The sequence below is a fragment of the Callithrix jacchus genome, chromosome 6, assembly GCF_049354715.1.
Source record: "Callithrix jacchus isolate 240 chromosome 6, calJac240_pri, whole genome shotgun sequence".
NCBI lineage: Eukaryota > Metazoa > Chordata > Mammalia > Primates > Cebidae > Callithrix > Callithrix jacchus.
This window is the reverse complement of record NC_133507.1, coordinates 95,556,527-96,595,496: the sequence shown is the minus strand read 5'-3', so window position 1 is coordinate 96,595,496 and position 1,038,970 is coordinate 95,556,527. Positions and strand designations below refer to the sequence as shown.

The window sequence follows — 1,038,970 nt, the reverse complement described above, 5'->3', positions numbered from 1 at the left end:
TATGTTTGGACCAATGTTTTGGCAGAGTAATCACGTCTGGTTTCTTGTAGAGCAATGGTTCTCAAAATGTAGTCTCCGGATCAACAATATTAGCATCACCTGGGCACTTTCTAGAAATGCAAATTCTTCAGCCCCAGACCTACTGCATGAAAAACTGGAAGTGAGGCTCAGAAATCTGTGCTTTTAACAGAAGTCCTCCAACTGATCCTGATGTGCACTGAAGTTTGAAAGAGCTGATCTAGGGGAAAGCCTTGCACTCTCCAAAAATAAGCATATTATAAATAGGACATGGGGTTACTGCTTGATAAGAGAAGGTCAATACATTCAATTTGCTAGTGGGTAAAGGGCTTCCGACACCAGCTTCCCTGCATTACAGAGAACCTATGTGAGAACAAGCTGCAGTGTTGGAAAATCCAGGCATGCACAGGCGGTTCTGATTTGTTCCGCTTCTCCACTTTCCCAGGTGTCTCCTCCAACTCATGTATTGACTGATAGAGGGGACTTAGGAATCATGGGATGCCCGTATGGGCATAAACAGGTAGTAAACAGGGTGAAGTCAGCAACATGCCATTTTCCTGATGGCCTCTTTCTAATCAGGGGCCTCATTCTTTTAGTCATATAGTTGTTTTATGGTTGGTAAGTGGCAAGAGGAAATAGATGGTCCTTGAGGGAAGCAGCTTTAGCAGCTGCAACAACTCAAGCAATTCCCTGACTAAGCTCATCCATGTAATTGATGTGGGCTATTGGTCATGGTTGAAAGGGTAAGAGGAATTATAAATGGGAATGTACTGGAAAGAAAAAATAATGTATTGGCCAGATAAACAACAGAGACCTGAGCTGGGATCCTGGAGATGATGGTATCAGAATTAAGAATTATAGAATGAACAAAGCTGCTGGCATACCCATTAAGATGGCTTAAATTCTCATCCAAACAGTAGACGACCTGTCTGCCATCAGTTAAACGTCCTGACTGCTTTACTACGTAACTAGAGGTACATGGACTCTGGGTTAGAACCAAGACACTCGTTTAAGGAGGTTTATTCATGAAGGGCTTCATGCCTTTTATGCTTATTGTAAATGTAAGTATTAAGGCATCAAAATGGCCGCATAGGAAATATGACTTTGGTTTTGGCAGGAAGTGCTCTAAGCTAATTCTCATTAGGGCAGCTACCCACAAACAGATAGGGCTCCTGCAAGAGGCAAATCCAAACTGGACAGCTCTTGTGGCTTAGTCGTTGTTAGTTTCCCACTCAAGATGGGCCAGAGAGGAAGACCTGTCTATACCGTGCTCAACCTGCAGTCCGTTGCTGCAATTAATGTGCAAAGTAAATCTCAATTCAAAACACACACAGGTCAAAATGAGATGTTCTTCATGAAGGGTTCAGGGATGGCTTGAGGCCAGGAAACTGTGCCGAGGCATACTCTGGTGGGCATATGGGGAGTGAACCTGCTGAAAGGCTTTTTGAGGCCCCTTAGAAGGCTTCTTCCTCAGTGTTGACTCAATTTGCAGACTTTCTAGGGTATTTGTGTGGGAAGCAATGGAGCATTTTGTCTCTCATATAAGTTTCTCCTCCCACTTCCTCCTTAACTCCATCTGCTCAAGACAAATATTCTTCAGGTTTCCCTACATTATGGCCCATCAAAAAGAAGATGAAATTGTGAGTCCTCCTGGTTGCACTTGTTCCATATTTTAACAAACTCTACCTACCAGGCAATCTAATACATTAGCAAAAACTAAGCAGTGCTGGAAACCCCTATTTAATCTTTGGACCAGGCAGTGGCCCCCATGGTCAAATGATTTAGACCAGGGATAAAACAGGACACTCACATGTTTTATAAAGTCTTATAGAAAAGATACTGTAGACACAGTGGCTCACGCCTGTAATCCCAGTATTTTAGGAGGCTGAGGGGGGCAGATTACTTGAGGTCAGGAGTTCAAGATACCCTGGCCAACATGGTGAAATCCCATCTCTACTAAAAATACAAAAATTAGCCCGGCATGGTGGCGCACACCTGTAATCCCAGCTACTTGAAAGGTTGAGACGCAAGAATCCCTTGAACCCAGGATTGCGACATTGGACTTCAGCCTGGGCAATAGAGCAAGACTCTGTCTCAAAAAAAAAAAAAGGAAAAGAAAAGAAAAACAGAAAAGATACTGTAGGTAGAAATAGGTGACAGAGAGAATAGACAGACAAAGGGCAGCCTCCATGTATGACCTGGATTTGAAATGACAAAGCTTTTCAAACTGAAACTTCAGGTCCAGAGACAACTGAGTCAGCCCCAGACAGCAAAGAGGAGTTCAGAAGCAGAACTGAAAGTTAGATGGCAGGAGGCTTCACTGTGTGCCCCTAGCCCTTATGATGCCAGTCCTCTTCACTTGCCTCGGGGGCCACACGGCCACAGATCCTGCAGACTACACCAAATTGATCAAGAAAGCCATACCAGTTGTTCAGATGTTCAGGTAAACTCCATCATTCACTAACATCAGCAAGCATCAAAAAGAAGGGAGAAGCATATAATATCCAAAAGTACATGGTCTAACTCCCCAGTCTTGTTAAGACCTTAAAGCAAGGGTCAGACAACTTTTCTGCAAAGGACATATTTTCTGTAAATATGTCAGACTTTGTGGGCTGTGTTGTCTCTTTCACAGCTGCTCTACTCTGCCCTTGAAGCAAGAAGGCAGCTGTGAAATAAGTGGGGCTATATTCCAACAATACTGATGTGAATTTCACATAGTTTTGACATGTCAGGAGATGTTACTCTTTTGATTTTTTTTTTTTTTAAATTTAAAAGCTGGCTGGGCGTGGTGGCTCAGGCCTGTAATCCAGGCACTTTGGGAGGCCAACGTGGGCAGATCATTTGAGGTCAGGAGTTCAAGACCAGCCTAGCCAACATGTTGAAACCCTGTCTCTACTAAAAATCAGCTGGGTGTGGTGGCAGGCACCTGCAATCCCAGCTACTTGGTAGTCTGAGGTAGGAGAATGACTTGAACCTGGGAGGTGGAGGCTGCCCTGAGCCAAGATTGCACCACTGCACTCCATCCTGGGCGACAGAGCAAGACTCAATTTAAAAAGTCAAAAAGCCATTTTAGCTTGTGTGCTATACAAAAACAGATGGTGGCTAGATTTAGCCCATGGGGATTGTTTGCTGATCCCTGTCTTAAAGATACAGTACAATCATTGTTTTAGATATCCTCATGTGGAACTAAATACTTAATCCATTATTTTATTCAATATCCACTAAGTAAGGCATATAAGATGATCAACATATTTTAGAGATGGGGAAACCATGGTACACACAAATTCATTAATATTCTCAAGATTAGGTTCAACAGCTAGTCAGTGACAGTATCAGGGATCTCTGTTTTTTCTATGTACCTTTCCTTAATGAAAATTATTTTATTTTTTTTTTTAGATAGAGTCTCACTCTGTCACCCAGGATGGAGCACAGTGGTGTGATCTCAGCTCACTGCAACCTTCACCTCCCAGGTTCAAGCAATTCTCCTGCCTCAGCCTCCTGAGTAGCTGGAACTACAGGCATGTGCCACCACGCCGGGCTAATTTTTTTGTACTTTTAGTAGAGACAGGTTTTCCACATGTTGGCCAGGCTGGTCTTGAACTCCTGACCTAGGTGATCCACCTGCCTCAGACTCCCAAAGTGCTGAGATTTCAGGTATGAGCCTGAAAATTCTAAAAGCAAACACATACTGAGCATTCAACATGTGCCAGATGTTGCTCTACATGCTCGAGACCAGCGTTTCTCAACTGGGGCCAAAAGCAGGTATATGGCAATGTCTGGAGTTACTGCTGGTTGTCACAGTGCTGGGGAAGGCTGCCCACTGGCACGTAGTAGGTAGAAGACAGGGCTGCTGCTGAACATCCTGCAGTGTACAGGACAGCCCCCATCGCAAGGAATCATCCAGCCCAAGCACCAATCACACAGCGGTTAGGAAGCCCTGTTCTACATGTATTATCTCATTTAACCCTCACAGCAACCCTAAGAGGTAAATATGATTATCCCCCACTTAACGGATGAGGAAACTAAAGCATGGGGGATTTAAGTGACACACCCAATGTCACCCAGCCAGCAAACTGAATTTGAAACCAGGCAAATTGGCTTCACCACACCATGCCATGGGGTCACTATTGCAGTCTGGAACTATACATTCATTGGTGGAGTCATTTTATTAATTCCTCCAGTAGACTGAAAGAACTATGGGCCATGTTAGTCTCTTCTTGCCATTATATTCTCAGCAGCTGGCTGAGGGCCTGCTCCATGGTTGATACTCAGCAAATGAATCAATGAATCAATGAACATATACATACATGTACACATGTGACTCCAGAACCTCTGTTCACCACCAGGACTTTCTATCCTTCTATTTCTCTCTCTCTCTATCTATCTCTCTCTCTCTCTCACTGCCTGTCTCTGTCTTTCCATCTGTCTATCTATCGATCAATCATCTATCAACAAAACTTCACATAAGTAAATCATTTAACAAACTGAAAATCATCCCTTTCCATTCCAAAACTCATTTTCTCCAATTTTGGAGATAACTATTTTTAAATCTTGCTGTACATACTCTTTTCTTCTTAAACACTGAGCTGAATAATTAAACTCAAACATTTATTCAGTGCTTTTAAACTCACAGAGGACTTTCCATCTATATTATCTTGTCTTCACTACAACCCTGCAGCCAGTGTCCTATTATTATCATGCACCTCACCCCCATTTGGCAAACATGACCCTGAGACTCTAAGAGGGATGGTGACTTACTGAAAGTCACAAAGCTGGTACATGGTGAAACTGGGGCTGACCCCAGTTCTTCTGAGTCATCCTCTCATTTTCCTTCCACTTAGGCATGCTGGTTCGCCTTGTCTTGAGAACACAGGGTCTCCGTCTGCCTGCAGGTTATTCTGCACGGCATCTAGGTGGGCTACAAAGCCATGCAGTGTGGTTCTGCTCCCAGAAGGCTCTGAGCACTGTTTACCAGGCATGGGCATTTGTGAAGTGTCATGTCTCAGGTCCTCCTTCCTTCATAGCCTTGCAGCCAGCCTGCGCATCTTCAGCAGCCTCCACACACATCCTACAATCCCTTCTAAGTGAGGATCCTAATCTTCAAGACAGAAAGGCAGCTATTTGGACTGACCAAAGTCATACCTAATGCGAGAGTCAGCAAGATCTGAGGGAGGGCCTGAGAGGCGATCTTTTGAGTAAGGGTGTGAGCTTCTGTGCAAGGTCTTCAGTGAGCCATCCTGTAGCTGAATGTGCAGGATGAAGACAGCAAAGTCATCTGTGGGCCATTCGAGAAGGTCAGTGCCACCAGGGATGGAGCTCAGTAGAATTTCCTAGGTTTCTACAAACCCCATGCTATATTTTGTTCGGCTGCCTGTTTCCCTGTGGAAACCCTAGGAACCTCTGATAAAATCAGACTCAGAGGTGGGAAATTTTCAAGTCGGCTCTCACAGTGAGGGTCAAAGGCTTACCCTGGAAATGCTCTCTGAAGCCTTGTGTGGCCATGGCAACAGAGATACGCTTCATTTGTTGCTCCTCAAGAACCTGCCACTTTTCCCAAGACAGTCCCCCGCTAGCCTGCCTAGATTTAAAGAGACTTCTCTCTGCCTGACAAACTCCTTTCTTCTCTATCAGTGGTCTTCTGATGGAGGCAGACGTCTTCTCTGAAAAACTGATACAGAATCCAGATAGTCTAGGGCTGAGATTTGAATGGCTGGGCTTCTGACTATAACTACTGATGAGACAAAATGATGAATGTAATGTTTAGTACCATCCTTGGACACTTAATAAATGCTAGTTGTTGTTATTATTATTACCGCTTTTACTATTTTATCACTTACTATTGAATGGACAATGGTCTATCACTATTGTCAATAATGTCATTTTGTGGAGGAGTTTTGTAATGGAAGGTATCATCTGTCCTTTTTTTTTTCAGCTCAGTTGTAAATAGGTGGAATACCTGAATACGGTTCCCTAAAAGTGAATATAATGTAATATGTAATAAGAACTAGCGTTGCATGTTTTCTATGTACCAGGCACTTTTTTTTAAGTGCTTTACATGGGTTAATTTACTTAACCTTCTTGTTACTAAGAAGTAGATACTATCCCCATTTTACAGATAAGGAAACGGAGGCACAAATTTACTTAATTAGTGAGTTGTGCAGTTACAATCACACTTGCTATCTCATCTGCCTGGAACATCCTCCTTTTATTTACATATCTTATCCCTCTTATTCCTTAATCTCAGTTGAAATCTTTTTTTTTTTTTTTTTTTTTGATGGAGTTTTATGCTTGTTGCCCAGGCTGGAGTGCAATGGTGCGATTTCAACTCACTGCAACCTCCGCCTTCCAGGTTCAAGCGGTTCTCCTGTCTCAGCCTCCCGAGTAGCCAGAACTACAGGCACCTGCCACCACGCCCCGCTAATTTTTGTATTTTTAGTAGAGACGGGGTTTTACCACATTAACCAGGCTGGTCTCGAACTCCTGACCTCAGGTGATCCACCTGCCTCGGCCTCCCAAAGTGATGATTACAGCTGTGAGCCACCATGCCTGGCCCTAAGTTGAAATCTTATTGACATTTTGAAGCACATTTCTGGCAGTAACTCTCCCAAGAGACCTATTCTGATCTTCCTGACTCAGTGGTTTCCCTCCCTCCTACAAATCCTCCAGAACTGTCTTCCTGCCCCTGCCCTGCACCCCAAACCTGACTCTTCCTTGTCATGTGGCAATTTGTGATCTTGTCTGTATTCTACAGCAGAACATTTCAAACTGCAGGCGTGAAACCCACTAAAGTACACTAACTGAAATGAGTTACTGGGTCTTGACCAGCATTTTCAAAAATAAATAGAATAGAATAGAATATCAGATTGTGTTCCATGGAGTAAGGGCGAGTATTTGTTTCATGAAAATTTTCAGGCAGTGGTGTGTGTTTGTGTGTGCACACATGCGCATGCGTGACGCGCAAACGCACGCGCAATGCTTATGTGTGTGCACTGAGGTTGCAACATAAAAGATATTAATGGGGCTTTATTTTTAATGGGTATAGAGTTGAATTTTTCGCAGTGAAAGAGTTCTGGAGATCTGTTGTACGACACGAATATACTCAATGCTACTGAACTATACACTTAAAATGGCTAAAATGATAAACTTTATGCTATATTTTACACAACTAAATATAAATGTTTAAGAAAAATATATTTTTTATTGTGAATCAGGGCCCAAAAAGTTGGAGAAACACTTTTCTAAAGAATTGAAGTCATTTTACAGCACAGAAGATGTATGATGTGTATTTTCCTTCTAAGCAGCATACACCTAGCAGAACCAGCTCAGCATAAATGCCATAAATGTCCTTTGAATTGAATACATCTCTCATAAAAAAGCAAGAGTTAGGTGATTCGTGTACACATATATATACATGCCATGTGCCTCCACTCCCCCATCCCTCCCCAAACACACAACCTACTCATGCTTCCTGCAGCACCACAGTTAAAGCTACTACAGAGTCTCCTACGCCGGGCAAACACTGGGGAAAGAGAACAAGATCGAGTGTGGGACATAGGAACGGAAAACAGTTTTCTGGCCCTTGACAAAGTCCCTGCATTGCCTGATGGCAGCCTGCACCTTCTCTGAGTGAGGATCCTCTCCCCATAGCCTTCAACCCCAGTGTGTCCTGGGCAGCGTTTCCTGCTCTACAGCTTCACAGGAGGCTGTGCTGTCTTAATGAGGAAGGAGGTTTGGCCTCCTGAGATGTGGGGGCACTCCCTGAAGGCAGACACCATAGCTCCTCCAAGGAGAAGGCCCTGTTGCATAGCTGAGAATAGACAAACAGCTGTGGCTAGAAAGTGCTGGGGACTCTCATGGGAACTAAAACCATACATGAAATCAGAGAATGAATCCCCTCCCATAGCTCAGCAAGAGATCGCTGGCACAGAAAGAAATCCTTACTGCTTCCCTAACAGGTATGGGGACACCTGGCCCAGGATCTGGGCTCAGGGCCCAAAAGCAGTCGTGCTTATTCTTTGTATTGCCACCAATGGGTAAGGGGTGGTTCTGTGACAGGCACTATAGGGTTCCTTCACACAGCCCCAGGCAAGCCTGGGAGGACTGGCAGTGTGGGGAAGGGGATGCTGTCCTGACATCACAGTGCATAGCGACAGAAAATAATATTCCTCTTCGTGGGATGGGGTCAGTGCCTGGATCATTGTCCTACTTAGGAAGACACCTTACTAGATTAACACAGGATAGAGAGATCCTAGTATCTGAGCGACTCCCTGTATGTCTTTTACACAAAAGTCAATATTGAGTCAATAGCCCCAGAACAACAGAAGGAATCGTCTTTGTGAATAAACCTCCCACGGATAGGAAGAGCTCTAAAGGGACCCCAGTAAAGAGCCAAGGCCCCCCAGGGCTGTGCTGCCCTGCCTAGTCTGGGGAGAAGGAGCTGGGGGTGGAGGACAGAGGGAAGGGAACTGAGGCCAGGCCGGCCTCTGGGGCAGGGCGGTAGGCCTCTCCTAGTGTGGGGATTTGGAGGGGCTTCTCCCTGGGGCTGCGGCTGCACCCCTACAGGGGCGCCGTTCCTACCACGCTGCAGGGAGACGGCGCTCCCCGCCCCCACCCGGAGTTGGCGGGCAAAGTGCGTCGTAGCCCGATTATCTTTCACAGGAGGCGAAGTTGAGGGGGACCTGGCGAGGAGCGGGACGTCACCCACTGCGAGGGGTAACTTCGTGCCTTTCTCTGGGTGGCCCAGTCAAACCAAGCACAGTTCCCAAACGGCTTCCCTCCGCGCTGCTTCCTCCCGTTCCCGCTCCGGCCCTGCCCTTCAGGGAAGCCAGGAGTGGCGCTGCGCAGGGGCTGGAAGGGCGGTCCCGCGTGCTCTTGCCCCCGCGGAGTGGAGCGGCGCTCACGGCAGGGCCAGCCGTCCAGAGAATCCCAAGGGACGCGGGGTGGGAATCGGCCCATGGCTCTGCGAGGAATGGAGAAGGGAGGACGCCCACAGCAGGGATGCCTACGGAACACATCGAAGCCACACCGCTTCCTTCTAACTCCACAGGAAGGGATCTTGCAGGGAGCGGGAGCACTGCGTGGCACATACCTTTTGGGACAAGGGAAATGAATTCGCTGTTCTCACTTTTTCAGAGCTGTGAAAAAGTCTGGCTTCTGATCAGGAGCTTACCGTTTTTGTCTTTTAAAGAGAAAGGCACTTAATGAAGGGGGGGAAAGCTGTCATCTTCTAAACAAGAGGAACAATTATTTTTCCAGCTTTTTTAATATTCGAAAGAAATTTACTTCCTGTTCGTAGTTCATCCCTTCCCTTTACACGCATGCGTTCATTGAGGAGGAGTCTTCCCAGTCGCCCCCGTGCCCTGCCCGCTAACTGCTGGAAACCAACTAGGGCATACCAGGGCCTGACTTGGGAAGAGTTGCCAATCCATCCAGAAAGGCCCGGTGAAAGCAAACTCTCTGAAGGTGGGTAGCCACGGTGGAGGGCAGCCCCCGGAACATGAGCAGACCTCCCCTGAAGGAATCCTCTCCCTGTGGGGAAGGTGCATTGCATCAAATCCCAGCTCCCTGGGAGATGTTTGACACCTCCACCTGTAGGAGTGTGCCACCCCCAGGCTCAGACAATACATGAACACACACACAAAGAGAGCCCCAACCCCAAGCTTTTAGAGGAAGTGACATTTTAGCATTCTTAAAAAATGAAGCAGATATTGCTCAGGGAAAGGAGGCAAGGAAGGATGATCTAGGCAAAGGGATGGGTATACACAGTGACTTGAGAACATGTGATGCATTTAACTGACTATTATCAGTAAAATTTCAATGCCATAAAAGAAATGGCACTCAAAGATAAATCCTCTCAGCAAGGCAGTTTACTTCTATAAAAGGGTGCCATGCATGGATGGAGCAATGGTGGCTGCAGTCTCGGACAAACGGGGAAGGGGCACTTATGCCTGATGGGGGTCGTCACTACTGCTGTGTCGTTCCTAGGGTTAGACAGCACAAACTAGACTAATCCTGCTTGGCTATTTTAAAGAGAGCAGGGGTCTGAGCTGGAGTGGCAGGACGGGTGGTTTGGAGGGAAGGATGGTTACGGTGCATCAGAGCGGGTAGCTAGGGGTGACCTAGGTCAAAGAAGGTGATGAAGCAGGTGACTGGAGCAGGTGACCGTGATGAGTCAGGATAGAGCCGGGGCGGGGGGCGGGGCAGGGGAACAGATGTGAACTACTGATTAGAACCAGTGGAGAAGGTTCTTTACTGGAATTACAAGGAAGTTAAACTTTAAAATAGAGAATTGAATAACAGAGCTGAACATATTGACTTACTCATTCTTTGAAGAAAAACTTGGGGTTCACCATCACATGACCTTCTAGAGGGCAGTTGGATTAGAGAGGATGCAGGGGGCACCTAGGCAGAGTGAAGAGAAGAGACTGAGCTAGTAGGGTCAAGTCCCACATGGGCTTGAAAAGTGAAGGAATTGCTTTAGCTCAAAATTCGCTCCTATGTATTTGCAGCAAGTTAATTTTCCCTGTTTGGATAATATTAAGTATTCAGCTGCCAGAAAGTGGAGTGGGGAGAACTTTCAACAATACTAAAAGGAACCCATACCTTGACAATTTACTTTGCTATCTGATGAGCATGAAATTAATTTCCATATTAGCACTTTACGTGGAGATAAGACACAGAAATACGAATTACAAAAGACATGTAGGTCTCTCACTAAATTTCTGAGGAATACAGTGTGTGCATTAGTCTGAAGCCAGGGAACCTAATGCAAGAGAGATTTGCAGGGAGCAGCAGTACAGAGATGGATTACCCGGAGAAATAGGTTTGGCTCCAGCTCCAGCGCTGATGTTTTCTTTTCCTCAGTGAATGGAACAAGATAAGACATTTTTTACAAAATGTAACCGTTTCTGGCATCATTTCCCTGAATTCTCACACACGAATACTCCCCAAGTGCTGCCAGGCACAGAGGCTAGCTCTCAGCAGGATGGCAGAAGTTCATTATCCAGCCCTGTGGGGCTCTCCAACCCAGGCCCCCAAGATCCTTGCAGAGGAATTGTGCAAATCCAGGGGGAAATGCCAGTTCCCAGTCCTCTGTGTTCTGTCAGTCCAACTTTGAATGATGAATTGATGAATTTCTCATTTGGCCTAAGGCTTTGAGACACCATCACCACCGAACCTAATTCTAATTTATTTTTAACTTTCCCCCCCTTTTAACCAGGCTCCAAGGAGAAAAGATTGCCTTGAAAATATTCCCTGGACAGGCTCACAGACAGCCAGAAGGATAAATGCCATTTTATTTGAAAGACTGAAGACGCTGGGGGTAAAAGAGTTAGTTGTTAGAAACAACCAGCATGTGCTTCAAACCCCCGTGGCTGTGGCCAAGACCAGTTTATGGCACCCTCAGGACTGCTCGTGGCCTGCATGGCCCTCTCTACATAGAGAGGAGGATGTTTAGCAGGTGCATAGCACATGAACCGTCCTATCCTGGAAAGAATGGAGACAAGGGCAAGGACATGACTGGCCATGACCTTGCTGTATAACCTTGGGCAAGTCACTAAATCTTCCCTATTCCTCCCCTGTTCAATAAGGAGGTTGAGCTACATGATCTCTAATATCCCTGTAAATGTTAGTATTTATTATTTCTATCCTTCTATTGATTAAAAGCAATATCATGCTTTTGTGTTATGATGGACACAGTGGTGGGCCTTCCAGACAACCCTTTAGTGAAGACCTTGTTGAACAGCAGTTGAGACTGTCATCAAGAAAAATGGCCCCAGCTGCAAAGGGCTGCCTGGACAGATGGATGTGGGTGTCAAGGCTTGGACCTTTCACCTCTACTTGTACCGTGCCAAAGGATGTCATATCTCCACAGCTCCTCAAGCAGTTGCCAAGGCTGTCACTGGGACTCGGATTCTCCCTCTGCCCAATCCTGCTTTAGCCTCTTCCTCCCATGAAAGCTTCTCTTTAACAAGCAGCCTGCATGTTACCCACCTTCTCAGAGTTAGCCTCCTACAGAGCCCAGCCTGACACACACGTTTCCACAGACTCATACAATTTTGAGCCTCCAACTTCCCCTTCCCCAGCCTAGTTTTCCTCCACTGCCATTTTACAAACAAAGAAATGACAGCTCAGAGAATGACTTACCAAGTTCACTCAGTTGGCAGAACTAGGACTAAATCTTCAGTTCTCTGAGACTTGGCCATGTCCTCTATCCATCACACCTCACTGACTTCCCCAACCTGTCTCATTTTCCTTACATAGAGCAGAGAGACGTGTAGGCAGAGATAGATTGACTCATCCATCCATCCCCACTGCAAGGAGGAATAATAATCAAAGGCATGAATTCATGAGTTATTTGCTGCCTCTACTTTAAATAGATAAGCCATCAGTTTTCATTTGGGGATTTTTTTTTTTTTAACCTCTCTGCAAAGCTGTATCACAAAGCACTACAAGCTCTGGGTTAGGAACTAGGAAGCTTGGGTTTTCATCTCGGCTCCTCACTCTCACATTGCAAAAATGCTGCTGCTTGCTATCAGGCTCTTTGAGATGTGAATGCTGATCGCTCTGGGCCTCCACTGAGGGTGCAGAGAGGGAGTCATGTCATGGAATAATCACAGGTGATGATGGTTATATAAGATGTTATCATTGGGGGAGCTGGGTGAAAGGTACACAGGAACTCTCTGTGTTATTTTTGCAACTTCTTGGATTCTAAAAATATTTAAAGAGAAGAAGGTTTAAAACAATAATAAAAATAACCAGTGATAGCTTCACTTACTCTAACAGAGGGTAGGTGACTTTAGAAGCAGTGAAGGGAAGCAAACAGGCAGGTTACATGACATATTCAGATCAGACTGCCCAACTCCAAGGAAAGTGTACTCAATGCCATTCAGTGGCATGGAGGATACAGAAATGCATCACGCCATGCATGCATTTTTTAAAGACGTGCTCTGCAACCAAAAAACCTAAGAACTGATATTCTTAAAGCCAAAGCCCTGAAAAATGTTTGCTACAGCACCTGCTTCCCTATTCACGTTAAATCTTCCCAGGTGAGTTTCACCCATGGTTTCACCCACAGCCAGGGCTGCCATCCACTGGGTCTGATCATTTTGTAGGCAAAAAAAATCTGAAAGCTCAAAAGGTAAACAACTTGTCTAGGTTGCCCACAGAGTGGCTGGTTTCATAAAGGCAAACAATTCCAAGTTAGAACTGGCCACTGCCATGGCAACTGGGGCTCAGTCTCCCTGGAACCTTCCAAGGAGCTGTGTGTAATGCACCTCAGAATTGTCTACCTGTGGGAAGGAAGATGAAAGCACTTATTTATTCACTAACTTCTATTTCTCATTGGTCAAGGATTTCCACTTAGGGTATTCATTTCCTTGCTTCTGTAGATTGTGCGTGAGTGAGTGAGTGCCTGACTAGTTTAGCGGTCATCTCACAGAGCACATGACCAGTGGTCGATAGAGCATACTCTGCTGCTTCAAGGGTCCAGAGTGGGGAAGCCGCTGGGACCCTCGGCCTTGATGGAGTGGCATCAAGGACCCTGCTTCCAGCCAGCACATGAGAATCAAGCACATGAGAAGCACAGTCTTGCTGGTTGTCCGGGGCAGTCTCCCGGGAAGCCATACACCGGGAAAAGATCCTGAAGGCAGGTGCATCCACAAATCACTCAAGAATTGAACGTTTTTTCATTTTGAAATGAAACTGCATTTGAGGGTATTGCCAACTATAAATCAAATGTCACCTTTTAAAAAAAAAGAAAGGAAAAGAAACTAATCAACTAAATGAAGATTTTTGCCTCTTATCACAATGTCTTGCAATTAAAGGTCCATTTCTTCTCTAAGTTCTCCTTTTCTCCTAACAAAAGTCAGTTGTTTTTAGTTAGGGGAATGCTAACCAAAACTGCTGCCAATTCAGAATGCGTTATCTTAGTGGTGTTTAATGTCCAAGAAAAAACAATAAACTCCATTCCATGCTTCAAAGCCCAAAATCATAAGAGGATGGTTTGAAGATTTATGCATGGCACTGGATATTTTGAGGGTAAGTGTATTTTTAATTACTTTTTAATTGAAATGTACTTTATATATAATCACGTGTGCAAGGCTGGTGAATTTGTATATATTTTATACTTGGTAACCGCCACCAAGATAGAGAACATTTCCAGCACTCCAGAAGGTACACAAATATTTAAATCACAATTAAATACCATGCAACTTGGAGCATCCAACCTTTGTCGCCTGGGTAGCTAGCCCATCTCAGCTCTAGGAAAGTGTTCCCAGGTAGCCCGCTGAGATGGGAGGAAAAAATTATCCTGAAGACAAGTGGGAGATGTCGAGGCTCACTTTCCCACAACTGCCCACCTTCAACCCTGCCTTTTCAAAGCAGGCTCATACCTTGAGAATCTTTTCCTGACAAGGTAAAATACATCTTGAAGAAAAAGAGAACAGGAGGAGAGTGGGGATGGCAATGAGTATGAAGCTTACAGAAAACCCAGAGTTGGGGGCAGGGGGAGGTAACAGTGAAGGCTGAGAGAGTCAACTTGTAAATGATGGTTTTCAATAAGGAATAATAATGTTCATGAGCTTGTTTTATGGACATTGAGTGGCAGAAACATTGATCTTAAGGCTGAACAGAGATGCCCCTGGTGATTTAGATCCCTAAACTGATGTTTGCAGGGACCTGCCTTTTCTCGCTTCTCGATTTTCTAGTCAAGAGCCAAGTTTTCAGCTTTCATTCTGTTTTTTTTCCAGTGGGAAATTCCCTTCAACTCTAAAGTCAAGATTTAATAACATATGAAGCTACTGCCAACCCAGGCTTTCGGACTTAATTCACCAATCTTCTGGGACACGTTTTAAAATCCTTCTACCCAGAAGGTTTTCTCTGCAAGGTGCATACCTTCCTATTCTCCAAATTACAAACTTACTTGTATTCTCCAAAATTCAAATCCTAGTTTAAAAAAGAGGTGCAATAGCTTTCCCCACCTCCTGAGAGCACAGCCTTGGGTCCTTCCCACTGTTCAACCTGGGGCCTGATTAACTGATGAACTGCGCCAAGCTGTACTAAAGACAAGTTTAAATGAGACAGTTGACTCCAGGGAATGGATCAAGACCTTTAGAAGTGGTTGGGGTTAGTGCCCCATGTAGTGACCCTTGACCAATGGGAGAAAGAAGATAACTAATAGAAGGTATCATTTCTCAGAGGATCCAGAAATGGATCCTTGCTTTCTGTCACAAGTGAGAATTTTGAGGAGATAGCAACTCCCTTTGATCTCAGGACTTCCATTTTCTTTTTCTGCAAGTTGAGGTTTGATTCAGCTGATTTCAACAAGATTGGAAGCTTTTGTGTATATATAACAGGGCTTCCCAACTGAACCTCAGTGGAAGTCTAGCTCCTGTTGTGGAACTAATGGGCTCCGGTCACACACTGGAATTTCTATTTGCATTAAGCTGATGTATAGAGAGGTTCACGGGTAAAAATATCATTCATATTAGATCCTACTTCTTAACAATTACATAGATGTGTACATGTATGCATAAAGAGATGTTTGCAAAAATAGTCACCAAACTACTTATGTTGATTATCTTAAAATGGTGAATATATTTTATTATATTTTATATTTTCAAAAGTATTTATGGCTGGGCATAATTCCTCCCTCCTTCCTGTAGGAGGGAGGAAGGAAGATTTTATGCACAGATGCCAGGAAAGAGAAAACCCACCTTGGTCGAAAGATCTACTCTTTTCCCCTTATCATTTATTTATACCTTCTTTCTTAAGGTGGTTTTCTGATTACAATACATAAATATCACCTATTTGTTGTAAATAATTCAAACAACTTATAAAAATGTAATAAATACTTTTCTTTCGTTTACATTAAAAAAAAATTTTTTATATATGGGGTCTCACTATGTTGCCCAGGCTGGTCTCAACCTCCTGGAATAAAGTGATCCTCCCACCTCAGCCTCCCAAAGCACTGGAATTATAGTCATGAGTCATGTGCCCAGCCACAAATACTTTTTAAAATACAAATTATAATAAAGTATATTCACCATTTTAAGATAATCAACATCAGTAGTTTGGTGACTATTTTTGCAAACATCTCTTTATGCATACATATACACATCTATGTAATTTTTAAGAAGCAGGATCAAATATGAATGATATTTTTCCCTGTGAACCTTTCTTTACCTTTCTCTGTCCTCACTCATATCAGCACTCTATAACTATGTCCATTTTCTCCAAGGATTCCACATATCTTAGCCAAAATGCAGAGCCTGAGACAAGGGTTTGCATTTGCATGTGTGTCATTTATTTGGAGAAGTGACCCAAGGAACAAGAGGAAGGGATTGAAAAGAACAATTCAGGGAAGGAAGGAAAGCCACCACAAGCGTACTTTACTGAACTGGCCACTGCCATGGCAACTGGGGCTCAGTCTCCCTGAGACCTTCCAGGGAGCTATATGTAATGCACCTCAGAATTGTCTACCTGGGGGAAGGAAGATGGAAGCACTTATTTATTCCCTTACTTCTAGCTCCCATTGGTTACAGATTGCCACACAGGGTATTCATTTCCTCTTACTTCTATAGACTGCGCGTGAGTGAGTGAGTACAAGGCTGGTTTTGTAGTCATCTTACAGAGCAGCTACAGAGAGGTCCCCAGGCAGACGGTGAGGCACGAAGTGCTCCCGAGGGAAGATGCTGGAAAGTCATACCTGTATGAAGCTGGTCACTGCAGCAATGGCCATAATAGAAGGTGGGTTGAAGAATTATAAGGTATGAGGCATGAGAAGTGGTCAATACAATCAGTTACAAGGTCTTTAATGGAGGAGGTCAGTGGCAATTTCTACAAGAGACACTATGGGAGAGTTATTGGAACAAGCTACAGTCGTCCTGCTGCAACTGGACCCAATATCATGGCGGATGTGCACCATCTCTTTAACCTACACACATTTCACACTCCCCTCATTCTCAGCCAGACTTTCACTCTTCCTCCCTGCTGAGTTGGAGCTGTGGTTCCCTTGGCACAGTTTTGCAGTTGTGGTTGCTGCCATGGCCCATTTACAGTCTCCACTTGGCATAAAGCACCAGTATCCTCTCATCCCAGACATGTTCCTTTCTTAACCCTACTGGGGAGTGGAAACCCCACTTCTCATAGTAATTAGGCTCAATTATTCCCACCAGTATTGTTTCTTATGGCCCACTGGCTCAAGGGATCTGAGATGACCAGGCAGTAGCTGTAACTTCAGGTTCAGCAGAACCCACCTAGCACAAGCATGCCTCCATGTTTTAGAGAACCTCTAATCCAATAGTGCATAGGGTTGCAGTGTGGAAAGTATGAATTCCTCAAGTGGGTCACTGGGAGTGTTGGTGAGAGGCTACTCCTTCTTCCACACCTTTGTTCCAGGGTCCAAGTACTCTAGCTACAGGGGACACAGACCATATACTGGCTATTGGCTCAATGCTTATACTAATAACCATCCCGAAAGCTATACTCGAAACCCACAGGGTGCCATCCCTAAGATAATGCCTTAAAACAGTCTCTCATAGCTTGCATTGTACTGCCAATTTCCAGGTGATGTGCTAAATGGTAGATCCAGAGAGTCATGTATCCAGGATCACACCTCTTTGCTATAACATGGGTCTCTTCTGACCTGAAGCAATGTTATATAGGCTCTGTGCCGAGAAATCAGTCATTTTGCAGGCCCTTGGATGGCAATGCTGACAGCCAGGGATGAGAATCTCATATCCAGAGTAGACATTAATTCTGATAAGAACAAATTTCTGCTCCTACCAAGGTTGCAGGATCTGAAAAACATCCAGCTGCCACCAGGTAGTTGGCTGGTTTTCTTGAGCATCAGCTTCTCTTCTCTGTGTCTTCTCTTTTCCTCTTCTATCTCTAATTTCACCCACTTAAAAATTACCTCTTAACCTGCCTTCCAGGAAATGTGAAAAGAAGTTATTTAGAGAGAATAAAAATAATATATGTTAGAAACAAAGAATACCCTATGTGGCAATCTGTAACCAAGGGGAGATAGAAATAAGGGAATAAATAAGTGCTTCAGTCTTCCTTCCCACAGGTAGACAATTCTGAGGTGGATTACACACAGCTCCTTGGAAGGTCTCAGGGAGACTGAGCCCCAGTTGCCGTGGCAGTGGCCAGTTCAGTAAAGCATGCTTGTGGTGGCTTTCCTTCCTTCCCTGCCTTGTTCTTTTCAATCCCTCCCCTTGTTCCTTGGGTCACTTCTCCAAATAAATGACTCACATACAAATGCAAACCCTTGTCTCAGGCTCTGCATTTTGGCTAAGTGTTGGCCCCTCCCAAATCTTGTGTCCTTCTCACATTTCAAACATAATTATACCTTTTCAAAAGTCCCCCAGAGTCTTAACTCATTCCAGCATTAACTCCAAAGTTCAATTCCAAAGTCTCATTTGAGACAAGGCAAGTCCCTTCTGCCTATGAGCCTATAAAATCAAAAACTAGTTAGTTACTCCCAAGATATAATTAGGGTAGAGGTATCAGGTAAATACAGGATACAGGCATTGGTAAATACTCCCTTTCCAAAAGAGAGAAATCTACCTAAACAAAGGAGCTACAAGCCCTATGCAAGTCTAAAACCCAGCAGGGCAGTCATTAAATCTTAAAGCTCCAAAATAATCTGCTTTGACTTCATGTCTCACATCCCGGCCACATTGATACAAGGGGTGGGCTCCCAAGAACTTAGGCAGCTCTATGCCTGTGGCTGGTGTTAAGTGCCTGAGGCTTTTCCAGGTGCATGGTCCAAGCTGTCAGTGGATCCACTCTTCTGGGGTCTGGAGGATGAAGGATGGTGGCCCTCTTCTCACAGCTCCACTAGGCAGTACCCCAGTAAGTACTCTGGGAGGGGGCTCCAACTCTGCATTTCTTCTCTGCACTGCCCTAGTAGATGTTCTCCATGAGGGCTTTGCCACTACAGAAGACTTCTGCCTCGATATTCAGGTATTTCCATACATTCTTTGACATCTAGGTGGAGTATTCCAAACCTCAACTCTTGCCTTCTGTGCACCTGCAACCCCAACACCAAGTGAAAGTTGCCAAGGATTGGGACTTATACCCTCTGAAGTAGCAGCCCAAGCTGTATCTTGGCCCCTTTTAGCCACAGCTGGAGCTGGAGCAGCTGGGACACAGGGTGCCATGTCCTGAGGCTGCACAGAGCAGTGGGGATCTCAGCCTGGCCCATGAAACTATTTTTCCGGCCTTGGCCTCCAAGTCTATGATGGGAGGAGCTGCTGTGAAGGTCTCTGAAATGCCCTGGAGGCATTTTCACCATTATCTTGGCTATTAACATGTGGCTATCCTTTACTTATGCAAAGTTCTGCAGCCTGGAATTCCTCCCCAGAAATTGGGTTTTTCTTTTCTACCACATGGTCAGCTGCAAATTTTCTAAACTTTTACTCTCTGCTTCCCTTTTAAATATAGGTTCTAGTTTCAGGTCATTTGTTTGTTTATGCAGATGAGCATAGCTTTTAGAAGCAGCCATGCCACATATTGAATGTTTTGCTGCTTAGAAATTTCTTCCACCCGATACCCTAACTCATCTCTCTCAAGTTCAAACTTCCACAGATCTCTAGAGTAGAGGCACAATGTTCCCAGTCTCTTTACTAAAGCACAGCAAGAGCGACCTTTACTCCAGTTCCCAATAAGTTTCTCATCTCCATCTGAGACAACCTCAGCCTGAACTTCATTGTCCATATCACTATCAGCATTTTGGTCACAACCATTCAGCAATTCTCTAGGAAGTTTCAAACCTTCTCTCATCTTCCTGACTTCTTCCGAGCCCTCTAAATTGTTCCATCCTCTGCCCATCACCCAGTTCCAAAGTCAATTCCACATTTCCAAGTGTCTTTATAGCAATAGACCACTTCTCTGGTACCAATTTTCTGTATTAGTCTGTTCTCACACTGCTATAAATAACTACCCAAGACTGAGTAGTTTACGAAGAAAAGAGGTTAACTGACTCACAGTTACACAGGCTGAACTGAATGTATGGCTGGCAGGCCTCAAGAAACTTACAATCATGGCAGAAGGAGAAGGGGAAGCAAACATGTCTTACCATGGAAGAGTGGGAGAGAGCACGAGGGAAGGGGTAAATGCTACATACTTTAGATCTCATGAGAACTCACTCACTATCATGAGGACAGCAAGAAGGAAATCTACCCCTTGATCCAATCATCTCCCACTAGGGACCCTCCCTCAACATTGGAGATTGCAATTCAGCATGAGATTTGGGTGGGGACACCAAGCCAAACCATATCAGTTACACATAGATTAAGAGTAAATGGATGAAGAAAGATACACCATGTTAACGTCAATCAAAAGTAACCAGAAAAGCATTAGTAGCAATATTAATTTCAGGCAAAGAAGGCTTCAAAGCAAGGAAATTTACCAGAGATAAAGAGAGGCATTACATAGGATAAAGAGGTCAGTTCTCCAAGAGGATATAACAATCCTTAATATGTATGTACCTAACAACAAAGTATAAAAATATATGAAGCAAAAACCAATCCACTACAAGAAAAAATAAATGAATCCATTATTGTAGTTGGAAACTTCAACACCCCTCTATCAGAAATGGATCAATCCAGCAGGCAGAAAATCAGGAAAAACATAGTTGAACTCAACAACACTATCAACTGAATATAATCATCATCTACAGACATTTCATCCAACAACAGCAGAATACTATTTCTCAAGCTTACGTGAAGCATCCACCAAAATAGACAACATTCTTGACCATCAAACATACTTCAGTAGATTTAAAATAACAGAAATCATGCAATGTCTGCTCTCAGACAACAATGGAATTAAACTAAAACAACAGAAAGATACCTGGACAACCACAAACTACATGGAGATTGAACAATACACTCCTAAATAACACATGGGTCAAGAGGTAAATCTCAAGAGAAAATTTTAAATATAACAAAATCTAAATGAATATGTCACAAAATGTGTGGAATGCAATAAAAGCAGTGTTTACAGAGAAATTTGTAGCTTTGAATACAAATATTAGAAAAGAAAAAAGCCTAAAATCAATACTCTCATCTTTTACTAGGTAACTAGAAAAAAAAAGAACATATTAAATTGAAAGTAGTCCGAAGAAAAGAAATGACAAAAATGAGAACAAAAATCAATGAACTTAAAAACAGAAAATACATAAAATCTATTAAACAAAAACCTGGTTCTTTGAAAAGGAAGATAAAATTAGTAAGTCTCTAGCCAGGCTAAGAAAAAAAGACAGGACACAAATTATTAATATCAGAAATGAAAGAAGAGACACTGTTACAGATTCCAAGGACATTGAAAAATAATGAACAAAACCATGAATAACTGTATACCCACAAATTTGATATACAGATGAAACAGACTAATTCCTTGAAAAACACAATCTGCCAAGATTCACAGAAGAAAAAATAGAATAGGCCCATATCTATTAAAGAAATTGAATCAATAATCAATAAACTTCCAAAACAGAAAGCATAAGGCCCAGAAAGGTCCACTGGTGAATTCTATCAAATGCTTAAGGAAGAACTTCTACCAATTCTCTTCAATCTCTTTCAGCAGAAACAAGTAGAAGAAATCCTTGCTAACTCATTCTATGAGGCCAGCATTTCCCTAATACCAAAATTAGACAAAAGCATTACACAAAAAAGAAATCTACAGATATTTCTCATCAACATAGATGGAAAATCCTCAAAAAATATTAGTAGATCAAATACAACAATATATACAAAATTATACCTCATGAGATGTGGAATTTATCCCGGGTATGCAAAGCTGTTTTAACACTTGAAAGTCAGTTAATATAATACATCACATCAACAAGCTAAAGAAGAAAAAAATATATATGATTATATCAATAGATGCAGATAAAGAATTTGACAAATCCAACACCCCTTCATGATTTCAAAAAAAAAAAACTCAGTAAACTTGGAATAGAGGAACTTTCTCAACTTGATAAAGAATATCTACCAAAAAAACAACTGATAAAATCCTATCTGATAGTGAGAAACTATAAGCTTTCCCAATAAGATCAAGAACAAGACAAGCACGTCTCCCGTAACCACTCCTGTCAGCATTGTACTGGAAGTCTTAACTAATGCAAACAGACAAGAAAAGGAAATAAGAGGTATACTTATGGAGAAGGAAGAAATAAAACTTGCACAGATGATATGATTGTCCATAAAGAAAATCTGATAGAATCAACAAACATCTCCTGGAACTAATGGGTCCTTATAGCAAGGTTGCAAGATGCAAGGTTAATATACAAAAGTCATTTTTTTCTATATACCAGCAGTTAACAAGCAAAATTTAAGATGAAAACCACAATGCCATTTACATTAACAGTCCAGAAAATGAAATACTTAGGTATAAATCTAACAAAGTATATGCAAGATCTATATGAGGAAAACCACAGAAATCAAAAGAAAAACTAAATAAATTGAAAGATGTTCCACACTCATGGATAGAAAGATTCAATATTGTCAAGATGTCAGTTTTTCTCAACTTGATCTACACATTCTATGCAATGCCTATCAAAATCCCAGTAAATTATTTTGTGAATATCAACAGATCTAAAGTTTATATATAGAAGCAAAAGCTCCAGAATTGCCAACACAATATTAAAGGAGAAGAACAAATTTGGAGTACTGACATTATGTCACTTCAAAAGTTTTGATAAAGACTTTTGGAGAAAGGATTGAAGAAAGGATAGACAAATAGATTCATATAATAGAATAGGGAGCCCAGAAATAGACTCACATAAAAATAGTCCACTGATCTTTGACAAATGAACAAGGGAAATACGATCAGAAAAGATTAAGCCAGACACAGTGGCTCATGCCTGTAATCCCAACACTTAGGGAAGCTGAAGTAGAAGGATTACTTAAGCCCCTAGGAGTTTGAGACCAGGCCAGGCAACATAGGGAAACCTCCTCTCTACAAAACATTAGCCAGATGTGGTGGTGTGCACCTGTGGTCCCAGCTACTTGCTTGAGCCTGGAAAATCGAGGATGCGGTGAGCTATGATGGTGCCATTGCACTCTAGCCTGGGTGACACAGTGAGACCCTGCCTCATAAATAAAATTAAATAAATAAATAAAATAAAAGATGATATTTTTAACAAATGGTGTTTGAGAAACTGGATATCTACATGCAAAAAGTAATGAACCTAGGCACAGATTTTAGACCCTTCACAAAAATTTACCCAAAGTTGATCACAGATCTAACTGTACAACTATATGTAAAAACTAGAAAATTCCTAAAAGATAGCATAGGAGAAAATCAAGATGACCTTGAGTTTGGCAATGACATTTTAGACATGACATGATATCAAAGTCATGATTCATGTTAGAAAGAATTGATAACCTAGACTTCCCTAAAGTTAGAAACTTATGCTCTTTGAAAGACACTGTCAAGAGAATAAAAAGACAGGTCATAAATGGGGAGAAATATTTGCCGAAGACATATCTGATAAATAACTGTTATCCCCAATATACACAAATGCATAAACCTCAGCAATAAGAAAACAAACAATCAGACTAAAAAATGGGTCAAAGACCTTAACAGCCACATCACCAAAAAAGATATACATCGATGGCAAATAGACATATGCAAAAATGTTGCACATCATGTGTCAGCAGGGAATCATCAATTAAAACAACAATGAGATGCCACTACGCACCTACTAGAATAGCTAAAGTCCAGAACACCAACAATAGCAAATGCTGGCAAGGCTTTGGAGCAACAGGAGTTCTTATTCATTGCTGGTGGAAATACAAAATGGTATAGCCACTTCAGAAGACAGTTTGGCAGTTTCTTACAAAACTAAATGTACTCCTATCATATGAGCCAGTAATTACACGGCTTGGTATTAACTCAGAGAAGCTGAAAACTTATGTTCACACAAAAACCTACACACAGATGTTTACAACAGCTTTATTCATAATTGCCAAAACTTAGATGCATCCAGGATGTCCTGTAAGTGAATGAATACATAAACTCTAGTACATCTGCACGATGGAATATCACTCAGCACTGAAAAGAAATGAGCTATTGAGCCGTGAAAAGACATGGGGAAACTTGAATGCATGTTAAGTGGAAGAAGCCACTCTGAAAAGGCTACATACCATAGGATTCCAACTATGTGATGTTCTGGAAAAGGCAAAGCAATGGACACAGTAAAAAGATCAGGGAAGGGAGGAATGGATAGGCACAGCACAGAAGCTTGTTAGGGCAGTGAAACCATGCTGTGTGATACTATTATTGAAGATACATCTCATTATACATTTGTAAAAATTCATAGAATATGAACATCAAGAGTGAACCTTAATGAAAACTCTGGACTTGGGGTGAGAATGATGGGTCAATGTAGGCTCACCAATTTTTCCAATGTACCATTCTGGTGGAAGGGTGTTGATAATGGGGGAGACTGCATGTGTGAGGGTAAGGGATATATTGGATATCTCTGTACTCTCCTCTCAATTTTACTGTGACCCTAAAACTGCTCCAAAAAATAGCCTTTAAAAAAGACACTTGTCATTGGTTTTAGAACCCACCTGGATAATCCAGGATAATCTCCTCATCTCGAAATCCTGAATTTAATCACATCTGCAAAAACCCTTTTCCCAAATTTGTATGTTCTAGATATTTAACATAGATCCCCTTGGGGAGGCTTTTTTTTTCTGGCTTAGCACAGACACTTGAGGAGTTGTATGAAATACACCTGAAAATTGCCCACCTGAGGGAAGGAACAGGCAAGGGTTAATCCACCAGTTCCCAAGCCCCATTGTTCAATGGTTGCCACATGGATGTTTCCCACCTTGAACTCCCAGGTTGGCATGCATGTGTGAATGCCCATAGGACCCAGCTGGCATCCACACAGTGGCATCAGAAATTCTAAGTGAAAGTGGGCAGTGCAGCTGAGAGGCAGTACTGTCAACTTACCTGCCTGAAGCTGGTAGCTGCAGCAAAGCTTGGCATAAGAGGGAGACTGAAGCACAGGCAACAACAGAAAAAATAGACACATTTGTACTAGTCCATTCTCAATTGGTATAAGGAACTGCCTGAGACAGGGTAATTTATGAGGAAAAGAGGTTTCATTGACTCATGGTTCTGAGGCTGTACAGGAAGCATGGTTGGAGAGGCCTCAGGAAATGTACCATCATAGGAGAAGGCAAAGGGGAAGCAGGCACATTTTTATGTGGTGAAGCAGGAGAGAGCAAGCTAAGGGGGAAGAGCCACACACTTTTTTTTATTGCATTTTAGGTTTTGGGGTACATGTGCAGAACATGCAAGATAGTTGCCTAGGTACACATATGGCAGTGTGATTTGCTGCCTTCCTCCCCTTCACCCACATCTGGCATTTCTCCCCATGCTATCCCTCCCCAGCTCCCCTCCCCGCTGTCCCTCCCCTATTCCCCACCCCACTATAGACCCCAGTGTGTAGTGCTCCCCTCCCTGTGTCCACGTGTTCTCATTGTTCATCACCCACCTATGAATGAGAACATGTGGTATTTCATTTTCTGTTCTTGTGTCAGTTTGCTGAGAATGGTGTTCTCCAGATTCATCCATGACCCTAAAAAGGACATGAACTCATCATTTTTGACTGCTGCATAATAATCCATGGTGTATATGTGCCACATTTTCCCAGTCCAGTCTATCATTGCTGGGCATTTGGGTTGGTTCCAGGTCTTTGCTATTGTAAACAGTGCTGCAGTGAACATTCGTGTGCATGTGTCCTTATAGTAGAATGATTTATAGTCCTTTGGATATATACCCAGTAATGGGATTGCTGGGTCAAATGGAATTTCTATTTCTAGGTCCTTGAGGAATCACCACACTGTCTTCCACAATGGTTGGACTAATTTACACTCCCACCAACAGTGTAAAAGTGTTCCTATTTCTCCACATCCTCTCCAGCATCTGTTGTCTCCAGATTTTTTAATGATCGCCATTCTAACTGGCGTGAGATGGTATCTCAATGTGGTTTTGATTTGCATCTCTCTAATGACCAGTGATGATGAACATTTTTTCATATGTTTGTTGGCTTCATGTATGTCTTCTTTTGTAAAGTGTCTGTTCATATCCTTTGCCCATTTTTGAATGGGTTTGTTTGTTTGTTTCCTGTAAATCTGTTTGAGTTCTTTGTAAATTCTGGATATCAGCCCTTTGTCAGATGGGTAAACTGCAAAAATTTTTCCTATTCTGTTGGTTGCCAATTTACTCGGCAGAAGCCATGCAGAAGCTGTGGAGTTTGATTAGGTCCCATTTGTCTATTTTGGCTTTTGTTGCCAATGCTTTTGGTGTTTTGGTCATGAAGTCCTTGCCTACTCCTATGTCCTGAATGGTTTTGCCTAGATTTTCTTCTATGGTTTTTATACTGCCAGGTCTTATGTTTAAGTTTTTAATCCATCTGGAGTTAATTTTAGTGTACAGTGTCAGGAAGGGGTCTAGTTTCTGCTTTCTGCACATGGCTAGCCAGTTTTCCCAACACCATTTATTTAACAGGGAATCCTTTCCCCATTGCTTGTTTTTGTCAGGTTTATCAAAGATTGTATGGTTGTAGGCATGTTGTGTTGCCTCCGATGCCTCTTTTCTGTTCCATTGGTCTATATCTCTGTTTTGGTACCAGTACCATGCTTTTTTGATTATTGTATCCTTGTAGTATAGTTTGAAGTCTGGTAGTGTGATGCCTCCCACTGTGTTCTTTTTACTTAGAATTGACTTGGCTATGCAGGTTCTCTTTTGGGTCCATATGAAGTTTAAGGTAGCTTTTTCCAGTTCTGTGAAGAAGATCATTGGTAGCTTGATGGGGATAGCATTGAATCTGTAAATTACTTTGGGCGGTATGGCCATTTTCACAATATTGATTCTTCCTAACCATGAACATGAAATATTTCTCCATCTGTTTGTGTCCTCTCTTATTTCGTTGAGCAGTGGTTTGTAGTTCTCCTTGAAGAGGTCCTTTACGTTCCTTGTTAGTTGTATTCCTAGGTATTTTATTCTTTTTGTAGCAATTGTGAATGGCAGTTCATTCTTGATTTGGCTCTCTTTAAGTCTGTTATTGGTGTATAGGAATGCTTGTGATTTTTGCACATTGATTTTGTATCCTGAGATTTTGCTGAAGTTGCTTATCAGTTTCAGGAGATTTTGGGCTGAGACGATGGGGTCTTCTAGATATACCATCATGTCATCTGCAAATAGAGACAATTTGACTTCCACCTTTCCTATTTGAATACCCTTTATTTCTTTTTCTTGCCTGATTGCTCTGGCTAGAACTTCCAGTACTATATTGAATAGGAGTGGTAAGAGGGGCATTCTTGTCTAGTGCCAGATTTCAAAGGGAATGCTTCCAGTTTTTGCCCATTCAGTATGATATTAGCTGTTGGGTTGTTGTAAATAGCTTTTATTACTTTGAGATACGTTCCATTGGTACCGAGTTTATTGAGGGTTTTTAGCATAAAGGGCTGTTGAATTTTGTCAAATGCCTTCTCTGTGTCAGTTGAGATAATCATGTGGTTTTTGTTTTTGGTTCTGTTTATGTGGTGAATTACGTTTATAGACTTGCATATGTTGAACCAGCCTTGCATCCCTGGAATGAATCCTACTTGATCATGGTGGATAAGCTTTTTGATGTGCTGTTGCAATCGGCTTGCCAGTATTTTATTGAAGATTTTTGCATCTATGTACATCATGGATATTGGCCTGAAGTTTTCTTGTCTTGTTGAGTCTCTGCCGGGTTTTGGTATCAGTATGATGTTGGTCTCATAAAATGGTTTGGGAAGGATTCCCTCTTTTTGAATTATTTGGAATAGTTTCAGAAGGAATGGTACCAGCTCCTCTTTGTGTGTCTGGTAGAATTCGGCTGTGAAACCATCAAGCCACACACTTTTAAACAACCAGAGCTCATGAGAACTCTATCACGAGACAGCACTAGGGTGTTAATGGCACTAAACCATTAGAAACCACCCCCATGATCCAATCACCTCCCACCAGGCCCAACTTCCAACACTAAGGATTATAATTCAGCATGAGATTTGTGTGGGGACACAGAGCCAAACCACATGAAAATTAGAGTACACCAAAATTTTAAACCTCTGTTCATCAAAGGACATAATCAATGGAATGATGAGACATCCCACAGAATGAAAAAATATATTTTGAAACCACATATCTGATAAGTGGTTAACATTCAAAATACTATATAAAGAATATTAATACCCATTTTTTTAAGAATAAAGCAATATTTCCACTCACTCTCCCTCTTTCTCTTCCTCTTTCTTCCTCTCCTTTACTCATTTTTTTCTTCTCTCCTTCACTCAAAAAAAAAAGAAATCAACTTGTAAACCTCTAGATCCAAGTCGACAATGTCTCTCTCATTGCTTGAATTCCTTCCTTCCCTTCCCTCCCTCCCTCCCTCCCTCCCCTCTTCCTCCCTTCCTTCATCCCTCCCTTCCTCAAAAAAAAAACCAAAGAATATGCATTAGTTTGCTAAGGTTGCCATAATAAAGAACCACAGTGACTTAAATAACAGAAATGTATTTTCTCGCAATGCTAGAGGCTAGAGGTCTGAGCTCAAGGTGTTGGCAGGATTGATTTCATTAGAGGTCTCTCTCCTTGCCTTGTTGATGGTCACCTTCTCCCTAGGTCTCCACATAGTCTTCCTTCTGTGTCCGTCTATGTTCTAATATCTTCTTATAAAGACGCCAGTGCCCACCCTAACAGCCTCATTTTAATTTAATTACTTTTTTACAGGTCCTATCTATAAATATAGTCACATACTAAGGTACTGGAGGTAAGAACTTCAACATATGAATTGGGGGGAAACCCAGTTTAAGCCAAACACAAGTCCTGTAACTCACCACCAACAAAACACACAAACACAGAGATAGATACACAAGTACACTCACACACACGAATAAAAAATGGGCAAAAGAATTGAATAGACATTTCTCCAAGAAAACTATACAAATGGCCAACAAACACATGAAAAGATGCTCAACTTCACTAATCATTAGGGAAATGCAAGTCCAAATCACAATAAAATATCACCTCACACCTACTAGTGGAACTACTATTTTTTAAACCCAGAAAATAGCAAGTATTGTGAAGGATGTAGAGAAATTGGAACCCTTGTGCATTGTGCATTGTTGATGGGAATGTCAAACGGTAGAGCTGCTATGGAAAATGGTATGACAGTTCCTCAAAAAATGAAAACTAGAATTATGATATTATTTGGTAACTCTGCTTCTGGGTATAGACCCAAAAGAATTGAAAGCAGGGACAAGAAAAGATATTTGTACACCCGTGTTCACAGCAGCATTATTTACAATATCCAATAAAGTGAAAGCAATTCAAGTACCACTGATGGATGAATGGATAAAATGTGATATATACATACAATGGACTATCATTCAGCCTTAAAGGGAAGGAAATTCTGATCCTGGTACAATATGAAAGAGGCCAGTCACAGAAAAACAAATACACTCATATGAGGTAGCTGGGGTAGGCAAATTCACAGAGACAGAAAATAGAGTAGTGGTTGATGGGGGATGAGAGTAAAAAGAATGAAGAGTTGGTGTTTAATAGAGTTATTGTAATTGTCTTTCAGTTTGAGAGGATGAAAAACGTTCTAGAGATGGATGATGGTGATGGTTGTCTAGCAGTGTACTGCTGAACTATATGCTGAAAAATGATGAAGATGGTAAATTTCACATTATGTGTATGTTACCATGATTTTTAAAAATTAACAAAATTTTTAAGGTTAACTGAATAAATACAGGCATGTTAACAACAACAGAAAAAGAAAACTTAAAATTATTTAAAGCGTTTTCGTGTGAGCCAGTATAAGTGACCATGGCCCAAGGAACAGTCTTTATTTTTTTTATTTTATTTTTATTTTTTGAGACAGAGTCTTGCTCTGTCAACAGGCGCCAGGGTGGAGTACAGTGCCTCGACCTCGGCTCACTGCACCCTCCGCCTCCCGGGTTCAAGCAATTCTCCTGCCTCAGCCTCCCGAGTAGCTGGGACTACAGGCTAGTGCCACCACGCGCAGCTAATTTTTGTATTTTTTAGTAGAGACGAGGTTTCACCATGTTGGCCAGGATCTCTTGACCTCGTGATCCGCCCACCTCAGCCTCCCAAAGTGCTGGGATTACAGGCTTGAGCCACCGCGCCTGGCCGAGGAAATCTTAAGAGGTTCTGAGAAGGTGTGGCCAAGGCAATCGGGTTGCAGCTTGGTTTTATACATTTTGGGGAGACAGAAGTAACAGGCAAAGACATAAATTAATACATATAAGATATATATTGGTTCAGCCTGAAAGGGCAGGAGATCCCAAAGGAGGCAGGGCAAGGGAGGTTAGGTGGATTCGAAGATTTTTAGTTTGGCAATTGGTTGAAAGGTAGCTTTGCAGGGCTGTTTAATAATATGTCAAATAAATATATTTTGGGGTAAAATATTTCTATTTCCTTCAAGATATCCTATCTGCCATGTGATGCTATGCCAGAGTCAGGTTGAAATTTGGTATCCTATTGTCACAAAGAGTCTGTTTTCTCAGTCCTATGACCTCATATTTTAATGTTAATGCTTGTCAGTTGTTCCTAAGCTCCAAAAGGAAAGGGGTATAACGAGGCATGTGCAACCTCCCTTCCCATCATAACTGGGATTCAGTTTTTCAGGCTTTCCTTGGCCCAGAGAAGGTCCATTTAGTCGGTTTGACTTAGCATTTTGTTTTTGGTTTACAGGCAGGACACAAAACATGTGTGATACCATCTTAACAACCTACATTGTGTCCTTCCCTTCTATTACTTTATAGTAACAAAATTATATAAAGACCATATGATGCTTGGGGCCAGGAGTTCAAGACCAGCCTGGGCAACATAGCGAGATCTATCTCTACCTAAAATGAAAAAAATAGCTGGGCATGTTGGCACATGCCTGTAGTCCCAGCTACTCAGGAGGCTGAGGCCAGAGGAACACCTGAGCCCAAGAGTTTGAGGCTGCAGTGAGCTATGATTGCAACCAGTGCATTCCAGCCTGGGCAACAGAGTGAGAACCTGTCTCTAAAAAAAAAAAGGAAAGAAGTATAAAACAATCCCTTAAGCATACACATATATTAAAACATGAGGGGTTATACTGTTGTATAAAAGGGAATTAAATTTCATAAGCATTTCTGCATCTTTAATTTGCAACTCCAATCCTTCCAAGTCATCTGAAATAGGACTAATTCATTCTTTGCAATGTCTGCATATTATTCCACAGGACAGATATAACATCCTTTATTCATACAATTTCTTCTCTTGATTGAAAATCAGTTTATTTCCAGTCTTTAAATAGTAAAACCACAGCACACACTGTTATGCATATTTCTAATGGCTTAGTGTTAAACTCTGTAGACAGAGGAGTTCAAGGCTGACAATCATAAGGATTTTGTGAGTCCAGATTCAAGCAGTGATGCTTTAGGCCTCAATGATAAGATGTAAGAACTCACCATAAAACCCCATGCCCCCTTATCCTCTGAGGCCACAGGCAGCTGAGGGTTGAAGAAATGCTATGCCATGCAGAGGGCATTCTCTCAGAAGGCACCAGCAGCAGAGGCTGGATGCGAGCAGACATGTCCCTGAGCACAGATGATGCCCCTCTAAAGATTTCTGGAAATCACTGGGGGAGACTCTACCCAGACTTGGAGTCTCCACAATTGCTCCACCGTGATTTGTGCCATGAGATTGTTGCAGCTTGGGGACATCTTGGTTGAACAGGGAAGCTTCCCATGTTCAAGGTAATGATGATGCACATCTTTGCTCTGAGGAATTCCGGGAATTCATGACTACGGAAATCATCATGGGGTTCTACATTTTGCAGAGCAAGCTAGAGAATTGTATAAGCAGCTTTATTTCTCTTCAACAGTAAGAGCGAAATAAATCTGGCAGGAGAGGACACTGGGGATATAAATGGCAAGTGTCAGATTGATAAATGATTCCATAAAGCATGTGTGGCATGAATAAGGGGAGAGAAAAGAATTTGGAGACTTTATTCATTTCCCCTTCCCTCTCGCTAAATCTTAATTCTCCACTTTATTACCAGTCATTTAAAATGAAATTCCCCACGAGGGACTTCCAGTGAAGGAACTCTGTCCAGATAATCCTGCCCAGGGACCCACTCCACCCAAGTACATCAATTGTCTGGGTTTATTCTTAAGCTCACAATATACTTAAATGGCCAGGAGAAGAATGGTTAAGTGTTCATTCTGAGAACTCTGTCTGCATTACTGCTAAGTCATTTGCATAATAATTTCCACCGATCTGTATGCTGTTTCACCTGATTCTACTCTTGCATTCAGACATAATTGCAATACTTTAGATATCTTTAAAACTCAGAGGGTGGAGAGAAAGACTGGGCAGAGTGAGAGAGAAAAATAACTGCTGAGATGGCCACAGATATTCCTGCCCTGCCATCTGCTCTGCTGTTCTGGCTCCATCCTTTCCATTTGAAGTTTGCACACATCCTCAGGGCTCTGTGAAGTTTGCACATAAAGTTCAATCTCCCCTGCCAAGCTGTCAAGCCCAACTCCAACCTCCCCCTTAAATGTGATTTCCTGTTGTCCCCTACCACCAATTCTCCTTGGCCTCTCCCCTAAATCTCCTTGAGTTTCCTTGAGTCTAAGTTTCATATTTGCTGTCCCCCACCGATGTTGTCTTCCCTCTTCAAATCAGGCCTCCTCTTCCTTCCAGATCCAGCTCAAGCCCCCGTTCCTCCATGAATGTTTCCAAAAATGTAAACTCCCCACAGGGAGAGACTTTTTTTGTCTATTTTGTTCACTGATGTATCCCCACAGACACTGACACATGGTAGCTGCTAAATAAATATTTGCTAAATGAATGAAAAGTTAAGCCTACTCCTGACTCACAGCCCATTTTACCACCTGCCAACTATGGTGACATCTGTAACTCTTAGCACCTATATGTGTATCTTTCCTCATTCACTGTCTGATCTGGTCAGGCAACTGTGCCCATTTTGTTCATTTCATCTCCAGTAGACTGAAACACCATTTAGGATAAGAATCTCTTCCAATTCACTTTTCTTTGAGCCACCATGTACATCCACATGATTCAGTTATGCTGTCAACTGAGTACTTTAATTTTAAATGATTCAGCATCAACAATGTGATAAACCTGTTTGTCAGTTTTCATCCTCTGCTACCCCCAAGTACAGGGGATAATTTGAAATTTCCAGTCAAGAATCCACACGCCACCAGCCTTCAGCCCCCATTATATCCAGTCAACACTGAAGGGTTTCCCAAAAGGTTAAAGGATTCTAGAAATTATTTTTCATCACTGAAATGCATATTGATCAAGGTATGTGGATTGCCTATAAATATTGTTCAAGCACTTCTGCCATTCCTTGAACAAATCATCGACATCTTTCTCTTGAAAAACTACAACAATTTCCTAACTCATTTCTCTGATGCCCCTTTCTTTTGCAGTCTTGCCACACCTCCAAGTTCAACCTAGTCTTCACTATGCAAAGTGATATTTATAAACACAAAGCTAATTGTTCATATACACTCCTAAAACTCTTCAGTGGCCTCTGTGCAATGCACAGCAACTGAAGAGTTCAAGGCCACTGAGGATTCAGCCCTTGTATATCTCTCTAGCCTTATTTCTCAGAATATGCCACCTTCACTCCCCACCCACTCACCACACACACACACACACGCACACTGTCATTTTACTGCACATACACTTAGACAGTTCACACAGTCAGGTAAACCAAATTTGGAGATTGAAAGAAATGCAGTTTCCCACTTTTTAAATAAATTAATACTCATAAAATACTTAATACAATGCCTGGCACGTAATGAGGACTCAGTAAAGGTTTAATTATTATACTCCAATTTGTAACCCAAAGGTCACCATATTGTTACCCTGATGGTATTGTCACGTGAGAGAGTGATGGAGTATGGTTGAATGAGCATTGTCCCAGAGACCCAGTTTCTAGTCTCTGCTCTGCCACTCACTAACTGTGTGGCATTAATGTTGAGTCTCATCCTGACTATAGTACTTGATTTTCCCAATAAGAGTGTGAATGAGGCAATGTTATTCAAATTCTAGCAATGAAATCCTCTTTCTAATAATATATAATATATATCACCTATATGATGATATATATAGATATGATCATATATAGATATATATTACTTTGCATAGTGAAGACTGGATTGGACTTGGAGGTGGGGCAAGATTTCACAAGAAGGGGTAGCGGTGATCAGGGAAATGAGTTAGGAAGCTGTTGCAGTTTTCCAAGATAGAGATGCTGATGTGCCTGAACAGTATATATATATTTTTGAGTTCCAGGGTACATGTGCAGGATGTGCAGGTTTGTTACACAGGTAAACATTTGCCGTGGTGGCTTGCTGCACCTGTCAACCCATCACTTAGGTATTAACCTCAGCATGCATTAGCTCTTTTTCCTAATGTACTTCCCCCTTGCCCTCCCAAAAAGCCCCAATGTGTGTTGTTCCCCTCCTTGTGTCCATGTGTGTTCTCACTGAACAATATTTTAGGCAATCCACATACCTTGATCATAGTGATGATCAAGGGTTTGAGCAATGAAATCCTCTTTCTAATTATATATTAGATATATGTATCTAATTAAGTAGCTAATATATATGTCATTGCTAAAATATGGTGGTAAATATACAAATATTTAACACTACCAATATGGAAGATAGATAAAAGTGATGCTGGTTTAATTGAAGCAGGGTTTGAGCCCCAGCTCTGAGGTCTCTGTCTTTCTCCTCACTATTCCTGCCCAAACCCTCTGAGATAATGCGAACAACCCTAAGGCTCCTAGGTGAGATCACTGGATTACATGACTTCTAAGGATTTTCAATTTAGGAATGACTTTCCCTTTCAGAAGTTCTAGCCACATAGTAAATACACAATAAATACTACTATTGCAGTTGATGATGATGTAGGGACATCCTGACTGGCCACTTTATTCATGTATGTATTCAACAAGTAATTTTTGGACAGCCTACTACGTGTTCAGATGCTTGACTAGTCCTAAATCATTTGAAGCTTATTGTCATTCTAACACAAAAATGGTAGGACTCTTTATGGCTACCAGCAGTCACAAGTTAGCATTAATAATAGACCGAACAGATTCAAGATGGCGCGGTAAGAACAACTCAGGATTGCAGCTCTCAGTGAATGCGCAGAGGGTGAGTCAAAGCTGCATTTCCAGATGGATCTTTGTTGCCCACAGAACGGGGAAATTCCCAGGTGTAGGAGAGACACAGGATGCCAGAGCAGCTGTTTTGGCTGGTGCGGCTGCTTCAGCCGGCGCCTCAGCTCAGTGGCACTCCGCAACACTCTGCACAAAACACACTGGTCCAGGTGCCCTGTTAAACCAGCAATCTGACATTTGGGAGGGCAGATTAGTATATCCATCTGATTAAATGGGACTTGGACAGTGAGCCAGACCAGGATATTCCTGGGAAGCAGTGTTTGAGCCAGCGCAGTGGGTCGCTGCACGGGAAATCACACAGATCCCGGTGCCCTAATAGCAGGCGACTGAAACACCTGGGAGAGAGCCAACCGTTCAACTTAAAAAAAAGGCACTCTGAGGCAGGGAGCCAGGTGAGCAGGCTCAGTGGGTTTCACCCCCACAGGGACAAACAAAATGGCGACTCGAAATGCTCCAGGTGGAGAGTTTCACTGCAGGCACAGCTGAACCCAGGACAGTGCAGCTCGGTGGGGGGTGCATCCACCATTACCGAGGCAATCTGCCCCTACTGAGGTACACTCCCATTGCTGACACAGCCTGCCGTTGCCAAGGCAACCCACCATAACAGAGAGACTCTGCCACAGGGCAGAGCCTGTAGCAGCAGGGCAGAGACCACGGCTGTGGGGCAGAGCCCGCAGCAACAGGGTGGACCCCATGCCAGCAGGGCGGAGCCTCGGCAGGCAAATAGTGACTAGACTGCCTCCTAGCTGGGCAGGATAGTGCAACGGACACTCATAAAGAAAGCCCTAACTCCCTGAGACAGAGCATCTGAGGAAAAAAAGGGGTTTTATGAGTTCTACTGCAGCAGAGTTAAACATAGAAGCCTAACAGCCCTGAATGAACAATGGAGCTCACAGCTCAGCACTTGAGCTCCTTTAAAGTACAGACTGTTGCCTCAAGCAGCTCCCTGACCCCTGTATATCCAAAGAGTCACCTCAAAAAGGACTGATCAGACTGACATTTGGCAGGCATCATTCTGGGACAAAGATAGCAGAAGAAGAAACTGGTAGCATCCCTCACTGTTCCGCAGCTGCTACAGGTGTAACCCAGACAAGCGGAGCCTGGAGTGGACCTCAGCAGTCATACAGCAGAGGGGCTAGACTGGTAGAAGGAAAACCAAGTAACAGAAATACTTCATCATCAACAATCGGGGCATCCACTCAGACATCCAATCGAAAAGTCAGCAACTACACAGACGACTGGATAAATCCACAAAGATGGGAAGAAACCAGCACAAAAAGGAGGAAAACACCCGAAACCAGAACACCTCGCCTCCTACAAAGGACCAAAACTCCTCAACAGCAAGGGAACAAAGCTGGACGGAGAATGACTGTGACAAAATGACGGAATTAGACTTCAGAAGGTGGGTAATGAGAAATTTCTGTGAGCTAAAAGAACATGTTCTAAATCAATGCAAAGAAACTAAGAACCTTGAAAAAAGATTTGAGGAAATGATAACAAGAATGGATAACTTAGAGAAGAATATGAATGAATTGAAGGAACAGAAAAACACAACACAAGAACTTCACGAAGCATGCACAAGTTTCAACACCCTAATTGACCAAGAAGAAGAAAGAATATCAGAAGTCGAAGATCAACTCAATGAAATAAAATGAGAAACCAAGATTAGAAAAAAAAAAATGCAAAAAGGAATGAACAAAGTCTCCAAGAAATGTGGGACTATGTGAAGAGACCTAACCTACATTTGATAGTTGTACCAGAATGTGACGAAGAGAACGAATTCAAGCTCTCTTCAGGATATTATCCAGGAAAATTTCCCCAACCTAGCAAGGCAGGCCAACACTCAAATCCAGGAAATACAGAGAACACCACAAAGATATTCCACAAGAAGAGACACCCCAAGGCACATAATCGTCAGATTCACCAGGGTTGAAATGAAGGAGAAAATACTAAGGGCAGCCAGAGAGAAAGGTTAGGTCACCCACAAAGGGAAGCCCATCAGACTCACAGCAGATCTCTCACCAGAATCCCTACAAGCCAGAAGAGAGTGGGGGCCAATATTCAATATCCTTAAAGAAAAGAACTTTCAACCCAGAATTTCATATCCAGCCAAACTGAGCTTCAGAAGTGAAGGAAAAATAAAATCCTTTACGAACAAGCAAGTACTCAGAGATTTTGTCACCACCAGGTCTGCTTTACAAGAGCTCCTGAAAGAGGCACTACACATAGAAAGGAACGACCAGTACCAGCCATTCCAAAAACACACTAAATGCTAAAGACCATCAACAAAATGAAGAATCTGCATCAACTAATGGGCAAAACAGCCAGCTAGCATCAACATGGCAGTATCAAATTCACACATAACAATATTAATCCTAAATGTAAATGGGCTAAATGCACCAATCAAAAGACACAGACTGGCAAATTGGATAAAAATCCAAAACCCATCAGTGTGCTGTATACAGGAAACCCATCTCACAGGCAAGGATACAGAAAGGCTCAAAATAAAGGGATGGAGGAAGATTTACCAAGCAAATGGAGAGCAAAAAAAAGCAGGAGTTGCAATTCTCATCTCTGATAAAATAGACTTTAAAGCAACAAAGATCAAAAGAGACAAAGAAGGACATTACATAATAGTAAAAGGATCGATACAACAAGAAGAGCTAACGATCCTAAATATATATAGACCCAATACAGGAGCACCCAGATATATAAGGCAAGTTCTTAATGACTTACAAAGAGACTTAGATTCCCACACAATAATAGTGGGAGACTTCAACACTCCATTGTCAATATTAGACAGATCAACCAGGCAGAAAATTAACAAGGATATCCAGGGCTTGAACTCAGACCCAGAACAAGCAAACCTGATAGACATTTACAGAACTCTCCACCCCAAATCCACAGAATATACATTCTTCTCAACACCACATCACACCTACTCTAAAATTGACCACATAATTGGAAGTAAAGCACTCCTCAGCAAATGCAAAACAACTGAAATCATAACAGTCTCTCAGACCACAGTGCAACCAAGTTAGAACTCAGAATTCGGAAACTAACCCAGAACCACACAGCTTCATGGAAACTGAACAACTGGCTCTTGAATGTTGACTGGATAAACAATGAAATGAAGGCAGAAATAAAGAAGTTCTTCAAAACCAATGAGAATGAAGACACAACATGCCAGAATCTCTGGAACACATTTAAAGCAGTCTCTAGAGGAAAATATATAGCAATAAGTGCCCATATGAGAAGAGTGGAGAGATCCAAAATTGACACCCTATGGTCAAAATTGTAAGAGGCGGAAGAGCAAGATCAAAAAAACTCAAAACCTAGCAGACGACAAGAAATAACTAAGATCAGAGCTGAACTGAAGGAGATAGAGACATGAAAAACCCTTCAAAAATCAATAAATCCAAGAGCTGGTTTTTTGAAAAGATTAGCAAAATAGACAGATCACTAGCCAGACTGATAAAAAAGAAAAGAGAGAACAACCAAATAGATGCAATAAAAAACAATAAAAGGGAAATCACCACAGATTCCACAGAAATTCAAACCATCATCAGAGAATATTACAAACAACTCTATGCACATAAACTAGTAAACCTGAAAGAAATGGATAAATTCCTGGACACCTGTGTCCTCCAAAGCCTAAACCAGGAGGAAGCCGAAACTATGAATAGACCAATACCAAGTTCTGAAGTCAAGGCAGCAAATAAGAGCTTACCGCACAAAAAAAGCCCAGGTCCAGATGGGCTCACAGCCGAATTCTACCAGACACACAAAGAGAAGCTGGTACCATTCCTTCTGAAACTATTCCAAATAATCCAAAAAGAGGGAATCCTTCCCAAATCATTTTATGAGACCAACATTATCCTGTTACCAAAACCTGGCAGAGACCCAACAAGAAAAGAAAACTTCAGGCCAATATCCATGATGAACATAGATGCAAAAATCTTCAATAAAATATTGGCAAGCTGATTGCAACAGCACATCAAAAACCGTATCCATCATGATCAAGTAGGATTCATCCCGGGGATGCAAGGCTGGTTCAACATATGCAAGTCTATAAACGTAATTCACCACATAAACAAAACCAAAAACAAAAACCACATGATTATCTCAGTTGACACAGAGAAGGCATTTAAACAAAATTCAACAGCCCTTTATGCTAAACACCCTCAATAAACTCGGTATCTATGGAACATATCTCAAAGTAATAAAAGCTATTTATGACAAACCAACAGCCAATATCATACTGAATGGGCAAAAACTGGAAGCATTCCCTTTGAAATCCGGCACTAGACAAGGATGCCCTCTTTCACCACTCTTATTCAATATAGTACTGGAAGTTCTAGCCAGAGCAATCAGGCAAGAAAAAAAAATAAAGGGTATTCAAATAAGAAAGGTGGAAGACAAATTGTCTCTATTTGCAGATGACATGATAGTATACCTAGAAGACCCCATCACCTCAGCCCAAAAACTCCTGAAACTGATAAGCAACTTCAACAAAATCTCAGGATACAAAATCAATGTGCAAAAATTACAAGCATTCCTATACACCAATAACAGACTGAAAGAGAGCCAAATCAAGAATGAACTGCCATTCACAATTGCTACAAAGAGAATAAAATACCTAGGAATACAACTAACAAGGAATGTAAGGGACCTCTTCAAGGAAAACTACAAACCACTGCTCAATGAAATAAGAGAGGACACAAAGAGATGGAGAAACATTCCATGTTCATGGTTAGGAGGAATTAATATCGTGAAAATGGCTATACTGCCCAAAGTAATTTACAGATTCAACGCTATCCCCATCAAGCTACCATTGACTTTCTTCACAGAACTGGAAAAAACCACCATGAACTTCATATGGAACCAAAAGAGAGCACGCATAGCCAATTCAATTCTAAGCAAAAAGAACACAGCGGGGGGCATCACACTACCGGATTTTAAACTATACTACAAGGCTACAGTAATCAAAACAGCATGAGACTGGTACCAAAACAGAGATATAGACCAATGGAACAGAACAGAGGCATTGGAGGCAACACAACATATCTACAACCATACAATCTTTGATAAACCTGACAAAAACAAGCAATGGGGAAAGGATTCCCTGTTTAATAAATGGTGTTGAGAAAACTAGCTAGCCATGTGCAGAAAGCAGAAACTGGACCCCTTCCTGACACCTTACACTAAAATTAACTCCAGATGTATTAAAGACTTAAACATAAGACCTGGCACTATAAAAACCCTAGAAGAAAATCTAGGCAAAACCATTCAGGACATAGGAGGAGGCAAGGACTTCATGACCAAAACACCAAAAGCATTGGCAACAAAAGCCAAAATAGACAAATGGGACTTAATCAAACTCCACAGCTTCTGCACGGCAAAAGAAACTGTCACTAGAGTGAATCGGCAACCAACAGAATGGGAAAAAATTTTTGCTGTTTACCCATCTGACAAAGGGCTGATATCCAGAATTTACAAAGAACTTAAACAGATTTACAGGAAAAAAACAAACAAACCCATTCAAAAATGGGCAAAGGATATGAACAGACACTTTACAAAAGAAGACATACATGAAGCCAACAAACATATGAAAAAATGCTCATCATCACTGGTCATTAGAGAGATGCAAATCAAAACCACATTGAGATACCATCTCATGCCAGTTAGAATGGCGATCATTTAAAAATCTGGTGACAACAGATACTGGAGAGGATGTGGAGAAATAGGAACACTGTTACACTGTTGGTGGGAGTGTAAATTAGTTCAACCATTGTGGAAGACAGTGTGGCGATTCCTCAAGGCCTTAGAAATAGAAATTTTATTTGACCCAGCAATCCCATTACTGGGTATATATCCAAAGGACTATAAATCATTCTACTATAAGGACACATGCACACGAATGTTCATTGCAGCGCTGTTTACAATAGCAAAGACCTGGAACCAACCCAAATGCCCATCGATGATAGACTGGATTGGGAAAATGTGGCACATATACACCATGGAATATTATGCAGCAATCAAAAATGATGAGTTCGTGTCGTTTCTAGGGACATGGATGAATCTGGAGAACATCATTCTCAGCAAACTGACAAAAGAACAGAAAATGAAATACCGCATATTCTCACTCATAGGCGGGTGATGAAAAATGAGAACACATGGACACAGGGAAGGGAGTACTAAACGCTGGGGTCTATTGGGGGGAATAGGGGAGGGACAGCAGGGTGGGGGGGAGCTGGGGAGGGATAGCCTGGGGAGAAATGCCAGATGTGGGTGAAGGGGAGGAAGGCAGCAAAACACACTGCCATGTGTGTACCTATGCAACTATCTTGCATGTTCTGCACATGTACCCCAAAACCTAAAATGCAATTTAAAATAAATAAATAAAATAAAAATAATAGACCTAACACAGTGACAGACATCTGCAGGGATCAACCCCAATTCAGGATCATTCCACAGCCACCTTCTAAACTGCCCTAGAGCAAAACCAGTCTCTGGCAATTAGTTATTTGCTTGTTCAAGAACAGCATTGTAAAAGGTAACACTGAGTAAATTCCCTGAGTTATCAACCAAGGAGCCTCCCATATGAGTCAGTCTGAGAATAAATCAACCTTGGGTGTCCAAGATAGCGCAAAGAAATAGCCATCTCCTGAGGAGCTTGCAGTGAGCTGAGATCGCACCACTGCACTTCAGCTTGGGTGACAGAGCACAACTCAGGAAGGGAGGGAGGGAGGGAAGGAAGAAAGAAGGAAGGAAGGAAGGAAGGAAGGAAGGAAGGAAGGAAGGAAGGAAGGAAGGAAGGAAGGAAGGAAGGGAGGAGGGAAGGAAGAAAAGAAGGAAGGAAGGAAGGAAGGAAGGAAGGAAGGAAGGAAGGAAGGAAGGAAGGGAGGGAGGGAGGGAGGGAGGGAGGGAGGGAGGGAGGGAGGGAGGGAGGGAGGGAGGGAGGGAAGGAAGGAAGGAAGGAAGGAAGCCTTTCCTGTGTAAATGAGTTGCTTGTATACATCAGGGAACAGAGAAAAGAAAGTCAGGGAAACCTTTGGTAGTGGGATTAAGAGGCAACGGAAATCCCCTAGGCCATCATGATTGTCAGTAGCAAGGTGGGAGAGATTTTTCAGAGACAAGAATAAATCTTTGAGTCTCAATTTTCCATTTCCAACCAGTTCCCCAGTTCCACATACTTGGAGTTTCTCCGTTTCCTTCCAACCTTATAGAATTGGATGGTGGTTTATTAAGAATGCTGTGGCAGTCAGTCACAGTGGTTCACAGCTGTAATCCCAGCCCTTTGGGAGGCCGAGGCAGGTGGATCACCTGAGGTCAGGAGTTTGAGACCAGCCTGGCCAACAAAATGAAACCCTATCTCTACTAAAAATACAAAAATAAGCCAGGCATGGTGACGCATGCCTGTAGTCTCAGCTGCTTGGAAGTCTAAGGCAGGAGAATTGCTTGATCTTGGGAGGTGGAGTTTTCAGTGAGTTGAGAGAGCACCACTGCACTCCAGCCTGAGAAACAGAGTGAGACTCCATCTCAAAAAAAATTGAAAGTCCCGATGGCATTCCCTTACAGATGCCCTCACCACCAGATGTCACCCTGTGTCTCCCACAGCTGTTGTCTATTTTCATCTACCTCCACAGAGGCCTGTGTCCTTTTCAATGCTGTTCTTCAAAGAATTCACCTCTACAGGGGCAGCCAGGATGAGGGCTTTGGCAGTCTGACCCCACAGAGAACAGGCAGATTAGCCTCTCTCTGAAGTTCACTCTAGTGCTATGGACTAAATTGTATCCTTCCCAAAATTTATATATTGAAGCCCTAACCCCTCATGTGACTGTAAATCATGCACCGCTTAGCATATTCGGAGACACATTCTGAGAAATGCATTGCCAGCTAATTTCGTCACAGTGACATTGTAGAGTGTACTTACACAAACCTAGATGGCACGGCTTACTAAAATACAGCATTATACTGTGGGACCACCATTGCATATATTCTTCATTGTTGACCAAACCATTGTTGCAAGACACATGGCTGTATTTGGAAATGAGGCAATTGCCTTCAGAAGGCAATTAAGTTCAAATGAGGTCATAAGGGTAGGGGCCTGAACTGACAGGATTAGTGCCCTTATAAGAGACATGGCCAGGCGTGGTGGCTCACACCTGTAATCCCAGCAATTAAGGAGGTCAAGGTGGGCGTATCACCTGAGGTCAGGAGTTTGAGACCAGCCTGGCCAACATGGAGAAACCCCTCTACTAAAAACTCAAAAGATTAGCCAAGCATGGTGGTGCATGCCTGTAATCCCAGGTACCCAGGAGGCTGAGACAGGAGAATCACTTGAACCCAGGATGCAGAGGTTGCAGTGAGCCGAGATTGCGCCATTGCACTCCAGCCTGGGCAACAAGAGTGAAACTCTGCCTCAAAAAATAAAAAGAGACACCAGAGAGCTGGCCCTCTTCCCTCCCACACACATACCAAGGAAAGGTCATGTGAGGACACAGCAAGAGGGCAACCACCTGCAAGCCAAGAGGAGAGCCCTCACCTGAAACGAAGCCCTACTGGCCCCTTGATCTTGGACTTCCCAACCTCCAGAATTGTGAGAAAATCAATGACTGTTGTTTAAACCATGCCCTCTGTGGTATTTTGTTGTGTTGCCTGAGCAGACCAACAAAGAGATCTTTGGTTTTAAGGGATGTCTTATATCGGGGTTTTGGGCTGTTGAGCTGCCTAAGGAAACATTGTCATCCTCTGGACAGAGACTTTATGCTGGCAATCAAAACCAACTTTGTTCCATCTATAACTCTCTGGAAGTGTTTGAATCCACTCCAGCAATGTGTTTATTTCTTTGCAATGTGCCAACTGGAGCTTCGAAAGCCTTCCTGAGATCAAGCTTTTGAAAATGTGGTTTAGTGTATGAGTGACCATCAGCAAAAGTCACTCTTCATCCCTGCCAACTGATTCAGCCTGCATAAGCTCCTCCACTCTGCTGGGGCCAGGAAAGTAGGCAGAAGAACATGGCTTCCAGGCCAAAACAAAACACATTGGAAAATAGATAGTCATGCATATACATACATCGATAGCCTGGTTATAACAATAATGTATGCATGTTGTAGAAAAATTGAAAAAGTCATCTAAGTATGAAGAAGAAAATTTAAATTACCTACAATCCCATCACTTAGATGCACTTCCTTCCAGTCGTCTGTGTGTGTGTGAGAGTGTGTGTGTGTGTAAGTGTGTGTACAGAATTGGGATCACACCATATATATGTACATACATATCCTCCTTTGTCAATTAACATCATATATCAAGGATGTATTTCAAGTCATTAAGTGTTCTTTTAAAAAAATACAGTGTTAGAAGCATGTTCAATGTATGACCTTTTCCTAAGTCCATGTATCTTTACTGTAAAAATGCCAAAGAGAAAGGGGCTGATGGTAGCTTGACTTCCTAGTGCTCTGAACTCCTTAGCAGTGATTGCCAGATACCAAATACCAGATTCAAAGATGTGCTACCCAGAGAAATGGTGGGATCTTTTTTCTCTAGAAGAATTTGAGAACAAAAGAGTCCCCTCCAGTGGGGAGTGCAACTTTTAAAAAAAGTTTCTCAGGCATGCCAGTGATCTGGCATCATAACCAGTCATCTTAGGTTTTTATTCCTTCCCTCACTGGGCCATCCAGACACAGCCTTGAGAGGATGCTGGCAAACATGCTCTTGTCTCTTTCCTGAAGACTGGTAGCTAAAATCCTAGACTGCCAGCTCCACCTCTTTCCATTACCTGCAGGAGGACACAGAGACCTAGAGAGTGGAGGCAGAGATCCTGAGGGGCGACCCTTAGACAGGAACACAGGCCTAGCTTGGTCCTTTCTCTTCCTATTATTACAATGAAGTCTTTTGCAAGCAAACAAAAAAGTATAATCCAAGAAGATAAATACCTTGTTCCCACCACTCAACTTCAGAAATAAAAACTCTGTGAACTTCCTGAGTTCCCCTTCCCATTTCTTGCCCTTCCTCCCTAAATGGTGACTACAGTCCTGAGTTTTAGTCTTCATGCCACAGAGATTTTCATATCTTTATTGCATATACATACAAGAGATTATATATATTTTTACTTGAGTGTGAGTTTTGCTTTTGTCACCCAGGCTGGAGTGCAATGGTGCGATCTCAGCTCACTGCAACCACAACCTCCCAAATTCAAGCAATTCTCCTGCACACCCAGCTAATATTTGTATTTTTAGTAGAAATGTGGTGTCACCATGTTGGCCAGACTGGTCTTGAACTCCTGACTTCAGATGATTCACCGGCCTCAGCCTCCCAAAGTGCTGGGATTACAAGTGTGAGCCACTGTGCCCGGCTGAAATCACATTTTTTTACATTTTAAACTACATATACTTGCGATCACACTTTGGGACCTTCTTGCAACTTTTTTTGTTTCACTCAATACTTTTAAAGATTCACCTACATTTTAACATCAAGAGTATTCTAGACTATGAATGTGTCACAACGTATTTACCTATTCTCGGGTTTGTGAACATTCAGGACACGTTTTACCACCACAGAGGCCCAGCAATAAATAGTCTTGCACAAGAATATTGTACCTAATTTTTCCTGGGCTGAGCTCACTAAGCTAAGTAGCCTGTGACTGTGAGCTATTCCCCAGATATGCATAGACTCTGGTTACATACCACTCTGCGCAGTTCTGTAGTTACTAAATTTGTGTTGTGCCATCCTGGAGAGGGTGGAAAGGAAATAGCAGTAGTGGAATGAATGAGTTGGACCCAGTACAACTTGGCAGGTGGAAATACATATAGGAAAACCCCTGCTGAAAAATAGAAGAGGAAAAGAGAAATTCCAGGAGAAACTGTGCTCCCAATTCCATCCTGTGATCAATTCCCAAACTCCTTTCCTGGAGGAGCTCTGAGGCCTGTAGGAGAATAGAAGGTCATATACTCAGACATTTATTGATTGAAAAAAGGTGAAATCTAACTCTTTCTTTGTCTTTTTGATAATTAAATGAAGAAATGTCATAGATGCTAAAGTTCCTCTGAAACATTTGACTAATTGCCTGAATTGGGAACAATTTTTTTTCTATCATTGCCTCAAGTTTTTTAAGTGTTTTTTTTTTTAAAGAGAATGCTCTTGAAGAATTCAAGCAACACCATCAAGTAACGTTTATTCATCTGAAGTTTTATCCTCTCTTTCTCAGATCCTCTGAAAAAGCTTAATGTTTATCCCTCCAATTTTGCAAGTACTGCTTTAGCAAGTACTAAAATTTTTGCCCTGAGTTTTTTTTTTTTTAACAAAGCTGAAATTAACACTGCTCCCTTGTCCCAACTATAAAAGCTCTTCCTTTACATAATGGCTTTCACCCATATGGGAAGGAAGCTTATGAGTCTATCATAAGACACATAAAATGAAATTCTCTAAATCTCAATGAAATAGTGTCTGTCTTTGGCCTTTCTTAACTAAAGGAGTAAAGGATTTAGACACAAAACAGATTTGAAATCTGGGCTCCTGTCCTTCCCAGAATGTGCTTGCTCCAAAGTAGGTCAGACTACACTGCTACAAATCTTAACAATTCTTTTTAATACTTTCATTGGTTACATTTGAGGGCTTGGAAGGAGAATTCCTTCAATTAATTAAAGAAAAATTACAGTAGCGAAAGAAAGCCTCTAGACTTGCAAGGATCTCCATCTCTACCCCCAGTGAGTTCATCAACATTAAAATTATTATCAAAAGAATCACTGGTAGTGACACAATTAGTATACAATAGATACTTCCTTGGTCTGCCATGGTTGACTGCGGACATTGATTGCCCCTCCTGGTGTCTGAGCTGATGCAGACACCTTTGGAAGAGGCCAAGACCAAGCTGCAAGAAGAGAAAATGAGAATGAACCCGACCACTCTCAGAGTGACATCCTCTCCAGCAGTGTCCAGGGATGGTGTTTTTCAAACCCACAATTCAAGAGAAACTTATTAGAAGGCACAGATTTGGATGGAGGTGTGGGTGACGCAAATACACTGAGAGCTTGCATATTCTAAGTCTCTAGGCGGCATATTGTTTCTGAATCCAAATCCATTTATTTATTTATTTATTTATTTAGGCCCCTAACTCTGATACTTCTTCCTTAACCACAAAGTGATACAGGTGTACCTAAGAGCAGCCCTGTCAGGAAGTAAACAGTACAATTTTGTCACAGAATCAAAATGTTGCCCGTCTATTTTCTTTCCTTTACTCTTTTGGTGAGGCAGGATTTCACTCTGTCGCTCACCCTGGAGCGTAGCGGCATAATCACAGCTCACGGCAGCCTCGACCTCCCAGGCTCAAGCTAAATTTTCTTTCTAATTATATATTTGTGACTTCGAAATCTTTTAAATTCCCTTTCTAAATCATCACAAGCCAGCAAAATCTGCTGGGCTTTAAAGGATTTTTAAAAGACTTCTGGCTTATTCTCTTAGTACATCTGAGTCTCTGCAAGACATTATCCCAGAAAGATGACTTTTCATTAAGCTATCCAGAAGCAAAGTTTTCCAGTGTTCCCCCAATTAACCAATCTAGGACAACACAGATACCATCAACAAATTCTGTCTTCTTTGTATCTAAAAGATAGAGGCCTTATTTCAGTCCTCACTGGGAGGGAAATATTGTTTTTGTATTATTACTTATGTCCCTACCATTACTTTCTTAACTGTATTTATTAGCAATTACCAAAAATATACTGTGTAAGAAGCAATCTGAAGACTCAGTGGCATAACAAAAGTATTTGTCCTTGGTCAGGTATCTGTGTGTTGTTAGAGAATTGATGACTCTATCCGGGTTGACCTCAGCTAGTCTGGCATTCAAGCTGTGGATTGAGACCAGGTCTACTCCATTTGTCTCTCATTCTCCTCAGATCAGCAGCTTCCAGAGGTCTGGTCTTCCTGTGTGAGGAAAAGCAGAAGCACAAATGAGCAAGCCCATCCCCACTGGTAGATGTAAAGCCTATGTCTGCTTCACACCCACTAACGTTCCTTTGCCCAAAGCAAATCACACGGCTGAAACTCACATCAAAGGAGCCAAGAAATAAACCCTACTTCCCGTGGTAGAACCACCACCTCACATGACAAGAGCATGGACTGAAAGGCAGGGGGGGAAAGTAATGTAATCTACCTCCCAAATCTTTTGTATTTTAAACTAAAGCTAGGCTGTACATAACCATCTTTGGAACCTTAGAAAACCCCACAGAGAATCAGATAAGCTGCTGAATTTCCCCATTATTGGGTATATACCCAAAGGGAAAAAAGTTACTCTAGCAAAAAAATACATGCACATGTATGTTCATCACAGCACCATTCACAAGAGCAGACATGAAATCAACCTAGGTACCCATTAGTGGTGGATTGGATAAAGAAAATGCAGTATATATTGATATGGTCTGGCTCTGTGTCCCCATCCAAATCTCATGTTGGATTGTAATCCCCAGCATTTGAGATAGGGCCTGATGGGAGGTAACTATGTCACTTTGCCAGCCAGAAACCTTTGTGGCCAAGGTTGCCTTTGCCCAAGTTTTTACTCAGGCCCACTGGGCTCGTTCCACCCGCTTTGCCTGACAGGCTGCACTCAGCTAGCACTACTGGCCTAAATCTCACGCCTGCCAAGGGCAAGCTTGGCACAGAGCAGTGGGAGGTGTGTGAGCAAGTGAGCATGGGGTCCAGCCATGAAACACAGCCAGGCATGCCGGCCGCAGTGAGGTGGGCAGCTCCAAATGATGTGAAGCTGCAGCTGGACCAGGCGTACAACAAACAGCTTCCACAGCTGGCACCAGGGAATGTGGTGGCTCCAGAGGCTAGAAGACACCAGGAACCACAGAGTCTCAAAAAGGGTGTCATAGCCCTGGCTTGGGGAGCTCCAAGATCTGGGCTTGCTGAAGGGCCACAGCTCTTCTCTCTTTCTCTCTTCTCTCCTTGACACCTGCAGTGTGGCAAGCAAGGGGCATGTTTCAGCCCTGTTTGTGTTACAGCTCTTTTAGCCCTGCCATTCGGTAGACCTCACGTTCTTGTCCTGTGTCCAGGAAGAAGGAGGGGCACAGAACAAGGGTAGGATGAGTAAGGCCAAGAGGAGTTTTACTGAGTGACAGAACAACTCAGAGGAGCCCTTTAGGCAGGTTATCCCAAAGAGTGTTCCGCTCTCAGCAAAGAGAAGACCCTGGAGTGGGTAGCTCCTCTCCACAGGCAGGCCATCCCACCATCTCTTCAGGTCTGGCTGAGTCTGGGCTTTCATGGGTTTCAGAGGGAAGGAAGTGTGTGCTGATTGGTTCATGGATGGCCATAGGCAGGTTCAGAAAAGGCACCACAAGTTCACATGCTGGTCCCATCAGTCCAGCCCCCAGGCTTCAGGCTGTCCCTGGCTTGAAAGTGCGGCTTCACCCGGGACCCACCCCTTTCCATGCAGAAGCCTGTCTGCCTCCTGCTGTTGCTCAGACTGTCTCTGTTGAGATGCACCTTCAGGCCCATGTGGAGCCTCCCTCAGCACCCCCTCAGCCTCCCTCCCATACTTGCCAGTGCCCAGAATATGGAAGGGACTGAGGCAGCAGGGGACTGGTGTGTCAGCACTGCCCCAAGCATGTGCATACCCAGACAGGTTGCAACAGCACCTGGACTCATCCTCAACTTTGCTCTGAGATCAGACCAGGTACTGGGAGTAGGGAGAGGCCAGGCAGCAGGAGCAGGCACCTCTGAGCCTGTGGGGGTAAGGGGGTCTCCCCAGATCCCCAAGAATGTAGATGCCCAGGTCTGCAGCTGCAGCTGTGCCTAGGGAGCATGAGGCTCTTCTTCCATCAACTCAGGAGGGGGGCAGGGCTTCCAACTGTTCCCAGCTCCCACTGGCTCCATGGAGCATGCAGTCCCAGCTCTGCCTTCCCCACTGCAGCCGACATCATGGCAGTGGTCGCTCCAGGTGGGTCGCTGCTGCCATCAATTGGCTCATGGGGGCAGTTCCTAATGGTTTAGCATCATCCCCCTAGTGCTATCTTATGATAGAGTTCTCATGAGATCTGGTTGTTTAAAAGTGTGAGTCAACTCCCTGCCCACCTCCTACTCCAGCCATGTAAGAGGTGCCTGCTTTCCTTCATCTTTCATGATTGTGAGTTTCCTGAGGCCTCTTCATCCATGCTTCCTGTACAGCCTGTGGAACGCTAAGCCCATTAAACCTCTTCTCTTTACAAATTACCCAGTCTCGGATATTTCTTTATTGCAGTGCAAGAATGGGCTAATACACATATACACCATGGAATACTATCCAGCCATAAAAAGAATGAAATCATATCCTTTGCAGCAACATAGATGCAGCTGGAGGCCATTATCTTAAGTGAATTAACATAGGAACAGAAAACCAAATACTGTATGTCCTCACTCATAAATGGGAACTAAATATTGGGTGTTCATGGACATAAATATGGGAACGATAGACATTGGAGACTACTCGAAGGGGGAAAGGGCTGAAAATCACCTATTGGGTAGGTACTATGCTCACTCTCTGGGTGGCAGGACCACTCATAGCCCAAACCTCAGCATCATGCAATATATTCATGTAAGAAACTTACACCTGTACCCTCTGAATCTAAAACAAAAGTTGAAATTATTATTTAAAAAAAAGTCTAGCCCGGTGTGGTGGCTCATGTCTGTAATCCTAACACTTTGGGATACCGAGGCAGATAGATTACCTGAGGTCTAGTGTTCGAGACCAGCATGGCCAAAATGGCAAAAGGCTGTCTCTACTAAAAATACAAAAATTAGCCTGGCATGGTGGCAGGCACCTATAATCCCGACTACTTGGGAGGCTGAGGCAGGAGAATTGGTTGAACCTGCGGGGCTAAGGTTTCAGTGCCATTGTACTCTAGCCTGGATGAAACAGCAAAACTCCGTCTCAAGGAAAAAAAAGCTTTTGGATTTTAACGTTGGCTCCTTCAAGAGGTGGCGAGGCAACTTTGGGCAGATTATTTATGTTTTCCAGGTCTCAGTCCCTGAGTGTGTAAAATGAGAGAAGCAAGCCCACTTTACATGACTGCTGGGATATAAATGAGGCAGTATAGAGAGCTTAGCATAAGATGCTGTGCATAGAAAACGGGTTAGATAAATACTAGCTGTTAATAACAGCTATTCAGTAGACATTTGCTGGAAACTTACTACATTTGTGTGAAAATGTCAGGAAGTTTTCTAGGCTGTGATGATATAAAAATACCTGGTGCAGTCCCTGAAACAGGTAATGGTAACTAAGGGTGCATGGGCAGGAGGCACCTAACCAGCCCAGAGCATCAGGAAAAGCCCCTAGTAGAGATGTCATAGAATCTTGGAAAGTGAATGTGAATTTGCCAGAGAGGTGGGGAATTTGCCAGACACTGGGAAAGGCAGAGAGGGGATTTCAGGCAGAGGAACAGCCAGAAAGTATCTGGTGTGCTCAGAGGAGATACTCCGTGCATACATGGTGGAAAGATAAGCTGGAGGAGTGAGATGGGATAAGGGACAAGTTTAGTTTTCATAATTATTTTTTGCTAAGGAGTTGGATTATATCCCAAAGGCCATTAGCCAACTAATACTGTTCAAATTGGAATCATTTAATTGCTTCATCTCCAACCTACATTAATGCTACACAGTCTCATTTAAACTCCTGTGACAAAGAGGTCTGGAATCTGCCGGAAGTGAGATCTTAAGTCACAGCTGCTAAGAGGAAAACAGGAATCTTGGCTGTACTTTCAATCTCATGCCATTCACAAAGGTTTAATAGAATCTCTTTCTGTGTCCAACACAGCACTTGGCGCTTGGGATAGAGAGTTGGGGTGGAGTGAAAAGTCTGAACAGACATGGTCTCTGCTCCTAGAAGTTCCAACCTAAGGGTTGGGTTCCAGTAAAAGGCAAAGCAAAGCATATCTCACAGAAGTGCTGCAGCTGTGACATGTGCCCTACCTTCACCCCTCAGCCTGTCCCATCTCAGACCATGCCCTCTTTTAGGTTATATTTTCTGGACAGTAAACAGGGCTCACCTCCACCGAGCAGGATGGGCTCTTCTGGGTGCCAATCAATGTCGGTCTTCCCTCTCCTGCTGCATCCCCATGGTTTTCTTGAGGAAAGAAGACAGGGTCAGCAGGGGAGGGTAGAGGGTTGAGAGTGAAGGGAGGCTTGGACTCAATGTGCCTTGCCTTTCCTGCAGGGGAACAATTAAACAGCCTGTGAAGCCCAATGCCTGTATCTGACAGGCATTGAAGAAAGGGATTTTAAGAAGCTGATTCTAGGCATGAATTAGAAATGAGTTTCTGCTGAGTTTCTTAAAGTTGTACTTGTCACACCGTTCAATGGTTATTATCCCTTTTTAATGAATCCACAAGGTTAGTTTTATGATTTGCAAGAAATTCAGAGTTTCAGGAGAGACTCTGTATGTTAGAGAACCCCTCAGGCCAAGGTCATTCTTCCCAAAAAGTAAATAAGCAGCCCCCTTTTCAGGGTGCTCCAGCCTCATGGGGACCCCTTGTGGGGTAGCATCCTTCCCCTGGATACCACCTCTCCAGATGCTTCCAAGTTTCAGGCCCAGCCTGCTCTGCTTCCATATGAGGTCACCCAGTCCTTTTGTCCCTTGACAGACTCCAACACTGAATGCCTGGACCTCGAAGCAAGTGCTTCTCGCAGCTCCTCTAGTGAGTGTTGGGTGCCACCTCATCTTTCCCCAAGACATTAGAAGCCAAAGGTCAGAGATGCCTTCTCAGACCTTCCTGCTGCGCTAGCTCAGAGCCAGTGGGTGAGATCCACCTTCACTTGATAGAAATGATTTGAGAGCCAACCCCCAGCAGGACGGTTCTATAGGCAGCCTCTTCCCTGTCCTGGGTCAAGCAGGACCCACTTTTCTATTTCTATTTATTTCTTGTTGCAGCTGTAACAACATACCACAAACGTGGTGGCTGCAAACCACCCAGAGGTTGATCATCTCGCCCTTCTGAAGGTCAGAAGGCTGACACAGGTGTCAGTGGGCTAATACCAAGATGTCAGAAGGCTGCTTTTGTTCTGGAGGCTCTAAGGGAGAACCCTTCTTCTTGCCTTTTCCAGTTTCTAGAGGCTTCCTGCAGGTTGTGGCCTCAGCCTTTTCCATCTTCAAGCCAGCAGTGGCTGATCGAGGCTTTCTCACATCGCAGCACTCTGGCACCGATGCTTCTCCCTCCCTCTGCCACATTTAAGGACCCTGTGATCACGATGGGACTGCCAGGATAATCCAGGACCACCTCGTTTTCTTCAGGTCAGCTCATTAACAATCTCAATCCATCTGCTCCCTTCATTCCTCCTTGCCATGTAACGACATATCCAAAGGCCCCTGGGACCAGGACAGGGATGCATGTGTGGGCCACGATTATGATCACCACAGTAATCAAGGTGAAGGAGATACAAAAAGACAGACGAACAGACAAAAACCCATTTCCCCAGCTTGCTTAGTGGGACAGACACAACCAGAGAGAGCCCCACGAGGCGGAATGCTCCCAAACAGGAAGGGAAAAGGAATTACTGTTACAGAAACATTTCATTTCCTTCACTTAACTTCTTTTATCCTCCCAGGATTTGAAGTTGCCAAAAAGGTGGGAGACTTTCCTTTGTTTATGTCTGCGGCTTTGACATGTTAATGACAGGGGACTTAGCTAGGCTTGAAAGAGCGGGGAGGACCAAGGAGACAGCCTGCCTTTCTTCCATCTGCCACGGGCCAATAGGAGCCATCATTTCACCTCGCTCTGCGGAGGTTTCCTTCATGTATTCCACAGGATGAGGCCATCTGCTTCCCTATCTGTAATTAGTTGCACACTTGTGTTTCTGCTGCTTGCACTGTTATTATGTTCGGGTTTTTAAAAGTATGATGTGTGCCTCCCCTACTTGAATCAAGACTTCCTCAGAGAACAGTGCCTGAGGGAGGGCGTCTGATGGGAAAGGAACCTCTGGGGGATGTTGTGAATCCTGGAGGGGCAGTCAGGTTGCTGTCTTATTCTTACTTCCTGGGAAGACGCGGTCACAGTCAACAGGGAAACATCTTACCATCAGTTTTGAAAGCCTTGAGCAAGCTGCTTGGCTTTGTAATTCAGGAGATTAAGGCAGGCCTGCTGCTTGTCCAGAGCAGGAGATAGGGACCAGAAGGGGAGGATGGGATCCTGAGTGTGAGTCATTCTCACCATTTTGTCCCCAAACAGAAAAATGTGCTGGTGGTGGGAACCAAGCGGAGGAATAAGCAGGTTCTAACATTAAGGGCAGGGAGAGGAGAGGGGATGAGGATGTAGCAGCATGGGAAAATAGTTGGTAAGAGATAGTTCGGAGAATGAACAGGTTTAAACATTGAATTAAAAAAAGAGCAGCAACTCCTTTTGCCCCTCTTGTCTGGTGTTACATGGTCTTGCCAAGATTTTTTCATCATGGTCCTATCAACAAATTACCTAGTAGGAAAAAAAAAATAATGAAAAAGCTTTCCTTTTAGAGAATGTGCTCACAGAAAGCAACTATTTCCCTAAGGACTTGCTCCAGTCCCATCTCTATGTCTGGGACCTGGAGAGAGAGGGAATCAGAGCATGTGGCCTGATGGTGGACGTTCTGTGGCAGTGCAGGAGCCACACCTCAGGCAGCACCTGGTCTGTACATGTCTTGGTGGGCAAGCTGATGTGGGGACTGACCGTAGCTCCCTACTGCGTCCTGCTGCTCTGCCACTTTTTGGTGGAAACGGAGGGAGACCCAAACTGAGTAGTCAGAGCTCAGTTGTTTCAGTAGACCTTAGCATAGATGCTGGGGGTGGTCGTGGCTTCTATGGGTGAGCCACTTTATTTTTGAATAGTCACATAGTATAAAATTGCAAAGGAATAAAAGAATACATAGCGAAAGTCCACCCTTGACTCCAGACACCTAATTCCTTCACTGGAACCAACTAACATAATTAATTTCTTGCACACCCTGCCGGAAGTATTTAATGCATATATAAGCAAACATGTTTAAGTATCATCTACCCTCCTTTGGAAATGTAATTGTATTATTTTAAAGGGAATTTATTCTTTAGATCACTTTTAGGTTCATGGCAAAATTAGCAGAAGATATAGAGATTTCCCATATGCTCTCTGCCCCATGCATCCACAGCCCCCGCCCCCCGCCACCATTATCAACATCCCTCACCAGAGTGGTACAGGCTGTTACAATCAATGAACCTATATTGATGCAACATTACCACCCAAATTCCACAGTTCACATTAGGGACACTCTTACTGTTGTACATTCTAGAGATTTGGGAACATATATAATGATATATATTCCCTATTGCATTAGTTTCACTGCCCTAAAAGTCTCTGTGCTGTGAGTATTCATCCCTCCATACCCCAACCCCTGGCAATAACTGATCTTTTTGCTGCCTCTATAGTTTTGCCTTTTCTTAAATGTCACAAAGCTGGACTTATACAGTATGTAGGCTTTTCAGATTGGCTTCTTTCATTTAGTAATATGCATTTTAAGTTTTCTCTGTGTCTTTTTTTGACTTGACAGCTCATTTCTTTTCAGTGCTAATACTCCATTGTCTGAATGTACCAGAGTTTATCCATTCACTTACTGAAGGGTATCATGGGTGCATCTAAGTTTTGGCAATTATGAATAAAGCTGCTTTCAATATCCATGTGCAGGTTTTGGGCAGACATGGGTTTTCAGCTTCTTTGGGTAAATATCAAGGAGCATGATTGCTGAATCACATTGTCTCCGTCACCTTCTTTTATCCATATACAATGTTCTGCAACTTGCTTTTCTTGTTATATTTTAGAGATCATTCCATATTATCTCCAATGAACTCTTTATGTCAGTAAAAAAAAAAATTGCATGGGAAGGATTATGCATCTAAGCTTATGAAAAGAACATTTTTCTCTTCGAGAGCCATTTTATGAGACATGGTCGTGGAAGATGAAAAATCCCCTTGGGATAAAAAAAAGTACTGTTGAGAAAAAACCTATGGTGTAAATAGTTCATTAAATGTAAATGGGGGAGTCGGGGAGGGAAGCATTCTGGAAGCAGGAACATCATCATGGGGCACAGGGCACAAGCACAGTGTTTGATGAAATGAACAAAAGCACAGTGTTTGATGAAATGAACAAAAGATACAGAGTCAGAAGCTGGTTCGAACTCTGGCTCCTTCTCTTGCTATGTAGCCTTACAAGTCATTCTTGGACCTGGATTCTCACCTTTCTCACCTATAAAAAAGAACCAGTGAAAATGCCTATTTCACTGGTTTTTGAAAGAATCAAATGAGATAATGCACAAGACAGAAGTCTTTGGAAAACATTAAGTGCTAGATGGATATATTCACTCTCTTGGTGATACCAGAGTTCCAAGCCCTGGATGTTGGGTGGAAAGCTGACGTGTCCCCATGCCCCATGGAGCTTATATTCTTAGGGTATGGGCAGGATAAATGAATAAGCCAAGAAGAGAGTTTGAAAGGTATTGCTAAGAAGGAAATAGCACACAGAGAGGTGAGTAAGTGGTCAGATGGGAGCCCAAGTGAGACGGAGAAGCCAGAATTATGGCCTGCTCAAGGGGTTCCCATAGAGCTGGTTGCCACCCAAGGCGAGAAAGGAAGGGTGTGGAAGCCAGGCATAAATTATCTGTGCCCAGCAGTGCCAGGGGAATGGCAGCCTTGGGAGGAAGGTAGGCAGATAGTCAGGTTGTTTTCTCCTTTTTCAAACTGAAGCTCCTCCCGCTGGCCTTTTCTCTTCCTAAGGCTTGTCTGGGGCTGGTGGCACCAAGCAAGGCAGTGGAGGCCATAGGCCAGTGTAACACAACTCTCATCCATGCACAGATCCGGAACAGGAGCCCGAAGGAGGTCAGAGGTAGCAGGGAGCCCAGCCAGCTACATGCTTTCCTTCCACACTGCCTCTGCAGCTGAGCTAAGCTGTGTGTTTGGATTGAAGGGTGATTTTTAAATTTTCTGCTAACACCACAAAGCAGCGCATTTGTGCATGTTTATGTGTGAATATTTAAAATGAAACAAACTTTTATATAAATGTACAAACGGACAGAGCTGTATTTCTAAGCTATTGCTGTACTTCTAAGTGCAGTGAGAGCAAAACAGCTTCTCAGATTCACCCTTCATTCAAAAGAAAGCCTGGAGCCACCGGGGTGGAGTGCACGGGGGCAAGAATGGGCCTGGGGTGTCTCAAGCTGCAGGAGGAGAATCCAAGAGGAACCTGCCTGAGCTCCTATTGCAAATGCCCCAGAGGTGACTGAAAGGCTCCCAGCCCAAATCCAAGTTTATCCCAGGCCACCTTGTGAATAATAGAGGTAATAGTCATCCTCCACGAAAGAAACACTATGTGCAGAGTACAAAGGTTAAGGATGTTCTCCAGTTCTCCCAACACACCCAGGTTGGTACTGCCCAGGTGGGTCTCAGGAACTGGTAGGTAAGGGGTGGAAACCGAAGGGAAACCTGTACCATCCTCTGAGAAAGCCTTGATTTAAATAAAGTTTTGTGACCCGACTAAGGGCAAAAGCTAGTCAGTGGCCCAGCTGGGATCCCAACACAGGTGTGCCTAGTTCTAGATGCAGCATCTCTTAACCCATAGCAGTGCATCTGGGCCCCCATTTCCATCCACAAGTCACCAGAATCCTCAGGTTGCTGGTCTCAGGGATCCCACTAAAGACCACCAGGCAGACCCAGTTTCCTAAGCAGAGTCTATAAACTGGCGATGATGATGAGAAGTTCCCAGGGAACCTCTGACTGTGCTTTGCAGCGTGCAGGGAAGCCTGGCGCCATTGTGTTGTCTCACTTGGGTTCCTGACTTCTGTCTACCTTCCATTCATCAGCCTTAACAAGACTGGAGACCAGGGTAGGAATCTATTCTGATTTACTCTTTCTAACTAACCATCTATCAAAAATTTCCTATCCCAGGCCAGGTGTGGTGGTTCACACCTGTAATCCCAGCAGCACTTTGGGAGGCTGGGGCCAGCAGATCACCTAAGGTCGGGAGTTCGAGACCAGCCTGGCCAACATGGCAAAACCCCATCTCTACTAAAACAACACAAAAATTAGCTGGGCATAGAGGCACACACCTGTAATCCCAGCTACTCTGGAGGCTGAGACAGGAGAATTGCTTGAACCCAGTAGGCAGAGGTTGTAGTAAACCAAGATCTCACCACTGCACTCCAGCACTCCAGCATGGGTGACAGAGCCAGACTCCATCTCAAAAAAAAAAAAAAAAAAAAATTACCTATCCCAAAAAGAGGTTAGTTGTTGCCTAGGACTAAGGGGATGGAGAAGAAGGAAGAATGATTGCTGAAGGAAGAGTCATCTCTGATGGGTACAAGGTTTCTTTTGGGTTGCTGAAAGGTTTCTTAGAGGATTAGATAGTAGTGATTGTTGCATAGCACTGCTAATATACTAAAAACCACTGAAATGTACACCTTATATTGGTGAGTATGTGGTATGTCAGTTACACCTAGAAAAACTGTTAACAGAACATTACCTGTCTCATCTCCTGTCTCTTCATGACTATTGTGTGATTAGATATGGTAGGTTTTAAATATGTTTATAAATTATTTGGTTCTCTTCCATTGAAGAGACGGAACTTAGTAACACTCCCCTTGAGTATGGGCTGGACTTACTGACTTCATCCTAACAATTGCATGTGCCAGGCTGGGCACAGTGGCTTATGCCTGTAATCCTGACACTTTGGGAGGCCAAGACAGGAGGATCGCTTGAGCCCAGGAGTTTAAGACAAGCCTGGCCAACACAGGAAGATGCTGTATCTTCAAAAAAAACATAAAAATTAGCTGTGTAGTCCTAGCTACTGAGGAGGCTGAGGCAGGAGGATCACTAGAGCCCAGGATATCAAGGCTGCCATGAGCTATAATTGCACCACTGCACTCCAGCATAGGTGACAGCCAAATAAAAATAATACTAATAGCATTTGCCAGAAGTGAGAAAGTTTAACTTCCAATAGCAGGCATTACAGCTTCTCCCTTAATTCTCTTCCTTGGATCATTCACCCTTGAAGGAAGCCAGCAGCCACGTTGTGAGGACGCTCAGACAGCCCCGTGGAGAGCACATGTGGTGAGGAACTGAGGCCTCCTACCAATAGCCATCTGAGTGAGCCATTTTAGAAGCAGATCCTCCAACCACAGTCAAGCCTACATGTGACCACAGCCTCGGCCAGGATCTTCACTGCATCTTCACGACAGCCCCTGAGCTAGAACCACTAGCTAAGTTGCTCCCAAATTCCTAACCTGCAGAAACTGTAAGATGATACATGTCTTAATTCACTAGATTTTGGGGTAATCTGTCAGGCAGCATTAGTTAACGTAAGATACATTAGAATACATGATTAGATAGCAATCTGTTAGATTGTATTGGTAACAATTAGCTAATCTGGGGTAAAGTTTGGACAAACCCTGGTGGGTGATGCTTTATCCTTCCAAATAACACCTTTCTATTTTAACAGAGTAACCTACATAGAGCCACAGTGCCCCAATTCAAAAACACCGTGACAATGGCGAATATTTCCTCCTTGGTGGTAGGCCTATAGGGGAGGTTATTTTTGATCCAGGGCTGGGGAGTTTCTGTGACTTTCTAATTATGCCATGCAGCCAGTTGCCTGTTCTTCCTACAAGTGTGCCTGCACTCATTCCTCAGGTGGCACAGAGAGACAATTCCTGTCAGAGGCAACACGGGCAGAGGCTCGATAATGCCACCAGCCTCCAAGCGGCAGGAAAACGCTCCTTTCTCTCTAGGGTTCCTATTTCCCTTTCTTTTCATAGCACCACTTCCTTTGAATACCTGATCTCCCACAAGCAAAGGTCAGCCACTCTGTCCTTTATGTCCTTCACTCAGGGGTCTTTCCATTCTGGGTAAGTTATGCCTTTGCTGCCTGCTGACTTTTTCTCTTTTTTTCATGTCTTCTGTCCCCTTTGACATTTGTTGCTGCTACAGCCCTTTGGAAAGCCTGGAATTCTACTAAGAATATACTGAAAGCTGGGGATTGTCATGTAAGAGGGCTAGAGTCCACAGCAGGGACTTTGGAGTGTCTTTATTCTTGTGTGAAACAAGCAAAGAGGTGCACACACAGCACACCACCAACAAAACAACAGAAAGGAAAGAAGTGAGTGTAGTGGCTACCCGGGGTCTGCCACCCCAGCCACAAGCCTGGGCGAGAGGTCAGGCTTTGACTCTACACCCGACTCCATGCAGAGGTGACACCTCCCACCCGGGCTATTACCTATTAATAGGTAACTGACACCAAAATCAGTTACAAAGGATTAATAGTAATCTCTCAAGCACACAATATCTCCTTTGCTATAATCTTTACCTTTGAGTATTTTATTTCTCCTTCTGCTTTCATGTTTGAGAACTGTCTTTGTCTCTCACTATCAGTACAAACAATTGCTTTGTATCCCCAGTTACTTACTTCAAGGTTTTGCATTTTGTGGTTTCACTGCTGTCTCTCTTAGAGACCACGAACTACTTGTGGCCCAGGAATTCCCAAACTGGGCTGAGGTGCCTAGAGCACTGTAGGGAACTCACAAGGGCACTGGAGCTATTTAAAATTTTTGTGGGAAATGCAGCAATACTTGACATTGACAGACACCTCATGAACTGAGGTAGTTCAGCATTAAACCCAACTATATTCTTTTCAAAAACATCCTGTCTTTTCGAAGCTGAATTTTAGGTGGTTATTGTGGTAAAAAGGAAGTGTCACCCAAAATTTAACATGGCACAGAAATGAGGGTGGCAGTGTCCAATCTGATTCCAAAGTTAGAGAAACTGTGCAGTGTGCAACAGGTATGTGCGTCCTATTGGTAATTGTGAGTACTTAAGAATGGAATAATAATGTTAGTTTTTGGCTGGGTGCAGTGGCTCATGCCTAAAAGCCCAGCATTTTGGGAGGCCAAGACAGGTGGATCACCTGAGATCAGGAGTTCAAGGCCAGGCTGGCCAACATAGTGAAACCCCATCAATTCTATAATTACAAAAAAAGAAATAGCTGGGCATGGTAGCATGCACCTGTAATCTCAGCTAGTCAGGAGGCTGAGGCAGGAGAATTGCTTGAACCTGGGAGGCGGAGGTTGCAATGAGCCGAGATGGTGCCATTACACTCCAGCCTGGGTGACAGAGCAAGACTCTGTCTCAAAAAAAATAATAAAAATAATAATATTAGTATTTGTTTCAATTTATATACTTTGTTTTCAAAAGGCTAGAATTACTAGGACATAAATATCCATTAAGTGGTTTAGACCCAACTACTCAATAAATGGAAGTGGCAGGTGTTTCTCTTGGCCTCAGAGCACTGTTAATAATATGTCTGCTGCACTAACAGAGCAGTGAACTGAGGAAGTTTGGGGACCTCTGTTGTGGCCCCTTGTGAGCTATCCCCACCCCATCCATCTCTACCACTCCCCTGTTCCCCCATTCTATGCCTTTCCCTGGGGCACTGGGTGCTGTTCACCAAGCTTGCCATGCCTCCTCGACCCTAGGACTTCATCTGCACTCTTGACTCCACTGTGAATGGTGTTCTTCCTCCTCTCTGTATATAGCTCAGTCACCTGTAATGCCTGTGACTGCACCCATCACCGTAAATTGCATTGATGTGGTTGTAGATTTGTTTTCTTACCAGACCGTGAGTTTCCTGAGAATAAGGAACAGATCCTATTTACCTCAGTGTATATACCCGGCATTGAAGAAAAAGGGCTATGTCTGTTACTAGAAGCTGTCTAGAATTCTGCTGGTTAGGTACTGCCTCTTACCCTCTCCCCCACAGACACTCCCATTCTTTCCAACCACCACTGCATCCTCAGTACTGAGAGTACAGAGACCAACCGTGGAGCATGTGGTCTTCCTTCCTCCTGAAATTATTCCTTTGATAGGAAGTTGCCTATGGGCTGGAACCTGGAGATTTTGCTTGGGATTCTCTGTTTTTCCTTAGGATGCTCTGGCCTCGCTTTGGGAAGAGTTCTAAAGCAGGGTGCCAGGCCAGACACTTCTGGTTACAAGAAACAGAGACTCCTAAAGGAAGCAAAGAATATTGTTGTGTTGTGTTTTGGTTGGTTGATTGGTTGGAAACCCAGCCTTATGCTTCTCTGGGAGCAAGCATATGCCAGAAACAGCATCTGTACCAGGATTCCTCAGCAACTGGGCATCATAGAGCCTGGGACTCCAGTCAGAAGCTCAGAGCTTGCTCTGAATCCAAGGCAGTACTGCTGCCCAGGTCACAGTAAACTTCACCTCAAGGCTTCATAGTCAGTGTGACAAGTTCTTCCCTCCTCTCTCTCAGGCCCCTCTCTAAGGTGCTCCTATTACCAATTCACATTCTAACCTTAGCCCTAGTTCAAAGTTCAAACAGAAGGAATCTGATTGTCCCAGGTGATCAGTGAAGTCTGTTAGCAGGGATATTTCGTAGTGGCCTCCACCTGGCTGTGCTGGAGTCAGGTGGCTGCTTCTCATTCAGTGAGCTGAGGTTCAGAGAAGAGACTCAGAGGCACCAGTATGATAACTCACTGAAAGAAAGTCCTCATCAGGAATGGGAGCGCAGCAAATGCACCAAGGACTTTCCTCTGGTCCCCACGGTCTTTACTGCTGTGTAATATTAACTAGCTGTTTTCTCAACAACAGTGCTTGTTCTATTACAGCGTCCTTATTTATCATCCTGAAACTGTCAGTTACAGTTTATGCTCTGATAATGCCCAGACATCCGGTTATAGAGCTATCAGTATCAAGCTCATTATTTAACGTATTAACAACAAGATGACACTGTGTTTCCTTGAGCAGTCTCTTTCTCACTTGGGAGCTTAGTTGAATTGCTTATAATGTGAGCACAAAAATGCTTTTTTGCCCAAAGAGAGGGTAGGGACCAGTTCACCTCTTAAGGTACTGTTTCATACCCAGAATCTAGAATTCTCTAGTGATTTATGAACTTAGAGTTTCCAGCCCACTGAATCAGGATCTATGTGCAAGATAAATGAATCAATGAGGTAGAAAAAGAGAGCTTCTTAATTTGAGCAATGAAACCCATTAAATAAAGGAAACTGTTTTAATTGGTATGTCCAAATAATTGAGGACTTTGTCCTTGGCCTACATTGGTAGGTGTTTTGCATTGTGTAGGCCAGGCCTGAGTCTCCAGTGAAACCCTCTCTGGATCCAGACGCATTCCCAGGGCTGACTTTCAACCCCAAAGATGGATTTTTCCCTACTTCTCCCATGAATCTGTGGTGTCAACCATACCGTGGCCTCTGCCACTGAGTTATTTGATGTCTTGAACCATTTATTCACAAATTTCACTTTCGTCTGAACTGCTTCTCTCTCTTAGACCTTCTTTCTTTTGAAGCATTAAGCCGTGTTCCAACTGGCTCTCTTGCCTGAACTTATACACATATTAAAGCCTCGTCCAAAACATAAATCCCCTTCCTTGGACCCTGCATCATCTCCCAGCTTTCACTCCAGCCTTTATACGCAAGCTCAAGGAAGAAATGGTCTATACTCAGAGTTCCCATTTCCTCCACCTTCCGCCTCCAACCTGAGAAAGGGGCACTGTTGCCCCCTGCACACTCCTAACTCTGCCTTTACCAGTGTTACCAGGAATCTCCTAATATCCACCTAGAGCATCCCTCTTCAGGCCTGACACGCCTGGCCCTGTCCTTAGCATCTGACCTCAAGGATTCCTCCCTCCTGCCTGGAACCTGTGATTCTCAAATGTTAGTGAGCATCCAGATCACCTGTAAGAGCTTATGCAGCCAAAACTTGCCAGGCTCCACCTTGCAGTTTCTGACTTAGAGGTCTGGTTTGGGATGCTAGAGTGTGCACTGCTGACAAGTTCCCTGGTGACGCCCATGCTGCTGGTCTGCAGACGACCCACTAACTAACATTGCTGGGGTTGATTTTGCACCGCTCCCCTTTGAACATTTGGCAATGCCTCTAGACCTTTTTGGTTGTCACAGCTGGAGGGAGAGGCAAGGGGAGTGGGGAGATGCTGCTGAAATCTGAGAAGCAGGAAGCAGAGGACACACCCATCCCCCCCAACCCCCACCAACAAAGAATTATGTGACCCAAAATACCAGTGGCACTGAGGTTAAGAAACCCTGCCCCAAACACTCTTTCCTTGGCTGGCTTGTCTCTGCTATCTTCTCCCTCTCTGTCTGTCATCCCCATGGCCTTACAAATACCACCTGTCCTCCCTTCTTCATTTCTACTGTCCTTCCTTGGTTCCAACTTTATAACCTCCCATATGGATTACTTACTACAATAGCTTCTTTTCATTTATTTACTTGTTAGTGCTTGTGTTTCATTATTTTTTCCTTCTTTTTTTTTTTTTGACAAGGTCCCCTCTGTCACCCATGCTGGAGTGCAGAGCCATCGAATGCCAGACTCAAGCAATCCTCCCACCTCAGTCTCCCAAATAGCTGGTACTAAAGGTGCATGCCACCACATCAGGCTAATTTGTTTATTTATTACTTCTTTCTATAGAGATGGGGTCTCACTGTGTTGCCCAGGTTTGTTTTAAACTCTTTATATCCTGGGATCCTCCTGCCTCGACCTCCCAAAGTGCTAGGATTATAGGCTTGAGCCACTGTGCCTGGCCTACAATAGCTTCTTAAACAAATTTTTGGATGACAAGCTAAATGCTTCCCCTCCTCACCCAGTGCCAGTATGAGACCCCAGACCCTTGGGACTCAGAAGCCTCTGTGAGCTGTCTCTTGCTGGCCTTGCCCATCTGGCCTGCCCCACTGCCCTCCCCATATCCCACACTCCTGCCTACCAAAGCTGCTTACAATTTCTGCTTTCTGTCTCCTGGTACATATTGTGTTCTCCCCCACCTAGAAAGCCCTTTCTTCATTTCTGCTGAGCAAATTCTTTTCCCAACCTTTGAGACTCAACTCGAGTGTCACCTTCTCCAAAGAGCCTTCCCTGACTCTCATCATCTGCTAACTACTCCAATTGTGATCCTCACAGAGCCCCGGGCTGACATCTGTGCTCATCTATCTTAACGCTTATCACCCGGGAGATGCAAGAGAACCCAGCGTTAAACACATAGACTCTGAGCAGAAATTCTAGCATTTGAATCCCAGCTCTGGTATTTACTAGCTGAGTGACCTTAGATAATGCACTTAACAGTCTGCGCTTCAATTTCTTTTTCTTTCTTTTTTTTTTTTTTTGAGAAAGAGTCTTGCTCTGTCGGCAGGCGCCAGGCTAGAGTGCAGTGGTGCAATCTCAGCTAACTGCAACCTCCGCCTCCTGGGTTCAAGCAATTCTCTTGCCTCAGCCTCCCAAGTAGCTGGAACTACAGGCGCACACCACCATGCCCAGCTAATTTTTGTGGGTTTTTTTTAGTAGAGACGGGGTTTCACCATGTTGGCCAGGATGGTCTCAATCTTGACCTCGTGATTCGACCGCCTCAGCCTCCCAAAGTGCTGGGATTACAGGCGTGAGCCACCGTGCCCGGCTGCTTCAGTTTCTTTATCTGTAAAATGAGGTTGATGAGTGCCTACCTCATTAGGTTGTGAGGACCAAATGAGTTACTATACACAGAAAGCACTTAGAACAGGCTTGGCAATTAATAAGCAGTTTAATAGAGTTGGCCCTTGTTATTACTACTGACTTGTTTGTTTACCTCACTGGGTTGTAAGCTCTGTGAAGATAGATTTTTTTGATTCTGTGTCCCCTTGTCCACAGTAAGCATTTAATAAATATAAGTTAGATTTGTAAATTCCCTGAAGGCAGAAGCATGAAAGACTGATGTATTTCTTCTCTTTCTCCCTCCCTCTCCTTCCCTTTTCTTTTCTTCCAGTCTGTCTGACATCATTTATTCGTTCAACAAATGTTTACTGAGCACTTGATATATGAATCATTATTGTCCACATCCTTGGTTTCTAGGAGCATAATACAGTGCATGAGGCACTGAATTAAGAGTTGAAAAAAACAGGCCAGGCACGGTGGCTCACGTCTGTAATCCCAGCCATTTTGGAGGCTGAGGCAGGCAGATCACCTGAGGTCAGGAGTTCAAGACTAGCCTGGCCAACATGGTGAAATCCCAGCTCTACTGAAAATACAAAAAAGTAGCTGGGTGTGATGGTGCATACATGTAGTCCCAGCTACTCAGGAGGCTGAAGTGCGAGAATCGCTTGAACCCAGGAGGCGGATGTTGCAGTGAGCTGAGATCGCATCACTGCACTCCAGCCTGGGAAACAGAATAAGACACCATCTCAAAAAAAAAAGTTGAAAAAATCTTGAGTTCTGGCTAACCCCTTATAGGCCTTTCACATCAAACAAGGACAATAGTGTCTTTCACCCTCCTCTGTCTCCATAATGTTATGACGCTATCATGAGATAATGAATTTATAGAAACTATAGGACAATCGTCAGATGTAAAACATTTATTTTCCTAGCCCACCTTATTTCGTTTTAATGACTCTGGAACAAAGGCATTGGTCTGACCTACAATTATTTGCATACTGCTCTTCACAGATGAGTTGGAGAAAATGTTAAGGGAGAAATAAATGTGCTGAGGCTGTGAGAAGGGAGAAAGCTAAGGGAACAGCTTCATTGTACAGAGTTATGCAGTCAGCAATCAGCAGTTTCCAAGCTGTGTTTCAAACAACACTTATTCCAGGTGATGGTAACAAGTACTGGGTGCGGGAGGGAGTTACCTGTAGTCAAATAAATTTGGGAAACACTGGGTTAAGCAAATCCAAACCAGTGTCTTTGTGGTAGGACTTTCTAGCACCTTGAATAAGCTAATATGCACCATGAATCTCCAAGAGGGGGACCTCAGATGTATGTAGGGTGCAGAATTTTCTAAAGTTATTAACTTCAGAACTTTTTCCATTAAATGTGTTAAGAAACAAGTGTTCCGTGGTACACAGTTTAGACAAGCACAATAGGAAACACTGTTTCGGACCATCTTTCTTACCTACAGACGTTGAAAGTGAGATCCAGAGAAATTAAACGACTTGCTCCAAGTGACACTGTCAGTAGAAGTCTGATTATCAGTCTAGGGCTTTCTCCAAACAACCACACTAATGCCATTCTCTTCCAAACTCTCAGAAAACAAAGGCCTAAGGCTTCTGATTTAGTTTGCAACTTCAAATTCCAGAATCTCAAGAAAATTCAAAGTAAAATTGTGAAGAAAATAGATAAGAGTAGATTTCATTGTCTTTCCATTTATGTATTGAATGATCTTATCCCTTCTCTGAAATTCTAAGTTCAAACTATCTTTCAAGTCCCCTGCTTGCAATGCCTAGCATAAGAGAAGAGCTTAAACAATATTTGTTGAGCATGGACTCTGCCATGTTTCTCCTGCCACCAGGGAATCACCTCCCTCCCCCACATTCCCATCACACATTATCTGCACTATTCAATGGTAGTTTTCATAATCTACCTTATAGCTATTTATACACGTTCTCTTTCCAGCACTACATTATAAAATCTTAGAAGAAAGGGTCTATGTCCAACTCAGTCCTATAAGTTGATGATCAAAACTATGTCCCAGGAAAAGAGCTACCATAATCATTTAAACTTTACTGTAAACTAATATGAGTCATTTCTTATGCTGTAATGGCCTGGAAAATTAGGTTTATGCTGCAGTAACAAACAACCCCTAAATCTCAGTGATTTAACCCAATACAAGTTTCTCATACATGTTACATATCTCACTTGAGTCAGCAGAGGGCTCTGCTCCACACAGTCACTCAGCACCCAGGCTCATCATGGTGGCTTGACCAATGGCCTCCTCAGTTACTGCAGCTAGAGAAAAGAGTGCTAAAGATCTCACACTGCATGTATCATGTCTTGGCCCAAAAGTAACATAAGTCACTTGTGCTCATAGCTCGTTGGTTAGAAATAGTTATGCAGTCCTTCCCAACTGTACTGGGGCAGACAAGTCTAATACCTCATGTGACCAGAAGGAAAGGAAAATTGGATGTGGGTGAACCACAGAAGTCTCTATTACATAATGGGTTTGTAAAAATTAAGCTTTCTTTGTAATAGTAGTATGATAGGCATCGAACACTTAACAGATGCTTGAAATCACTTTTCACTGGTGAATGAATTGAAAGTTAGAGGTATTTAAAGTAACAGAAAGTGTTAAATGAATAAAGTGTGACATTGGAATTCTAAACCAATTTTGTCCCTACTCTCTGACACTGGCAAAATTGATCACCATGCTAGACCTTAGTTCTCTCATTGTAAAAATTAGAGATTGATTATATAATTTCTAAGGTCCCTTCTAATGCAAATATTCTAATATTTTATGGTGGGGTAGGGAGCATTTATCCCAAGTATTACTTTCTCTTTCTCTGTAAGAGAGCTCCTGTTAACAAAGGACCCACCACAGTCAGCAGAATTATGTTTTTAACAAAAACTGGGGTTTTGTCCTAAATAAATGGAGAAGCCACAGAGGAGAGAGCAGCCCAGACAGGAAGGATCCAGAAATAACCTTTCATTTTAAGCCAGAGTCAAGAAGGAGCCTTAAGCAGACTGGAGATGTCCACTTTTGTTTTGGGAAATACCAAAGTCATCTCTTTGATTTTAAAAGAAGCAAAAAAAATTCTTTCATGTTCTCTGAGCTGCTCTCGGGTCTGATCCCAGGAAACATTGTTGTAACTGAGGCGGGGGAACATTGAGTAGTTTTACATTCTTATTTGGCCTGATGCAACTCTTTATTTATTAAAGCCTTAGGGCTCTTCAGGCCAGGGTTCAGTGTATTAATGTATGTAGTTTGCCTCCTTAGACAGAAGACAAATTTCAAAACCCCTTGCTTTAGGGTGATCCATTTTGAGCCAAGATATTAACTCTGAAGCTTCTTCTTTCTCTTTTCTTATGCTGTAAAAGATATTTGGGGGCATGCTAGCAAAAGATCAAGATTCAACACCTCACTCCTCCCCTTACCAATGCTTCCCTCCACGATCCCTACATGAATTTTTTTTTTTTTTTTTTCTTTTGGGGCAGAGTCTCGCTCTGTTTCCCAGGCTGGAGTGCAGCGACGTAATCTCGGCTCACTGCAATCTCTGCCTCCTAGGTTCAAGCAATTTCCCCGCCTCAGCCTCCTGAGTAGTTTGGGATTACAGGCACACACCACCACACCTGACTAATTTTTGTATATTTAGTAGAGATGGGGTTTCACCATGTTGGTCAGGTTGGTCTTGAACTCCTGACCTCAGGTGATTCACCCTCCTTGGTCTTCCAAAGTACTTGGATTACAGTTGTGAGCCACTGCGCTCAGCTGTGAATTGTATTCTTAATGTAATCTGGCCCACCAGGATTTCTTGAATACTAGTAATATGCAAACTATATGCTAGTGTGAAATGAGAAGACCCTAGTCCCTGTTTGCATGGGGCTAGGAAGGTCCTGGGGAGACAAACATGAAGACAAACCACTCTAGGCGTGTGGCAGCTGCAGTACTGGAGGTACCTATAGCAGGGTGGGGAGGTGGGGGTGCACATCACTGCTTGAGGGGCTCACGGGGAGATTTCTGGGAAAGAGTCCTTAACTTAAGGCCTGAAAAAATCAATAAAAGTTTGCCAGAGGTAGGTTCTGGGAAGGGTGGGGGAACAAGGGTGTCCCAGCCTTAGCTTAGGCCAAAGCACAATAGAATAAAATGGCAATCCATGCTCAGAGAACTTCAAATAACTTCAGGTAGTATAGAAGAGAGTTGTATAGGGGCAGAGCCAGGGAGAGATCAGGAAAATAAATTCCCCAACCTCCAACATCCTCTCTCTCCAATATTCTGCCAAATCTCTCGGCAGGTTCAACTCAACAAGAAGCTGGAGCCTATTGACACTGACAATAAAGAGCACTAGGTCTGGAGAGACAAATGGAAGATACTCAGCAGTTTACTGCTGGCTCTGTTGACACTGCTGCTGGCTATGAGGGAGATATTTATGGTTAGGACTCTGTCCATCATGCTTGTAGCATTCTCCCCTTTTTCATGGTCTTTTACTTCACATCCCAAGCAAAGCTGCCTACCCTATCCTTCTGGGCAGCTGGAATGTACTCTATGGGGTGTGAAAGACAAAATGTGCCAGACAACTAAAGAGATGATTTTATTCAGGCTGTTGCAACAGAGAGAACACTCATGAGCGAAGAACGCTAAAGAGCAAGCAGGGAGTCTGGGGTTTTATGATGCAGGTAAACAAGAAAATCATGAGAATGAGTGGAGGCAGGTCTTACCTATGTCATACGGAGGAGGATGATTCTTTGTGGTTAATCATTTCCCAGAATACAAAACAGTGGGAGGATTTCTTAGCTCACTGGTTTCTGTGAGGACAGGGCTCAGATAAAGTTTAACATTGCCAGTTCCCCCCTCAGTTCAAAACAAGTCAACATGATGCCTCGCTGAACAACTCAGAAGTGATCATAAGCCCTCTGGGTGGGGCAAAGCAGGGTCTAAGAAAGTTTCTCAGGGACTCTTCTTGGCATTGTTCTTGCAAAGTTAGTTGAGCCATCTGTTGACAGGCAGTGGCAAAGATCAGTTCTTTTCAAGTCCTGGATATCAGGCATCTTACATTTAAAAAGAGAGATAGTAATGTAAAAGACCGCATTAAACTAAAAAGCTAAGAGTTGAAACCAGACGGTAAATAGTCTGACGGATGCCAGGAGGTCAGTGAAGGAAAATCTTCCGCCTATGCAACACCGTTCATCGAGTTTGTTCAAATTAGGACATCAATACTCTGGTGATGTTGTCCGCAGCCTTGGTTGCCTCCCATATAAGAGCATGCATGACCTGAGCATTTTGCTGGACTTCCTTCTTTAATGGCCCCAACACCAGCCAGACAGCAGTGTGTCCAGGGGAAAGTTCAGCCCGTGAATAATCTGTTGCAATGATGAATCCTTTGACGTTCACATCAAGTTGTTGGACCTTAGTTCTCAGGGCTTCTTTGGATCCTAGAGAAAAGAGCCAGAGCAAGGCAACTTGGAGTTTCGATAAATAGGAATTCGGATAATCAGGTATTCGTCCTCCATGACACCAGGTCAGGTGGGAGAGATGAAAACCGGAAAACTTAGTATGGAGTGTTGTAGCTAGATATTGAAGGAAACTGGAAGAACTGAATATTTGGTGTGGATTGACAAGTTGGGCAAGGTAACAGGATCCAATCTAATTTGCAAATAGAAACCACGAGTGATTCCTTTACCTGATAAGGAGACAGAGGGGACAAAGACAACCCTAAATATCTACCAGAAAGTTAGATTGTGAATATCCATGAAGTATGTGCAATTAATATAAAAGTGCAAAATAGCTCAAAAGTCATGAAGTGGGTCAAAATTTGATGACTGGGAAAGATTTACTCTGGGAAATAATTTTCCATTGATACACAGAATTTCTCTCTACAGTCACCTTTTGCTTGATCAAAAATATTTTCAAAGGCTGGGCTCAATGGCTCATGCCTATAATCCCAGCACTTTGGGAGGCCGAGGTGGGCAGATCACCTGAGGTTGGTGTCCAACCTACCCTCTACGGGAAGACAGAGCTCGTTCGGAAAAAACCGGGCCGCAGGTTAGAAGAAAGTCTTAAGTTCAGGCTTTATTGAGAGGAAAGAGCCTCCGGGCGGACCAGCCGGGAAGAAAAGGAAAATGGCTGCGCCACTCAGAGGGGCAGGGTTCTTTTATAGGGGGCTGAAGGGCTGAGGGAGTGGGGAAGCTGAGAGAGCCGAGGTGGTGGGCAACGTTTGGTCAGTTTGAACAGCTGGGCGGGAAGCCGGGCGGCGGGAAGCCGGGCGGCGGGAAGATGGGGAGAGCTGATGAGGCAGAAGCCGGGCGGCGGGAAGCTGGGGAGTGTTGATGAGGCAGAAGCCAGGCAGGAGGTGGCTGCGGTGGCGGGAGGGCTAGGGCGGTATGTAGAGTGAGAGATAAGGGAGCCTTTTTGTGGGGGAGGGAAAGAGAGCTTTCACGGTAGGGGCAGAGTTTTCCAAACAGTTGGGAGTTCGAGACCAGCCTGACCAACATGGAGAAACTCCATCTTTACTAAAAATACAAAATTAGCCGGGCATGTTTGCACATGCCTGTAATCCCAGCTACTCGGGAGGCTGAGGCAGGAGAATCGCTTGAACCTGCAAGGCAGGGGTTGCAGTGAGCTGAGATTGCACCATTGCACTCCAGCCTGGGCAACAAGAATGAAACTCTGCCTCAATATATATATATATATATATATTCTAAAAGAGATTATCCTTCAACACAAAATAATGGTGGTCTCATTCCATTTGGCCTGCTTATTTATATAAGTGCAGCAAGAAGACTGTAGTTTACCATATATAGGTCTTTTTAAGTTTGCTTTGATGGAAGTGTTCATAAAAAAATCTCACATTGGACTTTTAAAAGCCACATAAGTTTAGGAAACCTAGCCAAGCACTTACCACCAGTTCTCACCTGCAATACCTATAGATTTGAGTGAATTCCCCTCCTCTTCAGGTTCCCAAAATATCTTCACATTCCTGAACCTCCTAGGAAGTAACTTCTCTTACTCAATGGAAGTGCTAGGTAGGAATCCTACAAGCCGAGCAGAGGATGGTTTTCCCAAGAGGTCTCTGTAAGCATTGGCTCCATAATGTCAGCCTTTGTCCCTTAAAAGTGTTTGGTCATATCTAATAAAATAAGCATCATTCTCAAATATGACATTCTAGGTAAAGCCACAAGTGCATAACCAAGGTTTCTAATTATGTCCTGCTAACAAGGAAGACCTCATTACTGAACCTATTCAAATAGTTACAGTGCCATGAAAACAAAATGCAGAATAGTTCCTGAATTCTGAAGAGATCAGACAGGGAGAAAGAGATGAATGTTTCATTTCTGTTTACAAAAGCATAATCAATTAAGTTGTTATGAGTTATAGACAGCCTAAGAGAAAAGACAGCTTAGAGGGTTCCTCATATCCCAAAAAATAAAGCATTAAAATAGTAACAATATTCAACAAAAACCTCAATCAACCCCCATGAGTTCATTCAGTACTATGTGATTAATCCTTGCTCCTTTCAGTGTTGGGTTAGCAATCTCATGAACCTATTAGTTTTTTAACTGAAATCCTGAAAATTCTGACTCAGTCCACTGATAAGGATATGGCCTCTAAGTTGCTTAAGCAAGGCCTTCAGAAGCCTCCACCCAATGTCCCTCACAACATTGTTTCCATAGGGCTCTGAGATTGTCCTTTGTTGAAGAAAAACCACTCAGGCTTATGGCTGATTGCAAGACCTCTCAGGGAAGCATCAGAGTAAAGCAACACTTATCTGTAGATGACAAAATACTTAAACTGGTTGTCTTTAATTTATTACTGGTCATTTTCAAAAATAATGAGGAAAGTTTATTATAAGAATAATGTAACTGACAAGAAAACTTGGTTGTTTCTATGGTGTGCAAAACAAAATAAAGCCAATCCAAAACACATTTTAGATAAAATATCCATAAACATAGTGATTAATCCTATTTTCAAAGAAGAGTGGGTATTATATCTAGTTTGTGAAAGTGGATGAACATAATTTTTACAGAGAAAAATTTCTTTGACTGGTCATGGTGGCTCACACCTGTAATTCCTGCACTTTGGGAGGCCAAGATGGGCAGATCACCTGAGGTCAGGAGTTTGAGACCAGCCTGGCCAACATGGTGAAACCCATCTCTAGTAAAAATACAAAAATTACCTGGGCATTGTGGTGGGTGCCTGTAATCCCAGCTACTTGGGAAGCTGAGGCAGGAGAATCACTTGAACCTGGGAAGTGAAGATTGAAGTGAGCTGAGATTGTGCCACTGCACTCTAGCCTGGCCGACAGAGCGAGACTCTGTCACACACACACACACAAAATTCAGATACAGTATATAACAATCCTGAGATATACACCATGAATATTAAGCATGTAGTTAGAATATACCGAAAATATGTGGAAAATACGAAGTTCAGGGATTCACTAAGTCTGGAGTAAGTCCTAAACATCTGTATGCTAATAAAATTCCATGGGCAAGTGATGTGAATCTCAACTTGAAAACCACAGGTCTAAAAGCCGCTAGATTCAGATGAAAGTTCTGACCAGGTTAGCACTGATAAGAAGTGAATGAAATGTTGAATGCTAACACCATACTGTTGCTGCCTAATATGAGGCAAAACAGTACCAGGACTCTGGGAAATAGAAATATATCATGGACAGAGAGGCATTGACAATTATCAGGAACTTCCCATATAGCCATAATTTCCAAAATATTTACAGTAACAACATTTAACTCATACAAATTTAACCTAGGGAAGGTTATGCTTCTTTTCTGATTTGCCAACACTTTCCATGGACTTCATCGATAGTAACATATCAAAGAAACTTAATTATTTCTAGACCCTTCCTTTTTCACAAGGTAAAAGAACAAATCCCTTGTCATTTCTCCAGAGGCCCTCTCAAAAACCTAAAAGGCAGTCTTAGGTATAAAAAATATCATTTAGAATTCAATTTAGGAAGGGCAAAATATCAAAAGCTGTCAGGAGATCTGAACATTGATCAAGATATGATCATGGATTACTGAGAATAATACATGGCTATCGATTTCATCAAAGTGATGAAAACAGCTTTAAGAAGTAAATGTAGGAGGTCACATGATGGTGAAGAACCTTAACTCAGCTCTTTCAAAAGTGAGAAGAAGACTTTGTTCTCTTAAATAATCAAGGACATGACAAAGTCAACATAAAGCACAGTACATTTTTCTCATAATACTCAGAATCTTTGTTATCTAGGCAGATTACACAGAAGGTAAGAATAATTGCCTTTATAATTGCTTATTAAGAGCAGGCCAATAATAATAGTAAAATTCTCTCAAAATATAGTTTGAGAGAATCAGACTATAGTTTTGCATCAGTACAATCCCTGCTACTAAAGATCTTTTTGAAAATCTTACAAATAAATCACAAACCTTATCCAGCTCTGACCATGACAAACAAAATTCCATTTCTATAAACTTTCTACAACTTTCTATATTCATTTGTGTTTTGTCCTAAAGTTTTCTCTGTCTCATTTGGAATAACCAGTCGTTTAACTATAGAACAAAACTACTCTCTTTTTCACTTCACAAAAGCACATCCCCTTTAGTTCAACTTCTGAAAGTGGCAAAAAAATAAATAAATAACCACACACACACACACACACACACACACACACACACACTTATTAACAGACCCAAAGGTATACCCTCTCCATATCATACATGGGAATTTCAGGAATACTCTATTTATATAAGCATTTATTTATTCCTAAGTCAATCAATATAGAGGACCTTTAAAAGATTTTATAATATAATGCCATCCAGAGGTAGGAAAATGTTACAAACTCACTGATATGTGTACACTGTACATACAGATACAGATAGCTTATATATTCAACTTTAAAATTTTAGCCATGGGGCTGGGCACAGGGATCTATAATCCCAGTACTTTGGGTGGCCAAGGGAGGTGGATCACTTGAACTCAGGTGTTCAAGACAAGTCTGGGCAACATGGCAAGACCCCATCTCTACAAAAAAATACAAAACTTAACTGGGTATGGTGGCATGCGCCTGTAGTCCCAGCTACTTCGGAGGCTGAGGTGGAAAGATCACCTGAGCCTAGGAGGTTGAAGCTGCAGTGAACTGTGATCACTCCACTGCACTCTCACTTGGGTGACAGAGACCCTGTCTCAGAAAATGAAATTTTCTTTTTACTAAGTAAAGTAAAATGAAATTTTAGCCATGGGTCAAGCATAACTACAGATATAAAACTCATTGTTTTCTTAATTGATTCGAGCCCAAAGTAGACAAATACACAAACAGAAAAGAGTAACGAAGCAGATTGTCGTGCCTCTCCCAGCAGAGACAGGACCCTAAAACCAAACCATGATTTCTATTTCTGGCAATAGAAATCATGCAAGTACTCGAAATGAATCAAAATCAAATTTTACTATACCATCAATGGACAAGAGTCTCAAACCCAAAACTGAGAGGCTGACTCACCATCAACTCCTCCTGCCCGTGGTCAGGGGAGCAAACCCAAGGACCTGAGGACTCATGGGAAAGGCCCAGACCTGAGTCATGGCCCCAAACTGTCAAAGACAAAATGAACTAAACCATAAGAAGATGATTTAATTCAGTCTATTACAATAGGGAAAATATACTTTAGTGAGGAATCTCAAAGAAAAGGAAGTCGATCTGGAGTTTCATAAAATCAGGAATTGTCAGGAAGAATGGAGGTAAGTCTTAGCTATTGGTAGCAGGGAGGGTTATTTGAAGCTAGCAGCTTTCTGGAACACAAAGGAGTAAGAGATTTCAGAAACCAAAGAATAGGAGGATCTTACCTGTCACTGTTTTCCTGGAGTATGGGGGTGTCAGGAAAAGTTTAGTATTGTCAAGGGTTTATCAAGCAACTAAATGTAAACCATTGTGGAATGATGCCCAAGTTGAAAGTCACTAAAAGAACTTTCAACTTGGGCATCATTCCACAGTGTTTATTGCAATCTGCTATAAAATCGTAGTAAGAAACCTTTTTTTATTTTTTTTGAGACAGTGTCTCACTCTGTCACCCAGGCTGGAGTGCATTGGTGTGATCTCAGTTCACTGCAACCTCTGCCTCTTGGGTTCAAGCAATTCTTCTGCCCCAGCCTCCCAAGTAGCTGGGACTACAGGCTCCTGCCACCACACCTGGCTAATTTTTTGTATTTTAATAGAGATGAGGTTTCGCCATGTTGCCCAGAGTGGTCTTGAACTCCTGAGCTCAGGCAATCCACCCGCCTTGGCCTCCCAAAGTGCTAGAATTATAGGTGTAAACCACCATGCCCAGCCTTAAGAAATTTTTTTACCTTAAGAGTCAAACACTAAAGTTTACAAATGATTTATCTTTTTTTTTTTTTTTTTTTTTTTGAGATGCAGTTTCACTCTTGTTACCCAGGCTGGAGTGCAATGGCGCAATCTCAGCTCACTGCAACCTCCGCCTTTTGGGTTCAAGCAATTCTCCCGCCTCAGCCTCCTGAGCAGCTGGGATTGCAGGCACACACCACCATGCCCAGCTAATTTTTGTATATTTAGTAGAGACGGAGTTTCACCATGTTGACCAGGATGGTCTCGATCTCTTGACCTCGTGATCCACCTGCCTCAGCCTCCCAAAGTGCTGGGATTACAGGCTTGAGCCACCGCGCCCGGCCACAAATGATTTATCTTTTAAAATATTTCTTCAGACAGAGTCAGTGACATTCCTACTCCCTTAAGGGGTCATGTGGAAGGGAAGACATTGTGCGAAAGCATCTACAGTGTTGCAACTTCAGGGCACCAAGAGTTCCAGACTGTGCACTGAGGTGGCGTCAAGGAAAGGAGAGGCTGAGAGGTAGCCAAGGACAGGATCGGGAGGGACATCTGGGCCTCTCACACAAATTAGAACTCAGTCTGCAAGGAAGTGGGAAGGGTTTGGAGTTAGGGGTGTGATGCCATTTTGCTAGGAGCCTGAGCAGCAGGGTCAAACTCCGGGCTTGGATCTAGATTTTACCACCATGGCTCTGTAATCTTGAACAAGTCATTGTAAAATGATGTTAATTGCATCTATTTCAGAGGTGTGTGGTGATACTGCAAGTAAAATGAGCAAAATTATGCCTGGCATATGGAATTAGCCATGACTACTACTAGAACTTCAGTCGTTGTTACATTTTTGTGCTTTCTTAGCTGTTTGTTGCTGCCTGGGAACTCCGACACCAGTGAGTCTCCAATATTTCCTTATAGGAGTGACTAACATCAATCTGGTTGAAAGGTGTGGAGGTAGGTAAAGACTCCACTTAAAACGCATCTGCATAGCTATTTAGGCAAGAGTGACTAAAGTTAACTGAGCAAATAAAATAATGAGGTTCTGGAGTTTAGGGTGTGGTTAAAGTCATGCCAATGCCACACTTACTGTGTGTGGAGGAGGGCAGGAAATGAGACTAAGATCTATGGCAATGGCTTACACTACGCAGCTCTAGGAAGGTTCCTTTTACATCAGTATCTACTTTATGCTCCTGCCTAAACCTCTGCTGCAATGAAAGCAGGGAACTCAAGTAAGATGGACAGGGAGAAGCACCAACAGTCTAAATATGTCTGAGGCTTGAAATGCAGAGGAAGCTACAAAGCCATGGCAAAGGTTGAGTTTGTTTGTTAAAATATACGATATGTTTCTGCACTAGTATGTTTATTGCAGCACTATTTACAATAGCAAAAACTTGGAACCAACCCAAATACTCATTAGTGACTGACTGGATAAAGAAAATGCGGCACATATACACCATGGAATACTATGAAGCCGTAAAAAAGAATGAGTTAATGTCCTTTGCAGGGACGTGGATGAAGCCCTCATTCTCAGCAAACTAACATGGGAACAGGAAAACAAACACAGCATGTTCTCACTCATAAATGGGAGTTGAACAATGAGAACACATGGACACAGGGAGGGGAATATCACACACCGGGGCCTGTGGGAGGATGGGGGTAAGAAAAGAACATTAGAATATACCTAATGCATGTGGGTCTTAAAACCTAGATGAGGGGTTGATAGAGGCAGCAAATCACCATGGCACATGTATACCTATGTAGCACACCTGCACATTCTGCGTATATACCCCAGAACCTAAAGTAAAATAAAATAAAATAAATATGTATACGATGTGTTTCATCAAAATATGAGAAACTCAGATAAGAGCATCTCAGCCTCCTCATAAGGATGCACATGCAGGAGATTTGTTTGTCTCAGAGATTGCTCTAACCCTCATTAGTAATGCCAACTTGATTTGCTTCTAGTTCCCAGCCTGGCTGAGCTGGTAAATTTTTTAGAGAATAAGGTCTCTCAGATTGCTGTGCAAATGTCTGCTGGCTGCAGACACAGGCCACCAGCAGTTCAAAGCCAATTTCTGTCCCCCACCTCAGTCAGGAATGGCATTGTGGGGGCATGTGTCATGGTCTGAGAACAGGACAGCAGGGGACCACTACCATTTTTTGATGTCATGCAAGCAAAATACCCATTCTTTTTCCATTATTGGATATCTATTCTTTTCCCATAAGTTTCAAGTCATAGCTTAATTAAAACATTAGAATGAAATATTACCCCCACCTGACTCCTTCAGCCGGATAGAGGACAAAGAGAACACAGAAACCTAAACACTTGTGGCAGAAATATACATAAAAAAATGCCTTTGTTTCCAAATTACTTTGGGTAGTGTCACCATTTGCCTTGCTACTGTGTCAAGCCTTGCTTCCAGGGACAGAAAGGTTTTACACAAATAGATTGTTAGTACTGTAGGGAGTTGAAGTTTACTCAATCACTACAAGAGTCATGGCTTTCAGAGCTTCTGACCATGACCCAGTGTAAGAAATACACATTTATTTCTGACCATGACCCAGTGCACACATCCATAACCAAACAAAACTTCCATGGTATAAGTACTCCCACCTTCGCTCATTACTAGCCATCAACCTCATGTCACAGAACCACTGAACATGAGTTGGGAAGAGGTGTGTACAACCAGCTGTCAGCACACAACTGCTACACACACACACACACACACACACACACACACACACACAATAGCAACAGTTAAGAAACTGCTGAGCTAGGGTTGCAAAGAACACATTTTGGGGAACTCTATCTAAATTGCAAAAGTTGTAAATCAGGGAAAAGAGACTATGCAATACCTGAAGGTTTTCTTTGCAGAAGCCTTTTGGAAGCTTGTTTCAGCAAAACACCCTCCCCTGTAAGTTAATCTGTTGGCAATATTCTGAGAAGGGTGGTTTCTCTATTTTGATTTCTGCCTTCTTTGATTCTTCTGTAGTTCAGAAACATTTTGCTTCAGCCAGATGATATTTTCTTTGGAGGCAGTTTTTACAAAACACTAAAAATTAAGTCTGATATGCTATAAAATGAAGGGTGAAGGGTATGTGTGTGTATAAATTCATGTGACTCCAGGTATTCAGAACAATTGAATGAACATTGGCAGCTCTTCCTTAGACCTTCAAATTATTTTGCAAATAAAATAATCATATTGCTACATAACAAACCATCCTAAAAATCAATGGTATTCAACAATAAACATTTCTTTCTCACACAATTGAGGGTTAGCTGCAGGGACTATCTGCCTACTCTCTTGTCTGTGGAGCAGTTGGGGGCTCCACTCGGAGCTGGGTTTGGTTGGGCAGCTTTGTTCCAGACACCCCATCTCTTGGGATCACAGGGCTAGACTGAAGAAACCATGCCTTCTCATAACAAGAGAGCAGGAGGAAATTGGAGAGATCCCTGGAGGGCATCACTCCTGCCTCTTTCTATTAGCCAAAGGAAGTCACTCCCTCTTTCTCTCCCACCAGTGAGAGGGCAGTGCAAAATTTTATGCCAAAGGGCATGGTTCCAAGGAGGAGGGAAGAATTGGGGCTTGTGGAAGGCTGAATAATGCACTCCAAAAATCTCTACATCCTAATCTCTGGAACCTGTGAATTTACTTTACATGACAGATGTGATTAAATGAAGGATCTTGAGATGGCTAGATCATCCTGGATTTTCTGGATGGGCCCAATGTAATCCCAAGGGTCCTTCTAAGAGGGAGACAGGAGATCAGAATTAGAAGAAGTATATGGGATGACGGAAGCAAGAAGAAAGACAACGTAATGTGAGGTCATGAGCCAAGGAATGAGAACAGCCTGCAGAAGCTAGAAAAGTCAAAAAGGCAGAAACTTCTCTGAAGCTTTCAGAATGAAGGCAGCCCTTCCAACACCTTGATATCAGGCTTTTGACCTCCAGAAATATAAGAGAATAAGTTTTGTTGTCTTTAATGTAGACCAAAAGGTATCTACTAGGTTTGTGGTAATTTTGTTACAGCAGCAATAGAAAACTGGTACAGATTGTGGTATCAGGAAGTGGGGCGCTGATGTAACAAATGCCTGCAAATGTGGAGGTGGCACTGGAATTGGGTAGAGAAGGCCTAGTTTGCACTGAACAGACTGTTGGTAGAACAATGGATGTTAAACACTCTGTTGGTGAAGGCTTAGGAGGAAATGAGGAACATACTATTGGAAACTAGAGGAAAGGGGATCATGTTACATGGTGGCAGGAAGATTAGTAGAACCATGTTATATACTTATGTGGAATAAAGAATTTGTCAACCATGTACTCGGATATTTAGCTAAGGATAGTTCCAAGCAAAGTGTTGAAGGTACAACCTGGCTTATTCTCTATAACTTACAGTAAATGTCAGAAGAAAGAGATAAATTGAGGAAAGGACTGTTAAGCAAAAGAAACCAGAATGTAATGATTTTGTAAATTCTCAGCTTGTGCAGATTGCAAAAAAGGATAAAATTAGGAGATTTACAGTCAGGAAAGTGTGTTCTAGAGAGAAAGCTACAGGTATAAATTTTTTTTTCCAGGCTGAATTGCAGTAATGCAATCATGGCCCACTGCACTGTGGAACTCCTGGGCTCAAGCAATACTCCTGTCTCAGCCACTCAAGCAGCTGAGACTACAGGCAAATGCCACCATGTACAGTTGCTTTAAAAACAAATTTCATAGAGATGATGTCTCACTATATTGCCCAGGCTGATCTTGAACTCCTGATTTCAAGCAATCCTGCCTCAGCCTCTCAAAGTGCTAGAATTATAGGCATAAGCCACCATAGCTGGCCAAGACAACCTTTTGCTAGTGTCTGAGAAGAAGCAAAATGTCACAGTATTCTGTCACACAGAGAGCTCTTTGAGGAAATTAAATACATGACTCATGGATTCCTTCAGCCATCTCATGGGGCTATCTAGGAAAGATCTGTGGAAGAGCCTCTTATCTAATGGACTGAATCCCTGTGACATACTTAGGAGACCCACAAGATTCTTGATGATGTCATACTAACAGCAACACCACCAACTTAGCCAGAAAGAGACAAAAAGAAGACAAAAATTGTAATAGGTTGTTGCATTCCCAAAATTCTACAGGCAGGAAACAGGCTGATAAAACTACTTAGATTGGCCAGGCACTGTGGCTCACACCTGTAATCCCAGTACTGTGGGAGGCCATGGTGGTGGATTGCTTGAGGTTAGAAGTTCAAGACCAGCTTGGATAACATGGTAAAACCCCTGTCTGTACTAAAAATACAAACATTATCTGGGTGTGGTGATACACACCTGTAGTCCCAGCTACTCAGGAGGCTGAAGCAAGAGAATCGCTTGAACCCAGGAGATGGAGGTGTAGTGTGCCAAGAGTGTGCCACTGCACTCCAGCCTGCACAACAGAGCGAGACTCCAACTCAAACCCCCCCCAAAAAAACAAATAAACAACAACAACAACAACAACAAAAAAAACGATTTAGATTACAACATGAGCACTCTTCGTGAAAAAGGAAGTATGATTCAGAGGAGAGAGCCTCAGGCTCAAAAAGAGTAGAGCCAAGAGCCATGGAGAATTAATCCCAGTTTTTGAAACGGAATTTTCACAGTTGGATTTCAAAAGTTGCTTGGGACTGGTGACTCCTTTCTTCCTTCCATTTTCCCCTTTTTGAATAGGAATATGTGTAATTGTTATCCTGTGCCTGTCTCATAGTGTATTTTAGGAGCAGATAACTTATTTTCTAGTTTTATGGGTCCAATGGTAGAAAGGAATTTTTCCCCTAGATGGATCATACTCAGAGTCTTACCTGCTTTTTATTTAGATAATTTAGATCAATAAATTTGGGGCTTTTGAAATGGTAATATTCAAAGAGAATTTGGACTTTGAATTGATGTTATGATAGGTTGAGATTTTGGGGGATACTGTGAAGGGGCAAATGTACTTTGAAATGGAATGTATGTGAATCTTTGAGATTCAGAGGGCAGACAGTGGTAAGCTAAATAATGATCCCCCAAAGATGTTCCCAACGTAATCCCTGGAACTGGTGAACATTACATGGCAAAAAAGGACTTTGCACGTGGTTGCTAAGGATCTTTACATCAGGAGACTATCCTGGATTACCTATGCAGATCCTAAATATATCATAAGAATCCTTATAAGAGGGCAGCAAGAGGGCCAAAATGTGATGAAAAAGCAGTCACTTGGCCGGGTACGGTGACTCACACCTGTCATTTCAGCACTTTGGGAGGTGGAGGCAGGCAGATCACCGAAGGTCAGGAGTTCAAGACCAGCCTGGTCAATATGGTGAAACTCCGTCTCTACAAAAAATACAGAAATTAGCTGGGCATGATGCCTGTAATCCCAGCTACTTAGGAGGCTGAGGCAGGAGAATCACTTGAACCTGGAAGGCAGAAGTTGCTGTAAGCTGAGATTGTGTCACTCCAGCCTGGGTGACAAAATGAGACTCTGTCTCCAAAAAAAAAAAAAAAAAAAAGCAGAGGTTGGAGAGATGCTGCCTGGAGCCAATAAGTACCACAGCTCTAGAATAAGAAGAAGCAAGGAATAGATTCTCCCTGATGATCTCCAGAAGGAACTAGTTCTGCTGACAATTGATTTTTAGTCCTTAAGACTCATTCTAGACTTCTAACCTCCAGAACTGTGAAATAACACATTTCTAATATTTTTAGTTGTTATGTTTGAAGTAATTTGCTACAGCAGCAATTGAAGACTAATATAGGGTCATTAATACAATCTTCTGTAGAAAGAAACCTTGCTCCCCTGTTTTTACATATAAAATTGTCTTAACCATTATCATTATTTTAAAAATATGCAGTTTGTGAACATTTGACATTCTCAAATGTGAGTTGACCTTGTCCTGGACCAATCTGTCTTCTAAAAGAAAGCGTCTTTACTTTAAAAATAAAAGTCAGTGAGTAATTGGATCGGAAACACAGAAATGTTCATTATAAGCAACAGTAGCAACAGTTAGTTGAAAGGTTAAAATAATGTGTGATGGAATAACAACTATTAATATGAGAATATTTGAAGTCACTAAGAGGGATTTTGTAATTACAAATGCCCCCTCCTTCCTCCTCAGTGTTGCTGGAAAGAGGCTGGGGAGTCCACATCATACGGATAGAAACAGTGGGGAAGGAGAGAGAGGAGAGAGCTGGAGACCTATGCAACACTGGAGCAGCTGTACCATGTGATCAGTGCAGCGTAGATAGAAAGGGAAAGAGGACTTAAAAATATATATACAATTATATAAATGTATTTGGATTCTCCTTGAAGTTTTCAAATATAGGGTAAGAATATGAACTGTCTGGAAATTTCTTCTGATTGTTGGATGGAAGATACATAGTACATATTAGTGGTATTATTTGGGGTCCTTCCTCAAAGGTTACTTGATCTTTTAGAAATGTGTTTAGGCTATAGGTGTTAGAAAAGTGGAACAATAATACCATAACAAGTAGGAATTTGTTTACTTCGTGTAACAAGAAGCCTAGAGCTACAGAGTTGTGGAGCTTCAAAATGGTTCTTCAAAGACCCAGGCTCCTTTCATCTTTCCGTACTGCATTATACAAGTGGCCTTTCAGTTGGCTTATATCTTGCGTTTGAATGATGGCTGTTGAGCTTCCAGGCTTCCCTCATTCAAAGGCAGGAAGTCCAGGGGTGTTCAGGGTAAGCAATTATAAATCCTCCTGCATTTCTTTTTAAAGGAAACAAAACATCTTTCCCAGAATGCCTTAGTGGACTTTCCTTCGGCCAGAACCGGATCACATGCTGCCCCACCCCCTCGCACTACTAGAGTAGAGCCTGAGAAAGCAAATACCTGTTTTTGCAGACTCCAAAGTAGGATGAGCAAAGGAAATGGGACCTGCAATGGCTTTAGGTTGACAATCCAATGGTGTCTGCCACAAGTATATCCACTCTTTTTTTTTATTCGAAGGGCTTGAGGTTAACGGGTTTGGGAACTGAGTGAGGGCCACACTCTATATTAAGAGGTCTGTCTTCCAAAGAAACGCCACTACAGAGCTCTCCAAAAATGTGGCATTCCCCTCATCAGTGGACTCCTCAGTGCTGAGATGAATATGTGTCTCTGGGGCATCTTAGAGAACATAATATGGTGGTAGATACTAGCTAACACTTGATATATCTATTAGAACATTTTCTTAAATTCTTAGATTCTCTCTTTACATAGCAAGGTATCCCTGGCATCTCACTTTCATAAATTTAACACAGCATAGACCTAAAAAGCTCAGACTCTGGAACCAGGCTATCTGATTTGAATCCAAGCTTTACCACTTACAAGTGGCACGTGGAAAGTTGTTTAACCTGTATATACCTGTTTTTCCTTTTATAAATGAAGATGATACTATCTGTCTTTCATAGGTTTACCATTATGATTAGACAATTTGATGCATGAAAGCACTTTGAAAAGCTCTTGGCACCTAGTAAGGGTGACTGTGTGCCAGCTAGCATTATTGCTTGCTTCAGTCTTCATGAGTCTAGACTTCAGCAGTCAACTAAGCAGATGATGAATACTACTCCCAACTGCTCAAGTGAACACATTGAGTCTAGATTCTTTGCTAATGCCTCCATATCGGTACATTCAGCCTGATCTAAGGCCATGTTCTTCCTCCTTGGCTAGCATTCTCAGAATTTCTCTCCACATGTATTCCCCAGATTTTTGCTTTTATAAATTAGCAGAATTTCACACTTCCTGTGACAGGTAAATCTTTTCCTTTAGAGCTTGCCTTTCTAAATGGCCTTTCGAGGTGTCCTGGGCTTTGTAGTGAGAGAAAATGAGGAATATTTGGCATAGGGTATAAAGTTTCAAGGCCACACCCTCAAGCCAGGTAATTAGAGAATCTCAATCAAAGCAGCAAGAACCTCCTGACTGCCTTCATTTGGCAAAGGAAGCCAACATAGGGCCTGAGGGGTGTGGAGTACATCAGTTAAGTCATCTGAATTGTCTTGTGTAACTCCATTCAATCCTCAGGGTCCTACTGAATTCTAATCAATACTTTCTGTTTCAAATAAGAGAGTGATTAGGCTATGAATGCAAGTCATTTTGTAATTCAGCAATCCAAAAGATTAATATTTGTTTTTTTTTCACTTACTTTGGCCTCTAGCTGCTAAAAATCAAAAGATTTTCTGCTTGTTTTAGAAGTCAAAGAAAAGCCCTGGTTTATAATACTTTGAGCTGAGAATGTAAGAGTTTGAGCTCATAATTCTCTTTTTTAAAGTTGTTCAGGCTGGGTGTGGTGGCTTGCGCCTGTAATCCCAGCACTTTGGGAGGCCAAGGTGGTGGAATCACAAGGTCAGGAGATCAAGACCATCCTGGCTAACATGGTGAAATCTGTCTTTACTAAAAATACAAAAAATTACTGTAATCCCAGCTACTTAGGAGGCTGAGGCAGAAGAGTTGCCTGAACCCAGGAGGCGGAGGTTGCAATGAGCCGAGAACGCACCATTGCACTCCAGCCTGGGTAACAAGAGCAAAACTCCGTCTCAAAAAAACAAAAAACAACAACAAAACAAAACAAAACAAAAAATTAGCCTGGCGTGGTGGCACATGCCTGTAGTCTTAGCTACCTGGGAGGCTAAGGCAGGAGAATCACTTGAACCCAGGAAGCAGAGGTTGCAGTGAGTCAAGATCATGCCACTGCACTCCAGCCTGGGTGACAGAGCAAGACTCCATCTCAAAAAAAAAAAAGCTGTTCAACTCCATAAAAAACAACCACCTTACTCTCACCATCTTATTCCTGAGTCTTATTGCTCAGTTGTCATTTGGTCACTCAAAAGCTTAACAAAGACCTTTAAAGAAGCTCAGCTTTCAACACTCAGACTTAATCAGACTAGATAACCTATTCCTGATTTCATTGATTTCCCTTAGGGTCTATGCCTGTTAATTGAAATGTCTGTATCAGTCAGGCTACTTAACCACAAGCAACAGAAACTTCCTCTAACCAATTAAGGAAGATCACCTGAGCCTAGGGGTTCAAGACCAGCCAGGACAAAACACAGAGACCACCCCCCCATCTCTATAAAAAAATTAAAAAGCCGAGTGTGATGGCTTGCACCTGTAGTCCCAGCTACTTGGGAGGCTGAGGTAGGAGGATCACTTGGAGACTGAAAGGTCAAGGCTGCAGTGAGCTGTGATCACGCTACTGCACTCCAGCCTGGGCAAAAGAAAGAGAACCTGTCTCAAAAAAAGAAGAAGAAAGAAAAAAGAAGGGGGAAGCCAGAAACATGCATATAGCAAGAACTCCTAAAATCATATCATAGAAACCAGCAAGGTGAAGATGCTGCCACCTGAATCACTATCTGCCAGGCATCACAGCTTATGGCATCAGTCACTGAGCACCACCACTGGCAGTGCTGCCCTAAAAATTTGGTCAGCACCTTTATCTTCAGAGGTTTTACCTTGCACCAAGATTACATGGTGGACAATTCCTCAAACCATTAGAATTCAGGTCCTGAGCAGAAAAAAAAAAAGCCATTTGTTTATTTCACAGACCAGTTCCTAGACTGAACCACATGGGTCCCAGCTTTATAAGGTTTACATACATAATTGTTATTTGTTGCTTATAATCTTCATGCAATAGGTTAAGAAACCTGGTCTATGTAGGGTATCGTAAATATCCCCTTTAGCATTTATTGTATTCTTCGCAGTAGTTTCTACATGGATCTTCCTTTCTTCCTGGTTATCTGGGGTGAGGAGCATGATATAATAGGAAGGTTATGGGTTTGGAGTCAGAAAACCTTTGGATTCAATCCTGGCTCCGATCCTTATCAACAGTGCCTATCCTGTAAGTATATTACTTACCTTTTCTAAGTCTTGGCTTCTTTTTCTATAAAATAGGTATGGTAAAATCTGCTTCATAAATTGTTAAAATATAATTCACACAGAGCTTAGTTAAGAGATGCTGAAAAACAATATATAGTTCGCTCTCTGTGAGCATGGATTTGGAGAATCCTAAATCCTCAGATTCAATTAACCACAGATAGAAATCCGCAGATACAGGGGGCTGACTACACTTGCTTATATGTAAAGAGCTGTGTTTACTATGTTTATAATTGAGCAATTATTTAAAGTACTGTACATGGGACAGACATATAAAAGGAAATGAACCAACACAGAGTAGACTTAGCAATACCAACAGATACTGTTGCATTGTTGTGAAATTGTCCTAAATAGCTTTCTTTTTCTAACCTGACACCCATTGTTCACAAGTGGTGGAAATGCTAAAAATGAATCTCTGTTTACCAGGAATGACTTGGCCATCAGCTGTCAGGGCTTTCATTATTGAAATCCTGCTATGTTATTTCTTCCTGAGTTTGTAATGAACTGTTTATTGAGAGGATGTGATGAAATATACAGCTGGATCCTAATAAGCATCCTTATGTCTAAAACAGTGTCCTTTAGCAATTAATGATCAAAATTGTAATCTTAACTGTGGGGAAACCGTTTAGATAGTATTAATTTTTCTTAAAGGCATTAAAAGTATGTCATTTATATAAATAAATACAATATATAATACAAGTATGGAAGATGCATATTTGTGTATACATATGAATGTTCTTAATTTCTCTATATACATATGCACTTTCTATAAAAATATCCTGAAACAAAAAAAAATCTGTAATATCCTCCATAGCAGTGGGTTCATAAAGTTGAAATGATTGATGTCTTTCAAAAATCTCTAGGCAACCAGGTGGTACCATTATTAACCACCCGTGGGAACTTGGCTTCAAATTGAATCTATTATGATTAGAATCTGCATGATCTGTATCCAGTACAGCAAGTCCTGGCCACCAGATGTCACCATTCTTCTATTTCCCTCCTGGTGCTCGAGAAGAGCTAGAGATACTATTTTCTCTCAAGGGACTGAGGGAAATAGGTGCCTCAGAACATTACTGGGATTTCACCAAAAGGTCTTTTCTTGGGAAGACCAGTCATCCTGCCCTTGCACATTTCCCTGTGGCTTTTGAGTATCTCGACTTGACAGTTTCTAATAGCTGAGGAGCCAAGTGGCTGATAATTTGGAACTCATCTGGTCAGGAAGCGTTAGAGCCATTTCCTCCAGCTAAACCTGAAGACAGGACTGACATAAGGTGCCCAAAGCCAGAGCTTGCTCAGTGCAGGAGAGGCTATGGATATGCCCTGTTAAGGTCCTGGGGTCAGGAGACCTCAACCAGCCGTAAGCTCACTTACAAAATGAAGGAGAGGGTCTGAATCATTTCTAGGGTCTAAAAGTTCCATAATCCTTAGTTTGTAAATGCCTCTGGTGGGGTGGGTGGGTAGTAGGGTGGGTGTGACCTAAGTCCAAGAAATAAGACCCCAGAGAGGATAACGAAGTAGCAGTGAAGTCCTGCCGGGCAGATCAGGGGAAACTGAACATGAACCCTTATGAGATCTGGATGTAATGATCAGTTATGGGGTCTGGAACTTGCTGGAGTTATGATCTTGTGGATTCTACCACTCGCTCAATAGCCCACTCGCTCAATAGCCCACTCTATCTCCATTCCAGATACTACTTAAAGGAAACTATAATGCTTATCGATATAAATATATGGCACTCTCTCTCCTGAGGCTTGGTTGGATTTAATCTGTCATGTCAGTCAATGTTCTCTGTGGTGCCTTCAGGGCATGGGATGTGTTTTATTTGTGAATTTACAACAGTGCAGTTTCCAGCTAGTGCATCCAGAGTGTTTCTAAAATCCGGGAGTGGGAGCAGGGCAGAGAAAGAAGAATGGATTTCATTTATTAAGTGCCTACTATGTGCCAGATGTCGCTAAGTATTTCACATATATTTCTTATCTTCACAACAACCTCCTGAAGCAGCATTTATTATGCTCATAAAGATGAATTCAAATAGTTAAGTGGCTTGCCCAAGGTCACAAAAACCAAATGACAGTATACATATTGCTTTGTGTAATGCGTTCTACGAAAGAGGAAACTGAGTCTCGGGGTGTTTCGTTTAAGTTGCCTGCACCCCTAAGATGGTTGAGGCCAGAGTCTCCCCATCACTGGGCTTCGCTGCTGGAAGGCCCATTGTCCTTTGGGGCTTGGACTACACCACTCCGGAGGATGCACTGCCATAGCAACATTTGCACACCGCCCCTGACCTTGTTAGAATATTATTTAGGGCCGCGATCAGACTGTCCCGCTAGCTCCTCTCTCCCGTTGGGCTGCGGAACAGAAAGAGGCTGGGCGAAGTCCTCCTAGACAGGGTTGAGAGTTTGCCTACGGCCCCTGAGAAGCAGGGGCGTTCCGAATTGGCTGAGCGTGCGGCCGGGGGCGGGGAGTTTGCCGAACGTCCCCGGCCGGAATTTCTGCCTCCTAGAGCCGTGAGCCCAGAAGCGGGGACAAGTTGGTGAGGTCGGCCAGGGGAGGGTTGCCAGAAATTGAGGACAGACTCCCGCCCCAGTCGACTAAACCCCTAGAGGAGCGTCTCTGCTGCGTCGGGGCTGAGTGTGGACGCGCCGTGCGCGTCCCCGCTAGGGCTGGGAGTTTGTAGACCGTCCCTGCCGCGGCCCGCTCGGCGGCGGCCCTGCGGCTCCCGCGGCAGCGGCGGCCCCGGGCGCGATCCAGCTCAGGTAGCCCTGCTGCAGGCTCGGGGCGTCGCGACCCCGCGCCTCAGGCCCCGCGGGCACGGCGGCCGGCGGGCGCTCCGGCTGCTGCTGCTGCCCAACAAGGAGGTAAGAGGTGCCCGGTCGGGGTCATAGCGTCGGAGCTCGCCATCCCCGCGGGGAGATGAGCGCAGAGGGGACCGCGGGGGGCGCGGGGAACCGAGCGCGAGCGGGGAGAGCCCGCACTGGGGTCGACGCGGCCGGGGGCTTTCGTCCGCCGCTCCTTTGCCGCCTGCGTGGGTGCCCCGGCTCCGGCCGCTCTGCAGGACGCGGGAGTGCAGCCCAGGGATGCGCCTTGAGGAGCCCACCTGCCCCGGGCAGCCCTTCCCCGGGGAGGCTGAACCCCTCAGGCCCGGTGACTGGAGGGCTTGAAGGCTTTCCTGGAGACGGTCCTGAGGAAGCTCCGGCTGCGCGGGCTGGAGGGGAGCGGCCAGGAATGGCAGATGGGCGCTCGGACCGCGGAGGAGCCCGGTGGGGTCACGCAGCAGGCGTGGGCCGGGCCGGGGTCCTCGGGACCCAAGAGCACAGGGCGGGCTCGGCCGTGGGCCAGGGGGGAGTAAGGAAAAAGGAGGGAGGCTGGCCCCGAGCTCCTGGGGAGGAGGGATGCGGCGAGCCGGCGCTCCGGGCCAGGGGATTCTGGAGGCCCTGGGGCACCCCGGCCGCTAGGGGACGGCCCGCGGGTCCGCGATTTCGCCGGCGCGCTCAGCGCTGCTGCCGGGTCTAGGAGGCTGCGGGGAGCTCAGAGCCCACACCCGCGCACACACTCCCCGAGAGCATGCTCAGTGCGGCCCTGGGAACTTCCTGCCGAGTCGCGGGCCGCCTCGGCCCACTCCTGGTCCCCTCCGGGCTCTCGGCTCGCAAAGTTGGGGGCGGCGGGGCTAGAGAGTGGAGGGCGCTGCTCCTGCCTGTGGCTCTTGCTCGTCCCCGGCCCCTGCCTCGCCTCAGTTGAGCTCTGCGCGCAGCTCTCCCCGGCCGCCCCCGCAGCCGGCATTGGGGGCGTGAGTGTTAGTCCCTGCCCCCCGCAGCGGGGTGGCCAGAGGCCTGGAGCGCGGCTCTCTGCCCGGTGGACCCGCTCACTGTGCGCCCGCCTCGTGCCCGGACCTGGCGCGGCGAGCAGGTGGGGTGCACGGGGGTGTGTGAGCCCAGGGACGCTCGCGCACACACTTGCTGTCACACACAAAGCCGCGGTTTTGTAGCGGTCGCGCGGAAGAGCTGAAGAGGGAAGGGGGTGGCGCTTGCATTGTCCAGAGGCGTAAGGAGCGCCCACGGCGTGCTCGGCTCCTCAGTCTTGCGGAAACCCGGCGCTGTGGCTGGATTAGGTCTAGGGCCCGGCACTTCTGGGACTGACTGCCACCCCTGGTCCCGGGCGTTGCTGCTCTCTGTACTTGGCTTTGACGGCCCAGTTAGGGGAGGTTGGGTACTTCTGGGTCTGTGAAGTCAGTTTTGTGTGGGGTTCGGGTGGATGGCAACACCGCGCTTGTAAACACACTCAGACCAAAGTGTTAGAGGTAGCATCTCATTTTAAAGAGATGCGAGTGGGAAGCGAGGTCGTTGAACTGACTCCCCGCCCCCAGTTTATTGTCAGGACCTGATCAACTTGGTTTTTACTCCAAGAGACTCCCCAGTGTTAACCCAATGTGCATAACCTGTGTCATGCACATCCTAACCCTTGCGGCTGCATCAGAACCCCCTTTTCTGATCCGAGAAAATCACTGAACAGTTTTTCATGAAGGGCAAAGCATCTGAGATCTGTCGTGAGTGAATTTTCATCCCCTCTTCCCCCGTCCCCACTTTTTTCTTACAAATTATTTTTGCTGCTATTGTTCAAGGCTGAGATGGGCATCCTCAGATTTATTTGGCAGTATTAGAGCAAAGCTGTCCTTTCTAGAGCTTTTTAGTTTTTTCCTCTTGCCGTCCTCCATCACTCTTTTAAATGCTCATTTAAATGCCCATGTGGTCAGCCTTGAGTGGAGAGACCCTAAAAAGCAAGGTGATGGGAGACGGGCAAGAGGGTGACTGTTTCACCCTTTGTAGGGACTGGGAGAAGAGGAGAAGGAAGTTGCTCTGTCTGGCATCTGCCTCTGCAGGGGTGGCTCTGCCTGGGTATAGGGTTTGTGCTTTTTCTTTCGTCTCCTTCTTTGTTTCAGCCTGCCTTCTTCACTCTGGGACACTAGTGACTGGAGTCATTAGGAGAAAGGAATCTGCAGTCCTGATTTGGAGCTTTGCAGTGTTTGCACCTGCACAGGCGGCCACCAGTTGGTCTGAAGGTGAACTGCAATGGCAGGAGGGTGAGAGGGCTCTGCCCAGATCTGCCGGAGGCAACCGTGTGTGCTTACAACTGCTGCTGCAAAAAGTTGGCTTTTTGATCTCCCCAGCAGTGTGCATTTCAAGTGTTTGGAAGTGTGAAAGCAGTACTCATTTATATATATTCCCACATGTGTATACATTTTTATAAAGAGGTGTGTGCATATGTATGTGCATATGCCGTATTCTTTGGTAGAATCTGGAAGCTGGAAGGGACCTCAAGAGATCACAGGAATTCACATAATCTCTCATCCCATTCAGTTTTCTTAGTTTAAAAATAACCAACCCACCTTCTGCCCAGCTGGCCTCCAAAAGCGTTGAAATGCTGGAATCTCCTGTGACCCTAGCTGACAGGGAGGCTTTTGGAAGTATGAGTGTCCAGGAACCGTTCTAGGTGTCACTCTGACATTTGACACAACTTTTTCGTAGTGTTCCGCGTGTCTCAGGATCTAAGTCACTACAGAGACATCCTCGGATTAATTTTGGCAGGGGACAGGCAGTGACTAGTGTACCCTGCAGAGATGTGTGGAAAACTGCAAAGAGCAGTTATCTGTAAGATTTGGGTTGGAAAGTTTATGTTCTCTCCCTCTCTCTGGGTCATACAGACAGGTGGCTGCTCTGCTCTTTCTCAAGAGGCTTTAAGAGCAGTGGGTATTCATTGTCTTCCTTCCTCCTTGTGTGTCCTGGGCCCCCGGCCCTAGGAGGCACAGAGGAGGGGTGATTGGGGGTGGCATTCTGTGTTATAACAATAATAGGCCTCAGGAAAGTGTGTGCTGTTAGCTTTGTCTCTGGGGGTTTCCTATGGTGAATTTCAAAGTTTGGGGAAGGGTCCTGGTGTCAGGTGAACAGGCTGATGGGTAGTTTTGACTGCTGTAATTCAGATGAGACTTAAGAAAAGGGAGGAAATAATTTTATACAGGGGTTATTGCTATTTGGGTGACAATTGAGAAGATTGGGTGAGAAATAAATAAGCATTTGGGACTTGCCAGTGCAGGTTTTACCAGGCTGCCTTTAAAGTTAATAATTGCTTTGAAGCATAGAGTCACTCTTAGTAGCCAGAAGATGGCTACATTTCCAAATTTCTCTTTGAAATTAAGATCTCTCTAACCCTTAAAGTCTTGCATCTAAGCCGTATCCCCTATACATGTTTTACATCCTGTGTTAACATCCACAGTTGTGACTGATGCTGGCTGCCGATGAGCATTTATCCAGCATCTGCCATGTGCTGTGCACTGGGCTGGTGCTGGGTATAAAGATGTCCTCCTAAATTATCTCCTCACTTTTAATTTATCAGACCTTCTCTTACTATGTGTTAATGCAAACTAATAGCTCTTGGAAAGCTGCCAGGGTGGGTCCCAGGAGGCTTAGCGCTCTTACCATGTCCTCGGCTGGAGGAGTTTGGACTTGAGCTGTGTGTTTGCCGATTTGGGCTGTTTTGTTTTATTTTTTTTTTCATTGCCACAATTAAGCGTGCCCTTCCCTGACTTTGTCATATCTGCAGCGTTGTGTGTGTGCATGGGACGGGTTGGAGGAATCACTTATATTTCTTCAAAATCCCGCAGTTTTTGTCTGAACATGCAGTCTTCTGGAACAGGAACAGGGCTTTCCTCTCAGGACTCTGTCCAGTCTTAAAAATCAGGACAGGCAAGGGTTATAAGTTATTGTGGCTGGATTGGTGGGAGCAGTTTATCTTGGAAACTGGCACTATCTCTTTGTCACCTTCACTGCCAGGCTAGCATTAATGCCTGCTGGACTCTGGCTCTTGCTGGGGCGCCTCCCTGTAATGGGTAAGGAATATTTCTCCACTCAGTGAGTTCACCCAAGTTCTTCTGTTACTAGCAAGAGTTAACTACTAGTGCTTGTAATAGTTTTACTTTTTAAAATGTCAGCACTTCAAGGTTATCCCTAGAATAATAACAGCCTCACTTATTTGCATCCCTTTGTGATTTCTGTGGCTGGCCCTTGAGGGAACATGTGCCACCCACTCGTGTTTGAACTTCATGCTTGAATGTTTTCTGTTTTTTTTTTTTAAGATGGAGTCTCCCTCTGTCGCCAGGCTGGAGCGCGGTGGCACAATCTTGGCTCACTGCAAGTTTTGCCTCCCGGGTTCAAGCGATTCTTCCATCTCACCCTCCGGAGTAGCTGGGATTACAGGCCCGTATCGTCACGCCTGGCTAATTTTTGTATTTTTAGTTGAGATGGGGTTTCACCATGTTGGCCAGGATGGTCTTGATCTCTTGACCTTGTGACCTGCTGGCCTCAGCCTCCCAAAGTGCTGGGATTACAGGTGTGAGCAACCCCCACCCTCCCAGCACTTCATGCTTTAATGTTGTTGTTCGGTGCTCAGACTGCTTATAAATCCTGTCATGCTGGTAAAATGTTTTTTAAAAAATTATAAGTATCCTACACAGAAAAGCCTTCCACTCTGTTAGTTTTGTGTCTTTTCCATGTCTGGGTCCCCTCATAGGAGTGTGTTATGTTGGTGATCATCATAGAGATTGTATTATATGTCTTGGTGGAGAAATATCAAGAAAAGGTGGGCAAGAAAATAGGAATGATGGCGATGAAAAAAATCCATCTTCTCTGTTGGCATTATTGCAAATGCTTCTTTTGTACTACAGGTATTTTGTTTAATCCTCACTGCAACAGTGAGGCAGATTCTGTTGCTGTTCCCAGTTTATTTATGGAGAGACCGTAACATCGCACGGTCAGAAAGTCTAGCCAAGGTCACAAACAGCTACTGAGTGGCAGAGCAAGGATTCGAATCCAGGTGGTCTAGGTCAAGAGCGGGTGTGGGTTGGGCTGTGAGTAATGGTTAAGGCTGATGAGCATGCCCTGTGTACTAGCCAGCACCTTCTTTCCAATCCAAGCAGAGAGGGCTTCATAGACATCCAGGGGTACCGCAGGGAGGTCCCTGCTCTTTCTAGCCGAGGTTACTGAGGTGCAACCTCAGTAGAAGGACTTGCTCAAAGCCTTACCAGCAGGCAGCAGTAGCAAAGCTGGACCTCATGTCTCATCCGTTGTCCCACAGGAATGGTTGGTAACAGCTGATAATGGGTGCCTGCTTGCTTTGTTTATAGAGATGATACAGGAAGAGAATGTTACGGCCACTGGGCATCTGTTCCTCCCTGGAGCCCACTGTGTGCTCACGTGCAGCGTTACCTTGCAATGTGATGGGGAGCAGGTTGGTGTGGCCCAGTTCCTTGCCACCATCACCAGCTGGGAGAATCTAAGTGACATATGTCCTTTGAAATGAGGGGTTCCCTTTCTCATGTCACCTTTTAGGTTTGACATTATAAGAATACAGTCCGGGCTGGATTTTACATTTTACTCTTATTAATTCTCTGTGTCTTAGGGCTCCTGGCTCCTCTCAGTATTGATTTCCTTTCTTTAGGAGCATGGGGTGGGTGGGGGTGACCTGGCAGAGGTATCAGGACTATTCCTTAACATTTCCAGTAAAGAGTGCCTGCGAAGACATTCCCACAGTGTCTGTGGAATCCTAGAAAGAGAGCAGAGGCTACACAAAATGCTCCTCTGAATCTGAGATCACTGTACTTTGTGGACTCTTCCCGTTGGACATAGCAGTGAGCACCCATTTCCTTTCCTGCTCCTGATTCATAATGCTTCTGCTGAATAAACAGTCCCTGGCTGGCCAAGGAGTTTAAAGTGTAAGCCTGTTCAGGGCACATCCAGAAGAGTTAAGCTCAGTGATATGGGGAAATGTAGATGAAGAACACAATAATTCAGCCCATGTGACCACTTTGGGCCTCAGTTGTTAGGTTGAGAAGTCCAAGGGGATTGAATGAGCTCCAAAGATCTGTTCAGTCCCTAATGTTGCTTAATCCTATACATGTGGCAAAAGAAGTGTAACATAAAGAAATTAAATGAAATTCCCTTATTAAGTTAAAAAAGAAGCTTGAGAACACATTCGGGTTGTTTTTGCCCCTGCCGATGGACTTTCTTTAGCAGACAGCTGAAAAGCTTAACTAAGAAGAACCAGCCCTTCCTTGTTTCTCTCTTGGGGGATGTTTATCTTTGTATGTTTAGAAATAAAAAACCTTGGTCCTTACTTTCAGCCCTGAAATAATCTGCTTTCCTCTAGTGAAAATACTTTTCCCTTGGGAAATTGAAATTCATTGAGATTCAAAGAGTAGAGAAGATGACTGGGCTCATAGCCTTCTGTGGTTCCTTCACAGCGCCCTGGGGTCGTGGCTAGGTGTTTACACACTGCCACAAGCAGGGCCAAATTCTGTCTACTCATTCAATGTGAAGCTATTACCTTTCAACATAAAGGAATCTGGTATCATTCTCCTTGTAGTTGCTTTTTTTTTTTAAACTGCCTGTTATTTTCACCTCAGTTTGTTATTTATAAGCGTTCATGCTAGTGAGGAGTTTTCTAAATGACCGATTCTTTCTTGGATGCAAAGAGAAAGCACCGTCCCTGTCTCATGCTGTGTGTGATCTCTCTGTTTTTCTTTGGCATGTTTCTTAGTACTTCTGTTCAGTATATGTCCTTCATCCCTTTTCCTGTAATTTTTTAGAGCACCCAGGGTTAGAGGCCCTACCCGGTGGGGATATGCAGGGGAAGAGAAGTTGCCCTCTGTCCCCTTCTCCAGTCATACTCATCATGAGGTATCCCCAGTCTTGTGTAAGACCTTTAAAACATGGCTTCAAGCCCCTCTGTTCATCTAATTGCCTCCCTCTGTAAAAAAGTTCTAGTCTCTGTTACTAAGAATGGTACATTCTCCCCCTCTTCCTTTGTTTGATTTTTAGCTATTATGCTTGTCAGATTTAAAGATGACATTGTTATGTGGACAGTCTTCACTGTACATTACACACAGATGTAATTCTCCTGGGTCAATATGATCAATTTCTACAGGTTCACCATTCCTCCCTTGCAGTTCTTACATCTAGTGAGCTCCATCAAGGGAAAGTTTTTTTTTTTGTTTTTGCTTTTGCTTTCCCCTAGGCTTATTCCAAATAACCACACCCCTCAAAAAAAACCAAAAAAAAACCATATAGCTCCAATAAAGGAAGGAGCATCATGGAGCTATCACGGGTGCAGGCAGCGCGGCAGAGTCAGTGAACTCCGACCGTGGCAGGTGAGGCTTCCGCAGTTAGCTGGCTGTCTTCCTGTGGTCTGGTTCTGTGCTTTGTGATTCTGATCTTATCTGTCAAGCTTAGCTTCTCCTACACTTGGGGGATTCTACTAATATGCCTGTGTGCCTGCGTTCTGCACACCCAGTTACTTTAGCTTCTTTAGTCTATGCTTAAAAAGATTCCTAGGTATGTTCCTGATTTTGAGGTTTTGTTTGGTCATTATACTCTTTTAGAGTTCATCTTTTAAAATTAATCTTTCTATCGACATTTTTTTTGCCCCTTAGCACACTTCATGGTCTCATGCAGGTCAACAAATTGGGACTCTGAATGTGAGTGTGTGTGTCTACACATTACTAGGGCTTATTACCTTATTGTCAATGTTATCTTAAGAAAAAGTGGAGGCCAAGTGCAGTGGCTCATGCCTGAAATCTCAGCACTCTTGGAGGCTGAGATGGGAGGACTGAGCCCAGGAGTTTGAGACTGGCCTGAGCAACAAAGTGAGATTCCTGCCTCTACAAAAAAAAAAAAAGAAAGAGAGAGAAAGAAAGGAAGGAAGGAAAAGAAGAAAAGAAAGGAAGAAAAAAAAAGAAAGAAAGAAAGAGGGAGTGATCAGAGTTGGAGTAGCCATCAGTTAAAGGAAGTCTGCAGAGAGTTTTTGTGAAAGGATTTTGTTACTGTGGCTTTTCCCCAAGTACTAGCTTGTTAAGAAGTATAGGTACGGGATCCTCGGTCATACTGTGTATAATGATTTTATTGTTCTTCCTGTGGAGTGTTTTTCATGATAATGAATTGGCTTATTCTATAATACTGCCTTTTCTCTGTTTCTCATAAGCAGAATCAAATACAACTTCCCAGTTTTTTTGGGGTGGGGGCGGGATAGGGTCTTTCTCTGTCACCCGGGCTGGAGTGCAGTGGCGCAGTTGTAGCTCACTGTAACCTCCAGCTCCTGGGCTGAAGTGATTCTCTTGCCTCAGTCTCTTGAGTAGCTAGGGCTACAGGCATGTGTCACCACACCTGGCTATTTTTTTTTTTTAAAATTTATATTTTGAAGAGACAGGAGTCTCACTATGTTGCCCAGGCTGGTCTCGAAGTCCTGGCCTCAAGTGATCCTATTGCCTTAGTCTCTTGAAGTGCTCTGATTACAATTGTGAGCCACCATGTCCAGACAGCATTTCATTTTTTTATGCCATTCCTGGTTAATACCTCTTAAAGTTCGGAGTTTCTTCCTCCTAGTTCAACGGTTTCAAGTATGACTTTTCTATTTCCTCATTGTTGGTCTCTAATAGAAGCACTATAAGAGTATTTCTATTGCTGCTGTTAACAACCACACACTTAGCAGCTAAAGCCATACGCATTTATTCTCTTTGAATTCTGTAGGTGAGAGGTCCCTTCTGGGTCTCACTGGCTGAGATCAAGATGTCTGTTCCTTTCTGGAGGCTTGAGGGGAGAGTCGGTCTCCTTGTCTTCTCTAGAGGCTGCCTGTGTTCCTAGGCTCTTATCCCCTTTTCCAGTTTCAGTGCGAGCATTGTCCAGCCGAATACTTGTCTCTCTGCCATCACACTGATACTCTCACCAAGCTAGGAAAGATTCTCTGCTTTTCAGGACTGATGTGCTTAGATTAGACTAAGCAGGGTAATGCAGCGTCATCTCCCCATTCCAAGGTCCTTGATATAATGATATCTCCCTGTAAGGCAGTATAAGCACAGGTTCCAGGGATTAGTATACATATGATGAATATTTTTGGGGACCCTTTTTCTGCCTACCACAGTACTCCAAACTCTTGGTAAGGAACTGGTTCTTTGCTCTTTATGTAAAGGAACTATTCTTCTTTGCAAAAGAAGGTTTACTATTACATGACCTGTTCTTCTCCCTTTTGAACATATTCAAATCAACTGTTTGCAAAACACATTGGTATCTAAATAAGGTTTGAAGTTTGCTGAGGCTGGATGTTGAGCCAAGTACTTTTACATGTTCTGGCTTATGTAATTGTCAGCTGTCCTACTACAGTGGGGAAACTGAGGTATAAAGGGAGCTTGCCCAGGGTCACACAGCCAGAAGTGGCAGAGCCAGGGACCAAAAGTCTGCATTCCCCAAATCGCCATTCTTTTCACTCTACTTTTCTGCCTTACAAGCGATAAGGCAAAAATACAATGAGAAATGGTAATAGAAATGTAAAACCTCTCTCTGCGTCTGCCAGGGTGATGATAAACAATAAATATTTGCCTGTGGTAGATTGATTTTTTATAACTAATGGCCTCCATTAATGGCCTCCCTGTACTCCCTGTATCCACACTCTGCCCTGTAACTTTGCAGCTTCTCTTCCTCCTTCCCTCTTCCCCCACCCCAGTCCCCCACCCTCATTTGCCTGTGTGACTTGCTTTGACCAGTGGGATGTTAGCACATACTGTGTATAAACAGAGTAGTAAAAAGTGGCTGTTTCTGATTGCCTTTTACACGACTGGGCTTGCTCTTTCAGACCCCGCCATCTCCACGAGATCATGCCTAGGCTAGCCCAGTGGAGGAGAGGGCAGGTTTGTGCTTGTGGATTCCATCCTAGACCAGCCAGCACCATCTGACCTGTCAGCTGCCTGCTATCTCCTTAGCAGGTCTAGATCAGCCAGGGTCACCGGAATCACCCACTGGCTGACTTGTAGAGATGTGCAAATCATCCATGGTGGTTGTAAGCCACTGAGTTTGGGAGGAGTTTGCTGTAAGCAATTATTAACTGATGCACAGCCCCTGTCAGATGTTTGAATAGGAAGTAATTTTTAGTGTCCTTTTAAAAACCTTTTCATTAGTTATTACTTATAACTAATATTCTTTTAAGATTGTACTTAGGTTCAAGAACTTGCCCATTATATCTGCCCCTTTTTCCCTTTTTAGAAAACCATTAAAATCCTTTACAGAAACAGACTTATTTTCCTTCTGAAATTGTTTATCTTCTAATATGGTGGCTTTTGACCCCAACCTAGAGTAAGAAATACATGCTGACTCAGAACTCACATATATAGGTAGATAACACCAAGAAAAGTTTCATATAAAGTACTTAACCTTTATAGTGCCTCTGGTGTTTTCCATTTTGTTCTGTTTCATTGACTTTAAAAATTCTGGTCAGGGTTCAGGGAATAGGCTGCCTATTTTGTAAATAAAGTTTTATTGACACATAGCCAATCCCACATTTGTTCTTCTGTTGTTTATGGCTACTTTCACATTACAATGGCAGAGGTGAGTGGTTGTGACTGATAGAGATGATCTGGCCTGCAAAGCCTAAAGTATTAATTCTCTGGCCTGTGAAGAAAAAGTTTTCTGACCTTTGCCCTGAATGGATTTTATAACCCAACAGTTAGTTTTGACCTGTTCACGTGACCCTTCGCTCCCCTGATACCCTTCTAGAAATGACAGTGAACACGTCTGGCAGATGTGAAAACTCTCTGTTCTCTCTTTACTTGGAATCAACAATTAAGCCCTTACCATTTAACATGACACCCAACTGGCTTATATAGGAAACTTTTGAAGCATTTCTAAATTGTTTCATTATAAGTAATATTATGCACCCCCCTTCTTAATTTATTTTTAAATAAGGCTTTCTAGTGGAAATTAACCGGAATGAAAATGGACACAAATTCCATTCCAGTGCTAGTTATTTATTCATTAGATCCCAGCAGTGCCTTTTTTGGTGATATAATGGAGTCCATTAGTGGGAAATGCAAAGAAACCGTGATCCTGGCTTCTTTTACAACACCTTTCTGGCAGCTGCGCCTTATTGCCACGTTTCTGAATTAGGGTGGTGTTATTTCTGAGCAGAATAAAATTTAGAGACATTAAATCATGGACTGCTGTGGTTGAAAAGACTTCGGAAGTTTTTTTAGGCTCAGAGTTAATTGGATCCTTAAAGGCCATATTCTCCACTACCTTCATTTTTCCAAGCCTGTCAAGAAAAGACAACATTGTTATTAATGTTGTGTGCCTCAGGGGATTGATGAGAAAGAGCTGAGGCAGAAAAAACTTCAGAGGGATCTGGATATGTCTTTGTAGAATCTGAAATGCCAGGTGAAGGATGGTCCCTGGCCCATTTATTTATTGTCAGTGAGAATGGAATCAAAATAAATGAGCTTGAACTACAGCATGAAGAGCTTAGGTAAAATCTGAGAAACGTCCCCAAAATAAGGTTGGTCCTTTGACATTGGGAAAGGTTATCCTGTGACCATAATAGGTTCGTTGCACACAGCAAGTCAATATGTAGAGAAATTGGGTTGCAACAGAGAAAGAGGATTAATCAGAGGGCCACCGAATGAGGAGAGAGGAGGAAACCTCAAGTCCATCTCTCTGAGGAATTTGGGTTAGGGTTTTTAAGGGTTTTGGAGAGGGCCAAGCTTGGAGGTTGTTGATTGGTCGAAGAGTACAGGATGAACTTGAAGGAGATGAAAGAGCTGCATTCTCATGCCGATCTGTTCCTCTCTGGGGGTCTTCAAACTGGCTGTTGGAATTTAGGGTCTGAGAAACATTTTAAGCCATCCTTAAAAAAAGGCCTTATGGTACTGTACTACTATCAGAGATCCTGTCTATAGGAACAGTGGGGTTGCAGATCAGTTCCTAAACAGTCTTATGATTCCAGTATCAGAAGTCCTACTTACAGTAACAATAGGGGTGCAAATGGCCACTATCTAGTGCTATGTGACTTTTAGCTACAGGGAAATGAGCCAAGGTACAGCCTTACTGGTGCTTCATTGTAACTATATTTCAGTCCAGAACTCCACATGCAATTCTTACCAACCCTGTGGGGATGGTTTCACTCCTAAGCATTTTTGATGTTAGCTGCTGCCCTTAGTTCAGATGGATGGCCATCTTTCCAGGTAGTTGGATGCCTTTAATTCATAAAGATTATTCTGGGTGTTAGCAACAGAAACCTGCTGGAGCTTGCTTGCCTCAGCAGAAGTAGAGAACTCACATTAGGAACACAAAGATAGGGTCCAGGAGCCCTCTGCAACCTGGGATCAAGGCTCTAGGAACCCCAGAAATCCTCTTTGCCTTCCTCTCTGCTTTTAACTGCCTAGCTGTTTAATTCTCCTCCCTGCCTTATTCTGCTTTTCTTGTCCCAAGGACAGAGCTCTGGGTAAGGGGATTTGTTACAGGGCATAAGCCACACACGACTGATCTTTTATAATGCCAGTTCTGGTTTTCCCTCAGTGCCCAGCTTGAGGTGACCCAGAGGTGGGCAGGGGTTGGCACCTGGAGACAGGACTCTAGTCTAGTTCCAGGCCCTAAAATGTTATTGAGGCATTTCAGCATGTTGGGGAAGGCAATTTTGATTGTCAGTGATTGAGGGATGCTACTAGCATTTATTGGATGGGGACCAGGGATGCTAAAGACCTGTAATGGGTAGAACAGTTGTGTATCACAAATGTTTCCCATTACCCACTGGACAATCAGGGACAAGCAAAACCTAAATCTAGACCCAACTTACATATAAGCAAATAATTGTTGCACTTTTTAAGTAAACATCAACTTTTCCAGTTAATGAAGGAAGATAATGCTTTCTTTTGTTAGGAAATTTACCATTTTAGAAACTCACCCTACCCATACATAGCATTAGCACATCACCAGTTATCAGTCCACCTTTGTAGCAGACGCATTTTAAAAATTTCACATTAGGTGCAGGCATCTAATAGCTCCATTATGTCTTTTAGAGTGGTCTTACCCAACTAATTGCATATTGAAATACATTAGGTGTGTCATAAATTACTTTCCTTTATTGTCTTTTCTGTCAATCTTAGAATATTAAATATATATGTTTGAAATTGTGTTTAGGTAGGTTATCTAAGCATTTGGTTCTGATAGTAAAGGGAGTGTTACAAGCTCACTGTAAGCCCCAGGGACTTTGGAGCTGATAGGGTTTAGAACACAGCACTAGGGGAAATGAATTGTAAAGGAATATTTTTTCTCTAGCCCAAAGATTCAGCTGAATTAATACTTTTAATGTGAAGCATTAAGAAGAAAAAAAAGCAGACTATGGCCCATGCATAGGGTGGAGCAGGAATTGAGATGTTGGCCCCATAGTGCGCCTCCCCCGGTCACACCCATGGGTGGTGGACTGTCCTTGGTGTACAGCCTCCACCCTCCCATACATACGGTGGTTTTTGGCTCTTGCTGGGCCACGGCTCCCATGTAGATCTCTGCATTATTCTGGAAAAGCTGCAGGAGTGGAAGGTGAAATTAGGTTGTCACCTGAGTTTTATAACTGCACAAGGTTTCAGGGAGACCTGTGAGCTTGCATGGGAAAATATTAATATAAGTCATAGCAGTATTAGTGCTGTTTATGATTTTGTCACCAATAGAAATCTAACATTTTCATGTCACATTAGAGATGGTTAACAGGTGTGTTGAAATATCAATATTCATCACCACTTTGAAATTATGGTGGTGGTTGCCCCTGTTGCTAGACAGTATTGTTTATTGTGTTAAGAAATGAGCTGCAGGTATTGCTATATCACAATTAAAAAGAAAGTTTGGGGGTCGGGCGTGGTGGCTCACTTCTGTAATCCCAGCATTTTGCAAGGCTGAGGCAGGCGGATCACTTGAGGTCAGGAGTTCGAGACCAGCAGACCCAACATGGCAAAACACTGTTTCTACTAAAAATAAAAAATTAGCTGAGCGTGGTGGTGGGTACCTATAAACCCAGCTACTAGGGTAGCTGAGGCAGAAGAATCACTTGAATCTAGGAGGTGAAGGTTGCAGTGAGCTGAGATCACACCACTGAACTCCAGCTTGGGCAACAGATTAAGACTCTCTCTCAAAATAAATAAATAAATACTTTAGTAACTGTGTTTAAATATGACTGATTTCTTTTACAGTCCTATGTATTTTATTTTATGCTTTAAAAAAAAAATCCTTCTGGTCAGTTGCAGTGGCTTAATGCCTGTAACCCCAGCACGTTGGAAGGCTGAGGCAGGCAGATCACCAGGTAAAGAGACTGAGACCATCCTGGCCAACATGGTGAAACCTCATCTCTACTAAAAATACAAAAATTAGCTGGGCATGGTGGTACATGCCTGTAGTCCCAGCTACTCTGGAGGCTGAGGCAGAAGAATCGCTTGAACCCAGGAGGCAGAAGTTGCACTGAGCCGAGATTGCACCACTGCACTCCAGCCTGGTGACAGAGTAAGACTCCATCTCAAAAGAAAAAAAAGTCCTTCTGAGAAGGAGTCCATAGTCTGCCACTAGTCCGCCAAGAGGTAGAATAGAACTGTGGTGCGTTCTAGACTCTGCACACCCACTGCTTCCCTTTCCCTCCTCTTCATCAAGAGTTGACCTCTCCTGACTTGGCCTTTCTCCAAGGCTGTCAATTGCCAGTGTATAGTAGGTGTGGGCTTATCCCCAACTGGCTCATTTTTTTTTCTTAGACCTGTATCCTTGGCTCACTCTTTTATCATACGGAAGGAGGCAAGTTTGTCAGAACATTCCTACAGCAAGGCTGTATCTATCAGTACAAGGTATGTGATTTATTTAAAGCCAGATGCCCTAATTATCTGAGTCCTAAACAGAAGTCTGATTTCAGCTTCTGTTTCAGTTCTTCAAGTGGAGAAAACCTACAGACATTCTGCAGGAAAATTCCCTAAATACACATTTACCCCTTGTTTTCCTCTTGGTATGCTTCAAACTATATCATCACCAGTAGCACTCTAAGAAATACCCCATTGTCCAAGAAATACGTTGTGTACATGGTTGCCAGGAGTGTTTTCCTGTTGCCGTTGGCTTGAAGGTGTCAGTGCCATAGGAATTCACTTCCTCTTGGCTGCCCGCTTGCCACTCAGTGAGTCCAGCCCATAGTGTGCTGTGCTGCCACAGTAACTGGATTTCTGGAAGTGGAGTCAGCCTTTTTCTGTTTCTGGAAATTGCTTCCCATAGGAAGTGACTGCTCACAGAAGAGCTTACTGTACTGGGCCTTCCTGGGCTTCAGACTCGAAGTTACTGCTGTGCTGCCATGGGTATCTCTTTCCTCTCGTAGCTATATTTAGAGCATGAAAATGCTGAACATTTCCTTTCTCCTTCTTTTTCTTTTTCTTTTTTTTTTTGACAGAGTCTCTCTCTGTTGCCCAGGTTGGAGTACCAGTGGCACAATCTCGGCTCACTGCACCCTCTGCCTCCGCAACCTCCGTCTCCTGGGTTCAAGTGATTCTCCTGCCTCAGCCTCCCGAGTAGCTGGAACTACAGGCACATGCCACCATGCCCGGCTAATTTTTTGTATTTTTAGTAGAGACAGGGTTTCACCATGTTAGCCAGGATGGTCTCGATCTCCTGACCTTGTGATCTGTCCACTTCGGCCTCCCAAAGTGCTGGGATTACCCACGTGAGCCACCGCACCTGGCCTCCTTTCTCTTTCTTTGGAAGTCAGAGTGGGGAGGGATTTCTTGTATTTAACACAAATCCCTCGGACAGCTATATTAAAAGATAATGGGAATAATTTTTCATTCTTTGTTTCAAAAAATATTATGCCGAAGATTGGAATAGAATAGTCTCAATTTATTTTTCTGGTTTATTTTTCTATGGGTTTTGTTGTTGATCAATTTTATCATTAAGGCAGTTCTATTACGTTATTGTTTAAAGAGAATGTATGTGTATTTAACAAGTTTATCAATGAAGTCATAGCATCTCATCTTAATTTTTTTCAAACAGAAATAGCAAAGTTCTGTTGCTTTCTGAGTCACTGATTGATATTACAGATTTGTGTTCAAGATTGTTGGCACAATTAGGCCTAATTTTTTTTTGGACGCAGAATCTTGCTCTGTTGCCCAGGCTAGAGGGCAGTGGCACTGGTCACTAATCTGAAACTCCTGGGCTCAAGTAATCTTCCCACCTCAGCCTCCCAAAGTCCTGGGATTATGGAGGTGAGTCTGACCTAGGCCTAATTTTTAAAGTGAGATACCTAAGATTATTTCATTAAGAAGCTGTCCTTTTATCAATGGCTTTTTTTTTTTTTTTTTTTTTTTGCTTGAGAAAGCAAGAAATTCACCACGTTTACTCACTCAGTGGTAGTGGTTCAGTCTGTAGGATGTCTGACCACTCCCCTCCCCCACTCTGAACCACATTCACTTGGACTGTTTGATAGAGGTTTGGCTTGGGGTAAATTTTGATCTTAATCCTACTTTGTGGAGAGCATAAATAAAGTCCAGAAGGTCTAAAGTATAAGAGTGAAAATACCCATGTGCAGTCCATCTTTGGTCAGTTGGATGACAGAATTAATTGTGCAGCTGCTGGACACAGATAGATCCCATTACCATTTTATAGACCATATCACAATAGAAAGTGGGAAATACAGGTCCTGTCTTCAGCTTGACAACCAAAAGGTGAGGACTTTACACATATGAATGAACACTTTCTCCCTGAGAACAGACCTTTTGAGCGTGGTAGCTGGTGTACAGGGAATACTGGGTCCTCCTGTGACTGTGTCTTATGTACACTGTCTAATTTCATGCTTGGGATAACCACGTATATTAGCTTCCCTTATTTTCACTGAACAAATGTGAAACTCATGTGGGAAAGTGAAGTATGTTGTCTGGGATGGCTCACATAATAAGCAAGGTGGTCATATAATTTATCATCCAAATCAGGATGCTTTTGATGATTATGCTGGGATAACAGGCATAAAAGGTGATATATAGTCCTCCTACTGATAAGGTACAGATTGGGGGTTAAATGCAGGTCTCTGATCTTAAACCATGCCTACTTTCCATTACGTGCTGTTAGGCCACTCTGTCTGCAAATGAATTGGTAAGGCACAGATGGAAGAACCTTCTGAAGATGAGTTTGCTCTAAGAATAGAGCCAAAGAGAAATTCTCTAAGGCTAGGCGAAAGGTTTTTTTTGGCCAGAGAAATGTCTAAAAGATCTTTCATGTAAAAACATGGAAAGCGTTTTGCTGGAAAGACAGTTTCTTCCTTCTTAAAAATGGTTTTCCATTGATTGTTTAAAAGAATGGGTCTGCTTTAGCATTTGTAAGAAAGAGTAGGAGTCACAGAATCTCATATCCAGGGCAAACGTCTTCATAGCCTGTGGCTGTTAATATCCAGAAGCGGAGATGAATTCTTTAATAGTAAGGTGTGTAGATATAAATTTACTACTCTAGTTTTTAGCACTCTGGCTGTGGCTATTTTGTGTACGGTATAATCATTACTCTGAGATGTTAAGGTAAAAATCCCAGTCTTCAAATAGACTGCACTCCCAGACTTGCTATACTGGGGTTTGTGACAAGCCTTTGTGCCTCCGTGAGCTTCAGAGACAGACATGCAAACACACCCAGCGGAGGCTCAGACATGAAGACAGATGAAGCGCAAGGTTCTTATAAATGATATTACAGCCCAGCCATGAAAAGGAATGAAAAACCTCGCACAGCACCCCAGGAATTATTTGTTCTCCGTGTCCTGTTCTCTTGCAGCTTTCTAAGCCAGCTGAGGTGTGAAAGCAAAAGTTTCATAACAGAGCGGTTCTGTAAATACTGAAGACTATAAAATAGCCTGCTAGATTACCACTTGTCATCAGGTCAGCAGTGCCAGAGGATGACATGCCATCCACAGGCCAGGTCACACTGCTGGCAATCCAGAGCAAGCCGAGGGAGTGGTGCTGGTTATGCACTTGCTGGGCCATTCGGAAATAGCTTTTAGTTGAGAGCTGTGACGTGGCCTTCCTTCTACACCCATGTTTGGGGAGGACCTGCCTTCTGACCCTTGGAACACCTCGAAAAGCATGAATCCTAAAGTAGGTAACGTGAAACTTGGCTGGTGATGAAAAAAAAGTCCCTCCTCCATCAGGAGTGACTAGCAGGACCTGGAGAGGGACTTGGGGGGAGGGTCATGGCCTGCACCTGCCACCAGTGGTGGGTTTCGTGAATCACTTCCTGAAGAGAATAGTGATCTCTGGCTGTTTTTATGAAGGGCCAGCTCTTTGCCTGGAAATAGGAGAACTATCAGCAACAAAACAGGGAGAAAAAGAAAAAGGAGCGACATGAGAAGGCAAAGCCAGCAGAGAAGGAGGCGGCCTGGGTGTTCCACTGTGGGAAAGGAGAGATGGGATGATGCGGAGCAGCTGTGCTGCCACGGGTGCCATGAGTCTGCTTAGAATGGGGGACAAGGCACTGGCTGGCAAGTCAGGAGATCCTGGGGCTGACGCTTTCCCTGCTGCTAACTAAGTTTATAAGCCTTTGTCTCTTCCACAAAAGTGGGCGAGTTGGGTCAGATGTTATCCAGCGTAACTGCCAGCTCTAAAAGACTTTAATGCCAAGCTAATGAGTCATTCTTGTAGGGCTTACCTGTGTCACACAGTAAACATTGCTGAGTACTTTATATAGAAACAGGGCAAAAAGGTTAATATAACACCTGTGCCCACATCCAGGGTGGGACCATGTCATAAACAGTCCCATTGCTCCAGTAATCAGAGAATAGCTCATTTTGTACAAAGCATTCATGATATGCCAGGCAATGTTCTGGATACTTTCCATTAATTTATCTATTTGTGAAATAGATTAGCAAAGTGAATTAGCAGAAAAACAAGTGCCAGCTGGGCACTACTGTTCTAATTAGAGAGAGGAGGAAACTGAGGCACAGAGCGGTTAATTTGCCCCAGGTTTCATAGCTAACAAGTGAAGGAGCCAGAATTTCAATCCAGAGAAGCTGGCTCCAGAACCCACACTGTGCGGCTGCTGTGGGGGTGCTGTGGTTTAAATGCCCCCTCCAAAACAGATATTGTGATTTAGTTGCCATTGTAGCAGAGTGAAGTGGGGCCTTTAAAAACTGGTAGATCATGAGGGCACTGCCCTCATGAAGGGATTAATGCTGTTATCCTGGGAATGGGTGAGTTACTGAGAGTTATTGAGGGTTCCCGATAGAAAGGATGTGTTCAGCCCACTTCCCTCTCTGTCTCACGTGGTTTTCTACCATGTTCTGACTCAGCAAGCACCACACTCTTAGACTTCTCAGCCTCCAGAACCATAAGCCAAATAAACTTGTATTTTTATAAATAACCTACTCTGTGTGGTACTGTTAAAGCAGAAAAATGGACTAGTGTGGGGGGATGTGGTATTCACATGTTGTTGTCTGTCTCCATTGATGGGGAGCAACCTTGTCTGTCTTTTTAGCTATTATATTTGTACTGCTTAGCCCACTGTAGGCTCTCAGGATGTTATTGTTGAATGGGTAGATGGATAGTTGGGTGGGTAAGTGAATGGATAGATGGATGGGTGGGTGGATGTATGGGTTGGGTAGATGGAGGAAATAAACAAGGTCTTCAGGGCACTTACAGCCTAATGAGGAAAACAGACCCACATGATTGTCAGTGAGTTGCTGGCAGGGAGGGGCTTAGTCCTATCCAGGGCATCAGAAAAGTCTTCCTTGAGGTGATGGTGGCTGAAGTGAGCCTTGAAAGATGTGAGGAATTTGGGAGAATGGAGTGGTAAAGACATTGCTAGCGGGGCTATGTAGGCTAACTGCAGCATTGTTGACAGCAGTCGGCATTCCCAGAACCTAGAGGGAGAGGACAGGGCAGGAGCTGCTGGGGATGGGGTGAGGTTGGGAAAAGCCTTCCTTAGGAATGCATCTGGGCTTGCTCCTGAGAGCAGTGGAGAGTGCCTCAAAGGTGCATGGCTTGGGCACATTTGGTTTTCAGATGGTCTTTTCTGCCTGCAGGGTGAAAAGGAGGGAACAGGAGCAAGCCTGGCACAGGAGGTGGGGTGGGAGGGTGAGGGGAGGCCAGCGCAGTGGTCCCCGTGGGAGAGCAGGGGAACTTGAAGTGGAACGGGTATGGAGAGGTGGCTGAGGAGCACAAGGGAAGGATGACACTTAATTTTGGTCTTGCAGAGTTCAGGGCCTCCCAAGGTTGCTGACCTGTCACCCGGGTTTTCCTATGTGAGTGCAAAGCTGTGCTGAGCCTGAGAGGGGCAGGGCGGGGCCCTGTGGTTTAGGTGTTGTCAGCATTGATAGTGGTTAAGGTCAGGAGACCAGATGATACCATCCTAAAGAGTGTTACCCTGGAAGAGTCAATTCTTGGAAAATGCCTGCATTTGCAGGCTGAGCCAAAGAGAATCTATGGCCAGAGAGGCCTGGCCCCACCTGAGCAGAGCAGGGCCTTGGGTTTTATGGGACAGGTCGTCTTGACTGTAGTGATGGCATTGGAACCCTTACAGTGTGCCTGGTTCATTTGTGAGCACTCAGGTAGTTCTGACTTATGATACAAATCTTGTGAGGTAAGTGTTACCCCATTTTACAGATGAGTGAACTGAGGCATGAAGGGGGCAAAACCCATAATTATCTAAGGTCACATGCTTCACATGACCAGAGGGCACTGGGGAGCCAAGGCCTTCTGCGTTTTTACTGCTTGTGTTAATTTGGAAATCTCTGAGAACCTTTGTAAATCCCATGGAGTGAATCAGAAGCTCAGAAGGGAAGGAAGGTATTGGGGCTGTCTTGACAGAGGACGAGGGGTCAGGTTCGTTTTGTTTTTTTAACACTTTTTTTGTGTGTGTGTGGAGAAGGGGCAGGATAAAGACAAAGTCACAGTGTGTTGCCCGGGCTGGTCTCAAACGCCTGGCCTCAAGTGATCCTCCTGCCTTGACCTCCCATAGTGTTAGGATTACACTAACTGCACCTGGCCCTGTTTTGCTTTTTTCAAGGGTGATTGAATTGCTCAAAGGCTTAGAGAGCCTCTTCCGAGATTTTAGAGATACAGGCTGGAGTGGGCCTGGGGGTGTGGGGACAGATGTGAGACAGGCCCTCTTAGAGGAGGCAGGGAGAGCACCACAGAGAAGCAGAGCTGTTTCCAAATTGGAGTCGTGATGGGAGGACTCCACTGACATGGAATACCCAGAATAGGTGAACCCACAGAGATAGGAAGCCGATTAGTGTCGGTGGGGGCAGGGGGGTGGGAAGAATGTTTGATGGACCTGGGGTTTTTTTTGGGGGGGGGATGATATAAATATTTTGGAACTGGATAGAGGTGATGGTCGTACAACATGGTGAATATACTCAATTCCACTAAGTTTGTGTACTGTTAAAGGTTGATTCCATGTTATGTGGATTTTGTTAACACTTCAGTTTGGAAAAAAACTCCGAAGGGCAGAAGTGGGCAGGGAGTGAAGTGGGTTGTATCTCTGGCCCCTGCTTGCTCCCTGTTTTGGAACAGCTTTGTTTTCATGATCTTCCCAAATCCTGACATGTTTTTGTTTACCAGGATGTAGTGGCACTGTGTGCTGAAGCCGTGCTCCAAGCATCTTGGGTGCCTGGGAAGTGTTGGAATGAATGAGGGAATGTTGAGTGGATGGATGAAGAACATCAGGCAGGACCTGGAAATAGAGGGATGGAAGGGTGGGGCTGGACTGGAATGGTTGACTGAAGACAAGAAAAATCCTAGTTAGTATTTTAGAAGACTTGCAGAAGAGGCAGATGTGCAGTAACACGGTAACAATGTTTATGTGGTTACTGTTATTTGTTTAATCTTTCTGGTACCATTGAACTGTCTGAAGCAGAAGAGAAGGCAGACCATGAAATTAAGGTACCGTTTGCTGTTACAACCTGAGGATTTTGCTGGGTAATTACTACAGTGGGAAGACAGGGATGTGGGGGAAAAGAAGATACTGTAATAAGTTCAGGGAGGTGAGAGAATTTAGGAGGAAAAGGCTGTTCGGGGAGAGGAAATGGAAAGAAGTGATTCTGAGATGCTCAGTGAGGAAGAGCAGGTCATCAGCCTTGGAAGTAGAGGCCAGGACAGCACACCAGGACAAGGTGTGTCAGGGATGTGAGGTGAAGGTGAAGTTCCCTGGGCTCCAGGCAACCACTATGTTGCATCTAGGGCACTGGATTAGTTTGTTCTCACACTGCTCTAAAGAAATACTTGAGACTGAGTAATTTATAAAGAAAAGAGGTTTAATTGGCTTACAGTTTCACAGGCTGTAAGGAAGCATGATGCTGGCCATCTGCTTGGCTTCTGGCGGAGTGCAAGGAAACTCACAATCATGGCAGAAGGTGAAGAAGAGACTGCAGTTCACATGGCCAGAGCAGGGAGAAGAGTGAGTAAGGCGGGAGGTGCTACACAGTTTTAAACAACAGTATCTCACAATAACACACTCACTATAAGGAGAATAGCACCTAGGGGATGGTGTTAACCCATTCATGAGAACCCTGCCCCCGTCATTCAGTTAGCTCCCACCAGGCCCCCACATCCAACACTGGGGATTACAATTCTATGTACGATTCGGGCAGGGACACAGATCCAAACTATAGCACGCACTAAGTTCCAACATTTGGTGCTCAAGATAATCCTTTGGGGAATGGGAAGAAAATGTGAAAGCTTTAATTTATGTATATTTTCTTCCATACAAAGTAAGGTCTTCAGTTTTACTCATATTTATAAGTTGGCAGCAGATTATGTTTTTAATTTTAAAATAAGTCATGTATATTAGGGATGCATGCTCATTTTTGACTGATGAGCTCTGGGACCAAAATCATTCTGGAAGGTACTTGCTTGGATGGCTCCTGGATGAGGTCCTTGGGAGTGATGATGTCATGATGTGGGAAATGGGTCTTAAGGCTTGTCGAAACAGATGCCCTGTGTTCTGACAAACAAGGGGTCTCTTCCAGTACAGACGGCCATGACGTCACGCTGGTCTGCTTGGTTCTTTTCAAATCCATTCTGCTGCAGACCACCTTTTAAAAGTGATCACAAACCATTTGTTGAATACTCACTTGTGGAACTTGAATCCTCACCAATGCCACTCTTTTCTGGAGTCCATCCCAACCCCCACCTTGGTCTTTTCAAAAATTTGGCTGTTTGTTCTTTCTTCCTGGCTCCTCTCTGACTTCTTGGATATACATTGATGTTTTCCCTTCCTTCCAAGGAATTATAACCAAAGTAAGTTGTGTGTGTGTGTTTTGTTTTTTAGAGGACCTGGTATGCAATTTTCCGGAGCTTTGACACTTGAACTGAAAATAACCAGATCCGAGGAGTGAGGGGCAGGAAAAAGAGTGAGGCCCTGAGGCAGGTTTTACCTGCCTTCTAATTCTGACTCTGCTGGTTATAGCTGTGTTTTTCTGGGCATGTTGCTTAACCTCTCCGATTTCCAATTTCCTTTTAAAGTTGAGGAGGTGATAATCTATCTGGTGAGGTTGTAGGAAAAATTAAGAGAGTTAATGACACATGTGGAAGTCCCTTAAACTTGCTAGGACTTAATAAATGCCAGTTCTGTCTCCTTCGTAACACCAACCCCCCAACCCCGTCCCTTTACCTCATTCTAGTACATCCTGCTGGAAAACAAAGTTGAGAACAAAATGTGTGTTGCTGAGACTTCCTGTTAGACTGTTTTTAAAGTGTCCTTGATTTGGGTTAGCTTCGTCTTTTTCTTGTGATCTCTCTTTTGTGAGCTCTTTCCTCCAGTCTTTTTATTTATTTTTTATTTTTGAGATGGAGTCTCACTCTGTTGTCCAGGCTGTAGCGCAGTGGTGAGATCTCGGCTCACTGCAACTTCCACCTTCTAGGTTCAAGCGATTCTTCTGCCTCGGCCTCCCGAATAGCTGGGACTGTAGGCGTGTGCCACCACGCCTGGCGAATTTTTGGTATTTTTAGTAGAGATGGGGTTTCACCATGTTAGCCAGGATGGTCTTGATCTCCTGACCTCGTGATCTGCCCACCTCGACCTCCCAAAGTGCTGGGATTACAGGCATGAGCCACCGTGCCTGGCCTCCTCCAGTCTTTGTTCTGCTTTAAGGAGTGTTTTGGGCATTCTTAGTTATGCGTGGTGTTTGTCTGATGTTGAAATAACTCATTCATTATGAGCCTCCCCACCCCCATTAAATTCCTTTATCAGGACTGATTTCATGGGAGGCAAAAAAATTTTAAAATAATGCCATTATTTTAAAGGAAATGAGTTTTGAGAATCAAAATGTTTGACTAGGCCGGGTTCGGTGGCTCATGCCTTTAATCCCATCACATTGGGAGGCCCAGATGGGAGGATTTCGTGAGCCCAGGAGTTCCAGACCAGCCTGGGCAACATAGTGAGACCTTGTCTCTACAAAAAATACAAAAATTAGCCAGATGTGGTGGCATGAGCCTGTAGTGCTAGCTACTCAGGAGGCTGAGGTGGTAGTGTCTTTTAAGCCGGGGAGGTCAAGGCTGCAGTGAGCTATGATAGCACCACTGTGTTAAGTGTGCTGTGAATGAAGAGACCACCTAAACAGGCTTTGTGTGAGCAACAGTGGGTATCACAGTGTCCAATGTCACAAGGTTGACTTATCAGTTGAGGCAGGAGCAAGGTGGAATGTCACAAGGTCAGTTAATTAGGCACTGCAGGAGGTATCTATTCTTCTCCGTTTGCAGTTTCTCTGTTACCTTAGACTTTCTGGCTCCAGGAGGCCATGTGGAGGTGTACGTGTGGGTCACTGTGGCTTGACTATGGTGTAGTCCATAGTGCAGTCAGTTCAAAGAACCTTGCACACTGCATTGCAGCCTGTGCAACAGAGCAAGACCCTATTTCAAAAACAAAAGTTTGATTAGGCTCATTTGCAAAGCCTTCTGGTAGTTATGGAATGAGAAATTTACAGTTTGAAGATAATGCTGGCCTGGGGAACCTCTCTAACCTGTGTGCTGCTTTACACAGGCCAGGGTTTCCTGGATCGCTGTGTACCTGCATTGGCAGCTGGGTTTCTTCCAGCTTTGGGGACTGGCCACTGCTCTTCCATAGTCATCCTGCTGGGTCTGAGGATGCCATTCTCTTCTGCATTTCACTGGAGTGTTGTATTACTTCATGAATGGAAGTAATGGGGACTGGCCACTGCTCTTCCATAGTCATCCTGCTGGGACTGAGGATCCCATTCTCTTCTGCATTTCACTGGAGTGTTGTATTACTTCATGAATGGAAGGAATTTAAAAAGTCACTCTGGAGTCATTAGAAAAGTGAGGCTATGAAGAAAAGTAGGCCTTGGAGTTTCTTAGCTTAGTCTGTTGCTAGGATAAGTGGGTGTGGTAGTCCCTTTCCACCCAAAGAAAATATTGTATTGTTTAGTTAAAAAAAACCCTTTTAATTCATAACTGGAATTTCAGCATGGATGTTAATGTAGTTTGGGCTCTTGTTCTCTCTCACTCTGTTTTTTCCTGAGAAAATGATTTTATACCATCAGGCTGTTTTGAAGTTCTTAGTCATTTTGTTTTTTTATTAGTAAAATGGGATAATGGTACAGCATGGATGTGAGCATTAGAGTACTGTGATTTGGGAAGAGAACCCAGTGCTGTAATGAAAGTCTAATAGCTGCTGAGTACATAGTAAATGCTATTTCAAATTTAGATGAAAGAAAAAACATGTTCAGGGTCTATGCAGGCAGAGTGTAGCTCTATATGAAAAGGAACTTATTGATTAAACACTTAGAAAGTTTCAAAAAGCTCCCTTTTAAATCCCAAGATACTAGCATTCATGTGATGGATGTCTTGAGGCAGATAACACAGTAGTCTTTTTAGTGGAAGAAACACAGATCTTTTGACATGAAGTGGTACTTGAAAAATATTGCCATAATTAAAATATACAGTGTAGTTAGTTATCAGGAAATGCACATTTTTTGTGTCTTGAATGAGCCTTACAGAGTTAATGACAAAAAAAAAAAAAAGGAAATAAAAAAAGGAACAGCCTCTAATGGAAATTAGCATGTGATTGAAGTTGTTTTTGTTTTTTCTTTCCCTCTGTCTGAGGTCTTACACCCGGTAGTAGAACCAGTGTCCAGATGAGCAAGTCCTGTGACCCTGTTCACTGACAGCACCCTGCCCTCCTCCTTCTACCTCTATGCCTGCAAGACTGTAAGCTTGGATGGGAAAAAAGTATATGCTGAGTTCTAACTGAAATTTGGCATTTTCTTTCATTGTGAATATAGGCAACAAACCAAAATAGTATTAGGAGTACCTTGACCTTTGTCGTCAGTAAGTCCATATCACATTCAGTTGTTGCAGAGATCTCTATTTCTTACATTCATCACTACTTCAAAGTGATGGTAGATAGAAAAGCCATTTTTAGATCTTGTTACTTGGTGTATTAATAAAGAAGCACTCACACTGTATCACAGTGGAAAAATACTGTGCTATCTAAATAATCTTTGGTGTTTTATTTTATGCATTTAAAGACATTATTTTGAGGAAACATCCATGGGCCTCATCAGATTGCTGGTGGAGTCCAGAGCATACAAAAGTTAAGACCCCTGCTCTGTCCCCTCTGGTCTAAATTTTATACTGACCGATAATGCAGTGGTCCTCAACCCTTGCTGCCCATTAGAATCGCCTGGGCTGTTTTGAGAATTCCAGCACTTTAGCCATACCCCAGACCAATAAACTGCAGATCTCAGGGTTGGGCCCTGGTGATTGCACTTGATTCCAGGGGATTCCAGTGTGCAGTGAAAAGTTGAGAACCATTGGTCTAAGTGTTCATACAAATCAGACTTCTTCCTTCTCTTCTTCCTTTCTGATTCTTTAGATAAGAAATTAAGTTTCATGCTTATGATAGAAAATTCAAACTGTACAGAAGAACATGTCTTTCTCACCTTTCCAGAAACAAATATTGTTGACAAATTTTGTGCATAAACCATCATTGTAGACATACACATATCTATACATTATCCACGATGAGATTATACTATACGTTATACACATAGACACACTGTACACAGTTCTTCACTTCTCTTATAGAGAGCTTTCTGAGCTAGCTGTTGTTCCTTAAAATTAAAGTTCTCTTTCTTTAGTGTTTTTTTTTTTTTTTTTTTGGAGGAGTCTCTGTTGCTCTGGCTGGAGTGCAGTGGCACAATCTCAGCTCACTGCAACTTTTGCCTCAAGGGTTCAAGCAGTTCTCCTGTTTCAGCCTGCTGAGTAGCTGGGATTACAGGAGCCTGCCACAATGCCTGGCCAATTTTTGTTTTTGTACTTTTAGTAGAGGCTGTGTTTCACCTTGTTGGCCATGCTGATCTCAAACTCCTGACCTCAGGTGATCTGCCCACTTTGGCCTCCCAAAGTGCTGGGATTACAGGTATGAGCCACCGTGCCTGGCCTGGTGTTTTTGATTTGCTTGGGGAGCCTTATCCCTCTAGGCTCAATTCAGGAGTAACTTGGAGACGGTGGATCCTATTTCCTTCTTTTAAGAAATAGTGCACTGAGAAGGAAAGAATAGCGTTGAGGTCAGGCCCAGGCAAGTTGCATATTCATCTGTGAATCTTTTTACTCATCTGTTAGATGGAAATAAAGAAAGCTTCCTTACAGGGCTGTTGTGCAGTGTACAAGATCAGTGACAGGCAGCTATTACCATTATACTACTTGTGGATTCTACTCCCCAGAGAAGCTGAAATGTTTTATAGGCCCCTCAGAGGTTTTTCTACTCGAAAGCAGGTGGTAGAAAGCAAGGATGATTAAAAAAACAAAATCCCTGTGCATCTACTACAGACAGAGTTTAGAGGCTCTACCTGGGATTGCCATAGTTATCTGGTTGGATTTGGAGTTGGGTTCAAGCTACACAGATGTTGGCCTTGTCAGCTCTTCTGTCTTAACTTACTACTTATACCAGGTTAATAAAGTCTTGGAAGTGCCCCCACATGCTTATAGACCCACATCTGTGCATTTCATCTCATTTGCAGAAGCAATCATGTTGAAAATGAGAGTCGGTATCAGTGTTTCTGGCAGGAAACAATTCACCTCAGATGGTTTGAATGAAGACTGATGAAAGCAATAATTACGGAGGTTGAGGGATCCACCAAGGCATTAACAACAGTGGAAAAGCCCTGGCACCTCTAGGGCTGAGGGGCCTGGGGAGGAAGTAGAGTTACCGGAGTGCAGTGAGATCTGGAACTGTGGAAGAGGAGACAAGGAAGAATATCACCCAAAGATGTGGCACCCAATGAGAGACTGAGCCAGAAATACCCGGACCTCTCTCTTCCTTCCTCCAGTTCCCACTGGGTGCCTGGTTGGCTGAACCAATGGGAAGCCAGCAGGCAGGGGAGCCAGGTGTGTACAGGAGTTAGCTGGTTGGATGGTGAGAATGGGTGGGGGTGGGGGCGGGGATGGGGCCAAAATAATCCCCAGATAACAGGCAGGGAGGCTGTCAGATGTCAGCACTGTGAGGCTCGTGGCAGAGTGCTGAGCACTTAGGTGCTAGATGTAAATGCTCCTTTCCCTGGCTTCATGGCATCTTGATGGTTGTGTGTTTTCCCCTATCTTAAAGAAGCATCAGCAAGGCCATTGAAGCAGAGAGAGAAGAAGGAATACTAAAAAGCAAACCCTCTGGATCATGATGCTATATTTTCCTGAGCTCTGGCTCTCAGAGAAGTTCTCCATGTTAATTGTCCCCTGGTTTCTGCTCCCCATGCCCAGAAGTGGTATAATTCACAACCCATGAGTGCCCCTGGGCAGGCAAGACAGTCACAACACCAGCCAAGGAGATGTAATTAATAATTGGGAGACTCCCTCCCTTGCTTCTTCTGACACCTGTGCCTGGAGATTTCCACTCATCCCCTGTGGTAGATAGAAGACCACGCTGGTGCTGATTTGCTCCATCAGCCACTCTGTAGGTTGGGCCTCTCAGAGCTTAAGAGAAGAGTGGCTACCTTCATAATTTGAGCCTTTCAGTGTATTTAAAAAGTGAGAAAATACATAACCTAGGGTTAGAAACATCCTAGACAGTTTTAAATGTTTACGTTTAAGAACTGGATGCTTTTTAACATAAGGAAACGTAATAGAATATAGTCATGCTTTTCACAAGATAATAATGGGAGTTACAAAAATATGGAGACATAGCACATATAGGTCTATAAGCATGTGGGGACATTTCCAAGAGTTAATAAACCTGGTATAAATACTAAGTTAATAACAGCTGACAAGGCTCATCCAATATCTGTGTGGTTTTGAACCCAACTCCAAATCCAACCAGACCCACATTATAGGTGGTATGGCCTGGTAATGAATATATGTTCAAAGTTATGTGACGAATGTCTTCTGCTTTCAACGCCATTGTTCGGTTCTCTGTGAGGCTCCAGAACTCCATTGGGAGAGATGATCAGAAGTCTGAATCTGAGGCTGTTGTGAGTTGGGCTGGTGCCAAATCTGTACCCTACCCCTGCATGTTCTGTACACTGGGATTCCCCTTGCCTCTAGGCCTTCTCAGTCCCAGGTTTGGAAAGGCTCAAGTTTGGGGCATGCCTGCAGTTTGCATAATTATGTGGCCTATAGGGCATGAGTGACTGAGGTCCCACTCACTACCAAGGGACCTCACTCATTCATGCCCTATGGGACCCGCTCACCACCATGGGACCTCAGTCACTTTCATCTCTTCTTTCTTTTGCCAAATGTTGCACTGCTAGTCTTCTCCAAAGGAAATGAAGTAAATGTAAAATCAATGTCTTTTAAAGTTTTTAAAAAATAATGAACTATGTTGAAAAATTTGGGAAGCCAGTGACTTGACTGATGAACATGGTAACTATGTTTGTTTCCAAGTTAGGTGCAAATGTGATTGAGTTTATCTTCTTAGTTTTGAAAGAAAAGTATGAATTGTTCTCTGACTTTAGCTGTATGTCAGCAGTACACTAATGAAATAGGGCAGTGCTTTGGCAACTTCAGTGGCGTAAGAAAGCCTGAAGGAGCCTGTTAAAAAGGGAAATCTCCAGGCATCCCCTTTCCAGTCATGGAGTCACCGCCCCCCCTCCCCCCCATTTTTGAGATGATGTCTTGCTCTGTGGCACAGACTGGAGTGCAGTGGTGTGATCTTGGCTCACTGCAACCTCCACCTCCTGGATCCAAGCAATTCTCCTGCCTCAGTCTCCTGAGTAGCTGGGACTACAGGCATGTGCTGCCATGCCTGGCAATTTTTTTTTGTATTTTTATTAGAAACAGGCCTTTCACCATGTTGGTCAGACTGGTCCCAAACTCCTGACCTCAAATGATCTGCCTACCTCAGCCTCCCAGAGTGCTAGGATTACTGGTCTGAGGCACTACGCTGGGCCAGAGTCCACATTTTTAATCAAGACCCCAAGTGGTTAAAAAAATAACTTAGAGAACACTGGAACCTGGGAATATTGATCCCCTTAAGCCCTTTTTAAAGTGCAGAGGCTTGATCAGGAGACCCTTGGTCATCTTTTTTTATTGTTAAATTGGAATTGTAAAATTCCTCCCAGATCTTCTTCTGACTAACTGTTTTGACCCCTGTACTTCAGGCCTCCTGTCATTGGCAGGATGAACACACAAGAAGTGATTTCCCTGGAGAGGGTTCTTGGTGTCACATGGTGGGAGATGCTGTCTTGTTTAAAAACAAAGAAATAAAACCCTCCATTGAACTCGGTGTTGTCCCTGAAGAGGCTGGAACGTAATCCAGTGCTGTCTGTTTGTTTCCAGCCCGTGTTATTATTAATCCTGTTACAAATGATAATGTTTTGCCTTTACAGGCTTGCCGTCTCAGAGGAGTCTTCTGTATTGCCTGCTAGACCCTGCTGGCTGATTAAGCCACTCACTCAGCGTCTTACAGGCCACTCGAGTACTATTTCCTTAAAGCAGGCAACTGACTATACTTCTTGAGCAGCATTCACTGAGTAACATATTAACTCTTGCTTCTGGTTCCTTGGGAAGATAAGGCCCTAATGCTATGGGGGTTGAGGCCCAGAGACATGGGCTTCTCCACTCCACCCTCTCCCTCCCTTCCCTCGTCATTAGAAGCTTCTCAGCCCCTTCCATAGGGGCAAGGGCAGGGATGTCGCTCTTTATTCTTATGCCCTATTTAATTTTTTTTATCCTATGGAAAGAAATACCCAGAGTCCTGCAAAACAAGAGGTACTTAATTTCATACTTTTATAAATAAGAGCCATAGCATTTTTCACCCACCAGGTGTTATTAATAGTTTCAATTTATAATACATAGACTTTGTGACCAATTAAAGCAGCAAGTAAGGAGGAGGAATATGGGAGAAACGGAATATAGGTCGGGGAATGGATGACACACAGGAGAGAGCTTCAGAGGAGCACTTGGCCCTCTCCACCCATCTCACATGAAGTCTTGCAAAACTCTGAAATGCGTGTGGACTTTTTCACAACTGTTGCAATACGAGAGGCTGCAACTTACTTATTTAAGGAAGTGGCCCTGCTCCTCCCCACTCCTCCCCGTCTCTGTCCTCCTCCAGATCCTGCTAGGCTCCACCCCTGGTCTGTCTGTGCTGTGTCCAGACATGCAGGTCAGAGGGCACAGGCAAGCCCCGTTTTGCAGAAGTCCTGATTAGACCCATCATGGGAGACAAGAAACCCCGTGGTTCCACCAGTTCAGGTGTCCCCATTGCCGACACAGAGCTGTCAGTGGCTTTGATTCTTGGGCTATGTATGCTGGTGGGAAGCCTCTATTATCTACCCCCCAACATCCTTTTTATTTGAAGTCAGAGGACACGGACCACACCCTGAGACTCTAAATCTCATCCAAGGAAGTGGCCTCTCTAAGACCCATACCATTTTACCAAGCCATAGATGGGAGTTTTCTAGAAATGCAAGCCATCCTGATGACTATGCTGTCAGACTCTCCCTAATGAGCTGTGAGGTGGTCAAATTAATTAAAGAGAAACTGTTGTTAAAATTCAAGGTGGAAGCATCTTTTTATATCTGAGTTTGAATCTGGTCAGTGTTCATCAGAGCACCCTTGTGAGGTGTCTCGGCCATCTGTGACCTCTCCTGGAAGATAATGACATCCATTCTAAACAAAGAACAGACTTTTTCCGTAATGCTAATACTTAGGAATAGCCGTGGCTCAGTGACCGCCCTGTGTTTTGGGTCAGTCCTGCAGAAAAGGGAGAACTCTCCTTGGCTCTTATTCGCATTGTCTGATGGCGGGTGGAGTGGTGGGTTAGGATGCGCACGCTTTGCTCATGGTCAGCAGTTTGGAACATGTGAAGCAGTCCCTAGGAGACTGCACTCTTTCCCTGCCGCCCAGAATTTCTGTGTCTTGGACATCTCTGCTGCCATCACCCTGGCCCAGGCTCCTGCCATTTCTGGCCTGGAAGATGCCTCAGCCTCTGCTTCCCTTCTCACTCCCCTGTCTGCACAGCCTCCACACTGAGCTTTTGAAAATACGAAGCAGATCATCGAGGTCCGTCTGCTTCTCCATTCTCCTGCAGAATGACAAAGTGGTTCAGGGCTTGGTTTCTGAAGTTGATCTGATTACCTTCCAGTCCTTAGCTAGGTCTGACTTGGAGCAGCTTAACTGAATTGTGTCCTCATCTGTAAAGTGGCATGCTTATAGGAGCATGCTGATGGAATGTTGTAAGGATTACCTTTTTTTTTTTTTTTTTTTTTTTTTTTGAGACGAGTCTCACTCTATTGCCAGGCTGGAGTGCAGTGGCGTGATCTTGGCTCACTGCAACCTCCCCAGGGATCAAGTGATTCTCCTGCCTCAGCCTCCCCAGTAGCTGGGAGTACAGGTGTGCGCCACCACATCTGGCTAATTTTTGTATTTTTAATAGAGGGGGTTTTACCATGTTGTCCGGGATAGTCTTGATCTCTTGACCTCGTGATCCACCTTCCTTGGCCTTCCAAAGTGCTGGGATTACAGGCATCAACCACTGCGCCCAGCCAGGATTACCATTTACTATGGAGTACTTAGGACAGGGCCTGGCACATAGTAAGTGCTGAAAAAAATGTTGGTTTTTATTTTTATTGTCAGTGTTCTACTAAAATTCAGTGCCATCCTTTTTAAGCTAAGATGCCAACACAGACTTTTGGTCACACTCTTGGCTCAGGTGGCATCTCCAGCAGCTTCATTTTCAGCTGTCCTCCTGCCTCCCTCTGTTTCTAGCCACACTGGCTCTTGCAGGATCTCCAAAGTACCGTGCTCTCTCCCGCTCCAGGGCCTTTGCACATGCTTTTCTTTTACTGAGAAAGTTTACTTCCTTCCCTCTTTTCCTGGCTAACTCCTGCCTCCACCTATCTTTACTTAATGTCCCTTCCTTCCGCAGGGAGGTCTCCCTGGACTCCTGAGCTGAGAACAGATCCCTGTCATTCTCTGCTGCTCTTGTCCCATGCTTTTCTTTCATAGTAGTTGCAACAGTTTGTAATTCTGTGTTCATTTGTAGGCTTGCTTGATTGGTATCTTCAAGCTGTCCTACACTTTGTGCTCCAGAAAGCCTAGAACGTCCAGCAGCACATAGCACGAGCCTGGCCTCTACTGCTCCCTAACTTGAGATGAATGAATGTTCCTCTTCCAAATCAGCTTGTGTGCTTCTCCATGGCCCCTAGTCAACGCATGAGGTCCTGTTTATTTGCATACAGAGACCCTTCCAAATACATTTCTAGGTCACAGGTTCTCAAACTGTAGTGTGCATCAAAAACACCTGGAGCGGATCATGGACTGCCAATAAGGAAATGAAGGCTAGAAGAAAAGTGAAAAACATGGCTTGTGATGGGCCATCTAGATAAGTTTGTCCAGGTCTCTGTCTGCTTGCTCTGTGTAGTTCTTCTTAGTTCTTCTATGTAGGTTCTATGTAGGCAACTCCTTTTGCCTCTTTGGCTGCCCAGGTGGTCAAATCTAGGGGCTAGAAAGGACTGAGCTGCAGGATCCCCCAGGAGAGGAATGTTTTAAAAGAGTTCCTTCTAGAGGCCCAAAGTGAGGATCTCTGTGGTTTGGTTGTAGCTAACCCCCTTTAGAGTAGTTGGTGGCTGCTCCTTCTGCCACTCATTCCTGTAGACATGCTGCTTGTAAGGCACTCTTCAGTTGGCTCTCTGTGTCCCTGTTCACTGATGAGAGCCACAAGCAAGCTCTTAGTTTTACCAGTTGCCCTGGAACAAGTAGGCAGTTTCGAGGACTGTGATCCCCTCCCTCCACATCACAGCCATCATGATATTCCTCATGGGTTTCAGGGGCCTTTGCACTGGCCCTGAGCAACTCCTCATCTCTCTGTGTCATGGAGGGATATGGTGGTGTGGCCAGAGTGCGACTGGGACTTTGGACTCGGACACACATCCAGGTTTGCTGCAGCAGACCTTCTGGTAGCTAGCTTCTTGTCAGGGTTTCTTGTATTGTAAAATGGGAATGATGATATCTAGGTAAGCTTGTGGTATAGGGATTAAGCAGAGCCTCCAGGTAGGGAGGAACCAAAATCATCATCTAAGCCTTGCTGGCTTTTGCCATTTTATTATTAACATAAGCAGGTGATTGATTCTTACTAAGCCTCAGCATCCTCCTTCGTATCAGGATTAGAATGGTACTTACTTCAGAGGGTTCTTGGGAAGATAAAATACTTATGAAAACTGATAAAATCTGTAGTTAATAGTATCATACCAATGTTAATTTCTTTGTTTTGACCGACATATCATGGTTTTGTAAGATGTTAACTTTAGGGGAAGCTGGCCAAAGAGCATACAGGAACTCTGTACCATCTTTGCAACTTTTCTGCAAATTTAAAATAATTCCACAATGAAAGCTTATTTTTTTAAAAAAGCTTGTTAAACATTTGCAAGAAGCCTGAGGGTTTAGTAAGCCCTTAGTATATGGTGACCCTTACTAGTGTTACTAACAAAATCATGGTTACTACTGTTGATACTTTGAAGAGTATAACCAATGTGTTGTTGTCTAGCTCCGTGGTCCCCAACCTTTTTGGCACCAGGGACTGGTTTCATGGAAGACAATTTTTCCATGGACTGGTAGGTGTGGGGGACGGTGGTTTTGGGATGATTCAAGTATGTTACATCTATTGTGCATTTTATTTCTGTTATTATTACATCATTTTATAAAATATATAATGAAATAATTATACAACCCACCATGATGTAGAATGAGTAGGAGCCCAGAGCTTGTTTTCCTGCAACTAGATAGTCTCATCTAGGGGTGATGGGAGGGAGATGGTGATAGATCATCAGGCATTAGATTCTCATAAAGGGCGCATAGCTTAGATCTCCCACATGTGAAATTCCCAGTTTAATGTCGCGGCTGATCTGATAGTAGGCAGCGCTCAGGCAGTAATGTGAGCAATGGGGTGCAGTTCTAAATACAGGCAAAGCTTTGCACACTTGCCTGCCACTCACCTCCTGTTGTGCAGCCCAGTTCCTAACAGGCCACGGACCAGGATTAATACTGGTTCATGGCCTGGGGGTTGGGGACCCCTAATTTAGCTGACCACTCTGTAAGTGGAATATTAATTTCCTAAGGCTGCTGTAACAAATCACCACAATTTAGTGGTTTAAAGCATAGATTGGTGGTTATAGATGAGCTAGAGGGCCAACTAGATCCTAGATGGAGCCATATTCATTGGTGCATTGTTCAAAGCCCTCACAAGCTGGGCTTCACTTTCCTAGCCTTCTTCTGCACAGGTCTTCTTGTTTCTGCAAACATAAGCTACTGTTATGGGATCCTTAGAGTATTGCTTTGCCTACGGGAAACTTCTGTGGCCGGCAACACCTTCTGCCTGAGTATTGCTCCCACCTGTTGGGCTTGTTCTGCCCACTTGGTCTGGCAGGCTGCACTCAGCTTATGGTCCCAGCTCAGATCCCCCCACACCTGCCAAGGGTGATCCAGGCATGGAATGGCAAGAGGTGTGTGGGCAAGTGAGTGTGGGCTCTGGCCACTGTTCACAGCCAGGCATGCTGGCTGCTGCAGCAGAGCAGGCAGCTCCAGGCGCTGGCACAGGTGCTGGCTCTGTGTGAGGCTGCAGCCGGACCAGATATACTGCATGCAGCTTCTGCTGTGGGCACCTGCATCTGTACGAGGGGAATCCTGTGGTGCCCTGAAGCTTAGAGATGCCAGGAACTACAGAGCCCCAAAGAGGGTGTCACAACTGGGCATGGTGGCTCACACCTGTAATTCCAGCACTTTGGGAGGCTGAGGCAGGCACAACACCCAAGGTTGGGAGTTGGAGACCAGCCTGGCCAACATGGTGAAACTCCATCTCTACTAAAAATACAAAATTAGCCAGGTGTGGTGGCGCATGCCTGTAATTCCAGCTACTTGGGAGGCTGAGGCAGGAGAATCACTTGAACCCAGGAGGAGGAGGTTGCAGTTAGCCCAGATCATGCCATTGCACTCCAGCCTGGGCCACAAGAGCAAAACTTCATCTCAAAAAAAAGAGGGTGTCACAGCCCTGACTTGGGAGCCCCATAGATCTGGGCTCCTGAAAGGGCCGCAGCTCTTCTCTCCTCATAGCCCACAATGTGGCAAGCAGGGCAGAGGTGTATTTCAGCCCTGTTTGTATTATAGCTCGTTTAGTCCTGCCTTTTGGCAGGTCCTGAGTTCTTGTCCTGAGGAAGAATGAGGTATATGGACAACTGGAGGTGAGCAAGGCAGGGAGGAGCTTCAATTCTGAACAGCGGTACAGTTCTCAGAATACTTGAAGTGGGTAGCTCCTATCCACAGGCAGTGTGTCCCCTGAGTCTGTTCAGCTCTCAGCCGAGTGGAGACCCACAGTGGGTAGTTCGTCTCTGCAGGCAGGTTGTCCTGATATCTGCCTGAGTCTGGCTGAGTCCAGGGTTTTTATGGGCTTAAGAAGGAAGGAAGTATGTGCTGATTGGTCCATAGGTGGCTGTCAGCAGGCTGGAAAAAGCACCATAAATTCTCAGTCTGGTAGGTGGAACTGGCAGCCTGGCCTCTAGGCCTCAGGCTGTCCTTGGCCTGAAGGGGAGGTGTTACCAGGGACCCACTCGTTTTTGCCTGGGAGCCTGTCTCCTTCTGCTGTCCATGATGCCCAGACTGTTTATGCCAAGGGGCACCAGCAGGCCCATGCTAAGTTGCTCTGACTCCCTCTAAGTCCCCACTTGTCTTCCCTCCTCTGTTTGTTGGTGTCCAGTGTCTGGAGGGCTTGAGGCAGCAGAGGGCTGGCATGTCAACATTGCCCCAAGGGTGCTCATATGTGTCCAGGTTGCAATAGTGCCTGGAACTTGGGCTCAATTTGGCTCTGAAATTAGAGTGGGTGCTGGGAGCAGAGAGAGGCCAGGCAGCAAGAGCAGGCCCTTCCAAGCCTGTGGGGGCTGGGGGACTAACTGGGCTCTCAAGAGTGCAGGGATGCCCAGGTCTGTAGCTGTGGCTGGGTGGCTACAGCTGCACCCAGGAGGCCTGGGCTCCTGCCCCACCAACTGGAAGGAGGCGGGGCTCTTTCCTGTTCAGGGCTCTGCTGGCTCTGTGGAGTGCATGGCCCTGCCTGCGTGTCCCCTGCTATAGCAGCAGCTGCCCCAGACGGGCCCCCACTGCCATCACTATTAATGTCTCCCCAAATGGACCCTACCCCAAGAGCTTTTAGGGTTTTATTCTTACCCTTCCCCTTTATCTGCCCTTCACTGTCTGAATCTGGGCTGTCTCAGGTGATAACCAGTAGGCACATGTGGCTATTGAGCACTTGAAATGCAGTGAATCTGAATCAAGGTAGACTATACATGTAAAATACACACCAAATTCTTAGTATGAAGAAAAGAATGTAAGCTATTTCATAAGTGTTTCAATATTGATTAACATGTTTTACATGGTGTATTTTGTATATATTAGGCTAAATAAAATACATTTTAGACATTAATTTTACCTGTTTCTTTTTACCTTTTATGTGGCTGCCAGAACATTTAAAATGACATATGTGGCTTGCATTACATTTCTTCTGGAGAACACTGGTTGAAATTCTTACTCTGTCTCTCTCTCTCTCTCTCTCTCCCTCTCTCTCTCTCTCTCTGTCTTTGTGTGTGCGTATGTGTGTGTGTGTGTTATGGGGCCCTGTATTCCCAACATAGTGTCCTATAAAAGGCCCCAGGATTTATACATTCCCTCCCTTCTCCCTTCCCTTCCTCCCTTTTTTCTTCCTTCCTCTTTGCTTGCAATATGTCTGCTAAGTGAATCTCTGGAAGTGAGAATGTTAAAACATTTGAACCCCGACAAAATTACTCAACAGAAGGTTTCTAGTGCTTTATACCGGCTGAAAGAGTTAAGACAGTTGTATTTTCTCTGATTTCAAGTCAATAGTAAGCATCTGTAGAGGAGTTTTGATAGAGTCTTTGTACTTTCACATGATCTAATTTTACTGTCTTCCTAAGAAACCAGTTGAGGCTGGGCATGGTGGCTCATGCCTGTAATCCCAGCACTTTGGGAGGCCGAGGAGAGCGGATCACTTGAGGCCAGGAGTTCGAGACCAGCCTGACCAACATGGTGATACCCTGTATCTACTAAAAATTAGCTGGATATGGTGGCACAGCCTGTAGTCCCAGCTACTTGGGAGGCTGAGGCAGGAGAATTGCTTAACAACCCCCCCGCCCCCCCTCGAGGTGGAGGTTGCAGTGAACCGAGATCACACCACTGCACTCCAGCCTGGATGATAAATTGAGACTGTCTCAAAAACAAAACAAAACAAAAAACAAAAATAGCAACAACAGAAAACAGTTTGCTACTGGAAAGGCATTGCCTCAATAGTGGGGGTATGATAAGGATCCTAGAAGTTAAGCACTACTTTAGCTCCTCTTCTCTCCTTACTCCCTAGGAGATTCGGTTGCTGGGGTGGCATATCTCTTTACAAGTTCCTTATTGGATTCTAACATCCTTTTCCTAACTGCCCTGAAACTGAGTGCTCTGCAGAAGGGTGGTGGTGCAGTGGATCCTAAACTGCATCAGAGTCCTTTGGGGAGCGAAAATGCAGATTCCTCAGCTTGCTGCTGCTGTGTTTTCCTAGGAAGGGGGATGGGTTTATATCAGACAAGTCAATCAGCATATTTGCCTGACTGGTGTGCTGGTAGTCTGGGGTAAGTGGTAATACAGTTTCCACTTTTGCAAAATGCAGCCTGGCTCATCTGAGCTGCTTGTGGGGGATGTGAAGGCTGGGTGCAGCTGTTTGTATAGGTTAAGGATTGGATACTGGTGTTGTGCGAACATATCTGGTCCTCCACTTCTCCCCCCAGCACCTGATTCTGGTTTGTTGGGTGTAAGGGTTCATTGTTTCTTCCAGGGATCAGCAAAAGGACAAAGGGTGGAGACTGGTTACAGGTGTAGGTGCTGTGTAAGATTTGCATCCTGGCTTCACTTGCAGCTGTGACTTTGTGCTGGTTGCTTTAACTCCCTGTTTCAGTTCCTTCATCTGCAAGTGGAGATAGAGTAGCTCTTCAAAGGGGTTGTGGGGAAAGTTGATGCAGTTCTTTGGAAGCATTTGGCCAGCTGGTAAGCATTGGGTAATGGCCCAGCTGCTCTGCTGTGATCATTAGTGTTATCTGACACTTCTGGTGAACTTCAGGCTAGGATCTGCCAGGAGGATCTGAGCGGACTTAATAGTTTTAGCAAAGAACACCTGTGAGCCCCGAGCCAGGCTTCAGCTTAAAGAAATGAGGACAGCTGAAGGTGGTACAAGGAGGTAAAGAAGCTTGGAGGCAGGGAGGCCAGCTGCAGTATTTGGGAGTGGTTGTGGGTTTGCAGCTCTTTACAGGATATCTAAGTCCGCCTGAAGGACAGACTGTCTCACCATGGATTCCAATAAGGCTTAAGCCTGCATCAGGAGCGAATGATCCTGTTGAGCCAGAGCCAGGCCAGTACGTTGCCAAGACTGTGGGCCCCAGCCTTGGGGGCTGGGTTGGGCCTTGGAGCAATGGGAAGGAAGTGAAGTCATTTTTTAGCTTTGTGTAATCAGACCCTTGCCTAGAAGACATATTTCTGGTGGGAACAGTGTTACCTGGTTACTCATTTAACTTCTGAATGCTGGCCTCTTGCCCTCATTTTGTCTCCCCTCCTGCAGGGCCTCCCAGGGCCCTGGACTCTAGCTGGCAGGAGGCAGAAGCCTGGACCCCTAAGGAAGCAAGGAGTAGGACTGTCTTCTGCTCTGACTTCCCCTCAGAGTTTTCAAAAACTCAGTGTGGTTTGGAAGAGTAGTTTATTTTTCTAATAATGGTGTGATATTGGCTGGGGTTTTTTCATTAAGTTGTCATATTTTATCTACTTGTTTGCATATCCAGTTCAATCTGTGGATTTTTCTCTTAGCACTTTGGGCTCTCCTTTTGTTAGAATAGTTTCATAGATTAATTTTTTAAAATAATAGTGTCAGTGTTTTTATTTCCAGAAGAGCCTTGCTAAACATGTTTAAAATAGTAAATATGAATATTTGGAGATTGGTGAAGTGGTAAGAATGAGGATATACATGCTTGGCTAGGTGAGGTGGCTCACGCCTGTAATCCCAATATTTTGGGAGGTTGAGGTGGGTGGAAACCAGTCTGGCCAACATGGTGAAACCCTGGCTTTCCTTAAAAAAACAAAACAGCAACAAAAAAACGGGCATGGTGGCGCACACCTGTAATTCCAGGTACTTGGGAGGCTGAGGTAGGAGAATTGCTTGAATCCAGGAGGCAGAGGTGGCAGTGAGCTGAGATCACGCCACTGCACTCCAGCCTGGGTGACAGAGCTGGACTCCATCTCAAGAAGAAAGAGAGAATACACATGCTCCCCTTAAATAAATAGGTCTCCTTGCAGCTCTCCATGTAATTTTCTTGTACTTGTGGTGTTAGGACTTTTTGCTGAAGACTGGCGGTTGTCAGTCAAAATGCTAGGCCTCATTTAGGGACTTCCCTTAAAGAATGAGACCAGAAGGAGATGGCAGTGAGGCAAGCAGGGAGAGCAAGGGTGTGGTTTTCTTTTATAGTTGTTAGGGATTTAAGGGAGTTTAAAACCACTGAATCTCAGTAACTGAGCCGCTGACTATGTACTGGGAACTTTAGGTATATTCTCTCGTTTAGTCCTTAGACTAATCATTTGAGGTTATCAGTCTCCTTTTACCGTTGAAGGTAATACAGCTGAGTGATGAGTGACTTCCCTGAGTTCCCACAGGATCAGAACAGAGTTGGGATTTCTCACAGGTTTGTTCTATCCTCCCGACCATGTTATTTCTGCTGTGTTACATTGTCCTCTTAAGGAAACTTACTAACACTAGGAGGAGGAGGGATAAAGATAACATGTATGGAATGCCTACTATGGACCAGACATGATGCTAAGTGCTTCGCCATTCTCTCTTTAACGCCAATGACCTGTGGGGTAGGTGCTGTTATTAATGCAATTTCACAGAAGATGAAACTCAGGTTTAGAGACATTAAGTGCCTTGTAAACTCTGTATTGAAGTGGGATGACCTTAGTGATCTGAGAATCTACTGTTGGAATAATGAACTTAGGAGCATGAATAGAAACTGTATTTAGTGGATTGTCAAATATTTGTGGAGTGTCGGTTTTGCTGAAGATTCTGTGTCTGAAATACTCTTTAGAGACACTGAGAAGTGTAATACGTGCCTGGCTCTTGAGGAGTTGACAGTCTGGTTAGGAGAGTTACCACACCCAGGAGGGAAAGTTTCCCAGAGATGTTTAGGTTATGCAAGGGAAAGTTGGGTTTGGAAGGGGGATGCATTGGGGGCAGGGAAGATAACCTGACTGGAGAAAAGGTCGATTTCTGAAGCAGCCCTTCCTGATTCTGGAGGACCTTGGAGGCCAGGGTTTGATCTTAGAGATGTTGGTACCTAAGACACGTTATTGAAGTCAGAAGGTCCTACTTGAGTAAGTGGGGGCTGGAGTGAGGGTGTTGTGGACAGTTCACCTGGGAGGTGTGCAAGATGAAATCGGGGGAGGGGCATGGGGCTGGAGAAAGGCCCAGCTGGTTACAAAGCTGCCTGTAAGCTGCTGAGTAGGAGACAATTAAGACAGAAACTCTTGTCAGGGTTAGTAATTCGACTAGCTGTGGTTCTTAAGCAAAGGTGAGTAATGCTGAAAAGAGGCAGACATCTTAACTGATGGGATTGAATTGAATGCTCGGAGGAGAGAGGTACATTTGTCCAGGACTAGATGATTGTCAGAGGCTCTAAGAGGAACATGTTAGTTTCTTTTCCCCCACTTGGCGCCCAGATGAATGAATTGATTTGCATGCGTCATTAGAAAATTCTCCACTTTGGTTTCCTGTCTTAGCTCTACACAGTTCCCATTTATGACCTTAACATTGTACTAAGAGAGACCCAGGTCTGACCTGTATAGCTGTTTGAGTCAGGAGCTATCAAAGGGGTTGCCAGAATCACCTAAAGGAGTTGGCAATAGAAGAAGTGGCATTATGACTTGGATTCACTTCTTTAATAAGACCAATGTTGGCAGCCATGAAGGCTGGTTGCTCTATTTAGCCATAGAGTTGGGATGTAAGTCCTAGTGGGGCAGGCTCATTTGAGAGTGGAGATTTAAGACATAGGATACTCTAATGGGCATTAGAAAATTTAATATATTGCCTGGGATTGTGAGGTTCTATTTTCATGTTGGAATTCAAAGATGACTTCAGTGAGTTGGAGCTGGAAGTAGGAAGGGAAGTTTTTTTAGAGGAAGATGGCGTGCTCATAGCATTCAGGTCGTCTAAGAAAAAGTTTCTAGGGAGCTAGAAATGTTCTGTAACTTGTGTTCCTAGCCAGAAATGTTCTGTAACTTGTGATATGGAAGACTCCAGGCTTGGGAACCTGGCAGATCTGTGTTAAGATGGGGATCAACTCTGCAAGATATTTAGCTTTCTGAGCTTCAGTTTCTACCCCTGTAGGTTATGGAAAGTAGTACCTCAAAGAGGTGCAGCCATGTTTGATAACTCGCATGAGGCTCCTTGTGTCTTGGCACATAGCAGGTTCTCACTATCGGCAATATGAAGGGGAATAGGACTGCCATGTAGACACAAAGATCCTTGATGATCTAAAACTGCATAAGACTGGGTTCTTGTTCTTTTCCTTCATAGTCTCTGATGAGGACGACTGGTTTCTTCACACCTATTGAGCCAAGAGAGCTGAGATGATCGCAGAGACAGTCGAGAGAAGACAAAGAGAAAGGTGTGAAGAGGCTGAGTAATACACAGAGGGACCCTTGGAAATGTAAGAACTATAGTGTGATAAATAAATCCATGTCTCTGGTTAAAAGTAAGGGCACAAGTTTATTCATGCATAGTGCAGTCTTTAGAATTCTGGTGTTCATTCTCTTCCCCTCCCCGAGGAGTATTAACTGGAGTTTACAGCTTAAACACTCTGGGTTTCTGGGCATTTATTTACGTGGCACTTTGGACACTTTCTAGAGCCAGTTCAATTATCATTAACTTATCTGGGCTGTTTACTTGAACACGTGGGGTTGATTTAGTGTATTACAAGAACTGAACATTGTCTCTCAGACATCATTAATCTCACCTTTCTTGTCCGGCATTAAGTAAGAAATTAATAAAAAACGAAAGGGAAATTAATAACACGTTGGTATTCACAGTTCATCGGGAGACCTCACAGCAGGTGTGAAATTAACTTCTCTGAATTAATATACACCTCAGCAAATTAAAGGTATAGAAAAGGTTTTATTCAATATTTAGGAAATGTCCCTGAATGCTTCCTACTTTGGTAATTAGATGTTGGGCAGTGTTGAGACCATGCGCAATTGATACGGTCATCTCAGGACCCATAGACAGCTTTAAATCAACTTTTTTTTTTTTAATTAGGGATTTCACTTAGATAAATGAGATAAAACCAAATGGTTGATACAGACTTGCCCAAAGACTTGCAGTTTTGATCTCTATTAACTATAAATTTAATCCTGGGTTCTGTTTCCTTGTTATGACATGTGGTAAGATAGGTTTCAAAGGATACCTTATGAGGAACACCTCATGGAAACTAACGGGGAGTTATAAGTCTCTTTTACAGCTTTCGCTGAGGTTGATGAAGGACAAGCTTTTGTTACTGAATTGTTCCTGTAATTACATCAGAAATAACAGGCAGCAGTCACCTTCCATTAGGGGTGGGAGGGAAGGATCCTTACTATTTAAGTGATCGCATAAGGTGCTGAATGAATCATCCTCAGCCTCATGAGGAATTAAAAATAGAAAGAACAGTTGACATCATCCTATAGCAGGTTTCTAGGGGACAGAAAAATGCCAGATAGTTTTTTAAGGAATAGAGCTGTCTGAAGTAATGGTCCAGCCCACATGTTTATAGGCTGTTGGCAGTGGTTCTCCACCTTGAGCAGGCATCCAAGAATCAGCTGGAGGCCTTTTTAAAACAGAGCGCTGGCCCCAGAGTTTCTGATTGAGTGGGCCTGTGGTGGGGTCTTAGATTTTTGCATTCCCAACTTCCCAGATGATGTTGATGTTGCTGGTTCGGGGTCTACAGTTTGAGAAACATTGGGCTAAGGGAAAGAAATGGATGTAGCTTGAGGATGGTTTAGAAAATAGAAATTTAAGATTAATTCCCTAGTGGTTGTTAAAATTTTGATGACAATACCAAATTTCATTTCGGATGGTGTGCAGGTCTTGTAATGGGAATCTGTTTTTTGTGATACTGCAAATGAACATTAAAAATGGTTGCAAACCTAGATGATTGGTCTCCTAGCACTCTTTCACCGTGTCTTGGTTAAAATTTTGGGTAAACTTTGGCTACAAGTAATATCTCTGTAATCCAAGTTAGTGATGGATTCAGAAGTTTGGCTGATTTTTTTCTCATCTGTAAATCAAACACGCTGTACCTGGGGTGGACCATTTGTAGGAGAGCAGTCATTTTAACTAAGGGCATTCCAAATCACAAGCCATTAAATCATCCTTGCCCCACCTGCCTGACAAAGTAGCGATCAGCAAAGTAGCTGTCAGGTAGCATCAGGCACCACCTGCTCCTATGATTCCAGGCTTCCACTGGTTCTAGAACTGCCCTTTTATTCTATTAATTTAGTGTCACATTAAAGCAACAGCAGCCAGAGTAATCATAATTGCTAACATTTGTAGAAGGCTCACTGATCTTGGTGCCACACATGGACTGTGTCTCCCTTGCCTTGACTGTGAATCCTGTTTTCTTAGTGAGGCCCCATAATGACCTCTGTTTTAGACAAAGAAAACAGAGGGTTGTAGAGTCACTTGGTTGCTGTCACACGGTTTGAGAGCTTGGAGCTTTGTATTTGAGCCCAGGCAGTATTAGTGAGTTGGGGCAGATTATGATTTTATTGTATTTTGGGGAAACTTTTCGTGGAGACTCTATGAGAGGCCTCATTGAAATGGAAATATGAGAGAAAGTTTTGAGTTGAGTGAATCTAAACCTATTTACGGTTACCATTTTGTATGTTCTGGTGTCAAAGAGCAATCTAGATCTATGAAACTGGGCTTCACAGTATGGTGAATTTAGCTGCTCTGCCCAATGTGGATGAAAGCCATGTGATGCTAGTACTGTAATTGTAGGGCTCTTTTCTATGTGACTATCTGATGCTTGACTAGGAAGATTGAAAGACTGAAAGTTTCTAAGTGTGGTCATGATTTGCTTCTAGTGCATATCAGTTGATCTTATTTGAAGTATTTTCTCTAAACATAAAGGAGTTTTAGGCAGAATAGACACTCTTTAACTGCTTTGATGTTCTCAGCTATCTTTGTCTTGGGTGTGGAAAAAGTGAAATCCATGGTTGTTTTTGGCATTCAAGATTCTGAGATTCTATTGGGAGCAATGTCATCCATAGGGAATAAGAAAAAGAAATACTCGAGGATGACCCCTTGAGAAGGGATCAACCTGACAGTTTCCAGTGCTGATGCGGGTAAGTGGGTGGGCAAAGGTAAGAACTGCAGGTTTGGAATTGGCCATCATTGTCCTGTGTCATTGGATCCTGGGTGGGTACCACATAGTTGGGCCCTGCACGTGCATTGGCTTGTCATGGCTCACCTTTAGAGATGCTTTGGGGGAGGGCAAAGACACAAATACAGGTTTCTAATAGAATGTTGGGGTAGAGTGGGAGTGTATCAAGTAGGTTATTTTGTTTGTAGGGCATTTATAATCTTTCATCCAAAAAATAAAAGGAATAAATGTTGGTTGAAAAGGGGATTTCAAGGCTGGGTGCAATGGCCCACGACTGTAATCCCAGCACTTTGGGAGCCCAAGGTAGGAGGCTTACTTGAGCTCAGGAATTTGAGACCAAACTGGACAATATAGTGAACCTCATCTCCATAATAATTAAAAAAATGATGTGTATGTGTGTATATATATGTATATATGTGTGTATAAGTATATATATAAAATTGAGTTGGACTCCCATGATATCCATCTACAAATGCTTTCACAGCTTAGGTATGATTAAGAAAGGGAGGAAAATTACAGCATAATCCCAAGAAGAAATTGAGGGATCCAATTAATCCCCCAAAAATACTTCGGGCGAAACCTTGATGAATGCTATGGTGGTATGCTATTTTGAAAATTAGGAAGGAGAAAGGACTTCCTTCAATATTTTCTTTATAGACACAGCTAGAAATGGCTATAAATTTCCATTAATGTTACTTACTTGGCTCTGCGGTAAATGATACTGAAGATTAGTTGAACATTAAAGATTTTGCTGATGAGATAATTAAAGTGTCTTTTGGTTTCTTGGTGACCAGGCATTTTGCAAAGGAACTTTAGAGCCAAGGGTGATACAGTGGTTTTCAGGTGACCCAGGAAGTAGCTTTGCTGATTCTTAAGGTAAAATCAAGATTGGGTTCTTAACTACATGGCCTGTTGTTAAAGCAGAAATACAGATTTGAAAGTATTGGTGAAATAAGGATAATAAACTACTTCTTTATATCATGAACATTTTTTTTAATCTTACAGCCTTATCACTGCTATGATTCATAAGTCACCTGCCACCCATGGACAGTACTCATAAAGAAAATTGCCATATGATGCACCAAATAGGTATTTATAAAAACATAAAAGATTAGAAGCACTGAAAGTAAGTTGGTATCATTTAGGCCCGAGGCATGTGGGTATATATTCCATTAGCCTACACCACTGCTTATGTCTGAAGTGTTCTTGATCTGACCAAGATGCTGAGGATTGTTTTCTAGGAACAAATCTTGATTACTGCGCTTATTAGCGTTACAGCTTTACAATTTTTTCCATATCACAAGAGCCCATTTTCAAAACCCATTCCTTCACCTCAGAGCTATCTCAGACCAAAGCTCGTGTAAAAAGGGTCGCAGGCCTGGATTCTTTCCAACCTTCCATTTTTTAGTAAACATTTATTGAGCCCAGTCTGTTTCATAGAGATGGTGGATTTGGAATGACTGTAGGTTGAGCCTGTTCTCCTAAGTTGCCCAAGTGTACAAACCTCTGGTATTACTCAGGGCTTGTTGACACAGACAAAAATGTTAATACTTTATGTGGTTTGCGGGAATTGGCTTCGTTTGGATTAATAACGAAATTCTTCCAGAAACTTTTCAAAAGATTATACAGTATGCTCTTCCATAAAGTCCTTAAGAATAAGGTAGTCTTAAGACAACAGCTTAAAGGTAGATTTGTCCTTCCGTCCCTTACTATTGAGGTGTTTCTCCGTTTTACAATTTTCTGCTCATACAGTCCATAAACATCAGAAACATACTATACATACCTGTTAATGGACATATTTTTCCCTGGCGTCTTTTTTATAAAGGAGTTTTATAGAGGGAAAATCGCCAAATCAGAAGCACATAGTAGATCTATTTTTTTTGTTTTGGAGACAGTTTTTGCTTTGTTGCCCAGGCTGGAGTGCAGTTGTGCGATCTCAGCTCACTGCAACCTTTGCCTCCTGGGTTTAGATTCTCCTGCCTCAGCCTCCCTGAGTAGCTGGGATTATAGGCATGTGCCACCACACCCAGCTAATTTTTGTATTTTTAGTAGAGATGAGGTTTCACCATGTTGGCTAGGCTGGTCTTGAACTTCTGACCTCAGGTGATCCACCTGCCTCAGCCTCCCAGTGTACTGGGATTACATGTGTAAGCCACCATGCCCAGCCTAGATGTATTTCTAAAATGGCTTTTTATTGCTTCTTTTGATTTTATTCTTCAAGGAGAAATGGCTACAAGGAGTTTATTTGAATAGGCTTGTAATTCAATTGGGTTTATACCATACTGTAAACTCCTTAGTTTTTTTGTAATGGATCTATCTATTTTTAAAATTGTGGATATACATATTCTTGAGACTGTGTGTATATATTAATACAGGCTAGTCCAGAAAGCATTAGGCTTGGTAAGAGCTTCAGTTTAGTGCCTCCTGAGACTTGGAACAAAGAGCAGTTTTGTGCCGATGCTCTGTCTTTGCCAAGTGTTGCTTTACTCCCGCTGAACTAATAATGGATGGATTTGGATCCTAGCAAGTGAGATAATATTTTTTAGACAAATGTCTCTGGGTATTGAAGTGATAGGGCCGCCCACCTAGCTATTTTTAAGTAGCTTTTTTTGGGAGATCTTTAAAAAGGCATTTGGGCTCCAAAAATGGAGAACCAAAGTTCATATAAGCTCTTTGTCAGCGTGTTTGCAGTGGATCAAGTCCTTAAAGAGGAGGAACTTAAAAATGTCCTTGTCCTTGTCCTTGTGATTTCAGAAGTGATTTTTACTCTAAAGTGGACATTGGAGGAAGCTCCATTAGGCCATGTAAGTACTATAGTAAGCAGATACTCACCTGGGCTAAGCAGAGAGCCGGGATATCTGCCCTTGTGGGGCAGAGGGCCAAGTTGTATAGTGTAGTCCTATGTTATGATTTAGGGCCATCAAAATACACTTTGGCACTCTGGTCCCAACGAGCAAGGGCGTGGCTCTCTTAGCACAACCCATCACCCTGAGGGGGCATCTCTGGCTATCTGGTGAAAGCCTAGTGGAATTTTTTCAGGTAGTTGGACAGGATTCTTTTATGTGTATAGAATTAGTGAAGTGACTGGAGCTGAAGGCTATTTTTTACTTCATTCAATCATAAATACAAATTTATTGAGCTTGACCATGGCCACTTACTCTTATGTAGAAAGGCTGACCCTTTAGAGCAGTTCTGGAGTGCTGGGCCCGACACACACATAATCACAGGGTCAGTAGAAGGAAAGCCATTGACCTGGAGCGTGTGGCTCCTAAGGACCGTACAGTCTCTGAACTGTGTATAGAGGAACCATTGCTCAAGAAGTACATTTTCTTGAGTCCTCAATTCTGAGCATATTTTATGGAGGAAGGAATTTGCTAAGTAATTATTTTAACCATCTGAATTGTTTGTAGCACTTAAACCTACTGCCTAGGCGGACCCTTGAGAAGTTACCTTGGTAAATCACATGTTCACCTTGGAGCAGAACATTTAGACTTCATAGCCTGATAGGAGTTGGGTGTCAAGGTTATGGGGTCAACAGAATGAAACATTAAACATTCCTAATTCTTGCTGCTTTTATGTATGAGTCTTTGAATACACTTTGTCTTTGACAGTATCACAGGAGAAAAAACATCCCAGCATCCCGCAACTAGATGAATGTCTTGATGTGAACAAAAGCATTAACATTAGAGCTAGGAAATCATGTGACCATGTGACTTTGGTTTAAGCCTTCTCTCTAGCTGTCACCTTGAGAGTTTGTCCCACTGGGAGAAACCAGAGAAATAGGAAATGTGTCCTTTGGAAACTCAAAGGGATTTTTAATTTCTAAAAACGTGAGATTTTTGTCTGAAATACAAGCATATTTAATCCATCCTTCCCTGTCCCCCATATACACATCGCACACCCTGCTTAATAGGAATGTGACTTAATTTTAGCGACTGGACAACTGAACAGTCTGTCTTCCAGGGTCTGTTTCCCCTGCTGGCTTAGTGCTGCTAGGTAGGGAAGTCCGCTCAGTGCTCTCTGAGGGTTGCCAGGCAGGGCGGCTGGGGATAGTAGGCTGGCACTGGGGAGGCTGGAGCTGGTTCTGTCAGCCCTGCCACTCAGTGCTGTGGTTTATGCTCTGGGAAAGATGAGCATCTATCTGCATTTACTGTGCTGCGATTCTCACGACAGTATCTGCGCCCCCTTGTTCTCAGCTCTGCACCATGTGGGTTTGACAGCCTTCATGAGGCAGGCAGACATGTTGGCGTCATGTGGGACTCCTGAGCTGTGTCTTTCTGCCACCAAATATGTTGTCGCTTTTCCCCTCCAGCATGTCATATACCTAGCTGCATTTGGAGAGGCCTCTTGGCTTTTTCAGGAATAACTACCGAAAGAGCAGCTGTCTGTCAGCCACCTCCAGAGCTGAAGGCTTGGGCTGTTGTCAACCTGTTGGAGGAGTTCCAAAGCAGCAGACTTAGCTGCCATTGACATTTATAACTTGAAAGCCATATCACAGATGACTTTACATTCCTTATAATCTGTAAATAGCCTTTAGCATATAAAGCACATGGATTCTATACCCTTTGGCTACCTTAGTGAGCAAATAGTTGAGTCATCCTGAACGTGGGGAAGTGGCTCACTGTTCTCCCCACCCATGTTATAAAGCATCATCTCTCTTCTGACTTAGGAAGAAGTTGTCCTGGCTTTAGGCTTCGATTTACTTGAGACCATACGAAGTCAGTCTAGATTGGGGAAGAGTATGAGCTTCTTAGCCCAAATGAGCTTTTAACAAGCAGCCACAGAGCCTGTGATAAAGAGAGGGTATCCCAAGGAATTAGATGTCAGGAAATGTTTCAGTGGATCCTGTATCTGGTTACTTATGCCCTCGTTGCTCAGAGAGCCTGTTTCTACATCTCATTTCTTAAGACATAACTGGAAGAGAAAGATGCCACGTTCCTTATGCAAGTAAAAACCAAAGCCACCCCAGTGGATCTGAGAAACACAGACTGCCAAAGAAGGTAGAGAAAGGGCAGAATTGGAATGGATTTTAGTTACTGTGGGTCTGTCTAGACATTCTTTGAGGGCTAGCACTGGCTTCATTCCTCTCTGTGCCATCCATGGCCAGTGCCAGTGCACATAGCAGCATATGAGCTGAGTGAATGAGTGTAAAGCAGTTTTATTTTTAGGTAGTAGAAGTTTCGTTTCATTTTATTTTTACCTGGGTAGCACAGACATTGAAATGTGTTAATCAACAAATGCAGAGTATAAGATTAAAAACTAACAACGTTTTCGTGTTGGCATCAAAGATGAATAATTGGAGATAAGTCATGGGAACTAGATAGCAAGTCTTAAATGTGATTAAAATAAAGCACCTTCATTGCCTGTGCTCACATTTCTTCCTGTGCTTCCCAGGATGTTGGTCAGTCATATTTTATAAAAGGCCAATGCTTGATCTTGGCTGGGGTACATAGCTTGCCTAGCTTGGACAGAAATAGGCCCCTTGAGCCTGCTTGATGGTGGCCATGGGCTTTGGCAAGTTTGTTAGCTGAAGAATATCTTTCACCTCTTTTGGGCACTTTGTGGTGCAGGTCAGTATCCCCCTCAGCCCTCATTCTCAGAGCCTGGGAAGTGGCTCAGAATCCCTACAGTTGCACTTTAGACACTACTGCCCATTGACAGAGGGGCATGGTGGGTGAGACCTTGTGTCCCTCCTGGCCCATGGGCAGGGTGGGGCTGTGGGCCAGCCCATATCTCCCTACCAGGAGTATGTGTCCAGGTATGTGGAGCAGCAGAGCAGTGTTCTTCACCAGCGGAGTCCAGGTCTACTACATCTAATTAGAATGCCAGTTCATATCAAGAGGTTTTCGTATTTCTTTGTCTTTCCCTAGAAAATGTTTAAATATTGTTAAATATTTCAAATATCCACACAAATATAGAGACTGAATAGGGCCGTCTCTCATGTACCCATCTTCTCATATTCACTGCCTTTCGTATCTTGCTGCTAATAAGTCTTATTAACTTTGGAAGATATTTGCTTTGGCTTGTGTTAAAATTACTGTTATTTTGTCCCTGAAGTTCTGAAATGTGTGGTTGGCCTGGGACTCAGACCTATCAGGAACTCTAGTGTACCTCCTCTCTGAGGAAGGTTGGCACTACCTGGATCTACCCATACTTATGGGTTCCTTTGTTCTGTTGTAAGGTCACTGCCATCTATTTCTCCTCTTAATTCAGTTTCAAGGAGCTGTGAGTGTGTGAGAGAGAACCCTCTTCCTCTTTCCTCCCTCCTCCTCCAGCTAGCTCCGGACTCCCCTGTGATGGGTAATTCAGTGGGTCCCACTTGAAGGAGCTAAGGCTGTCTCTACATCCTGTTCCCTTCCCATAATGCTTCATCATACTTGACGCTACTTCGTGAATAATTTCTCATTTCTTACCAAGCCAGTTATGGGATTTCTCCATGTGTGTCCACCTCCCTGGAGGGGTGGAGGCCACTTTACTTTGCCATTGGGGTTTAGAGTGATGGATAGATGGCATCTGTCAGGCAGGTGGAGTTGCTTCCTCAGGATAATTAAAGTGGGTAGGGCCCATGGACAGGTTTCTCATTCTTTCTTTTAACTGGCTATTTTCTGGGAGTAGAGTCCTGGGTTATTTTGTGATAGCTCACAGTCACGTTATTGTCTTACTGCTTATGACTAGTTATCCATTTAACTCTTTGTTTTGGCTGGAACCTCAGGATGGCTTATAGGAATGGGTGCCCATGGCTAGCACACTGGAGGGACTGGGGAAGGTTAAGACCACTGTTTATGGAGAGAGGCACCATCTTGAGAGGAAGGCTGAAGGGGGTTACTGGGCTAGGAGATCGAGGAAAGCCCCATGAGAGTAAGGCAGAAAGGACTGGGAAGTGGATGTGGAGGCCTTGGGAATTGGCTGAAGAGTTTTGTGACTCTGAGAAGTGGGGGTAAACAGTTTTAAAAAATTCTAGGCTGGGTTCAGTGGCTCATGACTGTAATCCCAGGACTTTGGAAGGCTGAGGTGGGCAGATCATGAGGTCGTAAGTTCGAGACTAGCCTGGTCAACATGGTGAAACCCCTTCTCTATTAAAAATACAAAAATTAGCCAGACATGGTGGCACAGCTTGGGGAGGCTGAGACAGGAGAAATGCTTGACCCTGGGAGGTAGAGGTTGTGGTAAGTTGAGATCACACCACTACACTCCAGCCTGGGTGACAGAGCAAGACTCTGTCCAAAAAAAAAAAAAAAAAAACAACAACTGGAAAAATGAAATAAAAAGTCTATAAGCCTCTAATTTTATTACATTCAAAGACGTAATATTACCTTAGCAAATGGCTGTAAATGTTTCCAGAACACTTACACTCAATTTCAGTATTGATCTCTCCATAGAGCAGAAACAAATACTTGGTGTAGTGGCACTGTGCTGCAGGCTCCCCTTGGAGTGGCACTGACCTTGGAGTGGTGGGTCTCAGCTCTGTTTCTGCCCTTGCATACCAGGAGGCCCACCCTGACCCCTAAAGGTCTTGTTTTTTAGGCTATAGAATGATATTGGTGGTTTAGCAGGTCACTGGTCTTCCAAAAGGACATGTGGGACCAGCAACAAGGGCTTGTTTCTGAGCCTTTGCCCAAGTGTGTTCTCCTTAGGGCTCCTTCTGGAAGGGACATGCTGGGGTTATCTCATATACCCCCTCAGCCACCATGACCATCTGACCAACTCATTTGAAAGGCACGTGTTCTGTGATAGAGATCTCCTGAAACAAACCTGTGTATGTGTGTATGTCTGTCTATATTAATCTTGCACCCAGTGTTAAGATTTTTCTTGTTCATAGTTTTAGGTTGGAAAACAGTTCTGTGGGATGGGAGGGAATAACCTCTTTAAGTCATGTAGTCCAAGCACAGTGGCTCATGCCTGTAATCCCAGCACTTTGGGAGGCCAAGGTGGGTGGATCACGAGCTCAGATTGAGATCATCCTGGCCAACATGGTGAAACCCCATCTCTACTAAAATATAAAAAATTAGTCGGCTGTGGTGGCATGCTCCTGTAGTCCCAGCTACTCGGGAGGCTGAGGCAGGATCACTTGAATCTGGGAAGTGGAAGTTGTAGTGAGCGAAGATCGCACCACTGCACTCCAGTCTGGCAACAGAGTGAGACTCAGTCTCAGAAAGAAAAAAAAAAAAAAGTCAAGTAGCAACTAAGGCTAAATAGGCTTTGACTTTTTGAACACAGGTTCTCTAGGTCTTTCCAGCCCACTGGCCTGGGGGGATCTGATGGAGAAGCCAACCTGGAGGTTTTTATGGCTGGGTGTTGCCGTGGTTAGCGGTTAGCATCACTTCCTACTCGCATTCTGTTGCCAGGAACTCTGTCACCTGGCCACCCCTGGCAGGGAAGTGAAGTCCAGCTGTGTGCCCAGGAAGATGATGAGAGTGTGGATTTCAGTGAGTAACCGGCATTCCCCTCGCCTGCTTTTCCCCATTCTTCTCCCATTCACCAATCAGAATCTGACTATTGCATTCTTCTGTTCAAATGAACTCATTTATTAATCTGTTACGCCTGGGCATGATGATGGTCAGGCATGAAATTTGTATGCACTGGGGTAAGAAACAGTGGAAAGAAGAGAGAATGGAAGTTGCCTCAGAATTAATGGCCAGTGTTCATGCAGGCTGGCAGTCAGTAGCACATAATGGCCGATGCTGACGATGAGAGTGAATTGGCAATGTACCATAGGCTGCTTTTGGATTTTGTTCAAAAAGTCAAGATATTTATGAGTCAGGAGCTTGGTTCTCCAAAAGTAAACAGCACTTAAGCAGAGGGAAACTGCATGGGTGCATCGGTGTGAGGACAGTCGGTAGCTCATGATGAAAAACGGCAGATGTAATGTAATGTGATTTTATAAACTTAAATAGCTGTAATATTTGTGTAGGTGTGCTTTTTCTCTTACTACAGTAGTGAATTAAAGTCAAAACCAATTTATTTTTGCCCTCAAATCAGAGGCCAGAGTCGGAACATAGAGGTGAAATTCTGGGAGAGACTTTGGGAGAGATTCTAGGCAGGAAACGTTTAGGCTGTAAAACCTTCCAAAACTAAAACTTCTGAAAACTCCTTCTACAGCCAGTGTTGCATAGGGCATCAGTCAGGAAAACTGGACCAGGCATTTCTGACAGATTCGAATACAGAAATTGGATATTTAGGTGATGGAAAAGAAGAGTTACCAAACAGACGTTAGGGCAACCTAGAGATTTGTAACCTCAGGAAGATGTCCACCCCCAGGACTGCAGAGGCAGGGTGGAGGTGGCAGTTGCTGGAAAGTAGAGTCCTTTAGAGAAAGTTGTTTCCCTGGAGAAGGTTACCCCACCTAGCAAATTGAGCTGGGAAAGAGACCCAGGCTGCTTCCCCTCCCAGCTTCTGCTGTTACCTCCCACAGGCCAGCACTACTTGAAACCAGGTGGCAAGGGAGCTTGGGAAATGTAATTCCATTGATATCTGCAAAAGGACAAAGTATTCGGAGAATGGATTTGAGAGCAAAATGGCAGAGATGGCTGTGGCACAGGGATTATAATCTTGTTGCAAAGGAAGATAAGTAGAGGAGTAAAATGTTGCTCTAGGAAAAGAACTTGAATTCTTGGTTCCCTTCCCCCATGCCGTATTCCTTCCTCTGTGGCTGTGTTAACACCTGTGTACTCTCTTTGTTTTTGTCATGCTCTTTACGCTGCTTGATATTTACATGTTTGGCTCCCTGTTAATAACATTTATTGAACGTTTCCTGTGTGCTTTATCTGCATTAATTCATTGACTCATCAAAGCTATCTGTGAAGGCAGGTATAGTCCATCTTCATTATTCTCAGATTTCTGTATTTGTGAATTTGCCTCCTCATTAGTACTTATTTGTACCCTGAAATCAATACTTAGCACTTTCCTGGTCATTCACGGACACACAAAATGGAGGATTTGAGTTGCCTGGTGTCCATATTCCCAGCTGAGGATGAACAAGGCGACGGCCCTGCCTTCTTGCTTCAGCTCTCATATTGCAAATAAGTGTTTCTTTCTTCCATCTGGTTAGTGCTGTGTTTATCCCTTTTTTGTGTGTGCCTTTTTTTTTTTTAAGTGATTTTGCTGCTTAAAATGGCCTCCAAGCATAGTGCTGAGGGGCTGTCTAGTGTTCTTAAGCACAAGAAGGCTGCGATGTATCTCAGGGAGAAAATATGTGTGCTAGATAAGCTTCATGCGAGCGTAAACTGTAGTACTGTTGGCTGTGATTTCAGTGCTAAAGAATCAACAACATAAGGTGTCTTCAAACACACACATCAACTATGCATTGATTAGTTGATTAAAATGTGTGACCAGAGGCTCGCAGGTACCCAACCCTGTATTTTCTCTAGGAACTATGTTTCAGGATTCACTAATTCAGTGTCTGCAGAGACTTTATAGAACAAGGCCACTTCGGGCACTCCAAGTTGGCTGTCCTGTTATCCTCGGCTTATAAGCAGACTGAGGCAAATAGAAGTCTAGAAGTTGTCCGGGGTCACCCTGTAGGATTGGAACCCAGGCAATCTGGCCCCCAACCCTTTATTCTTCCAGTGCTCTGCTTTCTTACCCTTCATATCTGCTTCATGCTCTTTTCCACTTCTGAATCTGTCAGAGGTATTCGAACCAGAGTGACTCCATCTTAAATAGGGACTAAATGAAATGAAAATGAGACCTGCTGGGCTGCATTCCCAGGAGGTTAAGGCATTCTCAGTCACAGTATGAGGTAGGAAGTCGCCATAAGATACAGGTCACAAAGACCTTACTGGTAAAACATGATGCAGTAGAGAAGCTGGCCAAATCCCACCAAAACCAAGATGGCAAAGAAAGAGACCTTTGGTCATCCTCACTGCTCATTACAGGCTAATAATAATACATTAGCATGCTAAAAGACTCCCAGCAGCACTGTGACAATTACCAATTCCATGGCAACGTCTAGAAATTACCCTATATGGTCTAAAAGGGAGAAGAACCCTCAGTTCCAGGAGCCCCCCACCCCCTTCTCAGAAAATAATTCACCACTTGTTTAGTATATAATCAAGAAATAACTGTAAGAATACTCAGCCAAGCAGCCCATGCTGCTGCTCTGCCTATGGAGTAGCCATTCTTTCGTTTCTTCTCTAATGAACTTGTTTTCACTTGATGGACTCCCTCTGAATTCTTTCTTGTGGGAAATCTGAGAACCCTCTCTTGGGATCTGTATTGGAACCCCTTTCCAGTGACAAATCTGCTGTGGGTGCTGCTGGAACCAACCCTAGGGCTATTTTTAATAGTAAAATTCCTGTTGATAAAGCCAGCAGGTACCCCTGGTTAAGAATCAGGATGTGTGTAGTCCTGGAGTAAAAGTAATAGTTGACATTTGTATGAAAACCTCCACGTATTTCATAGGATCCGTTTGCACAGCAACACTGTGAAGCATGCGTTACCCTGCATTTCAGAAATAAAAACTGAGGCCTTGGAGGGCTATGATTTGGTTAGGGTTCCATGATTAGAAAGTGCCAGAACATGCCATCAAATGGCTCAGGACCAGGCTCTGTAGGGACCGCACCCCAGCCCTCACTGCTGTTCTCATCTACTGCTTCTGCTTTGTTTTGACCTGACCAGGAGAAGGTACATGTTAGAACTGTGTATAAAATAAGAGATTCTGAGAAGGGGACCAGTAATGTTTTCTTTAGGGGCCAGGAATTTTTTCTTTAAAATGCCCATTTCCATGTTTACAGAAAATCTTTTATAGGGTACAATGACCTTCTTGGACAGATGTTAATTTTTTTTTCTGTTCAAGGGGCACATTTTTGAAAGAAAACAAAGGGAAGATAATTTGAAAGGCTGTGAACACTTTCTCTGTGGTATACTCTCACCTAAATGTTCATTCTCATTTCTTTCTCTAGTTTCCTTTGTGTATTTAAATGTATTTATTTGAAGAAGAAATACATACACATGTTAAAAATTGAAAAGTTACTTGAAGTCTTCCTCCCCCGAAGAAAGCAATGTGCCTGATTTCTTGTGTACTCTTCCAAAGATGTTCCAGCAGTGACTCTCAGCTGGGGACAGTTTTGTTCCCCATGGACATTTTTCACACTTGGTGGAGGTCGGAAGAGTATTACTGGCGGTAGCCAGTAGGTAGAAGCCAGGGAGGCTGCTAAACATCCTGCAATGCACAGGATGCACAGGATGGCGCCCACAGCCAAAACTTATCCAGCCCAAATAGTCAGGAGTGTTGAGGTTGAGAAACCCTGCTCTACCTTCATGTAAACCAGAAGGGCTTACGTGTGTCCACAAGAGCTTTTTGTGCCTAAACTTGTTTTTCTTATGTGGTCAGGAGGTTTTTATTGGTGTGGTTCTTTTGTCTCCTGAGGGTGGGGCAAAGGAAAAGGTCCTGTCCAGGTGCAGCTGTTGTGAAAGGGCTATTGTCTGTAGAGACTAAAAACAACCTGGCCTCAGCCAGTTTGTTTTTTTAATCATCACAATGCATGGGCAGCTCCAAGCTGGTGATAAAATGCTTCCTGAACAACAAAAAAAATATTTTGTTTGTCTAAATTCTAAATAATTGCTACTGTCACTAATTATATATGTATAGATGTACACATATATATTTACGTATGCACTTCAGATTAGTGCACTTCTTACACCTTAATCACTGTGTGCCACATGAAAATTAATTTGGAGAACTTCCAGTTACACATTTGGTCCCAATGCACTTGGTCTCAGCTCCACACTTTGCCTTGAGTAAATTCCTGTTTAGAATTGTTGGAGCTTCCTCTAGGTGCAGTTCACATCTCTAACCCTTGTGGTACAATATGCTGTTACGTTTAAATAGAGATTTGTAATAAACAATGATAGCGCAGTTTAAGACGAAGAAGCAGAACTTGAGTTTCTTCACTTCTCTCATTGTGTGTGATCAGTGGAGATTTTATGTGTGATTAAGATGTAAAACAGTAGAGAAGTGAACTGAGAGTATAACATCTGGTTAAATACATATGGTGTGCTTTGGTAGTTCATAGAAGAAATATAACACTGAGTTTCAGAAATAACTTTAAAGTTGATACTCTTTTGAAATAGTTGTTTCAAAACTAAAGACTGATTCAAAAGGATGTTATGATTATTGATTATTACATGATTATTAGAAATAATTTTGTGTGGAGGAGGGAATTTCAAATAGTGATCTGACCTAGTGTCGTCTATGATAGGTACACCATAGTTAGGATGGTTGAGATCTTTAAGAAAAGTGAGTGAGAGAGAATGAAAGCAGGCCTAATAAAGCAATGTGTTATTCCTGTTGATCTGGAATCTGTCCACAGGAAACTGGTGCTCTTTTAAATGCTACAGAGAATTGAAATTCTCTCCCATTCTGGTCTTTGTGAGGGTAGATCAAACTCTTTGCCCTTCACTTTCAGTATTTTAAGACTTTGTATTAATTTATACAAAGAACAGTGCACGCATCATTGGCATACAGCATGATTTACAACCAAAGACACGTGTGTTAGAAGTACCAAGGTAGAGAAACAAAACACACACAGCCCCTGGAAGCTCCTCATGTTCCCCTATCTGGTCACTATCACAGCCAGCCCCATCTCAAGCATACTTAACTACTGCATTGACCTGTTTTTCTATGTTACATAAATGGAATTATATAGTACGGAATATAAGATTAATTTTTAACCCATTTCTTGGTTTTGATTCTGTTGATACTTGAAATATTCCCAAATGTGGCAATTAAACAAACTTGGCATTTTCAGTGGTAGATTAACAAAAATTCCTTGTTTCCTGCATGAGTTTACTAATCGAAACATTGTTCTTCAAGGTACTAAAATTTAATATGGCTGCTTCCATAATGAAGAAAACAATGTAATTACATCACTTGTTGGGCTTTAGAACTTTATTGGGAAGGAAGATAATTGTATAGCAATTAGATTTGTGTTCATGTGTGTACTGGAGCAATCAAGTTCACTTGAAGCTAGAGTAACTTAAAAGTCTGAGGTTTAGAAACTTATCATTGGATTTGAGTTGGAAACAATAGCATTGCAGTGCAGTCTTATTACATCAGTATATTCTGAATACCTTTTCTGAGTAGTGGTAGTCTTGTCTACAGAAACGGAATGGATGGGATGTATGTTTAATAGTTGAAGTTCAGGCCAGGAGGATCTGAAATTGCCCTTCACGCCCTGGGGAAATTGAGCACTCAGTTTGAAGGCCTGTGGTAATGTGGAACTGTTAAATCCACTTTAAACTATCGTTTTTAAAAAATAGCCTTGTCTGCAGCCATGATCCATGGTGAGGATTTGTATTCTCCTTCTTGGATAAGTCATGGGCTGACTCGTTCATGTTGAGCAAGGTGGCCAAGTTTGGAGCTTGATGTGGCTTCCACTGAGGTGTTATGTGGGCAGCAGGCCATGCGGGACATGAAAAGCGTTTGCCATGCAGTTTCTGTTGGTCCCAGCAGAGATGAAAATGAACAGCTCTAGCAAAATTGCTAAGTCAGGGATGTTTGTCTCTGGAAAGTTGTTGTTTAGCTCACTTAATTTTTTTTTGTGAAAGCCTTTCTCATTTTTCTTTTCCTCTGTAGTGGTTTCTAGCCATCTTCTCTAATTGAAACAAAGAATCTTAGCTTTATTTTTTGAAACTTATTTGAACCCACTTTCTATCTGCCTTTATTTTTTGCATTTTCAGTCCTCTGATGATGGAGAAGCAATGGTTGGAAATAAAAAGGAGTTGAGGAAGAAATGGTATCTGAGATGGGAAATGGATCATGTTGCTTTTGAGTTTCAGGGCTCTTCGAAGTCAGCCTTGGATGACACGAGAGGAGAGTCCTCAGTCCTACTGTGGCATTTCAGGCCCCTGCCCACCTTGTCTGGCCTCTTGAGACTCACCTTGACCACTCCCTGCCTGCCTTTATGTTCCAGCCTGTAGGGGAGGGTACCCTGGAGTGTGGCTGGTGCTAGTTGTTTTGCTGTATGCAGGAGCTGTAGTTCTTCCGCTCTGTGCCTGTGCTCTTCTCTCTGCTGGGGATGCCTTTCCCACGTCTTCTCTGTCCTTCAAGGCTCCTTCCAGAAGCTTGAACTCATTCTTTGCAGAGAAGTCTTCCTTCATCCTCTTAGATCAGATGGGATCAGATGGGAGACGTTTCTTATGTGTTCTTGCAATACTGTGTGCCTATCATGCACTACTGCATTTGCACACTGCTATGAACGAACCTAGCATCCAGAATGGTGCCTGGCACATATTAGAGCTTCAACAGATACTGGTTGTAGTAGGCTACAGACACATCAGTAGATAATTATGAAATATAATTACTGATGCATCTGTACTCGACTACATTTTGAGGGCAGAGAGCATGCCTGTTCATTGTCACATATTCCGTGCCTGACAAAGGTGCTCAGAAATGTCTGCATCTCCATGCAAAGCTGGCCACAAGGGGCATATTTCAGAGGCAAGGGAGACTTTTCTTTGCTCTCTGGTAATTTATTTTATTTCAATAGTTTTGGGGAATAGGTGGGTTTTGGCTATATGAATAAGTTCTTTAATGGTGATTTCTGAGATTTTGGTGTACCTGTCCCTCGAGCAGTGTATGCTAAGTGAAGTAACTCAGGAATGGAAAACCAAATATTATATGTTTCTCACTTACAAATGGGAGTTAAGCTGTGAGGATGCAAAGGCATAAGAATAATATGATGGACTTTTGGGATTCCAGGGGAAGGATGGAGGGGGAGAGGGACAAAAGACTACATATTGAGTAGAGCGTACTTTGCAGTCATTTATATGAAGTCTTGAGTCCTTACCAGCAGAAACTCATCCTGCAGCCCTGTGGTCAGTGAGGGAATTTCAGAATGCTGAAGGATGAGAACTACGCCTTTCAGTCTCCTACCTTCACCCCGCCCCCACCCCACCTTGTTTTCCAAATGGGAATGGCTTTGTATATATGAAGGTGATGATGAAAGTGTTTGTGTCTCAGAGAAAATGCCTGACATTGATGTTGATTACTTTGCTGATTGCCGATGCAGGAAAACGTCAGTAAAAAAGAAACTTAAAAGTGGGTTATGTAGAGGCAATGTTAATTATGATCCTTTAAAGGAACTAATTGCCATTTTTATGTGATTACTGGGCAGCCAACAAGGACCCTGTGTGTTGCATATCTTGTTTCATTTCTGCAGTAATTTTGATATGAGTGCTTAACTGATTCAGGTACTCAGCCCCTAGGATCATATCAAAGTGATATTTTTTTTCATTTCCCAGAAAAAGAAATTAAGCCACAGAATAGAGCTTTTCCAATATTAAGACCATCTTTCCTAACCTCAATTTTTGGCAATTGCTTATCTGCCAGTGAGTACCAATGGGTGGCAAAATGAATAACCAAGGAAAAATCCAAATCCTGTAGGCAAGTGTAGAGATGGAATATCTTCCGTGTTCTTTGGAGATGCGGGGGCTGCTGTCCACAGCATGCTGCTGTTTCCCCCAGTCAGATTGCTCCTGGTTCAGAAGAAGAGAATCCATTGCACGATTGCCTGGTGTTCTGCTGAGAGCCTGTGATGTTTGGGGTCTGCTGTCTTCATGAGGATGAGGACCCATTGATTATGAATAGAGGAACCTGTGTGGGGCCTGGGGCTCACACAGCATAATTCACAGTTGGCAACTTGGGGTAAAGAAAGCAAGAGAGGGACCAAGTGTGGTGATTTACACCTGTAATCCCAGCACTTTGGGAGGCTGAGGCAGGCAGACCACGAGGTCAAGAGATTGAGACCATCCTGGCGAACATGGGAGAACCTCGTCTGTACTAAAAATACAAAAATCAGCTGGGTGTGGTGGCACACACCTATAGTCCCAGCTACTCGGGAGGCTCAGGCAGGAGAATCGCTTGAACCCGGGACCTGGAGGTTGCAGTGAGCCGAGATCGCACCATTGCACTCCAACCTGGTGACAGAGTGAGACTTCGTCTCAACAAAAAAGCAAGAGAGAAGACTGATCCCAAATAATCAGAAAATGATTCCTCAGTCCTGCCTGTCTCCCCAAATGGGAAAGAACAGGTCAATGTGGAAGGGTCCAGTTAAAATCCAGTTATGATTTTAGCCTGGAATGTGCAGGCCTTTTGTGTAGTGAGAGTTACTCTGGATGGAACATGCTGTACTCTCCAAGTGACAGGGGAGATGTGCCCAATTTAATGGGCAGACAGGAGGTATATACAGACTGAGCAGCCAGAGGGAGTAGTCCATGGAAAAAAAAGTGAGCCCTGGAGTCAGTTCTGCTTACTTGGCATTTCTGCCCACCCTCTTACTGGCAGAGAGGATTTGAGATGTCAGCGCCACTTACCTCACATTTAGAGAAATTCATTAATTGGGAGCACTTGGCTGGCCTTTTTTGCATGCATGTTGGGTTGTCGAATGATTTTGTAGGGAGTCCATGTCTTCTTTGGGTCAGAATCGGAGAACATGCTTATTGGAGCACTTGGCTGAGTCTGATGGATGATACTGCCTTCTGGGCTTGGCAGGTGACAGAATGTGAACCAGGTGTGCCTTGTCCCTGGCAACTGGTGTGGATAGCATGGATGCCCAAGATTGTGGATCATGCCTGACTTTGTATAACCCAGTCAGTGATGGCGTCATCAGAGTCATTCAGTCTTTCATTTGATGTGCATTTGTTGAGGTCCTGCTCTGCACCCAGCAATTGTTCTAGGCACTGGAGGTACAGTGGTGAATGAAGACAGAGGAAGAAAGAGGTAAAGCTGATGTCAGGTGGAGATTCGGGCTGTGAAGAAGAACTAAGGGCAAGAAATAGGGAGTGCTGTGTGGGGAGCTATTCTAGATTGGGTGATCCAGGAGGCTGCTTGAGGGAGTGATGTTTGAACAGAGTGGCAGGGTGAAAAAAGTTCCTTGAGGAAGAGGAGGCACCTGCAGGGGCCCTGCAGCAGGAAAAACCTTGACCCAGCCTAAGGGACATATGGGTGGAATAAAGGGAGCCAGAGGCTAAGTGTGCATGGAAAGCCTTGCTGGACAGGGCATGGAACTTGGGTTCCATTATTATTATAATGGATGTGTGTGAAGGATTTTGAGCAGGAGGATATCCTGAATTGATTGGATTTATTTTTACAAGGATCATTCCTCTTGCATGGAGAATTGTCTGTAGGGGTCAAGAATAGAAGCAAAGATAACAGCTAGGGAGATATCTATCTCCCTCCCCTCTCCTGAGTCCATGCCTGAGATATGGATGGTTGGATGCATCCATTCAGAATGAATTGGCCCCTGTCTGACTTTATCTCCTGCTACCTTTCCTATGATTTATTTCACTCCAGCTGCACATGTTGTCTTGTACTTCCCCCAGGACTTCCTCTGGTTCTTTGAAATCTCTTATCATTTCTTGAAATTGTACACACATGTGCATGTACATGCATACACATATGTTTGCTCATTCCCTCTTTGTCCTGCTGGCATGTAAGTGTCATGAGTGCAGGCAGGGACTCTGTCAGCTTAGTTGCTATGTCCCGAGTGCCTAGAATGTTGCTCTGCATGCAGCAAATGCTCAAAATATTGATTGGATAAGTGAATGAAATTGAAAGGCCACCCGCTGATGTCCTTATTATATAATTTTTATTTGAAAAATTTCCACCGTGACTGCCTGAGGTTTTAATTGCTGTGCTAAACACACTCAAAACTTCAAATTGTATTATCAATTTAATAAAAGTGAAGAAGTGTTTAACACTTTAGAGTTTACGTAAAAGGGAAAAATAAGGGAGAGGAGGTTTGTGTCAGCCGTGGAGAGATTCTGCCTGTGGTGAAGGAGACAATGACAAAAAGGAAAAACTTTGAACCTCTTCATTTATTGCAGTGAAATTTGTCACTTTTATTCACATCCAGTACCATTCAGCTGTTAATTTGTGTTCTTGTTGGAAAAGACTTTCAGGGAAACAGTTAACCTCCCTCAGTGCTGTGTTCTCAAAATTAGTGTTCCTGAGCGGCAGTCAAAGCTGGATAATTTTGCCATCACAAAGCACACATTCTTCACTAAGGAAATTGGCATGAGGCCATTCTAAGGATGGAGAATGGGGGCAAATGGGGATGGAGAGTAGTGGCTGTCCAAGGGTCCTCAAGGGTAGGCAGCCACAAGGCACAGCTTTTCCTGTAGACTTGTGGCTAAGGGACACCCTCTAGGGATGGAGATTTTTTTTTTTTTAATCCTGGCACTTCTGCCATGTGGCCTTGCATAAGTCCCTTAGCCACTGTATGCCTCAGTGCTCTCATCTGTTAAATGGGAATGATACAGTTTCTACCCTGTGATGATTGGTTTAACACATGTGGAAGGTCTTAAAACCATGTCTGGGGTAGCAAGTACTCAAAACGTTACCTGTTACCAAATGGAAGAAGATTGCTAGACATTAACAGTTCGCATACATTTTGCCAAAGTTGTGTTATTTGGATCTGAGTGTTGAACTGGTGTGTAGCACTTGAATTGACTAGAAAAGTGAGATGGTGTAGGTATATTCTAACACCTCCTAGTATACTACAATACAATTCCATTGTAACCACCCATAGTTAGTGCAGACCCCATCAGTTAAAGGGTATGGTTCCCAATGAGACTGTTTCCACTTGAGTTGCCCACTGTAAGTGGGATTTCCAGGTCATTCACCCTTTTGACTGACTGATTACAATTTAGGGAGTTTGCATGGCTTTTCAGGTTTGACAATGTCCTAGGAGGACACTCAGAACTCAGGAAAGCACTATATTTTCAACTATGGTTTTATTATAAAGGGGATAAGTTAAGGCCAGTCAAATGAAGGCACACATATGGTGAGGCGGGGGAGGGTTCCAAATGCAGAGCTCCTGTGTCTTGTCCCTGTAGAACTAGGGTGTGCTACCTGCCTGGCATGTTGTTGTGTTGACCAACCAAAAAGCTCCAGTGAGCTTGGTGTTCAGAGTTTCTATTGGGGTTTCGTTACATAGGCAGGATTGATTGAGTACAACCATGTGGCCAATTATTTCATTTCCAGTTCCCTCCTTTCCTTCTCTCAGGGATTGGGCTGGCTTAGAACCCTAATCCTTTAATCTCATGGTTGGTTTTTCTGGTGTCGAGACTCCCGCTTGAGTCTTCTCATCTTAGTGTAAACTCAAGAGGTTCATCAAAAATAAAGACACTCTACTGCTCAGGTAGTTCCAAGAATTTAGAACCCTCTCTCTTCCCAACGAGGGGCAAAGGCCAGTCAGAGTCTTTACTGTACAATAGGGAGATTATATGTGAAATAGCAAAATACAAGACAGTGGCCTGGGAAGGGGTGCTGAGGAGAAGTGGGCCTAGCTGTTTTCTCATCTCGGTGCTGTTGCTCTAATCCAGTGTCAGGTTGGGCTTCTGGTTAGGCAGTAACATAGGATTAACCTCATGGCTCTAGCTTTCCTTTTCTTTCTTTCTATTTTTTTTTTTTTTTTTTTTTTTTTCAGACGGAGTCTTGGTCTGTCGCCAGGCTGGAGTGCAGGGGTGCAGTCTTGGCTAACTGCAACCACAGCCTCCTGGGTTCAAGCAATTCTCCTGCCTCAGCCTCCCGAGTAGTTGGGACTATAGGCACACGACACCACAACCAGCTAATTTTTGTATTTTTAGTAGAGACGGGGTTTCACCACGTTGACCAGGATGGTCCTGACTTCGTGATTTGTCCACCTTGACCTCCCAAACTGCTGGGATTACAGGTGTGAGCCACCGAGCCTGGCTGCTTTCCTTTTCTTTAGAACAACTTTATTTAGTCTCATGGCAATTAAGTTGTCTTTTGGAATTTTATAGTGTGACCTTTTACTAAATAAACCACAAATGCTGCTTTGGAGTCTTTCTGAATTAGAGTCTTTGGAGAATGTGATTTTGGAATGTTTCTGTGACACTCTTTGTGAATCCAGTGAGTTGCTGGCTGGTCATAAGCTATCTTTCTGGCTTCCAGATATACCCTACTAAATAAATGGACCCCAATTTTCGATGGATATGGGGTGCTGGCTTGTGGATGGACGGGCAGTCTTTCTGCATCCAAAGTTCTTGGCCACTAACAACTTGCAGTCTCGTGACGTGCAGGCTTGTGTTTTGTGGTCTTCCCTACTATCTCACTTATTAGTGAGCACTTACCTGATTTTTCCATGTTGTTTGATTTCTGTAGCAAGTGTGGTTTCTATAGTTCATTTTTTTGATTTGCTATTTTCCCTTGCTACTGCAGATGTCTCATCATGAATTTCATAGTATGTGTTTGTCCCTGCAATTAAAGATTGAATATTTCCAGGGTTATTTTCATTTTATCTGAAGAGTTTGTAGTCCCAGCTCTCTTCCCCACCATCCAAGCCTCAACAACAAAGAAATTCTGTGGAGTAGCATTACTCCAATGGACTTGATGAGGATTTGATGAGAGCCCAAGTGGCTGGAGCACCCTAACTAGCTGCAAATATCAAAGGAGGCCCTTTGCTTTCAAACCTCCTCTCCTTTGTTTTTGTTTTCTTGAGACAGAGTCTCTCTGTTGCCCAGCTGGAGTACAGTGGCATGATCTGTGAAACAGTGCAGCCTCGACCTCCCCAGGCTCAGGGGATCCTCCCACCTCAGCCTCCTGAGTAGCTGGAACTACAGGTGCACGCCATCAAGGCTGACTAATTTACATATTTTTTGTAGAGATGGGGTTTTGCCATGTTGCCCAGGCTTGTCTCAAACTCCTGGTCTCAAGTGATTTGCCCATCTCGGCTTCCCAGAGTGCTGGGATTACAGGTGTGAGCCAGTGCATCCAGCCAGTTACTTAATACAGTTTTTTTGGAGACAGTCTTGCTAAGTTGCCCAGGCTAGTCTCCAGTTCCTGGGCTTAGGCGGTCCCCCTGGTTCAGCATCTTAAAGTCAAGTATTCTTTTTTTTGTTTGTGTGCATTTTATTTTGGTAAAAGATATATATAACATGAAACTTAGCATTTTTGCCCCTTAAGTATATGGTTCACTGGCTTTATGTACATTTACCACCATCCATCTCCAGAACGTTTTCATGTTCCTAAACTGAAACTCTGTCCCTCCCTCCAGTCACTGACACCCCGTTCTTTTTCTGTATTGTGTGGCACATAGTATGTGCTCAGTACATGTTGTGATTGTGGTTTTTATTAGTAATAGTTGATCATACCTGGTTGGCATTTGATGTTTTAAAGTGACAATAAAACATACTTAAACTTTGAGAGCATGGGATTATTGTCATGGTTCGAATGCTCATGTGTTGGAAACATCCCAGTGCAGTAGTGTTTCCAGGTGAGGCCTTTAAAGAAGTGATTAAATCATGCGGACTCAACCTCATTCATCCATTGGAGGGCAGTCACGGAGGGTGGGTTGTGGCGGGAGCGCGTTCCTGATGAAATGATGGGTTCTCACCTTCCTTCTCCTTGAGCGAGTGGGTTCCTGATGAAAGGGTGGGTTTGGCCCCCTTCTCTTCCTCCTTGCGCAAGTGTGCTTCTGGCTTGCATTGTGGGGCGACTTGGCAAGAATACCCTCCTCAAATGCAGGCCTCTTGAACTTGGGCTTCGCATCCTCCAGAACGGCAAGAAATAAATCCCTGATCTTTACCTGTCTCAGGTATTCTGTTATAGCAGCACAAATTGGAATGATACAGGTATGTAGGCATTCTTATATCTTGCTAGTTGGGATATAAATCAGTAAAATTTTGCTAAAAGAAACGCAGAGTATCACTGCTTCAAAAGCCTAAAAAATCCTTACATTACTGAATCAGATAATTCCTTTGTTGTAAGGAAATAAACAGAGGTATCATATACAAATGTAGGAGTGAAAGACTATTATTGCATTACTTTCTTTGAGACGGAATTTCGCTCTTGTTACCCAGTCTGGAGTGCAATGGCGTGATCTCGGCTCACCGCAACCTCCGCCTCCTGGGGGCAATTCTCCTGCCTCAGCCTCCTGAGTAGCTGGGATTACAGGCACGCGCCACCGTGCCCAGCTAATTTTTTGTATTTTTAGTAGAGACAGGGTTTCACCATGTTGACCAGGATGGTCTCGATCTCTTGACCTCGTGATCCACTCTCCTCCTCCTCCCAAAGTGCTGAGATTACAGGCGTGAGCCACCGCGCCCGGCCGCATTACTTTTTTAAATAGAAAAATTGAACAAAATAAATGCCCAGTACTGTGGGATTATTGAAGTAAAACATGCAGTTACTACTTAGCTTTTAAATTCTGGTAAAATATTTATTATGGGAAATGTTTAAAATGTGTTGCAATATAAAAGCAGGCTGTAAGAAAGCGAGTATAAATATAAGTGTATTTTTGTGATGTATGTGTATGGATGCTATGCCATATATGGGAATATATATGAAACATACTAAAATTTTACCATCTGCAGGGAGTGGAATCATGACTGATATTTTAAAAAATGTTCTTTGTGGTTTGGTTTTCTAATACTTAATAAATTTTTTGGCATTGAGCAAGTATTTTGATTCTGTTAGAGAAAAAACTAATTTCACTTGGAAAAGTGATATTCTGGTTAGCTATGTGAGGTTACTTTATTTTTATTTTTATTTATTTTTTGAGTCAGGGTTTTGTTACCTGGTTGTTCAAGTGATCCTCCTACCTCAGCCTCCCAAGCAGCTGGGACTACAGGGACATGCCAACATGCCAAGCTACTTTATTTTGTAGAGATGGGTTCTCCCTGTGTTGCCCAGGCTGGTCTTGAACTCCTGGGCTCAAGCAGTCCTCCCACCTCAGCCTCCTGAGTAGCTGGGATTATAGACACGTGCCAGCCCCAGCTGTTGCATGAGGTTAAAAAGTATCCCCAGACGGAGAACATGGCAAAATGGGCCAGCTTTATCGGGGCCCCAGCACTAAGGGGCTAGGTGACTCTTCTCACAGCAGCTGCCCTTGTACCCAGGTGGTGGTGAACATGCCCCCCAAGCTTTCCCACCCAGCTCTCTTAGGAGTCCCAGCCTGAATGCCAATGAGCCCTTCTGAGTTTTTTGGCATTAGAGGATACAGGGCAGTCTCCCCTCTCTTATATGCCCTAAATCTTTGTGGGGTTTTTTTTGACAAGTTACTAGCGAAGGCTCTGTGGGGTTTGCTGGGGCAGGGGGGATGTGTTTTAATCAATTGTGTTGAAATTGGGATTTTAATCAATTGTGTTGAAATTGTGTTTTAATCAAAACACAATTGATTAAATCAAAATGTGTTTTAATCAATTGTGTTGAAATTGGGATTTTAATCAATTTAATCAATTGTGTTGAAATCGTGTTGAAAATGGGATTCTGCTGGATTCCATTTTTGGATTTCATTTTCCAGGCCTGTTAAATCTTCCTGGCACACCTAGCTCAGACATTTATGTCCTTGTACTTTTGTGCATAAAATGTTAAAACGAGTAAAAATAAACTTGCTTGCTGCTCAGAATCGACACTGAGCGATATATCTTCCGATGGACACTGGTGCCAGATGGTGTCGCACCTCCTACTGGGTTAATGAACTGGCAATTGCCGAAAACCTTGAGTTGCTCTTGAATCACTCCGTGCACTTTCATTACAAAATTCTGCCAGTGACAATTTGCATTTGTTTCTTTTTCTCTCCATCTTTCTATTTTAGGAAGGAGAAAGAGGTGACACTTTCTGGAATAATTTCCTATGAACGAATTGAATTAGTTTTATTGCTAGTATTGTTATAGATCTGTATCCCTAAATAACTATATGTTGTGCCAACTTCTGGGAACAGAGTACTTTTCTTCTCAGAGCTGTTGCAATAATGGCTTTAAAATAGACCTCACCGTCTGCATTAGGTGGCACAGGATACTTATATATTAGTTTGTTTGGGGTGGGGGGCAGAAAAAAATGGTCCTTGTGGCTTTAATACTACTGCTGTTCCAGTTTTCCGGATGCATTCTTGATCCTTTATTCTTGCTACAACCTTGGACAGTTACATGGGGACAGCGGGTGGAATATTACCTCTAAGTCCACTTATCAGTCAGTGGCTTGAAGATGAGATGTGTCTGTGCTTTTCAGTAATAATAAATGTTTGAATCAATTTTTTGCTCACACTAGGAAACAGATGATAGGGGATGTTTAGAGTCCTTGAGTTTTGGTCCTGCTAGCATGCATTCTTTCCCTCCCCCAGGAGGTCTAGATACTTCAGGGTAGATATAGAGAGTACTATCTTGCTTCTGTCATTGAAGCAGATTGTGAAATCTTGTCCCCTTCACCAGGACTTTCTGGAGAGGCAGGAGTCTTCTCAAATCTGCACTCACTCTGTGTACTGTTCAAGGCCGTGGTGGAGTGTCTTCCATGACCATTTGTGCTGCTGCTTGATATTATTTGGTATTTTGTGGTTCAGGTGGTTCACATTGCCATAAGAACCTCACTTCAGGAAACTGATAATGAAGTTGGAGTTGGGTGCTAATATCTAGTCTTTTCTCTGTAGTCTGAGTGGATTGTGCAGTGGCATTTTATTTGAGACTGGCTGTGAAAGTCACATATCTATTTTTACGGCCTCTAATCTCAAATATCTCCCAGAACACAGTTGGCGTCTATATAATGCGTAGTGAAGGTGGTTAACCTCCAGGACTGAAACAACCTTTGGAATATTCTGTACAGAATTTGGATTCCTTCAGGTTCCTAAACCAATGGCTCATTTCCCACCCACCTAAGAGGGTGACTTGAATCTGAATTATCAGGTAGTGTGTTAGACTTGAAACCTTATTAGTCATAAAAAAAAATTTACTACCTCTTTACATTTTTAAACTCAGAAAAAAAGGTTCAAGTGTAAATTTTCTGTCTTTAGACAAGGATTTATCTTTTAAAAAGTTCTGAAATAGCCTTTCAGTTTTAGTCTAGGCATTATGTGTAACAATTCTTATGTTTTTATCTGCTTACGAGTATAATTTCCTAGAATTACCCTAGAAATGACAGAAGAAGGATCTAAAGCTTTAAATTCTGAAGTCTGAAATATCCCATAATACCCTGTTCTTATCTCTCGTATTGGCTGCAGCATGTGGTTTTATAATTTATGTGCGTAGATTTCCGTTTGCTTCACTAAGCTACTTGTGGAATGAGTTTCCTTTGGCCTTACTCATTTTTTAATTCCTAGTACCTACTACATTAAATTAATCTCATTGTGAAGTTCACCTAGAGCCTTTTTAACGTCTGTAATCTTCTCTGTCTGATGTCTGGTGTGTGTGAGTGTTTTGGGAAAACCTTGGGAAAAACATCTTAATGGGCTGGGTAATCTCATCTTCTACAGTAGATTTTATTTGTGACAATTGTATTAAGAAGTGGACTTCATTCTGTGTGCTGTGCTGGAGAAGGCACTGGAAGACCGGGGGGGCGGGTCTAGGCTTTGCTATGCCTATAACTGGCTTGTGATCTCCACCAAGTTACTTAATATACCTGAGCGTCTAGAACGAAGGTCTAGAAAGCCCCATTCAAAAATTCCAGGGCAAAAAGTCAGGATGATCCTCATGAAACTAAAACAACTTTTTTGCCAACGTATTATTCAACGTGTAGTCCCCTTGAGACTCCTTTGTAGCACTCTGGACATGGTGTTCTTCAGATTCTTCTTCAGAAGTATCTGCTGAATTTGCTGATTGCCTCTATTGTTTCTTAACCATTAGTTAGGCATTTATTTAGTCCCTGTGCCAAGCTGTAAGGAAGTTAGCAGAAGTGAAAATTTTTGAGGAGCATAGAATTAATTGTGCTTGGGAATTTACCTATTGTTGGTGTTTGAAAGTATGTTTTTCCCCTTTCTTTGAAAAGATTTTAGGCCGTCCTAAAATAAGCTTAAAGTAAGTAAGCTTGTCCTAAAGTAAAGTAAGCTTGTCCTAAAGTAAGCTTGTCCAGCCCGCTGGCCACCTGCAGCCCAGGATGGCTATGAATGTGGCCCAACACAAATTTGTAAAGTTTCTTAAAATGTTGAAATTTGTTTAGCTCATCAGCTATCATACTGTTAGTGTATTTTATGTGTGGCCCAAGACAGTTCTTCTAGTGTGACCCAGGGATGCCAAAACATTGGATGCCCCTGGTTTAAAGGCTGTGTCTCTTATGTCATATTTTAATAGGCTAAGTTGTACTAGTTTAACAGGCATATGTGTGTTTGATTTACAAGATTTCCTAAAGTTGTAGCCTCTGCCTTTGAATTTTCAGCTACTTTAAAAATTACTCTAAGGACACCCTTAACACAGAGTTTAATGATTTCTTAATTAACTGATCAAATATTTTTTGAGTTTTTACTGTGCCAGGTACTGGGATGTATGCAGTGGATGGTATGGGGGGTGATCAGAGATACAAAGATGAAAAACGACTTTTTCCTTTAGGAACTCCACAGATTGGTGGGTTAGGAGGTATGCATGCTTCAATATACTTCAATCCATTTTTCAAAGTCTTCCAGGCCCTTAGGAGTTGGAACATTTTTATGTTTGAACTTGACCGTGATGTTGTAGAATTTTCTAGGTCAGGAAGGGCCTTCTAGGCAGGGGAAACGGCATTAGCATTATGAGGTGATGCTAGACTTGTTCCAGAAATTATGAGTAATTTACGTGAGAGAGGCTGGTAGAAAAGTTAATTCAGAAGATAGGTTGAGACATTGAGTGACCAGAAGAGCAAAGCTTATGTTTTCAGGTGGATCTAGCACTTAAAATTTGGGATTTGTGATTAAAGAGAGAGTTCTTCAACCTCCTGGTATAACTTGCTCTCCTTTGGAGTCAAAGGTGATGATGTCAGCCATCTTGTTAGGCCAAGAAGGAAAAGGAAAGTATGAAGGATGTGCTCCTTCATCAGTAGTTCTTGTCATATTCCATGTAGTATAGAAAATCCTTGTATTCAGGTACATGTTCAGCTGCTCTAACAGAAACCTCCAACAATACTGACTTAAATAAGATAATTTAGTTTCCTTTTATGTTAGAGTCAGCTAAAATGGCATTTCTGTCCTGCTGAAGTTTTAGGGGTCCAGGCTCCTTTCTTCTGGTTGCCCTGCTGCCTCTAGTGTTGCTCTTCTTTGTATGGCCTGAAATAAGGGAGGAAAAAAGGATGGGAGGAAGGGCAAGGAGGAATGATGACCCAGAGGTTGGTTGGATTTTTTTCTACTCCTGTTCCACTTGGCAAAATATCACCTTGCCACTCAGCTGCAAGGGGTAATTATGCTCTGCGTAGTGAGATGCTCTGCAAAGTTCCTAATTCTATGTAAGAAAGGGAAAATAGCTTTGGGGGAACAAGAAGGATCAATACATCCCGTTTGGGCCTTGTCATCTGTACCAGACGCTATTGGTAACTGGAAATGCTTTTTAAGCCTGTATAGCTAACAAGGGTAGCAACAGTCCATGTTCTTCTGGTTCTTCATATTGAAAAATGAAACTGACTTTATAAGTGTCTGCCTCTGCTAGCTCAGTGAACCTGTTCACCAGCCCTCAGTTGCCCTCCCTGAACTTTGCCATGGAATGTGCACTCTCCTTACTGTCGAGCTCTGTGTAGCTCTGAAGATCACCAGCATTCTGACCCAGTGTTCTTCAAACTACCAAGCAGCTTCAGAACTACCAAGCAAGGCCCAGGAAGTTGACTGGGAGACATCTTTTACCCTTGAACCTATCTGGGTATGAGGCTTGGTTGTTTTGGCCCATCTGGTCTCTGTCCAAGGTGGCTGATTTAAGATCTTTTGGGCATTCCACTACAAAGCAACTCGTTGAGCTGGAATTCCATTGGTGTGGGGGAGCATAGTCAACCTACTCCAGCCACGTTCCTTATGGCAGCTGCCCCCATACCTGCCTAGTGGTCAAAACTACCTGGAGAAGACTCATGGGTTTCTATGATATATTGTAGTGGATTAAGTAGTGCAGGTTCTCAGGGAGGTGCCCAGGAGTGAACCTGGAGAAGGAGCAAACACCTTCTCCAGGTAGGTCTGATCATGGGCCCAGTTTGGGAACTACTGCTTTGCATTCTTCATCTTACTACGTATAACTTTTGTTAATGGCATCATGGTTCCCTTCTTTTGAGGGGTTTATATTACAGCTTAACTTGTAAATGTTAGATATTGAGTTGTTTCTGACACTCAGCAAGTATAAGAGGCCAGAGTTTATTTTTTGAATGAATGGTATTTGTGTGTAGTTCCATAGCTCCCTTGAAATGTATTCTTGTGCCATATTAAGTTGTCTTAAAACATTTTGGTTAACAGAAGGTAAAAATTAGCACACCAGGAAATGCTGCATGTGTACCATTTCAGAAAAACCATTTCAAATGGTGAAATATTTGAAAGTAAACATTAAACTCCATTCTGGACGTAGTATGTTAAGCCACTATTTCTTGGGGAAATCTCATGTACGTAATTTGACTAACTTATTGGAGTAACTGTCTCCCCTTCCTTTCTTAATTACATATCTTTGCCTCTCTTCCTCCTCTCATAAGAGGGCAGTGTATTTTCCTGTTCCTTGATGTGACTCAGAAGCATGTAAATATATCTTAGAAGACAGTCTCCCAGAATGGGGCTCAAGTCTCAGAGGGAGTCCGGGCAGAGTGGTGCAAGCTTTGGGACCAGCTGTGTACTGAAAGCTGTTCATCTTCTGTCACCTGTGGACTGTCAGTTCTCTGGTGGAGGCTGGCATTTTAGGGCTGGCTGCTGGCTGCGACTACATTTTGCTTGCTTGCTCCTTTTTTATCTTTCTGAAAAACAGTGGCCTGAACCTCCTTCCACTATTTGTTCTGTGAGGGTGGAGCATTAAATCTCTGCTTAGAAAAAAGTGATTTTTGCCCTGTTCAGTAAGCTGGTCCAAAAAGCTCTCTGACAGTATTCCATGATTTTTTTTCTCTGACTTTTTGATGACTGGAGTACTCATTTTGTGGGTTTGTTCCCCTAGTAGTTTAGAATCCTTTGCTTTCTCCTTGCCTCCCTTATTATTTGAACCTTCAGCTGTGGGAAACTTACCGAAAAATCTTTTGCTTAGGAAATGCTCCTCTGCATATGGCTACTATGCATTGTTGCTCATGAGTTCTGTTGGAGTTTGGGGGAAGCAGATACTGATTGGTGTACTCTGTGTGAAGGTTGTGCAAGTGGTAGGAATGAAGATGCTTCTTGCCTGCAAGAAGCTTCAGTGTTCCAGCAAAATAGTAAGACCATAAACAGTCTTAAAATCATTAATTAGAGGTATATTTTGGTAAATACCTGAGGATTTCTTTTTTCTTTTCTTTTTTTTTGAGACGGGGTTTCGCTCTTATTACCCAGGCTGGAGTGCGATGGCGCGATCTCGGCTCACCGCAACCTCCGCCTCCTGGGTTCAGGCAATTCTCCTGCCTCAGCCTCCTGAGTAGCTGGGATTACAGGCACGCGCCACCATGCCCAGCTAATTTTTTTTTGTCTTTTTAGTAGAGACGGGGTTTCACCATATTGACCAGGATGGTCTCGATCTCTTGACCTCGTGATCCACCCGCCTCGGCTTCCCAAAGTGCTGGGATTACAGGCTTGAGCCACCATGCCTGGCCAGGAGTTTTCTCTCTCTGTCTTGGGTAAAGGATGTGATGTCAAAATGAAGAATTAATTATGTGAAGACAGTAAGTCGTTGATTTGGGCAATGAGGACTGTTTCAGTTAATGTCCCTGCCTGCCTCCCCCTCCTACCATTCCCTCCCCAACATCACCCAGCAAGGCTGAGAAAGTCACAACTTGCGGGAAGTATTCAAGAAATATTTGACTGACTGACCTTGGAAAGGACACCATAGTGGTCACGCTTCAGGAGTCTAAACAGATTTTCTGCCAAGGAAATGTACCCTCTAGCCTGAATACTTCAGACAGGGATGTCTGTGAGTCCCCTGACATCTTCCTTCCTTTGTAGATTCTTCTGGAAATTTCTCTCATGTCTGCAGTGATGCTGCCTTCACAGGGGCACTGCTGTTCTTTCTGGCTGAGGGCAGTTGTTGCCAGTTAGTGGTGTTACAAGTCTCTCTCTTTTCTTTTCTCTGTTGAGCCACTCTTTGTCCTTCGCTCCCTAAATGTAATCAGAAAAACCCTATTTGTAGACTCAGTGTCTTTTTATATAACCTCTGTTAGCGTTAGCCTTTCTCAGTTGAGCACTGAGTATGCCCTAAACTCTGTTTTAATCACCAAGTATAGAGTGAGCAAAACAGATGAGTTCTGTGCTCCTGTCAAGCCTATGTTCTGGTAAACAAAATAAACAAGATTTGCTGGGCATGGTGGCTCACGTCTGTGATCCCAGCCAAGATGGGAGGATTGCTTGAGGCCAGGAGTTTAAGACTATCCTGGACAGCATGGTGACACTCCCAGGCTGGGTTACAGAAGTAACCAGTGGCAGTGGTGTGATAATAGCTTACTGAAGTCCAGTGGCATGATCATAGCTTACTGCAGCCTTGAACTCCTGGGCTCAAGCCATCCTCCTGCCTCAGCCTCCTGAGTAGCCGGGACTACAAGTGTGTGCCACCACTCCCTGCTTGTTTTGTGTTTTCTCGTTCAAATACCTTTATTAAGGTGCCCTCTGTGCTTGATCTTACTCTGGGAGCTATTTCCTAAAAATATAATCTGTAGAGGCTGTGGTCTTTGGCCTCTGCGGGGCCTCTTTGGTTGAGACAGGTTGGGCTGTGAACCAGCAGCTATAGTCGAGTGTAAAATAAGGCAAAAGTAGGCCCAGGGGCCTATAGGAGCTGGAAGAACTACCTTTTCCTCTCTTTAAGCTGGTGGACTGGAATACGGGATTGGGATGTTGTAATCCTCTTAGGCTTTGGCCATAATAAACAAATTATTTTTCTCTATCTTTTCTATTTAAAAAGCCTTTTTCTTTTCTTACTGTTTTACATTAGGGAACCAGTAGATGGGAGGAAAGATGGGATGATGGGGTGTGAGGAGTGAGTAGTCAGATGCCCCTTCAGCAGTCTCAGAAAAGTCAGCATCTTCCAAAGCACCAGGTCAGCCTGTGATGGCTCCAGACAGGGTGAAACAATTTTTATGATTTGTCCTCACATCCTTTTTTCCTTTCACCTTCAGGGTGACCAGTGTTTGTCAGATCCTCCACGCGGTTGTTATTGTCAAGTGAGGTAACAGTGGCATAATGCTAATGAGAAGGCAGAATGGTTGTCCAGGGTGGCCTTGGTGGCCGCCAGGCGCTAGCATCTTTATTAGCTCTGACATGCTGCTCAGAAGGCCAGCTCTCTGGGCCAAACACTGCTTTTTTTTTTTTTTCTTTTTTAAATGAGAGGAGTGATTACTCACCCCTCCAAAAGCTGCTGATTAGCACTCTGACTTGAAGGACTCCATGCTAATATGTAGTTCGCTGTCTGTAATACAAGATGCCAGGGTTTGGTGTAGTCACTGAATTATTTTCCCTTCTCTGATAAGTGGCTGGTTGAATAGATGCAACTATTTTCATCATACTTGTTTAAGTCGGCCTCACACGTCTCTGAACATTCATTTCTTCACCAGAAACATGTGATGGTAGCTGCTTTGCAGGTATGTTGTAGGGATTTGATCTGATGGGAGTTACTCCCACACAAGCTGGAGTTATACCTGGGCCAAGAGAAAGCATTCCATTTAACAGTGACGCTTTGTACAGATACTTATAAAAGGGTCAGATTAGTCTAGTCACTGTGTAATTTTTCTTAATAACCATGCTGTTTACATGGAGATTCTTTATTCTTTCCCCCCCCCTAATCTTTATTCTTATTCACCTAGTGCTCATTTCATGCATGCTGGTGATTCCCACCATCTGTGGGGTTTGACAGCTCTCCCACCCTTTGGGAGGATGGTGTAGTCACATATTTATCTATTAAAGGAGAATGAATGGAGATGCACTGGGCCTTACTGCTGTTGCATTTCTTCATCTCAGTACTAGAAATTCTAATTTCTGCTTAAGTCCCCTGTTCTATACTGTGCCCCTTTCTTCCTTGGCCAATGAAATTAAGTCTCAAGTTGAATTGAGAGATTTAAAAAAAAGCTTGGTAGTTAGCAAGTGGTGTGATTTCCTGGGGTTAAGTGAGGGGCTTGGCTAGCCAGAGCTATAATGGAGCAGAAACAAGATGTCATGAAGGTTAAGAGAGCTGGCCAGTTGGTAGAGGGGAGAATTGGTGACACACAAAACAGATGCTGGGAGACGGAGTGAGAATAAGGAAAGAGGGATTGAGAAGGAACCCAGGAAATCACTATTCCTCTAAAGCAAGGAGACTGACTAACACTGCACCTTTTAAGATGACTTGATAATGCTCTTAAGTTGTGAAACCATTCTGTCAGCTCTGAACAGCTACCTCTTTGGGGATACTGTGGGAAAAGCCCTGCCCTCAGTGAGCATGTAGTTTGCTGGAAGGGAGTCACACTCCAGCGACAAACAATTAAGACTGCTTCAGGTCTTCCAAAGTGTTCTGAAAAGACAAAGGCAGGAGGAAAGAGTGGTGAGTGGTCGCTTTTGGTAGGCTAGGGTGATAATTGAAACGTTGCAGGTAAGGCTTCAGGGAGGGAAACGATGGTCATACATAGACCTGCAGGAAAATGTTCACAGCAGCAGCAACAACAAGTACAAAGGCCATGAGCCAGGAACAAGCCTGGCATGTTCCAGGAGAGGACAGAAGGCCAGAGTTGTGTGCATGGCATGTTAGTAAGAAAGAAAGAAAGTGGGAGAGAGGTCAAGAGGTAGGCAGTGGCCAGACCATGTAGTTCATGGTCCAATTTGGAGTTTGTGTGTAGCCAGAAGCCCCTGATAATTTTATAACTGTGAGTGACATCCCCTGACATTTACACTTCAGAAAGATGGCTTTTAGCCTTGTGGAGGGTGAGGGCTGGCTGGGGACCAGAGCAAGCAGGCAGGAAGACGAACTGGGAGCCTATTGCTGTAGTGTGGGTGGGAAGTGATGGTAGTTTGGAATGAGATTGAAATAGTGGAGATAGTGAAAATAGATTGAGGATACATCTTGGAGGCAGAGCTGGTAGATACTGATGGATTAAATATGAGAGGTGGAAAGGAGTGAAGGGAATATACACATGAGGGCTAAAGGTCTTATTGGAGCAGCCAGAGTGGGAGATGCTGTTTTTTGAGCTGCTGTGTGCATCTGTCTGGAAGCAGCAGCTCTGTTTTGGGCCTGCTAAGCTGGGGATGCATATTAACCACTGAAGTGGAGCTCATGAGTGGCACATGGCTGTTGGAAGCTGGAGCTTGTTCAGGTGAGGGGTCAAGGACAGATACATGTAATTTGAGAGCCTCCACTTAGAGTTGGCATTTGTAATCGTGGGATGATGCACTTGCTAAGGGAGAGAATATGGATACAGAAGAGATTTGAAGACAGAGCCCAGGGGCATCCCAACAAGGTGAGTTCTGGGAGAGAAGTTAGCTGGGGAATTGCTGCAGTGTCCTGAAGGCAGATCAATGAGAAGGAGCAGTTCTATAAATAGAAATCCCTACAGAGATGATAGAAAACCAGCATTACAGCATGCCAAGAGATAGAGTAGTGATTAATAGGTGCTTAAAAGTGTGTGTTCTGCCACTGGAATGCTAGGAAAGCTACCCAAAGAGGCTGTTTCTAATTGAGGAATACGGTTCTTAAGTGTTTACATTGCCTTATATTTGTGATAGGGATTATTGGCTTTGTGAGCAAAGCTCCTTGACATTTGTGGATGGAGTGTACTCATTATTGAGAGGAATTCTCTGAAATGAATGTCAGTTCCTTTTCTCCCCTAAGCTTTGCTTTGAATTACTTATACAGTTTACTTAAGAAACCTGTGATCGGCGAGAGGAAAGAGAAATGATTTCTGAAGCTTCTAATGGCCACTTCCTGCTGAGTCTCAGCATTCTATCATGTCAAGTATGCTAATGGGAGAAGGAGCAGCATCTCTGGATACAGAGGATCCTTAGGATGCTGATGTGAAGAGTAGGGGTGAGCTAGCTGTGTCCTCTTGCCCAGACCTTCTCCTGATCTGTAGCACACATTTGGGAGACAGGAGCTGTATTAATTGCCTGTTGATGCTGTAACAAATCATTATACTTAGTGGCTCAAAACACCATGTTTATTGTCTTATGGTTCTGGAGGTCAGAAATCTGAAAGGGCTCTGTAGTAGGCTGAATAACACCCTTCAAGTGTTAGGCTCTAACTTGTGGAACATGTGAATGTAACCTTCTGTAGGAAAAGGGTCTTTCCAGATGGGATTAAGCATCTTGAGATAGGGCAATTATCTTGGATTGTCAAGATGGGCTCTAAATGCCACCTCAAATGTTCTTCTCACAGAGATACAGAGGAGGATTACTCAGAAGAGAAGGCAGTGTGACCACAGAAGCAGGAATTGGCCTGCTGTGGCCACAAGCCAAAAAATACATGCACTCACTAGAAGCTGGAAGAGGCAAGGGACTGATTGTCCCTAAAACCCCTGGAGGGGGCACAGCCCTGCCCTGCTGACCCCTTCACTTCTACCCATTGATACCAATTTCAGCCCTCTGGAGTATGGAACTGTGAGAGAATAGTTTTCTGTTGTTTCAAGCCACTAAATGTATTATGTAATTATTAATGACAGTTTGTTATAGCAGCAATAGTGAACCAATACAGAGTCTCACTGAGCTAATCCAGTATCAGCAGGACTGTGTTCCCTTCTGTGGAGGCTCTTAGAATCTGTTTCCTTGATTCTTTCAGCTTCTAGAGGCTGTCCACATTTTCTTAACTCATGGCCAGTCTTTCTTGACACTTTTTAAATACTGATTCTTCTGCCTCCCCCTTCCGAATTTAAGGACAATGTGATTGCATTGGACCCACCTGGATAGTTATCTTAAGGTCAGCTGATGAGCTACCTTAACTCCATCTGCATCTTTAATTACCCTTTCCCACGTAAGGTAACATACTCAGATTCTGGGGCTATGGCAGAGACCTCTTTAGGAGGCTGTTATTTTACCTTAAAAAGGAGGCAATTATTTAAGTATATAAGGTGAAGAGATAGGTCTTTCTCTCCAGGAAACCTAATTTGACATTCAGAGGTTACCGTGCATGAATATCTTCTTCCAGTTACCTGAGCCAGCCAGACTTTCATGTTTGAGCATTCAAATTGGGCTTGCTTTCTCAAGGCATGTGGCATACCTCACGATGACACTGAAAGGTTAAAAAAAAAAGTTGCTTGCCAGAGATACTGATCATTTGCTTCTGCTAGGCTCAGAAGAGTTTTTAAGAGCTTAGCAGCAAATCCTGACCTTGGGAAGCCCTGCCTTACTGGGAGTCTTGTGCACAGGTGTTATCGAGATCAGACACCAGGTTGCAGTGATATGTGTCATTTTTGCTCTTGGCCATTGACTGCCTCCTGCCTGCCACCAAGCCAACCTCAGGAGGTCTTTTCCCAGAGGCTTGGCAAGATGACTTTTTGCAGCTCAGGGAGGTTTTGAGGAGAGGGATTAACATTGACTCTGTTGCCTAGCTGGTTTGTGTGTTGCAGCTGGCTAATGGTCATACCTGATGTGAAGGTGAAAAGACTTTGTGTTCTACTTCCGAAAGTTTCACATTTGTCAAACTGTTGTAACCCTGTCAGCCTTTTTGCTCTCAGTGTAGTGAGGCCGGCCTAGGGATGATAAGTGAAAGATCCCCAAGGACACAGCAAGGCGGTGCTTAGATCCAGAGCTTTCTGACTCTTGGCTGAACTTTTTTTTTGAAAGTAGACTAGTATTTTCCAAACTTCAGGCTTAATTTCCACCATATTCATGTTACCACCTACACTAGTTACTTAACGTATTTTCTTCAGTTTATCCTGAATCAACTCATTTATTTTAATTTGGTCTCATTCTAATTGACAGCATATAGCAGCTTATGAATTTGCTGTGCTTATGCATGTTATGATAAATACTTAACTACTAGTATGTATGCTACAGTGTAAATGTACCACACTCAGGAGAAAACATTTATTAGACCATCCTGACTGTTCAGGAAGCTTGGTGTCCAAGGGAAATAGTCTTTGATGACCATGAGCCAGAATTTGGTTAGTTTCAGTAGGTAAGAGAGTAGCCACTCAGCTATTTAGGAACATTTTAAGTAGAATATGTGAGAAATGAGGATTGGACATGCCTTTATTTCCAGCAAGCAAAAACATGCCTTTATTTACTATAGTCGTTATAACATAGATGCATATATGTATGTACCAGAAACATGGTCTTTATCCCATTTGTGGATAAAAGCTAAAGAAGAGCTTGTATTACTTCCGTAAGAAATGTCTAAGAGAATAGAGCCTAGATAAGTTCTGAAACTCAATATATAAGGAATGTAAAAATTTAATAAAACATGACTTTACCCACTTAATATGGCCTTTCTTGGCTGGACTTCTAAAATTTTTTGTTTTTATACCATATTCTTTGTTTCAGTAAAGCTTTATCTCACTCTTAGCCTCTTGGGAAACTAAGTTAAATAACCAAGAGAATAAATAAGGAAATGCCTCATTGTTGTGGTCAGTGTCTGTTTTTCCATAGTGTCCTGGGAGCAGAGTTGCCTGGTGCTCTGTTCCATCAGCATGAAGGAGGCCATGTGCCTGGAAAAACCCAGACTTCTTCTCCTCTGTGTCACTTGCAGTCATTTGTCTTCCTCTTTCTTTTGTTTTTGTGTATTTATTGGGGATGAGGAGGTGGGTGGGCAGAGGGATCGTGTATAGAATTTGCTTCTTTTTTTTTTTTTTTGAAACGGAGTTTCACTCTTGTTACCCAGGCTGGAGTGCAATGGCACGACCTCGGCTCACCACAATCTCCGCCTCCTGGGTTCAGGCAATTCTCCTGCCTCAGCCTCCTGAGTAGCTGAAATTACAGGCATGCGACACCATGCCCAGCTAATTTTTTGTCTTTTTAGTAGAGACGGGGTTTCACCATGTTGACTAGGATGGTCTCGATCTCTTGACCTCATGATCCACCCGCCTCTGCTGGGATTACAGGCTTGAGCCACCGCTCCCAGCCAGAATTTGCTTATTTTTATAACAACATAAAACCCCTTAAAATGATCAACTTGATTTTTGGTCTGCCTTGGGAGAGTGTTAAATCAGAGCTCTCTGGAAATTTGGGACATCTCCAACTTCCTGAAAAATCAAGGATCCAGTTTTCCATGGAAAATGTTGTGGGAGGAGGTGGGATTTCCCCAGCTTTCAGTCTGTTCCCCTCTTCATTGTATTCTTGTACTTCTCCAGAAATACTCTATTATTCAGTTCCAATGTTATCAAACTATTATCTTCCAGAGAGAGGGAAGATATCAATGAGACCTTGAGACTTGCACGTCTCCTAAGTGACAGTGTAAATGAGCCGGCTTGAATGCTGAGCTTCACTGGGCATAGAATGCCGGTTTGCTGAAGTTGGTGCACGTGGTAAAATGTTTTGCCTCATCTTCTCCTTGACATTGAGATACTCTTTTGCTCTTTGAAAGAGTCAGGTCTGCATCAGCTTTTGGATATTTGCATTTTATTTTCAGGGAATCTTTACTGCTGACTTGGGTGAAAGCATCACTTTTTATATCCCTCACTTCATTTTCTTAGAGGAAAGAAAGGCAGCCAGACAAACTGGTAACCAGTTGGATTATTGGGCTGACTTTGCAGGTCGATAAATAGGTGGCCCAGGTGGTGAAATGAAGTGAAGTTGTGTTTAATTAGATATTGGACTGGCTTTGCAAATGTATTAAACACATCAAGATGAGGGAGTCGTGGGAGTCCCCCCTTAGAAGGTCAGTGTCAAAAATTCTGTTTCTTAGAATACTTGTGACACCAAATGTGGGTGTTTTTCCCCCTCACACCAATGAATTATCCAACTCTCCAGGTAATAACTGGGTATCCTGCAATTCAATTCTGACACTAGCAGGGATTATCGAATACTCTACAAGTTTAGGGCTCAGTCCCACAAAACTACCCCCACTTCAGACACCAGTCACAAGTCCCATGTTGTTACCTGTACTTTTGACCAATTGGCTGTATATTGGGGAGTGCCTACAACCCCCTCTTCAATTTGATAGTTTGCTACAGTGGTTCACGGAACTCAGGAACATTTATTTATATTTGCTGGTTTGTTGTAAAGGATATTACCTAGGATACAAATGTTCAGCCAGGTGAAGAAGTACAGGAGCCTCTGTCCTTGTGGAGTTGGAGTGTGCCACCTTCTTGGCACATGGTTGTGTTCAGCCACCTGGAAGTTCCCTGAACCCTGTCATACAGGGTTTTATGGAAGCCTCATTATGTAGGCATGATTGATTAAATCAATGTCCACCCTTCCCTCCCCAGAGATTTTGGGGGTGGACTGAAAGTTCCAACCTTCTAGTCTTACCTTGGACTTTGTGGTAGCCAGCTCTATCCTGAAGCTGTTTAGGGAACCTCAGCCACCAGTCATTAGCATACAAAAAGACACTTCTTACTTCAGAGCAGGAGTGTTCAATCTTTTGGCTTCTCTGGACCACAATGGAAGAAGAATTGTCTTGGGCCACACATAAAATACACTAATGATGGTTGATGAGCTAAAAAAAATTGCAAAAAATGTATTAAAGTTTATGAATTTGTGTTGAGTTGCATTCAGAGCCATCCTGGGCTGCATGCAGCCCTTGGGCCATGAGTTGGACAAGATGGCTATAGAGCTTTCAACAGTCTTGGAAGCTCTTTCTAAGGGAACTAGGGAGTTGCTTTCAAAATATTATAAGACCAAATATAATAATTCAAAATATTATATTATAATAACATAAGACCAAATATTATAACAAAAGATACTCTTCTCACCCTATCACTTGGGAAATTATGAGGGTTTTAGGAGCTCTGTATAAGGAATACAAGGTGGGGTGGGGAGGAACAAATATTTCTTACATCACAACCTAACAGCCAACCAGCGTTTTAAGTCATTGAGGTAACTTGGTAAACAAACCAGTATCCTTGATTTTACTTTTAACTTTGATATCTGTTATATGTAGAAAAATACACATCACAAATGTAGAGCTTGATGAATTTCAAATGGACACCCACCTAACCATCAGATAAATGGAGCGTTCCCAGCCCTTCAGAAGCCCCCTCATGTTCTGTGTTCCAGCCACTACCTCTACAATCCCCACCCCTCAATCCTCACTGTTTTTGCACTCTGTATAAACGAACTCATACAGTGTAAACTATTTTATGTTTGCTTTCTTTTGCTCAGTATTATGCCTGTGAAATTCATCTGTATTGTTGCATATGATTAATCATTCATTCTCGTTGCTGTATAGTATTCCATTGTGTTCATATGCCACAATTTTTGATCCACCCATTCTACCATAGATAGGCATTTAAATAATTTCCAGTTTTCAGCTACTATGATTAGTGCTTCTGGAAACATTCTAATATATGATATACACATTGCCATTGAGCAGTGAACATAGGTACACATTACAGTTGACTATTGTCCTAGGCTGTTAGGTGTTGCTATAATACAACCCTTGGGACTGGAGAGCTTATAAAGAAAAGAGGTTTGTGTTTTTTTAGCTCACAGTTCTGGAGGCTGGGAAGTTCAAGACTGGGTGCCCACATCTGCTCAGCTTCTGGTGAGGGTCTCATGCTACATCAAGACATGGTGAGGAAGTGGAAGAGGAAGAGGCATGTGTGGAGAGGGACCAAACATGAGAAAGGACTTGGCGTTATAACAGCCTGCTCTCAAGGAAGCTTCTCCATTCTCAAGAGATTGAGAACTCAGTCCCTTTCTTGATACTACATTAATCTGTACACCCGCACAACCCAAACACCTCCCAACTGCCATCAGCTAAATTTCAATAAAAATTTTGGCCAGGGAATCCATATCCAAACCATATACTTAGAAGTGGGATTTTGGGATCATAGGGGTACACATGTTTAGCAATATGAGATACTGCTAGTTTTCCTAAGTGGTTGTATCAATATATAATTGTACCAGCAGTGCATGAAAGCTTCCCTCTCTCACATCCTCACCGTGGTTGGTATTTATCTTTTTCACCTTAACCATTCTGGTGGGTGTGTAGTGGAATTAGTTTGTAGTTTTAATCCCATCCTTTATTTTTGATTCTGAAGGACTTGGTTATCTGCTTTGTGCTTTTAATTAGCTCTAATCACCACGGTTTTTAGATGGTGACCTTAGAAAGGCATTATTATTAACTTTTCAGAAAGGCTGATGTGTTCCAATAGATTCCATCATCTCTCAGAGGTTCTGTAAGAAGCTGGTAAAATAAGTGTCTTGTACTGAATTATATTCTGCTTTCACCATATATTTGGTTTGTTGCAATGAGATCAGCAGAAATAAGAAACCAAGTCCTAGTTGGGCAAGCTCAATTTGAGCTAGCAGAATTTATTAGTATTAAACCAGGATATTTATAGTATACAGGGCAGTCAATGGATGAAAGATGGCTTAGTCTGAAGCTTGTTCATGTTGTGGTCGTATGAGATCAAACTTGATTTTCATGTTTTGAGTGGGAAATTTCCATGTTGCAATCAGTCATTTCCAGGATAGTGAAGAATAGTGAAGGTGAAGCAGTTTAGAACCACTTAACAACTGAAAACACAGCTGTTGTTTCTTCCTTACCCCACGGAGTTCAGGTTTTTCTGTTTGTCAAGCCAATTTCAGGATCTATAGAATTTGCTGTGAAAATCTTGAAGGAAAATTCAAGCTTGGCTAGGAAATAGGGCTGGCACAGGAAGCATTCTAAAGAGACCCAGGTCTCCCTGTGTGATGGCAAAATGTGATTCATCCTCGAGCTGTGTCCCTGAGACAGTCCACACCCGACATAGGAAGGTGATTAATGAAGATAAATTTGGTATCATTTTTTATGCTGCTACTTTTGCCATTTCTGCTCTTCATCTAGCGGTGATCCTTATGGTTTCTCAGGTGCTCAGTGAAGAAAGGAGGTGGGAGTGGGATCCTGAGGGGCTGGTGAGGAGATGTGACCACTGCTGTGCTTGACAGCTGGAAGCCCTAGGAATAGATTGGCGCTCTAGTCTTCACATGACAGGAATCTTGCTTAGCATAGGGACCCTTTTGTCAGGGAATAAAGCCATGATGGCCTTGGCAGAAGACCATCTTTAGTAAGATAATGGGATGCTGTTTCCTGGGGCTGCGGTGACTGGTTTCTCATAAACAGTCTCTGTGAATTGTATATGGAGGTTGTTGGTATCCCTTTGGGGAAGAGAATAGTCCCAGGAGGCTGGCAGGATTCTTAGGGGCCCCGTATTGACCGTACCCAGCATGGTGTTGGGTAAAAGTTTGTTGAATGAAATGTGGTTTGGGGGTATGATTTCCATAATGTATGCTATTGCTGGTATTGCAAATGTGACTTGGGCAGAAGGGGATGAGTCAGGTCTGAGGGAGAGGAAGAGTGATATCTGTGTGAAAAACATACCGAATGCGTTTTTGTAGCCAAAAGGAAGGAAATACATCTTTATTTTGAACACTTACAAGAGTCTGGGCTGTGCCAAACCTTTGGACTTTCATGTTAAATTATCTCATTCAATCTCATTTGAGTTTTCATTGTATGTATATGAAACTGAGGCTGACGGGGCTTAATCTGCTAGACCAGAGATACCTGAGAGTCAAGAAGAAATACATGATGGAAAGACACTGTATCCGCTACCAATGCAACAATTAACCTCCATAAGAATGTTCATTAAAGTCCTTCATTTAAGAAATATGGTTGACTTTGAGTGGTTCCCCAAATAACTGTCTGTAAATAAGGTTGGTTTTGTTACATAGGCTTTTACATTTTAGAAGACGGCCCTGGGGCTCACCACCTGCTGTGGATTTCTTTTTTTTTTTTTTTCCCCTCTCAACCCAGCTTGCTGTGGATTTCTGAGTTAGTCAGAAAGAATAAGGCCGGGCTCTTATTTGGTCCTCTTCTGAAAGGGGCCATTTAGTTCCACCAGATGAGTTCTTGAGGGCAGAAGACCACATCTTTTGTATGCTGGATATGAGTACAGTACTAGATATTTAAAGATGTTTCTATGCCTTGCGCTTTCCCTAAAGGATTTGACATCCTCACCAAAAACGGAGATTCTTTGAGAGCTGGTTCATGTGACAGATGACGTACCTACAGGGAAAATAAGACAGGTGATCAGTAAACACTGTTGTTACTATCATTGGCTGGCAGAAGGTATCAGCGGAAGTGAGAAGCAGGTTCTTTGTCCTACTCTTCCACTTTCCGTGTCAAGAAAGCTTATCCAAGTGCACAAGTGAGTCACAGTGGTATAGATGAGAGTGATGATGAATCTACACTAACTTAATCACTTGCAAAATTCAGAAATACTCTATGCAAATGCCCCCACAGCAGATCATGGTGTATCTTAACTTATTGTAACACCATGTTTAAGAACTGTGGTTCTCAGTGTGACACAGAACAAAGACTCATAGCCCCAGCCTTCTAGGAACTTCACTGTCATAAATTAGACTGTTCATTAATTCAACGTATCAGTTAACTGTTATCACATGACACCCTGTCCCAAAACTTGATGGCTTGAAACAGTAAGCCTTCATTCGTGTTCACTAGTCTATGGGTAAGTTGGGTGGTTCTTTTGGTGTTTACTACTGATCCTGGGTTTACTACTGTTGCTGGGGGGTGTTCAGGCTGCTGGTCTCAGCTAGGCTTTCTCATGTATTTGAGGGGTAGGCTGGCTGGATCTGGTCTAGGATGGCTTCCATGGGGCTTCCTTTCATGTGATCTGCTGTCCCATCCCATGGCAGGCTAGCCCAGGCCATCTTTTTCATTCTAAAAAGGAAGTAGAAGCATGCGCAGTACCTTTGGAGGCCCAGGTTAGGACGTGGCATACTGTGACTTACGCATTTTATCAGCCAAAGCAAGGTGAAGACTAGCCCAGATTAAAAGGGAAAAGATAGGGACTTGTGGATGGGAGTTGCTATTGGGTCTTATTGCAAGGGGAAATGGGATACAGGGAGACTGTTAATTGGGACCATCCATTTCATTACTTTGCCACATCCTTTATTCATTCATTCTGTTACCCGTCATGTGGTTTCTTAAGCAATCCTTCATTCTGTTGTTCCATTCTTTATTAACTAAAACTTCCTAAAGGCTGTGTATCATTTACTGTCCTCAGTGTCTGGGAAGGCCACAGAGATAAGTAAGTACCAGTCGTTTGTAAGCAAAGGGCCACAGGAGATGGACATGTGAGTGGCCAGTAATTAGAGAATTTGAGTAAGCCCAGGGAGGTGTGAGTGCGGCACAGTGGACTGGGAACCCAGAGGAAGGAGCAGTGAACCACCACTGTGGGTGGAGTGACTTCACAGAGGAGAAGCTCAGTCACCCAGGAGCAGGAAATGGCTGAGTGAGAAGGCAAGAAGAGAGCACACATGGCAGATGCAGGGGCCCAAGGTGGGCAACAAGGTCTGCGTAGCTGCTTCCTGAGTGCAGAGTTTACTGTAGGGGTGGCAGTGGCAGGAGACAAGGCTGGAAAAGTTCGCCCGGGCCAGGTGGAAAGGCCTGCTGTGAGAGCTAAGGGGCTCAGACATTTTTGCTGGTTAAGAAGGAAGTAAACAGGATTCTTTTTCATGTTGGTGACTCATCTACTTTAAGAACAGGCAGTTCAGTTATTGCACCCTAATGCCTTTCCCTTATCAGAATGAGGAAGCCAGAATAGTATAGCTCTGTGAATTCCAAACTGTGTCCCGAGGTGTCCTGGAGTGGCACAGCAAAGTCATAAGGTTGGCATTGGGGTATTTTAAAACTTTGAGGAAACACAGAGAGACATCTATCAGACATCACTTCACCACCACTACGAAGTTGTTGGGACCTAACTACTCAGTAAATGGAGCTTTTATGTGTTCTTTTAGGACCCCTTGAAAAAATTACAGAATCACTAACACGCAGTAAAGTGGAAGTGTTTGAATTTGGGAACTTCTGGTGAAGTTGTTAGGAGTATTGGTTTCAAATCTTGTTCCTGCCTCCTGTCCCTTGGGCAAGAGAGTTACTTTCTTGACCTGTTTCCTCTGTAAAGTGGAGATGGCACTACTCCCTCATTGCATCAAGTTATTGAGAGGAACAAGCAAATTCATATGAGTAAAGGAATTTAAATGGAGCTTGGCACAGCGTAAACACGAATATTAGCATTATTAAGTAATGCCACAGTACCTGTGCTGTTTCAAGTTCATTATCTTGTGAAGGCAGCAAATGCATGGCATAGTTACCCCTCTTGGGGGAAGGAGGACTGGCAGAGTAGTTCAGGAGGCTCAGAATGGTAAGTAGAACTTTATATTCTGCATGAAATTACACTGTAATAGTGTTGCACGGCTTTATGCTCTTCTATGGAAAATGAGTTCTTCCCCAGCCTCTCATTTCAGGAGACTGCATTTCCAAATGCGCCTCTAGTTTCAGAGTAATGTCCTTGGGCATATTCATTTCTTCTCTCTCTTTGCCTTGTATCCCCCACCCCGACCAACTGAAATGACCTGTCCCTGCCAGAAATAGTTCAGATAAAAGGTACAGAAGATGGTGTCTCTGCCTTGTTTCCTGCACTAATGGAAAGGAGCATGGCTTAATAATAGTTGCTGGGAGGGTGGGTGGGTAGGGTGGCGATGTCTCCCACAAGTGCCAGGAAATTTGCTCCACACACCAGGAAGGCTTCAGTCTGTAATTGAGCTGGTTTGTGATGGCTTAGCCAGCCCATTTTCCCCCATCTCCATTTGGTCTCCTCTTCTTTTACCTTAAGGGGGCCTCAGATTACACTGGGTTAGATTTTCTGTCCTTAGTGCGTATATGTATGTGTGGGCAAGCTGCTGCTGTGTTTTGCTTTCTGTAGCAGGGATCGGCCTTCTCTGCTCCTCACCCTCCTCTTCCTTTGCTCCAGTCTGTGTTGCTCGGTCTTGTCCACGGAACTTCCTTTTTCATCTTCACATATGTTATTGACTGCTTCTCACTCTGACTTGTAGCAGAGTTTAGCTGTGGCCTCATTGCTCATTCTGATGGTGTGCTTTTTGGATTCTGCCAAATGTCTTTTGCATTTGTTTTTCACCTCAGCACTCCATGCTGTCGGCAGTTCAGCAAGCCCTTTCCAAGCTAGTTTTTCCCCATTACTTTTTAATTAGTTTTCTTCTCCTGCTTCTCCACCCCATCCTGCAGCTTTTTCTCTGATAACAGTTAAGAGCCCCACTCTTTCTTGTGTGATTTTAAGAAAATGTGGGTGTTGACAAAAAGAGTCAAACTCTGTAAAATATTTGAAGAGATTTATCTGAGCTAAATATGAGTGATCATGGCCCGTGACACAGCCCTCAGGAGGTTCTGAGAACATGTGCCCAAGGTAGTTGGGTACAACTTGGTTTTATATACTTTAGGAAGGCATGAGACATCAATCAAATACGTTTAAGAAATGCATTGGCTTGGCTCAGAAAGGTGGGACAACTCAAACAGGGGCTTCCCGGCTATAGGTAAATATAAACATTTTTGGGTTGACAGTTGAGTTTATCTGAAGACCTGGGATTAATGGGAAGGAATGTTCAGCTTTAAGGTAAAGAACTGTGGAGACCAGGTTTTCTTGTGCAGAAGAATCTCTCAGATAGCAGACTTTGGAGAGAGAGCAGGTTGTAAAATGTTTCTTAACAGACCTAAAAGGGTGCCTGGCTCTTAATTGATTATTTCCTGGATATCTCTTGGGAAGGAAGGAAGGAAAACAAAGGTGAAAGGGGATTCTCTATAGAATGTGGGTTTTTCCCACAAGAGACTTTGCAGGACAATTTCAAGATATGGGAAGGAAATATATTTTGGGGTAAAACATTTTGATTTTCTTCCTTGTTATGCCGGAATCAGATTGGAAAGTCAGTTACTATATACAGGGTCAAATAAAACTCATCTGATGAGAATTTATGGTTTGTAGGGCATGACTCCCCAGACCTCTTAGATAGGATTTTTTTTTTTTTGAGACGGAGTTTTGCTTTTGTTACCCAGGCTGGAGTGCACTGGCGTGATCTCGGCTCACCACAACCTCCTCCTCCTGGGTTCAAGCAATTCTCCTGCCTCAGCCTCCCGAGTAGCTGGGATTACAGGCGTGTGCCACCATGCTCAGCTAATTTTTGTATTTTTAGTAGAAACGGGGTCTCACCTTGTTGACCAGGATGGTCTCGATCTCTTGACCTCGTGATCCACCTGCCTTGGCCTCCCAAAGTGCTGGATTATAGGTGTGAGCCACCGCGCCTGGCCCTAAATAGGAATTTGGGCAAGATAAAAAATCAGAGCTTAGTCCCCAGTCCCCCTTCTTAGCCAAAAGTCATTCTACAGAAGGCATATGCAGGCCAACAGCAGCAGGTCCCATGGTGCTAGGAACGCTCATTCCTAGAGTTGTCTCATCTGGTGATTTGGCGAGGTCCCATGGTACTAGGAAGGCTTATTCCTAGAATCCTCTGATTTGATGGTAATAGTTTTAAATGTTACCGATTTGGGTAATGGGGAGAGGATGTGGTCTGACCTGATGTAATAGCCAATTCTTTAAGAGGTGAGATGGAGTCAGGCCTAGGGTTTAGTCTGAGAAAATCCTGGATCAGATCTATTTTCTGAGCTATCATGATCCAGGTCTTTAATTGTACCTTTCCTTCTGCTGTATCTGGCATAACATTCACAAGGAAGGCCTAATGTTAATATAGTAACAAATATCATAAAGATAGTGAAGATTTGGGCATACAAGGCTGTAGGTAGAATCTGAGGGTAGTAAGCAACCAAGTCAGCCAGAAAAAAAGAAACCCTGCATGCATCATTATGTTCTTTGATCAGACTTACAATGTGTTTACCCTCCTTATTAAGGGTTATTTGAACCCTATAATGTATCTTATTTTGAAAATTTGGGGACCAACATTTAATTCGAATTTAATAAATTTAATTTCTTTTCCAGCCAATTTATCTCCATAGGTTATAGCATCCTGTGGGAGGGTATAAATTAAATGCAAGAAATGCCTGGTCCTTGGTGTTTAAACTGTTAGACTTGTTAACAGTAACCACTGTTGTATGGCACCATATACTAGTATTTGGGAGAGAAAAGGTTTTGTCACAGAAGTCACATAATTCTGCAGTGTTATTTTTTCCTTGGCGGGATTCTCTATGACTGAAGGCTCGAAGAGTCAAAAGACTTATAGCCAGTAAATTGTTCTAGGCCATATAGGAATGGATGTGGACAGGCAGTCATTACTTCTTAAAATTATTAAGTAAAAAAACCTAACAGTAATACCAAAAGGCAAAGTTACAAGACTGACTTATTTTTAACTTTTGGTTTCTGTTACAGACTTATAGCAATTAGCTATACAAAATGTAAACATTGTTTTGAAAAATAATTAAAAATATGTGTGTTGTGTGTGTGTATATATATATATATATATATATCTCTCTACCCAGCTTATAATTGGGAGTATTATACCCAAGAGGCTTTGTTACAGAGTATTTTATCCTGTTAGTAAATATTTTCCCTTAATTTCATAGTAAGCAGAAAATTTTTATGGCTGGGAGGATGCAAAAGTGACATAAATAGTTTAGAATGCAGCTGAACTTGTTTTACCAGCTGTTTAGGCATTTTTTATACCCCCTTCTTGATTTGGAGGGTTTGATGTTGTCCTAATTTTATTCCTCACACAGGCCCTTACAGTCTTACGTGCCCATACCCGTCTCTTCTGTGTTAGTTCCTGGGCCTAGAGGGGGGCAGCTCATAAAGTTTTAGCAGCAGAGCATTAGCAGTAAAACAGATCCGTGGCCAGTGGGATGCCAATTCTTATCTCTGATCTTCAGAATACCATGATTTTTGTTTACTTGGAAGTAAAACAAAGGTAAATAACATTTACAGGAATAATTCATATGTTAGAACAGAAAAAGGAACCTATTCCATTAGGGCACCAATTAAAAACGTAAAGAAAAATTACAATCTGATACTTTCTAAAGGATTATTGTGGTCAAGAAATAATGCTTTAATCTGCACTCAAAAAGTTAGGGCTGAAATCCAATATTAAGTTATGTTGTACCCTTGAAACAGTTTTTTTAGCTGCCTTTTTTATAAAGAGTATTATAGCCAGGCCAATTTGTGTGCAAGGTTAGTTTTAGGCATGTTATGCTTACCTGATTATTTGCATAAAATGTGAGAAATTTCTTGACTGACCATATAGACTCCTTTTAAAGTTGGTTTTGCTGAAACTTTACCTAAAAATAGGCTATTTTAGTTTGTCTTGGTAAAATAACCAGTGTCTCCAATTGTTTAAAAAACTGTTACTGAACTTATGCAGACAACAATATTATCATAAAATTCTAATCTGAATTTTGGAGAACTGAGAAAGGTAAATCTGCTCATAAAAACATACTTTCCCAAAATAACATAAAAGAAAAAGATTTTCTTGACCCTTCTTTAACCACAGCAGCAGCTTTTAAAACAAGGTATTTGTTTACCTGGGAAATGCCATTTGCAAACCAAACATGGGGTTGAGCAGTGCTGGTCATGGCACTTATTTGTTCTCAAGATTGTGGCTTTGTCTTGAAATTTTGGGTTTTATTCATCTGTCATCTTGCTCAGTGATAGATAAAATATGGGTCCTATTTGCAGGCGTTTCATGATCTGTGGGAAGTTTTCAGGGCAGAACTTGGTTATTTGCTGTAAGTATTAGTTGGAAAGGATTTGTATAAAGTGCTACGAATGAGTGATAACCTGTGTCTTTAAAGTGTGTCTTCTGGAAGACAGGCAGCTTCCTTTTATAGATGAGATTGGGGATATAGTCGATGAAACACCTAAAATATTAACCTTTAGCATCTGAATTTTGAAGGAGAAGAGTGTTCATAGCTTTTATTGTAAACACTGTGGCCCCCAAATATTAGGATGTCCTGCCTGGGTTATTTAGAAACCCTTGAGAGATTTGAAATGATAACAAGTGATCTAAAAGAAAAGGATAGAGGCTGCAGGAACACACAGACATGTTTCTTATAAGAATAAAGCCTAAGCACCTGGAGTTATACCAGTCTAGGTCTCCAAAATTATGACATCCAAAACAAGCTATGGTAAAGAGTTTTCTGCCTGTATCATTACCTCTTAGGATTGATTGCTGATAGACTTTTAGACGCCGAATGGAATAAAAGACAGTGATCATTGGATGCCTTAGGAATTTCCAATCTAGGCCAGGTATGGCGGTCCATACCTGTAATCCCAGCACTTTGGGAGGCCAAAGTGGAAGGATCACTTAGGACTAGCCAGGGCAACATGAGGAAACCCCATCTCTACAAAAACAAAACAAAACAAAAAAAAAAAACAACAAAAATTGGCCAGGTGTGGTGTCATGCACTGATAGTCCTTGGGAGCTACTTGGGAGGCTGAGGTAGGAGGATTGCTTGAGCCTGGGAGGCAGAGGCTGCAGTGAGCTATGATCTTACTGCATGCCAGCCTGGTGACAGAGACCCTGTATCAAGAAAAAAGGGGGGGGCAGAATTTCCAATCTAAAGTCACTGCATCAGGCTCTGTCCTCTGTGACGAGCTCTGCTAACTCAAGGAATGTGATGTCTGCGGCAAGGAATAAAGGTAGTTACAGGTTCCCACTGGTGTTCCTAGATCCTTTGTTCTCAAGGGTGGGCCACAAACTGGCAGTTTCAGCAACACCTGGCAGTCTCCTTAGACCTGCTGATTCAGAATCTGAATGACCGCATCCCCAGGTGAGTCACACAACAATCATGTTCAAGGAGCAGTTGTAGGCTCAGCCTGTTTCATGGGCAGTAGTGGCCACATCTTGGAGGTACTGTGTTGTAGGCATGGCCTTGCTATATTTTAGTTTAGGTTCTGATTTCCTATCATTTTTATGATAAATTCTAATACAAAGTGATCTAGATATATATCCATATGTCAGTATGTGATTTGGTTTTGTACCTTTCTGTGGGTATTCATGTGCCAGTGTATAGATCATGAAAAGAATTCTTTACTGGTTATCTGCCATGAGGTCTCAGAATGAGATGATAACAGTACCTGTTGTATACACTCATTATAGAAGGTGCTGGAGATGGAAGCAGTAAGACACTGCTTCTACAGTTGAGGAGTCTGGTCCGGGAGATCAATATGTAAAGGGAAAATTGTATCTTAAGCGATATCTTGTGATGACATAAGGGACCAGAGAGAAGAGCTTATAGTTCTTTATCCCACCGCTTGGGTGTGTCACTAGCAGTATACTTGGATAGGTGGCCAACTTTATATGATAAGACATTTTTAGAGCTTTACCAGACTTTTGACCTCTTTTGGGAGCTGTCCTAATTCCTTTTTAAACCAAAGGACAGCACCTTTTGTGTTTTAAATAGCCTAAATAGTCATTTATTTAGTTACCACCTGCTGGTGTGTAGCCTTAGGGAGGAGTGTTTACTGTTGAGTGGTTGTTCTGCTCTGCTCCTTGACTATGGACTCCTGCTTTCCATTAAATGGAATGACTACCCTCTCTTTTTGTCTTTGAACTCTAATGGAAGGCATGTTATCTTTACATTTAAAGCTTTTTCTTCCAGATTGCCTAGTTAATGCATGGTCAGTAATCCTTGTAGTAGAATTAACCCTACTTGAAGATTTAGCAGGTGGATTTTGGCTCTCTTAATGCAAGATTTCTCAAGAATTTTGCAGAAGAGAGATGGAATAACCATATCACATACGTACTTTTTGTCCATAAGTATGGAACAAAGACTGTCTGGGAAACCGCTGTCTTTGCAATCAGCCTGTTGCCTTTTCTTAAAAACTAGAAGTTCTTTTTCTATATTTCTATTTACTTGCTTTTCCTGTATTTTTCTATATTTCCTTTTTCTATATTCTTTTTCTGTATTTCTACTTGCTTTTACATACTCCTTTGCTTTGGTGTCACATAAACGTGGGATGAAGTCCTGTAATCAATTCCTAGCTAGATGGGTTTTGGAAGTCCGTTCTCTGAACCACACATGTAAAATAGCAAGCAGATATTTCCAGATGATGTTAAGAATGAAATGAACAAGTGTATACAGAGGGTCTGGTAGAGTTCATGCAGTCATTTATTTGATTTGAGCCCCCAGCATCTAGCAGGCACAGGTCCTGGGAACTGTATGCTAGACAGTGTGTTGTAATACACTTACAGATAAAGATGGACATGACCTGCCCTTATGGGGTTTATGGTTCTTTAGTGTATGACCAAAATGCCAGCAGGGGCTGGGCAGGTTACACAGGTATGTAAAGCAGCCTGCATGGGTTCTGTGGCAAATTGGAAAGCCATGCCCCAATTCTCCATTCCTGCCAAAGTCTTCTCACAGGAAAATGGTTCGGTGGTATCAGATAGTCCTGTTTTTTTAAGGAGAGTCCAGAAACTCAGATTTTTATGAGAAATCTCCATTTTTTAAATGTTGGTAACTAATAAACTTTCTAACCTCTGACTTCTAATTTAGCATCAAATACCAAGGGTATATTCCTATCAACTAATGTAACTTTGATGTTGTGTTCTCTCTGGCCCATCAGTGATAACACAAAGAATGGCTCCCATCTGCCATCCCATGCTCTCTCTTACTGATGGGAGACATTCCTGGGCTCTGTATATCAGGGCTTTGCCTCTTCTGTCCTTGTGAATCATGGACTGCAACAGTGAGAAACTTGACCCTGGGGTGGCCCCTTGTCTGTGGGGAAACAAATATTTTAAAAGGTCCATGCTGGATTGAGCTCTGGATATGGTCTTACTACTCTGGCTTAGTTGCTCCTTCCTCTGCAGGATGAGAACATGCAGTGGTGAGCTTCAGAGACTAGCTATTCCTGGCAGGTAGGACCTGACTTTTTACTTATTCACTGCAGGGTTTAGCTTGTAGAGCACTCAAATACTGAGCTACAAATCATTGCCTAAAACAAATAAAAAGTAATGCCTTTCAAACCTATTTGTCAGTATGGGTATAGGCTGTATTCTGGAAAAGGTAAACTCTTAACACGTGTCTACTTAGCTTTGAATTGCATTGTCCATTCCTGGGTGTGAACTTGAGAGGGGAAGCTTTCTCAAGAAGGGAAGGCTCTTGGTTTACTGTAGGATCCTCTTCAGGTGTGATTTTTTTAAAGCATGTTCTATGGCCTCAAAAGGGTTCTGGTTCATGGCAGGTAGGAACCATTGTATTCTTCAGACAGTTCATGAGCTTTGGAGTGGCAGCTGACGGTGTTAATGAGATGGTTTTGGCAATGGCTCTGGGGCAGAACAGGTGGGAATGAGCCACATTATTTTACCTAGGCAGGGCTGGTTGGCAAGCTTTTCACTCACCTCCAGCCATTAGGTGGACAAAATGCAGCCTGGTTTAAGTACTTGAGGCAGTGAAGAATTGGACCCAGAAAATAACAGACTCAAGGAGATGATTTCAATGTGAGAATTTAGCATAAAATGGGATGAATTTTTACAGAAGGAGCAATCTTTTTAATAAAGAGGAAAGACTGGGATCCTCTTAGTCATTGTTTTAAGGCATAGTTCCAGAAGGTCACAACATCTGTGTGAGACCAGTCACAGTCACAGTGTGTGTTAGCGATGAGTGTGTGTGTGTTTAGGAATGTAGAAAAGAATAGGTGCAGTGGAGAGTAAGAAAGGTGTTTCTTGGAAGGGGAAAGTGATAAATTTTACAGAAAAGTTGAGAGTAGTTCTTAGCATTGTAGATGTTTAAATGGTTAGAGTCTGCCCTCGGTAAATTACAGGGTAAGAAAAGCTCTGGTAAGAATCCTTATTTTTACTTTTGGTGCCCCAGTTGCCTAAAAGGTCCTCTAGCCAGAGCATAAACAAGTGTTTTTTTCCCCTGGATAAATATCTGACATCTCCCAGGTGTTCTTGCTCTAGTACAAATGCTGTTTATTGATTTATGGCCTCTCAATTTCACCCCTGTTCCTTGCTTTGTGAAAATGGATCTGGGCCCCTTAAATGTTTTTCCTTTGCAGTTGGAACATGTTAATCTTTGCCAGTAGAGGGCGCTGGAGAGACATTCCAGGAGGGGGAAAAGGGTTTTGCTTCCTGCTTCCAGAGGCTTCTGGGAACGCTCTTCCAGAGTGTGTCCTCTCCGGTGACGTTTTGTGATGTGTGGTGGTCAGCAGCTTCCTCTGGCATCCCCTCTGTCTTGTAGCAGAGTGCTGTCAGTGTGCTACCTCCCTGTGATCAGCTTTTCAGCACCATAGAGGGCACCACAGTGACTTTTCTGCCATCTAGTAAGTTGTAGTTGTATCTTCTCCAACAAAGTCAGGGTCTCAGCCCCACCCACAGTTGCGTGTTTTCTTGAATGTTTCATCAACTTAATGGATTTCTCAGTCTGAGGGTAGTGGCTACTCCTTATATCTGGCATTTCTGTATGCTCCAGAGTTCCTTGCATTACTTCTTACTGATCAAATCTTGTTAACAGAATCCCAGGTTGTAGTTAATAATTGTTTATATTAAGCTTTCTTTGTTCAAATTAGTATGTTTTCCATCTGCTCATTGGACCCTAAGTGATTGAACAAACCTAACAAAAAAAATCAAGAAAAATTGTGGAAGACTCAGAAATGGGTAAAACAGATTAAAATCTAATGCAACCTTCTGGGTTATCTGTGTCTTTCATTTTCTTTGAACTGTTTTATATTTTGGCAAGTTATAGGAAAGTAATAGTAATGGAAATGGTTCTTGCTCATAGAATTGCACATGAATTTTGCCCAGTCATTTAGGAGGGAATTATTGATCCCTCCCAAAAAAATATTTTTATGTATAACAGATTGACATTCCTAATTGTCTACACACTTGTATTTTGTATTTTTTGGACCTGTTGTAACATCTTCTGGTTCCTACATTAGAGCTAATAAGATCTTTGACGTGTTTATTTTATATTTGTAAAAGTCATGGTTTATCTTTTAAAATATTCTATAACTGTATGATATGGAGTTTACAAGATATGCCCATATGTTAAAAATGCCACAGAAAATGGGATATGAATTGTTGGAAAAATGATTTAAATGCATTTTAATACTTTATATTTGGACAAACATGGATAAAATCATCTTATGAATTAAAAAGGAAAAGTATCACTATTATGTATTGAAAATAAAACATTCATAACATACCCACAGATTGGGAGAAAATATTTGCAAATAATAGCCGATAAGGGTTTAGAATATGTAAATAACTCTACAACTCAATGACAAAAAGACAGATGAGCCAATTAATAAATGAGCAAAGGATCCGAACAGATATTTCCCCCAAAATAAATAAAAATAATAATGTGAAAAGACAAGATTCTCACTGTCTTTAGTCAGCAGGAAAATGGAAATCAAAACCACAATGAGATAGCACTGTACATCTGTTAGGATGGCTGTCATCAAAATGACAGATGGCTGGGAAAGATGGGAGAAGGGAAGAGAACAGGGAGAGAATAAAACAGCAGCCCCCAACCTTTTTGGCACCAGGGACTAGTTTCATGGTGGGCAATTTTTCCATGGACCAGGGGGTTGTTTTGGAATGAAACTGTTCTCAGATCATCAGGCATTAGATTCTCATAAGGAACATGCAGCCTGGATCCCTTACATGTGCAGTTTACAATAGGGTTTGTGCTTCTGTGAGAATCTCATTCAGCTGGTGATCTGACAGGACGTGGAGCTCAGGTGATAATACTCATTTGCAGGCTGCTCACCACCTACTGCGTGCCCAGTTCCTAACAGGCCAAGGACTGGTAGTGGTCCATGGCCTGGGGTTGGGGCCCCCTGTGTTAAAGGATACAAAATTACAGCAAGGTAGGAGAAATAAGCTTTAGTGTTCTGTACCACTGTAGGATGTCTACAGTTAACCATAATACATAGTTTCAAATAGGATCTTGAACCTTCCCAACACAATGGTAAATATTTGAGATGATGGATATGTGATTACCCTAATCTACTCTTTGTAAATTCTGTGTATTAAAACATCACTGTACCCCTTGACTATGTACAGTTATTTGTCAATTTAAAAAATTGTTGAAGAGACAGATAAGTGTTGGCAAGCATATGGTGAATTCGGAACATTCATACACTGGTGGGAATGTAAAATGGTGTAGTTACCATGGAAAACGTTTTAGCAGTTCCTCAAAATGTTAAATGCAGAGTTATATGACCCAGTAATTCTACCCCTAGGTATATACTCAAGGGGAATGAAACACACACACACATGCACACACACACACACACACAGTCATGCACAAAATGCTCATAGCAGTTTTATTCATAATAGCATGAACTGATGAATAGATCAACAAAATGTGCTACATCAATTCAATGGAATGTTATTTGGCTATAAACAAAATGAAGTACTGATATATGCTATAACATTGTACCTTGTGAAAGAAAGTGAAAGAAACCTGCCAAAGAACACTGCATATGATTCCATTTATATCAAGTGTCTAGAATATGCATATCTATAGAGACACTAAAGTAGATTAATGCTTGCTTAGAGCTGGACGGGAGGAGGAGGGCTTAGGAGGTAGTAGCTAAAGGGCCTGGGTTTCATTTGAGTTTGATAAAATGTTACATGAAATTCTCTACAGCCACACTACCTTGAATGTGTCCAGTCTGTTCTGATATTGGAAGTTAAGCAGAGTTTGGCCTGGTTAGCACTTGTATGGGAGAAAAGTTATAAAACTGTTTGTTATAATGCTTATACAACTCTGAGCACAGTTAAAACTATTGTATTATACATTGTAAATTGGTTAGTTGTATGGGATGTGAATTTTATCTCATCAAACTGTTATCAAGAAAGGTTTATAACCTAGACAAATAATTATCAAATAAACCACATTCCTCTGTGGTGGGTGGTAAATACTTCCTGTGTAGCAATGTACAAATTCATATGTTAGGGCCTTCATAGGCTTTCTTGATGTCCTCTCATATAGAATTCTTCCTTTCACTTTGGAACACCATTTCTTAAAGAGATTATGGCAAAGTGACATGAATAGTTGCTTGATTTCTTGATGGATGGTTCCCCTTGTCTACCCTCTGGAGTTTAGTCCTTTTGATAGACATGTTAGAAGCCCAGAACCTCTAGAGCCTGAGGAGAGCAGCTTGGTTGAGTAGCTCTCTACCCACTGGAGGTATTTGGGGTCAGATGACTGGATTTGTTGCTGGCTGTGAGAATGATCTGACCAGGGCAGGGCCAAGTGACTGACATGGCTGAGCAGTGACTGGCCTTTCTTGCTTGCTGTGCCAAGTAGTCTGTCTCCTGGTACTTTCCACCCAGTGAGCTGAGGAAGAAGGAATTGCCTCTCTAGACAAAGATGGTTCTGTCTGCAATATATGATATAGCACTATTGCTCTGTGGAACCTTCAGGCAGCCATCCTCCCTAACAGACCAGCTCCTCCGTTTTCCTTTTCTGATGAATGAGATGTCACCTTTTCCTCAGCTGCCCAAGCTGGAAACCTAGTGTTCATTCCATACTCCTTCTCCTCCCTCCTCCTTCCCCCCTCCCTCCAGTTAGTCAGTCATTGCCCATTGTCCTGCTGATTTGACCCCTTACATGTTTTTAGCTTTTGGTTTCTTTACTTATTATGACTGGACTGCCACTACCTGTTCAGGCCTTTATTGGACTCATTTCTCACCCAGATTTTCATGAGCCACCCCACTGGGCTCCAACCTTGCCCCCTTCAAACCTATCCTCTGCACAGAAGCCAATATCAAATATGGCAGCCTCACCACTGTTAAATGTCTTCAGTGATTTACTTACCATTTGGTGGTGGTTCTCATTGAATAGGGGAGGAGTTTCAGAATCATCTAGGAACCAGAGCGCTTTTCAAAGTATTTAGGTGTAGATCTGTAACCGGGTTTCTTCCTGGATGTTCTGGGTTCTTGGCCTCCAACCTGTTAAAGAATAAGCACTGGGGCCGCTTCAGCTGCACCATATGCTTGCAAAGTAAAATTTCGGACCCACAACAGTGTTGCAGAAAGGTGATTTTATTTAGGTAGAGAAAAGAGAGAGAAAAAGAAGAGAAAGGCTTCCATGAAGAGTGTGGAAGGGAATACCAGAGGAGAAATCCTGGAGGGAGCTCCCATGGTGTGGGAGGGGATTCCAGAAAGGTGGAAATCCGGCGCAGCTGAGGGAGCACAGACTTATCCTGGGAGAAACCCCCACCTTCTCCAAGACCCTGGGCCAATGAAAGGAGTTCCTTAGAACTTCCGCTGGAGTGATTGACTTTTAGTTTCTTCCTCCGCCCGTGAAAATCAAACATAAACTGTTGAATCTCCCCGATAGAGAGAGATGGGAGGGGGGCATGACGCTAGGCAATTCTTGCCCTTAAAGCTACGCCCCCTCATGGACCGTGAAAGAACACATTCCCTCAGATCCTATCCTGGACCCATAAGTTGAAGATGGGCCTTGGAAAAGGGCTTCTGCATCTTGAAAAATCTCCCCAAATAGGACAATACCTAGTAAGTTATGCTTAGAAAACTATTTTTAAATAATTCCACAGGAAGTTGTAAAACTAGTACAAAGAGACCCACGGGCCCATCTTTCCCCAAATTTTATGCTCTGTTACAATACCAAACCAAAAAATTGATGCTAATAGATTACTTTTTATAGATCACAGACCTATGCAATGTTTTTTTAATGCTCATTTCTCTTGCCAGGTAGGAGTGTGGCACTTCCTGCTAACATGAGATGTTGGATTATTTCTTAACTGGGACACATTCTTATTTAAGAATGGCATGGGTGGTATTTATTCTGTGCGTGGTGGTGGTTATGGTGTGTCTTGTATGTACATGTGCGAGAGAGATTGGTGGCAACTACCAGTTTTTCCTTGTAGAGTGAATTATATCCCAAAGAGCTTGCCAAGAATACATTTGAGTAATGTAATTCTATCTAGTGACCTGAGGTCATAATTTTCTTATGTTAAAAAGTTAGAACTGCCACAACAGGTTTTATGCTGGAAGAATAGTATAGACATTGATTCTTCTTGAATACAAGATTCAGTTAGCTTAAAATGTCATTGTGAATTGTTTTTCAGGTATGTGTAAATTTGGCTTTGTTTTATCTCATGTAGATTGTAAAATATAGGGGTTCAAAGCTGGTTTTTTGTTTTGTTTTCTGGACTTGTTTTGGTCATAATTCTCAAATAGTATCTGCAAGGGAATGGCTCTATGCAGTGAATCAGAGTGTAGTTTTGTTTTGAGAGATGAAGTATTATTTTGGGTCATAATGAATTTAGTGAAATGGATTTCAGACTTTTAGGTGCTGACCCAGAAAATTATTTGAAGTAACAATCTTTACCCATACTAGGAATTGGTCTAGTCTGCTTTGCTTCCTCATCAAAACTGATGGACAAGATAGAAAATTCCCTTGTATCAGTTGCAGTAACATTTTGCTGACACTTGGTGCATTTTTGTGTGTGTGTTTCACACAGATACGTTTACATCCTTTGAGAAAAGGAACTGAAGGGGAGAAAGAAAAGCACAACCTGCTTCAGAATAAAACTAGGTCAGCAAAGGCAGATGTTAATGTATTTAGATCAGGCAGAAGGCTTGGTCCTTCCACTTTCTCGCAGAGGCCTCTGGGGCTCATGGTAGGAGTCATGAGACTTCTCCAGTAACACCTCTCTCTCATCAAGGATCAGTCACTAGACTAGGCCCTTTGCAAATTTAAACCCTGCAGGTAGACATTTTTACAGATGAGGAAACTGGATCTTCATTTCTGTAACTTCAAGGGGGCACAGGGCTGGCTTATGTCAGTGCAGAGATTTTAATCTGGATATAATTGCCAAGCCTCTCTACCATACCAGATTGCCTCTCTACCATACCAGATTGCCTCTCCATCCATGCACAGCACTCTAGGTTTGGCTCTGGCCTTCTTGAATATTTCCAAAGCAGGCTTCTAAGAGAGGATTGCAAAGGCCAGCTTCTTTCACGGCTGAGAAGCTGTCTTCTGAAGTGTATCTCTGAGTGGAGAATTCAGAACACTAGATGCTATGTCCTTTCATGATGGGTGATGATCTCATTAGAGCAGGGAGACTTTGTGGTTCAAAGAGAGAAGAAAACAGTCTGTTGAAAGTTCCTCATGTGTTTCCTTTATCTGTGTTTCTCCTACCTTGTTATTGATGTGATGAAGCAGTTGTTGGGGGCTGAGAAGGAAGCTGGGGGTGGGGGCAGAGGTTGGTGGGAGTCAAGGCTTACAGGTTCTTCCAAGAGACTCCTAGAGCAGTGATGCCTATAGTTTCCAAGGGTACCACCAGCAGCCATCTTTACTGACCAAGGGCTACAAAGACTTTTCCCAACAAATATTAAGTAGTCAGTTCATAGAAAGATTTGAATCTTTTCCTTCAAGAAGTTTGAATCTCAACAGGGAGCAAATTGTAAAGCTAAAAGTCAAATGTATGTATGTATCAAGAATTATGAGACTATGGGGTTGCATGCACAAGACACAGCAGTGTGGCCCTATCCTTCAAGTAGGGTGACCAGTGGGGACAAGTTTGTTCACCCTACCTTGCTAGTCTTTTGTGGCCCTTGGGAAGTCACTTAGGCTTTCTGAATTCTGAGGCCTGCTTCTCTCTCACCAGGTGCTTTTAAATTTCCTTCCAGTTTCTTAGGATTAGCGGTGAGGTGTGACTAAGTCACAAGCTTGTGTTGGGTGGTGAACTTGAGGGCTGGAAGCCAGTGCTCAGAATCCATTGAAAGTGCTGATCAGAAGTCAGTATTTGATTGAGAAAAATACCAGCTACTGCTTAGAAAGTCCAGAGAAGTTGAGCAATTGGGATAAAGTAGCACCTATCATAGACTGAGCAGGTGAGGAAGATTGTAAACTGCTTTCGATCCAAGGTCTTATATCTTTGCCTCAGTCTTTAAGACTTCCACAGCTTCAAGTGCTTAGGGTGGTGGTTGTAAAGAAGGCTGCAGATGTGTTTTATTTGGGCCACCTAGAATTTTTTAAAAAAATTTAAATTAGCACTAGCATTTAAAAATATGCAGATTTGACCAAAACTCTGGGTTTCTGCATTCTTTGGAAAATTAGAAAATCTGGCTAACCCAGGCAGTCTTGGCTTCCCTAACAGAGGGGTGCCTGGTCTTTGGTTCAACACAGCCCCTGCCTCTCTGCCATGCTCCCCCACCTCATACCTGTTTCTCTTCCTTCAGTACCCTTCTACCCGCTTATCGGCCTGGGAAGATGGTTGCTTAGCTCAATAGTTCTCAACTCTGGCTACACCTTAGAGTCTCTTGGGGTGCTTAAAATTATACTGCTTTTCTGGCCCTGTCTAGACCAATTGAATTACAATCTTGGGGAAGGCTACCATTTGTATTTAAAAGGTCTTCCAGCATGCCTGTGATGCCCAGTGAGGGTTGAGATATTGGTACCTCAGCTTGATCCTGGGCTGGGTTTTGATGGAGAGAGAGAAGAGCCATGGAATTGAGGAAAATAACCGAATCCAGTTGATAGGGCCACTAACACCATGAGCTAAATGTTAACTGAACACCCTGGGAAAAATTAGCCACTTTAAAAACATGAATATCCAAATGATGTATTCATGGCATGTTTTGCTAAGGTATTAATAAACTCTCCCCTAGATCTTGCTGTATTGCTGTGGGCATTTAAATCATTATAATAATAGGGTTTTGTTTTGTTTTGTTTTTTTGCATGGAGTGATTATAAAAGTATTTTTAATGGGCTTATAAATCTAGTGTCATGAGAGGCAAGTGACAGATTTAGTGTATTTGAGGAAAGAGATAAAAGGGGAGGAGACACAGTCAAATTAGCTTTAGTTTTCTGTTTTGCATAGTGACTTCCTTCATCTCTAATTCTCACTGAAACTCATTTTCTGTCTGTTGCTCCTCTTCCCTTTCCTACCATGATCACATTCTAGGCTATGAGTGTCATCCTGAATTATTGAAAACATTCAAATTTTCAATACAAACCTGTTTTTCTCAGTTAAGATTAAAATGGAAGAACCTCAGACACCACCTATTTCTGCTGCTTAATTTTAAGGGCAGACAAAACCAAGGTTTTGAGATAAGTGACTTGTTCAAAGCTCTGCCCCTAGCCCTGGTACTCTGCGTAGTGTTTAAAGTTGTTCTTCACAGGTCCCATGGCTGCAGAGAAAGCTTGGAGCTTTGGTTTCAGGAACTTTTTTCTTCACCTTTTATTCCTGGTGTCTATCCTGGACCTTGAGATTAGTTGGAGGAATTTGAAGGATGACACCCAGTTTAGGCCACAGGATCTCTGTGAAACCTCTTGAGGCTTCTCTGCAGCTCAGAAGAGTCTCTGATATGGTTTGGCTGTGTTCCCACCCACATCTCATCTTGAATTGTCGTTCCCATAATCCACATGTGTTGTGGGAGGTAATTTAATCTCAGGGGCGGTTACCCTCATGCTGTTCTTGTGATACTGAGTTCTTATGCAATCTGATGGTTTTATAAGGACCTTATCCCCCTATTGCTTGGCACTTCTTGCTGCCACCATGTGAAGAAGGATGTGTTTGCTTCCCCTTCCCTGAAGCCTCACCAGCCATGCTGAACTGTCAGTTAAACTTCTTTCCTTTATAATTTACCCCAACTTGGGTATGTCTTTATTAGCAACGTAATAACAGACTAATAAAGGGACCCACGAGTAGAGCTCCTGATTTCAGCGTATTACGGCTGTTCTGTGGGGGTGGTGGGCGGGTGGGTGTGTACATGGTTGGAGGATGTTTCTAAGTGCAGGGACTCTGTCTTGTACCTTAGGTGTTTTCTTCTCAGTACTTTAGCATCACTGGGAGCACCCAGCAAGCCCCTTCAATAAATACTTGTCTGATGAGGTTGCAGCTCTCTAGTTGGCCTCTTACCACCTTTTTATATAGTTTTCATCCTGTGGAAGCTACTCTAATGTCACTCTGATATAATTGCAAGAGAAAAATAGTAAGATTTGATATCTTTCTAAATTCCAGAAATGTGCTAGTAATCTCTCCTTTTCCTCAGGATAGCCTCTGCAGTTTCAGGTAGGTAGATAGGTAGGTTATACAGAAGGAGTGTGTGTGTGTGTGTGTGTGTGTGTGTGTGTGCGCGCGCGCGCGCACGCTTATTTTTACCCTCTTGGTCTGTACTTGGCTGCTGAGGTCTGAAAGAATTGTTTTACTCACTACCTAAATTTTACTTGTACCTCCTAATGTCTTTGAAATTAAGTCCCTCCTGTGAGACTTCCCGCTTGGCCATTCTGGATTCTACTCTCATGGAAGGCAAGACACCTCCTAGCAGAGATGCTCCACTGTAAGTAAATGTTTGCAAGATAATCTGGGAAGTTTTCCTTTTCAGTTTCCAGGTACAAACTAAACCTGCAATGACCAAAGCAGTACTGGGGGAGTAGGACAAAGGAGAAAATGTTTTTCGAAACATTCTCCAGGTGGGAATTAATAATACCTACCTGGCTTCTCATTTGAAAATAGCTGATTAGCAGAGTTTCCTTGATGAAACCAGGGTCGGGGAGTGGGGGATGCCTATCACTCAAAGGAACTCATTTTACATAAATCAATGATTTAATGCCCCCGCCCCCCCCCCCACCCCTCTGAGAGGGAATCTTGCTCTGTCACCCAGGCTGAAGTACAGTGGCGCAATCTCGTCTCACTGCAACCTCCGTCTCCCAGTTTCAAAAGATTCTCTTGCTTCAGCCTCTGAATAGCTGGGATTACAGATGTGTGCCACCACGCCCAGCTAATTTTTGTATTTTTAGTAGGGACGGGGTTTCACCATGTTGGCCAGGCTTGTCTCAAACTCCTGACCTCCTGATCTGCCTGCCTCAAAGTGCTGGGATTAGAGGCATGAGCCACTGCACCTGGCCTCTCATTTTTTTTTTTAGACTTGTTCCATTTATTCATTTCATAAGTTTCGAGACCTTCTGAGTATGAAGTTCTCTGAGAGGTACTGAGGCACTAGAGAGCACTGATTAAAGAGTTAGATGCCCAGTCTCCAACATCTGTGCTACCTGGTAACTGTGTGACATTGAACAGATTGCTTAGTTCTTTGTGCCTCCATTTCCCCTACTCTGAATGGAAATAGCCAGCACCTACTTCACAGGCTTAGGAGAAAGAATGTTGGTTAAGGATCACTGTCTGTAGTTGTGCTTTTCTTACACTGGTAATTAAGATAATCTTACCTTTATAGAGCATAAAGTTAGGTGGAAACATAGAATAGAGGTTCAGAGGAGAAGCAATATGATAATACGTGGCATTTGACCTTATCTGTGCTTTCCCCACCCTTGTCATGTCTTATTTATCTATCCTTGTCAGGAGTTCAGCTGCAAGAATTTTCTGGTATCATCCCGCAACTCTGTATTACATCTTGTTTAGAAAAGATGTGGTGTCAATGTGTGATGCTTCCAGGCAGTTTTGAGATATATAAGGCGGTTGCCCTGATGAAATATGGCCCTAGGCCAGGCTCTGTGGCTTGTGCCTGTAATCCTAGCACTTTGGGAGGCCAAGAAGGGCAGATAACCTGACGTCAGGAGTTGAAGACCGGCCTGGCCAACACGGTGAAACCCTGTCTACTGAAAATACAAAACCAGCCAGGCATAGTGGCACATGCCTGTAATCCCAGCTACTCAGGAGGCTGAGGCCAAGAGAATCACTTGAACCCAGGAGGCGGAGGTTGCGGTGAGCTGAGGTCACTCCATCACTGGACTCTAGCCTGGGCGACAAGAGTGAAACTCCGTCTCAAAAACAAACAACAAAAAAGAAATATGGCCCCAAACTATTGTTCTTTTCTGCTCTGTATATCTTGGACTTTTCCCCTTAGTATTATCTGTTACTTTCGGGGACTGTCACCTTTGTTAGGGAGCTCCCTCATTCTTCTAAAATTCCAAATCTGATTACTACTAGAAGAACCAAAGGTTATTGGAGAAACCAAATAACCAGACTTGTTAAATTAATGACCTTGATTTATGCAAACCACTTAATAGTCTGAGCGGTTTTGAGGAAAGACCTCAAGGTTGACCTCCTTCTGACCTACCCTCTGACTCCCTCTTCTACTTTTAATGACCCTGTGATGACATTGAGCCCACATGGGTAGTCTAGAATCTTCTTCCCCTGTTAAGGTCAGCTGATTAACAACCTTAATTCCATCTAATACCTTGATTTCCCTTTGCCACGTAGATCCCAGGGATGAGGATGTGGATGGATTTGGGGAGCCAGTATTCTGTCTACCACAGCTATCTTGCTCTTTTTGTTTAATTATGATATGTTCCAAAAAGGAGTAAAACATGTAATACAAGAATATAAAAATACATTTAACGTTAAGAAAAAGGACAAGGAGAAAAGAGTAGGAAAATGAGTCAGAAGTAGGATTTATACAAAAAAATTAGTTCACTTTACTTCCTGGAAGTGGATGGTGAGCTTTTCCTGCCAGCCCTCTTGAAGAGGGAAGCACTGTCAGTTATGCTGTACTGTGTCGATCTAGTAAAACCCAGCCAGTTGTTCAGATACCTAGATGAATATTCTTGATATGAAGATGAAAGAAAAATTTCTCCCTTAAGTCTTCCTGGATACACAAATGTATAATGAGCAAAACATTTGACATGTTTACAGTAAACCCACTGGTATGTTTCATCTGGACTTTCTGTTTGTTCTTTTACTGCTTTGTATTTAAGGTCAAATATACATTGCTTTGAAAATCTCTTCTAAGACAAGTAGTCCAGGGTCAGGCCAAATGCAGGAATTTGGAACAGCTGGAGCAGTGATTGCCATTTGGGGGCCCTCACCCCCTAGGGGTTTTTGAGGGTGCCCTGAGCTTTCATTAGAAAATGAAAGTGTGATGTATTTTTTAACATTTGTATTTTTGAAGGACATAAAGTATGTATTTATGTATATAATCCCTGATCTCCCCTCAAGATGGAAGAGAGTGAAAGCCTACGAGTATTTATCAGGAGCTTAGATATGTTATTTAGTTGTAGTTGGAAGAGTGATTTTCACTAGCAATCTTTGAGGTTTTGGACCATTTTATGTTACATTATAATTTAAAAAATTATGTTATTTATTTATTTAATTTTTTTTTGAGACAGAGTTTCGCTCTTGTTACCCAGGCTGGAGTGCAATGGCGCAATCTTGGCTCACCGCAACCTCTGCCTCCTGGGTTCAGGCACTTCTCCTGCCTCAGCCTCCCGAGGAGCTGGGATTACAGGCACGTGCCACCGTGCCCAGCTAATTTTTTGTGTTTTTAGTAGAGACGGGGTTTCACCATGTTAACCAGGATGGTCTCAATCCCTTGACCTCGTGATCCACCCGCCTCGGCCTCCCAAAGTGCTGGGATTACAGGCATGAGCCACCGCGCCCGGACCAAAAATTATGTTCTTAATGAAGTGTTGTTTAAAGACAGGATGCATTAGGAAAAGTTAGACTGAAGTATAAATTAGTGAGGAGTATATGAGAATTCTGTTGATTTTCCTACATGTTATTTTCCCTGTAGTCAGAAGTTGCAGTCATCTGAGCAAAAATCTTTTGGCATTTCTGATAGTATTTTTAAAAAATCAATATTTAGAAATCAAAATATGACTGTTATGGTCATTTTGTCTTTTAATCTATTAGGACTAAAGATTCATACACCTGCAATGTGTTATTCGTGGTGGAATGCTTTCAAATAGCTGCCAGAAAACCGCCTGTCTTAGCCTGATATTTAGAAACAACTGGAAAAAATATATACAAATAAACTTAGGAGGTATGGGAGACAGCAATTAATCACATCCTTGTTCCCTTCTGGATTCTGAACTAGAGGAAACAGAAGAAGCTAGACAAAAATAAAAATACAGCACTAGTTTTATTAATGTAAAGCAAAGTTGGGAGATGTGTTTTGGGTGTAAGACTTCCTTGTCCACCCTAAATGTAATCTTCATAGCCACTCAGGTGATGGCTAAGCATCTGTGGGTGGGCTCTGCCCATTTAACCCATGGGAGCAGGAACAGTGTGTGTCCAGCAACCTCTTAAAGCTGAAGTGCTGTCCTTCCTCCTCTGGAGGAACTGTGAGTACCCCAAAGAAGGAGGAGGCATAGTTCCCCCCTATGGTTTCTTCCTGGGAAATGGGGTGAATATTCTGCTGGAAAACATGTTCGAAGGAAGCAGTGAGTTCTTTCATAAACTCTTTGATTTGTTTTGAAGTCCAGATGTAATAAATGCAAACGTTGGCAGTTTGTCTAGTTGGGGGTAGTAAGTGGATTGCTCTCTGTTTTGAATATGCATTTGGTCCTCACACCAGATATGCACTAATAAGTACATAAATTCAGAATGAATTTTATTGACATATTATACTTTTTCACCAACATAATGAAATTAAACGCTGTGTGTTACAGGTTAAATGGGCAAAAGGTAATTTGCCATTAATCATTTGGAGCATTAGTAAAGATGGTATCAAAATGAACTTCATAAACTTTTAATACCTTGTTTCAGAAATGGATTATGACTTTAATACCCTATCTTCTTATATATATGTAAACACTGAGAAATGACTAAAAAGTTCTTAGGGGGTGGGAGCATATGTGTGAGAGATTGTACATTATTGTTAAAAGGCTCACTGATCATAAGAGGTTAGGCAAAGCTGATCTAGAACAATGGATGGATTGTGTATCCCTTAAGTCATCTATCAAATACAGTTTCTTTCAACCAAATTTTGAAAGACTTTGAGGGGCTATGAAGTCACTGAAGTGCCCTGGAAAATATCGGAATTAGAATCATTTCCAGAAACTTTTAACTATTGGTTGAAATACTCTTATGCAAAATTAAGGCACATAATAAGCATGCTTATCTCAGCTGAAAGCTGTTTCACTTTGAAGTCAGCCGGGGAAGTACTTGTGATTGCAAAGCACTTGTTCTAAAGAGAGCATTTTGGCAATTATAAAACAGTAAAAACTCAAACCCCCATGTTTGATGTTGAACTTTGAGCAGTGCAAGGTGTATGTTGGGTAGCTGCATAAGGTGCTTTGCTGTGTGGAATTATTTGCTTTATCAGAGTTAGATGTTGGAAAACACGTATCCAAGCTGTGTCTTTGATTTTAACCTAATGGATCAAAACCTTTGCGTTTTGTCAGCAACTAGAAAGCAGGACTAGTTGTCCTGTAGGCACTCCTACTTCACAATGATTAAACTACGCCGTTTATGTATATAATGCTCATCTCAGCTTAAGATGTACATCTAACTTATTCAAAAGTGATATAAGTTCTGTATGTGTATTAAAAAGGAGAATTGTGCCACGTTCTCTGTCATCCTTCACTAGAAATTAGGATCTGATATGCCGCTGTTCTTATTATTCTAGATAAGATAAATTTAGATATCTAGAAACATAACTAGAAAAAATTTATAAAAATAAGCTTATGCAGTATTGGAGCAGTGCTTCTCATGTGCCAACAAATATCCTTGTGGTCTGGTTATAAACACCAATTGATTCTGTTGTTTTGGGGTTGGACCTAAGAGTCTGCATTTCTAACAATCTAGCAGATCATTTCAGTGCTACCTCTCCATAGACGAGAGTTTGCTGGTTGCTAAAAGCACTGTAGACATTGAGGTCATTAGGCTAGCCTCAAATCATTTCTCATCTTTGGAGCCAAATGCCCAGGAGAGGTTAATTCAAGCTGTATTAGTTTAGCATTATTCTCTACAAATCACAGTGTGGGATGATCTAACAAGGCTCTGTGATAGACTAGCTATTGAAAGTCTGGCTCCTCAGGCACGGCATTGACCTCATAAGACCAGCTTATGATTACTTTAAGGAGAAAACAAGCCTACCTTGGCAGATGAATTACCTAGTAAGCCACTGACTCTGCATTTGTGGGATCGGGGAACAGCAGACAGCCTATCTCTTGGAATTCCAGAATGGGTCACATTTTGGGCTTTACCGGATAGGGCCCATAGAGTTGTTATGGAATGTCTTTTACTAGTTCTCATGCCTGGCTGTGTGTCAAGATCATCTAAGCAGCTTAAAATAAAAATGCCTCTGCTTGGGCCACACCTCAGACAAAGTAAATCAAAATCTTTGGGTGTGAGAGCTGGGCATCTCTGTGTTTTAAAAAGCAGTCCAGGTGATTGTATGTACATCAGAGTTGGGAGGTCCTGGTTTAGTCAGTTCTAAGCCCCGAAGGCAAGAAACTCTCCTGAGGTGCTCCATTTTAGCTTGAGCTGGTTTATCATTTGTGCACACTGAGAGTTTGTGACCAGAAACCAGTGAGGATGACCCAAGTTATTGGCAGTGTTTGGGAGAGCTGACCTTGCTATATACATTAAGGAATCAGTGAACTCACCAACTATCATCTGACCAGTGATTTCTTCCCTAAGAAAATTCAGACCTTGGCTTTTATGACTTCTGTTAGAGCTTGGGGCTGTGTGATCAAGTGGCTTGACTAGTGTAGCTTTATTTTAGAAGTGATGAGAAATTCTTTATAAGGTTAAGTTGGATAAGCCTGAGCAGTCACTTCAGATAGTGCATGTGTGTGGACACACATATGTTTCCTCAGCCATTAGCTAGTGTAATTTTTAAACCAACTCAAATTTGGGGAGGACTGTTCTATTTCTACAAACAGGGTGCTAGAACACTCCTGGGGTAGGCCGGCACCCAGCCTATGCTCCTCCCTAGGTGGAGGAGAGGGTTACTAGGGGTCGGTGTGATTGGGCCAGAGTGTTCAGGAAGCAGTTGCTAAATAATGAGCTTTATCTTGAAGGCATTACCCATATTTCTGAATAAGTGTGGTGATTTTTGTGACTGTGATTTTCTTTATTACTGGGGCCATTTTGGCCTCTTGTCATTCTTGTTTTTTTCCTAGATGTAAAGAGTTTCCAGAAGTCTGATCCTCAGAGAAGAGGTGCATTTTAACCTTTATTATAAAATTTCTTTGCGGCTTTACAGTCCTTTGAGAGTGGAAGTGAATCTTTTGAGTATTTTTGTTCAACACTGAGGAGACCTACCTGACAAATTGACATGCTGTGTGATCTTTTCACAGACAATTCTTTCTTTCTTTCTTTCTTAGAGAGTCATTATCGACCTGTCTTAAAGCCTGTTCATGGTTTCCTGGGCTGGAAGCCAGGTGACAGTCCTAGGGCTTTTTTATGGCTGTCTGATGAAGCATCATCTAGATTTTTGTCTTCTTCAAAGCTGCCTTCTCTATGCTCATTGATTTATGGACTGGATCTTTGGAGCAGAGGCCGAGTGCCTTATACTCATTAGTAAATTGGGCACAGCTAGCCTAGGAATGAGATTCTCAGTTGGTGCCCAGACAGCACTGGGAGACGTGGGGAAAATGAGACTCATTTATCAGTCACCTTGAGACAGCATCAGGAATTGGCTAACTTCCTTCACTCTGAGGCCTTCCACAGCCTCAGCACAGGCAGGGGTTGTGTTGGGCTACCAGGTTCACCTTGGTTTGCTTCTCTCTCACGCTGCAATCTGGTCACATGGGCAGAACCTGTCTGAGCATCTTCTAGCAGGTAGATACGATTCTCTTGATTGGTAAGGCAGTCCCTGTCAACTGAGGCAGTTTTGGCACTGCGGAGAGACGTTTTTTGATTTTCACAACCCCCTAATTGTAGAGGGTTATTGGAGGGCTCTAATGGCATCTAGTGGCTAGAGGCCAGCAGTGCTGCTAAACATCTAATAGCTTCCCACAACAAAAAATTATTCATACCCATATGTCAGCTGTGCAGAGATTGAGAAACATTGGATTAAAGCGATTTATTTCATTTTCCGGGACCTGTGTTTTGTTTTGGTTTAGTAGATGTTTTCAGAATTCTTGGAGTTGCTGTTTCCTTTTTTTGTTGATGGGAAATTCTGTCAACTGTGAATACCGTATGGGCCTGGTGAATGAAACTCACAGAACATGTGAAGATCTTATCTGCTCCAACAGCAACAGCTTCCTTCTCACTCTTGTCCGCTCTCTCTTTTGTCCACCTGCCAGTAAAGTGCACACCCAGGAGACTAAGTCAGGGTAAAATCATCAAATGTTTGTTTTCTTTTCCCCTTCCACGCCCTCTAGTGGCCTGCTTTCCTTAGGTCTGCAGCTGCTTTGCCTGTCAGCTGGGGTCTGTGTGGCAGAACCTGGGAATAGATAGGGCAGGAAGGAGAGTGCATGTTCTGGACTCAGATTCACTAGACACGGTGTTTGGAAATTTATTTTGCTATTGATGCTAGCTATGGAGCCCTGAACTCCACTGAGTGGATGCCATAGCTGTAAGACAAATAACCACTTCAGGTGGGTGGCATTGGAGGTTTTCCTTTCCCTGCCCACAGGAAAAATGCATGTGTAGCATAATGAATGAAAACTCTGGGTACAGGACTTTCTTGTTTTGATCACTTCAAAGATAAGTTGGGGGGAGCTGTTTAAAACCCAGATATTCAAAGAGCCTTCCCAAGATATCAAAGGTGTGTTGTTTTTAGCTGGTGTCTTTCAGCTAGTTAATTAAAATAAGACTAGTTTAGCCAGTTCTAAAGGGAACAGACTGTTTTCACTTAGAATGTGTTTTTCCTGTTTATGAAAAAAAAAAAAAAAAAAAGAACCTAGGTCCTGAAAGTGAAGGGTCTCTGTTCATACCTGTTCTTGGGCAGCACCCTGTCTGCTCCTGAGCTCCTTTGCTGCCTAGAGCTAGAAGAGAGTCAATGGCATCACAGCTGTCAGGGATTCATGGTTGAGCTTTGGGCACCTGCTGAGTGGGCTCTATCAGGTTGGTGGCACTGGGCCATCTGGGGGAGTAAATGACCTCAGAGCTTCTTCCCAGGAATTTGGATTTATTTTAGAAGAGAAAGCTGCTTTGCCTGTCCCTTCCTCCTCCTCTGCTTCTCCTTTTAATACCAACTGTATTTAGACGAAGACTGCCCCCCGCGTCCCTGTTCCATCTGTCTTCCTTATACCAGTAATTCTGTAAATGTGTATTTTTCTCCGTTTCATGTGTTGATTCTGTTAACCCTTGAGCTTGGTGGGACATTAGACTCATGGCTTCTTAATATTACTGGACTTCGGTTTCTGTTTTGTGTTTCATACCGAGAGGTCTCTTCCTCTCTGAATTTCTGCATGCAGCTGGTGACTCACCTTGGTTTGGCAGAGGCCATATAGTATTAGGAGCAGGACTGGGGTGCTGGTTTGATTCTGATTCTAACTGGAAAACATAACATTTTCTGGCCTCAGGGTCTTCCTCTGAAAATTGAGGATTTGCATTTGATCCCTAAGCAAAACCAGATGTAGTCTTCCGAAAGTCTGTAAAAAAGCTATTTTATACATTTTAATTTATCATGTTTCCTTTTAAAGTTGATTGTTAGACCAGTGAGATGTGGTTCTGTGGTGAGCACAAAACTGAGGGTTTTAGAAGATGTTGTGCAGTCATTGCAAGGTTAGCACCCAGTTGATTTCTGTACTGTGTTTTGGTTCAGAGTAGAAGCAGCCCAGATTCATCCAATTATGAAGGGGAGTGGCTATTTTAAAAAATAATTTGCCAAGCACTTGAAGTTGCTTTTAATGTAAATTGAGATGGAGGCTGGAAAGAGAAGTAGTAGAAATTGTTTAAAAGTTGAATTATTAACATCTAAAGACAATTGTCACTTATAACATGGAAATCAGTCTTGGAACCTTAAGATGTGTGACCAACTCTCACCTTGGATTTGATTAGGGTAGTGTTTTTGTCATACAATTTCATATGAATAGATAAATGGGCCTGAATTTTAAAATACACATAACTAGACCACTACTAAGCATTAATTTTGTGACCAGTAAGGTGAAAATTTGAAGCTTAAACTCCAGATTCGGAAGTAGCCAAGGCAGTTTTGCTGATCCTCTGCAGTATCAATTGATATATATATTGATTGTCTCTGGTATCTTAGGATTTAGCATGCAAAACTTGTTTTTAAAAAAGCAAATGTTTAAAAACGTATTTTAAACAAAACCAAAAGACAAATGAAACATTTGTGGAACCTCTGGAGTATCTTTGAATCTTTGATGTTCTTTGGAGCACAGTTTGAGAACCAGTAACTTGGTGGCTCACCCCTACTCTTCTGGGTCTAGCAGTGTTCTGTGATTCAAGGATGTTCTCCATTTTATACATGCAGAAACTGAGATGGACATACTTAGGACTCCACATAATGCCAGTGAAGAACAGCTGCAGATTAAAGATTTTCAGGTTTTTGATGCAGGGTTCTCTCAGTTCCTCCTTGTCAGCCTTTCAGGTGTCATGTCCTGCTGTCTTCTAAGCACAAAAGTGATAAGACAAGTGGCCTCTGAGAAACGTTCCCTGGTGCTTTCCTCTCCATGTTCCTATAATCTCACTGCCCTGCCCCCTGCCAGAACTTTTTTCTGGAGTGTTTTTCTCCAATTTTCTTTTCTGTTAATACCTGACTACCATCATATCCACTTTAGTTTAACCCTGCCTCTTCAAGGGATTTTTTTTCACTACTAAAGGTAAAATTTTGCAGCAGGTTAAGGTGCAAATGTAGTGTCAGAATGCCCAGGTTCTATGGCTCATACCAGAAGGAAGTCTTGGAGGTCTTTGCTGATTTGCATTTCTTCACCACATTTTCACCATCCTGTCCTTTTGTCTTGTGAAAGTGTCCAAACATTTAATGCACACCAGCCTCTGTGTGCAAGGCATGGCCATTGCCAGCATTTCTTGTATTTGGGGGCCTCACAAAGTCCACAGGCAAAACAGGACTGTCCTGTAGACAGTAGATAAGAGCAGTAGATAAACGGTTTTTCAGAAGGAATGCTGCTGTGTGAGTACTCCAAGGAAGAGGAGTTCTCTCTCCTCTGTCTAGGGAGCCCTGGAGCCCTTGAGCCCTTATGTGGGAGGTGGGGTGAGATGGGAGGCTGGAGATGTGAGTAGGATTTTCCAAAGAAATTGGGTGGAGACAGCAGACTTAGAATTTCTTGAAGGTTACCGCACAGGATGAAGCTAAAGATAGCCCCCCTAGCCACCATTTAAAGATGAATATGAAATAGCTCAGGTGGTATGCAGTGGACAGAAGAGGTCTGAGAACCACTAAGTTAGAGTTGCGCTGTCCCATGTGAATGTGGCACCGTTGAGCTGTGATGGAATTGTCCCGTGGGACTATTGGAAAAGACCGAATCTCTGCCTGGAGCTAGCATTGCTTCTGAACGGATGGGTATTTCTGCCTTTGTTTATCCTCTGAGGAGGCAGACCCTTATGTAAGAAACAGGGCCTGCAGGGATGTTGGATGGCCACCTGGAGGAACTGTTCCATTGGTCTGGTTCTCACTCCATTGGAAGTGGGCTGCTGCTCAGTGTTCTCAGATGGGCTGAGAAATTGGCATTTGCCAGACGAGGTGGGCCAGGAGCCTTCTGAAGAGGGGCCATTGAGGTTGATCCAGATATCATAAGAGCAGTCGGATATGGTGAACTCGAAGTAGATCACTGTGATTTCCTTCTGTTGCTAGGCCCATGGGCAGCCCTTAGTGCTGGCTTAGCCTGGGGTTGGCTGTGCTGGGCCAATGAGGACTCATCTGCCTGCTCTAAGCAGAACTTCTCCTTCTCCCCACAGCTTTAGAGGTGGACTTGCTTTTTATTATTTTTTTTTTTAAAACAGCTTTTTTTTTTGAGATATGATACACGTATCATACCATCCTCCCATTTAAAAGTATACAACTCCATGGCTGTTAGTATGTCCACAGAATTATGCTTCCATCAACACAATTTTAGAACCTTTTTGTTATCCCCTAGAAAAACCCTAGAAACCTTACCTATCACCTTTCATTTCCTCCATTCTCCATACCCCAGCTCTAAGCAATTACTAAAATATTTTCAGTCTTAACAGATTTGCCTATTCTAGGCATTTAGTATAAATGGAATCATGCAATATATGGTCCTTTGTGACTTTTGTCGCTTAGCATAATGTTCTTAAGAGTCATCTGTGTGTAGCATAGTCAGGTCATTCCCTTTTTATAGCCAGATAATATTTAATTGCATGGATATGCCAGTTTTGTTTATCCATTTCCTCAGTTTATTCATTATCCATACACACTGGGCTGGTTTCACTTTTGTTTATTATGGATAATGCTGCTGAGTACTGCTGCTGAGTACTTTTGTGTACAAGTTTTTGTGTAGACGTGTATTTTCGTTTCTCTTGGGAGAATTCCTAGAAGCAGAATTGTTTGGGCCATATGGTAACTCCATGTTTAACCATTTGAGGAACTGCCAGATTATTTTCCACACTGGCTGTGCCATTTTACATTCCCACCAGTGGTAGATGATGGTTCCAGTTTCTCCACATCTTCACCAACACTTGTTCTTATCTGTATGTCCTTATGAGTGTGAAGTTGGTATCTCATTGTGGTTTTGATTTTAATTTCCTAATGACTAATGATGTTGAGCATCTTTTCATATGCTTTTTTTTTTAAAGCAGGAGAATTGACACGTTTCTTTGCCAGAGATTTCTGTCTATCTTTAGAAAGATGGAAGATGATTTTGTTATGTTGAGGAGTGAGTGGGAGGAATGAGGTGATTGTTACTCTTTTAGGAAGTAGGAGGATGGGGTGGGGGATGCATATTGAGGTGGTAAATTCTGCCAACTGACTTGGTGCACACGTTTTTCTCTGGAGTTGAATTGATGAAATCATGGCCTTGAGCCATCATTACTCTGGTTGGCAACAAGGTCTTCTGATATCTATTGTATAGTCCCATTGTGCCCATTGGATGCCCTTAGCTAGAGGACTCAGCTGTTAGAAGGTCTGGAGGCAAGCTGGGCACGGTGGCTCACGCCTGTAATCCCAGCACTTTGGGAGGCCGATGCGGGTGGATCACGAGGTCAAGAGATTGAGACCATCCTGGTTAACATGGTGAAACCCCGTCTCTACTAAAAATACAAAAAATTAGCTGGGCATGGTGGCCTGTGCCTGTAGTCCCAGCTACTCAGGAGGCTGAGGGAGGAGAATTGCCTGAACCCAGGAGACGGAGGTTACGGTGAGCCGAGATCACGCCACTGCACTGCAGCTTGGGTAACAAGAGTGAAACTCTGTCCAAAAAAAAAAAAGGTCTGGAGGCAAACATTCTCTTAGCTCCAGCAACAGCTTCTTGATCACTGTTAGTCTAGGGCTTCCCCGTTAATTGTCTGGTCATTCCTGATGATCCTCATTGTCATTTTGTGGCACCAAGACTCTGTGTGAGGATGGCTGTTCATTCTCCTCCTCGTCGTCCACCTGTGACTGTAAGAGATAGGGGTGTCTCTTGAATAATGCTTTTGAAAAGTCTTAAGTTCTGTTGTCTTAATAGGAATTATAGAGATGAATTCTACTGTAATTCTTTATGTGTGCTGTGTATATGCGGATATAGTTTCTATTATTTCAAGCTCTAAGTACCACTGGAGAAGAGAAGTTTCCTGGTAGTTCTGTAGTCACTTAAAATCTGGGCCCTCATTAATCAGAACTATACTTTGAACTCTTCATAGCTAGGGATTTTTGCTTCAAATTTGCATGTCTCTGAACTGGAATAATCTTACCTAGGCTGAGGTTTTTTGGCCATCTCTTTACCCATCTAGTACACCATCTGGGTGGGTCTGATCCTCTCCAAGGCAAGGGTGGAGGAGAAGGCTTCTAACTTCTAAGGAAGCCATCGTTCGGTTCCTGGCCCTTGATCTTTTCTTTGTTTTACTGCCACAGCTTGAGCAGCCTATTGAGTAGGGTTAATTGAGGAAGTAGAGTGGGTTTTCCTGTCTGAAAGTGGGCAGCTAATTCCTGCCTGTGATTGCGATTCTTTGCTGAAATAGTGAAATAAAATCATCTTTTTTGATATAGCACCTCATTTGTTTGCCCTAGGAAAATTCCTTCAGCTCTGGGGTAAATTTAAGTAATGAATGTGGGTTATCCAAAAAAAAAAAGCCAATTCCTGAGGAGCTAGGTGCAGCACCTGGTTAGCAGTGTGGCTTTCAAAGTGTCAGACCCATGGGGTGGAAACTCCATCTTGTTCACTGTTCAGTCACCAGGGCCTGATGGCAGCCCATGCTCATACAGACTGGGAGGAGGAGTGGAGGAAGGAAAGAGGGCAAGTGCTGTTTAGCCTGAAGTTAGAAGGACTGAATAAAGTGCTGTAGTGCCCTAGGCAACGTATTCACTAAGCAGATAATTTATTATGCCGCTGTGGTCAGTGTCTTTCTCTAAGAAAGTGTGTTTGTGCTGAGGGGGTTCCCTAACGGATGTCATAGAGTCCCACATAGAAACTTTAAACAATCCAAAGTAGACGGGTATTTTTAACTCCTTTATTTGCCCTTTACAATTTTTTTAAAAATTTGGTAGAATTATACATAATAATGGAGTACAATGTGAGTTTCAATGCATGTATACATTGTGAAATGATCAAAGTAGGGTAGTTAGCATGCACGTCACCCCCAAATAGTTATTTTTGTGGTGAGAACATTTAAAATTTTCTTTTAGAAATATACATTATTATTAACCATAGTCACCTTGCTGTGCAATAGAACACCAGAACTTACTCCTGCTGTTAACTTGTCACCATTGACCACTCCCTCCTCATCCGCCCTCTCTTCTTCCCCATCCCCTAGTAACCTGTTGTGTTATCTCCTATGATACCAACTTTTTAGCTTCTGCATGTGAGATTATACAGTATTTGCCTTTCTGTTCCTGGATTACTTCATTTTACATAATGTTCTCCAGGTTTATTCATGTTGCTGCAAAAGACAGGATTTCTCCTTTTTTCTGGTCGAATAGTATTCCATTGTCAGAAGTGTTGTAAGACTAGGAAAGGAGCACTGCAGGCTGGAGCCCCAGGAAAAGTGGTCTGAGGCAGGTGGGATGAGCTGGGGCCTGACAAACAGGCTCGGTTTGATTATCAGCATAATAGAGAGCACGCATGCACCAGCTGGGTGGGAGGAGCAGCCTAGTAAAGACTGGGAAGCGCCTCAGGAAGCATGTGCAGGGTTTATGGTGATGAGCAGACCAGCCGGTATGTAGCGGGAGAGCGGGGTGTGATGGGGCAGAGGAACTTACGTTATAAAATAGTACAGGACAGAGTTTGAGCATCATTGTAATGGGTATTGTGGTGGTGTTGAATAGTAGTGGAATGTATGGGTCTGGAATCAGGCTGCCTGGTCAGGGACTCTGAAACTTGAGTGTGCATCAGAAGTACCTGGAGTCTTGTTAAAGTACAGGCTTTAACACATCTCCAGAGTTGCTGATTCAGTGGGTGTGGGTGGGGCCTGAGAATTGGTATTTTTCACTAGTGATGCTGCCGTTACTTAGCTTCGGACCACATTTGGAGAACCACTCGTTTAGAATTGAGAGGTTGGTAAACCTTTTCTGTTACGTTAGATAGTAAATATTTTAGGTTTTGTGGGCTACGTAGGGTATCTGTTACATATTCTTTATTGCTTTTCATGACCCATTAAGCATACAAAAACCATTCTCTGCCATATACAAAGAGGCCTTTGGGGGAGTAAGGATGAGGAAGGGAAGGTGGGGCATGGTTTAATAACCCCTGGGCCATGCCTAAATGATCAGTCCTCTGCTGCATAGCTGGCTGACCTTTGCCAAGTTAATCACCTTTTGCCTTTATTTTCTCCTGTTTCTCATAAAACAGAGATGATAATCATACTTCTTACCATATAGGACTTCTATGAGGATTCAGTGAGCTAAGCCACAAAAGATTGTTTATCATAATGTCTGGGACACAGCTAGAATTTATAATTTATTTTCATTAATAGTAGTACTACCAACTACTGGTTACTCTGTTGATAGGCAAGGGGAAAACAGTAAGAGGCAGACCCACAGTGATTCAAGACTGAAAGCTAATTGCTTCAAGATCCTGCTACCATTTTCTTTGGGGCTGCTTACAAAGAAGAATCCTTTGACTGAAGCATATATGTACACTCTGAAGTACATCCTGGGTTAGTCCCTTATAAGGGATTGGGATCATTGCTCAGCCTCTCCCTTGAACTGCACTTAGAAAATGGCGCTATTTGTAAGCTGACTGGTATTGGGTCTAGGACTCAGGCTGAAGGGGTGGGCATACTGGTAACCATTTGAAACCTATGCTCAGGTCCTACTTGTTGGGAAGCCTAATTGAGAAGGATGGCCTGATGTGTGCTAGTATTAGATAGGATCTGGCTGCGTTAATATTGAAACTACTCTGCCTTTTAATGTCTCGTTTTGCCTCATGGTGGGAGTGAAAGTGAGAACCACAGAAAATCTGCCTGCCAGGTGTTCCACCTTTCTTGTGCTGCAGCATGCAAGTGAGCAGTGGGGTGTAGCTTTCCCTCATGTAGCTGGGACAGCAATACCACTGCTTGTTCCTCTGGCACGTCTTCTCTGTGCTGGTGCACGGAAAGAGGCTGCCTGGTGGCCCTGAGGGAGCCATCTCGTCTCTAAACACTGATAATGAAAGCTGGCCATGCTCAAATAAGATGGGGCAATCTACCTGTTTATTGTCTAGTTACCCTGAGGGGGCATCCACTTTCTTGCTCACCTCACCAGTTGCGTGCTCTAGTCCTTGCCAGAAGCACATAATAATGACTTTGTAAGCTTAAGTTACAAGCACACAAAAGTGCCTGATAGTGATAGAACTCCACCCTCGGCTTGAGTTTTTGCTGACATTCAGTGAAATATCTTTCTGTCTCCTCCCCACCTCGCAAAACAAACTTCCTGTTTTGCATTTGGTCCAAGCTGGAACAGCCCCACTACACCTGTTAACACATGCAGACACACACTTCCCCCTGCATATTTGCTGAGCTTCTTGTTGCCTAGCCAGATTTCCCCTCAGCTTACAGATCCCGAATCATAAGATATTGACAGCAAATTGAAGAGTTGACATTGTATTTAGAGCTATTCAAGTGAGAACATGGCTTCTGATTTATTTTTCTGTATTGTGCTGTGACCACTTTGCTAATTGTTCTTCTCCTTCACAGCAGAATGGGAGAGAGGAAAGGAAATCGGTTGACACAGGAGCCAGAGTGAGACCAGCGGACTCTCACACTCAACTTACACCATGAATTTGTGTCTATCTTCTATGCGTTAAGAGCCAAGTACAGGTTAAGTTGCTGGAGAGCAATGGCTCTTTTTACTCCGTGGAAGTTGTCCTCTCAGAAGCTGGGCTTTTTCCTGGTGACTTTTGGCTTCATTTGGGGTATGATGCTTCTGCACTTTACCATCCAGCAGCGAACTCAGCCTGAAAGCAGCTCCATGCTGCGTGAGCAGATCCTGGACCTCAGCAAAAGGTACATCAAGGCGCTGGCAGAAGAAAACAGGAATGTGGTGGATGGTCCATATGCTGGAGTCATGACAGCTTATGGTAAGCACTGCGCTACTGGGACCTCTCCATTAATGTGTGCCTTGGCCTTAAAATGGCCCCAGAAGCTCCCAGACATGGTCTTGTCATGGACCAAGTGTCCTTTGCCACTGTCTTCATAAGCAGTGAATTGCACACAGAGGGACACCTCTAGAAAATTAAAGCAATGCCATTTTGGGTGCTCTGAGTTGGTGATTGCAGAGACACTTTCCCCTGGAATCAATGGGTTAATATAGTTAGGGTTCTGTTGATTGTATTTGCAGCTAGCTCCATCTCCCTGAACACATTTCTGGAACCATGTAATCTCATGTAGGAGTGAGTTCAGGGAATGCTGAAAAATATTCTCCTTATCTTTCCCTAGACAAAACTTAATTAAGACTGGTAGGGGTGAGGTGATGAAGATAGGAAGGAATGTTCTGTGGAAGCCAGAAATCTTAGAGCCAATTTTGTGCCTCCCTCCAGCTGATAAATAGGACACTGGCACTTGCATGCTGCTGAGTTTTAACCTTTGGCTTCTTGAGATTCTATTGCTCTTCTTGCCTTTGTTTCTACTTGGATTCTCTTTGAAAGGAATCTTTGTGTACCTGTTGATTTTCTTTAAAAGAATTTTTTTCAGAATGCTTTTTAAAATCATACAGAGCAAAAAAAATACACATATGGAATACAACTTACTTTTCTTTTATGCTTAATATAGAAAACGTTGGAAGCTGTAGACAAGCAAAAAAAAGAAAAAAATTACACATAAGTCTACTCCAGGCAATAACCACAATTAACATTTTAGTGTATATTTTTCTGATATTTTATGTATACACACAAAAATATATATATACACACACAAATACTTAGAAAACAAAAACTGCTGCAAATGGAATTTAGATCATGCTGTTTTTGCAGAGCAGACTTGGTCTGTAGAAGATGACCTGTTGTCAGTGACAGAGTCTGATCATTGAATTGAGGTTTTGGTGGTCTCACTGAAGTGGTCTCCATGATAGTATAGATGGGATACAAGAATGGGGATGGGTGAGGTGGAGAAAATGGAGCTCTGTTTTGTGACACACTCAAGGAAGTTACCCTGAAGTATGCAGAGTTCAAATCATGATTCCCAAAAATGTACAGCAACAGTTCAGTTCAGTGCAGGTTGAGCTCAAGCACAGGAAATAATACTCAGTTACACATGCAGTTTTTTCATCCCAAAAGGGGAAAAAACCCTTGTTTTTAAAAAATACATAAAATTTTATACACTTGTGTTTGTGTATATATTATATATTTATTAAAAGATGCTTGCTTTTAAGGAACATTGTAGAAATTTTTTTCCAATTCTTACTATGCAAATAATCACACTCTCTGTTTTAATCTATTAAAAGTGTATGTAAGCATTGGCTTTTAATATATCTGAATAAAATGGTACCTTTTTTGAACTGATGGATTTTAAAAATGAGACTACTGTGGGAGCTTACACTGAAAAACAACTAGGTAGTTTTTCCCAAAGTTGCATTTTAAAATTGCTCATTCATACTTCCTCTGTAACATTTCCAGAGTGGTTTAGATAAACCAACAGAAAATAAAGCTGATTGTCACTATTAGTGTTACCAATGTATATGACATAGCAGGTAACACAGATGCTGTTTTAGTTTCTGGTTGTTTGCATTTGATATTACAGCTTTGAAGGGGAAGAGGTATAGCTCAGGTAATTTTCTCCTGTTTCTCCTAGTCTGTCAAACCTTTTCATGGTCAAGAAGAAGCCCCACAAATAGCAAATGTATAGGCTTTCAATTTATCCAGTTGTTTTGGCTGTTTTTATTTCTTGTGTACTGCTAAAAATTTCATGGGGAATGCGTCCCCACATTTTAAAGGACAATAATTTGGTCTTAGCTTTTCAGCCTCACAGAAATATTATTTTTTAAGTTACCAAAAATCCCAGAATAAGCTGTTAGAATTTCAGCCACCTTATGTGCCTGTAATCATAGGACTTTGCATCTCAAAGAAACTGTAGAAATTATTATTCCCACTTAACTCCTTTCATAGATGAACCTTAGCAAAATAATTTGTCTTTTTCTTAAAAACAACAAAGAAACGATCAAACAGGCCACATCAGCAACTCTAACTCAAACTGCTAGTTTTCTCTTTCATCTAATCAACTTAACATATCAAAGTGGTTTTTGGAGTTGAGTTTCTGGAATTTAATTGGATTTAAATATATGTGCTTTGAGGTATTTGGGATTATCATATGGTGAGATCCTCCCAGTAAGACAGAGTGTCTCATTTGGTGTTATTCACATTTTGGTCTAAATGGATCTTGATTATGGTAGCTGTGTGTGTGTGGCAGGATTTTAGCAGCATCTCTAGGGTCTGTATGCACTAGATGCCAGTACTGTCTCCCTAGTTGTAACAGCCAAAATGTCTTTAGATGTGTGATAATTGTCCCCTTCTTGCAACCTTGGAGAACTACTGTACTAAGAGTGGAAACCACAGACGCTATCTGACACCATCTTGTTAAGGATGTTCACAAGCAGATAACTGGTTTTAGGTTTTTTATTTGTTTCTGAAATGGAGTCTTGCTTTGTTGCCCTGGCTGGTGCAATCTTGGCTCACTGCAGCCCCCACCTCCTGGGATCAAGCGATTCTTGTGTCGGCCTCCTGAGTAACTGAGATTACAGATGCACACCACCATGCCTGGCTAATTTTTGTATTTTTAGTAGAGTTGGGGTTTCACCGTTTTGGCCAGGCTGGTCTCGAACTCCTGACTTCAGGTGATCCGCCTGTCTTGGCCTCCCAAAGTGCTGGGAGCCACTGTGCCCAGCCTGGTTTCAGTTATTTTAAACTTGAAAGCCTAGTCTTCCCCCTGGTTTCTAGTTCTGGCACCGAAAAGTTGCATTGAGCGAGAGGATTGTACTAAGGATTGGTATAGTCCAGGGCCAGTCCTAGAAAACTGGAGAACCATTCTGATGACATATGCTCCTCCGGGAATCTGCCAGTATCAGTAACATTGTGTGACATGCAGACAGCTCTAGCAGTTAATGTCACATGGTGGTTCAGAGACTGTAGGATTCTCAGTGGTATAACTGGGCTGACAGAACAGTGATGGGGATGCATGGGCCATTAGTTTGCAGTCTCTTTTTCTGCCATAAATGCAGCCTATGTGCAGTGCACTGCCTACATATCTGCTTCAAAAGAGTGAAGAGTTGATCCGGTATGGCTGGGATTTGTGTCTCGTTTGAATGGATCCAGCTAAAAGAAGGAAAAAATTCCTTCTTTCTCTCATCCACATATTAGTATAATCAGAGGCTCTCAGTATAAATGGGTCTACGGTAGGTATTCGAAGGACTGTAGTAGCTAATTTTAGATAATTGCTGATTTATTAGAATTTCTGGTTAGAAATTTCAGGGTAGCAGGGTTCGCTAAACTATGACCTATGTGCCAGTTCAGACCTTTGTCTGATCGTGTAAATAGTTTTGTTGGAACACCTCCACTCCCATTTGTTTGTAACAATTGCAATAACATAGAAACACGATAATTCCAGTATTTATTTCATAAAACATCTGAAACATTCTGAATCCATCAATCAGCAGTCACTATAGGTTATTCTAATACTCACCTGATCAAAGTCCTTATTGATTCAACTACTTCCCAGGACTCCCATGGTCTAAGGCAGAGTCAGCAAATCATGGCCAATGAATGGGCCAAGTCTTCCTTGGTACCTGTGTTTGTAAATAAAGCCATGCCCATTTGATTATATGCTGTCTGTGGCTTCTTTTGCACTATAGTGGCAGAGTTGAGTAGTTGCCATAGAGACTGCAAAGCGTAAATATTTACTGTCTGGTTCTTTACCAGAAATGTTTATCAGTCTCTGACCTAGATGGTCTTTGGGTGAGTGTCTCTATCTACTGGATTTTGTGTGTATGTGTGTGTCTCAGGTCTCTTTCACACCTGTGTTTGGATTCGCTCATGCGATCTTCATAAGGTGCACCTGCAAATGCAGCATTTCTCTGGCCTCTAGAAATGCTGCTTCTAAGGGACAGGTGAAGAGTTGTAGTGGGTTTTGGAGCCAACTGGTTTGTCTTTGCCACATCCTCTCTCTGTGGCTTAGGCCCTAGAAGCACAAAAGTGTTTTAAAGTGGGGTGTCAGTGCCTCTCACCAAGGACTATGACACTTGAGTGAGGTGCTGTGTGTCAGGTGCCTGATACTGTGTTCTTGTTGGCTGTTAGTGTGACTTGTGACTAGTACTCAAACAATAGCAGAACTTGAAGAGTATCTTCCCTGCCCCAACCCATCCTTGTTTTGGTGATTTGAAAAGTGACTTCTGAACTTTTTTTGGGATTTGGTAACTCAAAAGCAATACCCAGAAGATCTCCTGGGCAGCCCACGTGGAACATTCAGTGTATTTGTTCTTGCGGCGTGGAGGCCTTTTCTGTGTATTACTCTGTCAGTTCAGAGAGGAATGTGTTGGCTTTTGCCTCCCAGCCATGTGTAGAGCCAGAGCCCTCTACAGGTCAGCCCCATCTGCATCTCCCAGCCACTGTGGCAGGGGCCATGCCTGCCAGTGATGTCTCGGTAATTGTGTCACGGATGGTGCCAGTCACCCAAGTCAATGCTGTTCTTGTTTCTGAGGTGAATCGATCTCTGTCTCTAACAGCCTGACCCAAATTCTGATCCCTAGTGGTCACCTCTTATCTAACAGGACAGACCTGGTCCACTTGTGTTCTCTAATGAAAAGTAATAGAAACCTGAGGCGAGGTGACATTTCCCCTCATGGTCCATCCACGCCTTGTTAACCCTGGCTTCTCTGGGCTGGGGCATTGCCCTAGAAAAGCTGCCAGTGCAGGCTCAAGCAGCTGTGGGCTCCCAGCTTCTCTCTGCCGACCCCTAACCCACATCCCCTTTGCCTGCTGCCTGATTTCTTCTTGACCTTCAGGTTCTGCATGCCTGCTCTTCTTTACCTACCTTCTGCCTGTCTCCTAGTTCCCTGAGCTACTTAGTCCAAGACTGGACCTTTGGCTTCTGTCTTTCAAGCCTGGTACTTCAGGAAGTGTCTGTGTCATTGGCTGGAATAGTCCCTACGTTTCGTGCATACAGTGGGGAAAAAGATGGACAAAGGCCCTGCTCTCATAGATGCCTTATTCTCTTTGGAAGGAAGAAATAATAAACAAGAGAAAATCAGATAGCAGTACACTCAGGAAGAAAAATGGGGATAGGATTTAAAATATCTGAGGGGCTACTTTCCCTGGAAGGTCACCTATCTCTGGTCTTTTAACCAGAATGACACCAAGGAGCATCCAGGTACAGTAGGAAGAGAGAGGGAGGCAGAGCGTACCAGGGAAAAGGCATGGTATATGCCAGGCCCTAAGACCAGCATCTGCACTCTGGGGCAGAAGGGAGGCCACTGTAGCTAGAATGAAGTGAGCAAGCAGTGGCATGGAAGGTGTTGAGGCAGGGAGAAGCCTGCAGTTCATGCAGAACCCTGTAGGCTGCGGCTTCTAGTATCAATATGGATGTTCTTATGGGTAAACCAGACCTCGGCCTCACCCTGTAGTTCACTGCTTTCTCTATGGGAGGAAGGAAGTTGTTATTTCCTTAAGGAGACACATACTGAGATTGGAGAACTAGCATAGGGCTTTTGGTTGCTGGTCGGGGGCACTGGAGAGGTAACTGCTTTGGGCTTCTGATTGGCCCTCATTGGCTTAGGATGCTATGCCTAAGATGTTAACACCATTTAGGGCTGCCACAGATTGCTCTGAAAGGGTAGGAGCTGCCCTGTGTTGCAGATTCAGACAGAGTTCTGAGATTCAGATGAGAGCTTTTGCAAGTGTTTCCTTCCACCTCTCTTGTGAAAAAGAAAGAAAAACAGGTTGAATTTCATTAAAGAAGCAAGCATGTAAAGGGTTTTTTACTTTGTTTTTTCACCTTTTTTGTTTGTGTTTCTGTTCCTATAAATATGGAAATATGGTCAAGGAACTGTTTTTCTTTTCTTTTTTTTGGGCGGGTGAGGGGAGGACTGGGACTCTTCTGGGGCAATGTGGAAAACCAGTGTTGCTGAAGTAGAAATTCCCTGCCCTTGAGGGAAGTACACTGTTCTTGGAGTGAAACTGGTAGGGAAAAAAACAGCTGGGCTGTTTGGTGTGTCTGAGAAGGCTTCAGTTAGTCTGCAGTGACGTGGCTGGTGTGATTAAAGAAAGGGCTTTCTGCTTTAAAAAGCTTGGAACCTAAAAATGGGCCTCTCTGTGGCTTGGGACTTTTCCAGCTATCCTGTGGTAGAGTCCAGCCCGCCCAGTATCCTCATCAAAGCCAGACCAAGTTCACAAGCACGCCCAGGCCAGTCAGGAGGTCTGAGGAAGACCATGTTTTACAAAGGAGGAGTAAACTCAGAATAAGGGGCTCGCTCTTCTACTCCTCAGTCATTATGGCCTTTCCTTTCATGCAGCACTACTACTTCAAGTCTGGGTTGAGGAGGGATTACATGCACATGTGTGGGGTTGGAGTCTCAATCTCAGTGTGATTATCATTGCCATGTTCAGACGATAAGGCTTAGAATGACGCTACCTGGTGGCCATAGCTCTCTATGACCCTCTGCTTCTTCCCAACTGTGTCCTGGTGCTCTTTTGCCGTCATAAGTGCTTGGCTAGACCTCATGCTGCTGTGGACACCCAAAAAGCTCTGCACCCTCTCAAGTCTACTAAGGCACTGCAGCTGTCTTCTAGGTCAAGACGGCTGGGTGGTGGCTGAGCTTAACCTGTCTCTGAGCCTCTGCATTTGCTCTCTCTCCCCCACCTCTTCCTCTTTCCCTTCTTTGTTTGTAAATAAAGTTTCTTAGAACACAGCCCATTCCATTCTGTTTCAGAGAAGTTAGCCTTCCCTCCTTCACAAAACAGGGCCCAAGCCCACTGTGATTCTCATTCTTTGTAACAAGCTACTTAGCATCACGTATTTGTTGTATGAGCTGATCATGTGTCTCTCCCACTTACAATGTAAGTTCTGAAACAACAAGGACTTTGGTCCTTTTTGTTCCCCGCTGTGCCTCAGAGCTTAGTACCTTTTGCCTGGCACATAGTAGGAGCCATGAATGAATAGCAGCAGCTCCTGGCAGAACTCTTGTGATGCTCGGTGGTACAGTTACAGCTGGGACTCATATGAAAATCACAGTAATGTTTTTAGTGAAGCAGGAAATGAGATGAAATTCCCTATGGGCTCTGCATCCAAGAGGCTCCAAGTAGCTATTATACATAATCCTGACATGGGAACCATTGTTTATTTTGGAAGATAGTTTGAGAGTGTTTCTGTTGTGAGGGAACACGTTGTGTTTCTTTCTGATGTGTGACCTTGAACAAGTCACCAACCATCTTAAAGCTCACTTCCTCTTCTGTAAAACAGACAATATAATATCAGTTTACCTTATAGCCTTGTTGTAAGAATTACGAATGACAAAGTTTATTAAGGCACTTAGGTTAACTTAGATTATTTTTGTTCGTTCTGTTTTATTTTTATTTTTATTTTTGGTAGATAGAGTCATGCTCTGTCACACATGCTGAAGTGCAATAGTGTGATCATGGCTCTTACAACCTCTGCCTCTCAGACTCAAGCCATATGCCCACTCAGCCTCCAGAGAAGCTGGGACTATAGGCATGTGCCACCACGCTAGGCTAATTTAAAACAAACAACAACAAAAAAAGGTTTTTTTGTAGAGATGGAATCTCACTGTATTGCCCAGGCTGGTCTCAAACTCTGGGCCTCAAGTGATCCTCCCACCTCAGTCTCCCAAAGTGCTGGGATTACAGGTGTGAGCCACTGTGCCCAACCAGCACTTAGATTTTTAAAGTACATTCTTTGCTAATTATCACTAACTCTGGCCTGAATGTACCTGCATCTGTTACCACCCAACTATAACTGTTCATGTAGATCTGACATTGTTCATGCATTTGCACACAGGCCTTCCACAACCTGTTTATGTAGCTGTACTTAGCATTTACAGGGGCGGAGCCTGAACAGACATAAGAGGAAATACACTCTGCTTCAGAAGAGGGCAGGCTTGCCACACCCTCCTAACCTAGGAGATGTGGTTGTCATTGTCCTGTTCAAAAGATACAGCTTTCCTTTGTGGGCTGTAATATAAGCTGGGTGTGCCCAAGTTCGCCTTTTATCTAATCAAGGCATTGATGGTGGTAGTGTTTCTGGCATGGTACAGTGAACAGGAAGAAGTAGTGTGCAGCCCTACAGGAAGGTTTGGGCCCTGGTGTCAGATGGGAGACAGTGGATGACAGTAGGCTCGACCTCTCAGCACTTCTCTGATTCCTTATCTTTTCTATAAAAAAGGCTAAAATTCTTGGATCCTATTCCATGCAGCTGGCTTTGTGTTAGGAAAATTCAGAGAAGAGCCTAAGAACTCTATTCTGAATGTTTACAGTTTCCATAAAGCACTTAATATCATCAACAGGCCAAGATAAGATCTTTTACCAGATTCTGATACATGGAAAGTTCCCTGATAGTAATGACACCCTCTGCAACACCTCAGGAAAAACAATCACTTCTGGGTACAAGTTCTGGTGACAGCTTATATCTGTAGTTCTAATCCAGAAGAGAAGGCTAGTCAATGTTACTGAGCATCTGAGCTGCTCTTCGACTTTGGCGATGATTGTTTCATGCCCTTTTGTGTCCAGAATCTGCTGCCTGGGACAACCACAGGGTGGAAGCCACATTTCTCAGTTCAGGAGCAGGCAAATTATCCAACATGTGGCTTTAAAATTCAAATGAGATAAGGCAGTAAGGGTCACTAAGATGTTTCTGTTGAGTGTTGCCTTACCTGACTTTAGGGTACTGATGGCATTATCTATAAAAGCACATTTCATTGTTTTATATATATATATATATATGTATATTTAATGTATATTTAATTTTATATATACATAAATATATATGTATATTTAAAATAGCAATGTCTTTGTGCTTTTGAAAATAATGTGAATTTTTATGTAACATTAGAGCATATGAGGAAGTATGGAGAAAACATAAAGAATAAATATACTCTTTACCTCGAAGTACAGATCTTAGCAGATAAAATTTTGATTTCACTGTAGTTCTTTTTAAAAAAATGTGATACATACATATGTGTATATGTGTATTTATGTACATGTATGTATGCTTTTTAAAATTAAGATATTGCATTTTCTTAGGCCATTAGGTATTTTTGATGACTGTACACTTTTCCTTTTTTATCCATCCACTTAACAAATATTTATTGAACTCCTGATATTAATAGCTGGTGGCCATAAACAGAGATGACAAGCAGATTTGGTCTCTGCCTTCCCTAAGTTTACAGTCTAGTGATTTATTCTATCTTACGAATGGCTGACATAATGTAATTTAATCTTTTTGTTGTGTGTTTGGGTAATTTCCAGTTCTTATCTGTAACAACACTATTTTATTAATAGCACTGCTTTGAATGTCCTTGTGCATAATAAATAGACTATGTTTGTAACTATATTATCTTTCTTTGGAAAGGTCACTCTAAAATTAATTTAAAAATATATAATTGATGAAATTTGACATTCCTGACAGTCAATGGAAATAAGAGGTTGAGGTTAATTCTTTTTTCATTAGCACCTTCCTTTCTCATTAACGCCCTGTCTTTGCCGGTTTCTCCAGAGCAGCAAGTGAAGCTGCTCTGTGGCTCTGTCGTGCACGCTCTGCCTCTCGGGCAGCCATGGTGAAAAGGGATTTGATTTAGGAGCAGGCACAGATGTAAATTATTTTTGGCAGTTCAGTTGTAAGACCTTGCTCATTGAGCATGGTTGGTTCTGTGCCATAGTATCATGGCGGCTGCACCTTCACAGTAGATCTCAGTGTTGGCTGTGTCCTGATCCTTGACAGACTCTGCAGAGTAGGATTTAGTGCATTTTAAGATGCAACCTGGTAACTGTGACTGCACAAAGTGAGTCTGATGCACAGCAAGGCTGAGAACCACTGCTTTAGAAGCATGTTCCAGGAAAAATGGGGTAGTGGACAGCATAACTCTGAAGCATGGGCATTTTTGGTAATTCCTCAAATATTGATTGATTTTGATTATCTGGAAAGTGAAGGTTTATACCCAGTCTCACAGTGTTAGCTGATAGATCTATAAACCTTACTCCACCAGCAAGGCCCTCCTTTCTACCGAGATCCCATCTCCTTGGATTCCAGAGATGGAGAAAACTGTGACTAGCAGTTATAGCTCCTTGGCTGTCCAGCTCAAGGATATGTCTCTCAGCCCCTTCCAGCTGCTTCTTACCCATTAATGCCATGGCTTCCTAGAAATGAAAACTTCATGGAAGCTGTCAAATAACCTGTTCCAATGCCGTTTAATCGACCTTACCATTTGTCAAAGAATGCCGGCATGATAGAAACCAAAGCCGACTTTCCCCAGGGAGACATTTTAAATGTTTTCAGCTACTTTGATCTCATCTTCATCATGTACAGTAAGTTTTAGGAATGCAGAATTGTGGTAGTGATGTTGGGATTCATTTTTTTTGTGAAGGCTTTGAAGCACAAACAGAATTTTAAAAGGTCATTAGTAATTGAAAATGATAATCTTGCTGAGGACACGTTTTATGACTATAATAGCTATAAAACAATGAAAAATATTAAATACTATACTAGAATTTGGAGAAATATTTTTCTCTCATTTTTATTAAACTATGGAAATTCTTTGTACAGTATTGAATAAAAGGGTTACCATTAAGGTTAAAACACAAACAAAAGTACTGTTATTTCTTCATTTTATTTTTTGAGATGGAATCTCACTCTCGCTCTACCCAGGCTGGAGTGCTGTTTTGTAATCTCGGCTCACTGCAACCTCCACCTCCCAGGTTCAAGTGATTCTCCTGCCTCAGCTTTCTGAGTAGCTGGGACTACAGGCACACACCACTATGCCCAGCTAATTTCTGTATTTTGGGTAGAGACGGGGCCTCACTGTGTTGGCCAGGATGGTCTCGATTTCTTGACCCGTGATCCACCTGCCTTAGCACCCCGAAAGTGCTGAGATTACAGGTGTGAGCCACTGTGCCAGACTGTTATTTCTTGAAAATTGTGATAAGGCTGTTAATAGTTTTTGGAGGTTTCACAGTAAAATACAAAGATGCAAAGTAATTTCATTGCCTGGAAAGGTTTAATTTCTTTAGCCTTATTTGTGAGAGTACTGTAGTTTGTTTTACTCATTTATTTGTTCACTTACATAATACATACCTAATGTGCCAAGTGCTGTATAATGATACAGATAGCTTGGCATCATTTCTGTCCTGTGTGTTTTATTAACAACATCCTTAACCTTGGGTTGGCTTCTTTGAAATGGTGACTCAGATAGCTGCTTGAGTTGAAAGTGAACTTTTTTCTTTCATATTGGGAGAGAACACATGCCTACCCAGGTAAAGTGCCTGGAGTATTTAAGGTTTTTAGTAGCCTTATATTACATCTTCATTTTAAGGCAGAAGATCTAGAAGAATTCTTAATTTAATAAAAAATCTTGGATCACTTGATGTATTTGGTAGTCTCCAGTGTCAACTGGTGGATGTTTAGTGATACTGTGTCAGGTAGACACAGGACAGGGACATGAGTGAGTCTTAAGAGTGGTGGGTATATGTTTTCCCACAAACACATGGCAAAAATCCCAGAGGTTATTCCCTAACAAGTAGATTCAGGAGGAGCAGATCAGAGATGCTTGCTGGTGGGCAGGTCCGTTGTAGTTCTTAAGAGGCAGTGAAGCATGGTAGCTAAGAGCCTTTGGCCCTGGAACGAAACTGGGTTTGAGTCCTGGGTCTGTAATCACCTCTGGTAAATTATTTAGCCTTTCTGTGCTGTGATTCATTCATTTGTAAGACAGGCACAGGGATGATCACATGCTTCTCAGATTGTCTTGGTAGGATCAAATGAATTAGTTCATGTAAAGTGCTCAGCACACTGCCTGGCATATAAAAAGGGTTCAATAAGTGTAGAAGATAATATTGAGGTTGCTGAGATGATGGTGATCCTTCCTCATCATCATGAATCCCCTTATTCACTCCATGTCCCACAGTCACAGAAGGTCAATCTTTGGCAGATGGGGTCAACAAGAGATAGTAGGTCAGTCATATTTACTGGTCACTGTAATTTGAACTGAGGGAGAATATCTTCTTAATTGTAAGTATGACAACTTTGTATCCTACCTAGAGTGTGGTCCACTAATGACTGTCACCAGTAACTATGGATTGAGGACTATGTCCAGTAGTCTCTTGAGAACCCAGCTGCATTGGCTCATGTTCTGTTAGCTCTCCCATAGGAAGTCAGACTTCCCTCCCTGCACCTTTCCATTGTGTTTGTAGCAGTCCCTCCAGTGAATGGAAGTCACACATGATGCAAGTTCATTCAGTGGGCCTTTCTCACTCTTCTTGCATTTCCTATCCTATAACCCCTCTATCACAGTTCTATCTCCATGTCTCCACAGGGGGGCAATGGGGAATGCAGGGTTGAGAGAATGCACCTAATTGAATTCACTGGTTCTCAAATCAGGGCAGTTTTGTCCCTCCATGGGATATTTGGCAATGTGTGGAGACATCTTTAATTGTCACACCTGGAGAATTGCTGCAGTCATTCAGGGAGTAGAGACCAGGGATGCTGCTAAACATCCTACAATGCAAGGACAGTTATCACAACAAAGAATTACAAAGTTGAGAAATCCTGAGTTAAGTTACACTAGAGGTCCAGGGCTTCTGTGCTTGGCCAACTACAATTACTAGTGATGGTTAAATGCTACTCTAGATTCTATTCAGATTCTAGCTGGCTGATGACACAGGCTCTAGGCAAAGAGGCTATAAATGGGGGAGATTGATCTTTTATATCTGAGGAATATTTCTTTATACCGAGCATTGCCACTTCTCGCTGGCATGACTGCCCCCTTCTGCGTGGCTGGCCTCTGGCACTCTTCAGAACTCTGGAGAGCCAGTTGATGAATTAGACTCAGTTACAGAACAGGTGACTGACTCCCGCTGTCTATGCCAACTGATGATGTGCCTGTGACAGACTGAGTCATGCTGACCGTGGGACTGCGGACCCCAGAGGAGAGTGCTCTCATGACCCCTTGGATAAAGCAATAAAGCTTTGTGTCACCTGAGGAGAGATTTCTTTGGGAAGGATGAGAACATTTTCCAGTGAAAGGTTTTATTTTACTTATAGATTTAAAAGGCAGTTATGCCGTTCTTATGTGCCAGCCGGTATTCAAAACATTTTATAAATATTAACTGATTAAGTCCTCTTGACAACCCCAAAGCTGAAGCATTGTTTATGTCACTCTTTTACAGATAAGGAAACGGGTGCAGAGCTAGGACTCAAACCTAGGGATTTTGGCTCCAAAGTCAGGCTTTTAACCACTGTGTTAGGGATGAAAAACTCTGAACTTCATCCTTGGTTTCTTTTTTCTACCCAGATCCTTGACTTCTGATTGGTATCATTGAGGCATTGGGGAATTAGGCTGTCCTGAGGCAAGCCCTCATTCTGATCATTATCTCATTATTTCATATCTGTGAACCTCAGTTTTCTTATCTGTAAAATGGAGTCACACCTACCTCAGGGGGTGGATGTGAAGATAAAACAGGTGTCCATTATGCATTGCTATGAAGAAATACCTGCACTTGGGTAATTTATAAAGAAAAGAGTTCTTTGGCTCAAATTCTGCAGCTGTACCAGAAGCACAGCACCGGCATCTGCTTCTGGTTCACCTGGCAAAATGGGACAGGCTGGTGCACCTTGGCCGAGGTTCACTGGCTGTGATCTGGGCTGCTGACTGGACCGTGTGTGTTTATTTCATGGCCAGATTACAGCATCTGCTCAGGGACAAGTTTGCTCTGTTTTTAGGAGAATGGAAGGTGGCAGCTTTCCATTTGTCTTAACTCAGGGATTTTCTCAGTCCTGCTACCCACACTGTGCCCTTTTCCCCTGGCCCACTCTCAATTCAGAAATGGGTCTGGATTCTATTTCCATGGATGGTTATGCAGTCCCCACCTGCTTTTCTGACACATACAAGTCAGTATATCTTTCTGTGATTATGAAATTTTAGAGAAGTCTAAGTTCGTCTTTTTTTTCTTTGAATATCTTGTCTACAAACAGTAAGTGCATCCATAGGGGTGAAGGAGTTCCTGTTATTTATCCAGAGGGAAATGCACCACTCTTTAATGTGTAGTCAGATATGCGAGAAAGGGAACCAACTCTTAAATGTAAGAACTGTGAGAGAACATCTCAGTATCTAGCATAATATCTGGCACATAGGCGTAGCTTAATAAATATTTGTGAGCAAATGAACGACTCTAATATTTATTTTGAATATTTCCTAAATCTGATTATAATTAACTCTGGGTTGCCCAGCAGACCTGGAAACCTGGAGCTGTAGCTTTTATGAAGTGTTAATGTATGTAACTAACAGAAATAAACGCTTTAAAAAACACCTGGGACATGCTAGAGTATACAACAAGAAAAATAACAATGAACTTGATCCAGAGGCTACTTTGGGATCTTGCTTTACCCTTGGGGTGTCATGCTTTGTGTGAGAAACTGTGGTGCTGTAAGGAGGAGGAATTTAATGTAGTGCTATAGTAGGATGCTAACAAGGTGTTTTCCCTGTTGACCAAGTAGCTGGAAATAGTTACACCATGTCACTTATTGCCAGACTTGTATTCTGCAACAAACTGATGTATTTAGTAGGATCTGGGCCCATTGAAGATGGCCCTTGTCATCTCCCAGATGTGGTTTGACATATCTTTGTACTACTTCAGAAACATTTGAGAAGTTTTGTTCTCCATGATAAAGAGAGAACAAGCCAGACAGATATGCAGAGGCCATAGAATTTTAAAATTGTCTGCACTTTCTTTTACAGATCTGAAGAAGACTCTTGCTGTGTTATTAGATAACATTTTGCAGCGCATCGGCAAGTTGGAGTCAAAGGTGGACAATCTTGTTGTCAATGGCACCGGAACAAACTCAACCAACTCCACCACAGCTGTTCCCAGCTTGGTTGCACTTGAGAAAATTAATGTGGCAGGTAAAAATAGCAATTCTCTGCTCTCATATGGAGTCATACCCTGCTTTGGACCACGAAGAGAATAAAGGAGTGCAGTGGTTCTTACTGGAACCCATATAATATAAATTCTATAAACTTGGCATGGCCATGGTAAAGATAAGTTTCAATTTATTATTTAATAGCAGATGTTAAAATGCTTTTTATAGTTTTGTGATGTGTAATATTTAGTGGTTTCTGTGACACATTTGCTCTTAATGAGCTCCTGGAATTCAATTCTTTTTTTTCTTTTCTTTTTTTTTTTGAGACAGAGTTTCACTCTTGTTACCCAGGCTGGAGTGCAATGGCGCCATCTCGGCTCACTGCAACCTCCGCCTCCTGGGTTCAGGCAATTCTCCTGCCTCAGCCTCCTGAGTAGCTGGGATTACAGGCACGCGCCAACATGCCCAGCTAATTTTTTATATTTTTGGTAGAGACGGGGTTTCACATGTTGATCAGGGTGGTCTCGATCTCTTGACCTCGTGATCCACCCGCCTCGGCCTCCCAAAGTGTGGAATTCACTTCTAATGAGAAGATTCATAGCCTAGATTAAATGAAATACAGAGGTTATCTGAGAAGCTCATGCCTTTTAGAGTTCCTTCCTCCTCCGTACTACCATCAGACAATTTTGAAAGTCGGTTATATATAACAGTTTCTCTCCTCCCTGTTGTTAAAGAAGAGCCACCACTGGAGAAAATGCCTCCTACGTGTATATGGAGAAATAGAAATTCTGGAAATGGTCTTTAGGTGATAAATGGCTCCTGTGTAATCCTGGGCAGATTCTGTAGCCACTCATGTATACCACATGTCATTCCCACTGGGATGCATTTTGTGTGGCCCCTTCTGGAAACTGAAATATTGAATGAGACCAGGAAAACTGATGTTAAACAACACAACACCCAAATTATATGTAGCATGTTGTTGCCTACCTCTCACTGTTAGAACCCACCCCACCCCCCCACCCCCCCTTCCCCCCGCCCACCACCAGCTCCCCAACTATCACACTGCTCTGAGGTCAGCCCCTGGGTCTATGTGCTTGAGCCAGGACTGCTCTTGTTAGGATGACTGCTCTCTTTGCTGGGAACCCAGGACAAAGTGAAGAGCCTGAAGGTTAGGATTCAGTGCTTTGGGTGAATGGTTGTGAACAAGCTGTCTCTACTTTTGGTGGGTGGTAGCCAATCTCTGGTTAATGCATAAAGTAAGTAGCTAGGTTACTTTTGATATCAGTTTCTGCTTTAAAATAAGTCTTGTTTCGTATACTTTTAAACTTCTTTCTCTTTTCCTCTTGCTTCTAAAAGTTCACACACTTAAGTGGGAGAGTTTCTTTTTCTTTCCTACTTCCCAGTGGCAAAACATTTAATTGTTTTACATTATGCAAGCAGGTTGTTATTACCTTTTTTAATGTTCTTTGTCCTTTAGCAAATTTCAAATTGCAAAATATTTCTAATAATTCAAAGTATCTAACCAAACAAAGGTATTAAAAATAACTTTTAATTACAACACAGAAGCAGTGTCATCTAGGCCATAAATCCTGTCTTCCTTGCAGTTTTCAACAGCTTCTGTAATTAGACAAGAGAACCTCCCACTGTTTTTAGCTGCTTATTAATAAATGGAACCATGCCTCTTCAGTCTCTACTTGCCACCCCTGTACCCAGTAGAAAATGCTACTGGAAAGGCCCCATCTGGTTTCATCACTGTTCTGTGTCATATTTCAGGAGGTGGGATGGAGTGTTCTGCCTTTAACTTTGCTGCTCCCCACTGCCTCTTAGGTCCTGTGGCTTGTGGGCCCCTATAAACACATCTGCTGTCATTCTTTTTTTTTTTTTTTTTTCCCGGTTGATCTGTCTGATATTGACAGTGGAGTGTTAAAGTCTCCTCTGCTGTCATTCTTTCCCCTAACATGGGATCTTGCTACCTCTGGCTGTCCTGTTTGCTGCAAGGCTCACAGGGACTTTGCTACCTGGACTTTAAGCTGCAGAGCACAGGGTAGTGGGTACACCTCAAAGAAGGCAATGGCAAGGACTTAGTGACTACTTCTTTCAAACAAAATATGGAAATATACCAGCCATATGTATTGAGCTAGTTTACTGCTTAACAAATATCTCTTGAGCATGTTCTCTAAGCCTATGGTTCTGAGTGGGACTCCTTTAAATGTGCCACTGGTGCTCTGTAGGGTCCAGCCCTACAGGGTTCTGTGAGCCCCTCTCTGCTGCTGTGGATATGAGAAATTGTAGAGATAAAGGACACAAGACACAGAGATAGAGAAAAGAGAGTTTGGGCCTATGGGTCCACTGCCAACCAAAGCACGGAGTCCGGCAGTGATCCCGAGTGCCTGGACGCCCTGACTTTTATTGAGTACAAAGCTGGGGTCAGGGTAGGTAGGGCATGGCCTTGGTGGTTGGTGAGAGGGTCAAGTACATCACGTGTCACATAGGTAAGGGCTTAAGACTTTCAGGTAGCCGAGATGAGGTAAGGAGCATAATGCGTCAGCACTTTTTCCACACTTGTTAGGAAATAACAAAGACATTAAGATTCATATTACTTTTACTGATTATCTCTTCTAAGAAAAAACGAACCAGGGGCAGAAGTGGATCAAGAGAGTGGACATGGAATGTGACCACTGAAGCACAGCATCACACAGAGACATTTAACCCCCAGATGTCTGTGGGCGTACCTGACAGCTGTCAGGCCTACCACAAGAGCTCGGAGGAGCGGAGTTTTCTCCCAATTCCCCCAAGGAAGGAGACGTCTGGGCCATCTTAGATGCCTCCTTCCCAAGATGGCTAAACAGTGGACGCTTTCCCAGGGCTGGCGCTGCCGCACAGCCGAGGTGCCTTCCAGCAGCCCTTCCACAGGCATGACAGAGGGCTTAAAGCGTCTTGCCTTGGGGTCAGATAAAAACATTGTCACCTCAGGTTCATACTTCCAACTTGAGAGGCATTAGTAAAAGAATTAGGATCACCTATGAATAACTAAGATCACCTATAAATAAGATCACATGTGAATAACTAATTACTACGGTTACATTTATAGTTACTTTCTTCTTTATTATTTATATGGAAATAGGTCGAGGCTTCTGGCTCCTGCCTTGGCACTTATGGGATCTTCTCCCTATAGTGCTCTGTTTTTAATATTTAAAGAACCAGAGTGTTGTGTTGTTTTGTTTTTTTTTCCTTTTTGGGCAGTGGGAGCAAATCTAGAGTTACGCATTTAATGATGAACCTCATTTGCGTGACTTTGCGTCTTTCAGGTATGTGTGGGACACAGTCCATACCATCATGATTTTTACTGGACAATTAGGAAAAGAATACACATGCATAAAATGACACAGACCATGGTTGCTGTAAAAAAGGGGAGACTCAGAAAAAAGTTTGGACGCAGGAAAGGAGAGGAAATTTACAGTTATCAGCCATCCAGTAAATACAAGTTCCTCTTTCTGAGCCTCCAAGGTACATGATTTTACTTAATCTTCTTAGGATCTCTGAGATGTGTTTTCGCAGGTTTTATTGAGTTTAAGTACTTGGGAGAGGGTAACCATTAGTGCTGAAGTCCACCGAGCTCAACTTAAGATCTGCTAGTGCTATGTAGAGAAAAGATTCTGAGTGTTAGCTCCATCTTTCCTTCCATTTGTAAATTATAAAGGCATGTGTCTGCAAAAAGGTGCTACCATTTTCTTAAAGGTACCTGGAAGAGAGCTGCCAGTTTCCTAGATTTAATCATCTGTCTTATCAGGAATTGCTCTGTCTTAGGGTCTCCTTTTAGGCTGACATTTGTAAAAGCTGGTCTGTGTGTGTGTGTGCGCGCATGCACGCATACACACGCACATGCAGAGTCATCCCTTTCATAGACATTGTCTTGGCCAGAGTTCATATAGACATGCTGGGCATCCCTCTTCATTTCCCCCAGAAGGTGGAGGGTCCTTCATATCTTGTCACTTAACCACATAGTTATTAAAAATGATTTGCCATGTCTGTAACGTAGGGTACCAGAAAGGACAGGGACTTAAATGAACAGTTCTCACTTATGAGCAGCCCTTCCTTGCTTTTCTGCCCTCTCTCTGATCCATGGCCATGCTGTTATCTTCAGACCCCTCTGTCAACTCAGGAATGGCTCCTGAGCTGTGAGAGTTCAGTTTTATGGGGTTCCAGTCCTCGCTGAGTGAAGTTTTTTTCTCTCCCTTCTTGAATGGAGACATGTGGTAATTGCTCTGAAATGTTCTCCCTGGTGTGTCTTTACTACTGACTCTGGTGTCTTGCTGCTCACTGATGTTTCTGATTGCTTATTGTTGTATCTTATTGCTTGCTGATATATCTTCTGGTTGGTTATAAACTGTCTCTAAATTGGGTACCATAGCAATTGAAGAAGGATTCCCTAAATTTATTTTCCTTTAAGGGATAGCTCCGTGTGTGTGTGTGTGTGTGTGTGTGTGTGTCCCCTTATTTTCTTTTTCTAGCTGTGTTCTGTGTGGCTTTTATCCAGTATGGCTTATCTTTGCAAATTTATCACCAAGGGTTTTTTTTTTTTTTTAATTTTAAAGTAAATGTGCTCCTAGAGAAATTTAGGTGGAAGTGAACTTTATTAAAATCAAGAAATCAGATTGAACTGGATTTTTGAGCTGTTTGTCTTATTGAAGATAAAGGGGACTCAATGGAATGAAAAAGCAGATATTTAAAATCCCAACCCTTCCACCAATCATACAGTAAATTAATTTCTCTATATTTACTTTCTGAAAGGGCTTGAAAGGCCTTCATCAAAATTCTCTCCTTTTAGAATGATGCTTTGACTTTTAGAAAGGCCCATTCTGTCTTTCTCTAGTTTTGATTTTAAATGAGGAAGTGGAGTGAATAGGATTGGATCTGTGGTTTTTTGCCACATACCTGAAGCAGGGAAAGGTAAAAAGTGTACATATCTGATGATGAAAATGCTTGCCTTCTAAGGACTGAGACAGTGTCTGATTTGTCTCTGCCCATAATGTCTTGATTGTAGCCTTACCTGTTGAAGATAATTCAGTAAATATTGCTCACATGGATTGGATTCTACTGGAGGGAACGGCATTTGGTTTCACCACCTGGAGAAGTGTCTTCTTACAGTTCTTCTCCATTTACATTTGGGGTGATTTGCCTGGAAGCAGGACTTGGTATTTCATTTCCCAGCTTCACAGACCTTAGCAGACACCGCCTAAGAAGTGGGACTGCCTTTTTTGTTGGTCAGGACTGAACTTCCCATCGATGGTTCTAGGATGTGGAGCCTTCATAGGATGTGATAGTTACAATTCTAGATGGTGATATTTTCAAGGACAAGAACATTGTGCAGCTCTCTATGGGTTAGTGTGTGTACATGTGTACACATTTGTTTATACTCTCAATAACAAGTTGTTATTCAACGTCAGCTGAATAACTGGCCAGTGTTGACTGTTCCCTAAAAGCCAAAACCATAACGATAGCATCCGCTTAGTGTTGTGATGACTTAACAATTGTAAGGTCACTTGGGAAGCAGAATCACAAAATCAAAGGTACAGGCATAACTCAAGTGACTGTTTTCTGGTATTTAATCCAAATCGAACTTCCGGCAACCCTGCACTTTTTCCAAGGTCGGTAGCAACATTCAACATTTTTCAGTATTTGGGCTTGAAGTGCAATGTATTTGAATTTGGAAACTGTTTTTAAAAACAGCAACCATTATTACTATTATTATTACCATTTGAAAGTTGAAAATGAAAAATGTCCCTGCTGAGTTCCAGGGCTTGCATTTGGAACTTCAGTTTTCCACCCTTTGTGCTGCTAATGGACCTTGAAATTAAGTTGTTCCTGTGTTCTTTCCTTGTGTGTGTACCCATGTAACAGTTTTTGAAGTAGCACCTAAAGTGTCCCAGCTCCAACTCCAGGCAGTGGCTCAGCGGATGGCTTTCCCAGGTTCAGATATTGGCATGTCAGTGGGATCCCAGTTGCTACTGAGAGATGGGAGAGAGATGAGATTGCAGGGTGCTTTCCTATTAATTTGAGCAAGAAGCAAATATGATCTTTCTATCTACCTGTCACTTTCTGTTTTGTAATTTGCAGCAGTAACAATAAATATGTGGACACTTGTCAGAAGCTATTCTTTTGGTGTCTTTACAGAAAAATGCTTGTCTTTGTTGATACGGTTTTCACTATGTGTGGCCAAGGATATTTTGATTTTTATTTAGGAGAAGAAAAATATAGGTCAGAAGTGATGCTGATCTTCCAGGCTATGTATCTATAGGAGCGATTAACAGTTGAGGGTGATTTTGCCCCCATGGAACACATGGCAATGTCAGGAGACATTTTGGTTGTCACAGTTGAAGATGTTCTATTCATTTAGTTAATTATTATTTTTTCTTTTTTTGAGACAGATTCTCACTCTGTCACTCAGGCCAGAATGCAGTGGCACGATCACAGCTGTCTGCAGGCTCAACCTCCTGTGCTCAGGCAGTCCCCTCCCTACCTCACCTTAGCCTTCTGAGTAGCTGGGACTATAGGCCATTATACCCAGCTAATTCTTTTTTCTTTTTTCTTTTTTTTTTTTGTAGAGAATGGGGTCTTGCCATGTTGCCCAGGCTGGTTGGGCTCCTTGGCTCAAACGATCCTCCTGCCTTAGCCTCCCAAAGTGCTGGGATTACAGGCATGAGCCACTGCGACCAGCCTATATAGTTCTAATAGATGGAGACCAGAGATGCTGCAAAGGATCCTCTATAATATATAAAACACCACCCCCAATAGAAGTATCCAGCCCCAAGTGTCAATTGTGGCAGGTTTGTGAAATTCTGATCTATGAGATATTGTTAGAATCTGGTGCCAGCAGATATTTTCACCTATGATTAGTGCTGAAAGATGCCTGAGACACTGAAGCTTCCTGATTGGCCAGCTGAGACTTAAAGTTTCTTTCCCTTTTCCTGGCAAGGCTGTTCACAAGCCCCCCAATCTCCACCTCATTTAGCTTTGCCACTGGTCTTTGAGGCCTCCAAGGAAAGGGAGTTTAGAAACTCCCAGAAGACTGTTTTAGGATCCTGACTTTAAGGACCTCCTTTCCTGCCCCATGGTATGTTTTTGGCAATGTGCCTTTTACTTCTGCATCTATAGAATCTAATTATTTCTTCTCATGAAAGGGCCACTAATTCAGAATAACAATGCTTTAAAGTAGTCTTAGAGAATGGATTTAAATTGCAGAATGTTTTAGGAGAAATTCTATTTTATTTTAAGCAAAGTATATAATTATCAAGATATGAGAAAGTAAATTAAGTAAGTCAAAGAAAACAAGATAGGTCCCCAAAGATCTACTTTACATCAGAAAGTACCCTTCACAGCATATTTGGAGCAATATTGAAAAAAATGAGGCTAGAGAGTTAACTGGGATTTGTGAAGCATTTTCAGTGTTAAATGAAGGAGTTTCTATTTTGTTCCCTGGGTGGTGGCAGCTGATGAGAGGTTTAAAGTAGGAGGATGAATAGGTGAGGTCTGTATTTCCAGAAAATATTTAGTGGCCATGTGGAGTGAGATGCATATGAAGGAGTCCAATCAAAACCTATGTGAGAGAGACTTCAGTTAATCTCCAGGTAGGACGAGAATGCCCTGGATTAAACATGGTCATAAGGCCCAGGGAGAAGGAGAATTTGAGACCCACGTTAGGGTGAAGCTGGCATGATGGGGACTTGGACAGACCATGGGATGGCAAGGGAGAAGTTGTCATAATGATTTCCAAGGATGTAGCTTGAAGGATAACTGGTGACTCATTATTGAGGGAAAAACCAGCAGAGAGACAAGGTTCTGTGAGGACTGTAGCTGCAAGCCATTTGTTTCAGAATATTGGTTTAAATGCAGTTGAAACTTTGGTGCTAGTATTGATGGGACGAGGGACAATGAAAAGCAGCATCTGTGGAACCACACTGGCCTGATTCAAATCCTGATTCCACCACTTTATAGCAGTGTGACTTTAGGTTAAGTTTTTTAACCTTCTCTGGCTGAGTTTCCCCATTTGTAAAACGGGCGAAATAATAGCAGTGCCCATTTCACAGTATTGTTAGGAGGTATATTAGTCTGTTTTCACACTGCTATGCAGATACTACCTGAGACTAGGTAACTTATAAACAAAGGAGGTTTAACTGATTCACAGTTCCACATGGCTGGGGAGGCCTCGGGAAACTTAAATCATAGTGGAAGGGGAAGGAAGGCACTTCTTACATGGCAACAGGAGAGAGTGAGTGAGAGAGCAGGGAAGTGCCACACTTTAAAATCATCTGCTCTCCTGAGAACTCACTACCATGAGAACAGCATGGGGGAAACTGCCCCCATAATTCATTTACTTCCTACCAGGTCCTTCCTTTGACACGGAATTAAAATTCAAGATAAGATTTGGGTAGTGACACAGAGCCAAACCATATCAGGAGGATTAGGTGAGACTGGTAATGTGCTTAGAAACATGCCTGGCATAAAGTTGGTACTGTATGAGCATTTGTTAATTACAGTTTAAAAATTATATATTTGGAATCTTGATGTAAAAATGGAGCACTGTAGTGACTAGTTATTTGGATATCACCACTGGTAGTGAAATTAATAATATTTGTACAGTGCTTTATAGATTAGAACATAATTTTTATATAGTATTTCACTGGAACACTTTAAATTTGCAGTTCCTGAACTGACCTTTTTGTGCCTCTGTTTCTAATATTGGGCTCATCATCAGATTCATGTTTTGTCAATTCGGTTGCAAGAGGCCAACCACCTATCTTATATTAACGTAAACCAAAAGGGAACTTGAGGTTCATGTCATTTGAAGGTTTGTAGGATGCTGGTGAGAGATTCAGACATGGGAACCATCTTCAGGTACTTCAGCTGTGTACTCTCAGGTATGGGATACTTGTCAGAAGATACTCTTGGTATCTTTGGGAGAGGGTTCCTGAAGAGATCCCAGATAAGCAGATAAAATGCATATGGCTACTAGAGACCCTGGTCATGTCATGGTTTGGCTTTCTGGACCATCCTAAACCTCACTAAAGCTTTTCTCTCCTTGAGGGTTTAGAGGGCAAAACTTTGGGATTGCTAACTTTCTGCAACCATTTTAAGCCCTACTGTGGCAAAATGTGCTTCCGCCCCACTTGGAACAAGCCCAAACCCCTGCATGCAGTTTATTCATTCTCTTACACACTTACATGTTTTTGTCCACAGCCTGGCATGCTTCTGTTGCTCTGATTGACCCTTCTTTATCATCTTTTTCAAGTCTCATGTGAAGCTCTGTTTCCCTAAGACTTGCTTGATGCCCCTCATATCCCAGAGGTTTGTGGTGTATTGCCCTGTATTCCTACCATGTATGTCCTTGGGCTTTTCCACTCTTTCCTTGTTTCCGTAGCCAGTCTCTAAGCTCCTCAAAGGCATGGACAGGATCTTATATTTTTCTTTTCAATTCAGTGTTGAGCTTGGAGTATGGCAAATTGCAAATTTTATCAGTAAGTGTCCAGCTGAGTGCACTCCACCCTCTCCTGAACACGCTCCTGCTGGTCAGTCACTGTGTCCTAGAACCTTTGCCATGACACTGATGATCATGCTTTCACTTCCAGATCACAATTTCTGCCACTTGTATGCTTTGACAGTCCCTGAATCCTTTTGGAATTCCCAGAAGCACCTGGTAAATTTACTATTACGTTAAGACCAGAAGAGCTTTTGCTTTACTTCCCTTTTTGAAAATTGAGATTCCATAATAAGAATTTATTTTGTGTATTTTGGTGGCTAATTATTAAAATGTAAGTAGGATTAAAAAAATTTAGGCCACCTCCACTACCTGAGAGGTTGTTCTGAATGGATAGTTCTTGCAGAAAAGAAACAAGGACCCAGAACTTCTAATTCTGTTGGACTAATTACTGACCCTTCAAGGAACATGGCTGTTTCATTGCAGGAAGTGAGACTATATATATATATCCCTGTCGGGAATACTATTCCTCCCCGGCCACTTGATGGGGGAACTCAGTAACATATGCTGCAGGGCTGTCCTGGGGACCTTAAAAGTGCCTCTGCTCAGAGTTGTTCTTTGTATTGGTGATAGGACACACTGAAATTAGACTTGTTTGTTTTAATCAGAAGGCGACAGATCCTACTAGCTTAATTTGGCTTAATGAGGTATGTGTATACAGTTGTGATATCAGCTTACATATGGTATTGATTCAATAGACATTCCACAGCCACAGCATAGCATATGCTTTCTCACAGAGTCCCTTGTCTGTGCTGTTTCATTCTTTACCTGTTTTCACTAACATGTATTTCAATGAACTCATTGTAGGGCCTGAGATTTTAAAATTTAGAAAAATATTTGGAATAAAGCTGATTTGGTGAGACATAGGAGAGAAGTAACTGACTCCATGTTTTGAAAAGGTTTTGTAGGTTTGAAGATTGCTGGCATTTTGAGAGATTTTTCCTTTAAGCTGTGCTTTTGGCTTTGCATATCCACAGCTTCTAAAATTAGGCAGCCTAAATAAAAATCAGTTGCTAGTTTTTGTTTTTCCCTTCTCGCTTATATCCCAGAAAAAGAAGAAAGAAAGCAGTGTGGGGTGAAGATGTTTTGAAATTCTTTGTGTTTAGAAATGACAGAAAGAGGGATTCAATTAGGAATATGACTGAGAAGGGCTGAACTGCCCCACAGTTCAGGACAGCAGAAATACACTTCATCTCACAGCCTCTTTTTTCTGTCCCTCTTTTACCCTTGAACATTCAGCAAATCTCATGTGTGGGATCACAAACCCTAAATCCATGGCGTGGACAGAGCCAGCTGAGGACGACATGTCTGGGATTGACGGAGCATTATAAAGTGCATTTTGATTTGCATTGTCAGTGTTGGGCAGCTCACTCTTAGCTGGTTTTAAGCTGTCTTGAAGTTTCATGTTGGAGAGCTTTTCTAGTCAACGTTTACTGTGGAAACTTTCTCTTTACCTTGGTGCAGCTAGAGTTGCTCCTGAACCAGAGACAAGTGGACACCCTGTGAAGGACTTGTGCTAATGTTTTCCCCCACTGGGGGACTTGATTGAACAGGAGCCATAGAACTGTGGACTCTGGATAAAGCCAGTCAGTTTCCTCATTTATAAAATGATGTTAAGAACGTGTGCCATGGTATTGTTGCTAGGAGTATGAGTTAACACATGGAACACACTCAAGGTGCTGGGCACAAAATAAAAGCTCAGTAAGTTTTGGCTGTTGGTTCATACGCTTCTTAAGTGTCCAACTCAGGTTTTGACTCTTGGGCCAGGCATGTAGCAGATGGTCAGTGCTTGATGGGCATGTAAACTACCCAGTCCCAATGCTGCATTTTATACAGAAAACCAGATCTTGTGAAGGGGCTGTCCGGAAGCTACTTGGCAGTCACAGCCTGGACCTCGCCTTTGGCATCGCATATTTTTGAGCAGAACTCTGGATTCACTTGCATACTTGCTGGCATTTTATTAAACTTACCATTGCTGAGCTTCCGATGTGTGCTCTGTGCAGTGGTGATAGTGACACCAACACTGTCCTCATGGTGAGGATGCAATGAGATGATGCGTATTGGGATCTTGGTCCAACATCTTCTCCCTGTGACCTACGTACTGACCTTGCCCTCTGTAATGAATATCCTGTTAGAAAGGAGTGGTCACGAACGTAATGTAACAAACACTGATGTATCTTTTTTCCAACCTACACTGACTATATGATGCCAGGTCTGTGTCAGGCAGTGGAAATGCTGCTGGGGAGGAAACTAGGGCCCCTTTTGGGAATGTTGAGTACACCGTCTACTGGAGGAGAATTACTGAGACTATTGGCTGTGCTCATATCTTTTTTGAGCCTCAACTTGTAACTGCTTTCACCCTAGTCCAAGAGAATCTATTGGCTTTGCTTGACCTTCTGGCCTTGGAAATGACCTTCAAACTCTATAGCCGTCTCCGGTAGCGATAACAATGATCTACAGGAACTGGCACAAAAGGAATTTTCTCCTGTCACAAGGCACAAGTCCTGTGGTTCCTGTGCTACTTGTCACAGCAAACTTAAACAGATCCAAAAACTGCCTGACCCTTTACTGTACCTTCCCACTCCGAAATAGGGAAGGGAATTCCTGTGCGGGAGTGCTCAGTTCTCAAGGGAAGACAGTCATTAACCCGTCTAAACTCTGTGTTAATAGAACCTTCTCGATAATTGCTTTCATTAAGTGTGGTTAATGTGAACAGTACAAGTTATAGCAAGATTTGCAGAAGAACAAAGTAAATATTTAAGACTTTTTCATGGGGCAGTTGGGTCAAGGCAAAGAGAAGATTAGTAAAAGCTGTATCCGATGGTATCTGAGGTTAAACCACAGTGAACCTCTTGGCAGAAGTGCCAGTTATTTCTCATCAGTGGTTCACAGAAGCTTAACTCTGGGGAGGCAGATGGGTGTATCCTGGAGACTGTTATGAGTTCAGGTTTTTTCTTTTGCTTCTGACCTCTGTCAGACACCAGTGACATGGGGATGAAGATAAACTACCTTCCCTGTACTGCCCAGGAATGCAATGAGGATTAAGAGAGTGGCTTTTAGTCCTTGGCTATGCCACATGGGGAGGATGGTTGCTCCCTGAGGGCAGAAGGCCATTAGTAGCAACTGAGTTGGCCAGGAAAGCTCCTGAGTTGGCCAGGAGTGTGTACCATGCCAGGCTTGAGTGAACGGAGCTGGCAAACCCGGCGCCTGGGGATTAATTTAGCATGGGTTTTCATGCCTCCAAGCTACCAGTGACCGTGCAGCTATCATCTCTACCTTTGAGTTTATGTACGTAACTGAATAATAGTGCTGTGTTTTCAAGAGAAAAGGCTTGACAAACAGTGCTTGTAGTGCAAGGAGGGATACTCTGCTGAAAATCTGGAAATTACAGCTAAACAAAAAGATGAAAATACAAAGCAGCTGTAGTTCTTCTACCCAGAGACTGATTTGATTCTCTACTAACAGATATGATAAGTGCCTCTTCTGTGCCAGGCACTGTCTAGGCACTGGAGATAGTGATGAGCAAACCCAAGTCTTTTCCTTCTGGAGGTTATACTCCAGCAGTGAAGGCAGGAAGTAAACAAATACATAAACATATCTAGTGGTAGAAAATGCTTAATGAATAGCAAGCAGAGTAAGGAATTAGCAAAGGAAGCGGGTGCTGTTTCAGGTTTGGGGCTTGTCAAAAAAGCCTCTCCGAAGAAGAGAGACTGAGCAGAGACCCATATTACTCAGTGAGGAAGGCCTAGGGCTCTCCAGCTAGCTGCTGGAAGGATCTGTCTGCACAGCAGCCTGGGGCACATTATTCCTGGGTATGTTTAAGAACCACTTTGGGGCCCTTTTAATCCTAATACATAAGGAGGCCCATTAAAACCAAAACTAAAAAACAAAAAGACCATTTACTATATCATCTGTCATTTATGTTTCTGCTAGGCTCAAACTGGACTTTTGAGAGAGCAGTGTTGGAACCACAGGAAGGTCTGGATGTGTTAAAATTGAGTGGTTCAACATATGATGAGACTTAAGCATGCAGTATAGACTCAGGCTGCTAGGGTTCAAGTCTGAGTTCCGCAGTGGTGCCACTGTGGTGAAGTCTTTTAGAGAGGTTAAATCTCAGTTCTCTCATCTTTACAGCAGAAACTAGCTATGGGACCAGCTAAGAAAGTGTCTGTGGAGGGCTGGCACATGGTAAGTGCTCAGTAAATATTGGCTGTTGCTATAATTAACAAAATGTGGTTTCGGCAGATGGTTTTCAAAGGGTCTGTATGTGCCTTTGTTCTATAAGTTTTTAACCAGAACGAAGGAGCCTCAAAAATTATATTAGAGGCACCAAAGCAGGAGCAGGCTCTAGTCATTCATTAAAGAAAGAGTTAAATAAAATCAGGATTTAACAGAAGGATCACACATTTGGGACAGGGTTTGGAGTTTCAGTCATGAAGTGGGTGTGGAGTTTACAGGGGTCAACTTGTCTGTAGGTGCCTGTCTCTATTCACACTTAAAGCCATTGTTGAGGGATGTAATATCTTTTTTTACAGAAACTGTTCTCAGTTTGAAGAACGTGGGTGTGTGGCTTTGAGGCTTCAGAATCCCATCATGAAGTTGTCATTGGTTTTCTTGGTATTTATGAGGCTTGACCTAAACTGGGTCGTGTTCTTAACAGGAGAACGATACAGCTTCTCCTGGCCACTGGGTTCTCTCTGGGTGATGCAAGGATACATCACTGCACTAGGCTCTCTGAGAAATTTGTGATTGGCTAGCAATTAGATTTGAGAATGTAAAATGGCCACAGATTGAGGAATTCCAAGCTAGGGACTGTGAGTCCTAGTGAAGAAATGTAGAGTTCAGGAAGCTGGAATTAGGTCCACTGCTGACAGCACTGATGCTGAGATCTTCAGCAAATCACCTAATTTTTGTTTTTCCTCTTTCAGAGCCAGAGATTCATGAGCTTTTATAAGTGGAAAAGATTTAGATGTTCTAACATTTCCCCCGAATGGAAGATTGCAACTTTCCAAAATTCTTGGTGGATGGTTCTCCAGATTTATCTCAGCAATTCTAGTGCTGGAACTTTTAGCTACCATACTGTTCTAGTGGGCCACATTCACATAGCCTGTCAGGGGTCAACAAATTGTGGCCCATGGGCCAAATCCAGTCCACTACCTGAATTTACAAATAAAGTTCTATTAGAACATAAAACCATGCCCATTTGTTTACTTACTGTCTGTGGCTGCTTTAATGCTACACTGCAGAGTTTAGTAGTTGTGAAGGAGACCATATGGCCCACAGAGTTGAAAATATTTACCCTCTGGCTTTTTACTGAAAAAGTTTGCCAACCCCTGGTCTAAATGAATGGTGCTTTCTGGAATGCAGTACATAGTCTGCATGCAACCCTGTATGCTAAACATATTAGATTTGTAGAGTGTTCATAATATAGAGCAAAAAAAAAAAAAAAAGCCTCTGTTTATGAGCGATCTCTGTGTCCCAGGCACAAATAATAACTTTAAAATATTTTTAGTTTTTTTCTCAGATCAAACCTGCAGAACAGTTACTTCAATTGAATAGACAGAGTATCAGGGTAGGAGATGATGCATAATCTGCTCCCAATGGTGGACGTCTGAGCCAGGGTTCAGATCTTGGCTGGTGTATCTCTAATGTGCCCAAAGATGCTGCCACTGCTGGGACAATCGTATTTCATTGTGTATCACATCAGAAGGTAATGTGGCATTTTTAAAAATGAAAATAGTTCAAGGCTCAAGAATGGAAGATAACCCAAGAGTCCAAACCTTTCTGGTCATTTGGATATTGTTGTAAATGTTTTAGGTGTTAAGCATGCTTAATTTTGTGAGTTTTGACTTTTTGTTTGTTTGTTGTGGTCTTCTTTTTGCTATTGTGTATTGATTGCCCTTTGATTTTCTTCTTTACCATTATATATTTTAAGTGAGGCCATTGTCTCTAGAGAATACCAAAATCTTTTTCAATTCTTCTTCTGCTTGAAAAATTAGAAACACTTTTTATAATGCTTGATAAGGCCAAATTGTAAGAAATTTGGAAAATACAGAAAAGAATAAGGAAAAAAAAGTCTCGCAATCCTGTTTTCTAGAGCACTTGACTGTTAGATGGTTATTTCTTTCCAGCTCTTTTCTGTGTGTATATTGCATAAACATTATAAGTATGCTCTTGATTTTAAAATATTGATTTTTACGGAAGTGTTCTAAATCAGCACATAATATTTTATTAACTAGATTCTGAATTCTTTTTTTCTGTTACAAAATCATTGTAGTGAACGTAAATCTTTGCATTATTCTCTTGGGATAGTTTTTTAGAAACAGAATGGCTAGGTCAAAGGGTATAAGCCCTTTTTAAGTTTAATGTTTATTTTTATCAAATTAGTACATGTATATAATTTTTAAAGTATAAATTTAAAAGTCAAAACAAAATCAGTATTCTGCTATATACTTTATTCCTTCTTACCCTGACTTTTGTTCCTCAAACACAGATACTTCTAACTCCTGTTTCTTCCAGTAATATATTTTCATATTTCTCAATAACATGTTTATGTTGCTTTTTCTTATCTGGCATTTTTTGAGGTTGTCCACTGATTTTCTGTTATGGAAGATGGGAATTTAGCTCTCTGACACTGCCACCATTGCCAGCAACCCCTCCCCCACATAGCTTCTTTCTGTTTCCTAGAATCAGAATGTCCTAAATATTTGTTGGGGTCAGATTAGTGGTCAGTGCTTCCTCGATAAAGACACTGCTTAACCACCTACTAAAATAAAATAGGATGATAGTAAAATGCCATTCTGATACATCTTTCTGTTTTGTCCAGAGTTAATAATTTACTTATGTTTGCATAGTTTTGATTAATTAAGATAATATTTACTAATTTCACGCTATTTTCTATGTGAAATAATTAGTAAATATTGTCGTAATTAATCAATACTATGCAAACGAAGAACTTCATTTCATTGTGTAGCAGATCACAATGTATGAAAGGCACACATCAGTGAACAAAACGCAGAAAAAGTTTTATCCTTACCAAAATTCAGCCCTAAACATTCCATCAGAGAACCCTGCTTACTGTGGCCCACAGATCAGATAGTTTACCAGGTGGATTTTTATTCAGCAGTCGTCTCCCTGACGCCTTCTGCACTCCTGCTGCAGGCTGGCCTGGCTGTATCCTGGGCCTACTGTACAGTTGTCCTGGGACTGACTGTTTCCAATGCCTTTCCTCTCTTTGGTGCTGGGCCTTGTAGTTCTTAGATTCCACATCTTCCTCTTTGTTGGTTTCTTGCCTCATCCTGTAGTAGTTTTCTGAGAGAAGAAGGTACATGGGGGGAAATTATGAGATTTCTTTCTTTCTTTTTTTTTTGAGGTGGAGTCTTCCTCTGTTGCCTAGGCTGGAGTATAGTGGCACAGTCTTGGCTCACTGCAACCTCTGTGTGGCCCCCGCTCCCCCTCCCCCAGGTTCAAGCGATTCTCCTGCTATAGCCTCCCAAGTAGCTGAGATTACAGGTGCCTGGCTAATTTTGGTATTTTTAGTAGAGAAGGGGTTTTGCCATGTTGGCCAGGCTGGTCTTGAACTCCTGACCTCAGGTGATGTGCCTGCCTCAGCCTACGGAAGCGCTGGGATTACAGGCAGGAGCCACCACACCCTACTGAGATTTCTTGAATGTTGGAAAATGTCTTTATTCTGCCTTCTCGCTTGAATAATACATTTGCTGCATATAAAATTCTAGGTTTGAACATGTTTTTCTCTCTCAATGTGAAGATCTTGTTCCTTTGACTTCTGGCTTTCAGAGTCATTTTTGCAAAGTCCAGAGGCATTATCACACCTGGATGTGACTTTTGGCCTTCTGGAAGCTGGTGGGATTTGAGTTCTACCTTCCATTCTGTTGTTTCCTGTACCTAGTGTGGACCACATTTCATTCTTATTCTGACTATTCAGTGATATCTTTCTTGTCTGGGAAATTTTTGTGAACTGTTTATTCATCTCATCTCCCCACAGTCTTCCTTCTAGAACTCACTGGGTGGATTGTGCACATTGGGGCCCTAATCCCACTCCTTCTGTTGTGACATGGTAAAAGCCCCATAAAACTGCATACATACCTCAGCCATGCCTCAGCTTTCTGTTGAAACTGCTCTTGTAACCCTGATGTGACAGGCAAGCATTCCAAACCCATGCCATCTTGGCCCCTGCGACTTGTAATAAGTAACTAAAGTCTGTAATTTCCACCCTACCCAGGCAATGTGTAAACTAACACTTATCTTGACTTCTTTGAACCACTTAAGTAATAATTGGAATGTCCAAAGTCCCCTGGCCCTCGGAATGTCCGAAGGCCCTCACACTCACCCTCACCCCCGCCCAGGAGATGGTTTACAGAATGTCCAAAGTTCGCTGGCCCTCGGATGTCCAAAGCCCCTCACCTCCACCCCTGCCCAGGAGGTGGTTTACAGACATAAAAGGTCTTGACACCCTCCTTTCAGGGCCACGGGTTGGAGAGATGTGAGTCCTCCATGGCTGCCCATTCGGCATACTTTTGTCTTGGTGCTGATTTTCTGTGCTTGCTCTGGTACAACACTGTCATATCACTTTTCTCTCATGTTATCCTTCTGTTCATCTTCCGGCTGAATTTTCTGTAAGAGTTTCACAACTTTACATCCATCTCCTCTTCTGAATTTAATTCTTTTATTTTAGTCTTCCTTTCCAAGAGTTCTTGTTCTCTCAAGATCTTTTAAAAAACAAAAGTCCTGTTCTTACTCTGGTTTTATGAATCAAGATTCACTCATCTGTCAGATATTATATTTTTAAAATGTTGTTAAATCATTTTCTCTTTTCTGTACTGTCTGAGATTTTTTTCTTTTCCTCTTTCAGTTTGAGTTCACTTTTCTTTTGTGTGAGAATGTTGTCTCACATATCTGGTGATTGGTAGTGCTGTTTCGTATTTGAGGGTGAGGTTGGCTGTGAGTGAGGGCTGGTAGCTGCTGGGGCACCTCCTAGGGAACCATAGATGATATGAGGCCTGAAATGTCTATTTCAGTCTTTTCTGCGCCTGGTTAGTTTCCTCATAGATGGATCCTTTAGTCTCCTGCCGAGAGGCTGCCAGAAGTTCGCTTCAAAACTAGAGACTGGGACTTTTTAAAATTTGTTGTAGAGAACTCACTTCCATTTCTCTACCCTCTCTACTCTTCTGAGTCCAGAGCCTTTTTTGGTTCAATCTCCCTAGAAAATAAGACTTTGCTATTTATAACTAGAAGGCTAGAGTATAAAGAAAGCATCTTAAGACTTGATCGACATTACTGGTAATACTCTGATCAATAATGTATGAATATCCTGTCTCACATCCTCTGTGTAAATACTTGGTATTTTCCTTTGAAAAATTTATCAGTATAATAAATGGAAAACGATATTTTACATTTGTTTCTTTGATTGCTAGAGAGGTTGGCTGTTTTCTATATGTTTTATGGGATTTGTATATTTTGTGAATTTTCTGTCCATGTCTGTCTTTGGTTTTTATTCTCAAGTGCTTACCAAAGTTGGAATTCTCTTGCTGATGTCAAGAGAAATAAAGGCCTCTTTTATTTTTGCTGGTTTGGTGTAATTTTGTCTCCGTGACATAGCTCTGGTAGTTTCTTGTGAGGATGGAGGCACCTGAAACACTTTATCGAGCACATGATACACATTGCCTATCAAATGGCTCAACATCAGTTCCACAGAAAAAACCTAAATGGCCATACAAGACCATATAGACTGTTTCTGCCTAAAGAGTTCCATATAGGAATTAGCTCAGTGGTTGGCAAATGATGGCCTGTGGGCCAAAATCTAGTCCAGTTTGTAAATAAAGTCATAGTGGAACACAGACATGTTCCTTTGTTGACGTGTTGCCTGTGGTTACTTTCACACCACAATGTCAGAAGTTGAGTAGTTGATACAGAGAGTGTGTGGCCAGCTAATCTAGAATATATACCATCTGACTTTTTTTAAAAAAAAAAAAAAAAAAAAAAAGGGTCAACCCCTGAACTAGATGTTAGTTTGGTGGTGCTTAATACCGCATAAGTATTTTCAAAGGCTTACAAAAATTAATGGTTCTTTGTTCTTATGAATAAAAACTTATAAGGTCATGTCTTCCACAAAAACCAATAAATGACAATGGCAGGCATCTTTCTTCAAATGATGTATGTGAGTGTAATACTTGCATCAGCCTATCTTCCTGTGAATTCCCCAGGTAACTGGTTTCCAGAAATAGTGCTGTTGTAGCCATACTCTCGCCTGACAGCCACCCATTTCCCTTCCTACTCCTCTCCCTCTCCCCTACTCCCATACCTTCTGGAAATATCAGATGTACAAAATGGGCTTTACCAGCTCAAACCTCTCGTTGTCACTGTTTTCACAGCATTGTAAAACACATTACACTGAAAAACAAACCAGAGGGTGGAAGCCAGTAGTTAACACCTAGAAGCTGAAAGACTTGGCGCATATTTAAACTGCCAGTCTTTTTTGGGTGTCTTTCATCTCCCTTGTCTCTAGGGCCCCAGTCTTTCTCCTGTGGCTTCTCTGCGTCCCCCTGTGTGGGCATCACTTCCATCCTCTTCAGGACCCAGACTTGTTCCTCAAGGGCATTGCTTGCCCTGGGGGTTGGGCACCCCAGTTTGGCTGTCTCTCTTCCTCTTCCCACATGGTTTTTGCTTGACAGGACCGCTCTTCTGCTCTGTGGCCCTGTCTTGCTCCCTCTGACTTGGAAAAGGCAACCATTGCTGGGCTGCATGCTCTTGGGGAACACTTTTCTCTTCCAGGGTGCTGATCTCTCTTCTGTGGCCCTTCCTAAGTGCTTGCCAATAGTGCCTCTTGGTAGTGGCCTGGCCACAAAGCCATCAGCCAGCTGCTTCCTGCTGGTTTCTGTGTACTACCTGAGTCAGCGGAACACTGTGTGTTGTGTGCATATAGATGCTGAGGGACTTTAGTGTGGTTGTAGGACTCTGCCTTAAGTTGTCAGCATAATAGGCTTAATACTGCTGTCTTTAGAAAGGTCTGCTTGCAAGACTAACCATGGACTAGCATCTGAGAATTTGAGTCTCGGATATTCAGTTTCCTACCATACCCTGATTATGAGTCACTGACTGTGCTTCAACTATTTGTGCAAATAATATGGTTTATGCTAAACACCTTTATTCCTTCTGGGAGTCTGGAATCTTGGCACATGTTAGATGTAGTGACCAACACTCAGTAAGATCTGGAATCTCTAATGAGCTTCCTTGGTAAGCCACATTTGTTGTCACAGCTCGTTGCTGGAGGAATTAAGCATGTCCTATTTGATTCCATTGGGAGAGGACTCTTGGAAGCTCATACCTGGTCTCTGGAAGTTGCCCCATGCACCTTTTCACTTTCCTGATTTTGCTTTGTATCTTTTTGCTATAATCTCTACTGTTAATACATATTCATGAATATGTACTGTGAGTATATATGCTGAGCGCTATGAGTCCTCCTAGCAAATCATAGAACTTGGAAGTGGTCCTGGGGACCTACCCCTGACCCAGGACTTATCAGCTGGAGAGCTCTCCATACCATGCAGATTCAAGGCACACTGAGGTATTTGATAGTCCCACTCATGTGTTCTTGTGTATATCCCGTCTTTCCAAAAGAGCACACTTGAAACAGTGAGGTAATTTGGAGAAGAGCTGCTTCCACCAGCTTGATCTTGGCCACTTGTTACATTATTGTGCATTCTTAGTTTTGCTACTTTTAACATTTCTAGCCAGAACTGTCACTTTTAAAAATTACTCTGATGATAGTTGCCTAGTAAGAGCCACTCAGCAGTCTCTGGGGCCTTTCTGGAGAAATAAAGTAGGTGATAGGTTGAGGCCAGTTGCACTTACTGTGCAGCAGATTGGGGACTGCTTGTTCTCTTCCTTTCTTACACTCTTCTTCCTGTGTCTCTTCCACATGCAAACATGAGGTATTGCTTCATGTCTTTAGTCATTTCATACAGTTTGGTTTGTACTATCTTTGGCCATAGAAATTGTTCTTCTAAAACCTCTCCAGGTCATCCTTCATTTCTGCATTGGGCATGCTGCCTCCATGGCTGGTTTTACATTACAAGGGGTGCTCCCCCTGAAACAGCACTGACAGGATGGTCAAGCAGAGTTGATTGCTGTGACAGAGAGGCTTGCTGATCCTTTGGCTTTGTCTCTATCTAGTGTCTGCTATGAGTAGAGAAACATGGGCAAGATTGAGCTGCAAAGCCAGGCCAGTTTCTCCAGTGCTTTACAGTTGTGGTAAAAAAAAAAAGCAATTAGAAAGCATGGCAGAACTTCTCTCAGATGAGCCATGCAGAGGAAGCCCACTTGAGGATCAGATTGGCTATATGGAGTTTGAGAATCCGTTATGGGACTCAGTAAGTGCTTATTGAGCCTCTTCTAGGTGCCAGGACCATAATGCAAAACAAAATACACAAAAAGACCTCACCTCAGAGAACTTATATTTAAGTGTGATAACAGCTGCTATGACTACTCACTTAGTCAGTTTTTCCTAGAGGCTTATAAAGTTTGGGTCCTGCTAGAATCTTGATGTTTTACATTTAGTGGTCACTCAAGTGGCATTAAGTATAGTGCCTCGTCTCTCTCTTTATATTGGCAGTCAGAGTCTTGTTCATTCTGGAGCTTTCCATGATTGTTTCTCTAGAATATTTCCCTCTCAAATTCATTCACTCAGTGGTTCTGTCAGGCCTGGTTGGCATATATGATTACCTTCTCTTTTTTTTTTTGTCTGGAGATTGGCATTTCTAATTTTTAAAAGGGTTGGGCCCACTGATAATGAATTTTAAAATAAAAGGAAACATTTCTTTATCTCACATGGCTATTGCCTAATTTAGTGACTATCAACTTAGTGAATATCATAGCAGTAGTGTGTGGTTTTCAGATTGTATCTGGGTCAGCAGAACTAAGTGTACCTTAGGGAAGGTATTTACTGATATGTAGAGAGCATCTGGAATTGAGAAATAGGAAAACGCATTCTGAGACTCAAGGCCTTTTACTCAGTGCTGACTCTGCTTCACATATAGCAGAGTCTCATTTAATCCTCTCAAGTCTCTCCTCTTCGGAAGGAGGTCAGTGAAGGTCAAAGAGGAGTGGTTTGATTCAGGTCCCTCAGTTCACAAGTGGAACAGCTGACTTTCTTCAATCCCAGAAGGTAGGTTGAGTAAAAGGAGAACTGGTTTCTGTTGCCAGGTCTGCTGCTAACTGAAAGTTTAAATGTGGGGATTAAGCCAGGTTCTAGTTTCTTTATTTTTTAAATTAGGGGCTTTGGGTTTTCTTTAAGGTCTTCAACTTCTGTGATTTTGATAGAATTCTGGTTTAGCTCCTCCTGTCCCTCACCTTTGCCCTGCCAGTCATTACTGGGTATGGTGGTGTTTTGTTTGTCTTGTTTGTTTTTCCCATTAGGATCTATATTCATCTATGTTCTTTGCCTTGGGCCACACCTGGTGTTAACACCCTGAGCAGGGGTAGCTTTTGTAACCAGTGGTTGTGCTGTCGACTCTGAACGACATGCAGAGGATCTTTATCAAAGCATGTTACGTGACTCGCTCTTGCAGCTCTTTGAAACCCCGTGCAGCTGAGCCACAGACCTGTGATGAGCAGAAGCAGGTATTTAGAAGGCCAGGCTTCAAGGTGGGGTTCTCCAAATAGATACCAGATGGAGGTCATGGACCTTCACAGATCTGTGCCTGGTGTAGGGTGAATCCATTGTTGTCACTGGGAAAAATAGCTAGCAAGCGTGCCTCCAGGGAGTGTGGGTCCTTAACATGTGAAAGGTACCGTCACACATGAAAGGTAGCCTGTTCTCATTTCATTACAATTCGTTTTGGGTATCACTGTGCACCCTTGATTCTCTTGAATGTTTTTATAACATGCATGTAATAATCATTATTACTCAGTGAATGGAAAAATATGAAAATTGAAAATGGATGGTCGAGTCATTAAATTGCAAGTGAATACATTATCAGTGGGCACTTGGTTCCAAGCACTAGGCTGGTTACTTGTGCTGTGATTTTAGTATAAGTATGCAGGGGAAATAACATTTAAGCTCCAGATGTTAAGAGTAAATGCTCTGCTTCCTTGCTTTTCTTCCTTCTTCTGCATATCTGCCTCTCTATTCTTCCTCCCTTCCTTTTCTTATTTTTTCCTTTCCTTCCTTTTTCTCTCTCCCTCCCTCCCTCCCTGCTCTCTTTCTCGCTCTCTCCTCTCTCCTCCCCTCCCGCTCTGACTCTGTCACTTAGGCTGGAGTGCAGTGGTGCGATATCAGTTCACTGCAACCTCTGCCCTCCAGGCTCAAGCAAACCTCCCACCTCAGCCTCCTGAGTAGCTGGGGCTATAGGTGTACACCACCATGCCTGGCTAATTTTTTGTATTTTTTGTAGAGATAGGATTTCACCATGTTGCCCACGCTGGTCTCAAACTCCTGAGCTCAAGCAATCTACCCACCTCTGCCTCCCGAAGTACTTCTTTGCTTTAAATTGAAGAAAAGCCAAGCTGGAAAACTGTAGGTTTTGATAGAGGCCAAATCCCTTGATTCTGTAGTTGGCTGACGCCATGATGTGTGATGGCTCCCAGGTCTGCGATTCTGGCTTTGCTAGAATGAAGTGAGACCATCTTCTCTCTTCATACAGAAGTGTGTGGAGGATGTGAAGCACAGTGGGGAAGTGGGAGGGCTGGACCACACCCCCAGGCAGTAACTTGCCCCCTTTGTTTGGCTTCCCAGATTCCTCATGGTTGTTTTAGGTGGATCTAGAAAAGATTGCCTCACACAGCACTGCCTCTTCAGTAGAAAGATATGTCACTTTTTTTATAGCCTCAAATCTTTTGCCTCTGATTGAGGAGGCAAATGAAGGAGAGAGAAGTTTTGTTTGACCTCCCTCGGGGTGGCTGTTCTACACTGTTTTAGGTGTCATCACATAGAGCATCCATTGTTGTCTGCGGTGTAGCCCCATAGACCTTTTAAGTCATTGAAGGATCTCTGCATAGCAGTAAAGTAACTTTTTGTTTTCAGTGTTTTTATTTTTATTTTCATATTTCCAAATCTTAATATAAGGTTTTAACATAGGGACTTTTTGGAGCTCCTGGATGATTTTGCCTCAGAAACTACTAAGACTGAGTATTCAGGGCATGACGTTCATATATCTGAGACAAATTTAGAAATACACATAATCTAACAAAGGATTTTTGTCCCAAGTGTATACCACTGCAGGTCAAGTTCTGTATAAGAGGATTTGTAGTTGTGAATGCCAAGGGCTTGGTTTTATAGAAGGTAGGTTTGAGTATAGAGTTTAGATGTTCCTTATGTTGATTGACATTTGGTGGCTCTTCAGTGATTTGAAGATGCCAGAAAAGAACAATGGGAATGACCAGAAAAATCTAGAAACTATAGTGAAAGTACTTACAAGTTGAATATAGCCATAATAAAGCTGGATTGTGCTAGAAGTGACTAAGGTTGGCAGTGGAATGGGGAGTTCATTAGGCCCATGGGGAATGAGGAGTTGAATGGGGAGTTCAACTGTGTGGCTGTCTTCACTCAGGCAGGGAAAATGCGATATCTTGGGATCTTCTTGCAGTAATTTCCAAACACAAGAGCTGTGAAATAAGTTCTAATTGGAAATAAATCTTCATTGGTGTTGAAAATATTTTTTCCTCTGGATTGGCCTTCTCTTTTATTCTCACTCAGTCATAATTTTAGTAGGGAGTTTTGTTATCACTTTAAGGGCATTCATTCCATTTCGACTTGTCACCCAGATGCTCTTCGAGGATGAGAAGAGCAGCCAGTAGTGTCTGGCTTGGCTGTTTTGTGATGTTGTTGGCTTCAGCGAAACAGGAAAGGGCTATTCAGAGTTTCTTTTGGAACCATCAGGAGTATTGTTTGGGCAGCTTTGCTACCTGACAGGAATGGTTTTGGGATGCTTGAATTAGACCAAGTTGCAATCTCTTTCAGTTCAGCCTCTTGCATTAATATAACAGATACTCCCCTGTCTTAATCTAAACAGTGCTTAAGGGTGGGTAGATGGCTTTGGTGGATTTACAGCATTCTTTCTGAACCCTAAGAATCTGTGGTTTCATTATTTGTAGTGCAACCAAAAAATAAATATAATTTTTATTTGGGAGGTGGAAAGTAACGGTAAAATTCTTTGGAAGGGAAGAGGGTTTCATCTTGGCGTATTTGGCAGCCTCATGAAACCTGTTTGTTCTTATTTGAATTTAGACTCTTGAAATACTGTGAATTTGGCAGCTGAGGCCAAGAGGTGGGGTAGAGAGAGAGGAGGATGGGAAACAGACTAAATTCATGGAATTTCATTTAGCTGGGTAGGCCAAGTCAATTCTAGTTTAGTTACCATGTTTTCTTTGTGGCTGTGTCAGGAAATTGGGGATGGACACATGGAATCGAAAAAATAACAGACAATTTTAGAAGTTTCTACCACCAAATAAAACTAGCTGAACCTGGGAGTCAGTTTCTGGAATTTGTGGGAAATAAAGAAATACCAAATATTAAATTACTTGGTTTGGTATGAAGGAGTGGCTGCCTGACTCTTAACAGATTTTGTGAATTTTCTGCTCTTTTTATCCTTGGCTTCAAGTTTTTATTGATGGAAAGTTAAATACTCTTTTTTTTCCTTTGTTGCATGTGACTACACCTATGGTTCTTTTGCTTTCTCTTTTCTCCCCTTGCTTTGTTTTTCCCTTTCACCCCAGGAATTAATTGTAGTACTTTAAAGAAAACCACTTTCCTTATTATAAAGTACATAAGAGACAGTAAAAAATAGAAAATCTTTTTATACAACTGACCTTGTTTCTGCAGATATTGTAATCTATTCCACTAAACCGCTCTTTCTTCTTTTATTTTACTTTGTTAAAATAGACTTGATATTTGATTAGGAAAAAGAATCTGTATTCAAGTATTAAGAGATGTAGAATCCAGAAAAGGGAAAATTGCAGAAATTAAAAAGAAATTTAAAAGATGATAAAATAAATACATTCATATCATCAAATGAGACAACTTTAATGACATGGAAAAATTCCTAGAGACCTTCTATAACAATCATCTGAAGGCAGGATATAGTGGCTCATCCTTGTAATTATAGCACTTTGAGAAGCGGAGGCAAAGGAATGCTTGAACCCCAGAGTTTAAGATCAGCTTGGGCAATGTAGTGAGACCCTATTAACTACAAAAAATAAAATTAGCTGGGTGTGGTGACACACACGCATGGTCGTAGCTACTTGGGAGGCTGAGGTGGGAGAATCACTTGAGACCAGGAGATTGAGCCCTGATTGTGCCACTACAGTCCAGCCTGGGCAACAGAGTGAGACCTGGTCTCAAAAAAGAAATTATCTGAATAGCTCAATAACAAAGAATTTGAATTAATTTTTAGAACTCCTCTCACAGAGAAAAACGCATGCTTAAATGGCTTCGTTGTTGAATTCTTTCAGGAAAAGGTAATGACACCGATTCTTCACAGATTCTTCCATGAAATACAGAAGGAGGGAATACCTTGCAGTTCATTCTGCCAGTATTACCTGTTACCAAAGCTAGACAAAGACATCACAAGTAAACGTGGACTCCTGTAAACACTGACACAATTCTTAAATATTAGAACCCCAAATTTGGCAACATATGAAAAGGGTTATATGTAATGAACAATTGGAATTTATTCTAGGAACACAAGGTTGGTTTAACATTCAGAAATATATTAATATAATACTCCATAATAGAACAGAGGTCAGAAATCATGTTATCTTAATATCAGCAGAAAAGCATTTGAGAAAACTCTTTGATTCATGAAAGCAATTCTCAGCAAACTAGGAAAAACCTGCATTTTAACAACATACTTAATAGAAAAGAACTTTTTTTCTCTCCTCCTAAGATTAGGAAAAAGGCAAGGTTGTCATGATGGTTCACCCTGTTGGCCAGGCTGGTCTTGAACTTCTGACCTCAAATGATCTGCCCACCTCAGCCTCCCAAAATGCCAGGATTACAGGCGTGAGTCACCTTGCCTGGCCTGTCTCTGTATTATTTATCACCAAATAAAAATTATGATGGTTATAAAAAATTTAGAGTTAGAATACTATTTCTTTTCATAATAAATATGTCACTTATATTTTTTCCACTCCTAAGAATGATCAGACAATCAGAGGAGCTGTTTATAAGGGCAATTCGACATCATGCAGATCGTATTCTTTACATATCCTTTTTAAATCATAATTTAACATCAGCTAAATATAGTTTTGAGTTTCCAGATGTTGGAAGGTGTTTTCAATAAATTTGGTATTGCAGATGATTTGCGGGGTCTTTTGGAGTCTCTTTTGATTAGATGTGATCAGAAGTACACCTGAGAGCTTAGTCTAGGATAGGAATTGGAGAAGGGGTAGTTCATAATGGTGATAGTTGAGTGTGTATATGTAGGTAGGAACCATGGGTTGAGATTGGGGCTGGTTGAATGTTCTGTTTGAAAGATGATTTCCAAGCAAGAAGCATGAAAGCAGTGTAAGACTCTACCTTCCCTCTGAATGAGAAAGACAAAAGAAGAATGAAAGAAAGGAAGTGACATTTAGAAGATAAGAATTCTTCCTCTTTTCTGTGAAAGTGAGATGTTCCATGTAAGAATAATATTCTTACCTAGGTCTTCCCAATTGTACTTTTCCATTTTGCCCAAAAACACTTGCCCAACATTTCTTCTCCCCCAGAATTTATATGTTTCCAAGCTTCAATACCACTGTCACCATCTGTAGTCCACACAAACTCTATCAATTCTGTAAGCCAATGTTATTCTGGAGAATACAAAAGAAGACTGACATATGGCCACTAACTTTGTGGAAGTTAGTTACACTGACTTTGCAGTCTTTTTAGGTATGTGCATTTATGCACACAAATTCCAGTTAGAGGATGGTCAAAGCAAACAGCAGATTTTTAGTTTTAGATTGTTCAGTATAGACTAAAAATGTTATAGGTGTTCACAGGCAGCCTGGAGGTACCTGTGCTAGTTGGAGTACTCTTGTGCAGTTTCACAGATAAAGGAGAGTTTGAGCTACGCCTGCAGGTTAGGTAGGGTTTGGAATGCTATTTGCATTCCAACCTTCATCAAGTTGAATAAATGGAAATGAAATTTGTATTTAAGGTTGTGTAGCTTTTGTATTGTTTAAGATGTAGTGTGTCTGAATCAGGATTTTCTTTATTTCAGCAAGATGAACTACAAGTGTTGGTAAAGGTAGTTATACCCTCTCTTCTGATTTCATAGTGGTAGGGCCAAACCCAGTATCTAATATGTGTCTCCTGTCCCATCTTTTATTCTTCAAGAATTTTTTCAGATTGGATGTGTACAGACTTCATTCAAAAAATTTAAAAAGTTACCATTTCAAAGCTGGTGTCCTTTAATCCCATAATCCATGTCCAAAGGCCTCTTGTTGCACTTCTCTCTTCCTGTAGCAAACACCCACCCATGGATCTTCCCTGGAACACACAAATCTTGTTGCTTCTGAAGAAATTTCTCCTTGGCTTTCCAGTTGACTTGCACTAATTTTGTATATAACTCTCTGTAAGCTCATATCATTAAGTTTTGTCATATCATTATGGAAAAGCATTGGTGTTTATTTTTTGATCTGCAGTTCTGTTGCAAAGGTTGCTGTTAAGTTCATTTCTATGTTCCCGTGAGCAGAACGGAAGTAAAGCGAAGATTAATTCCTTACATTGTTGATTGTTCAGTATAACTTTTGCAAGAAGCAACCATTGGGTTCATTAGCACTGACCCTTGGATTTATTAGCACTGCATGATGCTGGAAGATAATAAATTCCTGATTACCTTTCAGATTTCCCTCATTTAGACCATCTTCTCTTTTCAATACTTACATTGGTGCTTACTGTGTAAGACAGAGAGTTGGGTCCTGCAGATAGGCTGAAAAACCAAGATTGTATGTGGTAAAATTGAAGTCAGGTGATTTCTATCAAAGTCTACAGGAATGAAATCACATCCTGCCTGCTGTTGAATGTCTTGAGGGTGAATTATTTCCTAGTACCAGTGACTCCTTCTGCACACGCACAGTGATTTATTGGAGCAAAGGCTGTTTTTTAAACCTCTCTTCAGCTTTGGGCCCTGCACTATGCACAGTTAACTAGTTCACTCCAAATAGGAGACACCTAAATGTACTCGGTGACAGAGAAGAACACTTTACCAACACTTTATACTTAAGTCCAAGATTATAATTTCCAGAATGAAGATTAAACTTTAGTTTTATGCACTTTTATAACCAAACTAGTGATGGACCACTTCGCATTGTCAGCCCACAATGAAATGTAATGTTGGAACTCATTGAAGTTATTATTTGAGGTGCTTTAGGATGCATGTGAGCTTGTTGAAAAGTAAGGTCTTCATCAAAGATGGTTGGCAACGGGTTAAAAGTTAAAGATGAGCAAAGGAAAATTATCCTTCGTCCATGTGCTTAAGTCACAGAGAAACCATACATTTAAGTAATTTAGCTTAATTTTCATATGAGAGCAAAATCACATATACTGCACAGCCCAGATCCAAAGTGTACAATTTGATGAGTTTTAATAAATGTGTAAATCTATAAAATCCGCACCACAGGCAAGATAAGAAACATATTATTCATCATCCCAGAATGTTCCCCCATGCCTCCTTCCATTCAGTCTGCATTCCCCACAGGCAGTCTCTACTCTGATTTCAATCACCATAGATTAATTTTACCTGTTGTTGAGCTTCATCAAAATGAAATCATATAGTACAAACATTTCTGGGGAGTCTGGCCTCTTTTTCTCAGCATAGTGTTTTCAGGATTGATCCATGGTGCTGCATATGTCAATAGTTTATTCATTTTTAAAAATCGCAGAGCAGTGCTTTGTGGGATGAACATACCGTAACTGGTTTATCTGTTTTCCTGATAATGAGCATGTGAGTCATTTCCAGTTTTGAGTTAAGCCTGTCTTTTTTTTCTAAGTAGTAAATATCTATTGCCCTAAAGTTATTTATAACATTCTTTTATTATTCTTTCAACGTCTATGGGAATTTTAGTAATATCCCTCTTTCATTCTTAATATTTCTCATTTATATTTTCTTTTTCTTGATCACTTTTGCTAGTGGTTTATAAATTTTATTCATCTTTTTAAAGAACCAAATTTTTTTCTTAATTTTTCTCTATTTAGGATGAAATCAGAGAAGCAGAACCACCAAGAGAGGTTTGTATCTGTTAAGGAATTTGTCAAAGGCGTTTGACCTTACACAGCTGTGGGAGCTGGTTTAACATTTTCTGTAAGGCTGTTGCCTTTATGTCTGATGATGGAGTTGACATCCACAGGGCAGGCAGGGAAGATGAATTGTAACTGGAGAACAATAAGAACATGCTGGAACTCATGAGTATGAGCTGGAGCTCATGATGACAAAGTAACACTCATGTCAGTTTGCTTTTGGTTTTGGCTTGATTTCGCCTCCAACCTTGGAGTATGGATGTCCTCCACAAGCTGGGGCCCTTTGACTCAAAATGAAAGAGACTTGGGGGATGCAAGTCTTCACTGTTCCACTTCCTAGATACCAAAACAATACTTAAATAGTAAAATTGACCAAAGAACTGTATAGGGTAGGGGTTGACAAACTTCTTATGTAAAGCCAGACTTTTTATGTTAGTCACAGATTAAATATTTTAGCTTTGTGACCCATATGTTCTCTCATCTGTTGCAGTGATTTAATTCTGTCATTGTACTATAAGAGCAGCACTAGACAATATATAAATGAATGGCTTGGGCATATTCCAATAAAACTTTATTTACAAGAACAGGCCAGTGGGCCAGATTTGGCTTAAGGGCTTTAGTTTGCCATCTCTTCTTAGAGAGATTGCAGTATATTTTCTTTTCACAATATATACTTAGAGGTAATATTATACATTTCATGTTTAATTCATATTGATTCACCATCCTTTGTACTGTTAAATATCTCACGTCTACAAAGCCCTTAAATCTCCCTATACCGTAATATGATTTTTATATTTAGCAGTTAATTGATAAATGAAGAGAAGAAAAACACTATAGTGTTTTATATTTAGCCACATATTAATATTTCTGATTCTCTTAATACCTTCTGTAGTTCCAAGTTATCACCTGATGTCATTTTCCTTTCAACCTAGAGCTTCTTTTATTATTTCTTACTATACAGGTCTGCTGAGGGTGAAATCTTTGTTCATTTATCTGAAAATGGCTTTTTTGGGTGGGGCTGGCATTTTTTCAAAGACATAAATATAGAATTCTGAGCTGACAGTAAGTTTTCTCTCAGCACTTAAGAAATGCTGAGTTTTTTTTTTCTTTTGTTTTTCAGCCTTCTTTTTCTGACAAGATGTCAGGTGACATTGCTATCTTTGTTCCTTTTATGTAATGTGTCTTGTTTTTCTCTGTCTGCTTTCAACATTTTCTCTTTCTCATTTGCTTTTAGCAGTTTGATTATAGTAAATGTGATTGTCTTTATCTTGTGGTTCACTGAGTTACTGGATCTGAAGTTAATGTTTCTCACTGTATTTGGGAAGTTGTCAGCCATTATTTCTTCAAATATTTTTTGTCCCCATTTTCTCTCTTCTACCTCTAGGCATCCCTTCACACAAAGATTTGCCTAGGTGATGTTCTCCACAGGTCATGGAAGCTCTATTTTATTTTCCTTAATCTTTATTGTCCTTGGTCTTTATTGTCTTTGTTTTTTGGATTAAGCAATTTCCATTTTTTTTTTCAAATTTACTGATCTTCTGCCATCTCCAAATTGCTGTTAATTCCATTTTGTGAGATTTTCACTTTAAGTCATACACTTTTCAGTTCTTGAGTGTTTTTTTTAAGCAAGTGCCCGTTTCTTTGCTAAGAATCATTGTGGCCGGGTGCGGTGGCTCAAGCCTGTAATCCCAGCACTTTGGGAGGCCGAGGCGGGCGGATCACGAGATCAAGAGATCGAGACCATCCTGGTCAACATGGTGAAACCCCGTCTCTACTAAAAATACAAAAAATTAACTGGGCGTGGTGGTACGTGCCTGTAATCCCAGCTACTCAGGAGGCTGAGGCAGGAGAATTGCCTGAACCCAGGAGGCGGAGGTTGCAGTGAGCCGAGATGGCGCCATTGCACTCCAGCCTGGGTCAAGAGCGAAACTCTGTCTCAAAAAAAAAAAAAAAATCATTGTATTCACTGATGATGACCATCTTTCCTTTGTCTTCAATCTTATTTATAATAGCTGCTTTAAATTCTTTGTTCTCCAGCAGTTGCATCATCTTGTCTTTGTTGACTGTTTTTCTTGCCTTGTTCACATTTTCCTGTTTCTCTACATATTTAGTAATTCTTTATTACATGTTGGACATTATAAGGAAATGCTGTAGAGTGCCTGGGTTCTGTAAACTTCCTCTGAAGATTACTGATTTTTGTTCTAGTAGGCAGTTAAATATCTGACTTACTGCCTTGAACTTCAGACTTGATTTCATGGTTTGTTAAGGTGTGTCTGTTTCAATTTTTTCCCTAGTCTTAGACCATCTAAAGTCCTGGACCTCATGTGAGGCGCATTTGGAGTTTCACTGGAAAGCCTGAAATTTTGACCTGTTGTGAAATACTGAGTGTATGATTGCTAAGTAATGTTGAGTGTATGATAAAATATATTGTTTGCTAAGAAGAAAGATGGCAAGGAAAAGCTAGCTGTCCCCCTCCCCCAAACCAGGTAGAAAACGACTTGGGGCATCCTAAAGTGGAAAGACAGTATATGTATATCATACACTGGTTAAAATAATTTTTTAAACACAGGATATGTGACCCTGCCTCCGTGGCTCCCTCGTAGAGAATACTTTCTTTTTGTCTGTGATCAGTGATCAGTGGTAAGCAGGCACCAGCTGCCTACCAAGTTTATTTTTGTTCCATGAGAAAATACCAAACACCTGTTGGTTAATGATAATCCACCTGTTCAGAGAGAATAAATGTATGGGTTAGTCTGCTCTAGGCCTTCAGCTCGGAATGCTGTCAGCCCTCTGAGGCTGTCAGCTCAGAAGGCTGTTGCCCCCGCCAACACCCCATAGTCCCACTTTGTTGTTCTGTCTGGGTGTCTGCTTCTTAATTCCTTCAGCACCGCATGGGTGGGGGGTTCTACCGCCGAGCTGGGTTCAGTATTGACCCTTTGACTTTCTGGGATTTAAACTGTGGCTGCCCTGCAGTGAGCTGCAACTTAAGTCTTGTGACTACTTGGAACTTTCCTTGGAGCCTCCCTCACAAATGCTTAGTTTTAGGGTCAGTCAAGAAGTTTAGGTAGTCTATATACAGACTTGGGGGTTCTCTTCTTTTGGCTCCCTCTTTTTGGGAATATGCTACCTTAATTTTTCACTACTACCCACAAATTCATTCTTTCACACCTGAAGTCAAAGAGACTGTAGCCTTTTGTTTGCTACCATCAGGACTTATTAGTTCCCTCTGGGGCACAGCCATATAAATGCGAGTCTTAATTCAGTGTAGTTTCCAGAAAGAATTCAAGGATCAAATCTAGTTTCTGCTCACTTTCCCTCACTCATCAGTGTCATACTCTATGTGTTATCTGTGGGAAGATTATTCCAGTATAAGCTTCTCTGTCATTGCCAATGCATAGTTTCTCATCTTTGTTTTTAAACTGCTAAGTGGTTCTTACACAGGTAGTACAGTTTAGCAGTTTGCTATGGGCTGGGAAGCTATCTGAGTTATGTGTTAACACAGTGCTGCCTTCCCCCTGGTTTTGGTATGCATGCTAGCTCTTACATCTTCAGTATAATATTCAATAACCACCATTTCTAGGTTGGCAAGGACGGTGTATATTTAACAGTTGCTCTCCTACCTGGATTCCATGGCTGGAGGGTAAGCAAGGGACTGTACTTTACTCTGGATACTGGCATGGCGAATGGGTTTTCAGGTAGTAATCCCACCACCTGAGGATTAGTGCCTTCTTAGAGCTAACTCAAAATATCCATCTGGTCATAGACTACTTCCTGAAACAAATTCCCAGGCAGCTGAAAACCTTTGTGCTTCCTACTAGGAAGAACTTGCATTCACATACTCACTAGCCTTTTTTGTGGAGTTGATGAATAGGTTCCCAGGATTATAAGAATACTTACAACATTGCAGAATATGCACATTAGTCTCTTTACAAGCAGGGTATTGGTATCCAGGTTTACATGGTCTTAATACAAAGCATCTTTCCTTTCTACATGAAGGAATACCTGCTAAGGGCTAGGGGAAGTATAAGGAATGCAGTTATGAGACAGTCTGATTTTTTGTTTGTTTTTTAACATGGGAGTCTTGCTATGTTGCCCAGGCTGGTCTCAACCTACTGGGCACAAGCAATCTTCCTGTCTCAGCCTCTGCGGTAGGTGGGACTATAGGCATGCACTACTATGCCTACTTCCTTATTGTAGATGGGACTATAGGCATGCACTACTATGCCTGGCACAGTCTGGTTTTTGAGAGGCATCCTAACCAAGGACATTACCTGGCAGGCTTGGCATGTATATTTTATGCCAATGGCATGTGGGTTTCATGTGACTCTGGATCAATCACAGGAGACCTACAGTTTAAATAGCTTTTAGCCTTTCTTCAAACTGTACCCAAGAATCTGGTGTGCTTGTGGGTGTTTGAAATATTCTGGCTTTCAGCTTCTTTTATACGTTCTCTGTGATACTTTATCTAGTACCAAAACCTTATTATCAAGGTGTCATCTCGATACTACATTATCTTACAATTTATTTTTCTGTTTAAAGAGTAAGGTGAGAGATCACAACCAAGTAACCAAAGCAAAATGAAAACCTCAGTTTATGCAAGACAGTGAAAACAAAAATTTATCTTGATCTCCTGTTAAAAGATAGTTGAAGCACTTCGGCTTTGCCTGTATTATGTCTGGCTTCCCAGATAGAATCCCTGTTTTTAACCAACAGCTATAGGAGGCTTGTGACAAATGATCCAGAAAGTGGGCATTGTGTGACATGAAGAGCAGACACCTATTTTGGGCAATTTATACACCCTTCAAACAGCCCAGGGATATAGCTAGCCTTCTCTCAGTTATTGATTTCATATTTCTTTTCTTCTTCAGTTGCAAGAAGGAAATACAAATATACACACATAAACTACATCTGTTTCATTGCTTCCATTTTAACAAAATCCAAACTCAAAACACCTTTGACAGTTTGATAAGAACAGGCAGAAATGTATGAACTGTGTTTAACATGAAATCCTGTTTTAGAAGAAAAATCAAACCTCAGTTTGAGAGGTTGAAGTGAGATATGGGTGCTCTGGGTTGTGAGGACATGTCACTGTTACAGTAAGTTATCTGCGTGACACTCTTCCCTTCTAGTAAACTGCATTTGAGAAGAGGGGACTTGGAAAGGCTTGGCACTATTTTGTTTATTGGAAAAGGAGAATAGTTATAAAAATCACCTTAAACTCCCAACTCGAGAATATGATACAGTTTTGTAAGTATCTTGAATTTTTAATGTCTGCCACCTACTTCTCAGTATATTTTCTTGAATCAAAATTGACAGCTGAGGATGTCTCAATATATTAGCATACCTTAGTTTTTTAAATGTATGTATAGAAACAATTTTTTTTCTGGGAATATACCTGTATAACTTTTTTGTTTGTTTCGATGTATAAAACTAGCATTCTCCCAATTTATTGACTGTCAGGCCAATTCGTTGTAACTAAGTGCATATATGATACCCATGTAAAGTATTTTATACCCTTTACATCATTACTTAAAATACTAAGGAACATTTTGTTGCAGAAGAAATGATAGCAAAAATTAAATATAAACTTACAGAAAATGGCATTTATGTAGAAATGAATACATGTAGAATCTTGCATTAAAAAGCACTCCAATTATCCCAACCACATTACAAACTCAGTTTTGCCTTCCAGTCTGAAAGCTACTAGAATATATAAAGTATATGCTGTTATGCTGTAATACTTGTTTAAAAAGACTTAAATTTTTACCTCCCATAGATCTAAAGTATTTTCATCATTGACTATACCTCACACTCCACCAAGCATTGTAACAGAATTAATTAGGGATGGGCAAGACAGGCCCTGAGAATTTATAATAGGATGAATATATAGTACAAATAGATGAAATGATCTAGTGAGAGCTAGTGTGTGATGTTTCCATGTGGTGCAGGCAGTCTCTCTTTCTCATGGCTTTATCTTTTTCAGAATCCCGTATTTTACTTTGGAAGTTTGTCCTGAGGGTGAATGAGGCTATAAATGAGTGCCAGGTGCAGTACCTGGAGGCAGGGTGACTCAGATGTTAGAAGGCTTTGCTGACTCTATTTTTTTGAGTGAAGAAACATAGGCTCCTGAAGATTAAGTAACCTGCTCAGCTTATGTGATGAATAAAAGGCAGAGAGATAATCCCAGCTGAGATCTCTTAGAAGACAAAGCCCCTGCCTTTTCCAGGGCATCGTCATTATTCATGTTTTCTACCTTTTTAATTGCAGATGTTGAATGTGGTCAACGACTTTAAAAAGACCAGGACATGCAGGTGCTACTCTCTGCTGACACATTTCAGTGTCAGTTCCAGGAGCAGGTGTCTTCCTAATGAGGATGCATCTTGCATGGTGGCCAGATAGTGTCTTATGAGAGGGTTGATCTGTATGGAGATTAGAGAAGCAGACTTTTATAGCTTTATAACTTTAGAGACTGATGGTATGATGGCATTTTGGAATATGTTTAATTAATTTTCATTAATTAAATGAAATAGTTGTTAAAGTGACTATTTAAGAAAAGAATTAGAAGCTGCTGTTAATCCAAGAAGTGGTTGAGCATTCATAATTGGTTTTAAAGACCTTGTGTTGGAAAAATACCCCTGACTTCCTTACCAATGAAAGACAATTTTCAACTCGAGGGCCATTTCCCCAATGTTAGATATAAACTCTATTCAACTATAAAGATTTTATACAGTAGTATCTTTTAAATTACACATGGTCACATTTTTATCCTCAAAATGTGACTTTCATCTCCTTTTCCTTTAGAGTTCACCTTTTTTCAAAATGTTGTTTCTCTACTCAGAGACCATCAGTTACATCCCCTGCCATTGTACTGAAACTCCAGAAGTGTTTTCGGTGGCCTTCCTGTTTCCTGCTGTGATAAGAGTGATAAATTATGTTCTGAGGCTGGAATTCATGATTCTGCGGCAGCTTACCTTTCCAACCGTACTTCTTACTACCCTACCGTGAGTCCTCTGCTTTAGCCAGATTGCCCTCCTCTGCTCTCCTGTGCCCTCTTAGACAGAGATGATTGATTGGTTATGCATACCCACCGTGGGAGGATTTGCTGATCCGGTAAAACACTGATTGTTGAAACATAACATAAAATCCGTTTTCCATCTCTCGCCTTTCCTTTTCCTCAGTGTTATTTCACCTTTTACTCTATTGGTTCCCTTCTGTGGCTGCCCTTGAGACTCACTGGAGGTTGGGAGAGTAGTAAAAAGAGAGTAGCAGAACCACTGCCTGGGGGCCATTTAAATAAGAATGTCTGGAAGGTGAGGCACATTCCTAAACGCTCCCCAAGTAATTTCTAAATGTGCAGATGGGGCTAGGAATGGCTAACTTGTGACCTTGACCAATTACTTAATCTGCCTGTGCCTCAGTGTCTTCTGCAGTAGAATGAAGGATAATAGTACTTACTATTGTGAGGCTCAATGGAGTAATCGGTGTACATAAGATAAGTGGTGTTCCTAGTAGATCCTCAGTCTCTGTTGGCTACCGTCATTATTACTGCTGTTCTTCGGTGTATTCATCTTCCCTTTTCTCTCCTACATTAGTGCTCAACTCAAATCCCATTTGTCTGGTGGTTACTTAAGGTTTAAACAAAGCTGCTGCAACAAAGAGACCCAAAAATGCAGTGTTGAAATGAGACAAAGGGCTATTTCTCTGTCACATGATAATCTAGTACTGAGCAGTCCAGGCCAGCAGAATGGCTCTTCTCTACACTGACATTCAGGGCTCCAGATTCTTCCCATTTTGCTGGGTCATCGCACGTCCCATCTGCTGCCGATGGGAAGTGTATATTGCATTGGACTGTTAACTGCCTTTGGTGAGCAAGTTTTGGGCTTCTAAGCATATTTAATGCTCCCTCAAGGTGGTTAATGTTTTGTGTTTCTCTCTGTGCTTAGGAAGGTACTGAAATCATAACAAATGCTCTAATTGAGGTGCAGTGTTTGTTGAATGAGTCAATGTCAGAATTTTTCTGGCTTTTTTGACAACTTTATTGAGAAAATTTACACACCACTCATTTCACCTACCTATTTAAAGTGTTTAAGTCTTTTATGGCCAATTGTGGTGGCTCATGCCTATAATCCCGGAACTTTGAAAGGCTAAGACAGGAGGATGGCTTGATCTCAAGAGTTTGAGACTAGCCTGGGCAACATAGCAAGACCTCATCTTTACAAAAAATCAAAATAATTAGTTGAATGTGGCAGTGTGTGCCTGTAGTCCCAGCTATTCAGGAGGCTGAGGCAGGAAAATGGCTTCAGCCAAGGAAGTCACAGATTACAGTGACCCATGCCATTGCACTCCAGCCTGGGTAGCAGAGAGTGAGACCCTGTCTCAAAAAAAAAAAAAAAAAGGCTTTTAGTATATTCAGTTATGCAACCACCACAACAGTCAGTGTTAGAATATTTTCATTACCTCAAAAAGATCACCTCCCCTCCCTTTCCTGAACCCTAAACAACCAACAATTCACTGTTTCTCTAGATTTGCCTATAGGTTCTGAACATTTCATGTAAATGAAATCATGTACATGGCCTGTGTGACTGGTTATTTCCATCTAGCGTAATGGTTTCAAGGTTCATCTGTGAAGCATGGATTAGCATTTCATTCCTTTTTATGGCTGAATAATATTCCATTTTATGGATATATTATATTTGGTCTTAATTGAATGATGAGTATTTGTGTTGTTTCCAAATTTTGGCTGTTATGAATAAGGCTACTATGAACATTTATGTATAGATTTTTCTGTAGATATATTTTTATTCTCATATAAACCAAGGAGTAGCATTACTGGCTCAGATGATAAGTCTGTTTAACTTTTTAAGGATCTGCTAGACTGTTTTCCAAAGCAGCTACACAATTTTATATTTCTGTAGTTGAGGGTTCTACTTTCTGTACATCCTTGTCAACACTTGTTGTTACCTGAATTTTTACTGTAGCTTTTTTAGTTGATGTGAAATTGTACCTCATTTTGCTTTTGATTTCTATTTCCCTGATGACTAATGGTGATAAGCTCTGCCCACTCTTGTCAGTGACAATTATTTAACTCCAGCTGTGTTCTTCCTATCATGTGTGTGCTCCTAGGTGTGTGATAACCAACCTTTTCCACTGCTGAACAGTTACTGCTGAATAGCAGCAGCGTGGGGCTTATCAGAATGGAACGTTGGTGTATAAAAGATATTGTGGCTGTGTGTATGTATAGCACTCTTATATAACTGTTTCTCATACTAAAAATCTCAGTCCTCGGTCCCCTTTTTAATACAAATTTATCAAAAAAAAGGAAAAATCTTATTAATGCTGGCTTAACAGCTTAATTAGACAGATAATCCTGCCATAAAATAAATGAAAGAGGGTATGACAAAAGGAGGTATAAATAATCTGAAGTTATTTTGCTGAATTGTGATTTGAAATTTTCTGACATTATCTTTGGCAGTGTGTTTTCATAGTCATCACAACTTACTCTTTTTATATATTAGTCCTATTCTTGAAAAGCTATACATAGAAAAGCCACATATATATGTATATATATGTATACACACACACACACATTGAATTTGATTTTCTTTTTGACTTCCATTATGTCCATAGTCTTTGTACATGGGCAGTACAGCTCCAGATTTTTATACAGCAACTCCAGAGGCCCTTGGAGGTACTTCTTCAAGAGGGAATAAGAATTTGTTACTGTGTTCACTCTTGAAATTTCCCACGCAGAACATGAAGGTGGTGGTGTACTTTTCAACAGTGTGGTGGAAATAATCTTGACTCAGAAGGCAAATGCTTGGTTGAACATGCAGAGTGTTTTGCACATGGAAGGTGTTCAGTGGATTTTGTTTAATCCAGGAATGAGGAAGGTACTTCATCTTTCTAGGCCTTAGTGTTATGAATCAGGAAAAGTAGAGGGTTGAATAGTATGGTTTCAGAAGTCCCTTGCAGCTCTAAAATTATTTTATGCAATGATGATTCCATTTTCACCTTAGATTAAAAAGCAAAAAAAAAAAAAATTATATACACACAAGTCTTTTCGAAAATCCCAGTATACATCTCTGGGGGGTCCATGAGTGAATCTTGCCTGCTTCCCATATCTTAACTTCCCAATTGCTTTGGTAGGGAGGGAACATCCTGTTGCTTTGGGGTCCTGGTCCTGGAATTCATGTACGTGACTCAGTTACAGAAAGCAAATTACTTTTCTATGGTGCAAAAGTAAAGCATTCCTAAATGAATATTTGCCAAGCTGAGAATGACTGGTGAGGTCATTTTCAATGGGAGATTGTATTCCACCATAGCTGGTTTCAATCTGATTTATTGTCATCCATTCCTGAAGCCAAGCCAGCTGATGGAGGTGCTGGCAAGAGCTGGGTCTCCAAGTTCGTTGTGGAGATTGAGTCAGTTCCCAGCCATTGCTGAGCAGCCAGGCCAGTGGCAGGCTCATTTGGCCGCACTTTGCAGGGGCCATCTGATCAGCATGGCCCTATGTTCATAACAGGTGTGCCAAGAGAAATGCTACCTTGTCTGACACAAAATAGAATCACTGGAGACCTTTATCTTTTAAGAGAAAATATGTTTAGAGTGTCATTGCACTGAATGGAGCCCTTGCTCGTGTGGTTGATCATCTTAGCAGTCAGCAAAACAATTGGGTAAGGAGATTGAATCAGTTTCCTGTGACTTCCTGGGTCAACAGATACGCATGTTCTTTGAGGTTTCTGAGAGTTTTTGTAAACCTACTTTTTCTATTTTTTTCCTTTCCTCTTTTTACCCCTTAAAATGGCAATGGTGAGGGATTTAGATGCCCTTAATCTATCAGATGCCTGTCCAGATCTAGATAAAAAGTTAATGATACTGTGTTCTACAGGTTCTTAAAAAGAAGTGTCATCTCAAACCCCTGTCGCCTTTGCTATATATAATTAGTGTATGGAAAAGTGACTCTTGGTAAAGGCTCTCTTCCTAGTATGGTCAGCCATCACTAAAAGAACAGTCTTCTGTGTGAGGCTTGCATGTAAACACATGTTTGTCTGTCTGTCTTTCTGTCTCTCTCTCTCCCCCCACTCCCCCCACCCATCCATTCCTCTCCATTCCACTTCCTCACTTTATCATCCTCACCCTGGAACAGGTAGTTCAGATTCTTACACGTGGTGTACCATCTTTAAGCATTGGCAGAATTGGGATTAACCCTGAGATTCTTTTTATATCCTTATTTCTAGATTTCCTTTGTTCAGCAATTAGGAGTGGTTATTAGCTTACATAAGTTTGTAGTAAGTGAATGTTTTACAGTGCTGCATTCAGTTGAGGCCAGGAGTTTGAGACCAGCCTGGCCAACATGGCGAAACCCCATCTCTACTAAAAATACAAAAATTAACCAGGCATGATGGCACATGCCTATAGTCCCAGCTACTCCGGAGGCTGATGCAGGAGAATTGCTTAAACCTGGGAGGCCGAGGTTGCAGTGAGCCGAGATTGTGCCACTGCACAAATTGTGCCTTTGTCTAGTGACAGAGCCAGACTCTTGTCTCAAAAACAAACAAAAAAATTATCTCTCACACAACCATAAACCTCACTTTTTTGAATACCAGTAAGATGTGACTGTCAGTAACTCACACGGGGGCCAGGCCATGCCCATTCCCCCAGCATCAGGAGTCAGTAACTCACACGGGGGCAAGGCCATGCCCATTCCCCCAGCATCAGAAGTCAGTAACTCACACGGGGGCCAGGACATGCATGCCCATTCCCCCAGCACCAGGAATGACTTTTCTCTCTCTGCTGCAGCTTCCTGCTGTTTTCCTCAGCTGTGCAGCATGTACAGTCCAGAACTTGGACTCTTTGAGTCAGTAACTTCAGGTGAGGCTCTCCCACCCCATTTTATCTGTGGTACTTTCTTTCCTCTTCAGTTCTTTGGAACTGGGCTCAGGGAGAACTAGACTGAGCAGAGACTCCCACCAGGCTTTTCTTCATTGCATTTCTCCCATTCATTGTTAAACAATATGGAGTCTCCAGTGTGCTGGGTGTGTATCCTGGGAGTACCAGTGGGTAGAGGAGGCTTTGCTGCTGGGTACCTCGTTCACTGTTGTCTGTGGTTTCTCCCTTGTTCCCACGTGTGCCAGACCCCAGAAAGCAGGGCTGAGTCTTAGAAGGGTACAGTATTGACATTTCAGCATGTGGCAGGCAGCAGATGCCCAGTGATAGTGGGCTGAATTTGGAGGTCAGTGCTGAGGATTTTAAAGGTTTTTCTTTTCACACTGTCAGATGAGGTAACCATCTTCCTTTTTTCTAAAATGGATGTGATGTATCAAGGCAAGTTATTATCCTCCATCCATTTCTTTTCCTGTCCTGTATTACCCTATTTCTGTTCTCACTGTTCCTTTGAGACTGCCATACCAATTTCTCCTGCTCTGACTCTCCCCTTTTTCCTTACTTGCTCAGAGGCCACAGACAGCAAGGAGATATATATATATATATATATATATATATATATATATATATATATATATATTTATGTAAAATCTGTCTGGTTTCGTATTTCTTTGTCCCTCTCGCTTCTTAATAGGTATTTAAAATGCCATTGTCTCCCTCTACACATCTCTCTCGATTATGTGTATGTCTGTTGGGACTGTCGGGGAGAATCTGGCTCCACGCCTCACAGGAACACCCCCTCTATGTGTGTGTGTATGCGACATCTCGTGCTGCCGTATGTATGTTCCTTCTGAATCTTAAGCATTTTTGATGGCAGGAAAAGTATGTGTTCGCTTAGATTAAACCCATATTCGAACACCCACTACATTGTGTGGGCATAAGTGACTGATAAAGCAACAGAATTTTTACACCTGCTTAATCTGCCTTCTGTGTAGACACCTGGTTGCCAATGCCGTAGAATCATACAGAGGTGAAGTTTTGGGGGAAGGATATTGCAACTTGGGCTGGTGTAAGGATACCAGATAAAAATGAATCCCAAACAGAGCTGAGCTTCATTGCTTACACTTAAAATTTTTATTTTCCCTTGCCCTTTCAGCATTTAAAAAAATTGGCCTGGGGAAAGCTCAGGATAAACAGCAGGCAGAGCATTCAAGTTACATATCTTGGCAGGATGTTTCTCCTTTTTATGCCCTCACTTTTTATTTTATTTATTTTATGTCAACTTTTATTATAAAGAGTCCATGTTATGCAGGTTTATTACATGAGTATTTTATGTGATGCTGAGGCTTGGAGTCCTGAGGATACCATTACCCAGGCTATAAGCACAGTACCTGCCTCCCTCTTTTGAAGAGAGCTTTTGTATAGTAAGCTCACTTTCTTCTGGAAACCAGTAACATTAACATTTTTTTGGCCCAAAGTTTTGTTTTTTAACCAAACTTAGATGAGAGGCATTTCCACAGGTAGGAAGGTCTTCCATGGACACAAACTAATAAAAATGTTTATAGAATTTTGGTCATTTGATAGAAACAAAATGAGGAGCCATCCTCTGAAAAGGACCTGAAGGTCATTAGGAGCTGTGGTGTGATGGAAAGTCTTGGTCAGGTTATTCCTGGTCAGGTTTGGAAGCAACTCTACCTCATGCTGGGAAGGCTGGGACTCCTGGTTTCTTCCAGTCACAGATTCCTTCTACCCAAGAACCTTGAACACTCTTAAACCAATGCCTCTGGAAGCCCCTTGTCTATTCAGACCCATCACTGTGTAACTAAATAATGGAGAGAAAATTTGTGTGTAAGAGCATGGAGTTGCAGAGGAGACTCTGCTGAATTAGCTGACAAACTGCAAGTTTGAGGAAGAGTAAAAGCCCTGGCCAGGTGGGAATCTCTGCTCAGTCTAGTTCTCCCTGAGCCCAGGAGTCAGGCCTGTTGGACAGCAGGGAACATGCCTGTGTTTATTCAGTCAGATGGCACTTAGTATCTGAAGATCCAGCAGGAAGACATAACCTTCCCATAGGTTTCTCATGTGCTGGGAAGGGAAATGGACAGACATAAAGGAGTAACGCAGTTGCTTACTGCAGTAGGAGAGATGTGAGCAGGAGGCCAGGGAAGCCCAGAGGAGGGCGATATTCCTAACAAAATCCTGACTGGGCATGGGAAGGAAGGATTAAGAACTATTTGTTCACAGAGGTGTTGGTTTAGCTGAAGAAAGAGGAAGGGGCTTTAACTGGGCAGAGGAAGAGTGGTGGCCTGGAGGGACTGAAGAGAAGGATATTCCAGGAAGAGGAAAGCCTGCAGGGAGCCTTGAAAGCAGTCAGTCCAGCAGGCTTTGGCAGAAATGAGGGGCGTTGTTTTGACAATCTCCTAGCACAGCAACATGGGAGTCTATGCCTGTTTCTGTAAATAACATTTCATTGCAACACAGCCTATCCATTCGTTCAGCTATTATCTGTGGCTGTTTTTTTGTGACAACAGCAGAGTTGAGTAGTTGAGACAGGGACCTTGTGGCTCACAGAGACTGAAATATTTTCTGTCTGGTTCTTCACAAAAAAGTTTGCTGACCCTTAACATTTTTATTCCTTAAGAGTTTTATTGAAACTCTTAATGAATGGACCCACACTGTCAGCACTGGGGCTTTGCTTGCAGGCCTTCATGGACCTGTTAGTTTATTTTCTCATTCAGTGAGTCCTCTTCACCCCGCCCTCCCACACCATCATGTCAGTAGCCTCTAGTTGGCACTGAATATTCCAGAAGTAGAATAATATCTGTGGTGTAAAGGGGATGGCATTTTCCTGCCAAGTGTCCCCTAAAATATCTTTATTACCAGCTCCACGCTGTCATAGACTGTGCCTAATTTCGTGGAACCTCTGCTGCTGCTCATTTGCTTGGCCAAAACCCCCGATCATGCCAAGTAAATGTTGCCAAGCAAAATCAGAATTAAAAATAGTGATAGGAATAGTAGTCATTGCAAAATACTATTCTTCGCCAAGGCATTCCATTTGTTAGGGCTTCTGGGAGCTGGCGGCTGGAAGGAGAGCCCTACCTCAAGTCTGCATCTATTTCAAAAACACAGAATGCATTTCCAGAAGTGTCTGTGCATTTGAAATGCTGTTTTCTCAGAGATAGCAAGTAAAAGTTGTGTGGAATTATATAGCAAGTGCCAACTTTTAAGCACCTGCTGTGGTCCATGGTATCTGCTATTGGGTGTGCCAGGGCAGCCTCTTGATGCATGTTGACTTAATCAGTAAGAGCTGGGTGAAATAGAAGCAGAATCCTTCCCATTTTACAGATCATGCAAGAAGGGACTCTGACAAGCCAAGTACCTTCCATTTTAACTACTAAGTGACCCATGAGAAAGAGGGTGTTTATTTTTATGCTCTAATTATTCTTAGCAGGCAGAGAGCTTGTTGAAATATTTGAATCAAGAGGTCAAGAATTTTGGTGACAGACTATCAAAAGGACTGGTTTTCAAGTGGCAGGTAAAGTCCTCCTTAGCACTAACTTCTGTCTCAGCCTCAGCAGCCACTGAGTTACCATTTCAGTACCCCTGTCAAATAACATTCCAGTTTGGAATCTAATTTCTGATTAGTGCTTTCCTCAGAAGACTATCAGATGAAAGTAATGATATTTTCCAGACATTTCTTGAAGATATAGTAGGTCTGAAAAGAGAAGCATATAGGTTTAGGGTTGTCCCATTTTCCAACTAAAATTGTCATTCCTACATAATAGTGTGATCATAATCTTCCCCTCTATAACATTGTTCCAACATGTTCTTAGAGTAAAGATCAGGGTCCTTATTGTGGCATTTGAAGCCTTTCCTGTTTGGACCCTGCCTGCGTCTCCTGTCTGTCCTGAGTACCACACACTTCTTTCTGTTTGGGTCCACCTCAGTTCCTCGAGCAGCATCTTTAGGTTGTCCCTTTGGCTGGCTCACTCCTATTTTGTCTTCATATCTTGGCTAAGATATCACAGGATGCAGGAGGCCTTCTTGGACCTTTGGAGAGTAGGCTGGGTGTTCTTCCTTTCCCAGCCCTGCCATAATGCCTGTTACACTGTTGTTTCATTGTTCATTTATTTGTATGTTCTTCACCATTAGGTCGAAGGCTTCATTTACATTTTTTAATCGATATAATTATACATATTTATAGGATACATAGTGATGTGATGTTGGGATATGTAAACTGTATAGTGATCAGATCGAGGTAATTAGCATGTTCATCATCTTAAACGTTTCTCATTTCTTTACAGCTAGACACGGGGAATACGTTCTGGTGTTCTATAGCACTGTAGGATGACTATAGTTCACAATCATATATGGTTTTAAATAGTTAAGCGGGGTATATTCAATGTTTCTATCACAAAGAAATGACCCTTAGCTTCTCGATGACATTTCTTTTAGTTTTGACCCCATAGCTACAAGGAATAGGAACTCATTCAATCTAGCTAATAAAAAAGGAGTTTATTGTGAGGAAATCTTTAAAACAATAAGGAGACCTTCATGGAAATCTAAGGACTGGGTTTATAAGAAGCTGTATCCTATGGAAGCAGAGTGGAAGTTCCTTAGGATGGTACAGATAAGTCTTATGGCTCTCTGTGCACCAGCTCTATTCACGTCTCTCTGGCCTGTTGGCTTTCTCAGTTCATGCAGTTGTCTTCTTGAGGTCTGTTCATGGCCTCAGCTTGCCCACATAGCCTAGAATGGCCCTACCAGTGCTGGAGGACCCTCCTAATCACATGACTCTATGTCCTGCTTGTTTGGTGTCTTAGTTTCCCAATTGCAAATTTCAAAACAAGTGCTCTGGTTGGCCTGGCTCACTTTTTTAAGCCACGTCACACATGTTGTCATAGGTCTCTGGCCAGCCTGTAGGTGGGCTGTCCTCAGGTCAGTCATCACTGTGGACCAATCAGATATGTTGGAGCTGGAGGGGCTCCAGGCATCAGAACATGGGTGCCAGTAGAGACCTTTCCTTTTTGGTTTCTCTTCCTACCTCTTGGCTTACGAGAATGTTAGTCTTGTGTTTTTTAGACCTCATTGTATCCTTTGTTGTTTTTCATTCTTCACAGATATCATTAACGGAGCTCAAGAAAAATGTGTATTGCCTCCTATGGACGGCTACCCCCACTGTGAGGGGAAGATCAAGGTAAGGCAGAGGCAATCAGGGTCATTTTCATCATCCTCAATGTGCACAAACACCCCTTCTTTTTCCCTCCCCATCCTTTTCTTCCTCAGTGATACAAATGGGTGAGTGAGCCCTTGACATGGATCAGTGACAGGGTTTCTCCATCCTGCCGGCATTGGCTGTGGATATGACAACTCTACTCTGCCAGTGTTAACCCGGTGGGGTTGGTCAGCATGAGAGAGCCTGGGCCATTTCAGGCACCTGCTGAGTCTTTGAAGCTGACTTCCCTCTGTCTTTCCCAGCTTCCAGCAGGTGATCCTTCAAGGACCAATGACAAGGAACTGCCGTTATTTAGTGTACAAATCCCCCCCATCTCAGTCCCCAGGCTCCTGCTCTGAAACCTCCAGATTGTGCTTTAAGTGTCACATTTGTATTTGTGGTTGACTACCAAGAGACACTTGGCTGCTCTTTAATTTAGCTGCATTTTTTTTCAAAAACTCTATTTGTATGGCCTGCCCCCAGGGAGACCCTTCCTGCTCAGTAGTTTTCAGAGAAAAGTGTCCATTCAGGGATGTAGTTAGGACAGTGGGACCAGCCCCAGAAGCATTTGGGTGGTATCCATGTGGGCCATCTGTCAGTGCTCACGTGTGCCCTCGTTCACACACTGTTTCGGGTACCGTGCTATGGGCTGATGGAACTGGAGTTCCTGGAGAGGGTGTAGATGTCAGAGTCCCATTAGGCACTTGATCTTAATAAAAATCCCTAAGCCACCACCTCTCCTGGGCTTTATTGCTTGCTGTATCACCTTGCTCTCCACTGTAAGCACTTCTGCTGAGGCCTAACTCAAGCCAGTGTCTACCTGTTAATCATCCAAGGAAGTGAGTTGCGCATATGACTATCTTGACCTCAGCTCAGTGACTCCTTCACTCAGTTCTTTAGGCCACAGCTTGAGCCATTCACTCCATCTTCACTATTCCTATCCTTCCCTTCCCTGTCAGCAGATGTAGAGGGCCTGTGAATGGGCTGCTTAGAGATGTTTTTCTTGTTTCAGTGGATGAAAGACATGTGGCGTTCAGATCCCTGCTACGCAGACTATGGAGTGGATGGGTCCACCTGCTCTTTTTTTATTTACCTCAGTGAGGTGAGTAGCTTTCTGTGGCTCCTGGGAGTAGATGTGATTGGTTGGACTGTTTTGTAGCTGAGTCTGAAATTTGAAAAGCTTAAAAATGTGATATGTTTATATGGAGGACCTATGGTTCCATCGTTCATCTCACTCTCCCTACCTCCCCAGGAAGGATGGGTTTTTTTCTCCTTGAGGGAAAAATAAGCGGAGTTAGCTATTTACTTTTTTTCCTAGTTTTTTTTTTAAATTATAGTAAAATAGACATAACATGAGATTTGCCATCTTAACCATTTCCAAACGGATAGTTAGTTCAGTGGCATTAAGTATATTCACATCACTGTCATCACCACTGTCCACCTCTAGAATTTCTTTTATCTTGCAAAACTGAACCTCTATACTTATTAAACACTAACTCCCCATTAAGACCCTCCTTTCTGTTATTTTGGAAATATACCCAAAAGTGAAATTGCTAGCTCATTTGGTAATTGTTATTTTTAATTTTTTGAGGAACTACCATACTGTTTTGTACAGCAGCTGCCCCATTTTATACCAACAGTGCACAAAGGTTTTAATATCTTCATATTCTCACCAACACTTGTTACTTTATGGTTTTGTATTTTAAATAATGCAAATTATTTAGGGAAAGAAGGATCATTCAGCTTGGGTAGGTATAAAGAGAGTCAATATCAGAAAATCTCCTGGGTTTGTCAAGAAGAGATGCCATATGAGCCGAATCTAGAAAAAAAAATATTATAAGAGGTAAATGAAAAACAGAAATGTATTCAAGGCAGAGAAACAACAGAGGGAAAGTTATGGTATCAGTTCCACAGTGGCAGTGACGGGACAGTGGACACAGGTAGGGACCACCATTTGGGAGCTATGGAATACTCTACCAAAACCTGGGAATGGGGATAGACCTTCTGGTTGCTGGTAGGCTTAATCTTCAGGGCCTCTATGCTGTCAACATACTCATCCATGCTGCGGTGGAATTCAGTGTAGCTGAAGCTCCTGCTCTCTGTGTAGCTATTTTTGGAATTCTCCCAGTGACACTTGAGTATGCTGAGGGCATTCTGGGCCCATACAAATGCATGTCTGTAGCAGTCATTCCAGTTGTCATTAGCACATATATGCTCAGTTTTGTACGCTGAGATTTAGGTGAACATGTGAGAGCTCGTCTTTTAAGAGCACTTCTTTTTCTCTCCTGAGGACATCACATCTGTGCTGTTGGACTTGGGTAGTGCTGGTTTATGAAATCCCTGCAGTAGATGTCCTTCCTGTGTACAAGCAGCCTGCTTAGGATCAAAGCAGGGCCAAGATTGGGCTCCAGATTTCTAGAGAGTTTGCCATCTCAGTTACCAGGGCCACCCTATGCAGATTCAGTGTTTGGGTCACTGCTCGTAGTAAGAATCAGAGTGTGGATCTGAAGAGCAGAGTCTGTGTCTTCCTCCTCTAAAAGCCCAGGAAGCATTTAATGGTTTATTATAACAGAAACAGCCAGAGGGAAAAGATGAGTAAGTACAGATATAGGAGGGAAGTAACTAAAGTTAGTTAGTTTTACCTTGTTTTTTCCCTAAATCTGAGCCTCATTTTTATTTGTACCCTTGAATTTAAATACCAGCTTTTGTATTTTAACAGTTGCAGAGGATTTTAAAGGCCACTTGAATTTTTTACGTGCTTTAATCTCTCTTTCACGTAGAACCTAGTAGGGAATCAAAACTGGCTAGCTTCCCCTTTGTGGACTGGGGGAGGTAGGGGTTGGAGCAGGGTAGGCAGCTTTGGGGTCTTGTAAAACAGGTTCTAGCCAATTCCAAGGTCATGCCTCCACAGACCCTCTGCTGCCCTTTCTTTTTATTCTGTCCCCCTTTTTGTGTGCTGTTGTTATTTGACTAATAACAGCTGGTGATGCCATGCAGGAAGGAGAATACCTTCATTTTTGAGGTTAAATAAAATACTCTTACCATAGTTTTCCTTATGGGATTCAGATGCCTCTCTTTTCTTTGCCATAGGGTGATGGGGGCAGAGGCCAAACTTAGTAATGCTAATAGGGTATGTAGCCCTGATTCTGTAGGGTGTGCCCCTCTTTCAGACTATTACGTCTTTTGCCTGGGTACATTCAAGTCAAATTTTTTCAGGGGTCCAACCAGGCTCCAGTGACTTATCGGGGGAGACAAGGTGGTTTCATTGCCATCATGAAAACCCCAGAGCTAAAGATAGTTAAAATACCTCTTGGAAATGAAGAGCTCTGAGAATTGGGTGTGTGAAGCTCCTCATTAGGAGGCTGCTGGCAAATTGACTTGGTAGCATTTATTTGAGTTTCTCTCTTCTCACTTGGGTGGCCTGTGGCCTGCCTTCTCATTTCCTTCTCCAGAGGAGTAAAGCCTGGGGCCACCCGTGAACCTTCCTTCTAGTTGAAAAGTCAGTTGCAAGTACCTCTCCTGCCCTGAGGAAAAGCTTGTTAATTTAGTTTAATTTTCAAAAGTTTTATTCCCCTTTCTACTCGATAGAATTTAGCCGGACTCCAACTGGGCTCCATGATTAATAAGCTGGGCTAATTTCATGCCTTCCTAAGCCTTTGCATGTTGGGGTATGCTTGAGGTAGAAGATTTTGCATTCCCATACCTCCATCTCCTGGGAAGGCGTGGAAAGTGATCCAGATGGAAGAGACTGCAGTTACTTGTGACTTCTTTCCCTCCCTTTGATCACACTCCACCCCTGCTCCCAATGAAGGATATGGTGAGGTTCTGAAGAAGGGAAGTAGAGAGGAATACAGAATGAAGAGACATGATAGATCACGTGCACTTGCTGTCTGAGGCTATTTCGTTTTGGGACCAGTAACTATGTTTTCTCTCCTGAGGTGTGAAACACACTTCATTAGCCCATTCCACTCTCTTTTTATGCAGATGATTGGGTATTTTTTGTTGTTGTTGCTCAGCTGAATTCTGTTCAGTGAGCAATTACTGAACATCCATTTATTTTCAACAATTAATGAAAACACATTTTCTTGACCCCATGTTGTGTGTTTATTATCTTAAAAGCAAGAGGAAGAAAGGATGCAAATAACTGAGCCAGAAGGGGTAGAGATAACTAGGAACCCCTTTTTAAAGTTTTAATCTGAATATAACCCTGAACCTCTGGGCTTTTCTGTGTTAGCATATAGCATTATAATAAGTACCCTGGGAGGGTTAAAGGAGAATTTCATCAGTATGGTCCCTTCAATAGGAATACTAGCTTAGAGTCTTAGACCTGACATCAGCTCCTGTTTCTGCTGCTTTCTTTTTTTTTTTTTCTTTTTAATTTTTTTATTGGATTTTAGGTTTTGGGGTACATGAGCAGAGCATGCAAGACAGTTGCGTAGGAACACACATGGCAGTGTGCTTTGCTTTCCTTCTCCCCTTCACCCACATTTGGCATTTCTCCCCAGGCTATCCCTCCCCACCTCCCCCTCCCACTGGCCCTCCCCCTTTCCCCCCAATAGACCCCAGTGTTTAGTACTCCCCTTTCTGTGTCCATGTGTTCTCATTTTTCATCACCCACCTATGAGTGAGAATATGCGGTGTTTCATTTTCTGTTCTTGTGTCAGTTTGCTGAGGATGACGTTCTCCAGATTCATCCATGTCCCTACAAATGACACAAACTCATCATTTCTGATTGCTGCATAATATTCCATGGTGTATATGTGCCACATTTTTCCAATCCAGTCTATCATCAGTGGGCATTTTGGTTGATTCCAGGTCTTTGCTATTGTAAACAGTGCTGCAATGAACATTCGTGTACATGTGTCCTTATAGTAGAACGATTTATAGTCTTTTGGATATATACCCAGTAATGGGATTGCTGGGTCAAATAGAATTTCTATTTCTAAGGCCTTGAGGAATCGCCACACTGTCTTCCACAATGGTTGAACTAATTTACGCTCCCACCAACAGTGTAAAAGTGTTCCTTTTTCTCCACATCCTCTCCAGCATCTGTTGTCTCCAGATTTTTTAATGATCGCCATTCTAACTGGCGTGAGATGGTATCTCAATGTGGTTTTGATTTGCATCTCTCTGATGACCAGTGACGATGAGCATTTTTTCATATGATTGTTGGCCTCATATATGTCTTCTTTCGTAAAGTGTCTGTTCATATCCTTTGCCCACTTTTGAATGGGCTTGTTTGTTTTTTTCCTGTAAGTCCGTTTGAGTTCTTTGTAAATTCTGGATATCAGCCCTTTGTCAGATGGGTAAACTGCAAAAATTTTTTCCCATTCTGTTGGTTGCCGATCCACTCTAGTGACTGTTTCTTTTGCCGTGCAGAAGCTGTGGAGTTTCATTAGGTCCCATTTGTCTATTTTGGCTTTTGTTGCCAATGCTTTTGGTGTTTTGGTCATGAAGTCCTTGCCTACTCCTATGTCCTGGATAGTTTTGCCTAGATTTCCTTCTAGGGTTTTTATCGTGCCAAGTCTTATGTTTAAGTCTTTAATCCATCTGGAGTTAATTTTAGTGTAAGGTGTCAGGAAGGGGTCCAGTTTCTGCTTTCTGCACATGGCTAGCCAGTTTTCCCAACACCATTTGTTAAACAGGGAATCCTTTCCCCCTTGCTTGTTTTTGTCAGGTTTATCAAAGATTGTATAGTTGTAGATATGTTGTGTTGCCTCCGGTGCCTCTGTTTTGTTCCATTGGTCTATATCTCTGTTTTGGTACCAGTACCATGCTGCTTTGATTACTGTAGCCTTGTAGTATAGTTTGAAATCCAGTAGTGTGATGCCCCCCGCTGTGTTCTTTTTGCTTAGAATTGACTTGGCTATGCGGGCTCTCTTTTGGTTCCATATGAAGTTCATGGTGGTTTTTTCCAGTTCTGTGAAGAAAGTCAATGGTAGCTTGATGGGGATAGCGTTGATTCTGTAAATTACTTTGGGCAGTATAGCCATTTTCACGATGTTAATTCTTCCTAACCATGAACATGGAATGTTTCTCCATCTGTTTGTGTCCTCTCTGATTTCGTTGAGCAGCGGTTTGTAGTTCTCCTTGAAGAGGTCCCTTACGTTCCTTGTGAGTTGTATTCCAAGGTATTTTATTCTTTTTGTAGCAATTGTGAATGGCAGTTCGCTCTTGATTTGGCTTTCTTTAAGTCTGTTATTGGTGTAGACGAATGCTTGTGATTTTTGCACATTGATTTTATATCCTGAGACTTTGCTGAAGTTGTTTATCAGTTTCAGGAGTTTTTGGGCTGAGGCGATGGGGTCTTCTAGGTATACTATCATGTCGTCTGCAAATAGAGATAATTTGGCTTCCTCCTTTCCTATTTGAATACCCTTTATTTCTTTTTCTTGCCTGATTGCTCTGGCTAGAACTTCCAGAGCTATATTGAATATGAGTGGTGAAAGAGGGCATCCTTGTCTAGTGCCAGATTTCAAAGGGAATGCTTCCAGTTTTTGCCCATTCAGTATGATATTGGCTGTTGGTTTGTCATAAATAGCTTTTATTACTTTGAGATATGTTCCATCGATACCGAGTTTATTGAGGGCTTTTAGCATAAAGGGCTGTTGAATTTTGTCAAATGCCTTCTCTGCGTCAATTGAGATAATCATGTGGTTTTTGTTTTTGGTTCTGTTTATGTGGTGAATTACGTTGATAGACTTGCGTATGTTGAACCAGCCTTGCATCCCCAGGATGAATCCTACTTGATCATGGTGAATAAGTTTTTTGATTTGCTCTTGCATTCGGCTTGCCAATATTTTATTGAAGATGTTTGCATCTATGTTCATCATGGATATTGGCCTGAAGTTTTCTTTTCTTGTTGGGTCTCTGCCGGGTTTTGGTATCAGGATGATGTTGGTCTCGTAAAATGATTTGGGAAGTATTCCCTCTTTTTGGATTGTTTGAAATAGTTTTAGAAGGAATGGTACCAGCTCCTCTTTGTGTGTCTGGTAGAATTCGGCTGTGAACCCGTCTGGACCTGGGCTTTTTTTGGGTGGTAGGCTCTTAATTGCTGCCTCGACTTCTGACCTTGTTATTGGTCTATTCATAGTTTCAGCTTCCTCCTGGTTTAGGCTTGGGAGGATGCAGGAGTCCAGGAATTTATCCATTTCTTCCATGTTTACTAGTTTATGTGCATAGAGTTGTTTGTAATATTCTCTGATGATGGTTTGAATTTCTGTGGAATCTGTGGTGATTTCCCCTTTATCATTTTTTATTGCATCTATTTGGTTGTTCTCTCTTTTCTTTTTAATCAATCTGGCTAGTGGTCTATTTTGTTGATCTTTTCAAAAAACCAGCTCTTGGATTTATTGATTTTTTGAAGGGTTTTTCGTGTCTCAATCTCCTTCAGTTCAGCTCTGATCTTAGTTATTTCTTGTCTTCTGCTGGGTTTTGAGTTTTTTTGATCTTGCTCCTCTAGCTCTTTCAATTTTGATGATAGGGTGTCAATTTTGGATCTCTCCATTCTCCTCATATGGGCACTTATTGCTATATACTTTCCTCTAGAGACTGCTTTAAATGTGTCCCAGAGGTTCTGGCATGTTGTGTCTTCGTTCTCATTGGTTTCGAAGAACTTCTTTATTTCTGTCTTCATTTCATTGTTTACCCAGTCAACATTCAAGAGCCAGTTGTTCAGTTTCCATGAAGCTGTGTGGTTCTGGGTTGGTTTCTGTATTCTGAGTTCTAACTTGATTGCACTATGGTCTGAGAGGCTGTTTGTTATGATTTCAGTTGTTTTGCATTTGTTGAACAGTGCTTTACTTCCAATTATGTGGTCAATTTTTGAGTAGGTGTGATGTGGTGCTGAGAAGAATGTATATTCTGTGGATTTGGGGTGGAGAGTTCTGTAAATGTCTATCAGGTTTGCTTGCTCCAGGTCTGAGTTCAAGCCCTGGATATCCTTGTTGATTTTCTGTCTGGTTGATCTGTCTAATATTGACAGTGGAGTGTTAAAGTCTCCCACTATTATTGTGTGGGAGTCTAAGTCTCTTTGTAAGTCATTAAGAACTTGCCTTATGTATCTGGGTGCTCCTGCATTGGGTCCATATATGTTTAGGATCGTTAGCTCTTCTTGTTTTATTGATCCTTTTACCATTATGTAATGGCCTTCTTTGTCTCTTTTGATCTTTGTTGCTTTAAAGTCTATTTTATCAGAGATGAGAATTGCAACTCCTGCTTTTTTTTGCTCTCCATTAGCTTGGTAAATCTTCCTCCATCCCTTTATTTTGAGCCTTTGTGTATCCTTGCATGTGAGATGGGTTTCCTGGATACAGCACACTGATGGGTTTTGGATTTTTATCCAATTTGCCAGTCTGTGTCTTTTGATTGGTGCATTTAGTCCATTTACATTTAGGGTTAATATTGTTATGTGTGAATTTGATACTGCCATTTTGATGCTAAGTGGCTGTTTTGCCTGTTAGTTGTTGTAGATTCTTCATTATGTTGATGCTCTTTAGCATTCAGTGTGATTTTGGAATGGCTGGTACTGGTTGTTCCTTTCTATGTGTAGTGCCTCTTTTAGGAGCTCTTGTAAAGCAGGCCTGGTGGTGACAAAATCTCTGAGTACTTGCTTGTTCGCAAAGGATTTTATTTTTCCTTCACTTCTGAAGCTCAGTTTGGCTGGATATGAAATTCTGGGTTGAAAGTTTTTTTCTTTAAGAATGTTGAATATTGGCCCCCACTCTCTTCTGGCTTGTAGTGTTTCTGCCGAGAGATCTGCTGTGAGTCTGATGGGCTTCCCTTTGTGGGTAACTTGACCTTTCTCTCTGGCTGCCCTTAGTATTTTCTCCTTTATTTCAACCTTGTTGAATCTGACGATTATGTGCCTTGAGGTTGCTCTTCTTGCAGAATATCTTTGTGGTGTTCTCTGAATTTCCTGCATTTGAGTGTTGGCCTGTCTTGCTAGGTGGGGGAAGTTGTCCTGGATGATGTCCTGAAGAGTATTTTCCAGCTTGGATTCGTTCTCTTCGTCCCCTTCTGGTACACCTATCAAACGTAGGTTAGGTCTTTTCACATAGTCCCACATTTCTTGGAGACTTTGTTCATTCCTTTTTGCGCTTTTTTCTCTAATCTTGGTTTCTCGTTTAATTTCATCGAGTTGGTCTTCGACTTCAGATATTCTTTCTTCTGCTTGGTCAATTCGGCTATTGAAATTTGTGCATGCTTCGCAAAGTTCTCGTATTGTGTTTTTCAGCTCCTTTAATTCATTCATATTCCTCTCTAAGTTATCCATTCTTGTTATCATTTCCTCATATCATTTTTTAAGTTCCTTAGTTTCTTTGCATTGATTTAATACATGATCTTTTAGCTCACAAAAGTTTCTCATTATCCACCTTCTGAAGTCTAATTCTGTCATTTCGTCACAGTCATTCTCCGTCCAGCTTTGTTCCCTTGCTGGTGAGGAGTTTTGGTCCTTTCTAGGAGGCGAGGTGTTCTGGTTTCGGGTGTTTTCCTCCTTTTTTCGCTGGTTTCTTCCCATCTTTGTGGTTTTATCCGCTTGTCGTCTGCGTAGTTGCTGACTTTTTGATTGGGTCTCTGAGTGGACACCCAGATTGTTGATGATGAAGTATTTCTGTTACTTGGTTTTCCTTCTACCAGCCTAGCCCCTTCGCTGTACGACTGCTGAGATCCACTCCAGGCCCTGCTTGTCTGGGGTGCACCTCTAGCAGCTGTGGTGCAGCAAGGGATGCTACCCGTTTCTTTTTCTGCTATCTTTGTCCCAGGATGATGCCTGCCAAATGTCAGTCTTTTGGATATAGAGGGGTCAGGGAGCTGCTTGAGGAGACAGTCTGTTCTTTTTAGGAGCTCAATTTCTGAGCTGTGAGCTCTGTTGTTGTTTCAGGGCTGTTAGGCTGCTATGTTTGATTCTGCTGCAACAGAGCTCATTAAAAAAACCCTTTTTTTCTCAAATGCTCTGTGTTGGGGGGTTCAGGCTTTATTGATGTCCGTTGAGGTGTCCTGCCCAGCTAGGAGGCAGACTAGCCACTGTTTGCCTGCCGAGGCTCCGCCCTGCTGTTGTGTGGTTCGCCCTGTTGCTGCAGGCTCTGCTGTTCTGCTGTGGTCTCAGCCACGTCCTGTGGTGGAGTCTCTCTGTTGTAGCGGGTTGCCTTGGCAACGGCAGGCTGCGTCAGCAGTGGGCGTGTATCTCAGTAGGGACGGGTTGCCTGGGCAATGGCTGGCTGCGTCAGCAGTGGGTGTGTATCTCAGTTGTGGCGGGTTGCCTCGGTAGTGGTGGACGCCCCTCCCCCACAGAGCGTCTCGGACCGTCTGCTCGGGATAGTTTGAAATCGCGGTTTTGTTCGTCCCACTGGGTATCCCGAATGCTCTGTCCCTGCAATCCCCTGGGCTGGCCTACTGTCCAAGTCTCGTTCAGTCTCAAGTCCAGCCCTCTCAAGTCTCAGGTTGCCGGTTCAACAGGGCACCCGGACAAGCGCGCCCTGCGGGGATTGCTGGGTAGGGCCGGCCGCCGCCGCGCCCCGGCTGCCGGCTTCGCCACGCAGACTTACTGCCTGGCGTCCCGTGTCTTTTTTGTACTTGGGAGTTTCCCCGTTCTGTGGGCAACAAAGATCAGTCTGGAAATGGAGCTCGGACTCACCTCTTTGCGGATTCAACGAGAGCTCCAATCCTGGGTTGTTCTCACAGTGCCATCTTGAGTCCTCTCCCATTTCTGCTGCTTTCTAAGCTCTGTGATTGTAGAAAGGTAACTTAACTTTTTGTGCCTAAGATATTTCCTTTATAAAATAATAGGAATGTGCTTAGAGTAGAACCTGGCAGATAAGACACTCAATAAGCATAATGGACACTTCTGTGGTTTTAAATGTTGCCATTATTTGAAATTATGACAATAGTTATGGGATGTCACATAGTCTTGGACAGTATATGTGGAAACATTGTTCCATTTTAGAATTAGAATCCATTTCTGGTTCTCATTCACCAATGTAATGTAACTTTAGATCCTTTGGCTTCTGGTAATATACAAATTCAGTTGTTTCCCTTAATGCCTGTTTTTAAATTGACAATGTTTGTATGTATTCATGGTATATGTGACGTTTTGATATGGGTCTGCATTGTGGAATGGCTAAATCAAGCTAATTAATGGGTGCATTATTTTACATACATTTATTTGTGGTGAGAGTATTTTCCCTTGACTTGTCTTTTCTGGATATGATACTTGTGTTTGCACTAGAACTAGCTGCATGTATGGTGCCAGTGCATTCTCCCATTGTTAATGTGAGATTAAAAGAGATGTTTTGTAAAACCAATTAATTCCTTTTTAGTATTTTTAAAATCCTAGACACTATCTGTGGCTTTGTAGTTGCTGTTGTGGTTTTATTCTCTCTTGCTGTCTTGAAACTTTCCTTACTGTGTTGTTTAAGTAAACTCTGAAACCTGCGTTTTTATTTTCTGTATTATCTGCTAGGTTTCTCTTGCAACTGGGAAGATGATTGAGAGACATCTTTATTTGACTTGTAAACTTGATGAACACATGCACCAGTGACTTTTATTCTATTCTTAATACTTATTGAAAGAGCCAGTTCTTGTTTTGATCTATGTTTAACATCAGAGCTTTGACAGATGCCAAAAGGACATGAAGTATAAAATGTCTCTTGTATAGTCAGTCACTAGTTGAATTGGAGCATTTAGATTCAGACCCATCGTAGGAGATGGTACTCTTCTTTCATTTTTCTTTCTTATGGTTGTCTCAGTGCACAAGCTTCCACTGAATTATGAGATTAGAAACTTTTGTTAGTACTTTTACTCTCACAAACTTGTACTCTATGGATCTTTTTTGGTTAAATCACAGGAAGCAAAGCCATCAATATTTTTCCTTAAAATATCTCCACAGTTCCTTGTTATATGTCTGACATTGTACTAGAAATGGTAGAGATAAAAGCTGAGTGGTTACCCTTCTTTAGGGGTGGGACTTTGGGGGACAAACAAGAGAATAATGAAATATTGATCCTCCACTGTACCAGACACCTCAAATACAGACCAACACCATTTTATTTAAGTGACTTGAGCCTCTGAGAATTTTGGTATCCACAGGGGTCTTGAAACCAGTCCCCCCAGATACTGTGGGTTAACTAGACCCGATCTCATTTAAACCTCTCAACAGCTCTAAAGAGTAATGGAGAGCCAAGTCACAGACAGCTCAGAGAGGTCAAGTTGCTTAGCCCCAAAGTCCTTCACTTTTCATTCCTGCTGTCTTCTTTATGATGAAGGAAAACTGAACTTAGGTAGCTGACTTGTAGCCATTCACTTTGCATTCAGTTGTATGGTTAAATTCACTTGTGGTGAAAAATGGCTCTAGTTTAGCTAACTTCAAGGAGTTGATATCCATTGCTAGTTTTCTGGTATTCCATCATTGCTAGTTTTCTAATACTCCATAATTTTGATACCCTACACCTCCAAAAAAACACAAACTCTCCTGTGGCCTTAACTCATGAAAACCGGGTGTCAGCCATTCCAAGTGGTAGGAATGAGCAAATGATTCATTAGGCAGCCTTGTATTTCCAGAACATCAGGCAGTTCATTTTCTGTATCTGTTTTTGTGAGCCATGTAACTACTCCCGTTATAGAGACAAGGCCCTATAAAGTAATTACTCTGAATGCCATTGTTTCAGGTATATTAACTTAACCATCTGCAGAGCCTTTTACTGCTATCAGCTTTTACAAAATTTAGAATGAATGTCTTCACCTCTATTGATATTATGTTGATAGATGATACTGATATATTTGACACTGACACATTTTTTTCTTTTTAAACAGTTGTTACAGAACCTAGGAAGTGTCCGGCATACCTTTCCAGACTTCCTAATTTGTGCTTTTCTTGTAAGCACTTCTGTTGCCATTGCAAGTAGGGTTGCTCTGAAATAATCAAATTGCCCAGTGATTGATTGCTGGATCTTAGGTTGTGTACAAGCTATTGCTTCAAATGCCACTTTGGACTGGATACATGAGAGTGTGTCTATGACTCCTTCATAAATGAGCAAAAGAAGTAGTTTCATGCCTTACTTTTCTGTCTATTTCTTATATTTCACAAACAGACGTAAAGGTCTTTGCTTCTTTCTGTTCTCCCTTGACAGTATGTAAAACTAATATTGGCTGAGCATGCTATTAACCTTGAGTTTAAATTCAGCCTACTTAATCCCTTGATTAACGCTAAGATTAATGCCCAAGAGGAAAGGTTGAAAGCTTAAATGTTTGTGAATGCGAGCATGAAATGAAATCCTAATAACCAGTACAATGATTTGGATTTATGAGCTGTGTTGGCTGCTAAAGATAGCCTGGAAATGGTGTTGCACAGACTAATTTGTCAAAGTGGGCAGCGATAAAGAATGGACTGTTTAGGTTGCAGGAGAAAACCTGAATGAAAAAACAACTAACATTTTGGGGTGGGTCAGGGACTACTTTAAAAATATCACCAGATTGTTGCCCGAGAATACCAATGCACACCCTTGAAGTGTTCAGCCATTTGAAATGGGAAATTCTTTTTCCTCAAGATAATATTTTTGGGCAGTAAAGGAGGTGGCAGAAATTTATGATCATGTTCTTTTCACTTTCTCTGTTCAGCCTTTCTTTGGTATCTTTTTCATCTACGTATATTTGTTGCACTTACTACCTGAGTTCTAAGACATCCTTAATAAAATATTTTTAAAAAAAACAATCCTGAGGTTACAGAACAGTATTTATTAGTCAGCCTAACTCATCTCTCAGTTTCTGTCTTTACCCCTCACCCACTAAAGTTCTTAGTAATACTTCCTGTTTATGAATATTATGTACCGCAACATTTGCATTTAGACTTCTTGTTCTGGCTTCTACTCTACAGAAATCAGAGAGGCAAAGGACGAGACTTGCAAAACCCAAACCAATACTTCTTTGACACTTCTTGGAATACATGTGGCAAGATGGGGTTTCAATACTGTTATCTCCAATTTGTTTTTATACACATTTAAATATTGGCTCCTGTAATTTCTCTTGTATTCCCCTAAAAGTTGTCTTAAAATTACGTTTTAAAACTTTTTTAATATGCAAAATTTCAAGCATCTACTACAAGAGTGTAATAAACTCTTGTGTCCCCATGACCCATATTCAACAGTTGTCAGTTCATGCCAATCTCTCTTTATTTATACCCTCCTCTGCTTCATTATTTTAGAACCAATCTCAGACATCATACCATCTATGTTTCACTGTGTATCTCTAAAAGAGACTGTTTTAAAACATCCTGTACAATTGTTCTCATTATAACTGCTAATACTATTTCATACCTGAAAATTAACAAAATTCCTTCATCTCAGATTAGTATGCATATTTTCAGGCCATTGTATAAATAAAAGTTTATTTGCTTGAACTGGGTTTCCAGTAAGGACCCTAAATTGCAATTGCCAATGTCTCCTAAATCTGTCTCAATTTTTGGTTCTCTTCCATCTCTTATTTTTCCTTCTTCTATTTTTTTGTTACAGAAACTGCTTCATTCCTTAGAGTTTGTCTTACTCTGAATTTTGATTACAGCCCATGTGGTTGCATAACCTGGCTCTCTGCCCCCTTGTATTTCTAGTAAATTGATAGCTAGATCTGAGGTTTGATCAGAGTAAGACCTAATATTGTTTGTGCAAGTTATTTCGTGGATAATAGTATAGTATATTCAATTAGGAGGCACATAATGCCTGATTTCTCTTTTTTTTTCCCTAATGTTAGCAATCATTGGTCAGTGCCCAGGTTCGTTAATTCATTAAAGGTTCCTTCTTACTATGTCAGGAATACTTCTGTGCAGAGATAGGACTCTTCATCAGGTATGTGATCACCCTAAGAGGAGGTTCATATAAGAAGCCATTTATTTCCCAGTTTATTTCCTAGCATCTTACAGCTTTTTTTCTTTTTGCTTACTTTCTTTTTGTTTTTTATTATCATTATGAAGTAATGGATTAAAACATTTGAACAATCCATTGCAGTTATTTTCTTACTGATTGTCAAGTTGTCCCGCTTTGGCCAGTGAGGACCTATTCATACTGCTTTCTCAGACTTTTTGACATGATTGTGGTAGTTTTTAATAGTTTTTCTGTTCTATGGTGTGCTCAGATCTTCTAGATTCATCTCATACAATTCCTGCCCTAGCCTTAGAACCAGCCTAAGAACCACCTTCCTCTCCTGGCCTGCATACCACCCCAATTTCTCTTAGAAATAATGCCTAGGGACCACAATCTGAGTGCCAGGAGCATTAATTGCTATTGATTTTTTCTGGCTGCTGGAAATTTAACAATGAATAAACACTCCTCATTATGGTTGTGTTATGTAAGGAGAGATAGCTAGCAACATCAAAAAAGTAAGATGTATCGTCCCCTGGATTGTAATACACGCCCATGGAGAAATACTAAAGAAAGAGTAAGAAATACTTAGGAGAAGTGATGGTGTCAGTTTTGGATAGAGTAATCAGGATAGGCTCTACTGAGAAGGTGAGAAAACGATGTTTGACCCAATTTGAAGGAGGTGAGGGAATAAGAAGTGCAGATAACTGACAGGTGCTTAGCAGGCAGAGAGAAGAAAAGTTCAGTGGCTCTGGAGTAACCATTAACATATAATATTAACAACAAGTACAAGGAAAGTCATCTCCACAGAGAGTTTTGTCTGTTTTGTTCTCACTTATAATGGTGCCTGGCACATGTATGTATTGAATGAATGATTCTATCTGAAGCATTTAAAAAAGTTGGCAATAGTTTTTTGTTCTGAGTGGGTAACTTCTAGCTCTAACCCTTCTTATCTTAAAAAAAAAAGTCCTGGTAAACTTTGTGACATTAAAATCTGCTTGGACATTCAAGTTGAAACTTGAAGCAGGGGCATTTTGAGCACTCATTAAAATGTTTACTATACAGTAGTATATTAATTTTAAGACCCAGTGGTACCCAAAACTGAGGGTAGTACCGAACCCCCTATATACTATACTTTTTCCTTCTTCACAATGTTATGACTTCTCTTTGGCCTATGTGAATTGCCAGCACATAGGGGCTTTGGGACTGCCGTTAAGTGAAATAAGGGTTTATTGAACACAGGCACTGAGATACTGAGACAGTTGGTCTGATAACGTAAAGGCTACTAGATAACTAATATGAGTGGGTCGTGTCTGTAGCATGGATCCCCTGGACAAAGGAGCTATTCCAGCCCTGGGCATGATGGAGCAGGAATTGTGAGGTTTCAGCATGTTATTAAGAGCAGTGTGTAATTTAAAACTTTTGAATTGTTTATTTCTAGAATTTTTCATTTAATATTTTCAGACTGTAGTTGACTGTGGGTAACTGAACTATCAGAAGGTAAAACCATGGATAAGAGGTGACTATGGTAATGCTTTCTAATATTATGAGAGCACACAAGGGATCAGATTAGACTGGTAGAATGGAATGTGCCAATTGTATTAGAAGACGCAGCTTTCTTGCCCATTTTTATTCTCGTTGTCACTTATGATAGTTGCACATTAAACACAAAAAAAGGAGCTGTATCATTGATCTCTACAATGTGACTACCTCTTTAAATTGAGTGACTTTAATTGTCAAAGTGTCCTCGTGTGGATACAGACCAATTGGGATCAGTTTTGCCAGCATGCAGTGGGAGGTGTGCCTAGTGAGAGTTGCTATAGAAAGTATCTCTATGCATTATCTCTTTGGTTGGCGACAGAGGAATTTATTTGCTGCATATTTAAGGGAAAATCAGCTTTTTTTCTCTTGGAGCAATTTGGGATGGATTATTCAAAGTGTCTCATCCTCTTGTTAGAACCTCACTGGTTTTGTGGCACTTTGAACACTTACTGCAGCTTACACTCTTTAAATTCTGCACACCTCGTCACCTTGGATATGCAGAGAAGAACTTTCATGGATCACTCCGGCCCTGGACTCTGTCTCTTGCAGGTAGCCAGTTCTGTACTTAGTGTTAATAATATTCCTGCCTGTCTTGGCAGGGGGCAGCAGTACAGTATTATAGAAAACACCTAAGACCTGATTCCTTGTGTGGATCCCACCGCTTCCCTGTGTGGCTTTGAGCTGTCCCTTGAGTTTTCAGTCTGGTTTCCCCTCTTTGCGGGCAAGATAAAGCCTGCCTTGCCTCCCTCAGTGTATTACTGAAAGGTTCCAATAAAATGAAAACAGTAAAGTACTGTGTACGTAGAAAAGAGACTCATTATTATGAGTCTCTTTAGTGTCCAAGTCATGCTTGTTGATTATTCATTCACTACTCAGCAAATACTAATTGAACATTGCCTGTGTGCCAGATACTGTTCTCAGGGCTGGGGATAGAGCAACGAACTGGGACAGATGAGGTTTCTGTCCTCAAGGAGCTTACGTGCAGATGGGGAAGCAAACAGTAAAACCAGTGCACAAAAGAATCGCCACAAGGGATGAATCCTCTGAGGAAAAATCAACTAGGAAGGATGCAGAGTGGCCAGGTCAGTGGGTCAGGGGAGGCTTCTCTAAGGAGAAGTTTGAGCACAGTGTGGAAGGAAGTAAGGGAGTGAGGCATGGAACACTCTAGAAGGAATAGGGTTTCAGGTAGAAAGAAGAGCAAATGCCTTGAACTATAGGATTATCAGATAAAATACATTACAGCCAATGGAATTTGAATTTCAGATAAACAATGAATTTTTTTCAAGTTTATGTGACACACACTGTGTAGGACATACTTACACTAGAATCAAAAATTGTTGTCTACGGTGAAAATTTAATTGGGTATCCTTTTTCTTTTCCCTAAATCTGGCAACGCCACTGAGAGAGAAATGAGCTTGCCTGTTCTTGGGACTTGCAAGGAGGTTGGCTTATGTAGGGCAGGGTGAATGAGGCAGACAGTGTGAAAGTTGAAATCAGATTTGCAAGATCTTGGTATAAATTCTGGGTTTTATTCTGAGAGCAAGGAGAAGCCATTGTAGCATTTGAGTATGTGTAGAATGTGATCCAATTTTGGGTTTTCGTTTGCTCTTGCTACATAGAGCAAATGGTAGGAGCAGGAGTTGGAAGTGGAATTGTTATTACATTCCATTAATCATACAGTACTGCCACACAGTAGGAGTATAACAAGTCACTTTAAATGACTTCATATAGAAGACCTAGGCAATAATACTCCATTATTGAAGACTGGACTATGCTTACAGGACTATGGGAACCAAAAGTTTGGCCAGTATGCTTTAAGTAGTGATTGAGGGTACCAGCTCTGGGGCAAGACAGGTAGCGTTTCCACTTTTAACTGTTTCTAGTCTGTGCTTCAGTGTCTTCGTCTGGCATGATAATTAGCCTTTCTCAAGAGGTTATTTGAAAAGACCAAATGAGATGGCGATGTGTGTAAAGAGCTTATCCTCATGTTTGGCTCTAGTACATTGCAACTTTTATTCTTTGTCTCTCCCAGCCCGCTCCCCCTACACAACTTTTCAGATGAAGAGTTGGACCAAAATATTAATCAACTAAGGTGTTGGTGCAGAGGACCAGTCTAGAAAGCTGAACCACTTACCACTTCATGAGCAGACATCCTTTACTATCTGCATTTCCTCGTTAAAACTTTAGAAAGTAGAGTAGTCAGGAGTTGGCATGTGTTAGAGAGAAGTGCAGGGATTACCTTTTTTTTTAGCATATCTCTTAATAAGTAACTTCATTTGATGTCATCAGTATAACAAATGTGTATATGTTTATGTATCTGTATGGGTATATATGTGCATAATCAGTGTGTTAAATGAATATTTAGATATACAGTCAACTGTATTCATTTGATACACGACCAGCTAGCCTAACAGGATGACATAAATTCTATCTTTCAGATCTTATAGGATAATAAAATTAAGAGGGTTACCTGATCCAACTCTGAACTGGATGAGAAGATTTGAAAGACAAATGGTTTAAGATTACATGACCAGTTATTTGCAGAGTTGAGCATAGATTCCATTTTGACTGATCCCAGATTCAGTCATCTTTCCCCACTGAAATAGCTCTCTTATTCCTCACTAAGTTTGGCCTAAACGTAACTCTAATGTATCCTGGTCAGGGGAGCAACAAATTTCAGTTGTCACTCAGCCCTGCCACTCACTAGAGAAGTTATAGTGGTAAATTCACATTAAGCCTTGACTTCGTCCCATGTGACATGTTGACAGTACCCATGTTATAAGGCCTTATGGGGAATTAAATCGTGGGGAGAGAGAGAGAGAGAGAGAGAGTGTGTGTGTGTGTGTGTGTGTTTGATGGAGCCTGACATAAGCCTTCATAAATGATGGTATACTTATGTAACTCCTTTAAAAATTATCTTAATGTTTGTTGTAAAAATGTATAATATGTAGATTAACAAAAAGAAAATGGAGAGCACCTGGAACACCATCATCCAGAGATGACCTCAGACTTTTCGTATGCATTTTTCTCATTTAGTTTGGATTGCACCTAAATAATCTGAAAAATACAGCATGAAATCCTGTGTGTTGGTGATCCATTAGAACAGAACACTTCACATTAATCACTTCACATTTATCGTGAGAGAAAAGCCATAACAGACTAATTCTTTCAAAAGAACAGAATATTACTACTAAGAGTTTTGCCATATTATATCTAACATGCATATATACATTGAATCTCCTATTTGTTTTCACAGTAACTTTATTATTTTTTCTTTTCCTCTTTAAACTCCAACTTGAGCTGTATATGTTTCTGCCAGCAAGTTTTTTTCCTTAAATATAATGAATTGTCCATCCTGCAGACCTTGGAAATAAGTCTGACCAGATTACACTTCTAGGGACTCAGAGAATGTTTTGATTCACAATACTCATGTTTAAGCTGCAAAACCCTTTTGGTTCAAAGAAGTTTAAATCACTGTGAGGAGGAATGTCAAAAAACAAATTGTTAATCTCCTCGTTCAAGAAAAATGAATTAAAGGGTCCTTTCCATGGAATGTCCATTGATGTTCTCAAGTTTTAGCCTGGCTGGTCTTAGTCTGCTTTTGTTGCCTCTTCATTTTGTGAACTGAGGCTAGTGAAGTAAAAAGATTAGTTTATGTCAGAGTTTTGCTTTCCAATTTAAGGTTACTGGAGGAATGCTGCTCTCAGTTGATTGTTGTCTGTGTGTTGCCATCAGCTCAGTTTTCATTTCTTAGACTTACAGTGGTGAATTGTAGGCTACTTTTAAGACTGTCCAGTCCCTTCCGTGGCATAGGGTTCCAGGCAGATCTTTCCCAGGTCATAAAAGCTGGTCAGAGATGGGGGAGGCAGAGCTCCCAGTATGTCTGCACACTGAAGGCAAATATAAAATTATATCCCAGGAAGAGAGTACCAGGTGCCACAGTTGAGAAAGTATGAAGGAAGGTAGCCATAGGCAGCTGTCGGACACTAGGGTTTTGAGAGTCAAGAGTAGAAGAGCTGTTGAGAATGACTTGAAATAGAGCCATTTTCAGGTCAAGAAGATGGTGGGGTTAAGCTTGTTAAAGGACCCTGGACAGATCAAAAGAAAACAAAGTTAGGGATTAGGAGGTTGTTACTAGCCTTCAGCAAGATTTTCCCTGAGTGTTATTAATGGTGTTCTTATTTAGGAAAATGTTGCTCATTTGAGAGCTGTTTGCTTCAGTACTTGGAGTTACTGCCAATGCTGGCTTTCTTCCAATCCTGGTAATCCTCCGAGGTTTTGCAAAGAAAGAAATGCTTTGTTTTGTTTTTCCCTTTCTCCCCATGGGATAATTGGTTTATGTATAATTTAATTATTTTGTTAACCAGTTATCCTATCACAGCATACAAAAACAACCTTAAAAACCCACCTTCCCACCCTGTGCTAAGATGTTCATAATTTGTTTTCCCACCATTATACGTGCGAGTGTAACAGTGAAATTTCTTGCTAAAAGCTAAACTGGACTGACTGTGTTTTATATTTTCGGGAGTGCTCTTGGAGCCTTAGGAAGTAGTAGCCAGTGATTTAGAATAAGAAGAACTAAGATAAATGATCAATTTCAAAGAGGCATTACAGTCTTGAGGATTCTGTAGGGAAGTCATATTTTTAAAAATCACCTGCGACTGTATTTTCATCACAGTCAATCTTGAAAGATTCTTCTTGCAGTGGCAGAGTGAGGAGGGAACTTTATTAATATTAATGAGCCTTGCTCATGCCTCTCCTCTTAGTTGATTTTCTTTAGTCTTGTTTCATCTTTCCTTATCATGCTATTTATGGGAAAACTTTTCATCCCGTTGGGTGGCTGGTAAATTTGTTTATTTATTTAGCGTGAGGTTTATTGTAAATCTATACCTTCCCTGCTCATCCTTATTTTCTGGGGGAGTAGGGGTGGGATGGGGTGGTGAGGTTAAAGATCTCACAATCAAGTCTGCAATCCATTTGAAGCCTTCATGTTATAAATATGCTTTATTGAGTCCATTTGCACAAATCTAATTGGAGCTAAATAATTCAGTCTGGCCTAAGAATACAAAGTACAGATGTGCATAATGCTACTGAGACCAGCTGAGGCTTCATCTACTTGCAGGCTTTTTCTCTGCTGTTTTCCTCATTTTTCTCATTTGTGGAGCTGCAGATATTGCCTTTCATGGTCATGTTGTTGTCAGATCCCAGTAATTAGACCATAGGCCTCTGGCAAGTTGGTATTTTCTTTTTTATGAGTAAAAACCATTTCAACTTTATTTGTGGGGAATCCTTTTGAGTCTCTGAATCATTTACAAGTATGGCAAGGTCTAATTTTATTCCATAAGAAGAAGAAGAGAGTATTTCACTTCTCCTATTTAGAGATTCCACCCTCCCCCCAAGCTTTGCTCCCCTCTGCTTATATCTTTGGGATCATCTGCAGTGGCAGATGGCTTTATGCAAATCGGGCCAATTACTTTGGTTATAGTAAAAGTCACCTTGCATTATGAGTAACTTCCAGATTAGTGAAACTGACATGTTTCTTCGATAACTTACCCAGACTCAGAGAGCAAACTATCTTGTGTTGACCCATAAGGCTGTGGTCCCACACATGTCTCTGCCATCTTAGTGACCCCTTTAAGGACATTCCCTCACTCTCCTGCTCATTAATTTTTATAGGTCTACCTAGCCATAGAAAAATTATGTTCAATGCCTGTTTAGTAGCCATATTTGATAATCTCATTATGTATAGTAAAGGATAATAATGCTATCTTCAAATTTTGTGGCTAGTTTTTAGAGAACAGACATCAACATAACTTTTAATGCATTCTTCTCTTTTTTTTTTTGCCAGAAATTAAGTTGCCTAATAGTCTTTGATAACTTTTGCTGAAATAATTTCTATAGTCAAGTTGCTTTTTCCTTTCTCTTTCCTCCTCCTCTCAATTCTCTAAACCTTATGCATTGACAGAACAATCCATCTTCCAGAATGGCTCTCACAAGATCATCAAGGTTTTTTTTCTCCTCCTTTTATCTCTTTCTCAAATAGGTTTTACCACCTTGCTTTTTGAGATAGTGTGAATTGAACAGCAGAAAATGAGGGAAACCTTGACCAATTACCCCTAAACTATCAGTGGCATTTCTGACTTGGATAAAGGATTGAGTTCTGTGGCTCCAGTGCCATTCAGTTTCCTTTCCAGATATGCCACAGCAGATAAGGATCATTCCTGTCTATTTGATAAACAGTCACAGAGACACCTTACATTCACATTCCCCAGTGGCAGTGTTTCAGTCTTTTAACTTTCTGCCATTAGACTCCCTCTCCTTCTGGTACAGAGATGTGAAGATTAAATCACTAAGGAATTAATTGCTGTAAAGTACTTTGCAGGACGGATGTAAAGTATAATCTGTTTCTTCTGACCTTTGCTGCTGATTATTTCATCTGAGAGGGCACTTGTATCTGGAATACTAGCTTAAAAAGCTGGGAGTTTGGCTAATAATAAAAATAGCGCATATTAATATAGTGCTCATTGTGTGCCAGGAACTGTTCTCGGTGCTTTGTGTATATATTAATTCATTATAGGTGAAGCGGCATACTTAGTGTCACTGATGTTTTTTAGGTTGAAAATTGGTGTCCTCATTTACCTTGGAGAGCAAAAAATCCCTACGAAGAAGCTGATCATAATTCATTGGTAAGTGATTTTGGAAAACTCTTTCTGGACTTGTATATTTAAGTCAGATGTCAAGTGATACATATGGAATCTTTTAGAAATGCCAACCATAATCTGAAATAGTGTTACACTGAAAAACATCTGTCATTCATCTCTGTGGAAGTCTAGGTGACCAAATCAATCAACTATTAGCATATGTTTGTTTATTGAGCAATTCTCTGAGGGTTTCTAAATGATGGGCTACTGATATGAGTAAGACCTGGTGCCAAATGTGGAGAACCTTAGTGATCTAATGAGGGTGATGGTAAATAATGACCATCTCTGTCACAAATGCTGTAATATAGGCCTGTGGGAATTAATGAGGAAAAGGTCATTTTAGTCTGCAATGTACAGGGTGGATTGCATAATGAAGATAACATTGTAGCTGAATTCAAAATGTTGAGTGAGTTTATATAAGGTCAAGGAGAAAAGGGTACCTCTCATGGGAAAATGAGAGCATGGCAGTTTCAGGGAGTAGAGCATGCATGGTTCAGTGGGCCAAAGCCATAGGGGATTGGATAAGCTAAGCTGAAAATGAAATTGGGAAGGTAGGAAGGGGACTGTGAAAGTATTTGTGTGCCCCATTAAAAGCATAAGTCTTTACTCTTAAACCAGAGAGCAGCAAACTTCTGCAAAATACCCAGAATAGTTATTAGTTTCATCTTTGCAGGCCGTATGGTCTCGTCACAACTACTCAATTCTGCCACTGTAGCACAGAGAACAGCCATAGATGATATGTAAATGAAGGGGCATGGTGGAGTTCCAGTAAAATTTTATGCACAAAAACAAGCAGGATTTAACTCAAGAGCTATAGATTAGGGATCCCTTCTATAAACCACAGTAGTCTTAGGATATTGTTTAGTCAAGAAGGGAAATGAAGCCGGGTGTGGTGACTCATGCCTGTAATTCCAGCACTTTAGGAGGCTGAGGCCGGAGGATTGCTTGAGGCCAGCGATTTGATACCAGCCTGGGCAATATATCAAGACCTATCACTACCAAAAATTTAAAAACTGGCTGAACGTGATGGTGTGTGCCTAGTTCCAGCTACTTGGAAGGCTGTGGTGGCAAGAGGATCACTTGTGCCAGAGTTCAAGGCTCCAGTGAGCTGTGATCATGCCACTGCATTCCAGTCTGGTTGGGAGTGTGAGACCCTATCTCAAAGGGGGAAAAAAAGAAAGAGATAAGTGTTTAGAATGAACTATGGTGATAGTTGAAAAGGTAGATTCAGCATGTTTGAGATGTTCTGTGAAATAAATACTGGTTATTACTAGGTTTCTCTATTATTTCAATCACTGGTTGTATCTAGCTATGTTATCCACAACATTAGGAAAAATATTCTTCCTGGCTTTTAAGTTACTCTGGTCTGAACTTTAAATTGTACTTAGTTGTGGCAGAAAAATAGTATTCTTGGCTCTTAAATTCCTTAGAAAATAATGAATTTTTGTTTGGACTGGGACAAAACTAGAAGATGAGCATTTATTTCCCTATTTAACTCTGTGGACAGAAAGAGGCTTTTTGGTAACTTCCATATTGTCAAACAGCCTGCTAAGAATTGACTTCAGTTTTCTTAGAAGTCTGCTATCCTATGGTAGATCCAAGTGGCGCACAGTAAATTTGAGTGCTGAGAATTTCAAGGTACATCAAGCACACTCATTATAAAAATTGCATTTTAACATAGCTCAGAGCTTTGTAATGCCTGTGCTACTTTTCTCAATTTCTAATTTTTTTAATGATGTCCCTTCCAGCAGATCAGCAGTCAGCAGCCTTTGCTTCAATTTGCAATCCTGAGACCTTAAAGTCAAAGCTGCAGCAGACAAGACTTACTTTTTAAGCTCTCAATTTAATTGACTAACCCTTTTAAGTTTTCAAATGTCACATCATGAGAACCATTATGCTTTCTGACTTTTTATCTTCTATTCATTTTATTAAATTTCTGGTGCTAGGCGGAAATTCGTACGGATTTTAATATTCTCTACAGTATGATGAAAAAGCACGAAGAATTCCGGTGGATGAGACTACGAATCCGGCGAATGGCTGACGCATGGATCCAGGCAATCAAGTCCCTGGCAGAAAAGCAGAATCTTGAAAAGAGAAAGCGGAAGAAAGTGAGTTTCTTATTAATTTAGTGCAGTTAAATTCCAGTTTTCTTTTAAAATTTGATTTTGCTTGGAAACAAGACTATGAGAAATGTCATATCTCAAATGATATTCCCTCAGGGGGAATCTGCTCAGTCTCTTGTACAGCTGTTTTTGGGTTTTTCTTTCCCCACTTACAATACTCCTTCTTAGCAGGGTCTGGCACAGGTTTCTGGGGTGAAGCCAAGCAGAATATCTGCCTGTAAGACTTTTCCTTTGACCCTGTCTTTGTCAGGGTGTCAGGAAACTTTCCCCCATTTCTTTACCTGAATCCAACCTTTGACAGCTTCCTGTTATATCATCATGACAATTTTATATTTTTGCTGTTTTTTATCCCTGGCTTTTGGACAGCCAGTGAGTTGCATTGCTACTCTTCTGATTGGTGATTCTGCTTCTGCTTCTAGGACAGAGAGAGAGAAATTTGAATAAATTTGAGCCAGTTTCTTTCTAGCTTAGGAGGAGATGCTTGGAAAACTTCTCCAATACCCCTGGGCTTAGACGATTTTATGTCCTGTTAGCTATATGGTCTGGCTTTAGATTAACTGGTCTGATTTCAGAATGGAGCAAAGTGAACAATTTGCTCCCACATCTAAAAAACGTAAAATGAGTTTGGTATTCCTAATCCAACTAATTTGATATCTTTGAAAAAGAAAGTATAGATATATTTGCAGGACCCCAAGTCACAGTTTGATAGGTCAGTTTTGACTAGATGTCTTGAATTTATGAGACAGCAGAACCAAACATTCTGTCACCAGATGGTCGTGTATGGAAGAGCATGTGTTCAGATGCTGAAGTTGGGCTGTAAAAAGAAATAAAGAATTTTTCTGTATATTCCTGTGGAATAACCTCAAGAATATATTGTTAGGTGAGGAAAAATAGAGAATAGTGTGCATTATTTTTAAGAGACAGAGGGAATTTGTATGTATGTATACATAAAGATATATACAGATACATACATTTGTTTCTTGCTCTTAGCTTGAAAATGTATTTTTCTCATTTTGATAAGCTAAAATTAAAGGAGATGTGATGATGGTTGCACAATAATATGAATGTGCTTTATGCTACTTAACCATACACATTAAAATGGTAAATTTTATGTTAGGTATATATTACTACAATAAGAAAAGAATGGTCAAATAAGGGGAGGTGGGATTAGGATGCAGAAAACAAACTACCATAGAAAATAGACTTCTGAATATATCTGACTTTGTAGATTTGACACTGGAGTCATTTTATGTAAGTCTTAAATGAAATTTTATTGCCAAAAACTAAAACTTAGAAAAAATATGAAACAAATGAACTGAATATATATCCATCCAGTTTTGATGGAAGCACACAGAAATAGACTATTCTTAGTGATTTTAGAACATAGTAAATACACTTCTGATGGGATTTCATAAAGCATAAAAAAAGTAAAAATATCTTAAAACCATTTTTATTAATCATGTAATATGTGGTAGCATTGATAGTCTTATTCTGAATCAGTTGTGAACACTGGAAGAAAGGCGATGAGTAATTATGTTAGTGTCATTGAGAAGTGGGATTTGCAGTGTGGAATTGATGGATGGTAGGATTGGTGATGTTATGTAAAAACACTATAACCCTGAGTTTGAATTGGAAGCACCAGTCTGAACTCATGATTTGTTTTATCTTTGAGGAAAAACAAATTTCCTAGCTAGGGCCACTATAAGACCTATAAATAGTAATAAAATCTAGTCCCTTAAGCCCCACACTTTAGTCCCTAAATGCTGTTTCTACTAGGTGCTATAAGAGGTTCTTGGAAAAATGGCTTATTAAGGTCCAAGACAGAAGTTGTACCTGTTGAGCCTAGAACAATCTTGTCAGGCGTGTCTGTCTACCCATGTGCAGAGAAGCTATCTAAGAAGACTAGGGTTATGTCAAAAACTTAGGAGCCAGCTTGGATAGCCTCCCACAGACCCAGGTGGGATGATTGGATAGTCAGTGAGAGGCATAACCACAGTTTTTTTGAAGCATATCAAATATACTTTGATGTTACAATGATTTTTTAAATTAAAAAACTTCATGGATCATCATTAGAGTGTACTAAAGAACAGGTTTATTATTCTGAAAAACTGGTAAATGAAGAGAAAGAATCAAGTATTTACCAGGCTCCTTCTAGACAAACCTTAGGATTACCTCAGGGTGACAAAATAGTTGATGAGAGGTAGTTTTTCTTTATAGAGGTATTATTCCAGCTAATAAATAAAGAAGGAATGATCAAATATCATTTTGCAGGCCCTAATGGATTAATGGATCTAGGTAGTGACTGTCAAGGCCTACTAACATGCCAAAACAGAGACACAGATACATTGTTCCAGTACATTGTACTGAAACTTATGGAAGTCTACAGTACCACCTATGAAATCATATTGCTAAAAAAAAAATTGAATCTCAATTTGATTATTATGTCTGTATTATTTACTTACCATAATACAAAGGACAGAAGAATCTTATACCTTGAGATTGCAAGCAAAATCGAGAGTGTAGGAGATGACTGAAAATAAAACCCAGATTCTTTGATAAATAAATCATAGCAGTCCCTACCCCCACCACCAAATAAGTTGACGGGAGGCTGTATCAGTTAAAAGAGACTAAGAGACATATGAGGCAATTATTATGTATGCCCTCTGACTCTTGAATCACACAACTGCACTTAGAAAAAACAAAGGACAGTTGAAGAAGTATGAACATTAACCGGATATCAGATGATGTTAAGGAATTACTAGCTTTTTTTAGGGATAATAGTGATGTTCGGGTTACATTTTTCAAGTGAAGGTTTATTCCTTTTAGAGATACATACTGGAATATTTACAGATGAAAGGATGTCTAGAATTTGCTTTGAGATAGTGTAGAGGGGTTGGGAGAAAATGAGGGTATAAGATTTGTCCTGCATCAGTAATTGTTGAAGTTACATGATGAGTACCTTGGTATTGACTATATTGTCAGGTTTGCAATTCTATGTTTTTGAAATTTTCCATAGTAAGAGGTTTAGAAGTATTTTCACTGTAGATAAAAGACCAATGGTGTTAAAAAATCTTGTCCTGTCTTACCTTCCTTTATTCCCAATTTTACAAATAGACTGTACTTTTAAAAGGTGGGATTATCTTTCCATTCCTTATACTTATAACCATACCAAGGTCTGCAGTGATTTTATTTCTCTAAAACCACAATGGAAAATGCTTTCCTTTGTACCTGCTAGAAAGACAGCATTCCCCACACTGAGAATTTGCTAGGATGTAAGCATGACTTTGGGATTGGTTGATCACTTCTTGGTGCATTACTGTGCATTTTGTATGTGGTTCAGTGTGAATCAGTATATGCCTCTTTGTTTTCCAGGTCCTCGTTCACCTGGGACTCCTGACCAAGGAATCTGGATTTAAGATTGCAGAGACAGCTTTCAGTGGTGGCCCTCTTGGTGAATTAGTTCAGTGGAGTGATTTAATTACATCTCTGTACTTACTGGGCCATGACATTAGGATTTCAGCTTCACTGGCTGAGCTCAAGGAGTAAGGAGATTACTTTTCAATTTTAAAATCAGAATACATAAAAGAAATTGTAAACTCTTAAAGTATTACCTCTATTAGTGTGTAATTTTTTTGTTGAGGAAAATGAAAGTGATAATTCACTAAACAGGAGATAAGAAGATTATTTTCAGGAGCTAAATACGTACACTGTGAAAAGGATAATATGTTTTCATTGTAGCTGAAGGCTCCAGAGGCTTCATAAATGAATGCCAGAAAATTCAAACTAAGGAGCTTATTCTTTGCTATTACAGGTGCTTCCAACATCTGTAGCACAAAACATTGACTTTCCTAATTCCCTGTCTCTTGCTGAAATTCATACCACTGCCTACTCAACATCAAATCTTTCTAAATCTTAAAACAGGGGAGGTTTCCTGTTTGTAATTTAATTTGGATAGAATAAATTTCCTGAAAGCTCTGAGCCAATCCTTTTTCAATTAGCCAACTTGAAGCTGAATCTGTTAACTCTACCTGGGTTTTTTATTTCACTGAAATTTGCTTCTAACTCCAGCCCTCCTGTAATCCCTTCAGTATTGGCATAGCTGGCTGAACAGAGATGCTTCCATCACCTGTACTCCCTTAGGATAACTTCCCATGGAGACTTCCCACCCAACAGTCAGGCTACCGTGTTGCTGTATGTCATGTATTTCCAGAAGAAATACCTTGAATGAACATTCTAGAGTTCATTGAGATGAGAGACATGTTAAAACGGTATCTGATGGCTCACACCTGTAATCCCAGCACTTTAGGAGGCTAAGGCAAATAGATCACTTGAGACCAGCTTGGCCAACATGGCGAAACGCTTTCTCTACTGAAAATACAAGAATTAGCTGGGTATAGTGGCACATGCCTGTAGGCCCATCTACTCGGGAGGTGGAGGCTATGGAGAGCCAATATCATGCCACTGTACTCCAGCCTGGGTGACAGAGCAAGACTCTGTCTCAAAAAAAAAAAAAAAAAAAAATACATTGAGTAAACAACCTATAAAGTAGCTGCATTTATACAGTTAGCAGTCACTCATCTGGTGCTTTCTATGGGCTAGTTTTGGTATGGGACATACAATGATGACCAACATATGATCAAGGAGCTTCCAATCTTTTGATCATTACAACTAATATATTGCATAAAAATTATACTAATTCCAGTGCTGTTAGTTCTAATTGAGGTGTGCATGGTTGCTGGAATGTAAGCACTGGGATTGCAGGAAACTGAGTGTTGTTCACTGTGTGGTGGGCACCTAGATAGTGCCTAGCATGTGATGAGTACTTGTATAACTATTTATGGAATGAATGAGTGAAGGAATAAATACGTGAATGAATGAGTGCATAGGTAAATAAATGGAGTACTGTGGTAGTACCAGGAACAAGTACCGCCTGGGGAGGTCAGGAAAGGTATGTTAGGGATTTATCAGTCAGACTTAATTTGATGGTCAAGGGGAAATCTGTTTAGTATGTCCTCACTTACCATTGTTGATAGGTTCTTGGAAACTATGACCTTAAATGAAATTATGTAAAATGAAAGCAGTTTTTTTCATCAACATTATAACCAGTGATTTGAAGGAAATGATTTTATTGGAGGGCCTGCTATATGATATTTTGTTTAAAGTCCTAGTTTTCAGGAACCTATTGATGACATTAAGTGAGGACTTAACTCTAGTAGTCTTTATTCACAATGGGGTCAGGGCTAGGTGTGTTTTTATTTAAGAAGATAATTGTGGAAGCAACATAGAGCAGTGGTATTTAAATATATCTGTTCTTTAGAACCACCTGGAGATCTTTGTATTTGTTTTTTAACTTTGGGGAATCTTTTTAAAATTCCACAGAACATGCCACAGGCTAATTAAATCACAACCCTTGTGGGTAGGACATAACCATAAGTATTTTGTGATGCCTCCAGGTAATTTTATTATACAGACAAGTTTGGGAAACACTGAACATAGGGTGGGCCAGAGATCAGAAAACTATGGCTCAGCAGGCCAAATCAGCCTTCTGTCTTTTTTTGTAAATAAAGTTTCATGGGAACACAGCCATGCCTATTGTTATAGCTGTCTTCATTCCACAACGGGGGCCTGAGCCAATTGTGACTGAGAATTTATGACCTGCAAAGATGAATATATTCACTGTCTAGCCCTTAACAAAAAGAGTTTTCCAACTCTTGGGGAAGAAACTGGTTGTGCAGAACCTAGTTCTTTCATAAACAGGAGAGAGGATGGAAGGTGGCTGATGTGGTAGTATAGAGCTGTAGAGTGGAGTCCTGTTTGTGACTCTTGTCCTTTGAAGCAGGATGCCCATAATTTGGTGAAGGATTATTGTGGGGTGTGGGCAGGGATAAGTAAAAGTCATGACTGATTAGTGAGTGGATGGAAAGTGTGGTTTTGTACACTTGTGCTCAGATGGATGCATGGGTAGGGGAAAGGGTGATAAAAAACTGCAAGCCATAGTGCTAGTTCTGTAATACAGTCAAGCTAGAAGGAAAAATTCGACATAAGAGAAAAAGTTAGGGAACAGTATGAGACAAGTAGAAGTTAATACTATAGAAGCTAGAAATTGAGGACTTTCAGGAAAAGGGGAGGGGAAGGTTAATAAGGTTGCTAAGTAGTAAGAACAGGGCCTGCGGGAGAAAAATAAGTTTGAGTATCTGGTATGCATTAGGCACTTTCTATTCAATAGCTCATTTAACCTTGTGAAGAACTCCTGAGAGATTGATACTCAATGTTCTTTGCACCTAGTCCTTCTTTTCTGGAAGATGAGCAAAGACAGATTGAGAGAGGTTAGGTAACTTATTTAAGGTCTCATAGTTGCTACATAGTGGTGATGGAGTTAGACCTAAATCTTCCTTGATTTCAAAGACTGTGTTCATATGTCACCATTTGCTTTTGCAAGAGTCAGAATCAGGGTACTGGGCCTTAATGGATGGAAATAATTTATATAGGCAGCAGATTTGAAAGGACCGTGCTGTCATCTCTAATAAGGATTTTTGGGGTGGCATTTGCCCATTAAAGTTGCTAAGTTTATTACCTTTTAAGTAAATGATTTTTCTCTTTTTTTCTCCCCTTTCTTTTGCTGTTTCTCTAGAATCATGAAGAAGGTTGTAGGAAACCGATCTGGCTGTCCAACTGTAGGAGACAGAATTGTTGAGCTCATTTATATTGATATTGTAGGACTTGCTCAATTCAAGAAAACTCTTGGACCATCTTGGGTTCATTACCAGTAAGTGCTGCATGGAATTCTGACCTAAGTTTCCCGCCCCCTCCTTAACAAGGGTTGCATGGTTGCAGGTAGAAAAAGTTTATCAAATAATATCTTTTCAGCTGTATGGAATGTGTTGCTCATTCCTAATTAAAATTCAGATTCTCAATGACTTTGTACTTTCTATGGCTATTCATTATTTTCATTGATTTCTTAAGAATAGAAAACAAATGTTCAACCTCTTTTTTATCTTGACTAATATTCTTAGCCTTCCTCTCAGTATGCTTTTGCCAGTGTCATCTATTTAATTAAATATCAATTTTGATAAAATATGTACAGTGTCATTTCTTGTGGTCCATGGGTTTTAGATCATGATTCACTTTTCTTACCTTTTACTTGATTAGTATTCTTGTCATTCCTGGAAGGGAAATCTGGGAATACCCTGTCTGAATGCTGGGGTCTTGCACTTTTTAAGATAAGCCCGTGATTAACATAACTTTGTTGCATGTGTACTCTGTACAGTCTTTATTATTTAGTAGAATAGCTCAGTGTTTCTCTGAGTATGGGTTTGGGACCACGATTTAGTATTTGAAACACTTTAATTTGGTATATAAACATGGCAAATATATATAATATTTTTTATTATATATATAAATGAACTATATAATTAAATTTATTAATTTTTCATTTTCTTTCAGTCTTTCTGGGAAAAGATATAGTTTGATGCTACTAGATCTCCAACACTACTTTTAATGCATGCCTTTTCAACGATGTGAGAGTAGCTGTAGAGTCTGAGCCTTCAGCAGGCAAAAGTATCTATTCTGAATTTTAAAATATTTCCTAAAGGTTATATGCTTTTTTCTTGTTTTCTTGCATTTGTTGCAATCCATACTGGGTTTATATATGGTCTTTAAAAGTTTCCTTTAAAAAATAAATTTTAAAAGGTGAATAAATTAAATATATTTAATAATGTAAATGATACATAAATATTTTTAAAAATCTAAAAACTTGCTGTGGGCCAAAATAGTGCTCTACCTTTTGCATTAGGTTTTTTCTTTTTTCTTTTGCTTGTTTCTTGAAATATTTACGAAAGTAGAGCTGTTGTCTTCTACCATTTTGTGAATGGCAGACATCTGATCAATGTGCAAAGGAATCTACACAGTATAGGCTTCCCTTGACTCACATATTCTTGCTATTAAGAAGAGTTGTTTGGATGGAAAAATACTCTCAGTGGTAGTATTTAGGTCTATTAAAGGAAATTTTTGTTGTTAAAATGGTCACCATTGATTGATATTTGACTCTTGTTGGATGAAAAGGCACCATCTCAGAGGGGGTTTTATGGTTGAGTGTAATGTTTATCTGCCTTTCTTTAATAAATCATCTGTGTTAGTGATATTACCTGGCAGGAGGTCTGGTAGTGCTTTAGCTTTGCAGTCTTTGTGGTGGGATGAAGCGAAGATTCCATTAAAAGCCAACTCAGGTGCTCCTGGAAGTTTTTTGCCAATTTCTTTCCCCTTTAAAAATTAGAAATCATCAGGGCTCTGTATTCATCTTGGTTGTTGGTACGTACTCCATTAAATGTAATGTTACCTGATCTTTCAGTTAGGAGCAAACCCTTGAGGCCTGTTGGAAAAATAATTGTAAATTTTGTGCAGTTTACATAGGGACTTAGGAAATTCAATTAAACATTTATTAAATGCCCACACAAAAGTAGTGTTCTGCTAGGTACTGCAAAACATACCCATTTTACTTCCTACAAGGCCTTTGTTGAAGGACATACAAGAAAGTAAGTCCCAGATATGCCATGTTTTATGTCATACATCAAATTAGAAATTAGGGCATGGCAAGGAACTTCTGAGTATCCATTTCATAGTAGTGTGGCTGAGAGCGAAGAGAAGGTTCGAGGAGTTATTTGACATTGCTGCTGTGATCCGTTAACAGGAAGGCAAGCTGCCTTGGGCATCAAAACAAATATCTTTTTAAGTCATTAGTCTGCTTGTGATACTCCAAACACAGAGACATTAGAGGCAAGGCATGAATATTAGCAACACATTATAAAAATACTTGCAAAACACACAGATCAGAATGTGATTGAAGAAGGAAAACTATAATGTTAAACCTTCCATGTCGTAGACAAACTTCAGTCTCCATCTCTGCTTTATAAATCACACCTAGGTAAGCTAGAAAATACGCAGTTCCCAAGCCAAAGCCTTAAGTAAAAGGATGTCAAATTAAAATTTCTGAGAGACATCTGATCACTCCATTCCTCTTTCAGGAAGAGTTCAATACCACATAGCTTACATCTAGGCACTGCAGAGTCCAGGCTTTCAGGAGTTAGGCCCTTAACAGACAACTTTACTCATCAAGATTTGTTTTAATTGCCCAAATCAAAAATAACAGTGACAAAACTTCAGGTTAAAAATATGGTCACCAGCCAAAGCTAGAGAAGAGCATATAGTTAACATTTTATATCTGTGAGTTCCACAGCCACAGATTTAATCTCAGACCAAAAATATCTGAAGAAAAAAATAAAAATAATAGTACAAATATGATATTAGGTATTATATTTGTAATCTAGAGATGATTCAAATATGAGAGGATGTGCATAGGTCATATGAAAGTACTTTACCACTATATATAAAGGACTTGAGTGTCCTTGGATTTCAGTGTCCACAGGGATCCTGGAACCAATCCACCAGATACCAGGACAGCTGTAGACTGTTGGAGTCAATTGCAAATAAGTAGAAGAAGGTGAGCCTTCAAGCCAAGGCTCCTTATGACCTAAGTGGCCCATTTCTCCCTGTCAGGCCTGCACAGAGAGCTGTAATCTTTGACTCACAAAGTGGTGCTAGTGGGAGTGGAGCATTCCACAGCCCCACAAATGAGTGTGGGTCCTGTCCTCTTCTCGCTTTTTTTTTTTTTACAGTGATCTGCAGAGCTGCAGTTCCTTATACATAATTTTTTAAAACAGAAAAATATAAGTTAAGAAATGGGTATGTTTTGTTAAGAAGAAAGGGATGCTCTGAGTTATTCAAAGAGCAAAGAAAACAAACACTGATCAGTTCCTTGGGTCCCTAGCTTTCTTTTTTCAGGACTATGGGCTTTGTTTCTGCCCATCTGTTGGCCACTAGGCCAATGACATATCTTTGGTGGTATTGTGAAAACTGCTGCTGTGATGAGAGCATATTCCGTGAGAGCTACACAAGAATCCCAGACAGGGAAATTCCCTCTCTGGTCAGCTTGTATTTGACTTGTGTGGCCTGCCTGCCTGCCTGCCTTCCTTTTCTTCTCTTGTGTGTCTTAACAAATGGTAGTGATCTCTAATGAGAAAACCAGCACACAGAAATGAAAATGTATGAATATACTTGCTAGAAAATTCAATCTCATGTTTGGATTTTTTTCCCTGAATCATACATTGAAGTGAAAATAAAAGTTGAAAGACTGCCTTTCTGAAAGTAGAAAAAAACAGCCAGATTTTCAAAAGTCAGTGCCATCATCTGATTCTAAAATGTGGGTTTCAGTCTTTGCTTTTATGCTTCTTAGTCTTCTAAAAGTTATTGAGAAGTATTATTGATACGTAACAGGGAAAGAGAGATGCTTTTATTGGCCATCCACAAAAATATTTAATTTGCGTCAAGTATTTTGAAAGTCAATGGTGAAATGTTACCAAAATCAATAAATTATGTTTTGGGATTGATTCCTTTCTTCCAATTGGTTGTTCTTTGTGCACTCCAGAGCAGTGGTCAGAAAACTTTTTCTGAAAAGAGCCAGCTACTGAATATTTTAAGCTTCATAGGCCCTATATGCAGTCGCTGCAGCTACTCAGCTCTGCTGTTACAGGATGAAAGCAGCCATAGACAGTAGGTAAATGACAGAGTGTGGCCGCGTTCAAATAAAATTCTTATTTTTGAACATGGAAATCAGAATTTCATATAATTTTTACATATCACAAAAGATTCTTTAAAAGCCATTTAAGAACGTAACGATCATTCTAAGCTCACAGACCATATAAAAATAAGTGGTAGACTGATTTGGCCCTGTTTTATGGCTTTGGTGGAATAGCAAACAAAACATCTTCACTTGTATTTCTTCAAGCTCTAGGATAAAGCAAATAAAGTTCTATTATTATCAAATATATTAAAAATACCATTGCCTACTAAATGAGATTCTAAGTAAAGTCAAATACTCTAATTGATGAAAACATTGAATGACTGCTCCTAGAGATAACACATGTCATATGCTTTAAGCAGAATAAGACCTCTATAGATGGTAGTTCTTTGTTTCTTCAGCATCTGTTGATTAGACACTTACTGTGTGCTCAGCTCTGGCCAGGTGCTGGGGGGTACAGCAGTGAACCTGGCAGTCCCCAGTTCAGGCTGTCGTAGAACTTTTAGTTTTGCTGGTAGTTGAGTGATCCTGTATAATTAGTCACCTGATGTGAAGCAAATCCTATGTGCTGTTTGATGGCTCAGTCTCTAAAGGCACACATGTAGATGTTTGCTACACAAGCTGTTCTAAAACATGTCAATTCTTGTCTGGTGCTGCTTCTATTTAAAAGGATTTGTCTATTTTTAGTAGTCCTGAAGGAAGGGTTAGAGCTTTTACCTTTCGGCTTGGGGGGCAAGTATGCAGTGTTACACACTTTGCTTTTTTCTTTCAGGTGCATGCTCCGAGTCCTCGATTCATTTGGTACTGAACCCGAATTTAATCACGCAAATTATGCCCAGTCGAAAGGCCATAAGACCCCCTGGGGAAAATGGAATCTAAATCCTCAGCAGTTTTATACCATGTTCCGTGAGTATTCATGTTTCATGCATGCTTTCCAGAATGCCAGCAAAGATAGATGGGAAAATTAACTAGCTGCCATCTATTTTGGGTTATGATTCTCAGGACCGTTAGCTGCAGAAGAATGCGTGGGTGTGCACGTGCGCGCGTGTGCTGTTGAACCTTTTTCTTGGGAATTACTGAATTTGTTTTATTTCGTTTTTGTTTTTTTAGTTGAAATCAAAAGGCCACATGAACATTTTTTGAAAAGCCTTGGAAATGTTCTGGAGAAAAATGTTCAATACAGAGTATCATTAGAAACTATTTGGGAAAGGACTTTGCATTGACTTTCAGATGTTGAGCACTAAACACATTTTATGCCACATAGATGCTGTTGAGGGTGTACTGTGTCCCTAGTGAAGGGCTAAGTCTTTCATGCAGATCTATTTTCCACATAGTTAAAACTTAATTATTTTAAGCATCAAACTTTTTTAAAAAAAGTTAGCTTTTTGAAACTGGAACGGTTTTAAACTCAGTTTTGTATTTTACTGACTTCTTAAATCCTAGGCCCAGAATGAAATTTTACTTTGTCTTGCTGACTTGGTGTCATTGTTTGCAGTAGGCAATGATCATTTCATGAGCCAATATAGTAAGAATAACACACCGAATGATGATGAATTAACTGGCCACAGATGCTAGGCTCTTAGACATTTTCTGTTTCTATAGTGCTATTTTCACACTTTTACCATTTCTTCCTGCTGCTGCCTATTTAGGATACTAGCCTCATTTCTAATTAGCTAAGGACTGTGAACCCAAATACTACATTTGATAGTGTTTGTGACAAAAATGAAATTTTATAGGTCAATAGGCCTTAGTGATGAGATGAAGTTCTATTCCAGAAGTGAAAGGCCATATGAGAGAGTTAATTTAGATGATGAGAGAATTCCTATTTTCTAAAATTATCACAATAATTTTAATCCAGAGGTTTCCACTCTTAACTTCTGAGATGACTGTTTGCTTTGTTGAACCAAGATCCAAAACAACTCTTCCTAATCTTCTCTTCATGTGGTTGCCCCTCCCCATTGTATGCAGCTATTTGAAGGTGACCCCTGTGTCACACTCACTAAATGTCTCAGCATTGGATTAATCTTTGGCTATTAGGCATGAGAAGGGAGAATTAAGAATGGAGAGTAATGTTAAAAATCAACTCATGCTTAAGTGTTCTTGTAAGCTCAGATTTGTGAGAATGTGTTGTATGCTTCATAAACATTATTGTTCCTGAAGCTCTATCTTCCTGCTATTACACACTGTCCCTGGGGCACAGTTCATGGGTCAAATTGATTTTCAGCACAGTGGGTGACAGATGGTTTTCATCACTGTGACGATGCTCAGAGTTTGCATAGTTTGACTTTGCTGTGTAACTTTGAGGGGATGGGAGAAGGTGGCACAGAATAGCCTAAAAAGTGATTTGTGTGTTAAACCAAGTGAAATAAAACAGTAACTGTGTCCAAAGTGACTAAAACTAAAACTGCTGAATGATATGGCAGGTGTATGTCCTACAAGAGATGGGGTTTCCAGGGAGTAGAGAAGGGAAGGTTTTTTTCCTAGAAAACATAAAGTTCTGTTTTAGAATGTTGGTATTCAGAGTCCTGAAAACCTATTGTTCTCTGTGGATGGAGAATTTCAGCAGTATTGGTTGATTAAATTGAAAGAAATTCACTGCTTAAAATGTAACTGAGGACAAAAACATGAATTAATTTCTATTAACCTGGGAAGGGGATAAGTTTCCTAACCATGACTCAGAATTCAGCAGAGTTCAAGGCAAATTGATATGCTTGACTATATTTTAGAAAAAAGAAGAACTTGTATGGCAAAACAACAACCAGTAACACCATAAGCAAAACATATCACAGAGGGCTAAATTCACTATAGACATACCTACATGTATACACACACACACACACGTATACACACAAATCAGGAGAAAAAGTTCCATGTTCCAATAGAAAAATGGGAAAAGGCTATTAACAGTTTAGAGGAAAGAGAAATTTACTGCTCTTAACATATGAAAAGACGTTAACCTCATTCACAGTAAAAGAAATAAATTTTTAAACTGCACCAAGATACCATGTCCGATGTACAGATTGGAAGAAGTGGAAAAGTTGAACAGCATAACTATTCTGATGGTGCAGTGAGCAAAACCAGTCCTCTTCTACCCTAGTGGTTAGAATGCAGCATGGTGCTAACCCAATGGGAAGGGTGTTTGTCAGGATTTAGTAAAACTGCCTCTGCATTTTCTTTCTCCAACTAAGCACCTCATATCTAGGAATGTATCCCAAAGATAATGAACAAAATCAAGATAGAGCATGTGCACAAGGGCAATTTAGTGCAGCACTGTTTGTAGCAGGAAGCAACAAGAAACAACCCAAGTAATTATCATAGGCAACTAAGTGAATAATATGGTCCATTAATAAAGTAAAGTACTACATAGCTATAAGAAGAAATGAGGAAGGTTTCCACCCTAGGAGGGGCATGTCTAGGATATTTTAAGTGATAAAAGCCAACACGCAGGACAGTGTAGAGCTACTCCCTTTTATATTTGTCAGATATAGAGGAAGAGTGTGTGTGGGCATGTTAGTGTATATGAATGAGCTTATATTTCCAAAAGAAACAATGAAAGGATAAACGAATGAAAGTGATTGCCATTGGATAAAGTGATCCCCATTGGATAAGGGTATCCAGGGATGGGACTAGAAGGTTGATGCCTCTTAATGTTCCTTATTTTGACTTTAGGGCCATCTAAATATTTTACCTAATTTAAAAAGAGAAATACTCCAAAGAATTTAAATTAGGATCTCAAAGAAATATTTGCACATTCATGTTCGCTGTAGTAGTATTCCAAATAGCCAAGAGGTGGAAAGCAACCCAATATCCATCTGCACAAGTGGATAAAGAAAATGTAGTAAACATATGCTTGGAAATTAGCCTTAAAAAAAGGAAATCCCCTGATATGCTACAACACAGATGAACCTGAAGGATTTTATGCTAAGTGAAATAAGCTAGTCACAAAAGGATGAATATCATATTATTCCATTCTTAAAGTATCTAGAGTAGTCAGAAATCATAGAAGCAGAAAGTGGAAAGGTGGTTTCTGGTGCGAGCTACTTCCCGTGCTACATAAGGGTTCAAAGACCTAAGAGGGAATGGTGGGGGGGATAAAGAAAGGCACAAACAGAAACATAGAGAAAGCAGGGCCAGGTGGTCCAGGAGAGTGAGGATGTTAGTCTCTCCGGCCCCAATCTGTCTCAGGGTACTTTATTTTATATATTTACAAAGCACATAGGAGAGGGAGGGTGCAGTTACTTAGAACAGCCTGTGGTTATTATTCTCATACTTCAGCTAACAACTATCTTGCAGCAAGGTCAGTGAAAGCTGGTTATCTCTCTAGGCCTGTCTCTGTTCTACTCTGAGACATACACATCCTCCTATTATGGTTCACTTCTCTGGAGTTCACCCAAAGTTCACAGCAGCCTTGCTGCTGATTGCCCTACAGGGGGTGGGCAACTCTGCCTCTCTACTGTGGTTACCTAGTTGGGAGGAGGAATTAGTGTTTAATCGTTATGAGGTGTCAGTATTGCAAGATGAAAAAGTTCTGAAGATCTATTGGATATCAGTGTGAATATACTTAACACTTCTGAACACTTTAAAAAGGTTAAGATAGTAAGTTTAGTGTTACTTGTCTTTTACCACAATAAAAATCCAAATAAAAAAAGCATTCGCTAAAAATTGAAAACAGATTGAGACAAACCAGCTGTATGCATCAGGTAGGTGTTAACTTCTCATACAGAGAAGATGATTACTTAAGTGACTTTAAAAGACAATCTTTTGACTGTACAGTTGTAGTAGGAAATATTTATATTGTTATTTGAAACTGTTACGGTATGTTGTAGGAACCAAGATTTTGAGTATACAAAAAGAAGGGAGTACTTGAAAATTCTGGATTCCAGAATGATACACCAAACAAGAAAGCTCCTCAGAGTGTAGTGGGTCACCTTCACAGATTGCTAGGATACCACCTTATTACTGTAAAAAAAAAAAAAAAAAAAAAAAGCCACTTTGATCATGCCTTTCTAGCACAAATTATATTTGAAGATAATCAAATAGCTAATGAGAAAAAGTCAGTAATCATGGAGAAATCACAGCTAATAAATGCAAAAGGAATGAAGATTTAGAAAATGAGCATTATAAAATTCCTGATGAGACAGTAGAGCAAAACAGTCATCATTAGTGGCTGTTAAATCCATCAAGTAACAGGTTGTTGGAAAACTTTCTCATGGATGAGGCTGACTTGAATGGAGGAAATACAGAAATGAAGAGAGAAATGAAGCAGTTTGAGACCTTTATCCTAGAAAGATGTGTCTTAGCTGAAAAATTTGCAACAACAGCAACAAAATAGTTCCTGCACCCTGGTTTCCGGTGCCTGCCCACAGTGAACTTGGATGCATCCTTGCAAGAGGGTCCTTTTCTTCCCATGTGATGAAGGCTTGGGGTCCAGTCCAACTAAGTCCTTCCCATAGAACCCTCCATTTCTTTGCCCTTTGGTTCAGTGTGGCTGTTGTAGTGGTCTGAAGAGAAAGACCATTCCTTTGAATATCAAATGTCAAAAGACACACACACACATATATATATATATATATATATATATATATAAAATTTGATTTTTCAAAAGTGAAACAAATTTTCTAGTGCTTAGATGATCTGGGTAATAATCATTATGTAATTTCTATATAAATATGCACATATGTTGATATACTCAGACTCCTGTGGGCTTAGATTGTGTTCTACCAATGGGATGCACAATGAAAAGTTTGGAGACTGCAGAAATAAAGTATTACACTTGAGGAATCAAATCTTCAGATCTATCTGTCTTATCGTAAGATGTAGCAGTGTTATAGCTCGTGTACAGACAGAGAGCCTGGATAAGGCTGATCCAGAATAACCCAGTGGGAAGATACACCACTGGGGATGCATCTTTAGGAGCAGTGAAATGAAATATGCTGGACCAGAATGTGTTTGCATTCTTAAATATTCATGGTACATGTCTCACTTTAAGGCTCCTTCTTTTTCTCCTCTAACTCATTTCCTAAGTTGGTAGGGTCTCTGCAAGTTAAAAAGCCGTACTTTTCTGTATTATTTTGCCCCCAGTTTTACGAGTTCACTGGTGCCATCATCATCATGTGCTCTCTTTGCAGCTAGGCATTTTAGGTGGTGTCCACATAGACTATTTCTGATAAGTTCCTAAGCAGCTTCTGGAAGGGCTGGTAGCTAGACAATACTAAGGCCATTTGATTAGATCTTAAGTGATGGGTTTTTCCCAGGAATCTGTTAAGTCTGGTTGTTCTGCTTTCTAGGCCCCTGTTCCTGCTCTCTCTCCTCCTGTCTACATGTTAACACAACCTGTGAAATAGGCACGAAGGCTTTCCTACAGCCAGAAAAACCAGCTCTTCAAAGCTCAGCTTGGATCAAGCTATTTCGCCTCAGAGACTGCAGTGCCTTTCCTTTGTCCATGGGGTCATTTTCAAACTCCACAGCAAAGTATTCAAGACCTTAGGCTCTCTGGCCTCACCATATCCCTTCCCAGGTCCTGGCCCCTGCCTCACCCAACAGCCTGCTGGTCTCTGAGAGTGTACCTTATCATCCCTACCTCCTTCAAATTGCCCTTAAAGCAAAATGTATTTTTTTCTTTAAAACTCTACTTAAGCGACTTATTCCACCTTTCCAATCAAAGTTATAAAGAAATGTAACCCAATTAGAAAAACAGGGTAAGACTGTCTCCTATTGAAAAAGGCTCCCCTAACCCTGGTGTAACTTTTATCTTTTTCACAAGTATATTTTTACATACTTGTCACCTGCGTACTAAAATTTTGTGTCTCCTTTTTTTCCACTTAATGTATCATCTGTTTTTTCTTCAGGATTCTACTCAGATTTGAAAACCATTGTTTCCAAGACTTCTACAGTCAAGTGGCTAGTTCCTAATTTATGTTTATTTGGGGATGTTTTTGTTATTTCTTGCTGAGACTTAACGGATGCTTTTTTTTTTATGGTTGCCAGGTACCTGGCTTGGCTTATATTTAGGCATTATTTCAGTCTCTGCCTGCAGTCTACTATGTATACAGCTTGTTTTAAACTCCTGAAGGCAGTCTTTTATTTTTCACAGTCTCAAGGTGCATTATATCTCAGTAAATAAATGCAAGAAATCTATCTGCATAGAAAAATAAGAGCAAAGGCATTTTTGCCCTTACCATTTAGAAGAGGTAGCACTAAAATTGATAACTTACACTGTAAATTTTTCAGTATTTGGATAGCTCTAATTATCTGTACCACACCCACTTTCACAACTTCATCTGTCTTATATAAAAACATTGGCAGTGGTAAACCATCTTTATCTAATTGAGTTTTTCCTTCTATTTCCCTAGAATGGATGGCTGAAAGTAGCAGTAGCAGACATTGCAAGATATCCCATCCTTGGTTTCCGATCTCAGACCTTATTTTTATTTATTTATTTATTTGTTTGTTTGTTTGTTTATTTTTGTGGCAGAGTTTCGCTCTTGCTACCCAGGCTGGAGTGCAATGGCGCGATCTCGGCTCACCGCAACCTCCACCTCCTGGGTTCAGACAATTCTCCTGCCTCAGCCTCCTGAGTAGCTGGGATTACAGGCATGGGCCACCATGCCCAGCTAATTTTTTGTATTTTTAATAGAGAGGGTGTTTCACCACGTTGACCAGGATGGTCTCAATCTCTTGACTTCATGATCTACCCGCCTCGGCCACCCAAAGTGCTGGGATTACAGGCGTGAGCCACCGCGCCTGGCCCTATTTTTATATCCTACAAAAATTTCAGTAACCTTTGAAATCAGTTCTGCCAGCCTCACTATTCATATCATTACCATAGAGCAATTAGTACATTGCCTGAGCAAACTACATTTGTATGATTTTATTTCATTTTATTTATGTGTATGTGTGTGTTAAATACCTGCAGCATTTTGGCCGTCATTTACAATGTGAAGACAGAAGAATCTGCCTTCTGGATGCTCACATTCTGTATAGTTAAGGCTGGAGAATATTCAGTGTTTCTTGGTGCTTATGGAAATTTGGAGCCAAAAAGACAGGCAGCTATAACAGGGAGTTGAGTGAAGAGCAGATTGGGGATTCTGGGGCTGTTTAGAGCCTTTCCATTTCACCTTCCACCTCTTTGATTTTTTTTTTTTTAATCCCTTCCTCCTCTTTCCCAAATCCTTGTAAGGTGCTCCTTAGTAAAGGCCAAAGAGGCAACTAAGCATAAGTATTTTCTTGTTCCTTATGAGTCAATTTAGGAGTTAGATTGGAATCTTTATTTGGTTGTCTATTTTATCCTCTTGTCCAGTATGTGTCCGCTGATCATCTGTGGGATGTCTAAGTCTCTGTTCTCTTCAGTGGAGTCAGGAGGTACACAAAAATAAGGCTTTCTCATACTTCTGCTTTAGAAATGACAGACCCAGGTGAATGGAGCAGGGAAAATTTGCAGGCAGAGGTGAGGAACATCCTAGTTATGGCTACTAGAGGGAGTTTCCCCAGGGGCCTCAAGGCCCTGTTGTTTAAGCTGCTTTTTGCTGATTTATCTCTACTTCCTTGCTGTTTCTTGAGTAGAAAAGACGCACTGCCCCTCAAGGCCTTTGCCTTGGTTGTCCCATCTCCTGGAACATTCTTCTTTTAGACTTTCCATCTCCTCCTTCAGGTTTTTAATTCAAATGTCCTTTCAGTGAGACTGACTGACTTCCTCTTTTAAAATGCAACTGCTTTCCCCCCCAACTTTCTACTCTCCTACCCTGCTTTATTTTCCTCCATAACTTTATTGCTACCCAGTAATTTATGTTACACTTACTTTTGTTTCTTTTCTTTTTCCTCCCCTGGAATCTGAGATAAATAATGGCAGAAATTTTAGCTGCTTTGTTCATTACTGGAACTCTAACATCCTGAAGAGTACCTGGCACATAGCAGGCATTCAGAAAATCTTTTATTGGTTAAATTAAATTGCAGTGAACAATATTGCCTATTCTGTTTTTAGTCCATGCAATAATATAGGGAAGGAGACTGTTGTACAAATTTAAGGTTGCAGAAACTTCTTGAGTCCATTGGCCTCATCTTACTCTCTTGTGTTTTCCAAGGGAACTTACTCACATGGTTGGGCTTTCAAGTGGTATTCAGACCATAACAATTGTCATTATCATTATCATTCCAACTCTGAATTTCTCCCAGAGTTTTGGAATCTGGGAGAAATTGGAATGATGGCTTGTGGATCAAAACTTTTGCCTGATAAAATAGTAATGTTAGAACTAAGTCAGTTCCCATTCATGGAAATGATAAGCCTGTTGGCTGTAGCTGCGGATCAGTTAATTTACATGTACAATTTTATTTTTAGGGCATGACAAGCAAAGGAGCTATTTGTGATTGAAACTGCCTTTTTGGCCTTTAACTTGAATCAGGACTCTTGCCTTTAACTTCTGTGCAGACCAGTGAGGAATAGGGTTCCTTGAATTTGAGTCTCAGCTTTCAGAAGTGTTACTCTTCTAAGGAATCCATTCCCTCCTAAATTGCTTTTTGACACTTGAAAATTTTACCCTGATGTGCCTTTTGTCAACAGTTCAGATGCTCATCTTTTCAGCTCAAGTGTATATTACAGTTTCCCTAGCCCACATCCCAGCCTTCTCTCTTGAAGAAACTAGTATCACCACTGTTTGGGGGAAAAAAATCGATTTTGGTAAAATTTGAAGTATAACATTACTATGTATAGCTTTTTAATCCAGATTTCTTCTTGTGACATACTATTTTTCAATGAATTTTTTTCTATTGTTGGTTTTGTCAGAGTCAGCAAAAACATCATGAATATGATGACAACCAATATTCTTCAATATTTGAAATGACATTCTCAGCCATACAAAAAAGTAGAAGAAATGTTACTAGAAACCCACAATTCTAGATCCTACAATTAACCATTTACTTTATCAATGTGCATGCCAATCCTCTCTATCCATCAATCCACCTTTATTATTATTATTATTATTTTGCTGCATAAAAGAACCTTCTAATGTTTCAGCCTGACATCATTAACTGGAATTCAGTATTTTGAGGGGAAAAATGAATGATCCATAAATTTAGAAAAAAGATCAGTAATACTGGTTATTTCTAGGTGATGAAATGATATGTAACTTATTTTTCTCCATATCATTATTAACTGAAGTTTAAATCTGAGGATATATTTCTATTATTATCAGGAAAATCAATAAATCCATTTGTATGCAGGAAAGAGAAAAGCTTGTTTATTGCAGAAGTCTTAGCAAAAAGTGATGAGGCCTGGACTCACAATTTGAAAAGGAGAGGATGAGTTAATGGGTTTTTGAGAAACTAATGTTCCTAGGACTTACTGACTGACTGTGAGGGCTAAGGAATTGGCCCAGGCTGGCACTGGGGTTTCTTCTCTTGGCGACCAGGGGATGTGAAGATATATAACATTCTTAGAGATGTTTGGGACTTAGAAAAAACAGACCTCAAAGATATATGCAATTGAAAGAAAGGTCAACTTGATTTAGTATGAATTTTGAATTATAGTTTAAAAGATGTTATAACTGCTTGATATAGTATATGCTTCCTTTATTAAGTAGTTAGTAAGCTCCTTGAGGGCAGAAACTCATCTTTATATTGTAATTCATCAATACTTATCATATAACCTGCTTTGTAGAAATACTCCAAAATGTTTGTCATTGAATGAATTATTCAAACTAAGCTAATAGTATTTCTTTTTTTTTTTTTTTTTTTGAGACAGAGTTTCGCTCTTGTTACCCAGGCTGGAGTGCAATGGCGAAATCTCGGCTCACCGCAACCTCCGCCCCCTGGGTTCAGGCAATTCTCCTGCCTCCACCTCCCAAGTAGGTGGGATTACAGGCGTGCACCACCATGCCCAGCTAATTTTTTGTATTTTTAGTAGAGACGGGGTTTCACCATGTTGACCAGGATGGTCTCGATCTCTCGACCTTGTGATCCACCCATCTCGGCCTCCCAAAGTGCTGGGATTACAGGCTTGAGCCACCGCGCCTGGCCTAGTATTTCTTAAAATACTTCTTAAAAGTAGTCATCATCATACCCTGCTCAAGGAATACATTAAGCTGATTTGTAATCATTTGTAAATAGTTGCTTCCAAAGTGCTTCAAGTAGTGTTTCTCTTAATAAGAAGAGAGATTTTTTCTAAATTATCTTAAAATCATTGCCAATGTTTGCAAATCTCCTGCAGTTTGTAGCAAGTAAAAAGATATGTGTGATTCCACATACATATGGTACAAGATACTCAAGAAACTGAGGTGATACTGCGTATGTATTCCAGATCCCTCTTGTGTATTTTGCTCTACCTTACAAAGATCCTCTGACATATGGTTTACTGCTGTAGTTCACAGGGTTCAGAAATTATATGAACCATGAGGTGGTATATTAGAGTGACTTAAGGAGCTGGTGCCCTGAAAGTAGCCAATCTGTCTCTGAATCCCAGTGTTGCCATTTCCTACCATGTAGACTTGGGTAGTTAAACCACATCTCTCTCTGTTTTCTCATCTGTACAAACATGTTACATGGTTATGAGGATAAAACGGAAGAGTCACTATAATACGCTTAGCACAGAACTTGGCATGTACTCAGAACTCAAAGTATCAGCCATCTTTTTAAAAGATCACATTTGTTTATCCTCTGGGATGGAGGGATTACTCAGTACAGGATTTCCTACATCCTGTTTATGAGAAGATTTATTCGATTTACCTTAAAATGTAAATACCTTCTCTTTGAAACCCTCCCAACAACACAATGAAAGTCTCGATTCCCTTCCTAAGGCAGAGCAAAAAAGTAAGATTGGTGTGAAATTTGAACTCAATGAAATGGACATTTCAGATAACCTCCCACTGGACTTGTGGCTTTTGATTTATTGTAACCACCGTTAAGAACACCCGTGGTAAGACCAGGGCACTCTCTGCAGATGTTACCAGACAGGCTCCAGCTGGTGGTCAGCTCCTTGGAAACAAGCCACACTGAGCCCATAGTTACTTCAGAATCACCTGCTGGGGCAAGGCATAGCTGAGCAAACCCTTACGTTGCCAAGATTTAGTGTCCTGAGGCAAGTTTCAAGTCACCTGGGAGCAGGAGGCATGTAGAGGTCAGACAAGTGCTCAGGCCTTGGCTCATTAAACGTGGTGATACTGTTTGTAAATCTTAAGTCTCACTCGAGGTCCTTTAAACACACTTGCAGGTTGTTGATCCCCAAGTTAACATTTCACAAGACGAGACAGGAGTTAAGTTAAAGTGTTTGGATGAAACACAGAAGAGAACTTAGATGTGAAATTCATAGTGTCAGAGTTAATAAGTACCAAATTATAGTAATAGTGCAGCAAAAGCCCACCATTCCTCACAAGTTTTTGTTGTATTTATTTCTCCTTCTCACCAGTCAAGCTAGAAGCTAGGAGTATGTTTCACACAAACATATGTTACATATATGTATTTTTTCATTGTGGGGACTTAACAATCGTGTTTTTTTTTACTATACCTTAGTATATTATAGCATGAAATAAAACTCATTGTTCTACTTGCTGGATTAATTTTTAAGTGCCCACCTAGGGACTAAATAACTACATTTCAGAAACATATCTCAAGCATCGTGCTTTAATCACCATGTAAATTTTCTGAAAATAAACAAACCTGATCCTGAAGTATAGTGTCAGGTTTGAATTTGAAAATTTTAGAATTAACAAAAAGTTTTCCAAGGAAATATTTTAAGCTGCATAATAACACTGAGAAATGCACACAGGCTGTATTCCTCTCCCTGCTAATGCTTCAAAATTTCCTCTGCCCTCAGCTCCTCAAAAGTGGGGAGAAAAGCAACCCATTGCCTTTTGTTGGCAGAATTTATTCTGTTATTTACTTTCCAGCCAACTGCAGCCATTGCCGTTGCCTCTGGGCACTTGTTCAAAAATGCAGAAATGAAATAACAGATTGGCCAGACTGAACACAACTCCCCAGTCACAACCCTATTATCACCCCATTCTGTCACCCCCATTAGGCAAAAGCCTGGGAAACGGAGGGTGACAACACAGTATTTACATGGCTTGTGCATCTCTACAGCTCAGGGCTTCCTGCCAGTGTCCCTTCTTCATCATGTTCCCCTGCGTGCATGGTGGGTGACATTGGGGTCTTGGCATTGGAGTCCTAGGCCTGTGCTGCAGGATCACCTCTCCCCTTCTGTCTGTCGAAAAGGATTTCTGCGCCACTACAAGCCTGGGAAAGGGCTCCTCAGTCCCAGGACAACCAGAACAAGATGAAGGGAGCAACTTCCCCTGTTTGTTGACCACCTACCTGTGAATGGATGTGGTTGAGGCTGCTGTGTATGGACTTTTCAGAAATCTTGTGTGTATCTCAGTTACCAGGAGGAAGTTGATTTCACGTTATTATAGCTGTTCTATTCAAGTCAGAGCCAAGCAGAGCAGTTGCTTCATTTAATATCAGCCACACTTGGCCCCTGCAGGCTCATCTCCTGAAAAACTGAGATTTCTCTTGACAGAATGAAAGTAGAGGAGGGTAGGGTCTCTGTTTAATTTAGAGGGAATTCTTTCCCGATTGTCACTTGCTGGTGAAATGCCTTTTAAAATTGTAGGTGCAAGATGCAGATGTTTGGAGAGGGTGTGGGGTTGCTGTCCCCCTTGGTCAAGTGTTAGAGAAACTACAGAACTCAAATGAGAGAAATCCAAAATTTTCTCTTCCAGAATAGCCTACTCTGTAGACAGTATTCTCCTGCAATAGTTGTGTTTTTGGAGTGGTTTGTCCCCAGCGAGCTTTTACCTTTTATTCTGTCTTCATTCCATGCACCTGCTCAATGTAGCCCCATAATTACATCTTTTATGAGTGAGTAATCCTTAGAGGAGATGAAAGGTTCAGGGGATTATTCATCGCTTTGTCCCTAAACCCCTTGTTATGTATCTGGGTGAAAAACGCAGCTGGAGTGAGATTCAGTTACTCAGAGGCCCGGCCCCTATTCAGAATTCCCAACTTAATACACTGCTCTCTACAGGTTTCTGGCCAGTAGGTGATGAAATCTGGGTGAGAGCATTTCTGCTGGGAAATGGACAGTAACCTTATTCTGAGGCAACAGAAGAGAGTACACATGTTACTGATTTTTAGACAGATGTATTTCCCCTAAAAAGAGCAGGTTTGGGTTCAGGTTAATCCATCCTAGAGAGAAGTATCCTCATGACAGTTTTACTGGGAACGTGTGGGAGAGAGCAATCTCTCACCTTCCTCAGATAAGAAAGAACAGAGTAAGATGAAAACATTCTGTTGTAAGATGGCCTGTGTTAAATATGCGATTGTTGTTCCTTCTTGCTGATTGGATGCTAACTGTCCTCTCCATTTCTTTGCACACCAGCTCATACCCCAGACAACAGCTTTCTGGGGTTTGTGGTTGAGCAGCACCTGAACTCCAGTGACATCCACCACATTAATGAAATCAAAAGGCAGAACCAGTCCCTTGTGTATGGCAAAGTGGATAGCTTCTGGAAGGTGAGTCAGTCTGTGCATGTTTCCCTCTCTGAAAAGAAGTTTGTTGGGTAATTTAATTTAACTTTGATCCAGGGAGTAATCAAGCCAAGTGCCCAGGGCTTAGTGGGATCTACTTAGACATAAACAAGAATGTGCAAGGATTCAATTACTCAGCATTTGGGTTTCTAACCAAGGCTGTGCCTGCTCTTGTAGTGGCTGTACAGCAGCCCCCTTCACTCTCTACATGTCAGAAGGGACACATTGTAGCTGCTTTCAGGTCTTGTACTTGCCTCTGACAGCTAAGGCCCTTCAGGGGTTGAATATCTTTCTGGAGCAAGGCACTGCACAGGGAGAAACTTTACCAAGAGAGTCTTTCCCTCTGCTTCTTGAGAGATAGTCTGTGAAGGTAGGCAGCTCCCTTTTCTGGGAAATGCAGTGGCCTTCACATCCTCTTGGCTATAGTCGCTACTCACCTGATCTGGAAAGTAAATTCCTGCTGGGGCTGACTGTAGGCAGTTTGCTCAGGGAGGTCTTGGCTGAAACAGCATTCTTGGCCACAGACCAAACCAAGTTTTCCAAAAGCATTGGCCCCCTTGGCCCTCCTGAGTTGATTTCCTAGAGTACATCTAGGAAAAGTGTAACAGGAGAGAAACCAAATCGATGTTACCTATTGACAAGTAATGCTGATCTTTTTATCTGGGAATTCTGCCTTAATAGGCTAATATCATAAATTTTTTTTTGATCAAATGTTTTTAGAAGATAGAAGTCATCAGGAGCTCAAAACATGCCTCTTCTTAAATGTAAGAATTAATTGCTTTCTTGAATGATCACAGACTGTGGTCTCATCTTACTATGTGGCAGGGGTACCAAGGAAGTTAGGAATCCTGCAGCTGAAGGAGTACAGTTGATATACAGGATAAAGGATTCCTTGGTACTGCTTTTCTGACCCCGTGTTCAGAAAAGGAAAAGCAGTGCCCTACCTCCCAGCTTTAAGGTGCTAACTACACCAAATGGATGATGAGATCAGCTCATCTCCAGGGAGGCAGATTTAATTCCAGACAACTCTTTGTCTTAAACAGCTAGACTTTTGTCTTTGTTTAGTGCAGTAGTTCTCAACTGCAGACGATTTTATTTACCTATTCTCCTATGCCCAGGGAACATTTGACAGTGTCTGGAGACAATTTTGGTTGTGATGTCTGGTCAGTGGTACTACGAGCATGTAGTGGGTAGAGGCCAGGGATGCTGTACACATCCTACAATGAATGGGATGGCCCCTGCCACAAAATATCTGTAATACCAAGGGTGAAAAACCCTCGGCTGGTAAGTAAGAATGTTTTCTATGTATGTTATGCCATACTTCGTTCTCTCAAGTAAAATGAAAATCAGTCTGGATTCTAAATGGCTATTTAAGATGGTCCCATAAATTTGTGAAGCTTTCCTTGTGTAAAAATGTGTCCTGTGTTGATAATGCATTTTCCAGCTGACGTTCAGCCAAACTTGAGTTAAAACAGGCATATTGGGTGTTCCCATGCTCGGCTTGGTTGTGAAATTAATGGTTTGTGGCATTGGTTTTAGGAGGACTGTGGCTTTTAAAGAAAAGCCTCTGCAGCTCCTTGAAGAAGATAGCTTGTATGTCTGTGCAGGCTTGTTATTGAAATTACATCACTTTGTTTTGGAGCCAAGTGCAACAACCTCCTAGGGCCTCTGGCAACTTTTTTCCCTTTCCCTAGAAAAACAAAATAATAAATTGGTTCTGAAAGCTTTTCGGTCACCTGTTGTGGATAAGTTAACATTGCCACTAAAAGGATTACTTTTTTGTGCCAGTAAGAATCCTGAGGCTGGGTGTGGTGGTACATGCCTGTAATCCCAGCACTTTGGGAGGCTGAGGTAGGTGGATCACCTGAGGTCAAGTGTTGGCAACCAGCCAGACTAACATGGTGAAACCCCGTCTCTACCAAACACAAAAAAAATTAGCTGGGCCTGGTGGCACATGCCTGTAATCTGAGCTACTTGGAAGGCTGAGACAGGAGAATCACTTATACCTGGGAGGCTGAAGTTGCAGGGAGCCGAGATCTCACCCCAGCCTGGGCAACAAGTGTGAAACTCTGTCTAAAAAAAAGAATCCCTAAAGCATTAATCACGTTGCTCAAGTGATTTGGAGTGTGATTTCGCAGTCCTTCCATGTTTTGAGGTGTTAAAACTCCATGAGTGCCCAAGCTTCTGTGTACCTGTGCCATGCATCACCTAAAGATTACAAAAGGTTGGGTTGCAGTGAGTCCACATTCGTCTTTGCCTCAATAATAACAGCCACAACTCCTGGGTGTTATTTCAGTTTTATTACATATAGCATTCTGTGCTGGAAAAAGCCCAAGAAGATGAAAAATGCTGTAAAGTTTTCACATGAATTCAGGACATCTTCTCCAACTCTGTATCACAGCACAGTGTGTGAGAATTTAGTTTCTTTTTCTAAAGCATCTGCATCCTAGAGTATTTAGTGAATGCATGCAGAAAACCAATGTGCCTTTTAAGTGAGATGTTATTCCAACCACATTTCTAAAGTTACATTCAACATAGGCTTTAGCTAGCAGGATGTTTTATAGATGGTTTTCTGCATCTTGTGTCCCATTCCCCTCTCCCCTACCCGATCCCGATTTGCCTCAGAGATCTTCAGGAAAGGCAATGGCATCTTTGTGTCCTGGGAGGTTTAAGGTTGCAACTGGGGAACGTGGGAGGGCACAGTTTGGACCAGATGACTTTGGAAGGTCTTCCTTCACCTCAGATTCTAGGACTTGAAATTCTGAAGATTCCTACTGTGCCATAAATCCTGCTCCACTCTTCCCACCACCCTCCTTCTTGAGGGAATCTCCCTACCTACCTCGGCACTTAAGTGGGAAATGCAACCATGTAACTCCCTCCAATGTTGGCTGATTGAACCCTGGGGTTGTCTTCTGACCCGATGCAGTCCAGCTTCTTGGTGGCTGGAACTATAATTCTAGCTCAGAAAGCTGAGCTGCATCAATGAGATTCTTCACTTGGTGTTGGAAAGCAGTCACGGAGAGTGAGCCATGTAAACAGAAATCAAAAATGTGTCCATAGCAGGAGGGCAAGGCATAAATTTTCCAGGAGTCCACATGATGAAGAAGCAGGACCAATGTTGTTGGGGAGAGGGCACTGTTGAGAGGATAATGCATTTCTCCACAAGGAGGAGAGGCACCACCCTGATAGAATTAGGATGCAGTAAAGGGCCTGATTGAGTAGAAGATACAGAAACAACTCCTGCAGCCTGGAGAGAAAGAGAAAGAGAAAGCTGCTGGAGTTCCTGGCAGCTTTCTTGTCCCAGATCATATATCCTTTCTCACACTCTGGTCTTGCAGTATCTGAGTATTCTGTTCCTATAGTCATATCAATATACTTATTAAAATACTAGATACTAAATTCCTGTCAAGAAAAATAAGTCTATTAAATATAAAGAGGAGCAGGCTTGTCCTTTAATCTCCTGTCACCAAATTCATGACCAAGGTACTCAGTGGTCTTGTCCTGATGTTAAAGCACATGGTGGGAGGTTGAGGTGGGGAGGGGAAGCTTGCCATCAGACTCCAGAATCCCAAGGGCATTAACTTAGCAACCACCTCTGCCCAAGCCCCTTAATATCAAATAAGACTGCTAACAGCCTAATTTCAGATACAAGCCTCCTCTTAACTCAGGAACCTCCAGTCTGGGTCTCTGACCTCTACCTCTGACACCATCTAATCATTAACTCCTGCTGATGCTAGAGATGTGCCCAGAAGAACAACAATCTGTCCAGTATGGTCAAATTCAAAATCCTTCTATGTTCTTTTAAATGAAGTCATCAGGGAATGGAAAATTAGTCAACTTTGTAAAAAGATTTTTGAAATATAGAAATTGAAGTCTTAACTATATTACTTTAATTTCTATGTTTCTTTAAAAATAGTATCCTGAGCATAACTGATCTTCAAGTGATAGTGCTGGGTTCGTATCTTATTTATTCTTGATCCCACCTTAATCTTATTACATGTTAATACATTATCACTGCTAAGGTAAATGTCCTGGAGGCCTTTCTTTGACCATGTCAGGAGAACTACAGTTGCCTCTGAATCACACATTGGGGTTCAGACTCATAACTACATGTGAGGTGGTTAACCGTCTTGAGCCTCAGGTTCCTAGCCTGTAAAGTTGGGGCAGTAATATCTACTGGCTTCTTGGCCTTACTAATGCACACATCACCTGAGGATCTTGTTAAAATGCAGATTCTGGTTCATACCTGAGATGAGACTGACACTGTCTTTCTCACAAGCATCCAGTTGATACTGATGGACTGTTGGAGGAGCATGCTTTGAGCATCAAGGTCTTAGGATATTTGGGATTTGTACAGTGTGTGGCACAAAGTAGCTGACCAATTAGCAAAAGGAGGAGAACGTCTTTTCTCCTACCTTTGTCTTCCTGCTGCTCTTGTCAGACTGCTAGCTGTCACTTTTTGCTACTGTGGGTGCATAGTTCAGTCACCTTCAGTCTCACTTGCGTATTTGCAGACCTTGCTACTTCTAGTCTCTGCCACCTAGTCCCAAGACCCAGGTAAAGCTGTGGTGAGCTCTGAGAGGAGGTGAGAGGCATACTGTCTTCCTCATGTCCTGCTGTCCTGGTTTGTACATTCAGGTGCCCCTGGGAAATGTGATCAGGAGCATAGACTTGGAGCTGGATAGCTGGGTTCAAATCCTGACTGTGCCACCAGCTGCCTAAGCTTGGGTACATTACTTAGCTGGTGCACAGTAAGTCTAAATACATGTTTGCTGGTCTTATTAATGTCATCACTAGGGCCAAATAGGAAATGCCGCAGTGGGAATTGGTGGAGGTATGAGCCAGGGAGTTCTATCCTATGAGGAATCGGAAGCCTGCCCAAAGATATTCTAAGTCTTAATCTATGTAAGTGGTTGGCAGTCTGTAGCCTGTGGACCACATCTAGCCCAACATCTGTTTTTGTCTATTGCATTTTACTGGACCCCGGCCATGGCCATTCCTTGTCCATGGCTGCTTTTGCACTAAAATTGTAGAGTTAGGTAATTGTGACAGACTATATGACCCACAAAACCTTAAAATACTTACTATCTGGCCTTTGCTGAGAAAAGTTTTCTGACCTCTGAATTATGCCGTGTCTCAAGTCAACCAAGTCTCTCTCAGAACACACTGGCTAATAGTCCCTGGTATGGATCTCATCAGAGGTCTTTTTCAGGGTTCTTGATTATATTCTATATGATTGAGGCTGGTAGATAGCCAGTACATGGAAAAGTGAACTGTAACTTAACTGAAATCCTGATCACTCTAGAGATGGAGCCCCAGGCATTAGCCTGGTACCTCTTTATAGGCATTCAGCAAGCGCTAGTGCTTATTTAGTAACTAATGCATTGATAATTAAAGAGTCTTGAATGTGTGGTGTTTCTGCTTCTTGGAGCCCTTCACAGCCATCATTTAAGGTGGTACAGGCTGATGCCTTTTAAGGAAGCAAGGGCAGCATTATCTTCCTTATCCATCCTGGTGTGCAGATGAGGAACTGGCTCAAGGAGAAGGAGTGACATGGCAAAGTCCTACAGCACATGACTGGCTGAACCAGGGTCAGGGCTCTGATGTCTCCTCTTAGAGACTTGCCTCCCTGCTGCCAGTCGTTCCATGGAGCTGTTCCATCACCACTACCCTGGAAGGAGTGGGTCTGTGGTTAGAGCAGGATTCTAAAGCTAGGAAGGAAGGTGTCTCTGGGCGAGCTAAGTGTACAGCAGAAGCCCTGAGCAAATAGTGGCATCACAGGTAGAATGTTGCTCCTGGCTGCTCACCACAGGATCGCCAAGTCAGCGACAGCCTTGCAGCTAATTCTGTAGAGTAAATAAGCCTGATAGGAGCATTTCAAATAGTTTCCAACTCCAGACCCCAGGACCTGGTGTGGTCCAGGCCTCGCCTGCCTGACAACAACTAAAGTCAGCCAGTCCTAACTGAATTTGAAATTTCCTTTTTATCTAGACCTCAAAGACTTTGTGGTTATAAAGCATCCCCTGAAATGACACACAATCCCTTTCCTATATGCCTGAGAAATCAGGCAGCAGAACTTCCAAAAATGTGATGCCACTTCCGCCATTCCTGCCCTTTCTACTTCATTCTCCATACAGCAGCAGACAGAGTGATCTTTTCTAAAATGTAATTGAATCATGCTACTTCTTTGTTCAGACTCTCCAATGACTTCATTTCACACTTAGAACACCTTACATTTATAGTGAAATCCAGTCTGGGTGGTGTGTTTTAGCAAGGTTCTCTGCAAGCCAGTCACTCCTACTCTGGCTTATAGGTACTTTGTACCTACTCATCTCTGGCTCCTGGGCTGTAACCACAGGAGTCCTGTGTATCACCCATTCTGCCAGGAGCCACCATGCCTCCTTAATGGCTGCTGCCTGTCCTGGCTCACCCCAACTGGAGCCACCAGGACCACCCTGTTCCAAACTTGTGCCCTCAACCAGATGTCACCCCTCCCCCTCCTAGCACAGTACCCTGTTTATTCCCTTTGTATCATTTCAGTCATCTTGTATATATTTAGCTTTTGTTGTCAGACTCTCTCCTTACTAGATTATAAGCTCTGTGAAAGCAGGAATTGCATCTGTTTTGCTTACCCAGTGCTGCCTGGCACGTGGTAGGCACTGGTAACTACTTGATGACTGAATGAATCTCCCCTAGGTTTAGCTTAAATTACTGGTTTATCTGTGGAACCTGGGATACAACTTGGAAAGCTTTCTGCTTTGGAATTTCTCTGTGTTCTCTGCTGACCCCAGGGAGACCAGGAGAGGGAGTTTGGTGGAAAAGGAACAAAGCTACACTCATGCAAATTCCACAGACCCCATAAAGGCTTCAAGAGTTTTTAGAAACCTCTTGTAAGATTAGCAGAGAGATGGCATGGGAACAGGATGCTGCACAGGGAAATTGGAACCTGGCTCTGGGCCAGCTCTGCTGTCTGATGTATGATTGGGGCAGGCCGCTCAGCCTCAGTTTCCTTACTTGCATAAATGAAGGTACTGGTTAAAATAAACAAATTATTAAACACAACAACATGGATGACTTCAAAATAATTAAGAGGAGCACTTATGCTATTTGATTCTGTGTATATTAGACATATAAAACTCGAGAAAATGCAAACCAATCCATAGTGACCAAAAACAGGTTATTGGTTGCTTAGGGAGGGGAGAGGAGGAGAGATGGATATGTTTGTTGTCTTGGATGTGCTGGTTTTTACATTATAAGGGTTGTAAAATGTGTGTGTGTGTGTGTGTGTGTGTGTGTGTGTGTGTATGTATATGACAGACTTTTTTGTGTTCCCATAAAGTCTAGAAATTTGCTCTCTTTTACAGAAAAAAATTGGCAACTCTTGGATGAGATCAATAATTACTCACCTGTGTGTCTTTGGAGCCCTAGGGTCTGCTATTATAGGAGGTCAAGGAGCAGCCCCACTGTCCTGCCTCAGCAGAGCAGCTCTGATAGATCTGTGGCATAGATTTGGCTTTTGGCTTTCCAGTAAGGTTTAACTGGGAAAAAGGGTGGTTAAAATCTCTGCACTAGGTGACTACTGCATCTGAGATAGAGTTCCATTCTGAAAACTATGTAATAATCTAGCGTGCTAATTTGGTTGACTTGGGCTTAGTTTAAATTAATGCAGAATTGAAAATGGGAGTCATTTGGAGAAATGCCATTTTATTTCATAGTAGGAATTAACTGCTCTTAGCTCATTGTTTTAATGAACCACCCAAGACCTCTGTAATTAAAGAATGTACTGAAACCCTTGAAAAGAACACATTTTTATAAGTAGGTTAAACCTTGTCATTCTGTTTTGTTCTTTAGTCTACTTAGCCAGGCTTCTCTGCCCAGATAATATAGAGATAAATAAATCAGATAAATTTAAACCCACCCTAGGTCAAATTGGCATATATTTAGAAATAACAAAGTTGAAATCAGTTTTGTTGGACTTACTGGAAAGTCTGATGTGATATCATAGCTATTCTGGTTCCAACCAGAAGAACATTAAAAATTAGAAAACAGTGTGCCTCCTGCTTATTTCCCCTGGGGGAAAAGTCAGAAAAGATCTTTTCATGATCCCTTGGAGATGGTGCTTGCCAGAGGCAGGGAGGATTATTGTAGGCACCAGTAGAGATGGTGAGCCCCCAGGGCAACCACTCACCAAGCCATGGTTACCTGTGCCTGTTTTGTGCCTGGTGCATGATGAAGTGCACTCACATCAGAGCCTTTTCTCTCAATTCAAGGATGAGCTTGGAGTTGGCAAGGGAGGAACAGAGGAAAAATAAAATGCAAAGGGAAACATCAGAAATGAATCATTAGCTTTTAAGATTCCAAGAGCCATGGTCCAGGAGCCTTAAGGATTTGTTTTCATGGTGTTGGCCGCATGCTGAACATAACATAACCCCATGTGACATCCCTGTGTAAGCATGTCAGTGTTTGATAAGTGTAAGTGTGTAGTAATCAGTGTGGAACTAATTAGGAGCCCATGGAAGCAGGGGTAGCCCCACCGATCTCATCATTCTAGTGGTCCATTCCCTGTTTCAGCAAGCCTTATACAATCCTCTTAGATCCATAAGGTCTCCTTGTCACACACTCTCCTTGTACCCATTTCATCCTAGAGACGCTGATTGGACACAGTGCAGAGGAGTTGGAGGAGCCTTGGGTGAGAAAGGAGATGCCCAGATTCTCATTTCAGTTGTGCCATTTATTGGCTACTTGTCCTCGGGAGACGTTCACCCTCTGGCTCTCACTTTCCTCATCTGGCAGCCCTCCCAGCAGCATTCTGAAATCTATGAGGTTTCAGAAGAAGCTTTGAGTTGATGTTCCAGGGCCAAGTTATGCTTTCAGTCTCCTGCTTAAAAGTCTATCAAGTTTTGGGGCATGAGGGTGGGAGGAAAATAAAACCAAGGCCCCTTTGTCAGCATACAGCTTTAGCAAAAACCCCAGATTCTTGAAATCTGTATAGTAGACTGCAAGTTTCTTCTCCTCGACAGCACAGCCCACTGATACTTTTCAGTTGACAGCCCACCCAACTGGATATGGGCTGCTGTGGCTTCTACTGAGTCATTCTTGGGATTCCCATTGTTTTCTTCTTTCAATTGGGGCTTGAGGTGGTTGGAAAGAATGCATGGCAACCAGCCGTGCATCTGGGACTTGGAGCCTATCAGCTCCCTGCTCTTTGATAATGGAATAGTCCGTAGACTTCTTATCTGCTGGGGAAAACTCCCCCTTAGAACGTGACTGGTAGAGTGTCTCATAGCTTACAGTTACAAGCAGAAGCTTGGTTATAGATCTGGGCAGGACCCTGTCGTAGCCCTCTGGAATAGCACTGATGTTTGGGGGTTCTTTGCTAAGATGATTTTCAGTTTGTGTTCCAGGGAGATTCAGGAAAGCTGAAGTTCATACTTAGAACCTAGGTCTGTGTTTGTTGTTTTGTTTTTTAAAAAAAAGCTTGCATGATCATAAGTGCCAGCTGGAGACTTACTCAGCATCCAGAGGCCAGGGCTCCTTGTCACCCTCATGTAGTCAAAATTTCCAGGGGGAGGGACCAGGAAATCTGTGTGTTCCAACAGGTGCTTCAAACAGGCAGGTATGGGAAATGCCGTACTAGATAGCCACCCATTTTCCTAGTTCAGAAAAACCTTAATCTTTTCCTTTCTGTATGTGATGTGTGGCTGCCGTGTAGCCAGCCGTCACATCAGGCTGTAGAAGATACTTGCTATGCCCTTGTTTTACCTCCACCACATCCAGTGTTCCGGGCCTTTGCTTCCCAATACAGCCACATGGCATCCAAGGACTTGCCCCCTTGTTTCCAAGATAATAGCCAATCACATAAATCCATGTGGGGTGCAAAATATGGATATGGAGTCCAGTGATATCAGTGATAGTCTTTCAAGAATGCTTATCTTTTAACCCAGGAATGCAAATAAAAATATGTATGAATTTTAGATGTTATAAAGCACTGTCGGATGCCTTTTGAAGCATGTGTCTGTTTTACAGGTGATAAAGCCTCAGAAACATTTAGAAGAAATAGTCCACCTTTAGGATAAATGATACTCCTGGCAATGTCCTTCCTTTCTTGTGACCTTTACACTGTAGAGCGGGCCAGTCATGGTACAAAGGTTTGAGTGATAGATGATAGAATCTTAGGCCTTTGTCGCAGTTGGTGAGGGAGGTGTTCCAGATGCCTGGGAATGGAGACTAGTTTTCTTGGTGACCCCACATGAAAACCACTAGCCGGTTGCTTATTGCATGGGTGGCTGGCAGCCCTCCCAGCAGCATAAACAGCTAAGCGCAAGTCATTGCAGCTGTGAGAAGAAAACATACAAGATCACTGTCGATGAAAAGAGGCCCTTGGTGCCCAGCAGAGGGTCTCCTGCAAAAGCCAGGGCTGGCTTAGGAAGCTGGAGGCTCAGGCAGCCAGTGAATATTCTAAGGGTGGGGTGATTCTGGAAGGTTCCGAATCACTGCCTGCCTGATCCAATAGCACTGGGATGAGTTCATTTGTAGCTCTTAGTAAACACAGCTGTTGTGGTTGTAATTTGCCTGGAGGCTTTTTACTATTACTCCAACCCTAACAGTTTGGCAGCCGATTTGGGATCAGTGGTGTTAAGGGATGGGAAAAGATGTTGCTGTCTGAGAGCAAAGAGAGAGGAGCGGCAGCCACCCATGGACAGAAGCCACTGAGCAAGTGCACGTGTGCTCCATGGGCAAGGGGAGGCAGCGTCTCACAAGTGACCCAGGGGCCTCCGGGGCCCAGATGATGAGCAGTACAGGGAGAGAAGCCAGAGGACCCCTATGGAAGGTTGTTAGAAAATCATTGCAAGATTGTTCCCCTCAAGTGAAGAGAAGGTTGAGAGCATTCTTGATGGGAGACAGAATTGTAATGCCTCTGAATTTAAAACTATCTGAAAGGCATGGTCTTCTGAATGTGATTGGGCACAGATTTATAAGAATGAGGTGATTATGTGATTTTCCACCTAAATAAAACATTATTAAAGTATAGTTTGTAGGAAAGCAAAGTTTGAATGAGAATTCTAGGCATAGTCCATATTCTGAGTATGGTGACATATTGAGGAGATAGACCTGTAGTGGGCCATCCCAGACAGCAGGTAGTTGGGCTGGTAGGTGATCACCTCACTGTTCCAATACTAAGATACTGGGGTGCTCCCTCCACTGGGGTGCTCCCTCTAGTGTTCCCACAGAGCTCCTTGCGGCATCTCAGGCCTCCTAAGGTGGTACAATCCCCGCATGCAGAGACAGTCAAGGGCACAGCCACCCTCCCAACTGCACGAAGGCTTCTCAGCCGGGGAAGAAAAACTGGGGCATTCATTTGGTTCAAGGGTGAAAATCCCTGAGGCTGCTGCTGCTGATCTTTGGAGAATAATGTTCATTCCTTGTCAACATTAGAGGTTCAGACACACCAAAAATAGGATGATTTGGAACGAGTTCTCTATGGTCCTTATGTCAACCATTGTTTGAAAAATCAGCCAGTGGAATAAAATCCCAGCAGTAGAAGGAAACAGAAATGTGGATTTCTGCCTTTTACTTGGAGAGGAGAGTAAAATTAGATGTATGATTTTAAAATGGAGGTGGAGAAGCAATTCTTAATTTGGGAAGGGGATTCATTTAAGCCAGTGGAATGTGTTGGGCCAGTTGAAGGAATCTGACCTCTTTTCAGTGGCTGTTTATACTGCCATGAAGAACAGGTATATGAAGCGTTAGTATGGATTGGCACCTGGGGCTTCCCCTGCCAGCTGGAATACTTAAATAATTTTTGGTAATGAAAATCATGAGATTTACCCTGTTGAACCTTCTACCTCAGTGCACATCTTTGTCATAGACACCTTGAAACATAGGCCCTGCAAGGACAGAGCTCGTGGATGGAATTTTATATAAAAAATACAGATTGGAAACAGACTTTACAACGTGGAGTATTTGTTGGAAGCAGATTTCATTCTTCAATTGCAAGAAAGGGTATTATGGCATTGAGAATCAGTGATAAACCAATTTAGAAAATATTTGTAATATATGTACTTGTAAAGTTGTATTTAACTATCTATGTACAATTCTATACTTAAAACCATATATGCAGCATATAGTCATAAAATCTGGTGGTGGCTGTGCAGCCCTCAGTAGTAAATGAGTCCATCTGCAGTCAAGATAATCAGGACTAGGCCGGACACAGTGGTTCACACCTGTAATCCCAGTACTTTGGGAGGCCAAGGTGAGCAGATCACTTGAGCCTAGGAGTTTGAGACCAGCCTTCTGGGCAACCTGGTGAAACCCTATCTCTACTAAAAATACAAAAATTAGCTGGGTATGGTAGTACGTGCCTGTGGTCCCAGCTATTCAGGAGACTGAGGCAGGAGAATTGCTTGAACTGGGAGGTCAAGGCTGTAGTGAGCTGAGATTAGAAGGGCCTCCAACTCCTATTTTTGAGAGAAAGGGCTAACGCTCGTGCTACCAGATACCAGATGTGTCCAAGGAGATACCTCAGGCTTAATTCCAGCAGTCCTTGACAAAGTCCATGTGGCATGTGCTCCATCCGGCATACCTAGCCTCTTCTGCCAGCCCTGCTTAGAAGGCCTTCAGACACATTGTTTCCTGACCTTGGTGTGGAGGGTCAGCCAGTGTACCAGTTTTCAGTGGATTGCTGTTCAGCTCCAAATTCATAGTTTCTAATTGCTCGGTGGAAATGGATCTGGCCCCTGGAGGTATGTTTTCTCTACAGCTGGCACCAAAGCATTGTCACTAGAGGGAATGGAAAGATGCTACAGGAGAAAAAATGTTTTGAATCTGGTTCTGGGGAAGCTTCTACAGCATCAGGATTCTGCTGCCCCAGCACTAGAGAGGAGGGAGGTGGAGACCGTGTAGGGGAGCAGAATGTGTGAGCTCAGGACTTTGCGACTGGGAGGCAGAGCCCATAGCAAGGTTCTCATCTTTTATAATTCTTCTCTCTGTGTGCTTTACCTTCCCCAGGGTCAGATCTACTTGACAAGGCACTCAGGCAGAGAAATGTCTGTCAAACCCTAGAGGCAGTATACAGTTAAGAGCATGGGCTTTAGAGACAGACTGGGATTTGTTTCCAAGCTGTGCCATTTACTCTCTGTGTGCTGTTTTACTGGACACTTAACTAATCTAAGTCTATGTTCTCAACTGTTAAATCAGAACACTAATCATATACAACTCACATGGTTATCTGGATTACTTTTTTTTTGAGACAATCTCATTCTGTCACCCAGGCTGAAGTGTAGTGGTATGATATCAGCTCACTGCCACCTGTACCTCCTGGGTTCAAGCTATTCTCCTGTCTCAGCCTCACGAGTAGCAGGGATTACAGGTGTGTACCACCATACCCAGCTAATTTTTGTATTTTTAATAGAGATGGGGTTTTGCCATGTTGGCCAGACTGGTCTCGAACTCCTGACCTCAGGTGATCAACCTGGTTCAGCCTCCCAAAGTGCTGGTTTTATAGGCGTGAGCCACCACACTTGGCCTGGATTACTTGAGATGATAAATGAGAGCATTTAGTGCAGTGCCTGGCATGTAGGAATGATTATGTTGTGGCTGTGGTTGAGGCCCTCGGCTTTCAGTGATTAATGAGATTAGATAATTTGAGTCTTTTCTACTCTAAAACCCTCACGATAACATGGATGCCTCAAACCTTCCGGCTTTTTCTGCCTTTCTCCTGCTTTCTCTTCTCCCCTTTTCTTTCCCACCTTTTGCTTACACTTTTCTTAATTCTTTCTCCCTGGTCTAGTGAAACAGTGTCAATATATTTTCTTAGTCCCTTGCAGAAATGTGTGTACTTTAGTTCTGCATATTTTATCATCTTCTGATGGCTCACTAGTATTCCTGTCTCCAGGATCAAGTATTCCCTTCCAGCTTTGTTCTTTCAGGAATAAAATAGGGAAGTGTTATTGAGGCCAAAACTCAAAAGACAGATGAGTCACAGCTTAGGAATAGACATAGAGGTCTTAGTGTAAGCGGTTTCTTGTCCTTGCGAGGAAACATCTGTAACTTTCAAGGGCTTCCCTTTGCCAGCTGCATCAGGAGTTTAAAGAATTAAGTTTTATTCAGGCACACCAGGAGACAGAGGCAGCCTGCCAGCACCTGCAAGCCCAGGGAAAGTGGCTCTGAGGGCGAGTGCTGCCTGTGATGGGACTGGGGTTCTTACCAGCTAGCGATCAGGGCTGGACTGCGGGCAGTCCAGGCACCCCATGGTCTCACTCACATTTACATCCCTGGTGCCTAGCCACGCCCTGGCCCCAGGAGGTACAAAATACATATTTCAAGAGAATGAAATGTGAACATTTGGATGGAAGTTAGCCAGTCCTAGGAGCACGAAGTCTGTTTCATCCCCTGTTGACAAGAACTCCAGCTCTTCTCATGGAAAAGAACAAATCAAATGGCTTGCATCTTAGAGCTGTGTTCTTGTGGTGAAAGCAGTAGGCCATGGCTCTGCACTTTTTCTTGATTCCATCACTTGCCCTGTGGCCTTGGGCATGTTTTAATCTCTGTCAACCCAGTTTTGTCACCTGTAAAGTTCCCAAGAAAGGTTGGCTTGGAGCTTCCTTTCCCTAAGACAAGGAGGGTGTCATTCAAACTTAGAGATTTTTAGCACTAGGAAATTAAGAGATCATTTTCTGGTCCAGTCTCTCCCAACCTGAATTTCATCTGTTAAACAGGCATAATAATACTCACCTCACAGGATTGTGGAAAGAAATAAGCTAGAAATATGCATATGGCATAGTTTCTTCTATAGCATAGTAAATATTCAAATGGTAGCTGTTATCTTATTAGCGTAACATACTAATTTATGATTGCACTGAAGTTAACCTTTTAACAGAAAACAGTAGCACCAGTCTGGCCCGGCTCTATGCTGTTGTTAGAATGCAAGTGCAACCCTCCTGGCCTTGTTTTGCTGCAAGTGGAGTGGTTAAAAAAAGGGGACATGGATTATAGGCAGACCCTCTACTTCTCCCCTTGCCCAGCCTTGCAGTCTTGGGCAAACCACTTATCTCTATGAGCTTCCATTTCTTCGTCTGTTACATGGCAGGTTCACTGTGAAGCTCTCATGAGAGAAGAGTATAAATACTGATACCATGTTGGAGTGGTAACCCTCATTTTTCTGATTATATCTTAATTTAGTATTACTTTCACTGTCCTGCATAGGGTCAGATATTGCCCTGTTTAGCTCTCTTATTTCTGCTCCACCCAAGCCAAGTTGGTTGTATTCAATTTTTAACTTAGCAGAGGGCAAGATTCATTCATTGACAGTACTTACAACTATAGAGCAGACTTTGTTCTAAGGTTTGATAATGAAAGAGTAAACATGTTGTGTGCTATGGATCTAAAGAGAAAAAAGAAGGTAATACACCATTAAATTAATATATGGCGCAGCGATATGTTCTATGAAAAATAAAAAAGGTAGAGAAACGGAATGATGGAAGTTGCCCCCACTTCTTTTGCTTTTTCTCATACACCTACCTCCCCTGCCTGCATCCCAAATTCCGATGAAGTCCTCAAATAGAAGAGCCTGTGTAATTCTTTGTGGAAATGAATTCTGAACTCTGAATCATTGGAGGACTGAATTTTGCCTGATTATAATGACTATTTAGAATAGCCTGATTATAATGACTATTATAGCTGGGTGTGGTGATGTATTCCTTTAGTCATAGCTACTTAGAAAGATGAGACAAGAGGATCACTTGAAACCAGGACAATTGCTTGTATTGTAATTTGCCATCATCATGTTTGTGAATGCACTCCACTGCACTCTACCCTGGGCAACATAGCAAGACCTGTCTCTTATCGTCTCTTCGATTCGATTCGATTCGATTGATAGGAGAGATTAGATGAGTTAGAGAGAGAGAAAGATAGAGAGAGAGAGAGGGAGGGAGGGAGGGGGGGAGAGAGAGAGAGAGAGAGAGAGAGAGACACTAGATAGAATCATTGTAGTTCCAGGAAAGGGCGATTGGCTTCCTACTTTCCAACTCAAACAGTTTTCAGAAATCCTGTCCAGGCTCTTAAATGCATGTCTTAGTCTTAGCTTCTTCAAACTTTGTAATTGGCTTTTGTGGACTTGGCCTTTAGGTATCTTCTCTAAATCACTTCAATTTGTAGTTCAATTAAAAGTTTATTTTTAGCTGCTTCCTGGACCCTGCTTAATTATGGGCATAGGTCTTTTCTGGTAAAAATACATTTGAAATGTATTTTTTAATAAAAATAAATTATTTTTCTAATAGAGCCTAGTTATATGAAATAAGTTTGAGTTTTCAGGAATTGAGAAGTGTCTGGCTCCATTGTTGCTGCTACCCCTAGGGTTTTGCTATGGTTCTCAGCCAAGCTGCTGCTCTTTGGAATTACCTAGAGAGCTATTAAAATCCTGGTGACCACCAGGTATGGTGGCTCATGTCTGTAATCGCAGCACATTGGGAGGTGAAGGCGGGAGGATCACTTGAAGCCAGGAGTTTGAGGCTGCAGTGAGCTATGATAGTGCCGTTATACTCCAGCCTAGGCAACAGCAATATCCTGTCTTAAAAAAAAAAAAAAAAAAAAAAAAAAAGTCCTAGTGCCCAGGTCCAGCCCCAGATCAGTTAGATCAGAATCTGACATTATGATAGAAGCTCCCCACATGATTATAGTATGCAACAAAGGTTGACAACTGCTGTTCCAGAGACTTCTATCATATCTACATGGAGAGAATGAGGCTGCCAGGAGTGCTTCTTTAAAGAGTGGTTTTTAAATATAGTGTGCCTGAAGATCATGGGTAGAATTCGTTAAAGGCAGTACTACCGCCAGGGATTTGGCTGCAGTAAAGCTAAATAGGGTCTTAGGATCACGAGTATTCTGGGTGATTTGATACAGGTAGTAGGGGAACCAAACTTAGGAAGCGCTTTTAAGCATGTACCTCCCCAGCTAATTCTTGGGCATTCCAGGATTGAACACTGCTCTGAAGGTTTGGGAGTAGGCCCGAAGATCTCTTGATGGACTTATACTTCTCAAAGTCCTGGTTATCTATTTCTACCATTTCCTTTGTCAGAACTGCTGAGGCAGACTGAACATTGGAGCGACCAGACTTGCCCCCAACAGCCACCATAAATTTCTGCACCCACAGCTTGAGCTGTGGGCACATCAACTTTTGAGAGAGTTTACTATCAAACCTTTTTATGCCACATACCTGTGTTGTAATTATGTAGTATCATTAACATATAAACTGATGAAATATAAATGTAAAAAGTAAGAGCACTCACTTCTAGATAAACTTAGTTGGTAGCTTTGGAAAGATTTGATAGAGGCGAGTCCTTTTAAAATATTGCTGTTAAATTTGGGGTAGTCAAGACACCAGTGAAATAATGTAGAAATTCACAAAAATGTGAATTTACCTTGTTCTGCAAGTATTTTTATACTTACCTGACTTTTTAAAGAGATTTCAGAGACAGCATTATAGTTTTATGGTAAATGTTTGTAGTATATAGGTATCACTTTTTGTTTTCCCTTCATTAAAGGATTCTTTCTATTAACTCACCACCTATTTCTCCCTCTTCTGAATAAAAAACTGTGAGCAATGATGTCTGCTATGGGTAGGTAAGACTGCCGTGATTAACCATTAACATACTCACCTGAGCATTTAATTTTCTACTTATTATTTAAACAATACACAATTTAATGAACTTGTATTTTTCTTATAAAAGACCAAATGCCTCCCATTTAAGTCAAGCACTGAAAGGAGAGTATTAGTCAAGTACTTCATTACTAATCTAGCTATTAAGCTGTACTTCATTAAAAGATTTGCTTTTGAAATTGTCTTTTTTATGCTGGCTGCCGCAGGCTGTTTTAAATACTGCTGTTGTCCACTTCTGCAGCTGGTATCTAGTTGTTATTTTTATATTAACAATATAGGGATTAATCTCTCACCATAACACATCTCAAAGCTCTAAATCAGCAGTTCACAAACTCCAGCCCACATACCTATCACCTATTTTTGTATAGCCCATGAGCGAAGCGTGGTGTTACATTTTTAAACAATTGAGAAAAGAATCAAAAGAAGGGTATATTGGACATAAAAATTTTATGTAATTCACATTTCAATGTCCCATAAAGTTTCAGTGGAACACATCTAAGGTCATTTGTTTACTATTGTCTGTGGCTGCTTTTGAACCTCAGTGGTTAAAAAAAAAAAGTCATTATCCCCTCACCCAGACGCATACTGTGCCCAAGTCCTAGGCCTTTTCTCTGTCTCTTCAGGCATACTTGCTCCTTCCTGTCTACTATCCTTGATTGAGAGTTTGTTTGGAACTTGCCTTTGAAAGTAAATGTGTCGAATGTAACTGGTTCGGTTTTTGAGGGTTCTTTCTTCACCGACTTCACTGGAACCAATCCCCTCCTACTTCTTACTAGAACTATGAATATTAGTAAAACAAAATCTCAGTTGTTACAAAAGCATATTGATTCTTTATAACTATTTGATTTTTACAAATACACATTTAATTTAGATTTCTCAAGAATACATTTGATGGTACCAGAAGTATACCTACCTTTTGGAAGCTTGATGTACAAGCACTTCTGCTATATCATGTTACCTGCATTTCTAAAAAATCTTGAAAACTGCAGATTTTAAATAATAGGACTTATGATAAAAGTAAGGGCCAAATCACTGCAAATGAAATCTACACATTTTTGAACAACAACAGTTATAAAAATAACAATCCAAATAAAAATTGTAGCAAAGTGAAAACATTTAAAACCTAAAAAGCAAATATTAAATATACAACTTTACCTTTAAAAAGGTCAAATTAGCATGCTGAAGGTGGGAATGGGTTTGAGACTACTTTTAATTTATAGAAAGAAGGGTAAGATGCACCTGACCTTTCCTGATGGAAGAGAACTCCACAGGAGCATGTCCAGGGCAGAGCCATGGCCACGCATACCAAGCTGGAAACTAGTCTTGGTGTATAGTACTATACCCTCTGCAGATTACTGCATGTAGCTGAGTAAATGTATATTGTATTAAGCTGCTATTATTGATTCTACAAAATATTAATGTGCTAGAAAAAAATGGTATCTGAACCAAAGTGACTTACATGCTCTGTTTACATCATTCCCTACTTATCCTTCGTGTATGAGCTAATTGACATTAGAGAAACACACACTTAGCAGAACCAACTGTATTTCTTTCTTGATTCTCTGAGTCTGTCTCTCCAAGTACTAGTATGCATTAAACAGCAATAGCAGCAAAACCCGCCTCACAATAACCGGCAAAAAATCAAGCAGATAACAGATAAGCATTAAAAATTTCAGGTCATCATTTGTATTAAGACAGCAGGTATATACCACAATATATATTAAATCCAAAGAGAATGAAGAGTAAAAATGTGACTAGAATGTCATTAGTCACTTAATCCTCCTTGTGCCATCAAAAGCCTCTCATTTCCTTGCTGTTGGCTCCTGACTTGAGAAGCCCTCAGCTGCTGATTGAGTAGACCTGGGGTGTTCAATCACAAACCTAGGGCAGAGGGCAACATAGGTTTTAATGCCACCAAAATTCAAAGTAGTAAGATAAGCCTCAAACATCAGGTTCTAGACATATGTGTACAGTTTTTATAAAGGTATACACATAAGGTTGGATATTTATAAATACATATGAAGCACATAATGAGGCATGACAATTAAAAAAGGACAAGTTTTGACAGTATGACACTAGGGAAACATAAAGCCACTGAAGATAATGAATACTGAGTGTTCTTGGGAGGAGGAAGAAAAACAGAAGATTAGGCTTAATAAAATGCTTATTGAAAGGAAGATCAATTTAGCAGGTTTTGTTCGTTTGTTTTTACTTAGGGCATATAAAATAAGGTCATATTGGTTCTAATAGATGGGGGAAATATGGAACAACTAAGAAGCTGTGCTAATCAACAGCAGAATCTCAGAAGATGAGATAAGATATAGGAAGCGCCTTGTTGTCAGCCAGAATCACATCACAGTAAGCACTGAGAACATTTTGATCCAGTGACAAATTCTCAAAAAGGTGTCAGGGTAAACATTTTGATGCAAAGTAAAATAATGTGTTATTTTAAGATGTGCAAAATTAGCTTGCTGTTGGACTATGGAAAAATCACCTAAGAATCCAGGATATGAGAAGCTGTCAGGGGCAAAATACGAAATATTTGAACAAACCATTGATGGAAAAAACATAAGACAGGAATGACCTCAGAAAAGTTAGAAGAAATGCCTTTTAAACAAGGGACTACATAGATAACAGGTTAAAATTTCCTGCAATCAGAATATGCAAACGGATTGGTGTATTAAATTAAGAATTGCATTAAATGTGAATATTAGATTATACCATAAAAAAATTCTTAAAAGGAAAGAGTTTCCTTTTTCACTGAAAAAAGACAAGTAAATTGGGCTGCTTTAGTGATCTATTGTTAGCGACTCTAGCTGTTTTTGTCTTTCAACTCTATCGTCTTTGTAATGGCATCCGTCCTCAGAGGCACTCTTGGTCCAAGATGGCTGCTAAGGCTCTAGTCATTAAGGCCTCAATTCACTCAGGAGGCAAAAGCAAGAAGAGAAGGATAAAAGGTACACATTTCTCTGCTGAGGCAGCCCCCTCTAAAGAGCTTTCTCTGAAGCTGTGTCTAGTCTTTACCTACTCCTAGTAACTAGGGAGATGAGGAAATTTCAGCTGGGACTACTGCTGTCCCAAATAAAAGAGATTCTGTTCATAAGGAAAAGGGGAGATTTTTGCATTAGATGAAGGGGTAGAGAGGGTAGTGCTGTATACCAAGGAAATGTGTATATATGGGATATCTCAAGCAAAAGTTGGAGTGAAGATTAAAATAGAAAATAACAAAATGTTAACACACTAAAAATACACAAGATGCCACTTGGCCAGATGAAAGATATGTAGGATACATTTTCTTTACCAAACCAGCATAAAAACTAGATGTCACAGAGTGTTGGTTAAGAACTGTGTTCCAATCCTGGTTCTGTAAGCTAACTTAAATAGAGGACCTTAGGCATGCTTCTGGACCTCAGTTTGTCTGTCTGTAAAGTGGAAAGAGCAGTCTGTTCTACCTAAGATGGTTGTAAGGATTAGTTGGAATGAGGCATGTAAAGTCTTCCTACAGAGCTGAGCACACAAGGAGGGCCATGTCCACTAACGTGGCTAAGTCATTTCTGCTAGAAGTTCCTGCAGCTGGTAACAAAACACTTCACAAGCCCTCACCACATGCTACCTCATGTTGAAGAGAAGGGGAAGAATTGTCATCCTAATGACTTGGTTCTGAACAGCACAAAAGAGTTGTATGGTGAAAGGAAACTTCTAAGAAGAGACAGGAATATTGAGAGAAAGCTGCCCATTCACAGCCACAGATGATTGAGTATTCAGATGTGTACTCAAGAGCTCCAAAGTCCAATGATGGGAGTTTGCCTCTGAACAGAAGACTACGAATGGAGACCTCCAATGGAAAGTGACTTATCAGGTGATTATTTAAAAATCAGTATACTTTCCACCCGTAATTCTTCGATGACAGCTATTCCAATAATGAGAAGTTAGGAGACTCCAAAATCTTCAGCTAAAATTCATGGGGATCAGAGCCTTGGATTTTAGAAGGATGCACAAAAGATGAGGATAAGGGAGGCACAGAACTAACAGGTAAGGTGCCTAAAGCTCAAAAGTTGCCTCCTCTCTCCAAAGTGAAGGACAATGAAAAAGAAAGGGTTCTTTCTTTCCCCTTTGAGTGTTTGAAAGTTTTTCTCAGAATAAACTATGGTGACTCTTTTCCTGTAAATTTTGCCATGAAACATTTCTAATAAAAGAATTGATTAATGAGCCCCCATGTACCTCTCACCTAGCGTCACCAATGATCAACTCACAACACATCACGTTTCTTCTTTATTTGCCTCCACCCCCAGAATATTGTGAAGCAAATTTAAGACATCTTATTCTTTCATAATTAGAGTATTTCAGTATAGTGTGTATCTCTAAAATATGAAGATCTTAAAAAAAACCACTGCTATTATTATACCTAAAAATACTTAATAGTAAGTTTTTAACATTAAAATATACAGGGTTCTGATTTCTTAGATTGTCTCAATGTTTTCATTTTATTTAAAGAAAGATGCAAGTAAGATCCATATATTGTGATCGCATATATTCTTTAAGTCTCTAATTTGTTAAGCCAGGTTATTTATCCTGTAAATTTTTGTCCGCAGTCTAAATCTTACTAATTGCATACCTGTGGCCTTTCTTCTCCATTATATTTTTTGAAGTTGGTAGATAAGATACAGCAGTTTGGTCAAATTCAGGAGTTGGTTTGGTTTTTGAGATGGAATCTCACTCTGTTGCCCAAGCTGGAGTGCAGTGGTGCAATCTCGGCTTACTGCAGCCTCCACCTCCTGGTTCAAGCAATTCTCCTGCCTCAGTTTCCTGAGTATCTGGAATTACAGGTGCATACCACCATGCCTGGCTAATTTTTATATTTTCAGTAGAGACAGAGTTTCACCAGTTGGCCAGGCTGATCTCAAACTCCTGACCTCAAGTGATCTGCCCGCCTTGGCCTCCCAAAGTGCTGGGATTTCAGGTATAAGCCACCATGCCCAGCCCAGGTTTGATTTTTGCAAGGCTACTTCATAGGGGGTTTTGGGGTATTGGCATCAGGAGGCATATAATGTCCAGTTATCTTGCCTTTTTCTTCATGTTAGCGCCCGTTAGGAATAATTGCCTAGACCCGTTAGTTCATTAGTACTTGGTGATATTCTAATCAAGTGTCCTTATGAATTCACTTAATTTAAATATATTTATTTTCCAGTCCACTGCATTCTATGTTGACTAGTAATGCTATATTGACTAGTAAATATAGCCTATAAAGACTAGGCTTGGGGATCTCAGAAAAGTCATCTCAGGAAACAGACCCAGACAACATCTGCACTAAGCTAGCACCCTCTGTCTTTTCCAGATTTGCTCCTTTTTTAAAGGAAGGCTCTTTCTCACTTTAATTTTTCTAAGTGGAGTTTAGCCTCAGCCTCTGTGCTACTCCATATGCTTTCCCAGCTGAACTATCAGACCAACCAGCTAGATAGGTTCCCTGGTGATTAATTTTTCCCTGGAGCCCCTGAGGCCTGTAGTCATGCACATATGGTGTCTAATGGCTTGGTGGATAACTGAGTTAATGGTGTGTGAAGGTGACCTGAATAAGTTTGGAATCAAAACTAATATAGGTTATGGCAAGCTGGTCCCATCATAAATTTGGAGTACTTATATTTTTGCCTAAGTAAGTGTTAGGTGACTCCTTTGGAGAGAAGCTATGTGGTCCTGAGTTCAGAAACTCCATTAAGGACACAGGAGACCACATGCCTCCTCTTGTGAACCTTTTAATGAACATGTTCACTTTCCCTTTCTCACATTCTGCTGGAATTCAGAAAATACTCTCCTTTTATAATTATTCTTTCCAAACTAAGAACGCAGGTAACTAGGACAGGCAGGGTGCTGGTGTGGCTTCATCAGGTTTTCCCAATTTTTTCCTGCAGTTTTTTGCAAGCCTTTCCTTCCATGCTTCAGACTGCGACTGTGTCTTCAGATTGTTTTTTATTGTTTGCAGCTGTGTCCATGAAAAAATACTGAGTTTGACCTCTTAATATATGGATACTAATTTATTGATTAAAAAATGGAGAGTAGTAGAATAATGGTATGCACGGTATACAAATATTACATGTAAAGAAACACATTCATACTGTTTTCTTGCGTCCCCGTGGATCATCTTGTGCATCCTACTTTGAGGTTCACTTTTTAGATCAGGCACCGTTCGAGGTGCCAGCAAAACAGTGCTACCCTTCAACCAAACCAAACACCAAAAGCAAAATCCAACTTCAGTTACTTTAAGTCAGAAAATATAGAAAGGAATTATTTTTATTTCAATATATGTTTCCTTTGTTTTCAAAAATTAAATTGTATTCAAATCACATGGCAGGACACCATAACCCCTTATAAATGCAGGACTTTTCAAAAAGATTTTAACCTTGTCCTATGTCTACTATTATTTTCATGAAGGAGTCTGTCTTAACAAACACAGATTTAAGTCACATGATATATATTCTGTCTAAAAACACATCCCCTAACCCACCTGCCCCCAAATCTAAGTGAAATATAATGGTCACTGATTTTTGCTAAAAATAGTTGCTGCAGAGTTCCTTTAAAATAGCAAGTTATAATCTCTACTGAAGTGGGCCATTTTCTACCCCTCTATATGGTTTCTTTTACTGGATAAATGTCACTTCTTTAGCATCTTTTATGCCAACTCTCAGACTTTTGCCTCTCTTTTCCTTGTTTCAGACCCTAAAGGTTTTTGTTTCTTGGACTCCTGTTTCTTTTACCATGTGTCAATAGAGCAACTTCAGATGCTGTTGATCTAGAGTAATATCCACAGGCTAATGATCTAGACCATCTGATCAGGTCCTTGCCCCACTGAAGTTTGGAATCAAGTAGGAGGAGGGGACATACTGAACTCTCAGGCAGTGTTTAACCAGGTAGGAGACAGCAATATGTAGAGGATTCGGGCTCCATTAGCTGGGGATAGGGATTGAGTGCTGAGAGAGTGGAGGAGGTAGGCAGTGCTGTTAGCGATCTGCTTGAAGAAAGCATCCAAAAGAGACTACCACTTGGAGTTCTTCAAAGGGGTCTTACCTTGGGTGGTAAATGGCAGGATGGCATTTCGAAGCAGGAGAGAGTCTTGAACAGACTGGAAACTACAGTTACTGAGCCTAGACTGAATCTCTTTGGCTGCTGTGATACAGTGCCATAGACTGGGTGACTTATAAATAATAGAAATGTATTTGTTACAGTTCTAGAGGCTGAAAGTGTGAGATCAGGATGCCAGTATGGTTGGGTTCTGGTGAGGGGCCTCGTCTGGGTTACAGACAGCCAATGTCTCTTATCCTCACCTGGTGGAAAGAGTGAGCTAGATCTCTCTTCTCTTCTTAAAAGGGCACTATTCCTATCCATGAGAGCTTCACTCTTGTGACCTCATTACCTCCCACAGGCCCCACCTCCTAGTACCATCACAGTGGGGATAAGGATTTCAGCAGTGGGGATATGAATTTTGGGGGACACAAATAATTAGTCAGTGACAAACCTGGACATGGGATGGAGAAGAAAGGCTTGGCTAGAATAGAACCGCAAGGTTGAGAACTCATGAGGAGAATTCTGTGTAGTTGGAGTTACTTAACCACATTATCTCATGTCATCCTTTGGACCTCTCCAGAAGGGAGGGTGGTTATTACCTGAAGAGTCTGGGTGCAGGTGGGTGAAACCACTTCCCGAGGGCACATAGCCGGCAAAGGGAAATGTCAGAGTTCAAAATCCTGATTTCCTGGCTCTGAGTCCTTCCCCATTTTTCTTGTACCTCCCTGTAGGGTGTGTCATGTTGTCATCGGTAACAGGGCAGAGCTTCAGCACTCACAAGCTGCCTGAGAAATGGGAGGGCAGGGGGAGGACATAGAAAGTGAGAGGTTTTCCAAAACCATTGACAAGTATGAGACCTCAGCTTTGCTTTGTTGGTGTATTTTAATTGTTTCTGTTTTCAAACTACTGCTTGCAAATTAGACACTATCTGCTTTTCCTTTCAAATATTTATTTGCAGCATTTTAGATTCAGTGGTACTCTAATTAGTCTGATCACTTTTATTTTACTATCTTCATGTTTTCAAGAAATCAAGAATGAGGTGAAGAAATTTCAAGAGGCATGTGATTTATTTTGAGGAGAGGGATGGAGAGGGTATTTTTAGCTTTTGTCTTAAAAATGAGCTCTTCATTTAAAGCCTGGTGGTCAGCTGCCCTTTAAAGGGATCTTACACTGCCATACCTGAATCAGAATCTCAGTCTATGGACCTCACAAAGAAAGAGAGGTGCCTGGAATTTAGAAGTTTGTTCTTAGCTTGGTGGGAGCCGGGGAGGGAAGAAGCCCAAGAGAGTCTTATGTTTTAAATGGCCTGGTTTGTCACATGTCTGGTCCCAGCCTACAACAACAGCGTGTTGACACTGGTATTCTGAGGGGAGAGATTATGTACATTATTACCAATGCACACATCCGTCGTCATGAAGCGTGGGTATTAATGCATAAGGCACGGGGCTGAGTGCCTCAGCAAGGAAAATTTTGCAAGCACAGCCCTACAACTAGAGCTTAAAACTAGAACTGCAGCTTAGTGATGTGGCATGGTGGAAACCAACCTGTGACATCCCCCCCAGAAGGGGGCACCCCTAGGTCAGTGGGCCCTGCACTGAGGACAGAAAGCCCTTTGGTGAGGGATGCTATCACACATCCCAGGAAGGCATTGCATTCTCTGAGGTCTGTGGTGTCCACTGTCTCAGCCGTAACTAAGTGCTGGGTAGAGTTCTTTCAGATGCATGAGCCTTGGGGAGAGTGAATGTGTGAGAGAAAGAGAATGTGCCCTTCACATAATAATTTTAAAATCTCATTTGTTTCTGTGAACACCCACATGAGATAATAGGACAAGTTTAATATTCCCTCATTTTACAGATAAGAAAACTAAAGTTTGGGAACTTGCCGAAGTCCCATAAAAAGTTCGAGAACTGGAATAAAAACCCACATTACTTCATTCTTGTCCCCAAACTGCCTGCTAATTTTTACACAAACGTGTATAGGGCCCTAGAAAAGGCCGGATTACCTCAGATCAGTGTGGGAGGGCTGGCCTGCCTGTGTAAAGGCTATTTACAGACAGAGACCAATTCTCCCCTCTCTACTCGGAGTAATTAATGCCACCCCTTCTGTGAGACTGCTGATAAGAGCCGCCAAGCATAAGGATCTTCAAAAAGTCTTGTCTTTTTGAAGCAGTGCTGTTTACCCTGCGTATAATTATTATAACAATGAGAGCTTCCTGGCACATGAAATTATGTCTTATTTGGAGTCTGTCATCCCCCTGTGCAGACCATGAAGTCAAGAGCTGGGATGGCACCAGAAGGGGCATTGCGACCTGCCTGAGTCTGTTTGGCTGTCCCAGTGTCTCCAGAGAGGTGCCTTATATTATTTATTGGGGCTTCCAAGAGAGGAACATCTCCAAACACTGCTATAGAATCATATGATAAATTATTTTACAGTTAATTAAGCACTGAGTGAAACTGTTTCAGCCCTTGACTCTGTGCTGCCATGCTTCTCCACAACATGGTGGCCTGGTCTCCTGCTTTATGTAATTCAAAATCAAACTGATGGAGCTGGCCTGATTGGCCCCCCCGGCCGCCCCCACCTGCTGTTTTGGAAGGATCCAGGAAGAAGCACATGCACATTGATTGGAGTATAAACTCCTTCCTTATCTGTGGTGCATTGAATTCAGGCTGCCCTTTTTATTCTTAACTGTGAGAGACTGGCAGGAACCTAAGGCCCTTGTGATGAAAAATAATGGTGTGCACCATCCTGTAGAAGCGGGCCTTGCCTCACGCTCCATTTTCGCTTTCTGGTTTCCCATTGAAACTGGGCCTTCTCCACTCATCCCATCTTTCACATTTCTGCATAATTACTATATATGAGGCATGCCCACTGGGGCTGCCAAATGTGATTTTGCAGGCAGGTCTTTTTCCCTTGGTTGCAAGATAATTACAAGTAGAAAATTTGGAAATTACAAGAAAGCAAGTACTTTTCATCCTGACCTGCAGAAATTGTGTTCTGCCAGTCACTGTGTGCGTGCTTATTTTTATATTTTGCTTTATATGAAAAAAAGCTTTTTGAAATTAATTTTAAAAGTTTCTTGATCAACTGAATAAAGATCAATTAACATCTGCTAATAATACCCTTTAAATTGAATATACAAAGAGTATTGTTGGCTGGACGCTGTGGCTCATGCCTGTAATGCCAGCACTTTGGGAGTCCAAGGTGGGCGGATCATGAGGTCTAGAGATCAAGACCATCCTGGCCAACATGGTGAAACCTCGTCTCTACTAAAAATATAAAAATTAGCTGGGCGTGGTGGCACGCGCCTGTAGTACCAGCTGTTCAGGAGGCTGAGGCAGGAGAACGGCTTGAGCCAGGAGGCAGAGGTCACAGTGAGCCGAGATCGCGCCACTGCACTCCAGCCTGGCAACAGAGCAAGACTCCCTCTTAAAAAAAAAAAAAAAGTTTCTTGATCAACTGAATAAAGATCAATTAACATCTGCTAATACTATCCTTTAACATGAATATACGAAGAGTATTGTTTTGATGGAATTTCTCACTGATGTACAACACTTAACACTGGAAAACACAAAATGTAATATTATTTCTCGCTAAGAGAAACAAATATATAGATAGAATTCTTCCCCCTTGTTACAAAGAAATACACTAAAGTGATTTAAAACTATTAATTCGTATGGTATTATTTTTAATTTATTCTTTACTGATGTGATTGGGTTGTACTTGGCCTCTGTGGTTAGGTTCCTGGCCTCTGGGCACCTCAGTTTAATTGTCAGGAGAAGCCCCATCACACCCACTGCCAGTGTGACCGTGCAGTGTTCCAAAACCCTGAAGACCTCACAGGATGGCCCTGTAATAATAGAAGACAGTTCTCTTTCCTTTAAATACTATCCGGCCAAAGCTCATCCAGGTATCTCCTCCTCCCTTTCAGGAAAGGATATTCAGTCCACAATTTCCTGACCCTTTAGGGATTCTATAAAACATGGGATTTCAGTTTGCCAAGGCAAAACCTTCCACTGTGACAGCTTCCTTTGTCACTAAACAGTCTGTTTTCTGTGGTTACTGCCCAGGTAGGTGGAAAATAGAAAGCTCCTGGAGGAGTCTGCAGACACATTTGGCCTGTGATGGTGTGTTTTCAACCTTCCAGCCGTTTTCTGCATGGTAGTATAGCTGGTAGGCTTTGTTCCTTTACGACTGTGTCAGAGTAGATGAAGGAACATCATTATCCCTAAGTGACTGCATTTGTATTGAGGAAAAGAGAAACCAGCTCTGCAATTTGAAGGCCTCCTGCCCTTCTTAAAGCAGAAAGGAGGTCGTGTCAAAGGGTTTCTTGTTTTCACAAATGGGCTGGTGGTTCCCCAGGGTCCTTTAAGGGCCGTTCGTTAAATAGCAGAAAGCTCTGTGCTAAGGCAGAGAAAATCCAGAAAAACGGAAGTGCTGGAAAATAGGGACCCACACTGACTAACCAGTTCAGACTGAGAGATGTAGAGTGGGCATAAGCATTGGTTCCACATGGGCAGTAGTGTGAAGGTGCTAGCCAGCTCAGGATTCTCATGTCTAGCTTGTCCCATTTTATGGCTTTGGAGCAGTATTAGCACCTTATTTTTAAAAGCAAGGGTACATATTAAACATCTTTTACATGCATTTTATTCCCACTGCTGGCCCAGCACTGCACATGTAATAGATGTCTAAAAGAACCATGAAGTGGTATTACTTCCTACTTATAGATGAGACATTGGCTATCGAGTTGCAAATACAGGACCAATTGCTCTTTCTGTACCATCCATTTAGCCTAAGACATCTCCCTATGTCTGTCTTTGGACCAGAAACCAAAATTCTCTCCTACTTGGACAGTAGAGAATAATGAGTAAAGTGCTTGTGGCTATTCTTTCCTCTCACTTATTCCCCGAGGTAGGCAAGTTCTAGAGCCATTCAGTATCATACTTGAGACCAATTGCCCAAGATAAAGAGTAATTTATGTCAGATGAGCTCAACCAAGACTAAGTGTGGAGGCCAGTACATGAAAGAAAGCAGACTCCCTTCTTTATAGTGTCCGTGGCCCTATAGGTGGACCACAGACTGGGCTGGAAACAAGAAAGCAAGGTTCCCCTTATTGCACCACTGCAATGATTGAGCACCATCTTTTCTCCTAGAGAGGCATGGGTTTGGGAAGGAAGAGGAAGAGGTGAACAGCCTTTGAGATTCTTAGATTCCAAGGGTCTTTCAGAGCCCCACACGGCAAGGACCACCCCTGTATATATATACATATATATATTCATTGACCTTGTGTGGTTACTTGAGATAAAGGAGCCAAGGACTGCACTGACTTTAAATGGTTCTGAAATGTAAATTCGTTCTGCTACACTGCCGAAATTCACAGAGATTTTCATTTTATAATTTACCCCAATCTTGAAATAAAATAATTTTTCATATTTTATTTACCTTGCAATTCCTAAGTGAACGTGGTACATAAGAGCTATATAAAAAGGAGGATGAATCAACTATAAAATATACCTTTTCAGGGTTGCAACTCTCTTTTTATTTTGTTTTTTATTAGAATACACACTTAGGTAATCGTGGACTTTAAGTTCATTTGCTGGGAGCAGGTGGAAAGTGAAGGAATGCACCGTGCCTGAGATCCACGTTTCCCACAAGTCCATAAGTGCTTTGTGGTTTGTGTGTCTGCCCTCTTTGTGTTTCTCACTCAGCCAGTATGGATTCACTGCACACTCACCCTGTGCCAGGCCTCTGCTGAGCCTAGTGTTCTGCCCTGGAGAAGTTCACACTTCCAGCCATCTGGGAACATCTAGTGACAGTGGATCCCAAGCAGGAAGATGGTCAAGGCACAGAGGAGACAGCAGTGACCTTCATCTGGGTAGATCCAGGACTGCCTGGTTGTGAAAGAAGAGGAGGCAGGAGTCCATCTAGAAGAAAAGGAGGGAGGAAGGAAGAGTCTTTGGAACATAGGCAGTGGCAGGCCAGGTGTGAGAGAGCAGGAGAGGTTTGGGAGTGAGGGATAAGTTAAGTGTAGGTAGAGACCTTAAGCAAGTAGCAGAGGGAATAGTTGGGGTTAAAGCTGGAGAGCTTGGCAGAAGCCCAGAGTGTGAAGGGCCTTGTGTGCAGCACTGGGAAGCCCTTTATATAGGGAAACAAAACTTGGGTTTTAGAAACTAGTGACAATGAGGAGGATGGGTTGAAGGGGTGAGAGCCTACAGACAATGTCTTAGCCCACAGCCTCTAGAAAGCAGAGACTGAGACAAAGACTAAAGTACCAATATTTTGCTGCAGAGGGAGTTGCAAACCCAGGGCAGCAAGGATGAAGGAAAAGGGAAGTGCAGGGTAACAGATGGTGTGGCTGACCATGCTGGGGGGCCACACAGACACAGCAGCACATTGGGCTGCCTGGACTTTCCCCAAAGCCCTACGAAGAGGAGCTCTACCTCGGAATAGTCTGGAAGAGAGAACGGAGGTGGGTTTTATTTGCCCTGCTCCTTCCTGTGTCCTGTTTGCCATCAACCTCAGTTCTAAAGCCCCTCTAGTTCTGCGATGCTATTTAGAAAGGAGGACCCCACCACCCCATCCCATGATACAGATTATTCCCCGTCTGGCAGCAGAGGGTAGCCTGACTTGTGTGAGCACTGACTGAAAAAGAGAAGAGCAGGGGGAATCTGAAAGCGCTCCTAAGGAGCATGCCACTGTTCAGACAAAGAGTCCATCCCAGACATTACGACAGTACTTCATGCAGGAGGGGGCAGGCAGAGCAAATGGAAGCAACCTGTAGTGGAAGGAGGTTTACAGGATCTTCATTTTGTGCAGCTGACAGCCCCAGCCTCAGCCTGTCTAGGAGTTACATTACAGTAACAGTAAAGGACTCCTCTGGCTGGTTCTTGTCCAGGCATACTCTATGGCCTTATTTTCTTAAATAAAAAATATGGTTCATTATTGTATGTTTGTAAAACCATGTAACAGGCCAATTTCCATATTTGTGGGGAAAGAGGGGAAGGTGCTTCAGGCTGAGTATCTTTTATCTAAAATGCTTGCAACCAGAAGTGTTTTTGATTTTGGATTTTTTAAGATTTGGGGATATTTGCAAATACTTAACTGGTTGAACATCCCTATTCCTGAAAATCTGAAATTCAAAATGCTCCAGTACTCAGCAGTTTGGATTTTGGAGCACTTTGGATTCTTGGATTAGGGATGCTCAACGTATACTTTAAAAATGATTAAAGTTCCACAGTGGCCAAAATCAAGCATCCAATCACAAGTGTACTTGCCAGGGCTCCTACTGATGTAAATGATAGAAGCCTGACTTACTGGTTTAGGCCATAGCAGGGATTGGCTGACTGTTGGAACCCTGGCTAGGGCAAGGATGGCACCTGTGCTTAGGCATGACCTGAGCTGTGGGCCGAGACCTTACCACTCTGTCCTGTTAGGCCTTCTCTGTAGGACTTAAATTTTTCTCTGGCCTGCATGGGGTGGGGCACACGCTTTCCTCCTCAGCCTGATTTTATCATTCTGGAGAGGGAGTGACAGCACTTCCCAGGGAGGAGTACTACTGCCTAAGACTCACAGATGTTCACCACTGGAGGAGCCAACTTCAGGCTGAACTGTGGAATTTTTTAAATGACAGGTGCTGCATGAATGAGGGGAAATGAAGTCCAGGAGAAATATGTGTGTCTGCAGTGAGGAGTAGAGCTGTTACTGGGGAGGATATTGCCGTTCAAAGAACATTCCTGTACTCTGATTTGCCAGCTAAAAAGGAAGTTGGAGATCAAAGAGATACCTGTACCCCATGTTTATTGCAACACTGTTTACAATAGCCACGGTACAGAATCAGCCTGAGTGTCAGTCAGCAGATGAATGGATAAAGAAAATGTGTACATACACAATGGAATATGATTCAGCCATTTAAAAACAAGGCAGTCTGTAACTAGCAGCAACATGGATGGAGCTGGGGATCATTATGTTAAGTGAAATAAGTCAGACACAGAAAGAAGTCAAATGTTCTCACTCATAAGCGGGAGCTAAAAAAGTGGTCCTCAGAGAGGTAGAAGTAGAATGATAGATACCAGAGGCTGGGAAAGAGGGTAGGTGGGAATGAAGAGTAGTGAGTTAATGGGTACAAACATACAGGTAGATAGAAGGAATAAGTTCTGGTGTTCAATAGCAGACCAAGGTGACTATAGTTACCAATAGTGTATTGTGTATTTCAGATTAACTAGAAGAAAGAACTTGAAATGTTTCCAGCACAAAGAAATGATAAATGTTTGAGGTGATGGTTACCTTAAATACCCTGATTTGATCATTACCTGTAGTATGCATGTACTGAAATACCACATATACCCCACAAACGTGTACTATTATGTATCCATTTAAAAATGTTTTAAAATAAGCTGGGGAAAGCTTCTAATCCTCTGGTTCTGCATTCTACCACTCCCCCTGCTGTGGACTTACAGGAGTGTTGCTTAGATTGAATTGTTTTCCTAAAGCTCTCTCTTCAAGGTCTAAATATCTTACGACTGGTTCTGCACATGTACCTGCCTCCAGCTATGACCATAAACAGCTGAGGAGACACTGACAACACTGCTCGTTGACTCCAGCATGCATTCTCCTTTTCCCTTGCATCTCCTCCCCCGAAAATGAGCTTAGGTAGATTTAAATTTTAATCACTTAGATCAGTTGTTCTTAATGGGAATTTAAATTGAACTAGAGAATAAAAGCATTCGGGGGGCTGCTGGTTGCTCAGCTGGAACCTTTGGGAGACAGAGGTGGTTGCATGCTGAGATGCGATACTAAGTGTAAGCCCTTTTTGACTGCTTCTCCAGAGATCTCTTGGTGATAAAGTTTTTGGAGCAGATAATTTTCTTTGACCTTACTTAGTCTCTTAAGTTGGAGAAAGAAAGTTTTCTGAGAAGTGACCTTGATCCAGTTCCTAGATCAGTGGGACACCAAGGTCTATGGTGTCACCTTCACTCTGGGGCTGGATGCCTGGATGACCAATGTAAGGGAAGGGAAGGGGAGTGTATGCTGGAAAATGTCTCTTACTTCTAACCCCCTCCCCACTTTGAGCCTTTCCATTAGTTGGGGAAAGGCAGACAAGGACACCTTTAATTTTTTATTATACTTTAAGTTCTAGGGTACATGTGCAGAACATGCAGGTTTGTTACATAGGTATACACGTGCCATAGTAGTTTGCTGCACCCATCCCCACGTCATCTACATTAGGTATTTCTCCTAATGCTTTCCCTCCCCTAGTCCCCCACCCCCTCCTAGCCCTGCCCTAGCCCCTCACCCCCCGACAGGCCCTGGAGTGTGATGTTCCATGTGTTCTCATTGTTCAGCACCCACTTATGAGTGAGAACACGAAGTGTTTGGTTTTCTGTTCTGGGACACCCTTAATTTAAAAAATCCTGAATACCCTGTATCTTAAACACAAAAGGTAAGAGTGTCCCTGAAGACAGAAGGGAATCCTTTGAGCACCTCGATGGCAAGAATGGAGGGACCTTCCACCCTGGAGAGGAGGATACCAATTTGATATTATGGAGGCAGAATATACAGTACTGTGACTAATTCAATGTGTGTGTGTGTGTGTGTGTGTGTGTGTGTGGAGCCTGAGAGGGACAGAACCACACATGCAAATCTGGTGTAGGTACTTGGCTGGGAGTTTGGTATGACAGGCTTTGGGGGCACCTTTACCTGGAATAGGTAGTGTGGTTCACCTCCACCAGGATTCCACTAAGAGAACTCCTACAAGTGGTAACAAGAGACCTGAGGTAGAAGTACCTAATTGTCACAACAGTGTCAAAGGCTAAAGTTATGCTTGAAACTTTTTTTTCCTCTAATTACCTGTTGGGATTTTTGCATTTGTGAAATTTCAGAATCCTTTCTGAAAGTAATCTCTAGTTTTGGATTTTATCATGCCAAAAAGTAAGTTCATACACTTTATTAATTTTTACGTATACTTCTTTATATTTGCCCCAACGTGCCTCCTTGTTATGCTTCAAGAAGACCTAGACTTTTCTGGAATTTAATGGCAATACATATGTAATCTAGTACCTTGTTACTTTCCCAGGCATTTAGTCTGGGAACCCTAATCTTGAGTCTGTCTGCAGTGGATATTTTTCACCAGCGCAGGAACCAGATAGGCCAGTTACTGCTCTGCACTGTAGCTCGCCACACATAGCCTAGGGGCCTTTAGCCCATCTTCACTAGCTGGCAACTGGCTTTTTAGGCGTAATGCCTCCGTTTGCTTAAAGGAGAGATGCTTGTCCCCACCTGCATCCCACAACTCCTGCTTTAACACCTGCAGAATGTCCTGAGCGGCCTCCTTTTAGATGAGTGAAATCTACCCGGAGTAAGTCAAATACAAATATGAGGTGGGGTCTGGGAAGAGCTGCATTTATTATAAGGATCCAGAGGGACATGAGGAACTTAAGATAGGGAATGGCTGTGAGTGGGATCGGAACCAGAGCAGCTCCAGGCCCTAGTTTTTTCCTCCTATGTCTCTCTGCTTTCTTTTCTCACTCTCTTCTCCCTCGTCTTTCTACTTATTCTCCTTCTACTCCTCTTTTTTTCTTTCTCTCTGTGTGTGTATCATGCTTGCAGTGGCTGTGTTGGTTGTAGTCACGCTCTTGGATCCCACTTACTACCGACTGTCTATGTGTCTTCCCCTCTTCTTTAGCCCTTACTTGGTTCTTTTCCCATCCCACCCACCAAAACTAGTAACCAGCTTCCTCAGAACTTGTTATCTGGCCCGCAATTGCCCAGACTCCAACACTCAAATGACCTTTTTGCTCTAAAGCGAGTGGCCATCTGGCAGTAATCTCCCTATATACAGGATTCTGAGTTCCCAGGAGAGCATCTGGTTGGCTCCCCCTGCCTTCCTGAGCCTGCTACATCATTCCTGGGCTGCTGGCCAGCCTAGGACTGGGTCCCCTCAGGTCAGACACACCCTTGGCCAATTAGCAGCCAGCAGTTGTGGGCAGAGTAACAAAGCCCCCTGCCTACTTAACAGGAGCTGTGGGTGGTGGCAGGAGTTACCAGATGCATCTAGCACAAGAACCCTTCAAACTAACATATGCCAGGTAGGTGTAAGCTTCTGTACTAATTTAAAGGTACACATTTCTAAGGTAATAAATTCAGCATCTTGTAGTTATACCAGACATGGCATGGAATTAAACTTCAGTCCCACTGTTTATTTTATTTATATGTTAGGATGGGAAGGGTGGTCTTGCCCATGGCAAAGTCACCCTGGTGCATGCAATGAAGAATGTGAACTGTGCTGTTTTTCCAGTCCTGAAGACTTTTGATATATCACTCGAAATGTTTCCCCTGAAGTTGAGGATCTCTTGTAATATCACCAGGGCAGTGAATGGCAGAGACCAGATCATGAACCACCTCATTTAGAGCCTACCTCTGGGCTTCCCTGTGCTCTGTGGCTGCTAATACCACACTTCTGTGTCCCTTGTGGTCTTAAGTCACAAAACCAGCTATTATTAGATTTGCCTGGAGTGTCTGAAAGCAGGCTTAGAATGAGGAAACGTTGTCCCACTTTTATACAACTGGAAAACATTACAGAACTTTTTGAAAATTTCCAAAAAAAAAAAAAAAGAAAAACCCACAAACCCCAGCTTGTACAATGTAGTCATAGGGAAACACATAGAGGTAGAAAAGGTGAACTTGCTTCCACTTCACAGGTGGTTTTGATTTAGAACACGTGCCTCAAAATCCAGTGCCTACATATACAAGAAAGGGGGTTTGGTTTTGCTTCTAATAGTATAAGTAAAACACTCTTGAATGTTTCAGGGCTCCTCAAAAGTTACATTTATTCTCTTTTTTCTACATTTGTCCACCTGAGTCTTCTCATTATCTCTCTAGCTGTGAGAAACTCTCATCTTCCCATGATCCAAATTAGGTGGGATCCAGTTCTGACAACATGAGTTAATCATCACTAGAAACATTGGCAAGAACTGGGAATGTTTGTATTCCTCAGGGACAGCTTAGCATCTCTGGGTAAATACTCCAGTCCAACTGACTGCCTTCTCCAGGCTGTCCTTCCCCACACTTCCTCTCCTAGAGGTAGGAAGAGCCAAAAGCAACTGTTAGGTCCCTGGTAATTTACAAAACAAGGATGATACTTGAAAATAGTTGGCTATATATTTCTTCTTGTAAAATTATACAGTTGGTATTCAGTAATATGTCGCCATATCATATATTTCTTCTTACAAAATTATGCAATGGCTATATGACTGTTTATGCCCTCAGAATCCAGCCAGATTACATTTAAAAGAAATTTTAGCAGCAGTTTGATTGCCAAATTCCTGTGATCTCTATATTAAGAACTCTGTGGCCTCTCGTCCTAGAAGTTCTGGTCCATGACACAGGTTATTATGCAAATGAAAGACAAAGAGAAATGTCTTCTACTTGTTCTCCTCTTTAGAATAAGAAGATCTACTTGGACATTATTCACACATACATGGAAGTACATGCAACTGTTTATGGCTCCAGCACAAAGAATATTCCCAGTTACGTGAAAAACCATGGTATCCTCAGTGGACGGGACCTGCAGTTTCTTCTTCGAGAAACCAAGGTAAAAATTCACCAGGGATGCCATGTTCAGGTTGTTACCATTGGCTGTGAAAATGGGATCAGAATGTTTCATGCTTGTTTTTCAGTGCTGCAATAAGCTCTTTTGGCTATTTTGGGGCAGCAGTTTGCAAGACCAGTGTCAACTGAAAAGTCAGTGAATTGTGAAATGAAATTGTTACAAGTTTTGCTCATTGATTTAGTCAAAAATTGTATTTACTGAGGACCTGTCAGTGTTAGGTGTCAAGCAAGGGGCTAGGGATAAGGCTGTGAATGGAAAAGGTTCAAGACCCTGCCTGAAAGGATGGACCTTCTGATGGAGCAGTGGTTTTCACAGTAAGCCAGGGTGTTGAACTCCTCCCCAACCCAATTATCACTGTTCAAGGAGGGGGTTTCCCAACCAGCTTTTCCTCATACCTCTTTGTTGAGCAAGTATGCATTAGACAGGGAAGAAGTTCAGATGAGGGCAAAGTCCCTGTGGGCTCAGGAAGCAGAACAAGTGTCAGGAGAGGTGCAAGAGATGAAAGATGGATGGGGTATAGACACACCTGGCATTTGGGCCAGACAAGAGTTAGAATCAGATGGTGGAAGTGCAGATGCCCTATTCAGGAAAGAGCTAGAAGCCAACCCAGCTAGCGGAAGTGTTGAAAAATAGTGGAAGGTAAAATTGGATGAGGGGGAGGAGGGTCTGATTGGCACAGATGGAGACAGAATTTAGACCATGTGGTGGAGGTAGCCGGGGAAGTCCCTGAGGATCATTTTGCTCAGCAGTAGCATGATGACCTGTTGCTTTGACACTGTGGGGAAGTCCACCCAGTGGTCTGTGTTCTTTCTGTAACTCTGCCATGGAAGTACCAAATAAAGTTTAGGGACTTGTGAAGAAATGAGAGTTTGGCCTCCAAGGATTGGCTGGTACTTCACTGTATTAGATAAACTCCATCCGGTGTATTAATAAGTTTTTATTTATGAATTTCACAAATATTAAGTAGCTGCAAAGTGCTAGACGTTGTGCAAGGGATGCAGGTGTGAAGAAGGTGCATGGATCCCTCTCGTGGTGTGCTAAGCACAAGGAAGCTTATTATCAGTAGTGCATTTCTCAGCTGTCATCTGTGGTTCACTTTGTTTTCATGTTCAAGGTAGGGGAGAGAGATTGAGCAGGTGGACTTCTATGGCATAATCTCGATTGCCAATCATTGTGTGATACTTCATTTATAAAAACTGTATTCACATATGCTATCTGCTTTGATTCTCACAACAGCCTTAAGAGGTAGATAGAGCAGGTATTATTGTTAATTTTATTTTGAACATGAGGAAATAGGCTAGAGAGTTTGGCTTGCACACTGTAAACTGGGGTCAAGTCTTGGAGGTGGCCCTAACTTACGATTTTTTTAATTGCAAATTAAAGCTCTGCTAGGCCCTTGATGTACTATCCTCAGAAGCACCTTAACTTAACACTAAATAGATACCCATTAGCCAGAAGAATATATATCTCCTTTTTGCCTCAGTTTCTCCATCTGTAAATGCATGTGATCCTTTCTGTGTCCAAGATATTTGTATGATGCCACAAATAAAATAGTTTGACAAATTCTTTAGCCTTTTGGCCAAAGACCTGGTTTGTTTTAATATTTTATTTCCTTCCAAGGTCATCTGCAGTCTCATGACTGTTTTTGGTTATCCAGGAGTGAAATGTGTTCTCTAGTTTTCACTGTTTGCTTTCCATCACCTTCTGTCATAGGCTGACATTTTAGAATCATCCGAGTGTCTGGGCCCTTTAATGGCAGTGCTATTTTTGCCATTTGTTTCATTTTACTTTTCTCCACATTGGATTGTGGAAAGAGCTCAAGCTCCTTTAAAAACCATTTGGCAGAGCTGGTTTCAGCAGCATGTCATTACTGTCTCGCACACTTTTATTAACCCAACCTCATGAATGTCTATCTCAGCTTCACAAATTTTAAAAGAACCCTTACTTACCTACCATCCATTACCCTGTCAGAGACTAGGAAATAGGCCAGAATGGAGATCCCTGATGTCCAGGGGTGGAAAAGAAAAGAGGCAGGGAAGGCCCAGGCCACTATGTCCAAGTTTGCCTAATGAACAAGGATTGCAGGCTGAAATAAAGAACGTGAGGGGTATATGTTCATCCTTGAAAAACTGGGACCCACATAGAGTGTGGCACTGATCCCGTTACCTGTTGCCTGCTCCCTAACTAGAGTATATTAAAATACTCTGAGTGGAATCATGTCTCAGACATTTGGCAAATATGACAAGAATGGGGCAGTGTATTGCTGACTCACCTCACACCCAGCACACAGCCGCAGGCTCCAAAGTGAATGAACCTTGGCTTTGAAATAATGACATGAAAAACCAGTCAGGCTTTGCATCTATAACCCTTTCTGTTTCTGATGCCTTTCTCTGTGTCTCTGAGCAATTGAAAAACCATTTATTCTAATCCACATTGGAAAGGGGAACTGGAGCTGCCAAGAAACAAATGTCGGCAGCATGAACAGGATTCATATACTTCTTGGACTCCTTACTGGTGAGAGAAGCAGGGCTGATCTTCCCAAGAGGGTTAGAGACATAGAGAGATGACTGATGCTTAATCAGCTTCTGACTCATTATTTTTTTTTACAAGCCATCTTTGAATCTCTGCACCAAGCTTAGGAAACCCTCTGCTCAGCAGCATTTTGTCCAGGTATGCCATTAGGGGAGCCGGCGTCATTAGTAGCCTCTTGCTTCAGGGTACCTGTGAAGACGGAAGAAATTCAATATAACACTAATACTGGGGCTAAAAATGCCAGGAAGTTGTTGGGATCTAGCAGACCCTTCTAATTGGGGTATAAATTTGGATGAATGAATTATTTATTACATGACCACAGGCGAGTCATTCAGTCCAGCAAACTCCAGGAGTGCAGTGTAAGCCAGCAAATTAGGATTCACTAGGGTGGCATGTTTTTATTTTTGGCTTAAATCTCCATCTCTTTTCAGTTGGCATCTTTCTTCATCTTCCTGGTTTTAACCTTCATGTCCACCTCCCCCAGTCATCCTTATTTCATATGTGATACTGAATAGTGCATTTGCATCTGGAGCTCACTCAGTGGTTTGTGAGCTGGACCAGTACTGTCCTTTCTACAGTTGAAAACATTGTGGCTCTGGGGAAAAAAAACAGGCAAAGCTGTGGCTTCTGCATGTGCTGTTGCTGTTCCCGTTCTGTACCCAGACCTCCACTCATTAACCTCTCCAAGACTTGGGTGGGTCATGACAGTCCTATTTTCCCATCATGTCAGCTTATCAGCTTACCTGTGGGACTCACCTAGGAACGTGGGCAGGCCTGGCAAATAAGCAGTATGTGTGCCTCTGACCCATCTTATCCTCATGCCTGACTGTGCCACCCTGCCTTCCCCACCCCCACAACTATGTCTCTTCTTACTGAGCTTGGATGATGTGGTCACAAACCTGTCGGAGGCAGGTGCAGTGCAGTAGCTCTCACCTGTAATCTTAGCACTTTGGGAGGCTGAGGTGGACAAATTGCTTGAGCCCAGGAGTTCAAGACCAGCCTGGGCAATGTGGCGAAAACCCATTTCTATAAAAAATTAGCTGTGCATAGTGGCATTCACCTGTAGTTCTAGATTTTCTGGAAGCTGAAATGGGAGGATAACTTGAGTCCAGGAGACTGAGGTTGTGGTGAGCCGAGGTCACCTGCACTCATCCTGAGTGACAGAGGGAGACCCTGTCTTTAAAAAAGGCTGTCTGAAAAACCCAGGGCTTGAGGCAGCAGACCCTCATGCAGCTACATGAGGGGAGATGGCCTTTGCTTGTTCTAGCCACAGGTGCATTTACAGTGCCTGGCTTATAAAAGGTATTTAGATGATTGTATAAAGAATGAAGGGGCTGGACGCAGTGGCTCACAGCTGTAATCCCAGCACTTTGGGAGGCCGAGGCGGGCGGATCACGAGGTCAGGAATTCAAGACCAGCCTGGCCAACATAGTGAAACTGTATCTCTACTAAAAATACAAAAAAAAAAAAATTAGCCGGGTGTGTTGGCAGGTGCCTGTAGTCCCAGCTACTTGGGAGGCTGAGGCAGGAGAATCACTTGAACCCGGGAGGCAGAGGTTGCAGTGAGCCAAGATTGTGCCACTGCATGTCAGCCTGGGCAGCAGAACAAACTCTGTCTCAAAAAAAAAAGGAAGGAAGGAGTCAAAAGGAAATACACTGACCATCTGGGGTCTCTAAGATTTCCTCCTGTTCTCATATGACATGTGCCTAGAGCTGTAAGATCTCCCCAGCTAGAAACAATATCCTTCTGATACCCCATGCCTGCCTTTCTGTGATGTTGCCTACATCTCCAGGCCCTGTGAGTGATAGCCCAAGAGCTTGCTTCCTTAGGGGGAGCAGTCCTTCTTTTTCTATTATAGATTCCCATTTGCCTTCAGGCAGCCAACTGAAGCAGTTTTCATCCTAGTGAGCATACTTCAAGTCATTTCCATGCCATCTAAAAGGGGGAAAAATTGTATGAACACATACATGCCTCCTTCCCTCTCCCCCATCTATACGTGTATGTAGACTGAAGAGTATACAGAGGTATGAGTCAGTAACCTATCTGACTTTCAGAGCAAGAGCACATCCCCACACCCAAATATGTACAACATGTTCAGCCTCTGTGCAGAGACATTTGATTGCTGGAAAGATCCAGTCTCATATTCTTTTGTTCTTTCATTCAGCAAGTAAGTATAATATTAAGTACTAGATATATTCTAGGCCTTAGTCTAGATGTTCTAGAGACAACGATGACTCAAGCAGTTTTGCCCACAAGGAGCATACAGGTGTGCTGGAGAAGGAAAGCAGGTAACTAACAATGTGAAAAGTACACAGGTAGAACTAGTAATAATTCCAAATAATTATACCAACATAAAACCTTATTGTCACGCTGTGAGTGGGGCCAACAGTTCAGCTGTGTAATATGTGGTCCTGTGACTTGTGAAATCAGTGTAGTGGATGGGGTGGTCCCATTCAGAAGACATGAGCCGCTGTCCATGGCTTCCCATAGCAGTAACAGCCATTATGTCTCCCCTCTACCAGGTGCTAGGCCCTATGCTAAACCCTTCCTGTGTATTCTGTGTATTCGCTCTTCACAAAAATTCAGTGATCTTAGTATTGTTAAAACAGTACCATTTTAATGAAGCAGCCACTGAGGCTCTGGTGGTGAATAAGCCTGTTTTGCTGCCTCCCATGTTGGGAGCTGAGGGGTTGTCCTGGTGTGGAATTTGTGTGAGAGAGGCAGAGGTCAGGAAATGGTCCTCCCAGGAGGTGATGCCTGAGTGGACTTTTAATGGTGAACCCTTCAGGCTGGCCCAGCTGAACATGTTCAGCATCTACAGGTTTAAATTTATGCAAATACTCTTTTATTCCCCTATCTCCAAGTTTAATACATTTACAAAGTGAATTGTAATGCATTTGATTTTATGTGGGGCTTTCAAATGATCGAAACTCAGGAACTTTTTATCTTGATACTGTTGGTTGTGGTTTGGTTTTTGTTTGCTTTGTTTTGTTTTTTTGAGACAGAGTCTCTCTCTGTTGCCCAGGCTGGAGTGCAGTGGCGCAATCTCAGCTCTCTGCAATCTCCGCCTCCCAGGTTCAAAGGATTCTTCTGCTTCAGCCTCCTGAGTAGCTGGAACTATAGGTGCATGTCACTATGCCCAGCTAATTTTTGTATTTTGAGTAGAGATGGGGTTTCACCATATGGTGAGGCTGGTTTCGAACTCCTGACCTCGTGATTCGCCCACCTCAGCCTCTCAAAGTGCCGGGATTACAAGCACAAGCCACCACGCCTGGCCTATTTTTGTTGTTGTTGTTGCTGTTGTTTTGTTTCTAAAAGGGTATTTAGGTTGCTGGGCATAATCAGCCAACTGGTCTTCAGGAAATAGTCTAGTTTAGCAGGGGATGTTGACAAAAGTCTGCTTTGAGCATGTAAACACATTCAGTGGGTCTCCTTATCTTTGCCTCCTTGGCCCTTTCAGCTCTTCCCTAGAGAGTCTTCAGGTCATGAGTCACAGGCTTGTGGAGCTCTTACGAGGATAGCGCCAACCTGGATGTGAGAGAGTTGGGTCGCTGTTTATCTCTCCCTTAAGCATCTGGTACCTGAAAGAAGGCAGATGGCCATAGAGGGACTCTTTGGGCTACATAAAAGCACCACATTTTGGAAAAATTGTCTTCTTCATACCCAGCCCTTGCTGGGTTATTTTTAAGATATGAAAGGATACCTATTACCAGAAACATTAATATAATGATTCCCAGTCATTGTGTAAAAAATAAATCTTAGCCATAGCATGTGACTCGTGGGACTGGCTTATGTGGCAGTCATTATAAACCATATCATCTCTTATCTCTCTCGTCTGATGAATGTCCCTCCCCTTTTTTTTAGTACAGGTACTTTATGAAACAGTGAGAACTCACAAATGCACATGCAGGTGCTGAACATCTTGTAAAAACCCACAGACATAACTCCTGCACATGTAAATTCCATCTAAACAATACAAGGCCATGATATGTGGCTGCCTGAAGTTACATATGGATTTGAACTTGAGTGACTGTTTACTGAATGCTTACTAAGTGCCAAACCTTGGAATGAATCCTTTTCATGTACTAGCTCATGTAATCCTCACAGCATCCCCATGAAATAAAACACTGTTACTTGATCCATTTTACACATGAAAAGACTGAGGTTTAGAAAGCTTGTTACCTGGACGAAGGTCCTATAAATAGAATAGATTATAAATGAGCCTTAAAGAATCCATAGACAGAAGCATCTAGCAATTTGTCACTGTTACTGACCTAGTAAACAATGGAGCCAGGCCTTGAAGCCTGATCTGACTCCAGAACCTGTGCTGTTAATTACCACATTGTTCTAGGCACTTTGTGCCAATAATGAATTCATCAGTTCATCTGGTGAACTGGGGATGGTTCATTGTTCGGTTTCCCACCAGAGTCACCATACTAACTTTGTTAGCTGAAACTGGTCTGAGAAGTATGTGCTGAGTGTGCATTTCCTATTTAGGATTATCCTCAATGTTTCCCATCAAGAGTGAAACTGACCAAGCCCATGGATAAAATCCCCTTTATCCATATTTAAAGGATTTTTACTTCACTTAGCAGTTTAAAACAATTGTTTCTTCTTTCAGAGTGGGAAAATCTGAGTGGTTTTACTGGATCCTTTGTGGATGTGTAGGAACGTCCCAATCCTATACTGTGAAGAAAACATGTGGTGCTTCATCTGTTCTCTCTGTTTAGTATTAGTTCAAAAATTTAATCTTACAGTACCAATTCCTCTGTGTAGAAATACTCATTGATGGAGCTAGAGTTGCAGCCATGGAGATATTTTGTCATCTGGAACATCCTTATTAGATTCTGGACTTCTGAAGGCCAGGTGAAGTATAAATAAGATATGGCCAGTTTTCTCTGGCAGAGTTAAGCCTTGGCACTTGAGTACATTCTCGCAGTGTGTCTTTCACTTGCTTGCTAAGGAAATTGGTAAGTAGGCAGAATAGCAGGGGATTAGGGGAAAAGCAGTTCAGTGTGGTTAAGGTGCCAGAGTGTGGCAAGACCATAAGCGCATGGAAGTTTACAGAGTGCTGTTTGCTGGTGATGAACTCTCTCTGCTTATTGTGTTTTTATTCAGACATCAGATGTGCTATTTGATCTTAACGCTTCTGCTTCATTGGAATGTCACAGGTGATAAGTACACAAGAAGCGAGAAAAAAATGGCTAATTTACTGAAGTGACAAAAAAAAAGATTATTTTGGTGTTTCCGAGTAATTCGTTTCCTACAATCTTAATTTGTGTGACAAAAAGCTCATTGCCAGGAAATTTTGCAGCATTTGCTTAGGCTTCATTCTGAACACATGAGGCTTGGGAGAGTTACCCTAAAGTTTTTATTTCAGGTGTCCTGAGATATTCTGGTGCTCACAGAGCGGAAGAGATGGTTCATGTTGTTATTCAGGTATTATTAAACCTAGGTCCTATTCAAGTCCATTAAACAACAGCCTCAAATCCTGTTAATTAATGGGTTCAGATTTGTTGGTCTAAAGAGGCTAATTAAATTTTCTCCCAAGATTTTCTATTTAAATAGACAAACATTGTGCTGCTTGCATTTCCTCCAGAGTTGGTATTTGAAACTTAGAGTTGGTGAAGGTATCCATACTTGATGGCAGGCCTTGATTTTCAGAGGTCAGGAAGCACTGTGGGTTCTCTGACTAAACCTTCAGAGATCCTGATCTGCATCTTCTAGTACCTTTCTTCTCAGTCAGAAAGTTCTGGACTCCCTGTGATACCTCGTGCCCAAGCATGGCCTGACAAAGCTCTCCGCTGGAGAGCTAGCACATCCTCTAGGAAAGGGCAGATCACAGAGATCACAAGCCTGGAGGATAACAACCCTGGATTCTTCATATTCCATAAAGCTGGGAGATCCTGGGACTAGTACATCCCACTGTTTTCTTCCATTTTTTTCTGAAGCCATCAGATCTCTCCCACCCTTGAGCCAGGTGGCTCAAGGCCACACCCCATAGTTAAAAGTTCTCTCTGACAATCTCATTTCTGTTAGCTGTATAAGAGTAAAATGCAGAGCAGGAGCTTCCTAATAATAGTAGAGCTTTCCCTTTATCCTACAGCTTCCAGGCTCCTAGCTACCAAGTTTTCCTCAACACCACCCCCACCCCCACGGGTGATCTCCGGTGGTTCTGCTGCTCAAGGGGAAATGACCCAGCCAGCATTAGGAGGAGCTCTGCTGGCCTCTCAAAGCTTCTTTTCTCCCCAACTCCCTGCCCTGTGGACGTCTCTGGCATTATGATCATGTGGTTTGCAGGAAATGAAAGTTTATTCTTTCAAAAAACCAAAAAGATTGAGTACACTGTTTTGTGCAAAACAAAAGTGAATAGGTCCAGAAAACTTGAAATGTTAGTGCTTTGCCCCAGAATTCCTTCAGGAGCTTTCTGGTTCTCCAGTATATCACATATGGTCTGTGCTCAGGGTTGGCCTGACACATATAGCCCAGCAGATTGGGCCTGGTACCCTCCAGCTGAACCTTTCTAAATGATGGTTCAGTTACAGCAGCTGCAAAGCGAGGAGAGCTAGTGAGAAAGTAGGGGATTCCTGTGAAAAGACTAAGGTAAAGGAGAGCTCAGCATGCAGCTAAATCTAGTTGAGCCTTCTCCTTCACTCTCAGCACTTGACCATGTGGTAGGTGACGCTCTGTGTGAGGGCAGAAGGAAACGATGCCCTGGGGCCCAGTTATCCTTTCTCACTTAATGTGCCCCTGGGGGCTAGAACAGAACAGGCTCCTTGATGCGGGTAGGGAGGACACAGCTTCATCAAGCCCAGGCTTGGACCCTGCCATCAACAACCTGCGGTGCTCCAGCAGTGAGAAGTATACCCACTGAGATGGTATGTGCCGCGGCATTTCTGGGAGCAGTTATTTCATTTTTGGACCCAGGAAATCAGCACCACTGAACTGCAGCTTGCCCCCTTTGTCATCGTGGCTCCCAGCTGCGGTGGTTGCTCTGAGGACTCAGAGCAAGTTGTTGCTGCCATCTATGGTCTGTCTTGGGGGAAGCACATGGTTTGCCTGCTGGAAAGGGAAGCAGCTGCCTTGCAGATTCAGCAACACAGCACTCTCTTCTATCTGAGGGGAAAATAAACACCAAGATGTTGGTGTCCCCCAGTGTCAAACCCATTATGAAAACCTGTGTTTACTAACCTACCATCATTTTAAAGCAGTTCCATTTGAACTGCAATCAAATCTCCAAGTGACCTTTCTGTCCCTCCGCCCAGTATTCCTGAAAGGGCCTGTTGTTTCTTTGGTTCAATGAAGAAACCTTCTGTGTAGTTAAGCAAGTGTTTTTCCAGTCATGTCTCCTGGTGAGTTACAGAAAGATTATTGTTGGGTCTTGGTTGTGGTGGTGGTGGTGGTGGTGGTGTTTTCTTTAATACCCCAACCTCCCTAACCCCTTGATATCCCCTTAATTTTTTTGCTTCCTTAGTGGAAGAGAGCACAGTGAGCTGAGCAGCTTTGTGGAGTCTTTAAATGTTTGTAGTTTTTTCAGATCCTGGTGTAAACTGACTTCTCTCTGCCCCACTCCCCAGGGCCTGGGAGCCTTCCAAAGTGAGGTGTACACATGGGAATGGGCCACAGAACTGCCCCTGCAAGCCAGGAATGCACTGATATGTTTATATAGTGTGTGGTTTTCTGTCTTACAGTTGTTTGTTGGACTTGGGTTCCCTTACGAGGGCCCAGCTCCCCTGGAGGCTATCGCAAATGGATGTGCTTTTCTGAATCCCAAGTTCAACCCACCCAAAAGCAGCAAAAACACAGACTTTTTCATTGGCAAGCCAACTCTGAGAGAGGTAAGTGTCTATCAAAATTATTCTACTTTGAATAATATGAATAATAGCTATTTATTGAGTGCTGGTGTCGATATTAACTTCATTTAACATGATTGGGTGGAAAATGAAGATGTGGAGGCTTAGAGAGACAAATGACCTGATCATGTCATCACCTTGCGAGTTAGGGCCAGTATTTGAATCTGCTTCTGCCTTCACCAAGTAAGGGATCTTGACACTCTACCCCAAATGTAGCTTATTGTAAACTCAGACATTCTAGCCTTCTGCTTATAGCTGAACTCTGATTTCCTGAATATTTGGAGTTTAAGGAATGAGGTCAACTGGTTAGCAGATATTTGTGGAGAATCTGCTCCCTGTGATTGGCTTTGGAGAATAAAAAGTGGGCTGTAGGATTTTTCAAAGAACATCAACCTTAGGATACCAGGAATATTGTGGGTAAAGTAATGTGACTTGTTTTTCACCCACCCATTGCTAGAACCATTTACAGAAGCCTCATTTGAATTGCCTTCAGAGATCCTGTTGAAAATCTGCAGTGTGTGATGCATCACCATTGAGGGTAGTTGGATTTGATTTAGGGCAATAAACAAAAGTCTTTTACAGCTAAGTGTGAGTGATCAAGCTGGATGTTTATTCATCTGGTCAGAAACAGGTGTGTGCAAGAAACCATAAGATTGATTTTCTCATTATTTCTGTGTAGTTAGTCGTAAGTGGCTCTGTAGGCTGCTTATAAAGGTAAGTCATAGCAGCATCCTTGTCATTCAGGGCCTTTGATTGGGGGATTACATTGATGAGCAGCCCTCCTATGGCATATCAATGTAGAACAACAGTTTATAAAACATAAATTTTTCAATTCTACCTTTAAACCCTCTGAGTCATTTTCTCTCCCCAAGAGTATATAAGGTGCATTTTCAATGATTATTTTTTCATTTGTCAGTCAGAAACCTTGACAATTTACAGAACTGATTATTTTTGTCTGACCCTTTCTGTCATTGGTGAAATGGCCAAAGGAGATAGAAGATCAATAAGATCCATAGTTTATCTATGAAAGGTTAATCTGTGGCCCAGATAACCTCCAACAAGGGTTGCCTGTGTGTGTGTATGTGTATAGGTGGGAGATGGGATGGGGGGGTTCCTTCTAGAATAATAATTTGAATTCGTCACTTGGGGAGTGGTTTTGTATTAAGAGGTCAGTTTATTCATTCATAACTCAGCAATACTTAATGCACATCTGTGTGCTAGGTGCTATAGGAAGTGATAGGACATAGAGACTAGGGACATTCAGTCTGCCATGAACCTATTCTTTTGAAAAGTTTAAAAAGATGCTACCCAGCAGTGAAAATATCTCAGTTTAGTAATCTCTGCTTTAGCATGTGACTGACTTGCTTGAAACTTTGGAGTTTGGGATAGAACAGAAACGAATAAATCATTCCTTGGGTTTTTTCTTTATTTTTGACAAATGTATTTAAGGTGTACACCTTGATGTTTTGATAAATATACACATTGTGAAATAGTCATTACAATCAAGCTAATATCCATCAGCTTACATACTGAATAGATTTTTTTTTCATGGCAAAAACACATATGATCTCCTTTTTTGGCAAATTTCAAGTATGCAATGCAGTATTGTTAACTGTAGTCATAATCCTGCACACTAGTTCTCCAGAACTTACTCAACTTGCATAACTCAAACTTTGACCAATGTCTCCCCAGTCCCCGTGCACCAGTCTCTAGGAATCACAAATGTATTCTCTGCTTCTGTGAGTTCACTATTTTACATACCACATCGATGTGGGATCATGCAGAATTTTCCTTCTGTGTCTGGCTTATTTCACTTAGCATAATGTTTTCCACATTCATCCATGTTGCCGCTAGTGACAGAATTTCCTGCTTTTGCAGGCTAAATATTTCATATACACCTAATTTGTTTATCCATTTATCCACTGAAGACCACTTAGTTTGGTTCCATATCTTGGCTATTATGAATAACGCTGCAGTGTACATGGGAGTGCAGATACCTCTTCAACATACTGATTTTAATTGCTTTTGATATATACCCAGCAGTGGGATTGCTGGCATATGTGGAGTTCTATTTTTTATTTTTTGGGGAACCTCCATTTTCTTTTTCATTATGGCTGTAACATTATATTTTCACCAGCAGGGTACCAAGTTTTCCTTTTTACCACATTCTTGCCAGGTACTTGTTATCTTTTGTCTTTTTGATAAAAATCATTTTAACAGGCGTGAGGTGATATCTCCTCATGGTTTTGATTTGCATCTCCCTGATGATGAATGATGTTGAGCACCTTTTCATATGTTTCTTTGCCTTAAGTATATCTTCTTTTGAGAAATGTCTTCAGATTATTTGTTTGTATGTATGTGTGTGTGTGTGTGTGTATATACACACACACGCACATGTAATATTTTGTTTATTTGTCTGTTGATGGATATTTGGGTCGTTTACACCTTTGGCCATTGTAATGCCACTATGAACAGTGTATACAAGTATTTTTAGTCTCTGCTTTCAGTACTTTGAGGAATGTACCTACAAGTAGACTTGCTAGAATTTACTTTTTATTTTGAAATCATTTTACTGGTACAGAAAAGTTGCAAAAATAAAACAGAGTTCAGGCATACCCTTCATCTAGCTGCTGCTATGGTAGCTTCTACGAAACTACAGTACAGTGGTCAAAACCAAGAAATTAACATTGGTACCATAGTATTGTCTAAACTACAGACTTTATTTGGACTTCACCAGCTTTTCCACTAAGATCCTTTTTCTGTTCCTGGATCCAGTTCAGGACCTACATTGCATTTAGTAATTGTGTCTCCTTAGTCTCCTCTGAACTGTGACAATTCAGTCTTTCACTGTCACCCATGACCTTATCACTTTTAAGGTCAGCTTTTTTTGTACACTTTCTCAATTTGGATTTGGCTGATGTTTTCCCATGATGTGTTTGAAGTTTTGCATTTTTAGCAAGAATATCCCAGAAGTGATGCATCGTTCTCAGCACATCATATTAGGGGGTGTATGATGTCAGTATGTCGTACTGATTGTGATGTTAACCTTGATCACTTGGTTAAGGTAGTGTTTCCCACGTTTCTTAACTATGAAGTTACTCTTTTGCTCTTTTTTTCTATAGTAAGGGTAATACTTTGGGACTATGTGAATATCCTATTATTTCTCAAATTTTTGTATCATATGGCACTGGATTTGTATAGTATCACATACTATATAAATAATTACAGTATCATATAGCAGTGGATCATGTCTACAACAGTTATTACTGTGGTATTCTGATGGCGATTTTCTGTTTCCCTCTGGATTTTTTAAATGCATGCAAGGCAAAGAAGCCCATCTCTTTTCTTCCTGCAGTTTCTACATACAAGTCTTTGGGAAATGAAACAAAAGTATCTGAGATTAAATTGGCAACTGACACATTTTTCTTAATATTGGCTGCAAAGGTTTTAATGACACTGTGGCCACTGAGTATTTTTTCCTGAAAAAAAAAAAAAAAAAGACACTCTTAAACACAATCTGAACATTGCCCAGTGAATGATTTAATGTTTCATGGATCAGATCAGCCAGTGTGAAGTTATCAAGAAAAATACGTTCGTTGTTTTCTATCAGTTGCCATCATTTTGTTATTTACTTTTTGCAGAGGTCATGGAAGGTTTTCATTCTTCATGCTGTAAGAAGAGAATAGGCATTAGAGCTGTCACACTGGTATTTGGTTCCTCCTGTCCCTTCATCCCTTCAGATGATTCCACCAGCCCTTAAATGTGATGATGTTAGAGAAACTGTGGGATCCTTTCCACAGTCGCTCAGCGAGTGACCTCACACAGATGACTCCATCAGTCCTAGGCTCCCCCAGGAGGGCAGGATGCAGAGGGGAGTTGACAGGTGTTTAATGTGTCCCCACAGGATGGTACTAGTTGCTGCACTGGGAGAATTCATCAATGTACATTTACTGTTTTCCAGGAGCTCCAAATCTGATATGTGTTATGGGACAGACATATAATCAGTGGAAGTGCATGAAAAAATAGCTAAGTGAATTCAGGAGGGGAGTTGAACTTGGAGTTGTGCTGGGTGGATGATGTTTAGGGCTAGCTGCTAAGGGGATAGTGGAGGGGCTGTGCTTTAAAGGGAAAGGAGAGTAGGTCTCAAGCTAGAGAAGCATGAATACTGACAAGCTGGGGAGGCCCCAAGAAGGACAGTTTGCTTTATGCAAAAGGGCAGGTTCCATCTGATAGCTGGCTCCCTCTGGCAACATCAGACAGCACTGAGAGGGACCAGTGAGCTTGATTTCATGGCCAGGTGGGTCACCCTGTCCTGCTCTGTCAGCTCACAAAAGTCCCAAAAATTCCCCTAACCAAAGAAGCTTTTAATGGGAAAAGAGCTGTCAACAGGTCTATTTCTAAGAGTCAAAAATTCCCAGAAGTTATTCAGTGGAAACATTGTAACCAGAGTATGTATAATTACAAAGCTATTCTTGCATATCAAACAGTAATTGATCCACAGAAATTGATTATATCAACTCCATGTATATCTCTTTGCCTTCATTTAAAAAGAAGAAAAGTCCAGATATGTAAATGTGAGTTTAGCTTGGTTTTTATTTTTGCATTGGACCGGTTTTTCAAACCATGATGTTTACTCAGAGAGGGAAAAGTTCCACAATGCCTTAAGTAATGTGGCTGGTTCAGATTATATTTTAATATAAATTGGATTTTTACCTTTACACTGGGAAACATATGAGTAGGTTCTTGATCATTATTCTCACATTTTGTAAGCCATTAGAAATACTCTGGCTTCAGAGTTTTTTTTTCCCTTTTTTTCCATGAAGAGAACTCATTTTCTCCTTGGAGATTTAATAGCCATTCCAAAGTAATGTCTCATATTTAGTAAGATTTTCATTACTTTTACAAACTATACTCCAGTAAATTTACTGATTGATATACAATGAAGTAGCTTAGATCAGATGGTTCTCAATAAATTAACGAGAAGGAACATAACATTCAGAGAGGAACTAATGAATCACAAAATGCCTCACTCCTAAAGTTAAGTAACCTTCAGTAAATGTAAAAGGATAATAGCTCAGCATTTTGTTTTCAGAGTGCTAGGAGCAACCTTGTAAATAAGCAGAGACCTTAAAAGGCGAAAGAGGAGAGAGACTGCTGAAGTGTAAATTACTGAATAGTGACATTGATGACAACTTTAACTTACCCTGATTCTGTCAGAAAAACTAGTTTGTTCTACAGGCCACAAAATGAAAATGATGTGACATTTTGCTCATCATCAGAAAATACAGGCCTAAATTCAGTCCTGAATTTAGTTGCGCAAGTTTTAAAAGCTAGACTAAAAGGCTGGTGTTTACATTGGACTTTTAAGAACCCAAAGACATGCTTTAAAATTGTTACCTTCCTTTTTGTCCAAAGCTGAGAAGTTGTTGAAGGACTTAGATTTGAAGTTGGCTCTTCTTCTTTCTGGCTTGTATGGTCTTGGGGGAAGTGTAATTGCCTCTCAGTCTCAAAATCGTCATTGATGCATAATAAACCTGATAAATAATGTTTGTGCAGGCGATTAGCCGGACACCTGGCCCAGCCTAGGGCTTCCTTGATAAGTGTTGAGTCCAAAATATGTGCAGAGAAAAAAGAAATGGAAGTTTCCTGAGCTCTGTGGGCCTGCAGAGAGTCTGTAGCTTCTATCACTGACCATAGAGCTGAGTCAAGGAAGAGGGCACCTGTTAGAAGGGTGGGAAACTGAAGAGGCGGATGAGGGGGTGCTGCTGGGTAAAGACCCAGAGAACGTGCAGCCAGCAGAGACTCACTGCTGGGCCCAGGGACTTGTCGGGCTTCCTGCCTTGAATAGCACGTACATGCTCTTGGTGTGGTAGGATACAAAGAACAGTGGCTAAGGGAAAGATGGAGGGGTGCCAGTTAATTCCTCCAGCCCTCTGAGTATACTGGAGTCTGAGGAAAAGAGGAGAATCAGCTTGGCTTCCAAAGCAAAGGCCTCAGCACTGCCAGACCCAATATTTCCTATTATTATAAATATGAGATGAAAGTTGTAAATTATATAACCTTGTCTACCTGTGTAATTTCAAAAGGGAATAATTCTCCAACTCGAATATGATGTATAAATAAAAGGAAAATAATTTCTAATAAAGCAATATATATTTCAGCCTTATGGAGTCAAGAACTATATTGTCCCATTCCCGAGAGTTATACCAGGCACTCTGATGCCTTGTTCCTCCTCACAGTGAGTGTTTTTATTTAAAAGGAATAAAACATCCAGCTGAATATGCTCAGCCTTTTTACTTAAAATTGACGTTATGAAGGAGGAATGAAGCCTGAGTGTGTTTACATATACCCACATATGAACAGAATTGCCAGTAATGCAATAGCTCCAAATATAGACTAATGTCGGTATGTTTTACTGGAGGCTCTGATGTCCTCAGTGGCATTGACTTTGCTGCTTTGATCTTTCTGAAATGTTGACAGCTCATTGATGACGTTTCAGATAAAACAGAGCACAGACATTATTTCATAATCATTATTTCATAATTACATAGTGATTATGTCTCTGGATAATTCAGTGTATGTTTAAACTGTCAAAAAGTTAGATTCTGGCTGGGTACAGTGGCTCATGCCTGTAATCCCAGCACTTTGGGAGGCTGAGACAAACGGATCACTTGAGGCAGGGAGTTGGAGACCGACATGGCCAACATGGTCAAACCCCATCTATACTAAAAATACAAAACTTATCCAGGCATGGTGGTGTGCACCTGTAGTTCCAGCTACTCAGGATGCTGAGGCAGGAGAATCACTTGAACCCAGGAGGTTACAGTGAGCCAAAATCACACCACTGCACTCCAGCCTGGGTGACAGAGTGAGAGTCTGTCTCAAAAATAAATAAATAAATACAAAGCTGGATTCTATAAGGCCACATGAAAGCCCCGCAGGGTGTTCGAAAGTTTCATGGGCAATGGACAGTTCTTCCTGTGTGGGACTGTCTTGCACATTGTGAAGCAGTTTATATCCCTGGTTCCCACCCACAGACTAGGAGTAACACTCTCTAGTTATTATGGTAGCTGAAAATGCTCTCACACATGTCTAGAATGCTCCTTTTACAACATGACCTTAAAGGGATATGAGGATAGAGGTGGAAACAAAATGAGAGGATAAATTTAGCTGTATTAAAGAATGGACTCAACTGAGCGCAGTGGCTTGTGCCTGTAATCCTGGTACTTTGGGAGGCTGACAAACGAGAATCACTTGAGGCCAGGAGTTTGAGACCCACCTGGGCGACATACAGAGACCCTGTGTATACCAAAAAAAAGAAAAATTTAATTAGCCAGGGATGATGTGTACATCTGTAGTCCTGGCTGCTCAGAATGCTGAGGCAAGATGATCTGTTGAGCCCAGGAGTTTGAGGCTGCAGTGAACTGTGATTACATCACAGCATTCCAGCCTGGGCAACAGAGCAAGACCCTGCCTTTGGGGGGGGAAAAAAAAAAAAAAAAGAATGGACGTTTAATGAATTGAGAATTGTCACCGTTTGCACTTGGTTTCTCTGACCACACATTGTTTTTAAAATAAAGCCTCCTTTAGAATAAAAACTGCCATTCCTTGTTTTTCTGAATGTCATGCTAATGACTATTCCTGAAACCACTTAAAAAATTCTGTGTATTTCTGATGGTCTTATTTTTTTCCTTTCTATCACCTTTTGTATGCATCATTACTTTAGCTTCCTGGGACTTTACAGCCTTGCTTTTTCTTGGAATTGTCTATGGTTACCTGTCTGTCTTAGCCAGGCTAATAGGTAGATACTGGTTTGATCTATTAATAGGTGATTTTCAAGGCTGGGTTCTTGATGTGATGTTGAGGGTTAGTGCCACGTGTAGCAGCTTCCTTGTCACCTGGTTATGACATTATCTTATTTCCAAGTGGGATTCAAGATGCAGAGCCATAACGGTTTAATTGTTACCTGCTTATGGATGGTTTCGATCATCAAGGGGAAGGAAAAAATGTCTTGTTACCTACATAAGTATAACTCAGTACTATAAAAAGCATAGCACTCCATCTAGCACAGAAAGTTATTTTAAAAATCGCTTGTGAGACTGAGGTGTTTTGTTGTTTTCCAGCTGACATCCCAGCATCCTTACGCTGAAGTTTTCATCGGGCGGCCACACGTGTGGACTGTTGACCTCAACAATCAGCAGGAAGTAGAAGATGCAGTGAAAGCAATTTTAAACCAGAAGGTTGGTTTCTTTTATTCCACTTTCCCTCATTTCTAATGTGACCTGAAATGTCTATAAAGCATCATAGGTCCTTGGATTTAGTAAACAGATCTTTTCCACATCAGCTTCACCCTGGAGTTAGAAAATAACCAAGCTGTAGGATTTGGCCTGGGGATTTCATGAATGTTCTGTGAAATGGAAACAGAGCTGGTATCCTGGTATGGGCATGGATTCCATAGGCCATTTCAGCATGACTCTGGATCCCAGGCACGGGAGCAGGAGCTGGAGTCATACTTGGTTCAGGGATCTGATTGTGTTGCTCTCACAAAGATCTGAAAAGACAGTCCTGTGTCCTCTACAAAAGAGCAAGAAGGGCAAGGAATTACTGGGAAATGTTTTTATAGAAAATCCGTTTTTTTTCCTACCTAAACATTTTGTAGAATTTTGTAAAAATAACTATATTTCTGGCCTCTTGATCAATTCAACAGACATTTGTCAGGTACTTACCACACACAGAGTACTCTCTGAGCCACCTAGGGCTGGGGTTGGGGTCAGGGTGTTTACTTCCATAAACAGAGGAGGCTGGCTTCCCACCTGTCAGAAGTTTACTATCCAATAAAGACGAGTTCCATTATCCTCTCTCCCAACCCTGAGCCTGCCGTGGACTCTCACAGCTACACTCTGCTGCTATACTTTGATGGGAGCACTGTTTACACTTGGTTATGATGCTTGAAGGAAACCAGTGTGGGCATGTGGGAGGGCAGGCTGGATTCACACAGTGTGGGTTCAGTTCTAGCTCTACCACTGACTGGCAGCTTCCCTTCATTTATAATATAGGCCTAATATGACCATTTTATTGGTCACTTGTGAGGAGTAAATGAGATAATGTATATAAAGTGTTTAAATTCAGTGTCTACTACACAGTATTTAGTCAATAGTAAGTATTCTGATTTTTATTGATAGTCTAAATTTCTATGCCATTAGCAGCATGAAGTCGGGAATTACATCTGTCTCATTTCTGTATTACCAGTGCCCACATAGGGATTTTTTTTACCCAGTGGATAGATGGGAGAGAGGAATAGATGTCTGCAAGTAAGTGTAATACAAGGCTGAATATGTTCAGTGCCAAAGCAACATGCAAACACTCCAGGAGTGGAAGTTGTGGAAGCCTTTCTGGAGAATGCAGCCTTTTAGTTAAGTCTTACAGATGAGGATAATTTGCAAAGTAAAACAGAGAAGTGGACCCAGAAGGGCATGGGTTCAAAGCACAGTGTGACTGAAAAGGAAAAGGCTGGAAAGGCATATATCCTGGAAGGGATAGCCAGTTTGCCCATGTGGAGGCCATCTTACCCCTTTGGGAAACAGAATAGGATAATCAGTTTGTGGCCTGAGGAGCTGCTGATGTCAGTTAATTCAGAACATCTCCAGGGGAGTGAGGGCACTCTGATGCATTATCTGTGTTCTGCCTGCTTCAAGGTAATCTGGTTATGGGGCTTTGGTGTCAGCTTCCCATTGATGATACCAACAACCCCAATCCCTGTCTCAGCAGTTTAGGGCAGAAGCCCCCAACCTGAGGAGATGAGCTGTTAAAAAAAAAAGTGCCAAATGGAATGTGGTTCCTCTAGGCTGCCTCAAAATATCTGCCACACGCCTAAAGCTTCACCACTGGAGTCATTCCTGTGGAGGGCGAAGGTTCTTCTTTCTTGATTCTCCCAGTCCCTTAGTATGTGAGCTTCCTAGGGCTGTTGTAACACACTAGTGCAGACAACTCAGTGGCTTAAAACAGCAGAAATGTATTCTCTCTGTCCTGAAAACAGGAAATCTGAAGTCAAAATGTCAGCAGGGTCACGTCCCGCCCCTGAAGTCTCTAGTTGGGTATCCTTGCCTCTTTCAGCTCCTTGTAGGCCTAGGCATTCCTTGGCTTGCAGCCTCAAAGCTTTGATCTCTGCCTTTATTTTGTGTCTTCTCCCTGTGTTTGTCTCTGTCTTTTCCTTTTATGCAAGATTAGGGCCCAAGCTAATTCATTGTAACCTCATCTAACTGGATTACATCTGCAAAGACCCTAATTCCAAGTAAGATCACATTCACAGGTGCTGGGAGTTAGGGCAGCATATATTTTGAATGGGCACAGTTTAATCCATAACACTTAGGGTAATGTGTGTGCTCTTGAGGAAAGTAATTTAAAAGCTTAGGTAGAGGCAGAAAAGAAAAACACACCAAGAAACATTATAATCAAACTTCTGAAAAGCAAGGATAAGGAAGAAGACCTTGAAGGCAGCCAGAAAAAAACGTATTACATTTAGAGGAATAATGGTATTTAAAAAGCCAACTTCTCATCAGAAATAATGGAGACCATAAAAGGGTCCTTGGGAGCCAGAATATGTGGGGCCTTTCAGTAGGCCATGGTAAGTGTTCAGGGGTTTTTTTCTGGGGTATTTTTGTTTTTTGGCGGGGGGGAATATTTTTCGTTTGTTTTTAAGTGCTCAGGATTTTATAAGTATGATGGGAAGTTTTGAACAGGGGGATGAGATAACCTAGTTTACATTTGAAATCATGAAGAGAAATTGCAGATTCTGCTTAACTCAAAATCCTATAGTTAGTAAATGGAGGAGCCACGAGTCAAACCCTGGCCTCCGGGTACCTTCTAAGACCGTTTCTTACTGAATGATGTCAAACCACATCTGTCAGGTCAGACCATGGGGGGCTTCTCATGGAGGCTGATCTCTGAAAGCAGTTGCCTGTAGGAGTTATCCCCTGACTTGGAAAGGTGAGTGGGTACTAGTGGAGACAGGAAATCTCACAAGAAGGGAAGTCAAGAGGAGAAAATGGAGGGGAAGATAAGGGAAAGTTTCCAAGGTCAGCAGGAACTTCACAGTGCCATCTGCAGGCATCCTTCCTGTGGCCCTTGCCACACGAGTAACAGTATTTTTTTTTTTTTCCATAACAAAGCAGGATACCCAAGAATACTTCCTTGCTTCTCCACAGCTAGCCCAGCTTGGGTTTCTCAATGACTGGATGTGATTTAGTATTCTCCTTCACTCTGTCCCCCAAAGAGGCCTTCACTTGTTCCTAAAGAACTTTTATGCAGAAAACTGCCCACTCTCCCACCTCCCCAGCCCACATAACAGCTTTCACTTCCAGGGCTTGCCAGAGTCCTTGAGAGCTTTCCAATGCAGAAGGCCCTGCCTGCCGTCATCCACAGGGTCCAGCAATATAGACCTGTCTCCCTCCCCTCCCTTCCTCCCTCCCTTCTCCCCTCCCTCCCTCCCTCCCCTTCCTTCCTCCTTTCCTCCCTTTCTTCCCTTCTTTCCTCCCTCCTTCCTTCCTTCCCTCCCATCCTTGCTTTTTGCTTGTCCTTGACAGGAAAGTTGTTTGGCTTCATATTCTTTAAAATAGTGAATGGCCCCAAAGCAGTGAATGAGTCAACATCCCTTTGTTTAAACTGGGTTTGGTTGGTAGGAGAACAAAGGAAGAGTCATTTTTCTGTATTTCTGGCTTTGAACCCTCTGAATTAATTCTCTCTCATTTTCTAAGGGATTCCCTTTGGAAATGATGTTGGAATGGCACTTGAGTACTTGGCATGCTTCCTAACACATAACCAAATCTGTTTATCTCATGAAAGATGACCAATGTATGTTTATTTCGCTCTACAAATCCTACTTTAACACTGATTAATGAACCCAGATATGCCATGTTTTCTGTTTTAGATCACTTCTTCTATGAAACTTTGAGAGGAAACTTATCTCTAGGCTGGCAGTATGCATGCCCCTAGTCCCAGCTACTCAGGCTAAGGCAGGAGAATCACTTGAACTCAGGAGGCAGAGGTTGCAGTGAGTCAAGATCGCACCACTGCACTCCAGCCTGACAATGAGACTCTGTCTCAAAAAAATAAAAGAAAAAATGTTTACATTTTGTGTGAAGAGCTGTTGTCTGGGTTAGAGAGGGAACAGTACATTCAAAAGTTTGAGTTGACTAGGAACTAACTGAGAACATGAAAGTCAGTTCTTCAGAGTATTTTGAGCTCTTCAGAGAGGAGCTATCTAGGAATAGAGTGACCTGTCTGTTCTTGCAGAATAGTCTGCCATAGTATTACAGTATTTACGGCTTAGCCTCTTTTAGCTTTATTCAGACAGATGTAGGCCGCTGTGGCCCACATTTGTCCATTTGCTCAGCATTTGAAGACAAGTAAAATTTCTGAAGATCATGGTTGAAGATTTTGATGTAATGTGTGATTTGACACACAAGAAAAGGGGAGAAGATGCCCTGAGACCAACTGCTTGGCTGCCCACTAAGGAGTGTTATTTCTGTTCATTGTCCCATTTTCAGCAAGCTTCTGTTTTGCCTAGTTCTCCATTCTGAAACTTAAGCAAATACTTAAGAGGTAGCTGGTAAAGGTGCCCCCTGTCTACCCTATTGCTGAGAGGAGCTGTTGAGCTCTCTGAAGCAATAATAGACTATATTGCTGGTGATTTTCTCCCAAATGAAATGTCCATTTTAGATTGGTAATGCCCCTGAAAACACAGGCCTCATGGTGTAGGCAGACACTGTGCAGCAGAGATGAAACCCACATTTCTTCCCCTTCTCTAAGGTGTTCATAAGATTGCCTCCTCTACCCTAAAGAGGCATCCTCTAGAGTTCCCTACTCCTCTCAAATAGAATCTAGGCTCTTTAATATAGAAATCTCAAGCCTTTTTTGGAAATTCAGTGAATTTTCCACCTTATCTCACAAGCTTCCATGACACTGAACTGCAGTTACCTGCTGTCCTTTCATGTTAGAGAGCACACTACTTGCTCCACCAAGGATGTCTTCAGCATCTTGGCCCTCCCCAGTTTGGGCTTGCTAGACTCACAGCCTGCCTTAAAAGCCCAGCATGAGTAGAATTCTACTTTGACCCTTTAGCCTCCCACGACGTCCTAGCTGAACTCCTTGTGACACTCTTTATTTTTGCACCCTGAATTCTTTGGGTATATGCTAATCTCCCCTACTAATGCAGACCAATGCTTTGGTCACTGTTATGGATCCTTAAACTGCTCGTTGTGTGCTTTAGAGCAGTGACCAGGCATTCATTCAACTGATGTTCACTAAGTTCCTACATGTGCCACACTATGCCCAGCACTAGAATGCAAAGATGACCCAATAACTTGGACTCTGCCCCGTGGAACTTACCTGCTAGCAAGTGATAACTGCCACCTTTTGTTGAATGCCCACTATGTGCTAGAGACTACCCTAAGCACCTTTTTTCTCCCAGATAATCTTCACAGCTTAAGAAACATGAGTTTTTCTTATTACCCTTTTATATGTGAGGAACCCAAGACTTAGAGATGGCAAGTAGTTTGCTTAGAGACCCATACCTAGTAAGGATCAGAGTAAGATCATGACTTGCAAGTCCATAGTCAGCCCTCATGAGGCCACCTCCCGGTGTTAGCACCATGTATTGAGTGAGTTGGTGGAGGACTAGGTAGGCAGTACATGCTCTCTGTCCTTCTCCTTCATGGTATCATGTTCTGTTTCCACAGATTGAGCCATACATGCCATATGAATTTACATGCGAGGGGATGCTACAGAGAATCAATGCTTTCATTGAAAAACAGGTAAGCCTCATTAGAAGTCAGTCTGTCTTTGCTGTGTACTGCTTCCCGTTACCTCATTGGGCTCTCAAGAACAGTTAAGCGCTCACTGTGTTTCTGTGGCTTTTTTCCTGTTTTGGGATTCTCTAGAAGCTGGATAATAGTAGCACTGTCATGGTCACCCAAGAGAACCAGTATTCCCTTGGAGTAGGTATGTTCCTGATGACAGTGGAAGGTGAAATGGAAACTTACAACAGGAGAGATGGGATGGTTACTGTGAAGATGCCCCTGACTGTCGGGGCCTGTGCCCTGACTGGGTTCTGAGGCTCATCCGGAAGACTTGGGAGGGGAGAGAGACAGACAGCTTTCTGTTCCTGCCTCATCTTCATTTCTCACCTTAAGAAAGGCAAGAATAAGCAGCTGTTTCTAACCATTCTTTTAATAATACATGTTCAGCAATTCTAAATGTTAGGACTTTTTAGAGGTTTTCAGACATCTTCTAAAAGCAGGACCCTTTGTCAAATGAAACCTTGTAGTAAGTATATAAAACAAATAAAAAGCAGGACAAAGCTAAGGAGGGTGCTGAGAGTCCCATCTTCCCCAATAAGGTCTGGAAGCTGCAGCATGTGCTCCTGGAAGTAAAGGCTAGGAGCCTGTTGCTATCATTTTATAACGTTTTCATTGGACTTCAAAAGCAACTCAGAGCTATAAATAGACAGACTCAGAACCCCTGTGGGTAGGAGAATATGAACTCTTTGACTAGATTCCAGAAATAAGGTGCTCTTCTTAAAGAGTAAAGCTTTTTTTTAAGGCAATCAATGGATCTTTACACAATAGGGGATGAGGATGGTGCAAGCTGAAAATAGAAATGCTGTGTTGAAAATCTAAGTAGGCCCAAGGTGGGCTTCAAAGGAAGACTTGGTGGTTTGAGGAGACTGAAACTCTGGCGAGCAGCCGACAGTCCTGGGTGCTGCTGTTGGAGTTGGGAGCCATGGTCATGTACTTCAGGGTGTGGTGTGTCTGATACGCTGAGATTTGTTAGCAGCAAGAGGACAGGTGCTGCAGCCAGGCCACGTGGGTTTTACTCCTGGCACCATGTGTTTCTAGTTGCATGACTTCATCATGTTACTTGGCCTCTCTATTCCTTAGTTTCCTTATCTGTAAAACAAGGATGATGCTGATAGGACCTACTTCATAGGGCTGATGTGAGGATTGAATGAAGTAATACGTACAAAGTGCTTAGAGCAGAGCCTAAGTGCTCAATAAATGCAAACTGGTACTGTCAATTATTTATATATTATGCTATATTGTATTGTAATATACTACTTTATAATATAATTACTTGGTTTCATGAGAAACCATTTGAATCTTTATCTCATTCGGCCTTTATATGACACTGGAATGACAGTATCATCACAACTCTAGCAACCACATCCATACAGATTTTGTGCCAGTGTGTGCCAAACACATCATAAAATATCATCTCATTTAATTCTCACAGTAATTCCTGGAGGTGGTAGTAATAACCCCATTATTTAGATAGTGGAAACCAAGACTCACAGTTATCAGACTCACAGGTTGTGGAATCAGATTCGATACTGGTTTGATGTGAGGCCAAGTGTGCACAAACAGTACTTACCAGGACCTCAGGAGATAGAAGGTGTCCAGAGCTTTGCTTCCCATCTTCTTGCATCTTCAAAGCCTGCTCACCCTTCCTGCAGCTGTAGGGAGGAGCTGCAGGGCCTCCTTCAATTGTGGGTCTTAAGACATCACAGCTCTTGCCGCCATCTTGGTAGCTGTCTGGAGATCATACTAAGATCCCTAACAGCTGCTGTTGAAACCCTCTTTGCCTGTCTCTATTTCCTCTTAGGGAAAATAGTTACTCAACCAAGGCATAAATAACTCAGCTTAGTAATAGTGAAGTAATGGGATGCTTTGGGATCACATGGCCCAGCCTGCAGAGGGAGGACTGGGGAGAAATTCTAGAGTGTATCCGAAGGCATCTTGCAGGAGGTGGATCCTGAAAGCAAACTGGTAGCACAGAGGGAAGGCTGAACAAGTCCAGATGTAAAGGCCTGGAGAAAAAAAAAATGTCCTAGGGAATTATAAACACTTGACTGAAGGAGAGGGATGAGGTAAGAGACCAGGCTAGAGGAGATTGCACAATGTGAAAAGATGCTGGGGCTTAGCTGAAGAATTCCAGTTTGATTCTGGGACAATAGGAAGCTAAAGAAAGGCTTTGTCACAGGCAAAGGAGCAGTGGAACTATCAAATTGGTGCTTAGAAAAAAATCATTCCAGGAATCTTGTGTTTGGGCATTTCTTGTTAAACATTCTCCAAATGCTCCTAAATGAGCACTAAAGGAAGGCTATTTTGAGTTTATTCCAGAGATTCTGTTGAACCCAGAATGTTCCCCTGATGCCAGAAGGAAGATGGGAAGACAAGACCCCATTGGTTCACAGATTGGGTTTTCTACTTCTTTTAGAAGCAGGCCCCAGTATTTTATAGGTTGGAATATTCGTTATTTTTTACAACTAGACAGATATCGTCAAAGAGCAGTGAGGATGGAGAGGTGTTCCTGATATGAACAGGAAAGTCTGAGCTCCAAGGAGGCACTTCCTATACCTTGAATGGTAGGACCACTGCAGCCCTAATTAGGCTGATATCTGTCTTCAGAGTTATCCATGTGATCTGCAAGGAGAACACGGAAGCTTTTACCCAAAAAAACTTTCAGGTTGTCCATCATGCTCAGCCAGTGGGCACCAGAGGGACCCAAGTGACAGTAATTGAGGGCACCCTGGGCTTCAGTGTACAGTTGAGCAGTCGCCAGCAGGAAACTCACCTCATACCTAACCCTCCTTGGGTGCAGGCACCCAGTGAGAAAGACTCCGGGATCTAGGAAAACCACTTTCTCTTTGCTGTTAATGTCCCCACTCCCTTTACTGTACTAAAAATGTTGATACAGAGTGCATGCTCTTTTAAATCAGCTCTCTAAAAGAGATTCTGTCTCCAGCATGGGGAAGTTCTTTGTAATCTAAGATCAAGCACTGTTGTTCCCTATCCTGAATGTGTCTCGGCTCATTAAGGTTTTCGTTATGCATATGTTGGGAAAGTCTAGATTAGCCTCAGGTCAGAGAGCATAGCAGGGCTTTTTTGAAGGAATGGCAATTTCAGATTGATTTGTAAAAACCGTACATGGTCGGGCGCGGTGGCTCACGCCTGTAATCTCAGCACTTTGGGAGGTGGAGGCGGGTGGATCACAAGGTCAAGAGATCGAGACCATCCTGGTCAACATGGTGAAACCCTGTCTCTACTAAAAATACAAAAGAATTAGCTGGGCACAGTGGTGCATGCCTGTAATCCCAGCTACTCAGGAGGCTGAGGCAGGAGAATTGCCTGAACCCAGGAGGCGGAGGTTGCGGTGAGCCGAGATTGTGCCATTGCTGGGTAATAAGAGCGAAACTCCGTCTCAAAAAAAAAAAAAACATACATATGCTCTTAAATCCTATTTTCTATTTTCTGTAAAGACGACACTGGAAATATATAGGATGGTTAGAGTCATGTTAATTTGTAAAGAGCTGTGTAATTCATGTGAAAAGCATTCTGAAGAGATGGAAGGTGAAAAATAGAGTTAACTCCAAGGATGTCTGTGGAATCAGCTGAAGGTCCCAGGACGTCTGTTCATCAGAGCCTAAAATAAACTCACTGTGGAGTGTTCTAGATGTAAGAATAAGCCTGTTGCGAATCTGGATGGTCCAAGAGTGGGAGCAATGGTGGAGGTGACAGATTTCAAGGAAAGAGGAAGAAAGTGAAAAGAGAAGGTTGGTACTAGCATGAGGAATGTTTCCTCTTGAGAAATCAATAGCTTTTCTTTACCCAGTCATTCCTGCATCCAAAGAGACAGGGCAGGTAATGATTTAGCACTGACCCTAGTGGCTGACTGCCTGGGTTCACATCTTGGCTCTGCTTGCCACTGTGTTTCTGACCTTGGGCTAGTTACCTAACATCTCTGTGCTCTTTCCTCTTCTGAGAAGTAGGGATAATGCAACCTACCCATCGGGCTGGGAAGGATAGAGTAGTTGATAGCGTTTAGCACTAAGAACAATGCCTGGCCCATGTGGGTGATCTCAAAGCCTTCGCTATTTGTTGCTGCAGGAGCCCAGAAACCAACCGAGGTATGTTTTTCAAACTGGCTCATTGACGTGTTCACTGCATATAGGGATACAATTCAATGATTTTTTTTTTTTTTTTTTTGGCAAATTGGTAGTGTTACACAACTACCACCACACTCTAGCTTTGTGGCATTTTCATCACCCCAAAAAAACACATTTGTTCTTGTTAGCAGTCAGTCCTTGCTCCTACCCCAGCCCTAGGAAACCACTGATCTGTTTCCTGCCTTTTTAGATTATCCTTTTCTGGAGATTTCTGGCTTCTTTCACTTAGCAATATGCTTTGGGGGTTCACCTATGTTGTTAAATGTGTCAGAACTGATTTTATTGCTGAGTAGTAGTCCATGTATGGATATATTAATACCACAATTTGTTTACCCATTCACCAATCAATGGGCTTTGGGGTTATTTCTACGTTTTGACTAATGTGGTGCTGTTGTGAACATTCACATGTGATTTGTGTGTGGACCTACGTTTTTATTTCTGCTGGGTAGATTGCTAGAAGTGTGTGAATCAGGTAGGTTTTGGTTTCGGCTCTTTAAAGGTGAGCTCGTTGCTCAGTGGGTTTGCATATGTAGAGATCATCCATGGAGATTGCTGCGTACAGGAGCCTACAGTTTCACAGGCACTTTCGCTGTTTCTCTTGTGGAAACAAAAATTCACACTCACTTCTGGGAAACAACCTCTGGGGCCATGAGCAGACACAGTTCACTTTGTTTTAAGAGAAAGCACAGGCTGAGAATGGTCAGTTTCAGCCTGGCACCTGAGGTGTGCTAATCCAGTCAGTTACTCAGTATTTATGGAACACTTCCCATGCCAGGCCCTGGATTTCTCAGCTATAACACAGATAACAAATGTGTGCTTTATCCCTCAGATAGCTGGCCCAAACACCATTTTCATGATCCTACCTGTCCTACCAACTTATTTTTTTAAGTCAATTTCTGGTTTTTCTTCCTCCAGATCCTGCCTGCAGACATTTATATTTGAGCCTGTGTTCTTGGTTCCAGATAATGTGGGTTCCTGCCAAAATCCACTTGCACTGAATCTCTCATGGGCTTAGTAACTCTGTGAAAGAGTTGGCTGCAGTGGGTCGGGTGAGGGGTTTCTGGACCCCTTTTCACACACCACTCAGCCCTCTCTGGCACTTCCGTTACTGCTCCTCTGCTTTGCTCTGAACAAGTGACCCTTCCGCTGGCCCAGCCAATCAAGAGGATGCAAACAAGCCAGCCTCTCCACCTAGCATTTCTCCCAGGGAGCATTCTCCTCCTCATCTCTGGCCCTTTCTGTATTTTTACGGAGTTTTCCCTAGGCTGCCAATAGCCTTCTTCACAGAGGTGGTGCTCTTTCCTCTTCTTCAGGGTTGGTTGTCTTCATTTGTTTAGACATTGTTCTGTCTCATAAATCGATTGGTTATTAGACTTTTCTTTGGTTTATGGCTGCTGCATGGAAATTTCAGAATAGTCAAGCACATATAGAGAAATTGGTGACTGGTTGAATAATTGTGAGGGAGGAATGCAGATGTTCTGTGTTCTAAGCGGGCTTGTTAACCAGATTTGAAATTACTGTTTATATCTCATTCTGGCTGCATAGGAGCTCTTTGAGTTAGAATAGCTTCCTTTTCTACTTCTGCTACTGTCAAAGCCTCAGGATGCAAAAAAACATTCAGTTTAGTTCAGCAACTCCTGCAGTCTGTTCCCAGCAACAACTATCTGCAAAGCACCATGTTAGAGGTAAGCTACTAACTTCCCTGAAGCCTACAAAACCCAGATGGGCTTCCCTGTCTCCTGGAAGCTTTCTCTGATTGCTCCCACCACTTTCCCCATCCCTAAAGTTAATCTTTTCCTTTTGCAAGTGGCCTGTGCATCCTGTTTGGGCATTTGTTTCGTTCTTTTCTGTAATTTTTCAGTATTGGCCTCTCTTACTAGACTGCTCACTGAACCTCTGAGCCCAGGGAGGGCTGTGTACACTGTACACTGTGTCTCCTTCATGTTTGTATTTCCAACACCCAGTGGGAGATTTTTACCAGTCATTTGTAAAGTACTAAATGAACGAATGAGGAAACCGTCAAAGCCAGCTTACGTGAGTGTTTCATGGGGGTTTATAACAGAGGTGCCGTGTCTGGTCTCAGTCTTGTCTCTGTCCTGTGCTGTTGCACCAGCTTCCTGTCTGTCTGCTTCTGCTTCACTCCTGCAGTCTGTTCCCAGCACTACAGGTCCTATAGCTGCTCTTCCCAGAAATTTTCAGTGTCTTTCATGTCACTTCAAGGAAAAGCTAGACCTTTCAATTGGACCCGAAAGCTCTGACTTTGGGGCCCTCCTGGACCCCATCACTTCTGACCCATAATACACACACTCTGCCAAGCTACCCAGAAGCCCCTGCTCCTCCTTGAATTTACTCCCTCCTCAGCTCCTCTGATCTAGGTGTTCCTCTGCCTGAAATGTTCCTCCCAGATGCTTGCATGGCTCACCCCTTTACTTCCTTGTGTCTTTTTCCAACTGTCACCGTTTCAGTGATGCCTTATTAGGACATCATCTCTGCCAGCAGTCCCACTTCATTCTTTTCTAGAATACTTATCACCTTTTAATGTACTATGTATATTGACTTATCTATTGTTTTTCTGTCTCCCTCACTGAATACAAGCCCTATGAAGGCAGGGGTTTGTGGTTCCTCTGGTTCATCATCCCTGCCCTCACACTCCAGGGACTAGATTGCATGTAGTCATGGTGACAGCTAACATGCACATGGTGTTTTCATCTCAGGCACTTTTCTGAGCATGTTACACATTATGATTAATTAATAACAGAGGAGTTAAGAGTCCACCAGGCAGTCTGAGTTCTGAGCCTTTTTGCTTTTGTGCCTAGTAGCAAATATTTGTTCAATGAATGAAGGAATGAGTGCTTATGGTAAGGAGATAAGGCAAGTTGGCACTGCCTTATTAGCCTGTGCTGCAGTTGAATGAAACAGAGGATGTCCAGCCTTCTCTGAGCACCCAGTGGGGCTGGCACTTATGGATGAGAAGAGGCTTTGACAGGGGCTTCCATTTCAGTTGTGCCCTACAAGCAACTGGGCCAAAAGGTGGCTCTTGTGGGTGTGGGTAAATTATCATATGTAATCAATCAACTTAACTTATATATCCAGACCCTTGCAGCGAAGAAGGTCAACCTTGAAGCATGATCTTTAACATCTCAAAGTTCTTTCTTATCAGTCACCTCATTTTTCTCTCATAGAAATTAGAAAAGGAGTGAAGGACAGATGGCATTATCCTCATTTTATGTGCAAGAGCAGGCAGAGCTGAAGAGAAGTCTATGAAGTCCCACATCTGGAAGTCAGAATCTTAACCAGATCCCCAGCTTTCTCCTGCCACCTTCAGGCCTCCCTCTGTTAAATGTGATCACCTTTAGACTTTCCAGGTGGCACCAAGCTTTGAGAAGGTTCTGCTGCTATTTTTACTATTCCTGATTCTATTGACCCCCGAAACAGACTGCTGAGAGGATGCTAGACCATGCTCCTGGGGACCACCAGAAAGGGTTTCTGCAGCTCCAGTGTTCATGTGCAGGATTGAACTAAGCATGCCCATTGAAGGGGTTCTTGAGAAGGGAGGCTGCTGTAGTTTACACAGAAATGAAGAAACAGGGCACATCAGCCCTGCAGTGAAGCTTTAAGAGCATTTCCCATTGCCTAGGCCTTGCGGTGCCATCCTGCCCTGCTGGGGCTGAGGTGCAAGATGGTCATTCATCTAGGGCTGCCCAGATTCTGCAGATGTCTCCCATGCCATACCTTGGAAGCTCTATGGGGCACAGGGAGCTCTTCCAAGGAGGGCTAACAGGAGGGAAAGGAGTGTTAATGGAGCACCTGCCATTTGTTAGCATTCTGCTCAGCTCCATGCCTTACCATCTATTAGTGTCACTCTCTGCAGACAAGTAGGAGAAGAAACTAGACCAGATAACATGCCCAAAGCTCCACAGTGGTAGGGCAAGGCTTCCAGTCTGCTCCTTTTGACTTGAAGCACATTCCTTTGCCATGTCACTTCCTCCTTGTCAAACGAAGCAAGGCTCTGCTCTAGCTTCAGGGTTTTGTTTTGTTTTTTGAGACGGAGTCTTGCTCTGTCATCCAGGCTGGAGTGCAGTGGCGCGATCTCAGCTCACTGCACCCTTCACCTCCCAGGTTCAAGCAGTTCTCCTGCTTCTGAGTAGCTGGGATTACAGGTATCCACCACCACACCCAGCCAATTTTTTTGTATTTTTAGTAGAGACGGGTTTTCACCATGTTTGCCAGACTAGTCTCGAACTCCTAAGCTCAGGTGATTCCCCCGCCTCAGGCTCCCAAAGTGGTGGGATTACAGGCATGAGCCACTGTGCCCAGCCTCTGGCTTCAGTGTTACCTTTGTGCTGCTTCCTATGCCCCATGAGCATGAATAAGAAGCCAAGTCTCTAAAGAGTCCCCAAACTCAACAGGTACAGATATACTGCCCTCAGCTCTGTTTGTAGGTGTCACATAAGTTTTCTTACAAGCCATGACAGCCTTCATAGATCTTCATTTCCCCAGCCTAATCCAGGACTGGGTCAAGCCAAATCTAACACAGAGAGAAACATTCCCACTTGGCTTCTTCTGATGTAGATGATATGATCTAGTCCAGATTTCCCGGTTGTCTTATCCTTTCTGTTCAGTCACATGCTGTGGTGTATGTGGATTTAAAAATCTCATTATTACAAAATATAAAGGCTGTAGAAGTTACCCAACTGCTCCTAAAGAATTACAGGTTGAAAAAAAAAAAAAAAATTGGGGGTCCAAAGTGGCTCCCGCCGGAGGTCATGGCGCTCGCGAAGGCGAGGTCATCAGTTCAAGCTCATAAGCAACCTCATAACTAACTAACCTGAGCAACCTCATAAGCTCAAACTGATTGGCAAAAAAAAAAAAAAAAAAGAATTACAGGTTGAGTGGGCTGGGCATGGTGACTCACACCTGTAATCCCAGCATTTCACCTCGGGAAGCCGAGGTGAGCGAATCACCTGAGGTTAGGAATTTGAGATCAGCCAGCCAACATGGCAAAATTCCGTCTTTACTAAAAATACAAAAATTAGGTGGATGTGAGTTAGGAGACTGAGGCAAGAGAATTGCTTGAACCTGGGAGTCAGAGGTTGCAGTGAACTGAGATTGCACCACTGCACTCCAACCTGGGCGACAGAGCAAGACTCTATCTTAAAAAAAAAAATTATAGATTGAGCATCCCTAATGTGAAAATCCAAAATCTGAAACTGTTTGAGCACCAACATATACTACCATCGAAAATTTTACACATAAGTACTTTAGCTTTGTTTAATGCATAAAAATGTTTAAAATATTATATAAAATTACCTTTGGCCTCCATGTATAAGGTATACGTGAAACATAAATGGATTTTATGTTTAGATTTGAGTCTCATCTCTAAGATAGCTTATTATATATATGTAAATATTCCAAAATCTGAAAAAAATCAAATACTTCTCTTCCTAAGCATTTCAGATAAGGGATATTCAACCTATATAAACAAAGTTGCATGCCTTAGCCAGTCAAAAGACACTTTACCTTTTCCAAATGCCCATGCCCCCATTAAGCTCTGATCATCAGTAACTCCATTGACCACTGTGTGCTTTCATTCTTCCTGTCTGATGTCAGCCGTCCTGATGGGATGGGCAGAGTGTCGAAGGCCAACCAGCAGGTTTCCTGTCACCTAAGAAAGCAACGGCCACCAGTGATCACTGTGTCCCCATTCAGGGTCCTACAGGTCTGTGCAGCCATGCTGTCAGCCTTAGTAGCAGCATTCAGACTCAAGTTATCTTGCCACCCATGGCTTAACAGGGGCCTGGATTATGCCCAAAATCACCATGAATGTAAGGAGTCATTTGAGGGTCTTCCTGTCTGAATGTCTGTCTTTGGTGTTGCCCAGGGCTGTGTGGGTCCTGGGACGCTCTGTTTACCCACTCACCCACTGTGCATCATTTTCAGAAGATTAAGCTGCATCCTAATATCCCTCAATAATTCAGTGTGTTTCTTTCATCTCTGAATTATGAGACCTTCCGGGAATTCTGTTTTCAGCTGGTAAGAATCCATGTTTCAGGTTTCCTGCCAACTGTTTGGTGAAGCATTTTGCTTGTTAACCACCAAAACTTGCTCAGGCTGGAGTAGTCGAGTCCCCTTATGATAGGAACACATGAGTGGAGGGCAGCAGTGGGTTTGCCTGCCTTGTTGGAATCACGATCCTAGATTTAAGGAGACTCTAAGAGAAGCTATCACCAAGTAACCTGGTAGCAACCTGCAGTTGCCTTTCTTAGCAGGCAATGCCTTTCTCAGCATTTCTTCCTTCAAGGAGGTAGAAAGAAGCAATAACCCTAAGAAATCTCAGTATCATCTTCCTTTTTCTGATGAGGAAACTAAGGCTTCAGACTGTTAGATATTTTACCCGAAGGTTCACACAGCTAGTAAAAGCAAGAGACAGGATGTGCTCTCAGGGCCAGCCGCCTGCAGTGCCTGGGGTGAGTTTGGCTTTGCTCTCTCTTGTTGTCTTTTGGCTTATTAAAAGTGATACAAGGCAGGCACGGTGACTCGTGCCTGTAATGTCAGCACTTTGGGGAGGCTGAGGTGGGTGAATCACCTGAGGTCAGGAGTTCAAGACCAGCCTGGCCAACATTGTGAAACCCTGTCTCTACTAAAAATAGAAAAATGAGCCAGGTGTGGTGGTGGATGCCTGTAGTTCCAGCTACTCTGATGGCTGAGGCAGGAGAATCGCTTGAACCCAGGAGGCGGAGGTTGCAGTGAGCCAAGATCGTGCCACTTTAGCCTGCTGGGTGACAGAACAAGACTCCATCTCAAAAAAACAAATACAAGCACAAGGTTTAATAAAGAGAGAGAAATGGCAACAGTATACCTCCTGGATGCAGCTCTGACCAACCTCTGTTCCGGTGCTATACCCATCTCTATGCCAAGGGACCCTCCTGGTAGCATGAGGCCCTCATGTCCCTGTGGTGGCATTCCACATGACAGACAAGGGAGGGCAGAAACATTTCCTCAGCCTGCACTAGTGCTAGGAGCCCTGGGCCCTAAAATTATTGATCATCTCCTCCACACAGATCTGGAAAGGAATCATGAGGAAAAGTAGGATACTCCAGAAGGACACTCATTGCAAAGTACATTTCTTTACCACCGCTGATGCTGGTACTCCATGTTGCTTCTCAGGGGCCGCCCTCTAACTCTCTCCTCATCCCCAAGGCCTCCTTGTACTTGCTGGTTTCTTCCACTCCCTCTAGATCCTAGGGAAGACTGGCTTTGCCCCACTGGGAGCACCTAACGTACATTCTTGGTAGTGGTGCCATGTTCCTCCTCATCCTATCACATGCCACTTAGACTATTTCTTCAGTTGTTGAACAAACGAAATGTTATACCGGTGATTCTCAAATAATGTCATTTTGCTATAATGTTGAGAATGAAGAAAGTTGATTCCTGGCTTGACCCCATGTCTGTGTGGAGTCAACTCATTCTCTGTCATCTTCATGCGTTTTCTCCAGGGACTCTGTTTTCTCCCACATCCCAAAGCTGGGCACCTGAGGTGAACGGACATGTTTACATGGTCCCAGCATGAATGAGTGGGGATATGGGTTAAGTGCACCCTGTGATGGAACCGTGTCCTGTGCAGGGCTGCTTTCAGCCTGGCACCCTGAGCTGCTGGAATGGGCTCCAGCCACCCTTAACCCTAAGCTGGAATAAGAGGGTTTGAAAACAAATGTATCAATACAAATTATTGTACAATAAGACTTCATAAAGTCTATGATAATCGTACACATGCACCAAGTCAGAGAGAAGGGAACAGACCAGCTGGTGGAGGCAGGCCTGATTGTGGTGCCATGTTAGTGATTGATAGTGAATTACGAGGTGGGAGAGGCATTCCTTGTGATTTTCACTTCACAAATGTGTATTCCTTGATTGAACCCAACACCACTGCAACTGTCATCACTCACTGATTCACCAAAAACTGAGTGAATAATTTATCTTACTTCTATGTGTTAATCTTTCTTAAATGTATGTATAGCTCACATTTGTTTCAGTATTTAATATTAGAAGTGTTTTGGGTCTTTATTTAGAAGTTTGGTGATGTTTTTGACAAGAAATGTGCTATAGAAACTTAACTCTTGTTAATATCAATTAGCCTCTTGTAAAATTGGTTTCTTTATATGGTCATTTCACTTAACACTGCAGTTTCAGAGACTATTGATGACATTAAGTGAGGACTTACTGTACTTGCTTTCAACCAGCCAGCACTAAGTCCCTATCAAGGACATAGCACCATATGAGGTGGTATCAGAAGTGTCTGCAGTCTCCTTGGCATGATCTTCACCTCACAGTGTCAGAACCTTGCCACTGAGATAAAAGTAGCGCACATGAAACAGTGTCGTAATAGGTAACTGCTGAGTTAAGATAGACACAGTGCCTTTGGAATCAGAGAGAGGGAACAGACCAGCTGGTGGAGGCAGGCCTAAAGATGGGCCTTGAAGCGCAGAGGTTCTGAATAGCCTGGCTGAGTATGTGTCTATGACGACGGTTGAGAATAGCCACCTTTCATGGGCAGGGGTGGTGCGGTGTTCATCACAGGTATGACCTCTCATCCTGGAGCCCTTTGTGGAAGGCACAGCTGTTGGTTTCCATCATGAGGTTGAGTAAGCTGGGGGTTAGGGAGGTCAAGACCTGACCCGAAGGCATATTCCAGCTCAGCCCCAGTCCAGCCATCTGCGTGGCTCCCAACTCTTCCCCCATTCCAGCCCTGTTCTCTCCCAGCATGCTGCCTCCCATTGCCGGGGTTGGTTGGCAGGGCTATGTCCTTGGACCTGTGGCTGATGGCTTCATTGTCATTCTAGGACTTCTGCCATGGGCAAGTGATGTGGCCGCCCCTCAGCGCCCTGCAGGTCAAGCTTGCTGAGCCTGGACAGTCCTGCAAGCAGGTGTGCCAGGAGAGCCAGCTCATCTGCGAGCCTTCTTTCTTCCAGCACCTCAACAAGGACAAGGACATGCTGAAGTAAGTGCCCGGGGGTGGGCATGGGGACTCAGCCCCTAAATTCCAGCTGGCCTTGTGGGGTAGTCAGGTGTGAGGTACAGGTTTCCACTTCAAAGTTACTGGGCTGTGGGGATAAGGTATAAGAGGGGAGTAGGTTGCAGCATGATCCCCTGAGAGAGTTAGCCCAGTGTTGTTATGTTCCTGTTGGGTGAGATGAAGTCACTTGGCATGATGATGTATTTAAAATTTGAATGGGGGTGTTGTATTTACATAAATAATGCTGTGTCTGAGTTTGGAGATTGTGGGAGGTGTTCTGTTTGCTAATGTTGACCCCCAAGAACAGTGGGAGTGGAGGTAGGCACAAGAGACAGAGGCATAGATGGACCAGTTTCTCAGACCCCTGCTGGCAGCCAGGCCCCCAGCTGCATCTGAGCAGTGAAAGGGGCTGGTAGTAAGTGACATTGTTCAACCCTGGAGTCAGAAAGGAATGAGAAACATGGAGAAGGAGCTGGCACAAAACTGCCCACAAAAAATTCCAAGAGCAGCCTTCTCCTGTGGCCCTCTCCCCTTTTGCACTTGCTTTTTTATTTTTTTGAGATGTCTCGCTCTTGCCAGGCTGGAGTCCAGTGGCACGATCTCGGCTCACTGCAACCTCTGCCTCCTGGCTTCAAGTGATTCTCCTGCCTCAGCCTCCCAAGTAGCTGGGACTACAGGCACACACCACCATGCCCAGCTAATTTTTATATATTTTTTAGTAGAGACGGGGTTTCACCATGTTGGCCAGGATGGTCTCAATCTCTCAACCTCGTGATCCACCCACCTCAGCCTCCCAAAGTGCTGGGATTACAGGCGTGAGCCACCGTGCTGGGCCCCCTTTTGTACTTTCTTCTGGGTCACTGACACATGGTGCATCTCAGGCCCCAGCAGACCTGAGTCTGCTGGGTCCCTTGGTAGTGGGGTGAGTACAGCACTGAGAATGCTGGCCCAGGGCCACACACAGGAGGCGCCTTCCTTGAATTTCTTACTTTCTGCTTACATTACTTAGGTGATGCCTTTCCTTTCCCTTTGCATTGGCATTTTGAGTTGGGTATTTGCAGTTCCCAAATTTCCATGTGAGGTTTCTTCTGCCTCTCACCCATGTCCCTTGTCAGGCCTGAATGTGTTCTCTCAATTTTTATCACACCCCACCATGGTCCACATATTGCATAATTATCTAGCTCCCCACCCACCATTTTGTAGCTCTGATAGGGTGTTTTCTCCAAGAGACTAGTCTACAAATATTAAGACCCTGCTGTCCCAACTCCAGATATTCAGTCTAGCAGGTGTACCATCCCAGGCTTGAAGAGGATGTTTAGGAAGTGGAGTGGACCTGGGGCTGGGGGCTCACCTGTCCCCCGTTCTGGCTTCACACCCTGTTAGTGCTGCTGGCCACTGTGGTTATCTGTGCACAATGGTCTGAGCTGGCCTGCTTCCTGTGAATCTTCTTATCCTTCTTATCCTGTAGGGAAGCTCTCCTGAGTAGGGGTGTGAGCTATGCTTTTTGTTTGTTTGTTTGGTTTTGAGACAAGATCTCCTTCACCCAGGCTAGAGTGCAGTGGCTCACTGCAACCTCTACTTCCCAGGTTCAGGCAATTCTCACGCCTCAGCCTCCCACATATCTGGAACTATAAGTGCATGCCACCACTCCCAGATAATTTTTGTATTTTTAGTAGAGACATGTTGGCCAGGCTGGTCTCAAACTCCTGACCTCATGTGATCTGCCCCCTCGGCCTCCCAAAGGGCTGGGATTACAGGCGTGAGCCACCATGCCCAGCCCTGGTGATGCTATTTTTTTCTCTTTTTTATGAGAAGACCTAGGCACAGAAGCTGCCCTGATTCCACCATGAAAACAAAAGCATAGGCCAAAAGTTACCAGACATCTGAAGGCAGAGCATCCTGCTCTGCCTTCAGATGTCTGGAAAGCCTGTGATGATACCAGAATCTTCCAATTCCACAGTGCAAATCCTGAATTCTAGGGTTCTGTCAGGGGCTTTCTACTCGCTCCTTTTGCAGATAACTCTTGGAACAAGGTGGCTTCTTGAGAACCCTGGGACTCTTTACATCGGAAGTCAGAATTCACTAGTTACAGACCTAGGGACTGTATATACAGACTGTCTGCATAAGCCTACTTCTGGAAGAGGAAACATGAGAAGTGGCATCCCGGGAGTGGGACCAAACGGGACTCCTGAACAGCATGGCTCCCTTCCAGGCCAGGCAGGAGTCAGGGCTCTTGGCCCAGGGACTGTGCTCAGGGTCTGGCTCACAGCTAGCACAGGGCCCTACAAAGGCAGGCCACCTCCAGACCAGGAGTCCAGGTCAGGGAAGGCAGGAAGGAGAAAGAGCAAATGGCAGATGACCACTTCCCTCTCTTCCACCAGTTTTCTCATCTGTAAAATGGGGATATCCTAGGTGATGGGTAAGATAATGAACAGCCCTTTCTTCCAAAGAGCCTTGGGCAGTGGAGTAGGCCCAAGGCCACTGCGCCATGTTGGGATAAGCCAGCCCCAGCCTGGCCTTTTCCCGCCTCCTTATCCATGCAGAGTCCAGGAGAGCAGAGGGACGTGGCATGGGGCTGTCCTGAGGCCAGGCCCTATGCCATGGGATTGCTTGACTGCGCCCCCACCCCCTACCCTGCTGTAGAGATTCGGACTTGCTTAGCAGGAGGCTGGAATGAATACTAATTTTGTAATAAAGCCGTCTGAAATTAATTCTCTGAACATAAGAACCCTGCTGAATAACTTGTTCATGCATTTGTAAATACTGATAATGTTGTAAAACCCCAGCTATCTGGCAGTCTATTGAGTGCCTCCTCAGTATGGAGGTGATCCTGGTGGCCCATCCATATTCATAGCCGATTAGCAATTAGCAGTTCCTGCAAGCCATTGCTGCCTTTTCGTCTCCAACCTGGAGCCTGGTTTGAGCTAAGTAAGTTCTTTTCAGTCTTTGGGTCTCCATGGTGTTTAAGAACCACCTGTCCTCACTCTGTAGTATGACTTTAGTATATCACATCAGGGGAACCGTTTGGAGCATCCTGTGTTGTCTTGAATGAGGGTGATTCAGGAAAGCAGCCTTGAGGTATGCAGGGCCCAAGGGTGCAGGTAAGCGCTGGAGAGGTCACCACAGGGCATGCGTGATTCTGGTGTGACCCGTTCTCCTCCAGGACTGGGGTGGGGACTGGAAGATGAAGGACTCCAGGAAGTTCTAGGGTCCATTCCAGTGGGGCCCAGTGGAGAGGCCTCAGTTCCACACATAAGAGCATGTGTTCCTGCCCAGCTTGTAATTCTGCTACCTCTTAAAGTTGTTTCTTCTAAAATTTTAAATTATTGGCAACTCAGGTTGCTCTGTGAGAAGAATTCTAAGCAGTGCAGTCTAGACTCTGAGTGCTTTGGTACCTGAGAGAGAGGAGGTAGGCGTGAGGGGGTTCGGGTGAGACATGGCAAGGCAGACTTGGAATGAACAGAGCCTCTCGAGCGGGGGCTGAGGGAGGGAAGTCACTCTAGGGCAGGAGCAGCGCATTCATTCCCTTCCTGTCAAGCGTGTCCTATCCTATGCATTATGGGTCTGTGTGTCAGGAAGGTACTGGTGACTTCTCAGCCTAGTGCCTGTGACTGCAGGTGAGAACGTCAGCCCCATAGGAGGGGGCTTTGCCTCTTTTTATTCTTCAAGAGCTATAAATTGTAAACTTAGATCTGGGCCCAGAAACCCCATCCTGTAAGAAAGGAGGAAGAAAGGAAAGGAAGACAGCATACTGCAGTGAGGTCTCTGAGCAAGGAGGATGTGAGTGCTTGTGAGACAGACATTGCAGGACAGAGAGGCAGACACAGCACCATGCACCTACTGAAAAGGCAGGCGACCATCTAGGGGTTGAGGATCCTGGGCTGCTGAGGCTGACTGATCTCACTGTGCTCTAACGATTGGGGAAAGATACTTTACCTCACTGATGACCTTTGCTTGCTAGTTAAGCAAGGAAAATGGAGTCACCTTCCTGACTGCTCAGGGCTGTGGGATGGGCACATGCATCCCAATAAAAGGGAGAGCTCCCTGGGGTCCTAGAAGACACTGGGGCCCGGGTGTGGGTTAGAGCCCTGCGTTCCACAGCACTGCATCCATCAGTTGAACCCTCCAGGAGCTGCCTGGTGTCAGGTCTCACCTGTGGCTCCATGAAGCGTCTGCTGCTTGAGCATTGCCATGATTTCTATGTGTCACCCCAGGCAGGCTTCTGCTGCTGCAGCCTTGGCTAAATCATGCTCACAGACAGGCGCCCATGTGTGCTTCTACCCTGCGAGATGGTGGCCTGGAGCCTGAGTCCAGGTGATTCAGGGAGCAGGCAGGAAGGTTTTTCCTGGCTCCTGACAATCACATTCTTCGCCATGGGGTCTGAGAATCACTGTAGAGATTTCTACACTCTGGTTAGCAGTGTGGCAGGCAGATGGTTTAAGGTACAGCAACTGCTGTAATTCACCTAAAAAGTAAGTCATAAGTATAAACCTGTATCCCCAGGCCATGTTCCATATGTTAACTTGTCATTCAGAATTGAGTTCCAGATATTTCCTCCTTTTTGTGTCCAACTGAGGTATTCTGTGAAGGACCTAGTAGCTGCAAGTCTCTGACTCATTTTTCCTTTTAGGAAATCCATAAAAATCGACTTCCTGCCCTCTCCCTTTATGATTCATTACCTTAACCCTGGGCATCACCATCTCCTAGCTGGCATCAAGAGCAGGGGTGGTGGGGTATTTAAGCAAGTTGCAGTGCTCTCCTGGTGACTGTGGGAGCAAGAGAAGAGAGGCCTGCTCTCCTGACAAGGCCTGGACTCCTGGTGCCGTTAGCATATGCAGGAGGCACTGCAGGCTCTGGGGGAGGGAGGCCTGAGCACCAGTGACATGCTGAGTTCCGGAGGCAGTTGGGGCTTCAGCTGCAACTGAGCAGGAGCCAGGCTGACAGCCTGGGAGATCTCACCAGAAGCCCCAGCAGATGTGCTGGAAATCTCAGGATTAATGTTGGCAAGGGGAGGAGGGCCCCAGGCAGTTGGTTAGCTAGAGGAAGACAGGACAGGAGTACAACAGAAAATGATGCTTTACACACATATACACATATACATATACATGCACGCACACAGATGCACACATGTACATAAACATGCTCTACGCACATGCTCATGTGCACGCACATATACACACATGAACATACACGACACGCAAGCCCATTTGGAAGCTTCCCAGAGGCAATGAGAAATCTCAAGCTCCTCATCCTGATCCCTTCTTCCCTGTCATCAGAAAGTGAGATTCCATGAACAAAGTGAAACAGAAATGGTTGGTGTGTGTAAATTAATACCACTGGACAGGCGAGGGTGGTGGCATAGCCCATCCATTGTCTGCCAAGGTATGATGACGACCATGACCATGATCCTAACAGTGATGATGGTTGCCATTTATCAGCTTACTCAGAGCTTCACTCCGCCACATGCTCTAGAAGCACTAACTTAATTCCTACAGGTAAAGATTATTTATATCCATTCTACGGAAGGGAATCTGAGCCACAGAGTGGCTCACTCATTTGTCCAGGGCCACACAGCTCCTAAAAGAAGAAGCCAAGACTCAAACCCAGGTCTGCCTGGCCCCCTGACACCTCATTCTGTGATATTGGGTGCAGCATGGGTTCCCACCTAGCATTCATGCAGGACACCAGGTGAGGTGAGGCTGCCTTCTCCTTCGGGAACCAAGGTGGATGGGAGCAGTCATCCCAAGTGAGAGGGAAAGATTTGTGGCTCTTCTTTGAGATAAAAGGCCAAAACTGTTGGGAATGGAAACATCGGAATATCCTTGGCCCCCCCAAACAGTGGTCTCAGCCAAGGAAGCAAAGCCACTAGGCTCCACAGCCTGACACCACTCAGCTGTTGGGAGAAGATGGCAGAGGAGCAAGAGCACAGGGCTCGGGAGAGAGGGCCTGGATTCAGGCCTTCTCTGCACATCCTGAAGCCTCAGTTCACCTGCTTCTAACTCAGGTTAGATTGCTGTGGCTGAAGGGTGACTGCAAAGACCCCGGGAGCCGATGCCCCTGGACAGCACCTTCGGTCTGATTGCTTTCCAGCAAGAAGCTAAGGCTATTTTTTTAAGCCTTTAATTAAAAAGTTTAACATACTTAAAAAAATTTTAAATAATGCTTAGCTTTGCCCCATTCTCACTTCTTGGAAGCAACCATTGCTAAGGCATTAGCATGCAGTCATTCAACTGGCAGCCCTCACATCCCATGTGCACACGGCGGGCCGATTGCTCTATGCCTCCCATTCTGGGACTTGCCTTTCCTCAGGATGACTCTCCTGTTCCTCTCTTTTCCCCCATTCTTTTTCCGTGGCTGCAGAGAAGTCTAAAAGCACAGAAGGGCCATGAATTATTTGGCCATTCCCAGCTTGGTGACTGTTTGGGTTGTTCCCAGTTCTTCTCCATTGCAGACAAAGCTTCACTGAGCAGCCTCAAACACACCCCTGCATGCACAGCCTGGTACACACATTCATTCCTGAGTCTAGATGCCTGGAGGTGGAGGATTGCAGAGGCAGAGGGTGGGCACCATTTCATTTCTAAAGTAGGACAAGACAACTTAACATCCCCCATGCCTCAAGATGTGGGCTAACAAGGCCAGTGATGAGGACAGGCTCTGGCCCTTGCATCACCAACCCTTGTTCCTTTCTTTTCCTCTTCAGGTATGAGGTGACCTGCCAAAGCTCAGAGCTGGCCAAGGACATCCTGGTGCCCTCCTTTGACCCCAAGAATAAGCACTGTGTGTTTCAAGGTGACCTCCTGCTCTTCAGCTGCGCAGGCGCCCACCCCAGGCACCGGAGAGTCTGCCCCTGCCGGGACTTCATCAAGGGCCAGGTGGCTCTCTGCAAAGACTGCCTATAGCGGCCACCTGCTCAGCCCCGTACCATGCTGCCGGGGAAGACAGTGCCCTAGCCCCGTCAGACAGGGCCAGGGGCAGAAGTCATCCAGGGACTCTGGCAAGAGCCTGAACTTTTTGGTAGAAGGTTCTGATTTGGTATCGCTCCTGCTGCACTCCGAGCAGCTCAGTGGAGTCTTCACCAAAACAAAAAGAGAGTGTATGTCAGGCCGGACGCCTGGCTTGCCCCTGGCACAACGTCATTCCTGTTTCTCAAGGAGCAACTGTGGGAAGACTGTCACTGCAGCTGCTCCAGGGTAAAAGAAAGTCTCGAGAGTCCTTTAAAACAAAACAGGAGGAATTGAGCTGATGGGAGAGAACTTCGAATGGGAACATTCCTAAACCCATTAACTTATTTATTTGGGTGGGAGGGAGGGGACCATGGGAGGGAGAGGAGGGATTGATCACAGGCTTCTTTTACTTCCAATGTTAATCATCCACCTTCACTACACTGTTTTTCTGTCTGCTTCAAGCAGAGTGCTGTAGGGAGGCAGAGTGTGCCGTGGGGCTGGTGGTATGCTCAGGAGCAGCCATGGAGACCTGGCTGCTCAAAACGATTGGCAGCAGAGCAAAAGAAACTTTCACTTTGGAAGCACAGCCAAAGTCCCCAGGGCATTGTCATAGATGGCAGCTAGAGCATTGGCTCCCTCGGTCAGGAGGATGTGCCTGTGTTGTCCAGAGAGCCCAGCCAGGGACAGAAGATGAGATGAGGCCCTTTTCCTCCATGTCCCCATGCCCATACACATTCCTTGTCCATAATTTCTTTTAGAATCCCTTTAGGAAAGAAATACAGGACTGAGGGATTTTGGAGTTTCTGGTAAATTCACCCTCCCTCGGCCCCACTATGAGGAGGAAAGTAGAGATGAGGGACTCGCGTGTTGCTCCTGGACTTGGAGAGGGTTGCCTTTGAGCCGAGATTTGGACAGGAGTGAGGTCAGTCCTTAAAAACTTGTGGCATGACCGGAGCTGGCTCCTGACAGGTGGGTTTGTGTTGTTTCCCCTCTGATGGCACCAAAGTCCAGGGAGGTGGGCTCTTGATGTCTGCTGGGGGAGCGGGGGCAGCTCGAGATGAATGCAGTGCACTGTCCTGGCTGCTTACCTGAGGGTGTGGCTCTCAAAGGTGGGAATCTGGTGCTGGCTTTTCCTTCAGGCAGGATTACTCTGACTTGTTGAGTAACCAGTCAGCAGTTAGGCCTGGTCAGACACACTGGACCTCACCTTCCAAACCCTGGACCCCCCATGTTCTGCCTTTGTATAAGTTCCCACCCACTCTGAATCGTCGCTGCCATGCTCTGTACAAGCTTGTAAGTTTCTGGAAAGCCTCTGACATCACCGTGCTGATGCGAATGAGCCCCCTTCTGCCTGATGTGAGCACTTGGCATTATCCACCTGGCCCCTGCTGGGTGCCTCGGTCACTCAGTGATGTGCTCCATGCCGGGGCTTCCAAGCACCCTGTCTGCTAACAGAGGGCAGCCTGGTGGAGCCTCTGCTGGGCAGAGCTGATGGGCAAAGCTTAATGGCTGGTGGGATTTCAGAATGTGAGAGAAAGGAAGAATTCTGCTTCATGGGGACCAGAGTTAGTGTGGGGCCTCTAAGTCTTGTGAAGTTAATGTTCTTCTGCTTTCTCAGTTGCTACACAAATGCGCAACCAGCCTTTTTTCTTAGGCTCACTGAGACCCCTGCTCAGTGGGTCTGAATTGTACCTCGTTTAAGAGACTAGAGGAGGGAGGGGGCACCCGGGGTCTCCTCCACTCCTTAGGTGGCCCCTGCACACATCTGCCAGGGAGAGTACATGGAGGGGGGCCTCTGCCCTAAGCACCATCACAGGGGCACCTCCAGACCTGGCTGAGAATAGCCTCTGCTTGGGCCTAGCAAGAAGGGCGGAAGTCCAAAGGAAACCTTGTTGGTGACTGTGTGTATGTGTATGAGCATGTGCATTTCTTTAAGCTTTGCAAGGGCAGTTTCCTGGAGTAGGAGGGCAGATGACTGCTATCCTTGCTGTGAGGAAGAGCTTTTCCTTGTGAACAGGCCTCTTGGCTGTAGGGTGTGGGCATTTGCTACAGTTCTCTGACCTGCAATCCCTGGGCCAGCACCGCCCTCTCCTGGGGTCTTCCAGGAGCAGTGAACACTGAGGATGTCAATGCAAGCATCTGACCAGCAGGGGGAGCCTGCAGGCTGAGTGAAGTTTAACCCACTTAGCCTCTGCTGCTTAAGCAAGAAAGCTGAAAAGTAAGTTAGCTCTGCCTTGGGTTCCAGAAGCTGCAGGGATCACTTACTGGCTGTCCCTAAGTTCAAGGCCTCCCTACCTTCCCCTTCTTTTCCAAGTCACGACCCTACCCTCCAGGGTCAGGCAGCCCAGAGGAGTACTTTTCTCCCATTTAAAAATTCCTCTTTCATCACCCCAAGTCCAGTATTGGCTGGAAGTGAGCGGGAGGTCCACTGGCAGGGCAGCTGCTCTTGGAACAAACAGGCCAACACTCCAGTTATTTAGGGCATTATCTGAAGAGTCGGTGACCCCTGAGTGTGTACTGACTCCCAGGCCTCCTCAGACTTGGCCCAGGTGTGTTCAGTGATCCTGGAGAGGAAATGGGGTGGGGCTTCCCTCAGCCCTGCATGGAAGAGGAGAGGAAGGTGCCCCTGCCCGCTGGGTGGGAGCTTGTGGAGGGTTTGCCATTGCTAATCTTGATAGAATCCTAAACCGATTTATAGTTGATAACAGTTCCATGGGGAGAGAAATCCTAAGTCATAATTAATGTTTTTCTGCACTATAATCATATCTTGCCTCTTGTTTTGGATTATATTCCCCATTGTGATCCTAAGCTCTTAAAAAACTTGAGGGAAAACATTTATCTAATTTACTAAAAGAGAAAGCTTTCCATTGAAAGGTAAATACTTTCAGGAGTAAAAAGACTTCTTTAAATGCCAGTAAACACCTCATTTATTTCGTGTATGCAGTTTGATTTGCACATGTATAAATGGAGATGCTTTTTTTATTTTTGCTTGGACTGGATTTTTGTCACTGCTCATTTTAGTTTGCTTTTTTGTGTGTTTGCTGTGCGTTTGGAGATAGTAGTCTGTTTCTTTGGTGATATTTGTTTCCTTAATGTGCCTTTTCGCTTTTCTTTGGGGTTTTTGGAATCTGGATACTGTTGAAGGGCAATAGCAGACTCCTCCAGCTAAGAGATAGGACATGTCCTTGGGTCACTGTAGCTGTTCAGACTGGACAGCAGAAGCTCCCTGCCACCCCCATGCCAGGCCATAGCATGTATGCATTCACCCCCAGAGGTGGGTATGAAGCCTTGAGAACCTCAAGAAAAGGCTGGATTCTGCCATACCTTCTGGTCTACCTTGAGACTGCTGGTTGCCAGTGTGCCAAGTGACCTTTGTTCCCTGTCACCACGCACTTGCTGAGGTGTGGCTGAGGCAGAAGCATGTGAGCGGGTGCATCCAATGAGTTCAAGGCCCTGCTTGGAGAAGAAATACTTGAACTAGTTAGCATCATGAAAGGGAAAGGACGTGCACCCCTTTTTTGTTTCCTTAGTGAATGCAAGATGTAATGAAGGTGAATAATGAGCTTCCCCTTTGGCAGTGGAGCCCAGTACAACTCACTGGCAGGGTCTGACATCAGTGTGATGTGTTGGACTGGAACTATATGTCTATAGGTAGTTGTGTGCTTTCTAGAGCAGACCAAGGTGGCCACCCCCTTTCTCCAAGGTGGTTTACCTAGCGTGTGTATATAATTAGACATTTGCCACCCTCTCCTCTGGCCAAAAATTCTTGATTTAAAAAAAAAAGTATTTTGTTAACGACAGGCTGTGTTGTATGTGTTACTATCCCAAGCCTGGATTATTTTATTTATTTAAAAGCATTTTAACTTCCCTATTGGCTTTATTCTAATCCCATCCGTCCCTGTGGGGCTGCAGAGCATCTTCATGTGAGTAGATGGATGGACAGAAATAGATTCATGCTCATTTAGGAAGCTGGGAGTTTGCTAAATGGGGTGAAGCTGAGGGTGAGTTCCTGTGATTCTTGTTGGCTTCAACAAAAAGTGGGAGACCAAGTTTGTATAGCAAAAGACCAAATTAGCTGTAGAGTTTTGAATGCAGAAAAAAATTACCCTAGCTTTCTTAGCATTTAGGGTTTTGTGAGGATTCAGTGTTTAGCACAGTGTTTGGCACATAGTAAGCCCTAGTACATGTTCAGTATTGTCATTAGTGTTTCCTAAAACTTGAGAAATAAAGAGCTGAGCTCATTCCCTTCCTGTTGATTCAAAAATGATATCTACATGAAAACATGTTTCCAAGTTGATTGTAGGTTTAGGAATTACTGGTTTAGAGTATTCCTAGTTCTGGGCCTACCCTGCTGGTTGGCATTTTACTGCATTCTTGAATGTACTGGTTTGAAAATATGCCAGACTTCAGCCCCCAAGGAAACAAGGCTGCAAGAATTTATGGACTCCAGCTGGAAAGGTTAAAGGTGACCTTTGGCCAGCCATGGACCCTATCCCACTGATGTCTTTCAGAACATTCCAGGGGTTTTCTTCAAGGAGCATTTTTGAGCAGAAATTGAAACGTTCTCTGACAGACTGCACCCCTTGAGTCAAAGTTAACAGTATTCCTTTGCAGTAATGGAGGCTTGTCTGCGTTAACGGGGGGATGGCCGACCAGTTGAACTTACACATTCCCCCCAAGCAGGTCTTTTGCTGCCCTCTAGGGGCTGGGGTGGCCCCTCCTGTCCTCAGGGATCGGACTCCCAGGCTGGTTAGCTCTGCATGTTTCCATCAAATTAAAGGTTATTCCCTGGCCTGGTCCCAGAGAAAACCCAACCCCACCCTGCCAGATGGGGGCAATGGGGCAGGGATTGCCTCTCAGAACAGCTCCTAGAGGCTGCTCACAGTTGAATATTTTCCCAAATCACCTAAATATCAGTTTGCTTTTTGTTTTGGGAGGAGATTAGCCTTTTACTTCCCTGGTGGATTGGAAGTTTTATTTCCTTATCTCCTGCTCTGTCTTGGCACAACTCTGGATAGATTGCAGGTGTGGAATTTGCTGGAGTTTGGTGTCTTTTTCAAATTCCTTTGGATTCTCTTCAGCCAAATCAGCAGTCTCATAGTCCTATGGATGCAGTGCTTGATTGGAATTTCCCGTCTGCAAAGCATCTCTCTAGCCCAGGTTTTGTGGAGCCTTAAGACACTCCCTCACTGCCACCCTGACCCCACAGCTGGGGAACCCTATGCTTATGTGGTGGGTAGGGCCACTGTTGATGGAGGATGGTGGGGACAGGGTGGGTACTTAGAGGATCTGTGGTGCTGGAGGCCTAAACGCCTCTCGGGACAGCACGCCAGGAACCTCAGAGCAGTCTCCCATCTGCCAAAGCTGAGAGGGAGTGAACTTGGGAAGCATTTTGCTAACTGCTTCCTACCCAAGTATTCATAGCATAATAGTTGATGCCAAAGGAGATGGTAACATCCCTTCTGTAGTTGCTGTCACAACCTTGATGTCTTTAAGCTAATGGCCGTTTGCATCTGTGTCTTCAAACAGATCCTGTTACAGCCATTTTCTATGGTTCACTTCTGGGTGAAGTACTGCAGGATTCTGCAAACAAGGTGTTGCTGTCCAAACGTACTGTACTGGCATAGAGAGCACTGCTTTGTTTTCCACTGTTGTAGGGAAAACTAGGGAGAACTTTATTTTTCAATAAACTCTTCTTGTGTGACAGGTGGAAGTGATTTTGGGGGGCTATGTGCATGCCGGGTCACCTCCAGAACAAAGCTGAGCTGCTGTCCAGGTGTGTCCCCAACACACCTTCCCCCAGCTGCAGTTCACAGTTTGCAGCACGCTGCTGAAACTGCTGTTAGCAAGACAAACAGGAAGGTGTGTTTACGGAGTGGCGAGGGGAAGGTTTTACTACTGTTGCCCTTACGTCACATCCACCACTGAGCACTCTCCTTGGGCTGCCTTCCCCTAGAAGGGAATTGAATTAGAAAGTGAACTGCTAGACTTTGAGATAATTGTACGCTGCACCAGTGATTTGCTAATAAATAAAAATCTTTTGGAATGAGCTAATGAAAATAGCCCTACAAGGGGCTGAGCACCAGCACACACTGGACCTGGAAAAGATTTCTCCCTCTGGAGAGCAGCTTCGGAGCCAGGAAGCAGTGAGCCGTGAGCATTTGGTTAGGCAAGTGCCCTGGAGACAGGGAGGATCTAGTCCTGACAGTTTGTCTGCAGGTGACACTGGCCCTCATCTGCATGGCCTCTCTCAAGCTGGCGGACCAGAATGGAGACACCACACAGTTGACACAGCATGTGCTTGTTGGAACACAAGTCCTGAAAAAGTGTCAAGGGAAAGCCGAGTGCCTGTGTTTGGGCAACGCCACCACAGTGAGTTGTTAGCTTCCCTCCCTGAGCTTCCATATTAGACCCAACAAGAAAACCAGCAGAAGAGAAACCAACAGGATCCTACACTTCCCACACTTGCTTTAGTTTCATGTTACATGTTAACCTCCCCCAACATATTCCTCAGAGCACTACTGGGGAAGCCACCTGTGAGCATGGTACTGGCCAAGGTTCCATGACCTCACAGAACAAACTCCCTTCCCTCCACCAGCCTGGAGGGGAAACAGGGCCCCAACTGGGCGCAGCTGTCCCTCAGCTCCAGGCAAGAGCAGCCTCCAGCACTGCCAGGTGAGTGTACAGCCCCTACCTGAGTGGTCAGAGGGGGTGGTCTGTGTCACAGTCTTTCGGGGCTCCACACTCAGGCCCCCTAGGCACAAGCTTCCCCTTCCACGTCATCCCTCAGCCACAGTGAAAAACCTGCCCATGACGGGACTCCCCATGTGTTGGTGCCGCACAGGGACGACTCCCAAAGATAGTCTTCCCAAACCATACAAAACGGTGAAGGTCTTTATTGGTCAGACACTACTGCCCGGGCAAGCAGTGGTGCGAGAGGTACAGAACGTTGCAGGTTGGGGAACACTGCTATGGAATCTAAACCTACCATGACATCAGCTGGGAACGTCTTGTTCCTTACGGAGCAGCGAACCGTCTCTCAGACTGTAATATACCATTACCACGTAACACAGCTTATAGATATATGCATATATCGATAGATTACAATTATTTATTACAAATAAACTGTAGTTTCACATCTCCCAAAAATGATCCAGTTTTCACATGGATGTTCAGGTTCTGAATATACAAGAAAGGGTCATGTGCTTATTGAATTCGTCCATGCAAAGCTTATACATATATCACTAAGTACTTTAAAAAATAGAATGGTCTCCTTTTGAGCAAATCGGTTTAGATTTAGGATTAGTAAAACAGTATGAAACTAATGAGATACACTGATAGAAATTAGGAAGTGACATACTGATGGTTCTGGGTGTATAAAGGGTGAGGGGTGCAATCTTCCCTTAAGACCTGCCAGGAGAGGAGAGACCTGGAACCAGGAGGGGCAGGGCCACACAGGCTGGAGGCGGCGGGTCTGCTCAGTCCTATGCAGTGCAGGCTCAGAGCACCACCAAAGACCTTTCTGCCAAGCAAAGGTCTCATCCTCCTCATGAGAACCATCGTATTCCAGAGAATAGAAAACGTCAGTTCCGGCTAGAGATGGGGAAGCGGGTCCCCTCCTAGGGGCGTTGTCCTAACATGTTTGATGGGGGCAGCAAGTGAAGGGGGCAAGGTAGATCCACCTGGCTGGGCAGACCTTGTCTTGTAACGACAGACGGTGTGAAAGAAAATTTCCAAAAAGAAACCAGATGTTCAGTTAAATATTGGCACCCTTTGCCTATGTGGAAACTTCTAACCTCGATGGTCTCATGCAGACGCTGGCCCCCTTCACTCAAACATCTCGTAGTGACGTGTCTGCCTCACCCTCGGCACCATGTCGATGAGGAGTCTGCAGAGACAAGATAGACAAAGTCATCTCCCCACCAGACCCTCCACCGCATGGGGCTGGGAGCTTTGGGGAAACATGTTTTCATTTTTTTTTCTAAGATAATTCAGATACCACAAAATTCACCTATGTAACTCAGTAGTTTTTTGTATATTCAATTTGTGTCGTCTCAAAAAGAAACCCCGTGCCTGCTGTAGCGTTACACCCCATCCTCCCCACACCTGATGAGCAGCACCCTCCTGGCCTCTGTTTATATAAAATATGAATAGGCAAACCCACAAAGTCACACAACACGTTGCCTTTTGTGACTTCCTTTGTAACATTTCAACTCCATCCATGTTGTAGCCAGTATTAGCGCTTCGTCCCTTGTTGGGACTGAGTAAGAGGCCGCTGCAGAGCTCTACCACATTTATCCATTCACCAGTTAGTGGACAGTTGGGTTGGCCCTACATTTTGCCTATTATGAATAACCCTGCTGTTTATTTCATGGACAGCTGGGGCCCGTGGTAACTCCATGTTTCACAATTTCAGGAGCTGCCATCACGGCTGCACCATTGTCCATTCTTACAGCCATACATGCAGGCTCCACTTCCTCACCGACACTTGCAGGTGGCCCTCTTTTTGATGATAGCCATCCTACCTTTCCTTGAGGAATAGAAGCATTTTAACATTGAAAAGCACAGCACCCTTTAGAAACAAACGGTTCTCGGAAAGGCCAGCTCCAGCCTGGGTGCTGAAGCCCATGTCAGTGATGCTGCACAGCCTTTCTGCACTGACTAGTCCCCTTTCACAGAACTTCTCTTAAGTCCAGAGACTGGCAGCCTCTGGCCAGCACACTGTCGCATCCCACATGTGTGGCAGGAGGGGCTCCACTTGCAAGGAAACCACGTAAAGGTGCTTCCCTGGAGCATCATGAAGACAGAGGAAGGAGCATAGATGTCAGGACACAGGCTCTGAAAGGCATGAGATGGAAGGAAAGGAGTGCCTTTATGGCTTAAAGGCCTGAAGCCTCTTGTCCCTCCCTCACTTCTGTGCCAGCCTCAAGAATATCTGACCTCTGCTGGGTGTTTTTCCAGTTACCTGACACTGGTCAGGCTCAGGAGGGGCACAGGTACAAAAGGTGACCTTCAGAAGCCTACTTTGTCATTTCCTGGCTGAGGAAGGTGGTGGAAAAGTGGCGCTCCTGGCTGCCGGGAAAGCAAAGAGGAAAGCACAAGAACCTACTTGACCCCATAGGCAAATATGGTGAGGCCGATGAGAACGCCTATGCTGCCGTCCAGGTACCAGACCGCTGAGTCATGCTTGAACACTTCCGCACTCAGAAGAATGGAGAAGCCCATCACGCCACCCACAAGGGAGTTAAACCCTGCAAAGGAAGCAGAGAGAGGCTAGATGGCAGAGCCAAGCAATCCAAGAAAATTACCCAAATGCCAGTCCTGCCTCTACACACTGGAGCATGTGCCAGAAGGAACAGTGCCCAAAACTCTCACGAGTAACAGCCACCACCTGGGCCCATCAAGTCTCTGCCCAAATGTCACCAGATATCTCCCAGAATAGAGCTGTCACCCCCACCATCATCCTGTACCTGCTTTATTTCTCTTCCGGGAACTGACGCCATGTGTGGTTTTAGCCCGTCTCCCCCATGCTCGCTAGAACGCAAGCCTCCTAGAGGCAAGGGTTTGGTTCTCTGCTGAGTCCATAGTGCCCAAGACAGCTCTGGGCTCACAGTAGACATTCAGATTACCTGGGGACTCATATCTGAGTATCTGCTGGGCCAGATCCTGAGTTGGGTGTTCAGGATGTGCAGTTACCTATAAATCTTCTCAATCCTGTGATGACACATTATCGTCATCATCCCTGTTTTTGCCGATGAGAAAACTAGCAGTGACATTAAATACATTGATGGAGGTTATCCAGGTTAAGAAGGGCTGGGATTCTACCCAAACCTACATCCTTTCCCAAGTCTCCTCTAAGTAACCTGAGGATTTTTCCTTTTCCTCCAGAAGACAAATGTAAAGTCTATTATGTTGTTTTTTTGCAAAGTATTAGCTACATGGTTGGAGAAATGGCCATAAAAACAGAACTGGAGCTACTAGATACCGACCACCATCTCCTTCACACAGCAGCCCATTGGGTCTCAAAGCTTACATGTGATACTTCTACTTGACCTGAGCTGTCAAAGGCCACATGGGAAGGGAATGGCTTAGGGTGGCTTCTAGGGTCTCCCCATGAAGGGGACCCTCTGTCAGTGAGCAGCAGCCAGACTCTCTGGCAGGAAAGCCCCCATCATCGGCTCAGATCCCATCAGGCCCTTCGGATCCAGCCACACGACCCTGTGACAGCTGCCCTGCCCTCGCCTCAGGGCCACTGGACTTCTCACTGTTGCCCAGGGCCTCGCCACTGAAGGTCACCTCCCTCCCAGCCCTGTCCGCAGCCCCCAGCCCCTACACCTCCTCCTCTCTGCCTGATACCCTTCTGCCTCCAGCTAACATGCAAGCTTCACCATTTTAACCATCCACCTCCTCTCTCACTAGAAACCTAAACTTAAGGACAGGAACTTTGTATCTCCTTGCAGTATCTGAAGTCCAGGACAGGGCCCGGCCTTCATCAGGGGTGCAGATGACCACTGCATTAATGAGTGACCACACAGAGGAAGGAGGCAGGGGCCGGGTCTGAGCGCTGGGTCCTGGGAGGGAACCACCCCTGCCCGGCTCCTGCGGTCATCAGTCACCTCAGGAGAAGGAAGCCCAAGTCAGCTCCTACTTGGAAAAGAGGCCAAGAGTGTGAGGTTCCCCAGACAGCCACTAGATGTCCACTCAGCTCCACCAAGTCATCCGCTCAGCCAGCCAGCACCAAGGCCAGCCCAGCTTGCTGCTCCTGACAGCAGGTCCACCAGCCGCTCCCCGATGGCCCACAGGTGAGAGACTGCTGACAGGGTCGCCTGTTTGCCATATCTTCTAGGAGGGGACTCTGCCCTGCCCAGCTCAGCTCACCTTTTGTGATGACAGAGCCTGACTCATTTCGGCTTCACTTCTTGTGAGTCTGCCTGAGGATGCTGGACTGAGCACACAGGGACTGGGGACTGAGTCTGTGGCCACCTGGGGCATCACTCCAAACATCCTTTACTCCACATGAAGAGCTCTGAGTCCCCAGCCCGCATCAGCACAGCAGGCAGGCCCGGCCGTCACTCCCCTCTGTAGGGCCAGCCTCACGAGCTTGGCCCTTTCCCTACAGCTGGGACCACAGAGCCGCTCTAGCGAAGAAATGCTGTCATCAATTTAGGTACAACACGATGGCTGGGGCCATCCTGGTTAGAGCTCCCCCAGTCTGGCTTTGCCAACTGGATCAGGATCTGTGTAGTTAAACACATTTGTTGTGTGCAGAATATTCTAAAGTTTCTTGTGCATTTGAAAGATCATCGCGGATGGGTACTTGAGAGTTGGACGTAAGCAGAAGAGCACACACCTGTTTCAGAGGAGTTTCCAGATTCACCCCAGCTGTTCCCATAGGACTGAAGCTGCACCCCTCATCCAGAGCACTCCCCCAGGGCCCTCTCACTCTTCCTCTGATTTGTAGTATGTGTTTGTTGTATAAAATCACATTACCCTAACTAATAAAAAGCAAGATTCAGCCCAGTCGTCCCGATAGGAACAAACCCATGACAATGACACACCCAAAGCAATAAACCAGATCAGACCAGATTGACTGCACGCACAGGGTAAAGTGGGGAAGTCGGGAATCTCTCCACAGTCTCCATCATCCACATCCTGCTGTTTCTTTCCCTGAAGATCTGCTTCTTGGCTATAAGGACGCCCCAGCGAACAGCAAGGCAGCTGGCAGGGTCAGCCTGGCCCACTTCAGCCAGCCCCTGCCAGGTGACAGGGGAGGCCGGCCCTCCCCGCCAGAGAGGATGCTGGGCTCAGCCGCAGCCTGGCTGGCAGCCACAGGGAACCCCCAACATTGATGACAGCCATGGCTCCCTGACCCCATCCTGCCCGCCCACCTTCCAAAGTAAGGAAAGAACAGAGAGGAGATAATTACAGATCACTCCCTAGTTCTGCTAATCAATGAATGGAAAAGGCCCAGATCCCAGACAGTAGAATTAGCAGGAGGCTATAATTACTCCTGCATGTTTTGCCAGCAACACACCACCTAGCAGATCGTGGGGCCACAGAGCACAGCGCCCCCTGGGAACAGGCTCAGGGGTGGGGCACTGCCTCTGCTCTCTGTCTCTCATCAAAGCCACTTGGTTGATTCATCCCTCCACTGCCCACCTATACCTACCCCACCACCTCCCACACCCTCTCCCTCACCCCATCCAAGCTGCTATTGCCTCCTCTCCACAGGCCTCCCCCTGCTCAGCTCCCAGCTCCCTCCACTCTGCTCCCCACCACCAATGACCAGAGGACTCTGCAGAAAACAGCAATCATATCACCCTACCTGTTTCAACATTTGGCAAAATATCCCAAATCACACCCTAGACCTCAAGCCCCTCCCTGCTCTGCCCTCCCCCACTTCCGAGTGAGGAAGGAAGGGACCCCCCCATGCCCCTTCCTCAGACTCCCTCTACCTGGAGGACCGCTGTTCTCTACTTTTCCCCTGATTGTGAGACAGTTTTCACCCAAACTCCTCACTTTTCCTTCTAATGACCTCCTCCCTAGTTCACAAGTATGATGGAAATACTGCTTATGCGTGTGATGGATTCATGTGCATAAATCCAAGTCAGAAGTTGTTTTATGAGAAAAGCAGCCTTATTGATGTTCTCCCGTGTACACCGTATCACATGGTGGAAGCCAGAACAGCGAAGTGTAGACAGAGATCATGTATCTGGAGTATCTATAATCTTAGGAAACACCATCAACCAAGTCTCAGGGCCAGTGTTCCAAGGAGGGGGTGTCAAGCCCCATGGCCATGGGCCAGGTGGGGCCAGGGACTCCTGCTGGGGGCTCTGACTGCTGGGTCCACAGTCAGGTGTCCAGCCAGCAAGGCTGTCTGTAGCCCAACTGCAGTCAGTGAGCAGATCAAGATGCCAGAGGTCTGCAAGCCAGAGGGGCTTGACTGCCCACCCGGGAACTGCCCGAGGAGCTGCCTCTGTGGATTCACCATCGGGAGCCCAGAAAGCTGTTCAGACCCATCCTGCCTAACCCAGGGATTCCTGCCCACCCCAGGGATTCCTGCCCTTCCTGCTTATTCTAGTGAGAAGACATTGCCAGGGAGGTAGGCAGCTGAGGGAAGCTGAGGCCAGCGAGGCCTCCACTCTGCAGCCTAAGGGGCTGGGCCAGAGTATGGCCCTCAGAGCCACATAAAGGGACCTCTAAGGCAGCTGGAGGTCCCAGCCCAAAGCCCTGGCCAGGGCCCACTCATCCCTCCGCTCTTGGCACAGCACCCACCCACCCCCACCACCGTCCTGGCTACACTCATCCCTAAGGAAAGGAGGGCTCCATGGCCAAGGAAGGCATTTGCTTTTTCAGACCACAAAGCAGCAGACTACGAAAATCCCAGTGGGTGAACTCCCTACCCCAAATCCCAGGTCTGCCCCAGATAGGAAAGGCTGGGCCAAGGAAGCCACGTCTTGCAGGAAAATACATTAGGGTCAACTGGATGCAAGCTGCCTACAATTCTAAAATGTCTCAGTGGGTGGCAGAGACCCCAGATGCTCAGGCTGTGGCCTCAGTATGCTGTGTCATTCTCAGGAGGCTGATTGATTTAAGGTCTTTAGACCCAGCTCAGGTAGAAAGATGTGTATTTGTAGCAGAGGGGTTACTTGGCTGAGTTGCAACCATGTTTTGGGGATCAGGGCACGATGCCTCGCAGCAAGAAGGCAGAAACCGGAAAGGGAGGCTCTGCTTCAGGGCTGGATTCCCAACCAGCACAGCACCTAGCACAGGACCAGGCACAAGAGAACTGTGTAAACCCTGCTGGGCCAATGTCACTGCAACTTCATGTTCCAGCAGCATCAAACCTGGGACCTGATGGCAGCAGGATCCTGACTGCCCCCAGCCTGGCAGGAGGTGGCAACCCAGGGCTTCATTGGAGCTTGAGGCATGGGCCCTGCCCGCCTGCTGCCCGTGGAGGGGCCTTCGCGCTGCTAAAAGCTGCACAGGGAAGAGGCAGGCTCAAACCCCAGCAGTCAAGGCAGTCAGTCCTCTCGCCGTTTCAAACCACTTTTACTATCTAAATAGCTTTGGTTTCATATGGACTAAAGGATTCCTCAGCCTGGGTAGCAAGGCAGCATTTCACAAAGGCAGAAACCAACAGCAGCTGTGGGGGCGGGGCCCCCTGAGGAAGGACTCTGAGCTGCATGTCACATGGTATGCGGGAGTGCTGGGCACAGCGGGGGCCATCCTCCCTGGGGAGATGCTGTACTTGGCCCCTGGGGCAGGAACAGGGACAGCACCAAACCTTGCTGTGCACCATGTGGGCTGGGGCGTTGGTGTAAAACAGCAGTTTCCAGGCCCCAACCCAATCCCCTGGAATCAGAATCTTCGGGGTGGGTCCAGGAATCTGTGTTTTCAACAAACACCCCAAGCAATTTCAGTACAGCCAGCCTGGTGAGTGGTCAGCTGATGAGCGTCTGGGGTCCCGGGATTTTGCAGTCAGGATGTCAGGTCCTGTAACCCCCTACATCCTCAGGCCTGTTCAAAGGAACCCCATGCACATCCAAGCACATGGTTGATGCTCTTCTGAGAATAGCCATGGCTGAAAAGCTGGGGGCCTCTTCTTGCCTTCCCAAAAGACAGTGTTGCAGACTCAGGAGTGGGGAGCGGGGGCAGGTGGTGGGCACAGGGACTTCTGGCCCCCCAACAAGGACAACCAGCCCACACCCTGCCCTCACCCCCAGACCTGCCCACACATCTACCAACAGTCTCGCCACCTCTGCAGATGGACTCTTGGGCCAGAGCTCAGTCCCAGGGTGGAAACATCACTTGGGCTTCCTGTGCTCTGCCCACTGTACAAAGTCCAGCTCTGCACCCAGCAGGTCCTCAACATCCAATAAGACAAGCAGCCTACGCCATGTCACCATGCTCTGTCACGTGGGTGAGAAGGGCCTCCCCACCCTGGCCCTGCCAACCATCACTGTCACCAGCACATCTCCACTCACACACTTCACACACAAAAGAGACTTGAGAGTTTGGGACAAGGAAGTATTCCTTAAAAAGCAATCGAGCCAGGCACAGTGGCTCATACCTGTAATCCCAGCACTTTGGGAGTCTGAGGTGGGAGGACTACCTGAGCTCAGGAGTTTGAAACTACCCTGGGCAACAACATGGCAAGTCTCTATCTCTCAAAAAAAAAAAAAAAAAATACACACAAAAAACATTTTTATGTGTGTACATATATACATATATATACAGACACATATATATATATACATTTTTTTTAAAGAATCCAAGTATTTCTGCTCTATTTTGTGCAGACGCACCCACCATCCCCAAAAGACTTTTGCCCTTTGACCCCCTAGCACTACTTCTGACCCCTGGCTCTGCACATCCTCAGGAATAAATAAAAGCCACATGTCCAGGTGGCACTGCCTGTCAAGTTTCTTGTCTATTCATCAGTGAGTGTCTCGGAGAGTCTGGGGCCTGAAACGTGCTTTTCCTGCACTCATGCACTCCCTCTCTGTTATCCCTAAGGTCACAAAGGAAGTTCCTCCTGTCCCACAGGGACACACACAGACTCTTCTAGCTGGTTGAGATTCTAAGCAGAGAACACACAGTTCATTTCCCCAGAGCAGGCACCTGGTAACTGCAACCTCAGCTCCCAGGCGAGCATCCCACTAGTTGAAAGGAAAAACAAGCATGGAGAATCCACAAAGGAAACATTTATAGAATCCAGAAAAGGCACTTACTTTTTATGGGGAGCAACGCACATAAAACCCAAGACTCCAGGAAGCCCTTTGTGCTTCATGATTAAGAGGCTGGGGAGCCCGGAGCCTCCCTGCTAGGAGGTCAGAGTAGAGGTGATTTATGAAGAGTTTATTAAATTCCCAGGGTACGCGATATCTGCCCTGACAGGGGAGCTCTGAGAACCATTAAGCAGCTTGAGGCGGGTAGGAGAGTGAGAAATGGATTCCAAATCATTGAGTTCTCTGGCAAGGCAAGCAGCTAAGAGAAACCCAAACACCACCTTCCTCCACCGTGAGCTCAGCCCCCAGAGATCAGGCACCCCGGCCTTACTCACCGTCTGTTATGAGTGCTCTACTGGTCAGAACCTTCCCCAGCATGAACTTCAACACAGCCAGGATGCTGCAAAGAATCCCGCTTAAAATGGAGACACTGAACAGGAAATCGTCCTGCAAAAGAAAGTTCCAGATTTCAGCAATTCACCACCTGCTGGAGCCGATCATCTGCAACCCACTTGCCCTACAGATAGCTTTGTTCCAAGTACAAATAGTCAGTCAGGTATGCTGCCACCAGGTGGGGGTATACCACATGCTTTCACATCTCAATTATGTCACCAGGAACTGGAAAAGATGCTCAAAAACAGATAACGAACATGTGTATTAAATTCATGTGAGTGGAATAAAGTTTTATGAATGGAAAAGAAAACCATTATGTATTTCTTTTCCTGTAGGAGATTTGCCTTCCCACTATTCTGCTAAAATGAGTAGCAGTCATTGATCAATAGCAGTTGGTTGGAATGCTAAGAACAGCCTCTTCTAAATAGAATTTTCCACAGATAACAACTCATCAAGCAGTTCTGAGGATTCTGGAACATGAAACACACCACTGGCCTAATAATCCTCCAACACAGAGCCAACTGAATTTGCCGCGGGGTCAGTTATGGCTGGAGCTACTTACAACCATATTTTTTTCCCCTTAACACACAGGGCAATTTGAAAGTTCACATATACATGGGTAGAGACAATAGCATCTAAAAATACAGTCTGCTACTGACGTTATCTTAACGCTTCCTCTAAGTTGTTACCTTACCGTCACAAGCAAACAAGTGAGTCCCATAGGCAAAAAGTAAGCACCACTATCTCCTGACACTGGGGCCCATCCAGCTCTTCTGCTTCAAGCTCCCATGTGTCACCCCCATCAGACACAGCCTTCAGATCTCCCAATATTAAAATGCAACTGCCAGCAGAACTCTGATGCAGCATCATACACAGGCAAAGAAATCGGCTTCTCCCTACACATTTGATGGATCAAATTCACAAACCACGTGTCAGAACCTGGGAAGAGGCAGCCAGCCTGCTTCATGTTCAAAACTGAACAAAGCCAGGTGAAAGGTCACTTCACTGGCAAGTGGGTACCTGTATAGGGTCAAAGTATCTCCCTGAAAATATGGGTTGACGGCGTTGGTGGTTTTGGCAACATATGTTCATAAATTCTTTGCTACTCCCTCCTCCAAGAGTCAGAGATTAATCTCCCCGCCCCATCCCCTGCTCTTGAGTTTGGGCTGGACTTGGAGACTCAAATCTAACACAGAGTATAGAAAGGGGAAAACAGGGCCGGGCATGGTGGCTCACACCTGTAATCACAGCACTTTGGGAGGCCAAGGTGGGCAGATTGCCTGAGATCAGGAGGTCACGCAGTGTGGCCAACATGGTAAAACCCCGTCTCTACTAAAAATACAAAAAAAAATAACTGGGTGTGGTGGTGTATGCCTGTAATCCTAGCTACTAGGGAGGCTGAGGCAGGGAAATTGCTTGAACCAGGGAGGTGGAGGTTGAAGTCAGCTGAGATTGCGCCACTGCACTCCAGCCTGGGTTTACCCTCCACGGTGTTCCATCCCCAAATCCATACTCATTTTAACTGTGAAACAACATCAAACAAACCCAAACTGAGAGGCATCCTACAAAATGCCCAGCCACTACTCATCCCGTGTCAAGGTCATAAAACACAAGAAATGACCAAGAAACTGTCACAGACTGGAGACTTAAGCAGATGCGACAACTAAATGCGACACAGCATCCAAACTGGATCCTGGAGCGGAAGGTTGTCCACAGGGAAACGGGACAGGAGAAGAGTCTAGAGTTCTGTCTCTAGTGCTGTCATCTCATGAATGTGCCGGCTATGCGTGATGTTAGCCTTAGAGCAGGCTGGAGGGAGGGGATGAGGGAACTCTCTGTACTATCTTTAAAACTCTTCTATTAATCTACAATTATTTCACATTTAAAAGCTTATTTAAAGTAATCACCTCACCGAAGTTTCACCTCCTCAAATTACCAGTAAGTACTGTCCCAAACTGGGCCTCTTGACAAATCTTCCATCCCTTCTATGCAGAGGGCACACAGCAGGGGACAGAGCAGGAGGGGTCAGGAGCCCCACATCAAAGCTCCCTTTGTGCAGGGACTCAGCCTAGTTCCAGGAGACAGCACCCACAGAAAATAAGGTGAACATGATGATGAGTGTGTGTCCCCCCAAAATTCACACGTGGAAACCTAATCGCCAAGGTGATGGGATGAGGAGGTGGGGCCTCTGGGAGGCGATCAGGTGGCAAGGACGGAGCCCTCAGGAACAGGATGAGGGCCCTTATAAGAGAGGCCCCAGAGTACTGGCTTGCCCCTTCCACATGTGAGGAGACAGTGAGAAGCACCGTCCTGTGAAACAGGACAAGGGCCCCACCCAGACACTGAATGCTCAGGTGCCTTGGACTGCAGCCTCCAGAACCGTGACACGTAAGTGTCTGTGCTTCAGGAACAACTCGGTCTGCGGTGTTTTGTTATCACAGCTAGACCTGACTAAGACACACGACCAAAGACTCACACATCAACAGCCCCCGGTGCTCATGGGACTCAGGAAGCACAGGTTGGGAGACTGAGGCGGTCAGGAAAGTCAAGAACTTTGAGGCCCCAGATGTGGAGACTGAATTCTCACTGTGCTTACCCGACACCTGAAACCCCTCTGGCTCCATTCTGTCTCTGTTTGCAAAGCCCTCCTCCCTACGTTTCCAGAGGTACAGAAAAGCTGTGCTGACCCTATCTAGACCCCTGGGGCACAGGGGTTGGGGTGTGCTGCCCACCCATGGTTGTGGTGGCCCTTCCTCCATCTGCTAAAATTGCTGCGGAACCAGGGCTTGGCGGACCCAGTGCCAGCAGGCCTTGCTCAACTCGGAGCTCCATGGCTTACTCGGGAAACAAACATTTGGACCTCAGTTCCTCCTCTGTAAGCGGCAGCAGAATACCTACAGTGGGTGCCCTGGGAGCAGCTGCCAATAAAAGGTAGGAATTGTTGTTAAGGGGTCCGAACACGTCATTCACACACAAATTTCCTCCACCTGCCGGCGGCATCAGGCGCTCACGGTCAGCCCCACCAAGCCTGCTTAGCATTCTTGTAAGAGAAACACAGGAAGCTTGTCACCAAGAAACAAGTATACATGAGGAAACGTGGGGAAACGTAAAGAAACTTCGCTGGGCATGGTGGCTCATGCCTGTAATCTCAGCACTTTGGGAGGCCAAGGTGGGCTGATCACCTGAGGTCAGGAGTTTGAGACCAGCCTGAAAAACATGGAGAAACCCCCTCTCTACTAAAAATACAAAATTAGCCAGGCATGGTGGTGGCACATGCTTGTAATCCCAGCTACTTGGGAGGCTGAGGCAGGAGAATCACTTGAATCTGGGAGGCAGAGGCAGTCACTTGATCTGTGAGCCAAGATCGCACCATTGCACTCCAGTCCGGGTGACAAGAGCAAAACTCTCAAAAAAGAAAAAAAGAAACTTCAACCTCCAAGAGACTGGGACTGAGCTCTACCATGGCTATCGAGGGTGTGCAGGAAGCTTCCTGAACCTGGGGGGCTGCATCTTGGGGGAGCTCCTGATGGACTGGAGGGCCCTGAGGTCCAGCTCCTGTAGACTGGGGTGGGCTTCCTGGAGCAAAAATGTAGAGGAACTGGGTGGCAGCTTCAAAGGCACTGAAGCAGGAGCCCCACTAGTTGCGTGGCTCTGGGCAGGTCGCTTATCCTCTCCTTCCCTCCACTGTCCCACCTATAAAGAGGAAAAAATAAGAGACCCCCCTCACAGTGGCTGCATATACTGCATGGCAGAGCTCAGCTGGAACTATGTTGCTGAGAATTTCCTTCCTACATGGCTCCAAGATGAAGCTGACTGGCAGAGACATCTGCACGCGCCGTGAAGGTGCAGGTGAAGCAGCTGCAGTGCTGCTGCAGCTCAGCTGGGCATGTTCTGTGGCTCCACAGACTCACCCAGGGAGAGGGGGCAGCACTGGGCCCAGGGATTCTCCATGCTGCATCCCCCACCCCAGCTTTGCTGAGTCATGAGACAGGTGTGCGTATAGCTCCGTGGCAAAGGCGCCAGCTTCCTCCGCGGGGTGCCCAATATCATGGAGGCTGAGACAGTGAGGGTCACATACAGGTCTGGGCTGTCTTCATGGGCACTAGTTTGTCCTTGCCCAGCCTTCTTTCCCAACTGCACACCTGCGGACTTCAGGCCAACACCACACTCACAGGCAGCCGCCTTACCAAGACATCTGCACTAGCAACCACCATGTGGAAAGTCTCCCCCCGACACAAACCCCTATTCCACATCCCTTAGAGGGGTCTGCTTCTCTGCCTGAACCCTGCCATTAAACTTCATATGGCTGTATCGTGGGGTCAGTCAGTGCCCGGCAGAGTGAATGCTATATTCGTATTGGGAAGCTACGCTTTTTTAAATGTGGAGAAGCCAAGATACAAAAGACAGGCTTTTCCTGAGCATGGATTATTTCTACCAGCCATCCTGTGCTCCCAGGACTGGCTCTGAGAGAGCAACTACCTTTTCCTCTCGGAGAACAGAGTCTGGGGCCATCTCTGCGTCTCACCCAGAGCTGCAGGCTGCAACTCACCACTGCCCAGTGGCTCTCCCTCAGAAACAGACAAACCTTGCAGAGGAAAGCAAAGATAATCCGGGCTGGCACAGACCTGCCAAAGCCCCTGTCCCAAAGCCAGCTTTCAGTGTCCTAAAAGCTCTGTGATTTCCCTACCCAGGGCCCAGATGGCTCTCCTGCAGCACAAGGCGCACTTGCTCCTCTCCACTGCTGTCACATTGACTGCTGGCATGAACAGTGTGTCACTGAGATGCAGTCAGCAGCCTGCTCAAGACATCAGTCTCTGGCTGATGGTAGCTCATGCCTGGAATCCCAGTGCTTTGGGCGATCGAGGAGGGAGGATCACTTGAAGCCAGGAGTTCAAGACCAGCCTGAGCAACATAGCGAGACCTGGTCTTTGCAAAAAATATAAATGTTATATTTACATAATACATAAATAAGGTATATACAGGCATGATGGTGCATGCTTGTAGCCTCAGCTACTCAGGAGGCTGAGACAGGTGGATCACTTGAGGCCAGGAGGTTGGGACTGCAATGAGCTATAATAGTGCCACTGCACTCCAGCCTGGGCAACAGAGCGAGACTCTACCTATACAACCATGTTTAAAAAGGCATCAGTCCCTGTTATGGACTAGATGTCTGTGTTCCTACAAAATTCATATGTTGAAGCCCTAAACCTCAATGTGACAGTATTTGGAGATGGGGCCTTTGGAAGACAATTAGGGTTAGATTAGGTCATATGGGGGTCTCATAATGAGACTAGTAACCTTATAAGAAAACAGGAGATCTTTTTCCCCATGACCAATGTGCACCAAGGAAAGGCCACATGACGACACAGTGAGAAGGTGGTCATCCGTAACCCAAGGAAGAATCTCTCCCCAGACACTGACTCTGCTGGCACATTCATCATGGACATCAGTCTCCACAACTGTGAAGAAGAAATTCCTGTTGTTTAAGTCACCTAGTCTACAGCATTTGTCTTTGGCAGGCCAAGCTGAGACCGTCTCCAAGTTTAATAAAAGAAAGTTTCTGAGAAGATTCCTTCCGGGGAGTCAGGAAGCCACAGCAGACATGGAGGCCTGGCTGACAATGAGAAACCACAACCCGCACAGGCTGCACCACCAGTGACTTCTCTCAAGGGGCAGCCACATCTACCACGCCACTGAATTCTCAGCACTGTCAGAGCGGGTATCTGACAGACGCAGAAACAGTTGGAGAGAAGCTAAATGACTTTCCCAGGGTCACTCTGCCAGTGGCAGGACCTGGAAGTGTTCCCAGCTATAAACTGTATCAGGTTGCCTCTTCGAAGGCCTCGTCACCTCTCATGTCCCTAAACAGTGGACTCTGAAAACAGGGACAGCGATTTCCTTGCTCAGTCTTCAGTTTCCATTGTTACCAGCACTGTGTCTCTATAATTTCTCACAGTTGAATCTTCACTGAATGATCAAAACCATTTAAGGAAATTAGCCACTCATTCAGAGCCAAGTATAAAGGCAAACTCCACATAAGTTATGTCCATGCTGGCAAACTCCTTCAAGAAGCTGTAGTAGCAAAGACCTTTTCTAACCATCTCAAAGCCATAAAAGATTGATATACTTGACAAGATAGAAGTTAAAACATAGTCAGGGGAAAGATCATATTCAAATACAAACTAGGGAAAACATTATCACAAAGGGTTCATCTCCTGAATATATAAAGGGCTCACAGAAATCTAGAAGATAAAGACCAACAAAGAAAAAATGGACAAAGATATATGTGAGAAACAGTGAAAATAACATACGTTTTAAACATATGAAAAAGACTCAAATACTCATCAAAGAAATGAAAGCCAAAACTATAGTGAGATCCTTTCTACCGAACCAAAGTATTACAAGGCTACTGGAAAACAGTCTCTCGTACAATTCCGGTGGCAGTCCAAAATGGTCCAACCTGGACAGAGGAAAATTTGACAATTTCTCTGTAAAGTACACATCTACCCTTTGAGGAAGCCACCTGCTCATGTGAATTTATCTTACTGCTATACCTGTCCGTGTATGAAAATGATGGCACATAGAGGCCATTCACTGATGGCAATGAAAACAGACAATTCCAAAATTAAAGATGAAGATCATAACACTTCTACATAACTGACAGAACGAACTAACAAAGTCAGTAAACTGAAGACTTCAACAACACGACCAACTTTGCCTGATGTTTATGGAACTTCTACCCCACAACGGCAGGACACATATTCTGTTTTAACGTGCATGAAATATTAATGTCGATCATATTCTATCCCATTACAAAGATGTCAACCAATTAAAGCTGAAGGCATATTCTCTGACAATGGGATTAAACTAGAAATCAGTAGCAGGGAGATGTCTAGAATATTCTGGTATTTGGAAACGGAACAATAAAACAACCCACTTCTTAAAAACTAATGAATCAAAAGATAAGGCACCAGGGAAATTACAAAATATTTTGAAGTGCAAGGAAATAGAACAACAGTATATTGAAATTAGTGGTATGCAACAAAAGCAGTGCTTAGAGGAAATTTCATAGTAAATAATTTACTATAAAATATTTGAAAGGCCTAAAATTAATGATCTGAGCTTTACCTTTAAGAAAGAATTAAAAGAAAATCAAATTAATCCCAAAGTAAGGAGAAGGAAAGAAATAATGAACTCTGAGTAGAAATCAATGCGACAGGCTGGGCGTGTGGCTCATACCTATAATCCCAGCACTTTGGGAGGCTGAGAAAGGTGGATCACTTGAGGTCAGGTTTTCAAGACCAGCCTGGCCAATATGGTGAAATCCTGTCACTACTAAAAATACTAAATTAGCTGAGTATGGTGGCACACTCCTGTAATCCCAGCTACTTGGGAGGCTGAGGTGGGAGAATCACTTGAACCAGGGAGGCAGAGGTTACAGTGACCCAAGATTGCACCATTGCAATCTAGCCTGGGCAACAAGAGTGAAAATCCTTCTCACAAAACTTCAAGCCCCAATGGTTTTACTGGAAAATTCTGCCAAACATTTAATCATTTAAAAGAGAAATAACCAATTCTAAAACATCTCTTTCAGGAAAGAAGAAACACTTCCCAATTTATTTCTGAGGCCAGCATTACCACGACACTAAAAGCTTCATAAGAAAACTATAGACCAATACCTCACATGAATCAGACTTAAAAGTCCCCAGCAAAGTATCAGCAAAGCAAACTCAGCAATATATAAAAATAATACAACATGACCAAACCCAGTCTATCCTCTGGAAACAACGTCAATTAAACACTCAAATAATTATCAAAGCAATTTCCCATTTTGACAGAACAAAAAGAAAGCCCATATCATCACCTCAATAGATGCAAAAAAAAGCATTTGACACAATTCACTACCCATTCGTGGAGAAAAGAGGGAGGAAGCGAGGAAGGAAAAGACTCCTCAGCACTCTACGAATAGAAAGAAATTTCCTCATCCTGATAAACGGTATCTAGGAAAAAGCTACAGCTAATATCAACCAATGGTGAAAAGAATGAAAGTTGCTCCTACGACGAGGAAGAAGGCAAGGACCACTACTTTGGTTACTTCTGTTTGACACTGACTGGGGAGACTAGCCAATATACAGCCAGAAAAGAAAGAAAGAAAATCATCTTTATTTACAGACTACGAATTTTCTATTTTGAAAATCCTCAGTAATTTACCACCCCTCCCACACACACAACAGACTTATTAGAACTATAAGTGAGTTTAATAAGACCATATACCAAGTTCATAAGTAAAACTCAACTGTATTTCTATACATTAGCTAGAAATGTGGAGTTTTTGGAAACACTAAAGTAGCATAAAAATGTGAAATACTCATTGATAACTTTAACAACATATATGTAAGACCTGTGCCCTGAAAACTGCAAAATATTATGGAGATAAACTAAAGAAGATTTTAGTACATGAAAAGATACACTGTGATCAATTATCATTAAAAGGTTAGTTCTCCCCAAACTGCTCTGGATGGAAAGGCCATCCTAACCCAAATCCCAGCAGGCTTTTTTAAAGAAATAAAAATGTACAAGTTGATTTAAAAATTTATGTATAAATGAAAGGAATTACAATAAGCAAGGTGATTTTGAAAAAGAACAAGTTTCAAAGGTTTACACAAGGCCTTTCCTTATTTGATTTATGAAATAAGTCATTTCCAAACTGATTTATGACAAAGCTATTATCAAGAAGTGGTACTGTCATAAAGTCAGACAGACATGGCCGGGTGCGGTGGCTCAAGCCTGTAATCCCAGCACTTTGGGAGGCCGAGGCGGGTGGATCACGAGGTCAACAGATCGAGACCATCCTGGTCAACATGGTGAAACCCCGTCTCTACTAAAATTACAAAAAATTAGCTGGGCACGGTGGCGCGTGCCTGTAATCCCAGCTACTCAGGAGGCTGAGGCAGGAGAATTGCCTGAACCCAGGAGGCGGAGATTGCGGTGAGCCGAGATCGCGCCATTGCACCCCAGGCTGGGTAACAAGAGCGAAACTCCGTCTCAAAAAAAAAAAAAAAAAGTCAGACAGACATATAGATCAACAGAACAAAATAGAAAACCTAGAAATCAGCCCGCTCTCAGAAACATTTACTTTTAGACAAAGGCACAAAAGCAATCCCATGGGAAATGTAAACTCTTTACAACTGACAGCACTGGAACAACTGAACACATGTATGGAAAGAAATAAATCCTGATCCTTATTTCATGCTCTACACAAGATGGACTGCAGATTTCAAAGTGAAGCTAACTCTGTAACATTAAATGATGTATAACCTTGGGTTACGCAAATATTTCCTATGACAAAAAACAAGCACTAACCATTAAGAAAATTGTGATAAATTAGACTTTATCAAAATTAAAACTTTTGCTCCTTGAAAGACTATTAAGAAAATGAAGGCAAGCCACGATACAGAAAAAAAAATTGTAAAACGTATCTGATAGAATATTTAAGAATTTCTCCATCTCAATAAGAAAAAAACAGATAACTCAATTAAAAAAAAAAGGTAAAAGATTTGAACAGATAGTTTACCAAAGAAGATGTCAGAACAGCAAATAAACACAAGGAAAGATAATCAGCATTATTGGTCCACAGGGAAAAGTACATAAAAACCACAGTAAGTGATCACTGCTTACCCATTAGAATCACCAAAATTTAAAAAAGAAAACACATGATACCAAGTATGTGATGATGTTGAGCAACTGGACTCCCATATGCTGCTGATGAGAATGTAAAATGATAGAGTCATTCTGCAAGAGAGGGGTCATTCCTTACGAACTTAAATACAGATTTATCATGGGATTCAGCAATTCTACTCCAAGAGGAATGAAGACAGATGTCCACACGAAGACTTGCACACCACTGTTCGCAGCTGCTGATTTCATAATCGTCAAAAACCGGAAATAACCTAAATGTCCAACCACTGGTGAATGGCATAACAAATTGTGATCTATCCAGACAACAGAATATTACTCAGAAATAAATAAGAATGAACCACAGATATGTTCAACCACAATAGGGCTGCATTTCAAAAGCATTATGCTAAATGAAAGAAGACAGACACAAGAGACTAAATTCTGAATGATTTCCTTTATATGACTTTGCAGAAAAGGGAAGCTAGGCCAGACATGGTGGGTCACGCCTGTAATCCAGCACTTTGGGAGGCCAAGGTGGGCAGATCACAAGGTCAAGAGGTTGAGACCATCCTGGCCAATATGGTAAAACCCCATCTCTACTAAAAATATAAAAATTAGCTGGGCGTGGTGGAGTGTGCTGGGAGTCCCGGCTACTCGGGAGGCTGAGGCAGGAGAATTGCTTGAACCCAGGAGGTGGAGGTTGCAGTGAGCCGAAATCATACCACAGAGCAAGACTCCATCTCTAAAAAAAAAAAGGGAAGCTATAGTGACAGAAAGCAGGAAAGCTGGGGAGAGGAGGTCATTAATAACTGCAAAGGGTCAGGAGAGATTGTTTTGGGGATGGTGGAAATATTCCGTATCTTCATTGTGATGGTAGTTCTGTGACAGTACACATCTGTCACAATTCACCAAATTGTATACCTAAAGAGCAAATTTTATTGCATGTATATTTTATCTCAATAAAACTATTTTTTTTAAAAAATACTATTTATCTCAGGGATTTCTAGGTGATAATTACTGATACTTACATAATTCAGCTTATGCATATAAGCTCATATGATCACATATATCATAATGTTCATAATGCCCATTATTGGAATGAGCACAGATCAAACCACAATCATTGTAAAGATTAAATCAGAGGCTCAGAGGTCAGTGGTAGAACACAGACCCAGAGAGCTGGATTTAATTCTCAGGAGCTTCCTATGGATGTGGGTAAACACTCCTTTTTCTAGATATCTCAAGCGTTTTCTCCTGTATTAAGCTTTTCCTGACAGCCCATCAGTATTCTCACTAACCCTGCGGTGTGGCCTGCAGAAGCCTGGTCTCTATACGATTATCATCACTGCCACGTCTCATGCTCAGTTCAAGTTAGTGAATCCCAGTAGAGTGCCTTCTGTTTATTCATTCAACAGGTTTTCTCTTTATCATCAACTTCTCCAGAAAACCTAGTCTGGCTCCTCCTGCAAACCACACCAATGCTTAGCATTTGATGTACCATCTTGTAGTCTTTGGCTCACCTACCTCTTTCTTATCTGCCTGTGAGCTCCATGTTGGGGAGAACGTTGTATTGCTCATTTGCTGTCCAGTGCCCAGTGTCAGTCACACTGCTGGCTCTGACAGAGCACTTGGGAACCACTATGCAGGAGGCACTGGGTGAAATTCTAGGGAGACCGACATAAATATGATGCCATTTTACTCTCAAGGAACTTACAACCTAGTTAGGAGGATAGATACACAAGCCACTAACTGTGACATAGTGCAATCTGTTTGTTTAAAAGGCTATGACAGAGAAATCTGCCATGTTGGAGTGAATAAGCAGCATGGTATATACATGACATGCAGGGTGGAGTCTGCTAAGTCCCTCCTTTCGGGAACTCTGTTTGCTAGCCTGGACTTCATGAGAGTGTTTAGTATGTACCATAGCCATGTGGAATGGGAAATTTCTGGACAATATGAATGCCTCAATCAATGACATGAATAATGACTCACTGAGCACTGGTATATAGGCTGAAGTGTTTTACAAGAAGCCAAGAGTAAGCGGAGCTTTTGCTTTTAAGATAGTAACCCTCAGATGAGAAAATATGCCATGATGGCCTAGAAAGTAAGGTTGTTTTAAAAGAGAGCAATAAAGAAAATACTGGATAAGCACCAACAGGAAGTCTGTTGATGGGTTGATGAATTATCAACCCAAGGTCATACCTATTGAAATAGAAGAGCATGGACCTCAGAGCAGTTTTCTGTCCCTCCCATCCCATAGAATGGTGAAGCTGTACATGATGTGGAATGTACAGGTTTTGGTTGATATGGTTTGAATGTCTGTCTTCTCCAAATCCCATGTTGAAATGGGATTCCAAATGCTGGAGGTGGGGCCTGGCAGGAGGTGACTTGATCACAGGGCAGATTACTCATGAATGGTTTAGCACCATCCTCTTAATAATGGGATTATCATCAAGATATTTCATGTGAGATCTGATTGTTTAAAAGTCTGGAACCAGGCCGGGCACGGTGGCTCAAGCCTGTAATCCCAGCACTTTGGGAAGCCGAGGCGGGTGGATCACGAGGTCAAGAGATCGAGACCATCCTGGTCAACATGGTGAAACCCCGTCTCTACTAAAAATACAAAAAATTAGCTGGGCTTGGTGGTGCGTGCCTGTAATCCTAGCTACTCAGGAGGCTGAGGCAGGAGAATTGCCTGAACCCAGGAGGCGGAGGTTGCGGTGAGCTGAGATCGCGCCATTGCACTCCAGCCTGGGTAACAAGAGTGAAACTCTGTCTCAAAAATAAATAAATAAATAAAAATAAATCTGGAACCTCCCTAATCCTACACTTGCCACTGCTCTCACTGTGTGATTCCTTGGCTTTGCCCTTTACCTTCTACCATGACTGTAAGCATCCTGAGGCCCTCACTAGAAGTCCAGCAGATACTGGTACCATGGTTACACAGGCTGCAGAACAGTGAGTCAATTAAACCTATTTTCTTTATAAATTACCTAGGATCAGGTATTTCTTTATAGCAACACAAAAAATGGGCTTATACAGAAAATTAGTAGGAAGAATGAGGTGTTGCTATCAAGATACCTGAAAATGTGGAAACAGCTGTGGAACTGGGTAATGGGCAGAGGCTGGAAGAGTTTGGAGGGCTCAGGACAAGCCTGGAAGATAAGGGAAAGTTTGGAATTTCTCAGGGACTGTTAAAGAGTTGTGACCGAAATGCTGATAAAAATACGGACAGTGAAGGCCAGGCTGAAGAGGTCTCAGATGGAAATGAGGAAGTTATTGGGAACTGGAGTGAAGGTCACCCATGCAGACCTTAGCAGAGAACTGGGCCTCCCTGTTTGTGCCCTCGGGATCTGCGGAAGTTTGAACTTAAGAGTGGTAACTTAGGGTATGTGGTTGAAGAAACTTCTAAGCAGCAAAGCACTCAAGAGGTGGCATGCCTGCATCTAACAACCTAGCATCAGATGTGGAAGCAAAATAAAGAGTTAAATTTTAACTTAAAAGGGAAGCAGAGGGTAGCAAATTTGGAAAATTTGCAGCCTGGGCCTGTGGTAGGGAAGGAATCCAAGTAGCCTGTGGAGCAACTACTTGCAAGAGAGATTAGCCGGACTAAAAGGGCGCCAGGACAATGGGGAAAAGGCCTGGACGGCATTTGAGAAGACTTCACGTCAGCCCCTCTCATCGCAGCCCCAGAGGCCTTGGAGGAAACAATCATTTCAGGATCCAGGCCCAGGGCTCTTGCTGCCTTATGCAGCCTTGGGATTCTGCTTTCCTCATCCTGGGATGGAAGGGGTCAGTTCTGAGGATTAGTGCCCTTCCTCGTAAGAGAGACCCCAAAGGACTTCCTTGCGTCTTCCCCACGTGAGAACACAGTGAGAAGACGGCCATTGATGAACCAGGATGCGGGCCCTCACAGAACACCAAATCTGCTGGTGACTGGATCTTGAACCTCCCAACCTCCAGAACCACGAAAGATCAATTTTGTTGAAACTGGCCGAGTCTAAGGCATTCAGTGATTGCAGACAATGAACTAAGACAGTCCTGAGGCCCAGACTTCAGGGAAGCTTAGAAGATGCCACCTCCCCTTCTCCCAACACGCCCCCTACATTCCAGACTGTGTGGGACAAAAGCCAACAGCCAGTCCATCTGAGTGGAATGTCTTTTCCAAGAGCTAGTAATGCTTGGATTTCAATTTTACAACTTCACTGCCCCAAAGTGTGAAAAACAACACCTTGACCTATGAACAAAATGCTTAAACAGGGGTTCCAAGAACCTGACAGGCCCCTGGGGTGTCAAAAGCATTACATCTCAAATGTTTTGATGTAGATCAGTACTAATCCTGTCATCTCAGAGAACAAGTCATGGAAACACACACCCTTAGGGCCCAAATCTGACCACACAGACAAGGGCGAGCATCCCTTCTGTACAAACGTGAGGTGATCTTAAAATCATACAGTATTAGAAAGAATGAAGGGCTTAGGGAGCATCCAATTCCACCACAGGTGATGAAACTGAGGCTCGCAAAAAGCGGGTGACTCCCCTAGAGATAGCAGAGAGACAGTGACAGAACTGTGTTCCCAGCTCAGGGCTCCTGACCATCCTCCAGCTCCACCTAGGAGGCCTGACATTACTCACCCCGCCGCCTCCACTTCTCTTAGCCAGGCTGGAATGTGGTAAAAGTCACAGGCCTAATTTTAGGATTCAAAAGCAATTAGGGGAGAGCGGACAAAATCTGATCTGGGTGAGGATTCTGCTGACTTGTGATGTCGGTTACTGTACACTAGCTCAGGAGCCCCTGGTCAGACAGAGCAGGTCAGCTTTTCTCCTGGAAGATACACAGCCCGCATTTCTTCTACTCTTAGATTTTATATAAGTGGAATCACACAGTAGGAATTTTTTGGAGGAGCGGGGCTTAGACTTCTTTCCTCAACATCATGGTTTTGAGATTCACCCATCTTGTTGCAGGTATCAGCTTTTGATTCTGTATCATCCTGGAGTCTTACTCTAGCGATTTGTTTCACAGCCCTCCCCATGACAGGTTTATTATAATTCCATCTAAATGCCCCCTGTTGACACCATGTAATATGGTTTGGCTGTGTCCCCACCCAAATCTCATCTTGGATTGTAGCTACCACAATTCCCACGTGTTGTGGGAGGTGTCAGGTCTCCATATGCAAGCCTGGAGCCTGAAAGCCTGAAGTCCTGCTTGCCTCAGCTGATGTCTCCCACCCCCACCGCCCACTCCCTACCAACCTCCCCCCAACCCCCATTTGCCATTGTCCCTAATCACCCAGAGGCAGAGCTTCCCCCCCCACCACAAGCCCCTCACCCAACCCTGCCATCTTAACTGTTCTTATGATAATGTAAATACCTCTCACCTAACCCTGCCATTGTAACTGAACTTGTGGTCATGTATACTTCCTTGACCCCTACCCCCCACTACTGTAACTGATCTTATTCTGTAACACCCTGCCCCCCCAAAAACTACCCAAACACTTAAAACCAACTCCTATCCCACTGCCCTTTGCTAACACCCTTTTTGGCCTTAGCCCACCTGCACCCAGGTGAATAAACAGCCATGTTGCTCACACAAAGCCTGTTTGGAAGGTCTTTTCATTCAAAGCCCGCATTTTTTCAACAGGAGGAATCCAATGGGAGGTAACTGATTCAGGGGGGTGGGTCTTTCCCATGCTATTCTCCTGTTAGTGAATAAGTCTCACGAGATTTGATGGTTTGATAAAGGGGAGTTTTCTTGCACAAGCTCTCTTATCTGCTGCCATGTAAGACATGCCTTCAGCCTTCCGCCACGATTGTGAGGCCTCCCCAGCCACACAGAACTGTGATCCCATTAAACCTCTTTTTCCTTGTAAATTACCCAGTCTCAGGTATGTCTTTATTGGCAGCATGAAAATGGACTAATATACTAGGTTTTTTTATTTAGGATCCCAATGGTGATAAACTGTGGCAGTTGTTGATACAAGGACAGGGGAAGGAATAGGAGGGAAGCTGATGGTGTCTAATGCTCCCCCATTATTTAGGAGACCACCTGCCTTCCTGGCATCTCCACATTCAGGTCAAAAGATCAGCATGGCACGAGCTGAGATGCAAGTGCTGTGAGAACCACCTCTCCTGTCAAAGTCTACAAGCAGCCTTGACGATAACTGGTCCACTCACAGAGCAAGACCTCGGGAGTCAGGATGTCTCAAGGTGACCTTCCACCTCCTCCAACGTGCTGGGCAGAATGAACTCCACCGTCTCTCCCTGTCAATCCACCTGATACTCCATACACCAAAATGGATGTGGGGGTGAGAGTGAGCATCTGTAAATCAAATTCCGCCTCCTGATTAATTCCCATCTTCAAAGAAAATGTTTCTAACTGGTCATCAGCCAACAGCAGTTTCCAACATTATGACACCAAGTTTCTCTGTCCTCCCTGCCACTGCCGCTATTTTCCCAGACATTTCCCATTTCCCACACAAGGATGAGTTTTTATTAATGGTGTTGCTCACAGAAAAACCTTGTGTAGAAATAAAACGTTTTTCTGCAGGGCCAGTTGTCACCTCCTGCTTTAAGCTTATTCCTTATCAAGGGTGACACCAGCAGTCATAAACCCCGGTCACGATAAACTGTGGCCACAAACACTGAGCAGATACCATGTCTGAAATCCCAGCCCACTCCTTCCCCCGAAGGCCAACACTCCTTTTTCACGAGATGTGAGCCAGCAAGCGGAAGAGGAGGCTCGCTTGCTTATGCCTGCAAAAAAGGCATCCTTTGCCTTCCTAATGAGGACAAATTCAAGCCATCCTGACACTACATGTGTTAGAGTATTACCCAGGGAAATGCTAATGCTGGCTGAATAATAAATGAATATTGATTTATGGCCCTAGGTGAAATTAAAACAGTCACTCTTGTCTTGAGAACTTTTCATCATCACCCTCCCCGCCCCCAACCATCAGATGAGAAAAGCTGGCAGATGTAGAGGAAACTGCGCCAAGCCTGAGCCTTCCATTTCCCCTGGTTATTAAATTATATTGACAAATTAGCATGGATTCACATTCAATGACTTCACAATTTTTAAATTAGCATCAGACCATTTTGATGTCTGGAGGGTCAAGAGTTGATGTTTAGACAAACAGGTTAGCAGCCACAAAGTTCCCCAGCCAAGAGACACCAGGGTCACCGGTGGGCTTTTGGGGCTGGCTGTCACACCTGCCAGGTGAGGCCCTGCAGAGCAGTGAGAAGGGAGCAGACGCCCAGCTCCACGGGCACCACGAAGCTGAGGCTGGTGGGGTCACAGGAAGCCACAGCGAGGCAGCAGCAGCCGAGGGCTACAACCGCCTCCATGACAATGAGGGCACTCTGAGGTGCTTGGCTGCCTCTCCAAGACATAGCCCAGCTTCTGGTCCAGGAGGCACCCATCAGTTTGCTATTTTCTGATATAAGATAAGGAACCAGAGTCTCAGGGACAAGCCCCCCAACCCCTGATGGTTGCCATGGAATCTGAGATGAGCCACCCTGACTGGGCTCACACACCCTCTTCCCCTGGTGAACATCAGGCATTTAAAGGACCAAGCGCAACATCCCCTCATCAAACCCCTGGCAACACAGGCACTCCAGAGGAGCTCTGGTCTGCCACAGAAGTAGGGCCTCTGGCCGCCTGCTTTTGTTCCCCCAGCATCAAACTAGAGTTCCTTAAGTAACAGTCATAAGAACACAAGCCCATACTATTGGTTTAATGACCATTAGATATGAGGCTTTTTTCCATATGCTTAATAAATGATTCCATTTTATTTGAAACATGACCATCACAAGATCCCTTTGAGGTGGAAATTACAAGTCTACAGAAGTTAAGTAACACTCCCCCGCCTTAAGGGCATCCAGCTAGTCAGAGATGCTTGGGGCATTCAAACTCGCATCTATCCAACCTAAAGTCCACCACCCTTTATACCTAAAAAGACATGGGCGATGCTCTTTTTGTTAAACGTTGTCTGACAGCCCTGAATTTGAACAATGGGAAGCCCAAAATGATAGATCAGAGAAAACACAATTTTTGAGATTATTAACAATTTTGCACCAGGTGTGGTGGCTCACGCCTGCAATTCCAGCAATTTGGGAGGTCAGGGTAGGTGGATCACCTGAGGTCAGGCATTCAAGACCAGCCTGGCCAACATGATGAAACCTCGTCTCTACTAAAAATACAAAAAAAATTAGCTGAGCGTAGTGGCAGGTACCTATAATCCCAGTGACCGGGGAGGCTGAGGCAGCAGAATCACTTGAACCCGGAAGGTGGAGGTTGTAGTGAGCCAAGATTGAACAACTGCACTCCAGCCTGGGTGACCAGAGCTAGAGTCCATCTCAAAAACAAAAATGGTTTTATGGCAAAACCAGGACTGAAGGACATGAGTTCCACTCAGGCTCTGAATGCCTAGCACAGTGCATGGAGGGAAAAGAAAAACACCCTCACCAAGGCAAATAACAATATTCTCAGAACACTGAGGACAAACAGAAGACCTTACAAGCTTCAGAGAGAAAATACAGTTTTTTTTTCTTGTTTAAACAAAGAATTAATTATTAATTATTAGAATGGCATTACTCATCTCAAAAATATTAGAAATTGGAAGACACGCTGGGCATGGTAGCTTACACCCATAATCCCAGCACTTTGGGAGCTGAAGAGGGAGGATCATTTGAGCCCAGGAGTTCAAAACCAACCTGAGCAACAAACACAGCAAGATCCCATCTCTAGAAAAAATTTAAAATAAAACAAATTAGCCAGGCATGGTGGCATGTGCCTTAGTTCCAGCTACTCAGGAGACTGAGGCTGAAGGACTGTCTGAGCCCAGGAATACTAGGCTGCAATGAGCTGCACCACTGCACTTCTGTCAGAGTGACAGAACAAGACCCTGGTTCACAAAAGAGAAGAAGGGTGGGCTTGGTGGCTCACGCCTGTAATCCCAATACTTTGGGAGGCCAAGGCAGGTGGATCACCTGAGGTCAAGAATTCTCAACCAGCCTGGCCAACATGGTGAAACCTTGTCTCTACTAAAAATATAAAAATGAGCTGGGCTTGGTAGTGGGTACCTGTAATCCCAGCTGCTTGGAAGGCTAAGGTAGGAGAATCACTTGAAACTGGGAGGTGGAGGTTGTGGTGAGCTAAGATCGCACTACTGCACTCCAGCCTAGAAGACAGAGTGATACCCCATCTCAAAAAAAGAAATCAGAAGACAATTGATAAAAGCCTTCAAAATTCTAAAGGTAAGCTCACTTCTACTGAAACAAACTACTACATAAAGTATGAAGATGGAATACCAATATTTTCACTCAAGATCTCAAAAAAAAATTTGCTTTCCTTGTATCTCAGGAAGCTACTGCAGGATGTGCTCCACCAAAACAATGGAGTAAACTATGAAAGACAACAACATAGGATCCAATGAGATACCACTAGGAGAAAAGTAAAATGAATCCCCAGGATTCCAATGCGTGGGATCCCAAAATGAGTACTGTGGAGCCAACCTAGAGCATGCCCAGCCCAGACAGGCCCCTATGTATAACTGACTTACACATTCATTTATTAGGAACAGGGAACACAAAACCAAATGCAAGAAAGGAAAAAACAAATCACTCCAGACTACAGGCCTCAGCTATAGATAACAATTACAACAATAACAAGAGTGTTAAATCTTGTTCTAACCAAGATGTAAATATACTGGGAAGAGGGATACCTGGGCAATGGGGGAACGGTTAAAGGGCCAACCAGAGGAGGAGGTTCATAAATCATGCTGATAACAAATTAATCAAGCTACAGCCACATGTACATGCTACTTAGAGGTTGAAAGGAGTTGTAAATGGTTACTCTAGGGAGGGAGTTACTTTTCACAAATAGCCTTGTAGAATAAATGGCTATTCAAATTATATATATGACTAATTTGAATAAAAACAAAAACTTGTAAAATACTTTAGGACAGTAATTTCTGGCTGTATCAATCAGCATTCAACCAGAGAAAGAGAACCAGTGAGAGATACACAGGTGCTCCTTGACTTACAGTAGGGTCATGTCCTGATAAATCTGTTGTAATTTGAAAATACCGCAAATTACAAGTGCACTTAGTACACCTAACCTACTGAACATCATGGCTTAGCCTCGCTTAAAGGTACCCAGAATACTTACATTAGCTAACAGTTGGTCAAAATCATCTAACACAAAGCCTGTTTTATAATCGAGTATGGAATATCTCATGTAATGCACTGAAAACTGTACTGAATGTGAAAAACAGAATGGTTACAAGGGTCTTTGAAGTATGTTTCAGCTGAATACATATCACTTCTATATTATAAAGCTGAAAAATCCTAAGCAGAACCATCATAACTTGAGGACCATCTGTAGATTTAGAAACGCATTATAAGGAATCGGTTTGTGTGATTGCGGGAACTCAATAGGTGAGTCTGACTGAAGCCCATAGACCCAACCAGCAAGAAGGGTAGGTGGGGCTTTTCAGGCACACGCTGAAGTTGCTGTCCTTAGGCACAATTTCTTCTTCCTCCAGGAAACCTCAGCTCTGTTCTTAGGGCTTTCAACTGATTGCATCAGGCTCACCCAGATTATCAAGGATAATCTTTTTTACTTACAGGCAACTGATTATAGACATTCATTGCATCTACAAAATACCTTCAACAGCCAGGTGAGTGAGTGCGAACAACCGGAATACACGCCCCTCGCACTGAGTAGCACACCTATGGTCTGCTTAGTGAGAAAGTCCCCTAATTGAAAGCGCTAATTGGTGATCAGGCCCCGAAGAATCACCTGAACTCTCAGAATTATAACTATCAGGGCTCCATCAGAGGTACTCACGTGGCAGGGTTAGTTAGGCCAGAACCTGAAAACCACACCTAACACCTAAAAATACAACATGGAGAAGTTCTGTGCAGGACACGCTTCATACAAAATACCTTTGCCAGCTTCTTACGTAAATGAATATTTCAAGTCTTTTCATTTAAAAATAAAACAGGAACAAATTAAAATTAAGTGCCAACAGCTAAAACCAAGATAAACAAACATAAAGCTCATTTACCTGCCCCCCAAACTGAATGTAAACAAAATACAAAGAAGGCACCACTATGATGAGAGCTTAGGTCTAGTAGGCAAATCAACACGCCTGATCCACAGAATCAAACACAACGTCCTCAAAAAGACTAGGACGTACAAACTTTGGGCAAGGTCACTTGAGAGAGAAAGCAAGAGCACAAGTAAACAACATTAGCAATAAAACGGGCATCTAAATACAGATGGATCTGAGATTTTAAAAATCACAAGTAATATGAGCAACTTTGGTCCAATAAATTTGAAAACCTAAATAAAAATGGGTATTGCTAGAGAAATAAAATTTGAAAATTCTTACAAAAACATAAATTATAAAATATACTGGATCTTCAAAAAGTAACAGGTCCAGTTTTACAGATAAATTCTACAAAACCTTAAAGGAACAGATAGTTGTTACATTAAAGCCACTACACCACAGCACAGGAAAAGTGGAACAGCTGCTGTGAGTTCACTATGTGTAGTACAAAGGACAGGAAATTTAGACCAATGTTACTTAAAAGAACAGATGCAAAACTCCAAACAAAATAGTAGGTTGAGTCCAGCAATAGAAAGAATACTCTTTGACCAAAGAGGGTTTATCCCAAGAATTCAAAGATGCTTTATTAGAATATTTGAAATATTCATATCTTAAAGGAAAAGAAAACTTCAGTATAAACAGAAAAAGTATTCAAAATTCAGTATCTATACATGCTTTTAAAACTAACGAAACAAGCAAACCTCTTAGCAAACAAGAAATAGAAGAGTCTCTCTACAACCAGAAATAAACCACTTTTGGTAAGGAAATTAAGAAGCCCTTCTGTTACAATAAGAACCAACAGAAGGGTACAGGACAGCACCCTTTCCATCACCACTATATTGAAAATCTTGGCTGATAATATAAGAAACAAAAATATAGAGAGAGAGAATTTGAAAAGAGAAACAAACGCATTATATTACAAATCCAAAATAATTCATTGATAAAAATAAAACTTTTTTTTAAAGTCAGCAAGGTTGCAGGCTAATGAGAACAATATTCAAGTCTCATTAGCTTTCTTATGCAGTAATAATTGAGAAAATTAATTAAATACACTTAATAGCAACAAAACTCACAAAGTATCAAGGAATTATTGTGATAAAAATTTCATCAAAGGATATAAAGGAAATCTTAATGGAGAAGGATGAAATGGAAGGGAGGATTGAATAGTGAAAACAAGCCAATTCTCTCAGAATTAATAAATTCAATGCAACCTCACACAATACCCCAACAGGATTTTCCATTAAACCTGTCAAACTCGTTTTCAAATTTGTATGGAATGCTACAAATGTAATGTTCGTCAAAACCACTTTGAAAATCCAAGAGAACATGATGACCAAACCTTAACTCATTGCAATTACACAAACTTTAGAGTATGACTCTACAGCAAAATGGACTCACACAGCCACAGAATGGAGCAGCAAGTCAGGGACAGTCGTGCACCTATGAGAACATGGCACACAATGAAGGTGGCCTTTGAAATCATCTTGAGAAAGTTGTATATTCATTTGAGAAAAAGAAAAATCAACCAAACTGGATTCCTACCTCACACCGAACAAAAATTTTAGATGAATTAAAGATCTAATTTTAAAGTCTAACCTTTAATATCTTTTAAAAGATAACGTAGGCATATATCTTCATGGCAGCAGGGCAGTAGACCTTCTTAAACCTCTGTGTCTTTCCTTGCCAAACAAAAACACCACAGTCTCCATTAAAAAAAAAAGACTGATAACTTTGATCACACCAAAATGGAAAGGGGTGGGAAGATTTCTAATAGCAAAAGATAGATAATATTAAAAGAAAAACTAAATATTAGGAGAAATTATTTCCAATGTACGTATGTGATGGTTAATATTGAGTGCCAACTTGATTGGACTACAGGATGCAAAGCATTATTCCTGGATGTGTTGCCAAAGGAGATTAACATTTGATCTTAAACTCCTGACCTCAGATGATCCCTCTGCCTCTGCCTCCTAAAGTAAAAAGAGATTAACGTTTGAGTCAGTGGACTGGGAGAGGCAGACCCACCCTCAATCTCAGTGAGCATCATCTAATCAGCTGCCAGTGTGGCTAGAATAAAGCAGGCAGAAGAATGTAGTAGAAGTGAACTTGCTGAGTTTTCTGGTCATCTTTCTCCCATGCTGGATGCTTCCTGCCCTCAAACATCAGACTCCATGTTCTTCAGTTTTTGGACTCCTGGACTTATACCAGTGAACTGCCAGGGGCTCTCAGGCCTTTGGCTGCAGAATGAAGGCTGCACCATCGGCTTCCCTACTTTTGAGGTTTTGGGACTCAGACTGGCTTCCTTGCTCCTCAGCTTGCAGATGGCCTATTGTGGGACTTTAGCTTGTGATCGTGTGAGTCAATACTCCTTAATAAACTCATTTTCATATACATACATATCCTATTAGTTCTGTCCCTCTAGAGGACCCTGACTAACACAACATATAACAAGACTGGTACCTGGAACACACATAAATAACTCCTAAAAACCTGTAAGAAAAAGATAACAATAGATAAATGGGCAAAAAAATATAAAGCAGCAATTTATAAAAGAGGAAATATAAAAAGGAGATACATAAAAACACAATCAACTTCACCAATAACCAGGGGAAAGCAAATTAAAATTAGATACCATTTTTCCACCCATTAGTCTGGAAAATTGTGTAATTTTGAAAATATAAAGTGTGGTATCATTCTGAGAACACAAACTAGGACAGCCACACTGAAGGGCACTTGGCAATACCTATAAAACAAAACATGGCATACTCTACTATCCAAAAACCCATGTTTACCCGAGAGAACCACCACACACACACGTTACACACTACCATGACAATGTGACAGTGTTCATTTGAACATTGTAATAATAAAAAACCAGAAACTACCCAAATGTTCACCAACCAGGGAATGTCTAAAGCACATACATTTATATGATGAACAATTCACGTTATAAATATTCTAGATTTTAAGACTACATTGAGTAAAAAAGTTACAGTGTGTTATGTACAATAACCATCCATGGAATCACCCACAATGAGGTTATAGTTCATATGATAGAGGAACTATATATTGTATGTATCATATATATATATATAGTATGTATCATACAATACTTGGGGGTGATGGTTAAAGGCTGCCGCCATATTTATGCATATGGGCTGCCTCACCCACACATTATCTGTTCACATTCATCATACCCACAGCACAGAGGGGATATGAACAAGGGTGAACAGTTTAGGACAAGCCTCTTTTGCTGTCTCTCTTTCTTCCATAGGGGTGTAAAAATGCCCACAGCAAAGTCCCAGGCCGTGTGCCAATGGCCACATGCACACATGAATTCACTCATTCAGCAAACATTTGTTGAGTTCCTACCCATACCAGGTCCTGTATTAGGTGCTTTGGTGAACAGTGAGTCTGTAATTCTTCTGACAAAGAATTACAATGCCATGTGCTGAGCCACTCCAACAATCCACATGGGTACTGTCTGGCCATTCAAAATGGGGCTGGGAACAGGGTTAGCTAAACTAGATGGCTAGCAGGCAGAAGCCAGTGGCAACACCAACTCTCACCAGCCGCAGTGGGGAAGGGTCAAGGACCACAGCACTTGGTAGCTGTTTCATCTTAACACACTCTCGGAATGCAGCCTCCCTCTACAGAACAGCCAACGCTGCAGATAATCAAAGAGCAGGTCTGGGGGTCCCTCCTGACACAACTGACCTTCACAAGCACCCACAGTTGGCCTGGCTTCCATGTTCTGACTCTCCTTGGAAAGTTCTTTAGAGAAAAGATCCTGTATTCAGTTCATGTTGGCTTCAGAATTTTTCAACTCTCCCAAGAGACAGGGCTGATCAGATAGCCCACTTTGATAGGATTACTGAAAGGTTAAGAAGTTTCCCTTAGGCGGGGCACAGTGGCTCATGCCTGTAATCCCAGCAGTTTTGGAGGCTGAAGCGGGCAGATCACCTGAGGTCGGGAGTTGGAGACCAGCCTGATCAACATAGAGAAATGCCATCTCTACTAAAAATTGTCGAGTGTGGTGGTGCACTCCTGCAATCCCAGCTACCCGGGAGGCTGAGGCAGGAGAATCGCTTGAACCCGGGAGGCGGAGGTTGCCATGAGCTGAGATTACGCCATTGCACTCCAGCCTGGGCAACAAGAGTGAAACTCTGTCTCCAAAAAAGGAATTTTAACTCAGTTTTCCAAAGTTACTTTTCAAAAAGCATCAAGTGTTTCCCTAATAACTTTGGTAACATATACTCATGCGCTGGTCACAGGCAGAAAATTCCAAAGTGACCGGCTGGCTCCTGTGATAGGAAGAGGCTGGAACACATGTCATTTAGAGCAGGCCCTCATGCCTGCCAGAGCTCACAGCTGCCACTCTGCTGTACCAGGCTGTATTGTGTACTCCACATAATCAGGGATATTTCAGAGGTTGGGAAATTAAAAAAAAAAAAAAGCCTTCAGTGTAATTATCTCCATTAGCTAAACAATCAACAAAACAACCAGAGATATTAGAGGATCACATTGTTCATATTACACTTCGGAAACTCAATGAAAACAAGTTCCTTAAACTGTTAAACACCTTCTAAAACAACATCTTTCTTCAAAAGATAGGAAGGTGTTCTCAAAACCTTGCAGAGAGAAAGAAATGCTGTTCGTTTATTCTCACATTCCAAATGGAAAAATGAATACCAAAAGATTTACTCGGTGTCCCAAGGTCAAGTAGAGAGGCATTTGAAGAGCAAAGCACTCAGCCTTGAGACTCCCATTCCCATCTCTGATGAACACCAATGTCCTGAAATACACGGATGCCTCTAGAGCAGGCTGGGGGCTGGAGAGATGAGTGTGTCTCCCTCGCCCCTCTCTCTTCTCCATTTTTGTTTCCCTAACCCAGCACCCCCCTAAAATAAGTCTCCAAGGCCACTGGGAAGATGGGGGTGGGGAGTTTACGCCATTCAGGAGAGTGTGGAAAAGTCCTAGACTTGGAGTTTTCTCAGAATCTTCTGAGGGACTGTCTTGGGGCTGTATTTCCTCCATCAGGAAACTCAGCCAGTTGTATCAGTTTTTCATGGAGGCTTTCAGATCCCAAATTCTGTGGTACTTCAGAAGATACTCCATGGACTAGAAAGCACCCTCTACCCTTTAAGAGACCTGGTTCCAAATGTCCATCATTGATAGACTGGATAAAGAAAATGTGGCACATATATACCATGGAATACTACGCAGCCATAAACAATGATGAGTTCGCGTCCTTCTTAGGGACATGGATGACTCTGGAAACCATCATTCTCAGCAAACTGACACAAGAACAGAAAACCAAACACTGTATGTTATCATTCATAGGTGAGTGTTGAACGATTAGAACACGTGGACACTGGGAGGGGAGCATCACACACTTCAGTCAGTAGTGGGGGGCTAAGGGAGAGACAGCTGGGGTGGGGAGGGTGGGGAGGGATAATGAGGGGAGAAATAACAGATACAGGTGATGGGAGATGAAGGCAGCAAACTACCTTGCCATGTATGTACCTATGCAGCAATCCTGCATGATCTGCACATGTACCCCAGAACCTAAATTATAATAAAATTTAAAAATTAGAAAAGCGAAACCTGGTTTCACTCACTCTGTGTCCCTGACACTGATATGATGTAGTCTAGAAGGATTAGTTTCATTTATCTGAGGATCTATTTCATCTTTATAAAATGTCAGTGTGTCTAACACCTCTGCCTACTTCAGAAACACCTTGAAGGCCTAATGAGACATCAAGCTAAAAAGCTCTTTTTTGCTTTTTACACAAAGAGGCCTAATAGACAAAATAAGTAATGGCAGATGGCTCAAAGACACATCACATCATGCTTAAAAACCACAGTTTCCAGAGCGAAGAAAAGAGGACCAATCAGAGACTTCTGAACAATCATTTCCTAGGTAACACTCGAACTGACAAACACATCCTACTGTAAGCAGGAGACGGAAAGGATAAGCTGCCCATGCTTCCAGCGGTTTACGTGGTTAGCGCTCTCCAGCCTGTGCCACCTGCAGGCACTTCATGGGTGTTTTTGGCAACTGCATGAGATCGGTCCTGGTTGAGTAAAGGCTCCTCTTGCTATCTGCCGCTGGTGACAGCCGTCATATTTAGCCTACTATTTACACTTTCCCTTCTTACCATACACTTTGTCTTCTTCTTCTTGTCTATTTACAGCATCAATTTTAGCAGTGAGGCCAACATCCCAGGTACTGAGTGTATGTGCCACAATGAGAAAAATAAAACCTCACTTCACAGCACCTTACAATAGTTATCCTACATGGATCTGGGCAGAATTCCTGTCTGGCTTAGCAACAGGAGATGGTTTGTGGCCACAGTTCCTGGATGCACCTGAACTGCATATACTTAAAGTGTACAGCTTGATCAGCATTAACATATGTCAATTATGATTAATATAATTAACAGACTAACATATCTGAGACTGTCAACAAAAGCCAGAGACTATTTCCCTCACCCCCAAAAGTTTTCCCATGATTTTTTAGTAATTCCTATCTCCCTCCACCTCTAGCCTCAGGCAACCACTGTCTGCTTTCTGTCACTATAGTTTGTACATAAAATTTTAAGTAAATAGGGTCAGAGTATTAAGTACATACTCCTTTTTGCCTTGCTTCTGGTACCCACCTTCACTGCTTTGAGACCCACCCACATCATCGCACGGGTCAACAGTGTCTTTCTACCACCAAGTAGTCATCCACTGTGTGAATGCACCACGATTTTTTATCCATTCACCTGCTGACACACATATGGGATGTTTCCAATTTTTGACATTAGAAATGAAACTGCAATAAACATTTATGTAAGAGTCTTTGTGCAGACACATATTTTCATTTCCCTTGGGTAAATACCTGAGGATGGAAGGCTAGGTCCTACAGTAAATGAATATTTGGCTTTTTAATTTTTTTTTTTTTAGATGAAGTCTCGCTCTGTCACCCAGGCTGGAGTGCAGTGTGCGATCTCAGCTCATTGCAAGCTCCATCTCCCTGATTCAAGCAATTCCCTTAACTCAGCTTTGCTAGTAGCTGGGATTACAGGTGCACGCTACCATGCCTGGCTAATTTTTTTTTTTTTTTTTTTGTATTTTTAGTAGAGATGGGGTTTCACCATGTTGGCTTGACTGGTCTCGAACCCCTGACCTCAGCAGTCCACCTGCCTCGGCCTCCCAAAGTGCTGGGATTACAGGCATGAGCCACTGCGCCTGGCCCAGATGTTTAGCTTTTTAAGGAAACTCTGGATTGTTTTCCAAAGTGGTTGCACCATTTTACCCTCCCACCATCAGTGTATAAGAGTTCCAGATGTTCCACACAAATTTTGGTCTTTAGGGGTTTTCATTTTCTTTTTTAATTTTAGATATTCTAATGACTGTGCAGTGGTTGAATTTGTAATCCCTCAATGACTAGGGTTAAGTTGAGTACCTTTTCAAGTGCTTCTTGGCTATTTATCTTCTCTTGTGAATTATCTGTATAAATGGTATAAGCCCATTTTCTTACTGGGTTGTTTGCCTTCTCAAGCTATTCTTTACACATTCTGGATACCAGACTTTTTTTGACTTATGATTCATGCTTTTGGTGCCATATCTAAGAAAATTTTGCCTATCCCAAGATTGCAATAATTTTCTCTTTTGTTTTCTTCTAGAAGTTGTATAGCTTCAGGTTTTACATTGAGGCTTATGATCCATTTTGAGTTAGCTTCTGAATAAGGGTTGATGCTCATTTTTGTCCATATGGCAACCTGGTTGATCCAGCACCATTTGTTGAGGAGACTCTCCTTCCCCCCATTGAATGACCTGGGCACCTCTGTCAAAAACCACTTGACTAGATATGTGTAGGTCTATTTCTGGATATGATATTCTCCTTGTATGAGTACATCCTTAGGAGTACAAAGAGAGTATCAAGTCCAGAAATAGACCTACATGTATCCCCCCACCAGAACTGGGCACTGATTAAAGAGGACTGTTAACAGACGGAGGGAGGGAGAATGCTGCCCCGCCCAGAAACAGACACATTCTCCCTCCCTTCTACTGTTAATAATCCACTTTCATCAGTGCCCAGTCTATTCTGTTTAGAAGTTGGTAGGTTCTTGGCTCTAGGATAAATGAAGAGGTCAATCTTGCTGAGGAAATGGAACACTTTCGTCTCGAGTAACAAGAGTAAGAGGACACTGACAGTCTGACACAATGATTTCTGCCTTTCTCTCTGCAGTGCTGAGGACATGGTGATGGGCAGATGTTGAGGACTTTGACTGCATAAGATTATTGTTTTAAAACATTAATTAGTAAAGCTCCAGAATTAAATTCAGAGTTACACTTGAAAGCATGTCATACTAGAGGATTACTCTTTCTATTGCTGATGGTGGATCTCAGAATTGTAGGTTATGCTCAAGAACGAGCCTATGGCATTACCCATCCTGAGCTGAGAAGAGCACCCTGAAGGCATTTCCTGGACTGGTTCAATGCAGCCTAATCTTCTAGAACTAGAGGCGCCAAACCAACTTGCTTGGAAGGCTCTCCTCTCCTCTATCGGCCATGACGTAAGCCAACATTCCTTTAACAATTATATGATAAGCACATCGCCTACATCTTTTTATTTTCTTAACAATCCTATAAAGAAGTTACCACTACTATTCCATGTTACAAAGAAACTGGGGCAGAGAAAGATTAAATGGACAGTTAGGATGTAGCAGGGTTGGGCCATCTCCTGGGCATCCTTAGCCCCTGTGGCTCCAGGGCTTCCAGGCACTCACAGGTGCCAAGAGAACCCCCAGGAACTCACTCCTGCTGATCAGGTACTTGCTTCAGAAGACCCCTGGCAGACACGCTGATTGCATGTACAGCAATCCTGGAAACCACTCACCTGGACCCCCACTTTACTGCTGCTGCGCAGGTTCTCCCTCCCTCTGTCTGTTAAACATTTCCTGCCTCCAAAGAGGAGCCATGAAGAATCTACTGCCAGGGCAGCCTGAGGGGAGGCAGGGATTGAACTTGGATGTGTCAAAAGGGAAGCAAAGGATGAGTGTCTTCAGAGAGCGCTTTCATGAGTGGCAAAGTCAGGATGGGGCTGGAAGTCAATGCCTGGGAAGGTGGCCTGGCCACAGGTGACTAGGGGACACCCGAAAAAGAAGGCATGTGTGTAGAAGCCCCATTTCCAAGGAGGAAAGCAGGAGGGAGCTCAGCGAGTTTATGTTGGGAGGGGAGAGGCCCTGAGTGGGAGGGAAGGACCAGGGAGAGGACAAACGGCACCTTCTACTGAAGAAGGGGGTGTGGGAAGAAGGCAGGCGAGGCTGTCTTGATCCTCCTCAAGGCAAAAACTCACTGAGAGTGAGAAAATAAATGGCTGAAGAACGTATCAATCACTCCTGACACCCCTAGGCTGAACACTTTGTATACACAGAAGCCTCTGGAGGAAAGAATCACAGTCACCTCGCAGGTGGGAAATCCCTGGGAAAAGTGCTTGGCTGGGGCTTCCCAATTGTTACACAAAACTCTGAGAGGCCATTGCTTTGGCCTGAGCTCCTTCCTGCACTAGGCCCCAGCAGACCAGACCAAACCAGAATGGAGTCACTCATGCTAAATGCCACAAAACCAAACTGAAACTTTAAGGAAGCAGATAGATCCCAAAACAGACTATTTTTTCCTGAAAACAGAAGATTCCAGTCTACCTAAGTTAGTGTCATAAGAAAGTCCCCTCTGCTTTAATCCATACAAAAAAGTAATCTAAAGTAACCTGATGTTAACCAGGCCGCTTCTCTTCTCTTCTTGTTTCCTCGTTCCTACCTCATGAAGCCCACTATTCTGCCACTGCCCCCTGGAAGCTGACATCCTATGTTATAGAATGGAGGGCGCCCCAATTCACCAACATGCAAAAGCTGGTTAGATCTATAACAAAATGTGTTGTAATTTCACAAAATCCAAACTATATATATATATATATATTTTGAGACAGAGTCTTGCTCTGTCACCCAGGCTAGAGTGCAATGGTGCGATCTCAGCTCATTGCAACCTCTGCCTCCAGGGTTCAAGTGCTTCTCCTGCCTCAGTCTCCTGAGTAGTTGGAATTACAGGTGCCCACCACCACGCCCAGCTAATATTTGTATTTTTTAGTAGAGACAGGGTTTCACCATGGTGGCCAGGCTAAAACTCCTGACCTCAAGTGATCTGCCTGCCTCTCTCCAAAGTGCTGTCATTACAGGTGTGAGCCACCACGGCCCGCCCCAAACCTAACAGATCTTTGACAACAATTTTATTTCCAGTTTTGCTCAGGAGCGGGGAATCCCTTTGAGGCTCCTGTAGGAACACCATGGCCCTCCACTGGGCCTGCAGAGCCAGCCTGGCCTCCAGAGCAGGATGCACCAGGAAACACGTGTTGGACGGACACGGCAGTGAACAGAAATGGTCACCACACCAGAGCCACAGTCCGGAAACTGGAGACAAAATGAAGCTAATGACTTCGGGGAAATGAGCAACTCAGAGGGCCTCCCTTTTACTGCTGGAGGGAAGCTCCTTGGTTCTAGTGAATAGGATGGAATTTTAGGTAAAATCTCAGGTAGGAGACAGACAAGGAGAGCTTGGAAGGGAAACCTTACAAAGTAAGGGAGAGAAAAAAAGGGCTTGCTAAGCATCGTTTCTGACTTACAACACAAAGTCATTTTTTCCTTTCTTCCTTTTGCCTCCTCCTTTGCTTTTTGCTCTTCCTATTCCTTCCTCGTTCTACTCAGAGATTCTCACGTAAACAGGACACAACAGTATAAGAGGGACCACAGGGGCACATGGAACCTGTGGCCCCCTCTGTGGCTCTACCTGGAAGCGCCTCCTCTTCCTGCGCCTCCTCCCACTCACCACCTAGGTTGCGCACAACCGCCCTTCCTTCAGATGTCACATGGAGTGTCTGCTTACTAGGAAAGGTCCCCACACACCTCCCCCGACTCTAGGCTTGACACAGATGCTCCTCTGTGTTCTCATGCGATCGTGTCTGTGATAGCTGTTATCACTACATAGTAAACCTAGCAGCTAATGAGTCTCTCCCCAACTGAGAGCTCCTTGGGAGCAAAAGCCAAGTCCTCTAAGAAGCAAAGGGCTTTGCAGCACAATACAAAAACTGTAGCCATTACTGCTGTTTGACTCTGAATCCCAAGTGCCTAGACAGAGGGTTTGTCTGGAGTTGAGCAATCAAATGGTAGTAATTATTATTAGTATCAGCATATGGCCATGTATTACTTATTGCCAACATGTGACTGTTTGTTACTCTAATTATAATGGTAATCAACATCATTGCCACATGACCACTTAAAAGAGCCTGGACCCAGATGCCGGCCAAGAGAACAAGGTGAAGAAGTCATGGTCCGTTCAAGGCAGAGGCCTCTAATGAGCTGTTCATTGATCAGGACACAGAGAAAGCTCAAGGGCAAGGACAGACTTCTAGAATCTTAGCTTCAGAAACAAGATCTTCTTCCTTTGTAAAGCGTGCAGCTATTTATTAAGCATTTCCACGTTCATTATTATATCATTTACTTCTCACAACTCTGTTGTGGAGTAAGGGGTACCGCGCCCGTTTTCGTCATAAGGAAACTTGCTCAGAGAGGAAGAGTGATTTGCTTAGTCACCCAGCTGGTGAGGTGTGGGTTAGACCTAGAGGTCGGGTCTTCTAATGGCGTGTTCAGCATTCCCCCACGACACTGGCCCGAAGAGAGCTACAGCTGCCTGAAGCCCAAGAGAGAGCAACACAAGCTCCATCCAGGGTCCCTGCAAGGCCGAGCATCAGAGAAGCCACAACTGGACAGGTTGAGATGGTGCTGAGGAGCTGAGTCTGAATTGACCTCCAGCCACTATTTGGGGCAACTTTGATGAGCAATTCAGAACTTCAGAAGGCATAAGGGCAGCAGCCACCACAGCTGGTCTGTCCTCCACTGCTGATTCTTCTAATTAATTGTTCATCTGATACTTATAAGCCTCTGATGGAGCTGCTATCTCCATTAGGAGACCCAGGGTCAGGGTGACGTGTGACTTGCCTGTGGTCACGCAGGTAAGAGGCGGAGAGCGCCGTACCTTGGACAGGTGCATCCACGCCCCAGCCCTCCTGCCACGCTCAGCAGCTTCACTCCAGCACCAGCCTCCACGTGCTCCTGCGCAACCCACCCTCCCCTCATTCCATATGGTCCTGCTGCAGTCCCCACTGATGCTCGGTGCACCTGCATGCAGGCTTTCAAGAGACGAGGCTGTGAGGGCACACCCAGTCAGCAGAACAGAGTGAAGGGGCCTGTGTGGAAAGGGGTGTAGGTGGCAGGAGTAGTCAGAAGGACCAGGGACAGGCAGGGCCAGCTGGGGACCTGCACATCCTCCCACTCTGGGACAGCATTGCCCTCAGGAGTGTAAGGAGCAGACAGACAGGAGGCTGGACCCAAAAAGTAAATGGGCAGCAGGGTCCTAAAGCCCCATGTGCCAGGGTCAAGACAGACCTGGACTAGGAGACCAGGTTCAAATCCAGGCTCTGCTGCCACCCAGCTGACGACCTCAGGAAGATCCCTTCAGCTTTCAGAGCCCCTGGGTCCTCGGGGAAAAGGAGAAGCTCACCACCTGCCCCTTCTTCCCAAAGTCAGGTGTGGCTGGTGGGGTAAAAACAGGAAGGAGGAGATACTTTTATAACAACCCATATTAACTATTCCATAGTGATGCATATATCAAGACATCATAAAGATATACCATTTTTACTTGTTAATTTTAAAAATATATAAATAACTAAATTAGAAAGATGCAGTGAGGGAGGCAGACAGGAGGTATGCAGTGTCATGGATTTCTGAAACCTGCTTATTTTGGTTAAAACTATCCTTTTATTTTATTAAAATAAAACAAAGAAACAAAAATAAAGCAGCCTATTGGTAAAAGGAAAGCACTGTTACTACCATCATGGCACAGTCCACACCCGTCTCAGCTTCCAGAACTGCAATTCATATCGAGTTTCAGAGATGGCTCTGTGGAATCTGTTTCATAAACCACCCAAAGTAACCACCTGCAGGTTGGGAGGTAGCAGCCTGTGGCGATTAGCCCTGGCAGCCCTGGAGCAGAGTCCCCAGGTCCTGTTCCAGGGCTCCCCAGAGAGCCAGGTGGCCTGATTGCTCCAGCAAAACCCTGAGGGGCAGGCAACACCCCCCGGGACTCAGAATCAACCAACTTCACAGTTGGGAAATTCCAATTGCACAGCTCTCTTGCTCAAAACGTACCCATTCCTGCAATTATTCCCAATCTGGGAACTGTGCAGCAAAATTAAAAAGAAGGCTGCCAAGGGAACAGGACTAGGGTAGGGAAGACGCTGCTTCTGACAGAACCTGCAGTCAGTCACAGCTGGATGAAAATCCCAGGTAAAATGCAGTTCTGCAGCTGAGACTTAGGGGGAGGTATAAGTCAGAGCTAAGTCTGTGACACGGAAGCCCTAAGCACTGGTCTCCCGGGGTTTCGCCCAGATCCTACACTCGCAGCTTGGTTTCTGCAGCTTGGTTTCTCCTCCCTGTGTGCAGCCAGGAGGCACCGGCTTCATTTGACCTGCGTGAAATGATCCACCCGCTTGCAACCAGCATTTTCAAAAATGTTTAATTAGTTGCCAGTTTATCTCACATCACGTTAAACATAGGTTTCCATTCCTCTTTAACACTTAGAAGACCGAATGCTGAGTCTTCCCACATGACATGCCCACATTCCCACATGACAACTCGGAGGGGGCCAGGCCCTTCATCCAGGCATGCACACCCAGCTGCTATCGGCCTGGCCAGTTTCACCTGTTTTTGCTTCAGGGCTGGCTTCTACAGGCATTTGAGTTCATGACTCCTAATTGAGATGAAGCATTGTGAATAAATGCACATTTTGGATTACTGCAGGCCAGAGGTCAGGGGCCTGGCTGTCACCTGTTGGCTTCTATAAACCTCTAGTGCACAGCAAGGGAACCAGAAGATCCAGTACGGAAACAAGGTCAGCCATCAGCTGGCAGCATTTACCTGGCCCCATGGGCCACTTAGCCAAGGAGGAGGCCTTCCCCTCTGGAGACAGGAATGCCTCTGTTAACAACTCTGAGGCCTAAACGAAACCACCAACAAAACCATCCTCCATCGCATCTTCAGAGTGCTGACGAGATGACCATAAATGGGTGTGACATTTAAATCCCACACCAATAACAGATGACAGGATAAAGAAAATGTAGCATATATGCACAATGGAATACTACTCTGCCATAGAAAAGAGTGAAATCCTGTCATTGGCTCCAACATGGATGGAACTGGAGGTCATTACGTTAAGTGAGATAAGCCAGGCACACAAAGACAAGCATCACGTGTTCTCATTCACATGGCAGCTAGAAAAAGGTGATCTTGTAAAAGTAAAAGGTAGAACAGAGGATAGCAGAGACTGAGGAGAGGAGGGGGAAGGGACTGATTTGTTAAAGGTACAAAATTACAGCTGGAGAGGAGGAATAAGTTCTAGTGTTCTAAACCATTATAGGATGATGAAACAGTAATATGTAAGTTATAATTACATAACATGCATTATATAGCTAGGAGGGGAATATTGAATATTACCGACAGAAATGATAAATATCTGAGATCATGAATATGCTAATTTGCTAATTACCCTAATCTGATCACTATACATGATATGTAGCAAAACTTCACTATGTACCCCATCAATATATATCATTATTGTCAATTTAAAAACATAAGTGAAATTAATTTTTACAATCCCATACCACAACTGATCAAAGGTGTAGTGGGTATGGGTTCCGTAAGGACAGGCACCACCATGGAATCTTCAGCCCCTCTGAACCCCAGGTGAGGCAGGTTCCCCCATTTATAGCTGGAGGGGGAATGTGAGCCAGTGAGCTGCTTCTGTTAAGAGTATTTGCACTGCGGGATAATAAGAGATTGCTCCCAGTTAAAAGTGGTTCAGCTACCAGGAGAATAACAAGGAGAGCCAATACAAGAGCTACGAGCACAGCCATCCATTCCCCATCACGTGAGCCCTGCTGGAAATTAATTTTTAATGCCTAAATAAATGAATGTGTCAACCAGCACAGTGCAGAAAATCCCCACCAACAAACATTTCTCAGAGTTGAGGCATATTTCCAATGCCTGTAAAACGCAAAGATGTCATCTGAGACATCTAGCATGTATAATCACACTCAGCACCCTCATACCTTACCCAAGGTTCAGATTCTGACTGAATAAAAAGAGGCTAACAAGTCTGATGGAGAAGGAGGATGAGAGAGTCCCATATGCCAGGCAACCAGGGAGACTGGTAAGTAGGAGATGCAGAGCGCAGGACTGTCATAAACAGTAATATTTGCTTGAGCTATCTCTGCTTCTGAAAGAGACTAAATCCCACAAACAGGTACATTCCTGTCCCTGTATCCATCTTTCCTCCCTGTCACGGAGACATTAGAGAGTAAGCGCTGGCCAACTGCAGTGACAAACAACAGTTAAAATCCTGGTGAATCATTAAAGGGATGACTCCAGTCATTTCCAAAGAAGCGGGGAACACAACTTACAGCAGCCACTTTCATGCCTCCACTAAATGCAGGAGAATGTCCCACTTCATTTTCATCTTCCCTATAAAGACAAAGACACACACACACACACACACACACACACACACACACACACACATACATGCAATGTGTCACCCCAACAAGGATTAACATCTTTTTTCAAAAGTAAAATTAAAGGCCTAATCATTTTGGCCTTATATCAGATGCTGCGTGTAGCCAAGCTCACATCAAATCACATCCTAAGAGAAGAGACCAGATTTTGCATTCAGATTTCCATTGCAACTTGTATGCAGTGAATTACTGTAACAGCAACATCTTCATCTCCTGGTAACTGAATCAGCTGCCTGCCATGAAGACTGCATGACGGGAGGCTGTAAAAATATTTCTTTTCTCAGCACTCATATGGGGAGGAAGGGGAGGAATCAGAGTGCCGGTAATGACTCTCACCCAGAGGACAAAGCAATCAAAGACACATTTTAATATGAATTTGTGTCCTCTATTTTCAATATCCCAGTGTCAATTGTGCCAGAAAACCTAATATGAATAGACTACGTATTGAACTGAGACACGAAGGAGAAAAAATACTTCTTAATACAACACTCATTGAATGAACACAGAACGACAGATGCAGGCAACACAGACTGGATCACTCTGCTTCACAAAAATAACCCAATTTCTCTTTATCCCACCCCTCCAAAAAAACTAGCTTTAAAAATAGTGCAAATACCTAACGAGAGGCACACAGAACCCAGTCCTAGCTCACCTATCTGAGTCTCTTCACCTTGCCCAGTGTTTCTCTCTGCCAGGTCATTTGCATTCCTGCAACAAGTTCTTCTGGCCCCCCAAATGTTGTCTGTTCCCTCTCAATGTGCCCGACTCCCCCCAGGAACCCCGTGATGAGAGGCAGCCCGGGGGGCTGGCACTGGTGGGAAGGACTGCAAAGGAACAAGAAGGACCTTACCACTTCTGGGAGCAGCCTAGTTGAGAGGTCATGGATGGCTTTGACCACTATACATATGGATGACAGAAGGAATATCACCCCCAAGATGACACAGGCTCTGTAAAAAACAAAACATTGAGAATCTTAACCGGGAGAACTCCACACTGCTGAAGAGTCTGCACAATTGACAATGACAAAGACACAATCTGGTAATGAACTCAGCTGTAACTTGCCACACCCCCAGGGTGACCACCCACAGTCCAAGGATTGACACTAAGTCACCTCTAGGAGAATGCAATTCAGAGTTTGATCACCAAAGTCAACTTCAGGGAAAAGAAGTCACCATCCTACAGAACCTCATGGCATCCCATGGATGCTGGCGTGGAAGGGTCTTCAAGGCCATGCAGTCTTTCTCCCTTGCCTGGCAAATGTGATGCTTCATTCCTGCTCCAACAGGAAGGTGCACAGTTTAACAGCAGAGTGAAGGCTCTGGCATGAGATGCGCCACGCTCTACCATTTACCTAACTTGTTGTGTGATCTTGATTTGTTGTCTCTCTTAGCCTTGATTTCCTCACCTTTCAAATGGGAATATCTTCCCTACCTACAGAGGAGATGAGACGATGCACAACATAACATGGGAAGCCACTACTGTTAGCTGAAGCAAAGGGAAGTGAACTCTGCCTCTTTTGGATATGATGTGATAGATGCCTTTGCATTTTCCCAACGATGAAAAGGAGAAATGATTTGGTAATGACAAGACAGAGAAACTCTGAAAGGCAGAAATGAGGGGTAAGAAGGGGCACAGTCAATCAAGCCACTCAGCACAGGAGCAGGAGTGGGTTCTCGTGAGGCCAAGGTGAAGTGAGAGGACACAGCTGGGGGCGCGGTGTGGGACTGGCAAAGGTGGCGATGGGACTCAGGATACAGAAAAAGACGTGACAACCCAGACACAACAAATCTCGGAATAGAAAAACAAAGAGTGATGGAAAATGAAGGTACACATGAGGGAATGATACTGTTACAAGGGTTAAAATATCAAATGAAAATGAAGAGGGAGAGGAGAGAGAAAAGATACAAGCATGACTGCAGTGAGGTTGAGAGCATTCGGGTCCCAGCTTGATGCCTCCACCACTGGGCAGCCTCCTCAGCTCTCTTGCCCCAACTATCAAACAAAATCATGTTTCACTATCCACCTTGGAGCCCCGTCTCTGGACTAACAGCACAGCCCCAAAAACTGCTCACCTAACTTTGAGGTGGCATCTACTTATAATCCCAGGAAGCCCGTGGACAGACCCCCTCCTCCACAGTTAGGAGGAATAAAAGCAGGTAAACGAGGTGCTTGGAGTCCACTCAGTCAGCTTCTAAGTCACACGCTGATGTAGGTTTTATTACTTCAAAAGCAAAGACACAAAGAAGGAATCATTGCAGGTTAGAGCAAAACACAAAGAACAGAGATGGAAGGAAAAGGAATGAATGGCTTAGGATACAGCAGAGACTTGGTCGAATGACCAAGTGAGGGATGGAGCATCACCCACAAGGGACACAGGCTCTGCAAAAAAAAATGGCAACATTGAGGATCTTAACTGGGAGAACTCCACCCTGCTGAAGAGTCCACAATTGACAGTGACAAGGACACAGCCTGGAAATGGACACAACTGTAACTTGCCACACCCTCAGGGTGACCACCGCTAGACCAAGGATTGACAGTATGTCACTTCTAGGAGAATACAATTCAGGGTTTGATCACCAAAGTCAATAAGGGAAAGATGTCGCCATCCCACAGAACCTACGTGGATGCTGTGAGCAATGTGGCCCCATGATCCATCAGGGGCAGAAAAGATACTCCAGGCAGTAAGTAGGGACTATTGTAGCTAATGTGCTGCCTATGCATGACAGTGTGCCTGGGCTGGGGACCACAGTCCTAACACTGGAATCAGGGACAAATGGGGCCATGATAGAGTCCTGGAGGAACGAGGTACACCTTAAATGACGACATACTGGAGCAAGAGCAGGATTCCTAGGGCTTGGGGATCATCACTCCCAAAGCAATTGCCTCCTGTTTGGAAGACAGTCCTGGGCCAGCTGTGCTAGGGACCTGAAGTAGCCATTCCTCCCTGTGAGCACATGTGCCATGACAGGAGAAGACCCTAAAATCAGGATAGGCCTCCGAGGTAAGTTTTGCAATGTGGTTCTTCCCTCCATTCACAGAACTCCTGAGTGACTCACAGAGACTCACTCTTTGGTTAAACCTTTCAGGTAAATTCAGTCATCAACTCAGCACTTCCCAGCACTGACTGCGCATTGCACTCACCTAGGGAATTCCTTTTTTTTTTTAGGTTGCCTTGACACCATTCCAGTTCAATTTTATCAGAATTTCCGGGGGTGAACTTGTTTAAAAACTCCCCAGGCAATGCTCGTGTGCACAGGACTAAGTATGACAGGCCTAGAGCCAGGCGAGGTCCTGTCCCTAGGAAGCTTCCACTGTGGGACAAAAGCACAGGACTCTGTGGAACAGAGGCCGAGATGGAAGTGACATCCAAGCTGGGGAGAAAGGAAGGGCTCTTGTGGGACCTAACAGGCCTCGTAGGACATTTGTTTGTCAACCAGCTTTCCCTCCCTGAAAATCGAGTAGGGCAGCCATAACTTGTGTGCTACACTGTATAGGCAATCTGTCACCACATCCCCAAGGGAACTCCTATCTCCATACTCCCCTGAGGGAAGGAAGGAACAAATGCCTTCTTCATTCTGACAGAGAACAGTGGGGATAACGCAGGAATTAGCTCTCACCACATCGCTGCAGCCATGTCTCCATCACACACAAAAGGCAGACGTGGATTCTGTTTACATTTACCCAAGGAGATGAGTATGAAGGATGCAAGGGCCTCATACATCTTTTATTGCTTACCTCCCTTTACTCCAAATTACACCATAAATTCTGTAAGGGCAAGAACTACATAGCATGCAGCAGATGCTCTGCACACAGTAGAGTGGATCAAACATAACAGATTCATCCCTGACTGATCTGTAAGTTTCCCTCCATGGAGTCTGAGGAGGCATCAACCATTTGCCACTGGGGATAGGAGGAGCAAAGAGACTCCTAACCCTTCAGTCACATGTCTGTGGAATAGCCCACAAGGTAAGGCAACTCTGAAATATAATGAAAATCAAAAGAAATTTGTGATTTGGTTTATTAAAGTTGAAATTCACAGAACCATCATCCTATTTTCTTCACCAATATACCTATGAATATGCTCCAAAGTCTTTCAAAAACCCATTCACATTTTTAAATGTGTTACAAATTTAAAACCCACGGTTGTCCCTCCTTCGACGCTGCTGGGAGCCCATGTGGCACAGTGGCTGCAACAGCCCAAAGCAGCTATTATTAGCAGCAGGCACCGTGCTATTTTTTAACCTTTTATTAATATTTATTGTGTTTACACAGCAGCTTTCTCCTCCAGCAGTCAGAGCACCACACATCAGCTCATCAGTCCCCTGGCGGCCACTCACCAGACCCACGTTTTTGTTCTTCTGCTATTTTATGGATGGGGGTGGGGAGAGAGGTGCTTCATAAACACAAGTGGTGAGAAATGGAAGAGTCGAGGATTGGTCAGCTTGCCTAAGGTCGCTCAAGGAGTTTGTGAAGTGCACCCAGAAACAGAACCCCATTCAACTGCCTCCCTCCCAGCAGCCAGCCCTGGTCAACCATCCAGCCACACACACACACACACACACACACACACGCAAGCTCTGGGCAGCCGCATCACGTGCTCACACCACCACTGCCCTGGGACTAGCGGCCTCCAGGATGCTGATCTGAGCCAGGAGTGAACAGTGCAGATATGACTGCTTCTGCATCTGCAAGTGTGAGCTGCTTCCAGGCTCGGGGAACCAGAGATGGGTGGGGAGAGAAGAACAGTTGTTCCATCAGCACTCCGTGGCCCCAACCTGGAAAGGCCAGACTGGCCAGTAACAAGGGCATTGAGGAACCAGGTCACCAAAAAGAATACGGACTCCTCCCTCCTGCCACAACTCTGGGGGAGAACTTCATGGATCAGAAAGAGGCAAATGAGCTTCACCCCTTCAGCACAGTCCCCCAATCAACCCAGACTGAAACAAAATTTAAATTCCCACTGGGTCAGTGGTTGTCACAGTGTGATCCACAAATCAGCAGCATCCGGTCATTTAAGAACTTGGTGGAAATGCAAATTCTGAGAGAATCCACCCCAGACCTACTTAATCAGAAACTCCGGGGATGTGGCCCAGCAATCTGTGGTTGAATAAGCCCTTCAGGTGATTCTGATGGACGCTCAAGTTTAAGAAGCACTGAATAGGCCGCCTGTGGTGGCTCACACCTGTAATCCGGCACTATGGGAGGCCCAGGCAAGAGAATTGCTTGAGGCCAGGAGGTTGTGGCTGTGGTAAGCCATGACTGTGCCACCATACTCCAGTCTGGGTAATATAGAGTCTCTCTCTCTCTCTCTCTCTCACACACACACACACACACACACACACACACACACACATGCTGAATGACGACACATTTAATGCCTGAAAGGAAGCAATGATTAACAAGCCACTTCAAATAAATTATAAAAGGTAGTTAAGGCCTCCTTTTTTTCTATTCTGCTAGAGACTAACTGTGCATAATGCTGTAAATCTCTAGAAGCATTGGTTTTTCATTTTGAAATTATAAGGACAAAACCTACTGACAGATACTCATAAGCAAAATGATGTCAGATGGCAAGTTTGGTTTCTTGTCAATTGTAGGTTGAAAGGCCTGTGGCTCATGTTAATAAAGCCTGAGTCCTACTCTACTAATTCCAGGTCACTTCCCATCGGATCAAAAAAGCCAAACAGGAGAAGCTTCTCCAGTCACCCTCTAATTTACCGCAGACCTAAACACAAAGTAGCCCTGGTGGTTGACCAATTTGGCCCACAGTTTAACGTGAAGTGGTTTTATTTATCATCTTTCACTCTGGTCTCCAGAACATTTGTAATCTGAGACAGTGCTCAAACGTGAAGCAAATAACGAAAAATAAAAGCCAAGTGGTGTGAGCATACAGCACGGTCCTTATGGCTGCATGGTTCCTAATGTCGGTTTTCTCCAGCTAAGCCCTCTTTCTCCCCATGTGTTCTGACATTTCAAACAAAGCCACAGATGAAGATCATCTTGGAGGCAGGATAAAAGGAGAAAGTGAGCAAGGTATGGCTGTGAGCCATTTTCTCCTTTCTATCAAGGAGAAGCCAAACCAGCACCGTTTGGGTAAGACTCCACCCCTCCCTCAATCCGTCACTATCAATGCCTTCCTCCCCTCCTTCTGGAACTCCCCCACTTCCCTTCATGTCTGTGCCTATCTTCACCTCATTCCTTCCCTCAACTCTCCTGAGCTCCAGACCCTCATCCCCTCTCTCCATCCATTTCCCATCTCTATGCTGTATCTTCATCTATCCGCTGTGTTTGTGGAGTAGGGAGCGAGATTGACTTGGACCAGGGACAGTCGCTCAAACCACAGCTCTCCAGGCAAGCGTTACCTACCCTCTCCACGGGAAGAGCCTCCACTTCTTCAAACTGCAACCATTAAAACCTCTCCTTCCTCAACAAATGACCTTTGGTTTCTATCTGTAATAATACACAAGCTGAACAGAACCCAACCACCTGAAAGCCCACTTAGGGCTTTCTTTCTGGCATCTACTTTAGGGACAAAAGTCAACATGAGGAATTTGTTAAACAATTAGTCTCTTCGGAGCAGAGCAGACCCAAAGTATTTTCTGCAATAATGGATGCTATTCTATGTGGTAGCCACTTGCCACAGATATCTATTGAGTACTGCAAATGTGGTTACTGTAACTGAAGAAATAAATTTTTAATTTCTTTTAATTAAAAATTGGCCAGGCATGGTGGCTCACGCCTGTAATCCCAGCAATTTGGGAGGCCGAGGAGGGCAGATCATGAGGTCAGAAGTTTAAGACCAGTCTGTCCAATATGGTGAAACCCCATCTCTACTAAAAAATACAAAAATTAGCTGGGCGTGGTGGCACGTGACTGTAGTCCCAGCTACTTGGGAGACTGAGACAGGACAATCACTTGAACCTGGGAGGTGGAGGTTGCAGTGAGCTGAGTTGCAGAGTGCACTCCAGCCTGGATGACAGAGTGAGACTTCATCTCAAAAAAAAAAAAAAATCAAATGGCCATGTGTAGTCAGTGACTACCATACTGGACAGTACAGCTCTAAAGGTTGGGCTGAAAATACACAGGCTTACCAACGGGGCTGAAGCCCAAGCCACTCCTCAAGAGTGGGCTCACAGGGACTGCTCTAGGAAACTTTATGAAGGCACATCATGCCTTTGGTACCTCCCACCAATCAGTGCACCATTCCCTTCCCTCCAGTGAACCCACCAAGCCCCCAGGTTTACATGCCAGTCTCATTCTTGTTCTCATCCAACATCAGCCTATCTCCAGCCACAGTGACTACTCCACCAGGGTATCTGCATTTTAGAAAGGGACTTGAAAATTCAGTCATTCACATTTTAAGTCCTAGAGACCAAGCCCTCACGCTAAGGCAAACAAAATCTATACCCAGCCTCCAGAGAGCATGAATCTAGGATGGGAAACATGAAAATCACTAAAGGACAGTCCATCACTTATGAATGTGAAAATGGGCAATGGACAAGGAATAAAATGAAGAAAGAACTTAGAGTGATAAAACACAATCTCAGGGGACAGAACAGGAAGAAAAGATGGCTCCAGAATGTGACATCTTTGCTGGGTATAGAATCGACAGGAATCATAAAATGGAGAAATGAGAAGGCTTTGGAAGTTACTCCAGATGGAGGAAACTTCATGGATGAAAGCATGAAGACACAGCACTGTTGGGCCCTATTTCAGGGGAATTTCAAAGTGGAGATGCTGTTACTGCAGCATTCAGCCCCAGGGGAGTAACAATGCAAGGGCCACAAAGAAAGGCCTGTGTGTCCTGGAAGCTCCCTCAAGATGGCAGGTGCATCACCCATGACACACACAATAGATCTTAGATGGCACACAAACACCTGTTGTATTTAACAGTTATATATTTTAATGTGCCTTAGAAAAAAATGATCACTCCATGACTGCAAAGGTATTGTTACTTAGAACAAAATGAGTATGATTCGATTTATATAAATGCATACAAGGATAGGCAGTACACAGAAAGGGCAGAATCATCAAGTTGGAACACACAGGTCTGAGGTTGAGGAAACCTTTGTGGTGACAGGAAGTTGCTGCAGGACTTTAAGCAAAGGAGACCCATGATGTGATCAGGGCTTTGCAAAGGCCCTACGGACTGCAGCTGCGGTTGGGAGGGTTGAAGGGAAGGGAACTAGAGGGAGGAAAATAGCTTGGAAGACAATGTCAGTGGCCACAAAGGCAAACTGATGACTCTATACACAGGTCATGACAGCTGACAAGAATCAAGATGGAAAGACACCAAGAAGATGGAACTGGCAGAACTTGGTGACCTACAGGACATAGGCAGAGGAAGAGAAGGGTGCAAGGACAATCCCGATTTTGAGACTGGTCACAAAGGAAGAGGTGGTGGCGTATCCAAGAACAGGCAGTGAGGAGCTAGTAGTGAGTCTGTTTGGGGCTTGCCAAGCTTAAGGAAGGTCTGGACACTGAGATACACTGACCTGTGCCCGAGAGGCATCTTCCCAGCCTGGGCTCCCAGGGCCATTTTCCTGGGGCTTCCAGGTCCCCCATTTCCAGGGTAGAGGGGAATGTACAGAATGAAAGGAACAGGGAACCGCTCATTTAAAAGTTGTCAAACCCTACACAATATCTCTGCTTCCAATATACACTGCAAGGGGAATGCATGTGGAGACTCTCAGCCCAAACTCTTTCAATTAATCAGCAAAACACTGACTGACGCTTGTGTTCCAGGGCAAGGATTTGGCATACACAGGACTGATCAATTGCCTGCTCTCGTGGAGCTCACATGGGGAGAGGCAATGAACATGTAAACAAATAAGTATATTATATATAAAAACAAAGTAGAAAAAAAAAAGGGGAGAACAAGGCAGGAGGGTGTTACTTTATATCCAGTACTCACACTTCCTCTAATGAGGGTACATCTGGTCAAAGACCTACCAGATGGGAGAGTCCGCTCTGCAGCCACCTGGGGATAAGCACTCTGGGCAGAGGGAACAGTAAGTGCAGTTTCCTGGCAAGAGGGAACCCAGCACACTGGACCCATGGGGATGAGGCCAGCACAGCTGGAACCCAGAGGCCTCACCATTCGGATAAGGACTTGTATTTTGCCACTAAGAACAACAGAGAACCATTGGAGGACTGCTCAGAGAAATGATGTGACCTGACTCACATTCAAAGAGGATCACTCTGGCTGCTGTTTTGAGAAAAGACCAAAGAGGGACATGGGTGGAAGCAGGGAGGCCAGAGAAGGCACCTGCAGCGATGCTGGAAGAGGCAACGCTAGAACAGGGCAGGAAAAGTGGCAGCATGGGGAACACGCGTCCTACAGCCTCCCATGAGATTCAAGGCAGACTGGCTGGAATTCAATGTGTTCCCACTGCTAAGGGAAGAAGGGGACCAGTGGCTTTTTTGAAAGATTTCAAAGGTCCTCTCAGGGTAAACCTGCTTCTCAGGAGAATATGGACATCTACAAACCTTGCTACTTTAGCCAACTGATTATTTCAAGTAAACCATGCAAGTATTTTCAATGTCAGGGCAATTAGCTGTACCAATTTCAATTTTTTCTTAAATATCTGCTGAATGCACAACTGCTTGTCTATGCATGGAATATATCCAGGTAGGTACCCAAAGAGAGTGAACACAGATTTTGCTGAACACACATGGGAAATAGAGGCTTGCTTTAGGAAAAAACATTCCTAGAGAAGCTGATCATGGCTTTTGTAGTTGTCTGTGTGCAGATACAGCCTATGAAATGTGAAGGAACACATGCCAATAGGCAGACTGAGGGAAACAATGGCTGAAGGTCTACCATTTGCAAAGAAACCTGCTGTGCATTAGCTGCAAGGACAAAACATGGTCCTTTTCCTCAAAGAGTAAAGGGACATTTACACCACACACAAATATTCCTAGAGGGCCGAGCGCAGTGTCTCATGCCTGTAACCTCAGCACTTTGGGAGGCCAAGGTGAGTGGGTCACCTAAGGTCAGGAGTTCAAGACCAGCCTAGCCAACATGGTGAAACCCCATCGCTAATAAAAATACAAAAATTAGCCAGGCATGCTGGTGCATATCTATAATCCCAGCTACTTGGGAGGCTGAGGCATGAGAATAGCTTGAACCCAGGAGGTGGAGGTTGCTGTGAGCTAAGATTGCACCCCTGTACTCTAGCCTGGGTGACAGAGCAAGCCTCCATCTAAAAAAGAAAAAAAAAATCCTAGACAAGCTGAGAATTGAGCTGACTTTGAGCAAACCAAACAAAATAACTTGATAAAGAGAAGTGAAAAGTATGTTCTGGGGAAAGGGAAGGCAAGTCCAAAGGCACACCAGAATTCCTTCATCCCACACATTTCCATGGCACACCTGCCTGTGTCAGACACCGGTCTAGGGAGAAAGCCATGCAGGTACAGGAAGAAGCTTCAGGATCCAAGGTGGAACCCTCCTAACTCCGAAGGGGAGTGAGAAAGGGAGAATGGTGAAGGCAGATCACGTAAGGTCTTAGAGCTACTGTCAGGATTTAGGCATTTACACGATGAGAAGCCACAGGGCACTCAAAATGGGAAACAACATGATGTGATGTGTTTTAACAGGACCACTGCCCACTAAGAGCAGAAACAGGGAAAGCACTGTGCAGGCTGTGGTGATATCCAGGCCAGGTGAGGGCATAGAAAATAACGTCATGGATATCCAGGCCAGGTGCAGACATGTCCAATGATGCCAGGTGTGGGCGTGTCCAACGATGCCATAGATATCCAGGCCAGGTGCGGTGTGTCCAATGATGCCATGGCTACCCAGGCCAGGTGTGGGTGTGTCCAATGATGCCATGGATATTCAGACTAGGTGAGGATGTGGCAAATGATGTCATGGATCAGATGTAGCACTGAAACGTGAGTCTTTGGACATTTTCTGATTCTGAGTTGTGGTCTGTTCAGGGATATATTCTGAAGGCACAGCTGACAAGTCTTGTTAATATATGATAGGAAAACAAAGGAGCCGAGAATGATTTGAAGCTTTAAACCTGAGAAAACCAAAGGATGGAGCTGCAATTTCCATAGACAGGGAAGCCAATTTGGGGGCAGAATAGATTAGGAGTTCAGCTGTGGACATGGTAAATGTGGGGTATGTGTGTTAAACATGCATGTGGCAGTGTTGAGAAGGGAGTTGGAAGAGGAGTTTAGGTTCAAACTTGACTCAGGAATCATCAGCACATGGATTACACTAAAATCTTTCAAAGTGGAGGAGATTTTTCCTCCAAGAAATTACAAATACCCTAGAAAAGCTGCAGTGAGGGTTCCATGAGGGACCCAGCTGGGAAGCTGAGTAGGAAGGACAGCGAGATCCAACCCTGTGGAGACTCATGTGCTAATAAGTTAAGCTGTGTAAACGTTCCTGTGAAAAACCATGTAGCGCCCCTGACAGCTTTGAAAATGATGAAGTAAGATGATTTGCATTTTCAAAACGCTGACTCAGGCACTATCTGTGCCGCACACTTGCAGGGCCTGACCTGTATTCATCACCCCTTCATGATCCCTTCAGGCTCCACTCTCCCCAAAGGGAGGACTGACAGTCACTGCACCCCACCGGGAACCCAGACCCTTGACCCAAGCTGGGCCCAGCAGACTCTCTCCCCGGATTTTCAATCCAACAGGAAAGATAACAAGGACTGGGTCAGGAACAGTGGCTCACATCTGTAATCCCAACACTTTGGGAGGCCGAGAAGGGTGGATCACGAGGTCAGAAGATCAAGACCATCCTGGCTAACATGGTGAAACCCGGTCTCTACTAAAAATACAAAAAGAATTAGCCAGGAGTGGTGGTGGGCACCTGTAGTTCCAGCTATTCGGGAGGCTGAGGCAGAAGAATCACTCAAACCTGAGAAGTGGAGGTTGAAGTGAGCAGAGATCATGCCACTGCACTCCAACCTGGGCAACAGACCAAGACTCCATCTCAAAAAAAATAAAAAACAAGGACTGAAAGCCATTATTCATCCCCCAACAGGGATGGCAGAAGGCCATGCTCAGCTGAGACTGTCAACTAGAGTGTTGAACCAACACCCCTGGTATAGTCGGGCTTTCTCTAGGGGTAGCTGACTTCCCCCAAGCCAGTGCTCCACTGAAACCAGGCAGAAGCTGCAAGGCCTTGGAAGCATCCAGCATCCTTCCAGGGCATTCTGAAGCCCACAAGTGAGCCATAGACTTGCTGAGGTTAAAGAAGAGAGGGACAAGATGCCACCTCTTGATGGAAGAGTGACAAGGTAGCATTGTACAACATGTGGAGGGGGGCTATGGTTGCAGTCATCTTCATTAAATACCACCTGTAGGGCTGGGTGTGGTGGCTCACACCTGTAATCCCAACACTTTGGGAGGCCAAGACTGACAGATCACAAGGTCAGGAGATCGAAACCATCCTGAATAACACAGTGAAATCTCATCTCTACTAAAAATACAAAAAAAAATTTTAAAAAGAAAATACCACCTGCCATAAGAAAGTTTACAAATTTCTGTTGGGCTCTGTGCATGAAATGCTTTGACCAAGCTTGTCCAATCCATGGCCCAGGCATTGAAAGCCATCCTGGACCACGTGGTCAATGCACAGGGCCAGATTCTGAGCCTTCTGTGCTACAGTAAAGAAGGGGATGAATGGTCGTCAAAAGAAAACAAGGAGGCCAAATCCCAGTAGGCCTGCAGAAGAGTGTATCATTGCTCACATCAGTTGCTCTCAACCTCACACCCCTACCTTTGCTATGTGATTGACAGTAACTTTGTGTAGGGGATGCAAACACCCCATCCACTATGGGGCTTGACAGTGTGACTTGCTTTGGCCAACAGTGAGTGGAGATGACATCACTGTACCTGCACAGAAGCTTTCCACGTGCACACTTTTGGCCTCATTTCTGTACAGTGGTCCTAGGAGAGGAGCTATTCCTTTTGCCTGAAATCTGGAATGAGAACTCATGTGGAAAAGGCCACCATCAAATCTTGGCTTACATGGAAACGATTGAGAAATGCACGTTTGTGGCATAAGTCACCGAGACTTTGGTTGCTGCTATTGCAGCAAAGCTGACAGATACAAGGTTCTTAAAAGTGATGCATCTTACGGCAGTGGCAGCAAAAGGCTGTCTCAGCAACGTGGTACTTGGAACCAGGGGAAGGAGTTGCCTGTCTGATGATGACAGATGAGTCGCCTCAAGCCTTAATCCATCCTGAAAACCAGGCAATCCCACTGACACAGGATGCACAGAAAACCAACTCTTGGGTGAATAATTTTACTGAATCAAAAAGTCAAGAACGGAAGCCCCCTGTGGTCTCTGAACTCCCACTCTGGGTCTGAAGCATCCAGCCACTCTTCTGCTCTGTCTCCATGGGAAATGACAAGCTCAGCACCTGTGAACACAGGCTCCTCAGCAAGACATGGTTAATTAAATCTTTTATTTCTCTTAATTTCTATAAAAAATATTCCATCATTTCCTTAGTAACCTATTCTCCAGTGTTTCTAGCCTTGATTATAGTAAAGTAATTGCCTTAATTATTCATTCACTTCGATTCTCTTCTGGGAATCTATCCCTAGAGAAAAGGTTTTTTGCAGAAAAATGTTCACAGCAGTGTTATTTATATTTAAAAGAGGGAAATTTAAATGTGCCACAAAGGGAGTGTTTAAGTAGCTGTGATACACCAATTCAGCTACCCAGTTGCCATTAAAATAGTTTTTGTTGATTAACAAAAAAAGTATCCAAAAAATAAATTAAAAACAGCATATAAGTATATATACATGCAGATTAGAAATACATAAACATAAATCTAAAGCCTGGGGGGGAATTTTTGGAAGGAAACACACGGTAAAATAGGAATGGGAAGAAGACAGACTCTGATCCCTTCTAATTTTCTGCACTGCACTTCTACAACAAAAAAAAAGTTTCTAGAAATGTCTTCTCCAGCAACAACCTTCTAACCTAATCATTCTTTTACTACTCTCTATCTGCCCTGTATTTGTATCTTCACAAGACATGAAATGCTGGTCTCTACCAAGTCTGTCTTGATGTGTAAATTAACGACGCTTTCATAAGTATGTTCTGCATGTCCTGTGGCACGCTGAGGCTCAGGTTTGCAAGGTGTCGTTTTGGTGAGTTACTCTACTGTTTCTGGGACAAAACAGGAGGCTGCTACCCAAGCTCAACTGTTCATAGCCCCTTCTCCAAGACTCAGTTTCCTTATAAGAAAAATCAGAATGATAAGAAGACTACTTTCCTCCAAAAACTGTAGCAAACATAAATAAGATGGGTAGGATGGCGCAGCTCATCCAAGGTGATATTAAGCACATATAATATATGGACTGTGTGTGGTGGCTCAGGCAAGGCACAGTGGCTCATGCCTGTAATCCCAGCACTTTGGGAGGCTGAGGTGGGCCGATCACCTAAAGTCAGGAGTTTGAGACCAGCCTGACCAACATGGTGAAACCCCATCCCTACTAAAAGTACAAAAGTTACCCGGGCATGGTGGTGGGTGCCCTTCATCCTAGCTACTCAGGAGGCTGAGAAGCAGGAGAATCGCTTGAACCCAGGAGGTGAAGGCTGCAGTGAGCTGAGATTGTACCACTGCACTCCAGCCCGGGCAACAGAGCAAGACTTCGTCTCAAAAAAAAAAAAAAAAAAAAAAAAAAAAATATATATATATATATGGTAAGGCTCCCTGGTGAGTAGAGAAGAGGCCAAGCTCAATCTATAGCCAAGGATTGCAAAATTAAATGCTACTCCAGGCTAGAGATTTACCAAACACCCCAAATTAGAGAACAGAGGGAAAAAGTGGTGGGAGGTTGTGAGCTGTAATTAATGGTTATATGTTTAGTAGATTTGTTTACATGGATTTTTCTGTCATAAGTTTGTAACTGCACAACTGCTTATCATGCTGACTTGACCGCCACCCCCCACAAAAATTAACATTTCTAATCTAATCCTGTGGCATCATTCATCTTCCACCACTGGGACCTCTAGTAAAATCCACGATACCGTGTCCTTTGAGAAGCTGATCTTAGGGCCAAGTGCTGTGGATATGAATTCCCTGAGGCAAACACCCTGTGGCATGTGGGTATGCACGTGCGGCTTAGAGAGAACTCTGTGGATTACTCACACACTTTACATTGACGCTGTCAAATGGAGTATACATCACCTCTCCCCCTTCACAAGTCAGAGGGCTGACAGGGATAGGGGGTGTTAGGGAGAAACAGACAGTTGGAGATAGTCAAGGAAAAGTCTGTGACCTACCCAGCGTTATAAAGCTAGTCAACTGAGCTGGGACTCGAAGCCAAATTGGAGGCTTGCAATATAGTCAAGCCAGAATTTTCTTTATCTGGGTGTTTGTCAACCTAAACACATACACAAAATGTTCACACACAATTTTGTGTTTAATTTGTTCTAATTGGAACAGCAGTATTTCTGGAGTCACTAAGCTAGAAGCAGAGCTCACGTGTCCTTGTCACTAACTTGGAGAAAAATAGGAAAATGTCTCTAGACCTCAGTTTCCTCACGTTGAAAGTTAGCCACTTTGACTTAACCACCAAGGTCTTGACATACTAAGATTCCAATCTAGATGTAGCAATGGGAATTCTGGCTCATTAAAGATTTTTATTTTAAATCAGCAGGTTTAAGGCTCAGATTTATTTGCATAACCAAAATGTAAGAACTCAACAGTGGGTATTATTTATCCATTGGCAAGTTAGGAGAAAATGTATGAGTTTCCCACTGAGTGATCTGCAAATTGAGGGCTTCCTTGCATATATCACTACAGAGTTGTCAGATGGAAAAAAAAATGCACCGTGTTTTTGGCTGATCTTACTCATTTCTGCAACTTCTCTGTGACCTATACACTCTACTATTTTGAAAGGCTGACATTTCCCAGAGTAAAAGAAAAAAAAAAAGATAATACAGAAAGCAGAAAGAGAACATTTTATAAGAAAATGCTATTCATCCATTGCATTGGGAAGCTGCTCTTCTAAACAGAACGATGATATCTAATTATTTGAAGAATATCAAAACACCAGAGTCTCACTCTATTATAACTTGGGAAAAGCACGTTCATGATTAATCTTAGAGCTTTCACCTAGAGGGGCAAGTTTTTGAAAATTCTGGAATATCAAGTTACATTGAAAGGCATTATCAGATTCACAAAATGCTGGCTTCTCTACAAAAATACATATCTGCCCATAAATAGGCTATTGATTTGGTCCGTCAATCACTAGTGCAAGCTAAAAAGACCACAGTCACACCACAGCAAGAGATATCATTCTGCCTGTCTTAGGAATGGAGACATTAAGGAACCTAAATGTAACATGCCACAGTGCTGAGCAAATGCAAGGACATCCCAGAGTCAAAACAGGTAGGGAGGATGGTCTGTTAACCACTGGGGGTCACATAAAAGATGGCAGGGGACAAGGACATCACACTGGGGGTCAGCTTCTTGGCCAGCTCGGATTTCCTTCCAAGGCCCTGTGCTTTCTAGAAAGGTTCCAATTTAGCGCCCATGAGGGTGACTCAGTATAGACAGACCTCTCAGAGGCAGAACCCAGCCGCCTCTGCCTACAGAAGTGGCCACAGTATCTCACCTTCATTGGCTTTTCCTCTTTTCCTGTCTAACTCGCCCCCTGCTTCACTCCTGCTTCCTAGATCATGCCTGGAATCACTGTCCAATCTCCTGCCTTCCCTTATCTCAGGCCACAATCCCAGGCAGGGGCCGTGCCAGGAAGAACTTAGAGCAGGGACAGTTACCGGATATTATCTTCTCTCTTTTTTTTTTTTTTTTGAGAGAAGGAAAGAAAAAAAAAAGGAGTGAAGGAGAGGAAGAAAGAGGAAGAAAAAGAGGGAGAGAGAATGGAAATGTTGCTTTATTCTAAAAAAAAATGGGTATTAATAATAGTCAATCAATATTTCATTTAAACCTATGAGAAGGTGTGATGTGGTATTGACAAGAATGTATATTTTGTGTATTTAAAGTGGAGAGCTCTATAAATATTTATTAAGTTTACTTGTTCCGGATCTGAGTTCGAGTCCTGGATATCCTTATTAATTTTCTGTCTCATTGAGTCTAAGTCTTTATGTATCTGGGTGTTAGGATCATTAGCTCTTATTGTTGCATTGATCCTTTTACCACTATATCTTTGTTGCTTTAAAATCTATTTTATCAGATACGAGAATTACAACTCCTGCTTTTTATTTATTTATTTATTTTTGCTCTCCATTTGGTTGGTAAATCTTTCTCCATCCCTTTGTTTTGAGTCTTTGTGTATCCTTGCCTGTGAAATGGGTCTGGATGTAGCATACCGTTAGGTTTTGGCTGTATCTTTTGATTGGGGGATTTAGTCGATTTAAATTTAGGATTACTGCCATTTGATGTTAACTGGCTGTTTTATCCATTCATTGATGTAAATTCTTCTTTATGTTGATGCTCTGTACTTTTTAGTATATTTTTAGAAAGGCTAATACTGGTTGTTTCTTTCTATGTGTAATGATTCTTTCAGAAGCTCTTGTAAAGCAGGCCTGGTGATAATAAAATCCCTGAGTATTTGCTTGTTCATAAAAGATTTTATTTTTCCTTCAGTTGTGAAGCTTAGTTTGGCTGGATATGAAATTCTGGGCTGAAATCTTCTCAAGCTAAAGAGAAAGCACGACAATTGGGAGATAACACGGACAAACCACAAACCACAAACATCCATGAGAACAAACCAAGTGCAGACCCAGGACCTCAACACTCTCCTGCCTTTGCAAATTCAGTCTGTCCAGGACCCCCGGATCGGGACACTCTCCTGATTCAAACGTCCAACCAAAAGTGACAATCCTTGGCACAAGTGTTGTTGTAGCCCACAATTCCATTATCACCACGTAAGATACTCACAGACCTAAAAGCAAGGCTATCAATAGACCAAGCCAAATAAATCAGATTAGAGAGCCAAAAAAAGCAAGACTTCCCTCCTTCAAATCACTACATATTTTGCTATGAACTCCACTGACTTTCTCCTCTCTTGGGGCAATCTTTAAAACCCTCCAAAGGGCCGGGCGTGATGGCTCATGCCTATAATTCCAGCACTTTGGGAGGCCGAGGTGGGTGAATCACGAGGTCAGGAGTTCGAGACCACCCTGGCCAACATGGTGAAACCCTCTCTCTACTAAAAATACAAAAAAATTAGCCGGACATGGTGACAGGCACCTGTAATCCCAGCTACTAGGGAGGCTGAAGCAGGAGAATTGCCTGAACTCGGGAGGTGGAGGTTGCAGTGATCTGAGATCATGCCATTGCAATCCAGCCTGGGTAACAAGAGAAAGACTCCATCTCAGAAAAAAAAAAAAAAACCTTCTACAGCTCCATAAGAGATAGCCTTGGTAGGTCTGTCCTGAGGTTTGTGTCAGCCTCAAACGAGCACAGTGGACAAAGGTGGCATGGGGGATGTGAGCAAGCCTTAAAACACAAACAAGTCTGGGCGCAGAGGCTCACACCTGTAATCCCACCTGTAATCACCTGAGGTCGGGAGGAGTTCAAGACTGGCCTTGGCCTGACTAACACAGTGAAACCCCATCTCTACTAAAAATACAAAAATTCGCTGAACATGGTAGTGTACACCCGTAGTCTCAGCTGCCCAGGACACTGAGACACGAGAATCGCATGAACCCGGGAGGTGGAGGCTGCAGTGAGCCGAGATTACACCACTGCACTCCAGCCTGGGCAACAGAGGGAGACCCTGTCTCAAAAACAAACAAAAACAAAACAAAACAAAACCCCACACGCAAACGTCCTCTGAAGGCTGAGCACGCGAATGTACGGAGGGAGGCAAACGTGAATGATTATGGGCCAGGTGTAAGGAGAGACAAAGACAGTTCACATCAGCTGAGCTCTCATGCCAATATGAAGACGAAGGGGAGTGAAGAAGAAAGCCTCATTCTCATCTAATAACTCTACATACCACAACCTTAGAGAAGCAAGGGAGGGAGGGTCCTTATAAGACAACAACCCATCACTCTGTGTTTGATAGGTCCACACATTCCTTCAAAGAGAGAATCAAATCAACGTCCTAAAGATGACTGATTTGTGCATTCATTAATGACACAAACATCTCTAATAAGAAATTATCAGCATGAACATTTCCATGAAGTCCACCACAACACCCTAACATCTGGCAATAACAGTGGAAGTTCTAGTTGTGCCTCCTTGCTTGCTAGGAGAAAAGGCAGCAGAGTACTCCACAAAGCATAGTTCCCGGAACCTCTGTCTGGCTATTTACAGCACCAGCAATCCAGCAAGGTATGATCTCAGGAAATCTATTTCACTTCTCTTTGCCAGGATTTCATTGCATGATTATAGTACTACTGTTGTGAGTGAACTCACATGCGGCTCTTATTAGCACAGTGCTGGCACCGTTTTGTGTGTGTGGCCTTTTTAGATGATGCATAAATGTAACTGATCCAAACACACAAACACTTCTCATTTACACTCCCATCTTCCTATGACAGGGTCTACAGCCCACGCCATAAGGTCCAAAATATGTTCTTATCTACAAACTCACTTCCCCATTACTAACCTCTGACACAGCATGGGCAGATATTAAATTCATCTTTAGAATGAGATGGTAGCAGGCAAACTCACCCAAAGCCACTGGCAAGGGTATCATGACAGGGTAAGTCTCTTCATCCCCAAACCAGCTGCTGATCAGAGGCTTCGGTGAGGCTCATAAAGAATTCCAATTCCTGGGTTCCCCCCTGAATTTTCTTCTTCTATAGGCTTTCATTTGGATCCAGGCAGGTGTTAGTTTTGTTTCCGGTTTTACAAAGTTCTCCAGGTTTTCCTTATGAAGGAAGGGCCTTGGGAACATTTTTTTCTAAGACTTAGGCATGGCTGTATGTCAGTGGCTCTCAACCAGGGGCAATTTTGTACCCCAGAGAACAAGGGGTCATTTAGCAATGTTGGGTGACATCTTCCATGGTCTTAATTTGGGCAGGGGTGCTACTGGCCTCTGGTGAGTAGAGTTCAGGGATGCTGCAACGCACAGGAGAGCCTCCTGACAACAAAGAATTATCTGGTCCAAAATGTCAACCATGCCAGTTCTGGAAAGCCCTGCTCTAAGGGTGTGGCTTTGACTTGGTGGTACCAGGAAACAGCCATAAGATTCCTAAGGCCATCACCTGGGGCCAACCCACAAGACCAACAGAACCAAATTGGGTAACACATGGACTGCCAGCTAACGGCAAGGGTTTTGAAGGAGCAATGGTGAATTCACAGAAAGGCCACCACAGCCTCTGTGCACACAGGGTGCACATAAACTTGGCTGAAGAACAGATTATAATCCCTGCATCGGGGCATGTCAGGTGCAGATGCACCTGGATAACTCCTCCCACGAGGCAGGCACTGGGGAGACACTCTGCCTACACTATATCCCATCACTCCTCAAACCTGTCAGAGAAGACACATATTTAAGCAGTGGAGGAAGCCCAAGTTCGAAGAGTGTAAGAAATATGTAAGGTTGTGAAGCTGAGCTGTGGACCTATCTGCCCATGTGGCTCGATGCCCCCACTCCAGACACCCACTGTCCTGTTTCTCATCTCATTCTGACTCTTTCTCTGAAGAATGCCCTGAGGCACCTGTCATACTGCCCCATCCTAGATCTGTGGAGAATTTCTAGAAGGGGTGGGGCTAGATTCAGGAGTCTTTGTAAGCTTCACTGATGGCTCTAGGGCACCCAGAAGTCTAAGAAAAGGACAGTCACTGTGACAGCCTTTGCCTGCCCAGGCATATTTACTGCCAGGCCAACTAGGGGCTTGCTTTCCACAGGAGAGAGACTGGCACTGCCCACTATCCAATTTCCCTCAGGAGGAAAGAAAACAGCACAAAACACACTGGCTGAAGTCAACACAGAGAAGAAATGTGTTTGAATTTGCTTCCCTTTATTTGATGGAAGCCAGCTCCTAAGAGAGCACCTAAAAGCCGGTTAGTCCTAGAAACGAAACCATTTTGGCACTAACAGCATCTGAAGTGCCAGCACTTTAAGGCCTGTGGATTTGTGGACTGGATAACTTGCTCCCCAAAAGTCCCACAATCAGAAATTATGAGGGCACATTTGTATATAACCCACAGTGCTTGTGTTCGAGGCCACAGATCTCACAGTGGCTTCACCAACTGTGACCTTTATTTTGCCCACAATGGAAGCGGCCTTATAAGGACAGGTAGCCAGCCACACAGGGCGAATTACTGTGGGAACAGTAAAGAGAAAAATCATTTATTATTCCCACCATGCTTACTCTACTGGCATATCTAAGGCTCATCCCAATTTTCCCTACTGTTAAAAGTATCCCTTTTTTTTTTTTTTCATTTGTCTGCCCAATGATCTTGAATTAAAATCACACACTTATTTTAAACAAGCGGGGAGAAAAGATAGGATTTCTTGCATGTTGAAAGAAAAATGCCCCATGGCTTTGAGCAGCCGCTGTGATACCCACTCCCTTCCTAATTACCAGCCTGCTGGCTTTCTGACAGATGGGATAGACCCACACTGCCCCAAACAGTACTTATATAACGAGGCGCTGGTAATCACAACTCCACATTCAATCGTCCCCATTTAAATGACAGAGGTGGTTCAACCAAATTAGAGAATTAGGGTTTTGTGGATAAGACTGATACATGTGTACACAGTAATTTTATTAACCATGAGCATGCTTTGTGTAAAAAGGGCTTCTAGTTCAAAACAGTGAAAGCGGCATGCAATTTGCAACCTTCACTGATTTAATAGCCTGTGGGTGGGTCTGCAGGTGGGGATCAGAGCGTCTAAGTGCTATCACTGAACTGCGAGGACACCACAAAATAAAAACATCACCAGCCAGTCAATTAAGGGAATTATTCATGGGCTTGTTGAAAGGTCATATGCCAAAAACTTCATGTAACAGGAAAGAACTGAAGTATGGTGCTCAGTTGTTTTATTGCTTTTAAAACTCAGAGATGATTAGAAATGAGGATAAGCCCAATTTCATTTAGAAAAAATGCTTAAAAAGCTATTACTGATGTCTTTCAAAACCCATTACTGAGAAGACCTAAAAAAGCACTCCTGTCTGTCCCCAGCCGCCCCGCAACTTCTCACTGCCAGCATCTCACCACCTTTCTCAGCAATGGAGCTGGTATCTAATTCATCTTGGAAGAAATTACCCTGATCATGATGAGGCCTCTTCCAGGTATTTAGGATCAGTCTAGAGGTGGATAAATGGTTTTTCTCCTGGTCAAAGAAATAAAGCTTCCATTAAATAAAGAAACGTGAAGTGGGGAGGGGTCCTGAAATCCAGCCTCAGTAAATAACACTACTCCAGTGGTTCTCACCTGGGGAGACTTTTGCCCCCCACCCAACTCCCACCCACAGGGGATGGTTGGCACTTTCTATAGACATTTTTGGTTGTCAAAACTGAGTGGGTGGAGTGTTAGTAGCATCTAGTGGGTAGAGACCAGGGATGCTGCTAAACATTCTACAACACACAACAAATAATTATCCAGCTCAAAATGTCCACAGAACTGAGACTGAGACACCCTCTTCTACGCCAATATTTTACAGCCTTGCAATGCCGTGCTTGGACCAGCTGCAGTGACATAACCCCATATCTCAGAGTCTCGGGACCTTCCTCAGACTTCCTGAACTACAGGCCCGCATTTTAACAGCCTGGACTGATTTGTAAGTGCAATAAAATGTGAGCTGCACTCCTAGAATGATGGTTGTCAGATTTGGTTGCAAACGGGAATTACCTAGGCAACTTCACGCTTAGGTCCCACACTCAGACATACAGGTGTAATCAGTCTGGGAAGCAGCCTAGGGGAAATGTAAGTTTTCGTTTCTTTAATATTGGTAATATTTAAGGATGTAATTGAGAGCTCGGGTTTTTTAAATTTTAAGTTCCGGGATACATGTGCAGGATGGGCAAGTTTGTTAAATAGGTAAACATGTCCCAAGGTGGCTTGCTGTACCTATTGACACATTACCTAGGTATTAAGCCGCACATGTATTAGCTATTTATCCTGATGTTCTCCCCTTCCCCTCCACCCCGCCCCACAGGGCCCAGTGTGTGTTCCTCTCCCAGCATCCATGTGTTTTCATTGTTCAGCTCCCACTTACAAGTGAGAACATGTGGTATTTGGTTTTGTTCCTGTGTCCGTTTGCTGAGGATAATGGCTTCCATTTCCATCCATATCCACGCAAAGGACATGATTTCATTCCTGTTTATGGCTGCATAGGATTCCATGGTATATATCTACCACGTTTTCTTTATCCAGTCTACCATTGATGGGCATTTGGGATGATTCCATGTCTTTGCTATTGTGTACAGTGCTGAAATGAACATACCCATGCATGTATCTTTATAACAGAATGATTTCTATTTCTTCGGGTATATGCCCAGTAATGGGATTGCTGTGTAAAATAGTATTTCTGGTTCTAGGTCTTTGAAGTATGACCTAAAGAGAACTAGGCCACACTGCCTTCCATACCGGTGAACTAACTTACATTCCTGCCAACAGTGAAAAAGCATTCGTTTTTCTCCACAGTCTCGCCAGCATCTGTTGTTTCTTGACTTTTTAGTAACAGCCATTCTGATTGGCATCAGATGTTATCTCATTGCAGTTTTAATTTAATGCAAGAGTTTTAAAAACTCCCCAGGTGATTCCCATGTGTAGTGAAGTATAAGAATCACTGTCTTCAAAAGGATAGATCAGTGCTACACCAAGTGTGGTCCCCAGACTTGCAACACCCTGTATCACCTGGGAGCTGGTTAGCAATGCAAGTTCTTGGCCTCACCCCATCGCTCCTGATCAGAGACTCTGCAGTGGGCCTGGCAGCATAACAAGCCCTCAGCACATCCTGGAGTCTGAACAGCATCACGTTGAATGGGAAGCCTTAGCTTCCTTGGAATTTCCGATCATTTGCAGTTATTGTGTTCTCCATCAGATGGCTAACACAACCACCTCTAGATTCAAGAAGCCTCCATTTTGCAGGAATAAACTATAAAATCAATCACTGGGGAGCACTGGAAGGACATGTGCCCCCTTTGTTGTGACATTCTAAGTGTGTGAAGACAGTGCCCAATGAAGTAGACATTCTGCTTTTGAGACTACCCTCTGGGTTAAGGGGACAAGTGTACTACAGTTTGGAACCACTCAATGGAACCTTGACCTCCAAGTTTGTATTTAGGGAAGAACCCACTAATACCAGAATCTGCCTCCTGCCCTGTCCAACACTCCCAAGAGCAAGGCAGGCGCCCCCTGCAGACGGCCTCCAAAGCCTGTCTCTGGCACCTGGCAGGATCTGAGGGCGTCTCTCCCGCATCAACTTCCCACACCTGTAGTCCAGAAAGTCCAGTAGTCCAGAAAAGCTTTCCAGAATGTTTCCAGGCAGTAAGATTAAGTTAGATGGGAGGCAACAAGGAGAACTGTTTGTGAACAAGGAGGCAGGAATGCTGGGGGAGTTTTTACAGCACCACACATTTGTTTGTCAGGCTGTTGGATGGAATTTCAGCAGAGGGAACAGAGAACACAGCTGGAGAACTGGCTCAGGCCAGACCTCAGGTGTGCCCTGAGGCTGCTTCCAGTGCCAACCAATGCATTGGGCACTAGACCTTTCAGAGCTGATGCAAAACAAGATTTGTTCTGCATACAGTAGGTCCAAATACGTGGTCACTTTTACCTTTGCATTTCACACTGTTTCTTGGGAAGCCAATGAATGGGAGGAGAAAATGAGTTTTTTTCTCTTTTTAATAAAAGAAAAGGGGGCGTACACTTCAGGACACATTTAGCAGGACAACAGAATGTTATACAACCACCCAAGGTAAGTAAAATATTTTAAGTATACTAGTGTTCCACATCAGAAGTCTCTCAGGAAGGGGCTGAATTAAAATCTACTCCACAATTATGCTAGACAAATTGACTACCTGACATGGGCTGTTATGTAATTAATAAAATCTCTCCAACAAGATTAGCTACTTTAAAATCAGAGTGAAAGCTACTTTACACCCTGCAGGGAAAACAGCCCAGCAATGCAGTGAGCTGACAGGTCCTCTTAAGGAACCATTTGCAAAGCATCATAAACGTTCCATGTCTGCTTTTGCCCTAACTGGGCCATTATATTTTAAGAACATGGTAAATGCTCATCCTCCAAGCCCTGTCTTTTACCAACTCTCTAAAAGTGTTCGTTAAGAAAACCTAATAATGAAAACTTAAGTATGTCTAAAAAACAGTTCAGTGTACGCTGTTCAAAAGAGATGAAGTCTGCCATCATCCAGTCTAAACTGTAACCAGTGAACTAAGTCCCTGTGAAAATACCTCGCTGCAAATAGTTTTCTAGACAGTTATCGATCAATTCCGGTAATGAAATCCCCCATATTTCTCATTTTCTTTCCCATGATAACAGACTATTTGTCAGTCGTGACTATTAGCTATAACTAGGATCAAATCTCATCTCCGTGGTGATTATGATATCATGTCTCTTCCGTCTCCTCACTTTCACTTCCCCTGACTCCTCTGCAAATCTGTATCGTGTACATGTTTGCATACATGTATGCATCTATACATAGGCATATGGATTTATGTATATGCTTGTGTGTATCTACACATACATACTATGGGGGGGGAAGAAAGGGAGGAAGGGGAGAAAACCTTAGACAGTTTATAAAGAAACTTTAGAAAGTTTTGTTTAAAAAAAAAACAACCTTCAGACAAAAATACAAATCCTTAACGTGTGCAAAAGACACTTGCCAAAAAAACATTCCCAAATTCCCAAATCCTGCTGCTATCACTGAGGGGGGGGGGGTGAAGGGGAGGAGCAGCTGTGGCAGAAAGTTGAAGGTCTAAGCGCTTTACAATTTCCTGAAACGTATGTGACAGTGAGCCCAACACCACAGGGCTCTCCACTTCCAGCTCTCCTGGCATCCTGAGCAAGGCTACAGAAGGGATCTGTCCTAGCCTTGGGAGTCATTCTGGTTCTCGCTGAAACCACAAACACTGGCTGGGGAAATGACAGGACTGAGAGGAGGGATGCCCATAAACGAATCACTGAATGACATGGAAAGCTCTCTGATGAGGTGATATTTAAGAGGAACACAGAAAAATAATTGGCCAAAGACACAATGAAAAGAAGAGCCCCAATATGTATATTAGATACAGGTGCAAAATGAGCTAAGTCTTGAAAAACATCCTTTTGATATTTAGGCAAAGAAAGGGGAAAAAATATTTTCAAGTGCCATTCAGAACAAAATTCTCAGGTTGACTACAACCTGAGAAAAATGTTCAATGTTTACATGAGGCAAAAGACAGAATAGCACCACTTCTGGCCTTTCCACTGGCAAGGAGCAGAAAATAAAACTCATTAGGAGGACACAGAAGTCCAACAAGACAGACCCAAAAAGAAACACCTGGTCCTTCTAACGCCATCCAGATCCTAAACCACATTATCCCAAATGCTGAAAGATTATTCAATGTTGTTATGGAAAAACTGCCAATAGTCTTTAAAAAGAATCAGGCCAAACAGGAAACTATTATAAAAGTCTGGAAACGGGTCTTGGTGTTTGTAAGCAGATCTTAGAAATAAAAGACTGATCCAAGGCTTACTTCAAATTCTTACATGGCTTACTCAACAGGTTTATTCTAACAATTCCAAAATGAACAAGATTTGGTCCAGCTCACCTAGGCTCACCAGGAATAAATCCAACGGGCCTAATTCCATTTCCTTTAGAGATGGCTTCCCCAACCTAGTAAACCGAGAATGGCTGGATGTTTTGATTTTAACAAGGCATTTGATAAAAATTTCACATAACATTGTTATGAATAAGATAGAAAAGTTAGGGTACATTTAGGTGAACTAAACTCTGGTTAGACAAACATTCTAGAAAATCTTGATTAATCAAACAATCAATTTGGAATGACATGTCTAGGTTCATGTCTTAAAAAAAAAACATCTAAAAACTGAAAACATTGTAATGATACCAGATTGACTCCTCAATTGTCCATTTTTTTAAATGAAAACACCCAGTGCTGGTTGGAATACAAAGTGCCGTAATCTCAGAGGGCAATTTACTAATATGTATCACTCTTCTGATTAGAAATTCCATTTTAAGAAATATTCTTCCTAAAGAAATAATCAGACAGATACAAGAATGCACAAGGCTCTTAACTGCTATGTTATAATAGGAAAAAAATATATATACTAGAGTATTTAATAAAAGGGGAATCATTAATAACTGTATCAATAAGATGCAATGTTGACACTTAAAATGAAGTACATCAAGCTTTTCACTAACAAACGAATGCTCACTTTAGAAAGTGGGAAGAAAGCAGGATGCACAACAGAACATATACCATATTAACTCAGCTTTATAAAAATATGTATAAACCTGGCCTAGTGCTGCATCTCTTACCTGTAATCCCAGGACTTTGGGAGGCCGAGGTGGGTAGACCACTTGAGGCCATGAGTTCAAGACCAGCCTGGCCATCATGGTGAAACCCCATGTCTACTAAAAATACAAAAATTAGCTGGGCCTGGTGGTACATGTCTGTAATCCCAGCTACTCAGGAGACTGAGGGAGGAGGATCACTTGATCCTGGGAGGCAGAGGTTGCAGTGAGCCGAGATCATGCCACTGTACTCCAGCCTGGATGACAGAGTGAGACTCTGTCTCAAAAACAAAATGTATATAAATCTGTGCACATTCATAAAAGAAATGTAAAGAAAAATTTCTCCAAAGGCTATGCATTCTCTGGGTGATAGGATGAGGGGAGACTCTTCATACATCATAATTGTCTAGTGTTCGATCAAGCACGGTAGCTCACACCTGTAACCCAGCACTTTGGGAGTTGGAGGCAGGTGGAGCACCTAAGGTCAGGAGTTCAAGACTAGCCTGGCCAACATGGTGGAACCCTTCTCTACATAAAAAATACAAAAATTAGCTGGGTGTGGTGGTGTGCACCTGTAGTCCTAGCTACTCAGGAGGCTGAGGCAGGAGAATCTCTTGAACCATGGGGCAGAAGTTGCAGTGAGCCGAGATCACACCATTATACTCCAGCCTGTGTGACAGACCCAGTCTAAAAAAAAAGTCCAGTTTTTAAATAATGAGTACATACTAATTTTAAAATCATTTCATTTTAGTTAAAATATATGTATTTTTGCAACTGGTTTTCAAAAACCACGAAAAGGAAAGTTACGAGTAGCCTAGCGGAAGCTAGAGGAGTAGAGGGCTACCATCAGGGGTGTGGAAGGAATGCAGTCAGGAGGATTCTCATGTGGAAGCAAAGGGCTGACATCAGCGCTGGCCAAGGCCACTTCCCACCTAGCAGTCAGTCCAGGCCTTCACAGGAGGATTAGACTCATGCAGGTAGGTAGCCCATGTCCTTATTTGAGTCTCAAACCAGAAGCAACCGATATATAGAGGCCAGGGAAGGGGGCGCATCTGCTGTTCCTTCAAGCCCTACTCCCTAAAAGTTCATGCTAGAAATGCCCCAGAAACAACCCATCTTTTACCCATCAGAGGATGCCCTCTGATTCTACTCTTCAGAAAGCAGTTAGGGGAAAACATGCCCCCTTGACTGGTGTGTGTGTGTGTGTGTGTGTGTGTGTGTGTGTGTGTAACAGATATATTGAGACAGGGTCTCTCTGTTGCCCAGGCTGGAGTTCAGTGGTGCAACTGAGGTTCACTGAAACCTCAACCTCCTATCCTCAGTTGATCCTTCTACCTCAGTCTCCGGAGTACCTGGGACTACAGGTGTGTACCACCATGCCCAGCTAATTTATTTCATTTCTGGAGAGACAAGGTCTCACTATGTCACCCAGACTGGTCTCAAACTCCTAGGCTCAAGCAACACTCCCTCTTTGGCCTCCCAAAGTGCTGGAATTACCAGTGTGAGTCACTGTGCCCGGCCTACTTCCCAATATTAAAATGGGCCCCAGAGAAATTCAAAGAAGGCTTCCTCAACAAACCTACCCAAACCATTTTTATTACATAGAAGAAAAAACAAAACTGATAACTAGGTTAAGGCTTTTTCTTTAACTCAGTAACATATGCCTTCTTTGGAACCAAACTTAATAACCTGGGCTTCCCTCTGAGGTTGGATGAGAAATAAATCAAAGTAATGATTTCTGAAAAGTAGCAATTATATTTTCACCCACAATAAAATTCTTCAACACCTACCCATGTGCACAGACGAGCACACACACACACACACACAGTGCATGCCCTTCCTTTGAAATGGGCCAGCCCAATATTATAAAGCTTAGGATCCAAGGAGAAATAAACACATCCTTTTCTACATTTCCTCAACTGCTTTGATTCTTTCTGGCCCGAGCAACAACTCCTATCAGTTTATTTCAGTCTGGTTTTGATGCAGAGGAGGGAGTAAGGGGGCTAGCAGATTTGTTTTACTTTGCCATAAATTCATCCCCCCTTTAAAAGACCACTGAAATATATACTGTGACTAACATCCTAAATGTGTCCGAGGAGTTTTTCATGCCCAGTACCCACCTCCTTTGCTAGTGAATGGGCAGAAAGAGGCAGTGGACAAAGGCTGACGAAGGCGAGGTGTCCTGTGGGTATGAGAAACCCAAACTCGTTATTTTCCTATTCTCACTCAACGGCAACCATGACAGAAGACTTCTGTGACTGCTGGACACCAAAATGTATTGGGATTTTTCTCACACACCAAGCAAGCAATTCTGCAGCAGACAGCAGCTGGGTGTCCTCCAGTATAATTCTGACACTACCCACCCAGTGATGGTGTCAGATCCCACAAGGTGAGGGCTCAGTCCCACCAGACTGCCCCACTTCCAAGGCCTGCCCCAAACCTCAGGGTGTTTTACCTGTGCTTCCGACCTACTGGCTAGGAATGAGGGTTCCCATGATCTACTCCTTGGGTTGAATTATTTTACTAGATTGGCTCACAGAACTCAGGGAAACACTTACTTGCACTAGTGGTTTATAAAAAAGGATGGTACAGAGGATAAAGAAGAAGGGATGCATGGAACAAGCACAGGAGGAGGGGGTGCAGCACTTCCATGCCCTCTAGGGTGCATCACCCTCCATGTCTTCAGGTATCTGGAGCTTTCTGAACACTCATTACAGGCTTTTGTGGAGGCTTCCTTGTGTAGGCATGACTGATTAAACCAATGGGCACATCAACTTAACCTTCAGTCCCTCTCTCCTTGCCAGAGGTTGGGGGGTGGGGCTGAAGTCCCAACCCTCTAAATTCTGCCTTGGTCTTTCAGCTGACCAGCCCCATGCTGAAGCTACCCAGGAGCTCATTAGCATTCAAAAGGACACATAATTTTGAAGATTCTAAGAATTCTAGGAGTTGTTATGCCAGGAAACCGGGAAGACCAGATATGTATTTCACAATATCACAGGTAGGATGGACTCAGCTGGTGTCAAAACAAAGTTCAGGTATGTGCATTCAGCACCGGACCATCATCTCGTATCCTTGACAAGTCTGGGAGTCAGCCATTTAGGCAGAGATACCAATCTGGGCCTGAATCCTGGCCCGGCTATGAAAGCCACATATACAATAAGCAGAGACATTTTTCTCCAAACTCTGCATACAAGGCCTCCTATTGAGATAACACAAAACAAGCTCCGAGTGCTGTGCATCTCGGTACAGCCTCTCTTCCTGGACTGTCTCAGGGATTGGGTTTAACAACAGACGCAGAAAAATTACTCTGGAATCGTTTCTTTCTCCCAAGACCTTTCATCAGCCAAATACTCCTCCCTGAGCTCTTTGCCTTTGACAGGATGTGATATTTGCAGAATGTAGATCCAACAATGAGGAAATGTGTATTTGATCCTGAACATGCTTGCTACTGCCTCAAACAATCACATTTCTTGAAATGCAGAACTGCAGGTTAATTATGCAAAGGGCAGACCTGGCTTTATGTAGTCTATTGTTTGTAAGCCTGTCCCTGGCTTTAGTTACTCCTGATATTGGGAACAGCAACCTAATACAGACCTGCAGCTGTGCCCACACAGTGACAGGCACTTGGGGAATTCTGCTGGCTTCATGTGCATATCAAATAGGTGAGCTTACCATTCCCTACATATGTTCCTCATTGTTCTGTGCATTTGTGGCTGGCAGTGTTTCCAATCACAGCAGCTACTCCATGAACAATCAAGATTACAGATCAGTGGCAAATTGCAAGTCCACCATACTTGGGGAGTGACAGGTCTCTGGTGTAATACACACCCTTACCAATTCTCATTCGGAATACGTGTTCAGCTAGGACACACTATGGGTGTTTAATAAGAAGCAACTAAACTGAGTTTAAAGAAAAAAGTACCCCACATCTCAAGCAAAGAGCATAAAGAAATAAGCAAAGACGTGTGCAGATTCACATGCCAGCCATAAATGTCATCGCAGCATAAAAGAGCAGGAGTTGGAACAACCCAGATTTCCTAATAGACTGTTAAATAAATTATGGCATAGCCAACAGCAGAACTCCGTAAGGTCATTAAAAAGAATGGGTTACATATATAGGCAGATATTTTTTGTCCTTGGTTTTATATTATGAGAAACACCAGGTTCCAGAACAATATGAACAGAAAGATCCTATTTTCATTTACACCTGGTCGTGTGTGTGTCTGTGTGTGCACACAAGTGCATGTGTAAAGCTCATGGGCGTGCATCGCACTTTATTTGCAAAGTAAGTATTCTGGAAGCACACCACCAAACTGTCCATTGTGATGATCTTTTATGGGGAATGAAGGACAGGAAAACACTCACTTAAAAATTCATATTAATTGAAACATATTGGTTCTACAAATACGCGCCACTGTTACAAATCAGTGAGATGAATGAAAACATGTTCATTTTTAAAGAAACATAGGGCCTTCCATATTCACAAGAATGTCAGGGTTCTTTCATAATAAACCACCTGAACTCTCCAAGGTTAATTATATAACCAGATCACGTCACCCCAAGGCTTAATAATGTACCCGTGGCCTCCTATGGCTCCTATAATCAAAACTTCCTCCCCAGGCTCCCGAGGCTCAGCTGCACCTCACCTTTGCCCTTCACTAATTGAGTCCCGCCACAGGAGCCTCTTTCTGACTTTTAAACACACCACACTGGTCCCATCTCAGGCCCTCTATTTGCAGTAATCCCTCTGTCCAGATATGCTTTTTCTCAAGTCTCCTTTATCATCCAAAGCATCTGTTCAAGTGTGACCTACTCAGTGACCTTCCTTGGCCCCCGACTTCACAGTGGTCCTCCTCACATGCTGTCATATCACCTTGCTTTGTTTCCCTCACAGCTCTGCCTACTCTCTGCAGTCACTTCCCTGCCCATCTTCTTTGTTAGGTCCAGGAGAGCAGAGAGCTGGCTTGATGCCTCAAAAAGCAGCCAATACAGGGTGGGCTGAACTTACTCATTAAATGAATGAGTAAATATCAGGGTCATGTGTTGGAAAATGCAGCTGTTGATAGGAATCTGATTGATAAAACTGGACTTTTTTTTTTTTTTTTAAAACAAATGTTACCTTCTCACATAGGAAACCAAATGCAGGCTATACCAACAGAACAGCTATCCAACCATAAACCGATGCCTAGACCAGCCCCCACCATTCCACAAATGCAGATGATGACCTAAAATTTCAAACAAGAATGGAGTTTAGATTCACTCACCTGTCGTGGAAGTTCCTCAAGATTGATTTATAAATTAATCTTGGCTGGGCATTGTGGCTCATGTCTGTAATCCTAGCACTTTGGGAAGCCAAGGTAGGTGGATCACTTGAGGTCAAGAGTTTGAAACCAGCCTGGTCAACATGGTGAAACGCCATTTCTACTAAAAATACGAAAAAGTTAGCCGGGTATGGTGGTGTACTCCTGTAATCCCAGCTACTTGAGAGGCTGAGGCAGGAGAGTTGCTTGAACTTGGGAGGCGGAAGTTGCAGTGAGCTGAGATTGCACCACTGCACTCTAGTCTGGGTGGATCAAACGAGACTCTGTCTCCAAAAAAAAAAAAAAGTTAATTGATCTCCTGAGTTGTCAACCCAAACAGTCAAGTGAATCCTTGAGGAAGAATAGATATTGAACCAGATTGGTCTTAATGAGGCCGACAAAATACCTTGCTTGAAGTCGGGGTAAGGGGAGCACTGAGATCAGGGGCCTAAATGACTCATTTCCCAAACTTCCATCTGCTTTCCCAGATGAGAACCTGTCAACAGACACCTCACACCTCTACTATTTCGGAAGGGTACTCAATTTCAGAATATAACACATGCCCTCATATTCTGGAAGAATTACCTCTATAGAAAGCTGGGTTTTCCATAATCTCAGCCTCAGTCACCTGGGGAGAGGAGGAGAATTTGAACTTGGCTTTTCAAAGCAGGCGAGATTAATGTCCTGATTGTTCACAGATGACTTCCATGCCACTGACATATTATGCACATTGTTTTTCTCACTAAAAACACACACACACAAAGAGCAAACATTGTCTTGGCTGAAAATGCCAACAAACAAATTTTGGTGGGTGTTAACACCCACACGCCCAATTCCTTGTAGCAACAAACACAAAAGCAAATAGAGACACAGCAATTTGCCTGTTCTGTCACCCTAAGAAAGCTATGGAAAGAGAAGGTTTTTAACTCTTCCATTTAAAGCATGGAGGGGCAATCTTCCTGTCCAAATTCTAAAGTCCTTTCAGAGATTTCCCCCTCTAGTGGTTTGTGTTTAAGAATCTAAGGGGAGATGGGCAAATGGGAATCACTGATCAAAGTGCATAAAGGTTCAATTATACAAGACGAATAAGCTCTGAAGACCTGCCTCTAGTTAATAATACTATATTGTACACTTAATTAAATGGGTGGATTTCACGTTTAGATCTATTACTTTTATATGTATAAATATTTTATACATTTACTTATTTGTATGTTTTACACTGTGTGTGTCTGTATATTTAGAGGGAGCACACACATGTGCATACATACACTTTTCAAGTCTACAGTGCTGTCTTTTAATCCTTTTCTTAAGGCAGGTAAGAGGAGAAGTTTCAACCTTAACCTAACCTGTGAGGAAATGGAAGCAAAGGGTACTACATTATGCACAGCACAAACAAACTTCAAATACCATTTTTTTTTTTTTTTTTTTGCCTCTCAAACTGGGAAAACAACTTCCTTCTGAGTTGCAGGGAAAATGAAAGGAGTCCCCACCCAACAACCCCTTCTGGGCTCCCCCATCCAGCTCACTGGACGTCTGTGAGACACCCCAGTGGCAGTGACTGAGATAGGGGTGTTCTCAGCTGTTCTCTTCCTCCTCCTTCCTCCTGGGTCTACAGCATGTGATGACTTGCTGTGGGGCCTCCCACCTGAGCAGGGCATGTGCTTCTGCTTGAAGTGAAGGCAACCCCAGGCTCTGGAGACCAGCAGAGCAGGACACGAATCCTCACCCCACCAGCAGGATCCCAGCTCGACAGCTCTGGGCCTCTGTCCACCACTGAGAGCCTCTAAACCTCCATTTCCCATCTACAAAACTGGAAGACCGAAACCTCTCTCTCAGGATTGTTCGAAGGATTAAATGAGACAGAATACAGAATCTATTTAGCATAGTGCCCGAAGCATACTAAGAAAGTCAGTAATAAAACTATCTTTAGAGTTAAACTTTTAGGTCAAAACCTATCAGATCAGAGAAGAAACTACACAAAAACCCCTCGGCTCCCGGCCACAGTTCCCTGCCAGGCTGTAAGATCCGTAGTTCTACATCTAGGGCCTACAGACACTTAGAAAAATTGCAATTTGCCTGTCATCCCGGCATTTGGGGAGGCCTAGGCGGGCAGATCAAAAGGTCAAGAGATCGAGACCATGGTGAAACCCTGTCTCTAGTTAAAAATACAAAAATTAGCTGGGCATGGTGGCATGAGCCTGTGGTCCCAGCTACTCAGGAGGCTAAGGCAGGAGAATTGCTTGAACCCAGGAAGTGGAGGTTGCAGTGAGCCGAGATCACACTACTGCACTCCAGCCTGGCACCTGTCAACAGAGCAAGACTCTGTCTCAAAAAGTAAAAGAAAAATTGCAATTAAAAAAGAACAGAAAGCCTCAATTATCATCAGATGATGATAGCATCAACATAACCAAAGAAAAGGCTTACTAATCAGGAAGGGGGTTGGTCTACTAGTGAAACACAAAAAAGATAGCTATGAGGGAAAACAGCAGATCACTGCAAAGTGCGTTGCCCATGGGGAAAGAACCTTAGCCAGTGTTCTGGTCTCAAAGGCAGTCCCATTTACACCCTAACCACATCTCTAATACACAAACTGACAGATCGGGCAATCAGACGCTGATGGCCCTAAATATTGTATTCACCTAACCCCTGCTTGTGCCAGGATCCCTACCTGAGTCTACCTGCAGAGAGAAAACGGGAAGAAACCACTTGGACACCGTCATAGTTCAGGCTGCTAGAGCGAAATACCACAGACTGGGCAGCTTAAGCAACAGTTACTTTCTTACAGTTCCGGAGACTGAAGTTCTGAGATCAGGGTGCCGCACAGTCAGGTCTGGTGAGGGCCCTCCTCCTGGCTCACTGACTATGTCCTTACATGGCAGAAGTAGCAAGTGCTGACATCTCTTCTTCTCATAATGGCACTAATCTCATCATGGGGGCTCCAACCTTACGACCTCATGTAACCCTAGTTATTTCCCAGAGCACCCATACCTTGTAAAACCATCACATTGGAAATCAGGGGCTTCGATACACAAATTTGGGGAAGGGATAAACACCCAGTCCATAGCAGACATCCAGTTGAGGTCTTCTAATGGAGATACTTTGCACCCGCTAATAAGCTGCAATCCTATCCATGTTTGTATGTCAGTTCTTTGAGTTTGATTCATCTGAGTCCCCTGACTTTGTGCCATTAAAAATCAAGCTTCAGTCCATGAGCCCACAAGCCAGACTCCGCAGAGCAGTAAAGAGGCCAGCAGAACAAATGTCAGTGAGGTGCAGGGTCTCCTGGAAGCTTCCTCCAGACAATGACACGCTACTTCAATAGTGCTTTAATCACACTCAGGTACAAATCAAAACCACACTGAGATACCACTCACACCCACTGGAATGCCTGGAACCGCAAAGACAGATGGTAACAAGAGTTGGCAAGGATGAGAAGTCGGAGCCCTCGTGGCCTGCTGGTAAAATGACATTGTCACTCTGGAAAATGTTTTGACAATTCCTCAAATGTTAAGCATAGAGTTACCATATAATACAGTGCCATGGTCTATAAGTTTGTTTCCAAAACTCATATGTTGAAACCCTTACCTATGGTGGGCTATGGTGGTAGGAGCTAGGGCCTTTGAGAGGTGACTAGGTCCTGGGACCAGAGCCCTCATGAATGAGATTAGTGGCCTCATAAAAGAGACCCCAGAGAGCTGCCTTGTCCCTTCAGCCATATGAGGACACTTCAAGAAAATGCCATCTATGAACCAGGCCCTTTCCAGACACTGAATCCGCCTTCAATCTAGCCTTCCCAGGCTCCAGGACTGTGAGATATAAATTTCTGTTGTTTATAAGCCACCCAGTCTATGATATTTCATAGCAGCAGCCCAAACAATGACACCCAGCAATGCTACTCCTAGCTCTATGCTCAGGAAAAAGGAGAACACATTTCCACACAAACACCATATAAACAGTTTACAGCAGCATCCCTGACAACAGCCCTGAAGTGGAAACAACACAAATGCCCATCAGCTGATGAACCAATCACTCAAATGTGGCATAGTCATACAATGGAATATGATCCAACGATAGAAGTGAAGTACTGAACACCCCATGGCGGGAGTGAACGCAGACGCTACGCTGCATGACCAAGGGAAGGAAGAAAATACATGCTAGGCCACAAAGGACCAAGAGTACATGAATCCACTTACATGAAATGTCCAAAACAGGCAAATCTCTAAGGACAGAAGTAGACAGTGGCTGCTGGGGCTGGGCATGGGGAAGGAGAGCTGGGAGGGGTTGGGTGGTGAAGGCTACAGGGACTTCTTTTTGTGGTAATGAAAATGTTGTGAAATAGATTGTGGTGATGGAAGCACGACTTTGTACTAAAAGCCATTGAACTGTACTCTTTAATGGGTGAATAGTATGCTATGTGAATTACATTTTAATAAGGCTACTTTACAAAAACCACCTATCTCTATCTTACCTGGAAAGCCTGCTAAAAATAACCCCCATTTACTGAGTACCTACTTTAGGTCAAACACTGTGACAAGCAACGGTCCTTTATTATCGCACGTGTTTCTCATAACAATCTTACAAAGTGGGTAGGAACGGTGAAAAAAACACTCAAGGATTTAAGTACCTCCTATTTAGTGATAGGAACAAGCTGAATCATGCTAGAGAATGATGCTGGTAAAACCCATGCTGACTAAAAGCTCAAAGGGTGCAACTACTAGAAAGGCAGGAGATGGGGAGGAAAAAAATCACCAGAATTCTATTTGATGCAATTTCATGGACCCCCGAGAAAGGTGACAGGCCCTGTGGTGGGGCCCTTAGCAAGGGAGGTAAGCACACCCAGTGGTGCTGACGGTGTACATACGACGGTACCCAGTAAGGTCATCACAGGGAACCAACACCAACATGCAGGAAATGAGAGCTTCAGTCTTTGTTCTCACACTGGCTTGCTTCCCCCAACACCCCACAAAAGGAAAAAAGTATGCTTGATATGATTACAAAAACAATATATGTATCTTATAAAATTTTTTCAGAAAAATTTAAAAGTATAAAGGAGAAAGTAAGCATCAGCTATAACTAACATCAACATTTTGGTATTGATTTGTAGTCGATGGCAGGAACTATGCAAAGTCAAATTGAATTTTAAATGTCCAGTAGCAAACACAATGGACAAAAGCTGGAGACAGAAATGAGAAAAAAAAACATGCCATGAGAATTCTGACCCTAAAACTTCAAAGACAGCTGTGAGAAAAGCAAGCCCACAGAGATGTCTTCTGAACACAGGACATCTGAGAAGGGAAGGAGTTTGCCCAAATCCCCACTGACAAAGGTGGACACAAAGGAAGAAGGATCTCAGCCTCGTACCTGTCTTCCTGAAGTCTCCTCATCAAGGAGGGTTCCTGAACTCAACCCACTCACCTCCACGCACAGGCAGCAGTTGATGGAGGGCAGCAGGGAGCGGAAGATGGAAAGATGACTAACACCATGACTTCCAGGTGCAAGCGTCCAAAGGGCAACCATCCTCAGGGTGCAACAGAGGCCCAATCCACAGCACTAGGCCCTGGCACTCCCAGGGATAGAACACTCTCCTTTTGGCAAATGCTTCCTGGCAGCAGGTGCCAGAGGACAGACTACAGCTGCAGACGAAAGCCAGTTCCAACTCCTTGAGGGCAAAGCCACAGGGCTCTAACCCGGTCACTTGTCATGGCTGCCATCTGCCAGGATACCCAGAAAATGAACACCAGCTCCTGGAAACACCAACCTGGCCCCTAGATTGCCCTGTAGTGGCCCAGGCAGTTTATCTGTGTCTGGCCACTTGCCAGCCATTTCCCCACCTTGCAGTGAGAATCCAAGCCAGGACTATACTTCAAATTGGAGATTTTTAGTTCTTCATTTTTCTAGATCCATAACCACTCTCCCTCTCCCTCTAATTAATTTTGGGTTGCAGCTAATTGCTAGGAAGATGCATTTCCAGGAGGAAGGAGAGAGCAGGTGCAATGTCAGGCTGGTAAAACCAAGTCACCCAAATGAGCACGTGGAAAGGAGGCATTGCATAGTGGTTATGAGCAAATTTCAAGCACACCAGGCCCCTGTTTAAACTCCAGTTCTATCTATGACTAACCAGGAGTCTTCAGGAACAAAATTTATCTTCTCCACCAGGTGTTAAGTGATACCTCTATTTAACACAGAGTCCAGCATAATACATGACACAAATCAGGCGCTCGGTACATGGTTACTACTATCACCTTAATAAGGGCCATCCAAACCTTACACAAGATGAAGAAATTCCATAGTTAAGTCTTTCATTCTGCAATTCTTTATGAGCACCCACTAAATGCCTGGCATGAGTCTAGGGGTTAGGTATAAAAAGAAGACAGTTAAGGAATACTGTTGCCCCAATGAGCTTAAAGCCTTGTGAGGAAGATGGACAAACCAACAGACCAATACATTAATTAAATGCAGGTAATTAGATCTTTTATAAAGCACCCGTGGAGCTGCAGAAAAAGAATATGGTGGCGAAGCCAAAGCAGGAACTACCTGGTCAATTACGGAGTTGCGCTTCCTTAGTTGCCTAGGTTCCACAGTCTGGGAACTGTCCCAAAATGGAAATAAAAGGCTTTTCATTCCCATCTGATATTCTGGCAACCCATTTCCCAAAAGAAATGCAAATACCCCCAAAGCATATGAGAATATGTTCAACTAGGCTGCTAACTACAGAAATGCACATTAGCGTGGAGAATTAACACTACGGATAAAAGAATTCTAACACTTAGTGCTGGCAAAGGAGAATCAACATTTTCACCCCCTGCTGGTGGTAAATTAGTATGACCTTTGTGGAGGACAGCTCGACACTGGTCGTCAAAATTATGTTAGCATGTTTTTTGACCGAGACTTCTAGTAATTTATCCTATAGAAACAAGAAGACGGGCATTAAAATACAAATGGGTAAGGACAGTTATTCTGGATTTTTTTCTAACCTCAAGACTTTGGAAATAACCCATGTCTTCAACACAAAATTGCTAGAAGAAAATAGGCTAAACCTATATGTAGACTACTGCAGAGCTATCAAAAAATAACAAACCTCTATTTATGCATGGATGGAAAGTCTTCAAAATGTGTTGTTAAATACAGAAAAAGTTTGCAAAAAAAAAAGCTATATGTAGACCATGTCTGTTTTTAAAAAGCAAAATGGATACGTGTGTACGCACGTGCACGCACACACACGGAACTAAAATGTTCCGGTTATCCCTGGGAGGCCCAACAAGGTGAGTTTTACTGTATTCTCTGCACCCTTATGAACTACCTCAACTGTTTAAAATAAACATATATGACTTTGTCATGCCCCACACATTTCTTATTGCAGAGCATGTGTGGGGGTGGGAATGAAATTCAGGCATCAAGAAACAATCTTTGTAACCCCTCACTACATGGCTATCCCTTGTTGCCAAGTCAGAAGCAACTTTCTAAATATGGTGAAGTGTATGTTTGGGTTTTCCTACATTTTTATTTACAAATTCTTTTATTCCATGTTCTTGAAAAGCAAAACAGAATGCTAGGATAGACAATTTCAAACTCTTCCAGGATGACACCTTTTAAAAAATCCTCAAAATTTTAGGGATGGAAAGTAGGTGATTGAAAGCCATGTTTGATCTCCACCATGACGCCATTTGGCAGCTGTCATGACCCTCCCTCCCTTTCATGGATGAGAAAACTGGGCCTCTGAAAGATGAATAAATCACACGGAGTCACAGAGTAGGTAAGCAGCACAGTGGAGCTCTGAGGGAGGACTCTTCTCAGGACCGTATTAGCTTCCTACAGCTGCCATAATACAACACTACAAACCAAGTGGCTTAAACCAGGGGTCCCCTGTCCCCAGGCCACAGACTGTTACCGGCTTGATCTGTATTTACAGCTGTTCTCCATTACTCGCATTACCACCTGAGCTCCACCTCCTGTCAGATCAGCAAAGGCATTAGATTCTCATAGGAGCACAAACCCGAAAAGTGCACAATAAACGTGAAGCGCTTGAATCATCCCCACCCCAGGTCTGTGGAAAAATTTGCCTTCCATAAAATCAGTCCCCGGTGCCAAAAGGGTTGGGGACCACTGACTTAAACAACACAAACACATCGTCTCACAGTTCTGCAGGCTGCAAGTCTGAAATCAAGGTGTCCTCGGAGCCACAGTCCCTGTTAAACTTACAGGGAAGCCGCATCTTCTAGCTTCCAGGCTTTGCTGCAATCTTTGGCATTCTTTGGCCTGGAGATGCATGACTACAATCTCTGCCCACTTGTCCCACGGCAGCCTACTCCCCGTGTCTGACTGTTTCTGCTTCCTCTTCTTATAAGGACACTAGTCATAGGGGATTAGGCCCCAACCTACTCAAGCAGAACCTCATCTTCACTTGTTGACATCTGCAAAGACAGTTTCCAAATAAGGCCACATTCCTCTGTAATGGGGGGCAAAGACTTGAACATATCTTTTTAGGGGACACAATTTAGCCCATAACAGGGACCAAGTCAAGTCTACACTCCATCCTCTAGTGATCTTACCTGAAGCACCATAATCCAGTAGTGTCACGTCTGTGTCGTGCCTGGTTTCATCTGCCCTCTTCAGGACAGTGGAAGGCCACTCCCTTCTGCCTCCAGGAGAGTCTAAATTCACACTACTCAAGGAGGATAAGCTCCCATTCTGCTGTAATAGCTCCTCCTTCAGCCTCGACTCTCATTAGCCATCGAGGGCATCTCTGAGGTTATTTATTCTTCTAGTTCAGGTTCTGCTCTTGAGTTAAAACACATTCAAGAGCTTTGCAAGTTAAGAGCACTAGACAAATGTGGAGTGAATAGGATTCGCTTTCCCAGAGCCTCTGATTTAGGGCCAGATCAAACACCCCACGGGAAGAAGGGGGAGACATGATACTATTTTAATATGTCCTTGGTATAACTCATTGCCTTCGCAGTCCAGCTCAGGCACCAAAAGCAAATTACCAATCCATCACTTCTCGACTGAATTGGTTACTTTTCTTTTTAAATTTCTGGAGTTGTTTCCAAAAGCAGCAAGGATGCTGCTGAAGTCAGTCATCAAAAGGCTATCAAACTATCCGGTCGACTGGTGGTTTTCAGGCCAACGTGTTTCACTCAGCAAATTGGAAAAGAACGCAGAGCAAGCAGCCCTGGGGAGAACCAGTGGGCCCGTCTATTTCACGTAAGAGGACACACAAAGGACTCGTGTCTCAGGACATCCACTGCAGGGTCCTCCCATTCCCATCCCAATGTGCAGCTGAGCAGAATGCCTTTAGGAGGTACATTTGTAACAGGAGAACCACCTCTCAAGCTACACTGTGACCCCGTATTGTAGAATTAGAAGGCTGTCCAGGTGAACAACATCTCCCATCAGCCTCCATCTCCATCTCAGCAAGCTGACTGACAGCCCAGGAGACAGCTGGGCCTGGGGTGCCTCCACACAGCCACACCTGTGCTGCAATCACATGCAAAATGTCAGAAACCCCCAATGAGAGTCAAGCTGGACCTTCTGTGGCAAGCATCCCACAGCCCTCGCAGCTGATGGCGGCAGGAGGCTGTTCTTCCTGTGGGCTTACACAGGGCAAAGAGTGCCACGGACAAACATGAAATTCCATGTCATTCAGCCCTGCCAACTTCCTCCTACACTCATTTCTCCCCACACCCTCCCTCTCCAGCAGCTCCTTCCTTTCCTCAGTATCACTCTCTCATTTCCAAATCTCCCCACTCTTCATTTATTAAGAACTTCTGTCTGTTTTTTTGAAAACAGGCTAAAAATGACCCAAGTAAAAAGGCATTGTCCAATACAGTAGCCACTAGCTGCATGGAACTATTTAAATCCTTTAAATTAAATCAAGTTAAAAATCCAGTTCTGGCCAGGCACAGCAGCTCACACCTGTAATCCCAGCACTTTGGGAAGCCGAGATGGGTGGATCACCTGAGGTCAGGAGTTCAAGACCAGCCTGGCCAACATGGTAAAACCCTGTCTCTACTAAAATTACAAAAAATTGGCCAGGTGAAGTGGTGCATGCCTGTAATCTCAACTACTCAGGAGGCTGAGGCAGAGAAACACTTGAACCCAATAGGCAGAGATTGCAGTGGGCTGAGATCACGCCACTGCCCTCCAGCCTGGACCGCAGGGCAACACTCCATCTCAATAAATAAATAAATAAACAAATATCCATTTCCTCAGTGACTATCCACATGCCAAGTACCCAATGACCACATGTGGCTAGTGGCTACCATATCGCACAGCACAGATACAGAACACGGCCATCGCCACCAAGCATTTATTGGACAGCTCTGTTGTCATAAAGAAAATGTGTCCCCTCCTTCCTCTGTCCCCAGCCCCCTCCTGAAGGGGAGGCGACCCTGCTGCCAGTCTCCTTTGTATCCGCCATACGCCTACACAAGTGCGTGTGGGTGCAAACCTCTTTTGTTAAAACAAATGAGAAAAGACCATACACACTATTTGAAGCCATGTTTTCTTCACTTAATGCAGCTTGGAGGTCACAAGGTAAGTACAAAGATAGTGCTTTATTCTTTAGAGTGGCTGCATAGCAATCCACTGTCACCAGGCCAATGTCACCAACCCCACACACACCCCCAGGCTACTCTGTCACCCACTGTGAGGCAAGCTCCCTTCTCTCCCGAACACTCATCCTACCCTCCCAGTAGAATTATAAAATGATATAACAACTATGGAAAATAGTATAAACGCTCCTCAAAAATTTTAAAAGAACTGCCATGGGATCCAGCAATCCCACTTCAGAGTATTTATCCAAAAGAATTGGAACCAGGGTCTCAAGGAGATATTTACACACTCATGTTCATAGCAGCATTATTTATTCACAATGGCCAAACTGTTCAATGGATGAACAGATAAACAAAATGTGGCATTTATTTACCATAGAATATTATTCAGCCTTTATGCAGGGCACGGTGGCTCACACCTGTAATACCAGCACTTTGGGGGGTCGAGGCAGGCAGATCACTTGAGGCCAGGAGTTCAAGACCAACCTGGCCAACATGGCAAAACTCCATCTCTACAAAAAAATACAAAATCTAGCCAGGTGTGGTGGTGCATGTCTGTAGTCCCAGCTACTCAGTAGGCTGAGGTGGGAGGCTCACCTAACCCTGGGAGGCTGAGGTTGCAGTGAGGTGAGATCGGGCCACTGCACTCCAGCCTGGGCAAGAGAGTGAGACTACTTCTCAAAAAAATAAATAAAAATAAAAAGATTATTCAGCCTTTAAAAAGAAAGAAATTGTGTCACATGCTACAAAAGATGAATGATCCTTGAGGACGTTATGCTAAGTGAAATAGGCCAGTCACAAAAAGACAAATACTGTATAATTCCATTTATATGAGGTATCAAAAGAGGTCAAATTCATAGAAACAGACAGTACAATGGCGATTGCTAGGGACTGGTGGCAAGGGAAAATGGGGGGGTAGTTCAATGGGCAGAATTTCAATTTTGCAGAATGAAAAAGTTCTGGAGATTCGTTTCACAACAACGTGAATATACTTAACACTACTGAACCATATACTTAAAAATGATTAGGCTAATGCATTTTATATTGTGTGTTTTAACAAAACAAAATAAAAGTTAAAAATAATAAAAATCAATTTTTTTTTTCTTAAGACAGTCTTGCTCTTTTGCCAGGCCCCAGGCTGGAGTGCAGTGATGTGATCTCAGCTCACTGCAACCTCCACCTCCCGGCTTCAAGCAATTCTCCTGCCTCAGCCTCTGGAGTAGCTGACACTAGAGGCACGCACCACCACACCCAGTTAATTTTTGTATTTTAGTAGAGATGGGGTTTCACTGTGTTGGCTAGAATGGTCTCGATCTCTTGACCTCGTGATCTGCCCACCTCAGTGTCCCAAAGTGCTGGGGATTACAGGCATGAGCCACCACACCTGGTCAAAAATAAAATTTTTTTAAATGCAAAACAAAAGCTATCAGGGCTACACTCTGGTGGTGCTGAGGTGCTGAAGCCAAACTCTCTCTTCCTGAGTATAAAATACCCCATCATATCCACAGTAAGGATACACAGTCGCCAGGTGGCAAGGCTGAGGAAGGTTTCTAGTTGCTTTGCATAGGTAATTCAAGCTCAAGATTTATTCCAAGGCTTTGAGTCCAATTCAAAAAAAAATAAAGGGAATTAGCTAAGAGCCAGTTGCACATTTTCCAATTTCCTCTAATATTACTCTCCAGCAAGTAACTGAAAACCAGTGGCTTTTCTAGCTGTGCCCCTCCTAACTCATTTATGCTCATTAATATGCAAACATCAGCTTCTCAGCTGGCAGTGATTTCATTAATTTTAAACTTACATGGGGTAAGTCAGGGATTAAAACTTCAAACCAAAGCCAACAATATAGAGGATTGCATCATTTAAATCGCTAGATTAGGAATCTCCAAGTGAATTCATTGGCATTGTCACATGAACAATTACCTGGGAATTAATCAAAGCAACTCCTCTGAGTTTTTGTATTTTGAGCAATAATACATACTTCTAAAAAACAGTACCTGTTTGGGAGATTATTTTAAAAAGTGAAACCAAAGACATTTCTCGTCTTCAATTGTGATCTTGGAAAACCTCCAGACCTGACAAATGTTCACACAGATCCCAGCACTATAGAAAAGCCACAATTATTTGTGGCTTTGTGACTAATATGTACAAAACTCATTTCAGCAGAAAGGAAATCAGATTAAAAAGCGAATTAAAAGAGTGAAATTGGAAAACTCTGAATTCAATTCCTTCTGGAATTGCAAATCAAATTATGTATTATTAGCTCTAAAATAAGAAAGAAAAAGCAGAGGGAAACTTTCTCCTTTGACGGCATTGCTTAGTGCAAATATAATGTAAGCCACATATGTAATCTTAAATTTCTAAAAGACATTTTAAGAAGCAAAAGCAAAAAAAAATGTTAAGTTAAACAATATATCCAAAATATTCTAGTATTGACATGGAATGAACATTTTTAAACTATTAATACTTTTTCTCATTAAGTCTTTAGAATCTGGTGTGTATATTATACTTACAACATATCTCAGTTCAGACAAGCCACATATCAAGTGCTAACTAAAATACTGCACTAGTGGCAATCATATTGGACAGTACAGCTATAGAATCAAAGATGTCATGTCCTTCTGACAAGACAGTGATTAGCTCCTGAAATCTGAGTACATCTCTACATTACTCTCTAGACTTCTTACTGAATTCCTCAAATACCCAGAACAGCTTGGGTTGGATACATTAGTTGCTCCTTCAGCTAGACTGGCGTTAACTCAAGGTTGGTCCCCACAGTACAGGTTAAGAATCCTTTATCCAAAATGCTTAGGACCAGAAGGGTTTCAGGTTTCAGGTTTTTTGGATTTGAAGATGGCTCCATATACATAATGAGATATACTGGGGATGGAACCCAAATCTAAATACGAAATTCATTTATGCTTCATATGTGCCTTGTATACATAGCCTGAAGGTAATCTTATGCACTATTTTAAATAATTTTGTGCATTAAACAAAGTTTTGACTGATTAGTCACATGAGGTCAGATGTGGAATTTTCTACTTGCGACATGTTGGTGCTTAAAAAGTTTTGAATTTGGGAGTATTTCAAATTTTGGATTTTCAGATTAGAGATGCTCAACCATCATTTGAAATTTTTAAGTCAGTTTACTACTATTGTTTTCTTAGGGTTTTTTCCAACCACAAATCACTTTTACAAATTAACTTTATCCTACATGATACTATCTGTGATATCATAAGTTTGATACTTTAATTTTATTTGCTAAAAGAACTAATGCCCATTAAAATAGACATGTAACACTTTTTTTTTCCTTTTTACTGCATTTTAGGTTTTGGGGTACATGTGCAGGACATGCAAGATAATTGCATAGGTACACAAATGGCAGTGTGATTTGCTGTCTTCCTCCCCTTCACTCACATCTGGCATTTCTCCCCCTGCTATCCCTCCCCAGCTCCCCCCGCCACTGTCCCTCCCCTATTCCCCCCAATAGACCCCAGTGTGTAGTGCTCCCCTCCCTGTGTCCATGTGTTCTCATTGTTCATCACCTGCCTATAAGTGAGAACATGTGGTATTTCATTTTCTGTTCTTGTGTCAGTTTGCTGAGAATGTTGTTCTCCAGTTTCATCCATGTCCCTACAAACGACACAAACTCATCATTTTTGATTGCTGTATAATATTCCATGGTGTATATGTGCCACATTTTCCCTGTCCAGTCTATCATTGATGTACATTTGGGTTGGTTCCAGGTCTTTGCTATTGTAAACAGTGCTGCAATGAACATTCGTGTGCATGTGTCCTTATAGTAGAACGATTTATAGTCCTTTGGATATATACCCAATAATGGGATTGCTGGGTCAAATGGAATTTCTATTTCTAGGTCCTTGAGGAATCGCCACACTGTCTTCCACAATGGTTGAACTAATTTACACTCCCACCAGAAGTGTAAAAGTGTTCCTATTTCTCCACATCCTCTCCAGCATCTGTTGTCTCCAGATTTTTTAATGATCGCCATTCTAACTGGCGTGAGATGGTATCTCAATGTGGGTTTGATTTGCATTTCTCTAATGACCAGTGATGATGAGCATTTTTTCATATGTTTGTTGGCCTCATGCACATCTTCTTTTCATATCCTTTGCCCATTTTGAATGGGCTTGTTTTTTTTGTTTTTTTTTTTTTTCTTGTAAATCTGTTTGAGTTCTCTGTAAATTCTGGATATCAGCCCTTTGTCAGATGGGTAAACTGCAAAAAGTTTTTCCCATTCTGTTGGTTGCCGATTCATCCTAATGACTGTTTCTTTTGCTGTGCAGAAGCTGTGGAGTTTGATTAGGTCCCATTTGTCTTAAAATAGACATGTAACACTTAAAAGAAGTTTTTGTACACTAACTAAAGCTAATAATAACATGAACTCAAATTCGCTCTCATTAGCCAGTCAGTTACGGTGTCACCTTTTAAAAGTTTTCCATCTGGCATATTCAATCTCAGATACGTTACTATCTGAATCTCTTTGCCTCAAAGAGCTACGGCAACACTTGTATGTTGGAATATGGCCTAACATCCCATTCAAGAGTACTCCCTTTTTTGAGACAAAGTCTCTCTGTTTCCCAACCTGGAGTGCAGTGGCATGCTCTCAGCCCTCTACAGCCTTCACCTCCAGTTCAAGCAATTATTCCACCTCAGCCTCCCAAGTAGGTGAACTACAGCCGTATCACACCATGCCCAGCTAATTTTTGTATTTTTAGAAAGAGATGGGGTTTCAACATGTTAGCCAGGCTGGTCTTGAACTCCTGGCTTCAAGTGATCCACCCGCCTCGGCCTCTCAAAGTGCTGGGATGACAGGTGTGAGCCACCATGCCCGGCCTCAAGAGTACTTTCCATCTGGGCATCACCACAAACCACAGCAAGGGGCATTTACTCATTAGTGTTCAACTCTCCAAAAGTTGCAGAGACAGGCAAACCTGTTGCCCTGATACCTACACATACATGATACACACATGCATAGACATACATACATATATATAACTACATGCACACATAGATATATTAGTGTATAGGTATATGCATAAAAATGTGTGTGTGTGTGTGTGTGTGTGTGTGTGTGTGTGTGTGTGTATTCATCGCAATCATCCTATGGAGGAGGAATGGTCATTTTCTTGCTTTTCCAGATGAGGGAATGAGGCACAGAGCAGTTACTTATTGCCTTCCATAACTACAGAGCTAGCAAATCTGACTATGGAAGCTGTGATCTTATTACCCTGGGGTTTACGAATGATATAAAGAGATGTAAGCTGGAAAAGACACATGTTTTAGAGTCACAAATGTAGGTCCTTCAAAGCCAAAATCTTCACCCATGGGTTGTGAAGACTGGGGCAAGCAACATCCCCTAATACAAACAGAATAATTGGAAGGCAAACAGAATAATTTAGAATGCCCTTAAGAGGTCTTTTGTAAATGACAGTGGAGAATTCATCTTAGTTAGAAGAAAAACAGCATAAAAATCCAAGAGAACAAAGATTCCAAAAGCAAAAAGCAAGAGGATGGATGGATGGATGGATGAACAGATAGATAGACCAACAAACAAATATTCTCAAAATCTGAGAACAGAGAAATGATAGAGGTACATCCTCTCTCTCTGATCATCCCAAGAGGACCCTATCACGTGGCTGACATTGCACTAGTCACTCTCAGAAGCAAGCTGGGGACCTTCTTCTCATCACCGAGACAAAAGCTGCAGGGCAAGCTGTGCTGAGGGCCTCATTCTGTGGCCTTCATCTCAACAGTTCTGCAGCCTGGAGAAAGACAAGAATCCACTTACATGTACTCCCTATGGGCAGAGTGCACAGCGGCCGCATTGCTGTAACGCCACAGGACAATCGCCGATGACAGGACATCAAGGATGGCATCAAACTAGGAGAAGGAGACATGGCATTAGTGGTTTTCCAGAGTTAATAGCACACAACTGTGAAGACACAGGGCAACTGTGCTGTGACTCAGAATATCTTCATGAGTGAGCTCTGAGCAAAGAGGCCTCCCATCATGACAATGCAGCCATTCACCACCCTCATGCCTGGGGAGTCTAGAACCCAGGACACCCAGCGTGCCATGTAGGGGCCTCTGCTCCCAGGGCCCCTGGCTCCCAGTACTCTGGAGATGTAGGGCAGGAGATGGGGGAGTTCACTGTTCTAAAACACATGGAATTGGCTTCCCCGTGACAGTCAAGATACTTGCAGTAGTTTCCCGCACATCCCAGATAAGAGATTCGGGTGAGAATTCTGTTTTCAACTCTCAATGGAACTATTCAACCTGGGGTCCAGGAGTGAGGGTGCAGGTCACCAGGACCTGGGATAAGTCTGCCAACACTTTGAAGTTGCATAGAAAATTCAGTGCTTTTGTTTCAATGAGAGAGCGTGCATGCACAAGCAAGCCAGAGAGAAAGAGAAAAATGTACGTGTGTGTTTGTGTGTTTCTGGGTATGCGTATGCACATGTGTGTGTGTGTACATGTGTGTATATGTGGTATGTCTGGGTGTGTGTGTGGTGGTGTATCTTTTTCTAGATGGTCCACATCTTTCCTAAGATTCTGGGAAGAATCTGCAATGCCCCTATAATATCAAGTTCTCACAACAAAGGGCAGAAGTGGGTTTGGGAACAGGCATACCTACCCTTGGGTAGAGGAGACCCTAGAGCTACACAGTGCAGGTGTTGAGGGGAGCTCTTTTCAGGTCACTGCACCACACACTTCTCAGCTGGAAAATCACAAGCACTAGCATCCTCTCCAAGGGGCCTGGGGAAACTTCACTCAATTTCTCAACAGACCTAGCCAGTGAAGCAGAGACCCTCTTTCCCCAACTAGCTTCCATCAGGAAGCCAGCTGGGAAGCCAGGTTACCCCTAGCTGGCTACAGACTGACTCATCCTAGCACAAGTAGCCCCGATCTTCACTCACAACACCTCTGCCTACACCAGCAAATGTTTCATTCCAGTGCGTGCCAGGTCCACATACAACCTGGAAGGCAAAAAAGGGCTAAAATGCCCAAAATATCCTCTCACCCAACCATGTTGCGGGAAATGTGGTCCCCCCAATCTGTGCTTGAAAATTATACAGTCTTATTGCAGTTTAATTCTGTTAAAATTCCATTTTTGTAATAGAAGTGGTTTCCATAAAATATATTTCTAATCCTAAGCTCTCACACACTAACCACCCTCATTTAAGGGCTCAGAGTGAGATTTATGAGCTTATGAAAAAAACGTGCAAACTTCATGAAAGTACATTTCAGGTTACTTACTGCAAACCCAAAAGCAGAGGCGCTGTACCTCATAACGGAGACAGCTAAAAAGAAAGAAAATATTATTCAGAATATTTTAAAACCTCTCTCATTTTTTAGTATATTCATATATTACATGGACTTTAAAACATCAGTGCGGAAGTTCCAAGAGAATAAAACTAAAAATTAACTGTACTTGCAAAATCTAAGAATTTTTAAAAATGAAGAGTGAATTGAGAAGACTGCCAGACTCCACCTGTGAGGACTTCCCCTCCCAGTGTTCTGAAGCACCTGAGGGTCAATTTCCCAATAAAATTGTTTAAACAGCTGTCAATCAAATGACTTCCGATACTTTGAGAATTTAGCAACTGGGAACTATATCAAACTTTCAAAGTAAAACTCCAACTGTTACTTTTGAAGTTTTACTCCAAACTGTTCTCATAATAAGGTGGAGTGTCTAAGGCATACATCACTGCTAAGATACATGAAAAAAATCTGTGTGGCACCGGAGTTTAAAATCCAGTGTAGACACCAGTAACGGTTGTTTAGAAAACAGTGACAAATGATCTCAAACAACAGATGATGTCTACAAATCTCAATCCCACAATTATAATTACAACACATTTTGATCCTTTTTTTTTTTTTCTTTTTGAGACAGAGTCTTGCTCTGTCACCCAGGCTGGAGTGCAGTGGTGCAATCTCAGCTCACTGCAACCTCCGCCTCCTGGGTTCAAGTAATTCTTGTGCCTCAGCCTCCCGAGTAGCTGGGACTACAGGCACCCTCCACCACACCCCAATAATTTTTATATTTTTAGTAGAGACAGGGTTTTGCCATGTTGGCCAGGCTAGTTTTGAACTCCTGACCTCAGGTGATTCACCAGCCTAGGTCTCCCAAAGTGCTGGGATTACAGGCGGGAGCCCCCACATGCCCAGCCTTGATTCATATTTTTAAATTGGAGAATGTCAATTGGGTAGCACTTTTGCCTAATTCTATTTTGTGCTAAAGCAATGACAGTTTCAAAGACTTCTCAGTTTGACATAACAAAGGCAGATCTCCAGAAGAAAGCCATATTTAACAAGCACACATGCACCTCCAACCAAGACTAAAGCCCTACCCTAAGGGTCAGCAAAGCTGGCAGCAGCTTGTTCCCAGGCCCACGTGCTGCAAGTGGTCACTGGCGCAGGAGAAGAGGCATGGGTGGGAGGCACAAAAGCCAACGCCTACACAGACTTTCATCAGCTCATCAAATGTCCTTTCTCTAGGACCTGTTCCCTGTCCTCTCCACAAGGTCCAGGGACAGTCCCTGGACAACTGGGTTGTACCTTGTGCCCTCCAGCTGTAAGGAGGGCACCTGATCCACTGTGGACCAAACAGAGTTCATTTTCTGTCATTTAGGACTTGAGACTGAGAGTGTCTAGTCGGTCAATCTATGTGGTTAGAATAGCACCTGGTAAACAGTGGAGTGGCCATCGGCCATCATTACCTATAAAGACTGAGGAAGGTAAGCGTGGGAAAGCCACAGCACTGTGGGGAGAGAACCACTGGCATCTGAGCATTTCCAGACCCTTCCTGAAACTCAGCCACATTCAGGTCCTCAAACTGTGTGAGGCAGAATACAACCCATTAAATCCCTAACCACCTTTGTTTTTGACACGAGCTGCTCCAGGAGTCCCTGCTATTACTCTTACTGGCTCAGGGAGAGGGGCAGAGCAGCCGTGCATGGTGACTGGCTGGAGCTTTCATGGGACACACAGGTGCAGTGCTGTAAAGGGACACGAGCCCTTCCTGGAGAACATCCACTCACCAGCCAGGCTGACAAGTGCAAAAAAGGCAGCTGATCCCTAGCAGGACCGCTGCAAGCACTCAGGCGGCCTACAAAACACAGCCTGGTTCTCAGTATGCGCTCCACAACTGTTAACTAAGCGTAACAAAGTTACACAGAAATAAGTCAAGGAGGATATCCTTTTTTTTCCCTCTACAACCTGTTTTAGAATATCTTAGCTGTGCGCTTTTTGTGGGTTGCTTCTTTATCAGCAGTGGAAACCTTTTAATTCCAACTAACATCTTGCACAGATGCTCCAGATCTATAACAGATAAAAGAATAGCCGGGAGCAGTGGCTCGCTCCCGTAATCCCAGAACTTTGGGAGGCTGAGGCGGGTGGATCATGAGGTCAGAAGTTTGAGACCATCCTGGCCAACATGGTGAAACCCCGTCTCTACTAAAAATTTAAAAAATTAGGCGGGTGTAGTGGCACGCACCTGTGGTCCCAGCTACTCAGGAGGCTGAGGCAGGAGAATCGCTTGAACCCAAGGGGTGGAGGTTGCAGTGAGCCCAGATCGCACCACGGCACTCCAGCCTGCTGACAGAGCGAGACTCAGTCTCAAAAAAAAAAAAAAGCTGGCTACCGGCTGCCAGCCTGTCTCCACCTGCGCTCCTGGGCCTAAGCACCCTGGGAAAGACATAGCTAGAAAAGCGCTTCTCCCCACTCACTATCCCAGAAGAGTACCTGCCTCGCAAGCAGTGAACCATGGCTTCAAAACAGATCTCAAGTGGACACTCACACGATTCTATTGAGAAACACAAGAAATCTTGTCTTAGGAATCTGGAATCAAACAAAAGAGACGGCCACTGAATGGTGGGTGGGGTGTCTCCAACGCAATTTGAGTGCTGTGCCCCTGATTTCCAACACCCTCAAAATTATCCAGGAAAGACCCGCTTGTGAGAGTAAAGCCTGTCCAGAGAATGGATAACCTAGAGCACAAGTGGGATAATAATACTCTCTATCCCGCCTGCACCAAGGAAAAACGTGAGCGAGACAGCTCCACGTTAACCCAGAGGCCTTAACAGAGATGTATCATTTACTTATAAATTGGCTCCATCTAATTTCCTTGATGAGATGGAAAGGGAGAAATGCCAAAAATTGCATAGGGAACTGAGACTACTCTGAAGGGCCCTCCACACAGCCTGAGCTCTCGCAGCTTCCTTTGTGGCCAACTCCCCAGCTCTTGCTACTAAATAACAGCAAATAGTCATTAGCACAGGATCCCAGTGAAGGAGTTCACATGGCCTTTCAGGAATTTCTGGAGTGTCAAGTAATAACTTCATCTTATTTGTCTCATAACTCACCGTGACACATCCCCGTTTTGAGATAAGAACAAACTCAGTGGAGGGTCAGAATGGTTTACACAGCCCCCTCCCCACCACCTCAACTTCCATGGGGTTTTCACCAGGACTTCCATCAGTTTATCAACTGTCCCTTTTCTAGGACCTGCTCCCTGTCCTCTCCACAAGGTCCAAGGACAATCCCTGGACAACTGGGTTGTGCCTTATGCCCTCCAGCTATAAGTAGGGCACCTGATCTCCAAGCTGACATCTTAGGGAAGTTGGAAACTTCCCTAAGAATGACATCAGCTGGAAACTTCCCTCATGCTAAGAATGACATCAGCTTGGAGAACAGGAGGCCTGGACCAGGATGATCATAAGGGGAAGATTATGTGGTAGAGCCCTCTGGAGCGCCACACACATGTGGCTGAGTGTAGTAGAAAGCCACCACAGGGCCAACAATGTCCACGTTGCCTTCAAGGCAGGTGTTTATTCAACAGTGGGCAAGAGACAAGGGCCCTTCTGACCTCCAGCAATTACATTGCAAACTGACAACACATCCACAGAGATATGGGCAACCAGGCCACCGTGAGGCGGAGTTCTTTGAAGGCTGTTCTTGGCCTCATGTAGTCAGAGTACAAATACATTGCCATCTGATTAGGCAGCAGTTACACATTCGAAAGACGCATGCTTAGGATGCAACTGGCCTCCTATCTCTTTCTCTGTGTCTTTTTATTTATTTAAGACACAAAGTCCCTAAAATGTTCATGGGTAAAATGAAGATGCATCATTTGGAGCCAGCTCAGCACACAGTCCCCATCCTATAAGAGCATCTTGATTCTCCTCTGGGGAATGGCACCTATCCTGCCCTCGGACTAAGTGATTTCAATAGGATGATGCTATTCCCATGTCAGTATATCCCATTAACTTGTCCGATGTCCAAAGCTAGTGATTCAAACATGGCAGAACTCAATCTGAGCCCCTGAGAACCTTTTCCAAGTTTTTTGCTGAAAATATTTGAAAGGGGATGTCCCCAGAGGAGATTTTAGAGAGAGGAGGATGAACACAGGAGCTACACAAAGTGATTTTGATGTAAGTGGAAGGAGACTGCCTGAGAATGAAGCCAATACACGAAGAAAGTAGGTACAAAGGAAACACAGATCAGATGACAGACTGAACCTCTTAAATCAGTCCTGCCTGACCTATACCTCTACTCCTCAAATACATTAGCCAATAATTTCCTTTGATTTGCTTAAGCCAGTTTGAGTTGAGTTTCTATCACTTGCAGCCACATGAGTCTTAACCAAGATATGTTGACCCAGTAATCCCATGCCCAAGAATTTATTTCAATGTGTAATAAATGGAAAAACACTTTAAGCACAAAAGGTTCATAATAGGTTCATGTGATTTACAACAGCAAAACATTAGCTGTAACTAAATGTTCCATAGTAGGGTGATGATTGAGGTATGGATTTATTCTCAAAGAATAGGCTTTAGTGACCTATTTTAAAGCCTTTGCAGAGAGTACTGTTGCTGGCCTATAGTGGTGGCTCATACCTATAATCCCAGCACTTTGAGAGGCCAAGGCAGGAGGATCACTTGAGGCCAGGAGTTTGAGACAGACTGGGCAATATAGTGAGACCTCATCTCTACAAAAAATTTTGAAATTAGCTGAGTGTGGTGGCAGACACCTGTAGTCCCCAGCTACGCAGGAGGCTGAGGTGGAGGACTGCTTGAGACTAGGAGGTAGAGGCTGCAATGAGCCAAGATCATGCCACTGCAAGTCAGCCTGGGCAGTTGTCGGAGATCTTGTCTCAAACCAATTTTTAAAAAAGTACTACGGCTTCATGTTTATATTAGCATATTAGAAAAAACAATGACATTGATAATAAACAGATAGGTGGTATGTGGGGTGCTGCATTGGGTGCCACAGGAAAGGATGGATCTGGGATGGGGGGTTCTAGTCAGCACAGGTGCAAACTGAATGGGAAGATCAGAAGAGGCTTCATTGACGGGGACATTTAAGCAAAGAGTTGAAGGAGATGGAGTGAGCCATGCTGTAACCTGGGAAGGAACCTTCCAGAGAAGGAGAAGAGTCAGTAAATGCTCTGAGGTGGGACAGTTGGCATGTCTGAGGCCACTTTGGCTAAAGCCAAAGGAGGCAGGAGGAGAGTTACAAGAGATAATTTGGGCAAGATACAAGGTGAAGTATGCGCTACAACAACTAGCCTTCCAGGTTGCATTGAAAACAACCAGAAAAGAATTCCCTCAAATGCTCAAATGGTAACAGTGGTTAGTCTCCGAAGGGGGACAATATTTGAATGGGTTTCTTTGCCTTCTCCTGTGAACCCAGAAGTATCTAAGAGCTCAATCAATTTAGAAAGTTTATTTTACCAATGCCCGTGACATAGCCTCAGGAGGTCCTGACCACATGTGCCCAAGGTGATCTGGGCACAGCTTAGTTTTATACATTTTCAGGAGACATGAAACATTGATCAATATGTGTAAAATATACAGTGGTTCTGTGCAGAAAGTTAAGACAACTTGAGGTAGGGAGGGGGCTTCCAGGTGACAGGTAGATAAGGGACACATGGTTGTATGTTTTTAAGTCTCTGATTAGCCTTTCATGGAATACACAATTTCTATGTGGGGTGCGGGGGTGGTGGTAGAGGAGCAGTCACATAGCCTTTGCCCGGCTTGGTGAAACAATAGGGCAGCGGAAGCAATTGGTTATGCATCTGTCTCAGGTGAGCAGAGAGAGGACTTGAGGTTTGTCTTTTGTCCGCAAAGAATTTCCTTGTGGGCAAATTGTGAGGGAGGTACATAGCTTCTCTATCTTTGTAGCTATCTTATTTAGGAATAAAATGGGAGGCCAGTTTGCCAGACTCAGTCCCCAGCTTGACTCTTCCCTTTAGATTAGTGATTTGGGGGTCCTGAGATTTATTTTCTACATTTTCTACAACCATCATATGTAGTCATTCAAATCAGAAAAATAAATCTGGGGAAAGGATATCCAACTCACAAAATATCACCAAAGGTCTAAAATGGAATAAGAGAAACCAGATCTGTGACACACATCTGGGGCTAGGCTGTACTGTGAGTTCACGAATGCTCTAACAGGGAGGCACATGACCATATGTGTCTTTATTACATCTTAGTTTCTAAATCCATCTTTCTAGGTCAAATCACCTATACGAGTGGTTTATTAATGGCCCAAAAAGTTCCGGAAGTGCAGTTGCAAGCCAAGAAAGCCAATGTGTGGAACAGAAGCAGAATGTCACTCCCAGTCTGAGGGACCTCCTCCCCGCCAGGAAGCTGCGTGTCACACACACACTACTTTCATTTATGTGTCAAACGGGTAATAACAGCTACTCTCCCAGAGGCACACACACAACAGAAGTCTTAAATAAATATTTATACAAGTCTGGTTGAAAGACCAGCCCTTCTTTAAGTCACACACCAGGCCAGAAAGCATATCAGCTGGAAATTCAAATTCAAATAGAAAGACAGCTGGAAAATGGACAGGACCCAGGCAACCCATTGTTAGGGCAAAGCTAAATGTAAATCCACTTGAATCAGCAGCAGGCTTTGAGGGTGCGTTCTGGACAGTAGAGACAAAACACCTCGGAAATGCACAAAGAGGTAAGGGTGCCAGCAAGGCAACAGAGGATCAACGCAGACAGCCCCCCAACAACCTTAAACAAAGAATGCCATTTCAGTCGCTGGCTAGATGGCAGCAAAAATGAGGACCCATCTGTCACTCTCTCCAAAGTCAGGCAATAATTATCTTGAGCCTTAGCACTCTTTAGCAATGCCCCCAGGCCCCATAACACCTCCAAGTTGCTAAATTATGTGACTGTAAATTTTGTTAATAAATCAATCCTACTTTAATGGGACAGCCCCCATTATACAGAGGCCTGGCAACAACCTCACCTCCAGCCATGTAATTAACCCAAATGGAGAACCATCTTTCCATCATCCACCATAAATACAAACACACATACATAAATGTGGACCTCTCTTAGTTCCACCTCTTCTGCTGCCTAACAAAACAACACAACAACGAAAACACCAATCTGGATCTTTGGATTATCTCAAAACACTGAAATCTGCCCACCCTGGGCTGTCCCAGTGGTGCCAACACTGTGTTTGGATGAGGCATGCGATCTGGAGTAACCACTGCTCCTGCAGCATCACGGCCAGCCTGCCTCACTCACCTTTTCCACCTGCCTGGCCCCTGTGGTGTCTAGTTGACCCTGTAAGTCTTAAGTATGGGACCTCACATGTAGGACATGAGCAACCTGCCATGTCCAGCAATGTCTAGCAAAGTGCCTGCCAAATATTCACTGTGCTACATGAACTGTGGCTTCCAATGATTTCTACTGTCAGGTCTGGCTCTCAGCAAATGACAAAAAGCTGTACCATGGCCAGGTTCTCGAAGTCAAAACTGTTAGAAACGTGCGCTTTGAATGAAGAGACCCCCCCACACACACACACACAGGCTTTGTGTGAGCAACATGGCTGTGTATTTACCGGGGTGCAGGTGGGCTAGGGTTGAAAAGGGTGTTAGCAAAGGGCAGTGGGATAGGAGTTGGTTTTATACGCTTGTGGTGGGCAGTGGAAAGTTACAGAGTAAGATCAGTTACAGTGATGGGGGTAGGAGCAAGGCGTATACATTACCATAAGTTCAGTTACAGTGGTGGGTGGGGTAAGAGTAGGTAAGATGGCAGGGTGGGGTGAGGGGTATTCACATGATCATAATAACAGTTAAGATGGCAGGGTGAGGTGAGGGGCTTGTCCAGGGAAGCTCCACTGGGCTGGGCAATTACAATGGTGAACGCAGGCAGGGGGTAGGAGATGATCAGCTGAGGCAAGCAGGACTTCAGACTTTCAGGCTCCAGGCTTGCATATGGAGACCTGACAAAAATCATTCTTTGAGAGCTCTTTGATTTTTACAGACAACCCTGAGAACCATTATTAGCCTTAGGCAGGGTGTGGGCACTGCCCTCCTACCCTCCAGGGCTCTGCCTGTCTGTGGAGCAAGTGTTTGTCTCAGGCAGACCCTTGCCAAGGCCTCAGGGATGATCATGGGCCTTTCTCACATGACCAAGAGGTGGCTACATACAAAAAGGAACTATACAACCCGTCCCCTAATCCCATGCCCACAATAACCCGTATAACCCACAAGAATAGGCTTGAAGAGGTTAGAAAATACTGCCCTGGAGCTGCGGCTATGGGGGTAGGGAATGCCATTTGCTAGCGTTCTGGGCCACTTTGCAATGAAAGGACACTTGCAGTCCAACTTCTAATAGGAAGCAGCCACTGTCATTCATTCACTCCATGCCCCTACCCCTACACAGCCATCCTCAACGTGCAGCCCAGGTACTTGTACACATCACCCTCCATGGAAAAGCCAAGGTCCTTAGGATGGATGAGACAGGCTCTGTCCTCCAGCTTCCTCTTCTGCAGGCCACACCTGCTCACTCCACTCCACTCACATGGACTTCCCCAGTGACCTCCCCACAGCCAGGCCATGGCTCTTCATTCTACCAGGAACAAACTTACTCCAGGGATCTGCCTGGCCTGCTCCCTCTCCTCCTTCAGGTTAGGGCTGTCCTGCTTACTGCATTTAATAATGAAACTTGCCCTGGCTCCCAATCTGAGCTCCCTGTCACCCACCTCTACATTTTCTTTATCTGAAGTACATCTCATCTACCACAGTATCTTATGTACATATTTATGTTTCATCTGCCTCACCCTACCCCCACTTATTAGAATATAACCACCACAAAGGCACAAGCTTTGAATATCTGTCCCCTGATGTATCCCTAATGCCAAGATCAGTGCCTGAACACACAGAAAATGTTCAGATGGATTCATTAACACCTTCCCCTTAGCTCCAGCATGCAGTGAACAGAGCCTTCAAGGAGACGGCAGACAGGACCAAGGGCTCAAAACACCGGGAGGCCCAGCCGCATTACCCGCAAGCCTTTTCCGAGCAAACGAAGCCACAGCCAGCACTTTCTGGGGCATAATGGAGAAACCGGCCTCTAAATGGACCACTCTTAGGGAGAACTTGAAGTATCTGTAAATGTCAAAGATCTAGGACTAAGGAAAGAGAAAGAATAACCCTGAAAGCCAAGAGCCAACACAGAATAGTACAACAGGAAAAAAAATCCAAACAAAAACAACCCAAGGAAAGTCCCTAGCATGGACCAGGGCACCCTCGTTCCCCCTACCACACACCACCAGATTAGCTCTGCTCCAGTTAGCATAACATGAAATGCACATGACCCCCATTCTAGAGCAGGGATTGGCATTCCTGGGACATGGGCAGGACACCTGCCACTCAACAGGGACAGACCTGGGTTTCAAGAAGTTCTAAGAGGTCTCACCCACAGGAGTCAGCAGCTGAGAGACAGAGACAAGTCCCCAGCTTTTAATGGCAAACTTCCTCACCACAGCACACTTTGACTTTGCCGCTTCTTCAGTCTAGAAATCAAGGGGAGGAGGAAGAGCCCCTGAAGCCAAGTTACCCAACTTTGATGAGCATTTATGGGCCATCTCCAGTGGAGTACACAGCCCCTCAACTTGTTAGCACTTTTGTTCCACAGACCTCACTCGCCAGAGCCAACAGTAGCAGCAAGGTTCTTGCTGAACATCCCTCGTGCTTTCCTAACACTTGCTCTCATGGGTAAGTTTACACCCCCTTGTGCCAGGGTTGCCCACAGTGCCAGCGCAGCTATCAAGTGAGCCTGTGGGAAGCAGGCCTGGCCAGGCATCTTCAGACCACTCTCAACACGTGTCCTGCAATCCACACTGCCAGACTAACATGAGTAGCCATGCTCACCAATCAACAAGTGCTTATTGAGCGCCTACTATGTGTCAAACACCATTCTGCTGAGCTGGGGATACAGCAGTTACTTGCCCAACAATTTGATAAAATATACTTTTTAAAGCCCTAAATTTCCCCCAATCACAAAATGCAGCTCCTATAGCCCAGTAAGTAAAGCATTCATTAAATAAACAGATAGACACACAATTTCTAGAACAAAGCATTCACGTTTTGTCTTCTTTCGCCATCTATGTTAAATACCTGTGTGGTTGCTGGGATTCTGAAGCTCATTTCTAGGTAAACTGTTATTTTCAGTACATTCTTTCTTACTTGGCTTGGTGTCTCTTTTTGAGCCCCAAAGCTCCCTGCCCCTAACTGCCTTTCTTCTGTAACACACAGAAATGATCCTTGCCTTCTCCCTGCAGCATATTAAAAGACTGAAGTCAAGGTAGATCACATTTGTCTCTATACTCAGGGCCTATATGGGCTCAAGAACAAGCGCATTGTCTGTGCTCAAAAAATCCTTGTTAAACTGAATAAGACTTGACAAATCTCTAACCCCCAATTCTAATTTCTGGTTTTTATTTAATGTGTCACAGTTAATTCAGACCAGAACCAAAAGCTAACGCATGGGCAAGGAGAGCTAGCACAGGCATGGATATTGTCACCCAAGGTCATCCTTGCATCCTTGGCAGGCCACTAAGATGGCCCTTGGTCTGCCACTGCTGATTCCAAACGCGTTGAACCTCTTTAATTTGAAAAGTAGCTTAGGAAACATTTTAAAAAATGGAACATATTGTGATGAAGAAAAATACACTGAATAAGGGTCCAGATATTTGACTTAAAAAAACTATGGTGAACAAACATTAACTCATTTGAGCTGAATCAAAGCCATGAGAAGACTGACATTACCACTCAGAGAATGAAAGTTAAAACTGATGGAATACAACCCTTTTGTCCCCTCTCTCCTTACCACCCCAAGTCATAAAACCCAAAGCAAAAAGAAACATGAAAAACTAGAAAAATAAAATGATCAAAGATACCAGAAAGTGGCCAAACCCCAATAACCTAAGTTATAAAAAATATCTACCACATACATTACAATTTAGACAATACAAGGAGAAGATGCTGAGAGCTGATAACATAGCTCAATCAAGTCTTGGCCAGAGTTTGGACTTTTCCATAATTAGATCACACAGTCATCAGTAGCCCAAACGATTGTCTCTTATATGCAATGACAAGCTTGGAGCTGAGCTCCAGCATGGACCCCTTCCCTACAATCTACACACTAGAGGGCAAGGACATGAACCAAATGAGTGCTTGCTCAGACAGACACTGATACAAGAATCAGACACCATCATTTCACCAACAAGGGGAGCCAAGGCTCCCTGCTAGCCAGGTAGTCTTCTCTTACATTCAAGGCAGAAAGATGTTCCCCAAGGTAGACCACTGAGATCAGGTGCCCTAAGAAAAAGAACTCAAATTAAAGCTGCTTGCTGCTCGCTTCATGCAAAGTTCTCCACAAAGTCACAATTATTAGAGCACTGAGGCAGTAGCAAACTGGCAGGCAGAACAGGGGAACTAGAAAGAATTAACAAGTGAATTCAGCAAGGCCACCACACATTAAGTAATACACAAATTCCAGTTATTTCTAGCCACAAACAGGAAATAAGTAATACACAAATTCCAGCTATTCTAGCCACAAACAGGAAGGAAATGTAATTTTTAGAAGGCTCTATTCAAAATAGCAAAAATATTAAACACCTAGGAAAAAAACTAATGAAACTAAAATACGCAAGACTTCTACCTAGAAAAACAATGAAATATTATTAGGAGAAATGAAAGACAATTATTAAATATATGAAGGGTCATACCATGTTTGTGGATCGGAAGCCTCAATATGGCCAATCAAATTCCTAGCAGGTAGTGAAAGAATTGATGAGATGAAGCCAAAGTTTATGTGGAAAGTGAAAAGGATAAAAAATAGCCAGTTGTGGTGGCTCATGCCTGTAATACCAGCACTTTGGGAGGCCAAGGTGGGTGGATCACCTGAAGTCAGGAGTTTGAGACCAGCCTGATCAACATGGCAAAACCCCATCTCTACTAAAAACAAACAAACAAAATACAAAATACATCTCTACTAAAAAGACAAAATACAAAAATATTAGCCAGGCATGGTGGCAGACACACCTCTAGTCCCAGGTACTCAGGAGGCTGAGGCAAGAGAATCACTTGAAACCAGGAGGTGGAGGTTGCAGTGAGCCAAGATCTCACCACTGCACTCCAGCCTGGGCAACAGAGCAGGACTCCATCTCAAAGAAAAAAAAAAATGAAAAGAAAAAGAATAGCTTGGAGATGTTTATCAAAATGTAAGATACACATTATTTGAACCCAGTAAGTTCTACTTTAAGAAACATTCTAAGAAAAAAATATATATATTCTACTTTTATACTGACACAAATGCAGAAAGAATACATACTAGAGGGTTTATTACAGATGTATAACAAAATATTAACCACTTAGGCATGCATTAATAAGAGTCATTTAATAAATTATCACACATGCATACCATATGATATCATTAAGCTCTTGACAAAGATAGATGTGTAATGTTACAAAATGTAGTGAGAGAATAAAGCAAGGTAATTAATAGAATATCAAAGCTTGTGTGTGTGTGTGTGTGTGTACAGAAATACATTTTTATATATGCAGATAAAATTTCAGAGAAGCTACACAAGAAATTCCAGATGATTACCTCAGTAGAAGGGCACTGGGAGTGCAAGGTTGAAAGGTATCTCTCATTCCACCGTATATCCCTCTGTACGCTTGGGTTTTCTTACTCTGTGTATGTAGAATATGCGCAGGTATTTCCGAGGGGGGAGACAGTTCATTGTCCACAACCAAAGAAAGCAGCCAAACCATTTTCCACAGTCACTGAGAATCAGTAATTATGCAGTTCCTTGCCGTCACTGACTTAAACAGGATTTAGCCAAAAAGAGCCTGTGCAGCAAGAGATTTAAGCTATGATATTTTAAACTACCTAGGTCTTCTCACCACTTATGCAGTTACAAAGAAAATAGATCCTGATTTGTCAATATTCACAATATAAAATTAAAATAAAGATGGACTGGGCGTGGTGTCTCACACCTATAATTCCAACACTTTGGGAGGCCGAGGTGGGAGGATCACCTGAGGTCAGGAGTTCGAGACCAGCCTGACCAACATGATGAAACCTGTCTCTACTAAAAACACAAAATTAGCCAGCTGTGGTGACGCATGCCTGTAATCTCAGCTACTCAGGAGGCTGAGGCAGGAGAATTACTTGAACCTGGGAGGCTGAGGTTGCAGTGAGCCAAGATAGCACACTGTATCCAGCCTGGGCAACAGAGTGACACTCTGTCTCCAAAAAATAAATAAATAAATAAAATAAAGGAAAGAAATCTTAGGTCTGGCTTCTGAACAAGGGCATTAGCTATCCAGGAGCCCTCTGAGCATTCTAAAGTAAGGAGAGTACGACCACAAAGACATCCTCAGATCCATCGACCAATCAACACAACTTCAGAGGAGAAGTCTGGGGAATCTGTCACAAGAACAAACATGAAAGACCACTCTCAAAAGTGAGATTCAGACAGTCCATGAAATCACTATGTCAAAGACCTGCAGTGACACTGGTTACCAGTTACAAATAGCCTGGACTGAGCTCTGATAGGATTTTATAGATGGAGAGCTGTGTTTTTGACATTTTACATGAACCAGAACAATTTCCCAGTGATATTGAGCTATAAATCAAAAATGAATCAGTGTTGATGCTCCAGAAGAAACTGAAAAGAAGGAGTCACAGTTTTTCTTGCTCCAGTGACAGTAATTCTTCCCTGATAGCAGCAGCTTTACTTCTACTCAGTGCTAATAAATAACTCATAACCAGGTATCAGGGCAGTGATCTGAACACGGCTGTGGTTGGACCACCACCCTAAGGGTTTTTCAAAGTTAAGTTCCTTAGACCCTGGAGGTTTAAGCCTTAAGGGACCACAGTGGGCCTCTCATCCCATCCCCACATCATTTCAATCAGAGCGACTTCCTTATAATCTCCATTAGGAATGAGAGTTCTGTCAAAGATTTACCTGCAAAGATTTAGCCAAAATAACACTCAGAAAATACTTATGAATGAAGCCCCCGCCCCGCCCACCCACATTCATAATGGGGATGGTCCTTATACCATCGTTGTAGTTAGGACCAGAATTCTAGCCAAAGGCACATCCCCAATCCCTGGCCCAAATCAAGCCTCTAATATAATTATGGCCCATCAGGAAAATAAGGTCGTATTCTGTTTCAATACTCAGAGATGGTTCTCAGAGACATTCATCAACTACCGCCAACCAACACTCAACTTCACAGAAACCATGTAATCTTTTCCTGGGATCCATATACAGCAGTTGCCCTTTGTCCATGATTCTGCTGTCTATAGTTTGTTACTCACAGTTGACTATAGTATGAAAATATTAAATAGAAAATTCAAGAAATAAGTGATTCATAAGTTTTAAATTGCAAGTTGTTCTGAGTAGTGTGATAAATCTCACATTATCCTACTCCATTATTCCGTGGACATAAATTACCCCTTTGTCCAACAAATCCATACCATAGACACTCCTTGCCCATTGCTCACTTATAAGCCCTCTGGGTAATCAGATCAACCATCATGGTATCTCAGTGCTTGTGTTCAAGGAACCTTTAATTTACTTCATAATGGTTCCAAAGACAAGAGTAGTTGATGCTGGCAATCCAGACATGTCAAAGATATACTATAAAGTGCTTTCTTTAAGTGAAAAGGTGAAAGTTGTTAATAAAGAAAAAAATCCTCAGCTGATGTTGCTAAGATCCATGTCTCCCTGTGGAGTTGTGAAGAAGGAAAAAAATCCGTGTTAGTTTTGTTGTTGCACCTTAAAATGCAAAAGTGCCACAGTACATGATAAGTACTTAGTTAAGATGGAAAAGGCATTAATTTGTGGGTGCAAGACAGGAACAGAAATGCATTCCATTAGATGACAATCAGGCTCAGCACTATCCAAGCTTACAGGCATCCACCGGGGGCCTTGGAACCTATCCCCCACAGATAAGGGGGATATACTACATATACATATACAACATAGTCATTTTTGCTCATTCTGCCCTCCTCACTTCTTCTAATAAAGGAGATCCTCTTTTTTCTAAGGAGGAGATATTCCTTTTTGGTGGAGCCGTTGACAGTGATATGATCCTGTCCTGTGTCAGAGGAAAGCAAGTGACCAGACTGCAGGGTGTGCCATTCCCCAGACATAGTGATAGGACAATCAGAATCCTTTTTCAGAGAGTGAGATGAATGGCAGGATAGAAAAGGTCTTCCTCCCTGATACTATAAGGGCTAGGACCCTTTAGGGTCAATTCAAGGCCACTTACGTAGAGAACCAGCCCAAGAATGAAGCTGACTAGAGAAAAGGATAGAGGAGAGAGAAAGGAGAATGGAGTGAAACAGGATTCTGACATCATTCTAGTCCATAAATCCAGCCAGTTACATTCTGTAATATGCTCTCGTTTATTTTCCTTAAACTAACATGAGGATTTCTACTGCTTGTAACTGTGATGCTCTCAGCTGCTACCACATACATATGTCTCTTTTAATCAAAACGCTTGATGCTAAAGCTCCTAGTACTCCCCGCCTCATCTTGGCATCACCTCAAAGATAATTTAGGAACCAATTCACACAAGGGATTTCTTCAAACAAGTTCCCCTCAAATTATAGATAGCCTCAGTCTTAAGAATCCAATCACATCCAATTCAAAAACACAGAAGGACGCGCCAATATGTAAAATACACAGGAAACAGAACAATGCCTGAAATGGCACTGCCCATGTCCTGTCTCACTTTTCATTGGCCCTTTCCTGCTTTATTTATTTTCTCCAATCAAAAGCATTTACCTAATGGCCAAGAAGGCTATGGTTTGACCACAGAACAGGGAAGTTTCTGCTGGCTCACCCCCACTTGCCTCTGCCATGACGTTTTTCCCACTACCAACTTAAGGGGAACACTTACAGAAATAATTTTTACTCCAAAAAAAAAAAAAACCCCAAGAATTCTACTTACAAAATACATTTTCAGAGAGTTTTAGAGTCCCTATATTAGGGGTCCCCAGACTACTACTAGGTTTGTAGTCTTGGGGACTCCTACGCAAGAGGAACAAGAATATAAAGCAAAATCAGCAGAAGGAAAAGGTGCGTGGAACAAAGTCTAGAGGAAACCAGGCACGAACTTCCTGGAGTCCTCTCTCAGTGGAGTGACAGACAGATTAAATTCCTCTAGCACCAATTTGGGACAACGGGCGCAAAGTGCTGTGTCCTGAGGAGGCTTGTTAGAGACTTGGTGTGCAGGGATTTTACTCTGGGCTTGTTGCACAGGCCATCTACTGCCTGGCATGTACCAGAATTCTAGACTTCTGGAAGAAAAGCAGGTATTCAGTATAAACCACATAATTTGTACAATGGTTTGGGCACGTTGAGCCATACTTCTTCACAGAAGGCTTAACATTCATATAGGGAACTACTTACTAGCTATGTTGCCAAACAAACCCCAGGGCCAACTCTGCAAGCAGGCTTTTCTAAGGATAGGCAATCCCAAGCCAGCTCTATTAACCTTCCCTCTGCAGGACCAAAGCTGAATTCCTCACATAAAAAAAGAGAACTGAGCCCTGAGACATGGAGCAACTTGCACAAAATCACACAGCAAAGAGAACCAGCACCCAGGTCTCCAGGATTGCAGAGAGAAGAAAATATAGTCAGCTGCACCCCCAACATCTTCCAAAGAGGCTTATGTCTTCCAAAGTCTTCCACTTCAGAGCAGAGACTGCAAATGAAGGGAGGTGAAGACAGTTCTGTTCTCAGGCCACGAATTCTCCATGGCAACATTAATTACATCCATCGCTGGAAAGTTTCACTGATGAAATATAATTTTTAATATCCTACCACTATCCCTCCTCTTAGACAAAGATACCTCTCCAGTCCTATTTAATTATATCTGAAAATATCCAGTTCATTACCACCTTAATTAAAAGCATACGTTTTCATTTAAAGCTGCAAGAGTCCTTAGAGAGGGTCTATCTATTCCAACATCTTTACTTCACAGAAAAAATACTGTGGTTCAGAGAAGAAACAAGTTGACTGGGGCTCCATCATCAACAGGTCTAAAAGCCAGGGCCAAAATCCTCCCCGCTTAGCTTGATGTCACGTGCCCTTCCTGGTGCCTCTTGCTGTCCTACCAGGCCAGACTCTCAGAGTTCAGAAGACTGTGCTATTACAGACCATTCAGCACTTAATGATCTGAAATGAATTCCCCTTCATGACCTCTGCAAAGAAGCCTGTATGGCCCTGCAAAGAGCCAATACTCCTGAAATTAGAGAACTAATAAAAATGATTGCTACAGTGGTGGAGATCTCCCATGACATTTAGATGCTATTTATATCCATCTGTTTTTAAATATATATAGTTACCCAGAAGTAAACATAATGTTGTATCTGGAAAAAAATCAACATGCCTGGGACATCCTTCCCTACAACTAAAGCTGCTGGCCTAGCTACCGAGGGCTCTCCCACACTCTGTCTAGTTCCTGAGCAATCTGTGATTCTTTCAGGCTCAACTGACTTAAAAGAAAATTAAGGGGCTGATTTACATGACCGGAAGAAACAGAGATTCAGTCTTCCCCACATGTTATTATCACACTGCACAAAGGAGCCACAAAGGCACGGACACAGAAGAGCAGTCATTTCTCTCCAGAACAGATTCTCATTGTGCATCATCCAGCAACTAGAAGAACCCAGTGCTGAGAATGCTTCCACATTCCAACCTGAAATATCTGCCAAATCATAAGAGCTGAAGGATAGAAGGGACTCAGTCTAGAAAGTAGTATTTAGATGTACCAGAAAGGTATAAACCAGTGCTTCTCAACTAGGGGTACCTTTAGCCACCAGGGGACATTTGGCAGTGAGACACTGTTGGTTGTCACAGCTGGGAGAGAGGTGATCACTAGTGGTATCTAATGGGTAGAGGCCAGGGATGCTGCTAAACAGCCTACAAGGTACAGGACGGCCCCACAGCAAAGAATCCAGGCCCCAAATACCAATAGCACCAAGGTAAAAAAAACTCCCTTCTAAACAGACATGGGCCTATTCACAGTTCTTGAGAGGATGCAGACAGACGTGATGCTGAGAGTTCTGTGCTGTTTCAGTGTTAAGTGCAATGACATGTCATAAAAATGAGGAAAACAAATTAAAACAGAGTTAACCAGAGGATTCTGGTTCTCATACATTCTAGACCAAATGTTAGTTCATTTCTCTGTTTTAGGCGTTGTGTCCTTGCATTCTCCAACACTTCAAATGCCTTTTGTTTCCAATTGGGCCATTCTGCTTGAGATGCAGTAGCAATGCTGCCTCCATTTCTAGAGCCCAGGGAGTGAAGAACTCCCAGGGTGAACTTCGAGAGGGACCCTCAAAACAGAGCTTACCCAGAAGCCATCAGCTATTACGTGGCCTGTGTCCCAGAGCCTCTGGCTACTGCCCAGAAGTTTGTGTTTTTAATTATGTTTCTAAGATTTTACAGCCAAATTTTAGAAACCACTGTGAAAACACTGGGAAATCAACACAGCAATTAGGAATGAGAAAGAAAACTCATACTACCAAACAGTGTAGCAGCACATCCTTATAATCTAAGCGACAGAACGGCTGCATACTATAAAAATAAATAAGATTTGCAAACTGTGTTTATAGAAAAATAGCCAAGCATTAAAACAGAGCTATGGCATAGGCGCTATTCAAAATCTAGGAAAATGTGGCTGGGTACAGTGGCTCACACCTATAATCCCAGCACTTTGGGAGGCCCAGCCAGGCAGAATGCTTGAGCCCAGGAGTTCGAGACCAGCCTGGGAAACATGGCAAAATCCTAACTCTACAAAAAATCCAAAAATTAGCTGGATATCGTAGAATGTGCCTGTAGTCCCAGCTACTCGGAAGGCTAAGGCAGGAGAATCACTTGAGCCTAAGAGGTACAGGTTGCAGGGAGCCAAGATCGTGCCACTGCACTCCAGTTTGGGCAACAGGAATGAAACCCTGTCTTGAAACAAAAACAAAACAAAAAAATCTAGGAAGATGTGTTCAAAATATCATCTTTTCCAAAATTATTTAGCGCTTGTCAGGTTCTTTCCGTGTTTCTCAAATTTGCACCAAGAAAACTCGGATGAAGAAATTATCTGAAGACCAAATGGGAAGGTTAGCTCATTAACAGGATCCACCATGCTGTCGGGTTTTCCATCTGCAAGTCGGCAGCAGATTGCTGGATAGCTCGATTTGATGCAGCTGTGCAGGAGGTTCGCTGCCCAAGGGCTCCCAGGTGAGGGATGGAGTGGGTGCTGAAACCCAAGCCGCTGGGCTTGCTGGGCTGAACGCCCTGGCGTGAGGCTGCATCTACATGAGGAGAAGAGGGCTTTTTCTAATATGCACTGAGGTCCCCATGTTGTACCAGGGCTGTGACTGCATGGTAGAGAAGAAGGCAGGGTCCATGTGCCAAGTAAGGCCAGCTCAGACATGTGGGGCTCTGTGGGGAGTGGGGGAAGAGGACCATGTGGCAATCCTGAGCATGCAGAATGGGAGGCCAAAGGGAGGAGGAAAGGGAATGCAGTGACCTTCTGGGCCCTGTGGGGTTCTTCTGTACAGCTTGAGGGGGAAGAATGGACAGGAAGTAAGTGACCACAAAGCACAGGTACTGAGAGCTGGGAATAACCTTATCCAATGCTTAACCTTGATTTTTCATCTATAGAATGGACCCTGATTAAGCCATTCTAGAAACAAATCCATCTGCACCAAGGTCAGGATTACCCTGATTCCTGTTGTCAGCCAAGAGCCAGGCCGAGAATCGCCCCCTCAGTGGTCAGACACCCTGGTGTCATGCTCACACTTGCCTTCACTGCTGGGAGCCTGCAGTGTGTATAGAAGTGGCTCAAAACAATCTCTGCCTCTTAGTTCATGATTTGGCAGGGCAGACAGTCATACAAACACACACACAGGATTCTCAGGCTTTTCCTAGCTCCATGCCCTGACCTAGCTCCGTGACCCTTTGGGTCACGTTTTCCTGACGTGTCACTCCCCACACAAAGTAAATACCCAGCAACCTGGCAAGGCAGAAGAAAGCAAAACAGCTATGAGGATCCTTAGCTTTAGCTCCCCTGAAGAGTGCAGTCCCTAAAGAGGATCCGGACTGGTGAAGAGAAAACACAAAAGACTGCACAGATGAGCCTAGTTTAAGTTTGGCAGATTTCAGCAGGTGCATGGGAGCGAGTGGCATTCACGAGAGAACATTCTAAGTCAAAACGAGGCATGTCTGGGAGAGGCAAGTCTCCAAAAAGAACAGACCCCAGGAAGAGCCAGATTCCTGGGGGCCCAACCACACAGAGGTGAGCAGGATCCAGGAGGACCTCAGAGAACACCTGTGCTTAAGAAGCTGGGCAAAGACGGGAGAGCCAGTGAAAGAAACAAATGACACCGTGGGCGCAGTAAGGTGACGATTTAAGGTGCAGGGCCGTGTGGTCAAGGGAGGGTTTTCAGGGTGGTGGCCAAAGATGTATCCAAGAACAACCCCTGAGGAAAAGGCATTTGACTGGTCAGCAGGAGAAGGGTGGGGTGAGACTGGGGGATACAGAGGAAGAATTGAGAAAATGTGAGGATTCTGAAAAGTCCTGGAGATTTTAGGGAGAAAGACGCTAAGAATTAGGTTACGGACTGTGACTTGCCTGTGAAATTCTACAAAGTGGTTTTAGTCATGGGACGAGCCTGTGACTATTGCATTTCTCATCAAACCCTAAATCAGGAAAACGAAAATGCCAGAATGGCCTGGTGTGGCCACACCTGGGAAAAAACTGCATTTTCCTCCCCCCACCCGCCCCAATGCCCCGCTCCCCAAGTGCTGACAGCTTAATCCCATATAGGACTAATTTAAGCTGACAGAATAAACTCCCCCAACATAAAAGGGCCACCCATTAAGTGGCAATAAGAATTTTAACCTTGAACAAATGGCCCAGCAGGACTCCTTCCCAATCAAACAGAATGCCTCTCAGAGGCCACGATTTTCTTTTTAGGAGAGAAAGGTCTCCCACACAAAAAGGAACCAGGAGGAGAGACAGAGAAAGGCCTGGCCTCTCCTGTCTCTCTGCTGACAAAGTGAGGGTTTGGGGGCCAGCAAGAGTCACGCCTTTCTCAAAATCTAAGGCATTTGCAAGTATTTACAAGTCCTGAAAAGAAAGGAAAACTTGGCACCTTGCAGACAGGCGTATCTAAGTTCCTGGATGCACAGGAGCTCCTTCCTTTCCCAGAAGAAAGGAAAACATCATCTCAGGTTGGGAGGTGGGGACACCCTTTTACCTCCTAAACTGAGCTATCATTAAACACAGACGCTAATTTTCCTCACTGCTGATATGCTGCAGAATCAGCTCTTTTAAACCTCATAAACGCCTTTATGCATGATCACATCCCATCCCACCTATTGTTTCCGTGTTCTGATTCCTCTGGCCCGGAAGCTCCAGGAACCGCAACTATCTTATTCCTGTCTGCGAATTCCTGCTCCAACCTCACCCCAGTATGAGGCTGAGACCAGCACAAAACAGACACCTCAACAGACTTTTTCTGAACTTACTCACGGTACCTGCCGTTTTGAGCCTTTCTGGATAGACATTCACATGTCATGTAGACACACACGTATATAGGCACACACAAAGATATGGACAGTGTCGACTCTAATTTGATACCTTTTGAGAGCTCAAATCTGTGTTTTCTCTGTAGCACACATCACGGCTCTTCCACACAGTCTCGTTCCTTCCCTCAAGAATGCCCTGTATCAGCCAAGGTCCCGGCAGGGGACAGAAGTCACCTTAGATGGCGAAAATGAAGAGATCATACCTTATTTTCAGGGTTAGAGTAGCACAACTGAGATGCTGGGGTGGCAGAAATGCAAAAGGGTCAGAAGCCAGTTCCACGCTGAGGGCTGCAGTGAGGAGAGAAGACTGCGTCCCGAGAGCCCAGAGTGAGCTGGAGCCCTACACGAGGCACTGCCGGGGAAGGAAGCTAGTCCGGAGGGGCTACAGCCAGAGGTGCAGGGCCAGGAGAAGGGGGCAGGAAAAAGGACCCAGCCTCCATCTTTTCATGCTGCAGTCTCTGCAGGTGTTCCCAGGTACGCCAGACACACCTATCTCAGTTGGGAAGCATTTCCTCAGCCCTGCCTACACACCCTTGGGAGCCTCCATGCCCACCAGATATTTACAATCAGCCCTCCTTCTCTGAGGGCCTTCATCTGTGGATTCAATCAACCATAGATCGAAAATTGTGGGGGGAAAATACAACAATCAAAAATAATACAAATAAAAACACAGTGTAACAACTATTTACACAGCATTCAAGTTGTATTCAGTATTTTCAGTACATCCAGAGATGATTTAAAGTATATGGGTGGATGTGGGTAGGTTATACGCAAAATACTATCCCATTTCACATCAGGCTCTTGCGCATCCATGAATTTTTGTATGGGGAGGTCCCGGAGCCAATCCCTCTCAGGTACGGAGGAACAGCTGTACTTCTATCATAAAAAAGGAGAAATTGTGAACTCTTTTAACCTCCAATTCTCCTAGTTTGGATAATACAGTTATATTAGTTTCATAATTTAAAAATAAGAGGAAAAGAAAGGCTAGTTTTCAGAGGAGATGTGCAGTATTCTGGCAGACTTTCATTAAAAGTCTTAATCACAGGATTCAGCTCAAAAAAGAAAAGTCCACTTACAGATTCTGCTCACACTATTTCCTGTTCTGGAAGTGTCCCAGAATGGGAATTATTCTCACCAAAGCCTAACAGAAGCACCCAGACACACCCAACTAAGGAAAGAGCAGAATATTTTGCGTATGTCAATGCCCCCACTCCACTGGTCTAGCCTTTCTAGAGCCAGCAATATAATGCACGACGTTCCTGTCAGCCAGCTGTATTTGCAGCTTACCATGCCCGTGAGCAGGGAAGCATTTACCATCGTGGTTAGTGTTTGTATGTGTAATGTTGCATGCAGCCATTTAGAAAGATTGATTTGATAACAAATAGCAAAAGGCACTGGACAATGCTTCCCCCACAGTATAATGAGTATGAAAAAGACTGTGCACAATCTAGGTAATACTAACAAGCAGCAGTGATTATTCTCTTCTCTGCTTGTCCCAGTAATCTGACACAGAGCCTAGACTCAGTAATTCAGATCATGTAAAATCTCACGGCCTAAGTGATAAATAACTGGTTTGAGTGTGTGTGCATACAAAGCAACAATTTTTCTACAGCTCAGCCAAGTGTGGCCTGATTGCATTTTCAGAAGGGAGGTAAAAGGAGACTGCTCTATTCATCAATAGTCTCACTACATTCCCTGCATCCCAAATTCCCTACCACAGAGATACAAACTTCCATCCTGGATGCATGCAGCATTTGAGTGGAGAGACGGATTGCAAAAGGAAATTGACAGTTCAGTTATTCCTGCAGGAGAGAAACTTCAAAGGAAGTTTCCAGCACACCAGGCTGGATGGCATCAGGCCCTCCTTAGTGGGAGGCTATGTAGAACCCATCATGTCCCACCTGATTTTTTACAGCAGGTTGTCCTGTGAATGGTTTCCCCATAAACCCCCAATTCAACCCAAGTCCATCCAAGAAGGTACTTCTATACCTACAAAGAAGAAACTATTCCTATTAGAACTATCCATACAAGGATTACTGGTAAACTTTCCAGTTTATCAAAGCATATATAGTGTGGGGCACAGAATTATTTTGTTTTTCTCACACTACAATATAAAATTGACTTAAAATCACATCACCATAAATCCATCCATCTACAAGTATAACTCCAAAGCTGTAAGTGATGTTTTAGGACGATTCTGCCATGATTTTTTTAAAAACAAATTTGAAGTTTCTATCACTAAGAAGTTTTTTGGACAGACACTGAATTTAAAAGTTCTGGATTCACCTAAGTTCTGAATGTTTTTGCTGTCATCACCTGAAACAAATCCACCCCTTTTCTTTCCTGTTTTCTCCCTTAACAAAGGAGCTAATGAACAGGGCGAATGCTCTCCCAGGGGTAGGGAATTAAGTTGGTTCCCCAGGTCTTCGAAAGAATACACCTGGATTGAATCCAGGCCTGCTCCACACCAGCCATAAAGACAGGGCAGATTGTTTAATGTTTCCAAACCTCAGTTATCTTATCTGAAAAGTGAGACACTCACAAAGTTGGGAAGATTTAAAGAAATAGATGTGAAATATCAGTCATGTAGTAAACAATTTACTGCATGGGTATTTTTTGCTGACAACTTGGCCCCTGTGCTAATGGTAATGAATTGCTCTCTTATTCAGGGCATGAAAGACCTCACATGATACCAAATTGAGAGATCCAGTCTTCAAAAAAGAAAACAACGACAAGAAACAAAAAGTACCTTATGTACCAAAGATCAATTATCAAACCAGAGTACTCAGTAAGATTTGAGACTTAAGAAAAATCTCAATCCCAGGCAGTCATTAAGCACTTTAATAAACAAAGCAGAGGATTTTACCTGTCCAATTACATGGTAATAAAGGAATTTTCTTAAATCGAGATGATGCATTTTCACTGCACATTAAATGCTAGCTGTCTGCACCTCAATGACTTTTGTACTGAGGGAAACAAAGGTGAACAGAGTTAGAATTCATTAAGGGCTGAAAATTAATTAGGCCATCTCAACCCCATGAGTCACAGTCATCAATTTAAGAGACGTAACAGCATACACTGGATTTTAATTAGGAGGGTTACAAAACTGTTTAAGAACCAAAACCCAATTGTCAAGCCCAATTAAGCAGGCTGATGGAACATACTATGTGGTGCTATAAAGTGTTCCTTTTGCAAAAGAAGCATAAAATAAAATCCTTGTTCAGGAGCTCACTGGCTCACATACTATATACTGTAGTAGCTCATATACTATACATTGTAGTATACTATATACTGTATATAGTATACAGTATATATATCATATATACTGTATATAGCTCACATACTATATACTGTAGTAGTATATATGAAATAAAATTCATTCTTTCATTTATTGTGAAAAGGATGTCAGTCTTTGAGACAAGAAAAAATTAATCTGGAATTAGCCCAGAATAATGCAAAAATAAGCCAAACAATCCTAGAGGCCGGGTGCAGTGGCTCCCACCTGTAATCCCAGCACTTTGTGAGGCTGAGGTGGGCAGATCGCTTGAGGTGAGGAGTTCAGAATCAGCCTGGCCAACATGGTGAAACCCCATCTCTACCAAAAAATTAAAAAATTAGACAAGCATGGTGGTGCGTGCCTGTCATTCCAGCTACTCAGGAGGCTAGGCAGGAGGATCGCTTGAACCCCAGAAGTGGAGGTTGCAGTGAGCCAAGATGGCTCCACTGCACTCCAGCGTGGGCGACAGAGCGAGACTCTGCCTCAAAAACAAAACAAAATACAACCCTACAACAGGAGCAAGATGTGGATGGTGGTTCTGGGTTTGAGTCACCAATCTCTCCAGGCGGGGCTTCATGAGATAACCTCTGGGGTTCAATTCAGTCCCTAGACCCTATAATGAAGACCTAACCTTCCTGATCATCACAGATGCAGGTGCCAAGAAGAACAGAATCAGGGTAGGAAGGCAGTGAAGGGAGAGTCAGAGACACATGGGCAAATCCAGTGGAAAAGGATTTGCAGTCCAGGACGTACGTTTGCATCCTGATGCACCATTTCTGGTTGACCCTGATCTTCCTTTTTTTCTTTTTTAAACCAAGCTTCTCTCACCCAAAGTAGCTATTTGAAGAATAACTCAACAGGCTCCTTTCCTTTGAAAAGCCAATTAATTTTTTTTAAATTAACTAGAAAATACCACTGAAACAATTTTCACACCTTCTTCACAAGTGTCTACATGCAAATAGCCTTAGCAACACATCATGCTTATCTCTTTCAGAATATATCTAAAATTCTCCACTTTACTTTGATGAGAGATATTGTCAACATTCACGTTCATTCCAGAGCTGGGTCCACTTCCTTCCAAATGTAAAATAGCAGCTGCCATCCCACTCTGGCTGCATTGCTGCACTGACCTTCCCCCAACCCAACCCCTACCAGTTCCCCAACTTACAGGAACTGGGAACATTCTTCATGCTCTTTGTGGGGCGGTAGAGATGCCTTTTATGAAGTTGATGAGAAAACAAGTTCAAGAGTGAAGTCACCTCATTTTGAGGAGAGAATCTCCTGCCGTGAGTTTCCCCATCCTCTCCCCTTGCACACACCAGCATATGCATATACCCATGTACAATAATTACACTAGAGTGGCCAAAGAACACAACTTTACAAGAAGCCACAGAACCAAAAAGGCAACTACCTTCCTATCTCCCTCCTGCCCCTGAACCACTGATTCTCCATGTTATACATTCCATCGTTCAATATGGCTACATATATTGAAGACTTTGTCCTTCCTAATGGCGTCATGAAGCTGAGGGGTTTCACTGTCACCATGAGTGTAGGTAGAAGTATCAAGAGCACTGCAGCCAGAACTGCTTGGGTTTGCACACACATGGCAGAGAACCATGAGAGAGCAACGGGTGCGCAAGAGCTTGAAACTTACTGAGTTTCCTAGAAAGCATAATCAGGTCAAAAAGGGAAGATAGCCATGTGCTATGAGAAGATGCCTAATTAGAAAGGAACTAACGAGAGGGCAAAGGCTGGGAAGAGGAGTAAGTCTGGCAAAACTGCTTTCTCATCAACTTCATAAAAGGCAACCACCCCCTCACCCCTCAAAGAGCATGAAGAATGTTCCCAGCTCCTGTAAGTGGGGGAAGGTCAGTATGGTAGATACACCTAACAGCAATAACTTGAGAAATTTAACGGTGTGGTGGTGCGTGCCTGTTGTCTCAGCTACTCGGGAGGCTGAGGCAGGAGAATCACTTGAACCCTGAAGGCGGAGGTTGCAGTGAGCCGAGATTGCACCACTGCACTACAGCCTGGGCATAGGGAAGGAAGGAAGGAAGGAAGGAAGGAAGGAAGGAAGGAAGGAAGGAAGGAAGGAAGGAAGGAAGGAAGGAAGGAAGGAAGGAAGGGAGGGAGGGAGGGAGGGAGGGAGGGAGGGAGGGAGGGAGGGAGGGAGGGAGGGGGGAGGGGAGGGAGGGAGGGAGGGAAAGAAAGAAAGGAAAGAAAGAGAGAGAGAAAGAAAGAGAGAGAGGAAGGAAGGAAGGAAAGAAAGAAAAGGAAGGAAAAGGAAGGAAGGCAGGAAGGAAGGAAAATGAAAGAACGGAAGAAAGAAAGGAAGGAAGGAAGGAAGGAAGGAAGGAAGGAAGGAAGGAAGGAAAGAAAGAAAGAAAGAAAGAAAGAAAGAAAGAAAGAAAGAAAGAAAGAAAGAAATCAGAGTTGCCACATGGAGGCTGCTGCTACTTGAAAGTGTCCTACACACTGCATGCTTTTTGCAAGAGGTTGCAGTTCTCTTGTCTAGCCTGTCACCATTGGACTATCCCTGCATACAAGTTCCCACAAATAAAACCCCATGTCTCATTTCCTGGCTCTGGGTCTCTTCTTTGGACTCTTGAACCTGGTGCCATCCCTGCTGAAGTAAATAGGAGTCTGACATGACACAAATTCATGTCAAAGCTTCACTCAGACTAGTCAGAAACCCCAGCCCAAGTTGGTGCATGCTGGTGCTAGGTCCTGCCATGTGATTCTCGTGACTTGCACACAAGAGTCATCATCACTGCTCAGCCTCTGAAACAAAGAAGAAAAAAATTATCACGCCTCAAATTGATGCTTTATTTTTGGCAACAGTGAGTCACTGGCAGGTGAAGAAGAGGAAGTGGTGGTGTCTCATATCGGGGCTGGGGGTAGCCTCCGCCTCCTGAGAGGAGGAAAGGCAGGGGGCAGAAGAATGGCTTCTGGGTCCAAGGGGCCTAAATTCCCCCTTTGCTGCAAAAGTAGAGGAGAATTCACTGGCTGGAACACACTCCACATGTCTACTAAGAGATCTCTATTCTGGGACCATTCTTCCTATAAAAATGGCACTAAAACTATTTTTCTTTTTTAACAGGCATCTCTGTGCAATGATTATTTGGATAAAAAAATATGAGAATAACTTCACTTCTGTTTAGTCCTGTGGACTGAGAACTGCGGAGCTTCACCAGAAAGCTCCTCTCAGCACAGCAGTCACAGCACCAGCTCTGGAATCCAGCTATCCAGATTCGAATCCTCATCCCACATTGGCAAGCTACATAACATTGGACAATCTATTTAATATCACTGTGCCTTGGTTTCTTTCCCCACAACATGGGAGTTCTAGGTCATGGGGTTGCTCTGTATCAAGAGAGCTGACACAGAGACGCGTTTAGACCCGCAGCAAGTGCTTATCGGCACGTAAGTTTTCAATAAGTAGCTCTCGTCATTATTACCTTCTGGGCACTTCGTATTTGTCACTTACAGTGATAAAAGACAACAATCTAAGAGGCTCCTAGAGTTTGAAGAAACAAAAGCAATAAAACCAAGTGCAGCACCATGACACCTCTCACTCAAAACCCATAGAGGAGGTCATGACCACTAGAAACGGGAGGCCACTAGAAAAGAGAGGCCACTTGATGTACAACCAAGAAAGAACTCAAGGGCCAATAACGAAGCTGAAGACAATGGAGTTCTCAGAAAAGGGGCTCACCACATCCATGGAGTCACTGTCAGCTATGCTGTAAACCACTAACAGACCTTCCGTAGCCCATTGAAAGGCCTGGTTTTACAGCACGGCTGACTCACACCGTCACCCCCAGTGAACTCATGGTCCCCTCCCCTCCCCTACATCTGCTCCAGCCACTTGCTGCCTGTCCCCTATGAGATGCCACCTGCCCTCAGGCCCATGGCTTGCTCTCTGCCCCCTCAATCCTTCTCATCTGTGCAGCTTTCTCAGGGAGGCTTTTGCTGACTACATTATTGAACACATAACTGCTATTTCTGTCCTCCTCCATCCCCTTTCTGGCTTCATTTTTCTCCACAGCATCCCTCACAATCTAATATATATTTTCTTTCTCACTCCCTGGGGGCAGGAATTTCTGTCTGTTCACTGTTCCATCTTCAGGGCCTAGAGCAGCACCTGGCTCATAGTAGTGCTGAATAGATGGGCTAAAAGGTCTCTGCACAGGAAATGCACACTAGTGCTTGGCAGATGTAAAGGTTAAATGATAAAACAAGCACATCACTAAACCCTCCTTGCCCTGCTCCAGGATAAAGTCACATTTTGGATGCCCTAATTGATATCCAAGTACAATTTCTCGACTGCTGCCAGCAGCAAGACTAAGGAACAATGAAAAACCTTGAAATAAAGAACATAAACATATCACGCTGCCAAGAGAGGGCTGCACCGGGGAAGGGCATCAGCCTCTAGCAAAAACCGCAGACTCACTGCCCAGCCCCATGGTGTTTGAAGCAGCATTCACAAAGCATGTGTGCACCAAGCTCCTACAAGGTAGAGGTCCGAGAAGGAATGTCCACAGATCGTTATGTAGGACAGCCAGGTGGCCTATATGGGACCTCTGTGGTCACCCATGTGAAAAATCACAGGTGAAAAACCCCGCCCCATAAACTAAGTTCCAGGAAAGACACAATCCTCAACGTTTATTGGAAGATAAAGTACCCAGAAACATAAGTTTCTTGACCATTTTAGAAGACTTCTCTGAAATTTCAGGTTAAAAATAAAAAGTCAAAGGCATGGGATACAGACTTGAGACTCTTGCTAAAGAAATGAGAGACTCTGGGTAGCAACTTCTATGGGATTCAGACACAAATGTTCATTCAAATTATAATGTGAAAGTACCCGCAATGTGCCAGGCACTGAGCTTAGCATGTAACTTAGAGTAGTATTTCCATTTCTAGCTAAGGAACATGAGGCTCACCAAAGGCAATGACTTGTCCAGAATCAAAGAGCTAGTAAGTAGCAGAGTCCAATGCCCAGCTCCAGACCCAGCTCCAGTGACCTGCCAACTATTCCAGAGACACTTCAGGGACAAGACACTTCATGGATGTCTGGATATTCTTCATCTAGAACTTGAGAGGCCCCTAAACTATGAGCTCTGCCTGCAGACATTTCATTCTAACTACATTACACGCAGAGTTCTTTATATACATTACATGTAGAGTTCTTTATTAAATTAACCATTACATTTCAACCCCACCTGGAAACAGGGACAGAAAGAGACGGAAACCTTGTCCTCTTTTTTTCTTTTTTAGAGACAGGGTCTCACTGTGTTGTCCAGGCTGAATTCAAACTCTTCAGCTCGAGTGATCCTCCCACCTCAGCCTCGCAAGTAGCTGGGATGATGGGACCACAGGTACAGAGCCTGGCTACCTCACACTCTGGGCCTAGTAGATTCTCACCTGATGGCTGCAATGAGAAACATCTAACAAAGCTTTTAGGCAAGTTATTTAATCTCTCTGTTCCCCCATTTCCTCTTAGAGGGTTGTGTATTATTATTATTATTGTGTATTATTATTATCTTAGAGGGTTGTTGTGTATTATTATTCCTCCATTTCCTCTTAGAGGGTTGTTGTTTAACGTATTAACTCAAATGAGTTAATACATTAAAATACCTGGAACAATGGCTGGCCCAGAGTACATGCCAACTCATGTTAGCTGTTACTATCAATATTTCCTATAAACATAATGTGAAACTGGAATATTTAAATAACAAACAGTCATGTGAACAGCTAGTTGCTTTTTCAAATATTTATTAAATATAGAAGCCAACATTTTTGTATAAATGCTTTCTCATAAATGTTCCTCCCAGGGAAGGCTTTTGTGCATGGACTTAAGACTTTTTGAAAGAAGAGCTCAACAAAGTCTGGAATGCAGAGCAAGCATGGCTCTGAGGACCGCCAACCAGGGTTCAAAGTTTGGTTCATGAATTCTAGGAAGTTTTACAATTGAGTCGAGATACATAAATGACACTGAAATTGTTCGGATGGCATCTGCTGGAGAAATGGCTGTTTTCAGGACAACGTCCTTCTTTGGTGATCCCTTCATCTCAGGCTGGTATTGGTTGGCAAGGGCTGCCAAAACAAGATAACGCGAACTAGGTGGCCTAACCGGGAGAACTTTATTGTCTGAGTTCTAAAGGCTAAAAGTCTAAAATCAAGGTGTGAGCACCACTGGTTCCTTCTGTAGGCTGCAGAGGGAATTGGCCCCAGGCCTCTCTCTAGCTGCTGGTGGTTTGCCGGCAAACTTTGGCATTCCTTGGCTTCTGCTGCCATCACCCTGATCACTGCCTCCATTTTCACATGGCATTCTCTTTGTGTATGTAGCTGTGTCCACATTTCTCCTTTTTATAAGGACACTAGTCACATTGCATTAGGTCCCACCATACTGAGGGACTGTGTTAAGGAAAACTGAGTCCACGAGGGGCGTGGTTTCAAAGGCAGGAAATTTCCAGCACCATGCCTCCATCCACGTACCCATCTGGAAAGGTACCCATCTGGAAAGTCTGACTTTCCGGCATACGGGCTAGGTAGAAATTCCAGGTGTGCTTCTTTGTTCCAAAAAGGCCACTGAAACCTCTGAGAGTGGTCAGGGAAGCCAATCCAATATGAAAGTCAAAGATCAATCACTCCAGTGGAAGTTTGAAAAACTCCTCTCGTTGGAGGAAAACATGAATAGGGCAGGAATAACTCCCAGGTTAAAATCCCACTGCTCCTTACCTATAGGATTCCTCCCTTGGATCACTCCCATGGCAGCATGGGAGTTCTCTATCCTTTCTCTCTCTCTCTCTCTCTCTCTCTCTCTCTCTCTCTCTCTCTCTCTCTCTCTGCCTAATAAATCGCTCTTTGTAAAATTCTTTGGGTCCATGATATTTATTCAAACGGTAAGCTCATCGCACCTGGGGGCCCCTTCCCCCATTCTTGGGGAAAGAGAGATCAAGAACCTGGGCACGTAGGGGGAAACATCAGATTGGAGAACTGGAAGTGTCTTTGGGACACCCCCCGCTGCTCTGTTCCCATCCCCGGGTAACATCTTTGGTGAGCATGGGGAGGGAGCTGAGCCCCTGCACCCCACCCTGGTCACAATACTCCATCACAACCTCATCTTAACTGATTAATTACATCTGCAGCAACCTTATTTCCCAAGGAAGTCACGTTCTGAGATACTGTGAGTTAGGACTTCAACATCTGAATTTTGGAGGCACACAATTCAACCCACAACAGAGCTGTTGACAGGATCCAGGCCTGGTCAGTCAGGGCTGCAGTGGGATTGGTACAGCAGCAGCAGAACTCCTGGCCCAGTCACGAGATGGTGGTAAGCACCACTGTGGGCTGTTCCTGAGATCCATAGTTAACCACAGAAATGTAGCAGGTGGCAGTGGTTATGAGAGCAAGCCATCTTAAGTCAAGTATCACCTCTATTTGGTAATTTAATCCACCAGAAAAATCCCAAAGGCTCCTATTATCCTTTCCACACCTGTAAGCTGTAGACAGAGTGCACTTCCTTTCCCACGAAACCTGGGCAAAATGAAGAGGTGGGAAAACAGGGGTCTAATAAGGGGAAATCTTGAGCTTAAGATCTCATCTGTGAGTTCTGAGAAACCATGGCCTTTAAAGCCTCAGAGAAAAAAAATGGCTTAAATAAAAGGCCTACCCTCAACTTTGAACCAAAGTATCACCCACTGGCCAGGTGCGGTGGCTCATGCCTGTAATCCCAGCACTTTGGGAGACTGAGGTGGGATGATTGCCTATGGTCAGGAGTTTGAGACCAGCCTGGCCAACATGGTGAAACCTCATCTCTACTAAAAATACAGAAAGTTAGCCAGGTGTGGTGGCTCATGCCTGTAATCCCAGCTACTTGGAAGGCTGAGGCAGAAGAATCATTTGAACCCAGGAGGCAGAGGTTGCAGTGAGCCAAGATCACGCCACTGGGCACTCCATCCTGGGCGACAGACCAAGACTCTGTCTCAAAAACAAACAAACAAAAACAAAAAAACAAAGCATCACCCCCATGTGAGAAGCTAGGCTGAGAACACCATCCACAGAAAACCTGAACACGCAGGCCTCAGTCCCCCAGGCCAGCCTTTGTATGTGTCTTCCTGCATGCCTACGTCAAAGGCCAAAGAAGACACAAGAGAACCCAGACACATGGTTCATTCACACAGGACATTGAGAAACTGCCTCCTAACTGTTCTAAAACTAAGACCCTGAGACCCTCAATAAGAAAGCAGTTCCTCATTCAAAGAGGCCCAAAGGCTTCTGGCTGATGGGGTTCCTTTTGTAGTTAACAACGATGCAGTTTATCCACACAATGTCAAAAACCTGAAGGCTCCACAGATAACCTCCTGGGCACTGATGAAAAGGTATTCAAACAAATAACAAGAAGGGATGCACTTCAAATCCAATTACTGCAGAGCATTTATATTTAATTTACTTTTAGGAGGAAAGCAACCCTATTGTGTAGTGTGAAAAATAATCCAGGCAGTTAAATTGTCTCTATAAATCGCCATATCCAAAGGCAAGGAAAATGTTATAAAAAGCCAGAAAAAATGTAAACACAAGTCCTTTCAACATCAGCCAGGTTCCTACACAACTTGTAACATCCCCATAAGCCAAAGTCTACTTACCCTGTGGTCCTACAATTGACATTTTTTGGAACCAAGAGAATTCACCACATGAATGTGGAAACTATTGGTATCATTCCGAAAATCCCACCCCTGGTAGAGCTCTGAGCAGATCCTGGAGAATCAGCCAGGCCACAGTCCTGAAGCTGTTAAGTTGTTAATGGAATTAACCAATCTCTGGCAACTCCAAAAGAAAACAGTGAGTCAGACCATAAGGAGAGGTGAAAGAGGTAAGTGATTCTGTGATAAAGGCATCGTCCACCTCTGCTAAGCTATGCCAATCAAACCTCGTCACATCATCATTCATGAAAGAGAAGCAAAGGCAAACAGAAAAGACAATCATCACCTTGGGGTTCAATCAGCAGTTCTTAAACCAGATGAAACTGCAGTGGCATGGGCAGTGAGAGAGCAGACACGGTCATCCCCAGGGATACGGAGAGGGCACTGAACTAGCACGTGCCATTAACCAAGGCACATGCTCTCTCATGTGCCTTGAGACTCTCCAGAGGGACAGTCTTGCATTCACACATTTATTAGATGCCTGATGTATACAAAGAACATATGCTAGATGGGGTAAGAGGAAACTAATAGGTGGTATGCATGAACCCTGACCCCTACAAACTCATTCCAGTAAGGCAACGCACCCAATGAAAGGTTTGCCACTCACAGGAGTACAAGGGCCATAGAATTTATTCTTTGATGATGTCAGAATCAAGAAGGGCTACATGTAAGGATGGCAAGTAAATAGGCAAAAAAATCAGGAGGGGAAGAGGCCATTTGGGGGGGTGGTGGGGAGGAAGAGGAACAGTTAGAAGTGTAGAGTTCATTAACTCTTAAACAGCAAGGAGCTCATACACTCTTTAAACAGCAAACTAAGGAGCAGGGGCTTTCTTTAGCAGGGAATAGGGGTCACTTCATGTTGTAGAGAATAGGAGATATTACTCAAAAAGTTTATTATCTGGCAATGCCAAAGATGAATAGGAAGAGACAAAGGTCAAAGGCAGAGAGTGTAATTATGAGGCTACTGCAATAGGCCATGCACAACTTCATGACATCCGGAAGTGAGAGGCAGCAGAAAGAAGGGACTGAGGGAAGCTCTGAGGCACAGGTAGAATACACAGGACCCAGGCACTGAAAAGGGAATGCGAGAAGGCAATGATCACGAAAGAGGCCAAGATTCAAAGAAGAATTGTTAGAGGCATTTGAACCAGAGCAACTCCATCTTGAACAGGGGCTGGGTAAAATAAAGCTGAGACCTACTGGGCTGCATTCCCAGGAGGTTAGGCATTCTTAGTCACAGGATGAGACAGGAGGTTGGCACAAGGCACAAGTCACAAAGACCTTGCTGATAAAACAGGATGCAGTAAAGAAGCCAGCTAAATCCCAAAACCAAGATGGCCATGAAAGTAACCTCTGGTCATCCTCACTGTTCATTATGCGCTAATTATAATGCCTTAGCATGCTAAAAGACACTCCCACCAGCACCATGGCAGTTTACAAATACCATGGCAATGTCAGGAAATTACCTTATATGGTCTAAGAAGGGGAGGAACCCTCAGTTCTGGGAACTGCTCTCATGAATAATCTACCCATTGGTTAGCATGTAATCAAGAAATAACCATAAAAATAGTCACCCAGCAGCCCTCGGGGCTGCTCTGCCTCTGGAGTAGCCATGCTTTCTTCCTTTACTTTCCTAGTAAACTTGCTTTCACTTTACTCTATGGACCCGCCCTGTACTGAATTCTTTCTTGAGGAGATCAAAGAACCCTCTCTTGGGGTCTGGATTGGGACTCCTTTCTGGTAACAGAACGACCAATTCAGCACTCATTGAGTGCCTATTTTGAACATCACACTGGTAATAAAACAAGAATAAGACTCCCCTAACCCAGTCCTCAAGAAACCTGGGTGAGACAGGGAATCAACAGCCACAGTATTAATGACAACAGCTATATGATCAGAGTTTTAAGAATAAATATACTCAGGCTTAAAATTTCCATCATCCTTCATACCTTCTCCCACCCTCGAGGCCCAAGCCCAACTGATTATTTTTATTTTCTGTATGAGTCATTGAAAAGTACACCAAAGCTAATTCTATGAAATTAAAGGTTGGGTCCCCAGTTTCAGACAAGGATCTAGTGCAGATACGAAAAGGTTAAGTGACCTCCCCTAGATCACAAGCTAGTCGGTGGCCAAACCAGTTTGTCTGTCTCTAGCCCCATGTTCTTGCTGGCCTCCCCTCCCTGACATCTTCTACCCAACCCTTCTTCCCACCCTCAGAGACCCCAGCTCAGCCTGACTACTGTCACTCAGCATCTGAGCTACTTACTGTGGCTGCCGCTAGTCATGTTACTGGACTCCACCACTTACCCAAAGTCAGCCTTTAGGTCAGAGGTTTCCTCAGTATTGTTCCTTTCATGGTCACCAGAAAGATGTTACTGGAAAGGCAGTCCAGATCCAGACCCCAAGAGAGGGTTCTTGGATCTCATGCAAGAAAGAATTCAGGGTAAGTCCATAGAGTAGAGTGAAAGCAAGTTTATTAAGAAAGTAAAAGTATAAAAGAATGACTACTCCATAGGCAGAACAGCCCTGAGGGCGGCTGGTTGTCCATTTTTATGGTTATTTCTTAATTATATGCTAAATATGGGGTGGATTATTCATGCCTCCCTTTTTTAGACCATATAGGGTAACTTCTGACATTTCCATGGCATTTGTAAACTGTCATGGTGAGAGAGGAGAAAGGAAGAAACCTGTTGGGCAGGCAGTTAGTGTAGGTCCTCGGTTGAATTCTTTCAAATGAAAAAAGAACAGCCTGCAGGCACAGATAGGGGCACTTGCACAGACATGCCCACAGCCGCAAAGATAAGAAAGGCTGCACAGGTGACTTGCCCAGACATGCCTGCAATGGAAAGTTCTGTCCCCTGACACATGTGCAGTAAGGGAAACAAAGCAATATGGAGTAACTCAAGCTAAGAGCCCATATGCACATTGGGAGGATGGGGTGGAGCTACCAGAAATTCGTGCCTTATGCAAATGAGAATCCATCCCTTATCAGTTTCTTATAAAAGCCTTTGCATTCAACTGTAAAAATGCCAACCCTCTTCCAGTTCCCCTCTCTGCAGCAGAGAGCTTTCCTTTTTCATTTATTAAACTTTCACTCCAACCTCATCCTTTGTGTCCATGCTCCTTAATTCTCCCGGTTCTGAGACAAAGAACTCCAGGTGATCCCTCGCAAGGAGAGACTGCTGCATTGTGGTTCGTTGGCAAGACTAACAGTGGTGCTGTGGGAGTGTAGCAGTGAGGACAACCAGAAGTCACTCTTGTCGCCATCTTGGTTTTGGTGAGATTTGGTTGGCTTCTTGACTGCAACTGGTTTCATCAGCCAGGCCTTTATGACCTGTATCTTGTGCCGATCTCCTATCTCATACTGTGATTGAGAATGCCAAACTGTCTGGAAATGCAGCCTAGTAGGTCTCAGCCTCATTTTACCCAGCCCCTATTAAAGATGGAGTTGCTCTGGTTCAAACACCTCCGACAGTCACACCCCCAATCTGTTTCTCCCAGTTCTCACCCAATGCTTCCACATAAATCTGCCCAAAGCCACGTTGCATCACAACACTGTTCCATTTACAAATGTTCCTAGCTCCCCAATGTCTACCAAATAAAGCTCACATTCCAAGGCTGACATTCAGGGACTCCAACAACCAGTCAAATGCCATTACTTAAATATGCTGCTACCTGCCATTTAGCTCCCAGAAGCAACACCATCTTATGTTTTCCTGTAGCCATCAGAGTCTATGAATATGCAAATATAAGAAAGTTATTCAGACAGACAGATAGCGTTGGTTAAAAAAAACTGTAAAATATGTAAAGAGGTTTATTCTGGGCTGGGCGCAGTGGCTCACACCTATAAACCCAGCAGTTTGGGAGGCCGAGGTTGGGAGGATCACGAGGTTAAGAGCTCAAGACCAGACTGGCCAGCATGGTAAAACCCTGTCTCTATAAAAAATACAAAAATTAGCTGGGCATGGTGGCTCATGCCTGTAATCCCAGCTACCTGGGAGGCTGAGGTAGGAGAATTGCTTGAACTGGGACCCGGGAGGCTGAGGTTGCGGTGAGCCGAGATTGTGCCACTGCACTCCAGCCTGGGCTACAGAGTAAGATTCCCTCTCAAAAAAAAGAGGTTTATTCTGAGCCAGTATGAGTGGCCATGGCCCAGGGAAGTCTTAAAAGGTCCTGAGAATTGGTTTGGCCTGGAAAGGCAAGACATTTTGAAGCAAGCAGGGAGAGAGAAGGAGAGTGTTATAGGCCATAAGTGGATTCAAAGATTTTTGGATTGGCAACTATTTTAAAGAGTTACGTTTGGTCTGAAGACTTGAAGTCAGTAAAAAGAAAAACTTGAGTTAAGATAAGGAGGGACTGTGGAAGCCAAGGTTCTTGTTATGTAGATGACGTCCTTAGGTAGCAGCCTTCAGAGAGCATAGATGGTAAAAGTCTCCTTTTGGACCTTAAAGGGTGTCAGACTCTTAGTGACTCTCTCCTACATCCATGAAAGACCTGGATGCATTAACAGAGATTCTTTACAGATGCAAATTTCTCCACAGAAGATAGTTTTGCAAGGTCATTTCAAAATATGTCAAGGAAATATACTTCGGGTTAAAATATTTTTATTTCCTTCAGGACCTGCTATCTTTCAAGTACTGCTATGCCAGAGTCAGGTTGGAATTTAGTAGATTATGGCCACAAAGAATCTGTTTGTCAGTGTTGGGATCGCTATTTCAACGTTAATGCTGGTCAGCTATGCCTAAATTCCAAAAGGGAGGGGGTAAAATGAGGCCTGTCCTCCCTTCTCATGGTAAGGAAGTCTGTTTTCAGGTTTCTCTGGAGTCCCCTTGGCCCAGGGGTTTGGGGGGATTTGTTCAGTTGGTTGTGGGGGCTCAGGATTTTATTTTGGTTTTGGTTTACAATAGATACCTATCTCTCCTTGTATGCATATATACATGTGTATATAGAGAGATACAGATATCAATATAGGTCAGATAGCTAGACCATAGCTAGAGGTAGAAAAGCAATGTCACAAGCACCAGCTATTCTCATACAGTGCTCTACTCAGCTTTCTCCCAAAGTTTCCTAAGCAGCCTTAGGCTCCGAGAACTGCCGTTTTATTGGTAATACAAGATAAGGTGTTTTTAAAAAGACAGGATAGTGCGTGATCAATATCTGGGTTCTGTGGTACCGATTAAGATGCTATAAGCTCTGAGGAGAGAGAAATCCATGTGAACTGATAGGACCTGGCTTCAGAGGTGGACCTGAACTTGAGCTGGCCTCAAAAGGAGAGGGCAGAATTTAGACAAGGAGGGAAGCTGATTAAGATGCTATAAGCTCTGAGGAGAGAGAAATCCATGTGAACTGATAGGACCTGGCTTCAGAGGTGGACCTGAACTTGAGCTGGCCTCAAAAGGAGAGGGCAGAATTTAGACAAGGAGGGAAGGGGGAGGCAACACTTTCAGCTTCTTGGAAAATCTGCAAATTTCCTAAAAGTTCTACTGTGATTCTAATTGCTTTCACTTAAGATTGCAATAGGAAGAGCACAGCCTGACAGCTACATGGACCGCAAACAAAACACCACACCATCCTAGAGCAGGCCAAGCAGAGAGTCCCCTCTCCCTCTGCCATTAACATGGCCCAGGAAGGTAGCAGGACTTGTCCTGACAACACTTAAAGAGGCACCTGGCCCGCTGCTGTCTGCAGTTCCATTTGGAGGAGACGTCCTAAGAAGGGGCCCTGATCAAAAGCCTTGTATGTTCTGTTGGGCCAGGAGGATATACACTAGGGTGGGGGAATGTCCAGGCTAGGTAGGGAGTGGGGGCAGAGGAGCCGGGGTGGATGGTCAGCCAAATCTCTAAATGGCTTAGTTACTGCTTCCCCAATCGGTCTGCATCCAGGCAGTTCAGAACACGTGCTACTGCAGGGTTAATCATTTCTAGTGCCAAAAAGCTGGGTTCATAAAAAATCGAAGACCACAACACTAACTCTGCAGGGGAGGCATAGAAACCAACATGCCAGATGGAGCAAGAGGGTCCTTTAATGAAATGTGCAGGTCCTCCAGGAAGAGAATTTAAAAGATGTGGGCAGCTACTTAAATGAAGAGTCAAGAAACAAAAAGGCAGTTCTAGGTACAATTCTTGAACGATGGGAAAGACAAGATGGCAGAACTTCCCCCTTACCCAGCAGCATCAAACCTGTGTATCTGGCTTATTCCAGGAACGCTCTTAACCTGCATCGTTCTGGTTTATAGGACAGAAAGGGGGAGAAAGAGAGAAGCAAGGACAGAGAAGGGGAGGGAAATGTTGAACATGAATGCAGTCTAAAGGTTCTCTCTTTCATCACCAGGCTTATTTTATTCCATTCTATGTGGACTTTACTGTTGAGCTTCCAGTGACTGTGATGCAGTCAGCCTTCTGCTAGGTGGTAATTATATCCCATAACTTATTAAATAAGAAATCCCATTTCAAAAAAAAAAGTCATTACCACTAAAAATATAAACAGGAGCTAGCTATTTATATGCTGCCTGTCACTGTGCCCTCTCGCACACACAGCGGGATAAAAACAAAGACATATGTGGCACAAAAAGCGATTCTCCAGTTCCCTGAGAGCCCAGGATGCAGCAGAACTGTAGATCGGGGAGGCACGCCCATTGGCAGAAAGCTTGCCCACTGACTTTGTTCATTTAGGTCCATTTCGATCTACTGCTTTAGATGATCAGTAAGTAAATATCATTTCATCAAACACACAAATGTGCCAACTTCAGAAGGAAGCTTGGTGCCCAACTCTCTGAATCCCATAGAATCTGCAGAATATAACTTCAACGTACAATGACATGCTACATGGACTAAAGGTTTCTCTCTGTCTATCTCTCTCCCTCTCTCTCTCTCTCTCTCCGTCTCTCCCCGCCCCCTTCCCTCTTTCCTCTCTCTGGAGAGGAGAGAATGACAAGGAGAGGTTTTGGCACTGAATCGATAGAGCAAGATAATAGGTTACTGAAAAACAACAACAAAGATGGACAATCTATTTCCAGGCAGCTTGGTGCATATTCTGAGTGAGATTGTGTGCAAGTGTATGACCAATTATATATAAGGCGTACACTTTGTAACTGACCTCCACCTACCCATGTGCCAGAGTAGCTGACAGTCTATTCCCTGTGTAAAATGCACTGACTGATCTAGGCTATGTCTTGGGTGTTCACTGGGTCCTTCTTCCACCAGTTTTTAGCCAAGAAATGGTATTGCCTGCTTCTAAACCTGCTTATGTCAGTGGTATTTGTTAATACCAACACTAAATATTTATAGTAATAATAATAGCTAGCACTATGTACTTGACACTGTTCTAAGAACTTTACTTGTATTAATTGATATAATTTTCACACCCATCCTGTGAGGTATATATGATCATTAGCCTTAATTTACCAATGAAAAAATCAAGGCCACAGCCCTGCTTTAAGCCAGCTAGTGACAGAGCTCAGATAAGAACCTAAGCAGCCTGCTTGCTCCACAGCTCATGCTTTTAGCCACTAGGCTTTGCTGTGTAAATATGAGGCAAATTGATACACAAGAGGGCAAAAAGAAAGCCTCGTAGGCCAGGTGTGGTGGCTCATGCCTATAATCCAGGCATTTTGGGAGGCCAAGGCAGACAGAGAATCATTTGAGCTCAGGAGTTCAAGACCAGCCTGGCCAACATGGTGAAACCCCATCTCTACTAAGAAAATACAAAAAATTAACCAGATGTGGTACCTCGTGCCTGTAGTCCCACCTACGTGGGAAGCTGAGGCAGGAGAATTGCTTGAACCTGGGAGGTGAAGGTTTCAGTATGCCTGGATAGCGCCACCACACTCCAGCCTGTGTGACAGAGTGAGACTCCAACTAAAAAAAAAAGAAAAGAAAGCATTGCCATTTCTATGGATTGGATTAAATGCTTTGAAAGGACTCACTAAAGCCACTCTGTTAAAAAAAAAAAAAAAACTGGACTTCACACCAGCTGTGGGCAAGATAATATAAAAGACTAGGAGAAAAAGAATCATTAAAAAGAATTCTGGGCTCAGATGACCTTACAAGTATATAGGTGTTGCCTCTGCTGAACACAAAGAAAACTGGGAATCGGAGGCTACATGCTCTGCATGTGATTCATGACAAGCAGTTCAACTCAGAGCTCCTGCCATGGAATCCCAAGAAAGGGTTTACATGTTTCAGGTGTAGCCCTAAACTTTAAACATGTAACGCTTAGGGACTAAATGTTTATTTATGCCTCTCCAAAATTCATATGTGGAAATCCTGACCCCCAAAGCTATGGTGTTAGGTGGTGGGGGACTTTGGGAGGTGATTAGGTCATGAGGGTGGAGCCCTCTCGAATGGGATTAGTGCCCAGAGGGCTCTCACCGCCACTTTCCACCACGGGAGGATATCATGAGCAGATGGCAGTGCACCTGGAGGAAGGTCCTAAGTGGAGCCTGATCGCACAGCCTCATCTAGGACTTCCAGTTTCCAGGACTATGAGAAACAAAGTTCTGTTGTTTATAAGCCACCCAGTCTATGGAACTCTGTTACAGCAGCCCAGCTGACCAAGAACCGAGACACAAAGTTGTTTGTTTGTTTGTTTGTTTGTTTGTTTGTTTGTTTGTTTGAAACAAAGTCTCACTCTGTCGCCCAGGCTGGAGTGCAGTGGCACGATCTGGGTTCACCACAACCTCCATATCCCAGGTTCAAGTAATTCTCCTGCCTCAGCCTCCCGAGTTGCTGGGCATGTGTCACCATGCCCAGCTAATTGTATTTTTGGTAGAGACAGGGTTTCATCGTGTTAGTTAGACTGGTCTCGAACTCCTGACCTTGTGATCCTCCAGCCTCAGCCTCCCAAAGTGCTGGGAATACAGGCATGAGCCACCGCCAGAGACACAAAGTTAAAACAAACACTGAAGATAGCTATGTTCCCAACTTTATCTTACTTTTTTTTTTTTTTTTTTTTTTAAAGAGAGACAGGATTTTACCATGTTGCCCAGGCTGGTCTTGAACTCCTGGGCTCAAGCAATTCACCTGCCTCAGCTTCCCAGAGTGTTGAGATTATAGGCATGAGCCACCACACCCACCCATCCTATTCTATTTTTTCATTAAACAAAAACATTTGGTCCTAATAGCACTGGCTAAGACAACTTCTGTGTGTAGGTATGTTTACATACACACACACATACACACACACACACACACACACACACACACACACCAAGAGCCATCAAGAACCTCACAATAGAGAGTGTTACCACAATTCCAGTGTTGCCCCCATTATAAAGCAAGTTCCCTGAGAGCAGGAGTTTGCTTTCTTCCCTTCTGCATCCTGGACCCTAGAAAACTGTCCACCACATAAATGCCAATCAATTGATATTGACTAATGAATGACTACATAACTAAATGAATGAAAATAATCTACAACTGTGATATTGGCTCAGTGACATGAGGTCTATATAAGAAAAACAGGGAATTTGAAAGATTCCTTAATCCTCACAGGTAATGAAGGTGAATGTTGTTCTTATGTGACTACATTATTTAGTAGTGCAATTCTTCACTTGTCTCTGATCCAACAGGATGCCAAACAATGGCATAAAAAATGTTGTCTAATGAAAGGGAGGGAAGGGAATCTAATACCTGAGGGCCTACGACATACCAGATGCCTCCAGATCCATGTTTATCTTAAATCACAAAAAAAATCAGTAAAGCAGGTTTTAGCCCTTTGAAGAATTTCATCTGCTTAGCTAATAGCCTGATTCACTTTAAGACTTGGTTTATTAGTGCTATGGTTTGAATGTTGGTCCCCTCCAAAACTCAAGTTAACACTTAATCCCCAATGTGGCAGAATTGAGAGGTGGAGCCTTTAAGAGGTGATTGGTGGAGCCTTTAAGAGGTGATTCCCCTCCATGAGGGGAAAATGGAGCCTCAATAAGCATCTGTGAATGAGACAAACGAGATCCTTAGACTCTGTACTCATCTAAGTTACTCTTTCTTCAGGTTTCTCAGGAAAAGAAGCCTAGCAAGCGGCAAGATCATCAGCCAGAGGTTCAGAAGCCTTAATCATGACCGTGGCAGCTCAGGTGCCATGCAGTTTTCAGCCAAGCACAGCCTCTCTGGTGCCAGCTCCCTCACCCATGAAAGAGGGGACTAAACTTGCCCCAAGAGCTCAAAGACAACTTTGGGTCTCAGTCCACCATATCCTAGGTGACCCCAGCCAAGTCAAAACTGGGGCTGTGTTAAGACTTTCATGGGCTCTGGACGCTTTTGCCTTCATAGTACACACACACACACACACACACACACACACACACACACAGATATGCTTTCATAGTAAAAATATGTACTCTATATATATAAAGTATATCTACTAAATGTTTGCTTAAATTTTAAAAATTATACTTTACAACTGCAATGGTATAAAGATGAATATATTAACATTATAGATTAAAACTTCTGTGACCTAAAAGGTCTTTTTTTCTTCCCATTTTAAAAGAAATTAAAACATTTTCCTGGGTACAATGTAAAAGTATCACAGGCCCTAAGCACTTCCTCTATTGTGGCTAAAGGATGAGTCAGCCATGATCACCTGAACCTACTCCATAGGAACAAATATCACCAGCCTTCCCTCCCTCTCAAACCGGGCAATGCACAAGACATGATCGTGGGATCGGAACGACATTGCCAGCCATCCATTTGGCAGCATGTTAACAAGAGCGGCAGGAGAAGGCAAATCTGGAGCCCCGGAAGCCAGTGAGGTGGAAATCAACGCAACAGCCAGGCATAACTAAATGGTGAGCTTCAGGAGACAGATGTAATGCCACTGCAAAGGGAGCTCTGCTGGGCTGACCACCAACTGTGTTCCTTCCTGACCTGCCTCCTAAACGGGTTCCAGAGTTTTCCAGTCTAAGTGATTCAGAGCCAGTTCACAAATGCTTATGATGCCTGCTGTATGCCAGAAACTGTTCAAGACGCTCCATCAGTGCCATCAGGGAAATAAAAACAAACAACCCCACCCTGGGAACATTCTTCTGAGACAACAAACAATACACATAATAAATAAACATACTGTACGTCCAAAAGCGGTAAGAGCTATGAAAAAAGAAGCGTAATAAGGATCAGGAATTCTGGGTGGGGGGTATGGTATTAAACAGTGTAGACAAAGCAAGCCTTACTTAAAAGGTAAGCTTGTAGGCCGGGCATGGTGGTTCGTGCCTATAATCCCAGCACTTTGGGAGGCCGAGGCGGGCAGATCACGAGGTCAAGAGATCAAGACCATCATGGTGAAACCCCGCCTCTACTAAAAATACAAAAAAATAGCTGGGCATGGTGGCAGGGGCCTGTAATCCCAGGTACTCAGGAGGCTGAGGCAGGATAATCACTTGAACCCAGGAGGTGGAGGTTGCAGTGAGCCGAGATCACGCCACTGCACTCCAGCCTGGATGACAGAGCGACACTCCATCTCAAAAAAAAAGGTGAGATTGTAGGAAAGACATCAAGGTAATGAGTAGATACCTGGGGGAAGAGCACTCCAGGAAGAGGGAACAGCTTGAGCAAAGGCTCAGAGTTAGGAATGTTCCTCCCTGACCACTCCCAAACTTGTTCTTCGAGGAGGAAATGAAAATGTCACCTGTGGCTGAAAGTAATCTCTACTTTAAATGGCGGATGAAGGTAGTTACGGTCTTATTTGAACAAGTTGAGTCTGAAATGTCCAGTGAGAAATTAGAGGTGCAGACCCTGTAACTGGAAGGAGAGGTTGGGCTGGAGGGATGCTGGCCATGCTGTGGTGGAGACAGTTAAACGCTCACCAGTTCCATTTTCTGTTCTCAGCTTTCCCGTGCCATTAGGCTGCAATCAGGTGACATCATTCTCCTTAATGACACTGTTCCAGACCTGACCATAAAATCCCCCACATGCCTGTCCGTGATCCTCCCCTTTCCACAGCAACAGCAGCGACCTCATTTTTAAGATGGCATCGTAAGGTAAATGTTCTCAGATTCCCAAGTCACCACTTGGAAGAGAGCTGCCCAGCGCACTCAGAAAGTGGTGTGAGTGAGAGACTCTGAGTTAACTGTGTGAAGCCCCTGAGGTTTCTAGGGTTGCTGTCAAAGCTGGTAGCCTGAATGGCCCTGACTAGCACAGTAAACATCTCTACAGAGGAGATAAAGTGGAAGGAATCAGCATCACGGAGTGATCACTCCTCTTTTGAAACCACTTTAAAGGAGAATGAAGACAACAGACACGAATTCACCTTTATCTTACTGGATACATCTAAATCGTTCCCTCCTCTCTTCCTTGAAATGCTCTCTTCCCCAGGCCCTCCTGGGTCTTCTGCCTGTCCCTGAGAGGGAGGGTCCCACCACCAAGGACTCTTGTCTCGCCCCCTCTTCTCCCTGGGGATCCCACTGGCTCTAAGTTTCAGGCCCCATGTACACACACCTGAGTCCTCCACCTGCATCTCCAGTCCTCATCTAGCTCCCAGCTATACTCTCTATTGGACACAGCTGCCTTTGGGGGTATAGGCACTGTCGATTTAAAACTGTATGTCCAACACAGACTGATCTCACCTCCAAAAGATGCTGCTCCGGGTGCGTCAGAAATAACATCACCCTTCTAGCCACCTGAATCACAAACCCAAAGTCACTGTAGACTCTTCTTTCCCAGCCCCACTGACACACCTACGTCATCTCAACCTCCTCTCTTTCTGCTGGAAGAGATCACCCAGAAATCCACTCAGGGATCTGGGCAGATTACACTTTTTAATGAAGCTTTTGCCCTTTATTACCAGGCTCCTCCCTAAATTCGTTCAAGTTCAAAGACCATAAATGTTATTTTTAAACATGAAGCAACTTCATTATGTTATAATGTTTGTATTTGGCCCCAAAGGCCATGTTTGAACTGAAAGTAATAAGGAATTTTATGGAAGTAATTTTAAATGGCAAGTGAACAGACCCTATACAACGCTGATGCCCCAGTAAAGAAGCCCCATCGAAGAAGGCGTCTTCAGACTCTCTGTCCTGGGCAAGTTGAGGTAAGAAGACACATACCCACTACTGTGGCACCTTCTGAACACAAGTAGGAGAACTGCTGTCCCTTCCTGACCCCCTCAAAAAAAAAGGCCATATGGTGGCTCCTCAAGACCTGAGGTGGCTCCACAGGTTCCTGAGACCACACACCCACACACATGCACACACATGACCTCAATACATGTTGTATCCTGCCTGGCAGGGTGAAGGCTGTAACCTCTGGCACCCATCCCCCAGGCTAAGGACCCTCTCATTCTGGGACCAGCAATGGCAGAAACATTGATCCAGCTGGCACTCTCTTGCTCGTATCTGGTGAGTGTATATAAGGTGGGAGGGAGAGGAAGGGAGAAGGGAAGGGAAGGGGGGAGGGAAGGTGGAAGGGAAGGGAAGGGGGAAGGGAAGGGAAGAGGGAAGGGAAGGGGAAAGGGAAAGGGGAAGGGAAGGTAAAGTAAGGTAGAAGAAAAGGGAAGGAAAGGGGGAAGGGAAGGGAAGGGAAGGGAAGGGAGAAGGGAAGGGAAGGGGGAAGGGGTAAGGGAGAAGAGGGAAGGGAAGGGAGAAAGGGGAAGGGAGAAGGGAAGGGAGAAGGGAAGGGAAGGGAGGGGAAGGGAGAAGGAAGGGAAGGGAGAAGGAAGGGAGAAGCAAGAGAGGGAAGGGAAGGGAGAAGGGAAAGGGGGAAGGGAAGGGAGAAGGGAAAGGGGGAAGGGAAGGGAGAAGGGGGAAGGGAAGGGAAGGGAGAAGGAAAGGGAAGGGAGAAGGGAAGGGAAGGGGGAGGGGAAGGGAAGGGGGAAGGGAAGGGAAGGGGGAAGGGAAGGGAAGGGAAGAGAGAAGGGAAGGGGAAAGGGAAGGGGGAAGGTAAGGTAAAGTAAGTAGAAGAGAAGGGAAGGAAAGGGGGAAGGGAAGGGAAGGGGGAAGGGAAGGGAAGGGAAGGGAAGGGAAGGGAAGGGAAGGGAAGGGAAGGGAAGGGAAGGGAAGGGAAGGGAAGGGAGAAGGGAAGGGAAGGGGGAAGGGGGAAGGGAGAAGAGGGAAGGGAAGGGAGAGAGGGGAAGGGAAGGGAGAAGGGAAGGGAAGGGAGGGGAAGGGAGAAGGAAGGGAAGGGAGAAGGAAGGGAGAAGGAAGGGAAGGGAGAAGGAAGGGAGAAGCAAGAGAGGGAAGGGAAGGGAGAAGCAAGAGAGGGAAGGGAAGGGAGAAGGGAAAGGAAGGGGAAGGGAAGGGAGAAGGGGGAAGGGAAGGGAAGGGAGAAGGGAAGGGAAGGGGGAAGGGAAGGGAGAAGGAAGGGAAGGGAGAAGGGGGAAGGGAAGGGAGAAGGAAGGGAGAAGCAAGAGAGGGAAGGGAAGGGAGAAGGAACAGAAGGAAGGGAAGGGAGAAGGAAGAGAGGGAAGTGAGGAAGGAGGCTTTTCACTTTTGGAGTCTGCAGTTAGTCTGTGGACAGCCTATCCACTGTAAAGCCCCTCTCACAGGTACCCTCTCTCCAACCCCACTGCATCCACTCAGATTCATTTTCTCTTTCTCCTGAACTACTGCAATCAAAGGAGTGAAGTTACTTAGCTCCAACCTAACTCCTTTTCCTTCACTCCACTGTCAGACTGTCTTCTGACAGATACATCTGATCCTAAGTAACTCTGCCCTGCTGAAACCTTCCATGAAAAACCCTGGCATATGGCAGGAGGCATGCTAAAGAATGCCTACTGCAGCCCTGTTTACAACACAGGAAAAGCGGGGCTGCCGAATGTCCATCCATGGGGAAGGGTTCATGTAGAGAATGGAATACATACAGCAGGGAAAGACAATGGCTGGTTTACATGTGGAACCAAGAAACATAGACTAGATATGCTGTTCATGGAAAACCAACCAAGTTTGAGAACTTGAGGCATGACCTTAGCTTTTACTGCAAAAAACCCTCAAAATAAAGCAAGCTATTTTCTCAAGGGTCCTATGTGCATGTAAAGAGATAAGAAAGAATCCAAAAGGTCACTTCCAAACTGGCAGCCACTGAAGTTCTGGAGAGAGGAGAAGAGGAGTGGGTGGGATGAGCAACCCCATGGGAACTGAAACACACCTACAAGGTGGCAGTCATTGAAAATATAATTAAATGATTACATTCGAGTAAAAAGGATAACACCTAAAGTAGTTTTAAAACCTCCTCGCATCAGTAAGAAAGCAAGCAACACAATTTTTTTTTGAGATGGAGTTTCGCTCTTGTTACCCAGGCTGGAGTGCAATGGCGCGATCTCAGCTCACCGCAACCTCCGCCTCCTGGGTTCAGGCAATTCTCCTGCCTCAGCCTCCTGAGTAGCTGAAATTACAGGCACGCGCCACCATGCCCAGCTAATTTTTTGTATTTTTAGTAGAGATGAGGTTTCACCATGTTGACCAGGATGGTCTCGATCTCTTGACCTCGTGATCCACCCACCTCAGCCTCCCAAAGTGCTGGGATTACAGGCTTGAGCCACTGTGCCCAGCAACCCAATTTTTAAAAATGGGCAAATGATAACCACCAAAGCAAGTTAGGAAAAAAGAAAAAAAAGTAAAATTTTAAAATGGGCAAATGATATGCAAGATACTTCACAGAAGATATCATTGGTCAATATACATAGTAAAATATGCTCAGTTTCACTAATAACAGGAATACCTATTAGAATATTTAGACACTTAGGTTTCGCCTATCAGTTTGGCAAATATTTGCTTTTAAGAACACAATCCTCATCCACTGCTGGCTCAACCACCTTGCAGGCCGTTCTCATTCAGTGTAATATTGAGCTTAGCATTGTTTCTGTGGTATTCCACGTTACAAAAGTTCACTTGAACACAAAAGACCAAAGAAACATGAGCAGAATATTTGGTACTATATTGCTAGTAATAGAGAAAATTTAACAACAGCAATGCCCCTAAATAGGAGTGGTTAAACAAAATATTTGAGCTGGGCAGGGTGGCCTGTAATCTCAGCACTTAAGGAGGCCAGGTTGGTGTGGAACTCCTGACCTCAAGTGATCCACCCACCTGGCCAACATGGTGAAACCCTGTCTCTACTAAAAACACAAAAATTAGCTGGGCATGGTAGAGGGCACCTGTAATCCCAGCTACTCAGGAGGCTGAGGCAGGAGAATCACTTGAACCCGGGAGGTGGAGGTTTCAGTGAGCTGAGATGGCACCATTGCATTCCAGCCTGGGTGACAAGAATGAAACGCCATCTCAAAAAAAAAGAAAAGAAAAGAAAAGAAAAAAGTGACATGTATACAGTGAAATGCCATGGGTCTGAGAAAGAATAGGGCAGATCCAAATGTTTGGGAGGGTAAAGATGTCAGCAGTGTATTGTGTAAGTGATAACAGCAAGTTATAGAATAGTTTGTAGAGTAAGATGCCGGCTTAGAAATTTATATATACATTACATACACACACAAAAGGTCTGGGACAGATACAAAATTGCTAAAAGAAGTCACCACCAGGGTGATTTTGGAGGGGAAGAACATTCACTTTTCATTTTAAATAATTGAGTAAAGGCAGGGGGCAGAGCAGGGAGTTGTTTATGTTTTAGAAGGGAATATAGTGAAAAATGGGTTAATTTTGGTAAAAGTTACACGAGTAACTTAAAATATGTGGGTTCTTTTTTTTTTTTTTTTTGAGACGGAGTTTTGCTCTTGTTACCCAGGCTGGAGTGCAATGGCGCGATCTCGGCTCACCGCAATCTCCGCCTCCTGGGTTCAGGCAATTCTCCTGCCTCAGCCTCCCGAGCAGCTGGGATTACAGGCACGCACCACCGTGCCCAGCTAATTTTTTGTAATTTTAGTAGAGACGGGGTTTCACCATGTTGACCAAGATGGTCTCGATCTGTTGACCTCGTGATCCACCTGTGTTATTTTAATTCACTGGTCTCGGGGTAAATTACAAATTTCTAAACACAGCATGTAATGTCTTTCTCTGACAGCAAAACTCACTCCAGGGTCAACTTCCAACTTCTGTCCCCATGACTCCCACGCTCTAGCATGAAAACGTCTGCTCTCTGAAAATGCCATGTTCCTCCCTCTGCTAACAAGAATGTTTTCTTCCCTGATCTCGCCGCAGTCAAAGTCGAGGGCATCCTTCAGACCCTGAACCAAAATCCTCTCCTCTTTGAGCCTCTCCTGGACCGCGCTGCAGAATCACTCTGCTCAAGGTCTTTCCAGAGCAATGCTCTCCTGCCTCTCCCACAGCTCCATCACCCTGGAAGAGTCAGGCTGGGGACTAGGAGCTGCACAAAGACGGGGGCTGTGCCTCATGTGTCATCCCACCCCAGCACCCATGGATGAACTGGCAGAATACAGGGCTGTGGGGACCCGCCAGTGGGAGGCAGGGAAGATCAAGAGGGTCAGTGATAAGCAAACAGCACACAGTGTCCATCAGGAAAGGGTAGCCACAGCACTGAATGTCACAGAGAATTCGGGGAAGATGAGGATTGATGGGGGCAGAGGGTGAATCTCTGGATTTGGTAAACTTTCATTTGGCAAAAAGCAGTTTCAATAAAACAGTGAAGTAGGAATAGGCTTGGGTGTGGTGCAGCAGTGAGGGCAGACCCTGAGAACTGTGCAGGGGAAGAAGGCACAGAAGGGCTGGGGAAAGGTTTTACGGGGCCTACAGGGGAAGGGGAGGAGAAAGCAGAGAGAGAAAACCAAAGCTGCTGGGCAGGATGAGGCAAAAGGGACTGGTCAAGCAAGACCCCTGGAAGAAGCAGAAAGGGGAAGAGAAGAGAGAAAACAGGCCACAGGGTCAATCTTAAGAAGCACCAGCAGATCCAGACACCTCTTCTGACATGGGTTAAGGAAGGGAGAAGAGACAGCTATAAACACTAGTGCCAGGACAGAGCCTCATCTCCTGAGTGAAGACAGAACCAGTCCTCTACTCTGCTGGGACAGAGGGCTCTCTCAGAGCCACAGCGGATGCCAACCACGTGCAGCCTCTGCCCTGAGAAACTGAAGTCTAGCCGTGTGCCTGCCAAGGCCAGCTCCAAGGCCAACCTCTCACTGGAACTCAGCGGTTTGGAAATCACAGTGTGCCCAAGTCAGCTGCAGCACTTGCTAAAAGAGATTACTGGGCCAAGCCCCTGAGTTTCGAATCAGTGGTCTGCGGAGAGGTCTGAGGACATACAATCCTGGTAGATTCCCAAATGATGCTGCTGCTGATGATGATCTGGGGACCACACTTTGAGAACCCTGCTTTCATTCATCTGCCCAGAGGGTATGTGCATTCCAGAGGTCATAAGTCGATGGGATCCAGGTTTAGAACTGACCTCCAGGAATGCACAGAGGATTCGAGTCTCAGCCCTGGTGGCACGTTTGAGTCACCTAGAGATTTCTGTACAAATGATACCCATGCCTGGGTCTCACCTCCAGAAATTAAAACCCAGTTTGTCTGGGGAAGAGCCCAAGGATACATATTTTTAAGCTCCCCTGATGAATTTTTCTGAGTGTTCAGAGGGAAGAACACAGCACAAGGGGACCTGAGGGAGAATGCGTGTGCCTTAGAGCTTGGGTAATTACTACAGGTCAGGCAAAATCATTAAATCCAAAGAGCTTCTATACCAAGACTGTGATTCTCACTCCCAAACTGTCTTTTGAAGACATGGGTCAGCAGCACCACTTCACACAACTAGCGCCTGGGATGCTGAATGCACAGCTGACAAATTAGATATAAATAACTGAAAGCAGATGCTTTTTACTCAAGCATTTTGGAAAAAAAGAAAACAAAAATAAAATTTAAAGAACAATTACGCAAAATATGTACTATGAAGCTGAAAGTCAGTTACTACATCTCTCCATTAAAGCTATGATTTCTGCCCAGGAGAATCCAGGTTGTCCCAAAATGGCATGGATCACTTTCCAAGCTTGGGTCTCACCTAATTTTCCCACTCATTCATTCAACAATGTCTAACTACTGAGTTTCCAGGCACAGTGCTAGGGATGCAAAATTAGTAAAACAGAGAAATGCCTATAAGGGAATCCCAGGATAGAAGAAAGAGACAAATATCTAAACAAACAAAAAATACAATGAAGTGTCAAATGTGCTTTGACAGCTATTTCTATGGAGTGCGGCAAAGCTGTGAAGGAAAGAGCGTCATATTTAACTAGGGGAGAAGGATGTTGGAAAGTATGGTCCCACCACAGCACAGACGACTGACCTAATCGTGACATGTTCAGAGGTGTTCACTGGGAGGCGGGGTAGGGACACCAACAAGGAACGGCATTTTAGAGAGTGGTGAACGAAAGAACAAGGACACATGGGTTGAAATAATAGGACCTGCATTATTTTCTTGAAAATGATGCTAGACTCAACCCATTTAACACATTTTCTTGCAATCTGAAGATGACCTGGTACAGTGGACTCTTTGCTTTCAATTTACACCACGACTCTCCAGAGACAGAAACCACCCAGAGCCACCTGCCGCCCTCTCAATGACGGCCAAGCAGGCAGTGAAGAGCTGAGCACCATGTTGGAGTAAACAGGCACAAATGACAGTCAGCTACAGAAAAGAAACCAGACAGCAGCCACAATGGTAGGCCTGTAAATGAAACCAAGAGTTTGCCTGGAAACACTGGCATCCATTCCCATCCCCTTCCTCCCAATAGGGGAAGTGGAAGAAACACCAGAAATCCAACTAAGGGACTCGGGGAGGCAGACAAGACCTTCCACAGAGGCCAGCATGTGGTGGCTACCTAAAAAGCAGCAACCTTGCCACCACCACGGGTGACAGCTGGACTTGGAGCTCCCTGAAAAGCCAATCCGCGTAGTATTGCCACTATTTGACCTAACTTGAGCACCTGCAATAGCACCATTTGCAAGACACAAATTTTATTTGACCGGGCTTAGAGATCACTCTGCAGGAAAAGCTCTGTCTTCAAGGCATTTGTTGAAAACATTGAGCAGCAATTGTTTGACATCACAGCTGCCTCTAGTAGTCAAGGCATAAAAAGAGCTTCCTGTAAACTTAAAAAGAAGATTTAAGCTCTGACGTTTTCTGGGAAGACAGAAGGCTGTACTCAGATGCAGGACTGTGTGTGAGCTCAGGAAAGACCTAGGAAAGCCCCAGACTCTCACTATAGCTGATTTTAAGTCTTCACAATAGCAGAAGTGAAGGCTAGGCAAGCTTGTAAACAGCTGGTACACTAATGAAAGTTTATCCCAGCGCGCGCGTGCGCATACACACACACACACACACACACACACACACAGGAGGGAGGTGGGGGGGGAAGAGAGAGACCTCCTTGGCAAAGGATGGAAAACTTGTGAGTCAAAGGCATGAAAGGAAGTCTCTGACCAATCACTAGTGGACAACTAAGGTAACTGAGCAGAACTTCAGACATCACACACCATAGGAAATATGGAGGTTGTAGAATTAGTCCTAGAAAGTTACTGAAAAAAAAAAAAAAGAACCAAAAGCAAAAACAAATCAGCAACAACAACAAATCATGGGGAGGGAAGAGAATTTGATTTCCAGAGTTGCAACATTATATTGTTTTAAATGTCTGATCTTCAACAAAAAATTATGACACATGAACAAAGAAGAAAGTTGGGCCCATAGGTACAGGGAGAGAGCAGTCAATAAAACTGTCTGGGAGGAAGCCAGATGTTAGACTTACTCAGCAATTACTTTAAGCCAGCTTTTATAAATGTGTTCAAAGAACTAAAGGAAACGATGTCTTTAAAAGTATCACGACAATGTCTAGGCAAATAGAGACCATCAGTAAAGAGACATAAATTATTTTTTAAAAAAAATAAAATACTAGAGTTGAAAAGTATAACAACTGAAATGAAAATTTCACAATAGGTGCTTAACACCAGATCTGAGCTGCCACAGAAAAAATCGGCAAACTTGAAGATTGGTCATTTGAGATATTCCAGCCTAAAGAAGAGAAAGAAAAAAGTTAAAGAAAAATAAAATTCAGAGACCTGTGAAGCAACATCAAGTATGTTAACATATGTGTAATAGGAGTTCCAGCAAAGGATGAGTAAAAGAGACTCTCAAAATTGGAGAAATAACAGTTCATGACTTCCAACAACTGAGGAAAAGCATTCATCTAGAAATCCAAGAAAATCAACGAGGAGCACAACATAAAGGGGTCTGTAACTGTAGACAAATCAGAGTCAAAATACTGAAAGCCAAACTCAGTGAGAAAATTTGAAAAACAAGAGGAAAAAAATAATTTATCACAAATAGTGGGACAACAGTACAATTAATGGTGGACTTATCGCTATAAGGGAAATATAAAAGCAGTGGAATGATGCATTCAGGGTGCTGATAGGAAGAAAAGTCCCAAATTTTCCATCTAGAAATCTACATCCAGCAAAATTGTCCTTTAAAAATGAAGGCAACTAACAACAACCAAATGGCAGCTGAAATTTAAAAATGCAATACCATTTACAAATATTTAGATTTATGCCTTATTTTCTATAGATTTATGCTTATTATTCTATAGAAAATAAAGCATAAATCTAAGAAAACACTTAAGAGATCTATATACTGAAAATTAAAAGAGTCCAATAAGTAAAAAGCCCTAATAAATAGCAGACTTATCACATTGTTGGTTTGGAAGATTCAACACAGTAAAGATGTCAATTTTTCAAAAATTTATTTATAGGTTTAATTCAGTTCTAATCAAAATCCCAGTAAGGTTTTTTCTGTAGATATAGACAAGATTATTCTAAATTTTATACGAAAGGGAAATTTCCTAATAGCCACAACAATAGAGAAACAAAAATAAGGTAGGATGAATCACTTTTCCTAATGTTAAGGCTTATTATAGAGCTATGGTAATCAACATAGTATAATACTGGCAGGAAGACAGACAAATATATCAATGAAACAAACAGAGACTAGAAATAGACCTACAAAAATATGTTCAGTTATTTCTGACAAAGATGCAAAAGCAATTCAATGGGACAGTTTTTTCAACATACAATGATGGAGACATCAGATATCAAAGGGCAAAACAGGCAACAGGCAAGAACAACCTCACACTTTATACAAAAATTAAATCAAAATGAAACATGGACTTTAATGTAAAACCCTATAAAAGCTTTAGAAAAACAACATAGGTGAAAATATTAAGGATCTACAGTAAGGCCAATAATTCTTAGACTTGAGAACAAAAGAATGCTCAGTAAAAGATTGACAAATTGAACCTTATCAAAATTAAAACATTTTCAGTGGGGCACAGAGGCTCACGCCCATAATCCCAGCAATTTGGGAGGCCGAGGTGGGTGGATCACTTGAGGTCAGGAGTTTGAGATCAGCCTGGCCAACATGGTGAAACCCCATCTCTACTAAAAATACAAAAATTAGCCGGGCATGGTGGCACATGCCTGCAATCTCAGCTACTTGGGAGGCTGAGGAAGGAGAATCACTTGAACCTGGGAGGCAGAGGTTGCAGTCAACCGAGATCACTCCACTGTACTCCCTAGGTGACAGAGTGAGACTTCATCTAATAATAACAAAAAAAAAAAAAAAAAGAAAGAAAGAAAGAAAAAAAAACCACACCACATTTTCTCTGTAAAAGACTTTAAAAATGAAAAGACAAATTACAAACTGGGAGAAAGCATTTGCAAATTATTACATATCTGGCAAAAGGCATATCTAGAATATATAAGGAACTATCAAAACTCAACATTAAAAATCTAATTAGAAGATGAGCAAAAAGACATTGATATAGACACACACACAGACACACAGACACAAAAATGAGTGCATGTACTAAGAGTCTTCAAAAAGCTCATGGAAGATGCATATGATGAAAAAAACTATGGATGGATTTCAATGTTTTTTGCACCAAAATATACTTGTACTAACTTGTTATTACAGGTCTGAACAAAATGTAGTTTGAAGTACTAAAAAGGATAAGACATCAATTTGAAAAGAGCCCCTATCAGAACAACATGAATTCTGCTCAAATTAAAGCAAGAACAAACATCAAATTTATGGTTAAGCCTCGGTGGAAGAATGGTGAAATCATCAATGCTTTACACATAGTTTATGGGGACCATGTTCCAAACCCATCAGCAGTTTATAAGCAGATAGCTCATTTTGAAAAGGGGTGAGATCATGTTGAAGATGAAACCCATAGCAGCAGACCATCCACAACAATTTGCAAAGAAGTTAATCTTGTTTATGCCCTAATTGAAAAAGACAGACAATTAGCAGCAGAAACAATAGCCAACACCATAGGCATCTCAATCAGTCCAACTTATATAATTCTAACTGAAAAATTAAAATTGAGTAAACTTTCCATTTGATCTGTGCCCAGCTCTGCAGACAAAAGCAGAGCTATCTTTTTTTTTTTTTTTTGACAGAGTCTGACTCTGTCGCCCAAGTTGGAGTGCAGTGGTGTGATTTCAGCTCACTGAAACCTCCACCTCCCGTGTTCAAGTGATTCTCCTGTGTCAGCCTCCTGAGTACCTGGGATTATAGGTGCCTACCATCATGCCTGGCTAATTTTTGTATTTTTAGTAGAGATGGTGTTTCACCATGTTGGTCAGGCTGGTCTCGAACTCCTGACCTTAAGTGATCTGCCTGCCTCGGCCTCCCAAAGTGTTTGGATTACAGGCGTGAACCACCATGCCCAGCCTAAGATCAGAGCTTTCAATGGAAATTTTAAACACATGGGATCAAGATCCTGAAGCATTTCTTTGAAGAATTGTAAAAAGACATGAGACATGACTTTATCAATATGATTCTGGAGATAAAGCACAATCAAAGCAATGGCTACCAAGAGGCAGAAGTGGTCAAGTCAAAGCAAAAGTGGACTGTTCAGTAGCAGAGGTCATGGCAACAGTTGTTTGAGATGCTCAAGGCATTTTGTTTACTGACACTCTGGAGGGCCAAAGAATGACAACATCTGCTTATTATGAGAGCATTTTGAGAAAGTTAGCCAAAGCTTTAGCAGAAAAATGCCTGGGGTTGCTTCACCAGAGAGCCCCTCTCGACCATGGCAATGGTCCTAGCCCATTATTCTCATCAAACAAGGGCAATTTTGCAAGAGTTCCAATGGGAAATCCTCAGGCATCCACCTTCCAGTACCGATTTGGCTCCTCCTGACTTCTTTTTGTTTCATAATCTTTAAAAATCTTTAAAGGGAACTCATTTTGTATCCATAAATAATGTAAAAAAGACTGCATTGATATGGTTGCATTCCCAAAACCCCCAGTTTTTTTTTTTTTTCTTTTTGAGACGAAGTTTCACTCTTGTTACCCAGGCTGGAGTGCAATGGCGCGAACTCGGCTCATAGCAACCTCCGCTTCCTTACCCCCAGTTCTTTAAGGATAGACTAAGTGGCTAGGATCATCACTTTAAAAAGTTTCTTGAACTTGATGGAGCTCATGTTGAGAAATAAACCTTGCACTTTCTATTTCTATCTTTTAATTTCATTTTTCTGCAAACCCTTTAAAGCCCATTTGTATAACTGGTAAAATATGTAAAAGTTCTGTGGATTACACCGATGTCAATTACCTGGTTTTGATTTTGTACTTTAGTCATATAAGATGTTAACATTGGAGGAGACTGGGACAAAGTATGTAAGACTTCCCTGTAAATACTTTTTGCAAATTCATATGAATTAATAAATATTTCTTTCTGTTTTGTTTTTGGAGACGAAGTCTTGCTCTGTCACCCAAGCTGGCATGCAATAGCACAGTCTCAGCTCACTGCAACCTCCACATCCTGGGTTCAAGTAATTCTCCTGCCTCAGCCTCCTGAGTAGCTGGAATTAAAGGCACCTGCCACCATGCCCAGCTGATTTTTGTATTTTTACTAAAGAAGGAGTTTCACCATGTTGGCTAGGCTGGTCCCAAACTCCTGACCTCATGACTCACCTGCATCAGCCTCCCAAAGTGCTAGGATTACAGGCATGAGCCACTTCGCCTGGCCATTAATAAATATTTCAAAATAAAATGGTTTTTAAAATGAATGCAAAACAAGGACACCCCCAGCCAAATGAAGACTAAAAGAATTTGTAGTTAGCATACTTGCCTTACAAGAAATACCAAGGGAAGCTGAAAGAATATGACTCCATATGGTAACACGAATGCACAGCAAGAGATAAAGAGTACCGGAAATAGTAATCATGAGGGCAAAAATAAAAGACTGTATGAATATATATTTTTCTCTTTTCTTATTTTAATTTCTTGAAATGGCATAAGGTTATATAAGCACAATATTCTGGGGTTTGTAACAGATATAGATGTAATGTATAAGATAATTACACAATAAAAAAGAAACAAATGGAACTAGTTGAGGCAGCTTTTATACTTTTTTCAGATTATGTTAGTATTAATGCAAAGGAACTTATGATACATTAACATGTACATTGGAATCCTAGAGCAATCACAAGAAACACTCAGTAAGTGGAGTTTAAAAATCAGAGGAATTAAAATGGTATACTAGAAAATATTTGATTAATATAAAAAGCAATACAGAATGAACAGGGGAATGACAAAAAGAAAATAAATGAGACATAGAAAACAAATAGCTAATGATAAATGTGAAACCAATCATATCAATAATTACAATAAATGTAAATAAACTAAGCACTACCAACAAAAGAAGAGATGGTCAGACTGGATTTAAAAAGCAGGCCTCAGCCAGGCACAGTAGGCTCACACTATAATCCCTGCACTTTGGGAGGCCAAGGTGGGAAGAAGGCTTGAGCCCAGAAGTTCAAGATCAGCCTGGGCAATATAGTAAGAACTCATCTCTACCAAAAAAATTTTTAATTAGCCAGGCATACTGGCATACATCTGTGGTCCCAGCTGCTTGGAAGGCTGAGGTAGGAGGATCACTTGAGCCCAGGAAGCTGAGGCTGCAGTGAGCTATGATCACATCACTGCAATCCAGCTTGGGTAACAGAATGAGACCTTGACTCAGAAAAAAACAATGAAAAAAAAAAAAAAAAAAGGCAGGCTCCAACTAGATGCTATCTACCAGAGACACACTTTCAATTCAAATGTACAATTAGGTTTCGAGTAAACGGATGGAAAAAGATATACCATGCAAACAGTAATCATAAGAGACCTATAGTGGCTATCCTAATATCAGACAAAATAGACTTTAAGATGAGGACTATTACTAGAGACAAAGAGGGATATTTCATAATTCAAAAGGGTCAATACAGAAGGAAGATATAATAAACACATGTGCATCTAACAAAAGATTTCCAAAACACACATAGTCAAAACTGACAGATTTAAAAGGAAAAATAGATAATTCAACAATCATACTTAGAAATTTTGATTTCCTTTCTCAATAATTAATAGAATGAGACAGAATTAGTAAAGATATAAAAAACTTGAATAACATTATCAACAATCCTGACCTAATATTTAAGGAACACTCCATCTAACAATAGCAGAATGCTGATTATTTTCAGATATATATGGAACATTCTCCAGAACAGACCACAAAACAAGTTTCAATAAATTTAAAATAATTAATTCATGTCTGTCCTCTAACTACAACAAAATCCAATTAGAAAGTAATAACAGCCGGGTGCGGTGGCTCACGCCTGTAATCCCAGCACTTTGGGAGGCCAAGGCGGGCGGATCACGAGGTCAGCAGATCGAGACCATCTTGGTCAACATGGTGAAACCCCGTCTGTACTAAAAATACAAAAAATTAGCTGGGCACGGTGGCGCGTGCCTGTAATCCCAGCTACTCAGGAGGCTGAGGCAGGAGAGTTGCCTGAACCCAGGAGGCTGAGGTTGCAGTGAGCCAAGATCGCGCCATTGCACTCCAGCCTAGGTAAGGAGAGTGAAACTCCGTCTCAAAAAAAAAAAAAAAGAAAGAAAGAAAGTAATAACAGAAAGACACTTGGAAAATCACCAAATATTTATAAATTAAACAACACATTTCTAAATAACTCACAGATTGAAGAAGAAAATCACAATCAATTTGAATGAAAACAAAAACACAACATATCAAAATGTATAGGGTGCCACTAAAGCAATGCTTACAGGGAAATCTATAGCATTCAATGCTTATATTAGAAAAGAAAAAATATCTCAAATCAATAGACAAAGCTTCTATCATTAAAGGACAGCACAATAAACCCAAAGTAAACAGAATGAAATAGCAAGTGAAATCAAAATTAAGAAAAAATAGAAAGCAGAAAATCAACCAAAAAAAAAAAAAACTAGAATTGGTTATTTTAAAATTAACAAAACAGATAGACTTTTTACTATGATGGTAACAGACCCACATATGCAAGTATACTGAATGTGTAATTTTTTTTTTTTTTGAGATGGAGTTTTGCTCTTGCTGCCCAGGCTGGAGTGTAATGGTATACTTTCAGCTCACCACAACCTCCACCTCCCAGGTTCAAGTGATTCTCCTGCCTCAGCCTCCCAAGTAGCTGGGAATACAGGCATGCACCACCACACTCAGCCAATTTTTTGTATTTTTTTTTTTTTTTTTTTTGAGACGGAGTTTCGCTCTCGTTACCCAGGCTGGAATGCAATGGCGCAATCTCCGCTCACCGCAACCTTCGCCTCCTGGGTCCAGGCAATTCTCCCGTCTCAGCCTCCTGAGCAGCCGGGACTACAGGCACGCGCCACTGTGCCCAGCCAATTTTTTGTATTTTTAGTAGAGATGGGGTCTCACCATGCTGACCAGGATGGTCTCGATCTCCCGACCTCGCGATCCACCCGCCTTGGCCTCCCAAAGTGCTGGGAACACAGGCGCGAGCCACCACGCCCGGCCCAATTTTTTGTATTTTTAATAGAGACAGGGTTTCTCCATGTTGGTCAGGCTGGTCTCGAACTCCTGACCTAGGTGATCGGCCTGCTTCTGCCTCCCAAAATGCTGAAGGCATAAGTCACAATGGCCGATGAATTTGTAATTAAAAATCTATTCATAAAAAAAAATCTGAGGCCAGATGGCTCCACTGATTAAATCTACCAAACATTTAAAGAAGAAATAACACTTATAACAGTTAATCTCTTTCATAAAGTAGAAGAGGAAGGAGCACTTTCCAACTAATTTTATGAAGCCAGTATTACCCTAATACCAAAGCGAGACAGACATCACAAGAAAGGTACAAACCAATGTCCTTTATGAATAGAGATTCAATATTCCTTAATGAAACATCAGCAAATCAAATCTAGCAACATATCAACAGGATTATATATGATGAGTAAAAGAGATTCAGCACAGTAATGCAAGGTTGGTTTAACATCCAAAATACAATGTAATATGCCTCCACATTAATAGAGTAAGAATAAAAGCCAATGGTCTCATCATCAGTAGATACAGAAAGAACATTTGACAAAACCCATTCATGGGGGGCAAAAAAACTTTGTAAAGGGCGTCTATGAGAAACCTACAGGTAAATAATACCTAACAGTAAAAAACTAGCTTCCCTCAAAGCAGACACTAAGCAAAGATAAATGCTCTTGGTACACCTATTCAACATTGCACTGGAGGTTCTAGCCAATATAATATGGTAAGAAAAAGCAATTAAAGGCACCCAGATTGAAAAGGGAGAAAAACTGTCTTTATTTACAGATATCATCATCCCAAGGAATCTACAAAAAAACAAATTAAAAAACAGGTTTAGTAGGGTTGCAGGACACAAGATCAATAAACAAATATTAATTGTATTTCTATATACCAGCAATGAACAATCCAAAAATGAAATTAACAATCCCATGCACTATGGCTTCAAAAAGAATAAAACACTTAGAGTGAAATTAATAAAAATGTAAGACTTGTACACTAGAAACTATAAACATTACTGAAAGTAAAGATCTAAATAGAAAAAGAGAAATTCTTTACATCTAGTAACATGGCAATAATCCCCAAATTGTTCTACAGATTTAATAGATATTCTATTACATCCCAGCAGGTTTACTAATTTATTTATTTATTTTTATAGAAATTGAAAGGCTGATCCTAAAACTTACATGGAAATGCAAAGGATCCAAAATAGACAAAAACAATTGTTAGAAAGGAAAACAAAGTTGGGGAATCTATGCTACCTAATTTCAACACTATAAAAGTACAGGAATAAAAATAAAGTGGCACTGTTGTATAAATGAAATAGAGTTGAGAGCGCAAGGAGAACATAATCTTTCATTTATGATGAGTTAATTTTTAATAAAGTTGAATGCATTTCAATACGGAGGAAGCTTGGTCTTCTCAATATGTGGTGCTGGGACAACTGAATACCCACATACAAAGGAAGAAAATTGAACTTAAACCCTTACCTCATATAATATACAAGAATTGACAAAAATAGGTAACAGCACTAAATGTAAGAGCTAAAACTATAAAACTTGTAGAGGAAAACATAGGCTAAAATTATAATGACCTTGGATTAAGGGCCAAGGCTTCCTAGATACAACACCAAAAACAGAATCCACAAAGGACAAAGTTGATAACTGAACCTCATCAAATAAAATATTCTGTGCTTCAAAAAATACCTTTAAGAAAATGAAAAGACAAGCTACACACTGGGGGAAAAAATTGCAAATCATATTTCTGATAAACTACTTGTATCCAGAATATATACTCCTCATACCATTCAATAAAGGGAGTAAAACAACTCAATTTTAAAAACAGGCTAGTGATTTGAGTATATATTTCACCCAAAGGAGAAAACACACATGTCTAATAAGCACATGAAAAGATGCCTAATAATATTAGTCACTAGGCAAATACAAATTAAAACAAGATACTACCGCAATACTCATTAGTATGGCTATACTCAAAAGACAGGCAATAACAAACGTTAGCATATGGTATGGAAAACATATCAGCATATACTTATACGATGCTAATGGGAATGTAAAATGGTATAGACATTTTGGAAACCAGTTGACAGTTTCTAAAAAGGTTAAATGTAAGGTTTAGCCTTTAACCCAGAAACTACACTGCTAAGTATTTATCCAAGAGAAGTGAAAATATACATACATCCATGCAAAGCCTTGTATACAAATATTCATAGCAGCATTACTCATAACAGCCCAAAGTCTCAACTAAACAAATAAACCCAATGTGGTATATCTGCACAATGGAGTACTATTCAACAATTAAAAAGCTACTGATATGTTCCACAACATGAATGAAACTCATTATGCTCACTGAAAAAAGCAAAACACAAAAGACTATGTATTGCATGGTTCTATTTATACGAAATTTCCATAAAAGGCAAACCTACAGAAACAGAAAGCAGATCTGTAGTTACTTGAATTTGAGGCTAGAGACTGAACACAAGACATCCGGGAGCTTTTGGGGGTGATGAAATGTTTTTTTTGAGACGGTGTTTCGCTCTTGTTACCCAGGCTGGAGTGCAATGGCATGATCTCGGCTCACTGCAACCTCAGCCTCCTGGGTTCAGGCAATTCTGCCTCAGCCTCCTGAGTAGCTGGGATTACAGGCACACGCCACCATGCCCCGCTAATTTTTTTTGTATTTTTAGTAGAGACGGGGTTTCACCATGTTGACCAAGATGGTCTCGATCTCTTGACCTCGTGATCCACCCGCCTTGGCCTCCCAAAGTGCTGGGATTACAAGCTTGAGCCACCGTGCCTGGCAGATGAAATGTTTTACAATGGAATAATGGTGATACACAAGTTTATAAATTCTACAATTGACAAATTCATAATATGTAAATTATACTTCAAAAAAATCGTAGCTTGAAAAAATTCAGCAAATATGTTTGCTGCCCATCTCTCCATTTCCTCTATTACAACTCCATGGCAGGTCAGTGGCTTCATTTCTGTACAGGCAGGATGCTAATTGCTGTAATAAAACATGCCAAGAAGAACTTTTTTGTTAAGTTACAGCAAAGGCCATGTGTTTGCATAACTAACATACTGTGGTGAAACTGAGTGACAAGGAAGCATTTGGCTTCAGTGTGCACAGGACACCAAGAAGTCTCGTTACTCTTTACTGAGAAAATGATGCTGGCTTCTCCTAATTCCACTTACTTAAGAAAACTACACATGCAGCACAAACAGGTCTATGTAGATTAAAGTGTCTGCTGATTTCAATTAAGTCAAGTTGTTTTCTCAAGTCCTGAGCAACTATCAGCCGGCCTGCTTGCTAAATGGTCATTGTGGCGTGGAAGTACAGGGCTGGTCCTTGGGACATTTTCATTGAATTCACCTACCTAGTGTTAAATAAAAACACTTCTTACCATAGGAAGATAGTAGGAAAAAGAGAGGCAGGCAAAAGCAAAGAGAAAGTGTCAAAAACACACAAATAAGCAAGCAATAGTCTCTCATCTCAGACCCAAGCACCATCATTTTCCTAAGGACTTTTCAGTGAACAGCACCAAGTCTTCCCTACCATGCTATTTCCTATCTCTCCCTCTAAAGGTTTCTGGTGGTGGTGAAAATAATAGAAGCAGAACAAAAAGAAAAGGAACAGAAAGTCATGTTCTCATCAACACTGGTTTTGTATATATGCGGGGGGTTTTTTGCATAAAAATACAGACCTCAGACAAATTCTGATGACAGCCACTCACCTGAGTCCACATACCCAATATTATACTTGAGTTAGTCTTAAGACTTCCATTTACACTTTATCGAGCAGGACTCACACCCAAGTACTAGATTCTATTAACAAGTCCAGACTATTCAACATGGGAAAAACCAGAGAGTTCACAATGCCCACACTGCCCTGTTTTATTAAAAGGGATATAGGTATATGGGGCCCAAAGAAGTGAAGCAAATCTTACAAGGTTCATATAGCAACAACTAATAGTAAGAATTGTAGCCTCTGTCCCTGAATTTAGTGCTCTTTGCATCACTCCACACTATACTTTTACAACAAAGAGAAAAGTATTTAAGAAGACCATGAGAGATCATTGATGAGTAAGATGACTACTTGTTCTCGCCTGTGAAGCCACAGAAACATTTTGCCCCAGAACTGGAGTTTCTAAATCACTATCCAGACATTAAAATAAGGATGTCACTGGTTGAAGATGGCAGGTGATCGCTGGTCTATAATCATTTTCATGAAAGCTCAGACCTCCCAGACATCAGCAGCCCCTCCTCTATAATCTGGGGCCAGCACATAAAGACAGGTCTAGAAATAAACATCTGTGTTCTGCTAACACTGAAAGAATGCTCATTGCTGAAAACTGTGATCAGGTAGTAGAGTTACGTAGAAAGAAGCATCAAATGCACATAGAAAGTTCTCGTCTTTCATGAGCTCATGTCCTTTGTAGGGACATGGTTGGAGCAGGAGGCCATTATCCTTAGCAAACTGACACAGGAACAGAAAAACAGATACCGCATGTTCTCACTTATAAGTAGGAGGTAAATGATAAGAACACATGAACACATAAAGGCAAGCAACACACGCTAGGGCCTATTGGAGGGTAGAGGGAGGGAGGAGGAAGAGGATCCGGAAAAATAACTAATGGTCACTAGGTTTAATACCTGAGTGATGAAATAATCTGTACAATAAACCCCCATGACACAAGTTGACCTATGGAACAAACATGCACTTGTACCCCTGAACTTAAAATAAAAATTTTAAAAATTTTTAAATGAATGGCTAGATGGAGTGGCTCATTCCTGTAATCCTAGCACTTGGGGAAGCCCAGGTGGGGGGGAATCACTTGAGGCCAGGGGTTCAAGACCAGCCTAGGGAACATGGTGAAATCCTGTCTCTACTAAAAATATAAAAATTAGCTGGGCATGGTGGCATGAACCAATAATCCTACCTACTCAGAAGGCCAAGGCAAGAGAATTACTTCAACCCAAGTAGGCAGAGGTTGCAGTGGGCTGAGATCTCACCACTGCACTCCAGCCTGGGCAAGAGAGTGAGACTCTGTCTCAAAAATATAATTTAAAAATAATAAAAATGTGTCTTCAAAATGTCCACAATGAACCCTTCTTATACTACCTATATTTACTTAGTGTATGTATACTGAATGCCTAGCATATGGCATTTTAACAAATTAACTCTTTGAATTTATTATTTAATTGATATAAATATTGCTGTGTATATGTTATATATGTGGGTACGTGCTTCCTGAGTTAGAGAGAAAGAGAGGGAAAGATAGAGGAAGAGATAACGTACATACTGCACAGAAAGCAGAGAAAGGAAAGGTTTGTGTCCACTACCATTAATTATAATAAAATATTTGATAACATGCCCCCCAAAAAAGAGAAATTTCTCCTCTTTCTTTTAAAATAAAAAGCACTGCTCTGTTCTAAGAAGTCAATGTACATAGATTGCCAAAGTAATCGAAACAAAAGAGTATAGCCAGGACAACAGAAATCACTCCTACCCCTACCACCTAGTCAGTCCCATGAGCCGTTTTTCTGCCTAGAACTACATGAAGCCATTTCATAATGTGCCGCACACACATATGTACTGTTTTCCGTCAGGAAAGCACAATAAGCAAACAGGCATTTGGGGATATCAGGAGGTCGGAAGCAGAGATACCTGGATAGTGATTCTGACTTCCTTCTTTTCCTTTATATGAGATGTAGCCTTGCTGATTCTGAATTTAGCTCAAAACCCAAATAGGTCCTGACTGGCTGACAATATCACCTATTGAAAAGATACAGTATTTGCATATGTTGTTCCCAAATAGTGACACAGAAGGTACAAAAGGGACTATGACACAAAAGTAAGCCTAAGCATCTACAGTGTGGCAAGTCTGTCCTTTTGGTAGACAGGGTCAACAGCTTATCAGAGAGTCAGCTGCAAGGGCAGCTCCTCACCCCAGCCACCGTCCCACTGTGATACCCTGTCTCCCCAACCCACTTACAGTGTTCAAGCTGAGCTGGCCCCAGAGTATGGGTTTCCCAGTGCCGCTATAACAAATGACCACAAATTTAATGGCTGAAAACACCATAGACGTATTAGTTTACAGTTGGACGTCGGAAGTCCATAATCGTCTGAAATGGAAATCAAGGCGTTGGCAAGGCTGCATGCCACCTGGAGGCTCTGGGGAGAATCTGTTTCCTTTCCTTTTCCAGCTTTTTATTTTTATTTTTCTGACACAAAGTCTCTTTTCTTTCCAGTGATGCACATACTATACATTATATTTACTAGTAACCTTATTCCTCCCTTTGAAATTGTCTGCTCATGTTTTCTCTCTGTCACCCAGGCTGGAGTGCAGTGCTATGATCTCAGCTCACTGCAACCTCCACCCGCTGAGTTCAAGCAATTCTCCTGCCTCAGCCTCCTGAGTAGCTGGCATCACAGGCATGCACTACTGTCTCTGGCTAATTTTTGTATTTTTAGTAGAGAGAGGGGTTTCACCATGTTGGCCAGGCTAGTCTCGAACTCCTGACCTCAGGTGGTCTGCCTGCCTCGGCCTCCCAAAGTGCTGGGATTACAGGCATGAGCCACTGTGTCCAGCCTCCTTTTCCAGCTTTTAAGGCTTCCCACAGTCCTTGGCTATTAACCCCACATCACTCTGTCCTCTGCTCTGTCATTATATCACCTCTTTTAACATTGACCCTCCTGCCACTCTCTTCAAGGAGCTTTATTGCATTGGGCCCATCCAGATAATCCAGTGTAATCTCCCCATCGCAATATCCTTAACTTGATCCCACCTGCAAAGTTCCTTTTGCCATGAAAGGCAACATATCCACAAGTTCTGCTGGTGATGACGTGGACATCATTGGGGAGCAATGGGAATTGAATTATTCAGCCTATCACAAGTATTCATAAAACATTCTTCAGAAGCATAAATTTTAATGTGTGCTTGGTATTCCAGCTTATGGGTAGGTCAAACATTCTCCTATTGCTTCTGTCAGGTTGTTTCTAAACATTTTGCTGTCATTAATAATACTGAAATAGAAAACTATACTGTGGAAATATTTAAATAGTCCTAAAGTTATTTTCAGATCTAAGGATCTGAGCACACGTTTAAGGCTCTTGAGACATGCTTGCAAACTGCCTTCTGGAAATACTTTACTTAAATGCTCACCAGCAGCATTTAAGAGAGCCCATTTGACATCACTCTTGCCAACACAGAATATTATACTTTTTAAAAAGCATTGCCAATCCAATAGGAAATGCTAGCTTAATGTTAAATTTGTATTTCTTTTCCTTCCAGTGATGCACATACTGTACATTATATTTACTAGTAACCTTATTCTTATTTCCCTTTGAAATTGTCTGCTCACGTCTTTTGCCTGTGTCTCTGGCACAGTAGGGTATTTCGTGCTATGCATTTGAAAAGCATATGTCTTTAAGAGTGTTAAACTTTTTTATTTCATCGCTTATGGTTGTACTTTATAAATATCAACTTCCTCATTTTCTTTTCTTTTCTTTTCTTTTTTTTTTTTTTTTTTTTTTTTGAGATGGAGTTTCGCTCTTGTTACCCAGGCTGGAGTGCAATGGCGCAATCTCGGCTCACCGCAACCTCCGCCTCCTGAGTTCAAGCAATTCTCCTACCTCAGCCTCCCGAGTAGCTGGGATTACAGGCACGCGCCAGCTAATTTTTTGTATTTTTTAGTAGAGACGGGGTTTCACCATGTTGACCAGGATGGTCTCAATCTCTTGACCTTGTGATCCACCCACCTCGGCCTCCCAAAGTTCCGGGAATATAGGAGTGAGCCACCGCACCTGGCCCTCATTTTCTTTTTGCATTTTATTTTTGGACATTTGGGACTAAATAGTCGAATCTTTATAAAAAAAAATATTTAATTACCAGGCTTTTCTCTTTGGTACATGTCTTGCCTTCTGTTGACTTCCTTTATTGCTTACTAGCCTAAACTGGGATATAAGAGAACACTGAACTGCAAACATTAATAGTAAATTTTTATATTTGAGTTTCACTTAATACAAAACACTCTCATACTAAAATCAGTTAACAACCATATAAAAACAGATGACTTAATTTTTACATTTAATAATTTTAAAAGGCAGATTTTTATTTGAGATTTATTTGTTGGGGAAAGAAAAAAAGATGGATGGATATGCAATAGAGACAGGATATAACCCGCAGTGACTGAATTATGTACTGCCTGGTCCTTCACAGAAAAAGTTATTTCTATGAAACCTATTTTAGTGTACATGGGGAGAAAGAGAATACGATATAGTTCTTCAAAGAAATGTAACCAATTGTCCCAACACTATTTATTAAATCCTTCTATTTTTCAAATTTGAAATGATGTTCTTCAATTCAAAAAAGAAATAGAAATGGCTGGTACACATGTAAAAATGAATAATCTATCTAATTACACTGATTTGCAAACTAAATTAATAAGATGTCATTCTATCAGATTAGAAATGATAACAGGTTACTATATATCATTGAAAAAATGGGCAGAAATGTCAACTCTAATTTTCTTGATGGAAATGTGACAGCAACCTTCTTGGGGACAATATTACAAAAACTGTCGAATTGAATTCTGTAAGAATCTAAGAGTCAATAATTTAAATTTCATGAATCTATCTATAGAAACTCTCAGAGAAGTTCACGAGACAAAATGAAGACAGCTACTTCTTGAAGTATTGTTCACAATAGCAAAATGATGCAAAATTCCTACATGCCTGTCTGTGCAGGATGGGTTACTTCAGCGGACCCGAATTGCTCAAACCCTGCACAATCCCAAAGAAAGGCCTCCCTTCAAGGCTGAAAACTAGGATATGAACTCTGAGCCTTTGGAATATTCTCTCTGATAAGAGCACTTTCACATGCCTGAGCCCGTGGGCCATGCAGTCCTGGTTTCACTAGTTTATGTCAACAATGGAATACACGATTGACACCTAGTTTTGTTCTGAGGAACTGGAGTGTGATAAGCTGAAGCCAGTCATACAAGCACTATCTGCCTACATAACTGAACCACAGTAAAACCCTAGATTCCAAGGCTCAGGTGAGCCTGCCTAGCCGCACTTTGCATGTGTTGTCACACATCCTTGCTGGGAGGATTAAGGACATCCATGTGATGCCACTGAGGGTTCAAGTGGAAGCTTGCACCTGGTTTCTCTCATCTTCACCACATGTGCCACGTGCCATGTCCCTTTGCTGATTTTAATCCATAGTATTTCATCCTAATACACCATAACTATGAGTATAACAGCTTTTCTGAGTCTTGTGAGTCCTTCTAACAAATCCTCAAGCCTGAGGGTAGCCTTGGGGACCCCCAACACACTATCAATGAGGAATTTTGTTTAATTGATGTAATGGAACAGGGCATAGCCATTAAAAGGAATAAAACAAATATACATATGTGAACATATGCTCATCATAGATGCCTATGATATACTGTCAAATGATCAGTTAGTTGCAAAATATGACCTTACATCCTCAAAAGCTACCTTTGACTGAACTTTCATGATGTGCCAGGTCTTAACTGTTTTACATGAATTACCTTATTTGATCCTCACAAAACCCCTGTAAGTACTATTTTCACCACTAACTATTTTAAACATAAGAAGACTGTGGCACAGACAGGTTAAGTAATGGATCCAAGGTCATAAAGGCAGGTTCTGAAACGAGACTGTTCTTGTCTCAGTGCCAGCGTTCTTAACCAATGCACTATGCTGCCTCTCTTTCAAAAGTGTGCATGTCTGTAGGTGTATTTGCAATATACCTCAAAAAATATATTAATCGTTTCTTCTCAGGAGTGAGATTACAAGATGAAAAGGTGTGATTTTTTACTTTGAACTTTCAGATATGCTGTTTCTGATATGACACATATGTTACAGTATTAATATATTAATGATACATTTTTTGTAGATTAGAAGATCTACCTTAACACATGCCTAGTTTGTATAAATACAGTGGAGGACTATTTCAGGTTTTTCTATTTCCTTTCACTGATCAGCCCTTGTACATTCTGTTTTAATTTAATATCTTCAATTTAAACTTCATGGTAATTCTGATTATACTATTTCCCCCTCACCAATCTCTGCCCAAACTCTAAGTTATTTTTGCATATTTACTTTTCTAAATAAACGTCATCCTCACTCTATCAAGTTCTCTAATAAAATTCCGTTAGTGTATTAATTGGAGTTACATGCACAGGTTTCACATAGGAGTATAGCCTCACTAATAAAAAAGAGTATCAATTCAGAATTTGTGATTCTTGTGTATATTTTCATGTGTATGATTATTAATCCCATTGTACAGATACAAAAAATGAGGATCAGGGCTAGCTCCTAGCTGACATCTCTGTGTATAAAGAAAAGAGTTGATGGACAAACTGACCAGTGTTATCAGGTATTCCAGATAAATGTATAAACTAATGGGAACAGCTACATCTAAGTACCTATGATCTGCTCTCTTAATTAGAGGACATGATGAATTATACATCAATATCAGTATCCACAGGCCCTCTCAGGGCCTCACCAGAAGCAACTGAATCCATTCATACAACATGCTCACCACAAGAACATCAGGACTGTTCACGGTGCTTGACTGAATAGCAATTTGGGTTTAATTCCTGTCACTTACTAGCTGTGTGATCTTAGGCAAGCACTTAACTTCCCTGATCCTCATTTTTTGTATCTGTACAATGGGATTAATAATCATACACATGAAAATATACACAAGAATCCAACGAGACAACCGTGACAAGTTTCTAGGACAGGATAGGTTTCTCAGAAATGGAAGGGATTACTGGTACCAGTGACACACAATAAGCCTATTTCAAAGCTATAGCTTATTTCCAAAGGGGGGGGGGAAACGTAAATAATACTCCTTTCATTTCCAGCATTTTCAAATCAGTGATGTCTTCGTAGATCTGAATTTCCCTTAGTAGGCCCCTCATATCCAGTGCAGCACTGTGCAGAGAATCAGAGAAGCAGGGCGAGAGGGAAAAATCCCTGCTGGTGGAATGGGAAAGAAAGCCCTGAGCAAATGGCCTAGACATGGGCCCGGCCGTCCTGACACAGGCACATCCTCTGCATTCTTGGAGAGTCAAATGCCAATCCCAGGACTGTGCTGAGAAATCAAACATTGCTGAGGGGCTGAACAGGGGTCTGAAAGCCAGGTCCTCTCCCCTGAGCCCCTCCCTTCCTACCCAGATTGAGTTATCTCCACATGTTGCCATGGCAACCTCCCATCAGAAGCACACCACCTCCAGTTCCTCTTCAGCACTGCAAAATGTCTAGGATGCTTTTTGAAACTGATTTTGTAATATCTGTGTTTTGTATGGGAGATGTGTGAGGGACAGAGGGGGAGTTCTGGTTGTTAATCTGTGGCTCAGCACTTAAAACAAAAACAACCACAAACACACACAATACTGAGCTATGACAGACTATGCTAATGGAGAAGTAAAACATTTTGACAGTCTCACTCAGCTAAGTGTCAAACACTTGAGAAATAAAAATTGGTTTAAAAAGGAAAAATCGGCAACCAAGTACAAACAAGAACCTAAAAAGAATGAATTAAAGGCATTCCAGGTGTACAGAAAGACCTTCTAATGCTTCTAATAAAAAGGAAAAAGCAGGCTCCCATGAGGCTTACAGATCTTGGACTAGGGTGGCTAGGATACATCAAGGGGGACATGGCAGTTCTGACCTTCTCAGGCAGTTGGGAAGGGTCCCAGATAAACACAGCTTGTTAACTTCTTGCTGTGTTGCTTATAAACCTAGGTTCTTCAATCTCACACTAATGACTTTTTTTTCCTTTTTCTTTTTCTGTTTTGTCTTCCTACACTAGTAACATTTTTAACATTCTTTGTTGGGCGGCTGTCCTGTGTAATAAGCAGGTCTAGTGGCATTCTTGGTCTAGTAGCACACCAACCCCCAACAAGCAGTGACTACTTCAGGACATTGCCAGACGTTTCCTGGTACTGTGGCTCTACTGGAAAGGGTATTTATCCAGACCCACTTCACAGATGAGAAAACTAAAGCCCAGAAAGGCCAAGGCCCAAGTCGAATGCCAGAGCTCTGTTATTGGCCAAGATGGTATCATAAGCCAAGGGAGCTATTTCTGGGTTCTTCATGTTCCATCACACTGAACTGGTATGTGCTGGGCCTCGGCTAAAGACAATAATATTCTAGTTCAAAATAAATGTTACCAAAGGCACATTCTGAAGAACTGAGCACCACTTGATCAACAGTCTATTAGGAATACCTGAATGAGAAGCCTGTTACATTTCATGGCCAACCATATGACTTTTCTCCTATAATTCCATTCAGAATAATTCAACAAATGTTTACTAAGTATTTCTTAGGCATCTTAGACATTTTTTTTTTTGAGATGGAGTTTCGCTCTTGTTACCCAGGCTGGAGTGCAATGGCGCGACCTTGGCTCACTGCAACCTCCGCCTCCTGGGTTCAGGCAATTGTCCTGCCTCAGCCTCCTGAGTAGCTGGGATTACAGGCACGCGCCAAAGTGCTGGGATTACAGGCGTGAACCACCGTGCCCAGCCACATCTTAGACATTATTTAAGCAGAGAAGAGTTTCTGCTTTGGTGCATTTTCAGTGCCATGAAGAGACAGTATGACAAGTTCATCAGTCCCCACGGCACATGTGTAAGCCAAGTTCCATAAGAAAGTTTCCAACAAAGTCATATGGAAGCTCAAAAAAGAGAAAATTCACATTACTCTGGAAGTCAGAGACACTAGGGAGGAAATAGTCCTTGAAAAGGGATTTGCAGGATGGAAAAAGTCATTTAGAAAGAAGTGATACCATGAATGTGGGAAGCAAGGAACCACAGATATGGACCACTGAACTGCCCCATTGCCTGGGACTCAGGGGACACAAGCAGGCAATGGGCTGGCAGGAAAAACCAGAGGCCATAGAAGGGAAGGCTTTGTGGGCTTCTCTGGACATTGGCTAGTAATCTGTTCATCAGTAGGAATGACTGGGCTTTAAAGCAGATAAATGATTATAAATGAGGAAAATTATTTCAACCATAACCAATAAATAAATCAAAGATGGGATGGGCTGCAGTGCCATCACTGACTGTGTCAAGAAGGCGTCTTAGTCCATTTCAGCTGCTATAACAAAAAGCCTTAGACTGGGTAACTTTTAAATAATAGAAACGTCTTGTTCACACTTCTGGAGGTGGGGATGTCCCTGATCAAGGTGCAGCAGATGTGGTGTCTGATGAGGACCCACTGTTTGCTTCACAGGTGGTACCTTGCTGCTGTGTCCTTACAGGGTGGAAGGAGAGGGGAGCTGCCTTCAACCTCTTTATAAGGGCATGGACCCCATTCATGGTGGCAAAGCCTCATGTCTTTATCACTGCCCAAAAGGCCCTAGGTTCTTAATACCAACACCATGGAGATTAGGTTTCAGCATGAATTCTGGAGGGGCACACTCAGACCATAGCAGAAGGTTTCCGAGGCACAGCCTGGTTAAAAGGAGATAGTACCACAAGGCAGTCTGTCATTCCTGGCCTGGAGCACTAAAGACAGAAAAAGGTGATTACACCAGTGTCAGTGAAGGGTACTGCAGATGCTGGCCTGAGGTTGGAGTGGCAGGAATAGGACAGGCCAGGACACATACATGAGACGACAGAGACACCAGCTGTCGGGAGGTGAGGAAGGATAGAGGGAAATGTAACCATTATCTTCTGAGTCTTAGTGACTAGAAGAATTATAGTGCCATGAACAGAAACCCAGGGGAACAGAGGCCCAGGGGAAGAACTGATTCCAGGGAAGAATAGAAATTTTCAATGCCATGGAGACACTTAATACAAGTTCCATAAAAAAATTAGAAAGATGGGAGCTTTGGCAAAAGATCAGGACCACAATTTGGTTCACAAAGAAAAGCAGACTACAGATTCTATAGAAAGCTGGCACTTTCAGTTTTGATCATAGATTAGATCCCTACAGAAGAGAAGAGTGATTAAGAACAGTCTTAAAATATGCCTGGTTTAGGCCAGGCGCAGTGGCTCATGCCTGTAATCCCAACACTTTGGGAGGCTGAGGTAGGTGGATCACCTGAGGTCGGGAGTTCGAGACCAGTCTGGCCAATGTGGCAAAACCTAGTCTCTCCTAAAAATACAAAAATTAGCCAGGCATGGTGGTGCATGCCTGTAATCCCAGCTACTCGGGAGGCAGGAGAATCCCTTGAACCTGGGAGGCGGAGGCTGCAGTGAGCTGAGATCATACCACTGCACTCCAGCCTGGGTGACAAGAGCAAAACTATGTCTCAAAAAAAAAATTATATATACATATGTGTTTAAGATGGGTTTAAGATGCAAAAGCAAGAGGAAGGATGTCTCTAAGGAAGTCTCTAAGAAATTTCTCTTTCTCTAGGTAGAAGAAGTAGAGAAGACAAACATAAGTAGTAAAAGTTCAAGTGTGCCAGAAAGATGACATAAGATGGGGCATGTGCAAAAGTCTACGTGCCTCAAGGCTTGGCTTGGTTTTGATGAGGCCATAGCACAGCAGAGGAGAAAATGAGCTACTCTCTGGAGTTAGACAGACTTGGTTCACAGCCAGGCCCTGGCACCTGCCAGTTATGAGACATGGGACAAGTTACAAGGCTGCTCCATGCCTTGTTACCCTCAACAAAATGAGGATAATTCCATTCTCTCCATGGAAGTCATGCAGAGGTTGAGCATGTAAAGCACTGAGCTTAGTGCCCGGTCCCATGAACAGTAATTCAAGACCAGCTCCTCCTCCACCCACACACAGACTGGAGGAGCACAAGGCAGTGACTCAGTGAGGATGGGGTTGCGCATCTCCAGCTAGTGCTATTGGCTGAATGATTGGATGTGTCGTGACATGAACACAATAGAAGAACCAGCCACGGAGAAAATAGGATTAAGGTGTAGGGAGAGACGAAGTTGGATAACACTTTAACACAATATGACAGGGAACCACCAACTCTTTCTGAAAAGGGCCAGACAGTAGATATTTTAGGCTTTGGGGGCATATAGTCTTCAGCAAAACTACTCAACTCTACTCTTGCACAGCAATTACATAAACAAATCTCAATAAAACTTTATTTACAGAAACAGGCCGTGGTTGGCCCATAGGCCATGGTTTGCTGACCTCTGCAACAAAAGATGGAATAATGCCAAGCAAGGCAAATTTCCTTCAACCTCTAACTCCAGAATAGCTGCTAAGTTTAGAGAGAAGGGTAAAACAGAGGTGAGAAACATGCATTGAACAAGTGAGACTAAACTTTTAAAGACTCTCAGCCAGAAGTCTCTCGAGTGTGACAACTGGCTTCACATGTGTAACGTGTCATTGTTGAGGGAGAAGGGGGCAGGAGGAAAGTCAGTGAGATTGGCTTAAAAACATGGAATATTCTCATGGAAAATAACAAACAAGTTAAAGAAACACCTAAGTAAAAATATTTATGAAAATCCATCTACATTGCAATTTGAGAGAACTATAGTCTCTGACTCCTTGCTGAGCTTCCTCACTCCTTGCTCACCGGAGAACAGGAATACTACAACCTGATTTCCTGGTGACAGGTACTTGCTCCCAGTGCTCATAGAGGCCTCTTCTATCTGTTGGCCCTGGGCATCCCTGAGCCACCCTCAGGCTCCCACGCCACTCCAAAATTGCCCCCTTAAAATGTCTCCTACTTCCTTCGCTAAAGGAATAGCAATTCATCCTTCTCTATCCCTTTTCCATCAATCATCAGTTGAGTTACCATTTGAAGTATCTCAGAGTGACAAAATCTTCTAAGATCCTTGGACTAACCAGTATGATACTAGAGGGACCAGACCAAGCATTCAATACTGCCAGAGTCCTGGAAAACACCTTCATTGGAATAGAGGAGACACAAAGTTGAATGAATCTGGTCTTATCGGAATGTCATTAAAGTCTTTAACAGGGAAGGTAAGACAAGGAAAAACCCAATAAGCCCATGGAGAAAGAGAGAAATATGGAAACCCATACACAGATAAAGGCTACCAGTGTCAGGAGCAGAGGGTGAGTATTCATAGCCAGGAGCAAGGAAAGATGAACATAGGATCTCAGCCAGCCTTGAAGCAGGGGCAAGATTGGCTAAAGCAGGGATCGGGAAAGAGTGTTCAAGCGGAAAACACCCTGTGGGTATGGCCCACAGTCAAATCAGCAAGCAGAGACCCCATAAACAACACACAGGGTTGACACTGAAGGGGCAGACAACAGAATGGTCTGGGGGTTAAAATCTCCTGAGCCCTCCAGATCAGAAGGTATGTGGCTGCTGGCTGGCCCTCCCTCTCCTGACTCATGCATCTCTGCTACCCCTATTCTGGCCACCCTCCCTTTCCCTTCCCCCATGGAACTCTCGGTATTGTCTCTGCAATCCAGTAACTGACACAAGGACATGTGGATCAAGGGTCTACCTGGTCTAGCACTAAGTGCATTCTGTCAGGGCTGTGCCCACCACACTACTCCAGTGATCAGAAGTCTGTGCCTTTCCTCACTGGGCTCAGGCTGGTTGGCAAAGACCATGCACGGGCACCAAATCCAAAGGTGCTTTAATGGAAGGCTGCTTCAGAAATCCAGACTTGTTTCTATAGTTCATATGAAGTGCCTGCAAGGTTTTGTTGATTTATTTACTCACCTAGATTTCTTTAGGGAAAAGGTAAACATGTACAGCGGCTCCTCAAATAGTATCTTTCCTCCGACGTCATTTCATTACCATTGAAACCGCCACTGCAAAATTATAACTCAGACAGTGAAAGAGATCTGACCTAACCAACTTCATCTTGCTTCTAACCTCCAAGTTGTCCTTATTCACTCCTGGGCATAGGGTGAACTAACTTTGGGAGGAACTTTGTTTATAGTTTAAAACAAAGACCATAACAGCCCTTTCCCAAAACAAACCCCCTTCTTGCCTGGGACTAGACTGCCTTTGTAGAACTAACAAGTTAGCTAAAAGATTAGAAATCATGGTTTAGGAGACATGCAGCTGGAGGCTACAAGATTCTGAACCTCCCTGAATTGCTCCTGGTATTGTAAAACCTAAGAACAGTGCTTGATATATTTTGCAGACCCTGCACTTGTTGGATCAGCTGGCACCATCCAGATCAATAAACTGGCTTATCTGGTCTTGTGGTTCCCACCCAGAAACTGACTCAGTGCAAAAACAGCTTAAACTCCCTATAATTTCATCTATGACCCAACCAACCAGCACTCCTGACTCACTGGCCCCCTACCCACCACATTATCCTTAAAAACTCTAATCCCCGAATGCTCAGAAAGACTGATTTGAGTAATAATAAAACTCTGGTTTCCCACACAGCCAGCTCTGAGTAAATTACCCTTTCTCTATTGCAGTTCCTCTGTCTTGATAAATTGGCTCTGTCTAGGCAGCAGGCAAGGTGAACTGTTGGGCGATTATGAAACATTGATGAGAAAAATCATCCAATTCCCAGCCAGGGCCACTGTCTACGTGAAGTTGGCACATTCTCCCGAAGTCTGCATGGGTTTCATCTGGGAACTCCAGTTTCTTCTCATATCCCAAAGCTGTGCATGTGAGGTGAACTGTCAAGTCTACATGGTCCCCACTTATACTACAGGAGTGAGTGCGGGTGTGCCTGAGTGTGCCCTGAGATGGGATGGCATCCTGTCCAGGGCTGGTTCCTGCCTGGCATCCTGTGCTGCCAGGATGGGCTCCAGCCACCTTCAACCCAGAACTAAAATAAATGGGTTTAAAAAATGAATAAATCAATAAATGAATGAATGAATATAAATTATAAAATAAAAATTCATCAAGTCTACTATAATTATATATATTCACAACAATATCCCATGCAGGCCGAGTGTACACAGTGAGACCACTCTATTTGTGATTGTTTTTGAGCTGCTTAGTGGTAGGAGGTGCTCCTGATGATTTTTGCTTTGCAAACATTTATTCCTTGAACCCACCACCACTACAACCACCATCACTTACCAATTCACCAAAAACTGGGTAAATAATTTTCTTACTTGTTTTTTCTTAAACTTTCTTAAATATATGTTCAGCTCACATTTATTTCAACGTTTAACATTACAAGTGTTTTGGGTCTTTATATGGAAGTTTGATGATGTGTTTGTAATGAGAAATATGCCTTAGGAACTCATCTCTTGCTTATATCAAGTGGCACTTACTGTACATGGCTTAAAAAACTAAACTGCACAAAAAAGGGTTAAGTAATCTTCCAAAAAATTTGATGAATATTCATTGTGCTTCTTAACACATATAGAAACGTATTTAATATATATACACTGTTTTGCCTCTCACCTTTTTAAAAATTTACCAGTATACCTTGGAGTTTGTTCCATATCAGCAAATAGACACATACCTCATTATTATTAATAGCCACAGGATATTCTATGCATTAGATGACTGTACCATAATTTATTTAAGCAGTGCCCTATTGATGGACATAGAGGTTATTACCCACTTTTGCCGTTACCAAACACAACAGCAAATATGTCAGCAAACTGTGGGTCAGATTTTGTGCACACACATTTGTGTAATTCTGCAAGATAAATCCTAGCAGAAGTGGAAAATGTCAATCAAAGGGCATGCACCATTCAAAGCTCCTGAATGAGTAGGAAAGGCAAGTAAAGGGGGCTGGTAGGATCAGAGACATCTGTGTCAAGGTGGGAAATCTGGACAGAAGAGTCAAGAGGATTAAAGGAAGGGAGATGATGGAGAAAGACCATTTAGGAAGCACTAGCAATGTGCTGGCAAGAGAATGTGAATGAAGGCAGGAAATAGAGAATAGAAGGGATTTAGGACCAATGCAGGAGAAATCGCAGAGGGGAAAATTAATTGTTAGTAACTGATGGTATGGGGACAGGAACAGGGAGCACAGCAGGTGGGTAGGACAGCGAGGAAAGGAGAGGGAAGAACCGAAGTCTCCTACGGCGTTTCCAAGCCTGAAATGTCAGGAGGACGCAGCTGTCAGAACAACACCCTCACCATGGGAGATGCTGACTTGAATGAAGGTGAGCTTCACAGTGCATGTGGTGACCTTGAGATGTTTATGGGACAACCAGGTATTTTTTAACTGTGGCTGAAAATGTGCCATGGAGCTCAGGAGAAGGGACAGGAATGGGAACAAAGATTTAGGTACCACCCACAGAGGTGATGGCTGAAGCCTGGGATGGGACAAGCCCACCCAGGGAGAGATGGGTACAGAGTACCAAATGCCACTTCTCTCTCAATTCACCAACATTTAAGGAGGAAAGGGATGATCTGTCATCTATCAGCACAACTGAAAAAACACCAAAGAAAGCAAAGGAAGCAAGACTGGAGCTGCATTCAACCAAGCTGGTACTGAGGAGAATCAGTACAGAGCGAAGGGCAGCAGTAAAATAAGAGGATTTTTCATAGGACAGGAAGACTGTTTGGCGTTCATAAGCTAAAGAGAAGGTTTAAGTGAAGAAAGCAGAATACTGAAGAAGAGACAAAGGAGGTAATTGATATGTTGCAAAATTCAGGATAACTGGCTCCAAGTGCCTCCTCAACATGACTGCTGAGAAAGACTGACCATGTGAAAATTAGCCCACTGTGTAGTACTGCCATGGTCTCTTTTATTCGTGGTTTCTGGCTCCATTTCCCATTTTCTGGTAGTTTTTGCTTCCATTGGAGATGCTGTGAGCCACTAATCCCCAATGGTGGTTCTGCAGTAAGAGAAGCTTCTAACAAAGAGGCCCACAGTAAAATGTCACTGACACAGGCTGTCGTCTAAATGTGCTGTTTTTGTGTAACCTTATCCATGGAGGACTCTTTTGTCTAGTTATAGCAAACCGTCTGCTAAATCAGAAATAAAGATCTAGAAAATGCCACAGAAACAAGCAGTAACACAAAAGATGACATACCACTCTTTCCAAGGCCCATCATATTAGATACTTTTCAAATCACTGTTGGAAATGAAATTAAAATATTTTTTCTGAATACGTCCCATGTCTCCCAGAAAAGGAAGACATTAATGTTTCTTCTTCAGCCCATTCCTTTATTGTCAGGTCAGTAAGAGCATTATATTCAGCAAGCTGCTTCTTTCAGATATTAAATTACCTTCTTACTCACTTCTTTCCTAGACACAATGAGCACTTACAATTCAATTTTCCTTAAAAATAAACTCCAGTTTCCCCAGAGTATAGTTTATCTAAGACTTTGGTTCTCTTTACTCCCACTTCTATTTCCTGGTAACAAAGTTCCAATTTTCAAAGAACTAGTTCTGCAGTCAGTACTTGGGAAAAGGATAAAACTCAAGTCAATAATATGGTATATGAAATACAAAATCAGAAGGTAAATTTATAAAAGGCAGAAAAGAAGGGATGAGCCATGCTGTGCAACATCTGTGTTAAATACGGCAGAGCACGAGCACCAGGGTCCAGCCCCACTTCATTAATACCTAAGACACTGATGAAAAAACAGCCTTCTCTCCTCATTCCCACCCCAAGAAAAAAGAAAAAGGAAGTAGATAAAACTTCATCCATCAATCTCAAAAAAGAAAAGAAATGACTTGTGCAGAATGCCTGGCCTACAGAAGATGAAAATATACTGAAAATTCTCACTCATACACTCCAATTTCAAGAAAAGCAAGATGAGGATATGGATAATAGCCTAGAAAACTCAAGCAAAATGTCATTGGTACAGATGAGTCTTAACCATCGCTGCAGTATCTGCAGACCTCAGCAGAGGCCATCAAAACTGATAACAGCATGTTCTTTGGGCAGTTCTCTATGAACCAGGGAAATGCTTCAAGCCTGAGACTAGCCTCCAAGCCATGGGATAAGACACATCCTGAGGAGACAGACCTTGGTTTAAGACCTTTAACTAAATCTCAGAAGAGAAAGCACAGCTCAGGTCTCTCAAAACAGATTACACTCAGGCTCATCCAATCTCCATCCTCATACCCCTTTACCTCCCAACCACCTTCAGATCATAGAAACTTACATACAATACTAATGTCCTCAAACTGCAGCTCAGAGAGAAAGGCAAACAGGTCTCATTTAACACAGGAAAGAAATCAGCTTTATTTTGTCAAAACAAATAATAGTTGTAGATAAAGCTGTACATGTTAAGCTAAGCAATATGACAAACATGTACATAAACATACTACAAACAGCAAAAAGAAAGGTTCAAAGCATTCTTAAGAAAATCGATGAAGATGCAGTTGGAAATAAAACATAACTAGAAAAACAAAAGTAAATTGCCCATGAATACAAAATTTCAGTAGTAATTAAAATTGATAGACGGGTAGTCAAACAATGGCACACAACATAAAATGCAGAAACAGGCCCACGCATATATGGTCAATTGATTTTCAACAAAGATGGCAAGATATTTCAAGAGCCAAAGGAAAATCTTTTTCAAAAGTGGTGATGGAATAACTGAAGAGTCAACTGTAAGAAAAAATGGACTCTGACTCCCACATCACACCATATACAAATAGTAACGAGAAATTGATTTTGGGCATGAACATAAAAGCTAAAACTATAAAACTTCTAGAAGAAAACATGAGAAAATATATTTGCAAACTGAGCGTAGAAAAAGATTTCTTAAATAGAGCATAGAAAGCAATACCATTCAGAGAAACTAAACTTTAAAATTTCTGCTCAGAAAGACATGACTAAGGAAATAAAAAGTCAAGCAACAGACGGAGGGAGAAAATATGCACAATACATGTATCTGGCAGAGGAGCCACTAAAAATATACATACAAGACATAGTCAAAAGCACAATAATTAAATTAAAATGGAATACTAAAACATGTTCAAATAACTCAAAAAGGTTAGGAAAACAAAAAACAGATAATAAAATGGTGTATATAAAGAATAGCACATCAATAATTATATTAAATATGAATGTTCTAAATGTACAAGTTAAAAACAGAGATTATAAGAATTGCATTATTCAAAAAAGCCAATTATGTGCTATCTACAGATCATTCACCTCAAATATAATTATATAAATGGATTAAAAGCAAAATGTAAAAAACATATACCATGTCAACATGAATCAAGAACAAGCTAGAGTAGATATATTAATATCAGACAAAGTGGATTTCAGAGCAAAAACAACTACCAAGGATACAGACATTACATAATGGTGAAGGGTCAATTCGTCAAGAAAATATAACATACTAAATGTATATTTACCTAACAGTAGAACTTCAAAACACATGACAAAAAAGAAACAGATCAATCCATGATTTTTTTTTTTTTAATGGAGTCTTGCTCTGTGGCCCAGGCTAGAGTGCAGCGGTGCGATCTCCATTCACTGCAACCAACCTCAGCCTCTTGGGTTCAAGCAATTCTCTTGGCTCAGCTTCCCAAGTAGCTGGGATCACAGGCATGCACCATCATGTTCAGCTAATTTTTGTGTTTTTTAGTAAAGACAGAGTTTCACTATGTTGGCCAGGCTGCTCTCAAACTCCTGACCTCAGGTGATCCACCCGCCTTGGCCTCCCACAGTGCTGAGATTACAGGAGTGAGCCACCACACCTGGCCATCAATCCACAATTATAGTTGGAGACTACAATACTACTTTCTCAGTAACAGAACTCGTAAGAAAATCAAAGATGTAGAGGAATGGAACAATGCCAGTATCCAATTGGAACTAATTGAAATTAATAGAATACCATATCCCATGACAACAGAATATGCATGTGTTTCAAGTGCACATGTAACATTCACTAGGATAAACCATATTCTGGTTCAGAAAACATGAAGTATATCCTCTGACTATAATGGGATTAAATTAGCAATCAACAATGGAAAGACAACAAGAAAATCTTTAAACATTTAGAAATTAAACAATGCAATTCTAAATAATCCAAGACTTAAAGAGGATGCTTCAAAAAAGAATTTGAAAATATTACAAATGGAACAAAAATGAAAATAGAGCATGTCAAAATTTGTAGGATGCAGACAAAACAGTGCGTCAAAGGATGTTACATCATTAAATGCTTATATTTTTAAAGAAGGCAGGTATCAAAGCAATAATCTTAGTTTCTACCTCATACAAAAAGAAATGAACAATGAATAGGCTTGGCAAGCAGAAGTAGGGAAATAATAAAGAAATCAGAAATCAATGAAACTGAAACCATTACAAAGGAAAAATAAATAAAACAAAAAGCTGATTATTTGAAAATGAAATCAATAAAATATATAAACCTCTAGAAATGGCTGACATAAAAAGAAAGAAGACACAAATTACCAATATCAGACCTGAAAGAGGAGATATCACTAGACCCCACAGACATTAAAAGAATAATAAATAATACAATAACAACTTTATGTACATGATTCTTTCAATTTAGATGAAATTCATCAATTCCTCCCTAAACTACCAAACCTTACTCAAAATGAAAAAAGATAAACAAAATAGTACTCTAAATGTTATAGAAATAGAATCCATAATTTACAATCTTTCTCTGAAGAACAAACCTCCAAGCCCAGGTAGTTTTGCTAACAAATTCTACCAAACATTTAAAGAAAAAATAACTCCAATTCCACACAAAGTCTTCTGGAAAATATAAGAGGAAGTAATAATTCTTGTTATTTTATAAGGCCAACATTATCCTGATACCAAAACCAAATAAAATGTAAAAGGAGAAAACTATAGACCAATGTTCTTCATGAACCTGATGCAAAAATCCTCAACAAAATACTAGTAAAAAGAATCCAGTTAAATATATGAAAAAATATTACATCATAAACCAAGTGAGGATGTTTTAATGATTGCCATTCTAATTGGCATGAGATGATATCTCAATGTGGTTTTTTTAAAGTTTTTTTTAAACATCTGTTCTCTTAATTTTAAATAAAATCATTTCCAGAGATGTCTGTAAGAAAATACATATATAATTGGAAGATCCAAGATGGCCGATTAGGAGCAGCTTAGGATTGCAGCCCCCAGTGAAAGCACAGAGAGTGAGTGGATGCCGCATTTCCAGACAGATTTTTATTGCCCACAGACCAGAAGATTCCCAGACTGCAGAGCCTCATGGGTCGCCAGCATGGCTGTTTTGCTGGTGCCCCGGTGGTGGTTCTCCATGCAAAATACACTGGTCTGGGTGCCCTTTTAGCTGGCAATCACAGCTCTGGGAAGGCAGAGTTGCCCATTCATCTGATTAAAAGGGGGACTGAAAAAGGGAGCCAGGCCAGGAGATTCTTGGGCAAAAAAGCGCCATGAATCTCAGTGCCACTGTTTCAGCCTGCACAGTGGGTCGCCTCCCAGGAAATCACACAGATCCTGGCACCTTTTCAACAGGCGACTGGAACACCTGGGAGAGAGTCGACCATTCAACTAAAAAAAAAAAGACTCTGAGGCAGGAAGCCAGGTGATCAGGCTCGGCTGGTCCCATCCCCACAAAAAAAAAAAACAGCAATTAGAAATGCTCTGGGTTGAGACTTTCACAGCAAGCACAGCGGAACCCAGGAAGATCCAGCTCTGTGGGGGAGGGGCATCCGCCATTACCGAGGCACTACACCACTACGGAGGTAGTCCGCCATTGCTGACGCAGCCCGCCATTGCCGACGCAACCCACCACAACAGAGAGACTCCGCCATTACAGAGGTGGGCCGCCATTGCCAAGGCAGTTCTAACTACACCCATATAAACAAGACTGTTGGGAAGTTCACACAGCAGCTAGGCGGAGCCCACAGCAAAGCCTCTGTAGGCAGACAATGACTAGGCTGCCTCCTTGCTGGGCAGGGCAGCCCTGAAAAAAAAGGCAGCAGCACAATGGAAACTCATAAATAAAGCCATAACTCCCCAGGACAGAGCACCGGGGAAATAAAAGGGGTTTATGAGTTATGCTGCAGCAGACTTAAATGTACATGCCCGGCAGCTCTGAATGAACAACAGAGCTCACAGCTCAGCACTTGTTCCTATAAAAAACAGACTGTCTCCTCAAGCAGTTCCCTGATCCCCATATATTCAAAGAGTCACCTCATAAAGGAGAGATCAGACTGACATTTGGCGGGTATCTTTCTGGGACAAAGATAGCAGAAGAAAAAACTGGTAGCAACCCTCACTGTTCTGCAGCTGCTGCAGGTGATCCCCAGGCAAGCAGGGCCTGGAGTGGACCTCAGCATTCCTACAGCACAGGGGCCAGACTGTTAGAAGGAAAACTAAGAAATAGAAATAACTTCATCATCAACAAACTGGACGTCCACTCAGAGACCCAATCTGAAAGTCAGCAACTACAAAGATGACAGGTGGATAAATCCACAAAGATGGGAAGAAACCAGCGCAAAAAGGATGAAAACACCTGAAACCAGAACACCTCTCCTCCTACAAGGGAACACAAGTCCTCACCAGCAAGGGAACAAAGCTGGACGAAGAGAATGAGTGTGATGAAATGACAGAATCGGGCTTCAGAAGGTGGGTAATAAGAAACTTTTGTGAACTAAAAGAACATGTTCTAACCCAATTCAAAGAAACTAAGAACCTTGAAAAAAGATTTGACAAAATGCTAATGAGACAACTCAGAGAGGAATATGAGTGAATTGATGGAGCCGAAAAACACAAGAGAACTTTGCAAAGCATACACAAGTTTCAACACCCGAATTGACCAAGCAGAAGAAAGGATATCAGAAGTCGAAGATCAACTTAATGAAATAAAATGAGAAGGCAAGATTAGAGAAAAAAGGGTAAAAAGGAATGAACAAAGTCTCCAAGAAATATGGGACTATCTGAAAACACCTAATCTACCTTTGATAGGTGTACCTGAATGTGACAGAGAGAATGAATCCAAGCTGGAAAATACTCTTCAGGATATTATCCAGGGAAACTTCCCCAACCTAGCAAGGCAGGCCAATATTCAAGTCCAGGAAATACAGAGAACACCACAAAGATATTTCTCAAGAAGAGCAACCCCAAGGCACATAATTGTCAGATTCACCAGGGTTGAAATGAAGGAGAAAATGTTAAGGGCAGCCAGAGAGAATGGTCGGGTTACCCAGAAAGGGAAGCCCATCAGACTCACAGCAGATCTCTCAGCAGAAACACTACAAGCCAGAAGAGAGTGGGGGCCAATATTCAACATCCTTAAAGAAAAGAACTTTCAACCCAGAATTTCATATCCAGCCAAACTGAGCTTCATAAGTGAAGGAAAAATCTGCATCAACTAATGGGCAAAATAGCCAGCTAGCATCAAAATGGCAGTACCAAATTCACACATAACAATATTAAACCTAAATGTAAATGGACTAAATGCCCCAATCAAAAGACACAGACTGGCAAATTGGATAAAAAGCCAAAACCCATCAGTGTCCTGTATCCAGGAAACCCATCTCACATGCAAGGATACACAAAGGCTCAAAATAAAGGAATGGAGGAAGATTTACCAAGCAAATGGAGAGCAAAAAAAAAAAAGCAGGAGCTGCAATCCTAGTCTCTGATAAAATAGACTTTAAAGCAACGAAGATCAAAAGAGACAAAGAAGGACATTACATAATGGTAAAAGGATTGATGCAACAAGAAGACATAATGATCCTAAATATATACGCACCCAATACAGGAGCACCCAGATACATAAGGGAAGTTCTTAATGACTTACAAAGAGACTTAGGCTCCCACATAATAATAGTGGGAGACTTTAACACCCCATTGTCAATATTAGACAGATGAACGAGACAGAAAACTAACAAGGATATCCAGGACTTGAACTCAGACTTGAAACAAGCAAACCTAATAGACATTTACAGAACTCTCCACCCCAAATCCACAGAATATACATTCTTCTCAGCACCACATCACACCTACTCTAAAACTGACCACAAAATTGGAAGTAAATCACTCCTCAGCAAATACAGAAGAATGAAAATCATAACAAACAGTCTCTCAGACCACAATGCAATCAAGTTAGAATTCAGAATTCAGAAACTAACTCAAAACTGCACAGCTAACTGAAAACTGGCTCTTGAATGTTGACTGGATAAACAATGAAATGAAGGCAGAAATAAAGATGTTCTTCGAAACCAACAAGAACAAAGACACAACATACCAGAATATCTGGGACACATTTAAAGCAGTCTCTGGAGGAAAATATATAGCAATAAGTGCCCACATGAGAAGAAAGGAGAGGTCCAAAATCGACACCTTATTGTCAAAATTGAAAGAGCTAGAGGAGCAAGATCAAAAAAACTCAAAACCTAGCAAAAGACAAAAACTAACTAAGATCAGAGCAGAACTGAAGGAGACAAAGACACAAAAAGCCCTTCAAAAAAATCAATAAATCCAGGAGCTGGTTCTTCGATAAGATCAACAAAATAGACCACTAACCAGATTAATAAAAAAGAAAAGAAAGAATAACCAAATAGATGCAATAAAAAATGATAAAGGGATATCACCACAGATTCCACAGAAATTCTAACCATCATCAGAGATTATTACAAACAATTTTATGCACATAAACTAGTAAACCTGGAAGAAATAAATAAATTCCTGGACACTTGCCTCCTCCCAAGCCTAAACCAGGAAGAAGTTGGAACCCTGAATACACCAATAACAAGGTCTGAAGTTGAGGCAACAATTAAGAGGCTACCACACAAAAAAAGCCCAGGTCCAGATAGGTTCACAGCTGAATTCCACCAAATATACAAAGAGGAGCTGGTATCATTCCTTCTGAAATGATTCCGAATAATCCAAAAAGAGGGAATCCTTCCCAAATCATTTTATGAGAACAACATCATCCTGATACCAAAACCCGGCAGAGACTCAAGAAGTAAAGAAAACTTCAGGCCAATATCCATGATGAACATTGATGCAAAAATCTTCAATAAAATATTAGCAAGCCGATTGCAACCGCACATCAAAAAGCTTATTCACCATGATCAAGTAGGATTCATCCCAGGGCTGCAAGGGTGGTTCAACATAGGGAAGTCTATAAACGTAACTCACCACATAAACAGAACCAAAGACAAAAACCACATGATTATCTCAATTGATGCAGAGGCCTTTGACAAAATTCAACAGCCCTTTATGCTAAAAACCCTCAATAAACTCGGTATTGATGGAACGTATCTCAAAGTAATAAAAGCTATTTATGACAAACCAACAGCCAATATCATACTGAATGGGCAAAAACTGGAAGCATTCCCTTTGAAATCTGGCACTAGACAAGGATGCCCTCTCTCACCACTCCTATTCAATATAGTACTGGAAGTTCTAGCCAGAGCAAACAGGCAAGAAAAAGAAATAAAGGGTATTCAAATAGGAAAGGAGGAAGTCAAATTGTCTCTGATTGCAGACAACATGATTGTATATCTAGAAGACCCGATCGTCTCAGCCCAAAATCTCCTGAAACTGATAAGCAACTTCAGCAAAGTCTCAGGATACAAAATCAATGTGCAAAAATCACAAGCATTCCTATACACCAATAACAGACTTAAAGAGAGCCAAATCAAGAATGAACTGCCATTCACAATTGCTACAAAGAGAATAAAATACCTAGGAATACAACTAACAAGGAACATAAAGGACCTCTTCAAGGAGAACTACAAACCACTGCTCAATGAAATAAGAGAGGACACAAACAGATGGAGAAACATTCCATGTTCATGGTTAGGAAGAATCAATATCATGAAAATGGCCATACTGCCCAAAGTAATTTACAGATTCAATGCTATCCCCATCAAGCTACCGATGACCTTCTTCACAGAACTGGAAAAAAACACCTTATACTTCATATGGAACCAAAAGAGAGCCCGCATAGCCAAGTTAATTCTAAGCAAAAAGAACAAAGTGGAAGGCATCACACTACCGAACTTCAAACTATACTATAAGGCTACAGTAATCAAAACAGCATGGTACTGGTACCAAAACAGAGATATAGACCAATGGAACAGAACAGAGTCCTCAGAGGCAACACAACATACCTACAACCATCCGATCTTTGACAAACCTGACAAAAACAAGCAATGGGGAAAGGATTCCCTGTTTAACAAATGGTGTTGGGAAAACTGGCTAGCCATGTGCAGAAAGCAGAAACTGGACCCCTTCCTGACACTTTACACTAAAATTAACTCCAGATGGATTAAAGACTTAAACATAAGACCTGGCACCATAAAAACCCTAGAAGGAAATCTAGGCAAAACCATCCAGGACCTAGTAGTAGGCAAGGACTTCATGAACAAAACACCAAAAGCATTGGCAACAAAAGCCAAAATAGACAAATGGGACCTAATGAAACTCCACAGCTTCTTCACGGCAAAAGAAACAGTCATTAGAGTGAATCGGCAATCAACAGAATGGGAAAAAATTTTTGCAGTTTACCCATCTGACAAAGAGCTGATATCCAGAATATACAAAGAACTAAAACAGAAAATATTTACAAGAAAATAACAAGCCCATTGAAAAGTGGGTGAAGGATATGAACAGACACTTTACAAAAGAAGACATACATGAGGCCAACAAACATGAAAAAATGCTCATCATCACTGGTCATTAGAGAGATGCAAATCAAAACTACATTGAGATACCATCTCACGCCAGTTAGAATGATGATTATTAAAATATCTAGAGACAACAGATGCTGGAAAGGATGTGGAGAAATAGGAACACTTTTACACTGTTGGTGGGAGTGTAAATTAGTTCAACCATTGTGGAAGACAGTGTGGTGATTCCTCAAGGACCTGGAAATAGAAATTCCATTTGACCCAGCAATCCCATTACTGGGTATATATCCAAAGGATTATAAATCATTCTATTATAAGGACACATGCCCACAAATGTTCACTGCAGCACAGTTTACAATAGCAAAGACCTGGACCCAACCCAAATGCCCATCGATGGTAGACTAGACAGGGAAAATGTGGCACATATACACCATGGAATATTATGCAGCCATCAAAAATGATGAGTTCGTGTTCTTTGTAGAAACATGGATGAACCTGGAAACCATCATTCTCAGCAAACTGACACAAGAACCGAAAATCAAACACAGCATGTTCTCACTCATAGGCGGGTGTTGAACAATGAGAACACATGGACACAGGGAGGGGAGCATCACACACTGGGATCTGCTGGGGGGAAATAGGGGAGGGACAGCAGGGGTGGGGGGTTGGGGAGAGATAGCTCAGGGAGAAATACCACATATAGGTGAAGGGGAGGAAGGCAGCAAATCACACTGCCATGCGTGTACCCATGCAACAATCTTGCATGTTCTTCACATGTACCCCAAAACCTAAAATGTAATAAGAAAAGTGAGTTTATCCTAGGAATGTAAGGCTAGTTTAGTACTCAGAAATCAACTATGCAATCTAACATATTAAGAGCATAAACAATTAAAAATATATGATCACATCAATTGACAATTGTCAAAATTCAGTACCCATTCATGTTAAAAAAATCTTAGCAAACTATAAATAGAAGATTTTGTAAGAATATTCACTCACCACTCCTATTCAACATCACTCTAAAAGTCTTAGGCAGTATAGTAATGTATGAAGAAGAAATAAAAGGCATACAGATTGAAAAGGAAGAAATAAAACTGTCCTTTTTTGCAGGTGATATAATTCTCTCAACAGAAAATTTCAAGGAATCTACAAACAAGTAAAAATGAAACTCCTAGTACTAATAAGTAAAAATATCAAGTATGCAGATATAAGATAAACACACTAAAATCAGCCATATTTTTATACATTGACAATGTATAATTGGAAATAAGTTTTATAAAGCATTTACAATAGTTCCAAAACATTAAATGCAGGTAAATCTAATAAAATGTGTGCAATAAACAGTATGCTGAAAACTTCAAAACACTGATAAAAGAAGTTAAAGAAGATCTAAATAAATGGAGAGACATACTGCATTCAAGAATTGAAAGACTAAACATAGGAAAGATGTACATCTCCCTAAATTTATCTACAGATTTAAGAAAATGCCATTGAATTCCAGTAAGTTTTTTTTTCTAGATATAGACAAGTTGATTCTAAAATTCTTAGGGAAAGGCAAAGGAACTAGAACAACTAAAACAATTTTGAAAAAGAAAAATACTAAAGGAATACACTATCTAATTTGAAGACTTACTAGAAAGCTACAGTAATCAAGATCATGTGGTATTAGCAAAAGAAAAAAGAAGTAGACCAGAACAGAATCCAAAAGTAGACCCACAGAAATATGGCCATATGAGTGCTTTCACAGATACTAATGCAATTTAATATGAAAAGGTGGTCTTTTTAGCAAATGATGTTAGAACAACTGAACACTCATATGCAAAAAATAAGTTGCAATCTATACCTCACACAACATAATTAGTTGTACTCTATGCCACACACATCAAAAAAGAATTTAAAATTAAATCTAAGTGTAAAATATAAAGCTATCAAAATTTTAGGAAAAAACATAGGAAAATTCCTTTGGGATCTGAAGTTAGGCAAAGATACTTAGACATGACACCAAAAGCAGGTTCCATAAAAGAAAAAACTGATAAACAGACTTCACCAAGATGAAAAATATTTTTCTGCAAAAGACGCTATAGAGAATGAAAAAAAACAAGCTACCCACTGGGAGATAATATTTTCAAATCACATATCCAACAAAGGTCATGTATACAGACTATATTAAAAACTGTCAAAACTCAACCGTAAGTAAATGACACAATCTTGAAAAACGGTTAAAAGACTTGAAAAGCCACATTACTAAAAAAGACTTAAAAATGGCAAACAAGCACATGACAAGGTAACTGACATCATTACCCATTAGGGAAATGCAAACTAAAGCCATGATGGGATACTACTGCACACCTATTAGAATAGCGTAAGTTAAAAATGCTGCTTATACCAAATGCTTACAAGAACACAGAGGAACCAGAACTCTTACACATCACTGGTAGGAGCACAATGGTATAATCAGTCTTGAAAAACAATTTGACAATTTTTTATGAATTAAATATACACTTGCCATATGACCCAGCAATCCTATACCTAAGTATTTACCCTTGAACAGGATTCAGCCTATGTCCTCAGGCCAAATCCAGCAGCAGCCCCACTGTGCCCAGGTCCTTCTCATTGTTGTATTGTTTATGGCTGCATTTGGGCTGGAACAGCAGAGTGGAATAGCTGCAACAGAGACCACATGGTCAGCAAAGCCAAAGATATTTACTCTCTGGTCCTTTACAGAAAAAGCTTGCCAAAAAAAACCACAAGAACCTGTATGCAAATATTTATGACATTTCCAGTCATAATTGCCAAAAACTGGAACCGACTCAAACGTCCCTTAAAATAACAAATAAAGAAACTGTGGTACAGCCATAAAAAGGAATACTATGCAAGAATAAACAGGAACAAACTAGTGATATACATAAGAGTTTGGATAAATCTCAAAGGTATTAAGATCAGTTAAAACAGACACTCTCAAACGGTTACATACTACACAATTTCATTATATGACATCCCCAAAAAGACAAAACTATAGTGGCAAGAACAGATCAGTGGTTGCCAGAGTTTAGGTGTCAAGCATGTAAATAAAGCGACTTTTGGGGAATAATAAAACTGTGCTGTATTCTGATTATGGTGGTAGTTTACACAAATCTTACATTTGTTAAAAGTCATAGTACCGTAAAAGCTAATTTTACTCTATGCTAGGTTAGAAAGTGAAATATTTTTAAAGATACACTTTACTCTTAATATTATGATTTCCTTGTAGAAGATATTTATTCACTTACAGTGTCTGAGTATTAACATGCAAACATAGTCTCAATGTATAACTTATGGAATGGCTTTTTTTTTTTTTTTTTGAGACAGAGTCTCACTCTGTCACCCAGGCCAGAGTGCAGTGGTGCAATCTGAGCTCACTGCAATCTCCGCCTCCCAGGTTCAAAGGATTCTTCTGCCTCAGCCTCCTGAGTAGCTGGGACTACAGGTGCCTTCCATGCCCAGCTAATTTTTCTATTTTCAGTAGATACGGGGTTTCACCATGTTGACCATGCTGGTCTCAAACTCTTGATTTCAGGTGATCCGCCGGCCTCAGCCTCCCAAAGTGCTGGGATTACAGGCATGAACCACAGTGCCTGGCCTAGATGGCTTTTTTAGTTGTTGATTTGCTTCTTTTCAGCTTTAAACCTCATTCTATGCTTTGATTTTTATTTATTTATTTATTTAGAGACATAATTTCACTTTGTCACCCAGAGCGCAGTGGCACAATCTCGGCTCACTGTAACCTCGGCCTCCCAGGTTCAAGTAATACTGGGATTACAGGCATGTGCCACCACAGCCAGCTAATTTTTGTATTATTAGTAGAGATGGGGTTTCACCATGTTGGCCAGGTGGTCTCAAACTCCTGACCTTAAGTGATCCGTCCACCTTGGCCTCCCAAAGTGCTGGGATTACAGGCATGAGCCACCATGTCTGGGCCATTCTATGTTTTTAAACTAAATACAAATTCCTGGGCCAATACGGGACCAGGAATGTGAACCCATTGTGGTTGGATTCATGATGAAGGCATATAAGAAACAATTCCAGGAGACCACAGGGTAAGTCATATTCATAAACAATTCACCCGCACACTGTGCATCGACCTGGAGTTGTGTAATTGATAGAGGCAAGTCAGCCAAAGTTCATTCCTAATGTGGGTCCCTTCTTCCAGTTTCTAAGAATGTACTGTGCACACTGACAAAGAGCACCGGATGCCAAGTCCCCAGCTTGAGAAGTAACAGGAAGACAGGCTTGGGAAAGCCAGACCTGCCAATCATCAGCTGTGTGCCTTGACCAAGTCATTCCATCTCTGCATGCCTCAGTTTCTTCATTATGAAAGGAAGATTTCCAATATCCTCCACATTGCTTCCAGTTCAAATAGAGTTCATGTGATTATTATCTTCTAGTTTATCAGTCAAAATGTCTAGGAACTACATTTATTAAACATTAAAAAGAAAACTGACACAGAGGGAATATTTATGGTAAAAAGGAAACCAATCACAAAAGAAATAGTGGAAGCCTTTTTATAAAAGTTAAACAGGAAGACTCTTAAGTTTCCCCTAGCATCCCTCACCTCTCAAAAGCACCTGGAAGCAAATGGTCTCTGAATGTGCTGCCAACCTCTGAAATCACTGACAGAGGATCTTCTTCAACAATTCCTGGGCACTCTGGACCCTCAATCTGTCGCATTGTATATTAAGCAATAAGGTTCAATATAAACTGTGGAGGTTACAGACTAGGTTTTCTGGTACAACTGATCGAGGGATTTACATTCCCTACACCTCACAGATACTAAGAGAATAGCTGACAGATCAAAACCACATCACCCACCACCAGTTTTGAGCATTTGGAAAACTTACTGAAGCAGGAAACCTCCCCTGAATCCTTCACAGGTAGGAGCTGGAGTGCCTGGGTGCTAGAACTAGTTGGCCACTTCAGTGCCAGCAGGGGCTGACTCCACTCACTCAGTCCCACTGTGTTCCACCCCTCGAAGAAGGGGGAGTATGGGTGAGTGGGTGCAGGAGCCAGGACAAGCGCTTTTGGATGCTGGCAGGAGCAAAACTCCCGGTGGCCCTGTGGCAGCATCTGGGGTGCCTGCGACCCCTAAAGCCCCAGAAAGAGTGTTACAGTCAGTGCTCTTTTAGCTTTGCTATCCACAGATGGCTTAAGTGTTAACAGCTCAGTGGAGGGTCCACATGACAGCCTTTTGCACCTGCACCTGAGTTCTCATCCAGCATCGAGGAGGAATCAGGTCACGCAAACAAATCAGAGATGGTAAATGTGGGGGATTTTATTGCTGATGAAAGTGGTTCTCAGCAGGAAGGAGAAATGAAAAGGGGGTGGAGTAGAAAGATAATATTTCCCCGGAGTCTGGCCATCCCTGGCCGGACTCCTCTTTGAAGCAACACCAGCAAGCCATCCCTCGAAGTCAAGCTGCTTCTCTCCAACCTCCAACCATAGTCTCTGGCATCCCACTGCTTCTCCTCCTCTTCTTCTCCTCTTCTCTTCTCTGCTGTGTGGAACCTGGGGTTTTTATGAGTACAGGATGGGCATGTGAAGCAGGCTATGGGTGGTTTTAGAAAAGGGAACATTCCAGTGGGAAAACAGGAATGCATATTTTCACCTTGGGCTGCAGGTCTAGGCTTGAGGGCGGGGCCGTCACTGGGGATCCACCCTCTTCCACCCAGAATTTCCCTACCTCCTGTCCCTATCACTACCTGATGAGTAGGAAAGACACATATTAAGGATACGGAAAAAGAACCATCATCCAGCTGGCAACAATGAAAGACTGTTGTATTTACGTTTCTATTTGAATTATATACACAAAGATGTGAAGGCAAACGATACTCCACACAGACTGATAACTCGTCAATCTGTGTAAGCGTTGTTGCTTCTAATCATAATAGGCTTTCTAAAATGTGTAGCATGATTCATGGTGCCAAGAACCTGCTTCCTGCCAACAGTATTAAACTGTAATATTTCCTACATCTATTTAGTCCTTGCTAATATGGGATATAAATGATTCGCTTCAACCAGAAGTAAATACTTCCCAAGGGTATTACTACAGCTGATGGCTCATGGCTAAAAACTTCCTTGGTGCTGAAGAATTATTTTTGGCTACTAAGAAACCATTATATATCATTTATTTGTAGTGGAGAAAAATGAAACTGAAGAAAGAACTGAATGTCAGAATACTGGAGGCATAATTCTCAGAACTGTGACATATCGAAAAGTTTAACATATTTGAATCAATCAAAGTAAAAAGGTATGTCCAACAAAATAATAGTCAAAGAGGCTGAAGAAAATATTCACATGAAATACCACAAAGTATAATATCTAAAATACATCAAATTATCAAACTCTCAAAAAAAAAAAAGATAAATGAGCAAAACAGATTCACACAATTACACAATTCACTAAAAAAGAAAACAAACACTTGAAATGTTCAATGTCAACTAATTATCAAACAAAACTTGAGGAATCCTCACGCTCGCCTCCATCTCTCCCATGTGCTACTGCCTATGACTGATAACAGTGACCAATACACCCTCAAAGTGCTAATGCACTGGAAATGTTTCTAATCCATTTTGCAAACAATAGTGCAATGTAGCCCATTGAAACACTCTCTAAAGTAGGAAAAAAGAGACATTTAAGAGCATTACAATCAGGTAATGTTTAGGAGCATTCTTGGTTGAAAGGCATCAATATTAAATAATAAGACAGACATGGATGTTTACAATGATCTTAAACTTGTAAGTACAGTGAAATTACATTGAAATATGGATGCATATTTTAATAACTAAAACTTTGAAACCATTTAAGTGTCAATCAGCATTGGAATCAGTGATACCCACCATGCCAACACGCCCAGCTGATTTTTTGTATTTTTAGTAGAGACGGGGTTTCACCATGTTGACCAGGGTGGTCTCGATCTCTCGACCTCGTGATCTACCTGCCTCAGCCTCCTAAAGCGCAGGGATTACAGGCATGAGCCACCACGCTCGGCCCTAGTTTTCAACTTTTTACCCTTCTCTATCATATACATTTTTCACATGAATAACTTTTTACTTAAAAAAAAAAATCAATCACATCTTCAATTAAATAAGCAAAATATTTAAGTAATAATGTTGAAGCAGCAAGACTGTAATTGATGATATAAATCAAACTTGAAAGATTTATTTTAAATAAACAGTTGTATAGAATCATATCATCAATGAAGACAGAGAATCTGACTTCTTTTCCTATTTGGATGGCTTCTATTTCTTTCTCTTGCCTGAGTGCACTGGCCAGGTGTTCCAGTGCTATGCTGAATGGGAGTGGTGAGACTAGATGTCCTCGTCTTGTTCCAGTTCTCAAGGGGAATGGTTCCAGCCTTTGCCCATTCAGTATGACATTGACTGTGGGTGTGTCATAGATGGCTCTTTTATTTTGAGATATAGCCCTTTGGTGCCTTGTTTGTTGAGGGTTTTTATCATCAAGGGATGTTGAATTTTATAAGAAGCTTTAACTTTGTCTATTGAGATGATCGGATAGTTTTTGTTTTTAATTCTGCTTATGTGGTAAATCACATTTATTGATTTGCATATTTCAAACCAGCCCTGTACCCTAGGAATGAAGTCTACCTGATCATGGTGAATTAACTTTTTGATGTGCTGCTGGATTCAATTTCCTAGTGTTTTGTTGAAAATTTTTGCATGTATGTTAATACAGGATATTGGCCTGTAAGAACTTTTGTTGTGTCTTTGCCAGATTTTGGTATCAGAGTGATGCTGGCTTCATAGAATGAGTTAGGGAGAAGTCCTTCCTCCTCGATTCTTTGGAATAGTTGTAGTAGGATTGGTACAAGCTCTTCTTTGTACATCTGGTAGAATTCAGCTGTGAATTCATCTGGTCCAGAGCTCTTTTTGGTTGGTAGGCTCTTTATTACTGATTCAGTTTCAGAACTCAATATTGGTCTGTTCAGGATTTCTATTTCTTCCTGACTCAGTCTTGGCAAGTTGTGTATATACCATGAAATACTACATAGCCACAGAAAAGAAGAAAATCACCTCCTTTACAGCAACATGGATAAAGTTAGAGACCATTATTCTAAGTAACACAGTAACAGAAAACCAAATACCACATGTTCTCACTTATAAGTGGGAGCTAAACACTGAGTACTCATGAACATAAAAATGGGAACAACAGGCTGGGCATGGCGGCTCACACCTGTAATCCCAGCACTTTGGGAGGCTGAGGCGGGTGGATCACCTGAGGTCAGGAGTTGGAGACCAGCCTGACTAACATGGTGAAACTCCATCTCTACAAAATACAAAAAAATTAGCGGGGTGTGGTAGCACATGCTTGTAATCTGAGCTATTTGAGAGGCTGAGACAGAAGAATTGCTTATACCTGGGAGGCGGAGGTTGCCATGAGCTGAGATCGTGCCATTGCACTCCAGCCTGAGCAATAAGAGCAAAACTCTGTCTCAAAAAATATGTATATGGAACAACAGACACTGTGAGGCCAATAAAGGAGGTGGTGGGAGGAGGGTGGGGACTGAAAAACTACCTACTGGGTGGTCTGCTCATTACCTGGGTGATGGGATTACTTGTACACCAAACCTCAGTGACACGCAATTTACCCGTGTAACAAACTGACACACATACCCCTGGAACTTAGAAGCGGGGGGGAAAAAAGACAAATAAATAAATAAACAAACATTTGCTTTAGAAACAAATAGCTGTAACAGGAAGAAATGAGAATCAAGGGCCGAGCGCGGTGGCTCACACCTGTAATCCCAGCACTTTGGGAGGCCGAGGCAGGTGGATCACGAGGTCAAGAGATGGAGACCATCCTGGTCAACATGGTGAAACCCGTCTCTACTAAAAATACAAAAAATCAGCTGGGCATGGTGGCGCGTGCCTGTAGTCCCAGCTACTCAGGAGGCTGAGGGAGGAGAATTGCCTGAACCCGGGAGGCAGAGGTTGCGGTGAGCCAAGATCACGCCATTGCACCCCAGCCTGGGTAACAAGAGTGAAACTCTGTCTCAAAAAAAAAAAAAAAGAAAAGAAATGAGAATCAACTATTTTATTGTTTTTTATTGTTATTTTTATTGATTGTCAGGCTGGTTACAGCTATCCAGTTGCAGATTCCTGTTGACTATAGAAAGCTCCTACTATGCACAGTTAAAAGCCTAGGAGAACAACAAGCAACATCCCGAAAGGCAGCAGAACTTACAGAAAGAACGCAGCTAAGAAAAATTTAGTAACATACACTGTTCCAATTTAACAGCTCATGGGTCACCAAAACCTAGCTCTCAATTCAGGATTCTACTTGATTTAGAGAACAAAAGCAACATGAAAGGCCTTTGTGAAGTTTTGTTCAAATAACAAATTCTCCCACCACCAGCACTAGGTAGAAAGGTAATCAATATGAAAAATTAAATTTTTTCATGAGTTTTCAGAGCACATATCCTGGCCTTGTTTCTGAGTATTGGTAGGAGCAAAACAGAGCCTGCACCCCAGTTGTCATACTCATGGAGAAAAAGCAGAATGCATATTCCAACACAAAAGGTAACAGAAAAATCACTTACTTTTCTCTGGAACATAACTCTTTTTTTTGAGATGCAGTCTCACTCTGTCACCCAGGTTGGAGTGCAGTGGCGCAATCTAAACTCACTGCAACCTCTGCCTTCCAGGTTCTGAAGATTCTCCTGCCTCAGCCTCCAGAGTAGGTGGGACTACAGGCATCTGCCACCATGCCTGGCTAATTTTTTGTATTTTCAGCAGAGATAGGGTTCCACCATGTTAGCCAGGATGGTCTCGATCTCCTGACCTCATGATCTGCCCACTTCGGCCTCCCAAAGTCCTGGAATTACAGGCGTGAGCCACTGTACCTGACCCTGAAACATAATTTTTTATGAAGTGTCTGCTTTGCAAAAGACCTCAAATACAGTCAGACTAGTCATGTGTCTTTTTTTTTTTTTTTTTTTTTTGAGACACGGTCTCACTCTGTCACTCAGGCTGGAGTGCACTAGCACAATCTCAGCTCACTACAACCTCCGCCTCCTGGGTTCAAGCTATTCTCCTGTCTCAGCCTCCTGACTAGCTGGAATTACAGGCATGTGCCACCACACCCAGCTAATTTTTGTATTTTTAGTATAGACGGGGTTCACCACATCGGCCAGGCTGGTCTCAAACTCCTGACCTCGTGATCTGCCCTCCTGGGCCTCCCAAAGTGCTGGGATTACAGGTGTGAGCCACGACACCCAGCCATCATGTGTCTCTTAACAACAAGGATACATTCTGAGAAATGCATCATTAGGTGATTCTGTCATTGTGCAAACATCACCGAGTGTACTTACACTAACCTAGATGGAGAGGCCTGTGCATACCTAGAGTATGTGGTACGGCCTACCGCTGCTAGGCTACAAACCTACGGCATGTTACTAGACTGAATACTGGAGGCAATTGTAACCCAATGGCATTTATGCGTCTAAACACATCTAAACATAGAAAAGGTAAGGTGTTGCCCTTGACTTTACCAATGTCACTACACAAGAGAAGTTTTTCAGCTCCCTTTTAATCTATGCGGCGGACAGAAACATGTCTATGTCACATATGTGGCGGACAGAAACATCGTTATGCAGCACACAGCTATACCTCAGAAAAAATGAGGACAACAGGGTGTAAAGCCTCAGAGTCCAGGAAGACTCAGGGTTTCCTGCTTCCCCCATGCTTAGCACAGACCATAGAGGGGCCCCTCAGGTAAGGCACAGAATGCCTGCAGAGGCTCTGGGTGTGCCACCGCCCAGGTCCCCTCACGAGCATGTGGGGATGGCAGGGAGCTACTTGCTCCTCACTGAGACGTACCATCTCCGCTGGCACGTTAGTTTCCTCACTCCACAAAGATTCACCAAGTGCCCACTCTTTGGTCTAGGCTCTGCAGATGCCATGGTGAAACAGAAAGACAAGTCCTTGCCCTGTCCTCAGGGAGCTTACATTCAAGTGAAGGGAGACAAATATTTTAAAAGTCAACAAAGGACCAGGCATGGATCACTTCAGGCCAGGAGTCTGAGACCAGCCTGGGCAACAAAGAGAGATCAATGCCTTCTCTACGAAAAATTAGGTGGTGTGAGCCTGTAGTCCCAACTATGCAGCAGGCTGAAGTGGGAGGGTCCCTAGAGCCCAGGAGTTAGAGGCTGCAGTGAGCTACAACCACTCCATTGCACTCCAGCCTGGGCAACAGAGTGAGACCCCATCTCTGAGAAAAAAATTAAAGTCAACAAAGACAAGAAAATTACTCTACACAATGTTTATTTAGTTCATGAAGAAAGCAAAATAGGGTGATTTGACCTGAATGAGGGAAGGAGCTGGCCTTGCCCAAATCTGGACGTGTGGGAGGAGCCTGGAAGTGAGCTGTGGCTGGAGGGGAATAAGTCAGCAAGTGCTGCTAATGAGGTGGGGAGATAGGTGGGGGCAGACCATTCAGCACCCAAACGCCATGGTGGAGAGTTTAGATTTCTGTTGAAGTGCAATGGAGAACCACCAGACGGTTCTTAAGACAGTGGGAAGATTCATTTCTTTTTTTTTTTTTTTTTTCAGATGTGTCTCAATTTTTTATTTAGATGGCTTCCATTGGTGTATTATGTGTATTAAGCCTAACTAAAATAATACAACGCTGGGCATGCTGGATCACGCCTGTAATCCCAGCACTTTGGGAGGCCGAGGTGGGTGGATCACAAGGTCAAGAGATCGAGACCATCCTGGTCAACATGGTGAAAACTCGTCTCTACTGAAAAAAAAAATTGCTGGGTGTGGTGGCACACACCTGTAGTCCCAGCTACTCAGGAGGCTGAAGCAGGAGAATTGCTTGAACTTGGGAGACAGAAGTTGCAGTGAGCTGAGATCACACCACTGCACTCCAGCCTGGTGAAAGAGGGAGACTTCATCTCAAAAGAAATAAAATAAAATAATTTTAAAAATATGATACTGCCTGTTATGAGGAGGAGGGGAAAACCAGCTTGGAGGGGCCTACACACACGGTATGTAGGAGACCTCTGAGATCAGGAAGGCACGCGACAACAATGACCCAAAGCGGGAGAGACGGGGCAAAGCGGGCAGAGTTGGGAGAGATGGGGAGAAGGGGGCAGATTCGGGACATATTTTGGATGATTACCAACAGAACTCACAAATGGACTGGATATACACATAAGAAAAAAGGGTAAATCAGGAGTGTCATAGGTAGAAGCTCAGAGATTACTTTGAAAGAAAATATTTTTTGAACAAAAGCAATTCCTTTCCTTATCCAAAAATGAGCAGTGCATGCTTTAAGATGTCCTCCTGTAGGGGGTACAGATTTGCCCCATCTTCTAAATGTGCCCACTGTTAACCCATGACCACCTTCTGAAATCAGCCACATGACAGAGCCAAAGTGGAGTCAGTCCATGGCAGAGAGAAGCAAGAGAAACCAGGCCATTAGACACACCCAGTCGGACCCTCATTAGCTCCAGTCTAAATGTGCATGCCCAGTGGCATTGCTGAAGATCTCCAGTATATTGGCTTAGTCAGTTAACAAAGCGGGGTGGAGGAGACAGAAGTAGTATTTCCTGATAGTTCAGAAATGAAAGGCAGCTCTGAGGAAAGGTAGTTGCACTTTGCTATGGTTTGAATGTGTCCCCATGGTTCTGGTTTGAATGTGTCCCCATGGTTCATGCATCGAAGACATGATCTCCAATGAGAGGGTGTTGGGAGGTGGGGCCTTTTTGAGGCGTTTGGGTCATGGGGGCACTGCCCTCATGAATGGACTGATGCTGTCACTGCAGGATTAGGGTCCTTATTGCAGGAGTGTGTTCCTTACCAAAGTACGAGTTTGGCCCCCTCTTGCACTCACATGCACACACATTCTCTCTCTCTCTCTCTCTCTCACACACACACACAGCTCTTGCTTGCTCGCTCTCATGCGATCTCTTTCTCTCTCTCTCTCCCATGTGATGACTTCTGTCACATGAGGATGCAGCAAGAAGTCCCTCACTGGATGCTGGTGCCTTGATCTCGACCTTCCCAGCTACCAGAACAGAGGAAATAAATTTCTGTTCTTTATAAATTACCCAGCCTCAGGTACACCATGATAGCAACACAAAACAAACTCAGACACACAAACACACGCATAATTTTCACCAGGTATTTATCTGCAGGAAAACTCATATTGATGGGTGAATGAAATGAACGCAGCCACATTCATGTTTCAAAACAATGGCTTCACGCCACAGCCCAGCACCATCACTAAATGTTCCTTCACAGCAAGTCTAGATGAAGCTCATGGAACTCTATTCAAAGGCTTTTAAATGTTATGGTTTCTTAATTTTTCAGGTGGAACACAGCAACATTTGCTAAGCTCAAGGGACTTACGATGATCTCAAGAGCAGCCATTCACAATACATAGTCCATTTAAATTCTATAGAATAAAGATCATTTTAACCTTTTTTTCATTCACACATTATGGATATGTACATAGAGCTCGTACACATTCTTGAAAAGGCACTTTGCCAATCCAACATTAGGAGCCCAAAGGCTCTAGTTCTGCATATCTTCTGAAGAACTGTGTGATTTCAAGAAGGGGAGTTTTAATGGAGTCAAAATTGGGAACAAATAACATGATTTTACACAGTCTTTCGAGTAAGTATTTGTGGATTCATTACTTTTCATTCATTCAATTGCCCCCCTTGGAAACAATGTCCTATCATATTATATAGTTTCTCCTTCTTTAAAATTGTTATTTTGAACTGGGTAAAAAGTGATCTCTTTAAACATAAAGATATAAGGAAAGAGAAAATACAAGGACAAGAAGGATATATTGATAAATTACCAGTACTCATGGGTACCTTCAGATATGGTAGAGGCAGAGTCAGAATGGGTATTAGTTAAAAAATGAGACTACCCTCTCACCTACAATGCTCTCTTCTTAAGATAATTATTCATATAATTTCAAAATAAGTATACAGGAAAAAAGACATAAGTATGACTCAAATGTTCATAGTGGTCCATTCTGAAATTTGGAAGGTGAGTAATTCTTATTCTCTCCTTTCATCTTTCTCCTAAAGATAGGAAGGAAGAAAAGAAGGGAGGGAGGGACATATGCATCTGTTACCATCCCTTGACATTGCTGACCTGAAACCCACCAGTGCTCCTGGGACTTCTCAGATCACGGGTTTCAAAAGAGTGAGGAAGAGCCAGGAGCTTTCCAACATGCTTCCCTATCTCTGGGTACCTAATAACCAAATCACATGGTTTCTCTGCACCACGTCTGGCAGACTTGGGGCTGCCCGCTGAGCTGACAAAACCACTTTTCTTAGAACCAAGCACCCTTCAGTGGGCACCTTGTATGATGGTCTCCTCCGTGCCCACCCCACCAGTCCCCGCCAGCCACAGCTAACAGCATGGCTGCAATCAGGCCCCCTCCACGGACAAGTCATATTCTCTGGTGTGGGAGCCTTGAGTTGGGTCTGCAGGACGGTTACATCTCTTTATGTAACCAACCCTCTATCATAGGCAGCCATACTTCACCCTGTGGCCAGAACAAAAAAACTTGGCTGCAGAAAACGAATTAAACAGAACTGCAAAAAGGCACAGAGGCGAAGACGATGGCCAGAGTCCCCTTCCTTCAGGAATAAGCCTTATGATTCCTCATGATAAACCCTGATTTTGGCTTACGACAGCTCAGGCTGGTTTCTGTGACTTACACATCATGTTTGTCCTCGTATTTCAAGGCCTGTTGGGTGGACCCCAAGGCCTTTGATCTGGCGAGTGAGGCAATCATGCAGGACAGAATTCAGTAGGAGCCACAGAGCAAAATGCTTCATAACGTCTTTCTTATTCTTATTCTCTCTACTTCTGCTACTTCCAAAAAAAAAAAAATCAAAGATGATAAATCTTTTGCGGAAGGCCCTGACTGGCTGTTTGGATGAGTTCTGCATTTGGTTCTGGTAGGAGTCTGAATAATGATGTCCTTGAAGCCATGGTCACGTGCTCTAAATGTGCACACCGCAGGTCCCTTTCCACAAGGTGTCCTCCTCCAGCCACATGCGGAAGCATTGTCAGGTCTGTGTTCATCTTGTTCCACGTCAAGCACAAATGCTAGATGCTCTGCAAGCAACCTCCTGCATCCTCCCTTGTCTTCTCGCATCCTCTCCCAACTCTGAAAGATGGTATTGTCTCCGCCCCACAGGTGAGGACAGGGAGAGGCTGGGGGTTAAGCAGCACACCCGGCTGCCCAGCTAACAGGCGGCAAAACCAGGAACCTCCACATTCGACTCCTGCCCTTTTTAACCACACCTGTCCCCTCTCAGATGCTCCAGAAGCTACCAGTGAAGCCTTGGCAGGAGGAGGCTGCCTCCACAATAACTCGGGGCCTCTCTGGCAGGTGAGCACCCCACCTGGCTAGCCTGCTGATCCTCAGTAGCCCTAGAGGCACAGGCTTGTCTGAGGACCCAAGTCAAATGTCACCTCTCCCATTTTTGTTCCACGGCTCTCCTCCCATCTGTATCACAGCATTTTCATCTAGATCACATGTCCCTTTCCTCTTGCATAAATTCCAGGTCTAAATGTCTCAGACCAGCCTTCCCCAAGAGCAGCAACGGCAAGCTTCTCTCATGGCGAGTCCCTCTGCTCCTTGTTGCCACTTCATTTCCTTGTGGAGACATTATAATGCCCACGGCTTGAACTAATCTCCTCCCAGCACCTGGCTCAGTGGACAATTTCCACTTACAGCCTGAGCTGTGTGAGCTCAAAGCCAACTTCAGGGTCCTTCACCTGGAGGACTGGTTAAAATGCAGAATGCTGGCCCCAGCCTGTGTCTCTGATTCTATAGGTCTAGCATGGGATTTAACATTTTACATTTCTAACAAATTCTTGGGTATGGAAGCCTGAATAATGGCCCTCAAAAATATATAGGTCCTAATGCCTGGTACCTGTAAACATTACCTTGTATGGCAAAAGGGACTTTGCAGATGTGACTCAGTAAAGGTACTTGAGATGAGAGATTATCCTGGATTATCTGCTAAACCTAAAGTGTAATCTCAGGGGTCTTTATGAGAGGGAGGCAGAGGAAGAGTAGATGACAGAAGAGAAGGCAAGGTGACAAGAAGCAGCAGAGATTACAGTGGTGCGGTCACAAGCAAGGGGATACAGGCCACCACCAGAAGCTGGAAGGGGCAAGGAATGGCAGGTTCTCTGCTGCTGCAGCTTCCAGAAGGAACAAACCCTGCTGCCATCTTGATTTTCGCCCTGTAAGACTCAGCTCGGACTTCAGGCCTCCAGAACTGTAACAAAATCAATTGTTGGGGCTTTTTTTTTTTCTGAGACAGTGTCTTGCTATGTCACCCAGGCTGGAGCACAATGGCACGATCTTGCTCACTGCAGCCTCAAATTCCCAGGCTCAAGTGATCCTCCCACCTCAGCTCCTCTGATGAACTGGGACTACAGGAAAGCACCACCATACCCAGCCTAGATTGGTGTTTTAAGCCACTAAATTTGTGGTAATTTGTAACAACAGCCACAGGAAACAAAACCAGCCTGTGATGCTTCTATTGCTGTTTGGGGTCCACACTTTGCAACCACTGCAAGACATCTGTATTAGTCTGTTCTCATGCTGCTAATAAAGACATACCTGAGATTGGGTAATTTGTAAAGAAAAAGAGGTTTAATGGGCTCACAGTTCCACATGGCTGGGGCGGCCTCACAATCATGGCAGAAGATGAAAGAGGAGCAGTCACATCTTACACGGCAGTAGGCAAGAGCGTGTGCAGAAGAACTGCCCTTTATAAAACCATCAGATCTCATTAGATTTATTCAATATTGTGAGAACAGCCTGGGAAAAACCTACCCTATGATTTAATTGCCTCCTACCAGGTCCCTCCCACAATACTTGGGGATTATGGGAGCTGCCATAGAAGATGAGATTTGGGTGGAAACACAGCCCAACCATATTAACATCTATCCCTGGCCATACCTAATGCCACTGGGAGGATCAGGGTCTGGCTAGTGGTCCCCTGGAAACTCTGTTGATGAATCTGAACAATGCACTACAAGACGAGTACACAGCACTCCCCACCATTCCCTTCTCTTTAACTCGTGCAATGGGAAAGCACACAACAGAGGAATTACAGAACTGAATTCCAACCCTGCCTCTACCACTCACTGGCCTGGTGGCTAAGCCAGTCCCTCAGCCTCCCCAGACCTCAGCATCTGCCTCTGAAATTCGTGTATAACACCACCAGCCTCAAAGCACCCTCAAGAGCATTAAACGAGATAGTATGCATAATTTCCGCCTGGCTCATGCAAGCTCTTGCCGAACTGCGGCTACCATTATCTTTGTGACTGAAAACTGCTTTTAAAGTAGCTAAATGCATGTGCCTTACTCTGATCAACAGAAGCCTCTTTCTTAATGATGTGTGTTTCTTGACCCAAATTAGTACACAGCTCCCTCTGCGATCTGATCCTGTCATCTGCAAATTAACAGACAGTATAGTAGCAAGAAAAAAATATAGAGAAAGTTTAAAAAATCATATCCTTTACACTGCACTGCACATACAGCTAATCAGACTAAATCCCACAGACTAAATCCCACTCACCACCACCTTCCACCACGGGGTTCACAACAGCTGACTTCTGCCTGCCTTTCCTCTCATCTCATCTCCCCCAATCCTCCCCGCTTCCAACCCCCAGTTGCACTACAGAATAAAACCCAAGTTCCCTGGCACAGCCTAGAAATTCTAACACTGGGCCCCCACCCAGCTCTGAGGTCTAATTTCTCATGGCTCTCCCTCACCCATACAAATCATCTACTCCAAACTTAACTAGATGACTTCCAGTTCCTCAGAAGCTGCTGCTGTTTCTGCCTCCACCTTATGCCACTTGAAAGCTCTGCCTTGAAAGTGCTTCTAGGTCCCCACCTTCTCCACCTTCAGCACAGCCATGATGCGTGAACATCTCCAGAGCAGAATCCTCCACCTTCCTGCCTAGGGGAAGAATAAGCCTGGCTATGCCTATTCTAGAACCGAGTAGGGGAAGCAAACTTTGGGGCTCCACCATCCAGAGTCTAGACTTTCATTTAAGGCTAAGAGCAGGGACTCCTGTGTTCAAAACCTAGTTCCACCAATTTCTCATTTTAGGATCTGCAGCAATTTATGCCAGTTTCGGCATCTATAAGAAGGAGATCGTAATAGTATCTGCCTACCACATAAGGATCTCATGTGGATTAAATGAGATAACCCACATAACGAAAGATGGCCAGCATAGAGTAGGCATTCAATAAATGTAAACCGTTACCAGAAGTTGCATAATCTGCGCGCCCCCCTTTAGAGACATTGTCCTGAGAGGATATCTTCTTCTCCAACAAAGTTTTCCCTCCTCACACAGCCAAGCCCCTCTGTGATGCTGTGGCTTCCAGAACCAGTAATTAGTCACACTAGAAAAATCTACTCATCATTCACAATTACCCCTTGTGTATCCCAGCAGTGTCACCTATTTCTTGAACATCCTTATTCAGCAGATTTGGCTCAAGTGGTCTAATGATTCCTAAATCAAACGTGCACACAATGAAGTGCTCCTTCTGAGAATAATCAAAACCAACATCGTGACGGAGGCTGCTGGCTATCCTGTGACATTTCGTCTTTCTTCTATAGTAACAGAACCACAGCTTTCAGCTGAGCACCTGGTATTGAGAATAAAAATCTCATTCCCAGCCTTCCATGCAGCCAGGAATGGCCATGAGATGAAGTTCTAGCCAATGGGATCTAAGCGTAAATGGTATTTTCTAAGGGATTCCCTTACAGAGAGGGGCCAAGCTTTCTCCTCCCCCTTCATCCTTCACCCTTCACCCTAACTGGCATATGGCATGGTAGACATGGGATGTAGTATATGGAAACCTCTTCTCTCGGTGTTAACGCACTCAACATTCTAGAAAAAGCAGAGCAGAGGAAGGAAACAGCATCTCTGATGCCCTGCGTCGTTACAGCAGCCCTAAACTGCTTCCACCCCGGCTGTACTTTTAAACTACGACTATCTGGGGATCTCTTATTACAACCAAAGCTATGTTCCAACTATTAATAATTCACATATACAACCACTTCTCAAAGCATCTGCAAAAGAAAAGTTTAAAATAGGTTTTAAGCAAGGATTACACTGTGTGGATTCTCCCAAAGTGACTTCTTATTAAAGAATACTCATTGAGCTGGAGTATTTGTGTGCTGTTTGTTTAATGAGTCACACAGTTAATCGTTACATCCCCTGAGATGGGAAGAAAAAGCAACCCAATGGTCTGAATCCACCAATATCACCCAGACGTATTCAGTGACATTTAGAATGTTTTATTCAAACACACTTTTTGAACACCACAGTTGGAAGAATATAGACCATTCCAACAGGGCAAGTGTTGGCCCAGCTGCTGGGAGATCAGATCTGTAGACCCAGCCCCACCAAGGGTAGCAAGTCCTGCTGAGCCTTGCCTTCTGCATCTATAGATACTAAGGCTGAGGGACTTAGAAGGGGCCAGGGACCAAAACCCTACAAACCAAAGAAAGAAATGGCCCAAAAGTACCAACTCAAAAGAGAAAGCAAACTACAAAGAAGAGAAAATGAGAAAACCTGAACCCAAAAGAGCTGTCCATCAGACTGCTTTATAGTCACGTGTCTCCGGTTGGCACACAACCCTCTCATGGAACAAGCCCACACTTTCCATCAGTGCTCATCAGTGGCCACATCTCCCTCCCTTTGAGGCCACTAGACCCGGTGTCAAGGAGCTGGAAGGGGAAGAATGGCAGTGGCAATAGGGGCAATAGTCCCATCTCTTGCTCACTGACAGGAATTAACAATCTTCCAAACACTCAGACCCCAAATCAAGTTCCTGAACCCAGAAAGCCAGTCCTCACTTTTAGGGGTCTTTTCTGCCATTTCTTTTACTCTTCCACTGGGCTTAAAGAACACAGAGGTTATAAAAATGAGTTTTCTGCAGGAGGCAGAGGTTGCAGTGAGCCGAGATCGCACCATTGCACTCCAGCCTGGGCAACAAGAGGGAAACACCATCTTAAAAAAAAGAAAGAAAGAAAAATGGGTTTTCTGGTGCCCTTTCTCCTCTCCACCCCATAACAGGGGTGAATACATAGTAAGCATGAAGTTAACTGAATATATCTTAAACAAATGTCTGATCTTCTAAGAACCAAGTCACACACACACACACACACACACACACACACACACACACAAATCTACAAAAGGGATTAGGCATACATATAATTTTTTTGTTTTTTGGAGTCAAGATGGGCCTGTGTTCACACTTGGAAGGCCAAATCCAACCCAGTTCAGTCATTTCTCCACTTCAGTTGCTGAACAACTACAGCACTTCCTAAAGGAGCTCTCACACCGAGAGACTCACTGGTTCACAGCCTCCAGCATGAGCTACATGAAAGAGACCACGCCAAAGAGTGACTCAAACAGAAGCCAGGGTGCCCCGAGCACACTTCCTCACCGCAGAGGCGTCTGTGAAAGCAGAACCTGGGGCTGCTCCCCCTCACTTCCAAAGAACAGGAGGGGCAGGGGGACTGAATAAAAAAGTCCTTTGATCATAACCAGGATATGCTGGGACTGTAAGGACCAAAGTCCCTCACCATCACAAATATGAACCCTTCTGATGCCTGCTCATGTGTTCCCGAGCTTCCATTTCCCCTGGAGATTCCCTCCTACTTTGGGCATGAGGTCTCTTCCTCAGTCACAAGGTACCGAGTCTCTCCAGTCCTGGTTCTAGCCCTCATCACACAGAAAAGAAGAATCAAGAGTCAAGAGCCTAGCTGCCTCCACATCCTTTTCTTTTTGCTTTCAATTCTGATCATCTCCAGATGGAAGACATAAACCAGATCCCAAGTGAGGATTCTCTAACATCCTGGTTCCAAAGCTCATCAGTTACAAGTCAATTCCCACAAAATTCCCCATCCAAGGGCACAGCAGATTGTTTTCCCGAAGATGGCTACACCAATGTGGTTCCCATTCCACATGCATCTCTCTCAGTGTGACTCTGACATTCCATCACTGACAGTGGGTCTCATTCCCTTCCCCTGAACCTGGGCAGACCTCTGCAACTTCTTTGACCAAGAGAATGTGGCAAAAGGGATGTGACACACCTTCTGAAGCCGGGTCAAACAACACAGATAGCTTCCACCTGGTTGGCTCTTGGGACACATGCCTTCAAAGCCCAGAACCATCATTGAAGAAGTCTGGCAACTGCAGAGCACCATGCTGGAGGGATGAGGTGGAGAGATTACACTGGGATGAAAGGGGGTGTACAAACAGCCCCATCTGTTCCAGCCTCAAGTTATTCAAAGGTTCCCTGACCAGGCAACCAGACATGTGAGGACAAAGCCTGTGAGATGACCCCAGCCCCAGCAACCCTCTAACCGTAACCCCATGAGGAACCCTGGGCCAGAACCACCCAGCTGAGCTGCTCCCAAATCCCTGCCCCACCAAAACCATGAGCAATAAAAGCAATTATTGCTGTTTGAGGCCACTGTGTTTTGGGATGATTTTCTGTGCAGCCAAAGTGACTAGAACATGGGAACTTGAGTAGACGTGGCCCCTTCTCTCAAGATAGCAATTTATCTCCTCCAGGGTAGATTTAGAACATCTTGTCAGTGTTTAATTTCACAACTCTACTTCCTAGTAGAGTACATGGCACCTTTTTTTTTTAAAAAAAAAAAAAGAGTTTGATTTGATCTTTTACTTCAGGCTCTTGAGAATTTCACAATACCTCTTTCAAGGTCACTCTTGAGAACTTGCAACATCTCAAACAGGAGTTGGGCAATCGCCATGGCTAAAAGTGCACGGCCTCCTGTGCTTCTACACGGCAGACCCCAGGTGGGGGAACACTGGCAGGGCTGGGCAAGATTTGGGCTTCTCCCCTCCCTCTCTAGCAATCCTGCCCAGACACTACCCTTCCTCAACCACAACAGCCAAGCCTACAGAGCAGGCTTCTGAAAAACCAGAATCAGCCACACTTGTCAATAAATTAAGGCAAAACAGCACTGATGACATTGGTTGAATTCACTGAGAGCTGCTGGAATCCCAAGGCTGTGGGCAACGGCAGCAAATGACATAGAAAGGCACATTAATGAGCTGGGGCAAGAGCTGGGAAAGGGAAAGAAGGCATGTCATGGGAGCGCAGAGCTTCGATTTCAGAAAACCAAAGGCCAGGCCTTTTAACTGTTTGGCTGGAATCTGAGATCACCTGCTCCCCATTTGTAACTGGAAACCTTCCCATAAAGAGCCATACTTGACATTAAAGTCCCCGATTTTAAAGGACTTTGAAACCAACACCACATAAATGCTTGCATAAACAAAATGTCAGCCTGTGATATTCTGGCTCATGTCTTTTCTTTCAAGCACTGCCCCACTCTTCCTATTAGCTGCTGGGTCTTGACAGGACTCTAGGAACTCAGCCCCCGCCCTGTGGAAGGCCTGCCCTCTGCACGCCATGCTGCTCTCAAAGGCCCCCTCTGGAAATGATCTCTGTGCCCCTGGCCAGCCGTGTCAGCAACTCAGTGATTGGGACTGGGGACTGCATCCCTTCTCCTTCTTTCCTCACCAGCAGTGAGCTGGCCCTCAGCAAAGACTAAGAGCAAATAAGGCAAAGATTGGCACCTGGCCCATGGGGCTCAGGCTCTCAAAGGCTGTGTGTCCTGCCCGTGTGGCAGAATTCTCACTATTAGTGGTACCAGTTTCACAGGCCCTCATATTCTAAGCTGCCTCTCAGGAGCACAGATGCCCCGGCCGCAAGGAAACCCACCCCTCCCCAACTCCTGGCTCCGGCAGTCTCAAGATCACTCGCTACTTCTTCCCAACCCATTTCAGATCCAGCCACAGACGCCCTCCTTCTCCTGTCTGACCTCCCTCTCTCCAGCCTGGCTCTCAAGGAACACTGACCTCCCTGGGTTCAAGCCCGAAACCAACTCCTCTGCACATGGCTGCTGCATCATCCTGCAGCCCCCAGGGATGCCACAGCTCTCTGCTCCTTGCCGACAATGCCCTCACCACCCTCTTCTGGGATCTCTTTCATCCCACCACTGGCTATGAAATGCCATTGTTAACCTCCTCCATGCTCTCCGCCCCCCAGCAAAACAGTGTGGTGGAGTAGAAAGAAGACAGGAACTGGGGCTGACCAGCATGGGCCACAGCCCCATCCCTGAGGGGCCTGACACAGGCTTTAGAGCCACACCCAGCCAGCTGAGTCCAAATCCTAGCTCTACCCACCCCTAGCTGTGTGACTTAGGGCAGGCTCCTCAACCTCTCTGGAACTTGGCTGACTCATCTATAAAATGGGATGATAAAAACAACTCTTACAGGGCTACTGTGAAGATAAACTAAGCTAATAAATGTAAGGTACTCGGAGCCTAGTCTGGCATGGTAGATGTTCATATCTCTTAACTAGAATTATTATTCATTATAATCATCACCCTCTGTCAGTTACAGTTCATCCACCACCCCTCATCAGACTGAGGCAATGAGAAGATGGGATTTGGATTATAAAAAGTGTCCTATAAATGATAAAACATAAAAAATGTATTCATTACTGCTATTTCTGCCTCAAACCTCCTAAGTCCTGCAAGGGTTTAGCTTTACTAAAGAGGAACAGACATTAAATAATAGCAAATAAAATTATAGAAAGTTCATGAATTTCTATACCTCTGGACTCTAGAAATTGCTGTGACCACGTACTGTATACTATTTACTTCCATTTGAATGTCCCCCAGGCTCTACAATATGATTATGTACAACACCAAATTTATGTATTTACTGCCTTTGGGTTTTGAGGCAGGGTCTCACTCTGTTGCACAGTCTGCAGTGCAGGGGTGAGATTCACTCAAGTGATCCTCTCACTTTAGCCTCCCTAGTAGCTGGAACCACAGGCACGCGCCACCAAGCCTGCCTGCCTAATTTTTTCTTATTTTGTGTAGAGACAGTATCACACTCTGTTGCCCAGACTGGTCTCAGACTCTTGGATCAAAGCAATCCTCCCACCTCAGCCTGCCAAGTTGCTGAATTTATCAACTCTCTCCCACCCCAAGATAATCCCTAAGCCTGTTCACCATCTATATCCCGTTGGTCTACTAACAGGGCCTTCATCCATCCAGAATGCTGCCAATTACCCTCTGCCCTGCTCATCCATGAAGTCATCCGAGTTCTGTGAATTCTACCTCTTCATCTACCTTGGACCCAGTCCCAGTGCTCCACTCCCACTGCCTGCCCTGCACACCAGTAATGGGGGCCTCCTAAGGATGTCCCTGCCTCTACTTCCATATCCCCAAGTTCCACTCAGGGCCAGTTTTCCAAGGCGCAACTTTAATCAGGTCATTTTCCTACTTAAGGTCCTCCAAAGGCATCCCACCAACCACAGCTGCAATACTGAACTTTTGTCTCATAAACCTCATTGTTACCTGATGAATATCATCATGGACCCTCTCCACAGGAAAATGCACACATGCCTAAAGTTTTACATACAAGGCCAGGTGGTACACGAACACCTGGTGGCCTTCTAATAACCCCAGGACAAGAAGCCCTGATCCACAAGATACAGTACCGTTTCGTGAGCTCACAGAAGCACGTGTTGGTCTGGCTCCAATTTTCCCTCCACTTTCCTTTTTGGCTGCCTCCCACCTTATACCCAAGGCTCAGACACTATGAATGCAGATCTTCTAACACCCCATGTCCTTTCATGAGTTCCCACTCCCTTCAAGGCTACAACCCCTTGAAATGCAGAAAACTGTGCTGTTCATTTTTGTACAGTGCTCCCCAAAGATGTTCATATCCTAATCCCGAGATCCTGTGAATATATTGCCTTACGAGGCAAAAAGGACTTTGCAGGTTTGATTAAGCTAAGGATCCTGAGATGGGGAGATTAGCCCATATTCTCCAGGTGAACCCAACATAATCACGAGGACCTTATAAGGGAAACAGCAAGGTAGGAGAGTGGGAGAAGGAGCTGTGAAAATGGAAGCAGAAGTTGGAGTGATGTAATTGCTGGATGGAGACAGCCCATGAGCTAAGGAATGCAGGCAGCCTCTAGAAACTGCAAAGGGCAAGAAAGCAGATTCTCCCCAAAGCCTAAGGAAAAACACCATCCTGCCAACACCTTAACTTTGGCCTGCTGAGACTGATCTTGGACCTCTGTCCTCCAGAACTGTCAGATAATAACTTCGTGTTGTTTTAAGCCACTAAGTTTGTAGTCATTTGTCACAGAAGCAATAGGAAACTAATACAAACTACTATACAGAATGAGAATATTGTACATTCTCATTACATAACTGTTTAGAATTCTGAAACTGTCTGCTGAGCATCCACAAAAAGCAGACTGGTTCCACATATTATGGTGCATATGTACAATGAAGCACCTCACAGCTATCAAGAAGGAAAAGGTGGCTATTTGTCTATTCCTCATATATGTGCACAAACACATACTTTTGTCAAGGGTATAAATTCTCCCATATTTGAGAATATGCTTTCTGTCCATAAATGACATCATACATACACACTGCTCTCTAACCTGCCTCCTGCACTTAACACATCACATCACAGGTATCACCCCAGATTTATAAAAAGTATCTCTCAGAACCAACCCAAATGCCCATCGATGATAGATTGGACAGGGAAAATGTGGCACGTATACACCATGGAATACTATGCAGCCATAAAAAATGATGAGTTTGTGTCCTTTGTAGGGACATGGATGAACCCAGAAACCATAATTCTCAGCAAACTGACACAAGAACAGAAAATCAAACACTGCATGTTCTCACTCATAGGCAGGTGTTGAACAATGAGAACACATGGACACAGGGAGGGGAGCATCAAACACTGGGGTCTGTTGGGGGGAACTAGGGGAAGGAGAGTGGGGGGTGGGGAGTTGGGGAGAGATGGCACAGGGAGAAATGCCAGATACAGGTGATTGGGAGGAAGGCAGCAAAGCACACTGCCATGTGTGTACCTATGCAACAATCCTGCATATTCTTCACATGTACCCCAAAACCTAAAATGCAATAAAATATAAAAAAATAAAAATAAAAGTATCTCTCACTCATCTCTGGAGGATGGGATGTGAACACTGTCAAAATCAAAATAGGGTCACTAATGTTTAGGAAAAAAACGAAAAACCTGACAAATAGCGTCAAAGAAGGCCATGAAGGGAGGGTTCTCATGCTTGTATGCCTAACAACAAACTATCACAAATGACTGCAAAAACCACAACCTTGTGCAAAGGCCATCACAACCTTACATTAAAAATACCTCTGCAAGGACATCTACCCAGCAACTGGCCATCCAACCTCGGACTGGCACCACCCTTGTTATTGATTTTTGTATCGAAGGCTAATTATCTCAAAACAATTATGCAACCCTCCTCATTTTCCTTTAAAAAATCTTTGTCTTCCTTCACCTCCCTGAATATGTTCATGGTTTTACTATGGCAAGTGTATTCCCATTGCAAAGCTCATTTCCAAAGAAAGATCTTTTTCACTTAGCCTCTCTCTGTTTCTTATTTAGGTTGAAAGGATTAAGTGTCACTTTTGCTTTTTTTTTTTTTTTTTTGAGACGAGTCTTGCTCTGCTGCCCAGGCTAGAGTCCAGTGGTGTGATCTCGGCTCACTGCAACCTCCACCTCTTGGGTTCAAGCGATTCTCCTGCCTCAGCCTCTGGAGTAGCTGGAATTACAGGCACATGCCACCACGCCCAGCTAATTTTTGTATTTTTAATATAGATGAGGTTTCACCATGTTGGTCAGGCTGGTCTCGAACTCCTGACCTTGTGATCCACTTGGCCTCCCAAAGTGCTGGGATTACAGGTGTGAGCCACGATGCCCGGCCCACTTTTGTTTTTTATGTACTGATTGAATTTTACAGTATGTATTATGGAAAAGAAATACATGAATACATTTCCATTTGGGAGAAAGATCCATTCTCAGGAAAGTTTCCTGTTAAAATTCCATTTTGATCATTACAGAAGGAAAAAATACAGACCAAATATTAGTAAAACACTCAGATCATGCAGTGACTTTTCCTTTTAATAAAAAATAATCAACAAACGAAAGAAATCTGAACCATGTAGGCATAAAGAGAATTATGTCTGGATTTAAAACTTAGCCACTTGTATCGCCTGAGGTTTTTTTCAAAGCCTTTGTTTCCACAATTTCCAGTGTGGCTGACCATCTAATTACTAATCTCACTGAGAGATGTTGACAAACTAACCCACGGGAACAGCAGTTAGATATGTGGCAGTGATTTCTCAAGGGACCGATATGCTCAGCTCATAATATGAGGAGGATATGAATAATTCAGATATTTCCTGCCTGAAAAAATGACTTTTAGATATCTAAGCCTAAATCAGATCGAATAAATTACAGAAGATGAATAAGAAGTAAAGTGGATCTGTTGCTTAGCTTCACAAGTTACTATTGCAAATTTCATCCAGAACTCCCAACAGGCGGCCTTCAGTGAAAGAGCAGCACTAATTAACAAATCCGGTCCCAGGATCTGGGAATCAAATTTTTCTTTCTCAAAAGCAGAAAGGCCATGCAAAAGCAATCATTGATGATTAGCAGACTAATCAATGTCCACAGAGCATCACTCCCCAAAACAGGAGGCCCTTCAGGTCAGCACCCCCAACCCTAAGTAGACACGTTATAGCCAGATGCTTCCTGGCGGAGGGAATATGAGCCTAGCAGATTTCACAGTCAGTCCTCCTGACCACCCCACCCTGCATCAAGACAATTCTCCTAAACTCAGCTCTTTTTTTTTTTTTGAGACAGAGTTTCTCTCTTGTTACCCAGGCTGGAGTGCAATGGCACGATCTCGGCTCACCGCAACCTCCGCCTCCTGAGTTCAAGCAATTCTCCTGCCTCAGCCTCCTGAGTAGCTGCAATTACACTAAACTCAGCTCTTAATGCATTTGCCTGGAGTAAAGCTGACCTGTGACATAAGGCAAAACAGAATGGGGCCAGTGGCATGATGGTCAATGTTTCACCAGCTCTCTGGGAGGAAAAAAAGGCCCTGATGTGCAGCATTTGCCAGTTCCTGTGGTGTAAATACACTCACCCCATTGCCAATTTCAAGCTACCAACTTGATGTCAAATAGCTTGCAAAATACTGAAAATGTAACCATCAGCTCTTATGAGCAAGCCCACTCCAGTTCACTATTGAGTAGCCCTTCATCCTTTCTCAAAAATATAAAATACAATCTTCGGAGGCCGGAATCTCCACTCATTCCTATGGGTAAAGCATTGTTTCTTGCATGTATGTTCTCTTTAAGGGACATGCCCTTCCAATGGGTTATATATTGGCAGCATTGTTTAGTACTCCAATAGAGAGACATATGTATTTTCTAACATCTTTATGGTATATAATTTACACACCATACAAGTCACTGATTTCCAGTGTACAATTCAATGGTTTTTAGTGTATTCGGAACCGCACAACCATCACCACACTTAATTTTAAACATTTTCATCACCCCCTCTAAAAAAATTCTTCACTTCTTGGAAGTGACCTCTCACGTTTCCTCAACAACCCCAGTCCTAGCAACCATTAATCTACTTTCTGCCTCTATACATTTACCTGTTCTGGATATTTCACATAAACAGAATCAAGACTTCACATACATGGAATCAATATCACACATATATGTCTAAACATCAAAATCTTTGAAATGAGCAGACCATAATGAACGAGCACCGTATGGGCCAGTGCTAAATGAGAAAATTAACTACCCTCACCATTATCTTGTAGAACCAACGGATAAACCACCATAAATAGGGCAGCAAAAAATACCAGAGTCTATATTGACGCTTTCTGTCAGCAGCTTTTTTTCTGCAGTTCTCTGCAGAAGCCATTTTAACCAGATGCAGCCCACCTGAGAGACAGATATAAAACACTATGAAAATATCCACATTCCCTGAGTGTAACTTGTGATGCTCCAAATCAAAGCAGGCCAGCTTCCGGCCACGCTGCTTTTCTCGCTCCCTTCTGCAGACCTCTTGGCTTTGGCTGTGCAGAGAATGATGGCTTTGAAGAGGTTTCAGACCCTCACATTGGGACTGAGGCTGCAGTGCAGTGAGGCCCGCTGGCCTGCGACATGGAGCTATTTTTAAAGGTGTCTCTGAAGTGTCAGCAACTGATCTTGCCAGACCCCCTCCCTCAGAACCAAATCCCACTCCTTATAAGAGAAAGACTACAGAAAAAAACTTATGCAATCCACACACGAAAAGGCATGGGGAAGACAAAAATAAAAGTGCCAGTGGCCTTTTGAATCATAAAGAAACTACTGGCTTTCAATATAGTTTGATTTTTTTTAAGCCAAGTCATGTATTACTTTCATAAGCAAAAGAAAAAAAGTTAAATTCATCTTGCAGGGTGCAGGGGGAAGGCAGTTTCTGGCTCTGAAAAATCTTTTTGTAACAAAGTCACCCAAGACCAGCAGAATATAAAAACTGTATCTATAATATGATCATAGGTATATGTTTCTTAAAATGGATTAAGATTGTAGGAATGAACAAAAAATATTAAAATGGCTGTCCCTGAGATACAGAAGAGAATTATTTTCCCATTTTTTCCCAAAATGATGTGTTACTTCTATAATATTATTTTGTAGCAATAAACTATGTAATCTTTATCTTCTTAAATAAATGTGCCTCTGTGTCAACAGTTCCTAGTGAAATGGGCAGCAGTTCTTCCAATGTCATTGGATACATAGGACTGAACTAATGAGGCCATGAGTTCTCCATGTGCAGTCTGACAATACAGAGAGACTCTGGCCAGGAGACACCCCTCCACCTTCCAGTAAACCCATCTGCAGCCAAGCACAAAAAACGAGGGTGTGCCAGCAATGCCCCAACACGACCTGCAGTGCCCACTTGGTCTTGGTTTCTTTCCGGTCTCAGGAAAGCAGACTGACCCTAGCTAATTGATTCTGCTGTTTCTGCTCCAGAACGTCCATTTTCCTGGACTGCACTGGGCTATTTAAAGTTGTTTTTATCACATCTGCTCCCTTCCTGAGTCCAGCTGCAAACACCCACGGGTAAAGGGAGCCACGGAGCGACTGCAGAACTCCAAGGCTTCACATGCAAGGGGTGCGAGCGCCAGGACAGGGAGGAATCTCACTGCTAAATACAGGCAGATGGCCACTGAGCCTCAAGGTCAAAGCAGTGGCAGCATGCCCTGTCTCATTCTCCAGCCCGTGGAAGCATGTGAATTTGTTAATCTCGTTGGTTGCCTTTTCAGACTTTATGGGTTGCAAATGGACTCAGAAAAGAAAAACAGGAAAAGGCTTTTGTCTTTTTGTAAATAAAGTACAACTGTAGGGACTTTCCCAGTTTATGTATAAATCCTCCCACCAGAATGAGGAAAGGATTGTGGCACCTGCATCTCACCAGACTTTTCCTTCCACACACCCGTTGGGAGAGAGGCTGAAGGTCGGAGCTGATACTCTGGAATCTTCAGACCTGGGCTCAAGCCCCATCTCTGCTCCTCACAAGCTATGTCACCTTGGGGAGTCCTTTCCCATCCCCCAGGTCCACAGGGCTTCAAGTACCAAAAGCAGCAGCAAGCCCTGACACATTTGTATTGTTTTCCCAAGCACAAAGCAAGTGATCGATAAGTGTCTGCTGAATAAATTAATCCTTTCAACTTATTGGTTTTTCGTTGCTTTAAAATGAATTTTTATTAAGCTGTTTTCTTCTAACTTTGAGTGGATAAGCTACAACTTAATGAGGCTACTGTATTTGAGGACAGCTATTAATTCAACTGCTGAATGTCAGTCTTTCACCAAGCAGAAAACCTCTTGCAATATCTATCTATGTATATGAAAATAATGGATTCATCCACAGAGGTGACAATCAACATATTTAACAATCAGCAGAGCTCAGGCCCCTGTCAGGCATAAGTCACAGTGTCTGTCCCTGACCTATGAAAGGTTCCAGAGCCCAGGCCAGGCATCAGCCCTTACAGCTTCTGGTTGGTAGGGATGTCCAGATGATCTGGGGTGGGGGACACAAGGATGGAGGGAGGGGGCCTGGGCAGTGGCTGCTTACTAAGTGGTATCTTAACAACCAGCAGAGCCATGCTGCAGTGCACCCACTGAACGCCGGGCCTGTGGTTCGTATGTATGTGTACATGACTATGCATATATGTCCAGCCTCATGTGCTGTTTCCATGACCCTTGGACAAACTCATGCACTGTACATCATGCATCATAATATTAGGAAAGATTTCCTTCCAGGAAAACAAGACTGGCATTTCAAGTAGGTGACAGATGTGTGTCATGGCCCCACCCATGCCACCCACTTCGTTTTCACACCTGCCTGGCCCCTGTGAGAATCTACACTTAGAACAGTTCAGAGTGATAGCAGTGAGTGACGCAGTGTTCTGGGATGGAAGGAAGAGCATTTCGCAAGTAAGCACTTATAAAAAGGCAAGACGCATTCAGGAGCTTCCCAGGAGCTTTTCAAGGCATTTTATTTTCAAAGACATTTGATTATCCCTTACATCTCTCCTGAAAAGGACTTAAGATGAGGACAACTAAACCCATTCTACAAATGACCAAAGAGGCGCAGAGAGACTCAGTCTTACACAAGGTAACAGATCTAGTAAGAGGTGCCCTGCCTAGAAACATCCCAGACCCTTGGCCCCAGCTCCCACCATCACCCCACAACTGAATTATGTGGAGGTGACTAGCTCACCCACAAGGTCCCCACTCACCCTGCCCAGATATTCAGCCATGACTTACTTCCTTCTCTAACCACACTGGCTTCCCCGGTAACCCTAATGCTCCACACTAAACCTGCCAGAATAAACTTACTTTAAGTTGCTCTTTAAGTGTTCATTCTAACAAAAATACAAAGGAACCTGGGCATACAGAAGGCTCAGAAAATAAAGCAACCTGAGGTTCCGTGGCTCTAGGCCAGGTGGCATAATGCTGGGATAGTCAGGCTGCTGAGGCAAGACCCTGACTGTTCCAAAAGCCTCTTCACTATGTAAATGGCTGCACGAGAAAAGAAGTTTTTCTACATAATGTTTTGGAGCAAAAAAAATCTTAAATGAGGTCTTAAGAGAATTTTTAATTGTTTTCTAAATAATTAATTACAATTTTCATGAAATTTTCTTTTTAAATAAACATTTATCCTCCAGGGATAGATAAAAGGATTAAATTAAAAGACTAAAATCAAAGAAAGGATTTAACACACAAAGATGAGACCTATAAAAAAAGACCTCTTTAGCCGGGCGCAGTGGCTCATGCCTGTAATCCCAGTACTTTGGGAGGCCGAGGCGGGTGGATCATGAGGTCAAGAGATCAAGACCATCCTGGTCAACATGGTGAAACCCCGTCTCTACTAAAAATACAAAAAAAATTAGCTGGGCATGGTGGTGCGTGCCTGTAATCCCAACTACTCAGGAGGCTGAGGCAGGAGAATTGCTTGAACCCAGGAGGCGGAGGTTGCGGTGAGCCCAGATTGTGACATTGCACTCTAGCCTGGGCAACAAGATCGAAACTTCGACTCAAAAAAAAAAAAAAAGACCTCTTTAAGGAAGCAGTAGTTAGGCAAGATCACCTGCACTCCAGCCTGGGCTACAGAGCTAGACCCTGTCTCAAAACCAAACCAAAAAACTAGCCTTGAAAGTCACCGGTCAAAGTTGTCTAAATGTCCACCCCTCACAAATATTTCACTTTCTTAACTCAACCATCAAAACCTGTAATGTTCCTCTAGTGTTATATTGCCAAGGGCTCATTATGGACCATACTGATGTTCAAGTTTCTATCAGTTCTTCTGACAGCTACTTTGTATGCTGGGCAGTACCTACTCGCTGGCCAGGTCAAAGGAGTGGGGACGGCCCCCTATCCCTGCTTAGAGTCACAAAAAGTTTGGAGCAGACAGGGTTTATCATGGGGCACAATAGAGAAAGGATGGACCATGGCATTGGAGCCAAAGAGGGGTTCAAACCCAGCTCTGCCACATGTCACCTGTGACCATGGGCAACTTACTAACCTCTCCATACTTCTATTTTTCTGTAGAGCTGTCATGAGAATTACACAAAAGCATATGAATTGCTTAGTTCACCTGGCACACCGTAAGCATAAAGATGAGCTTCTCAACCTCTGGAAACTATTGGGATAAAAGTAGTTCAATAGCACACATTTGATAATCCAGGATGGAGGCTCTGCTCATCTTTATAACCACTTGGATCAATTGCCTGAGATTCTTGGTCATTTAAGGGTGCCTTCACAATTACCATCATTTCCCAAGTCATCCTCTTCTCTCCATCTAACTTACACTGCCCACTCACAGAAGCCTGTCCTTTCTCCAAATGTCCGACACAGCCACCCAGCAGCCGTCCCCACTCCACAGGGTCACCATGGCCATCTCAGAGGCACATCTGGTCATACCTCTCTCCAGTCTGACCTCCTTTGGTGACCCTGATGAGTACTGATAGAGCCTCAGCTCCATGCTGGGAAGGCTGGCTCTGCATTACCTGCCCACTACCCACCTCTCCAGCTCAGCCTCACAGCTGCTCCCACATAAACCCATTCCAGCATCCTGGCCAAGCTGAGCCAACCACCGTCAGCTCCCCAGACACAAAAGCCTTTGAAGAATTCTGCCTTCTTGACCCATAGCACAGACATTAAAAACCTCTTTCTCTTTACCCCCAACTCTTTCTCTTTCTCTTTCTGCCCCAACCCCCTACACCCCATGCAACCAGGCATAGAAGGCTCCATGTGTAAGTCCTACCACTCAGCTTCTATAACTCACATAGGTATCATGCCTTCTCTTAGCAGAGTGTCACCCCCAGGACACAGTATACTCTTTGTTTACAAATCAACCCACACTGCACTCCCCCTGATAACCCTGCTGTCCAGCACATGGCAGCCTCAATCAGGGTATGCAGAATGGACAAATAAACAGGTCACCAACAAGCACCTTCTCCTCTTACAAACAAAACAACCTGATGCCCGCCTACTGCCAATTTAGTTTTCACATGCCCCAAAGCACCTTCCATGTAGGCATATTTTCACAAGTGTACATTGAGAACCTGGATACAAAGGAAACTTCTAAAACAATTGGCTTGGGGGAGGGGGACACACATTAACACATGGCAAACAACCTTCAGCAAACCCTGATTTAAGAGATGCCTGAGAAAACAAATGCAGAATCTGCATGCAGTGAACCTAAAGGATGCTGCTGAGTCTTTCAGCCTTTCTCAACTGGAATTCCTCGTCTGACCCACAGAGCACAGAAAACGACTGCTGTGAGTTTTTCCTATTCTCTCAGGCATGGTGCATGGCTGTTGCTATTCTGCACGCATGGGACCGCAGTTAATTCACCTTATACAACACTCTTCTCAGGGCATTAGAGCCTAAATCTCTTGCAGAACCCAGGTTGAGAAAGGCTGCATGAAGGGGATTTTCTCGTACATTTTAATTCACTTTCCCTATCACTCACAAAGCTGCAACTTCTCTTCTTGTTTGCAGAGAGGCCAAGAACACATAGATCATGCTCAGCTTATTTTGCAAGGTCAAAGCTGTGTCTCAGTCCACTGACCACTTCATGCATCAGCAGCATCCTCAGCAAACTGAGGTGCGTGGGGGCCATCCCTTTATATGGAAAGAAAACTAATGAGAAAGTAGGCCCAAGTCTACAGCACCACAGGCTAACAGAGTAAGAAGAGCCTTGGGAGAGTTCTTCGTTCTCACATTTACAAACAAACAATTAAAACAAGCTACCACAACACACTTATTAGAATGGCCAGAATCCAGAACACGGACAACACCAAATACTGATGAGAATCTGGAGCGACAGGAACCCTCATTCATTACTGCTGGGAATGCAAAATTGTGCAGCCACTTTGGAGGACAGTTTGGCAGTTTCTTACTCTTACCAATTGTGCTCCTTGGTATCTACCCAAAAGAGTTGAAAATTTATGTCCACACAAAAACCTGCACACAGATATTTATAGCAGCTTTATTCACACTTGCCAAAAACCTGGAAGCAACCAAGATGTCCTTCAGGAAATGAGTGGATAAACTCTGGTACATCCAAGCAATGGAATATTACTCAGTACCAAAGGAAATGAGCTATCAAGCCATAAAACACAGAGGAAACTTACACGCATATTACAAAGAAAAAGACGCCAATCTGAAAAGGCTCATACTGTATGATTTCAACTGTATGACATTCTGGAAAAGGCAAAACTATAGAAACAGGTCACCTAAAGGGAGGAAAAGATGAATAGGTGAAAGATGGGATTTTTAGGAGAGTGAAAATACTCTACATGATACTCTAATGCTGGCTACGTCTCATTGTACATTTGTCCAAACGTACAGAATGTACAACACCAAGAGTGAGCCCTAATGTAAATAATGGACTCCAGGTGATAATGATGTGTCTGTGTGGGTTCATGAAGTATAACAAATGCACCACTCTCATATGATCTATTGATAACAGGCAACGCTATGCGTGTTTGGGGGCAGAGTATGTGCAGTATCTCTGCACCTTCCTCTTCACATTTGCTGTGAACCTGAAACCGCTATAAAAAAATAAAGTGTTTAATTTAAAGAAAAGAAAAAGAACACAGAAACCTAAACTAAATTCATAAACCACCAGAATGACTTTTCTGATCATACAGCAAACAACAGGGGTGGCAATCACAAAACATGGATAACTTGACACTATTACCTACAGTTCTGCTTATTAAAGTTCTGCAACTTGACTGACTAAATCTGTAATAAGTCATACTGATTTCTGGGCATGCTGAATGCCAGTTCCTATTCATTCCTGTGTCTCCAGCACAGACCCTGGCTCAGTAGCAGGTGTTTAGTAGACGCTGGGAGGGAAGGAGGAAGAAGTTTATCAGCTTTTGCTATGAAAACAAATATAACCAGCAACAGGCAAAAGGGCAATGAGAGCAACTAGAGTGACTCTTTTCTGCAATTCCCTGAACTTGACATGTCAACACCAAGGTCATCATTGGGGGAAACACGAAACATTTTTCGCACTGGTGACTATGGACATCATATGCCCTCGATTTATAGAGGTCTCTGAAGACTACGGTTTAACTTCTGGTAAATTCAAAGCAGTAAAATGGGCAGCAATTTACCAACAATGACTAATGATAATCACTGCCATTTATTTGCGCTAAAATGACCTAAGCAGTTACATGTGCTGGGGCCAATACTCATCATATCCCAGAGGTAAGTGCTATCATCTTGCTGTACAGATGAGGAAAGCAAGACCTATAACAAGGTTTGATGACTTGTTCAAGGTCACAGAGCAAACAAACAGCTCTTGGTCTTTGCCTGATAATATATACCACTTCCCCCATTCTTTCAACAAATGTTGAAGTGAGCACCTTCTGTGAGTAAATGAAAAGATTTAAGGCAGGTGCAGTGGCTCATGCCTATAATCCCAGCACTTTGGGAGGCCGAGTTGGGTGGATCACGAAGTCAGGAGCTTGAGACCAGCCTGACCAACATGGTGAAACCCCATATCTACTAAAAATACAAAATTAGCTGGGTGTGGTGGTGCACGCCTGTAATCCCAGCTACTTGGGAGGCTGAGGCAGGAGAATCGCTTGAACCCAGGAGGCAGTGGTTGCAGTGGGCCGAGATCACACCATTGCACTCCAGCCTGGGCAACAAGAGTAAAACTCTGCCTCAGAAAAAAAAAAAAAAAAAAAAAAGATTTATCAGGCACAAACCTTACCATCGAGAGGCTTCCTTAGTGAAGTTTACAGACACACCGAACTACCACCTACAGGCAAAATGAGCCCCAACTAAAACCATAGGCAGCAGTGCTGTGGGGTGGTAATTATTAATAATTATATGAGCATGTGCGAAGGCTCAGGTGGGGCCTTGAAGGAGCCGAAGTTTCCTCCAAGGCCAAGGACAATGGGAAGAGCCTTTTCTTCTGACGAAACCTCATGCGCGTGGGGCACCTCAAGGTCTGAGCTATCAGCTGTGAGGCTGCACTTCAGAAAAGGGAGCAAGAATAGGATGGAGCCCCACATCCCCAGTGTATTGGAAACACAGAGAGATACCTTAAAAACAGAATGAATTAGCTCCTAGAAAAGCAAGGCCTAAAAAACATGGCACTCCAAGAACATATATTCTCTCCCACCTGACTCTCAAACTTCATGTCCTCACCTTGCTGATGTCATACTAAAATAAAACAGGAACTGCTTCTCCAAACCTTCCCTTGGGTGCTGAGTTGACAAGGTGATTGACAGAATGTGTGTTCTCTCAAGGGTCAAACAGTATTATGTTTAAAGATCCTGGCTGAGTCAGCTTCTGAAGCCACACATTGCATCTTAAAGATATCTGACCCTTAAAAATAACTTTCCAAAATTCCCATTTAATTGCCCTAGGTTTCCTTTAGAAACCCACCACTCATGATCCTCTTGCTTTATATAAGTTATCAAAACATCCTAACAGCATATTAATTTCTAATCCAGAAAGAGCTGTGAGTAGGTAGAAAACAACAAATCAATAATGGGATCCGTAACTTGAAGTCTTTTATCATGTGCAGTTTTGGGAGAGCGATTTTGCTCTTTGCTAAGAGAAGCAATTCAGGATGCTAGAAATACTAAATTGTGGAAGTGAATTATTTATGAGTAAGAAAGCGTAATTTAGCATAATGTTACTATTTGAGTTATAAAATAAGATATTTTCAAGAACAGTCACTGTCAGATCCAAGGATAGCCTAATTAGATCTAGAGAACCCCCCACCACAGCTTCCACTTTCCCACCTGTCCCTAACAGCACTGTATGCCATCATCACAAAACTTACAAAAGAAGCATGGAAGAAAAAACCACAACCAAAACTAGGAAAGAATTCTCTGTCTACAAATCAAACATATAATCATCATTAACCCCTTTTTCTGAAACAACCATCTCGTAGGTTCTTGAGCATGATCACACTCTCCGTGACCTAGTTAGGGACGGCAAACAGGCTTTACATTCACTTGTACTTTCTCATTACAAGAAATGGAGATTCCAACCCCAACTGGCCTAAGCAAAAAGGAAATGTATTGATGTATGTCACACACACCAAAATATGTCTACAACAAGAATATCTTCAGCTATAGCTTGATGTAAAGACTCTGTCCACCTGTATTTCTGTCTGTCCTGATCACAGAAAAGGCTGCCACATGTCCTGGTGTCCTACCTAGAGTCCAGCCAGGAGGAAAGGAGTGGCATCTGCGTCCACTTGTCTCTTTTATCAAAAAAGGACAAACCTTCCCTGAACCCAGCTGCCCTCCCCATTCCAGCCTGATAAGCCTCTGCTCACATCTCCCCTGCCAGAAGTTTTCCTTAGCCACCTGGACTGCAGGAAAGGCTGAGGAAGAGAAAAGGTAAAAGCTTTTTAAGAGAACAGTTTATCCAGCCTCCACAGCAGGTGGAGGAAGGGAGAGGAGACCATGAGTACGGGTTGGGAAGTCTGCCCCCAGGCTCAACCATGCAGCCTAGAGCCTAAAAAGCAATCCGTGGCTGGGCACGGTGGCTCAAGCCTGTAATCCCAGCACTTTGGGAGGCCAAGGTGGGTGGATCACGAGGTCAAGAGATGGAGACCATCCTGGTCAGCATGATGAAACCCCGTCTCTACTAAAAATACAAAAAATTAGCTGGGCATAGTGGCGCGTGCCTGTAATCCCAGCTACTCAGGAGGCTAAGGCGGGAGAATTGCTTGAACCCAGGAGGCAGAGGTTGTGGTGAGCCAAGATCGCGCCATTGCACTCCAGCCTGGGTAACAAGAGCGAAACTCCGTCTCAAAAAAAAAGCAATCCATACATATTAAAGCAGGATGGTGGTGACTTGTAGGGGCAGATCTCCAGTCAAAAGAAAGAAGTGCTGGGTTATGTGACAGCTGATCCATGAGTGGTATTCTCTGTATTATAGACCTGTCAAAAAGCAAGGGGCAACTTGACCATAGATTAAAAGAAAACTCGACAACTAAATAATTTTTAAAGGCAGTGATTGACTTATGGGGCAGAAAAGGCGACAGAATCATAGCATGCTACTCAGCTCATCATGATATAATTTTTATGCAGCAAAAATTATAAATACATTTGATACAAATTTAACCAAAGACTGTAATACTAAGAAATTTAGAGAAGTAGAAGTGAAAAGCTGTGAAGGATCAGAGATTTTACCCTACTTGCAAGATAACAAGTTAGTTTGCCAGTTTCATGAATGCTGGCAGAAGACATGAGATTTTTGGGTCAGAGACAAAGGACGATTTATTACCCACAGCAATAGGAGTAGCCAGAGAATCAACAACATTTCTGCCTTGTCCCCATTCCCCTGACCTTCCAAAGAAGTGCAGGTAAAAACTGCAGACACAGTGAGTTGTACTACAGGAGAGGAACTCAAGCTTAGGGAAGCTGAATTCTTCACAATGGGCAATAAGCATGCCTAATATTTGCTCTGGAGGAAAGCAGTATCTCTATCTTCCAAAGCTACAAGCAAACTGCCTTTTGCTCTGGAGGAAGACACTAAATCATCCAAGGCTACACAAATATCCTTGAAAAAACAGTCAGAAACAAAGAGAGTTATACCTCTACTTTCAAGATGGCCAGAAATGTGTGAGACCCAGGAAGAAATGTCTCCCAGGAAAGAGGAGAGTAAAAATCTCCACTTGCTAAAATAGGTCCACAGAAATGCCAAAAAGTGATGGCTTTTAGAAATGGGGTTGACAAAAAAAAGCACAGATAAAATATTGGGAAGAGTTGCCTCTTGCATAAGAAGTAGCCACGGGAGATGGAGAGAAGGAAAAGGACCCACAGGGATCCCGTTTTTGTTATCAACTTTAGAACTATTTCACTTACATCATGAGAACACAATATGCCAATAAACAAAATCAATCTTAAAATATGTATGGCTTAATAACAATGCACAATGAATGTGTATTCATCTCCATATACAATTTCAACAATGCCATGAGGCTGAACATCAGAGGCCTCTCTAAAAGTGATGCAGTGTGGCTATGACAGAGTATATTTGGTCAAGGTGGCAAAACTTCCTAAGTGGCATTCAACTGTGAAATCCATGATTCAGGTGACAGCTCAGTAAAGTTATTCCAAGTGGAGGTGAATTCTTTATGAATCACATACTGTGACCAACATCCTACTTAGGTACCCTGTACTTTTTCATCAGAAAAGACATCAGTGGTAAAAGGCAGAACCTAATTCAACAACCAGTAATGGAGTGTTTAACTCTATGCAAAGCACCATGGGAAGACACAAAAAGTATCAAGACAATTTCCAAACCATGGTTGCCGACAGAACCCACCAACTCTGATTAACAAACAGAAAAGGGATTTACATGCAGAAGAGTTCTGAGTTCAGCTTAATGGGAGACTGGCAAAACAAGCTAAGGAAGGGCGTAGGAGCCAAGGGAGGCCAAATACTGGAAACACAGCAGAGGGCATGACCAGATCACTCCAAGGACAAAGCCACCACCAGCTGCTCAACACCAAGACACCTGACTTCTGGCTGCGCAGCAAGCTCCCTACCATGCACCAGACACTGCTGTCGTCTCCAATGTGGAAAGAACCTCAGAAGACAATCCTGCCAGACTTACAACCCCAAGCAGGAACTTCTCACTGGTTCTGTTTCAGTTATGTGCCTCAGCCTGAGCTGCAGGCATTTTGAGAAATAAATTTCTTCCAGCCTCCCAGAGCCCTCCTTCCCCTCCCACCAAGACAGAAATGGTGGCTGTCTCCAAACTCACGAAAGGGGTTCAAAGTTCAGTCGCCAGAAAATTAATCAAAATGAACGTCACCTTGGTGGGTATACAGAATACACATAAAAAGTCAATAACTGACCTATGACAAATTAGAAATAAAATCTCTGTTCCTTATAAATTTCCTCCTTATACAAATTCCTAGATTCTCTTGGTCCTTCTGCAGGTGAATACATTAATCTTCAAAATATTTTAAACAGCAAAGAGTAATTAGGTAATATATTGCTTGGACTTTGGAAGAGGAAATAATTTTAGTTCTCCCACCACCCAAATCCCTCAGCTGTAACTGTTTCTCCACTGGAAGCATTCATAGACACTCTGCTTTCCACATTTCCTGCAACAGACATTAAGCAGCAATGGAAGAAATGATCTTCCATTTTCATCGAAGTATTAATCCTTTTCCAATATCTTATAATACTAAGCAATAGATTATCTTCCTTTCAGGACTCAGACATGTGCACACATGCACACACACACACACACACACGTGTTTGGAACTATGGTATCCACTAGCCACATGTAGTTATGGAGTACATGAAACGTAACTAGTCCAGATTGAAATGTGCTACACATGTAAATCACACACTAGATTCCAAAGATTTCACATGAAAAACAGAATGTAAAATCTCTCAATAATTCTATTTTGTTAACAAATATGGGTATAATATTTTGGATATACTGGGATAAATAAAAATGTCAGCAAAATTAATTTTATGTTTCTTTTTACTTTGTTTGATGGAGTACCTAAATTTTTTTTTTTTTTTTGATATGGAGTCTGGCTGTGTCGCCTAGGATGGAGTGCAATGGTGTGATCACAGGTCACTGCAACCTCTACCTCCCAGGTTCAAGCGATTCACCAGTCTTAGCCTCCCCAGTAGCTGGGATTACAGGCATGCACCACCTCGCCCAGCTAAGTTTGTATTTTTAGTAGAGATGGGGTTTCACCATGTTGGTCAGGCTGGTCTCAATCTCCTGACCTCAGGTGATCCTCCTGTCTAGGCCTCCCAAAGTGCTGGGATTACAGGCGTGAGCCACCATGCCTGGAGAAAATTTTCAATTACACATGTGAGAAACATTTGTGACTAGAATTATTTTTTGTTTCTATTGGACAGCGCTGGTCTAGAGACTCAGCTCACTTCCTTAAATGACTAGCACTGTGACATCTGCTCCAACTGCCCAGTCCTGAGAAGCCTGCCGCCACTCAAAGGAACTCAGAGGTCCAGAAACTTCCAGGGAGGCCTGCTCCAGGGATCGGGCTTCCTTGAGGAAAACAAGATGAGAGAGGTGGGGGAAATGTTCATAGTTCATGTTTCCCTAGCGCATACAGATGAGTTCAGAGGGAAAGATACAGTTAGAAAAACTAACAGCTTTTGCTTTGTGACCACATATTATGGCTTCCTACATTTTGACTGCCGTAAAGTTACTATATTTTAACTATATTTCAAACAAGCACCCAAGCAAATACAGGTCCTCATCAAAAATGTGGTTTCTCCAAAGAACTGCATGCAGAGCCGAAAAGTAAAAGTCAACCTGCCCCTTTGCATTTTTTTTCATTTGTTTGTTTGTTTTTGGAGACAGAGTCTCACTCTGTCGCCCAGGCTTGGAATGCAATGTTGTGGTCTCAGCTCACTGCAACCTCCACCTCCCAGGTTCAAGCGATTCTTATGCCTCAGCCTCTGAAATAGCTGGGACTATAGGCATGCACCATCACACCTGGCTAATTTTTTGTATTTTTAGTAGAAACGGGTTTTCCCATGTTGGCCAGGCTGGTCTTGAACTCCTGACCTCAAGTGATCCACCCGCCCTGGCCTCCCAAAGTGCTGGGATTATGGGTGTGAGCGACTGTACTCAGCCCCTTTGCATTTACATACACTGGATATCCGTCGATTAATCAAACTTTACCTATATCAGCAATTTTTTTTTTTTTTTTTTTTGAGACAGAGTCTTGCTCTGTCACCCGGCTAGAGTACAGTAGCATAATCTCGGCTCACTGCAACCTCCACCTCCTGGGTTCTAGCAATTCTCCTACCTCAGCCTCCCAAGTAGCTGGGACTACAGGTGTGTGCCACCACACCTAGCTAATTTTTGTATTTTTAGAAGAGATGGGATTTCATCACGATGGCCAGGCTGGTCTTGATCTCCTGACCTCAAGTGATCTACCAGCCTCAGCCACCCAAAGTGCTGGGATTACAGGTGTGAGCCACCACACCCAGCCTATATCAGCAATTTATAAAGGAGAAAAGTCACAAATCAAAGTGAAGTATGGATTTAATTCATCACAAGAAAGCCACTGAATTCTTCAGAGCCTTGAGCAAACTATCAAAACACCCAAACTTTCCCTCTGACACAATTAAGAACTTCATGACTTTGGCTTTCTTTACACAGCTATTCTCAAGGCTGACTAATTAGACCTTGTGTAATCACAGTTGTGGCCATTCCCACCAGTGTAAAAGCCTAATACCAGCAAAATGCAAATACCAATGCAACTGAAATACACTACTAAAGTAAAGACAGGGCCTGGGTAATGACTCTGCGAGACAACTTCCTCATTCATTTATTCAATAAACCTCGACTACCCATCTACCTGGTCCAGGCAAGCGATGCCCCAGGGGTAGCTGGCATAAAACAGAGGAGATCAGGTCCTGCACTCCAGGCACTCACAGTGTGGCTAGAGGGAATGGTAGTCAGCAACGGGGGTTGGGGGGTGAGTGGGCTCTGCCAACCACTGGGGATACAAGAGGGCAGTGGTTCATACTAACGGCAGTGAGAGTGAGAGCCTAAGCAGGGAGTAGCCGACTCTCCCAGAGCAAGACTCTGGGGAGAACAGGGGATAAATCAAAATGCCCAGTGAGTTCCAAGAACAAGGGGAGCAGAGCTCCCTCTTCATCTCTCTGCTGCTGGCCTTCTGCAGAAAGGGGGATCTCGAGTCAGCACCTGTCATTCCACAAGCAGACCTGCATTCCTGGAGGGCAGCCAAATCACTGAGTCTGCATAGTCTAGGCACCAAATGTCAAGAAGCCCTTGTGGCTGCACTGAAAGCCCCATTCTCCGACCTGGGTTTCTAAGCCATGAAGCTGATATTTTGCTTTCCCTCTGTTTGACTCCTCTGGTTCTGAACTTGGGAAGAGAAAATGAATATTATTCATTGTATATCCAAACAACTCTATTGTAAATACAAACACACACATGTGCATGTACATACACTTGTGCTCACACAGACACACACACATGTGTACATACACCCTTGTCAAACAACCCTGGGTGCCACCAGCCTTCTCCAACAGACAGCACTATGCTGACGGTCCCTTTCCTTCTCCAATGCTCATGCCCATCTCTTGGCAACCTGGCTTCCTTGCTTACCATTGCGACAAAACGTTCTCTGCAGGGTCACAAACTGACCTCCTAAATACCAACTCCAATGAAGTCTCCGTGACCTTGACCCTGACCAGAATGTAACATCGCTGGTCACGCCTTCTTGAAGTGTTTTATTTGCCTTTCTGTATCCTTGTCCAATCCTTGCTCTACACCCTAATCCCTAGAACCTGTGCGCATGACCTTAATAAGCAACAAATACAGGGGCTGCAGGTGTCTTTGCAGATGTGATTAATTTTAGAACCTTAGATGGGGTGATGACCCTGGGTTATCCAGGTGACCTTAAATGCCATCACAAGTATCTTCATAGGAGATAGGTAGAGGGAGATTTGACACATGGGGAGTAACAGAGAGAGATCTGAAGATTCCAGCCTTAAAAACTGGAGTGATGTGGTCATGAGCCAGGGAACGCCAGTAGCCACTGAGAACAGAAGCAAAGAAAGGATTCTTCCCTAGCACCTCTACAGCAGCACAGCCCTGCCGACCCTTCACTTCAGCCCAGCGATACTGATTTTGGACTTCCGGTCTCCAGAACAGAGAGAGAATATATCTTATTTTTATTTATTTATTTATGTTTTTGAGATGGAGTCTCACTCTGTCACCCAGGCTGGAGTGCAGTGGTGCGATCTCAGCTCACTGCAACCTCCATCTCCCAGGTTCAAGCAATTCTCCTGCCTCAGCCTCCTGAGTAGCTGGGATTACAGGTGTGCACCACCACACCGGGCTAATTTTTGTATTTTTGGTAAAGATGGGGTTTCATCATGTGGGTCAGGCTGGTCTTGAACTCCTGACCTTGTGATCTGCCCGCCTTAGCCTGTCAAAGAGGTGGGATTACAGGCGTGAGCCACTGCACCGGCCCAGATCTTGTTATTAGAAGCCACCATGTTTGCAGTAATTTGTTACAACAGCCAGAGAAAATGAATACATTCCCTTCCACTTTTCCGACCTCTGTATCTTCCACTAGTTCCTTACCATCTTCCTACCCCAAGAGAAGTCATTCTCCAAATTCTGTCCTTTGCCCTCTCCCGTCCTGTCTTAGTCTGCTTGGGCTGCCATAACAAAATACCACAGGATGGGGGTCTTCAACGCCAGCAATTTATTTCTCACAGTTCTGGAGGCTGGAAGTCCAAGATCCAGGGGCTGGCAGAGTCAGTGTCTGGCGAGGGCTCCCCCTGGGTCTCAGATGGCTGCCTTGTCACTGTGTCCTCACAGGGCTGTTCCCCAGTACAGAGGGTGGAGGCAAAGAGGAAGAAAGCCCTCTGGTGTCTCTTCTTATAAGGGCATAATCCATCACAAGGGTCCTGCCCTCATCACCTGGCTGTCCTTATGACCTCATGTAAACCCAGCCACCTCCCAAAGGCTCGCCCTCCAAATACCATCACACTGTCGGTAAGGGCTTCACATATTTATTTGGAGGGACACAATTCAGTCCAAAGCAGTTCCTCTCTCCTCCTTATGATCCCAGGCTGCATCACCCATCCACCACTCTGCCTCAGTCACTAACCTAACAAAAAATACTCCCAAATCCATCTTTCTTCTGGCACCTCAGTCACACTCCAGTCCCACATTTCCAACAGATCATCGGCTGTCTCCTTCCCAAAGTACTGCCAGGCCACAACCCAGCATCTGCACACTGGAGACATCTCCAGACCCCTTTGTGCCTCAGCCTCCGCAGTGCCACGGAATGCTCACTTTATCTCTCATCCTTATTTCTTTTAGAGATTCCACTATCCTCACCCTTTAGGCTCTGGAACTCTTTACTCCCTCTTCATTCAGAAACCTTGAGTATTAGCAGATACTGGTATGGGCCGGACCCTGCTTAACGACTAAGACACTAAAAAAATAGAATTTAACATTGTTTTAAAACTCCAGCAATTGTAGGTGATCAAAAACTGAAACATGGCCAGGCACGGTGGCTCACACCTCTAATCCCAGAACTTTGGGAGGCCAAGCCAGTAGATCACCTGATGTCAGGAGTTTGAGACCAGCCTGGCCAACATGGTGAAACGCCATCTCTACTTAAAATCCAAAAACATTAGCAAGGCATGGTGGCATATACCTGTAATCCCAGCTACTCATGAAGCTGAGGTAGAAGAATTGCTTGAGCCCAAGTGGCAGAGGTTGCAGTGAGCTGAGATTGAAATACTGCACTCTAGCCTGGGCAAGAAGAGCAAAAACTCCATCTCAAAAAAAAAAACCCAAAAACTGTAAACCTAATGCATGATGGAGCTTTTAAAACAAATCAACCTTGACCTGCTTTAGTAGGAATTAGTATGAATTCCACACCTCCCAGGTAGCAGGTCAGCTATATTCTCTGTTGATGACATGACTTAGAAGATACCCCTGGGCCTGCTTTAAACAGGACACCTTTAGGTCCACATGAGGTTGGCCAAGAGAGTGGGTTCCCTCCTATACGAGGAACAGCTGAAGAGTCTGGGGATGTTCAGTCTTTGGAAGAGGTGACAATACAGTAAGCTCACACTGCAGATCTGTCTTGCAGATAACGGAGACTGGTCCCATGGTTCAGAGTACTGGCTCTGAGTCAAGTACAGCAGAGTGCGAATACTGTATCTCTTATGAGCTTTGGAACTCAGGAAAGCTCCCTAACATTTCTGTCTTAAAATCCCCAACCACAAAGTGGGGATGATAATATTACCTCAGGGCAATGTTGCAAGAATGAAGTGCGATCATATACAGAAAGCGCTTAGCACAGTGCCCAGTATACTACGTGCTTGCTAGTTGTTGCTAAGAAAATAATGACTACAAAGGAGTAGTTACGAAAAGGAAAACCATTCAATTAACCATTAAAAAACTTTCTGAAGGCTGGACGCAGTGGCTCACACCTATAATCCCAGCACTTTGGGAGGCCAAGGCGGGTGGATCACGAGGTCAAGAGATCGAGACCATCCTGGTCAACAAGGTGAAACCCCGTCTCTAGTAAAAATACAAAAATTAGCTGGGCATGGTGGCATGTGCCTGTAGTCCCAGCTACTCAGCAGGCTGAGGCAGGAGAATTGCTTAAACCCGGAAGGCAGAGGTTGCGGTGCACTCCAGTCTGGGTAACAACAGCGAAACTCCGTCTCAAAAAAAAAAAAAACCTTTCTGAAATTGGGACTGGACAACATAAATTGGGTCTTGCTACTAGATGTATTCAAACAAAAGCTGAAGAACTATTAGAATTGACCTAAAGAGGGTAACAAATCTCTAATGAGCTGAAAGAATGGCACTACCAACACTGGAGAGCTAAAGGACCAGTGTCATTAGCATGGTGACTTTATCACTTAAAGGTACTGAGATTGACTTACAACTAAGAACTTATTCTTATTTCTCTAGAAATAAATCACATCTGTCCTTGCTTTGGACAAAAAATGACCATCTTTTGTAATGCAAAATTCATTCCCTAAGAATGCGTTCTTTATGGGACATGTACAGTTTTTAAGCTTCTGCTTTCAGGAGACTGGTACATCAATCACTCTGTAATAAACATCTATTCAGTTCTGATACCACATCTCTTCATTCTCACTGAAGAATAACCTGGGATTAGATTCAAACTCTCACAAAATGACCATATATACGCATTATTCTTTTAAAAATATAGGAGAAAGTTTCCATTTTGAAAATGTACTTTGTCAAGTGAACAAAGATCGACTTCTGAAAATACCACAATGTCTCTAAGTACAATTAATTGGAATGCCAGAAATCTCCCTGAGTAAATAAAGGAATAATATAAAAAGTACCCAGGTAAAAAGAAATACAGATTCCATGGATTTCCGGAAAGAAAAAAATGGTGGTGAAAGTTTTTTTATCTCCCTGAATTTCTCCTTACAGAAATCAGAGACACTAAAACAGCAAAACCAAAAACAAAGCTAATACATTTAGAGAACTAAACGATGTAAAGGAGGGGAAAAAAAATTTTTTTTTTGAGACAGAGTCTTGCTCTATCACCAAGGCTGGAGTGCGGTGGCGCAATCTCGGCTCACTGCAACCTCCACCTCCCAGGTTCAAGCTCCTGCCTCAGTCTCCTGAGTAGCTGGGATTACAGGTGCCCAGCACCACATCAGGCTAATTTTTTGTATTTTCAGTAGAGACAGGGTTTCACCATGTTGGTCAGGCTGGTCTCAAACTCCTGACCTCAGGTGATCCACCCATCTCGGCCTCCCAAAGTGCTGGGGTTACAGGTGTGAGCCTGCACACAGCCAAATTTTTAATCAAAAAGAAATGAAAATTAAAATGATGTGAAAAAAATGGTCGATATAAATGACAAGCAAAAGCAGCCAGCATCCATACATTATAAATCCCCGAGGAATTGAATCAAAGCAATAGAACAGAACAAATACTCTAAACTGTAGTTCAAGAAAAACTTTCCTGAAATAGAAAGACATAAAATTACCTTTTATCTGAAAAGAGTTGACCTAGAATAGCTACCACCAAGACATAGTTTGGCCAAACTCTTGGATCTTAAAAAAGGAGTAATTATTTGGGCATCCAACAAAAGGAACAAGTCAATTTTAAGAGAAAGGAAAATAAGATTGTCATAAAAACATTTACAGTAATGCTTTATGTCATAGTATAATGAAGTAATATATTTAAGATAATTGGGAAAGAAAATGTGAGTCAAGAATTTTATATTCAGCCAAAATTCAAGTACAAAGGCCACAGGGGAAAAATATTATAAACATGAAAGAGCTCAGTAAATATTGTTCCAATGAACTTTTCCTGAAGAATCTAGTGGAGAAAGGGCTGAAATGAAGCATGAACCTAAGGACTGGCAGGGGCTACTTAAAAATATTGGTTGGGCATGGCTCAGGCCTGTAATCCCAGCACTTTGGGAAGCCAAGGAGAGTGGATCACCTGAGGTCAGGAGACCAGTCTGGCTAACACGATGAAACCCTGTCTCTACCAAAAATACAAAAAATTAGCCAGGTATGATAGTGTGTGCCTGTAATTCCAGCTATTCAGGAGGCTGAGGCAGGAGAACTGCATGAACCTGAGAGGCGGAGGTTGCAGTGAGCTGAAATTGTGCCACTGCACTCCAGCCTGGGTGACAGAACAAGACTCTGCCTCGAAAAAAAAAAAGAAAAGAAAAGAATGCAAATCAGTGGAAGAGAGAATTAAAGGGTATCATAGAAAGGCATAGATACAATGGGCACTATTCCTCTGAACTTACCTTATTTAGCCTCTTGCTTTGCTGTCTCACCTGAGATCATTCTATAAGGTTTTAAGCATAAAATGAGCTACAGAGTAATTTTTAAAAAGCCATCTCCTCAGTTTTGACAAATCTAACACGTCAGCATATTTGCAGTAGAGTTTTGTCTGAAGTTTTCTGCGTATCCTTCATTGGTTCCTGTCTTTGTCCATCCCAAGATATCCACTATCCTGAGACTAGTCATTATGCCTATGTGTGTTGTTATATTCTACCCATGTATCCACAGATAACACAGTGTGTTATTTAAGATTATAAAAGGTAGGGTTTTGCACTTGTTTTATCCTTTCAGATTCATCCATCTTGCTTGTTCTACTTCTGCAGTTCTCGTTGAGGCAGGAGTCCACGCTGGGGGGCATGCTGGGAACTTGTCACTGGTTGTCACAATTTTGAACTGGTGAGATCATGGTATTTAGCGGGTGGGAGCGAGCCAGGGATCTTAATATCCTGCAGTGTTCAAAGCAGTTAAGCACAATGACGGCTTTTCTCATATCCCATAAGACTTTCGGATAACTCAAATGGCACTCATTTAGGTGAAAAATTATCTGTGCCTAGAACTCAACTCTATTCTATCTACCTAGGAGAGTTTGTTTCGTTTTTCTTTGCGTAGCTTTAAATATACACTGATTTTTCCAGGACTTAACTACCATGATAAATCAAGAGAAGAGTCTGGTTTTGTTCAGACCTTTACAAAGAGTTATAAACCACTTCAAACAATGAGGTCACCAATGGCAACTCTATTCAATGTATTCAAAATACAATACAAACACTTGTACCCATCTGTTCTTGGAGCAGCTACATTTGTGAAGATCCTACATATGCATACCAATATATATGTTTAGCCCTTATTTCAAAATGTCATACAAAATAAAATGCCAGCAATACAGTATGATTCTTTTCTTACCTCTCTTAAATCCAAATTTATTCATTATATGCAGGTGTACGCCACTAACTAATTAGTTGTATCTAATATCATCATACAAAGCATTTATATATTTAACTATATACAATGTTTTTCAAAATTACCTTCCTCTATTTCTCCTTTACATTACATTTAGAATATAATACTTTTTTTTTTTTTTTTTTTTTGAGATGGAGTTTCGCTCTTGTTACCCAGGCTGGAGTGCAATGGCGCGATCTCGGCTCACCACAACCTCCGCCTCCCGGGTTCAGGCAATTCTCTGGCCTCAGCCTCCTGAGTAGCTGGGATTATAGGCACGTGCCACCATGCCCAGAAAATTTCTTTGTATTTTTAGTAGAGACGGGGTTTCACCATGTTGACCAGGATGGTCTCGATCTCTTGACCTCGTGATCCACCCGCCTCGGCCTCCCCAAGTGCTGGGATTACAGGCTTGAGCCACCGCGCCCAGCCAATACTATTTTTTTAATGGTGTGTATAAATAGAAGTTCATTTTAAGATACTAAAATAGGTGATAAAATATTGGTGGCTGAGCGCAGTGGCTCACTATAATCCCAGCACTTTAAGGCCAAGGCAGGTGGATCCCTTGAGCTCAGGAGTCTGCAACCAGTCTGAGCAACATGGCAAAACCCTTTCTCTACAAAAAAAAAACATGAAAAATTAGCTGGGCATGGTGGCTTACACCTGTAGTTCCAGCTACGTGGGAGGCTGAGGTGGGAGGATCTTTTGGGTCCCAGGGGTTGAGGCTGTAGTGAGCTGTGACAGCACCACTGCTCTCCAGCCTGGGAGACAGAATGAGACCCTCTCTCAAAAACAAAAGCAAAAAAATATAAATATTAGTTATAAAAAGGGCCCACTGAATCTCACAAAGCTGAAAACTGTTGCAAAATATAGATCCATTGTATTAAGACAATACAATATGTCTAACAAATATTCTGTTAATGGACATCTGTCTCCCTCCTATGTTTTGGTGGGGTTTTTTTGTTTGTTTGTGTTTCTTTTCTTTTTTTTTTTTTTTTTTTTGGTTCTTGTTTTTATGTCTTATTTTATTTTATTTTTAAATGTATTTATTATACTTTAAGTTCTGGGATACATAGGCAGAACGTGCAGGTTTGTTACATAGGTATACACGTGCCATGGTGGTTTGCTGCACCCATCAGCCCATCATCTACATTAGGTATTTTTCCTAATGCTATCCCTCCCCTAGCGCCCCACCCCCTGCTAGCCCTCCCCTAGCCAAACACCACCCCCCACCAACAGGCCCGAGTGTGTGATTTTCCCTCCTTAAACGCTTACGAGTTACATGCTTTATAAATAGCTTTTCTCAATCAGTGATTTGCCTTTTACCATTTTATATCGTGTTTTCTAGGCACACAGTTCTCAGTCTGCTTGAAGTTAAATTTTTTGAAGTTTTTCTTCATGGTTTGTGCTTTCTGTGGCTTAAATTTGAAAGCCTTTCTTTCACTTCCAAGTCGTACGAAGAGTCTAATACTATTGTTTAAAAGTTTTAAATTCTTGCTTTTCAGGTTTAGTTTCTTAAATCACATGAAATTTATATTTGTATATGTGGGAGGTATAAACTTATTTTAGTTTTTCCATATAGAGAGCCAATCACGCTGGTATCATTATTTTCCTCCCTGATGTGTGATGCTACCTCTCTTACATATCCAGTTTCCATATATGTGGTTACTATTTCCGGATTCCTTATTCAATTTTCTTGGTCTATTTGTCCCTAAAAATATCACCATCTCAACTGCCCTAGTTTTAGAAGTTTTGAGAAATATATGCACCTTGTCTTTGAAAATTATCTTGACTATTCTTAGCCCTTTATTCTTCCATATACATTTTAGAGCTTACCAACTTCACTGGAAAAAACCTATTGGAATTCTTAGTGAAGCTGCAAGTATTAGGGTTAATATAAGGAAAAATGACATCCTTATTAGATTGTAAAATACACACTCTGAGGAATGTGATGAGACTTCTTTTGCATATGATGGAAGTAGTCACCTTTTATAAATATTCCATGACATAGAAACTTCCTTGTTAAATACATGGCTCCACATCGATCCACTGGATCAGTGTTCTTGAAACTAAAGGGTTACAACTCACTAGTAAGGCATAAAATAAATTTGCTAGGATGTGACAGCACTTTTTTTAATGAAAAAGAACAGAAATTATCACCGGGATTTTTTAACCTTTTAACAACTCTGAAATCAAGTATTAATAGCTCACAGAATGAAGAGCATAACACAGTTCAGCAGCAGCATTTGAAATTTTTTGCAGAGTGGCTGGGCGCAGCGGCTCAGGCCTGTAATTCCAGTATGCTGGGAGGCAGATCACTTGAGGTCAGGAGTTCAGGATCAGCCTGGCCAACATGGTGGAACACTGTCTCTACTAAAAATATAGAAAGTTAGCCAGGCATGGTGGTACATGCCTGTAGTCCAGCTACTCAGGAGCCTGAGGCAGGAGAATGGCTTGAACCCGAGAGGCAGATGTTGCAGTTTACCGAGACTGTGCCACTGCACTCCAGCCTGGGCAACAGAGCAAAACTCAATCTAAAAAAAAAGTGTTGTAGACATGATGACACAGAGTATGTATACACTCTATATATTCTAAATTTGTGTATTCTGAGTCACATGCATTCTCTGTTATGGATAGCAGTCAAAAGTGAAAAGCACTGAATTGCACAAGTCAAATCTTCAATATTTTCATTAATTATTTTTTCATTTTATCTATCCTCAACTAGTAAAAGAGGTGCATTAAAGTCTACCATTCTAATGATGATATGTCTGTTTCTAACTATAATCCCATCAATTTTTGCTGGAGTGCTTTGGGATTTTGTTGTTTGGCATATACAAATTCACAAATGTTTTATCTTCCAGGTGTGTTAAGCCTTTTGTTTATATGGCAAACACCCTTTATGCTTAATCAGGCTTTTTGTTTTCAAATCTGTTTCACTGACCAGTACAGCTACACCAACTTTAATTTGTTAGCATTTGCCAGATATATCTTCTTCTATCCCTACATTTAAAGTATTCTGTGATCTTATATTTTAAAATTTGTCTCCTATTAACAGCATACAGCTTGATTTTTCTTTAAAGCAATCTATCTCTGACTTTTACCTGATAGATTAATTCATTTATACTTTTGGCGGTTTCTGAAACATCTGGATTTGTTTCTACATTTTATTTTGTACTTCCTGTGCTTTTTGTCCATATCATGTATTTCACTTCTACCATCTACTGAATGAGGTAAGTTTCCTAATTCTTTTTTTTTTCCATCTAATGATTTGAAAGGTACATGCCCCATCCCTCCCATCAACTCCAAAACTGTTTCAGATACCACTAAAAACACTATTTTTCTATTTCCTCTCTTCTCTGCTTTTGGAATTCTTATTTGTTTATATTGCAGTTTATCCCATCTTCCATGTTTTTTAGTAAACATGAATGTGAAGAATCCCTGTTCCATGTTCTAGGTAAGCTCTTCTGATGCAGTTTGATTCTCTACTTATTCCTCATTGGTTTCTGATTCACATACTATATTTTTCACTACAAATTGTTCCTCTGACACTTCCAGGGAAATATAGCATGATGGTTACTTGTGTAATTTTGCTTCCTCTAAAAACCCCACTAAACTAAGAATAGAGGCGTGTTTTTAAAATGACAAACCCAGCTGGGCATAGTGGCTCATGCCTGTAATTCCAGCACTTTGGGAGGCTGAACCTGAGGTCAGGAGTTTGAGACTAGTCTGGCCAACACGGTAAAACCCCATCTCTAATAAAAATACAAAAATTAGCCAAGCATGGTGTCCAGTGCCTGTAGTCTCAGCTACTTGGGAGGCTGAGGCAGGAAAACTGTTTGAATCCAGGAGGCAGAGATTGCAGTGAGCCGAGATCGCACCTGCACTCCAGCCTGGGTGACAAGAGCGAAACTCTGTCCCACAATTAAATTAACTAATTAATTAAAGAAATAAAAGACAAATCCATTAGTAAAAAAACAAAAACAAGAACAAAAAAACGAAGGAGACTCCTCCAGGAAACTAGATGAATGCAGATGCATGGTGCATAGGGACAATCCACATGGTCTAACTGGCAGTTGGAAGCGCAGATCTGGAGCTCAGGCAATGTACAAAGACACTAAACATGTTGTTTTGGTACTCCAAAGTAAATTCAAGACAAATTAAAAAGTTAAATATAAAAAGTAAAACCATAAAAATTAGAAAGAAATGAAAGTGAATTTTGTAAAAAAAAAAAAATGGAAAAGGCAACAAAAACAATTTTTAGAAGCTAGAAAGCATATGGGCAAGTGGTAATTGATTTAACAGACTCCAGAAAGCAAACTCCTAACGCTGCAGTGTGAAAGCAAAAAGGCAACCTAATTTACACCTCAGGACACCCAATAAAACAGAAATTGGTAGCACAGTATAATAAAGAGAAGACTGGCAATAGAGAGGTTTGCTCAAAGCCTGTGTAAAAAGCAGTTCTCCAGAATCCATCCCCAGCTCTGCCCAGAAGAGCAATACCCACTCACCCGAACAATCCTATAGGATTATTGGAGAATTTTTCTCTAGAGAAGGTACAACAGTCTCTTCTTTGAGGAATACCAGACTCAGGCAAAGATGGGGGAACCAAACTCAAAGTAGCTGACCCAGTAAAGAATTTTAGGCCAGGCACAGTGGTTAGTGACTTTAATTCCAGCACTTTAATCCCAGCCCAGGCTAAGGTGGGTGAATCACTTGAGGTCAGGAGTTCAGGAGTTCAAGACCAGCCTGGCCAACATGGTGAAACCCCATCTCTACTAAAAATATAAAAATTAGCTGGGTTTGGTGACACATGCCTGTAATTCCAGCTCCTTGGGAGGCTGGGGCAGGAGACTCGCTTGAAACCAGGAGGCAGAGGGAAGTTTTAGATAGCCGAGGTCGTGCCACTGCACTCCAGCCTGGGGGACAAGAGCAAAATTTCATCTCAAAAAAAAAGAATTTCAAACAGAAAGCTGGCATCTCCATCCTCATCCCCAACTCAGCTCCCAAAATTCAGGCAGTGAGGAGTTAACCTTCAAAGCAGAGGCTCAGTGTACTCCTCTTAGGGAAGCCTGGACAACCCAAAAGGAAGGATCTGAAGGTGTCAAACTGGAATCCACTGACAAAACAGTCCAACCATGTCGCCCTACAGTGAATGCCACCCACAAGCTCGGAGCTCAGGCCAGCCTTTTAATGACCTACTTTGAACAAGAGCAGAGTATCTAGGACCACACTCATAAGATTCCTCCCCTAAGATGAATGATAAATCCAAAGCAACAGGAGAAAGAAGCACCTTGGAGGAAGACAATGGGAGAAATGAAAAAGTATTTTTTAACCATCACAAATACTTTCAGAAAGATAACCACTATTAAAAAGCTCCACGGTGGGGAGCAGTGGCTCATACCTGTTATCCCAACACTTTGGGAGGGTGAGGTGGACAGCATGTTTGAGGCCAGGAGTTCAAGACAAAATAAAAAATCCCAAAATCAGCGAGGCAAGGTGGCATGCCCCTGTAGTCCCAGCTACTTGGGAGGCTGAAGTGGGAGGTTCACCTGAGCCTGGAAGGTCGAGGCTGTAGTGAGCTGTGATTGCACCACTGCACTCCAGCCTGAGTGCCAGAGAGAGACCCTGTCAAAAAAAAAAAAAAACAAAGGAGGGATCCAAGATGGCCGATTAGGAGCAGCTGAGGATTGCAGCTCCCAGTGAAAGTGTGGAGGGTGAGTGGATGCCACATTTCCAGATGGATTTTTATTGCCCACAGACCAGGAGATTCTCAGGCGGAGGAGCCCCACAGGTCACCAGTGCAGCTGGTTTGGCTAGCACGGCTGTTTTCGCCAGTGTGGCTGTTTTGGCCAGTGCAGCAGCCGGCACCCCTGCGTGGAGGTTCTCCATACAAAATACATGGGTCGGGGCCATTTTAGCTGGTGATTGGAGCTCCAGGAAGGCAGAGCTGCCCATTCATCTGATTAAAATGGGGACTGAAACAGGGAGCCAGGCCAGGAGATTCCTGGGCAAAAATGCACCAGGAATCTCAGCACCGCTGTTTCAGCTGGCGCAGCGGGTTGCTGCACGGGAATCCTGGTGCCTTTTCAACAGGCGATTGGAACACCTGGCAGACAATAGACCGTTCAACTAAAAAAAAAAAAAAAAAAAGGGCTCTGAGGCAGGGAGCCAGGTGATCAGGCTCAGCTGGTCCCACCCCCACAAAACAACAGCAATTGGAAACGCTCTGGATTAAGAGTTTCACAGCAAGCGCAGCTGAACCCCGGATGGTCCAGCTCTGTGGTGAAGGGGCGTCTGCCATTACCGAGGCAGTCCACCACTATGAAGGTAGTTTGCTGAGGCAGTCCGCCATTGCTGAGGCAGCCCACCATTACAGAGAGAGTCCACCATTATAGAGGTGGGCCGCCATTGCCGAGGCAGTTCTAACTACACCCGTATAAACAAGACTACAGGGAAGTTCACACGGTGGCTGGGCAGAGCCCACAGCAGCTCAGCAAAGCTTCTGCAGGCAGACAGTGACTAGGCTGCCTCCTTGCTGGGCAGGGCAGCTGTGAAAAAAGGCAGCAGCATGACAGAAACTCGTAAATAAAGCCCTAACTCTCCAGGACAGAACACCTGGGGAAAAAAAAGGGGGGGTTATGTTATGAGTTCATCTGTAGCAGGCTTAAACGCACCTGCCCAGGGGCTATAAATGAACAATGGAGCTCACAGCTCAGCACTTGAGCTCCTATAAAGGATAGACTGTCCCCTCAAGCAGCTCCCTGCTTATCCCATATATCCAGAGGCACCTCATAAAGGAGAGCTCAGACTGACATCAGGCAGGTATCCTTCTGGGACAAAGATAGCAGAAGAAACTGGCAGCAACCCTTACGGTTCTGCAGCTGTTGCAGGTGATCCCCAGGCAAGCAGGGCCTGGAGTGGACCTCTGCAGTCCAACAGCAGAGGGGCCTGAATGTTAGAAGGAAAACTAAGAAACAGAAAGAAATAACTTCATCAGCAACAAACTGGATGTCCACTCAGAGAACCAATCTGAAAGCCCACAACTACAAAGACAACAGGTGGATAAATCCACAAAGATGGGAAGAAACCAGTGCAAAAAGGATGAAAACACCAGACACCAGAACACCTCTCCTCCTACAAGGGATCACAACTCCTCACCAGCAAAGGAACAAGGCTGGATGGAGAATGAGTGTGATGAATTGACAGAATCAGGTTTCAGAAGGTGAGTAATAAGAAACTTGACTGAGCTAAAAGAACATGTTGTAACCCAATGCAAAGAAACTAAGAACCTTGAAAAAAGTTTGACAAAATGCTAACAAGAATAAACAACTTAGAGAGGAATATAACTGAATTGATGGAGCTGAAAAACACAACGAGAGAACTTTGCAAAGCATACACAAGTTTTGACAGCTGAATTGACCAAGCAGAAGAAAGGATATCAGAGGTGGAAGATCAACTCAATGAAATAAAAGGAGAAGGCAAGATTAGAGGAAAAAGGGTAAGAAGGAATGAACAAAGTCTCCAAGAAATATGGGACTATATGAAAACACCTAATCTACCTTTGATAGGTGTACCTGAATGTCACAGGGAGAATGAATCCAAGCTGGAAAATACTCTTCAGGATATTATCCAGGGAAACTTCCCCAACCTAGCAAGGCAGGCCAATATTCAAGTCCAGGAAATACAGAGAACACCACAAGGATATTCCGCAAGAAGAGCAACCCCAAGGCACATAATCGTCAGATTCACCAGGGTTGAAATAAAGGAGAAAATACTAAGGGCAGCCAGAGAGAAAGGTCGGGTCACCCACAAAGGGAAGCCCATCAGACTCACAGCAGATCTCTCGGCAGAAATGCTACAAGCCAGAAGAGAGTGGGGGCCAATATTCAACATCCTTAAAGAAAAGAACTTTCAACCCAGAATTACATATCCAGCCAAACTGAGCTTCATAAGGGAAGGAAAAATAAAATCCTTTGCGAACAAACAAGTACTCAGAGATTTCATCACCACCAGGCCTGCTTTACAAGAGCTCCTGAAAGAGGCACTAAACATAGACAGGAATAACCAGTACCAGCCACTCCAAAAACATACCAAATGGTAAAGAGCATCAACACAATGAAGAAACTGCATCAACTAACACACAAAACAGCAGGATCAAATTCACACATAACAATATTAACCCTAAACGTAAATGGGCTAAATGCACCAATCAAAAGACACAGATTGGCTAATTGGATAAAAAGCCAAAATCCATCAGTGTGCTGTATCCAGGAAACCCATCTCATGTGCAAGGATACACAAAGGCTCAAAATAAAGGGATGGAGGAAGATTTACCAAGCAAATGGAGAGCAAAAAAAAGCAGGAGTTGCAATTCTCATCTTTGATAAAATAGACTTTAAACCAACAAAGATCAAAAGAGACAAAGAAGGACATTACATAATGGTAAGAGGATAGATACAACAAGAAGACCTAACAATCCTAAATATATGTATGCAATACAGAAACACCCAGATACATAAGGCAAGTTCTTAATGACTTACAAAGAGACTTAGACTCCAATACAGTAATAGTGGGAGACTTTAACACCCCATTGTCAATATTAGACAGATCAACCAGACAGAAAATTAACAAGGATATCCAGGACTTCAACTCAGACCTGGAACAAGCAAACCTGATAGACATTTACAGAACTCTCCACCCCAAATCCACAGAATATACATTCTTCTCAGCACCGCATCATACCTACCATAAAATTGACCACATAATTGGAAGTAAATCACTCCTCAGCAAATGCAAAAGAACAAAAATCATAACAAACAGTCTCTCAGACCACAGTGCAATCAAGTTAGAACTCAGAATTCAGAAACTAACTCAAAACCGCATAGCTTCATGGAAACTGAAAACTGGCTCTTGAATGTTGACTAGATAAACAATGAAATGAAGGCAGAAATAAAGATGTTCTTCGAAACCAACAAGAACAAAGATACAACATACCAGAATCTCTGGGACACATTTAAAGCAGTCTCTAGAGGAAAATATATAGCAATAAATGCCCACATGAGAAGCAAGAAGAGATCTAAAATTGACACTCTATCATCAAAATTGAATGAGCTAGAAGAGCAAGATCAAAAGAACTCAAAACCTAGCAGAAGACAAGAAATAACTAAGATCAGAGCAGAACTGAAGGAGATAGAGACACAAAAAAATGCTTCAAAAAACCAATAAATCCAGGAGCTGGTTTTTCAAAAAGATCAACAAAATAGACAGACCACTAACCAGATCAATTAAAAAGTAAGAGAGAATAATCAAATAGATGCAATAAAAAATGATAAAGGGAATATCACCACAGATTCCACAGAAATACAAACCATCATCAGAGATTACTACAAACAACTCTATTACTAGAAACAACTCTATGCACTTAAACTAGTAACCCTGGAAGAAATGGATAGATTCCTGGACACTTGCATCCTCCCAAGCAAAGTTGAAACCATGAACAAGGTCTGAAGTTGAGGCAGCAATTAAGAGTCTACCACACAAAAAAAGCCCAGGTCCAGATGGGTTCACAGCCGAATTATACCAGACATACAAAGAGGAACTGTTACCATTCCTTCTGAAACTATTCCAAACAATCCAAAAGAGGGAATCCTTCCCAGATCATTTTATGGGACCAACATCATCCTGATACCAAAACCCGGCAGAGACTCAGCAAGAAAAGAAAACTTCAGGCCAATATCCATGATGAACATAGATGCAAAAATCTTCAATAAAATACTGGCAAACCAACTGCAACAGCACATCAAAAAGCTTATCCACCATGATCAAGTAGGATTCATCCCAGGGATGCAAGGCTGGTTCAACATACACAAGTCCATAAACATAATTCACCACATAAACAGAACCAAAGAAAAAAACCACATGATTATCTCAATAGATGCAGAGAAGGGCTTTAACAAAATTCAGCAGCCCTTTATGCTAAAAACCCTCAATAAACTAGGTATTGACAGAATGAATCTCAAAATAATAAAAGCTATTAACGACAAACCAACAGCCAGTATCATACTGAATGGGCAAAAACTGGAAGCATTCCCTTTGAAATCTGGCACTAGACAAGGATGCCCTCTCTCACCGCTCCTATTCAATACAGTATTGGAAGTTCTAGCCAGAGCAATCAGGCAAGAAAAAAAATAAAGAGTATTCAAATAGGAAAGGAGGAAGTCAAATTGTCTCTATTTGCAGACGACATGATTGTATATCTAGACGACCTCATCATCTCAGCCCAAAATCTTCTGAAACTGATAAGCAACTTCAGCGAAGTCTCAAGATACAAAATCAATGTGCAAAAATCACAAGCATTCCTATACACCAATAACAGACTTAAAGAGAGCCAAATCAAGAATGAATTGCCATTCACAATTGCTAGAAAGAGAATAAAATACTTAGGAATACAACTAACAAGGAACATAAAGGACCTCTTCAAGGAGAACTACCAACGACTGCTCGACGAAATAAGAGAGGACACAAACAGATGGAGAAACATTCCATGTTCATGGTTAGGAAGAATCAATATCGTGAAAATGGCCATACTGCCCAAAGTAATTTACAGATTCAATGCTATCCCCATCAAGCTACCGATGACCTTCTTCACACAACTGGAAAAAACCACCTTAAACTTCATATGGAACCAAAAGAGAGCCCGCATAGCCAAGTCAATTCTAAGCAAAAAGAACAAAGCAGGAGGCATCACATTACCAGACTTCAAACTATACTACAAGGCTACAGTAATCAAAACAGCATGGTACTGGTACCAAAACAGAGATATAGACCAATGGAATGGAACAGAGGTCTCAGAGGCAACACAACATGTCTACAACCATCTGATCTTTGACAAACCTTACAAAAACAAGAATGGGGAAAGGATTCCCTATTTAATAAATGGTGTTGGGAAAACTGGCTAGCCATGTGCAGAAAGCAGAAACTGGACCCCTTCCTGATACCTTACACTAAAATTAACTCCACATGGATTAAAGACTTAAACATAAGACCTAACACCATAAAAAACCCTAGAAGAAAATCTAGGCAAAACCATTCAGGACATAGACATAGGCAAGGACTTCATGACCAAAACACCAAAAGCATTGGCAACAAAAGCCAAAACAGACAAATGGGACCTAATCAAACTCCACAACTTCTGCACAGCAAAAGAAACAGTCATTAGAGTGAATTTGCAACCAACAGAATGAGAAAAAATGTTTGCAGTTTACAAGCCCATTCAAAAGTGGACGAAGGATATGAACAGACATTTTACCAAAGAAGACATACATGAAGCCAACAAACATATGAAAAAATGCTCATCATCACTGGTCATTAGAGAGATGCAAATCAAAACTACATTGAGATACCATCTCACGCCAGTTAGAATGGCGATCATTAAAATATCTGGAGACAACAGATGCTGGAGAGGACGTGGAGAAATAGGAACACTTTTACACTGTTGGTGGGAGTGTAAATTAGTTCAACCATTGTGGAAGACAGTGTGGCGATTCCTCAAGGACCTAGAAATAGAAATTCCATTTGACCCAGCAATCCCATTACTGGGTATACATCCAAAGGATTATAAATCGTTCTACTATAAGGACACATGCACACGAATGTTCATTGCAGCACTGTTTACAATAGCAAAGACCTGGACCCAACCCAAATGCCCATCAATGATAGACTGGACAGGGAAAATGTGGCACATATACACCATGGAATATTATGCAGCCTTCAAAAATGATGAGTTCGTGTCCTTTGTAGGGACATGGATGAACCTGGAAACCATCATTCTCAGCAAACTGACACAAGAACAGAAAATCAAACACTGCATGTTCTCACTCATAGGCAGTTGTTGAACAATAAGAACACATGGACACAGGGAGGAGAGCATCACACACTGGGGTCTATCAGGGGTAAATAGGGGAGGGACAGTGTGGGGTGGGGAGTTGGGGAGAGATAGCATGGGGAGAAGTGCCAGATATAAGTGATGGGGAGGAAGGCAGCAAATCACACTGCCATGTGTGTACCTATGCAACAATCTTGCATGTCTTCACATGTACCCCAAAACCTAAAAATGCAATTAAAAAAATAAAATTTTTTAAAAATTAATTTTCAAAAAAGATCCACAAAACAAGAGTTTGATAATTTTTTAAAGGAATATACTCAGACAATTTTTTTAACTCGATAATGGAAATGAAAACTCAAGAGAAAGGAGGGAGGGTTGGGGCTATAAAAAAAAGAGAGAGAGAGAGAAAGGTAGGAATATAAAGGTGATTAAATTTCCCAGGAAGCAGAGCAAAAAGACAAAGAGATAGGAAGTAGGGTGTGTATGGATAAAAGAGCCTCCACCACAGCAGGTCCGGTAAAGGTGTAAGTTTCAGAATATCTTAGGACTTTCACAGTCACACTACAAATGACAATATAATGAAGCAAAGTCTTCACAACTCTTAAGGAACGTTATTTCCTACTGAGAGTTTTCTATCCAGCTATCAATCAAATGCCAGGATATATTAAAGACATTTCAGACAGTTTATGGCTTGAAAGCTACACCTCCCATGTGACCTTACCTAGGGAGCTAGAGTAGATGTGTTCCCCCTAAAAGGGAGTAAACCAGAGAAGAGAAAAACATGGTGTCCTGGAAACAGGGGGTCCAACAGAAGAGAAAAAATAAAGGAAATCGCAAAAAAGGTGGTGAAGGAAGATGCTGGGATGGAACTGTGCACCAGGTGGAAAGGGCAACCAGAACCGGTTACAGGAGGTCAGGTGCTCTGAGAGGTTCCTTCAAGAAGAAACTGATAGAATTACCTCCGCTCTGAAAATATCACAGAGAAGCTGAGGTTAGAAAAGAAATGCTGAATGAAAGTTTAATAAGAAATAAATTTGTAGAAAAGTAAACATAAGAATAAACAAAACCGACATGAAATCAAGAAAAAATTAAAAATCGTACAAGAAAGAAGTCATCGGCCAGGCGTGGTGGCTCACACCTCTAATACCAGCACTTTGGGAGGCCAAGGCGGGCGGATCATAAGGTCAAGAGATTGAGATCTGCCTGGCCAATCTCTTGGTAAAATCCCGTCTCTACTAAAAATGCAAAAATTAGCTGGGTGCGAGCCTATAGTCCCAGCTACTTGGGAAGCTGAGGAAGGAGAATCACTTGAACCCAGGAGGCGGAGGTTGCAGTGAGCCAGGATCACACCACTGCACTCCAATCTGGACAACAGAGCAAGACTCCATCTCAAAAAAAAAAAAAGAAGAAGAAGTCATCATACTCCACCCTATGGCTCGAGGAGGAGGATTTCCATAGTCATAATAATGAAAACCATAACTATGGTCAAGGATGGAAATGCAGGAAGTCAGTCTACTTGTGTGGGGCCAGGAGGATAAAAGAGTAAATTATTTCCCTTCATCTGGGAAGTTAACAAATAATGCCCAAACTTGAAAAACAAATTAAGAATTAGCATTGGAACCCTTTTACTTATACAAGTAAATACAAGAACTAACTACAAGAGGTGAAGAGGCTGCTGGGAGGAGAATGAGGGGGAGACAGAGAAGAGAGAGGGATGGGGAGTGGGGGCTGCTGTCGTTCTTAACATTCTTATAACTACATCCATCTTAGACAGTAAAAGGAAAAAAAAGATAGCAAATATCTTTATTTGGTTATTCTCTAGTTGCTCTTTTCAGCATTTGTATATTTGATTCTGTTTTTATTTTCTACTCATATTAAACACACTTATTTTACAGATCTTGTCAGCTACTTCTCTCACCTAGAATTTCCGGTCTAGTCATGCTGTCTGCATGACTCTCAATCATGGTGGGCCGTATTCTCGGGAGCTTTCTAGTGTTGGAATGTCAGCTCATCTTTGGTGGGGCTGCCTCCATGCAACACCTGCTAGGCCTTGGTCAAAGTTCTGCACTTGACTCTTTCAGGTGCTCCAGGCATATTTCCAACCTAGGACCACGTCCATGTTATTATCTCAGCTTGAGGGCTCCCAAGCTAAGTGCAGGGTACACATTCCAAGAATAGATGCCCTGGTGTGTCTCCTAAATTCTCCTCTAGGACCTGAGCATTCATTCCCCCAGCTGCCAGGAATGAGGGCTGCTGATATCCACATCCCTTTCCAGGAACCGCCTTCCACTGAAGGAAGCTACTTCCCGTGGTTGTCCCTGTCCCTGGGGCAGCCCACACCCAAGACAGGTCTGGCTCCCATGCTTCACCTGGAAGCCATCCCAGCTTCCAAGTCCCTGTGGGACAAGCCTCTAAGGCAACAGCACGGCAGTTCAACCTCCCCTCTGCCCAGTCCTGCATCTCTGGCTCCCTGCCGGTGTTCTTCTGAGAGCCGCCCCCAGCCTCACCCCACCGCCAATAAACCTCCTGGAGGGAAGCTGAGTCTCTGAGTCTATGTCCCAGGGAATCAACCTACGAAAGTCCCAAACACAAATGTACATGAGATCAGTCTCATGGTTCTGAATTCCAGTGAAGTCTCCCCCACGCCCACCCTCTCCTCAGCCCACACAGAACTACTCTGGCACAGATGAGCTCTTCGTTGTCTCTGGGCTGCTGGAGGGATTTATTCTGGTCCAACCTTTCATTGAAGACAAAGTCCCTTTAAGGAATTTATTACTAGTTTCCTCCACTTGCCTGGTACTGACCAAGCCATCTGTTACTGGCTGAATTATGTTTCCTCAAAACTCAAATGTTGAGGTCGGGAGTGGTGATTCATGCCTGTGATCCCAGCATTTTGGGAGACTGAGGGGGGCAGATGATCTGAGGTCAGGAGTTTGATACCAGCCTGGCCAACATGGCAAAACCCTGCCTCTACTAAAAATACAAAAATTAGCCAGGCGTGGTGGCACATGCCTGTAATTACAGCTACTCAGGAGGCTGAGACAGGAGAATCACTTGCACCTGGGAGGCAGAGGTTACAGTGAGCTGAGATCACATCACTGCACTCCAGCCTGAGTGACAGAGCAAGACTTCGTCTCAAAAAACAAAAAAAATTCAAATGTTGAAGCCCTAACCCCCAGTATTTCAAAATGCAGTTGTGCTGTGAGATGGGTCTTTAAAGAGGTAATTAAATTAAAGTCAGGTTATTAGCGTGGGCCTTAATCCAATATGCCTGGTGTCCTCATAGTGGAAATGAGGACACAGACACACACAGAGGGACAACCGTGTAAAGACACAGGAGAAGATGGAGATCTATGAGCCAAGGAGAGAGACCTCAGAAGAAAACAATCCTGCTGCCACCTTGATCTTGAACTTCAAGCCTCCAGCATTCCGAGAAAATAAATTTCTGTTGTTTAGGCCATCAAGTCTGTGGGGTTGCATCTATGTTCCGTCCCTGTGGGGACATTATAACCCAAGCCCCTCTAACTGAGGCCAGATGCCTTCCCCCGCTCCCACTCCATAGCAGCCCCAGCTTCTGCACTGCTAGCTCTGATTTTCATCTCATTCCTTTTGAGGCCAGGGGCTCCTAAGAGCTGTAGACTCTTTGTGCTGTAACAGGTCAGTGATGTCCTTTCCTGAGCGCCCCTGTGTGGCTAGTGCAGGGGAAAGGGAAGTGTTCAGGTTACCTGTGCTGCCCACTTCCCTGTCATTGTCTCTGACAGCTAGAGAGTCCACCTTCCCACTTAGACCTGAGCTCTGCAGGGGGACAAACTGCTCCACTTCCTGCTGTCCTCTGTCATAGCTAACACAGCAGACTGTCCTTCGCTGACAGGCGCTCACTAAGGCCTGGATGAACACAGTCTCCAGTGGGAAGGAGGCGTGGCCATCAGGCATGGGAGAAGGTGGACAGGGAACAAGTGTTTCCCCTGCTGGGGTGGGAGCCGGGGTGCCCTCCATACTCCTGGCTCCCTCTGTTCCTTGTGGTCTGCATCTCAAACCACACACAAGGCTCTGGAAAGTCACCTCTTGTCCAAGAGGAGCTAGGCCAGAAATTCACCTTACAGAGGCAATTCCTAGAGGACCAAATTATAGCCCTGGGATATTCACAGACTAGAAAATTCCTTCTCATCCAACTGCTTAACAAATATGACTGGAAAAAGACTGAGAGGCAAGAGGAAAAACCCTGACAAATGTCCCAAAGGGCCCCTGCCAGCAAGGACCCAAGCAAGAAGGGACAAGGGGCCCTGGGCATGAGATGAGCCCACCTGGGGCCCGCTGCCCAGCTCCCCTGTGTCGCCACCCCAGCTGTGTGACAGGGGCACCTAGTGCTAATGTGCCCTGGCCATGCTTCCAATTAAATGCTGTGTGCAGAAGGCACTGAGAAGGGAGGCAGGGCAGGCAGGCAGTTGCTGAGACCCCTCCCCCACTCCTGGCTGGAAACAGCAGTCATCTGTGAGTGGAGACTTGGGGAGAGGAGTCCTCCTAACAGCCTCAGGCGGTCCCTGTCAACAGAAGCCTGGATGCTTCAATCGGGAGTTGGGCGGGGAGGGCGGGGGGCGCTGGGAGGATGCTGGGCAGTGGAGTAAGGAGGAGGGGTGAGAGCGCACGAGCTCCGGCAACCCCATTTACAAGGTTGGAGATGCCCTCCTTGTTTACTTTGTCTGGGGTCTCTACCTGCAAACGTACATCCTCAGCCTGCTGCAACCACAGTGGCCCCAGCAGGGGGACAGCAAAACTGACTCCGGTCCTGCCAACGTCTGAGTGTCCACTGTGTTAGCGGCTGAGAACACTGCCTGAACAAGACGGGCCCTGGTTTGGAGATTAGGGCTGAAAGCAATGACACGACAATTCAAGTATTGTGCATCAAGGTCCTGATCTATGGGTGTCCACGGGGCTACGGGGGAAAGGGGAATTTCAATCAGCCTGGAAGGCTTCCCAGAAAAGGCAATCTTTCATCTTGATTTTGAGGGATAAGTAAAAATTTTACTAGGAAAAAAAAGCATGGAGGTCAGGAACCAAAGGCATCTGAGACCAAGGGAAGAGCAGATAAGTGGTTTGGGACAAGGAACAGGACAGAGCCCATGGGGCCCACAGGGAGCCTTGGGGGCTGCAGTCAGCAGTGCATGGGGATGGGAGGAGGTGAGGCCAGCCAGGAAGAAATGGGCAAGATCCTGAGGGACCTCGTGATAAGCAAAGGAGCCTGTCTGAAATACGCCTCCATACTCCGTGTGCTGTCTGAGCTCACAGCACCTAGGGCGACAGGCACAGAATCCCTGATTCTTCATGCCACAGGGTATGAAGGCAGAATGCAGAGGCAGGGAGAGTTGTCAGAACAAGGCTCCCAAACCACTCGCCTGCCTGTCCCTCCCTCCTGGTCTCCCCTCTCAGAAGCAGCCTCTGGGTTTATCTTCGGAGCACACCCACAGGGAGCCCATTATCCCTCAGAACACCAGCAGAATGTGGCTCTCAAACTTCCTGCCCACATCCCCTGGCCCCTGCACCATCGCCTGCTTCAGCGGTGGTAGCCAGACGCTGGACAGGAAAATATTCCTGCAGATTCTCCACAACAGTTCCACTCCACACGAGGCAGTGGACACAGGAGCCTGCAGAGGGGCCCGGGGCTGCGAAAAGTCCAGCAAGGATTAGACACCACATGTGACATGAGGAGCGGCCAGAAGTGTATGCAGCCACCACACCTGGACCTGAACATGAACAGAAAATGTCTTGAAGAACAATCAAGACACTGGTAACCAACGTGGCCAGCGGGAGAGACAGACTTCAGAATGGGACAGAGATTTGGACTGTGCACCTTTGGTAGCAGCAATTTTTATCTTGTATACATTCTGCTTTTCTCAGTAAAATAAATACAAGACCAGCAAACTATGGAAAGGATCATTCCACATGCAGAATGTCAGCTGCACAGTTAAGGCTTTGGGTCATGGAAGTATTTCAGGGGTAGGGGAAACGGGCAAGTTTAGGGACACAGGCAGAAGAGATAAGGGCTACACAGCCTCCATCCTTGGAGGACCGGCACAAAGGGAAGAACTGTGATGAGGGAAATCGGCAGTGTCATGGATAAAACTACTCTGGGGGAATGGCTGCCTGCAGCTGGTGAGGCCTCTTTGGGGAGGGGAGCTGCCAATGAGAAGGCTGTCATGTGAGACCCATGAGATGGGTTGCCCAAAGGACATGGGCTCCAGTCCTGAGGAGAAGAAGTTAGGGGTGTCTGAAAAAAGGGGGGCAAAAGTCAGGGCAGACCAGACCCTTTTTTTTGGAGACGAAGTCTCCCAGGTTGGAGTGCAATGGCACGATCTCAGCTCACTGCAACTCCACCTCCACCAAGTTCAGGTGATTCTCCTGCCTCAGCCTCCCAAGTAGCTGGGATTACAGGTGCACACCACCACGCCTGGCTAATTTTTGTACTTTTAGTAGAGACAGGATCTCACCATGTTGGCCAGACTGGTCTCAAACTCCTGACCTCAGGTGATCCACCCACCTTGGCCTCCCAAAGTGCTGGGATTACAGGCATGAGCAACTGCGCCTGGCCAAGGCCACACCTTTAAGGCCACAGCAACTATTTCCATGTTACCCTCAGCACAGCATAAAGTGCCTGAAGGGTCTTATGTCTTTTCTGTCTCCCAATGTGTCTGTCAGATGAGAGAACACCTAAGAAAGTGCCCAAACGTTTTTTTGCTGAGTTTATAGAAGAATCGTGCAATTTCATTTTATCCATCTCTCAACTCTTAGTCTCATAATTTAGAAAGAAAAAGATAAAAATACATATCCTACCATTTTTAAGGGTTAAGGGTTTACATTAAAATCAAATAAATGCTTTAAAGTATCCACATCTAAAAATCACTCCTTTCCAAGGTGCTTTTCTAGTTCTTAAATCTACAGCTGCACTTAATTTTTGAGTGAGCTTTTTCTGAGAGTATCCAGGTTTGGAGTACTTTTTTAATGAAGCTGTGTATCTTAGGAAAGGTTTTCCCCTGAGGATGTTTCAAATATGTCTTTATTTCCCGCAGAACATGTATTGAGTGCCTGAAAATTAATTTGCACTCAAACCTCAAAAACAAATGCATTTTCCTAAATCACTGTAACAAAGATATCAATGATGTCAAAACCCTGAGTTTTGAGACAGAACTTCTGTTCTCTTTCTAGCTTCATTATTAAAACAGACTTTTTTTCACATTTGTTCATAACAGGATTGCCATTTTCCATGCTGCCTACCGATTATAAACAGAATGAATTTTAAAACCAAACTAGAGCTCTCTCTGAAATATTCAAGATGTATTACCATCTGGTTTTATATCAGCATTTGAACAGATCCAAAATCACTACATTACCAAGTATTATCAAAAATAGTTCACATTAAAAAATAGTTCATATCCCTTTCAAAGCACACTCAAGGCACAAACTGCGAAAGTCCGCCTAATTTTCAAACTATACCAGACATATGAATGCTAATCATAATTACACATATGATTTATAACAAATAACTCAGTGACACTGACATAAGCTAGTTTTATCAACAGGTCTTTTAGAAACTACTAACTTGAGAAGACACGGCATATTGATTACCTGGAAGCTTACAGGAGATGAAGAATAACAATCTTTAACTTGTAAAATACAAATGAAATTTTAAGGCTCCCCAGCCATCTGAATGGACCTCTCCTCTCAGCAAAGGGCACTCCAAAGTTAACCTGAAAGACTGTTTCCAGCTGTATGGGAAAGGGGACTCAGAGGTACCTAATTGTACCCTCCTCCCTTCTGGAATTCAGGAAAAGCTGACCAGCATTAGCATCAACACAGACATTCAGTCTGATAAGAAACATTTACAGTGTGTTCTCTAAGAAGTCTGCTACCAGGAGGCTTCATCTGCAGAATAAAACATTGAGCCCCATAAATGCACTAATCATCAGAATCCAGACACTCATTTTTATTGATTCCAGGTGTTCAGATAATAACTTAACTCTTTCAACAAATTGCCAATCAGAAAATTTTTAAATCTACCTATAACCCGGAAGCCATCTGCTTCCAATTGTCTCAATTTCCCAGATCATATCAATATACATTTTACAGATATTCATTGATATATTACGTCTCTTTAAAAAGTATTAAAGCAGTCTGTACCCCAACCACCTCAGGCACATGTTTTCAGGACCTCCTGAGACTGTCACAAGCACATCCTTAACCTTGGCAAACAAGCTTTCCAATTTGATTGAGATCTGTCTCAGAGACGTTTGGGTTCACAACCTACAATGTACAAAAATCAGAATCTTGGCTAGGCATGGTGGCTCATGCCTGTAATCCCAGCACTTTGGGAGGCCTAGGCAGGTGGACCACAATGTCAGGAGTTCAAGACCAGCCTGGCCAACATGGTGAAACCCCATCTCTACTAAAAATACAAAAATTAGCTGGGCGTGGTGGTGGGCACCTGTAATCCCAGCTACTCGGGAGGCTGAGGCAGGAGAATCACTTGTAACCAGAAGACAGAAGTTGCAGTGAGCAACGTCGCACCATTGCACTCCAGCTTGGGCAAAAGAGCAAAACTCCGTCTCAAAAAAAAAAAATAAAAATCTTTCCAGTTGACTGAGGAAAAGAGGTGTGCCCCTCAACTATATCCACCCTCCTCATTTCCAAACTCAAAAAAGCCAACAGCATTTCTTCAGAATATACTCAGCTAAAAATCAGTAACTAGGCCAGTGAGGTGGCTCATGCCTATTATCCCTGTAATCCCAGCACTTTGGGAGGCCGAAGTGGGTGGGTCATCTGAGGTCAGGAGTTTGAGACCAGCCTGGCCAAAATGGTGAATCTCCATCCCTACCAAAAATACAAAAATTAGCCAGGCGTGGTGGCACGTGCCTGTACTCCCAGCTACTCAGGAGCCTGAGGCAGGAGAATCGCTTGAATATGAGAGGTGGAGGTTGCAGTGAGCCATGACTGCGCCATTGCACTCCAGCCTGGGCAACAAGAGTGAAACTCTGTCTCAGAAAAAAAAAAATCAGTAACTATGATTAAATAAATAGAGAATGGCAGCTGAGGAGGTGAAGACAGGAACTCCAGCTGACCCCAGGAGATGTGGCTCCAAGACACCTCCCTTAGCAAGAGAATAGCTGAAGGATGACCCAATTGCCTCAAAAAATAGTAATTGTTTATAAAATAAATGAGACCTCAGCCTTGTATGTAAATCTTTAGGTAGAATTTATCATTTTCCAAAAAATATTGTCCTTCCACCTAACTAAAAAGTTTTTAAAAATCTCTCAGTTCATTTACTTCCATCTTGATTACCGATTCCATGCAAGGACGGATGCTCTTCCTGCCCCAAATTTTTCACCATCCAGCAGTAGCAAGAAGCCACGTCCATAAATACAGTCCCTTTCTTTTCATCCTGATTAACATCCCCTGCCAACACATACACACACACAACACACACATGCACACAGGCACACACTCCGAGGACTTCACCACACCAAAGCATCACATATAGTAATTCTATAGCAATCTTAAAAATACTAATCGATTCAACTCAGCCATTTGACTGGTTTGGACAGAGGTGCAGCAAGTCGGAGCATTGTACTTATCCATCTTTGTTAACTACCCCCTTCCTTGAAGAGTAGGACTGGGGCTTTTTGTGACATGTTACAAAAACTTTGCCATTTTTGAAATGTTCCATTTTTCTTCATATGCTAATTTAAACATAACTTCAAAAGTTAGCTTACATTGCTTAATCTCTATTTCTTTCCATTCAAAACTAGGAAGAGAATTTCACAAAAGTCTGTCACCATGTAAACGATGCTTTGGAAGAGATTTTAAATACTGTATATTAGAAATATATTTAGGAAACTAAATAGTAAAACCAACAACCCTAACAATACAATCAGAGACCACATCAAGGGTTTAAAATATGAAACACACACATACACACACACATACACAAACACTAAAGCTACTCTATAGTTATAGTAGGGGAAAACATAATTCGCCTTCTACATTTTTTGGTTTAACTAAACCAGAACAAATTGAAAGTAACGTGAGAACAAATTGAATGTACTATAGCTAACACAAATCATGATATTATATGCCAATGCCAACATTTTATGGGCTAGAAGTTAGAAGATTTAAATTAAATACTTGCTGCAATGAAGGTGTAAAATCATTTTTAAAAGAAAGAGAAGCCCTTGTCACAAAGCAATATTCTAATTCTGTATGCACCATGCAACTGCCTTTCTGTATTAAAGGAAATGAGTAACATTTTTAAGATAACCCAACTGATCAGGTGTAACGTGAAATCAAATTTTCTCATAATTTTTGTCTATTATGAGACTTAAGTACATCAAATGTAATATTACTCTCCTAGAAGACTTGCCCACTAATTCTTCACATTCAGGCCCTCATTCAAACACCCATGTGATAAATCAAAACAGCTTTATCAGGCACATGGACCTGTCTGAGTTACTATTATTCTGTTTGTAAATTGCCTCCCTTCATTCCTTTCCTTTTCCTTTACATATGTAAATTATGGTGTCTGATCCAAAGTCCTCCACCAGCCACTGCAACCAAATTATCCCCTAGGGACATCAATCCAGCTTGTTATTCTTGTTTCAGCATTAAAAAAGCGGGGGCAAGGGGAAGGAGTAGCTATTTTCAGGAATCAGAATTCCCCTCGATTAGATTTCTGGCTCACTGGTAAAAATGTTTATACTTGGGAATGCATTGCCCTCCGCTTCTAAATGTTTGGCTTTGTTAGAGCCAAGATACGGTACAGTGTTTCCAACATAAATTGCTTCAAGTAATATATGCCTGGTTTTGCAGGGAGCATTTGGTCAAATTTTAATATTCCCTCTTGGGAACCAACCTCAACTTCCAGCAGCAGATCTAACCTTGAAGAATAGAATTTTAAACAACACACACACACACACACACACACACACAGCTTGTCTCCTAGCAAACACAGGCTTTTTTCTCCTAATCTGAAGGTTGTCACAGGAGACACCTTATATGATGCCTATCACTGAGAAAATCGATCTTTCTATTAGGTAATAAATTCGTCACAAAATGCAGTCTTCTCCCCAGCATCAAAAAAAAAACCATGGGTTTCTACCAAGGTTGAGCTGTAACTGACATTGCTTAGGCTTGTGAGCCATTGCACAATTCATAAGAATAAATAGCACATGTACATTTCCATAGGCTGCAAAACATATGTGTTAGTCGAGAAAACACATGCCATCGGCCTTCCTAACCCCAAACAGGATTATCTGGCAGAAACTGTTCCACTTCCTTAGTTTGTCTTAATTGTAATACATGTTTTTGTTTCCATGGCCACTGAAAAACTTGAGAGAAGACCTTCCCATTTTCCTTTCTTTAAAATGTGCATAGGATTTTCTTCCAAGACTTACACAGATATGATCAGGGAGAAGGAGAGGGCTCACTGCAATATTGCACCCATCTTCTTGTATTAGGCTCAAAATAGGAATCTTAAGGAGATATATGTGTCATGTGTCAGCCCAAGCTGAAGGCATCCACCAAGAGTATTTTCACTATTTAGCCAGCAGCCAGCATCTACTTCCGCAAACCCAAATACTGATGCAAGCCAAGGCTCCCAGTACCACTCTTCACCTCGCCTTCTTACCACTCGTCCCTCTGCAGAGGAGAGAAGCCATTTCATTAATTTATAAGTACCCTGACTTTCCAACCATCTAGAAAAAAATTACTCATCAGTAACAGTCAACTAAAAGCAAAAGCACATCCCACAGGAATTAGAGAATAAAACGGGCAACAGCAGCACACATGGGCCCAGGAGACCCCTGATACTCACTAAAGGCAGCCACCGCTAGGGCCAGGGTGACAATAATGGAGAACCAGGACACCCACAATGCCTTCTTCCTGTAGTTCTGGGCTTCATGAGGTTTCAGGCGGGTGCTGCTTTCTAGCAAGCCTGACCAAAACAAGGAGAAAAGGAAGTTAGACATTTCCTTACTAAGAAACGCACAGCAAGAGCTACAATCACTTAGCCAAAGATTGCAAAGTCACAGCCCAAGGGCCAAGATGTGTTTTGTTTGGCTCACACTGTGTTTTAACAATTAGGAGATTTCACATGAAAATCAAGCTTTCTGGCACCCCTTGAAAAATCACAGGCGCTGACAATATGGGCCATGTATTTCTGCAGGGTAACAGCAGCCATCCTCTTTCGAAGAATTCCACAGACCCCACCATTCCCTGACATATCACACCAGGCCATTCCTTTGCCCCTGTGTTAAGCTGCTCGGCCTCAGGTAGATGCTGTTCCAGCCCACAAGGCCTTTCCGTTAGGAAAACAGCACAAACCACCCACATTCAGCTAGGCCTTCAGGCTCCTCAGCTGTGGGCATTGATTTGCATTGATTCACCAGCACAGCCCCAACTGGTGGACTGGGTTTTGCCCAAAGCAAGGAGTCAGACTACAAATGACCTCATTGCTCCTCCAACCATCCGAAGGAGAAGAACCATTTCTCTTTCACCACCTCTAGCAAGAGCCTCCAGGCCCAAATTATATGCCACATTTCCTTCCCTCCTTATTCTGCTCTATAGTATACACATCCTTTTTACCAAGCACATGTCAAAAAATTCTCAGAATATTAAAGTGGGGGCAAACCTACGAAAACTAGAGGTCGCCTCCCAGGTAGGCCTTGTATAAGACAAGTTTTATTTTTAGCTCCTATGCTTTCAACATGGAGAGTCCTCGACAACAACAGAAATTCATGACAACTCCCAGGCAATGCCCATAACTGTCTGGGGTAAAAGATTACAATCTCTTCAGAATGATCTTGATTTATATTTTCATCCTTAGATCAGCATCCTTTGACTATATACAGCATCTCTTAGTTGCACAGAGGACCGCATTTTCAGCCATCCATTTACATAAACAGGAGCTTATTACACCATCTCTGGTGAAACAACCCAAGATACAACTTTCAGAGGTTGGGCAGCCTCATCAGAGCAGCTCCAAAGAATGAAGGCTCAGGTACCAATCTGTAAAATATCACATAGTGTGAGACATAGCACACCTACACATCACGTAAAAGACACCATCTCATTCATCCAACTGGGTACCACACTAAGCCTCTGGTTGCCAAAAGCTGCATCCTGATCAAAAGTTAAAACCAGGGCTCTGCTAAAATTTTTCAGTTCCATTTATAACTGAAATTTTTGAATGTGCTTAATAATTTATGCACATTCAAGCATCCCTGAACAAGTCCTGAGCAAAGCAAGCCAGAATGTCAAGAAGGTTGCTGAGTGAGCTCAACTCACAGCCTAGGGATTTTTAAATAATTGAAACCTACAGGCTTACATAGAATCAAAAGGGAGATGAGAATGCAAATGTTTGAGCATAAACACCATCACCATCCTCTCTCTGTAAAAGCCTCCCCAAACTTTCCTTCATAAGTGGACTTGGATGGAAAAACTAAATACGTTCTCCCTTGTCAAATTCTGCCCAGGTACAAGTGATTTAAATAAGTTTATGGCATGTCCCTTTGTCTATTTATTTCTTAGCTGCCAAAAACCACCCTATTCCAATTTTCATCTATACAATCACCAGTTATAGTACTATCCTAAAATGAGCAGATTCCACACATTCTTAATAATTTATGTCCCTTTTCCCAAATGATATAAAAACCTTCCTTTCATCCTGGCCAATCGATTTTCAGCAGAAGTGAAGCTGTAACATTTAAGCACTGACTCAAATCAGCAGTTCATTTGCTAGGTATTTTGACAGCAACAATCTCCAGAGGTTTATCCAGTGGGGTAAAAAAAGCTTCCTTTGAGAAGTAGATTTCATTTTCTAAGAGGAATGACAATGATGCCCATTTTCTCGTCAGTCACATAACAATTATTTTTCCAACTAAAGTCAGCGAGTTTCAATAATATAATGGTCCTGACTCCACATGCAGACCAATCTACATGCTTCACCTACCAGTGAAACAGCACCCTCCTGGAGGACTTTCAGACGATAGCCCAGGACACCTGGACTGTCCCCCTAAGGTGGCACTTGGGACTTCTCAGAATTACGACCAGTGCTTCTTCCCTGTGTGTGCCTCCTCCCTGAGATTTTTAAAATTAAAAAATAAAATCGAATAAGTACAACAGGAAGACTGTCCAAAAATGGAAGGCTTTCCCATTTCTATTCAACCTTTGCTTATGTTCTGCTGATTTTTCTTTCTAAAAATATAGCCGATCCTAAGAATGGAAAACTTTGCACTCCTCAAGGGGAAGTGGAGTATGATGACGTACAAAGACTCAGTTCCTAGTGAATGGTCCACACACAGGTACCTCCACTAGTCAGGCACACTCACAAGTCACAAAGATGTGGTGAGAATTCTAATGTTTTCAGGAAGCTGTGCTTTAAAGCTAGAAGAAAGGCAGCCTGAAAAGGCAGGCCAGCCTATACAAGTTACAACAGGCCGCCTCTGATTTGCAGACAAGGCTGGATCCTCCCTACCCATAGTTGGACCCATATTTGAATTTGTAAACTCACTCAAATTTTCTGTATTTGCAAGTTGGGCCTGGGAATACTAAGTATAGGACTGTACTAATGAGGAACTGATCTTTTATTTTGGAGAGGGGGAAGGTACAAATATATGTGGAGAGGCTGAAGCAATCAGTTATTTCTACATGAGTATGCATTAGTTCCAATTCCTTTCTCCTAAGTTTGTCAAGCTTGAACTCTGAAGAAAGGGAAATTTTTGTTAGACAGGGAAATAGCGGGAAATGCTGACACATATAATTCTCTAAGGCTAAGTTGGGCCCTAAGGTTACAGACAGAATGGTGGGGAAATACTTGTGGGAGAAGAATGGGTATTCAAGAGGGATGGGAAGAATGATTAAGATAAACCTGACCTGATTGCTGTGTTTAGCCCCTAAAGGTCTTAGACCACAGAGCTCTTGCTCCCTGAAATTTAAGCTCAACCAAACGGCACTGCAGTTACTGACATTCTGAGCTAGCTAGGTTTCTGAGAACCAGCCCACATCACTTCTAAGGGGAAAATGCCTCCAAAGCCCCAAAACACTAGGTTTAAAAGCAAGCCTTTGATGAGAGTTAGCCATGGTCTATAACCACATCCTGATAGCTCCAAAGGGAGTTAGGACAAAAGAGAATGCCAAATACACGTGCAGATCTGAGGTACCCCCCCCAACCATTCTACAGACAGCCTACAGCTATTTAAGCCTTAAAAAAAGCCAGGCAGGCAGGATGATGAGACAAACAGCAGGCAAGTGCTGGGGCTTCCTCCTCCCCTGTTCCCCTCACCAGTCGGGAAGAGAGGTAGCTGCACTCAAGCCATTCCCAAAGGATACAAAAATCAATATTGGAAAAATGCAGCCCATAAGAAAAAAAAAATAATAACCCAAACAACAAACACAGAATCTTACAATACACCTCCCCAGATAATATTCTGGTTTATTTAACAAAAATCACTTAATCACCACATAAACGTTGCCATCAGGAAGAGGTCAAACAAAAGAATATCACATTGACGTTCAGCTCTCAATGCCACACAGCACTGTGTTCTTTGGGGAATAGGATTCATCCTAACAGAGAGGCTGTGTGTGATATGCAATGCTCTCACACAGTGACAGTTTATGAACAGTCAATGCTTTCATGCTATCATATAATGGAAAATGAAATTCCGTTGACCAGAGAAAAATAACCTTAAGAATGAATTCAGAAGGGCTTTTTACACTTGAACATGAACTACCAAATGATGCTAACTATGAACTCACTCTAGCACTGTTTTCCCTCCTATCCTTTTGGGGGGTAGGGAGGAACAGGCCAGCTCTTCAGATGACCTGCAGTCCTACAAAAATAAGCTCAACACAGGCTTCTGTCTTTCTTCAATATGGAATTTTTAAATCCTACAACATTAGCTGGAGAGGGGCGAAGGTAATGAACACACCCTATAATAAAAGTGAGAGGTTTTGCTCCGTGCTCGTGATGTCCCCTGTCCCCACTTCTCAAATGGCATCTAGTTATGTGAGCACAGGGGGAGAAACTGCAACAGAGGTGCAGAATTCGTTGCCACTGGAGCAGCTCCAGTTCTGGCTGAGCATCTCGGCGGATTCTCTGGGAACTGCCGTTTCCATGTCATTTTATTTCACATGCTACAGTTTAGAATTTCTAAGGAGAAAGAGATCGTGCATCCGAACACTAAACCGGAATAAAAATGTACAGGAGATACTAAGAATAGGACAAAAACCTGCTAAGTCTAAAATATATAAACCCGCCACAGCCAGCAAAATAAGGCTTCCAAGAAAAGGGGGTGGAGGTGCAAAGAGCCGGCTTCCCCTGAAGGGCCTGGCTGCAAGAATCTCTCTTTGGCCACTAAGCGGTTTTAGCAGAACCACAGATTTCGTTCTGAGGGGTACAATTTGGATTCGGATCAGCAAGAAGCAGAAAAGGTGCAGGCGCGGCCAAGAACAGGGCTCCCTCTGCAAAGAATCCAAGCTGAAAGGAAACGCGGAAGGGATGGAGGAGAGAGACGCGGGAATGAGCAGGGAGTCTCTCCAGTCCTACGCTGGCGACTCCTGGGGGCATCGGCAGTCGGTGGGAGGCAGAGTGTGGTCCCCCAGCAGAGGCACGTGTGCCGGCCTCCAGGCCGGTGTCAGTGGAGGGGGCTCTGAAGGGTCTGCAGACGCTCCCTCCGGAATCATCAGATTTCAGTGGCATCCATCCAGATGAGGTTGGTGGCCCGAATCCAAATGTCCCAGTACTCTGCCCCATCATCAGACGACGGGGCAGGGACCCACCGCGACCTAGGTCCGCGGTGAGAGTAGGTGACCGCCCGAGACCCCGAGACTGCTCCGGTGACGGCCCAGGTCCCGGCTCGCTCCTCTACTAGCGCCCTTCGCCGGGGCGGGCAGCGGGACTGCCGCCGAGGGACAACTCGCAGCTATACTGGCAGAGGGAAGTTCTCCCAGGCAGCCGGCGGGGCCGCAGGGGACTACGGAAAGGATGATGCATCGAGCCCGGGTCCCTCCGAGCTGAGCAGGGCCCGCAGTGGCCCAGGAGCGCTCGGCTCCGAACGCAAAAAAATGCCTCCCGCAAACTTTTCCCGTGGGCGCAGGAGGGGCTGGAGCTGGCGGAGAGGAGGGCGCGGGTTCAGGCGGTGTCGGCCTGGAGGCAGCCAGGGTCTGGGCTTCGAGGGAAGGGAAGGAACGCAGCCGAGGCGGTGCCGGCCGCAGGAGGTGGGGCTGCCGCTCTCGGCTCGCCGCGCCCTCGCCGGGAAGTCCAGGCTCCGCGCCCCCGCGCGCTCCAAGGCGCCGAGCCCGGCGCCCGGCCCAGCGCAGCCTGCGAGTGGGGAGAGGCGGGTCCCGAGCAGCCGCCCCCGTCGCCGGCCGGGCCGGGCGGCAAGCGCTCACCTCGGTCCTCCAGCCCGTCGCTGAACTGGCCGCTCTCGCTGATCCGCACCTGCCGCTCCTCCTCCAGCTGCGGCGGCTCGCGCGTCGGGGAGCTCAGCTGGGCCGGGCCGGGGGCGGCGGCCGGGGGCGCGTGGCCCCGAGGCGGCGGCTGGACGGCCGGCCCCTGGAAGCTGCGGCGCTGGATGCCTGCGGCCGGCTCCATGGCGCGGGGCTGCGGATCCCGGCGGCGGCGGCGGCGGTGGCGGCGGCGACGACGAGCGCGGCGGGGACTCGAGTCAGAAGTGCGAGGCGCCGCGGCTCCGGCGGGCGGAGCAGCGGACGGACGGGCCGCGTGGACAGGGAGAGACGGCGGGCGGGCGCCGCGGAGTGGAGGTGCACGGGCGGGGGGGGGGGGAGGAGCGGAGAGCCGCGCGGCTCCGCGGCCGGTGGCAGAGGCTGGGGCCGCGTTGTCGCCGCCGCGCTCCGCCCCTGGGGGCAGGTGCGGGCGGCAGGGACCCGCCCCGAGGCCCGGCCGCGGGAGCCGGCTCACGGAGGAGGACCGGAGGGAGGAACCCGGCTGGGCCAGACACGCCGAAGCTGGAGTCACTATTGAAGGCGTGGGAGCCCACAGGCGGCCCCGCAGAGCTTGACTAGGGCGTAGCGGGGACGCCCCACCTGCGCTGCGGGATGGTGCCCAGAGGGTACCCCTCGCACTGGATTCCTCTGCGGTCCGCAAAGCCCGCGGAGGCGCGTGGGTAGGAGAGCGGACAGCGCCCCTAATTTAGCATCTTTCTCTTCTGGAGCTGCATAGGTTTCAGAGGCTGTACTGGGTCCTCGCCTGGGCCGCCATCCTCACTGCTCAAGCATGGGAAAAGGGTTCATCTATCCCCAAGCCCGTCGCTCTCCCTCCTTTTAGGAGCTTTAACTCTCCTCCCAGTTTCTCCCTGAAGCACCCATTTAGCCAGGGATGGGGTATTTTTAGGATAGCAGGCACTCTAGAAGATGCTTGAACTCCGAGGCTTCCCCATTTCGACTCTTCCTGGGCCTTTGTCCCAACCAGTTCACTCACCCGCTCATTTCCCCTCTGCGTATCCAAGTCTTGTGTGATCTTCAGAAATAGATGGAAGCCTCCCTCCTACAAGAAGTCTTCCCAGCTCTGACCCTGGAGCTCTTAATTCATTTTGTGCGGTGGGGCTGGTCTCACCAGTGAGAGTTCACACCAAGGCACAGGCCAGCTCTCTTGTTGCCCAGAGAGGAGCAAAAGAGGACCTGCTGTTTAATAAATGTAGCTTGGATTTGTTGGGGCTCAGAAAAATATACCCCAACATATGGCACTTAGATATGCTAATTTTGAACTAAAAAAACTAAAGAGGCCTCTGAAGCCACCTTAGAAACAAAGACTGTCTCCCACCCTACTTTCTCCCCACTAAGCAATTCATAGAAACCAGAATTCCTCTTCCCCACGGAGGTCATATGACCTAGAAATAGTACTCCAACCTGCCTCCCTCGCTTTCTGTGTAAGAGGTGGCCATGAAGAAATACTCGGACCTACCTTGTCTAATAGTAGATCCTAAGACCCTCATTCCAGAAGGGGTCCTGCTCTATACATGCTGCACAGCTAGGCCAAGAAGAATCTGAACAGGCCTTGCTGGGTTCACTCCTCAGTCCATTACCATTAGATCACACCCTTTGTCCAATCACATTTCTACAAGGCTCTCCATTCTTCACTGAATCTAAGCATAAAAATTGTTTTCCCTGAGTCTTTGCATGTTCATTTCTGAAGGCTCGTGTATCACATAAAACTTTGATTCAATAAACTGGTTACACTTTTCTCTTATTAATCTGTCTTTTGTTATAAGCATGTTAGCCACGCCCCTTATGGTGGGGAGGAAAGATATCACACCTTTTCTGTCTCTACTGTTTCAATGGTATCAACATCCAAGCTGTAGAGTCTGGCTTTCGACTTTGTATTGATACCAGTCTCTGAATTTAATCTGGATACTCCAAAATGTCAATTCCTCACATAAAGGTGTCCCCCTTGTTTCTTAAAGAGTCACCCTTTTCCTTTTTCATGTCTGCTTTGCTTGTGATTGAAATGCCAGTAGGATTTAAATGCCTTTGTGGTACACTGGAAATATCACCAGAAATGGGGAAAGGGGTCTCGTTTTATTTCATTGCTGTTGTTATTGTTGCTGGATTTGAATGAGAAGATCTGAGTTGACCTTGACCAACTCACTTTATTTTGTTGACCATTAATTTCTTCAATTACAAACTGAAAGAGTTGAACTAGGTCATTTCAAAGATCCCTTCCTGCTGCAAAGAAAAAAAAAAAATGTTACTGTTACTTGGATAAAAACAATGAAAATCTCTACCCGCTAATCCTGGTTCTTTCCTCTGAGATAGAACATCCCTCAGATATATTTGCAGGGCCATCTCCTTGACTTTTCTCCTCCAGTCTGTCCCATTTAACCCCCATCAATGGCTCTCGAAGTATCACCTGGAAGACTAAGAACAAAAATACCCAAGCTTCAACTGCTAGAGATTCCGATGCCATATTTAACATGATCATTCTGGGCTGGAATGTTGGCATGGGTATTTTATAAGGCCCTTCCCCATTCTAAGAGTCATCTGGGGGCTTTAAAAAAAATCATTATTCCTCCCTGGCTCTCTGAGATTCAATAGATCTGGGGTCTGGCTGGGAACCTTCCTTTAAAGCCCTCCCACCTCCCTCCTCGAACATATTCTGATCCCAGTTGTTCTGCAACCACCCTTTGTGATTACTCTCCACAACATGGACCATCTAGCTCTGTGCCTTTCTCTCTGTCTCTCTCTCTCTCTCTCTCTCTCTCTCTCTCTCTCTCTCTCCCTCTCTCTCTTTCTCTCTCTCTCTCTATCACACACACACACAGTCTGCAGCAGATTCTCACCAGAGGAGCTGGTATCATCATTCTTTCCACTAGTTCCTCTGTTGGTTCTGTAAGTCCAGCACATCACAAAGGTTTGTGTGCCAATGAACACCAGCAATTTTTCTTAGAAAAATGCAGCTTCTAATTCAGTCAGTCTGGGATAGAAGCTGTCGACCTAAAAGGAAGAGGCTGAGGCACAAAATATAATTGAAAGAATTTTCTTGAGCCCAAATAAAGACAGCTACCCAGGACATTTCAAAGTTGCCTTGAGGAGTGCTCCATCAGCCTTTGTTATAAGCAGGTTTTTAAAGGCAAAGGGACCAAAGAGAGGGCCGATATAAAGTTGTGTGACAGGAATCCTCATTGGTTTGCAGAGATAACTTGGGTTAGTGATGGGCTGTAGATTGTTGAACTGTCAGGTAGGAGTTATGGTGTCTGGTGTATGGCCATTTTATGGCTAGTTGGCATAAATTAGTCTAGAGCCCACATAGTCAGTGGCTCCTAGAGATCATTATTTCACTCAAGGGGTTGTCTGTCACCTGCTGCTGTTTCATTCCAGTAAGTCTCTGGGGCTGATAATGTAGGGGCTTTCATTCCTCAGGTTAAAAGTTTCTTTTTTTGTTTTCTACCAGGCTGAGATTCTGTTTTGAACAAACCTCCCGATGCTGCAGGTCTGAGGAGCATACTTTGAGAAGCAAGGATCTAGGAATTGTTTGTTATGCGTGGAATAAATAAATTTCCCATTATGTTTCAGCTGCCCTCATTAAACAAGCCACTACTGTCTTTTCCAGAAAGATTTCTCTGACTCCAGCTCCTCTCTGGGTGCTCCTTTTTCTGAACTGTAATTGATTAATAATTCACTGTTTATTTCACGTGTGGGGCACGGATGGTGGGTGCTTGCCTGATCCGCATTCCTTACTCACACATACCTACTTGGATATCAAGGACACAGGGTCACCTCAAACAATCCCTGCTGATTAACTGGAAGATAGCACTAGTTTACATGTTGGGAGGACATACCATGTGCCAGGCACCTAGCTAAGTGTTTTACATGCCCTGTCCCCCTCATTCAGCTACTACTGTCCTCATTTAACGAATGAACAAATGAATGCCAATCTGCCAACCTCTGCCCACCACCATAATCCACAGGGGTACTGCCCCCTAGGGGGCATTTTGGAAATTTGCAGGTACTTTCATTGGTCATCACAATGATGGGAGGGAGCCACTGACATTTAGTTGGGGGTAGCCCCAGATGCAGAAGATTGGTCTGTGTCCCACACGGCTTTCATATGTCAGACCTGATGTTTGCTTCAGTTAAAATGTGCATCTAATCGCATTGAAACTTTAATTTTGTTTTACAAATAAACACAAAATGTTTTTGCATCTTGTGAATATACACAGGATTTTCTGAAAATGCAACTACTGTATAAGTCTAGAAAGGGATGGTATTCTGTTTACCATTTTAGAAAATTGGGATACAGAAGCCAGTTCTATTCATAGTATCCATTTCAGCAATCAACACATATATGATGCCTACAGGCCCAGTAATTCCACATGTGTATATTTCTTCAGCTCCTGTTTCAAAATAACAACAAAATTAAGAAAAAGTGTAATTAATATTCTAGAGTGCTTGTCTCCTTGTTCTTAAATTATAAATAGGTACAAATATCTGACTACTTCTTTATGACCTCTGGTGTAGCTCCAAGTAAGCACTTAAATATTAATTATGTATTGCTTTACTTTTATTCCTCCTCTATTATAATTTAGGTCATTATATTGATTTTTCAACTATGTGTATAGGCATTCACCATGAATTCATTTCATAATCACAATAGTGAATAATCTAAAACAGTTAGGGCCAGGTGCGGTGGCTCACACCTGTAATCCCAGCACTTTGGAAGGCTGAAGCAGGAGGATCACCTGAGGCCAGGAGTTTGAGACCAGCCTGGGTGAAACCCGTGTCTACCAAAAATACAAAAGTTATCCACATCTAGTGGCGCATGCCTCTAATCCCAGCTACTTGGGAGGCTGAGGCAGGAGAATTGCTTGAACCCAGGAGGCAGAGGCTGCAGTGAGCAAAGATTGCACCACTGCACTCCAGCCTGGGTGACAGAGTCAGACTCCATCTCAAAAATAAATAAGTAAATGACCAAACAAAACAATTGGCATAAAAAGGGAGACTGAACCATTACAGCCAAGAAGATCCTGAGGAGACACAACCACTAGCTGAAAGATCCTGGAACAGAAAAAGGACATTTGGTAAAAATCAAGGAATTCTGAAGAAAGCATGGACCTCAGTTGGTAAAGTATCAATTATGGTTTATTAGTTGTAACAAATGTGCACTCATGTGAGATGTTAGTAATAGAGTGCACTGGGTGTAAGTACACGGAACTCTCTAAACTTCTCAACTTTGTGCAAATCTAAAATTGTTCTAAAAAAAAAAGAAAGCTGAAGAGGGGCTTCGAGATGGCTAATTAGAAGCATTTTGTGTCCACCTCTTCCACGTAGTATATATAAATAGTCATACTTTAAATACACCATTCAAGAGAGAATGTTGGAATTCAACAGAGAAGTAACAAGAAACACCAGAAAGCAGGTAAGGAGAAGGGAGAGAGAGACAGCCTTCTGGAGGGGATGGACTGGGAGCAGGAGTAAATTCCCAAGGCGAGGAAAGGGTGAGTGACTTCCAGAGGCCCTAGTCCCCACCACGGAGTCTGTAGTCCTGTCACAAGAGAGCCCCTCAACCCTCCCAACCCCTGAAACTAACATAAGGAGCTGCTAAGAGATCATGAGATGGAACCACTCCAGGGAGGAGCTCACGTTGGGTCCCACACCCTTTCAGAGCCTAAGCAGCTATGGCAAGGTGCCATTTTCAGACCTACCCTTTGGCAGACTACACACTGTCCTGGGGCCCAGTGGTGCCAAGATTGAGGCATTACAGAGACTGTTGCTACTGGGACTGGGGACTGAGCTGGAAGTAACCCATAGCCAGAGGTAAGAAGCAAGCAAGGTGTGGGCAGCAGCTGTTGGTGCCAAGAAGTGAGTGCCACTGGTATAGAGACTCAGATGCTAGCAGGGTGTGAGCTGCAGCTTGGTCTTAGTCACCAGCTAGGTGGGAGCTCCTGTAGACAGGGAGGGGGCATAAGCTAGGAACAGGCTACACTGCTGGGGTGGGGAACAAGCTCCACTGGAACCAGGGCATAAGAGAGATGTGCTTTTCCTACCCTCTGGCCCAGGCTGTGGCCACTGAGGATGGCCCCACCCTCTCCAGTGGCAGGGCCTTGGTGCAGCTGCTACCACCGTTTATCCAAGCACTCCATCTGTGGTCTGACGATCACCCTGCCCCTGCAAACCATGGCTGGTGCCTACTCTCATCATTGTGGAGCCTGAGCACAAGCCCACCCAGCCTGGCTTTACCTACCTCTCTGAAATAGAGCATATACCTTGGAGTCCAGAGGATTACCCAACCCACTCAACCACCTTGAGCACCTAAGCACTTCTCCCAGGGACCTGAGATTGGGCCTAAACTCTCAACTTCTACCACCTCAGCTGGCACCTGCCTGCAAGCACCACCTGCGGGCCTGGAGTCTGGCCCACTCAGCCCATCACAGCCACAGCCACAGCCAACATCCATGCACACTGCTTGGAACCCAGAGAATCACTCCACTGATGGGCTACTTGCCACTGCCCATGCCACACTGGCTGCCCAGAGGCCTGAGATCCTGCCCACCCACATACTCCACTGCTGCCATTACCAGCATCCAAGCAAGCCATCTGGAGGTCTAAGAATTGGCCCACTGGTAACTTCCACCACAGGTGTCAGTGTACACTACCCTGAACCACACCAAGATAGGCATAGTTGGCCCATTGCTACCACTACTGGGGCCTGAAGCCTGACTAACAGAGCATCCCAGTCCCCAGCACAACTTCACACAACCTAACCCACCAAGGAAATTGCAGATGGCACTAATACTGTTTACAGCCAGAGAAATTAAAAAAAAAGACTACATTACTACACACACCCAGAATCAAAGCCAAAGTGCCCTACCCAACCAACACTACAGATACATTTTTAGGAAAAAGTCTTTCCCTACAAAAGTAAATTTAAAAATAGGAAGAGTGACCATTATATCAGATATGGAGATATTGATGTAAGAATATTCACAATAACATGAAAGTAAACATATCACAGTTAACATGAAAAGACAAGGAAATATAACACCTTCAAATATACACAGTAATTATCCAGCAATAGATCATAATCAAAAAGACATTTTCAAAAATTGCAAATAAATAAGTCAAAATATTGATTTTAGAGAAGCTCAGTGAAATACAAGAGAATTCTAAAAATTGTAAATAAATCAGAGAAACAATTCAGGATATGCATGAGAAATTTACCAAAGAGATAGATATTTTTTTAAAGAACCAAATAGAAACTCTAGAACTGAAGAAATCATTGAAGGCAATACGATATACATTTGAAAGCTTTAACAATAGGCTAGATTGGGCAGAATAATCTCAAAACTTGAAAACAGGTTTTTTTGAAATAATCCAGTCAGAAAAAAATAATAAAAAAGAAGGAACAAAACCTTTGTGACACTTGGGACAACTTAAAGCAAAAATAATCAGTATCCCTGAGGGTACAAAAACAAAGAAAGGATTAGAAAACCTATGTAATAAAATAATAGATGAAACCCTCCCAAGTCTAGCAATAGACTTAGACATTCAGACACAATAGGCTTGGCAATCCCCAGGAAGAGCCAATATATAAAGATTGTCTCCAACACATTATAATCATACTGTCTGAAGTCAAAGATAAAGAGCTAATCCTAAAAATAGCAAAAGCAAAGCATCTAGTCACCTAAAAAGGAAACCCCATAGGACAAATACTATATTTCTCAGCAGAAAACCCACAGTCCAGAGAACAGAATGATATATTCAAAGTGCTGGGGGTGGTGGATGCCAACCGCTAGTACTATATCCAGCAAAATTATCCTTCATAAATAAAGGAGAAATAAAGTCCTTCCCTGACAAGCAAATGATGAGGGAATTTCTTACCATTAGACCAGTTCTACAAGAAATACTCAAGAGTCCCAAACCTAGAAGTAAAAGGATAACATTTAGACCAGGTGCAGTGGCTCACACCTGTAATCCCAGCACTTTGGGAGGCCGAGGTGGGCAGATCACTTGAGGCCAGGAGTTCAAGGCCAGCCTAGCCAACATGGCAAAACCCTGTCTCTACTAGAAATACAAAAATTAACCAGGAATGGTGATGCATACCTTCCCAGCTACTTAGGAGGCTGAGGCATGAGAATCACTTGAACCCAGGAGGTGGAGGTTGCAGTAAGCAGAGATTGCACCACTACACTCCAGTCTGGATGACAGAGCAAGGCTCTGTTGCAAAAAGAAGAGGAAGAGAAGGAAGAAGAAGAGGAGGAGGAAGAGGAGGATGGGTAACATTTACTATAAAAAAACACACAAAAGTATAAAACTCACTGCTAAATTAATCACACAAAGGAGAAAGAGAAATGACTCAAATGGTACCACTACAGAAATCCATCAAATCACAACAATCAATAAGAGAAAAAGAAAAGAGGCTGAGCACAATGGCAGTATTATAGCCAATGAGGTTTATCCAAGATGCAATTATTGCTAATTGAAAACTTTTCCCAATACCCTACTCTGACAACTTGCAATATAGTCAGCATTGGCAATTTTTGGCAGTCTCTCCAAAGACTGAAAGAAAAAAAAAGAGAAAAAGAAAAGATTTTTTAAAAAAACAGAAAACAGTTAACAACATGACAGTAACAAAGCTTCACATATCAATAATAAGTTTTAATGTAAATGGATTAATTTCTCCATTTAAAACATATATAATGGACAGATCCAAGATGGCCAAATAGGAACAGCTCTGGAGTGCAGTTCCCAGTGAGAACAACACAGAAGGTGAGTGAACACTGCATTTCCAAATGAGTTATTACTGCCCACAGACCAGGAGATTCCCGGGCTGAATAGCACCACACGTTTCCAGCATGGCTGTTTCAGCTGGTGCAGCGGGTCTCCACATAAAAACTCACACAAATCTGGGCCGCTGTTTCAACTGGCGCCTGGAATGCCTGGGAGACAGAGCCGCCCACTCAACTAAAAAAAGGGGGCCTAAATAGGGAGCCAGGTGATCTGGCTCAGTGAGTCCCAGCCCCACAAAGACCAGCAATCTGAAATACTCTGGATTGAAAGATTCACAGCAAGCACAGCTGGACCTAGTGTGGTCCAGCTCTGTGGGGGAAGGGTATCTGCCACTACTGAGGCAGTCCACCATTACCAAGGCAGTCCGCCATTACTGAGGCAGACCATCATTACCAAGGCAGTTCTAACTATACCTCTATAAACAAAACCACAAGGAAGTTCACACAGCAGCTGGGCAGAGCCCATGGCAGCTCAGCAATGCCTCTGCTGGCAGACTGTGACTAGGCTACCTCCTTGCTGGGCAGGGTAGCTCTGAAAAAAGGCAGCAGCACATCAGGAACTTATAAGTAAAACCCCACCTTCCCAGGACAGAGCACTTGGGAAAAAAGGGAGTTATGAGTTCTGCTGCAGCAGATTTAAACATACCTGCCCAGCAGCTCTGAACAGAACAACAGAGCTCACAGCTTAGCAATTGAGCTCCTATAAAGGACAGACTGTCTCCTCAAGCAACTCCCTGACCTCCATATGTCCAGTCACCTCATTAAGGAGAGCTCAGGCTGACATCTGGCAGGTATCCTTCTGGGACGAAGATAACAGAAGAAGAAACTGGCAGCAACCCTTACTGTTCTGCAGCCACTGCAGGTAATCCCCAGGCAAGCAGGGTCCGGAGTAGACCTCCAGCTGTCCTGCAGCAGAAGGGCCTGACTGTTAGAAAGAAAACTAAAAAACAGAAAGAAATAACTTAATCATCAACAAAAAGGACATTCACTCAGAGGCCCCATCTGAAAGTCACCAGCTACAAAGACCACAGGTAGATAAATCCACAAAGATGGAAAGAAACCAATGCAAAAAGGATGAAAACAACCAAAATCAGAATGCCTCTCCTCCTCCAAGGGATCGCAACTTATCACTAGCAAAGGAACAAAGCTGGATGGAGAATGAGTCTGATGAATTGACACAAACAGGCTTCAGAAGGTGGGTAACAACAAACTTCTCTGAGCTAACAGAACATGTTCTAACCCAATGCAAAGAAACTAAGAACCCTGAAAAAGGTTTCCCGAAATGCTAACAAGAATAAACAGCTTAGAGAAGAATAAAAATGACATAATGAAGCTGAAAAACATGAGAACTTTGCAAAGCATACACAAGTTTCAACAGCCAAATAGACCAAGCAGAAGAAAGGATATCAGAGATTGAAGATCAACTCAATGAAATAAAATGAGAAGGCAAGATTAGAGAAAAAAGAGTGAAAAGAATGTACAAAGCCTCCAAGAAATATGGGATTATGTGAAAAGATCTAATCAACGTTTAATAGGTGTACCTGAATGTGACAGGGAGAATGAATCCAAGCTGGAAAACACTCTTCAGGATATTATCCAGGAGAACTTCCCCAACCTAGCAAGGCAGGCCACCATTCAAGTCCAGGAAATACAGAGAACACCACAAAGATATTCCTCAAGAAGAGCAACCCCAAGGCACATAATCATCAGATTCACCAGGGCTGAAATGAAGGAAAAAATGCTAAGGGCAGCCAGAGAGAAAGGTTAGGTTACTCACAAAGGGAAGCCCATCAGACTCACAGCAGATCTCTCAGCAGATACCCTACAAGCCAGAAGAGAGTGGGGGTCAATATTTAACATCTTTAAAGAAAAGAACTTTCAATGTAGAATTTCATATCCAGCCAAACTAAGCTTCATAAGCAAAGGAAAAATAAAATCCTTTATGAACAAGCAATTGCTCAGAGATTTCATCACCACCAGGCCTGCCTTACAAGAGCCCTGAAAGAAGCACTTCACATAGAAAGGAACAACCATTACCAGCCACTCCAAAAACATACCAAATAGTAAAAACCATCAACCCAATGAAGAAACTGCATCAACTAATGGAGTTAGTTAACAAAACAACCAGCTAGCATCAAAATGGCAGGATCACATTCACACATAACAACATTAACCTTAAATGTAAATGGGCTAAATACCCCAATCAAAAGACATAGACTGGCAAATTGAATAAAAAGTCAAAACCCATCAGTGTACTGTATCCAGGAAACCCATCTCACATGCAAGGACATACATAGAATCAAAATAAAGGGATGGAGGAAGATTTACCAAGCAAATGGAGAGCACAAAAAAAGCAGGAATTGCAATCCTAGTCTCTGATAAAATAGACTTTAAACCAACAAAGATTAAAAGAGTAAAAGAAGGGCATTACATAATGGTAAAAGGATCAATGTAACAAGAAAAGCTAATGATCCTAAATATATACGCACCCAATATAGAAGCACCCAGATACATAAAGCTAGTTCTTAATGACCTACAAGGAGACCTAGACTCCCACACAATAATAGTGGGAGGCTTTAACACTCCACTGTCACTATTAGACAGATCAATGATACAGAAAATTAACAAGGATACCCAGGACTTGAACTCAAACCTGGACCAAGCAAACCTAAGACATCTATAGAACTCTCCACCTCAAATCCACAGAATATACATTCTTCTCAGCACCACATCACACCTACTCTAAAATTGACTACATAATTGGAAGTAAATCACTCCTCAGCAAATGCAAAAGAACAGAAACCATAACAGTCTCTCAGACCACAGTGCAATCAAATTAAAACTCAGGATTAAGAAACTAACTGAGAACCACACAACTTCATGGAAACAGAACAACTGGCTCTTGAATGTTGACTGGATAAACAATGAAGTGAAGGCAGAAATAAAGAAGTTCTTCGAAACCAAACAGAACAAAGACACAACGTACCAGAATCTCTGGGACACATTTAAAGCAGTCCCTAGAGGAAAATGTATAGTAATAAATGCCCACATGAGAAGCAAGGAAAAATCTAAAATTGACACCCTATTGTCAAAATTGAAAGAGCTAGAGGAGCAAGATCCAAAAAAACCTGGAAACCTAGCAGAAGACAAGAAATAACTAAGATCAGAGCAGACCCGAAGGAGATAGAGACACAAAATACTCTTCAAAAAATCAATAAATCCAGGAGCTGGTTTTTCGAAAAGATCAACAAAATAGACTGCTAGCCAGATTAATAAAAAAGAAAAGAGAGAAGAATCAAATAGACGCAATCAAAAATTATAAAGGGGAGATCACCACCAATTCCACAGAAATACAAATGAACATCAGAGATTACTACAAACAACTCTATGCACACAAACCAGTAAACCAGGAAGAAATGGATAAGTTCCTAGACACTGCACCCTCCCAAGCCTAAACCAGGAAGAAGTCAAAACCCTGACTAAACCAATAATAAGGGATGAAACTGAGGCAGCAATTAATAGCCCACCAACCAAAAAAAGCCCAGGCCCAGATGGGTTCACAGGCAAATTCTACCAGACATACAAATAGTAGTTGGTACTGCTCCTTCTGAAACTATTACAAACCATCCAAAAAGAAGGAATCCTTCCCAAATCATTTTATGAGACCAACATCATCCTGATACCAAAATGCAGCAGACTCAACAAAAAAAGAAAACTTCAGGCCAATATCCATGATGCACATAGATGCAAAAATCTTCAATAAAATACTGGCAAACCAATTGCAACAGCACATCAAAAAGCTTTTCCATCATGATCCCAGCTACTCAGGAGGCTGAGGCAGGAGAATCACTAAACTCCAGAGGTGGAGGCTGCAGTGAGCTGAGATCATACTTCTGGACTCTGGTCTGGATGACAGAGTGAGATTTGGTCTAAAGGAAAAAAAAAAAAAAAAAACCAAAGAGCTAAAAGCAGAACTACCATTTGACCCAGTAATCCTATTACTGGGAATATACCCAGAAGAATATAAATCATTCTACCATAAAACACACGCACGGGAATGTTCATTGCAGCACTATTCACAATAGCAAAGACATGGAATCAACCTAAATGCATGTCAATGACAGACTGAATAAAGAAAACGTGGTACAAATATACCATGGAGTACTACGCCCCCATAAAAAAGAAGATCACGTCTTTTGCAGGAACGTGGATGAACGTGGATTAGCAAACTAATAAAGAAAACCAAACACTGCATGTCTCACTTATAAGTGGAAGCTAAATGATAAGAACTTATGAATACAAAGAAGGAAACAACAGACACGGTTGGTGGGGTCTACTTGAGAGCGGAGAGTAGGATGAAGAGGAGTAAAAAAGGTAACATTTCTTTTGAGACAGAGTCTTGGTCTGTTACTCAGGCTGGAATGCAGTGGCATGATCACGGCTCACGGCAACCTTTGCCTCCTGGGTTCAAGCAATTCTCATGCTTCAGCCTCCCGAGTAGCTGGGATTACAGGTGCCCGCTACTGCACACGGCTAATTTTTGTATTTTTAGTTGAAACTGGGTTTCTCCATGTCACCCAGGCTGGTCTTGAACTCCTGACCTCAAGTGATCTGCCTGCCTCAGCCTCCCAAAGTGTTGGGATTACAGGCGTGAGCCACTGTGCCCAGTTGCAGAAAAAATAACTGTTGGGTACTGTGCTTAATACCTGGGTGATGAAATAATCTGTACAACATCCCTGGTGATACATGTTTACCTATATAAAAAACCTTCACATGTACCCCCAAACCTAAAACAAAAGTTAAAAAAATAAAATATAAAAGAAACTCGTATATGGATAAGAGCACATGGGCATAAAACCTGACAACTGAAAGACTATAAGAAATCGAGTGTGTCTTTTTTTGTTCTTATCTATTTTTTAACATTTTTAGTAAATGTCCCCAGAGCCCTAATTTCAGGAATATACACAGGAAAGAGAAGAAAGACCAAGAAGTCAAAGGAAACACATTAGACATAAGAGCCTCCTCTGGGAATAAACATCACAGCTATCTCTGGTGGAGGCACTTGCTAAGGGTCTTAAGTGCACATAATAGAACTGCACATAATAAATCACATAGTTCTCATAGTCCTGTAAATCAGATATGATATTATTAGTATCCCTGCTATAAAGATAACGAAACTGAGCCTCATTCCTGAGGTCTGCTTTTATCCACTACCATGCACAGCCTCTATGGAAGAATCTACAGATGGCCAAGAACATGGCTTCTGCACCTGATACAGCTCCATGAGATTTCAGATTAAGGTATACAGTTGCTTTGGCCAGGCGCGGTGGCTCACACCTGTAATCCCAGCACTTTGGGAGGCTGAGGTGGGTGGATCATGAGGTCAAGAGTTCAAGATCAGCCTGGCCAAGGTGGTGACACCCTGTCTCTACTAAAAACACAAAAATTAGCTGGTTATAATGGTGGGTGCCTATAATCCCAGGTTTTCAGGGGGCCAAGGCAGAAAATTGCTTGAACCAAGGAGGCAGAGGTTGCAATGAACCAAGACTGCACCACTGTACTCCAGCCTGGGTGACAGAGCAAGACTCTGTCTCAAAAAAAAAAGGTATATAGTTGCTTTACTTCATATCTTGTATGGACTTTGGAAAACCAAATATAAACTTGTTATTCATCTTTTGTATGTCTTGAAGAAACATAAGGAACACTCGAGAGCTAGGGTGTGGTACTCTTGCAGGCATGGACTCCAGGGCTGGGGCTGAGTGAGGACCTGTCTAGTACTGGCATATCTAAGCTGGCTGCCAAGGTCAACTGCAACAGCAGTTATAGGAAGGGCTCTAAGATCCTCACTTGAAAAGAGGGAAGCATGTGTATGTCCACATGCCAGAAGATGTGAATGTTAAATTTATTAACTCCTTTTCCCATGAAAAAATGTATAAACTTGAGGTATGACTACAGAACATTTGGAGAAATATCATGTTGGTTATGGCATTATTAAGTGGCTTCATTTGGAAAATATGCATACAAAAAGAATGTTTAAATGCCCTTTCAGCCTTTAAGGGACTTACAGTCTCAACAGAATGGCATAGCTCTGCATGACCAGCCTCTGCTGTGCATTCTCATCAGCAGTGGGTCTCAACTTTACAATCACCAGGGATAGGGCCACAAACTCTCTCTGGTTGGCTAGAGACATTCCCGGTTTTAGCACTGAAAATTCCACACCTTGGAAAATTCTCTCAGTCCCAGGGAATTGAAACTGTTAGTCATCTTATCAGGATGCTTTTAAAAATCTTGATGTTCAAACCAACCCAACCTTGACCAATTGCTCAGAATCTCTGGGGGGTGGGACCCAGGTTAAATGTTTCTGAAAGATCTCCAAGTGATTTCAATGTACAGCAAAGCCCAAGAAAGCCCTGCTCAAGGACAGGGCTTCTTAACTTGAAAGTATACAAGAATCACCTAGCAATCTTGGTAAAATGCAGATTTTAATTCCATAGGTCTGGTGTGGGGTCCAATTTTCTGCAGTTCTAACAAGCTCCCTGGTGATGCCAGTGGTGCTGGTGTATGGATCAGCCTCTGAATGGCAAGGATCTGGAAATCACGAGCAGGAGGTTTTGTTTCTACTTTGAAATCATCTATAGTAGAGTCAGGAAGAAAAGGATGTCAGGACAAAATTAACAAAAGGGAAAAAAGCAAATAAAATAAACGTAGCTAGTAATGCAGTAAGGAGAGGGAGAAGGTTCTAAGACACCTTATTTTCTTGGATTCCTTAGTACACTGAATACACATAGTGGGCATTCGACACCTGTAATCTGGAAATGCTTTATGGGGTGAGTTCTAACACTGACTTGCAAGGGTGGAAGGGCATCCCGGGAAAAGGCAATGGTGGGCATGAAGGATTCTGCAATAAAATAAGCTAAAACTTTAAGTGTACAAATCACCATTTTCTCCAAGTAATGCTTAATTGTGGCGGAAGAAAATGATTTGGATGAAGCATATTGAGGAATTTCTGGGGTGCCTAGGAGAGTTGTATTTCTTGATTTGGGTGGTACTTGCTTTATAATGATTTATTAAGCCATGCAATTGATTTTTGTGATTTTTAGTATCTGTGTATTATCTTACAATAAAATTATTGATAAAAATTTTCATCCAGAATGACCAATATATTGGGAGGGACAGGTCTTCCCAGACTAAACGGTTTGTACTGAAACCGGTCAGAGGTTGCTAGGGGCTACTGACAATGCAAAACTAATGAGTCAACTCAGCTTCATGGGAAATGTCAAAAATATGGAGGGGCTAAAAAAAAATAAAAACTAAGTTAGCTGAATCTGATATGGGAAAAGGGAGTTACATACGCTCAAAAAAATGTTTCATTTTCTTCTGCTCACATTTCAAAAAAAAATTATGGCATCTACTCTCCATGATTTTCTTCCTCCCCCTCTGGCCTCCTGCCCCAGACCCACAATCCAACTGTCCTTGAACATCTCCTGCTGAGCCAGCCCACTCCCCAAATCCAATATGTCCAAAAGAACCCCAAGATCTGTGCATGGGCAACCTCCCTTTATTAGAGAATTTTAGCATCATCCAGCATATCATCTCAAGCCAGAATCTGAGAAATACCTCCCCTTGACTTCACTCTTCCTCACGCCTTACAAGCAGCAGGTAACCAACCTCTGATAATTCCACCTTCTTAACACCCCTTGGATCGCTGCCTCCTCAAACACCACCCACTAATGGGCTCCGATTTTTCCCTCTCTCTCTCTCTCTGTTGATACTCTGCATACTTCCATTGCAGCCCTTATAACACTGTATTTCCCTAATTTTGTTAATATACCAATTTCTTTCTGCATGATAGAAAATTTCTTGAGGCAATAATATAGTTTATTCATCCTAGTGTTTGAGGCATTTACCAGAATGCAGGCAGAGTGTAAGTGCCCAGAAAAAAGAAAGGTTATTGAAGGAACAAATGAGTAAATGCTTAGCTGCTCCCTTCAAGCCTTAGATAATTGAGCTGACCATGTCATTTGTGACCGACTTCACATCCAGCCACTGAAGCAGTTCCCAGAGATTGCATCTCCCTCCTAGGCCTCCTTCCTTTCCCCTCCATCTGTAGAAAAATAAAGAGAAACTTGTGTTCTAGCTTTGAAACTACTAAGATGGGTGAACTTTCCAGAAAAAAAAAAAAGGAACTTTATATCATCCTCCTAAAGATGATGGACAATCTTCCCTTCCTGTCTCGCATGCACAACGTGGCAGATGCTGTTGAGATGAAGTGATTTCAAACCTGACGCGTGTCTTAGCCCCTCTCTAAAATCCTGCAATATTTTTATATAAACATTTTATTGAGGTTTAACACACATGTAGAAGGGCACACAGATCTTAAGGGTACACTCAACAAATGTTCACCAAGTGAACACACATGGAAACATTTCAATAAACAGAATATGATCCATACCGCAAAGTGTCTCCTTTGTCCCCCTCCATGCACTAACCGCCCCCCACCCAAGACTGAAAATATTTCCAACGTTGCTTTGACACAAACTATTTTACGAAAAGTGTCTTCTATATATTACTCTCCATTTACTTAAAAAAAGTTTTTAATTCCAAAAGAAAGCAATGTATGCTCATTGTAAAAGTTGAAACTTGGCTGGATGTAATGGCTGATGCCTGTGGCCCAGCACTTTGGGAGGCCAGGGTGGGCAGATCACAAGGTCAAGAGATCGAGACCATCTTGGCCAACACAGTGAAACCCCGTCTCTACTAAAAATACAAAAATTAGCTGGGTGTGGTGTCACACGCCTGTAGTCCCAGCTACTCAGGATGCTGAGGCAGGAGAATCACTTGAACCCAAGAGGCAGAGGTTGCAATGAGTTGAGATTGTGCCATTGCACTCCAGCTTGAGACTCCATCTCAAAAAAAAAGTTGAAACTTAACAGAAGTATAAAACTGTAGAAAGTGAAAGAGTTTCCCTATCAACCCTCTGCCCACTCCCTATTTTCACCACCACCATTCCCATGGTTAAAAACTTGTTGCAGTTTGGTGCATTTATCAGTTCAAAATATGTTACCAGTAAGGAAAAGCTCAATTCAAAGTGGACAAAACAATAAAACAATGTATTGCCTCTCATAATTTAATCATTTTCTGAGTGAATGAACATTTGTTTCCAGTGTTTTGCTATTACAAACAATGCCACATTGCCCATTTCATTTTGAATACTTTAAACAGAAAATGTAAAGAGATTTTGAAAGTCCAGAGTTTGGGCAGGCTTTAGGATTTGTTTAATTCAGTCACTCAACTATCATCTAAGACTGTTTCTTTCTGTCTCCTTGCTTGGCCTGCCAAGATATCAGCTGCATCCTGAAGCTGGCTCACTTCAGGTTGTAACACAGCTGACAACAGGGCTACATATTTTATCAGAGATAAGTGGGTAGGGAGGGAAGGAAAAGGAAGAGAGGAAAGAGAGAAACTCAACAACCATGGAGTGAAAGTCCTAGGCCTCATTCCGACTGGATCAAATTCGCTTATATGCCTACTTATGAGCCAATCGTTAAGGCCTGCGGAATGCCAAGTAATAACTGGAGAAGTTCCCATTCCTGAATCAATCTCTGTGGCAAAAGGGATGAGATTATCCTAATTGGCTCCAAGAATAGGACCAAACCTCTGAAGAATGAGGGGTCAGTTCCACCCAAACCAAATAAATGGCTACTACATGATGGGCTATAGTTGGAATGGAGGCTAGGAAGACCACCATATTATTCATTGCTATAAATATCCTTTGAGGCCATTTTTTTTTTGCATGTAGATACATATATATGAACATATATATTTAACTTTTAACTATATTAGAATCACACTACTCTGCAACTCACAGAATAACTGGGGCGAGAACAGGTGAGAGACTCATAGCTACTCTGGGCCTGGCACTTTTCATTCTTCAACCCTCACGGCAGCAACACAAAGTCATCATTATCACCTCCATTTTACAGCTGAGAGAACTGAGGCTCTGAGAGGTTGAAAGTAACTTTCCTGAGGTCACACAGCTATGGGGTGGCCAAACCGAAACTGGAACCACAGGATCTGACTCCACGAGCTCCAGCCTCTCCTGCTGGGCCCTGTGTTTGTCCACTAAACAAGACGAGGGCTTGGTAAGTGGCTGCTTTGTGTTCTTTTATGCAATGGTGAGTCAGTGTGGCCACAACACGGGACACAGGAGAGACTCAGGAAAACGAGTTTATTATACTCACAGGTTCTGGAGACAGGAAGCATAGCATGCCTTGCAGGGCCACATGGGAAGACACTAGCGTGGTCAGGAGCCAGAGACAGGAGTGAGGGCAAGGCTTAGGCCAGAGCCTTCCTTGGGGTTTCTGTGGAAAAAGCAAGGTGGGGCGGAGTGAATAGTTTAGGATTGGCTAGTTTGAAGAATTTCAGTGGGCTCTAGGCCATGGGGGCGGCCCCTAGTTGACAGGCACCTGGTTCTGGAGTGATGAAAGCAGAGAGACATTGTCTCCTGGAGTGTATGGGTCAGATGAGGGAGGGGTCTGGTTGGTTAGTTTGCTAATCAAACGCTCTAGGGCCAGGCGTGGTAATCCCAGCACTTGGGGAGGCCAAGGTGGAAGATCACTTGAGCCTAGGAGTTCGAGACCAGCCTGGACAACAAGATGAATACCTGTTTCTACCCCAATATTTTTTTTTAATTTGCTCGGTGTAGTGGTGCATGTCTGTGGTCCCAGCTACCCAGGAGGCTGAGGTTGGAGGATGGCTTGAGCCCAGGAAGTCAAGGCTGCATTAAGCCATGTTCATACCACTGCACTCCAGTCTGGGCAACAGACTGAGACCCTCTTTCAAAAAAAAAAAAAACAAAAATAGGTTGGGTGCGGTGGCTCACACCTGTAATCCCAGCACTTTGGGAGCCCAAGGTGGGTGGATCACGAGGTCAAGAGATCGAGACCATCCTGAACAACATGGTGAAACCCTGTCTCTACTAAAAATACAAAAAAATTAGCTGGGCATGGTGGCATGTGCTTGTAGTCCCAGCTACTTGGGAGGCTGAGGCAGGAGAATCGTTTGAACCCAGGAGGCAGAGGTTGCAGTGAGCCGAGATCTCTCCACTGCACTATAGCCTGGCAACAGAGTAAAACTCTGTCTCGCAAAAAAAAACCATACTTCAGGCTGGGCCTTTTGTTACCTCTAAGAATTGGCTAGCCCCAGGGGGCAGTCTCTCCCTGACTCAAAAAGATTTTTTATGATGTCAAAAGAGCATAATATACAGAAAATGTAAGAATATATTTGCAATACAGTGGGGAAGGAGGAATGGCTGCTGGAGACATAGGCTGACAATGTGACTTATTACCAGGAATGAGCCCAAGGAAGCCCTCTAATTCCACAGCCATCGGCTTTTCCACCATCAGTAATGCCACGCTCTATTAGACATCCTGAGAATGTGTGGCCCATGTGGATGAGAGGGGTTGCCACTTGTATTCACAAGTGTATCACAAGTGCCTAGAACAGTGCCTGGTATAAAGTAGATACACATTTATAAAGCAGAAAAATATTTACTGATCTAATAAAAAAGAGTGAATTAACAATGACCCTATTAAAAGAACTCAACGTAGTCCTTTTCACTGCTCTGCAGGCTTTTAGAACACAGTTGTTAGAGGAACCTATATGTAAGGGTGGAAATTTTTGTTCCTCTCTCTTCTCTGATGTTTTCTTCCTCTTTTCTCAGGTGAAGATTGAAAATTCTAGGTTCTCATTGGGTAGAAACGGACATCAAAATCTTCAGATGAAAAGCCCCTAAATAAGTGGGGGGGAAAGTCCTGATAGTACTTTAATTCTAAAATAGTAATTCTGGGTGTGCAAGTGTCTCTGCCACGTTGGGAGACTGTGAAACTTTGTGGCTGTTTATAGACTTGATAATTGGTTCTAATGCTCACTGCCTGTTGGGAAGAGCTGCTGTTCATCACCTTGACTCTGACTTTCAAGTCTTTCCTTAGTCTGACCTTGAGCTGTCATCTCATGATGCTGATGCCAATGGGATAGGCTCAAATTGTTCTATATCCAAATAAAATAGAAGCAAGAGAGACCTCTTCTACGTCTTTGTAATCTAATAGAACTGAAGTGATGAGTGACTGGGTTCTGATTCGCCTTGGCCAGAGCTGTGTGTCCTTATTTTCCTTCATTGCACCTCGATTTCTGAATGTCTGAAAAAGCCAGCTGATAGATACTTATTCTGCCTGGCGCAAAAGTATGATTATAGAATGCAAATATGAAAAAGAGAGTTAGATGGGGCCTCACAGGTCAGCTAAATTTGCTGAGATTCCCAATTTTCAAGTGAGAAACTTGAGGCACAGTGGGGTGTACTCGTTTGCTATTGCTCCACAGACTTAGAGGCTTGAAGCCACAAAAATTTATTCTCTTACAATTTTGGGAATCAGAAGCTGGAAATGAATCTTATGGGGCTGAAATCATCTTATGAGGGTGCCAGCAAAGCTGATTTTCTCTGGAGACTCCAGGAGAGAATTTGTTTCCTTGCACCCTCCTCCGGCTTCTAAAGGTGGTCATCACTCCTTGGCTCCTGGCTGAATTGCTCCAATCTCTGTTGTGATTGTCAGTTCACCTTCTTCTCTCTGACTCTGATTCCCCTGCCTTCTTCTTATAAGGATCTTTGTGATTAAAATAAAGCCACCCAGATAAGCCAGGATAATCTCAAGGTGAAACAGACAGAAGTCAATGACAGAGCCTCCACTGGCTTGTGTCAGCGGGAAGGACGGGGCGCACCAGGTGTGACAGACCCTGAACTGCATCACTGTTGTTAGACTGCTGTTTTCTCTCTCCACACCTCGGTGCTGTGACTCCTGGATGTTGGCATACTCTATATTACCTCTGAAGGGCATTTCCCATGTGGCAGGAAAGATGAACGCCAACACCTCTAGATTCTAATCCTTCTAGCAACTCAGAGGCAGGAGGCTGTCTTTCCCTTAGTTTCTATAAAACCGTCCCCAAAAGGGCTCTAAGTATCCTGGCTTGATCACGTGCACAAAGTCTAAGACTGGCGGGAGGTTTTACGCAAACCCAGCTTCCAGAGTTCTGCGAGAGTTCTTACTCTGTCTGGAGCTCAAAGCAGCCCCAGTTGCAGCAGCGGTCCTCACACCATCAGGACAGCTGCAAGGAGAAAAAGGACCCTCAATTCCTCACCACTTGCATTTTTTGGTTTAGTCTGGTGAGACAGAACATTGGCACAATTTAGGAAAAGCAACTTTGTTCCTCACAGATAAGCAGCAAAAATCAACAGAAGCCCAGGGTCCACCATGAGCAGTTCCCCTAGGTTCAGGAATACTGTCGAGGGCAGATGGAGTCTGAGCATGCCTCACATTACACTCTAGCTGAGGGACTCTGAAAGCACTCCATCCTGGGTTTATATACCCTGGGCACCACTTGACCACTGAATGCAAGCACTGCAGACCATCCTATTCTAGAAGGAATAGGGACACAGCCTGGATTGCTCCAGACATTTCCTCCTTATTACAGGATGTTGCATTCTCAGTAGTTTCTGTCTGGGAATTAAAAGCAAGAAGGGGAAGAGCTGGATCGGCCAAGGTCATCCAGGGACCTGTGTTCCTGCAGCATGCTCATTTCTGAGCCAATCTCTGTAACCAGACAGGGATGGTGCCCCGGTCCACACTGGGTCATGAGTCCACCCTGTGGGCAAAGCTGGAGAGCAGGGCATACTATCAGGAGAAGGCACAGGAAGAAAATCATGCTGGGCAAGCCAAATGCATGGCTACCTCAGCCTCCACCTGTCTGCAAGGGTCCCACAGCCATGGTCCATGATGGGTGATGGGCAACCAGGATGAGACAAAAGCCAAGGAAAGAATGCAGATAAGGAGTGGGACCAGAGGAGCACAGCTCGTGAGATTGCACTTCTCGTCCTTGGGAAGCAGTGGTTTCAAAGAAGGGTGCTGGGGATGAACACTCCCAACATAGCTAAGGAGCCCAGAGCCATGCCACATCTCTAGGACAAGATGGAGTCAGGACAGCCACCTCCAGCTTCATGCTCTCACTCAGCAAAATATGAACAATAGTTCTGGACTCCTAGGGCTTGTCTGATGTTCTATAGAAGCAGGACCTGAGACAGAGATTCTTGGTGCAAGTGATCTCAGAAAAGAAATGTGGGTGGCAAGATAGAAGGAAAAAAGAAACCACGAAAAATGTAGACTCAGCTGCATTTTAACCTCAGCTTGGTCCCACCATATCATGAGGGCATCACAGAGTTATGCAACCTTGAGACAAGGCACCAGACTTTTGTACCCCATATTTGTCAATCATTGGCTGGGGCCACCTCTAGGCGGAAAGCAGGCATTTCTAGGCAAGGTGGTTCCCCTTAGCCAAGCACTCAGAAGAAGGAAGCAGCTGCAACCTGTGAGCAGCCAACACTCAGCTGGGGGGTGGTGCTTGGTACATTATAGGGGATCTGGTCGGGGCCCCAATAGCACACCTATTGTGAGATTACATAGCTCAAGTGCCTGTCACAATGCTGAGAGTCATCATCGTCATCATCATTATCTTATCCCTATCGCAGAGAATAAATAGTAAGCATCACACAACACATGCCTCTCCACCAGATGCCACACAGGCATGCATAGGCAGTAGGAGTGTAAAGAGTCCTCCGTTTATATCCTATGCCAAGATTTGGAGGGACAAATTTAGCCCCCTTAAGCCTAAGGTTCTAATCCATAAAATGGGCTAGTAACCAGAGCTAGGCTGTGGTAGTGGGGAGATCCCATAAGTGCCAACGCAGGAGCCAGAAGCCTCAGCCTATTTCCATATAAATAATGAAGAAGAAAGTAACTAGAAATATAACCATAGTAGTTATTAGTTATTCATAGGTGATCCTAATTCTTTTACTAATGCCTCTCAGGTTGGAAGTGTGAACCTGGGGTGACGTGAAAGAAATGACCCTAAGGCAAGACACTTTAAGCCCTCTGTCACACCCGCCCATGGAAGGGCTGCTGGAGGGCACCTCGGCTGTGTGGCAGCGCCAGTGCTGGGAAAGCGCCCGCTGTTTAGCCATCTTGGGAAGGAGGCATCCAAGATGGCCCAGATGTCTCCTTCCTCAGGGGAATTAGGAGAAAACTCCGCTCCTCCGAGCTCTTGTGGTAGGCCTGACAGCTGTCAGGTACGCCCACAGACATCCGGGGATTAAATGTCTCTATGTGATGCTGTGCTTCAGTGGTCACATTCCATGTCCACTCTCATGATTCGCTTCTGCCCCTGGTTTGTTTTTTCTTAGAAGAGATAATCAGTAAAAGTAATATGAATGTCTTTGTTATTTCCTAACAAGTGTGGAAAAAGTGCTGACGCATTATGCTCCTTACCTCATCTCGGCTACCTGAAAGTCTTAATTCCTTACCTATGTGACACGTGATGTACTTGACCCTCTCACCGACCACCAAGGCCACACTCTACCCACCCTGACCCCAGCTTTGTACTCAATAAAAGTCAGGGCGTCTAGGCACTCGGGATCACTGCCGGACTCCGCGCTCTGGTTGGCAGTGGACCCCCGGGCCCAAACTCTCTTTTCTCTATCTCTGTGTCTTGTGTCTTTTATCTCTACAGTTTTTCATCTCCACACCAGCAGAGAGGGGCTCACAGAAACCTACAGGGCTGGACCCTACAGGCTGTTGCAAGGATGACATGAGATCATCCTTGTGGTGCTCTGGGTGCAGTTCTTGGTACACAAAAAAGCGACTGTGGGGTCATCAGCTTCTGTGGTGGGACAATCTAAAGCTTCAGCTGACACACATGGAGGCCACAAGGACACTGGCTTCACGAAAGACAGGAATATGAATTTGTATTATGTAAAAGATGAAGCCAACTGTGTTTAAGGAAGCAAATCCATTTTTGAAAAGAGGATGTGAAAACAAAGCCTCTAAAGATGCCTATTACTCATCAAGACTGTGCCACAGATCGGGTCTTTGCTGTAGCAGCTCCTCAAATGCTCACATAGGCCACCACTCAGAACAAAGGGGCCTCAACCTGGGCTTCCCCAGAGATTTGTCAGCCTGAGGCCACAATGTTTAATTTGATGGATCAGCTTTTCCTGCCTGTAACCAAAGAGGATAGGATGTGTGTGGAGGTACAGATGAGTTGGGGCTGCCCTGCCACACACCCTAATAGTGGTATGGCCATGAACCTTATTTAGCCTCTCATAAGCCTCATTTCCTTCTTACTTAACAGGGGAAAATAATATTTGCATTTAGGGTTATTTTAGAGAACTAAATGAAATGGTATTTGTGAATATTTAAATTAGTACCTGGTCTTACATCAGTGAATCAGTGTCTGCTGCCAAACAGCAACTACAATTGTGGTTATTGATGTCCATTTTTTTCAACCAATATTTACTGTCTACCATGTGTAAACATTGACTTTGGTGGTGGGAAGACACTGGCAAGAAAAAACATGAGGGTCCTGCACATAAGAAGCTTACATTCAAGCAAGAAGAGATAATAATATAGAAACACAAAAACCTCTAGGATGTGATAGTCACATAGAGAATCAACATAGGATGATGAGACGGAGTGATGGAATAGATCCCTGAGTCTGGCCTCTATTTTAGAAAGGCCTCTCTGAGGAGGTGAGATCCAAAAACCCAGATGAGGCCAGGTGCTGTGGCTCACGTCTGTGATCCCAGCACTTTGGGAGACCAAGGCAGACAGATCGCCTGAGGTAAGGAGTTCAAGACCAGCCTGGCCAACCGTGGCCAACATGGTGAAACCTCTACTAAAAATATAAAAATTAGCTGGGCGTGGTGGCACGTGCCTGTAATCCCAGCTACTCGAGAGGCTTAGGCAGGGGAATTGCTTAAACACAGGAGGCAGAGATTGCAGTGAGCCAAGATCACACCACTATACTCCAGCTTGGGCGACAGAGCAAGACTCTGTCAAAAAAAAAAAAACAACGCCCAGATGAGCATCACTGCTGAAATAGCCTGGGGAAGGTATATTTTAAAGGGAGTGCAAAGCCCTGAAGTAGAAACAGCTGAGCATAGTGGGAGCACACAAAAGGCCAGGGTGGCTGGAATATAGTGAAGGGAAGTAGACAGGCAAGAGATGAATTTGGAACAGTGGACAGAAAAGACCATTTAGTTTCATAGACCAAGGTAAGGAATTTAGCTGTCAATCTAAATGGTTTTAAGCTAAAAAGAGAAATAATCTGAAACAGGCTTTTAAAAGGTCACCTGGGGCTCATGCCTATAATCTTAGCACTTTGGGAGGTTGAGGTTGGAAGATCACTTGAGGCCAAAAATTAAAGACTAACTCATGCAACACAGCAAGACTTCATCTCTACAAAAAATAGAAATGAAAAAATTATCCAGGACTGAGTGAGGTGGCTCACGCCTTTAATCCCAGCACTTTGGGAGGCTGAGCTGGGCAGATCACAAGGTCAAGAAATTGAGACCATCCTGGCCAACATGGTGAAACCCCATCTCTACTAAAAAAAGATAGAAAAATTAGCCAAGTGTGGTGGCACACACCTATAGTCCCAGCTACTAGGGAGGCCAAGCGGGAGAATTGCTTGAACCCTGGAGTGAGGCAGAGGTTATGATGAGCCGAGATCATGCCACTGCACTCCAGCCTAGTGACAGAGGAAGACTCCATCTCCAAAAAAAAAACATTATCCAGGATTAGTGGTACATAGTGCCTGTAGCCTTGGCTACTCAAGAACCTGATGCAGGAGGACTGCTTGAGCCCAGGAGTTTGAGGTTGCAGTGAGCTATGATTGTGCCACCACACTCCAGTCTGGGTGACCAAGAGAGACACTGTCTCAACAAATCAAATAAGTAAATAATTAAAAGTTTGCCTGGATAATTTCATCCAATATTTAAGGAAGCAATTATAACATCCTATATATATCTCTTTCAGAAAATTGAACATGTGGGAACTCTTCCCAATTCGTCATATGAAGCTAGCATTATCCTAACAACAAAGCCAGATAGCACAAGAAAAGAAGACTAAAATCTAATGAATAATCCCATGAACATATGCACAAAAATCCTTAACAAAGTATGAGAAAGCTGAATCCAGCAACATGTACAAAGCATTATGTACCATGATCAACTGATATTTATCCCAGGAATGTGAAGTAACATCTAAAAATCAATTAATGAAAGGCATCATATTAACAGAATAAAGAAAGCCAGGCATGGTGGCTTATGCTTGTAATCCCAGCATTCTGGGAGGCCAAGGTGGCCAGATCACTTGAGGTCAGGAGTTCCAGACCAGCCTGGCCAACACGGTGAAACCCCATTTCATATGAAATTATAAAAATTTGCCAGGCATGGCGGCAGGCACCTGTAGTCCCAGCTACTCAGGAGGCTGAGGCAGGAGAATCACTTGAACCCAGGAGGTGGAGGCTGTATTGAGCCAAGATGGAGCCATTGCACACCAGCCTGGGCAACGAAGTGAGACTCAGTCTCAAAATAAAATAATAAAGAACAAACCCTTCATATGCACCTCAATAGATGCACAAAATGAACTTGATATGGGAATGTAAAATGGTATAGCTATGGAAAACAATGGCAGTTTTTCAAGGAGTTAAAATGGAATTATCACGTAATTCAGCAATTCCACATCTGGGTATATGCCCAAAAGAATCAAAAGCAGGAACTTGAACAGGTATTTGTACACCCATGTTCACAGCAGCATTATTCACAATAGACCAATGTTGGAAGTAACCCAAATGTCCCTTAAAGGATGAATGCATAAACAAAATTGGGTATATACATACAAAGAAGCATTATTCAGTCTTAAAACAGAAGAGAATTCTGCTACATGAATGAATCTGCAGGAGGATATTATGCTAAGTGAAAAAAGCCAGACACAAAAGAACAAATACTGTATGATTCCCCTTAAATGAGGTACCTAGTCAAATTCAGAGATAAAAAGTAGAATGGTGGTTGCCAGGCACTAGTGCGAGAAATGGATGGAGAGTTAGTGTTTAGGTATAGAGTTTCAATTTTGCAAGATGGAAAGAGTTCTGGAGATGAACGGTAATGAGGATAGCACAACAATTTGAGTGTATTTAACACTACTGAACTGCAGATTTTAAAATGGTTAAGGTAGTAAACTTTACAGTATGTGTATTTTACAAATTTTTTAAAAATGGGGCTGGGCGTGGTGGCTCATGCCTGTAATCCCAGCACTTTGAGAGGCCAAGGTGAGCAGATCACTTAAGGTCAGGAGTAAAAGACCATCCTGGCCAGTATGGCGAAAGCCTGTCTTTATTAAAAATACAAAAATTAGCTGGGCATGATGGTGAGCACCTGTAATCCCAGTTACTCGGGAGGCTGAGGCAGAGAATTGCTTGAAGCCGGTAGGCAGAGGTTGCAGTGAGCTAAGATTGCACCACTGCACTCCAGCCTGGGCAACAGAGCCAGACTCCATATAAAAGAAAAAGAAAAAGAAAAAGAAAGAAAGAAAAGAAAAAAATCCCCTCAGGTAATTCAGAAGCACAGCAAGATTTGTGCATTAATTTCCTATATGCATGATTTTGGAAGTGTCACAATGTGTGATTTAGAAAAATTAATTACTATAGTCTAATATTCATCTTCAGTGTCAAGAATATAAATATCCTATTTTCATTCACAGTGGTTTTGCACTAAGAAAGCCAACATCAAAAGTCTTTCCTGTAGTTTTCCGTGCATAGAAATTCACAGAAAACCAAAAACAAATATACAGCATAAGACTATCACCAGCAATATCCCAGAACTCAAATATGACAGTTCCTGGGGCAGAAACTGTCTGAGCAGAAACAGACTGTTCTCAGCTAAGAATCTGCCACATCCTTCCTGACAATCTGCCCAGCACCCAGCATGAGGGAACCTCCCCACTCAACAACTCAGTTTCTACAATAGAAAAAGTGAGATGAAGGTAGACAACCAGCTTCCCTACTACCTCAAGTTCTCTGGCAGGAGACTTATCCCTGCCTCCGACTATGGGAAACATCAAGAATGCCTGAAGGGAGAAATATCCCTGAGGACAGCCAGAGACAAACAGGGGAGTAGGGCTACTATCCCCACCTCTGGAAACTGCTCTGTAACTTGGCAGAAGAGATACCAAATCAGAGGAGCTCTTCAATAGCACCACTCTGTGGGATATTCAATTCACAGGGACACAAACCCCTAATCAGCCTCCCCACATCTCTGGGATAATCCCTTTGGGACTCCCCAACTCAGGTCAGGTAGCATTCTGATAACTAGAACTGAGGCAAACCTGAAATTAAGACATCATCTAGTGCTAAAAAGAAAGCAGTTACCTAGTAAGGGAGAAAAAAAAAAAAAGAAAGAAAATTATGAAGACTCTCTAAGCAAATATATACAATAAAAAACAAAAAGAGCCAGAGAAGACTAGAATAAACCATCTTTCAATATAAAGACGTATGTATGGCCACAAGAAACAACAGCAAACAGGGAATGATGACCTTCCCAAATAAAGCAAACTAGCGCCCTAATGAGATGGTATGTGAACTCTCTGACTAAGAATTTAAAATAGCAGTTTTAAGGAAACTCAGTGATCTCTAAGATAACACAGAAAATAAATTCAGAAATTACTTGGAGAAACTTAACAAAGAGATTGAAATTTTTAAAATATCAAATATTGGAACTGAGAAGTACATTTGCTGCATTAGAAGCTCTCAGTGACACAATAGATGAAGCAGAGGAAAAGAATCAGTAAGCTCATAGACAGGCTATTTGAAATTATACAGTCAGAGGAGAAAAAGGAAAAAAGAATAAAAAGAATGAAGATTGGCTACAAGATAAAGAAAATTACCTCGAAAGACCAATCTAATAATCATTGATGTTCAAGAGGAAGTTGAACAAGAGCAAGGGTAGAAAGCACATTCAAATAAATAATAGCAGAAAACTTTCTAAAACTTGAGAAACAGACAAATAGCCAGATACCGAAAAGTAAGAGAACAACAAACAGAATTGGCCAAAATAAGACCATTCCAAGTCATATAATAATCAAACTCTCAATGGTTAAAGACAAAAAGAGGATTCTAAAAGCAGCAAGAAGTAAGAAGCAAATAACATATAAAGGAGCTCCACTTAATCCAGCAACAGACATCTCAACAGAAAACATACAGGCTGAGAGGGAGTGGCATGACATTTTCACAGTGCTGAAAGAAAAAAACTCATCCAAGAATACTGTGTCAAGCAAAGCTATTCTTCAATTATGAAGGAGAGAACAAGTCTTTCTTGGACAAACAAAATTCTGAGAGAATTTACTACCACCTGATCGGTTTTACAAGAAATGCTAAAGGGAGTTCTTCAATGTGGAAAAAAAAAAACAAAACACTGACATGCAAAAAGAAAGCACTTAAAGACATAAAACCCACTGGTAAAATTAAGTACACAGACAAACCTAGAATACTCTAATACCATAATTGGGATATGTAATCCACTCATAACAGTAGTATAGAGCTCAAAAGACAAAACTATTAAAACTAGCAACAGCAACCTGTTAAAGATAGGCAATATGAAAACATGGAATTTGAGATGAAAAAGTCAAAATTTAGAGGGGATAGAGTTAAACCACAATTTTTTTCATTTTTTTCTTTGTTTCTATTCTTTCCTTTGCCAAAATAACCTGTTACAGCTATAAGATCTTTTTGTAAGCTTCATGGTAACCACAATGCAAAAACCTATAACAGATTCACTAAAAATGAATAGCAAGAAATTAAAACCTACTACCAGAGTAAACCACTTACCCACAAAGGAAGACAGTAAGAAAGGAAAAACAGAAGAGAAGAACTACAAAATAACCAGAAAACAAGCAACAAAATGGCAGTAGTAATTACTTATAAATAATAACGATGACTGTAAATGGACTCAGTTCTTCAATAGAAAGGCACAGACTGGCTGAATTGATAAAGAAACAAGACCCAGCTATACATTGTCTACAAGAAACCCACTTCACCTATAAAGACACACGTAGAGGTCTAGCATGGTGGCTCCCGCCTGTAACACCAGCACCTTGGGAGGCCTAGGTGGGCAGATCACCTGAGGTCGAGAGTTCAAGACCAACCTGACCAACATGGAGAAACCCCATCTCTACTAAACATATAAAAATTGGCCAAGTGTGATGGCGCATGGCTGTAATCCCAGCTACTCAAGAGGCTGAGGCAGGAAAATCACTTGAACCCAGGAGGCAGAACTTGTGATGAGCTGAGATCACGCCATTGTACTACAGCCTGGGCAACAAGAGTGAGACTCCATCTCATAAAAAAAAAAGACGCAAATAGAATAAAAGTAAGGTGTTGGAAAAAGATATTTTGTACAACTGGAACCCAAAAAAGGGCAGGAGTAACTGTACTTAGATTAAAAAATGGACTACAAATCAAAGATTGTAAAAAGGACAAAGAAGGTCATGATATAATGATAAAATAGTCAATTCAGCAAGAGGATATAATAATAATCTTAAGTATTTATACAAATAACACCAGAGCTTCCAAGTATAGAAAGCAAACGTTAATAGTTCCAAAGAGAGGGATAGACTGATAGCAGCAGAGGACTTCAACACCCCACTCTCAGTAATGGACAGATCATCTAGACAGAAAATCAACAAAGAAATGTTAGATTTGACTACACACTAGACCAAATAGGCCTAATTGACATTTACTGTAATAAAACACACATTTTTTAATAAGTACATGGAACATTCTCCAGGAGAGAGAGAGAGAGAGAGAGAGAGAGAGAAAGAGTAAGGCCGGGAATGGTGGCTCATGCCTTTAATCCCAGCACTTTGAGAGGCTGAGGCAGGCAGATGGCTTGAGCTAATGAGTTCGAGACCAGCCTGGGCAAAACCCAGTATCTACAGAAAATACCAAAATTACCCAGGTGTGGTGATATGTGTCTATAGTCTCAGCTACTTGGGAGGCTGAGGTGAAGGGATGGCTTGAGCTCGGGAGGCAGAGGTTACAGTGAGCCAAGATCATGTCACTTCACTGCAGCCTGGGTGATAGAGCCAAACCGGCTTTTCGTTTTGTTTTTCTGGCTCAAAAAACAAAAAACAAAACAAAACAAAAAACTGGAAGAAAAAAGGGTATTGAAATCAAAAAAGAAGTCAAATTACCCTTGTTCACTTAAAATAAAAAAAAACTTGACTACATCAAAAAACCATTTAGAACTGGTATATAAATTCAATAAAATTTCCGGACAGAAAATCAGCATAAAAAAGTCAGCAGCATTTATATTTGCCATCAGTGAACAATCTGAAAAAGAAATCAAGAAAGCAATCCCATTTACAATAGCTACAAGGAATCAACTTAACCAAAGAAGTAAAAGATCTATACAATGAATACTATAAAACACTGATGAAAAAAATTGAAGAGGACACCAAAAAAATGGAAAGATATTCTATGCTCATAAACTGGAATAATTAATATCATTAAAATGACAATGCTCCTTAAACCAATTTGCAGATTCAATGCAATCCCTATCAAAATGCCAATGACATTCTTCACAGAAATAGAAAAAAAAATAGAAATAGAAAAAAATTTATATGTCACCACAAAAGACCCCCCCTTAGCCAAAGCAATCCTGAGTAAAAAGAGCAAAGCCTGAGGCTACCAAACTTCAAAATATATTACAAAGCTATAGTAACCAAATCAGCATAGTAGTAGCATAAAAGTAGATGGATAGGCCAGGCATGGCGGCAGGCACCTGTAATCCCAGCTATTCAGGAGTCAGAGGCAGATGAATCGCCTGAACCTGGGAGGTGGAGGTTGAAATGAGCTGAGATTGTGCCTCTGCACTCCAGCCTGGGTGACAGAGCCAGTCCATTTCAAGAAAAGAAAAACAACAGATGCATAGGTAAATGGAACATAATAGAAAGTCTCTATATAAATCCACTCTTTTACAGCCAACTAATTTTCAACAAAAGGGCCAAAAACATACAATACGAAAAGTCTCTTCAATAAATGATGCCGGGAAAAATGGATTAACTATTTGCAGAAGAATGAAACTAGACCCCTATCTCTCAACATATACAAAAATCAAATCAAAATAGATTAAAGAATTAAATCGAGACTCAAAACTATTCAACTGCTAGAAGAAAACTTGGGGAAATGCTCTAGGACATTGGTCTGGGAAGATTTTTGTGTGTGTAAGACCTCAAAAGCACAGGCAACTAAAGCAAAAATAGATAAATGGGTTTACGTCAAGCTAAACAGCTTCTGTAGAGCAAAAGAAACGATCAACAAAGTGAAGAAACAACTCATAAAATGGGAGAAAATATTTGCCCACTATCCATCTGATAAGGGATTAACAACCCTAATATGGAAAGAGCTCAAACAATTCAACAGCAAAAAAAACAAATGACCTGATTAAAAATGGGTAAAAGATCTGAATAGACATGTCTCAAAAGAAGACAAACCAATGGCCAAAAGGTATATGAAGAGGTGTTCTACGTGACTACATGACTAGTAATCAGAGAAATGCAAATCAAAACCACGAGATACCATCTTACCCTGGTTAAAGTGGCTTTTTATCAAAAAGAGGAAATAACAGATGCTGGCAAGGATGTGGAGAAAAGGGAATCCTTGCACACTGTTGGTGCGAATGTTAATTTCTACAGCCACTAAGGAAACTGTATGAAATTTCATCAAAAAACTAAAAATAGAACTGACATATGATCTATCGGTGTACTCATGGATATATATCCAAATGAAAGGAAATCAATATATCCATCAATTGGATTCTTTTGGATATAGCTGCACTCTGATGTTTATTGCAGCAATATTCACAATACCCAAGACATAGAATCAACCTAAGTGCCCATGAATAAATGAATAGTTAAAGGAAATGTGATTTCGAGACCAGCCTGGCCAACATGGTGAAAACCTGTCTCTACTAAAAATACAAAAATTCGTCGGGCATGGTGGCAGGCGCCTATAGTCCCAGCTACTCGGGAGACTGAGGCAGGAGAATTGCTTGAACCTGGGAGGAAGGTTGCAGTGAGCCAAGATCACACCACCGCACTCCAGCCTGGGTGACAGAATGAGACTCCATCTCAAAAAAAAAAAAAGAAAGAAAGAAAAGGAAGAAATGTGATTTATATGCACAATAGAATATTATTCAACCAATGTAAAAAGAATGAAATCCTGGCATTTGCAGCAAACCTGACGGAACTGGAGGTCATTATCTTAAGTGCATTAAGCCAAGCACAGAAAGACAAATATTGCATGTTTCTCACTCATATTTGGGAGCTAAAAAAGCGGAACTCATGAAGATAGAGAGTAGACTGGTAGTTACCAGAAGCTAGGAAGAGGAGGCGGGAGGGTGAGATGAAGAGAGGTTGATTAATGGGTACAAATATACAGTTTGATAGAAGAAATTAGAACAGGTGTTTGATAGATCAGTAGGGGAACTATAATTTATAATAATCTATTATAAATTTCAAAATAGTTAGAAGAAAATGTTTTGAATGTTTCTAACAAAAGACAAATATTTAAGGTAATGGTTATCCCAATTACACTGATTTGATCTTTCCAAATTATATGAATGTATTAAATTATCACATGTACTTCAGAAATAAGTACATCTACTATGTATGTATTTTATTTAAAAATTTTTTCATTGGAATAATCATAATAAAAAGAATGGATTCATTTTTTAAAGTCCTTCTTTCAGGGAATGTCCCACTTTCTCTGTGCACTCTGTTCTTTCTCAGTTAATTCTATTTGCCCAAGATGGTGAGAACCACTCCCAGGAAAAGAGGACACAACTTTGGAGGAGAAAGGTTTACCTGGGCTGGTGTCCGGAGTTTCCATGCCAGACTTCCACCAGGAACTATTTTAAAATGATGTAACCACAATTCTGATAGGAACCACTGATGTTTTAGAATTCACGGAATTCACTGATGTTCCCACCAACCCTTCTAAATTGGCCTTCCTGTCTTTTTTCTCTTACTATACCCACCTCTTCTTAAGAGCATTGATTTACAAAACCTGGGTTTGAATCCTCATGTCCCACTTAACTAGCCATCTGGCCTTTTTTAAGTACAGAGAAACAATTAGCTCACCTGTACAGGGAGTGTGGAACAAAGTCTTAACACTAGCTGAACATTAGAATCCCTGGAGGGGAGATATTTAAAACTACTGATGCCCTGACCACATCCCAGAACTCTGGGATAAGAATCCCTGGGTGGTAGTCAGGCCTCAGTAGCATTAAAAGATACCCAGGTGATTCCAATGTGCAGCCAAGGCTGAGAACCATTATCTAAGGTGATCATTAAGTACTCTTAGAGCAACCAGGTGCAGTGGCTCATGCCTGTAATCCCAGCACTTTGGGAAGCCAGGGCAGGAGGACTGCTTGAGCCCAAGAATTTGAGACCAGCCTGAGCAACATGGTGAAAGCTCATCTCTACAAAAAATACAAAAATGAACCAGTCACGGTGGCACTTGCTTGTAGTCCCAGCTACTTGGGAGGCTGAGGTGGGAGAATCAGCTGAACCCAGGAAGTCAAGGCTGCAGTGAGCCATGATTGTGCCACTATACTCCAGCCTGGGCCACAGAGCAAGACACTATCTCAAAAAAAAAAAAGTTCTTTCTGTATTTTCCTCTGCTCCCACGATCCCTACCCATGGCCACCACTCCAAGGCAAGGGTGAGTGGGTACAGTCAGTATCAGAGAGTGTATCTGTTCAGTCCAAGGAGGACCACATCGGGCCTGGCTATGAAGAACCAGTATTTGAAGGTGTGTTCTTTTTTTTTTTTTTTTTTTTGAGACGGAGTTTCGCTGTTGTTACCCAGACTGGAGTGCAAATGGCATGATCTCGGCTCACCGCTACCTCCAGAAGGTGTGTTCTTCAGCATATAACTAAAACCAGCCTCCCTGGGTTACATGCAAGACCCTGCCCTTGGTGTCTCCTAAATTAAGGAAAACTAGCACTTTTAGGGGATGTATCTCTTAAAGACATTGCCCAGAAGCCTCCAGAATCCACAGAAAGGCAATGATGTTTTGTTCTTCCATCTTTTGTTTCTGCCACTTAAATGGAATGAGTCAAACAGAGGGAATGTTAATTTCAGGAGGCAGAGACTATTTTTAAACATTAATTTGACTTTCTGGATTGATCAGGTGTCAACATTAGGTAATAAGATACCGAGAAATTTGTAGGACAGTATGTGGAAATCTCTAGACATCTTCTTTTACTATGTATATAGAAATTGCCCATTATTCCTATATGGTATAAATCATTCCTAAACCTATACAACACAGAATTTGAAGACAAAAGAATGTCTGAAAACTTCAAATTGGCTTCCCCGACAGTGTCTCCTCCCTCTCAGCACAAGGCACCATCTAAAACCCTGGATCCCACTGGGTGCAGTGGCTCACGCCCGTAATCCCAGCACTTTGGGAGCCTGAGACAGGTGGATCACCTGAAGTCGGGAGTTCGGGACCAGCCTGGCCAACATGGCAAACCCCCATCTCTACTAAAAATACAAAAATTAGCTGGGTGTGGTGGTATTTGAGACTCCATCTCAAAAAATAATAATAAATAAATGCTTAAAAATAAAAAATATAAAAAATAAATAAATAAATAAAATAAAAATAAAAAATAGAAAAATAAAAACCCTGGGTCCACCTTGATTCTGCTCTTTCCCACCTGCCTGTGCAAAATCCATCAGCACATTCAGTTAGCAGTACCACCATCGTATATTCCTCGCCTGACTTTTTTCACCGTCCTTGTCTAAGCCACTGGCATTTCTTTCCCAGGTCTGGCTTTAACGCCCATTTGCTCTGTGACCCACTGAAGCAATGTCTCAGGACTGACCTGCTAATATCTGAGGTCTCTGCTGGTCCTAAAGGTCAAGATTCTAACTCAGAGAAAGGAGTGGACTTACTGAGTGCTTACTCTGTACCAGGTGCTCTGCTTCTGTTATTTCCTTCCTCATGCCAACCAACAGGTAGGTGCTATTATTCCCCTTTGAAAGGATGAGATGGCTGAGGCTCATGGAGGCTGAGTGTGACAGATGTGGCCGGTGCCTACCCAAGGCCATTCCCTGCGCTTTCTTGCTAACAGAACCTGATTTTGTTGGGAGTGGCAGTGAGCCCAGCTCCTGGTGAGTCGGTGAGACAAGATTAGCCAAGCCAGTTTTGCTAGCCATAGCCCACTTTATCCATGTTTGGTACGGAAGTGGGCATGACAGACAGATGGGGAAGTCTGCTGGGGGCTCCTGGGAAAGTCTTTTCTCCCCACGAGAGAGAAAAGAGCAGGAGACAATTACCCAGCTGCTCCTGTACTTCATGCTTGGGAGGTTATCACGAGAGGAGGTGAGGCTGGGGTCTTTGTCAGTCTTACGTCAGTCGTGAGGGGTAGTGTGGGATGGGATGTACCTGAGGATGGAAGAAGAAAAGGATGAGAAAGCTTGGTCCTTGGCGATCTCCTTGAGCCACTGAAAGCTACCTCATCTTGCCTAGCTCTGGACTGCTTCTTAAGCGAACCACAGGTGTCTTCAGAAAGTAAGCCAGGCTGGTTAAGAATCCTGTCACGTGGAACCCAACACATCTTGACACAGGAGCAACTTCCCTAAGGACACACAGCTAGGAAGTGGAAGTGCCAGGCTGCAAAGCCATATCTATCTCTCTGTCTATCTGAAAGCCAAAGTGGCCAGGCTCTTGCCTCTCTCCCACCCCTACTTTAATTCCAACTCTACAGCTCTGTAATCAGCTGCAGCCAAACAAGGATTCAACAACCCCCCCCCCCCCCCCCCCCCCCCGCCACCCGCAGCTGCTGCTGGGCATAGATCTGAACACAGCTGCTCTTCTCACCCTCCTGGGCTGCACCATCCTGAAGTCGGCTCTTCATCCAGGGTCCCCCCTCATCCCCTAGCATTGGAGAAACGGTAGTCAGGGGCACCAGTCCATCATAATGAACAATGAGACTCACAGGAAGCCACTCAGCCTCCCCACTCATCTGCCTTCATGACTGCATTTCACTGTGCTTATGTCTGGAGCTTGGTTGACTCCACTTGGCCTGTTTTCTGGAGTTAGAGCTCAACAGGAAGTCCTTCCCCCAAATTAGCATGTTTTCATCTGGGGACCTCAAAAGTCAAGCCACTTATTCTTGTACTATATGCAGAGGGCTTAGGGAAGGTGATTGGAGTGTTCTCTCTCCATGTCTGCTCTAACTCTACACTCCAACAGGCTGGCCTGTAAGTGTTGAAGCAAAGAGATCTGAGGAATGCTGAAAGCTTCAGTCACCTACAGATGTGTCCCCCATTGACCTAGCATAGGATGAGAACTCCTACCCTTAGCCAGTCCAGAGAAATGTAGTAGTATTTCAAGATTGTATATTTTGAGATTGCAAATATATTACTTAATAGGGACAGTAGATGCGTTTCCTGGTTACACAGGGGGCTTTTATATGCTGCCTCCATTTATATGGAAATAAAACCTATCTCTGTTTGAAACAGTTGTTAAAATAGAGATCATAAGACTGACAGAATGGACTCTTTGTGACAATACGATATCAAATTATAAACAAGAATCTAAAGCCATGCCAGGCAAGGGTTAAGTCACACATCCCAAAGAATAAACAACATTCTAACTGCTACAAGGCTTGTTTCTTTTTTTCTAGCAGCAAAACAAGCACTGGCCTTGAGATTAGCAATATTGAAACAATTGCAGCTCATTGACAATCAGATGCTGACTGGCCCCATGTTCAACAAACCTTAGCTACAGCTTTGATTGGATAAGGGACTGAGGTCAGTAACTTTCTATTTTTTGTTTGTTTGTTTGTTTTAGACAAGACTCTCCCTCTGTCGCCCAGGCTGGAGTATAATAGTGTGATCTCAGCTCACTGCAACCTCTGCCTCACAGGGTCAAGCAATTCTCATGCCTCAGCCTCCAGAGTAGCTGGGATCACAGGCGTACACCACCATACCTGACTAATTTTTGTATTTTTAGTAGAGATGAGGTTTTGCCATGTTGTCCAGCCTGGTCTCTAACTCCTGTTATCTGCCCACCTCAGCCTCCCAAAGTGCTAGTGTTACAAGTATGAGCCACCACGCCTGGCCAATTTTCTCCTGTTAAGAGATCTCTGATGGTAGACTGGTTCTGACTGGTTCTGACCAGTTTGCAGAGGCTGCACCCTGAGTACCTTCATGTCCCTGCTTCACCTTTTGACACATAAGGCCTAATTGTAATATATTTAAATGTTACGTCTCCACTCCAAAGTGAACATGGGATGCATGTAAAAGGCATGTTTGCTTCGAAACATGTATGCATCCCTCTTTTTGTGACTATTAATAGCTATTCCTACAACCTTTTGCATACATATACTTGGCCAATTCATTCAGCATAAATCCTTGTTTCATCTTTCCTTCCTTTGAAGTACCTGCTTTTAGTTTCTGCTGGAGGCTATACTTCCTAGCCTGCAGGATGTAGCCTTTTATAAGAAATAAGGTTAGCCTTTCCAAATTTATAGATATCATAATTTTTCAGTTGACATTAAATACTTTTAAAATGGGATTTGTGGCTGGGCACGATGGCTTATGCCTATAATCCCAGCACTTTGGGAGGCTAAGGCAGGCAGATCACCTGAGGTCAGGAGTTTGAGACCAGCCTGGCCAACATGGTGAAACCCTATCTCTACTAAAAATACAAAAATTAACAGGGTGTGATGGTGCACACCTGTAATTGAAGCTACTTGGGAGGCTAAGTCAGGAGAATTGCTTGAAGCCAGGAGGCAGAGGTTGGAGTGAGCCAAGATTGTGCTACTGCACTCCAGCCTGGGCAGCAGAGTGAGCCTCCATCTCAAATATATATATATATTTGTCATTAACACTATTTCTCTTTCTCAATAGTCTGTAAGCTCTGTGAGTGTGTGGGCCTTATTTATTAGTAGTCTGAGCATATAGGATGGTACCTGGCATATAACAGGTATTTAATAAATATATATTGAAAGAATAAATGAATTGTACAATGGAAAGTCAAAGAGAGCTAGGAAGTGGAGGCAAGTACACATACATTTTTATGAAGGTTGGCTTTTTAAGGAGATAGAATGAGTGTTAGGAAGGGAGATGGCTATTGTTATTAATGACAATAATATACCAGGGAGAAAGGGAGAAGTATTATTTTCAGGACAGCGCTGTCCATTGCCAACTCCAGATGGCATCATTTACACTGTATCGCTTGTGAATGGCGCCCCCTACAGTTGTGCAATGCAGTGGCCCAGTTGCACATAGGCAGGGAGCAAACCTCAATGAGAGGAAGACAGACAGGGATCTATCTAGAACATAGCTTGGCGTTAGTTGGGGTACTCATCCTTTGAGATTGAACATAGATGAATATATTAGAAGTAAAGTGGGAGCCAGGAAATTAGGGCAGTTTTTGCCCAGTGGGTTAATTTTTTTTGGTAATACAGGAGATGAAGCCATCCAACTATGACAGGGTTGGGACCACGTGAAGGTCTTAAGGAATGTGAAAAAGGTTTCGAAGGAGAGAAAGACAAGCAAAAGGATGCCACTAAATGACATGGGATGCTCTAGGGATCAAAGACCTGGGTCTGGTAGACCTGGGGACCATCAATGGGAAATGAGGGGAGGCTGAGAAGTGAAGTGGGGGAAATGGTGAAGGCTGGAGAGGTGTCTTTCACACATAGCCTCCAATACACATATGGTTAGAAAACTCATTTTGAAGTGACTCGTCTGGACTCAGACAGCGTTGTACTATCAGAACTATTGTTTACAGTGATTTGATTATTCAACCAGCAACACATCAAAGCCTATTTATTCTTCAAAGTCCCTGAAGTCATGAGCTAATGGCTGTATTAATACTTCAATGTCAATTCCCACTATTACTAATTGTAACCTTTGTGTGGAAAAATGTATTCCAAGTTACAGGTCAGTAGACCAAGAGCACTCCTCCCTTTCACCACCCATCTCTGAGACTCTCCTCCAGCTTCCCTGCCCAACATGTGGTGAGAGTCTTGGTCAGTCTCCAGCGCCAGCCTGCAGGTGGGACCAAGACTCTGCATCCAGAGTCTGTTGCTAATTCCATTCACTTAGCCAGCCACTGGACCTGTAAGCATTTGTAGTGGGACTGAGCATTCCCCAGGGCTTCTGAATTCCACACAAATGGCAGCCGCCACCACGTGGGCTTGAGGAGGAAGGCTTTAGAGAAAAGCACACTCTGAGAAAAGTCTCCTTTGATAGACAAGTCATTTTGACATCATGACATTTAATCATTGAAAGGGACCTTAGACTTTGATCCAGCAGTCCTGTTTCTAGGCATTGTCTGGCTGAAATATCTGCACAAACGTGCAAAGATAATACTTGAAGCTCTTCACCACAGCACCATTTGTAATTAAGAAAAATAGGAAATGATGAAAATATTCATTGGGGGGAATAGGTAAATTAATTATGACATTCTTATTTCCCCACACAGTGGGACACCATGTGACCTTTAAAAGGATAAGGTAAGTCTCTGGGTATTAATATGATGTATGATTGAAGAAAAAATTGGGTTAGACACAGTATGTGTGACAATAACTTAGATATAGCTATATGAAAAAATATAGCCTGGGTATGGTGGCTCACACCTTTAATCCCAGTACTTTGGGAGGCCAAGGTGGGAGGATCACTTGAGCCTAGGATTTCAAAACTCAGTTCAAGATGACAAGACTCAAGTATCTACAAAAAAAGAAAATCAAAAATTAGTCATGTGTGGTGGCACATACTTGTATTCCCAGCTACTCAGGAGGCCGAGGCACGATGACCCTTTGAGTCCAGGAGTTCGAGGTGGCAGTGAGCCACTGCATTCCAGTCTGGGTGACAAAGCGAAGACCAAGTCTCTAAAAAAGAAAATATACACATGTTAAATATATGTGTATGCATAATTACAAATACGCTTGTTAAAAACACTTTCTAGGATGAACACCTCATGATTGACAGTGGTTACCTCTAGGGAAAGGATTAGGACAAAAGAAACTGGACTTTAATATGCTACCTCATAAACAGAATTGCCAAAACTTTTTTTACAGTGAACATGTATTATATCTATAATATAAACAGCATTTTAAGCCCATTTAAAAGGATATTAGGTATTATAAGTATGTTATATTACCATAAACTTATCTATAAACATAATGTTCTCCCAATGAAAATACAAATAGGGATTTTTTGAGAGGAATATAACAAGTTGATTTTCTTTTCATTTAAAGTAATTAATTTTTTAGGGACAGTGTCTCACTGTGTTGCCCTGACTGGTCTCGAACTCCTGAGCTCAAGTGATCCACCCACCTTGGCCTTTCAAAGGTGTTAGGATTATAGGTGTGAGCCACCATGCCCAGTCACCAAGCTGATTTTTCAAGTCAATATGAGAAAATAAACACACTAGAATAATCAGGAATTTTGTGAAATACACTAGAATAATCAGGAATTTTGTGAAGAGAAATGAAAGGAGATAACCCCTAGCAGATATTAAAATTCACTGTCAAAACTATAGTAATCAACAGAATTACCTGGGTAGTGACCCATGAATAGATAGGCAGATCATTTCAATAGGGAAGAGTCCAGAAATAGACACAAATGCTTCTGAAAATTTGTTATTGCATAACGAGTGGAGGAAAACAAACCCTTCAGTAAATGGTTTTGGGACAACTGAGTTGCCAGCTTGGGGAAAAAGAACTGAATCCCTTATTTGATCCCTACACCTAATAAATTGCAGGTGAATCTAGATTTAAACATAAAGAATAGAAATTATACAAGTATTACAATAAACCATAACAGAACTGGAGAATATAGAAAATACAGAATGGAGAGTGCTTTTCTAAGGAATACACAAAGCCCAGAAACCATAGAGTTATTGACACATTCGACTTGATAAAATTAAAATTTTTCTACGTGGCAACAAATACATAAAATACATGAACTACAAACTGGAAAAATATTTGTGTAATAAATATCAGGAGGTTAACTTCCCTAACACGTACAGTATTTCTAAGTCAGTTGTAAATAGAGGTCAAGGAATCAATTTTAAAAACTGACCAATCATGACTAGAAAATCCACAGAAATCTAATTATAAATATAATGGGCTCATGACCACAAAAAAGATGATCAACCTCACACAAAACAACATAATATCATTTTTCATGTATTAGCTTGACACAGATAAAAAGATGTAACAATAAAGTTTTAGTAAGGCCACGAGCAAACAGACTCCTACACTGTTGGTAAGAGTAGGTAGGATCCTCTTTGGAGGGGAGTTGGACAGTATCGGAATAAATGTGTATCTACTCCATGGCCCTCCATTCCACTTCCAAGAGCTCAGCCTTCAGATATACACTGTGTGCAAAGATGTATAGTCAAAGCTGTAAAACAAAAGACTAGCTATAACCTATCACTAGGGAATTAGTTCAACAGACCAAGGTACACCTTTGTCAGAGAATGGAATTACAGTTATGGAAAAAAATGATTGCCTTTTATGTGTGCTGATACAGAACAATTTTCAAATTATATTTTTAATGACAAAAGCAATATGCAAAACAGGGTGTGTTATATACTGCCATTTGTGAACAAAGGGGGAAATTTTTTATTTTTGAAGAAAGAAAAAAAGGAATGAAGGAGAGGAAGAAAGAGGAAGAGGAAGAGGGATAGAAAACGGGAGTGTTGCTTTATTCTAAAAATGGGTATTGAAAACCTCTTTTATGCCAATAACTATGCTTAATAATGGTCGATCAATATTTCATTTAAACCTGTGAGTAGGTGTGATGTGGTACTGATAAGAGTGTATATTTTGTGTATTTAAAGTGGAGAGTTCTATAAATGTTTATTAAGTTTACTTGTTCTGGATCTGAGTTCAAGTCCTGGATATCCTTATTAATTTTCTGTCTCGTTGATCTAGCTAATATTGATGTTGAAGTCTCCCACTATTATTGTGTGGGAGTCCAAGTCTCTTATAGGTCTTATGTACCTGGGTGCTCCTGTATTGGGTGCGTATATATTTAGGATCGTTAGCTCTTCTTGTTACATTGATCCTTTTACCATTATATCTTTGTTGCTTTAAAATCTATTTTATCAGAGGCAACAACTGCAACTCCTGCTTTTTATTTATTTATTTATTTATTTATTTGCTCTCCATTTTGTTGGTAAATCTTTCTCCATCCCTTTGTTTTAAGTCTTTGTGTATCCTTGCATGGGAAATGGGTCTGGATGCAGCATACCGGTGGGTTTTTGCTGTATCTTTTGATTGGGGGATTTCATCAGTTTAAAAGGATTACTGCCATTTGATGTTAGCTGGATGTTTTGCCCAGTAGTTGATGTAAATTCTTCTTTATGTTGATGCTCTTTACTTTTTGGTATATTTTTAGAAAGGCTAATACTGGTTGTTTCTTTCTATGTGTAATGCTTCTTTCAGAAGCTCTTGTAAAGCAGGCCTGGTGGTGATGAAATCTCTGAGTACTTGCTTGTTCATAAAAGATTTTATTTTTCCTTTGCTTGTGAAGCTTAGTTTGGCTGGATATGAAATTCTGGGTTGAAAGTTCTTTTCTTTAAGGATGTTGAATATTGGCCCCCACTCTCTTCTGTAGGGTTTCTGCTAAGAGATCTGCTGTAAGTCTGATAGGCTTCCCTTTATGGGTATCCTGAGCTTTCTCTCTGGCTGTCCTTAGTATTTTCTCCTTTATTTCAACCCTGGTGAATCTAATGATTATGTGCCTTGGGGTTGCTCTTCTTGAGGAATATCTTTGTGGTGTTCTCTGTATTACCTGGAGTCAAATATTGTCCTGCCTAGCTAGGTTGGGAAAGTTTTCCTGAATAAATTCCCCACCTTTTCCCAGAATTGTCATGAATATCCCATCCCTTGATTACATAAAACCATAAAGGAAGTAGATCATCCCCCTCATGCATGTTTCTCTCTTGAGCATGCTCGCACTCCCTTTTCTCCAATGTGTACTTTTCCCTTTGTAATCCATGTCTGTACTTTCACTATTTTCTGACCGATCTTTGAATCATTCTCGAGATGGTGTCAAGAGCCTCGACACCAGCTGGGTTCGAGGTCCGACTGGCACTTGGGGAAATTATATCTGTATTCGTAGAGTTCCCGAAAGCATGCACAAGAAACTATATGGCACTTGCATCTGGAGAGAGACCAGGGACTGTAAGTTTGCAGTGGAAGAGAAATTTATTTTTATCATACACTTTATTCAAACTATTTGAATTGTTTGCCAAGTACACACATTCATTTTCAGTTAAGCAAACAAGATGTAGTTTAAAATACAACATTAGAGATCATTACATGAGTCCAAACCTCCCATTCCCTGCCCAACATGTGGTGAGAGCCTCCAGTGCTGGCCTGCAGGTGGGACCAAGTAACAAAGTACCACTAACTCTGTGGCTTAAAACAACTCAAGTTTATTCTTATCATTCTAAGAGGTCTAAAATGGGATGGAAGGACTCCATTCTTTCTGGAGGCTCTAAGGGAGAACCCAGCTCTTTGCCTTTTTCCGCTTCCAGAGCTTGCCCACATTACTTGGTCCATGGCCCCTTCCAACAATCACATCTCTCCAAACCTGCTTCCATCATCCTGTCTCCTTCTTGGACTCTGACCCCTGGCCACTGTGATCCTGTTGTTGGATCTACCCAGACAACGCAGGATAATCTCCTCATCTCAAAATCCTTAATTTAATGACATCTGCAAAATTCCTTTTTCCTTGTAAGGTATTCACAAATTTCAGGATTAGGGCACAGACATTTTGGGGGATCATTATTCTGCCTACCACAAGAGCCTTTGAAACAGGAATAATACAAGGTGGTCGTAGGAGAATAGAAAATTCTAGTTAGCAGTTTCACGTGACAAGCAAAAGGAGCTGCAGAAGCTAGGGGCTGATTAAGACCTGAAAAACAGGGTGTGGACCAAGCTGGCTAAGGACCAACTGAGCCCAACATGGTAATATATTTGATTAACATACAAATCTTACACTCACCAGCACCATGACAGTTCTGAGAACACTCATAGTTGGTGCAAAAATGGGTGGCATGGCAGTTCTGAGAAATCCCCCACCTTTTCCCAGAATTGTCATGAATATCCCATCCCTTGATTACATAAAACCATAAAGGAAGCAGACCATCCCCCTCACGCATGTTTCTCTCTTGAGCATGCTTGCACTCCCTTTTCTCCAATGTGTACTTTGCTCTTTGTAATCCTTCTCTGTACTTTCACTATTTTCTGACCGATCTTTGAATAATTCTTGAGATGGTGTCAAGAGCCTTGACACCAGCTGGATTAGAGGTTCGACTAGCATTTGGAGACCTCCTCCAGCCCCAACTCACTGGCATCCCCTTCACTATGCTGGTGCCTACTTTGACCCAGGGACTGAGGATACAGCAGTGACAAGACACACAATCCCTGCCCCAGGCAATTCACATCCAGCTAGGGGGAGGGAGACAGTAAACAGCACACATCAATGAAATAAATAATGTTACTTGGTGACTCCTGACTCTTGCTACAGACAGATAGCAGGATATAGGGGGAAGGGATGTTGGAACTGGGGTGGAGGAATTTAGAATCAGGAAGACCTCACTGGGAAAAACTAAATCATTGGCGTGAAGATCTCCGGGAGATAAAGAAGCAGTCATGCAGACATCTGGGGGAAAAGCATTCCCAGCAAAGGGAACAGAACATGCAACAGCTCCAAGGCTGGAGTGTTTCTGAAATGTTCATTGCAGCACAGAAAATGACATGTGTGGCTGGAGATGGGGAGCGAGATGGTAAGAGACAAGGCCAGAGAAGGCACTCGGTGTAGGGTCTTCAAGGCAGTTGTAAGCCTGCTTTTCAGGTGGAATGCCCTGGAATGCCTTGGCGCTTCTGGAGGAATTTGAGCAGAGGCCTAACAAGATCTGTCTCACAAAAACTTCTGTTAAAATGTAAGGGAGGAAACCAGGAAGTGATGGTGGTAATCCAGGTATTAGAAGGTGACAGTGTGGTTGACGGTAGTAGCAGTGGAGGTGAAGAGAAGTGATTTGAATTTATGAGATGACAGCATATGATGTATGCGCCAGACAGATTTATAGACAGACTGGATGTGGGATGTGAGAGAAAGTGATAAGTCAGGAATGACTCTGAGGGTTTTGGTCTGAGCAGTCGGAAAGATGGCACTGCTACCCCGGAAAAAGGGAAGAGCTTCAAAAGAAGCAGGCTTGGGAGTGGCCAGGGGCCAGGAGACGAAGATTAGGAATTTAGTTTTGGACAGGTTAAGTTTGAGAATCAGGCATCAAAGTGGAGATGATAAATGGGTAGTCGTAAATCCAAATCTTGAGTTCAGAGGAGAGATCTGATGGGAGATAAAAATCAGGAGTCAGAGAAATGGCACTGAAAAGCAGAGATTGGACTGCTACCAGAAAGGGGTCCCAATCCAGACCCCCAAGAGATGGTTCTTGGATCTCCTGCAACAAAGGACTCAGAGTGAGTCTATAAAGTGAAAGCAATGTATTAGAGAAGAAACAAAAGAATGGCTGCTCCATAGAGCAGCCCTGAAAGTTGCTGGTTGGCTATTGTTATGGTTATTTCTTGATTATATGCTAAACAAGGAGTGGAACTTTCCTGAGTTTTTCAGGAGGGAGAGATTGCCGCCCCCAACTGAGGGTCCTCCCCATTTTAGATTATGTAGGGGAATTCCAGGCGTTGCCATGGCATCTATAAACTGTCATGGCGCTGGTGGGAGTCTTTAACATGCTACTGCATTATAATTAGTGTATAAAGAGCAGTGATGACTTCCTTTCATGGCCATCTTGGATTTGTTGGGTTTTGGCCAGCCTCTTTACTGCATCCAGTTTTATCAGCAGAGTTCGACCTCTTAGCTCATCCTGAGACTAAGAATACCTAATGTCCTGGGAATGCAGCCCATCAGGTCTCAGCCTCATTTTACCCAGCCCTTATTCAAGATGGAGGTGCTGCGATTCAAAGACCTCTGACAGAACAACGGGCCATGGGTTGGCAAAGCCACCACTTGGGCTCAGGTCTCCTTACGCCTGCCCTTCTACACTGCGGATGTGAGGGGTGAACTGACTGTATTTCTTCACTTTTGTTTTGTTCCATTTGTTAAATAATAATTTCTGATTTCCTTTTTTACTAGGAAAGTATTTCATGTTCAATTTAGAGACTTCTGAAGAAAACGTAATAAACATCAAAAATAAAAATTACACACAGTCTCATTAATCACAAATAATTGCTCTTAACCATTTGACATATTTTCTTTCAGACTCTTGCCAATGTAGAATACATATTTTGTTTGTCATACAGTACCCTGCCGAAAAAGTATGAGTTGATTTGGCTTTTTTTATAAAAGAATGCAGGCAGCCCCCTGGGAGGCTGGCCTGGGGAAAGGATGGAGAATCACTATCCATCACTATCCCCAGCGCAGGCTTCCTGCCCAGGGAGGCTTGGTTTTACATAAGAATTCTCAGTGCCCTGCCCTGGGCCATGTGGCCATGTGGCTCTGCCTTCTGTTGAGCAGATAAGGGAGCCTGGGCTTCTGACGTGGGTCCCTGGCACCTGGTGAATGCACTGGTAAATGGGCCCTTCACTGATGAGACTATCTCATGCATCACAGACCTTGCTGCCCAGGGCTTCCCCCCACTCCACAGTTGGGTAAGTGAGAGGCTGTTGCCGTGGCAGCAGGAAATTTGTTCCCTTATCCAAACTGTGAGGTTCAGGGAAGGTTATTCAGCAGTGGTTTCACAGTAGAAAGAGAAAACTGTTTCAGACAAAACAGGAAAAAATAAATCTCAGGAATTCGTTTTGTCTTCTTAGCTCCCAGAACATCTCATTCAGAAGGGAGCTGTCACCTTTCTATTTCTGACCTGGCACAAGGCTCAGAACTCATGCCCTGCCTGTCTTTAGCCTGCTTTTTTTTTTCCCCCTTAATGTGAGACCCAAAGTGAAACTCCCCAGGGAGCAGCTGCTCTAAATACTGATTCAGAAATGGAGGAGGTCTGCTGCACCCCTCCCCGGACACACACACCTTTCCCACTTCCCTGCCTCATGGTCCCAGATGCTCTGGCCAGGACAAGCTGAAAGTGACTTGGCCCCCAGGGCCCCAGGCTCAGGGTTTTCCTTTCGATGGAGATCAGCACCTCTTATCATAATGAATTTAGCACACTTAGCCTTACTCACTCCTGCCAAAGCCCAGCACGATGTGTTTATAAAAGTATGCGTTTTAGAGGCAGTGCATTTGAGTTTTTTAACTTCTTTCAGACTCAGTTTCCATGGCTGCAAAATGGAAATGATAATACCCATGTCAGCTCTCCTGGGCAGAATAAATGGCTCCAAAGCCCCTGGCCTAGAGTAGAGTCACAGCAAACATGACTTCCCTTCCCTATTCAAGGAGGCCAGCCTGGTGGAAGTGGATTCCACCTCTATGTATGTTTCTTTTGGAGACCTCAGGAGGTCATCTGGTGACACACTTCTCCATTAGCATCTTCCACAGTTTTCCCGAAAAGGAATCACATGTCATTACCTTGATATTTGCAGTGCATACTAAAATAGAACCTGATGCGAAGTGCAGAGACTAAAAGTCACAGTTCAGGGCCTAAAGAGGGTTCAAAATAAAAATGACCTGGGGTGAGAAGTTTAATTTGGGAAAATGTGAGTAACTCTCTTTGGGGAAAAAGGTAGATGCTTCCCAAAACTGTCTCAACAGCAACATTTAATAAGGAGGAAGGCCTGCTGGGACCTGAGGATGGCATGGAAGTCCCAGCCTCGTGAGATGAGGCCCTCTTGGATTAGAACCATTGCTGAGCCCAGGTGTGGCTTCTGGAAGAAACGTGCATGTGGCTCCCAGAGGAGTGCCTGAGCCCCGCTCTTATAAACAGCTTCATCAGATAATCTCCCTGACACTTCGGAGGGAGAGTCCTCCCCACAGGAAATGCGAAAGCACAAGATAAGCGATCTTATCCTTTTCCACTTAGACATCATCAGAAGAGACACAGTGGAGAGCAGCGTGTGAATAGAAGACAATTTTTATTTAAAGATTGTGGTTTCAAGATTATTTCTACAAACGGATACTAAATGCCTTGGTGAGACAGGCAGGATAAAGGCCAACTCCTCACCCACGCATGATGGGCTGAGGCATCCCTCCTTTGCATGCTCCACACCAGCCGCCCTGAACTGGACTCACTTCCTTGAGCATCTCAACAAAAACCCTCCTTCCTCACCCCAGCTCCAGGTGTGAATGGTGGCATTGCCTAAAGCCAAGCCTGGCGATCCCATTTCCTTGGGGGTGATTAACTTGGGTATGGGTATGGAAATCTTCAGGGAAGGGGAGCGGGGAACCAAAAAGCACATTAAACAAAAAGTTCCTATCATTCTGCTGGATGCTCTCAGGTCTGTTCATGAAGCTCGGAACAATGGCAACCACTTTGTAACAAAGAGGGAGCTAAGCTGATACAAGGGGAAAGTCGAAAAGAAACTGGGCTTGTGAGAATGTTGTTTGAGCCATTGGACTAATCGGCCCTGCAGCTGCTCCACTTCAGGACTTCTTGCTTAAGACAAGAGACAATACATTCCCCTACAGAGTGAGATAATACTTTCCCCTATAGTTGTAGCCATTGTGAGATCGGTTTTCCGTTCATTCCCACCAAAAACATCCCATCGACTTGAAGTTGATTTTTAATGTTCTACTTTAATTATATATATAATCACAAGACTAGATTGTTTTCTCTGAAGTTTCTACTTCGTTTTTTCAAGAGAGCAGGGGAAACGAGGGGCACAGTGAGAGAGAGGAAACATGATCTTTCTAGGCTAAGAATGGAGACTAGTATTTGTCTGGATGATTGTTCCTACAGGGAACAATGTGCCTTTCACATTTCACTAGGATATTCGTATGTGTGTGCTATGAAGTTGGGGATGCACTTGGAGGATTGCTTGCAAAAGACGAGGAGCTGAAGGAAAAAGTTAAAGGGATTCTTTTTTCTGAGGGTTTTTATGGTAGTCTATACGTGAACACTCAGGACCTTTTCTCCATACCACAGAAGGACACCCGGCCAAGCGGGACAAGTGGGCATGTAAACGCAGCTCATTCTCTGCTCATTGAAATGCCTGGCACTGGCTGCATCCAGCTGGAGGAAGGGGCATTTTTCTATTCTGCACAAAGGTACCATAAGAGCTGGTGGTTACTTTATGGGCAATATTGCTTCAAGTCCAGGTAATGCAGTGTGTCATACAGATCAAGAACATCTATGTTCATATTTAGCCCAAGGCTGCTCTAGAAGTCCATTCTGGATGTAGGGACTTTGACAACAGCAGCAGAGCGCTTCTTGGAACAGATGTTCTTGATGTCTAAAGAGCATGTCCCTATGTCTATAAATTGCTTTGAACATTTCTTGATAGACCAGGTGTGATCACATATGTGCTAGATGGTTCAAATGTCATTTCTGAGCATGTCAGTTGTCTTCATCAAACATATGTGTTCTAGGGGTGATCAGCTGGCTTTACATCAGAAAGCCTACAACACATGCTTCTGATGGTATTTCCATTAATGCTTTGCCAATTAGAACAGTGAATGTCAAAATTTGCTGTTTAATGGTGAAATTAGTGACTTGTGGATTAATGTGATTCATGGTTAGATGTGCATTCTCACTGGTGAAAATAGTGGCATTTAAGATACATGGACCACAATGAAATACTTTCTAGATAGACAGACAATTAAAACACAGCTTGCTAAATACTAGGATAGAAGGTCGTCAGACTGCTTGGATCAGACACATCACAATACATCAAGGCCTTATGACTGAAGGCTGTAGCAGAGACCTTCATCTTTCGTGGTGACATCCAAAATTCCAGCCAGGACTCATTTGTCCTCAACATCATGGTTAGAGATGGTCCTGTAGGATGAGGGCCATCTAGTGGTCAGCAACCCATAGAGGGTCCCCTGCCCCACCTCCCAGCACCTACACTCAGGTGCCCAAGGAGAGGGGAAGACACAGGCTTAAGAAAGAATGTAAATAGGGTAAAATCCACTATTTACCCCCAATTCACAGTTTTAAACTGGGAGAGACTGAGTTAAATTTAGCACGCTATTTTAAGCGTTTCCTCAACATGGGCAAGACGGGCTCAGTGAGTAAACACAAAGTGACCGGCTTTGTGTGTGTGTGAGTTGTAGTGTGTAAACTTCTATCCTGCTTCATACATGTACGTGAGTATATATACATGTATTCATATACACACTGGCTTTTGGATTCCTTCTCTGACAGAAATGACAATGTCAAAAAATATGCCCCGATGTAACAGACAACATAAAATCCTAGTGAAGGGTGGATTTCCAATGAAAACAGTGACCGTTCAATTACAGAGTATAATCACTGAGATCAAGGAACCAGATTGTAGTTCCCCGACCCTAGTTCAGTTACTGGTGGAGGGTGCCCAGGTTCAGGTTCTTGGCATTTTGAACAAACAATTGTTCAAAACGCAAAACAAAGCAATGAAAGAAGCAACAAAAGCAGAGAGTTCTTGAAAATAAAAGTACATTCCACAGGGTACTCAAGAGCTAGTTACAGAATCTTCCGGGGTCCAAATACTCGCCAGAGGTTTCCCATTGGCCACTTGGTGTTTACTCCATGCAAATAAGTACTGGCCTACAATCAGTTTGATTGGTTGTGGAAAGCAACCAATCAGAGGCTGAAGTGAAGTTACAAAGAGTATACTCCTATACAAACATCTGATTGGTTCTGATTGCAGAAAGCAATCAGACATTTGGAATGGGGGGTTGCAAAGGGAGTAGCCTCTGGTCCTTTTGTTACTTAGGCATGGAAAGTCGGGATTTTCCTTTTGATTTAGTTCCAGGAAGTCAGTGTGAATTGGCCTGAGGTTCCCTGCCTCCAGACCCTTTTCTCCTGTCCTGTCTCAGTCCCACCGCTGACTCGCCGTGACATTGAGCAAGTCATTTATCTCAGTGCCTCAGTCTCCTAAGTAAAACCCACTTTCTAGGGTTGTCATGAACATTAAATAAGTCGATATCTGAAAAGCACCTGGAATAGTGCCTGGCCACAGTTGATACTATGTAAGTGTTTAACAAACTTTGCTCTCAGAACCTCAAACTCCCGAAGGTCCCCTGTGGTTGAAGACATAGGGCACGTGTAAGATAACTATTTCGAATTTTAAATGTAAAATTATTTTTGTCCAGTCTTCTTTTGAATCTGGTTAGGTCCTTGGGCTAAAAGACTTCTTTTCTCTCAAATCTTGCTGTACTGTGGATATAAGATTCTTTTGTCTGTTTCTTACACTAAAGGACTCTGAAAATGAATAAGGAAGATGTCTATGAAGTGGTTTGAATTCCTTGAAGGAAATGTGTATCAAAAATAAAAGGTAATCTAATTTTTGAGGCACTTTTTTATAATCTTTTATGTCTACCTGTTACACATTGTTGTCTTTCTTCTAGTATTCTCTATTTACTTTCCAGGTGAAAAAAAGAAAAAGAAAAAGATACCAATCAAAAATATAATGTTTCATGAAATGTTTGTCCTTCAGCTCTCATAAAATTTATAGCTGGGTGGCCTACAGTATGTATTTAATATATTTGCTTATATTTGTATTTAATATATTTAGATTTAAAAATTTTTTTCACGTGTTAAATATATGAAGGGATTTCTCTTACACTGAATCCAGAAAATTAGATCTGACATTTATCTAAAAATAGAGATGGTTTCTTTTTTTTCTTTTTTGAACAGGGTCTCACTGTCACCCAGGCTGGAATGCAGTGGCATAATCTTGATCTTGGCTCACTACAACCTCTGCCTCCTGGGTTCAAGTGATTCTCCCACCTCAACCTCCCAAGTAGTTGGGACTACAGGCGTGTGCCACCACACTGGGAAATCTTTGTACTTTTTGGTAGAGATAGAGTTTCACCAAGTTGGCCAGCCTGGTCTCAAACTTTTAACCTCAAGAGATCTGCCCCCTTCAGCCTCCCAAAGTGCTGAGATTACAGGTGTGAACCACTGATCCCAGCCTGGTTTCTTTCTTCTATGTCCTTTTCTCTATTTTTGAAAACCAACTGCTGTTCATTAGCCTTTCCCAGATGTTAGCTAGAAAGTCTAAATCTTTTTTTAAAGCCTAGGTAGAAGAACTCACAGATACACAAAAGTGCTGATGACACCAAAGGTGAAGTTACATGAAAATCTCACAGAATTCAAAATCCTGCATTGTTTCCACTTCATCTTCCATTATTAAATGCACAGAAATCACAAGATGTGCGCCTGTGAGAATTTCTTGAATTAACAAACATCCAAAATGTAGAACTAATGGGAATGACATTTAGGCTTTGAGGCAGAGCTAAATTCAGATTTTAAAAGGTTGGTCAGCTGTTCAATGCAGATGTTGTTTTCATCTAGTGCTATGATCATTTCATCAAACAGGCATGTTTCTTGAAGTGCCAGGAAATTGGGGTCTTGAGGTATGTTTAAAGAGGGTAGTTCTTGTGATCCTCCTAGGTGCATATGTGAATTACACTCAGCTGTGTCCACTCCCAGGATCTTACCACCGTTTTTCAAACTGGGTCATGACTCATTCAAAGGCCTTGAAATCAACTTATGAATTAAAGCCAGCATTTAAAAAAATAGAATAGGAGATAAAAGAAAATACATAATTAGAGGAGTGCATTATGTGTTCAAAGAGAAAGCTTGGTTTCAGTTCATTTATGAGTGTGTGGGTATGTGTTTGGTTAAGAAATAAAATGCATTTTTTAGGGTGAGTTACAGTTAAATATATTTAAGAGTCACTAAGATTACTACAAGCAAATTTCTCAGCCCATAATACTGCTAATAGGAGAGAAAACTTGTACAAACCTAATGGAAAATAATTTTTCAAGAAGTTTCATAGACCTTGAAATTATCCACAACCTCTAAACCAGTTATTTCATCTTTGGCTATCTATCTTAAGGAAATAATCCAAAATTCAGACAGACTTTGCATAAAAATATTCACACACTATTATTCATTATACTGTAAATCCCAAACAGCTTAAATGCTCAATCACAGCACTATTAAGTCCATTTTAGAACAAGAAAATGGTTGCATATTGTGTCATCATTAAAAGCAATATTTTCAGATGATTTAAAATGATTTAGGAAATGCTCATGATATAATATGAAGTAAAAAAAATTATTCAAAATTGCTCATGCTACATACTCTTGATAATTACAAAAATTGGTTAGAAGAAAAATGCTAAAACAGTGGTTCTCCGAGTGGTGGAGTTATGGGTGATTTTCATTCTCTGTTTTCCTATATTTTCAAATTTTCTCGAGTGCATGTGTAACATATATCTATTGCCTAAGGAAAAAATGTTTATTTCAAAAAAAATCCCCCTCCCTAGTAGAGTCAGATATATTCTCATCAGTCAGGTAACTGTCATCGGTTACTTTTGCAAGGATGCCACCTTGACTCTCCTGCTGGGCCAGAGAGAGTAAAATATCCATTCTTTTTTTTTTGAGACGGAGTTTCACTCTTGTTACCCAGGCTGGAGTGCAATGGCCAGATCTCGGCTCACCACAACCTCCGCCTCCTGGGTTCAGGCAATTCTCCTGCCTCAGCCTCCTGAGTAGCTGGGATTACAGGCACGCGCCACCATGCCCAGCTAATTTTTTTGCATTTTTAGTAGAGACGGGGTTTCACCACGTTGACCAGGATGGTCTCGATCTCTTGATCTCATGATCCACCCGCCTCGGCCTCCCAAAGTGCTGGGATTACAGGCGTGAGCCACCATGCCCGGCCCAAAATTTCCATTCTTTTAAATGCATTTTTCACAGTGTAATGACTTTCAATAATTTGGTTCACATTCCTCCTGGGTGATTAACACAAAAGCAACAGCACCAGAGTCAGGATTTTAGGTCTCCTGGCAGCATGCCCCATAGAAGCTTTTCCTTTTCTCAAAAACCAGTGCATTCATTTCCTATGGTCGCTGTAACTAATCACCAGTAGCCTGGTGGATTCAAACAACACACTCTTATTATCTTACAGTGCTAGAGCTTGGAACTCTGAAATGAGTCTCACTGGGCTAAAACTAAGATGTCACCAGACCTGGGTTTCTACCAGAAGCTCTTGAGGAGAATCTGTTCCCTTGCCTTTTCGAGCTTTAAGAAGCTGCCTGTGTTCCTTGGCTCGTGGTCCCCTCCTTTATCTTCAGAGACAGCAATAAAGCATTTTCATCTCTCACTCGGCTTCTGTTCTCCTATCTCCTTTTCTCACTCTGGCCCTCCTGCCTCCTTCTTGATAGGACCCTCTGATTACATTGGGCCCACGTGGATAATCCAGGGTAACCGCCCATCTCAGTGTCCTTAACTTAATGACATCTGCAAAGTCCTTTTGGCCATGGATGGTAACATATTCACAGGTTCTGGGGATTAGGACACAGACGTCTTTGGGGGGTCGGGGGTAGGAAAGAATATTCTGTCTACCACAGCCAGGTTTGACAGAACAGCTCAAAACTGGGGAGTTTCATCTCACTTGCACAACAGAGTGGTTTGAAAATTGCACTGTGGCCAAGTAGCTGTCCCAAATGTGAATGGACCTGTGAGTTTTCCACTAGGGGGCAATATCCATTAATAACAGATCCCGGGCACCCAGCACTGGCACTGGCTAAAGGTTAAACTAAGAAGAGATGGTATTTAAGTTTCCTGTTACCTTTGTCATACTCTACAGCATAACAAAAAATGTAGACAAGGTACAAACACATCCATAAACAGATGCTGAGGACCTGCAGTTGCCATCAGGATTCCTTCGTATTGTTATACTTTGGGCTATTGCCATATAGAAGGCAAATGAACCAGAGGAGGGAGAATATGGACTCAAAAAAATTCAGAGGTTATTGTAACTAGCTTTTATTTTTACTTTAGAAATTTTATAAATCACTCGAGTAATGCCACATTGTAGAAAACTTAGAAAATACAGGTAATTTTTAAATGTTTTTTTATGCCACTTTCAGTTCTTAAAAGTTTAGTGCAAAACAACTAAATGTTAGTGTTTCCTTTCTTAAAGACCTTTTTACTGAGTTGTGGATTTTAAAAATTAAAATTCATTTGATTAAGTTAAATTCCAAAGCAATAAGAACATTTGGTTATTAGCTTAATTATCCTTGCACCTACTGTTTTTGGTTTGCTTGTTTTAAACTCTAGAGTGCTGTTTTTTTTAAAAATTAATTTTACTGTCTTATCAAATTTTAGAATCACAGTTTTCTCCAGGTTTGAGCAGACCTCTGTGTTCCTGGCTTTTTTTTTTTTAATTAAAAAAAAAACTTTGGTGCAATGGCTCATGCTTGTCATCTCAGTACTTTGAGAAGCTGAGATGGGCAGATTGCTTGAGCCCAGGAGTTTGAGACTAGCCTGGGCAACATGGCAAACCTTGTCTCTACAAAAAAATACACTAATTAGCCAGGCATGGTGGCACATGCCTATAGTCGCAGCTACTCGGGAGGCTGAGGTGGTAGGAACACTTGGGCCAAAGAGGTTGAGGCTGTGATGAGCCATGTTCAAGCCACAGCACTTCAGCCTGGTCAACAGAGCAAGACCCTATCTCAAACAAAAAACAAACAAAAATCAAGACAGAGTGTCTCTGTCACCCAGGCTGGAGTGCAGTGACACAATCATAGCTCACTGAACCCTTGAACTCCTCGCCTCACAAAATCCTCTCAACTTGGCCTCCCAAAGTGCTGGGATTACAGACATGAGCCACTGTGTCAGCCCCCTGTTTTTTTTTTTAATAGCCTCGAGTTCATGTTTCCCTTCCTTCACTTCAAAGTTAATAGAGGAAATAAAATGCCAGCATTCAGACAATGTGCCTTTTCTTTTCATTCCTCTTTTTGGACAAGAAAGTTAAAAAAAAAAAAATCGATTATTTCCCATCTGTCCCTTCATTTCCTTTAAACTTTTTCTTCTCAAGATATTATCCTGCCTGAAATAGTCTGCCTTCCTCCCTATTTCCCTAATCTCTGCCCACCCCCTCAAAGCTCAACTCAGATACTGCCTCTTCCATAAAGATTTACAGAACCGCAGAGGCCAATGCCAATTTCTCCCCTCTCTGAGTTTCTCCAGAATGGAGGGATGGTCTGCCCCAAGTCTGCTACTTAAGCACCAGTGTGTTGACCAAGCATTTTCATGTGGCCTGAATGTGTGTTCCTCCCCTTTTACCGCTAAGGGAATTTCATTCCAGAGAGGTGAGGCGATTGTCCCAAGGCCTCAGGGAAACCTCAGCACCAGTACCATGACATTGTCGAAAACAAGTCTTTACATTTAATGAGATTAAACTCTTGGATGTTTATATTTCACCCTAGATACATTATAAACTGCTTGAAGGTAGAGGTTGTATTACTTCATGCAATGTACAAATAATATGGATTGAGCTCTTACTATTTGCCAGGGACTGTGCCAAGCGCTAGAAACGCAAGGCTAAATTAAGGCAACCCTTATCAGCAAAGTTCCTAGAGTCTGGTGCAGAACAGAGAAATAAACCAGCAACAGCACTGCCTTGTGCAAAGGGTCCTAATATAGGAAAACGCAGGGCTGGCCCAGACAGCCTCCAGGTCAGGAAAGCCTTTCCAAAGGGAAAGTCCTTGAACTGAACCTGGAAAGAAAGGAAAGCAGAACAGAGGGGGTACTAGCATTTATTCAGCAGGTACTAGGTGCACGACATGAGCCAGCTGCCACTTGCATATACTCCTTTTAATCCTCATAGCAACTCTATGAAATCTGCAGGGTTGGGGGAGGTGGGCAGAGGACACCAGACAGGCATGACTCACTTGCTGTGTTTCACCGTACATTACTAATAACGGCAGACTTATATGCAGCATATATGTGCCGGCACTATTCCAAACATTTCATGTATGTTACATATTTAATCATTACAACCACCTTTCGAACTAAGCACTGTTTTACAAATCAGCAGAGCAGGCACAGAAAGGTATAACTTGCCTACCATCTCACAGAGAGTAAGTGGGCAAGCTGGATTTAAACCAGGCAGCCTGGCTCCAGAGTCTGATCACCATGCTATGCGACCTCTATCAGACTTTTTAAATTCCTTTAACATTTTTATTGGCAAAAAGCAATGCATATTCTTACGAAAGAAGTCAAAAATTTAAGATTGTATAAAATATAAGTGGCTTTTTCACACTCATCCTGATTGCATTTCCCGAAAGGACCCAGTATGAACAGTTTGGTAAGTAGTGAAGCTACATATCATTACCTCTATTTTACAGATGAGAAAATCAAGTCTCAGAAATGTTAAGTGACTTGTCTGAGTCACACAGTTGGTAGGTGGCAAATCTGAGGCACAGAACCAAGTCTTTTTGGCTCTAACACCTGCACGGGCACTACCAGGCAAGCTGGGAGTCTGGTGAAGGGTCCCTAGCTGACTCCTGGCACATGTTTCGTAGGTGAGATCACAAAGGGCTGAACGTGCCATACTAATGAAATTAGTTGGCACAATTAGCATATTGTCTTGTTGGCAATGTGCCAGGGCACACATGATCCCATTGGTTTTTTAGGAAGGTCTCTCTGGTGACAGTGTGAGGTATGAAATCTCCGAGACCAGAACCTGAAACAAAACAGCGGTAGAGGTGGAAAGATGCCAGTGATATTGGGGGACTGCAGCGATGGAGCTTGGTGACAGATCTGCTGTGGGGAGTGAGGGAAAGGGTATGTCTGTGGCGGTCCCTGTCTTCTGGCCTGGGTGACTGGGTCTATGGGCCATTGGTGTCATCCCCAGAGGTAGGGAGGACACTTTTAATCCATGAGGAATTTGCTTGTGGCAGAATTTCAACATTAGTTGCAAGCAAGAAAATTTTTGTCTTTGTTTTACTGGTTGTGAAGTTGCTGGACAATTTACTTTCCTGGAAATAGTACCTCATTAGGAGTTCCAGAAATTGCTTCAGATGGAGCTCCTGGAGGCAGGAGCCAGGCAGTGCCTCCGCATGGGCTTGGGCTCCTTGAGGGGCCTGAGTCACACCCAAGCCCACCAGGACAGACAGTCTGAGTTTACTGGAATAGACTGAATGTTTATGTCCCCCTGAAATTCATCCTAGTGGGAAGTGATTAGGTCATGACAGCAAAACCCTCATGAATGAGATTAGTGCCCTTTTAAAAGAGACTCCAGAGAGCAAGCCAGCCCCTTCCTCCATATGAACACAAAGTGAGAAGGTGTCACCTAAGAACCAGGAGGTGGACCTTCACCACACACAGAATCTGCCTTGATCTTGGACTTCCTAGTTTCCAGAGTTGTGGGAAACAAAGTTGTGTTATTTATAGGCCATCTGGTCTATGGTATTTTGTAATGGTAGCCCAAACAGACTAAGACCGTTGCTTTCATGCTATCGTCATTCTCTAGCCTCTCAGGACAAAACTCTGCCACTTCTGTATCTCTCGCCGACTGAGCTTTTCTTTCCACCTACATTGTCCCTCTCTGAATGATATACCTAGTTGTGGGCTATGGTTTACCATCTCTCCGGCCAGCAGCACCAACCTCAACAGCTGCAACAGAGAGTAAGTGAGCAGTGAAGAGAGAGAGGCCCCAAAGCCCATGCCAGAAGCTATACATGCAAAGATTGTCAATCAGAATATAAAGACCACACCATGGCGAAAGGCAGTGGGTTTGTCACTGGGAGATCAGAAGCAGGAGAAAGTTGAAAGAGTGCAGGTTTTCATCTTAGCATTGGAAGTCCTGAGCAGGACACAGGATAGACTAGGCCAAGAAGAAATACTAAAGAGCTCTCCTGGCAGAACTCCCTGGAACTCAGTGGCAAGCAGAACTACAGCAGTACCCTGGAGCTTCCAAACAGTATTTCCTGCTTTTGTAGACTTCAATAGCTCAGGCTTACTTGGCTAAGTCTGTCCCTGCCATTTTTCTGGACTTCATCAGAACACTAATAGCAGGAAACAATAATTACTGATCAGCTAAAAACATACAAAAATCCAACAAATAAAAGGTAAATAGCAGGAAGCAGTCAGTGTAGGAGTCTTCAGGCCCTTAGGAAATCACCATAGTTCAAAACTCTTCTGTATTAAAGGGTGATGCTATGGCTGGGCGCAGTGGCTCACACCTGTAATCCCAGCACTTTGGGAGGCTGAGGTGGGCGGATCACTTGAGGCCGGGAGTTCGAAACCAGCCTGGCCAACATGGTGAACTCCCCATCTCTACTAAAAACACAAAAATTAGCCGAGTGTGGTGGCACATTCCTGTAGTCCCAGCTACTCGGGAGACTGAGGCAGTAGAATCACTTGAACCCAGGAGACAGAGGTTGCAATGAGCTGAGATCATACCACTGCACTCCAGCCTCAGTGACAGAGCAAGACTCTGTCAGTCTCAAAAAAAAAAAAAAAAAGTAATGCTATACTATTTTATGTTTAGTATCATTTTCCCTGGCAATAAAGAAAAAAATTGATCAAAATGATTTCCCTCCCATGGCTAGAAATGTAAACTTGTGTGTTCAACAAACACATTTCAGGTCCCTGGAAAATGCAGCCCTCATCATCTGTGAATAGATGATGGGAACTTGTCCCACCCGTGGCCCTCCCTCTAGTTCTGCTGGCTCAGGTGAGGCCACTCATCAGAAACTGCATGGGGATGTCCTTAGGGCAGAGCGAGCGGGTCAGTTGGCCCAGGCCCCACCTTCACTGCCTCCAAGGAGGGAGCAGCTGGATCTCCTGGAGCCAGGAGCCAGGGAGTGTCTCCACATGGGCTTGGGCTCCTTGAGAGGCCTGAGTCACACCCAAGCCCCCCAGGACAGCTGATAGCACATCTCTGCCCTCCTCCCCGCAGGCTGCACTGTTTTCCCTGATTTCCTTCCATTCAGCATCTGTTGCGCTGGGTGCTCATTCCCCCAGGTTACTGGGATGGAGGAAACAGTGAATGGTTTCTCAGACCTGCCCTCTGGCAGAAGGGGCACTTTACCTCTGGCAACCCCTGACAGGTGCCCCAGACTCACGCCTCCACCATCCGGGTAGGGAAAATAAATGTGTGAAGCAGTCCTCAGGAAACAGCTGGGAGTGGTGGGAACTGTGGCCAGCTCCAGAAGCCATCCCCCAGTCCCAGTCGTTCCCATTCCATTTCTTCTCTGTTTGCATCACCATCCTGGTCAAACAAACTAGAAACTATCCTCATTGTTTGCAGATTCTGTATTTGTGCATTCCTCTACTTGCTAAACCATATATGTAGCCTCCAAATGAATACTTGCCTGTGTTTATGGGTCATTTGCAGGCGTGCATAGAGCAGCAAGCAATTGGAGGCTCCCCACCCGCATGTTCCCAGATGAGGTCAAACAAGCCGCATGCTGCCTTCCTGTTTCAGCTATCATACTGTAAATAAGTGTCCTCTCTGCTACCTATTTACTGCCACATGTTTCGTATTTTGGTGGGGTTTTTATCTGTGACTTTGCTGTTTAAAATGGCCTCCAAGTGTAGTGCGGAAGTGTTGCCTAGAATTCTTAAGTGCAAGAAGGCTGTTTTATGCCCTGTAGGGAAAATAACGTGTGTTAGTTAAGAGGCGTGAGTTACATTGCTGTTGGCCATGAGCTCAACATTAGCAAGTCAGCACTGTATATTAAATATCTTTAAGAAGATATACACACAAAACAAGGTTATAGATTTATTGGCTGACAAAAGCATTGTGACCAGAAGCTGTAGGAATTTAGCCCTGTATTTCTCTTAGGAGCAATTGTTCACAATCTGCCAATTCAGTGTTTGCGCTACTATATAGAATATAACTGCCAATTATAAGAAGAATCATCTGTATGTAAAAGCCCCTCATTTGGCTGTCAGTCTGGGAGTTTCTATTTGATAACCTTATCCTAGTTCTCAGTCAGACTTCTCTGTTGTGGGACTTCTAAGGTATAATGGACTGTCACTGGGATTCATCAGGAAGTACTAAAGTTTGTGTATGATGTTTTTTGTTTCTTTCTTTCTTTCTATTTTTTTTTTTTTTTTTTGGAGATAGAGTCTCACTCTGTCACCCAGGCTGGGGTGCAGTGGTGCGATCTTGGCTCACTACCACCTCTGCTCTTGGGTTCAAGCGATTCTCCTGCCTTAGCCGCCCGAGTAGCTGAGATTACAGGCACCCACCACTGCACCTGGCTAATTTCTGTATTTTAGTATAGACAGGGTCTCACCATGTTTGTCAGGCTAGTCTCGAACTCCTGACCTCAAATGATCCGCCCACCTCGGCCTCCCAAAATGCTGGGATTACAGATGTGAGCCACTGCACCCCGCCTGTGTATGATATTTTAGACTATTAAATGGAATTTGCAGTAATCTCTATAATAACATCACTTACATTCTGCAGTGCCTTCTAGAACGGGAGGATTAATCACAGCCCTTTTTCCTCACCTGCCAGTGCTTCCTGTGGCTAAACCCAATGGGAAGCCAGGTGGGGAGGGAGTCCAGGATCAACCTCCAGGGCACAGGGAAGTGTGAGGAATGGCCTGGGGGAGGGCTACAGGGGAGAGTTAAAACAGCACAAGGAGCCAGGTAGGAATAAAATAATCCCTAAATTAAAGTAAATATACACACTAAACACTCTGAAGGACGAGAACTTGATGTTCGGCTTAGGACACAAAAGCATGACCCTGCAAGGGGGTGAGAAAGCAGGGCTTGAACTGAAATCTGAAAGATGAGGAAGGGAGAAGAATCCCAGTAGAGGTAATTGCACAGCATGTGCAAAGGCCGCCAGAAAGGTGGGAGCAGAGGCAGTGTTCACAGAGAGTGGTTGGTAAGGATGTAAATCCACGGTCTTTTGAAAGGCAATTTGGCTGTTGCTATCCATTTTTAAAATATGCATGCAGCAAACCTCCACTAGGTTTCTATTCCAGCAAATCTACTTGAGTGTGGCACAGAATAGTGTTAATCCGATGTTGAGGGCAGCAGTGTTTGTTACAGCAAATCTCTGGAAACAAACAAGGGAATGGTGATATCAACTATGAAACATTCCTCTTACAAACAGCAGGCAGCAATGAAAATGAATGAAGCAGAGATATGGTGGTTTGGAAATATCTAGAAGATGGAGTCATGGAGAAAAAAAATTGAGACAAATATAAAAAGCATAATTGCATTTATGAAAAATGTATTTTTATACAAATATATTCAAATATAACAGCAATGGAAAGATTTGAATGGATGCACCCCATCCCAACAGGAGAGTTACCTCTGCAGTGTGGCCAAAAAGAAATTTTTGCCTTTTTAATATACCTACAAACTTCTAAATGATTTGAAGCCTTACGAAGGTAATTTGTGTAGAATTTCCATAATTAAAAATAAGTACAGTATATTTTAAAAACAGAAAATAAGATTTTTTTGACTCAAGCAGTGCTGGTATCTGTGAATTTTAGTCTTAGAACAGATAAGCGTTCCCAGAATAATTCCTTCCTATAGCTTATCCTTGTCCTTAAAGATCCTTTAGGCCAGTGGTTTTCAAAGTTGGCTGCTCATAGAAAAAACCTAAGAAGCTTTTCAAAATGATCATGTTCAGTCCCCTAGGTTGGTTGTGGTAGGAGCTGGTTATTTATTTATTTTAAAGCTCCTAAATGATTCCAATGTGTAGCCAAGTTTGAGAACTCCTGTCCTATGGTATCTTTATTCTATGGGTCAGAAAGTCAAAACCTGGCCCACAGGCTTTAGTCACCTTGGAATTGCCATGCCCTGGCAAAGGCTAGTGGCTGGAAGGGGTATTGCTAAAGCCATCCTCACCCAGCACTAAGAGTTATTGTCAGAGAGCAGGTATACGCGTTAGCCTCTGTGTTCAGAAGATATCACTGACCATCATAAGACTGTAAAAGCTGCACAAGCAACTAAGGAGCTTTGAAGACATGCATAATTACAGAAGATTTTTACTTGCTTGGTTATTTATTGAGCACCTACTATGTGCTTGGTCCTTGAAAACAGAACACAGAGTCTATGCTTGAGGAGAGGTGAAAGGATCAAGAAGAACTTCTTTTTTAAAAAAAGTGTTTTATTTTTTGTTTTTAGAATAGAGACGGGGTTTTGCTGTGTTGCCCAGGATGCTCTTGAACTCCTGGCCTCAAAAAATCCTCCTGCCTTGGCCTCTCAAAGTGCTAAGATTACAGGTGTGAGCCACCACTCCCAGACAAGAATAACTTAGAGTAAGTGAAGCTTGCAGTGTGTTTGAGAGTGTGTTTATAAGGTGGACAGGATACTTTGTTTCTATGCAGGCAAATAATTGCCCTTTTGAGATTCGTCACAGTGGGCTTAGCCTACGGGAAATTCAAAGGAAAAAGTAAACATATCTGTATGCTCAAAGAGTACATTCTCGATTTCTAACAAAGCATTATGAAAGATGACCATTGGGGAAGGTGGGTCATGCACAGATGACCAACTGTACCAGTTTGTCTTGTGTTCTGGACTGAATATGTACCTCCAGACTCATATGCTGAAGCCCCAACACTTTGGGAAGTAATTCAATTTATATGAGGTCATGAGTTTGGAGTCCTCAGGATGGGATTTTAGTGCTCTTATAAGAAAAAACCAGAGAGCTTTCTCTCTCCCTCTCTCTGTCCTTCTCTCTGTCTCTGTCTTTCTCTTCACTATGTAGGACACAGCAAGAAAGCAGCCATCTGCAAGCTGGGAAGAGAGCCCTCACCAGAACCTGATGAAGCAGGCAGCCTGAGCTCGGACTTCCAGCCTCCAGAACTGTGAAAAATAAATGTGTGTTGCTTAAGTCACCCAGTCTATGGTATTTGCTTTAGCAGCCCAAACAGAGTAGGATGTCTGGGATGTGGGACTTTCCCTCTGAAAAGAGGGACAGTCTTGGCAAACAATTCCTGGTTGTGTAGGACTGAGAGGTTTCCTGGGACTTGGACTTTCAGTGCTAAGACTGGAAAAGCCCCAAGTAAGCCAGATGAAGTGGTTGCCCTACTCACCACACACAGTGCTCCTCTTTCCAAATACGGGGTTTGCTCCTTTTACAAGACAGAGGTAAGATTTTTTGGCAACTCCATTCCAGGAGGTATCCCAGATGCTACCACCCCCACGGTTTGGGCCCTGGGGTGGAAGCATTTGCAAACAAGAGTGAATCCTCCTTGGCATAGGGCATGCTGCTTTCAGAAAATTGAAGCAGAAGGTTCTTCCATGAGCAAAGCCTCCATGGCTTTCACGACTAGTCAGACTGAGGAAGCAGCCCACTGAGAGGCACCTGAAATTGTATTTATTTTCTATTAATATATCTGGGCTTCTCTCAAGGTACCAAGTAAGCTTGATTAAAGTTCTCCTACAAATGATCCCCGAGTGGCAGCTTCCTTGCCTGTAATTCGAAGTCAAGTGCGGCTCCTTGTCAAATGGTTGCCAGGAGATAGCACAGGAGCCAACTCCCCATCTCCTCTGCCATGGCAACGTGCCGTTATTTCCTCATCCATCTTCCTTCTGCAGGAGACTAAATTTCTGAGGTTAGTGTACCACCCTTAATTATTTAGTTAATCTCGCAGAGAAAAAAAAGAACCCATCTCACCTTTCTTCTGCACAAAAAGACCTCATGTGATACCAGCCTATCACCAATTTTCCATTGTGATCCTGCGCTGGAGTGGGCATCATTCTTTCTTATCCTTTCAAGGCTAAAGTGAAACACTTCTCAAAGCAGTAATACACTTTGAACCCATAAAAGTATAATCACTCACTTAAATGGTGGCTCCTCAAAAATCAGGCAAGGTCTTTGTAATATTTCCCTTACCCAAGAGCAGGAAGCATGTTAAACAGGGTTGACAGAAGTGGGACTCACTAAGTGCCTCAGTTTTTCTATCTGTAAAATAGGCATGTACTCACTTGTAGGTTACTGTGGGGATTGAATAAGTGAGTATGTTAAGCTCTCAGAACAGTGCCTGGCAAATTGTAGGTGCTCAATAAATGTTAGCTCTTATCACTGTAAGAATTACTCCAACTTGTATTTATTGAAAACTTTAATCAAATTTACAGAAAAATAGCTTAATATAAATTGTTAGGACTGTTCTGGTTGTAAGTGACTATACAAGTAAAGGCGCCACATGGTTCCAAGTTGAGTCGTTTGGTTTCAAACAGCTGGTTCTGAGGGCCTGAAGACAGCCACCAGGACTTGCCCTGTTGCTTGGATCTGTTTTTCCCTGTTGCCTTCACACTCCAACAGGCACTCTCGCAGCCCCAGGCTAACCACCTATAATCTGGCCATCCCAGTGGAAAGAGGGCTTCTCTTTTCTAAAATACCCCACAAGGATTTCAGGCTGGGGGCTCCTGGACTGATATCTTGTGCCTGTCTCTGAGCCAATCTCTGTGGCCAGAGGGATGGGATGTACAGACAGGCCAGAACTCGTTCTCGGCTCCACCCCTGGAGCCAGATGGGGTAGCAGGGTAGATGAGGGGGTCTGAGGACATAGGATCACCCTGACCCAAACCACATCAACTGAGAATGAGGTAGGGGACCCTCCAAAGGAAAGCCAGAGTATTAGTACTAGAAAAAGGGGAAGAGATGGCAAAAACAACAGATACGTGGTACAATATCATTCCTGGTATACAGAATTATTACATAGTTTAAATCTAGTGGATTTTAACAAAGAATGAACATCAGAATTATTTATGGCTTTTTAAAAATTTGGAAGTCCAGCCTCAACTATAGAAATTCTGACTGAGTGGTTCTAAAGCAAGGTTCAGACATCCACATTGCAAAAAAACCCACAAAACTTCCCAGGTAAGGTTGATATCATGTGTAATGTAATAAATAGGTAAGTTTTTCCTTCTTTCTTTTTTTTAAGTCAGAGAGAGTCTCACTCCGTTGCTCAGGCTGGAGTGGAGTGGTGTGATCACGGTTTACTGCGGCCTTGATCTCCCAGGCTCAGGGGATCCTCCCACCTCAAGCTGCTGAGTAGCTGGGACTATAGGTGTGCACCGCTATGCCTAGTTAATCTTTGTATTTTTTGTGAAGATGGGTTTTTGCCATGTTGCCCAGGCTGGTTTCAAACTCCTGGGCTCAAGACATCCAGCCACCTCAGCCTCCCAAAGTGCTGGGATTACAGGTATGAGAGGTAAGTTTTCTTTTGTGTGTGTGTGTGTGTGTGTGTGTGTGTGTGTGTGTGTGTTTTCTATTTGACAAAAGCAGCATGCATGTTCTATATACTTCTAGGACTTTTTAAATCCCATGCCCATGAATCTGAAGTAAACTAGAATACCATAAAGAAAGATGAAATACTGAACACCACCTTCCTTATGCTGACTATGCCTCCTATAGTGATCAGTTACAGCCCTCATCTCACTCCTTCATCTAGTCATTCATTCATTCATTCATACGTTGATTAATTCTTCTCTTACTCTTTGCTTGGTATGAGAGATTCAGTAATCAGACACCACTTCCTGCCTCTGAGAAGCTCCTGGATTTCTGAGAGGAGACAAAGACAAACCCAGATAGTGACAGGACAATAAAATAAGAACCACGATGTATAATGCTCACATGGGGTGATATGGGATGCAGAAAACCATGGAGAGGCTACCACTGTTTACCCATCTGTATCCCTCAGTAGATGCTAAGTCCCCTGAGGACAGGGAATATACATTTAAGTTTCTCTCAGGTCCAAGAGAGGCTGGGCGGGAGTGAGACTGAGGCAAATCCAGGTTTTATGGAGCCTAAAAGCTTATACAATTTCTGAGGTACACTCTAAGAAAAATACTAAGACATACTGAGACAGATGGACATTTATTTAGAATGAGAAGAGAAATCAGAACAAACTAGTGGAGTCCTGGTGATTCCTGTCCCTTTAGTGTGAGGTCTTTTCGGACAACTTATCAAAAATGCTTACAGAGAAATACTTGCTTTTTAATTTTTGTTATTACTTTTTTATTTTTTAGAGATGGAGTCTCACTTGTTGTCCAGGCTGGCCTCAAACTCCTGGGCTCAAGTGATTCTCCTGCCTCAGCCTCCCAAAGTGCTACAATTACAAGCATGAACCATTATGCCCAGAAGTGAAAAATACTTTCAATTGCTGACGGGCTTTGCTTCCCACACAGAACACATTTTACATTCCAACAGCAACTGGCATTCTAGAGGCCCATGTGAGTAGGGGTCTTTAGGATTCAGTTTTAAGAACTTCAGGATAAATCCACTTCCGACAGAGTATTTCTTCCCAGCTCTCTCCCTATGGGCCACGGTGCCACACAGCTTTCACAGTTTTGGTTCTGGAACCTTTTTCTTCCCTTGTCCATTCAGGCCTCAAAGAGGTAATTGCACCTTAAAGTTTCCAGCCCTGGGGCACCAGCAGCTTCCCTCCACCCTGCCCACAACTTTGTAATTAGTCACTTCATTAGAGTCTCTCGAATTTTCTAGTTTGAATGTGCCATCAGTTTCTGCCAGGACCTTTCACTGATACAGAAAATAAAATGTGTTAATTTATAGTGTGCGTGGGTCGGCACTCTCTCCGTATTACTATGTGATGTACATTATTATATTATACATCCCATATTACACATGTAATGTCATTACTGTGAGTATGTACATGATTCCTAGCTCCTTTTACTTCATTGGCATGAGAGTTCATTATTTTTATTTCTTTAGTGATAGAGATGCTAATACAAATAAAAGCCTAAAAACTAAGACAGAAAAGAAGCAAGTCAGGCCTCCTCATTGGAGAAAATCTACCAAAGGCCCATGAACAGCGAGTCATCCTCTTCCAGTCTCTACAAGTGAGCCCCCAAATCAAATGAGGACTCAGAGGCAACCCAGATCACCCACAGCTCAGGGGCTTAGGCTGCTCAGAGAGCAAGAGTAGCTTCAAGCACAGAAAACTCACCACAGGCTCTGGCAGGAAAAGAAACCAAATTGCCCCAGCAACCAGCACTTTTCTATAATGTATCTGAACAAGTAGCATTCAGGGTCATCCCGGAGCGTCAAACGCTAGCCAGTAAGCAGAATTTTAGCAAACCAAAGAGACCAAGTTTCAGCAAATCAACTCAAATTGGCTTAAGACAAAAAATGTAATAGCTCATATCACCAAAAAAAAAAAAAAAAATCCAGGGGTAGCTCTTGCTTGAAATGTGGCTGGATTGAGGTGCACACAGGATCTCACCAGGAATCCCTCTCTGCACCTTCTACCCCTGCCCTTCTCTTTTTTTCCCTCGCTCTGTTTCTCTGTCTATTTCTCCCTCAGTCTCTCCTTCTCAGCTTTGCTTTTCACAGGGTTGATTTGCTTCTCAGTCAGTCTCTTCCCAAGTAATGGCAAAATGACCATGAACACCTTCAATTTTATATCCTACGTAATGGATACCATATTTCTTCACAGCAACAGCAAACAGCCCGAAGTTGGGTCTGATTGGTCAAGTTGGGTCACATGTTCATCCCTCTACCAGTCATCTGGGCCACCGTCTAGATTGGAATCAGGGGATGGGGTTTGCCCCACTGAAGCCACGGGGACTGAGAGAGGAGAAAGGGAAGTGGATGCTATCAGGAAAAGAGGAAGAAATCCCAGGAAGGAAAACACCACAAATACCCATCACATCATGGCTGCAGGGCACCAGGCTAGATCAAAATGCCTCAAATCTAGGACCTACAGACAGATACTGGATCTAGGCCTTTGAGGCTCCTGCAGTTGCAAGGTAGGGGAAAGGAGAAAGATGAGGCATCCCAGCTTGGCTACGGCTGACTCTGACCTCTCAAATCACTTCCTTTCTTTGCCTTTAATGGCCTCAGCAGCAAATGGACTAGATTTGGACTAGATTTCTAAGGGTCCTCCTGGATCTAGAGAAATCCATGCTTAAGTATACACATGTTTAAAACCTTGAAATCCCAGATAAAAACAAAGCAAAATTCACCACCAGAATAGAAGTCAGAAATACGAATTATTTTTTACTTTGTTCTTCCAGCCGCAGAGGCCAGCAGATCAGCATCCTCAGGCAACCACCAAATCACCCCATCTAGAGATCTCATCAAGGTGGCTTACGGGCAGACATTAGTGAGACTTATACATATTTCTCTGTCACATGCCGACCTTAACAAAGCACCCAGATACATTTTCAACAAAGGATTTGACTTGAGGTCGGTACAACTGGATGTGAAAACACACTCATGCAGGAAAATAAAGCAGGCCTTAGGGAATAGAAATGGGGTGATATGGTATGACTTTCACAGAAAGTCAGGAACATCGATTACACTTAGGAAATATAAATTATTAAAGACCAGATTTGTCATGGTTTGAAATGGACAGTTAATACTAACTCCCCAACACAGGAAAGAAAAGGGATCAGATCACGACTGTTTGCAAACAGGGGAGTATAAACTTGATGGGACGTTGACTTTGATTTTGTCAGGCCTGCCATCCTTGGATCACTGTCTTTAGTTTTCGGAGTTGCCACAATGACCAGATGACCACTGACAGTGCCACATCAAAGCTGAGAAGGAATAAGTTTGCAGTGGGCAATGGCACACGGATGGCAATGCTGGGCAGCACTGAGAGGTTCAGTCTGTCAAAAGTATGTAAAGACCTGGATATCCAGCTTGGACAGCAGGCATAAGTGAATCCAGCTAACTAGCCATTGACCCCACTGCTCCATTTTCTGAAGCAGTCAATAATTCCACTCTAATTGGAACAAACCCCACTCAGCCCCTGAAGTCTGGTATGACATTCTCGCTGGAGTTGGAGGCTGGGTGTGGACAGCAGGTTTGGCCCTATTATATTTCCAATTTTGTTTTTCTCAAGGGAATGATATAATCAAGGATGATTAGCACAAGAATATTTAAACAATTACTTGCCTGCTGGTTTCTGCTTAAGTTGATTACTCAGTTGTATCAACTACACATTATTTAAACGTATTTGTTTGTAAAATGCTGTCCACCGGTAATGAAATAGACCGTCACTAAAACTACTCTTCCCTGCTCTGACTCTGCCCAGACCTTCTGGGTCAAGGCTATAGTATCTATCTTGCATTATAGCAGTGCTTCTCAAACTTTATGGTTTCAACACCTTTCTACATACTTAAAAATTGAGGACGCTGAAGAGTTTTTGTTTATGTAGGTCAAATCTATGAATCATTACCACATTAGAAATTAAAACTGAAAAAATTTTTAAACATGTTTATTAATTCAAATAAAAATAACAGAACCCTACGTAATCATAATACAACTTTTTAATGAAAAATAACCATATTTTCCAAGGTCCAAAAGAAAAAAAGAGCAGTGTGGTTATGTCTTCCAGCTTTTCAGATCTCCTTAATATCTGACTTCGTTGAAGACTACTGGATTCTCACATTTGCTTCTGCATTCAAGCTGTTGTGATATGTTGTTTTGGTTGAAGAACATGAACATTATTGTGGCTCACATAGACATACAGCTGGAAAAGGGAGAACTATTATACTAGCACTCTCAGATCATTGTGGATATTCTCCTTTGATTCTATACCAAAACTTGACAAGTAGAAGTTTCTTAAAAGTTAGTTGCAATGTGGAATCTGAATCCACATGAATCCTTTATACTCTGTGACTTTAAAACCCAGTGGTCTATCTTGCGTCATTAATGATTTTGGAACATCATGCATTGGTGACCTGAAAAATATTAGTTCTCCGAGTTACACAGATCTTCCAAATATTTTATAACAAAAATAAAATATATTTTCTTTGATGCTAATTCCCCAACAAACACAGGAAAGAAAAGGGATCAAATGAAGAGTGTTTGCAAACAGGACTATCTAAACTTGATGGGATGCTGACTGTGATTTTATCAGGTCTACCATCCTTGGATCACTGTCTTTGGTTTTCAGAGCTGGAACATGGCCCAGATGACTCTGCCACATCATAGCTGAGAAGGAATAGGTTTGCAGTGGGCAATATTATATAATATTTTATATATATATAGTTATAAACATTATATAATATTTTAAGCTACATTCATTAATATCACTATTAATCACATCAAAAGAGTCTTTAAGTATCAGAAAGCTGTTGAGCTCATAGGGGAACATCATGTTCCCCAAAATTCTAATTTTTGCTTGAAACATCAAATGTCATCATTGACAAAAAAAATTGATTGCCTTCCTTAAAGTCACAAACTTACTCTGTTACTTTTCAAGAAACTATGTCAGTTACACAAAACTAATAGCCATAGTTTGTCCACCAGATATTCTTTTAAGTAAAAATGTTATTTCATGAAAAAGGTGGCTAGTTCAGCTCATAAATCAACTGCACAATTATTTTACTCAAGATACACACCTTTCAATATGCAGCAGCAATTTTTTATGCAGACAGTCCCATTTTTCCACTGGAATATTTTCCAAATATTACCTAATATTTAAAAGATGTAATCAAGAGCTCAGATTTAATGCAAGTAATAATTTTTATGGTTTTATTAAGGACATTCTTAATGAAACTAGCTTTTTCTTTTAACTGCAAGAGCATAATGGTGAAAATACAATCACTGCTAGTGCAGTTCGGTGGTGTTGCCTTGATTCCTTTTAATAAGGCCTCAACAGTTTTACCGATCATTGCTTTTACACTATCAGTGGAAATGTCAACACGGTGGAAAAGTCAAATCGTGGTTTGGTATTATATGATTTTCTCCAGTTACTGTCCACTGCTGAGGGACTGAGTAGGCAAGCAACTGGGTTTTCACCAAGGCTGGGATTCTGCCAAGCAGGTGCAAGAAGGACAGATTGGACTACGGAAGTCAAGAGTTTTTAAAAGGGAATGTATGCACTTAGGAATCTAAGTTGAGAAGGAAGGGGCTGAGAGCATAGAGGGCAGTGGATAGTGAGAAAGTGGTATGCCCAATGGAAGGATGGGGGCAATTATCCAAACAAGATGGTTCCCACTGAGATGTCAAAGGTGCTGTAGTTATTGATGATCTCATCTTGGGTTTGACCCTGTGACACACCCTGTGATGATATGAGTGACTGACAATAATAAGAACAGTAACTAGCATTTATTCAGGCACTATGCTAAGTACTTTATAAATGTTGTATCATTTCATCTTAATAAAAATTTAAAAAATTTATTTTCTAAAATACAATTTTTTAGAAAGTCCTTGCCTTGGACTAGGCTCTTGCACTGGGCCCAACAGACCAAACCAGTATAGAAGCTGATCCCAGTGGCCGAGCTTCAGTTAATTGCAGGAAGCTCTGTAAGCAATTAATCAGTTAAGTTGTAACCAAGTAAGTTGCCTTTATACCTCACTTTTTCTTTCCTTTTTCCCTCTTTCCCCAATCCTATACCTCACTTTTCTATAAATGCTGACATATCATTCTCTTGGTGACAGTCCTCTGAACCTGGCTCTGGGAGTTGCCCGATTCAAGAATCATTTTTTGTTTTCTTTTGCTTACTTTTTCTTTGCTCAAATAAACTCTACTTGACATAATTGGTCTACAATATATTTTTCTTTTAACAGCTCTTTATGTCAATTCTATGAGAGAGGTACTATCACAATCCATATTTAAGTGATGAAAAGTGGGCTTTTCATCACTATGCAATAGTTTCCTAGGCCCCACAGAGCTAAGGCATCTGGAAGTGAGGTGTGGTTAGTCTTTGCCTTTGTAATAGAAGAAAGTTTGTATTTGGGAGGTGATGAGGAGGAAGACATCATGGTGAAGACCTCAGTAATTAAGTTTGTGGTAATTTATTACAGCAGAAATAGGAAAGTAATATAGTTGGGCACCATTATTGGTCCTATTTAACAGATGAAAAACTGAGTGAAAAGTTCACATGACTTAAATCTCATGCATTTCAGGAGGAAATGCAAAATGGTACAACCCATGGAAAATACTTCAGCATTATCTATCAAAATTACCAATGCAGTCAGGCACAGTGGCTCACACCTGTAATCCTAGCACTTTGGAAGGCCGAGACAGGCAGATCACTTGAGGTCAGGAGTTCAAGACCAGCCTGGCCAACGTGGCAAAACCCTGTCTCTACTAAAAATACAAAAATTACCCAGTTGTGATGGCATGCCCCTATAATCCCAGCTACTCAGGAGACTGAGGCAGGGGAATTGCTTGTACCCAAAAGGCAGAGGTTGCAGTAAGCGGAGATCACATCACTGTACTCCAGTCTGGGAGACAGAGCAAGACTGTGTCTCAAAAAATAAATAAATAAATAAATTACCGATGCATTTACTCCACTTACCCCTATCCTACAGATATGCCTGCTTTGCGTATATATAGCATATCATATACATGTTTGAAATCATTCAAAGTAGTCTTGTTCATTAGAGAAACATACTGGAAAAATACATTTGTTTATCTCTGGAGGAAGAGTGAAATAAGCTTCAAAGCGGAACAGCATGCATCTGTGAAGAAGAGTGAGGAGGCCGGGAGCAGTGGCTCAAGCCTGTAATCCCAGCACTTTGGGAGGCCGAGGCGGGTGGATCACGAGGTCAATAGATCGAGACCATCCTGGTCAACATGGTGAAACCCCGTCTCTACTAAAAATACAAAAAATTAGCTGGTCATGATGGCACATGCCTGTAATCCCAGCTACTCAGGAGACTGAGAAAGGAGAATTGCCTGAACCCAGGAGGCAGAGGTTGTGGTGAGCCGAGATTGCGCCATTGCACTCCAGCCTGGGTAACAAGAGTGAAACGAAACTCTGTCTCAAAAAAAAAAAAGAGTGAGGAAGCTCTCTACAGACTGATATGGAAAGATCGCCAAGATATACTGTTAAGTGAAAAAAAGCACAGTACAGAATAGTACATATAATGTGCTACCTTTTGTGTATGAAAAGGAGAAAATAAGAATATACACTCATATTTTCTTATACTTAAATGAAGAAACATCAGAAGGATACACCAAAAACTTAATAAAAGTAGTTACCTATGGAAGACAGGGCTATGTGGAATGAGGTGAATGGGGAAGGAGAGGTACATTTTTCAATGTTCATGTTTTCATACCTGAATTTTTAACTGAATGAATGAAAGATTTTAAGTAATTTACTGGTCTAAGGTTTCACGATCAATTATAACAGTAGCAGCAAGAATACAAACAGCAGTAGTGGCAGCAGCTACCACTTATTGAACACATGTTATGTGCCAGGCATTGTCGTGTCTTTCTCATTAAGTCCTTGCTATAGCCCTATGATGTAGGTGTCATTATTATTCATTTATAGATGAAGAAACTGAAGCTCAGAAAGGTTGAATGACTTCCCTGTAGTCACTCAACATGTAGGCGGAGGAGTTGGCATTCTAGCATAGTTCTCTCTGACTCTAAAGCCTGTGCTCTTGGCCACCAGGTTCAGTGCCCAGAAACCACTTCCACTTCTAGCATAGGGCTCTTAATGTTACAACATACCAAGGTTGGGCACAGTGGCTCACTCCTGTAATCCTAGCACTCTGGGAGGCCGAAGGGGAGAACTGCTTGAGCCTAGGAGCTCAAGATCAGCCTGGGCAACATAGTGAGATCTCATCTCTACAAAAAAAAATCAACAAAATTAGCTGGGTGTGGTGGCACCTGCTTGTAGTCCCAGCTACTTGGGAGGCTGAGGTGGGAGGATGGCTTGAGCCTGGGAGGTAGAGGCTGTACTGAGCTGAGATCACACCACTGCATTCTAGTCTGGGTGATAGAGTAAGACCCTGTCTCAAAAAAAAAAATTGTTGCAACATAGCATATCATATATATGTTGGTAACTGACTAAAATGGGACCCAAGCTGGCTAAGTGAAATATGAGTGTTTATTCTATTTTTGCTACGCTCTTCTGTGCAGCTTTGGAAACTTAATTTGGAGACAACCCATTGTTTTTTAAAAAATCTATAAAATGATATAGTAAAAGCAGTCTCATTAGTGTTTGCACCATAAAATGAAATTGGCAGTTTCTTCCTTACTTTCCCAGCTAGGCTCCAGATCCAAGCCTCCTGAGTTCTCCATCTACCCTACAGGCTGGACCCTAACTAACATCTACAAGGTCTGGGGCAAGAATATAATTGGAGATCCATGTACCATATTTGTGAATATGTATAAGTTATGTGTCAAGCTATCAAATAAAACATATACTATCCATCTACTTTAACAAATATACCTTCAGAACTATGTGGAACGCTAAGAGAGAAGTTAATTCTTTTTTTTTTTTTTTTCATGTCCTTAACCTTTAGGACATGTTTTTCTCAACCTCATACTATTGACATTTTGGAGAGAAGTTAATTCTTGGGTTCCTAAAAGCTCTGAGCCCAAACACAATATTATCGAGATCTTTGGCCCCTGGTCCATGAACTATGCAGCTTCTCTTCCCATCTCCAGCTTCCCTCCATGCCATAATGGACTTCAAAATCCCAGTCGAAGCTGAGCGTCTGTAATCCCAGCACTTTTGGAGGCCGAGGCAGGCAAATCACCTGAGGTCAGGAGTTTGAGACCAGCCTGGCCAACATGGTGAAACCCCATCTCTAATAAAAATACAAAAATTAGCTGAGCACAGTGGTGGCCACCTGTAATTCCAGTTACTAGGGAGGCTGAGGCAGGAGAATCACTTGAACCTGGAAGGCAGTGGTTGTGGTGAGCCGAGATGCACCACTGCACTCCAGCCTGGGCAACAGAGTGAGACCCTGTAAAAAAAAAAAAAAAAAAAAAAAAAATTCCCATCAATGTTAGACTGAATAAGGAAACTGTGGCATATATACACCATGGAATACTATGTAGCCATAAAAAAGAATGAGTTCATGTCTTTGCAGGGGCATGGATGAAGCTGGAAACCATCATTCTCAGCAAATTAACACAGGAACAGAAAACCAAACACCGCTTGTTCTCACTCATAAGTGGGAGTTGAACAACGAGAACATATGGGCACAAGGAAGGGAACATCACATACCAGGGCCCATTGGGGGATGGGGGGCAAGGGGAGAAGAGCATTAGGACAAATACCTAATGTAGATGATGGGTTGATGGGTGCAGCAAACCACCATGGCACATGTATACCCATGTAACAAACCTGCACATTCTGCACATGTATCCCGGAACTTAAAGTACATTTAAAAATTAATGTAATACATCCTTAGCTTTTGGCGGTTGTATGTACTACTACTGTTTTATTATACCACAAAATAATTTGCGACTCTCATGTACACTAAAAATGACTGTACCTAAACTAGAACAGAGAAATAAAAGCTAAGCTTTAGATTTATATCAGAAGAAACACTCAAACGTTTGTGCTGTTAATTGTAGTTCCCAGGTAACAATACCCACTAGACAGTTTATAGTCCACTATAAAATCCTAGTCCACACGTCCAGGCTCCACCTACACACCCATGAACAGCCACTCCTTGGCCACCCTGTGGTCCTAGGAGTATGTGTGCAGTGGCACATTCTGTCCTTGGGAGGATGTACTCAGAGACCCACACAGAATCTGGAAGCAGACTCAGAGCCACTGGGAATTCTAGGGCCATAATCTAAATGGTGAGTGAGATGGTTACAAGTGGGCATGGCTTCTTGACCTCTGGGACTCCCTGCCCTAGTGGGAGGGGCTGAGGCCAGGTGCAGATAAGGAATATCTCTTTCTCAATTCCAGAAGAAATACTATCTTCCCCCAGAAGTGTCCACAAAAGGGATCCCAGGAGATGAGTAAAATGCAGAGTTCAGGCTCAGGCAATCACTTAGTGAACCTAAGATTACGATCTGAAGAGAAAGAATCAGGATGAACTCATGTATAAAATGGGCAAATAGTGGAGGAAAGCAACTAGACTAGACTCGACACACTGGTGATGCGTTAGACACGTCTGAGCTCAAATGTAAATGATTGACAGTTGAGCAACAATGAAAATTCACCATTTTCCTTTTTGTTGTTAATGTCAGAATATTTAAGCCACATGCGCAGATGCACGTATGCAATTTTCATTTTAGAATTCATTCCCTCAGGCCACGAAAGTCCATTTCTGGGTTGTTTGTGCTTTGTCAATTACAATGAACTCAGTGTCTCTCAGGTACCTAAAGTAATCGGGGTTTGTTGTAAGGCCTCGATGGATCATACTGTCAACCTAGGTGTATCCCCAGACAGTCCCTCTCCCTGCCCACCAAAGAGGATTCTGACTGGGCCTGCTGAGTCCAGTTCCTACCCCTGTCTTTCTAAGTCAGACTTCGGGGATTTTAAACTCTGAAACTGGGAAAAAAGGGAAAGGAGGATAAAAACTAGAAATCCAAAGGCTGGGGGTTGGGGAAGAATTGAGGACGTGAGGCTGTATGTGGGAAAAAAACGTATTTAAAAAAAGTTTAAGACGTTTTATTTTGGCCTATGTGTCCTCTAAATGGTGTTTAAGAAATACAAGTTGGCATTTCTTAGAAATTACATTTAAATATTGGGGTAGCCTCTGTCAGTGGTGACTTGGTAATGAGATGAGACCTCATAGGTGAAGCCTTCATGAGCTTCCAGCTGTCTGTGGAAATAAGGATCCTGGGGCTCCCATGGAAGCATGAAACAGGCATATTAAAGCATCCCATGGTGACCAGAATATAATGCCAACAACCCTTCATGTGGTCCAGTACCAAAAGAAGGTTCAGTAGCATCTTCTGAATCCTGAGTAGCACAGCCTGGCCAATGCCCCCTACCACACCCACACATATTCGCACAGCTACGTTATATGACCCTCTTCATCTACACCTTGGCTTCTACTACTCCTGCCACTGCCAAATGGCCAAGAAGAACTTTGCTCAATTCGCACTTCCTATGATCTCATGGCCTCTGCATGCTGCTCTCTTCTGTGTTCCAGTTTTTGTTTCCGCTCCTTTCCATATGGTCATTAGAGCAGTTCCCAAATCCTCTGGCTCTCTCTCCTTCTAAGCAAATGGTGAGGTCGCATTTACCTGCTCTGTGAGAAGCGGTGTGTGACTATATGATTTCCTTTGGCCAATGAAATTGAGTAAGAGTGATATATGTCACTTCTGGGGGAAGCTTTAAGAGCCAGGGTGTGCTTAACCACATCTCTCCTTTCCCTCTGCCTCAGTGCCCAGAATGCTCCAGATAGTGGCTGCTCCATCCAACTAGGTCCCAGAGTGAGGAGATCAACATTGTGGACTAGAACACGCAGACACTGCGTGATAGACACATGGTATGAACAAGAAATAAGCTTTAGCTAAATCGCTGAGATTTGGGGGCTTGTCACTGCAACATAAACTAACCCAGTAATTCTCAAAGTGTGGTCCCTAGATCAAAAGAAGTAGCAGCAGTGTAGCCTGAAATTTTATTAGGAATGTAAATTCTTGGGTTTCAGCCAAGATCTATTGAATCAGAAACTCTGGGGTGATAGCTGGGTGTAGTGGCTCACACCTATAATCCCAACACTTTGGAAGATTGAGGTGAGAGGATCACTTGAACCTAGGAGTGACTAAGACCACCCTAGGCAACAGAGCGAAACCCCTTCTCTACAAAAATAATTAGCCAAGTGTGGTGGCGCATGCCTGTAGTCCCAGCTACTTCGGAGGCTGAGGAAGGATTGCTTGAGCCCAGGAGGTCAAGGCTAGAGTGAGCTATGATTGTACCACTGTACTCTAGCCTAGGTGACAGGGCAAGATTTTGTCTCAAAAAAGAAAAAAGAAAAAAACAGCTCTGAGATGCAGTCCAGCAATCTGTATTTTAGTAAGCTCTGCAAATTATTCTAATGCCCTCTAAATTTTAAGAGCAACTGACCCAACTGATTCCTCTTCTTTTACTGATTACCTGATGCCCTGTATCCAGAAATAAAATATGCAAAGAGAGAACCTGTCTGGCCTAATTTAATCATCACCACCTTGCCTGGGCAGAGCTCTTGTTACCATATCACCTCATGAATCATTGTACAAATATTAAACTGACCATCTTGGGCGATGTGCATCCCTTAGGTTCAATCAGCCCCATCCCAGTGGCCACAGTTTGGAAGAGGCAAGGAGGGTCACTGATACGGAACACAGCCATGCATGCCTACATAACCTCCTGGAATTGTCCACTCAGCAGGGGCCAGAGGTTGGCAGTCTCAAGAGGGGCCAGGGGTGCAGCAAGCACCATGAGTGTTCTCTTCAATAAGTTATAGCGCATATAGAATATAGGATAACCTTAGATGACCTTAAAGGAGTTGGAGGTGATTTGGGGTTCATGGCTGCATCAAAGTATCATATATCATGGGAGGATTGTTGGCTGGGAAAAGCCAGCTAATTTGAAGTCTAGAGGTCTTCCAAAGTGATATCTTGTTTAGGAGTTCAAGCCTGGGACAGTGGTATGCATTCCTTGTACTGTCATTTCGACTCACCCCTGGTTCTACAAAAAATTCCTGGAGTCATACATGTACCCTCTGATTTCCCTTTTTGTTAGTCATATATGGCTTAGAAAAGCTGTATGAGAAGCCAATGATAAAAATAAAAGCCAAGTCGACTGTAAAAGTTTAGACATAAATGGATTTCCAACAAAAGGACCAACCAAAATCGCTGATAAAAAGATAAACTGAAGCGACTTTTCCAAAGGACCTCATCGTTTTTAAAAATGGACCTCGTAATATGAACCACCTTCTTTGTAATTGACTCTGACACTTGGAATTCAGGATAAGTAGTTTAGATATTTACCTTTTATGAACCCGGAAATACGTGGTATCTATATTTAAAATGTAGTTAGTTGTACTTAATAATCTCATTCCTGAATTCCATTTCATTAATATAGCTTTCATTTCTGTATCTGTTGTTTTAACAATATGACAAATGGAAGGCTTGTGATTTAGACACTGTTTCTAAATCAGTACTTTCAAATCTTCAGTTGTCAGGTGCCTCCTGGGCACAGTAGGTAGCGCATCAGTCTCATAAAATCTTTAATTAGGTAGCGCATCAGTCTCATAAAATCTTTAATTGTCTATCATTCATTCACATAAATGTGATGACTGCTCTGACTTCCTTGGGCTCTTCTCATTTGAGTGTGGTACAGTTTTGCTGTGGAACAGTGCAGTCAGACTGTGCAGTTTTGGAGGTGATGATGCTGTGTTTACAAAGCTAGAATTACTGTCCGACCCAATGGAGCCGCTTGTCCCTGCAATGGAAACTACCGTTTATTGCTCTGAGGAAGACAGAAAAGATAGGGAAATAGGGGAAAACTTCTTGAAAGATAAAACATCTTTTACATAAATGTTTAATATAATTATAAAATTCTATTTAAAAACAAAGGAGTTGGGGCCAGGTGCAGTGACTAACACCTGTAATCTCAGCACTTTAGGAGGCCAAGGCAGGCAGGTTACATGAGGCCAGGAATTTGAAACCAGGCTGGCCCATGTGGTGAAACCTCATCTCTACTAAAAATACAAAAATTAGCTGGGTGTGGTGGCGCACACCAGTAATCCCAGCTACTTGGGAGGCTAAGGCAGGAGACTCGCTTAACCTAGGAGGCGGAGTAAGCCGAGATCACGCCACTGCACTCAAGCCTGGATGACAGTGAGGCTCCGTCTCAATATGAACAAATAAAGGAGTTGGAATGGGTTGTACTCATCCCATGGCTGTTTTCCCAGTCTTCTCTTTCCTGTTTTAGTCTGCCCTTTGCCAACCTGAGCCTCCAAAGGACACCATATATATACACACACATACACACACACACACACACGTAAATTATATCTACATATTTATATATACATTTATATATAGAGACAAATATACATAAATATGTATTTTATATTATGCATAACTATAAAATAAATACGTTATAAATAAATATATGTATATACGTATTTGAGACAGGGTCTCACTCTATCACCTGGCTGGAGTGCAATGGTGCAATCATAGTTCACTACAGCCTCAAACTCCTGGGCTCAAGCAGTCTTCTTACCTCAGCCTCTCAAGTAGCTGGGAAGACAGGTGTGCACCACCATGCCCACCTATTTTTTATATATTTTGTAGAGAGGGGATCTCAAGATGTTGCCCAAGGCTGGTCTTGAACTCCTGCCCTTAAGTGATCCTCTGGCCTCAGCCTCCCAGAGCACTGGGATTATAGGCATGCTCCACTGCACCCAGCTACAAAGGACATCTTTTAAAGTTTAGCCCAGTCTTTCAGAATCTTGGGCACATTAAAGTCACCTGAGGAATTTAAAGAAACTACCAGACCTGTGTCTCCCTAAATAACATAAGGAACCCCACAGGGGATTTGCAAATCCAGGATATGCAGGCTAGAGGGACCATAGGCATGTCCAAAGAGGTTAAGGCAAAAGGGAAGCTTTTAAAGGGGAAATTACACATAATTTGTCTTGAGACAGAAAGAACATTGGTTACAGGGGCTTATCACAGGAGTTGATGCCAATTCATTAAGGAGACAGTGTCAGGCAAGTGTTCCTTACGTCCAGCTAGCTTGTGACTCAGGTAGCAAGATGCAGTTTGAGAAGTCCTTGACTGAAGTTCTTGTTACAGGTATGTGTGCATAGGAGCCCTTCTAAGAGTCTTTGTAACAGTTCTTATCACAGGCATTTGCACACTGAGGGCCCTTCCTTCTCAGAATCCCAGCTTTGTTTATTTTTTTGTTAGAGTTTAACAAAAGTGACTCCATTTTGCTTCTGGCAACTTTCATACCTGTTAATTCTAAATGTGGTTGGGGTGTGTACATGCCAGATTTAGCAGGTAAAAATAAATTAAATTTGAATTTCAGTTAAGTAATGAATTAATTTTTGGCCGGGTGCAGTGGCTTACACCTATAGTCCCAGTACTTTAGGAGGTTGAGGCGGGTGGATTATCTGAGGTCAGGTGTTCAAGACCAGCCTGGACAACATGGTGAAACCCTTATCTCTACTAAAAAATACAACAATTAGCCAGGTGTGGTGGTGCGTGCCTATAATCCCAGCTACTCGGGAAGCTGAGGTGGGAGAATTCCTTGAACCCGAGAGGCAGAGGTTGCAATGAGCCGAAATTAAGCCACTGCACTCCAGCCTGGGCAACAGAGGGAGACTCCATCTGAAAAAATAAAATTAAATAAATAAATAATGAATTATTTTTAAGTATAAGTACATCTCAAGCAATATTTGAGAAACACCTTATATAATTATCCATTATTCATCTGAAATTCAAATTTAATTAGGCATTCCTGCCAACTGTGGTGGGGAAGAAACAGGTGAAGAGGAGAGTTAGATAAAGTTCTCCCAAGTGATGGCCACTTGGTATTTAAGATTGAGAACCTCTGGTTTTGCCCAACCCACCCCAACCTTACAAGAATAAGAGTTATTTTCTGTCACCAGAGTTCTGAATAAGTCTAGGGTGAGGTTCATTCTTTTTAAAACACACATCAGATGGTGAATTTCCCATTCATTTATTTCTGTCTCTCCCCTCCATCACTTTGTAAGAGTATGCCATAATTGACAACCCTAGCATTGTCATTGTGAATGAATAGCACATAATCTCCCATTATGTAAATGTCTCCCACCTCATTTCTGAATTAGTCATCAATTATGGCAGTGGGAACGAAGAGGCTTAGTCAGAGGAAAGCTGCTTCCTGATTCAAAGTCATGGTGGAAAAAAGATGAATAAAATTCAAGTATACCACTAGTTTTTAGGTTGGCACTCATAAATCTGATTTCAAGTGAGCCATTTTTCCTAGATGCCAGTAGGCATAGCTCTTTCCACAAGTGCAGAGACTCATTAGGTTACGCTGATCTGGCAAAGCTAACACAATCAGAGGGGATCCTGGATTGAATCTCCATTTTTGGTTCCTATAGTTGATTTAAAAGCATTCAGGAGGCAACTGGAGTAGGACACAGAGGGCTGCAGGATTATTGACTCAATTATTCGGGCAAACAGGTATGTCGAGGTTATCAGAGTGGGATGAGAACATTGGATTTGACTAAAACAGCTCAGAAAAGATATACCATTGTGTATCGGGATCAAGGATGACATTGGTGATGATGACTTTTGAGAACAGCGGCAATGTGAAACATCACAAATTCTTTTTAAATATGCTTTTATAAACATTTCAAATGATCAGAGTGTAGTAACTTTATTATAAAATATTTGGAAAACACAGAGTCAAAAATTCATTCATAATTTTACTACTCTAATAGAACCACAGTAAACATTTGGTTGCATTTTCTTCTAGATTAAAAAAAAATTCTTAGTGTGTTTCCAAGTGGTTGTCAAACATTCTTAAAGTCCAGCTACACTGGCGCCCTATTGCTGTTCATTACCTAGCAAGCAGCTCAAATGTGATTTTAAAGCTAGTCCTTGCTTTGTAAATCTCCAACTCTGTTTCAGTGGATGACTCACTTGCTACCTTGGAAAGACCATAGATACCAATAGCTCTTGTTTGGTGATTGCTTTCATCTCAACACACCATGGCCCCCTTATATAGTTCCATCTTTTCCTTAACCCTCAAAAGGAGAGACAATCCCTCCTCTCCAAAGCTAACCCTTCACCTGTACTCTGATCTCCATCACTCCCAGCCCCCCGAGCTAAACCTCACCTGTCCCCTAGTCCCCATCACTTCATGGCTCCTTGGGAAGCACATCTTCCTTGATTATGGCCTATATACTAGTGGGATTATCTTCCAACCTTCCAAAGAAAAATTCTCTGTCCATATAATGAGATCTGGAATTCCTAACTCACTTGCAAAAATTCCAGGTATGTCATTGTACAAATATGTGCAAAATGTAATTTTTCTCTACTTTTCTATAATACCCCTCATTTGTTCATACAAATCCATATGTCATCAGATGGCAGAAAGATAATCTCAGTTATTTCAGGGTTTCTTTTACCCACACATCTTCCTTGAGATTTTGTTTAAATTGTGGCAGGCTTATGTGACAATAATAATATGAAAAACAATGACTAACCTTTATATGCCACTAAGTAACCACTGTTTCATATGTCTTCCCCAACTTAACTCCTTTTATCCTTACAACAGCCCAAGATAGGTTCTACTATTATTGTCCTATTTTACATATGGAGAAACTGATACAGAGAATTAAGTAATTTGCCCAAAGAAACAGATTTGTAAGTTTATGCCAGTGTTCATGCTCTAAATCATTTCCCTAGACTCTCTCTTACTGTGTTTTGTAGCCCACGGCATTAGCAGTCACAGGTGGTGTCTGGTTTGGGTTTTCCTCCCATCATCAACACATACAGGTGCCTGCTGGGTCATCCCTCACTCCTCACCTCAAAGCCCTTTCATGGCTGGCTAGCTTTCAACTACTGTCACTCTTCTTTTAGGACAACTCTATAGCTGTCTTACCTTGCTGAGCCTCAGACACTGATTACTTATCTAAAGGCTTCTTGGTCCACATACAACATTCAACACTTTTTCTTGCTGACCCAGGTTCCCTCTACTACTAGGTCAAAATCCCTCAGCTCGCTTGGGGTTTCTTTCCCCACCCCACCCTGAAGCTTGGCCCTGGAAGGCAGGGTTCAGAGAGGCCCTCCTCAGGGACTCACAGTATCCATACGTTCCCTTCTGTTCTTTGACTCCCCTCTGCCTGGTCTGCAAAGTTTTAAGTGAAAATTTAGTCTCAACCCTGGTTCCTCCCAAGTCTAAGGCTCAAAGTCTTCCCACAGATCACTGTAAGTGAGGCTTTTTTTTTTTTTTTTTTAGAAGGTCTAGCTTTGTCACCCAGGCTGGAGTGCAGTGGCATGATCTCAGCTCACGGCAGCCTCCGCCTCCCAGGTTCAAGTTCAAGCAATTCTCCTGACTCAGCCACCTTAGTAGCTGGGATTGCAGGCGTGCACAATCATGTCTGGCTGATTTTGTATTTTCAGTGGAGATGGGGTTTCACCATGTTGGCCAGGATGGTCTCAAACTTCTGGCCTCAAGAGATCTGCCCGCCTTGGTCTCCCAAAGTGCTGAGATTACAGGCTTGGGCCACCATGCCCATCTTAAACTGAGGCTTTTAAATCTCAAAACCCAAGAGCTGGTTTCTGTTTTTACCTTTTAACACTTAATTGACTAAATATTAAAAGTGCCAGAGGGTTCAATGAAACACTAGGAATGGCACCTATTGCTCCATGATATTGAATAAGGGCTGAAATCTCTTATATAACAGTTTCACATGAGTCTTAGAAATATTCCTGAAAGGATATTTTACCCATATATTCATGTTTATTTATTTAATGATGAATTCGCTCATCAAAAATTTATCAAACATTTATAAAGCACTGTATTAGGGTTTCCTAGAGATACACAACCAATAATATGTGTGTGTGTGTGTGTGTGTGTGTGTGTGTGTGTGTGTACATATAAGGAGAGACACAGAGAGAGATTTATTTTAAGGAATTGGCTCACATGATTGTTAAGAATTTCTACTGGCTGGATGAGGCTCATCCACATTATGGAAGGTAAACTCTTTTACTCAAAGTCTATTGATTGAAATGCTTCTTTGTTTTTTTGTTTTTTGAGACGAAGTCACACTCTGTCGCCCAGCCTGGAGTGCACAGTGCAATGGCGCCATCTTGGCCCACTGCAACCTCCGACTCCCAGGTTCAAGCAATACTCCTGCCCCATCAGCCTCCCGAGTAGCTGGGATTACAGACACTTGCCACCATGCCTGGCTAATTTTTGTATTTTTAGTGGAGATGGGGTTTCACCATGTTGGCCAGGCTGGTCTCAAACTTCTGACCTCAAGTGATCCAGCTGCCTCGGCCTTCCAAAGTGCTGAAATGTTAATCCCACCTTAAAAACCCCTCCGAGAAACATCTAGAATAATGTTTGACAAAATATCTGGGTGCTGTGACCTGGCCAAGTTGACACAAAATGAACCATCACAAGCATCTACTCAACTTCTTTTCACTGATGTAATCCAAGATAAACATGGCCCCTGTCCCCCATGGTGTTTACTCAAAAACTTAATTCAACAACACCCAGATATAGACAAATTCAAACTCAAGTACAAAAGACTGAAACCAGCTCCTGTTCCATAGCAAGTATTGATAAGGAGGAGAAAGAGGCTAAAATGTCTCTGGGCATCAAAAGCTAGGGACTGGCAAAAGGCTGCAGAAAGGGACTCTGGTATCTTTGAAGATAAAATTGAAATCATTCACTGCTTTGTCAGGGTCATTGGTACTCCCACTCCTCCAACTAACTCTTCCAGGAGGATATGGTTCCTATTAACAATAGAGGATGGGAGTAGTCAGGAGAGGCTTCACAGAGGAGGCAATGTTTAAACTAAATGTTGAATAATGGATACTAGTACCTTTGGCAGAAAGAAGGGCAGGCAACGGTCATTCCAGACATCAGAGGCCAAGGAATCCATAAAGACAGAAGGGCGAATGTGCTGCATTTGCTAGGCACAAAGTGCTTCCTGTGACTGTGGGATAGGGCACCGTGGCAAAGCACAGAGACAAGAGAGGTGAACAAGTACGTTGGAGCCCTTAGTTCCCATAAAAGCCTGAACTTAGAAGTGAGAACCCATGAAAAGTGTTACACTGGGAGGGGATGTGATCATTTTGGGTTTTAGAGAGATCACACACCAGCCAAGAGGGTCTTCTGATTGGATCACTGTGGACCAAGACTAGAGTCAGAGACCATTAGTAGATGATTTAAAAATTCTGCAGTGAGACAATGAGGGCCTGAAAGTGAGACTCGAGACAAGGGAACAGGGTTGCTATAAAAGGCGGTTATGATAATGCAATGGGGTTAAAATAAAAAGACTTGGTGATTTATTGATTATGGAGATAGAGAGAAAAAGGCAGAGAAGGGGGAGTTTGGCTTGGATAGTGTATCATTCACTGAGAAAGAGAACACTAGATAGAGGAGTAAGTGTTGGGGCAAAGAATCCCATTTTGGAACGGGAGCTCCAGAAGTGGTCCCTGCAATCAGTGGGGCTCTCGCATTCAAGCGGATCACACAGACCTGACCAAGAGAAAACACACTCGTGGTGATTACCACAGAGGACACTCCCCAACCTCACATTCCTAGATCACATCAACCCAGAATTCTTACCTAATACAACCCAAGAAAGAGGAAGCATATTTTCTTAAACTGATTGATACCAGACTTCAAGCCTGTCTTTGCATATGGTAGACTAAAAAATAATTGGATTATGTGCCAGGCATAACCCAGAGCTAATAGCTTTATATGACTCAAGTTAATGCTTACTGCAACTCTGCAAAATCAGTTCTATTATCTTCCTAATCTTATGGAGAGACTATATAACTTACCCAAGGCTTTCCAGCTAATAGGCGGTGGAGTCGAAAGTCAAACCTTGGTATTTGAACTGATTCAGTCATCAGGTTAGGGCCGAGAGGATGGAGCTACTCAGACGTGATCTAAACCTCTTTATTTTTATGCAGTGCAACTACTGAACAATGTAAGGATCTCTTGCCTTTTCCACAAAGGAGCATTCAGTATAAAGCTCATCTGATTTATAATGTAGAGTTGAAATCTTATACAGTTTTCCTTTTGGTTTTCACTTTCCTTGGTGTTACAGTGGGACCAGAAACAGTGTTATCTGCTCATAAAAACTGTGTCTAACCTCCTGCCAGTTCAGCCCAAAGGTTTGCCTGTCTTTATGAGCAAAGCTAAAAGCAATCCTCTTTTCTTCCGTTACAGGTACATTGAACATACATTAAATGTAGTCATATACACACCTTTTTAGATCTCACACTTTCCCTTTAATTCTGCTTAGTGAAAATCATCTTTCTCCTCCCTCTGGATGAAAACCTGTGTAGCCTCCAAGACATTTCTTTTTTTAAAAAATTAATTTAATTTTAAGTTCCAGGATACATATGCAGGATGTGCAGGTTTGTTACCATCAGTAAACGTATGCCATGGTTGTTTGCTGCATCCATCAACCCATCATCCAAGATATTTCTACTCACTTTTAGGCTGCTTTAAATTGAAAACCAAGTCTCTGTTCAGAAAGTAAAAATTCTCAGTACAATATAGAGGATGCTGCACCAATGTCTTTGAAGATGGGGCTTGGGGGGCAGGAGCCTGGGATGCAGATAGTCTCCAGAAGCTAGAAAGGCAAGGAAATATTCTTTTGCAGAGCCTCCAGAAGAAAAATAGCCCTGCTCACCCATGTTAGACTTCTTTCCTCTAGATCTATGAGAGAATAAATTCGTGTGTTTTAAACCATTAAGTCTGCATTAATGTGTTACAACAGCAATTGGAAGCTAATACCGCTGCAATAAACACATAAAGATGTGGAAGCAGCTTTGGAATTGGACATTAGGCAGAGAGTGAAAGAATACTGAAAATCCTGGATTGCCTTAAAGAGACTGTTAGTAGAAATACAGATGTTAAAGATTCTGCCAGTGAGAGCTCATAGGAAGTGAGGAGCCTGGTAGAGAGAACACATATTGTCTTGGAGAACACCTTAATAATCATAAACATACCATTGGTAGAAACATGGCTATTAAAAGGCAATGTGCCTTTGGGAGGCCGAGGCGGGTGAATCACGAGGTCAAGAGATCGAAACCATCCTGGTCAACATGGTGAAACCCCGTCTCTACTAAAAATACAAAAAATTAGCTGGGCACGGTGGCACATGCCTGTAATCCCAGCTACTCAGGAGGCTGAGGAAGGAGAATTGCCTGAACCCAGGAGGCAGAGGTTGCAGTGAGCCGAGATCGCGCCGTTGCACTCCAGCCTGGGTAACAAGAGTGAAACTCTGTCTCAAAAAAAAAAAAAGAAAAAAAAAAAGGCAATGTGGTGAGGACTCAGAAGGAAATGAGAACATGTCAGAAACTGGAGGAAAGTGAGTTATATAGTGGCAGAAAACTTAGACCATTGTGTTCCCTACAGTTGTGTGTAAATTAGAACTTGTAAGTGATCAAACTGGACGTTTAGCTGAGATTTTCGAGCAAAGTATTAAAGATTCATCCTGGTTTCTTCTTGTTTATATTGCATGCAAAAGGAAAAGATAGATTGATAAAATGGTAAACTAAAAGAAAGCAGGACTTAATGATTTAAAAAACTCTCAGTTTATCCAGATTGCAAAAGATGGTAAATTTCGGAGATTCACTGTTGGTACAGCATGCCAAAGATGCAGTTGGATTACATTTTGCTGGCATCTTAACTCCTTAAAACAGGCATTACTATTATTATTATTGGTGGTGGTAGTAGCAGTAGTACTTAATATCTTAAGATTTACTTATAAGATTACAGTTTGTTTGTTCCCCATTCAGTCTTGCATTTCAGACCATCTTTCTGGAGTCATTTTCTTTCTTTTAGGAGTATGTCATTCAAAAATTTCTTAAGTGAGGCTCTATCAATAGAAATTCACTTTTTATCTGAAAATGTCTTTACTTCTCCCTCATTGTTAAAATTTTACATGGTGTACAATTCTAAGTTCACAGTTAATGTCCCTTAGTCTTTTGAATATATTATCCTATTGTCCTATGGATCTCATTAATGCCATAGGAAGTACACTGTCAGTCTAATTCCTGAGTTTTGGAGGCATTCTCTTTCTTCCTCTCAGCTCAAACGATCTTATTTTTATTTTGTTGTTCTGTAGTTTTTCACTACAAGGTTTCTACAAATGAATTTTTGTCAGTTCTTGATACAGTTTTTGATTCCTGGATCTGTTGGTTCATTCAGTCCAGAAAATTTTCAGCTACTATCTCTTGGAATATCTCTTCTCCAACTTCTGTCTCCTCTATGTTAGCACTACAGTTAGACTCCATTTAAACTTTTTCATTCTAACCATTGTGTTTTGTCTCTTACATAGGCTCAATTCCCTCATCTCTGTGTGAAAGCTCTCTTCCACTTCATTAATTCTATTTTTAGCCACATCTATTTTGCTGTTTAACTTGTCCATTATTTTAAATTTTTTTATTTCATTTTTAAGTTTCATTTGGCTCCTTTTCAAACTTAGTAAACCTTTCTGGAGGTTTAAATCTATTATTTATTATATCTGTGCACTCTTGCTTATAGTGACATTTTTCCTCATGTGTGTAGAATTTTTTATTGTGAGACAATATTTTGGGGGGTACTTAATCTGTGGCAATATTGAGGAGATAGAATTGGGATGTTTTTCTTCAGAGAGGTTTTACATTTCCTTTTTCTGGCCAAAAGCAGTACTATGCTTTGGATGTAATTTCTTCCTAACAAAACATGTTAAAATTTAATTGCCAATGTAGCAGTGTCGGGAAGTAGTGTTTTTAAGAGGTGATTAGGCTGTTAAGATGGGTTTCTCACAAGACTGGTTTAGTTCGTGAGGTTGGATTCATTCTCAGAGGAACAGATTGGTTCTCCCAAGAGCAGGTTGTTATAAAACTCATTAGTCTCCTTTGTCTTGTCTCTCTTTGTACACATCTGCTCATCTTTCTGCTTCTCTGCCATGTTGTGACTCAGCATGTGGCCCTTACCAGAAGCCAAACAGCTCCTGGTGCAACATTCTTGGACTTTCCAGTCAGCAGAACTGTGAGCCAAATGAGTTTTTTTCTTTATACAGACTCAGGTATTCTGTTAAAGCAACACTAAATGGCCTATGACAGGATGAGAGGAAGTAGACGAGCATTACCAACCTAGTATCTCATTAACTAACTAAAATCTTAGTGGGTGACCTTGAATAGTAATTCCCGAAGAATTTCTCAGAGAAAACTTATTTCTTCTCCTTTTCCCCCCTCATAATGAAAGCAGATTTCATAACAGACTCCCTTTTTGGGCCAATGGATTTTTTTCCTAGTCTACTTTATCCCTAAGGGTCTAGACCCATCAAGACTTTTAGTGTAACGAGGGCATTTCAGTTTTGCCCATATTATTATCTCCCATTCCCTTGTGGGATATTAACCCCGGAATCTCTAGGATTCTGAAGCCACACTGTCTGGATTCTAATTCCAGTTCTCCCACACACTATTGTGTAACCATGAACAACTTACTTAACTTCTCTGTGCTTCAGTTTCCTCTCCTATAAAATGAATATTGGTCCTAGTTCTTCCCCCATAGGAATGTTATGAGTAATAAGTGAACTGCTATTATTAAAATTCATGGACCAGTACCTGGCCATTGGGAGTGCTCTAAAAGTGCTTGCACTTACTTGGTATTGGCAAGTGTCTCCATGTTAGCTTAAGGCTTACTCATTCAGTTTTAGCTCACTGAACTTTTTCAAAAAATGGATTTCAAGGATTTCTTTTATTTTCTTTCAAGCTGTTTGTTATAATTTATACAGAATCTAGTTGAATTACAGAAGGAAGCTTTTTGACTGCTCAGTTTATGTATTGTGGAGTCTGAGTGGAAGGGAGTATCCAAGGCAGGTTTAAAGATTTCACAGGGTACCTGCGGTCCCTCGAACATATTAAGCTTTCCAGGAAGAGGAAAGCATAAACACAAAACAATCAAGGGCTGCTTTGTTCCAGGCTTTCTTCAGACGTATGACCATAAGCCCCACTTTCTGCTGTATTGGAAGCCCTACATGACTGCTCTGACAATGCTAAGTGGAAATGGCTACTATCTTCTTTTCCCTATACTTTAGGATGTGTGCAATTATCCATTACAGCATATGTATCATCTTATCTCTCAGTCAACCTTACATCCTCAGCACATAGCAGTTCACCATAAATATCTGCTAAAGCCATGAATTAAGCTCATGCCTGTAATCCCAGCACTTTGGGAGGCCAAGGCGGGTAGACAACTCAAGCCCAGGAGTTTGAGACTAGGGAGTACAGCAAGACTGTGTCTCAAATTTTTTTTTAAAAATGCATCAATGAATGCGTCCAAGACAAAGGCATTGGAGGAAAAAACATGCGAAGAGTGGACTCTTTCTGTGACTTAAAACTAAATATGAAACTTCCCCACAACTTTTCAACATGCCAAATTTTCATGAACAAGCCAATTGTTAAATGTTATTTAAAGATATGGAAGTAACTAACTGAGCAAAAAGCAAAAGCATAAAAACTGGCTGCTTCTGAATAGTGCAAGGAAAGATAAGAAAAGATGAGTCAGTGATTTGTCCTTTTTCTGTAAAAGCCCTCAGCATGGTTTTATTTTTAACTACAAACTATTTAATTATTAACTACGTATAGCTTTACAAAACTTAAAATATTTAAAATGAAAAATTAGTCCATTTTTGGCCTGCTGGAACTCTAAACATCCTGCTGTGCTTTTGACCTCATACAGTCGAGTACAGCTTTTTCTTGTTTTGTTTTGTTTTGTTTTAAGTTTTATGCCAAGAGTCCTGACTACCAAAGAGTGTTGAACCCAAAGCTTGGTTAACAAATCAACAGAACTTTGAACCTTAATAAGGCAGTTCTAATGGAGCTAGACTGGGCTGGGCAGGCCTACCCACTGGTGCCTAAAGGTGGCTATAAAAGGACTAACTAAATCAGTTCACTCCACAGTTTTCACAAAGGTCTCTTGACAGCAAAACTTTTATCCTTACATGCTTCACTGATCCTGTGGCGATGAAAATTGACATCCATAGTCATATTCTACCAAAAGAATGGCCAGATCTAAAAAAGGTAATGGTAACTAATTTGCTGAATTATTTCTGAAACTTATCCAGGGTTTCCAAATGCCTTTCTCTTCTTTGTGGAATTAGACGTCAAGTTTATCTGCTTTGGTCAGGGTCGGGGAGGTTAAATTATTTGGTAACTCTGATTTCCTAGTCATTAAAAATGACTTTTATATTTATTTTGAAAGAACATTGGATTAAAGAAATAAGCACTTTCTCAGAATCCCTTTTTTCCCTCAAATGAAGCATTCTTTAAAATTTCTGGTCAATTTAAGTTAGGCAGATTTACCTTTTTTAAAATCACATATTCAGCTGCTGGGAAGATACATGCCAACTACAGAATTTAACGTTACAGTTTTAAGTAAAAGACTATTAAAAATGAAATGTGATCGGTTTTGAGGACTTCTAAAATATATCTCCTTTCCAAAATGTTTAAAATAAGTTTTAGAAGCACCAAGAGATAGCTTTGTGCATTTTTTTAAGTCTATTTTAGGATACTGCCTGAAACCTTCACTGTTTGATGTTCTCTAGTCTATAAATCTTTGTCATGAGGAACTAGGAAATAGGTACATCAAAAAACCCTAGAATAAATGATATGAAGCTTTTGCACAGTGACATCTCCTAAAGAATACTCTTTGTGTTTCTCTAAAGATGAAAATTTCCTTTTGCCATTAAGAACTTTTGAAAGAATACAAAAAGAGGAAGGTAAGGAACATAAAGAAAATGTAAAATTGGCTAGAGGTTTGTTCAGGCTTATTATCAGGTTTTATCCAATCTTCAGCATTCTGCCAGTACTTTCACACCACTGATAATGTTTCATCTTTTTTATCCCAAGTGAGGGAAAATGAATTAACCCGAACTTGAATTAAATGTGGTTCATTGTGCAAGTAGAGAAAACTATTTTCTTTTCATAGTTGTCTCATAGAAGGATGTTTATCTTAAGTACTGCTTTCTCCATTGGTATCTTAGGTAAGATGGGTGGTAGAAACTGTGGATTGAAAAATACAAGTGATACTGAGCCATCTTTGAAACATTTTAATACAGGAAATAGTGTAGGTAGCAGATGCTGTTGGTGTCCCACTCATACCCCATTGTTTTGACACTTCTGTGCATGCTAGCCCACCTCCATCAGCCAGTGTCTGCATTTCATTGGTTGATGCTTTCCCCTGGAATCTGCTTTGATCAAGCCATCCTAGCATGTCAGAAGTACTAGAAAATTAGCCCCCTGAATCCCCTCGGCCCAACAGCCCTTAATAGATAATTGAGGGAGTTGTATATAAATACACTGAACACACCATACCCCACCCCTCGGTCACTAATAGCACTAATTCCTATGTTACAGCTTTTTTCTCTATTTGAGTATCAAAGAACATCCACATGAAATGCTTTGGAAACCCTATGGTGGTCTCTAGAGGACACTGCTCACCTGTACTCTCCCACTGCGAGAGCTAGCTAGCATGGTGGGCCCTCCAAGCAGGGCTCCAAGCTCCAGGACATCCACCTCCTAGTCCAGACAAGGATTTTGAGGCTTACAAAGAGCTACAGTGTGAATGTGTATGTCTCCCACAAAATTCAGTAAAGATCTCCACCCACAAGGCAATGGTATTAGGAGACGCAGCCTTCTGGAGGTGACGTCATGAGAGTAGAGCCCTTATAAAGCAAGTCCAGTATATAAAACTGAATTCCCTGGAATGTTTTCCATTTGCTTTTTATTTGGCATGCTCATACATGCCTATGAGACACTAGTTATTGTCAAACACTTTCAGACTATAAATACTTCCTGGCACATGCTTGGACCAAAACCGCTCCCAGGATCATAAATTTGAGACCCCAAGCTCAGCTCAACCTGGGATGAGAATGGTGGGCTATGTCAAGCACGGGCCTGGAGAAGAATAAAGATGCCCTAAATAAGTTAGGTTTACTTTATGCTTTCCAGGAAAAAGGAGGGAGGGACAGACACAGAGTGACAAAAGGCTCTTTTCTTCACAGCTCTCCTTCGTTCTGACCCCAGAGTATTCCATTTGGGGTTGGAATAAGACTGTCGTCACTATTGCCACCCCCACCACCATCCCCACTGCTACTATCACCATGGCTATCACTGCCACCACCGTCACCATCACCCATCACAGGTACCACCACTGCCACCGTGCTCACCACTACAGCCACACCACTACCCCCACCTCACTCCTTCCACCATGGCCATTCGTGCTCCTACCATCGCCACCATCACCATCAGCATCATTGTTAGCATGAATGAAGCCCTGTCCACTGGCAGGCCTGCTGTCAGCAACGTTATATGCACTATCTCAGCTAATTCCCAAAAAACCTTATGTCCCAGCCACTCCTGTTAGCATCATTTTATTAATACGCAATAGGAAACAGTGACTTGGAGACATTTCACATCAACAAAGTCAAGGGCCTTGTAAGTGACTTGTTGCATGTGGGAGGATCCCTCTGCTCGGCCTTTCCTACTTCCCTGCCCTTCCCCAAATGGAATACTTCTCTCACCTGCTAATAGGTGGAGTAGAGTTCCTTAAACAATTACGAAAAAGTAAGAAAGAAAGAGAGTGAGGAACAAGAGGGAGAAAGCAGGCAGTAAAGAAAGAAGGAAATAAAACCTTTTCTTCTACATTAAGGATAAAAATTCAATGGCAAATTTCCAGTTTGAGAGCACATAGTCTTAAGTTTATTCTAAAGTGTAACTGAATAAAGTCATATTCCACCCCTCCCGCAACACACCTGACTTGGCAGTATTTTCCAGGGGGAAAGAAGGAAAGAATACAAGAGTATTGAATGCATGAAGGGTGGGAACAGGGGCTGTGGGCACAGGCAAAGAGAGCCTGATGCAGGGAGGAGAAGCTGAGCTCTGGCCAATAGTTTCCCTTGCCTGCCCAGCCTGCAAAACTGGGTCCACTGATGTTGCTGGGGAGGAAACAGAAGACAGATTTCTAAAGATAGTATGATTATTTGGGGCTAGGACTCAGGAACAGACCTCGTACCTAGGTAGAATAAGACTGGTATAGAATTAATTCAAACTTTATGAAGCTGTTAAGGCAGACTTCAGGCACAGACACAGAGACACTGCACCATGGCCCAGGCCCAGACCTTCCCCTCAGTGTAGAGGTGACAGGAGCTAGGGAAAAGGGTCCACCAAGACCTGACTCCCTACAGACAACTTCCTTACACCATGGCATGAAAACCAACTGCTGCACCCTGGCCTCATCCAGCCACAACAAGCAAGAGGTTGAGCTGATGTTCAGCTTGCTTTACTCATTGACCCATCAGAGCCATTAAGGATCTCCCTCATGTAGCCATGCCTGCCTCCATTCCTTCCCTCTGACATCAAACTGTGAGAGCCACGCAGGGAGTGTGGAAATCCTGAACACTAGAAGATCCTCTCCAATCTGACCCCAGGATAAGCTTTTCAACCTCCCTCCCAATACCGCAGCCCAAGGTATAGGTCAGTTCCCTCCCTGAGGCCCCCAGACCACCTGTGCATCTTGGTCACAGTGCCTCTCACACACGATGATACAGCCCTTGGATTCCTTGCCTACCTCAGCCTTAACTTTCCAAGATTCTGCTTCACACAGGCTGGAACTGCCCTTCACTTTTGTTTTCTCTGCCCTAGTAAGGCTGTTCATAGATGACTTCCCACTCCATGAAAGCGTGAAGAATGAATAACGATATGATGGTATGATATGACAAAGCCAATAGTTACTTGAGTCATATTTACCTATGTTTTTAAGTCAGTGGCTTTCAACAGTTTCTATGCATGATCCCCAGGAAGAAATCTATTTCACATTGTGACTCAGTACAAACATTTATATACATTAAATGGGAAGGAAAAGTGTTATGAAACCATTACCACATGAGAGACATCCTAATTTATTCTATTCCATTCCATTCTTTACTCTCTTACGTTTTCCAAAAAGCAGACCCTGAGACAAGAATTCAGATGTAAGTAGTTTGCTTTGGAGGTGATCCCAGGAAACACCAGTAGAGTGGGGAAGTGAGACAGGGAAAACAGGGCAGACAGTGAAAGGTTTATATTTCAGAGCAGAATGTGTGCCTCATCTCCACGTTATCTTGACCGAGGGGTGGGGTATGGTGTGTTCACAATTATCTGTTAAGGGCTGTTGGGTCGAGGGGATGCAGGGGGCTAATTTTCTAGTACTTCTGACATGCTAGGATGGCTTGATCAAAGCAGGTTCCAGGGGAAAGCCTCAACCAATGAAATGCAGACGCTGGCTGATGGAGGTGGGCTAGCATACACAGAAGCGTCAAAGCAAAGGGGTATGAGTGGGACACCAACAGCATCTGCTACCTATACTACTTCCTGTTTTAAAATGTTTGAGTCTCTGTCCACTAAACTGATATCACAATCCACTCAAGTATTGCAACCCACAGTTTGAAGAGCAGTGTATTTCCCAAAGAGTGGTCCTTAGCGGCGATGTATTCCTGCTGGCCTGTGAAATGATTTCATATGGCACATGAACAAATATTTTTTCATGTTAATCTTCATTTTAAAAATTCAAGCTGCATTAGGGGAAAAGATAAAACCAGCACGACTGAGATACAGAATTTTTCTTCCTGGGGTCCGCAGTGGCTCTGGCCAGATGTCGTGGCACTTGTGGAGGCGAGGTCATGAGTTCAAGGCCAACCTGAGGAAACTTACAAGCTCTCATTGATTAACAAAAAAGTAAAAAAAGAATTTTTCTTCCTATATAAATATATTGGAGGAAAAATGTAAGTGAATTTAATTGTAAATGTTGAATAAGTGCTACATGGGTATGGGGGAAATGCAAAGGCAGTACATGAAAGATGGAGCTCAGGATCCTCTGCGCTAAGGATGCCCCTTGATTGCAGCCCAGTCTTTGCTCCGTGACTCTAACTGTGCTTCTCCCCACTGCAGAGGTTTGGCTACGGAGGCTGGGTGCAGCTCCAACACCACAGCAAGGTGAGTTTCTTCCAAAGCATGAGCATCAGCAGGACTCAGGGACAGCTGAGCCATGGGATACCTCACTGCAGGCTGGGCCTCCAGGGAATCCCACTCTTCTGCTCATGTATTAGCTTTGCTGTAGGCAAGGGAACAGCACTGAGATTTCTCAGAATAATTGGGAAAAATGGAGGGGGCTTCAAAGAGCAGTATTTAGGAAGATTTGAGAACCCATTAGAAAGCCTCTCCCTGTCTCTTTCTCTCTCTCTCCTCCTCCACCACCAATCAATGTTAGCATTTTTTTTATTGTATTTTAGGTTTTGGGGTACATGTGCAGAACATGCAAGACAGTTGCATAGGTACACACATGGCAGTGTGTTTTTCTGCCTTCCTCCCCTTCACCCACATTTGGCATTTCTCCCCAGGCTATCCCTCCCCAGCTCCCACCCCCCACTGTCCCTCCTTCCCTATTCCCCCCAATAGACCCCAGTGTTTAGTACTCCCTTCCCTGTGTCCATGTGTTCTCATTTCTCATCACCCGCCTATGAGTGAGAATATGCGGTGTTTCATTTTCTGTTCTTGTATCAGTTTGCTGAGAATGATGTTCTCCAGATTCATCCATGTCCCTACAAATGACACGAACTTATCATTTCTGATTGCTGCATAATAATCCATGGTGTATATGTGCCACATTTTCCCAGTCCAGTCTATCATTGATGGGCATTTGGGTTGGTTCCAGGTCTTTGCTATTGTAAACAGTACTGCAATGAACATTCGTGTGCATGTGCCCTTATAGTAGAACGATTTATAGTCCTTTGGATATATACCCAGTAATGGGATTGCTGGGTCAAATGGAATTTCTATTTCTAAGGCCTTGAGGAATCGCCACACTGTCTTCCACAATGGTTGAACTAATTTACACTCCCACCAGCAGTGTAAAAGTGTTCCTATTTCTCCACATCCTCTCCAGCATCTGTTGTCTCCAGATTTTTTAATGATCGTCATTCTAACTAGCATGAGATGGTATCTCAATGTGGTTTTGATTTGCATTTCTCTAATGACCAGTGATGATGAGCATTTTTTCATATGTTTGTTGGCCTCATGTATGTCTTCTTTTGTAAAGTGTCTGTTGATATCCTTTGCCCATTTTTGAATGGGCTTGTTTGTTTTTTTCCTGTAAATCTGTTTGAGTTCTTTGTAAATTCTGGATATCAGCCCTTTGTCAGATGGGTAAACTGCAAAAATTTTTTTCCCATTCTGTTGGTTGCCGATTCACTCTAGTGACTGTTTCTTTTTCTGTGCAGAAGCTGTGGAGTTTCATTAGGTCCCATTTGTCTATTTTGGCTTTTGTTGCCAATGCTTTTGGTGTTTTGGTCGTGAAGTCCTTGCTTACTTCTATGTCCTGGATGGTTTTGCCTAGATTTCCTTCTAGGGTTTTTATGGTGCCAGGTCTTATGTTTAAGTCTTTAATCCATCTGGAGTTAATTTTAGTGTAAGGTGTCAGGAAGGGGTCCAGTTTCTGCTTTCTACACATGGCTAGCCAGTTTTCCCAACACCGTTTATTAAACAGGGAATCCTTTCCCCATTGCTTGTTTTTGTCAGGTTTACCAAAGATTGTATGGTTGTAGATATGTTGTGTTGCCTCCGATGCCTCTGTTCTGTTCCATTGGTCTATATCTCTGTTTTGGTACCGGTACCATGCTGTTTTGATTACTGTAGCCTTGTAGTATAGTTTGAAATCCAGTAGTGTGATGGCCCCCGCTGTGTTCTTTTTGCTTAGAATTGACTTGGCTATGCAGGCTCTCTTTTGGTTCCATATGAAGTTCATGGTGGTTTTTTCCAGTTCTGTGAAGAAAGTCAATGGTAGCTTGATGGGGATAGCATTGATTCTGTAAATTACTTTGGGCAGTATAGCCATTTTCACAATATTAATTCTTCCTAACCATGAATATGGAATGTTTCTCCATCTGTTTGTGTCCTCTCTTATATCGTTGAGCAGTGGTTTGTAGTTTTCCTTGAAGAGGTCCCTTACATTCCTTGTGAGTTGTATTCCTAGGTATTTTATTCTTTTTGTAGCAATTGTGAATGGCAGTTCATTTTTGATTTGGCTTTCTTTAAGTCTGTTATTGGTATATAGGAATGCTTGTGATTTTTGCACATTGATTTTATATCCTGAGACTTTGCTGAAGTTGCTTATCAGTTTCAGGAGTTTTTGGGCTGAGGCAATGGGGTCTTCTAGGTATACTATCATGTCGTCTGCAAATAGAGACAATTTGCCTTCCACCTTTCCTATTTGAATACCCTTTATTTCTTTTTCTTGCCTGATTGCTCTGGCTAGAACTTCCAGTACTATATTGAATAGGAGTGGTGAAAGAGGGCATCCTTGTCTAGTGCCGGATTTCAAAGGGAATGCTTCCAGTTTTTGCCCATTCAGTATGATATTGGCTGTTGGTTTGTCGTAAATAGCTTTTATTACTTTGAGATACGTTCCCTCGACACCGAGTTTATTGAGGGTTTTTAGCATAAAGGGCTGTTGAATTTTGTCAAGTGCCTTCTCTGCGTCAATTTAGATAATCATGTGGTTTTTGTTTTTCGTTCTGTTTATGTGGTGAATTACGTTTATAGACTTGCATATGTTGAACCAGCCTTGCATCCCTGGGATGAATCCTACTTGATCATGATGGATAAGCTTTTCGACGTGCTGTTGCAATTGGCTTGCCAATATTCTATTGAAGATTTTTGCATCTATGTTCATCATGGATATGGGCCTGAGGTTTTCTTTTCTTGTTGGGTCTCTGCCGGGTTTTGGTAACAGGATGATGTTGGTCTCATAAAATGATTTGGGAAGGTTTCCCTCTTTTTTGATTATTTGGAATAGTTTCAGAAGGAATGGTACCAGCTCCTCTTTGTGTGTCTGGTAGAATTTGGCTGTGAACCCATCTGGACCTGGGCTTTTTTTGTGTGGTAGGCTCTTAATTTCTGCCTCAACTTCAGACCTTGTTATTGGTCTATTCATAGTTTTGGCTTCCTCCTGGTTTAGGCTTGGGAGGACACAGGTGTCCAGGAATTTATCCATGTCTTCCAGGTCTACTAGTTTATGTGCATAAAGTTGTTTGTAATATTCTCTGATGATTTGAAATTCTGTGGAATCTGTGGTGATCTCCCCTTTATCGTTTTTTATTGCATCTATTTGGTTGTTCTCTCTTTTCTTTCTTATGAGTCTGGCTAGTGGTCTGTCTATTTTGTTGATCTTTTCAAAAAATTAACTCTTGGATTTATTGATTTTTTGAAGGGTTTTTCGTGTCTCTATCTCCTTCAGTTCAGCTCTGATCTTAGTTATTTCTTGTCTTCTGCTAGGTTTTGAGTTTTTTTGATTTTGCTCCTCTAGCTCTTTCAATTTTGACGATAGGGTGTCAATTTTGGATCACTCCTCTCTTCTCGTATGCGCACTTATTGCTATATATTTTCCTCTAGAGACTGCTTTAAATGTGTCCCAGAGATTCTGGTATGTTGTGTCTTCATTCCTGTTTGTTTTGAAGAACTTCTTTATTTCTGCCTTCATTTCATTGTTTATCCAGTCAACATTCAAGAGCCAGTTGTTCAGTTTCCATGAAGCTGTGCGGTTCTGGGTCAGTTTCTGAATTCTGAGTTCTAACTTGATTGCACTATGGTCTGAGAGACTGCTTGTTATGATTTCAGTTGTTGTGCATTTGCTGAGGAGTGCTTTACTTCCAATTATGGGGTCAATTTTAGAGTAGGTGTGATGTGGTGCTGAGAAGAATGTATATTCTGTGGATTTGGGGTGAAGAGTGCTGTAAATGTCTATCAGGTTTGCTTGTTCCAGGTCTGAGTTCAAGTCCTGGATATCCTTGTTAATTTTCTGTCTGGTTGATCCATCTAATATTGACAGTGGAGTGTTCCCACTGTCTCCCACTATTATTGTGTGGGAGTCTAAGTCTCTTTGTAAGTCATTAAGAATTTGCCTTAAATATCTGGGTGCTCCTGTATTGGGTCCATATATATTTAGGATCATTAGCTCTTCTTGTTGTATCGATCCTTTTACCATTATGTAATGTCCTTCTTTGTCTCTTTTGATCTTTGTTGCTTTAAAGTCTATTTTATCAGAGATGAGAATTGCAACTCCTGCTTTTTTTTTGTGCTCCATTTGCTTGGTAAATCTTCCTCCATCCCTTTATTTTGAGCCTTTGTGTATCCTTGCATGTGAGACGGGTTTCCTGGTTACCGCACACCAATGGATTTTGGTTTTTTTAATCCAATTTGCCAGTCTGTGTCTTTTGATTGGTGCATTTAGCCCATTTACATTTAGGGTTAATATTGTTATGTGTGAATTTGATACTGCCATTTTGATGCTAGCTGGCTGTTTTGCCTGTTAGTTGTTGTAGATTCTTCATTTTGTTGATGCTCTTTAGCATTTAGTGTGTTTTTGGAATGGCTGGTACTGGTTGTTCCTTTCTATGTGTAGTGCCTCTTTCAGGAGCTCTTGTAAAGCAGGCCTGGTGGTGACAAAATTTCTGAGTACTTGCTTGTTTGCAAAGGATTTTATTTTTACTTCCCTTTTGAAGCTCAGTTTGGCTAGATATGTAATTCTGGGTTGAAAGTTTTTTTCTTTAAGGATTTTGAATATTGGCCCCCACTCTCTTCTGGCTTGTAGCGTTTCTGCCGAGAGATCTGCTGCGAGTCTGATGGGATTCCCTTTGTGGGACCTAACCTTTCTCTCTGGCTGCCCTTAGTATTTTCTCCTTCATTTCAACCCTGGTGAATCTGACGATTATGTGCCTTGGGGTTGCTCTTCTTGCAGAGTATCTTTGTGGTGTTCTCTGTATTTCCTGGATTTGAGTGTTGGCCTTCCTTGCTAGGTTGGGGAAATTTTCCTGGATAATATCCTGAAGAGTATTTTCCAGCTTGAATTCGTTCTCTTCGTCACCTTCTGGTACACCTATCAAACGTAGGTTAGGTCTCTTCACATAGTCCCACATTTCTTGGAGATTTTGTTCATTCCTTTTTGCATTTTTTTCTCTAATCTTGGTTTCTCATTTCATTTCATTGAGTTCATCTTCAACTTCTGGTATTCTTTCTTCTGCTTGGTCAATTCAGCTGTTGAAACTTGTGCATGCTTCGCAAAGTTCTCGTGTTGTGTTTTTCAGCTCCTTCAATTCATTCATATTCCTCTCTGTTATCCATTCTTGTTATCATTTCCTCGAATCTTTTTTCAAATCTCTTTTCAAGGTTTTTAGTTTCTTTGCATTGATTTAGAACATGTTCTTTTAGCTCACGGAAGTTTCTCATTACCCACCTTCTGAAGTCTAATTCCATCATTTTGTCACAGTCATTCTCTGTCCAGCTTTGTTCCCTTGCTGGTGAGGTGTTTTGGTCCTTTGTAGGAGGCGAGGTGTTCTGGTTTAGGGTGTTTTCCTCCTTTTTGTGCTGGTTTCTTCCCATCTTTGTGGATTTATCCACCTGTCGTCTGAGTAGTTGCTGACTTTTCAATTAGGTCTCTGAGTAGATGCCCAGATTGTTGATGATGAGGTATTTATGTTAATTGGTTTTCCTTCTACCAGTCTAGCCCTCCGCTGTATGACTGCTGAGGTCCACTCCAGGCCCTGCTTGTCTGGGGTACACCTGTAGCAGCTGCAGAACAGTGAGGGATGCTACTACTTTCTTCTTCTGCTATTTTTGTCCCAGAATGATACCTGCCAAATGTCAGTCTGATCAGTCCTTTTTGAGGTGACTCTTTGGATATACAAGAGTCAGGGAGCTGCTAGAGGAGACAGTCTGTACTTTATAGGAGTTCAAGTGCTGTGCTGTGAGCTCCATTGTTCATTCAGGGCTGTTAGGCTGCTGCGTTTAAGTCTGCTGCAGCAGAACTCATAAAACCCCTTTTTTTCCTCAGATGCTCTGTCTCGGGGAGTTGGGGCTTTCTTTATGAGTGTCCGTTGCACTATCCTGCCCAGCTAGGAGGCAGTCTAGTCACTATTTGCCTGCCGAGGCTCTGCCCTGCTGGCGTGGGGTCTGCCTTGTTGCTGCGGGCTCTGCCCCGCTGCCACAGGCTCCGCCCTGTGGTGGAGTCTCTCTGTCATGGTGGGCTGCCTTGGCAACGGCAGGCTGTGTCAGCAATGGGAGTGTACCTCAGTAGGGGCGGATTGCCTTGGTAATGGTGGATGCCCCTCCCCCACCGAGCTGCACCATCCTGGGTTCAGCTGTGCCCGCAGTGAAACTCTCCACCTGGAGCATTTCGAATCGCCATTTTGTTTGTCCCTGTGGGGGTGAAACCCACCAAGCCTGCTCACCTGGCTCCCTGCCTCAGAGCGCCTTTTTTTTTTTTTTAAGTTGAACGGTTGGCTCTCTCCCAGGTGTTTCAGTCACCTGCTGTTAGGGCACCTGGATCTGTGTGATTTTCCGTGCAGCGACCCACTGTGCTGGCTCAGATGCCACTTCCCAGGAATCTCCTGGTCTGGCTCACTGTCCAAGTCCTGTTTAATCAGATGGATATGCTAATCTGCCCTCCCAAATCTCAGATTGCCGGTTTAACAGGGCACCTGGACCAGTGTGTTTTGTGCAGAGTGTTGCGGAGTGCTGCTGCACTGTGGCGCCGGCCGAAGCAGCCGCTCCGGCCAAAACAGCTGCGCTGGCGTCCCGTGTGTCTCCTACACCTGGGAATTTCCCCATTCTGTGGGCAATAAAGATCCATCTGGAAATGCCTGCACGTTCACTGAAAGCTGCAATCCTGAGTTGTTCTTACCGCACCATCTTGAATCCCCCCTCTCAATGTTAGCATTTACTGACCTAGTTCAAGGAAGTGACCTAGTGCTCTCTACAGGTTATCATAGTACATTAAAGCTGACCAAAATAAATGGAACAGTTAGGTTTGAGCACACGCTGGAGAAATTAAACACTGGAGACAAAGGGGAGGAGATAATGTAACTAAGAGTTGAGTTGGTAAAAGGAAAAAGCAAAAAGAAGGCTTGTGGGCAAAGCCTTCTGGAAATAATGAGGCCTGAAAGTGAGCTGGAAGTCTAGGTCTGCCCAGGGTGTGGGTTTAACTTCATTTTCAGAGGCATCATATACCCTCTCAGAATTCAGAGGGAATATTCATGAGCTTCCAGTGGGCATAAAGTCATGACTAATGCAGGCTCTGGAGGACTCGTGGTCTGAAAATCCAGTTAATGTGCAGGGTTAACTCAATGCAGCCTGTAAAGGTTAGGACTCTCTTTGCACCAGGTGCTAAGGGGTAGAGATTTGGGCACCAAGGATCAGACATGGCCCTCTGGAGGAAGTGATGCCCATCCCACATCTTGAAGCAGGTGGGGAGGTCTGCCCAAGGAATAAGGAAACCACATTCTAGGAAAAGAAGACAGGGAACAAAGTCATGAAATATTAAACATATGTGAGCCCAGAATTCAAGCACTCAGCCACGGATAGTACCAGCATTTCTCAAACTGTGGTCCCACAACCAGCAGGTTCAGCGTCATCAGGGGACTTGGGAGAAATGCAAATTATTGGGCCCTACCCCAGTCCTACCAAATCTAAACTCTCCAGAGTAGGTAGAGAGTACCTCTAGGTAGGGCAAGCAACCTGTTTTAACAAGCCTTTTGGTGATTCTGGTGCACAGTCAATATTTTTTTTAATTATTAATTTTTTTTTTTTTTTTGCATTTTAGGTTTTGGGGTACATGTGCAGAGCATGCAATACAGTTGCATAGGTACACACATGGCAGTGTGTTTTGTTTGCTTTCTCCCCTTCACCCACATTTGGCATTTCTCCCCAGGCAATCCCTCCCCACCTCCCCCTCCCACTGGCCCTCCCCTTTTCCCCCCTGTAGACCCCAGTGTTTGGTACTCCCCTCTCTGTGTCCATGTGTTCTTATTTTTCATCACCCACCTATGAGTGAGAATATGCGGTGTTTCATTTTCTGTCCTTGTGTCCGTTTGCTGAGAATGATGTTCTCCAGATTCATCCATTCCCTACAAAGGACACGAACTCATCATTTCTGATTGCTGCATAATATTCCATGGTGTATATGTGCCACATTTTCCCAATCCAGTCTATCATCGATGGGCATTTGGGTTGATTCCAGGTCTTTGCTATTGTAAACAGTGCTGCAATGAACATTCGTGTGCATGTGTCCTTGTAGTAGAACAATTTATAGTCCTTTGGATATATACCCAGTAATGGGATTGCTGAGTCAAATGGAATTTCTATTTCTAAGGCCTTGAGGAATCGCCACACCGTCTTCCACAATGGTTGAACTAATTTACACTCCCACCAACAGTGTAAAAGTGTTCCTTATTCTCCACATCCTCTCCAGCATCTGTTGCCTCCAGATTTTTTAATGATCGCCATTCTAACTGGCGTGAGATGGTATCTCAATGTGGTTTTGATTGGCATCTCTCTGATGACCAGTGATGATGAGCATTTTTTCATATGATTGTTGGCCTCATATATGTCTTCTTTCGTAAAGTGTCTGTTCATATCCTTTGCCCACTTTTGAATGGGCTTGTTTGTTTTTTTCCTGTAAATCTGTTTGAGTTCTTTGTAAATTCTGGATATCAGCCCTTTGTCAGATGGGTAAACTGCAAAAATTTTTTCCCATTCTGTTGGTTGCCAATTCACACTAGAGACTGTTTCTTTTGCCGTGCAGAAGCTGTGGAGTTTCATTAGGTCCCATTTGTTTATTTTGGCTTTTGTTGCCAATGCTTTTGGTGTTTTGTTCATGAAGTCCTTGCCTACTCCTATGTCCTGGATGGTTTTGCCTAGATTTCCTTCTAGGGTTTTTATGGTGCCAGGTCTTATGTTTAAGTCTTTAATCCATCTGGAGTTAATTTTGGTGTAAGGTGTCAGGAAGGGGTCCAGTTTCTGCTTTCTACACATGGCTAGCCAGTTTTCCCAGCACCATTTGTTCAACAGGGAATCCTTTCCCCATTGCTTGTTTTTGTCAGGTTTATCAAAGATTGTATGGTTGTAGATATGTTGTGCTGCCTCTGATGCCTCTGTTCTGTTCCATTGATCTATATCTCTGTTTTGGTACCAGTACCATGCTGTTTTGATTACTGTAGCCTTGTAGTATAGTTTGAAATCCAGTAGTGTGATGCCCCCCGCTGTGTTCTTTTTGCTTAGAATTGACTTGGCTATGCGGGCTCTCTTTTGGTTCCATATGAAGTTCATGGTGGTTTTTTCCAGTTCTGTGAAGAAAGTCAATGGTAGCTTGATGGGGATAGCATTGATTCTGTAAATTACTTTGGGCAGTATAACCATTTTCACGATATTAATTCTTCCTAACCATGAACATGGAATGTTTCTCCATCTGTTTGTGTCCTCTCTGATTTCATTGAACAGTGGCTTGTAGTTTTCCCTGAAGAGGTCCCTTATGTTCCTTGTGAGTTGTATTCCAAGGTATTTTATTCTTTTTGTAGCAATTGTGAATGGCAGTTCTTTCTTGATTTGGCTCTCTTTAAGTCTGTTATTGGTGTAGAGGAAGGCTTGTGATTTTTGCACATTGATTTTATATCCTGAGACTTTGCTGAAGTTGCTTATCAGTTTCAGGAGTTTTTGGGCTGAGGCAATGGGGTCTTCTAGGTATACTATCATGTCATCTGCAAATAGAGACAATTTGGCTTCCACCTTTCCTATTTGAACACACTTTATTTCTTTTTCTTGCCTGATTGCTGTGGCTAGAACTTCCAGTGCTATATTGAATAGGAGTGGTGACAGAGGGCCTCCTTGTCTAGTGCCAGATTTCAAAGGGAATGCTTCCAGTTTTTGCCCATTCAGTATGATATTGGCTGTTGGTTTGTCATAAATAGCTTTTATTACTTTGAGATATATTCCATCGATACCGAGTTTACTGAGGGTTTTTAGCATAAAGGGCTGTTGAATTTTGTCATATGCCTTCTCTGCATCAATTGAGATAATCATGTGGTTTTTGTTTTTGGTTCTGTTTATGTGGTGAATTACGTTTATAGACTTGCATATGTTGAACCAGCCTTGCATCCCCGGGATGAATCCTACTTGATCATGATGAATAAGTTTTTTGATTTGCTGTTGCAATCGGCTTGCCAATATTTTATTGAAGATTTTTGCATCTATGTTCATCATGGATATTGGCCTGAAGTTTTCTTTTCTTGTTGGGTCTCTGCTGGGTTTTGGTATCAGGATGATATTGGTCTCATAGAATGATTTGGGTAGGATTCCTTCTTTTTGGTTTATTTGGAATAGTTTCAGAAGAAATGGTACCAGCTCCTCTTTGTGTGTCTGGTAGAATTTGGCTGTGAACCCATCTGGACCTGGGCTTTTTTTGTGTGGTAGGCTCTTAATTGCTGCCTTGACTTCAGACCTTGTTATTGGTCTATTCATAGTTTCAGCTTCCTCCTGGTTTAGGCTTGGGAGGACATAGGAGTCCAGGAATTTATCCATTTCTTCCAGGTTTACTAGTTTATGTGCATAGAGTTGTTTGTAATATTCTCTGATGATGGTTTGAATTTCTGTGGAATCTGTGGTGATTTCCCCTTTATCATTTTTTATTGCATCTATTTAGTTGTTCTCTCTTTTCTTTTTAATCAATCTGGCTAGTGGTCTGTCTATTTGATCTTTTCAAAAAACCAGCTCTTGGATTTATTGAATTTTTGGAGGGTTTTTCCTGTCTCAGTCTCCTTCAGTTCAGCTCTGATCTTAGTTATTTCTTGTCTTCTGCTGGGTTTTGAGTTTTTTTGATCTTGCTCCTCTAGCTCTTTCAATTTTGACGATAGGGTGTCAATTTTGGATCTCTCCATTCTTCTCATATGGGCACTTATTGCTATATACTTTCCTCTAGAGACTGCTTTAAATGTGTCCCAGAGATTCTGGCATGTTGTGTCTTCATTCTCATTGGTTTCGAAGAACTTCTTTATTTCTGCCTTCATTTCGTTGTTTATCCAGTCAACATTCAGGAGCCAGTTGTTCAGTTTCCATGAAACTGTGCGGTTCTGGGTCAGTTTCTGAATTCTGAGTTCTAACTTGATTGCACTATGATCTGAGAGGCTGTTTGTTATGATTTCAGTTGTTTTGCATTTGCTGAGGAGTGCTTTACTTCCAATTATGTGGTCAATTTTAGAGTAGGTGTGATGTGGTGCTGAGAACAATGTATATTCTGTGGATTTGGGGTGGAGAGTGCTGTAAATATCTATCAGGTTTGCTTGCTCCAGGTCTGAGTTCAAGCCCTGGATATCCTTGTTGATTTTCTGTCTGGTTGATCTGTCTAATATTGACAGTGGAGTGTTAAAGTCTCCCACTATTATTGTGTGGGAGTCTGTCTCTTTGTAAGTCGTTAAGAACTTGCCTTATGTATCTGGGTGCCCCTGTATTGGGTCCATATATGTTTAGGATCGTTAGTTCTTCTTGTTGTATCAATCCTTTTACCATTATGTAATGGCCTTCTTTGTCTCTTTTGATCTTTGTTGCTTTAAAGTCTATTTTATCAGAGATGAGGATTGCAACTCCTGCTTTCTTTTGCTCTCCATTTGCTTGGTTAATCTTCCTCAATCCCTTTATTTTGAGCCTTTGTGTATCCTTGCATGTGAGATGGGTTTCCTGGATACAGCACACTGCTGGGTTTTGGCTTTTTATCCAATTTGCCAGTCTGTGTCTTTTGATTGGTGCATTTAGTCCATTTACATTTAGGGTTAATATTGTTATGTGTGAATTTGATACTGCCATTTTGATGCTAGCTGGCTGTTTTGCCCGTTAGTTGTTGTAGATTCTTCATTTTGTTGATGCTCTTTAGCATTTAGTGTGATTTTGGAATGGCTGGTACTGGTTGTTCCTTTCTATGTGTAGTGCCTCTTTCAGGAGCTCTTGTAAAGCAGGCCTGGTGGTGACAAAATCTCTGAGTACTTGCTTGTTCGCAAAGGATTTTATTTTTCCTTCACTTCTGAAGTTCAGTTTGGCTGGATATGAAATTCTGGGTTGAAAGTTTTTTTCTTTAAGGATGTTGAATATTGGCCCCCACTCTCTTCTGGCTTGTAGAGTTTCTGCCGAGAGATCTGCTGTGAGTCTGATGGGCTTCCCTTTGTGGGTGACCCGACCTTTCTCTCTGGCTGCCCTTAGTATTTTCTCCTTTATTTCAACCTTGTTGAATCTGATGATTATGTGCCTTGGGGTTGCTGTTCTTGCGGAATATCCTTGTGGTGTTCTCTGTATTTCCTGCAATAGCCTGTCTTGCTAGGTGGGGGATATTTTCCTGGATAATGTCCTGAAGAGTATTTTCCAGCTTGGATTCATTCTCTTCATCACATTCTGGTATGCCTATCAAACGTAGGTTAGGTCTCTTCACATAGTCCCACATTTCTTGGAGACTTTGTTCATTCCTTTTTGCGCTTTTTTTCTCTGATCTTGGTTTCTCATTTTATTTCATTGAGTTGATCCTCGACTTCTGATATTCTTTCTTCTGCTTGGTCAATTCGGCTATTGAAACTTGTGCATGCTTTGCGAAGTTCTTGTGTTGTGTTTTTCAGCTCCTTTAATTCATTCATATTCCTCTCCAAGGTATCCATTCTTTTTATCATTTCCTCAAATCTTTTTTCAAGGTTCTTAGTTTCTTTGCATTGATTTAAAACATGTTCTTTTAGCTCACAAAAGTTTCTCATTATCCACCTTCTGAAGTCTAATTCCGTCATTTCGTCACAGTCATTCTCCGTCCAGCTTTGTTCCCTTGCTGGTGAGGAGTTTTGGTCCTTTCTAGGCGGCGAGGTGTTCTGGTTTTGGGTGTTTTCCTCCTTTTTGCGCTGGTTTCTTCCCATCTTTGTGGATTTATCCACCTGTCGTCTGTGTAGTTGCTGACTTTTCAATTGGGTCTCTGAGTGGACACCCAGATTGTTGATGATGGAGTATTTCTGTTACTTGGTTTTCCTTCTACCGGTCTAGCCCCTTCGCTGTATAACTGCTGAGGTCCACTCCAGGCCCTGCTTGTCTGGGGTGCACCTCTAGCAGCTGCGGAACTGCGAGGGATGCTACCAGTTTCTTCTTCTGCTATCTTTGTCCCAGGATGATGTCTGCCAAATGTCAGTCTTATGGATATAGAGGGGTCAGGGAGTTGCTTGAGGAGACAGTCTGTACTGTGTAGGAGCTCAAGTGCTGAGCTGTGAGCTCTGTTGTTCATTCAGGGCTGCTAGGCTGTTATGTTTAGCTCTGCTGCAACCTAACTCGTAAGAAAACCCCTTTTTTTCTCAGATGCTCTGTCTGGGGGTGGGTTTGGGCTTTCCTTGTGAGTGACCACCTCGCTGTCCTGCCCAGCTAGGAGGCAGTCTAGTCACTTTTTGCCGGCCGAGGCTCCGCCCTGCTGGTGTGAGGTTTGCCCTTTTGCTGCAGGCTCTGCCCCTCTGCTGTGGTCTCCGCTCTGTTGCCACGGGCTATGCCCTGCAGCAGAGTCTCTCTGTTGTACCAGGTTGCCTCAGCAACGGCAGGCTGTGTCAGCAATGGGTGTGTACCTCAGTAGGGGCTGATTGCCTCAGTAATGGCTGACGCCCCTCCCCCGTGGAGCTGCGCTTTAAGAAAACCTTTTCACCGGGAGAGTTTGGAATCGCAGTTTTGTTTGTCGCACTGCGCTCCCCCGAACACTGATTCCCTGGGATTCCCTGGGCTGGGTCACAGTTCAAGACCCATTCAGTCTCAAGTTCAGCCCTCTCGGGTCTCAGTTTGCCGGTTCAACAGGGCACCCGTAACAGTGCGCTTTTGTATGGAGCACTGTGGAGCGCCTCTGCGCTCCGGCACGGGCCGGAGCCGCACCGGCTGCCGGCTGCACCAGCGGAGACCTCTGCCTGGCGTCCCGCGTCTCTTTTATACCTGGGAATTTCCCCGTTCTGTGGGCAACTAAGATCCGTCTGGAAATGCTTCCCCGACTCACCCTCTCCGCGCATCCAGTGAGAGCTTCAATCCTGGGTTGTTCTCACAGCGTCATCTTGAGTCTCCTCCCCAATTATTAATTTTTTTAAGGTCAGGGTCTTGCTTTGTTGCTCAGATGGACTGCAGTGATACAATCACTATTCACAGCAGCCTCCAACTCCTGGGCTTAAGCAATCTTCCTGCCTTAGCTTCCCAAGTAGCTGAGAACATAGGTGCACACCACCATGCCCAGCTAATTTTTTAATTTTCTTTTCTAGACAGGGGTCTCACTATGTGGCCCAGGGTCCTCCCACTTCAGCCTCCCAAAGTAGCACATTCAAGTTTGAGAACCACCATGCCCAGCTAATTTTTTAATTTTCCTTTCTAGACAGGGGGTCTCACTATGTGGCCCAGGGTCCTCCCACTTCAGCCTCTCAAAGTAGCACATTCAAGTTTGAGAACCACTGGCTCTCATACATTCATTCATTCACTGAGTCACTAATTTTTATTGAAACTTGTTTTATGTTAGGCTCGCCAATCTAGATACTGGGAATATGCTGTTGAACGAGATAGACATAGTCTCTGCTCTGAGGGTGCTCAGATTCAGAGGTCAAAAGTCAACATGATCAATTCAGAGAATGGAATATAAAGCAGTAATGTGATAGAGAATGAGAGACTGGCTGGCTGGACAGTTAACTGGCAAAGGCTTTGAAGGTGAGAAGGGAACACCTGGAAAAGTGTTCCTGGCTGGGGGAACAGAAGTTGCAAAGGCCACCAAGGGGTAAAGAGTTGATGTGTTCAGGAACAGAAAGGAGGGCAATGTGGCTGAAATGCAGTGAAAGGGAGAGACAGTAAGAAACGGGGCTGGCAAGGAATACAGAGGCCCAGACACATGGGGACTTGCAGGGCATGCAAAAGAGTCTGGATTGCATTCTCAAAACAATGCAAATTCTTCGGAGGGTCTTAGTGGCTTTAAAAGACCACGTTGGTTGCTCTGTGGAGAACAGATAGAGGCAGGCAAGAGTAGGGAGAGTGAAGCAGAGGCAAGAAACTTGAGAGGAGGCCAGAAACCCCATCAGACAGGGCCATGAAGGATTTAGGGGTTTAGGCCCCAAAATGGACTTAGGGCTTTGAACTTGATCCTGAAGACAGTGGGGAACCACTGAAGAGTTTTAAACATCACTGTCTCTGGGACAGCTCATCCTCACCTTCTTCAATGTGTCCACTAAGTGCCAATTCAAACACTGTGCTTCACTTCTCCCATTCAAAGTGCTTGTTCCTAGCCTGAAAGCTGATGCTCTATGCTGGCCTCAAGTCTCTCTGAGGGAAAGTATATGAATGGAGCTGATGGTAAAGCTGTGAGGAAGCCCCAGCTGCAAGGACAGGCAGCTGTGATTTTCTTTTTTTACTCCATGTCCCAGTCTTCAGTTTGTCCCTCAATATAGGATTTAAATGGCCTTCATTTCATTTTGTTTTAATATCAAAAAATTTCATAAACTTAGTAGCAAAATCTCCAAAAGAAAACAAGAAGGAATTATTTTCCAGTCACTTCTACTGACTTACTTATTTCCAGCAAAATGTGATACAATGGTAATCAAATAGGACAAAAGACTGACACACTCCCTCTCTCTCAACCACAAAACAAAGCAAACCAAAACAGACACAGTCTGTATTTTTCATAATAACAGTGGTCAGGGATTCTCAAGTCCATAGAAAACAATATGCAAATGTAAATAACATGCAAATGTATATGATTATGCAAATTAGGCCAAGTACAATGAGAAAATCCAGGATTTGGGATTTGAAAATAATTCTTATTCGCCTATGTTCTTTAGTGAAGAAATATTTTCTACCCCCAGGATTGACTTACCCTGGAGATTCCTGTTCTCTGAAAGGTCTTTTGAAAACATTTCCCTGGTTTGCTCCATTTCTCTTCTTAACTCTTGGTTTTTCAGTGTTCCCCAAACAAACTGAGAGGTAGTTGTTTGTCACGGTAAAGCCTTGCTCAGAATTGAAAAACATCATTTGTCTTTTGATTGAATATTTATAAAAGTATAAGCAGCAGGTCAGTCCTTGGTTTGTATGACAACCTGCCAGGGGCTGCATGGGCTGGGGGCAGAATTGTACCCTGATGGCAAGGACACCTGGGAGCATTTTAAAGCCTCCAACTCAGGAGGGTAGACATGGGCCCATTTCAAAGCTGTAGGTCAACAGTATCTAGAAACGCACACCGAGTTCATCCCAGGGCCTTGGGAACACACACACACACACACACACACACACACACACGGATCAAACTTAGCATTTTTACCCACATTATCCTGTCAAACTCCTCACTGTTATCAACTATATTTGTGTCCCCCGAAATTCATATGTTAAAGTACTAACCCCCTTAAAAAATGAAATAGATTGCAAAACAAAATAGCAGAATGCACTGCTTATGGCAAAAGTAAATATTGTTTCATGAAACTTCTGTCTCAGTTTCTATCTGTACAAATAGATATATATGGGTATTCTGAATGACAATGAAAAATAGGTTCCTTTTTTTTTTTTTTTTCTGAGATGGAGTTTCGCTCTTGTTGCCCAGGCTGGAGTGCAATGGCATGATCTTGGCTTATTGCAATTTCCATCTCCTAGGTTCAAGCAATTCTCCTGTCTCAGCCTCCCAAGTAGCTGGGATTATAGGCACATGCCATCATGCTCCGCTAATTTTGTATTTTGAGTAAAGACAGGGTTTCACTATGTTGGTCAGGCTGGTCTCTAACTCCTGACTTCAAGTGATCCACCTGCCTTGGCCCCCCAAAGTGCTAGGATTACAGATGTGAGCCAATGCGCCAGGCCAAAAAATAGATTTCTTAATGTGGGGTCACAGCCAAAACTGGCTGAAAGCCACTGATCTAGTCCAATACCCTCAAATGTTTTTGTTTTTAAGAGTAATTTATTATTATTATTATATAAGTAATATTTGAATAAATGCTCCTTTTTAGATTCACATCATTAGAGATAAAGCTACAATACTCTTGGACCAGCACTCCCTGTTCTCAAAAGTACTTCCTTTTTTAAAAATAATTTCGACTTTCATTTTAGGTTCAGAGAATACATGTGTAGGTTTGTTACCTGGGTATATCGAGTGATGCTGAGGTTTAGGAGTACAATTGATCCCGTCACCCAGGTAGTGAGCATAGTAACCACTGGAAATGGTCAGTTTCTCAGGCCTCATCCTTCCCCTCCTTGTCCCTTCTGGTAGTCCCCAGTATCTATTTTTGCCATCTTTATGTCCATGCAAACCCAATGTTTAGCTTCCATTTCTAAGTGAAAACATGCAGTATTTGGTTTTCTGTTCCTGTGTTAATTTGATTAGGATAATGGCCTCCAGGTGCATCTGTTTTGCCACAAGGATATATGACTTCATCATTTTTTATGGCTGCATAGTATTCCATGATGTATATGGAATACTACATTTCCTTATCCAGTTCATTGTTATGAGCACCTAGGTTGATTCCATGTCTTTGCTATTGTGAATAGTGCTGTGATGAACATACAGGTGCATGTGTCTTTTTGGTGGAACAATTTATTTTCTTCTGGATCTATACCCAGTATTAGGATTGCCTGGTTGAATAGCAATTTTAAGTTCTTTGAGAAATCTTCAAATTGCTTTCCACAGTAGCTAAACTAATTTACATTCCTCCCAACAGTGTAGAAGCATTCTGTGTGTGTGTGTGTGTGTGTGTGTGTGTGTGTGTGTGTGAAGGAGTCTCACTCTGTCACCCAGGCTGGAGTGCAGTGGCATCATCTTGACTCACTGCAACCTCTTTCTCCTGGGTTCAAGTGATTCTCTTGCCTCAGGCTCCCGAGTAGCTGGGACTACAGGCGTGCGCCACCATGCCCAGCTAATTTTTGTATTTTTAGTAGAGATGGGGTTTCTCCATGTTGGCCAGGCTGGTCTCAAACTCCTGACCTCAGGTGATCTGCCTGTCTTGGCCTCCCAAAGTGCTGGGATTACAGGTGTGAGCCACTGCACCTAGCCCACATTCCCTTTTCTACACAGCCTCAAAGCATCTGTTATTTTCTGACTTTGTAATAATGGTCATTCTGACTGGTATGAGATGGTATCTTATTGCGGTTTTGATTTGCATTTCTCTGATGATCAGTGATGTGGAGCATTTTTTCATGTTTGTTGGTTATGTGTGTATCTTCTCAAAAGTAATTCCTATTAGCAGTTTGGTGGGTATCTTTCTAGACCTTTTCCTATGGTTTAACTTAAATAAGAATGTAACTTTAGAAATGACAGAGTAGAGCCCATCTCCATGGCAGGGGATTGGGCTGCCTTGGCCCGTTATCCCTCCCGTCTTTTCCGGCAATTGGAACACTTCCTGTTGTCCTCACATATAACTGCCTGTTGCCCCCTGTCTCAGAGCCCCTCACGCATCCCCTCTGGTCTTTGGCTCGTTGGCTGCCGCCGCCGGGACTTCACCAGCCTTCACATAGGGACTACTGGCCGAAGAGGCATTTGCGGCTCTCCACCGCCCCCAGCCCTGCCTCTCCCAGGCTCTTCCATGGCAATGACAGGCTCAACACCTTGCTCATCCATAAGTAACCACGCAAAAGAAAGGGTGACAATGACCAAAGTGACACTGGAGAACTTTTACAGCAACCTTATCACTCAACATGAAGAACGAGAAATGAGACAAAAGAAGTTAGAAAAGGTGAAGGAAGAAGAAGCTGTAAAAGATGAGGAGAAAAGACTCAGAAGATCAGCACATTTTCAGAAGGAAACAGAGTTTCATCGTTTGAAGAGAACAAGACTTGGATTGGAAGATTTTGAGTCCTTAAAAGTAATAGGCAGAGGAGCATTTGGTGAGGTATGGCTTGTTCAGAAGAAAGATACGGGGCATGTGTATGCAACGAAAATACTCTGTAAAGCAGATATGCTTGAAAAAGAGCAGGTTGGCCACATTCGTGTGGAGCATAACATTCTAGTGGAGGCAGACAGTTTGTGGGTTGTGAAAATGTTCTATAGTTTTCAGGATAAGCTAAACCTCTACCTAATCATGGAGTTCCTGCCTGGAGGGGACATGATGACCTTGTTGATGAAAAAAGACACTCTGACAGAAGAAGAGACTCAGTTTTATATAGCAGAAACAGTATCAGCCATAGACTCTATCCACCAACTTGGATTCATCCACAGAGACATCAAACCAGACAACCTTCTTTTGGACAGCAAGGGCCATGTGAAACTTTCTGACTTCGGTCTTTGCACAGGACTGAAAAAAGCACACAGGACAGAATTTTATAGGAATCTGAACCACAGCCTCCCCAGTGATTTCACTTTCCAGAACATGAATTCCAAAAGGAAAGCAGAAATCTGGAAAAGAAATAGACGTCAGCTAGCCTTCTCCACAGTAGGCACTCCTGACTACATTGCTTCTGAGGTGTTCATGCAGACCAGATACAACAAGCTCTGTGACTGGTGGTTGCTTGGGGTAATCATGTATGAGATGCTCATCGGCTACCCACCTTTCTGTGCTGAGACCCCTCAAGAGACATATAAGAAGGTGATGAACTGGAAAGAAACTTTGACTTTTCCTCCAGAAGTTCCCATCCCTGAAAAAGCCAAGGATCTAATTTTGAGATGCTGCTGTGAATGGGAGCATAGAATTGCAGCTCCTGGAGTTGAGGAAATCAAAAGTAACTCTTTTTTTGAAGGCGTTGACTGGGAACATATCAGAGTGAGACCAGCTGCAATATCTATTGAAATCAAAAGCATTGATGATACCTCAAACTTCAATGAGTTTCCAGAATCTGATATTCTTAAGCCAACAGTGGCCACAAGTAATCACCCTGAGACTGACTAAAGAACAAAGACTGGGTCTTCATCAATTACACATACAAGCGCTTTGAGGGTCTGACTGAAAGTGGGGCAATACCTTCCTACAGGAAAGCAGCAAAATAGTACTCTTGCCACAGAATCTTACATGGAGCAGAGTTCTTTGTACAACATCATGCTTTTCCTCTCACACTCTTGAAGAGCTTCCAAGAAGTTGATGTAACCCACCAATACGTCATAGTGAAGTCTCCTGAAATGTGATAATAAGAGAATTTTCTTCCATAATCCATCTGAAAACTTATAAACAAAGACAACCATTTCTACTACATCGGCCATAAACAGCTTTCCTTCTTCTTCTGAAGCGTCATGAGCCAATTCAACAGGTGTTTTCAAAACAACTTGAGTTTTCCTAAGTTCATCAGAAAGAAGAGGAAAAACAGCCATCATCCAACATTATTGAGATTGTCATGTATAGTCATCAAATATCAGCCGGTTCCTGTGATTTTGTGACATACTGTCTGCCAAGCCCACCAAGTATTTCTTTTTTCTTTATAGCTAAAAGTCCATAGTACTAAGGAAATAAAGCAATAATGACAGTCTCAGCAGCCAGTATCCTGGCTGAAGGAAATGATCCACCACCCTGAAGGTGGTGATGGTAGTTTCTACCCACACCTCAGCCTCAGGAGAGTGGCTTATAGCCTCCATTCATGGTGCACTTTATTTATGGTACTAAGATAAAGACTGTCAGTCCATTGATTTATCTCCTCTCTGCCCCCAATATAAAATACCCATGCTGCTTCTCTGAGTGTTGATGGGGGTTACCAGCTTGATCCACTGTTGCTCTTAGAAGGCCCAGAAAGCCTTTGGGAATTGCCAAGGAATCCTGGATCATATGGAAAATCCTCACTTTCACTTCACGGCTATACCAGAAAACCCCTAAAACAGATGTTGCCACGGACCAGCAATACCTATAAGTACTGCCAATGGGAACTCAGTTTATTCCTTGGGAACCTAACAAGGAGAACCCAGGCAGAGGCAGGAGGCTTGGAATCCTCTTGGCTAAGGTGCTGTTCCTGTTCCTGCAAGGTCTTCAGAACCTCTTTGGAGATAGTGAGGGAACCAGCCCAATAGAAGTACACAGCCAGCTGACAAGTCCTTGTAAAGTTCACTCCTCAGTCCTTGGTGCAACCATGTTTTGTCTCTTCCCTCGGTATTTCTTCTCTCCCAACTTTAGCCATTTTGCCTTGGAATCATGATTACAGTTTTTTCCTTTGCAGATTTTTTTTTTTTAAAAAAAGAATTCCTCCATGCAACTATTGCTATCCAGATAACATATTTTAAATACATCTCTAATATTTTTAAAGCCAGAACTTCATCCTGGAGGATACTCCTCCCCACCCTCAAGGGTCGCCTGCAAGTTAGGCGGATTGGGTCTCTCTGCTGTGGCGTTCTCTCATGAGCACAAAGTGCCTTCTGTTTCACAGCTGCCACCGCCTTTACAGAAAAATGTGGAGGCTCCATATTAATGCATTATTACTTTTTTAAAAAGTTTTGATAACTCTCAAGGCATCATTTGCACCTGTGTGGGAATTTTGCTTATTGCAGAGCATTGAGGCCGAGCTACAGCTGGGAGCCTGCTTTCTGCCAGTCTTGAGATTGTGAAGATCAGCATTGTAAGGAAAGTAACTCCTACCTTAGCCATTCAGAAAAGAAAAATGGAGTATCAGAGTTACAGTTGTCAGTGAAACTGCTTTGGGTTTTAACCTCTTAGAGGAAGAAAAAAGGTTAAGGAAGTCTCAATTCTTGAAGATGATGTGTTTGCCTCTCAGTCTTTCATTCATAGCCTGCTAGTGAAAATAAAGTAAATGAGATTCTTTTGTGTAACTTTGTAGTCTCTTTGTATTACCAAATAGTTGGGGTGTTGACTCCTGTGTGTTTTGCAATAGTGTGTGGTAAGCCTGGGTAAAGAGAAGTAACTGCAGTGTTAGGAGAGTCTTTTTCTTGGGGAGTGGCAGGATTTGTTTTATGGGAAAATGCCCACATTTTAACTTGTAAACTTCCGAATAAATTGTGTGAAAACAGTAAAAAAAAAAAAAAAAAAAAAAGAAAGAAAGAAAGAAAAAAGAAATGACAGAGTATTATTAGTATGTTATAGAAATGGTTTTTAAATACTATTTAAAATGGGACTGATTTCCTGACATCTTTTGCAGATAGTGCATTCTTAGCAAATAGAAATGCTACTGGCTTTTTATATCAAAAATTTTGTATTCTGCAACTTTACCCAATTTATTAGTTTAACAGTTTTTTGGTGGAATGTTTAGGGTTTTCTATATATAAAACCATGTTGTCTGCAAAGAGAGACAATTTGCCTGCTTTCATTCTGATTTAGATAACTTTTCTTTCTTTTTCTTGCTTAATTGCTCTGGCTAGAATTTCCAGATTGAGTAGAAGTGGCAAAAGTGAGCCCCCTTGTCATGTTCCTGATCTTAGAAAATAAGTTTTCAACTTTTCACCATTTTCACCATTGAGTATGATGTTAGCTGTGGGATTATGTTGATAAACAGTAAAGTTCATGTATGGCGATCCCAGCTTTATTCCTTCTATATCTAATTTTTTAAGTCATAAAAGGATGTAAGAATTTGTCATATTTTTCTGTATCTATTGATATTGTCATATGTTTTCCTGAAAAAATTAAAAATAGAACTTCTATATGATCCAGCAATTCCACTTCTGGCTACATATGCAGAGGAAATGAAACCAGTATGTCAAAGAGGTATCTGCATTCCCATGTCCATTACAGCATCATTCACAATATCCAAGATGTGGAATCAACCTAAGTGTCCATCAATGGATGAATGGACAAAGAAAATGTGGTATACATACATAATGGAATACTATTCGGCCTTTATAAAAAGAAAATCTTGTCATCTGCAACAACATGAATAGCACCAAAGGACATTATGTTAAGCACTGAAGGACATTATGTTAATGAAATAGGCCAGATATAGGAAAACAAATAGTCTACATATATGTGGAATCTAAAAAAGTCTAACTCATAGAAGTAGCAAGCAAAATGGTGGTTACCATGGGCTGAAGGGGTGAGGAGAGATTGAGAAGGTCAGAGGATATGAAATTTCAGTTAGACAAGAGGAATAAGGTCACATCTATTGCACAATATGGTGACTATAGTTAATAATAATGTATTGTATACTTGAAAATTGCTAAAACAATAGATTTTAAGTGCTATCACCTCAAAAAAGTGATGTAGATGTTAATTAGCTTGATTTAGCCATTCCACAAGGCACACATATATCAAAAGATCATGCTGTACAGCATAAATATATGCCAATTTTTTGTCATTGAAAACATATAAAAATTATTGTGGTATACCCAGGCAAGCATGATGCCTGTGGAAGAAGTAACTCAGCAGCAAATTTGGTGCATGCTACTAGACTGAATTCTTTGCCCACCTCCTCCCACAGGTGTTGACACCAGTGGACCCTGCTCTGTCTGACAAATCATATACTTCCATTATCCATACATTGCTTCTCTATAAAATGAGAGGGTTGGACTAGATGGTCTACCTCAAAGGTTCTTTTCAATGCTAAACGTTACATATCTAACATTTTCCAGATGCTGGGCCACCCTCTTGGATCTAGTAGCCAGGAGTTCAGATCAGCAAGGTGATCAGCCATTCTCCATCATGCAGCCCAGAGAAACATAACCTCAACCTTGCTAACTCTGTGTCCAGCCATTGACACCCACAGAGCCCACCCATTCAACTCCAGGCCAAAGAAAAGCATGTGGAAAGAAAGTTGATTTTTCTTAAATTACTGATTTCTACTTCCACAAGAATTAAGTAAAAATCTTTTGAAATATTGGGGAAGAAATAGGTTCTAAAGCACATGAGGAAAGATTAGTCCAAGTGGGCTTAGACTGCATTTTAGTAATGTGGTTTCTCTGCCCCAGGGAGAAGCAAAGATGTTGAAAGATGGGAAGGTCTTCAGAGTGGTGCAAGAGAATTGCTGGGATCCAGAAGTTCGTATTAGAGAAATGGACCAAAAAGGTACTGTAAGAAATGCTGCCAGTGTTAGCATCTGATGTAAAAGTAATGTCTGTGCTTAAAGTTTGTTGACAACTACATGACGGTAACTTCTAACCCTCTTTTCTCTGCCAGGACAAGCTGTTCCAGCTTCACTGTGGGAGGGACAGGGTCCTCCACCACAGTGCTTTTAGAGTTTATATTCAAAATGAGTTATACCCTGCTTTAAAATTGAATGCTATATCATGAAAAAGATAAAAGAGGCATTTTATTAGTCTAAAAAATTAGTTCAAATGTATAGTATTTACTTATTATAAAATCAATTAAAATAGTAAAAATTGGAAATCACAAAACTACGAATGAAAATTGCCTGCTTAGTAAGACTTAAGATCCAATTTCTCTCTGCAGTTTGTCTCACTGCACTCTACACGGAACGTTCCCACCGACACATCAGGGGTGGAAATAGAAGCAGTTAAACAAAGTTAATTGTGTAATCTCAGAATACACTACAATAAAATCAATCCAGAAATTTGAAAGAAGAGAATTAGGAAGTGTTACTTTCAAAGCTGAATTGCTAACAAGCTCTAAGAACATCTTGCACTTTTTACCTTAAATTTAAAAATCAAACGAGTCCTCACAATTTAAAAGAATTTCAGGCCAGGCACAGTGGCTTGTGCCTGTAATCCCAGCACTTTGGGAGGCCAAGGCGGGTGGATCACCTGAGGTCAGGAATTCAAGACCAGCCTGGCCAACATGGCAAAACCCTATTTCTACTAAAAATACAAAAATTAGCCAGGAATGTTGGCATGTGCCTGTAATCCCAGACTCTCAGGAGACCAAGGCACAAGAATCACCTGAAACACAGAGGCAGAGGTTGCAGTGAGCTGACAACGTGCCACTGCACTCCAGCCTGGGCGACAAAGTGAGACTCTGTCTCAAAGCAAACAAACAAAAAATTTAAAGTCTTTCTAAAATATGACATGATGGCCACTTTATGCTTCACCTGTAACTGCCTGGCTGACTGCGCCACCTGAGGAGAGCATGCTCCAAGAAAACGCCGGAGCCTTCCAGACATCTGTGGGCTGCGTCCCTGGGCTGTGATGGGGAACTGACCACCACTGACATCGTCAGAACTACACATGTCCATTGGTGGAACACTGCAACCAGAAAAGAAACAATTCAAACACACGAATAAAAGAGCAGTTTAGCACTACCACCTTCCTAATCAAAGACAAATTATAAGAAGTTCAAACATACACAGAGATGTCAGGAGACATTTTATTCCAAGGTCTGCAAAAAAAGAATCAACCCATCAGCCCAAAATGAGTAGGTGGTCTCCAGCATATTGGAATTTGCTGTAGATACCTTCGTCCAGGTATTGCTTTATATATTTTTTAACAATTAAAAATAGAGCCAGGTATGGTGGCTCATGCCTATAATCCCAGCATGTTAGGAGGCCAATGCAGGAGGATCACTTGAGCCCAGGAGTTCAAGATCAGTCTGGGCAACACAGTGAGATCCTGTCTCCACACAAAAATAATAATAATAATAAATTAGCCAAGGATGGTGGCATGTAGCTGTCATCCTAGCTACTCGGGAGGCTGAGGTGGGAAGATCACCTGAGCCCAGAAGTTTGAGGCTGCAGTGAGCTATGACTGCACCACTGCACTCCAGCCTGGTGGCGAAGCAAGACCCTGTCTCTAAAAAAATTCTTTGTAATTAACAGTATATTTTAGTGGCATTTAAATTGAACTTTGCAGAAGACCTGCAGCACCTCTGTAGAGTACTCCACAATATAGCATATATCACCCTGTTCTAAAAGTATATTGGGGTGAGAGGAGAGCTGGAGAAAGAACATGCTTCCCTGACCTACAGCAAAGAGCAAGGTTTTGTAGGAAATGTGGAGCTACAGCAAGGACCTTTTCTCCTTTTCAAGGAAAAAACTAGTGAGCATGAGACTTGAATGACTGGTGTCAGAAACCACTGCTTATGGCTGCAGGATAAACAAATTGCATGGGTCATCTTTGGTTTTTGTTGTGTGTTTCATTCCTTGGCTGAGAGAAATAGTCATGACCAACCCTCACTGAGTATTTACTTTGTGCCAGGCACTAATCTAAGAACCTAACGTGTATTAATTCATTTAATCCCCACAACAACCTTAGGAAGTAGGCCCTCTTGAAGACAAAAGATTCTTGGTATCCTGGATGCTGGAGTCAAACTCAGGGTCCCATTCTGGGACTCCTTCTAGGATCACTCAGAGGCTGAATTAATGGGGCAGGAAAGGTGGCTGAGAGACATGATCTGTTGTATATGACCTAAGATGGAAGACCTGAAAAAGTCTTGCTTAAATAAAATTTCACAGGAAGAAGGGTAGAAATAACTTTTCAGAAATGGGGTCAGTTAGTTTTCCTTGAATGATCTCATTTGTGTCCAACCTTTACTTATCTCCCTAGAATCTGGGGCTGGGGGCTGAGGGGGGCCTAGGGAGGGACTGAGAGAGGGACACAGGGAGGGAGAGCAGGAAGAGTTTAGGGTGGAGGCTTGCTGCCGCTTGGCCTTGGGAAAGGAAGGAGTGCCCAGGCTGTTCTTCTCACCAGCTTTGCCTTTCTTTGTGTCCAAATCTAGGAGTAACAGTGCAAGCCCTTTCCACAGTTCCTGTCATGTTTAGCTACTGGGTGAGTGTGAAACTGCAAGCCATCTCCTTGGTGTTGAAGGTTCGTGTCCAGCTCCCAAAAAGTGAACAGATGCCTCAAGTCTGGACACCAGTGCCACTGACCACCCCCAACAACTGTCCTCCCCTTTAGAGATCAGCAGGGTCCCCTCTCAGAACTGTCTAGTCTTTGCTCTAGTATGGTAGCCAGTAGCCACATGTTGCTATGTGACCTGCATTATTATTATAGTTCCACTATACAGTGGTTCTAGACCAGCCTTAATCTCCACCAGAACTTACCTGTCTGGTGACTCATTCCTGCAATGCCTTGCTGGGGAATTGACAAGCCAATGTCTTCTGAAATAAGAATGATTTTTGAGATAGGAATGATAAATCATGACACACTGTATTACCTCTCCAAGGGAAAAACACACTTCACAAGGGAATCCTGAAGTTGGATGCTCTTTCCCAAGTGAATAAATCTCAAGCACTAAAAGTTTCAGGCATGATTTCCAGCCTGTAGAGGAAAATTTTTGTAGGGAGCTGGGAGTGTGCTAAGTCCCTGCTCATCCAAGCAGATACTCTCGTGATTTAAGGAGCAATGGAAATACCACCTGTTCTAACACACTTCCCCAACCTGTGTTCATAAATCCATTATTAGCGAGTGACTCTGTCCTTACCTGTTCCTGCGAATGCATTCACTATTTAAAAGTGCCCTGAGACCTCAAGATGCCTGAATTTATCTGACTGGCTACCACTCTGACTAGAAGACTGAGACTGCAGGAGAGGATCAGATTCCTAGCAGTGAGCTGGGGGCAGTGGGGTGACAGAAGAAAGAAAACAGTGAGGAAGGGAGCTTTAGGGAAACCGACAGCAAACTTCATCTGCCTCAGCATTTTGCCAAGGACAGTCCTGAATGTCACAGCCAACAGGAAGGACAGAGAGGAGGACAGGCAGGGACAGGACAAGTCAGTGAGTCAGCCTGGCCACCCTCAATGAGACGTGACAAGGAGGCGCCTTGATGGTGGCCTGGGGCCCTTGGCTGGGCCTAACCTCCTGGGAGGTGGGGGGGCGGGGGCATTGGGGATAGCCCATGCTCATTTCATCTCTAGTGTAGGGATACCAGGCCCACTAATTGTGTCCTTCCCTTCTGATTCTGGCCTCAATTTTTCTAATGAATCAGCAATACACCTGCAGTTTTCTTTGCTTTACAAAGATTGGCTTCTGGGCCAGCCCTTTCCCAATCTGTGCCTCTCTTTTCTGATGTGGTAAAGCCACTGAAAAATGACAAATATTATAGCCTCGAGGAGGCACTGTTCAGAGCAAATGTCTAAAAGAAGTAGGGTGTGTGTGTGTGTGTGTGTGTGTGTGTGTGTGTGTGTGTGTGTGTTTGAGACAGACTCTTGCTCTGCCGCCAGGCTGGAGTGCAGTGGCGCAATCTCGGCTCACTGCAACCTCCGCCTCCTGGGTTCAAGCAATTCTTCCGCCTCAGCCTCCCAAGTAGCTGGGACCAGAGGCGTGTGCCACCAAGCCCGGCTAATTTTTGTATTTTTATTAGAGACGGGGTTTCACCATGTTGGCCAGGATGGTCTCGATCTCTTGACCTCGTGATCCGCCCACCTGGGCCTCCCAAAGTGCTGGGAGTAGGTTTTCAACAATGCAGTTTCCCCTTTTCTGTCTCCACCAGGCCAAACCTCAGGACACTTTAAACCTATGCCAGCTTTTAAACAATGACCTTGCCGCCACCGTTGCGAACTACCCCAGGAGGTTTGTGGGTCTGGGGATGTTGCCCATGCAGGCCCCTGAGCTGGCAGTCAAGGAGATGGAGCGCTGTGTGAAAGAGCTGGGCTTTCCTGGGGTCCAAATTGGCTCCCACGTCAACGAGTGGGACCTGAATGCGCGGGAGCTCTTTCCTGTCTACGCGGTGAGTAGGCGGGGCTGCTCAGCCAACGCCAGCCGTCCAGCGCCTGGGCCGGGGGCACCGTTGGGTGCTGGCGGGGAGGAGGTGAAGCACCACCTTACTGGGAGGGGAGAGCAGTGCCCGCGACTTATCAGATATAGGTAAAAGATGTGGAAATAGCCCCCACAAAGGAGTGGGCCATTCCGAAGAGGAACTGGTAGAATGGTTCCTAGGCCAGCGCTGAGTTAACACAGTGAAATCTTGTGTCCTTCCTTCCCCCTTGCCCTCCTTTCAATCTTTCACTTGAAAGCCAAAATACCCTCTTCATAGTCAGTGTGCAAAAGAATCATGTTAATGACATGTAAAAAAAAAAAAATATTTCGGCCAGGTGCAGTGGTTCCCACCTGTAATCCCAGCACTTTGGGATGCCCAGGTGGGTGGATCACTTGAAGCCGTTAGAGACTAGCCTGACTAACATAGCAAAACCTTGTCTCTACTAAAAATATAAAAAAAATTAGCCAGGCATAGTAGCATGTGCCTGTAGTCCCAGCTACTTGGGAGGCTGAGGCATGAGAATCTCTTCAACCCAGGAGATGGAGGTTGCAGTGAGCCAAGATTGTGCCACTGCACTCCAGCCTGGGTAAGAGAAGCGAGACTCCATTTCAAAAAAAAAATCTGCTTTGGAAAAAGAATACTTAACATTTGTCAAAATTATAAAATAATTTGGAAGAAATTGTGGAAAATACAGAAAAGTATAAAGATGAAAACAAACATTACCCATAATCCAGCCTCTCAAAGATAAATTGCCACTGTTATAGTACATATTCACTTTTTTTGATATGCATATATCTATATTTTAATGAAACTGAAATTCTGTTACACATGTGATTTTGTATGCTAATTAAACATTTCCAACATAAGTGAAAATTCTTTTAATGCCTGCTTTTTAAATAACTGCAGAATATTCCAATCTATGGCTATGTTTTGATTTATTTAACCAATCTGTAATTAAGATACTTTTTAAATCATATATTTTGGAAAATGTTAACATTTGGTGAAACTAGGTGGTGGGCATATGGATGCTCATTGTGTTATCATTTACACTTTCTATACTTAAAATATTTCATGGTAAAATTTATTTTCAAAAATTCAGTCCTATTCATTTCTAAAATATCCAACCTCAAGTGTCCATAGTTTCACAGTCATCTCTATCAGTCTTCTTCTTCTTCCTCCACTTTCAATTCTTTCTATAACCAAACCTTCTCATCTCAGTACTAAGATTCACGATGCATAATTCTTTACTCAATTGCATTTTTTAATGTTTTATTTCCTTCCTAGAATTATAATATTGCTTTCTATTATTTTCATTATAAATGCAAGATCTTCAATAATGACTTAACTAGATGTTTGTGGACTCACCAGGCAGTGTGATTACTGATCATTTACTCATTTAGTATTTATGGAGGTCTAACTACAGGCAAAAAATTTTCCATGTTTGTATCTATGGCGACTGCCCACCAGTCAGGGAATTGCCTGTTAAATTGCCTCCTAATGACTTGAAAGATTTAATGTTCCTCAAAATATTGAACTCCCTGAAGCTTACTGGCTGCAGTGGCTTAGCTGATGCAGTAAATGTTTTCTAGAAACTTTAATGAGCTTTAAAAGAGGATTTATTTACTTATGCATCCAAGTTGTTTCAGCACAGTGTGAGTGAGACTTCAGCTGCAAGTCATTTTAGCATTCATTGGATTTGGACTTATGAATTACTAAGGGGCTTGGAAAGCAACAGCAGCCGGTTGGGGTCTACATGGATATTTTCATTTGTGCGACTAGCTCAACCCATCAATCCTTCTAACTGGGCTGTTTTGGGGACATCCAGTCTCTGAGGGGATTCAGGAGCACATCCTGTCCCTAGGTGACTCATGATGTCCTGGGGGTGGCAGCATATTTGTTTGGTTAGCAAGGTTTGCCTGACTCTCTGCTCTCTAGCTTGCGTCAATAATGTGCTGAAACGAATTATGAGCCAAGTTGGCTTTGTCATTTCAAGGTGATCCTGGCACTCCAAAGGTCTAACTGTCCCTTCATCTCCTATACCTCCCTTTTTAGTGAGTAAACCCAATCACACATGCTTAGGTAAGTTTTCAGGTGCAAAAACAACTTCGTTACTGGTATAAGGCAGACAGAATGGTAGTGCCAACTGCCCAGCTCCACCATGTATCAGCCACAAGGCCTGAGTAAGTTAGCCTCTATCTGCCTTAGTTCTCTTCTCTGTAAAACGAGGGTAGTAAAAGTGTGCATCTTATAAAAAAATTAATCTAGTTAATAATTGTAAAACTCTCATAACAGTTGTGGCACATAGTAAGTTTGCAGTCAATGTTAGCTATAATTGCGAGAGTATAACTTCTTTTTCTATTCTCTACAAAGCCTCACATATAGAAGGAGATCAACAATATGTTAAAGTGAATTGAACAGAAATAAGCATGGGAGGAAGATTGGTATCAAAAAACTACCTACTGGGTACTATGGTTATTACCTAGGTGATAAAATAATGTGTACACCAAGCCCCTGTGACATACAATTTACCTATATAACAAACCTGCACATGTACCCTGAACATAAAAGTTAACAAAAAATAAAATAAAAAGGAAAAATTGTTAAAAAGAAAAGAACCACCAAAGGCACATAGGCTGAAGCTGTATCAAAATGAGGAGTCAAATCCCACTGAGATACCATGACCATGCACCTTTGCCAAACCCAAACCATCCCAAGAAATCAATATTTTCTTTCCAACCTACATCTACTATGAGAAACCAATTAGCTTCTCTCTCTTTAAAAGGCTTATATCTCTTCTGCTCCCCAGGACCTGTTGAATCAAAAGTCCTTTCTTCAAGTTACCCTTTTCCTGACACTTCCAGAATCCCCTGTTGTCCCAGACTTGGTTTTCCGTTTTAAAAATGCTCACGTACACAACTCACATTGCATCAGCCTGGTTAACACAAATATTTATGTATGAGAGTAGGATGAGTCACTGCAGAACCTCAATATATGTGGTGAAGAATTATTCTAAGGGAAATCTCTTTTGAATCTTGATGAGCACTAAATATTCAATGCCTGTTGAGGGGACTTCTTTTAATTAAACTTTTTGTTGAATAAAGGTCATTCCATCCAGATGGTATTTCCATTTTCAGAAGGCCCTGGATCATGCCCATGACATTCATCTCAGTACCTATCTGGCTAAGGCATGGATCTCTTCCCTCTCTGAGGTCATCTCACTCACAGCAGACTGTTCAGAGACTCTGCTGGGCTCCTGGGGTTGTGTGAATGCCTGTAGACCCCAGGGATTCCACTCAGGGCTGGGCTCTGAGTGGTCAGGTGGCTTAGGTCAGACCAGGCAGCCCCAGCCCAGCACTGAGCCTTTAGCGCCAGCCCATCAATTCCTCACTTTCCACAGACTCAGGTTTTCAAGTGGGGAAAAGGAGGGGGCACTCTCACCCTGACTCCAAGGATATAGTCATTTAAGAGCAGTCCTTCCACAATAGTAGAACAAGTTGGAGCCAGCAGGGAAATTTTCCCCTATATTTCAGGTGTGGGATTAGTCCTTGAGCATTTTGCTCTCAGCCCAAACATTTGAATTATGGATGTTTCCTGACACTTGCTTTATCAAATGATAAATTAAGTTCATCAACTTCAGTGGTGAATCTACCAACCCCTTTTGTGAATTCTAAGTGTCCCTTTTATTTTCCAAGCAGGAGCAGTTTGTCAATATCTCTTTTATATAGACCATAAAACAATTTCAAAAGCATTTTAGTTCATTTATGCAGACCAATATAGACTCAAAGAAAAGCAGTTTCCCCAAAACAGTACCTGGTATCTGCTCACTCATCAAAGTAACCCATTCTCTCTCTCTCTCTCTCTCTCTCTCTCTCTCTCTCTCTCTCTCTCTCTCTCTCTCTCTCATTGCTTCTTTGAAGGCAGCTGAAAGGCTGAAGTGTTCCTTGTTCGTGCATCCCTGGGACATGCAGATGGATGGACGAATGGCCAAATACTGGCTCCCTTGGCTCATAGGTTTGTGTCTCTGTGGGGTCTGGAACAAAGGACCAACTCTTGGGTTTGTCCAATCATCTATGGAAACCTTTTATGTCAAACAGGGAAAGTATGAATAATTAACAGGATTATGAGTAATAGCAGCTATCACTTGCTGAGCTCTAACTTGGATTACTGCTATATATTACCTCATTTAATTTTAAACATATCCAATGCCATCATAAATAAATCATATATTTAATCTATGAAGTTGACATTATAATGACCATTTCACAGATGGAGAAACTGAGGCTTGGAGTGTTTAGGTAAGTTGCCCAAGTCACACAGTTAATACATGAAAATGTAATTTACAGAGATATGTCTGACTCCAAAGCCAGTCTTGCTATACAGACTACCAAAGAGGCTTCAAAAAATGTAACCATGCCTATCTAGTAGATTTTTTGGAACATAATAATAGCATCAGCTCATACCAATGAGAACCCTGAAATTAAAAGTATATGGTCAACTTCCACCACCCAAAGATTTGAAATATTAGATCAAAGATGACCCAGGCTTACAATTTTCCTAGTATCTGCTTCTCTCTTTTGCCCTCTGGTTCCTGCACTATCCATAGTTCCACAAAAGGGTAGAGGAGAAAACTCCAATTCCTCTATTCAATCTCTCATTACCAGTTGTGATAAGAAGAGATAGAGAACAGATGTAAAATTCTGGAGCTATCGGTGAAAAATACAGCTCACCTATAAATCCAATGAAAACTTGGTCCCCAAATGAAAAGTGCTGGATTTTTTTCTTCTTCTTTTCTTTCTTTCTTTTCTTTTCTTTTCTTTTTTTTTTTTTTTTTTTTTTTTTTTCTTTGAGGCAAGGTCTCACTCTGTTTCCTAGGCTGGAGTACTGTGGCACAATCTCCGCTCACTGCAACCTCCACCTCCCAGGTTCAAGCGATTCTCCTGCCTCAGCCTTCCAAATAGCTGGGATTACAGAGGAGCAACGCCACGCCCAGCTAATTTTTGTATGTTTAGTAGAGACAGGGTTTCACCATGTTTGGCCAGTCTGGTCTCGAGTTCTAGGCCTCAGGTGATCCACCCACCTCAGCTTCCCAAAGTGATGGGATTACAGGGTGTGAGCCACAGCACCAGAACTGGATTTTCATTCTTCTTTCTCTCCTCAGCCCAATTAGTACAATTAGTAATTATGAAGTAATCAAAATGGCAACCACCATGAAGAATTAAATGGGGCAACATACTAGAAGTCAAAAAATGGAATTTTCATTCCAGCTTAGTCTCTATTTCACTGTATTTCCTGTAGTAAATCACTTTACCTCCATGGGCCCCAGTCCCTCATCCGTAAAATGAGAATGCTGATCTGGATTCCCCCAAAGGTCTCTTTCTGCTCTGGTGTTTTATATATTCCTGTGATTGTTGTTGGAAACCAAAATATTTAGTAAAGTAGCTTCCTACTCATTCCACCAAATTCTTGGGCAGTAACTAATAGAACGAGATAACCCAAGATGCCCAGATACTGTCAAGCTTCAAAGAAAAATGTCACCGTTATTCACAAAACTTTGATAAGTCCCATAAGCTTATTTATACTGCAACAGGAGAGCATCTGCATATACAGTCATTTCACCATCCATTTAAGCAGCACAAATGCACTGATTCCTTCTAGCATGCCACGCCCTGTCACTGTCACTACAGATACAGACATGAACAAAACCTCTGCCTTCATGAAGCTTATATTCTGGTTAGAGGAAGGAGATTCTAAACAAGTATATGTGTCACAAGCAAACAGGCTAATTTTGGAATTTTATTCTGGATGCAAAGGTAGTTATCAGTGGAGTGGGGGATTCTCAGCAAAGAAGGGTCATGATCCAATTCACACTGTAAATGTAACTCTGACTCCTGTATGGAGAATGGATTGTGGGGTTATGGTTCAAGTGATTACTGAAAAATAGAATCACAGAACTAGAAGAAAGTGATGCCGTCCATCTCTCTGCCTTCAGGAAGTTCTGCCCACAAACTTCTCCTAAATGGGTATAAATTCATCATGCTTCCAGAATTCCCAGGCAGGCGGTGCTAGGGGTATCTCTGCCTGTGAAGCAGTGACCAGCCCCAGGCAGAATGAGCATCCTGCGAAGCCTCACTCCACAGCCTACAGAGTCAGGCTTCCCTAGAAAGTGCAGTGCACAGCTGTAGAGCAGTCAGATTTCTGAGTCATGGTCTGAAAAGCAGTCAGTGGCAATGTAGCTTGGACTGGCTCCTCAGCAATGAAGACATTAGACATGGACCAGGTGTTATCCTAGGAGCACAAAGCACTTGAAATAATTCATTTTAATCCAGTTATTTTCAACCTTAGCTACAAGAGGCAGTAAAGATTTGGCAGGAACGATCGTGATAGTCACTATTTACTGAGCCTTTACTAAATGCCAGGTGCTGTCTGCCAAATCCTCAAAACAACCCACTGCAGGAACTCGCCATTTTACAGATGAGGAAATTGAGAGAGAGGCAACTAATATTTTTGTTGAGCACCTCCATTGTGAAGTTCTGTCCAGGAACTTGGCTGACATCATTATTAGCAAGGCTCCACAATAGTCTTGCAAAATGGGCAACACAAACGTCATCTTACAGATGAAGTGCAGGCTCAGAGCCATGAAATAACTTGCCAGAGGCCAGGAAGCAGAAACTGGAGGAGCTAGGGTTCAGCTCAGACTCGGCATACTCTACTGGTCTCATTGCATCCCAAACTGAAGTCGGGAGAATTAAGGCAAAAGACAGGTCCTCTGGCTCCTCAACTGCTCTAGCGATTAGACGACTCTCCCTGCAAGTGGCAAATAGGACATTTTATTTGGTTCTCCCTGCCAAAGTAATCCCCTATAATACAGCCAAACGATGCCAGGGTACAGGGGCCTCAAGTTTCTTTGCACTGACAATTCCCTAGCCACAACATCACTGAACTTTTTCTTGTGTGGGGTGATCATCCCTGATCTTTGCAACTATTTCTCTTCTTCCAGGAATGCCAGCAGAGACCACAATAGCCATTTGTTCCATGATCATGGGTGGAGTGTTTGAGAAGTTTCCTAAATTGAAAGTGTGCTTCGCACATGGCGGTAAGACCCTATCTTTATTAGTCAGCTCAGGCTATCATAACAAAATGCCACAGATTTGGGTGACTGTAAGACAACAGAAATTTACTTTCTCACAGACCTGGAGGCTAGAAGTTCAAGATCAAGGTGTTGGCAGGGTTGGTTTCTAGTGAGGGCTCTCTTCCTAGCTTGCAGATGGCCACCTTCCTCACATCGCCTTTGGTTTCTCCTCCTCTTCTTACAAGGACATCAGTACACCAGTCCTATTGGATTAAGGCCCCACCTTATGACCTCATGTAACCTTAACTACCCCCTTAAAGGTCCTTTCTCCGAGTATAGTCAAATTTGGCATTAGGGTTTCAGCATATGAATTTTGAAGGCATACGATTCAGTTCATCACTTCCTTCCAGCCATCATTCTAGTCATTTAGGGACCAAATTCTATTTTTGTAGGCAAGTTTAGTTTTGTTGTCACCATTTTTGTTTTACTTTTTTTGTCTGTTTTTTATTTAAATCCCTCTAGTTAGATCATGAGCTCTCCAGTCTGCAATAGTCCCTACTATTTTTTATTATTTACAAATAGGCCTATTTCATTCATTTACACTGCCTGCCTGATCCCTCTAGGTAATTGAATTTGTGACCCTTCAACAGACACAGACACATAGACACAGACACACACACACACACACACAAAATATAAAACTATACATGTTACTCTCTATGCCTTTCCTTCTCAACAGCATAGAGAAGACATCTTTCCATGTCAACAAATACAGAGCTTCATCATTTTTTATAGCTTCGAGTATGGCCTTACATTTCATGGATACACCATCATGATTTATATAGTCCCCAAATGATAATGCTGTCTCAGTATTTTGCTATTATAATCACACTATATTTGAAAACCTTAATTGCATATCTTTACACATTTATCTTCTCTCTTTAGGGTGAATTTTTCAAGTCTGAATTTCTAGATGAGTTACTGTCATTTCTTCCATCATCTCCCAGTGTTCAGAACACAATAGGTCCTTTGTAATTACTGTTAATCAGTTGGGCAACAGTAACTTCTTGCATGTAACATCAAGAGGAAAGGAATACTTTACAATCAACACTAGCCCCTCAGTCATGGGTTTTACTTGCAGGCGGTACCTTCCCCTTCACAGTGGGAAGAATCTCCCATGGATTTAGCATGCGCCCAGATCTGTGTGCCCAGGACAACCCAACGAACCCAAAGAAATACCTCGGTTCCTTTTACACAGATGCTTTGGTTCATGATCCTCTGTCCCTCAAGCTGTTAACAGATGTCATAGGAAAGGTAAGCCCAGTCTGCCACTTAGATGTCTCATGGGGAGCAGAATGCTGCATCAGCAACTTGTTACTTGGCCTCTCTCCAAAAAAGGGATGGAAGAAACACATTAGATGAAAGGAGAGAGACAGTGAGGTTTGGGATTAGGTTTGCTTGCACAGGGGATTCTCTCTGAGGCCTCCCTCAACACAAAGTGTATAATACTAAGAACTATTAGATATGCCAGGGAAATCCCAGATAATCTACATGGTTTGGTATTCTCCCACATCAGCTCCTCTTCCTTAGGGACATCTCTATATACACCCAACATGACACATGGCAATGTAGTAAGCAGGAAAGAACCACAAGTTTCAAAGTCAAATTGACCTGCGTTAAAACCCTGGCTCTACCTTTCACTACTTGGGTAAATTGTGAATGCAACCATCCTCATCTACTATGTGAAGAAAACTGGAAAATTGAAAAGGGTAGAAATGCATAGTTGGGAAACTGCATTGGACAGGGAGTCAAGGGAAAATGGTGAAGGGTCTTGTGTATCATGCCCTGAAATTTCTTCCTGGAATAATATGGCATTTGATTCTCTTATTTAATTAAAAAACCAGCATGGTAGTACTGTAAAGCCCTCAAAATAAAATCTTTCCTCTGATGTGGTCTCATCACAAATCTCTCTGTTGGTGGCACATCCACCTTTAAGTATTCTTTTAAAATGCTAACCCAGCAAGTTTGAGAATTTCTAGAGGGAAAGGCCATAGTGAAAAGTCTAAAATATTTTGTATTTCAATTCCATCTTACTACTTACAGATATCTATAGAAGATTTCCAAATTTTCCCAAGAGAAAAATCTTTGGGGTTAAAAGTTAAAAATTTGCAATATGATACTTGAGTTGAGTTTAGACTCTAAGGTTTAAAAAATCATGTCTAGCAAAAAGAGGCCCATCATTTGAAAGTTGCAAGTAGTGTCCAGAATGACACTTTATCTTGCATTAATGCTGACTGTTTCTCTGGCTTGAGAAAATCACCAGAATATAAATGTTAAGCATTTTAGCTTGGTAATCAATTACGTGGTTGAGCTGTGTCTTTGAGTTGTTTAGCTTTTGTGTCACCCCTGCAGAGATGGATGGTTAGCAATTGGTTGTGACTGTTGGTTTTTTTGGTTTGGATGGAGCATGATGAGGAGGTCAGTAAGCACAAGACAGTACAGGGCAGAAACTGAAAGAAACTTTGTAGGCTCTGGACATTGAGCAATGGAGGAAAGGAAGAGGGAAAATCACGTGGGATTGGGGAAAGGGCTGTTCTTATTACATCCCATCAAACCTAGAACCCATTCATATTCTTGGAAACTGAAACATCAGGAGAAAACACCATTGGCAAATCCAAAGCCCAGGCCAATATCCATGATGGACATCAATGTGAATTCTTCAATAAAATACTGGCAAACCAAATCCAAGAGCACATCAAAAAGCTTATCCATCACAATCAAGTCAGCTTCATCCCGGGGATGCAAGGCTGGTTCAACATACACAAATCTATAAACGTAATTCATCACATAAACAGAACCAAAGACAAAAACCCACATGATTATCTCAATAGATGCAGAGAAGGCCTCCGACAAAATCCAACAGCCCTTTATGCTAAAAACTCTCAATAAACTAGTTATCAATGGGACGTATCTCAAAATAATAAGAGATATGACAAACCCACAGCCAATATCATACTGAATGGGCAAAACCTGGAAGCATTCCCTTTGAAAACTGGCACTAGACAAGGATGCCCTCTCTCACCAGTCCTATTCAACATAGAATTGGAGGTTCTGGCCAGGGCAATCAGGCAAGAAAAAGAAATAAAGAGTATTCAACTGGGAAAAGATGAAGTCAAATTGTCTCTATTTGCAGACGACATGACTGTGTATTTAGAAGACCCCATCATCTCAGCCCAAGATCTCCTTAAGCTGATAAGCAATTTCAGCAGTCTCAGGATACTATAAGCACCTTCAATGAGCACCCAGTGCAATATACATTGGCCAGGGGACAGGAACAGAAGAGGAAAAATATGGCAACCACTTCATGGTAACCAGTGGATAGAGTAGTTAGTGAGCACATGTGAATACATTCCTATCAAGGACCTCCAGAAAAACATAGCAGGTACTTTACAAAGTCCTTGGTGCTGAGATCTTACATTCAAACTATGAAAGCTTGAGCTATAATCATTTGGGCATCAAAAGCAAATGTGGCTGGGCACAGTGGCTCATGCCTGTAATCCCAGCACTTTGGGGGTCCAAGGTGGGTGAATCACCTGAGGTCAGGGGTTTAATAGCAGCCTGGCCAACATGGTGAAACCCCATCTCTTAAAAAAAAAAAAGAGCAAATGTAACCTTATTTTATGCAATCTCATAGACTTGTGAATCCAGGACATAGAAGCAGTATATATTAATAATATAGGATTATTTTTAAAATATTAATGCGTCTTCATTCTAGTCATACTCACATTAGCAAATTCTCTTTTAAAACAATCCCCAAATCAGAATGGCTAAGGAAAGTCCTAGCTGGACATCTGGGCTAGAGAGCAACGTGGCCAGATTTGAGCAAGAAGACAGAATGCTGTGGAGGCAGGTCTCTAGAAAGAAAATAATGAAACGAATGAATTATTTGATCTGTCTGAGAGTTGGAAATACTTATTGACAGACATTTAACAGATCTGTTGATACATTAGGAATGAAAGCAGGATATATATTAAAAAATTAAGCAAATGAAAGAAATGGAAATAACTCTAAGAAAAAAAATCTATGAGGGGCAATAATCACTGTACGTTATTTGACTCAGCAGTGAGCAATATTTGTTGTCATAATAGGGTAAATATTAAGTACTGGTTTAACTGAAAATCATAATTCTATGAAGAAAATAGAGACAGTGAAGTAAGAAAGAAATTCTCAATGACCATAATGGGAAATCACTAAATATTCTCTAAAATTAGTAAATTAAGACACAAAGTATAAGCTTATTACCTGGGATTATAAAGGTAATTGTCAAATGATGCAAGCTAAAATGGGAAAAGTGGCTACCTTAAGGGATAAGAGTTGGGAAAGTAAGCCAGGGTTTCACTGTTACCTAGGCTGTAGTGCAGTAGCATCACAGCTCACTGCAACCTCCACCTCCCGGCTCGAGGCATCCTCCCACCTCAGCCTCCCGAGTAGCTAAGACTACAGGCACACACCACCACACCCGACTCATTTTTGTATTTTCTGTAGAGACAGGGTTTTACCATGTTGCCCAGGCAAGTCCTGGACTTAAGCAATCTGCCTGCCTCGACCTCCCAAAGTGCTGGGATTACAGGCATGAGTCACCATGCCTGGCCAAAATATGTTTTTAAAAAAGAGCTGCTTTTGAAAATAGAGATTTTTAGTAATATTTGATTGTTTATGCATAAACATTATTTTGATAAGTACAATTTTTTTTTTTTTGAGACGAAGTCTTGCCCTGTCACCCAGGCACGATCTCAGCTCACTGCAACCTCCGCCTCCCAGTTCAAGCGATTCTCCTGCCTCAGCCTCCCAAGTAGCTGGGATTACAGGTGTGCACCACCACACTAGGCTAATTTTTTGTATGTTTAGTAGAGATGGGGTTTCAACATATTGGCCAGGCTGGCCTCGAACTCCTGACCTCGTGATCCACCCACCTCAGCCTCCCAAAGTGCTGGGATTACAGGCATGAGCCACCACACCCAGCCTATAAATACAAATTTTAAATAACATCTTAAGAATATGCAGATATATGTTATATATAAAGAACCCAAACAGTTATCAAGCACTTCCTATTTCTAAAACTCTGCTATTTGGTCAAAAAGTATTTAAATTACATAATCTCTTGGCTTCCTTCCACCTCTAAAATTCTTTTGCTTTTGAATTCTTTGCTTTGATTTTTAAACATGGATGCAAAGAATGCAGGTTATAGATTATCAGTCTATCACTGTGATAAATAGAAAAAAAGAAAAACTATAGTGCCTCCCTATATTAACTTGATCACAGAAAATACACTTCACATATTTAAGTGGATAGATTTTTGAGAAGTTGGTCATATGCTCATTATAGTTATATCATAATTTTGGCTAGATCCATTGGTAACCTACTGCTGCGTAATTACATACTCATACATCACCTAACAGTGAAGATATGCTCTGAGAAATGCATCATTAGGCAATGTTGTGGTTGTGTGAATATCACAGTGCCCTTACACAAACTTTTATGGTACAGCCCACTACACACCTAAGCTATATGGTATAGCCTAGTGCTCCTAGGCTACAAACCTGTACTTGTTACTGTATGGAATACTGGAGGCAACTGTAACCCAATGGTAAATATTTGTGTATGAAACATATCTAAACGTAGAAAAGGGAAAGTAAAAAGGTGTAAAAGATTAAGAATGTATAGGTCACTTATCATGAATGGAGCTTGCAGGACCGGAAGTGTCTCTGAGTCAGTGAGTGAGTAGTGAGTGAATGTGAAGGCCTAGGACACTACATTACTGTAGACTTCATAAACACACTGCACTTAGGCTACGCTAAATTTATTTTTATTTTTTATTTTTTGAGATGGAGTCTCACTCTGTCGCCCAGGCTGGAATGCAGGGGTGCGATCTTAATTCACCGCAACCTCTGCCTCCTGGGTTCAAGTGATTCTCCTGCCTCAGCCTCCTGAATAGCTGGGACTATAGACACGTGCCACCACACCTGGCTAATTTTTTGCATTTTTTTAGGAGAGAGACGGGGTTTCACCATGTTAGCCGAGATGGTCTGGATCTCCTGATCTCATGATTCCCCCACCTCAGTCTCCCAAAATGCTAGGATTACAGGCATGAGCCAACCGGCCCAGCCACCATGCTCAGCCAATTTTTTTTTTTAATTTTCTTTCTTCAATAATAAATTAACTTTAGCTTACTGTAACTTTTTTATTTTATAAAGTTTTAAATTTTTTAAACTTTTTGACTTTTGTAATAACAGCTTAAAATAAGAACACACTATACAGTTGTACAGAAATATTTTCTTTTTATCCTGATAAGCTCTTTTATATTAAAAAAATTTTTGCTTTTTAAACTTTTTTGTTAAAAACTAAGACTCAAGCACACATATTAGCCTAGGCCTACACAGGGTAAGGGTCATCATCGCTGTCTTTCACCTCCACGTCTCGTCCCACTGGAAGGTCTTTGGGGGCAATAACATACCTGCAGCAGTCATCTGCTATAACAATGCCTTCTTCTGCAATACCTCCTGCAGGACCTGCCTGAGGCTGTTTTACAGTTAATTTTTTTTTAATAAGTAGAAGGAGTATACTTTAAAATAATGATAAAAAGGATAATATAGAAATTATATAAGCCAGTGCCATAGTCATTTATGTCATTACCAAGTCTTAAATACTGTACATTATTATCTGTGCTATATTTTTTTTTTTTAAGACATTCTCACTTATCACCCAGGATGGAGTGCAGTGGCATGATTTCAGCTCACTGCAGCCTCCACCTCCTGGATTCAAGTGATTCTCATGTTTCAGCCTCCCAAGTAGCTGGGATTACAGGAATGTACCACCACACTCAGCTAATGTTTGTAGTTTTAGTAGAGACAGGTTTCACCATGTTGGCCCGGCTGGTCTCAAACTTCTGACCTCAGGTGTTCCACACACCTTGGCCTCTCTAAGTGTTGGGATTATACGCCTGGGCCACTGCACTCAGCCAATCCATGCTATACTTTTATAGGCCCAGCAGGGATAGGTTTGTTTACATCAGCATCACCACAAACACTTGAGTAATGCATTACACATAATAGTAATAATGCAAAATGTATCACATTATGAGAGCTATAATATCACTAAGCAAGAGAAACTTTTCAGCTCCATTATAATCTTATGGAACCACCATCACATATGCAATCTGTCATTGACCAAAACATCATTATGTGATGCATTACTGTAATTACCCCAAAACTTAGTGGATTAAAATAAGCTATATAAACAACAATAAACATTTATTATCTCTCATGGCCTCTATACGTTAGGAATTTAGAAATAGCTTAACTGACCCAAAGTCTCTCGAGATTACAGGCAAGGTGTCAGTTAGGGCTGTAGTTATCTAAAGGTTTGGCTGGGCTGAAGAACTTATATTCAAAGTGGATTTTACCTGTGAGTGGCATATCAGTGCTGGGTTTTGGTGGGAGGTCTCAGTTCCTCTCCAGGTGGGTCTCTTCACAGAGGTGGTGAGTGTCCTCACAGCATGGCTGCTGGATGCTCCCAAGAGGGAGTTATCTTAGAGAGAAATGGGGAGAGATGGTAATGGAGACAGAAGGGAAGGAGAGAATGGGAGGGGGAGGGGGGGAGAGAGAGAGAGAGACAGAGACAGAGAGAGAGAGAGAGAGAGAGAGAGAGAGAGAGAGACAGAGAGAGACAGAGAGAGATTGAGCACACACCTGACAGAAGCCATTCTTTTCATATCTTAAGAGTCAGAAGTCATATAGTATTAATTCCACCACATTTTATTCATAGAAGCAAGTCATTTTATCTGGCTCACATTCAAGGGGAGTAGAATTAGATCCCACCTTTTGAAGGGAGGCATAACTACCTCATTCCTCTCTCTGGCCACAAATTATTTATCCTTCTAAATGTAAAACCCGCCCCTACCAAGACTGCCCCAAAAGTCTCATCCATTTATAGCATCACTTTAAAGTCTAGGATTTCGTTGCTTAGGTGAACTTGTAGATGAGGCTCCTCATGTATACTTTCTCCAAATCTGAAGAACTATGGACTGAACAGATAAATTCCTTTCTTCCCCACACACTCAATGTAAAATGGCGAGACAAGCATAGGATAGTTGCTATCCTTCCCATTCTAAAAGGGGAAAACAGGAGGTTCAGAGCAGTCACAAGCCACCAGCAAGTCTGAAATCCATCAGGAAAATATTGTTAGTTCCTTTATTAGAACTCAAAGCATAGAAACTATTCAACGTAGCTGTTTTGTTTTGTTTTTGTTACAGGGTTTCGCTCTGTCACCCTGGCTGGAGTGTAGTGGCACCATCTCAGCTCACTGCAACCTCTACCTCCCAGGCTCAAGGGATCCTCCCACCTCAGCCCCCTAAGTAGCTGGAACCACAGGTACATGCTATCATAGCTGGCTAATTTTTATATATTTTGTAGAGACAGGGTTTTGTCATGTTGCCCAGGCTGGTCTCAAACTCCTGGACTCAAGTGATCCACCCACCTCAGTCTCCCAAAGTACTGGGATCATAGGTGTGAGCCACTGGGTGAGGCCAATCCAATATAGCTGTTGCTTCTACCTTCTCAGTCATCTTTCCTTTTCCATGAAAGCCTGTGTTTGTGGCTGAGCAGTTTTTACGGCTGCTTCATCCCTGTACATGTTTTAAAGTCGAAAGGTTTATTTTCCTTTTTTGTATCTATTCCTTTCAGTCCAAGTTGGTGGTCTTTCTGCTAATACAATTCCCTTAAAAACCAAATAGGTCTTTCATGAATCCTATTAAGTTTCACATCATTAGGCAAAACACTTAGCCACAAATCTCTGAGAAAAGCCTTCCTCTACCTTTGGGTTTCTGCTAAGGTGGCTGAGAGACAACAGCCTTAAGCTTCCGAGAAGCCCTTCTTGTTTGGCTGAATGCCTTTTTGAGGCACTTCCTACAGCAAAACCCTGTATCAAAAAAAAAAACAAAAAACAAAAAACAGCTACATTGAATTGTTATAACAAAGACATTACAGTCACAGCTTGGCTTCATTTTTTTGACTCCATTTTTCCAATTGTGCCCTGGATTTAGTTTTGTCAGAAATCCATATCTTAATTTAGCATAATTTGCTATAGGAGAGGCTGGAAGTTTTCAAACTCAACAATCCCCATAGTACCAGCCAATGGCTCAGGGGTTGGGGACCCCTGCTGTAGGTGACAGCATTGCTAAATTTTTGCCACCACCATAGCAAGGATCACCTTTCTTCTAGTTTCCAATCATATTCTCCTCATTCTCCTTTAAGCCTTTAGTGCAACCTTCTCACAGGCCACTGGGCTTCTAATAAGAGTCTTTAAAGGACCTTTGGTCTTTTATTATTGTCAAGGGCCTTCCAACTTCCTCCCACTAATCAGTTCCAAAGCCACTCCCACATTTTCAGGTTTTTGTTCTGGTAGCACCAAATTTCCAGGAAACAAACTCTGTATTAGTTACATGTCGCTGCATCACAAATTAACCTAAAACTTAGTGGTTTAAAACAAGAATGCCATGCCTGTAATCCCAGCACTTTGGGAGGCAGAGGCGGGTGGATCACGAGGTCAAGAGATCGAGACCATCTTGGTCAACTTGGTGAAACCCCATCTCTACTAAAAATACAAAAAATTAGCTGGGCATGGTGGTGCATGCCTGTAATCGCAGCTACTCAGGAGGCTGAGGCAGGAGAATTGCCTGAACCCAAGAGGTGGAGGTTGCGGTGAGCTGAGATCGCACCATTGCACTTCAGCCTGGGTAACAAGAGCGAAACTCAGTCTCAAAAAAAAAAAAAAAAACAAGAATCCATGTTTATTATCTCATTCACTTTCTCTGGGTCAGGAATTCAGGAACCCTCTGGCTTGGAAATTCTGGCTCAGGGTTCCTCTTCAGGTTCAGTAAGATGACTGCAGACCACCAGTTTCTTCTTTCCTTCCTTCGTTGTTTTATTTTATTTGCATGCTATTTACACAAATTTAATCCCAACCTCTCCACCAGTTTTGTGACTTTCCTCTCAGTACATTCAGACACAAAGACTAACACTAGTCTATTATTTCTGTATTCTTAAAGAAATAGCTTCAGGAGCCTTCTGATGCTCTAATTGGGACTGAGTTGTTATTTAGACCTGCTGCACAGCTGTCATCCTGAAATCTCTCTTCATGAGGATATTCTCAATCTCTTTCTCTCATTGGATTTTCTGTTTGCTGAATCTCATTATTTTCCTGTTTCTTGGTTTTATTCCTTCATCTTGGTGGATAACATCCTTCAACAACTTTCAGAGAAGGAAGTATGAGGGATGAACTTTTCAAAACCTTGTTTGTCTCTGTACTCAGAACTCAGTTCATTCTCATGACTTAAAACTAGTGCAGGCCCCAGAAAACCTGGATCTTCCCTATTTGGGCTTGCATGAAAAAAAAAGTCTTTTGAAAATAGAAAAAAAAAAAACACTGTTTATCTAAAAATGTCTGTATTCATCCTTCAAAATGAGCTAATTGTTTGGCTAGGTGGTAATCCTAGCTTGGAAGCCATTTTTTCCCTCAGAATTTTAAAGTCATTTTTCTCTTATGTTCTGGCTTTTAGAGGTGCTGTTGGGTAATGTAATGACATCCTAATTTTTGAAATTTGTATAAAGCCTGCTTCTCTCTCCTACTCACCACAACTTGAAAGAGTCAAAGAATTTCTTTTTGTCCTAAAATTTTACAATGATACTACTTAATGTAGGTCTATTTTCACCCATTATGCTAGTCATTTGGTGGACACTTTCATTCTGTAAATTTTCTTAAATTATTTCTTTAATGATTTCCTTCCCTCTGCTTTTTCTTTCTAGAATTCCTATTATTCTAAAGTTGAACCTATTTTTGTTTTCTGTCTTACATACCACCTCTTTGAACTTTTGTTTATACTTTCTGGGAGATTTTTTTCAACTTCATTTAAAAATCCTTCGATTTCATTGGTCTTTCAATTTCCGAAAGATTATGTTTCTTGTTCTCTGAATTTTTTCAAATATCCTGTTCTTGTTGGGTAGGTGGAATACCTTTTCTTATCTCTCTGAATATACTAAGAATTTTAGGAAGTTTACTTATCCCTACAAGTCTACTTTCAGGTGGCTTTTTTGCCTGTTTTTTAAAGTCTCGGTCTTTCATATTAAAGGTTTTTCTCAAGTATCTATACTTTGAGCATGTAAAATGTTTTAGTATCTGGCTCTTGGGGTAGTTAAAACAAGAAAGAGGTAATAGTTGCACAGCATTGTGAATGTGCTCTATGCCAATGAAGTGTACATTTTAAAAAGTTAATTTTGAGAGAACGATCCAAGATGGCCGATCGCTAACATCCCGGGATTGCAGCTCTCAGGGAAGGCACGGAGAACTAGAGGACGCCACACTTTCAGACAAAGTCTGGTCGCTCACGGAGCAGAAGATCCCCCAGCGGTGGAAACACACGAGTCGCCAGCGCGACTCTCGTGGTCGGCGCAGCGGTTCCACCGGCACCTCGACGCGGCAGCGCTCGGCGCAGAGTAAACGGGACCGCTTCCCCTTCTGACCGAGGTTTGGAGCCCCGGGAAGAAAGAGTCGCCTACTACGGAAACAAGAAGGAAGCCCGACAGGAGAATCCTGGGCAGAAAAGCACCATCAGTTTTAACGCCGCTGCTCTGGCCCTGGGAACTAACAACCTGGACGTCCACTCAAGAGACCTAATCTGAAAGTTGGTAATTTCAAAGACAACAGAGGATAAATTTACAATGACGGGAAGAAACCAGCGTAAAAAAGCTGAGAATACTCAAAGTCAGAACGCCTCTCCCTCTAAAGATGATCACAGTTCCACATCAACAATGGAACAAGGCTTGATGGAGAACGAGCGCCTCCTGATGACAGAATCACTCTTCAAGGAATGGATAATAACAAACTTCGGTGAGTTAAAAGAACATGTTGTAGCCCAACGTAAAGAAACTAGGAACTTTGAAAAAAGGTTTGATGAAATCCTATTGAGAATAGACAACTTAGAGAGGAGTATGAGTGAATTAATGGAACTGAAGAATACAATACAGGAACTCCGAGAAGTATGCACAGGTTTAAACACTCGAATTGTTCAAGCAGAAGAAGGGATATCAGAGGTCAAAGTCCAACTTAATGAAATAAAACGTGAAGAAAAAATTAGAGAAAAAAGGATAAAAAGGAATGAGCAAAGTCTCCAAGAAATGTGGGACTATGTGAAAAGACCAAATTTACGTTTGATAGGTGTACCTGAATGCGACGGAGAGAATGAATCCAAGCTGGAAAATACCCTTCAGGATATTATTCAGGAAAATTTTCCTAAACTAGCAAAGCAGGTCAACATTAAACCCCAGGTAATACAGAGAACACCACAAAGATATTCCTCAAGAAGAGCAACCCCAAGGCACATAATCGTTAGATTCACCAGGATTGAAACGAAGGAGAGGATACTAAGGGCAGCCAGAGAGAAAGGTCAGATTACCCACAAAGGCAAGCCTATCAGACTTAGAGCAGATCTGTCAGCAGAAACTCTACAAGCCAGAAGAGAGTGGGGGCCAATATTCAACATCCTCAAAGAACAGAACCTTCAGCCCAGAATTTCATATCCAGCCAAACTAAGCTTCACAACTGAAGGAAAAATAAAATCTTTTATGAACAAGCAAGAACTCAGAGATTTTATTACAACCAGGCCTGCTTTACAAGAGCTTCTGAAAGAAGCATTACACACAGAAAGAAACAACCAGTATTAGCCTTTCTAAAAATACACCAAAAAGTAAAGAGCACCAACATAAAGAAGAATTTACACCAACAAATGGATAAAACAGCCAGTCAACATCAAATGGCAGAAACCCTAAATTTAAATTGACTAAATTCCCAATCAAAAGACACAGCCAAAACCCAACGGCATGTTACATCCAGACCTGTTTCACATGCAAGGATACACAAAGACTCAAAACAAAGGGATGGAGAAAGATTTACCAACCAAATGGAGAGAAAAAATAAATAATAAATAAATACAAAGCAGGAGTTGCAATTCTTGTATCGGATAAAATAGATTTTAAAGCAACAAAGATATAGTGGTAAAAGGATCAATGCAACAACAAGAGCTAACAATCCTAACACCCAGATACATAGAGACTTAGACACAATGAGACAGAAAATTAATAAGGATATCAAGGACTCGAACTCAGATCCGGAACAAGTAAACTTAATAAATATTTATAGAGCTCTCCACTTCAAATACACAAAATATACATTCTTGTCAATACCACATCACACCTACCCATTAGTTTAAATGAAACATTGATTGGCCATTATTAATACCCAATTTTTTTCAAAATAAAGCAATATTTCCATTTACTCTCCCTCTTTCTCTTCCTCTTTCTTCCTCTCCTTTACTTATTTTTTTTTCTTTTTTTCTTTCCTTCTCTCAAAAAAAAAGAAATCAACTTGTAAACCTCTAGATCCAGGTCGGCAATGTCTCTTTCATTGCTTGATCTCCTTTCTTCCCTTCCCTCCCTCCCTCCCTCCCCGCTTCCTCCCTTCCTTCCTTCCTTCATCCCTTCCTTCCTCCCTACCGTCCTTCCCTTCCTTCCTGCCTTCCTCCCCCCACCAAAAAAATAAAATAAAATAAAATAAAATAAAATAAAAAGTTAATTTTGTTTATGTGAATCTCACCTCAATATTTTTTTAAGTGAAGAAGTCTCTTTCTACAAGTTAGACTTTCCATCACCGAAACCAAAATACCTATTCATATGTTCTTCACTTTATTTTGTTTATTTATTTATTTTGAGACAAAGTCTCACTCTATCACCCAGGTTGGAGTGCAGTGGCATGATCTCAGCTCACTGCATACTCTGACTCCGGGTTCAAGCAATTGTCATGCCTCACTCTCCTGATAGCTGGGATTACAGGCATGAGCCAGCACAACTGGCGAATTTTTGTATTTTTAGTAGAGATGGGGTTTCACCGTGTTGGCCAGGCTGGTCCTGAACTTCTGACCTCAGGTGATCCACCTGCCTCGGCCTCCAAAGTGCTGGGATTACAGACATGCACCACTGCGCCTGGCCTCTTTACTTCTCTCCTTCCCTCCCTCCCTCCCTCCCTTCCTTCCTTCCTTCTTTTTGATGGAGTTTTGCTCTTGTTGCCCAGGCTGGAGTGCAATGGCCACAACCTCTACATCTTTCACATTCAGAACTACTCTATTCAAGGGGTTCTGAAGGGCTAGGATGATCAAGAAGCACTGAAAAGATTATTTATCATTAAAGAAAGATTTGATTATACCCAGAGCTATTATAAGCAGCAGAGCATACCATCGGTATTAGAAATATTTCCAACATGGCTTAAAACAAAAAGAGTTTCTCAGGCTGGATGTAATCTCAACACTTTCAGAGGCCAAGATGGGAGGATCACTTGAGACCAGGAGTTCAAGACCAGCCTGGCCAACATGGTGAAACCCCATCTCTACTAAAAACACACAAAAAATTAGCCAGGCATTGTGGCTCATGCCTGTAATTCCAGCACTTTGGGAGGCTGAGGCAGTTGGATCACTTGAGGTCAGGAGTTTAAGACCAACCTGGCCAACATGGTGGAACCCCATCTCTACTAAAAATACAGAAAGTAGCCAGGCATGGTAATGGGCACCTGTAATCCCAGCTATTTGGGAGGCTGAGGCATGAGAATCACTTGAACCCAGGAGGCGGAGGTTGCAGTGAGCCAAAATTGCACCACTGCACTCCAGCCTGAGAGACACAGTGAAACTTCATCTCAAAACAAACAAACAAAAAAAAGGGGGGTTCCTGTCTAACTCCACCTAACTTGACATTTAAATTTATTCGAATATTTCAGCTTCCAAGTATTTGGGGTATATGATATTTTCCTGTGTACTAGAATCCTCAATAGAGTAAAAATACTGTTTTGAGACCTGTAAGCTTCCTTACTGTCTTCTCAACAAGTTGTGGTAAGTGAGAGAGCATTCAAGTCCTGGCTCTAGTACTAGTTACGTGGTGACCAAATAGCAAGTCACTTACCCTTCTCAGCCTCAGTTTCCACAACTGTAAAATGGGGGTGATAACTAGCCAGAGTTGGTGTGAAGAGTTAATACCATGCCAAAGGACTGTACAAATATCAGATTTTTTTTTATGTCAGAGATTTTTATTCCCTACTCCAGTGTTTTACAAGTAGTAGGTGTTAATGTTTGTTTAATTCAATTGCATAATGATCTTAGGGATACAAAGCTAATTTTACTTTGCATTGATTAAATTAAGCAGGCACTTTCTCTCAGAAATTGTCTCAGGAAACAAACTAAATATCTGGTATACTAGAATTTTTGGAATAAGTTATAACAGAGTTATGTTGTATTTACTGCAAATGCCACTAATGAGATATGCTAGTGGGAAAAGTGTTCCTTTTCCAGAAGATAAATGAAACTTTCTCCCATGATTAGAACTACTTTGTAAGCCACATCTTTGTGTTTGCAGAACTCCTTAAAAATGTGAAAAAGTTAATGAATGCCAGCAGGTGAGAAGTTTAGTTCTTTTCCCTGGCAGGAATATTAATCACTATTATTATCAGCTCAGTAAGTCCTTGACTTTATTTGCTTTATTATTTGCTTTCTCCAGATTAAAATGGAACATACCCCTCTTAAAATATATTTATATACAAGAAGGCCATAATACTGGGAATGGAAGAATTCCTGACTAGAAGGCAAAATTAAGTTCTAGACCTCATTTTCCTGTTAACGTAATAGGGAGATGTGTGCAGCTGCTGGCTTTGGGGAGGGAAACGTATGTTAGAGTAAAGTGTTGATTGTCTACTGCTTTACTGCCTAATAAGGAAAGCCAGCATCTTTCCAAAAGGTAGAATTTCAGGATCCCAGACGAGGCAGCCATGCTTCCTAAAACATCCACCATTAGAATTATTCCTTGGGGTTTAATAGAGTCTTTAGAAATGCCTTACTAAAATGTGGATGTTGTCAAATGCTATATTAGCACAGAAATCTTTAAAAACTGGTGCATGATCATGGTAGATACTAAGGGAATAGCGTCTTGGATCACAGACAGAAAGACAGAAAAAATTTCAGCTTTTGGGAGGCCAAGAACAGATATGTTATTTGGGAACCTAAGATGTCAGGAGAGCTTTGGGTATCTCAGGGAGGAAAGGTTCATGGAAATGGAGGCAACAGTCATCCAAGGCCATACGATATGCCTCCTTAACCCAGGATTCCTCATGTAATTCATTTAAAACATAATCAATTTGCAGTTAAGAAATAATAGGTGATAGAATTAGCAATAGAAAAAGTAATTTTTGTTCATAGCAGTGGAACGAAGTTTCCCACTGTGGGACACACTGATACTTTAAATCACAAAAGTTTACATATGTATATGGTGAGAAGGAGAGAGACAGCTTAACATAACTCATCATTGAACTGTAGTTTAAATAAATGTATAACAATGTGTCCAGAAAAAAAAAAGAAAAGAAAAAGTAATTTTTTTAGAGACAAGGTCTCACTCTGCCGCCCAGGCTAGGGCACAACAGTGCGATCATAGCTCACTGCAGCCTTGAACTCCTGGGCTCAGGTGATCCTCCTACCACAGCCTCCTGAGTAGCTGGGACACAGACACCATGCCTGGCTAAATGTTTGATGTTATAGAGACGGGGTCTCACCATGTTACTCAGACTGGTCAACATAGGTTCCTTCTGGCTGCAAGTGATCCCCCCCACCTCGACCTCCAGAGTGCTACAATTACAAGTGTGAGCCACCACACTTGCCAAAAAAGTATTTTAACCCAAGTATTTATTAAGCATCTATCAAGAGGAGATTGGCATTACTCAATGGAGTATGTGACCTTCATCCTACAGGATCATATAATTCTTGAAGAATCTTTTCGCTCCCATTTTTTCTTGGTACTACCTCTTCTCTCTCTGAACAAGAAACTCAATAAGAATTTCATTTACAATTTTTTATGCCTATTGTTCTCTCTCTTAAGACATTATTGACAAGTCAGAAAGGGCCAAAGATTTACCAGAAGTTATCAATAAGAGATGTACAGATAGATAACAGCTATGAAAAATGAAAAATAAAAAATTCACAAACCAAATACAAGTACATACAATTATCTACTTGTACATAATTACAAGTAGATAATTAACCTCCTATAGGGAGGAGTCGTGAATGATAGCTACTAAATGATAATTAAACATTGCCAAACTCTGAGTTTGATGTTCTGCAATGGGCATCCAAAATCAAGTTAGGAAGGAAGGCAGGGAAGTGTCTTAACCAGAAGGACAAATTGCAGAAGACTGATTTTCGTTTCTGCTTTAGAATTATTTGCTTTCTCCAGATTAAAATGGAACATACCCCTCTTAAAATATATTTATATACAAGAAGGCCATAATACTGGGAATGGAAGAATTCCTGACTAGAAGGCAAAATTAAGTTCTAGACCTCATTTTCATGTTAACGTAATTGACAAATGCAGTGAAAGCATGGGACTTCTAAATATTATGTTGTGTTTTGGAATTGTAAACAGCTTTAGCAACAGGAGGTTAGAAATAAGGACAAATGAACCTCCCAGTGAATACCAAGCAGACAGTTCAGAACGAAATCGGCTGTTGGCACAGATGTAAGTAGACATAACTTTGGGTCTTTAGGGCTTCTATCAGCAGGTGTATGTGTTTGGTTTCATACAGTAATGAGTACAGAAATCTAAAAATTGACTTGTTAGTCTATCATGGCCTTCCTCTAAACTATGTTATGTACTTCCCCATATTATTTCATATAAATGTAGTCATAAAACCTAGGAAAATCTGTTTTGGGGGTAGAAATCAAAGTGTCATTTATCTCAACTATCTCAAATTTAGAGTATTTAAAATATATTTATTATTTCAGGCCTAGGATGGGCACTGTGCTGACGCCAGTAATCCTAGCACTTTGGGAGACTGAGGTGGGTGGACTGCTTAAGCTCAGGAGTTCAAGATCAGCCTGGCAAACATGGTGAAATCCTGTCTTTACAGAAAATTCAAAAATTAGCCAGGTGTGGTGGTGCACACCTGTAGTCCCAGCTACATGGGTGGCTGAGGTAGGAGGATCACTTGAGCATAGAAGGCAGAAGTTGCAGTGAGCTGAGACATTTTCCTCAAAAAAAAAGTATGTGTGTGTGTGTGTGTGTGTGTAAATATATATAAATATATATGTGTGTGTATATATATATATTTTCAGGTCTAGTTACAGTCAGACTTTATCCTTCACATATTCAAGCATTCATTTCTTCAACACACACACATTTGTTAAAGTAACTCTTATATTGATTATAAGCATGTGTCAAAGTTTTATTCCAAACTTGTATCAAATAAGAAGCATTCTCAAAAAATCCATCTTGCAAACACATTTTATAGGGAAAAAATCATCAGATAATTATTATTAAACTAGATTTTCTTAGAGAAGAAAAATAATATCTAGTTAAGGATAACCTCTTTGCCTTATTGGTTAAAGGTCTTAGACTAGTTTCAAGACTAATAATCAATCAAGTAGATTTCCTAAAAGGGTCTTTTAAGATCATTACTCTATTAGAAAATTGCTGAAGAATTTTATCAAGAAGAAAATTACTTCTCAAGGAAAAGCAGCTAGTCACATCAGACCACAGAGTTCTGCCCCAACAAAGGTCTGGGACCTATTTATTTCTCATATTTATTGGGGGCTGCTTATGCTATGCTAAGGAATTGGAGCTTCACCTTCTAGGGAATAGAAAACTATTGACATGGTTTAAGCAGGGATATGCCATGATCAAATTTGTATTTTTAAAAGAGCATTCTCTTCAATGTTTAGTATTGACTGAAGCAGATGACTGGAATCCCAGGAATAGGATGGCCTTAACTTTTGAAAATCAATCAGTGTAATTCACTATATTCATGAAATAAATATTATGGCCATTTTATAGATGAATAAAAAGTACTTGGCAACATTCATAACCCATTCATGATTTTTAGCAAAACAAAACTCTCAGCAACTAGGAAAAGAACTTCTTCAGTCTGATAAAGGGTGTCACACACAAAAAAAATCACAGCTACCAGCATAAATAATGGTGAAATATTAAACACCTTCTCCCTAAGATGGGAAGAGAGGCAAAGATGTCCACTCTCATGCCTTCAAATCAACATTGCACTGGCAATCCTAACCAGTACAAGAGAATAAGAAAACATAAAAAGGCATCCAGATTGGTGAAAGAAGTAAATAGTCTCTTTGGCAGATGACATGATTGTTTATGTAATAAATTCTAAGGACCCCACAAAGCAATTACTGGAATTAATAAGTGGCTTTAACGAGATTGCAGGACATAAAGGCAACATTTTAAAAATCAGTTTTTTAAAAATCATGTTTTATTAAAAATCATTTTAAAATCAGTTGTATTTTTATATACTAGCCATAAGCAATTATAAAATTAACTTTTAAACAATTCAATTTACAATAGTGTTTTAAAAACTAAAATACTCAGAAATAAACTGAACAAATGATATGTAAGACCTCCACACTGAAAACTATAAAATACTGCTAAGAGCAATTTTTAATGATCTAAATAAACAAAGTTCTATCATGTTTATGGATAAGGAGATATCAATTCTCCTCACATAGGTCTATATATTCAATGTAATCCAAGCTAAATCTAAAAATCTAAAATGTATACAGATATACAAAGGACTGTAAGAGCCAAAATAATCTTGAGAAAGAAAAATAAGTTAAAAGTGTGCATGAACGGACTTCAAGGGTTATTACAGAACAACAGCAACCAAGAGAGTATGATATTGGCATAAGGACGAACAAATATATTAACAGAATAAACTAAAGAATCCAAAAATATAAGCTTGCTTTTTTTTTTTTTTTTTTTGGTGAGACAGGGTCTCACTCTGTCACCTAGGCTGAATTGCAGTGGCATGATCTCAGCTCACTCTAACCTGTGCCTCCCAGGCTCAAGTGATTCTCCTGCCTCAGCCTCCTGAATAGCTGAGATGCACGCACAGTCACATCTGACTAATTTTTGTATTTTCGGTACAGATGGGGTTTCACCATGTTGCTCAAGCTTGTCTTGAACTCCTGGCTTCAAGTTATCCTCCCACCTTGGCCTCCCAAAGTGCTGGGATTACAGTCATGAGCCACCATGCCCAGCCCAGAAATATATTCGTCCTTACATGGTCAATTAATTTTTGACAAAGGCACAAAAGCAATTACATGGGGAAAGGAAAGCCTTTTCACAAATGGTGCTGAAACAAGAATCCATCAAATGGGGGGAACATAAGCCCTGACCCTACCTTATACTAGCCATACACAAAATTTAATTTGAGCAGAATAATGCAACTAAACAAAAAAGCTAAAACAATAAAGCTTCAAGAAGAAAATATAGAAGAATATCTTTCCAACCTGGAAGCAGGCAAAAATTTCTTGAATAAGACACAGAAAGCAATAACCAAAAAGAAGAATTTGACAAATTAGACTTTATCACATTAACCACTTTATCTTATCATAAGACAACATTAATCACATGAGTAAGCCACAGAATGGTAGAAAACATTCATAAAACATATATATGACAAAGGACTAATATCGAAAATATATAAATAACTACCAAAACTCATGATGAAAAGTCAAACAATCCTGTTTAAAAGTGGGCAAAAGGCTTAAACGGCCACTCCCCAAAAGAAAATAACAACTAGCCAATAAACATATTTAAAGGTGCTCAACATCATTAGTTCATCAGAAAAATGCAATTTTAACTATGATGAGAAAATACTGCACATCCACTGATCAGCCAAAACCAAAAAAGACTGAGAATTCGACTATGAGCAAGGATGTTAAGCAACTAGAATTTTCATACAGTGTTAGTAGAATATACTCCTATCCTATGACCCAACAGTTTAACTCCTAGGTATTTACCTAAAAGAATTGAAAATACAAATCCACACATACACACATACAACTCGTATAAAAAAGTTCTTGGCAGCTTTATTCCAAGTAGCCAAAAACTGGAAAAAGTGTTAGATGTCCATCTACAGAAGCATGGATAAACAAATTACCATGTATGTGACACAATGGAATACCACTCAGCAAAAAAAAAAAAAAAGAAAAAGAAAGAAAAGAAAAAGAATAATTTGCTGGTATATACTACAACATAGATAACTCTTACAAAAGGCTGAATGAATGAAGCTGGAAACCAGAGAGTATAAACTATGACTCCATTCATATTAAGTTCTTGAACAGGCAAAACCAGACTAAGGTGGAAAAAAAAGGGAAGTTATTACCTTTAGCAGGAGAATTGAGAGGAGAGAATGACCAAGAAGGAGTATTAGGGAGCTTTCTGAGGTGATGAAAATATGCTGTATTTTGATAGGGATGTGGGCAATGCCAGTCTATTTGTTTGTCAAAAATCAACAAATTCATTACTCAAGAATTTGCATTTTACTCTATGTAAGTATTACTTTTAAAAAAATGCATTGAATGCTAGCTAGTAGATTTGCTTTTTGCAGTGGTCTGGGTTTACAATTCTGAAAATACTTCATGTGCATTCTAGGCTCATGCAAATGAAGAAACAACATGAGTAAAATGCCAGGTGTCTTGCTGTTGTATAAGTCAGTTAGAAATATGAAGAGTAGGAAGAAGATGAGAAGGTACCCTGTAGTGTTTGGATTGAAAATGGATGTATTGGGGTAAACTCATGGTTTTTAATATAGAAAGATATGAAAATATAGATATGTGTGTGTGAGGTGGCTATTTCCACATCAGTAGCAGTTATCACATATAGCACCCAGATCTTGGTTTCTAGTTACCATTTTCCATCAAAGGAAACTAGTCTGCTTGGAGAAAAGATTGTTTCCAAGATAGAGAAAGTACAAAATGAGCTAGAACAATATTTTGTAACTGAAATAAAGGAAGTACAGTCAGCCCTCTGTATCCACAGGTTCTATACCCACAGATTCAACTAACTGCAAGTCAAAAATAGTTTTAAAGATAAAAATAACACAACAATAACAAATACAAATATAAAGAATAATACAGCATAACAGTTGTTTACATGGCAACACTGTATTAGTTAACATAAGTGAAGAGATGATTTAAAGTATGCACGAAGATATGCATAGGTTATATGTAAATACTACATCATTTCATATAAAGAACTTGAGCATTCGAAGACTTTGGTCTTGAGGGATAACTGTACTCAAAGGATGGTGGGGAAATAGCATAAGGACACAAGAGTCAACTTGAAGAGATGATTCACACTAAGCAAATCTGAGATGATCTGGCTATCAAAATAAACAGTGATAATAAAGGATTATGACCAATTGGATAAAATTAAGTCTATAGTCCAAAATGATACAAATAAGAATGAATATATGAATAAATAGGTAAATATATATATTTTATATAAATTCATGTGTTTTTGTATATATGAAGTAAAATCTCTTCTTTATAATGAATATAGAAAGAACAATAGTTAGAAAATTATTGAATGATAATACCAGTGGATGAAAAGTTGGAAAAGAAACAAGATATTTACATGATCTCAAAGTGACTTGTCCCAAATTGCTTATTAATCATGATGAGAAAAAATAGTGACTTTACATTAGAGAAACCCAGCAAACACCAACTTAATTAAATAACCAAAATTACCAATATTAATAGAAACTGATATCATATGCCCTGCTTATAATGCACTGAATAAGACTCAATACCACTTCTGTAGTATTTCTATCCCAAATGCATAATTTGTATACAATCACAAGGAAACATCAAACACAAACTGAGAACATTCTGTAAAATAATTAATCTACAATCTTCAAAACTCTCCCAGATGAAAAGTGACAAAAATAAGGCCAACTGATCCAAATTAAAGGAAACTGCAGAGACATGCCAACTAAATTTATTATGTGATCATCAATTAGATCTTCAACTAAGGAAAATAATTAGCTATAAATCCCATTATTGGGACAATTGGCAAAATTTGATTATGAACTGTGGATAATAAAATAACACTGTTATCGATGTTAAAATTCCTGATTTTGAGAAGTATACTGTGGTCATATAAGAAGTATCTCTTTTTTTAGGAAATAAACACTAATTTATTTAGGAGTAAGGAGCCATGATGTTTTCAAATGACATATTGCTCAAATAAGTGTGCATATAAATGGAAATATCTATGAGAAAATGATAAAGCAAAGATAAAGTATAAACAATTGGTAAATCTGGGTGAAGGTTATATGAAAGGTTCTTAAATTTTCTTGTAACATTTCTGTTCGTTTGAAATTCTGCCAAAATAAAAAATTATCCACCGCATTCATTTATCAGTTAGTGAATAAAAAATAGGAGTACAGACTAGTCAGGAAACCATGAAATATTTGTATAAATGTTCATGTATTTTGCTCAATTTTTAATGGCGTTGTGTGGTGTTTTTTGTTGAGTTCTCTGAACTCCTTATGAATTCTAGATATCAATACTCTGTCAGGTAAATGGTTTTCAAATATTTTCTCCCATACTGCAGGTTGTCTGTTCACTCTGGCAATGATTTCTTTTGCTATGCAGAAGCTATTTAGTTGAATTAAGTCTCATTTGTCTATTTTTGTTTTTGTTGCTTGTGCTTTTGAGGTGTTCATCATGAATTATTTGCCTAGACCAATGCCCAGAAGAGTTTTCCCTAAGTTTTCTCCTAGTATTTTTATATTTTCAGGTCTTGCATTTGAAGTTTTCATCCATCTTCAGTTGATTTTCATATACGGTAAGAGATGGGGGGGGTCTGGTTTCATTCTTTTGCATGTGGCAATCCAATTTTTTCATTTATTGAAAAGAGTATCCTTTCCCCAGTTTATGTTTTTGTCAACTTAGTCAAAGTTCATGAATAGACATACTTCCAAAGAAGACATACAAATGGCCAAGAAACATGAAAAAAAAGTTCAATATCACTAATCATCTGAGAAATGCATATTAAAACTACAATGAGATATCACCATACACCAATCTGAATGGCTCTTATGAAAAAGTCAAAAATAACATTGGTGAGGAAATGCAAAGAAAATGCTTACACACTGTTGGTGGGAATGTAGAACTATAGTTTAGTACAACCTCTATGGAAAGCAGTATGGAAATTTCACAAAGAACTAAAAATAGAACTACAATTCAATCCAGAATCCCACTACTGGGCATCTACTCAAAGGAAAAGAAATAATAATATCAAAACCTACACTTGTATGTTTATAACAGCACTATTCATAACAGCAAAGAAATGAAATTAACCTAAATGTCCATCAATGAATGACTAGATAAACAAACTGTCATATACATGCACAATGGAATACTATTAAGCCATAAAAATGTATGAAATCATGTCTTTTGTAGCAACATGGATGGAACTGGAGGCCATTATCTTAAGTGAAATAACTCAGAAACAGTAAAATATTGCATGTTCTTACAAGTTGGAGCTAAATAATGTGTACACATAGACATCAAGTATGGAAAGATATTGGAGACTTGGAAGGGTGGGAGGGAAGATGGGGTTGAGGATGAGAAATTGCTTAATGAGTGCTATGTACATCATTCAGGTGATGGTTACACTAAAAGCCCAGGCTTCACCATTATGCAATATCTCCATGTAACAAAACTGTACTTATACCCCTTAAATTTATATCCAAAAAATTTTGGTATAACTGGAAAACAGTGTGACCCATTTAGGGCTCCAGCAGAAAATAGGATTACATACATGAATTGGGAGAACTAAACTAATAAAGGGAAATTAATAAAGGGATTATTAACAAAGTTGTGAAAAGCTCCATTACTATTCTAGGCCAAAACTTGAAGCTAGAGAGGCTCTGTAAAAAGGGCCTGCGCTGAAGTCTTATGTTCTATTGCTGTGAAATAAATAAATAAATAAATAAATAAATAAATAAATAAATAAATAAGGGCCTGTGGATAGGAGCTGAGACTTCTAGGTTGAAGGCTAGATGACTCCATGGAAGGCAATTAAATACTTTAATTAATATGATACTAGGTAATTAAATAGTTTCCTTTCATTCTACAATCTCCTGCCTGTGTTGCTCATTAACTAAACCCATCTGGGAAGCCAGGGTCAAGGGAGTCCACCGTATACTTCCTACAAGTCAGTCTCCAGGTGACACATAGGAGTGAAGAAGGATGGAAAGTAGATCTGGAAGAGCAAGCAGCAGATATCCAGAATGAAGGTGGATCAAAGTGGGGAGAGGCCAAGAGAGCAAAAGCAAGAATGAGAGTGACATAGAGAATGGGAATGAACATGATATTGAGTAAATACTTAGATCACAACTTCACTATTAGAATAACATGCTGAGTTTTAATTGCCTGTGAGGTAGCCAAGTGTGGCTGTCCAGCAGGAAGTCACATACTAGGGCTTGAGGCTTAGGATAAGACTGACTGCCCAAGCAGCACAAATAGAGTGAATCTAGGAAGGGACATTTCAGAACCCATTGAGGCCTATGTGGAAAAACCAAATATCCTATGATAAAACCTAGAAGGAAACCGTCTTTGAAACTGCTTTGCAATATGTGGATTCATCTCACAGAGTAGAGAAAGAGAAGTAAGGAGTTAACACTTAGATTTGCATTTTCCACCACCCATTTACTTTTCATCAAATGCATTTGATTTTTTCTCTATCACTCACTGAAACTGTACTTAATAAAGCAGCCAAATCCAACAGACACTATCCAGTCCTTATCTTTGTCATCCTCATGAATCATTACCTATTAAATACTTTTCCTTCCAATATGTCTCACTGCATTTTTTTTTTTTTTTTTTGAGACAGGGTCTTACTCTGTAACTCAGGCTAGAGTGCAGTGGCATAATCATAGCTCACTGTAGCCTCCATCTCCCAGGCTCAGGCAATCCTTCCACCTCATACTCCCAAGCAGCTAGGACTACAGGTGTGTGCCACCACACTGAGCTAATTTGTTTTATTAAGGTCTCACTATGTTGCCAAGGCTGGTCTTGAACTCTTGAGCTCAAGTGATCCTCCTGTCTCACTCTCCTAAAGTGCTGGGATTACAGGTGTGAACCACCATGCAGGCTACATTTTTTTAAATAATACTTTCCAGTTCTCTTTCCACCTCCCTGCCTCTATGTGCTTCTTTTGTAGGCATTCTCCCTCTGTCCTCCATTTCTGCAATCACTCTACCCACCATGTTTATGATACCTATGATTCTATCCCTTAGCCCTCCTCATAAACCATGGAGGCTAGAAAGCAGTGGAAGACAAATTTAAAATACTAAAAGAAAGAAAAAAATGCTGTAACCCTGTAATGTGAGAATTCAGTTTCAATCAAAGCTATCCTTCAAGAATGAAGGAGAAATTAAGACATTTCTAGATGAACAACAACTGAGCTAATTCATCATTAGTAGACCTGCCATACGAGAAATGCTAAAGGGAGTTCTTTAAGCTAAAATGGAACAACATAAGACAGAAGAAGTCACGAGAAAAATTAGAAAATATTAGACACGAATAGAATACAAAAATACAACATTCTAAAACTTATGGAATGCAGCTAGAAGCAGTACTTAGTTAAAAATTTATAGCTGTAAAATACCTATATTAAAAAAGAAGAAAAACCTTCATTTGGTGGCATAGGACTTGGCCTTGAGGGCTAGACAAAGCAGAGCAAACTAAATCCCAAGCAAGCAGAAGAAAAGAAATATTATCTAGTAAAGCATATAAAAAATAGATTATTTAAAAATAGGGAAAATCAGTGAAACCAAAATTTGGTTATTTGAAAACATCAACAAAATTGGCAAACCTGTAGCTAGACTGACCAACAAAAATAAAGAAAACAGAGTCAAATTACTAATACTAAAATCACAAATGAAATGAGACAGCAGTACTGCAGAATTTTCAGAAATAAAAAGAATTGTAAGTAAAAATTTGAGTAATTACATGCCAACAAATGAAATAACTTAAATGAAATTATGAAATTCCTAGAAAAACTACCAAAACTGGCTCAAGGAGAAACAGAAAATTCAAACAGGCTTATAATAAGTGAAGATATTAAATTAATAATTTTTAAACTTCCCACGAAGAAAAGCTGATGACCAGATGGCTTTGCTGGTGAACTCTATTAAAAATGTAAATTAAAAAAAAAGAAATTAAAACAAATTATTCACCAACTCTTCAAAAAATATAAAAGAGCTCAATACGCAAGGAGTAGAAGGGAACATCCTCAACCTGATAAAAGGCATCATGAATAACCACAACTAACATCATGCTTAATGATGAAAAACCAAAGGCTCTACTCTCATCACTTATATTCAACATTGTACTGAAGGCTCTAGTCAAGGCAATTAGGCAAGTAAAACAAATAAAAGACATCTAGATTGGAAGGAAAGGAATACAATTATTTCTACTTGCAGTTGACATGGTCTTGTATATAAAAAAATCCTAAAGAATCCACAAAGAAACTATTAGGGCTAACAGATTTAGCAAGCTTAGAGAGTACAAGATAAATAAAAAATTAATTACATTTCTCTTTACTAGCAATGCGTAATCCATAAATGAAATTGAGGATACAATTCCATTTATAATAGCATCATCAAGGAAAACATTTGTGAAAAATATAACCCAAAAAGGCACAACACATATACCCTGTAAGCTACAAAACATTGTTGAAGAAAATTAAAGAAGACCTAAACAAGAAGACGTTCCATGTTCATTGATTCAAAAACTTATTATTGCTAATTGGCAACACTCCCCAAATTGATCTATAATTCCAATGCAATCCCTATCAAAATTCCAGATGTCTTTTATTTTGCAAAAATTGACAAGCTAATCCAAAAATTCATATGAAAATGCAAGAGAGCTGGGCACAGTGGCTCATGCCTGTAATCTCAGCACTTTGGGAGGCTGACGTAGGTGGATCACCTGAGGTCAGAAGTTTGAGACCAGTCTGGCCAACATGGCAAAACCCCATCTCTATTAAAAATACAAAAATTAGCCAGGCATGATGGCGCATGCCTGTAATCCCAGCTACTTGGGAGGCTGAGGCAGGAGAATTGCCTGAAGCCACAAGGCAAAGGTTGCAGTGATCCAGGATCACGCCAGTGCACTCCAGCCTGGGCGACAAGAGTGAAACTCTGTCAAAAAAGAAAATGCAAGGGATTCAGAATAGCCAAACAATCAAGAAAAAAAAATTGGCACAGTCACGTTTCCAACTTCAAAACTTTCTGTACAACTACAGTAATCGGGACTGTGTGTGACTAGCCTGAAGACAGATATAAAGATCAACTAACTTTCAACAAGGGTGCCAATAGAATTCAGTGTGATAAAGAGTAGACTTCAGGAGGAACGATCCAAGATGGCTGATTGCTAACATCTCGGGATTGCAGCTCCCAGTGACAGCGCAGAGAACGAGAGGATGCCACACTTTCAGACAAATTTTTGTCGCTCACGGAGCAGAAGATTCCCAGTGGAGGAGCCACACGGGTCGCCAGCGTGACTCTTGTGGCCGGCGCAGTGGTTTTGCCGGCACCTCAGCGCGGCAGCTCTTGGTGTAGAGTAAACGGGACTGGTTCCCCTTCTGACCAATGTTTGGAGCTCCGGGAAGGCAGAGTCGCCTATTACGGACTCAAGAAGGAAGCCAGACTGGAGATTCCCAGGCAGAAAAGCACCATCAGTCTTAATGCCGCTGTTTTGGCAGGCGCAGTGGGTTGCTCATATTTCGGCCCTGGGAATTAACAACTTGGACGTCCACTCAGAGACCTAATTGGAAAGTTGGTAATTACAAAGACAACAGGTGGATAAATAATGATGGGAAGAAACCAGCATAAAAAGGCTGAGAATACTCAAAATCAGAATGCCTCTCCCGCTAAAGAGGATCACAGTTCCTCATCAACAAGGGAACAAGGCTTGATGCAGAACAAGCACATCCCATTAACAGAATCAGGCTTCAGAAGATGGATAATAAGAAACTTCTGTGAGTTAAAAGAATATGTTACAGCCCAATGTAAAGAAACTAAGAACTTTGAAAAAAGGTTTGACGAAATCCTAATGAGAATAGACAACTTAGAGAGGAATATAAGTGAATTAATGGAACTGAAGAATACAATGCAGGAACTCCGAGAAGTATGCACAGGTTTAAACACTCGAATTGTTCAAGCAGAAGAAAGGATATCAGAGGTCGAAGTCCAACTTAATGAAATAAAATGAGAAGACAAGATTAGAGGAAAAAAGGATAAAAAGGAATGAGCAAAGTCTCCAAGAAATGTGGGACCATGTGAAAAGACCTAATTTACATTTGATAGGTGTACCTGAAGGCAACAGAGAGAATGAATCCAAGCTGGAAAATATTCTTCAGGATATTATTCAGCAAAATTTTCCTAACCTAGCAAAGCAGGACAATATTCAACCCCAGGTAATACAGAGAACACCACAAAGATATTCCTCAAGAAGAGCAACCCCAAGGCACATAATCGTTAGATTCACCAGGGTTGAAATAAAGGAGAAAATACTAAGGACAGCCAGAGAGAAAGGTCAGGTTAATTACAAAGGGAAGCCTATCAGACTTACAGCAGATCTCTCAGGAGAAACTCTACAAGCCAGAAGAGAGTGGTGGCCAATATTCAACATCCTCAAAGAACAGAACCTTCAGCCCAGAATTTCATATCCAGCCAAACTAAGCTTCACAGCTGAACAAAAAATAAAGTCTTTTATGAACAAGCAAGTACTCAGAGATTTTATTACCACCAGGCCTGCTTTACAAGAGCTTCTGAAAGAAGCATTACACATAGAAAGAAACAACCAGTATTAGCCTTTCTAACAATATACCAAAAAGTACAGAGCATCAACATAAAGAAGAATTTACATCAACGAATGAATGAAACAGCCAGTTAACATCAAATGGCAGTAATCCTAAATTTAAATAGACTAAATCCCCCAATCAAAAGATACAGCCAAAACCCAACGGTATGCTACATCTAGACCCATTTCACATGCAAGGATACACAAAGACTCAAAACAAAGCGATGGAGAAAGATTTACCAACCAAATGGAGAGCAAAAATAAATAAACAAATAAAAAGCAGGAGTTGCAATTCTCGTATCTGATAAAATAGATTTTAACTCAACAAAGATATAGTGGTAAAAGGATCAATGCAACAATAAGAGCTAACGATCCTAACACCCAGATACATAGAGACTTAGACTCAATGAGACAGAAAATTAATAAGGATATCCAGGACTCGAACTCAGATCTGGAACAAGTAAACTTAATAAATATTTATAGAGCTCTCCACTTTAAATACACAAAATATACATTCTTGTCAATACCACATCACACCTACTCATAGGTTTAAATGAAATATTGATTGGCCATTATTAATACCCATTTTTTTTAGAATAAAGCAACATTTCTGTTCTCTCTCCCTCTTTTTCTTCCTCTTTCTTCCTCTTTTTCACTCCTTTTTTTTTCTTTCCTTCTCTCAAAAAAAAAAAAAAGAAATCAACTTGTAGACCTCTAGATCCACGTCGGCAATGTCTCTCTCACTGTCTGATTTCCTTCCTTCCCTTCTCCCTCCCTCCCTCCCTCCCTCCCTTCCTCCTTTCCTCCCTTCCTGCCTTCCCCCCTTCCTACAAAAAAAAAAAAAGAGTAGACTTCAACATATGGCAGTGAGATAAGAGTGGATAACCACATGTAAAATAAATAAATAAATAAAGTTGGACTCCTTTACACCATGCAAATTAACTCAAAATGGATCAAAGACTTACATTGAAGAGCTAAAACCACAAACTCTTAGAAGAAACCATAGGTGTAAATCTTTGTGACTTGGGCTTAGGCAATAGTTTCTCTACTATGACACCAAAAGCACAAGCATCCAAAGAAAATAACAAATAAAGAAGACCGCATTAAAATTTAAACTTTTGTGCTTCAAAAGACAATACTAAGAAAACAAAAAAGACAACGCACAGAATGGAAAAAATATTTGCAAATCATATATCTAGAAGCTTCTAGTATTCAGAACATAAAGATCTCTTATAATTCAATGATAAAAAAATAACAAAATGGACATGAATGTACATAAGGGATCTTAACAGACATTTCTCCAAAGAAGAAATACAAATAGCCAATAAGCACATGAAAAGATGTTCAACAAAATTACTTATTGGAGAAATACAAATAAAAACTACAGTAAGACACCACCTCATACCTACTGAGATGGCCATAATCAAAAGATGAACAATAACCAATGTTGATGAGGATCTGGAGAAACTGGAACCCTCAAACATACTGGTGGGAATGTAGAAATCTGCAGCTGTGGTAGAAAATAGTTTCTCAAAATGTTAAACATGCTTAGAATTGACTTGGCTATGTGGGCTCTCTTCTGGTTCCATACGAAGTTTCAGGTGGTTTTTTCCAGTTCTGTGAGGAAGGTCATTCGTAGCTTGATGGGGATAGCGTTGAATCTGTAAATTACTTTGGGCAGTATGGCCATTTTCACGATATTGATTCTTCCTAACCATGAGCATGGAATGTTTCTCCATCTGTGTCCTCTCTTATTTCATTGAGCAGTGGTTTGTAGTTCTCCTTGAAGAGGTCCTTTACGTTCCTTGTTATTTGCATTCCTAGGTATTTTATTTTCTTTGTAGCAATTGTGAATGGCAGTTCGTTCTTGATGTGGCTCTCTTTAAGTCTGTTATTGGTGTATAAGAATGCTTGTGACTTTTGCACATTGATTTTGTATCCTGAGACTTTGCTGAAGTTGCTTATCAGTTTCAGGAGATTTGGGGCTGAGACAATGGGGTCTTCTAGATATACAATCATGTCGTCTGCAAATAGAGACAATTTGGCTTCCTCCTTTCCTATTTGAATACCCTTTATTTCTTTTTCTTGCCTGATTGCTCTGGCTAGAACTTCCAGTACTATATTGAATAGGAGTGGTGAGAGAGGGCATCCTTGTCTAGTGCCAGATTTCAAAGGGAATGCTTCCAGTTTTTGCCCATTCAGTATGATATTAGCTGTTGGTTTGTCATGAATAGCTTTTATTATTTTGAGATACATTCTGTCAATATCTAGTTTATTGAGGGTTTTTAGCATTAAGGCTGTTGAATTTTGTCAAAGGCCTTCTCTGCATCAATTGAGATAATCATGTGGTTTTTGCCTTTAGTTCTGTTGATGTGGTGAATTACATTTATAGACTTGCAGTGGGAGGCATCACACTACCGGACTTCAAACTATACTACAAGGCTACAGTAATCAAAACAGCATGGTACTGGTACCAAAACAGAGACACAGACCAATGAAACAGAACAGAGACCTTGGAGGCAACACAACATATCTATTACCATACGATCTTTGATAAACCTGACAAAAACAAGCAATGGGGAAAGGATTCTCTGTTTAACAAACGGTGTTGGGAAAACTGGCTAGCCATGTGCAGAAAGCAGAAACTGGACCCCTTCCTGACACCTTACACTAAAATTAACTCCAGATGGATTAAAGACTCAAACATAAGACCTAACACCATAAAAACCCTAGAAGAAAATCTAGGCAAAACTATTCAGGACATAGGAGTAGGCAAGGACTTCATGACCGAAACACCAAAAGCTTTGGCAACAAAAGCCAAAATAGACAAATGGGACCTAATCAAACTCCACAGCTTCTGCACGGCAAAAGAAACAGTCATTAGAGTGAATCGGCAACCAACAGAATGGGAAAAAAATTTTGCAGTCTACCCATCTGACAAAGGGCTGATATCCAGAATTTACAAAGAACTAAAACAGATTTACAAGAAAAAAACAAACAAGCCCACTCAAAAGTGGGCAAAGGATATGAACAGACACTTTACAAAAGAAGACATACATGAGGCCAACAAACATATGAAAAAATCATCACTGGTCATTAGAGAAATACAAATCAAAACTACATTGAGATACCATCTCACACCAGTTAGAATGGTGATCATTAAAAAATCTGGAGACAGATGCTGGAGAGGATGTGGAGAAATAGGAACACTTTTACACTGTTGGTGGGAGTGTAAATTAGTTTAACCATTGTGGGAGACAGTGTGGCGATTCCTCAAGGACCTAGAAACTGAAATTCCATTTGACCCAGCAATCCCATTACTGTGTATATATCCAAAGGACTATAAATTGTTCTACTGTAAGGACGCATGCACATGAATGTTCATTCATGTGCATGCGTCCTTACAGTAGAACAATTTATAGTTCTAGCACTGTTTACAATAGCAAAGACCTGGAAACAACCCAAATGCCCATCAATGATAGACTGGACAGGGAAAATGTGGCACATATACACCATGGAATATTATGCAGCAATCAAAAACAATGAGTTCGTGTCCTTTGTAGGGACATGGATGAACCTGGAGACCATCATTGTCAGCAAACTGACACAAGAACAGAAAATGACATACCGCATGTTCTCACTCATAGGTGGGTGTTGAACAATGAGAACACATGGACACAGGGAGAGGAGCACTATACACTGGGGTCTGTTGGGGGGAATAGGGGAGGGACAGCAAGGGGTGGGGAGTTGGGGAGAGATAGCAGGGGGAGAAATTCCAAATATAGGTGAAGCAGAGGAAGGCAGCAAATCACACTGCCATATGTGTACCTATGCAACTATCTTGCATGTTCTTCACATGTACCCCAAAACCTAAAGTGCAATTTTAAAAAAATGTTAAACATAAACTTACCATATGCGCCAGCATTTCCACTCTTAGGTATAGTATTGATTCAAGCAACAACATGGATAAAGCTTGAAAATTTTAAACTAAATGAAAGAAGGCTACATATTATGTGATTCCATTTATGTAAAAGGTACAAAATTGGCAATTCTGGAGACACAGAAGGTAAATTAGTGTTTTCCAAGGGCTGGAGGGAGAAGAGAATGGGGAATCTCTGCTAATGGATATAGAGTTTATTTTGGAGATGATACTAATCTTCGGTTATATAAGATGAAAAAATATTTTTTAAACATTCTATAATTAGTGGAAATGATTACACAAACTCACGAATATGTTAAAACCCATTGAATTACACATTTTAAAGGGGTGACTTTTACAGTATGTGAATTATATCTCAAAAAAAAGAAAAGGGAATCTTCTGACCCCCAAACCCTAGTCCTCCTCCATGGAGGCAATTAATGTTACTTGTTTCTTAGATACCATTCCTGAAATAGATTGTATATGTACAAACACTTATTTGTGGGTCTGCAGGTCCCTTATTAAAAACAGATATATAAGCATGGCAGACACATTGTTCTAGACTCTTTTTTTCTCTTCATAACTTCAAGATCACTGTTTCTTGCAGATTATTCCATTTCAGCATATGTAAGTATTCTTTATTCATTTCTATTTCAGGATATTCTATAATTTAGTTGGCTAGTCTTTTGCTGTTCCAAATAATGTTCCAATTAATTTCCTTTTATATCTTTCCAGCACAAGTGTATGAGTGGTATTTTGAGAAGTAAAATTTCTGGTTGAAAATATTTTTATTTTATTTTAATAAATTGCCATTATTGATTTAATGTCTTTCTTACTTGATTATGAGCTCCTTGAGAAAAGGGACTACATCTGTTTTGTTCACCAGGGTACATCTAGAGCCTAGCACATTGTCTAACATACTGCTTAATATACTTGTAGATTGACAAGCCTATGCATTTTACTGTATAAAGTGACAAATAGAAATTCAAAGTTATACTGTACAAAACCTCATGATCCAGTTTATAGGAATTGTTTATAAGAACTGATTCAGAGATAGGAATTGTTTGGGGATTTTCTTTTTCTTTTTCTTTTTTTTCTTACTTTTTACCTAGTTAATTTGTTTTTTATTTTTCCTTTCCTACTCTGTTAATAGAATACTTTGAAAAACTGTGAAATCAATTGCAATATACATTCTAAGAAAGACAGAATCCCTTAATCTCATCTGAATATATCTATTTTAGTAAATAAAAATTTTTTATATTTCAGTATTCTATATCTGTTATTTAAAAAAGAGAGCGAATGGGGTTGATTTGGAACTTTAAGAGACCTAATAGTGACACCTGCTGGAAAAAAATGTCAGAATAAAATTTTAACCATTAAATCTTTTTAAAATTTTAGACCAGTTTTATGTTTCTATTAATCAGGAAGAAATGTGTTATTTTATGACAGAGTATTTGTAATAAGTAAATATAATTGTTTACGGAGGCTCTTTTATATTCTACAAGATTATAGAGAAATACATCTTTTCTTTTTTTTAGGACAAAGTCATTTTGGGAACTGATTACCCCTTTCCACTAGGTGAGCTGGAACCTGGGAAACTCATAGAGTCCATGGAAGAATTTGATGAAGAAACAAAGGTATAATGTCTTTTCACAGCTTTCTTACTGACTTTTCCGGCTCTAATTGGGTTTGGTTTCAGAGCACTTTGATACATGAAAACAAAGAACAGAGGATTGATTACACTTAAATTCCAAGAACTATTACTCTATCTCCATAAATAGCTAAACTATCAAAAGGCAAAAAAAAAAAAGAGAGAAAACTGAAAGTCAGCCTAGTATAACTAAATTCATATAGCTAAGAAAGAAAATTGTATAGAAGCATATGACAATAAAATATGCCTGCATGTTAGATGGATCATAGAAAAAATCAAAATTTTTTCTATATTATTTGTTACAAATATACCAATCTTAAAAGTTGTAATAACTCTAGTTATTTAGATAATGAAACTAAAGTATTGATTTAAAAAAGACCAAAGGAATCAGATACTTCAAGTAACTGGACTTTTTTTCCCCGGCGTTTGACTTTTTTTTTTTTTTTTGAGGCGGAGTTTCGCTCTTGTTACCCAGGCTGGAGTGCAATGGCACGATCTCGGCTCACCACAACCTCCACCTCCTGGGTTCAGGCAATTCTCCTGCCTCAGCCTCCTGAGTAGCTGGGATTACAGGCACGCGCCACCATGCCCAGCTAATTTTTTGTATTTTTAGTAGAGACGGGGTTTCACCATGTTGACCAGGATGGTCTCGATCTCTTGATCTCGTGATCCACCCGTCTCGGCCTCCCAAAGGCGTTTGACTTTTAAGGTGGGTAAACTAATATGTGCTATAATGCTACCATTCCCCCTTAGACTCCTGAACCAAGATGAGTTTAAAATGAGATGCAGTGTCTTAAGATTCCTTCTCCTTTGCCACTCCTTCCACACCCCAATCCTTCAGGAAAAAAAATAACTTCTTCCTAAGGCCTTCACTGCTCATCACTCCCAGAGGTCAAGGATAGCCAAAAATAACAATATGAGAATATATCAACTCTTAATAAATCTTACAAAAGTCTTAGTTGTAATCCTTTGGCATAATTCTTGGCTTTCTTCTAAACTAGAATCCAAAAGTTACTTTGAACTCTCTCTGCCTTAATCATTAAAGGTATTGTTCATCAAGCCTTCTCAATAGGCTTGAAGCACATAGATGCCAAGAAGAATTCGTTCTGCAGTATACTAGTTATAAGTTATTAACTGGAAAACCTCAGACTATTTTACACAGAAAGTGTCCCCTTTGGCACTAAAAGTCTTGAACTGTTAAACATTAACTACTAAATATTGTTAAATATTTACCTGCTTCCTTCCTAAAGTAGGAAGTGTCGTAAAGACATTTTTTATTTTTTTTAAACAAGAAAGGTTGAAAATGAAAAACTTCCTGTTAACCAAAATTAAACAGAAACCAGATGATCCCATATATCCTGATTAAAAACTTAATGGAATAATAGTAATTATTATTACATGCCTTTTATTTATTCATATGCACTTATAACTTTCACTTTTTTGTAATCCTGCATAAAGGCTTTATACTGACACAAATTCACAATGACATTCTGTACAAGTTTACTAATTGTAATGCTGTAATACTGAAAACAATCTTTAGGGGAATAGTTAAATAAATCATAATATATCCACACAATGGAAACTATGCCACCACAAATAAATTAGAAATCAATTTCCAAGATACATTAAATTTTAAAAAGAAAGGTATAAAACAATTTGTATAGTATACTTTCATTTGTAGATCGAATACATCTGCAAAAAAGAATCTTTATATGCCTGAATATAAGTATTTGCTTATGCAGTATAAACATAAAATATCTCTGGAACATAAACAAGAAACTGATAACTCTGGGAAGCAGAAGGTAGTTAGATGGCAGTAATGGAATGAAGTATCTATTTTATACATTTTGAATTTTGAATGATGCAAAGGTAAATACCACTAAAGAAATTTAAAATAAAATAAATAAATCCATTTGATAAGTACAACAACATTGGAAGGTACAGCAGTCCCCCCTTATCCTCAGTTTTGCCTTCTACAATTTCTCTTACACCAGTCAACCACAGTCCAAAAATATTAAATGGAAAATTCCAGAAACAAACAATTCATACGTTTTAAACTGCATGCCATTCTGAGTAGCACAGTGTAAGCTCACACTGTCCTGCTCTCTCCAGCCCAAGATGTGAATCACCCCTTTGTCCAGTGTCTTCATGCTGTATCCACTCCCTCCCCATTAGTCACTTAGTAGCTGTCTTGATGATCAGATGGACTGTTGCTATATTGCTGTGCTTGTGCTCAACTCACCTTTATTTTACTTAATAAGGCCTCAAAGCACAAGAGTAGTGATGCTGACAATTCAGACATGCCCAACAGAAGCTGTAAAGTGCTTCCTTTAAGTGAAAGGGTAAAAGTTCTCAACTTAATAAGAAAAAAAAAAGAAAAAGTATATGTTGAGGTTGCTAAGTTCTTATTTTGTAAGAATGCATCTTCTACCTGTGAAACTGTGAAGAAGGAACAATAAATTTGTGCATAGCATTTAAAAGACTCTATATAGCATCCACAGAGGGTCTTGGAATGTATCCTTCATAGATAAGCGGGGACTGCTGTGTATAAGCAGATGCATGCCACCATGAAGATGTGGAGAAAGAAAACAAGACTTGGGAGTTTAGTGACTTGTCAAAGGCAATATAACTGGTGGGTTATAGCATATGGATGTGATCCCAAATCCCTAGACTCCAGGATCGGATCTCCATCTAACACTCTAAAGGGTACCTCCCTCAAAGGATACATGGTACCAAGCTATCTTAAAAGGTAAAGCACATGGTTTCTCTGAGCAGCAATAGTCACTTCTGGAATCTTCCTCTAGAGGAGGATGTCCTAAGTATGTACTGGGGAAGAACTCTGAGTAAGAGGTCCCTGCCTCAAATCGCCCACTTTTCAAGACTGTGTAAAAACCCTAAAGTGGTCACAATATAGAAGGACATATTAATAGTATGGATGTTACACAACCCCATACATTTCTTCCATCCTCAGCTACATGTCTGTCTTTTGCAAGCTAGATAAACAAATCAAGGTATCACAAAGTTACTTCTTAAATCTCCTCTTTAGGCAGAGTTGATACAGTTTATAGCTGGGGAGTCTTTCTTTTGCCTGAAAATTTTAAGATGTACAGATTTGTACCCTCATCTGAGACCCTTCATTTATATCACTTCTCTTGCTCTGAAAAAGCTTAACTTTTGTTTAGGGCCATGTGAAAAAAAACAACACATAGGCCTAGCAGCTGGGGGATGACTAGATGATTTCTGGGCACCTTTTGCAGCCCTTGTGTCCCACAGATCTAACTGTACCTTTTCTCTGTATTTGCCTCCAAATGGTGCTTAAGATCCAACCTGTTACAGGGTCTAGTTTCCCAAAAAGGGCATCTCCTAAGGAAGGCTCTCCCCTTTATAAGTCTTTTCTCTCCTCCTACAATCAAGTTTCAGATTGAGATTTCAAATAGCAGAGCAAAACATAGGTCAAGAGGATTTGGGTAAGAGATTTACTGTATAATCTGCTAATATTTTTCTCTTAGATTGGGAAGCTAATTTTTTTAAAACCTGATCAACATATTCAATGTAGCACTTAAAAAACAATCAATAAGGCCAGGCACGGTGGCTCACGCCTGTAATCCCAGCACTTTGGGAGGCTGAGACGGGTGGATCACGAGGTCAAGAGATCGAGACCATCCTGATCAACATGGTGAAACCCCGTCTCTACTAACAATACAAAAAATTAGCTGGGCACGGTGGCGCATGTCTGTAATCCCAGCTACTCAGGAGGCTGAGGCAGGAGAATTGCCTGAACCCAGGAGGCGGAGGTTGCGGTGAGCCGAGATCACGCCATTGCACTCCAGCCTGGGTAACAAGAGCGAAACTCCGTCTCAAAAAGAAAAAAAAAAAAACCAATAATGCTTTAACATAAAATATTTTGTTTTCTTTTCAGAATAAACTCAAAGCTGACAATGCCCTGGCATTTTTGGGTCTTGAGAGAAAACAATTTGAATGACTGAATTTACTACAAAGGCAAACTTTCAAAAGAATATCTCATTTTTGTTTTTAAATATGTATCAACAGGCATTAACAAAATCCTATTTTGAACTATTTTACTCAGATAGAATGTCTCAAATATCCTAAATTATTCATAACAAAAATGATTCATAAATTTTCATTCTGAAAAGCAGTACATTATTTCATGTGCAAATCAAAAATTATTTCCCCAGTGCCCTTTTAATTAATCTGGAGAAATACAAAATAAAATGTCATTAATGATTTATATGGAGAAAGATTGATCCTAGAGAGCTCAGGTAGGTTGTCCATTTTGAATAAAGATATGTGAATTGGACTCAAATAACCTGTTCCATCCACCTTTAACACTTACCATTAGCCCAGAACTGGGCTGCAAATGCTTTAGCTTCCCCAAAATAAATAATATGAATCTAGAATATCCATAACCTTAGGGAGCTTCCAATTAAGGACATAAGACATGTTTATGGAATAATTACTAAGCTATAAACTTGACTTTGAGTATCAACAAAGTTTCATTAAGAGGAATTACTTTGGCCTAAAACTATTGAGCAGATCTTCACAGAGATTGGAACTTGAGAGTCCAGGAGATGAATAAGGCATTTTTACGGTTAGAGGATGAGTAACAGGAAGGCAAAACTATGGGAACACAGCTGTGGTTTCAGACTGAATGAGAGATCCATTTTGGAGAAAAGTTTTTGTCTATAATTTTACTTCTACCAGAAGCTCTTTTTATTTAAAATACTGAGCAGAATATATAAAGCGAGCTCTGGAAAGTTAATAGGGCAATACGAGGGTAGCCTTGTTTTAACCACTTCATTTATGGCCCCGCTTGGGCTGCTGAAAAGGAACTTGGTCCTGGAATGGGTGATGAACATCTATGATTCAATTACCTCTGGCTGAACTCTAAAATCAAATATGATTTTTCAAAACTACCCTCTTCCTTTGGATTCATTCATACTTCTTTTCCCTTCCATTCATCTGGAAAATCAAGAGTTGAGTATTCAAAATGCCAAGGGACAAAAGAGAGAATAAAAATTAAAAATTAAAAAGAGTTGAGTATTAACATGTAATTTGTGCTGACCCCTCTCCAGAATAAAGATGAGATCTAATTCTTACTTCACTATGCTCATTCCATTATTTTCACTTTATATAGTTCACTGCTCCTCTTCTTTCTCACCTGCCCCCTGTTTCTTTCCAGGATTTTACCCCCAACCACTGCCATTCTGCTTATTGCTCCAATCTGCCCCAAAAGGAAAACTAAGTTGAACAAAGCAACAACCTGAAGTATATGTTGTTTTTTCCTTCCCCAATCTTTGGGGGTAATGTCTACACCTTTTCAAATATTCTATATTTGAGCACGCACTCAGAACATAGCATTTAATGATTGTCTTATTATAAAAAGTAACCCAATCACTTTATTCAATATCACACACACACACACACACACACACACACAGAGTGAATAGGTATATTCATATTTACCTGCTTTCTATGTGCCAGGACTATAGATCCTGGTGACTACAGGAATGCTCCAGGCACTGGTAGTATAGATGTAAACAAATAGGATAAAAAATTCCTATAATCCTGGTGACTCTAGGAATGCTCCAGGGACTGGTAGTACAAATGTAAACAAAAAGGATAAAATTCCTTCTCTGACAAAACCTACAATCTAAAGAATGAGAAACAAACAAGGTAAGGAAGAAGAAAAAGAGGAATAAAAGGAAGAAAGATAAACACTATGAAGAAATTAAAACAAAAATGTGGTAGTGACTAGGAGAAATATGGGGGTAAAATATTAAGTTGTAGAGTCAGAGAAGGCCTCTTTAAAGAAGACTCTGAACTGAGATTTGAATGATAAGGAAGAAAATGAAAGGTTCTGAGGCAAGAAAACTTGTGACGAGTGTGTGAGCAAGGGAGAGAGATAGGAGAGAAAGCCAAAAAGTTGGCCAGATCAGTAGATAATGGTCAAGGGTTGAGATTTTTATATTGTTTCATAGGAAGCCATTGGAAACTTTAATAGGTCTGTGACATGCTCAGACTTATGTTATTCTTTTAAAAAAAAATTAGCAGGGTGCAGTGGCTTATACCAGTAAACCCAAGACTTTGAGAAGCGGAGGCAGGAGGATCACTTGAAGCCAGGAGATTGAGACGAGCCATAGCAATCTCTATTAAAAAAAATGTTTTAATTAGCTGGATGTGGTGGCTCATTCCTGTAGTCTCAGCTAGTCAGGAGGCTGAGGTGGGAAGATGGCTTAAACCCAAAAGTTTGAGGCTGCAGTGAGCTAGGATCATGCCACTGCACTCCATGCCTGGGTGTCCGACTGAGACCCTGTCTCAGAAAATAGAAAAGAAAAGCTAAAAAGAGAAACCCACACATATTAACAGCTTTGTAGAGACTTAATAAAGGGGGTCAAGAAAGGAAGTAAGAGGCTAGGCAAGAAATGAGGGTGACTCAGGCACAAATACAAAAATGGGATCATGAGATATGTTTGTAGGCAGAACCACCAGCATTTAGTGATGGACTAAATGTGATGAAGAGCGGGGAAGGGAAGGAAGGAAATCAAGGTTGACTCCTGGGTGTGTGAATATGAAGTGTGTGTACACATGCATGCTATGATTAATCAGTCTCCTATCTTTGGGCATTTAAATAATCCCTAATATTTTACAATTATAAATAATTCTCTAATAAAATTTGATTCATTTTCCCAAACCATACATATGGATAAACTACAACTCTGACTGGATCAAAGACTTAACTCTAAAATATAAAACTATGCATGTACTAGAAGAAAAGATGAGTGATTTCCTCTTTAATCTGGGTGTAAAGAGGGTTTTCTAATTATGACTTTCCTGGGCACATAATCCTGGTGACATTTAAGCTTTGAGATGATTAATAGTAGTTAACAGTATCAAACTCATCCATACTTTCAACATGGGTGCTTTGATTCCCAGGTTTTTCACTTTAACAGCTGCGTAGATATATTACAATTTACCATAATGAGGACGATTATGAGAGAAACAGTCTTGAGAGGAAAGAGAACCAACAGTTTTGTAGCTGGACTTGTTATGTTTCAGATGCCTCTTAGACATTTAAGTAGGAATCTCAAGTAAGTACTTGAGTATACTAGTCAAGTCACCAGTGTATAAAAGGTATTTAAAGAAATGAGACTGAATGAAATCACCTGGTGAAAAAGTAAAGCAGAGATGCAAAAGACCCTAGGACTAATTCCTGGGATTCACTAACAATTAGAAGTTAGGGCTGGGTGCAGTGGCTCACACCTGTAATCCCAGCACTCTGGGAGGCCGAAGCGAGCAGATCAACTGAGGTCGGGAGATCGAGACAAGCCTGACCAACATGGAGAAACCCCATCTCTACTAAAAATACAAAATTAGCTGGGCATGGTGGCGCATGCCTGTAATCCCAGCTACTCAGGCGACTGAGGCAGGAGAATCACTTGAACCCTAGAGGTGACAGTTGTAGTGAGCTGAGATCATGCCACTGCACTCCTGCCTGGGTGACAGAGCAAGACTGTCTCAAAAAAAAAAAAAAGCAGTTAGATGAAGGCACCTTCTGTGCAGCTTCGTGCACAGAAGAGTAGCCAGTAAGGTAGGGAAAAAACCAGGAAAATATACTCGGGAGTCAAGAACAGGCAATGATTCAAGAAATCCTAACAGCTTTAGATTCAAGAAGTCCTAACAGCTTTAGGCACACACACACACACACACACACACACACACACACACACAAATCAAAGCTACAATACTATGATATTCAATAGAACCATATGCCTCAGATATAACTCAATCCCTTTATCCCAAAATTTAATTCCACTTCTTATAGTCCCAACCCTGATTAACAGCATTACCCACTCACCTAAGTCTTCTCCTCCACACATACAAGTACATCATTAAATCCAAAAGATTCAACCCATTTTATATATTTTATTTCTTATCTGTTCCTTCCTCCCTATGGCTTCCAACTAAATTCAGGTCTTCATCTCTCAGCAGGATATTGAAATAATCCTTTATTTATACCATGCCCCTTGGCTTGGTCTGATACAACTCATCTTTTACCTTGGTGCCAGAGAAAAATTTCCAAAGTATGTATTTGATTATATTACTTTCTCTGTAAAATTCCTCGGGACCTAAAGTGGTGGTTACTAGGTTTTGGAATTTCATTGCTCAGTAAGTCCCCTTTTAAAAAAAAAAAATGTAGTGCTACCTCTAACAGAGCACATGTCTCATTTTGAGTTGTGATTCCTATCTTCCTTCTAGACTGGACTTTCTGGAGGGATGACCTATGCCTTCATTTACTCATGCACTCGAGAAAATTTATTGAGGACTTATTATGGGCCAACAACCATGCTAGCTTCTCAGAGTATGAAAAATGCAAACATGGTTTCTGCCCTCAGTTGTGCTTATAATCTAGTTAGGGAGACATGTATCAACTAAGCAACAAATTGATATAAAATTGCTGCCACACAGGAGGTATAAAGGAAAGGCACACAGTGGGTAGAAATCTTATTATAAAGATTTGTCCTAGTTAAGAGTCAGAGAAAGATTTTTTCAGAGAAAAGTTTTGCTTGAGCTAGAATCTGAAAGCAAACAAAAGCTAAAAGCTAAAAAGGGAAGGGAAGAATATTCCAGGCAGAGGAAACAGGATAAATGAAAGCCTTGTGTCTGTGTAGGAAAACAGTCATTGTATGGCAAGAGTGACTCCATCTGGGAGGGAGCTCGCCATAATAACTGATGTTTGACCCCTGCATACCAAGGTGTTCTGCAGCAAAGTATTTAAGCAATGCCTGTAGCGTATGTAGCCCTGTATAAAGATGCTTATCTAACCTCCCCAGTGGTCATGAGTTACAGCAAGAAAGACTGAGATGTAATCAGCTGCACGTGTTTGTACCTTGAAAGCTTGCTATACAAATGCTACTTTCTGCATGGTGAATGTAGAGACTCACCATCACATGGCCACCCCAGATGTCACTTCTGTTTGTAAGATCCTATTAAATATTTCTTCTGACAAACTGAATTTGTCAGCCTCTTTCTTCAGCCTCTCAGCTCCCTCAGCCTTTGGGTATGGGTTTACACAGACCTGCTCACCATGGAACAGGCAGGAGAGAACACAGCAAGAAAGAAAACCACTGTGGCTGAAGATGAGAAAGGAAGACATTATTGTTATAAAGTGACAAGATCATGTGATACCATAAGTCAGTTGAGGAATTGTATATATTGAAAAGCTGTGAGAACTCACAAAATGGGAGAAAATATTTGCAAACTACCCATCTGACAAGGGATTAATAACCAGAATCTATAAGGAGCTCAAACAACTCTACAAGAAAAAAATTTAATAATCTGATTTTAAAATGGGCAAAAGATTTGAATAGACATTTCTCAAAAGAAGACATACAAATGGCAGACAGGCATGTGAAAAGCTCCTCAGTATCACGGATCATCAGAGAAATGCAAATCAAAACTATTCTGAGATACCATCTCACCACAGTAAAAACGGCATTTCTCCAAAAGACAACCAGTAACAAATGCTGGCACAGATGTGGAGAAAAGGGAACCCTTGTACATTGTTGGTGAGAATATAAATTAGTACAATCACTACGGACAACAGTTTGGAGGTTCCTCAAAAAACTAAAAATAGAGCTACCATATGATCTAGTAATCCTACTGTTGGGTATATACCCAAAAGAAAGGAAGTCAGTATATCAAAAGGATGTCTGCACTCTCATATTTGTTGCAGCTCTGTTCACAATAGTCAAGATTTGGAAGCAACCTAAGTATCCATAAACAGATGAATGGATAAAGAAACTGTGGTACATATACACAATGGAGTACTACTCAACCATAAAAAAGAACGAGATCCTCTCATTTACAACAACATGGATGGAACCGGAGGTCGTTAAGTAAAATAATCCAGCAACAGAAAGACAAACTTTGCATGTTTTCAGTTATTTTGGGGAGCAAAAAATTAAAATATGTGAATTCACAGACATAGAGAGCAAAAGGATGATTACAAGAGGCTGCAGTGTGTAATGGGTAGGGGGATGGGGATGGTTAACAGGTATCAAAACTAGTTAGAAAAAATGAATAAGACCTAATATGTGATAGAACAATAGGTGACTATTATAGTCAATAATTTAATTATACATTTAAAAATAACTAAAAGTATATGCTGAGTTGTTTGTGACACAAAGGATAAATGCATGAGGTGATGGATACCCAATTTACCATGATGTGATTAATATGCATTGCATACCTGTATCAAAGTATCTCATGTACCCCATACTACTATGCATCCACAAAAATTAAAAATCTAAAAAACAAACAAAAAAAAGAGTTGGAGGCAATGTGACCACAGAAGCATAAATTGGAGTCTTACGTCACAAGCCAAGAAAGGCCTAGAGCCACCAGAAGCTAAAAGAACCTAGAAACAGATTCTCCACAATAGCCTTTGCAGGGAGCACAGCCCTGCTGTTTTAGTCCAGTTTTCATTGCTTATAATTCCTTCTTAGAGTTATGGAGGCCGAGAAGTCCCAGGTTGAGGGGCCACATCTGGTGAAGGCCTTCTTGCTGGTGGGGACTCTGCAGAATCCCAAGGTAGCACAGGGCAACATATGGTGAGGGAGCTGAATGTGCTAGCTCCAGTCTCACCCTCTTCTTACAAAGCCTCCAGTTCCATTACCGTGATAACCCATTAATCCATTAACCTATTAATCCATGCAGGAGGACTCTGTTCTCATGACCCAATCACCTCTCAGTACTGCCACACTGGGGATTAAATTTCAACATGAGCTTGGGAGGGGACAAACATTCAAACCATAGTCCCTGCCGACACATTGATTTTAGAGTTCTGGCCTCCAGAATTGTGAGAGAATAAAATTCTGCTGTCTAAAGTTAAAAAACAAGACAAAAATAAAAAACAACAACAACAAAAAGAAAAGCAATGAGAAGGTTTTAAGTGGGGAATGGCATTAATTAGAGCTTATTTTGTTGTTGTTGTTGTTGTTCTTGTTGTTTTTGTTTTTAATACTGCTCCTTCGGGATAGAGTTGAATTTGGAAAGACTCCTATGGCAGCTTCAGGATGGCAAAAGCTTGCACCCTAGCTTAAGTGGAATAACCTGGACCAAGGTGATGATAGTGCTGCTGGTGGAGAAACATATGTGATAGACTCCAGAGATAATAAGGAGGGTCAACAGAAAGGATTTGGTGATTGATTAGATATGGAAGATGAGGATTAGAGATACCAAAGATGAACCCTGAGTTTCGGACTTGCATAACTGGAAGTAGTGCCATTTTACTGTAATACAAGAGGCACAGAGAGAAGACCATGTTGGAAGGGCAGGATTATGAGTTTAGTTTGAAGAAATGTTGAATCTTTGAGACATACCAAAGGGAAAGTCGAATGTGCAGACCTATGCAATTTGAATTTCCTAGCATATAATAACATCTCCTTTAGCATTCACTGAATAAATAAATAGTAAAATAAAAGTAAACAGATCTTCCTCTTAAAATGAGCAAAGTAAAGAGTTAGAAATCAATATTCACTGAGTATGTTGGGAACTCATGCAGATCTGAGTGTAATCCAAACGGCAAGGTCTCACAAATTTGTGACTATCTACAATGACTTGAATCTTCACTATCCTCATGAGCCTTTCTCCTTCAGCCTAGTGACCCCTTCTCCTTGGCTCATAGATGGGTGTCTTCTTCCTGTGTCTTCATATGGTCTTTCCTCTGTACATGTCTCCATCATGATTGACTCTTCTTCTGAGGACACCAGTCATACTGGATTCGGACCCACCCTAATTACCTCATTTTAACTTCATTGCCACTTAAAAGAAACTGCATCCAAATATTGTCAGATTCTGAGCTACTTGGGGTTAGGACTTGTGGGAGACAATTCAGCATGTAACAAATGCCTTATATATATTCACAAACCAGTCTGGCAATGTCCATACAATGGTGTCATTTGGTGACAGCAGGCATTCTTCTCAGATGCCATTAGCAGCACAAGGTTAAGGTAAAGAGAGTAAGTTCCTCAATGCCATATTTGACTGCCTGGCCCTAGAACAATACTGCTCACAGAGTGAATCTGCTCACAACACAGACTCTAGAAAAGTCACTCAGGAAAATCGCCTTTTCAGTGTTTTTTCTCCTTTCTTATCTACTGCAAGTACTTCTCCAAAAACCTTTTTTAAAAATTCCAACGCTCCAGATTCCAAAGGAGAAACAACACTCATACCCATCCAAGCACCTTTCTCTTTCACTTGTATAGTACCTTCTCCTATATTCCCTAAAAAAGGAAGCCAATTCTGGCTCAGCCTAATTCAAATTTCCCGACCAAAAAGCTTAAATCTGTATTCAAGGTAATCACTTTAGATTAACATACCAAGAGAAATACAGCTTTAAATTTGTTTAACTTAAAGAGACTATTATGAGGATTTTTCCCAATCAAAACTGAAAAAAGGTAAATTGATGTTTCCATTTCTGAAAATAAAAAATGCTCACAACCTAAAAACATTAAAGCACACTTTTAAAACGTCAACACAAACATATGTAAAAGTTCAAACAGATCATATTCAACCTATGTCTCCCAGAAGGAACAATTTTATCTGTTTTGTGTGTGTATTCTTTGCAAACACAGTCTACGATTATACAAGTATTTATAAGTATATATTCCTCTTTTCATTTTAAGCAAACAGTAGAATTTGCCCTTTTTCTGGTTACTTTTAAGTATCTTGCAGGATACTTGATACCCTGGTGATCATTCCACATATAAGCTGCCTCTTTCTTTTTAATGGGTGGATCCTATGAATGAAAATTGCATAGATTACATAGATACACCATAATCATCCAGTCCTCAATTCATGGACATTCATATTTCCAATCTTTTACGATTATGAACTGCTGCTGAGAATACCCTTGTTACTGGAAAGGGGTCCCAATCCAGACCCCAAGAAAGGGTTCCTGGATCTCATACAAGAAAGAATTCGAGGTAAATCCATAAAGTGAAAGCAAGTTTATTAAGAAAGTAAAGGAATAAAGAATGTCTACTTCATTGGCAGAGCAGCCCCGAAGGCTGCTGGTTGCCTATTTTTATGGTTATTTCTTGATTACATGCTAAAAGGGGTGGATTATCCATGTCTCCCCTTTTTTAGACCATATCCCCTTTTTAAGATCATGACTTGCCATGGCATATGTGAAGTGCCATGGTGCCAATGAAAGTGTCATTTAGCATGCTGATATATTATACTTAGCAAATAATGAGCAGTGAGGATATCCAGAGGTCACTTTTGTCGCCATCTTGGTTTTGGTGGGTTTTAGCTGGCTTGTTTACCACAGCCTGTTTTATCAGCAAGGTCTTTATGACATGTACCTTGTGCAGGCCTCCTATCACATTCTGAGAATGACTAACCTCCTGGGAATTCGGTCCAGTAGGTGTCAGCCTTATTTCACCCAGCCCCATCAAGATGGAGTTGGCTCTGGTTCAGCATCTTTTCATATACCTATTTGCCATCTGTATACCTTCTTGTGAGGTATGAGTTTAGATTTTTGCCCATTGTTTAATTGGGTTATTTTCTTATTGCTGAGCTTTAAGATTTTTTTTTAATTCACCATCTAATCTTTTAAAAACGTATATGGGTACCCATCAACCATTTTTTTGTACCCATCAACTATCCCCATATTCCCACAAGTCTCCCCGCCCACCCTTCCCAGCCTCTGGTAACCACCCTTCTACTCTATCCATGAATTCAATTGTTTTGATTCTTAGATCCCACAAATAAGTAAGAATATGCAATCTTTGTCTTTCTGTGCCTGGCTTATTTCACTTTACATAATGATCTCTAGTTCCATCATCTGTTGCAAATAACAGGATCTCATTCTTTTTTATGGCTGACTAGTACTTCCTGTGTGTATGTACCACAGTTTCTTTATCCATTCATCTGTTGATGGACACTTAGGTTCCAAATCTTAGCTACTGTAAACAGTGTTACAACAAACATGCAAGTGCAGATATCTCTTTGATATACTGATTGCCTTTCTTTTGGGTATATACCTAGCAGTGAGATTTCTGGATCACATAGTAGCTCTAACTTTTTTAGGAACCTCTAAACTATTGTTCATAGTGGTTTTACTAATTTATATTCCCACCAACAGTTTACAAAGAATTCCCTTTACTCCATAGCCTCACCAGCATCTGCTATAGCCTGTTTTTGGATAAAAGCCATTTTAACTGGGGTGAGATGATATCTCATTGTACTTTTGATTTACATTTCTGTGATGATCTGAGAACCTTTTCATGTCTATCTGCTATTTGTATGTCTTCTTTTGAGAAACGTCTACCCAAATCTTTTACCCATTTTAAAATCAGATGATTAGATTTTATTTCCTGTAGTTGTTTGAGTGCCTTATAGATTAGGGTTATTAATCCCTTGTCAGATGGGTAGTTTGCAAATATTTTCTCTCATTCTGTGGGCTGTCTTTTCACTTTGTTGATTGTATCTTTTCTGTGCAGAAGCTTTTTAACTTGATGTTATCCTATTTTCCAATTTTTACTTCAATTGCCTGTGCTTTTGAGGATTGCTCAGAAATTTTTGGCCAGACCAGTGTTTTCTTGTAGTAGTTTCATAGTTAAGGTCTTAAATTTAGGCCTTTAATCCATTTTTATTTGATTTTTTATCAAACAAGAGATAAGGGCCTAATTTCATTTCTTTTTCATATGGACATCCAGTTTTCCCAGCACTATTTATTGAAGAGACTGTCTTCTCCCCAGTGTATGTTCTTGGCACCTTTGTTACAAATGAGTTCACTGTAGGTGTGTGGATTTGTTTCTGGATGCTCTATTCTGTTCTGTTGATCTATATGTCTATTTTTATGTGAATACCATGTTGTTTTGGTGATGAAAGCTCTGCAGGATAATTTGAAGTCAGGTAATATGATTCCTCCAGGTCTTATTTTTGCTTAGGATAGTTTTGGCTATTCTGGGTCTTTTGTGATTCCATATACAGGATTGTTTATTCTATTTCTGTATAGAATTTCATTGGTGTTTTGATAGGGATTGCTTTAAGTAGTATAGACATTTTAACAATATTGATTCTTCCAACACATGAACATGGAATATTTTTCCATATTTTCTGTTGTCTTCAATTTCCTTCATCAGTGTTTCATAGTTTTTGTTATAGAGATATTTTGCTTTCTTGGTTAATTCCTAGGTAATTTTATGTGTAGCTACTGTAAGTGAAATTACTTTTTTTTTTTTTGAGACAAGAGTCTCGCTGGTGTGATCTTGCTCACTGCAACCTCTGCCTCCTGGTTTAAGCAATTCCATTCTCCTGCCTGAGCCTCCCAAGTAGCTGGGACTAAAGGCACATACCACCACGCCCGGCTAATTTTTGTATTTTTAGTAGAGACAGGGTTTCACCATGTTGGCTAGGTTGGTCTTGATCTCTTAACCTTGTGATCTGCCTACCTTGGCCTCCCAAAGTGCTGGGATTACAGGCATGAGCCACTGTGCCCAGCTGGGATTACTTTTTAATTTCTTTAACACTGTTCACTGTTAGCATATAGAAATGTTACTGATTTTTGTATGTTGATTTTGTATACTGCAACTTTACTGAAATTGTTGATCAGTTCCAATCATTTTGTGGAGTCTTCAGGTTTTCCCCAATATAAGATCACATTATTTACAAACAAGGATAATTTGACTTTTTCCTTTCCACTTTGGATGCCTTTATACCTTTCTCTTGTCTGATTGCTTTAGCTAGGACTTCCAGCACTATGTTGAATAACAGTGGTGAAAACGGGCATCCTTGTCCAGTTCCAGATCTTAGAGGAAAAGTTTTTTTCCTATTCAGTATGCTACTAGTTGAGTCTGTCATACATGGTTTTTATTATGTTGAGGTATGCTTCTTCTATCCCCCATTTTTTTAGAGTTTTTATCATGAAGAGATGTTGAATTTTATCAAATAATTTTTCAGCATCAATTGGAATTATAATGGTTTTTAGCCTTCATTCTGTTGATGTGATATATCACATTGATTTGCAACCATCCTTGCATCCCAGGGATAAATCCCCTTTGGTCAGAGTCTCGTCCTCTTGCCCAGGCTGGAGGGCAGTGGTGAGATCTTGGATCACTGCAACCTCTGCCTCTAGGGTTCAAGCGATTCTCCTGCCCCAGCCTCCTCAGTAGCTAAGACTATAGGCATGGGCCACCTCACCCAGCTAATTTTTGTGTTTTGAGAAGAGACAGGGTTTCACCATGTTGGCCAGGCTGGTCTTGAACTCCTGACCTTAAGTGATCCACCCACCTCAGCATCTCAAATTGCTGAGATTACAGGCATGAGCCACCATGCCTGGCCAGAGGTTTTTAATTTTAATGAATTCTAACTTACCAGTTTTTTCTTTCATAGACTGTGCTTTTGGTGTTGCATCTGAAACCTCATTCCCAAACACAAGGTCAACTATATTTTCTCCTGTTATCTTCCAGAAGTTTTACAGTTTTGCATTTCACATTTAGGTCTGCAGCCCACTTTCAGGATAAATTTTGTGGAAGGTATAAGGCCTGTATGTAGATTCTTTTTTAAAAAACATGCCTTTCAGGTTGTTCTAGCACCATTTGTTAGAAAGACTATTACTGCTCCATTGACTGCCTTTGCTCCTTTGTCAAAGGTCAGTTTATATTTATGGGTGGGCTCTCTATTCTGTTACACTGATCTATGTGTCTATTCTTTCTCAAATACCACACTGTCTTGATTACTGTAGCTTGATGTCAGGTAATGTCAGTCCAATTTCCTTGGTATTGTGTTGGTTATTCTGGGTTTTTTGCCTTTACATATAAGTTTTAGAATCAATTTGTCCATATGGGCAAAATTACTTGGTGGAATTTTTATTGGAATTGCACCGAATTTGTAGATCAGCTTGGGAAGAACTGACATGCAAATCTGAGTCTTCCAATCTATGAACCCAGAATAGCTTTCTACTATTTAATCTTTTTTCATTTTTTTCCATCGAAGTTTTATTATAGCTCTCTGGTATCCTGTACAGGATATGTACAGGTATAGATCCTGTACCTATTTTAGATCCATATATATATATGGATATAAAATATATATATGGATATGGATCTAAAATATATATATATGGATCTAAAATAGGTACAGGATCATATGCAGAAAACTTTAATAAAACTCTGATGTTTTATTACTATTTATAAACATTATTTATATATAGTATTACTATTTAAAACATTTTATTTATTTATTTATTTAGAGTCTTGCTCTATAGCCCAGGCTAGAGGGCAGTGGAGCAATCTTAGCTCACTGCAACCTCCAACTCCTGTGTCCAAGCAATTCTCATGTCCCAGCCTCCCAAGAAGGTGGGATTACAGGCATGCACCACCACACCCAGCTAATTTTTTTCTTTTTGGTAGAGACGAGGTTTCACCATGTTGGCCAGGCTGGTCTTGAATTCCTGTCCTCGAGCAATCCCCCACCTTGGCCTCCGAAAGTGCTGGGATTATAGGCCTGAGCCACCGGGCCCCCTCAGATCCATATCTAAGTACAGGTTGAGCACCCCTAATCTGAAAATCAGAAATACTCCAAAACCCAAAACTTCAAGCCTCAACATGACATTCAAAGGAAATGCTCATTGGCGCATTTCAGATTTAGGATTTTTGGATTAGAATGCTCAACTGCTAAGTTTATAATTCAAACATTTCAAAATCTAAAAAAATCTGAAATCCAGAACATATCTGGTCTCAAGCATTTCAGATACATCATACTTAACCTGTATTACTTTGGGGAGACAGTACTATTGTAAATGGCACTGTGTTTTTTATTTTAAATTTCAATTGTTCATAGCTGCTATACAGAAAAACAATTGACTTTTGTATTCAACCTTATCTTAAAATTCTACCGTTTTATTGCTTCTTTCCCAATATGTATACTTTTTTTTCTAGACGGAGTCTCACTCCGTCACCAGGCTGGAGTGCAGTGGCACGATCTCGACTCACTGCAACCTTCGCCTCCTAGAGGTTCAAGCAATTCTCCTGCCTCAGCCTCCCGAGTAGCTGGGACTAAAGGCGCGCACCATGACGCCCAGCTAATTTTTGTATTTTTTGTAGACACGGGGTTTCACCATATTGGCCAAGATGATCTTCATCTCTTGACCTCGTGATCTGCCCGCCTCCACCTCCCAAAGCCTTGGGATAACAGGTGTAAACCACTGCACCTAGCCAAGGATGTGTACTTCTTAAATGTTGCTTTAAATCAATCTATCATGAAAACTGTAAGCAACATAAAACGTAAACAAATGAGATGAGCAGGAAATGAAGTAATTTAGGCAACTGTTCACAAGAACTGCCTACCATAATCAATATTCTTGCGCAATACAGTATGCTGAGCGCAGAAGCCCCAAAACAATGACAAAAAAAAAAGAGCCTGGAGCTTTAATTAGGAATTCAAAGCGACATCACTTGCCTCTATGGTCTTTGGCAAATAGATATTATTTCATTTTTCATTTTTGAGACAGGGTCTTGCTCTATCACCCAGGCTGGGGTGCAGTGATGCGATCTAGCCCACTGCAACCTCCACCTCCTGGGCTCAAGCCATCCTCCCACTTCAGCCTTGGGAGTAGCTGAGACTACAAGCTACTGTATTTTTTGGTAGAGACGGGGTTTCGCCATGTTGCCCTTGCGCTCGAACTCCTGACCTCAATTGATTCGCCCGCTGGACCGCCCCAAGCGCTGAGATTACAGGCGTAAGCCACCGTGGCCTGCCTCGAAATAGTCACGATTTTAAACTCAGAAACCTTATTCACAAAAACTCCGAATGAAGCTCTGTGGCATATTCTTACAGGAAGAAATGCAGAAGTTAATCAACAGGTATGTGGAATGTTACAGCATCAAATCCTAAAATTTTAACTCAGTTCCTCCTCACTATTTGCTTCTTCCCAGCCTTGTCTCGCAGAAATCACAGCGCGGTCTAAAAAACACTAGATTCAACACCTCGTTTAGAAATGCAATTTCTTGCTAGATGGATAGCGTTTGGAAAGAAATTTGAAAAAATAAAAATAAATCCACGGCCCGAGTGGTCTGGGATTCAAATAATATAACGTAGGGTGAAAAAAGCACTCAAGCGCGGACAGCCATGGAGCATTACTTCCTGTGCTCCATTTCACCGCCAACCTCACGCCAGAGCCGCGCCTGGGCGGAGGCTGTCGGTAGCTGAGGCCAGAGTCGCACGCCAGAAAACTGCGCAGACCCGCCCGAAAGAAAAATGGACAGAGAAGGGTATTTTTTCTCTTTTCAAAGGGCCGCTTAGACCTCCCATCAAAGGAAGCGCCCAGGGGACCTTCGGAGTCCACGCCCAGACTCCTGAGCCTAGCTCCTCGACCGCCTCTCTCCACACCCGCCCGAGTTCCTCCCCTCCCCGCCCCTTCGACCCGTCAACTCTAGACCCGGCATGCACTGCGTCGACCTTTTTCTTCCGAGCCGACTCCACCCCCCCCCCGCCCGCACCTTCGGCGCCTCCCAATGACAAGCGGCGCGGAGCATTGTGGTCCCGTGCGCGAAAGCGAGGCCGAGGGCAGAAAAAGAAAGCAAAAGAGTAGGGCGTACCGGTGGGGCACACTTCGCGCATGCGCATGGGCGGTGGCGGCCGTGGAAAAGGGCGGTGCGTGGCCTACGGCGAGCGGAGTGGGGCGGGGTCGCGCGCCTTGGCAGGGAGTCCGCGAGCCGGGAGGGGCGGGGGGTGGATGAGGGAGCGGGCGGAGGAGGAAGTGTCATGGCGTCGGGCCGTGGAGCTTCTTCTCGCTGGTTCTTTACTCGGGAACAGCTGGAGAACACGCCGAGCCGCCGCTGCGGAGTGGAGGCGGATAAAGAGCTCTCGTACCGCCAGCAGGCGGCCAACCTCATCCAAGAAATGGGACAGCGTCTCAATGTGTATCCTTTCCTATCCTCCGCCGCTCACGCCCTGTTTCCATTGCCGGGTTGCCGGGCCTGGTGCCCCGCGAACATGGCGCCGTCGCCTCGGCCTTCGCTGCGCCTAGGGCCTGCGGTCAGGGAATGAACGGTCCGGCTCGGGAAGTCGCGGGGGTCAGCAGAGGAGGGGTGAAGGAGAGAGGACCCCAGGAATGTGGTCCAGGAGCCCGCGTTGTGTAATCTGTTTGGGGCAGCGCGTGGTGGTGGTGGTGGCGGGGGATGGGAGGGCGGCTCAGGCCAAAGGAGAATTTTAGAGATTATTGCAGAAAAGGGGCGGCTCCTTGGATTTGTCCCTGTCTCCGAAGGGTTTGAGGTAGAAGGGTTAGAGATGCTGAAAGGTCTAAATCTTTTCCGCTGCTTTTCCCCGCTCTCTTCGCCGGCTTGATGGCCGCTCTCTTCTACCTTCGGAGCGCACTGGAGGTCTTAATGTTTTTTGCATGGTTTTGTATTGGGGTGTGCGCGCGCGTTTCAACTGTCTCATTTTGAGTTTAGTCAGTCGTAACCATTGATAAATACTTCGAGGGTCCTCAGCGCTGAGTGAAAAGCTCAGCAGTTGTTATTCCCATTTATTTGGCGTCGAGCCTATTCTCTCCCTGCCGCCCCACCCCCCGCGGGCATTTATTTCCAGTTTGGAGTTCGGTTTTGAATGGGAGGTGTTGGAAAAGAACCTGGGAATTTTTCATCAAAATTATTTTGAGATAAGATCTTGTTTTTGTCAGATATTTCCTAAATGTTGTGTTCCAGCTCCCAGCTTACAATAAACACCGCGATTGTTTATATGCACAGGTTTTATATGCACCATTCTTTCACCAAATTCAGCAGAACTGTAAGTACTATTTTGTTGTCTGTTTTTACTGTCACCAAATCTGAGAGTAAAGCGATACGCAGGAAAAAAAAGTTGGTCATTGCTTGCGTTGTTGGACTTACTGTTCTGAATTAGCGGTAAAGGTATATATCGTCATAAATATTTTGCTTCAAATGCGGATTTTTTGTGTTTTTTTAAATTTATGATGAATTAAACTGCAAGGCACTGTTAAGCTCTGCCAAACCTTTTAAGCTTAAAAAAAAAATTCTTTCTTTAGAGAGTTGCTACATAGGTTTTCTTCATTTAAATTTTATACCTAACGTTTGAATAATTTCAGTAGTAATGTACAGTGTAATTTGGGCAAGCCTAGTCTTTCTGTGATACACCTTAATTATGTTGGACTTATTGTTTAAAATACTATGAATTGGGATTAAATTCATTGTGACATTATTTTGAAAGAGCTATTTAGCAGAAATAATTTATTTGTTCCTTTGCTAACCCAGTAATTTCTTAAGCTGTCAAACATGTCTGTTTATCACGTTAACATCAGTTGTCTCCTAAAATTTTTGGTGATTGAAACGTCAACTCTTGCTTCAAATGTGCTACATAGGGAATATGTTTATTTATTAGTAGTAAAATTTACACTTGAATACTAAGTTACATAACCTGTGAATCTTGACAAATACAGTAATAGCATTTTGTTGAAATGTTTATTTATGAAAGATACAAGTGTGGTGTATGTTGAGTGACCTGTATACTATGTTGTGTGTTAATAAAGAACATTGCACATTGTTTAGAAATGTTTAACCCTGCTCTAATACTATCTTTGTTACTTTTTATCACAGTTATTTTTAGAATGTTATTCTGAAAGGTGTGTGTAGAAAAATGTACCGAAGAAGACTTGCTGCTATTAGTAATAGTCATTAGAACTTACTTGCTGAGGAAACAATCCTAGGAAAGATCCTCAGAATACTGTTTTTGAAATGGAAGGAAAGGCTTCATGGTTTAGATTGAGTCCTACGTTAATCTCTTCTGATCCTAAGTCTGATTTCATTTATCAGTTTGGTGTATAGGTTAATCTTGGACCAAATATGCATATGTATTTGAATATGCATATTGGTCTCTTGAAGACTTCTTGCTTCTGTTTCTTTTCTAAATTTGCATGATTCTTCCTCTGTTGCTTCTAGTTTCCTAGTTATTTCTTGTGCGTGACACTTAGGTCAGTGATAGTGTTATAGAAGAGAAAGGAAGCCATTGGTAATAACATTAGATTAAGGGAATTCAATTTTTATGGAAATTGTCTCCAAAGGCAGCAGTGAACTAACGAATGTTAATATAAATGTGGATTTCCTTACGTAACTCTGGATAATACTCGTTGAAATTACAAGTCAAAATGGTTCTTACTATTCTTTATATGGCTACAGACATCCCGTTTGCAGAATCAGGAGTACTTTTCTATCTCCAGTAAATGATCTAGCCACAAGTCTTCACTTCTTTTTCTTTTTTTTTTTTTTTTGAGAGGGAGTCTCACTCTGTCACCCAGGCTGGTGTACAGTGGTGCTATCTCAGCTCACTGCAACCTCCACCTCCCGGGTTCAAGCTATTCTCTCCCTCAGCCTCCCAAGTAGCTGGGACTACAGGCATGCACCACCGTGCCCGGCTAATTTTTGGATTTTTAGTAGAGATGGGGTTTCACCATGTTGGCCATGCTGGTCTTGAACTCCTTACCTCAGGTGATCTGCCCGCCTCAGCCTCCCAAAGTGCTGGGATTGCAGGCGTGAAACACTTCGCCCAGCCATCTTCACTTCTTTTTTGTGAGCCCTCCTTCTTATAATTTGCCTTTATGGCCTGGTTGGTGTACTTTACAATAAATACTCTGCTTAAACTTTGGATTGTCGTTTGCATTCTAGCTTTCGCTATTTTACTTGTTTTCCTTCAATAACAAGGTCAGGGTATTATTTTTTATTACCTTTGTTAATGTCTTATTGTGTATGAAGGTAAACTTCAGCATTTTTACGTTGAGTCATTAATTGAAATCTGCTCATTTCTGTTTTGAGAAATAGTATTGTACCCTACATGTCTAACTGTTGTCTTTTTTTACCTTTGCTATTATAATATCAAAAATAATTTTTATATTTGTATTGGTGCACTTGCATCAATTGCACAGCCTCACTTTTATCTTTTCTTCCCTCTGTTCTTTTAGGGTGAAAGGGGTGGTCTTGAATGTGAGTCACTTTTAAATTTGTATTCTCCCACATCGTTGGGAAATTTTTGTCTATTATACTGAAATGTCATAGTAATCTTTAAAAAGCGTGAATCTTTACCAGAGTAAACTGAACACCATTCGGCAAATTAAACCCTATGAAATAAGCTTAAATGTTAAGATGCTAATGACAAACTGTATCTAGTTTTATAGTAAACATTAATAGCCTGCATTAACTATAGGATAATATTTTTAAATGTTCATGTGACTTAATTGTATTTTCCCACATTGACATATTAAAAGTTTTTAAACACCCAAAAGTAAATGTGCTGTTGTATTAATATTTAAGAATAAAATCAGTATCCGCATGTTTTGGTGACCCAGAAACTGTCTCTTACCATTGAGTTATTTTGTCAGTTACTCAGAGTTGAATAGCCGTCAGCAGTAAATGACTCTTATGTGTAGCCTAATTAGATAAATCTACCTTTGTTCACTAGAGGCAATGAGGTTCGTGTAATTGAAATTAATCATTAAAGGGTGGCCTTGCTGGATCAAGCTCAAAATAAATTTAGTAAAGTGTAAAAGCCCTGGAGCCAAAACCGCTGCCAAGGTATATACTGAGGGACAGCACCCACCTCCAAAGTCAAACTTAAGTAGATATTGACCCAGCTTCTCTTAGAAACTCCTAATTTGGTTAGTCTTTTGTGATGTGTTTTTTTATACCAGTCCCAAGTAGCCTAAGATTTCGGTTGTAAAGAGCACAGCCTTTTCTAAGTATTTTTGTTGGTCGTGGTCTGTTCTTATAGCACATCACCAATTTACTTGATCTCTTCTCTCTTATCTTCATTTTCCTTAGTTCCATTGCCTCTTTCTTGAATTCTAGGAATCAGAACTCCATGTATATTTTATGCAAGATTTAAAGGTATTGTAGGGCCTGGCATGGTGGCTCATGCCTGTAATCCCAACACTTTGGGAGGCCAAGGTGGGCAGATCACTTGAGGTCAGGATTTCAAGACCAGCCTGGACAACATGGTGAAACCCTGTCTCTACTAAGAGCACAAAATTAGCTGGGCGTGGTGGCACGTACCTGTAATTTCAGCTACTAGGGAGGCTGAGGCAGAAGAATTGGTTGAATGTGAGAGGTGGAGGTTACAGTGAGCTGAGATCATGCCACTGCACTCCAGCCTGGTCAACAGAGTGAGACTCTATCTCAAAAAATAATAATTTTTTTGCTTTTTCTTCTTTGCATTTCAATTCATTGTTATACTCTGGTCATGTTTTACAGGAGTCAAATTATCGTGTCTCGTTGTGAAATCTATGCAGATGTTTGTATTATAGCTCACTTCTCCTTTTGCCTTTTAGTTTAATAAAGCAGTAATTAATCCAAGAATAATCTTATGCCCGAGATTCATTAGTATTAGATAATTTGCTCTTCACCATTTCTGAATTTATATCTCTGATCTGATCTTTGAATCTTTTTCACATCCTATTGTAATCCATCTATTTGGGGGTTTATAGTACTGTTGTATAACTGTACATATATGAGGTTAGTTTTTCCTTTTTAATTATAAAATAAACATATAAAACCACCAAACAAATGTATAGCTTAGTGGATTATTATAAAACAAACAACCTTATAATCACCACCGAAGTCAAGAAGTAGAACTGGGGTAACTACCCCAGAATACCTCCATGTCAACCCCCTTCCTCCAAAAGTGACCAGTATTCTTTTTTTTTTTTTTGAAACTGAGTTTCACTGTTGCTCAGGCCGGAGTGAAGTGGTTTGCAATCTCAGTTCACTGCAGTGTCCGCCTCCTGGGTTCAACTGATTCTCCTGCCTCAGCTTTGAGTAGCTGGGATTACAGATGTGTGCCATCAAGCCTGGCTGATTTTTGTATTTTTAGTAGAGATACGGTTTCACCACGTTGGTCAGGCTGGTCTCAAACTACTAACCTCATGATCTGCCTGCCTTGGCCTCCCAAAGTGCTGGGATTACAGGCGTGAGCCACCTTGCCTAGCTCCAATATTCTTACTCTAACAGTAATTACTTTCTTTGTAGTTTTAGTACCCAACTCTCCATTCCTAAACACCATAGTTTAGTCTTGCTCTTTATTAAAAATTTGCTAGGTCTTTGAAGTCACTCGGTAGGCATGTTTCCCCTCCATCCCTTTATGTCACGAAGTTTTATCTGTTGAAGGACCCTAGGGTGTGTGACCTGTAGTGTTTCCAGCTGTCTGAATTTTGCTGATTGTCTTCTTTTCCCCCCCCCCCGAGACGGAGTTTTGTTCTTGTTACCCAGGCAGGAGTGCAATGGCGCAATCTCGGCTCACCGCAACCTCTGCCTCCTGGGTTCAGACAATTCTCCTGCCTCAGCTTCCTGAGTGGCTGGGATTACAGGCACGCGCCACCGTGCCCAGCTAATTTTTTGTATTTTTAGTAGAGACGGGGTTTCACCATGTTGACCAGGATGGTCTCGATCTCTTGACCTTGTGATCCACCCGCTTCGGCCTCCTGAAGTGCTGGGATTACAGGTGTGAGCCACCGCGCTCGGCCAATTGTCTTCTTATGGTGCAGTTTACTGTGTTCCTTTGTTCTTGCATTCCTGGAAAATTGATGATTAGACCCAGGTATTTAATCAGACTCCTGTTGGATCCCTTAGGCAAGACTATAGATGGTGTTACTGTTCTTTCTTCAGAAGGCCTAATGTCAGGTTGTCTCTTCCCTTTGTAGTGTTAGTGGCTGCTGAAACTCAGTGCCAGGGTCCTTTCATTCATTGGTGACACTCTAATTCTGTCATTTCTTTCTTAAAAATTGGTATGTTTGTATTGAAATGCTTGATTCATCTCCTATATGGACACCCAGTGGTATGTATCATACAGTATAATTACCTGATTCTTGCCCTTTTTGAGATACAATTCACATACCATACATTTCACCCGTTGAAAGGACATAATTACATGGGGGTTTTTTGTGGGTTTTTTTTTTTTTTTTTTTTAAGAAAATTCACAGAGGTGTGCATCAATTTTTAGAATTTCTCGCTATACCTAAAAGAAACAGCTAACCTCACAGTCATTTCTCCCTATTCTAGACATTTCATAAATGGAATCATACAGTATGTTGTCCTTTGTGGCTGCCTTATTTCACTTACCATGTTTTCAAGGTTCATCTGTGTTGTTGTATTTATCAGTATGTTTATTTTTCTTGCTGAACTACCCATTATTCCACTGTATGGGTAGACCACATTTTATATATCTGTTCATCAGTTGGTGGACATTTGGATTGTGAGCTACTTTGGCTGATATAAATATTGCTATTAAGAACGTTCATACACAAGTTTTTGTGCAGACTTGTGTTTTTGGTATCTCTTGGGCTTATATCTAGGAGTAGAATTGCGAGATCATATGGTAACTTGAGATTCCAGTAATCTTGAATAGCTGCCCTTTTTTTGTTTTTTGTTTTGTTTTGTTTTTGAGACTGGGTCTCCCTCTGACAGCCAGGCTGGAGTACAGTGGCACAATCATGGCTTACTGCAGCCTCAACCTCTTGGGCTCAAGTAGTCCCCCCCCACCTCAGCCTCCCAAGTAGCTGGGATTATAGGCATGTGCCACTACAAAGTTAATTCTTAAAATTTTTTGTGGCGACAGCAGTCTCACTGTGTTGCCCAGGCCATTCTTAAACTCCTGGACTCAAACAGTCTTCGTGCCTCAGCCTCCCAACACTCAGCCTAGAGCAGTTCTTTCCCATGTGATTTGTTGGTATAGGCATAGCTCTTCTAATTTTTTCTTTTTATCTTTTTTTTTTTTCCTCCTTTTGTGGAAAATGGGGTCTCACTATATTGCCCAGGCAGGTCTTGAACTCTCTCTTTGTGTGAGCTGAATACTCTTTGGTTACTCATTTTAGTGAGATACTAGCTTTCCTGGACTTTAAAAAGGTGATATAGCTTTAATAATTTCAGAGTAGCTTTAATAATTTCACAGAGCTCTCTTTTCTGTTATTTTTGTATAATGTTAAGAAGTGTAGCAGCTTACTTTCCGGGAGATTCTGGCTCTCTTCACCTTCACATTTTTAGTTTCTCTTTTCTTGTCCCTATCTTGCTGATTGTGCTTTTCCTCCCAATAATTTCTCCTCAAAATTGGAGTCTTGGAAGAGAACTTTGGGAGATCAATTTCAAAAGTTCCTAGATGTTAGCTTCAGTCTTTTAATCCTTACTCGAGGTCTCTTGCATCCATCTACTTACTGGGCTAGCAAAACTCAGTTTTAGCTGCTGTTCTCACATTGATCTGCCATGATTTCCAGTGAATGTCTTTTGGCTCTTCGAGGTTCTTGTTTTATCAAATCCAGCACATGCCCCATTCCTTTGCATCTTGCTACACTGTGCTGTGTAGTGTTTTATAGTAGTGCTGTGTATTGTTTTATAGTGTCTGTTTTGTCCTCATTCGTATGTATTAGGAATTCCCTAGGAATGGCTTGTCATGTGATTAGGTTGTAACTATCCATGGGGTTTTGGTTTTGCTATCTTGTTGCTCTGTTTTTCTGTGAGGATTTGGCTATCTCCTCTGCAGCCATCATCTCAGAATTCTTAGGTAAGTCACTAAAAGTTTATCTTCATTCCGGAGTTGATACACTAATTTCCAGTGGAACCACAATAGGCTATCATTTAAATGTACTTACAAATACTTCTGGGAAGATGAAGCTGATGTTTTAAAGGAATAAATCACTTGGAAGTTTATGTTAAATAAGGAGGCTTTGGGAGAGTTCATTTATTGATAGGCATTACAAAGTATTTATGATATACTTGATTGATTTTCTCAAATTAATTCTGAAAGCTACCCAAGAACTTCCCCATAAAGCTTTAAGTGTTATTTGAAACAAGCTGCTCTTATCTGCCTTATTACAGGGATGCTGACTTCAGTGACTCTGTATTATTGTACAAATCTTTTGAAGTATTCCTGAGGCTGCTTAAAATTCTTATTGTGAAATTAAATGATTGTGAAATAACTCATACCTTTTCTCTGCATGCACAGATACATGTGTGTTTTAGTCTTGGTAATGTATATGCTTCTCTGGTGGCTCTAGCTCAGTCTTTGTTGAGTCATCGCATGGCAGGAGTTCAAGAGAGTGAACCCAGTCGTGCAAGACCCAAGGCCCATGCAAACCATAGCAAAATTCTAGGCTTGGGTATATAGCATGGAATAGGTTTTTATATTAACAAATGTGCATTGAGTGTTTGCATTAGCCAAGGCACTCGAATGTCTCGGTGTAAAATAAGACAGATTTTATATAGTTTATAAGCTGACTTTCAAAACCATTTTAGAACAGGAGTTTTGTTTTTAGTATTAACACATAAAATTGATTAAGGTAATTTTTTAAGTGAAAATCCAATTAGATCACTGTATTTTATTTATAGACATATATATATATATATATATACACACACACACACATTCTAGGGAGTACATATTTACACATTTTCTAGGGCTAAGGGGAAATAATGGAATCCTCCTTACTAATCTACATTTTTTAGGCGTTAACCTAATACTTTACCCTTAAATAAGCCAAGGTTCCGGTTGTTCAGTGACGTATTGTCTACTCTTTATATGGCTGTATATGAGGAAATAAATGTAATGTGAAGTTCTTCTCTAAATTATTTGGAGCTGATAGAGAAAAAGGAGTGGATGAGAACTGTAGAAGTTCACCTATTCCTTGTTAAAAGTTAAAGATGTGAAGTTAATGACTTGTGCTTAGAAACAATATGCTGTATATTTACATGACCAGTAGGACCATATTATTCCATGAACATTAAATGCATAGTAATATGAAGAGCCATATGCAAAGATGGGACTTATTTTCTTATAAGTAATTAAAACATTAATAGTGCTTTCCCTAAGGGACATGTATTCTAGTGGGAGAGGGAAAAAATAGTGCTTTACTTTAAGGTTGTCTGTTTAATGTGGAAATTACTAGGAGCAGTAATGAATTTGAGCTCTTTTGTGACACCTATGAACATTTAATGCATTTATTTATTTATTGAGACAGTGTGTGTGTTGCCCAGGCTGGAGTGCAGTGGCCCGATCTCAGCTAATTTTTTTTTTTTAAGTGGAGACAGGGTTTTACCCTGTCGGTCAGGCTGGACTCGAACTCCTGATCTCAAGTGATCCTCCTGCCCCAACCTCCCAAAGTGCTGGGATTACAGGTGTGCGTCAGCACACCCGGCCTATTTAATGCATTTTCATTTGCTTCATTCTCTTTAGAATGCCAGCTATGGATTTAAGTGCTGTCTAATGTAATATCCACGTATTAGAAGTGGCTATTGAATACTTGAAATGTGAATACTGCACTGAGGAACTGCATTGTACAACTGCATTGTACTATTAGATTTTAATGAGTTTAAATTCAAAAATTAAAGTGATGTGAAATAATTTATGAAATGCAACTCTTGTTTTTGTAGGACTGCATCTCATTTTGTGTAAATAGTAGCATCTGAATTGAGATACAATTACCAGTGTAAAATACCAAATTTTGAGAGCTTAGTAATGGGAAAAATATAAAGTCACTTTTTAATACTTTTTATGCTTTTCACATATTATTGAGGTAAAAATACATTAAAATTGTTCCCTTTCTTATTTTTTAACATGGTTATTAGAAAATTTTAAATTGTATTTGTGGCTCACCGTGTGTGTGTGTGTGTGTGTGTGTGTGTGTGTGTGTGTGTTTTGTTTTGTTTTTTGAGATGGAGTTTCACTCTTGTTGCCCAGGCCATAGTGCAATGGCACAATCTCTCGGCTCACTACAGCCTCTGCCTCCCAGGTTCAAGCAATTCTCCTGCCTCAGCCTGCTGAGAGCTGAGATTACAGGCATGTGCCACCACTCCTGGCTAATTTTGTATTTTTAGTAGAGACAGGGTTTCACCATGTTGGTCAGGCTGGTCTCAAACTCCTGACATCAGGTGATCTACCTGCCTTGGCCTCCCAAAGTGCTGGGATTTCAGCCTGAGCCACCTTGCTTGGCTTCACATTGTATTTCTATTTGACAGTGATGATGTGGGCTACAGTCATTTGTATCCACTAACAAATAAAATTACTGTTGTCATTCACACTGTAGTAATTCCTTCCAAAGGCAAATGTGCACTTTCAAACTAATCTTACACTGAGGCTTCATTTAGAAGTTGAAAAAAAATGGGAAAGATAATTCTTTTGTGGTCAAAAATCTAAAGATAGTGAAACTATATAGTTCATGCTTGAAACGAAATAGCTGAGAGGGGAGGAAGAGAAAATGCTAAGGGTTTGGAGTCTTTAAATGATGCAAGGATTCAGAGAGGATACCAGGTATTTCCACACACACCCACCAAGGTAGGTATTATAGTTTTTTGTGTCATTATAGCTCAGCGATTGGTGTTTTGAATGCCTAGTATGAGTAACTATTTGAATTGATATGGTCCACTTTATGTAGAGCTAAATATCTGTTAAAATTATTTTTGTTACCCAAACAAGCAATTAATGGTTTTCTGAAGTAATTGCCTTTAAAAAAAAAAATTAATTGCATAATGTAAATTTCAAAAAGTTACTTGCTGTTTAAGAAGTGGATATTCTCAAAACAAAACCTGATTGTACTTTTAAATTTAAAAATGTGTGATAAAGTTATACATGGTTAAGGTGCATATTATTTATTAGTATTTTTTATAATTAGGCTTTTGGTTTCCTTGAAATTTATTCCGTTAGTGCATGTACACTACATCTGTAGAGATCTGGTCAAGCACGGTGGCTAACACCTGTAATCCCAGCATTCTGGGAGATGGAGGTGGGAGGATTAAACCCAGGAGTTCGAGAGCAGCCTGGGCAACTTGGTGAGACCCTGTCACTACAAAAATTAATAAAAAAAGAAAAACAATTAGCCCAGCATGTTGGTGTGTACCTATGGTCCCAGCTACTTGGGAGGCTGAGACAGGAAAATCACCTGAGCCTAGGAGGTTGAGGCTGCAGTGAGCCACGTTCACACCACTGCATTTAAGCCTAGGTGACAGAGCAAAACCCTGTCTCAAAAAAAAAAGAGAGCTAATAAACAGATGCCCCTTTATTTGATATGGAATCTCGCTCTGTTACCCAGACTGGAGTGCAGTGGTACAATTTCCACTCACTGCAACCTCCATCTCCCGGGTTCAAGAGATTCTCCTGCCTCAGCCTTCCCTAGTAGCTGGGATTACAGGCATGCGCCACCACACCTGGCTAATTTTTGTATTTTTAGTAGAGATGAGATTTCACCATGTTGGCCAGGCTGATCTCGAACTCGTGACCTCAAGTGATCCACGTGCCTTGGCCTCCCAAACTGGTGGGATTACAGGCGTGAGCCACTGCACCCAGCCTAAATAGATGTCTTTAACATTAGCTCCTTAAAAAAAAAATTTAGATACAATTCACGTATCATAAAATCTACCCATTTAGAATGCATAATTCAGTGACTCACTTATGGAGTTATACAACCATCACCACAATCTATATTTAGAATATTTTAATCGCCCCGAAAAGAAACCTGGTTTCTATTAGCAGTTTACTAGTTCCACTCCCCTTCCCAACCCTGGGCAACCCCTAAATTATTTTCTGTCTCCATAGATTTGCCCATTCTGGACATTTCGTATAAATGGAATCATGTATATATGATCTTTCACTAGCATGTTTTCAAGGTCCATTGATGGTGTAGAATGTATTAGTATTTCATTCCTTTTTACTGCAGAGTTGGTACTCTTCATCATGTGGCTGTACCTCCTTTATCCATTTATCAACTGATGGACATTTGGGTCGATTGCACTTAACAGCCATTCCACTGGCTATTATGAATAATGCTGCTATGAACATTCATGTACACGTTTTTATATGGACGTATGTTTTCATTTCTTGTGGGTGAGAGATATGTGAGAATGGAATTGTTGGGTTGGTTTGGTAATGCTGTACTCCAATACAGTAATCTTTTTGGATAACTTCTAAAAAACATTTTGTAGAACTGCCATACTGTTTTCCAAAGTAGCCATAGCATTTTGCATTCTCACTGTGTGTGAAGGTTCCACTATCACCGTATTTCTTGTCTTTTTTTTTATTGTAGCCATCCTGATGGTGTGAAGTGATAGCCCCCACTGTATGCATTGTGCTTTTTATGTTCGTTCATGGTGGTATTTGCAGCCCAAACATCAAATTTATTAATATTTTTCTTCTGTAACTTGTGTTCTTGATAGCATATCTAAAAAACCTTTACCTAATCTATGGTCATAAAGATTTATTTCTCTCTTTTTTTTAAGAGTTTTATAGATTTAGCTCTTAAATTTAGGTCTGTGGTTCCTTTTGAGTTTTTATGTGTGATGTGAGTAAGGGTTTGACTTCTTTTTTTTTTTTTTTTTTTTTTGATATTTGAGTATACAGTTGCCCCAGCACCATTTGCTGAAAAGAGTTCATTCCGGACTGAGTTTTCTTGGGATTGTTAGTGAAAATCAATTGATCATAAATGTAAGGGTATATTTCTGGACTCTGGATTCTATTCCATCCCCTTATGCAGACCACATAGCCTTGGTTACTGTAGCTTTGTAGTAACTTTTGAATTCAGGAAATATGAGTCTTCCAACTTTGTGCTTTTTCAAGATTGTTTTGGCTATTCTTAGTACTTTGTATTTCCATGTGAATCATTAGTTTCTGCAAAAAAGAAAGCTGAGATTTTTATAATGATTACATTGAATCTGTAGGTAAATTTGGGTAGTACTGCTATCTTCTTGATAATCTGTTCAAAGGAAGTGGCTGTTTGTAACATTTATGTAGTATATTTGAATACCTGTGCAATGTTAATGTTCTTGTTTCACAATATTATATGTCATTTTATTGTCCTTTTAGTTTTTTAAGAGAAGGGAATCTCACTCTGTTGCCCCCAGGCTAGCCTCAAACCCATGGGCTCAAGCTGTCCTCCCACCTCAGCCTCCCAGGTAGCTGGGACTTAGAGTGGTATTTTTTAGTGTTTATCGTAGGCTGGTAAAAGCTGTATCTATATAAGAGAGAGTAGATAGAGCCTTAAATATGAAATACTAAGTATACTTTAAAGTTGTTTTGTTTTTTTGTTTGTTTGTTGTTGTTTTTTTTTGAGACAGAGTCTCACTCTATCACCCAGGCTGAAGTGCAGTGACACTAACTGCAACCTCTGCCTCCCAGGTTCAAGCGATTCTCCTGCCTTAGCCTCTGGATTAGCTGTTATCACAGGTGCGTGCCACCACACACTAATTTTTTTGTATTTTAGTAGAGACAGGGTTTCACCATGTTAACCAGGCTGATCTCGAACTCCTGACCTCAGGTGATCTGGCCCGCTCACCTTGGCCTCCTGAGGTGCTGGGATTACAGGCGTGATGGCACCGCTCCTGGCCAGTATTTCTTCTTTTTTAGAAATGTTCATAATGCCCAGGTACTCCCCACAAAATAATTTTTAAATGCCAGGTTCTATAAAGCATATTCCATATATTGTTTACATATAATATAGTTACTCTGGAAATCAAGCCTTATTCATTTAATTAGTACTGCTTTTCAGCAATATTGAATACTAATGTTTTGGGGCCATTATTAAGCCAACTTTCTTTCAAATGTAATTAAGCATCTTAACATCCAGCTTGAAGAGTTTTCTAATTCTTAATATAAATTTTCTTACACGTATTTCACTCACACATAATTATTTGGATAAGAAAACAACTAAAATGCCAGGCTGGGTTAATAACATTTTCTGCAGTTCCTTAATGCTGGTGTTTTTAGTGCAGTCGAATTAAGGATATATACCACTTTTTTGTGGTTTTTTTTTGAGACAGAGTTTCGCTCTTGTTACCCAGGCTGGAGTGCAATGGCGTGATCTCGGCTCACCGCAACCTCCGCCTCCTGGGTTCAAGCAATTCTCTTGCCTCAGCCTCCCAAGTAGCTGTGACTACAGGCGCGTGCTACCATGCCCAGCTAATTTTTGTATTGTTAGTAGAGACGGGGTTTCACCTTGTTGACCAGGATGGTCTTGATCTCTTGACCTCGTGATCCACCTGCCTCAGCCTCCCAAAGTGCTGGGATTATAGGCGTGAGCCACCGCGCCCGGCCAGATATAAACCACTTTTTAACAATGTGCTGGATTTTTAGTTTAATAGGCTCAAGCTTGGCAAATGCCAATTAACAAATGGGCACTTTGATTTATTCCACTTCCTTCTTTGTGGGCTTGTTACCTCTCTTGTCTTTCCTCTACTTTCCTTTTCTTATTCTAAGACCTTCTTTCTATTTATCATGTCTCAAACTATAGCCTTAGCAAGAAATTTCCAAATTCTGAGCTGTAATGTCTAGAACTTGCTGAATACTTTATTCATGAAGTCCTTTTCAAGGCACTGAAAATAGTTTTCCTAGTGTTAGGGTTGGATAGGGGGGTGTTCAGGGCAATTAAGGGCAAGGGGAGAAATGGCATCACTAAAGGTGAAACACAAGAACAGATTAAAATGAACCTGTTGGTAATAGTAAATGAAAAAGCAAACTTGGAAGCCTTTTCTTTGCTTCTGTTTGGGTTTTTCTGGATTCGGAGATTTTATGTTGAAGTGTAATCAAATAGATTTGGCTGGTTCTTAAATACAAATGCACCCGCCAAGTGCTTGTACAGGATTAATTATTAATATTAAGAGAATAAGGACTAGAGTGACTCATTGAAACTGAATAGAGCCATCTTCGGTAACTTAGAAATTACCCAGACTTTCTGCTAATTCAGCCTGACCTTGCCTCCAGCCATCAGTGGAGAGTGAACGATATCAGCAGTAAAAAGGTATCAGAAGCAGAGAGGGAAGACAGCAGCAAGAGGTGATAAGATGGAGAAGGAAGGAGTCAGATCAGGAGGTAGGAATGGAAATAGACAAAGAGAAGGAGCGAAAAGAATATGGATGTAAATCATTGAAGTAATGTCAAGTATCATAACTTCAGTGTTTGAATATCCTTGCTTAGACTGCAGCAGGACAGCAGGACCTTCCAAGAATTAAGTTTAACCTTGGAAGGAAGAAGGTGAGCAAAAGAGAAGGGAAGTTTAAAAATATACTTGTTAAATTGCTTTTTAAATTTAAGATCAACATTAACAATGTACAATTTTTCAACAAAGTAATAATATTTGAGTCATATTACTATGAAACACTGTTCTAAGTCCTGTACGTATTGGTTCATTTAATCCTCACACAACTTTACAAGCAGACAGTATTAATATTTCTCTTATTTTACAGATGTAGAAACAGAGCCACAAAGAGAGTAAGTAATATGTCTAGGCTAGTCAGATCATAGAGCCAAATTGCATTTGAGGCAGCATGACTACAGCTGACTGTATTTCTATAAAAATTTGTCTTGTTTTGAGAATGTTACATTTCTTTGAAATAGTTATATATATCTGTTAGAGTAACAAATTCATGACATTATTCAGAGTTCAAACAATTGTAGACACCATTCACATCAACTTCTACTTTTTTCCTTTCAGAATAATTTGAGAACGTTTATTAAACTAGGTCCAGAATACAAAAATAGATAGTGCATGGTCCCTGTCCCCAGTGAACTGAATCTCAGTTTGTAATTGTTTGGTTACTCGAACCAAACCAGTTGTACTTCTCCAACAATACTAGTGTCAATTATTTGGCTTGAACGAAGCTTGAATGTGCCAGTGAACATTTGCTGGCTTCAAAAGTATGCTCACCTTTAAAAGCTATGGATCAACTAGTAGTAATTCTGTTACCTAAAACATTTGGAATTCTTTTAGGCCTCACGACAAAATCAGCCTTCTATACAAAAAGCTGTAATAGCTAGTTTGATCACCTTCTTGGTCATCCTTGAAATTAAAAGCCTTACATGGATATTCACAAAGTATTTATCGAAAAAGATGTTTTGTTTTGTTTTTACAGCCTTGATAGAGGGAAATGTTTGCAGGTTATAAAGAAGGAAATGTGAATGGAGTTAGTGGCTTTCACCAGGATCTTTGGAACAGTGTTGGGTATTAGTGTTGCACTGGAGGAGGATGAGAATTAAGCCCTGTTTAGAGGGAACAGAAAGACTTCTGTGAGGAGTGTGGGTAAACAAATGAGCCTACCCTGAATATCACTGCTTGGCTCCCTGAATACTTAATTTTTGAAGTTATTTATATAATTTTAGAATGATTAGTACACATTCTTTATTTCTTTTGAGACTATCTTCTAAGGAGAAAGGCTGTGAAATTGGAAAGTATTTCTTGATAAGTGTCTTTTATGCAAGTAAGAGAAATTTTGGATCATCTGACAGGAAGTTTAAATACTAAATTCAGTCTAATTTGACTTTTGACTTGAGCCTCTATTGCTTTGCTCTGACAAATGGTTTTAGCATTAGAAGGCTTGATTAGACATTACTCTGTTAGACATTAATAAGAGGAAAACTGAGAGTGTCTTTATTTTCTTGAATGTCTTATGTGGCCATTGGCTCTCAGATTTTTATAGTGGCATTTAGAATACTTTGAATTTAATATTGATGTCATTATATATTACCCATATCTCATTCATTCAGCAAATTGAATCACAGCCAAATAGTGCTAAATACTGGGAACACAAATAAGTAACTCTGTTCTGTGGTCAGGCTACTTCCAGACTAAGTTACTCTTTTGAGTATTCTTAATTTTTCTAATCTTTTTCTTGTTGTAATTTTAAAAGGAAGAAATAAGTTGAAAGTCCAAATTAAAATTATTCACTCATTTTAGCGTAACACTATTTCTGGTTCTGGGAAATTTTCTTCACCTCCAGTTTGGCATTATTTCTGTATGGTAATTATTGACTCCCCCAAGATATAATGAGACTCAAATATTCACCTCTTGAAAAGTGGGTACCCAAATCTTGACATTTAGAAATTGTCTTCTCATGGGAAATTTCTTGTATGTAATCTTGAAACATCTGAGTTTATTTTATGCCTATTTTCTGAGTCCACAGTTACTTGGTTTGTTATTAATTTTAGGGGTAGATATTCAAACTTGATATTTTTCTGTCTTAGTTAATATCTTTGAAATGCTGTGTTCTTATACTTTCATCCCAAGGACCTAATTTACTAAGCTTAAAAAAAAAATGCTGGTTTCTGGATCTCTGATTGGCAAAGCTTCTACTATCTTGGTTTGTATTACATGCTTATATCCTGGTGTTATAGCTGCTTTTATTGTTGCTATAGTTAAGTAATAGAGATAATTAAGAAACAGTTTATGTTCAGAATCCTCCTTGTCTTGTCCTCTAGATGCTTTTTCTATCCCTTCAACAAGGTAGTAAAGATAGGTATCTTGCTGTGTGGCAGTTACAGCCACACAATGAATCATTGCTTGATTTAAAAGAGCACTAGAAGATGGTGACTCTGTGCCTAGAAAAAGGAGTATACTGGATAAATTGGACCCGCTTCTCTCTCCCCCCACCCCCGCTCAGGTATAGCATCATCTTTTTGCTTGAGGTATTTTTTTCTTTGCCTCTACAATGTGCAAATTAATATTATTATTATTTTATTTATTTTTATTTTTTTGAGACGGAGTTTCGCTGTTGTTACCCAGACTGGAGTGCAATGGCACGATCTCAGCTCACCGCAACCTCCATCTCCTGGGTTCAAGCAATTCTCCTGCCTCAGCCTCCCGAGTAGCTGGAACTACAGGCGCACACCACCAGGCCCAGCTAATTTTTGTATTTTTAGTAGAGAAGGGGTTTCACCATGTTAACCAGGATGGTCTCGATCTCTTGACCTCGTGATCCACCCGCCTCGGCCTCCCAACGTGCTGGGATTATAGGTGTGAGCCACCGCACCCAGTCTGCAAATTAATATTATTTAAACTTTCTCTTATTTGGCATTTTTAGTATGTTAAATCAACTTTTTAATATATCTTTTCCCCTTTTCCCTTTGTTCTATGTGTAAAATGAGTAAAACAGATTTTATAAAGTAGCACTATTTAATGAATAACTTTATTAAAACTATTAAACAGTCTAGTCATAGCCCAACTCACAGTTCGTACTATTAATATTGCTTTCCTTCCTTGCACACCTCCCTTTTAGAAAATAGAGGGTTTTGGCCTGGTGCTGTGGCTCACACCTATAATCCCAGCACTTTGGGAGGCTGAGATAGGTGGATCACCTGAGGTCAAGAGTTCGAGACCAGCCTGACCAACATAGTGAAGCCCAATTCTACTAAAAATATGAAAATTAGCCTGGTGTGGTGGTGCACGCCTGTAATCCCATCTACTCAGGAGGCTGAGACAGGAGAATACCTTGAACCCAAAAGGCAGAGCTTGCAATGAACCAAGATTGCACCACTCCACTCCAGCCTGGGCAACAAGAGCAAAACTCTGCCTCAAAAAATTAAAAAAGGAAAATAGAGGGTTTTTCAAAATGTATTTGTTTTTAAATCACCAGATTTTTATATTTTCTGCAGATAATATCGCCTACTGCGTTATTTTTGGCTGCAAAAGTGGAAGAACAGGCTCGAAAACTTGAACATGTTATCAAAGTAGCACATGCTTGTCTTCATCCTCTAGAGCCACTGCTGGATACTAAATGTGATGTATGTAAATACTTGGTTTTTAATTTTTCTTTGTAAATTTGAAACTTTTTCATAACGTAGGCCTAATAAAAACACAGTTCAATTAGTGTTGCTTCTAAATGCTGCTTATTTTTATTACCTCTTAGGAATGCAATGCTAGGAAGCAGTCTGGCAGAAAAACATTTCATGTATATTCATGAATTTGGATGTCATTCTGAAATAGAAGGCTTTGGTTCTAGATGCCTTGTAGATTCAAAGATACTTTGTTTCACATTTTGTTGTTCAGAGTTATGACATATGTAGAGGATAAGTCATATCACCTCCACTGATAGCTGTATTTGAGACCAGAATATAAATAACTCTTAAATTGACAGAAGATGAAGGAACAGAAAGTCTTTTGAATTTATCCCTAGACGAGTAGTCTTTTTAAAGTATTTTTCCTTTTTTAGTGCATGTACTACTACTTATCTCTCTGATACATAAAGCTCATTTTACTATGCTTTCATGAGTAGCATTCTTTTAGTATTTTAATTTTCCAAAAGAGTAATGTCACTTTCCAGACAACTTTTCATCAACATTGTAATAAACCTTATTTGAAAGAACTATTTTAAATTTTTCTGACATCTTAAGATGGAAGTTAGAATTGTGGCCCTTTAAAATCATTTTTCTAGCATCCTGGGTTGCTTAATCAGGAACCTTTATTCATTAAATGACTAACAGATTATATTAATTGAAGTTGATTTAAGTTGAAGTCCAGATTAATTTAAGCTTTAATGGAACTATATCTGATTTTATTAATGGCAAGTTTTATCATAGATTTTGGCTTTAAGGGAGTAAACTGTTAATGTAGCCATTAAATAATAATGAGTTTGTCATTATTTAAAGATAATTCAAGCTGTTTCTATTAACTATACGAATTCAGAATTATTTCCAGGGGTACTGTTCAAATAATAGAAATTCACTATGTTTTAAAAATCAGCTCAGTGACCTTTCAGAATAGAGCATAAATAAAATGAAAGGTGCTTTTACTCTCTGGCTTTAGCAATATGTCCTTACAAAAATGAATATAGGTATATTCATATAGGTAATATAGTATTTCCTTATCACCTTGGTCAATTGTCATGATTTCAGAATAAGATAGCAGTAAATTTTTCATATCCTTTATTTTCAGAGTAATTGTAATGGAAGGATAATTTCTTGCAATTGAGTAAGATGGGTTTCTGGTATTTATGTCCCCATGGGTATGAGATAAATTATTTTGGTATGTTTGGTCACTCCTGAGGTAGCAGAGAAGTTAATTCTGGATTAACTCCCTGACTTACTGTGACTTTCAAGGAATTACCACATGAAATGTCCTAGAGTGAGTTTGTAAGCCAGGTTTGAGTTCGATGTTTTTAGTTGACTTGGTGCTTCCTGTCTTTAATATCTCTTGAAGCACCAATGCCTAGAATGTTTCACTTTACAGACTGTGTACATCTTAGTTCAGTTAACTTACCCCCTTTCATATTGTTTACTTTTTCGTTTTTTGCTGTTTGTTTCCTGTTGTAGAAAATAATTCATTTCAGATTTGCTACAGAATATATGTTTTCTCTGTTACCCTCAGTTTATTTTCTCCATATTTCCAAACTATTGCAGTTCTTTTGTAATCAACCTGTAATTCTCACAAGATGTAACAGTCATGTAGTCTAGTAAAGTTATTTTTATTTTAATCAATTTGATAATATTTTTATCAAACAGGCTTATCTTCAACAGACTCAAGAACTGGTTATACTTGAAACCATAATGCTACAAACTCTAGGTACGTACTTATATCAGATAATGGCTTTTTGTTTGTACTTCAATAAAGTATTCTAAATAAGAGAAAAGATTTCTGAAATAATTTTATTATTGAAGAAAGTTATTTTAAAACAGATTTTAGACCAGAATACAATTGCTGGGTTATGAGGAAATTACTTTTCTAGAATTTAATTTCATTTGGCGTAATTAAATTAAATGGTAAACATACCTTTCAGTGTGATTTCCTAAGTGTTCGGGTAGTTGAAGTACTGTGCTTCACTCTGGATTTGCACTGGAGAGTAAAATGCTCCTTTAGGGCTGTTTCATATTGTGATGTGGACAGGCATACACAGCAATCCTTGTTCTCCTTGAGCTTCCAGTCGGTATTTTATGAGTATATCGCATGATTTTTAATGTGACATATTATTTAAATGTCGGTCATCCTTTTCTGAAAGTTATATCTTTGTATGCAAGTTCATTTACTCCCACCATTCACCTTACTCAGTTTACTGAAATTGAGCCCTAAGAAAGTGATGGCTTATCCAAAGTCATATTAGTTCTAGAAGAACCTACCAGGATGTTTGAGGAAGAACATGGGGTTTGGGGAGATCTGAGTTAAAATCTGTAGGCCTCCGACTTGCTTTGTAAACTTGAGCAAAAGTTCCTTTACCTGTTGTACCTTTCATTCTGTGGAGGTAGAAAAGTATCTGTATCATATCATGAATTTGTCATTTTTAAATTTATTACTCCATTCCCAGATGTTGAATAGAAGTGTGATAAATCAGTCACAACTTTCTGTTGTGACAGACTCTTCATTACAAAACTAGCTTGTGTGAAATACATATACAGTTGACCCTGAAACAGCACAAATTTGAACTGCATGGGTCCACATGAATTTTTTTCAATAAATAATATTGGAAGATTGGAATTTGCAACAATTTGTAAAACCTGTAGATGAGCTATAGCCTGGAAATAATTGGAAAAAATAAGAAAAAGTTGAATATGTCATGAATGCAGAAAATATATGTAGATATTAGCCTATTTTATCATTTACTGCCATAAAATATACACAAATTGATTTTTTTAAAAGATAAAAAAAATTTTTTAATGTAGGCACACAAACACAGACCATACGTGGCTCTATTCTCAGGTAAGAGAAAATGTAAATAAACATAAACAAATGTAAAGGTACAGTATTAAGTCACATAAAATTAACTTTAGTACATACATAACTCTACTGCTGTGATAATTTTATAGCCACCTCCTGTTGGTATTGAAAAGAGCCCCCATATTATGAGTATCCATTTAAAATGCTGTGTGACTCTTGTCATCTCTGAACAGTTTGTCTCTCCAATAAGTCACATATCTCAGTAAAAGCAGTTCTCGAATAATTTTTACCGTATTTTATGCAATACTGGAAACTTTGATTAATACCATGGGACCCATACAAAGTGCCCCTAGTGATTCCAGAAGTGCTCCCAAGAAGCAGTTAAAAGTGATGTTAGAAAAAAAACGTTGAATTGTTTGATATGTGCTGTACGTTGAGGTCTGTAGCTACAGTTGCCCACCATTTCAAGATGAATGAATGCAGTATAAGGTTCATTGTGAAAGAAGAAAAAGACATTAAGGAAGCCATCGCTGCAGCTATACCAGCAGACACAAAAACCTTGCACTTTAATCTCATAATGAAAATGCAGCTTTTATGTAAATGCAGGATTGCTGCGAGAAAGGCATGCCTATGAACTCTAATATAATTTAAGAGAAGCTTAAAGTAAAGGGAAGGTGAAGGATCTAAAGCCAGAGAATTTAACCATAGTTAAGTCTTAGCAGGGAGTACGTGGATTTTCGACTGCGTGGGGATCAGCACCCCTTAGGGCCCGTACTGTTCAAAGGTCAACTATAAATTATTTGAAGTTTCTATAAAATAAAAAGATACTAAAAATGTGAGGATCTTATTTCTTCCAAATTCAGTGATTTAGCATCTTAATGTTTTACTGTATAAAATTATATAAATTTCATTTAGGTAAAAAATTGAAAATTAAAAACTATAAATTATTACAAAATACAATGCAGTTATTTGTTATATAAAATACCGTAATATCCATATTGTTTATGACGTATTCTTAAGCCCAGAGAATGCAAAGTGTTATTTTAAGGGGAACATTATAATTTAGAAGATAGTCCTCTGTGGTTTTATTTAAAGTATTTTGCATATTTAATTACAGTATATGTATAGACCACACAACAACTTTATAAATCTAGATTACCCATTTATTAGGATTTTATTTACTTACTGCTTCTGAAGACAACCAAATGTGATTTTCACTTTTAATAACAACAGAAACATTGCCACACCTAAGGGTTGATTGCACTTTGAAAGCTTTTAAACATTTCATCTTTGGTATTAGAAACAGTGGTTTAAGCAGTCTTGAGACCTATATGATTTGTTTGTCATATTTTCATTATTAATGAAGTGTAGTTATAAGTAGTTAAAACCCTTTGATCTACAGTGCCGTATCATTTAAAAGCTCATTTCTACCAGTGTGGCCCAACAGTTACGTTTATGAAAACTGCACTTTTCACGTCTTATGAAAGAAAGCTTTGGAATATTAAGAAAGATATTGTGTAGTTGAATTCTCTCCTTAAATTGTGGGACCAGGTTAACAATTGTATTTGCCATTTGTTTTTAACTTTAAGATAATCCCAAGTCATTTATAATTCAGAATTTTGAATACATTTACCCTTGGTCTTTAACTTAATTTTCATAATTGAGACATTGTATTTCAGAAGAAATTATATGTTGTCTTTGGAAAAGTAATGAGGATGTCAGTGATGAGAAACTTTAACTTAATGTATTAAATGTTTATGGCATTTCTCAAGCAGGTATTGTGGTAAGTGATTGGAAAAAAAGTGCTTATCATTTCAGGTTTTGAGATCACCATTGAACACCCACACACAGATGTGGTGAAATGTACCCAGTTAGTAAGAGGTAGGTGATCCTTGAAACTTTTCAGATAAGTATTAATGCTTTTTATTATCTATAATTGATTTGGATGCTATTTTGTTCTTCTAGCCTTTTGTTGAGTTTCATTAAAATTAGTGGGAAATGTCATTTTTTAAGCATTATTTTTTAGTGTTCTACATCTTCACTTATTCATCTACTTCTATTTGTGATTCTGCCTGGTATGTTAGCTTCCTTTAAGGATAGGTAAGAATCTCATTTCACCAAACTTTGGAGGGCTTCCAAGTGTTAGGCTCTTATGTATCCCTCATTGAGCTTTGCTAGTTCCAATTTCAGTCTGGTGTGGGCCAATAGTGCATAGGTGCAGAAAATATATTAATTTGGGTTTGTGTCAAACTTTGACTTTTTGAAAAGTGGTAACAGTTGAATAATTTTGAGGCCAATCTCAGACCTTTCAGATAAAAATTGCCTGTGTTAAAAGATTTGTTGACTGGATACAGTGGCTCACACCTATAATCCCAGCACTTTGGGGAGGCCGAGGCAGGACGATTGCTTGAGCTCAGGAGTTGGAGACCATCCTGGGCAACATGTGAAACCTCATCTCTACAAAAAACGCAAAAATTAGCTAGTTGTGGTGGCACGTGCCTGTAGTCTCAACTGCTCAGGAGGCCAAGGTGGGAAGATGGCTTGAGCCCAGGGGGCACAGGTTGCAGTGAGCCCAGGTCATGCTCCTGCACTCCAGCTTCGGCAACTGAGTGAAACCCCTTCTCAAAAAAAAAAAAAAGGTCGGCTGGGCACAGTGGCTCAAGCCTGTAATCCCAGCACGTTGGGAGGCCGAAGCGGGTGGATCACAAGGTCAAGAGATCGAGACCATCCTGGTCAACATGGTGAAACCCCGTCTCTACTAAAAATACAAAAAATTAGCTGGGCATGGTGGTGCGTGCCTGTAATCCCAGCTTCTCAGGAGGCTGAGGCAGGAGAATTGCCTGAACCCAGGAGGCAGAGGTTGCGGTGAGCCAAGATCGTGCCATTGCACTCCAGCCTGGGTAACGAGCGAAACTCTGTCTCAAAAAAAGGGGGGGGGGTCATTTTTTGGGGAAGTGTTTTGCCCATGATCATTTGGGCAAACTAAAATTGGTTTAATATATTTTTCAAGGGTTTTTGACGTTACTAAAAGTGGTTTCCTTTTTGTGTATAATGGAGAAATAATTATAAAGCATAATACATATAGTTTGTGATATGCCTGTTAAGCCTTTTATAACAAGAGTACTTGTTAAAATTCTTGCTATCATGCTTGTGAAGTATCTGGTAATACCTGATTTCTCTACTCCTAAATGAATCCTGTGTATCTGTTATATCCCTAAAAACATTTTTTAAACAGCTGTATGTTCTACTTCTATTTTCCTCTTTCCATTTCAAGTGTTAATGTATTCATAGCAACCACTTTGGACCTGTAGTGTGCCATTTTCTGTTACTTCCTTTTTGAAAATAGAATTTTGCAATTTGATTCATTTTCTACCAAGCTTTTTTGTCCTAATCAAAATGAGTAAGACTTTTGAAAGTCTTTTTAGTATTTACCCTAAGTAGTTTCACATTTTACTCATTATAAATTGAATTCATTTTATACCTAGTGATTTTTTATGTTAGTGGCTACATTTTTTTAAAAACTGATAGTGTCGTTAAGAACTAGATGTCTGAAAATCCAATTTGTATTTTTTAGAGTAGCATACATTATCATTTGTAAGCTAGAGTGTATTTAACTGTGGTTCCTGTTCTTCATAGTTATATGAATGTGTTTTATAGCACATTTTCATTTCAATACTACATTATAGCATAGAATTATATACATAACTAGCTACAGATGTTGAATTCAGAAAAAAAGATGCCAGGTATGGTGGCTCATGCCTATAATCCCAGCACTTTGGGAGGCTGAGGCGGGTGGATCACCTGAGGTCAGGAGTTGGAGACCGTCCTGGCCAACATGGTGAAACCCCATCTCTACTAAAAATACAAAAATTAGCCAGGCGTGCTGGTGGGCGCCTGTAATCTCAGCTACTCAGGAGGCTGAGGCAGGAGAATTGCTTGAACCCAGGAGGCGGAGGTTGAAGTGAGTGGAGATCACGCCACTGCACGCCAGCCTAGATGACAGAGCAAGACTCTGTCTCAAAAAAAAAAGTTGAAAAGGGTAAGCTAAACTTTGTTAGTATTATAGCCATATAATTTTCTTAATTGAGAGTCTATTAAACATTAGTTTGAAGGAAGTACTAGTATATGCTTAAAAATATTACTTACGAAATTGGATTTTGAAATTGGAAATTCAAATTTCATCTGCTGTGAAATTTGAGTCAGTTTTAAATTGCTTAACAGATTTTCTGTTTTTTTTTTTTTTGTTAGGGAGTCTTGCACTGTCAGCTGGGCTGCAGTGCAATGCAGTGGCGTGATCTCAGCTCACTGCAACCTTCGCCTCCTGAGTTCATGCAAATTCTCCTGCCTCAGCCTCTCGAGTAGTTGGGATTACAGGTGTACACAACCACACCTGGCTAATTTTTGTGTTTTTAGTAGAGATGGGGTTTCACTATGTTGGCCAGACTGGTCAAAAACTCCTGACCTCGTGATCCACCTGCCTCAGCCTCCAAAAGTGCTGGGATTACAGGTGTCGGCCACCGCGGCCAGCCCAGAGGTTAATATTTTTTGTCCATGTTCTCTTACAAATAAAATTTCTAGAGACATGAAGTCAGTTTGCTTGAAAAATGAAATAGTGACTTTTCAAACATTTACAAAAACTATGAATTTGATAAATCATCCAAAACAAAATATTTAGACCAGATTTTTTGTTGTTGTTAATGTTAAAATGTGACTGATTCTTAAATTTGAGTACAAAGCACATATATGTTTAATGTCACTTTGTCTGACTAACATTTCAGGTAACTATAGAATATATCTCCATTTTAAAAGTATTCTTTCATGTGTGGTGTCTCTTTTTTCTTTGCTCTTTTACACCTTTCAGCTAACAAAGCATTTCCCCTCTATTCTTCTCTGTTGCACAGTGACTGTTTCTAGATCACTGAATTTAGATACATTCCTAGGTGAAAACTGCTAATGGCATTTTTAAATTATTATTTTTTTCTTCTCTATGTATTTTTATTCCAGAGGGGGAGGGGAAAATAAATTTGGTTTCTGTAGTCTTTTTCCCCCCTCTGGAGATGAGAAAGTTGATAATATGCTACTTTGCTGCAGAATTGGCTAATGTCATTTTACAGGGACCTTCACTTCTGTGATTTCTCCTTCCCTCCCCACCAGGAAAGTCACACTGCCTCCAAGACATCTGATGCTTTGACACTCTTCCTTAGCACAACTCTGCTAAACCCAAATCCCTTTTGTAAAACCTTTATGTTGATGATCCACATGGGGCAGCAGGGATTACAGGTGCCATGAATAAAAAATAGGGGATGGGGAAAAAACTTGAGGACTGTTAGAGGGGTGGAGTTGAGATAAACTGATTCTAGGTGAGAAGAGGGGAAAGGTGTGTCGGTGGTTGTGAATGTAATTGGGAAAAAGGGAAACTGTGAAAAGGACATCCCTGTTGGGAAGACTAAGAGGCAGAATAAGGGGAGGGAAAACTCTTCGGTGTCCTAAGCTAATTAAAAATTGCTTTTCTGTTGGGGACCAGTGTTGAAGTGTTCTGATCCTCCCTAGAATACCTGTATCTTTTCTAAGTTTGTCTTTAATTAGATTCTATAATTTGAAATAAAATATAGTGGAGCCTCCTGTATACGCATATGCTGTTTCTAGGTTTATTCTCTGTTGATGCTTAATAGCATGATGAAAAACTGAGCCATTTGTGCTCTGTGTTTTGTGGGGTGGGGGTTTGTTTTATTTTGTTTTGATGGAAGTATTTAAGCCAATTTAAATATGAGGATTAAGTCTGGCAGGCAAACTCTTTGTATTTTGTATTAGACTTCAAAATCTTTTCTTCTTCTTCTTCTTTTTTTTTAAATCCAGGAGAATGCTTTATTGCAACTTTTAGCTGACTAGATGCTTAACTTAGTAACAAGTTTAGCCCTTGTAACTGGCTAGCTAAAAGCAAATCGGCTTGTTTCTCAGATCTTTGGGGGATAGCAAGAAACATTTGAGTGAATGTTGTTGAAGATTTTCAGTAGTATAGAAAATGATGGCGCTCTTGTGATATTTGTAAGTAGTAAGTAAAATTTACTTTTTGTGTACAAATCTTTGAAGTTTTTGTTGTGTTGAGAACTTTTTGATGGTGGCACGTTAAAGCTGATAGTATTGTCTTCGTTTTTTTTTCTTTTCTTACAGCAAGCAAGGATTTGGCACAGACATCCTATTTCATGGCTACCAACAGGTTGTTATCCTGACCCTCTTTGTTGCACTGTTGTAGCACACTATAGCTTCCTTTAATGCAGGGCCCCCTCAATGTGTCTCTTACCCTTGTTGCAACAGGAGACTGGACCATCTACTGTGGTGGTACCTTCCTGTTTGCTTTGCGGTGTATTGTACAAGGGACTTTGGGCACAGAGGGGTTAAATGCACAATGTGAAGTGTAGTGGTGCTTTCTGATGACATATTCTCGATTTGTGAGTGCATAAGTCTAAAATTGGTAGCCTGAATAGCAGCTAAAGATTACAAAGAGCTAAACTTAACGTAGAAATTCGAGCAACTTGGTAAGTATAAAGCTATTTCTAGTTTACAATTATAGTTAAATGACAGTTTTTAAAATTTCACATTGATCCAGTCTTAACTTTAAAATACTCATTAAAGTCTTTTTAATAAATAAAACTTATGTAATTTGAAATTTTTTTCCAGATAATACCCACTAGTAGCAAATTAAAAGTAGTCAAGTCCTATCCATGCCTGGATTTGCATAAACACATTTTTTTCTTTTTTGACAAAAACAACAACAAAAAAAAAACCTTCCTTTTCAGTTTACATAGAGTAAAAAATGGTATATGTTTATGGCTGCTCAGATAACATTTCCATCATTGAAACTGAACTGGAAGAATAGTTTTAAGGAGGCTTTAACATACAGTTCTGTTCTAGATTTATTGTATTAATGATTTAAATTTGTTTTTTGTTTTTTTGTTTTGTGTGTGTGTGTGTGTGTGTGTGTGTGTGTTTTGTTTTTGGTTTTGTTTTTTTGAGTGGGTCATTGGGGAGAAGGGACCAAACCACCTTGTATGGTCCCTAATTTCTTGTGACACTAAGTTTAATTTACAATTTGAGATTGGCAAATATTGCTATATTTTCTCAAATATATGTTGTTGGGATTTAATCTCTATCCCCAGTAATTCTGAACAACAACATAAAAAGACCTAAATTTAAAACTTTGATTAGAAAAGGCTAGCTGTGACACATATTACATGCCCCATATTTGGTGTATGGTGGAAGGAGAAAGGTAGTATTTTTGCATATTTAATAACATTGGGCCTTGAAGCTGTTTGGCAAAAGGTAAGTTTTCTTTGTGGCTTTGCTAAAAAACAAGGCATAGGTTTACACAGATATATGTTTAATTCTCTCTGCTTCACTAGAGAAAGCAAATGCCTATTAAGCCACATCATATGGGATAATCCCTGATTGTTGTGATATTGAAATCACTTTGTCAATTTTAGAAACAGTCTTTTTTTTTTACATTTACATATTTACCATGACATTACAAAAGAAAAATACCACAAACAATTTATAATTTTATACTTCTGTATAGTAGTGATTATTGCAAACATACTGTCCTCCTCTCCTTTTATAAAATACTTCAATTCTAGGTGTAAAAACAAAACTGTAAATAGTAATAGGAGTATTAAAATACTCGGGAGTAAGTGAGGGGGAATGTTCGTTATATGTAGACTTTTTAGTACTAGAGTTTTATAACTTAGCTTTTAATGTAATAAAATAAGGTTTTATACTCTAGACTTAAAGAAAAATCAAATTTAAATTTGGCTCTAATCTTACTGGTAAATGTTTTTCTTTGTTTTACATACTTGAATTTGTATGGTTCTCCATTTTCAAACCTGCTCTGCAACAGTCTGCATCTTACAACCTTCTGTCTTCAGTACAAACCAACAGTGATAGCATGTGTATGCATTCATTTGGCTTGCAAATGGTCCAATTGGGAGATTCCTGTGTCAACTGATGGAAAGCATTGGTGGGAATATGTGGATCCTACAGTGACTCTGGAATTATTAGATGGTAAGTAGAGAAAATAATTTTTTTTTTTTTCTGATCAGTACACTTGATAGAAAATAAAGTCTTTATGGAAAAGTTTTGTCTACCTCTGTATAGGTTTGAAAAATTATTTTCCATACGTTCATTGCCCAACTAAATCAACAGTTATCATTTCTGGCCAATTCATCGCACACATGTACACACCATGGTTATAGTGGTGCTATGATGCTAATTCCAGATATCATGGCATCTCTTGAGATAGAGTCCGTTGTCCAGGCTGGGTTGCAGTGGTACCGTCTTGGCTCACTGCAGTTTCCGCCTCCTGGGTTCAAGCAATTCTCCTGTCCCAGCCTCCTGAATAGCTGGGATTACAGGCATGTGCCACCACACCCAGCTAATTTTGTATTTTTAGTAGAGGTGTGGTTTCACTATATTATTGATCAGGCTGGTCTCACTTCTGACCTCGAGATTGACCTGCCTCGGCATCCCAAAGTGCTGGGATTAAAGGCGTGAGCCACTGCACCCAGCCTGACATCTCTTTATATTTAGTTTGTATTTCAAAAGGTAATGTCTCTAAAAACATAAGAATAATTACATTTTTTTTTTAATTTTTAAGAATAATTACATTTTAACAATTTGGAAATCTAAGTTGGCAGTTGTCAGAATTGACAAGAGAAGGTGCGAATACACTGTCAAATGAACAGGATGAAAATAAGAATTCATCAGCCTAAAGAAAAAAAAAATTGATTTTGGAATTTGTGCTCGTACCCGTAATCCCAGCACTGTGGGAGGCTGAGGCAGGAGGATCACTTGGGCCCAGGAGTACAAGACCAGGCTGGGCAACATAGACCCAGTCTCTACCAAAAAAAAATAATAATGTTTTAAACGGACTGGGTGTGGTGGTGCTCGCCTGTAGTCTCTGCTACTCGGTAGGCTGAGACAGAATGATAGCTTGAGTCGAGGAGGTCAAGGCTGTGATAAGCCTTGAAGGCAGTGCTCCGCTATAGCCTGGATATATATTAACCACCACTGGACATCTAAAGCTTTTTCAGGACTTAAAATAAATAAGGTTTAGAATTCCATAAGCTAACAAGAATAGCAGTTTAATGTATAGTAATTCTGTTGAGTTTTAAATGTGTAGACTGAAAATTGAGTGTTAACTGTGAAGCAGTAAACTAAAGGGATTTTGGGGGGATTGTGTTTCTTTCTCTGTATTACCATTGTTGCCTACATTGTTAAACGTGAATACACAAGGAAAAATTGTACGTATGTGTTCTGTTAAATATGAACATAGAATTTTGGGGATGTTTTGATGAGAAATTCCTCTGGTTGAAAAGTAAAAGAAGCTGGCCAGAGATGGGAGATTCTTGGGATTAGGGCATTTTAACTATGTACTGTAGATTTCAGAAAGAAAACAGGTAACACTTCTTTTTTTTTTTTTTAAACTCTGGGTGGGTGGGTGGTTGTGTGTGCTTGAGACAGTCTCACTCTGTTGCCAAGGCTCAGGCTGGAGTGCAGTGGTGCAATCTGGGCTCACTTCAACCTCTTCCTCCTGGGTTCAAGCAATTCTTGTGCCTCACCCTCCCGAGGAACTGAGACCACAGGCGTGTACGACCACGCTCAGCTTATTTTTGTATTTTTAGTAAACAGAGTTTCACAGTCCACCTGCCTTAGCCTCCCAAAGTGCTGGGATTTCAGGTTTTAGCCTCCATGCCCACTTGATGTTTCTTTAACATAGGGGTCTGCAAAGAGTAACACTATTTTAGAGTTTGTAGGCTGTAAGGTCTCTGTTGCAGCTGCACAACTATACCATTGCAGCTGGAAAGCAGCCATAGGCAATTTGTAAATGAATGGGTATGGCTGTGTTACAGTAAAACTTTGTTGACAAAAATAGGTGACCAACCATATTTGGCCAGTTATTCATGGTTTGCCTATTCTTATTTGTGAAATCCTTCTTTGTTACACCCCTTTATTTTCTGTTTTGTTCTCCACCTGGAAAAAAATATCCCAGAATATACTTCTCATGCTGTATTGCCAAATGATTATAATTTTTTTTTAATCATTTGAGGCTTTTCCAGAATTTATCCAGAGAGAAGGAAATCTTCAGTGAGTTGAAATGACATCTAAAACTCAATGGTGCTTCTTTTTAATTGTTTGTATCTGTTCTGCAGCTTGAAAATCAGGTTATCTAGGTCATTGTTGTAGCTTAATAGTCACCAGACTAAGATTAGGTAGGCATAATCTTTGTTTTTTGTTTTTTGTATTTTTTTGAGACTGAGTCTTGCTCTGTTGCCCAGGCTGGAGTGCAATAATGCAATCTCAGCTCACTGCAACCTCTGTCTCCCGAGTTCAAGCAATTCTCTGTCTTGGCCTCCTGAATAGCTGGCAGTGCAGGTGCCTGCCACCATGCCTAGCTAATTTTTGTATTTTTAGTAGAGGCGGGGTTTCACCATCTTGGTCAGACTAGTTTTGAACTCCTGACCTTGTGATCCACCTGATTCGGCCTCCCAAAGTGCTGGGATTATAGGAATGAGTTATTGCGCCCGGCCGGTAGGCATAATCTTAATAAAAATAGTTTTTATTAAAAAAATAAAAACTTTTTTTGTTATTATTTCTAATTAAAAATTTCGTTAAAAATAGCTTAGTATTATACTTTAGCACCTAGTGCTAAAGTAAAAAGATTACAAAAAAGTAATCTGCCTTTTATCCTGTCTTTAGGTCAGAGGTTAGGTTGTGGTTTATATAGGGTTTTTTGACACAGCAGGATCTACCTCACTTCCATTCTAAAAAACCTAAAGTTTATTATTAATTTAGAGAGCAGTTGAATAGGAATCTTGGAGACCTGATATATTAAAACTTTCAGCATGTTTTGCAGCAGCTTTTTATTTTTTTAAAGAGACAGAGTCTTGCTCTGTTGCCCAGGCTGGAGTACAGCGGTACAATCTCAGCTCATTGCAACCTCTGCCTCCTGGGTTCAAGCAGTTCTCTGCCTCAGCCTGCCAAATAGCTGGGATTACAGGTGTTTGCCACCACACCTGGATAATTTTTGTATTGACATAGGGTTTCACCATGTTAGCCAGGCTAGTCTTGAATTCCTGACCTTGTGATCCACCTCGGCCTCCCAAAGTGCTTGGGATTGTAGGCGTAAGCCACCGCGTCTTTTTTTCTGTGTAGATCACAAAAAGGTAGCTCGAAATTTAAGACATGAAGATGTGGCCGGGTGTAGTCACGCCTCTTGAACACAGGAGTTTGAGCCCAGCCTGAGCAACATGGCAAAACCTTGTTTTTACTAAATATACAAACACACACACACACATACACACACCGGGTGTGGTGGCACACTCGTATAGACCCAGCTACTGTGGAGGCTGAGGTGGGAGGATCACCTGAGACTGTGATAATGCCACTGCACTGTAGCCTGGGCAACAGAGGAAACCCTGTCTTAAAAAAAAAGACATGAAGATTTATCTGAATTGTAGAGTGATGTCTAAAGTGATATTAGTATTCTTATTTACTAAAATAATTCACTTAATAACTATGTTCCACAAAAGAAGAACATTGGCTTAGACAGTAGCTCTGAGAAAGAAGGGCCTCTATTTTAGGCACATACCATGATATTTGTGCATATAGCTAATTAATTATGTTAATGGATTATTGAACAGATTATTTTGTTCTGCTATAAAATTTAATACATAGGATACTTAAGAAAAACAAAACTTTCATTTTGTGTACCGGATTTTGGACCAGGAACTTTTAAGTGCATTTAATGTTTTACAACCAAGCTGTTACAGAAATTGAGTCAGAACAGTTTTGTTACTGTTTGACCCAAAAGTAGAAAAGTAGTCTTTTTTTTTTTTTTCAAATGAGGAAGTAGGGGTCTGGGCAAATTGGATGAAAAAGCTCATGAGACTTTAGCAGGGAATAGTCATGACATTGTCAAGGAAATTACATCTTGAAAGATTAATTATAGTTTGTCTGATCTTGGCATTGGCTTTGAATAGTGTACAAAGAAACTTGCTATTAAAAAATGAATCTGCTGAGTGCAGTGGCTCACGCCTTTAATCCCAGGACTTTGGGAGGCTGAGGCGGGTAGATCACAAGGTCAGGAGTTCAAGACCAGCCTGGCCAACATGGTGAAACCCCGTTTCTACTAAAAATATGAAAAATTAGCTGGGCATGGTGGCAGGCACCTGTAATCCCAGCTACTCCGGATGCTGAGGCAGAAGAATTGCTTGAGCTCAGGAGGCAGAGGTTGCAATGAGCCGAAATCGTGCCATTGCACTATCAATACCAGAACAAACATAAATGATAAAAAGTGAATCTGTAGTCTTTACTGATAGATATTCCCCCAGTATTGAGATTGAATTGGCATTATATAGTATTCTAATTTATTTGACTGATGAATATTTGAGTGGCCAGTAACAATGACAGTATTTTGGGGGATAAAACTATAATTCATCAAAACCACACTACTTTGGAAAGGTAGGTTATTTCATTGTGATCAAAATTTTAAGAAAATTGATAGAAAATTACAATCAAGATAGTTTGCTAATGTATTAGTAGTGTTATTGCTAGGAAGTATAAGTATAGTTGAAGAAATTTTCCTTTTTTTATTAAAAAGAAAAAAAAGCCTAGGCAAGAAAAAAATCTCACCTGTAATTCCAGCACTTTGGGAGGCCGAGATAGGAGGATCACTTGAGGCCAGGAGTTTGAGACCAGCCTGGTCAACATAGTGAGACCCCATCTATATTATTTAACAAAAAAAAATAGAATATAGTACAGAGTTGCCTATATACCCTTTAGCTTCGCCTTGTACTAACATCTTACATAACAATATATGATTATCAAAACTAGGAAATTAGCATTGGTACAATACTATAAGCTAAACCACAGATTTTATTTGGTATTCTGTATTTGTCCCTGTTCTAGGATTCCATGTTCCATTTAGTTGACATGTCTCTTTAAGTCTCCTCCAGTCTGTGACAGTTCTTGATCTTGAACTCCTGACCTCAGGTGATCCACCCACCTCAGCCTCCCAAAGTGCTAGGATTACAGGCATGAGCCACCACGCCCAGCTCAGTCTGTGACAGTTCTTCATTATTTCCTTGTCTTTTATAACATTGACACTTAGAAAAATAGTGGTTATTTTAATACAGTGTTCCTTAGTTGGGGTCCAATGATTTCTTATTATTAGATTGAAGTTACACATTTTGAGCAAGAATACCATAGAACTAGGTTGGGTCTTGCTTGGTGCATCATATCAAGGGGCACAATATGTTGATAGGTCTTGTAACTGGTAATGACAACCATGATCACTTGGTTACAATGGTATCCTTAAGGTGGTTTCTGTACTTTAAAGTTAACTATTTTTTTTCTTTATGTAATTAATACATTTCTTGGGGAAGATATGTTGGGATTATACAAATAACTTTTTCCTCAAACTTTTGTTCACTAATTTTAAAGAATCCATTGATCTTGCCTGCAACAAAAATTACTATGTTGTTTGCTTAATAAAGATTTTTTTATTGGAGGGAGAAATTATTTTTAATGCTATTAGATTTTCTAGAAATTCTAATTAAGCAAGTAAAATCATGGGGGAAGGTAATTGTTACAACGGATTCAGCTTTGAAAACGCTGGTTGAGGGTTGTATGTACTTCTGTATATGCTGAGGGTTGAATAGGAGGGTAAAAGTGAAATAGATGAACTCCTAGCATTCCTTTTTAATACTGCCCACTTAAAGAGAAATTTATATCCTAAAGACATCTTCTAAGTTTTAAATTTAAATTTTCTTTTTAGAGCTAACACATGAGTTTCTACAAATATTGGAGAAAACGCCTAGTAGGTTGAAGAAGATTCGAAACTGGAGGGTAAGAGGATTGACAGGCAGAATGTCAGTCTGTCATTTATACAACATGTACATAGCTAAACATTTTGAATTGTTGTGATTAATCTTTACAGTATTGCTGAATAATTCAACGTATCTCAAGTTACATATATTCACATATTCAACTACAGAGTCCAGTGGACTTTGCTAAAAATATGTTATATTTTTAAAAACCTTTTTGCAGTGATTATGACGGAAATATCCTCTTAATTTTACAAATGGGTTAGCTGAAGCCTAGACAAGTTAAATTACTTTCTCAAGTGCTAGGCTAGGATTTGACTTGAATCTAATTCTAAAGGTGGTGTTTTCAATTTTTTATAGTCTCCTTCTCTATCTCTAAATAAGGCATTTATTTACTGGTAACATAAAACCGGCCGGGCACGGTGGCTCAAGCCAGTAATCCCAGCACTTTGGGAGGCCAAGGTGGGTGGATCATGAGGTCAAGAGATCAAGACCATTCTGGTCAACATGGTGAAACCCCATCTCTACTAAAAATACAAAAAATTAGCTGGGCATGGTGGCGCGTGCCTGTAATCCCAGCTACTCAGGAGGGGGAGGCAGGAGAATTGCTTGAACCCAGGAGGCAGAGGTTGCGGTGAGCCGAGATTGCACCATTGCACTTTAGCCTGGGTAACAAGAGCGAAACTCCGTCTCAAAAAAAAAAAAAAAAACCATGAACCCCAGGTCATTTTATTTCCATATGTTAAATATATAATGTTTTTAGTATATAACTTTTATAAGACAAGCAATTTGCATTGTTATTTTGCTATTAACCCTGCTTCTTCTATGTTTTATTTTAATAGGCTTGTCAGGCAGCGGCTAAGAAACCAAAAGTAGATGGACAGGTATCAGAGACACCACTTCTTGGTTCATCTTTGGTCCAGAATTCCATTTTAGTAGATAGTGTCACTGGTGTGCCTACAAACCCAAGTTTTCAGAAACCATCTACATCAGCATTCCCTGCTCCAGTACCTCTAAATTCAGGAAATATTTCTGTTCAAGACAGCCATACATCTGATAATTTGTCATTGCTAGCAACAGGAATGCCAAGTACTTCATACAGTTTGTCATCACACCAGGAATGGCCTCAACATCAAGACTCAGCAAGGACAGAACAGATGTATTCACAGAAACAGGAGACATCTTTGTCTGGCAGCCAGTACATCAACTTCCAGCAGGGACCTTCTGTATCACTGCATTCAGGATTACATCACAGACCTGACAAAATTTCAGATCATTCTTCTAAGCAAGAATATACTCATAAAGCAGGGAGTAGTAAACACCATGGGCCAATTTCTGCTACTCCAGGAATAATTCCTCAGAAAATGTCTTTAGATAAATATAGAGAAAAGCGTAAACTAGAAACTCTTGATCTTGATGTAAGGGATCATTATATAGCTGCCCAGGTAGAACAGCAGCACAAACAAGGGCAGTCACAGGCAGCCAGCAGCAGTTCTGTAACTTCTCCCATTAAAATGAAAATACCCATCGCAAATACTGAAAAATACATGGCAGATAAAAAGGAAAAGAGTGGATCACTGAAATTACGGATTCCAATACCACCCACTGATAAAAGCACCAGTAAAGAAGAACTAAAAATGAAAATAAAAGTTTCCTCTTCAGAAAGACACAGCTCTTCCGATGAAGGCAGTGGGAAGAGCAAGCATTCAAGCCCACATATTAGCAGAGACTATAAGGAGAAGCACAAGGAGCATCCGTCAAACCGCCACCATACCGGCAGTCACAAGCATTCCCACTCACATAGTGGCAGCAGCAGCGGTGGCAGTAAACACAGTGCCGATGGAATACCACCCACTGTTCTGAGGAGTCCTGTTGGCCTGAGCAGTGATGGCATTTCCTCTAGCTCCAGCTCTTCCAGGAAGAGGCTGCATGTCAATGATGCATCTCACAACCACCACTCCAAAATGAGCAAAAGTTCCAAAAGTTCAGGTAGTTCATCTAGTTCTTCCTCCTCTGTTAAGCAGTATATATCCTCTCACAACTCTGTTTTTAACCATCCCTTACCCCCTCCTCCCCCTGTCACATACCAGGTGGGCTACGGACATCTCAGCACCCTCGTGAAACTGGACAAGAAGCCAGTGGAGACCAACGGTCCTGATGCCAATCACGAGTACAGTACAAGCAGCCAGCATATGGACTACAAAGACACATTCGACATGCTGGACTCACTGTTAAGTGCCCAAGGAATGAACATGTAATAATTTGTTTAGGTCAATTTTTCCTTTACTTTTTTAGTTTAAAAATTGTTAGAATGGAAAAATTCCTCCTGATCTAGCAGTGGCAACACCTGTCGTTGCTGCCACTGCTTCAATATTTGTAAGTGCTGCTTTATTCTTCATTCTGAAAAGAAGAGATTATAGTAAACAAGTCTTTATCTCCACATATGATAGTGTTATAAATACTGTAAAAGCATGGAAGGTGCAAAACTCAGTATTTCTACAATTGCAGCTAAGAACATTAGGATGAATGGCTGGCTGCTTCTAGGAATATAAGATGCCTCAAGCATTCGTTATTTATAATTTGAATATTGTAGCTATTTTTGTTGCTTGGCTTTTGAATGAGTGTAAATTGTTTTTTGTGTATTTATACTTGTATGTATGATTTGCATGTTTCAATGATAAAGGGATAAAACAGTATACTGACAACTGTTTACAAGAAAGTGGAGAAAAATGTACATACATTTTTGTATGTTTAGATATTACCATAAATACTCAGGATTGGAGCTGCTTGTAAGTATAACAATATACAGAATAACTTTATTTTATCTTGTCAGAGTCCATCACTAATCAAAAACAAAGGTGGCACTTTTTTATGTTAACCTTAAACTCTAGGCCTTACTGGAAGCCACTGATAGGGGACACTTCACTACCAGATGTGTATGCAGTGCCACAGATGGTCATTTATACTGTGAGGCACTGAAATTTTGCCTTCAGAGGTTCTGACCAGATTGGCTGCTAAAATAGCCCCTAACTTTCTGAAGGCTTGAAGAGGAAAAAATAAAGTTTACATACTCTTGATGTGAAGTGCATTTAAATGTTTGTTGGCTTGTTGCAGTTCTATGAAACAGAGCTGTTAATAATGGTTATGTGGATTACTGTGATTTGAAAACTAAATTCACAATAACTTAACCTAGTAGAGATACAGTGAGTTGTTTCCTTTAAAGAATTTTACACTACATATTTTAACACTAAACAGGGATCACTTTTCCTTTAGCATTCAGAATGACACTATATTCTTAAATATACCCCTTCCCTGAAGTGTGTTTGTGTGTGATGCCATATTTCTTTTTCAGGTAAATGTAGTCTTCCTTATAAAAACAAATTAAACCTATTCTCTCTCAATTCTTTTATATTCTAACAATAAATAAAAAAGAAAAGATCACTGACTGTGCATTATACCTGTATTTATATTTTATGGTTATCAGGAAGCTCTGTAAGAAAGAAAAGGTCAGCCTCCCAGGCAAACCACTAGTGGAGGTTTTACATTTGTTTGCACATCTCGGTATATTTCTGTTGAGGTAAAGTTTGCACAGTCATCTGACTTCTGATCAAACGTTAGATTTTAAAACTTGTTTAGATTTTGTCTTAAACACCAGTAATATGGCTCTTGTTTGTCAGCTAATCTTGAATTTATTCTGTGGTAAATCTTTGAGTTGTTGAGTACATTTGAGATGGGTTGGATTCAACCTCTGTTGAACTGAAAACTTAATTTCTTCTCTGTATGAATTATTTTTGTTACAAAGCCACTAATATGTGCACAATTGTAATTTTACTCAAGTGTGTTGTAGTTGTAAATATTAGAGTTTAATCTTGTGCTCTACCTTTATTTAGCAGTTACCTAATTTGCCAGTAGCTTTATAATTTTTAAAGATAATTGTCCATTATTTTGTCAATGTTATTTGAACTTGAGGTACTTAGGAGCCTCTTTGTGTAGGGACTGTGCCTAGGTAGCATGTCCTAACATTTGTTTTTGTCTTGCATAACTTTGGTAATCTTTGTCATTATATGTAACTTTGTTGCTCTGTATGGCAAAATATTGTATCCATAAACATGGTAATTTTGATACAGTTATACTTTTACAGTGGTACATAATCCAAGGACTAGTATAGAATTAAGCCGAGTGCAAGATGAGGGAGGGAAGGGTTTTCTTGGTAATTTAGACGTGAAACCTCTACAGAGCTATCATGTAAAAACTACATAAGGTGGTTGTGCTACTGTATAATTGGGGGTGATACTACCAGGAATTTTAATAAGATTTTGTAAAGACTATCCAGAAAAGTAGTGAACTTATTTTCAGTAGACATAGAAAACAATGTGAATATTTAAGGTCTGTGACTATAGTTAAACACTAAGAATTTGCAGAATTGTTTTGAGATGTGGGAATAAAGGTAATTTTGTTTGAATCTTCATTGGTGCTAATGATGGACAGTTAAACAGATAGCTAGTGTATATTGTTATGGGTCAGTACTTATTAGTACTTCCAAAATTGAATATGAAATGCTATGTATTCACTTTTCACTCTGTAAATGTAATAATTCTTTACAATGACTTTATTTATTAAAGGGCAGCCAATTGTCATTTTTACAGGATTGTGTGAGCTATTCAAACTCTTTAACCCCTGAACAGGATATTAAGCTTCCAAAATAATGATGGAGATAAATATGGAAATCCGTTTTAAGTTTCATTTCCATTAAACAAAAACTTATAATTCATACTATCATGGATTTGCTTTATCCATCTTATTTGCATAACAGTTCATCTGCCTGGTCCCATTAGGCTCTACCAAAGAAAAAGACTCTGATGAATGGACATTATTACTGTGAGTCTTCTTATAAGTGGCCATAAATAAACCAAAATAGTATCATCAAATTTAGGTATGAAATTCCACATGTGCAAAGTACTGTTAAGGTGATAACATTTTTGATGAGATTTTAAAAAAAAATATTTGAAATATTAAAAAGCATTATCTTTAAACATCCTATAAAAGAGTGAGTCATTTTTAAGTTGTGTTTTCCCTAGAACACAGATTTGTTACTTTTACACAAAAGCACATTGCAAAGGCTTTACTTCTACCTCTTCCAGCTAGTTTTCCAGTATTGAGCTGTGCCCCCCTAAATATTTGCCTTAGCTATTTTAAAATATGGTATTTTCAGACCAAAGCAAAGGGGTGTTTGTTCACTGAAACATTCTTAGAGGCCTACTTAACGAAACGGGCAGTAGCATCCTTTAGTGGTGAAACCTCAGTTTCTTAGTTGCAGGTATGTAAATACCAAAAAAAGTCCTGTTGTCAACCCTGGGGTTCTCTTTGAACACAGTTCAATGTGCACCTTGGTCTTCCTCTATGTGTGCTGATTCGTCCTGGTTGAAGTTCTTATTCAGAGTCACCTAAAGGAAATTTCTAACATAATGTATGGTTTCTTGAATGAGTGGCTGCTTATATTACTTTGTAGCAACAGATTGTATTACGTAGAATACCTAACTTTTTTGGCCTATCCTCTGAACTAGAAAAGACTAATTGAGGTCTGTTTCTAAGAACCAATATGAAATGTTTTCGGTAGCATCAGATACCCTTGCCTTAAAAGATTTCAAGCACATTTTCTTTTATATTTGAGAATTTAAATTGCTGGCCTGGATTACTTAAGCAACCTTAGAAATAAACCACTGCTTATATCTGCATGAATATTATGCACTTCATGAGTACACTTAGTTGATTAGATATTTCAGATTTTGCATCTACTATAGACATGGGGACTTTTTTAACGTAACATCTTAGGAAGAGAATTCTCTCAAGATACTACACCATTTCCAGTTTTTATCCAAATGAAAAGCATACTTGCTTAAATTGCTAAGTGATTTTTAGGATGTCTTTGCTGAGAATATTTGGAGGCTCTTGTTAGGAAGAATCATTGATTACTTCTGATTTCTGCCTCAGAGAGTTTCTTGGGAGGCAGTAGGATTCAGTGACTACCCAAATGAGGGATCAACAAATCTCACACTTAGTTCACAGGATAATAGGTGCTAGTCTCATGTGCCCCAAGATGGGCTTATTTAGACAGGGATTTCTGCATTGGAAAAGCAGCACATTCTCTGGCTTTGGATACCAAGCTATGATACTAATGTGTTAATTTGAGGATCACATTCTGATAAATAAGTGAGCCATCTAATTGCTGTAAGCTGACATATATGGAAGCCAAAATCATTAAGTTTCCCTGGAACATCTCTTTAATAAATCCTGCCAGTGGGACTGAAAAGCTCAAACTGTTTTCGGCCTAATATTACACATTCGTTTTCAACTCTGCAGTGTCAATTTGGAAACAGCCAGTTTTTGCCTCTGCCCCACCTTCTTTCTGTAATTTACTGTTTAACTATTCTGCCTGACAGATTCCTTAAGTAGGTTGATTAAGCAAGATATCTCGAAGATTGAATGGCTAGGAGTAATTCTGTTCTCATATAGGCAACTTAACATTCACTGTGGAATCTATTAATTTCAAAATATTGAGGGCCATCTGATTTCCTTTATTTTCAAGTTTGGGGTGGAAACTCAAAACTCCCAAGCATTGCCACTTGAGGAGTTTGTTTAATTTGATTTGCCTATTGCTTAAAAGGAGTACATTCTTATTTTTAATGCATGTTTTTTTCAAGCAGCTTCATTTTATTAGAAAACTTCCTATGTATTCATTTGTTGTAAACAGTGATTGTGGGGTTTCATTTTCTGAATGTACTCAAAACTCCCAACAATTGAATAGGATGTTTGCCAATAGAAAATCTGAAACAGGAATATGTGTATATGGCATGAATTAGTCATTGACTTTTATCTATACAAGGAACTAATAAAATTTGTTTATTCTCAACATAAATCCAAGACTCTAACATGTCTTAAGTTAATGTGAATCAGAAGTAAATTTCAGGCGGCGTGTAGGGGCTCATGCCTGTAATCCCAGCACTTTGGGAGGCCGAGGTGGGTGGAGCACTTGAGGTCAGGAGTTGGAGACTAGCCTGGCCAACATGGAGAAACCCTGTCTACTAAAAATACAAAAATCAGCTGGGTGTGGTGGTGCATTCCTGTAATCCCAGCTACTTAGGAGGCTGAGGCAGGAGAATCTCTTGAACCCAGGAGGCAGAGGTTGCAGTGAGCCTGAGATCGCTCCACTGTACTCCAGCCTGGGCGACAGAGCGAGATTTTCTCAACAACAACAAAACAGAATTAACTTTGTTTATTGCATTTTGTTTTGGAGTACATGTGAAGAACATGCAAGATTGTTGCATAGGTACACACATGGCATTGTGATTTGCTGCTTTCTTCCCCATCACCTATATCTGGCATTTCTCCCCATGCTATTTCTCCCCAACTCCCCACCCCCCACTGTCTCCTATTTCCCCCAGACAAACCCCAGTGTGTGATGCTCCCCTCCCTGTGTCCATGTGTTCTCATTGTTCAACAACCACCTGTGAGTGAGAACATGCAGTGTTTGATTTTCTGTTCTTGTGTCAGTTTGCTGAGAAGGATGGTTTCCAGGTTGTAGGGACATGGATGAACCTGGAAATGGAATTAACTTTGAGTCGCAGGAAAGTGAGACAATCTCTAGCATAATTGACTCTATCCAAGTAATTTCATGTATCATCAAGGAGTGCAGGCTTTGGGATCAGATGGTCCATGTTCTAGTCTCAGCCCTACCACTTCATAACAGAATGGCATTAGGTGAATTACTTGACCTCATGCTTTGATTTTCTTCCTTACAAAGTGTTAGTAGTAGTACCTGTTCATAGAGTTGTGTAAGGCTTAGATGGTCAAGGAAGGCTAGATAGAATAGATAGCATTAAAGAGAATCCTAGTAGAGGGATAGATTTGGAATACTGGATGGAATGATGAAGGCCAATCCAGATGTATAACTGGAACATATTAAAACACTGAATCCCTACTGTGTCCAGAATTCTTTTAAATTGTTCATTCTAATTTCTATTATGAGGTTTTCTTGTCTAACCTCTTGCATGACTCCCATAAAAACCACAAAAATAATTATTATCTGGGAGGAAATTATCCATTTAAATTCTTTTTATGTTTTGAGACAAGGTCTCACTCTCACCCAAGCTGGAGTGCAGTGGCGTCATTTTTGGCTTACTGTAGCCTCCGCTTCCCAGGCTCAAGCAATCATCCAACCCCAGCCTTCTCCTGAGTAGCTGGGCCTATAGGCATGTGCCACCACACCTGGATATTTTTTTTTCTTTTTCTTTTTTTTTTTTTTAAGAAAAAAAGGAAGAAAAATAGAAGAAAAAAGAAAAAGAGAAAGAAAGAAAAAAAGAATAGAAAGGGGAAGAGAAAGAGGGAGAGAGAATGAGAATCTTGCTCTATTGCCCAGGCTAAAATGCAGTCTAAGAATGGGTATTAAAAACCTCTTTTATGCCAATAAATGTGCTTAACAATGGAACCAGGAAGGAATAAGGGAGGAAAATAACATACAAGCAGCCAGCCAATATTTCATTTAAACCTGTGAAATGCTATGCAATTGCTGGGGAGTGATTTACTTCCAATTTTTTGGTTACTTTTAGAATAGGTGTGATGTGATACTGAGAAAAATGTATGTTTTGTGGATTTGGGGTGGAGAGTTCTGTAAATGTTTATTAAGTTTACTTATTCCAGGTCTGAGTTCAAGACCTGGATATCCTTGTTAATTTTCTGTCATGTTGATCTGTCTAATATTGACAGTGAAGTGTTAAAGTCTCTCACTTGGGTACGTATATATTTAGGATCGTTAGCTCCTCTTGTTGCATTGATCCTTTTACCGTTATGTAATGTCCTTCTTTGTCTCTTTTGGTCTTTGTTGCTTTAAAGTCTATTTTATCAGAGACAAGAATTGCAACTCCTGCTTTATTTCCTCTCTCTCTCTCTCTCTCTCTCTGTCTCTTTCCTCTCTCTCCTCTCTCCTCTCTCCTCTCTCTCCTCTCTCTCCCCTCTCCTCTCTCCTCTCTCCTCTCTCTCCTCTCTCTCTCTCTCTTTGGTTTCTAAATCTTCCTCCATCCCTTTGTTTTGAGTCTTTGTGTATCCTTGCATGTAAGATGGATCTGGATGCAGCACACCGATGGGTTTTGGCTTTTTATCCAATTTGCCAGTCTGTCTTTTGATTGGGGCATTTAGTCCATTTAAATTTAGGATTGATACTGATATATATGAGTTTAATACTGCCATTTAATGCTAGCTGGCTGTTTTGCCCATTAGTTGATGTAGATTCTTCATTATGGTGATGCTCTTTACCTTTTGGTATGTTTTTGGAATGGCTGATACTGGTTGTTCCTTTCTGTGTGTAATGCTTCTTTCAGAAGCTCTTGTAAAGCAGGCCTGGTGGTGATGAAATCTCTGGGTACTTGCTTGTTTGCAAAAATATTTATTTTTTCTTCACTTATGAAACTTAGTTTGGCTGGATATGAAATTCTGGGTTCAAAGTTCTTTTCTTTAAGGATGTTGAATATTGGACCCCACTCTCTTCTGACTTGTAGGGTTTCTGCTGAGAGATCTGCTGTGAGTCTGATGGGCTTCCCTTTGTGGGTAACCTGACCCTTCTCTCTGGCTGCCCTTAGTATTTTCTCCTTCATTTCAACCCTGGTGATTCTAATGATTATGTGCCTTGGGGTTGCTCTACTTGAGGAATATCTTTGTGGTGTTCTCTGTATTACCTGGAGTTGAGTATTATCCTGCCTTGCTAGATTGGGAGAGTTTTCCTGGATAATATCCTGAAGAATATTTTCCAGCTTGGATTCATTCTCTTTGTCGTATTCAGGTACACCTATCAAACGGAGATTAGGTCTTTTCACATAGTCCCATATTTCTTGGAGAATTTGCTCATTCCTTTTTAGCCTTTTTTCTCTAACCTTGTCTTCTCGTTTTATTTCATTAAATTGGTCTTCAACCTCTGTTATCCTTTCTCCTGTGTGATCAATTTGACTTTTAAAACTTGTGCATACTTCACGAAGTTCTCGTATTGTGTTTTTCAGCTCTGTTAATTCACTCATATTCCTCTCTAAATTGTCTATTCTCGTTAGCATTTTGTCAAATCTTTTTTCAAGGTTCTTAGTTTCTTTGCATTGGGTTAGAACATGTTCTTTTGGCTGGGCACAGTGGCTCAAGCCTGTAATCCCAGCACTTTGGGAGGCCAAGGCAGGTGGATCACGACGTCAAGAAATCGAGACCATTCTGGTCAACATGGTGAAACCCCGTCTCTACTAAAGATACAAAAAATTAGTTGGGCATGGTGGCGCATGCCTGTAATCCCAGCTACTCAGGAGGCTGAGGCAGGAGAATTGCCTGAACCCAGGAGGTGGAGGTTGCGGTGAGCCGAGATCGCACCATTGCACTCCAGCCTGGGTAACAAGAGCGAAACTCCATCTCAAAAAAAAGAACATGTTCTTTTAGCTCACAGAAGTTTCTTATTATCCACCTTCTGAAGCCTGATTCTGTCAATTCATCACACTCATTCTCCATCAGGCCCCATTCCGTTCCTGCTGAGGAGCTGTGATCCCCTGTAGGCAGAGTGACACCCTGATTTCGGGTGTTTTCAGCCCCCTTGCGCTGGTTTCCTCCCATTCCTGTGGATCTACCCACCTGTCATCCTTGTAATTGCTGACTTTCAGATTGGGTCTCTGAGTGGACGTCCAGCTTGTTGGTGATGAAGTTTTTTCTGTTTCCCAGTTTTCCCTGGGCGGATGCCCCTCCCTCACAGAGCTGGACCTTCTGGGGTTCAGCTGTGCTTGCTGTGAAACTCTCAATCTTCAGCACTTCCAATTGCTGTTTTTTTATGGGGGTGGGGCCAGCCGAGCCCGATCACCTGGCTCCCTGTCTCAGAGCCTCTTCTTCTTTTTATTTTTTTTTAGTTGAATGATTGACTCTCTCTCTGGCGTTCCAGTCGCCTGCTGAAAAGGTGCCAGAATCTGTGTAATTTCTCCTGCGGCGACCCACTGCGCTGGCTGAAACAGCGGCACTGAGATTCATGGCGCTTTTTCTGCCTGGGAATCTCCCGGTCTGGCTCCCCACCTCAGTCCCCGCTTCAATCGGATGAATGGGCGACTCTACCTTCCCAGAGCTCCAAACCAACTAAAAGGGCACCCAGTCCTGTATACTCTGCACTGAGAACCGCTGCACCAGCCAAAAGAGTCGCACTGGCAACCCGCGGGGCTCCTCTGCTGGGAATCTTCTGGTCCATGGGCAACAAAAATTCATCTGGAAGTGTGTGTCCACTCACTCTCTGCGCTTTCATTGGGAGCCACAATCCTGAGCTGCTGCTAATTGGCCATCCTGGATCTCTCTCTCTTTTTTTTTTTTTAATTGCATTTTAGGTTTTGGGGTACACGTGAAGAACATGCAAGATTGTTGCATAGGTACACACATGGCAGTGTGGTTTGCTGCCTTCCTCCCCATCACCTATATCTGGCATTTCTCCCCATGTTATCCCTCCCCAACTCCCTACCCCCTGCTGTCCCTCCCCTATTTCCACCACCAACAGACCCCAGTGTGTGATACTCCCCTCCCTGTGTCCATGTGTTCTCATTGTTTAACACCCGCCTATGACTGAGAACATGTGGTATTTGATTTTCTGTTCTTGTGTCAGTTTGCTGAGAATGATGGTTTCCAGGTTCATCCATGTCCCTACAAAGGACACGAACTCATCGTTTTTTTCTTTTTTTTTTTTTTCTGTAGAGCAGGGTTTTGACATGTTGCCCAGGGTGGGCTCAAGCCATCCACCCACCTCAGCCTGCAAAAGTGCTAGGATTACAGGTGTGAGCCACCACACCCAGCCCCTTCAAAAATATTTAATCATAAACTGTTCTTTAGGTTGCTTACCAACCTCCCTCCCCAACCCAACAATTTTCCTACACCTTCCACTTGAAAGAAGGTGAAAGCTAATTGCAGTAACCTTTGATAAAGTAGAATTAGGATAGAAAAGTCACTTATTTTAAAATATATTTTCAGGCCAGGCATGGTGGCTCACACCTGCAATCTCAACACTGGGAAGCCAAGGCAGGCAGATCACCTGAGGTCAGGAGTTTGAAACCAACCTGGCCAACATGGTGAAACCCCATCTCTACTAAAAAATAGAAAAAATTTAGCTGGGCATTGTGGTACGTTCCCGTAGTCCCAGCTACTCAGGAGGTTGAGGCAGGAGAATCACTTGAGACTGGGAGCTGGGGATTGCAGTGAGCCGAGATCGCACCACTGCACTCTACATGGGCAACAGAGCAAGACTCTGTCTCAAAATAATTCTTTTATCAAAAAAATTAAAACATTTTCAGCCTAAATGTAACAAATATTTTTTAAATCACAGTAAGATATCTGTCTCACTGGTGCTGATACCAGTAAGGGCTTGTTCTATTAACATAAATTGGTTGGGTTTTAACTTTACAAAGTGAGTAATTCTAACCAAACTCATCCATGTCCATTGTTTATTTCTTCACCCTCACCCCCTACACTTTTCAATATAAAATAAATTTATGTTTTTGTTTTAGCTGAAGCATATGGTCTGCCTATTTCTTCCCCTCAGGACCACCTCCCAAAACAATGTAGGGCCTCACTGACAAAAGGTTCCTATCATATGGCCATGAAATTAAGAGGCTTACTTAGATCTTTCAAATGTTCAGACACAGTTGAGGAGGTCCATTTTCTTTAATCTTTCACATCAGCCTGTTAGTGACTGCCTTATGGATGAACTCAGCCATGGATTTTCACAATGTTGTGATATCCTGTCAATAGAAACAAGCACTATTCTTTCTAAACTTCACAGTGTGATGGCATATACATACTTTTTTAAAACTTTATTACCAGTAGAGAGAGAGGCTGCTTATACCAGGGATTTTTAAATTAGCAGAATCACCTGGAAAGATTTTTTTTAATACAAGTTTTTACATTTAAATAGCTGCTTTAAACTGAATTAATACTTGTAAGTGCTGCTCATATGAAGAACAAAGACGGCCTAGTAGGTGACAGCAGGTAGCCTTCAGCTGCTTATTGAGCAGATTAGGTAGGTTATTATCTTGGAGCTACTCATTACACATTGTACAACTAAAGTATGTTAAAGTTAAGGAGACACTGTAGATCTACTTTTTAGAGCTTGGGAGTTAAAATGTCTTTGGGCTTGGGCCCAGAGCATACAGGAATTTAGTACATAAATGAATTTTCAATGTGATTGAAAACTCAGGCTGTTGTGCCTGGTGAAACGGGCGATGTCCACGGAAGGGAGAACTGTATTACTGCTAGGTGAACAATGAAAAGCTTTTCATACCATTCAAGTACTCAAAATCAAGAACTGGACTGGTGTATCAGCATCACAGTGGTATTTCACTGAACTCTGAGTAAAACTAGATGTGACTGATACCATTTATAAACTATGTTTGTGGGAGACATCAGGAAAGAGCTTTATGGGTGGCAAATCCCAACTCCCGCCTTGAGTTGGATAGCCTTGAAAAAGCTAGCTCTGAAGCCTGCTCTTTATTTAATAAAGGGAGAAAGATGCTACCATCCCAATCAGCAGCCAGAATGAAATGACGTGCCTTTTTCTGCTAAGAGCTCAGTGAATGCTAGCCCTCCCAGCCCCCAACCTACCTCCACTCCCAACCTTTTTTCAGACCCTCTTCAAAAGGAAGGAGCAGTAAGAACACATATGTGGACAATGATCATGAAGAGTGTAATTCCAAATAATTGGTCATATCTTAAACACAGTGAATAGCAAAACCACAGAAGCTTTGAGGACTAAGCCTTGCCTATCGAAAACTTTAGCTTTTTTTTTTTTTTGAGATGGAGTTTTTTGGGTTTTCGTTTTTTTGAGGCAGAGTTTTGCTTTTGTTGCCCAGTCTGGAGTGCAGTGGCTCAACCTCTGCTTCCTGGGTTCAAGTGATTCTCCTGCCTCAGCCTCCCGAGTAACTGGGATTACAGGCACATGCCATCACATCTGGCTAATTTTTTGTATTTTTAGTAGAAATGAAGTTTCATTATACTGTCCAGGCTGGTCTCAATTTCCTGACCTCAAGTGATCCACCCGCTTTGGCCTCCCAAAGTGCTGGGATTATAGGCTTGAGCCACCCCACCCAGCTTTTCCAAAATTGTGTTCAGTATCCTTATACCTCAGTAGAATAGGAGTAAACTTGTTAACACCAACTTCATGTGTCCATTACTGTGATATCTATACACAGTATTAACAGGTGTTATTCTTTGCCCTTTTCCCACAGGGTTTAACAGGCTTGATTGTAAATAGTAAGTTGCTTTAAAATCCAATACAATATTCAGATTTGAAAGAATGCTGAAGATCCCTCCAAAATGGAAAAGAAATAAACCCTACCCTTTCAAAATTATGTTGTTTCTGATCATGTTGAGATGCAAGTAAGTAAAATAAAGGACATATTCATCCCTTGATTTCTTTTTTTTTTTTTGAGACAGAGTTTCGCTCTTGTTACCCAGGCTGGAATGCAATGGCACAATCTCGGCTCACCGCAACCTCCGCCTCCTGGGTTCAGGCAATTCTCCTGCCTCAGCCTCCTGAGTAGCTGGGATTACAGGCACGTGCCACCATGCCCAGATAATTTTTTTTGTATTTTTAGTAGAGACGGGGTTTCACCATGTTGACCAGGATGGTCTCGATCTCTTGACGTCGTGATCCACCTGCCTTGGCCTCCCAAAGTGCTGGGATTACAGGCTTGAGCCACCACGTCTGGTCTCCCTTAATTTCTTTAAATATGAAAAAAACAAATTTGAGAAAAGTTATACCTACAAAGACTCATCTAATGTTACATATTCAAAGTAAAATCTGTTTTTACCTGACCTGGGCTGCATTTCACATTTATTTCATAAAAACGAAAGCATCTTGGTCTTGACAAATCCTGATACTAGTACTAGAATACTCCTAAAGTTAGTTTATAGTTGTGCCACCTTGAAATGATGGCAGCCAATAAAAATATCTGTGGCTATAGCTTAGAACAATAAATGACGGCCAGGTGCGGTGGCTCATGCCTGTAATCCCAACACTTTGGGAGGCCAAGGCGGGTGGATCATGAGGTCAAGAGTTCAAGACAAACCTGGCCTAGATGGTGAAACCTCATCTCTACTAAAACTACAAAAATTAGCCGGGTGTGGTGGCAGGTGTCTGTAATCCCAGCTACTTGGGAGGCTGAGGCAGGAGAATCACTTGAACCCAGCAGCAGAGGTTGCAGTGAGCCAAGATCATGTCACTGCACTCCAGCCTGGGCGACAGAGTGAGACTCCGTCTCAAAAAAATAAAAATAAAAGAATAACAATAAGTGACAGTGAAGTTTAGTGAATGAGTGGGATCAACATCAATGGAAACCTTATCAAAAATGCTTAACCCTGCCTGGGCACAGTGGCTCATGCCTGTATCCCAGCAGTTTGGGGGGCTGAGGCAAGTGGATCACTTGAGGTCAGGAGTTCAAGACCATCCTGGCCAACATGGTGAAAACCCATCTCTACTAAAAATACAAAAATTAGCCAAGTGGTGGTGGGTGACTGTAATATCAGTCCTGTATACTCAGGAGGCTGAGGCAAGAGAATTGCTTGAACGTGGGAGGCGGAGGTTGTTGCAGTGAGCTGAGATCATGCCACTGCACTCTAGCCTGGGTGATAGAGCAAGATTCAGTCAAAAAAAAAATTGCTTAATCCACCAACTTAAAATGGCTTGTAATATTATTATCTCATCCATGCTCACTTTTGTGAGGTCTACTAATGTTCTAGGTCTGGCAGTATTTGAAAATATTTAAAGGATGACCTCATCAGAGGTAACTATTCAGATGAAGTGAGCAAAGGTCTTTGGAAAAGTTTGTGTGTTGATTCATCCTTCCCGTACCAGACCTAGCTTTTGTCCTACCAACTGGTTCTGCATGTGGTAATGACCTGATTCACTCTGCAAATAGATGAAGAATTCAAATCACTACAAATAAGCTACAGGGAAAGCAGCTCAAGGTTTATGATACCATCTTAACCAGCACAATTTTTGGGAGCCATCTGAGGAGTTCGGGAGCCCTCTGATAATGACATGCCAAGGCCCTCACCTCCTCTATCAGGCCTTGAGCCTCCTAGAATCTTTAAGGGTAAGATTGCTGCCAAAATAAACAGAATCTAGAATCTCTTTAACTTACCTTCCCGCCTTCCTCTGGTCTGCTTTGGAATAGTTAAGTAAGTGTCTTTACTCACCAAGCAAGAAAATATAACTTGTTTTTACAATTTATTTTAAACTAACAACATTAAAATTGACAGGACAGGTGAAAAATAAAAGGAAATATCATACAAAGCAACAGAGAATGTAGTTCCTGGACAATCAAAACTGTAAACACTGAAATATGTTTTGTTGTTATTAAGAAAATGTTTTCTGATACTGTGAGTAATCATGCCTAACACTTGAGGAGGCTAATTTATGACTAAAACTTTCAGTTAGTGACACCATAAGATCTGGTTAAACTGGGTTAGACTGAATTTCCAGTAGGGAAACAAAGATCCAGTAGCCATCATTCCCCCCAATTAAGCAATAAGGGAACATCTGCAGTGGAACTGTGAAGAAAGTCTGATGTATATTCAGTGGCTCCTCTCCAAGAAGGAGTGCTTCAGGAGCTGGAGGGCAGAAGGTCGCTCATGCTGGTCCCTAAGAAGGGAAAAACACATTAGAAGCAGTAGCATCCAGTAATGAGAATGGTAATGAAATCTACTTAACTCAGATGCAAACTTTTAAAGATGGAAATACAACTTCTGGCCAGGCGCGGTGGCTCACACCTGTAATCCCAGCACTTTGGGAGGCTGAGGTGGGCGGATCACCTGAGGTCGGGAGTTCAAGACCAGTCTGACTAATATGATGAAACCCCGTCTCTTAAAAAAAAAAAAAAAAAAGGAAGAAAGAAAAGGAAATACAACTTCTGATAGTCAAACAGACCTGGGTTGAGTCCCGTCTCCAATTTTTAACTGTGTAACCTTAAGTAAGTGACTAAACCTCTCCTCATCAGTAAGATGGAAACAATAATACCTAACTCATTCGGAGAATTAAATAACATATATACAACTTTTAAACAATACCATGGTACTTGTTCGAAAAGTGATAGCTATTGTGATTGAAAACTAGGTCTCATTTTCCATTGTACTTGTTTTTTTTTTTTTTGAAACAGAGTTTCGCTCTTGTCACCCAGGCAGGAGTGCAATGGCGCGATCTCGGCTCACCACAACCTCCGCCTCCTGGGTTCAGGCAATTCTCCTGCCTCAGCCTCCTGAGTAGCTGGGATTACAGGCACGTGCCACCATGCCCAGCTAATTTTTCTTTTTTTTGTATTTTTAATAGAGACGGGGTTTCACCATGTTGACCAGGATGGTCTCGATCTCTTGACCTTGTGATCCACCCGCCTCGGCCTCCGAAAGTGCTGGGATTACAGGTGTGAGCCACCGCGCCCGGCCTCCACTGTACTTTTGTTCAATTTGTTTGTAGTATAATTTACATATGGCAAAATTCACACTTACTTTTAAAATTTAGAAGCATTAAAATCCAGAAATGAAAAGACTTTTAAAAATAGATTTTGAAATATGCTTTGGTGATTAATTGAAATAATTCCATTTTGGGTACTCCTGGATTAACATAAGATAAAGGGAGACAGTTGTTCAGTGCTATTGTGGCATAGCTTTTTTCTTCAAGAAATCCAAAAGCTTTTAGAAAGGTATCAGTCAATGAGCCAGTGAATGAACAAAGGAGCTAATGAAATAATCAATAATTAGCTGCAATGGCCTATTCCAGAGGCATTGTTTTGGTTCAGTTGGCTATCTTTTGATTTTTTTTTTTCAGAAGCATAAATATTTATTAAGGCTTTAACAAACAAGTAAATTCCCCTACCCGTCACATTGTGCAACCACTTTTTTTATTGATAATAATGAGTTTATCATTTCTATGCGTCAGGACCATTTCAAGTCCTCTCTTCTAGCTATTTGAAATACAGAATACATTGTTGTTAATGACAGTCACCCTGCTCCGTTATCAAACATTGGAACTTATTACTTCTACCTAATTATATACCCATTAACCAACCTCTCTTCAGCCTCTCTGCCCCACCACATACACACCCTTCCCAGCCTCTGATCACTAGCATTCTACCTCCATGAGATCAACTTTCGTAGCTCCCACATAAGAGTGAAAAGTTGTGGCATTTGTCTTGCTGGACCTGGCTTATTTTACTTAAGATAATGAACTCCAGATCCATCTATGTTGCTGAAATTGATAAGATTTCATTTTTTTTTAATGGCTGAGTAGCATTCTGTTGTATATATATACTACATTTTCTTTATCCATTCATCTGTTGAGGGACACTTAGGTGGATCCATACCTTTGCTATTGTGAATAGAGCTGCAATAAGCATGAGGACGCAGGTATCCCTTACATACAGTAATGATTTTTCTTTCCTTTGGATAAATACTCAGTAGGAGGATTGCTGGATCACATAGCAGGTAATTCTGTTTTTAGTTTTTTGAGAAGTCTCCATACTGTTTTCCATAATGGCTGTATTAATTTACATTCACACCCAACAGTACATGCGTTCCCTTATCTATACATTATTGCCAGCATCTATTATTTTTTTGTGTGTTTTCTTTTTTTTTTAAAAGGCCAGCATCCTATCAAGCTGAAAGCCTCAGGGGCTGACAGCTTTCCAGGCTGAAGGCTTTTTTGTGTGTTTTTAATAGTAGCCATTTTAACTGGGATAAGATGGTATCTCTTGTGGTTTTATTTTGCATTTCCTTGTTGATTAGTGATGTTAAGCGTTTCTTCATACACCTATCGGCTATTTGTGTCTCCTTTTTCTTGTTGAATGAACATTTTGCAAATATTTTCTCCCATTCAATAGGTTGTCTCTTCACTCTGTTGTTTCCCTTACCTTAAAGGCACAGGCAACAAAACCAAACCTAGACAAATGGAACTATACATTAAAGAGCTTCTGCACAAACCAATGCCCTGGAGTATTTCCCTTATGTTTTCTTCTAGTAGTTTTATAGTTTTGAGTCTTATGTTTAGGTATTTAATCAATTTGGAGTCGATTTTTATATATGGTGAGATAGGGGTCTAACTTCATCATCTGCCTATGAATATTCTGTTTTCCCAGCACCATATACTGAAGAGGGTGTCAGTTCCCCAGTATATGTTCTTGGACCCTTTGTCAAAAACAGGTTGGTTTACATATGGGGATTTATTTCTGGATTCTCTATTCTTGGCTCCTTGAGCTCCTTTTTTGGTTCCATACAGATTTTAGAATTGTTTCTTATATATTTCTGTGGAAAATTACATTGGCATTTTGACAGAGATTGCATTGACTCCATAGATGACTTTGGTTAGTATGATCATTTTAACAATATTAATTCTTGTGACTCATGAGCATTTGTTTGTGTCTTCAATTTTTTTTTTTTTTTCGAGACGGAGTTTTTGCTCTTATTATCCAGGCTGGAGTGCAATGGCACAATCTTGGCTCACTGCAATCTCCGTCTCCTGGGTTCAAGCAATTCTCCTGCCTCAGCCTCCTGAGCAGCTGGGACTACAGGCGCATGCCACCACGCCCAGCTAATTTTTGCATTTTTAGTAGAGATGGGGTTTCACCATGTTGACCAGGATGGTCTCAACCTCTTGACCTCGTGATCCACCCACCTCGGCCCCCCCAAAGTGCTGGGATTATAGGCGTGAGCCACTGCACCCAACCATGTCTTCAATTTTTTCATCACTGTTTTGTAGTTTATTTCATCAGTGTTTTGTAGTTCTCTTTGTAGAGGTCTTTCACCTCCTTGGTTACATACATTCCCAGGTATTTTATCTTATTTTTATAGCCATTTTAAATGGAATTGCCTTCTTGATTTCTTTCTCAGCTACTTCATTGTTGATAGACAGAAACACTACTGATTTTTGTTTGTTAATTTTGTATCCTGCAACTTTACTTAATCTTTATTGAATTGATCTAAGAGTGTTTTGGTGGAGTCTTCAGGTTTTTCTAAATATAAGATTATGTTATCTTCAAAGAAGCACAGTTTGACTTTCTCTTTTCCAGTTTGAATGCCTTTTATTCGTTCTCTTGCCTAGTCACTCCGGCTAGGACTTCCAATACTGCATTGAATAGAAGTGGTGAAAGTGGGCATCATTGTCTTGTTCCAGTTCTAAGAAGAAAGGCTTTCACCTTTTCCATATTCTATATGATGTTAGCTGTGTGTTTGTCATGTATAGTCTATTATATTGAGGTATGTTCTCTCTATGCCTAGTTTGTTGATAGTTTTTATCATGAAGGAATGTTGGACTTTAGAAAATGCCTTTTCTGTTTGATTGAGATGGTCATATTGTTTTTGTCCTTCATTCTGTTAATATGATATATCATGCTTATCAATTTGTATGTGTTGAACCATCGTTGCATCACTAGCATAAAACTCACTTGATTATGGCATATTAACCTTTTGATGTGCTGTTGGGTTAGATTTGCTAGTATGTTATTCAGGAATTTTGTACCTGTGTTCATCAAGGATATTGGCCTAGAGTTTTCTTTTGTGTGTGTGTGTGTTTTGCATCCTTGTCTGGTTTTGGTATCAGGGTAATTCTGGCTTCATAGAATTAGTTAGGGAGAATTCCTTCCTTCTCAGTTTTTTGAAATAGTTCGAGGATAATTGGTGTTAGTTCTTCTTTATGAGTTTGATAGAATATGGCAGTGAAGCCATCCAGTCCTGGGCTTTTCTTTGTTGGGAGACATTTTATTACTGATTTAATCTCATTGCTCATTCTTGGTCTGTTCAGGTTCTCTATTTCTTCCTGATTCAATCTTGTATGTGTCCAGGAATTTATCCATTTCCTCTCGGTTTTCCAGTTTGTTAGCTTATAGTTGTTCATAATGGTCTCTGATGGGTTTTTTTCATTTCTGTGGTATGAGTTGTTATGTCTCCTTTTTTGTTTCTGATTTTTATTTGGGTCATCTCTCTTTTTTTTCTTGGTTAGTCTGGCTAGCAGTTTATTAATTTTGTTTTTTTAAACCAACTCCTCATTTCACTGGTCCTTCATATTTTTTCTCTATTTCATTTAGTACTACTCTGATCTTTATTATTTTTCTATTAATTTTTTAAATTTTATTTTTATTTTTTGTGGGTACATAGTAAGTGTATATATTTATGGGGCACGTGAGGTTTTGATACAGGCATCCTATCAAATAATCACACCATGGAAAATGGGGCATCCATTCTCTCAAGCACTAATCCTTTGTGTTATGAACAATCCAATTACACTATTTTAGTTATTTTAAACTGTACAATTAAGTTATTAATGACTATTGTCTCCCTGATGTGCTATGAAATAGTAAGTCTTAGTCATTAAAACTATTTTTTTTTTATTCCTTCCCTACCTGCTCCACCCCTACCCTCCTACTGTCATTCCCAGCCTCTGGTAATCATCCTTCTACTCTATATTCATGAATTTATTGTTTTCATTTTTAAATCCCACACATAAGTGAGGACATGCAATGTTTGTCTTTCTAAGCCTGGTTTATTTCACTTAACATGATCTGATCTTTATTTCTTTTATTCTACTAATTTGGGGTTTGGTTTGTTCACTTTTTCTTCTATTTCCTTGATTATTTATTTACATTTTTATACTCTTTTTAAAGACAGGGCCTTGCTCTGTCACCCCAGCTGCAATGCAGTGGTGTGATCAGGGCTCACTACAGCCTTGAACACTTGGGTTCAAGCAGTCCTCCCACCTCAGCCTCCCAAGTAACCAGGCTAATTTTTTTTTAAGACAAGGTCTCACTTTGCTGCTCATGATGGTCTTGAACCCTTGGGTTCAAGTGATCCTCTCACCTTGGCCTCCTACAGTATAGGAATTACAAGTGTGAGACACCATACCATGTCAAGCCAATTTCATACATTTTTGATGTAGGCTTTTATTGCTGTAAACTTCCCTCTAAGCATTACTTTGCTATGTCACATCAATTTTGGTATGTTATGTTCTGATTTTCCTTTGTTTTGAGAAATTTTAAATTTTTCTTCTTCATTTCTTCCTTGACCTGATGGCCATTCAGTAATATGTTGTTTAGTTTCCATGTATTTGTACAGTTTCCAAAGTTCCTCTTGTTATTGATTTCTAGTTTTATTCCATTGTGGCTGAAAAAATACTTGGTATGATTTTGATTTTTAAAAAATTGTTGAAACTTGTTTGACAGCCTAATATATGGCCTATCCTGGAAAATGCCCCATGTGTTAATGGGAACATTTATTCTGCAGTTGTTGGGTAAAACATTCTGTAGGTATCTGCTGTGTCTGCTTGGTTTAATGTGCAGTTTAAATCTAGTGTTTCTCTGTTGGTTTTTTTGTCTAGACAATCTCTTCAATGTTGAGAGTGGGGTGTTGAAGTCCCTATCTATGATTGCATTACAGTCTATCTCTCTCTTTAGACCTAGTAATATCTGCTGTATATACCTGGGTTATCTGATGTATGGTACATACATACTTAGAAGTGTTACATCCTCTGGGTGAATTTATCTCTTTATCATTATATAGTGACTTTGTCTCTTTCTATGGTTTTTGACATGAAGTGTGTTTTATCTGATATGAATATAGCTACTCGTGCTCTCTATTGGTTTCTAGTTGCATGAATGATCTTTTTCCATCCTTTCACTTTCAGTCTATGTGTGTCTTTACAAGTAAAGCGAGTTTCTTGAAGGCAGCATATTTTTGGGTTTTTAAAAAAATCGGCTCAGCCATTTTAATTGGAAATTTTAATCCATTTATGTTCAAGGTTCTTACTGATATGTGATGACTTATTCCCGTCATTTTGTAAATTGTTTCTGGTTGTTTTTGTTTGTTTGTTTCTTTCTCTCTTGTTATCATTGCGGTTTGCTGGTTTTCTGTAGTGTTAACATTTAAGTCCTTTCTCTGCCTCTTTTGTGTGGTTTGCTCTACCAGTGAGCCAGTGAGTTTTACACTTTCATATGTTTTCATGATAGATATGACCTTTCACTTCCAGGTGTAGGACTCTCTTAAGCATTTCTTGTAGGGCCACTAACAGTGATGAAGTCTCTCAGTTTTTACATGTCTGTGAAAGACTTTCTTCTTCATTTTTGAAAGATAACTTTGCTGGGTATAGTATTTTTGGCTGACAGCTTTGTTTTTATCCCTTTCAAAACTTTTAATATAGCATCCCATTCTTCCATTCTCTCCTGGCCTGTAAGGTTTCTGCTGATAAATCCACTGTTAGTCTGATGGGGGTTCTTTTACACATTATTAGATGCTTTTCTTTTGTTGTTTTTAGAATTTTCTCTTTGTCTTTGACTTTTGACAGTTTGACTGTAATGTACATATCTGAATGTCTAAATCTCTTGCTAGACCTGGGAAGGTTTCAGCTATTATTTCTTTATTTTATTATTTTTAAAAATTATATATATATATATATATATGTATATATATATATATATATGTAGAGATGGAATTTCACTATGTTGGCCAGGCTGGTCTTGAACTCCTGACCTCATGTGATTCACCCACCTTGGCCTTCCAAAGTGCTGGGATTACAGGCATGAGCCATTGCACCCAGCCTATTATTTAAGTAGATCTTCTATACTGTTGGTATTCTCTTCACCTTCTGGAACAACCAAAATTGTATATTTGGTCCATTTATAGTTTTCCACGTCATGTAGGCTTGGTTCACTTTTCTTTTCTTTATTTTTGTCTAAATGGATTATTTCTAAAGATCTGTATTCAAGTTCTGAGATTCTTTCTCCTGCTTGATGTAGTCTATTGTTGAAGCTCTTGAATGAATTTGCACATGTGGTCTAACACTCACTTCTTTTAATTTTTTGGATTGGCTTTCATAGGGGAAGACTTTTTCTTGAAGATGCATCTATGGTGTTGATTGGATAGGATGCTTTGGCTTTGATTCTGGGTGTATGCAGTAGTGTGGTCTTAGTATGATTTCTTCAGCTGTAAACAGTGTCAGTGCTGTCTGTAATTTCCTCAGTGGCCTAGTCTATGATTGTTAGTGGAATCTGTAGTGAGGTTTTGCTGGAGACTGGCATGCCAGGTGGGCCAGTCCTCTAGCCTGGTGGTAGCAGTGGTGTGTCAAACATGCCTCTCCTTGGGCCCCTGGGTAGCATACATGGGCACTAGTCTTAGTGGGTCCAAATGGGCCAATTCTTGGGCCTTCAAGCCTTGCTCAGGTCCTGGCAGTGGCAGTGGTGGGCTGGGGGGTGGATAGGTCCTTAGACTTCTGGGGAGCATGCATGGCATGGGCAATGGCAATAGTGGTAGTGGGATAATAACATGTGGGCTCCCTAGCAGCAGACACTGGTGTTAGTAGTAGCTGCAATGGGCTGGATGGGCCAGTCCTCAAGCCCTCAAGAGGAATGTACAGATATCAGCAGTGATAGAGCAGAGAATCCCCAGGCCACAGGCAGTAGTGTGCTCAGACACCAGTGAGGGTGCTGTGACAGGCTTGGTTAGCCTTTCCTCAAGCCCTCTAGTGGTACACTCAGGTATTAGCAGTGGTGGGCAGGGTGGGGTGATCCCCAGGGGCCTAGCATGATGATTGGGTGGCTGTAGCTACGGTGGTGGTGGGCAAGGGGAGCCTGTCCTTAGGGCACATGAAAGTGTGCTATAGCCCTGCTACCGGTGGGAGCAGGGCTGCTGTCAGTGGGAGCAGCTTCAGGCAGGTGGCTCTCAGGTTTCAGGGAGCTCATGGTTTGGTTTCTGGTGGTGGCAGCAGCTGTAGCCAGGAAAGCCAGTCCTCAAGAAACATGCAAATGTGCTTCAACCCTGTTGCTGAAGCAGGTAGGGTCACTGCCAGTGGCACACACTTCAGCCTAAGTAGAGGCTGCAGTGGACAGCAGCAGAGCCTGTTCTCGGAGCATGTGTGCGGCAGCCCTGCTGCTAGAAAGGCTGGGATTGCTGTCTGTTATAGCCACCTAGGGTAGGCAGTTCTTGGGCTCTGGGATCACATGCTTTGCCTTCCTTCGTCCCAGGAGCAACTTCCCTGGTGCATTGCACTGTTGTTTCTGGGGTGCAGGACACCTTGTGTGCTACAATGCTGGGGATCTGGCCACTCCACTGGGTGCAACTGGCATCACAGTGCTGCAGCCCTCCAAGTAAACAGAAGAAGATGTAAGTCGGGTTCCGGGGATGTGGAGTTTCAGGGACTGTTGAGCCCCAGGGCAGGATAGAGTCTGGTGTGGGCTGGACTCTCAAAATGGTGTCAGGCGTTAGCTGCTTAGGACTCAGGATGTGTGGGACCTGGTTTGAGCTCCCTCTCTGGAGCAATGCACGGTTTCCAGGCAGCTCCACATTCTTGTCTCAGTGTCTGCAAGGACTAAAGGGTTCTCCCATGGCTAGGACTGCAGGAGTTCACTGTGAGAATGTGGACCACTGGGGATCTCTCACCGTTTCCCCACACTGGGGAGCCTCTCTGGCCTCTCGGCCAATCTCAACAAAACTGGCTGCCTTGCTTCCCTTTTCTTCCATGTCTCAGGTGTTTCCTGTCACTTCTCTGTTGATATCTAGTGTTCTCTCTTAGATGCTATATTTGAAATGTGGTTATCTACTTGCCATTTTAGGTCTTTGTGAAGGAAGCAAGTCCCTCCTTTTTTGATAATTTTGAAAGCAAAAGGGCCACCAGATCATTTTCCAGGTGAAAATGGAAAATAAATACTTTTAAAAGTATTTTATTTTTTGTTAAAGTATTATATTTTGTGTCATTTCAAAAGTAAAAACAAAAACAAAAATCCGCAGGGTGCGGTGACTCACACCTGTAATCCCAGCACTTTGGGAGGCTGAGATGGGCAAATCACGAAGTCCAGAGTTGGAGACCAGCCTGGCCAACATGGTGAAACCCTGTCTCTACTAAAAAATACAACAGAATCAGGCAGGAGCGGTGGCAGGTGCCTGTAATCCCAACTATTCAGGAGGCTGAGGCAGGAGAATTGCTTGAATCCGAGAGACAGAGGTTGCAGTGAGCTGAGATCGTGCCACTGCACTCCAGCCTGGGCGACAGAGCAAGATTCCAGCTCAAAAAAAAAATTTATTTCACCATCTGGAGGCCCTTTCTCCTGCTTTCAAAATATGCATAAATCTCTCCCTTAAAAAAAAATTCTGTCCTTGAACTGGATACCATTTCTAGCTACCACTATCGTACCCCCCAACTTTTTTTTTTTTTTTTGAGACAGGATCTCATTCTGTTGCCCAGGCTAGAGTGCAGTGCTATAGTCATGGCTCACTGTGGTCTCAACTTCCTAGGCTTCAGTAATCCTCCCCCTCAGCCTTCTGAGTAGCTGGGACTACAGGCGTACGCCACCATGCCTTACTAATTTTTAAATTTTTTGTAGAGACAAAGACTCTACAAAATGTTTGTTGCCCAGGCTGATCTTAAACTACTGAGCTCAATGTTATCCTCCTCAGCCTCCGAAAGTGCTGGGATTACAAGAGCGGGCCACTATGCCTGGCCTATCCCTTTTTTTTTTTTTTTTTTTGAGACGGAGTTTCGCTCTTGTTACCCAGGCTGGAGTGCAATGGCGCGATCTTGGCTCACCGCAACCTCCGCCTCCTGGGTTCAGGCAATTCTCCTGCCTCAGCCTCCCGAGTAGCTGGGATTACAGGCACGCACCACCGTGCCCAGCTAATTTTTTGTGTTTTTAGTAGAGACGGGGTTTCACCTTGTTTGACCAGGATGGTCTCCATCTCTCGACCTCATGATCCACCCGTCTCGGCCTCCCAAAGTGCTGGGATTACAGGCCTGAGCCACCGCGCCCAGCCCCATCCCATTTTAAAAATTGCTGCCAAATGTCGCTAACGGGACTAAGCTCAGTATTCTTAACCATTTGGCCCATTCCTCTATAGAAATTGCCCTCTCTTGAAATTAACCAAATTTAATGAGCTCATCCTTTTTGTCATTTCTGTAGCACTTGAAATATTCACTACTCCCTCCTACCTGAAACTCTCTCTGCTTAGATTTATGGGAAACTGTCCCCTTGTTTCTTCTTATACCTTGGGGCAACTCCCCTCCCTTCCTCCTTCCCTACCTCCCTTTTTCCCTTCCCTTCTCCAGTTATGTGCTAGACTTGATGCCATGAATTTCTGTTAGCTTCCTTTTCTTTTGTTTATTTTTTTTTTGAGACAGAGTTTCACTCTTATTGCCCAGGCTGGAGTGCAATGGCACAATCTTGGCTCACTGCAACCTCTGCCTCCCAGGTTCAAGCGATTCTTCTGCTTCCGAGTAGCTGAGATTACAGGCATGTGCCACCATACCTGGCTAATTTTTGTTGTAGAGATGGGGTTTCTCCATGTTGGTCAGGCTAGTCTCAAACTCCTGACCTCAGGTGATCCACCCACCTCGGCCTCCCAGAGTGCTGGGATTACAGATGTGAGCCACCACGCCAGGCACATTTTTCTGTTAGCATTCATTGTAAGCATTTTCAAAATTATTTTCCTTAGCCCTATAATTTTTTTATGACTGTAACCATCAACCTTATAATGACTTTTTTTTGGAGACAGGGTCTCGCTGTGTCCCTCAGGCTGGAGTACAATGGCGCCATCTTGGCCCACTGCAGCCTCAACTTCCGGGGTCAAGTAATCCTCTCATCCTCTCACCCCAGCCTCCTGAGTAGCTGGGACTACAGGCATGCACCACCATGCCTGGGTAATTTTTGTATTTTTTGTAGAGATGGGGTTTTGCCATGTGGTCCAGGGTGGTCTCCGTCTCAAATTCCAGGACTCAAGCAATCCGTTCACTTCAGCCTTACGAGTGCTGGGATTACAGGCATGAGCCACCACACCTGACTGTTATAATATTTTTTAAACGTGTACTTCTAATCTTAATTGCTTTTCTGAGCTCCAATTCCATAGCTTCAAATGACTCCTTACATGGGACGAGGAGGGTTTAGCTACCTTCCCTGTTCTCTCTTAACTGTGATTTCTCCCATTATCCAGACTCAAAACTATGAAATCCGATCATCCTGGCCCATTACCAAGTCTTGACTCACCTTTCTCTGAAATTTTCTGGAATCCTTTACAATCTCACTGCTTCTACCACCATCAGCATCCAAGCTCCAGATTTCTGCAGAACTTTCTAATCTCAAGCAGCAACCATTCCAGGCCCTTTGATACATTGCCATCTGACCTGCCTTCCCAAAGACCCTTTTCTTAATGGCCTTCTCTACCCAAAAATCTTTGCAGCCCCCTGCTCCTTGCTGCCTATTGCAACGAAGCTAAACTCCTTGGCCTGACTTCCCAGAACTTAGCCTGTCCACAGAAGTACCCCCTCCATGCTTATTTGTCTCAGCTCCCCCAAGTTCATTCCTGTTTTATTTAGACTTTTCCTAGTCTGTGCCTGATGACCTCTATTTCTGAATCTTTAAAAGTGCCTTGCCCTTTATTTTCTGGTTATCCATATCTCCAAGGAGTATTGATACCAGGTGAGATGCTAGGGTCCTCAGGGTCTTCACCATAGAATTTTAGGAGGTAATTATATACTCAAATATGACTCTTATTAGGTAAGGTATGTTAATATTCTTCCTAATGATTATTAACTGTAAACTCCTAATTTTGTGCCCTACACACTGCTAAGCAATTTACGTGCACTGTTTCACTTAACCTTCACATTAACCCTGTTAATTTATTGTTAGTGGTGTGAATTGTATATTGCTTAGTTTATGAAGCAGTGGTTCAAAAGGAGAGCCATAAAAGATTCCACCCTTTCTCTTTAATCATGTGGTGTGTGTGTGTGTGTGTGTGTTTAATCACAACTTGAAAGAAAATCAGAGTAACAATTGATTTCTAGCTGTGAGTCAATAATATAGGTAATTATTAAATTCAGAACAAAGCAACTACAATAGTTTTAAGAGTTAACACCAATCTCTAAAAGTAGTACTGAGCTATATGATATTCCAACACATTTATGCCCCTTTTGTCAGTTTGTTTGTTTTTTTTTTGGAGAGGATGGGCAGCTCAGCGACTGGAGGGTCTGTCCACGAAATCCACGCTGGGAAACCTAAGGTATCTCTGCATCTAGCAATGCCCAGAACTGTAGCCCTGGACTGGCATTCCTGCCCTGGCCCATGTGATCATCCTGAAATCAGCCAGGACAGGCTGATACACATGTGCTGGGAGAAAGAGACAGAGCCTGAAAGAGAGGCACATTCATTGGCAGAGAGGGTGACCTGCAGATTCTAAGATTCATTCAGAAAGGCAAAATGAACCCCCTGGGAGTTGGGGGTTGCCATGTGTGCTTGCTGAAAGATGGGACACTGGAGCATTTCATCTAGGGATAAGAAGGCACACTTCCTTGAAAGACAGGAAATTGACTTTGAGTCTCAGGTCTTTCTTGTCCTCCAACTAAATGTTGAGCCTCGCCAGGTAGGTAGGTTTGGGGCTCCTGGTGCGGTAGCTTAGAGTGGGCTCCAGCACCCGCAGCCCTACTCCTTAACTCTTCCCCACCCCATTCGTATACATGTTAACTAGAGCCATCTCTGCTTTTATTTTATTCTTTAAGATTTCATAGGAGCAGAGAGTACCTGGCTAAAAATTTGAAAAGCACAGCACTAATCTCCATTACATTACATTACAGTTACAATTCTAACATTTGGCCCAGAATTTAATTTCATAGATATGAGAAAAGATAAGGAAGGGGAATACAGGGAGTTTTCTAAGGCTCTTCTGATTCACCAAACACTCCCCCACTTGATGCTTGAAATCTCCAATTAGACATTCATTTCATTGGCTCAAAATGTTTCCCCTCACTTTAAATTCAAGGAGATGTCATTTCACCCTAGCCAGTTTCTAGGAAGATGTCTTATTGGTAAATAAGTACATCTTTAACAAACTTTGCAAACCCATTGCTTTCGGCAAGTATTGATAGAACTTGAGAAGACATTTAATGGAGGCACTTTCTACTTGAAGCATTGCTTCCTATACCCTGATACAACAATGAACACAGTTACCCAATATGACTAATTATGATGACTTGCAGCACAAAATCACTCTCTACTTGATTTCATCCCCAAAACAGAGCTTTTAATGGGCCATAACTTTCAGGGAAATGTCAGCCACGTGGAATCTCTGGGAGTATATCCACCTCTTCTTGTTTTTAGTTTCTTACCTGGTCAGACACATGCGCACAAAGTCTGCTGCGTTTTCTGAGAAGTGGTCTGGTAAAGAAGGCATGAGCCCTCGGTGTGCTCCGATGTAAAACATGGCGGCCATCCTGTCCATGGAAGCCAGTGGAGGCTTCCCTGTAGCCATCTCAAACACAGTACAACCAATGCTCCAGATATCTGATTTCCTTCCATAGCCAGATTCATTGATGACTTCTGGGGCCATCCAATATGGAGTCCCATGCATGGACTTAAGCATGTCACTGTGGGTGCCATTTAAACCTGCCCAGGCCAAATGCTTGGCGCAGCCAAAGTCAATCAGCTTTATTATTCCAGTTGGCATGAGCATAACATTATTTCCTTTGATATCACGATGTACCACACAGTTCTCATGGAGATAAGCAACACCTTGCAGAATTTGTTTTGTATATTTACAGAACACCATCTCAGACAATGGCCCAAAACGGTTTATAATACTAGAGATTGAGCCGCCAGGAACAAACTCCATGAAAATGCTCACAGTATTCTCTTGCAAGCATGTCCCCAAATAGGCCACAATGTTGATGTGTTTCAGTGCTTTGAGCAAATCTAGTTCTTCCTGTAGTTTCCGGTATTCCTTTTCAGTAGCTAATTTATCTGAGGTATCCAAAGCCACCTGTTTTACAGCTATTAGCTGTCCTTGGCTAGTGAGACCACAGTATACCTAAAAGCAAACCGATATCTTGTTATTAAATTAATGACATAACTTATTCACAGAATGTCTCATGTGACACTTGACTTTCCCTTCTTTTCCTAAACCCTTGTCTTTCTCTAAGTTGTTACCTCCCTTCCTAATGCAAAGTATTTAAGCAAATTCAATGTTTCAGTGGAGCCAAGATGGGTATGAGAAACATGGTAAATGGATGTCATATTGACTTAAAATCAAGTGGCTTGGATTGGCTAGAATCTTGGCTTCATCTTTTCCCAGCTGCATAACTTGGGATAAATGTGTAATCTTTTGACTTCAGTTTTTCTCATCTGTAAAGCTGAGGTAACAATACCTAACTCACAGATTTCTTTCTTTTTTCTTTTTAGACAGGGTCTTACTCTGTTGCCCAGGCTGGCATGCACTGGCATAATCACAGCTCACTGCAGCTTCAATCTCCTAGCTCAAGCAATCCTCCTGCCTTAGCCTCCTGAATAGCTAGGATCATAGCTTGGCTATGATCACACCACACTTGGCTAATTTTGTGTGTGTGTGTGTGTATACTTTTTGTATTGCCACCGTGTCTGGCCTTTTTTTCTTTGTCTTTTACTTTTTTTTGGAGACAAGGTCTCTCTCTGTCACCCAAGCTGGAATGCAGTGGCCCCAATCATATATCACTATAGCCTTGAACTCTTGGGATCAGACAATTCTCTTGCCTCAGTGTCCCAAGTAGCTGGGACTACAGGCATGTGCCACCATACTAGGCTAATTTTTAAATTTTTAGTAAGGTCTTGCTATGTTGCCCAGGCTGCCTCATAGATTTTTTTTTTTTTTTTTTTTGAGACAGGCTGGAGTGCAGTGGTGTGATCTGGGCTGACTGCAACTTCTGCCTCCCAAGTTCAAGCAATTCTCATGCTGCAGACTCTTGAATAGCTGGGATTACAGGCGTGTGCCACCACACCTGGCTAATTTTTGTATTTTTAGTAGAGACGGGGTTTCATCATGTGGCTAGGCTGGTCTTGAACTCCTGACCTCAAGTGATCCAGGTGCCTTGGCCTACCAAAGTGCTGGGATTACAGGTGTGAGCCACTGTGCCCGGCCTGCCTCACAGATTTCTTTTCTTTTCTTTTCTTTTCTTTTTTGAGACGGAGTTTCACTGTTGTTACCCAGACTGGAGTGCAATGGCACGATCTCAGCTCACTGCAACCTCCGCCTTCTGGATTCAAGCAATTCTCCTGCCTCAGCCTTCCAAGTAGCTGGGACTACAAGTGCACACCACCATGCCCAGCTAGTTTTTGTATTTATAGCAGAGACGGGGTTTCACCTTGTTGACCAGGATGGTCTTGATCTCTTGACCTCATGATCCACCCGCCTCGGCCTCCCAAAGTGCTGAGATTATAGGCGTGAGCCACCGTGCCCGGCCTGCCTCACAGATTTCTATGATGACCACATGAGATGGTGGTTTGGAAAGGCCCCTCACGGAGGACTCAAGATGGCGCTGTGAGAACAACCCAGGATTGGAGCTCTTCTCGTTGTATCTGCAAACGGTGAGTCAGAGCGGATTTCCAGACTGATCTTTGTTGCCCACAGAACGGGGAAACTCCCAAGTATAAAAAAGACATGGGACGCCAGGCAGTAGGTCTGCCTGGCGAAGCCGGCAGCCAGGGCGGCGGCGGCCGGCCCTACCCAGCAATCCCCGCAGGGCGCGCTTGTCCGGGTGCCCTGTTGAACCGGCAACCTGAGACTTGAGAGAGCTGGACTTGAGACTGAACGAGACTTGGACAATAGGCCAGCCCAGGGGATTGCAGGGATTGGGATACCCAGTGGGACAAACAAAACCGCGATTTCAAACTATCCCGAGCAGACGGTCCGAGACGCTCTGTGGGGGAGGGGCATCCACCACTACCGAGGCAACCCGCCCCAACTGAGATACACGCCCACTGCTGACGCAGCCAGCCGTTGCCGAGGCAACCCGCCCCAACTGAGATACACGCCCACTGCTGAGGCAGCCAGCCGTTGCCGAGGCAACCCGTCCCTACTGAGATACACGCCCACTGCTGACGCAGCCTGCCGTTGCTGAGGCAACACGCTACAACGAAGAGACTCCGCCGCAGGGCGTGGCGGAGACCACAGCAGAGCCGGCAGGAACAGCGCGAATCACACAACAGCAGGGCGGAGCCTCGGCAGCCAAACAGTGGCTAGTCTGCCTTCTAGCTGGGCAGGACACCTGATCGAACATCCAAAAATAAAGCCCAAACCCCTCAACACAGAGCATTTGAGAAAAAAAAAAAAAAAAAAAGGGTTTTTTAATGAGCTCTGTTGCAGCAGAATCAAACATAGCAGCCTAAGAGCCCTGAATGAACAACAGAGTGCACAGCTCAGCAATTAAACCCCTATAAAGTACAAACTGTCTCCTCAAGCAGCTCCCTGACCCCTCTATATCCAAAAGACTGACATTAGGCAGGCATCATCCTGGGACAAAGAGAGCAGAAAAAGAAACTGGTAGCATCCCTCGCTGTGCCACAGCTACTAGAGGTGCACCCCAGACAAGCAGGGTCTGGAGCGGACCTCAGCAGTCGTACAGTGAAGGGGCTAGACTGGTAGAAGGAAAACCAAGCAACAGAAATACTTCATCATCAACATTCTGGGTGTCCACTCAGAGACCCAATCGAAAAGTCAGCAACTACGCAGACGACCAGCGGACAAATCCACAAAGATGGGAAGAAACCAGCGCAAAAAAGGAGGAAAACACCCGAAACCAGAACACCTCGCCTCCTAGAAAGGACCAAAACTCCTCACCAGCAAGGGAGCAAAGCTGGACGGAGAATGACTGTGACGAAATGACGGAATTAGACTTCAGAAGATGGATAATGAGAAACTTTTGTGAGCTAAAAGATCATGTATTAAATCAATGCAAAGAAACTAAGAACCTTGAAAAAAGATTTGAAAAAAGATTCGAGGAAATGATAACAAGAATGGATACCTTAGAGAGGAATATGAATGAATTAAAGGAGCTGAAAAACACAATACGAGAACTTCGCGAAGCAAACACAAGTTTCAATAGCCGAATTGACCAAGCAGAAGAAAGAATATCTGAAGTCGAAGACCAACTCAATGAAATAAAACGAGAAACCAAGATCAGAGAAAAAAGCGCAAAAAGGAATGAACAAAGTCTCCAAGAAATGTGGGACTATGTGAAAAGACCTAACCTACGTTTGATAGGTGTACCAGAAGGGGACGAAGAGAATGAATCCAAGCTGGAAAATACTCTTCAGGACATCATCCAGGAAAATTTCCCCCACCTAGCAAGACAAGCCAACACTCAATTGCAGGAAATACAGAGAACACCACAAAGATATTCCTCAAGAAGAGCAACCCCAAGGCACATAATCATCAGATTCAACAGGGTTGAAATAAAGGAGAGAATACTAAGGGCAGCCAGAGAGAAAGGTCGGGTCACCCACAAAGGGAAGCCCATCAGACTCACAGCAGATCTCTCGGCAGAAACACTACAAGCCAGAAGAGAGTGGGGGCCAATATTCAACATTCTTAAAGAAAAGAACTTTCAACCCAGAATTTCATATCCAGCCAAACTGAGCTTCAGAAGTGAAGGAAGAATAAAATCCTTTGTGAACAAGCAAGTACTCAGAGATTTTGTCACCACCAGGCCTGCTTTACAAGAGCTCCTAAAAGAGGCACTACACATAGAAAGGATCAATCAGTACCAGCCATTCCAAAATCACACTGAATGCTAAAGAGCTTCAACATAATGAAGAATCTACAACAACTAACAGGCAAAACAGCCACTTAGCATCAAAATGGCAGTATCAAATTCACACATAACAATATTAACCCTAAATGTAAATGGACTAAATGCACCAATCAAAAGACACAGACTGGCAAATTGGATAAAAATCCAAAACCCATCAGTGTGCTGTATCCAGGAAACCCATCTCACATGCAAGGATACACAAAGGCTCAAAATAAAGGGATGGAGGAAGATTTACCAAGCTAATGGAAAGCAAAAAAAAGCAGGAGTTGCAATTCTCATCTCTGATAAAATAGACTTTAAAGCAACAAAGATCAAAAGAGACAAAGAAGGCCATTACATAATGGTAAAAGGATCGATACAACAAGAAGAGCTAACGATCCTAAACATATATGGACCCAACACAGGAGCACCCAGATACATAAGGCAAGTTCCTAATGACTTACAAAAGGACTTAGACTCCCACACAACAATAGTGGGAGACTTTAACACTCCACTGTCAATACTAGACAGATCAACCAGACAGAAAATCAACAAGGATATCCAGGGCTTGAACTCAGACCTGGAGCAAGCAAACCTGGTGGACATTTACAGAACTCTCCACCCCAAATCCACAGAATACACATTCTTCTCAGCACCACATCACACCTACTCTAAAATTGACCACATAATTGGAAGTAAAGCACTGCTCAACAAATGCAAAACAACTGAAATCATAACAAACAGCCTCTCAGACCATAGTGTAATCAAGTTAGAACTCAGAATTCAGAAACCGACCCAGAACCGCACAGCTTCATGGAAACTGAACAACTGGCTCTTGAATGTTGACTGGGTAAACAACGAAATGAAGGCAGAAATAAAGAAGTTCTTCGAAACCAATGAGAACGAAGACACAATGTGCCAGAACCTCTGGGACACATTTAAAGCAGTCTCTAGAGGAAAGTATATAGCAATAAGTGCCCATATGAGGAGAATGGAGAGATCCAAAATTGACACCCTATCGTCAAAATTGAAAGAGCTAGAGGAGCAAGATCAAAAAAACTCAAAACCCAGCAGAAGACAAGAAATTACTAAGATCAGAGCTGAGCTGAAGGAGATTGAGACACGAAAAACCCTTCAAAAAATCAATAAATCCAAGAGCTGGTTTTTTGAAAAGATCAACAAAATAGACAGACCACTAGCCAGATTGATTAAAAAAAAGAGAGAGAACAACCAAATAGATGCAATAAAAAATGATAAAGGGGAAATCACCACAGATTCCACAGAAATTCAAACCATCATCAGAGAATATTACAAACAACTAGATGCGCATAAACTAGTAAACCTGGAAGAAATGGATAAATTCCTGGACTCCTGTGTCCTCCCAAGCCTAAACCAGGAAGAAGCTGAAACTATGAATAGACCAATAACAAGGTCTGAAGTCGAGGCAGCAATTAAGAGTCTACCTCACAAAAAAAGCCCAGGTCCAGACGGGTTCACAGCCGAATTCTACCAGACACACAAGGAGGAGCTGGTACCATTCCTTCTAAAACTATTTCAAACAATCCAAAAAGAGGGAATCCTTCCCAAATCATTTTATGAGACCAACATCATCCTGATACCAAAACCCGGCAGAGACCCAACGAGAAAAGAAAACTTCAGGCCAATATCCATGATGAACATAGATGCAAAAATCTTCAATAAAATATTGGCAAGCCGATTGCAACAGCAAATCAAAAAACGTATTCATCATGATCAAGTAGGATTCATCCCAGGGATGCAAGGCTGGTTCAACATACGCAAGTCTATCAACGTAATTCCCCACATAAACAGAACCAAAAACAAAAACCACATGATTATCTCAATTGACGCAGAGAAGGCATTTGACAAAATTCAACAGCCCTTTATGCTAAAAACCCTCAATAAACTCGGTATCGATGGAACGTATCTCAAAGTAATAAAAGCTATTTATGACAAACCAACAGCCAATATCATACTGAATGGGCAAAAACTGGAAGCATTCCCTTTAAAATCTGGCACTAGACAAGGATGCCCTCTCTCACCACTCCTATTCAATACAGTACTGGAAGTTCTAGCCAGAGCAATCAGGCAAGAAAAAGAAATAAAGGGTATTCAAATAGGAAAGGTGGAAGCCAAATTGTCTCTATTTGCAGACGACATGATAGTATACCTAGAAGACCCCATCGCCTCAGCCCAAAAACTCCTGAAACTGATAAACAACTTCAGCGAAGTCTCAGGATATAAAATCAATGTGCAAAAATCACAAGCATTCGTCTACACCAATAACAGACTTAAAGAAAGCCAAATCAAGAGCGAACTGCCATTCGCAATTGCTACAAAAAGAATAAAATACCTTGGAATACAACTCACAAGGAACGTAAGGGACCTCTTCAAGGAGAACTACAAACCACTGCTCAACGAAATCAGAGAGGACACAAACAGATGGAGAAACATTCCATGTTCATGGTTAGGAAGAATTAATATCGTGAAAATGGCTATACTGCCCAAAGTAATTTACAGAATCAACGCTATCCCCATCAAGCCACCAATGACTTTCTTCACAGAACTGGAAAAAACCACCATGAACTTCATATGGAACCAAAAGAGAGCCCGCATAGCCAAGTCAATTCTAAGCAAAAAGAACACAGCGGGGGGCATCACACTACCGGATTTCAAACTATACTACAAGGCTACAGTAATCAAAACAGCATGGTACTGGTACCAAAACAGAGATATAGACCAATGGAACAAAACAGAGGCACCGGAGGCAACACAACATACATACAACTATACAATCTTTGATAAACCTGACAAAAACAAGCAATGGGGCAAGGATTCCATGTTTAACAAATGGTGTTGGGAAAACTGGCTAGCCATGTGCAGAAAGCAGAAACTGGACCCCTTCCTGACACCTTACACTAAAATTAACTCCAGATGGATTAAAGACTTAAACATAAGACCTGGCACCATAAAAACCCTAGAAGGAAATCTAGGCAAAACTATCCAGGACATAGGAGTAGGCAAGGACTTCATGAACAAAACACCAAAAGCATTGGCAACAAAAGCCAAAATAGACAAATGGGACCTAATGAAACTCCACAGCTTCTGCACGGCAAAAGAAACAGTCACTAGAGTGGATCGGCAACCAACAGAATGGGAAAAAATTTTCGCAGTCTACCCATCTGACAAAGGGCTGATATCCAGAATTTACAAAGAACTCAAGCAGATTTACAGGAAAAAAACAAACAAGCCCATTCAAAAGTGGGCAAAGGATATGAACAGATACTTTACGAAAGAAGACATATATGAGGCCAACAATGATATGAAAAAATGCTCATCATCACTGGTCATCAGAGAGATGCAAATCAAAACCACATTGAGATACCATCTCACGCCAGTTAGAATGGCGATCATTAAAAAATCTGGAGACAACAGATGCTGGAGAGGATGTGGAGAAAAAGGAACACTTTTACACTGTTGGTGGGAGTGTAAATTAGTTCAACCATTGTGGAAGACAGTGTGGCGATTCCTCAAGGCCTTAGAAATAGAAATTCCATTTGACCCAGCAATCCCATTACTGGGTATATATCCAAAAGACTATAAATCGTTCTACTATAAGGACACATGTACACGAATGTTCATTGCAGCACTGTTTACAATAGCAAAGACCTGGAATCAACCCAAATGCCCATTGATAATAGACTGGATTGGAAAAATGTGGCACATATACACCATGGAATATTATGCAGCAATCAGAAATGATGAGTTTTTGTCGTTTGTAGGGACATGGATGAATCTGGAGAACATCATCCTCAGCAAACTGACACAAGAACAGAAAATGAAACACCGCATATTCTCACTCATAGGCAGGTGATGAAAAATGAGAACACGACACAGAAAGGGGAGTACTAAACACTGGGGTCTATTGGGGGAAAAAGGGGAGGGCCAGTGGGAGGGGGAGGTGGGGAGGGATAGCCTGGGGAGAAATGCCAAATGTGGGTGAAGGGGAGAAGAAAAGCAAAGCACACTGCCATGTGTGTACCTACGCAACTGTCTCGCATGCTCTGCTCATGTACCCCAAAACCTATAATCAAATAAAAAATTAAAAAAAAAAAATAATTTTTGGAATAAAAAAAAAAAAAAAGAAAGGCCCCTCACAAAATATGTAAAATAGAGGTAGTTTAGCTCCCAAGCTCTCTGGAGCAAGAAGGAGACAGGCCCTGGAAATCACCCTTATGATGTAATCTCAGTGGTTTTGTGTCTTCCCATCTTCTCATTGATTCCTGAAATGTCCCCAGCTGCAGACAGCACAAGTCTTATTTGGGAACCAGCCTTTTCTTTACTCATCTATGTAAATAACTCTCAAGTGCTAGGACTTAGATATATAATGTTTGTACATATTTATGAGGTACATATGATATATTAATACATGCATAGAATGTGTAACGATCAAGGCAGTGTGTTCAGGACATCCATCACCTCAGACATTTGTCATTTTCTTTGTGTTGGGAGCATTTCAAATCTTCTAGCTAATTGGAAATTCACAATGTATTGTTGTTAACGATAGTCACCCTACTGTTATCAAACACTAGACCTTATTTCTTCTCTCTGACTGTATGTTTGTACCCACCTCTCTTCATCCCCCACCCACAAAATATCTTATGCAATTCACAAAATATAAGGGACATCTTTTGTTTTTGCCATCCAGCAATGATTCTCCCAACTTCCAGTAACATGTTGAGCTGTTGAAGGAAGATATTTCTTTCCCAATGGACTTGAACCTGGGAGAAGGAGAGGCTAGAAATACAATGGTCGCTGTATCACTACATGGTGCCTGAGAAACAGCCACACACTGAGAGAGAAGCCAAATCCTGATGACACTGTCTGACCCCTGAAGCCACCCAGGCCCAGAGCCAGAGCTATTCCAGACCTTTCAGTCACATAAAGCAATAACTGTCTTTTCTGTCAATGGCTGGATTTTCTGTTACTTCCAACAAGTTCTAAGTATAAGAGTGCTTGCCAGAGGAAGCAGGAAGGATGATTAGGGGAGTGGGAGGGGCAGAGGGAGGGACTGTGGAGGGGTGGGGAATGCTGGTTTCGTTTCCAGTTTAACTTACTGTGCCGTAGGCTCCCTTTCCAAGAATCTCACCCTTGGTCCATAGGATAGGTTCTTCAGACTTGAAACTGTTTTCATAAAATGCTTTCTTTTCATTTGAGTTGAGAATTTTCTCCTCTGTGTCATGTATCCTGAACCCATTACTATGCCTCTGGAAGAATAAGACAGAAGGAAAAGTGACCATTAAACCAAGTCATTGGAATGGAGAGAAAGGGGTGAGAGTAGAGTCTTCTTCTCAAATGTTCCTGGCTGTGGCCACTCTAATAGGTAACTTCTAGAGACACACGGCTCCCCCAAATGACCACATAATGTATTTTAGCTGTGTACTTCAGCCTTGTTAATTATACACATTTTAATATCACATCTTGCTCTGCATACTTTATAGGAAGGTCTTAGGCCTGTTCATCTCTAGGCCCACATGGGCCTGCAGCTACTGACCACTGTCTTCTGAGAATGACCTTTCAGAAGCTCCCTATCATGACGGAATGTGTTAGCGTATGCCATCTCCTCAGCCCCTAACCTCAACTCTCTCCTTAAAATTCCCATTGAAGTAGTGAACAATCTGAGAACAAATGCTCAGCTGTAGGGACTCTGAGAAATGCACATTTCATGTCTTCATATGAACAAAATGGTGAGCTACTATGGGAGCCATGTTCATTTCTTTCCATCTCACATACCTAGAGCAATGCCTTGCCTATAATTATCTTTCTGCTGATAGTTGGAAATTATATGCTGTTGATTGAAAATGTCATCATTGAATAAAATACTGACTTATTTGAATGGTTTTGCTACATTGATTTAACCAAAGTGATTTCATTACAAGGCCAAGCTAGCTAAATTCCAAAAGCGGATCAGCATAATGAAAACATCTTAGCCTGAAAGTCAGAGGACCTGAATTCCAACCTTGTGATTAAATAACGAGACCTTGAAGAAATGATTTAATTGTTTGGGTTTATAATTCCTCATTTAAAAATAAGGGGTTTGGGTTGGGCGCGGTGGCTCATGCCTGTAATTCCAGCACTTTGGGAGGCCAAGGAGGGTGGATCATGAGGTGAGGAGTTCAAGACCAAATTGGCCAACATAATGAAACCCTGCCTCTACTGAAAAATACAAAAATTAGCTGGGCACGGCAGCTCATGCCCGTAATCACAGCTACTTGGGAGGCCGAGGTAGGAGAATTGTTTGAACCGGGACCCGGGAGGTGGAGGTTGCAGTGAGCTGAGATCGTGCCACTGCACTCCAACATGGGCTACAGAGTGAGACTCCATCTAAAAAAAAAAACGAAAAAAATAAAAAAAAGAAAAGAATGGGTTTGAACCAGATTGTCTCTGAGGTCCTTTCCACCCCACTAAATCTCAGATTCTAATTATACCAACCTGTATTTTGACATTTGTTGTCTCTCTGCCCAGTTCTTTTGGGGGACTTCCTCTCCTACTGAGGACAAGATTTAGGTTTTCAGGATCTGTTTCATTTGCCATTTTTTGGCAAGAGTTGTTATCTTTCTCATCAAGAGCTAATAATTCTGCAGCTAGACAACCTAATAGTTCATCTGTCAATTCTTCATTATTTACAGAGTCCAGAATTTCTTGGGAAATTGAATTTGTGCCATTTAAAGTTTTTCCAATCATTTGGTTTGTGATTGGCTTATTTTCTAAGCTATCATGATCCAAATAATGTCCTAAATATTGATATGTTTGGGAAGATGCACTTTCTTGTTTTTCTTGAAAAGAGAAATTCGTAAGTGTTTTACACTGATCTGAAACACTGTCAAACTCTAGATCATTAGTTAAAATGCGGCTGGCATTTACTTTGCTAACAGATCCTGAATTCTGCTTTTCTTGCTGTACGTACTTGTTAGATCTCTTCTCACTGGGCACTGCCCAGCTGTTTTCCAAAGGGATAAATGGGATCTGGTAATGTAGCTCTTCAAGTTTTCGCAGATCTCTGAGGCCTGTAGCAAGTATTTGATTGTTAGAAATGTCTCTATCATCAGTAGACTCTTCCGTAGAAACTTCTTCAACAATGAATAAATCTGAGACAGGAGGGAATTCATTCTGTTTCATGAACTGCTCAGGTGTCTGAGCCAAGTTCATGGGATGAATTTCCTCTTTGGAAGATAGAAACTCATTTCCTGAAGATTTTATCTGCCAGTATGGTTCTGAAATACCATCACCATTCTCAACGTCATGTAGGTTGCTACGTACAGCTTTGCAACTCTTTTCTTTAGAAATTAAGACTTTGTGCTCTTGTTTAATGCCAAATGAAGTCTTTGGGGGTTTCATATGCAGTTTTTTCTGAGAAAGCCTTGTTCTGATATTGCTGCTCCTCTCAGTGTATGAAGATCGACATTTATTGGTGACACATCTGGCTGATGGAGCTGAACATACCTCACGATAATACTTGTTTTCATGCCTGTCAGCGTCTCGCACATGACAATAAACAGGGGTCCCAAACATTTCATAGATTCCAGGTCCATTAGCAGTTGAATTGATCTCTTTGAACATATCACTATACTTAAGATCTAGGTAATTTAGTCTTGGCTCTGTCAGTTGAACACATGACTTTTGGATTCCTGGATTTTTACAGATACAAGGAAATGATTGCTTTTTAGGTTTCTGAGTCTGGTGAGTTGATTGCTTCTTTGCTACCTGTGGCGTTATCTTTTGAAACCTGGGCAATTGCCAAGGCCTGTGGTCAACATGTCCCAAAGCAGGGGAAATTTGTGTTTTTATGCTGGTTTTATGCATGGTAGGCTTAATGGCTTTAAGGCTTTCAATAGAAATCATGAAATTCTGAGATGTCTTCTTACTTTTCTTTGTTTTTGAATCTAACTTACTCCTATGGGAATTCATCTTACACTTGTCATTTTCTTGGTGTGCAAGTATGTTGACACTATGGCTGTTATGAATGGTTCCCTTTCTCTTTTGGAGGCTTGGTTTGGCTGTAGCTGATTCCTTGGTGGTTCCATCCACAGGAAAGGTGATGTGGATAAGAGGCACCATCCCATTCATTTCTGGTTTGGCTCCTTCTGCTGTTGATATTTTTATGTTTGTCTCCATGCTGCTATGACCTTCTGGGAGTTTATCAATGGGGTCATCAAATACTTCATTGGACAAGCTTTTAAGTACAGTACACTCTTCTAAAATATTGTTTGGTTCAATTGCTTCATCTTTATGTAATGAAGCTCTTTGTGAAGCAGCTTTATTATTTCTCATCACTTCATCCTGGCTTGGAGCTATTTCTGAATACTGGGCTTCTCGGAACTTGCTTGGAATGGTACACACTATTTCTGAATCTTGTTCATAGTTTTTGGCTACTGAACTCTCATTCTTTCTTGATGAAAGATACTGAGAGTCGTCTTCTTCAGCTTTTCTCATTTTACTACCATGGAAGTCAATATCCTCTTCCCTATCTGCAGGAATGTTGCCTTCCTTCAAATTCTCAAAAGACACCAAAGACTGCCCTTTTTCAAAGTGGGTGATTTCAGTTGTGTTACTTTCTTCTATTTCCTTGGATTTCCAGTTCTCCTCCATCTCCAGGCATTGTCTGTGATGGTTAGCCTTCGGAAAAGAGCACATATTTCTTGACCAAATGAAGCCACCTGAAGACCTGAGAGTCAGATCCATTAACAGCTTAACTAGGGCTCCTGGAGGCTTGTTTGATGGGCTAAGCTCATCAGATTGACAAACAGACTCTGAGAGTTTAGGCACAAAAGATGTGAGGCTTGGAATGTTTCTTTCTTTCTCTTTTGGAAACTTGTGGTTTCGGGGGATAGTAAGGATACCAGATCGCGTGGGCAAGAATGACAGTGGTGGCAGAGGGAACTAAAAGGAAAGAGAGAAAAAGCTATGAATGCAGAAACGGATATAAATATTGTGTTAACTGGTTTAAAGTAGTCTAGAGAGATTATAATATCCTCTTAAGGAAGGCTTTTAACGTACAAAGCTATCCTGGGGATCACAATTCTTCTTTTTTTTTTTTTTTTTCTTTTTGAGAGAAGGATTTGCTCTGTCTCCCAGGCTGGAGTGCACTGGTGTAATCACAGCTCACTGCAGCCTTGATCTCCTGGGCTCAAGCAATCCTCCCACCACAGCTTCCCGAGTAGCTGGAACTACAGGTGTGTGCCACTATACCTGACTAATTTTTTAATTTTAGTAGAGATGAGATCTCTCTATGTTGCCCAGGCTGGTCTCAAACTCCTGGCCTCAAGCAATCCTCCCACTCTGCCTCCCAAAATGCCGGAATTACAGGTATGAGCCACTATGACTGGACAGATCACAGTTTTTGAAACTAAAACCTCATTCCCAATATTTTTTTAAAACAACAGGTTTTAAAACCAGGATTATTATAGATGTAAAGATTCATGGTTTTACATATATATATTTTTTTTTTTGCAGGATCCATGGTTATATATTTTTAAATGAAGACTCTATAATGTCAATGTTAAAATTTTAAGATAAGAAACATTTTATTTCTCTTCTTTTTTCTTTTTACTTTTCATTGAATTGATTTAAAATGTTTGAAATCCCACTGAGAACAGTTTAAAATTGCTGTTAAAATACCTCAACAATGGTCAGTTATTGACTAACTCAGAATTTGTATCTGAAACGCAACTATTCACCATTGTTTTGCTGAATTATTTTGTGAATGAAATTCACAAAATTTCATTTTTGTGAAAGAAAGGAAAATGGATAGCTTTCCTTTTTTTCTACTTTGCCCTCTATTTTTGAACTAGGCTAGTTTTTATTATCAGCCTCTAGAGGTCAGTGTAACCCAATGTATAATATTAAGCTTTGTGAGCAGTAAGCTATAAACTCCTTAACGCTATGCTTCTTTTCACTGGTGTTTTCCTGTGTATACAGATTCAATACCTCTTTATATAACAATATTTACAAGCATGGGTCATGGGTAGTAATTGAGAAATATGTGTTTAATTTTGATTCTATTGCCACCTATGTGTAAGAAGGAAGGAAATGGAACCTGACTCTAGAAACTTAGGCATTAAAAGTAGATGAGATGCAGTGTAGGCCCCAATTATACTGTCTAGATGATTTTCCCCATTTACCAAAAATGACTTAGGAAATAAAGGCGCATTTGCCCAGTGCTTAACCATCTGCCTAGTAATGGCCATTACGTTTTTTTACGTCAATAAACTTTTTACAATGCTAAGCACTACCTATGTGTAAGTATTTCTCAAAGGCTCATAGGGTAAAGAAGGGTCAGATAGTTGAGAAACTAAGAATTGCAAGTATCTTTCCAAAAACTTATAAATTAGACAACTAGGAAAATCTTTCCACCACTAGGGGAGAAAAGAATTGCCTAATTTCTAGATAGGTTAAAAGACGATAAATTAAAATATGTCTGGCCAGGCGTGGTGGCTCATGCCTGTAATCCCAGCACTTTGGGAGGCCAAGGCAGGCTGGCCACTTCAGGTCAGGAGATCGAGACCAGCCTGACCAACATGGTGAAACCCCATCTCTACTAAAAATACAAAAATTAGCTGGGTGTGGTGACAGGTGCCTGTAATCCCAGCTACTCGGGAGGCTAAGGCAGAAGAAATATTTGAACCCAGGAGGTAGAGGTTGCACTGAGCCGAGATTGCGCCAGCTTGGGCAACAGAGCGAGACTCATCTCAAAAAAAAATAAAGAATGTCTAAGGGAGCTACTCAGCTCATTACGCAGAGAAAGGAAACACTCCAGAAAAAGACTGCACATAGCAAGGTATAATTTTCCCAGGAATGATCTGCTACTAGGAACTATATGTGAGTTGTTGTGTTTCCAGGAAATACAGTTGCCCCTTGAACAACACAGCTTTGAACTGTGTAGGTCCACTCATAGTGGATTTTCTTCTTCCTCTGCCACCTCTGTGACAGCAAGACCAAGCCCTCCTCTTCCACCTCCTCCTCAGCCTATTCAACATGAAGACAATGAGGATGAAGACCTTTATGGTGAACTACTTCCTTAATGAAGAGTAAACATGTTTTCTCTTCCTTATGATGCTCTTAGTAACATTTTATTTTCTTTAGCTTTATTGTAAGAATACAGTGTAGAATACATATAATACACAAAATGTGTGTTAATCAACTGTTTATCAGTAAGGCTCTAGTCAACAGTAGGCTATTAAGGCCAGGTGCAGTGGCTCACACCTCTGTAACCCTAGCGCTATGGGAGGTTGCGGGGGAGGGTATTGCTTGAGGCCAGGAGTTCAAGACCAACGTGGCCAACACAGTGAGACCCTGTCTCTAAAAAAACAAAACCAAACCAAAAAACCAGTAGGCTATTAGTAGTTAAGTTTTGGGAGAATCAAAGAATATACATGGATTTTTTACTGTGTTGGGGGAATCAGTGACCCTACCCCCTATATTGATGAAGGGTCAACTGTCATTGCTGAGGATTTGGTTCTAAATTAGTTAATAGGGTTTTTTGGGGTTTAGTTCTCAAGTCAAAAATGCTAGCGCTAATCTTACCTCAATGCTTCGGCCACTGTACTTCATATCAGAGGTCGAAAACTCTACAAGAAAAAAAAAAAACCTAGATATACTTAGCAGTAAAGAGAAAACAGTCTCAAGCCAGAGTCTGGGGAATGGAGTAATACAGATGCTAAGGGGTCTGAGGAAAAGTTGTAGAAATTAGAGGTTTCCCCTGTGGGATTCACACAGAGGTGGAATGACGATACAAAATGTCAGGCTACTGCTACTCACAGGATTGTGCTTTTACATTTATGTCTCTATTCTGACAGAAAACCTGAGATCTCTGGACCAGAGAGCAGATTATTTATCACTCACAGAACATTGTAACGCCAGTTCCCCACATCCGGGTTCCTCACAGGGCAGCGTGATGAGAGCCGGCTGTTTGCCTGCATGGGTGGTAGAGCTGCGTCCCAGGAGGGAGCCCCGGGGAGTGATGAGGCTCAGGGCGTGTACTGGGTAAGTGGCACTTTAGCCCGTCTTTCCCTCCAGAGAAAGAGACAACTTTACTATGAATAGTAAGCAAATGCTTCCAGGAGAAAGGTGCCTTTGTGTTTTATTACCGTGGAATGTAAGCAAACAGCTTTTTGGGGAAATCAGGCTCTAAATCTCTCTGGAGCAATACACTAACTTCTGAGGCGTTTTTGCCGTTCGATCATCTCTTAACCTAGTTTCCTAGTGTTTTTTGCTTAGAAAGCCTGAACTGTGCAGAAATGTGAAAATATTCTTCTGTAAGTATCTCCCAACAGTTGTTTAAACTAGATCCACCATAAACTCTGAAAGGGAGGTGGGGAGGTCTCGCCTAGGTAATGAGCTGGGACTTACTAAGTAGTGTAAAACCTAGAAGTTGTTTTCTTCTTAGCAAAAAGTCGGAATGGTGCCCCAAACCCCACGCACCACCACTTCTGCATAGTTTGGACTTTCTAAAGCCGAAGCCAAAAGCTCCAGTGTCTCCAGGGTCAAAACAGGTCAGAGAACTAAATGAAGAGGGATAGCAAGGCACAGCCGTAAACTAAGATCACATGCCCCAACTTAAGGGGCGTTATTACCCAGCGCTCAGTGATGGTATCCAATCTAGATGGATAATCCAGCACTGCTAGATCCTCCAAGAGAAGCCAGAGAGCTGTAGATTTTATGTGAAATCTCCTTCCCCCACCCTTGCTTATTTATTTATTTAAAATTTTTATGTTTATCATCTTCTATATAGACAGGGTCTTACTATATTGCCTAGGCTGGTCTCAAGCTCCTTGGCTCGAACAATTCTCCTGCTTTGGCTTCCCAAAGTGCTGGGATTCCAGGTGTGAGCCACTAGGCCTGGCCTCCCCTCCCTTGTTTTTCAGTGTTGTGAGGGTCAAACAAATGTCTGTAGGTCCGTTTCACCCATAGGCTGTCATTCTGAAGTTTCACACAGAGAGAACAAGATTTTTCTAAGATTTAACACAGTAGAAAAGCCAATCCCAGGTGAAAAACAAGTCACCTAAGAGGAGGAGGACCTCAACAGGAGTGGTCACAGGCATTCCCCTTGACTACAGCTGGCAGTGACATGCCCCACTTCATTCCCAATGCATTTACTCAATAATTATTTACTGAGTGCCTACTGAGTGGCCAATACTGTCCCAGAAGGTGGCAATTCATAGTTGTGAGCAGCAAAGCGAAATCTTTGCTCTTTGCTCCAGAGGTTGCATTCTAGAGGTTGAGGTTTTCTGTTGAAAAGATGATAGAAGTTAATCCAGAAACACAATTGAATATAATTTATAGTTGGGCACATATGGATAACATCCTGAATTTTTTTTAAATCCCTTTCAAATATTCTTGTAAAGATTTTGTTAGGTATTATCCAGTACTGGTCAGGAATCATGTGGGGTAAAGACTTCCGGTGGGAATGTAGAGGCAAGAGATTTCTGGTAGGTAATTTGACAACATGTGGCAAAGCCTTTTTAAAATGTGTAGAGACCAGCCTGAGCAACATAGTGAGACCCCATCTCTACAAAACATGTTAAAAGTAGCCAGGTATGGTGGCACACACCTGTACTCTCAGCTACTCAGGAGGCTGTGGTGGGAGGATCACTTGAGCCTGGGATATTGAGGCTAGAGTGAGCCACGTTTGCATCACAGCACTCCAGCATGGGAAATAGAGCAAGACCCTATCTCCAAAAAAGTAAATAAAACGGAATGAAATATGTACAGAGTTCCAATTTAAAATGTCAGATTGAATGTACAAGCTTTTCTCCAAAATGACCGTAGAGGAATTTTAAAACATGTAAATAAGGACAAAAAATAAAAACACCCAAATGATAAAACAGCAGATGAGCAATATCAGCAACATTTTGGACAGAGAAAACTATATGGACAAATAATGATTGAGTTGTCAACTTTCTCTATTCTACTCAATGCTTGCAAGGGGAGAGCCCAACCAGAAATAAGAATCTTGGAAAGGAATGTGGACTGAAGATACCTCTGAAGACAGGGATGGAGGCAAACCTGAAATGAGAGGATGCTCGTAAGTCTGTGCTGAATTAAGTACCAGATTCCCTGCCCTGTCCACCAGGAGGAGTTACTCTTCTTTCCTGGCAGATGGCTGGAAGTTTACTCCCTGGAGGGCTTGAAACAAAGGTACTAAGGAGCTGGGTATGGCTGGGAGCAGAAATGGCGTGCTGGAGTGAAAACATGAGGATTAAGGAAAAGTCTACACACTGAAATATGAACCCCATTCAGTGCCAAGAATGTTGCCTCTAGTCTGATAACCGGCAGGCAGACGCTTGGATTATCTCTCTGGGGAAAACTAACCAAGAGAAAAGATCCATTGATCTATACAAGCTGACACTTGGGAATCCTACCAATTGTCCAGGTCTCCCCCTATTCAACTCCTTTGAAGCCCATTCATTCAACAAGCTCAAACATACAGCACTTTTTAGTGACACCCTTTTAGATACAAATAGACAAGATTCAACTGATAATGTGAGGAAATGCTCCAATATAAAAATAAAGAGAACAGATCAAACTGAAAGAAAGAGCTCAGAAGAATTAGAGACAAAAAAACCCAACCCAACTCTTATCATTCATATTCTCCATGTACCCTTTCTGAAGAAGCTGCTGGGAAATGTGTGCTAGTAAATGAGGATTAAGTAAAGCAAGGAAGGCAAGCAAGGTGGTTAAAGCGTGTAATCCCAACACTTTGGGAGGCCATGGTGGTTGGGTCACTTGAGCCCAGGAGTTCAAGACCAGCCTGGGCAATATAGTAAGACCCCATTGCTACAAAAAAAATTTTTTTTAAGTAGCTGGGCCTGGTGGTGCATGCCTGTAGTCCCAGCTACTCAGGAGGCTGAGGAGGAATGGCTTCAGCCCAGAAGACGGAGGTTGCAGTGAGCTGAGATCGTGCCACTGCACGCCAGCCTGGGTGACAGAGTCAGACTCTGTCTCAAAAAAAAAAAAAAGAGGTAAGGCAAGGAAGATTAAGAAGCCACATATCTAGTACACAGGGATTCAACACAGCACGGAGGCAAGGGAATTCCCAGGCTGACACAAAGGGAATCTCAGACGGGCGGCTGGGCAGTAGATCCAGAGAGCAGGTGGTGTGGAGTAAAACTGGAGGGCAGGAGGGGCCAGGAGCAACGTCTGCAAAACAAACAGAACCAACAGATTGCCTGAGACCTAATCACCTGTAATGAGATTTGTTTTACAGGCATAGTACACAGGATGGGATGAATTAGTGACAGATACACAAAAAGTAAGCAAATGAAGAAATGAAGTGGTTATTACTAATGCTGAGATAAATACAATGTCTAAAAGAAAGGGAAATGTAATCAACACACTATGGAGCTCAGCTGCAAATAATATTTTACCTAGTCATAATAACGGAGATGTTGGATATTGATTTGAAAAAAATAAACACAAAGATTGGGAAAATTGGCCATTGCTTGTATGTAAGACAAGTAAAAGTATTAAATCTTGATAGATAAAGCCCAAGCTGAACAATCAGTAAATATCACTCTAAACATGATGTTTAGCAATATGCAAGTTCACACTAGAAGAAACAGTCACACTATTTGTACTTTTTTTTTTAAAGATGAGGTTCACTCTATCACCCAGGCTGGAATGCAGTGACATAGTCATCATCCAGTGCAGCCTTGGCCTCCTGGGATTAAGCAATCCTCCCACCTCAGACTCCTGAGTAGCCAAAGCCTATAGGTGAGCACCACAGCCACCTAATTTTTAAAATTTATTTTTGGCCGGGCATGGTGGCTCACGCCTGTAATCCCAGCACTTTGGGAGGCCGAGGTGGGTGGATCACCTGAGGTCAGGAGTTTGAGACCAGCCTGGCCAACATGGAGAAACCTCATCTCAATGTATAAAAATAAAAAATATAAATTAAAAAAATTATTTTTATATATGTAAGTTTCTTTAGAAGTAGAGCGTGACTATGTTGCCCAGGCTGGTCTCGAACCCCTGGCCTCAAGCAGTGCTACTGCCTCAGCTTCCCAAAGTCCTGGGGTTACAGGTGTGTGCCTGTTCACAGCCAGTACTCTTTGTTCTTTCTTTCTCTTTCTTTCTTTTCCTTTCTTTCCTTCTTTCTCTCTTTTTCTTTCTTTTTTGTCTTCTTTTTCTTTCTTTCTCTCTCTCTCCCTCTCGCTCTCTTTCTTTCTTTTTGAGACTTCAAGTGATCTGCCTGCCTCAGCCTCCCAACATGCTGCCTTGAACCTGATTATTGTTATTATTAATTCAAAGTGTATTTATAATGGTTATGTGCCAGGTATGATGCCAGGTGCTTGGAGGGTCAATGATTCTTGTATTTTTAATCTGCTGAAGACGAGCACATAAACAAATAGTGACAATTATGCATGATTAGTGCTATGTTGTAGGTAAGGTTAGGATCCTATGGGGGACCAAAGAAATGCCAACACGTCCAATCTGAGGAAGTTCAGGAATACTTTCCAGAGGAAGTGGTTTCTAAGACAAAACCTGAAGAATGACTCCAGCAGAAAGAATAGTATGTGCAAATATTCACATGCATGTTTAGGGAATAGAGTGCATTTAGTGTGCTAAAGTTTATCATACTGCTGAGGCAGAGTGGCAAGATATGAGGCTGAAAGAGGCTGTTGAAGTTGAACACAGTGGCTCATGCCTGTAATCCCAGTACTTTGGGAGGCCAAGGTGGGAGGATCACTTTAGCCCAGGAGTTTGATACCAGCCTGGCCAACATGGTGCAGGTGTGGTGGCATGCACCTGTAGTCCCAGCTACCCAAGAGGCTGAGGTGGGAGGATCATTTGAGCCCAGGAGGCAGAGGTTGCAGTGTGCCAAGATCATGCCACTGCACTCCAGCCTGGGCAACACAGCCAGACTCTATCTTAAAAAATAAAAAAAAAGCTATTGAGATTTGGGAGCTAACTTTGTAGATTTCAAGGAACAAGAGTCTAGATCCACTTCACAGTCCAGATTTCATATTAACTCTTTTCCATTAGCCTATTAAAACACTGCTTCAACATTATACCAAATGAAACAAACCAGACACAGGACAAAATATTGCACGATTCCATTTATATAAATGACCTAGAATGGTCAAATTTATATTGAGATAGAAAATAGAATAGTGGTTGCCAGAGGCTTTGGGGGAGTGGGAAATAGAGAGTTACTGTTTTGTGTGCACAGAGTTTCAGTTTTGCAAGAAGAAAACGTTCTGGGGATGAATAGTTGTCATAGTTACACAACAACATGAATGTACTTAATGCCTCTGAACTGTACACTTGAAAATGGTTAAAATGGTCAATTTTGTGTTACACACATTTTAGCATGATAAAGTTTTAAAAAAATTTAAGCACAGCTTCATTTAAATTTCACTTAAAATGTACCCTTCTCTTAAAATCCCATAATAATTATTCTGGTTTTTTCCTTTGGTAAGATACCTCACAGTTCCGCTGGCAGGCAGTCTCCCTCATTGTGATAAATCAATGAATGCAACTTGTTGGACTATAAGTTTGTTCCTAGGCGGGTTGGTTGAGGACAGTGGTAAGCAAATACCAAAGACAATATTGCCTTACGGGGAAATGCTGGCATCAGTGCTGCTATCTAGCAAATGAGTCTTGAGCTCAATATAGTTGGATGTTGGCTCTTAGACTTGCACATTAACTTGGGGATCCAGGAGTAAGGCTAAAGTAGACTCAAGTCCATAATGACCCTGGGACCTGGTAGAAATAAACTCAATACTTCTGGCCAAAAGCATCCACAGCGTGAGCCCCCAAGATTCCCACAGATAAACATCAACCAAATACAAGCTCACAATGAAGATTTTCAAACACTCAAGAAAAAGAGTGCCATAGTGCAACAGTAGTGCAAATCAGGATATTGGCATTGAAATTATCAAATATAGTTTATAAAATAATAGCATCTGAAGTGTTTGAAGAAATAAGCAATGAAATAATATAAACAAGATATTCTCAAAATATTTGCCTTCCATTCCATGGAGAAATATGTAAACACTTGCACATATAGTGTTCTTTCTGGTGGAACGTTATGCCATCCTTCATTTTACTTGTTGACTAGTTTACTGTCTGTCCTGCACCTCATGGTCCCGAGGAATGTAAGTTACACAAGGACTGGAGTTATACTGTCTAATATGTTTACTGCTATATTGCCAGCATTTAGAACAATACATAAATATTTGTTGGCCCAAAGCGCTCATTGGGGAATTGAATGTTCAACTTACCTTCAGATTTTCTTTGCTGCTCTTTCAGAAAATAAGGAGCATCTTCTCTGGTTACAGACTTGGAAATGTTTGGTTCTAAACAAGATCTTGGCAGCAAAAAGCCCAAGTTCACATTGCAGAGCTCCTCTTTGTGCAGAAGTAAGGGCTGCATGCTCAGCGTCTTTGTCCTGGGGTCCACCATCTCGATTTCATTTGGATGAGAAATTGCATGTGCTTGTGCCCATTCTTGACAAAATGAGGTTATTTGACTAAAGGGGGAGGGAAATGTTTGATTTAAAACTCAGTTGCCACGTTTTCTGAATCTCCAGTCCTCAGTCCAGCCTGACATCACTAGAAAGTTTGAAGAACTGTTTCCAAATGATGCTGCTGAATGGAAAGGCTGAATCCTGAAAGGGTAGGACATCTCCACCCAACTCCTCCTGGCCTCTCAGCCCTCTGTACCGTCGCCTGGAAGGATGAAGTTTCAGCCCATTCTCGTTTTCCCAAATGCCATTTCCTTGCACAGAGAAATCAGAGACCAAGGGCAGACATGGGGGATGCACCCTTTTATCTCCACAGGCACTGACTAGCCCAGTGCATCTCAAACTGTCTTTGATGAAGAACCAGCATTGAAATTGTCTAATCATTGTGAATGGATACTTATATAAAATATAAGTGAACTGCCATAAAAATGGAAGAAAAGTAAAAGACATGAAGAAATTAAGGCTCATTTTTTTTCACTACCTGTTCAGTGAACATAAGTTATTTGCCAAATTGTTCTGCGACTTTTAAAATGGTCACCCTCACAGCCTGTGCTGACCTCATCCTGGACTGGTAGCAGGATCACGGAACCACATTCCAGGTAGCTCTGCCTTACAGCAAGGTCAGCAAACTACCGCCCAGGGGCCAAATCTGGCCTTCAGCCTTATTCTATAGCTTTAATTGAATCACAGTCACACTCATTTGTTTATATATAGTCTGTGGCTGCATTCAAATGACAGTTGCTGAGTTGAATCACTGAAACAGAAACCCTGTGGCCCACAGAGCCAAAGAGTTTATGATCTGGCCTCTGCCACATACTATTTATTGTGACCTCTACTTTTAAGCATTATTATGGATTGAATTACTAATAATTTAGGTTGCCACATGAGTATCATTGCTTCATAGGTCATTTCAAATCTGACTTCAAAGAATATTCCTTACTTGTTTTCTTGTAAGTCTTCTTGGCTCATTTCTTGGGAAGGACTGAGATCTCCTGGAAAAGTCACAGTGATCTCAACACCTACAGAAACATATGACAGTAGTAGAAGGAAGAAAGTAATGAATTCCAGCGGAAAGCGGGAGACATACTTTATTTGTTTGGCTAACCTCTTATTAATGATTACAACATGGATGTTAACCAGGGGCTGAGGTTTAGCCATCTTTGTATCTTTCCTGTTCAGGATATGATAGATCCTAAATAAATGCTTACTTAAAGAGCAAAAAAAAAACATTTAATAATATTTTAGAGATGTAAAATAAAGTTTTATCATGAACTATGTTGTCCCCAGGATGGAGAAGACAGGGACACCTTCTACAAAGTGTAACGACACCTATCTCACAGCACTACCGGGAGGATTAAATGTGATAATTTATGTAACTCCAAAGAAGTCTGCTTGTATTTGTAATTTTGGTCATCTCCTGTCTTACTCCATGAAATAATTCCCAGAATAATCCTTAAGACAGAAAGTTCCAACTTGTAGAATAGACGTTTGCTCACAATATAACATGTTAAGCAAATGTATGTAAGAAACTAGTGGGAAGTACTCTAATATTGCCTGTTCTTTAAGGTGTGTTCATTCATTCCTTTTTTTTCATTCAACAAACTTTTATTAAGCATATGCCAAGCCCAGCGCTTTGTGCTGAAAACACAGAAATAAACAAGATGCTGCTGAAGCCCCAGTAGAGCTGATGAGAAAGTAAAGAATGCAGTGAGTTAAGCACTGTGATAGAAGCAAGTGGCATTGTGGGAGCAGAGAGGGGTGTCCTTCCAGGAGGACACAATGCTTGTCCCGGTATTCATTTCTACCCATTTATCTGTCAGAGACATTTATTCACTCAATCTGTATGTGCCTGGAGGAGCAATGGCTGTCTCAGCTCCACTAACTGAATGCCAGGGAAGGAATATTGCAGGGACGATAAGGTTAGGGTGTGAATCAGACATCCCTTCTCTGCCACTTCCTCAGTGACCTTGGGGAAGTTGCTAAATATCTATCACCATTATCTAAATTAGTGGATTTTTATTATTTTAAAGGACTTTGGATATATTTGTGTGATACAAAGGAACTACCATAGTGAAAGCATTTTTGTTGTTCAGTTTTTATACTTGTGCCATTTAATGAGATGAGTGCATTTAAAAAGAAAAAACAGTAAAAAAAATCCAAAAGGAAAAGTTTTGTTTACAATCAGGTAAATGATAATAGTGTTTACTATCATTGTCATCGAATATGATATTTTGTGCTACCACAAAAATGTAGCTAGCTTTGGTTTTCTTAACATTTCTCAAGTAAGACAACTTGATTGCATGTTTTCTAATACTATACAATAGCAAAGAGCACTTGTCTAAAAATGAAGTTTCCTTGGAATAGTCCCTTGTTTTTTAAGTTTTCAAAGAGCTTATCACCACACTATGTAGCACAAAATGAGGGGCTTGGAATTATTGAGCTGGAAGGAACTTAGAGGTCATCTAATTCAAGCCTTTTATTTTAGAGATGAAAAACTGATAGCAGTGAGTTTGCATGACATACTCAAGGTCATTCTCCTACTTGAAAGGAAGATAGATGTCTTTCATAACATTTTTGTAGTTATCCTTGAGTGCAAAAACCTAGCTGACATGTCAGAGTGAGAAAAACATACAGCATACATTCCTAATAACTAAACTGTCAGTGAAAAGAATGTTCTGGCACAAAGGCTAGATGCATTTAGTTCTTTGCTGTGGAAGTTAGAAAACTGAGTGTATTTACATGAACCATATCTAAGAACAACTGTACCTTGCAGTTGTCACGAATTAATAAACCCAGAGTGTTTTTGAACAAATTTAATGTGTTTAAAAGTCATCAGCTGACTTCTTTTTCAAACCAAGGAACAAAGATATGATAAGCACATGTAAAAAAATACCTGCCTCTTTAGATATTGTTAAGAGCTAATAGCCACCATCCTAATTGTTAGTCCGAAATGGAAAAAAAAAATAAGATCACAGAATGTACTGATTCTGAAATCTTCTAGAAACCTACGAATGTTCTCTTTGTTCTATCTCTTGAATACTGTGAGTTGCTGAGGGAGCTGTGGATAAGGCCTCTCAAGCTATCCAGTAGGCCAGGGAAGAGGATGTGTTATCGCAGGTAAAAACAAAACACTTGCTCTTAGCTGAGTGCACTTTTCACATAATGAGTGTAAATTAATCTGATCAGAAAATATTACCATAGAGAGAAATTAAAAGGCAGCATTACATCATAGCCACAAATACATTTTCTTTACAGAAGAGTTGAAAATGACATTCATAACCAGTCAGAAAATGATCATTAATTTGTTGTTAGTGTTAAAGCCATTATTTAAATAAAAACTTAAAATCTGGCCCAACCTAACTGATTTCAATAAAGAAAAATTATTTTCTCCAGAAAAGCCTTACTTTCCTGTTCTCCTTACTTTATTTTATTTGTTGAATTTTCGTGGGCACAGAATAGGTATGTATATTAATAGGGTCCTTGTTCTGTTTAGATGGATGTGTGTATCTGTCTAGATTGTGAGCATGGACATTCAAAATATTTTGATGCCATCTTCGTGTTTTGATGATTTCCTAAATTGTAAAGCTCAACACAGACTTAAAAAAAAAAAACTCTTTCCAGCCTCCTGTGCTGCTAGCTTCAGAAAGCTTACTTGAGAAACTGATGCATGTGAGCTACATGAAAAAAGATAAGGTACAGGCATTGTGTGTGCTGATGTGATTACCAGCAGAGGGAGGGGATTATTATTTTTTTTTTTCCTCTTTTCCTTTTTCTTTTTTTTTTTGAGAGGGAGTTTCTCACTTGTTGCCCAGGCTGGAGTGCAATGGTGTGATATCGGCTCATCGCAACCTCTCCCTCCCAGGTTCAAGTGAGTCTCCTGCCTCAGCCTACTGAGTAGCTGGGATTACAGGCATGTGCCACCATTTCCGGCTAATTTTTATATTTTTAGTAGAAACGGGGTTTCACTATACTGGCCAGGCTGGTCTTGAACTCCTGACCTTGTGATCCACCTACCTTGGACTCCCAAAGTGCTGGGATTACAGGCATGAGCCACAGCACCTGGCCATGAGGGGGTTCATACATTGAAGATAGGAGCAGCTCTCTGGTTATGGCAGAGGTGGCATGATTTGAGGGTCAGTAGCAGCCAGTTTTGAGATGTAGTTATGGGAATTCTTCCTGACCGTCCAACCTGGAGCCTTCCTGTTTTGGACTGGATGTTTTGAATGTCTGTGTCCCCTGCCACAAATGCATATGTTGAATCCCTAACCCCCATGTGTGGCTTATTTGGAGATGGGACCGCTAAGGAAGAAATGAAGGTTTCTTTTGAAGGTGTTAAGGGTAGGGCCCTAATCCAGTTGGGTTTGTGTCCTTCTAAGAAGAGTGCTCTGCCTGTGTGTGCACAGAGGAAAGTCCACATGGGAACAGAGCAGCCATCTGCCACCAGGAGGACAGCCTTATCAGAAACCCATCCCTGCTAGAACCTTGATCTTGGACTTCCCATTAAGAACTGTGAGAAAATAAATGGCTGCTATTTAAGACCCCTCAGTCTATGGTATTTTGTTTTGACAGCGTGAGTAGACTAAGAAAGTTCCTCTCCTCTGGTTGTTCAATGGTATACAAACTTCCTAATACCTTTCAAAATTCCCTTTCTTTTAAACCCAACCAAGACTAGGTTCTTGTATACCTGCAACTACAAATCACAATGAATGTAAACTATAGTAAAAAATTTTCTTTGTAGTAAAATTTTTTAAGCCCATTAATTTTAGGGAATAGGTTCTCTTGTTCACTCATGAAAAATGTGAATTTATAGGCTCAACTTCTAGTCTGTAAAATTTGTGTCTGTTAATTTTAAACAAATATATTTCTTTATGTGAGTATGGGAAAAAGTAGTAATCCTGACATGTTTGATAATTAGGATAATTATGAAAGATCATTCCGAATCTTACAGAAATTTGTGTTTCAAATTGCAGCAGTTTGCTTTTGAGACAAATGGCAATCTCTTAATATAACCAAGGAGGGGTAGATTGTAAAGGTCTTGTATATACATAATTATGTCAGATGTTTCAAAATATCAACATAAATTTAGAAAAAAAAGATTCATGTCTGTTATGTTCTGGGAAAATAGTGGGGTTTTTTTGTTTATTTGTTTGTGTTTTGAGACACAGTCTCACTCTGTCACCCAGGCTGGAGTGCAGTGGTGTGATCTCGACTCACTGCAACCTCTACCTCCCGGGTTCAAGCGATTCTTCATGTAGCCGGGATGACAGGTGTGTGCCACCATGCCCGGCTAATTTTGTATTTTTAGTAGAGACAGGGTTTTACCGTGTTGGTCAGGCTGGTCTTGAACTCCTGACCTCAGGTGATCTGCCCGCCTCGGCCTCCCAAAGTGCTGGGACAGGAGCAAGCCACAGCGCCTGGCTCATTTAAAGATATTTAAACCAGTATTTAAAATGAATATAATGCATAATAATATTCACAGCACTTTTATTTCAGAATTTGTGACTGGAAAGAGTAGCTAGCTCAACTGAAATCTCTATCAACTGTGAGATGAAATTTTATTAGGAAGAGAATTTCTTCTTTCAAATTTGTAACTCGAGTTATTTAAAGCTTAAAACTGAAAGAACTTAGTGGAGATGCCTCATAAGTGTTATGGCTCCCATATGAAAACTGAAAATAGACTGAGCACAGTGGCTCATACCTGTAATCCCAGCAGTTTGGGAGGCCGAGGCAGGCAGATCACCTGAGGTCAGGAGTTAAGAGGCCAGCCCGGCCAACGTGTTGAAACCCCTCTCTACTAAAAATACAAAAAAATTAGCCGTGTGTGGTGGCGGGCACCTGCAGTCCCAGCTATTCAGGAGGCTGAGGCAGGAGACTTGCTTGATTTCGGGAGGCGGAGGTTTCGGTGAGCTGAGAACACGCCATTGCACTCCAGCCTGGGCGACCAGAGTGAAACTCTGTCAGAAAAAATAAAAAACTGAAAATATTGCAAATCAAGTTTAAAAGAATGACTCACATCTTAAATGCTGAGTTATCTCCAGATTGAGCAGAATAAATGAAATATTTAACCTGGAAGGCGCTTGGGACACCATTAGTATTCTGAGAGCTTGCCTTTGAAGTCTATGAAAGTCAAAGGCGGACTGCAAGGACCGTTCTGAAGGGTTTCAGGGTTTCTTTCCTTAGCTCTTTCAGGCTTAATGCTGTTTATAATTTTTTTTTTTTTAGATGAAGTTTCACTCTGGTTGCCCAGGCTGGAGTGCAATGGCGTGTCTTGGCTCACTGCAACCTCCGCCTCCTGGGTTCCAGCGATTATCCTCCTCAGCCTTCCAAGTAGCTGGGATTACAGGCGCGCACCACCACCCCCAGCTAATTTTTTTATTTTTAGCACAGATGGGGTTTCTCCATGTTGGTCAGGCTGTTCTCCAACTCCCAACCTCAGGTGATCCGGCCGCCTTGGCCTCCCAGAGTGCTGGGATTACAGACGTGAGTCACCACACCCGGCAATGGTGTTCATAATTTTTTGGTATTTTGTTTTTGTTTTGATATGGAGTCTTACTCTGCTGCCAGGCTGGAGTGCAGTGGTACAATCTCGGCCCACTGCAACCTCTGCCTCCCGGTTCAAGCGATTCTCCTGCCTCAGCCTCCCAAGTAGCAGGGACTACAGGTGCGCACCACCACACCAAGCAAATTTTTGTATTTTTAGTAGAGACATGGTTTCACCATGTTGGACAGGATGGTCTCGATCACTTGACTTCGTGATCCACCGCCTCGGCCTCCCAAAGTGGTGTTCATAATTTTAACGGTTACTAAATTACTTTCTGCCCTCAGACTGGGGAGGGAAGATTCCCAGTGGGCGTGAGAAAGGCAGGCGGCTGCCCAGGAGAGGGCAGCATCACACCAGCGCCGGGAGGAGACGCTGCTGCGGAGAACTGCAGCCTGCGGGGAGCTGTGAAGGGCTGAGAAATGCGCATAGAAGAGAGCAGCTTCCCAGGAATGTTAGAAATGGAAGCCAGAAAATTGCCCAGGACAAATTGCAGCGGTTCAAATAAACGTTTACTTTAAGAGGGTTATGAATGAATAGACGTGCAAATGGCATAGCCGTGGCAACTGTGTTCTGAGGCGAGAATCTGCAAATACCTTGTGGTCTGTTAAGTGCAAGGGCACTTAGGGTGGGACAGGATAACTAATGTTTAAAATGGGTAGTGTTCTGGAAGATTCCAGACTTATGACTTTGTAAATAAAAGACCGAGACTGGGGGGGGGGGGGTGGTTTTCATGCCTTGTTCACTCCCCCACCTTCCCCTAAGGGACAGCAGCTGATGGATTCATGTGTGGCTCTGGAAGGGAACCCATCACAGGAGCTGCTGGAAGATTCTGAGAGGAAGGAAATGGGGAACGGGCAGGGAACCCATCACAGGAGCTGCTGGAAGATTCTGAGAGGAAGGAAATGGGGAACGGGCGTTATCAGACAATGAGGAAGGGACAGAGAATGGCTTGGCTGAGCTGGAGTGAGGTGGATTAAAAGAGCCAGAGAGCATTGCCTATTCTGGAGGGGCAAATTGCCTAGACCCACTGATTCAGATATAGACCAAAAGGTAGTATTATGAGTGGTTTTTCTTCTCCTTTGGGCTTTTTCTGTGTTTTCAAACCTTTTTTTTTTTTTTAACTTTTCTTGCAGGAATTAAGCTTAGGGGTGTAAATGTAGGTTTGTTCCATAGGTAAATGTATGTCATGGGGTTTGTTGTACAGATTATTTAGTCACCCAGGTATTAAGCCTAGTACCCATTAGTTATTTTTCCTGATCCTCTCCCTCCTCCCACCCTCTACCCTCTGATAGGCCCCAGTGTCTGTTGTTCAAACTTCTACAATGAGCACTTCTGAAATTGGAGAGACGCCTGTATGATAATGTTATCTTGTAAACACATGAGGAAGTGAAGCCCGATACCTTCTGTCCTGGGTTGCCAGTCCTGTCTACCACCACTGGAGTCTTCTTCGCTAACCAGTGTAGAATGACTGCAGTCACCATCTTGGTCAAACTTCTGCAATATCATAAAATTCAAAACTCAGTTATTTGATGTTCCAGTTTGTTGGCAGAGTGAATGTTGATTTTTCTGGGCTAAAATTCATACCATGGATTCCTTTTAAATTGGATCAAGTATTTAGGACTAAAATAATAGGAAAGTATCTGCCCCTGGAGCACTAGGCTCAGACAGTCGTGGATGTGATTAATTGCATAATCAAAAATGAAGAGCAAAGCTGAAATCACATCGACACATAGAAATTCAGTATTTTATACTTTATCATCTCAGCACCCAGGCTGCTAAGCTGCCACAAATTCCATCTGGGTGGGTGACTGGAAAGAATCCTTCGGCCACAGTCACAGTGAACAACCCTAAAGGAACGTGATATTTTCCATAATGCCTCCCTGGGGCATCATTTACAAATGGTGAGAATGGAAATCCCTGCCCCTTGTGGAAGCTGCAGATATAACCCTAGACTGAAAGGAGGCAGCAAAGCTGATTAAAGTCTTCCCTATGACGGCTATCTCATCTAAATCATGGTGAACAACCTCTTAAACTTCCTTTTTACTCTCTAGAAAAAAATCATTATAGTTGAAAACCAACTTGATTTACAAAAAGTACTCCAAACATTTTAAAGAAGAAATGTTTTCTTAGTATAATTCATTGTTTTCGATAGGTTCCTTCATTAGACGTTATGGCTGGTGATTTTAGGCTTTTAAATTTCGAGAACCATGAAAGACCCAAGTAGTAGTTAATACATCCCATCACAACCCTAATGTTACAACTAGCTGTCTGGCTTCTATGATCTAGGTGGATGACCTATTTAAGGGGACTGTTGGATAAGAAGTCTTTGCCCTAAATGCATAAGCCTGCCATCTGAAATGTCAGAGAATTGACAAGTCACAAAAATTCTCTGATAGTTCATTTATTAATTCTGGAGAGAACTTGGAAGTTTCTTGCTTTTCTCTCTTTGTTCATTTTAATTGTCATAGCAAATAATACAAATCGGCCAGGCACAGTGGCTAACTCCTGTAATCCCAGCACTTTGGGAGGCTGAGGCAGGTGGATCACTTGAACTCAGGAGTTCGAGACCAGCCTGAGCAACATGGAGAAACCCTGTCTCTACTAAAAATAAAAAATTAGTGGGGCATGATGGCACACACCTGTTGTCTCAGCTACTTGGAGGGCTGAGGCAAAACGATGGCTTAAACCTGGGAGGTCGAGGCTATGGTGACCTAGTATCATGCCACTGCATTCCAGCCTGGGTGACAGAGTGACACTCTGTCAAAAGAAAGAAAGAGAGAAAAAGAGGAAAGGCAAGAAAGGAAGAAAGAGAAAGAAAGAAAATAAAAAATGAAACAAATAAAAAGGAAATAAAAGTAAAACTTGGCTAGGCCTGGTGGGTCACACATGTAATCCCAGCATTTTGGGAAGCCGAGATGGGTGGATTGCTTGAGGCCAGCCTGGACAACATGGTGAAACCCCATCTCTACAAAAAAATACAAAAATTAGCCGGGCATGGTGGCATGTGCCTTGTAGTCCCAGCTACTCAGGTGGCTGAGGTGCAAGGATCATTTGAGCCATAGGAGGTTGAGGCTGCAGTGAGCCGTGATTGTGCCATTGCACTCCAGCCTGGGCAACTGAGTGATACCGTGTCTCAAAAATTAAAAAAAAAATAACAAGTAAAACCCTCCATTTATACAATCATTAAAAATATTTTAGGTATTCGATCATAATAACTTAGTTGTTATACTTTTATTCAGCAGTTCATACTTAAAAATTGTTTTTTAATTTTTAACTTTTATGGGTACATAGGTATATATATTTATGGGTTACAGGAAACATTTTGAAATAGGCATGCAATGTGTAAAAATACATCAAGGTAAATGGGGTATTCCTTACATCAAGCATTTATCCTTTTTGTTACAAATGATTCAATTAAACTCTTTTAGTTATTTTTAAAGGTACAATTAAATACTACTGACTATAGTCACCCTGTTGTGCTATCAAATTCTAGGTCTCATTCATTCTTTCTTTTCTTTTTTTTCTTTTTGTTCTCTCTTTTGGTTTGTTGTTCATTCTTTCTAGCTATTTTTTTTGTACCCATTAACCAACCCCCTTCCTCCCTATTCCCTCCTACCCTTGTTAATATTTTCTAAAACATTTTCTATCTTCTCCTGGTAAAAGTTGGGTGCCCAATTTCAGACTATCCTGGTTGTCAATGGCAGATGAGTTCACTTAGCTCCAGGCTGTTGTCAATTTCACTGCTTATCCTTCTCTGTATTTCAAAACTTCTACCATTATCTGGCAAATTCCTCCTCCTTCCTAGAAAATCACAAAGGGGGATTTACTCTTCTTAGAACATATGCAAATATGAAAACATATTTTTGAAAAGCAACATTTTAAAATATAAACTGACAACCAAAAAGCAAACACCATTAACATAGAAATCATATTTTATTTGTCTTTCTCCTTAGTATTTAAAAATATAGTTGCATCATATAATTTTTTTATCTGGCTTTTCCACTTAAACACAAATTCATAAGCAATCTACTAAGTAAGCATCATTTTAGTGGAATTTAAAATGTATTTCCTTCAACAAATATCAGAGGGTCATAATAGCACTTTTTTTTGTTTTGAGATGGAGTCTTGCTCTGTCGCCCAGGCTGGAGTGCAGTGGTGCAATCTCAGCTCACTGTAACCTCCACCTCCCAAGTAGCTGGGACTATAGGCATGCTCCACCACACCCAGCTAATTTTTGTATTTTTAGTAGAGACGAGCTTTTAATCGTGCTGGCCAGGCTGGTCTCAAACTCCTGACTTTGTGATTCACCCACCTTGGCCTCCCAAAGTGCTGGAATTATAGGTGTGAGCCACCGCACCTGGCCAATAGTACTTTAATAAGCCCCATTAGTCTTACAATGTAAGTCCCATGAGGTTTAGTAGGTTTTAGATTCTTCATTATTATACATAGTGCTATTACATATTTGCAACTAATACCCTAATTTTACATTATTTCTTTAGAGTAGATCCTTAGAGATGGAATTATTGATCCAAAGACTATGAAAAAGTGGTTTTTTGTACACACATTGCCTTAAAAGTAAAGCTTATCTCTATTTATAATCTAGCAGCAGTGAATGACTGTGCTACATCATATCTTGTCCCTTATCATCATTGCTTTATATTATTGTTTTCCCTTCTTTTCACAGGTATTGCTTTTTTTTTTGTTTTATGGGTTTTTTTTTGGCAGTGTCTCACTCTGTCACCCAGGCTGGAATGCAGTGGTGCTATCATGGCTTACTGCAGCCTCGAACTCCTGGGTTCAGTTGATCCTCCAACCTCAGTCTCCCGAGTAGCTGAAACTATAAGTGGAATCATGCCCTGCCCCTTTTCATTTTATTTTTTTCTTTTTTGAGACAGAGTCTTGCTCTGTCACCTAGGCTGGAATGCTGTGGTGCAGTCTCAGCTCACTGCAAACTCCACCTTCCATGTTCAAGCAGTTCTCCTGCCTGAGCCTCCCAAGTAGCTGGGATCACAGGTGCCTGCCCCCATGCCTGGCTAATTTTTTTTTCCTATTTTTAGTGGAGAGGGGGTTTCACTATGTTGGCCAGGCTGGTCTTAAACTCCTGACCTCAAGTGATCTACCTGCCTCAGCCTCCTAAAGTGCTGGAATTACAGGTACCTACCATCATGCCTGGCCGACTTTTCATTCTATTATATTTAATGTAATATATGGAATTGGTCTTATTATTGTTGTTTGAATGTGCATACTTTGATTAATAGAAAAGTTGGAGATAGTTTTAGGTGCTTATGGGTCATCTGAATTTTACTCTTGTAGTATTATATATCTATAGTTTTTATAGATATCTAGATCTAGTCTAGATATCTATATATCTAGACTAGATCCTTAGTCTAGAACACACTACCAGACCTCAAAACACATTTCTACCATTTCATCTAATTACAGTGATTCTATGAAGTTTTTATGCTAAGCTTTGGGAAAACAGCAGCCTTCATTTGGAAGTGTTAGGCATATAACTGGTTCTCACATCAAGTTTCCATGTTGATTACTGGGCTGTGGTCAATCTCAACTGCTCAGTTCATTTGTCAGTTGGTTCTGTAGGAAAAGTTGGAAGATGGCAGTGTGGTCATACCCACCTACAAAATCCATAATAACTAGCATTTATATATATTGTGCCAGACACTGTTCTATATGCATTATTCATATTAACCCATTTATGGGTTAAGTTGAAAATTATTTTGTGCAAAAAATCAGACCTTGTTGATGACTTTAAGCAGTAGAATATAAATAACTCCCACAAGCCCAGTGTTCCAATAATGGAACGCTAGGCATAATGGGTTAACTAATTTAATCCTCACAACTCTAAAGTTAAGATCTATTTTATCTTCATTTTATACCTGTGGCCTAGATAAGTTAAGTAGCTTACACAAGGTCACACAGCTAGCCAGTGGCAGAGCCAGAATTCACATCCAGACTCTGAAATCTGAGTCCAGAGCTTGTGACCACTCTGTGATCTTGTTACCATGAAAAGTTTGAAACAATGAATTTCAACAAGAATGAGGGAAAAAAGGAATTAACAAGCAAAATAAAGAGAAAGGATACTTAAACCTAATTGATAAGTTTTTCACAGAAAAAGAAAAAAATAATAAATGTGTGATACCTATAAGTACCTGATAAAAATGCATAGAAAAAGGAAAAAAAATCATAAATGTGTGATACCTATAAGTGCGTGATAAAAATTTATGCCCTGGAATAAACTGAAAAACTGTAAATATCACAATCAAAAGAATGTAGGGAATAAGATTTACTTTTAAGGTGATCATGGAAGTGAAGACTCAAACAGAAACAGCTCAGAATTTTCTAATTTCTTTTAGGATGCTAACCATGAATGACTTTAAGGTGTGCTTGGGTGCCACAAAGAGAATTGAAATAGTGACACCTAGTTGTGAGTAAAAGAGAGAAAACATGAGAACAGCAAATCCCAAACACAGATGGATTTTGTAAGCCATTGACAACTCCGCAGGAGCTGATAGGTGGACAAGAAATAGAGCATCGCATTCTAACCTGCAGACAACAGTGCACCAAACATACAGAAGGTAAAGGCACAATGGAAATTAGACGTGATTAAATTTTTAATTTTTATCTTTTAGAGACATGGGGTCTCGCTCTGTCGCCAAGGCTGGAATGCAGTGGCACAATTATAGTTCACTGTAGCCTCTAACTCCTGGGTTTAAGTGATTCTCCTACCTCAGCCACCAGAAAGTAACTGAAAGTACAGGTGCACGCCACCATAACCAGCTAATTTTTAATTTTTTTTGTAGAGACAAAGTCTTATTATGTTGCTCAGGAGGGTCTCGAATGCCTGGACTCAAGGGATCTTCCCACTTCACCCTCCCCAAGTGCTGAGATTACAGGCATGAGCTACCATACCCAGCCTATGATAAAATTTTGAAAGAAGATTCTCTTCAGATGAAAAAAGGCAATCTTCAGATGAAAAAAGGCAACTGGTGAGTCTGTAACGAGCCTCTCTGGAGCTGTCCTACAGGCAAGGCAGCTACTTATATTTGTAAACTGTAAAAACCTATTTCAAACAACCAAAAAGAAAACCAAGCTTTCATTTAAAGAAAAAGTGAAAGGGATTTAAACCCCAGTTAAACCACTAGGGAAGAAAAGTCAAGTACAATACTGAAAAAGTCTATTTCTCTCTCAAAAAGGAGTTTTAACTTTATTTCAGCTGCAATAAGAAAAAACACCTATGAAAGTTTTCAAAAAGTTTTAAAGTTGCCTCAAAAAATGTACTGATCAGGCACAGTGACTCACACCTGTAACCACAGCACTTAGGGAGGCCATGGTGGGATAATCTCTTGAGGCCAGGAGTTTGATGTTGTTGTTTGTTTGTTTGTTTAGAAACAGACTCTCCCTCTGTCATCCTGGCTGGAGTGCAGTGGTGTGATCATAGCTCACTGTAACTTTGAACTCCCAGACTTGAGTGATCCTCTTGCCTCAGCCTCCCAAGTAGTTAGGACTACAGGAGCAACAGCATCACACCTGTCTGAGGCCAGGAGTGTGAGACCAGCCTGAGCAGCATAGTGAGACCCCGTTTCTCCAAATTATTTTTAAACATTTATTTCAATGTCTTAATATGAAGTGATATATTTAGCCCTTTTAAAAAGAATATTGCTTAAATAAGCCATAAAAATGAAAAGCAAATATGTTTTCATATTTGAAATGAAAATATGAAATCAAAATTTCATATTGAAAATGGAAAGAAATATCTTTTTTTTTTTTTTTGAGATGGAGTTTCGCTCTTGTTACCCAGGCTGGAGTACAATGGGGCAATCTCGGCTCACCACAACCTCCGCCTCCTGGGTTCAGGCAATTCTCCTGCCTTAGCCTCCTGAGTAGCTGGGACTACAGGAAAAGAAATATCTTATGCTTGACACTTACCTTAAAGATTTGTCTCTATTATATTTGATTACTATATAATATTGGTAACCAAACACAATGCAACCACAAAACCTAGCAAATTTCTCAGTCTCAGCACTGTTGACATTCAAGACCAGATAATTCTTGGCTGTGGGGGCTATCCTGTGCCTGGTAGGATGTTTAGGAGCATCCCGGACCGGTACCCACTAGATTCCAGTTGCCTTCTCCCCTAGGGATGATGCCAGAAATGTCTGCAAACAGTCAAATGACCCTGTAGGATGGGAGGGGTGGATTTGGGGTAGAAATCACTTCCTTGTTTAGGAACTGGGGTACTAAACCTACTTTGGTAGGAAGCAGACTAAACTACTTAGAAAAGTTATAAATGCACAAAGTTAAAATATTCAAATAGGATTCTAAAAGGAACGTTTCTATGGTAGCTCATCCCACCCCATGTCCCAGAGAAGTCTTGATTTAACCATTTCTTTATTTTTAATTTTCACTTAATTTTTATCTAAATTAAACTGCACATTTAAAAAATCAAATAATGGTGAAAGACTTACACCAAGAAAAAAAGTCGCCCTTTTCCTCACAGGCAACCACTTCCACACTTTTAGCTGTTTCTTTTGGTATTTTCTTCCATATTTCTGCATAATTATCATGCTGTCTCTTGATTCATCAAAGTAAGGCATCATCTATTAACTTATTGTGGTAGTTAATAATTTAATGTTCTTATGCCCTGCTCCCATCCTCCCAATACATTTACCTTCTTTGTTGTTAAATCAATAGTCAATGTGCTAATTATGATTATGAGGATATTGTACTATATAGTTATACAATTATACTGTAGTATGATTATGCTTTCTTTCTTGTATAACTGGTTTTTTTTCCTGAACAAAACCCCAAGCCCTTGCTTGTTTGTTTAAACAGATTTTATTTTTAGGGAAGTTTTAAGTTTACAGCAAAATTAAGAGGAATATATAGGCTGGGCGCAGTGGCTCACATCTGTAATCCTAACACTTTGGGAGGCCAAGGTGGGCAGATCACCTGAGGTCAAGGGTTTGCGACCAGCCTGGCCAACATGGTGAAACCCAGTCTCTACTAAAAATACAAAGATTAGCCAGACATGGTGGCACATGCCTGTAATTTCAGCTACTCAGGAGGCTGAGGCAGGAGAATCACTTGAACCCAGGAAGTGGAGGTTGCAGGGAGCTGAGATCGTGCCAATGTGTTCCAGCCTAGGTGACAGAGTGAGACTCAAAAAAAAAAAAAAAAAAGCAGAAAGTATAGTGATTTCCCATATACTCTCTGCTCCCATACATGCACAGCCTCACCCATTATTAACGTCCCCCTCCAGAGTGATAAATTTGTTACAGTTGTCCATAGTTAACATTAAGTTTCACTCCTGGCGTTATATATTCTATGAGTTTGAACAAATGTATAATGACCTATATCCATCATTACAGAATCATACAATCATACAGAGTAGTTTCACTGCCCTAAAAATCTCCTTTGCTCTGCCTATTCATCCCTCTTTCCCCTAATCCCTTGGTTTTTTTATTTCTAGTTGATTTATTTTATTTACTTTCTTATGTCTTTTTATTAAATGCCTAAATCTTCCCAACCTCAGTGGTCTCTCCACTTGGTGAAATTTATCAGACAATGTATCTGTTCTGTTTCCCTCCTCTGTCCTGTTCCCTGCCCCTACCCCCATCCCCCAATTATCTGAGCTCTTTGTTTTCTAGACTTGCTACATAGCTGCAGTCCTGGGACCTGCCTTCTTCATTATACCAATCATTCCCTCCTCTCTCCGGATCCCTGAGTCATAGATCCTATTTCTTCCTTTATTTATTTAGTTTCTCAATTTAATAGAGCACTTAGTAACTTCCTTAACAGGTATCAGAAGTAAGATGTTTGAGGTTTCTGTGTCTGAAAAATGTATTTAGTGAACTCTAATGTTTGATTGATAGTTTGGGTATAGAATCCTAATTTGAAAACCATATTCAGTTAGGCCAGTGGTTCACACCTGTAATCCCAGCACTTTGGGAGGCTGAGGTGGGCAGATCACCTCAGGCCAGGAGTTCAAGATCAGACTGGGTGACATGGTGAAACCTCATCTCTACAAAAAAATACAAAAATTAGCTCAGCGTGGTGGAGAATGCCTGTAGTCCCAGCTATTCAGGAGGCTGAGGTGGGAGGATTGCTGGAGCCCAGGAGGCGGAGGTTGCAGTAAGCTGTGATCACGCTACTGGCCACTGCACCCCAGCCTAGGTGACAGGGTGAGACAGTGTCTCCAAAAAAGAAGAAAAGAAAAAAGACTATTTTGTCCAGGCTGGTTTCAAACTTCTGGGCTCAAGTGATCCTCCCATCTCAGCCTCCTGAGTAGCTGGGACTACAGGTACAGGTGTGCACAACCATGCCTGGATGAAACCGTATTCTTTTCTTTTGTGTGTGTCAGATATTTGAAGACATTCCCTACTCCACCCTTTTTCAATTACTTTTGATTTTAGTATAGCATACATTCAGAAAAGGGCACTTACCATATGTGTATATATTATTATTATTTTTTTTTTTGAGATGGAGTCACCCAGGCTGGAGTGCAATGGTGTGATCTCAGCTCACTGTAACCTCCGCCTCCTAGGTTAAAGTGATTCTCCTGCCTCAGCCTCCTGAGTAGCTAGGACTACAGGCATGTGCCACTACGCCCAGCTAATTTTTTGTATTTTTAGTAGAGACAGGGTTTCACCATGTTAGCCAGGTTGGTGTCGATCTCCTGACTTCATGATCCACCTGCCTTAGCCTCCCAAAGTGCTGGGATTACAGGCATGAGCCACTGAACCCGGCCTATGTATAGATTAATTTTAATAAACCAAACACATTGTGTATCCAGGACCCAGATTAAACAAAAGAACACTACCAATATCCCCAAAGAACACTCTTATGCAAGTGCTATTCTGAATTCTAACACCTTAGATTTGTTATTCCTCCTTTGGTCTTTATATAAATAGAGCCATACAGGATTTAATTTTTTATGTCTGGCTTCTTTTGCTGAACCGTGTATTTGTGAGATTCATTTGTATTGTTGCATGTAATTTTAGATCATTCATTCTCATTCTCATTTATGTGTAGTTTTACACTATGTGAATATACCACAATTTATGTATTCTTTCTATTCTTGATAGGCACTTGGGTAGTTTTCATTTTGGGGCTATTATGATAGTGCTGCTATGATAATTGTAATATGTAGCTTATGGTAAACATATGTATGCATTTCTGTTTAGGAGCAGAATTGCTGGTTCACAGAGTATGCATATATTTCTCTTAAACGGCCACCAAAAAACAGCTTTTTAAAGTTATTCTAATAGTTCATTCTCCTATCAGCAGTGTAGGAGAATTCTGGTTGCTCTACATACTTGTCAACACTTGATATTTTCCAACTTTTAAAATTGTAATCATTCTGTGGATGTGCAGTGTTATCACATTGTAGTTTAAAATTACATTTAACCAATGACTAAAAGCTGAGCATCTTTTACTATATTTTGTTGGCCATTTAGACATCTTTTTTTGCTAAGTGACTGATCCAGTTTTTGCCCACTTTCTGTTAGCCTATCTATTCCCAATTGCTGGGAGTTTTAAAAATTTTTTCTGAATTTGTCAGATACATACATTTTAAGTATCTTTTCTCACTTTTTGAGTTGCTTATTATTAATGGTGTCTTTAGATAAAAAGAAATGCTTAATTTAATATAGTTCATTTAATTAACTTTTCTTTAATGGCAAGCATTTTGTGTGTGTGTTTTGTTGTAAAAATCATTGCCAGCTCCAAGGTCACAAAGATTTTATCTTATATTTTTTTCAAAAGCATTAGTGTGGTCAGGCACAGTGGCTCACATCTAGAATTCCAGCAGTTTGGGAGGATGAGGCAGGGTCATTGTTTGATGCCAGGAGTTCAAGAACAGCCTGGACAACAAAGCAAGACCCCATCTCTACCAAAAATAAATTTTAAAAAATTAGCCAGAAATGGTGGCATGTGCCTGCAGTCCCAGCTATTCAGGAGGCTGAGGCAGGAGGATTGTTAGGGCCCAGGAATGCTAGGCTGTAGTGAGCTGTTATGTTTCACATTTTAGATTCCAATCAATGTGGAATTGATTTTGTGTACAATGTGAGGTAGGGGTCAACATATGTATTGTTTTCTATATGGCTATCCATTCAACCCAGAACCATGTATTGAAAATTCTTTCCCCTATTGCACTACAGCATGAACTTTGTCATAAATCAGGTAATGGATGTATCTATATTTGTGTCAGTGTCACACTGCCTTAATTGATTTAGCTTTATAATAAACTTGATATCTGGTAGCCTACCTCTTCCAACTTTGTTCTTCAATTTTGCCCTCACTGTTCTTGGCCTTTTGCCTTTCCATATAAATTTAGAATCAGCTTGTTAATTTACACTCACACATACAAACCTGCTAGGTTTTCATTGGGACTGTGTTGAATTTACAAACTAACTTGGCAGAATTGACATCTTTACAAAATTAAATTTTCCAATCCACGAACATGTTACATCATTCTATTTATTAAAGTCTTCTTAAAATTTTCAGCAATATTTTATTATTTTCACTGTAGAGGTCTTTTATTGTTCCATATATTTGTAACTGCCTGTATTTGTATCTTACAGTGGTATTTTTCTTTTTCTTTTTTGAGATGGAGTTCTGCTCTGTCACCCAGGCTAGAGTGCAATGGAGTGGTCTCAGCTCACTGCAACCTCTGACTCCCTGGTTCAAGTGATTCTCCTGCCTCAGCCTCCCGAGTGGTTGGGATTACAGGTGCCTGCCACCATGCCTGGCTAATTTTTGTATTTTTAGTACAGACAGGGTTTCACCATGTTGGTCAGGCTGGTCTCAAATTCCTGACATCGTGATCTGCCCAGCTTGGCCTCCCAAAGTGCTGGGATTACAGGCATGAGCCACCGCACCCAGCCTTACAGTGGCATTTTTAAGATATCTGGTGTCATTCTATATATTATCCTTTATATTCCTATCCTTTATATTATCTCTCTCTCTCTGAAAACTTTTAGGATCCTCTTGTAGCCTCAGGGCTTTAAAACTTCATAATACTTTAGGGTTATTTATTTAGTCACTGTCCTGAAGTGTTGGGTCATACAGTGATGGGACCTGCAGTGATGGATCCTTTAAACTTGAAAACTCATATCATTTGGTTGTGATAACATTTTTTTTCTTTTTTTTTTTTTTTACTTTTCTCTCTTCCCTTTAAAACTATTTCTTCCCTTTCATTTATTTGTACTCCACGTGTCATCTGTATTCCTTGTGGTTTTGGAAGTACTTTTCATACTGGAGGTTTTCCTCAAATACCTGGAGACTCTTGGCTATCTTGGCTATTCATATTAAGAAACAGACACTAAAAATATGACTAGAAGTTTTCTATGTATGTTGTATTTACCTGTTGGTGGACTTCACTGGGATCGATCTGATAGTGAAATGCTTTGGTTTTGGGGGACTTAAAAATGTTAGTATCAGTTGGTCTATTTTCTGGGGTTACTAACTCTCCAGAAGAGAATCTTCCAGTCTTTTAGCTTAGTAGTATAAATGGGCTGCTGGCCATATGGCAGCGAGGTGGGGAAGGAGGATGGATGCAATCTCTCTGTCAATATTCAGACTTAAGCCTCCAGGTTGAGACGTGATTCCCATCTTTCATCTTATATGTTGTTACTAAGTCCAGAATTCCTCCAGCTCAAATAATTCTCCATCAATCTTCCCACCTTCTGTGAGGGTGGGGAAGGAGTAGTGGTGTGGTTACATAGAGTGGAAGTAGAATGCTGGGGATCTAACTGCTCCTTACATACACTTAATCAGACCCTCTTTTTTTCAACCTCATGCTAACCCCCAACTTCTGCAGTACCTAGTGCCTCTAATTCCTGGGTTTTTCCATGATTCTTTGCAGTATATCATCCTGATTCTCATTAATATATTTTCTCTGGAGAGTTAGGTTTTACCGTTCTCCATGCTGCAAAATCATTTGTCACTCTTCTGTCCACTTTCTGACATCTTATATTGTGATTTGTGTTTAGCAATGTAGCCTGCCACGTTTCACTGCATCTAAGATGTCCCTGATTAAAAGATCCATTGTTGTTTTATGTAACTTAACAAAAAATGACAAAACAGTACCAATTTGACTGTGACAATTGTAAGATGTCTGACTTCAAAGACGTTAAAACGCAAAGTATGCATCTTAGAATTGATAGTAGTTTAATTGAAGAAAGAAGCTGAACATGTTTTTTTAAGGGATGAGGTCTCTCACTGTTGGCCAGGCTGGAGTGTAGTGGCATGGTCTTGGCCCACTGTGGCCTCAATTTCTGGGGCTCAAGAGATTCTCCTGCCTCAGCCTCCTGAGTAGCTAGGACTGCAAGTATGCACCACCATGCCCAGCTAATTTTTAAAATTTCTTGCAGAGACAGGGTCTTGCTATGTTGTCCTAGCTGGTTTCAAACTCCTGACCCCAAGTGATCCTCCATCTTGGCCTCCCAAAGTGCTAGGAGTACAGGCATTAGCCACGGTACCTGGCCCAGATCTGTTTTCTTTTTCTTTCTTTTTTTTTTTACAAAGGTATGAAAGTAAATTAGTGGAGGAAGTACGGTCTTTTCAACAAATGGTAGAGAAACAATTTGTCAGGGAAACATATGTACCTCATATGTTTCTGGACTTAGTAACAACATATAAGATGAAAGACGGGAATCAGGTCTCAACCTGGAGGCTTAAGTCTGAATATTGACAGAGAGATTGCATCCATCCTCCTTCCCCACCTAGCTGCCGTATGGCCGGCAGCCCATTTATACTACTAAGCTAAAAGACTGGAAGATTCTCCTCTGGAGAGTTAGTAACCCCAGAAACAGGGAAAAATATGTACCTCAACCTAAACCTTGAACTTTGTAAAAATTAACTCAAATTTGTCTGGGCATGGTGGCTCACACCTGTAATTTTGGTACTTTGGGAAACCAAAGCAGGCAGATCACTTGAGCTCAAGAGTTCGAGACCAACCTGGCCAACATGTTGGTCAGGTCTCTACTAAAAATACAAAAATTAGCTAGGCGTGATGACAGGCACCAGTAATCCCAGCTACTCAGGAGGCTGAGACAGGAAAATCACTTGAATTTGGAAAGTACAGGTTGCAGTGAGCTGAGATTGTGCCACTACACTCCAGCATAGGCAACAGAACAAGATTGTCTCAAAAAAGAAAAAAGAAAGAAAGAAAAAAACACCTCAAATTGGATTATGGATCTAAATGTAAAATGTGAAACTATAAATCTTTTAGAAGAGAGCATAGGATAAAATTGTGACCTAGTCTTGGGTGAAGAATTCTTAGACACAAAAATTATAATCCATAAAGAAAAAAATGGATGTTGGTTTTTATCAAAATCAAACAGTTCTTCTCAATAAAGGTTAAAAGGATGAAAAAAGCAAGTCAAATTATTTTCTTGACAAGGAGAAAATATTTTATGATGCATATACCCAAAATATATAAAGACTTCTCTAAACCTAACAGTTAGAAAGGGAACAATCCAATTAGAAAAAGGGCAATGGAGCAGGCATGGTGGCTTATGCCTGTAATACCAGTACTTTGGGAGACCAAGGCAAGAGGATTGCTTGAGAATGGAACAGGAGTTTGAGACTAGCCTGGGCAACATAGCAAGACCCAATCTCTACAAAAAAATTAAAAATTAGCTGGGCATGGTGGCCTGTGCCTGTAGGCCCAGCTACTCGGGAGGCTGAGGCAGGAGGACTGCTTGAGCCTGGGAGATCGAGGCTGCAGTGAGCCATGTTTAGGCCAGGGACTTCAGCCTGGGCAACAGAATGAGAACCCAGTCTGAAAATAAATAAATAAATGAAACAATTTTGGTCAGACACGGTGGCTCACACTGTAATCCCAGCACTTCAGGAGGCCGAATCAGGTGGATCATGAGGTCAGGAGATTGAGACCATCATGGCCAACATGGTGAAGCCCTGTCTCTACTAAAAACACAAAAAAATCAGCCAGGTGTGGTGGCATGTGCCTGTAATTCCAGCTACTCAGTAGGCTGAGGCAGGAGAATTGCCTGAATCCTGGAGGTGGAGGTTGCATTGGACTGAGATCACACCACTGCACTCCAGCCTGAGTGACAGAGGGAGACTCTGTCTCAAAAAAATTTTTTTGCACTTTTTTTTAACCAATAAAAGATAGGGTAGTAGGATCTTTTTTGGGATATGTTAATTTTTATAAGCATTCAAAAGGTTCAAATGAGTACACAGTGCAAAGTGCATCTCCAGTTCTCTGTCTGTAGGCAACCACTGTTGCTAGTTTGTTGTACATCTTGGGTCTCATCCCATAGTTTTCTGTGGGTGACAGTGTTTGTTACTAATACTGTTACTGGACTATAGGGGACTTTTTGTAAAGTCATTCATCACAGGCAGGATGATAACCAGGGCCAGGAGGAGGCACCTCCTTTTTGGTACCCTGTGATGGGTTTGATATGATCAGATTAATGTTCCTCTCCTATTTTTTTCTTTTTCTTTTCTTTTTGAGACAGAGCTTCACTCTTGTTGCCCAGGTTGGAGTACAATGCCACAATCTTGGTTCACTGCAACCTCTCTCCTTATTTCAAGTGATTCTCCTGCCTCAGCCTCCTGAGTAGCTGGCATTACAGGTGCCCGCCACCTCACCCGGCTAATTTTTTGTATTTTTAGTGGAGATGGGGTTTCACCATGTTGGCCAGGCTGGTCTTGAACTCCTGACCTCAGCTGATCTACCTGCTTTGGCCTCCCAAAGTGCTGGGATTACAGCCATGAGCAACTGCACCTGGCTGTCTTTTTCCTTTTTTAAAAAATTGAGATAGAGTCTTGTTGTGTCACCCAGGCTGGAGTGCAGTGATACAATCATGGCTCACTGTGGCCTTAAACTCCTGAGCTTAAGCGATTCTCCTGCCTCAGCCTCCAAAGTATCTAGGACTACAGGTGTGTGCCATCATGACCAGCTAATTTTTTTATTTTTAGTAGAGATGAGGTCTCTTTATGTTTCCCAGGCCAGTCCAGAACTCCTGGCCTCAAGAGATCCTCAGCCTCACGAAGTGCTGGAATTACGGGTGTGATGTGGTTTGTCTCTGTGTCCCCTGGCAAATCTCCTCTTGAGTTGTAATCACCACGTGTCAAGGCAGGGACTTTGTTGAAGGTGATTGGATCATGGGGCAGTTTCCAACATACTGTTCTTGTGATAGGGAGTTCTCATGAGGTCCGATGGTTTTAAAAGTGGCAGCTTCCCCTGTACTCTCTCTGCCTCTCCCACCACCTTGTGAAGATGTGCCTGCTTCCCCTTTGCCTTCCACTATGATTGTAAGTTTCCTGAGGCCTCCCCAGCCATGTGGAACTCTGAGTCAATTAAACCCTTTTGTTTATAAATTACCCAGTCTCAGGTAGTATCTTGATAGTAGTGTGAAATAAACTAATACAAAGTGTGAACCACCACAGCCTGCCTAGATTTCCTTTTCAATATTAATGTACATAAAAGGAAGCTACATTTAATTATTTAGCATGGATTCAGCTGAAACAATCTTCTGTGGTATTGGACACACACATGCACACACACACACACACACACCCAGACTTATTTACTGAATATTTGTGTCCCACCAAAATTCATATGTTGAAATCTTAACTACCAATGTGATGGCAGTAGGAGGTAGGGCCTTTGGGAGGTAGGTTATGAAAGTAGGGTTCTCATGATGAAATTATTGTCTCTTGTAAAAGGGACCCAAGAGCTCTAGCTAGCTCTCTCTCCATCATGTGAGTATACGAGAGGTTGGCAATCTGCAATCCAGAAGACAGCCCTCACCAGACTCAAACCTGCTGGCACCCTGATCTCAGACTTCCAGCCTCTAGAACTCTAAGAATAAATTTCTGTTTATAAGCTACCCAGTCTATGGTACTTTGTTATAACAGCCAGAATTAAGACGCATAGACAAACACACACACACACACACACACACACACACACGTACACACATCTTATTCATGAGTCTCAGAGTTGACTAGCTAATGACCGCTCTGAGATTAAACTTTCACAAGAGTGTCTTACCAAATGTGTTTTTTATGATTCTTTATTTTATTAAAAATAAAATAGTAATATATATTTGTTACAAAATATTCAAGCAACACAAGTGAAGTAGATGGAGTAGGCTCTCTGTTGTTTCTTTAAAGGGGGGCTCTTACCTCACTACTGCTGATGCTTTGCAAGGTGATGTTTTGATTTTTGGTAACTGTCATCCTATCAGTTGGAGAAGAGTTTGTATCATGACAAATGTCAAGCAATGACTCAGCATGTCTTTCTGTCAAAAGAAACATAATAATATGTTTTGATAAGATTCATCTCCAGCAATTTCAAAGGAAAATCTAGCTCTGTGTTCTAAAATCAGCTCCATTTTGTCAAAGATTTTCCTGAAATAGTGGTCTGGGATCCTGATGAAGCTTTAGGCACTCATTTTCACAAGAAGAGATGTGATGACAAGAGTCCACAGAGGAGATGGCTTACTTTTTTTTGAAAGGCTTTGATGGTAATTGCTATTATATAAGGAGAAAAAAATCAAACAGGTACTTTGAGATTTTTGAGCAAGTGAAATATTTTTAGAAAGTTAGGATGAATCAATCATCCTATCTGATCTGAGCACTCACCAAATCTTAAGCTGTATGAGAAACGAAAACTTAACAAGAGTCAGATTTTAGTTCGACTTAAATCCAGTCACCTCATACTTAATGTCTATATTGTCATTGCAAAACCCTCCGTAGGGTGCTGGGACATGAGTAAGAACTTTTTAACCATTAAGGCTGTCAAAACCCTCTACTCCAGAGCTGTGCAGAGGAAGGACATCTGCCTTCCATGTTTCCCGAGGATGACCTGTCTTGGGAAACATGGACTTCTACTTGTGGAAGATTAGGAGAAGCTTCTTGGCCTCTTCTAACTAAACCCTGAATCACTTCCATGTATTTTTCAGGATATTGAAGACTTAGTGCTCGCTCAATCAATATTGGATTTTCTTTCTCTGAATCTACACACTTCCCTGAAACCCCTGAAGTCATTTTGTGGGGAGTGAGGATAATTTCTACACAATATGGCTAACAACTGAAATCACAGTAATTTATAGGACCTTACAGACCATCCTATAGTTTAAAAAATTTGGATTGCTCAAATTTTCTTTTTTAGTTTGTAGAAGGGAGTGAATCATGGAGTTAAATTGATAGGAATCAACAGCTATCACTTCAAATGTTTGGGATTAGTGGTTTGTGGTAGGCAAAGTTGCTAAGAGAAACCCTAATGATGAGCTGGAAATCACGTTTGCTCTACAGTTGCCCAGGACAAAGACACTCAGCTCATCTGAGCACGCTTCCTATCTAGTGATTGAAGTCACATTAAATTGACAGAGTTCTTAACACCAAACAGCAGCCTCCTAGTTTGTATCCTAGGGACATTTCTCTCATGTGTATCCCCTCCTGTTATCCTGGCTTCTTCAAATAAGCATTGGCTTCTTTCAACAAAAACTCTCTTTCAGTGGCTCCTCCATTTATGTTGTAGTGGAAACAAAATCGAACAAGTGATCTATACCCAGACCTTCCATTTCTTCACCATATTTTCCTTCTTTACTCTCTGTAATCTATCTTCTGCCTACATCCTGCTATTGAAACATCTTACATCCTTACCACATCTGATTTGTAATCTCTTTTCCAATTTAACATCATTTCCCGCTCCTTTCTTCTGATTCTCTCCTCCTCCTCTCACTTCCTGAGTCCTGATGTGCATACGGCTTCTCTCTATCTGTGGGTGCACCTCCACAGCTCAGCCCTCTGCAATTTTGTCACCCTCATCAGTCCTTCAGCAATCTCACCCACCGTCATATCCTCACAATCTCCTCTTTGTAGAGAACTCCCAAACTAATTTTTCAACTGGTCCTTTCCCACAAACCCAGTCCTATAGAAAATTGCTACTTGAAAGTCTCAAGCTTCCATCAAATTCAATGCTTTTAAATTCATTACCCTCCTGTTCAATATCCTCACCAAACCAGAATGTGCTCCCATTTCATTGGTTGTAGTTCCATCTCCCCACTTTCCAGGCCTTAAAATTTAGTCGTCTATGACTCAAGTTTCTCAACTTTTGTCTTTGTGTCTCCGCTGTCAATTTCACATCTTGCAGTTCTGTGAATTGTTCTTTTACCATGCCTCCTAGACCCACCACTCACAGCATTTCTCAGGCTCACTCTCACACCCCACCCAAGGACTTATTCCCTAGTTCTTACTACCACACATATGGCACTTCTATAGTTTCTTAATAGAGATCCCTGTCTTTTCCCTCAAATGTATCCAACACCATAGGAACAGGTTAATATTTTTAAAATATGGCCTTCATCATTCTCTGGCGTAAAATTCTTTAGTATCTATTTTGTTGAAAAAAGAAATGTTGTCCTTCAGCCTGACATCTAAGGCTCTCCCCTCCCAGGACCCAGTTTCTTTACGCATCTGACCTTTTGTTTCTCTTTTCCCTGACATGAACTTTCAGTTCTAGTTTCTCGTTTGCCCCTGGGATAAGCTATGCTCACTCCCAGCAAGGGGCCTCTGCTCCACAAAATCAAATTGCATCCTTTTTTCAAGGGTCAGATCAAGCCTCACCTCTTTCATGAAATCTTCTTAGGCATAGCTTTGTCCTCTGCCCCCAAAGCTTCAAATAGAAAGCGAATCAAACAATAAAGTCGGGCAGCTCTCACAAAGTCACACGCTGCTCAGTGGCACACTTTTCATTATACTTCTTGCTGTGTCTGTTTCTATGTCTTTGCTTGGGCTCTTTTCCCACCTATATCAAACCTTCCCACAGTTGTCCAGAACCACTATAAGTCCCTCTTCCCCTTTTCCCTTATTCAAAAACTGTCCTAAGTCCCTCTTCCCTTTTCAAGTTTACAGCAAGCTCTTTCTGTCTGACTTATGTGATGTGCCCCTGACCATGTTGTATATTTTCAAAAGTTTAAACCTTGCATTAGACTTCTTTGCATCCCCCCCAGAGCACCCAGTCATGGGCCTTGTACAAAGCCACTGCTCAATAAATAGTCATTGGCTTGATTTCTGTAAATGGATCCATCAAACAGATGTAGAAAAAGAAAGTTCTAACTGGAATTTGGGGGTTGGGAAACTTTGCGCATGGAGTGAAAGTATTTACCTGGTTTTGGCATAGAACTCATTAAAATGTGTAAAAGCTGCTGTTTCTTTGAACTCTCTATTTGTGACACATAATGTGTTGCTGATTTTCCACTAGAATCACAAAGTTTAGGATCTCTAGGAAGAAAAGAATTAATATTAAACTTTCTTTAGTTGAATCTATTGGAAAAAAAAACTAATATGAGAGAGAAAACATTTACATCAAATAAATAAAAAGTAATCTTATGTAGTTTGGGGATAATAATAATGATTTCAAAATGTATGAGATAGAGAATGACAATTTTCCAATATTTTAAATAAAAGGAATTTGTTGTATGTCTACATTGCCATCCCCATTCTAAAAACATTCTAAGATTCGCAGAGAATTCCCAACTTTGGACAAAAATTTTTAAAATTCTTTAAGGGTGCATAAAATCAAGTAAAGATAAAGACATCTTTTGTTGTTGTTGTTGTTACATTTTTAAATTTTTTCACTGAGTCATAAGGATTAAAACATTCTGATAAACGATGGTCCTATCATTCCAAATAGCTCACTTGATTTTTTTCCTTTTCAATAATTAAGCTAACTGCTGACTTCCTTGGTATTCCTTTTTTCTAATGCTAACAGCTAGCTCTTTTATGATTCAAAATGGTGGAATGGCATAGAATCTTCTTTTTAAAATGAAGCTGATATTTTTATTTTATGGGCGCTTTACTGAGTGGAGCGATCTTGTCATAAAATCCAAGTGTGCCTCTCCACATGGCCTTTTCATTCCTCTTTACCTGGTCATGTGATTGATAGGCCCAACTGTCTGATCTTAGGACCCTTCACAACAGCTCGAGTCTCTTCTTATTTTCCCTGTGTTGTACTGAACCCTTGCATTAGATATCAGCTCAGATAAATCCAAAGTTAAATGATGCAAATCCCATTAATAGATTATAGTGAGGGAAAAAATGATGAAACTTGCTTCACTTGCCCTATTCTGAGACAAGGAGCAAGTTGACCATGGTCTGTATTCTAAAACATTTAAATCTGAATCTCTTTGTTGCTATGGGACAGGGTAATGTGTCATGAGCTACAATAATATTCTCTTATGGACTTTTCTTCATCAAAGATCTTAATTCAAAAGAAATAGCAAAGAACTGAGAATTGGGGTTCCCACTACCTTGGTATGTGGCTTTAAGCAAGCTACTTAACTCATTGGGACCTCTGTTTGCTCATCTGCCTAGATTAGAGTGTCTCCAAGTGGCATCCCTTGACTTCTGGTATTCTGGACCCCAATCCAGACCTATTGAACACCATCTCTGGGGTGATGTCCAGGAATCTCCACTTTTATCAATCACCCAAACTATTTCTCAACACTAGTCTGAGGTAGCTTCAAAATTCAATTTTTACTTTATTATACTCACTGATCCTTTTATAATATCTGTGCTCTTGACTATAATTTTGTTCTTGAAGCTCCCTCCTCTTTTTTTTTTTTTTCAAAACAAAATTCATATGAAATACTGAGAAAGAGCTCAGGCCGCCTGCTCTTATTTGATGACAAGATAACAAAGTAACAGCTTTAGGACTGCAATTGTAGCATGAGAGATTGCTTATTAACCCTCTTATTTTTTAAAAAAAGTTAATTGTTTACCTCTCCCTTCCTAAAAGAGCATTTGACATATAGTAATTTTAAGATAATTTGAAAACACTATTATAAATTGCTTTTGAGACATTGACAGTGTTTTCTGAAATAATTAGTAGCATCTTGCGTGTAGAGAGCTGGATACTCAAGAATTATTTGACATTCCCAGTAACTACTAAAACAGTAATTATTTCAACAAATTAAAGAGCAGAATATCATAAGAATAATAGGTAGCAAATTTTAACAACTGCACATCACTTTGCAATTATGAAGTCACTTTTACGATGATGTATGTGCATTTGGTACATATAGTAGAAAATAGCCTGTAATCCCCACACTTTAGGAGGCCAAGATGGGAGAGTAGCTTGAGGGCAGGAGTTTGAGACCAGCGTGAGCAGTATAGTGAGACTCCCTCTCCACAAAAAGTTAAAAATTAGCCAGGCCTAGTGGTATGCACCTGTAATTACAGCTGCTCAAGAGTGAAGCAGGAGGATTCATTGAGCCCAGGAGTTTGAGGTCACAGTGAGCTATGATTGCACCACTGCACTTGAGAGAGAGAGAGAGAGAGACAGAGAGACAGAGAGAGAGAGGGGGCGGGGAGGGAGGGAGGGAGGGAGGGAGAGAGAGAGAGAGAGAAGAAAGGAAAGAAAGAGAAAGAAATAAAAGAAGGAAGGAGGCAGAGGGAAGGAAGAAGGAAGGAAGGAAAGAAGGAAGGATGAATAAAAGAAAGCTAAGCAAAGAAAGGAAGGCAATCTATAGCTCGGTTTACATGTGATTTCTATAAATAACAATGGAATGGACACCCTTCAGCTGGGCTAACTACTCATACTCACGCATGATGACTTAGGAGTTCGGAGAGAACTTCCACAGGTCTGTACACTGTTAACATGTCAAGAGTCTCAAACAGGTCCACATCTCTCACAGCCAGCATCAGAGGGGTCAAGCCATGTTGGTTTGGGAAATTTATATCCAGAAACTCTTCAGATGCCTTTAAAAACATGCAGCTTTATTTCTGTTGTGTTTTTACAGCATAGCTATTTATGCTAATCTTTGCATTTTCATTGCTTGACCAGCTTTTCATTATAACTTCAATATGTTCTTTCTCAACGTCTGTCCTGAGAGGGAACTGATGAGGTGAAAGAACACAAGCTGGAAAGACGTATCTGGGTTTCAATCTCAGCTCTTTAAGGTGCTTATTTAACTTCTCTGAAAGGTTGTATCAGGGACACACTGTTAAAACGTGATCAAATCACCCTGATAAATTGACGGTATCCAGTTAAATCATGTATAATTTTCATTTGGGATGTATTTATGCCAAACAATTTGTTGTTTATCTGAAATTTAAATTTAACTGGCTGTCCTGTGTTTTTATTTGCAAAATTAGGCAACCCTATTTGCTAAACTTCAGAGCCTCAGCTGTAAGGAGAAATAGTAGTGTCTTCCCTATAGGGAGATGTTACTGATTGGAGCTAGAATGTAAAAAGCACTTAGCAGAGTGTCTGACACACAGTAGGTGCCCAGTAAATATTCATTGAATGAATAAATAATTTACAATAATAAGGCAGCGCAGCCAGGCATGGTGGCTTATGCCTGTAATCCCAGCACTTTAGGAGGCCGAGGCACGTAAATTGTTTGAGCTCAGGAGTTTGAGACCAGCCTGGGCAATATGGCAAAACCCCATCTCTACTAAAAATACAAAAAATTAGCCAGGCATGGTGACATGCACCTGTAGTCCTGGTGACTCTGGAGGCTGAGGTGGGAGAATCACCTGAGCCCAGGAAGATCAAGGCTGCAGTGAGCCATGATGATGCCACTGTACTTCAGCCTGGGCAACACAGTGAGACCCTGTCTCAAAAAATTTTTTTTAAATTTAAAAAAGATCTCACTTGACCGGGCATGTCAGCTCATGCCTGTAATCCAAACACTTTGAAGGCCAAGGCAGGCAGATCACCTGAGGTTAGGAGTTCAAGACCAACCTGACCAACGTGGTGTAACCCCATCTTTATTTTAAAAAAAAAGCATCTCACTTAACCATATTATTTATATAGTCAAATGGAGGGAGGTATATGGATGTAATCTGATGCTTTAATGAAAGTAACATTTAATGTGGATCATTCAAAGCTGAAAAGCTACTAGAAGGCCAAAACACCTGAACTGTTCATTTTATAGACCAAAGAAATGCACTAACCTCCATCTCTATTTCACTTTATGCCATGTCAGTATAGTCAATGTCTCTACCTCAGCTTCTCTAGGGACAAACTAGAGATAATATTACTTCAGCAGGGTACTATGGGAATTAATTAGTTAATATTTTTAGTCACTAAGGAGAAACCACCTCTGGTATCAATGTTTATTATTAGTTAGGACCAACATGAAAATTTTAAACTGAAAATAGTGTTGCAATAGCCTATCAATTCAGCATCTGTTGATCAAGATCACAGTCACAGGCACCAGTTTCTTAAAACTTGGTTGCTAATGGTTAGGAGTTAAAAATGTGGTTATAAAAACAGACAATGGATTATAATTACAACTACTGAAAATACCATTAAGTAAAATATATTGTCTTTCAAAAAATTTTTATGCTTTAGTTCATGATATCTGGCAATTTTAGACTATTGTGTGGTCCAACAAAAGAATTTGAAGTATTGTTTGGTTTTGTTATATCTCTCCTTGAACTGTACCTGACTGGAATATCTTTCACTGTTTTCTTTATCTGTTTATGTCTTTACCACAAGGGATTAGAGGAAGCTGTTTCCTAGCAGCAATTGATTTTCTTTCAGTTGGAAGGTCACATGGTCTGACAGTCTCTTTGAAGGTAAATGCCAAGAACAGGCAATTGCCAATCACCAATAATTAATGTCCTTGGTTTTGCATATGATTTTGCAAGTTGCTTTGGGAAAAAGTATCTGAAAGTAGAAAATCTAAACACAAGGATCAATACCCTGAGAAGACAGCCCTTTAAAAATGTATCCTCTGAACTCCTTTCACGACAACTAAATACTATGCAAGGCATAGGCTCTCAGATTCCCTTTTCAGATAAAGATAATAACAGCAACTGGTCCAAAGGGATCTAAGCAGCAATTGTACAAATGGCAATGATGCCAAGGGAACTCCCTGAGCAAGTTGATAGTAGTCCTCTGGGGGCTTTCTGGGAGCAAATTATTTCCCAGGTGTGCTGCATGACTTCTAGCATCCAGCTGGAGGGAGGTGGAAATCTGCCGCTGCTGTGTTTTTTTATTATCTAGTTTTCCACCCCAGTGTCTTGTGTGATCCCATTTCTTTCTCATATATTCTGTCTGAAACTTCCTAGGATTACATTGGAAAAGAACTTAGTTTTCTTTAAAAGGAGTCATATGTAGTCTGTGCCCTTTTTACCACCCACTCACCCACCCAAAGACAGAAACAAATATCAACTAACCAGTAAATGCTGAAGTTGTTCAAGATCACCTTGCCATGAACTTTGTAGAAGTTGCATTTGGGGAGCCTGGATTCTATTGAATGCCAAGAGTTGTCTTTGGATACTGCTATTAGCTACATGAATTGCAGTTCGATTGCTGTAATTGCAAAGGGTGATATCTACTCCCTTTTCCAGAAGAAATCCAACAACCTGCAAAACAACACAGTCTTAATTAAATATTTTTAAGTACCAACAGTGTCTTCAGAGCTGGATGAAAAACTGATTTAGGCATGGCTCTGATTCATTAGGATGTAGGTGACTGCTATTTGCCCTTTTTAATTTGGGAGACAAAAATCTCCATGACATGCCTGATTTTTGGATACTCTTTTTTTGAGGGACTAGAGATCTATGAGTATTGTATGTTAAACCCACACAAAACATTGAAGTTTTATAACTGTCTATAATCTAGAATACAAAACCAAAGGGAGCAGGCATGGTGGTGTGTGCCTATAATTCCAGCTACTGGGAGGCTGAGGCAGGAGGATCGCTTGAGCCCAGGAGTTGAAGGCTGTCGTGCACTATAATCCTACTGTGAATAGCCACTGCACTCTAGCCTGGGCAACATAGCGAGATCCTGTCTCTAAAAAATGCAAAAACAAAGATGATTCCGGTTTATATATTTTTGAATGTTACAAGTATTTCTGCAAGTGTTTCTAGAAAGAGAGTAAACTGTATTCAAATATGGTGAGGGGATAGAGTGCCCTGTTACGTGTTAAGAACTGTCCTTGGTGCTGAGAGTGCACTGATGAACAAGACCAGCAGCCAGCCTTTAAGGTATTTGCAGTTTAGTGAAGAACAGAGACAGACTGAAAAAAAAAAAAAAAAGGCAATTGCAACATGGGGTGATAAATGTAACAACAGAGGTGAATACAGGAGGCTGATGGGGGCACTTCGATGAAATCTATTAAGATATCTTGGAGAGTCTGTGAAGACTTCTTGGAGAAAGTGATGTCTAAGCTGACACCTGAGGAATCAGACTGAGTTAGCCAGGCAGACTGGGAGAAAGATGGTTCCAAGAAGAGAATACAGTAGATACAGTGTGAATAAAGTGCAGTGTGTATAAGAGAGCGAGTAATATTCACAGCTCTGGAAGGAGCTCAGGATAAGAAAAGGAAGGGAAGGAGATGCTGGGGAGAAATCAGCAGTGCCTGAATCCTGAAGGACCTGACAAACCCCTATTAGGAGTTAAGGCTGTGTCTTCAGGGCAATAGGGAGCCAGTGAAAGATTTTCATCAGAAAAATGACATAATCGGGTCAGTGTTTTAGAAAATCACTCTGACTGCTGAAATAGATTGATGTGGAAAAGAAGGGAAGTGGGGAAACCAGGGAGGAGATTACCACAATGGCCTCATGGAGAGATGACAGTGACTGAACAAGAGCAATGGCAATGAAAATTTAGTGGCTGAGAGTGTAATCTAAGAACACTTAGGAGGTGGAAGTGACAGAGCATAACCACTTATTCAACGTGGGAGTTAATGATGAGCCAGAAATCAAAGATAATTCCAGGTTTCTGTCTTCAGTGTATTTTTATCTGTCTCCTGTACTGCCACTGCAGACCACGCCACCATGGTCCCTTGCCTGAAGCATTGGAACAGGCTTTTCTCCATTTCAAGTACTTTGGCATGAAACCCACTAGAATGGCCCAAATCAAAATTCAGATAACAGCAAGAGTGGGAAAGATGAGAAGAACTTGAAGCCCTCATACCACCATTTCTGCTGGTGGAAGTGTAAACAGTGCATCCACTTTGAAAAACAGTCTGGCAGTTCCTCAAATGATTAAACATAGAACTCTCCTATGATCCAGGAACTCCACTCCTAGGTATAGTACTCAGGAAAAGTGAAAATATATACCCACACCAAAACCTGTGCACAATTGTTTACAGAAGCATTATTCATAGTAACCAAAAGGCGAAAAACCCAATTTTCTGCCAATGGATGATTGGATAAGTAAAATGTTGTATATCAAGACAATATGATATTATTTAGCTATAAAAATAAAGTACTGACATATGCTACAACATGAATGAACCTTGAAAAGATCATCCTAAGTGAAAGAAACCAATCATAGAAAACCACATACTATATGATTCCATTTATATGAAAGTCCCAAATAAGAAAAGTTACAGAGGCTAAGCATGTTGTAATCCCAGCACTTTGGGAGGCCAAAGCAGGTGGATCACTTTAGCCCAGGAGTTCAAGACAAGCCTGGGCAACATGATGAAATGCTATCTCTACAAAAAATACAAAAATTAGCTGGGCATGATGGCATATGCCTGTAGTCCCAGCTACCCGGGAGGCTGAGGCAGGAGGATCACCTTAGCCCAGGAGATAGAAGTTGCAGTGAGCTTTGATCATGCTACTGCACTCCAGTCTGGGCGATAGAGTGAGACCCTGTCTCAAAACAAACAAATAAAAAAAGAACAGCTATACAGACAGAAAGTAGACAAGTGGCTGTTCAGGGCTGGGGCAGGGGTTGGGAAGAAAGGATAGAGAGTGATAGCTAAAGGATATCAGGTTTCTTTTTCTCTTCTTTTTCTGGGGATGAAGTTCTTTTTGAAATGATAAATGTGTTCTGAAATGAAATCAATTGTGATGATTGCACATTAATATGAATATACTAAAAAACATGGAAGTGTCTACTTCAGGTAGGTAGATTGTATGGTATGTGAATTTTTCTCAATACTTTTGAAAATGCCTTTGCCTGTCTTTATGGCCTTGCATGATCCAGCCCCTACCTTCATTTTCAGCTTTATCTTGTGCCATTCTTCACCTTCCCTCTGCAAGATCAAGTCACCTTTCTACACTTCAAAAATGCAAGCTTTTTCCTAACCAAGGCCTTTGTCTTTGCTATTCCTTCTACCTCAGCTGCCCTTCATTTATGTCTTAGTGTAAATACAACTACATCAGTAAGGATGTCTTGACCACCTTATCAAAAGAGAAGTCACTCTGTTGGTTACTTCAAGGTATGAATAACGATTTATAATTTATTTAAGTGTTTCTTATTTCCTTATTTGTTGTGTTTCACTTTCATTCAAATGTAAATCCCCAAGAGCAAGAGATCTTATCACATGAATAAATATTTTATAAATGAGGAATGAATGGTTTAAGATAAATAGATGGTAATGCCTTAATTTAATTCAATTTTAAGTAATTAAATGTTTATTTGATTTAATAAGATGAGTAACACTGATGCTGGTGTCCCTCAGGAAGGTAAGGTTTGGGAAGAAAGATGAAGATAATTTTGGACATGTTGTGTTTGGGATGTCTATAATATACAAGTGGAGATATTTAGTAGGAGTTTAGCATTTGTGCGTGTGTGTGTATGTATGTGTACATGTGTGTGTCTATGTGTGCGCATATGTGTATGTGTTTATGATGTGGGCCTGAGAATTAGGAGCCATCCTCACATTATTGAAAGATACCAATATTTTAGAGATGAGAAGAAAGAACACATAAAGGACACTGGATAGAAGTTGCCAGAGAGGTAAGGAGAAAAACCAGAAGGAAGTCAAGGAAGAAAACACCTGAAGAAAAAGTGGAGTCTAAGAGGTGGAAGTCACCAAAGACATTGTTGGGGACATTGGCAAGAGCAGTTTCGATCGAGTAATAGAGGAAGGTGTAGAGGAAGGAAGAGCAGTAGTTTGAAGCAGTAGTTTGAAGAGGTAAGTCAGTGACGCCAGTGAGGATACACCAGTAAAACATTCCTTTTTTTTTTTTTTTTTTTGAGACAGTCTCACTCTGTCACCCAGGGTAGAGTGCAGTAGCCGATCTTGGCTCACTGCAACCTCTGACTCCCAGGTTCAAGTAATTCTCCTGCCGCAGCCTCCCAAGTAGCTGGAATTACAGTCAGCTGCCATCACGCCCAGCTAATTTTTGCATTTTTAGTAGAGACGAGGTTTCACCATGTTGGCCAGGTTGGTCTCAAACTCCTGACCTCAGGTGATCTGCCTGCTTCAGCCTCCCAAAGTGCTGGGATTAGAGGCGTGAGCCACTGTGCCCAGCCATTACCTGGGTTTTTGAAGCAGGCCCTGATGGTTTATGTGATTTGTTTAGCTGAATGGGTTCAGGACTTTGGGTAGCATTGTTGAGGTCAGTACTGTAGATTGGCCTCCTCCTGCTGCTTGGAGTTCTGTTGACAGTAGCTTTCATTGACTGTTATATGAGACAAACTGAATTTGGTCCCAGCCTCTGTTGGTCAGATGGATCAGAGTGGCCAACAGAGTAGTGAAATCATGAGAATATTCATCAGATGCTAAGATAGTGTAGAAATAAGGGGTGGACATTGTTAGGAGGCAAGTCTCCACGGATCTCTTACATTTCTGCAGGTCTTATGAGCAAAGGTGCCAACTTTATTCCATGCAAACTTTTCAAGCTTATTTGTATAGTGAATGGCCTTGAAAGATAGAGATAGTGTCTCCCTTTGCAGCAAAGAGTAGGTTTGTTTATTGCCCATTGTAAATTATTAGGGTTCTCTAAGTTGAGGGTTTCTCTGCTATCATGCAACCCACTACATGTTCAGGGGTCACTGGTCCTCTTCCTACCACTCAGTGGGAATTAGGGCTTAGGGAACTGATACAAAACTGCTAAAACTCTGACTAATGCTATTGTTATGAATCAATACGCCGCCCTTTGTCTCTGATCCAGTAGTGGTTTCTTCTGCTAGGAATCCAAGCAATTCTGGCAGGCTAACTCATTCACTGTGACTATGGTAAAATCTCAGATTCATAGTTCTCAAGAGATGTCTGCAAGTAAAAAGGCCTGAGAGAGGAAAGGAAGTGGTTGCAGGAGGACATGGGATCAGTGGAGGTGTTTGCTTCTTTATGTGCTGCCAGAAGGCACTTATCTAAGCATTTTTAAATGCTGATGGAAAGAAGCATCATTGTTTGTAATGACAAGAATCTGGAGACCACCCAGACATCCACCAAAGTAGGATAGGCAGATACTGTGGCATATATATATATATACATACATACACACACACATTAAATTATATATACAATCGAAGTATATATATATGTAAAAGTATATATATATATAAAAGTGTATATATATATATATATTTTTTTTTTTAATGAGACAGAGTCTCACACTATTGCCCTGACTGGAGTTTAGTGGTGCGGTCTTGGCTCATAGCAACCTCTGCCTACCGGGCTCAAGCGGTTCTCATGCCTCAGCCTCCTAAGTAGTTGGAATTACAGGTGTGTATCACCATGTCCAGCTAATTTTTTGTATTTTTAGTAGAGATGGGGTTTCACCATGTTGGCCAGGCCAGTCTCAAACTCCTGAACTTAGGCAATTCACCCAGCATGGCCACCCAAAGTGCTAGGATTACAGGTGTGAGCCACTGCGCCTGTATTGTGGCATATATTTTTATCCAATGGAACACTAGATAGCACTAAAACTGAAAAACCATAGCTATGCTTCATGTTTCAAAGTGGAGGAATCCCAAAAACATGATAAAGAACAGAAGCAGCAAGTCATACAGGAACATGGCTGGGTGGGGTGGTTCACACCTGTAATCCCAGCACTTTGGGAGGCTGAGGCGGGAGGATTGCTTGAAGTCAGGAATTTGAGACCAGCCTGGCCAATATGGTAAAACCTTGTCTGAACTAAAAATACAAAAAATTAGCCAGGTGTGGTGGTGCATGTCTGTAGTCCTAGCTACTCAGGAGACTGAGGCAAGAGAATCACTTAAACCTGGGAGGTAGAGGTTGCAGTGAACCAAGATCACACCACTGCACTCCAGCCTGGGCAACAGAGTGAGATTCCGTCTCCAAAAAAAAAAACATGTTATGCAGGAGCATACACAGTGTGAGTTTGTTTTTATACAATTCAAAAGCAGGAAAAAGCAAATAATTATTTAGGCATGAATACATAGGTGGCAAGGAAATTATTAAACCAAAATTCAAGATAATGGTTTGCCAGAGTAGGGATGCAATTTAAGACAGGTATGTATAGAGAGGGCTTTTGAGGCATGGCAGTGTTCTAATTTTTGGCCTGGGCGTTGGGTACACAGGTGCCTGTTTTGTTGTTGTTGTTGTTTTTGTTTTGAGACCAAGTCTCTCTCTTTTGCCAGGCTGGAGTGCAGTGGTGCAATCTCAGCTCACGGCAACCTCTGCCTCCCAGGTTTAAGCAATTCTCCTGCCTCAGCCTTCCAAGTAGCTGGGACTACAGGCGTGTACCACCACGCCCAGCTAATTTTTTGTATTTTTAGTAGAGATGGGTTTCACCATGTTGGCCAGGATGGTCTTGATCTCCCGAACTTGTGATCCGCCCACCTCAGCCTCCCAAAGTGCTGGGATTACAGGTGTGAGCCACTGCGCCCGGCACCAGGTGCTTGTTTTATTATTTTTCTTTCTTTCTTTTCTTTTTTTTTTTAGCATATGTGCTATATTTTATAATTTGTTTAAAAAGCATTCATGGAAAGGGTTCAAAAGAGAAAAAGAGCTTAAGAACAGAGTCAAGAGAAGCTGGTGACCAGGAAGGATTGAGGGCCCACTTGCATATAAAGTCCCAAGAACTGGCCAGGTGTTGGCCCATGCCTGGAATCCCAGCACTTTGTGAGGCTGAGGCAGGCAGATCTTTTAAACCAAGAGTTTGAGACCAGCCTGGGCAACATGCTGAAAAAAAAATAATAATTTTTCTCTACAAAAAAAAAAAAAAAAAATTAGCCAGGTGTGGTGGTATGTGTCTGTAGTTTCCAACTACTTGGGAGACTGAGGTTGAAGAATCACCTGAGTCTGGGGAGGTTGAGTCTGCAGTGAGCCACGATTGTGCCACTGCATGCCAGCCTGGGTGACAGAGAAAGACCCTGTCTCAAAAAGTGAAGGAAAGCAAACAAAAAAGGTCCCAAGAACTTGCAGAAGAACTAACTTGAGCAGTCGAGTGACATTTGTCTTTTCCACCCTAGTTTCCCCATTCTCGCCCTTTCTGCTCATGAAGCCTTCCTCTTTGCTGCCTCTCCCCAAAGCTATGTGCTCATATTGTGGCCATTGTTACCTGCATTCTTAAACAGAACTGCATAAATTACCACACACAATGAGATAACTGATGAATGAGACACAAAAAGGTTACTTTTTCATTAATGTCCCCATTTAAATACATATTTATTAACACCCGCTGGGTCAGGCTCTCTGCTTGTAGCTGGAGATATAGCTAGAACAAGGAGGACAAAGTCTCCTGCCCTTTTAGGTCTTATTATTCCCTTGTTTACCCCTGTTTCCCTACTTCCAGGTTTATGTGCATTTACCCCTGTTTCCCTACTTCCAGGTTTATAGCACAGCATAAATGTCCAGGTACTGATGGAGTTGGGCCCCATTATGTGGCCCCATTAGACCAGTAGCTTCTCGAGTGTGGCATCTGTGTTTGAGTCACAACCAGACCCACCATGAAATCTAGAGATTGCCTTGAATATAGGAGGAATACCGTGGACTGAGTGAGGACATAAATAGAGATGGTTCCTATCTAGATTTAGGGTATCCCCCTCCCGATACCCCACTTTGTGTCTTCAGACATTCTTTTATGGCAATGGGTGATATCACTATTCACAAATATCTCACTCTCAGAATCCTTAGCTTGGAAGACTTTATCCTTCAGCCCAGCACGCCACATTTTACCTCTGTTAGATTTTCCTCTGCTGCGGTAATGAGAGGCGTATTCCCCGTCTTTGGGTGCTGAAAGTCAAGGTTTCCGAGGATGGACTGGACTTTAGTAATATAGTCACAGATGAGTTCCACATCACCTCTTGAAACTACTTCTAGGAAATCATGGATCAGTTTATTTTTATTCATCTTGCTAGTTCCACACGATTGCCTTGAAGAGAAAAGGAATGATTTAATTATTTGAGAGTCAGCAAAGCTGTGAGCAGTTCAAATATAACATATTCTGCCTTTACTGCTGCATGTTTCCTTCTTTTATATATAAAAATCTTATAACAGTTTTAAAGACCAATTTGAAAAGAGGGCTAAATGTCTCAATACCACCAGGCTTGGTTCTTTGCATACATGTTGAATTAGTAATTAGGTAATAATTTTACCATTATTTTGGAAGATCTGCTGTGGTAGAGGATAATAGAGGATGGATCAACAGCATAATGGAAAGAGAACAAGCTTAGAGCCCAGTAAAACCTGGATTTCAATTCCTTCTCCACAGATTACCAACTGTGTGACCATGAGCATATGTCTCAGCTCTGGGCTGTGTTTACTTATCTCTAAAATGGAAATGAGCATCCCTCTTCAAAAGGTTGGGGAGGGTCTGAAATATTATCTACAGAGGGTTGGCACATTCTACAGGTGAAAATGCTTGTTGGATTTTATTTTTTTTAGTGTTGTTTGTTAACCACCTTACAACTGTTTTCTTTCTGAAAGCCGTATCTTCCCAACAATACTGTAAGCTCCTCAATAGCAGGGACATTGCATGCCTTATCCTTTTGCATCCTCTGTGATTCTAGCACAGTGGGAATTATTGAGGAGCAGTGCCCATTGTTCTAGATTCTCCAGGAAAGCCCTAATTTTAAATATCTCATATTAGTTTTCCAAATCATTGAAATATCTCAAATTGCAATTTTGGAGATCACCAAACTACCCTCCCCCGCATGGAGCCTCTTCTTTTTTATTCTTCTTCTTTCTGTTTTTTCTTTTGAGATCGAGTCTCACTGTCGCCCAGGCTGGAGGGCAGTGGCATGATCTTGGCTCACTGCAACTTCCACCTCCTGGGTTCAAGCCATTCTCCTGCCTCAGCCTCCCTAATATCTGGGACTATAGATGCCCACCACCATGCCCGGCTATTTTTTGTGGTTTTTAGTAGAGATGGGTTTTCACCATGTTGGTAGGGCTGGTCTCAACTCCTGACCTCTGGTGATCTGCCCACCTAGGCCTCCCAAAGTGCTGGGATTACAGGCATGAGCTACCGTGCCCAGCCTGGAGCCTCTTACTGTTAGTAAAAGCACGACATCCTTTGTCAGACTCTATGCTCCAACCTCTGCTTCTGACACGTTAGTCACTATATGTAGCCACAGGTTATTGATTTGATGTGCAATTTCCTTGCAGTAATCTGGCATGAGATTGAAAGCAAAAGAACAAGATGCTCATTTCATAGTACAACTTTGTGGAGGAAAGCTAAAAAAAACAAACAAGAAAAAGTCTAGATTTGCCCTTTAATGTTCTAAATACACAAATGCCTTCAGAATTCATGGGCTGGACTACATAGAGCCCTCATTCTCAAATGAGAACATGTACTTCACTCTAGATATAGTACTAGTCCCTTAATCCATCCATTCGTTAGGGAGATGCTATATGCCCTTCAGCAGTTGTCATTGACCTGTCCCAATAAATATAACACAAAATAGGTTAGCCAAAATACAAGAAAGAGCACACACAATTAAGAGCACACACATGATGTTCAGGCAAACATCAGATAATGAATCTTACAGATGTCAGAGAAATGGGATGCCCATGTGGTCTGGAAGATCTCCTTAAGAGAAGGCATCTGTGATATCTGGAGAGTCAAAGTGAAGGAGAAAGGGCAGCTTGATGGGGGACAGGCCTGAACTCAGGCCTCTATCCAGGGCTGAGGAGAGAGTGAAACCAGATGGGAATTTACCCTGGATTCCCCAACACATTGGGAAGCCCATGGAGAGCTTTCATCAGTGCCTTTTAGGAATACTGGTACTTTAGGAAGATTATTACGATGCAGAGAAGAAAGGCAGAAACAAAAATTTGAATGTGGCCGGGCATGGTGGCTCATGCCTTAAATCCCTGCACATTGGGAGGCCAAGGTGGGCAGATCACCTGAGGTCAGGAGTCAAGACCAGCCTAGCCAACATAGTGAAGCCTCATCTCTACTAAAAAATACAAAAATTAGCCAGGTGGCACAAACCTGTAATCCCAGCTACTCAGGAGGCAGAAGCAGGAGAATCACTTGAACCCAGGAGGCAGAGGTTTCAGTGAGTGGAGATCGCATCACTGCCCGCCAGCCTGGGCAACAGAGTAAGACTCCATCTCAAACAATAACAACAACAACAAAATCTGAATGCGAGGGTTCACAGAATTTGTGACTGATTGACCATATACAATGAAAAGGTCCAGGAGGTTGGGGGCCAGGAACTGAGGGAGGACCCATTGCTGGGGAAGGCAGGTGATTCCTTTTACAGAAAGACAATACATGAGGTCAGCAACAGAGCCAGTACACAAACAAGTGTGTGTGGTTGGTCTCCTTGGCTTTCAGAGAAATGGTGGGCTTAGCTCAGTGCATGTGCTGAACTTGCTTGAGCATAAACATTTCCTTGTTATAAATAAAGATTTCAACTTTCCTTTAGTAGATCTGGGATGAGGCTGGGGACTCTTTTTTTAAAGAAATTTTCAATAGACTTAAAAAATTGACTTTATTACTTAGAGAAGTTTTTTTTTTTTAGAAAAAAAATTTTCTTTGTTCATATTTTAAAGTACAGTTTGTTTTTAGAAACTGGAAAACACCTATTTATAATGTCTTTGGAAGGATGCCCCATTTTGTAATTGTGGTCTTCCAGATTCTTCTGGGTTACAAATGTTGAGATGTATTCCATGGGACTCACATTTCTGATAAATCCATGTTGTCTGAAAGAGACTTCCTCTCAGCTTTCTGACATCTTATCAAGAATTAGTAGAGGGGCAAGAATTCTTGCCCTGTTAGTTTCCACAATGCAGCCATTTAACACCATCTCATCCAAAATGATGTGTACTTTATCTAAATTAAACATTATATCTAATTCACTCACTCGGCTGAAATATTCATCTAAAACTTCCACAAAGTTATGAATGAATTCATAAATAGCCATCTCGTTCTCAGTGTCATTAACTCCAACCACAATGAAGAGAGCTGCATACTGCCAATATATCAACTTAAAATCCTTATATTCAATGAAAGAGCATTGTTCATTGGATCGAGAGAGACAGCTCTTTATGACTTCTGTTTCCAGAAACGTATGCTTATTAATATCCACATGTTCATAGTACTTAGAAAGTCGAGTCTGCCCTTGTTTATTCACCATGAGGAAAAATTTTATCATTTTTCTTTCCTGGCCAGTATTTTTCCAAATACAGTTCAAAAGTTATATAAGGGATGGCTGTAATTGGAACCTGTGCTGCTCGAGGTGTGATAGTCTTCTCAACGGCTTTCTTGGAGTTCTTCTCCCTCTTTTCCCGCAGAAGCTTGCTCCCCAACGTTCACTAGCTACGCGGTGCGGCCCTCCTCGGGGCAGCCATTTTGGCTTTTAGTATGGCGTCTCAGAGCAGTTTTAAATTAACAGCAAAACTTGGAAGAAAGAACAGAATATTCCCTCTCCACTACCCGCTACTGCAACCATCAACAGCCTGCACCAGAATGGTACATTTGTTAACAACTGATGTAGTTACAAACACAGCATTATCACCCAAAGTCCATAGTTTACATTAGGGTTCACTCACGGTGTTGTACATTCTATGGGTTTGGACAAAGGTATCCACCATTTTAGTATGTGCAGCATAGTTTTGTGGCCCAATCCTCTGGGTTCTGCCCATTCATCCCTCCCTCCTCACTAACCCTGGACAACCAGTGACCTTTTTATTGTCTCTAGGAGGCTCTCATCAGGCAACTTCTAAAAACACAGATCTTGTGATTAGAATAGAATCCACAATATTTCTTGCTATTTACTTTGTTTTCTAGTTGACATTTATTATTACTACCTGTTACTCCTTTTGATTTAAACTTCCTAGAATAGATATTAGTTCTCCCTTCAAATTTCTAGCAGAATACTTTGAAATAGAGAATGAATTCTTCAAGTCTTTTTCTACCTTTGTTCAAAGTGAAGTTACATAATAGTAATAATACAACAACAGCAATCTTGCCCAAGATGTGTTGAATGCTTGCTATGTGTCCTGTGCTGTTCTAAATGCTTTACACGTGTTTTTTCTATTTAATTCCAAATAACACCATCAGAACAGTTGTATTATTATCCCTGTTCTATAGATGAGGAAAATGAAGCACAGACATTGGCCAGAGAAATGAGGGTGCTACTGCCCAAAAAGATGGAATGGGGCCAGAGACAGTGGCTCACGCTTGTAATCCCAGCATTTTGGGAGGATGATTCAGGTGGATCACCCGAGGTCAGGAGTTCAAGAGCAGCCTGACCAACATGGTGAAATCTCATCTCTACTAAAAATACAAAATTAACTGGGTGTGGTGACGCATGCCTATAATACCAGCTACTTGGGAGACTGAGGCAGGAGAATTGCTTGAACCCAGGAGGCAGAGATTGCAGTGAGCCAAGATCGTGCCATAGCACTCCAGCCTGGGCAACAAGAGTGAAACTCCATCTCAAAAAAAAAAAAAAAAGTAATGAAACTAGTATTTAAAGGTGCATTTGCAGAATAGGCTTATTTCCATTTTCATGTTTGGATCTTGGGTAGACAGGGATGAACTGATCATTACTCCTTGCTAGCCACACTGGACCCTGTCAGGCTTTCCTCTTGTTTTATTTTTTTCCCTCTGTCTGATAAGAACCTGATCTAATGTGCCTGAGAGGTATCCTTAATATAAGTATATCCTTATAAGGCATATAGTGCTATTATATTACATTGGTTTTTGATTTACACAAATAATATTGTACTCTAGAGCTTGTTAATTATTTGTTAACACTTTACTTTTAAGCTTTATCCTTGTACTTATATGTACAAGGTTGTTGGTTTTATGTTCACTGTATTTTATTACTCCCTTGATGATGGACATCTAAGTTGTCTGCTCCACAAACAACACTATGATAAATATCCTTGTTTGGGCCTTAGTATGCACCCTGTAAATGTTTCTCTGGGGCAAGTGGGTCAAATGGATTTAATTTCACAAAGTACTACCAGATTGTCCTCCAGAATGGCTGTATCAATTTACACTCACACCAGTAATGCCTGTTTTCTTAAAGCTCTTTTAAGAGAAGTAGACGTTTGGTTGATTGCTGTCACTTAATCATCATTATCTTAATCATTAGCATTTAATAAGAAGTGTACTTGGGACCTTACTAAGGGCAGAAGGGGCAGATGATACACTCAAAATAAGGCCTCAGAAATAATTAAAAGCAGTACACACATCTGTCCCAGCAAATTGCTTTGTAACTTAGATTTATATATTTGTTTTTGAAAATGCAACAGTATTTACAGGATCATTTCGAGGGGAAGAAAATATTTTCACAAACAAAAGATAATTAAAACTTGTCTTTTAATAAAGCTTAAGATCAGTTATTCAAATAACAACAAGACAAGAAACAGATATTTATATCACACCTTATTCATAAAGTAGAAATAAAACTTCAAACATTTTTTCCCCCAAGGTTATTACCAAGCAATGTCATGGAATTGTGGTTCAACTTTTTCATGTAACCCTTAAGGGAGAGCATTTCATGAGTAGTATCTATCATCTCAAATAAAACATAACAATTTAGATTTAACTAAACAACAATCCCCAAGTTATCAAATCAGATCACTGCAATACTGGGCAATGTGGTCATTATTTGGTCATTTATTGTCTCACATAGTCGGTAGTCACTGGAGGAAGACGATGAGATTGAATGGGCACATAGCATTATCCCTAGACGCAGCTCATTCTTTCAGTTAACATGCACAGACCACAGCTTTTACAAATTATTTTTATTTTTTAAAGACAGGTCACACTCTGTCATCGAGGCTGGAGTACAGTGGCTTGATCATAGCTCACTGCAGCCTCAAACTCCTAGGTTTAAGGGATCCTCCCACCTTATCCTCGCGAATAGCTAGGACTACAGGTACACAGCACCATGCCCTGGTAGTTATTTTTATTTTTTGTTTTTGTAGAGACAGTCTCACTATGCTTCCTAGGCTTAGTCACGAACCCACAGTGGTTTTTATTAGTGAGCTCTATTTCCTCTTCTGACCTTCAATCTGTACATGTCCATTTTAACGTTTTCATAAGAAAACACTTCTCAATTTTCCATTTAGAATTTTTTCTTCTTGAGATGGAGTCTCGCTCTATTGCCTAGGTTGGAATGCAATGGCACAATCTCGGTTCACTGCAATCTTCGCCTCCTGGGTTCAAGCAATTCTTCTGCCTCAGCCTTCCGAGCGTGCTGGGATTATAGGCCTCCACCACCACACCTGGCTAATTTTTGTATTTAGTAGAGACAGGGGTTCGCCATGTGGCCAGGTTAGTCTCGAACTCCTGACCTTAGGTGGTCCACAAGCCTTGGCCTTCCAAAGTGCTGAGATTACAGGCATGAGCCACCATGCCCACCCCATTTAGAATTGTTTTGACCAATGATTTTTTAGAAATAACGTTTCATTCCACAGAGTTTTCTAGAAGCCCAGTCTTTTTTATTTTTAATTGTATTGATGGTTTATATACTGGTAAAACCAAAACCTTTGTTATGCTGTACATTTGATTTGGAACCTTATGTAATAAATATTTAAAGCAACAGAAATCTCAGTTCATGTTGAGAAAATATGGTTAAGAACATATGCACACAATATTGATTGGTTACAAGAAGATTCATACCATGTAATGTTTACACATATATGGATGATTAAACTATAAGATTACCTCTGGGTATAATCCAATGAAAGATAGTGTTTTTCATACACTTTCTTGTCATTAGTAATTTAGCCTATGGTCTAGAGGTAACTGAATAAGTATTGGAGGAAATCATCACAATATTTGAAAAGTAAAAAATAGTTTATTACAACTGTAAGGACATTATTATTTGAGATTAGGACATAGTTTATTCTATCAGTTTACCTGGTGTTCCTCTTCTGGGACATACATACTTTGGGGAGTAAAGAAGTTGCAACATACAGTTTATCTAAAATGGGATGAAAAGCGGAGATTTGGCTTACCTGTGCTGTGTTTTGCTGAGGGAGGTGGTACACAGTTGAAGAAACACCGAACCAAACAGTAGCCAACATCATCCTAATTCATTGTGGCACTGATTTCCGGGACAGCTGTAACCCACACTTCAACTAGGAATCCATTTAAAAACAGCAGAGATTCAGATTTCTTTAATGACTTAACAGTGTTGCACAGTCCAGATAATTTTTCTTTTTAAATTTTTTCTTTAATTAAGCTGCTCCTGCATGCACAAAGTCTTCAGTTAGCTGCAAAGCGACTGCTTAGTTTACAGGTTGTCACCCAGGCAACCAACCACTGTGCGTTTAGCTTAGAGAATTGAAAGTAGGACAGTCTCATCCAGGAAGGAAACAAGTATGCTCTTCTACGTTGCTGCTTTAAAACTACTGAACCCCATGCACTTCCATGGTTGGCACAACTACTGTGATCACCTGATGCCCTCAGACTTTCTCCAAGAGAACCATGCTTTGTAATCCCTGCAGCGTTCCAGAAGGCCCCTTTCAAAGCTGGATATACGTCACAGAGTGAGAATCCAATCGATTACCACCAAACTGATTGCATGCTTAGACTGAACCTTGAGAAAGTGCTAGCAGACAGTAATCCTTATTACAACGTACTTCTTGTCTAGATATGCTGTGGTATTCTGAAGCAAAAGCTTCAGTAAATGGACTGCATTTTTGTCGGAGTCAAATGGTAATAAACTCAGCTGTGAGAGACTTCAAATCATGGACTATTAAAACATACTCATGAGGAAGTGGACCCAGGGCACTTCCTTATGGTCACCTGGCATCTGTGTGCTGCTAAATTCTTTTCTGCCACTTACACAGGGATTTTTCTTCCAAGGTAGGGTATAACATTATATGCTCTCAACTGAATGGGGTATGATATTCTCTCACAATAACAATGGCTGACATTTATTGACTAGTTCTTAGGTTAGTCCATAAAGGACGTGATTGATGTCGTTTAACCCTTACAACAATTCTATGGAGTTGAAACAATAAACATCATCATTGCTATGTTACAGAAGATGACATTGGGGCTTAAAACTTCTAAGTTAATGAATGGTGGAGCTAGGAATTGTACCTAAGTAGGGGATTGAACCTATGCGTACGTGCACGCGCGTGCGCGCGCACACACGCTCTCTTCTCTAGCAGATGACTTCAGGGTAAAAAGCATTTTTAGAGATTTTTAGATCTAGTAAACTCCCTCATTATCAATTCAGCCTCAGGCTGCTTTACACCAACCTGAGCACACACAGGCTGCTACTCTGTTTTGCTTCCTATAACTCTACTTTGTTTCTACTCCCAGCAAGACGAGTACTCTCACAGCTTAACAGGGGAAAATATAAGAACTGTAGTTTCTGACTTTTAGGATTTCTGCTGGGTTACCCTAGCGTTCCAGCTTGTCTGCAATCCATGTATCTTTAAGTTGGCTTCTCAAAAAGTAATCCTGTCCGGACGCGGCGGCTCACGCCTGTAATCCCAGCACTTTGGGAGGCTGAGGTGGGCGGATCACCTGAGGTGGGCGGATCACCTGAGGTCACGAGTTTGAGAACAGCCTGGCCAACATGATGAAACCCCACCTCTACTAAAAATACAAAAATTAGCTGGGCATGGTGGCTGGCGACTTAATTCCCGCTACTTGGGAGGCTGAGGCAGGAGAATTGCTTGAACCCAGGAGGTGAAGGTTGCAGTGAGACAAGATTGCACCACTGCACTCCAGCCTGAGCAATGGAGTGAGACTCCATCTCAAAAAAAAAAAAAAAAAGTAGGCCGGGCGCGGTGGCTCAAGCCTGTAATCCCAGCACTTTGGGAGGCCGAGGCGGGTGGATCACGAGGTCAGCAGATCGGGACCATCCTGGTCAAGATGGTGAAACCCCGTCTCTACTAAAAATACAAAAAATTAGCTGGGCACGGTGGTGCGTGCCTGTAATCCCAGCTACTCGGGAGGCTGAGGCAGGAGAATTGCCTGAACCCAGGAGGCGGAGGTTGCGGTGAGCCGAGATTGCGCCATTGCACTCCAGCCTGGGTAACAAGAGCGAAACTCCGTCTCAAAAAAAAAAAAAAAAAAAAGTAATCCTTTAGCTAAGTGAAGTGGATCACCCCTCTAATCTCAGAACTTTGGGAGGCCAAAGTAGGAGGATTGCTTGAGCCCAGGAGTTTGAGACCAGCCTAAGCAACATGATGAGACCATGTCTCTACAAAAAATAGAAAAAAGTTGGTGGACGTGGTGTTGGGCACCTGTAGTTTCATCTACTCAGGAGGCTGAGGCAGGAGGATTGATTGAGTCCAAGAGTTTGAGGCTGCAGTGAGCTGTCATCATGCCACTGCGCTCCAGCCTGGGAAATAGAAAGACATCCTGTCTTTAAAGAAAAAAGAAATCCTCCTTTTGCCTCTCATTTTGAGTCAGAGTCATACAAATCGTTTTTTGTTTTTTTTTTCAAGAAACTCAATTTTTTAGAAATCATGGAGAGGCACGCAACACAAGGACAATATCAGGTAATAAGGCTGCCCTAGGGTTGTGTCAATAGCTCTAAGGAAGCATGGAAGGGGGATGTCTCACTTCTTGGATTGAGAGTGGGGGATGTATGTTTGCCCAGGCTGCTTGAAGAAAATGCCACAGACTGGAAGGCTTAAACAACAAAAATCTATTTGCTCGCCGGGCTGGGCGTGGTGGCTCACGCCTGTAATCCCATCACTTTGGGAGGCCAAGGCGGGTGAATCACCTGAGGTCAGGAGTTTGAGACCACTTTGGCCAATATGGTGAACCCCTGTCTCTATTAAAAATACAAAAATTATCCAGGCATGGTGGAGCATGCCGCCTGTAATCCCAGCTACCGGGAAGGCTGAAGCAGGAGAATCGCTTGAATCCAGAAGTCGGAGGTTGCAGTGACCTGAGATTGCAACACGGCACTCCAGCCTGGGCAACAGAGCGAGACTCTGTCTCAAAAAAAAAAAATTATGCCAGGTGCTTGCCTGTAGCCCCAGCTACTCGGGAGGCTGAGGTGGGAGGATCACTTGTGCCCAGGAGTTCTGGGCTGTAGTGCGCTATGCCGATCGGGTGTCCGCACTAAGTTCAGCATCAATATGGTGACCTCCCAGGAGCAGGTGACCACCAGGTTGCCTAAGGAGGGGTGAACTGGCCCAGGTCAGAAACGGAGCAAGTAGAAACTCCCATGCTGATCAGTAGTGGGATCATGCCTGTGAATAGCCACGGCACTCCAGCCTGGGCAACATAGAGACCCGGTCTCTAAAAAAAAAAAAATTATTTGCTCACTGTTCTGAAGGCTAGAAGCCCAAGACCAAGCTATCAGGAGGCTGGGTTTCTCCTGAGGCCGCTCTCCTTGGTTTGCAGGTGGCCACCTTCTCTTTGTGTCACCACATGGCCTTTCCTCTGGGTGAGCACGTCCCTGGTAATCCTAATCTGTTCTCATAAGGACACTAGTCAGATTGGATTAGGGCCCACTCTAATGGCCTAATTTTAACTTAATCACCTCTTTAAACACCTTGTCCATAAATACAGTCACATTTTGAATTACTAGGGGTTAGGGCTTCAACATATGAATTATAGGGCATACAATAAGTTCATAACTGGGGGCAGAGAACGTCTTCACAGAAGAGCAAATATCCAAGCTGAAACTGGAAGGACTGGTAGTTTACCATGTAAACTATAGACACAGGACATTGCAGATTCTAAACAGCAGCATGTCCAGAGGAAAGAGAAAGCACAGGATGTTGAAAGAATTGTATGTGCATGTTAAAAGAGGATGTTGGGGAGGCGCCGGCGGGAGGAAAAAGAAAGAGGGTGTCTATTAGAAAAGAGTGGCAGCCACAGAGATGTGCTGCTCAGACCTCCCTTAAAGAAAGACTCACTGCCCAGCTGTGAGGTGTGTGGTTAGCTGAACAGCTTCCAGCTATTGGGTTTATCAGGTTTGTCTAACTGTTGAGCCAAGGACCTGCTATTCTTGGGGTGCTTCCTCCAGCCCAAAACTGAGCAAACAGGGAAAGCCAAGGTCACTCTTTTCTCGGGGAGATCCCGATCAATGATTGACTAAGCAAGACAGTGGTATAAGGGGCTAGGCATTTCCTGATGGATAATTTTTGCCCCAGCACTTCCAGTTGGACTTAGAGACTTCAGCAGGTTGAAATTACAGTGTCTGCATTTTTAGAGCACCAGTCGGAAAAAAAAAAGAAAAAAAAAAGAGTGAAAAGACAAGCTGCAGAGTGAGAGAAGGTATTTACTACATATATAAATAATACAAGGCTCAGATGCAGAATATATATAAATAACTTGAAGAAATAAGTAAAATAAAGACAGATAGCGCTATAAACAAAAACTAAAAGCACTTAATTTTCTGCAAAACATCATATTTACATGCTCAATAAGCAAATGAAAAAATGCTTAACTTCATTAAAAATCAGGGACATTGGCTGGGCAAGGTGGCTCATACCTGTAATCCTAGCACTCTGGGAGGCCAAGAGGGCAGATCACCTGAGGTCAGGAGTTCGAGACCATCCTGGCCAACATGGTGAAACCCTGTCTCTACTAAAATACAAAAATTAGCTGGATGTGGTGGTACATGCCTGTAATCCCAGCTACTCTGGAGGCTGAGGCAGGAGAATCGCTTGAACCCGGGAGACAGACGTTGAGGTGAGCGGAGATCGTGCCATTGCACTCCAGCCTGGGCAAAAAGAGAGAAACTCTGTCTCAAAAAAAATTAAAATTAAAAATTAAATTAAATTAAAATTAAAATTAATTAAAAATAAAAATAAATCAGGGACATGAAAATTAAAATCATAGTGGGATATTCCCTATCCATTGGGGTGGCAAAATGTTTTTGATCTGACAATTCCAGAGGTTGGTGTGGATATAGAGCAGTGGGAACTTCCGTTAATTGCTGGGATATAATTTAATAAGCCACTTTGTAACACTGGCATTATATAGCAATGTTTATTACACTGATACGCTATGACCTGGGGTAAATCCACTCCTAGTATCTCTCATAAATATAAACCATGACAGAAGTACAGAAATATTTACAGTAGCATTATTTATAATAACCACAACCTAAAAATAATCTAAATGTTTATACAAGCACATAATGAATAAACTGTGACATATTCATATGATGGACTATATTATAACAATAAAATTGATTAATTACTATTACACACTGTTGAAAAAAAGATACACACAAGAAGTATAATATTATTCCATTGAAGGCAGGCAACATTAAATTATATTGTTTGGTTTTGTTGAGACAGTATCTTGCTCTGTCACCCAGGCTGGAGTGCAATGAAGTGATCATAGCTCACTGCAGCCTCAAACTTCTGGGCTGAAGTGATCCTCCAACCTCAGCCTCCCAAGTACCTGGGACTACATGCATGTGCCATCATGCCAGGCTACTTTTCAAATTTTTTGTAGAGATGGGGTTTCACTATGTTGCCCAGGCTGGTTTGAAACTCCTGACCTTGAGTGATCCTACCATCTCAGCCTCTAAAAGCACTGGGATGACAGGCATGAGCCACCATGCCCTGCCTATATTGTTTACAGATGAATTGGTTACAGGTAGTAAAACTAAAGATTAGCAAGGAAATGGTCACCACAAAAGTCAGGATAGTGCTTATCTCTAGGCTAAAGGAGAGGCTGTAATTGACAATGGGCATATAAATGCTGGCAATGTTCTTCTTCTTTACCTAGAGGTACTTGAGTGTTTTTTCCTGTTTCTTTTTTTTTAATTTTAATTTTTTAAAATTGCATTTTAGGTTTTGGGGTACATGTGCAGAACATGCAAGATAGTTGCATAGGTACACACATGGCAGTGTGATTTGCTGCCTTCTCCCCTTCACCCACATCTGGCATTTCTCCCCATGCTATCCCTCCCCAGCTCTCCCCTCCACTGTCCCTCCCCTATTCCCCCGAATAGATCCCAGTGTGTAGTGCTCCCCTCCCTGTGTGTAGTGTCCATGTGTTCTCATTGTTCATCACCCGCCTATGAGTGAGAACATGTGGTATTTCATTTTCTGTTCTTGTGTCAGTTTGCTGAGAATGATGTTCTCCAGATTCATCCATGTCCCTATAAAGGACACGAACTCATCGTTTTTGATTGCTGCATAATATTCCATGGTGTATATGTGCCACATTTTCCCTGTCCAGTCTATCATCGATGGGCATTTGGGTTGGTTCCAGGTCTTTGCTATTGTAAACAGTGCTGCAATGAACATTCGTGTGCATGTGCCCTTATAGTAGAACGATTTATAGTCCTTTGGATATATACCCAGTAATGGGATTGCTGGGTCAAATGGAATTTCTATTTCTAGGTCCTTGAGGAATCGCCACACTGTCTTCCACATTGGTTGAACTAATTTATACTCCCACCAGCAGTGTAAAAGTGTTCCTATTTCTCCACATCCTCTCCAGCATCTGTTGTCTCCAGATTTTTTAATGATCCCCATTCTAACTGGCGTGAGATGGTATCTCAATGTGGTTTTAATTTGCATCTCTCTAATGACCAGTGATGATGAGCATTCATGCATATGTTTGTTGGCCTCATGTATGTCTTCTTTTGTAATGTGTCTGTTCATTTCCTTCACCCACTTTTGAATGGGCTTGTTTGTTTTTTTCTTGTAAATCTGTTTTAGTTCTTTGTAGATTCTGGATATCAGCCCTTTGTCAGATGGGTAGATTGCAAAAACTTTTCCCATTCTGTTGGTTGCCGATTCACTCTAATGACTGTTTTTTTTTGCCGTGCAGAAGCTGTGGAGTTTGATTAGTTCCCATTTGTCTGTTTTAGCTTTTGTTGCCAATGCTTTTGGTGTTTTAGTCATGAAGTCCTTGCCTACTCCTATGCCCTGAATGGTTTTGCCTAGATTTCCTTCTAGGGTTTTTATGGTGCCAGGTCTTACATTTAAGTCTTTAATCCATCTGGAGTTAATTTTAGTGTAAGGTGTCAGGAAGGGGTCCAGTTCCTACTTTCTGCACATGGCTAGCCAGTTTTCCCAACACCATTTATTAAACAGGGAATCCTTTCCCCATTGCTTGTTTTTGTCAGTTTTGTCAAAGATAGGATGGTAGTAGATACATTGTGTTGCCTCTGAGGCCACTGTTCTGTTCCATTGGTCTATATCTCTGCTTTGGTACCTGTATCATGTTGTTTGATTACTGTAATTTGTAGTATAGTTTGAAGTCTGGTAGTGTGATGCCTCCTGCTGTGTTCTTTTTGCTTAGAATTGACTTGGCTATGCTGGCTCTCTTTTGGTTCCATATGAAGTTTAAGGTGGTTTTTTCCAGTTCTGTGAAGAAGATCATTGGTAGCTTGATGGGGATAGCATTGAATCTGTAAATTACTTTGGGCAATATGGCCATTTACCCGATATTGATTCTTCCTAACCATGACCATGGAATGTCTCTTCATCTGTTTTGTCCTCTCTTATTTCATTGAGCAGTGGATTGCAGTTGTCCTGGAAGAGGTCCTTTACATTCCTTGTTAGTTGTATCCTAGGTATCTTATTCTCTTTGTAGCAACTGTGAATGGCAGTTCATTCTTGATTTGGCTCTCTTTAAGTCTGTTATTGGTGTATAGGAATGCTTGTGATTTTTGCACATTGATTTTGTATCCTGAGACTTTGCTGAAGTTGCTTATTAGTTTCAGGAGATTTTGGGCTGAGATGATGGGGTCTTGTAGATATACAATCATGTCGTCTGCAAATAGAGACAATTTGACTTCCTCCTTTCCTATTTGAATGCTCTTTATTTCTTTTTATTGCCTGATTGCTCTGGCTAGAACTTCCAATTACTCCTCAGCAATTGCAAAAGAAAAGAAAACATAACAAACTGTCTCTCAGACCACAGTGCAATCAAGTTAGAACTCAGAATTCAGAAACTAACTCAGAACCGCACAGCTTCATGGAAACTAAACAACTGGCTCTTGAATGTTGACTGGATAAACAATGAAATGAAGGCAGAAATAAAGATGTTCTTCAAAACCAATGAGAATGAAGACACAACATACCAGAATCTCCGGGACACATGTAAAGCAGTCTCTAGAAGAAAATATATCACAATAAATGCCCACAGGAGAAGCAAGGAGAGATCTAAAATTGACATCCTATCATCAAAATTGAAAGAGCTAGAGGAGCAAGATCAAAAAAACTCAAAACCTAGCAGAAGACAAGAAATAACTAAGATCAGAGCAGAACTAAAGGAGATAGAGACACAAAAAAACCCTTCAAAAACTCAATAAATTCAGGAGCTGGTTTTTCAAAAAGATCAACAAAATAGACCACTATCCAGATTAATAAAAAAGAAAAGGGAGAAAAATCAAATAGATGCAATAAAAAATGATAAAGGGGTAATCAACACAGATCCCATAGAAATTGAAACCATCATCAGAGATTACTACAAACAGCTCTATGCACATAAACTAGTAAACCTGGAAGAAATGGTTTGCATCCTCCCAAGCCTAAACTAGAAAGAAGTCGAAACCCTGAATAGACCAATAACAAGGTCTGAAGTGGAGGCAGCAATTAAGAGCCTACCACACAAAAAAAGCCCAGGTCCAGATGGGTTCACAGTCTAATTCTACCAGACATACAAAGAGGAGCTGGTACCATTCTTTCTAAAACTATTTCAAACAATCCAAAAAGAGGAAATCCTTCCCAAATCATTTTATCATCCTGACACCAAAACCCAGCAGAGACTCAGCAAGAAAAGAAAACTTCAGGCCAATATCCATGATGAACATAGATATAAAAATCTTCAATAAAATACTGGCAAGCTGATTGCAACAGCACATCAAAAAGCTTATCCACCGTGATCAAATTGGCTTCATCCCGGGGATGCAAGGCTGGTTCAACATATGCAAGTCTATAAACGTAATTCACCACATAAACAGAACTAAAGACAAAAACCACATGATTATCTCAATTGATGCAGAGAAGGCCTTTGACAAAATTCAACAGCCCTTTATGCTAAAAACCCTCAATAAACTAGGTATTTACAGAACATATCTCAAAATAATAAAAGCTATTTACGACATACCAACAGCCAATATCATACTGAATAAGCAAAAACTGGAAGCATTCCCTTTGAAATCTGGCACTAGACAAGGATGCCCTCTCTCACCATGCCATCTGTTTGCTTTCAACCTATCTGTGGCTTTATATTTACAACATGTCTCATATATAGCATGTAATTTGGGTTTTCTGTTTTATTCATTCTGACAACCTTTATATTTAAGTTATAATCAATATAGTTATTTCTATGACTGAATTTATGTCTACTACCCCACTATTTGTCTTCTATTTGCCCGATCTATTCTTTGTATCTTCTTATTTCTTTTTTCTTTTCTTTTTTTTTTTGAGATGGAGTCTCACTGTGTCACCCAGGCTGAAGTGCAATGGTGAGCTCATGGCTCACCGCAACCTCCACCTCCCGGGTTCAAGCAATTCTCCTGCTTCAGCCTCCCACGTAGCTGGGATTACAGGTGTGTGCCACCACGCCTGGCTAATTTTTGTATTTTTAGTAGAAACAGGGTTTCACCATGTTGGCCAGGATGGCCTTGATGTCTTGAACTCGTGATCTGCCTGCCTTGGCCTCCCAAAGTGCTGGGATTATAGGCGTGAGTCACTGCGCCTGGCCTAATTTTTGTATTTTTAAGTAGAGACAGGGTTTTATCATGTTGGTCAGGCTGGTCTTGAACACCTGACCTTGTGATCTGCCCATCTCAGCCTCCCAAAGTGCTGGGATTATAAGTGTGAGCCACTGCACCCAGCTCCTTCATACCTCTTTAACTTTCAGATTATCAGTTCATTTTCCACACAGCAACCAGAATGATCTTCTAAACCAAAGGGAATCGGACCAATGCAATTTCCTGCTTAAAACCCATCAAAGGCTATATACAGTTTTAACTCCTCATTGTGGCCTGCATGATCCAGCTTTTTCCTATTATCCAAATCTCATGTGCTACCACTTTCTCCCTTGACCAAACTGCTTGAGTCATGCTCCTCCTTCTTATTGTTTGAACAAAGCTCGAAGTTCTTCCCCTCCCCAGGCCATTTCCAATGATTACACTCCCTTTCTGAAGTGCTCCTCTCCAGGATGTCTCGTATGGCCTGCAATTCTCACCTGCCAGGTCTCAGCTCCTGTGTCTTTTCTGTCATAGTAAGAAATACTGAAAATTTCATAAAAGAAACACTCGGCCGGGCGCGGTGGCTCACGCCTATAATCCCAGCACTTTGGGAGGCTGAGGCAGGTGGATCACGAGGTCAACAGATCGAGACCATCCTGGTCAACAAGGTGAAACCCTGTCTCCACTAAAAATACAAAAATTAGCTGGGCGTGCGCCTTTAATCCCAGCTACTCGGGAGGCTGAGGCAGGAGAATTGCTTGAACCCAGGAGGTAGAGGTTGCGGTGAGCCGAGATTGTGCCATTGAACTCCAGCCTGAATAACAAGAGCGAAACAGCGAAACTCTGTCTCAAAAAAAAAAAAAAAAGAAAAAGAAAAAACACTCAATGGGGAGAGGAGAAGATGGCGCTATAGGAGCAACTCAGGATTGCAGCTCCCAGTGAAAGTGAAGAGGGTGAGTGGATGCTGCATTTCCAGATGGATCTTTATTGCCCACAGACCAGGAGATTCCCAGGTGTGGGAGCCCCACGGGATGCCAGCACAGCTGTTTGGGCTGGCGCAGCTGTTTTGGCCAGTGCTGCAGCACAGTGGCACTCCATACAAAATACACTGGTCTGGTTACCCTGTTAAATCAGCAATTTGAGATTTGGGAAGGCAGATTAGCATGTTCATCTGATTAAATGGGACTTAGTAAGCCAGGCCAGGAAAGTCCCGGGCAGCAACGTTGTTTCAGCCGGTGCAGTGCGTTGCCACACGGGAAATCACACAGATCCTGGCGCCCTTTCCGCAGGCGACTGGAACACTGGGGAGAGAGTCAACCATTCAACTTAAGAAAATAAAAAGGGTTCTGAGGCAGGGAGCCAGGTGATCACGCTTGGCGGGTCCCACCCCCACAAAAACAAACAAAAGAGCAATTGGAAACACTCGGGATTGAGAGTTTCATGGCAAGCACAGCCAAACCCAGGATGGTGCAGCTCGGTGAGGGAGAGGCATCCGCCATTACCAAGGCACTCCACCCCTATGGAGGTACTCTGCCAATGCAGATGCAGCCTGCCATTGCCGAGGCAACCTGCCATAACAGAGAGAGTCCTCCTTTACAGAGGTGGGCCACCATCGCCAGGGCAGTTCTAACCACACCCATAGAAACAGGACTACAGGGAATTACACATGGCAGCAGGGCAGAGCCCACAGCAGCAGGGCAGAACCCACGACAACAGGGCGGAGCCCACGGCAGCAGGGTGGAGCCCAGAGCAGCTCAGCATAGCCTCTGCAAGCAAGCAGTGACTAGACTGCCTCCTTGCTAGGCAGTACAGTGCAACGGATACTCACAAATAAAGTCCTAATCCCAGGACAGACCACCTGAGGACAAAAAGGGGCTTCATGAGTTCTGCTGCAGCAGACTTAAACGTACCTGCCTAGCAGCCCTGAATGAACAATGGAGCTCACAGTTCTGCACTTGAGCTTCTATAAAGTACAGACTGTCTCCTCAAGCAGCTCCCTGACCCCCATATATCCAAAGAGTCACCTCAAAAAGGACTGATCAGACTGACATTTGCGGGCATCATTCTGGGACAAAGATTGCAGAAGAAGAAACTGGCAGCAACATTCACCATTCTGCAGCTGCTACAGGTGTTTCCCAGGAAAGAAGGGCCTGGAGTGCACCTCAGCAGTCCTACAGCAGAGGGGCTAGACTGTTAGAAGGAAAACTAAGAAACAGAAATACTTCATCATCAACAATCTGGACGTCCACTTAGAGATCCAACTGGAAAGTCAGCAACTACTCAGACGACAGATGGATGAATCCACAAAGATGGGAAGAAACCAGTGCAAAAAGGAGGAAAACACTCGAAACTGGAACACCTCGCCTCCTACAAGGGACCACAACCCCTCACCAGCAAGGGAACAAAGCTGGATGGAGAATGAGTGTGATGAAATGACAGAATCAGACTTCAGAAGGTGGGTAATGAGAAACTTTCATGAGCTAAAATAACACGTTCTAACTCGATGCAAAGAAACTAAGAACCTTGAAAAAAGATTTGAGGAAATGATAACAAGAATGGACAACTTAGAGAGGAATATGAGTGAATTGAAGGAGCTGAAAAACACAACACGAGAACTTCGCAAAGCATGCACAAGTCTCAACAGCCAAATTGACCAAGCAGGAGAAAAGATATCAGAGGTCGAAGATCAACTCAATGAATAAAATGAGAAGGCAAGATTAGAGAAGAAAGCACAAAAAGGAATAAAGAAAGTCTCCAAGAAATGTGGGACTATGTGAAGAGACCTAACCTACATTTCATAGTTGTACCAGAATGTGATGAAGAGAATGAATCCAAGCTGGAAAATACTCTTCAGGATATTATCCAGGAAAATTTCCCCAACCTAGCAAGGCAGGCGAATATTCAAGTCCAGGAAATACAGAGAACACCACAAAGATATTCCGCAAGAAGAGCAACCCCAACACACATAATCGTCAGATTCACCAGGGTAGAAATGAAGGAGAAAATGCTAAGGGCAGCCAGAGAGAAAGGTCGGGTCACCCACAAATGGAAGCCCATCAGACTCACAGCAGATCTCTCAGCAAAAACCCTACAAGCCAGAAGAGAGTGGGGCCAATATTCAACATCCTTAAAGAAAAGAACTTTCAACCCAGAATTTCATATCCAGCCAAACTGAGCTTCATAAGTGAAGGAAAAATAAAATCCTTTGTGAACAAGCAAGTACTCAGAGATTTTGTCACCACCAGGCCTGCTTTACAAGAGCTCCTGAAAGAGGCACTACACATAGAAAGGAACAACCAGTACTGGCTATTCGAAAAACATACCAAATGCTAAAGAGCATCAATAAAATGAAGAATCTGCATAAACTAACAGCAAAACAGCTAGCATCAAAATGGCAGTATCAAATTCACACATAACAATATTAACCCTAAATGTAAATGGGCTAAATACACCAATCAAAAGACACAGACTGGCAAATTGGATAAAAAGCCAAAGCCCATTGGTATGCTGTATCCAGGAAACCCATCTCACATGCAAGGATACACAAAGGCTCAAAATAAAGGGATGGAGGAAGATTTACCAAGCAAATGGAGAGCAAAAAAAAGCAGGAGTTGCAATTCTCATCTCTGATAAAATAGACTTTAATGCAACAAAGATCAAAAGAGACAAAGAAGGTCATTACATAATGGTAAAAGGATCAATACAACAAGAAAAGCTAACGATCCTAAATATATATGGACCCAATACAGGAGCACCCAGATATATAAGGCAAGTTCTTAACAACTTACAAAGAGACTTAGACTCCCACACAATAATAGTGGGAGACTTTAACACTCCACTGTCAGTATTAGACAGATCAACCAGACAAAATTAACAAGGCTATCCAGGGCTTGAACTCAGACCTGGAACAAGCAAACCTGATAGACACTTACAGAACTCTCCACCCCAAATCCACAGAATATACATTCTTCTCAGCACCACATCACACCTACTCTAAAATTGACCACATAATTGGAAGTAAAGCACTCCTCAGCAAATGCAAAACAAATGAAATCGTAACAAACAGTCTCTCAGACCACAGTGCAATCAAGTTAGAACTCAGAATTCAGAAACTAACTCAGAATTGCACAGCTTCATGGAAACGGAACAACTGGCTCTTGAATGTTGATTGGATAAACAATGAAATGAAGGCAGAAATAAAGTTCTTCGAAACCAATGAGAACGAAGACACAACATACCAGAATCTCTGGGACACATGTAAAGCACTCTCTAGAGGAAAATATATAGCAATAAGTGCCCACATGAGAAGAGCAGAAGGATCCAAAATTGACACCCTATCATCAAAATTGAAAGAGCTAGAGGAGCAAGGTAAAAAAAAAAAACCTCAAAACCTAGCAGAAGACAAGAAATAACTAAGATCAGAGCTGAACTGAAGGAGATAGAGACACGAAAAACCCTTCAAAAAATCAATAAATCCAAGAGCTAGTTTTTTGAAAAGATCAACAAAATAGACCACTAGCCAGATTGATAAAAAAGAAAAGATAGATGCAATAAAAAATGATAGAGGGGAAATCACCACAGATTCCACAGAAATTCAAACCGTCATCAGAGAATATTACAAACAACTCTATGCACATAAACTAGTAAACCTGGAAGAAATGGACAAATTCCTGGACACCTGTGTCCTCCCAAGCCTAAACCAGTAGGAAGCCAAAACTATGAATAGACCAATAACAAGGTCTGAAGTTGAGGCAGCAATTAAGAGCCTACCACACACAAAAACAGCCCAAGTCCAGATGGGTTCACAGCCGAATTCTACCAGACATACAAAGAGGAACTGTTACCATTCCTTCTGAATCTATTCCAAATAATCCAAAAAGAGGGAATCCTTCCCAAATCATTTTATGAGACCAACATCATCCTGATACCAAAACCCGGCAGAGATTCATCAAGAAAAGAAAACTTCAGGCCCATATCCATGATGAACATAGATGCAAAAATCTTCAATAAAATACTGGCAAGCCAATTGCAACAGCACATCAAAAAGCTTATCCACCATGATCAAGTAGGATCAAGGGGATGCAAGGCTGGTTCAACATACGCAAGTCTATAAACGTAATTCACCACATAAACAGAACCAAAAACAAAAACCACATGATTATCTCAATTGACACAGAGAAGGCCTTTGACAAAATTCAGCAGCTCTTTATGCTAAAATCCCTCAATAAACTCAGTATTGATGGAACATATCACAAAATAATAAAAGCTATTTACAACAAACGAACAGCCAATATCATACTGAATGGGCAAAAACTGGAAGCATTCCCTTTGAAATCTGGCACTAGACAAGGATGCCCTCTCTCACCACTCCTATTCGATATAGTACTGGAAGTTCTACCCAGAGCAATCAGGCAAGAAAAAGAAATAAAGGATATTCAAATAGGAAAGGTGGAAGCCAATTTGTCTCTATTTGCAGATGACATGATAGTATATCTAGAAGACCCCATTGCCTCAGCCCAAAAACTCCTGAAACTGATAAGCAACTTCAGCAAAGTCTCAGGATACAAAATCAATGTGCAAAAATCACAAGCATTCCTATACACCAATAACAGACTGAAAGAGAGCCAAATCAAGAATGAACTGCCATTCACAATTGCTACCTAGGAATACAACTAACAAGGAACGTAAAGGACCTCTTCAAGGAGAACTGCAAACCACTGCTCAATGAAATAAGAGAGGACACAAACAGATGGAGAAACATTCCATGGTCATGGTTAGGAAGAATCAATATCGTGAAAATGGCCATACTGTCCAACGTAATTTACAGACTCAATGCTATCCCCATCAAGCTACCAATGACCTTCTTCACAGAACTGGAAAAAACCACCTTAAACTTCATATGGAACCAAAAGAGAGCCAGCATAGCCAAGTCAATTCTAAGCAAAAAGAACACAGCAGGAGGCATCACACTACTGGACTTCAAACTATACTACAAAACCACAGTAAACAAAACAGCAGGGCACAGGTACCAAAACAGAGATATAGACCAATGGAACGGAACAGAGGCATCAGAGGCAACACAACATATCTACTATACAATCTTTGATAAACCTGACAAAAACAAGCAATGGGGAAAGGATTCCCTGTTTAATAAATGGTGTTGGGAAAACTGGCTAGCCATGTGCAGAAATCAGGAACTGGACCCCTTCCTGACACCTTACACTAAAATTAACTTTAGATGGATTAAAGACTTAAACATGAGACCTGGCACCATAAAAACCCTAGAAGAAAATCTGGACAAAACCATTCAGGACGTAGGAGTAGGCAAGGACTTCATGACCAAAACACCAAAAGCATTGGCAACAAAAGCCAAAATAGACAAATGGGACCTAATCAAACTCCACAGCTTCTGCACGACAAAAGTAACAGTCACTAGAGTGAATCGGCAACCAACAGAATGGGAAAAAATTTTTGCAGTTTACCCATCTGACAAAGGGCTGATATCCAGAATTTACAAAGAACTCAAACAGATTTACAAGAAAAAAACAAACAAGCCCATTCAAAAATCGGCAAAGGATATCAACAGACATTTTACAAAAGAAGACATGCATGAGGCCAACAAACATGAAAAAATGCTCATTATCACTGGTCATTAGAGAGATGCAAATTTAAACCACATTGAGATACCATCTCACGCCAGTTAGAATGGCGATTATTAAAAAATCTGGAGACAACAGATGCTGGAGAGGATGTGGAGAAATGGGCACAGTTTTACACTGTTGGTGGGAGTGTAAATTATTTCAACCATTGTGGAAGACAGTGTGGTGATTCCTCAAGGACCTAGAAATAGAAATTCCATTTTACCCAGCAATCCCATTACTGGGTATATATCCAAAGGGTTATAAATCATTCTACTATAAGGACACATGCACATGAATGTTCCTTGCAGCACTGTTTACAATAGCAAAGACCTGGAACTAACCGAAATGCCCATCGATGATAGACTGGACTGGGAAAATGTGGCACATATACACCATGGAATATTATGCAGCAATCAAAAATGATGAGTTCATGTCCTAGGTAGGGACATGGATGAATCTGGAGAACATCATTCTCAGCAAACTGACACAAGAACAGAAAATGAAATACCACATGTTCTCACTCATAGGCGGGTGATGAAAAATGAGAACACATGGACACAGAGAAGGGAATACTACATACTGGGGTCTATTAGGGGGAATATGGGAGGGACAGTGGAAGGGGGAGCTGGGGAGGGATATCCTGGGGATAAATGCCAAATGTGGGTGAAGGGGAGGAAGGCAGCAAAACACACTGCCATGTGTGTACCTATGCAACTATCTTGCATGTACTGCACATGCAAAACATGCAAAATGCAAAACCTAAAATGCAATAAAAAAAAGAATTCCAGACCCAAAACTATAGGATATTTATTATTTTCAAGTGAATGTGGTATAGTCAACAGAGCATATGCTCTGCCACAACCAGTTCCCAATAAATTTCAGAATATTGAAGTTTTACAATGTAATTAAATTGGATAACAATATGATAACTGGTAAAATTTTGAGTATTTGGAAATTATACACATATTTCTAATAAACCTGGGATCAAAGAAGAAATCACTTGCAAATTTTTAAAATATCTTGAAGTGAATGACAATAAAAATATAACATATCAAAATTCATGGGCTAAGGTAAAAGTAGTGCCTAGAGAGAAACTGATAGCCTCAAATAATTATATTAAAGAGAGTAAAGGGCTAAAGCTATTCACCTTCAAAGATTCCATCTGAAGAAGCTATAAACAGAAGAATGTAGTAGACATAAAAGGTAAAAGCAAATAATAAAGTAAGAGTATTACCAGTCAAATAGAAAGCAAACTGGCCTCCTACCCCCAAATTTCTTCTTTAGCAAGATCCACAATCAAGAGAACAAATTGGAGGAAAGCAATAGTGTAACAGCCTGACAGGTTCTTCCTGCCTGCTCCCCAAATAAGCCAATGCACTGAGAACAGCAGGTTTTGCAGTGAAGAAAGGGATTAATTATTACAGGGCCAGATGAGCAGAAGAATGGGAGATATTTCTCAAATTCACTTCCTTGAGAGCTCAGAGCCTATGGTTTTTAAGGATAATTTGGCAGGGATGGGATAGGGAATGGGTGCTGCTGATCAGTAGGAGAGGAAGTTACAGGAGTATCCAAACTGCCTTCGTGTGCTGATTCAGTTTCTGGTGGGAGTTTCCAGGTAGGAGTCAGTCTCTAGGTATGTGTGACAGGTCTGGGTGGAGATAGCCATCAAAATGCAAAAGTATGAAAGATATCTGAAAGACCAATCTTTGGTTTTGACAATGGCGATGTCTATAGGAACAATTGGGTAAGTTGCAACTCTTGTGACTTCCAGCTACTTGACTCTTGAGCAGTAAGTGATCGTGCAAAGGCAAACTAGGGAAAAATGATTGTTTGACATTTAACTATGCCTACACCATAGTGGAATGCAAGCCCATCTGACAATCCTAACCTTGTGGCGGTTTCAGTCCTAAAGCAAGGAGGGGGTTAGTTTCAGGGAGACACTGTTATTCTCTTTGTTTTAAAGTTAGCAAAACCAGTGAGATTAGAAGAAAGATGGAATCAGATTTGATGTACATTTTTAGTTTTTTGAGGAACCGTCATACTGTTCTCCAGAGTAGTTTTACTAATTTACATTCACAAAAATGAAAAAGGGTTCATTTTTCTCCACAGCCTCACCAGCATTTGTTATTGCCTATTTTTGGATAAAAGCCATTTTAACTTGGGTGAGATAATATCTCACTGTAGTTTTGATTTGCATTTCTCTGATGATCAATGATGTTGAGCACCTTTTCATATGCCTGTTTGTCATTTATATGTCTTTGTTTGAGAAATGTCTATTCAAATCTTTTGCCTATATTTAAATAAGATTATTAGATTTTTTCCTATTGAGCTGTTTGAGATAGTTATATGTTATGAGTTATTATCCCTTGTTAGAGGAGTAGTTTGCAAATATTTTCTCCCATTCTGTGGGTTGTCTCTTTGTTTTGTTATCGTTTCCTTTGCTATGCAGAAGTTTTTTAACTTGATGTAATTTCATTTGTCAATTATTGCTTTGCTTGCTGTGCCTGTTGGGTATTACTCAAGAAATCTTTGCTTAGACCAATGTCTGGAGAGTTTCCCCGATGTTTTCCTTTAGTAGTTCCATAGTTTTAGGTCTTAGATTTAAGTCTTTTATTCATTTTGTTTGATTTTTGTATATGGGGAGAAATAGGGTTCTGGTTTCATCCTTCTGCATTTGGATATCCAGTTTTCCCAGCACATTTATTGAAGAGACTGTCCTTTCTGCAATATATGTTCTTGGTTCCTTTCTTGAAAATGAGTTGACTGTAGATATACAGATTTATTTCTGGGTTATCTATTCTATCCCATTGGTCTATGTGTCTGTATATATTCCAGTACCACGCTGTTTTGGTTACTATAGCTCTGTAGTATAATTTGAAGTCAAGTAATGTGATTCCTCCTGTTTTTTTCTTTTTGTTCAGGATAGCTTTGGGTATTTTGGGTCTTCTATAGTTCCATATAAGTTTTAGGATTGTGTTTTCTATTTCTGTGAAGAAGGTCATTGGTATTTTAATAGAGATTGCATTAAATCTGTAGATTGTTTTGAGTTGTATGAACATCTTAACAATATCAATTATTTTAACATGCAATATTTTTCCATTTTTTTGTGTCCTCTTCAATTTCTTGTGTCAATGTTTTATGGTTGTTTTGAGACAGTCTTGCTGTTGCCCATGCTGGAATGCAGTGGTGCCAACTCTGCTCACTGCAATCTCTGCTGGCTTCAAGCAATTCTCCTGCCTCAGCCTACTGAGTAGCTGGGATTTCAGGTGTGTTCCACCATGCCTGGCTAATTTTTGTATTTTTAGTAGAAACGAGGTTTGACCTTGTTGGCTAGGCTGGTGTCAAACTCCTGGCCTCAAGTGATCCTCCCACCTTGGTCTCCCAAAGTGCTGGGATTACAGATATGAGCCACCACACCCGGCTATGGTTTTCATTGCACAGGTTTTTCACTGGTTCTTTGTTTCTGCTTTCTTTGGTCTTTCTCTGTCTATTAAACCAACTTTTTTCTCTTCAGTTCATTGGAACACTTATACTTTACAGAAAAAAGTGTTGTGTTATGATAGAATTGAAAATAAACCCATTTGATATCTTTAAATTAAATTTGTAATTTTGTCTTTCAACAGGATGTATTTATTGAGACATAGATGGTGGTAGAGAAAGTTTAGAGCGAAAGAACCAAAAGTTATACTTTGGACTTACTTAAGTTTGAGATGGTTGTTAGTCTTCCAACTGATATCATTTAAGTTTGAGATGGTTGTTAGTCTTCCAACTGATATCATTTAAGCAGCTGGATATGGAAGTCTATAGTTCAAGGGTGCTATTTGGGTGAAAGGGAAGCATTTGAGAGTCATCTGCATATGGATGACATAGGGCCATGGGACTGGGTGAGATTACCTGAAAATGTGCCTGAAGGAAGGAAGCAGACCTAAGCCTTCTTCCTTCCCTTCCCTTCCCTTCCCTTCCCTTCCCTTCCCTTCCCTTCCCTTCCCTTCCCTTCCCTTCCCTTCCCTTCCCTTCCCTTCCCTTCCCTTCCCTTCCCTTCCCTTCCCTTCCCTTCCCTTCCCTTCCCTTCCCTTCCCTTCCCTTCCCTTCCCTTCCCTTCCCTTCCCTTCCCTTCCCTTCCCTTCCCTTCCCTTCCCTTCCCTTCCCTTCCCTTCCCTTCCCTTCCCTTCCCTTCCCTTCCCTTCCCTTCCCTTCCCTTCCCTTCCCTTCCCTTCCCTTCCCTTCCCTTCCCTTCCCTTCCCTTCCCTTCCCTTCCCTTCCCTTCCCTTCCCTTCCCTTCCCTTCCCTTCCCTTCCCTTCCCTCCTTCCTTCCTTCCCTCCTTCCTTCCTCCCTTCCGTCCTTCCTTCCTTCTCTCCTTCCTTCCTTAACACTGTATCTTTTTTTTTTTCTTTTTGAGACAGAGTCTCGCTCTGTCGCCCAGGCTGGAGTGCAGTGGTGCAATCTCAGCTCACCGCCTCCTGGGTTCAAGTGATTCTCTTGCCTTAGCCTCCTGAGTAGCTAGGATTACAGACATGCACCACTATGCCCAGCTAATTTTTGTATTTTTTAGTAGAGATAGAGTTTCCCCATGTTGGGTATGGTCTGGTCTCAAACTCCTGGCCTCAAGTGATCCACCCGCCTCAGCCTCCCAAAGTGTTGGGATTACAGGCATGAACCTGTCCTCAGCATTATATCTTGAGTGTCCTTTTTTGTGCAAAGCATTACTATAAGCACTGGAGAAATATCAGAAAAACAAAACAGATAAGGTAAGCAAATAAACAGTCAAGCTAATAATAATTGGCTATAAATGCTATGAAGAAAATTAAAGTGACAGAGACTGACAGTTGTGGACAAGAGCGGAAATTTATTAGATTGTGTGTTCATGGAAGATCTCCTGAAGAGGCAACATTTCATCTGTTACTTGATTGAAAAGAAGCAGCCAGACCTTTGAAGAGGTGGGGGCAGAGACTTCTGGGTAGTAGGAACAGCTTGTGCAAAGTCCTGAGGCAGTAATATATATATATATAAAATGTTCAAGTTACAGAAAGAAGGAGGGTGGGGAAGATGTTAGAATTGAAGTAGCAGGGCTAAGCACGAACTACACTCTGAAGGGCCTCACGGACATAGTAAGAAGTTTGATTTTATTCCAAATGCAATATGAAACCATTAGAATATTTTCCTCAAGGAAGTGATAGGGTCTGACCTGGTTTATTTTTTTTTTGAGACGGAGTTTCGCTCTTGTTACCCAGGCTAGAGTGCAATGGCGCGATCTCAGCTCACCGCAACCTCCGCCTCCTGGGTTCAGGCAATTCTCCTGCCTCAGCCTCCTGAGTAGTTGGGATTACAGGCACGCGCCACCATGCCCAGCTAATTTTTTGTATTTTTAGTAGAGACGGGGTTTTACCATGTTGACCAGGATGGTTGCGATCTCTTGACTTCGTGATCCACCCGCCTCGGCCTCCCAAAGTGCTGGGATTACAGGCTTGAGCCACCGCGCCCGGCTACATCAATAGCTTTATAGAGAAAAGACCATAGGCCACAAAAATGGAAGTCAGAAGTGAATGTCAAAGCAGCTGGTGCTTGGTTTGCCTAAGTATCTGCCAATGAGTGGAAGCTTCAAAGGGAAAAAATATAATGACTTTTAAAATGCTTTTGGTTGAAAGACATTCTTATGAGCACCTTTTAATTGTTTTGAAAACTAAGGCGGAGTGAAATAAAAGGCAGTGGGAAGTGACTACTTGCCTGTGGACATCGCTTATTTGTTTGGTCCAAGGAAACCAATTTACATTAGCATTTTTATAGATTATGATTAAAGATGCTCTAGAACCAAAATTGCAATGCTTCCATTTCTCCTCACTCTGATCATAACTATAAACAACTACAGGCTTCTCACTTTCTTTTTTCTCTTTCCTATGAAGATCTGGTAGCGTTATGGAAGATGTACATGTATGGGGCCTATTTAATTTTTACTGAATATGTAAATATTGGGCAGGAAGGAGTTAAAGCAGCTGGTATGTGATTCATTTCTTTCCCATTACTGAGAGGTGATGGTGGTGGCTAGAGATGTTCCCAGAGAAGGAAAGAAGGTGGGTGACTCAGTATTGTAAGTACATTGATAACTGGATCTCCTTGAAAATATACTACGTTATTTGATAGGAGAGGTGTCCTTATCTATGAAATGCTTTTTGCAGGGTATCCCCACTTTAGAATTGCTTTTAGTGAATCCATGGATTTAAAAAGCATAACTTCCTGAAAGGGGTCACAAAAGCTATTCAGCTATATAACTATAAAATGGAGATGTTCCATTGTAGAGAGCATATGTCTTATATGGGAAGAAATGACCCAGGAGCTGCCCTTAGTGTCTCAGACCCTCCCTGTCTAAGATCTTAGTGTCTCAGACCCTGCTTGCCTGTTCCTGTTAATTGATTGTATTCCTGAAGTTACCAGGAAAGCTTGATACTAGGTAAGACCTCTGATTACGTGTCTGATTTGACACTATCCGTTTTGTGTAATACACATGTATACTCGCTTGGCTACTGAATGCAGTTACCTTTTAAACATAGTTCAAGCCCCCTACTATAGGTGATATCAGTTACTCATATTCCAAGAGACAGAAGAACAAAGAAATTAAAATAATAAAGATAATGGTTTTGGTGAAAGGGATGCTAGAATAGGAGTTAGAATTACTGAGCTCTCATCATCAATGTTATCTTGCTATGTGACTTGAACTTAGTTTTCCAGTCTCTAAAATGAAAGGGTTGGATCATATGATTTCAGAAATCAGCTCCGATTCTAAAAATCTGGAATTCCAACACAGTCAGTAAGCATAACAATTTCTTCCTTTTTCTTTTTTTTTTTTGAGACAGACTGTCACCCAGGCTGGAGTGCAGTGGAGCAATCTCAGCTCACTGCAGCCTCCGCCTCCTGGGCTCAAGTGATTCTCATGCCTCAGCTTCCTGAGTAGCTGGGATCACAGAAGCACACTATCATGCCTGGTTAAGTTTTGTATTATTAGGAGAGATGGGATTTCATCATGTTGACCAGGCTGGTCTCAAACTCCTGACCTCATGTGATCTGACCACCTCGGCCTCCCAAAGTGCTGAGATTACAGGCTTGAGCCACCTCGACCAGCCAACAGTTTCTTTACACAAGAAAAATTAACAAAGAAACAAGAATCATGACAGTAGTCCAGTCTTCCCTCTGGTGGTCAACACATTCAAACACCTGCCCTCCTTCAGCTAGATTCCTGAGGACTTTAGTCCTTCCCAAGTCCAAGCCGCTCTATTCCTATGCCTTTTCGTACTTCTATTGCACCACATAACAGAGCCAGTCTTGTTTGGAGTTGTTTCATCTCTCCATTAGATTCTACCTTGTGGAGGATTAGAAATGTGTTTTAATTACCTTTGTTTCCTCTGTTGTGGTTATGTGTTTTACACATAGAAGTTTCTCAGATAGGCCAGGCATGGTGTCACGCCTGTAATCCCAGCACTTTGGGAGGCCAAGGCTAGCGGATCACCTGAGGTCAGGAGTTCAAGAGCAGCCTGGCCAACTTGGTGAAACCCTGTCTCTACTAAAAATATTTTAAAAATTAACCAGCTTGTAATCTCACCTACTTGGGAGACTGAGGCAGGATAATCGCTTAAACCTGGAAGGCAGAAGTTGCAGTAAGCTGAGATCACGCCACTTGCACTCCAGCCTGGGTGACAGAGCAAGGTTCCATCTCAAAAAAGAAAAAAAAAGAGTTTCTTAGAGAACGTAGAGAAACCCCATCTCTACTAAAAATTTCTGGAATTGAATATATGCCCAGGAGTGCTCAAAAACAGTGGGGAGTTTAATGCAGTGTGATTTTGCTCACTCTCGCAGAATCTCAGGTTCTCACCAGAGCTATGTGTTTATAGCTAGGTGGAAGCAAGGAGAAATAATTTCAGGAAACCAGTGTCAAATAAGTGCTGGAAAGGAGGGGCTTGAAAGGGATGACAGTTATCATTTTGAATCTAACGCTAGCTGTAAGGGAAGAACACTGTGAATTATTTTGGAATGCTTGGGTGACGCCAATGAATTGAGTAAAAAAGGATTAAAGGATTTTAAGATTCTAAAAAAGAGCTTTTTTTGCTGTGGCAGCACTAGTTTGAATGTGAGCTACATCTTCTGAATATTAAGCATGACCTATTTGTCCGTTGCAACAGAGTTGGAAGAGGTGAAAGATTTTTCGAAAAGACCATGAAGAAGCCTGTTATTTTTAAGGAACACAAACTTCCTAGGAACACTTTGCCCAAAATATATATATTTTTTCCACTTAGAAGATAGTATCAGGAAGGAGTAGAAGATGGAAGAAAGGAGGCAAGATAAATAGGGCATCTCAGTGGGCTGAGAAGAGAAATAAAAGATCACTGAGGAGCTGGGCACAGTGGCTTATGTCTGTAATCCCAGCACTTTGGGAGGCTGAGGCCAGTGGATCGTCTGAGGTCAGGGGCTTGAGACTTGCCTGGCCAATGTGGTGAAACCCTATCTCTACTAAAAATACAAAAATTAGCCAGGTTTTGTGGCACGTGCATATAATCCCAACTACTTGGGAGACTGAGGCAGGAAAATCGCTTGGACCCGGGAGGCAGAGGTTGCAGTGAGCCAAGATCTCACCACTGCACTCCAGCCTGGGCCACAGAACAAGACTCTGTGTTAAAAAAAAAAAAAAAAAAAAAAAGGAAAAAGTGACAGATGCGTTTGGAGAAATATGAGGGAACAGGATTTCCTGTAATTCCGAATGAGTGGCTGCCACTTTCATTAACTTAGGTGTTTAATGACTCAGAAAGGCAATGTGAGCAGAGAGGTCTCCAACTCTATGGCATGAAGCCAAAGATGACCATCCCTTAAAGTCCTGGCTCCCAAATATGGTTGACTACTAGCTTCATCTGGAGAGATTTTATAAAAACAGAGATCCTTGCAATTCCACAGAAAAAGAAGCAAAATATTTAAAATCATTCTTTATAGGAGAGGAATACATGTGGCCAAAAACCACATATAAAGTAATTTTGTTTATTTTTTTGTTTGTTTGTTTTTGAGACAGGGTCTCATTCTGTCATCCAGGCCAGAGTGCAACGGCATAATCTTGGTTCCCTGCAACCTCTGCCTCCTGGGCTCAAGCCATCCTCCCACCTCAGCCTCCTAAGTAGTTGGGACTATAGGCACAAGCCACCACAACTGGCTACTTTTTGTATTCTTTGTAGAGATAGGATTTTACCAAGTTGCTCAGGCTGATCTTGAATTCCTGAGCTCAAGTGATCCATCCATCTTGGCCTCTCAAAGTGCTGAGATTACAGATGTGAGCCACTGTGCTTGACTTAAAATTGTTTAACCTGACCGGGAACCAGAGAAATGCAAATCAAACCATTTTTGATTGGCAAAAGTATAACCATATTGGCAAAAGTATAACAGATTGATAGTTCTAGATGTTGTAGAGAAGTATGTATTCTTGTATATTATTAGTAAGTATGTAAATCAGGAAAGCCCATTTTAGATATTGCAATCTGCTCCTATTACATTGCAAAATGCACATACTCTTCAACCCAGCATTTCCATTTCTTAGTATTTACCCTACAGTAATTCTCTCACATGACCATATTTTAAAATGTTTATTAGGAAAATTTCAAATATACCAAGTAAACAGTATAGTAAAATGAACCCCCATGAATTTCTTACCCATCTAAGACTGTTACTGATAGCAAGTTATTGCTGTTTACGATGGACTGTTACTATTGACTGTCAATAGTAAATGGTCTGTGTTCAAAACTTAGCAGACAGTCAAACAAAAGGTGGTATATCCATACATTGGATTTTGGAATGCTGTGCAGCAGCATAAAAAAGGAGGAAAGAGCTCTATATGACATCTTAAATGGGCTCCAAGTCATATATTTAAGTAAAAAAACTGAATTGATGAATAATGCATATCATATTGAGACGGGGTTGCAGGATGTGTGGGAGGCTCAGCTCCTAGATAGGATGCGTTCTTCCAGGCCCTTGGTCCCTCACTCACCCAAGAATGGGAGAGAGGACCCCGCCGGGTGCAGTGGGCTCATTTAAGGATATATTGGCCCCGAAAGAGTTTTGCAGAAAATCATTTATTTAGGCTGAGAGAGAAAAAGGAGAAAGAAATAGAGAGAGAGCTCTCAAGCTGTCGTGAGAGGGGATCCAGAAACGGAATCCACATGGATGAGAGAGAGAGAGAGAGAGAGAGAGAGAGAGAGAGAGAGAGAGAGAGAGAGAGAGAGAGAGAGAGAGAGAAGGGGACTTTTAATCTGGGAGTTATTCCCGCCATATTCAAGTTTTCTGTCCTATGAAAGGAGTTCCTTTAAACTTCTGCTGTAGTGATTGACCTTTGATTTCTGGGCAGTCTATCTTCCGGTGTGCTCCAAAGTTAAATAAAGACCTCTAAGCTCCTGGAGGTCTTTGAAGACCTCCGTGGGTGGATATATGGTACTGGGAAGTTCTTGCCTTTGAAACTACGCCCCCTTGTGGACCTGAGGAGAGAATACATTCCCTCAATATCACACTGGTATGATGAAGGGGGTTCAGAGAACAAGCTCAGGGGTCAGCCTTACCACCTACTAGGTGCATGACTTGGGCAAGTTGTCTGTGTTCTTTCTGCCTCAGCTTCCTCTATTTTTAATAGATACAGGTTTCTCCATGTTAGTCATACTGGTCTCGAACTCCCGACCTCAGGTGATCTGCCTGCCTCAGCCTCCCAAAGTGCTGGGACTACAGGTGTGAGCCATCACACCCACCCATTTGAACTTTGTACAGTGAGAAGAAATTCCTATTATTTGTATCATACTTAAATAATTTAATGTAAAATAGATTCCCAGGCTGTACCTTTGGTGATAAACAGTGATAAGTATCTTCAAAGAGCAAACATAAATGGAAGATGCAAGACCAATTGCAGCAGCACAGGAGAAGCCGTAGAGATGGAAATATTTAAACGTTAGTAATTAGACTAAAGTGAATGTTAAAATAAATCTGAGGAGGAGATCAGTAAGCATTTGGAGATATTATTGTGTGAAAGTAGTTAGTGGGACTCAGAGCAATGGGACACAAAGAAAGTGTGCTATAGTTTGAATGTTCCCTCCAAAATTCATGTTGAAACTTAATTCCCAATGTGGCTGTGTAAGTGGTGGGCCTTTAAGAGGTGATTAGATCATGAGTTCTCTGGCCTCATGAATGGATTAGTCCACACACAGATTAATCACTTAATAGGTTAATGGATTAATGGGTTATGGAGGGAGTGGAACTGGTAGCTTTGAGGAAGAAGCGATCTAAGTTAGCACACTTAGTCCCCTCCCCATGTGATTCCTTCTTGACCTTGGACTTCTCAGTGTCCATAACTATAAGAAATTTCTTTCTTTGTAAATAACCCAGTTTCCAGGTATTTTGTAATAAGCAATAGAAAACAGATGAAGATAGTCAGGATTAGGTCTAAAATTTTGCTTTTTTTTTGAGACTGTTGCCTAGGCTGGAGTGCAGTGACATGATTTTGGTTCACTACAACCTCCGATTCCCAGGTTTGAGCAATTCTTGTGCCTCAGCCTCCTGAGTACACTGGGATTACAGGTGAGCATTACCATGCCCGGCTAATTTCTTTTGTATTTTTAGTAGACACAGGGTGTCACCAGGTT

At 42.1% G+C, this 1,038,970-nt stretch overlaps 5 protein-coding genes, 2 long non-coding RNA genes, 1 other non-coding gene and 2 pseudogenes across 27 annotated transcripts; 6 read left to right on the top strand and 4 right to left on the bottom strand.

Moving 5' to 3' along the window:
• Positions 1-7,192: 7,192 nt before the first annotated feature.
• On the bottom strand, positions 7,193-12,249 carry LOC144576673 (uncharacterized). The gene is made up of 2 exons (XR_013518973.1): positions 12,163-12,249; positions 7,193-10,419 (listed from the first exon to the last, which is right to left on the bottom strand). It is a non-coding gene; the product is annotated as an uncharacterized LOC144576673 (long non-coding RNA).
• A 78,197-nt stretch (positions 12,250-90,446) lies between these two features.
• MGAT5 (alpha-1,6-mannosylglycoprotein 6-beta-N-acetylglucosaminyltransferase) lies at positions 90,447-417,237 on the top strand. 7 transcript variants are annotated; one of them, XM_035305063.3, is made up of 18 exons: positions 90,447-90,803; positions 133,833-133,965; positions 216,290-216,669; positions 231,531-231,695; positions 279,420-279,496; positions 280,527-280,616; positions 302,517-302,588; positions 304,550-304,711; positions 308,099-308,268; positions 311,358-311,492; positions 316,132-316,265; positions 329,725-329,858; positions 367,022-367,171; positions 377,414-377,560; positions 385,699-385,815; positions 391,312-391,386; positions 404,417-404,574; positions 411,290-417,237. In XM_035305063.3, exons 3-18 carry the CDS (start codon positions 216,429-216,431, stop codon positions 411,486-411,488), a joined length of 2,226 nt encoding a protein of 741 aa, XP_035160954.1. In that variant the 5' UTR covers positions 90,447-90,803; positions 133,833-133,965; positions 216,290-216,428; the 3' UTR covers positions 411,489-417,237. The 7 variants fall into 7 exon arrangements, with proteins under 7 accessions (XP_035160954.1, XP_002749539.1, XP_008997238.1 ...); XM_002749493.7 differs by having other exon boundaries at positions 216,287-216,669; XM_008998990.5 differs by lacking the exon at positions 133,833-133,965.
• Positions 417,238-418,134: 897 nt separating this feature from the next.
• Positions 418,135-423,119, top strand: LOC144576672 (uncharacterized). Its single transcript, XR_013518972.1, has 2 exons — positions 418,135-418,208; positions 422,380-423,119. It is a non-coding gene; the product is annotated as an uncharacterized LOC144576672 (long non-coding RNA).
• Positions 418,405-685,436, bottom strand: TMEM163 (transmembrane protein 163). The gene is made up of 8 exons (XM_035305067.3): positions 685,152-685,436; positions 679,576-679,695; positions 514,643-514,686; positions 513,174-513,265; positions 464,970-465,066; positions 427,600-427,711; positions 420,643-420,784; positions 418,405-419,421 (listed from the first exon to the last, which is right to left on the bottom strand). Exons 1-8 carry the CDS (start codon positions 685,351-685,353, stop codon positions 419,361-419,363), a joined length of 870 nt encoding a protein of 289 aa, XP_035160958.1. The 5' UTR covers positions 685,354-685,436; the 3' UTR covers positions 418,405-419,360.
• Positions 685,437-693,632: 8,196 nt separating this feature from the next.
• Positions 693,633-693,773, top strand: LOC118154841 (U4 spliceosomal RNA). Its single transcript, XR_004745099.1, has one exon. It is a non-coding gene; the product is annotated as a U4 spliceosomal RNA (small nuclear RNA).
• An 85,355-nt stretch (positions 693,774-779,128) lies between these two features.
• Positions 779,129-860,691, top strand: ACMSD (aminocarboxymuconate semialdehyde decarboxylase). 2 transcript variants are annotated; one of them, XM_002749492.5, is made up of 10 exons: positions 779,129-779,252; positions 784,158-784,202; positions 807,850-807,946; positions 810,548-810,597; positions 812,260-812,496; positions 816,444-816,537; positions 819,524-819,619; positions 820,737-820,909; positions 854,868-854,966; positions 858,900-860,691. In XM_002749492.5, the coding sequence occupies exons 1-10, from the start codon at positions 779,196-779,198 to the stop codon at positions 858,960-858,962; spliced, it is 1,011 nt and encodes a 336-aa protein (XP_002749538.1). In that variant the 5' UTR covers positions 779,129-779,195; the 3' UTR covers positions 858,963-860,691. The 2 variants fall into 2 exon arrangements, with proteins under 2 accessions (XP_002749538.1, XP_008997235.1); XM_008998987.5 differs by lacking the exon at positions 810,548-810,597.
• On the top strand, positions 802,244-804,054 carry LOC108592225 (serine/threonine-protein kinase 38 pseudogene; annotated as a pseudogene).
• A 14,056-nt stretch (positions 860,692-874,747) lies between the features above and the next one.
• CCNT2 (cyclin T2) lies at positions 874,748-917,189 on the top strand. Of its 9 annotated transcripts, none has more exons than XR_620984.4 (10): positions 874,748-874,932; positions 875,716-875,797; positions 893,405-893,533; positions 895,250-895,310; positions 898,215-898,277; positions 902,568-902,932; positions 904,288-904,451; positions 910,225-910,295; positions 911,116-912,262; positions 912,364-917,189. XR_620984.4 is itself a non-coding variant. In XM_002749491.6 (10 exons), the coding sequence occupies exons 1-10, from the start codon at positions 874,775-874,777 to the stop codon at positions 912,429-912,431; spliced, it is 1,989 nt and encodes a 662-aa protein (XP_002749537.1). In that variant the 5' UTR covers positions 874,748-874,774; the 3' UTR covers positions 912,432-917,189. The 9 variants fall into 9 exon arrangements, 8 of the variants coding, with proteins under 8 accessions (XP_002749537.1, XP_078184062.1, XP_078184063.1 ...); XM_002749491.6 differs by having other exon boundaries at positions 902,568-902,613; XM_078327936.1 differs by adding an exon at positions 888,161-888,208 and having other exon boundaries at positions 902,568-902,613; positions 911,116-917,189.
• Positions 917,190-926,530: 9,341 nt separating this feature from the next.
• Positions 926,531-1,011,332, bottom strand: MAP3K19 (mitogen-activated protein kinase kinase kinase 19). Of its 5 annotated transcripts, none has more exons than XR_013518971.1 (14): positions 1,011,043-1,011,332; positions 1,003,792-1,003,987; positions 996,137-996,325; positions 993,552-993,706; positions 991,113-991,228; positions 988,127-988,242; positions 971,350-971,443; positions 964,349-964,427; positions 963,167-963,414; positions 956,466-956,509; positions 951,375-953,822; positions 950,032-950,149; positions 940,434-941,131; positions 926,531-926,957 (listed from the first exon to the last, which is right to left on the bottom strand). XR_013518971.1 is itself a non-coding variant. In XM_035305055.3 (14 exons), the coding sequence occupies exons 2-14, from the start codon at positions 1,003,963-1,003,965 to the stop codon at positions 926,891-926,893; spliced, it is 4,578 nt and encodes a 1,525-aa protein (XP_035160946.1). In that variant the 5' UTR covers positions 1,003,966-1,003,987; positions 1,011,043-1,011,332; the 3' UTR covers positions 926,531-926,890. The 5 variants fall into 5 exon arrangements, 4 of the variants coding, with proteins under 4 accessions (XP_035160946.1, XP_035160948.1, XP_017829000.1 ...); XM_035305055.3 differs by having other exon boundaries at positions 950,000-950,149; XM_035305057.3 differs by lacking the exon at positions 940,434-941,131 and having other exon boundaries at positions 950,000-950,149.
• Positions 1,006,651-1,007,430, bottom strand: LOC100412482 (adaptor-related protein complex 4, sigma 1 subunit pseudogene; annotated as a pseudogene).
• Positions 1,011,333-1,038,970: the final 27,638 nt, after the last annotated feature.

Bases quoted from the DNA above. Each gene is read 5' to 3' on its own strand.
- MGAT5 (XM_008998990.5), top strand. From the start codon at position 216,429: ATGGCTCTTTTTACTCCGTGGAAGTTGTCCTCTCAGAAGCTGGGCTTT. The intron at 279,497-280,526 runs GTAAGGCAGAGG...TTCTTGTTTCAG, and splicing joins ACTGTGAGGGGAAGATCAAG to TGGATGAAAGACATGTGGCG. The intron at 385,816-391,311 runs GTTGGTTTCTTT...CTGTTTCCACAG, and splicing joins AAGCAATTTTAAACCAGAAG to ATTGAGCCATACATGCCATA.
- TMEM163 (XM_035305067.3), bottom strand. From the start codon at position 685,353: ATGGAGCCGGCCGCAGGCATCCAGCGCCGCAGCTTCCAGGGGCCGGCC. The intron at 679,696-685,151 runs GTGAGCGCTTGC...TGTTTTGGTCAG, and splicing joins CGACGGGCTGGAGGACCGAG to GCTTGCTAGAAAGCAGCACC. The intron at 419,422-420,642 runs GTAGGTTCTTGT...TTGTCTCTGCAG, and splicing joins ATATTTGCCTATGGGGTCAA to ACTCCTCATCGACATGGTGC.
- ACMSD (XM_002749492.5), top strand. From the start codon at position 779,196: ATGAAAATTGACATCCATAGTCATATTCTACCAAAAGAATGGCCAGAT. The intron at 784,203-807,849 runs GTGAGTTTCTTC...TCTCTGCCCCAG, and splicing joins AGCTCCAACACCACAGCAAG to GGAGAAGCAAAGATGTTGAA. The intron at 819,620-820,736 runs GTAAGACCCTAT...TTTTACTTGCAG, and splicing joins AGTGTGCTTCGCACATGGCG to GCGGTACCTTCCCCTTCACA.
- CCNT2 (XM_008998981.4), top strand. From the start codon at position 874,775: ATGGCGTCGGGCCGTGGAGCTTCTTCTCGCTGGTTCTTTACTCGGGAA. The intron at 893,534-895,249 runs GTATGTAAATAC...TTTATCAAACAG, and splicing joins TGCTGGATACTAAATGTGAT to GCTTATCTTCAACAGACTCA. The intron at 902,614-904,287 runs GTTGTTATCCTG...GCTCTGCAACAG, and splicing joins TATTTCATGGCTACCAACAG to TCTGCATCTTACAACCTTCT.
- MAP3K19 (XM_035305055.3), bottom strand. From the start codon at position 1,003,965: ATGAATAAAAATAAACTGATCCATGATTTCCTAGAAGTAGTTTCAAGA. The intron at 953,823-956,465 runs GTAAGATTAGCG...CTTTCCTTTTAG, and splicing joins ACAGTGGCCGAAGCATTGAG to TTCCCTCTGCCACCACTGTC. The intron at 950,150-951,374 runs GTTGGTATAATT...TTATTCTTCCAG, and splicing joins CAACAAATGTCAAAATACAG to AGGCATAGTAATGGGTTCAG.